Genomic DNA, 1,153,433 nt, shown 5'->3' with positions numbered 1-1,153,433 from the left:
ACAATATCGAATGGGAATCATTTTACAATAGTAAACCAAATGAAAACAGACCTGTTTCACTCAGACTTCAAGAACTGGCTCAATCATGGAATATAGAAATTGGCAATATATTTCAGGACATGACATCATCAGATCTACCTTGGACAAATATCTGTGCAATATATGATGACTATTTTGAATAGTGGGAAAAGAACACCTTGTCTCCCTCCAATATCACACAGTTATATAAAATTCACTCTCTTCTAACTCACGGGCCTATAACACGTATACAGATGGATCAGAAACTGAGACCCAAGTAGGTGCTGCGGCAATCTTCCCGTCATTCACCACTTCTGTCTCATTACCAGTAGACTTAGCTCTGGTTAACTGAACATTTAATTACGCCTGTTTTAATATACACTGACTCACTCAGTGCTCTCTCTCCACTATAAGTCGTTATAGCAACCCTTCTCATCCTGCAATAAGGCAAATTTATTCTAAGTTAATTGTTTGTAAAGTGTGTTAGTTGTCTAATGGTAACTGGGGGTTTCCCCCATCTCCGCATTGTATTCTTTGTAAGTGACACAGAACTCTGTGGAGGCCAGAGATTTAAAAAGTGTGTGGGGAGTGGCTTGTTGTGCAGTGTTATGTTCTGTTATTTCTTTGACCATTTAGTCGTTGGGCCCCTATTGGGATTCACTGTTGCCCACACTTTGCCACGAGGAGGCAGGTCAGGCACCCAATAGGCTTCTGTGGCCATAATGCACCTCCCAAGGTTTTTGCAGTACTATGATCCAAGACCAAGGCGGAAATCGAACCCGTGACCTTTGGGTTGCCAGGCAAGCACTTTACCCACCCAGCTAGCCCGGTCGGCGGTTGTTGTACTATGTTGCCATCTTTTGTCTTCATAACTGAATGACAACTGAGGGTGCAGCAGGTAGAGATCCCCCAGTTTCCAATAAGAATATGGAATCATCATGATGCAGCTCTTCAATGGTCACCTAAAACTACAAACTGCTGTGAGGGATTTCACAATGCACTTAATTCTCTATTCCACTGCAGTCATCCTAGCATGTGGCTTTTGTTTGATGGACTGAAGAGGGACGTGGCTTACCACAGATTGACACTGGCTAATGCACAGACAGATCGTCTAGAGGTGAAAAAGAGAAGATATGATTCACTGCATGACTTGGTTGCCACTTTTGTGCAGGAATATGAGCAGGTAGAAGACAAACTGAAATACTTGCAGAGATTGGCTAACTTACAGTAATGAAAATTCTATTCAAATCCTTGACAAATAAATAAATCACTGAAATATGTCTGAATTAGTTGTTTGTTGATAAAAAAACCAAAGAGTGTTGACTGTTCACTTTGTCAGACAGAGAAAAAATAATTTATTTTTATAAATAAAATAAAAGGCTTTGGTTGCAATAAAACCAGAGCATTTTATTTCCTGTAATTTCCCTTACAAACATTTACATCCAAATATTCTACTTTATATTAAAATCTAAAATTTTATATCAAAAGTTATATTAAAATACATCGTATAGAAGTAGAAATAAAATATATAAATTCAACATTTTGTTATGTTTTGAAATATGAAATAATTTGTTTTTTGTTAACTAAAAATCATGTGAGCATTCTTCTGTGTGAGCAATTTTCCATGTGGGCATTTTTCTTGTGAGCATTTATGACAGTGAGGTTTTTTCTGTGCAGAATTTTCGTGTGGGCTTTTGTCAGGAAACCGTGTGTGTATTTAGTATACATAAATTAAGAATATGCCAGTCGTATCATAAGCCAAGCAAGGAGGAAAACATAAACTAGCACTTAATTATAGAAATAAAACCATAATAATACTGACATATTCTTGTTTTATATATACTAGTTATATTTCCACATGCGTAGGTAATGCTTTGCAGCCATGAAATTTGTTTTTCTATTTTTCATTTTTTTTACTACTTTAATCGAATTCCATTTACTTATATATATATATATCTTACCTCTTCTCTTCTTAACTGATTGGTCTCCAAAGCCCATACTTGATGCAAATATCGCCGATACTGATTCATATCTTTGAGAGAACACTTTATTCTTCCATCATCACTGATTAGTCCTTGTTTGTAGAGAAATCTGTAGACTCTCGGAGACATAAAGTAATGAGATAAATATGGTTCGTGTAAACTTTCATGTAGAGTGTCACGCAGACTTTCTGGCATTGCAATTTGAAGTGGATCAATTGTCTCGAAGGCTTTTTTGGGATATGATCGTATTAACTGCAATGGCAAAATTAATGTGAAAATTAGCAGTATTTAAGATGAATATACGGATCAAAATCACCATTCATGTGCACAGTAAACAAGAAACTAAATTAATATATGTTAGCTATGTTTTTAGTTCATATTTAGAAACAAGCTCATATAAGAAAAAAAATCTTTTTGCAGCAAAATATTTGGCTAAGAAAAATTCTTTCGTGGTTTAAAAAAAAAATTGTAAGATATGCCATGACACTCTTTTGTAACGGACTTCATCTTGAACACTACACAAATGTACTTTCCCCTTGGCGTAGAAAGATACCATTCAGTGGAGACTACACAGTAAGGAACTTAATTAAGTTTAGCATAGTTGGTTATAGTTACCTCTTAGTGTATCATTCTTTGGGGGTGGGGGGAAATACTGGAATAAGTCTGCATTTGCATGTAGTTAAAATACTCATTTCCTTTTGGACTGCCAGTAGAAATTAGGTTGCAGTTAATCAGGTGGTACTGAAAAATTCCATTAAGGTTATTACTAATTAAGATCGCAAGAGCAATAAAGCTCAATATGTGCTACTAATGTTATTATTATAAACTATAAAAGGAAACGTCATTCCTCTATGTGTAGGATCAGAATTCTCTCAACATTCACGTCGGAAGTATTATGTGATTATATAATTATACGAATAAATGTCCCATATTTTTATTTAATATTAATTTTTTTTTTTTTTTATGAAAACTCCAAACACGAAAGGTATCAAAACCTATAGTACTTAGTACCGTGCATGGGTTGAAGGAGAAGTATGGGGGGGGGGGGGATGCCGGAAACTTTGCTCTAAAGACTAAACATGGGTTTCACCACTTCAAGCCTCCAATAAGCAAAGTGGTGATATTTCACCGGTTGATGAAAGTCATTCGTATATAAAATCAATTACGAAAATTACATTAAAATTATATAAATGAATACTTATTAAAAGATTATCATGCAATCCAATTCTCATCCCCAACATAACGCATCAGGAAAAGCCAGGAGAAGTCGACAGCCATCAACACCCCCAAAAAAACCAAACCAATACCGCATGTTAACACGAGAACTGAAAACAATTGTTGGATTTATCCTTAAAAAACATAGGTTAAAATATCCATGTTTTTTTAGGATAAATCCTACAATTGTTTTCAGTTCCCGTGTTAAGATGCGATACTGGTTTTCCGTAGCCGAGTGGTCAGGGGCGGGAGTGCAGTAGCACACGCCCTTGAGTAAACCGGGGTTCAAGCCCCTGATTGCTGAATACAATCGATCTGCCAACCCGCACTGGACTAGCGTGGCAGATTGTGGTCCATTTCCCTCGGCATGAATTGTTGAAGAGGCTTCCATCCTGCAGTGGGTTGATAATGGCTGCAATTTACTTTTTTTTTTAATTGGTTTTGGTTTTTTTGGGGGTGTTGATGGCTGTCGACTTCTCCTGGTTTTTCCTGATGTGTTATGTTGGGGATGAGAATTGAATGCATGATAATCTTTTAATAAGTATTCATTTATATAATTTTAATGTAATTTTCGTAATTGATTTTATTTAATATGAAATAAAAATATGGGACATTTATTCGTATAATTATATAATCACATAATGCTTCCAACATGAGTGTTGAGAGAATCCTGATCCTACCTAAAGGTATGAGGTTTCCTTTTATAGTTTATAATGATTAAGGTTATTATTATATTAAAACCACTCATACCACGTGAAAAATAATAATATAGTTTATTAGGCTGTTTGTCTACATTACTATACATTAGAGCAGGGGTGGGCAACAGCCGGCCCGCGGGCCACATCCGGTCCGCGACGATGTTGAATCCGGCCCCCTCGGTAAATGCATAAATATAGAAAATCCATACCTGACTACACTCGCCGTAAACGTTCGGCTTAATTCGGTTCAATCGGGAATCGCGGCCAGTATAACAGTAACCAAGTGATTCTACGCAGCGTCAAAGAGTTATTTCCTAATTATTATTGTAGCATCGATCGAACGAAGTTCCTTTGGGTTTGACTTCTTATTGAAAAAAATAATATTGGTGCGAGATATTTTATGTTTTATGCCTTTTCTAATTATTACAATTTTTAATTTAATATAATTTATAGCCCATAAAATGAGCCAATTAAAAAAAAAAGAAAAATTGATGCCGAATGCCGCATTTTCAATGATAATTGGACATTCAGATATTTTTTTTAAAAATACATTAATAATTTGGTAATTCAAGTAATATAACATTTTTTAGGTTTTGATTTTTTTTATTAAATCGTTCAATCTATTCCGGCCCGCATCATGATGCGAAAATTTCATTCGGCCCGCTGACGAAAAAAGTTGCCCACCCCTGCATTAGAGTCAGTGGTGAGCTGTAGTGCACTCGCGAGAGCCCATTGTTATTTTATTTTATTTTTTTTGAAAATTTACGAGCTCATTATTGAGACGGTGGGGCCCCATTCCCAGCATTTTCATGGCGCAATCGATCGGTTATGTATTTTAAAATTGCTTAATTTTTTATTTAATTACAGTCGGACTTCTGTTTAACGAACTAATGATCGACATCCGGCAGGAGCCGCGCCTCCGTAGCCAGGTGGGAAGAAGCAGCAGTGTGTAGCACACGCTTCTAGATTAGACTGGGGTTCGAGCCCGTCACCACCAAATACGGAGGATGCGGAAAAGTCAGGGAATGACCACCGCATATCCCGGAGCAATATGGCCTTAGTTGCTAATGCTCCTAAAAACCAAAACAACAACCGGCAGGAGCTCTCTTACCTTTCAGAAGCTTTACAGAACCACAATGGTAAAAGCATATAAATTAATTATTCGAACTATCAATGCTATTGCTAATTTGAAAATTCTGAAGGAAATTATGAAGCTAAATTGAGAGCATGTTGAAGTGGAAAGAATTTGAAGGAATCAAAATCGAAAGTAAAAAAATTACCTCGTGACAAGTTATTAAAATGCATTGTTTGATCCTTAAAGGATAAGTTATTGCTGCAACAGGCGATTTTAAATTAAAGAAAATAACGATACCATTGAAAGAAATTTTAAACATATGCTACCGAAATCATGGAATGTGAAAGAACTTTCGTCTCGGTGGCAAGACGGTGAAAACCGAATAAGAAATTTAAGTTTTCTGATAAAATATGAAATAAAAATTAATGATTTTAGAGATTTTGTCGAAGACAGTTTATTTAAAATCGAGTGAAATTACCTTTTCAATTAAGAAAGCTAGAAAATATCTTTGAAATCATTGCGATTAGCAGTGCTGAAGCTGGGTGAGCTTTCAGCGTAATGAATAATATTATCATCATTCTCTTTCTTGATGATTCCCTTCTATTTCTTTCTTTCTCTCTCTGGATAAATCGGAAATTTTTTGCTGGTACTTTTTTGTGTACTTTTTTCAAGAAAGTTTTTTTTTTTTTTTTTATGTAATGTTTGTTGTAATATATTGTGGAATGCTTTGTGATAGTTTTTGTTATTTGTGATATGGGAAATATTTCATGTTATTTTTTTTTTCGCAATATTAAAATTTTATCATGAAAAAAATGTATCCATTATATTTCTCTAGTTAAAAAAAAAAAGACGAATAAAACAGTTGTTCGTGTGCCGAGCACGCGCAGTAGATGGTTTATGCGAAACATCCTTCGCGTTTCTTTTAGGTATTTTGATTTGTATATATCGATTACGAAATAAAAGAGCTTTTTTATTGTAAATAGTTTAATGATCATTCACAGATTTTCATAATTTCTGGAAGACAAGATACAATGGATTTATGATAACTAAAGTAAGAGATGTATACGTGTGAGTGCAACGTATCTAAATATCTCTGTAAAATAGCACCGTTTGATGAACCGATTTTGTAGTTGAAGCGACATACGCAGCTGTTAGGGGAAACATAACAATGGAATGTAACGAAAATGCGAGACAAAATAAATTGTTGACAAATATTTGTATTGTTGCACTCAATACTTACTGCAGTAGTAACTTCGGGAAGCATGATTATGACGCCATACTATTTAAAAATTCTAAAAAGTTAGACCTCCAGACACTGTCGTATCCAGTTATCATCGTAAGGCGAGGCATGACAACCAGGTTTTAATTTTTTTTTTTTTTTTTTTCTAGATAGACCTAGGAACGTTTTACACATTCACTTATACGCATGGTTAAGGGGGGTCATAAGCCGCAACCGCCCCTGACTCGAGATATCATACCGGTCACGAAAAATACGTCACGCACTCTAATCACACTATAGTAGTGCGAGCGTGGGAAGCGCCTCTAGTGGAAGCCGCGGATGACGCCATTTCCGTGACCGGTAAAATTTACTCGGTAGAAAGTCGGAAAAACTGCGAGCCCATTGTTAAAATATTCACCACTGATTAGAGTGATGTTTCGGGTATTTTACAGACACCCATCATCAGACCAATCTGTTGGGGGAAAAGAAAATAGAAAGGGTTACAAATTTGAATGATTTAGAATATTACAGTTACCAATAATAAAAATTGCAATTACAATTACAATTTGCCAAGTATGGTTCTAAAGTATTAATATTGGAAATTGTAATTGTATTATTGGTAATTGTAATTTTTTTTATTGATAATTGTAATATTTGTAATTACACCCCGGGGGCTCACATCTGGTGAGTATGGGCTTGGCACACCCAGGGTCCTGAGCCGGATATCATCATTCTTCTTTTTCTTGGTGATTCCTCTCTCTCTCTCTCTCTCTCTCTCTCTCAGGGTAACTCGGGAATTTTTTTTTTTTGGCTGGTGCAGCATAAGCCTCAGGCTTCCTTGCACCATATAGCTGCTAATAATAATAATAATAATAATATTCTAAATCATTCAAATTTGTAACCCGTTCTATTTTCTGTTTCACCAACAGCTTGGTCTGATGATGGGTATCGGTAAGATACTCGAAACATCACCCTAATGTATAGTAATGTAGGCAAACAGCCTAATAAACTATATTATTAATTTTCACGTGGCATAAGACCACGTAGCATCCTTCCCTAACTATATTGAAGAATTCCAGTTATCCAAGTTTTTTTTTGCTTATATTTTTCACCTCACACAGATATAATAAAATAATGAATGTACTTAAAACGCATTATGAATGAAGCCAAGGATAGTAAATTCACCGTCACTTGTGTGAAATAACAATCACACTAATAAGATGCCTGAAAACGTCACTGTAAAAACAAATATATATATATATATATATATATATATATATATATATATATATATATATATATATATATATATATATATATATATAGATATATAAATTAAAAGTTACAATGTGATTCACTGTTACATAAATTACCATAAATGAGAAAGTAGTATCACATCAATGCAGCTGGTGTTATTACAGAGGTGGCATAATCTACCCAGCCTGCTCGGTTTCTCTTTTATACAGCACGTGAACCTTTTTTGTTTTTTTGCTATGCCTTATTCCTTAAATTTTATTTGTATTCTCTGCACATTTAATTTTGAATAAGTGCAGTTTTGCACATACTGAAATTTTGGGTGGGTGCTTTTAGGTCCGGTGCATTCGATATTGGAATCAGACCAAGATGGATGACTGCTCTAGAGTTAAGAGGAAGCAGTGAGCATCTTTATGGACCAATTGATTTCAATGGGGATGTTATTCTTGGTCAGTAAAAATGAACAAATTAACAGTAAACGAACAACTACTTGTGGTTCGGTGAAACACAAGTAGTTGCTCTTGACATCTCAAAGGCTTTTGATCGTGTTTGGCATAAAGGTCTTCTAAACAAGCTTCCATCTTATGGTTTGCCAACTGTTTTTAGTAATTGGTTATCCAGTTTTCTCTCCGATCGCTCACTGAGGGTGATGGTAGATGGCTCTCTGTCTTCTAACTTCTCCACTAATGCCGGTGTCCCGCAAGGTTCAGTTCTTTCCCCCACTCTTTTCCTCTTGTATATTAATGACCTTCTTCCATTGACTGGAAATCCTATCCATAGTTTTGCTGATGATAGCACATTGCATTCCACTTTCTATTTTGAGAAACCTTGTCCTGCTCAATCAGCTTCAACTTCTCGAAAATCTGCTACCAATTCCTCAAATGCCGATCTTCAGGTAATTCTCCAGTGGGGCAAAGACAACTTATTTGATTTCAACCCTTCTAAAACTCAGTCTTGTCTTATATTTCGCAAAAAGGATTCTTCTGCTCCTATGCTTATTATCTTTAGTGACACTCCGATTTCTAGGCAAAATGATATATCTCTTTTGGGGATTACCCTGACTTCTAATCTCTCTCTCTCTTGGCACAAGCACATTACAAATATTGCTTCCTATGCATCTAGAAAACTTTGTTTTCTCTTTCGCTCTCGGCGTTACTTTTCTTCCAAACAGCTGCTCACTCTATAAATCGCAAATCCGCCCTGCCATGGAATATTGTTCCCACATCTGGGGTGGTGCCCCCAAAACCTCTCTCAGGCTTCTTGATTCCATTCAGAAGAGGGCAGTTAGGTTAATTAATGATTCGTCTCTAACAGTCTCTCCACTCGCTTTCTCATAGACGTACTGTTTCTGCTGCATGCCTCTTCTACAGATACTTCCATGGGCACTGTTCTTCTGAATTGGCTTCTATAATTCCCGCTCTCTCTTTCAAAACAGTCCGAACACGTGCTGCCACCAACCAACATCCATTTACTGTCGAACTTCAAACCCACAGAACCAACTTTTCATCTTCCTCATTTATTCATTCAACTGCCGTTTTCTGGAACAACCTTCCTTCATACGTATTTTCTGAAAATTACAATCTACAGAAGTTCAAGTCCAGTGTCAACAAATATCTTCTTTCGTCTTCTCAACCTCCAACCCAATCACGGTACTAAGTACTCTAGGTTCTAATTCCTCTCGTGTTTGGGGTTCACATAAAAAAAAAAAAAAAAACATTAAAAAAGTCACAAGTTTGGGTGACTGGTTTAGGTGTGGGGCATTCACTATTGAAGTCAGACAAAGATGAAAGCTGTTTTCGTCCCTAGATTCGAAAAATTAAATAAATTTCGGAGGAAGTAGTATGCATCATTATCGGTGTTGTGTGACGGCACCCAATATGTTTAGTGTGGCCTATATCTTCAAAAATCTTTTATATAAAGAAGACTAATTTTTTCCATATGTTGAACTTGATGGGTTTTTTTTGTTGTTAGCCTAATTTTTTTTCTAAGCCCTACTGATATGTCTCCTGCTGTTATCATTGACATTCAAGAGGTCTATGGAATGGAGAAGCCATTGTTGTTCAAAGCGGTTGCCAGTGCTACTGCGGAGAAGAGACTGAAGTGTACTACATCCTGTTTCAACCTCCATATGATGTGCAATTGTTGCCACCAAAAATAAGAGAGAGATTAACATTTTGGAGACATCCATTCAAAGGTTCCCGTTTACCTCCGCACCCTGCCCTTATTTAAATTCAATTCTTTTTTTGAGGAAGATTTTTCTGGAAAAATAGTGTTTGCGAAAGAGCACAAAATGAAATTTCTTTCTTTCAAATTTCTCAGTTAAAAACAGATGTAAGTAATCTGGAAGACATCGCTATAGTAAGGGTCCAGCTCTGTCTTTGCTGGACCGAAATTGTATTTATAGCCATCAAGGGCCTGAGTGCGGTTATATTCAAGCCCTACAATTTAATAGGTGGTTATGGCAAGAATTGGTGAATATGTAACTTCATATATATTTTTATTCATTTTGTGGTTGTATTTCCTTAAGTGCAACTTCAAGCAGAACTTGTTGAGTTTTATTTTGTGCATTTGATGAGAGAAAAAAAAAAACAGACCCAAACATCTGTTATAAGTACATATGAAAACAAGTATGTCAATGTATTTCACTTTTCAGTAGCGTAGCTTCCCTTTTTCGAGTAGCTACGCCACTGAAAATTTCTTATTCGATTTTTAAATTGATTTCTTACACCAAAAAAAAAAAGACGTCGAGCTTTTTGAAAGGTGCAAATATGGGTAACACGCCTGGTGAGATCGGCAAAAGGACATCCTTATGTGGGTTGCATGGCTTGGAAACTAGACACCTTAGAAGCAACTTAATTAAGGCATTTAAGGCTCTGAGAAGCAATAGTAAAATGAATGAAGATGAAATTTTCACTGTTATAAATGATTTTAGAACTAGTCGCCATAAATTCAAGTTACAGGGTCAGATATTTAGACTGGATTGCAGGAAGTTTTATTTTAGCCAGTGAATAAATTACTGGAATAAGTTACCTACATGGGTGGTAGAGGCTAACAGTTTGGGGAAATTCAAAGGTCAGCTGGATAATTACTTACGGGAGGAGGGAAATGCATAGGTTGTCTGTTTCTTCTCTTATTATTATTTTATTTTTTTGTTTTGTTCTGTTTTATTTTATTTATTTTCTTCTTATTATTGTTTTATTTTATTTTTTTGTTTTGTTCTGTTTTATTTTATTTATTTATTTATTTTCTTCTTATTATTGTTTTATTTTATTTTTTGTTTTGTTCTGTTTTATTTTATTTATTTATTTATTTTCTTCTTATTATTGTTTTATTTTATTTTTTTGTTTTGTTCTGTTTTATTTTATTTATTTATTTATTTTATTTTTTGCCTGTTGCAGCATAAGCCATAGGCTTCTTTGCACCATGTGGCCATTGCTAATACTAAAATATCTAGACTTTTGAATTTCATCAATCTGTCAGCCTCTGCCACCCATGTAGGTAACTTATTCCAGTAATTTATAAAATAAAACTTCCTGCAATCCAGTCTAAACATCTCACCGTGTAACTTTATGGCCCCTAGTTCTAGAATCATTTATAACCGTGAAAATTTCAACCTCATTCATTTTACTATTGCCTCTCAGAGCCTTAAACACCTCAATTAAGTTGCCACTAAGGTGTCTAGTTTCCAAGCTGTGCAACCCACATATTCAAAGTCTTTCTTCATAAGGATGTCCTTTTGCCGAACTCACCAGGCGAGTTATGTCTTTGCACTCTTTCAAGAAGCTCGATGCCTTGTTTTTTTTAGTGCGGTCGCTCCTCTCTCTACAGAACAGATTCCTTCTACCTACAAGTGTGGGCTAAGCTGATAAAAAATTCCCCCCTGCCCAATGGCCTTGCAGAGTCCTTCAAGTCTTGAATTTATCCACAAGGCTTTCAGCATATAATCCTGCAATTCTGCCCAGTCACGAGATATATGCTTTCACAATATATCTCGTGACTGGGCAGAATTGCAGACAGATAGACATTCTGACTTAACTCATGGCATATTTTCGGCATGGTCCTATATTTGTCTAGCAAATTGTGAGATCGTGTGTGCTTAATATCATTAGACCCCCACATGAATAGTATTGTTGGTGACTATTAATTGTTACTCCCAGCAGATATACCCTACTTCTAGTTCACCTATCCTTATTGAAAAAAATATTTCCCGTTTTCCTGACAATGGAGTCTCCTAATAGAACTAAGTCCTTCTGACCAGAGCAGTTTGCATTTGGTTATTCTGCTCTGGGGCCCGAATCGGGAGTGTATCACTTTGTAGGTTACAAGAGTCTTGAGTCCCTGACGAGCTCCCAGTTACATTATTCTCTAAGGAAAGTATCCGTTTTTTTCAGTAACTCAAATTCTTCTGAGCAATGCACCAAATTTTAAGTTTAGATCGGTACACTCCATGCAACGGTGACAAAAAAAAGAATTGCCAGGCAAGCTGTGATTATCCACTACATCGACCTTGGCATATATGCCACAGATTCTACAAACAATGAAATCTTGATTCATCCAGAAATCACCATTGGCTATTTCTGCACGAGTCGTGATACCCTCTGACGAACTGTTCAAGGTGGATCTTGTCACCACCATTGTTAAATTTACTAAATATCACAGAAAGTAACTTTTAAAAAATTATATTTATAAATTATAAAACTTAAATTTACAAACTATTACAACAGGGAAAAAACTTCAAAATAAACTTTACAATATATTATATTAATTATTTAAAAGAAATTATGTAATATAATCTAATTCTCTAATCACTATCGAATCATTTCCATTACACTCTATTCAGTGACTCCTCTTATTGGTAGGGTCAACTGCGTTCCAATAAGTTCTTCAACTGCGTTCTTCCATCAAATGATGTCTGGATTCTGATGTTAAGAAAGCTCCAGGTTCTAATGGTATTTCTCCACCTGTTTTCTTGAACTTACAACTGTTCTATATCACCTTTTTTCACTTTCTTATTCAAAGGCGTTTTTCCTTCCGCTTGGAAATTTGCTCATATCCAGCCAGTCCCAAAAAGGAGCATTCCATCTTTCAGTTTGAGAAACCTTGCCCTGCACATGTGGATATTCGAGAACCCAGCTTTGGGTTCTCGAATATTCACTGCCAATTCCTTGAATGCTGAACTCCAAGTAATTCCCCAGTGGAGCAGTTAATTTCACTCCTAAAACTCACTCCTGTCTTATGTCTTGCAAAAAGGATTCTTCTGTTTTCTATGCTTCTCTTCAATGACACTCCATTTTCTAGGCAAGATCATATATCTCTATTGGCGATTACCCTGACTTCTCATCTCTCTTGACATAAGCACATTCCCCTCGACGTGAGTACCTGTATGTGGTGAGGGGACCTCCCAGTGATGCATCACTGGGAAGTTCCAGGGTTACATTATTGGAATCCGGCATGTGCAGCCGTGCGCTGTGACCCGTGGAAACTCAGAAAGGGAGATACTGGTGCTTGAGGGGCCCAGCATTAATATAGCACTTTGGCCCCTGCTTTGACAAGACGGGACGTCCCGGACCAGCCTGACTGGAATCATTCAGCAAGTGGTTCTTATTACTAGGGTCAACTGCATTCCAAAAAGTCTCTTCCCCGTTGGTCTTAGGATGGGATCCAGGATTATTGGAAACGTGGGTATGATGCTCCTGAGTGAACATGGCATCACATTCATGTATGCAGTACCTGCTAGTTCATGAATGGGTATCCCCTCATAGGGCACCGTTGTGAGTGAGGTACTTAGGGCACTTTAAATTTTTATCTTACTCTCCTGAGTAATTTAAATCCCTCGTTTTCTTCAGGGGCCCCAAGAAGGCCCCCTACCTACCCGATGCAATGACACCGATAATGCCAACTCAAAAAGACCCAGAACTGCGGATAGACCACCATCAATGACACCACTTTTCCTCATTCTCCACTCCGGAGAGCAGTCACTTGAGAAAATGTCACTCTTCTTCATCCAAAAAGGATTAGAAGGTTTGGCAGGATCTCCAAAATCCGTCAGTAGGCTGCATTCTGGAGATATTTTAGTTGAGGCTGCAAGCCTAAAGCATGCACAACTTCTGAAAGCCACATCGAATCGCTAGGGGGAATATACAACATTGTTACCCCCATAAAACTCTGAACTCTTCACGTGGTGTCATATCAGAGTGAGACCTTCTTCGTGTAACTGAAGAAGAGATCTGATCTGAACTGAAAAACCAAGGAGTGACGGCTGTCAAGAGAATTTCGATGCGAAAGGATGGGAATCTCGTCCCTGCCTGAGTTCTCATCCTAACTTTCAATATCCCATGGTTTTCCAACTTCCATAAAGGCAGTCTACTTAAACTGACCAGTGAGGATCTACATTCCAAAACATTTTAAAACACTCACTGAGGTGTTTTAAATGCCAAAAGTACTGCCACTCCCAAACAGCTTGACGTGGCTTCCCTGCTTGTGCTTGCTGTGGTGCTAAAAATCACGAGAGCAAGGAATGTTTAGCTTCTCAGCCAAATTGTACTAACTGCCAAGGAGAGCACCCTGCATACTCTCAAGCATGCCAGCGGTGGAAGGACAAAAAATAAAAACAAAGCTGAACATATCCTATCAGGAGGCCAGAAAACGCATCCGACCAATAAATAGTGCCAAGCCCTCATACGTCCAGATAGCTTCTGGGAAGAATACTATCGTGACCCAGACTGATATGACAGTTCCACCAAGGGAATCATTTACTCCCATTGCGTGCTATTTATTAAGTTCCCAAAAGCCCACTCAAAAATCAGAGTCAGATGCCACTCCTATATCTGTACCTCCTAATGCTCCAGCACTTACAAAACACAAGTACTAAAGAAACTCCAAAGAAATTGGAACAGCCACCTATAATCCAAGAAACAATGGATATGGAAGATAACGAGGTACAGGATGAATCAGTCCTGAACCTCTTTGTGGAAGAAGAAGAAGAAATGGGCATGGACCAACGTCCAGTCTTTCCAAAGAAAGAAATCCAGGACTGGGAAAACAAAGCCCTCAGCCTTTCAGAAGCATTCCATCGGAATGATCTTCGGAGAATCCCATCAGCATTGAGCTTGTTCAAATCGTTCAAGGCCTTATTGTTCCTCCATCTGGGGCGGTGCTCCCCAAAACCTCTCAGGCTTCTATGTTCCATTCAAAAGAGGGCAGTTATTTTAATTATTAACTCATCTCTAATAGTCTCTTCATTCTGTCCCATAGACGTTTCTACTGCATGCCTTTTCTATACATACTTCCTTCAATAATTCACACTGTCTCTTACAAAGCAGTCATTACAATACACCGTAAGCGAAATGAAGAGTTTTCAAGATATTTTGCAATGGAAAACAACATGTGTGTCTGCAAAGACGTCGTTGGCCTTATGCACGAACTGAACATTGATCACAATACCTCTGAATGGCGTTTGTTCATTGATGGGTCAAAGCTAAGTTTGAAAACAGTATTGCTTCATAATGGAAATACTTTACAGTCAATTCCTCCCCCCTCACGGTCGTCTTCTCTATTGACCCCATTTCTTCTGTCTTTCTCCCCCCAGTCTTCAGTCTCCTCTCCCTCTCTATCTGCTCGCCAGCGTATACCCCACAGGTCAAAATTTAATAGTTTCAAATTAAGTTCGCTCACATTTCGGTCTTTCAATCTAGCGATCAACCCACGCAAACGTTTTTTTTTTTTTTTTTAGGTCCTAGCCACTGAAATCTCAGGAAACTGGGTGGCAGGACCTGCCAGAGTAAACTACAACTACTGGGTACCTGGTCTGCCTCCACTGGGCGAAGTGTGGGCAACGTCGGGCCTCAGCAGGGGTATGGCGGCTAAATGGCCAGAAGAACAACGGTACACGACATCACACACCTCAAGATCCATATATTTTTAAATCTCTGGCCTTTACAGTGAACTGTATCACACCACAATGTAAACTACGCGAAGATGGGGGAAACAGCATAGGCCTCAGGCTTCCTTGCGCCATATGGCTAATAATAATAATATACTCAATAATTTTGAACGAAGCAGCCAGAGAGTGTATTGAACCATTGAGGTTAATTATGAGGACATCATTGGATTTGGGAGAAATTCTTTTGGATTGGAAAATTGCTAACATATTGCCAATACTTAAAGGCAGTTCTAAGAGAGGAATCAGTACCCACAGTCTGGTTAGTCTGACTTAAGTGGTAGGGAAAACTTTGGAGGCAATGATTAGGAACATCTAGATAAAAATGGCATTATGTTGGGATTACTGGAAAGATTCTAAGATGGATCATGGGGTGGCAGAAGGCAGAGGGTTGTGATTAATGGATATTCTTCAGATTGGTATAATGTTAGAAATGAGATCCCCTAAGGATCAGTTCCTGGACCACTGTTATTTCTGCTATTCATAAATGACATCCTCGAAAGGATAGAAGGCATGATGTCAAAATTTCATATATGTAAAGATTGGGACACTTGTTAATGATCAGTGCCAAGCAGCACTTCTTCTCCCCCAGGGGCCCTCATCTGGTGAGTATAGGCTTGGCTCACCCAGGATTCTGAGCTGGATATCATCATTCTTCTCTTTCTTGGTGATTCCTTTCTACTTCTCTCTCTCTCTCTCTCTCAGAGTAACTCGGGAATTTTTTTTTTTCAGCTGGTGGAGCATAAGCCTCAGGCTTCCTTGCACCATATGTCTAATAAAAAATAATAATAAAAACCCCTGGTGCCGTTTGACCCTAAACACACTTTACACTTTACACACACACACACACACACACACACACAGACAGAGAGAGAGAGAGAGAGAGAGAGAGAGAGAGAGGAATTTCCGTTATGAAGCAATACTGCTTTCAAACTTAGCTTTGACGCATCAATGAACGAACGCCATTCAGAGGTATTGTGATCAATGTTCAGTTCGTGCATAAGGCCAACGACGTCTTTGCAGCTGGCCTAATTGCTGATGGGATATTTGGATATTTGATGCAGTACTTGCTCTTTTTGGAAATACCGTGTATTTTGTTATGGAGAAATAGCAGTTGTCGAAATGATTCTTGGGCTCGCGCCACACCATAGGGACGGCAAACGGTAATGCTCTCAGCTTGCCATATAACCACAGCATTAAGGTCGTTGTACAAGTAATACAACAGATATGTGGAGCCGAATTTCTTTCTTGGTCACCGATCTTGCAGCCGAAGTACAATGAATATGCAACTTTTGTGACATTGTATATTTTCTTCCTCTGAGTTTTTGGGGTTAAGTGTCCACAAACATAGCAGAAGTTGTCTGGGTGATTGACGCAAGTTCTGTGCTTTGTCTTATTCATTTCAACAATGGAGAAGACAAAGCATTAACAAAGCAAAAGAATGTGTTAACTTAAAACAGTAAAAGCAATTGGTAAATTTGAACAGAAGGTGAATTATTGTAGCATAGTTTATCATACACTATATATATTGAACAGTTGAATGGTGTAATAAAATTAATAAAAATACTGAGTTGTCTAAAAAAGTGCATGAAAATCAAAATATACTATATTGCAAGAACAGTAATGATGTAATTGCTTAACTTTTAGCCCAATAAACAAAACCAACCAAAAGTTAATAAGTTTAAAAATTGTATTTCAAACAGTAATGATATTTTTGTATATATATCTGTCTACACTGTGCTGCCACTTTATTAGGTACACCTACCTAGTAGCGTGTTGACCCTCCTTTAGTTTCAAAACAGCCTGAATTCGTCTAACAAGGTGCTGAAAACATTGTGCAGGTATGGAGTACCATGCAGACATGAATGTGTCACTCAGTTCCTTGAGATTCGATGGAGGTGTAGGGTTATTTTTAATATCAATAGGATTATTTTCCGTGGACTTAGCGGGCCACTGCAGCAAACAAAAGTCATTGTCATGTTCCTGGAACTATTCTATAGTGATTCGGGCTTTGGCCACCAGAGAATTATCCTGCTGGAAGTAACCATTTGACAGGATAAACTGTCAACACGAAGGGATGCACTTGGTCATGGTCAGCAACGATGTTTAGGTACGATGTGGCATTCAGACGTGAATCTATGGGTATCAATGGACCGACCCAACGTGTGCCAAGAAAACATTTCCCACACCATAACACTGCCCCCACTACCTTGCACAGTAGTTGTCAGACATGACGGGCCCATGGATTCATGTTGTTTTCGCCAAATTCTGAGCCTTCCATCAAAATGATGCACCAAGAACTTCGACTCGTCAGACCAAGCAACTGTTTTACAATCCTCGATAGTCCAGTGCTGGTGTTGCTGTGTTCACAGGAGGCATGCTCTCTTTTTGAAAACTTGTCTCATTGATAACAAAGGTACGCTATGTAGCCGTCGGCTGTTGTAACCCATTCGCGACAAAGTGTGACTAGTGGTCCGTTGCGATATTTTGTTCTGCGCACTGAGGTTGCATTCTGACGTGATGTGCGAAATTGTGGCCCGTCTGTTTGCTTGCACAATTCTAGCCATCCTCCTCTGACCTCTCTCATCAACAAGCGATTTTCTTCCATAGGAGTGCCGTTGAGAGGATGTTTTCTGTTCATTGCAGCATTCTCGATACGCCCTTGAAACTGTTGCGTGAAAAGTTCATTTGAACTGCCGTTTCAGAGATGCTTTGTCCAGCACGTCTTGCAAGCACTACCATGCCACGTTGGAAGTCCGTTAACTCATTCTTGCTACATTCTAACTCCTCATTCTTGCTACCGTTTGTACTCTTAACTGATCCTAGAAAGGTCGTTCTGCTGCATTTATATCCACAACTGTGGTCGTGTGACTTGCAATGTTGTGGGAAAAACCATTTGTGTGCACGGCAGGGGTGTACCTAATAAAGTGGCAGCACAGTCAGTGTATATCTTAAAACTGAGACGTGATAGGAAATTTTTACGATTGATTTTAAATTCTATACATAAAACAACCACAAGCAAGTATTGATTTGCTGGAGATAAAAATCATGTTGGGTAGTGTTATTCTTTCTCTTTCCTGTCCTTGCTTTTCTCTTCTTGTTCTTTTCTTCTTTGTTACTTTTTCAGGTCCCTGGCCCAGCTCCACGTTCCCGGAATGTTAACTAACTGGTGGCAGTTTGCTGCCTGCTGGCTAGGCACAATATGATACTTTTGCACCGCTACACTTGTGTTCAAAGAAAGTGCATCTTTTTTTTGTAACCTTTTTCGCGATGGTATATTACATTAATGACTAGCATCACAAATAGAAATATAAACAAAAGATATTTATTAATAGTTAAGGCAAAGGTAAGTAATATTTGATAGGTGCTCTCAAAATAATTGTCGACAATTATGGCTGAAATGTTATCAGAAGCTCTCAATTTGCTTCAGTTTATCATTTTAAATGGAAAACAAAATAAAAAGTTCACAGGTGCAAACTAATATTTAGTTGAACCGCCTCTGGCCCTGATGACAGCAGCACACCATCGAGGCATTGACAAGATCAATTTCTGAAGATAATCAACTGATAGTTCATGGTTCCAAACACGAATTATGGCTTCCTGAAGGTCACGAAGAGTCTTTGGTTTCTTTCTGGCCACTGCAGATTCCACACGATGCCAACAGTTCTCTATAGGATTCAGGTCGGGCTATTTCCTGGCCAGCTAAGAATTGAATGGACCGTTCTTCGAACCATTTTTTCGCCTGTAACAGATGTAAACACATTACCGTCGAACCTCTAATGCAGAAATGAAGCTAAACTACAGAAGTGCCTACTTACACTTTTCGTCCGATGACAAGGAGCAGAGTCGTCCTGAAAGATGCAGTTACTTGGCAGGTTGAAATGGTCTCTGATGGTTGGCAGCAATTTGCCTTTCAATATAGCGAAGTATTCAGAAATGAAGTATTCAGAAATTCTTAATGAAGATATACAGCGACACTGATTTCTTTGCTCTCTTTCCTTGTGGCATATACTGTGATGTAAATGTATTTTGATTATATTTTATTTTTGGCATTTACGGAACCTTATATAAACTGCAGGTGACCTGCTCCACGATACGAAATGCACCCCCATATCATTTGGCTGGTAGGGAATTTCACTGCAGTCACCATACAGTTTGGACTGTATTCTTCAGTACGTCTACGGCGAATCATTTGTTTCTCATCACAGCCATGCAGGTTGGTTGAATTTCTTCACATCCGAGAAAATAACTGACTTCCACAGCTTGGGGGTCCATTTGACATGCTTCTTAAACCAAATTAATCGGGCCTTTTTCATTTTTTGTGTGAGGAGGGGCTTCTTAGGATGACGGGCTACAAGTCCATTTTTGAAGAGGCGTCTTCTGACTGTTACTGCACTTGCTACCACTCTATGTTCTCATTCTCTTTTCAGCTCAGACGAAGAAGCTTTACGGTTTTTAAGGCACAAGCGCTTTAAAACGTAGTCCTGTTTTAGCATAGAGACTCGTTTGCGTCCGGTTCCTTTTTTTCTATCAGCCAAACCAGTATTCTTGAGGTTGGAAAGAAATCTACTCGCTGTCGACTGATTACAAGACACTATAAGCAACATGATGGAAAGAACATCCTTCCTCACCTGGAGCAACAATAGCACTCTTTCTTCGTGGCGTCAACTGCACGTAAATCGCCATCCTGACGGAAGCAAGGAATGAGTGCAACTCCTGCAGTGCTTACATAGCTGAAAGTAACAGCTAATGCAATATTACGTCATCACCTACGCGTGTGAATCTTATCTGATGCAATTTGTAAGAAATATTGCCTGTACTTACGTTATTCGGACGACAATTAACAATTTTAAAGGGTGATGCACGCTCTTTGAACACCAGTGCACACTGAGTGAACTTCATCTGTGTCTAGCCACTTAGCTTAGATGGCATGCAGCGACTTGCCACCGACTTTACACCGCAGTGTTCCCATAATTTTGTTGGGAGCACCATACAAAATAAATGAAATTAAAAAAAAAAAAAAAAAAAAAAAAACCTTATTTATTGAATATTGTTTTGTGGAGCTGTTTGTTTGTTTGTTGGTTGTTTGGAGCATTAGCAACTAAGGCCATATTGCTCCGGGATATGCGGTGGTCATTCCCTGACCTTTCCGCATCCTCCATATTTGGTGGTGACGGGCTCGAACCCCGGTTTAATCAAGAAGCGTGTGCTATGCACTGCTGCTCCTTCCCACCTGGCTACGGAACTGCCTTTGTGGAGCTAATCCCAATTGGCAGTTATTACTCTTAATGAAGATATACAGCGACACTGATTTCTTTGCTCTCTTTCCTTGTGGCATATACTGTGATGTAAATGTATTTTGATTATATTTTATTTTTGTGTATTCCCAGTATGGTGAGTGTGTCTGCGTGGGTAGCACAGTGGTATTGTCACCGTCCTCCCCACATCGGGTGGAAAAGGCGCGGGTTCGAATCCTGTCGATGACACGGGGAACTTTAGAGGGACTTTTTTCACTCCGTGGCTGAGTTAGTCGGTCTCAGGTGTAGATAGCAAGGTTTTACCCCCAGAAACGGGTTTTTCGTCCAGAAAAACAGATAAATCTACCATAGAACACACGCAATTAACAGACATAAGACACATGGCACTGCAGATGAATTTAATTGTTCGGGTGGCCTAAATATAATAGTTTGGTTTAGTATGGTAATTGTATTGATCCCTATTTTCGATACCTGGAAGCAGTCTACCTTCTTCTGAATCCCAGTAATGCTGATTTCCTATTATTAATGGGGTAGTCAGCATTCTGATGAGAAAGGCACTCAGCTCGATGAGTTTCTTTCTGCTTCGGGACTGGGGTTACTGAATGATCCATCTCCGCTCCCGACTTTCTCCTCCATTGTCGGTGAGTTTTATACCTATGTTACAGTTGTTTATGAACCTGTGTTGCAGTTTGTGCAGAATTGGTGTGTCGATGATGCTTGGTGTAGCAGTGACCACAGATGTCTTACCTCTGATGCTGGTGAACCAGTGGTAAATAAGTTTTATGATATCAGGAGATATTTAGTTAAATTTGCAAATTGAGAACGTTTTGATCGATATATTTATGAAAACATTTAAACATTTAAATTACCGTAAATATTCGGCGGAAGGGAAAGTGGTGAAAGTTCAACAGGTTTTGGAAAGCGTTTCTATGAAAAGACAAAGCGACATCAGAAGACGGTGCCTTGTTAGTCAGATCGTTTATTCAGACTGAGAGAATATCGAAGATCATTAAAAAAGTATCATGGGTCTAGACGATATGGGAGTGTATTTGACATTGACTGGGCTAGCCGGGTGGGTAAAGTGCCTGCTTAGCAACCCAAAGGTCGCGGGTTCGAATCCCGCTTGGATCAAAGTACTGCAAAAACCTTGGGAGGTACACTATGGCCACAGAAGCCGATGCGCCAACAACTACAAACAAAAAAATAATAATAAATAAATAACTTTGACTCTGATTTTTCAACTGTTTACACAAAGAAAAGTAAGTCAGAGTACCCTCTTTTAATTGATTTTGCCATATAATCAACTTTTTTTGAAAACTGGCCAGTGCATCTTGTGTATCTTATCAACTGATCTTTCCCTTGTAGTTTGCTGTTTAGATCGTTTAGGTGACCTATAATATCTACCAGATCTTGAAACCAAGACTGATCCTTCAGAAGCCATACATCCTGACCTTTCATTTCTAGGAACAGTTTTATTTCTTCTAAAAAAAAAAAAAAAACCTCTTTAGTACGTTGTGGCAAAACAACCAATGAACCTTTGTGTATTACGGCAGCCCTTCAAATTCACTTTCCAAGTGCTTAAGAAGTAGAGTAAACTGGCGGTGATTCAGTCCTCTGGACTTGATGAAGTTCACAGTTTTGGCCACGGTCTTGAGCACATAGTCTATTTTCAGTATTTTCGAACGCAGAACCTGCTGATGAATAATGCAGTGGAAAGATTGCAATTTTTCTTTGTCTGGATACTCGTCCTTCAGTTTTGCTTTCTCTTGAGAGGAAGCCTGTATTTCTCTAAATGCTCCATACGGCGTCACAAATGTCTTCCCCCAGTAGTTCCGTGCAGGGAATCATTTCCAAAAACTCTTCAGTTACTTTCAAATTGTCGTCCCAGGCTCGAAGAAACAGTGCAACTTGCTCCACGTCTTGAATATCGTTACTTTCGTCGAGTGCAATTGAAAAACATTGAAACGTTGCGGATGCTTCCTGCAGTTGTTCACGCAAGTTGTCTGCTATTTCGGTAATCCTTTCAGCCACTGTTTCTTGATAAATAACTGGCTTTCACTACCGATTCACTGCCTTCGTTAATTTTTTAATTAAATTTTGCTGCCTTTGAAGTGAATTCATATCCTTTAGTTTTTCTTCTTTTAATTTACCTTCAAAGCGGGAAAATATTTCTTTGTGATTTGTATCATTGTGTCGTTTGATATTGTACTCTTTGACGACACTAATCGATTCATTGTAAATAATAAACACAATTTTATCTTTTACCTCTGTGAAAAAGTAACTCAATTCCCATCTTTCTTGGAATTTTCTTCACTCATTAACAACCTTTCTTTTTTCTGGTTGGCTTTGAAAGCGACATCACGTCGGAATCACATGTATATAGGAGTCACAACACAAAATTGTTTGCTTACGGACTTTATTAAATAGAAAAACGGCTACACAAATACTGTATTAGCTCACTCGCATTACGATGCAATCGACTCGAACTGTATGAAAGCCGCAGTAAAACTGTCAGCGCGCGAAACGATTGCTTAAATAGGCAATGGAAAATTCTGGAAATTGCGCGATCGCAGAAAGCGGTAGAAACGCATTTCAGAAACATCATTTTCCATGGACGCGGCGCGAGCCGCATGCAGCCCGCTAGTTTGACACCCCTGGTTTAAAGGAATGGTCTGATAGAATTCTTTTACTATTGCTTAAGGCTCCTCTTGTTCGTTCTGGAAGTATTTCCTTAAGATATGTTCGCCAAGTCTTCCTTCGATTGTGTCTAGAAGAGAGCGTGTTTTTTACAAGACTATTCATCTTAAGAATAAAATTAAAATAATCCTGTATGCCAAATTCAGGCATGTTGAATGGGGTCTAAAGGGGTGAAGTTTAATTATGATATTTGAATTCGTCCTTATTATTAGCATTTTAGCATTAGTAGAGGCATATGATGCAAGAAAGAAAGCTTATGCAGCATCAGCCAAAAAAAAAAAAAAAAAAAAAAATCACTTCCACTTCACCGTTCGTTCGAAATACCTGTCCAGCTGAGCCTTAAATTTATTTAGGCTATCAACTTCCACGACAAGGGATGAAAGTCTGTTCCGCCAACCAACTACCCGCTGGCTAAAGGCAAATTTCCGCCGCACGTCTATCCTACATCTGTCTTTCCTCAATTTGAATTTATGCCCTCTCAGGTGATTATTCTGAACAAGAGGAAGAATCTCATTAGCATTGAGCATGCTCAAACCATTCAAGACTTTATACACCTCTATCAGATCACCTCACTGGTGCCTAGTCTCCAGACACTGTAATTTCCAAAACTTAAGCCTTTCTTCGTAAGAGTAGCCCTTTGTTCCATTCACTAATCTTGTTGCCCTTCTCTGTACTCGTTCCAGCAGCGCTACATCCATCTTGAAATGAGGCCTCCAGACCTGTATACAGTACTCAAGGTGGGGCCTGACCATTGCCTTATACAAGGGAATAATCACCTCCTTATCCCTGCTAGAAAAATTCCTGTATATTATTGACAAGACACCATGAGATACTCTTGCAGCCCGTCTGCACTGCTCAGAGAATTTCATATCTGCCTGCACAATTACCCCCAGGTCCTTTTCATTCTCTACTACTATCAGTGTAGTACCACAGAGTTGATACGTTGCTCTGGGGTCGCTGTTTCCCATATGTAGTACTTTACATTTGTCAATGTTAAACTTCATTTGCCACCTCTCAGCCCATCTGCTCAACCTTTCCAGATCCCGTTGCAGCAGAGTGTCAGTATTACCCTTGACAACCCTGCCAACCTTTGTATCGTCTGCAAACTTGGACATTAAGCTTGATATACCATCATCAATATCATTTATAAATACAGAAAACAATAATGAACCCAACACTGAACCCTGAGGGACTCCACTAATAACATTAGTCCACGATGAGCAGTTGTCCATTGATTAGCACGCTCTGTCTTCTCTCCCTCAACCACCCCTTTATCCATAGCAGCAATTTGCCTCCAATGCCACACTGCTCCAATTTGTGCAGCAGTCTTCCATGTACAACAGTATCAAAAGCCTTTCTAAGATCCAAGTATATAATATCAAAGTTATTCACTGCATCATAGTATCCAATCAAGTTGGTCAGGCAAGACTTCCCCTTAACAATACCATGCTGTGTCCGAGCTATAACTAAAGTCCGAGCTGAAGACTGAAGTCTAGATGATCTTGCAGTGCTTCTTTAACCAGTGCCTCCATTAATTTTCCTAGAACAGAAGTTAAACTCACAGGTGCTATAATTACTTGTGTCGGACTTTGATCCTCCTTTGTGAATTGGGGTCATATTTGCACATCTCCAGTCCATGAGTACCTCCCTGAGCCCAAGAAAGCTCTCATAATTATGGCTAAGGGTTTGCTTACCTCCTTTGCTGCCTCCTTTAATATAACTGGATAGATCCCATCTACACCAGGTGCTTTTATGTTTATCTTCAACAATTTCTCCTCCACTTTCCTCTCAGTTATTACAAAATCATCTAGCTCACTGCCAGAGTTTAGTTCACCTCTGGCATTCCCATCCCCGAATAACTCCTGTTGTGTGAATGTAGATGCAGAATACTCTTTTAGTTTGTTAGCCACCTGAGCAGGATCATGAACAGTTGAACCATCGATATCCACTGGACCAATCTGATTCAACCCCCTTCCTTCAAGAGTTCAGATAAGTAAAGAACTCTTTTCTGTTTTTCTTTGCATCCTTTGCCAAAGATTTCTCATAATCTGCCTTTGCTTGCCTAACCTCCTTTGTGGCTTGGTTACAGACCAGCTTATATCTATCGTCGGCTTTCATATCACCCATTAATTTATATGTATCCCATACATTTTTCTTCTCTGCCACATGTCTCATTAGTTCGACATCCATTTAGGCCTAAACCTTGAACAATATTTCTTAGTTGGTATGTAAAGCCTAGTATTTCCAAGATTAATTCTTTGAATGCTTCCTATTTTGAATTTGCTATTTGTAACATCACCAGTTGGTCCCACCATATAGAATTTAAATACTGTTTCAGACCTCCGTAGTCACCTTTACGAAAGCAATAACCCTTTACTTTACCCTTTATAGTAGTTATCTCTTTGAGTAAATTCCACTTCAGCACACTGTGATCACTGCCACCTAATGGTTCCTTTATCTGCAGATTCTTAATGCATGAAGAATCACTACTGATAATCAGATCAAGAGTATTACTCCCTCTACATGCTGATGAAGAAAACAATCATCCAATAAATCCACAAAAGCCTTGCTAGTGTGTGAGTGACCAACCCACAAATTCCAGTCAAAATCCGTGAAATTAAAATCCCCCATTATAAGACGCTCTGATTTACTGGCTCACTCTATTTCCCTGTAGTTTTTTATTATACCCATCAGAGTCATTAGGCTTATAACCCACTCCTACTCTCAATTTTGATTTCTAAGTGCTTATGTCACACCAAACTGACTCGACACTGTGCTGTCCAGCGATGTCGACTGGCTGTACCTCCTTGGATTTTGTGTTTCTTAACTAATAGCATAACCCATTCTCCCTTCCTATCCTGTCTATTCTACCTGTACACTTTGTACTCCCAAAATTGAAGTTTTGCATGCCTTATATCTGTGTGACACCACGTCTCTGATATCCCAACAATATCAGCCTTTGATGTTTTGACCAACACCTCAAATTCACAAAATTTATTTACCCAACTCCTAGCATTGGTGTACACACAAGTATACATGCAGCTGTTCCTATTCTTTGCTACCCTAACACAACCCATGTGTTTACCTGTACCACAATCCCTCCCAGCAGTTTCTGAAATCCCCTGCAGCTTATTTTCCAAGCTGCTACTCATTCCAAGAGAAGCAATGCAAGAATCACTTTCACCTCTGCCAGCGGTTACTGTTAATCTATTAGTGCGTGTATCCCCCCCCCAAGCTAACAGTTTTCAGACCCACCTAACACTGCCTCGATAGCATCAGCAAATATTCTTGCATATATATTTTATTGCTAGATTACACATTCTTTTCTTTCCGTTTTGCTCTGTGTCACATAGTAATAATATATATAATGAATCCTGAGCACGTAGGTCTTTTCACCTGTAAGATTTTTAATTCAATATCAGGTTCCATTATGTCAAGCTGATTTCTAACCCCCTCTGCATCCAGCTCCTCCGTTAACGAGTCATCCCTCATCTTCCATTCTGTTAAGCGGTTTCTTTTGTCTGTTTAGGATTGCTGGTAATTTTAATACTTACATATTTTTATACGTATAATTTACTTTACTAAGGATCGTTAAGTCTTCTTTTTCCGTTTGCCTTTCATGGATTGCCGGTCCCTAAACCCCATGATCGGTGAGGTATACCTATAGTTTAAAATAAGGTTAGGGGCTCCTCAAAACCTTTCCAGGGCCCTAATTCAACTACCAGTCCGCCTCTCCCGTTCTATACAACTCTTTGGATTCCTGTATGATAGTTCTAATCCGATTCAAGGACGCTGAAAATATAGTTTTTAAATCTAATACATTTTCAGGAAATGGATGCATGAAAAGAACTTAATCTTAGGAAAGTGGATAGCGTTACTGCATATAGCTTCTATCATCACCGAAAATATTCTACATCACTGGGGAAAGGAGGGGGAGGGGAAAATAAAATAATTGCTGCATGCCAAGAATGCATTATACACAATAGCATATCACCGAAGTATTTGCCATTTGAAGTTGAATTAACAATAATAGAGATAACGTTTCAAAACCCGGGAGAAAATCATATTCCCTTTTTGAGGATTTGAAGAATTAACTTCCCCCCAACGTTCTTGCACGTTAAGGTTCTAAGGGCGCACAAACTATCGACGCTTGTAGATTTAATTTGTTCTGCGCTTTAATTTATTATATATAGTACCGTATGTCGCGATCTTTTGGGCGAGGTTTGCAAGGTTTTCCTCATTCAAAAAAAAAAAAATAACGGATTCAATTTACCGACACGCTCCACTTCAGCTGCATCGCATAAGTTCTAAACAATACAATCCCAGGAGCTCGGTACTTAAAAAGAAAAAAAAAAAATCATTATAAACTAACCCTTATTTGCAGTAAAATACCGGCCTCCGTAGCCGGGAGTGCAGTAACACACGCTCTTTGAGTAGACCGGGGTTCAAGCCTCTGACTGCTAAATACGGTCGATCTGCTAACCCGCACTGGATCAGCGTGGCAGATTATAGTCCATTTCCCTCAGCATGAATTGTTGAGGAGACTTCCATCGTGCAGTGGTTTGATAAGGGCTGCAGTTTACCTTTACCGGCCTCTTGTAATAAAGTAACTGTCGTAGCATAAGTTATTTTACAAAGGAGCGAATTCAACTTGTCATGACCAGTTAGGAGACAATGGATTTTGGTTCAAGCAAAAAGAGAATAGCTGAAAAACTGGTTGAAACCTCAGAAGGCTACATTTTTTAGACAGAAATTGCGGGGGAGGGGATGTTAACGAATTATCCTTAAGGTTTTTACTCCGCCAACTGGGGGGGGGGAATTTTACCGCCTTCAGTTGTTTTGTTGCCTTAGCATTAGTACGGCATATGATGCAAGAAAGCAAGCTTATAAGCCTTTTCTTAAAAAAACAAATAAGTCAATTTTAGTTTCAATTTTAAAGCTGTCTATATGAAGTACCATAAAAGTAAGGTATTTACCTGATTTCCGATTTTCCCTCTTGAGATAACAATCAAGTCATTTGGACGCCACATACGAGGGACTTTGGCATCTAAAGGCAAGCGATCGTACCTTGGAGGAAGTCCGAGTGGAAGGGTGCGAGTTGGGCGTGGAATAGCCACACTGTCAGTAACGGGGGGTTTTGGAAGGGCAAGAAACTCCAGCTGATCCATTTTGAGATGCCTTTTGGAAATTTTCAACTTCCTCGGTAATTCGATTTTTCACCAATACTGCAAATAAGACAATATCCAGTTAAGAGATAAACAGTAGAGAATTCGAAATGAGGCGGTGGGATTGTGTAAAAGTGTATTAAAAAATCTAAAAGCTTTTAGATTTCAGCTGTTGAAGGCCCCAATCCTTTGGACTTGCAATGCTGTTCTAATTATGTTTCTACATAGGCTGTATTATTCAAATAAAGTGTATTGTTAGCGTAATGACATAATAAAATAAGATGTTTAATCACAAACATACGCCCATTCCATTGTTAGAATGGACTCGTAATAAAGAGCCCACTGACGTGTGGCATCAGTGGGCTCTTTATTGCGTAGTTGTAGAGATTAATTAATAAAGGATAATTCCTGGAAACGTGTGTGTGTGTGTGTGTGTGTGTGTGTGTGTGTGTGTGTGTGTGTGTGTGTGTGTGTGTGTGTGTGTGTGTGTGTGTGTGTGTGTGTGTGTTTTCCTCTCCTCCGTTTATTCAGAAGACTCCTTATCTTTAGCTCATTTTCTAAATGAAAAAGAAACTTGCAGCATTTCTTCATGTAGATTAATCCTCTCTTACATTTCAATCAGGGATTCTCAACGGGGCGTTATCGCCCCGTTGAGAATCCCTGAATCCCTGAAAAAAATCATGGGTATTACAATGGTTTGTGGCCCTCCAAAGTTCAACCAACTCTACCCGACCACATCTTATTCCTTAATATTTAATTTCTGTCATTGTGGTTTCTTTTCCCCTGAAACAACTGATTTTTAACATATAGGTGCAGAGAGTGAAAATTAGGTATCAACTCAGCGTTCTATGAGAGCTTGAGGTGTAGGGTAGATGCCCTCGAAGAAATTAATATGAGGGGCCCGTCAACCTCTCAGCTGCCCAACTCAATGCCAGAGCTCACTCCTGGGCATCAGGCAACACAGCGGCAATCTCCAAGGCAGAATGCGCTGGTCCCAAAGGAACTAGTTATTTTTAGTGACTCTATTGTCAGGGAGACGGGGAATATATCGTGTAAAAAGGATAGATGGAACAGGACCAGGGTATGTCTGCCAGCGGCAAAAGTTGATGACGTTGTAAAGCATATGTCATCTTTTAAGGGCACGAAAGGTGATATTATTGTACACGTTGACACCAATGACATTAAGAGTACGAGAACTGCAGATTTGCTTAACAAGTACAGGTCAATGTTGCAAAAAAATCGTGAGTCAGGGTTAAATTTGAAAGTGTCTGCAATTCTGCCCAGACACGATAGGAGGGAATACGTGATGAGTGCATTGTCAATCAATTCGGCCCTGGAGGGAATGTGCAAGGCTCAAGGGGTAGAATTTTTTTCAGCGTGGTCTGTGCTTGTAAACAGGAGAGACTGCTTCTACAAGGATGGGATACACTTAAATAGAAAGGGTTCAGGAATATTTGCTGATGCTATCGAGGCAATGTTAGGTGGGTCGGAAAACTGCTAGCTTGAGAGGATTCACAGACTAAAAGGTTAAAAGTAGACACAGGCAGAGGAGAAGGTGATTCTTGCACAACTTCTATTAGAATAAGTGGCAACGTGGAGCGAAGAGTGCTGGGGGTTTCAGGGACTGATGGCAGTCATCGTGAAACAGGTGGGTATATGGGATGTGTTAGGGTAACTAATAATAAGGATAAGTACATGTATACTTGCATGTATACCAATGCTAGAAGTATAGTAAATAAATTTGATGAATTTGAAGTGTTGGTCAAGACATCAAAGGCGGATATTGTTGGGATAGCAGAGATGTGGTGTCACACAGATAAAAGGAATGCAGAACTGGAATTTGGGGAGTACAATGTGCACAGAAAAGACAGACAGGATAGGAAGGAAGGAGGTGTTAAGCTGTTAACTAAAACAAACATAAAATCAAAAGTGCATCCAGTTGATATGGATGAACAGTGCACTGTTCAGTCAGTTTGGAGTGACATAACCATTGGGAGATCAAAATTCAGAGTAGGAGTGTGTTATAGGCCTAATGACTCGAATGAGTACAATGAACATTGTACTCATTCAGAGTGGGCTATAGTAAGTCAGAATGTCTTATAATTGGGGATTTTAACTTCCCAGATATTGACTGGAACTTGTGGGTTGGTCTCTCACACGCTAGTAAGACTTTTGTGGATTTATTGGGTGATTGTTTTCTGCAGCAACATGTCCGAGAGGCAACCAGAGAGGGCAATACTCTTGACCTGGTTATCAGCAGTGATCATTCGTGTATTAAGAATTTGCAGATAAAGGAACCACTAGGTGGCAGTGATCACAGTGTACTGATGTGGGATTTACTTAAAGATATAATTACCGTCAGGAGTAAAGGAAAGAGTTTTTGCTTTCCGTAAAGGCGAGTACAGTAGTCTCAGACAGTTTTTAAATTCTGTTCAGTGGGATCAACTGACGATGTAACCAACAGTTAATTTTAAGTGGGAAGCATTCAAGGAATTAATCGTGGATGCTACTAAGTTTCATACCTATTAAGAAATATTGTTCAAGGTTTAGGCCTGAATGATTATCAAATGACCTAATGAGACTCGTGACCGAGAAAAAAAATACATGGGATGCATATAAATTATCAAGCGACATAGAAGCCTACGGTAGATATAAGCTAGTCTGTAATCAGGTCACAAAGGAGGTTAGGCAGGCGAAGGCAGATTACGAGAAATCTTTGGCAAAAGATGCTAAGAAAAACAGCAAGGATTTCTTGACTTATATAAACTCTAAAAGGAAGGGGATGATTGGTCCACCGAATATCGATGGTCAGATAGCAAACAAACTGAATGAGTATTTTGCATCTACATTCACACATGAGGAGTTATTAAGGTTTGAAAATGGCAGAAGGTTATCAAATTGTAGCAGGGTGCTTAATGATTTTGTAATAACAGAGCAAAGTGGAGGAGAAATTGTTGAAGTTAAACTTAAGAAAGGCACCTGGGGTGGATGGGATCTATCCAGTTATATTAAAGGAGGCGGAAAAGCAACTAAGCAAACCCTTAGCCAAAATTATGAGGGCATCCTTGGACTCAGGGGAAGTCCCCACGGACTGGAGATGTGTAAATGTATACCAAATTCACAAAGGAGGATCGAAGGGTGACAGTAATTACAGACTAGTTTAACTTCTGTTCCGGGTAAAATAATGGAGTCACTGGTTAAAGATGCATTGCAGGATCATCTAGACAAGACTGTAGCAATAATCCAGACACAGCATGGGTTTGTTAAGGGAAAGTCTTGTCTGACAAATTTGATAGGATATTATGTGGTTGCGAAGGAACTGGATGCAAAAAATAATTTTGGTATCATATATTTGGATTTCATGAAACCTATGACACTGTTGCGCATGGAAGACTATTGTACAAATTGGAGCAGAATGGTATTAGGGGTAAGTTGCTACAATGGATAAAAGGATGGTTCAGTGGGAGAAGACAGAGGGTGGTAATTAATGGGTGCTGCTCTTCGTGTACTAATGTTATTAGTGGAGTCCCACAGGGTTCGGTGTTGGGTCCTCTGTTGTTTTGTATATTTATCAATGATATTGATGAAGGTATATCAGGCTTAGTATCGAAGTTTGCAGATGATACAAAGGTTGGAAAGGTTGTTAATGATATTAATGGCAATGTGCTACTGCAACATGTTCTAGATAATTTGGGCAGAATGGCTAAGAAGTGCAACTGAAGTTTAACCTTGACAAATGCAAAGTACTGTATATGGGTAGAAGTAACCCCAGAAAAACGTACCAACTGTGTGGTACTACACTTTAGGTGGTAGAATATGAAAAAGACCTGGGAGTAATTGTGCAGTCAGATATGAAGTTTTCTGAGCAATGCAGACAGGCTGCGAGGGCAGGTCATGGGGTTTTGTCAATGATGTATAGGAATTTTGCTAGCAGGGAGGAGGTGATTGTCCCTCTGTATAAGGCAATAGTCAGGCCTCGCCTTGAGTACTGCGTACAGGTCTGGAGGCCTCATTTTAGGAAGGATGTAGATTTGCTTGAGCGTGTACAGAGAAGGGCAACAAGATTGGTGAGAGGAATGAAGGGATCCTCTTACCAAGAGAGGCATAAGTTCTGCAAATTGCAGTGGCTGGAGACTAGGCACCTGCGCGGTGATCTGATTGTGGTGTATAAGGCCTTGAATGGGTTGAGCACGCTGAATTCTGATGGGATCCTTCCACTTGTTCAGATTACTGACCTAAGGGGGCATAAATTCAAATTAAGAAAAGACAGGTGTAGAATAGATATGCGGAAATTTGCCTTTAGCCAGCGGGTTGATAGGTTAAATAAATTTAAGGAGGAACTGGACAAGCATTTGGAGGGAATAGTGTTATTTTATTATTTTTTTTTTTTTTTGGCTGATGCTGTATATGCTCATACAGTTGCTTTCTTGCATCATATGCCTCTACTATTCAACCAATTCAACTAATTCAAAGGTCATCTGGATAGTACCTTCTGGTGAGGGAAGCGCATAGGATGATAGGTTTAATTTCCTTTTCTTTAATTAATTATTATTGTTTTTATTATTTTTTATTTTTTTATCATTGTTTTATTCAGGGTTTTTTTTTCGGCTGATGCAGCATAAGCCATAGGCTTTCTTGCACCATGCGGCCATTACTAATACTAATGCTGATGTCAAGTGGTGAAAAGAAAAAGCTTCCACAGTATCTTTGATGAATATCTAGCTTATGGTTTTATTGAAAGCCCATTCGATTCAAAACAGCCTATATGTCTTATGTGTAATAACCGTTTTTTAAATGAGGCAATGAGTAATAATGGAATAGGGTATGAACCGAATGTCAGTATGGTAGGTTCGCCACTAGGAAGTGGAAAAAATTTATCCAGTTGCGATATTTTTATATTTTCTCTCGATCTACTTATCCACTGGGCTACCCCTTAAATTGAGTGAAGGTGTGTAATTGTGGTTATTATAGGTATCAGTGCGAGTGTGACGTCAAGCGACCTGTGTTCTGCAATGAATTGTGGGGAGCTTTGTTTCCAATTTAAGTTTATTTTTACCTTTGGGTTGGAATCGAACTGTTATCATAGTATTGACGTTTCCTTTCAGCTAACGGCTACACACTCAACACTCCAAGTTGTATTTTTCAATTTCCAGCCCGTTATCCTCATTGAAACCTCTAAAGCTTACATAAGGTTGTCCAAAAGCCAATGGACAAAGTTGAAAGAAAAACTTGAAATTTTACTTCTCATATGTGGAAGGGCTAAATAGATTTTACATCTTCACAGGGTAACAATCGAAACAGGTAATTCCAAGGCAACTTTAGAATGGCTCACTGACGCTGGTAAGGCTGAAGTTCAATTAACTCTTGACATTTCAGAATTGGAGCTTTTATTGATAAAGGTACCATTTATTTATGATTTCCTACAAAAATTGGATTCAGAAAAGCCTATATTCCCCTTAATGGAGACTAGTGTGATGGAAGGCATGGATGAAGTGTGAGAGCGGAATATTTTGCAACAACATTCGAAATACCGCTTCAACATGTTTATGAACACTATGTCTGTACGATGGTACCTTTTAATACGGTACAAAATTTTGTAGCTAAATGTAAGGGAGCATGGTTGGTTGGGTTTTATTGGCGCATTAGCAACTAAGGCTATAATGCGCCAAGACCTTGCCATAGAAAAAGTAAAACTTTCAGTGACCTAATGAATTAGGTCACTAAGTCAGGGTAAGGGAGGATAGATACTCCATAAAAAAAATGTAAAGTGCATCCATTATCAACCCACTGCAGGATGGAAGACTCCTCAAAAATTCATGCTGAGGGAAATGGACCTTAGTCTACCACGCTGGTCCAGTGCGGGTCGGCAGATCGACCGTATTCAGCAGTCAGGGGCTTGAACCCCGGTCTACTCAAAGAGCGTGTGCTTCTGCACTCCCGCTCCTGACCACTCGGCTACGGAGGCCGTAGATACTCCATACAAGTAGTTAACATGATACAAACGAGCGTAATGGTAGACGTTGTGACGTCATACAAGCTGTCTTATTGGCTGTTGAATTGAGTGTGGCTGGTTCTGTGGTTGGCTGTTGAGTTGAGTGTGGAAAAAAAATATTTACTTGTTATTTTTCTCACTAGATGGCTTTGCATGTTTTTCTTTTTATATTTTCTATTTCTTTTGTTTTTGCTGATTCACAAACCCTGATCTTGTGTACTGGCTGTCTGGTGCTTACCACTGGGCTACCCTTTAAATTGAGTGAATGTGTGTAAATGTGGTTATTATAGGTATCAGTGTGAGGTCAAGCGACATGTGTTCTGCAATGAATTGTGGGGAGTTCAGCTTCGCAGAACCCGGTGCCAAGATGATTGAGTTGTTATTTCTTCTGATGGATTGGTACCTGCAAGAAAAGTTTTTTTCTTTTTTATTTCCAGTGTTGATGCTATTGGAAATATACAGGGTGTCTAAAAAATATTGGTACAAACGTTTTGGGGAGGTAGGTAACATTTAAAGGAATGTGAATCGCATAGGAACCCATAACCAGAAACGTCACCGTAAGTCGGTACACGGCGCTGTTCATCAGTTCGTGAGAGGGAAAATTTCTGGTTTACTCATTCAAGCAGTATTCGCCGCACGAAGAGCATGCATCGATATACGAACTGTGAGCTGGCAGACATGCACCTAGTGTATGGATTAGCAGAGGGCAATGTACGAGCCGCTCAACGAATTTATGGAGAACGCGTCCCAGACATGCACCGGACCACCGTTTGTTTGCACGTGTTCATCAAAATTTGTGCAATTATGGGCCATTTAGAGGTAACAGGAGTAGTGTGGGAAGACCACGTTCGACGCCAACTCCCACCACGGAAGAAAGTGTGTTGAATGCCGTCCAGAATAATCCTACTACCAACACACGTGCCGTTGCCTCTGCCTTAGGAGTGTACAGCATGTCTGGCAAGACGATTCCTTACATCCCTTTCATCTCCAAAGGGTTGTTACTGCTCCCCCAAGATCATCCTGCACGTGAGGCTTTTGCGCAGTGGTTTCTCCAAGAAAGTGTTTGAGACTTGAATTTTCCAGCCTATGTTTTGTTCACGGATGAGGCTTATTTCACTCGGGAAGGCTTATTCAATCAGCACAATGCTCATGTGTGGGCTCACGACAACCCACACGGTGTGCACCCCCATGCGGCACAACATCGCTTCGCAATAAATGTGTGGGCAGGTATGGTCGGTGACTGCTTAGTCTCATACCTGTTACCATCCCGCATGAACTCCGCTAAATATCAGATCTTTCTTGAACAAGTTCTACCAGTGTTACTTGACGATGTTCCAGCAAATGTGAGATGCAACATTTGGTTTCAACATGACGGGGCCCCTGCCCATTATGGAAGGTGTGTTCGTGACCATTTGAACAGGCGTTTCGGACGTCAATGGATTGGCTCCCACGCTCATCTGATTAATCGAGCCTTGGTGGAACCTTCGAGCATCTGTTGTAACATCATGAAATGCATCCATCTCGTACTCCATTGTTAATATTATGTCAAATGTTTGCCACTAATTACTGTCTTGTGTCATTTCTGCTTCTCGTGCCTCTGCTACTACTTTCCCGGTTATGGGTTACTATGCGATTCACATTCGTTTAGATGTTACCTACCTCCCCTAAACGTTTGTACCAATATTTTTGAGACACCCTGTATACTGTGTTATTATTAGTGCACGTTGCTGACGAAAACCTGAAAGTAAAGATTTTTATTTTTGTGTGTTTCATGTTGTTTGATGGTTAAATATATATATTTTCTCAATAAGTTAGTCTGGGTAGTGGTTCCATCTATCAGTCCTTTTTGCAAGCTGAAAATGAAATTGTTTCCTTCTTATTCTAGAACAGTGATGGCGAACCTTTTTGAAGAGTGGGTCCATTATTTTTATTTCTTTTTTAAAATACTAGCCCGTGAGTCATAAGTTAGTAGTCTCAATTAGAAAGGGGGGGGGGTAAAAAGGATGCCAATTATTTGGAAACATCAAACAATTTGTTAAGAGATCAAGTTGATAGTTGAATCTTTTTGGTTCTCACTTTTGAAATAATCCAAAAAAGGTTTTAGTTTCCTTTTTGATTTATAACTTTAACTTTTGCAAGTGAAGAGCTAAAAAAAAAAAGTAAATATCGAAGCTTGATTTGATACCTTGTACTGCACCAGGTGACATCATGACCAGTATTGCCTCTGCACAAAGTATTTGAATGAGCAAGGAATAAAAGAAAAAGCCTTTATTTTAAAATATTCTTCATTAATAATTAACATAATTACAGATACAGTATGTGTAATAAAGTTGATAAAAGTATATTTAATGCGAAATTTGTTGTTGCTTACTTTCAGACAGTTTCTTAATATTAGGTACATACTTCGTGTTCATTACTTTAATACATTTTGCAGTCAATTCATTTCCAAGTTTATTCCTGTTGGAAGATTTAACAAAATTCATTGAGGAAAACAATTTTTCACATGAATATGTGGATCCGAACGTTGTGAGAAGAGCGTTAGCCAGTTTCCTCATACATGAAAAATTGTTCGGTAAAGGATACCATGCGTTTAATATAATATTTTCAACTTTTAGTGTGGGATCTTCATTAGGCCTAGCTGCATTACTTTCTGAAATTTTTCCTTCTACTTCGAAAATCAAATTTTCAAATTTATTTTTCCACACTATGCTGCTTTGGAATTCAATTAATTCCATTTCTAAGTTAGTGATACCTAGCCACATAAAATCGTTTAGCTGCATTGTATCATACTCTGCTTTATGTGGACATAAAATAAAGCGAAATGTATTTTCCAAACTTTTAAATTGATTATATCTCTCATGGAAAGCTTGTTTTATTTTTTGCAAAATGGTTAAATATATTTTAATTGCATTTTCTTGAATGTCAAGAATATTTTCAAAATCTTTAGTGTTTTGAAAATGTTTTTGTAATTGAGGAAATATTTCATGGTGCTCATTTCCAAATCTTTAATAAAGATGTCAAGTTTTTTCATAAATATTTTGATATTTTCAAACATCATTAATGCAATTTGTCCATGTCCCTGAAGTTTTTTATTCAGTTCATTGAAATGCTGAGTGATATCACATAAGAACATTAAATCATTTAGCCAATTTATATTTGAAAATTCGTCATAACTATTCTTTTTTTCATTCAAGAAAAGCTTTATTTCGTCTAATAAAATGACAAACCGATTAAGAACTTGGCTGCAACTGAGCCATCGAACATTGTTTTACGTCAAAATCCAAGAATATTGGCACTCAATTTCATCTAATAATTGTGCAAATTCTCGCTTATTAAGACCATTTATAAAGTTAATAACTTTAATTACAACTGGCATTACATTAGAAAATGTTTTTAAACCTTGCTTCGCACATACAACTTGCTGGTGTATTATACAACGAAATTCTATCAGAGAATGTCTCTAATATTTTGCTTAAGCTGCTGAATAAAACCAATGTTTTTTTCCCACCATATTGTGAGCACCGTGTGTTGTTCCAAAAACAATTTTTTGTAGGTCAATTTCCATTTTTTTAAAAATGCATTATCAAATTCTTTAAAAATATCAAGACCGGTACGCCTTCCTTTCAATGTTATTAGTTTTATTAACTCTTCTTTCATTATATTGCCTGCATTATATCGAGCAAAAACTGCTGTTGCGCATAACCATTTACATCAGTACTCTCATCTAAGCAATCGAATACATTTCTACAGACTTTAAGTCGTTATGTATTTGAGAAGAAATATTTATTTCTAATTCTATTACTCGATCTTTAATAGTATTGCGACTTATTGGTAACTCATTTATACGCTTTATAATCGAGTCTTTTTCCTTAAAATCTGAAAACAGTAGAACTATATTCTAAAAATGCTTGTTTTACAAACTCCTTCTGAAAGAGGTTTCCCATGGCGAGCAATGCAATTGGTTACTTGAAAACTAGCAGCTGTAATGTTATTTTTCGGAGTCAAAAAAGTTTTTAAAACACTTGTTTGTGAATCATTCTGTTTATTTTTATTTATTTTTTTTTATAAATATGACATTACATATTTATATTTTATAATTGTTTAATATTTTCGATTATCTTTTCTCTCTGTTCTAATTAAAAAAAGTAGGCCAATATTACAATAAACGCGTGCGCGTGGGTTACTTACAAAGCCTTCGTGGGTCAGTATCTGACCCACGTGTCATAGGTTCGCCACCACTGTTCTAGAATATAAAGTTTTTTTTATTTTATGTGTAACAATGTTCGTACACATTGTTAAAAGGTATATCGAATGAGTTTGTAAACATTCCAGATTTTAAATGGTCTCTAACAGTATAAGCGTTCTAATATTGCATTTTGCATCAGTAGAAATGCCGACTTTCCATATCCGAGATAAACTATGAATGCGTCGATATCTGCGACACTTGTCGACAAAAGTTCAAGTTCTGAAAATTCTAAAGTTAAATTTACCTCGGCTTCGAGACTACTGCGTCAAAGAAAGTGCATCACCTAGGAATTTCACATTTTAATCCTTTTTCGCGATGGTATGTTACATTAATGACTAGCATCACAAATAGAAATATAAACAAAAGATATTTATTAATAGTTAAGGTAAACCTAACATTTGACAGGTACTCTCAAAATATTCCAAAGTAAGCATTTGCAACCTTTATACAACAGTTTTGATAAACACAACAGTTATGGCTGAAATGTTGTAAGAAGCCTTCAATTTGCTTCAGTTTATCGTTTTAAATGGAAAAGAAAATGAAAAGTTAACCAGGTGCATACTAATATTTAGTTGAACCATCTCTAGCCCTGATGACAGCAGCACACCGTTGAGTCATTGATAAGATCAATTTCTGAAGATAATCAACTGATAGTTCATGGTTCCAAACACGAATTATGGCTTCCTAAAGTTCACGAAGAGTCTTTGGTTTCTTTCTGGCCACTGCAGATTCCACACGATGACAACAGTTCTCTATAGGATTCAGGTCCGTGCTGTTTCCTCACCGCTAAGAGTTGTAATGGACCGTTCTTCCATTTTTTCACCTGTAACAAATGTAAACACATTACTGTCGAAACTCTAATGCAGAAATGAAACTAAACTACAGAAGTGCTTACTTACACTTTTCGTCCGATGACAAGGAGCAGACGTCCTGAAAGATGCAATTACTTGGCAGAATGAATTGGTCTCTAATGGTTGGCAGCAATTTGCCTTCCAATATGCAAGTATCCATTGGCATTTACGGAACCTTTTATAAACTGCAGGTGACCTACTCCGCAATATGAATGAACCACCATATCATTTGGCTGGTAGGGAATTTCACTGTAGAGACCATACAGTCTGGATGGTATTCTCCACCATGTCTACAGCAAATCGTTTGTCTCCCATCAGAGCCATGCAGGTTGGTTGAATTTCTTCTCACCTGAGAAAATAACTGACTTCCACTGCTTGGGGGTCCATTTGACATGCTCCTTACACCAAATTAATCGGGCCTTTTTCATTTTCTGTGTGAGGAGGGCTTCTTCTTACGACGACGGGTTACAAGTCCATTTTTGAAGAGGCATCTTCTGACTGTTACTGCACTTGCTACCACTCCTGTATGTTCTTCCCATTCTCTTTTCAGTTAAGACGAAGAAGGTTTACGGTTTTTAGACATAAGTGCATCAAAACGTGCATGTTTTGGCATAGAGACTCGTTTGCCTCGGGTTCCTTTTTTTCCTATCAGCAGAACCAGTATTCTTGAGTTTGGAAAGAAATCTACTCACTGTCGACTGATTACAACACTCTATAAGCAATACGATGGGAAGAACATCCTTCCTCACATAAAGTAACAATAGCACTCTTTCTTGGTGGCGTCAACTGCACGTAACTCGCCATAATGAAGCAAGGAATGACTGCAACTCTTACCGAGCATGCTTATATAGCTGAAAGTAACAGTGATGCAATATTACGTCATCACATATGCGTGTTAATCTTATCTGATACAATCTGTGCCATATACTTACTTTATTCGGACGACAATTACAATTTGAAGGGTTGATGCACTTTCTTTGAACACCAGTGTACAATCATGGGAGTTATATGAAATTTTGTGAAGAACAATGCAACGCAATGAATATTTTCTTTAACAGTTCCTGCATATAGTATACTCATCCTCTATTTCCAATAACCATTTCAATAATAAACGAATAAAAACACGAGATCGTTTTCAACTTTGAAGTGCGCTACGCAGTTCACATTTTAGGCCCCAGTGGTTGAGTCAATGCTTAGTTGGCAGGTTCCCAATACGCGATTTTAGATGTGATATAAAGAGTTGAAAAAAACTGCGGAGCGGTAGTGTCGATTTGAACAGTGCACCAAACTTGAATGAAAAAGATATTAATCTAGTTTCAACAAATAAAAAGCGAAGAATGGATTTTATTTTTGAATAAAATTTCGGGATTACCCCAGTCTGTTATAATGGTAAGTGTCCAGTTAATGTTTTGTGGTATTTTTAACCTGCTTATTACTTGCGACTAATTCAAGTAATTATTATTATTATTATTACCATCTACACTGTGCTGCCATTTTATTAGGTACATCTACCTAGTAGCATGTTGAGCCTCCTTTAGGCGTCTCCCTTGCCAGGTGGGAAGGAGCAGTAGTGCGTAGCACACGCTTCTTGGTTAGACCGGGGTTCGAGCCCGTCACCACCAAATACGGTGGATGCGGAAAGATCAGGGAATGACCACCGCATATCCCCGGAGCAATATGGCCTTAGTTGCTAATGCTCCTAAAAACCAAATAACAAACAAACAAGCCTCCTTCAGCCTTCAAAACAGCCTGGATTCGTCTAGGCATGGATTGAACAAGATGCTGAAAACGTTGTGCGGGAATGCAGACATGAGTGTGTCACGCAATTCCTAGAGATTCGGCGGAGGTGTAGCAAAACAGCCCTTTCCAGCTCATCCCAAAAATTTTCAATAGAATTGAGATCTGTGGACTGAGCGGGTCACTGCAGCAAAGAAAAGTCATTGTCATGTTCCTGGAACCATTCCATAGTGATTCGGGCTTTGTGCACCAGTGCATTATTCTGCTGGAAGTAACCATCTGACTGAGGATAAACTGTCAATATGAACAGATGCACTTGGTCAGCAATGATGTCTAGGTACGATGTGGCATTCAGACGTGAATCTATGAGTATCAATGCACCCAACGTGCGCCAAGAAAATAATCCCCCCACTGCCCCCACCACCTTGCACAGTAGTCGCCAGACATTACGGGTCCATGGATTCATGTTTTTCTTTTGCCAAATTCTGAGCCTTCCACCAACATGATGAACCAGGAACTTCGACTCGCCAGACCAAGCAACTATTTTCCAATCCTCGATAGTCCAGTCCTGGTGTTGCTGTGCCCACAGGAGGCGTAGTCTCTTGTTCTTCATTGATAACAGAGGTGCTCGATGTGGCTGTTGTAGCCCAATTGCGACAAAATGCGACTAGTGGCCCGCTGCAATATTTTGTTCTGTGCACCAAGGTTGTATTCTGACGTCATGTGCGACATTGTGGCCTGTCTGTTTGCTGCACAATTCAAGCCATCCTCCTCTGACCTCTCTCTCTCTCTCTCTCTAATCAACAAGCTATTTTCTTCCACAGGAATGACGTTGAGAGGATGTTTTCTGTTCATTGCACTCTTCTCGATACTCTTGAAACTGTGGTGCGTGAAAAGTTCAGAACTGCCATTTCAGAGATGCTTTGTCCAGCACGTCTTGCACCTATTACCATGCCACGTTCGAAGTCCGTTAGATCACTCATTTTCCCCATTCTTGCTACGGTTTGTACGCTTAACTGACACTAGAAGGATGTTCTGCTGCATTTATATCCACAACTGTGGTCATGTGACAACGTTGTGGGACAAACAACTGTGTGCACAGTCACTGTGCTGCCACTTTATCTAATAATGTGGGATCACAGTGTTCTACATGTCTTATAACCAAGGCAATTTAATGTAACTTTAAGAATCAGCATCCCCATACATCAGAGTCACGAGCCGCCACTGACATTATTATTATTACTGTATTATTATTATTAGCTATATGGTGCAAGGAAGCCTGAGACTTATGCTACACCAGTCAAAAAAAAAAAAAAAAAATTCCCGAGTTACCCTGAGAGTGAGTGAGAGAGAGAGAAAGAAAGAATGGAATCACTGAGAAAGAGCAGAATGATGACATCCAGCTCAGGACCCTGGGTGTGCCAAACCCACACGCACCAGATGCGAGCCCCTGCATCTGTACTGTAATATTGAAAAATTGCATGAAGATAAGTTTAGAGGGCCCGAATGAGTTATCGGAAAAATTAATAAATGAAGTGATTGATACACATGCAAAGAAAAATAAGATTATTACAATACAGTACTTACATGTTTGAATATACAGTACATCTTTTTTTTTTTTTGCAAATTTTAATCGGCGGTTTTCATATTATTAAACTGTGATTGTAGTCAGTAATGTGGTTTTTGTGAACTGGCTATTTGTATTTAGATGTTTAAATAATAAATATTTCCTTTTATTTCCTATTTTGTTTTCTCATATTCATAAATATGCATAATCTGTATATTGATATTTATGCATATCTATCTCTCCTCTCTCTCTCTCTCTCAGGGTAACTCAGAAAAATTAGACATATGGTGCAGGCTTCCTTGCACCATATGTCTAATTGTAATAATAATAATAATATGCATATTATGCATAAATATACAGATTTGTTTAATATAAGTTTTATAATTATTTCATATTTGCAACATATACATACGTTGCAAATATTAAATAGGTAATAATAAAAAATATACTACATGTACCTCCCCCGAAGTTTACATTCTCCCCCCCCGGTGCAAACGCTTTGGATTCAACACTGATTGGAATCATAGCTTTATCACTCAAAGAAGTAAAACGGTCAACATTAAATGCATGTTGGAAAAATGTATGGCCAGAGTCAGTTCATTCAGGAAATATGGTCAAACCGGTGCGACAGTAGAACTTGCTAAGTCAGTAGAAATGGTGGAAATGGCATCGGAGGTAAACCAAATCAATTCAGAGGATGACAGCGCAGATAAAAAAATCAGAAGTTCCAAATTTTACATTAAAAAGCATACGGGAAGGCATAAACTTAGCCGAGCAATCAGAATCTTATTTTTTGAATGCAGATCCTTCTACTGAAAGGAGCACAAAGTACAAAAGGGTGCTTCAAAAATGTTTAGCTCCATACCAAGAAATTTATAAAGATCTATCAAGCAAAAGCAAACAAACCGAGATTACTTACTGATTTTTTTAAAGAGAGACAAAAGATACAAAGATACACCAAATCTAGAATGCAGAAAAAAGTTCAGGTGATATTCTGCAACAGACAAAACGTTCTCTTTTGATTGTACTTGGCAGCGATGAAGCGGAAGAAAATTAAATGAACGTACATTATCTGATATATATGATCACAGTTTGTATGGTAAGACGTTTGTTCAGTTATTACTATTCAGCAGCAAACTGCAATAATAAATATCTTCTAGCCATCTCTGTTGACTTCGCTGGGGCGTTCGACACCATTTGGTGGCCGAGCGTACTGGCAAGACTAAGGCTGGCACATGTGCCGATCAACTTATATTCCATAATTAGGTCTTATCTCTCCGAGAGACGCATCATTGTGGAAGCACCTTATGGTAGAGTGAATCGTGATGTCCACAGAGGCTGTCCCCAGGGTTCTGTTCTGGGGCCGCTCCTGTGGAATATGGTTTTGGATGGGTTCTTGGCTTTGCACCTTGGTGATGTGCGCTCCCAGGCCTTTGCTGATGATTTGGTCCTCACCATTGCTGCAGATAGCCGGGCCCAGCTAGAGGAAAAGGCCAATCAGACAATGCTGATATTGCAAAACTGGACCAGAACCCACTGCCTGACGATATCAACAACAAAGACGTCCTCCGTCGTGCTAAAAGGCAAGCTTGATATACGTAGACCGCCACAAATAAAGGTGGGACCTACCACAATAAAATTAGTGACCCAGTTAAAATATTTAGGAGTTATACTGGATGGTAATCTTACTTTTACACACCATCTAACTTATATCAGAGCCAAAATCAAAAGATACTCTGGATTGGTGGCTAGGATCGTCAAGCGGGACTGGGGGTTAAACTAACGCACCCTGTCATTGTTTTATAAAACAACCTTCCTACCGATCATCACTTACGCCTCAGAAATATGGTTTTCCAAAACAGGAACTGTAGTAAACCGACGCATCCTTGATGCAACGCAAAGAACAATCCTACTGACAGTTACACGTGCTTGTAGGACAACCAGTACCCACGCGCTGCAGGTCTTGGCCGGAGCTCTTCCCCTTGACTTAGAGATCATGAGTAGGGGAATGAACTACCACATAGAGAAAGGAATACCTTGTACATACCATGGCTGCCCCTGGACCTGGCAAGTTAATTGAATCGGTCTTGGATAATTATCAACTTAAATAAACAAATAAATATTCTTTATTACAAGGAAAATAATACAGCTACAATATACCCTTACTATATTTAATACTGACACCTACACATACATTTTCCTACCAACTGAGACATCATCAGCAGTCTTGACTTATTCATATATTCTCCTATACTATTACAATAACTGATTAGCTGCTATATATAGATCTCCTTAACTGTGATCATTTTCCAATAATCTGTACAGTGCAGACAATATAAAATAATTATGAAGTGCCTCCAAAGAGATGGCAGTTTTCTAAAGCTAACTGGGAAAATTTAGATTACATATAAACATTTGATAAAAATGTTATACTGTCACATCACATTGACAAAATAGCAGAACATATCACAGAACAGTTAATGAATGCTACAACATTATCAATACCTCAGACATCAATGTCACATCAAAAACACAAAAATCAGTGGTGGGCACTTGAATTCACAGATGCCAAAAAAAGAGAAATACAGAGCATAGAACAGATTTCTAAAAGTCCAATCACAACCAACCCAAGTTGGCAAAAACAACTTTGAGCCATAGCCAGATGAGTCAGGACACAAGCAGAAGAAGAGTCCTGGATATTGCCTCAACAATCAATAAGGATACAGACGTTAATGCACCACAAAAAAATGAAAAGACAAGGCTGCAAAAACACCTGATGCAAGTTTGGCAGGAGCGCTGGGCCAACTCAAATAAGGGAAATATCACCAGGAAATTCATTCCTAACGTCGACAGGATGTACCCCAGTCCCCCAACTTGGTTTCAACCTGGCTTATACACCACCTATTTATTGACTGGTCACGGGGCCTTTACAGCCAAGCTGGCAGCGCTGGGGATTGAGGTGGATCCGAGATGTGCCTGTGGGGAGCTTGAGTGCTGGGAGCACATTATGTATGATTGCACCCATTATGATGACCTCAGGTGCAGACTGATCACTGCAATACACTACCTCCCCAAGAACTTGGAATCACATCTATTGGACTCACTTGAGGAATATAGGGAGCTAAAGGAATATGCCCAAAAACTATTTGGTAGGCGTAAAACATTGATAGCCATCTACAGAAGGTAAAAAAAAAAAAAAAAAAAAAAAAACACAGAACATGCGTGGAGAGGACTCAAGGAGAACCTCGCCCAGGAACCTGCTTACTACTAATCATCTAAAACCAGCGATCGCAAGAATAACCCCATGGAGCTGCGGATCTTCCCATGATGAAGAGAACCACAGCCATAGCTAACAGACCAACAATGGACCTGACCAGTGTTCATAGCTGAGGAAAAATATGGCTACCAATGACAGAGAAGACCAACGAAGATAGAGAAACTCCAAGTTGCTGCCTCAACGGAGCCATATTGGCTCTATGCTCTGCACTCTCTTGTGCAGTGCAATTCTTTTACTCCCACACCCGGCAGGGGAGGGAGGTGACGGCTTGCTGTCGCCTCTCTTCCCTGCCACACCATTTCTTCCCTCTGGTGGGGCATGGGCATGCCTCACTGAAAAATTGGGGGTCACCTACCCTATCGACCCTCTTCTTCCTATTTCACCCACCAGCCTTCATTCTCCCCTCCCAGCACTTTTTCTTGCACAGCGTATAGCCCTACACGTCCAAATTTAAATACACCAAAAAATTTCGCCCAACCTTTTAGGCACTTCAGAAACAGGCTTTCAGCGTCAAACCCCATATTAGTGCTTTAATGTAAGTGATTTAAAATCAACCGCGGTCGTTCCAATTTTATTTTAGGTCCTAGCCACTAAAATCCCAGGAAAGTAAGTGGCAGGACCTGCCAGAGTACAATTGACTCAATGGTAACACCCGGCTAGCCTCCACGTGGCGAGGTATGGACAACGTCTGGTCCCATTAGGGGCCTGGCGGCCAATAAGCCGGATAAACAATGGGCACAATATATAACACTACTCATGACCCACACACTTCTAAATCTCTGGCTTTGACAGGGTACTGTCACCGATACATAGAACATTCGCGGAGATGGGAGAAATCCCAGGAGCCGCTAGACCCTCAATATACCTCATACCTCATACTATTTAAGTAACTACTACAGTACAGTCGAACACAGTCAGTCACCCATCACGTTTCGCAAAGTTTATCAGTTCCCGGCCACTTGAATCATACTTTTAAAGTGATCAGATGTCCCGGATTTCAGTTGTGCCCCATATTGCAAACTGTCCTGGATTGGGCATGTAGTCTCTATACTTAATAGCAAACAAAACTCAAATTATTTGCATTATGTATGCCGGGAATCAATGGTACAACGGAAAGAGTTTTTTCGATAGTAAATAAGCTGTGGACCAACAAAAACACAGCTGACCGCAGAAAAAAGCAATACTACAAGTTAAGTGCAACTTTGCTAATTCTTGTGAAGAATTTTAAGAAGAAATTGCAAATAATGAAGAATTATTAAGAAAAATTCATTCAGTGAAAAAATAGATTTAATTACATTATTTATTTTATCTTGTTTTTGTTAAAAGAAGTACACTGTAGCTTATTATTATTATTGTTGTTCTTTTATATTATTCCTCCCTTATTGGGGGGGTTCCACCTCGCGATGGGTATTGGCTACCAAGTACACAGGTTGTTGTTATGTCAGGTGTTATTGTTGATCCAGGAACTCTCTGACTATCCTACAGGTATTCAGGATTGCAACTTTCTGGAGTTCCTTGTAGATGTTCGCTGGAAGACCGATTGCTGCTAGGCTGTTATATAGGGCCTTTGGCAGGTACTGATGGTTGACACGATCGGGATGGTCGTTACTTGTTGCATACACCACATCTCTTTAATCTCGTCTTAGGTTCGTGTAATTCCTTTCCCCCCATGGGTTTTCTGCAAGTAGCCTTTTCCTTCTTGTCCACAAAGGTTATGTCTGGTCTGTTGTGCGGGATTGTCTTATCCGTTATTATGGCCCGGTCCAAGTACTGCTTGTGGGTTGTACTTTTAGTATGGTACACTTTCGTTGATCAACTGGTATTTCCTTACTAGCTTCTGATGTATTATCCTGGCTACCTGGTCATGTCTACCAGTGTACTCAGTCTTGGTAATTACCTTGCATACCTCTGTGATGAGTTCGATCGTTGACTTGTGTCATCTGATACTCTGGACTCCGTGGCGATGTATTTTCTGTAGCTTTCGGTGTTGATTACCTAGTCTTGGATGTTGAGCATAAATTCTTCAGTCTCAGGGAAGAGCGTCCCGCTTGTGAGCCATGCATTGGAAGCAATTTTATCTATGTGATTTTGATGGAGGTCATTGTAGTGTCTGCCATGGAGTTTCTTCTTTGCCCATCTTTCTAGCTTCGTTTGTGCCATGTGGATGGGAGGGAATCCTCGCTTACGCTGAGTCAATATACCGCTTGTATATCTTCCTTATGGCCAGGTGGAGTGCTGCTGTGTTTGTAGAAGTAATCTTTCAGGTTAGCAATCGCTGTTTTTTGTTACTCGATGAGGTCTATCAGGGTCCCTTCCTCCTTTCTGAGCAATTATCAGTCTCTCTATGGCTGACTTATTATTATTATTAGTAGTAGTACATTTTATGGTGCAAGGAAGCCTGAGGTTTTGCTGCACCAGCCAAACAAAAAAAAAAAAAAAAATTCTGAGTTACCCTGAGAGAGAGAAGTAGGAAATCGCCAAGAGAAGATTGATGATATTTAGCTCAGGACCCTGGGTGTGCCAAGCCCATACTCACCAGACATGAGCCCCTGGTTATTTTGTTATTTGGTTTTTAGGAGCATTAGCAACTAAGGCCATATTGCTCTGCGATGGTCATTCCCTGACCTTTCCGCATCCTCCGTATTTGGTGGTGACGGGCTCGAACCCCGGTCTAATCAAGAAGCATATGCTATGCACTGCTTCTCCTTCCCACCTGGCTACGGAGGCGCCCCATGAGCCCCTGGACTTGGAGTGGTATTAGCATTAGTAGAGCCATATGATACAAGAAAGGAAGCTTATGCAGCATCAGCCAAAAAAAAAAAAAAAAAAAAAAAAAAACACTTCCATTTCACCCCTCCATTCGTTCGAAATGCCAGTCCAGCTGAGCCTTAAATTTATTTAGGCTATCAGCTTCCACAACAAGGGATGGAAGTCTGTTCCACCAACCAACTACCCGCTGGCTAAAGGCAAATATCCGCACATCTATCTTTCCTCAATCTGAATTTATGCCCTCTCAGGTGATTATTCTGAGCAAGAGGAAGAATCCCATCGGCATTGAGCATGCTCAAACCATTCAAGGCTTTATACACCTCTATCAGATCACCTCGCCGGTGCCTAGTCTCCAGACTAGGCACCGGCGAGGTGGCACATTGGCGTGTGCCAGTTGTTTTGCAAAACAACTGGCACACGCCAATTGTGGGGGGGAATACGCGAATGATAAAAACAAACTAAATTTATTTACTTGTTTATACAAGATATTTACACACACTATATAATTCATAATATCCAATTTCTTACAATCTACTAATTATTAATATACAAGGGGTAATTCCATTAAGTTTCACCTTCATCCTATATACTCTAGAGAGGAATGTTCTACTGAATTTCTACAGAATAAATATTATACACTGTTATTGCTAGTTATACATTCCATGAACTTGACCCTTTTCAGGTTTAACAACTTTCCTTATTTTTCAGATACAATACTTCTAATCACAGATGAGTAACACTCACACTTTCTTTCTCTCTTTCTCCCAAGTTATTAACTCTACTTTCGATATAGTGTTCATCTGGTTTCAGTTCTTTACTGACTGTCCTGTCCATTACTTTTTCTTTCGTTTATTTCTTTATAACACCGTTTCTGTTAATAAATATTCTACATAAACTTACTTGCTTTCCTTTTCTACCACCTGGATGAGTTTTCTTTCTTTTGCTTTTTCCGCTATCTCCTCCCTGGGCTTGGCCACCGCAGATTCGCTAGATGTGCTCCCGGCTCGACCTCAGACGTTCCTACCGCGCACAGAATCTTTCTCCAGGACTGTTGCTTTTAGCCCTCAGTGGATAACTCGAACGACCTTCCTTACTCTGACCATTCTGCCTTTTGTTATTATTTTCCCCACTATACTATCATTTTTCGGAACTTTCTATATGCGTTACCTGCACTCCTAAAATTATCTTTCCGCCACTCTCACGCCTCTCCCCGGAATTTCCTCCGGATCCTTCCTTCCAGGTTTCGGGACTCTGGCTCTCCTACTGTGCACAGGATCTTCTTTATGCATCAGATTTTTGTTTCCAGCTCTCCTTTATTTTTCGTCCAATCATTAGTTATCCCTCCCTCTTCATCTTTAATTTCATTCGCTCATTTTTTTCGTCGTCCCGACCCACATCTGGTAGGTCGAGCTCCCTTCTTTGTGCCGAGAACATCCGGGCGCTAAGCAATCTCAAGAACTATCCTTGGGATGACCATTTCACTTTACATCTTCTGTCACACTTCCTTACGAGATGCCGCATGTGAAATTATCGAGTGCTTCCCATGTCGGCCTGTTTGTACTTTGTTTACCGCTCGAACATGGTGAGCTCTCAGATCTGGGTCTTCCCTTTGGATGGAGTCCGAAAACATTTTAGGGGTGTGGCCGTTCTTTTGTCCCGTTACCGTCAGCTGGCGACAGCCCTTTTTGTTCTGTACACACGAACTGCGTCAAACTGGCCTACCCATTGTATCACAGTCAGGTCAGCGTTCCTCCTGCTGCTATGCTAATCTCACTATTGAAAAGTACACAGCACAAGCAAATCTGCTGAGTGCTTGTCTGTTTCTAACTTAGATATTTATCAAAATTTTGTATTTATAAACTCCTAAAAATATATGTAAGAATAGTTCTTACAACATAACTCAGGCTTGACGTTGCTCCATTACAATATTGATAACTGGGTATTAGAATGGATGTTATAATTTCAGGGAAAGTAAAAACTCTTGGACTAACAATTTGTTACTCATTTCTGTAGATTTATTTACTTTACTGCTCTATGCTTTTTGTTGCAATTTGACAGAACGATTTGTAATTTTATTACAATGGTGTCAGTCAATTTTTTTTATTGAAAATTTGTTGAAGGTTCATTTACACATCACAGAAAGAAGTATGAATTTCAAAAAGTTATTTTTCTTGTCGGCACCTTTTTTTTCCCTTTTGCGCACCTCCGAACAGAGAAGCATGCACTGATTTGCTTTATGTGCACAATGCAATGCCAACTTTTTAGTGAGTCTGTATTAAGTGAATTTATTATTTGTTTTCATAAGTTTACACAATGGACCATTCACAAATTACAAATGGTCCATGATGTTGGCGATCGGCAAACGTTGTAGTTTGTAATAATAATATACAGTATATTACTCATTGTGTAGATTTATTTTATTTTATTTATTATTATTTATTTATTTTTACTATTCTCTTCATTTTGTTACAATTTGACAGAACGATTTGTAATTTTATTACTCTGTCAGCAATTTTTTTTTATTGAAAATTTGTTGCTGGATCATTTACAGATCAGAGAAACATGAATTTGCACCAATCACTAAGAGCTCTTCAACTTCCTTTCTTTGCAACTTTCGTGATCTCAAAGACACTAAATATAAGAACTGACTCTGCAAATTAGATGGTGATTATTTAAAATGTTTTTGTAAATATTGTAGATGCACTCTGACAGCCAAATTAAGTGATATTGAGAGGCATCGTAATACAAACGAAGCACAAGAAAGCCGAAGAACCCTTTAGTTTTCAGCATCAGAGAGTATTGATCATTCAAGAAAATTGGCGACACAGAAGGTGCAAAGGCAGAAAGCAGTATAGCATTTTTCATAGCTGTTCATCGTGCATTAAGGGTAGTTGATCATTTGAGTAACATTTGTAAATTTTGTTTTTCAGACAGCAGGGTAAGGACTTCAAACTGTGAAGAACAAAACATACTTCAATAATATGCAATGCTATAGCACCACATTTTGTGGATTATTTAAAACCTGATTTAGGAAATAGCAACTCGTGATGAAAGTAATGAAGTTAGTGTTATAAAAATGTTGAAAATTGTATTCGGTACTATTCGAATTTCAAGATCGATTTGTGGTAACTTTTTTTGACATAATTGAACTCAATGAATACATTGCAAAAGAAATATGTAAATCTTTGAAAACATCGCTAAGAAGTAATGGATTAGAGTTGCACACTTATTGCACTTGTACTGACAATGCATCCGTCATGGTTGGTATTAACAATGATGTATAAGAAATTAAAAGTTGACATTACCTGTCTGGTTCCTATCAATTGTATTTTTGTCATTCACTCCAATTATCGGTGTCTAGGTAGTGTTCCAGCTGTCAGAGTGTCTGCTACGAAACAGATTTTCTTATTGTACTCACACTCACCTGTTCAACAGACTAAATATAAGAAACTTTAGAGTTTAATGAATGTTGGAGTTTGTCGTTTTATCACTGATAAAGCATAAAGTGCAGTTATTTTATAACGTTCATTATTCAACACAAGTTGGAAACAAAACATGTAAGAAAATTTTTACTAATTCATCTGTTGCCTTATAATTTCTTTTTTTTTGAATGAAAAAAAAAAAAAAAAAAAAAAAAAAGAAATAATACAAGCACGCGACAAGCTACACTAAAAGGGAAAGTCCACAGAAGCACTAGAAAAAGAATTAAAAAAAACTCGAGAAGTTGTTCCCCCCCCCCCCCCCCCCCCCGGGAGGGAGCAAAGTGAGTTCTTCAATTTTTTCATTCACTCCAACGGAAACATCAGAAATAACAGCATCAACATCAGGTTCAGCATCCACAACATCATCTTTTCCAGCACAAACTAAAGATATAGTTGTGAAAAACCAAATGAACACCAATGAACTTGAATATTATGGACACTGTTGCGCATGGAAGACTACTATACAAATTGGAGCAGAATGGTTAGTTTTTTTTTTTTATGTGAATCCCAAACACGAGAGGTATTAGAACCTATAGTACTTGGGTACAGTGCTTGGGTTGGAGGTTGGGAAGACGAAAGAAGATATTTGTTGACATTGGACTTGAACTTCTGTAGATTGTAATTTTCAGGAAATACATATGAAGGAAGGTTGTTCCAGAAAACGGCAGTTGAATGAATAAATGAAGAAGATGAAAAGTTGGTTCTGTGAGTTTGAAGTTGGACAGTAAATGGATGTTGGCTGGTGGCGGCACGTGTTCGGACTGTTTTGAAAGAGAGAGCGGGAATTATAGAAGCCAATTCAGAAGAACAGTGCCCATGGAAGTATCTGTAGAAGAGGAATGCAGCAGAAACAGCACGTCTATGAGAAAGCGAGTGGAGAGACCCTGTTAGAGACGAATCATTAATTAACCTAACTGCCCTCTTCTGAATGGAATCAAGAAGCCTGAGAGAGGTTTTGGGGGCACCACCCCAGATGTGGGAACAATATTCCATGGCAGGGAAGATTTTCGATTTATACAGAGTGAGCAGCTGTTTGGAAGAAAAGTAACGCCAAGAGCGAAAGAGAAAACCAAGTTTTTTAGATGCAGAGGAAGCAATATTTGTAATGTGCTTGTGCCAAGAGAGATTAGAAGTCAGGGTAATCCCCAAAAGAGATATATCATTTTGCCTAGAAATTGGAGTGCCACTAAAGATAAGCATAGGAGAAGAATCCTTTTTGCGAGATATAAGACAAGACTGAGTTTTACAATGGTTGCTACAATGGATAAAAGTTGCTATAATGGATAAAAGGATGGTTCAGTGGGAAAAGACAGGATGGTAATCAATGGGCACTACTCTTCATGAACTAATGTTATTAGTGGAGTCACAAGGTTCGGTGTTGGGTCCACTGTTTTGTATATTTATTAGTGATAAAGGTATATTAGGCTTAATGTTCAAGTTTGCAGATGATACAGAGGTTGGCAGGGTTGTTAATGACAGTAAAGACAGTGTGCTACCAGCAATAGGATCTAGATAATTTGGGCAGATGGGCTGAGAAATGGCAACTGAAGTTTAACATTGACAAACGCAAAGTACTGCATATGGGCAGAAGTAACCCCAGAGGAACATACCAACTGTGTGGTACTACACTTAGGGTGGTATAAAATGAAAAAGACCTGGGAATAATTGTTCAGTCACATATGAAGTTTTCTGAACAATGCAGACAGGCTGCCAGGGCAGGTCATGGGGTTTTGTCAATGATACACAGGAATTTTGCTAGCGGGAAAATGAGGTGATTGTTCCTCTGCATAGGCAATGGTCAGGCCACGCCTTGAGTACTGCATACAGGTCTGGAGGCTTATTTTAGGAAGGATGTAGATTTGCTTGAGCGTGTACAGAGAAGGGCCAACAAGATTGGTGAGGGGAATGAAGGAATCCTCTTACCAAGAGAGGCTTAAGTTCTGAAAATTTCAGCGGCTGGAGGATAGGCACCTGTGAGGTGATCTGATTGAAGTGTATAAGGCCTTGAATGGGTTGAGCATGCTGAATTCTGATGGGATTCTTCCACTTGTTCAGATTACAAATCTAAGGGGGCTGTTGTTGTTGTTATTTGGTTTTTAGGAGCATTAGCAACTAAGGCCATATTGCTCCGGGGATATGGGGTGGTCATTCCCTGACCTTTCCGCATCCTCCGTATTTGGTGGTCACGGGCTCGAACCCCGGTCTAATCAAGAAGCATGTGACATAAGGGGGCATATATTGAAATTGAGGAAAGACAGATGTAGAATAGATGTGCAGAAATTTACCTTTAGCCAGCGGGTGGTTAACTGCTGGAACAAACTTCTATCTGTTGTTGTGAAAGTTGATAGTTAAATTTAAGGAGGAACTGGACAAACATTTAGAGGACTGGTTGTGCGAATTTTTTTTTAGCTGATGCTACATAAGCTCATACGCTTGCTTTCTTGCATCACATGCCAAGATTACTATTAAAAAAAATTAGTGATCAATATCCAAGTGACATCGCTAATTATCCAGACAATAACAACGGTTATGAAGAAATTTCGTCGCATACAGAGGATTGTTATGTCAAGGAATTACATTATCTTGTAAAGGGGGCCTTGTAGACCTAATGGCCCGTTCCCAAAAAATCAAAGCAACAGGTCGTTTTCGGAAAGCTATTACAAAACAATAAGCAAATCGGGTCTCAAAATGAACAGATTTTCATTGCGTTATTCCCCAAAATTGTACGCACTGTACTGTGAATCCTGTTGGATGCTCTCATCAAGTGGGCAGAATTATGGATGGATAAAAGGAATAAAGGATTGGCAAAATATATCCAATAAAATTAAAGACCGCGAGGAAAGTTCGTCGCAGACAGAGGTTTGTTATGGGAATTATGTTTGTTATTTGGTTTTTAGGAGCATTAGCAACTAAGGCCATATTGCTCCGGGGCGGTCATTTCCTGACCTTTCCGCATCCTCCGTATTTAGTGGTCACGGGCTCGAACTATGGGATTTATGGATGGCAAACAAATGTTTGGATAAAAATGTAAAATAGAATTTATGACAAGAAAGTAATTTTTGGCATAAAGTTTTGGAGTGGCTTATCAAAATAACTTTAAAATTATCAAAAAATTCAATCACATTTCGAGGTCATCTAGAATTTGAAAGATACATACAATGGAATCTTTCTGTCTGATGTAAAATTTTTAGCCGAATATGATGACACTATGAGACAAGTGTTAAATCTGCCATTGTGGCACATCAAATATCTAAGTCCTAAAATACAAAATTAGTTCACAGAATGTTTGAATTTGCATTAAAAAAAATTCCTGTATAGAAGCAGAAAATATGGATATGTCTCAACCAATTGATGATTTCGCTAACATATAGAAAGAAGTTCTAAATATAAATTTTCAGAGCAAGAAATTAAAAGTCAACTCATATGTCGGAATATATGGCAAGTTGTTTTGTGTTATGCAATGTGTTAATAAAATTTATTCAATTTACATACTTGCTATTTACATATATTTTTATGTACACCATTTGCTTTTGTGTTTAAATGCTTATTTAAACTTACATTTAGAAGCATTTAGTGTATTTAGTTTAATGTGTTGTTATTATTGAATGTATTATTGTTATCAATATACCAATTTAAATATTTTATTCTCGCTTCATTAATACATATTAATAAAAAAAAATAGTAAATAAAAAGGGCATACTTGCATTTTACTGAGTATATTAATGCTACTGACGTAATTCTTTCAAATTGTGTTTAATGTATCGCGTTTTATACCTATTACAGAAAACACTTCCGCAGTGAGTGAATCACAGTTTGGATTTAATACAACGGTATATGAGGGGAAACCATCGTTATGCTTGGAAACGTAAAATTATCAAATAATAATAATAATAAAAAAAAACTTGTTCTATTATGCTAGAAAAAGTAAAATTATTAAAATAAAAAAAATAAAAAAAACCCGTAAGTCTACAATCCGATACTCCTCCCGACTGATCGTTGCGAGTAATAGTGATTGACATTTCTAGCTCACTAATCCGTTAGTCCTAGTTAGGATGTTTATCCCCCTCTTGCTGCTGTTTAAAACAGCGGCAAGTGGGGGATAAACATCCCAATTTAAAACAGTGGCAAGGGGATAAACACTCAAGAGTAACGGATTCATGCGCACAACGATTTTCGTATTCTATAGTATACGTTTCCCATACTGGGGTTAGCGAAACGAACCCTCTGGAACTGGTCAAATTATTCGTTAGCAACTTGATGATAAATAAAGTTATATTATGTAAAAATAAGAATAAAGTTGGGTTGTGCTAAATATAAAACTTTGAATTTTCTTCTTAGAAAACCCAGTATTCATACATACCCAGGGTCCTAAGCCAGATATCTCTCTCTGGAAAATTCAGAAAAATTTTTTTTCTTTTTTTTTTGGCTGATGCAGCATAAGCCTCATGCTTCCTAAGGGCACCACATGGCTAATAATAATATAGGTACACAGAGAATAAGTTATAGTGAAAAATCAGAATGGCTAAAAAAGAATGAAAAAATAATATATTGTGCTAGTTTATGGATCCAGATCACTGTAAGTAATAGCAGAAATACCCAGCAACCATAATGAAATACTGTATAGACAAATAGATAAGTGTATGAGTAGGGGTGCCGATCTGTCAGGTGTAGTGACAATGGAACAATTATTTATTTAGTTAAAACAGATAAAAATTTTCTAGTCAGAACAAATTAATGCCATCAGACCTGATTAAACATTACATTTGCCTGAGAATATACAAATCATTTTTTAATTCAATAGATATAACTTCAAATAGTACAGCAAATTAAAATTCAAAAAACCAAATTAGCAGTGAATATCTGCAACAAACGAAGGACCCTATCTGCACTCTGTATAAAGCAAAGTTAACAATAATCATAAAAACTCCATATTTACAAAATACAAAATTTATCAATTATTGAAAAAGGCTTACATTGAAAGGCACGTCTTCATAGGGCAAGCGCCTCTCAATATATGCCATCAATAACAACAAAGGCTATCTGTTTTTGCTAGTTACCGTATTTCCCCACGTATAAGACGCACCTTAATTTTGGGGCCCGAAATTTGAAAAAAAAAAACGTATTTTATAAAGTTATTGAACTCAAGTTTTATTCATCATAAAATTCATACAACTCCTTATAACTTGAATTCGCACTGTATGAAAATCTTTTATGAGCCATTTCTGGGCAGAACGTGGCAAAACGTAACCTATACAAGTGCGAAACAATGAGCGCAAAGACAAGCGCGAAAAAGCGGGAAATGCAAGTAAAAAAATCTACAACCACTGTATAAGATGCACCCAGTTTTTTGACCCCAAATTTTTCGAAAAAAAGGTGCATCTTATACATGGGGAAATACGGTATATGTTTTTCAATAACAACTGATAAATTTTGTATTTTTGGTATTTTAGATTTTGTATTGAAAAAACTATTTCTTTCATTTGAATAATCCAGCGCCAAGAGGGGGAAAAGTATATTTTCTCAATCTATGTGAGTGACACGACACATTAAACCTAGATTTGCAAGAATGATGTCAGGCACGTTGATATACCCCATAAAATGCAAGTATGCTGTAAAAACGAAGTAGACAGTTGTTGGTAGAATTGCCATCCTCCCAGAATTTTATTTCTTTGTTCGGAAAAAGTAAAAACGAAATTATGATAGGTATTTTTCAGAAATAACGGGTAATATGTTGAGTTTTTTGTTTTTTTTTGTGCGGTTGTTAACACAACCACACAAGGGCCCATGACCCGAGTTTGCGTTGGGGCTAATTTTTTCTAGTTATGCTACTGTTCGTAGCTAACCTAAAATTGAAAATTTGCAAATTCTTGGAACTGTGAGAAAAAATTCTGATGTATAAAGTTTGAATTCGATTGATGACAATAAATTTGAAAAGTAGTTACAATGTAACTACGTTTCAAATAAAACAGTTCTATTCGATTAAAGAATTTACATTTAATTTTTGTTGGAATGTGAGGTTATTTTTTAATACAGTAGAGTCTCGATTTTCTGGGATAGATGATAAAAAAACAAATCCCAGATAATCGATTTTCCAGTTAATCCAAATATACAGAAGTCCCCGACATATGTAAGAGATACGTTACAGGACTTCTTACTTCGTCGAGTTTTACGTAACTCGGGAATGACTAATAACATATTGCTACTGTATTATTATAGACAAATCTGAATTCAGCGCGTTACGTGTTAATGTTTGGCCATTTTCATACATCCTTATTATTTTAATTTTCTGATCCAACTCGATGGCTTTCCTTTTGTTCGTAGATTTACTAGCACCGCTGCTACTTTATTCTCTTAGTCAGCACCATGATAGCGGTAAAAATTAAATTTTCTGTAAAGAACTTCAAAGGGTTAAGGCGAAAACTCACTATTATCACTCCGCGCGATAATGAATGGCTTTTTGATATTTTACTAAAGCACATTTCTGGAGGTCACTACCATAAAACAATATGCACTTTCTGGGCTTTTCTGTTAGTGCAATTCATTATAAACAGGTAGTAAACTCTATCTTATTGCATTTGCGATAATACCAATAGCTGTAATTGTGTGGGTTTTTACATTATTATAGTGAAGGTGTGTCCCACTCCTTCACTGAAATCTTTAGTCTTATAAAAAAAAAAAACCTTAAATAAATTGTAAGAATCTTCTCTTCTTTCCTATTTTTTTGCTTGTTACTCCTTATCTCACTTGTGCAATTTGTGCGTGCCATGATCGTCGATATTGATTGCTTATTATTATTAGTTTTAAATTGTACAATCCTAAAAAAAAAAAAAAAAAAAATTTAAGTAAATCCGTAGTTGCGGATTTACAACTGGGAAATTCCAACAATGGAAGCTTTCTTGGTATGATAGAATTATTGGGAAAATTCGACCCCATTATTCAAGAGCATCTTTGATGAATTTCTAATAAAGATATTCAGGACCACTACCTCGGAAAACGAATTGAAAATGAGCTCTTCGGTGTCATGGGAGATGCAGTACAAAACAATATTGTTAGGTGAATAAAATCAGCCAAGTATTTTGCTGTTATTCTTGATTGTACACCCGATATCAGTCATCAGGAACAAATGTCCCTGACAATTAGATACGTCTCCGATGGAACATTGCCCAATTCTCCAGTCGGTGTGCATGAACAGTTTATAAAATTTATCAATGTAAAGAGCAGTACTGGAAAAAAATTTGTACAATGTGCTGAAACAGAAACTTGCAAAAATATTAGGATATTATTTGACTAATATCCGAGGTCAAGGTTATGACAATGGAGCTAATATGAGAGAAAAAGTTTCAGGTGTTCAAGCACGACTTTTACAGGAAAATTCAAGAACATTTTTTACACCTTGTGCTTGTCACAATTACAATCTAATTCTAGGAGATATGGCCAAAACCTGTACTGATGCAATTACCTTTTTTGGGACACTTCAACGTCAGTGTGTGCTCTTTTCAGCATCAACAAAGATAGTCAAGTTTTCAAAAAATTATGTGAAGTATCTTTCTGCAAAGCCTCTCTGTGAAACAAGGTGGGAGTATCGAATGCAAAGTGTGAAGGCTTTAAGGTATGAAGTCATTGATTTCTATGATGTGCTTTTGGAAATAGAAACATCAAAAGAAGCTCAAGCAAGAAGTGAAGCTGAATCACTAGCTAACCAGATCAAGGAATACAAGTTTCTTGTTTAATTAGTATTTTGGAATGATTTGTTGTTTCAAATAAATTTTGTTAGTAAAGAACTGCAAAGTGATTCTACAGATCTTGCTACAGCTTTTTCTTCATTTAAAAAGCTTCTGCACTGGATGTCAAAGTACAGAGAGCCTGGCTTTAAACAAGTCTTAGTTGGTGCCACAGAACTTGCAACAGAATTGGAAGTATCTCCTGAATTTTGAACAAGAAGATTACAAAAAAGAAAGAAACACTTCAATTATGAATCTGCTGATGAACCTATAACAAATCAAAAGGAAGCTTACAAGGTAAACTTGGTTTAATCAAATCTTAGACAAGACTTTGGAGTCTCTAGAGTCAAGTTTTGAGCAGTTAGTAAAACATAATAATCTTTTTGGTTTTTGGGTAAATTTCTAAGAATTAGCATTAGCATTAGTAGAGGCATTTGATGCAAGAAAGCAAGCTTATGCAGCATCAGCCAAAAAAAAAAATAAAGTAAAATAAATAAATAAAAAATAACCACTTCCACTTCACCCCTCTGTTCGTTCGAAATACCTGTCCAGCTAAGCCTTAAACTTATTTAGGCTATCAACTTCCACAACAAGGGATGGAAGTCTGTTCCACCTACCAACCACCCGCTGGCTAAAGGCAAATTTCCACACATCTATGCTACACCTGTCTTTCCTCAATTTGAATTTATGCCATCTCAGGTGATTATTCTGAGCAAGAGGAAAAATCCCATCAGCACTGAGCATGCTCAAACCATTCAAGGCTTTGTACACCTCTATCAGATCACCTCGCTGGTGTCTCCAGACACTGTAATTCGCAAAACTTAAACCTTTCTTCGTAAGAGCACCCCTTTGTTCCATTCACTAATCTTGTTGCCCTTCTCTGTACTCGTTCCAGCATCTCTACATCCTTCTTGAAATGAGGCCTCCAGGCCTGTATACAGTACTCTAGGTGTGGCCTGACCATTGCCTTATACAAGGGAATAATCACTTCCTTATCCCTGCTAGAAAAATTCCTATATATCACTGACAACACACCATGAGCTACTCTTGCAGCCCGTCTGCACTGCTCAGAGAACTTCATATCTGCCTGCACAACCACCCCCAGGTCCCTTTCATTCTCTACCACTCTCAGTGTAGTACCACAGAGTTGATACGTTGCTCTGGGGTTGCTGTTTCCCATATGTAGTACTTTACATTTGTCAATGTTAAACTTCATCTGCCACCTCTCAGCCCATTTGCTCAACCTTTCCAGATCCTGTTGCAGCAGCATAGTGTCAGTAGTGTCCTTGACAACCCTGCCAACCTTCGTATCGTCTGCAAACTTGGACATTAAGCTTGATATACCATCATCAATATCATTTATAAATACATAAAACAATAAAGGACCCAATATTGAACCCTGAGGGACTCCACTAATAACATTAGTCCACGATGAGCAGTGTCCATTGATTACCAAAGGAAGAATTGAATTCCAAAGGAAGAGCTAAGAAATCATGCTGTAGATTTAGAAATTGCACTTTCAGATGCCAAAATCATCGAGAGCAACGAATTGGTCAAATCTGTGAAGGTAGCAGATATAGATGGCCATATGCTTATGGAGGAAATGGAAGCACTGAAACCAATTCTTCCAGAATCGTGCTTCGAAAGTCCTTTAAATATTTTAAAATTTCTTGCAACTAATAAAAGAGTCACTGGATTTCCAAATTTATTCATATCGCTAAGAATATTTTTAACGATTCCAGTGACTGTAGCATCAGGAGAAAGAAGCTTTTAGCATTAGTAGAGGCATATGACGCAAGAAAGTAAGCTTATGCAGCATCAGCCAAACAAAAAAAAAAAAAAAAAAAAAAAAAACACCCTTATTTCACCCATCCCCTCGCTCCAAACGTTTGTCAAGATCTGCCTTACATTTATTTAGGCTATCAACTTCCACAACAAAGGATGGAAGTCTGTTCCACCAACCAACTACCTGCTGGCTAAATCATAAAGGCAAACTTCTGCACATCTATCCTACATCTGTCTTTCCTCAATTTGAATTTATGCCCTCTCAGGTTATTATTCTGGTGACGATTGAGGTGTATAAAACCTCAATCATCACCTCACAGGTGCCTAGTCTCCAGACACTAATTTGCAAAACTTAAGCCTTTCTTCGTAAGAGCAACCCTTTGTTCCATTCACTAATCTTGTTGCCCTTCTCTGTACTCGTTCCAGCAGCTCTACATCCTTCATAAAATGAGGCCTCCAGACCTGTATACAGTACCGAAGGTGTGGCCTGACCATTGCCTTATACAAGGGGATAATCACCTCCTTATCCCTCATAGAAAAATTCCTGTATAAATCAGGAAAACATTCCTGTTTTACTGATTAAAGTTAATAAAAACATATCTCAGGTCAATGACGCTTCAAGAGAGACTCAACAGCCTTACAATTTTATCTATTGAAAGAGAAGAAGAAAAGAATTTAAATTTTGGGAAAGTTTTGAAAGATTTTGCCGATAAAAAGGCAAGAAAAATATTCTTCTTATTAGTTTTGTTTATATTATCAAAATGTGCAACAAATGTGTTAACAAAATGCAATAATATAAAAATAATAAAGATTTTAATAATTTTAGTTCTTAGTTTTTCATATTTTCATTATTTCAAAATATTGAGGGGTTAATGCTGAATTTTTCAATGGGGTCCCGCCAGCATGCTCCAATCGGGCCCTGCATTTGCTAAGGCCGGCACTGTTCTCAACTTTTGATCACCTTCATGTAATATCACAGCTAATGGAGAAAGCAAATGAAAATAAAACACCATTATGCCTGGCATTTGTGGATTATGAAAAGGCATTTGACTCCATACAGCATAACGTAATGTTTCAAGCACTGGAAAGCCAAGGCATAGACGCTTCCATACATTATGATTTTGAAGAAAATATATGAGAATGCTATCTCCTTTATTAGACTAGACAAAGACAGTAGCAAATTTAAAATTGAGAAAGGAGTTTTACAAGGAGACACAATATCTCCAACATTGATTAGTGCTTCCCTTGAGGAAGCTTTCAGAAGACTGGACTGTCACAGAAAGGAGCCATTTTTATTGAATGGAGAGTACCTAAAACCATTTACGATTTGGAGATTACATTGTGATCATAAGCCACGATCCTGAAGAATTAGAGGAAAACCTTAATCAGTTATGCAGGTAAGAAATTTGGACTCAAGATGAATATGGCTAAAACAAAAGTAATGATGAACAAGTATGCCACAGAAAGGGAAATAATGATTGAAGGAGCAGTAATTGAAAAGGTGGAGTCATACTTATTTCAGACGTCATTAGCTGTAATAATGATAAATGACTGGGCATCAAGGGAAGAATAAAATTCTGATGGATAGCATTCAGGAAATATAGTCACATACTGAGGAGCACTATCCCAATTTGTCTGAAACGTAAAATAATGAACCAACATATACTCCCCATCATGACTTAGGGAAGTGAAACTTGAAAAAAAAAAAAAAAAAAAAAAAAACACACCAAAAGAACAGAAGAGAAGCTGAAAGCTATGCAGCGAAGAATGGAATGAATTATATTAGGAATCAGTGTGCTGGATAAAAAGAGAAATGCATGGATTAGGCAGCAAACACAAGTAAAGGGCATTCTTATCAAAACTAAAGAAATGAAATGGACTTGGGCAGGACGCAGCTCAAAGACATGACAGATTGACTAAGAAAATAACAGAATGGTACCCAATGGGGGCTAAAAGAAAACCTGGAAAACAACGGAGATGGACAGATGAAATTCAGAAGTTTGCGGGTAGTAAATGGATTGCCATTGTACAAAACAGAAGGAATTGTAATTTCTAACACTTCTAGTTGACCCAGATCTGAATGGCCAAAAGCAAATCACCCCACAGGTTCTCAACTTTCTTTTTAATTTCTGGAAAATGTTTTGAGTTTTTTGAATTCTGCTTAAACAATGCCAGTATTTCATATTTTCTTAACGGGTTGCAGTACTTATTACTTTTGAGTTTTTTAAAAAAATTTAAAACATGTTTTTACACATTTTCTCTTAAAAAAAAAATTCAGCTGAAAATGTACAAAAAAAAACAACAAAACATTTTAAACATAAAATAGAAACATCAGTCTCTCATTCTCTTCATTTTTATAGTTTAAAAGACCATTAAGTGTGCAAAATTTCAAATATGCACATATTTATATATACAGATGAAGGGGCCATCTTGAGAAATATGTGGTTTTGTTTTCCTGTCTTTACTATGTGAAAACAATAACAGATCTTTACCAGTGGTGTATCCAGTTATCATCGTATGGGGGGGATAGCAACTAGGTCCAGGTATTGTAAATGGGTAGAATGACGACCAGGTTTTTGAATTTATTTTAGAATGCAGGAGGCATTCTTTTTCTTTAATTTCAAATTTTTGGTGAAGGGGAGCATATGCCCCTTCTGCCCACCCATGATCTTTACAATACTAAATATTTTATTTAATGACCTAGTGGGAGGGAAAACAAGTAACTTGAAACTTCACAACTTCAGTGCTTGTCTGGTATCACACCACTCTTCAAGCAAAAAGCCAAATAGTTGTAGAGACAGTGGCAGTTCACCTGACAGATTCTCACATGCTGTTTCTGTATGAAAAAATATATTCACACACAAGCATACTCATTCATTCACTTACCTTAGTAATAATTTAATTGTTGTCAGGCTGGGAATGGATGCCTTCCACATTTGAATCATCAGAACACACCAAGCACTGCACTACTGATTAATGTTTTTAAATTTTGTACATGAACATGAACAGTGAGGCACTGTTGGGATATTCTGCATATTGCGTCATCGTGTTTCACATTTAAGAGCAAGCTTTGTTTACATTCATAAGTTCATTTGAAAGCATTCAATATTACAGTTGGTTACAAATCAACTGTAAAGATGTCATCTGTTCATTTTCTTCTTTAGTAAAGTAAGACAAGCAAAAATATAATAAATAATAATAAATAAATGAATAAAAATAAAGATTGAAAAATCTGCTTATCTAGTATTTTTACTGAAAATTTTAATTAAGGGATTTAGAAATTCCAGTGTGGTATTTATGCCATAAAACTAAACAAATACTCTCCAGTTAATATTAATAATTAACTTAAACTTAAATATTTTATTTATTGAACTAGTGGGTGGGAAAATAAGTAACCTGAAGCTTCACAACTTCATTGCTTGTCTGGTATCACACCACTCTTCAATCAAAAAGCCAAATAGTTGTAGAGATGGTGGCAGGTCACCTGACAGGTTTTCACATGCAGTTTATGTATGAAAAAATATATTTACACACAAGCACACTCATTCATTCACCTACTTACCTTTAATAAGTTAGTTGTTGTCAGGCTGGGAATGGATGGCTTCCCAAGCACATTAATTAGCCTCAGATTCTCCCCACAGTGAGATAGATACACAAATACATTCATAGATACATTCAGGAGGGCGTTGGGGGTCACGGAAGAGAACAGTCAGTGGATTTTTGGCTGCTGTAAAGGGATATGTATTTTTAATTTTTACTGTATTCTTCGTTATTTAACATAGTGCATTGTGTTTTACGGAGATATTAAATAGGTTTAGTAGCATTCGCTAGCTTTTTATTTGAATTTAACCAGCGATTTTTGAAAGTTACAACTCCCGGTGTTGGCACCAATATTGTTGAACAAGCTGCCAATATTGTAGTCGATAAGAAATAGCTTAACGTAGATATATCTCGAACTGATAGCATAGGGTATAAAGTAAAAATAGATAGCATAATACAAAGCACTGTATTAGGAATCTGTTAGCTTATTATATTATTATCAATTAATCAAAAATAATATTAATCTTATTAAAATTCATTGATCGTATGTATAGCTTAGCTTAATTGTCAGCAAGCTATACATACAATCTAGCTATTACATTACAGCACATAAGGACTCCTTAAAAATCAAGAGTAAAGTTCATTGTTAATTAAATTATATTTAAACAGAAATCATGACCCAGACTAGAGCTGCGAAGCAAAGATTACAGACTAGTGAGAGTGCTATGATTCGGGGGAGAACGAAGGGAGCGATTCTATAACGCATTGGTCTAAAAAAATGTGTGAATTGTGAAATGTTTGCCAACCTTTCTAAAACAGGGCACGATCTAGCCAAGGAGGATGCCTTTGTGTGTGTGCTAAGTGTCTAGAGTGTCAAGAAATTAGGTGCCAACTCAGCGTTCTGATGGGCATCTATGAGAGCTTGAGGTGTAGGGTAAATGCCCTCCGGGAAATTAATATGAGGGGCCCATCAAACTCTCAGCTGCCCAGCTCAACGACAGAGCTCACTCCTGTGAAGCAGGCAAAACAGAGGCAATCTCCAAGGCAGAATGCGCTGGTCCCAAAGGAATTAGTTATTATTAATGACTCTATTGTCAGGAAGACAGGGAATATACTATGCAAGAAGGATAGGTGGAACAGGACCAGGGTATGACTGCCAGGGGCAAAAGTTGATGACATTGCAGAGCAGATATCAACTTTTAGGGGCACAAAAGGTGATGTTGTTATACGCATTGAAACTAATGACATTAAGAGTAAGAGATCTGCAGATTTACTCAACAAGTACAGGTCAATGTTGAAAAAAAGTCACGAGTTATGGTTGAATGTGAAAGTGTCTGCAGTTCTGACCAGACATAATAGGAGGGAGTATATGATGAGAGCCTTGTCGACTAATTCAGCCCTGAAGAGATTATGCAAGGCCCACGGGGTAGAATTTTTTTCAGCCTGGTCTGTGCTTGTTGACAGGAGAGACTGCTTCTAAAGGGATAGAGTGCACTTAAATAGAAAGTTGCAAGAATATTTGCTGATGCTATTGAGGCACCAGCAAATAAGAATGAAGAGAAGATTTTTATTGGTATTATCGCAAATGCAATAAAGATCAAGTTTACTATCCATTTATAATAGGTAACAGAAAAGCCCAATAAACCGGAAAGTGCAAATTGTTTTTATTGTTTTATGGTAATGACCACCAGAAATGTGTTTTAGAAAAATATCACAAAGGCATTCAAAATTGATTCTTATAACGGAACGTATGATAGTAATGAAAGGGTAGTGCAATTTCCATTATAAAAATTACCTTTTAGAGAGATAAATAGTTTAATTTTATAGCGAAAGTTTCAACTTCTGAGATCTTGAAACGAATTACAAAAAAAAAAAAAATAATAAAAACATAAGTAAAGAACTCTTTGCTGTTTTTATTTGCATCCTTTGCCAAAGATTTCTCGTAATCTGCTTTTGCCTGCCTAACCTCCTTTGTGACTTGATTACAGACTAGCTTATAGCAGCTAGTCTGTAATCAAGGCTTCTGTGTCGCCTGATAGTTTACATGCATCCCATGCATTTTTCCTCTCTGCCACGAGCCTCATTAATTCATCTGACATCCATTTACCCTGAACCTTAAACAATATTTCTTGGTATGAAAAGCCTAGTAGCCTCCAAGATTAAGTTCCCATTTAGAATTCACCATTTGTAACATCATCAGCTGATCCCACTGTATAGAATTTAAAAACTGTCTGAGACCACTGTAGTCAACTTTAGGAAAGCAAAAACCCTCCCCTTTACCCTTGATGGTAGTTACATCTTTAAGTAAATCGCATATCAGTACATTGTGATCACTGTCACCCAGTGGTTCTTTTATCTGCAAATTCTTAATGCATGAATAATCACTGCTGATAATCAGATCAAGAGTATTACTCCCTCTGGTTGCCTCTTGAACATGTTGCTGTAGAAAACAGTCATCCAATAAATCCACAAAATCTTGCTAGTGTGCAAGTGACCAACCCACAAGTTCGAGTCAATATCTGGAAAGTTAAAATCCCCCATTATAAGACATTCTGATTTACAGGCTCACTCTATTTCTCTGCACAATTGCTCATTATACTCATCAGATTCATTAGGCCTATAACACACTTGTACTCTCATTTTCCCTTTCCCAGTGCTTATTTCACATCAAACAGACTCAACACTGCATTGTCCACCAACATCAGTTGGATGCACTTCCTTAGATTTTATGTGTTTCTTAACTAACAGCATAACCCCTCCTCCCTTGCCATCATATCTATCCTTTCTGTACACATTGTACTCCCCAAATTCCAATTCTGCACTGCCTATATCTGTGTGACACCACGTTTCTGGTATCCCAACAATATCTGCCTTTGATGCCTTGATCTGTATCTTAAATTCATCAAATTTATTTACTGTACTCCTAGCATTGCTGTACATGTAAGTATACATGCACCTGTTCTTACTCTTAGTTACCCTGACACAACCCATGTATTTACTTGTTCCATGATAACTCCCAGCAGCCCTTGAAATCCCCAGTACCTCGCTTTGCAGGCTGCTGCTCATTTCAATAGAAGCAGTGCAAGAATTACTTTCATCTCTGCCTGCGGATACTGTTAATCTGTTAGTCTGCGAATCCTCCCAAGCTTCCAGTTTTCTGACCCACCTAACACTGCCTTGATAGCATCAGCAAATATTCTTGCACCCTGTCTATTTAAGTGTATCCCATCCCTGTAGAAGCAGTCTCTCATGTTAGCAAGCACAGACCACGCTGAAAAAAATTCTACCCCATGGGCCTTGCACAATCTCTCCAGGGCTGAACTGATTGACAAGGCTGTCATCATATACTCCCTCCTATCGTGTCTTGGAGAATTGCAGACTCTTTCAAATTTAACACTAACTCATGACTTTTTTCAGCATTGACCTATACTTGTTAAGTAAATCTGCAGATCTCTTACTCTTAAGGTCATTAGTGCCAACATGTACAACAATATCACCTCTTGTGGCCTTAAAAGATAATATCTGCTCTACAACATCATCAACTTTTGCCACTGGCTGATATACCCTGGTCCTGTTCCACCTATCCTTTTTGCATAATATATTCCCCGTCTCCCCTGACAATAGTGTCACCAACAATATCTACTTCCTGTGGGACCATGCCACTGTAATAAAGTCAACAATATGCCAATCATGCAATAACTAGAACAACTAATTTCGATTCAGTGGAATGCATATCTACTGAAACTAGTTAATGTTACAGAACTATTTTGTTACTAGTATTTAACTTAGCAACTATGTTTGATTTAATTTTTTTATTTGTTATTTCTATAAATAAATGTTTATGTAGCTTTGTATTGTGTTTTATTTCATATACTTAGTAAATAGAAAATATTTATTGCTGGGGGTCCTAAATAACCCCCACCTGGTCGTTTGCATTATATTTTTGACATGGTCATCGGAAGGTTAAACAATAAAGGAGAGAGAGTCCACACCCTTGTCGTAATACTCTAGTTCTTTTCATGCTGTTTGAAAAGTTAAAATTGTTTAATTGTACTATTACATCTGTATTATCATATGAAACCTTAATTGCTAATGATAATTGTGAATTCATACCATACAATTTTCAGAGAGTTGGTCGGTGGATTCTCTCACATGCTTGCCTATAATCAAACAAACAGTAAGAAGGTAGGCTGGTTAAATTCTTTTCTCCTGCTAATTATTTGTTGTAAAATAAAGTTGGGATCAGTACAGCTTTGGCCTTTCCGAAAACCTGATTGTTCTTCAATTAAAACATTTTCCACACATTTTAGAAGTCTGCATAAATTTTGTATGTACTGCACAGAAGTGTTATACCTCTATAATTTTCACAAAGTTCCTTAGATCCTTTTTATGTAAATTTATTACCACTCCTGTTTTACATTCATTAGGATGTTCACTTTTTCTCCATACTGTATTACAAAATTTTAGTACTGTCCTCTAACTTTTCACTTCCATATTTAATTAACTCGATACTAATTCCATCTATGCCTGGACTTTTCCTATTTTTCGCTTTTATTAATTCAAATTCTTCTTCTGAAATTGATTCCATGTATGGTTCTGTGTACTTCGATTAGTGTATTATTGTGATTTCTCTAATTGATTTTTTTTTTTTTAATTTATATTTAAAATTTAAACATTTAATAAAACTATTTAAATTTTTTTTATTAAACTTAAAAAATGCACAGTAAGTACAGCAAACAGTAAGTACAGCAATACACTTAGAAAAGATGAAATATTTTTTCTACAGCTTGTAACAACGATCTCTCTAACGTAATAGAAAAAAAAAATTACCAGCAATGTAATATGTCTAATGCCTCTAAAGAATCAATGATTTATCACTTGGTACCTTGGGTGTGGGGAACCTTTTCAGTGTTACCACACTATTACCGGTGAACTTTGGTATTTATTTAAGTTGTTAGCTGAAATTTTTTTATCCTCTGTGGATTTATAAATAAATAAAATCTCTTGCATTCTTCTGTTGACAAGTTTTGCTGTATGGAGATTAATTTTTAGAGACAGCCTGATTTCTTTAATTTAACCAACATAATCTCACACACAAAATATTTCTACATAACTTAAGCTATGATTCAAAGAATACCAGTCAGTCTGTCTCTTTTAGTTTCTCTGAACAGAAGTCTCTGTTTGTGGAACCAATTTTCTCTTCTACTAATTCGTTGCTTTTGTTGATTCATATACATTTCTTTCAAATGGTCTTCCCTTCTGAGTCTTTTTTCTTGCTCTTCGTGTCGGCGACACCAGGCAGCCTCAAACTGTGAAAGGATATTATTAAAGTGTGGGTGTGTGTGTACACACACACACACACACACAAACATACATATATATATATATAAATGATTTTAAAATAGTGAAGAAATATAGAAAAAAAAAAAAAAAAGAGTTAAGAAATAGAGAAAAAGAGTAAAGACATATAAGAAGTATAGACAAAAGTAAAAATAACTTCAATAATTTACATGCACAAGAATACACATACTTAACAGAGCAAATCAGCATCTAAAGCTTCCAACTTAGATCACCGTGAGATTCATTCCATTACTTCTCATAATGGTGCCTCCGTAGCCAGGTGGGCAGGAGCAGCAGTGCGTAGCTCACGCTTCTTGATTAGACTGGGGTTCGAGCCCGTGACCACCAAAATACGGAGAATGCGGAAAGGTCAGGGAATGACCACCGCACATCTCCGGAGCAATATGGCCTTAGTTGATGATGCTCCTAAAAACCAAATAACAACAACTTCTCATAATAACTCCATAAATGTAATAACAAGCTTTGCCTTACTTGTCCATACATGCACCCACAGCAGCAAACTGATAAATTATCAGCACCTATATTTTGCAATATTAAATATGTTGGTCAAACTAGTAATAAATTACACTCAAGATTAACTTGCACAGATCAGTCATCAATATCTATGGTAAAAAAAAATATTGAACATGAAATTGAATGTTGGCACATTCAATTGCACAAATTCATGATACTGGTTCAGAGATTAATTTTAAATTCTTCATCCATATGAAATTAACAATATGATGATAAATTCTTCATCCAAATTTCATATGGTTAAATTTCTCAAAAAACCACAAACTAATAGATCATATCGTGGCATTCTATCAAAACCCCATACGTTGAAAATGACTACTTTTCAGGAGAACCATAACATACGAGGTTTTGATGGTCACAATATGCAGTCAATGACATGCAAGATTTCTGCATTGTCTTTAAACACTTGTTTTGATCAGATGATTACTTCCGAGGTTTTTCAGATGATTACTTCTGAGGCAATGTGGGACCAAAATTGACACTCATTACAAACAAAATCAATTTTTTTCCGAATTCAACGTACGAATTCAGTGAATGGGACAAGGATTATACTGATTTGCAGTTTATACATCATATACTTTTTAGTAATAAGCACAGTATACATAACGCTTTACATCATCTATACATCTTTTTTTATCTTATTAATGATATTTGTAAATTTAGACCTTGAGGATTTGTAAATTTTTGTCGTTGAGGTTGTCACTGACATTCTCTCAGATATGCCAGACAACCTGTACTTGCTACCTGGAAGTCTAAAACGCTGATGGAACTGATATTCGGGTGACACTCAAGTCAAGTGGACCCAATTTCAGCGAAGTCCGGAAGGTCTGTGACAGCCAAATCATCTGCTTGCACCTTCACGGTGGTTGGACTGTTAGTAATCCTGGATGTAACCTCCATACACAAGTACATGGTGGGTGACCACCCAGGTGTGAACCAATGTAAGCAGCGGTCGAGGTGTGGCACCCACACCACATGGAGGAATGCTGCCCGCGCTATGTTACCAGGTAGTACTAGGTGGTAGATGACTCATCAACCGATGCAATACCACCACTTTGCTTATTGGAGGCTTGAAGTGGTGGAACCCATGTTTAGTCTCTAGAGCTAAGTTCCGGTCAACCCTTCCCCATCTCTTCCATCATGCAGTATAATTGATGACATTTGAAGTTATGATGAACATCGTGGCGAGATCCAATATTCCTTACATTTCGAGGGTACAGCTCTAAAACGGTGATCGCAGGCTGACCGCTAGTTAGTACACCGGACCAAACCTATTGGTAACTCTCTAGGAGGCTTCCGGATCGGCTAGTTGTATAATACTGCTACCTCTACTCTGTCAGATAGTGACTGGAGGGAGTCAGAGTAGTGTGTATGCGGGGAGCATTGTCGAAGCCCTGTTATGTCAAGGATCTGGGTATATTCTTACCATGTGTACGCCATATCCAAAAATTTCATTACTTCATACAGCATGTCCCACCCACGTTTTCTTACTATTGAATATACCATGAATTGTCAAACTAATAGAGCAAGCTTATCTGCGAAAAGATCTAAACCACTCAAACACTTCCTACTTTATTTCACAAATATACGTGGTCTCAATTCTAATCTCAACAATGTCCATTTCCACTTGCAGTCTGCCAAACCCCATGTATCTTTTCTGACAGAGTCTCAGTTATCGGTTGATTCAACTACTACTCATCTCAGATGCCCAAATTATTCGCTGTATTGATTCCTTTAGCCTCAAAGGTGGTACTTATGCATATGTCCGTTCTGATATTCCCCGTCAGAGACTTGGCAATTTGGAACCTCCTCTCTTTGATATTCTCTCTTAAAATCTCTGTACCTCACTGTGTCAAATTCATCCGTTGTCTCTACCATTCTCCCAACTCCACTAATCACTTGGAGCTCTTTGACTTCCTCTCTTTGCAACTTGACTTTCTCCAGTCCAACTTTCCTAACTGTGAGGAAATTTTCTTTGGTGATTTTTAATGTTCACAACTCCAGCTGGCTTCCATTTTCTGGCCACACCGACCCAGCTGGTCGAGATGCTGAGGCTTTTGCAATTACTAATGACCTTGCACAGATTGTTCATTTACCTACAAGAATACCAGACAATCCTAATCATACAGCCAACACGCTTGATCTTTTTCCCACAAACAACCCTTCTAAGTACAAGGTTGAAGTGAGAGGTCCTTTAGACACTTCAGATCACAACTTGGTGATTGTCTCTTCTCCAATGGAACCTTTATCTCATGGCTATTCCCAACCTCGTATTGTTTGGCATTACAAGAATGCAAAATGGGATGAGAGGTCCTTTAGGCACTTCAGATCACAAATTGGTGATTGTCTCTTCTCCATCTGAGCCCTTATCTCACGGCTATTCCCAACCTCATGTTGTTTGGCATTACAAGAATGCAAAATGGGATGACCTGCGAGATTTCTTTTCTTCTTTTCCTTGGTTGGATTACTGTTTCAAAACTTCTGATGTCAACATTTGCTCAGATCATGTCAGTGAAATTATTCTTGCAGGAATGGAATCCTTTATCCCATACTCCACTTTAAAATCTCGTCCTTTATCTAAACCTTGGGTTTCCAATAAATGTGCTAAGGCCATTCAGGAGAAGAATGTTGCATATCGTAATTGGCTTGTTTCTAATTCTTCAGTTTCATTTTCTGCCTACAGCAAAGCTCACAACAATTGTAAAGCAGTGTAAATTATTAATCAGTCCAAACGAGATTTTGAACAGGCTAAGAGTAGAAAACTTGCTTCTTGCCCTAATGGTAGCCGAGCATTCTGGTCTCTTGCCAAAGCTATTGACCGCAACTTTTGCCCATCTCTACTCCCACCTATGTTCAAACCAGATGGCTCTGTTGTCACTTCAGCCAAGGATAAAGCTGACCTGCTAGCATTCCATTTTTCTTTCAACTCATGTATTAATGATCTTGGTTAATCACCTCCCACCATTCCCAACATTCAATGCCTCCTGTGGTCTTTCATCAAAAGGATATCAGAAGGATTTTGACGAATCTTGATGCTAAGAAAGCTCCAGGTCCCGATAGTATTTCTCCACTTGTTCTGAAAACCTGTGCTCCTGAACTTACTCCTATTCTTTGCTGCCTTTTTTCACTTTCTTATTCCAAAGGTGTTTTTCCTTCTGCTTGGAAATTTGCTCATATCCATCCTAAAAAGGGTGAGGTGACAAATCCCTCCCGTCCAGTTATCATCTCATTCAATTACTTCTACTCTTTCTAAAGTAATGGAGAAATCAATTAACCGGCAACTCTTAAACTACCTAGAAACCTTCCGTCTGATCAACGATCGCCATTATGGATTCCATCAGTGTCGATCCACTGGTGATATTCTGGCTTATGTTACCCATTTATGGACTAATTCAATGGAAAGGTTCGGTGAAACACAAGTAGTTGCTCTTGACATCTCAAAGGGTTTCGATCGTGTTTGGCATAAAGTTCTTCTAAACAAGCTTCCATCCTTATGGTTTGCCAACTGTTTTTTGTAATTGGTTTTCCAGTTTTCTCTCTGATCGCTCACTGAGGGTGATGGTAGATGGCTCTCTGTCTTCTAACTTCTCCACTAATGCCGGTGTCCCCCAAGGTTCAGTTCTTCCCCCCACTCTTTTACTCTTGTATATTAATGACCTTCTTCCATTGACTGGAAATCTCATCCATAGTTTTGTCGATGATAGCACATTGCATTCCACTTTCCATTTTGAGAAATCTTGCCCTGCTCAATCAGCTTCAACTTTTCGAAAATCTGCTACCAATTGCTTAAATGCCGATCTTCAGGTAATTCTCCAGTGAGGCAAAGACAACTTAGTTGATTTCAACCCCTCTAAAACTCAGTCTTGTCTTATATCTCTGTGGGGGGGGATGAGAATATTTTAATTATTTTCCTATTTGTATATGTAATTATTTACACACAATATATATTTTCATATCCCTCCTTGGAACCTTCATTAGGCCGATGCTTAAGAAATTTATTTGATTTTCTTTTCTTGAAGCAAGGGGGGTCCTCAATTTCCTTCCAAGGCCCACATGCTACCTGCTGCATAATATATATTATCCATTAATTTTATCAGAAGATCCAAGTTCTAAGGACTTTATTTTATTATTTTTCTCTTTACTCTAGCTTGGATAGTTCGTACCACTAATTGTTAATAGTTGGTGTCAATATCACACATAAGCTCAAGATAAAACAACAAACTAGATTTATTTTACACAAGATAGTTACACACACTTTATAATTCATAATATCGAAATTTTACAACAATCAACTATAACTATACATGTTATGATGTCTACACTCATCTTTGTTCTTTTAACCATAATTGTAACTTCCTCATCTACTATACAGAATGCTAATAACTAACCAATACAATCATTTGAGGTTAACACAATCATTTGAGCCTTTTCAGGCTTAACAACTTTCCTTGTTCTCAGACACTTCTAATCACAGATGAGTAACACACACTTTCTTTCTCTCTTTCTCCCAAGTTATTGACTCTACTTCCTATCACTTACAATATATTCTGTTCCCCTGGTTTCAGTTCTTTACTAAATGTCCTGTCAATTACTTTTTCTTTCGTTTATTTATTTCTAACACCGTTTCCGCTAATAATAATTCTATATAAACTTACTTGCATTCCTTTTCTACCACCTGGATGAGTTCTTTTTTTCTTTTTTGTTTCTTCCTATTTCCTCTCTGGCTTGGTCACCGCAAACTCGCTAGATGTGCTCCAGGCTCGACCTCAGACGTTCCAACTGCGCACAGAATCTTTTTCCAGGACTATTGTGTTTAGCCCTCCAAGGGTAACTCGGACGACCTTCCTTACTCAGATCATTCCTCCTTTGCTATTTTCTTTTCCCACTATACTATCATCTTTCCGGAACTATCTATATGCATTTCCCACACTCCCAGAATTTCCTTCAGCCACTTTCAAGCGCCTCCCCGGGATTCTCCTCCGCTTCGGGACTCTGACCTTCGGGCTCTCCTTTTTTTTTTCTTCCTCGTGTCTCCCTCTCGCATCCCAGTTTTGTTTCCAACTCTCGCTTATTTTCCATCCAATCATATTTTTCTCTCTCTCTTCATCTTGAATTTCATTCGCTTAATTTTCTTTTCTCCTCGCCTGGACCCGCGTCTGATAGGTACAGCTCCTTTCTTTGTATTCACAACATCCGGGCTCTAACCAATCTCTAGAAATTATCCTGGGATGACCATTTCACTTACCTCTTCTGTCACGCTTCCTTACAAGACATCGCCTGTGAAATCATTGAGTGCTTCCCATGTCGGCCTGTTTGTACTTTGTTTACATCTCGAGTCTGTTTACTGATCTGGGTTTGTTTACTGATCTGGGTCTTCCTTTTGGATGGAGATGGAACCACTTTAGGGGTGTGGGCGTTCTTTTGTCCCCCGTTACCGTCAGCAGCCACAGCCCTATTTTTTTCTGTAGGCACGAACTGCGTCAAACTGGCCTACCCATTGTATCATAATCTGGTCAGCGTCCCTCCTGCTGCTACACTAATCTCTCACTTTCGAAGAGTAAACAGCACAAACAATTCTGCTGAGTGCTTCACTGTTTTTAACTTAGTTATTTATTAAAATTTGATAATCTATAAATTCTAAAAATAAGTGTAAGAATAGTTCTTACATCTCGCAAAAAGGATTTTCTGCTCCTATGCTTATCTTTGGTGAGACTCCGATTTCTGGGCAAAATGATATATCTCTTTTGGAGATTACCCTGACTTCTAATCTCTCTTGGCACAAGCACATTACAAATATTGCTTCCTCTGCATCTAAAAAAACTTTGTTTTCTCTTTCACTCTCGGTGTTACTTTTCTTCCAAACAGCTGCTCACTTTGTATAAATCGCAAATCCGCCCTGCCATGGAATATTTTTCCCACATCTGCAGTGGTGCCCCCCCCCAAATCTCCCTGAGGCTTCTTGATTCCATTCAGAAGAGAGCAGTTAGGTTAATTAATGATTCATCTCTAACAGAGTCTCTCCACTCGCTGTCTCATAGACGTACTGTTTCTGCTGCATGCCTCTTCTACAGATACTTCCATGGGCACTGTTCTTCTGAATTGGCTTCTATAATTCCCGCTCTCTCTTTCAAAACAGTCCGAACACATGCTGCCACCAGCCAACATCCATTTACTGTCCAACTTCAAACTCACAGATCCAACTTTTTATCTTCCTAGTTTATTCATTCAACTGCCGTTTTCTGGAACAACCTTCTTTAATATGTATTTCCTGAAAATTACAGTCTACAGAAGTTCAAGTCGAATGTCAACAAATATCTTCTTTTGTCTTCTCAACCTCGAACCCAAGCACGGTACTAAGTACTATAGGTTCTAATACCTCTTGTGTTTGGGGTTTACATAAAAAAAAAAAAAAAAAAAAAAAAAAAAAAGACTAAAATCTCAGCATAGTAATCTTCAATAAGAACAGTATCTTATTCTTAAAATTTCAATATATGACATTATTATTATTATTATTATTGCTCTTATATATTATTTCTCCCTGATTGGGGGTTCCACCTCGTGATGGGTATTGCTACCAAGTACACAGGGTGGCTGTTGTGATGTCTGATGTCGAGGAACTCTGACAATCCTACAGGTGTTCAGGATTGCGACGTTCAGGAGTTCCTTTTAGGTGTTTGCTGGAAGACCTATTGCTGCTAGGCTGTTATGTAGGGTATTTGGCACGTACTAGTGGTTGACACGATCGGGATGGTCATTACTTGTTGCATATGCCACATCTCTTTGATTTCCTGTCTTAGGTTCGTGTACTTCCTGCAGGTTGCCAGTGTTGGGTACCGCTATGTGAATCAGATAGGTAGCCTTTTCCTTCTTGTCTACAAGGGTTATGTCCGGTGTGTTGTGCGGGATTGTCCTATCTGTTATTTTGGCACGGTCCCAGTACAGTGTGTGGATTGGAGTCTCTAGTACTGCCTGGGGTTCGTATTTGTAGTATGGTACACTTTCTTTGATCAACTGGTATTTCCTTACTAGCTTCTGATGTATTATTCTGGCTACCTGGTCGTTTGTTTGTTTGTTTGTTATTTGGTTTTTAGGAGCATTAGCAACTAAGGCCATATTGCTCCGGGATATGCAGTGGTCATTCCCTGACCTTTCCGCATTCTCCGTATTTGGTGGTGACGGGCTGGAACCCCGGTCTAATCAAGGAGCGTGTGCTACGCACTGCTGCTCTTTCCCACCTGGCTACGGAGGCGCCCCTGGCTACCTGGTCGTGTCTATGAGTGTACTCAGCCTGAGTGATCACCTTGCATCCCCCGGTGATATGTTGGATCGTTTCTGCGGCCAGGTGGCATCGTCGACATGTGTCACCTAACACTCCAGGCTCCTTGGCAATGTATTTTCTATAATTCCTGGAGTTGATTACCTGGTCTTGGATGGCAAGCATGAATCCTTCAGTCTCTTCCCCGAGACTGCATTGGAAGCAATTTTATCTATGTGACCCTGATGGAGATCATTGTAGTGTCTGCCATGGAGTGTCTTCTCTGCCCATCTTTCTAGCTTCGTTTGTACCTCCTGGTTGGGGGGGACTCCTCGCTTAGGTTGAGTGAGGTATACCACTTGTCTGTCTTCCTTATGGCCTGGTGGAGTGCTGCTGTGTGTTTCTGGAAGTAATCCTTCAGGTTAACTATCGCTGTCTTCTGTTGCTCAATGAGGTCTACAGGCTCCTTCCTTCTTCTTCCCAGGCAATTGTCAGTCTCTCTCTCTCTCTCTCCATGGCAGCTCTCCGGTGGTGTTGGCGGCTCTTGGTCATCATTGCCCTTGTCTTTCTCATGATGTCCTCCAGCTCGATGTTAGTCCAATCTATGACCCCCAGAGGAGTATGTTAGCACTGGGACTGCATAGGTGTTTATGGCTTTAACTGTGTTTCCTCCATTCAGCTTTGCTTTCAGCAGGCTTCTGAGTCTCTGATGGTATTTTTCGGTCAGGCAGGCCTTAATTTCCTTGTGCTGTAACTTCTGAGCCTGCATCATCCCCAAGTATTTGTAGACCTCTCCCTCTGCCATGTCTTCAATCTCTTTACCACTCTGCAGCTGGTAGTTTCGGTTGACTAATTTTCCCTGATGCAATCCGTGGGTCTTGCATTTGTCTACACCAAATTCCACCCTAATATCCTTACTGAATTCTTCGGTGATCTGGAGTAGTTGCTGAAGGTGCTTCTCGGTTCCCGCGTAGAGCTTGATGTCATCCATATATATCAGGTGGGTGAGGGTGTTCCTTCCTTCCTTCTTTGAGGTTATATCCATATTTGCTACTGCTGAGCATGGTAGATAGTGGGTTAAGTGCTAGACAGAACCACAGTGGGCTCAAGGCATCGCCCTGAAAGATTCCTCTCCTGATGGGGATTGGCCTGGTTATGATGTTTTCAACCTTAATGGTGGTACTCCATTTCGCCATCGTTTCTCCTAGTAAGTTTGTCACTATCAGATTGACTTTGTTGATTTTCAGCACCTCTATTAGCCAGCTATGAGGCATGGAGTCAAAGGCCTTGCGGTAATCGATGTAGGCTGTGTACATGTTGCAGCACTTCTTGTATGCTTGCTCCATAACCGCAGTATCTATGGTTAATTGCTCCTTGCATCCATTCTGCTGTTCAGCCATCATGCTCTCAGTCTCCAAGTGGTCTGTTATCTTCCTGGTTATGCAGCTGGTCAGGATCTTGTACATTGTCGGGAGGCAGGTGATGGGCCTACATTTCACTTGATTTCTTGTATCTTCGTCTTTAGGCTTCAGATGTGATTCCTTGAGTGAGAAACTTCGGGATTGTCTCTGGGTGCCTTATCATTTGGGTGAACTGCTCTGCCAGGTACCTGTGTGTGCAAGTGAGCTTCTTGCACCAGTAGTTGTGGTCGGTATCTATTCCTGGAGTTCACCAGTTGTGAGAGTTCTTGATAGTCTGTTTTACTTCTTCTTCCTGAATCTCCCATCCTCTCATTTCTTGTACATCCTTGGTTTTCTTGCATTCTAGTTCTATCCAGGTGGCCCAGCTGTTATGTTTTACTTCCCTGCTTTATATGTTCCCCCAGAAATCCTCAATCGTCTTCTTCTCGGGGAGTCCGTTCTCTTGTTTCCCGTCTTCTCCGAGATTCCTATAGAAACCTCTTTGGTCCTCGTCGAAGATTCGGTTGTTTATTTTCCTCTTGGAGCTCTCTTTGTATTGGCGTAGTCTCTTGCTGAGTGCAAGGAGGTTCTGCTTCAATGTGTCCAAGTATTCTCCTATTCTCTGATTTTTTGTCTCATGTTTGCTCTGGACGCTGTCTCTCTTTAGGATGCTCTTCACTTTTCCAATTAATTTCTTACTCCTATTGCCCCATTGGTACTGGGTCAATTGGCCTATCTTGACTCTTAATTCTTCTATCTTCTGTTGAAGTCTTCTTTCACAAGCTGATGGTTCCTTCTGTTTTCGGTTCTTCTGCTGCTGGTCTCTCGCTTCTCTTCCATTAATCCTCGTGGCTGCTGCCGCAGTACAATACACGGCTGTGTGGATGGCCTCCAGTGTTGCACCACTGCTATCAAGGTAATGCAGTATTGTGCCGACTCAGGTGGCCCATGACTCTCCACAAGGTTCTATTCGGCCCCTGCTTCAGTATCACGTGAGTCTTTGTGGGGTCCATCGTTCGAATTCTGTTAGGGCCTTCTTCCACTCGTCCTCTATTCTGGATATCATGACCTTGTCTGTTTCCACTTCAGCTGCTGCGGGTTGTATTTCCTCTTGCTCTTCTGCCTCTGGTTCAGCAGTAGTATGTTCTTCCTCATCTGGTTCCATATTCTTTATCCTTTGTAGTTGATCACTCACATCCTGCTTGATTTTTTCCAAGATTGCAGGGGCTATTAGGTTCTTCGTGACGATGGTCCTTCTCTGGTCCGCTATTCGCTGATCTGATTATCCGGGAATCGTTCCAACCACTTGGTATGTAGCCTCGCCCTGTAAGTTGTCATATCGATCTCCAGCTTCGTTATTTTTTTGTAGGCTTGCATGATGTACGTATTCATTTCGATGTTCCACTTCATGTGTTGGCACTTTCTTCCTTCCTGGGTGGTTACTAGTGCAGTTGTGCAGAAAGCACTTCCAGTTGGTGGACCTGGATGGTCTTGCCCTTCTCTTGTGGTAGCCATACGGGGGACAGCCACTCGCTCCACCATCTTCCTCAGCAGACCGTCTCTGATTTTTTGAACCGACCCCTCTGCCTAAGGCATGAACGCAAGTGAGTTTATCCTGTGCCACACTTGATGAAGTATGATTAATATTTCTCTGCGACATCATCCATTATTGGAGGTGGACCCGTTTAGCTTCGGCTTTTGTACAGTGGTAGTTCTCGTGAGTGATGCCAGATGGCGCCACAATCTGCCTTAGCCGCCAATCTGACCTTGGGGTAGGTAGGTCCCTTGGCGCAACTTTTACGATGTTTATTTATTTTATTAATTTTCTATTACTATTAATTAATTAATTATTATTATTCTAATTTATTACTATACCGGTCTCCCAGCGTGAAGGAGCCGCGTTCGCTTCCACCAAGGCGGTACTCAAATCCGGTTCCATCAGGCTGGTAGTCCAGTGTCGTAACCACTGGACCATTGTGCCCTTTTATTATTATTAGCCATATGGTGCAAGGAAGCCTGAGGCTTATGCTGCACTAGCCAAAAAAAAATTGAGTTACCCTGAGAGAGAGAGAGAGAAGTAGAAAGGAATCACCAAGAAAGAGAAGAATGCTGATATCCAGCTCAGGACCCTGGGTATGCCAAGCCCATACTCACCAGATGTGAGCCCCTGAGAACTCTACATTATATGCACAAGAATGATGATAATAATAATAATCTTAATATTAACAAATTAATTAATTTGTTAATATTAATTTATGGACTATATTAATATTAACAAATGTATCACTATTCAAAATACCCATATTAAAGCTGATCATAAATATTCTAAACCTTTGGCTTAATAGCTTGTAATTATTAAACTATAGCAACTAATTTATGTGTGACAGCTAAGATTCGGTCAATTATATTTGTTGTTGTTATTTGGTTTTTAGGAGCATTAGCAACTAAGGCCATATCGTTCCGGGGATATGCGGTGGTCATTCCCTGATCTTTCCGCATCCTCCGTATTTTGGTGGTCACATGCTCAAACCCCAGTCTAATCAAGAAGCATGTGCTATGCACTGCTGCCTGCCTGGCTATGGAGGCACCCAATTATATCTGAAAACAACAAAGTTTACAATGATCTCAATTATGGTGCCTCCTGAACTTAAAGAAATTCTTTCTTCTGGACAAAAGTTTAGATTAATCGCAAAAATTAATTTCACTTCTTTTAATAAACAACTTTAAAAGTGTGTTATAGGTCCATCATTGGGCCTATAACACGTTCCTACTCCCATATTTGTTTTTCCAGTGTTTGTCACCCCCAAACTGACTCAACATTGCACTGGCCATCTATGCCAACTATATGCATTACTTAACTAACAGCATAACCCCTCCTCCCTATCCTGTCCATCCTTTCTATACATGAATCCGCTAGAGGGTGTAGAGGTGAACAGTGCATGTTGCCGAGTTGCACTTGATGTGGATGGTGGAATATCTCCACTAGGGGAGAATAAAGAAAACTTCACCATATGTGGCTGAAGATGACGATCACGGTTGGTATTGCCAATCCAGGTAGGTGCCTTTCTTGAATGATTTATAATTATTTATTTTATAGAAATGGAATACATTATTTCCTTAAATGCAAGAAAATAGAGTTACATTACTGAGATTTATTTTAACAATATTTCTGACTTTTTTTGCTGGATCTGACTGCTTCAACTTTCCGAACGCTAACAATAGTGATATCAATTGCAATTGATGTTATTATTGTTTACGGGTTATCTGCTTTTTGAAGGGATTCTCTTCCCATGCTCACATCTAGCTGAACTTCCAAGGTGAGTGTAAGATTATATAGATCCCACTAAAACTACATGTAATTTATGTAAGGCTGTTAAGTGTGCCAAAGCATTTGTAATTTTCATATCGACTACCCACTCGATTCCACCCCTCCTCTGTTTGCAGAACTAAGCTTACACTCTTATACTGATCCTACATAAAGAACTACTTCATTTATGACTTATTTCTGGATTCCTTGGAGCCTCGGAGTTCAAAAGTTGAACCACAACTTCGAATAATCATGAGCACAGATTCAGACCCTTGTCATAATCTGCAACCTAAAGTGCACCATACTTGCACAAACAAAGATTTGATTTGAGTGTTCTTGGTGCAAGAGCTTCTGTGGCTAAAATGCACCTGGAGGGTTTTATACGGCAATTTTGTTCGTGTTTATATTTTGTTGGGAATGATTTCAAAGAGTCAGAGGGTGTCTATAACTTATTGCAGAGATATTTGATTTCATATTTGATTATAGAAGTTTATTCCCTTGAGGAAATGAAAAACATCTCCTATATTTTTCCTGTCTTCCAATATGATTTTGAGAGTGAGAGAGAGTGATGCTTGGTTATTAACTCTTTAAAGCAGTTTTGGTGTTCGGCTGCAAAAGCTAGACAAGTAATTAGTACATGTTCTACTGTTTGTTGCGTGTGGCAGGGCATTGAAAAGATCCCCCTATAGGACATATAGGGGGATCTTCTCCATGCAAGAGATGACAATGTTGAAATGAGTGTGTCCTATTCTTAACCTTGCAAGTATTACTTCGTCATGTCTGTTTTGTTGTATGCTGGATTTCCATGGTAGGAGTAAACTTTTAATTTGGTGCAATTTGTTATTGGTTAGAACTTGCTGCTGCTGCCAGTGATGTGTCCTGCTGTGATGAATAACTTGTTTGTAATCTGAGAAAGGAATGTATTCGGGTGCAGATATGTTGCTGTTGGCTTCTTTAGCAGCTTTGTCTGCTTGTTTATTGCCATATATATTCCGACATGACTTGGGATCCAGCAAAGTCCAATGTTATGACCTTGTTCAATGAGCATTGATACTTGGCATTGGATTTGTTGTTGGAGTGGATGTTAATTAGAACTGACATTTTGTATAGCTATTATGGAGCTTAAGGGGGTCTGTGAAAATGATGCTGTTCTGAGAGTTTGAAAGTTCAATTTGATTTAAGGCTAACATAATGGTTTACAGTGCTGCAGTATAGATGCTGCAATCTTTTGAAAGTCTTTGGGCCAATGTGATATCTGAAGAATAAACTGCTGCTCCCACTTCAGTTTCAGTTTTTGAGCCATCGGTATATAGGATGCAATGATTTAAAATTGTGACTTATAAGCAGGTTGCAGATGTTGATAGTTTATATGAGGGAGAGCTTGTTTGCTCCGGAACTGGAAGCAGAAGCCGTACGTAGGCTGTCTGATTATCCATGGTGGCGTATACTGTTTCGTCAGTGAAGTAATCAAATCTAATTTGTAAAGGAGGTTCTTGGGCCTCAGCATACAGGCTCTGCACAGGCAAGGTATGGAAAGCTCCAAGAGCTTTTCAAAGTGGGCAGTAATGTACTGGGTCAAGCCATCTCGGGGCACTAGGTCTTGCTGTAGACTGGGGCACCATAGTCTAACTTAGAATGAATGAGTAGGTGATATAAACGGAGTAGTATTGTTCTATCTGCTCCCCAGGATATGGTGGATAGGACTTTTAAGATATTCATTTTCTTCAGACAGTGGACTCTTATGTGACTGATATGCTCTAAAAACAAATTTTTTGTCAAAAAGAAGTCCTAAGAAACGGACTTCTAAGAAGCCCTGAGTTCTGGATCCGGGTGGAGATTTCTTTTTCTGCAGAAATGTATATATGTGGTCTTTTGTACTGAAATTTTATGTTCATATCTTTCTGTCCAGTTTATGACTTTGTTTATAGCTACTTGTAATTGTCGTTCTATTGTCTTCATATGCTGTACTTTCAATCTTTTATTAATGCACTGTACAATAAAGTATTTAGAAAAACAAAATATTCATGTTGTTAAATATACATAAACACACCTTTTTTCACAAAAACAAATCGATACTCACAAAAACTGCTTTTCCATGTGGTTGTATTGACTGTTACATTCATGTTTTGAAGAAATTACAAATAGTCAAATATTCGGGAGAAAAAGAAAAACATAATGCGCTCCATATTGTTTCAACTATTAAATAGACATTAGTGAACAAACTTTTGCACCTTTTAGTCGTTACTTTCAAGTCTCATTTTTTAAAAAAACTGTATCAAAGGTTTACTGTTTTATTGAATCTCTTTGTAACGATTTCAATAAGACGTTTTAACTGTAAAATTGAAAGTTGTTTCCAAGTCATCAGTCGTGTTCATACGTAGGACAAAAGCAAAAAAAAAAAAAAAATACACTCCACATTTCACCCATGCATTTTTTCCAAAAGTTTGTCCCATTCCTTGAATTTATGTATGCTTCCACAATGACAGATGGAAGTTTGTTCCAACAATCAAACACTTGCTGGCTAAAGGCAAATTTCCACACATCTGTTCTACAACTGCCTTTACTCAATTTGAATTTTATGCCTGCTCAAGTGCATAATCTGCATAAGAGGAAAGGAAGAATCCCATCAGCACTGAGCTTGCTCAATCCATTCAAAGCATTAAACACTTCAATCAGATCACCTCACATGTGCCCAGCCTCCAGACACTGCAGTTTGCAGAATTTAAGCCTTTCTTGGTAGGAGCAGCCTTTTGTTCCCCTCACCAATCTCATTGCCCTTCTCTATACTTGTTCCAGCATTGCCCTTCTCTATACTTATTCCTAAATTGGGGCATTGAATGGGTGTACTGGGAATGGTGGGAGATGGTTTACCAAGGTCATCAATACATAAGTTGGAAGAAAAATAGGATGCTAGCAGGTCAGTTTTATCTTTGGCATCTCTGTTCCCACCTCTCTCAAAACCAGATGTTCCATCTGGTTTTGAGAGAGGTGGGAACAGAGATGGACAAAAGTTCCGGCCAATAGATTTTGGCAAGAGACCAAATTTTCTAGAGATGGACAAAAGTTCCGGCCAATAGATTTTGGCAAGAGACCAAATTTTCTACTCTTAGCCTAGGTGAAATCTAATTTGGACTGATAAATAACTGCTTTACAATTTCTCCAAGCTTTGGTATTTGGTATACAGAAAATGACCTGGAGATCTGGATACAAGCCAATTATGATATGCAACAGTCTTTTCTTGAACAGCCTTCACACATTTATTGGAAAACCAAGGTTTAGATAAAAGAGGAGACTTTAAGGTGGAGTGTGGAATAAAGGATTTCATCCCTACAAGAACAATTTCACTGACACTATCTGAGCAAACATTGACATCAGAAGATTTGAAACAGAAATCTGACCAAATAAAAGAAGAAATCTCGCAGATCATTCCATTTTGCATTCTTGTAGAGCCAAACAATATGAGGTTGAGAGTGGCCATGAGAGAAAGGCTGCACTGGAGAAGAGATCACCACGTTGTGATCTGAAGTCTACATGACCACTCACACCTTGACTGTACTTAGAAGGGTTGTTTGTGAAAAAAAGAACAAGCATGTTGGCTGTGTGGTTAGGACTGTCAGGTATTCTGGTAGGTAAAGCAACAATCTGCGGGAGCTCATTAGTAATTGAAAATGCCTCAGCATCTTGATCAGCTGGAATTGTCAATGTCATGAACTTTAAAATCACCAAGGAAAATTACTTCCCTGTTAGGAAATTTGGACTGGAAAAAGTTAAGTTTCAAAGACAGGAAGTGAAAGAGTTCCAAGTGATTAGTGGAGTTGGGAGAATGATAAAGGCAACAGTTGAATTTGATAGAATGTTTATTTGATAGAATTAGAATGTGGTAGAGAATTTTAAGCCAGAGAAGATTGAAAAAAGATTCCAAATTACTAAATCTGAACAGACATATGTACAAGCACCACTTTTGAAATGAAAGGAATTATACAGTGAATAATTTGGACAGCTGAGGGGAAATAGGAAGTGAGAGGGGGTAAAAGTGGTAGGAAGACAGAGGGAGTAATGCCCACTTCAGTGAAAAGGGGACAGTAAGGGAACCCCAAGTCAGGATGCCCATCCTGCTCTGAGGGTGGGAGTTGACAGATGGCAGTGGGGTTACCCAACAGGCAAAAGGGGGAGGGAGCCACCCAGATTGGGGGAAGGGAAGGGGAGAGTGAGAGAGCAACCAACTCAGGTGGTAAGAGTGAAAGTTCATAGGGAAAGGGATCCCTATGTTAGAGTGCCTGTTTGCGGCACATTCCCACACTGGCCAGGGGTTAAGCCCAACTGACCAGTGTCTGTCCCCCCCCCACACCAAACCGACTAAGTAACTAGCAGAGAAGACAGCGAGATTATACACTAGCTGATCCGGATGACTCCTAGAGAGTTACCAATAGGTTCAGTATGGTGGACACTGTTTTAGAGCTGTACCCTTGAAATATAAGGAAGATTAGATCTTGCCATGATATACATCTTAACCTCAAAAAACATTAATCATACTGCATGTTGGAAGAAATGTGGGTTGCCGGAACTTTGCTCTGGAGACTTATATATACAGTAAACCCCCGCTATTCGCGGTTTCGCGATCGCCGATTTAATATAAAATGAAACCTCAAAAATGTGAATTTTAAAGCGCCGTGAATATTTTCCACCATAAAAAAACATGGGCGTGGCTAAAATTATCTTTCCCGGTCAAAACAGCGCTCAGTGGGAGAGGGGTGACAAAATCGCGAGCGTGAATGTTTCTCGCTAATCCTTGTTCAATATGTGTTATGCGCTTGTTATGGAAGGTTTCGTCGTTTGCTTTTAATTTATATGCTTATAAATTGAATAAATTTATCAATTTATAAATTGATATGCTTACAAAAGTGATAAATCTACCGTTTTGCAGTGTAAAACAGACTTTTTCGAGTGTGTTAATGGAAGAAAGTGACTTTATTGTGGACAAGTTCTTTCTAACCCCTACAAAAATATGACTACGAATAACAAGAGAAATGTGAAAATATCAAAGAAGGTGATGACATTAGCGAATAAAATTGAGTTATTAGATAAAATTTCTAATGGTGAAAGTGTCTCCTCAGTGGCAAAACATTATAAAATCAATGAGTCAACGGTACGATCAATCAAGAAATCGGAAGAAAAAATCCACCGTAGTGTCTGTGAAAACGCGCTAATTGCTTCAAAAATTTGCTCTGTAACTCGTGATGTTAAATTAGAAAAAATGGAAAAAGCTTTAAATCTATGGATAGAAGACCGAACTCAAAATAAAATTCCGTTAAATTCACTCATCATTCGTGAAAACGCAAAACTCCTTATCAACGCTTTAGCGAAACTGGTGATAGCACTGGCGGGATAGGTTTTTTAGCCAGCAAAGACGCTGGTTTGAAAGATTTGTTTGAAATTTCTAATAAATATTACATTTAATATTAAATTGTTTCTTATTTTCATTTCGATGCCATATGCTTGCATTTCACTATGTACTGTCTATGTATATAGTCATATTATGAAGGTACATATAATACATAGACAAAATTTTAGACTAGTTTTTCTTATATATTTCATACTTTGGAACGGAACCCCTTTATTACTATGGGAGCCATAACTCAGTATTTGCGTTTTCGGTATTCGCGGCATTTCTCAGGAACGTAACCCCTGCGAATATCTGGGGTTTACTGTATATATATATATATATATATCAAGAACTGTGATGTGACATCTCCTTCTCTGAAACTGTTAGATTCTATCATCTTTTCTTGAACTTAAATTTGTTGTTGGCAAGTTGGCCACTCCTTGTAGGTTTTCAAATAATTTTTCAATTAGAGGGCTATAAGGATTTATCATAAAGGATGTGGGGGCTAACAAAGTGTTTTAGTGTAAAAGGCGAAAGGTGTAGCTATACAGGGCATATCATAACATGGGATTCACTTCAGGGATGGATTTAGGGCCTAAAAACAATAAAAAAAAGTTCATGTAAACATAGGTCTGATTTCACCTTGCTTCTGAGTTACAGGCATTTTTTGTGTTCCAGTAATTCTTTCCACAAATTGAGTTAGCATAGCTGGCTCCATTCAACTGTTTACAAACAACGCATGATATCTTAAGAGGGCCTTGCTGTAATTATGTAAACAAGATCCTGTAATGTTCTTTGAGTGATTTCAGTTAGTTCTTCTGCTAAGGGCACTACATTTGATGCTGTGCATTTGCTGTGATAATGGAGGCTTATTCAAATCAAGAGACAGCAGACATGCATCTCATGTATAAACTTACTAAATGCAATGTAGCCAAGAAATGACATCTGTATGCAGAAAACTTTCCTAATCGTCCTGTTCCAAATAAGAAGACCTTTCAGAGAATACATGTAAAAATCAATGGCTGTAGACAGACCAGCACTAGAACTGTTGATTTGGAAGAAAAGATCCTCAATCATGTTGAAGAAAGTGATGGTGACAGCACGTAAAGGATAACAACAGCAGAAAAGCTACACATTTTCCCCCATCTGTGGATAAGCTTTCAGGCTCTTGAATAAAATTCATCACTTTGAACAGAAAATTAGGCTTCCACTTCATTTGACTGTGTTGAGAATTTTATGGGACCAACAGCTTTAGCCATATCATCTTCAGAGAGTACAAGGACTTCTGAAGCTGACTTCCCACCATGAGAAGCGTTTTATACTCTGTTTATGCAGATGTGTGCTTGATCACTATTTCCTAACTGCTGTGTTATTTACTAATGAATTTGATTTTCTAGAGATAGTATGGTCAATTTTCACACCACTCATTTGATGGGTTGAAGAAAATCTGCATGTCATTATTCAATCAAGACACCAGTAACAATTCAGAATGAATGTATGAGCAGAAATAAATGGCAACAATTTTATCAGGTTTATTGTTCTGCCTGGGAGATTAACAGGGGCATCTCACTGCAGTATTTTAAGAAAATATTTAAATGAGTTGTTGGAAGAAATTACACGATGTCATTCACTGCATGTGGTTTATGCACATTGGTGTTCCACCTCATTTTAGCTGTGTCACCAGAAATTTTTTGGTGTTATAGATTCCTAATAAATGGATAGGTTGTGAGGACCCACTGCCTGGCCTGCATGCTCTACAGACCTGAATCCACTTGATTTTTACTTGTAGGGCCATTTGAAAGCTATTGTTTATTCCACACCAATTGACAACATTGAAATGCTTTGCCAATGTGTGGGACAAGGCTGCCAGAAAATCCAAGAGACACCTGGAACTTTTGAGCATTTTCTGTAAACACCAGCAGATAGTCGCTGGAACACAAAAATGGCTGTAACTCAGAAACAAGGCAAAATCAGACCTATGTTTACATGAATGTTTTTTTATTGTTTTTAGATCCAAATCCATCCCTGAAGTGGGTCCCACATGTTATGATACATTCTGTATATGTGTGTGTGTGTGTGTGTGTGTATATATATATGTATATATATATATATAATTATTTTTTTAGTCCACCGTTTAAAATACTGATTATTATTAAAGAATTATCTTTAACTGGATTTTTTATGTACCCAAGTTCTTTCAACAATTATTTTACAAACCATTAGTATTAATATTAATTAGGGCTCTTCCGATTTGGCTTGTTTTAATATTTTGTTGTTAATATATTTTTAAATTCAACTTATATTAAACAGATATTAATAAACAGATTAAACTCAGATTTAGACCTCATCTTTCCTTTTCTTCTGGCTGATTTTCTGTTTTTCTACCATTAGTTGTTCTTGTTTAAGGTATTTATTATACCACTCTTTCAAACGAACAATCCTACTCTTAAGTTCCTAAAATAAAATATTTTTAAACTATTATTAACATTATTTTATTCAAATTGCATCTCCTAAGTCTAAATTTATATATAAAAAAATCTATACTTAGCTTCAGCTATGATATGCAGTATATGGTTAGCCTACAAAAGGCAGTTAATAAGTGTTTACTCTCACTTAGAAATATTTGAGTTAGGAATTTGAATGGCAATTTCAACCTTCTCTATGCAGCTACCTTCTAAAGCTACACATTTTTTCCCATCTGTGCATAAGCTCTTTCAGGTTCTCAAATAGAATTCCCCACCGTGAGCAGAAATTTAGGCTTCCATTAATTACTATCTCATCAATGAAATCTGTGGCTCCATAATGGCTTCTTCATTTTAGGGAAAAGGAAGAATGTTGACGGTGAGAGATCAAGCAAATCAGTCGGCATTGCATATTTTCAAAACCACACCTTGATTACAAAGTCCACTGTGCGATCAACCTTCTGAGCAGGAGCATTGTTTGCTAGGAGGCAGACGCACCTTTGGATAGCTTCTCGTATGAGTCCGCAGAAGGTTGCTACGGGTATCTGTGACCATGCAGACTGCAGTGCACCCTGGAGTTCCTGTAGGTTCCTTGGTGGAGGATACATCCATCTGATGTGTCGATCAAGGTGGTCCCATAGATTTTCAACTGGGTTAAGATCCGGGGAAATTCGGTGGCCAAGGGAGTAGCTTGAAGTCTTCGTCGTGCTCCTGAAACCACTCACGGACAATTCTGGCGACATAGCACGGTGCATTGTCTTGCTGATAGATACCATCGCCCCCAGGGAACACGATCAACATGTATGGGTGTACCTGATTGGCGACGATCGATAGGTAACCATTTGCATTCAGGGTGTCCTCCAGAGGTATCAGCGGACCCAAACCATGCCATGAAAACATTCCCCAGATCATAAAGCCCCCCCCCCACCAGCCTGCATTCTGCCAGCAATCGTGTCCGTGTGTTTGTTCTCGGAGGTTTCACGCCTAATACGTCACCATTCATCCACTCTGTGGAGAAGAAACTGTGACTAATCAGAGAAGACCACCCGTTGCCACTCGGCCGGGGTCTAGTGTAGGTATTGCTGTGCAAACTGACAACGTTGTTTGCCATGAACGGCCATCAGTATGGGTGCTGTCACCAAACATCTGCTCTGGAGCCCAATGCGCAATAGGGTTCGCTGCAATGTCGTGTTGGAGACCTTTCTAGTGGCCCCACGGTTCATTTGAACGGCCGGTTGAGCAACAGTAGTGCGCCGATCGGTCCTGACCAACCATTTCAGCTGATGTTCACCTCTAGGATCAATGGCGCATGGGGCTCCACGATTGGCACATTGGGTCATCAAAATTATCCCATTTGTCCAGTCTTGATACACTTTCACCACTACAGCACATGAGCATTTCACAAAGTCCACTGTTTCAGAAATACTGGCACCCTTGGCCCAATAGCACTGACACAATACAAGACTTCAGTTATAGCTCGGATGGACACACCATGGTTTTTTTAAGGGAAAGTCTTGCCTGACCAATTTGATTGGATACTATGATGTGGTCACAAAGGAACTGGATGCAGAGAATAACTTTGATATCATATATTTGGATCTTAGAAAGGCTTTCGATACTGTTGCACATGGAAGACTGCTGAACAAATTGAAGCAGTGTGGCACCGGAGGCAAATTGTTGCTATGGATAAAGGGATGGTTGAGTAGGAGAAGAAGAGAGTGGTAATCAATGGACACTGCTCATTGTGGACTAGACTGTTATTAGTGGAGTCCCTCAGGGTTCAGTATTGGGTCCATTGTTTTCTGTATTTATAAATGATATTGATGATGGTATATCAAGCTTAATGTCCAAGTTTGCAGATGATACGAAGGTTGGCAGGGTTGTTAAGGATACTAATGGCAGTATGCTGCTGCAACAGGATCCAGAAAAGTTGAGCAGATGGGCTGAGAGGTGGCAAATGAAGTGTTGTTGACAAATGTAAAGAGAAGCAGTCCAGTTAATTAGCTGTGTTGGTTTTGTTTCAAAAGGATTTTCTGGGACAAGCGTAAACCAGCACCAGAGCCAGAACCAGTCATGTTAGCCTACTAGAAATTTTCCCAGGGAACACTTAAACCTTAATGTTTAATTAAAAAACAAATTTTATATACATATAATAAACCCCAATGATTCAATGAATCAGTTTATAATTGAATAATTCCATTGAGGTTAATAAATTGAATCATTCCATATCAATGAAAAAACTGATTCAATGAATCAGTTTATCTCTTTCAAAATGAATGAAATAAACTGATTTTATGTAAAAAAATATAAATACAGTGAAACTTCCCTATAATGAATTCGATAAATCCAGCGAGAAAATTCTCCATAGAGAAATTTTTCATTGGAAATTGTCACCTAATTAGAAAATAAAAACAAACGCGAATGTACATTTATTTCAATATATTTTATCTCGAGAACATAGTTATTTACATTAAAAATTTACCCAATTATTGTGGGTAAGTATTACAAATGAAAAAAGTTGGTAATTTTATTTTGCGCCGTACAATTAAAAAATGTCTTATTCTTAAAGAAAACCTTTTATTCAGAGAATGAAAAACACTATCAGGAACATTTTCACAAACTGTAGACTGAGACAAATTTAAAAAAAAAAAAGGAATTATTTCTTCACGTCAGCTTTTCTGATGCATCTTTGGCATTGTCATTGATTACTTCATGATCATGGTTGTGCCTAACACTGTTCAACAGTATTTCAACTTCATTTGGATGTTCTGTTGTAGTCAGATCTGTTCATTCCATTGTTGTTCAACTTCTGCAGTCAATGCAAATCCCACTTTTCGAAAAACAATTTTGAACATTGTATTCGCTCACATCATTTGTCCAAACTTTTGCCAATTCAGAAATGCAATTTCTAAGGTTTCTTGTAACTTCTAGGTTTCTACGTTCTTGTAATGCATTGATAATCTTCATTGATATACCCTTTTGATAATGAAATTTAAAATTTTTAATAATGCCTTGGTACATTGGCTGGAGTTTTGATGTTATGTTTGTGTGGTAAGTGGTGGTAAAAACAACTTCACACTTTTAAGTTTGGCAGAAATATTGGCAGAATGTGCCAGAGTTATCAATAATCAACATTTTTTTTTTTTTTTTTCTTTTTTCAGTCATACACTTATCTAGTTTTAATATCCATTCTGGTAATTTATAATTTAATATCCATTCTTCAAAAATATCACTTATCCGTGCTTTTTTTTTTTTTTTTTTTTTTTTTTTTATTAAAGGTGCAGTCAACTTCCAGTGACCTTTGTGCTTCTAAGACATCTTGAGTTTTTTGATTTTCCAATGAATAAAAGTCTTAATTTTTCCACTTCCTATCATATTTACTCCAACTAGCACAGTGATTCTTTCTTTGCTTTGTTTTCCACCAAAAAATTTATCATTCTTAAAAGCAAGTGTTCTATTACGCAGATATTTAAAGAAAGGCTTTACCATTTGGTCAGCATTAAAAACATCCTTAGGTTCATATTCTTCCAAAATCTTTAAGGTTTTGTTCCTTCAACTATTGCAATCTTCTTCACTTACATCAACATTCTCCACAAATAACCTTTCCACAGTTCTGTAGCACTTCTTAAATTTATGTAGCTCTACCTTGTGCTAGAATTAAATTCTGTATATCCAAAAGACTGCAAATTTCAGAGCATGTTGCTTAATTATCGGACCTGATATTGGCATATTCTTTTCACATATTATTTTCACCCATTTTAGAACAGCTTTATCAACATCTTTATATACACACAACTTAATTTGTTTCTTGTTTGGTCTATTTCCAAGCAATATCTTTTTTCTTGAAACCTTGGTCAATTTCATGAAGAATCTCGATTTTATCATTTACACCTAAACACTTTTGCTTTGACATGTTCCTGCAATGGTAAAAACTACTCAAAGTGTGCAATTGAAATTAAATATAAATTTACAAATCTGTCCCATTTATTGCAAAATTTTTAGCTATATTTACCTGAAATTTATTAGAAAACCTAGTTAATCTTTAGTATATGGCACCCTTTCTGATCAATCATTGCCGAGGTATGGTGTGATGGAGTGATTGTCAGGTGTAGCTCCTCCCATCCATTGTTTTGATAGGCTGGTAATTATAGTTTGCATTAGAGTTACTGCTAATTTTTTAAAAATTTTGTGAGAGAGAGAGAGAGAGAGAGTGCAAACTTTGCTATATGGGGTTAATTTTGTTTCAAGTTGTGCAAAAATGTTCATAATATAGAGAAATTACTTAAATATAAGTTCGTAATGGAGCAGTTTCACTGTACTTTTACCATATTACCTTAGACAGTACAGGCATACCCCAGTTAGCGCTTTTAGTGCTGTTTCTCGTTTATAGCACTCTTGCAACTTGTGAAATTAAATTTTTTACTAGACCAGTCTTCAGGGGATGCCTTCAGAGGTCTGTTCTGCGGGCCTCTCCTCTAGAATCTGGTGCTGGACAATTTCTTGAACACCAAACTCAACAATGTACAGACCCAGGCCTATGCAGATGACCTGGTCATGCTCTTTTCTGCCAATAACAGAGCCCAACTGGAAGCAACTGCCAACTAGGCCATCTCTACCCTTCAAGCTTGGGCAAAGCATAACAACCTGAAGATCTCTCCAGAGAAAACCAATTCGATCCTACTAAAGGGTACCCTTGATCTGAGACCATCCCAAATCAAAGTCAATGGTGTCACAGTCAAACTAAAAACAGAGCTTAAATATCTAGGTTTGATCTTAGATAAAAGCTCTCCTTCACCTCTCATCTAGACCAACTCAGGATTAGGATCAGGAAGCCCAAGTCTCAAGTGTTGCCCGGAAAGACTGGAGCTTGAAGAAGAGAACACTCTTCCTCTTCTATAAGGCAGTTTTTATCCCGGTTATCGCTTATGCCTCCGGAGTCTGGTACAAGAAGGCCAATACAGCTGTAAACAGATCGTGCCTAAAAACTATCCAGCACTCTCTTCTCCTCCTGTCCTCGCGTGTCTGTTGCACTGTCAGCACCATGTGCTCCAGGTCCTCACTGGATCCCTTCCCCTGGACCTGGAGGTTGTTCGTCATGGGTTGCATTACCAATTGTCCAAAGGAAGAGCAGTTACCTATGCCGGATTCACCACTGACCCAGCAAATAATAGAAACACCTAAAAGAAGAGATTTAATGAACACCTAACGGACACCTGGCAAGAAAGATGGCAGATCACAACTAAAGGCACTGTCACTGAAAGATTCCTCCCGGATGTCAGGGCCTCTTACCCCTTCACACCTGGCTGGTTTTCACCAGGACTCTACAATACCTACCACCTCACTGGACATGGCTCCTTCCAGAAAAAATTACGACTTCGGAATTACAGACTCACCCCCGCTGCCACTGTGGAGAGGATCAGACGTGTGAGCACCTTGCCCACAGCTGTGAAATCTACGAGGACTTAAGGAGGAGCCTAATAAATAAACTACACTTCAACTACCAAAACTAAGAACACTTCAACCTACAGAATGAAGAAACTTACAGAGCCTTCATTCAATTTGCAATGGACCTATTCACCAGGCAGAAAGTGCTACCACCACCATAGTATCCGAATCAATAGGTCAAACACCATGGTTGCCAACTGTTACTGCACATCGCTGAGCCTAGGTTGCTAATGCCTCGGACCAAACTTGCACAAGACTTGACCAACAAACCATCCAGAGTACAGAACAAAACTTGACCCTTCACATTTCGAGTAGTCGACTGGTCTCCCCACTTGGACAAGACAACACAAGTGGTACATCAAAATTATTGCCCGACCTATCAGCTCATTCTCAAATTGGTCGTAGCCACTGAAATCCCAGGAAAGTAGATGGAAGGACAGGGTTCTCACATACTTTGACAAATTCCTCATCAACTCCTGGACCAACTTCTCCCCACTGGACGTGACACATCTCATCAAGAAGAGACCTAACATCAGTCCCTGGACTTGACCACCCTATCTTGGACTCCGGGTTTTGATCTCTCCACTCATTTATTATCATGGACTACTGGACCAGCCTTCAGTCTGGATGTGACACAGTCACCGAATGGAGCCCCAATGATGACACCTGGACTAGACCTTCTCGAACATGACCTATCCACCATAACAGCAATCATGCCGCTGGAGCCTCCACTCTGATTTCCACCAAGTTGTCGGCTCTTACTGACTCGTGCTGGCTGTACCTACCCTGCACTAGCGGGGTCTCTCTATTTTTTTTTTTTTTTTTTGTGTGGAGTGGTTTTTTGTCCCCACCACCCCACTCCTCCCTCTGATGAGGCATTGGGCATGTCATACTGTTTGCAGGGGGCCATCTTCCCCGTTGGCCCCTTCCTTCTATTTCCTACCCTCCAGTCTTCTGCCTCCCCCTTACTTTTCTCTTACACCTTTTTTTTCCTGGGGTGGAGGGTAGTTTTCATCCCTCTGCCATCCCACTTTTTCCTCGGGTGAGGCATTGGGCATGCCACACTGTCTGCAGTGGCCACCATCCCCATATTATTCTTTTACACAACATTTTCCCCCCTCCATACCTCACAGGTCTAAATCTAAATACATCAAAATTATTGCCTGACCTATCAGCTCATTCTCAAATGCGGTCCTAGCTTCTGAAATCCCAGGAAAGTAGGTGGAAGGACCTGCCAGAGTACTCTAGCATCAGTGGTACACCCGGTCAGCCTCCCCGTAGCACGATGTGGTAATGTTGGGTCCCACTAAGGGCTTGGTGGCTAATAGACTGGAAGAACAAAGGGCACAACACAATATACTGCACATGACCCAATACACCTTCAAATCTCTGGCCTGATACAATGTACACCTGCAGAGATGGGAGAAATCCCAGGAGCCATTAGACACAAACATACCTTACACTATGTAATGTTATGTGACGATATTACATATATTTTTATTCACACCTTAAGTTTTCTTTATTCATAAAAAAGTCAAATATATATATACAAAAAAAAGTAGTTAACCATATTAACATTTTGACCACACATATGTGTGTGTGGTCAAAATGTCAATATTAGAACTGGAAAAGGAATTAGAAAATGTGAATTGGAATATCATCGGTTTGGCTGAAACAAGAAGAAGAAATGAATCACTTATAAGTTTATCAAGTGGAAATCTGCTGTACACCAATGGAAACAGTGAAAGGAGTGAAGGTGGAATTGGGTTTCTGGTCCATAAAGATTTTAAAAACAACATTTTGGAATTCAAAAGTACATCACCAAGGGTGTCAAGACTAATACTCAAGATTTCTAAGAGGTACAAGCTAAAGATTATAATGATTTATGCACCAACATCGAGCCATGATGATGAAGAGGTTGAAGAAATGTACACTGAAATTGAGAGTCTTGTAGATGAGCAGAAAACCCACTACACTATTATCATGGGAGACTTCAATGCTAAGGTTGGAAAAAGGCAAAACAGCGCAGAAAGAGGAACTATAGGAAATTTTGGAATTGGTGAAAGAAATAAAAGAGGTGAAAGACTTGTGGAATTTGCAGAATCTCAAGGAATGTCAGTAATGAACACTTTTTTCAAGAAAAGGGTGAACAGGAAGTGGACATGGAAGAGTCCAAATGGATTAACAACTAATGAAATCGACTTCATCCTCACTAACAGAAGATATATTGTGAAGGATGTTACCGTCCTGAATAAGGTAAATGTTGGAAGTGATCATAGAATGGTAAGATGTACACTTGATATAGATGTAGGAAAGAAAAGGAAAAAACTGACTCGAGTAAATAATACAAAGGTCTTTGAAATAACAGGAGGAGAAAAAGCAGTACGTACTGGAACTTAAGAACAAGTTTGAGCTTCTGCAGACTGCTCAGGACCAAGATATTGACGAGGAATATTACAACTTTCTGAAAGTGATAAAGCCCAAGAAACCTATAGGGAAACAGAAATCCAAAGAAGAAAAAATTAGTCAAGAAACACTTGTCATGATGAACCAAAGACGACAAATGAAGAGCAAGAAAAACACTGACAGGGAGAAAATTGAGTATACTGAGTTATGCAAAGCCATTAGAAAGAGACTCAGAGAGGACATAAGAAGATTTAACACAAGAAAAGTAGAACAAGCATTAAGGGAAAACAAAGGATTTAAATCAGCAGCCATGAGCAGTAATACAGAAAGACAAATGATACTGAAACTGAAGAATAGCGATGGTGTACTTATAAACAGCAGAGAAGGCATAATTCAAATAGCAGAAGACTACTATAGAGAATTATACAAGGAGCGAGGGAATGATACCAGCAGTGGGGAAGATGGATTGCAAAGTAGCAACACATACGACATACCCGATATTCTTCCTGATGAGGTAGAACATGCATTGAAGAAAATGAAGAATCGGAAAGCCCCGGGGGAAGATGAAGTTACTGTAGAGTTGTTAAAATTGGGAGGAAGAGACATAACACAAAAACTGGCAAGGCTCTTCACAAAGTGCATTAGAAAAGGTGTGATGCCTAAGCAGTGGAATAATGCAATCATAGTTTTGCTGCATAAGAAAGGAGATAAATCAGAAATTGGAAATTATAGACCAATTAGCTTGTTATCCCATATCTACAAGTTGTTCACAAGGGTCATTACTAACAGATTAGAAAGAATACTTGATGAGAATCAACCGAAAGAGCAAGCTGGCTTTAGGACAGGATTCTCAACTATGGATCACCTTCACGTAATATCACAGCTAATGGAGAAAGCAAATGAATATAAAACACCATTATGCCTGGCATTTGTGGATTATGAAAAGGCATTTGACTCCATACAGCATAAGGCAATGTTTCGGGCACTGGAAAGACAAGGCATAGATACTCCATATATTATGATTTTGAAGAAAATATATGAGAGTGCTACATCCTTTATTAGACTAGACAAAGACAGTAGCAAATTTAAAATCGAGAAAGGAGTTCGACAAGGAGACACAATATCTCCGAAGCTGTTTACTGCTGCCCTTGAGGAAGCTTTCAGAAGATTAGACTGGTCACAGAAAGGAGTCAATGTGAACGGAGAGTACCTAAACCATTTACGATTTGCAGATGACATTGTGGTCATAAGCCACAATCCCAAAGAATTAGAGGAAAATCTTAATCAGTTATGCACAGTTAGTAAGGATTTTGGACTAAAGATGAATATGGCTAAAACAAAAGTAATGATGAACAAGTATGCCACGGAAAGGGAAATAATGATTGAAGGAGCAGTAATTGAAAAGGTGGAGTCATATACTTATCTGGGACAAGTTATTAGCTGTAATAATGATAAATGGCTGGAAGTCAAGAGAAGAATAAATTTTGGATGGATAGCATTCAGGAAATATAGTCACATACTGAAGAGCAATATCCCAGTTTGTCTGAAACGTAAAATAATGAATCAATGTATACTCCCCACCATGACTTATGGAAGTGAAACTTGGGCACTCACCAAAAGAATGGAAGAGAAGCTGAGAACTACACAGCGAAGAATGGAACGAATTATATTGGGAATCAGACTGTTAGATAAGAAGAGAAACACATGGATTAGGCAGCAAACTCAAGTAAAGGACATTCTTATCAAAACTAAAGAACTAAAATGGTCTTGGGCAGGACACATAGCTCGAAGACATGATGACAGATGGACTAAGAAAATAACAGAATGGTACCCAAGAGGAGCTAGAAGAAAACCTGGAAGACAAAGGCGGAGATGGATAGATGAAATTCATGAGTTTTTGAGTAGTAAATGGATGGCCAGTGCTCAAAACAGAAGGAACTGGAAAGTTGCTGGAGAGGCCTTCATCCTGCAGTGGATTGAAAATGGCTGATGATGATGATGATGATGATGTGTGTGTGAAGCACTCGGATTGGCTACATGAATGGATTCAATCATATTGGCCTTAATTCACTACTGCGTTGCAGCTCACAGCCAATCAAACTTTCCTCTCAAGCTCTTACCTCAAGTTCTGCTACAATCACCTGTGCACACATTCTTATTTTGGCATAAATTTTTTAAAATTTATTTTTTTATGTTATTTATTATGCTGAAAATGCACTTGAAGTTGCAGGCCAATCCGAGTGTGTCAGACATACAGACATACATATGTGTGAAGCACTTGGATTGGCTACATGAATGGATTCAATCTCATTCGCCTTAACCCGCTACTGCATTGCAGCTCAGAGCCAATCAGCATTCTTTTCAAGCTCTTATCTCAAGTTCTACCACAATCGCCTGTGTACATTCTTATTTTGGCATAAATATTTTTATTTCTATTACACATTATACAACTGCAAGTGCTAATAATGCATCTAAGGTGCTGAGGAAAAGCATTTCCTTGAATGTAAAACTGCAAGTGTTGAGGCAATTAGAAGCTGGTGATTTTGAAATCGAACAAGAAGGCCTAGATGACGATTGATATTTTCCAACAGTGGTTTGTTTCATATTTGTGTCCTGCAGTAGAGCACTATTATGAAGAGCACAACCTTGAATCAAGGGCAATGTTGCTGCTCGATAATGCCCCAGGCCGTCCCAAGAATTCGTATAAAATTTGATACGAGAAGTCGTATCAAATTTTAAGGCCTATTACATTCAGATAGCTCGTAGACGAAACAGATCGTCAAGATAAACAAACCATCAGGCAATTTTGGAAAATACATCATGAATGCTACAGACAATATCACAGCAGCCTGGCACAAAGTGACTCAAAACTGAATGAATGGAGTGTGGAAGAAGCTATGGCCAGAAGTGTGCAACAAATTTATAGGATGTGGTGAGAAAGCAGTCAACAAAAACATCACTGAACTAGCCTGTAAAGCAGGAATTAAGGATGTCAACATGGATGATGTTGAGGAATTACTGATGTCTCATGGTAAGAGTCTTACCAATGATGAACTCCAAGAGATAGCAAAGCAGTGCATACAGATTGAAACAAAAAATTGAAACAGATTGACACAGATGCAGAGAAGGAAACACCAGTGAGAAATCTCACCACAGAATTCCTCAGTGGTAGTACTGCTACAATCTCCCAAATCATTAGTAGAGGCATATGATGCAAGGAAGCAAGCTTATGCAAAAAAAAAAAAAACCACGTCCAGCTGAGCCTTAAATTTATTTAGGCTATCAACTTCCACAACAAGGGATGGAAGTCTGTTCCACCAACCAACTACCCGCTGGCTAAAGGCAAATTTCCGTACATCTATGCTACACCTGTCTTTCCTCAATTTGAATTTATGCCATCTCAGGTGATTATTCTGAGCAAGAGGAAAAATCCCATCAGCATTGAGCATGCTCAAACCATTCAAGGCTTTATACACCTCTATCAGATCACCTCACCGGTGCCTAGTCTCTAGACACTGTAATTTGCAAAACTTAAGCCTTTCTTTGTAAGAGCAACCCTTTGTTTCATTCACTAATCCTGTTGCCCTTCTCTGTACTCGTTCCAGCAGCTCTACATCCTTCTTGAAACGAGGCCTCCAGACCTGTATACAGTACTCAAGGTGTGGCCTGATCATTGCCTTATACAAGGAAATAATCACCTTCTTAACCCTGCTAGAAAAAAATTCCTGTATATCATTGACAAGACACCATGAGCTACTCTTGCAGCCCATTTGCACTGCTCAGTAAACTTCATATCTGCCTGCACAATTACCCCTAGGTCCTTTTCATTCTCTACCACTGTCAGTGTAGTACCACAGTGTTGATACGTTACTCTGGGGTTACTGTTTCCCATATGTAGTACTTTACATTTGTCAATGTTAAACTTCATTTGCCACCTCTCAGCCCATCTGCTCAACCTTTCAAGATCCTGTTGCAGCAGCATACTGTCAGTAGTGTCCTTAACAACCCTACCAAACTTTGTATCGTCTGCAAACTTGGACATTAAGCTTGATATACCATCATCAATATTATTTATAAATACAGAAAACAATAATGGACCCAACACTGAACCCTGAGGAACTCTACTAATAACATTAGTCCACGATGAGCAGTGTCCATTGATTATCACTCTCTGTCTTCTCCCCCTCAACCACCCCTTTATCCATAGCAGCAATTTGCCTCCAATGCCACACTGCTCCAATTTGTGCAGCAGTCTTCCATGTGCAACAGTATCAAAAGCCTTTCTAAGATCCAAATATATAATATCAAAGTTATTCCCTGCATCCAGTTCTTTTGTGACTGCATCACAGTATCCAATCAAATTGGTCAGGCAAGACTTTCCCTTAACAAAACCATGCTATGTCCAAGCTATAACTGAAGTCTTGTCTAGATGATCCTGCAGTTTGGTTTGGTTTGGTTTGGTTTTTAATGGCGCATTGGCAGCTAAGGCCATAATGCGCCAAGACAAATTTAAAATCTTATTAAACATTTTGGTAGCAAAGGCTACCACGTGAAACAATTAATTATTATGTTTAAAAAGGTATAAAAGTAAAAGCATAAAACTTAGATCTTTGTATAAACATTAATAAATTGTAAAAAGTTAAAAACGTCAGACATATTGTCTCTGTCACATATTATCTGACTGAGTGTAAATGGCTCAGTCAAATTATTAAAATCAGTAAAACACAAGCGTCGTGCTTCAATAAAAACAGGACATTCTACAAAAATGTGATTGACGGTTAAAATTACGTTACATATCTCGCACATAGGCGGGTCATCCGCCCTCAGCAATTAGGAATGCGTTAGATGACTATGACCTATGCGGAGCCGAGCAAGAACAACTTCCTCTCTTCGGTCCCTGCGTAGACTGGACTGCCATTGCGCAATTACAGGCTTAATACGATGTAATTTATTTGTGGCCTGTCCGTGCCAAGAATCTTGCCATTGGGAGAGTAATTTAGAACGTATTATTTGCCTGTAGTCTGTATAGGGGACTGACAGACAATGATTATCCAGGGAAATGGCTGATTTAGCAGCGGCATCAGCCGATTCATTTCCCCGGATCCCAATGTGGCTTGGGATCCAGCAAAAACGAATATCATATTCCAATTCTATGAGAGAAAAAAGAATCTGCCGGATCCTGGACAGGATCGGATGAGGGTTAAAATTCACCGATACCAGAGCCTGTAACGCGCTTGATGAATCACAATAAATCATATACCTCTGGTAGTCGCGATTTTTAATGTGATCTAGGGCTGATTGTATTGCATGCAACTCAGCAGTATAGATGCTAGTTTCTTGTGGGATCTTATAGGATAATGTTTTGTGAGGGAGCACAACAGCAGACCCCACATGACATTCTAACTTTGAGCCATCTGTATAGATTGGCAGAAAGTCAGAATACTGCTGTCTATGTGATGCTGTTGTTGTTTTGGTTTTTAGGAGCATTAGCAACTAAGGCCATATTGCTCCGGAATATGCGGTGGTCATTCCTTGACCTTTCCGCATCCTCCATATTTGGTGGTGACGGGCTCGAACCCCGGTCTAATCAAGAAGCGTGTGCTGCGCACTGCTGCTCCTTCCCACCTGGCTACGGAGACGCCCTATGTGATGCAAAGAGTTGCTGGTAGACAGATGGCGGTGTCGTAGCCTTCTCCCAGATCTTAAGGGAGAAGTTGCAAGTTGGAAAATAAGCATGCCAGGGTGGAAAGAATTGCCTTGGTGACTGGGCAACGTTGTCTACCGACAAGTTGAGCTCATTCAGCAGCCCTTGGATGCGAATACCAAAAGGTTTGTTGGCAGTCCGACGGGTGTTGTAGAGGTTTTCCCAGCGTGGCTCAAAAACGGATGGCCACGTGGGATGATCGTGCAGGGATTTTAATTTGAAGGCATACTGTAAGGACAACTGCTTACGTCGAAGAGACAGAGATGGTTCATTTGCTTCAACATAAAGGCTTTGGACAGGAGATGTGCGAAATGCTCCAGTGGCTGTCCGGATGGCTTGATGGTGGATTGGATCTAACCACCGAAGTGCACTATCTCTAGCAGAACCATAAACCTGAGACCCATAGTCGAGTTTGGAACGGACAAGTGCTCGGTAAAGGCGAAGAAGGGTAGAACGATCTGCGCCCCATGAAGTTGATGAAAGGGCACGAAGGATGTTAAGCCCTTTGACACATCTTGTCCTCAGCTGACAAATGTGTTGTAAAAATGTCAGCTTTTTGTCGAAAATAAGTCCAAGGAATTTGAATTCTGCTACAACTGGGATGTTATTTTGCCCAAGCCTCAATTCTGGCTTGGGCAAAATAACATTGTACACAAACGGTCTTCTGTGATGAAAATCTGAACCCATTAGCCAAAGACCAAGCTGTGAGACGATCAATGGTTTTCTGCAGTTGCCTTTCAATGACCCTCATATTGCATGAATTGCAAAATATAGCAAAGTCGTCTACATAGAGGGCATTGTTTACAGTGGGTGGAAGTTGTTCTGTGATAGAGTTTATTTTGATTGCGAAAAGCGTAACACTTAGAACGGATCCTTGTGGGACTCCCTCTTCCTGAGAGAAAACTCGAGAGAGGGTGGATCCTAAACGGACTTGAAACTGGCGATTCGAAAGAAAGTTTTTAATAAAAACAGGAAGGTTACCTCTAAGACCAAAGTTATAGAGGTCTTTTAAAATTCCAAATCGCCAGGCTGTGTCGTACGCTTTTTCAATATCAAAGAAAACTGCTACCAAATGCTCGGATTTAATAAAAGCATCACGAATGGACGTTTCCAATCGGATTAAATGATCCAGAGTGGATCTATTTCTTCGGAAGCCGCACTGTGTCCTGGAAAGCAGACCATTTGTTTCTAAATACCATACGAGGCGTGCATTAACCATTCTTTCCAGGACTTTGCACAAACAGCTTGTCAGAGCAACAGGACAATAATTACTTGGATTGCTAGGATCCTTTCCTGGTTTTGGGAAGGCAAGAACGATTGCTTTCCGCCAGGAGTCCGGAAATTGTTTATTAAGAAAAATTCTGTTAAACAGAATTAAAAGGTGATCCTTACATTGTGGTGTGAGGTGTTTTACCATTTCGTAGTGGATGTCATCGGGCCCCACAGCACTTGCGTGCGTGAGAAAGAGTGCAGCATTTAACTCCTCCTGTGAAAAGGGCTTGTTATACGATTCAAGCCCTTTTGAATAGAAGTTCAGGGGGTTTTTCTCATTTTTCTCTTTCAGGGCCAAAAACTCTGTGGGAAAAGATGTTATTGCAGATATTTTTGCAAATGTTTCCCCTAGAGTATTTGCTACTGCAGTTCGATCTGCAATTGGACATCCATTATGCTCGAGGATCACAGAAGGGCATGGTGGATATTTTCCCTTCATTTTCCGGATCTTATCCCAGACTACTTTTGAGCTAGCAGCCTGATTTATGGAAGATGTAAAACGAATCCAAGATTTCCTTTGGCTCTGACATCGTACATAACGTGCTTTCGCACGTGCACGTTTAAATGTTATTAAATTTTCAGTTGTGGGATATCGGCGGAATATCCCCCAGGCTTTGTTTTGTGCTTTTTTTGCTGCTGTGCATTCGGAATTCCACCAAGGTTTCGGAAATAGTGGGAACCGGCTAGATGATTTTGGGATTGCAATTGCAGCTGCTTGGACAATTGTTTCTGTGACATACACGACTGCATCATTGATTGGCACCTGACTGACTGTAGCGATGTCAAGATTTGCCAGATGTTGAAAGGCATTCCAGTCAGCCTGATCAAGCTTCCACCGCGGTAAACTAAATGGAAGACACGGTCTACCACTAGTTAGGGTGATTATCACGGGGAAGTGATCGCTTCCATATGGGTTCTCCTCTACCTCCCAAGCAAGTGAAGGAAGGAGAGAAGGGGTGCAGATAGAAAGATCAATGGCAGAGAAAGTTCGGGTAGGCATGTGGAAGAAGGTGTTTGTTCCCACATTTAGGAGGGAGAGATCATTGTCAGTGAGCATATGCTCTATGACTCGTCCCCTTCCATTGATGTCAGCACTACCCCACAGAGTGTTATGTCCATTGAAATCCCCAAGAATTAAACAAGGGAAAGGCAATTGCATGATAAGATCATCAAGGTCTTTCTGGGGGATGTCAGTCCCAGGTGGCAAATAAACAGAGCAGACAGTTAATAAGAACCCCACTGTAAGGCGAATTGCTACAGCTTCAATGCTAGTTGTAAGCTGCAAAGGCTGAAATGGGATCTGGTTGCCGACGAGGATTGCGACTCCTCCGTGGGCAGGACCATCCACAATTCTATCCTTACGAATGATGGTAATGTTATGCATGGTGGGGTCATCATTTGCCTTTAAATAAGTCTCCTGTATGCAAAAGCAAACTGGTTTGTGCTTTTGCAGGAGTGCCTTGATGTCGTCAGTATTTTGCCGGAATCCACGACAATTCCACTGTAGGAATTTAGCCATTATTTGGACTTGGTGGGTCCATCAGGCGGCTTCCGAGGTGCTGAGGGCTTAATTTTGTCAGTCTTGGATTTCTCTTTCTTGGGGAAGTATGGACGCTGTCCTGTGTCCATTTCTTCCTCAGCGAAGAGTTCCAAAACTGACTCATCATGTACCTCCTTCTGCTCGACATCCATGTTTTCCTGGGTACTAGGTGTTACTTCCCCTTTCTTATTCTTTTCTTTTGCTTTTGTTACTTGTGGAGCATTAGGAGGTATCGATATAGGAGTGGCAGCTGATTGGTCCTTCTGTGCAGGTTTTTGGGAGCTTAAAAGATAACGTGCAATGGGAGTAAATGATTCTTTTGGAGGGACAGACATGTCCGTCTGAGTCCCAATCGAACATCTCCCTGCTACCTTCTGGGCGTAGGTAGGTTTTTTGATGTTAAGAGGTTTCACTGCTTTTCTTGCCTCCTGGTACGATATGTTTAGCTCTGCCTTCAGCCGTTGAATCTCTTTTTCTTCTTTCCACCTCTGGCATGCCCTTGAATAGGCCGGATGTTCTCCCTCACAGTTAATGCAGGTGGGTTTAGTGGCTGAACATGCTGTTGTTTTGTGGTCCTTTGCACCGCACCGGGCGCATGCAAGGACTCCACGGCAGGCCATTTGAGAATGTCCATACTTCTGACATTTAAAACACCGTAAAGGGTTCGGAATGTATGGACGTACTGGACAGTTGATGTATCCAGCTTTAATCTCATCAGGAGGTTTGGGAGAGTTAAAAGTCAGGATAACACTCCTGGTTTTAACAATTTTCCCATCCCTTCGCGCAGTGATTCTCTTGACGGCAGTAACTCCCCGTGGTTTTAGTTCGGAGCAGATTTCCTCCTCGGTGACGTCGAGAAGGTCCCACTCCGAAATGACACCTCTCGATGAATTTAGTGTTCTGTGTGGCGTCACTGTTATGGGTATTCCTCCGATTGATGTTACTCGGAGTAGATGTTCAGACTGCCTGTCATTTTTTGTTTCAATCAAGAGGTCCCCAGAACGGAGCCTCTTAACTGACTTGGGTGTACCTGCTAACCCATCCAACCCTTTCTGTATAAAAAAGGGTGACATTTTACCAATCGGTGTTTCATTGGTGGAATGCATTATTAAGAACCTTGGGACAGGCCCTGATGGTAGTTCGGTTCGCTGCCTCTTTGTAGCAATAATGCTATCTGCCTCTCCGTCATTATTTTCAGATAGGGACCGGGTTGGGGCCCCTGAAGGAATATGTTTATCAGGATTCATGAAGATTTTTAAATTGTTCAGTGCCCGGGCTCCCCACCCACCACGGAGCCCAAAGGGACGCCCACTACCCGGCATGCAATAAATGCGCTCGGGAGTGGGACGCCAGGGCTACCCAGACACTATACCCGCACCGCCGCCAGCCTGAATCCTGTCCCTCGGACCATGAGGGTAGGGGCGTGGCATCGACACGGTTGACCCTCACAGGCGAGCCTACTAGCCGATTGATCCTAGCCGGGCCTTCCAGGACCACCCGTCTTGTCGAAGCAGGGCCAAAGTGGTGTATTGAAGCTGGGCCCCTCAACCACCAGGATCCCCCTTTCCGAATTTCCACGGTTCGCAGCGCACGGCAAACACGCCGGATTCCATTGATGTAAGCCTGGAACCTGGGCTGTGGGTGTTGGATCCCAGTGATGCTAGTCTGGAAGTCCAGTCCAGCAGCGTCACTGGAAGGTCCCCTCACCACGTACAGGTGCCCACGTCGAGGGGATCCTGCAGTGCTTCTTTAACCAGTGCCTCCATTAATTTTCTTGGAACAGAAGTTAAACTCACAGGTCTATAATTATTTCTGTCAGCCTTTGATCCTGCTTTGTGAATTGAGGTCATATTTGCAATCTCCAGTCAATGGGTATATCCCCTGAGTCCAAAGAAGCTCTCATAATTATGGCTAAAGGATTGCTTATTTTCTTTGCTGCTTCCTTTAATATAACTGGACAGATCCCAATCCACCCCAGGTGCCTTTTTTATGTTTATCCTCAACAATTTCTCCTCCACTTTCCTCTCAGTTATTACAAAATCATCTAGCTCACTGCCCGAGTTTACTTCACCTTTGGCATTCCCCTTCCTGAATAACTCCATGTGTGAATGTAGATGCAAAATACTTGTTTAGTTTGTTAGCCACCTGAGCAGGATCATCAACAGTTGAACCATCAATATCCAGTAGACCAATCTGATTATCCCTTTCCTTCTAGAGTTTACATAGGTAAAGAACTCTTTTCTGTTTTTCTCTGCATTATTTGCCAACGATTTCTCATAATCTGCCTTTGCCTGCCTAATCTCCTTTGTGACTTGGTTATAGTCCACTTTATATCTATCATAGGCTTCCATGTCATCCATTAATTTATATGTATCCCATGCATTTTTCTTCTCTGCCATATGTCTCATTAGTTAATCTGACATCCATTTAGGCCTAAACCTTGAACAATATTTCTTAGTTGGTATGGTTTGGTTTTTTTTTTTTTTAGGAGCATTAGCAACTAAGGCCATATTGCTCCGGGGATTTGCGGTGGTCATTCTCTGATCTTTCCACATTTGGTGGGCATGGGTTCGAACCCCGGTCTAATCAAGAAGCGTGTGCTACACACTGCTTCTCCTGCCCATCTTGCTACGGAGGCGCCCCTTAGTTGGTATGAAAAGCCTAGTAGTTTCCAAGATAAATTCTTTGAATGCGTCACATTTTGAATTTGCTGTTGGTAACATCATCAGTTGGTCCGACTGTATAGAAGTTAAATACTGTCTCAGACCATCGTAGTCGCCTTTATGAAAGCAAAAACCCTTCCCTTTACCCCTGATGGTAGTTACCTCTTTGAGTAAATCTCACTTCAGCACACTGTGATCACTGCCACCTAGTGGTTCCTTTATCTACAGATTTTTAATGCATGAAGAATCACTAATGATAACCAGATCAAGAGTATTACTCCCACTAGTTGCCTCCCGAACATGCTGATGTAGAAAACAATCATCCAATAAATCCACAAAAGCCTTGCTAGTGCATGAGTGACCAACCCACAAATTCCAGTCAATATCTGGGAAATTAAAATCCCCCATTATAAGACTCTCTGATTTATTAGCCCACTCTATTTCCCTGTACAGTTTCTTATTATACTCATCAGGGTCATTAGGCCTATAGCACACTCCTACTCTCAATTTTGATCTCCCAATGCTTATGTAACACCAAACTGACTCGACACTGCACTGTTCAGCAATGTCGACTGGCTTCGCTTCCTTGGATTTTATGTGTTTCTTAACTAATAGCATAACTCCTCCTCCCTTTCTGTCTATCCTTTCTGTACACATTGTACTCCCCAAATTCCAGTTCTGCATTCCTTATATCTGTGTGACACCACGTCTGTGATATCCCAACAATATCTGCCTTTGATGTTTTGAGCAATACCTCAAATTGATCAAATTTATTTACGAAACTCCTAGCATTGATGTAAATGCAAGTATACATGCACCTGTTCCTATTCTTAGCTACCCTAACACAACCCATGTGTTTACTTGTATCGCAGTGACTCCCAGCAGTCTCTGAAATACCCTACATCTTAGTAACGAATGGGCCTGGAGTACTGGGGTCCATAGTTCAAATACAGATATATACAGTTATACCCAGTTATTTATTAACAGATAAAGTACAAATAAAAGTACAAAACCAGTAGCTTTCGGAACGCGTGTCCCTTTATCAACTGATAAGTTAATATAAAATTTTGAATACATTACAAGCAAATGTGGCTTGTAATGTATTCAAAATTTTATATTAACTTATCAGTTGATAAAGGGACACGCGTTCCGAAAGCTACTGGTTTTGTACTTTTATTTGTACTTTATCTGTTAATAAATAACTGGGTATAACTGTATATATCTGTATTTGGACCCTGCATCTTGTTTTCCAGGCTGCTGCTCATTCCAATAGAAGCAGTGCAAGAATCACTTTCACCTCTGCCAGTGGCTACTGTTAATCTATTAGTCCTTGTATCCCCCCAAGCTGGCAGTTTTCCAACCCACCTAACACTGCCTTGATAGCATCAGCAAATATTCTCTCATCCTTTCTATTTAAGTGTATCCCATCCCCGTAGAAGCAGTCTCTCATGTTAATAAGTACAGACCAGGCTGAAAAAAAATTCTACTCCTTGAGCCTTGCACAATCTTTCCAGGGCCGAACTGATCGACAATGCTGTCATCATATACTCCCTCCTATCGTGTCTGGGCAGAATTGCAGACACGTTCAAATTTAACCCTAATTTGCGGCTTTTTTTCCACAGCGACCAGTACTTGTTAAGTAATTCCGCCAGTCTCCTACTCATGGACCAGTTCACCAAGAATGACCCTGACCAGGAGCGAAGCAGCAAAGCAAAGAAGTGTTCTCGATATGATTTCTTGCTATCAAGAATTACTTCATGAGAGGAAATTTGAGAGAAAACGGGCAACCCTTGACTCCTACTTCAAGAAAAATTAATCTTTAAATGACTTATTCATTATTCAATAAAGGTATGTTATGGTATTAGTCTATGTTTAACCTATCCATAATTACTGTATACAGGTAGCCTTTGGTTTACAATGTGGTTTTGTTTCTGAAGGAACTGCTGCAAAAAAAAAAAAATTGGTGTGAACCTAATTATATAATGTAAATCAATGAGTTGCATTCCAGGCCCCTCTCAAAATTTACAAAAGTAATATAATATTATTATATTTAAAGCTCTGAAATGAATGATATTAATGTAAAAACAGTATTTTTATGAATATGAATGTAATACAGTATAAAATAACCAAAATAGATATAATTAAATAAATATATAAAATTTTTTATATTTACTTTGATATATCCAAAGCTGAGACCGAATGTTTTTGCAAGCATCACTGTAAAGCCCCTGCAGTGATCTTTTTTGATAGTGACGTAATGCAGAGATTTTACTTCTCTGATGAAGTCCCTGGTGAAGAAAGCATGTAGGGTTGACTCTCGAGATTTCCTGTTCCTTTCTTTGAGAATCTCAAAATAAGGGGCAATGGATACAATTATGCTCCTTTTCACTTTCGCACTTTGCTCCCAGTCGTGGTCAATCTCACAGAGCTCATCAGTGAGGGTCTCATGGCTGAAAGGATGCGCTCCCAGTCGTGGTCAATCTCACAGAGCTCATCAGTGAGGGTCTCATGGCTGAAAGGATGCACTGTAGATCGCTTGTATTCATAGATTTTAAAGGAGGCTCTTCATCTTTTTCTTTCTCCTCCTGTTGGCTAAGTTCTTCAGCCAATTCTTCCAAGCCTTCATTGGGTAGCTGCTGTCCATGGCTATCCAACTGCTCTGTTACATCTTCAGCCGTAACCAAGTCCAATCCCACCCCTTGTGTCAGCCTGGCACAAGGTTGGACTAGGTTATGGCTGAAGATGTAACAGAGCAGTTGGAGACGGGAATGTCTTCAACAATGTCCTCCATTGACTCTAATCCTGTGAAGTCATGCATAAATTGTGGGAGAAGTTTGCGGCACACTCCATTCAAACAGTTCACTGATACTTCCTCCCAAGCTGCGTTCATGTTATTAATGCCCTTCAAAATGTCAAATGAGTGCCAATAATCCTTGCTATTTTTGTCTGACCTATCCAAAACTGTCACCATTTCCATGAAGGTTTGGCAGAGGTAATAGGATTTAAAGGTTTCTATTGGCCCCTAGTCAATTGATGCAAAACTGAAGTGGTGTTTGGTGGTATGTAAACAACACTGACATCCAGAGATGTTCTGACTTCCGTGAGGTTTCCAGGATGGCCAGGGAGGATTGTCCAAGAGAAGAGCCTTGGTTGGTAACTATTCTCTTGACAAAAATGGAACACAGGAGGGCATAAATAGTTTGTGCACCACCCCAAGCCCTCTTGTTCCATTTCCAGTAGACTGGCAACATGGCTTTGTTTAGGTCCTTGAGAGCACATGGTGTCTGTGAATGGTACACTAATGTTGGCTTTAATTTTAAAGTGCAAAGACATATGCATCCAGCAGAAGTGTTAACCTGTCTTTTGCAGCCTTGAAACCTGGTGTAGACTGCTTTTCATGGGTAATGACGGTTCGTGATGGCAATTTCTTCCAATAAAGCCTGGTCTCGTCAACATTAAAAATGAGATCAGGAAGATAATTACCCTCCTGTAAAATGACTTGTAACTCTGCAGGAAATACTGCAGCTGCATTACTGCCTTGCCACTTAATTTCACACAGTGGCACTTACTCAGAGATTTAAATCGCATAAAGCATCCCTTGCTACCTAAAAATGTCTCGTCACCACCCTCTTTTTTTCGTAAGATCTTCAAAAATTGACTTTGCTTTATCAGTAATAATAGCTTGAGTCAATGGAATGTTTTTTCATTTAAGTCATCCACCCACAATGACAACAATCTCTCTATTTTTTCTAAAAGTTTCCTTCTGCTATAATTCACTTACGTCACACTTACTGCCGTAGCATGTTGCATTGACTGCTTTATTTTTTCTGCATTTTTCATTATGGTACTCACAATCGATGGAGAAAATTTCATACTTCTACACACATTAGGACATGTCTGACCACCTTCCATTCTAAGAATTACCTCCATCTTTTTTTTCCAACGTGATAGATCTACGTGACTTTTTAGTGACATTTTCACATTCACTCGGCTTTACTGCACTTCTCTCACTAGCCATGGCGGCTCTTATTTTATTAATTCAATCAACAATTTTTAATTAAAACTCATAAATTGACACTGCAGAATAGTGGCCCGACAATAGTACATGAACAAGTGAATTGAGGAGCGTTCCTCTCCTCTTATCTCTGGCCACTTCATTCCTGATTGGCTTAGATGGTAGATGCGGATATTTCTCATCACTGATTGACTGTGCTATTTCTTTACATCATATCCAGTATTTATAGTTGTGCATCTTTGAAATGTTTTATAGGTTTTTTGATATTTTTGGCCTTCTAGTTTCAAAACCATTGGTATTGTGAATCGTCACAAAACAAACTGTCGTCGACCAAGGGCTACTGTATTATATTTTTCAGGTAAAAAAAAAAAAAGTTATAAGGAAAGAATCTCAATTTATTTAGTATTAGAATGACCTTGTATAGCACTGTTTTGTTTAACACTCCATTTTCTAGGAACATATCCTGAGCGATAACTGGAGTATACCTGTAATGCAGTTACACCGTAGCCACGTCATGGATTTGTTAAGGGGTGATCTTATCTGACTAATCTGATTGTTTACTGACACAGTAACAAAGGAACTGGATGCAAAAAATAATTTTGACATCATATACTTAGATTTCAGCAAAGCTTTTCATATTGTTTCACATAAAACACTGCAATATAAATTCGAGCAGTGTGGCATTAATGGCAAGTTGCTGATATGGATAAAGGTATGATTGAGTGGGAGAAAACGAGAATGGTTATTAATGGGCACTGCTCTTCTTGGACTACTGTTATTAGCAGAATTCCCCCAGGGTTCAGGGCTGGGCCCATTGCTGTTTTCTGTATTTATTAATGCTATTGATGAAGGTATATCAAACTTAATGTCTAAGTTTGCAGATGATACAAAGGTCAGCAAGGTGGTTAATGACAGTAATCAGGGTAAGCTGCTGCAACAAGATCTAAAAAAAATCAGGCAGATGGGCTGAATTTAAAATTTAATATTGAAAAATGCAGGGTACTTCGTATGGGAAGCAAAGTTTAGTCTTGAATTAGCTAACCTTAACTACTGTATTAAACAGTAGTTAAGGTTAGCTAATTAATGTATAATCAAAAATGGATAATTATGTGTAATCAAAATATCTGCAATTCTTTAAAAAATTAAAGGCATATTACACTCCATGCAGGTTTAGGTGCTCATTATTTCACTAATTTTTTGTTCTTGATATACTTGTGCTCCATGCACTAAAAGAAAATTTAAGAACATATCATTACACCTGTCATCACTCCATGACCACTATTACAGCCTTTTTATTGTCTGATGATTGAATTAGACAAGGTTCTTGAAACATCACCTGTTATTAAATTTAGTGCAATCTAATTACAAAATTTATTCATGTGGTATATGAGCATTTTTACTTTATGCATAATCTCACAGATAATCACAACATAGCATCCATCACAAATTATATTAAACTTAATTTGATTTGTTATTAATTTAAAAAATATCTGCATTCAACAGACCAAAGACAAATTATGGGCTTAATGTGTCAAAAAAACTCTTAGCTCCTCCGTAGCCAGGATCAGCAGTGCGTAGCACATGCTTCTTGATTAGACCGGGGTTCGAGCCCGTGACCACCAAATACGGAAGATGCGGTAAGGTCAGGGAATGACCACTGCATATCCCCGAAGCAATATGGCCTTAGTTGCTAATGTTCCTAAAAACCAAATAACAATAAAAAAAACTCAGGTGCAAATTATATGAAAGTGCTTCCTTCTTACCATTTGATTTTTCTTTTTGTTCTGCTCCCTTACTTTCTTGACCTTTGTTTCCCTTTGCTTTAATTTGTTCACAATATCATTAAGCTTTTCCTGTTTCCGTTGAAGTTTACATTCTGCCTTTTCTGTATACTCTTTATGTTTTCTAGGGTGAGAAAAGGTATAATACAGATCAGTAAATCATATTGTTAAATGAGAATTACTGTATATTCCGGTGTATAAGTCATAAAATTTTAAGGTTAATTTATACACGGAGTATAAAATCCTAAGCTTGAATGCTCATGCTTCATGTTAGAAAGACCCGAATTAATACCAATATATTTACAATTTTGTCATTCATTTTTACACAAATATACATTACTGCTCATCTTTTACAACCCAAGAAATTATTTATCTTCATCAGATGAAAACAATTTATTATTCTCAATGAGGTTTTCAGGTTTACTTTTATCAGTTCTAGGAAGGTTTATTTTTAAAGTTTTTGAAGGATAAACTTCCACTACCATCAACTTCTTATTGTAAATGTTCTGTATTTAGACAGTGTTTACAAAGAAACAATTTTGTTCCCTGTTTAGGTACTAAAGGGGAAACAAGGAATAGCTCATATTACTTAAAGCCTTTCATATACAGAGTCCAGTCACAATATTATGACCACCCACCAATGCAGACATCACACACGACTAGCGAATCATACAGCATATGTGTCAAGTTCACACACCACAAGCATATAACGCTTGACGTTCAGCATCCATGAACACAGTCACAGCCTCTGTCACGGGCAAAGCACGCGACCTATCAGACCTGAAAAAAGGCATGATCATCGGCTATCAGGCCAGGGGTGCCAGCATTTCTGAAACAGTGGACTTTATGAAATGCTCACGTGCTGCAGTGGTGAAAGTGTATCAAGACTGGATGAATGGGACAGTTTTGATGACCTGATGTGCCAATTGTGGAGCCCCATGCGCCATTGATCCCAGAGGTGAACGTCAGCTGAAACGGTTGGTCAGGACCAATTTGTGTGCCACTGTTCCTCAACTGGCCATCCAAATGAACTGTGGAGGCCACCAGAAAGGTCTCCAACATAACAGTGCAGAGAACCCTGTTGTGCATTGTGCTCCGAAGCAGACGCTTGGTGACAGCACCCATGCTGACAGCCGTTCATCACAAACAATGACATCAGTTTGCACAGCAATACTGACACTGGACCCTGGCCGAGTGGCAATGGGTAGCCTTCTCCAATGAGTCACGGTTTTTGCTCCACTGAATGGATGGATGATGGCGTATTAGGCATGAAACCTCTGAGAATAGACACCAGGATGTGATTGTTGGCAGAAAGCAGGCTTGTGGGGGTGGCATTATGGTCTGGGGAATGTTTTCATGGCGTGGTTTGGGTCCGCTGATACCTCTGGAGGGCACCCTGAATGCAAATGGTTACCTATTGATTGTCACCAATCAGGTACACCTACATGTTGACCGTGTTTGTTCCCTGGGGATGATGGTATCTATCAGCAAGACACTGCACCATGCTATGTCGCCAGAATTGTCCATGAGTGGTTTGAGGAGCACGATGAAGACTTCAAGCTACTCCCTTGGCCACCGAATTTCCCTGGATCTTAACCCAATTGAAAATCTATGGGACCACGTCAATCGGCACATCAGATGGATGGATCCTCCACCAAGGAAATTACAGGAACTCCGGGGTGCACTGCAGTCTGCATGGTCACAGATACCCATAGCAACCTTCTGCGGACTTATTGAGTCTCTCCCATGTGGCTGTCTGTGGTGCATTTTGCGAAAGGCACATATTCTGGATACCAGGTAGGTAGTCATAATAATGTGACTGGACCCTCTACACTATAGCACCAAAACCTGTAAGTTTTGATTTTGTGACCTATGTAAGGGGAAAGTGTACATGCTTACTGCCATTGCTTTTTAAGGGATGGTATGGTGTACCGGCACCTTTATTAACAGTGATGCGTGACATCTGGATGCAGTACGTTTCGAAATTTAAAATATGCAGTAAATTGTTTTTCATGTTTTCCTACTATTCAAATAAGCTTAAAGTTGTTTAACTAAATTTGCGTTTTTCACTGTCTATTATTAAGATACTTTCTATATAAAACTTTATAATTTTTAGAATTTCAAATTACTCAGTTGGATCTCTATTTAACGAACTCCTTCTTAGCAATTTTTTTGAATTCCTCTTGGAAATTACATTTAAAATAGTTTCAGCTGAGTGAATAAAATTTTCATATAACGAATGGATTAATTAAGTCAAGTCTCTCCTAATCTAGGAAAAAATTTAGGAAATTAGTACTGCTGCATGAATTAGGAGAGGTAAAGGGATTATCATTCTACAACTCGTAAAACCTATCCGACCACCTGTCCCACATACTGAAAAGTCATGCTGGGCAAGAGGTATTCCCGATGCGGACAATGGGCTCTGGTCAACCTTCTACTGTAAGTACCCTCTTCGGGAATTAGGAGAGTGTGATTCTCTTTTACTCCAAGAAATAATCATCTGTTGTTTCGAGGAAGTGCGTTATCCACATTTTTCCGTAAATTTTCCCCATCTATGTTTACATGGTCACAGTACCTGAATGACTCTGACCTTTTGGACAGTTTAAAAAAAAAAAAAAAATTTCAAATATAAGAACTGGTTCAAAGAATTAATGACAATATCAATGACAAGAGAAGGAAAAATGAGGATAACGAAGGTATTAAACCTAAACATGAAATGTTGGCAGCTTTTGAAACTTCGTCATGGCTTGCAGTGTGAAGAAAATATTCCTGAAAATACAAGGTATGTTAAAACAAAAGCGACTGACTGTAGATTTATTTAAAACCAACTGTACATTTATTTTATTAGGGATTATCCCACTTTCGCAGGTGTTCTGTTCATCTAAGTACCACCCATTTTGGGAAACTCATGTACCTTTTTCTTGACTCGTATTGTTTCCCCACTAATTTTTTCTGCAACTTCTGTTACAATTTAAAAGGTTGTCAACACTAATAACTTTGTATTTGTGCATTTTCAATTCAGATGCAACATTTTATTAAATTGCCCATGCAGTAATGAGATTGTGAGTGAATTACTATTAAAAAAAGATATCTTGAACCGTAAAGTAAAAAATTAAAAGAATTGCTAGTTTATTTTCACCTTCCACAGTTAAGAAATTAAAAACAAGTGAAAACGTGAGTGAAGACTTAACTACAGAAATTGTTTCAAATACTGTTTTTGTTCATGAAGGTATCCGAGTCCAACAGCAAGGGATGACTGACATAAATGACTGGCCAAGTTGCTGGACAGTTGATCAAAAAAAAAAAAAAAAAAAAAAATGACTTCTGTGAGAAGTATAATTGGCTAAATTATCAAAATAAGAGACTTGGCTGTGCATTATGTAAAAAATTGGAACTCTTGGAGTGGAAAAGAAGATGGGCATGAAGATTTCTAAGGAATGGACAAATAATGAAGTTACCTATTTTGGCAAAAGCAGACAGCAACAGCTACTCTCTTTAAGAAATAAAATTTTCGATAACAAGGAAACAGAGGCCATAAAGCTGCTATAAAACTGCTTATGGAAGCTAAAAGAGCCCCTTAAATCTGTGTTTATAGAGTTTATCTCACGAAAAAGTAATAACATCAAAACTTTTTTGCACAGCATATAAGGCAGGCAAAGAAAATCAGTCTTTTCATAATTTTGAATGAGAGATTGACTGACTCCCATTTAATTGAATTAAATGGGATCAACACGGGTTGTATTCTTCATTCAACTAATGCTTGCATTAACATCTTAAACCACATTAGTGATGAAATGAGAAAATTTGGCTAACATAATCATTATGTCAAACAGTAAAATTACATTAATAATTGACAAATTGATCATGGTGATTAAAAAAAATCGGCTTTAATTGTTTACATTCGAACTTGTACATTTGATAGCGGAATGAGATCTCTCGTAAATTTGTTTCTGGACTTGATAGAACTGGAAAGTATTACGGCAAAACGAATATTTGATTCTCTGCTTGATTGTCTTCAGTCATACGGTATGAGGGAAAACTATTTCAGAACTCACTTAGTTTGTGTTACATTTTTTGCTTCCATAAAGGTGAGTACAGTGGTCTCAGACAGCTTTTAAATTCTGTACAGTGGGATCAACTGACAATGTTACCAACAGTAAATTCTAAGTGGGAAGCATTCAAGGAATTAATCGTGGATTCTACTAAAAGTTTCATACCTATTAAGAAATATTGTTCAAGGTTTAGGCCTAAATGGTTATCAAATGAACTAATTGAGACTCGTGACCGAGAAGAAAAATGCATGGGATGCATATAAATTATCAAGCGACTCAGAAGCCTATGACAGATATAAGCTAATCTGTAATCAGGTCACAAAGGAGGTTAGGCAGGCGAAGGCAGATTACGAGAAATCTTTGGCAAAAGATGCTAAGAAAAACAGCAAGGATTTCTTTACTTATGTAAACTCTAAAAGGAAGGGGATTTATATCGATGGTTTCACTGTTGATGATCCTGCTCAGATAGCAAACAAACTGAATGAGTATTTTACATCTACATTCACACATGAGGAGTTCAAGTTTGAAAATGGCAGAAGGTTATCAAATTGTAGCAGGGTGAGACTGAGAGCAAAGTGGAGGAGAAATTGTTGAAGTTAAACATAAGAAAGGCACCTGGGGTGGATGGGATCTATCCAGTTATATTAAAGGAGGTGCCAAAGCAACTAAGCAAACCTTTAGCCGTAATTATGAGAGCATCCTTACACTCAGGGGAGGTCCTCACGGACTGGAGATGTGCAGATGTATCCCCAAATCACAAAGGGGGATTGAAGGGTGACACGAGTAATTACAGACCAGTTAGTTTAACTTCTGTTCCAGGTAAAATAATGGAGTCCCTGGTTAAAGATGCATTGCAGGATCATCTAGACAAGACTGCAGCAATAATTCAGCCACAACATGGGTTTGTTAAGGGAAAGTCTTGTCTGATGAATTTGATAGGATATTATGATGTGGTTACAAAGGAACTGGATGCAAAAAATAATTTTGATATCATATATTTGGATTTCAGGAAAGCTTTTGACACTGTTGTGCATGGAAGACTATTGTACAAATTGGAGCAGAATGGTATTAAGGGGAAGTTGCTACAATGGATAAAAGGATGGTTGAGTGGGAGAAGACAGAGGGTGGTAATTAATGGGTGCTGCTCTTCGTGGACTAATGTTATTAGTGGAGTCCCACAGGGTTCGGTGTTGGGTCCTCTGTTGTTTTGTATATTTATCAATGATATTGATGAAGGTATATCAGGCTTAGTGTCGAAGTTTGCAGATGATAGAAAGGGTGGCAGGGTTGTTAATGACATTAATGGCAGTGTACTACTGCAACAGGATCTAGATACTTTGGGCAGATGGACTAAGAAATGAAAAAGACCTGGGAGTAATTGTGCAGTCAGATATGAAGGTTTCTGAGCAATGCAGACAGGCTGCCAGGGCAGGTCATGGGGTTTTGTCAATGATATATAGGAATTTTGCTAGCAGGGAAAAGGAGGTGATTGTCTCTCTGTATAAGGCAATGGTCAGGCCACGCCTTGAGTACTGCGTACAGGTCTGGAGGCCTCATTTTAGGAAGGATGTAGATTTGCTTGAGCGTGTACAGAGAAGGGCAACAAGATTGTTGAGGAGAATGAAGGGATCCTCTTACCAAGAGAGGCTTAAGTTCTGCAAATTGCAGTGGCTGGAGACTAGGCACCTGCGCGGTGATCTGATTGAGGTGTACGAGGCCTTGAATGGGTTGAGCATGCTGAATTCTGATGGGATCCTTGTTCAGATTACGAACCTAAGGGGGCATAAATTCAAATTAAGAAAAGATAGATGTAGAATAGATGTGTGGAAATTTCCCTTTAGCCAGCGGGTGGATAATTGCTGGAACAAACTTCCATCTGTCGTGGAAGTTGATAGGTTAAATAAATTTAAGGAGGAACTGGACAGGCATTTGGAGGGAATGGTGTGATTTTTTTTTTTTTGGCTGATGCTGCATAAGCTCATACATTTGCTTTCTTGCAGCTGTTATGATGTAGTAAAAGTGGTGTTACGAAACTAATGAAAGAAAAATTCCGTTCTTTAATAGTGTGACATTGCGCTAATCACCGATTAGAACTATCAGCTGGTGATAGTGTAAAGTGTGTTTAGGGTCTCACGGCACCAGGTGTGTCCCCCATCTCCACGTAATTTTCATTGCAAGTGTGAGATGATACTCTGTCAAGGCCAGAGGTTTAAAAGTGTGTGGGCTGTGTATATGTGTAGTGTTCTGTACCATTGTTCTTCTGATCATTTAGCTGTTGGGCCCCTATTGGGACCCACTGTTTCCACACTCTGCCTCGTGGAGACAGGCTAGGTACCCATAGATTTATATTTACTCTGGCAGACCCTGCCACCTAATTTCCTGAGATTTCAGTGACTAGGGCCTATATAAAAAAAAAAGAAAAAAAGGGTTAAGCACTAGGAATAAAAAAAGCCGAAAGAGGTTTAATCAGTTGGTGAAAGTGTGAAATCCATTGCAGGTATCCATAAATTATTATTATTATTATTATTAGCCATATGGTACAAGGAAGCCTGAAGCTTATGCTGCACCAGCCAAAAAAAAAAAAAAAAAAATTCCCGAGTTACCCCCTGAGAAAGAAAGAAGAGAAAGGAGGAGAGAGAGAGAGAAAGGGAGAGGGAGAGAAGTACAAAGGAATCACCAAGAAAGAGAAGAATGATGATATCCAGCTCAGGACCCTGGGTTTGCCAAGCCCATACTCACCAGATGTGAGCCGCATTTATTGATGAACTTTCTATTATGTATAACATCACCAAAAAAACGCCAGAGAATTGAAGGTGTGTGCAAATTCACTGGATACTGAACTGTTAAAAAAATTGGCAGAATTTTAAGCACATGATGGGTGGCATTGAGTTTCCGGTCTGTTTTGGCTGTTTAGAATAACTATGAGGCATTAGCTAATCATTTTCAAGAAGTAAAGAATGGCTCAATGTGGGACCAAAAAGAAAGATGCACATATGAAAGATTACTGAAGAAAATTATGACTACAAACTTTATGTTATACTTAGGTTTAATGTGCGATGCTCTTCAAGAATTATCAGACTTGAGATGAGACTTGCAGAAGCACAATATAGATCTGTAAAGGGCAAAAAAAAAAAAAAATAAAATAAAATAAAATAAATAAATAAATAAATAATAAATAAAAAATTGCTGTACAATCTTTTCATGAAAGACAAATTCCTGGACAGTATTACAGAAATTTCAAGGAATTTCCCTTCATGGGACAGATTACAGAAATTATTCTCCATTCAATCCAGAAGCTTTCTACAGAACTTTGAAACAATGAGTAGAATCCAGCAGGCTGCTTGATAGTAAAAATGTTGATTTAGCAGTGTCGGCCTAGTACTTGATAGTAAACATTGGCATGAAGATATTAACTGTCAAGTGGCATTTGGTGAGAATGAAGTTAGAAAATTGGCAATTAGGTTTCAGTTAAATGAAAGAAATACAATTTGTCGATTTTGAGAAACCTAATTGAAAAGACAGTTTTGGAAGAATTGACGCATTTGATGAATGCTCTGAGTACGATACCAATTTCATCAAGTGAATGTGAATGAGGATTTTCACAAATGAATCTGATCACCAGCCCAACCAGAGTTTCGTTGATGACAAAAACAGTTTCTTCACTACTATTTCTTAAAATTGTAAGCCCACCACTGACATGCTTCGATCCAGCAAAATATGTTGATTCGTGGCTGCTTCGGAAACATCATTCAGCAAGAGACACAAACAGTAAGAAAAGAAGTCGGCATAGTATGTTGGATGAGAAATTAGTAAAAATTTGGAATATTCTATAAAACTTCATTATGAAAAATTTTTAATTATTTTTTTACTTAAATAAGTAAAAAAACAATTTAAAATAATTTTTCATAATGAAGTTTAATAGAATAATTATTACTTATTATTTTTTACTTAGTACTTATTTTTACTTATTTTCTTTTACTTAGTAGTTATTTTTACTTATTTTTTTATATACTTATATAATTTGATAGTATGAACCAGAGCTATAATGCTTAATACGTTCTACGTTGATATCAATGTTTGTAAAAGAATAAGAGAAGTTTACCTCACTATGATACGTAAAACACTTCTGTATGATACTCTCCATAAACTAAAACGAACACAATTAAAAAATTAAAAAGCTTATATAACAGTAAGAAATAATTAACAATACAGCAGATTCTCGATTTACCAGGACACTTCAAGACTCCAAATTAAAAAAAAAATTAACCAGAAATCATAAAATTCAAGTACTAACTGGAATAGGTATAAACATATATTTTGCAAGTCGTAAATAAGCGACAAGAACCGGCGTTATAAGTCGTCATTGGGAGATTATTGTACCAATTATCTTGCAACCCCCGTTGTCTTCACATCGGCTGCTCAAAAAAAAAAAAAAAAAAAAGAGAGAGAGAGACCAAATGTTTAGTTTGTATCGCGTTGATTGTTATGTTTCGTCAAACTGCAAAAATACAAATTTTGTTTCATTATTTATGTCAGGGATGTCAAAAATATTTTTTATAGTAAAATTTTTTTGTTTAGAAATCGCAAAAATGATGGGTAAATGCAAAAGAGTTGCACTTTCAGTTAAACAAAGACTTGAAATTATTCAAAAGTTTGAAAACAGTGCATCCGTTAAATCTCTAAAGAACCATTATAATGTTGGTGACCAAACCAAACACGACATTGTAAAAAATAAAGGGACACATTGTATTGGACACACGAGTAATACGTGGTAAGTTTTTTTATCTATAGCCATATTTTTTACTTAGGTTGCTGAACATTTTTCAATACAGTAAGTCCCCGACTTACGCAACTACGGATTTACGTAAATTTGTTTTCACTAAATCTTTTATTTTTAGGATTATAAAATTTAAAACAACAACAAAAAAAAATAATAATAAGCAGTCAATAATGACAATCATGGCATGCACAAATTGCACAAGTGAGATCGGAATAACAAGAAAAAAATAGAAAAAAAAAGAGAAGATTCTTACAATTATTTATATTTTTTTATATATATGACTGAAGATTTCAGTGACACTTAACCATAATAACAAAAACCCACAGAATTCCAACTATTGGTATTATTGCAAATGCAATAAGATCAAGTTTACTACCAGTTTATAATAGATTGCACTAACAGAAACGCCCAATAAAACGGAAAGTGCAAATGGTTTTTTTGTTGACCTCCACAAATGTGCTTTGGTAAAATGTGAGCTCGAGCTGGGTAGTAGTAGTAGTGGCATGTGATGCAAGAAAGCAAATGTATGAGCTTATGCAGCATCAGCCAACAAAAAAAAAAAAAAAAAAAAATCACCCCATTCTCTCCAAATGCCTGTCCAGTTCCTCCTTAAATTTATTCAACCTATCAACTTCCACAATGACAGCTGGAAGTTTGTTCCAGCAATTAACCACCCGCTGGCTAAAGGCAAATTTCCGCACATCTATTCTACATCTGTCTTTTCTGAATTAGATTTTATGCCCCCTTAGGTTCGTAATCTGAACAAATGGAAGGATCCCATCAGAATTCAGCGTGCTCAACCCATTCATGGCCTTATACACTTCAATCAGATCACCGCGCAGATGCCTAGTCTCCAGACACTGCAATTTGCAGAACTTAAGCCTCTCATGGTAAGAGGATCCCTTCATTCCCCTCACCAATCTTGTTGCCCTTCTCTGTACACGCTCAAGTAAATCTACATCCTTCCTAAAATGAGGCCTCCAGACCTGTACGCAGTACTCAAGACGTGGCCTGACCATTGCCTTATACAGAGGGATAATCACCTCCTTTTCCCTGCTAGCAAAATTCCTATATATCATTGACAAAGCCCCATGACCTGCCCTGGCAGCCTGTCTGCATTGCTCAGAAAACTTCATATCTGCCTGCACAATTACTCCCAGGTCTTTTTCATTTTCTACCACCTTAAGTGTAGTACCACACCGTTGGTACGTTTCTCTGGGGTTACTTCTACCCATATGCAGTACTTTGCATTTGTCAAGGTTAAACTTCAGTTGCCACTTCTTAGCCCATCTGCCCAAATTATCTAGATCCCGTTGCAGTAGCATACTGCCATTACTGTCATTAACAGCCCTGCCAACCTTTGTATCATCTGCAAACTTCGACATTAAACCTGATACACCTTCGTCAATATCAATGATAAATACAGTAAACCCCCGCAATTCGCGGTATCTGCATTCGTGGTTTCGCGTATTCGCGATCGCCGATTTAATATAAAATGAAACCTAAAAAATGTGAATTTTAAAGCGCCGTGAATATTTTCCGCCACAAAAAAACATGGGCGTGGATAAAATTATCTTTCCCGGTCAAAACAGCGTTCAGTGGGTGGGGGGAGAGGGGTGACAAAATCGCAAGCGTGGATGTTTCTCGCTAATCCTTGTTCTATGTGTTATGCGCTTGTTATGGAAGGTTTCGTCGTTTGCTTTTAATTTATATGCTTATAAATTGAATAAATTTATCAATTGCTATGCTTACAAAAGTGATAAATCTACCGTTTTGCAGTGTAAAACAGACTTTTTTCAGTGTGTTAACGGAAGAAAGTGACTTTATTGTGGACAAGTTCTTTCTAACCCCTACAAAAATATGACTACGAATAACAAGAGAAATGTGAAAATATCAAAGAAGGTGATGACATTAGCGAATAAAATTGAGTTATTAGATAAAATTTCTAATGGTGAAAGTGTCTCCTCAGTGGCAAAACATTATAAAATCAATGAGTCAACGGTACGATCAATCAAAAATCGGAAGAAAAAATCCGCCGTAGTGTCCGTGAAAACGCGCTAATTGCTTCAAAAATTTGCTCTGTAACTCGTGATGTTAAATTAGAAAAAAATGGAAAAAGCTTTAAATCTGTGGATAGAAGACCGAACTCAAAATAAAATTCCGTTAAATTCACTCATCATTCACGAAAACGCAAAACTCCTTATCAACGCTTTAGCGAAACTGGTGATAGCACTGGCGGGATAGGTTTTTTAGCTAGCAAAGACGCTGGTTTGAAAGATTTGTTTGAAATTTCTAATAAATATTACATTTAATATTACATTGTTTCTTATTTTCATTTCGATGCCATATGCTTGCATTTCACTATGCACTGTCTATGTACATAGTCATATTATGAAGGTACATATAATACATACATAGACAAAATTTTAGACTAGTTTTTCTTATATACTTTGGAACGGAATCCCTTTATTACTATGGGAGCCATAACTCAGTATTCGCGTTTTCGGTATTCGCGGCATTTCTCAGGAACGTAACCCCCGCGAATAGCGGGGGTTTACTGTATACAAAACAACAGTGGACCTAACACCGAACCCTGTGGGACACCACTAATAACATTAGTCCAAGAAGAGCAGCACCCATTGATTACCACCCTCTGTCTTCTCCCACTTAACCATCCTTTTATCCATTGTAGCAACTTACCCTTAATACCATTCTGCTCCAATTTGTACAATAGTCTTCCATGCGCAACAGTGTCAAAAGCTTTCCTGAAATCCAAATATATGATATCAAAATTATTTTTTGCATCCAGTTCCTTTGTAACCACATCATAATATCCTATCAAATTTGTCAGACAAGACTTTCCCTTAACAAACCCATGCTGTGTCTGAATTATTGCTGCAGTCTTGTCTAGATGATCCTGCAATGCATCTTTAACCAGCGACTCCATTATTTTACCCGGAACAGAAGTTAAACTAACTGGTCTGTAATTACTCGTGTCACCCTTCGATCCCCCTTTGTGAATTAGGGATACATTTGCACATCTCCAGTCGGTGGGAACCTCCCCTGAGTCCAAGGATGCTCTCATAATTACGGCTAAGGGTTTGCTTAGTTGCTTTGCCACCTCCTTTAATACAACTGGATAGATCCCATCCACCCCAGGTGCTTTTCTTACGTTTAACTTCAACTATTTCTCTTCCACTTTGCTCTCAGTTATTACAAAATCATTAAGTATCTTGCTACAATTTGATAACCTTCTGCCATTTTCAAACCTTAATAATTCCTCACGTGTGAATGTAGATGCAAAATACTCACATTCAGTTTGTTTGCTATCTGAGCAGGATCATCAACAGTCGAACCATCGATGTCAAGTGGACCAATCAGATTCATCCCCTTCCTTTTAGAGTTTATATAAGTAAAGAAATCCTTGCTGTTTTTCTTAGCATCTTTTGCCAAGGATTTCTCGTAATCTGCCTTCGCCTGCCAAACCTCCTTTGTCACCTGATTACAGATTAACTTATATCTGCCATAGGCTTCTGAGTCGCTTGATAATTTATATGCATCCCATGCATTTTTCTTCTCTGTCACGAGTCTCATTAGTTCATTTGACAACCATTTAGGCCTGAACCTTGAACAATATTTCTTAATAGGTATGAAACTTTTAGTAGTTGCCACGATTAATTCCGTGAATGCTTCCCACTTAGAATTTACTGTTGGTAACATTGTCAGTTGATCCCACTGTACAGAATTTAAAAACTGTCAGAGACCACCGTACTCGCCTTTACGGAAGCAAAAACCCTTTCCTTAACCCCTGATGGCAATGATATCTTTAAGTAAATCCCACGTCAGTACACTGTTATCACTGCCACCTAGTGGTTCTTTTATCTGCAAATTCCTAATACATGAATGATCACTGCTGATAACCAGATCAAGAGTATTACTTTCTCTGGTTGCCTCTTGAACATGCTGCTGCAGAAAACAGTCATCCAATATATCCACAAAAGTCTGACTAGTGTGTGAGTGCCCAACCCACAAGTTCCAGCCAATATCTGGGAAGTTAAAATCCCCCATTATAACACATTCCGATTTACTAGCCCACTCTATTTCTCTGTACAATTTTTCATTGTACTCATTCGAGTCATTAGGCCTATAACACACTCCTACTCTTATTTTTGCTTTCGCAGTGCTTATGTCACACCAAGCTGACTCAACAGTCCACTGTTCATCTATATCAACTGGATGCACTTCTTTTGATTTTATGTTTTTCTTTATTAACAGCATAACACCTCCTCCCTTCCTATCCTGTCTATCCTTTCTGTACACATTGTACTCCCCAAATTCCAGTTCAGCCTTCCTTTTATCTGTGTGACACCACGTCTCTGATATCCCAACAATATCCGCCTTTGATGTCTTGACCAACACTTCAAATTCATCAAATTTATTTACTATACTTCTAGCATTGGTATAAATGCAAGTATACATGCAGCTATTCTTATTTTTAGTTACTCTAACAGATCCCATATACCCACCTGTTTCACAATGACTGCCATCCGTCCCTGAAACCCCCAACATCCCTCGCTCCAGGTCGCTACTTATTCTAATAGAAGTTGTGCAAGAATCACCTTCACCTCTGCCTACGGCTACTGTTAAACTATTAGTCCTTGTATCCCCCCAAGCTATCAGTTTTCCGACCCACCTAACACTGCCTTGATAGCATCAGCAAATATTCTTGAACCCTTTCTATTTAAGTGTATCCCATCCCTGTAGAAGCAGTCTCTAGAAAATTTGAGCAGGTGTGCTGAGAAGTGGCAACTGAAGTTTAACATTGACAAATGTAAAGTACTGCCTATGGGAAGCAGTAACCCCAGAGTAACATATCAACTATTTGGTACTACACTGACAGTGGTAGAGAGAGAAAAAAAGACCTGGGAGTAATTGTGCAGGCAGATGAGGTTTTCTGAGCAGTGCAGATGGTCTGCAAGAGTAGCTCATGGTGTCTTGTCAATGATATACAGGAAGTTTTCTAGCAGGGATAAGGAGGTGATTATCCCCTTGTATAAGGCAATGGTTAGACGACACCTTGAGTACTGTATACAGGTCTGGAGGCTTCATTTTAAGGAGTACAGCTGCTGGAACGAATACAGACAAGGGAACAAGATTAGTGAATGTAACCAAGGCTTACTCTTATGAAGAAAGGCTAAAGTTTTGCAAATACAGTAAACCCTCTCTATTCGCGGGGGTTACGTTCCTGAGAAATGCCGCGAATACCGAAAACGCAAATACTGAGTTATGGCTCCCATAGTAATAAAGGGGTTCCATTCCAAAGTATATAAGAAAAACTAGTCTAAAATTTTGTCTATGTATGTATTATGTGTACCTTCATAATATGACTATGTACATACACAGTACATAGTGAAATGCAAGCATATGGCATCGAAATGAAAATAAAAAACAATTTAATATTAAATGTAATATTTATTAGAAATTTCAAACAAATCTTTCAAATCAGCGTCTTTGCTAGCTAAAAGACCTATCCCGCCAATGCTATCACCAGTTTCGCTAAAGCGTTGATAAGGAGTTTGGCGTTTTCACGAATGATGAGTGAATTTAACGGAATTTTATTTTGAGTTTGGTCTTCTATCGACAGATTTAAAGCTTTTTCCATTTTTTTCTAATTTAACATCACGAGTTACAGAGCAAATTTTTGAAGCAATTAGCGCGTTTTCACGGACACTATGGCGGATTTTTTCTTCCGATTTTTTGATTGATCGTACTGCTGACTCATTGATTTTATAATGTTTTGCCACTGAGGAGACACTTTCACCATTAGAAATTTTATCTAATAACTCAATTTTATTCGCTAATGTCATCACCTTCTTTGATATTTTCACATTTCTCTTGTTATTCATAGTCATATTTTTGTAGGGGTTAGAAAGAACTTGTCCACAATAAAGTCACTTTCTTCCATTAACACACTTGAAAAAGTCTGTTTTACACTGCAAAATGGTAGATTTATCACTTTTGTAAGCATATCTCTTTATAAATTGATAAATTTATTCAATTTATAAGCATACAAATTAAAAGCAAACGACAAAACCTTCCATAAAAAGCGCATAACACATATTGAACAAGGATTAGCGAGAAACATTCACGCTCGCGATTTTGTCACCCCTCTCCCACTGAGCGCTGTTTTGACCGGGAAAGATAATTTTAGCTACGCCCATGTTTTTTTATTGGGGGAAAATATTCACGGCGCTTTAAAATTCACATTTTTTAGGTTTCATTTTATATTAAATCGGCGATCGCGAATACGCGAAACCACGAATACAGATACTGCGAATAGCGGGGGTTTACTGTATACAGATTCTGGAGACTAGGACCTTGCGAGGTGATCTGATTGAGGTGTACAAAGCTTTGAATGGTTTGAGCATGCTCAATGCTGATAGGATTCTTCCTTTTGCTTAGAATAATTACCTGAAAGGGCATAAATTCAAATTGAGGAAAGAGAGTTGTAGGATAGATGTGCGGAAATTTTCCTTTAGCCAGTGGGTGGTTGATTGCTGGAACAAACTTCCATCTGTCGTAGAAGTTGATAGCTTAAATAGATTCAAGGCAGAACTAGACAAACATTTAGAGCAAGTGGATGGGTGAAATGAGAAGGGTGTGTGTGTGTGTGTATGTGTGTTTTTTTTTTTTGTTTTTTTTGGCTGATGCTATATAAGCTTGATTTCTTGTATCATGTGCCTTTGCTAATGCTAAGTGTTCTACGTATCATATTGAGGTAAACTTCTCTTATTCTTTTACAAATACTTGTATAATAAATTTATGCTTAATAAATTGTGTGTTAATATACTTAATTTGCTGTTCTTATTCAAAAAACATTACTACTCAAGTAACAATATCTGGAATTTTTTAGTGTCCTTTTAATTTTCAATTTTTCCTGATAGCAAAGAATGAGTACTGGCACCTATTTATTTTTACCAAAAAAAAGCACTGCTTACTGCATTCATTAGAGTTTACTGTGCAGTGTAATAAAATGTCACAACGTGCAGTTTAAAAGAAAGGGCAGAAATATTTGATTTAAAAAAATAATGGTTCTTAAGCTAGTTTTTAGCTTAAGAACTTAAGAAAACTGATCATACATTTACAGATGATGCAAAAAAAAAGAAAAAAGTGCAAAAGATCCAAATATTATTTCTTATAACCCTCCTGGTTTTTCACTATATTAAGTGAGATGTAAATGTTTCTCGTTATTACACAGGCTTTAACTTAATTATAAGGGCGGGCAACAATATGATCCCATGTTGTCCATGTTCATAACGTAAATGATGAATCTGCATAAAGGGTAATCATGGTGATATCAAACACTCAGTTACAACATCCAGTGGAGGCAAATGAGTAGGATATTTTGGATGTATAAATCCATTTGATGTGGCTATAGTTGGTATCCATCCCTCTTTTAACGAAGTATGACATGTATCACATGTCGTGAAAGTATTCACTTCTTGTAAATAAAATTAATTTTGAATTCATTTTGAAATAATTCATATGAAGTTGTTGGAAATGGTTTCAAATCTAATTGAAACCATAAACAATCACAAACATTACAACTAAATCCAAATGGGTTTTTGTACACTAGTTTTTCAAACTCACTGTCAGCTCGTGTAGACACTATAGGGATGTAATCAGGAATCTCATTATTAGACATTTCTAATTTCGCTTTGCTGGAGTTTTAGATTCCTGATAAGTATCAGGCATAGTAGAACTCAGTGGTTGAATTTCATTATGATTCAGAATAGTTTGAATTTCTAATTTCCTTTTTTTCCGTTCATGATATTCCTTCATTATTTCAGCTTGAGTTTTTTTTGGGTGGTTTGAGAACTCACAGGCATAACGAAACATTCTTGTTGAATTTCACGATATTCCTTCAAACAATGGGCTGTAGATTTTAGCACAGTCACTAGCATATTAATCATATTATTATTATTAATAGCCATATGATGCAAGGAAGCCTGAGGCTTATGCTGCACCAGAAAAAAAAAAGTTCCCGAGTTACCCTGAGAGAGAGAGAGAGAGAAAGAAAGAGAGAGAGAGAGAGAGAAAATCAAAAGTAGAAGGGAATCACCAAGAAAGAGAAGAATGATGATATCCAACTCAGGACCCTGGGTGTGCTAAGCCCATACTCACCGGATGTGAGTATGGGCTTATTGGACTTCTAGCGTACAATTGAGTTTTCTTGGGCACATGCATTGTACTTGTTGCATGCAGTGACACAACAAGTACAACGCATGCGCTTCGGGTTTCGTAACGATTTCTAGTGTAAAGTTTTTTTCCAAATAATGCTGGTAAAAACATTTTTAACGTCAAAAAAAAAACAAAAAAAACACAATTTTCCAGGATAAAGGAAAATCACTCTCTCCAAATTCTGTAATAGGGTGCTTACAGTCGAAAACAAGCTGACCGGAGCAAATTTCAGTGTTGGGAATATGCCTTAAATCTTTGCCATTGGCTGTGGATGCATAGATAGCAGCACGACTATCATTGCCACCTTGTTTTTAAGGTGGCAGTGGCTGTATGGGTTTTATGGGCACCACTAAATTGTGGAATGTTTTAGCTCTTAAAATCTAAAGGGATTAATTCTTAATCCTTTTAGCTCTCAATTCCTGCTTTCTGCAGAATCAACTCTATTGACGAGGCTAGTGGGGTCTGATGACGGGGCTCCTGGGAACCATGTGTTCAAAGTCGCTAAGTGGATTTCTTCTTTATTGATTTGAAATTATTGTTTTTCTATAACTTCTGATTTAAACTTAGTATTATAGTATTTTTTTTGTGAATTTCTGATTAATTTGTTGTATTTATTCTTTACTCGACCTTGTAATTGCATAAAAAACCACAGTCAACTTCTGCCAGCATTGTACTGACAGTAGCTTTGGAATATTGCTGCCATTGTTTTCTTATTAATATAGCAGATACTAGAAGTTTCTACGTAACTTGTAGCAGTGTAATCAGTATTAGCAGAGGATTATAAACTATAAATTTTGGCACTACTTACGTGTTTTAATAATTTAACTTATCACGTAGACCGTAACGTATGACAGTAATATTCATGAAGCTTTTAAAATCAGTGATTTGGCGTAAATATAATATAGTGTAAGAGTAGGAGACCAGCAGAATTACTTAAGTACAAGGCAATGCTAAAAAAAACCCGTGAGTTAGGGTTGAATTTGAAAGTGTCTGCAATTCTGCCTAGACACAATAGGGGGAAGTATATGATGAGAGCCTTGTCGATCAATTCGGCCCTGGAGAGATAGTGCAAGGCTCAAGGGGTAGAATTTTTCTCAGCCTGGTCTGTACTTGTTAATAGGAGAGACTGCAGGGATGGGATACACTTAAATAGAAAGAGTGCAAGAATATTTGCTGTTGCTATCGAGGTAGTGTTAGGTGGGTCAGAAAACTGTTAGCTTGGGGGATACACTGACTGATAGGTTACACTAGCCACTGGCAGAGATGAAAATGATTCTTGCACTGCTTCTATTGGAATGAGCAGCAGCCAGGGAAACAAGTTGTTGGCGATTTCATAGATTGCTGCGAGTTATCGCAGAACAAGTAAATACATGGGCTGTGCTAGAGCAGCCAGGAATAAGAACAGGTGCATCTATACTTGTGTGTACACCAATGCTAGGAGTATAGCAAATAAATTTGAGGTGCTGGTCAAAACATCAAAGGCAGATATTGTTGGCATATCAGAGATGTGGTTCCACACAGATATAAGGAATGCAGAACTGGAATTTGGGGAGGACGATGTGTACAGGAAAGATAGACAGAATAGGAAGGGAGGAGGGGTTATGCTGTTAGTTAAGAAACTAAAAAAAAATCAAGGCAAGCGCATCCAGTTGACATGGGTGAACAGTGCAATGTTGAGTCAGTTTGGTGTGACAAGCACTGAGAAAGCGAAAATGAGAATATGAGTGTGTTATAGGCCTAATGACTCTGATGAGTACAATAAACAATTGTGCAGAGAAATAGAGTGGGCCAGTAAATCAGACTGTCTTATAATGGGGGATTTTAACTTTCCAGATAATGACTGGGACCTCTGGATTAGTCACTTGCACACAGTAGCAAGATTTTTTTGGATTAAGTGGATGATTGTTTACTACAGCAGCATGTTCGAGAGGCAACGAGAGGGAGTAATACTCTTGATCATATCAGCAGTGATTCTTCATGACTTAAGAATCTGCAGATAAAGGAACCACTAGGTGGCAGTGATCACAGTGTACTGATGTGGGATTTAATTAAAGATGTAGCTACCATCAGGGGTAAGGGGAATGGTTTTTGCTTTCGTAAAGGTGACTACAGTGGTCTCAGAGAGTTTTTAAATTCTATACAGTGAGATGATGATGTTACCAATGGTGAATTCTAAATGGGATGCTTTCAGGGCATTAATCTTGGTGGGTACTAGGCTTTTCATACCAACTAAGAAATACTGTTCAAGGTTTAAGCCTAAATGGATGTGAGATGAATTAATGCAGCCCTTGGCAGAAAAGAAAAATGCATGGGATGCATATAAATTATGAGGCAACACAGCAGCCTATGGCAGATATAAGCTAGTCTGTAATCAAATCACAAAGGAGGTTAGGCAGGCAAAGGCAGATTACAAGAAATGTTTGTCAAAGGACGTAAAGAAAAACAGCAAATAGTTCTTAGATCCACTTGATATTGATGGTTCAACTGTTGAGGACCCTGCTCAGGTCCAACAATGAGTATTTTGCAACAACATTCACAAATGAGGATTTATTCAGAGAGGGGAATGCCAGCAGTTTATCTTGTTTTGTAATAACAAGAGCAAAGTGGAGGAGAAATTGTATAAGTTAAACATAAGAAAGGCACCTGGGGTGGATGGATCTATCCAGATGGGATCTATCCCGTAGAAAAAGCCGACTCGCAAAAAATGATTCACGCTTTTAAAACGGTTCGTATGGGTCTACAGTTTTGTGAAAATGTTCCTTATAATGTTTTTAATGCTCTGAACAAATGTGAGGTTTTCTTTGAGAATTGGACATTTTTTAATTGTACTGTGCAAACGAAAATTACAGATTTTTTTAATTTGTGATACTTACCGGCAAAAATTGTGTAAACATAATTTAAATAAGTGTTTTTGAAATAAAATACATTAAAAATAAATGTAGATTCATTTTTCATTTTCTAATTAAATAACAATTTCTAATAAAAAAGATATTCTCTGTATAACGAAATTTCTCTATAACAAATTTTTTCGCTGGATTTATCGAATTCGTTATAGGGAAGTCCGACTGTATTTCATTTGCAGTTTTTCTACTAAATCCTTATGCAGGCCTTTACTAAATCCTCAACCCTGCCCAGTAACTTACTAAAGCAACAATGAGCACTGACAGCAACACTGTCGTGTAAGAGAGTTTTCCAGGAAGTAATAGAAAACAATGCGAGACTGTCACGATTTTAAGCTTTCCGAGAAATATATAGCTATCCACTCGGAGGTTGAACAAACAAAATATTTGAAAATCAAGACATGATTAGTGAACGCCTGTTAGATTAAAAAAAAAAAAAAAAAAATGGTCTGTACTTGTTAACAGGAGAGACTGCTTCTACAGGGATGGGATACACTTAAATAGAAAGGGTGCAAGGATGTTTGCTGATGCTATCGAGGCAGTGTTAGGTGGGTCGGAAAACTGCTAGATTGGGGGGATACAAGGACTAAGAGATTAACAGTAGCCACTGGCAGAGGTGAAAGTGATTCTTGCACTGCTTCTAGTGGAATGAGCCGCAGACTGAAAAATAAGATGCAGGATATTTCAGAGACTGCTGGGAATCATTGGGGTACAAGTAAACAAATGTGTTGTGTTAGGGTAGCTAAGAAAAAGAACAGGTGCATGTATACTTGCGTGTACACCAATGTTAGGAGTTTAGTAAATAAATTTGATGAATTTGAGGTATTGCTCAAAACATCAAAGGCAGATATTGTGGGGATTTCAGAGACGTGGTGTCACACAGATATAAGGAATGCAGAACTGGAATTTGGGGGGTACAATGTCTACAGAAAGGATAGACAGGATAGGAAGGGAGGAGGGGTTATGCTATTAGTTAAGAAATACATAAAATCCAAGGAAGTGAAGCCAGTCGACATTGCTGAACAGAGCAGTGTCGAGTCAGTTTGGTGTGACATAAGCATTGAGAGATCAAAATTGAGAGTAGGAGTGTGCTATAGGCCTAATGACTCTGATGAGTATAATAAGAAATTGTACAGGGAAATAGAGTGGGCCAGTAAATCAGACTCTCTTATAATGGGGGATTTTAATTTCGTAGATATTGACTGGAATTTGTGGGTTGGTCACTGACACACTAGCAAGGCTTTTGTGGATTTATTGGATGATTGTTTTCTACATCAGCATGTTCGGGAGGTAACTATAGGGAGTAATACTGTTGATCTGATTATCAGTAGTGATTCTTCATGCATTAAGAATCTGCAGATAAAGGAACCACTAGGTGGCAGTGATCACAGTGTGCGGAAGTGGGATTTACTCAAAGAGGTAACTACCATCAGGAGCAAAGGGAAGGGTTTCTGCCATAAAGGCAACTACGATGGTCTGAGACAGTATTTAAAGTCTATATAGTGGGACCAACTGATGATATTACCAACAGCAAATTCAAAATGGGAAGCATTCAAAGAACTTATCTTGTAAGTTACTAGGCTTTACATACCAACTAAGAAATATTGTTTAAAGCTTAGGCCTAAATGGATGTCAGATGAACTAATGAGACATATGGCAGAGAAGAAAAATGCATGGGATACATATAAATAAACATGTGACACAGAAGCCTATGATAGACATAAGTTGTTCTGTAACCAAGTTACAAAGGAGGTTAGGCAGGCGAAGGCAGATTACGAGAAATCTTTGGCAAGGGATGCAAAGAAAAACAGCAAAGAGTTCTTTACTTATGTAAACTCTAGAAGGAAGGGGATGAATCAGATTGGTCCACTTAATATCGATGGGTCAACTGTTGATGATCCTGCTCAGGTAGCTAACAAACTAAATGAATATTGTGCATCGACATTCACACATGAGGAATTATTCAGCGAGGGGAATGCCAGAGGTGTATTCAGTAAGCTAGAGAATTTTGTAATAACTGAGAGTAAAGTGGAGGAGAAATTGTTGAAGATAAATACAACAAAGGCACCTGGGGTGGATGGGATCTATCCAGTTATATTAAAGGAGGCAGCAAAGGAAGTAAGCAAACCCTTAGTCATAATTATGAGAGCTTCCTTGGACTCAGGGGAAGTACCCATGGACTGGAGATGTGCAAATGTGACCTCAATTCACAAAGGAGGATCAAAGGGCGACACAAATAATTATAGATCTGTTAGTTTAACTTCTGTTCCCGGAAAATTAATGGAGGCACTGGTTAAAGTTTTGTTAAACCTTTTGTTAAACACTGGTTAAACCACACAGCATGGTTTTGTTAAGGGGAAGTCTTGCCTGACCAATTTGATTGGATAGTATGATGCAGTCACAAAAGAACTGGATGCAGGGAATAACTTTTATATTATATACTTGGATCTTAGAAAGGCTTTTGATACTGTTGCACACGGAAGACTGCTGCACAAACTGGAGCAGTGTGGCATTGGAGGGAAATTGCTGCTATGGATAAAGGGAGAAAACAGAGAGTGGTAATCAATGGACACTGCTCATCGCGGACTAATGTTATTAGTGGAGTCCCTCGGGGTTCAGTATTGGGTCCATTATTGTTTTCTGTATTTATAAATGATATTGATGATGGTATATCAAGCTTAATGTCCAAGTTTGCCGACGATACGAAGGTTGGTAGGGTTGTCAACGACACTACTGACACTATGCTACTGCAACAGGATCTGGAAATGTTGAGCAGATGGGCTGAGAGGTGGCAAATGAAGTTTAACATTGACAAATGTAAAGTACTACATATGGGAAACAGCAACCCCAGAGCAACGTATCAACTCTGTGGTACTACACTGACAGTGGTAGAGAATGAAAGGGACCTGGGGGGTGGTTGTGCAGGCAGATATGAAGTTTTCTGAGCAGTGCAGACGTGCTGCAAGAGTAGCTCATGGTGTATTGTTGATGATATATAGGAATTTTTCTAGCAGGGATAAGGAGGTGATTATTCCCTTGTATAAGGCAATGGTCAGGCCACACCTAGTGTATACAGGTCTGGAGGCCTCATTTTAAGAAGGGTGTAGAGATGCAGGAACGAGTACAGAGAAGGGCAACAAGATTGGTGAATGGAACAAAGGGGTGCTCTTACGAAGAAAGTCTTACGTTTTGCAAATTACAGTGTCTGGAGACTAGGCACCGGTGAGGTGATCTGATAGAGGTGTATAAAGCCTTGAATGGTTTGAGCATGCTCAATGCTGATGGGATTCTTCCTCTTGCTCAGAATAATCACCTGAGAGGGCATAAATTCAAATTGAGGAAAGACAGATGTAGGATAGACGTGAGGAAATTTGCCTTTAGCCAGCGGGTGGTTGGTTGGTGAAACAGACTTCCATCCCTTGTCGTGGAGGTTGATAGCCTGAATAAGTTTAAGGCTCAGCTGGACAGGTATTTCGAACAAACAGAGGGGTTAAGTGGAAGTGGTTATTTTTTATTTATTTATTTTTTATTTTTTGGCTGATGCTGCATAAGCTTGCTTTCTTGCATCAAATGCCTCTACTAATGCTAATGCTAAATAGATAAAACATATAGTTATTTACCTTTAGAGAGGAAATTTTTAATGTTTTATTTTTCATAATTTCATAGATTTAAAAAATTCAACTGTCCGTTATTCTCGTACCACCAGTTGAGAAACGATGATATAGAGTATATCCTCGTTAATTCAATATCAGATTATTTAAAATGGAATGTATTTCAAAGATGCTATCGTTCCCCAACCAGTGATATAAGATTTCATATGCATTTTAATATATGGATTATTCAAAATACACCTACAATTAAATTTGAAGTCTTGAGTCCCACACATGTTTAAATAAAAAAAGCCTGGATAAACCAACTAAAGGTAAACATTGTTAAAATGTCAGCGAATGGATGTATAATAAAAATTTTAACAATAATATATGCAGAGTACTGCATATACTTTAAATTTAACATTTCTGTTTACTTCCTCAAGAACAGCAGATAATTAAATGATTGTAACTCATGTTATGGGTGTACAAGTAGTCCATTTTGTTTGCACCATGGAGGAAGTAGGGAAAAAAAATATTTTTTTTTCTTGCATATGAGTTTCATAATGCAGCTCAATGTATATGAGGTATATATTGAAACAAATCCTATTGTTTATCATGCACAATTGTACATTTGAGAGAGACCATATTTTGGAATATCACTTGGGTGATCTTTTACTTGAGCATCACAGCATGAAACATTCATGCTGTGATGACGCTCCTGTGATTCCAATTGGCAAATAGAGTAAGGAGGCACACATGCTCTGTCACAGCATGTGTGTCATTTACTCTTTTTCTAGCAGTAAAGTTAATATTTTGGTTTAATGCTGGTAACTATCATTCTGTGGTGATTATAGGGATCAGAGCTACTGTATTATATATAATAAAAATAATGAATTACCCCTGAACAATCAGACTACATGCATAACCTTCATAAAGCCAGAATTTTCAAAATTCTGACATGTGTTTGGTCAAGAGGATGCTGAATTTGTGAGTTTCTACTATATTTACATATGATTATCTCCTATACCCATTCTTTACTCTCTTCATCAGAGAGCAAAGAATGGGGACTGGTTTCTCGTACTCAATGTTTTTTTGTTGTACCCTCATCAGTGGTTTCATTTCATATATTCTTAAAATTTAAATATGAACCGGAGCCTGTAACTATTCAATGCTTTTTTCTTTTATCTTGACAGTTATACAGTGACAAAAATTTGAACTCCTCAACTTAATGTTTTCGGTCTAAGATAATTCACTTAACCAGTTCTCATAATGTATTTGTATCCAACAACAGTGCAGTGTGAGAAATCAAGTGCACATGCATGCAAACACACATTTCTGTAGACCAATGTTCAAGACTGGGTGACTGATAAATACAGTAGATGATTCATTTTGACAATAAATCATTGTCAAAATGATTAATTATAATCTCTTTAGATCTGGTGGTCATGTTGGAATATAAACACAGCAAAACAGACAAATCTTTCCTTGAGAAAACAAACATTTGTAAATGATTAAACTTTTATATGGGAAACTAAATTTCAATTTCACATTATTTAAATGCTAAAATAATTTTAGATGCACCTACTGTTTTCTATCCAAGATTTCCTTACAGATTAATTCCCAAAATTGTTTATGTTTCTGCTCTGCCTTGTGAAATGCTTCTGTGCCATTTCTCCATATTGGTAAAGGGTCTACTTGGCCTTTTTGCTTCACATTAGCAAGCAGTCTTCTTTTTTTAGTTTGACGAAGCTTTCACAAAATTAAAAAAGGTTACTATTAGCATTAGTGGTCAAAGGATGAAAACAAGCAAACTTATTCTGTACTTATTATACAATAATAAATTCCCCACTTCCTTAAATTATTCTCAATGCTGGAAACTGCCTATTGAGTTCAACTTTGAATACTAACAAGCTCACTCTCAACCACATTAGAAGGTAATTTATTCAAATTTTCTACAACACATAGATAAACTTTGTGAGATCCAGTCTTTTGCTACTCCTTAAGCAGCAGAAGACTGGATTTCATGAGGGGAGTATCTGTAAAATAAATGAGGAGGTATCTTCTCTGGTAGGTGTCACTGCCAGTGAAAATATACCTCCTTTGTTTATATTATTGATCCCATATTGATCCTCATATATCTCAGTTAAATTCTTCCAAAGATAGAGTAGCCAAGCTTCAAAGGACACACCTAGAGGCCTCATTTTAAGAAGGATGTAGGGCTGTTGGAACAAGTACAGAGAAGTGCAACAAGATTAGTGAACAGAACAAAGGGTTGCTCTTAAGAAGAAAGGCTAAAGTTTTGCAAATTACAGTGTCTGGAGACTAGACACCTGCGAGGTGATCTGATTGAAGTGTATAAAGCCTTGAATGGTTTGAGCATGCTCAATGCTGATGTGATTCCTCCTCTTGCTCAGAATAATCACCTGAGAGGGCATAAATTCAAATTGAGGAAAGACAGTTGTAGGATAGATGTGCAGAAGGTTGCCTGGCAGCGCTTCCGTAGCCAGGTGGGAAGGAGCTGCAGTGCGTAGCACACGCTTCTTGATTAGACTGGGGTTCGAGCCCGTCACCACCAAATACAGAGGATGCGGAAAGGTCAGGGAATGACCACCGCATATCCTGGAGCAATATGGCCTTAGTTGCTAATGCTCCTAAAAACCAAACAAACAAACAAAAACAAACAGAAGGTTGCCTTTAGCTAGTGGTAGAAGTTGATAGCTTAAATAGATTCAAGGCAGATCTTGACAAACATTTGGAATGAGGGGATGGGTGAAATAAGGGTTTTTTTTTTTTTTTTGGCTAATGCTATATAAGCTTGCTTTCTTGCATCATATGCCCTTGCTAATTCTAATTAACAGATTGCAATGTGCTTTCCTTGCTACACATTTATGCTCATAGAAAATTTTAACTGGTTGTACTATAACACCCAAGTGTTTCTCATTATGAATCACCGTAAACTCCTCCCTCCTAGTCTATAGGTAACCTGGGGGTTTTGCTCCTCAGGTGCCAGACCTTTCATTTAGCAGCACCAAACCTTAGTTGCCATTTTCCAGAAATATAGCCTGTTCATGTATCCAACTATAAAAACTACCAGTGCTGTGAAGAGGCCCCAGGGGTAGGCAGCATACATTCAGTTATAGTAAAAATGGCAGCATGTTCAGTGCACCAAACAAGCCGTTAGGAATGTTACAGAGATCGATATTAGATTTTGACATATCCCATTGGACTGGTGAAGTGCTAATGTCTCCCTAGTCTACATAAAGGACTAGGGAGACATCAGCACATCTCCAGTCTGAGGGGGATCATACTAGAATCTAATGATCTGTATAATTACAGAGATCAACATCATTAGATTTTGACAGATCCCATTGGACTGGATGCTGCTAGATACGAATACACTTTACACTTTACTTTGGACTGGAGAAGTGCTAATGTCTCCCTAGTCCACATAAGGGAAGATCTAAAGAGGTGATGGGCAACTACAAACTGGTGGGTTGCCCATCACCTCTTTAGGTTCCTTCTTATGGATTAAAGAGACATCAGCACTTCTCCAGTCTGAGGGGGATCATACTAGAATCTAAGGAACTCTATAACATTCCTAATGGTTTGATGACAAACGTGCTACCAACCTCTTGTGCCCCCCCTCACCCACAGAAATAGTAGTTTTCCTGATAGACACCACTATCACTGATTTACTCTGGTTTTAATGTACTTTTAGTTGTAAATATTTTTGCAAAGTACTTGCTCAACTCATTTGCCACTGTGACTGAATTATTTATGATTTCACTGCTTTGATGTCAAGGGGCAGGGGAAATGTTATTTGATTTAGCCGCTTCTTTTTTGCACAACACTTCAAAAATCCAGCATTTTCTGAATATTTCACAAGGTCGATTGACTGTACACAGATAAAAGGGAAAAAGACTAGCTGAACTTGAAAAAAAAAAAAAAAAAAAAAACTGTTTTACACTGTTTTTCTAGACTATATGTAATTGTTGATAGGTATGAGCAACATATAAAATCTTTCATTCTGTCAGACATTCAATACTAGTTCACAGTGTAGTACATAAGTTATATATATATATACTGTCCAGTCAAAACAGTATGACACTCCCCGCCCCCATGTTTCAGCCATTCCTACACACTTGGTTGCACACAGTTTGCACAAAGAAGTGGTAAACGTGATACAAAGGTTCATGCATGTAGTTCAAGTGAAGAGCATGACTGACATGGGAAAGAGAAGCAATTGGTGGACTTTAAAAAGGGGATAATTGTTGGGGTTAAAGGGTAGCATAGTGTTATCACAGAAACTACAAATCTTGTGATTGTTCATTGAGTGCTGTAGTTAAGGTGTTACAAAAGCTTATGGATAGTGAACAGAATAGCAGTGGCCAGGCCAATGGCAAGCATCTACACCCTCATTGACAGTTGTAGTGAACATAGACTGTCCTGCGTTGCGTGAGCTGATAAATGGAAAACAATGAAATGGCTGACCATGAAATTTAACCAGGGGGAGACAACCAGCTGTTTCCAAGACCACGATCCAATGAACCCTCCCTGTATGAGCTTGCAGAGCAGATGTCCAGTCAAGATATCCATGCTTGGGGCCACCCATCACCAATGGTGTCTAAAGTTTGCATCTGAACGACATCATTGGACCACTAATGACTGGGAAAAAGAAAAAAAAAAAAAAAACTTGCCTTTTCCAATGAATCTCGCTGTTGTGCTTGGATTTTTCTGGTGGAAAGGCTACTTAGGCCATATTGCACCTATCATAGTAGTTAGTACTGATATGATTGGCTTCTATGGAAGCAGTTAGAAATGGTTATATAATCCTATTCGTTTCAGAAAGAAAAAAAAATCTGTAAGGTTTGAATTTTCGCCTATGATATGGCTAAGTGACAATTCTTGTAAGTTTGAGAGAGAAGTGAATGAAATTAGTCCGGAGTTGTTATACAAGATGCATTCCAGGAGTATGTGTTTTATTGTGAGTGGCTTGTGGCAATGTGAACACTGTGGAGGGTCATTACCTGATAACAGGAATAGATGGGTCAGATGGGTGTGGCCTATTCGGGCTCTGGCCAGGACTACCTCTTCTTGCCTGTTTGTGCGAAAATTGGAGGCCCATAATTGCGGTATAGGTTTAATTTCAAAGAGTTTGTTATGAATGTGCGTTTGCCACTGTTGTTTCCATCGTTCCTTACATATATTTCGTATATGTACTTTGTAATCACTGAATGGGACCAGAAAATTCATTGGGGATATGCTGGATGGATGCTTGGCAGCATCATCTGAAATTTCATTTCCTGGTATTCCAGTATGGCCTGGGATCCAACAGAAGACAACATTTTGCCGATGATCTCGGAGACGAATCAACTCTAATCTGATTGGCTGTAGTAACGGATGAGTAGATGGGAAAATCTTTTGCATTGCTAATAGGACACTTTGCGAGTCTGTGTAGATTATGCTCTTTTCGATTGAGAGATGGGAAATGTTTTCCAGAGCAAGCTTTATGGCATATAATTCAGTGGTGTAACTGCTGCATTCTGTCGGAAGTGATAGTGTCATGGAATACCACTGCTGCACCTGATCCATTCTCAGACTTTGAACCGTCAGTATATATTTTCGCAAAGTCAGGATAACTTTGTAAATGTGCAGTGTGCAGCTGCTGGATGTTAATACCCGTTAAAGAGTGTTTCCCCCATTTAGTGGAAATAATAGTCACAACATGGCATGATGACAGACCAGGGAGGAACGTGATCTGTAGGTTCTTGGTGGACTTTATTGAGTTGTATGTTCCAGTTTTCTGCTAGTTCCATTAATCTACTACCTGCAGGCCTAGTTGCTTGTGGTTTGTTTCTATAAAACATTGTGAGTGGCAGATCATTAAATAACGACCAATTAGGATGGGTCGACTGACTTTGGATCTTGGCTGCATAGTTCAGTAATAACATCTTTCTTCTGATGTTTAGAGGAGCTTCGTAGGCTTCTACATAGAGACTTTGCACTGGAGATGTTCTGAACGCACCTAGAGCTATTCTTAGAGCTGAATGTTGAATAGGGTTGAGACGAGATAAGGCACTTTCCCTAGCAGAATCGAAGACAGGTGCACCATAGTCAGACGAGATCTAATTATGGATCAAGCAAGGTGTAACGATCTGCTCCCCAGGTTGTTGCTGATAAGGCTCTGAGTATGTTCATTTTCTTTTGGCAAGCTGTCCGGAGATGTTCAATGTGTTTTTGATAATTTAACTTACTGTCAAAAATTAAGCCAAGCAGACGAATACTATTTGCTATTGGAATAAGATGGTTATCTAATTGGAGTTCAGGATCAGGATGCATTTTACGTATGGTACAGAAATGAATGGCAGTAGAGTTCTGGCTGGATAGTCTGTAACCGTTTTGTGTCATCCAAATCTGGATCTGATTTATTGATATCTGCAATTGTCTCTCAATGTAGTTCATGTTTTGAGAGTGGCAGGAGATTGTGAGATCATCGGCATAAAGATATGAGTCCACTGTTTTCGGAATAAGTTCAGTTAAGTGATTAATTCTAATTGCAAATAGAGTAGCATTGAGAATGGACCCTTGAGGGACTCCTTTTGGCAAATTTGGCAATATGGCAAATTTCCTCTCAGGCCAAGAGAATACAGATCCTTTAAAATGCCGAAACGCCATGTGGTGTCAAAGGCTTTCTCAATATCCAGACAGACCATAACGAGATGCTCCTTTTTTGATGAATGCATTTCTGATGTTTGCTTCGGCTTTAATCATAAGGTCCAATGATGATCGATTATTTCTGAATCCAAATTGGTTGTTATTGGTTAAATTTTGGGACTCAAGATACCAAGTCAGATGGCAGTGAATCATTTTTTCGAGGGTTTTGCTCAGACAACTGGTAAGTGAAATTGGTCTGTAGTTTTGAGGAACAGAATAGTCTTTACCAGGTTTTGGGATAGCCAGAACGTAGCAATGACGGCAGGAGTTTGGGTATGTATGTTCAGTGAATATTTGATTGAGGAAGAACAGCAGTGATGACTGTGACTTTGGATTTAAATTTTTGAGCATTATATAAAATATCCCATCAGGGCCAGCGGCACTGTTCCTTGTGTTGGTAAGAGCATGCTGAAGTTCAACCATGGTAAATGGTTGATTATATGTTAGTGCACATCTGTCAGTGAAATTCAGTTTGGATTTTTCAGTTACACCTTTAATTTTTTCAAATGATTGGTCATAAGAAGTTGTGGAGGACAACTGAGAAAATACAGATCCTAGTGCATTTGCGATTTCTGCAGGAGTAGAGAGCTCCTGTCCATTCCAGTTAATTAGTGGAGTAGATGTTGGAGGAATTTTGCCATTTAACAATTTTATCTTATTCCAGATCAGTCTGATGTCTGTATTTTTATTAACTGAGGAAGCGAATTTAATCCAAGATTCTTTTTTTGCTTTCCGTCTGATATTACGGGCTCTTGCTCTAAGTCACTTATAATTAATAAGATTGGAAGTGGTTGGATTTTTGTGGAATTGATTCCAAGCTTTGTTTTTCTCTTTTTTTGCATTGTTGCACTCTTCGTTCCACCAATAATTTAATTTTCGCCTTTTCCTGACTTGGTATTGTGGAATTGCAGCGGTTGCAGCTGTTAGAATTTGGTTTGTTATATGTTCAGTAACATGGTTGATAGAAGAGCACTGTATGATATGGTTGTCGAACGAGACAAGCGTGCTATATTTTATCCAGTCAGCCTTTGGAAATTTCCATTTTACTGGATTGTCTGTTGGTAATGAACAGGAAGTTTGAACTTTGCATAGTATTGGAAAATGATCGCTGTTGTGAGGATTGTTAAGAGTTACCCACTGGATACTTGGATAGAGCACTGGAGAGCAAATGGAAAGGTCTATTGCGGAGGTTGATCTGGTAGGAAAATGAACATAGGCAGGAGAGCCAGTATTCAACAATGTTAAATCCTCTCTATCTATTAACGTTTCAACAAGCTTTCCAAGCCTGTCTAAGCTGGAAGAACCCATAATGGGTGGTGAGCACTGAAGTCACCTAGTAGACAGAAGGGAACTGGTAGTTGCAACACAAGATCTTTGATTTCCTGAATAGAATATGGACGATTAGGTGGAAGATAAATTGAGACCAATGTAACGGTGATTCCAATTACTATGCGTGTGGCAACAGCTTCTAAAGAGGTTTGCAATGGAATGCATCTGGAAGGAACTCTTGAGTCCAACAGGATGGCTACTCCTCCATGAGCACTATTAGTGTCAGATCTATCTTGTCTGTAGATAGTGTAATTTTTGACTTTAGTGGAAACATGGGGCATCAAGTCGGTTTCCTGTAGGCACATGGCAACAGGATTGAAGCAGTGAATTAGTTCATTGATATCATCGAGGTTGCTGCGAAAACCTCTACAATTCCATTGAATGATGTGTTCCATTATTTGGTTTTGTTTGTGAAAGATGTATCTGACTGCTTTTTATAAGTTGATTGTTTATGATGTTCCGGTTTTGGTTTTTCTTTTTGGGGAAAAGTGGGACGTCCTGATTCATTGCTATCGTCCATATCATATTCTGCATGTATTTCAAGCAGTTCTTCTTGACCGATAGTATCATCTGTATCCATGCTTGTTAGGTATGATACTTTCGTCTCAGCAGAATGCGATCTTTGCAAATTATCTGCTGACTGATGATGCGGAGGTCTCTGGGTTGGAATTGTGAGTGGGGTGTTATTGCTTTGGTCTATTGAATTTGGTTTAGATGGATGCTGGACCGAGAGTACTGATCGTGCCCAGTCTGATATTGATATTTTTGGAGAGATGGATACTTCAGTCTGACATGCCACTGATTCGTGTCTGAGAATGGTAGAAGCATAAGTGCGTTTTGGCATACTTAAGTTGATCTGTTTTTTTGCTTCTTGGTAAGAGACTTTATTTTCGATTTTATACTTTTGTATTTTTTTCCCTATCTTCCATAATTCACAGTCTTTTGAGTAAGCTGGATGTTTGCCGCTACAATTAGGACACTGTGGTCTTGGAGCTTTGCATTCTGCTTGTGTGTGATTTTTGCAGCTGCAGTTTGGACGTATAGCGTCTCCACGGCATGCTGTCTGAGAATGGCCGAACTTTTGACATTTATAGCATCTGAGCGGATTTGGGATATATATGGCCTAATGCGACAATTCAAGTAACCTGCTTTGACAAAACCCAGTAGATTTGGAGTACTGAAAGTCAAGATTATGTTTCACGTGGAAGTTAAGTTGCCGTCTTTTCTGATCATGATACGTTTTGCATGAGACACATTTTGATCTTTTAGCTCCTGGACAATTTCTTCCTCGGAAACGTTTAATAGATCCCATTCAGAGATCACTCCTTTGGAAGAATTCAGTGTGTTGTGTGGGGTAACCTGAATCGGTATTCCGCTTAAGGAAGTAAGTTGTAGTAATAAATCAGAATGTCTTGAGTAACAAGTCTCCAGTAGTAGATCTGACTGGAGACGTTTAACCATTTTTGGTGAACTTGCAGCGTTTTCTAGGCATCTCTGGATGATGAAAGGTGAGAGCTTGCTCACAGGTTGAGATGACAAAAAGTGTATTATGAGGAAAGCTGGAGATTCCTGCTTCCTAGTGTCTTTTTTAAGTCTCTTTGAAAGAGAGAAGTCATGGTCGGTGTCATTGTCATGTCAAGTTGAGAGCACTTCGGCTCTAAACGTGGAAATTCACTTGTTTCCATTATTGCTCCTTTTAGCCCCGAGGGTTGGTTCCCCCCCCCAAGGTTACCGGCCCCGCCACGTGGAGGCAGGAGCGGTGCCACCAGTGACCAAGCGGTTGTTTAAGTTAGTGGATTTGGTTAGTGATATATATAAATATAAAGAATAAGAAAGGTGGATTGCCTTTCTGGGTTCTTACTTTTGACTTTTAAAGTGCAGACCCACTTCAAGTAAATAAATAACAGCGGCACTGGAAAATAAAGAAACTATATCACTTTGGAGATCACTCTATAATCACAGGAAGAAAATCGCTTGTCACTATCGCTTGGCACTCGGGGCCTAATGAATCTAGCATTTCCTGCCATGTTGTGTGGATGGTAAATGGAGGGTATGGTGACAAACTGTGGAAAGGAATCACTCTGATGTCAAGGTCCAACAGAAACAAGCAGGTGGCATTAGTGTTTTTATATGGGGAATGTTTTCCTGGGAATCACTTGGAGCCATATACCACACTTACCATGAATATGAAATGTATTGTTACTACCGAAAACACTGAAAAATCTGATACGTTCATTATAAAATAAACTAAGATACAAAAACAAACAGGAGCTTTCAGGGCAAGGTGCCCCTTCTTCAGCTGGAGGATGGTTCAAATATGTTATATTTGTACCATCCTCGCACAGTGCAGTTAATGCGTTGGAAAAAACTATCACACTGACTGAATCAGCATTAAATGGGGAATAGTTTCAATGAGAAAAATAATGATATGTGGGTATCATAAGGATTTTTTTTTTTATAGTAGAAATAATTAGGCACAATTAGTTAGAAAAATAATAAATACAAATAGTAATGAGGTAGATTAAGAATGAAATTAATTGATATACTTTACATTTAAAAAGAAAAACAACAATTTTATTTTGGAACAATGAAAGCTAGAAAATTTCACTAACTAAAGAAAAATCTTATCTAATCTAAGTTGCACCATTTTGTCTTTCTTCTTTTCTTTGTGGAGTTCTCGGTAACATTGAATGGCATTTTCTAACACTCGTCGGGCATTAAGCTGTACATCCAGATCATGATTCATAATTAAGTCTGAAATAGTTTCCACTGCTCTAAACATATTTTCAAGTTCTTGTAAGGGAAATTCTTGCACTTTACTAGCTCCTTCATTACACTTTGGACTTTCTTCTGATTCCTCATATGCTCTTTCTTGGCCTACGTTAAGGAGAGTGTCTTTATCGAGAGTTTAGAATATGCGTCAATGCATTCTCAAACACTGGCCATTTCCAAAGACTTGAATCCAAGATTGTGTCCAATTTTGACGATTTGACGATAAGCGAGTGATGCAAATTTGTGCAGATCATTCTAGAAATTGTTAGAAAAATGTCAGTCGTATTATCACACCCGGAACCCAATTTCGGCGAGGTCCAGATGGTCTGTGACAGCCAAATCCTCTGCTTGCACCTTCACAATGGTGGAACTGTTAGTAATCCTGGGTATAACCTGACTATAATAATGGGTATTTGAGGGGATACAAGGACTAATAGATTAACAGTGACGTTGAAGAGCGAATATCATCTTTTAAGGGCACAAAAGGTGATATAGTTGTACACGTTGGCACTAATAATATTAAGAGTAGGAGACCGGCAGAATTACTTAACAAGTACAGGTCACTGTTGAACAAAAGCCGAGAATTAGGGTTGAATTTGAAAGTGTCTGCAATTCTGCCCAGACACGATAGGAGGGAGTATATGATGAGAGCCTTGTCGATCAATTCGGCCCTGGAAAGATTGTGCAAGGCTCAAGGGGTAAAATTTTTTTCAGCCTGGACTGTACTTGTTAACAGGAGAGATTGCTTCTACAGGGATGGGATACACTTAAATAGAAAGGGTGCAAGAATATTTGCTGATGCTATCGAGGCAGTGTTAGGTGGGTCGGAAAACTGCTAGCTTGGGGGGAGACAAAGACCAATAGATTGACAGTAGCCACTGGCAGAGATGAAAGAGTTTCTTGCACTGCTTCTATTAGAATGAGCAGAAGCCTGGAAAACAAGATGCATGGTATTTCAGAGACTGCTGGGAGCCATTGCGGTACAAGTAAACACATGGGTTGTGTTAGGGTAGCTAAGAATAGAAACAGGTGCAGGTATACTTGCGTGTACACCAATGCTAGGAGTTTAGTAAATAAATTTGATGAATTTGAGGTATTGCTCAAAACATCAAAGGCAGATATTGTTGGGATATCAGAGACGTGGTGTCACACAGATATAAGGGATGCAGAACTGCAATTTGGGGAGTACAACGTCTACAGAAAGGATAGACAGGATAGGAAGGGGGGAGGGGTTATGCTATTAGTTAAGAAACACATAAAAACCAAGGAAGTGAAGCCAGTCGACATCGCCAGACAGTGCAGTGTTGAGTCAGTTTGGTGTGACATAAGCATTGGGAGATCAAAATTGAGAGTAGGAGTGTGCTATAGGCCTAATGACTCTGATGAGTATAATAAGGAACTGTACAGGGAAATAGAGTGGGCCAGTAAATCAGAGAGTCTTATAATGGGAGATTTTAATTTCCCAGATATTGACTGGAATTTGAGGGCTGGTTACTCACACACTAGCAGGGCTTTTGTGGATTTATTGGATGATTGTTTTCTACATCAGCATGTTCGGGAGGCAACTAGAGGGAGTAATACTCTTGATTTGATTATATCAGCAGTGATTCTTCATGCATTAAGAATCTGCAGATAAATGAACCACTAGGTGGCAGTGATCACAGTGTGTTGAAGTGGGATTTACTCAAAGAGGTAACTATCATTAGGGGTAAAGGGAAGGGTTATTGCTTCCGTAAAGGCGACTACGATGGACTGAGACAGTATTTAAATTCTATACAGTGGGACCAACTGATGATGTTACCAACAGCAAATTCAAAATGGGAAGCATTCAAAGAACTTATCTTGGAAGCTACTAGGCTTTACATACCAACTAAGAAATATTGTTCAAGGTTTAGGCCAAAATGGATGTCAGATGAACTAATGAGGCATATGGCAGAGAAGAAAAATGCATGGGATACTTACAAATTAACACATGACAGAGAAGCCTATGATAGATACAAGTTGATATGCAACCAAGTTACAAAGGAGGTTAGGCAGGCAAAGGCAGATTACGAGAAATCCTTGGCAAGGGATGCAAAGAAAAACAGCAAAGAGTTCTTTACTTATGTTAACTCTAGAAGGAAGGGGATGAATCAGATTGGTCCACTTGATATTGATGGGTCAAGTGTTGATGATCCTGCTCAGGTAGCTAACAAACTAAATGAATATTTTGCATCGACATTCACACATGAGGAGTTATTCAGCGAGGGGAATGCCAGAGGTGTATTCAACTCTAGCAGTAAGCTACAGCTACAGAATCTTGAAATAACTGGGAGTAAAGTGGAGGAGAAACTGTTGAAGATAAACACAAGGAAGGCACCCGGGGTGGATGGGATCTATCCAGTTATATTAAAGGAGGCAGCAAAGGAAGTAAGCAAACCCTTAGCTATAAATATGAGAGCTTCCTTGGACTCAGGGGAGGTACCCATAGACTGGAAATGTGCAAATGTGACCCCAATTCACAAAGGGGATCACAGGCTGACACAAGTAATTATGGACCTGTGAGCTTAACTTCTGTTCCAGGAAACTTAATGGAGGCACTGGTTAAAGAAGCACTGCAGGATCATTTAGACAAGACTTCAGTTATAGCTCAGACACAGCATGGTTTTGTTAAGGGGAAGTCTTGCCTGACCAACTTGATTGGATATTATGATGCAGTCACAAAAGAACTGAATGCAGGGAATAACTTTGATATTATATACTTGGATCTTAGAAAGGCTTTTGATACTGTTGCACATGGAAGACTGCTACACAAATTGGAGCAGTGTGACATTGGAGGCAAATTGCTGCTATGGATAAAGGGGTGGTTGAGGGGGAGAAGACAGAGAGTGGTAATCAATGGACACTGCTCATCGTGGACTAATGTTATTAGTGGAGTCCCTCAGGGCTCAGTGTTGGGTCCATTATTGTTTTCTGTATTTATAAATGATATTGATGATGGTATATCAAGCTTAATGTCCAAGTTTGCAGATGATACAAAGGTTGGCAGGGTTGTCAAGGACACTACTGACACTATGCTGCTGCAACAGGATCTGGAAAGGTTGAGCAGATGGGCTGAGAGGTGACAAATGAAGTTTAACATTGACAAATGTAAAGTACTACACATAGGAAACAGCAACCCCAGAGCAACGTATAAACTCTGTGGTACTACACTGAAAGTGGTAGAGAATGAAAGGGACTTGGGGGTGGTTGTGCAGGCAGATATGAAGTTCTCTGAGCAGTGCAGACAGGCTGCAAGAGTAGCTCATGGAGTATTGTCAATGATATACAGGAATTTTTCCAGCAGGGATAAGGAGGTGATTATTCCATTGTATAAGGCAATGGTCAGGCCACACCTAGAGTACTGTATACAGGTCTGGAGGCCTCATTTCAAGAAGGATGTAGAGCTGCTGGAACGAGTACAGAGAAGGGCAACAAGATTAGTGAATGGAACAAAGGGGTGCTCTTACGAAGAAAGGCTTAAGTTTTGCAAATTACAGTGTCTGGAGACTAGGCACCAGCGAGGTGATCTGATAGAGGTGTATAAAGCCTTGAATAGTTTAAGCATGCTCAATGCTGATGGGATTCTTCCTCTAGCTCAGAAAAATCACCTGAGAGGGCATAAATTCAAATTGAGGAAAGACAGATGTAGGATAGACGTGAGGAAATTTGCCTTTAGCCAGCGGGTGGTTGGTTGGTGGAACAGACTTCCATCCCTTGTGGTGGAGGTTGATAGCCTAAATAAGTTTAAGGCTCAGCTGGACAGGTATTTGGAACGAACAGAGGAGTGAAGTGGAAGTGGGTTTTTTTTTTTTTTTTTGGCTGATGCTGCATAAGCTTGCTTTCTTGCATCAAATGCCTCTACTAATGCTAATGCTAACAGTAGCCACTGGCAGAGGTGAAAGTGATTCTTGCACTGCTTCTATTGGAATGAGCAGAAGCCTCGAAAACAAGATGCAGGATATTTCAGAAAGTGCTGGGAGTCATTGCGGTACAAGTAAACACATGGGTTGTGTTAGGGTAGCTAAGAATAGGAACAGGTGCATGTATACTTGCGTGTACACCAATGCTAGAAGTTTGGTAAATAAATTTGATGAATTTGAGGTATTGCTAAAAACATCAAAGGCAGATATTGTTGGGATATCAGAAACGTGGTGTCACGCAGATATAAGGAATCCAGAACTGGAATTTGGGGAATACAATGTGTACAGAAAGGACAGACAGGATAAGAAGGGAGGAGAGGTTATGCTATTAGTTAAGAAACACATAAAATCCAAGGAAGTGAAGCCAGTCGACATTGCTGTACAGCGCAGTGTCGAGTCAGTTTGGTGTGACATAAGCATTGGGAGATCAAAATTGAGAGTAGGAGTGTGCTATAGGCCTAATGACTCTGATGAGTATAATAAGACACTGTACAGGGAAATAGAGTGGGCCAGTAAATCAGAAAGTCTTATAATGGGGGATTTTAATTTCCCAGCTATTGACTGGAATTTGTGGGTTGGTCACTGACACACTAGCAAGGGTTTTGTGGATTTATTGGATGATTGTTTTCTACATCAGCATGTTCGGGAGGCAACTATAGGGAGTAATACTCTTGATCTGATTAGCATTAGCATTAGTAGAGGCATTTGATGCAAGAAAGCAAGCTTATGCAGCATCAGCCAAAAAAAAAAAAAAAAAAAAAAAAAACCCACTTCCACTTCACCCCTCTGTTCGTTCAAATACCTGTCCAGCTGAGCCTTAAACTTATTTAGGCTATCAACCTCCACCACAAGGGATGGAAGTCTGTTCCACCAACCAACCACCCGCTGGCTAAAGGCAAATTTGCGCACGTCTATCCTACATCTGTCTTTCCGCAATTTGAATTTATGCCCTCTCAGGTGATTTTTCTGAGCTAGAGGAAGAATCCCATCAGCATTGAGCATGCTTAAACCATTCAAGGCTTTATACACCTCTATCAGATCACCTCGCTGGTGCCTAGTCTCCAGACACTGTAATTTGCAAAACTTAAGCCTTTCTTCGGAAGAGCACCCCTTTGTTCCATTCACTAATCTTGTTGCCCTTCTCTGTACTCGTTCCAGCAGCTCTACATCCTTCTTGAAATGAGGCCTCCAGACCTGTATACAGTACTCTAGGTGTGGCCTGACCATTGCCTTATACAATGGAATAATCACCTCCTTATCCCTGCTGGAAAAATTCCTGTATATCATTGACAATACTCCATGAGCTAATCTTGCAGCCCGTCTGCACTGCTCAGAGAACTTCATATCTGCCTGCACAACCACCCCCAAGTCCCTTTCATTCTCTACCACTGTCAGTGTTGTACCACAGAGTTGATACGTTGCTCTGGGGTTGCTGTTTCCCATGTGTAGTACTTTACATTTGTCAATGTTAAACTTCATTTGCCACCTCTCAGCCCATCTGCTCAACCTTTCCAGATCCTGTTGCAGCAGCATAGTGTCAGTAGTGTCCTTGACAACCCTGCCAACCTTTGTATCGTCTGCAAACTTCGACATTAAGCCCGATATACCATCATCAATATCATTTATAAATACAGAAAACAATAATGGACCCAACACTGAGCCCTGAGGGACTCCACTAATAACATCAGTCCACGATGAGCAGTGTCCATTGATTACCACTCTCTGTCTTCTCCCCCTCAACCACCCCTTTATCCATAGCAGCAATTTGCCTCCAATGTCACACTGCTCCAATTTGTGTAGCAGTCTTCCATGTACAACAATATCAAAAGCCTTTCTAAGATCCAAGTATATAATATCAAAGTTATTCCCTGCATCCAGTTCTTTTGTGACTGCATCATAGTATCCAATCAAGTTGGTCAGGCAAGACTTCCCCTTAACAAAACCATGCTGTGTCTGAGCTATAACTGAAGTCTTGTCTAAATGATCCTGCAGTGCTTCTTTAACCAGTGCCTCCATTAATTTTCCTGGAACAGAAGTTAAGCTCACAGGTCTATAATTACTTGTGTCAGCCTTTGATCCTCCTTTGTGAATTGGGGTCACATTTGCACATTTCCAGTCTATGGGTACCTCCCCTGAGTCCAAGGAAGCTCTCATAATTATGGCTAAGGGTTTGCTTACTTCCTTTGCTGCCTCCTTTAATATAACTGGATAGATCCCATCCACCCCGGGTGCCTTTCTTGTGTTTATCTTCAACAGTTTCTCCCCCACTTTACTCCCAGTTATTTCAAGATTCTGTAGCTGTAGCTTACTGCTAGAGTTGAATACACCTCTGGCATTCCCCTCGCTGAATAACTCCTCATGTGTGAATGTCGATGCAAAATATTCATTTAGTTTGTTAGCTACCTGAGCAGGATCATCAACACTTGACCCATCAATATCAAGTGGACCAATCTGATTCATCCCCTTCCTTCTAGAGTTAACACGAGTAAAGAACTCTTTGCTGTTTTTCTTTGCATCCCTTGCCAAGGATTTCTCGTAATCTGCCTTCGCCTGCCTAACCTCCTTTGTAACTTGGTTGCATATCAACTTGTATCTATCATAGGCTTCTGTGTCATGTGTTAATTTGTATGTATCCCATGCATTTTTCTTCTCTGCCATATGCCTCATTAGTTCATTTGACATCCATTTTGGCCTAAACCTTGAACAATATTTCTTAGTTGGTATGTAAAGCCTAGTAGCTTCCAAGATAAGTTCTTTGAATGCTTCCCATTTTGAATTTGCTGTTGGTAACATCATCAGTTGGTCCCACTGTATAGAATTTAAATACTGTCTCAGTCCATCGTAGTCGCCTTTACGGAAGCAATAACCCTTCCCTTTACCCCTAATGGTAGTTACCTCTTTGAGTAAATCCCACTTCAGCACACTGTGATCACTGCCACCTAGTGGTTCATTTATCTGCAGATTCTTAATGCATGAAGAATCACTGCTGATAATCAAATCAAGAGTATTACTCCCTCTAGTTGCCTCCCGAACATGCTGATGTAGAAAACAATCATCCAATAAATCCACAAAAGCCCTGCTAGTGTGTGAGTAACCAGCCCCCAAAATCCAGTCAATATCTGGGAAATTAAAATCTCCCATTATAAGACACTCTGATTTACTGGCCCACTCTATTTCCCTGTACAGTTCCTTATTATACTCATCAGAGTCATTAGGCCTATAGCACACTCCTACTCTCAATTTTGATCTCCCAATATTTATGTCACACCAAACTGACTCCACACTGCACTGTCCAGCGATGTCGACTGGCTTCACTTCCTTGGTTTTTATGTGTTTCTTAACTAATAGCATAACACCTCCCCACTTCCCATCCTGTCTATCCTTTCTGTAGACGTTGTACTCCCCAAATTGCAGTTCCGCATTCCTTATATCTGTGTGACACCACGTCTCTGATATCCCAACAATATCTGCCTTCGATGTTTTGAGCAATACCTCAAATTCATCAAATTTATTTACTAAACTCCTAGCATTGGTGTACACGCAAGTATACCTGCACCTGTTTCTATTCTTAGCTACCCTAACACAACCCATGTGTTTACTTGTACCGCAATGGCTCCCAGCAGCCTCTGAAATACCATGCATCTTGTTTTTCAGGCTTCTGCTCATTCTAATAGAAGCAGTGCAAGAATCCCTTTCACCTCTGCCAGTGGCTACTGTCAATCTATTGGTCTTTGTCTCCCCCCAAGCTAGCAGTTTTCCGACCCACCTAACACTGCCTGCCTAATTATCAGTAGTGATCCTTCATGCATTAAGAATCTGCAGATAAAGGAACCACTAGGTGGCAGTGATCACAGTGTGCGGAAGTGGGATTTACTCAAAGAGGTAACTACCATCAGGAGCAAAGGGAAGGGTTTCTGCCATAAAGGCGACTACGATGGTCTGAGACAGTATTTAAAGTCTATATACCAACAGCAAATTCAAAATGGGAAGCATTCAAAGAACTTATCTTGGAAGTTACTAGACTTTACATACCAACTAAGAAATATTGTTCAAAGCTTAGGCCTAAATGGATGTCAGATGAACTAATGAGACATATGGCAGAGAAGAAAAATGCATGGGATACATATAAATGAACATGTGACACAGAAGCCTATGATAGATATAAGTTGTTCTGTAACCAAGTTACAAAGGATGTTAGGCAGGCGAAGGCAGATTATGAGAAATCCTTGGCAAAGGATGCAAAGAAAAACAGCAAAGAGTTCTTTACTTATATAAATTCTAGAAGTAAGGGGATGAATCAGATTGGTCCACTTGATATCGATGGTTCAACTGTTGATGTTCCTGCTCAGGTAGCTAAAAACTAAATGAATATTTTGCATCGACATTCACACATGAGGAGTTATTCAGCGAGGGGAATGCAAGAGGTGTATTCAACTTTGGTAGTAAGCTAGATAATCTTGTAATAACTGAGTGTAAAGTGGAGGAGAAATTGTTGAAGATAAACATAAGAAAGGCAGCTGGGGTGGATGGGATCTAACCAGTTATATTAAAGGAGGCAGCAAAGGAAGTAAGCAAACCCTTAGCCATAATTATGAGAGCTTCTTGGACTCAGGGGAGGTACCCATACACTGGAGATGTGCAAATGTGACCCCAATTCACAAAGGAGGATCAAAGGCTGACACAAATAATTATAGACCTATGAGTTTAACTTCTGTTCCTGGAAAATTAATGGAGGCACTGGTTAAAGAAGCACTGCAGGCTCATCTAGACAAGACTTCAGTTATAGCTCAGACACAGCATGGTTTTGTTAAGGGAAAGTCTTGCCTGACCAATTTGATTGGATACTATGATGCAGTCACAAAAGAACTGGATGCAGGGAATAACTTTGATATTATATACTTGGATCTTAGAAAGGCTTTTGATACTGTTGCACATGGAAGACTGCTGCACAAATTGGAGCAGTGTGGCATTGGAGGAAAATTGCTGCTATGGATAAAGGGGTGGTTGAGGGGGAGAAGACAGAGAGTGGTAATCAATGGACACTGCTCATCGTGGACTAATGTTATTAGTGGAGTCCCTCAGGGTTCAGTGATGGATCCATTATTGTTTTCTGTATTTATAAATGATATTGATGATGGTATATCAAGCTTAATGTCCAAGTTTGCAGATGATACAAAGGTTGGCAGGGTTGTTAAGGACACTACTGACGCTATGCTGCTACAACAGGATCTGAAAAGGTTCAGCAGATGGGCTGAGAGGTGGCAAATGAAGTTTAACATTGACAAAAGTAAAGTACTACATGTGAGAAACAGCAACCCCAGGGCAACGTATCAACTCTGTGGTACTACACTGACAGTGGTAGAGAATGAAAAGGACCTGGGGGTAATTGTGCAGGCAGATATGAAGTTCTCTGAGCAGTGCAGACGAACTGCAAGAGTAGCTCATGGTGTCTTGTCAATGATATACAGGAATTTTTCTAGTAGGGATAAGGAGGTGATTATCCCCTTATTTAAGGCAATGGTCAGGCCACACCTTGAGTACTGTATACAGGTCTGGAGGCCTCATTTCAAGAAGGACGTAGAGCTGCTGGAATGAGTACAGAGAAGATCAACAAGATTAGTGAATGGAACAAAGGGTTGCTCTTACGAAGAAAGGATTAAGTTCTGCAAATTACAGTGTCTGGAGACTAGGCAACGGCGAGGTGATCTGGTAGAGGTGTATAAAGCCTTGAATGGTTTGAGCATGCTCAATGCCGATGGGATTCTTCCTCTTGCTCAGAATAATCACCTGAGAGTGCATAAATTCAAATTGAGGAAAGACAGATGTAGGATAGATGTGCAGAAATTTGTCTTTAGCCAGCGGGTAGTTGTTCGGTGGAACAGACTTCCATCCCTTGTTGTGGAAGTTGATAGCCTAAATAAATTTAAGGCTCAGCTGGACAGGTATTTTGAACGAATCCTCCATTCCACAGTGAAGTGGAAGTGTGTTTTTTTTTTTTTTTTGTCTGATGCTGCATAAGCTTGCTTTCTTGCATCATATGCTTCTACTAATGCTAAACTCTATGCACAAGCACACTGTGGGTGACCACCTAGGTGTGAATCAATGTAAGCAGGGGTTGAGGTGTGGCACCCACACCACATGGAAGAATGCCACCCCTCTGTGTTACCAGGCAATACTAGGTGGTAGATGACTCTCATTAACCGGTGCAGTACCACCATTTTGCTTATTGGAAGCTTGAAGTGGTGGAACCCATGTTTAGTCTCCAGGGCTAAGTTCTGGTCAACCCTTCCCCATCTCTTCCATCATGCATTATCACTGATGACTTTTGAGGTTATGATGAACATCATGGCAAGATTCAATCTTCCTTACATTTCGAGGATACAGCTCTAAAACTGTGTTCGCAGGCCGGCCGCTAGTTAGTACACCGGACCGAACCAATAGGTTCGGTCCGGTGTACTAACCTCTTTAGGAGGCTTCCGGATCAGCTAGTGTATAATCTTGGTACCTCTACTTTGCCAGATAGTGACTGGAGTGAGTCCGAGTAGTGTGTGCATGCAGGGGACATTGTCAATCTCACGTTATATCAAGGATCTGGGTATATTCTTACCATGTGTACGCCATATCCAAAAATTTCATTACGTCATACTGCATGTCCTCCCCACTTTTTCTTACTATTGAATACACCATGAATAGTCAAACTAATACAGCAAGCTTATCTGTGAAAAGATCTAAACCTCTGAAACAATTCCTAGTTCATTTCACAAATATACGTGGTCTGAATTCTAATCTCAACGTTGTCCATTTCCACTTGCAGTCTGCCAAACCCCATGTACTTTTTCTGACAGAATCTCAGTTATCAGTTTATTCAACTACTGCTAATCTCAGTTGCCTAGTCCTTTCCTCGTTCGCAACACAAATAGATGACCTGGTATACAACAGTTCTTGCAGTGATTGCAACTCGTCGTACCAAGGTTCTACACGTTTTCCTCTGAATTTTCATGTTACTCAACAAGCGGCCTCAGTTTGTGCTTCACATTCAACAGCGTCAGAATTAGCCTTTCATGCCATTAACGAAAAACAAAGTTTTTTATTTAACGAGGCCAAAATACTCGAACATGATTATACCAGACTATTAATTGCAGAAACTGTCGAAACTAAATTACACGAGAATTCTGTTAATGTTTGCCCACCATTTCTAATCTCCAATTCAAGACAAATAATCCCTATTTAAGTTTCATGCTCACCCCTATTCGGTTATTTTCATTATTGTGTTCACGACATACGGTCAAAAAGTGTTGTCGGCTTCAAGAAGGAAAATCATTTTGCATTTTTTTTGTTATATTTCTTTTAATTAATCTATTTAATTTTTAATTGCGTTAGACTGATTGTGTTCATTTGATTTTTAATTATTTCTAATTGTGTTCAATTGATTTTTAATTATTTTTTTACTATTATGTAAGATTTAAGGTTTAAGATTTAATTACTGTTATATAAATTTAAGGCTGAACTAGATAAACATTTGGAGTGACTGGATGGGCAAAATGGTAATGTTTTTTCTTGGTTGATGCTGTATAAGCTTGCTTTCTTGCATCATATGCCTCGACTAATGCTAAGTCCTTGAACACTGACGAGGCTTCATTGCAAATAAGACATGTGTAAGTATCATTGAGCAGTGCAAAAATGTAATTAATTGGCCACCGCTCATTAAAAACGCGACATTCAGCATCAACTTTTCTTTTTTTCGATTTTTATCGGGTCACTGGAATAAAAAAATATTCGTGAATATTGAAGTAAGTAAGCACCAAATGTGTCTTAAAATTTTATGAAATATTTTAACATAAAGGTTATTATTATATTCATATCACTCTTATATCATGTGAAATTAATAATATAGTTTAATAAGCTCTTTGCATAATAAACTACATTATCATAATATAAAACTATATTATTAATTGTAATAAAGTCTAATAAGATGAGGTTTTTGGTATCTTACTTATACCTATCATCACACCATGCTGTGGAGAGAACAGAGAAGGCTACAAATTTGAACATTGTATGATATGAAAATTCCAAACATGAGAGGTGTTAGAACATATAGTACTTAGTACCGTGCTTGGGTTGGAGGTTGAGAAGACGAAAGAAGATATTTGTTGATATTAGACTTGAACTTCTGTAGACTGTAATTTTCAGGAAATACGTATGAAAGAAGGTTGTTACAGAAAACGGCAGTTAAATGAATAAACGAGGAAAATGAAAAGTTGGTTCTGTGAGTTTGAAGTTGGACAGTAAACGGACGTTGGCTGGTGACGGCACATCTTCGGACTGTTTTGAAAGAGGGAGCGGGAATTATAGAAGTCAATTTAGAAGAACAGTGCCCATGGAAGTATCTGTAGAAAAGGCATGCACCAGAAACAGTACGTCTATGAGACAGAGGTGGAGAGACTCTGTTAGAGATGAATCATTAATTAACCTAACTGCCCTCTTCTGAATGGAATCAAGAAGCCTGAGAGAGAGGTTTTGAGGGGCACCACTGAAGATGTGGGAACAATATTCCATGGCGGGGCGGATTTGCGATTTGTACAGAGTGGACAGCTGTTTGGAAGAAAAGTAATGCTGAGAGCGAAAGAGAAAACCAAGTTTTTTAGATGCAGAGGAAGCAATATTTGTTGTAATATGCTTGTGCCAAGAGGATAATCAGGATAATGAAAGTCAGGATAATCCCCAAAAGAGATATCATTTTGCCTAGAAATCGGAGTGTCACCAAAGATAAGCATAGGAGCAGAAAATCCTTTTTGTGAGATATAAGACAAGACTGAATTTTAGAAGTATTGAAATCAACTAAGTTATCTTTGCCCCACTGGAGAATTACCTAGAGATCTGCATTTAAGGAATTGGTAGCGGCTTTTGAGAAGTTGAAGCTGATTGAGCAGGGGAAGGTTTCTCAAAATGAAAAGTGGAAGGCAATGTGCTATCATCAGCAACACTATGGATACGATTTCCAGTCAATGGAAGAAGGTCATTAATATACAAGAGGAAAAGAGTGGGGGAAAGAACTGAACCTTGGGGGGACATCAGCATTAGTGGAGAAGTTAGAAGACACAGAGCCATCTACCATCACCCTCAGTGAGCGATCAGAAAGAAAACTGGATAACCAATTACAAAAAACAGTTAGCAAACCATAAGATGGAAGCTTGTTTAGAAGACCTTTATGCCAAACACGATCGAATGCCTTTGAGATATCAAGAGCAACTGCTTGTGTTTCACCAAAAACTTTTCCATTGAATTTGTCCATAAATGGGTAACATAAGCCAGAATATCACCAGTGGATCGACACTAACGGAATCCATACTGGCGATCGTTGATCAGATGGAAGGTTCCTAGGTAGTTTAAGAGTTGGCGGTTAATTGATTTCTCCATTACTTTAGAAAGAGTAGAAGTAATTGCAATGGGATGATAATTAGATGGGAGGGATTTGTCACCCTTTTTAGGAACTGGCTGGATATGAGCAAATTTCCAAGCAGAAGGAAAAACACCTTTGAAATAAGAAAGTGAAAAAAAGTGGCAAAGAACAGGAGTAAGTTCGGGAGCACAGGATTTCAGAACAAGTGGATAAACACCATCAGGACTTGGAGCTTTCTTAACATCAAAATTCGTTGAAATCCTTTTGACAGAAGACCACAGGAGGCATTGAATGGAGCCTGTTGGGAATATTGGGAGGTGTTTTACCAAGATCATAAATATATGGGTTGGAAGAAAAATGGGATGCTAGCAGGTCAGCTTTATCCTTGGCTGAAGTGGCAACAGAACCATCTGGTTTTGACAGAGGCGGGAGCAGAGATGGGCAAAAGTTGCGGCCAGTAGCTTTGGCAAGAGACCAGAATGCTTGGCTACTATTAGGGCAAGAAGCAAGTTTTCTACTCCTAGCCTGTTCAAAATCTAGTTTGGACCGATTAATAACTGCTTTACAATTGTTGCGAGCTTTGATGTAGGCAGAAAACGAAACCGAAGAATTGGAAACAAGCCAATTACAATATTCAACGTTCTTCTTTTGAAAAGCCTTAGCACATTTATTGGAAAACCAAGGTTTAAATAAAGGACGAGATTTTAAAGTGGAGTGTGGAATAAAGGATTCTATTCCTATAAGAATAATTTCACTGACACGATCTGAGCTGATTCAGTTGACATCAGAAGTTCTTAAACAGTAATCCGACCAAGGAAAAGAAGGAAGGAAATCTCGCAGGTCATCCCATTTTACATTATTGTAATGCCAAACAATACGAAGTTGCGAATAGACATGAGATAAAGGCTCCAATGGAGAAGAGACAATCACCAAGTTATGATCTCAGGTGCCTAAAGGACCATTCACTTCAACCATGTACTTAGAAGGATTGTTTGTGAGAAAAAGATCAAGCATGTTGGTAAAGATAATAGATCTCTTGTAGGAGAACTGGTGATAGCTATTATAATGTAGAAGCATGCCAGTGTTTGTAGATTTATGATAGATGTTAAATTGGATTTTATTCAAGTCCCAAGTAAGTGTGAAATTTAGAAAATGTAATGACTTTGTATCCCTTTTCAATGTAAATTTGAGTCTAGAGTGAATATTATTAAATGAATGTAAAATGTCTTGGATAGTACTACTATCAGTAATAGCTAGAACATCATCTAAATACTTCCCATAGTATGTGATACGGGGTAGAAAAGGCGTCAAATGTATAAGCTCAATCATTGAGAGATATACCTCCGATATTAAGCCACTTAAGCTCAATCGTATTGGCAAACCAAAAATTTGAAATTTGTTTGTATACTTTGTCTCGAAAGGTGATATAGTTCGCCTCAACTAAGAGTTTAATTAAGTGGAAAATTTTCTTTAATAGGAAGATTCGTATAATTAATCGGTATAGAATTATTATTTAACATATCTCAAATAATATCTAATGTGTATTCAACATTTACATTCGTATATAATGAGGTAACATCTGGTGAGAATAAATTACCATTATCGGCAACTCTATTTTTTACTTTTATGTAAGATTTTAAATTTTTTCATTTTAATTGCTGGAGAGTACCATATGGAAGTTTGTTTGTTATTTGGTTTTTAGAAGCATTAGCAACTAAGGCCATATTGCTCCGAGGATATGCGGTGGTCATTCCCTGACCTTTCCGCATCCTCCGTATTTGGTGATCACGGGCTCGAACCCCAGTCTAATCAAGAAGCGTGTGCAACGCACTACTGCTCCTGCCCACCTGGCTACGGAGGTGCCCATATGGAAGTGTTCTACGTATTATATTGAGGTAAACTTCTCTTATTATTTTACAAATATTGATATCAATGTAGAACGTATTGAGCATTACAGCTCTGGTTCATACTATCAAATATTTCCTTAGAAATACACTGAGTGATCACTGAATTATGACCACCTACCTAATACTTTGTAGGTCCTCCTTTTGCCCTCAGTATAACAGCTATCTGGTGTGGCATTTATTCAACAAGATGTGAGAAGCGTTCAGGAGGTATGGCCAATCAAGCTGTGTGTAATGCGGTCAGCAATGCAGGTATGGAGGTGATCGGTGTATCCAGCCACCTGATGTGCCTTTCCACAATGTCCCAAAAGTGCTCTGTGGGATTGATATCGGCGGAGTTCGAAGGCCAATCGATATGCTGGAAGTCAGAACTGTGTTCCTCGAACCATTCCTGCACAACAAGTGCCCGATGGCTCGGCGCATTGTCATCTTGGAAGACACCATCGGCATTTGGGAAAAAGTGTAACATAGCAGGATGTACACAGTCAGCAAGCAGTTGATGATAGCGGAGACCACTGATACGTTGTTCCACATGCACCAGGGCTCCAAGTTCCTACCAGTGAAACATGTCCCACACCATACAACCACCTCCATCGGCCTGCACTTTTGATACCATGCATGATGGATGAAGAGCCTCATGTTATTGATGCCAAATCCGTACATGACCATCCACGGTGTGGAGTAAATAACGTGACTCATCCAACCTTCTTCCAGTCTTCTAACGTCCAACTTGCATGCTCTTTGCACCAGAAGAGTCTTTTATGCCGATGAACCTTGGTTAGGAGAGGATGCCGTAGGGGTTGTCTGCTGGTATAGCCCATATGTGCAATTCATTGTCATGCCAGATATTGTTCCAGGTTGGCCCATATTGTATTGGGTAGTCAACTCTTCAACAGTGCTGCACCTGTTTGCCTGTTATAGTCATCGGACCCGGCACTATAACAGGCACCTGTTTGCCTGTTATAGTCATCGGACCCGGCACTCACCTCTAACATCAACCTTTCGCTGACCTTTGCATTTTGCCATCGGGTCGTTTTTCGACCATTTTGTTGCTAGTCCTCGTACACTTTAACTATAGCAGCTCTCAAACACCCCACCAGTTCAGCCGTTTGGGAAATTGAGGCACCAGCTCGTCGAACACCTACAATCTGTCCTTTATCAAAGTTCGATAAATTCTTTCTTTTACCCATCATGTTCAGAATTTTACTTGTTATTTGTTATTTTGTTTTTAGGAGCATTAGCAACTAAGGCCATATTGCTCCGGGATATGCGGTGGTCATTCCCTGACCTTTCCGCATCCTCCGTATTTGGTGGTGATGGGCTCGAACCCCGGTCTAATCAAGAAGCGTGTGCTATGCACTGCTGCTCCTTTCCACCTAGCTACAGAGGCGCCAGGAATTTTCCTACCTACTGAACCACTGACACCTTATCTATGCTACGTAGGGCAACTAACTCTGCACTCTTGTACCTCACATGGTCAACAGGTCACATTCAGTTTTCATAGGGGTTGTCATAATTCAGTGACCACTCAGTGTATATACAGATTTATTTGCTTTACATTTTTATATTGATTGTGTAATCCTAATTTTCCAAGGGCCCTATGCCCTACTTTTTTACTATTAAGAGCATTTCATAATAAACATTTTTACAGGGGCCCAAAAAAAACTTTTGCCCACATATACTCAAGTTAGGCCCTGATCCAGGGCAGTTCTTGTGAAACCCTCTTTAGAAACCCTCACAGAAAAAAGTCTGGCAGGGAAGTATCTGGAGAGCAGGGTAGCCAAGGAATGGGATCAAACCAAAAGACAAGTCTCTTCTAAATTGTGGAACAGAAACTGCATTACATTTCTTGCAATGTGGCAAGAGGCACGATTTTGCTGAAGCCACATTATGTTCCTCTTCCTTTGCAGTTCTGAAAGGAAAAATTGCTACGATATATGGCGGTAACTTTCAGTTGACATCACAGTTTGTCCTGCTCAAACAAATAGAGTCTAATGATGAATCCTACTTGACACTTCCACAGGGTAGAGTCCTGTTTTGTGCAGTTCAGTGGAATTTTCCTCCACTCTAAACCTACAGGTTTGCTTGTAAATGTCACAGGCCAGACTGAAATACACCTCGTCAGTTATGACAACTTTGTGGATGAAATCAATATTAGCATTAGTAGAGGCATTTGATGCAAAAAAGCAAGCTTATGCAGCATCAGCCAAAAAAAAAAAAAAAAAAAAAAAACCACTTCCACATCACCCCTCTGTTCGTTCGAAATACCTGTCCAGCTGAGCCTTAAACTAATTTAGGCTATCAACTTCCACGACAAGGGATGGAAGTCTGTTTCACCAACCAACCACCCGCTGGCTAAAGGCAAATTTCCGGACGTCTATCCTACATCTGTCTTTCCTCAATTTGAATTTATGCTCTCTCAGGTGATTATTCTGAGCAAGAGGAAAAATCCCATCAGCATTGAGCATGCTCAAACCATTCAAGGCTTTATACACCTCTATCAGATCACCTCGCTGGTGCCTAGTCTCCAGACAATGTAATTTGCAAAACTTAAGCCTTTCTTCGTAAGAGCACCCCTTTGTTCCATTCACTAATCTTGTTGCCCTTCTCTGCATACTCGTTCCAGCAGCTCTACATCCTTCTTGAAATGAGGCCTCCAGACCTGTATACAGTACTCTAGGTGTGGCCTGACCATTGCCTTATACAAGGGAATAATCACCTCCTTATCCCTGCTAGAAAAATTCCTATATATCATTGACAATACACCATGAGCTACTCTTGCAGCTCGTCTGCACTGCTCAGAGAACTTCATATCTGCCTGCACAATTACCCCCAGGTCCTTTTCATTCTCTACCACTGTCAGTGTAGTACCACAGAGTTGATACGTTGCTCTGGGGTTGCTGTTTCCCATATGTAGTACTTTACATTTGTCAATGTTAAACTTCATTTGCCACCTCTCAGCCCATCTACTCAACCTTTCCAGATCCTGTTGCAGCAGCATAGTGTCAGTAGTGATCCTCTTAACACTTGGAGAGTAACCACTGACAAGAAATCATGTCATTTCATGAAGTTGTGGCAAATTTAAATATATCCAGTAAATTTTGTTTTACGGTATTTACGTGCTGACTTGAGCAGTTGCACTGTCTGTATCTTGTAAGGCCATAAGTGCAGATATTGGTGGAGTATATATTGTAGACTGCTTGCACTAACATGGTTTGACTTTTAGTTACTGCAAAAACTGCACCAATTGTTTTGTGTTCTTACTGTTGGCTGTTATATGTGTTATATGTAAAGTGACCAGATTCTTAGTATTCCAATGCCAGACATCTACGGGGGGATTTTACAACCCCCTAGAAACAATATACACTTTTTTTTTAAATTTAATTTTTTATTTATAAAATAATATTCACATACAAAATATAAATTAAATACATATACTTCTTTGAACTAAATATATATAAAAAAATCACACTTCTGAAAAAAAAAAAAAAAAACTGCTTATATTTTATTTTATTTTATTTTTTTACAGAAAGGCTAAAATTCTGAAAAAGGCTGAATTGCAGAAGACTGAAATAGTGAAAAAAGGTTATGTTTTTTCTGTGAAATAATAAAAGCAAGAGAAATTAAATATATTTTTTCGCTGAGTGAATTTTTCTTAATAATTCTTCATTATTTGCTATTCCTTTGTAAATTTCTTAACAAGGATTAGCAAAATTGCACTTAACTTGTAGTATTGCTTTCAGCATTTCTACGGTCAGTTGTGTTTTTATTGATGCCACTTAATGGCAAACATAATGCAAATGATTAGCATTATATTTGCCATTAATATGACATGTCCAATCCGGAACATTTTCCCGGACAGTTTGTAATGGGGGGCAAACGACTGAAATCCGGGATGTCTGGTCACTTTAGTTATATGTAATGTTGGCTATTATATGTGCAGGGATGGCTGAACACTTCCCTTCTTCATGAAACTTCCTAACAAAGGAGACAAAAGTGTTCCTAAAATGGAGCTCTTCTACCTGAAAATATCCAATGAACTGACCCTTGAATTGCAATAATGGACCCTGTTTGAAGGGTCCATAATTGAATGAAAGGAGTAACCAGTTTAATACTTGTTAGTATGGCACGGCAATGCTCCATCCCTTACAACCAGCTTATGACCTTGTTTTCAAATTTTATGGCTTAATCTGCAAAAACAGAAACTACTGCATCCAATCACAACAATTTGAAATGGGTCAGATATAAATGCCCAACCCTGTATCATTAAACAGAAAGATGTTATAAGTTGTAAAATTACAACTTATCATAATGTAAATCTGTAGCTGCTATGCAATCCTCATGACTAGCACAGCAGATACACTTACCATCCACACCATAGGGAAAAAGGCTGGGTTAAAATGTCCCTTCTCAAAAGGAGAAAAATTTATTGGCTTTTTTTTTCTTTCAAAATAGTTGAGCTGGTTATTTGGTCTTTGATGAGGACTGCATAGTCACACCTCCTAGAAATTTTTGGAGGTATAACTATAAAACTAGGTTTTTTTTTAATAAAAAACAGACAATCTGACTGAAGAATACATGATATTATAGACACAATGTACTGATGCCTCGTGGTCTTAGTTGCCTTGTTACTTAAACAGCAATCTAATTGTATGTAGGGAAATGAATTCCCGTAGTGAGTGTTATGTACTGCCTACAAATATTTAAAACCACCCTAGCTTAAGATAAGCCCAAGTCACTTATATCCTACAATTAAAAGACCCAATGCAATTAAACATGCAATTAATTTATCATTACATGTTGCAAAAATGTGCTTACCTCTTCTTTTCTCCTTTGGACCACTTTCTGTGCTAGGATATAACGAATATAAACTCGATATTTATTGAACTCCTGAAGACTACATACAACTCTGTCATCATTAGTAATAAATTTATGTTTTAATAAATATTGATGCTGAGATGGGGAATGTAAATAGCTCTTCAGATCAGGATTATGCAAGCTGTTATATTCTATTGGATCTGGTTTAGTATCAAATTCTCGGCCACAAAACGTTCTGTAAAGCTGAAATTAAAGTAAATAAATGCTCAACAAGGGTAATCACAAAATCACTGTAAATATATTTCTCTCCAAGGAGTAATTGTTAATCTCCAATTTTCATATATGTTAGCTATTTTAATAACAGTACTGAACAAATCGTACATAGTAAATAAATCAAGATCAACGTTGTGGTTATTCTCAAAATATGCACTACATTATAAAGATTCTGCTGAACAAAGTGAGATATTTTTTATTTGATATAACCTTCAAAGTTATTGTTTTTTTTAATAATTTATGGGACATACCTACAAAACAAGTGGAATGAACTTTTCTATTCACATTGATTTCATTGTTGTTATGTTTCCTTAATTCAATATCAACAATATCATGCTTAACTTTTAATCAGATCCAAATACAATTTATTGCATTGTTATATTATTACTTACTAATTTAATTTGAGAGAGAGTTAAGTATAAAGCAAAAGCCTCAAGTTATGAAAACTATAAAAAACTTCTTTAGTGCTTCATTCTCCATTAGCGAACTTCTTTAGTGCTTCGATTCTCCATTAGCGAACTTCTTTAGTGCTTCAATTCTCCATTAGTGAACTTCTTTAGTGCATCATTCTCAACAGGAGATATGGTGCTTTTTATTTAAAGTGTATGCCACTACCCAGACCTGGTTTCAGTCATTTTTTGGGAACTCACTGGTGAGAAAGTAGGCATGAAGATCTGAGAAACCTAGTGACAAGGTATCCACACAATATCAACAATATGTGATACACAATAACTATGAGAAAACTGCATTTGCTACTTAGTCATTGATCTCACAATGTGAGATAAATGTACAATTGTATTGCACTACTCTAAATTAAAGGCACTGCTCCAATGCCATTACCCTGATCCAGGTTTTGATCCTTACAGGATCTCATCAGTAGGCATGTAAACAAGATATATCCACGAGATGCAAGATGGTGCAGTAAGTGAAGTAGACATGGTTAAGTACAGGGCAAAAGCCTCAAGCTATGAAAGCCATAAAAATTTTACTGCACATGTCAAGTATAGCCTCTTTCTGTACATAGCTATAAGCAAACCGGGTTTGCTACTTAATCTGTGTGAATTTTATCAGGAGTTGAATCCATGCTGATGCCATAATATGGCTTCTTTAATTTCAGATGTGATGTGTGCCAACACTTTTGACCCTAATAAATTGATAAATTCTTTGTATGTGGTTGAAGACAGGTAGAAACATTTCCACTGCCAGGATTTCCATATTTTCTTATATGCTCTTTTAGAAAAGGATCAAACTCAGATGGAAGATCAATACACCCGAGAAAGTTGCTATTGTTAAGATTATTGTATTGCTCATTATCACCACGAAAAGGTATACCTCTTTCTGCCAAAAATTTCACTACCGCACTACTCTTCTTAAAACTTCAGTCCAGTATTTAGTTGCTTTTTCCTTCTCAATTTTCAATTTTGTGTCAATCCGGGTAGACTTTCGGAACTGCAATATATTATATGTAGAAGTGAAATGCTGTTTTGATTTTTCATGCGTTGTGATTCTTGTATGTGCATTTTTCCAGTCATCAAATCCAGTTTGAAATTGATTACATATCTCATTAAGTCTGTCTTTAAATAACATACCCACATAACAATACACTTTTCCAAGATTCTGAGAATATTAGCCAGTCTCTTTTAACGACCTTGCCATTTCCCATTTTCCTATAAAATGATTCTTTTCTTACATATCTTACTTTTTCGCCAAATTTTTCAGAAGCTGATTTCAAATTGCACTCTAAATTCTGAGATGGCACATTTTTGAGCAACGAGATCAGCATTTAGCTGGATCAGTAGTGAAATCTGATGGTGAAACAGTAACAGATGTTTTTTGGGTACTTATGTCATTCACAGGTTCTGATTCATCCTTATTTGCAATTACATCAGTTGTTGATGTCAACACTACAGAATCCACCTGGTCTGATTCTAATTCTATATCAACTTGACCTTTATTTGTTCCTTCATTGGTCGGTAGGTCTAGAGGTAGGCCTATGAATGCCATCACTGAAATCTTCAGATTGAGAAAGAGTAGGCTTATTACAGAAGTGGTTTGGAACATTTATATATTTCAGCAATGAATTTTTAATTTTACCCAAAGCTGTTTCTTCTTTCATAACCAGATTCGTGTTTTCGCATATATCCTTCAGACATTTTAAATCACTTGAAACAGTTAATACAAATTATTCTAGGATCAGAATATGAAAAACTGAAAATACAGCTCACCACTCATATTTTACTCTTCTTTTCGCACTCTACAGAATAAAAGTGCCTAAGGCCTACAAACATTAAAATCTGGCCCCACGCCCACCCACACTTTCCGCTGTTTTAAAATCGGGAAGTTATTTTCCAATTTCAAAACAGCGGAGAGTGTGGAATAAACACCCTACCTAAGCTAAGTATCCCGGGGGCTCACATCTGGTGAGTATGGGCTTGGCACACCCACGGTCCTGAGCTGGATATCATCATTCTTCTCTTTCTTGGTGATTCCCTTCTACTTTTGACACTCACTCTCTCTCTCTCTCTCAGGGTAACTCGGGAACTTTTTTTTTTTCCTGGTGCAGTATAAGCCTCAGGCTTCCTTGCACCGTATGGCTATTAATAATAATAATAATAATCCCCCCCTCCCTCGACAACATTATACATTACAAAGTAGCTTAGTGCTACTTTGTAATGTATAATGTAATTTGTAATGTATTATCATATTCTGATAGTAGTGTTGTAGATAAAATGAATGCGTATAGGGTGGTGAGATAGCCACAACAGTAAAGCTTGTTTTGAAACAATTAACAGTTTTGTCTGTTCCCCCTCAGAGGTACTGCAGTAGCATCAACAAAATGGTGGATTTCACTGGAGCCAAAAAAGCAGTGTGTTTTTTGGGTTGAGGAAACAGAGTCAGCAATGTTCAGAGATGATTTCAGACTCATTTTAAGAAGAATCCTCGCAGCAGAAATTCTGTGTATCAATAGCACAAACAAGTGTGAGGTAATGAAACAGAGGAGGAAGTGAGATGTACATTCCTGAGAAAGCTTGAGAAAATCGCATGCGAAAGTCATGAACTGTGCTACCACAACCAACTGCTTTCAGCTGAAGCCTTACTGCTATCAAGTTGTGCAAGCAATCACAAATGAAAACATAAATGAAGCATGCCAATATCTGTCTGGAAATGCCGGCAAGGCATGATGATGAAAATGACATGCTTGAGCATATCGTGTTCAGTTGTTGTTGTTATTTTGGTTTTTAGGAGCATTAGCAACTAAGGCCACATTGCTCCGGGAATATGCGGCGGTTATTCCCTGACCTTTCCGCATCCTCCGTATTTGGTGGTGATGGGCTCGAACCCTGGTCTAATCAAGCAGCGTGTGCTACTTCTGCTGCTCCTTCCCACCTGGCTACGGAGGCGCCCTATCGTGTTCAGTGATGAATCCATATTTCATGTTAGTGACTATGTCAACACACCCAATGTTCATGTTTGGGGGCACAGTAAATGTGTGTTCTGTGCTTTGAGTTCAGGGAAAGTTTATGGGCCTTTCTTTTTAATGGAAAAATATCACTGAGTGTTTATCTCAATATGCTTAAAAATTTTCTGATACCACAAATCACCACTGATGATCCCAATGGGCAATTATTCTTTCAACAAGATGCTACTCTACTTCTCATTATTATTGAGAAGTAATAGCACTGCATGCCTGGATGAGCACTTCCAAAGAAGATTGATTAGTCATTTTAATGCTATTCATTGGCTTCCACGATCCCCAGACTCGACGCCAACAGATTTTTATCTTTAGGATTATATGAAACATGGTCTATTGCCCACCATTACAAAAGAATATGGTTGAACCGAAGGCCAGAATCGCTGCTGCTAAAGCAAAAGTAACCCCTGAAACAAAGTGTGGGAGGAACATGATTTTCAATGGGATGTTTGTTGAATAACTGCTGGTGCCCATATTGAAAATCTGTAGCTAGCCGTAGCTCATCAAAACTTTAGGTGTTCCTCTTTAATTTGATGTATTTTTCTTCCTCCAATTTTCAAAATTATGGTGCTTGTAGATGTTTAAAATTGTTAAGTTACTTTGTAATAACCCTGTAGAGGGAGCTGGGAGCTCGCAGGCATCGCCTTTTAAAGGGGGAATATCAGTGCCCATGGGCTTCAAAAAAGGATTGTATTTAGTCATTGACTGCTATCCAACAAAGAGCCAATGGATATCCCTAGGGCTTACAATACTGAGATTCCGGGATCCCAGTCATTTTTTTCCGGTATTGATACAAAAAATGCCAGCTTTTCAGTACTTATTTAAAAAATAATTATCCATGATTTATTCACATAAAAGTTATAAAATCGACAACAATAAATCATTAATACTGCTGAATTCGCAATGAGGGATTGTTATACACAGTACAAATGCAACGGAAACCTGAAAACATCATTAAACTGAAAGACATAAAATCTTACAAATATATTTCTCTTAGTAAGTACAGTGTGTGTGTGTGGAAGTAAAGCACTTAAGGAATAACAAAAACATTGTTAGGAAATATTTCCATTAGTGGAAGTAGGACTGGTTGTGCAATTAAGGAATATGGTGAACAATGGTATGGCAGGTGCGGAAATGTTAAAATTAAAAGCTTCTGAACAATAGTTTAATCCCTCTATTACACTGCTACTTGAGGATGAGATACTTAGTGCATTTTGGAAAAGGGTGTCCGTACAGAGCAGTTCAAAGGTATTGTGAACAGGTGATCTTGAGATAAAAGATGAAAGCATTTCGTTGTGTGGGAAAAATATTTTGTTTTTCACACCAAAGGAGGAAGAGCGAATTTAAAGACTAACACCGTGATTGGGTCAAGTTTAAATTAGATAGGGGGAGATATGTAAATATGTGCAAACCCCAGAGGGGTTTGCACATAAGCTTGCATATAAAAGAGTACAAGGGGCGATTCTAACTTGCAATCAATTCAATAAATAAATAAACGATAAGGAAATAAATAAGGTGCTCGCACCAACAGAGGGGTTTGTGGTTGTTCAGAGGGGTTGCAGACTTCCAGTGGTAGTTCTGGTTTCAGTTTGGGTCCGGTTCTGGGAGTGTCCAGCTATATAGTGAAGGGTTCCGCCGGGCATGTTCCTGTGCTAGAAGTTAATCTGAAAGTTGAATAACAAGTCAGTCAAATGGTGCCTTGGCTTCTAATACTGCTGTGATAATTTTCTTCAGTATTAACAGAGAACTGTTCTCAAAATCCTGAAATAATACAGTACTGGAAGAGCTATACAGCAGAGATGCAGAGTTCAACTAAGAAGAGAGAGAGATCACCGCACTCCGTGGAAGGAACCCGCACAAAGGAATCCCACTGTGAAAGAGAAGGAAGGTAAGTCTCCTGAACTGTGTTGTTTTGGAAATGATACTTAGATAAAGTGGGAGATTATTTTAGAGTAAGGTTGAAGTTGAAGAAACAACAGAAATAAGGAAATATTTAGTTTTGAGTTGATTTATTGTTAAAGTTGTAAAGAAAATTGATATTGCTAAATTAAGAGAGATTACATCGAATTGTTAGCATTCAGTTAGCAACTTATGGATTGCTGTTGTGAAGAGAATTGATATTGGTGATTAAGAGATATATGAGGAAGTGATTAAGATTGAATTAGTTTAGTATTTGAAGATGTAGAGAGAGTTGAGATTGTTAATTGAGAGAAATTTTATGGAAATGATAGCATGTATTAACAGATTAAATGAGAAAAATGAATAGATTAGATGTAAATGAACACCAGTTATGTATTGTAAGTATATTTGTATGATAAATGACTTGTTTTATATTTGTGTCATTGCTCTTGAGAAACTGACGGCTCACATATAATAATGCATACGATATATAATATATATACTCATGTGGGGGGGGGATATCCCTCAGTTCCTGAAAATTCTCATTTTTTAATGCAGTCAGGTAGCTTGTGGGGAGCTGCTGTACGAAAATCATAACAATGGTCAGTGACGGCAATACAAAGGTACAGGGAAATAAAAATTAATAAATAAATAAATAATCCCCCCTCCACAACTTAGATTTGATTTCCTCACGAAGCTTAACTGTCAGTCCCTTTCTTTTGTTAATACGGATAAAAAAAAAATATTTTTTATTTTTGATAAAAAGGAAACAAGATTTTTTGAAGATGGGGGAATAATGGGAGGGTAAACTGCTGCAACTCGTCTACGACTATCTCAGTACAAAGCACCAACCAGCACAGAATCCAAAAGGGCATTTTCTGCTGCTAATTAAATATATATTTTGATTATATATTTAATTATATATATATATAATTCTGATGGGATCCTTCCACTTGTTCAGATTACAAACCTAAGGGAGCATAAATTCAAATTAAGAAAAGACAGATGTAGAATAGATGTGTGGAAATTTGCCTTTAGCCAGCGGGTGGTTAATTGCTGGAACAAACTTCCATCTGTCTTCATGGAAGTTGATAGCTTAAATAAATTTAAGGAGGAACTGGATAGGCAATTTGGAAGGAATTGTGTGATTTTTTTTTTTTTTTTTTTTTTTCTTTTTGGCTGATGCTGGATAAGCTCATACACTTGCTTTCTTGCATCACATGCCTCTACTACTACTATACCAAAATTAGATCCAGTTTAAACGATAACACTCTTGAGTTTTTTAAGAACTCACTTTATTCGGACAGGTAGTGTGGATGCTTATTTATTTTTTTGTTTTTAGAATAACTGTGTGTTTGATAATTTTTTGATAATTTTTTTGTTTTTAGAATAACTGTGTGTTTGATAATTTTTTGCTATAATATTTATTATTGTAATAAAAGTTTGATTTAAAACATAAATTCAAGTAATTAGTTGTTTGTTCCTTATTTTATTGCACCTAATTGTCATCAAAATTTATTGCGAAAAATGTTTTGTTTTTAACCTGGATAAAAAAACGAAAAATGTTTTTAATCCCGGTTTCATAAATTAAAAATACCGAAATACCAGTATTAAGATTTTGACTGATATTGTGAGCCCTAGTTATCCCTATATGATCAGAACCAGATGTTAAATAATAAATAAGATTCGAACTTAAGTAAAAAGTAAGCCATGACCATCACCTTCTATACGTTAAATAAGAAAATATATAACAAACCAAACATTAATAATGATAAACATTAATGATGATAACATTAAATGACCAAAATATGATCCTTTTTGGAGTTCACAAACACTCAGTGCCCCCTTTAAGATGTGGTACTTGTGGGTTCCCATTTCTCTCTATTTGTTTCCATTTATAGGGGGTGGTGCTCATTTTTTGGTGGGAGATGTGCATTGATGCTGCCAGAGGTGGGTGTTGCTTTGTTTCATCTTCCTTATTTTATTTCAGTTTATTTCATTTTATTTTTGGATTGACTTGGTAACACAGGCAAAAGCTGCACCTTACTGAAGTGCAGTTTTGCCTTAGAGAGGAGCAGGAATTTGCACTTTTTTTAAGGTTAACTTTGATTTGTAATTTGGCTTGGTGTTTCTTTTTTTCATTAGTCATGGCATTCACCCCCAGGGGCTCACATCTGGTGAGTATGGGCTTAGCACACCCAGGGTCCTGAGCTGGATATCATCATTCTTCCCTTTCTTGGTGATTCCTCCCCCCCCCCCTCTCTAGGTAATAGGGAAAATTTTTTTTTTGGCCGGTTCAGCATAAGCCTCAGGCTTCCTTGTACCCTATGGCTAATAATAATAATTTGTACTTGCAACTTATCTCATAAATGACAAAAAACAATCAGAAACTAAACGCATTCACAATAATCACCCAATCACAGAACTCGACCGTACAATCACTCCGTTCTACGACCAGAGGCGGACTGGGTTAAAAATTCTTAAGGAAAAAACTTGTAGCACCTCATACTAGTGTTTATGACCAAAATCACAGCGGCCTCCATCTATCTCTGGCCTCCAGCCCACCGGGGTTTCCCCCGGAAAGTCCTATGGCCAGTCCACCCCTATCTATGACCCCACCCACTGCGCGGAAATAAGTGGTATCCAATAATTGATAGCCCTAAAGCGTTTAGGGCATAAGCCTCAAGCTATGGGAGAGTCTAGACTATGTATAAATACAGTATAGTGCAAGCGCATCAGAAATACATAGCTATATCTGAATAAATCAGAATATTAGTAAAACGGCATTGTTTTAAGTTATATCTCATATTGTGAATACCTTCACGAGTTGCCATGATATTGCACTACTTCGAATAACTAAATCTTCACCTAAGACTAAGGTTACTTATTCTCAGATGGATACCACCACCCAGACGGCACTGTTTCAGGGATCTATTTGTATATGTGTGGGATAAGATAACTGAAATGGCCAGTTTGATAAAAATTCACAAGCTTCCCACGCTGATTAGGGTGAAATGCCTTACCACAACTGTAAAAATGATCACTGGAAAGATCTCGGCACCATCATTCTGGGACCTGTGCTCTTGGAGAGTCCCTCAGCCTTCCCTCAGAGCGACTCAAACTCTATGCCCACATCTCAGCCATCTCCACCTATCCGATAGGTTTCTGTCATATCAGCTACTTCCATATGCCCAGTCTTTGGATGCTGACCTTAATAAGTTTTCTAGTGATAAGGAGTATAGACGCCGCATCCTTAATTGTACTTCCCCGTCCCTGATTCTGCTCCTTGAAGCTCACCTTAACGCCGCAATCCAGCAATGCGACATGAAGATGGCCTACCAACCAACGTAGTTTTCCACCTGTATATTCTTTGTACATTGTGATGTTTATAATTGTGTTATACTTTGAGTGTTGAGCTTTATTTACTTTTGATTCGTTCATATATGTATTTTATATTTAATTTATTAATTTCCTTTCTTACATATTGTAATATCACTGTTAACCCCTGGCCTTGTGGCCGTGAAGGGCTTATTGCAATGTATCCATTGTATTACTATTATTATTGCAATAAAGATTTCTATAATAACTCGACTATCCACTTGTCCCTATTAGACTTAGAAAAGAAAAAAGGTAGAGGGAAAGTAATAGTAGGAGTGGAATGATTTTAGTCCCTAATTATTCAGGAAGAGCTATTACTATTATTAGCCATATGGTGAAAGGAAGCTTGAGGCTTATGCTGCACCAGAGAAAAAAAATTCTGAATTATCCAGAGAGAGAAGGAATATAAACACTGTACTGTTAACAGCATCCTAAATATTACAACGAATTTCATTTACTGTATATGAAACGTATTATTCGATGAAACATTTGCTAATTTAAAACTTTTCAATTCCATGATATTAATCTTTAAATTTTCAATATTTTATTTGGAGCAACAGCAAAAACACATTTACCACGTAAAAAAAAAAAAATAATAAATAAATAAAAAGTATATTTTATACTAATTTTGTTTTTGTATTTAAAAAGCATAGTTATAAAAAATTGAAATCAAATGAAGAAAAATTAGGCGTGAATGCCAAATTACGAGTTAATTTTTAATAAATAATCATGTTTTCTAATTCAGATGAACCTGCACATACCGAATTTCCTAGTTTATTCCTCGTGAAAAATATTTGATTTTCTGTATTCCAAATAACAGGTATTTTCCCATCTAAGGGCAGACGATTCCATGCGGGCAGATACCTATTAGGGACAGTCTCGATGGGCCTTACAACTCCGCATTTATCTAAATATTCACCTTTTGGTACAGCTAACAACCTATCGACTCTTGCCATTATCACAATACTGTTTAAAAAAAATTGAAGTTTGGCAATGTTTACAAACAAAACTGCACATAGCAGCAACTAAGATCCATGTTAATTAACAACTCTCCTTCAATTTCAGGTTTTTTTTTTTTTTTTTTTTAGATTGTAGGATCTTATTGCTTAAATATATTTACCACTCTAGAACACATAGGACACAGAATTTAGCAACTGAATTTTACTCCAAAATAAAGTACCCTCACAAAACGAAATATAAAACGATACTGTTCTGCCGCCTGTGATATAAAAATATAACTAAATTTTTCTTAATTTCTTAAAAAGGCGACTTTTACTTCTCATTTTTTACCTTGATAAACAGGTAACTGTCTACACTACAAACTATAAAAAAAAGGATACTCAAGACCGAGGTTATAAACCCTAGATATGATGTCCATAAAATTTCCGTTTTCTCCGGTCGACTTGGCTCGGTTTTTCTAGACGAAAAACCGAAAAACCCAATTTCCGAAGGTACAGAGGAGACCTTGCTGTGCATGCCTGAAATCTACAAACTCGCCGCCGATTAAAAAAAAATTCCATTAAAGGTCCTAACTGTAATTACGGAATTTGAATCAGAGCCCTTTTCCACATGGTGTGTGGAGCACAGTGATTAAAACCATTGTGCGACCTGCCAAGATCACTGTGCAAGGAAGCTCGTCGGCTTCAGTAGGAATAATAAATACTCACCCCGAAACATAGGATTTTCATCGAGAAAAACAGAGGAAAATCTAGCGAACAACACACGCATTTATGGACATAAAAATCATTAGCTTATAAATTCAGTTAGGGCGGCCCTAATATAACAGGTGTTTTTTTTTTTTTTCTTTTTTGTAAAGACTGAATTACTTCCGCAGCAGGTGTATAATCGATAAATAAATTCCGTTTATTAGCTCTCGGTCACTCTTTCCTACAATGCATAGAGGCAATAGCTCCAGACAAGCCAGTGGTTGCAGGTTTGTCCAACAGGCATCCTGGACAAAGTGCCAGACCAATATGGTCATATGGAGATGCGCCATCAATACAGTATAATAAATTTGCTGACAATGCTGAGCTTGCCCCAGGACAACTAATGCAACAGCCATAGGAGCTTACAGTAAAGCATAAAGATATACAATTAGAATAGAATAGAATTAATAGGAAAGGCAAAATTATATTACACACGTAGTTGACATAAAGTGCACACAACTGCGGGACTTGGCTATCACTAAATTCTCGAGATCAGCTAATGCATGAGCACTGCAATTCAAGAAAAAATAAAATATCGGAATTATCTGATGAGTGCAAGGTGGGTGTTCCCCCTACATATCTAGACTATCAAGTCAGGATTGAAGGAAAGGAAGGATGTAACATTGTGGTTATATTTACTTTGGTGTAGATTCGTTAGTATGAGTTTAGCCACTTGTGACAGGAAAGCTCTGTTTTGGGCTATTCGGACCCGGTCTATATTCAAACGGTTGACAAAGAACAGAGTGTTGAATGGGAACACTCTGTTCTTTAAGCGGAGTCGGTTTACTAAAGGGACTAGTGTTGGTTTGAATCTTGCTGCTTTTCTGGGGATTCTCCAAGCTATAACTTCCCAAATTTCTGGACAATCAATGTCTGCACTGTAAAGTTTTATAAAGAAAGAAAGGTTGTTCTACCAGATCGAATGTGACAAGTCGGAGTAGTTTAGGCAGCCAACCATGAAAGTTCGGGAAGAGACAGATTCATAGCTGTACTTGAAGAAAGTCCATTTAAGAAACCAGTATTCAAAGGAAGAGATCTTTTTGAAATTTGCATTGGCCACGCTGTCCCAGACAGAAGAAGCAGAGAGAATTTTGGCTTGATTATTATTTTGAAAAAGAATTGTATTATGATATGGGCAGAGTGTATATGTTGAAGGTTTTGTTTTGCCAGCCAAATGGGTCTTGTGAGTTTTTTGGACATGTAGTTCAGATGAGTAGCAAAGTTGAATTTTGAGTCATAGAAAATTCTCAGATCCATATGGTCGGTTACGAAAACAATTGTTTGGGCATTCAGGGAGGCGATCAGAAAGATGCTGTTTTTAAACGAGATTAGGAGGTGGCTGGGTTTTGAGGGGTTTAGTGCGAGATTGAAAGATTTCAGGTATCAAGGGAACTCGCGCTAATATTTATTTTATTTTATTTTTTATTTATTTATTTTTATAGTATCTTCTGTACAGCGGCTCCAGGAACATAAGTTCATCTCCGCCATGTTACTTTTGATACAAAACTCTGTAGAGCGACCAGAAACGTGTAGTGTTAGGTTTGTGTATATTATGTGTTGTTGTGTTCTTTAGTTGTTTCTGGCCTCTTTGCCACCGCTCAGACAAGCACCTCGAAAGCGTGCCCAGTGCAAATCTATAGCACGAGGAGGCCGGCCATAACTAGATATGTCCTTAGCCCAGTGGAGATAGACCATTACAATCTTTGTCTGCCCTGAAGAGGGTGAAGTCCCACACCACCGACTGGTAGTGCTAACCAGTCGGTGCCAGCAAATCCCATATCCACAGCTACCAAAACTTATGGTACCAGCATAGAGAAAAATAAATAAATAATAATATACTAAAAAAAATTAATTTAATTTTAAAAAATAAAATAAATAAGTTAGTTAAAAATAGTAAGTAAAATAAGATAAACTAAGAGAAAATTTTATAGATAAGAGTAGAAAAAAATTAAAAAATAAATTTAAAAAACAATTAAATAAAAATAGATAGATATAAAGTAAAAACTAGATAGATATAAACTAAAAAATAGCAATAAAATAAATATATAAAATGAAGGTGAAGTAAAATTAAATAAAAATAAATAAATAAAATAATAAAAAAAATTATAAATAAAAGTAAGAAAAAAATAATAAATAATAAAGTAATGATTGTAAATAAACAATAAAATAAAATAAAATAACATAGATAAAAAAAACCACACTTGCCAAGACCACACTTCTATTTTCTTTAGCCATACAGCTAAAGGAAATAGAAGAAAAAAAATTTCAAAAAAAATTAATTAAATAAAATATATAACAAAAAATAAATTAATTAAAAATTTAAAAAATTGTAAAAAAATTGTAAAAAAATTATAAAAAAATATAAATATATAATTAATTTTTTTTTAAATAATTAGATAAAAAAAGTGAATTGTCTAAGATTGGACAAATCCTGCACTCACTGCAGACAGTGCAATACCAGTGGGTGCCAGCAATCCCTGGGTTGCCCAGGCCTGAGAGGATAAAAGTAAAGGGAAAAAAAACTGGATCAATGTGATCTTCTAAGAGATGATCTACGAGCTATTCAAGGTGACAATATTTTATCTTTGCAAGACACCACTCACAGTTGAGGCTGACGACATTATTGAAGGTGTTGGAGGCACCATAGGAGGTGAAGCTGAAGTGGGATTGGCCAACAGAAGTTTTCTTCTAGGTAAGAAATCAGAAGCAAATTGTTGTAGAATTCCAAGGTGTGAAGCAGATTCTACTAGATGTTTTCCGTTGCCAGGTGAGAAGGTGTTTATACAGTCTTGTGGGGATTTCCGAAGGTCAGCATAAATGCACTGTTTGCTTGATGTACTGATATAAAATGCACTGTTTGCTTGATGTTTGCAGAGCAATCGGGTACGGGACATGATACTGCCAAGGGGGATGTCTTTGTGTGTGCGCGATGCAAGGAGTGTATCGATATCAGGCAACAACTCGGCGTTCTTGTGGGCCTATATGAGAGCTTGAAGGACAGGGTGGATGCCCTCGAAGAAACTAAATTGAGGGGACCATCAAGCTCTCAGCTGCCCACATCAACGCCAGAGCTTGCCCTTGGGCATCGCGTGACACAGAGACAACCCCCAAGGCAGAATGCGCTGGTCCCGAAGGAACTAGTAGTTGTAGGTGACTCTATTGTCAGGGAAACGGGGAACATGCTTTGTAAAAAAGATAGGTGGAACAGGACCAGGGTATGTCTGCCAGGGGCAAAGGTTGATGACGTTGTAGAGCGAATATCATCTTTTAAGGGCACAAAAGGTGATATAGTTGTACACGTTGGCACTAATAATATTAAGAGTGGGAGACCGGCAGAATTACTTAACAAGTACAGGTCACTGTTGAACAAAAGCCGAGAATTAGGGTTGAATTTGAAAGTGTCTGCAATTCTGCCCAGACACGATAGGAGGGAGTATATGATGAGAGCATTGTCGATCAATTCGGCCCTGGAAAGATTGTGCAAGGCTCAAGGGGTAGAATTTTTTTCAGCCTGGACTATACTTGTTAACAGGAGAGATTGCTTCTACAGGAATGGGATACACTTAAATAGAAAGGGTGCAAGAATATTTGCTGATGCTATCGAGGCAGTGTTAGGTGGGTCGGAAAACTGCTAGCTTGGGGGGAGACAAAGACCAATAGATTGACAGTAACCACTGGCAGAGGTGAAAGAGATTCTTGCACTGCTTCTATTAAAATGAGCAGAAACCTGAAAAACAAGATGCATGGTATTTCAGAGACGGCTGGGAGCCATTGCGGTACAAGTAAACACATGGGTTGTGTTAGGGTAGCTAAGAATAGAAACAGGTGCAGGTATATTTGCGTGTACACCAATGCTAGGAGTTTAGTAAATAAATTTGATGAATTTGAGGTATTGCTCAAAACATCGAAGGCAGATATTGTTGGGATATCAGAGACGTGGTGTCACACAGATATAAGGGATGCAGAACAGCAATTTGGAAAGTACAACGTCTACAGAAAGGATAGACAGGATAGGAAGGGGGAGGTGTTATGATGTTAGTTAAGAAACACATAAAAACCAAGGAAGTGAAGCCAGTCGACATCGCTGGACAGTGCAGTGTTGAGTCAGTTTGGTGTTACATAAACATTGGGAGATCAAAATTGAGAGTAGGAGTGTGCTATAGGCCTAATGACTCTGATGAGTATAATAAGGAACTGCACAGGGAAATAGAGTGGGCCAGTAAATCAGAGAGTGTTATAATGGGAGATTTTAATTTCCCAGATATTGACTGGAATTTGGGGGCTGGTTACTCACACACTAGCAGGGCTTTTGTGGATTTATTGGATGATTGTTTTCTACATCAGCATGTTCGGGAGGCAACTAGAGGGAGTAATACTCTTGATTTGATTATCAGCAGTCATTCTTCATGCATTAAGAATCTGCAGATAAATGAACCACTAGGTGGCAGTGATCACAGTGTGCTGAAGTGGGATTTACTCAAAGAGGTAACTACCATTAGGGGTAAAGGGAAGGGTTATTGCTTCCGTAAAGGCGACTACGATGGACTGAGACAGTATTTAAATTCTATACAGTGGGACCAACTGATGATGTTACCAACAGCAAATTCAAAATGAGAAGCATTCAAAGAATTTATCTTGGAAGCTACTAGGCTTTACATACCAACTAAGAAATATTGTTCAAGGTTTAGGCCAAAATGGATGTCAGATGAACTAATGAGGCATATGGCAGAGAAGAAAAATGCATGGGATACTTACAAATTAACAAATGACACAGTAGCCTATGATAGATACAAGTTGATATGCAACCAAGTTACAAAGGAGGTCAGGCAGGCGAAGGCAGATTACGAGAAATCTTTGGCAAGGGATGCAAAGAAAAACAGCAAAGAGTTCTTTATTTATGTAAACTCTAGAAGGAAGGGGATGAATCAGATTGGTCCACTTGATATTGATGGGTCAAGTGTTGATGATCCTGCTCAGGTAGCTAACAAACTAAATGAATATTTTGTATCGACATTCACACATGAGGAGTTATTCAGCGAGGGGAATGCCAGAGGTGTATTCAACTCTAGCAGTAAGCTACAGAATCTTGAAATAACTGGGAGTAAAGTGGAGGAGAAACTGTTGAAGATAAACACAAGGAAGGCACCCGGGGTGGATGGGATCTATCCAGTTATATTAAAGGAGGCAGCAAAGGAAGTAAGCAAACCCTTAGCTATAAATATGAGAGCTTCCTTGGACTCAGAGGAGGTACCCATAGACTGGAAATGTGCAAATGTGACCCCAATTCACAAAGGGGATCACAGGCTGACACAGGTAATTATGGACCTGTGAACTTAACTTCTGTTCCAGGAAAATTAATGGAGGCACAGGTTAAAGAAGCACTGCAGGATCATTTAGACAAGACTTCAGTTATAGCTCAGACACAGCATGGTTTTGTTAAGGGGAAGTCTTGCCTGACCAACTTGATTGGATACTATGATGCAGTCACAAAAGAACTGGATGCAGGGAATAACTTTGATATTATATACTTGGATCTTAGAAAGGCTTTTGATACTGTTGCACATGGAAGACTGCTATACAAATTGGAGCAGTGTGACATTGGAGGCAAATTGCTGCTATGGACAAAGGGGTGGTTGAGCGGGAGAAGACAGAGAGTGGTAATCAATGGACACTGCTCATCGTGGGCTAATGTTATTAGTGGAGTCCCTCAGGGCTCAGTGTTGGGTCCATTATTGTTTTCTGTATTTATAAATGATATTGGTGATGGTATATCAAGCTTAATGTCCAAGTTTGCAGATGATACAAAGGTTGGCAGGGTTGTCAAGGACACTACTGACACTATGCTGCTGCAACAGGATCTGGAAAGGTTGAGCAGATGGGCTGAGAGGTGGCAAATGAAGTTTAACATTGACAAATGTAAAGTACTACACATGGGAACCAGCAACGCCAGAGCAACGTATCAACTCTGTGGTACTACACTGACAGTGGTACAGAATGAAAGGGACTTGGGGGTGGTTGTGCAGGCAGATATGAAGTTCTCTGAGCAGTGCAGACGGGCTGCAAGAGTAGCTAATTAGCATTAGCATTAGTAGAGGCATTTGATGCAAGAAAGCAAGCTTATGCAGCATCAGCCAAAAAAAAAAAAAAAAAAACCACTTCCACTTCACCCCTCTGTTCGTTCAAAATACCTGTCCAGCTGAGCCTTAAACTTATTTAGGCTATCAACCTAAACCACAAGGGATGGAAGTCTGTTCCACCAACTAACCACCCGCTGGCTACAGGCAAATTTCCGCACATCTATCGTACATCTGTCTTTCCGCAATTTGAATTTATGCCCTCTCAGGTGATTTTTCTGAGCTAGAGGAAGAATCCCATCAGCATTGAGCGTGCTTAAACCATTCAAGGCTTTATACACCTCTATCAGATCACCTCGCTGGTGCCTAGTCTCCAGACACTGTAATTTGCAAAACTTAAGCCTTTCTTCGTAAGAGCACCCCTTTGTTCCATTCACTAATCTTGTTGCCCTTCTCTGTACTCGTTCCAGCAGCTCTACATCCTTCTTGAAATGAGGCTTCCAGACCTGTATACAATACTCTAGGTGTGGCCTGACCATCGCCTTATACAATGGAATAATCACCACCTTATCCCTGCTGGAAAAAGTCCTGTATATCATTGACAATACTCCATGAGCTACTCTTGCAGCCCATCTGCACTGCTCAGAGAACTTCATATCTGCCTGCACAACCACCCCCAAGTCCCTTTCATTCTCTACCACTGTCAGTGTTGTACCACAGAGTTGATACGTTGCTCTGGGGTTGCTGTTTCCCATGTGTAGTACTTTACATTTGTCAATGTTAAACTTCATTTTCCACCTCTCAGCCCATCTGCTCAACCCTTCCAGATCCTGTTGCTGCAGCACAGTGTCAGTAGTGTCCTTGACAACCCTGCCAACCTTTGTATCGTCTGCAAACTTGGACATTAAGCCCGATATACCATCATCAATATCATTTATAAATACAGAAAACAATAATGGACCCAACACTGAGCCCTGAGGGACTCCACTAATAACATCAGTCCACGATGAGCAGTGTCCATTGATTACCACTCTCTGTCTTCTCCGCCTCAACCACCCCTTTATCCATAGCACCAATTTGCCTCCAATGTCACACTGCTCCAATTTGTGTAGCAGTCTTCCATGTGCAACAGTATCAAAAGCCTTTCTAAGATCCAAGTATATAATATCAAAGTTATTCCCTGCATCCAGTTCTTTTGTGACTGCATCATAGTATCCAATCAAGTTGGTCAGGCAAGACTTCCCCTTAACAAAACCATGCTGTGTCTGAGCTATAACTGAAGTCTTGTCTAAATGATCCTGCAGTGCTTCTTTAACCAGTGCCTCCATTAATTTTCCTGGAACAGAAGTTAAGCTCACAGGTCTATAATTACTTATGTCAGCCTTTGATCCTCCTTTGTGAATTGGGGTCACATTTGCACATTTCCAATCTATGGGTACCTCCCCTGAGTCCAAGGAAGCTCTCATATTTATAGCTAAGGGTTTGCTTACTTCCTTTGCTGCCTCCTTTAATATAACTGGATAGATCCCGTCCACCCCGGGTGCCTCTCTTGTGTTTATCTTCAACAGTTTCTCCTCCGCTTTACTCCCAGTTATTTCAAGATTCTGTAGCTTACTGCTAGAGTTGAATACACCTCTGGCATTCCCCTCGCTGAATAACTCCTCATGTGCGAATGTCGATGCAAAATATTCATTTAGTTTGTTAGCTACCTGAGCAGGATCATCAACACTTGACCCATCAATATCAAGTGGACCAATCTGATTCATCCCCTTCCTTCTAGAGTTTACATAAGTAAAGACCTCTTTGCTGTTTTTCTTTGCATCCCTTGCCAAGGATTTCTCGTAATCTGCCTTCGCCTGCCTAACCTCCTTTGTAACTTGGTTGCATATCAACTTGAATCTATCATAGGCTTCTGTGCCATGTGTTAATTTGTATGTATCCCATGCATTTTTCTTCTCTGCCATATGCCTCATTAGTTCATCTGACATCCATTTTGGCCTAAACCTTGAACAATATTTCTTAGTTGGTATGTAAAGCCTAGTAGCTTCCAAGATAAGTTCTTTGAATGCTTCCCGTTTTGAATTTGCTGTTGGTAACATCATCAGTTGGTCCCACTGTATAGAATTTAAATACTGCCTCAGTCCATCGTAGTCGCCTTTACGGAAGCAATAACCCTTCCCTTTACCCCTAATGGTAGTTACCTCTTTGAGTAAATCCCACTTCAGCACACTGTGATCACTGCCACCTAGTGGTTCATTTATCTGCAGATTCTTAATGCATGAAGAATCACTGCTGATAATCAAATCAAGAGTATTACTCCCTCTAGTTGCCTCCCGAACATGCTGATGTTTATGTCACACCAAACTGACTCCACACTGCACTGTCCAGCGATGTCGACTGGCTTCACTTCCTTGGTTTTTATGTGTTTCTTAACTAATAGCATAACCCCTCCCCCCTTCCTATCCTGTCTATCCTTTCTGTAGACGTTGTACTCCCCAAATTGCAGTTCCGCATCCATTATATCTGTGTGACACCACGTCTCTGATATCCCAACAATATCTGCCTTCGATGTTTTGAGCAATACCTCAAATTCATCAAATTTATTTACTAAACTCCTAGCATTGGTGTACACGCAAGTATACCTGCACCTGTTTCTATTCTTAGCTACCCTAACACAACCCATGTGTTTGTACCGCAATGGCTCCCAGCAGTCTCTGAAATACCATGCATCTTGTTTTTCAGGCTTCTGCTCATTCTAATAGAAGCAGTGCAAGAATCTCTTTCACCTCTGCCAGTGGCTACTGTCAATCTATTGGTCTTTGTCTCCCCCCAAGCTAGCAGTTTTCCGACCCACCTAACACTGCCTCGATAGCATCAGCAAATATTCTTGCACCCTTTCTATTTAAGTGTATCCCATCCCTGTAGAAGCAATCTCTCCTGTTAACAAGTACAGTCCAGGCTGAAAAAAATTCTACCCCTTGAGCCTTGCACAATCTTTCCAGGGCCGAATTGATCGACAATGCTCTCATCATATACTCCCTCATGGAGTATTGTCAATGATATACAGGAATTTGTCCAGCAGGGATAAAGTGGTGATTATTCCATTGTATAAGGCAATGGTCAGGCCACACCTAGAGTACTGTAGGAGTCTGGAGGCCTCATTTCAAGGAGGATGTAGAGCAGCTGGAACGAGTACAGAGAAGGGCAACAAGATTAGTGAATGGAACAAAGGGGTGCTCTTACGAAGAAAGGCTTAAAGTTTGCAAATTACAGTGCCTGGAGACTAGGCACCAGCGAGGTGATCTGATAGAGGTGTATAAAACCTTGAATGGTTTAAGCATGCTCAATGCTGATGGGATTCTTCCTCTAGCTCAGAAAAATCACCTGAGATGGCATAAATTCAAATTGAGGAAAGACAGATGTAGGATAGATGTGCGGAAATATGCCTTTAGCCAGAGGGTGGTTGGTTGGTGGAACAGACTCCCATCCCTTGTGGTGGAGGTTGATAGCCTAAATAAGTTAAGGCTCAGCTGGACAGGTATTTTGAACGAACAGAGGGGTGAAGTGGAAGTGGGTTTTTTTTTTTTTTTTGGCTGATGCTGCATAAGCTTGCTTTCTTGCATCAAATGCCTCTACTAATGCTAATGCTAATGCTAATAAAGAGGGCAGTGTTAGAGTAGGTGGTTCCAGTCTTCCAGTTAGAGACAAAGGCAAGAATCGGTATTGCTTATTCTAAACTGAAAGAGTTTGGAGTTAAAAGAGCCATGACCGGTTATGATAAATGATGTGTAGATGTTTGGAGAGCACCATAGGGAATTTTTCTTGTTGGCAGTAAAGGAGACATCTGGTATAAATTTATATGTAGTTCTGCCTTTAGGGGTTGTATCCCAACGATCTTGCCAAATTTTTACTAAAGCAGACCAAATCTGGGTTTATTCAGCTTTGGTGTCTGCAAAGACGTCGTTCTGTATTCCATTGAATTCCATGGAGGTCTAATGTTTTTTGAAATTAGCAGAAGGCACGATGTAAAAGGTGCAACTCCAGAGATAATACTCCATCTATGACCTGCAGGGTATCAGTTGAGACAGTCCTGCAGGCACGGAGCATTGTAAGAATCACGGATCTTTGCAAGGAGAGTAGTTTTGATTTCAGTTTGATGTTCTCAAGTCTGTCATACCAAACCGGACAACAGGTATGAATGCTGCCTTGTATTATAAGAAAAGAATTCTGCATCCCAGCCTCCAGTCATTTCTTGTAATCCGAACAATAGACATAGTAAATTTCTTGATTTTATCAATTAGGTGGTTTATTAAGAGTAAAATTGAGTCTATTATCAATGATAACACCAAAATGTTTTCAGTGCTTGATATATGGTACTTGCTTGTTATTGTAGTGACATAGTGTTTTTTAACAGGCGGCAATGGTGCTTTCGCACAACTCCGCAGTTGAATCTCTTGTGAAGTAAAATAGTACTGTCAAGAACAACTAATTAACTATTAACCCCAGGGGCTCACATCTAGTGAGTATGGCCTTGGCACACCCAGAGTCCTCAGCTGGATATCATCATTCTTCTCTTTCTTGGTGATTCCTTTCTACTTCTCTCTGTTCGGGGTTATTCAGAATTTTTTTTTTTTTTTTTTTTGGCTGGTGTAGTATAAGCCTCAATAAGCCTAATAATAATAATCTATTATATTTAAGCCATTCGCATAATTAAATTCATCTGCCGTACTGTGTCTTATGTCTGTTAATTGCGTGAGTTCTATGGTGGATTTGTCTGTTTGCTGGATGGAAAACACCACTTTTCTGAGGGGTAAAAACCTTCCTATCTCCGCCTGTGACCAATTAACTCAGCCAGGGAATGAAAAAAGCCCAGTAAAGTTCTTCGCGTCATCGACGGGATTCGAACTCGTGCCTTTTCCAACCGGTGTGGGGAGGACGGTGACGATACCACTGTGCTACGCGAGCAGACACTGTCAAAGCCAGTGTTCAGTGTGTTGAGAGTCAAACAGTAAATTTCTCCCATCACCGCAAGTTTAAATTGTCGTGCTGTACAGTACACTGTAAACGCCAGATATTTAAAAGTGTATGGATATGGTAGAGTGCAGTATTGTGTACTAGACAGTGTAGTTGTTTATATGGTCATTTAGCCACTGAGCCTCTAATGGGACCCAACGTTGCCCACACTTTGCCCCGTGGAGGCAGACCAGGTACACCAGCACATATTTTTGAACTGTGGCAGACCCTGCCACCTAATTTCCTGGGATTTCAATGGCAAGGGCCTCAGAAAAAAATAATAAATAAATAAATAAAAATAACGACAATGTAGGGGTTATACGCAGAAAGGTGTATAAGTCCGAAAAATTAGGCAAACAGAAATTTAGTACTTTTAAATTTCGACTATGTGGGGCATAAGCTGTGAGAAGTAGACAGGGTGGGTGGGGGACTGAAGACTAGGGGGTAGAGGTTGGAAGTAAGGGGTCGATAGAGAGATTAACCCCCGAGAATAATTATCACTGAGACTGGCCCATGTCCCACCAGAAAGAAGAGTGGGGAGGAGAGGAGGGGAGGGACAGCGACTGTCCCCTCCCTTCCCCCAGGAGGTGGTAAAGAAAGCACCATGCAAGAGAGCACAGGCGTAGGTTGCCAAAAGGCCTTTGGTGTTGTCATTCCAGTTGGTAAAGTCCAAATTAGTGGTTGTCGATTTCAGAAGGTTTGTCTGGAGGGGATTCAAGAATTGTTCTTACACTTCTGTTATTAAATGTTCTGTTTTACTATTGGGCATCTTGGTTCGGCGGATATACCTTTCGCTATTGTGAAATCATCTTAGCCTTAGTAGAGGCATATGATGCAAGAAAGCAAGCTTATGCACCATCAGCCAGAAAAAAAAAAAAAACTTCCACTTCACACCTCCGTTCGATCGAAATACCTGTCCAGCTGAGCCTTAAATTTATTTAGGCTATCAATTTCCTCAACAAGGGATGGAAGTCTGTTCCACCAACCAACTCCCCTCTGGCTAAAGGCAAATTTCCGGACATCTATCCTACATCTGTCTTTGCTAATTTGAATTTATGCATGCCCTCTCCGATGATTATTCTGAGCAAGAGGCAGAATCCCATCAGCATCTCAAACCATTCAAGGCTTTATACACCTCTATTAGATCACCTCGCTGGTGCCTAGTCTCCAGACACTGTAATTTGCAAAACTTAAGCCTTTCTTCTTAAGTGCACCCCTTTTTTCCATTCACTAATCTTGTTGCCCTTCTCTGTACTATTTCCAGCAGCTCTCCATCCTTCTTGAAATGAGGCCTCCATACCTGTATACAGTACTCAAGATGGGGCCTAACCATTGCCTTATACAAGGGAATAATCACCTCCTTATCCCTGCTAGAAAAATTTCTGTATATCATTGACAAGACACCATGAGCTACTCTTGCAGCTCGTCTGCACTGCTCAGAGAACTTCATATCTGCCTGCACAATTACCCCCAGGTCCGTTTCATTCTCTACCACTGTCAGTGTAGTACCATAGAGTTGATATGTTGCTCTGGGGTTGCTGTTTCCCATATGTAGTATTTTACATTTGTCAATGTTGAACTTCATTTGCTACCCCTCAGCCCATCTGCTCAACCTTTCCAGATACTGTGGCAGCAGCATCTCAGTAGTGTCCTTAAAAACCCTGCCGACCTTTGTATCGTCTGCAAACTTGGACATTAAGCTTGATATACCATCATCAATATTATTATTGAATACAGAAAACAATAATGGACCCAACACTGAACCCTCAGGGACTCCACTAATAACATTAGTCCACGATGAACAGTGTCAATTGATTACCACTCTCTGTCTTCGCCCCATCAACCGCCCCTTTATCCCTAACAGTAATTTGCCTCCAATGCCACACTGCTCCAATTTGTGCAGCAGTCTTCCATGTGCAACAGTATCAAAAGCCTTTCTAAGATCCAAGTATATAATATCAAAGTTATTCCCTGCATCTAGTTCTTTTGTGACTGCCTCATAGTATCCAATCAAATTGGTCAGGCAAGACTTTCCCTTAACAAAACCATGCTGTGTCCAAGCTATAACTGAAGTCTTGTCTAGATAATCCTGCAGTGCTTCTTTAACCAGTGCCTCCATTAATTTTCCTGGAACAGTAATTAAAGTCACAGTTCTATAATTACTTTTGACGGCCTTTGATCCTCCTTTGTGAATTGGGGTAACATTTGCACAGCTCCAGTCTGTGGTACCTCCCCTGAGTCCAAGGAAGCTCTCATAATTATGGCTAAGGGTTTGCTTACTTCCTTTGCTGCCTCCTTTAATATAACTGGATAGATCCCATTCACCCTAGGTGCCTTTCTTGTGTTTATCTTCAACAATTTCTCCTCCACTTTACTCTCAGTTATTACAAGATTTTCTAGTTTATTGCCAGAGTTGAATACCCCTTTGGCATTCCCCTCGCTGAATAACTCCTCATGTGCGAATGTCGATGCAAAATATTCATTTAGTTTGTTAGCTACCTGAGCAGAATCATCAACATTTGACCCATCGATATCAAGTGGACCATTATGATTCATCCCCTTCCTTCTAGAGTTTACATAAGTAAAGAAGTCTTTGCTGTTTTTCTTTGCATCCCTTGCCAAAGATTTCTCGTAATATGCCTTTGTCTGCCTAATCTCCTTTGTAACTTGGTTACAGATCAACTTGTATCTATCATAGGCTTCTGTGTCACGTGTTAATTTGTATGTATCCCATGCATTTTTCTTCTCTGTCATATGTCTCATTAGTTCATCTGATAACCATTAAGGCCTAAACCTTGAACAATATTTCTTAGTTGGTATGTAAAGCCTAGTAGCTTCGAAGATAAGTTCTTTGAATGCTTCCCATTTTGAATTTGCGGTTGGTAATATCATCAGTTGGTCCCACTGTATAAAATTTAAATACTGTCTCAGACCATTGTAGTCGCCTTTATGAAAGCAATAACCCTTCCCTTTGCCCCTGATAGTAGTTAACTCTTTGAGTAAATCCCACTTCAGCACACTGTGATCACTGCCACCTAGTGGTTCCTCTATCTTCAGATTCTTAATGCATGAAGGATCACTACTGATAATCAAATCAAGAGTATTACTCCCTACAGTTGCCTTCCAAATATGCTGATGTAGAAAACAATCATCCAATAATTCCATAAAAGCCTTGCTAATGTGTGAGTGAACAACCCACAAATTCCAGTCAATATCTGGGAAATTAAAATCCCCCATTATAAGACTCTCTGATTTACTGGCCCACTCTATATCCCTGTACAGTTTCTTTTTATACTGATCAGAGTCATTAGGCCAATAGCACACTCCTACTCTCAATTTTGATCTCCCAGTGCTTATGTCACACCAAACTGACTCGACAATGCACGGTCCAGCGATATCGACTGGCTTCACTTCCGTGGATTTTATGTATTTCTTAACGAATAGCATAACCCCTCCTCTCTTTCTATCCTGTCTATCCTTTCTGTAGACGTTTTCACTCCGTGGCTGAGTTAGTCGGTCTCAGGTGTAGATAGCAAGGTTTTTCCTCTAAAAAAACTGGGGTTTTTCGTCCAGCAAAACAGACAAAGCAAACATGAACATACACTATCATATGCTATCTGGCCTTGAGAGTACTGTTTTACTTCAGAAGAGATCCAAATGCGGAGTTGAGCGAAAGCACCAGTGTTGCTTGTCAAAAAAAAAAAAAAAAAAAAAAAAACACTATGTTACTATGTCACTAGATCAGATACCCAATAGTTTGCATTCACTCTGGCAGGTCATGCCACCTATTTTCCTGAGATTTCAGTAGCAAGGAAAGATTCTTCACGTTATCAACGGGATTTAAAACTGAGCTTTCTCCACTCGATTTGGGAGTACGGTCACGTTAACACTCTGGTACTTGTGCAGATCCTCCTTGCATTTTATATATTTCCCGTTTCCTGACAATAGTGTCTCCAACAATAGCCACTTCCTGTGGGACTGGCACATTCCGCCCTGTAAATTGCCGCTTTGCTTCCTGATATATAAATGTCAGCTCTGGCTTTGAGTTTGGCAGCTGGAAGCTTGATGTGTCCTCATTTTAATTTCCCTAAGGGCATCTAGCCTACTTTTCAAAACTCTCATAAACGCCTATTAGAACTCTGATTTGGTGTTTATTTTCTTCACACTCTACACTGAATACATAGAAAGATATCGTCTCTGGCTATATCACGTTCTGTTCAAGAGCGTCTGCAGTTCCAATCATTCAAACATTGAGCAGCATCTTCAAGGTAGATTGCGCTGGCCCCGCAGGAGGTAGTAATTGTTGGTGATCAATTGTCAGGGAGACGGGAAATATATCGTAAGAAAAGAATTGGTGGAACTGAATCAGCGTGTGTCTGCCAAGGGCAAATTATGATAATGTTTTACATCAGATTTCATCTTTTAAGGACACAAAATGTGATATTCTTGTACACTTTGGGCACTAGTGGGAGATCTGCAGACGTACTTGACAAGTATAGGTCAATGTCGAAAAGAAAGTGGCGAGTTAGTCACGAGGTTAAATTTGAAAGTGTTTGCAATTCTGCCCAGACACGATCTTCTTCTTCCAGTCACATAGCTGCTTCAGGAGCTGTTGTGGCCGCAAAAAAATTCCCCCAACTGCATGGATCGTGTGCTCAGCGTAATCTGTGCTTCTTAACAGAAAAGATGGTTCGTGGGGTAGAATTTTTCTCAGCGTAATCTGTGCTTCTTAACAGAAAAGATTGTTTCTACAGGGATGGGAAACACTTAAATAGAAAGGGTGCAAGAATACTTTGCTGATGCTATCGAGGCAGTGTTAGGTGGGTTTTAAAACTGCTAGTTTCAGAGAGTAAATGATTAATAGTATTAGCAGGCATGGGTGAAAGTGAATCTTGCACTACTTCTATTGGAATTAGCAGCAGTCTGGAAAGCGAGATGCTGGGGATTTCAAGGACTACTGGTGAGTCATTATGCAACACGTAAATACACTTGTATTAAATACCAACATAGTATACTGATGTTGGATTTACTTAACGATATCGCTAACATCAAGGGTAACGGGAACGGGTTTTTCTCAAGTAAAGGTGACGACACTGGTCTCACACAGTGTTTAAATTTTATATAATGCGACAAACTGATGATATTACGAACAGAAAATTCTAAATGTGAAGCATTCAAGAAATTAATCGTGGAAGCTACTAAATTATCATACCAACTAAGGAAGGTTTAGGCCTAAATGGATGCCAGATGAACTCATGAGACTCATCGCAGAGAAGAGAAAATGCATAGGATACATATAAATTATCAGGTGACACAGAAGCCTATAATAGATATAAGGTAGTCTGCAATCAAGTCACAAAGGAGGTTAGGTAGGCGAAAGCAGATTATGAGAAATCTTTGGCAATGGAGCAATGAAAGACAGCAGAGATTTCTTTACTTATATCAAATCTACTAGGAAGGGGATGATTCAGATTGGTCCATTTGATATCGTCAGTGAACTGCTTTTGATCCTGCTCAGGTAGCTGACAAACTGAACGAGTATTTTGCATATACATTCAAACATGAGGAAAACTCTAACAGGGTGATAAAAGATTTTGTAATAACAGAGAGTAAAGTGGAGAAGAAATTGTTGAAGTTAAACATAAGAAAAGCACCTGAGATGGATGTGATCTCTCCAGTTCTTTTAAAGGAACAGCTATGGACGTAAGTAAACACTTAACCTTATTTATGAGAGTATCCTCGCACTCCGAGGAAGTCCTCACAAAGGGTAATCCTATACCAGTTAGTTTAATTTCTTCTGTTAGTTAAACTAACAGGTAATTCTATACCTGTCAGTTTAACTTCTGTTCCGGGGAAAATAATGGAGTAACTGGTTAAAGAAGCATTGCAAGATCATCTAAACAAGATTGCAGTAATACTTCAGACACAGCATTGGTTTCTTCAGGGTAAGTCCTGTTTGACCAATTTGATTGGATACTATGATGTGGTCACAAAGGAACTGGACACAAAAAATAATTTTAATATCATATACTTGGATGTCAGGAAAGCTTTTCATACTGTTGCACATTGAAGACTACTGTAGAAACTGGAGCAATATGGCAATTTTCAAGGGCAATTTTCTGCAATGGAGAAAAGGATGGTTGAGTTGGAGAATACAGAGTAGTAAGGGTAAAGAGTGGTAATCAGTGAAGATTGCTCTTCGTGGACTAATGTTATTAGTGGAGTCCTCCAGTGGATCGTGTCGGGCCCATTGTTGTTTTGTGTATTTACCATTGAAATGATGAAGGTATATCAGGCTTAATGTCCAAGTTTGCAGATGACACAAATGTGGCAGGGTTGTTAATGATAGTAATGACAGCCTGCTATTACAACAGGATCTAGAAAAAGTTAGACAAATGGGAAAAGTAGCAACTGAAATTTAACATTGACAAATGCAAAGTACTTCTTATGAGTAGCAGTAAACCCAGAGAAACGTATCAACTGTGTGGACTACACTTGGAGGGGGAAAGAAAAAGACCTTGAAGTAATTGTGTATTCAGATATAAAGTTTTCCGAGCAGTGGAGACAGGTTACTAATTCAAGGCATAGGGTATTGACAATGACATAACAGAAATTTGTTAGTAGGGAATTGAGGTGATTGTCCATTATTATAAGCAAAGGCCAGGCAACGCATTCCTAATGATTAGTCCTAATATCATTAATGTCATTAGTCCTAATGTTATTAAGAATAGGAGACCGGCGGAATTACTTAGCAAGTACAGGTCACTGTTGAAAAAAGCCGTGAATTAGGGTTGAATTTGAAAGTGTCTGCAATTCTGCCCAGACACGATAGGAGGGAGGATATGATGAGAGCCTTGTCGATCAATTCGGCCCTGGAGGGATTGTGCAAGGCTCAAGGGGTAGAATTTTTTTTAAGCCTGGACTGTACTTGTTAACAGGAGAGATTGCTTCTACAGGGATGGGATACACTTAAATAGAAAGGGTGCAAGAATTTTTGCTGATGCTGTCGAGGCAGTGTTAGGTGGGTCGGAAAACTGCTAGTTGGGAGGGATACAAGGACTAATAGATTACCAGTAGCTACTGGCAGAGGTGGAAGTGATTCTTGCACTGCTTCTATTGAAATGAGCAGAAGCCTGAAAAACAAGATGCAGGATATTTCAGAGACTGCTGGGAGTCATTGCGGTACAAGTAAACACATGGGTTGTGTTAGGGTAGCTAAGAATAGAAACAGGTGCATGTATACCTGCGTGTACACCAATGCTAGGAGTTTGGTAAATAAATTTGATGAATTTGAGGTATTGCTCAAAACATCAAAGGCAGATATTGTTGGGATATCAGAGACGTGGTGTCACACAGATATAAGTAATGCGGAACTGGAATTTGGGGAATACAATGTGTATAGAAAGGATAGACAGGACAGGAGGGTAGGAGGGGTTATGCTATTAATTAAGAAACACATAAAGTCCAAGGAAGTGAAGCCAGTCGACATCGATGGACAGGGCAGTGTCGAGTCAGTTTGGTGTGACATAAGCATAGGGAAATCAAAATTGAGAGTAGGAGTGTGCTATAGGCCTAATGACTCTGATGAGTATAATAAGATATTGTACAGGGAAATAGAGTGGGCCAGCAAATCAGAGAGTCTTATAATGGGGGATTTTAATTTCCCAGATATTGACTGGAATTTGTGGGTGGTCACTCGCACACTAGCAAGGCTTTTGTGAATTTATTGGATGAATGTTTTCTACATCAGCATGTTCGTGAGGCAACAAGAGGGAGCAATACTCTTGATCTGATTATCAGTAGTGATTCTTCATGCATTAAGAATCTGCAGATAAATGAACCACTAGGTGGCAGTGATCACAGTGTGTTGAAGTGGGATTTACTCAAAGAGGTAACTACCATCAGAGGTAAAGGGAAGGGTTTTTGTTTTCGTAAAGGAGACTATGATGGTCTGAGACAGTATTTAAATTCTATAAAGTGGGACCAACTGATGATGTTACCAACAGCAAACTTAAAATGGGAAGCATTCAAGGAACTAATCTTGGAGGCTACCAGGCTTTACATACCAACTAAGAAATATTGTTCAAGGTTTAGGCCTAAATGGTTGTCAAGATGAACTAATGAGACATGTGGCAGAGAAGAAAAATGCATGGGATACATACAAATTAATGGGTGACATGGAAGCCTATGGTAAATATAAGTTGGTCTGTAACCAAGTCACAAAGGAGATTAGCAGGCAAAGGCAGACTACGAAAAATCTTTGGCAAAGGATGCAAAGAAAAGCAGAAAAGAGTTCTTTACATATTTAAACTCGAGAAGGAAAGGGATGAATCAGATTGGTCCACTGGATATTGATGGTTCAACAGTTGAGGATCCTGCTCAGGTGGCTAACAATCTAAACGAGTACTTTGCATCTACATTCACAAATGAGGAGTTATTCAGGAAGGAGAATGATTTAGGTAAAGTAAACATTGGCAGTGAGCTGGATGATTTTGTAATAACTGAGAGGAAAGTGGAGGAGAGATTGTTGAGGATAAACATAAAAAAGGCACCTGGGATGGATGGGATCTATCCAGTTATATTAAAGGAGGCAGCAAAGGAAGTAAGCAAACCCCTAGCCATAATTATGAGAGCTTCTTTGCACTCAGGGGAGGTACCCATAGACTGGAGATGTGCAAATGTAACGCCAATTCACAAAGGAGGATCAAAGGCTGACACAAGTAATTATAGTCCTGTTAGTTTAACTTCTGTTCCAGGAAAATTAATGGAGGCACTGGTTAAAGAAGCACTGCAGATTCATCTAGACAAGAATTCATTTATAGCTTAGACGCAGCACGGTTTTGTTAAGGGCAGGTCTTGCCTGACCAATTTGATTGGATACTATGATGTAGTCACAAAAGAACTGGATGCAGGGAATAACTTTGATATTATATACTTGGATCTTAGAAAGGCTTTTGATACTGTTGCACATGGAAGACTGCTGCACAAATTGGAACAGTGTGGCATTGGAGGCAAATTGCTGCTATGGATAAGGGGATGGTTGAGTGGCAGAAGACAGAGAGTGGTAATCAATGGACACTGCTCAACGTGGACTAATGTTATTAGTGGAGTTCCTCAGGGTTCAGTGTTGGGTCCGTTGTTGTTTTCGGTGTTTATGAATGATATTGATGATGGGATATCAAGTTTAATGTCCAAGTTTGCAGATGATACAAAGGTTGGCAGGGTTGTTAAGGACACTACTGACGCTATGCTGCTGCAACAGGATCTGGAAAGGTTGAACAAATGGGCTGAGAGGTGGCAAATGAAGTTTAACATTGACAAATGTAAAGTACTACATATGGGAAACAGTAACCCCAGAGCAAGGTATCAACTCTGCGGTACTACACTGACAGTGGTGGAGAAAGTAAAGGACCTGGGGGTAATTGTGCAGGCAGATATGAAGTTCTCTGAGCAGTGCAGACGAGCTGCAAGAGTAGCTCATGGTGTCTTGTCAATGATATACAGGAATTTTTCTAGCAGGGATAAGGAGGTGATTATTCCCTTGTATAAGGCAATGGTTAGGCCACATCTTGAGTACTGTATACATATCTGGAGGCCTCATTTCAAGAAGGATTTAGAGCTGCTGGAACGGGTACAGAGAAGGGCAACAAGATTAGTGAATGGAACAAAGGGTTGCTCTTACGAAGAAAGGCTTAAGTTTTGCAAAGTAGAGAGTCTGGAGACTAGGCACCGGCTAGGTGATCTGATAGAGGTGTATAAGGCTTTGAATGGTTTGAGCATGCTCAATGCCAATGGGATTCTTCATCTTGCTCAGAATAATCACCTCAGAGGGCATAAATTCAAATTGAGGAAGGACGGATGTCGGATAGATGTGCGGAAATTTGCCTTTGGCCAGCGGGTGGTTGGTTGGTGGAACCGACTTCCATCACTTGTTGTTGAAGTTGATAGCCTAAACAAATTTAAAGCTCAACTGGACAGGTATTTCGAACGAACGACGGGTGAAATGGGAGTGTTTTTTTTTTTTTTTTTTTTTTTGGCTGATGCTGAATAAGCTTGCTTTCTTGCATCATATGCCTCTACTAATGCTAATGCTAATTGAGCACTCTTTGGAGTCCTCATTTTAGGAACGATGTAGAGTTACTAGAACGAGTACAAAGAAGGGCAACAAGATTGGTGAGGGGAACGAAGGGTTCTCTTACCAAGAAAGGCTTAAGTTCTGCAAATTGCTGTATCTGGAGACTAGGCACCTGTGAGGTGTTCTGATTGGTGTGTAAGGCCTTGCATGGTCTGAGCAGGCTCAATGCTGCTAAGATTCTTCCTCTTGCTCAGATTAGGAACCTGTGGGTGCATAATTTCTAATTGAGGAAAGTGAACTGTAGAATAGATGTGTGGAAATTTGCCTTTAGCCAGCGGGTAGCTGATGGCTCGAACAAACTTCCATGTGTCATTGTGGAAGAATAGCTTAAATATATTCAATGGAGAATGACAAAGTTTTGGAGTGAATGGGTGGGTGAAATGGGATTTTTTTTTTTTTTTTATTTGGCTCTTGCTTTATAAGCTTGCTTTCTTTGCATCGTTTGCCTCTGCTACTGCTAATGAGAACTTGTTCATTTTGTTAGGCTGTAGTTCCTAAGAGAATTTTTCGATTCTCATCTAGCCACAGCAGTCCGTCTGTTTTGTGTCCGTTCATTTGCTTCTCTAATTTGGGTCATGATATCTATTTAATTACAATTCAATTGATTAAGTACAACTGACATTAAGGACACTATCACATTGTTAATTAAATAATGAAGGACGTCTGTATTAACTGATAAGCAATTCTGTTTTCATTTTTCAGAAAGAGGAAAAAGGAGTAATTATCAGTAAATAAAATTGTCTCTAGAATAATAAGAAATAAACCAAACGAAATAAAACGAGGTGAGAGAGTGCCGAAAACTTATTTTAGTTTGTTGACGAAATGCTTTTTTATGAGACTTTTACAAATTTATGAATTTGTAAAATATATTAACGAAAATTAAAAAACAATGTAATTTTCAAATTATGCCTGCGTAATTCGCACACAGGTAATGCACAGTTTACTGTACTGAAGGAGTTTGCGCGGGTGGTCCGACCCAGGTTGGCAACTTCCGATATGATTGTCAATAACCTATCTGTAACCTAAGCACAGTAACACAGACTATGCTACTACTCTATGCTGTAAGTTAAGTCATTGCTTCTTTCTGTAAGGAGGTCGCTAGCATCTTACCAATAGATGAACCAGTTCTTCAGGAAATGAGTGAGAGAATTCTGAGATGTGGTGTGCAGTTTGCATTTTAGCTGAAATGACATTTACTTTTTATGCATTTTTATTCATTTTTTTTCCCTATATGAGATAACTTGTACATTTAGATACACAATGTGAAGTTTGCACAATGCATACTGGATACACCAAGGAAATGGCATCTCAGAGGTAAGAATTCCGTTTTCTTAGTGTGCTGTTCATCCAGCACATTTCTGATTTAATGAACAACCATAAAACATCATTTTTTAGCAGTAACAGTTTTTTCATCGAGTTATGGAAATAAATAAATATAACTAATTTTTGTGTATGTGTGGTGGGAGATAGGATTAGCAAGGAGCATATGATGCAAGAAAGAAAGCTTTAACAGCATCAGCCAGAAAAAAAAAAAAAAAATTACATTTCACACATCCATTTTTTCCAAAAGTTTTTTTTTTTTTTCTTGAATTTCTTTAAGTTAACAACTTCCACAATGACAGATGGAAGTTTGTTCCTGCAATCAACTATCTGCTTCCTAAAGGCAATTTCCACACATCTACAACTGTCTTTCCTCAATTTGAATTCATGCCCTCTCAGATTCGTAATCCGAGCAAGAAAAAGAATCTCATCAGCATTGAGAGCTTGCTCAACCCTTATACACAGTCAGATCACCTAGCAGGTGCCTAGTCCCCAGACACTGCAATTTGCAGAAATTTCTTGGTAAGAGAACCCCTTCGTTCTCCTCACCAATCATGTCGCCCTTCTGTGTACATGTTCTAGCAACTGTACATCCTTCCTAAAATGAGGCCTTCCGACCTGTATGCAGTACTCGAAGCATGGTCTGACCATTGTGTTATACAAAGGGATAAGCTAGTCTGTAATCAAGTCACAAAGGAGGTTAGGCAAGCAAAGGCAGATTATGAGAAATTTTTGGCAAAGGATGCTAAGTAAAACAGCAAGGACTTCTTTACTTATATAAACCCTATAAGGAAGGGTATGAATCAGATTGGTCCACTTGATATCGATGGTTTGACGATCCTATTAAGGTAGCTGACAAACTGAATGAGTATTTTGCATCTACATTCACACGAGGAGTTATTAAGGGAGGAAAACACCAGAAATTTATTAAACTGTAACAGGGTGTTAATGATTTTGTAATAACTCAGAGCAAAGTGGAGGAGAAATTGTTGAAGTTAAACATAAGAAAGGCACCTGGGGTGGATGGAATCAGTCAAGTTATTAGTAATGGCTGCATGGTGCAAGAAACCTATGGCTTATGCTGCACCAGCAAAAAAAAAAAACTAATAATTAATAAAAGAAAAGGAAATTAAACTTATCATCTTATGCATTTCCCTCACCCGAAGTGAGAAATGGAAGTTTGTTCTATTAAACAAGGCGGCAAAGGAAGTAAGCAAACCCTTAGCCATAATTATGAGAGCATCCTTGGACTCAGGAGAAGTCCCCACTGACTGGAGATGTGCAAATGTATCCCCAATTCACAAAGGAGGATTTAAGAATGAAACAAGTAATTACAGATCACTTAGTTTAACTTCTGTTAAAAATAATGGAGTCACTGGTTAAAGATGCATTGCAGGATCATCTAGACAAGATTACAGTAATAATTCAGACACAGCATGGGTTTGTTAAGGGAAAGTCTTATCTGACAAATTTGATTGGATATTATGATGTGGTTACAAAGGATACAATGATGTGGTTACAAACTGGATGGAAAAAAATAATTTTGATCTCATATACTTGGATTTCAGGAAAGCTTTTGACACTGTCGTGCATGGAAGACTACTGTACAAATTGGAGCAGTCTGGTATTAAGGGAAAGTTGTTACGATGGATAAAAGGGTTTGAGTGGGAGAAGATAGTGGTAATCAGTGGATGCTGCTCTACGTGGACTAATGTTATTAGAGTCTCCCAGGGTTTTGTGTTGGGCCCACTGCTGTTTTGTATATTTATAAATGATATTGATGAAGTTATATCAGGCTTAATTTCAGAGTTTGCAGATGATACAAAGGTTGGCAGGGTTGTTAGTGACAGTGTGCTACTGCAACAGGATCTGGAAAATTTGGGCAGATGGGCTGAGAAGTGGCAACTGAAGTTTAACATTGGCAAATGCAAAGTACATCATATTGGTAGAAGGAACCCCAAAGAAACGTACTACTGTGTGGTACTACATTTAGGGTGGTAGAAAATGAAAAGGATCTGGGCGTAATTGTGCAGCTAGATATGAACTTTTCTGAGCAAAGCACAGGCTGCCCAAACAGGTCATAGTGTATTGTCAATGATATACAGGAATTTTGCTAGTAGGGAAAAGATGATTATCTCTTTGTATAAGGCAATGGTCATGGCATGCCTTGAGTACTGCGTGCAGGTCTGGAGGTCTCATTTTAGGAAGGATGTAGGTAGGAATGTTGCTTGAGCATGTATAGAGAAGAACAACAAGATTGGTAAGGGGAATGAAGGGGTCATCTAACCAAGAAAGGCTTAAGTTGTGCAAATTGCAGTGGCTGAGAGACTAGGCACCTGCGAGGTGATCTGATTGAGGTGCATAAGGCCTTGAATGGGTTGAGCACGCTGAATTCTAATGGGATTCTTCCGCTTGCTCAGATTAAGAACCTAAGGGGGCATAAATTCAAATTGAGGAAAGACTAGAAGAGATGTGTGGAAATTTGCCTTTAGCCCAGTGGGTGGTTAATTGGTGGAACAAACTTACATCTGTCTTTGTGGAAGTTGATAGCTTAAGTAAATTCAAGGAAGAACTGTACAAACTTTTAGAGGGAATGGATGTGTGAAGTTGGATTTTTTTTTATTTTTTTTTTGGCTGATGTTACATAAGCTCATATGCTTGCTTTCTTGGTTCACATGCCTCCATTACTGTTACTATAATCACCTCCTTAACCCTACTACCAAAATTCCTGTATTAATATACAGGAATTTTATTATTTTATTATTGACGAAACCCTATAATCTGCTCTAGCAGCCTGTCTGCACTGCTCAGAAATCTATCTGACTACACAATTACTCTTAGATCTTTTTCATTCTCCCCCATTCTAGACATATACCTAGTGAAATGTTTATTTATTCTAGGCCTATTCACATTTTTATGTACATTTTCATAAATTATATTATTTTTTTTACCATTGAAAACTATATGTTGTCAGTTTTAAAAACACCCATATAATAGCTCTGTAATCTGTAATTATAGACCTGTTAGTTTAACTCCTGCTCTGCTGAAAATATGGAGTCACTGGTTAAAGAAATATTGCAGGAAAATCATCTAGACAAGGCTGTAGCAATAATTCTGACACAGCATGGGTTTGTTAAGGGGAAGCCTTGTCTGACCAATTTGATCGGATACTATGATGTGGTCATAAAGGAACTCGATGCAGAAAAATAATTTTGATATCCTATACAAGGAAGCTTTTGATACTGTTGCACATGGATGACCGCTGTACAAATTGGAGCAGTATAGTATGCATTAAGGGCAGGTTGCTACAATGGATAAAAAAAAAGGTTGGTTGAGTAGGAGAAGACTGAGTGGTAATCAATAGACACTGCGCTTTGTGGATTGATGTTATTAGTGGAGTTGTTTTGTATACAGCAATACTCCTCATAGCACTGATAATTGGTACTGAAACTGTTCCGTGTTATATGAAACCGTGCTGATTGAGGTATAACTATGGGTTTTAATTGAATACCTTAACTGTGTACCAGAGAAACGGTCTCTAAACAAATTATAATAAATCTATAAACAATTTGTGCTTGTACCAATTAAAAGGATTTGAAATAAAAAATATTGGAAAAATTTTATTAATGAAAAGGTAACCTAATGAGAGATGAGAAAAAAAGTTTTATTGTTTATTTAGGTATTTCAATAATGAAGTCTGGTGAAGTTGTCTCTTCTTTTTCTCTGCATACAAGTCTTTGTAGCATCGAATCCCATCTTGTAAAATTTGCCATATCTTGATGCTATGTTCAACGTTCGGATCTCCATTCATAATTGCCTCGCAGGCCATGTCAACCCTCCCCCATACTCCAAATCTTCTATTGAAATTTCTTTTGTTGCAACTTCTGTGTTATCCACTTGTTTTCCTCTTTATCATATGCAGTTTGCTCATCAATTTCAATAAGAGTTTCATCATCTAAGTCAGTGGTTTTCAACCTTTTTTTAATAACGGCACCCCTAACTCATTTATTTTATTTTACGGCACCCCTACTCAATTTTCTGCCTGTTAGATCTGATATATATATAATTATAAAAATTACATTTTATAATACAAATTATATATATATACAGTATATAATAATTTTATTCTTTATATAGAGGTACTAAATAAACATCAATTATAGATCACCACAAAATTAAAAAGATACGGTACACCTTTTTATAATGAAATAAACATATAAATTAAAAAAATAATAAGTTTAAGTAACTTAAACCCAAATTACATGGCACCCCTGGAATGTTGTTGCGGCACCCCGGTTGAAAACCACTGATCTAAGTCATTTGCATGTGAGTCAATGCAGTCGTCACGTTGGCAGTGTCGAAAGTTTCGAACCCCAAATCCTTTCTGATCCTCACAATGTCTTTGGCAATTGTCTGAACCAGTGAAAACCAGCCAAATGGGGCAAAACATGCTGCCAAACAGAAAGCATGTTGTTGGTAGTGATTTCTAGCCAAGATGCAGATATATTTTCAATTCCATTCCTGATGTTATAATTTTTCCAAAATGTTTGTAAAGATGATGATCCCACTCCTGTTGAAGCTTCAATTGCTTGGGAAAAAGTTTGCTGCATATAATATACCTTGAATGTGGCAATTACGTCTTGATACGTCTTGTAAGAGAGACATTGTGTTAGGTGAAGAAAGCATATTTTTATATTTTCATTGAGATCAGAAATTTCAGGTGGATGGCCTGGTGCATTGTCTAAAAGCATAAAAATTTTGAACTCCATCCCTTCATCTTTGCAGTAACTTTCAACTGTTGGACAAAATTAATTTGTGAACCATTCTGTAAACAATTCTCTTGTAATCTATGCTTTCTTATTGGATCGCCAAATTACAGACAATGTGTTTTTTACACAATCCTTTAGAACTCTTGGGTTTTTTTCTCTGAACATGAGTAGAGGCTTCAATATAAAATCCCCAGACGAGTTTCCACCCAATAAAAGTGTTAAACGATCTTTTGATGCTTTATATCCAGGTTGGGCCTTTTCATTTTCAGCTAAAAAAGTTCGTGAGGGCATATTTTTTCAGAACAGTCCAGTTTCGTCGACGTTGAAAATTTGTTCGTCCTTGTATCCACCTCCTTCAATGATGTCTTTCAATTCACTGGGAAATCTTGCAGCAGCGACTTTGTTTGCACTTTCACCTGAGATACGAACATTGTGAAGCCCAATGCAGTTAAATTGGAAAAACCAACCATAACTGGCTGTAAATATTTCTTTAGTCTCCTCCTTTCCATTTTATTCTTTTTCCTTGAGTGTGTTATAAAGGCTCATGGCTTTCGCTTGAATGATGTTTTGACTCAAAGAAATTATCTTCTCTTTTTATTACAATCTTCTCTCCATATTAATGAAAGATGTTCCATATTAATCAATAGCGAACTTCTTTGCTTAGTTATCACTTTCATCATGTATGATGTTGTAGAAATTCCCTGCTCTTTAACCTGATCCTTCTTTCAAATAATCGTTCACACTGTTGTTTCATTCATTCCATTTTCCTGCACGATTTTAGCATATGATGCACCATCTTCATGGGACTTGATAATATCAAGTGTTTTTTGTAATGTAAGCCATTTATGTTTAGTAGCTCCACTACGCTTTCATTACTTTTCCTTTTTTGACTCATTGGTTCGTGTTTAAAGGGGTAAAAAATAAGTTGTGAAATAAAGTTTGAAAACCTATCACCTTGTCTCGTCAGGATGGAACACTGAACACTGTTGCACATTGCAGCTGACTGCCTGAGGAGAGCTACTGGCACATGTGCATGTGAGACAATAGAGTTGACACCGCAGCATATATGTACACGTACCTAGGCTATGACATTGCAGCATATAATTATGTAGAGTATGTGTCTAGGCTATTAGTGTAAATTTTCGTCAAAGTTTATTGCTTCCTCTGAAAACTAATAAATTTATTATAAGTTAAAATACAAAAATATAAACAAACATGGGCTTTCAGGGGCAATGGAACATTATAGTCATAAAGCAATAAATTTTATGACTATTATGAAACCTGATACCAAAGGCCTTTTCACAGACTTAACTTAATTGAAAACTGTGTTATAGTGAAACCTGTGCTGTTTGAAGCCGTGCTAAGTGAGGTATTGCTGTATTTGTCCATTCTTGTTTTGTATATTTATCAATGATATTGATGAAGGTATATCAGGCTTAATGGCCAAATTAAAGAAGGTGGCAAAGGAAGTAAGCATACCCTCTGCCATAATTATGAGAGCAACATTTGACTCAGGAGGTCCCCACAGACTGGAGATGTGCAAATATATCCACAGTTCACGAAGGGAGATCAAAGGTTGACATGAGTAATTGCGGACCTGTTAGTTTAACTTCTGTTCCGGGGAAAATAATGGAGTCACTTGTTAAAGAAGCATTGCTGGATCATCTAGACAAGACTTCAGTAATAATTCAGACACATCAAGGGTTTGTTAAGGGGAATGGAACATTATATTTTTCACTTGTCTGACCAATTTTATGGGATACTATGATGTGGTCACAAAGGAACTGGACGCAAAAAATAATTTTAATATCATATTTGGATTTCAGGAACACTTTTTATTCGGTGCACATAGAAGACTAGTGTACAAATTGGAGGATAATAGCATTGAGGGCAAGTTGCTACAATAGATAAAAAGGTGGTTGAGCAGGAAAAGATAGAGCTGTAATTAATAGACACTGCTGTTCATGGACTAATGTTAGTAGTGGAGTCCCCCAGGGTTTAGTGTTGGGCTCATTGTTGTTTTGTATATTTATCAGTGATATTAATGAGGGTATATCTGGCTTAATGTCCAAGTTTGCAGATGATAGAAAGGTTGGCAGGGTTATTAACAACAGTATGGTACTACACCAGGATCTAGCAAAGCTGGGCAGATGGGCTGAGAAGTGGAAACTGAAGTTTAACATTAACAAATGCAAATTACTGGATATGGGTAGAAGTAACCCACCAGAGAAATGTAACAACTATGTGGTGCTACACAATTGGTATATATAAAAAACAATTTTCCCAAATGTACAAAGCAGTATCAATCCTGCAATATTAATAACTAATGTGCCATCAAGAATTCCTCATGCGTGATTTGTGGTGCTGTTTTGATAGACTTTCCTTATAGATAATTTAAAGAAAGGTAGAGTTTCGCTATGACAATTTCCACTGGGATTTTTTTTTTTTTTTTATGAAAACCCCAAACACGAGAAGTATTAGAACCTATAGTACTTAGTATCATGCTTGGGTTGGAGGTTGTGAAAACAAAAGAAGATATTTGTTGACATTAGACTTGAACTTCTGTAGACTGTAATTTTCAGGAAATACGTACGAAGGAAGGCTGTGTCAGAAAACTGCAGTTGAATGAATAAACGAGGAAGATGAAAAGTTGGTTCTGTGAGTTTGAAGTTGGACAGTAAATGGATGTTGGCTGGTGGCGGCACGTGTTGGGACTGTTTTGAAAGAGAGAACGGGAATTATAGAAGCCAATTCAGAAGAACAGTGCCCATGGAAGTATCTGTACAAAAGGCATGCAGCAGAAACAGTATCAATCAGACAGAGAGAGGAGAGACTCTGTTAGAGAGGAGTCATTAATTAACCTAACTGCCTTCTTCTGAATGGAATCCAGAAGCCTGCGAGAGGTTTTGGGGGCACCGCCCCAGATGTGGGAACAATATTCCATGGTAGGGTGGATTTGCGATTTGTACAGAGTGAACAGCTGTTTGGAAGAAAAGTAACGACTAGAGCGAAAGAGAAAACCAAGTTTTTAGATGCAGAGGAAGCAATATTTAAAATGTGCTTGTGCCAAGAGAGATTAGAAGTCAGGGTAATCCCCAAAAGAGATATATCATTTTGCCTAGAAATCGGAGTGTCACCAAAATAAGCATAGGAGCAGAAGAATCCTTTTTTGCGAGATATAAGACAAGACTGAGTTTTAGAAGGATTGAAATCAACTAAGTTGTCTTTTCCCCACTGGAGAATTACCTGGAGATCGGCATTTAAGGAATTGGTAGCGGATATTCGAGAAGTTGAAGCTAATTGAGCAGGACAAGGTTTCTCAAAATAGAAAGTGGAATGAAATGTGTTATCGTTGGAAGAACTATGAATAGGATTTCCAGTCAATAGAAGAAGGTCATTAATATGCAAAAGGAAAAGCGTGGGGGAAAGAACTGAACCTTGGGGGACACCAGCATTAGTGGAGAAGTTAGAAGACAGAGAGCCATCTATCATCACCCTCAGTGAGCGATCAGAGAGAAAACAGAATAACCAATTACAAAAAACAGTTGGCAAACCATAAGGATGGAAGCTTGTGTAGAAGATCTTTATGCCAAACATGATCGAAAGCCTTTGAGATGTCAAGAGCAACTGCTTGTGTTTCACCAAAAACGTTTCCATTGAATTTGTCCATAAATGGGTAACATAAGCCAGAATATCACCAGTGGATTGACACTGACGGAATCAATACTGGCGATCATTGATCAGATGGAAGGTTTCCAGATAGTTTGAGTTGGCGGTTAATGGATTTCTCCATTACTTAGAAAAAGTAGAAGTAATTGCAATTGGACGATAATTGGATGGGAGGGATTTGTCACCCTTTTTTAGGAACTGTTTGGATATGAGCAAATTTCCAAGTAGAAGGAAAAACACATTTGGAATAAGAAAGTGAAAAAAGGTGGCAAAAAACAGGAGTAAGTTCAGGAGCACAGGTTTTGAGAACAAGTGGATAAATATCATCAGGACCTGGGGCTTTCTTAGCATCAAGATTCGTCAAAATCGTTCTGACATCCTTTTGGCGGAAGACCACAGGAGGCATTGAATGGAGCATGCTAGGAATGGTGGGAGGTGTTTTACCATTCTCATTAATACATGAGTTGGAAGTAAAATGGGATGCTAGCAGGTCAGCTTTTTATCCTTGGCTGAAGTGACAACAGAACCATCTGGTTTTGACAGAGGTGGGAGCACAGTTGGGCAAAAGTTGTAGCCAATAGCTTTGGCAAGAGACCAGAATGCTCAGCTACCATTAGGGCAAGAAGCAAGTTTTCTACTCCTAGCCTGTTCAAAATCTAGTTTGGACCGATTAATAACTGCTTTACAATTTTTGCGAGCTTTGGCGTAGGCAGAAAATGAAACTTAAGAATTGGAAACAGGCCAATTACGATATACAACTTTCTTTCTTGAACAGCCTTAGCACATTTATTAGAAAACCAAGGTTTAGATAAAGGACGAGATTTTAAAGTGGAGTGTGGAATAAAGGATTCTACAAGAATAATTTCACTGACATGATCTGAGCAAACATTGAGATCAGAAGTTTTGAAACAGTAGTCCGACCAAGGAAATGTGGAAAAGAAATCTCGCAGGTCATCCCATTTTGTATTCTTGTAATGCCAAACAATACGAGGTTGGGAATAGCCATGAGATAAAGGCTCCATTGGAGAAGAGAGAATCACCAAGTTGTGATCCGAGGTGCCTAAAGGACCACTCACTTCAACCGTGTACTTAGAAGGGTTGTTTGTGAGAAAATGATCAAGCGTGTTGGCTGTATGTTAGGATTTTCCGGTATTCTTGTAGGTAAATGAACAATTCGTGCAAGGTCATTAGTAATTGCAAAAGTCTCAGCATCTCGAACAGCTGGGTCGGTGCGACTAGAGAATGGAAGACAGCTGGAGTTGTGAACATTAAAATCACCAAGGAAAATTACTTCACTGTTAGGAAAGTTGGACTGGAGAAAGTCAAGTTGTAAAGAGTGGAGTCAAAGAGCTCCAAGTGATTAGTGGAGTTGGGAGAACGGTAGAGACAACAGATGAATTTAACACAATGAGGTAAAGAGATTTTAAGCCAGAGAAGATCGAAAAGAGGAGATTCCAAATTACCAAGTCTCTGACAGGGAATATTGGAACAGACATATGCACAAGTACCACCTTTGAGGCGAAAGGAATTATATAGCGAATAATTTGGGCAACTGAGATGAGCAGTAGTTGAATCAACCGATAACTGAGATTCTGTCAGAAAAAGTACATGTGGTTTGGCAGACTGCAAGTGGAAATGGACATCATTGAGATTAGAATTGAGACCATGTATATTTGTGAAATGAACTAGGAAGTGTTTGGGAGGTTTAAATCCTTTCGCAGGTAAGCTCACTCTATTAGTTTGACTATTCATGGTGTATTCAATAGTAAGAAAAAGTGGGGGGGGGGACATGCTGTATGAAGTAATGAAATTTTTGGTTATGGCGTACACATGATAAGAATATACCCAGATCTTTGACATAATGTGGCCTCGACAATGTCCCCCCCCCCTGCATACACACTACTCGGACTCTCTGCTGTCAATATCTGGCAGAGTAGCGGTAGCAAGATTATAAACTAACTGATCCGGAAGCCTCCTAAAGAGTTACCAATAGTTTCGGTCTGGTGTACTAACTAGCAGCCAGCCCGTGAACACCGTTTTAGAGCTGTACCCTCGAAATGTAATGAAGATTGGATCTCGCCTTCATGTTCATCATAACCTCAAAATTCACCAGTCATACTGCATGATGGAAGAGATGGGGAAGGGTTGACTGGAACTTAGCTCTGGAAACTAAACCCGGGTTCCTCCACTTCAAGCCTCCAATAAGCAAAGTGGTGGTATAGCACCAGTTGATGAGAGTTATGTATCACCTAGTATTGCCTATTAACACAGAGGGCGGTATTCCTCCATGTGGTGTGGGTGCCAAACCTCGACCCCTGCTTACGTTGGTTCACACCTGGATGCTTGGTTCACACCCGCAGCTTGCTTGTGCATGGAGATTAAACCCAGGATTACTAACAGTCCCACAATCGTGAATGTGCAAGCAGAGGATTTGGCTGTCTCAGACCGTCCGGACTTTGCCGAAACTGGGTCCACTTGACTTGAATGTCACCCGAATATCAGGTTCATCAGCATTTTAGATTCCTAGATAGCAAGTAGAGCTTGTCTGGCATATCTGAGGGAATGTCTGTGACAACCTTAAGGAGGGGATGTTGTATGAGTAAATGTTTTGAAAGCCATTTCCTTATGCTTTCAGTAAAGAATAACCTGTTGAATAAACGTTCTGAGCCGCACACTTTGAATAAGTTTATGTAAACGTGGCTAACAATCTAAACGAGTATTTTGCATCTACATTCACGCATGAGGAGTTATTCAGGAAGGAGAATGATGTAGGTAAAGTAAACATTGGCAGTGAGCTGGATGATTTTGTAATAACTGAGAGGAAAGTGGAGGAGAGATTGTTGAGGATAAACATAAAAAAGGCACCTGGGGTGGATGGGATCTATCCAGTTATATTAAAGGAGGCAGCAAAGGAAGTATGCAAACCCCTAGCCATAATTATGAGAGCTTCTTTGGACTCAGGGGAGGTACCCATAGACTGGAGATGTGCAAATGTAACCCCAATTCACAAAGGAGGATCAAAGGCTGACACAAGTAATTATAGACCTGTTAGTTTAACTTCTGTTCCAGGTAAATTAATGGAGGCACTGGTTAAAGAAGCACTGTAGGATCATCTAGACAAGAATTCAGTTATAGCTCAGACGCAGCATGGTTTTGTTAAGGGCAGGTCTTGCCTGACCAATTTGATTGGATACTATGATGTAGTCACAAAAGAACTGGATGCAGGGAATAACTTTGATATTATATATTTGGATCTTAGAAAGGCTTTTGATACTGTTGCACATGGAAGACTGCTGCACAAATTGGAGCAGTGTGGCATTGGAGGCAAATTGCTGCTATGGATAAGGGGTTGGTTGAGTGGCAGAAGACAGAGAGTGGTAATCAATGGACACTGCTCAACGTGGACTAATGTTATTAGTGGAGTTCCTCAAGGTTCAGTGTTGGGACCGTTGTTGTTTTCGGTGTTTATGAATGATATTGATGATGGTATATCAAGTTTAATGTCCAAGTTTGCAGATGATACAAAGGTTGGCAGGGTCGTTAAGGACACTACTGACACTATGCTGCTGCAACAGGATCTGGAAAGGTTGAACAGATGGGCTGAGAGGTGGCAAATGAAGTTTAACATTGACAAATGTAAAGTACTACATATGGGAAACAGTAACCCCAGAGCAACGTTTTAACTCTGCGGTACTACACTGACAGTGGTGGAGAATGAAAAGGACCTGGGGGTAATTGTGCAGGCAGATATGAAGTTCTCTGAGCAGTGCAGACGAGCTGCAAGAGTAGCTCATGGTGTCTTGTCAATGATATACAGGAATTTTTCTAGCAGGGATAAGGAGGTGATTATTCCCTTGTATAAGGCAATGGTTAGGCCACATCTTGAGTACTGTATACAGGTCTGGAGGCCTCATTTCAAGAAGGATGTAGAACTGCTGGAACGGGTACAGAGAAGGGCAGCAAGATTAGTGAATGGAACAAAGGGTTGCTCTTACGAAGAAAGGCTTAAGTTTTGCAAATTACAGAGTCTGGAGACTAGGCACCAGTGAGGTGATCTGATAGAGGTGTATAAGGCTTTGAATGGTTTGAGCATGCTCAATGCCAATGGGATTCTTCATCTTGCTCAGAATAATCACCTCAGAGGGCATAAATTCAAATTGAGGAAGGACGGATGTCGGATAGATGTGCGGAAATTTGCCTTTGGCCAGCGGGTGGTTGGTTGGTGGAACCGACTTCTATCACTTGTTGTTGAAGTTGATAGCCTAAACAAATTTAAAGCTCAACTGGACAGGTATTTCGAACGAACAGAGGGGTGAAATGGGAGTGGGGGTTTTTTTTTTTTTTTTTTGGCTGATGCTGAATAAGCTTGCTTTCTTGCATCATATGCCTCTACTAATGCGAAACGTGCCTGATTTTGTTATGGAACTAAGGGTGTTTTCAGAAATGACTACTTTTTAATAGTTAAAATAATTAAGACTAAGCAGATATATACCTAGTAAAATGTTAACTATTCTATGCTTATTCACATTTTTATATACATTTTAATAAATTATATTATTTTTTTTACCATTGAACATTCCGTGTTGAAAATCCATTTTTTTTTTTTAATTTATACACAGTTCCATAACCATTCAGAATTTAATTTGTGCTTCTATGAATTTTATTGTTTTCTGATCCTGAAAGTATGGCACACATGTTATGAAACGCCTTCTGTAAATTTATTCAAAGAAGAAATGTTTGTTGTAGTTTTTATCACTAAAATCATTTCATAGGTCCTTTAGTTTTTGTCGTCACTAGGCACAGTAGTCATTATGCCATATTTAATTAATAATATAACCTTGCTGTAGGACAAAGTTTTTGCCCTTTCCACTGTCCAAAGGAGGTTATAAATTGACTTTCCATGGGAAACAAATTGAAGTGTAAAAGAATAAAAAAAATAAATCTAATGTGTTCTGTATATGTCTATTTACCCTCTTAATACAAAACCCGAATATGTCAATAATATAGAAAATGTGTTTGTTAAATTCGTTAATGAGATGCATTTTGTTGTGTTAGCCTCAGTAGGCCCTATTTTGGAGGGTGGGGTTAATTTAATGAAAAAAAAAATCACATTCAGGCCTTCCCCATGGGAAGGCCTGAATACAGGGGAAGACAAATATGATTTGAAGACATTAATTACAGTAAGGAGGTTTTCTTTCCTTTATAACACAGAAGACAACTTTATGGCCATTTTGAAAGATTTACAGAAGGCACTTCAGCCTGCATCATAGTAATATGAGCTTATGAAAGATATAAGCCCGAAATAACACTGCATTAAAATTAATGTACCAGACGTAGAGTAAACTTGAAAACAATGCTTGTTTCTCATTGTCAGTGGGAAATATACTTAATTTAGAACTACATTTAAATTTGATTAAATAAGTAAATTTCCATTTATAGTTTGGATGGATAGGCTGAGCTGAGATCAGAAGAGTTTACAGCTTTGTTGTAACTGTTTTTAATACAGCCAGTTTTGCAGTGCAACAGCTGTTCACTTTTTTTGTCACTTCATGTGGAATTGGTTTTGTATAGTGCAAATTTGCCCTCATTGTTATCAAAATGATTAGTTGTAAACTACCAGAGTACAAATAGGATATTTTTTTAATTGCAGTTTTTTAGTAGATTTCTTTTATTTCAGAATACATGGTGACTTGGTTTTTGTTGTGATGTTATTTATTTCTTCAAATATATATAATTTCTCTTTTTTAATGTTTTTTTAATATTTGATAGATATTTTCATTATTTTATTCTATTGGATTATGTAAGTCAGCATTAATGTCTTTAGCATTTGCATTAGCATTAATAAAGACATATGATGCAAGAAAGAAAGCTAATACAACATGCTTTATAAAAAAATATCCCATTTCACACGGCCGTTTGCTCTAAGGGTTTGCCCGGTTCTTCCTTGAATTTGTTTGGGCTATAAACTTCCACGACAGATGGGGGTTTGTTCCGGCGGTCAGCCGCCCACTGGCTGGGGGCAGGTTTCCGAATATCTGTTCTGCAGCTGCCTTTCCTCAATTTGAGTTTGTGCCCCCTTGGGTTCGTGGTCTGGGCATGGGGAGGAGTCCCATCGGCGTTGAGCCTGCCCAGCCCATTGGGGGCCTTGTATGCCTCGGTCAGGTCACCTTGGGGTGCCTGGTCTCCAGATGCTGCAATTTGCAGAATTTAACCCTTTTTTTTGTGGGAACATCCGTTTGTTCTCCTCAGCAATCTTGTTGCCCTTCTCTGTGCTCGTTCCGGCGGCTCTGCATCCTTCCTGGGGTGGGACCTCCGGACCTGTACGCGGTGCGGCCTGACCATTGCCTTGTGTAATGGGATGGTCGCCTCCTTTTTCCTGCTGGCGGGGTTTCCGTACGTCATTGGCGGGACCCCGTGACCTGCTCTGGCGGCCTGTCTGCGCTGCTGGGAGGGCTTCATGTCTGACTGCACAATTGGCCCCAGGTCTTTTTCGTTCTCTGCCACTCTGGGTGCGGTGCCGCGCAGTTGGTGCGTTCCTCTGGGGTTGCTTTTGCCCATGTGCGGTGCTTTGCATGTGTCAGTGTTGAGCTTTGGTTGCCACTTCTTGGCCCGTCTGCCCAACTTTTCTGGATCCTGTTGTGGTGGCGTACTGTCGTTGTTGTCATTGACAACAATGCCAATCTTTGTGTCGTCTGCAAACTTGGACATTGGGCCTGATATATCTTCATCGATGTCGTTGATAAATGTACAAAGCAACAATGGGCCCAACAGCCTTTGTGGACTAATGTTATTAGTGGAATCCTGGGAGATTCGACTAATGGCATTGGTCCGCAAAGAGCGGTGTCCATTAATTATTTAACCTCTCATTGTTGACATGGAGTTCCGCAACAAAAGTGTTTAAAATCTATTCCATCTTAAAATTATTTATTTATTTTTTTTTCCCTCGCCTTTTCCCATTATTATATGGGGTCAGCATTTTTTTTTTATTGTTTTGGCATGCAATTTTTACGGCCGGATGCCCTTCCTGACGCCAACTCTCACCCTTTATCCGGGCTGGGGATATGCGGTGGTCATTCCCTGACCTGCCGCATCTTCCGTATTTGGTGGGCACGGGCTCGAACCCCGATCTAATCAAGAAGCGTGTGCTATGCACTACTGCCCCTGCCCACCTGGCTACGGAGGTGCCGCCATCTTAAAATTTTAATAGTGCAGATAATTTTCAAAATTTTTTGTTGAATTTTTTTTCTAGTAAATTTTTTTATTTTGTAAACCAAAGTGCTGATTTTTGCCTCTATACCACCATTCAGCTATTTATAATAATGCTGTTACATAAATACTTCAGAATGAAATTTTTTTTGTAGTTATTAATATTATGACTACTTTAAAAATAAATTGCCTTGTTCATACTTATGGCAATTAGTTTTTAAAAAAACTTATAAAACAGCTTTTTGGTAACCATACTGTCATTTATCTAAGACAGTAACTTTCAAATTATCTTTTATAACAAAAATGAAAAAGAAAATTAAACTATGCTGTAACAAAAGGTTAGGATTTTTCTGTCAAAAGAAATAGGAAACTCTTGCTATTTTTGTCTTCTTCATCCCATCCCCCACAAGTGTCCCAATCATTGCAAAAAAGTGGTGAGAATTACTGCTCACCACTTGCAAATGATCTGCTGTACTGTTGCTAGCATAGCTAAGCTTGTTCAAAAAAAAATTCCCCAATGTAAGAGTGATTCATGATGACTCTATCCAACATTGCTGAACTTTAAATGTTGTTTATTCCTATAGACTTCCTGTAGAATATTCTTGAAAGCTACTGAAGAGTGAGTACAGCAGGTCATGAATTTTTTAAGGAAAATTTGCCTTGTAATGCTGATGGGTTAATATTATATCCACACCATGCTGATTGGTTAATATTATATTCATAGTATTATATTCACATATGATTGCAGAAGACTACTGTACAAATTAGAGCAGTGTGGCATTAAGGGCAAGTTGTTACAATGGATAAAAGGATGGTTAAGTGAGAGAAGACAGGGAGAGTGATAATCAATGGATTTTGCTCTTTGTGGACTGATGTTGTTTGTGGGGTCCCCCAGAGTTCAGTGTTGGGCCCCTTGTTGTTTTGTGTGTTTATCAGTGGTGTTGATGAGGGTATATCGGGCTTGATGTCGGGGTTGGCAGATGATGCAGGGGTTGGCGGGGTTGTTGATGACGGTAGTGACACTGTGCTGTTGCGGCGGGGTCTGGGGGGGGGGGGCAGATGGGCCGAGGGGTGGCGGCTGAAGGTTGGCATTGACGGGTCGAAGTGCTGCGTGTGGGTGGCAGTGGCCCCGGAGAGATGTGCCGGCTATGCGGTGCTGCACTCGGGGGGGGGGGGGGTGGAGAGTGGAAGGGACCTGGGAGTGGTTGTCCAGTCGGATATGAGGTTTTCTGGGCGGTGTGGATGGGCTGCCGGAGCGGGTCGTGGGGTCTTGTCGGTGATGTGCAGGAATTTTGCTGGCGGGGATGGGGAGGTGGTTGTCTCCTTGTGTTGGGTAGCGGTCAGGCCGAGTGCTGCATGCGGGTCTAGAGGCCTCATTTTGGGGGGTATGTGGAGTTGCTGGAGCGAGTGCGGGGAGGGGGGCGGGATTGGTGAAAGGAGCAAAGGCGTTCTCTTAACGGGAGAGGCTTGGGTTCTGTAGGTTGCAGCATCTGGAGACTGGGCACCTGTGAGGTGATCTGATTGAGGTGTATAGGGCCTTGGATGGGTTGAGCGGGCTCGGTGCTGGTGGGATTCTTCCTCTTGCTCGGATTGTGGACCTGGGTGGGCATGGGCTCAAATTGGGGGGGGACAGTTGTGGAGTGGATATTCCGAGGTTTGCCTTTGGCCGGGGAGTGGTTGATTGCTGGAACAAATTTCCATCTGTTGTTGTGGAGGTTGATAGCTTGGATGGATTTGGGGAGGAATTGGACAGGCTTTTGGAGTGAATGGTGTGGTGAAATGGGAAGTTTTTTTTTGATTGATGCTGTATAAGCTTGCTTTCTTGCCTCATATGCCAATCACCTCAGGGCCTCACATCTGGTGAGTATGGACTTGGCTTGCTTGTTTCCAATTCTTCAGTTTCGTTTTCTGCCTACACCAAAGCTCGCCACAATTGTAAAGCAGTTATTAATCGGTCCAAACTAGATTTTGAACAGGCTAAGAGTAGAAAACTTGCCCTAATTATAGCCGAGCATTCTGGTCTCTTGCCAAAGCTATTGGCTACAAGTTTTGCCCATCTGTGCTCTCACCTCTGTCAAAACCAGATGATTCTGTTGTCACTTCGGCCAAGGATAAAGCTGACCTGCTAGTATCCCATTTTTCTTCCAACTCATGTATTAATGATAATGGTAAAACACCTCCCACCATTTCTAGCACACTCCATTCAATGCCTCCTGTGGTCTTCCGTCAAAAGGATGTTAGAAGGATTTTGATGAATCTCGATGCTAAGGAAGCTCCAGGTTCAGATGGTATTTTAGCATTAGCATTAGTAGAGGCATTTGATGCTAGAAAGCAAGCTTATGCAGCATCAGCCAAAAAAAAACATAAAGTAAAATAAATAAATAAAAAATAACCACTTCCACTTCACCCCTCTGTTCGTTCTAAATACCTGTCCAGCTGAGCCTTAAACTTATTTAGGCTATCAACTTCCACGACAAGGGATGGAAGTCTGTTCCACCTACCAACCACCCGCTGGCTAAAGGCAAATTTCCGCACATCTATCCTATATCTGTCTTTCCTCAATTTGAATTTATGCCCTCTCAGGTGATTATTCTGAGCAAGAGGAAGAATCCCATCAGCATTGAGCATGCTCAAACCATTAAAGGCTTTGTACACCTCTATCAGATCACCTCGCTGGTGCCTAGTCTCCAGACACTGTAATTCGCAAAACTTAAGCCTTTCTTCGTAAGAGCACCCCTTTGTTCCATTCACTAATCTTGTTGCCCTTCTCTGTACTCGTTCCAGCAGCTCTACATCCTTCTTGAAATGAGGCCTCCAGGCCTGTATACAGTACTCTAGGTGTGGCCTGACCATTGCCTTATACAAGGGAATAATCACCTCCTTATCCCTGCTAGAAAAATTCCTATATATCATTGACAATACTCCATGAGCTACTCTTGCAGCCCATGTGCACTGCTCAGAGAACTTCATATCTGCCTGCACAACCACCCCCAAGTCCCTTTCATTCTCTACCACTGTCAGTGTAGTACTACAGAGTTGATACGTTGCTCTGGGGTTACTGTTTCCCATGTGTAGTACTTTACATTTGTCAATGTTAAACTTCATTTGCCACCTCTCAGCCATCTGCTCAACCTTTCCAGATCCTGTTGCAGCAGCATAGTGTTAGTAGTGTCCTTGACAACCCTGCCAACCTTTGTATCATCTGCAAACTTGGACATTAAGCTTGATATACCATCATCAATATCATTTATAAATACAGAAAACAATAATGGACCCAACACTGAGCCCTGAGGGACTCCACTAATAACATTAGTCCACGATGAGCAGTGTCCATTGATTACCACTCTCTGTCTTCTCCCCCTCAACCACCCCTGCTCTGAGTTGATACGTTGCTCTGGGGTTGCTGCTTCCCATATGTAGTACTTTACATTTGTCAATGTTAAACTTCATTTGCCACCTCTCAGCCCATCTTAGCATTAGTAGAGGCATATGATGCAAGAAAGCAAGCTTATTCAGCATCAGCCAAAAAAAAAAACAACCACTACTCCCATTTCACCCCTCCGTTCGTTCGAAATACCTGTCCAGCTGAGCCTTAAATTTGTTTAGGCTATCAACTTCAACAACAAGCGATGGGAGTCTATTCCACAAACCAACTGCCCGCTGGCTAAAGGCAAATTTCCGCACATCTATCTGACATCCGTCCTTCCTCAATTGGAATTTATGCCCTCTCAGGTGATTATTCTGAGCAAGAGGAAGAATCCCATCGGCATTGAGCATGCTCAAGCCATTCAAAGCCTTATACACCTCTATCAGATCACCTCGCCGATGCCTAGTCTCCAGGCTCTGTAATTTGCAAAACTTAAGCCTTTCTTCGTAAGAGCAACCCTTTGTTCCATTCACTAATCTTGTTGCCCTTCTCTGTACTCGTTCCAGCAGCTCTACATCCTTCTTGAAATGAGGCCTCCAGACCTGTATACAGTACTCAAGGTGTGGCCTGACCAATGCCTTATACAAGGGAATAATCACATCCCTGTCCCTGCTAGAAAAATTCCTGTATATCATTGACAAGACACCATGAGCTACTCTTGCAGCTCGTCTGCAAGAGTAGCTCATGGTGTCTTGAGTAGCTCATGCAAGAGTAGCTCATGGTGTCATCTGCTCAACCTTTCCAGATCCTGTTGCAGCAGCATAGTGTCAGTAGTGTCCTTGACAACCATGCCAACCTTCGTATCGTCTGCAAACCTGGACATTAAGCTTGATATACCATCATCAATATCATTTATAAATACAGAGAACAATAAAGGACCCAATACTGAACCCTGAGGGACTCCACTAATAACATTAGTCCACGATGAGCAGTGTCCATTGATTACCACTCTCTCTCTTCTCCCCCTCAACCACCCCTTTATCCATAGCAGCAATTTGCCTCCAATGCCACACTGCTCCAATTTGTGCAGCAGTCTTCCATGTGCAACAGTATCAAAAGCCTTTCTAAGATCCAAGTATATAATATCAAAGTTATTCCCTGCATCCAGTTCTTTTGTGATTGCATCATAGTATCCAATCAAATTGCTCAGGCAAGACTTCCCCATAACAAAACCATGCTGTGTCCGAGCTATAACTGAAGTCTTGTCTAGATGATCCTGCAGTGCTTCTTTAACCAGTGCCTCCATTAATTTTCCGGGAACAGAAGTTAAATTCACAGGTCTATAATTACTTGTGTCAGCCTTTGATCCTCCCTTGTGAATTGGGATCACATTTGCACATCTCCAGTCCATGGGTACCTCCCCTGAGTCCAAGGAAGCTCTCATAATTATGGCTAAGGGTTTGCTTACTTCCTTTGCTGCCTCCTTTAATATAACTGGATAGATCCCATCCACCCCAGGTACCTTTCTTGTGTTTGTCTTCCACAATTTCTCCTCCACTTTACTCTCAGTTATTACAAGATTCTGTAGCTTACTGCCAGAGTTGAATACACCTCTGGCATTCCCCTCGCTGAATAATTCGTCATGTGTGAATGTCGATGCAAAATATTCATTCAGTTTGTTAGCTACCTGAGCAGGGTCATCAACAGTTGACCCATCGATATCAAGTGGACCAATCCGATTCATCCCCTTCCTTCTAAAGTTTACATAAGTAAAGAACTCTTTGCTGTTTTTCTTCGCATCCCTTGCCAAGGATCTCTCGTAATCTGCCTTCGCCTGCCTAACCTCCTTTGTAACTTGGTTACAGATCAACTTGTATCTATCATAGGCTTCTGTGTCACGTGTTAATTTGTATGTATCCCATGCATTTTTCTTCTCTGCCATATGCCTCATAAGTTCATCTGACATCTATTTAGGCCTAAACCTTGAACAATATTTCTTAATTGGTATGTAAAGCCTAGTAGCTTGCAAGATAAGTTCTTTGAATGCTTCCCATTTTGAATTTGCTGTTGGTAACATCATCAGTTGATCGCACTGTATAGAATTTAAATACTGTCTCAGTCCATCGTAGTCGCCTTTACGAAAGCAATACCCCTTCCCTTTACCCCTAATGGTAGTTACCTCTTTGAGTAACTCCCACTTCAGAACACTGTGATCACTGCCACCTAGTGGTTCATTTATCTGCAGATTCTTAATGCATGAAGAATCACTACTGATAATCAAATCAAGAGTATTACTCCCTCTAGTTGCCTCCCGAACATGCTGATGTAGAAAACAATCATCCAATAAATCCACAAAAGCCTTGCTACTGTGTGAGAGACCAGCCCCAAATTCCAGTCAATATCTGGGAAATTAAAATCCCCCATTATAAGACTCTCTGATTTACTGGCCCACTCTATTTCCCTGTACAATATCTTATTATACTCATCAGAGTCATTAGGCCTATAGCACACTCCTACTCTCAATTTTGATCTCCCAATGCTTATGTCACACCAAACTGACTCGACACTGCACTGTCCAGCGATGTCGACTGGATTCACTTCCTTGGATTTTATGTGTTTCTTAACTAATAGCATAACCCCTGCTCCCTTCCTATCCTGTCTATCCTTTCTGTAGACATTGTACTCTCCAAAATCCAGTTCTGCATTCCTTATATCTTATAAAACATCAAAGGCAAAACATCTGCCTTTGATGTTTTGAGCAATACCTCAACTTCATCAAATTTATTTACTAAACTCCTAGCATTGGTGTACACGCAAGTATACATGCACCTGCTCTTCCTCTTAGCCACCCTAACACAATCCATGTGTTTACTTGTACCCCCATGATTCCCAGCAGTCTCTGAAATATCCTGCATCTTATTTTCCAGGCTGCTGCTCATTCCAATAGAAGCAGTGCAAGAATCACTTTCTCCTCTGCCAGTGGCTACTGTTAATCTATTAGTCCTTGTATCCCCCCAATCTAGCAGTTTTCCGACCCACCTAACAGTGCCTCAATAGCATCAGCAAACATTCTTGCACCCTTTCTATTTAAGTGTATCCCATCCCTGTAGAAGCAGTCTCTCCTGTTAACAAGTACAGACCAGGCTGAAAAAAATTCTACCCCTTGAGCCCTGCACAATCTTTCCAGGGCCGAATTGATCGACAGGGCTCTCATCATATACTCCCTCCTATCATGTCTGGGCAGAATTGCGGATACTTTCAAATTCAACCCTAATTCACGGCTTTTTTTAATCAGTGACTTGTACTTGTTAAGTAATTCTGCTGGTCTCCTACTCTTAATATCATTAGTGCCAACGTGTACAACTATATCACCTTTTGTGCCCTTAAAAGATGATATCCGCTCTACAATGTCATCAACCTTTGCCCCTGGCAGAAATACCCTGGTCCTGTTCCACCTATCCTTTTTACAAAGCATGTTTCCCGTTTCCCTGACAATAGAGTCACCAACAACTACTAGTTCCTTTGGGACCAGCGCATTCTGCCTTGGGGGTTGCTGCTGCTGTGTTGCACGATGACCAAGTGCAAGCTCTGGCATTGGTGTGGGCAGCTGAGAGCTTGATGGGCCCCTCACTTGTAATCCTTCGAGGGCATCCACCCTGTCCTTCAAGCTCTCATATAGGCCCATAACAACACTGAGTTGTCACCTGATTTCCTTACACTCCTTGCATCGCGCACATACAAAGACATCCCCCATGGCAGTATCATGTCCCATACCTGACTGCTCCGCAAACATCAAGCAAATAGTGCATCTTAAAAGGCTGTGATTGAGAGGGCAACTGCCCCCTCAGTTCTCCCCTGAGCCACAGCATTCCCATTAGCTTGAGCCTTTTGCTTTGCTGCTCTGGTTTGAGTCATGATTTCGATTTACTTTCAATAAAATTTCAATTTCAGTATAAAATTAAATCCTAAACTTGTATCCCAACACAGTTATAACGCTAAATTTATGTTTCAGTAACGAGTGTTATCTACGAAATATTTATGTTTCAGTAACGAGTGTTATCTACGAAATCTACGAGTGTTATCTACGAAATATTTATGTTTCAGTAACGAGTGTTATCTATGAAATATTTATGTTTCAGTAATGAGTGTTATCTACAAAATATTTGTTTCAGTAACGAGTGTTATCTACGAAATCCATTTATATAACTTCCGTATCAAGTTATGTATTAATTATTTATTTTTACTAATTATTTATGTTACGTAACCTAAGTGGTTATATGTTATAGTTAAAAGTACAATTTAATTGCCAGTGAAGTTCGACAAGATTAATAGATTTTACTGATTAATTTTCCCGTAACAATGGTGGCTATTTACGAACGGTAACCACGTGGATTTGATACCCTTTCCGATACTAAGTAATACTTACAAAATCTCTATCTAAGTTACTTTATCTTAAGTACCTTAAATAGGAATATAAAGTTACTCTAGAAAATAAGTTAATATGTCAATTTAAACTAATAAAGCAGAAAATAAATCAGAAAAAACTTCTCTGTTCCAAGAGCGGCAGAAAGGCACGTCCGCACCGGCAACCCTCGTCCTCAGACTCCACTTGTTCTCAAAACCTGTGCTCCTGAACTTACTCCTATTTTTTGCCACCTTTTTTCGCTTTCTTATTCCAAAGATGTTTTTCCTTTTGCTTGGATATTTGCTCATATCCAGCCAGTTCCTGAAAAGGGTGACAAATCCCTCTCATCTAACTATCATCCCATTGCAATTACTTTTACTATTTCTAAAGTAATGTAGAAATCAATTAACCACCAACTCTTAAACTACCTAGAAACCTTTCGTCTGATCAATGATTGCCAGTATGGATTCCGTCAGTGTTGATCCACTGGTGATATTCTGGCTTATGTTACCCATTTATGGACAAATTCAATGGAAAAGTTTTTGGTGAAACACAAGCAGTTGCTCTTGACATCTCAAAGGCTTTCGATCATGTTTGGCATAAAGGTCTTCTAAACAAGCTTCCATCCTTATGGTTTGCCAACTGTTTTTTGTAATTGGTTATTCAGTTTTCTCTCTGATTGCTCACTGAGGGTGATGATAGATGGCTCTCTAGCTTCCAACTTTTTCACTAATGCTGGTGTCACCCAAGGTACAGTTCCTTCTCCCACTCTTTTCCTTTTGAATATTAATGACCTTGCATTGACTGGAAATCTTATTCATAGTTCTGCCAATGATAACACATTGCATTCTACTTTCTATTTTGAGAAACCTTGTCCTGCTCAATCAGCTTCAACTTCTCGAATATCCGCTACCAATTCCTTAAATGCCGATCTCCAGTGGGGTAAAGACAACTCAGTTGATTTCAATCCTTCTAAAACTCAGTCTTGTCTTATATCTCGCAAAAAGGATTCTTCTGCTTCTATGCTTATTTTTGGTGACACTCCGATTTCTAGGCAAAAGGATATATCTCTTTTGGGGATTACCCTGACTTCTAATCTCTCTTGGCACAAGCCCATCAGTATTGGCTTATTCAAAGTATTAAACACCCCAAACAGATCACCTTGTAGGTGCCTAGTCTCTAGATGCTGCAATTTGCATAACTTAAGCCTATCTTGATAAGGTACCCCTTTGTTCCACTCGCCAATCTCGTTGCTTCTCTCTGCTCATTCCATCAGTTTTACAACTTTTCTAAAATGTGGCCTCCAGACCTGTGTGCAGTACTCAAGATGTGGCCTGACCATTTCTTATTCAAAGGAATAATCACCTCCTTATTCCTGATAGCAAAATTGCTGTATATCAGTGACAAGACCCCACGAACTGCTCTAGCAGCCTGTCTTTACTGCTCAGAAAACTTCATATCTGACTGCTCAATTCCCCCCTCCCATGATTTTTTCATTCTCCACTACCCTGAGTGTAGTACTGCACAGTTGGTACGTTACTCTGGAGTTATTCCTACTCATATACAGTACTTTGCATTTTTTCAATGTTAAACTTCTGTTGCCACTTCTCAGCACATTTGCCAAACTTTTCTAGATCCTGTTGCAGTAGCGTACTGTCATTTCTGTTGTTAACAACCCTGACAACTTTTGTATCATCTGCATAATTGGACATTAAGCTAAATATAGCTTCATTAATATCATTGATAAATATATAATGCAACAATAGGCCCACACTGAATCTTGGGGGACTCCATTAATAACATTGGCCCACAAAGAGCAGTGTCCATTGATTACCACACTGTCTTCTCCCACTCAACCATCCATTTATCCATAGCAACTTGCCCTTAATGCTATTCTGCTGCATTATTTGTACTGCAGTCTTCCATGTGCTATTTGTATTGCTATTTGTACTGCAGTCTTCCATGTGCAATAGTAACAAAAGCTTTCCTGAAATCCAAGTCTGTGATATCAAAATTATTTTTTGCATCCAGTTTCTTTGTGACCACATCATAGTATCCAATCAGATTGGTCAGACAAGATTTTTTCCTTAATAAACCCATACTCTGTGCCTCCGTAGACGAGTGGTCAGTAGCGGGAGTGCAGTAGCACACGCTCTTTGAGTAGACTGGGGTTCAAGCCCCCGACTGCTGAATACGGTCAATCTGCCAGATTATGGTCCATTTTCCTCAGCATGAATTGTTGAGGAGGCTTCCATCCTGCAGTGGGTTGATAATGGCTGCACTTTACCTTTTTTTTTTACCTGTCTGAACTATAACTGCAGTCTTGTCTAGATGATCCTGCAATCCTTCCTTAGCCATTGACTCCATTATTTTCTCTGGAAGAGAAGTTAAATTATCACCATTGCTTGTTCTTTGCAAAATTGATAGTTATTTGACACATTACTGTTTAATAATTCATTTAGTGGCACATGATCATACTCTCAGTATAACCAAAACAGCAGTTTGAAGAGCACATTATATCGAGGTTGCACTGTATTATTAAATTCATGAACAAATGATGATTCATCATAATTGAAGTACCACTCATTTTACACACAGTCCCATGATTTTACAATATCCAGGTTTTAAAATTAATTTAAACATAACGAGAAATATAATGAAGATGATCTGACAGTACCAAAGCAGTTGCTGCTGCAGACATATTAATCATGATTGAACAACATATAAAGGTTTTCGTACTTGCTAATGAGGTATATATATACACACACACACACACACACCCATTGGTAGCATTGAAAAGATCATTCATTAGCATCAGACGTCTAAAGTGGCTGCAAGTTGGGTACAATGAAACTTACAAATACACCTATTTGAAGTCTAGACATGTTTAAATAATGTTGTTATGAACAGCTAACCACTCCCTACAACAGAAAATTTATTCTCCAATGATGATTACCTGTTCAAAAATCTGAAATCTAACCTTTGTCCTAACAGTTTCTGAGGATAATGCAATTAAAGCAGCTGTTAATGATTATACTGGGGAGCAATTTTCAGAAATTTAATTACGTATTAAAAGCCACTAGGAAAAATGGACCACACACACACACACACTGGAGTACAATAATATAATACTGAAAATAAATTATAACCAAAACTAGTATGTATTGTTTTTATACCAGAGTTGCAAAACTTATTCGGTGCATTTAGCTTTCTCATCCATTCAGTGCCCCTCAACACAGAAGAGCTCTTTTTAATGCATGATGGATTTTTTCCATGCTTCATTGCATAATTTTACCAATATTGATAATTAACCACTCTTAATATTTCTTGCATCATCTCACACTATACATTATAAATAAAGAAGGGACAGTGCCACCTTGTATACAAGTAGCATTATATTCTTTCTGGGGACTTTCTCTGGATTTGTAGTGTAGCACAGGCATTTTGTCATAATAGTTCACAATATAGCTATCATGTTTAATGTAAAGATTAGTACAAATGTATTTAATCGATGCAATACATTTTTTATGAAGTTCTCAATGATAGAAATACATAACCCCAGGGGCTCACATCTGGTGAGTATGGGCTTGGCACACCCAGGGTCCTGAGCTGGATATCATCATTCTTCTCTTCCTTAGTGATTCCTTTCTACATCTGACTCTCTCTCTCTCTCTCTCTCAGGGTAACTTGGGAATTTTTTTTTTTGGCTGGCGCAGCATAAGCCTTAGGCTGCCTTGCGCCATATGGCTAATAATATTAGTATTATTGTTATTAGTAGTAGCACTATTACAACTATTGGTATTTGTAGTAACAAAATGATGCAAGGAAGCAGTCTTATAACATAAATGCTACAATAAAAATTATCCACTACATTTGTTCATCTCTTACAGTAATTTGTCTAATGCTCCTTTAAATTAAAACTACCTACTTCCACATCAGATGGAAGTTTGTTCCAACAAGTAATTACTCTCCATTTGAAAGCAAATTTCTGCACATTTATCCTGCAACCATTCTATGCTCACTTAAATTTATATGGCCCTCTGTGTATCATCTGAGAAAGAGTGTGAATGTCATCAGCATTTAGTTTACTTAATCCATTCAAAGGCATAAGTATCAATATGCCCCTTTGATCCCCCATTGGGAATAAGAGAGATATTTTTCCATCTCCAGTGTACAGGGTTCTCCTCTGAATCCAAATTTGCTCTCATAATTTGGTGCAAGTTTTGCTTTACTTGTTTTAATATAATTGGAGAGATTCTAGCTCTGGATGCCTTATTTACTTTTAGCTTCAGCAATTTCTCTTCTTCTCAATTATAAAAAAATCATTTAGCTCCAAATTATTACTTGTACTTCTGATGGTTCCATCCCTAAAAATTTCTTCATGTGTGAATGCAGATGAAGATATTTATTCAGTTTGCTAGAAACCTCAACAGAATTATCAATAATTATAGCTATTATATAGGCCAATGTGGTCATCCCTTTCCTTTAAATGTTAATGAGCAAAGACATCATTGCTACTTTTCTCTGCATTCTTAATTAAAGATTTCGTATAATCAGCTTTAGACCGCTTACTCCCCTTCCTTGGTAACTTGATTTCATTCTAGATAATACAGCCACTTCTTGACTTATGTAAGAGTTGCTTTCCGTGGAACTCTACATAAGTCAAATTTTACTTAAGTCGGAATTTCATTAAAGGCTTATGCAGCACTCGTAACTATGCACACTGAATTTGATTGAAGCAAAAAATATATGTTCAATGAACATGTAAATAGAATTATTTATTCAATTTATTTTATCTCATGTGCAGGAAAAATTTCAGAAGTGTACAAAATTACAAAAATGTGCAATTACAAAAATTTTACTTTAGTGTTGTGGAAACTAGGCGATGCTTGCCACGAACTTGGTTTGGGGTTCGCTGTACTTATCCTTAATATCTTCATAAATACTTCTTGCTTTTGCTTGAATGGGATTGTGCAGGTGTTTTTCCTGGAACAAATTCTTCAGCATCTAGACAGGGCTGGAATTGCAGAAGCCTAATGATCAGAAGGGTGAGGCATCGAATGGCTTTTGACCATAGCCTTTAGTTCAAGAAGCAGGTGATAGAATTTACATTGCTGATCTTCTATTTGAAAAAGATGCTGTTTAATGTTGTTATGGTGAAATGTGTTTCCTCTTCACTGAAATCTTCAATCATACAAAATACATAAATAAATTTATGTATTTTATATTTCTATAGCAAACTGCTAAAACAGCCAGACATCCACTAATGACCCTATATGACCTATGGAAAACCAAAATAAAAGAACTAACTAATCACGGAAAGACAAACTCAAATATGGCCCTCTACAGGCTAACTTACAAAATGCAAATTTTAAGCCAACCAGTGGCAAATCAACAGAGCAAATACTAATGTAAATATGCAAAATAAAATTGCCAAATCAGACTACTGAAGAAAATAACTCAATGTAATTAAATAAAATAATTTCAATTAATAATATTGGTTAAATGACAGTTGTTAACTTAAAATAAAATAATTGTGAAAGAAAACATATACAGATTGCCAACCACACCAAAGATCACATAAAAATTAAAAAGAAAGGGGGGAGCAGGAAGATAGGAGAAAAATATTACTGGCAAACTGACTGTTTGCATCACATAATAACTTCAAATAAGAAATTAAAAAAGCAATTGGGTGGCTAGTTGTAAACTTCCATCTGTTGTGGAAGTGGATAGCTTGAATAAGTTCAAGAAAGAACCAGACAAAACTGAAATAGGAAGGTTTTTTTTAGTATTAGTATTAGTACTAGCAAATTTCTTGCATCATTTGCTAGTACTAATACTAAATAATTGCATTAAAATTAACAGATGACTTCTTTGTGAACTGTGAACTCACAGACTATCTTAAATATAGTCAAACTACTACAATAGTTTATGAAGTGATTTTCTTATGATTTTCCTAATGTAAGTGAGGTATGAGAACCTGTCAGGTGCTCTGCCAACCTTTTTTCAACTATTGGGACTTTGTTTGAAGAATCACATTGTACTGGACAAATGGCAATGCTGTGTTTGTTTCAAGTTTCATGTTATTTGTTTTTCCTCTCCCATTATTTCAGTAAACTTCACAACAGTTCTTTTATGTGCAACAGTATTAAAAGCCTTCTAAAATCCAAGTATATGATATCAAAATTATTTTTTTTGCATCCAGTCCTTGGTCACTGCATCGTAGTAACCTTTCAGATTGGTTAGACAAGCCTGCCTCTTAACAAATCCATGCTGTGACTGCAGTGTAACTGCATTCCTATCCATATGGTCTACATTACTTCTTTAACCAGTGACTCCATTATATTTTTCTTGTAACAGACTTTAAGCTAACAGGTCTGTAATTACTCATGTTACCCTTTGAATCCCCTTTATGAATTGGGGATATATTTGCACATCTCCAGTCCATAGAGGCCTGCCCCCAAGTCTAAGGATGAATATAATTATGGCTGAGGGTTTGCTTACTTCCTTTTCTGCTTCCCTTAATATAATTGGATAGATTCCATCTATCCCAGGTGCCTTTTTTATGTTCAGCTTCAACAGTTTCCTTTCAACTTTCCTTTCAGTTATCACAATCATTTAGCTCCCTGTGGTTTGATGAACTTCTGGCATCCCCTACCCCAAAGAATCCCTCGTGAATGTAGATATTCAGTCAGCAATCTGAGCAGTCATCAACATTTAACCAATTGACATCAAGTGGCCCAATGTGATTCAACCCTTCCTTCTGCTGTTAATATAAACATAGAACTCTTTGCGCCTTTTCATTGCGTTCTTTGTCAGAGACTTTTCATAATCTGCCTTAGTTTGCCTAATCTCCTTTGTGACTTGATTATAGGCTAATTTATATCTACTGTAGGTTTGTGTGCCACCTGATAATTTATATGCATCTAATGCAATTTTCTCTCTGCAACATGTCCCAGTAGTTCATCTGACATATATTTATGTCTAAGCCTTGAACAGTATTTCTTCGTTCTTATGAAAGGTCTAGTAGCTTCTATGATTACTTCCCTGAATGCTCCCCATTTGGAATTTGCTGTTGGTAACATCATCAGTTGGTCCCGCTGCATGCAATTTAAAAACTGTCTGAGACCTCTGTTGTCTCCCTTACGAAAGAAAAAGCCTTTACCGTTGACAGTAGTTATGCCTCTAATTAAATTCAACATTAATTTGCTGTGATCGCAGGTAAAAGACCCATTTCAGTCTTTTACCTGAAGATTCTTAATGCATTTAGAACCACTGCCGATAACCAGATCAAAAGTATTGTTTCCTCTTGTTACCTCTCTCTAACATGCTGCTGTAGAAAACATTTGTCCAAGAAATGTACAAAAGTCTTGTGACGAAGGTAAAGAAAGCCAACACGAGAACCTGGGAAACTTCAGGAAAACATACTGGGCAAACTCATTTCCCACTATCGCAGTTTCTCCCTGCATTCTTGGTAAACAGATGGTGCATGTTATCAGTAGCGGCAGTAGAAGTCATTAATGATGTATTAGTTTTTTCTCATTATTAAAAGCAGGTTATTGGAGTTTATGAGTGTAATGTCTTTGTGTCTGAAATTTACTTACGGGTACACCCTCCAGACTGTCTCAGTCTGAGGGTGTTCATTTCCTTCCTTCCTTCCTTCCTTCATTCCTGCTGTTTTTAACTAGGAAAACAACTTCAACCAGACGATGCATGTTATCGGTAGTGACAGTAGAAGTTCGGTTCCTATTGGGAAAAAACAGTGGGAAGGGGGGATAAACCCTAAGATTGAGGCAGTCTGGGAGGGTGTACCCCTAAGTAAATTTCAGCCCACTCATGAACTCCAATAATCTGCTTTTAATAATGAGAAACAAACTAATTAATACATCGTTATTGACTTCTACGGCCACTACCAATAATATGCACCATCTGTTTACTGATAATGCGGGAAGAAACTGCGGTAGCGGGAAACAAGTTTGCCTGGTAAGTTAAACAAAGTGTCCTGTGGTTCTCGTGTTGGCTTTCTTTACCTTAGCCAACATTCTGATTTATTTTCTCACTATTTCTCTGTATAGCTGTTTGGTATACTCCTCACATTCATTATGCCTATAACACACTCCTCTGAATTTTGTTTTCCCAGTACATATGTCACATAAAACTGACTCAACTTTGCACTGGTTACCCCTGTCGAATAAATGCACTGCCTTAGATTTAATATGCTTCTTAACTAAGAGCATAACCAATGTTCAAATATAGTGAAGTAACCATTGATTATACATTAAGTTTTCATTCTTAAATTTTTTTTAGATCTCATTTGTTTTTACCAAGTTGTAAAGAACAGGGATATAGGCTTTTTGCATATACAAGGCTCTGGCTTTTTAAAGCATATGGAACCTGGGCCTAGTGTATTACTATTACAATCATATCTCTTAATTTTATGGGGTATTTTAAAATTAAATTTAGACTAAAATTATGTCTCAGATTAGAGCAGCAAAGCAAAAACAAAGGGGAGTCAGAATGCTTTAGCTCAGTAGAGCTGCTGACATCAGTTCTCTTATGATCCAGGACTTAATTCATTCGAAGAAGAATATAATATGATGTGGCCAAAGGGGATGTCTTTGTGTGTTTTCAGTGCAAAGAATTTTAGGAGTTTAAGTGCAAATTTAGTATTCTGATGGCAGCACCACTGCTGGCTTAATGCATAATGCTTTACCATATTGAGGTGGTGTTAATCCTGTATTCAAATTGAGACAGTATCTTATTTGTTTCCTTTGATATTATTAATTGAAGTTGTGTGCTGTTGTTTGAAGGCTTGAAAACAGAATTGAGTTCATTAAAGGAATTGAAATGGACTCATCAGGTGCTCAGTGCTACAGCACAGTGCTACAGCCCACAGTTGTGCATCAGATAATATAGCACTCTTGAAGCCAGAGAGTTCTGGTCCCATGGGAAGTAGCTATTGTTAATGACTGTCGTGAGGAAAATAGGAAATTTACTGTGTAAAAAGGATAAGTGAAATAAGACTAGTGTCTTTTCCAGGGTCAGAAGTTAATGATGCTGAAGAGCAGGTATCTTTTAAAGGCATAAAAGTTGATATTGAAGAACACTTTGGCACTGATGATGTTAAGAATAGGGGATGTCAGGATTTACTTAACAGTATAGGACAATGTTCAGATAAAATTATAGTTAGGATTAAATGTGAGAATATCTGCTATTTTCCCATACATGATAGCCAATTATTGGGGTAGTGTGCTGGTAAATTTTTAACAACCGGCTCGCCCGTTTTTTTGACAACCCTACCCTGTCTGGAAACTACTTTGTTCTTTCTCCTTTTGTGAGAATTACAATCTGCTGAAAGTATAATCGAATTCCATTACAGTATCAGCAATTATCTGCTTAAATTTGCCTGGGTCGCTTCTTCTTAGGGTAATGACTTTATCAGGTTCATGACAATTCTAGAAATGAGAAATCTTCGATAGACATCAAGAATGGGAATTACTTTAAGAAGAAGAAGAGGCCCAGGCAAAATTAAGCAGATGTTTGATTTAAATAATATTCCTGTAAAATTGCTAGCAGAAGATAATCACTGCAACAGGTTGTTGCGTAAGGAAGGGAGATTGGGTGGGAAGGAAGCACAAGGATGCTGAAATAAGTGCTCCCTGGCTGAATTTTCCATGTCACCATTTTATCGCCCGAATTCCACTAGCTGTTGTGGATTAAAGTGGGTGCAACTCTACAGTTTATAGCTATTGTCGGTTTAATTAACAACCAGCTCACAAAATTCTTAAAAATTTAACAATCTGTTCTCACGAACTGGTGCGAGCGGCTCAGCACACAACTAGGAGGAGTACCTAATGAGAGCCTTGTCAGTCAGTTCATCTCTGGGGAAACTGTGCAAGGCTCATGGAATATTTTAGAACTTTTCCCAGTATCATCTGTGCTTGTTAACAGGAGAAAGTTTTTACACTTGAAAAGAATGGGTACAAGAATATTTGCCATTGTTATTTGAGGTAGGATTAGGTGGGTCGGGAAACTGCTAACATTGGGGAAATACATGAAATAATAGAATAACAGCAAATGCTAGCTAAGATGGAAGTGATTCTTGTGAAACTTCTATTGGAATGTGTTGCAGCCTGGAAAGCAAAGTGTTGGGGGGGAGGTCTAGTGGAGGGTCCTCAGAGGACAGGCAAATACATGTGTTGTGTTAGGATTAATAAGAGAAAGAACAGGAGCAATTATAGACTAATTCTAGGAATGTAGTAAAAAATTTGTTGAATTAGAATCATCAAAATGTGGACATTGTAAGAATGTCTTGAAGTGTGGCACCACTGAGGCAGAAGGGATGCAGAATTTGAATGTGGTAAGTACAGTGTGTACAGAATGGGCAGCAAGAAACAGGTAGGGGATTAAAGCCGAGTTATGTTCATGCTTGAGAAGCATGTAGACAGTGGCGGATTAAGGATAGTTGGGGCCCTAGGCAAATTATATTTGGGGCCCCACCAAAAAATAATAATAAAAAAAAAGAATAAAAATTAAATAAAAGTTAGGTGGCAAATAAATGAAATTTTGTACTTTTGAATTTTTTGCTTAAATTTTCGCTTAAAATAATCAAGATTTTTATGATGTTTACTGAAAACATTAATCTATTTTAGAGCACTATAAGAAAATGTCTTGGCTTGGGGCTCCCCAATGCCTGGGGCCCCTAGGCACATGCCTCATTGCCTTAATGGGTAATCTGCCAATGCATGTAGAACTTAAGGTAGTGCACCCAGTTGGGGTGTGTGTGTGTGTGTGTGGCCAGTACATTGTTGTCAGCTTGGTGCAATATAGCACAGTTAAAACAAAAATGAGAGTAGGAGTATGTTATGTGCCAAATGAATATAGCGAACAAGTACACAAATAGAATGGGCCAGCAAATCAGAATATTGTATAATGAGGGATTTTAACTTTTCAGATATTAACTGGAACTTACAGGTTTGTCATTCGCAGAATTTTTTTGGATTTATTGGATGACCGTTTTCTACACTAACATGAAAGAGAGACAAGAGAATTCCTCAATCTTATGAGTAGTGATTCTTCGTGCATTAGGATCTCCAGATAAAGGAACACTAGGTTGCAGGGATCATGTTGTTTCGTGGTGCTGCCCAAAATCCCGACATACCGATTGTATTTAAAAAAACAAAGTTACAGCCCGTATCTCAGAAACTGTTTGTGATAAAAAATGTTTTTCATGTAATCAAAACAGCCACTAAAAACATTAAAATTTTTTTAGTTGTTGGCGCATTGGCTTCTGTGGCCATAATGCACCTCCCAAGGTTTTTGTATTATACTGTGATCCAAGCCCGAGTCGGGATTCGAACCTGCGACCTTTGGGTTGCCAGGCAGGCACTTTACCCACCTGACTAGCCCGGTCGGCAAAATTTTTTTTTTTTTTTTTTTAATTTCAACACATGGAACATGTACATTGCAGTTATTCAAACAGTATATGATAATGTTAATATTTTATGTCATATTAATAAATAAAATTTATATGTATGCTTTATATATATGTATAAAATAAAATAGTATTTATAAAGATACATTGTGCACAATACCACAAAGGTAATCCATCACAGATCTGTTTTGACGATTGTCATTATTCTTGTTTCTCTCTCTCTCTCTCTCTCTCTCAACGTCTTCTTGCATTTTGGACAGGGTTCACTACAAAGTATGCATTCAGCCTGGTTATCAACCTGTTGCTGTTCTTCCTGAAATTCCTCGATGATCCTATATATATGCCAATATGTGCCCATCCAACTATACACTCCCATTTTTCTATGCTAAGTCTCAACACTGTTTTGGGTGCATGGAATTCCCAGGTGAATGGAATTGTATAAATGTTGGTGAAAATAATGGGGAGGGTGAATTACCGTACTATTATGCATATACTGTCTAATTCTTCCATATACAAGGTGATTCACAGGGCGACCTCCTGTTCAACGTCCTACAAACTTGCAGGAGGTGTAGGAGGCACAAAGACGAATCGGAATCACATAGCATTGCAGGGTCCGAAATGCCTTTGTCATGTGATAGAGGACGTTGAACAGGAGGTTGCGTGAACAACGATCCTGCTGGAAGTCAGCATTTGCGAACCGTTTCTGTTGAAGAAACCAAGTAGCAAAAGTCCTCCGGAGTGGATAACCTGCAGGCTTCAATGATTGGACGCGTTGCAGATGGTATGAACTCATTTGGTTTGTTGACAGTATCCTCCATACAGTGGATTGGGAAATACCCAATCTTTGGCCTATCGCTCGAGTACTCGTATTGCCTTCTGCAAGACGTAGGACATTCTCCTCATTGTCTGGCGTCCTTGTCGTTCGCTCTCGATTCATGGTACCTCTTGTGAAACAACCAGTCTCACGTAACCTTCTGTGCACACGTGCGCAAATCGTATGATGAGGAGCACACCTGTGCGGGAAACGTTCCTGGTACAAGCGTAGAGTGGCGCGCCCGTTACAGTCCGCAGCTCCATACGCGAGGTGCATGGCGGCCAGTTCAACGTTTGAATACTCGTCCATCCTACTGCCTCGGAAACCGGTTTGCAAATTGTGACTTCCAGTGGGATCGCTGTTCATGCAACCTCCTGTTCAATGTCCTCTACCGCATGACGAAGGCATTTCGGACCCTGCAATGCTATGTGATTCTGATTATGTTGCACTGGTAGTGAATCACCCTGTATATAATTGTCTTCAAACCACTATGTCACATCACTAGCTTCCCTCGGTAAATGTGGCTTCTGAACATTAAATGCTTATGGTAAACCAACACCAGAAGGAATAAATGCCAAGTCACACAAATGTCGAAGCAACAAACTAAATTCTTCATCGGTGCTGTAAGCCAGTCCACTTGCTTGAATTTTTATCCAAACACATTGTCCCAGGTGGAAAAAACAGACCTTATTAGACATGTTAGGGAACTCACCTTTGGAGGCATTTATCGCAGCTAATTCCAGGTCAGTTAATATGGTCTGTGGTCTCAATTCAATTTCATTTTCTTTGGCAAAGTCAATCATATCTGGAAACAAGCATTTATAATTTTATTCGCTCTTATTCTTCATCAACACATAAACTAAGGGAAGAATTCGATAGGTTTCATTACTGACGGGTGCATGTATTGTATGTAATTGATAAAAAATTGTGGGCATGGTTTTAAACGTACTGTCCATAATCCAGTATTGAGCACATAGTAGGCATTGAATATTTAGTTTTGTTGTAAATAGAAGAATTCTTTCCTCTCCCACTGCAAAATCTTTAACAAGGAATCCCATTTTCTTCTTATTATAATAATAATAATAAGAAAAATGGGATATTTTTTCCTGTTATCCCTTTCAAAATATCCTGCCCATGGTAATGCCTCATATACTTGTCAAAGAAATCGTGGACTAATGTTATTAGTGGAGTCCCTCAGGGTTCAGTATTGGGTCCATTATTGTTTTCTGTATTTATAAATGATATTGATGATGGTATATCACGCATAATGTCCAAGTTTGCAGACGATACGAAGGTTGGCAGGGTTGTCAAGGACACTACTGACACTATGCTACTGCAACAGGATCTGGAAAGGTTGAGCAGATGGGCTGAGAGGTGGCAAATGAAGTTTAACATTGGCAAATGTAAAGTACTATATATGGGAAACAGCAACTCCAGAGCAACGTATCAACTCTGTGGTACTACACTGACAGTGGTAGAGAATGAAAGGGACCTGGGGGTGGTTGTGCAAGCAGATATGAAGTTTTCTGAGCAGTGCAGACGGGCTGCAAGAGTAGCTCATGGTGTATTGTCGATGATATATAGGAATTTTTCTAGCAGGGATAAGGAGGTGATTATTCCATTGTATAAGGCAATGGTCAGACCACACCTAGAGTAATGTATACAGGTCTGGAGGCCTCATTTCAAGAAGGATGTAGAGATGCTGGAACGAGTACAGAGAAGGGCAACAAGATTAGTGAATGGAACAAAGGGGTGCTCTTACGAAGAAAGGCTTAAGTTTTGCGAATTACAGTGTCTGGAGACTAGGCACCAGCGAGGTGATCTGATAGAGGTGTATAAAGCCTTGAATGGTTTGAGCATGCTCAATGCTGATGGGATTCTTGCTCAGAATAATCACCTGAGAGGGCATAAATTCAAATTGAGAAAAGACAGATGTAGGATAGACGTGAGGAAATTTGCCTTTAGCCAGCGGGTGGTTGGTTGGTGGAATAGACTTCCATCCCTTGTCGTGGAAGTTGATAGCCTAAATAAATTTAAGGCTCAGCTGGACAGGTATTTCGAACGAACAGAGGGGTGAAGTGGAAGTGGTTATTTTTTATTTATTTATTTATTTTTTTTTTTGGCTGATGCTACATAAGCTTGCTTTCTTGCATCAAATGCCTCTACTAATGCTAATGCTAAATTCATGAAAGTACAGCTAATAACAAATACCTGTATAATTACAGTTTTGTTATGCTAATGATATTTATGACAAATGTTATGCAGCTTCCAAAATACATTACTCTAAATTTTCATATTCTGAAAATATTCTTATTTCAAGTTTTTTATCTGTAGCATTTCAATGCTTTACCTATAATTATTACTCAAACACCCTATACAAATACCAAAATTCGACTTGAAAAATTGCCAATTAAATGCAATATATAATAAAGTAAAATTAATTGTCATTTTTATTTGCCGATCGTATTTTAAAACTGTTTCCTTAACAGAAAACATGATCTTCAAATTGAGAGAGGTAATTGTTGTTAAAATTTTATTTTTTATATTCTTTCTACAAAATTAATCTAATAATTTAAATTTTTGCTTACTAAAAAACTAATATATAGAATTATATTCTTATATTTTTACAATACAGTATAGTAGATGCTGTCGGGATTCTTGGGGTTTTGGGCCAGACCCGTTACTTTGATGTGGGATTTATATCAAAATAATGTGGGATATAAATGTGACTGCTGTGAAGGAAAGGGATTTTGCTTTTGTAAAGGTAATTACAATGATTTTAGACAGTTTGGTTTTTAAATTCTTTTTAGTGGGACCAACTGATAATGTTATCATCTGCAAATTCTAAATGAGAAGCATTTAAAGAACTCCTCATAGAAGTTATTACTGAGCTGTATATCAACTAAGTTTGTTTAGGGTTTAGACTTAAATGGAAGTAAGAAGAATTGATGAGACAGCCAGAGCAAAAAAATGCATGAGGTGATTATAAATTATCTGGCCACAAAAACCTATGGCAAGTACGATCTAGTCTGTAGTCAAATTACTAAGTGAGTTAGGTGTGCCAAGGCAAATTATGAGAAGTCTTGGGCTAAGAATGCAAAGAAAAGTAGCAAAGAATTATTTTCTTATATTAGAAATAAAGGGATGAACTAGCAAGCTTATTCAGCATCAGTCAAAAAAAAAAAAAAAACCTTCCCATTTCACCCATCCGTTTTCTCCAAACGTTTGTCCGTTAATTTATGTAAGCCATCAACTTCCATAAACTGTTGATGATTCTGTCTAGGTTGCTGACAAACTGTATAAAGAATTTTCAACTACATTCATACATGATGTAGTTTTAAGCAATAGGGACACTAGAAGTATATCAAGTTATAATGGGAGCTAAATGGTTTTGCGATAACTGAAAAGAAAATGGAAGAGCAGTTATTGAAGCTATAAGTAAATAAGGCACCAGGGCTAGTGGAACCTATCCAGTTATAAAAGAAACAGCAAAAGAAGTAAGAAAACTTTTGGATATAATTATTAGAGCATCCTTGGGATCAGGAGAAGTACCGATAGATTAAAGATGTGCAGATCTCTCTCTCTCTCTCTCTCTCTCTCCTATTCGTAGACATTGATCAGAGGGTGAAGTAATTACAGACTGGTAAGCTTGATTTCTTTTCTTGGAAAAGTAATGGAGTCACTGGTTAAGAACTATTTCAGGATCATCTTGACAGTAGTGCAATTATACAGAAATCTATAGTATAGATTGAGATCTTGTCTGACCAATCTGATTAGCTACTATGATGGAGTAACAAAAGAACGTGATTAAAAAAAAAAGAATTTTTACATCATATAATACTTAGATTTCGATAAAGCTTTCAACAGTATTCCAAATGAAATACTGCTCTACAAACGTGTGGCACTATGGGCAAGAGTTATTGCTATGGATTAAGGGATGGTTGAGTGGCAGGAGGGTATAAATGAGAAGTGCTCTTCTTGCACTGTTGTGATTAATGGCATTCAACTACCTGCTAGTTATAGACAAACTTCTGCACATCTATTCTACAACTGTCTTTTCTCAATTTGAATTTATGCACCCTCATGATGTAATCTGTGCAAGGGAAAGAATCTCATCTGTATTGAGCCTGCTCAAACCATTAAAAGCCTTATACACCTCAATCAGATCACCTCGCAGGTGCCCAGTCTCCAGATGCTGCAGTTTTCAGAACTTAAGCCTTTCTTGGTAAGAGCACCCCTTTGTTCTCCTCACCAATCTTGTTGCCCCCCTCTCTGTTCATTCTAGCCACTCTACATCCTTCCTAAACTGAAGTCTCCAGGCCTGCACATAGTACTCAAGGCGTGGCCTGACCATTGCCTTGTACCAAGGGTTCCCAACCTTGTTTTGCTTGTGGACCCCCTGAGTCCTAACTTTACATATGTGGACCCCCATATACGCATACGTAATATTCCTAAATGAAATATATATTTGTAGGTTAGTAAAAGCTAATAATTAAACAATTCCAATATAATATAAAAAATGTAAATTACAAATTTTGAAAATTTTAATTGATAAAACTGAAACATATTTTTACTTGTAATGACAGAATTAGTAAAAAAAAATTAAAAAAAAATACTATTTCAAACAACATATATAAATTTATTCCTAAGGCTATTAAATAGGATCCATTAAATAGGCCCTACTAATGAGATCCTTGTGGCTGATGTTTTGATATTAGCATTTTAATATCTGGCTCCAATTTTTGAGAGTCAGACGAAGATCACCTCTTTTTACTATATCAAGTCGATTACGATTTTTTGTTAACAACTGTGTAGGCGCCTCCGTAGCCTGGTGGGAAGGAGCAGCAGTGCATAGCACACGCTTCTTGATTAGACCGGGCTTGAGCCCGTCACCACCAAATACGGAGGATGCGGAAAGATCAGAATGACCCCGCATATTCCGCAGCAATATGGCCTTAGTTGCTAATGCTCCAAAATAACAAAACAAAACAAACGTTAACAACTGTGTTACACAACTAAAGTCAGATTCCACAAGATAAGATGATGGGGAAAACAATGACATACATTTTAGCTTTCTCCCATAAAAGTGGATATTTACATGCAATGTCACTATTCTTCCATACATCATGCTTTTCTTTTTTGAATAGACTTTGGACTGTCTCATCAGACCGCAATTCAACAAGTTCCTCTTGTCAATCAATTTGAACATCAGCAACATTTACCTCAAATGGAATCAGCAACCAATCTGGGATGTTCAGTTCTAGTAGGTCCTTGAACCGAACTTGCATGTCTTCATAATTTTTTTTTTAAATTATCAATATGCACAACACAATCATCATCTTTTAAATCACTGCTAACTGAAGCAAGGTTTGGAAACTGGTCAAATGCACGGCGTGAGATATTAAGACTGTACAATTTGAGTTTTCCTAGGAATGCATTAATGGCTTCTTTGCTAGATATTAAATCACAATTATGTCCTTGCTGCAGCTTATTAAGAAAATTCAGTTTTTCAAACACATCTGAGAGGTAAAATATGTCTGTTTTCATGGCAACCAACTGTTTTCCAATCTCCTTTTCGTTTAGAAATGATACAATACTGTCCCAAAGGACGACGAAGACAATTGCCTTTAGACAACCATCGCACCTCTGTATGCAGTACAAGACGGTCAAATCCTTCTTCATTTTCATCACAAAATTTGCGAAAGAGGCGATCTTGAAGAGCATTAGCCTTAATGAGGTTGACAGCTTTTATTATAAGAGTTAAGGCTTCATGAAGACATCCACTCAATCTCTTCGCCACCAGATGTTGGCAGTGAATCACGCAATGTATGCAAAATACTTTTGGCAATGCATTTTTTAAATGAGTGATAAACCATCTGTACCTACCGACCATGGAAGGAGCACCATCAGTAGCACAAGCCATTAAATTTTCGAGTGGAATATTTTTTTCTCTAAAATAAGACTGGACTTCCTTAAATATTGTCTCACCTTTAGTATCTGTTTTGAGGAATCTTGCAAAAAGCATTTCCTCTCTGAGTTGATTATCATCCATACGTCTTACATATGCCAATAAAAGTGCTTCATTGCCCATCAAAGTTGATTCATCGAGTTGCACTGCAAACCCTTTCACTTGTAATTGAGCAATAAGTTGATTTTCTACATATTCAGACATTTCATCAGTGCGTCTGGATATTGTGTTATTGCTCAAAGGAAGGTTATCAGTAATTTCACATGCATTTTTGTTTAACTTTGTTGAAATTACAACTGATAACGAAGGCAAGATGACAGTTTCACCAATGCTATGTGGCTTTCCAGATTTTGCTATTATTTTTCTGATTTCATATGATGCTAATAAACCACTATCTTTATTGCTTGCTTGTTTACTAAAAATTTGATCCAATTTGTTTCTTCCTTGAAAATTGTCTGTAGTTTTCGGAAATATTCCACTGATTTATTTTTCTTTTCGCTGTGCCTTGTCTCCAAATGGTGACGAAGCTTACTTGGCTTCATGCTATCATTAGGCAACACAGTCATACATATAAGACACATTGGTTTTTTGATATTCTCTGGTGATTCAGTAAAACCATACGACAGATATTCAGTCAAATATTGTTTTGTTTTCTTCTTTGCATGAGCCATGGGTAATCTGAAAACAATAATAATATTATAACCTCAAATATTTAATGTTGGAAATGCTTGTAGGTACTAATGGAAATATAGTTCACTAGAACAATAACGTTCAATAACACAAACAATAGATTTCACCACGACGATGCCGATTACTCACTATAGAATGAAATGACTGCCTCTGACTGATTGACTCTTTCTAGATTAGTCGGTGCTTAAATAATGTTTCCTTCTTCGAGAATTTCCTATGGAAAGAATTTTTTTTTTGCATCAACTAAAGAAGGTTCCAGAAAATATGAGTATCTTCTAACTGCGAATTTCTGGACTTTTCTATGACATTAGTTTTTTTTATTATTATTATTTTTATTTATTTTTATTTAACAAATTATTTTATCAGAACCCCTTAGCTCATATTATGAACCCCCGAAATACAATTTTTTTCTTGTGGACCCCCTCAAAGCTTCTATGGACCCCGGTTGGGAAACGCTGCCTTATACAAAGGAATAATCACAGCCTTATCCTGGCTAGCAAAATTCCTGTATATCAGGGGTTCACAAAGTATGGTCCGTGGCCTGGTACCGGACCGTGAAGAGAAAATACCAGTCCACAAACAACTTATTTGAAATATATAAAACTATAAGATTTCCTGAAGAAATGAAAAAGTAATAAAATACCAAATAGCCAGTTATACTAAAAATCCTCATTAAATAAATATTTATTTGCCCAAAAACAGACTCAAATATATATCAATTTTATATAAACTTTTGATAAAAAGAAATGAATTGCCTATCTTTTATTTATATTTACTGATGTTAATGAATACCTAATTGCATTTTTACTGGTATGTTAAATGTCCTAATGGTCATTATTTCCTGAATCTACGTGTATAATTATAAAAAATACATTCATTTATAGCTATAGGTGTGCCGCAAAAAAAAATAAAATCTGCAAACACCGGTCTGTGCTTGAAAAAGTTTGGGAAACCCTGCTGTATATCATTAACAAGACCCCAAGAATTGTTCTTGAAGTCTGTCTGCATTGCTCAAAAAACTTCATATCTGACTGCACAATTATCCCCAGATCTTCATTCTCTGTGTAGTACCACACTGTTTGTACATTTCTCTTGCAGTTACTGCTACCCATATGCAGTACTTTGCATTTGTCAATGTTAAACTTCAGTGCCACTTCTCAGCCCATCTGCCAAATGTTACTAGATCCTGTTGCAGTAGTATACTGTCATTAACAACCTTTATGTCATCTCCAAACTTCGACATTAAACCTGATATACCTTCATGAATATCATTGATAAAAAAACAACAATGGGCCCAACACCTAACCCTGGGGACTCCACTAATAACATCAATCCACAAAGAGCAGTGTCCATTGATTACCACTCTGTCTTCTCCTACTCAACCAACCTTTTTTTTTATCCAGTGTAGCAACTTGCCCTTATTCCATACTGCTCCAATTTGTACAGTAGCATTCCATGTACAACAGTATCAGAAGATTTCCTGAAATCCAAGTATGATATCAAAATAATTTTTGCATTCAGTTCCTTTGTAAGACCACATTGTAGAATCCAATCAAATTTGTCAGCCACGACAAACAAACACATGCTGTATCTGAATAACTACAGTCTTGTCTAGATGATCCTGCAGTGCTTATTTAACTAGTGACTCCATTATATTCCCGGGCACAGAAGTAAAAGTACGATGTCTTTAATTACTCATGTTACTTACCCTTTCATCATCCTTTGTGAAATCGGGATACATTTGCACATCTCCAATCCGTGGGAACCACCCCATGTCCAAGGATGCTCTCATAATTTTGTCTAAGGTTTGCTTACTTCCTTTGCCGCCTCCTTCAATATAACTGATAGATCCCATCCACCCCAGGTGCCTTTCTTATGTTTAATTATAACAATTTTTCCTCCACTTTACTCTCACTTATTACAAAATCATTTAGCTCCCTATTAGAATTTGATAAGCTTCTGTCCTTCCTACAAAATTCTTTCTGTGTGAATGTAGATGCAAGATATTTATTCAGTTTGTCACCTATCTGAGCAGGATCATCAACAGTCTAACCATTCATATCAAGTGGACCAATCTGATTCATTCCCTTCCTTCTAGAGTTCATATGAGAAAAGAAGTCTTTGCTGTTTTTCGTTGTGTCCTTTGCCAAAGATTTATCATAATCTGCCTTCGCCTGCCTAACCTCCTTTGTGACTTTATTACAGACTAGCTTATATCTACCATAGGCTTCTGTCACCTGATAATTTATATGCATTCCATACATTTTTCTTCTCTGCCACGATTCTCATTAGTTCATCTGACATCCATTTAGGCCTAGTCCTTGAACCGTGTTTTTTAGTTGGAACAAAAAGCATAGTAGCTTCCAAGATTACTTCCTTGAATTCTTCCCATTTAGAATTTTCTGTTGGTAACATCATCAGTTGGTCCCACTGTGTAGCAGTTAAAAACCGAGAGCACTGTAGTCACCTTTAGGAAAGCAAAAACCCTTCCCTTTACCACTGATGGTAGTTACCTCTTTCAGTAAATCCCACATCAATACACTGTAATCACTGCCACCAAGTGGTTCCTTTATCTGCAGATTCTTAAAGCATGAATAAATATTGCTGATAATCAAATCGAGTATTACTCACTCTGGTTGCCTCTCGAACATGCTGCTCTAGAAAACAATAATCCAATAAATCCACAAGTGTTGCTAGTGTACGAGTAACCAAACTACAAGTTCCAGCCTATATCTGGGAAGTTAAAATCCTCCATTATAAGACATTCTGATTTACTGGCCCACTCTTGTTTCTTTGCACAGTTGTTCTCATCATCATCATCAGCCATTTTCAATCCACTGCAGGATGAAGGCCTCTCCAGCAACTTTCCAGTTCCTTCTGTTTTGTGGCCATCCATTTACTACCATCCATTTACTACCCACAAACTCATGAATTTCATCTATCCATCTCCGTCTTTGTCTTCCAGGTTTTCTTCTAGCTCCTCGTGGATACCATTTTGTTATTTTCTTAGTCCATCTGTCATCATGTCTTCGAGCTGTGTCCTGCTCAAGACCATTTTAGTTCTTTAGTTTTGATAAGAATATCCTTTACTTGAGTTTGCTGCCTAATCCATGTGTTTCTCTTCTTATCTAACAGTCTGATTCCCAATATAATTCGTTCCATTCTTCGCTGTGTAGTTCTCAGCTTCTCTTCCATTCTTTTGGTGAGTGCCCAAGTTTCACTTCCATAAGTCATGGTGGGGAGTATACATTGGTTCATAATTTTACGTTTCAGACAAATTGGGATATTGCTCTTCAGTATGTGACTATATTTCCTGAATGCTATCCATACAAAATTTATTCTTCTCTTGACTTCCAGCCATTTATCATTATTACAGCTAATAACTTGTCCCAGATAAGTATATGACTCCACCTTTTCAATTACTGCTCCTTGAGTCATTATTTCTCTTTCTGTGGCATACTTGTTCATCATTACTTTTGTTTTAGCCATATTCATCTTTAGTCCAAAATCATTACTAACTGTGCACAACTGATTCAGATTCTCCTCTAATTCTTTGGGATCGTGGCTTATGACCACAATGTCATCTGCAAATCGTAAATGGTTTAGGTACTCTCCGTGCACATTGACTCCTTTCTGCGACCAGTCTAATCTTCTGAAAGCTTCCTCAAGGGCAGCAGTAAACAGCTGCGGAGATATTTTGTCTCCTTGTCGAACTCCTTTCTCGATTTTAAATTTCCTACTGTCTTTGTCTAGTCTAATAAAGGAGGTAGCACTCTCATATATTTTCTTCAAAATCATAATATATGGGGTATCTATGCCTTGTCTTTGCAGTGCCCGAAACATTGCCTTATGCTGTATGGAGTCAAATGCCTTTTCATAATCCACAAATGTCAGGCATAATGGTGTTTTATATTCATTTGCTTTCTCCATTAGCTGTGATATTATGTGAAGGTGATCCATAGTTGAGAATCCTGTCCTAAAGCCAGCTTGCTCTTTCGGTTGATTCTCATCAAGTATTCTTTCTAATCTGTTAGTAATGACCCTTGTGAACAACTTGTAGATGTGGGATAACAAGCTAATTGGTCTATAATTTCCAATTTCTGATTTATCTCCTTTCTTATGCAGCAAAACTATGATTGCATTATTCCACTGCTTAGGCGTCACACCTTTTCTAATGCACTTTGTGAAGAGTCTTGCCAGTTTTTGTGTTATGTCTCTTCCTCCCAATTTTAACAACTCTACAGTAACCTCATCTACCCACGGGGCTTTCTCATTCTTCATTTTCTTCAATGCATGTTCTACCTCATCAGGAAGAATATCGGGTATGTTGTATGTGTTGCTACTTTGCAATCCATCTTCCCCACTTCTGGCATTCCCCTGCTCCTTGTATAATTCTCTATAGTAGTCTTCTGCTATTTGAATTATGCCTTCTCTGCTGTTTATAAGTACACCATCGATATTCTTCAGTTTCAGTATCATTTGTCTTTTTGTATTACTGTTCATGGCTGCTGATTTAAATCCTTTGTTTTCCCTTAATGCTTGTTCTACTTTTCTTGTGTTAAATCTTCTTATATCCTCTCTGAGTCTCTTTCTAATGGCTTTGCATAACTCAGTATACTCAATTTTTTCCCTGTCAGTGTTTTTCTTGCTCTTCATTTTTCGCCTTTGGTTCATCATGACAAGTGTTTCTTGACTAATTTTTTCTTCTTTGGATTTCTTTTTCCCTATAGGTTTCTTGGGCTTTATCACTTTCAGAAAGTTGTAATCTTCCTCTTCAATATCTTGGTCCTGAGCAGTCTGCAGAAGCTCAAACTTGTTCTTAAGTTCCAGTACATACTGCTTTTTCTCCTCTTCTGTTATCTCAAAGACCTATGGATTATTTACTCGAGTCAGTTTTTTCCTTTCCTACATCAAGTGTACATCTTAACATTCTGTGATCACTTCCTTATTCATGATGGTAACATCATTCACAATATATCTTCTGTTAGTGAGGATGAAGTCGATTTCATTAGTAGTTAATCCATTTGGACTCTTCCATGTCCACTTTCTGTTCACCCTTTTCTTGAAAAAAGTGTTCATTACTGACAATCCTTGAGATTCTGCAAATTCTACAAGTCTTTCACCTCTTTCATTTCTTTCACCAATTCCAAAATTTCCTATAGTTCCCCTTTCTGCGCTGTTTTGTCTTTTTCCAACCTTAGCATTGAAGTTGCCCATAATAATAGTGTAGTGGGTTTTTTTTGTTCATCTAGAAGACTCAGTTTCGGTGTACATTTCTTCAACCTCTTCATCATCATGGCTCGAAGTTCGTGCATAAATCATTATAACCTTTAGCTTGTATCTCTTAGAAATCTTGAATATTATAATGTCTCGACACCCTTGGTGATGTACTTTTGAATTCCAAAATGTTGTTTTTTAAGTCTTTATGGACCAGAAACCCAACTCCACCTTCACTCCTTTCACTGTTTTCATTGGTGTACAGCAGATTTCCACTTGATAAACTTATGATTCATTTCTTCTTCTTGTTTCAGCCAAACCGATGATATTCCAATTCACATTTTCTAATTCTTCTTCCAGCTCTAATATCCTGTCTTCACCGATGAGTGATCTTACGTTATAACAGGCCAAGTTCAGTTTCCGTGCATGACAGCCTGGTCGTACCCAGATATTCTTAGCACCCTCTGCTTCCACTCTGATCCTCTCACTGCCGTAAGAGGGAGAGTGAAAGCCGCTGGGGACTGAGGGCCATTTCTTTTGTCGTGCTGTCATATACTGGAGGGTTTGGTCTTTTCCTCTTCAAGCTGACCAGGCATCTTGAAGAGAGCCACTCTACACATTTGTTGCCACCTAAGTGATAACAGGGCTTACCATCGAGAAGGTGTGCATGAGTGGATTTTAGGGAGGCAGGCCAACGGGACTTCTAAATCTTCTGTAATAGAGAGATATTGGATCCATCAGTGTTTTAGGCTGTGTGTCTGATAACACACAGGATACCTGTTCTCCTCTAAGCCCCTAGTTGGTTGGTGGATCAGACTTCCATCCTTTGTTTTGAAGTTGATAGCCTAAATAAATTTAAGGCTCAGCTGGACAGGTATTTCGAATGAACGGAGGGGTGAAGTGGAAGTTTTTTTTTTTTTGGCTGATGTTGCATAAGCTTGCTTTCTTGCATCATATGCCTCTACTAATGGTAATGCTAACATCACAAAATTTCTGTGCAGCTACAGACTCGGCACTGGTGACTTCATCGCATACTTTAACATTGTGGAAAGCAGCGTGATGCTTGAACCTATTAAATCACCCATTGCTTGCCACAAACATGGCTTGGGGTTAGCTGTACTTATCCTTAATATCTTAATAAATACTTGTTGCTTTTGCTTGAATGGCCATTAGAGTCAGGGGTACTCGCTTTTGAATCTGATTTTTCATCCATATTATTAATAGCTGTTTCATCTTCGATATAGCACCTGAACGCTGTTTTGTCATCACTGTTGATCTTAAGTGCATTAATTCCTTGACATGTTCTTTGAAACGCGCACTGTCCTTTAAAATAGTATTCACTGTTGAAGCAGCGAGACCTAATTCCGTGCAATAGATGACAAACTTTGTCCTGCTTCGTACTTCTTAATCATCTTCATTTTTAAATGAATTTTGTTTCGTTTTCTGGCACTGCCAGCACTTGCACTTTCTGTTAGTCCCTTTCCCTTAATCATTGTAATACGTAAATAGGAATGAAGAGAACTGTTTGAAAATTTGTTTTTTATATGATTGAAGATTTCTGTGAAGGGGAACACATTTCGGCATAATACTGTAATGTAAAAATCCACAGAATTCCAGTTATCGGGATTATCGCAAATACAAAAAGATCGAGTTTACTACCTGTTTATAATTAGATGCACTAAAAGAAAAGCCCAATAAACCCAAAAGTGAAAATTGTTTTTATTGTTTTTTGGTTGTGACCTCCAGAAACTTGCTTTAGAAAAATATCACAAAGGCTTTCAAAATTGATTCTTATAATGGGAGTAGTGCAATTTCCATTATAAAAATGACCTTTTAGAAAGATAAATAGCTTAGTAATATAGCGAAATTTTCAACTTCCAAGGACTTGGACTGAATTACAAAAAAAAAAAAAAGTGTTATTGGGTTCACATTACAATATTTTCACGATATTGCCATTTATTCCTACAGGATGCAAGATACGTTTCCACGAATTTTTCAGTTTGCACTGGCCAGCAAAAACTTACGTAAAGTTGAATTTCCTTAAGTTGAGTATTACGTAAGTTGGGGAGTTTCTGTACTAATATTTGATGTCATACAATCTACACTCGAGAAAGAACTCATGACATCCATATACCACAAAAATTTTCAAGAAATAATGAACATAGACAAGTTTGTCAACCAGTTACAACCTAAAAGAGCAACTAGAAGCTGGAAAAATTGCTAGTTAAATGTTGTAGTGGAGTTTTCCCCCAAGATTTTGAGACACCTACAAGGACAGAAAAAAATCTATGCTGGCTGGACCAGTCGTTGATTTAGGTAGCATTTCCCTATAACAAAATATTATAATTGTCATAGATATGGACACACTAGCAGGGACTGCAGTCAGAAAGAACTTGTATGTGGTCACTGTGCAGTGGCTGGGCATGTCATAAGACTACAAAAACTGCAGAAATAAAAATCAGCAGCTAAAATGTGCCACTTACAAAGCAGCACGGCTGATTGACCACTGCCATAGTATCGGCGATGATAAATGCCCCCTGTTATAAAAAAAATGATAACACAAACACAATCTACGACCAACCATGGGCCAGATTGATAGCATAAATTTGACTAGGGCTTTAAATGTCATCCAGTTGAATGCTCAAAGAGCAAAAACTGTTGTAGATCACATCAAGCTCAAACTAGAAGAAAACAATATAGATATCTTGGTACTCCAAGAACCTACACACATATGGGTAGGGTTCAAGGATACCCAAGAGTCTATAAAATAATAGAATACACTTCAGGTGTCTCTTCAACAGCAATAGTGGTCAAAACTACTTACCTCAGTCACAAAGGTGGGTTACCTCTGCTCCCCAGTAGCAGTGTGTGCCCATATCAATGAGGGTATCTTCATTGGTCCCCAAATTAGAAAATTGGTTTTAGACAGTCAGTTTGAAACTACTATGACTGACGTTGAAAGGGAAGCCTGGATTGCTTTTAAAAGTGTAATGGAAAACTTTCTAGGAAATCATAAATCACAGGATTATGAGAAAATTGTTCAAAATATGCTCGAAAAGCTTCTCAATTTAGGTTGCAATATGAGCATCAAAATTTACTTTTTGCATGCCCATCTCTATTCCCCCCCCCCCCAAAATCTCGCACAGATGAGCGAAGAACAAGGGGAGAGATTCCATCAGGACATAAAGGAAATGGAGCAGAGGTACCAGGGAAGGTGGAATACAAGCATGATGGCCGACTATTGCTGGTGTTTAAAAAGAGAGAAACCTGGCACTGTACATAAAGGAAAAACGATTAAACGTTCTTTTCAAGCAAAGAGACAAAGGTCTGATTAATGAAAGTTTCAGAATTTTGATTAATACTCGTTAGTATTTACGTAATTTTTGATATATGAAAATGTAATCCTATCAATTTGTCATTACTAAATACAATAAAGTTATATACTTTTGTAAAAAAAAAATACTTTTTTATTTCTTAAATTGTGATGTAACTGGATGTGATAGAAAAAAATCTAAGTCATATTTGAAATCACAGCAACATATTTTGGCAGTGGGACCTATTGAAATTCAAACCCAGTGAACAAACTTAAATTTTTTAACTAGTGTTATTATTATTTAATTAATTAATTTATTTATTTATTTTTTGTCCTTTAACAGCCAATATATGGTCTGATGATGGGTATTGGCAAGGTTCCCGAAATGTCACTTTAATGTATAGGAATTTAGTTATTAATTGAATAAACTATCTTAATATTCATGTGGTATAAGAATGGTCATTAATAAAAGTATAATTCTATGGAAAATCACTACGTAACCTTCTTTCCCAACTATATTAAAAGAAAAGATGTTTTAAAACATACCAATGGACGCTCTCAGTCACATCTAACAACGCTGACACATTTGAGAGCTGCAGCAGCAAGACTGCCATACACATTTGTGGTGCACTCAAGCAGGAGCTCTCCATCATGTCCAACAACACGGACATGACAGAGAGTTACAGACAAGCATAGACTGTCATACTCATTATCACTCGTTGATATTAAATAAACCATAGTACAAACAGCCAAGCAGGAGCTCTCCATTACCGACAACGCAGACATGACAGAGGGCTGCAGACAAGCATAAACTGTTTTGCACACTATCGTTCATTTCTCTTACACCCAGAGGTAAGAGCTCTCCATTGCATCTGGCAACCAGATGCGATTGAGAGCTACAACCAGGCAAACATTGTAATACACACAACTGTCATTTATATATGCGTTCACACTATACATACTCATGCAAAAAAAAAAAAAAAAAAAAAAACCCACACACATGCACACTATAACAAAAATTCTCATACTCTTGTATTTGAACCATTCATTCCATAAAATAAACATAATTATACATTAGTAATACACATTTATAAACACTAATATAGATAAACATAAATATGACTTTTAGCAGATGGCTTATGCATTCTGACTGGGTGGGAAACATTTTCTAACAGGATATTCTCTTTTGGTTTGTCTGTTTCAGTCAGTGTCACGATCAGGTATGAATGCTTGTCTAAGCAGGGGATGATTTCACAATCTGGGTAGCCATAGCATGGTTGCTTCTCCTTGTCTCAAACTTATTTGAACAAATTAGCATTAGTAGAGGCATGTGATGCAAGAAAGCAAACTTATGCAGCATCAGCCAAAAAAAAAAAAAAAAAAAACAACGCTCCCATTTCACCCCTCCATTCATTCCAAATGACTGTCCAGCTCAGCCTTAAATTTATTTAAGCTATCAACTTACACAAAAAAAGATGGAAGTCTGTTCCACCAATCAACTACCTGCTGGCTAAAGGCAAATTTCCACACATCTATTCTCCAACTGTCTTTTCTCAATTTGAAACTGTGCCCCTCAGGTTCTTAATCTGAGCAAGAGGAAGAATCCCATCAGCATTTAGCTTGCTCGACCCATTCAAGGCCTTATACACCTCAATCAGATCGCCTCGCAGGTGCCTACCTTCCAGGTGCTGCAATTTGCAGAACTTAAGCCTTTCTTGGTAAGAGCACCCCTTTGTTCCCCTCACCAATTTGTTGCCCTTCTTCACTCATTCTAGCAACTCCACATCCTTCCTAAAATGAGACCTCAAGAGTACAGTACTGTGTACTCTTGGTGTGGTCTGACCATTGCCTTGTATAACGGAATAATCGCCTCCCTGTCCGGCGCCTCCGTAGCTAGGTAGGCAGGAGCAGCAGTGTGTAGCACACGCTTCTTGATTAGACCGGGGTTTGAGCCTGTGACCACCAGATACAGAGGATGCGGAAAGGTCGGGGAATGACCATCGCATATCCCCGGAGCAATATGGCATTAGTTGCTAATGCTCCTAAAAACCAAATAACAGCAACAACCTCCCTGTCCCTGCTATCAAAATTCCTATATATCATTGACAAGACTTCATGACCTGCCCTGGCAGCCTGTCTGCACTACTCAGCAAACTTCATATTGGACTGTACAATTACCCCCAGGTCTTTTTCACTTTCCACTCCCCTGAGTGTAGTACCACACAGTTGGTACATTTCACTTGGGTTGTTGCTACCCATATGCAGTACTTTGAATTTGTCAATGTTAAACTTTAGTTGCCACTTAGCCCATTTGCTCAACTTATCTAGATCTAATTGGAGTAGAAATTCAGAGAAGGCCATGTAATGCATATCATCAGAGACAAGTAGTTGTTTATGTCCACAGTGTATATGTCCAGTTTTGGATATATAATCTATAGAGATGGTAATTGGGACTGTAATGAAGGATATGGGTTCAGTCCTCATCAGCTACACAAGTACATTTAGGATCCTAGGTGAGACCCAGTTGGCACAACTTTGCATTCAGGGAACTATACCCTGGTAGCAGAAATGTGGTATAGAGTCTTGGGGCAAACTTGAGAGGGGTGGTTTGGGGGAGACCAGAACCTAGTAACTACTCCTGTAGGTGTCTGTTCCCATCTATTCTGCCATTGCTGGTAGAGTGTGGTTTGTATCCTTTTCCTTTCTTGTTTGATATCAGTCTCCAGGTTCAAATTGATCCCTAGGATGTTTTTTGTGATTGCATCTTTAGTCTATACTTGAAGGCCCTTATAACTTTTGAGTCAAGGGGAACTTTTGGACAGCAGTAGCTACACATGGTGTGTCCTCTTCCAACTGAATTATATACATTTGCTTTGGCTGCTTCGAGACACCACCTGAAATTCTTTGGCATTGCTGTGTATTCCTTAAAGTGGTGGTTTCTCCACCCTATGAAGACTCTCTGCTGCTGGTGTAGAATTTGCCACAATGTGGCAATATCCCTCTCACCCAATGTTTACTTGGTCTGGTATTTCAGATTTGTATCATTCTTAATTTCAGGAGGTTCTCAAGTAACTTCCTGTAGGTTTTTCTGATATACCTCCTCAATTAATTCATTTGGTGTTACATCTTTGTCTACATTAAATTCTAGTAATGAGGGCTCATTCTTTTTTGGGGTCTCTGCAGTCAGTCTAGGGTTGCAGTTGCTGGGTTTTCAGTTTTCACACTTCCTTTTTTCTTAATCAACAGTGGGGCTTCAATGAAGCAATTGTATGAACATTTAGTATTACTAGTGACAGTAGGATCGTGAGGAAGCAAGGACAAGTGATGCAAGGAAGCAAATTGATACATTAGCCAAAAAAAAAAAAGAAAAAAAAAAAGTAAACCTGCCCATCCCCTCTAATAATTTCTCTAGTTCTTAAATTTATTCACACTACTCACTTTCACAACATCAAATGGAAATTTGTTCTAATAATAAACTATCTACTGGCTGAAAGCAAATTTCTCCACTTCTGTCTTGCAACCATCCCTCCTCAGTTTAAATTTATGTCCCCTCATGTACGTTGTCTGAGTAAGAGCAATAATGCCATCACTGCTACAATGCTAAGTGAAATTTAATTCCAACAATCAACTTGTGGCTGAGTACAAATTCCTGCACATCTGTTCTGGAACAATAATTTTTCAATTTAAATTTGTGTGTTTGTAATTTGAGGAAGGATAAAGATTCCATCAGCATTTAGCTTATTAAACTCTTTTGAAGCCATATACACTTAAATAATATCACCATGCATATCTAGTTTCCAGAATGCAATTTAATTAACACCCCTAGTCTTTCATGGTAAGATCTATTTCCAGTAGATCTTATGCTTTTCCTAAAATGAGGAACAAATGCCCTGGCTGTGGTAGTTTTTCTTTCAGCTTCCTTTCCATTATTATTATTATATTATTCCAAATTTGTATTAGATAGACTTTTGTTAACCCATTTGGATGCAAAAAATTTATTCTGTTTATCAGTAATTTGTATAGGATCATCAATAGTTGACATTCATATCCAGCAGTCTGATGTGATTCATTCCTTTTCTTATAGGTTTAACACAAGCAAAGAATTCTTTTACTTTTGTTAAATATAAGTATAAAGAAAGAAGACATCTTATTATTGCTGGTAATACATTGCATGTTGGATATGCAAGAAATAAAGTGTTACATTAGTGCAGGGATTCTCAATGGGGTGAAAATTGGTTTTTGGGGGTATTACAATGGTTTGTGGCCTTCAAGTTCAACCCTACCCGATGGCACTAATGATATCAAGAGTAGGAGACCGGCAGAATTGCTTAACAAGTATAGGTCACAGTTGAAAAAAAGCTGTGAAATAGGGTTGAATTTGAAAGTGTCTGCAATTCTGCCCAGACACGATAGGAGGGAGTATATGATGAGAGCCTTATCGATCAATTCGGCCCTTGAAAGATTGTGCAAGGCTCAAGGGGTAGAATTTTTTTCAGCCTGGACTGTACTTGTTAACAGGAGAGATTGCTTCTACAGGGATGGGATACACTTAAATAGAAAGGGTGCAAGAATATTTGCTGATGCTATCGAGGCAGTGTTAGGGGGGTCGGAAAACTGCTAGCTTGGGGGAGACAAAGACGAATAGATTAACTGTAGCCACTGGCAGAGGTGAAAGAGACTCTTGCACTGCTTCTATTGGAATGAGCAGAAGCCTGAAAAACAAGATGCAGGATATTTCAGAGACTGCCGGGAGTCATTGCGGTACAAGTAAACACATGGGTTGTGTTAGGGTAGCTAAGAATAGAAATAGGTGCATGTATACTTGCGTGTACACCAATGCTAGGATTTTAGTAAATAAATTTGATGAATTTGAGGTATTGCTCAAAACATCAAAGGCAGATATTGTTGGGATATCAGAGACGTGGTGTCACACAGATATAAGGAATGCAGAACTGGAATTTGAAGAGTACAACGTCTACAGAAAGGATAGACTGGATAGGAAGGGAGGAGGGGTTATGCTATTAGTTAAGAAATACATAAAATCCAAGGAAGTGAAGCCAGTGGACATCGCTGGACAGTGCAGTGTCGAGTCAGTTTGGTGTGACATAAGCATTGGGAGATCAAAATTGAGAGTAGGAGTGTGCTATAGGCCTAATGACTCTGATGAGTATAATAAGGAACTGTACAGGGAAATAGAGTGGGCCAGTAAATCAGAGAGTCTTATAATGGGAGATTTTAATTTCCCAGATATTGACTGGAATTTGGGGGCTGGTCACTCACACACTAGCAAGGCTTTTGTGGATTTATTGGATGATTGTTTTCTACATCAGCATGTTCAGGAGGCAACTAGAGGGAAGAATACTCTTGATTTGATTATCAGCAGTGATTCTTCATGCATTAAGAATCTGCAGATAAATGAACCACTAGGTGGCAGTGATCACAGCGTGCTGAAGTGGGATTTACTCAAAGAGGTAACTACCATTGGGGGTAAAGGGAAGGGTTATTGCTTTCGTAAAGGCGACTACGATGGACTGAGACAGTATTTAAATTCTATACAGTGGGACCAACTGATGATGTTACCAACAGCAAATGCAAAATGGGAAGCATTCAAAGAACTTATCTTGGAAGCTACTAGGCTATACATACCAACTAAGAAACTAAGAAATATTGTTCAAGGTTTAGGCCTAAATGGATGTCAGATGAACTAATGTGGCATATGGCAGAGAAGAAACATGCATGGTATACATACAAATTAACACATGACACAGAAGCCTATGATAGATACAAGTTGATCTGTAACCAAGTTACAAAGGAGGTTAGGCAGGCGAAGGCAGATTACGAGAAATCTTTGGCAAGGGATGCAAAGAAAAACAGCAAAGAGTTCTTTACTTATGTAAACTCTAGAAGGAAGGGGATGAATCAGATTGGTCCACTTGATATCGATGGGTCAACTGTTGATGATCCTGCTCAGGTAGCTAACAAACTAAATGAATATTTTGCATCGACATTCACACATGAGGAGTTATTTAGCGAGGGGAAAGCCAGAGGTGTATTCAACTCTAGCAGTAAGCTAGAGAATCTTGTAATAACTGAAAGTAAAGTGGAGGAGAAATTGTTGAAGATAAACACAAGAAAGGCACCCGGGGTGGATGGGATCTATCCAGTTATATTAAAGGAGGCAGCAAAGGAAGTAAGCAAACCCTTAGCCATAATTATGAGAGCTTCCTTGGACTCAGGGGAGGTACTCACAGACCGGAGATGTGAAAATGTCACCCCAATTCACAAAGGAGGATCAAAGGCTGACACAAGTAATTATAGACCTGTGAGTTTAACTTCTGTTCCAGGGAAATTAATGGAGGCACTAGTTAAAGAAGCACTGCAGGATCATTTAGACAAGACTTCAGCTATAGCTCGGACACAGCATGGTTTTGTTAAGGGGAAGTCTTGCCTGACCAATTTGATTGGATACTATGATGCAGTCACAAAAGAAATGGATGCAGGGAATAACTTTGATATTATATACTTGGATCTTAGAAAGGCTTTTGACACTGTTGCACATGGAAGACTGCTGCACAAATTGGAGCAGTGTGGCATTGGAGGCAAATTACTGCTGTGGATAAAGGGGTGGCTGAGGGGGAGAAGACAGAGAGTGGTAATCAATGGACACTGCTCATCGTGGACTAATGTTATTAGTGGAGGCCCTCAGGGCTCAGTGTTGGGTCCATTATTGTTTTCTGTATTCATAAATGATATTGATGAGGGTATATCAAGCTTAATGTCAAAGTTTGCAGACGATACAAAGGTAGGCAGGGTTGTCAAGGACACTACTGACACTATGCTGCTGCAACAGGATCTGGAAAGGTTGAGCAGATGGGCTGAGAGGTGGCAAATGAAGTTTAACATTGACAAATGTAAAGTACTACACATGGGAAACAGCAACCCCAGAGCAACGTATCAACTCTGTGGTACTACACTGACAGTGGTAGAGAATGAAAGTGACCTGGGGGTGGTTGTGCAGGCAGATATGAAGTTCTCTGAGCAGTGTAGACGGGCTGCAAGAGTAGCTCATGGTGTATTGTCAATGATATATAGGAATTTTTCTAGCAGGGATAAGGAGGTGATTATTCCCTTGTAGAAGGCAATGGTCAGGCCACACCTGGAGTACTGTATACAGGTCTGGAGGCCTCATTTCAAGAAGGATGTGGAGCTGCTGGAACGAGTACAGAGAAGGGCAACAAGATTAGTGAATGGAATAAAGGGGTGCTCTTACGAAGAAAGGCTTAAGTTTTGCAAATTACAGTGTCTGGAGAATAGGCACCAGCGAGGTGATCTGATAGAGGTGTATAAAGCCTTGAATGGTTTGAGCATGCTCAGTGCTGATGGGATTCTTCCTCACTCTCAGAATAATCACCTGAGAGGGCATAAATTCAAATTGAGGAAAGACAGATGTAGGATAGACGTGCGGAAATATGCCTTTAGCCAGCGGGTGGTTGGTTGGTGGAACAGACTTCCATCCCTTGTCGTGGAAGTTGATAGCCTAAATAAGTTTAAGGCTCAGCTGGACAGGTATTTTGAATGAACAGAGGGGTGAAGTGGAAGTGGTTTTTTTTTTTTTTGGCTGATGCTGCATAAGCTTGCTTTCTTGCATCAAATGCCTCTACTAATGCTAATGCTAATGACATCTTTTTCTTTTAAATATTTAATTTCTCTCATTGGGTTTTCTTTTCCCCTGAGACAACTGATTTTTAACATATAGGTATATTATATTAGGTGTGAGTGAGAAATTTTGATAAAAGGAAGAGAGTGGGCATGATTTAATTCAACCACCTTTGCTTTTCATAGGCATTAAATGCCTAAGTGTCTCCGAATTCCTTGCCGTTTGTACCTTTCCGACAGCTGCAACCTTGGTGGTGGCATGGTGAACATGGTTTATTTATTCTTTTGTTTCATTGGTCAGTATATGAGGCATGGATGAGATGAGGAAATGTTTGTCTATTGTTTCTACTTTCTAAGCAACAATTAGTATTGATTTATTGTTTCCTTGTGGAAGTTTATTTTTGATCCACAGTGCTTTTGTGAGTAACATGGGCTATGAAAGTTAAGTAAAAATAGTTTATATTTTATTATTTAGTTCTTTGTAGTTATTCAACCCATCATCAAGCATGTCAATTGCTGGAAAGAAAAAGTGTCAACAGTATCAGCATGAATATCTAGCTTATGGTTTTATTGAAATGTGTCTTATGTGTAATAGTTCTTTTTCAAATGAGGCTATAAAACCATCAAGACTTAGATCACTTAAAAAGTAAACATCTGATAAAGATGGTAAACATATGGAATATTTTAAAAATTTAAAACAGAATTTTGAGCAACGTAACACTGTTACTTCTTATTTAAGAACACACAAATAAATGACGATGGAATGGCTGCATCTTATATAATTGCAGAAATCATTTCAAAAACTAGTAGTGCTCATACAGTTGTTGAGACTGTTATATGACCTGCATTAGTGACTGTAATTTCAACAGTGATGCATCAAGATCCTTCCAGTATTTTAAAAGCATTTCCATTGAGCAATGATTCAATTCGAAAACAAATCGAATAGATGTCATTTAACATTGAAGAGCAGCTAATTTACAAACTAAAACGAGAAAATTTTCTATTCAAATTGATGAATTCACAGTTACTGACAATAAGACCCTTCTAATGGCATACGTTCATTATTTTGATGTTGATTGTAAATTGCAAGGAGAGATGTTGTTTGTAAAATCTATAGAAACTGACTTACTGGAGCATCCATTTTTGCTGCTGTAAAAACATGGTTTGATGAAAAACAAGTACCATTGGAAAATTTGGTATCCTCTGCCACTGACGGTGCTACCTCCATGGTTGGAAGACCAAGCCCACCTAAAGGAAGTGTGTCCCGAAAGTCTTGCAATACACTGCATTGTGCACCTTAGGCGTCTCCGTAGCCAGGTGGGAAGGAGCAGCAGTGCGTAGCACACGCTTCTTGATTAGACCGGGGTTCGAGCCCGTCACCACCAAATACGGAGGATGCAGAAAGGTCAAGGGAATGACCACCACATATTCCCGGAGCAATATGGCCTTAGTTGCTAATGCTCCTAAAAACCAAATAACTAACTAACTAACTAACTAGCATTGTGCACTGACATCATCTGGTTGCAAAAAATTTTAATCCAGTTCTTTATCAATCTCTCAGTATAGTTATTAAAACCATCAATAAAATAAAGTCACATAGCAAATATGATTGCCTTTTTAGAAAATTTTGTGTTGATAATGAAGAACAGTATGGGAGGCTTCTTTTACATACAGAAGTCAGATAGCTTTCTAAAGGAAATTGTCTAACAAGATTTGTAAACCATTTTGGTACAATAATTAGTTTTTTAGAAAGTATAGGGGAGAAATCCAAGCCATATAATATATGGCTTGGATAAAAAAAAAAAATATGGTGTCTTTTGTTCTGTACCTGTTTTATTTTATTTATTATTATTTTTTTTTTTTTCGCCATGAAGAATGAACTTTTCAGTGTTGAGAAGGATTGTAGTATTCAGTTTATAGCACAATGATACAAGGGGTGTTCAATAAATTATCTACCTACCTATGAAGGAAATGAGATAGATAAAAAGTCTGTTTTTATTTTTCAATGTAACTCTCCTGAACTTCAATACACCTGTTCCATTTTGTTGGCAATGAGGAATACCAGACAATTAAAATTCTTTGTCTTGTCCATCAAAGAATGCAGAAACAGCAGACTTCAGTTCATTATCATCAGCAGAGCGACGTTCACATATGCTTTTCTTGAGGTGTAAAAACAGAAAATAGTCACTGGGGGCCAGATCTGGTCTGTATGGTGGAAAGTCACAGTCTCTCAAAGCATCAGCACCAGCATGTGACCTGTGCACTAGTGCATTGTCGTGAAGAAGCAGCACACCTCTGGAAGGTATTCCACGGTGTGTTTCCTTTATGACATCCCTTAGGTTGTACAGTAGGGAATGTACAAAATTCCCCTCAGCATCCCAAAAAATGGTGGCCATAATCTTGCCAGCTGAAGGTTGTGTCTGAATTTTTTTAGGTGAGGGAGAACCCTTGTAGTTCCATTGCATTGATTCTTGCTTAGTCTCAGAATCCCAGTAATAAACCCATGTTTCATCACACTTATAAAGCTCTAAATTCTCGCAACACTACTCTGAATTGCTTCTGCACAGGGGTTAGAAATCTGGCGACCTACCTTGCACTGATCATAATGATCCCCAAATGTTCATGGAGGATGGTTATAACTGTTCCCTCAGATATGTCACATTCTCCAGAGATTTGGGAAACCTTTAACCATCTGTCATTCAGCACAAGAGTTTCCACAGCTTGGCACATTTCTGGAGTGTTCGCTGTTACAGGCCTTCCTGGATATGGATCATCTTTTATGGACTTTCTTATCAAAGAAGAAAATGGGCCTTTGGCTCATTTCCTTCTTTGGTAAGAAACTTGATGACTGGACAATGCTTCAATATCAGCAAATCCATATTTGGTAGAGGTGTCTTCCTTCTTTCTGTTACAGCAGCACACACCTAAAACATAGTGGGATCAAAATTAGTATTATTCAAGTTGAGATATGTAAGAACATGATAAATCACGAATCATTGAAATATGGGAAGTATCTTAGGTAGATAATTTATTGAATGCCCCTCGTATTTTGTTCTACTCATTGCAGTAATTACTACATTTCCATCTCCATCTGTTGATTTTCATATTTTTTATTTGTGAAGAGTATAAATTTCAACTTTGGCCACAGATGCATAAATCTCTAAATGAACTCTGACTAGAGGTTTTATGGTATGAATTTAATTATACAGCCTCTGATAAGTATAACAGTTATAAATTTAGCCAGGTATATCAGTTCCTATGTTTTGAAGTTAAGAATGCTCATGTATTTTATTTCAGAGTGGAGTGGGTAGAAATTATTGAACCAAGAACTCGTGAACCCATGTATGCCAACCTTTCCACAGGAGAGTGTGTTTGGGATCCACCCTCTGGCTTTAAAGTGTAAGTTCTGAAAGCTGTATAGCAGTATAATAATATCTTTTATCCTATTATGAAAGTATTCCAGAATATTGCAAAAAATTTAATTTAATGTGATTTTAATATATATATACACTCACTGGCCAAAAAAAGAAGAGACCTTCATTATCTAGTAGGGCTAACATTTTACCAAATTACAATGTGCATATGGCAACACTAGGTGTCCGAGAGAGTCTAGCTCCAGATCTAGCCATTCTTCCATCAGCACGTTCGTTGCTGCCATATTGGTTGAGGATAGCAAAGCTCAACTGCTCTTTCCAGCCATCCCAGACGTCTTGGTTGGATTTAGATCTGGAGAATTAGGTGACTGGGGTAGATGTTGGAAATTTTGTGACTGTTCCTATAACATTTGGATACAATTTTTGCATGGTGGATAGTTGTCTTGAAAGCATCCATCCCATTGCAGGTAAAAATGAAGCATTGCAGGGTGAAGTTGGTCTGATATGACAAAGGTATACAGTCGGACCTCTCTTTAATGAAGTTTGATATAGCAAAATTTTCTATGTAGCGAACTTTATTGAATTCCCCTTGAAATTACATTGAAAACAGTTTCCTTGTAACAAAGAAAACTTCCATATAACAAACTAATTTTGAGAGACCGGAGTACCCATTGTCCACACCTCTGGCATTTAGGCAATAGAGCTGATGCTGTAGAAAGTAAGAATTAAGAACTAAAAGGGATTAAGAATTAATCCTTTTAAATTTTAAGTCCACAGCCATTGGCAAAGATTAAGGCATATTCCTGATGCAGACATTGGCTCTGGTCAACCTGTTTTCTCTGTAAAATAAATAAATAAATTACTTTAAAATTTGGTATTCCTACCAGTAGTGTGTTAACCATTCTGAACAACTATGTTTTGATTTTCAAAGTTTGAGGAAATGAGACGAAGCAGTTTTTAAGTGGATGAAGTTGATTTGAGACCAGAAGGTGCCGATATCAGGGCTATTAATAAAAGAAAAAGCTATGAAGCTTTTACTTTTATTAATGCCAAGCAGTTCTGGTTGGCTGGACATATTTAAAGAGCATCATGGCTTATTTCTGATGAAAGTGGAGTTGCAATCAAAGAAGACTACCTATTGGAGAAAAAGAGTTTTGAAAAAAAAAATTAGCATTAGTAGAGGCACGCAATGCAAGAAAGCAAGCTTATGCAGTATGAGCCAAAAAAAAAAAAAAAAAAAAGCTCGTTCCAAATACCTGTCCATCTCAGCCTTAAATTTATTTAGGCTATCAGCTTTCACAACAAAAGATGGAAGTCTGTTCCACCAATCAACTACCCGCTGGCTAAAGGCAAACTTCCACACATCTATCCTACAACTGTTTCCTCAATTTGAATTTATGCCCTCTCAGATGATTATTCTTGAGCAAGAGGAAGAATCCCATCAGCATTGAGCATGCTCAAACCATTCAAGGCTTTATACACCTCAATCAGATCACCTTGCAGGTGCCTAGTCTCCTAGTCTCTCAAATTCTAATTCTTCTAATTAGAATTTGAATTGTTTTTAATTCAAATTTGAATTAAAATTTTGAATTAGAATTGTTTCCAATTCTTCAGTTTCATTTTCTGCTTACACCAAAGCTTGCAACAATTGTAAAGCAGTTATTAATCAGTCCAAACTAGAGTTTGAACAGGCTAAGAGTAGAATACTTGCTTCTTGCCCTAATGGTAGCCGAGCATTCTGGTCTCTTGCCGAAGCTATTGGCCGCAACTTTTGCCCATCTCTGCTCCCACCTCTGTCCAAACCAGATGGTTCTGTTGTCACTTCAGCCAAGGATAAAGCTGACCTGCTAGCATCCCATTTTTCTTCCAGCTCATGTATTAATGATCTTGGTAAAACACCTCCACCATTCCCAATACGGTCCATTCAATGTCTCCTGTGGTCTTCCATCAAAAGGATATCAGAAGGATTTTAATGTATCTTGATGCTAAGAAAGCTCCAGGTCCTGATGGTATTTCTCCACTTGTTCTCAAAACCTGTGCTCCTGAACTTACTCCTATTCTTTGCCGCCTTTTTTCACTTTCTTATTCCAAAGGTGTTTTTCCTTCTGCTTGGAAATTTGCTCATATCCAGTCAGTTCCTAAAAAGGGTGACAAATCCCTCCCATCCAATTATCGTCCCATTGCAATTACTTCTACTCTTTCTAAAGTAATGGAGAAATCAATTAACCGCCAACTCTTAAACTACCTAGAAACCTTCCGTCTGATCAACGATCGCCAGTATGGATTCCGTCAGTGTCGATCCACTGGTGATATTCTGGCTTATGTTACCCATTTATGGACTAATTCAATGGAAAGGTTCGGTGAAACACAAGTAGTTGCTCTTGACATCTCAAAGGCTTTTGATCGTGTTTGGCATAAAGGTCTTCTAAACAAGCTTCCATCTTATGGTTTTCCAACTGTTTTTTGTAATTGGTTATCCAGTTTTCTCTCTGATCGCTCACTGAGGGTGATGGTAGATAGCTCTCTGTCTTCTAACTTCTCCACTAATGTCGGTGTCCCCCAAGGTTCAGTTCTTTCCCCCACTCTTTTCCTCTTGTATATCAATGACCTTCTTCCATTGACTGGAAATCCTATCCATAGTTTTGCCGATGATAGCACATTGCATTCAACTTTCCATTTTGAGAAACCTTGTCCTGCTCAATCAGCTTCAACTTCTCGAAAATCTGCTACCAATTCCTTAAATGCCGACCTTCACGTAATTCTCCAGTGGGGCAAAGACAACTTAGTTGATTTCAACCCTTCTAAAACTCAGTCTTGTCTTATATCTCGCAAAAAGGATTCTTCTGCTCCTATGCTATCTTTAATGACACTCCAATTTCTAGGCAAAATGATATATCTCTTTTGGGGATTACCTGACTTCTAATCTCTCTTGGCACAAGCACATTACAAATATTGCTTCCTCTGCATCTAAAAACACTTGGTTTTCTCTTTCGCTCTCGGGTTACTTTTCTTCCAAACAGCTGCTCACTCTGTATAAATCGCAAATCCGCCCTGCCATGGAATATTGTTCCCACATCTGGGGTGGTGCCCCCAAAACCTCTCTCAGGCTTCTTGATTCCATTCAGAAGAGGGCAGTTAGGTTAATTAATGATTCATCTCTAACATAGTCTCTCCACTCGCTTTCTCATAGACGCACGGTTTCTGCTGCATGCCTTTTCTACAGATACTTCCATGGGCACTGTTCTTCTGAATTGGCTTCTATAATTCCCGCTCTCTCTCTTTAAAAACAGTCCGAACACGTGCCGCCACCAGCCAACATCCATTTACTGTCCAACTTCAAACCCACAGAACCAACTTTTCATCTTCCTCATTTATTCATTCAACTGCAATTTTCTGGACCAACCTTTCTTCGTATGTATTTCCTGAAAATTACAGTCTACAGAAGTTCAAGTCCAATGTCAACAAATATCTTCTTTCGTCTTCTCAACCTCCAACCCAAGCACGGTACTAAGTACTATAGGTTCTAATACCTCTCGTGTTTGGGGTTCACATAAAAAAAAAAAAAAAAAAAACACTGTAATCTGCAAAACTTAAGCCTTTCTTCATAAGAGCAACCCTTTGCTCCATTCACTAATCTTGTTGCCCTTCTCTGTACTCGTTCCAACAGCTCTACATCCTTCTTTAAATGAGGCCTCCAGACCTGTATACAGTACTCAAGGTGTGTCCTGACCATCGCCTTATACAAGGGGATAATCACCTCCTTATCCCTGCTAGAAAAATTCCTGTATATCATTGACAAGACACCACAAGCTATATCTTTAAACAGGCCTATGGGGCTGGGAAATTCCATACTGCAATAATTAAAGACAAACACCAGCCAAGGAATTAAAAATTAAAAATTTACTATAAAAATAAAATATACAGAAATAAAATATAATGAAAACACTATCGGAAGACTAAAATATTACAATAAATTACGATAAAATAAACTACGATAAAAACGTTAAAAATATAGTTAAAAATACCGAAGCAATAAAATTATCTAAAATAAACTGGATTAAAAGCGATAAAACCTGAAGCTTTCGGAGACTGCTGTCTCCTTCTTCACCAGTATACTATTACTGCAATGACACATCCTTAAGAAGCAGGCCCATGGCACTCATGCATGTGGTCCATCCGACACATGGTCGGCATTCCCCACGCGGGTATCGGAAACGGAAGTGGCTTGGGAGTGTGTCAGACAGAACTGGTCATCTCGTCTGAGGACAACCACCTATAGTTAAAAATACCGAAGCAATAAAATTATCTAAAATAAACTGGATTAAAAGCGATAAAACCTGAAGCTTTCGGAGACTGCTGTCTCCTTCTTCAACAGTATACTATTACTGCAATGACACATCCTTAAGAAGCAGGCCCATGGCATTCATGCACGTGGTCCATCCGACACATGGTAGGCATTCCCCACGCGGGTATCGGAAACGGAAGTGGCTTGGGAGCGTGTCAAACAGAACCGGTCATCCCGTCTGAGGACAACCGCCTCAAACAGGGGGTGTAAACGTGTCCCTCTGTCCCTGTTAATAATATTACGACTGGATGAACCGACTCGCAAGCTCTCGAGCCACTTGCGTTCCCAAAATCCATGGGCACGGTCCGTAATGACCGCGTCTTCAGGAGAGACCCGATGCTACTTCTCCCAGAAATGCTCTGCCACAGCAGACCTCGCATAATTATCAGTCTTAATAGCAGTCATGTTCTCCCCGAGATGGTCTTTTAAACGTCGCCCTGTCTCCCCCAGACGGTCTTTTAAACGTCGCCCCCGTCTCCCCCACATAACACTCCTCACAATCTGGGCACTTAATCCCATAGACCACACTACTAGTATAGTCCCGGGCTAAGGGATCTTTAACTTGAGACACCACCATGTGCAATTTCCATCCCGGAAGCTGCACACAGCGGGTCTGACACTCCCGCAGTGCCCATACAATGTGTTCTGAAAGGCCCGGATAGTAAGGAATGTATGCGGTAGCCACAGGGACAGGCGACTCCCTACGATTAGACTCTATCCTATAAATATATTTGTCCAAGACCCTCTGGGGGTACCCACACCTCCTGAGGTCTGCCGTGACTCTGCAAATTTCCATTTCCTTATCCTCGGGGTACTACAGTGGGTCCCCACCCTATTCAACAACGGCCATTATGGACCGTGCCCATGGATTTTGGGAAGGCAAGTGGCTCAAGAGCTTGCGAGTCGGTTCATCCAGTCGTAATACTATTACAGGGACAGGGGGACTCGTTTACACCCACTGTTTGAGGCAGTTGTCCTCAGACGGGATGACTGGTTCTGTTTGACCCGCTCCCAAGCCACTTCCGTTTACGATACCCGCTTGGGGAATGCCGACCATGTGTCTGATGGACCACGTGCATGAGTGCCATGGGCCTGCTTCTTTAAGATGTGTCAATGCAGTAATAGTATACTGTTGAAGAAGGAGACAGCAGTCTCCGAAAGCTTCAGGTTTTATCGCTTTTAATCCAGTTTATTTTAGATAATTTTATTGCTTCGGTATTAACGTTTTTATCGTAGTTTATTTTATCGTAATTTATTGTAATATTTTAGTCTTCCGATAGTGTTTTCATTATATATTATTTCTGTATATTTTATTTTTATATTAAATTGTTAATTTTTAATTCCTTGGCTGGTGTTTGTCTTTAATTATTGCACCACGAGCTACTCTTGCAGACCGTCTGCACTGATCAGAAAACTTCATATCTGTATCTATATCGACATTGCTACATCGACAAGACCACGAGCTACTCTTGCGGACTGTCTGCACTGCTCAGAAAACTTCATATCTGCTTGCACAATTATCCCCAGGTTCTTTTCATTCTCTACCACTGTCAGTGTAGTGCCACAGAGTTGATATGTTACTCTGGGGTTATTGCTTCCCATATTTAGTACTTTACATTTGTCAATGTTAAACTTCATTTGCCACCTCTCAGTGCATCTGCTCAACTTTCCTAGATCCTGTTGCAGCAGAATACTGTCATTAGTGTCATTAACAACTCTGCCAACCTTTGTTGGCAGAGTTGTTAATGACACTAATGACAGTCGGCAAACTTGGACATTAAGCCTGATATACCTTCGTCAATATCATTTATAAATACAGAAAACAACAATGGACCCAACACTAAACCCTGAGGGACTTCACTAATAGCATTAGTCCCCGCAGAGCAGTGTCCATTGATTACCACTCTGTCTTCTCCCACTCAACCATCCCTTTATCCATAGCAGCAATTTGCCTCCAGTGTTGCACTGCTCCAATTTGTGCAGCAGTCTTCCATGTGAAACTGTATCAAAAGCCTTTCTAAGATCCAAATATATGATATGAAAGTTATTTCCTGCATCCATTTGCTTTTTGACCACATCTAGTATCCAGTCAAATTGGTCAGACAAGACTTTCCCTTAACATACCCATGCTGTGTCCAAGCTATAACTGAAGTCTTGTCTAGATGATCCTGCAATGCTTCTTTAGCATTAGCATTAGTAGAGGCATTTGATGCAAGAAAGCAAGCTTATGCAGCATCAGCCAAAAAAAAAAAAAAAAAAAAAAAACCCACTTCCACTTCACCCCTCTGTTTGTTCAAAATACCTGTCCAGCTGAGCCTTAAACTTATTTAGGCTATCAACCTCCACCACAAGGGATGGCAGTCTGTTCCACCAACCAACCACCCGCTGGCTAAAGGCAAATTTCCGCACGTCTATCCTACATCTGTCTTTCCTCAATTTGAATTTATGCCCTCTCAGGTGATTTTTCTGAGCTAGAGGAAGAATCCCATCAGCATTGAGCATGCTTAAACCATTCAAGGCTTTGTACACCTCTATCAGATCACCTCGCTGGTGCCTAGTCTCCAGACACTGTAATTTGCAAAACTTAAGCCTTTCTTCGTAAGAGCACCCCTTTGTTCCATTCACTAATCTTGTTGCCCTTCTCTGTACTCGTTCCAGCAGCTCTACATCCTTCTTGAAATGAGGCCTCCAGACCTGTATACAGTACTCTAGGTGTGGCCTGACCATTGCCTTATACAATGGAATAATCACCTCCTTATCCCTGCTGGAAAAATTCCTGTATATCATTGACAATACTCCATGAGCTACTCTTGCAGCCCGTCTGCACTGCTCAGAGAACTTCATATCTGCCTGCACAACCACCCCCAAGTCCCTTTCATTCTCCACCACTGTCAGTGCAGCACCACAGAGTTGATACGTTTCTCTGGGGTTGCTGTTTCCCATGTGTAGTACTTTACATTTGTCAATGTTAAACTTCATTTGCCACCTCTCAGCCCATCTGCTCAACCTTTCCAGATCCTGTTGCAGCAGCATAGTGTCAGTAGTGTCCTTGACAACCCTGCCAACCTTTGTATCATCTGCAAACTTGGACATTTTAAGCTTGATATACCATCATCAATATCATTTATAAATACAGAAAACAATAATGGACCCAACACTGAGCCCTGAGGGACTCCACTAATAACATTAGTCCACGATGAGCAGTGTCCATTGATTACCACTCTCTGTCTTCTCCCCCTCAACCACCCCTTTATCCATAACAGCAATTTGCCTCCAATGTCACACTGCTCCAATTTGTGTAGCAGTCTTCCATGTGCAACAGTATCAAAAGCCTTTCTAAGATCCAAGTATATAATATCAAAGTTATTCCCTGCATCCAGTTCTTTTGTGACTGCATCATAGTATCCAATCAAGTTGGTCAGGCAAGACTTCCCCTTAACAAAACCATGCTGTGTCTGAGCTATAACTGAAGTCTTGTCTAAATGATCCTGCAGTGCTTCTTTAACCAGTGCCTCCATTAATTTTCCTGGAACAGATTTCCTGGATATAATTACTTAATTCTATAATTACTTATGTCAGCCTTTGATCCTCCTTTGTGAATTGGGGTCACATTTGCACATTTCCAGTCTATGGGTACCTCCCCTGAGTCCAAGCAAGCTCTCATAATTATGGCTAAGGGTTTGCTTACTTCCTTTGCTGCCTCCTTTAATATAACTGGATAGATCCCATCCACCCCGGGTGCCTTTCTTGTGTTTATCTTCAACAGTTTCTCCTCCACTTTACTCCCAGTTATTTCAAGATTCTGTAGCTGACTGCTAGAGTTGAATACACCTCTGGCATTCCCCTTGCTGAATAACTCCTCATGTGTGAATGTCGATGCAAAATATTCATTTAGTTTGTTAGCTACCTGAGCAGGATCATCAACAGTTGACCCATCGATATCAAGTGGACCAATCTGATTCATCCCCTTCCTTCTAGAGTTTACATAAGTAAAGAACTCTTTGCTGTTTTTCTTTGCATCCCTTGCCAAGGATTTCTCGTAATCTGCCTTCGCCTGCCTAACCTCCTTTGTAACTTGGTTGCATATCAACTTGTATCTATCATAGGCTTCTGTGTCATGTGTTAATTTGTAAGTATCCCATGCATTTTTCTTCTCTGCCATATGCCTCATTAGTTCATCTGACATCCATTTTGGCCTAAACCTTGAACAATATTTCTTAGTCGGTATGTAAAGCCTAGTAGCTTCCAAGATAAGTTCTTTGAATGCTTCCCATTTTGAGTTTGCTGTTGGTAACATCATCAGTTGATCCCACTGTATAGAATTTAAATACTGTCTCAGTCCATCGTAGTCGCCTTTACGGAAGCAATAACCCTTCCCTTTACCCCTAATGGTAGTTACCTCTTTCAGTAACTCCCACTTCAGCACACTGTGATCACTGCCACCTAGTGGTTCATTTATCTGCAGATTCTTAATGCATGAAGAATCACTGCTGATAATCAAATCAAGAGTATTACTCTCTCTAGTTGCCTCCCGAACATGCTGATGTAGAAAACAATCATCCAATAAATCCACAAAAGCCCTGCTAGTGTGTGAGTAACCAGCCCCCAAATTCCAGTCAATATCTGGGAAATTAAAATCTCCCATTATAAGACTCTCGCCGACCGGGCTAGCCGAGTGGGTAAAGTACCTGCCCGGCAACCCAAAGGTCGCGGGTTCGATTCCCGCCTTGGGCTTGGATCAAAGTACTGCAAAAACCTTGGGAGGTGCAATATGGCCACAGAAGCCGATGCGCCAACAACTACCAAATCAAAAAAAAAAAAAAAAAAAATAAGACTCTCTGATTTACTGGCCCACTCTATTTCCCTGTACAGTTCCTTATTATACTCATCAGAGTCATTAGGCCTATAGCACACTCCTACTCTCAATTTTGATCTCCCAATGCTTATGTCACACCAAACTGACTCAACACTGCACTGTCCAGCGATGTCGACCGGCTTCACTTCCTTGGTTTTTATGTGTTTCTTAACTAATAGCATAACCCCTCCCCCCTTCCTATCCTGTCTATCCTTTCTGTAGACGTTGTATTCCCCAAATTGCAGTTCTGCATCCCTTATATCTGTGTGACACCACGTCTCTGATATCCCAACAATATCTGCCTTTGATGTTTTGAGCAATACCTCAAATTCATCAAATTTATTTACTAAACTCCTAGCATTGGTGTACACGCAAGTATACCTGCACCTGTTTCTATTCTTAGCTACCCTAACACAACCCATGTGTTTATTTGTACCGCAATGACTCCCAGCAGTCTCTGAAATATCCTGAATCTTGTTTTTCAGGCTTCTGCTCATTCCAATAGAAGCAGTGCAAGAATCTCTTTCACCTCTTCCAGTGGCTACTGTTAATCTATTCGTCTTTGTATCCCCCCAAGCTAGCAGTTTTCCGACCCACCTAACACTGCCTCGAAAGCATCAGCAAATATTCTTGCACCCTTTCTATTTAAGTGTATCCCATCCCTGTAGAAGCAATCTCTCCTGTTAACAAGTACAGTCCAGGCTGAAAAAAATTCTACCCCTTGAGCCTTGCACAATCTTTCCAGGGCCGAATTGATCGACAAGGCTCTCATCATATACTCCCTCTTATCGTGTCTGGGCAGAATTGCAGACACTTTCAAATTCAACTCTAATTCTCGGCTTTTGTTCAACAGTGACCAGTGTTTCCTTTGATTATTTGTGTCATCCTTTGATCCTCCTTTGTGAATTGAGGTCACATTTGGACAACTCCAGTCCATGGGTACTCCCCTGAGTCCAAGGAACTCTCATAATTATGGCTAAAGATTTGCTTACTTCCTTTGCTGCCTCCTTTATGGAGGACTTCGAGCTCAAAGGCATATTCAGCATTGATGAAACATCTATTTTGTGAATGTTTTCTGAACAAGACACTGACATTTAAAGGGATAAATGTTTAGGTGCTAAAAATAGTAAGGGGAGAATTACACTCCTGGTTGCAAATATGGTGTAGTGAAAAACTGAATCGTTTGGTAATAGGCAAAAGTAAACAACCCTGATGTTTAAAAGGAGTAAAGTCATCAAAGTTGGACTACAACAAAAAAGCTTGGATGACAAGTGGAATTTTTGAACAGTGGATTTTAAATTTCGATAGAAAGATGATGAAAGAAAACAGAAAAATCACGTTGATTATCGACAACTGCCCTGTCCATCTTCACTCAGTAATTTTGAAACTTATAAGTGTGAAGCTTGTTTTCTTCCCTCCGAATTCCTCGTCTAAATTGCAGCCAATGAGCCAAGGATTTGAAAATGCACTACCAAAGGTGCATACTGAAAAAAATTCTACTGAGAATAGAAACCAAGCAACCGAACAAGGCACTGACTTTTAAACAAGAATATAGATTTGCAGATGTGCATATCAGAGTTGGCGAAATTGTGAAGTAAATGTGTGACAGAAACAACAATTAAGAATTGTTTTGCAAAAGCAGGTTTTGCCAAAATGCTAATTAAGAGCAATGAGAGGGATGAACTACTACAAGACATTGAGCAATCTTAGGAAGAGTTCCAAGACACTGACTTTTAAACAAGAATATAGATTTGCAGATGCATATCAGAGGTGGCGAAATTGTGGAGTAAAGGTGTGACAGAAACAACAATTAAGAATTGTTTTGCAAAAGCAGGTTTTGCCAAAATGCTAATTAAGAGCAATGAGAGGGATGAACTACTACAAGACATTGAGCAATCTTAGGAAGAGTTCCAAGCGAGGTTTGATCAGTGGAGAAATTGTTCTTGACGAATTTTTAGGAGTTGATAATGATGTCATAGTAGCCGAATATCTGAGTGACTCCAACATTTTGAAGAGTATTCAAAGAAATAGTGACAATATCGACAATGAGTTGGATGAAAATGAGGGCAATATTAAACCTTCCAAACAAGAAATGTTGGTAGCATTTGAAACTTTGCATCGAAGCCTTCAGTGGGAAGAAAATTTAACAGAAAATATATTTGAGTGTTTAAACAAATGCAAACATTTTTATGTTTGCATTTGTTTAAACACACAAATATTTTACGACATAATTCTTAAAAGTATACTAATACATTGTGTGCATTATGTAAGTAGTCATTTCTTAATATGTATGTATTAATAAATTAATTACTTTAAAATGTTAGAAAATTTATTCCTTCCCATTTATTTTGAATCTTTTACTATATTTCTGAATTTACAATATTTTTCATTGTTGAAAAGGTCATATTTCTTTATAACAAAATTTCCATATAACGAATTTTTTCAAGGGAATGATCTATTTTGTTATATAGTGGTATGAATGGACCCAGTCCATATCAACAGAACATACCCCATACTGCAATACCACCTCTCCAGCTGCTTAAGTAGTGGACATGAGACAGTCTGGGTCCATGGCTTTGTGAGGATCATGCTACATTTTCATCCTATCATTGGTGAAAAAAGTATAAATCAAAACTCGTCAGACCATGTGACATTTCTTGGCAGCAGCACTCCGGTTGAATTTTTCAACTTATTTTACAGAAAGAAGTGACTTTCGTATAGGCCAGCAGTTCCAAAATTTTTTTGTTGTGGAAACCTATATGCTGTTTCAAAAATTACAGAACACTAACTATATATATATATATATAAGATAATACGTCTTGATTGGCTGGATCGCAGGAACCCAAGGCCACACTATAATATACAGGCCGAGCTGCTGGTACAGTGACGTCACAGTCAGTAGACGATGGGCCGCCTACAATAATTTTTAATGTATTTACACACATTTCCTCAGCTGCCTTGTCAAATTTTTCTCCATTACCTCTCAATTGATTAAAATTGATCTTACTTATTTTGCAGTACATATTTCAGATTCCATAACGAAATGTATTTCATGCATTTAAATAATGAATAACATAATTTTTTTGGGTTTTTTTTTTTTTTTCAGTAACTTTTTACATAATTTAAATTCTTTCATTTTTTTAAAATACCTACCCATTTTTATGAAACAAGAAAGATATAAAAGGCACCTTATCTCACGGAACCCCTGAATTTTATTACGGAACCCTGTGGTTCTGCAGAACACACTTTGGGAACCACTGGTATTGGCAGACTACTACCACTCCCACCACTTGACTTGGAAATGAGGTTTTTTTTTTTTTTTTTTTATCTAAATTGAATTTTTCAATCATTTGGGGCACACCAGACCTTCTATACTGATGCCACAATTCTCTTTAAATTCCTACAGGCTTGTTATTGGACTATCAACTTTCTGCCTTTAATTTTAATTTCAGAGCTGTATTCTCCTTTTGGCTCCTACCTGTTGATTGCTTTCAACACACCGGTGATTTCCTTTGTTTTCTTAATTGTGGTTCCTGCTAAACACACTTCAATGATAACACCTTTCTGACGATCGGAATGGTCCCCTGTTTGCTTCATGACCAAATGAACTAAGAAGCCTCAGGAAAGTGTATAGTATTTATCTGATACCAAGGAACCTGTGAGAATTTACATTTCTATATTGCACATTTAAATATCTGTTGATGCCAATTGAAAATGATTTCCAAGTTTTTGACCAGTGAGTAATACATACTGTATTTGAAATGATTAATGTTATCAAGTGTAAAATTATGCATTGCTTCTATGTGTACTGTGTCGACCGGTATGTTTTCACTTTACTGTTTTCTTCTTCCACCCCATTCCTATTATTAAATGCTGTGTTGTTGCATACTGCTTTTATTTTAGGCTATGGTTAACACATACCAGACTACAGAATGAAGGTGAGAAAAGGCAGAAATAGAGGTCACAGAAGAACAATGTTTTCACTTTACTGTTTTCTCCTTCCACCCTATTCTTATTATTAAATGCCGTATTGTTGCATACTGCTTTTATTTTAGGCTATGGTTAACACATACCAGACTACAGAAAGAAGGTGAGAAAAGGCAGAAATAGAGGTCACAGAAGGACAGATCAGTAATAGGGCACATATTTCTAGATTGTGCATATATTATTTTGTGCATACATAATTAAAGTTTTTTTTCATACAGAAAGTAGCAAAATTAAAAAGAAATAAATAAAGGACTAATAACATAATAATATCTAAAGAAGTAATGTAGTGCAAATGCATTTTTATTTAATGCACATTTATCTAGTTACAATGGCAAAATTAATTTTTCCTCAAAAAGTACATACTTTTTGGAAGTGCAACTCCCCACTAACTGTAGTTCATGCTGAACCAACACTGATCTTGCACTCTGTGAAAATTTCTTTATTAGTAAGGAGATGGTTTCATTTGAATTTTCCACCTCAGCTGTGAATGCTAGTGTCAAAACACAATATGCTTGCTGCCCTGGCCTCAACATTTTCAGTTTTGCTCTTAAACTTATTTACCCACTTGTACACTTTTCATCACCTCATGAGTACTTCACCACACCAAGCCAACATTCTGCTATAAATCTCAGAACATTTTATTCCTTCTACATTAAAATATTGTATTATAGATTTCGTGTATGTCTTCACTGATGTCAATTTTCAAGATTGACTTGTTTCAGATAATGCCAGCACATGTTGACAACAGGCCCCGAGCAATAACATGACACAAGATTATCATAATATGAATTTTTTGTTGGTGTTGTGGTTTCATTTGAATGATATTCGTATATAATTAGGAAATAACATTACGTGTGATTTTCCATGAAATTTTTCTCTAAATACTCATTATTATATCACGTGAGTTTTTAAATGTTAATTTATATAGTAAGTGTACTATACAATTGGCTAATTTTTCAAGAACCTTGCTTGAACCCATCTTCAGACCATACTTGGCTATATACTAAAGGAAAAAAAATTGTTAAATTAATTATTAATTATCCTTTACTACAAACATCCAATTATCAATAATTTTGAAATTTTTATAGAAATAAAGGTAAAGTAAGAAGCTTACCTGTTGATTCCTGCTTGTTGAGTGACTGAGGCTTCTTCAGTCAAGGGAGCTGTTAACAGGTCATTTTATACATATGTTGTATCTGGATCTCATTGCCAGTTATTCTAGATCCAAATGCTTCTTGTAGTTCAAATGTGCCTTATGGTAGAGTTTTTAGAATGGTTAGCTAAGCCCGTCTCCTCCCAAACCTAGGTGGTAGATGACTCATCAACCAGTGAATACCATCACTTTGTTTATTGGAGGCTTGAAGTGGTGGAACCCATGTTTAGTCTCTAGAGCTAAGTTCCGGTCAACCCTTCCCCATCTCTTCCATCATGCAGTATGATTGATGACTTTTGAGGTTATGATGAACATCGTGGCGAGATCCATTATTCCTTACGTTTTGAGGATACAGCTCTAAAATGGTGTTCGCAGGCCGGCCGCTAGTTAGTACTCCAGATTGAACCTATTGGTAACTCTCTAGGAGGCTTCCGGATCAGCTAATGTATAATTTTGCAACCTGTAACTCTGCCAGATAGTGACTGGAGGGAGTCTGAGTAGTGTGTGTGTGTGTGTGTGTGTGTGCGTGCGTGCGTGCACGTGCGGGGGGCATTGTCGAGGCCACGTTATTTCAAGTATCTGGGTATATTCTTACCATGTGTACGTCATATCCAAAAATTTCATTACTTCATACAGCATGTCCCACCCACTTTTTCTTACTATTGAATACACCATGAATTGTCAAACTAATAGAGCAAGCTTATCTGCAAAAAGATCTAAATGTCCCAAACACTTCCTAATTCATTTCACAAATATATGTGGTCTCAATTCTAAACTCAATGATGTCCATTTCCACTTGCAGTCTGCCAAACCCCATGTACCTTTTTCTGACAGAATCTCAGTTATCGGTTGATTCAACTACTGCTCATCTCAGATGCCCAAATTATTCGATTTGGGCATCTGAGATGAGCAAATTATTCGATATGATTCCTTTCGCCTCAAAGGTGGTACTTGTGTATATGTCTGTTCTGATATTCCCTGTCAGAGACTTGGTAATTTTGAATCTCCTCTCTTTGATCTTCTCTGGCTTAAAATCTCTCTACCTCATTGTGTCAAATTCATATGTTGTCTCTACCGTTCTCCCAACTCTACTAATCACTTGGAGCTCTTTGACTTCCTCTCTTTTCAACTTGACTCTCTCCAGTCCAACTTTCCTAACAGTGAGGTAATTTTCATTGGTGATTTTAATGTTCACAACTCCAGCTGGCTTCCGTTTTCTAGTCACACCGACCCAGCTGGTCGAGATGCTGCGTCTTTTGCAATTACTAATGACCTTGCACAGATTGTTCATTTACCTACAAGAATACCGGACAATCCTAATCATACAGCCAACACGCTTGATCTTTTTCTCACAAACAACCGTTCTAAGTACACGGTCCAAGTGAGAGGTCCTTTAGGCACTTCAGATCACAACTTGGTGATTGTCCCTTCTCCAATGGAGCCTTTATCTCCTGGCTGTTCCCAACCTCATGTTGTTTGGCATTACAAGAATACAAAATGGGATGACCTACGAGATTTCTTTTCTTCTTTTTCTTGGTCGGATTACTGTTTCGAAACTTCTGATGTCAACTTTTGCTCAGATCGTGTCAGTCAAATTATTCTTGCAGTAATGGAATCCTTTATCCCACACTCCTCTTTAAAATCTCGTCCTTTATCTAAACCTTGGTTTTTCAATAAATGTGCTAAGGCTGTTCAAGAGAAGAATGTTGCATATCATAATTGGCTTGTTTCTAATTCTTCAGTTTCATTTTCTGCCTACACCAAAGCTTGCAACAATTGTAAAACAGTTATTGATCAGTCCAAACTAGAGTTTGAAGAGGCTAAGAGTAGAAAACTTGCTTCTTGCCCTAATGGTAGCTGAGCATTCTGGTCTCTTGCCAGAGCTATTGGCTGCAAGTTTTGCCTATCTCTTCTCCCACCTCTGTCCAAACCGGATGGTTCTATTGTCACTTCAGCCAAGGATAAAGTTGACCTGCTAGCATTCCATTTTAATTTCAACTCCTGTACTAATGATCTTGGTAAAACACCTCCCTCCATTCCCAACACGCTCCATTTAATGCCTCCTGTGGTCTTCCGTCGAAAGGATGTCAGAAGGATTTTGACAAATCTTGATGTTAAGAAAGCTTCAGATCCCACTGTTATTCTTCACTTGTTCTCAAAATCTGTGCTCCTGAACTTACTCCTATTCTTTGCCGCCTTTTTTCACTTTCTTATTCCAAAGGTGTTTTTCCTTCTGCTTGGAAATTTGCTCATATCCAGCAGTTCCTAAAAAGGGTGACAAATCCCTCCCATCCAATTATCGTCCCATTACAATTACTTCTTCTTTTTCCAAAGTAATGGAGAAATCCATATCTTAAACTACCTATAAACCTTCCATCTGATCAATGATCGCCAGTATGGATTCCGTCAGTGTCGATCTGCTGGTGATATTCTTGCTTATGTTACCCATTTATGGACTGATTTAATGGAAAGGTTCGGTGAAACACAAGTAGTTGCTCTTGATATCTCAAAGGCTTTCAATCGTGTTTGGCATAAAGGTCTTCTAAACAAACTTTCATCTTATGGTTTGTCATCTGCTTTTTGTAATTGGTTATCCAGTTTTCTCTCTGATCGCTCACTGAGGGTGATGGTAGATGGCTCTCTGTCTTCCAACTTCTTCACTAATGCCGGTGTTCCCCAAGGTTCAGTTCTTTCCCCCAATCTTTTCCTCTTGTATATTAATGACCTTCTTCCATTGACTGGAAATCCTATCCATAGTTTTGCCGATGGTAGGACATTGCATTCCACTTTCCATTTTGAGAAACCTTGCCCTGCTCAATCAGCTTCAACTTCTCAAAAATCTGCTGCCAATTCCATAAATTCGGATCTTCAGGTAATTTTCTGGGGCAAAGACAACTTAGTTGATTTCAATCCTTCTAAAACTCAGTCTTGTCTTATATCTCGCAAAAAGAATTCTTCTGCTGCTATGCTTATCTTGGTGACACTCCAATTTCTTGGCAAAATGATATATCTCTTTTGGGGATTACCCTGACTTCTAATCTCTCTTGACATGAGCACATTACAAATATTGCTTCCTCTGCATCTAAAAAATTTGGTTTTCTCTTTTACTCTCGGCATTACGTTTCTTCCAAACAGCTGTTCACTCTGTACAAATCTCAAATCCGCCCTACTATGGAATATTGTTCCCTCATCTGGGGTGTGCCCCCAAAACTTCTCTCAGGCTTCTTGATTCCATTTAGAAGAGGGCAGTTAGGTTAATTAATGATTCATCTCTAACACAGTCTCTCCATTCGCTGTCTCAAGAGGAATGCACTGTTTCTGCTGCATTCCTCTTCTACAGATATTTCCATGGGCACTGTTCTTCTGAATTGGCTTCTATAATTCCTGCTCTCTCTTTCAAAACAGTCCGAACACATGCAACCACCAGCCAACATCCATTTACTGTCCAACTTCAAACTCACAGAACCAACTTTTCATCTTCCTCGTTTATTCATTCAACTGCAGTTTTCTGACACAGCCTTCCTTCGTACGTATTTCCTGAAAATTACAGTCTACAGAAGTTCAAGTCCAATATCAACAAATTTCTTCTTTCATCTTCTCAACCTCCAACCCAAGCATGGTACTAAGTACTATAGGTTCTAATACCTCTTGTGTTTGGGGTTTACATAAAAAAAAAAAAAAAAAAAAAAAAATACTACTTAGGTTTTGGTTATGCCGGCTGTAGTGGTGGGGAGTCGTTACGGTTGGATATCTTCTTGTCTTAGACGGGAACAGGTATCCTGTGTGTTTTCAGACACTCAGTCGATAGCACTGATGGATACAATATCTTTCTATTACAGAAGATTTAGGAGAAGTCTGGTTGGTCTGCCTCCCTAAAATCCACTCATGCACACCTTCTTGATGGTAAGCCCTGTTACGTCACTTACGTGGCAACGAACGTGTAAAGCGAGAGGATCAGAGTGGAAGCAGAGGGTGCTAAGAATCTCTGGGTACGACTAGGCTGCCATGCACGGAAACTGAACTTGGCCTGTTACAACATAAGAGCACTCATCGGTGAAGACAGGATATTAGAGCTGGAAAAGGAATTAGAAAATGTGAATTGGAATATCGTCGGTTTGGCTGAAACAAGAAGAAGAAATGAATCATAAGTTTATCAAGTGGAAATCTGCTGTACACCAATGGAAACAGTGAAAGGAGTGAAGGGGGAGTTGGGTTTCTGGTCCATAAAGACTTAAAAAACAACATTTTGGAATTTAAAAGTTGATCGCCATGGGTGTCAAGACTAATACTCAGGATTTCTAAGAGGTACAAACTAAAGGTTATAATGATTTATGCACGAACTTCGAGCCATGATGATGAAGAGGTTGAAGAAATGTACACCGAAATTGAGAGTCTTCTAGATGAGCAGAAAACCCACTACACTATTATTATGGGCGACTTCAATGCTAAGGTTGGAAAAAGATAAAACAGCGCAGATAGGGGATCTATAGGAAATTTTGGAATTGGTGAAAGAAATGAAAGAGGGGAAAGACTTGTGGAATTTGAAGAATCTCAAGGATTGTCAGTAATGAACACTTTTTTCAAGAAAAGGGTGAATAGAAAGTGGACATGGAAGAGTCCAAATGGATTAACTTAATGAAATTAACTAAATGAACTAATGAAATCGACTTCATTCTCACTAACAGAAGATATATTGTGAATGATGTTACCGTCCTGAATAAGGTAAATGTTGGAAATGATCACAGAATGGTAAGATGTACACTTGATGTAGGAAAGGAAAAAACTGATTCGAGTAAATAATACAAAGGTCTTTGAGATAACAGAAGAGGAGAAAAAAAGCAGTATGTACTGGAACTTAAGAACAAGTTTGAACTTCTGTAGACTGCTCAGGACCAAGATATCGACGAGGAATATTACAACTTTCTGAAAGTGATAAAGCCCAAGAAACCTATAGGGAAATAGAAATCCAAAGAAGAAAAAATTATTCAAGAAACACTTGTTATGATGAACCGAAGGCAAAAAATGAAGAGCAGGATAAACACTGACAAGGAGAAAATTGAGTATACTGAGTTATGCAAAGCCATTAGAAAGAGACTCAGAGAGGATATAAGAAGATTTAACACAAGAAAAGTAGAACAAGCATTAAGGGAAAAGAAAGGATTTAAATCAGCAGCCATGAGCAGTAATACAGAAAGACAAATGATACTGAAACTGAAGAATATCGATGGTGTACTTATAAACAGCAGAGAAGCATAATTCAAATAGCAGAAGACTACTATAGAGAATTATACAAGGAGTAAGGGAATGATGCCGCAGTGGGGAAGATGGATTGCAAATTAGCAGCACATACGGCATACCCGATATTCTTCCTGATGAGGTAGAACATGCTTTGAAGAAAATGAAGAATGAGAAAGCCCCTGGGGAAGATGAAGTTACTGTAGAGTTGTTAAAATTGGGAGGAAGAGACATAACACAAAAACTGGCAAGGCTCTTCACAAAGTGCATTAGAAAAGTTGTGACGCCTAAGCAGTGGAATAATGCAATTGTAGTTTTGCTGCATAAGAAAGGAGATAAATCAAAAATTGGAAATTATAGACCAATTAGCTTGTTATCCCACATATACAAGTTGTTCACAAGGGTCATTACTAACAGATTAGAAAGAATACTTAATGAGAATCAACCGAAAGAGCAAGCTAGCTTTAGGACAGGATTCTCAACTATGGATCACTTTCACGTAATATCACAGCTAATGGAGAAAGCAAATGAATATAAAACACTATTATGCGTGGCATTTGTGGATTATGAAAAGGTATTTGATTCCATACAGGACATAAGGCAATGTTTCGGGCACTGGAAAGCCAAGGCGTAGATACTCCACATATTATGATTTTGAAGAAAATATATGAGAATGCTACCTCCTTTATTAGACTAGACAAAGACAGTAGGAAATTTAAAATTGAGAAAGGAGTTCGACAAGGAGACACAATATCTCCGAAGCTGTTTACTGCTGCCCTTGAGGAAGCTTTCAGAAGATTAGACTACTCGCAGAAAAGAAGTCAATGTGAACGGAGAGTACCTAAACCATTTACGATTTGCAGATGACATTGTGGTCATAAGCCACGATCCCAAAGAATTAGAGGAAAATCTTAATCAGTTATGCACAGTTAGTAAGGATTTTGGACTAAAAATGAATATGGCTAAAACAAAAGTAATGATGAACAAGTATGCCGCAGAAAGGGAAATAATGAATGAAGGAGCAGTAATTGAAAAGGTGGAGTCATCTGGGACAAGTTATTAGCTGTAATAATTATAAATGGCTGGAAGTCAAGAGAAGAATAAATTTTGGATGGATAGCATTCAGGAAATATAGTCACATACTGAAGAGCAATATCCCAGTTTATCTGAAATGTAAAATAAAGAACCAATGTATACACCATGACTTATGGAAGTGAAATTTGGGCACTCACCAAAAGAATGGAAGAGAAGCTGAGAACTACACAGCGAAGAATGGAACGAACTATATTGGGAATCAGACTGTTAGATAAAAAGAGAAACATGGATTAGGTAGCAAACTCAAGTAAAGGACATTCTTATCAAAACTAAAAAACTGAAATGGTCTAGGACACATAGCTCGGAGACATGATGACAGATGGACTAAGAAAATAACAGAATGGTACCCAAGAGGAGCTAGAAGAAAACGTGGAAGACAAAGGCGGAGATGGATAGATGAAATTCATAAGTTTGTGGGTAGTAAATGGATGTCCAGTGTTCAAAACAGAAGGAACTGGAAAGTTGCTGGAGAGGCCTTCATCTTGCAGTGGATTGAAAATGGCTGATGATGATGATGATCATCATCATCTTCTTCTTGTTTGGAGCTTTCCTGTTTGTTTTTGAGGTGTCCTGCTGTCTCTTTAAGGATGTTGAAATATTTTTGATCAAATTCTATACCTTGTTTTCTATTTTTAGAGTTGGCCCCAAACATTTTTTAAAAAAAATAATTCTTTAAATTTTCTTCTGTTGTACTATTGATCGGTTGAAAGGTTGGGTTGTTAAATTGCCAGATATCTGTCTTCCATGCATTCAGTGTTGATTGTTAAATTAATTAATTAAAATTGTAGCAATTTGTTTTTCTGTCCTTTAGTTACAGCCAAGTATGGGCTAATGATGAGTTCCAGCAAGGTTTCCAAAATGTTACCTAATTGTATAGTACATTTCGTCAAAAAGGCTAAATAAACTAAGTTTTAAAAGCTGATGTGGTGTAATAGTGGTTATTTAAAGAGAAAAGATCTATGTATAACATATCCAACTAGCCCCATTTGACTGTCCAATTGCAAATTAGTGGTAATTGTTAATGTACCTGGTTGAATCTTTTTAAACTGTTATAGCAAACAACTTGCCTAAAGACTTTTTTTCTTGAAGAGCAAAAAGCAGGGAATTAATTCAATATGTCTTTTGCTAAAGACAAGCTACGAATTGCTCTTTCCTGATCTAAAAAGATTGTGCAAGGTTCATGGGGTAGAACTTTTCTCATTATGGTCTCTGCATGTTAACAGGAGATTGTTTCTTGAAGGATGGGATACACTTAAATCAAAAGGGTGCAAGAACATTTGCTGATGCTACCAACGCAGTGTTAGGTCAGTCAGAAAACTGCTTGTTTATGTGGGGGATTCACAGACTAATAGATTAATGGTAGCCACAGACAGAGGTGAAAGTGATTCTTGCACTGCTTCTATTGGAACGAGCAGCAACCTGCAAAGTGAGGTACTGGGGATTTCAAGGGCTGCTGGGAGTTATCATGGAACAAGTAAATACATGGGTTGTGTTAAAGTTACTAAGAGTAAGAATAGGTGTATGTACATAAATGCTAGGAGTATAGTAAATAAATTTGATGAATTTGAAGTGCTGGGCAAGATATCAAAAGCGGATATTGTTGGGATATCAGAGACGGGGTGCCACACGGATATAAGCAATGCAGAATGGGAATTTGGTGAGTACAATGTCTACAGAAAAGATAGACAGGACAGGAAGGGAGGAGCGGTTATGCTGTTAGCTAAGAAACACAAAATCTAAGGAAGTGCATCCAATTGACATTGGTGGACAATGCAGCATCGATAAGTTTGGTGTGACATAAGAAATGAGAAAAATGAGAGTAGGTGTGTATTATAGGCCTAATCAATCTGATGAGTATAATAAGCAATTGTGCGGAGAAATAGAATGGGTCAGTAAATCAGATTGTGTTATAATAGAGGATTTTAAATTTTCAGATATTGACTGGAACTTGTGGGTTGGTCAATCACACATTAGCAAGACTTTTATGGATTTATTGGATGACATGTTTTCTTCAGCAACATGTCAGAGAGGCAACCAGAGGGAATAATACTCTTGATCTGATTATTAGCAGTGATTCTTTATGTGTTAAGAATCTGCAGATAAAGGAACCAATAGGTGGCTGTGATCACAGTGTACTGATGTGGGATTTACCTAAATTTGTTACTACCATCAGGGTAGTTACTAACTGATATTACTAACAATGAATTCTAAATGGGAGGCTTTCAGGGAATTAAACTTGGAGGGTACTAGGCTTTTCATACCAACTAAGAAATACTGTTCAAGGTTTATGGGTGCCTCTGTAGCTAGGTGGGCAGGAGCAGCAGTGCGTAGCACACGCTTCTTGATTAGACTGGGGTTCGAGCCTGTGACCACCAAATAGGGAGGATGTGGAAAGCTCAGGGAATGACCACCGCATATCCCCAGAAAACCAAATAACAAATATCAAGGTTTAAGCCTAAATGGATATGAGATGAATTAATATGGCTCGTGGCAGAAAAGAAAAATGCATGGAATTCATATAAATTATCTAGCAAAACAGAAGCCTGTAACATATATAAGCTAGTCTGTAATCAAGTCACAAAGGAGATTAGGCAAGCAAAGGCAGATTACGAGAAATTTTTGGCAAAGCATGCAAAGAAAAACAGCAAAGACTTCTTTACTTATGTAAACTCTAGGAGGAAAGGGATGAATCAGATTGGTCCACCTAAAATAGATGGTTTGACTATTGATGATCATGCTGAGGTGGCTGATAAACTGAATGAGTATTTTGCATCTACATTCATACATGAGGAGTTATTCAATAAGGGGAGGGGAATGCCAGAAGTTTATCGAACTCTAGCAGGGAGCTAAGTGATTTTGTATTAACTGAGAACAAAGTGTAGGAGAAATTGTTGAAGTTAAACATAAGGAAAGCACCTGGGGATGGATGGGATCTATCCAGTTGTATTAAAGGAGGCAGCAAAGGAAGTAAGTAAAGCCTTAGCCATAATTATGAAAGCTTCCTTGGACTTTGTGGAGGTCCCCATGGACTGGAGATGTGCAAACGCGTCCTCAATTCACAAAGGGGTTTCAGAGGGTGACACGAGTAATTACAGACCTGTTAGTATGACTTCTGTTTCAGGGAAAATAATGGAGTCACTGGTTAAGGAAGCGATGCAGGATCATCTAGACAAGACTGCAGTTATAGTTCAGACACAGCATGGGTTTGTTGGCTCCGAGTGCCAGGCGAGTGATCTAGCAATTTACAAAGTGAATTTGAAAGCGTTTTTCTGAAGCGAAGTTGTTAAAGAGATTTCCAAAGGCTTTACTTTCAAAGATATTTATTTTCTGGCTCTTTTTAAATAAAGAAGGAAGCCTCCTATAAGAAAGGAAAAACACCTTTCTTTTGTATATATATAACTATTTTTCTAACACACTAACCACTAACTTCTTATTGCTTAGTCACTGGTCGCACTGCTCCTGCCTCCACGTGGCAGGGCCGGTAACCGGGGGGATATATCAGCCCTCGGGCCTAAAAGGAGCAGAAGTGGAAACCAATGAATTTCCTCGTGTAGCGCCCAAGAGTGCTCAATATAAAAACCATGAAACCGACTATGACTTCTCTATCTCGAAGAGAATGAAAAAAGATGCAGGCAGACAGGAATCGCCAGCCTTCCTGATTATCCATTCTCTGTTGGCACAGCCTGTTAGCAATATCTCCCCTTTCATCGTACAACGATGCCTGGAACATGCAGCAGCATCACCAAAAATGGTGAAACGTCTCCAATCCGGGGACTTGCTAATAGGGACTTCTCTCCCAAGTCACTCTGAACAACTATTAAAACTCACTACTTTAAGCAGAATTCCAATACAAGTCATTCCACATAACACCCTGAATTTGTCCAAGGGAGTGATCACTGAGTGGGATCTACTGAACGTTTCTGAAGAAGAAACAGTACAGGAACTAAAGGAACAAAATGTAACTCAAGCAAAACAAATTATGATATGAAAAGATATGGTACCTTAGTCCCAACATGTAACATTATTCTAACCTTCATTACACCGAATCTACCAGCTTCAGTCAAAACAGGTTACGTAAATTGCCTTGTACGACCCTTTATCCCAAATCCTCTAAGATGCTAAAAATGCCAGAAATTTGGTCACTCCCAGAGAGTATGCCGTGGCATTTCAACATGTCCAAACTGTGGCTCTACAACTCATACCCAGTCAAATTGCAAGGCACAAACTCTGCAGTGTCCTAATTGCAGTGGCAACCATCCAGCATACTCTAAAGAATGTGATCTCTGGAAAATAGGCAAAAAAAATGCAAGACTGAAAATAAAGTCTCATATCAAGAAGCTAGGAAACAAATTAAACTAATCATGCCAAAAAGCTCTTATGCCTCAGCTCTCTACTCTCACCAATCAGTAGCATGTCAGACGGAAGTTTCACTCTCTCTCCAGATAAATCGATACCGACTGGGCTCGATCAGTTCTATCGACCCAGCTTACATCTAAGCCAAAGACAGTTGATCAAAGTAACAATACACCTCTCACAGTTCCAACCCAAAACATAACCCACAGTAAAGTAGCAGAAAAACTGCAAAAATCAGATCCTATTGAGGTTAATCAATCCCTGTCAATAAGGATGGATACTGATGATATGATCACCCAAGATCTCCTCGAATTACATGCAGATGGTGAAATGGAAGATAAAAATGATTCAACACGCCTAAACTTCCCCAGAAAAGAAAAATCTAAACTAGATCGTCACAAACAACCCACTTATAAAAAGCAGCCAGATTCATCTCCCTCTTACAAATCCAAATAATGGAACGTATCATCTAATGGAACTGTAGAGGCCTTCGCAGTAACATCGATGATATCCATGAATTAATTCACTGCAATGTGCTAGCAGGAAACTAATTTGACACCTCAAATCTCAATTACAATCAAAAATTACACTATGTTCAGACAAGACAGAGCTGGCATTAACAGTGCCCATGGAGGAGTAGCAATACTCGTGGGTTCTAGCATCCCCTCCAGACACATCCCTTTAAAAACCGCCTTAGAAGCTGTTGACACTTGTGTTGTAAATGGTATTACTCTGACACTGGTTTCAATCTATCTGTCGCCAAATCATGAATATACTATTCAAGAAATCGAAGATCTTGTTTTCCAGTTACTATCTCCATTTTGTTTACTAGGAGATTTTAATGTGCACCATCCACTATGGGGTTCCCCTATCTCAAACAGATGAGGGAAGCTTATTGAAATGTTGATCGGCAGGCAGAATTTAACTTTACTAAATACTGGCACTCCTACATATATCCATCTCCCAACAGGTTCAACATCTGCAATAGACCTTTCCATTTGTTTTCCAATCCTCTTTCCAAGTATGGATTGGGTATCTCTGAGTGAGCCTTATAGCAGCGAACATTTTCCAATAATCTGCAAAATTCAAACATCCTGTTCCTTCCCAACAGAAAATCCAATTAAATGGAAATTTTCAAGGGCTGACTGGACAAAATACAGAATGCACATATCATTTGACAACTATTTCATTCAGTCCTATTCCATCGACAGTGTCACTGAACACATCACAAATCAAATTCTGACAGCCACATCCGTTGCCATTCCTCAATATCAAGTAAGAAATAGACGAAAAAAAAATTACTAGTGGAATGAAGACTGTAGCCATGCAAAAAAAGAGAAAAACAAAACGTGGAACCTTTTCTGCAAACATCCAACCACCCCCAATCTTATTAATTATAAATGTCTTAGAGCAAAAGCTCGTTACATCAGATTAACATTAGCATAGGCATTTGATGCAAGAAAGCAAACTTATGCAGCATCAGCCAAAAAAAAAAAAAAAATAAATAAATAATAACCACTTCCACTTCACCCCTCTGTTCGTTCGAAATACCTGTCCAGCTGAGCCTTAAACTTATTTAGGCTATCAACTTCCACGACAAGGGATGGAAGTCTATTCCACCAACCAACCACCCACTGGCTAAAGGCAAATTTCCTCACGTCTATCCTACATCTGTCTTTCCTCAATTTAAATTTATGCCCTCTCAGGTGATTATTCTGAGCAAGAGGAAGAATGCCATCAGCATTGAGCATACTCAAACCATTCAAGGCTTTATATACCTCTATCAGATCACCTCGCCGGTGCCTAGTCTCCAGACACTGTAATTTGCAAAACTTAAGTCTTTCTTCGTAAGAGCACCCCTTTGTTCCATTCACTAATCTTGTTGCCCTTCTCTGTACTCGTTCCAGCATCTCTACATCCTTCTTGAAATGAGGCCTCCAGACCTGTATACAGTACTCTAGGTGCGGTCTGACCGTTGCCTTATACAAGGGAATAATCACCTCCTTATCCCTGCTAGAAAAATTCCTATATATCATCGACAATACACCATGAGCTACTCTTGCAGCCCGTCTGCACTGTTCAGAAAACTTCATATCTGCCTGCACAACTACCCCCAGGTCCCTTTCATTCTCTACCACTGTCAGTGTAGTACCACAGAGTTGATACGTTGCTCTGGGGTTGCTGTTTCCCATATGTAGTACTTTACATTTGTCAATGTTAAACTTCATTTGCCACCTCTCAGCCCATCTGCTCAACCTTTCCAGATCCTGTTGCAGTACCATAGTGTCAGTAGTGCCCTTGACAACCCTGCCAACCTTCGTATCATCTGCCAACTTGGACATTAAGCTTGATATACCATCATCAATATCATTTATAAATACAGAAAACAATAATGGACCCAATACTGAACCCTGAGGGACTCCACTAATAACATTAGTGCATGATGAGCAGTGTCCATTGATTACCACTCTCTGTCTTCTTCCCCTCAACCACCCCTTTATCCATAGCAGCAATTTGCCTCCAATGCCACACTGCTCCAATTTTTGCAGCAGTCTTCCATGTGCAACAGTATCAAAAGCCTTTCTAAGATCCAAGTATATAATATCAGAGTTATTCCCTGCATCCAGTTCTTTTGTGACTGCATCATAGTATCCAATCAAATTGGTCAGGCAAGACTTCCCCTTAACAAAACCATGCTGTGTCTGAGCTATAACTGAAGTCTTGTCTAAATGATCCTGCAGTGCTTCTTTAACCAGTGCCTCCATTAATTTTCCAGGAACAGAAGTTAAACTAACAAGTCTATAATTACTTGTGTCGCCCTTTGATCCTCCTTGAATTGGGGTCACATTTGCACAACTCCAGTCCATGGGTACTTCCCCTGCGTCCAAGGAAGCTCTCATAATTATGGCTAAGGGTTTGCTTACTTCCTTTGCTGCCTCCTTTAATATAACTAGATAGATCCCATCCACCCCAGGTGCCTTCCTTGTATTTATTTTCAACAATTTCTCCTCCACTTTACTCTCAGTTATTACAAGATTCTGTAGCTTACTGCCAGAGTTGAATACACCTCTGGCATTCCCCTCGCTGAATAATTCGTCATGTGTGAATGTCGATGCAAAATATTCATTCAGTTTGTTAGCTACCTGAGCAGGATCATCAACAGTTGACCCATCAATATCAAGTGGACCAATCTGATTCATCCCCTTCCTTCTAAAGTTTACATAAGTAAAGAACTCTTTGCTGTTTTTATTTGCATCCCTTGCCAAAGATTTCTCGTAATCTGCCTTCGCCTGCCTAACCTCCTTTGTAACTTAGTTACAGATCAACTTGTATCTATCATAGTCTTCTGTGTCACATGTTAATTTGTATGTATCCCATGCATTTTTCTTCCCTGCCATATGTCTCATTAGTTCATCTGACATCCATTTAGGCCTAAACCTTGAACAATATTTCTTAGTTGGTATGTAAAGCCTAGTAGCTTCCATTTTGAAAATGGGAAGTGATCCTTTACAGTGTCAGTAGTGGAGAATGTTTTCTGCTTCAAATGGATAGAAAGTACTTGTCAATATTCCATCTTGAAATAATGTCAAGTGGTCGGAAGACAGTAATGAGAGATGTTTTATTCTGAGAATTCCCATGCTGTAAAATCAAACTGGAAGCTGCCCTTTGTTACCGAAAGTAATTCTGTAAGACACAGCGTCTTACAAATACCTTAATCTTGGAATAAGAATAGCGAGTAGAAATAAAATAATTTTAGAAATATTTCAATTAGTGGGAGTTGGCCTCTTGGAACAGCACATAAAGCATAGATGTAAACATCGGTATTGATTTCTGCATCACGGTATCAAATTTTGCATTTTTTCCACTAGTTAATATTAGAATTTCATCAAAACTGTGTATCGACATTCTGTAAAATAAAAATAAAAACTTCTCGGAAGACTTCCTGTGTGTTTCAAACATAATATAAAACTATCCTGATTTTAACCTATTTGAATTTTCTGGATCAAACCACCATCGTCATTTCCTCTTTCTATTTGCAATCAACACTATACATAAATGCAGAATTCATCCAACTTGAACAACATCCATCTTGAAACTGGGAATAGAAAAAGTGAGTCACTGTTAATATCCAATGAAATGTTGGGAGTGCTCTATCTAGTTTGAAACAATCTGATGTTAGGAATGTTACATGTAGTTTGCTGTTTTGGAGGCATTCACAACACCAGCTGATGCTCATATTTCAAGCACTCATCTAATATAGTCCTAAGGCTTTAGAAAAACAGAAATCTGAGTTCGGATTATTATTATTATTATTATCTATATAGTGCAAGGAAGCCCGAGGCTTATGCTGCACCAGTCAAAAAAAACTTCCCGAGTTATCCTAAGAGAGAGAGAGAGAGAGACACAGAATGAATCACCAAGAAAGAGAAGAATGATGATATCCAGCTCAGGACCCTGGGTGTGGCAAGCCCATACTCACTAGGTGAGAGCACCGTGTGTGTGTGTGTGTGTGTGTGTGTGTCTCTCTCTCTCTCTCTCTCTCTCTCTCTCTCTCTCTCTCTCTCTCTGGTGAAGCTTTCTGAATACCCCAAATATCTAAGGCTGTACAGTAGGGATATTGTTATGAACACAGCTTTGACTGAACATTTCTGAAAAAATTAATCTTCAACAGTATCTTTCTTGAAGCAATCAGAATGAGTTGATGCCTTATGGAATAACTAAAACAGAAATTCACAGACAGAAAAATGTTAGGTAAGCAAATGTTTGAAACCATACTCTACTGGGTAAAAAATCCTGTGGGTATATTTTAATATGAAATGTGTATTTTGCTAGTGAAATTTAATTTCTAATGCAATGTGCATCAGTGGACTTCAAGAAAACTTCCTGATTTTTGCTAAATGCTTACTGTTTTGACCCAAACACCTTCTGTTTCTTCCTTACAAATGCCTAATCACTAGCGTTTTGAAAGGCAAAAGTTGGCTCTATGAAACTACCATGTGAAGACTGGAAGTGGATACTTGGAATAAATTTTGGGAAGAATTAGACAAATTACTAGGAGGGTGGGAATGGCCGATAAGGTGGGTACATTTTTTTTGGTTGTTGCTGTTTATAAGCTTGCTTCCTTGCATTATATTATTTGTGATTATTTTATTGATTATTTGACAGAAAAAAAAAACTAGTACAGTAAGATCCCTGTATTTGCGGGGGATACATTCCAAGACTTCCCGTGGATGGCTGAAACCACGGATATAAGCAAACGCCTGCTGACCCCATATATAACATGATTTTCTTGTATATACATGCGTATAATAAAGTTTAATTGATAAATTAAACACACAGTAAGACATTACCAACATTAAATATGGTAATAATAAAGTACAGCAAGCAGACTCGATTTACCGGGACACTTCAAGACTACAAATTAATAAAAAAAAATTTTAAAAAATCAACCAGAAATCATAAAATTCAAGTAATAACTAGAACAGATATTTTGCAAGTTGTAAATAAGCAACAAGAAATGGTGTTATAAGTCGTCATTGGAAGATTAGTGTACCATTATCTTGCAACCCCTGCTGTCTTCACACCTACCGCTCAAAAAAAAAAAAAAAAAAAACAACACCCCAAATGTTTAGTTTGATTTAGTGCGTCATGTTGATTGTTGTGTTCCTTGCCCCACAAAAGGACAAATTTTGTTTCGTTATTTGTCAGGGATGTCGGATTTTTTTTTTTTTATAGTAACTATTTTTTTTTTTTTTGTTGTTGTTGTTGTTTAGAAATCGCGAAAATGATGGGCAAACCCAAGAGTTGTGCTTTCAATTTAAATCAAAACTTGAAATTATTTAAAAGTTTGAAAACAGTGTATGCGTTAAATCTCTGAAGAACCATTATAATGTTGGTGACCAAACCATACGCGACATTGTAAAAAAATAAAGGGAAGCATTGTATTGGACACGCGAGTAGTACGTGTTAAGTTTTTTCTTTTTTTTTTTTTCCCGTGGTTAACCGCGGGTAACTGAATCAGCAGATATGGGGGCACAACTGTATACTTAATCTGAAGATCTGATCTGCCAAGAGCTTTTGGAGATAGTCTTCAAAGAATTTAAAAGTTTTGCTATTATTGCTTTTGGAATGTGGCATGTTATTCTTTCCATTTGAAAATGGCCACACATCAAATCTTCATCTAATTTACAGTTAGCTAATTTACATATGGAGTGCTAATGGAGATGGTTACATTAAGGGAAAGGTGCTCAAGAGCAAACCTGACACCATCAATGAACTTAGGTAAACACCCTCTAAGAGATTGCAACTATTTAAGAGGACATGCTATATGGAATATTTGATACAATTTTGCATTTTCACCCAGTGAGACTGTTTCTGATATGTGTTTATAAATAAGATTTTAGTGAAACTGTTTTCCTCCCCCCCCCTCTTCCATCCAGAGAGTGACTCATCCTGTATGTAGAAATCTTGATTTTTATTATTAACAGATGAATAATAGATAATTGTCATTTTCTTATTTTTATATTCTTGGAATAAAGAAATAGTTTCTTAGAAACTCAATATTTTATTGTTTACGCTTTGCAGGAAGAAAACAAATAACAATCAGTGGTGGGAGCTCTTTGACCAAAATACTTCACGATTCTATTATTACAATGCTGCTAATCAGAAAACTGTTTGGCATCGGCCTCAGAACTGTGATATAATACCATTGGCAAAACTGCAGGTTTGTTTAGTAATAGATAGTCGTTTCGTATGTTTCTAAAATACCAGTGGAACAAGTTAAGTTTTATGTTTTTGTGTTGGGTTGATAGGTTATAAGGCCACTATCTGTTTTACAAAACAGGTAATAATCTGTAATAATAATCTAATAATTTTTTATTAAAATAATTGTATGTAGAGTATTTTGTGTTAAAAAAAAAAAAAACTAGTCTTGTTTCAAAAAAGTCCATTAAACATTTAATTTCAAGATACTCACTTGCATACATTTGCTTTCTTAATTAATTAGCAAAGGAGGTATACAAGCAAAAAAACTGAGCAGCATATTCAGCCTTAATGTTTTGTGTTGCACATTCAACCAGCATGTTTTGTACTACACAAAAATTAAATGAAAACGGTGTGATCAACACAATAGAAGTTGTATCGGAAAACATTTGTACACGTGTGATGAATCTGTGCTCCTTCTCTAACTAGAAGCAGTAATTTGTGCATTATACTTAGTTAAAAAAAAAAAGAGTTATCATTAATAAAAGATAGCTGATATAGCAATAACAGATATATCATGAATAGCTGAATTAATAGAACAAACTTATCTGTGAGAGGATATAAACCTCCCAAACACTTCCTCGTTCACATCATGAATGTATACCCTCTCAGTTCCAATCTCAGTGATGTCCATTTCCACTTACAGTCTGCCAAGCTCCACATACCTTTTTCTGACAGAATTCCAGCTACTGGTTGATTCAACCACTGCTTATCACAGTTGTCGTAATTATTCACTGTACAAATTCCTTTTGCTAATCACTTGTGCATAGGTCTGCTCTGATATTCCTTGTCAGAGACTTAGTAATTTGGAATCTCCTTTTCTAATAATCTCTCTCTCTGCCCCATTCTATCAAATTCATCTGTTGCCTATATTGTTTTCCAAACTCCACTAATCACTCGAAACTTTTTTACTTCATTTCTTTGAAACTTGACTTTTTTTTTTAATTTCTACTTTCCTAACTGCAAAGAAATTTTCCCTTGGCAATTTTAATGTTTACACCTCCAGCTGGCTCTGTTTCATAATCAAATGAGCCTATTTGGTCAAGATGCTGAGGCTTTTGCCATTTTGGGACAGTACTCGATGGTACAGCATACCGGTACCTTTATTAACAGTGACATGTGACATTTGAATGCAGTGCACTTCGAAATTTGTAATATTCCGTAAATTTTTTTCACATGTTTACCCACTGTTCAAATAAGCTTAAAGTCATTTGCATAACTAAATTTGCATTTTTCACTGTCTTCTGTTAAGATATTTTCTATATGAAACTTTATAACCATTTTTAGAATTATAAATTACTCAGTTGGACCTTTGTTTAACAAACCCCCTTTATAGCAAAGTTTTTTTGAATTCCCCTTGAAAATTACTTTTAAAATTAGTTTCTGTTTAGCGAAGAAAATTTTTACATAATGAACGGATTAGGAGAGACTTAACTTGGTATGCACAGTTCACACTTCTGGCCTTTAGGCAATTAGTGCTGCTGCACGAATTAAGAGAGCTAAATGGGTTTACCATTCTACAATTTATTGGTACATACTCGTAAAACTTATCTGACCACCTGTCCCACATATGGGTCAACGGTGACCAGATCAAGGGGCATTCCCGATGCTGACAATGGGCTCTGGTCAATCTTCTATTGCAATGGTGTCCAACCTTTTCTCGTACAGGGGCCATATTCAAAGTTAGATTTCCTTCGCAGGCCGCACTGAGTGATTCAAGAAAAATTAGTGTGTTACATTTTCCATATCGTGTTACATGCAAAAGGAAGTTTCTGTTTTCACGTTACCATTTTTCATTTTCAGGCTATATATAAAAAATGCAAGTTCCCAACACTTTTATGTGTAATAAATCTTAAGTCAGTAATTTATTTTTTAGATTTTATTAAAATTATAAAAATATGAATTTCTTTTGTTTTTTTTTTTAAAGTACCTTATTTTTGCTTTTAAATGCTCACTTCAGAAAATTTACAATCTGAGAAAGATCACTGCTTTTCAATATTAAGGTGAATAAAGAAAATATGATTGCCCCTAAAATTGAAAATATTCGAAAATTTTATTAAGTTCAATAGACGATAACATTTATTGAACAAAACATTTAATGAGAAAATTTTTTTGATAATTTACAAAATTTAAAATGCTATTTAGTTCACTTTCCGCATGGGCCATATAAAATTAATTAGCTGGCTTTTGGGTCGTAAGATGGACATCACTTTTCTACTATAAGTGCTCTGTTCGAGAATTAGGAGAGAGTGATTTTCTTTCTTTTGCTCTGACAAATAATCATCTGTTGTTTTGCAGAAGTGGGTTATCAACATTTTCCGTATATTTTCCCTATCTCTGTTTACATGGTTACAGTACCTGTATATCTGAATGACACTGACATTTTGGCCAGTTTCAAAAAAAAAAAAAAAAAAAAAAAGAAATTCAAATTTAAGAACTAGTGACAGTATTGATGACCAGAGAAGGAAAATGAGGACAACAAAGATATTAAACTCCCTAACATGAAATGTTGGCATTTGGTGAGAATGAAGTTAGAATATTGTCAATTAGGTTACAGTTAAATGAAAGCGATATAATTTGTGTGGTAATGTACTTAATTTGTTGTTCTTATTCCAAAAAACATTATTACTGAAGTAACAATATCAGGAAATAACTTTTTAGAGTACTTTTCATATCCTTTTAATTTTCAATTTTTCCTGATTTCAAAGAATCAGTACCGGCACCTATTTTTTTTACAAAAAAAGCACTGCCTACCAAAATACCAAACAACCAACACTCTTGATTATTTTCTTAATAACAATCCTTCCAAGTACACAGTCGATGTGAGTCCTCTAGGCACCTTAGGTCACAGCAGTTCTTATCAGCCAACTCATTCAGCACCACCCTTCACTAGGGAGGAAACTTCACTAAGTGCAGAAGGTAGTTAGATGCATATAAAAAGGAAGATGCCTGGTGGTGACTTCATTGTAGGTAGGGCTATCCAGCATCTGTGAATAGCTCCATCCACAGTTCTTATTGTGCTGTACAATGTTTATTTCTGGGAGGGCACCTTTCCAATTCTGTGGAAACTTGAAAATCTAATGCTTACCCCTAAAAGCTCCTCAATCTGTCTGATCCACATAAAGCATACCATCCCATTGCGCTCGCTCTCTCTCTCTCTCTCTCTCCCTCTCTCTCCCCCCCATCTTGGAAAGTTGTAGAGCATCTCCTGATTACTAGAGACTGACATGCTGTGTACTGCGCTGCCGAGGCAGTTTCCTGATTACTAGACTGAGTTTTCAATATTTTGCATTTAAGCTGATCAGTGTTCGTCGGGATGGTTTTAAGAAAGGCTTCTCCACCATCCAGGCCTTAACCATCACCAGGGCTGCCCACATGGTTTGATTATTAGCCCATCTGCATGGAACATGGCTCGTTCTTTCCCTAATATTTGATTATTGGCCTATCTGCATGGAACACGGTACTTGTTGAATGGATGGCTGATTCATTCCTAATGTTGTCATTTCCTCTTAAGCCAGTGATCTTATTGTTGTTGTGGATGGACCCTTGAGAATGACCTTGAGACCCACTGCCAACAACTTATTAAAGGAGCTTCTGACTTGGGCCTCTGCTCACAAACTTATGCTTTCTCCAAACAAGTGTTGCACATTAATGCTGAAAGGTAAGCTTCATGTGCGCAGGCCTCCCACAACGTGATTTGCTTCCAGGACAAGAGTCTCTAAAACTACCACTCTGTTAAACATCTTCACACTATCTTGGATAACAAGCTTACCTTCATGCCACAATTTCAGCTTCTCAGAGGAAAAAGTGAAGAAGTACACTCACCATCCTTCTCACCAGAATTACAAGAGTAGACTGCGATTTGAAGGACAGAGCTCTTCATTCGGTCTACCATGCTGTTTTCTTTCCTGTTGTCATTTATGCAGTGGCAGTTTGTTCCACTGCATAGATAAAGCCCATATAACTAAACAACTTCTTTACATGCCGAAAGCCATTCCTTCTTCAACTTTCATTCATTCTGCAATCCACTTTATTCTGCAATTGACCTTAAAATCATGTATTTTAGCTACACCTAAATATTAAAAAGTCTTTTCCTTCTCTCTCTCTCTCTCTCTCTCTCTCTCTCTCTCTCTCTCTCTCTCTCTCTCTCTTCTCTCTCTCTCATATAGGGGTTCTGTTTCTGCTGCATGCCTTTATTTCAGATATTTCCATGGGCACTGTTGTTCTGAATTGGCTTCTATAATTCTCTCTTCCCCCTCTTTCAAACTAGTCTGAACGTGTGCCACAGCCTTTTACTGTCCAACTTCAAACTCACCGAACCAACTTTTCTTTTTCCTGATTTATTTCTTCAACTTCAGTTTTTTTTGGAACAAACCTTCCTTCACCCATGAATTTCCTGAAAATTACAATCTGCAGAAATTTAAATCTAATGTCAACAATTATCTTCTTTCATCTTCTCAACCTTCAACCCATGCATGGTACTAAGTACCATAGATTCTAATACCTCTCGTGTTTGGAGTTTTCATAAATAAAAAAAAAAATAATAATAAAAAAAGAAAAGAAATCCAAGTACTGTAGGTTCTAATACCTTTTGTGTTTTGGGTTTTCATTAAAAAAATCCGCTTCATTCGGAAGAAAACACCTCCTTGAGAAATACCAAAGTTATTTTCTAGGTAGTAGCACATTAATTATAACTGTATGATTTGGATATTATACATTCGTGTAAATTCAGGTATGAATAATGATGGTGGCACACTATGACCATAGATGCCGATGCATCTAATAAATCCCCAAACAAACATGAATAATGAACCAAGAACTTTTCATTATCAAAAGGATTAGCATTAAGATGTGAAGAGGCAGTATATACAGGGTGATTCACTATCAGTGTGACAAACTTGCAGGAGGTGTAGGGGGCACAAAGACGAATCGGAATCACATAGCATTGCAGGATCCGAAATGCCTTTGTCATGTGGTAGAGGACATTGAATGGGAGGTCGTGTGAACAGCGATCCTGCTGGAAGGCAGCATTTGCGAACCGGTTCCTGAGGCAGTAGGATGGACGAATATTCAGACGTTGAACTGGCCGACATGCACCTCGCGTATGGAGCTGCGGACTGTAACGGGCGTGCCGCTCTGCACTTGTACCAGGAACGTTTCCCGCACTGCCTTGCTCCTCATCATACGATTTTCGCACTTGTGCACAGAAGGTTATGTGAGACTGGTTGTTTCACTAGAGGTACCATGAATCGAGAGCGAACGACGAGGATGCCAGACAACGAGGAGAATGTCCTACGTCTTGCAGAAGGCAATCCGAGTACGAGTACTCGAGCGATAGGCCAACGATTGGGTATTTCCGAATCCACTGTATGGAGGATACTGTCAACAAACCAAATGAGTTCATACCATCTGCAACGCGTCCAATCATTGGAGCCTGTGGATTATCCACTCCGGAGGACTTTTGCTACTTGGTTTCTTCAACAGAAACGGTTCGCAAATGCTGACTTCCAGAAGGAACGCTGTTCACGCGACCTCCCGTTCAACATCCTCTACCGCATGACGAAGGCATTTCGGACCCTGCAATGCTATGTGATTCCGATTCGTCTTTGTGCCCTCTACACCTCCTGCAAGTTGGTCACACTGGTAGTGAATCACCCTGTATACCGCAGCTGCTGAATTGTATATTAGAAATGCATTCTTGCATCTGATGTGGTTTTTGTGAGGCATCTAAAGGGTAGAAAGGTAATTGTCTAGCCCAGAGGCTTGCAGACTTTCTCACCATGAGCTACTTTTAAAATAAACAAGGTCTGGAGATTGACATATCCAGTTTTTTTTTTTTTTTTAAACTGGTGTACCTCTGTCTTAAAATAAAATATGCTGGTTGTAGAATTGTCATTTTAATTATAAAAAAATATATACATTAAGTGGTAGGAAAAAAGAAAATATTGAAGTAAACTTAAAAACTAAATTTGTCAAGTAATTATAAAATTTTCTGGCATTTGAATTCTCCACAAAAGTATGCAATAAAATCCCGTTACAATGAATATTGTTATAATTTTGCTATAAAGGAAATATTCAGGTACAGCATTGTTTTCAAAGTCCTATTGCTAAAATGTAATTGTTTATAGTGAAAGAAAAACTTCATTGGAAAATTGTTAATGGCACTTTGTGTAGCCCATATTGTAAATATGACTATGGAAGCCTTCCTTTGAATCAGAAATGGAAGTATTTAAAAGATACTGCAAAAGAATTTTTTTTTTCTGTATTTGAACAATTAAGCTATATTTTATTTATTTATTTATTTTTTTTCAATACATATTTTCAGTTGCAATTAAGTTGAATTTTTATATTAATGTGAGTAAATAATAGTAAGTTGTATAAATATTCTTATAAATAAATTATGCTTTCAGTTTAATACTACGAATAAAATATTTTTACTTGTGGAGGCAGTGTATTTTATAATTTTATTTATTTATTAATAATAAATTTATTTATTATTGATTTTAAAGTTATTATTTATGTAAAATAAAGAAGAATTATATATATATATATATATATATATATATATATATATATATATATTAGAAAAGTGCAACATAATTTATAAAAATGATTTTTTAAAAAATATTTTCAATGATATTCATTAGAATGAAAACTTTGTTAGCAGAAAATGATTTGTGCATTCCCAAGAAGTTTATTGTATTGGTGTTTTACTGTATTATATTTTTATGCACTATAATTGAGAAGAATATGCTTTGGGATCTACTGGTCTCAGAGCTACTGGCTTTAGACATTTTATCCTCACTTCTGCAGAAAATATGTTAATGTTCTTCCTCTTCTGGCAGCTGGAATAAAGCAATTTGGATCTTACTTTTAAATGTTATGCCAACGTTTGAAAATCTAAACATACCTTGCATTCATGTACTGAAGTCTTTACTCCTAAATATGTTCAATGTTATGTACAGATTTATTTTAGCAATAGTTTAAGCCAGTTTTTCTCAAACTTTTTAATGTGAAGACACCCTAAATCCGTTATGAAAAATTCCCGGCACCCCAGCACCAGGTGCATGAGTGCTGGCAGAATATTTTGTAAGGTGGTGCATGTGGAAGGGCAATGAGGGAATTTTTTTTGAAAAATATACACGAAAAAAACGTTTGGCTTTTGGTACAGGATTTTTCAACAAAAAATTTATTATTTAAAAATTGGCCTCAGCACATGTTATGCACAATTTCTATATCTCTAAAATAATAAATTGTATGAAAAAATCAAAATTAAAGAAATAATATTCGATTGTTTTTCACACTTATTTTAAAGTTTTTAGAACAATAAGTACATTTTATAATTTATATCCAGAAACTAAAATAATTCAAAATTAAAAAAAAAAAGTATATATATATATATACAAAATTATATTGAAATTTTATTAATTTTAGGGCTAAGATCCGCTAAGCAAGTATAAGCGTTCGCAGTGGCGCTGTGCTGTTTCAAATACAATGTATGTGATGGAGGCCGACCGGGCTAGCTGGGTGGGTAAAGTGCCTGCCTGGCAACCCAAAGGTCGTGGGTTCGAATCCCGCCTCGGGCTTGGATCAAAGTACTGCAAAAAACCTTGGGAGATGCACTATGGCCACAGAAGCCGATGCTCCAACAACTACCAAAAAAAAAAAAAAAAAAAAGTATGCAACGGACGGCTCGGCTGTTCTGTATGTGTAGGTGTATGTACATAAACACTGCAATGCGGTCAGCAATTATTTCACGATGACTTCTAATTTACACAGTTGCATGAAAATCAACAAACTTTTGTAGTGATGGCCACGATTTAAGCCGATTCTAAATTTGACATTGCGGCACCCACTTTGAGAACCACTGGTTTAAGCCTTTCACTTCTGTTTTGGAAATTGATTACTATAGCAGAGTAAACCAGAAGGGTGATTCTGATTTAACAATAGGCATTTCTTCTGCCAAGGTCATGGATAGTCTAAAACATTTTGTTCTTTTGCTCAGTGATGAAGTGCTTAATGGCTGCATGTCTACGATCATGCACAAATCCCATTGAAAAATGATATTCATAGAAATGCTGAAGTGTTAAAATTTTATTAGTTAGCAGTGCATCATTCAGATTTTGTGGAGAAGTTTTGAGTACTTAGTCATTAAAGCTAATGCAGCTCGAAGAAATCAATGTTTTTGGAGACTTTTGCATTTTATTGCCTTAACTGCCCTATCAAATCATACTCTGTAAGTAGCTTTATAGTACTACGAGCTTGTTATTTTTTTTTTAATTTAGCTAGAGATTTTGTAGGTTATTACTTAATATACATAGAACCGTTGTGTCTTTCGAATCTTGCCACCATTGTTATAGTATAAAATGAGTAGTAGGAGAATTCAAATTTTTAATTGTGGTAAATAGGTAGCTCAAAAGTTCGAATCAATTAGGTTGGCATTAGTTGGATAATTTTATTATATATTATGATTAACTTAACTCCAAATCACTTGTTGAGCATATTTCCGAGGGCTGCTGTTACGAAGATAGGCTCAAGTTCTGCAAATTGCAGTGTCCGGAGAATAGGTACCTGAGAGGTGATCTGATTGAAGTTCATAAGGCCTTGAATGGTTTGAGCAAGCTCAATGCATTTGGGATTCTTCCTCTTGCTCAGATTCTGCACCTGAGGGGGCATAAATTCAAATTAAGGAAAGACAGTTGAAGAACAGATGTGCAGAAATTTCCCTTTAGCCAGTGGGTAGTTGATTGCTGGAACAAACTTCTATCTGTCCTAGTGGAGATCGAAAACTTAAAGAAATTCAAGGGTGAACTAGACAAACTTTTGAAGTGAATGGATGGGTGAAACTTTTTTTTTTTTTTTTGAGTAATGCTAAATAAGCTTGCTCTCTTGCATCATATGCCTCTACTAATGCTAATCTTTGTGTTTATCTAAGGATATAACTAATTTAACGTGATCGTTACAGTATAGCGTAATGTATATTCCGTACTTATTAGTGCAAGGTACAGTCAGTCCTCGTATAACACGTGTTTACACTACACGAATTCGATCATACACGATTGATAAATAGGGGAACGATATCTTATATAACACGAACCGAATTCGCTTATGCACGATTCGCCTTTGTGTTTACAAGAAATGGCAGTCGAACGCAGAATCACCCCAACCAAACGCAACACGATAGGAATGAAGAGAAGATTCTGAAAATGTATTTGTTTTTTATATCAGTGAAGGGGAAACGCATTTCACCATAATAACGTAAAAACCAACACAATTCCAGCTATCGATATAATAGCAAATGCAATTAGATCGAGTTTACTACCAGTTTATAACAAATTCCACTAGCAGGAAATCAACTGGAAATTGTTTTTATTGTTTTATGGTAGTAACCCCTAGAAATGTGCTTTAGTAAAATGTGAGGTGTTAATAGTGTATCTCTGCCTTTACGGTGTTGTTTATTCAGTTGCTACACACGTGCAGCTTTGTTTATGTGTGTATCAAGTGTGCCTCCTCATTTTGTAATTGTGCTTTATTCCCTAAAAATGAGTAAAGTACTTAAAAGGTGTGAAAAGGAAGCTTCCTGCTGAAGACACTGCAGATTCACAGAGAAAAGCAATATCGATAAACAGAGGCAGACTGGGTCAAAAATTCTTACCCGGGAAAATTTATAGTGGCCTCATACTATGGTTTATGGCCAAAATCACACCAGTCCGACTCTGTCGACAGAGAAAAAATATGAAATTGCGAAACACTTTGAGCGAAATGACCAAATGGCCAAAATCACACCGGCCTCTGGCCCACCGGGGTTTCCCCGGTAAGGCTTATGGCCAGTCTGCCTCTGTCCATAGAGAAAAAATATGAAATTGTGAAACGCTTTGAGCGAAATGAAAGACCATATGATATTGTACGTGCTATAGCCCTAAATGAGGCAACACCGAGATTACAAAGAATGCATAGAAAATAAAAACTTTCAATAGCAGGAACAACTCAAAGTGTAATTAAAATCCATTAGATTAAGATACAAAGAATTGGAAGAGATGGAACGGCTGTTTGCTTACGATAGAAGCAAAATCATTAGCAATATTTTATTACGTAATAATCGTAATAAAATACTTACGTATTTTATTACGATTATTTATTGTGTTTGGTAATGTTTTGGTTACAAATGTGTGTTCAATCTTGGGTGGTCGGCACCTAACCCTATTTTTCCCATAGGGCCTGTTGTTTATATTGCACAATTTTGCATTGCACGAGGGTTTCTAGGAACACAACTATCATGCAATACGAGGACTGACTGTATAACATAAGACTAGATAGCATAATACATATCACTGCTTTTAGGAATCTGTTAGATTAGTGTAGAACTGACAATTAAGGATAGATGAATTATGTATAATCCAGAAAAGTTTTAATAATAAATGACATGAAGCTTTCAGGGTTCATCTATCCTTGAATTATGGAATCCAGAATGACAGACCCATTTATTTTCAACTGACAATTAATTAATTAAATTTATTAATCTTATTAATTTTCATTGTTAATCAGTTGTATTCAAACGGAAATCATGCCCCATACTAGAGCAGCAAAGTAGAAGACACAAAGTAGCGGTAGTGCTGTGGCTCGGGGGAGAACCAAAAAGAAGTGATTTCCAAAATCAGTGGCAGCGCTCACTCTTGCTCATCAGGCAACACAGCAGCAACCTTCGTGGCAGAATGCGCTCACCCCAAAGGAGATGGTTAGTATCGGTGATGCTATTGTCATGGAAATAGGAAACATATTGGTGTGGAAAAAGGATAGGTGGAATAGGACCAGGGTATGTCTGCCAGGGGCAAAAGTTGATGACGTTGTAAAGCAGATATCATCTTTTGAGGGTACAAAGGGTGATATTGTTGAACATGTTGGCACTAATGACATTGAGAGTAGAAGATCTGTGGACTTACTTAACAAGAACAGGTCAGTGTTGAAAAAAAGTTGAGTTAGGATTAAATTTAAAAGTGTCTGCAATTCGGCCCTGGAGAGATAGTACCAGGCTCATGGAATAAAATTTTTTTCAACGTGGTCTGTGCTTATTAACTGGAGAGACTGCTTCTACAAAAATGGGATACCCTTAAATAGAAAGGGTGCAAGAATATTTGTTGATGCTATCGAGGCAGTGTTAGGTGTGTCAGAAAACTGTGCTAGCTTGGAAGGATTAAAAGACTAACAGTAGCCACAGGCAGAGGTGAAAGTGATTCTTGCACTGCTTCTATTAGAATGAGCAGCAACCTGGAAAGCAAGGTGCTGGGGATTTCAAGGACTGGTGGGAGTCATCATGGACAAGTAAATACATGGGCTGTGTTGGGTAATAAGAATAAGAACAAGTGCATATATACTTCCATGCACACCAATGCTAGGAGTATAGTAAATAAATTTGATGAATTTGAAAAGCTGGTCAAGACATCAAAGTCATATTGTTGGTATATCAGAGATGTGGTGTTACACAGATATAAGCAGTGCTGAATTTGAGTTTGGGGAGTACAGTGTGTACAGAAAAGATAGATAGGATAGGAAGGGAGGAGGGGGTTATGCTGTTATTTAAGAAACACCTAAAATCTTAAGGAAGTGCATCCAGTTGACATAGACGGATGGTGCAATGTTGAGTCAGTTTGGTGTGACACAAGCACTGGAAAAGCAAAATTGAGAGTAGGAGTGCATTATAGGCCTAATGGCTCCTGATAAGTACAATGAACAATTGTACAGAGAAATAGAGTTGGCCAGAAAATCAGAATGCCTTATAATGGGGGATTTTAACTTCTCAAGTATTGATGGAACTTGAGTTTGATCACTTGCACACTATCAAGGCGTTTGTGGATTTATTGGATGATTGTTTTCTCCAACAGTATGATCGAGAGGCAACCAGAGGGAGTAATCTGATTATCAGCATCTCTTGATCTGATTATCAGTGATTATTCGTGCATTAAGAATTTGCAGATAAAGGAACCACTAAGTGGCAGTGATCACAGTGTACTGATTTGGGATTTACTTAAAGATGTCATTACCATCAGGGGTAAAGGGAAGGGTTTTTGCTTTCGTAAGTGGTCTCATACAGTTTTTAAATTCTATGCAGTGAGATCAACTGATGATGATGTTACCAACAGCAAATTATAAATGGGAAACATTCAGGAATTAAAATTTGAAGCTACTAGGCTTTTCATACCATCTAAGAAATGCTGTTCATTAGACTTAAATGGAGGTCAGATCTAGTAATGAGACTCGTGGGAGAGAAGAAAAATGCAAGGGATGCATATAAATCACAAAGGAGTTTTGTCCATGTGCAATAAAAACCAAACAAAGGAGGTTAGGGAAGCAAAGGCAGATTATGAGACATCTTTGGTAAAGGAATGCAAAGAAACACAACAAAGAGTTCTTTACTTATATAAACTCTAGAACGAATGGGATGAATCAGATTGGTTCACGTGATCAACTGTTGATGATCCTGCTCAGATAGTTGACAAACTGAATTGAGTATATTGCATCTATGTTCTTTCACACAAAGAAATTTTTGTAGGGAAGTCATGGACAGAAGCTTATTAAACTCAACAGGGAGCTAAATGATTTTGTAATAATGAGAGCAGATTGCAGAAGAAATTGTTGAAGTTAAATATAAGAAAGGCACCTGGGGTGGATGGGATCTATCCAGTTATATAAAGTAGGTGGCAAAGAAGTTAGCAAACCCTTAGCCATGATTACGAGAGCGTCCTTAGACTCAGGGGATGTCCCCATGGACTGGAGATATGCAAATGTTTCCCCAATTCACAAAGGGGATCAATCGGTGTTACGAGTAATTACAGACCTGTTAGTTTAACTTCTGTTCCATAATGGAGTCACTGATTAAAGAAGCATTGCTGGATCATCTAGACAAGACTGTGGTTATAGTTCAGACACAGCATGGGTTTGTTAAGGGGGAAGTCTTGTGTGACCAAGTTAATTGGATACTATGATGTGGTCACAAAGGAACTGGATGCAGAATATAATTTTAATATCATATACTTGGATTTCAGGAAAGCTTTTGATACTGTTGCACATGGAAGACTACTGTAAAAATTGGAGCAGTATGGCATTAGGAGCAAGTTGTTTCAATGGATAAAAGGATGGTTGAGTATGAGAAGACAGAGAGTGGTAATCAGTGTGATACTTCTATTTTTGTGGGCTGATATTATTAGTTGAGTCCCCCAGGTTTAGGTTTTTGGCCCATCTTTGTTTTGTATATTTATCAATGATATTGATGAAAGTATATCAGGTTTAATGTTGATGTTTGGAGATGACATAAAAGTTGGCATGGATAAATAGTGGATAAATTGTTAATGACAGTATGCTATTGCAACAGGAGCTAGAAACTTTGGGCAGGAGAAGTGGCAACTGAAGTTTAACATTGACAAATGCAAAGTACTGTATATGGGTAGCAGTAACCCCAGAGAAATGTACCAACTGTGTGGTACTATACTCAGGTTAGTGGAGATTGAAAAAGATCTGGAGGTAATTGTGCAGTCAGATATGAATTTTTCTGAGAAGTGCAGACAAGTAATGGGGTCTCTCAATGATATACAGGAATATTGCTAGTAGAAAAAGGAGGTGATTATACCTTTGTATAAAGCAGTGGTCAGACTATGCCTTGAGTACCGCGTTATAGGTCTGGAGGCCTCATTTTAGGAAGGATGGAGAGTTGTTTGAACAAGTACAGAGAAAGACAACAAGATTGTTGAAGGTAACAAAGGGGTCCTCTTACTAAGAAAGGCTTAAGTTCTGAAAGTTCCAGCATCTGGAGACTAGGCACCTGCAAGGCGATCTGATTGAGATGTATAAGGCCTTGAATGGTTTGAGCAGGCTTAATGGTGATGGGATTCTTCCCCTTGCTGAGATTACGAACCTGAGGGGACATAAATTTAAATTGAGGAGGGTCAGTTGTAGAATAGATGAGTGTAAATTTGCCTTTAGATAGTGGGTAGCTGATTGCTGAAACAAATTTCCATCTGTCGTTGTAGAAGTAGATAGTTTAAATAAATTCAAGGAAGACTTGGACAGACTTCTAGAGTGAATGGATGAATGAAGTGGGAATTTTTTTTTTTTTTTTGCTGATGCCATATAATTTTTGCTGATGCTGTATATAAGCTTGCTTTCTTGCATCATATGTCCTAATAAAATAGATGAATCAGCAGTTGTTTTGCAGCATAATTTCTCATAATTTCAGAAATATTATGAAATTTGAAAGAATTGATGTAAAGTGGTTCTGGTTTTGGGAAGTGATAAGTACACAAGAAAACTTTGAAATATAACAGATTATCCAACATCATGCTTGACATGTTAAAATTCCTCATAGCAATGCTGTGAGAATATTCAGCAGGTTAGAAAAACCAAATGATAGTGAATATTCACCCAAGTTAGAAAAAAAAAAGAAATCTGAGTTCAGGTTTTCTCTTTCTGGTGAAGCTTTGGAAATGTTTCTGGCATCCAACTGTTGAGAGTATGGCCATTGTTATTAATAGACTTTGACTCAGTATTGCTGAGCAGGGAAAAGTCGGAAGTACTACTTTCTCAAAGCAATCTATATCAGTTGATGCTTAATTGAAAATCCGAAGAAATCTAAGAGAAAAATGTTAGATGAACTGAAGGTTGGATGCATACTGTACTGGCCTAGAAACTTCCTGTTTTTCCCCTTACAAATGTCTGATCTCCAACTTTTTGAAAGTCAGAAGTTTGCTGCCATACATTTAATTTCAAGATGTTCATTTACATTCATATTCTTTATTAATCAAAAAAAAAAAGGAATAGAAATCAAGAATAAGTCTACCTACAAATTGATTTGCTTTCACAATATCAGTTTCTCCACTGATACTCTCTGCTGTTCATTGTCACACTGTACAGAGTGGCCACTCTTGTTGATTATTTTTTTCCATTTCCATTAAAAAGGCATAGAAAGTTCAGCCACCACTGCAAGAGCAGAGAAACAGTGCTGGACATTTGCAAGTGTTTCACTTCAAAGTTTTCTACATTTATTTCCTGCAATAGCTGTATGTTCAAACGAGGGTGCAGTTGTACAAATTTTAGTTAACTGCGCTTTAAGAACATTGTATTTATAATAACTGCAAAATGCAATTGTGATTTTCATGTATTCACTCTGGTTGTGAACTCCTCTGACCCTATGAGGCCATTCCAGAGTATAAACAGAAAATTTATTTTTGACACGGGTAACTAAAAATATTTATTCTTTATTCCAATAAAAATAAAATTCCATTTTATTTTTAATTTATTTATTATATTTTTATTTATTTATTATTTTATTTTATTTTATATATTTATTGTTTTATGGTGTTAAATCCATCAATGACTTGGACTGTATTGCACCATTGTGTATTTTTGTCTGTATATATGTGTTCATGGACCAATTTGCATGTAATGTAGACTGAAAAAAACTGGAATAACTCAAAAAAACTGTACTCCTGCCTTGAATTGGCTAACTACAACTTTGATAGAGAGGTCTTTAGAAATTCCTCCAGTTGTAGTTAGAAATCAACATTCACACTCTCCTTAATAACTTGGAGAACACTATATACAATAATAAGATGCACAACAGTTGTGCATCTTTAATACAACAGTTGAATCTCTTTAATACAAAGTTCACCTAAATTTTCTCATTTTGTAATAACAAAGTTCCCCCAAAGGTATCAAAATCTTACCCTTTTTTTGGTATATTCTGTATATCTAAGAATAATAAATAATAATATCAAAAATAAATTAATTGAAATTAATGAAATAAAATTTAAAAAAATAATAAAAACAAAACCTTGTCTAATAATACAGTAATAGGAATAACACATTTTTTATAGATTGTATTTGTAAGATAAACTAAGAGAAAAGCAATTAACGGAAATGAAAATACAATCATCCTTGATTTGCGGGGTGGGTGGGTTACGTTCCGGGAAAACACCTTGCAGTCCAAATCCATGCAATGCAAAAATAGTTTATATGACTTAATGAGGGTTCCGTACCTGTACATAAAAAAAAAAAAAAAAAAGAAGCTTACCTCTAGATTTTCAATCTAAATTCATTGCTTGTTTGTCGCTGCATTCCTTTGATAAACTTGCAACAATATCTGGTACTTTTTGAAAAAAATTAGTTAAAATTGTTTGCTTAGAAGCACGCTGTTTTTCTATATAAATTTCTTCATAAGGAACTAAAGCTAATGATAAAGTTCTGCAAAAATTTAAACTCCTCTCCAAATTAGGATCCATATCCAAAGCTTCTTGACTAAGCTGATTTGCAAGTCTTAAAAACTCAGCTAATCTCTTTGCAGTCAAATTTTTGCGTGCATCTTCTTCATTTTTATCATTTTAAGTTGTCTGCATTTGATGGACTGGCTTCTTGTAAGCGATTAAAAATTTACACTTAAAGTCACCCTCTGCATTGCCACATAACAAAAGTGCTAACCTATCTTTTGGTGCAAATAATATCTGAACTAAGAGGCATTCTTTTTTGATTAAGATATTCTATCCAGAAAGAAAGTAATTTTTTTTCAGTTTTCTCTATTATAGGATTTCTCACTTTTCTCTATTATAGGATTTTTTTTTTTTCCCTTAGGAGCATTAGCAACTAAGGCCATATTGCTCCGGGGATATGCGGTGGTCATTCTCTGACCTTTCCGCATCCTCCGTATTTGGTGGTCACGGGCTCGAACCCCGGTCTAATCAAGAAGCGTGTGCTATGCACTGCTGCTCCTGCCCACCTGGCTACGGAGGCACCTAAACAGGTAGTAAACTCGATCTTATTGCATTTGCAATAATACCAGTAGCTGGAATTCTGTGGAATTCCAGCTACTGGTATTATTGCAAATGCATGTGCTACGCACTGCTGCTCCTGCCCACCTGGCTACAGAGGCGCCCTATTATAGGATTTCTCACTTTTGTAGTGCTTTTCTGCAGCCAATGATGTGGAACAGATAACTGAACTTTTAATTTTCTCAGAATTTCCCCTAATTCGTCAAATATTTGATTCATTTATGTTGTATTTCTTGGCCAATGTCACAACCTTTTCCTAACTCCTTAATGATTTTTTAATTTTTCCTCTAAATTTAAAATTTTTTTGTTGTAGCTTTCATTTTAGGCACTAATTAAACACATACTTTATATAGAAGAGAAATATTAAATCAGCAAAAGCAATGCTTACCAATTAAAACACTTTACATTGCGTGAACCAGAAAAAGATTCTATCTGAACAGCTAACGTAGGAATGCTGATGAAGGGGGTTCCCAAATGAGAAAGTTGTTTCAAAAATAACCAAACACACCACCATTTATTGCTATGTATGGTTATAAGAGTCAGTTTTGAACGCCTTTGTGATATTTTTTAAAGCACATTTCTGGAGCTCTGACCATAAAACAATTTGCACTTTCCTTTTTATTTGGATTTTCTGTTAGTGCAATCTATTATAAACAGGTAGTTGTTGTCATTTGTTATTTGATTTTTAGGAGCATTTTTAGTTATTTGGTATTTAGGAGAAACTAAGGCCATATGCTCCTGGGATATGTGGTGGTCATTCCCTGACCTTTCCGCATCCTCCGTATTTGGTGGTCACGGGCTCGAACCCCGGTCTAATCAAGAAGCGTGTACTATGCACTGCTGCTCCTGCCCACCTGGCTACGGAGGCACCTAAACAGGTAGTAAACTCGATCTTATTGCATTTGCAATAATACCAGTAGCTGGAATTCTGTGGAATTTTACATTATTATGATCAAATGTTTCTCCTTCAATGAAATCTTCAATCATGTAAAAAACATAAATAAATTTTCAAAATCTGCTCTTCATTCCTATTTTTGAAGCTTTGTAAACAAAAATCATGCAGATAGCGAAACTTGCTGTGCAATCTAAAATTTTGGTAGTAAATACCTGCCACGCAATAGAAAAACTGTGCGAATTGAGGGATGACTGTATTGTACAGTATATATTTTGATATACAGTAAACCTTCACTATTCACGGGGGTTGCATTCCTGAGAAATGGCGCGAATACTGAAAATGTGAATACTGAGTTATGGTGCCCATAGTAATAAAAGGGTTCCATTCTAAAGTATGAAATATATAAGAAAAACTAGTCTAAAATTTTTGTCTATGTATGTATTCTATGTATCTACATAATGACTATGTACATAGACAAACATAGACAGTGCATAGTAAAATACAAGCATAAAGTATTGAAAGGAAAATAAGAAACAATGTAATATTAAATGTAACATTTATTAGAAATTTCAAACAAATCTTTCAAAAATATATCAAGAATATAGGTTGCTGGGTGAAAAATAACTCATAATCGAAGTTTGTTTCTTAATTTTTTTATTGAGCTCCTTTTGGATTTCCCAGTAAGGCAAGAATAATTGTTTAAACTTGATGCTTCTTTCCAAATTAGATCCATTTCCACCCCCTTTCCTGAAAGGTATATGGAGAGGCTAAAGATTTCCTTTAATGATTTGTTATTTAATTCTGGTCTAACAATGTCGAGATTTTCCTCCTCAGGATCATTTTGTTTCTCATTTGACTTTGTCACTAATTCATCCAACTATTTTATTGTAAATTCATCTGCATAAATCTCAATAAGTTCCTGAATGTATGTTGCATTGATGTTTTCAAAGCCCGCTTCTATTATCTGTGCAATTGCTACAATATCGGCAATCAGTTCATTGACATTGGAGATTGTTTAGTAACAACCACTTCTGGCCACAGTTTTCGCTAACACGCATTAATTGTAGATGCTCTTATCTCATCAACTGATGCCTTGATGTTGATCAGGCAATCTGCGATGTTATAATTTTTCCAACCTTGACTTACAGTTAAGTCTGACTCCCTTTCCATTTTTTCAATTAAGCCAGTAAAAGTTCTCCTAACATAATAGAACTTAGATGCAGCAATCACACCTTGGTCTAGTGGTTGTAAAAGTGATGTAGTGTTGGTTGGCAAAAACAGTTTCAACATTTGAGTTGTCAAATGCTAGACTGCTTGGATGTCCTTGTGCGTTATCAATAAGAAGCAGAACTTTGAAAGGCAAAGATTTTGAAGCTCAGTAACTTTCCACTTCTCACACAAAGCTATCATTAAACCACTCTCTAAAAAGTGTAGTTGTTACCCAGGCTTTTTTATTGGATTTCCAATAAACTTGAAGATGTTCTTTATTCTTTTCCTTCAAAGCAAGTGGATTCTGTGATTTATACACGAGCATCGGTTTGATCATGTGTCCACTAGTATTTGCACAAAACAAAAGAGAAGCCTATCTTTGGAAGCTTTGAACCCAGGAGCAGATTTTTCATTTTGTGTTAAGTATGTTCTGGCTGGTATTCTCTTTCAAAACAACCCAGTTTCATCTACATTGAACACCTGTTTGGGAACATATCCTTTATCCATAATTAATTTTTTAAATTGAGCCGGGAAACTTTCTGCAGCCACTAAATCTGCTGATTCAGACTCGCCTACAAGTTTCATGTTAGAAGGCTCATATCGATTTTAAAACCATTCAAACCAGCCTCTGCTAGCTAAAAAAATTTATCCCCTCCAGTCCTATCACTAGTTTCTCTTAAAGTGTTGATAAAGGTGTTTTTCCTTTTCATGAACAATGAGTGAACTGAACAGAATTTTATTTTGAGTTCGGCCTTCTATCCACAGATTTAAAGCCTTTTCCATTTTTCTAATTTAACATCACGAGTTACTGAGCAAATTTTTGAAGCAATTAGCACATTTTCACGGGCGCTATGGCAGATTTTTTCTTCCGATTTTCTTGATTGATCATACTGTTGACTAATTAATTTTATAATGTTTTGCCACTGGTGCGACACTGTCACCATTAAAAATTTTGTGTAATAACTAAATTTTATTCACTAATGTTATCACCTTCTTTGATCTTTTCACAATCCCCTTGTTATTCGTAGCCGTATTTTTGTAGGGGTTAGAAAAGAACTTGTCCACAATAAAGTCACTTTCTTTTAACCGTTAACACATTGCAGAATGGTAGATTTTTCACTTTTGTAAGAATATCAATTAAAAGCAAATGACGAAGTCTTCTATGACAAGCAATAACACATACTGAACAAGGATTAGTGGGAAACATCTGCACTCCTGATTGTGTTACCCCTCTCCCCCCACCCACTGAGCACTGTTTTGACTGGGCAAGATGATTTCAGTCACACCCATATTTTTTATGGCGGAAAATGTTTGTGGCACTTTAAAATTCACATTTTTTTAGATTTTGTTTTATGTTAAACTAGCCACCGCAAATATAGCTACTGCAAATAGCGGGGGTTTACGTATACAATATTTTAGTAACACAGTAAAAAGTATAAATATAAAATATTTATACTTTTTACTGTGTTACTAAAATATAAAAGGTCTTAATATAAAAAGTGATATACAAACCATTAACTTTTAATAAATTAATCTAATTTAAAGAAAGAATCCAATGTTGTTGGAACAGTTTTTGTCCTATACATTTTTAACTATAGCACAGACAGTATCAAATGCAATAGTTGTTTCTTTATCAATGTTATTGCAAGCCAACACTCTCTATTATGTCCAATGCATTTTGGACATCTTTTTTTGATGGCAATGTGTGCACTTCTTCACTTTTGCTGGTAACAAAAATATCACTGTTTTGTTTGATACTCAGCATCTCTTCTGGTGTTGGCATTGCAACTTCATCATGCACCTTCACAAACTCTTCAAATTTGCCAACAAAATCCATATGCTCCCTCAAATTCCCCCATTCCAGCAGATGAATGTTGCTATCACATTTGTCTGCTAGATCATATTTTTTGATGATATTCTCTCCCTAGCCACTCTTTCTGTAGCAGTTGAGTGTTACACTTGATGCAATACTGTCCCAAGCAATAACATGATTTCGGATAGCATTACAATTTGGCTGAAAATTAACCCCTCCTATATTGCAGATCAAGTACCTTATCAGGCTTGCTCTATTTATAACCTCTCTTGAGATTATAAATAATGCTTTGATCCAGTGGCTGCATAAAACTGGCGGTATCGGGAGGTAAAAACAACAGCTGCATGTTTGTCAACTTAAGTGTCTTGGCAGAATGTGCTCTACAGTGATCTACAAGCATCAAAATGTTCCCTTTTTTCTGAAGCCATTCTCTCAATTTTTGATAACGAAGACTGAAAAATTTTGACTGTAAGCCAAGCATTTCTATTGACTTCATAATCACAGGGAAGTTGGTTAACTTCTTTAAGACATTTTGGCTTGGAAAACTTATCAATCACAAGTGGGCATAGTTTTGTACTGCCATCTGAATTGCAGAATAACAGAACAGTGAGTTTTTGATTACTTGTTTGACAGCAAATTATAAAATAAACCTGTCTTGTCAAGATTAAAAATAACCTTTGCTTCATATTTTTCAAGAATGGACCGTACAGAGCACAACCAGTCTGTAGCCTTTTCTTTGTCAACTAATTATGGCTAAGTGTTTGTAACTAAACAAACCCTTAGCCATAATTATGAGAGCATCCTTGGACTCAGGGGAGGTCCCTGCGGACTGGAGATGTGCAAATATATTCCCAATTCACAAAGGGGGAATCGAAGGGTGACACGAGTAATTACAGACCAGTTAGTTTAACTTCTGTTCCGGGTAAAATAATGGAGTCACTGGTTAAAGATGCATTGCAGGATCATCTAGACAAGACTGCAGCAATAATTCAGACACAGCATGGGTTTGTTAAGGGAAAGTCTTGTCTGACAAATTTGATAGGATATTATAATGTGGTTACAAAGGAACTGGATGCAAAAAATAATTTTGATATCATATATTTGGATTTCAGGAAAGCTTTTGACACTGTTGTGCATGGAAGACTATTGTACAAATTGGAGCAGAATGGTATTAAGGGTAAGTTGCTACAATGGATAAAAGGATGGTTGAGTGAGAGAAGACAGATGGTGGTAATTAATGGGTGCTGCTCTTCGTGGACTAATGTTATTAGTGGAGTCCCACAGGGTTTGATGTTGGGTCCTCTGTTGTTTTGTATATTTATCAATGATATTGATGAAGGTATATCAGGCTTAGTATCGAAGTTTGCAGATGATACAAAGGTTGGCAGGGTTGTTAATGACAGTAATGGCAGTGTGGTACGGCAACAGGATCTAGATAATTTGGGCAGATGGGCTAAGAAGTGCAACTGAAGTTTAACCTTGACAAATGCAAAGTACTGCATATGGGTAGAAGTAACCCCAGAGAAACGTACCAACTGTGTGGTACTACACTTAAGGTGGTAGAAAATGAAAAAGACCTGGGAGTAATTGTGCAGTCAGATATGAAGTTTTCTGAGCAATGCAGACAGGCTGCCAGGGCAAGTCATGGGGTTTTGTCAATGATATATATATAGGAATTTTGCTAGCAAGGAAAAGGAGGTGATCGTCCCTCTGTATAAGGCAATGGTCAGGCCACGCCTTGAGTACTGCGTACAGGTCTGGAGGCCTCATTTTAGGAAGGATGTAGATTTACTTGAGCATGTACAGAGAAGGGCAACAAGATTGGTGAGGGGAATGAAGGTATCCTCTTACCAAGAGAGGGGCTTAAGTTCTGCAAATTGGAGTGGCTGGAGACTAGGCACCTGCGCGGTGATCTGATTGAGGTGTATAAGGCCTTGAATGGGTTGAGCACGCTGAATTCTGATGGGATCCTTCCACTTGTTCAGATTACGAACCTAAGGGGGCATAAATTCAAATTAAGAAAGGACAGATGTAGAATAGATGTGCGGAAATTTGCCTTTAGCTAGCGGGTGGTTAATTGCTGGAACAAACTTCCATCTGTTGTTGTGGAAGTTGATAGGTTAAATAAATATAAGGAGGAACTGGACAGGCATTTGGAGGGAATGGTGTGATTTTTTTTTTTTTTGGCTGATGCTGCGTAAGCTCATACGGGCCACGCCTTGAGTACTGCGTACATCACATGCCACTACTACTAATCCAGACTCACCACAAACATTTTGCAAAATCAAGTTATTAATTACTTGGTGCTGAGCTGGATAAGTTGCCTTTTCTTGAAAAGGTTTGTTTGCAATACTGAAAAGTTATTTTCAGTATTGCAAACAAACCTTTTAATTTCAGTATTGAACAGTTTTACTAAAAGAACACGTTCCTTTTTTGTAAGAACCATAATGGTTATTGACGGTGGCATTGGCCTTTCTGCATTTATCTAACAGGATGCCATTTGCATAAGCAGATGTTACATATGTGCAGCGTCATTTCCCCCTGGTGGCAGAAATCAGAACTAATTTTTTTTTCCTTCTACAAATCACTTCCCCATACCCTAAATGACATACCCACTAGGGTCTCCTGAATAGGGAAACTTATTTTATAACCACCCGGTATATATATATATATATGTTGTGTGTTGTGTGTGTTTTAGCATAGCCTTTTCTTTTCACTGGTAAACATTCCACATGTAAATTATTGTTGGCTCTTACTTTCAGTATTGTTTGCTTCACTGCTATCTGCCGGGCTAGCTGTTGTTGAGCCAGTATGCCGCTAAATTTTAATATTAAATTTTTGATTATTTGGACCTATCTATACTTGCAGATGACAAAAGAAACAGATAGCCTTTGCTAATTATTGATTAGATGTATTGAATGGTGTTAGTCCTCATCAACATTATTTACCTTTATTTTACTTTTACTTTATTATTATCATTATTATTATGTTATTAATCATATTTATGGGGTATAATGCATAAAACCAACTATATCTTAGCTGTCTTAGCCTTTATTGGTTCTTTTGGCCGCATGGCTCACTTTGAATACTTTTATTCTAAATCTTTGTTCTTTTGCCCTAATTGGCACACATTGAAGGCTTTTATTGTACTTAATACACTCTTCTTCAATTGTTTTGGCCTAATGGCTCACTATGAATACTTTTATTGTACTATATTGTACACTCTTGTTCAATATCCTTATCTTACATACTGATGTAATGTTTAATCAATGATTTGATGGCATTTATCTGATCTGGGACACTTTCCTACCTTTCCATTCACACATTTTGCCTTTCATTATTGTTTGTTTCATGAATGATTAAACACACACACACACACACACACACACACACACACACACACATACACACAGAGTAAGACCTGCTACATCTTCAGGTAGAGGTAAATCTAAATCTTCAGCTGCAACATCTGATAGTTTGGTATTAATTTCATATATTTCTATCTCTTTGATATTATTGATTTCAGGCAACAGCAGAGATAAATCTTCAGTTTTAAAATTTGTCTTGAATGAAAAAAAAAAAAAAAAAAGCAGCAAATTTTTTTTTATTCTTATTTTTTTTCCCAACTTCTAATAACAGTGATATTTGATAATTGATGGTTGCATCCAAATTGTTTTTCTGAAGGATCAGGTTGAAACTTACCAAAGAGAATGTACTGTGGCTTAAATCAGTTAAATTTATAAATTTTAATTTTATATAATGTAAGGCATGTATGTGAAAAGGATTTAAATGTCTGCAAATTAAGGCCATTATATATTTTGCCATGAGATATGATCTCCCATCTTTTTAACCACTTATACATATCCATGAAGAACAACAGTTATTCTTGATTTTTGTTGTTAAGTGGACTGGAATTGGGATTTTTAGTTCTCATTCCTTTAAAAGAAGTCTTTTCATTTCAATTTTTAATCTTAATCTTTTTTAATTTTAATCCAAAGCTGAATAATTGCAATAAATTCAGTACTTAATCCAACACTATTTTCAATTCGAGTTAGCAATATGACACGGGACACCCCCAAAAACAGTTGAAACTTACATGTATGCAGATGACCTTATCATTTCCTGTAAGTCTAAAAGTATGAACACCATCGAACAGCAGCTCCAACTAGCCACAAACAAAATAGAATCCTGGACTTCACAGAATAGTTATCGACTGTCAGAAAATAAATGCACTGCCACCCACTTCTGCAAGCTACGTGCTCTAAATCCTGACCCTGAACTAGAAATAAACAAAACTCCAATCCCACATGTTAATACCGTTAGATTTTTTGGACTGATATTGGATAGCAAGCTAAACTTCCAAGCTCACATCACTCATTTTTACCTTCTCTAAAGCATTTGAATATACTTCAATCAGTCTCATCCATGTAATGGGGAGCTGATCGGTGTACTTTCCTACACCTGTATAAGTTCCTAATCCGTTCATGTCTGGATTATGCTTCTCCAGTATATGACACTGCTAGAGTAAGCACATTAGCGAGCTGAACACCATACAGCACGGTGCCCTGAGGACAGCCCTGGGAACTTTCAGGATTTCTCCGGTCCAAAGCCTTTACGTTGAGGCCCATGGCCCTCCATTACATCTTCACAGAAAAATATTGCTGTCTCAATATGCTACTAAAATCCAAAGTCTCCCTTCCCATCCTAGTTGGGAGTACCTGTGTAATACCCAGTGGAATTCCCTTTATAAGAGTAAGCCACATGAAAACTGACCTGCATCGCTCAGACTTAAAGAACTTCTTCATACTTGGAGTGTTGATCTAAGTGACATTTCAGAGGACACCATTCTTCCTTTACCACCTTGGTTACATTTTCATGTCCCCTCATGATGACTACTTTCTCCGATGGGGGAAGGATGTTTAGCTTCTGCCAATATTAGACAGTTGCATGCAGCCCATGCTAACCTCAACTGCAATTCCTGTGCAGTATACACCGATGGATCTAAAACTGACAATGCTGTAGGTGCTACAGCAGTAGTTTTCCCATTATTTACTGTTACAGTCTCATTACCAGCCAAATGCAGTATCTTCACTGCTGAGCTATATGCCATAAAGCTTGCACTTGAATAGATTGTTAAACTGTCCATTTCACCAGCCCTAATCTATACTGACTCTCTCAGTGTAGTCTTTGCCGTAAGGGAGAATTTCTCTGCCTGTCATCCTACATTGAAAGCTATTCATTATCAGTTACTCTCTTGCAAAGAGTCCAATCAATCAGTAACATTTTGTTGGGTACCAGGACATTCAGGAATTCCGTGAAATGAGTCTGCTGATCTTTCTTATAAACAGTCTCTTACCACATTCTCACAGTGCCTTCAGGTTCCATATACGGATTACAAGCCTTTTATTCACAAGGCGTGTTATGAAAACTGGTCACAAATCTGGCACAATAATATCAACAACAAACTTTACCAGATCAAACAAGAATCAGAGTTGTTGCTGTTTGGATTCAGACAAAACAGATCAGAAGAAGTGGTATTGGCAAGACTGAGAATTGGGCATACTCATATTACACACCTGTTTTTATTATTGGGAGAGGATCCACCTCAGTGCACGTCCTGTCAGACTCAACTTACAGTTTGCCACTTTTTTGCAGGCTGTCCTCTTTACTTATCAATCCGTTCTAGCACCTTTAGCTCATTCAGCAAATTATGCAAATCCCAGATTTTATCCCATTTTCTTGGAAATTATGGCCCCGAGTGCCAAGCGAGTGACTATAGCGATTTCTAAGCGATTTTGAAAGCGATTTACTTAAAAGAGCGGTTGATTATAGAATAGTGTTATTTTTCTGAAGTTATTTAATTTTGCACTTCTGAAGTAAAGAAGTTAGCTTACTTGACAAAAAGGCAAGACACCTTTCTTTTTGTATATAGGAATAACTTATTAACACACTAACAACTAATCTCTTTATCGTTTGGTCACTGGTGGCACCGCTCCTGCCTCCACGTGGCGGGGCTGGAAGTCTGGGAGAAGAAATCCACTCTCCCAGGGCTAAAAGGAGCAGTAATGGAAAACACAAAACAGTCCAGCTGCGGATCTACTGATCCAGATCTAGATAGGCATGACCTAGATCATGACTTAAACCCATCCCATGCCAAGAGACAAAAAAAAGAAGGGACAGATTATTCTGCTCCTCTCTTTTTAATATTGCATTCCTCCACAGACCAACCACTGAGTAAGTTATCTCCATTTTTGATTCAGAAATGTCTCGAAAATGTGGCTGGCCCTCCAAAAATGGTTCGTCGATTAAGATCTGGAGATTTATTAGTGGAGATGAATGAACATAGACATGCAGAGAGACTCCTGAAAATTTCTACCTTTGGTGGAATTTCCACAAAGGTTACCCCACATGCCACCTTGAACTCCTCTAAAGGGGTAATATCAGAATGGGATCTCCTAAATGTATCGGAAAATGAACTTGTCCAGGATGTAATCCACGCCAAAAGAATTTTGATCAAAAGAGATGGAGAGCTTGTCCCTACTCGGACAGTTATACTGACTTTTAAAACACCAATTCTCCCCACAACTATAAAGGCTGGATACCTCAGATGTCATGTTAGACCATACATTCCCAATCCGGTACGGTGCTTCAAGTGCCAAAAATTTGGTCATTCGCAAATGGTATGCAGAGGTGTAGTCACTTGTGCTGCTTGTGGTTCTAAAGAACACACACATACTGATTGTAACAAGGAAACTCAAAACTGTCCTAATTGCCATGGAAATCATTCTGCCTTCTCTAAGGACTGCGATCAGTGGAAACGAGAGAAGAATATTCAGAAATATAAAATAGAGCATAAGGTGTCATATCAAGAGGCAAAAAAACAATTTACAACTCCTGTCAAATCATCTACGTATGCATCAATTACTCAATGACTATGCTCAATATCAACTCAAACTGACTGCTCAGTCCCTCCAAATATCTCTATATCTGGTTGGGCTAAATCAGTACTTTCTTCATCAAAGGAACACTCTCCCTCCAGATATGTAACAAAAGAAGTAAATACACCAGTAACAGTTCCTCCAGATAAGAATCCCAAACAGCAACAGAAAGAACAAATCAAGAGCTCTGAAAGAAGTGATAAATACAAACTCAGATCTGATACCATGGACATCGATGAAAAAGCAGACGATGACGATACAATTCTTGAAATTCATCCAGAAGATGACATCGACACAGGCAGACCAGTATTCTCAAAGAAGGAAAAGGGGAAAAATAGACAGGCGTAAGCAGACTACTTCACGGATGTTAGCAGACACCAGTTAAAACCAAACAATGAGTACAGTTATTCAGTGGAATTGCCGTGGGCTCCGTGGTAACGTAGATGACTTTTACGATCTATGAAGTAAATATAAGCCTGTTGCAGTGTGCATTCAAGAAACCAATCTCACAAATACAGTGTCTATGACAATTAAGCATTATACTATATATAGAAAAGATAGAAGTTCCTCTAATTCAGCTCATGGAGGAGTAGCAGTCATAGTGAACTCTGTAGTTCCCTGTAGACCTATCCCCATGCAAACATCTTTAGAGGCAGTTGCAGTTCGTGTCACCATTGGTATAACAGTAACATTAGTTTCGTTGTATCTATCGCCAAACCATTCATACAGCCTTGATGATTTAGATGATATAGTTAAGCAAATACCTGTTCCCTTTTGTATTATGGGTGACTGGAATGGCTATCACCCCCCAACATCTTGACTCTAGAGGACAGATAATAGAAAAATTTTTAGATAAACATAATCTAACTATTCTAAACAGTGGTGATCACACATACATACACTCTCCATCTGGTTCAAGTTCAGCTATTGATCTTTCAATATGCTCCCCAACAATATTTCCTATCATAGACTGGACTGTTACTGATAACCCTTGTGGTAGCGATCACTTTCCTATCATCTGTACTTTCAGCTCAAGTTCTCCTCCCCAGAGAGAAATTAGGACAAGCTGGAAATTTGAAAAGGCTAACTGGACTAAATACCAGGAAATAGCTCGAATAGATACTGCCGTCATAACAACCCTCACAATTGATTCTGCAGTCAGGTATACTACACGAAAAATAATGAAAGCATCGGAGCCTGCTATTCCAAAATCTTCATCCAAAATCAGGCTTCATCCAAAAATGTGGTGGAATGTAACAATGTAACAATTGTTACATTGTTACATTGTTAATTAGTAATTAGCATGTAACAATGCTAAAAAAGAAAGAAATAAGTACTGGAATCTGTTTCGAAAATATCCAACTACAGCCAACCTCCTACAGTTTAAGAGAGCCAGAGCTAAAGCTCGTCATATAAGACGAGAGAGTAAAAAAGAAGCATGGGCACGTTTCGCTTCCACCATAAACAGATCCACAGATACTTCTAAAATATGGAAAAAAATCAAACAAATTAATGGCAAATACTCACAAACAATTTCTCCTATTCTACTTGTAAGCGGGAAGGAAATTTCTGAACCTCTGGAGATTGCCAATATCTTAGGTAATTCATTTGAAACACTTTCAGCTGTTGCCACATATGAACCAGCATTTCAATTGTTAAAATCCTGGACAGAAAAATACAAACTAAAATGTAATACTGCCGTGCCATATTCGTATAACCTACCTCTGACCATGATTGAATTGCGCAGTGCACTTTAGCATTAGCATTAGTAGAGGCATTTGATGCAAGAAAGCAAGCTTATGCAGCATCAGCCAAAAAAAAAAAAAAAAAAAAACCACTTCCACTTCACCCCTCTGTTCGTTCAAAATACCTGTCCAGCTGAGCCTTAAACTTATTTAGGCTATCAACCTCCACCACAAGGGATGGAAGTCTGTTCCACCAACCAACCACCCGCTGGCTAAAGGCAAATTTCCGCACGTCTATCCTACATCTGTCTTTCCTCAATTTGAATTTATGCCCTCTCAGGTGATTTTTCTGAACTAGAGGAAGAATCCCATCAGCATTGAGCATGCTTAAACCATTCAAGGTTTTATACACCTCTATCAGATCACCTCGCTGGTGCCTAGTCTCCAGACACTGTAATTTGCAAAACTTAAGCCTTTCTTCGTAAGAGCACCCCTTTGTTCCATTCACTAATCTTGTTGCCCTTCTCTGTACTCGTTCCAGCAGCTCTACATCCTTGAAATGAGGCCTCCAGACCTGTATACAGTACTCTAGGTGTGGCCTTACCATTGCCTTATACAAGGGAATAATCACCTCCTTATCCCTGCTGGAAAAATTCCTGTATATCATTGACAATACTCCATGAGCTACTCTTGCAGCCCGTCTGCACTGCTCAGAGAACTTCATATCTGCCTGCACAACCACCCCCAAGTCCCTTTCATTCTCTACCACTGTCAGTGTTGTACCACAGAGTTGATACGTTGCTCTGGGGTTGCTGTTTCCCATATGTAGTACTTTACATTTGTCAATGTTAAACTTCATTTGCCACCTCTCAGCCCATCTGCTCAACCTTTCCAGATCCTGTTGCAGCAGCATAGTGTCAGTAGTGTCCTTGACAACCCTGCCAACCTTTGTATCGTCTGCAAACTTGGACATTAAGCCTGATATACCATCATCAATATCATTTATAAATACAGAAAACAATAATGGACCCAACACTGAGCCCTGAGGGACTCCACTAATAACATCAGTCCACGATGAGCAGTGTCCATTGATTACCACTCTCTGTCTTCTCCCCCTCAACCACCCCTTTATCCATAGCAGCAATTTGCCTCCAATGTCACACTGCTCCAATTTGTGTAGCAGTCTTCCATGTGCAACAGTATCAAAAGCCTTTCTAAGATCCAAGTATATAATATCAAAGTTATTCCCTGCATCCAGTTCTTTTGTGACTGCATCACAGTATCCAATCAAGTTGGTCAGGCAAGACTTTCCCTTAACAAAACTATGCTGTGTCTGAGCTATAACTGAAGTCTTGTCTAAATGATCCTGCAGTGCTTCTTTAACCAGTGCCTCCATTAATTTTCCTGGAACAGAAGTTAAGCTCACAGGTCTATAATTACTTGTGTCAGCCTTTGATCCTCCTTTGTGAATTGGGGTCACATTTGCACATTTCCAGTCTATGGGTACCTCCCCTGAGTCCAAGGAAGCTCTCATAATTATGGCTAAGGGTTTGCTTACTTCCTTTGCTGCCTCCTTTAATATAACTGGATAGATCCCATCCACCCCAGGTGCCTTTCTTGTGTTTATCTTCAACAGTTTCTCCTCCACTTTACTCCCAGTTATTTCAAGATTCTGTAGCTGTAGCTTACTGCTAGAGTTGAATACACCTCTGGCATTCCCCTCGCTGAATAACTCCTCATGTGTGAATGTCGATGCAAAATATTCATTTAGTTTGTTAGCTACCTGAGCAGGATCATCAACACTTGACCCATCAATATCAAGTGGACCAATCTGATTCATCCCCTTCCTTCCAGAGTTTACATAAGTAAAGAACTCTTTGCTGTTTTTCTTTGCATCCCTTGCCAAGGATTTCTCGTAATCTGCCTTCGCCTGCCTAACCTCCTTTGTAACTTGGTTGCATATCAACTTGTATCTGTCATAGGCTTCTGTGTCATGTGTTAATTTGTATGTATCCCATGCATTTTTCTTCTCTGCCATATGCCTCATTAGTTCATCTGACATCCATTTTGGCCTAAACCTTGAACAATATTTCTTAGTTGGTATGTAAAGCCTAGTAGCTTCCAAGATAAGTTCTTTGAATGCTTCCCATTTTGAATTTGCTGTTGGTAACATCATCAGTTGGTCCCACTGTATAGAATTTAAATACTGTCTCAGTCCATCGTAGTCGCCTTTACGGAAGCAATAACCCTTCCCTTTACCCCTAATGGTAGTTACCTCTTTGAGTAAATCCCACTTCAGCACACTGTGATCACTGCCACCTAGTGGTTCATTTATCTGCAGATTCTTAATGCATGAAGAATCACTGCTGATAATCAAATCAAGAGTATTACTCCCTCTAGTTGCCTCCCGAACATGCTGATGTAGAAAACAATCATCCAATAAATCCACAAAAGCCCTGCTAGTGTGTGAGTAACCAGCTCCCAAAATCCAGTCAATATCTGGGAAATTAAAATCTCCCATTATAAGACACTCTGATTTACTGGCCCACTCTATTTCCCTGTACAGTTCCTTATTATACTCATCAGAGTCATTAGGCCTATAGCACACTCCTACTCTCAATTTTGATCTCCCAATGTTTATGTCACACCAAACTGACTCCACACTGCACTGTCCAGCGATGTCGACTGGCTTCACTTCCTTGGTTTTTATGTGTTTCTTAACTAATAGCATAACCCCTCCCCCCTTCCTATCCTGTCTATCCTTTCTGTAGACGTTGTACTCCCCAAATTGCAGTTCCGCATCCCTTATATCTGTGTGACACCACGTCTCTGATATCCCAACAATATCTGCCTTCGATGTTTTGAGCAATACCTCAAATTCATCAAATTTATTTACTAAACTCCTAGCATTGGTGTACACGCAAGTATACCTGCACCTGTTTCTATTCTTAGCTACCCTAACACAACCCATGTGTTTACTTGTACCGCAATGGCTCCCAGCAGTCTCTGAAATACCATGCATCTTGTTTTTCAGGCTTCTGCTCATTCTAATAGAAGCAGTGCAAGAATCTCTTTCACCTATGCCAGTGGCTACTGTCAATCTATTGGTCTTTGTCTCCCCCCAAGCTAGCAGTTTTCCGACCCACCTAACACTGCCTCGATAGCATCAGCAAATATTCTTGCAACCTTTCTATTTAAGTGTATCCCATCCCTGTAGAAGCAATCTCTCCTGTTAACAAGTACAGTCCAGGCTGAAAAAAATTCTACCCCTTGAGCCTTGCACAATCTTTCCAGGGCCGAATTGATCGACAAGGCTCTCATCATATACTCCCTCCTATCGTGTCTGGGCAGAATTGCAGACACTTTCAAATTCAACCCTAATTCTCGGCTTTTGTTCAACAGTGACCTGTACTTGTTAAGTAATTCTGCCGGTAATATTCTCACTTTCCCGATTAAAGAATAGTGCTCCAGGCCCCGATGGAATTTTTTACACCATGATCTTTCATTTAAGTGAGGATTCATTAACTGCCCTATTACAACTGTATAACAGAATTTTTCTAGAGGAGTATTACCCTGTTAGCTGGTGCCATTCTTATGTGCTGGCTTTCCCGAAACCAGGAAAAGACCACACAGATCCCAGAAACTACTGCCCTATTTCTCTAACCAGTTGTCTGGGAAAAACATTAGAAAAAATAGTTAATGCTAGATTGACATGGTTTCTAGAAACGGAAAACATTCTAAGTCCAAACCAACATGGCTTCCGGAGAAGAAGATCTACACTTGATCTCATTATCAAAGCAGAAACAAATATCCGGAACGCTTTCCTCAGAAATGAGCACCTAGTCATGATATGCGTTGACATAGAGAAAGCCTTCGATACAACTTGGTGATATGGGATTCTTCAGGACTTACATAAATGTGGACTTCGGGGTCATCTGCCGATATTCATTAAAAACTTTCTAGGCAATAGATCATTTCAAGTCCGATTCCATTCATCATTGTCTCGAGCATATGTACAAGAAGAGGGAGTTCCCCAAGGTTCAGCGTTGAGCGCCACACTCTTTGCCATTAGGATTGATGCCATAACCAAGTGTATACCTAATACAGTTGACGCATACCTATATGCTGACGATCTTGCCATCTCATGTCACTCTCAAAATATGCAACTAATTGAAAGACAACTACAAGGTACCATTAACAAAATAGTCTCTTGGGCCAAAAACAACGGATATCGACTTTCTAAACCAAAAACAACAGCCGTACACTTCTGTCAGAAACGTTCTTTACATCCTGATCCAGACCTACAGTTAGATTCTCATCGTATTACTTTCCAGCCTAGTATTAGATTCCTTGGTGTAATTTTTGATAAAAAATTAAACTTTCTGGAGCATATAAAACATATCCGTACAAGTTGTCTTAGAAAACTAAATCTTCTGAGAGTAATTTCCTCCATGTCATGGGGCGCAGATCGCTACGTGTTGCTACAGCTATATCGATCGCTGATTAGATCCAGGTTAGACTATGGGTCTCCTGCATATGACTCGGCCAGACCGAGTGCACTTAAATGGCTCAATCCTGTACATCATAGTGCCCTATGAGTTGCACTGGGGGCTTTTTGTACTTCACCAATCTTAAGTCTATATACCGAAGCCTATGAGCCACCGCTACATCTTCGACGACGAGTTCTGTTACTAAATTACGCAGCCAAAATCAGCAGTCTTCCACATCATCCCATATGGCAATATCTCTTTATACCCAAATGGAGTAAACTTTATGAAAGTAAACCACGGCTCAAGAAACCATCTGGCATTAGGCTTCAAGCTCTTATCACAAGCTGGGACCTGAATTTTACTAACATTCTTCAGGACACTAGCATGGAAACCCAGCCATGGCAAATGCCCCCGATACATATTGATAGACACTTTCAGCAATGGGGAAAGAATAACCTTCCAGATTCCAACATTAGACAAATTCGTAAGACCCACTCCTCTGAGTTTAGCACTTTCATTCAAATATATACAGATGGATCCAAAATTGGTAGTAAAGTTGGTACCGCTGTAGTATTACCATATATCACCATCTCCAGACAGCTTCCGTCTGAATGCAGTACTTATACCTCAGAACTATACGGCATTGTTCTAGCTCTAGAGAATATCAAAGAAGAGTCGTATACCAAATCCATCATATATACGGACTCATTGAGTGCTGTTAATTCTCTACAGCGTCAATTTTTCCCTAGTCATCCGCTGGTACAAAAAATTTGGGCACAGCTACTAGAACTTCACGGACATGGACAGCTAGTAATATTTTGTTGGATCCCTGGACACGCTGGAATACTAGGAAACGAGCAGGCAGATTTAGCTGCTAAATGTGCTACAAATGTGATACCATCTAATTTCAGGACTCCTTATATTGACCATAAATCCATTATCAAACAGATGTATAAACAACAGTGGACACGCATGTGGCAAGGTCAAGCAAATAATAAACTTCTTGAAATCAAGAGAGAACCCAAGCAATGGCAATTCAGTCTGAGACGAAACAGAAAAGAAGAAACCATCCTAGCCAGATTACGCATTGGTCATACATTCCTCACACATAGCTACCTACTAACAAACGATGATCCTCCACAATGCAGCAACTGCTTATGTTCACTAACAGTAAAACATATCATCCTGGAATGCCCACTATATCTGCAAGAACGGAAATCTGCTTTCTTCTCTCATTTTCATAACTCCAGCCAGTTATCATTACAGAATGTTCTAGGAGATCGTGAGGACATGAATGACATTTTTCTCTTTCTAAAATTGATAAATAAATATCACAATATATGAACCATATCACGTGTAAGACAAACTAAGAAGATATTAGACAGTAATCAGTGCATTAAAGCCTAAGTTGCTGATGCACCAACAAATTTAACAACAACAACAACAACAACTTGGAAATTATGCAAACATAGAACTGTTAAAATACTTAAGTCATACTGGTCTGTACACAAGTATATACAGTAATACCCCGAAGTTAGCGATAGGTCCGACGAAAATCGCTTAAGTCGAATTCGCGTAAGTCATTGTACAACTTTGCATATAAATACATATAAATTTTGTTTAATTGGGACCAAGGACTAACAAAAACACTAGTTTAAAAGAAAAATATTTAATAAAATCGCAGTTATTTATACATATTAATACAAATTATGTATTAAAAAAATAAATGAGTTACGTAAAAAAGTTATTTCAATGTTGATGGCTTCATAAAATCTAACAAATTCGTCTGACGACACAGCACCTTCTTTTTTTCACGCAGAATTTCTTCGTAGCAAGCTAATAATTTTTTATTCCTTGCTTTGTAGCTATAACGCGTTCTTCGTTGGGGGTCTGTTTTCTAAAATTTTTAAGCCCTTTTCAATTGAGCTGAGACCTTCTGTCAAGCTTGCAATTGTCATGTGCTTTTCTGGTGGGACTGGGTCTGAAGTGTCGGATAATTAAGTGACGTTTTGCTCACGCATCTCTATGAGCTCATTCATTGTCAGCTCCTCACTATGTGAATCCAACAGTTCGTTGACATCATCACCATTGACTTCCAAATCTAATTTCCTGGCAAGATTAACAACTTCTTCTATCATATGAGCGACACGACCAGTTTCTGGCGTTGTTTTCGTCTCGTTTTTGAAAAAAAATGGACAAAGTTTCTTCCAGACACCATTCAATATTTTTTTGTGAATTTCATCCCAAGATTCTTCAATGATTCTTACGGCATTTAAAACATTGAATTGTTTCCAAAAGTCTTTAACAGATATCTCACTATTTTGTCTCATAGCTTCATTCAGACGTGCAAACGAATGCCTCGTGTAGTAGGCCTTGAATGTTTTGATGACTCCCTGGTCCATCGGTTGAAGCAAGCTGGTTGTGTTTGGAGGCAAAAACACAACTTTCACATGTCGGTCGAAATTAATTAGGGTGGCAGGAGGGTGACCGGGTGCATTGTTAATAAGAAGAATCAATTTAAATGGAATCTGTTTAGACTTGCAATAACGTTCGACTTCGGGTATGAAGTGGTGACCAAACCAGTCCTCAAAAGTGGAAGCTGTCACCCAAGCTTTATGATTTGACTTCCAAATCACTGGTAAGCTAATTTTAGATATATTTTTTAAAACTCTTGGGTTTTTCGGAGCGATATATTAAGAGAGGTTTTAACTTGCAGTCACCAGATGCATTCCCGCCGACCATTATTGTCAATCTGTCTTTGGAAACCTTAAAGCCTGGAAAGTTTTTTTATTCGTGTAAACAATGTAATTTCCGACAAAAGTTGAGCACGAATTCGAACGCACACATATAAATATGACAGTTGGAATGCAAATTCTTGTATATGTGTGCAGCTCATGCGGCAGCAAAGTTGAATTTTGTTCATCTTTCGCTCTCACTCTCCGCCATCGCAACGTATATCGATAGCATATGAAAAACGACCTTGAAGATAGTGGGCGGCAGTGTTGCCAAACGAAAAAATCAAGAACCGCATAACTTCGAGTTCGTGTAAGTCAGGGTATTACTGTAATTAAATAGTTAAAAGGTATATGGATATAAGAAATATGCTGTGAACTGACACAATTTGTCCTAAGTAGCCCTTGTGTCATTTAACTTAATAACAACAAGCATTAGCTGTGAATTTTGGCCTATCTCTTTTAACAAATATTAACTTGCTTGTATTATCTACAAAACTATCTTCCGTGATTATAAACTTTTTTGGCAAATGATGAATGCACGCACGTGCATATTTTGTGGTGACAGTATAATTCTCACAGTGAATTTTTACAAGTCACATCTTTTTAAGTTTTTCATTGTTTGGGAAACGAAATGCACTCACACAAGGTTTCCTGTAGTTAGAAGCACATGCAGCACTTCAGTATTCTTTTTTTTTTCCTTTTTTTTTTTTTTAATGTAGTACAACTCACACGAAACACATGTTAAACTAGGCTTAAAGACTTAATTTCAAGTTTCATGTTCTGGTTAAATAAAATCAATCCACACTTCACTACTATTAAACTAAATCAATATTAAAGTTCAGTGTAACATTGGAATTCAAACCCCAAATTCCAAATTAGGATGGATTACTGCTAAAACTAATTAAAAATTTAAGTCTAATCAAGAATCATTGTTCATCTGGCTATATTAGCCTTTTGCAGTGATGTCAGAAACAGTGGTGCTGTCTTTGCAGATACCCTGGGCTCTTTTAGTAGGCTATGGCTTTGCTCCAACTTCACCTTAAATGTTTACATTTCACCTATGAATCAAGGTGCACTGTACACATTTAAGTGAACTATTTGTTAAAAAAAAAAAAGTTAGCCTGGGTGATTTGCAGAACAGGAGGTATTGGCAATTCAAGAATTCTATTGAAATTACATCATGCACACCATTGGTATATAAAATCTTGGCGTGAAATGAAATGTTCAACATTAAATTCAGTATGGTGAAAAATATTGCTGGTAGGTGTGAATGATATATTCAAAGCTTTGATGAACAAACAGCTATAATAGTGGGCATCATTAAACTTTCACTAGTGTGGGCTTAATGAGGTCAACAAAGGAGATGTGACAGAGTTGCTAAGTTTGCATTATGAAGCTCTGCCAAATGAAACCTTACCTGAATTGGAGAGGACAGAAGGCTCAAACTACAACAAGGAAACTAGGGTAAGTTTTTACTTTTAATTAATGAGGCACACTCAATTATTGAAGAGATGGATCCCATATAAATCAATTTGTGTGTTTGCAGGGACTTAGATCAGTCAATTAAATGTTACAGGGAAATTTTTGGGAGAAGCCCTATAAATTTCCCTGTCTTGCATTCTATTGAAGACAAGCACAAATATGCCTTCAGTAGAACACACTGATGTAATAATGCATGCATCCAGCAAAAGTGATGAGGCTGCCTCAAACACTCCCATTAAATCCATGCAATAATTTTTTCTTCTTTTGGTGAGTTTTTAATCTGATTTTTTATTTGTTTTTATTTCTTTTGGAGGGGAACTTTTAGCAGTCCAATTTTTAAAAATTTAAAATTTTAAAATTGGACCAAAATATTTCTTTTGTCATTTTCTACCATAATTCATAAAAAAAATTATAATTCAACATGCTAAGACTAATAGTGAACATTGTAAGGCATATGGAGCACATATACGTGCAATGTGACCACTGAAACCACATCCATTGAGTACAAAGGAGAGATCTGTAAAAACTTTGTAATAAACTTGTAAAACAATTGTAAAATATTAAACCGCTGTAACATTTAAAAATAAACATTTCCGAAGATTCTAAAGAATCTTTTCAAATAGTCAGATACGCATAACTTATGCTTATAGCCGAGCACGCATAACTTCCACTATGCGTGCTCGATGTGCACACACATTTTTTATTTATATCTTTTATGCTCATAATGGTTTTGTTTCTTTTATAGGTATTTTAATGCCTATGTATTTTATTTTTAAATAAATTGTTTAACATTCAGATCAGTGGTTGCAATATTCTTATCAATATGAGTATACCCGATGCTCGAGGGCTCTTCTATTATAATTTTCATTTAATTTGATGGAACATATCTAGTGCACTAAATATAGTAGGGACCCCCGCTTGTCGACATTCCGCTTCTCTGTGTTCCCCTAATACGGCGGTTTTCAGTTATATCCATGTTCATTATGTTTGGTGCTTCCGCATTTTCAGCATGATGCACGCTGAGTCCGAGAAGGGAGCTGGGCACAATTTTAGTGTCGGCGAATCAGTCTGTTTACAGCATATGATAGTGTAAACATATTATTACACTTTTATATCCATTCACAAATGAAAAAAAAGGCTATGTTCCACTTTTTGGCGATTTTCAGCTGGGGTCTGGAACCTAACCTGCCGTATGAGTGGTGCCCTCCTGTGCATGATACCTGTACATTTGTTATCAGCATTGCATTCTGAAATGTTTGCTGGTTTCTTAGTCATACGCAAAAGTAACTATGGGTCATGTTGTTAGTTAAGAAACACACAAAATCTAAGGAAGTGCATACAGCTGCCATGGCTGGACAGTGAATGTTGAGTCAGTTTGGTGAGACAAGCACTGAGAAAGCAAAATTGAGAGTAGCAGTGTGTTTATAGGCCTAATGACTCTGATGAGTCGATGAACAACTATACAGGCTGGCCAAAATTAATGTGATTAATTTGCCCCGCAAGTGCATTGTGCAAAACAGGAACGCTTTAATCGAATATAATGAGCAATAGGAAAAATTATAATTGGCCCGTGACCTTCAGAAATGTCCATAAAGAATTTTAAAAATACCTTTTAAATAACATTTTAACAGTATACTATGTAAAATGGTGCAAAAATATTTGTTGATGCTATCGAGGCAGTGTTAGGTGGTTGGAAAACCGCTAAATTGGGGAGATACACAGACTAAAAAATTAACGGTAGCCGCAGGCAGAAGCGAAAGTGATTCTTGCACTGCTTCTATTGTAATGAGCAGCAGCCTAGAGAGCAAGTTGCTAGGGGCTTCAAGAGCTGCTGGGAGTCATTATGGAAAGAGTAAATACACGGGCTGTGTTAGGGTAACTAGCATTAGTAGAGACATTTTATGCAAGAAAGCAAGCTTATGCAGCATCAGCCAAAAAAAAAAAAAAAACCACTTCCACTTCATCCCCTCTGTTCGTTCGAAATACCTGTCCAGCTGAGCCTTAAACTTATTTAGGCTATCAATTTCCACGACAAGGGATGGAGGTCTGTTCCACCAACCAAGCACCCACTGGCTAAAGGCAAATTTCCACACGTCTATCCCACGTGTCTTTCCTCAATTTGAATTTATGCCCTCTCAGGTGATTATTCTGAGCAAAAGGAAGAATCCCATCAGCATTGAGCATGCTCAAACTATTCAAGGCTTTATACACCTCTATCAGATCACCTTGCTGGTGCCTAGTCCCCAGACACTGTAATTTGCAAAACTTAAGCCTTTCTTCGTAAGAGCACCCCTTTGTTCCATTCACTAATCTTGTTGCCCTTCTCTGTACTCATTCCATCATCTCTACATCCTTCTTGAAATGAGGCCTCCAGACCTGTATACAGTACTCTAGGTGTGGCCTGACCATTGCCTTATACAAGGGAATAATCACCTCCTTATCCCTGCTAGAAAAATTCCTATATATCATCGACAATACACCATGAGTTACTCTTGCAGCCCGTCTGCACTGCTCAGAAAACTTCATATCTGCCTGCACAACCACCCCAGGTCCCTTTCACTCTCTACCACTGTCAGTGTAGTACCACAGAGTTGATACGTTGCTCTGGGGTTGCTGTTTCCCATATGTAGTACTTTACATTTTCAATGTTAAACTTCATTTGCCACATCTCAGCCCATCTGCTCAACCTTTCCAGATCCTGTTGCAGTAGCATAGTGTCAGTAGTGTCCTTGACAACCCTGCCAACCTTTGTATCGTCTACAAACTTGGACATTAAGCTTGATATCCCATCATCAATATCATTTATAAATACAGAAAACAATAATGGACCCAATACTGAACCCTGAGGGACTCTACTAATAACATCAGTCCACGATGAGCAGTGTCCATTGATTACCACTCTCTGTCTTCTCCCCCTCAACCACCCCTTTATCCTAGCAGCAATTTGCCTCCAATGCCACACTGCTCCAATTTGTGCAGCAGTCTTCCATGTGCAACAGTATCAAAAGCCTTTCTAAGATCCAAGTATATAATATCAAAGTTATTCCCTGCATCCAGTTCCTTTGTGACTGCATCGTAGTATCCAATCAGATTGGTCAGGCAAGACTTCCCCTTAACAAAACCATGCTGTGTCCGAGCTATAGCTGAAATCTTGTCTAAATGATCCTGCAGTGCTTCTTTAACCAGTGCCTCCATTAATTTTCCAGGAACAGAAGTTAAACTAACAGGTCTATAATTACTTGTGTCAGCTTTTGATCCTCCTTTGTGAATTGGGGTTACATTTGCACATCTCCAGTCCATGGGTACCTCCCCTGAGTCCAAAGAAGCTCTCATAATTATGGCTAGGGGTTTGCTTACTTCCTTTGCTGCCTCCTTTAATATAACTGGATAGATCCCATCCACCCCGGGTGCCTTTTTTATGTTTATCCTAAACAATTTCTCCTCCACTTTCCTCTCAGTTATTAGAAAATCATCTAGCTCACTACCAATGTTTACTTCACCTACGACATTCCCCTTCCTGAATAACTCCTCATGTGTGAATGTAGATGCAAAATATTCATTTAGTTTGTTAGCTACCTGAGCAGGAACATCAACAGTTGACCCATCGATATCAAGTGCACCAATCTGATTCATCCCCTTCCTTCTAGAGTTTACATAAGTAAAGGACTCTTTGCTGTTTTTCTTTGCATCCCTTGCCAAAGATTTCTCGTAATCTGCCTTCGCCTGCCTCTCCTCCTTTGTAACTTGGTTACAGATCAACTTGTATCTATCATAGGCTTCTGTGTCACATGTTAATTTGTATGTATCCCATGCATTTTTCTTCTCTGCCATATGTCTCATTAGTTCATCTGACATCCACTTAGGCCTAAACCTTGAACAATATTTCTTAGTTGGTATGTAAAGCCTAGTAGCTTCCAAGATAAGTTCTTTGAATGCTTCCCATTTTGAATTTGCTGTGGGTAACATCATCAGTTGGTCCCACTGTATAGAATTTAAATACTGTCTCAGTCCATCGTAGTCACCTTTACGAAAGCAATAACCCTTCCCTTTACCCCTAATGGTAGTTACCTCTTTGGGTAAAGCACACTGTGATCACTGCCACCTAGTGGTTCATTTATCTGCAGATTCTTAATGCATGAAGAATCACTACTGATAATCAAATCAAGAGTATTCTTCCCTCTAGGTGCCTCCCGAACATGCTGATGTAGAACACAATCATCCAATAAATCCACAAAAGCCTTGCTAGTGTGTGAGTGACCAGCCCCCAAATTCCAGTAAATATCTGGAAATTAAAATCCCCCATTATAAGACTCTCTGATATACTGGCCCACTCTATTTCCCTGTACTGTTTCTTATTATACTCATCAGAGTCATTAGGCCTATAGCACACTCCTACTCTCAATTTTGATCTCCCAATGCTTATGTCACACCAAACTGACTCGACACTGCACTGTCCAGCAATGTCGACTGGCTTCGCTTCCTTGGATTTTATGTATTTCTTAACTAATAGCATAACCCCTCCTCCCTTCCTATCCTGTCTATCCTTTCTGTAGACGTTGTACTCTTCAAATTCCAGTTCTGCATTCCTTATATCTGTGTGACACCACGTCTCTGAAATCCCACAATATCTGCCTTTGATGTTTTGAGCAATACCTCAAATTCATCAAATTTATTTACTAAACTCCTATCATTGGTGTACACGCAAGTATACATGCACCTGTTCTTTTTCTTAGCTACCCTAACACAACCCATGTGTTTACTTGTACCGCAATGACTCCCGGCAGTCTCTGAAATATCCTGCATCTTATTTTCCAGGCTGCGGCTCATTCCAATAGAAGCAGTGCAAGAATCACTTTCACCTCTGCCAGTGGCTACTGTTAATCTATTAGTCCTTGTATCCCCCAAATCTTGCAGTTTTCCGATCCACCTAACACTGCCTCGATAGCATCAGCAAACATTCTTGCACCCTTTCTATTTAAGTGTGTCCCATCCCTGTAGAAGCAGTTTCTCCTGTTCATTAAAAATTTGATTTTTCCTAATAATTTATAATAACTTCATTTACAAAATACAGAGAATTAATAATATTCTTTAATTTTAAAATTTTTCCGATAAAAATTGTCCAAAAGAAAAACTGAAGATGTAAATACCTTAAATAAAAAAAAAACTTGCAAAACATTTAAAAAGGATTGGCTTTTAAAAGAAATTGATGCTGAAATTCCATAATCAAGCAAAAAGGAGATATTTTTCAATACAATGAAGAAAATGGTGTTGTCTTGTGTACTTTTTGTGCAGAAGCAAAAGTTTCAGGAAAATTTAGTACTGGAAGAAAATGGGAAGAATTGAAACTAGATTATTTAAAACGGCATCTAAGTCATAAGATACATATAGATGCAGTTACCAAGTTACGTAATCTGAAAAAAGGTGTAATTTTAAGTATTTTGACGGAATCTGTAGAAGTACGTAACATAAAAAAGGAAAGAAGTGAACAATTGAAATCAAATTTTGATATGGTTAAGGTTTTAATTAATGATGTGATATTAGCCACAAAAATTAATGCATCAATGAACTCTGCACAAGACATTCCATGAACACATGGAAGAATTTATAGATATACCTAAAAATTGGAGAAGCTAAAATTATTCATTTGAATTTGTTGAATGTATAAATTCCATTCTCATAAAAAATATCCTAAATGAAATAAGAGACACTACTTTCCACACTTTAATTGTAGACGAAAGTACTGATATTTTAGTACAAAAAGTATTAATTTTGTATTTTAAATTTCGAGTGAAAAATAAAACATATTACAAAACAGTATTTGGAGGTACTTTGAAGCTTACAAACTGTGATAGTATTTCCATTTTAGAAAAAATAAAAAAAATTTGCGACGAATATAATCTTGATATTCAAAAGATGGTAATGTTCACATCAGATGGAGCAAGTATAAGGTTGGAAGGAAAAATGAAGTAGCAGCAATTCTCAAAAAGGAAATATTACATCCATCTGAACAACATTGTGTTGCACACTGAGAAGCTTTAGGATTGGACGATGCATGGAAAAATGTGTCTATTATGCAAGATATAGAGATGTTGCTTAGAACTGTATATACAATGTTTAGCAGGTCTAGCATAAAAAAAGGAAAATTAGAAGAACTAGCCCAGGTTACAGAACACGATTTGTATCTTTTGGACCATTAAATGAAGTTAGATGGTTATCCAGACATTTTGCAGTTGATACTTTAGTAAAAAATTATGAAATATTAATTGAATATTGCAATGAGCAAATTAACGAATGTAATGATCCTATTAGTAAATACTGTTTACAAATTTTGAAAAATTCACAATATCATGTGGCATTAATTGCACTCAATGATGTATTAGGAGAGCATGCATCACTTTGCAAATATCTACAAAAAAGTTGTTTAAACATTATTGATGCACATCAATATGTTAAAGCTAAAATAAACAAATTAAGAAGCCAATATCTTGGAAAAAATATTTTCTGGAGTGAAAATATGAAAGAAGTATTATCAAAAATTCAAAGTGATGTTGACACTGCAGCTATAATTTGCTTTATCCAATGTGCATGTGATCACTTAGATAACAGATTTCCTGGTGATGAATTAAACAATTGGAAAGTATTTGATATTAATGCTATCACAAATAAAAGCAATAATTTTGACTTTAGGAAACTTAATGTGATATGCCTTGCAAAAAAAATATTCACGATTTATTACAAATAACGAAAGTAATGTTATTTCTAAAATATCAGTAGAATATTTAGAATTAAAATTTATAATTGCTGAAAATACTAAACCTGGAACATTTAAAACTTTGTGACAATTTAAATTTCGTACTTACAAATTTAGAGTTTTGTAACATATCCATTCTCCATGATATTATGGGAACATAATATCATGGATGCATTTCAAGTCTGCATTTCAAGCATCAAGTGCAGACTGCGAGCAAGGATTTACAAATATGAATTCAATTAAAACAAAAAATCGAAATAGAATACATGATGCTCATTTAAGTGACCTTATGAGAATCAAATTGCATTTAGCTAATGGTGCAACAATAAATGTATTTATATAATATTGGTGTAAATACACCATAGTTTACCCATAAGTTTAACTATATAAGTAGCGTTAAGGCATCGTTTCATTTTATCTCATACTGTGGCTACCTTCACAACGAGATACCAGGTATTGCAATACTTCAAATAAACAACACTTCTCTAATAGAGGAGACTGCTGTTATTTATTCTCAGTGGGCACCACCACTCAGATGGCACTGTTTGAAATATGGTATGGGATAAAGATGTCTGTTATCTTCATACTATCCCTGTTAGACTTAGGAAAGCAAAAAAGATGTAGGAAGGTGATAGTAGGAGAGGAAGAGGAAGAAATGCCGTCGAAGGAAGAAAGGGACAGTTACTCCTTCAACTCACACCACTGAAAAACTCAATTCCTTGAATAGGCAACGCTTCCTCAGTAGACAAGATTGTTTTTGCCTATTCTCAGAAACTTTTTGGCTATCAGACCCCTGTCCCCCAAATGGCAACATTTTGGAGCTTTTCGGCTCACTCATCGGCGGGAGGGCAGGTACCCTGGTAATGCAAACATGCCATCATGGTTGCGAAGTTAATTACACAATATGAGGGATGCCAAATGGTGTAGGTAATAATAATATTTTGAAAATTGATGAACAATAAATGTAGATGATGTCTACAAAGTATGGACTTCTACAAAGAACAGAAGAGTAAAATTCCAGAAAAAATAAATAAATAACTGTAAAGTGTAAATTTATTGTTAACATTATTTTTTATTATTATGTATGTCCCTACTTATAATTAAAACAATTTGTAAAAAATATTACACATATTTAGCATTAGTAGAGGCATACGATGCAAGAAAGCATGCTTATGCAGCATCAGCCAAAAAAAAAAACAAAAAAAACCCTTCCCATTTCACCCCTCCATTCATTCCAAATGCCTGTCCAGCTCAGCCTTAAATTTATTTAGGCTATTAGCTTCCACGACAAAAGATGGAAGCCTGTTCCACCAATCAACTACTCGCTGGCTAAAGCCAAATTTCAGCACATTTATTCTACAACTATCTTTCCTCAATTTGAAACTGTGCCCCCTCAAGTTCTTAGTCTGAGCAAGAGAAAGAATTCCCATCAGCATTCAGCTTGCTCAACCCATTCAAGGCCTTATACACCTCAATCAGATCACATCGCAGGTGCCTATTCTCCAGGCTGCAATTTGCAGAACTTAAGCCTTTCTTGGTAAGAGCACCCCTTTGTTCCCCTCACCAATCTTGTTGCCCTTCTTTGTACTCGTTCTAGCAACTCTACATCTTTCTTAAAATGAGGCCTCCAGACCTGTACACAGTACTCTAAGTGTGGCCTGATCATTGCCTTGTATAACGGGATAATCACCTCCCTGTCCCTGCTAGCAAAATTCGTATATATCATTGACAAGACTCCATGACCTGCCCTGGCAGCCCATCTGCACTGCTCAGCGAACTACATATTTGACTGCACAATTACCCCCATGTCTTTTTCTCTTTCCACTTCCCTGAGTGTAGTACCACACAGTTGGTACATTTCTCTTGGATTATTGCTACCCATATACAGTACTTTGCATTTGTCAACGTTAAACTTCACTTGCCACTTCTCATCCCATTTTTCCCAACTTATCTAGATCCAGTTGGAATAGCATACTGTCTTTACTGTCGTTAACAACTCTGCCAACCTTTGTATCATCTGCAAACTTGGACATTAAACCCAATATACCTTCATCAATATCATCGATAAATATACAAAACAACAATGGGCCCAACACCGAATCCTGGGGAACTCCACTGATAACATTTGTCCACGAAGAGCAGTGTCCATTGATTACCACTCTCTGTCATCTCCCACCCTTTATCCATTGTAGCAACTTACCCTTAATGCCATACCGCTCTAATTTGTACAGCATTCTTTCATGTGCAACAGTATCAAAAGCTTCCTGAAATCAAAGTATATGATATCAAAATTATTTTTGGCATTCAGTTCCTTTGTGACCACATCCATTGCCTTATATAAAGGGATAATCACCTCCTTGTCTCTGCTAGCAAAATTCCTATATATCATTGACAAAACTCCATGACCTGCTCCGGCAGCCTATCTGCACTGTTCAGAGAACTTCATATTTGACTGCACAATTACCCCCATGTCTTTTTCATTCTCCATCTCCCTGAGTGTAGCACCACAGAGTTGGTACATTTCTCTTGGGTTACTGCTACCCATATGCAGTACTTTGCATTTGTCAATGTTATACTTCAGTTGCCACTTCCCAGCCCATCTGCTCAACTTTTCTAGATCCTTTTGCAGTAGCACACTGTCTTTTCTGTCATTAACAACCCTGCCAACTTTATATCATCTGCATACCATTAAGCCTGATATACTTTCATCAATATCATTGATAAACATACAAAACAACAGTGGGCCCAATACCGAACCCTGGGGGACTCCACTGATAACATTAGTGCATGGAGTGCAGCGTCCATTGATTACCACTCATATAAATGTCATGTACATGAAACTCCCACTGTTTGGAATTCTGTGAGAATTGGCAAAATTTGCAGGTGGAGGTAGCAATAAGCATCTGAGGGCTGCATGTAGCCCCACATATGCCCATTTGACATGTCAGCTTTAGACATTTCTGTTGAGGTTGTACTCAACCTGCCTGCTTAGGCTTTGGTCAATTGCTTTCTTCTGGTATAATCTACCATTGCTTATGATATGCCAATATTTGATTGGCATTGTGGTTAGTTAAGTATGTGACCAAGACATCAGCAGAAATTTTGGCACTTGATGCTGATAACAATGATAGCACTGACCAATATTATTTTAACTTACACTAATATATTAATGTTTGCAGTAAATTTTTTTGCATAGATTTAGAAAATAATTCTTTAAATTCAGATCACATCACTGCATGTACAAGTATTTGTGTTGCCCATGATTTGTATATCTCACTGCAATTTAGGAAAGCATTCATGACACCAAACTGTTTTGTATTGCCTTGCAATTAATAATGTTTGCACATCTTCCTTGATGGCAGAAATGTTGGAGAGGGCTAACGTGTGTAACCTTGTCTGAACACGTTAACCATCACCAACATTACTGCCATTTATGAGCACATGCAAACATTATCATTTGTAGGTGATATAACAGATTGGTGTCATCTCTTGTCTCTCGCCTCAATTTTTTTAGTAATAAAAAGGCATGTATAGTTTATTTGCATATCTATTACATAGTGTTTGTTTCTTCTGTGTTTTATATAATATTGTATTGTTAAAATTTTTCAGCAGAAGCAAAGGAAGTGTCTGAATTACCCTGCCAGTTTCGCGTGTGTGTGTGTGTGTGTGTGTGGGGTTGTGCTCGCATGCATGCGTGGTCTTCAACAAAATCTCAGAGTTAAAAAATCTACAGTACTAAACATGCATATTCTTTGCTTTGGTTGCAAGATTGGTGATCAGGACAAAACTTGGGCTTCACGTTTGTGATATTACTTGCACTAAAAATATGAAGATGTGGCTAACTGGGAAAATTAAGAATGTGCCTTTTGCTGTGAAGTGGTGAGAACTCTCTAACCACACATTGATGGTTGTTATTCTGCATGAAAAAAAATGACAGACATCCAGAAAAATCAAGCATGGCATCAAATATTTATCAAGTACTTTGTTCCATGTAATTAAGACCCGTGAATACTAGAGTTCCCAAAATTGTGGATAAAGGGAGATAGTGATGAATATAGCGAGGATTCTTTTGTTGCTGACTTTGCTGGACCATCCACTTCAACAGATGTGGATCATCAACCAGAATATTATAATTTGCTGCTCTTAAACAAGCAAGATGAGTTGAATGACTTAGTTTGTGATTTAAACTTACCTAAAGAGCAAGCAGAACTCCTGGGTTTTAGCTCAGAGCATTAGAAGTTATTTGAAGCAGGAACTAAAATTATAGTCTATTGAATACATCACAAAGTGTTTTCAGAATATTACTTTCTGTTTCTGCAAAGATATTAGTAGTCTTCTGAATGAATTGGCATTGAACATAATTATAAGTGGGTTACATTTATTAATACCTCAAAATTAAGTTTAAAAGCAGTTTTGCTGTAGAATGGAAATGCATTCACATCAGTCGGTCTACTTTGTGATGTTATTACAAAAGAAACATAAAACTATTCCCAAAATCCTGTATCCAATATAGTACCATGACTGCTTGGAGTGTCTATGGTGATCTTAAGATAATTTTGTATTACTCACTGGCCTACAGGGTGGTTTCACAAAATACTGTTGTTTTCTATGTTTGTGAGGCAGTAGGAAAAGGGAATTTTTTTACATTTGAGAATTAATATAAAATATGTTTCACTGGTTGAACCAAAAAAGATTCTTCTTCTGCCTTTGCATATAAAACTTAATTAATGAACAATTTTAAGTCTCTTAATAAAGAAGAAGGAAATAGATTCTGCTACCTAAGGAAAGTGCTTCCCAATTTAACAAATGCAAAACCAAAAGAAGGAATTTTTGTTGGGCTCAAATAAAGAAACTCTTCAAAAAATATGTATTTTGAACAATGCTGCAGGATACTGAACTAACAGCTTGGCAATCATTTAAAGCAGTTGGATTTATTAGAAGAATGAAAACAGATAATTATGGCATCAATTTTACTGCACCATTACAAAGATACGGGTTGTTGAAAGTCTTTGAAAATTCATTTCCTTCATTCTCATCTCAATTTTTTCCCCCTCAAATAGAAGATATAACTGAAATAGCAAGGGGACAATGCTCATGTTTGCCCTCAACCTGGTGTGTATCCTTAATTCAAACAACCTAGTAACACATAATAGCCGTAGAATCTCCCCAGACTTGATCTCATGCATGGCTCTTAATTCCTGTTGTGACAGATGGTATGCAGTGAAATATGAACTTAATTTTGGAATGGTCATTTCCGAGAAAGTGACAAACATAGCCTTATATATGAAAAATAAAAAAAACCCTTTAATGTAAAACAAATAAAAAAATAATTTATATATATATGTATACATTTACAGTTAACACCAGCATTGTAAAATTTATTTTTAACTATTAGTAGGATATCTAGCATAACTACATCATGATTCTTTTTACAGAAAAATCATTCCAGTTATGCAGACTTGAAGCACACTTTGGCAACGAATTCTTGTGTTTTTTAATTAACAGAGGCAAAGTTCTTGAAGAATATAAATTGATTTTAAAATGTAAAGATCTCTTTTGTTGTCGTACTGTTTTTGCCTTACTGGTGCAATCCGAACGAACAATGACTATTTTTTGTGTATGCTTGTATAATTTATTGAGTATAATAAAAGTTGTTTCTTCATTCAGAGAAGTCTTCACATTATTTTTAATTTTAACTGACATAACAATAAATGTATATTTCTTTTGATGGATGTGCACAAAAGCCAGATTTCATAACAGAAATGAACTGGTTTTACATATTCACTAATATACTTTATCTTTTGTATTTTAAGCTTTTTTATATATAAAACCTTATCCTCACTATCAACACTTCATCTCAGTTGCAAATAGATGTGAAAAAAATAAATTCATTCCACTCTTGCATGGTATTCATGTTACATATGCACCATTATGTAAATGACAAGTCAGTTAGGTATATTTGTGCCATGTACAGTCAAATATGAGTAAAGGATATATCTTAATTTTATTTGATAATCAACTGTTATTACCATTCATAATAAGTTAGTACAGTGAACTCTGTAAAATGTAACAGTTTATAATCTGGAATTCTTTAAAAATCTTGCTCATTTTACAAAATCATTATATTAATAAAGCAGTCTGGCACTTGTATTAATGACAAAATTAGTCATTATGATTCCATGCAAAAAAAGCAGGAGTGTCTTATTGTTTAATCTGTTTTTAGAGCCCACCAGATTTTAACTGCATAGATAATGCAATTGTCTTAATTCTCATGATAGAACAAATTGCCTTTGCACAAAGTTACTTTGCACAAAGGTATTGCAGGTGGCTTCTCCAAAAGTCAAACTGGCCTTTTGTTGAGAAGTTCAGACTGCTGTGATAGCCTGTTTCGAGACTAACTTGTCCTTCATCAGATAGTAGGTGGTCTCTAGTTGCATACAAAGCTATTATGAAGAAGTTGTTTGATGTGAGCTGCTGTGTGGTATATGAAATTAGTTTTTAGAGTTATAATACAGTAACACTATTTGTATCACCCAATTACTGTCACTAGAGGCTACCTGCCATCTCATGGGGGAGGGACTAGTTAATGCTGAATTAGGCTGCCAGTAGTAGTAGTCTCGCCTTTTAAACATATAGCCAATTAATCTTTCAGAAAAGCCAATTGTTGAAGATATTGCAATACCGGGGCTGCTCATTACAAAGGTAAGTTTGTTCAGCTGTGAGAATTAAGACCATTGTATGATCAATGAAGCTTAAGTCTTGCTGACCACAAAAACAAATGAACAGATGAGTTTTGTTTTTTTTTTAACATCTTATTTCACTTAGAGCCTCTACAAATATTATTTCACTGAGACCTTATAGCTCTAGCTATATTATGACTTTTATTCTCTCTCTTTGAGTGCTATCTCTTATTCTGTAAACTTTTTAGTTTAAATTGAGCTGCCCTAACAAATTACAGTTATATGGCTGCTTATACAGTGGATGTGTGGAACTGGTGACTAGTTTGATGTCCCTTTAGAACAACTGAGAAAAAAGTGATTGAAAATATCCATTTGGGTACAGCTGAAAAACTGTATGCATCATTATATCTATGGCTGGTATACTCTACAAACAGTGACTTACTGATGCACACAAACATAGATTTAATTTTACATATCTAAGATTTTTGGCCATTGTTATAACTAGTCATACAGCTCGTCCAGTGCATGACTAAAGCAGTAAGAACAACAGGCTGCTCAAGATCGCTCATTTGAGCAATAAGTTCTAAGTTAGATGATCAGAAGAGAGAGAGAGGTAGTTGTTGTTAAAGGCAAATGAACAGGCTTTTAATTTCAGGAAAGTAGATCACAACAGCTTAAGTTGCTAAATGGCCTCTGGCAACTGGAGATAGCATACAGAGTTTCCAAATACATCGCAATTATGGTGTACCTTTAAAACTACAGTCACAAAAACTTTGAATGTACACTCATTGATTACTGAATTATGACTACCCCATTCATAATGAACAAAGGCACACAGCTCACAGTATAAAAATCTGATCTTACACTAGCGCAGTGGTAATTTGCATCTGATTGTGAAAGTAAAATTGATGAAATATCCTTTATGGGATGTAGTGAAGGTATTATGGAGTTTCAAAGGGGAATGGTGTGGGAGCTCGTGTCGGGTGCTTATATATCAGAAACAGCATGTTTTGTCGGTTGCTCACGGCTCACATGGTTAAGATGAACAAAGAATGGTGTGTTGAACGAGTCAAACTACATTCTGCTGAGAGAACTGTAAAAGATTACGCAAGGTGGATGTTCATGATGAGCTAATAGTGCAGTGCATTTTAGGGGCTCAATGGCAAGTCACTGTGCTACAATTGACATTGCAATACAATACTGGGAATGCAAAAACAACATCACAAATATCAATGCACTGCACAAATACCTGGTGGAACGTGCTGATGGATGCCTACATGTGTGGTGCAAGTAACTGGAGTTCCATGGATTCATCGTGTGCAGTGCCCGCTATTCAGTCAGGTGGTGTTGGTTGCTTAATATGGGGCATGTTTTGCTGGCAAGAACTAGGACCACTGATGTGTATGGACCAACAGTTTCATTGGTGAGTCTACCTGCAGCTCTTAACTGTGAACGAGTGGTTCAAGGAACACATGAAGAAGTTGAGTATATGAAGTGGTACAAGGAACAACTGAAGATGTGGAAGATATCACTCATTCTTGATTGGTCTCCAAATTCGCCTGACTTCAATCCAAATGAATACTTGTGGGATGTTTTGGAATGGGAAGTAAGGTTTGTGTACAAGTAACTGCCATCTATTCTGAGACTGTGGAAAGCCTTGGAGGCAGCATGACTGCAGATCCCTACAGAGGCTTTGGACATCTGCGAAGTTGATGCCTAGGCAAATAGTGGCTGTTATCCATGCAAATAGTAGCCTAACGTGGTATTAGTTATGTGGTCATAATTCAGCGATCACTGAGAGTATATGTACTGTTGACATCACAAGATGATGTCAACAGTACTTCTGTGATGGTTTGGAGAACTTAGGAAAAGTTACAAAGTGATGAAAAGTACTGTAGTGTGTAACAGCTGTAAACTGATCTGTAATACCACAGAAATGTTAGCCTGGCAAAGGCAGATTAATTATGAGACACTGCTGGTTAAGAGAGCAAAGAGCAGGTACAAGGAATTTTTCATGTATGTGAATACAAAGAAGAGAAAAACAAATCAGATCAGACCCTTGTGTAATAGGTGCAATGAAGTCGTATAGAACTTGGCTAATGTTGCTGATGAATTGAACAGGTAACTTGCATCAGTATTTACAGAAGAAAGAAGCGGGAAATTGGCAATGTTTAAATTGCAGAAGATTGTTTATTTGAATAATTTGAGCATATGATGAGCGTATATCTTGTAATTTTAAGGGAGTGCATTGAACCATTAAGGTTAATTATGAGGGCATCACTGGACTTTGGAGAGATTCTCTTGGATTGAAGAAAAGTGTTATCAGTACGTAAAGGTAATTCTAAGAGTGAAGTGGGTAACAATTGACTAGTTGGTCTGACTTCAGTAGTAGGGAAAATCATGGAGGATTTTCACTCGTGATCATTGATTTTTCATGGAGGAAAACCAAGATCATTTACATAGAAGTGAAATTCTACATGTAATAGTGTGGTTTTGTAAAGAAAAAATCATGTTTAACTAACCTGGTTAGCAATTTTGACTGATTCACCCATGTGCTGGATGCAGAAAATTTTGACATTGTCTACTTGGATTTCAGCAAAGTGGTTGACTCCATCTTGCATGAGAGGTTGCTGTATACTGCATGAGAAGTGGGGCTCCCCTAGGATTGGTACTGGGACCACTGCTGTATTTCTTAAATCCTTATCGATGGAATGACAGTGTGTGATCTCAAAATTTGCCAAGGATGTCAAGATTGGACAGTGATTAGCAGAGATTCTTTAGGATGATTTTAGACTTGAGGATGATCAATAAAGTGGCAGGAGTGTTTTAATATAGCAAAATGCAAGGTCTTAGCACTTGGGGAATGGCAACCTCCAGAATAATTTATACACTTATTGAGGTTGAACTAATGACAACAGAAAAGGAATGGGTTTTGAGAGTTAGAATACAGTCTGAAATTTCTGAGCAGTGTAGACTAGTGGCAGTGGTATTTTATTGATGATGATGATTTGGGCAATGAGCCAAATTATATAATTATGTACCAGGTACATAATGAGTTGCTGTCACTGTAGTATGAGACTGATAGTGTCACTGATAATGTCCCAGCGGCAGCCATTAAAAACGTCTTTACTGTGTTATTTTCCAAAATAGGTTTTCGATTTTAAAATTTTGAGTATACTCTCAACAATTTTATTAAAGTATATGGCACATGTTACAGGGTCTTCATTTATTAATGTAGCTCTTTCCATCTAAGGTAGGTCCATAACTTCATTAGTTATATTTCTCGTTTATATCTGAATTTGTATAACATACATAGTAATATGGGCCATGTTGGTTCACACACATTCAACATCAAGAACATTGTAGGTTTTCCTATTTGACGAATCATGGCAAACACATCTCGTTTACGTTTACTTCAATAATATGCTGAATTGGGAATTGATTTTAGAAATGCCAAGTTAGACTCTAATGACTTTTTATAAATTCTTTCGATTCCAATATAGAACAAGTAATGTTAGCTGTTATTCCTACTGATTTAAATGCAATTTGCAAATTTTCTGCGGTACACATTTGTATAATTTTCATTGCCATATATAGCAAATGTTGCTATGTATGGCAATGGTCCTTGAGGTTGTGTGTGTGTGTGGCACCTCCGTAGCCAGGTGGGAAAGTGTAGAAGTGCTTAGCACACCCTTCTTGATTAGACCGGGGTTCGAGCCCGTCACCACCAAATACGGAGGATGCAGAAAAGTCAGGGAATGACCACCGCATATCCCGGAGCAATATGGCCTTAGTTGCTAATGCTCCTAAAAACCAAATAACAGCAAACTTAAGGTTGTCACAGACATTCTCTCAGATATGCCAGACAAGCTGCACTTGCTACCTGGGAGTCTAAAACGCTGATGGAACTGATATTCGGGTGAAACTCAAGTCAAGTGGACCCAATTTTGGTGAAGTCCGGACGGTCTGTGACAGCCAAATCCTCTGCTTTCACCTTCAAGACTCCAATGTGGTGGAACTGTTAGTAATCCATGCTCAAGTACATGGTGGGTGATCACCCAGGTGTGAACCAACGTAAGCAGGGGTCGAGGTGTGGCGCCCACACCACACCACATGGAGGAATGCCGCCCCTCTATGTTACAAGGCAGTACTAGGTGGTAGAGTGCCTCCCTAGCCAGGTGGGAAGTAGCAGTAGTGCATAGCACACTCTTCTTGATTAGACGGGGATCGAGCCCATGACCACCAAATACATAGGATGCGGAAAGGTCAGGGAATGACCACCGCATATTCTCGGAGCAATATGGCCTTAGTTGTTAATACTCCTAAAAACCAAATAGCAAACAAACAAAACTAGGTGGTAGATGACTCTCATCAACCGGTGCAATACCACCACTTTACTTATTGGAGTCTTGAAGTGGTGGAACCCATGTTTAGTCTCTAGAGCTAAGTTCCGGTCAACCCTTCCGTATATCTTCCATCATGCAGTATAATTGATGACTTTTGAGGTTATAACGAACATCATGGCGAGATCCAATATTCCTTACATTTCGAGGGTACAGCTCTAAAATGGTGTTCGCAGGCCGGCCGCTAGTTAGCACTCCGGACCGAACCTATTGGTAATTCTCTAGGAGGCTTCCAGATCAGCTAGTGTATAATCTTGCTACCTCTACTCTGCCACATAGTGACTGGAGGGAGTCCGAGTAGTGTGAATGCGGGGAGCATTGTCGAGGCCACGTTATGTCAAGTATCTGGGTATATTCTTACCATGTGTATGCCATATCCAAAAATTTTATTATTTCATACAGCATGTCCCACCCACTTTTTCTTACTATTGAATACACCATGAATTGTTAAACTAATAGAACAAGCTTATCTGCGAAAAGATCTAAACCTCCCAAGCACTTCCTAATTCATTTCACAAATATACATGGTCTCAATTCTAATCTTAACAATGTCCATTTCCACTTGCAGTCTGCCAAACCCCATGTACTTTTTCTGACAGAATCTCAGTTATCGGTTGATGCAACTACTGCTCATCTCAGATGCCCAAATTATTCACTGTATGATTCCTTTCGCCTCAAAGGTGGTACTTGTGCATATGTCCATTCTGACATTCCCTGTCAGAGACCTGGCAATTTGGAATCTACTCTCTTTGACCTCTGCCTTAAAATCCCTCTACCTTATTGTGTAAAATTCATCTGTTGTCTCTACCGTTCTCCCAACTGCACTAATCACTTGGAGCTCTTTGACTTCCTCTCTTTGCAACTTAGCTTTCTCCAGTCCAACTTTCCTAACAGTGAGGTAATTTTCATTGGTGATTTTAATATTCACAACTCCAGCTGGCTTCCGTTTTTTAGTCACGCCGACCCAACTGGTCGAGATGCTGAGGCTTTTGCAATTACTAATGACTTTGCACAGATTGTTCATTTACCTACAAGAATACTGGACAATCCTAATCATACAGCCAACACACTTGATTTTTTTCTCACAAACAACCCTTCTAAGTACACGGTCGAAGTGAGAGGTCTTTAGGCACTTCAGATCATAACTTGGTGTTTGTCTCTTCTCCAATGGAGCCTTTATCTCATGGCTATTCCCAACCTCATGTTGTTTGGCATTACAAGAATGCAAAATGGGATGACCTGCGAGATTTCTTTTCTTCTTTTCCTTGGTCGGATTACTGTTTCAAAACTTCTGATGTCAGCGTTTGCTCAGATCGTGTCAGTGAAATTATTCTTGCAGGAATGGAACACTTTATCCCACACTCCAACTTTAAAATCTCATCCTTTATCTAAACCTTGGTTTTCCAATAAATGTGCTAAGGCTGTTCAAGAGAAGAATGTTGCATATCGTAATTGGCTTGTTTCTAATTCTTCAGTTTCATTTTCTGCCTACACCAAAGCTCACAACAATTGTAAAGCAGTTATTAATCAGTCCAAACTAGAGTTTGAAGAGGCTAAGAGTAGAAAACTTGCTTCTTTCCCTAATGGTAGCCGAGCATTCTGGTCCCTTGCCAAAGCTATTGGCCGCAACTTTTGCATATCTCTGCTCCCACCTCTGTCCAAACCAGATGGTTCTGTTGTCACTTCAGCCAAGGATAAAGCTGACCTGCTAGCATCCCATTTTTCTTCCAGCTCATATATTAATGATCTTGGTAAAACACCTCCCATCATTCCCAACACGCTCTATTCAATGCCTCTTGTGGTTTTCCGCCAAAAGGATGTCAGAAGAATTTTGACGAATCTTGAAGCTAAGAAAGCTCCAGGTCCCGATGGTATTTCTCCTCTTGTTCTCAAAACCTGTGCTCCTGAACTTACTCCTATTCTTTGCCACCTTTTTTCACTTTCTTATTCCAAAGGTGTTTTTCCTTCTGCATGGAAATCCAATTATCGTCCCATTGCAATTACTTCTACTCTTTCTAAAGTAATGGAGAAATCAATTAACCGCCAACTCTTAAACTACATAGAAACCTTCCGTCTGATCAACGATCGCCAGTATGGATTCCGTCAGTGTCAATCTACTGGTGATGTTCTGGCTTATGTTACCCATTTATGGACTAATTCAAGGGAAAGGTTCTGTGAAACACAAGTAGTTGCTCTTGTCATCTCAAAGGCTTTCGATCGTATTTGGCATAATGGTCTTCTAAACAAGCTTCCATCTTATGGTTTGCCAACCGTTTTTAGTAATTGGTTTTCCAGTTTTCTCTCTGATCGCTCACTGAGGGTGATGGTAGATGGCTCTCTGTCTCCTAACTTCTCCACTAATGCCAGTGTCCCCCAAGGTTCAGTTCTTTGCCCCACTCTTTTCCTCTTATATATTAATGACCTTCTTTCATTGACTGGAAATCCTATCCATAGTTTTGCCGATGATAGCACATTGCATTCCACTTTCCATTTTGAGAAACCTTGTCCTGTTCAATCAATATCTGCTACCAATTCCTTAAATGCCGATCTTCAGGTAATTCTCCAGTGGGGCAAAGACAACTTAGTTGATTTCAACCCTTCTAAACTCAGTCTTGTCTTATAGACAAAAAGGATTCTTCTGCTCCTATGCTTATCTTTAGTGAAACTCTGATTTCTAGGCCAAATGATATACATATCTCTTTTGGGGATTACCCTGACTTCTAATCTCTCTTGGCACAAGCACGTTACAAATATTGCTTTCTCTGCATCTAAAAAACTTGGTTTTCTCTTTCACTCTCGACATTACTTTTCTTTCAAACAGCTGCTCACTCTGTATAGATCGCAAATCTGCCCTGCCATGGAATATTGTTCCCACATCTGGGGGTGGTGGTCCCAAAACCCCTCTCAGGCTTCTTGATTTCATTCAGAAGAGGGCAGTTAGGTTAATTAATGATTCATCTCTAACAGAGTCGCTCCACTCGGTGTCTCATAGACGCACTCTTTCTGCTGCATGCCTATTCTGCAGATATTTCCATGGGCACTGTTCTTCTGAATTGGCTTCTAAAATTCCCTCTCTCTTTCAAAACAGTCTGAATACGTGCCGCCACCAGCCAACATCCATTTACTGTCTAACTTCAAACTCACAGATCCAACTTTTCATCTTCCTCATTTATTCATTCAGCTGCCGTTTTCTGGAAAAACCTTCCTTCAGACGTATTTCATGAAAATTACAATCTACAGAAGTTCAAGTCCAATGTCAACAAATATCTTCTTTCGTCTTCTCAACCTCCAACCCAAGCACAGTACTAAGTACTATAGGTTCTAATACCTCTCGTGTTTGGGGTTTACATAAAAAAAAAAATGTTGGGGAGTTACTCCCCGATGATGAGCTCTACGAATTTCACTCAATGCCATCATAAAGGGAGTAATTTTCAATCCATTTTTAAATTTTCGTGCTTGTCCCAAATATATAACAGGAAAAGAAAGTTCTTCTGCATGTATATCAAATATGAAACTTGGAGATGATTTATGACCCGGTGCTATACATAAATATTTATCTTTAGACCATAATAATGTTTGTTATTGAATTGTCAGTAGTTCATCATCATTATTGACAGGTTCTGCAATTTCATCTGAATGTTCCTGTTCGCTATCATCATTTTGTCCGCTGGAAATCGTCACTCACTTTTGTGCTGTAGAATTTATACAAAGGTGAATTTATCAGATGCCGTAACCATATTTTCACTATTTTCTTCTACACACATCCAGGGGCTCACATCTGTTGAGTATGGGCCTGGCACACCCAGGGTCCTGAGCTGGATATCATCATTCTTCTCTTTCTTGGTGATTCCTGACTCTCTCTCTCTACTATTTTCAACTAACTCTCTCTCTACTATTTTCAACTAACTCTCTCTCTCTCTCAGGGTAACTCAAATTTTTTTTGTCTGGTGCAGCATAAGCCCTCGGGTTTCCTTGCACTATATGGCTAGTAATAATAATAAATAATAATTTATGTGTGAGTCTTTGTTTTTTATGTACATTACTGGCATAATCGCCATGTAATTCTCTAATTGATGAACCATCATATTTACATTAACTGGTACATTTATTATTTGTCTAATGATCCCTTATTATCCATGTTCTTATGTAAACGACGAATTTGCATAAAGGGTAATCATGGTGATATCAAACACTCAGTTACAACATCCAGTGGAGGTAAATGAGTAGGATACATTGGATATATAAACCCATTTAATGATGGCCATAGTTGGTATCCTTCCCTCATTTAATGAAGTATGATATGTATTACACACCATGAAAGTACTCACTTCTTGTAAATGAAATTCATTTTGAAGTAATTCATATGAAGGTGTTGGAAATGATTTCAAATCTAATTGAAACCATAAACGATCACAAACATTACAATTAAATCCAAATACATTTTTGTACGCTAGTTTTTCAAACTCACTGTCAGCGAGTGTTGACACTATAGGGATGTAATCAGGAATCTCATTATTAGCCATTTCTAATTTTGCTTTTTTTCGTGCACGATATTCCTTCATTCGTTCTGCTGGAGTTTTAGATTCTTGATAAGTATCAGGCATAGTAGAACTCTCTGGTTGAATTTCATTATGATTCGGAATAGTTTTATTTTCTAATTTCCTTTTCTTCCGTTCGCAATATTCCTTCATTATTTCAGCTCGAGTTTTTTTTGGGTGCAGTTTGAGAACTCCCAGGCATAACGAAACACTCTTGTTGAATTTCATCTGGATTCACATTTCTGTCCAACTTCCCTTTCTTTCTTTCATGATATTCCTTCGAACGCTGGGCTGTAGATTTTGGCACGGTCACTCATGTATTAATCGTTATGCTGATATAATGGTATAACGTAGCGCGTCACTGTAACTTGTTGCATAAATTGAGTTTTCTTGGGCGCATGTGTTGTACTTGTTGTGTCACTGCATGCAACAACCCATGGGCATCTGGTTTCGTGAAGATTTCTAGGGAACGTAATGCTTCTTTCCAAATAACGCTGGTAGAAACATTTTTAACATCAAAATTGCTTCTTGAAATTGATCGGAGCATGGGGAAGAGAACTCAACATGGGTTATTCTTCAGATTCCTCACCTGGCTCATTGCCCATCTTTGGAGTTTTACAAAGGGTCCAAAGATGGATAATGTGCCTGGTGAGGAATCTGCACATGGCCATCCATATGAGAAAAGACTTTCAATATGCGATCTACAGAGCTTGGAAACTAGTCATCTTTGAGGAGACTTATTATTATTATTATTAGCTATATGGTGCAAGGAAGCCTGAGGCTTATGCTGCACCAGCCAAAAAAAAAATTCCCGAGTTACCCTGAGAGAGAGAGAGACAAAAGTAGAAAAGTAGAAGGAAATCACCAAGAAATAGAAGAATGATGATATCCAGCTCAGGACCCTGGGTGTGCCAAGCCCATACTAACCAGATGTGAGCCCCTGGGGATAAACTTGATTGAGCTGTATAAGAGTCTGAGAATGGAATGTAAAAGGAGGGTGGAATAATTGCTGTTATAAATGATTTCAGAACTTGGGAATTGTAGGAAGTTTTCTTTTAGCCAATGAGTTGTTAATTATTGGAATAAGTTGCCTCCATGGGTGTTTGATGTTTGACAGCTTGAAGAAATTGAAATGACACTGGAGAGACACTTGAGAAGAAAGTCAAATAGGTAGTTTATTGTATATATGTCCGTAAACAAGTCCGTAAATGATGTTTCTGATTTTGATATTTTTTTATTCCGAATGACTTCAAGCTACACTCATGAAACACATACCAGCCGAAAGATTAATACAAGTTTTTTTTAATTGGCACTCGACTGCCAGTTTTGCATTCGACCTGCTAAGCAGTGCTACATTCTACAGAATGGCAAAATAGTGACCGTGCTGGAGAAAGCATTCTGGGTGTTAGCGTTTCATGCAACGAAATTGGTTGTTACAGGATTTATTTTTGTGGGGTTATGTAAAGGACAATGTGTACATCCTTCCACTACCAACGGCACTTCAGGAGCGGAAGGCAAGGATCACAGAGGCCTTTGGTAAAATTAATCATGAAATGAAGCACAGTGTATGGCAGGACATTGAATATCGCTATGATGTCGTTCAAGTTACTCATAGTGCCCACATTGAACTTAACCATTGACTCTATCTACCTTCATAAAACTTAATTGGAGCAGTATGGCATTAAGGGCAAGTTGCTACAATGGATAAAGGGATGGTTGAGTGGGAGATGGCAGAGAGTGGTAATAAATGGACGCTGTTCTACGTGGACTTATGTTATTAGTGGAGTCATGCAGGGTGCTGAGCCCATTGTTATTTTGTATATTTATTAATGATATCAATGAAAGTATACCAGGCTTAATGTCCAAGTTTGCAGATGATACAAAGATTGGCAGGGTTGTTAATGATAGTGAAGACAGTATGCTACTGCAACAGGATCTAGAAAAGTTAGGCACATGTGCTGAGAAGTGGCAACTGTAGCTTAATATTGACAAATACAAAGTACTGCATATGGGTAGAGTAACCCAAGAGAAATGTACAAAATGTGTGGTACTACACTTAAGGAGGTGGAGAATGAAAAAGACCTGGAACTAATTGTGCACTCAGTTATGAAGTTCTCTGAACAGTGCAGACAGGCTGCATGAGCAAATCATGGAGTTTTGTCAATGATATATAGGAATTTTGCTAGCAGAGACAAGTAGATGATTATACCTTAGTATAAGGCAATGGTCAGGCCACACTTTGAATACTGCATACAGGTCTGGTCTGGAGGCCTCATTTTAGGAAGGATGTAGAGTTGCTAGAATGAGTACAGAAAAGGGCAACAAGATTGGTGAGAGGAACAAGGGGATTTTCTTACCAGGAGAGGCTTAAATTCTGTCATTTGCAGCATGTGGAGATTAGGCACCTGCAAGGTGATCTGATTAAGGTGTACAAGTCCTTCAATGGTTTGAGCAGGCTCAATGCTGGTGGGATAGTTCCACTTGCTGAGTTTTAGCATTAGCATTAGCATTAGTAGAGGCATTTGATGCAAGAAAGCAAGCTTATGCAGCATCAGCCAAAAAAAAAAAAAAAAAAAAAAAACCACTTCCACTTCACCCCTCCGTTCGTTCAAAATACCTGTCCAGCTGAGCCTTAAACTTATTTAGGCTATCAACCTCCACCACAAGGGATGGAAGTCTGTTCCACCAACCAACCACCCGCTGGCTAAAGGCAAATTTCCGCACGTCTATCCTACATCTGTCTTTCCTCAATTTGAATTTATGCCCTCTCAGGTGATTATTCTGAGCTAGAGGAAGAATCCCATCAGCATTGAGCATGCTTAAACCATTCAAGGCTTTATACACCTCTATCAGATCACCTCGCTGGTGCCTAGTCTCCAGACACTGTAATTTGCAAAACTTAAGCCGTTCTTCGTAAGAGCACCCCTTTGTTCCATTCACTAATCTTGTTGCCCTTCTCTGTACTCGTTCCAGCAGCTCTACATCCTTCTTGAAATGAGGCCTCCAGACCTGTATACAGTACTCTAGGTGTGGCCTGACCATCGCCTTATACAATGGAATAATCACCTCCTTATCCCTGCTGGAAAAATTCCTGTATATCATTGACAATACTCCATGAGCTACTCTTGCAGCCCGTCTGCACTGCTCAGAGAACTTCATATCTGCCTGCACAACCACCCCCAAGTCCCTTTCATTCTCTACCACTGTCAGTGTTGTACCACAGAGTTGATACGTTGCTCTGGGGTTGCTGTTTCCCATGTGTAGTACTTTACATTTGTCAATGTTAAACTTCATTTGCCACCTCTCAGCCCATCTGCTCAACCTTTCCAGATCCTGTTGCAGCAGCATAGTGTCAGTAGTGTCCTTGACAACCCTGCCAACCTTTGTATCGTCTGCAAACTTGGACATTAATCCCGATATACCATCATCAATATCATTTATAAATACAGAAAACAATAATGGACCCAACACTGAGCCCTGAGGGACTCCACTAATAACATTAGCCCACGATGAGCAGTGTCCATTGATTACCACTCTCTGTCTTCTCCCGCTCAACCACCCCTTTGTCCATAGCAGCAATTTGCCTCCAATGTCACACTGCTCCAATTTGTGTAGCAGTCTTCCATGTGCAACAGTATCAAAAGCCTTTCTAAGATCCAAGTATATAATATCAAAGTTATTCCCTGCATCCAGTTCTTTTGTGACTGCATCATAGTATCCAATCAAGTTGGTCAGGCAAGACTTCCCCTTAACAAAACCATGCTGTGTCTGAGCTATAACTGAAGTCTTGTCTAAATGATCCTGCAGTGCTTCTTTAACCAGTGCCTCCATTAATTTTCCTGGAACAGAAGTTAAGCTCACAGGTCTATAATTACTTGTGTCAGCCTTTGATCCTCCTTTGTGAATTGGGGTCACATTTGCACATTTCCAGTCTATGGGTACCTCCCCTGAGTCCAAGGAAGCTCTCATAATTATGGCTAAGGGTTTGCTTACTTCCTTTGCTGCCTCCTTTAATATAACTGGATAGATCCCATCCACCCCGGGTGCCTTTCTTGTGTTTATCTTCAACAGTTTCTCCTCCACTTTACTCCCAGTTATTTCAAGATTCTGTAACTTACTGCTAGAGTTGAATACACCTCTGGCATTCCCCTCGCTGAATAACTCCTCATGTGTGAATGTCGATGCAAAATATTCATTTAGTTTGTTAGCTACCTGAGCAGGATCATCAACACTTGACCCATCAATATCAAGTGGACCAATCTGATTCATCCCTCTCCTTCTAGAGTTTACATAAGTAAAGAACTCTTTGCTGTTTTTCTTTGCATCCCTTGCCAAGGATTTCTCGTAATCTGCCTTCGCCTGCCTAACCTCCTTTGTAACTTGGTTGCATATCAACTTGTATCTATCATAGGCTTCTGTGTCATGTGTTAATTTGTAAGTATCCCATGCATTTTTCTTCTCTGCCATATGCCTCATTAGTTCATCTGACATCCATTTTGGCCTAAACCTTGAACAATATTTCTTAGTTGGTATGTAAAGCCTAGTAGCTTCCAAGATAAGTTCTTTGAATGCTTCCCATTTTGAATTTGCTGTTGGTAACATCGTCAGTTGGTCCCACTGTATAGAATTTAAATACTGTCTCAGTCCATCGTAGTCGCCTTTACGGAAGCAATAACCCTTCCCTTTACCCCTAATGGTAGTTACCTCTTTGAGTAAATCCCACTTCAGCACACTGTGATCACTGCCACCTAGTGGTTCATTTATCTGCAGATTCTTAATGCATGAAGAATCACTGCTGATAATCAAATCAAGAGTATTGCTCCCTCTAGTTGTCTCCCGAACATGCTGATGTAGAAAACAATCATCCAATAAATCCACAAAAGCCCTGCTAGTGTGTGAGTATCCAGCCCCCAAATTCCAGTCAATATCTGGGAAATTAAAATCTCCCATTATAAGACACTCTGATTTACTGGCCCATTCTATTTCCCTGTACAGTTCCTTATTATACTCATCAGAGTCATTAGGCCTATAGCACACTCCTACTCTCAATTTTGATCTCCCAATGTTTATGTCACACCAAACTGACTCCACACTGCACTGTCCAGCGATGTCGACTGGCTTCACTTCCTTGGTTTTTATGTGTTTCTTAACTAATAGCATAACACCTCCCCCCTTCCTATCCTGTCTATCCTTTCTGTAGACGTTATACTCCCCAAATTGCAGTTCCGCATCCCTTATATCTGTGTGACACCACGTCTCTGATATCCCAACAATATCTGCCTTCGATGTTTTGAGCAATACCTCAAATTCATCAAATTTATTTACTAAACTCCTAGCATTGGTGTACACGCAAGTATACCTGCACCTGTTTCTATTCTTAGCTACCCTAACACAACCCATGTGTTTACTTGTACCACAATGGCTCCCAGCAGTCTCTGAAATACCATGCATCTTGTTTTTCAGGCTTCTGCTCATTCTAATAGAAGCAGTGCAAGAATCTCTTTCACCTCTGCCAGTGGCTACTGTCAATCTATTGGTCTTTGTCTCCCCCCAAGCTAGCAGTTTTCCGACCCACCTAACACTGCCTCGATAGCATCAGCAAATATTCTTGCACCCTTTCTATTTAAGTGTATCCCATCCCTGTAGAAGCAATCTCTCCTGTTAACAAGTACAGTCCAGGCTGAAAAAAATTCTACCCCTTGAGCCTTGCACAATCTTTCCAGGGCCGAATTGATCGACAAGGCTCTCATCATATACTCCCTCCTATCGTGTCTGGGCAGAATTGCAGACACTTTCAAATTCAACCCTAATTCTCGGCTTTTGTTCAACAGTGACCTGTACTTGTTAAGTAATTCTGCCGGTCTCCTACTCTTAATATTATTAGTGCCAACGTGTACAACTATATCACCTTTTGTGCCCTTAAAAGATGATATTCGCTCTACAACGTCATCAACCTTTGCCCCTGGCAGACATACCCTGGTCCTGTTCCACCTATCTTTTTTACAAAGCATGTTTTAAGAACCTGAGCGGCATAGATTCAAATTGAGGAAAGACAGTTGTAAAATAGATGTGCAGAAGTTTGCCTTTAGCCAGTGGGTGGTTGATTGCGAAGCTGATAGCTTAAATAAATTTAAGGCTGAACTAGACAAACATTTGGAATGACCGGATGGGTGAAATGAGAAGGTTTTTTTTTTTTTTTTTTGGCTGATGGTGTACAAGCTTGCTTTCTTGCATCATATGCCTCAACTAATGCTAATTTGGTATCACTCCATACAGCCTAAGGCAATGTTTGGGGCACTGGAAAGACAGGGCATAGACACCCCATACATTATGATTTTGAAGAAAATATATGAGACAGCTACCTCCTTTATTAGACTAGAAAAAAATAGCAAATTTAAATTTGAGAAAAGAGTTCGACAAGGAGACAACTGTCTCCAAAGTTGTTTACTGCTGCTGTTCAAGAAGTTTCAGAAGATTGGACCGGTTGTAGAAAGGAATCAATGTGAATGGAGAGTACTTAAATTATTTACGATTTGGAGATGACATTGAGAACATAAACCACGATCCCGAAGAATTAGAGGGAAACCTTAATCAGTTATGCAGAGTTAGTAAGGATTTCAGACTGAAGATCAATGTGGCTAAAACAAAAATAATGGTGAACAAGTGTACTACAGAAAGGGATATAATCGTAGGAGTGGAAATTGAAAAGGTAGATTCATATACTTATCTTGAACAAGTCATTAGCAGTAACAACGATAAAAGGCTGGAAGTCAAGAGAAGAATAAATTTCGGATGGATAGCATTCAGGAAATATAGTCACATACTGAGGGGCAATATCCCAATCTGTCTAAAACATAAAATAATGAACCAGTGTATACTCCCCACCATAACTAATGGAAGTAAAACTTGGGCACTCACCAAAAGAATGGAAGGTAATATGAAACTACACAACGAAGAAGGGAATGAATTATATTAGGAATGAGACTGTTGGATAAGAAGAGAAACATTGATTAGGCAGCAAACTCAAGTAAAGGACATTCTTATCAAAACTAAAGAACTGAAATGGACTTGGGCAGGACACATAGCTCGAAGACATGATGACAGATGCATTAAAAAAAATAACAGAATGGTACCCAACCGGACGTAAAAGAAAACCTGGAAGACAACAATGGATTGAAAAATGGCTGATAATCACGATCACTCAAATAATGTGTTATTCTGGTATTATTGCTATTCAAATGAAGTGCTTTGTATTTATCAATGTCAAATCTCAAGTGCTGTATTTAAGTCCACCTACCTAATCCATTCAGGTCTTATTGGAATAGCTTACCCTCATTACCTTGAGAAAACATACCATTTGTGTGGTACTACACTTAGAGTGGAAGAGAATGAAAAAGACCTGGAAGTAATTGTGCAGTCAGATATGAAATTTTCTGAGCAGTGCAGGCACGCTGCCATGAGCAGGTTCATGGGGTATTGTCAATGATATACAGGAATTTTGATAGTTGGGAAAAGGAGGTGATTATCCCTTTTGTATAAGACAATGGTCAGGCCATGAGTGCTGTGTACAGGTCTGGAGGCCCCATTTTAGGAAGGATGTAGAGTTATTGAGCAAGTACAGAGAAAGGCAACAAGATTGGTGAGGGGGAACAAAGGTATCCTCTTACTAAGAAAGGCTTAAGTTCTGCAGATTGCAGCTTCTGGAGACTAGGCAACCTGTGAGGTGATCTGATTTGAGATGTATAAAGGCCTTGAATGGGTTGAGCAGGCCCAATTCTGATGGGAATTTTCCTCTTGCCCAGATTACAAACCTGAGAAATTGTTGAAGTTAAACGTAAGAAAAACAACTGGGTTGGATGGGATCTATCCAGTTATATTAAAGGAGGCGGCAAAGCAACTGAGCAAACCCTTAGCCATAATTATGAGAGCATCCTTGGACTCAGGGGAGGTTCCCACAGACTGGAGATGTGCAAATGTATCCCCAATTCACAAAGGGGGATCGAAGGGTGACACGAGTAATTACAGACCAGTTAGTTTAACTTCTGTTCCGGGTAAAATAATGGAGTCACTGGTTAAAGATGCATTGCAGGATCATCTAGACAAGACTGCAGCAATAATTCAGACACAGCATGGGTTTGTTAAGGGAAAGTCTTGTCTGACAAATTTGATAGGATATTATGATGTGGTTACAAAGGAACTGGATGCAAAAAATAATTTTGATATTATATATTTGGATTTCAGCAAAGCTTTTGACACTGTTGCGCATGGAAGACTATTGTACAAATTGGAGCAGAATGGTATTAAGGGTAAGTTGCTACAATGGATAAAAGGATGGTTAAGTGGGAGAAGACAGGGTGGTAATCAATGGGTGCTGCTCTTCTTGGACTAATGTTATTAGTGGAGTCCCACAGGGTTCGGTGTTAGGTCCGCTGTTGTTTTGTATATTTATCAATGATATTGATGAAGGTATATCAGGCTTAATGTCGAAGGTGGCAGATGATACAAAGGTTGGCAGGGTTGTTAATGGCAGTGTGCTACTGCAACAGGATCTAGATAATTTGGGCAGATGGGCTAAGAAGTGGCAACTGAAGTTTAACCTTGACAAATGCAAAGTACTGCATATGGGTAGAAGTAACCCCAGAGAAACGTACCAACTGTGTGGTACTACACTTAAGGTGGTAGAAAATGAAAAAGACCTGGGAGTAATTGTGCAGTCAGATATGAAGTTTTCTGAGCAATGCAGACAGGCTGCCAGGGCAGGTCATGGGGTTTTGTCAATGATATATAGGAATTTTGCTAGCAGGGAGAAGGAGGTGATTATCCCTCTGTATAAGGCAATGGTCAGGCCACGCCTTGAGTACTGTGTACAGGTCTGGAGGCTTCATTTTATGATGGATGTAGATTTACTTGAGCGTGTACAGAGAAGGGCAACAAGTTGGTGAGGGGAATGAAGGGATCCTCTTACCAAGAGAGGCTTAAGTTCTGCAAATTGCAGTGGCTGGAGACTAGGCACCTGCGCGGTGATCTGATTGAGGTGTATAAGGCCTTGAATGGGTTGAGCACGCTGAATTCTGATATGATCCTTCCACTTGTTCAGATTACGAACCTAAGGGGGCATAAATTCAAATTAAGAAATGACAGATGTAGAATTGATGTGCGGAAATTTGCCTTTAGGCAGCGGGTGGTTAATTGCTGGAACAAACTTCCATCTGTTGTTGTGGAAGTTGATAGGTTGAATAAATTTAAGGAGGAACTGGACAGGCATTTGGAGCGAATGGTGTGATTTTTTTTTTTTTTTTTTTTTTTTTGGCTGATGCTGCATAAGCTCATACACTTGCTTTCTTGCATCACATGCCACTACTACTACTACTACTACTACTACTGAGGGGGCATAAATTCAAATTCAGGAAAGACAGTTATAGAATAGATGTGCGGAAATTTCCCTTTAACCAGAGGGTAGTTGATTGCTGGAACAAATTCCCATCTGTCGTTGTGGAAGTTGATAGCTTAAATAAATTCAAAGAGGAACTGGGAAAACGTTTAGAGGGAATGGATGTGTGAAATGGTGTTTTCTTTTTTTTGGCTGATTCTGCTTTAGTTCGCTTTCTTGCATTATGTCTCTGCTACTGTCATTGACCCACCCTTCCTGTATTCATTGGCAGCCTCAGACATTGAGGCTACCGATGAATTCCCCTTTATCCATATTAGTACTGTAATTTGGTCCCCCATGCACCTTTTCCCCAATTTTAACAGTAGTCATTTGTGATCCACTGAAATGACTACTGTTCGATTGAATACAAATGACCATTAAATGCTTTACTGAAATCTTAGTATACACCGATGAGCCAAAAAATTATGACCACCTTCCTGATATGATTTTGGTCTTCACATGCAGCCAAAACAGCTCGTGTCTGGCGAAGCATGGATGCTATAAGATTTCAACATGTGTCTTGTGGCATCTTGTACCAACACATAACGAGCAGATCCTTTAACTCCTGTAAGGTCTGTGGTTGAGACGCCACAGATTGGAGTTGCTCTTCCAACAAACGACAGATGCTCAATGGGATTGATGTCTGGGGAATTTGGAGGCCAGGGCAATACCTGGAAGTCTTCCTCATGTTCCACGAACCAGTCTGGAACAATCCGGACAGTGTGGTATGGCGCATTATCCTGCTGAAAGATGGCACTGCCAGAGGGGAAGACCATTGCCATGAAAGGGTGTACCTGGTCAGCAATGATGTTTAGGTAGGTAGTAGATGCCAGAGTGCCCGGTACATGGATGACTGGACCCATTGTATCCCAGCAGAACATCGCCCAAAGCACGATACATCCTGGCGCCTCCGTAGCCAGGTGGGAAGGAGCAGCAGTGCGTAGCACACGCTTCTTGATTAGACCGGGGTTCGAGCCCATCACCACCAAATACGGAGGATGCGGAAAGGTCAGGGAATGACCACCGCATATTCTGGAGCAATATGGCCTTAGTTGCTAATGCTCCTAAAAACCAAATAACAAACAAAACAAACAAACAAACGATACATCCGCCACTGGCTTGTTTTTGTCCCACAGTGCATTCAGGTGCCATCACTTCCCCAGGTAAATGACACACATGTACCCGGTCGTCCACATGGTGTAACAGGAAACGTGATTCATCGGACTAGACGACCTTATTGTAATCACTCAAGGTCCAGTTTCGATGCTCACATGCCCATTGTAGGCACTGTCACCGGTGAACCATGGTTAGTATGAGCACTTGGAGCGGCCTGTGGCTATGCAGCCCCATTTTCAGCAGGGTTCGATGTACTGCGCGTGTTGTGACACATTACTTCTATCACCAGCATTCCAATTACCACCAAGTTGCACCACAGTCGCCCTTCTGTTGCCACGTACCATCCGGGAGAGCCTTCTCTCAGCTCGAGTATTGATGAGCCATGTTCATCCAATACCTCGCTGGCGGTTTGTGGGTTTTCCCTATTCGAACCACTTTTGGTAGGTACTAACCATGGCTGACCATGAGCATCCCACCAGCATTGCCGTTTCGGATATGCTCTGACCCAGTTGTCTGGCCATTACAATTTGGCCCTTGTCAAACTCGCTTAAGTCTGCTGCCTTTCCCATCTGAAGAAAAGAGTAACACCGATTAACGGAGCTCAGTATCAGGTGTTTTTTCTACCGTGTCTCGACTCACGCACACGCCGTAGTTCATCTGCAGTTGCTTCGATTTGCATAACAACTCGCTGGCCTTAATGTTTTGGCTCATCAGTGTATAATGTCAAAAAAAAAATTTCTTTTTATATCCACTTCCTTTGTGAATATCTCATAGCAGCTAATCAGGTGGGTCAGAAAAGATCACCCCTTAACAAATCGATGCTGTGACTTCTGTATTACTTCTTTACAACTAACTTCATTGTATTTTCTGGCATAGAAGTAGTAGAAAAGTAGCAAAAGATTTCTTTAAAATGTTTTTTTGTATACTTAGCTAAAGATGTCTCCAAATCTGCCTTAGCATGTCTTATCCCCCTTAATTCCATTAGTCCCACTAGTCCGATTAGTTCATATGACATCCATTTAAGATCTAAACTTTCAACAGTATCTCCTATCCTGGCACTGGTAGTGCCCTGAATGTTGCAGAAAGGGTGGTGGGTCACCTGAACAGATGTCCAGTTTTATTTTTAATTTTTGTAAAATGTATTTTTTTTTTTTTTTTTTTTGTTTAATTCTGCTTAAATTGCCATTATTTCAGACCTATATGCAGTACTCAAGCCATGGCTTGACCATTGCCTTATACAAAGGGTTATCACCTCCATTTTCCCACTGGCAAAATTCCTGTATATTGTTGACAATGCTCCCATGACCTGCTCTGGCAGCCCGTCTGCATTGCTTAGAAAATTTCATATCTGACTGCACATTTACTCCCAGACCTTTTTCATTTTCTACCATACAAAGTGTAGAACCACACAGTTGGTACGTTTCTCTGCAGTTACTTATACATATGCAGTACTTTGCATTTGTCAGTGTTAAACTGCAATTTCCACTTCTCAGCCTGTCGGCCCAAATTTTCTAGATCCTGTTGCAGTACCACACTGCCGTTACTGTCATTAACAACCCTTCCAACGTTTGTATCATCTGCAAACTTCAACATTAATCCTGATATACCTTCATCGATATTATTGATAAATATACAATACAACATTGGGCCCAACACCGAACCCTGGGGGATTTCACGAAAAGCAGTGTCCAATTCCCACTCTCTATCTTCTCCCACTCAACCACCCTTTTATCTATAGTAGCAACTTACCATTAATACTATACTGCTCCTATTTGTACAGTAGCCTTCCATGTGCAACAGTATCAAAAGCTTTCTTGAAATCCAAGTATATGATATCAAAATTATTTTTTGCATCCAGTTCCTTTGTAATCACATCATAGTATCTAATCAAATTTGTCAGACAATACTTTCCCTTAAAAAACCCATACTGTGTCTGAATTATTACTGCAGTCTTGTCCAGATGATCCCCCTGCAATGCATCTTTAACCAGTGACTCTGTTATTTTCAGGCGCCTCCGTAGCCAGGTGGGCAGGAGCAGCAGTGCATAGCACACACTTCTTGATTAGACTGGGGTTCGAGCCTGTGACCACCAAATACAGAGTATGCGGAAAGGTCAGGGAATGACCACCGCATATCCCTGGAGCAATATGGCCTTAGTTGCTAATCTCCTAAAAAAAACCAAATAACAAATAATAATAATCATTATTTTCCCCAGAACAGAAGTTAAACTAACTGGTCTGTAATTATTCGTGTCACCCTTAGATCCCCCTTTGTGAATTGGGGATACATTTACACATATCCAGTCCGTGGGAATTTCCCCTGAATCCAAGGATACTCTCATAATTATGTCTAAAGGTTTGCTTACTTCCAAGTTCCAGTCAATATCTGGGAATTTGAAATCCCCCATTATAACACAATCTGATTTACTGTCCTGTTCTGTTTCTCTATACAATTGTTTGTTGTACTTATTAGAGTCGTTAAGCCTATAACACACTCCTACTCTCATTTTTACTTTCCCAGTGCTTCCTACTCTCATTTTTACTTTCCCAGTGCTTCCTATCTCATTTTTACTTTCCCAGTGCTTATGTTACACCAAATTGACTCATCATTGCACTGTTCATCTTTGTCAACTGGATGCACTTCCTTAGATTTTATGTTTTTCTTAGATAACAGCATAACCCCTCCTCCGTTCCTATCCTTTCTTACACATTGTACTCCCCAAATTCCAATTCTGCATTCCTAATATCTATGTGACACTACGTCTCTGATATACCAACAATATCTGCCTTTGATGTCTTGACCAGCACTTCAAATTCATCAAATTTATTTACTATACATCTAGCATTGGTGTTCATGCAAGTATACATGCACCTATTCTTATTCTTAGTTACCCTAATACAGCCCATGTATTTATTTGTTTCATGGTGACTCCCACCAGTACCTGAAACCCCCAGCACCGTGCCTTCCAGGCCACTGCTTATTCTAATAGAAGCAGTGCAAGAATCACTTTCACCTCTGCCTGCAGCTACTTTTAAACTTTTAGTCTGTGAATCCCCCCAAGCTAGCAGTCTTCCAACCCACCTAATGCTGCCTCGATAGCATCAGCAAACACTCTTGCACCCCGTCTATTTAAGTGTATCCCATCCCTGTAGAAGCAGTCTCTCCTGTTAACAAACACAGACCACGCTGAGAAAAATTGTCAGTGCGGTCTGACTGATTGACAAGGCTCTTCATCATATACTCCCTCCTATCGTGTCTGGGCAGAATTGCAGACACTTTCAGATTTACCCCTAACTTGTGACATTTTTTTTTTCAAAATTGACCTGTACTTATTAATTAAATCCACAGATCTCCTACACTTAATGTCATTAGTGCCAACCTGTACAACAATATCACGCTTTGTGCCCTTAAAAGAGGATATCTGTTCTACTTCATCAACTTTTGTCCATGGCAGACATATCCTGTTCCCATTCCACCTATCCTTTTTGCACAATATATTTCCCTTCTGTCTCCCTCTCTCTCTCTGACAATAGATTCACCAAATTTTCATTAATTTTACATGTAATTTTGTTTCAATGTGCAATTTTTTGTGAAAAAAATTGTAATATAGAGAAATTCTTTAAATAGAAGTTTATAACAGAGAAGTTCCACTGTATATATATATATATATATATATATATATATATATATATATATATGAGCTAAATCTGATGAGTATGAGAAATGAGGAACCATTGTGATGATGTGTTCACAAGTTCTTGAATGAAAAGTGCCAAGTGTGCATGCTTGTTGTCATGATGCAAGCACCAATTTCCTGAAGTCCACTTTTCCAGCTCCTAGCAGTATTTCTGAATACTATCACACAATACCATCAGACTGTTTTGGTGTTTTCTTGGTTCATTGTTTGCCCACACAGGACAAATTCATAGGCAAAAAATATGATAAGCCTGATCTTCACATTTGATCAAGTTTTCTGGGAGGTTTTTTGGGCCCTGCAGAAGACAAAAGCTTCTTCTAGTCCCAAAGACACCGGCCTAGCCTTCTCAACAACATTCAGAGGACTGGATCATTGCCTTACAATCACGATTTGTCACCTGTAAGGGTAGAAGAAACAGCAGCAGCGTGACATTAACAAAGATCCTGACATTTCAGAACTCTATTCTCTGTAACCAACAGTGGGGATGTGAAGCACAAATTTGGGTGAAATACATTGCATTCCCAAATCTTATGTAAAAATTGACATGTTCAGAAATTTTCGGTTAAGAAATTAATATGTTCAGTGAAGAAGTACCAGTTTCATTAGTAACTTCACAGATAGTTAAACGTCAATCACTCCTGAAAAGCAGCCAGAGAGAGGATCATCTTGAACAGATAAGCAGCCCTCTTTAAACTTTGCAAACCTCTGAACTTGAGATGTTGCAGCAACTTTTCTGAAAGCTGTTTTTAACATTTTGTCAGTGTTGGTTGCACCTTTCCTTAATTTTAAACAATTTTATGCAAATACACCACATGACTGGCTTCGAAAATTTCTGCATCTATTCACATTCACACTGTAGATGCGAGTCCTCAGGAACTGCTATGACACATGCATACATATCCTTTCTGTATAAATTGTACTCATCACATTCAAATTCTGCATTCTCCATACCATAGCTCTGCATTTTTGCAATTCCAAGATTCTGCTTTTCTAAAATCACTCATTTGAAAACAACAAAACATTTTCTATTCAATGCATACTAATTCGGTCTGAATGCGGATAAAAATGTTGCACTGGAAATGCTGCACATCACAGCTTTGCTAAGATGCCATATTCGGGGTACAGAGTCATCCCCGCCCCCAAACTTTGCACCATATATTTTTTCCTTCCTCCCAAACTAGTGTAATTTTTAATTACACTAGTTTGGGAGGATTTTTAATTACACTTCCTCCCAAACTAGTGTAATTCTGTTCATTAATTTGAATTTATTGAAAGGTTCGGCCAATTTTTCTAAGTACAGTAAAAGTTCATTACTACAATGAATTTCTCTTGGAGTATATTTTGTTGTACTAAATTTTTTTTATAATGGATACCACTAATAATTATCTCAAGAGGACCATTATTTATTCAAATAAATTGTGCTGCACACTTTTCTAATATATAAAAGTAATAATTTTCTTTGATTTTACTTTATATCAACTTGAAAATCAATAAAATGGCAAAGCACATACTAAGAAGTAAAAATATTTGTTCAGAGATCATTGTTTTTAAAGTATATTGTATATATGTGAAATATTGTATCATATAAATCTTTTAAATAACCCACATTTCAAAAATACAATACGGTTAATATAACTTAACATTGTGTGCTATATATTAATATGTCAGTTCTTGTTTATAATGTTAAAATTTTTTTTATGAATTAATATGAAAATTAAATTTGATTTGAACTTTTTTTTATTAGCAGGAAGGTAAGTAATTAAGCAAATTATGCTCACAGATTTTGGGAGAGGGGGGGAATGAAAGGGTGTTGGTATGCTGTACCACATATTTGAGCATAATTATTCAACAATGTGAAAAACTTAACGTGTGAAACTGCATTCTCTTTCTACATTTTTTAAAATTTTTTATTTCGACCCAAACCTCATCATATGAGAGTTATTCACAGTGTCATTTAATTTTCACATAGGTAAACCATTATATTTTAGTCATAAGTGGAATTTTAAAATAATTTGTTGTACTGAATTTCTCATCAGACCTATTTCTCTCAAACCAGACTTACAAAGTAATATTATGGTGAGTTGGCTGGGAAGTAGAAATATGTTCTTTATAGTCAAATTGCCATTTAAATTTTTGTTGAAATAATAATAAAATTATTGATTCTTAATAATAAAATTCTTTATTAGATTTCCCTGGTTGTCTGTAACAGGAATCATGTCCTGTACGATTTTTTGTACAAGACAATTCCTGTTACAGACAACCAGGGAAATCTAACAATCTTACTGGAGATATGAAATAATTACATATATACATTCATCTATAACCTAATTAAAGCTAATACAGTATGAATTACTCCATCTCTAGCAATAGTACAAAGATCTGTCATTAAGAAGTCATTATTAAATGCAGGGACAGTTACAAGCATGTTTTGCACGCACTTGAACTAGGATTTATGCTTATTGTCTCTGTAGGTAGAGTCTCTGGACTACAAATCAAAATCAGTATTAGATGAATTCAGTGCATTCATGGTGCTGTTGGGAAAATACCTTGTGAAAGTTGTGAGCTTCTGGAGGACTACTGAGAGCTTTACCTGGGATCTTCCATCCCAGAATTTTCCATCCTTTGATAAGTCGAGAACTGTAGAACAGTTTTAGTCCTTTTTTCCCACCTGTATGCTAATTGTTGCAGAGCTATGGTTTAAAGGTGTTATAAGACAGGTGAACCGAATTGTTGGCCCACTTTGGGACCAAGAATTCCAAACCCCAAAGTCTACTCATGCTGGAAATTTGATGATAGACCAAACTTCCATGGCATATCCCGGGATAGGGCTGAAATAAGAGAGGAATACCAAAGAGTTTCATACCCAAGGACAGCCACAGTTCTTTTGAGTGCGGTTTGCTGGATCTGTTCTTTGTAGATCAACTTTTCATCCATTACCACCCCCCTAAGAATTTAACTTAATGAGTAGCGTTAAGAACTTGTCGCGAAAGAGAGAGCCACAGAGACTATGCCGGATTGAGGTCATCTTGTGCTTTAGCAGAGATGATATATTTTGATTTTTTAGGATACATTTGAAGCCCAAAGAAGGCAGAATATTTTCAGGTGGAGAATGGATATTTATTGAGGATAGCAGAGTACAATAAGACATCCGCAGTGGCTGGTGAGTTGGTAGGGCTTGAGGGATAACACTCAAATACTCGCTAGCATACACTGAAAAGCAGGTAACTTGGGCACGAGTGATAAAAATATGGTAGAAAATATCATTCAACAATGATCCCCCATTGTAGGATACTGACTTCCACTTTAGTGAAACAGTGATTACCTTGTTGGAAGGTTACAAATCTTTTGACAAGCAGATTTCTTCTTTCTCTAAACATTGTACCCCCCCCCCCCACTATATTCAAAATCTGAATCTCTTATATCTGAGTGATGCCATGTCTCTATCCCCACAATGGGAGTTATGGGTCAGGTGTCTCTTGGTGAAGACATAGACTTCTGTAGCTGCTGCAAACCGATAAGTTTTCATTGAAAGTTTTTATCATATTTTTGATTAGTTAGCATATTTTGAAGTATATATAAGTTTTTAAAGTATATATTTTGAAGTATATATAAATTTTTTGAGAGAGGGCGCTGAATCTCTTTAAAAGTTACAGCTGACAGTTACAGGCTCCGCAAAAACGATAAGTGTTTGCCTTTTATTTACATGATTGTTATTTTATATTGTACTTAATACGTAGTCATATAGTTATAGTTACGCTGGTTATTTTTTATTTTTAATTTAGATAAAGAGTTTTTGTGGATTTTACTTACGATAGGTAAAACCGTTATTTCGTTCCATTTTGTAGCCATTGTTTTTGGATATAGTGGTAGGGAATTCAAATTTTTTAATTGAGGTAGCTAGGTAGCTCTAACGCATAATTATATAGTAATACGCTTCACTGTTTCTATTTAATAGTTTCTATTCAAATACTATTGATATTTAATTTATTGATTTTATTAATTTAAACTACCATGCCCCAGACTAGAGCAGCAAAGCAACGGGCACAAAGTGGCAGGAGTGCTGTGAATCGGGGGAGAACTGAGGGGGGCAATTCTCCAACGCATCACAGCCTAAAAAAATGTGCAACTTGTGAAATGTTTGCCGAACTCTCTGGAACGGAACATGATATTGCCATGGGGGATGTCTTTATGTGTGCGCGATGTAAGGAGTGTAAGGAAATCAGGCGACAAGTCAGCGTTGTTATGGGCCTATATGAGAGTTTGAAGGACAGGGTGGATGCCCTCGAAAGATCTAAATTGAGGGGCCCATCAGGCTCTCAGCTGCCCACCTCAACGCCAGAGCTCACTCCTGGGCATCAGGCAACACGGCGGCAATCTCCAAAGCAGAATGCGCTGGTCCCAAAGGAACTAGTAGTTGTTGGTGACTCTATTGTCAGGGAGACGGGGAATATATTTTGTAAAAAGGATAGGTGGAACAGGACCAGGGTATGTCTGCCAGGGGCAAAGGTTGATGACGTTGTAGAGCGGATATCATCTTTCAAGGACACAAAAGGTGATATAGTTGTACACGTTGGTACTAATGATATTAAGAGTAGGAGACCGGCGGAATTACTCAACAAGTACAGGTCACTGTTGAAAAAAAGCCGTGAAATAGGGTTGAATTTGAAAGTGTCTGCAATTCTGCCCAGACACGATAGGAGGGAGTACATGATGAGAGCCTTGTCGATCAATTCGGCCCTGGAAAGATTGTGCAAGGCTCAAGGGGTAGAATTTTTTTCAGCCTGGACTGTATTTGTTAACAGGAGAGATTGCTTCTACAGGGATGGGATACACTTAAATAGAAAGGGTGCAAGAATATTTGCTGATGCTATCGAGGCAGTGTTAGGTGGGTCGGAAAACTGCTAGTTTGGGGGGATACAAAGACTAATAGTTTAACAGTAACCGCAGGCAGAGGTGAAGGTGATTCTTGCACAACTTCTATTAGAATAAGAAGCGACCTGGAGCGAGGGGTGTTGGGGGTTTCAGGGACGGATGGCAGTCATCATGGAATAGTTGGGTATATGGGATGTGTTAGGGTAACAGGGAATAGGCATAGGAGCATGTATGCTTGCATGTATACCAATGCTAGAAGTATAGTAAATAAATTTGATGAATTTGAAGTGTTGGTCAAGACATCAAAGGCGGATATTGTTGGGATAGCAGAGACGTGGTGTCACAAAGATATAAGGAATGCAGAACTGGAATTTGGGGAGTACAATGTGTACAGAAAGCATAGACAGAACAGAAAGGGAGGGGGTGTTATGCTGTTAATTAAGAAAAACATAAAATCAAAGGAAGTGCACCCAGTTAATATAGATGAACAGTGCTCTGTTGAGTCAGTTTGGTGTGAGATAAGCACTGCGAAAGGAAAAATAAGAGTAGGAGTGTGTTATAGGCCTAATGACTTGAATGAGTACAATGAACAATTGTACAGAGAAATAGAGTGGGCCAGTAAATCAGAATGTCTTATAATGGGGGATTTTAACTTCCCAGATATTGACTGGAACTTGTGGGTTGGTCACTCACACACTAGTCAGACTTTTGTGGAGTTATTGGATGATTGTTTTCTGCAGCAGCATGTTCGAGAGGCAACCAGAGAAAGTAACACTCTTGATCTGGTTATCAGCAGTGATCATTCATGTATTAAGAATTTGCAGATAAAGGAACCACTAGGTGGCAGTGATCACAGTGTGCTGAAGTGGGATTTACTCAAAGAGGTAACTACCGTCAGGGGTAAAGGAAAGGGTTTTTGCTTCCGTAAAGGGGAGTACAGTGGTCTCAGACAGTTTTTAAATTCTGTACAGTGGGATCAACTGACGATGTTACAAACAGTAAATTCTAAGTGGGAAGCATTCAAAGAATTAATCGTGGAAGCTACTAGACTTTATATACCGATTAAGAAATATCGTTCAAGGTTTAGGCCTAAATGGTTATCAAATGAACTAATGAGACTCGTGACAGAGAAGAAAAATGCATGGGATGCATATAAATTATCAGGTGACGCAGAAGCCTGTGGCAGATATAAGCTAGTCTGTAATCAGGTCACAAAGGAGGTTCGGCAGGCGAAGGCCTGCCGAACCTCCTTTGTGACCTGAGCTCACTCCTGGGCATCAGGCAACACGGCGGCAATCTCCAAAGCAGAATGCGCTGGTCCCAAAGGAACTAGTAGTTGTTGGTGACTCTATTGTCAGGGAGACGGGGAATATATTTTGTAAAAAGGATAGGTGGAACAGGACCAGGGTATGTCTGCCAGGGGCAAAGGTTGATGACGTTGTAGAGCGGATATCATCTTTCAAGGACACAAAAGGTGATATAGTTGTACACGTTGGTACTAATGATATTAAGAGTAGGAGACCGGCGGAATTACTCAACAAGTACAGGTCACTGTTGAAAAAAAGCCGTGAAATAGGGTTGAATTTGAAAGTGTCTGCAATTCTGCCCAGACACGATAGGAGGGAGTACATGATGAGAGCCTTGTCGATCAATTCGGCCCTGGAAAGATTGTGCAAGGCTCAAGGGGTAGAATTTTTTTCAGCCTGGACTGTATTTGTTAACAGGAGAGATTGCTTCTACAGGGATGGGATACACTTAAATAGAAAGGGTGCAAGAATATTTGCTGATGCTATCGAGGCAGTGTTAGGTGGGTCGGAAAACTGCTAGTTTGGGGGGATACAAAGACTAATAGTTTAACAGTAACCGCAGGCAGAGGTGAAGGTGATTCTTGCACAACTTCTATTAGAATAAGAAGCGACCTGGAGCGAGGGGTGTTGGGGGTTTCAGGGACGGATGGCAGTCATCATGGAATAGTTGGGTATATGGGATGTGTTAGGGTAACAGGGAATAGGCATAGGAGCATGTATGCTTGCATGTATACCAATGCTAGAAGTATAGTAAATAAATTTGATGAATTTGAAGTGTTGGTCAAGACATCAAAGGCGGATATTGTTGGGATAGCAGAGACGTGGTGTCACAAAGATATAAGGAATGCAGAACTGGAATTTGGGGAGTACAATGTGTACAGAAAGCATAGACAGAACAGAAAGGGAGGGGGTGTTATGCTGTTAATTAAGAAAAACATAAAATCAAAGGAAGTGCACCCAGTTAATATAGATGAACAGTGCTCTGTTGAGTCAGTTTGGTGTGAGATAAGCACTGCGAAAGGAAAAATAAGAGTAGGAGTGTGTTATAGGCCTAATGACTTGAATGAGTACAATGAACAATTGTACAGAGAAATAGAGTGGGCCAGTAAATCAGAATGTCTTATAATGGGGGATTTTAACTTCCCAGATATTGACTGGAACTTGTGGGTTGGTCACTCACACACTAGTCAGACTTTTGTGGAGTTATTGGATGATTGTTTTCTGCAGCAGCATGTTCGAGAGGCAACCAGAGAAAGTAACACTCTTGATCTGGTTATCAGCAGTGATCATTCATGTATTAAGAATTTGCAGATAAAGGAACCACTAGGTGGCAGTGATCACAGTGTGCTGAAGTGGGATTTACTCAAAGAGGTAACTACCGTCAGGGGTAAAGGAAAGGGTTTTTGCTTCCGTAAAGGGGAGTACAGTGGTCTCAGACAGTTTTTAAATTCTGTACAGTGGGATCAACTGACGATGTTACAAACAGTAAATTCTAAGTGGGAAGCATTCAAAGAATTAATCGTGGAAGCTACTAGACTTTATATACCGATTAAGAAATATCGTTCAAGGTTTAGGCCTAAATGGTTATCAAATGAACTAATGAGACTCGTGACAGAGAAGAAAAATGCATGGGATGCATATAAATTATCAGGTGACGCAGAAGCCTGTGGCAGATATAAGCTAGTCTGTAATCAGGTCACAAAGGAGGTTCGGCAGGCGAAGGCGGATTACGAGAAATCTTTGGCAAAAGATGCTAAGAAAACAGCAAGGATTTCTTTACTTATATAAACTCTGAAAGGAAGGGGATGAATATGATTGGTCCACTTGACATCAATGGTTCGACTGTTGATGATCCTGCTCAGATAGCAAACAAACTGAATGAGTATTTTGCATCTACATTCACACGTGGGGAATTATTACAATTTGAAAATGGAAGAAGGTTATCAAATTGTAGCAGTGTGCTTAATGATTTTGTAATAACTGAGAGCAAAGTGGAGGAGAAATTGTTGAAGTTAAACATAAGAAAGGCACCTGGGGTGGATGGGATCTATCCAGTTATTTTAAAGGAAGCGGCAAAGCAACTAAGCAAACCCTTAGCCATAATTATGAGAGCATCCTTGGACTCAGGGGAGGTTCCCACGGACTGGAGATGTGAAAATAATGGAGTCGCTGGTTAAAGATGCATTGCAGGATCATCTAGACAAGACTGCAGCAATAATTCAAACACAGCATGGGTTTGTTGAGGGAAAGTCTTGTCTGACAAATTTGATTGGTTATTATGATGTGGTCACAAAGGAACTGGATGCAAAAAATAATTTTGATATCATATACTTGGATTTCAGGAAAGCTTTTGACACTGTTGCGCATGGAAGACTATTGTACAAATTGGAGCAGAATGGTATTAAGGGTAAGTTGCTACAATGGATAAAAGGATGGTTAAGTGGGAGAAGACAGAGGGTGGTAATCAATGGATGCTGCTCTTCGTGGACTAATGTTATTAGTGGAGTCCCACAGGGTTCGGTGTTGGGTCCACTGTTGTTTTGTGTATTTATCAATGATATTGATGAAGGTATATCAGGCTTAATGTCGAAGTTTGCAGATGACACAAAGGTTGGCAGGGTTGTTAATGACAGTAATGGCAGTGTGCTACTGCAACAGGATCTAGATAATTTGGGCAAATGGGCTAAGAAGTGGCAACTGAAGTTCAACCTTGACAAATGCAAAGTACTGCATATGGGTAGAAGTAACCCCAGAGAAACGTACCAACTGTGTGGTACTACACTTAAGGTGGTAGAAAATGAAAAAGACCTGGGAGTAATTGTGCAGTCAGATATGAAGTTTTCTGAGCAGTGCAGACAGGCTGCTAGGGCGGGTCATGGGGTTTTGTCAATGATATATAGGAATTTTGCTAGCAGGGAAAAGGAGGTGATTGTCCCTCTGTATAAGGCAATGGTCAGGCCACGCCTTGAGTACTGCGTACAGGTCTGGAGGCCTCATTTTAGGAAGGATGTACAGAGAAGGATGTGTACAGAGAAGAGCAACACGATTGGTGAGGGGAATGAAGGGATCCTCTTACCAAGAGAGGCTTAAGTTCTGCAAATTGCAGTGGCTGGAGACTAGGCACCTGCGCGGTGATCTGATTGAGGTCTATAAGGCCTTGAATGGGTTGAGCATGCTGAATTCTGATGGGATCCTTCCACTTGTTCAGATTACCAACCTACGGGGACATAAGTTCAAATTAAGAAAGGACAGATGTAGAATAGATGTGCGGAAATTTGCCTTTAGCCAGCGGGTGGTTAATTGCTGGAACAAACTTCCATCTGTCGTTGTAGAAGTTGATAGGTTAAATAAATTTAAGGAGGAACTGGACAGGCATTTGGAGGGAATGGTGTGATTTTTTTTTTTTTTTTTTTTTTTGGCTGATGCTGCATAAGCTCCTACACTTGCTTTCTTGCATCATGTGCCACTACTACTACTACTACTACTACTTCTTAGTACCATGCTTGGGTTGGAGGTTGAGAAGACGAAAAAAGATATTTGTTGACATTGGACTTGAACTTCTGTAGATTGTAATTTTCAGGAAATACGTATGAAGGAAGGTTGTTCCAGAAAACGGCAGTTGAATGAATAAATGAGGAAGATGAAAATTTGGTTCTGTGGGTTTGAAGTTGGACAGTAAATGCATGTTGGCTGGTGGCGGCACGTGTTCGGACTGTTTTGAAAAAGAGAGCGGGAATTATAGAAGCCAATTCAGAAGAACAGTGCCCATGGAAGTATCTGTAGAAGAGGCATGCAGCAGAAACAGTACATCTATGAGACAGCGAGTGGAGAGAGACTGTTAGAGATGAATCATTAATTAACCTACCTACCCTCTTCTGAATGAAAATGAAATCAAGAAGCCTGAGAGAGGTTTTGGGGGCACCACCCCAGATGTGGGAACAATATTCCATGGCAGGGCAGATTTGCGATTTATACAGAGTGAGCAGCTGTTTGGAAGAAAAGTAACGCCGAGAGCGAAAGAGAAAACCAAGTTTTTTAGATGCAGAGGAAGCAATATTTGTAATGTGCTTGTGCCAAGAGAGATTAGAAGTCAGGGTATTCCCCAAAAGAGATATATCATTTTGCCTAGAAATTGGAGTGTCCCTAGAGATAAGCATAGGAGCAGAAGAATCCTTTTTGCGAGATATAAGACAAGACTGAGTTTTAGAAGGGTTGAAATCAACTAAGTTGTCTTTGCCCCACTGGAGAATTACCCGAAGGTCAGCATTTAAGGAATTGGTAGCAGATTTTCGAGATGTTGAAGCTGATTGAGCAGGACAAGGTTTCTCAAAATGGAAAGTAGAATGCAATGTGCTATCATCGGCAAAACTATGGATAGGATTGCCAGTCAATGGAAGAAGGTCATTAATATACAAGAGGAAAAGAGTGGGGGAAAGAACTGAACCTGGGGGGGGGACAGCGGCATTAGTGGAGAAGTTAGAAGACAGAGAGCCATCTACCATCACCCTCAGTGAGCGATCAGAGAGAAAACTGGATAACCAGTTACTAAAAACAGTTGGGAAACCATAAGATGGAAGCTTGTTTAGAGAACCTTTATGCCAAACACGATCAAAAGCCTTTGAGATGTCAAGAGCAACTACTTGTGTTTCACCGAATTTTTCCGTTGAATTAGTCCATAAATGGGTAACATAAGCCAGAATATCGCCAGTGGATCGACACTGACGGAATTCATACTGGCGATCGTTGATCAGACAGGTTTCTAGGTAGTTTAAGAGTTAGGTTAATTGATTTCTCCATTACTTTAGAAAGAGTAGAAGTAATTGCAATGGGATGATAATTGGATGGGAGGGATTTGTCACCCTTTTTAGGAACTGGCTGGATATGAGCAAATTTCCAAGCAGAAGGAAAAACACCTTTGGAATAAGAAGGTGAAAAAAGGCGGCAAAGAATAGGAGTAAGTTCAGGAGCACAGGTTTTGAGAACAAGTGGAGAAATACCATGAGGACCTGGAGCTTTCTTAGCATCAAGATTCATCAAAATCCTTCTGATATCCTTTTGACGGAAGACCACAGGAGGCATTGGATGGAGCGTGTTGGGAATGGTGGGAGGTGTTTTACCAAGATCATTAATACATGAGCTGGAATAAAAATGGGATGCTAGCAGGTCAGCTTTATCCTTGGCTCAAGTGACAAAAGAACCATCTGGTTTGGACAGAGGTGGGAGCAGAGATGGGCAAAAGTTGCGGCCAAAAGCTTTGGCAAGAAACCAGAATGCTCGGCTACCATTAGGGCAAGAAGCAAGTTTTCTACTCTTAGCCTGTTCAAACTCTAGTTTGGACTGATTAATAACTGCTTTACAATTGTTGCGAGCTTTGGTGTAGGCAGAAAATGAAACTGAAGAATTAGAAACAAGCCAATTACGATATGCAACATTCTTCTCATGAAGAGCCTTAGCACATTTATTGGAAAACCAAGGTTTAGATAAAGGATGAGATTTTAAAGTGGAGTGTGGGATAAAGGATTCCATTCCTGCAAGAATAATTTCACTGACACGTTCTGAGCAAACGTTGACATCAGAAGTTTTGAAACAAGTATCGGACCATGGAAAAGAAGAAAAGAAGTCTCGCAGGTCATTCCATTTTGCCTTCTTGTAATGCCAAACAACATGAGGTTGGGAATAGCCATGAGATAAAGGTTCCATTGGAGAAGAGACAATCACCAAGTTGTGATCTGAAGTGCCTAAAGGACCTCTCACTTCGACCGTGTACTTAGAAGGGTTGCTTGTGAGAAAAAGATTAAGCGTATTGGCTGTATGATTAGGATTGTCCGGTATTCTTGTAGGTAAATGAGCAATCTGTACGAGGTCATTAATAATTGCAAATGCCTGAGCATCTCGACCTGCTGGGTCGGTGTGACTAGAAAACGGAAGCCAGCTGGAATTGTGAACATTAAAATTACCAAGGAAAATTACTTCACTGTTAGGAAAGTTGGACTGGAGAAAGTCAAGTTGCAAAGTGAGGAAGTCAAAGAGCGCCAAGCGATTAGTGGAGTTGGGAGAATGGTAGAGACAACAGATGAATTTGACACAATGAGGTAGAGAGATTTTAAGTCAGAGAAGATCAAAGAGAGGAGATTCCAAATTGCCAAGTCTCTGACAGGGAATATTAGAATGGACATATGCACAAGTACCACCTTTGAGGCGAAAGGAATCATACAGTGAATAATTTGGGCAACTGAGATGAGCAGTAGTTGAATCAACCGATAACTGAGATTCTGTCAGAAAAAGTAAATGGGGTTTGGCAGACTGCAAGTGGAAATGGACATCGTTGAGATTAGAATTGAGACCACGTATATTTGTGAAATGAATTAGGAAGTGCTTGGGAGGTTTAGATCTTTTTGCAGATAAGCTTGCTCTATTAGTTTGACAATTCATGGTGTATTCAATAGTAAGAAAAAGTGGGTGGGACATGCTGTATGAAGTAATGAAATTTTTGGATATGGTGTACACGTGGTAAGAATATTCCCAGATCCCTGACATGACGTGGCCTTGACAATGCTCCCCACATTCACACTACTCGGACTCCTTCCAGTCACTATCTGGCAGAGTAGAGGTAGCAAGATTATACACTAGCTGATCCGGAAGCCTCCTAGAGAGTTACAAATAGGTTCGGTCCATTGTACTAACTAGCGGCCAGCCTGCAAACACCGTTTTAGTGCTCTACCCTCGAAATGTATGGAATATTGGATCTCGCCACGACGTTCATTATAACCTCAAAAGTCATCAATCATACTGCATGATGGAAGAGAAAGGGAAGGGTTGACTGGAACTTGGCTCTAGAGACTAAGCATGGGTTGCACCACTTCAAGCCTCCAATAAGCAAAGTGGTGGTATTTCACCGGTTGACGAGTCATCTACCACCCAGTACTGCCTGGTAGCATAGAGGGGCAGCATTTCTCCATGTGGTGTGGGTGCTGCACCTCGACCCCTGCTTACGTTTGTTCGCAACTGGGTGGTCACCCACCATGTACTTGGGCATGGAAGTTATACCCAGGATTACTAACAGTCCCACCATCGTGAAGGTGCAAGCAGAGGATTTGGCTGTCACAGACCATCCAGACTTCGCTGAAATTGGGTCCACTTGACTTGAGTGTCACCCGAATATCAGCGTTTTAGACTCCCAGTTAGCAAGTATAGCTTGTCTGGCATATCTGAGAGAATGTCTGTGACAACCTCAAGGACCAAAACCCCAAATTCTGGGTTTTTAGGCCCTTGACCACTGCAGCATTTGACTGGCGTTGTGATTAAATTGAATAGTCACTTAGACTTATTCAACCCCGTCGTAACCCTTTTCTGGTTCATACTTGTTTCTTTTGGTGTGCTAAGAGTATTGGCAGTGAGAACAAGACATGTAATAACTCATAACAACATTTATTCAAACGAAAGAAACATGTATACAGAACTTTCATTCTATCTGATTAATTGTGAAATATAATTTGTACAGAGTTAGTAGCTGTTTGGAAAAAAAGTAACACTGAGAGTAAGAGGGAAACCAAGTTTTTTAGATGCAGAGGAAGAAATGTTTGTGATATGCTTATGCCAAGAGAGAGAGAGAAAGAAATTAGAAGTCAGGGTAATCTCTAATAGAGATATGTGATCTTGTCTAGAAATCTGAATGTCATTGAAAATAAGTATAGGAATAGAAGAATCCTTTTTCTGAGATATTAGACAATGACTGAGTTTTAGGATTGGGATTAACTAAGTTATTTCTGCCAGGCTAGGTAATTACTTGGAGATCAACACTTAAGGAATTCATAGTGCATATTCAAGAAGTTAAAGCTGTTTGTGTAGGGCAAGGTTTCTCAAACTGGAAGGTGGAATGCAATGTGCTACCATCAACTAAACTATGGATAGGATTTCTGGTCAGTGGAAGAACATCAATAATATACAAAAGTAAAGAGAGTGGAAGAAAGAACTAAACAGAAAGAACTTGGGGGGAACACCAGCATTATTAGAGAAGTTAGAAGCAGAGAGCCATCTACCATCACCCACAATGAGAGGTCAGAGAAAACCAGATACCTAATTACAAAAAATAGTTGGTAAACCTTAGGATGGAAGCTTGTTTAGAATACCTTTATACTAAATATGATGAAAAGCCTTTGAAATGTCAAGTAACTGCTTGAGTTTCACCAAATGTTTCCTCTGAATTTGTTCATAGATGGTAATATAAGCCAGTATATCACCAATAGATCAACACTGACAGAATCATACTCCTAAACTGATTTCTCTGTTACTTTAGAAAGAGTAGATAGTAAGTGCAGATAATTGGATGGGAGGGATTTGTCATCCTTTTTAGGAACTGTCTGGATATGAGCAAATTTCCAAGCAGAAGGGCAAAACACTGATGCAATAAGAAAGTGTAAAAAGGCAACACGGAACAGGAATAAGCACAGGTTTTGACAACCGAGTGGGGAACTACTGTCAGATCCTGGTGCTTTCTTGGCATCAAGGCTGTTCAAAATTCTTCGATATCCTTTTGACAAGAGACCACAGGAGGCATTGAATGGAATGTACTGGGAATGGTAAGAGGAGGTTTACCAAAGTCATCAATATATGAGTTAGAAGAAAAGCAGGATGTTTATTTTTATATTTATGAAAAGTTTATCTTTAGTTGTTGTCACAATAGAATCATCTTGTTTTCACAGATATGGGAATAGAGGGGCCAATAGCTTTGGCAAGATACAAAATGCTTGACTACTATTTGGAAAAGAAGCAAGTTTTCTACTCTTAGCCTGTTCAAAATCTAGTTTGGACTGATTATAAAACTGCTTTAGAGTTATTGCAAGCTTTGGTGTAGGCAGAATATATACCTGTAGATTTGGATGCAAACCAATTGCAATATGCAACATTCTTATCTTGAACAGCCTTAGCACATTTGGAAAACCAAGGTTTAGATAAAAGACAAGATTTTAAGGTGGAGTGTAGAATAAAGTATTTCGTCACTACAAGAATAATTTCACTGACATGATCTGAGCAAATGCTGACACCAGAAGATTTGCAAGAATAATCCGACCAAGGAAAAGAAGAAAAGAAATCTCGCAGGTCATCCTATTTTGCATTCTTGTAATGCCAAACAACAAAAGGTTGAGAATGGCCACAAGAGAAATACTCCATTGGAGAATAGACTATCATCAAGTTGTGATCTATTGTGCCTAGAGGACCACTCACCTCAACTTACCTTGTTTGTGAGAAAATGATTAAGAGTGTTGGTTGTGTAGTTAGGATTTTCTGGTAGGAAAATGAAGAATCTGTGCGATGTCATTAGTAACTGCACAGTCCTCACGGTCTGGACCAGCTGGATCTGTGTGACTAGAAAACAGAAGCTAGCTGGAGTTGCAAATGTTAACAAGGTCAAGGTTGGCCACATTATCAACCTTGTTAAAATCACTTTCATTCTTGTTGAAAATCACTAAGGAAAATTACTTCACTGTTAAGAAAGTTGGACTGGAGAAAGTAATGTTTCAAAGAGAGGAAGTAAACAAGTTCTAAATGATTAGTGGAGTTGGCAGAATGAAAGAGGCAACAGATGAATTTGACAGAATGGGGTAGACAGAGTTAAAACCAGAAAAGACTGAAAAGAGGAGATTCTAGATTATGAAGTCTTTGACAGGGATTATCAGAGTGGACATACGCACAAGTACCACCTTTGAAGTGAAAGGAGCCATACAGCAAATGGCCCCGGGTGCCAAAAGAATTTGAGGTCAAGCGTTCAAAGTACGATTATATAGCGATCTTTCTCAGCGATAAAAGTTCATTTTAAGTTATATCGTTTTCTATTAGCAGTTCATTTATAATCAAGTTCTACACTTGGAAAGTCACAAGTAAGAACAGAAAGGAAAGTCACCTTTCTTTTTCATTACATATATTACTTTATTTTACTAACCAACTAATTATCTATCCACTTGTCCTCCTTGCGGCACTGCTCCTGCCTCCCCGTGGCAGGGCTGGAAACTTGGGAGGGAAAGTCAATACCCCAGGGCAAAAAGGAGCTAACCATGGACTATGACAATTACCCAGAGCTTGAGCAGCTAGCACTCATCCAGTCCCCTCGACGTGGGCACCTGTATGTGGTGAGGGGACCTCCCAGTGACGCTGCTGGACTTCCAGACTAGCATCACTGGGATCCAACGCCCACAGCCCAGGTTCCAGGCTTACATCAATGGAATCCGGCATGTTTGCCTTGTGCTGCGACCCGTGGAAATTCGGAAAGGGGGATCCTGGTGGTTGAGGGGCCCAGCTTCAATACACCACTTTGGCCCCTGCTTCGACAAGACGGGTGGTCCTGGAAGGCCCGGCTAGGCTCAATCGGCTAGTAGGCTCGCCTGCGAGGGTCAACCATGTCAATGCCACGCCCCTACCCTCATGGTCCGAGGGACAGGATTCAGGCTGGCGGCGGTGCGGGTATAGTGTCTGGGTAGCCCTGGCGTTCCACTCCTGAGCGCATTTATTGCATGCCGGGTAGTGGGCGTCCCTTTGGGCTCCATGGTGGGTGGGGAGCCCAGGCACTGAACAACTAAAAACCTATATGAATCCTGATAAACTTACTTCTTCAGGGGCCCCAACCCGGTCCCTATCTGAAAATACAGACGGAGAGACAGATAGCATTATTGCTACAAAGAGGCAGCGAACAGAAATATCATCTGGGCCTGTTCCAAGATTTTTAATTATTCATTCTACCACAGAAAAACCGATTGGCAAAATGTCGCCCTTCTTCATACAGAAAGGGTTAGATGGGTTAGCAGGGTCACCCAAATCGGTTAAGAGGCTCCGTTCTGGAGACCTCTTAATTGAAACCAAAACTGACAGGCAGTCTGAGCAGCTACTCCGTGCAACATCAATCGGAGGAATACCCATAACAGTAACACCACATAGAACACTAAACTCATCGAGAGGTGTCATTTCGGAATGGGACCTTCTCGACGTAACCGAGGAGGAAATCTGCTTGGAACTGAAACCTCAGGGAGTTATAGCCGTCAAGAGAATTAGTGCACATAGGGATGGGAAACTAGTTAAAACCAGGAGTGTTATCCTGACTTTTAACTCTCCCAAACCTCCTGATGAGATTAAAGCTGGCTACATCAACTGTCCAGTACGTCCATATGTTCCAAACCCTTTACGGTGTTTTAAATGCCAGAAATATGGACATTCTCAAATGGCCTGCCGTGGAGTCCTTGCATGCACTCGATGTGGTGCAAAGGACCACGAAACAACAGCATGTTCAGCCGCAAAGCCCACCTGTATTAATTGTGAAGGCGAACACCCGGCCTATTCACGAGCATGTCAGAGGTGGAAAGAAGAAAAAGAAATTCAACGGCTGAAGGCAGAGCTAAACATATCGTACCAGGAGGCAAGGAAAGCAGTGAAACCTCTCAACATCAAAAAACCTTCCTACGCCCAGAAGGTAGCAGGGAGGTGTTCCATTGGAACTCAGACGGACATGTCCATCCCTCCAAAAGAATCATTTACTCCCATCGCACATTATCTCTTAAGCTCCCAAAAACCTGCACAGAAGGACCAATCAGCTGCCACTCCTATATCAGTACCTCCTAATGCTCCACAAATAACAAAAGCAATCACGAAAGAAAAGAATAAGAAAGGTGAAATACCACCTACAACCCAAGAAAACATGGATGTAGAGCAGAAGGAGGTACAAGAAGACTCAGTTTTGGAGCTCTTTGCTGAGGAGGAAATGGACACTGGACAACGTCTGTACTTCCCCAGGAAGGATAAATCCAAGACTGAAAAAGGTAAGCCCTCAGCACCTCGGAAGCCGCCTGATGGATCCACCAAGCCAAAATAATGGCTAAATTCCTACAGTGGAACTGTCGTGGATTCCGGCGAAACAGTGATGACATCAAGGCCCTTCTGCAAAAGCATGAGCCAGTCTGCTTTTGCTTAGAAGAGACATACCTGAAGGCAAATGAAGACCCTTTGCTTCATAACACTACTATCATTCGAAAGGACAGAACTGACGATGGACCTGCTCATGGGGGTGTTGCTATAATTCTGGGCAACCATACCCGATATCAAACTATTGCGCTCACCACCAACATAGAAGCGGTAGCGGTTTGCCTTACGGTAGGGTTCTTAATAACAGTCTGCTCAGTATATTTGCCACCTGGGGCTGATATCTCCCAGAGAGACCTTGATGATCTCATTGTGCAGCTGCCTACGCCCGTCTTACTCCTGGGCGACTTCAATGGACATAACACCCTGTGGGGTAGTGCAAACGTTAATGGAAGGGGACGTGTCATAGAGCATGTGCTCAATGACAATGACCTATCCCTTCTAAATGTGGGAACTAACACCTTTTTTCACATGCCTACCCGTACGTTCTCTGCTATTGACCTCCCTATATGTTCCCCCTCTCTCCCTCCTTCAATCACTTTGGAGGTAGAGGAGAATCTTTATGGGAGTGATCACTTCCCTGTGATAACCAGCCTACTTAAAGTGACGCCATGTTCACCTTTTAGGTTACCACGATGGAAGATTGATCAGGCTGACTGGAACACCTTTCAACACCTGGTAGACTTTAACATCAGTACAGTCAGTCGGGAGCCTATCAATGACGCAGTGGCGTACATCACAGAAAGCATTGTCCATGCAGCTGCAGCTACAATTCCGAAAACATCTACCCGGTTTCCGCCATTTCCAAAACCTTGGTGGAATACTGAATGCACAGCAGCAAAAAAGGCACAAAATAAAGCTTGGGGGATATTCCGACGATATCCTACCACAGCCAATCTCTTAGCCTTCAAACGTGCATGCGCGATATATTCGTCGTCTGAGCCAAAAGGAATCTTGGGTCCACTTTACATCCACCATTACCCAGTCAACCAGCAGTAAAGCTATATTGGACAAAATCCGGAAAATGAAGGGTAAACATACATCAAACCCTTCATCGGTCCTGGAGTATAATGGATGCGTTATTGCAGATCCAACTGCAATAGCCAATGCACTTGGGGAGACTTTTTCTGCCATCTCGTCAACATCTGCTTACTCCCCAGAATTTCTGGTCTGGAAAGATAAATGTGAAAAGCAGCCAATTAACTTTAAATCAAAAGGTCTCATCCCTATAACGGGCCCTTTACCACGGAAGAGTTAGAAACAGCTCTAACTCTTACCAAGGCAAGTGCTGCCGGACCAGATCTTATCCATTATGATATGGTCAAACATCTGTCTGCAAAATCCACAGACCAACTGCTTTTTCTATATAACAGAATATTTCAAGAAGAGCGGTTTCCGGATTCCTGGCATAAGGGAATCGTGCTTGCCTTTCCTAAGCCAGGAAAGGATCCTAAAATCCCAACGAACTATCGTCCTATTGCTCTGACTAGCTGTCTGTGCAAAATTCTGGAGAGAATGGTCAATGCCCGCCTTATCTGGTATTTGGAGGCTAATGGGTTCCTCTCCAGATTTCAGTGCAGCTTCCGTAGGAATAGGTCAACTTTGGACCATTTAATCAGGCTCGAAACTTCCATTCAAGATGCCTTCTTAAAACGAGAACACCTGGTGTCAGTGTTCTTCGATATGGAAAAAGCGTATGACACAACTTGGAGATTTGGAATTTTAAAAGACCTCTACAGCATCGGCCTTAGAGGTAATCTCCCCAATTTTATTAAGAACTTTTTATGTCACCGTTCTTTCCAAGTCCGTGTAGGATCTACTCTCTCTCGCTCTTTTAGCCAAGAGGAGGGAGTACCTCAAGGATCCGTTTTAAGTGTTACGTTTTTTGCCATTAAAGTGAATTCCATCACAGAACAACTTCCTCCTGCTGTAAACTGTGCCCTCTATGTTGACGATTTTAGCATATTTTGTCATTCCTGCAACATGAGGGTAATTGAGAGGCAACTGCAACGTGCCATTGACCATTTGAACTCATGGGCAACGAATAACGGGTTCAGGTTCTCTCCACAAAAGACTGTTTGTATGCATTTTTGCAGAAAACGCAATCTTCACCCTGAACCTGAACTAAGGCTCGGACAAAATGCCATCCCAGTAGTACCTGAGACTAGATTTTTGGGGCTTATCTTCGATAAAAAGCTGACCTTTCTAGAACACATCCGTCAACTACGTGCGAAGTGCACGAGAGGTTTGAATATCCTACGTGCAATCTCCTCACATTCTTGGGGCGCTGACCGATGTACCCTCATGCGCCTCTATCGTGCACTCGTACGATCTAAGATAGATTACGGGTGCCAGGTATACGCATCCTCTAGACTCAGCGTACTCCGATGGCTGGATCCCATCCACCATCAGGCGATCCATATTGCCACTGGAGCATTTCGAACTTCTCCTGTCCATAGCCTCTATGTCGAAGCGAATGAGCCCTCGTTATCGCTTCACAGGAAACAGTTGTCTCTACAGTATGCTTTGAAACTGAAATCCCTGCCAGACCATACGACGTGGACACCCGTTTTTGAGCCACGTTGGGAAAATCGGTACAACATTCGCCAGACTGCCAATCAACCATTCGGTATTCGTATCCAAAGGCTACTCAATGATTTGAACATCACATTAGACAATGTTGCCCCATCACCAGGGCAACCTTTTCCACCCTGGCATGCTCGTGTCCCAAACTGCAACTTCTCCCTTAACAACTGGAGAAAGGGTAATACATCATCCAACATCTACCTGCAGCTCTTTTTAGCTGAGCGCTCAGAACATGCTGACTTCTTGCCCATCTACACAGATGGCTCGAGGTCAGATATGTCTGTCGGATCTGCAGCTGTTTTTCCAGACACCACGGTATCTGAGCAGATCTCCAACGAATGCAGTGTGTTCACTGCAGAGCTGCATGAGGTTGAGCTAGCCTTAGATCGTATACAAACCACCCACCACAAAAAATATATTATATATACCGATTCTCTGAGTTCATTGCAGGCTTTATCATCGATGAGGTTCAACCCTCATCCTGTCCTGATCCGGATACAGCAGAAGCTGCACTTCCTAGCAGAATTCAAATTTGATGTTCGTTTCTGCTGGATCCCAGGCCACATTGGGATCTCAGGAAATGATTTGGCAGACACTGCAGCCAAATCAGCGAACCTATTTAACTCTTGCCTGTCAGTCCCCTATACAGACTACAGGCAAGTAATTTGAAAGAAACTGATATCCCAATGGCAACACTCTTGGCATGGACAGACTACAAACAAGTTATATGAGATTAAGCCTGTAATTGAACATTGGCAGTCTAGTCTGCGCAGGAACCGAAAAGAGGAAGTTGTTCTATCTCGGCTCCGCATAGGACATTGTCACTTGACACATTGCTATCTGCTGAGGGCAGACGATCGTCCTATGTGTAGAAATTGTGACACCATTTTAACAGTCCGTCATATTTTAATTGAATGTCCGTCCTTTTATAATGACCGCCGTTTATGTTTTAGCCATCTGTCTGAACCTTATACACTCAGACAGGTTTTAAACGACAATGACAATATGTCAGCTATTTTTAAGTTTTTACAACTTATTAATCTAAATAATTCTATCTAAAATATTTTTATCGTTTTATACTACATGAACGTTTTAAATCGTATATTCTTTTAAAATAATATACAAATAATTTAAATTTTATATTCTACATCTTTTTGACTTGGCGCATTATAGCCTTAGATGCTAATGCGCCATAAAACCAAAACAAAACAAACAAACAAACTCATCCAGTACCGTCAGCAATGCTGACCATGAAATTAACCATGATGCAACAAAGTCTAAACAACTGCATACAGACACAGCCCAACAGGAATGCCCATCATTCCTTATCTTACATAGTCTGTCAGACAAATCTATGAGCACTCTCTCACCATTTCTTATATAGAAATGTTTCGAAAATGTGGCAGGCTCTCCCAAAATGGTGAGAAGACTCAGATCTGGAGCCCTCTTGGTAGAAACAGTGAATTGTGCACATTCTGAGAGACTGTTGAAACTAACAACATTTGGCAGACTACCCATTAAATACTTGGAAGTATTTAATGTCACCCCTCATGCAACATTAAATACTTCCAAGGGAGTAATTGCAGAGTGGGATCTGATAAATGTAACAGATGAACTGGCCCATGAACTCAAACATCAAAAAGTGGTACAAGCCAAACGCATCATGATAAGGAAAGATGGAGATCTTGTTCCCACCCACAACATCATCCTGACATTCGGAACACCTATCTTCCATCCAGTGTCAAAGTCGGCTATCTCAACTGCTGAGTATGGTCCTTTATTCCGAATCCTATAAGATGCTACAAGTTCCAAAAATTTGGTCATGTGCAAATGGCCTGTCGAGGAGATCCATTCTGTCCAAACTGTGGGTCAAAAGAACATTCGCAAACAGACTGTGATGCCAAAACACCGCACTGTCTGAATTGCAAAGGCGCACATCCAGCCTACTCCAAATCCTGGAAAACAGGGAAAAAAATCCAGAAGTACAGGGTAGAATGAAAAGTTCTATAACTTTTTGTTCTACCTTGCCCTTTCTTGGAAGGGCAAGAAAGCAAATTATGCTCAACGCACCCAAGAACACATATGCAGCAGCAATGCAAAAATATCAGTCAACAGCAACACAAACTGAAGTATCAGTTCCCCCCAGCCATATCGATTGCAGATTGGGCCCGATCTATACCGTCACCATCGATGAAACAGACTCCAAAGGTGCAAAAGGTAGTAGATAGAGCCAACAATACCCCAGTCACAGTCCCACTAGCTACCCCACATAGACCACCAGATATTTAAAAATCGAAAACCGACTCAGTTCCAAATAGGAAGACAAACAAAATCACTTCAGTAAATATGGACACTGATAACAATGCTGAACCAAATGAACCTATCCTAGACCTTCACGCAAAAGATAACATGGATATTGGACGCCCAACCTTTTCAAGAAGAGAGAAAATTAAACTCGATCACCACAAACAGCCTGGGAATAAAAGAGACTTTGAATCTTCCTCAAGTAACAAAACCAAATCATACAGTGGAACTGTAGAGGAATTCGCAGTAGCAGTGATGATATCCATGAGTTAATTGATCATTACCATCTCGCAGGCATCTGCCTACAAGAGACAAATTTAACATGGCATGTGTCTCTCTCAGTTAAGAATTATGCACTTTTTAGGAAAGACAGAACTGCTACAAATCATGCTCACGGAGGGATAGCCATACTCCTAGACTCACGATTACCTTGCAGACTCATTCCTTTACAAACATCCATTGAAGCTGTTGCAACACGTATAATGATTGCTATTACTTTGACACTTGTCTCTATCTACCTATCGCTCCTATACCATCCATGAACTGGAAGATTTTATTCTTCAGTTGCCAACCCCTATCTGTTTATTGGGCGACTTCAATGGACACCATCCATTGTGGGGTTCTCCCAATGCAGATGGACGAGGACAACTTATTGAACAGCTTGCTGACAGACAAAATCTGACTATTCTAAATACTGGCTTGCCAACTTACATCCATCTATGGGTAGAACTTCTGCAGTAGATCTTTCCATATGCTCTCCCATCCTCTTTCCTAGTATTGAGTGGATAGCCCTTGACAACCCACTCAATATTGATCGTTTTTCCCCTAATATGTCAGATTCAAATAGCACATTCCATAATTTCCCAAAACTACATAAAATGGAAATTTTCCAGAACAGATTGGGCAAAATTCACTTCCTGAGTGTCCTTTGATGAACAGATCATTGAAACCTGTCCTATCGACACAGTTACTGATCACATCACGAGACAAATATTGGCTGCTGCATGCACTGCGATTCCACAATCACAGTCAACAACCCATGGAACCATAAACTATTGGTGGAACGGAGAGTGCAAAGGTGCAAAAAAAGAAAAAAAAACTGAGCATGGAATCTGTTTCGAAAACATCCCACCACTGCCAATCTTATAAACTACAAGAGACTCAGAGCCAAGGCCCGTCACGTTAGGAAGAAAGCTAAAAGAGAATCTTGGATTCGATTTGCGAGCTCGATTAATAAAAATACTGATTCAAGAATAATATGGAGAAAAATAAAACAACTAAATGGCAAAGTTCCCCCATTATCCTCCCCACTTCTCAACTGGAATGTGCAGGAGCTTTCTTCTCTTACAGATATAGCAAACGCCTTAAGGACTGTTTTTTCACAGTTATCTGCCTCAACAGCATATGATCGATCATTCCAGAAGATCAAAGTATTAGCTGAAAAGTCCAAACTGAACTTCAGACCTATGAGTACATGTTCTTTACCCTATAATCAGCCGCTTACAATGCTTCAAGAAGCCATATCTACCTCAAAAAACAGTGCTGTAGACCCCGACAGAATATATTACATAATGCTCCAATACTTAGATAAGGAATTGGTCTCTTCACTGCTCACGTTTTTTAATCGCATCTTTCTTGAACATTGTTTGCCCAGTTCCTGGCATCATTCCTATATAATAGCAATTCCCAAACAAGGTAAAGATCATTCCATTCCTGAAACCTATAGACCCATTTCTCTCACCAGCTGCTTAAGTAAAACCCTGGAAAAAATAATTCACCGTCGACTTACTTGGTTTCTTGACTCTAAAAATATAATTTCTGACAATCAATTTGGTTTCAGAAAAAATTGATCAGCCCTGGATCTCGTGGTCAAAGCGGAAATAAACATCAGGAATGCATTCATTGAAAATGAGCATCTCGTCATGGTATGCCTTGATATAGAAAAAGCCATCGACACCACATGGAGTTTTGGTATCTCGAGAGATCTGCATTTCCTTGACCTGAGAGGCCACTTACCATATTTCATATTGAACTTCCTTCAGCACAGATCCTTTCAAGTCCGATACCGACAAGTCCTCTCTCAAACATACATACAAGAAGAAAGGGTCCCATAAGGCTCTGCGCTCAGTGCCACCTTATTCGCAATAAGAATAAATCACGACTAAAAATATTCCCAACACTGTGAATTCTGTCTCTATGCCAATGATCTCACTGTTTCTTGCAGTTTGCAGAACATGACCTTCATTGAGCGGCAGCTCCAAATATCAATTACTAATATTCAGCTATGGATGGCACAGAATGGGCATTGACTCTCTTGTTCAAAATCTAAAATAGTTCACTTTTGTAACAAACGGAAGATGCATCCAGATCCAGAGGTACACTTAACAAACCAGCCTATCTCAGTTGTGAACAGCATTCGTCTCCTTGATCTGACTTTCAATAGTAAATTAAATTTCATGGAGCATGTTAAACATCTATGGGCGTCTTGCCAGAAAAAAATGAACATACTCTTCTTCTACATCATGGGGTGCAGATCGATACACGTTACTTCATTTGTATAGAGCCCTAATCAGTTCTTGCCTTGATTACGGTGCCTCGGTGTATGATTCTGCTAGGGAGAACTTGCTAGTGTGACTTGCACCAATTCAACACTCTGCCCTGAGGATTTCTATAGGCGCTTATAGAACTTTGCCAGTTCAAAGTCTTTACATTGATGCTCATGAACTTCATCTAAACCTCAGGAGAAAGATGTTACTTCTCAACTATACAACTAAAATCCGAAGTCTCTCTACCCATCCCATTAGGCTGATACTTAAATGACCCTCAGTTCACAATATTCTATAGAAATAAACCCAGGGCAGTTCAGCCTTTTGCTCAGAGCTCAGGGATTATCGCAAACTTGGAATATACAACCTGATAAAGTTCTTCAAGATTTAAATAGTACAGATCCCCCCTCCCCATGGACCTCTACTAAACCACTCTGTGACAGTTATTTTCTAAACTGGGGAAAGCACTCTCTTGCAAATGTCAATATACAACAACTCCATATTGCCCACACACAAAATTATCTGCATTTTTCAAAAATATGCACTGATGAATCAAAATCTGAGAGTGGAGTTGGTGCAGCAGCCATTTTCCCTCATAAAACTTCTCTGTATCGTTTTCCAATGAATGCAGCAGCTATACAGCTGAATTGTGCGCCATCACACTTGCAATAGAAAATATTCTCCATCTGTCCATCCATAAAAGCATGATATACATAGACTCCCAAAGTGTGCTTATAGCTTTACAGAATACTTCTTCTCAATAACATCCTTTAATAAAGTTCATTAAATCCAAACTGATGCATCTCCAAGAACTCCAGCGAGTGACCATTTTCTGCTGGATTCCAGGCCATGCTGGGATACCAGGAAATGAATGTGCGGACTATGCTGCTAAACATCCATCCAACAGAGAATTATCAGAGTATTATGTTCCGTATCTTGACTACAAAAGTAACATACAAAGAATATGTAGAGAACAATGGAGAATTCAATGGCAAGCCCAAACGCATAATAAACTCCGCCAAGTAAAACTGGAACCGCAATTGTGGACCTCCAGTTTCCGTATAAACAGAAGGGAGGAAGTGATCTTAACCAGAGCACGAATTGGCCACAGTCATCTTACCCACCTTTATCTCCTCACAGTTAATGATCCTCCACAATGCACACGGTGTAACTCTCTACTTACAATGAAGCATATTCTTGTTGAGTGTACTTTATACACCACTTTCCGCCAAGTCTCTTTTAGCTTTCTGCCAAACCTTAAAGAAACCTACCTTGACACTCTGCCACATCATAGGTAACAAAGCTAATCTGCTGGAGTTCTTTCACTTTATGAAACAGATAAAATTATATGATCGTTTTTGAGTAATGTCATAACAATCACTATGCATATGTAACATTCATAACGGTGATAGGTGCAATATGGCCTAAGTAGCCCTTGCATCAAAAAACGACAACAATACAGCAAATAATTAGGACAACTGTTATGAGTAATGGTTCAATCAGCGGATAATTGGGATTCTCTCAGACAAAGTACATGGGGATTGTCAGACTAAGTTGAAATGGATATCGCTGACATTGGAACTGAGACCACGTATATTTGTGAAATGAATGTGGAAGTGTTTGGGAGGTTTAGATCTTTTTGCAGATAAGTTTTTTCTGTTAGTTTGACTATTCTTGGTATATTCAGTATTAAGAAAACGTGTGGAATACATGTTTTATGAAGTAATAAAATTTTTGTATATATTCCATATAGATGACAATAATATACCTAGCTCCTTTACATAATGTGAATTAGAATGGATTGAGCAAGCTCAATGCTGAGTTTATTATTCTATTTGGTCACACTGCCCATATGAGTGAGCATAAATTCAAACTGACGAAGTATAGTTTCAGAATAGATGTCGAGAAGTTTGTCTTTATCCAGTGGGTGGTTGATTGTTGAAACAAGTTTCTATCTATTGTGTGGTACTGGATAGTTTGAATAAATTCAAGGAAGAAGTAAATAAACCATTGGAGGGGATGGACATGTAATGTGGGAAGTTTATTTTATTTAATTATTATTCTTTTTTTGCTGATACTGTCTGAACCTTGCTTTCTTTTGAGAAAGCAAGCTTATGCAGCATACAAAAAAATTCAGATTCGTTAGCCACTAATGCGAACACTAAGAGAAACACTGGGTGTCATATCCAAAAATTTCATTGATTCAAAATGAGTATCCATGGAAACTCCACAATGACTGACACCTTCTATATTGAGTTTTATGTGATTTCATGGATGAAAGTATTGTAGAGAAAATGCATTCACCCCCCATACTGGCTGGCACCCTTGTCTCCTCTCCATTTTGGATTTTATTTAGATGTGTGGACCATTTTGGTTTTTTGTGTAAAAGAAAAACGTAGCAGCTATTAGCTAGACACTACAAGGCTTGCCTACTATTTGGGGAAGAAGAAAGTTCCCTACTGTTAGCATGGTCAATTCGAGTTTACTGTGTGTGTAGTGTAGTGTGATCGCCACCGTCCTCCTTTAAAAAAATAATAAAAAAAAAGTACTTTTATGCCCCAATACAGCCTAAAGGGCAAGAAATGTTTACTTCATTATAACTATTTTGGCACTCAATACAACTGTGAAATTTTTGGATATGACATTCACATGGCAAGAATTTGCCGAGCTCTACTAACATGGTCTTGACAGTGACTCCTGTGTAAACACTACTTGGACTCCTTCCAGCCACAAGTTTCCACTATAGATGCAGTGAGATTTATACTCATACCGATCCAAATGCTTCCTATAAAATTACCAGTAGATTTGGTCTGGTGGATTATGTAGTGCCTGTAATGCGTAAGCCAATTTTAGAGTTGTACCCTCGAAAGTATGGAATGTTGGATCTCGCCATAACAAGATAGCCATAACTTACATTATGCCCATCATAACCTTAAATTACATCACTTATACAGCATAATGAATAGGCCTATGTAGCTGATTGGTCAGGAGTGGAAGTGCAGTAGCACATGCTCTTTGAGTAGACTGGGGTTCAAGCCCCTCATGTAAATATGGTTGATCTGCCAACCTACACTGGACAGGCGTGGCAGATTATGGTCCATTTCCCATAATATAAAATTGTTGAGGAGGCTTCCATCCTGCAGTGGGTTGATAATGGCTGCAGTTTACCTTTGTTTTTTTTTACAGCATAATGAAAGAGATTGGTGTTGCCACCAGAACTTTCTTCTCTTGGTGATGAGAGTCAACTACCGTTTTAAAGGTGAACCTGTTATTGCCTGGTGACATTGAGGGGTGGCATTCCTCTGCATGTATGTGGATGCCACACCTTGATCACTGATTATGTTGGTTCACCTCCAGTAGCATTTTTCCTGACTTTGCATTTGGGGAACAACCAACCCTCTGCCATCATGAAGGAGTTGGTTGCCAATTCCTCTGCTTGCACCAACCAGACTTTGCTGACATTTAGTTTGCTTGATTCACAAATTTGACTCCATCTCTGTCCTCTATCTCTTCTGAATGCCCATTAGGTTCTCTTTAGATTATGATATATCCTTTTTATCACTCTGCAAAAACAAGCAACTTTTGTTGGTTCCATTTCTGCATGGCAGTCTTACAGGTCTCTGAGACATCCCATGTCTAAAGCTTATACATATAGATACAGATGAACTTACATTGCATCTTAAAAAAAGTGCTGTAGGTGAACCATTCAAAACAATTGAGCATAATGTGATATTCAAGCATCTTTGTTGTAATCTGAAGAGTGCTTTTCTATCCCATGTGGTCTTTTTTTTAATCTACAATGGATAATTGACTATTTAAACAAATGTAATGAAATCAGACTTCAATCAGCTTACAGGAATTTATGAAACAGAAATGCAAGGTCTTATACTTAGGGAAATAATAATTCCAAAATAACTTGCACACATGGTAGGGTTGTGATATGGTTGAACATGAATTTCTGCAAGCATTGTTGACAGGTGGCAGCAAGGTATTCCTTACTGCCACCTTAGAAATAGGGAGGTCATAATCCCACTGTATAAGGCAATTGTAAGACCTCACTTGGAATATCATTCCTAAGTATTGAGACCTCATTGAAAAAAAAAAACAAGACATTGGGCTTCTTGAAAGGGTCTATAGATGGGCAATGTGCTTGGGAGACTTGCAGAAGGGCACCCATATGAGGAAAGACTTCAAATGTGTGCAGAGCTTGGAAATTACACACCTTAGAGGAGAATTTATTGAGGTGATAAGGCTCTGAGAGTTGAAAATAAAATGGACAAGGAGAATTTTCTCAATTATAAATGATTCCAGAACTAGGAACTATAAATTCATTTGGGGAAGGGGGATTAAAACTCGATTGCAGGAAGTTTTCTTTTAGCTGGCGAGCTGTGTTGTTTAAGGAAGGATACCCTACTTTTCATTGTAATATTGTCTTTGCAATAGTATTACATTGTAACCTAAGTCTGGCTATACAGACAAGGAATTAACTACCTTCAGCACGTGCTGGATGCACTCCCAAACCAAAAAATCCTAGTTGGAGTATATATCAACTGTCGTTCACCCATGTGGCATAGCACAATGCAAGACAGGAGGAGGACCCATAATGGACAACTCCTGGAAGACTTCCTAGCTGGATCGAGATTCACCGTGTTAAACAAACTGCACCACCTCCCGACGTTCTGCAACATGCTCTGGGAGGCAACTATCGACATTTCCCTTGCCACAACGAACAAGGCTGCACACTGCCCTGGCTGGAAGGTGGAAAATGTGTGGGCAACCTCTGACCACCGGGTAATTTACAGGTGGTAGATGACTTTCATCAACCGGTGAAATACCACCACTTTGCTTATTGGAGGCTTGAAGTGGTGAAACCCATGTTTAGTCTCTAGAGCAAAGTTTCCGGCATCCCCCTCCCCCATACTTCTCCTTCAACCCATGCACGGTACTAAGTACTATAGGTTTTGATATCTTTCGTGTTTGGGCTTTTCATAAAAAAAAAAAAAAAAAAAAATCACCTACAGGATTACAAGAATGCTAACAACAGTACCGATCATTAGACAATTGCAACATAGATTCACGATTGCTAAAGCAGACTGGGACCTCTTTGCGAAACAATTGGAAGCAGCTGCATCTGGTGGCTCACAGGAACTGGAGACTGAATTAGACCCAGATCACCACCAAAGAACAGTTACAGAACTCATTACTAGTGTAGCTCAAATGGCAATTAGTAAAAAAAATCCCACTCCCGGCACGGTGTCCTGGTGGAATCAGGAGATCCAGACACTCCAAAAGGAAGTTACAAAATGAAGAAGGCATTTCCAGCGGGCACACAGGACCTGGCCAGAGAATGAGGTCGAAATCTTGAGACAAAGGTATAGGGAAGCCAGGAACCAATACACAGATAAAATTCGCAAGAGCAAAAAGAGTGCCTGGTGACAACAATGGAAAATGAGAACCCCTGGGGGTGTTATACAAGGTAATCACCTACAAACTTCCTAGAGGGGAAGTTCTCACAACCACCAGAACCCCACAAGGACTACTTACAACTACGTGGGAGCAGTCCATTAACAATATTTTGGACAACATCTTCAAGGAGGCAGTTACCCCAAACACAGAAAAGCAGCAAACCCTATGCAAGCAAAATGAAAACTATGAGATAGAAGCTGTGGAGCAACGATTCACATTAGAGGAACTACAGGAACTACAAATCCGGTCCAAAGATCTACTACCTGAGATTATTAAAGTAGTTGTCCAATTGGCTCCAAACCTACTACTAAAACTGTACAATAAATGCTTGTTAGAGGGATATTTCCCCAAAAAATGTAAAATGGCGACTGTAAAACTGATTCTCAAGAACTCCAGCAAGCACCCACAACTACCAAACTCATACTGGCCTGTCGCCCTCCTCACAGTCATGAGCAAACTACTGGAGCGACTACTACACAAGCGGATTCAACACTACTACTCTGCTGCCAACCTGGAATCATCATCAGTTTCTTGCAACGACCGACTAACTGGTTAAAATAAATTTATTAAAATAAAAAATACACAAGATAAAACAGAAATAAAATAAGATAAAAGCGTTAAAATACAATAAGATAAAAGAGTTAAAATATATATAATAAAAGCGTTAAAATACATAGTAGCTTTCAAAGCGAAATGCCTCTTCATCAAGCATTGGCTTTAGGCCTGGACTATCAACTGTGGATGCCATGAGGAACCTTCTGGTTGCTGTTGAAGAATGTCAGAAAAAATACTTCCTAGCCACAGTAGTGGACTTTGCCAGGGCATTCGACTCCCTTTGGTGGCTGAGCATCCTGAGCAGACTCCGACAAGCAAAAATCCCAGTCCTAGTTCCAGAGAAGGGGTCTGTCCTAGGCCCCCCCCCATGCTCTGGAACATAGTCTTCGACGAGTTCCTGCACATTAATCTTGGGGAAGGGCACTCACAGGCCTTCACTGATGATTTAATCCTTACAGTGACTTCAGACTCAAGAGCTCAGCTGGAGGACCAAGCAAACAACACCTAAAAAACCTACAGAAGTGGGCAGAGGACAAATTTCTCCAAATATCAACAGAGAAAACCAAATCAAACTGAAAGGAACCCTCAATTTCAGAAGGCCACCCCAAATAAAAATAAATGGCACCACAATCAACTTTGCCACTGAAATGAAATACCTTGGTGTCACTTTTGACACAAAGCTATCAATTCCAGCCCCACCTCAAACAAGTCAGGAACAAAATAAGGAAATACTCTGCCATGGTTGCAAGGATCATGCGCAGCGACTGGGGCCTCAAAAAACGTGTCCTGATGTATTACAAGACCACTTTTATTCCAATGATCACCTACGTGGCTGCTATTTGGTATCACAAGACCACAATGGTCATCAATAGAAGAACACTAGAATCAACCCATCGGTCAATCTTACTCACAGTGACTTGAGCCTGCAACACAGTCAGCACGGAGGCCCTCCAAGTGCTGGTTGGTGTCCTCCCATTGGACCTGGAGGCAGTCCGACACAGCCTAATCTACTAGTACTCCAAAGGGATCCCTATCACATTACAAGGATATACAATCGAACCGACAAACGGAAAGAGCATGGAAAAACTGTGAATACAAAAACACTACTAACAAGAATGGCAGAACAGGTGGATGGCCATTACCAAGGGGGAGGTCACAAGGAAATTTTTACCATACATTGACAAGGTCTACCCAAAATCACCGGCTTGGCTTCAGCCAGGACAGGCACTCACCTTTCTACTAATGGGCCATGTGCCCTTCAATGAGAAGCTCACCCATGCTAAGGCTCCTTGATGACCCTCAGGTGGGTCAGAGTCTCAGTTCGAGACTCTGACCCACCTGATGTTGCCAAAAGGAGAGCCAGATTCCTCTGGGGGCCCACTCACTCCAGAGGAGGAGAAGAAGAAAAAAAAAAATAATAAAATAATATATATATATATATATAAACAGAATAATAATAAAAAAAAAAAAAATAATAATAAATAAAATAAACATAAATAAAAAAAATAATAAAATAAAATAATAAAAATAAATAAAATTATAATAATAATAATAAGGAATGAAAAGGAAGAGAGAATGAGTTCCCTTGGTAAAAAAAATAATATTAAACAACAACAAAAAAATAAATAATAGTAATATAAAAAATAAAATAAATAAATATAAAGAAAAAGAAATAAATGTATATATAAAATATATATATACAGTGGAACCTCTATATTCGTCATTAATCCATTCCTGAGGGATAGATGAATACTGAATCGGATGAATATAGAATCAATTTTTTCTATAGGAATTAACTAAAATCTGTCTGTTTTTAAAATTTTCCAAAAGTAGCCAATCACATTATTTTTGAATGAATTTGATTTTGATTAACTATGGCAATGTCAGGTGCCAATTCTCGTCCATACTCTGCCTTTTGGCCCAATTGGACAGCATTTCCTTAATATCAGCAGTTGGGATGCTGCCTTTACTTGACCCTTCCTCCTCTGATGAAATTTCCTCCACTGCTTCAGCTTCTTGTTCTCTATGAAGGTCCAGCAGTTTTTAGGTGAGCTCCCTTCCATGGACCTGCCCAGAGACACAATTTCATCAACAACAGGCTCTGATCCAAAACCTTCAAAATCTCTTTCTAACACACACTCTGGCCACAATTTCCTCCAGGCCAAGTTCATTGTCCTGGAAGACACTTCCCCCCATGTCTTATCAGTTATCCTCAAACAATGGAGTATACTGAAGTGATTTTTCCAAAATTCTCTCAATGTAAGTTCTGTCTCCGATGTCACTTCAAAACACCTTTGAAACAGGGCTTTTAAAGTTTTTTAAAACAGGCAATGACCTGATGATCCATGGGTTGGATTAGAAGAGTTGTGTTTGGTGGTAGATATTTAATGCGAATAAAGCTGTATTTCCCTGCCAAATCGTCTTCCAAGCCAGGGGGATGAGAGGAGCATTGTCCAAAACCAAGAAGGCCTTTACAGGTAAATTATAACTTTCTAGATAAGCTTTCACACTTGGGGCAAACACTTTGTGAATCCACTCCAAGAAAAACTGTCTTGTTACCCAAGCCGTACTGTTAGCCCTCCACATCACATTTAGTTTACTTTTTATGATATTGTTCTTCTTAAAAACTCTTGGATTTTCTAAGTGATAAACAAGCAATGGTTTAATTTTGCAGTCCCCACTAGCGTTACCACATAGCAAGAGTGTTAATCTGTCTTTAATTGATTTGTGTCCGGGCAATGCTTTTCCTCTTTTGTGATGTAAGTTCTTCTAGGCATTTTTTTCCAGAATAGGCCCGTCTCATCACAATTAAAAACTTGTTGAAGGATAAATCCCTCAGTGTGTACATAGTTTTTGAAATATTCAACAAACTTTTTAGCATCTTCTGCATTCGAGCTTGAAGCCTCTCCATGCCTCACTACACTATGAATGTCCGTTCACCTTTTAAATTTTTTGAACCAGCCCCTACTTGCCATTAAATCACCACTGGTTTCTGGGTTATTTTGCTGTAGGTCATCGTATAACTGCCTTGCTTTTTCGCAGATGATAGATTCTGAAATACTATCACCAGCCATTTGCTTTTCAGTAATCCATACTAATAAAAGATTTTCCATGTCTTCATACGTTTGTGATCTTTTAGCATCAAGAATTTTTACACCTTTTGCCACATCAGCCACTTTAATTGCTTCTTTATTTTTAATTATGCTGCTTACCGTAGTTCTCAGCATGTTAAATTCTAATTAATGCTAAGTCGGAAACACATGTTCCACTTTCAAACTTAGCAATAATTTCTTTTTTCAACTCAGTTGTGGTTCTCGCAGCTTACCTTTTTGGTTGTTTTTCTTCACACCTTTTTGGGGCCATGGTCACTTCTTTTTACAAAGATAACTGCAAAATTAAAAAAAAAATTTCAAAGAGAAAATAACCGGTGATGCGCACTGAACACACAAGGCAGACTGCTGGGCTATCACACGGGGCTGGCTGACTGCGTGGGCAATTGTGCGCTAGCTGACTGCGTGGGTGATTGCACGAGGCTAGCTGACTGTGGGCAATTGAACAAGGCTAGCTGACTGTGTGGGCAATTGCACGAGGCTAGGATGACCATGTGGTGGGTGACTTTTCGTGACGAATATAGAGATTCCACTGTAATAATAATAATAATACAAAAACAATGTGGGATAAAAAAAATAAAGTAATGATAAATAAAAAAAATTATAGATTAATAATAATAAAAGAAGGTCTTCTGCCGACTCCCACTTCAGCACTAATCATTACTCTGAGAATCTCATCGAACCACCTATCGTCTTCTCTTAAATACTTCCTTAGCAAATCCTTGCAATTTCTGAAAAGTTGCTCGAGTGGAGAGAAGATTCTTGTCTTCCCCAGGATGGAAATTAGAAACACAGCTCTGCATTTGCAATCGTAAATCATCATAATATGGACAGTCATAAAGTACATGCTTCCAGTTTTCTACAGCTCCACACGCACATAAATCTGTATGATGCAGTCTGAGTTGGAATAATTTTGCATTGAGGGACCCATGTCCTGTTATAATATATGAAGTTTCCATTCCCATAGAAAACCATGTTCTTGTCTACTTATTTAGTAAATATGTTACTTGTGGTGTAAAACTTCTTGTTACGACTCCTGTTGAGGAACTGTCCCATGGGGTGTGCCATAGTTTAATCAGTTCGTTCCAACATTTTTCTTCTTTTGGATTGGCCTCTAAATTGAGCTGTATATTTAGATATATAGTTGGTATCATCCTTTTAATTCTGTAGTATAATCCTCGGAAAATAACATATAAATCCAGTGGCATAGTTCCAACTAATACTTGTTGCAGTTGATACTGTTCTGCAAGCACGATTGACAACAACTAATATTGATCTTTGTATCGTCTGTAACTTGTTTGCAAATCTTACTATTCTAGCTCTATAGAGCCAAGCACCTGCTGTGTATATGACAGTAGGTAAGAACACTGCTTTGTAATACAAAAGTAAAGTTTTTTTAGACAGACCCCAGTCTGCTCTTGAAATTCTAATTATCATTCCTAAGAATTCTTTAATTTTCTGTGCAAGATGTATCAACTGAGGGAGAAAGCTTAACTTACTGTCTAGCAGAATTCCTAGATATTTATTTTCTTTTACAAATGGTAGCTGTATTTGATTAATTTTAATTTGTGGTGGTCTTCTGTGATCTAGTTGAGTTTTAAAAATCATCATTTTTGTTTTACTAGGATTTATTATTAATTTGTTATCATCAGACCACTGTAGAGATCATTAAGGATGTATTTAGTAGATTGCTCTGTGTCTGCCCTTGATCTACCGTGAACAATGAGAGTGAGATCATCTGCAAAAGCTATAGTTTTACAACAGTCAAAATCTCTTTCAAGCCATTCATTTAGTATCATGTTCCATAGTAATGGGCCCAATACTGATCCCTGAGGATACCCATGCATAACCTGTCTTTTTAGATTATGATGTTGTGACTTTATTATTATGTATCTGTCCAAGAAGTAGTTCCTCTATAATAAATATAATTGATAAGGGCAATCCAGTTTCCTTAGGCGTCAAGGACTTCCTCCCATCAGAGGGAGTCAAAGTCCCCCTCAAAATCCACATATATTGCCAATTCATATTTGGCACTAGAATTCCGAATATGAGAGACAAAATCAGCAAGAGCATCCTCACATTATCTGCCTGCAGTGAACCCATATTGTTTATCAGAAATCTTATTTTTATCTACTAACATTTGTGTTGTTTGTAGGACCATTAAACGCTCTAATATTTTTCCTACATTAGCCAGAAGTGCTATTGGTCAGTATGACTTTGGATGCTGGGCCAGTTTGTTGGGCTTCCTAACCAGTTTTATTAAGGATATTTTCCATTCTTTGGGGAAACATACTATCACACAAACATTTATTGTATAATGCTAATAAAACCTGCAGAAAGAATTCAAAGAATTTTAATATAAAAATATTTTCAATTGTGTCTATTCCAGGACATTAATATTGATCTTCTGTAGAACTTGTTTCAATTCGTCTGTAGTAAAGGGTTCACATTGATTTTCGGTAGTATAATGAAAGTTTACTTCCCGTATTTCCATGTGATATTGCAAATCATGTAGGAAACAGCCTTTTTATTATCTCATCAACAGTATCTGTCCATGCTAAGGTTTCTTCTGTCGTATTAACAACTGAGCCAAATAGCTCAACGGTATGCAGTTTTTCCCTTGAAATTTTATATAATAGCCCCCAGGGATTAGCATTACTTGTCGTTACAAATTGCTTCCACACGTCACGCTTCCTATTTAGAATTTCTTTGGTATGTCTATTTTTAATAGTCAAGTATTCAGTATGAAGTCGATCTACCTCATTTTCTGGCCAATGCCTGTGACGTTGATATTTCTTCCTGGCAGAATGAACTAACTTTCTTAATACTGTTAACTCATGGTTCCACCAAGCACAATTCCTTGGGGTGACAATCTTTTTATTTGTTGATTTATATGGCACCTTCAACAGGGAGGTAGATATTTGATCAACCAGATTAGCAATAGAAGTTAAATCTAGTCTAGTCCAGTCACAGGTTATATAATCTGTCTTTATAGACATTTCAAATGCATTCCAGTCAATATTTCTTATAGAAAATCTAATAAATTGTTCCGGCTGAGGCTGATCATAGTTACAAACCACAGTGTCATTAATTTCATAAGTGATAACTCTGTGGTCACTGATCGTCCTATCAGTATGAATCATCCAATTTTTTACCTGGTTACAAAATCTACAGTTATTAATTGTAACATCAATGTTTGATTGTCCTGTAGTACTATAATATGTTGTATAAATACTAGGTCTGTTGACTATAAATAAATTATAACTATCTGTAAATTCTTCCAGCATTATCCCTCTAGAGTCCATCGTTGAACTATACCAGTAACTAGATTTTGCATTTATATCTGAAGATATGATAATATATTATCTGGAGCATGCCATGGAGGCATGCTCCAGATAATTGAGTAACTCATTAGAATCAACACAGGGTGAGCAGTAGATTGAAATTAAATAAAATGTAATTTAAAAATACATAACGACGATATATACTGCATTTTTAGAATTTAAACTATGTATTGTAACTATATCAATATTTTTGTTTCCTCGTAGCGTATTACTCTAGAATGTATTGGAAATCCCCCAATTCTTGAAGGTTGACCAAACTGAGCTTTAACACAATAAGGCTGTTGTATATTGTTATCTCCGGCAGCTACTCTGATTTAATTTAATACTGTACAGGATCTTTGGCCATTTATTTGCATTATCCTTCATTTAACAGTGGATTTCTTTAAATTTGAGTCTCCATTGTTATTATCATTACAGACATCCATTATCGATCCTCAGTCCTGCCATTTGCAATTCCCGCTGGTATTCTGAACATACCAGATCTCATACTGAATGCTGAGAATCACGTTTGCAACGTTTGCAATTTACACAAGATGGTGGCTCGGCCTTGTGTGGGCACTCTGCAGACACATGACCTCCACGGGAACAATGTCCACATAATGGAGAGTTGTGTATGCAGTTCTGTGTTGTGTGCCCATAAGCTAAGCACATAAAACACTTGGTTACTATAGCGAAAGATCTATATTTGTGAAAACTCCATGTTAAGTAAATTCTGTCATTCGTAGTTATTTTCTTATATAAGTTTGGTGTAAAACTGATAACCCAATGCACATTAGTAGTCAATTTTGACTTCGTTGTGAACCTGAAGGTTACCCCTTGTTTAACTTGTTCCAGTGAATATCCCCATTCCATTAAATTTTTATTGTGCAACTCTTCGATAATCTCTTCTTTCTCAAGATCTTTGGGAATATCATATATCAATAATGCTGGATTATCTTTCTTAGGAACCACAGTTGACAAGGAATCAGAAGTATAAATAGTGACTATATTTGATTTTGGTGCTGTCTCTAATACCTCCTTTGTTTCTTGCTAACCGAAGAGACAATGTTAGTATTAACGAGGGTTTCCTGTGCGGACGTGCCTTTCTGCCGCTCTTGGAACAGAGAAGTTTTTTCTGATTTATTTTCTGCTTTATTAGATTAAATTGACATATTAGCTTATTTCTAGAGTAGCTTTATATTCCTATTTACGGTACTTAAAGTTAAAATAACTTAGATAGAGATTTTGTAGGTATTACTTAGTATCGGAAAGGGTATCAAATCCACGTGTTTACCATTCATAAAGAGCCGCCATTGTTACGTGAAAATTAATCAGTAAAATCTATTAATCTTGTCGAACTTCATTGGCAATTAAATTGTACTTTTAACTATACATATAACCACTTAGGTTACGGAACATAAATAATTAGTAAAAATAAATAATTAATACATAACTTGATACGGAAGTTATATAAAGGGATTTCGTAGATAACACTCGTTACTGAAACGCGATACAGCATATCCGGAATTCGATAGCATTAGCTTTGTATAGTATAGTGCATAATATAATATTGTCAATTAATCAGTACATCTATTAATCTTGTTAAACTTCATTGTCAATTAAATTGTACTTTTAACTATATATATATAACGACTTAGAGTACAAACGTAACAAATAATTAATACATACTTGATACGGAAGTTATATAAATGGAACTCGTAGATAACACTCGATACTGAAAAATAAATATAGCGTTATAACTGTGTTAAGATACAAGTTTAAGGTTTTAATTTTGTTCTGAAATTGTAATTTTATTGACATTTAAATCGAAATCATGACTCTGACCAGAGCAGCAAAGCAAAAGGCTCAAGCTAATGGGAGTGCTGTGACTCAGGGGAGAACTGAGGGAGGCGGTTGCCCTCTGAATCACAGCCTTTTAAGATGCACTGTTTGCTTGATGTTTGCGGAGCAATCGGGTACAGGACATGATAATGCCATGGGGGATGTCTTTGTGTGTGTACGATGCAAGGAGTGCAAGGAAATTAGGCGACAACTCGGCGTTGTTATGGGCCTATATGAGACCTTGAAAGACAGGGTGGATGCCCTCGAAGGAAATAAATTGAGGGGCCCATCAAGCTCTCAGCTGCCCACATCAACGCCAGAGCTTGGACTTGGTCATCTTGCAACACAGAGGCAGCCCCCAAGGCAGAATGCGCTGGTCCAACAGGAACTAGTAGTTGTTGGTGACTCAATTGTCAGGGAAACGGGGAACATGCTTTGTAAAAAGGATAGGTGGAACAGGACCAGGGTATGTCTGCCAGGGGCAAAGGTTGATGACGTAGAGCAGATATCATCTTTTAAGGGCACAAAAGGTGATATAGTTGTACACGTTGGCACTAATGATATTAAGAGTAGGAGACCAGCGGAATTACTTAACAAGTACAGGTCACTGTTGAAAAAAAGCCGTAAAGTAGGGTTGAATTTGAAAGTGTCTGCAATTCTGCCCAGACACGATAGGAGGGAGTATATGATTTTTTTTTTTTTTTTTTTTATGAGAACCCCAAACACGAGAGGTATTATAACCTATAGTACTTAGTACCGTGCTTGGGTTGGAGGTTGAGAAGACGAAAAAAGATATTTGTTGATATTGGACTTGAACTTCTGTAGATTGTAATTTTCAGGAAATACGTATGAAGGAAGGTTGTTCCAGAAAACGGCAGTTGAATGAATAAATGAGGAAGATGAAAAGTTGGTTCTGTGGGTTTGAAGTTGGACAGTAAATGCATGTTGGCTGGTGGCGGCACGTGTTCGGACTGTTTTGAAAGAGAGAGCGGGAATTATAGAAGCCAATTCAGAAGAACAGTGCCCATGGAAGTATCTGTAGAAGAGGCATGCAGCAGAAACAGTGCGTCTATGAGACAGCGAGTGGAGAGACTGTTAGAGATGAATCATTAATTAACCTAACTGCCCTCTTCTGAATGGAATCAAGAAGTCTGAGAGAGGTTTTGGGGCCACCACCCCAGATGTGGGAACAATATTCCATGGCAGGGCGGATTTGCGATTTATATAGAGTGAGCAGCTGTTTGGGGGAAAAGTAACGCCGAGAACGAAAGAGAAAACCAAGTTTTTTAGATGCAGAAGAAGCAATATTTGTAATGTGCTTGTGCCAAGAGAGATTAGAAGTCAGGGTAATCCCCAAAAGAGATATATCATTTTGCCTAGAAATCGGAGTGTCACTAAAGATAAGCATAGGAGCAGAAGAATCCTTTTTGCGAGATATAAGACAAGATTGAGTTTTAGAAGGGTTGAAATCAACTAAGTTGTCTTTGCCCCACTGGAGAATTACCTGAAGATCGGCATTTAAGGAAATAGCAGCAGATTTTCGAGAACTTGAAGCTGATTGAGCTGGACAAGGTTTCTCAAAATGGAAAGTTGAATGCAATGTGCTATCATCGGCAAAACTATGGATAGGATTTCCGGTCAATGGAAGAAGGTCATTGATATACAAGAGGAAAAGAGTGGGGGAAAGAACTGAACCTTGGGGGACACCGGCATTAGTGGAGAAGTTAGAAGACAGAGAGCCATCTACCATCACCCTCAGTGAGCGATCAGAGAGAAAACTGGATAACCAATTACTAAAAACAGTTGGCAAACCATAAGATGGAAGCTTGTTTAGAAGACCTTTATGCCAAACACGATCAAAAGCCTTTGAGATGTCAAGAGCAACTACTTGTGTTTCACTGAACCTTTCCATTGAATTAGTCCATAAATGGGTAACATAAGCCAGAATATCACCAGTGGATCGACACTGACGGAATCCGTACTGGCGATCATTGATCAGATGGAAGGTTTCTAGGTAGTTTAAGAGTTGGCGGTTAATTGATTTCTCCATTACTTTAGAAAGAGTAGAAGTAATTGCAATGGGACGATAATTGGATGGAAGGGATTTGTCACCCTTTTTAGGAACTGGCTGGATATGAGCAAATTTCCAAGCAGAAGGAAAAACACCTTTGGAATAAGAAAGTGAAAAAAGGCGGCAAAGAATAGGAGTAAGTTCAGGAGCACAGGTTTTGAGAACAAGTGGAGAAATACCATCAGGACCTGGAGCTTTCTTAGCATCAAGATTCATCAAAATCCTTCTGATATCCTTTTGACGGAAGACCACAGGAGGCATTGAATGGAGCATGTTATGAATGGTGGGAGGTGTTTTACCAAGATCATTAATACATGAGCTCAAAGAAAAATGGGATGCTAGCAGGTCAGCTTTATCCTTGGCTGAAGTGACAACAGAACCATCTGGTTTGGACAGAGGTGGGAGCAGAGATGGGCAAAAGTTGCGGCCAATAGCTTTGGCAAGAGACCAGAATGCTCAGCTACCATTAGGGCAAGAAGCAAGTTTTCTACTCTTAGCCTGTTCAAACTCTAGTTTGGACCGATTAATAACTGCTTTACAATTTTTGCAAGCTTTGGTGTAGGCAGAAAATGAAACTGAAGAATTAGAAACAAGCCAATTACGATATGCAACGTTCTTCTCTTGGACAGCCTTAGCACATTTATTGGAAAACCAAGGTTTAGATAAAGGACGAGATTTTAAAGTGGAGTGTGGGATAAAGGATTCCATTCCTGCAAGAATAATTTCACTGACACGATCTGAGCAAACGTTGACATCAGAAGTTTTGAAACAGTAATCAGACCAAGGAAATGAAGAAAAGAAGTCTCGCAGGTCATCCCATTTTGCATTCTTGTAATGCCAAACAATACGAGGTTGGGAATAGCCATGAGATAAAGGTTCCATTGGAGAAGAGGCAATCACCAAGTTGTGATCTGAAGTGCCTAAAGGACCTCTCACTTCAATCTTGTACTTAGAAGGGTTGTTTGTGAGAAAAAGATCAAGCATTTTGGCTGTATGATTAGGATTGTCTGGTATTCTTGTAGGTAAATGAACAATCTGTGCTAGGTCATTAGTAATTACAAAAGCCTCAGCATCTCGACCTGCTGGGTCGGTGTGACTAGGAAACGGAAGCCAGCTGGAGTTGTGAACGTTAAAATCACCAAGGAAAATTACCTCACTGTTAGGAAAGTTGGACTGGAGAAAGTCAAGTTGCAAAGAGAGGAAGTCAAAGAGCTCCAAGTGATTAGTGGAGTTGGGAGAACGGTAGAGACAACAGATGAATTTTACACAATGAGGTAGAGAGATATTAAGCCAGAGAAGATCAAAGAGAGGAGATTCCAAATTGCCAAGTCTCTGACAGGGAATATCAGAACGAGCTTTGGTGCATATGCACATATTCACAAGTACCACCTTTGAGGCGAAAGGAATCATACAGCAAATAATTTGGACATCTGAGATGAGCAGTAGTTGAATCAACTGATAACTGAGATTCAGTCAGAAAAAGTACATGGGGTTTGGAAGACTGCAAGTGGAAATGGACATCGTTGAGATTAGAATTGAGACCACGTATATTTGTGAAATGAATTAGGAAGTCCTTGGGAGGTTTAGATCTTTTCGCAGATAAGCTTGCTCTATTATTTTGACAATTCATGGTGTATTCAATAGTAAGAAAAAGTGGGTGGGACATGCTGTATGAAGTAATGAAATTTTTGGATATGGCGTATATGTGGTAAGAATATACCCAGATCCTTGACATAACGTGGCCTCGACAATGCTCCCCGCATACACACTACTCGGACTCCCTCCAGTCACTATCTGCAGAGTAGAGGTAGCAAGATTATACACTAGCTGATCCTGAAGCTTCCTAGAGAGTTACCAATAGGTTCAGTCCGGTGTACTAACTAGCGGCCGGCCTGCAAACACCATTTTAGAGCTGTACCCTCGAAATGTAAGGAATATTGGATCTCGCCACGACATTCATCATAACCTCAAAAATCATCAATCATACTGCATGATGGAAGAGATAGGGAAGGGTTGGCCGGAACTTAGCTCTAGAGACTAAACATGGGTTCCACCACTTCAAGCCTCCAATAAGCAAAGTGGTGGTATTTCACCGGTTGATGAGAGTCATCTACCACCTGATGAGAGCCTTGTCGATCAATTCGGCCCTGGAAAGATTGTGCAAGGCTCAAGGGGTAGAATTTTTTTCAGCCTGGAATGTACTTGTTAACAGGAGAGATTGCTTCTACAGGGATGGGATACACTTAAATAGAAAGGGTGCAAGAATATTTGCTGATGCTATCGAGGCAGTGTTAGGTGGGTCGGAAAACTGCTAGCTTGGGGGGAGACAAAGACTAATGGATTAACAGTAGCCACTGTCAGAGGTGAAAGAGATTCTTGCACTGCTTCTATTGGAATGAGCAGAAGCCTGAAAAACAAGATGCAGGATATTTCAGAGACTGCTGGAAGTCATTGCAGAACAAGTAAATACATGGGTTGTGTTAGGGTCGCTAAGAATAGAAACAGGTGCATGTATACTTGCGTGTACACCAATGCTAGGAGTTTAATAAATAAATTTGATGAATTTGAGGTATTACTCAAAACATCAAAGGCAGATATTGTTGGGATATCAGAGACGTGGTGTCACACAGATATAAGGAATGCAGAACTGGAATTTGGGGACTACGTCTACAGAAAGGATAGACAGGATAGGAAGGGAGGAGGAGTTATGCTATTAGTTAAAAAACACATAAAATCCAAGGAAGTGAAGCCAGTCGACATCGATGGACAGGGCAGTGTTGAGTCAGTTTGGTGTGACATAAGCATAGGTAAATCAAAATTGAGAGTAGGAGTGTGCTATAGGCCTAATGACTCTGATGAGTATAATAAGATACTGTACAGGGAAATAGAATGGGCCAGTAAATCAGAGAGTCTTATAATTGGGGAATTTAATTTCCCAGATATTGACTGGAATTTGTGGGTTGGTCACTCACACACTAGCAAGGCTTTTGTGGATTTATTGGATGATTGTTTTCTACACCAGCATGTTCGGGAGGCAACTAGAGGGAGTAATACTCTTGATCTGATTATCAGTAGTGATTCTTCATGCATTAGGAATCTGTAGATAAAGGAACCACTGGGTGGCAGTGATCACAGTGTGCTGAAGTGGGATTTACTCAAGGAAGTAACTACCATCAGAGGTAAAGGGAAGGGTTTTTGCTTTCGTAAAGGCGACTATGATGGTCTGAGACAGTATTTAAATTCTATACAGTGGGACCAACTGATGATGTTACCAACAGCAAATTCAAAATGGGAAGCATTCAAGAACTAATCTTGGAAGCTACCAGGCTTTACATACCAACCAAGAAATATTGTTCAAGGTTCAGGCCTAAATGGTTGTCAGATGAACTAATGAGACATATGGCAGAGAAGAAAAATGCATGGGATACATACAAATTAATGGGTGACATGGAAGCCTATGATAGATATAAGTTGGTCTGTAACCAAGTCACAAAGGAGATTAGGCAGGCAAAGGCAGATTATGAGAAATCCTTGGCAAAGGATGCAAAGAAAAACAGAAAAGAGTTCTTTACCTATTTAAACTCAAGAAGGAAAGGGATGAATCATATTGGTCCACTGGATGTTGATGGTTCAACAGTTGAGGATCCAGCTCAGGTGGCTAACAATCTAAACGAGTATTTTGCATCTACATTCACACATGAGGAGTTATTCAGGAAGGGGAATGTCGTAGGTGAAGTAAACATTGGTAGTGAGCTAGATGATTTTCTAATAACTGAGAGGAAAGTGGAGGAGAAATTGTTTAGGATAAACATAAAAAAGGCACCCGGGGTGGATGGGATCTATCCAGTTATATTAAAGGAGGCAGCAAAGGAAGTAAGCAAACCCCTAGTCATAATTATGAGAGCTTCTTTGGACTCAGGGGAGGTACCCATGGACTGGAGATGTGCAAATGTAACCCCAATTCACAAAGGAGGATCAAAAGCTGACACAAGTAATTATAGACCTGTTAGTTTAACTTCGGTTCCAGGAAAATTAATGCAGGCACTGGTTAAAGAAGCTGCAGGATCATCTGGACAAGAATTCAGTTATAGCTCAGACACAGCATGGGTTTGTTAAGGGCAGGTCTTCTCTGACCAATTTGATTGGATACTATGATGTAGTCACAAAAGAACTGGATGCAGGGAATAACTTTGATATTATATATTTGGATCTTAGAAAGGCTTTTGATACTGTTGCGCATGGAAGACTGCTGCACAATTTGGAGAAGTGTGGCATTGGAGGCAAATTGCTGCTATGGATAAAGGGATGGTTGAGTGGCAGAAGACAGAGAGTAGTAATCAATGGACACTGCTCAACGTGGACTAATGTTATTAGTGGAGTTCTTCAGGGTTTAGTGTTGGGTCCGTTGTTGTTTTCTGTATTTATAAATGATATTGATGATGGTGTATCAGGCTTAATGTCCAAGTTTGCAGACGATACGAAGGTTGGCAGGGTTGTTAAGGACACTACTGATACTATGCTGCTGCAACAGGATCTGGAAAGGTTGAGCAGATGGGATGAGAGGTGGCAAATGAAGTTTAACATTGACAAATGTAAAGTACTACATATGGGAAACAGTAACCCCAGATCAACGTATCAACTCTAAGGTACTACACTGACAGTGGTAGAGAGTGAAAGGGACCTGGGGGTGGTTGTGCAGGCAGATATGAAGTTTTCTGAGCAGTGCAGACGGGCTGCAAGAGTAACTCATGGTGTATTGTCAATGATATACAGGAATTTTTCTAGCAGGGACAGGGATGTGATTATTCCCTTGTATAAGGCATTGGTCAGGCCCCACCTTGAGTACTGTATACAGGTCTGGAGGCCTCATTTCAAGAAGGATGTAGAGCTGCTGGAACGAGTACAGAGAAGGGCAACAAGATTAGTGAATGGAACAAAGGGTTGCTCTTACGAAGAAAGGCTTAAGTTTTGCAAATTACAGAGCCTGGAGACTAGGCATCGGCGAGGTGATCTGATAGAGGTGTATAAGGCTTTGAATGGCTTGAGCATGCTCAATGCCGATGGGATTCTCCCTCTTGCTCAGAATAATCACCTGAGAGGGCATAAATTCAAATTGAGGAAGGACGGATGTCGGATAGATGTGCGGAAATTTGCCTTTAACCAGCGGGCAGTTGGTTTGTGGAATAGACTTCCATCGCTTGTTGTTGAAGTTGATAGCCTAAACAAATTTAAGGCTCAGCTGGACAGGTATTTTGAACGAATGGAGGGGTGAAATGGGAGTAGTGGCTGTTTTTTTTTTTTTTTTTTTTGGCTGATGCTGAATAAGCTTGCTTTCTTGCATCATATGCCTCTACTAATGCTAATGCTAATTAGTATTAGTAATGGCCGCATGGTGCAAGAAAGCCTATGGCTTATACTGCACCAGCCAAAAAAAAAAATAATAATAAAATAAAATATCCGAACAAAACAATGATAAAAACAAAAAAAATAAATAATAATAATTAATAAAAAAAAAGTAAATTAAACCTATCATCCCACGCGGCTCCCCTACCCGAAGGCAACTTATTCCAGTAATTTATAACTCGCTGGCTAAAATAAAACTTCCTGGAGTCCAATCTAAACATTTCTCCCCGTAACTTGAATTTATGTCCCCTAGTTTAGCATCATTTATAATCTTGAAAATTTTAATCCTCATTCATTTTACTGATGCCTCTCAGAGCCTTAAACACCTCAATCAAATCTCCCCTAAGGTGTCTAGTTTCTAAACTCTGCAACCCACATATTCGAAGTCTTTCTTCATAAGGACACCCTTTTGCAGAACTCATCAGGCGAGTTACCCGTCTTTGCACCCTTTCAAGAAGCTTGATGTCTTTCTTCAGGTGTGGTCTCCATACTTGAACACAGTATTCCAAGTGTGGTCTAACATAAGCTTTATATAATGGGATTATCACGTCCCTATCTCTACTTGCAAAAGTTCGATAGATCATCGATAGGATACCATGGGCCTTCCTTGCAACCTGTTTACAATGCTCAGAGAATTTCATGTCTGACCGTATAGTAACACCCAAGTCCCTTTCCTCCAGTACTGGGTTTAGTTGAACTCCACCAAGTGAATAAGTTATTTTGGGATTACTGTTTCCCAGGTGTAATACCTTACACTTTGTTGGATTAAAGCATAGCTGCCATTTTTCTGACCATTCCTGAAGTCTATCTAGGTCTCTCTGAAGAAGCTCAGCTTGACAGTGATCATTAACTACTCTACTAATTTTAATATCATTGCAAATTTAGACATCACACCCCCTATCCCTTCATCAATGTTATTTATGAAAATTAAAAACAACAGTGGTCCTAATACTGATCCTTGGGAACCCCACTTCTTACATCAACCCAATCTGAGGAATAACCATTTATCACAACCCTCTGCCTCCTGCCCTGAAGCCATCCTTCTATCCATCTAAGGATTTTCCCAGTGATTCCAGCCTGTTCCAGCTTATAAAGCAACCGCTCATGTGGGACTGAGTCAAAAGCTTTGCTGAAATCTAAATAAACAATGTTGAAATTATTCCCTAAATCCAGCTCGTGAGTTACCCTTTCGAAATAGCGAACTAGATTTGTTAAACATGATTTTCCCTTTATCGGATTTTTGAGATAAAGGAGAGTTTCAATTGAGAATTTAAATTCGATCCAAATGATCCTGAATTCCACCCTTGATCATTGCCTCCATGATTTTCCCTACTACTGAAGTCAGACTGACAGGTTGATAATTTCGAACTTCACTTTTAGAGCCACCCTTATGTATGGGAGATACATTTGCACTTTTCCAATCCGAGGGAATCTTCCCAGAGTCTAGTGATGCTCGCATAATTAGCCTCAATGGTTCAGTGTACTCGCTTGCCGCCTCCCTTAAGATTATAGGGTATATTCCATCAACTCCAGGAGCCTTACTGGTCTAGGCTCGAAAGTTTTTTCATTAAATAATCTTGCGAAATTTCAATATCATTAGTTTCATATTTTTTAAGTTTGCTCCCACAATTTCCCATTGCCACAAAAGGTTTTTCATTTGTAAATATCGATGCAAAATTAGTGTTGAGTTCATTTGCAACGGCAGCTGGTGTATTTAATACTATCCCCTTTCCCTTACGTAAAGGTCCGATCTGGTTTGTCCTGCTCTTCTTTGGCATTTATATATGTGAAGAATTCTTTATCCTCCCCTCTTTGCTCTGTTTGCTAGTGATTTCTCATAAACTGCCTTTGCCTGTAGAACCTTTTCTGTGGCTCTATTACACATCACCTTGTAGCTGTTATAGGCTTCAGTACTTTTTATTGCTCTGTAACCTTTCCATGCCACCTTTTTCTGCTCAAGTAATGTGGCAACTTCACAATTCATCCAACTTGGAATCCTCCTCGTGGAGTATTTTTTTTAATGGTATATACGCATTCAAGGTATCTGTGATTAATGTTTTAAAAGTGTACCACAGTTCAAATGTATTCATTCTCTGCGCGATATCTACCCAGTTAATAGAGGCCTTGTAGTACCTTAAGGCATCATAATTTCCTTTTCTGAAATTAAAACCCATTCCTTTGCCTTTTACTTCTGCTATCTCTCTCGTTGTCATCCACCGTAGAACTCTGTGATCACTTCCTGCTACTGGTTCCTCTACTGTCAGCCCCCGTTATGTCATCTGATTCATGTGTGATGATGAGGTCTAGGATATTCTTTTCTCTAGTACTTTCCCTGACATGTTGATACAAATAACAGTCATCTAGTTGATTTAAAAATTTTGTTCCCCATGTCGAGTTTCCTTCCCATTTACTCCAATCAATTAGAGACAAATTGAAATCACCCATAATAAGGCACTGACGCTTACTTGCCCATTCTATTTGCATGTAGAGGCTTTTGTCATAATCTTCACAATCACCTGGTCTGTAGATTACTCCTACTCGCATTATACCTTTGTTTCCAACTCCTACTCGCATTATACCTTTGTTTCCAACTATCTCACACCATACAGACTCTATACTAGCATGTGAAATGTCTGAATTCGGGAAAGTTATTGTCGCGCTCAGGCTGCTTCTGATAAGAAGCATTACCCCACCACCCCTTCTATCTACCCTATCCTTCCTAAATACATTATATAAGCCATACTTAAACTCATCATTCCCAATTTCCGTGTGGCACCACGTCTCTGTAAGCCCTATTATGTCCGCATTACTTGTTTTAACCAGCAGTTCGAATTCGCTCATTTTATTGACGACACTTCTAACATTACTGTATAAACAATTAAGATTTACAGTTCTTGTATATTTAACAACCCTAACACAACCCTTGAAGTTTTTTAGGCTCTCTTCCCTGATATTAGCTACCCACTCACGTGAAACGTTTCTGCCCCCAGAACATCTAGATAATACGTCCAGTTGGGGTAGCAGATAAGAACTGTTAAGTTATGTGCAAGAGTTACTTTGACCAATATTATCAGATAAACGCGTGTCAGTATTACCCTATCCTCCCTAGCTAGCAGTTTCTCTGAACCTTTAAGGTATCCTCAATAATACTGGCAAAAACGTTTGCACCACCTTTGTTTAAGTGTATCCCGTCTCTACAAAACAAATTCCTTCTACCTACAAGTGTGGACCATGCTGATAGAAATTTCCCCCCTAAAGCCTTGCAGAGTCCTTCAAGTCTTGAGTTAATCCACAAGGCTCTTAACATATAACCCCTCCTATCGTGTCTGGGCAGAATTGCAGACACATAGACATTATGGCCTAGCTCGTGGCATTTCCTCAGCATGGTCCTGTATTTTTCCATGAAATCGTCAGATCGTGTACGTTTAATATCATTAGTCCCCACATGAATAATAATATTCTCTTTATCCCCTTTAAAATCTGAAAATCTATTGGTGATATCATCAATAGTTGCTCCCGGCAGACATACCCTGGTTCTACTCCACCTATCCTTATTACAAAAAATATTCCCCGTTTCCCTGACAATGGAGTCTCCTAATAAAACAAAGTCCTTTTTAACCAGAGTAGTTTGCACTTGGTTTTTCTGTTTTGAGTCTCGAATCCGATGTGCATCACTTGGTAGATTGCTGGAGTCTTGAGTCCCTGACGAGCTCCCAGATGCATTATTCTCGAGGGCAAGCACCCGTTTTTTCAGGGACTCTAATTGTTCCATCAGTGCACCAAATTGTAATTTAAGATCGGTGCACTCCTTACATCGATCACAAAGAAAAGAATCCCCAGGTGAGGTAGGATTAGTCACCAGGTCGACCTTGTAAAACATTCCACAGTTTCCACAACGGATTAAATCATGACTCACCCGTAAATCGCCATCGGCTATTTCCGTGTGAGTCACGATACCCTGTGACGTGCTTAAGGCAGATCTCGTAACTACCATTATAAAATTAAATAAATATCAATGAAAGTTAACTTTAAAAAAATATATCTCTAATATTATTAAAATCAAACTGTTACAGGAAACTTATAACAAAATAATCCAAACAATATCTAAATAAATTGAATATTTAAAAGCACTTTCCAAAAGTAAACCACTTAACTGAGGAGCCCTGACTAAGCACGTCCACTCACCTCGAATGCCAACACTGAACTCCAGTGTTTATTGAATTAAAATCATTTTTTTAAAGTTTCAGCAACCACTGATTTTATTTTCATACTTGTTTTTAATTCACTGTTATCAGTTGCTCTAAGGATCAATATATTATCACTATTAGATGATCTTGTCACTGAAGATGGTACTCTACTTGCAACTTCTGCATATGAACTTTTAGGGGACAGCAGATTGTTTATCGGAACCTAGCTGCTCTACAACTTTCACTTGCATTTGTTTATTCTCATAAGCTTGCGCATTATCTTCCTTCCTTAGGGGAGTTATAGTAAGAGACTAAATAATCTTTTCTAATAAATTAGCTCTTATGCTAAGTTCTTCGTTTAAAGCTTCAACTTTGGTATTTTAAACACTTGAAACAAAGCTGCCTCAACATTGCACTGGCCACCCATGTCAACTGGATGCACCGCCTTGGATTTTATGTGCTTCTTAACTAAGAGCATAACCCCCCCCTCCTGTCCTGTCTGTAGGGGAAAATGAACTGGGCTTTTGATCCATTGCTTAATTCTTAGTTAGGTTCTGTTTTTTGGTGTAGTGTGCTTGTTCCTGCCCCCCCCCCCCCACCACTTCCTGATAATAGATTTTTGCATATGAATGGTAAGTGTGTGCTTATTGCCCAATTTTGGGGAATAAGCACACACTTACTTACTGTACTTTCTGACAAGGGACTGTGGAAATATAAGCAAACTTCTACTTTTTCCCCCCTCTTATAAAAACTTGGCAGCCATTAATGCAAATTGTTATAATATTTTATTAGAATTTTTTTTTTTTAGCTTATGAGGGAACTTGGTATCCTCATATCCTTTGGGTTTTTCACCAATTATTGTATATACAGTATTTTATGATTTATTTTTTATATGTTATGAAGGATGTCAATAATGATTGCGAACCCTGCAACAGAGATGAGCTCTCCCATCCTCTGGGTTCCATTCTAGACCAGGCTATTGACTCGTTGCTTAGTCATCCTAGTACAGATGACTAAGCTAGTGTAATTCTGATACTGTTGAAGAAACAAAATCTAGTTAAGTAATAATTCTATTGATAGTACAAAAAGTAAAGAAGTACTAATAAATCTTAGTGAGTTTTCCTCTTTATATTATGTGGAAATATGAAAAAAATCTTATGGAATTCATAAACTTTTGTTCTCTGAGTATTTTAACATATGAGTCAAATCAAATTACCATCACTGTCATTAAATGATTACTTGATAAGTGAGATGGAGTGAAATGGTAATTTTAGTTAGTAATTTGATCACAGACAATGAGTGGTATAAAGTTCATTCCGAGATTTTGTAGAAGACTGTTAACTTACTGTCCAGGCGTTCAGGTACTATACATTCTTATGCAGATGACTTGTGTAAGGAACCAGTTTCTCAGTTTCCTTGAGTCCTTTTACTGTGGATTCTTCAAAGTCCAAACAAAATGAAAATACAATAGTTGCTACTTTTGCTAAAAGTTCTACTTTTTTGTCTCATATCCAAAAATCCAAACTAAATAGTAATATATTAAAAGCCTTAGGTGACTGTACCTGTAAAACTAGTCAGATTGTTAAGAATAAATTAAGTTTTTAAAACTGATTTAAAAGATATTAGTCAATTCTTTTAAATTGATGAAAAATAAAGGTAATGGTGGTTAAAGGCCACAAACAAGAAATTAAATCAAATTAAATTTTCACCTCTGATTATAGATTAGAGAATTAAAATTGAGTCTCCAAAACTGTTCTATCTGACTTTATTAATATATGATATTGACAAGAGTAGAAGTAAACGAGAAATTTTAGATAATCCATTATATGAAAATTTTAATGACCATGGTTTCTCCTATGAGGAGTTTACTAACGAAATGAACTTTCATTTCAGTACATTCTCAAGGCAGTCATTCAATTGGGGTCCTCCTTGCATTTCCCCCTAGGTTGTACAAAATAGCAATTTCACTCCAGTGTCTTTATATTGGCTGGACAAGCCATAGGCAACAAATCCATATGTAGGCTTTGTTAGACTGTTGTTACTTACTGATGTTAATCATATTTAATTATGGATATACACTGAGTGGACAGAAATCATGGGATACCTACCTAGTAACGGGTAGGCCCACCTTTCACCTGGATAAGGGCAGTCACACGGTGAGGCATTGAGTCCACTAGTTCACAAAAGCATCCCACAGATATTTCCATCCATCCATGCTTGCTGCACTGCTGTCCATAATTCCATTGCATTCCTAGGTGGAGGATCCAAAGCTCAAACGGACTTTTCCACAGCATCCCAAAGATGCTCCACGGGGTTCATGTCTGTTGAACAGGGAGGCTATTCCATGGTAGTAAATCTGCAGAATGCTCTTCAAACCATGTTCTAGTCACCACAGCTCTGTTGGGAGGCGCATTGCCTTGCTGGAAGAGTCCATTGCCCTGTGGGTGCACAATGACCATGAAGGGATGCAGATGGTCTGCAAGGATGGACACGTAACCTCGACCAATCAGAGATGCATCTAGACATACCACAGGTCCCAACGTGTGCCAGTTGAACATGCCCCAGCCCATTACTGACCGTCCACCTGCCTGAACAGTTCCTTGTTGACATGACAGGTGCATAGCTTCATGCAGTTTCCTCCAGATACGCACCCTCCCATCCACTCGAAATAACTGGAAATGGGACTCATCGGACCAGGAGACCCATCTCCAATCATCCAAGGTCCAATGCCGATGTTCTTTTGCCCGGTTAAGGTGTAGAGCCCTGTGTCGTGGTGTTAGCAATGGGACTCTGGTGGTGGTCGGTCAGCGGCTCCCATAACCTATTGCAGCTAATGATTGCCTGATGATCTTGATGGAGACATTTCAGGCACTTCTCTCATTGAAGTCAGTGGTGATTTATGCCACTGTCATTCTCCTGTTGACTGAAACAATGTGAGACAGACATCGATGGCTGCGCCTCCGTAGCCAGGTGGGAAGGAGCAGCAGTGCGTAGCCCATGCTTCTTGATTAGACCGGGGTTCGAGCCCATCACCACCAAATACGGAGAATGCGGAAAGGTCAGGGAATGACCATTGCATATCCTGGAGCAATATGGCCTTAGTTGCTAATGCTCCTAAAAACCAAAACAACAACAACAACATCGATGGCCACCTTTCTATGCCCACATCTCTCCACAATAACATCTCTCCACAATGAGATGTTATTCTGGAAATGGCATATTCCTATACACACTTGATACCGTTGAACAGGGACAGTGCAATTTCTGTACCACCTCCACGATAGAGTGACCCATGCGTCGGGCACCCACTATCATCCCTCTTTCAAAGTTGGTTAACTCACAACATTTATCCATACTGCCATCAAATTGCCGTCTATGTGAATGCATTGTACCTATGTACCTGCCAAGTGGTGTATTCGTCCACTAGCGAGAAGAGTGACAGCATCGTGTTGCCCAGGAACCAGGCATCCCATGAATTCTGTCCTTTCAGTATACAACACAGTTGGATGCAAGATAGCCCTAGTTATGGCCATTGGACATTCACTAGCCACATTTAAAGTTATGTCCTTGTAAAGACAAACCACCTTGCTGTTGTAACTGTAAAAAGAAAAACAAACTTAACATTCAGTTAGGAATATTAATTGTCCTGTATATGTATAAGTTATGGAACTGGTAAGAAAAAAGAATCGTTTATAGCTAATACATCCACTAATTATTATAAGCAACAGACTTCCTCTTCTATTCTTAGAGAACATTATTTGAAAATTATTCAAATAAATGTGCAAAGATTTAGGACAGTTGCCGATGAGATTTGACATTTAGCTTTCCTATGAATAGAATTTGAATATGAGTAGACTGCTGTTCATATTGCTTTAATACAGTGTCCTTACTTCTTACATTGCTAGATCGTAGTATATTGGCTTAACCTTGCACAATTTTGTTGTATTTAATGATGATTTGGATGTTTCCATTATCTCCCAATTTTGTTTGCAGTACACTACAAGTGTCTTGTTGTTCACTGGATCTTTTGGCAGCATATATATATATATATATTTTTTTTTTTTTTTAATTTTTTTTTATTGCTCTACTCTTATGGAACTTGAACCTGTTCTACTGTTTTTGTAATATGACAAAAGTATCTAATATGTGGCAACTTTAATACTAGGTTCCCTTCTTCATATAAGAAGAACAATTCTGCTTTATCATGTGTAATGGAAAGTGTTTGTTTATTGTGTCATAATTCTGTGGCAGTAGCCAAGAAGCATAATGTTGAGAGGCATTTTAAAACGAATCAGAGAACCCTTGATACAGACTATCCACTTAACCATGCTATAAGGAAAAACAAAGTTTGTGTATTAAAATCTGAAATTTCAATTCAACAGTCACTTTTCACTAAGCATATTGATAAGTCTTGAAATGCAACAATATCATTTTTCAAAATTGCTTATGTTCTTGCGAAAAGAAAAACAGCCATTCGAGGATGGAGAACTAGTTAAGGAAGCAATGTTGTCTGCTGCAGATTCCTTTTTTGAAGATTTTAGCAATAAGTTGGCCATTATTTCTTCGATTAAATGATTTACAACTATCTGCTAATACTATAAAAAGGATGATAGAGGGAATTTCAAAAATTTAAAGTAAGAGTTGATGGCAGTTCCACTAAGATTTTCGTCGAAGCAAGACCATTGGTGAGAGTTTGCCTCCTATTCATTACAATTTGATGAGTCAACAGACATAACAGATACAGCACAAATAGCAGTCATAGTTCGAATGGTTTCTACAATAATTCAGTGAAAGAGGAACTTCTACCAGTTCTTTCATTGAAAGGCAGAGCTAGAAGAGAAATTTATCAAGCATTTAAAGATTATGCTTTTGAAAACAAAATTCTTCTTCAAAAACTGGCCACTGATGGTGAACTTGAGATGGTAGGTATCAGAAATGGTTTCATTAGACAGAGTAAGAAAGATACTCAATTTTCGGCACTAATTATATACCTTTCTATTATCAAGGGAATAATCAAGGGAAATATCAAGGGAATACAAGGGAATAATCACCTCCTTATCCCTGCTAGAAAAATTCCTATATATCATCGACAATACACCATGAGCTACTCTTGCAGCCCGTTTGCACTGCTCAGGGAACTTCATATCTGCCTGCACAACCACCCTCAGGTCCCTTTCATTCTCTACCACTGTCAGTGTAGTACCACAGAGTTGATACGTTGCTCTGGGATGCTGCATAAGCTTGCTTTCTTGCATCAAATGCCTCTACTAATGCTAAAATTCCATTAGCTTTTTAACTTGACTGATTTCTTTCTCTTCTTTGGAGCACTATCATGGAGAATGCCATCTGTACTTTTATCTATATTCTTAAAGCTACTGAAGATGGAGGATAACGAAGGTAACCTGTAAACCCCAGGGGCTCACATCTGGTGAGTATGGGCTTGGCACACCCAGGGTCCTGAGCTGGATATCATCATTCTTCTCTTTGTTGGTGATTCCCTTCTACTTCTCTCTCTCTGTCAGGGTAATTCAGAAATTTTTTTTAGTGATGCAGCATAAGCCTCAGGCTTTCTTGCACCATATAGCTAATAATAGTAATAATAATAATAATAATATCCTACCCCAGGTGCCTTTCTTGTGTTTATCTTCAACAATTTCTCCTCCACTTTACTCTCAGTTATTACAAGATTCTCTAGCTTACTGCCAGAGTTGAATATACCTCTGGCATTTCCCTCACTGAATAACTCCTCATGTGTGAATGTCGATGCAAAATATTCATTTAGTTTGTTAGCTATCTGAGCAGGATCATCAACAGTTGACCCATCGATATCAAGTGGACCAATCTGATTCATCCCCTTCCTTCTTGAGTTTACATAAGTAAAGAACTCTTTGCTGTTTTTCTTTGCATCCCTTGCCAAAGATTTCTCGTAATCTGCCTTCGCCTGCCTAACCTCCTTTGTAACTTGTTTACAGATCAACTTGTATCTATCATAGGCTTCTGTGTCACGTGTTAATTTGTATGTATCCCATGCATTTTTCTTCTCTGCCATATGTCTCATTAGTTCATCTGACATCCATTTAGGCCTAAACCTTGAACAATATTTCTTAGTTGGTATGTAAAGCCTAGTAGCTTCCAAGATAAGTTCTTTGAATGCTTCCCATTTTGAATTTGCTGTTGGTAACATCATCAGTTGGTCCCATTGTATAGAATTTAAATACTGTCTCAGTCCATCGTAGTCGCCTTTACGAAAGCAATAACCCTTCCCTTTACCCCTAATGGTAGTTACCTCTTTGGGTAAATCCCACTTCAGCACACTGTGATCACTGCCACCTAGTGGTTCATTTATCTTCAGATTCTTAATGCATGAAGAATCACTATTGATAATCAAATCAAGAGTATTACTCCCTCTAGTTGCCTCCCGACATGCGGATGTAGAAAACAATCATCCAATAAATCCACAATAGCCTTGCTAGTGTGTGAGTGACCAGCCCCCAAATTCCAGTCAATATCTGGGAAATTAAAATCTGCCATTATAAGACTCTCTGATTTACTGGCCCACTCTATTTCCCTGTACAGTTTCTTATTATACTCATCAGTGTCATTAGGCCTATAGCACACTCCTACTCTCAATTTTGATCTCCCAATGCTTATGTCACACCAAACTGACTCGACACTGCACTGTCCAGCGATGTCGACTGGCTTCACTTCCTTGGATTTTATGTATTTCTTAACTAATAGCATAACCCCTCCTCCCTTCGTATCCTGTCTATCCTTTCTGTAGACATTGTACTCCCCAAATTCCAGTTCTGCATTCCTTATATCTGTGTGACACCACGTCTCTGAAATCCCAACAATATCTGCCTTTGATGTTTTGAGCAATACCTCAAATTTATCAAATTTATTTACTAAACTACTAGCATTGGTGTACACGCAAGTATACATGCACCTGTTCTTTTTCTTAGCTGCCCTAACACAACCCATGTGTTTACTTGTACCGCAATGACTCCCGGCAGTCTCTGAAATATCCTGCATCTTATTTTCCAGGCCGCTGCTCATTCCAATAGAAGCAGTGCAAGAATCACTTTCACCTCTGCCAGTGGCTACTGTCAATCTATTAGTCCTTGTATCCCCCCAATCTAGCAGTTTTCCAACCCACCTAACACTGCCTCAATAGCATCAGCAAACATTCTTGCACCCTTTCTATTTAAGTGTATCCCATCCCTGTAGAAGCAGTCTCTCCTGTTAACAAGTACAGACCAGGCTGATAAAATTCTACCCCTTGCGCCTTGGACAATCTTTCCAGCGCCGAATTGATCGACAGGGCTCTCATCATATACTCCCTCCTATCGTGTCTGGTTAGAATTGCAGACACTTTCAAATTCAACCCTAATTCACGGCTTTTTTTCAACAGTGACCTGTACTTGTTAAGTAATTCTGCCGGTCTCCTACTCTTAATATCATTAGTGCCACCGTGTACAACTATATTACCTTTTGTGCCCTTAAAAGATGATATCCGCTCTACAACGTCATCAACCTTTGCCCCTGGCAGACATACCCTGGTCCTGTTCCACCTATCCATTTTGCAAAGCATGTTTCCAGTTTCTCCTGACAATAGAGTCACTAACAACTACTAGTTCCTTTGGGACCAGCACATTCTGCCTTGGGGGCTGCCACTGTGTTGCGTGATGACCAAGTGCAAGCTCTGGCATTGGTGTGGGCAGCTGAGAGCTTGATGGGCCCCTCACTTTTAATCCTTCTAGGGCATCCACCCTGTCCTTCAGCCTCTCATATAGACCCATAACAATGCTGAGTTGTCGCCTGATTTCCTTACACTCCTTGTATCGCACGCACACAGAAAGACATCCCCCATGGCAGTATCATGTCCCGTACCCGACTGGTCCACAAACATCAAGCAAGTAGTGCATTTTATAAGGCTGTGATTCAGAGGGCAACTGCCCCCCTCAGTTCTCCCCTGAGCCACAGCACTCCCATTAGCTTGAGCCTTTTGCTTTGCTGCTCTGGTCTGAGTCATGATTTCGATTTAATTTCAATAAAATTTCAATTTCAGTACAAAATTAAAACCCTAAACTTGTATCCTAACACAGTTATAACGCTATATTTGTGTTTCAGTATCGAGTGTTATCTACGAAATCCCTTTATATAATTTCCGTATCAAGTTAAGTATTAATTATTTATTTTTCTAATTATTTATGTTACGTAATCTAAGTCGTTATATGTATAGTTAAAAGTACAATTTAATTGACAATGAAGTTCAACAAGATTAATAGATTTTACTGATTAATTGACAATATTATGTACTATACTATACTATATTAAGCTTATGCTATCTAGTTCGAGATATTTTGTGTCGCATAAGAATGGCGGCAATTTACGAATGGTAAACACGTGGATTTGATACCCTTACCGATACTAAGTAATACCTACAAAATCTCTATCTAAGTTACTTTAAACTATGTATCATAAATAGGAATATAAAGCTACTCTAGAAAATAAGTTAATATGCCAATTTAAGCTAATAAAATAGAAAATAAATCAGAAAAAACTTCTCTGTTCCAGGAGCGGCAAAATCTTTCTTGAGAGAAGCTGAATGTGCATATTCAGACTTGATATTGCACACTGAAGTAAGATGGTTAAGTAGAGGTAAGATTCTGGAAAGATTTTGCAAGTTACTTCCCGAAGTTTGAGTATTTCTGGAATCCAGAAATGAGGAATATCAACACCTTAATGACCACACTTGGTTGCTAGATTTAGCATTTCTCCTAGATATGAATCTGAAACTTTTAATATATTAAATCTTGAACTTAAAGGAAAAGACAAGAATATTACTGAAATGAATGATTAGTTTAATCAGTGCATTCAAAGGTAAACTAAACTTGTGGGAATCTGACATAAAAAAAAAGTCACTATACACTTCCCTTATTTGAAAAAATTTATTATCAAAACTGCCACTGAAAAGAGTTTTAGTATTCAGCCTTTTGTGAAACATCTTGAAGAAGGCAAGAATACAGATTTTGTTTCCAGGATTTCAAGAAAATTTAACCAGTTGCAAAATACGTTCTAAATTCCTTCAATAATTAGATATTTCTGAGATTTCAGTATTAATTGTAAACTTATTTAAAACAGACATTGCAGAAACTGAACTAGATGTTTTAACAAAGTTAAACTTCATAGTGACATTGTTTTACAATCATAAAAAAATAATGACTTCTGGAATTGGGTGAACAAGAATATGTATCCTTTGTTAAAACATGTAGTGTAATGGTGAACTCTTGCTTTGGTTTAACATACTTCTGTGAGTTATTATTTTCTGGCATGAAGTTCATAAAGTCAAAGAATAGATCTAGACTTACAGATGCACATCTAATTGATTGTTTGCAAGCTGGGTGTTCATCTTATACTCCAAATTTTCATTTCATTACTGAAGAAATGCAATCACAAGTTTCACATTGATTTTAATTTAGATTTATTTTATTATTTAAAATAGTAAAATCATAAAATAACATTATGCATGACAGAGTATGTAATGTGTGTATTAATTTCTCAGTTTATATCTTTCAATGCAAAACCCCTAATAAATGCATTATTCCTTGGTGCCCATAACTGTTTAATTAATATAAAAAGTAGCCCTCCACCATGAAAATATTGGCGACCCCTGTCATAGATTATTTGTTGTTAGCCATGCTGTAATTGCAGCAACCTGACGTGCCTTCCACCTTTCTAATATTGATGTTAGGCTTACTTCTGCCAGTTCCCAAGAAGAAATGCTTTCTTGTATTTCTTCTGGAGAAATTATGGAATACTTGACTATCTTCAATTACTGAGTGAGCCTTTTTTACATTTTTGCCCTTAGCTCTTCACATGTTCCTTTAGCTTCCACTGCCTTTCACTACTAGATACTAACTGGAACAATTTTCACTCAGTCATTACTTGGGAGCTTCAAAAGTATAATTTTTCTTTTGCCAATCTCTCTGTTCATGATTTTTCCACTCTAATTCAACAGATTATATTAAAAGCAGGATCTAGATATACAAAAAAGGAGAATCACAAAGGCAGGATTACTTCCTGGTGGAATGTTGAACTTTCTGCTGCTCACCATGCTCTATTCACCTTTCAGACGCAGAGTGGTTCTTTGCTGCATGTGATGTCCTTGCAAAATCAGCTTAGAAATCAGCTGAAGAATACTCACAAGAATTTAAAGAAATGATATATACATGCTGTTATGAAATGGAAACTTAATACTTAGCAGACATTTGTCTGTGATGAGAGAAACATACAGGGATAATCACTCCTTGTCTCTGCTAGCAAAATTCCTATATATCATTGACAAAACTCCATGATGTGCTCTAACATCCAGTCAGCACTGCTCAGAGAACTTCATATCTGACTGCAAAATTACCTCAAGTTCTTTTTTCATTCTCCACCTTCCTGAGTGTAGTACCACACAGTTGGTATGTTTCTCTTGGGTTACTGCTACCCGTATGCAGTACTTTGCATTTGTCAGTGTTAAATTTCAGTTGCCACTTCTCAGCCCATGTGCCTAACTTTACTAGATCCTGTTGCAGTACCATACTGCCATTAACAACCCTGCCAACCTTTGTATCATCTGCAAACTTGGACATTAAGCCTGATATATATACGTTCATCAATACCATTGATAAATACACAAAACAACAATGGGCCCAGAACTGAACCATGGGGGACTTCACTAATAACATTAGTCCACGTAGAGTAGTGTCCATGTATTACCACTCTCTGCCATCTCCCACTCAACGATCCCTTTATCCATTGCAGCAATTTGCCCTTAAAGCCATGCTGCTTCAATTTGTACAGCAGTCTTCCATGTGCAACAGTATCAAAAGCTTTCCTGTAATCAAAGTATATGATATCAAAATTATTTTTTGCATCCAGTTCCTTTGTGACCACATTGTAGTATCCAATCATATTGGTCAGACAAGACTTCCCCTTAACAAACCCTTATTTTCTCCCAGAACAGAAGTTAAACTAACAGGTCTATAATTATTTTTGTCACCCTTTGAACCCCCTTTGTGAATTGGGGATACATTTGCACATCTCCAGTCCATGGGGGCCTCCCCCAAATCTAAGGATGCTCTCATAATTATGGCTAATGGTTTGCTAACTTCCCCCGCTGCCTCCTTCAATATAACTGGATAGATTCCATCCACCCCAGGTGCCTTTTTTATGTTTAACTTCAACAAATTCTCCTCCACTTTGCTCTCAGTTATTACAAAATCAGTGAGCTCCCTGTTAGAGTTTGATAAATTTCTGATATTCCCCTCCTTGAATAACTGCTCATGTGTGAATGTAGATACAAAATACAAAATACTCATTCAGTTTATCAGTTACTTGAGAAGGATCATCAATAGTTAAACCATCTATGTTAAGTGGACCAATCTGTTTCATCCCCTTCCTTCTAGCATTTATATAAGTAAAGAGCTCTTTGATGTTTTTCTTTGCATCCTTTGCCTAAGATTTCTCGTAATCTGCCTAACCTCCTTTTTGACTTGATTACAGACTAGCTTATATCTGCCGTAGACTTCTCCGTCGCCCGATAATTTATATGCATCCCATGCATTTTTCTTCTCTGCCACGAGCCTAATTAATTCATCTCATATCCATTTAGGCCTCAACCTTGAACAGTCTTTCTTAGATGGTATGAAGAGCCTAGTATCCTCCAAGATTAAGTCCCCAAAGGCTTCCCATTTAGACTTCACCATTGGTAATATCATCAGTTGATCCCACTCTATACAATTTAAAAACTGTCTGAGACCACTGTTAGTCACCTTTATGAAAGCAAAAACCCTTCCCTTTACCCTTGATGGTAGTTACATCTTTAAGTAAATCCCATATCAGTACACTGTGATCACTATCACCTAGTGGTTCCTTTATCTTCTAATTCTTTATGCATGAAGAATCACTGCTGATAATCAGATCAAGGGTATTACTTCCTCTGGTTGCCTCTCTAACATGTTGCTGTAGAAAATAATCCTCCAATAAATTCACAAAAGTCTTGCTCACATGTGAGTGACCAATCCAAAAGTTCCAGTCAATATCTGGAAAGTTAAAATCCCTCGTTACAAGTCATTCTGATTTACTGGCCCACTCCATTTCTCTGCACAACTGTTTGTTGTACTCATCAGAGTCCAGGGAATCACATCTTGTGAGTATGGACTTGGCAATTTCTCTCTCTCTCACACACACACAGAATATTTTTTTCCAATAAAATTCCAATTTTGCAGTGCTTATATCTGTGTGACACCATGCCTCTGAGGCACCTCCGTAGCCAGGTGAGCAGGTGCAGCAGTGCGTAGCACACGCTTCTTGATTAGACTGGGGTTTGAGCCCATGACCACCAAATACGGAGAATGTGGAAAGGTCAGAGAATGACCACCGCATATCCATGGAGCAATATGGCCTTAGTTGCTAATGCTCCTAAAACCCCAACAACAGCCATGTCTCTGATATTCCAACAATACTGCCTTTGATGCCTTGATCAGAACTTCAAATTTATTTACTATACTTATAGCATTAGTATACATGCACCCATTCTTACTCTTAGTTACCCTAACACAACTCATGTATTTACTTGTTCCATGATGACTCCAAGCAGCCTTTGAAATCCCCAGTACCTTGTTTTCCTGGCTGCTGCTCATTCCAATAGAACAGTGCCAGTATTGCTTTCGCCTCTGCCTGCGGCTACTGTTAATCTTTCAGTTTCTGAATCCCCCCCCCCCAAGCTAGCAGTTTTCCGACTCTCTTAACACTGCCTTGATAGCATGAGCAAATATTCTTGCACCCTTTCTATTTAAGTGTATCCCATCCCTGTAGAAGCAGTTTCTCCTGTTAGCAAGCACAGACCACACTGAAAAAAATTCTACTGTGTGAGCCTTGCACAATCTCCTGTTAACAAGTGCAGACCATGCTGAGGAAAATTCTACCCCATGAGCCTTGTACAATCTCTTTTTTTCAGCATTGAACTGTACTTGTTAAGTAAATCTGCAGATCTCTTACTCTTAAGGTCATTAGTGCCAACGTGTACAACAAAATACCCTTTTGTGCCCTTAAAAGATATCTGCCCTACAATGTCAACAACATTTGCCCCTGGCAGACTTACCCTGGTCCTGTTCCACCTATCCTTTTTGCATAATACATTTCCCTGTCTCCCTGACAATAGAGTCATCAACAATAACTACTTCCTGTGGGAGCAGCACATTCTGCCTTGGAGATTGCCACTGTGTTGCCTGATGCACAGGAGTGAGTTGTGGTGTTGAGTTGGGCAGTTGATAGCTTGAACGGCCCCTCATATTAATTTCTTTGAGGGCATATACCCTATACCTCAAACTCTGATAGATGCCCATGAGAACGCTGGTTGCCTCCTAATTTCTTCACAGTCTGCACGTAGCACACACACAAAGGCATCCTCCTTGGCTCGATCATGTCCTATTCTAGATAGGTCTGCAAACATTTCACCCTTCACACATTTTTTTTGACTATGATGTATTGGAGAATCACCCCCTTTGGTTCTCCTGTGAGCCAGGGTACTACCGCTACTTTGCACTCGCTGCTTTGCTGCTCTAGTCTGGGTCATGATTCCATTTAAGTATAATTTAATTAACAATGAAATTTAATAAGATTAATAAATTTTACTGATTAATTGATAGTACTATACTAATCTAACAGGTTTCTGATATAGTACTACATATTTCGCTATTGAGTTTTATGCTAAAACTAAATATTGAAATATTCTGTATCGTATAAAAATGGCCGCAAGTTATGAACGGTAAGATCTAAGGACACTAAGTATTAACTTTCAAAATCGCTATCTAAATTCAAATAAACCAAGGAGCTTGTCTAGGACTATAAAGCTACTTATAGAAAATAATTTAGCATTAATAGAGGCATATGATGCAAGAAAGCAAGCTTATGCAGCATCAGCCAAAAAAAAAAAAAAAAAACCCCTTCCACTTCACCTCTCCGTTCGTTCGAAATACCTGTCCAGCTGAGCCTTAAATTTATGAATTTAAGGCTCAGCTGGACAGCTCAACTTCCACAACAAGGGATGGAAGTCTGTTCCACCATCCAACTACCAGCTGGCTAAAGGCAAATTTCCGCACATCTGTCTTTCCTCAATTTGAATTTATGCCCTCTCAGGTGATTATTCTGAGCAAGAGGCAGTAACCCATCAGCATTGAGCATGCTCAACCCATTCAAGGCTTTGTATACCTCTGTCAGATCACCTCGCCGGTGCCTAGTATCCAGACACTGTAATTTGCAAAACTTAAGCCTTTCTTCGTAAGAGCAACCCTTCGTTCCATTCACTAACCTTGTTGCCCTTCTCTGTACTCATTCCAGCAGCTCTACATCCTTCTTGAAATGAATCCTCCAGACCTGTATACAGTACTCCAGGTGCAGCCTGACCATTGCTCTATACAAGGGAATAATCACCTCCCTGTAGAAAAATTCCTGTATATCATTGATAAGACACCATGAGCTACTCTTGCAGCCCATCTGCACTGCTCAGAGAACTTCATGTCTGCCTGCACAATCACCCCCAGGTCCTTTTCATTCTCTACCACTGTCAGTGTAGTACCACAGAGTTGATACGTTGCTCTGGGGTTGCTGTTTCCCATGTGTAGTACTTTACATTTGTCAATGTTAAACTTCATTTGCCACCTCTCGGCCCATCTGCTCAACCTTTCCAGATCCTGTTGCAGCAGCATAGTGTCAGTAGTGTCCTTGACAACCGTGTCTACCTTTGTATCGTCTGCAAACTTGGACATTAAGCTTGATATACCATCATCAATATTATTTATAAATACAGAAAACAACAATGGAACCAACACTGAACCCTGAGGGACTCCACTAATAACATTAGTCCACAATGAGCAGTGTCCACTAGTTACCACTCTCTGTCTTCTACCACTCAACCATCCCTTTATCCATAGCAACAATTTGCCACCAATGCCACACTGCTCCAATTTGTGCAGCAGTCTTCCGTGTGCAACAGTATCAAAAGCCTTTCTAAGATCCAAATATATAATATCAAAGTTATTCCCTGCATCCAGTTCTTTTGTGACTACATCATGATATCCAATCAAATTGGTCAGGCAAGACCTTCCCTTAACAAAACCATGCTGTGTCTGAGCTATAACTGAATTGTTGTCAAGATGATCCTGCAGTGCTTCTTTAACCAGTGCTTCCATTAATTTTCCTGGAACAGAAGTTAAACTCACAGGTCTATAATTACTTGTGTCAGCCTTTGATCCTCCTTTGTGAATTGGGGTTACCTTTGCACATCTCCAGTCTGTGGGTACCTCCCTTGAGTCCAAGGAAGCTCTCATAATTATGGCTAACGGATTATTTACTTCCTTTGCTGCCTCCTTTAATATAACTGGATAGATCCCATCCACCCCAGGTGCCTTTGTTGTATTTATCTTCAACAATTTCTCCTCCACTTTACTCTCAATTATTACAATATCATCTAGCTCACTGCCAGTGTTTACTTCATCTATTGCATTGGCATTCCCCTTCCTGAATAACTCCTCATTTGTGAATGTAGATGCAAAATATTGATTTAGTTTGTTAGCTACCTGAGCAGGATCATGAACAGCTGAACCATCGATATCAAGTGGACCAATCTGATTCATCCCCTTCCTTCTAGAGTTTACATAAGTAAAGAACTCTTTGCTGTTTTTCTTTGCATCCCTTGCCAAAGATTTCTTGTAATCTGCCTTCGCCTGCTTAACCTCCTTTGTAACTTGGTTACAGATCAACTTATATATGTCATAACAATATGATAGTATAAGAATTAAGTATTACAATTAACAATTTAGTATAACAGTTAACAATTTAGTATAACAATTAAGTCAATAAAATGACTAAATACACTAAACCCTTGATTTAATGTACCCCGATATAACGGATTTTAGATTTAATGGACCGGACAAATAATAATACAGTAATGTATATATTAATCTTGATCATATTGTTTTGATAATTACCTACTTTTATTTTTATAATCAAATTCAGGAAATTGTTTTTTATTCTTTCTGAAAACTTGTTCAAACAGCTGTTTTCTCAGATTACAGATAAGAGCAGGCGGTGACTTGCAAGCTGAACGTGACTCGGACTCTCAGGTCTACTGACTCGCTTTGTTTTGGTCTCAGTCTGCCTCAAGCTATTGTGCCTTCAGGTTGTATCCAGAGTGTTTCTGTGATTTCTGAATTGTGACGTTATTTATTTATTAATTTTGGAATCCTTACAGTTTAAAATGGCATCAAGTGATAGACGAGTTAAAAGAAAGCATGTGAACTTAAATGTGCACAGAAATTAGAGCTAATTGAGAAATTAGAACAAGGCGTGTTTGTGAAATTTAGCATGTGTTTGTGAAATTTACTGCGTAAAAAAACACTGTTTCTGATATCCATAAATCAAAGGCCAAATTGCAACATTTTAGCATTAGCATTAGTAGAGGCATATGATGCAAGAAAGCAAGCTTATTCAGCATCAGCCAAAAAAAACAAAAAGAAAAAAAAAAAAACACACCACTCCCATTTCACCCCTCCATTCGTTCGAAATACCTGTCCAGTTGAGCTTTAAATTTGTTTAGGCTATCAACTTCAACAACAAGTGATGGAAGTCGGTTCCACCAACCAACCACCCGCTGGCCAAAGGCAAATTTCCGCACATCTATCCGACATCCATCCTTCCTCAATTTGAATTTATGCCCTCTGGGGTGATTATTCTGAGCAAGATGAAGAATCCCATTGGCATTGAGCATGCTCAAACCATTCAAAGCCTTATACACCTCTATCAGATCACCTCGCCGGTGCCTAGTCTCCATTTTATATATTAACAACAGAATATTACATATTCTTTATTATAATTTAATAATTTCATATTGTACAGTACTCTTTATTGTATTAAAGCCTTTTTTTTACATTAAGAACAATAAAAAAATCCCCCCCCCAGGTTACATTCAATTTAATGGACTTTTGGCATTAACGGACACCCCTTCTCCCCTATTAGTCCATTAAATTGAGGGTTTACTGTATATATAAAAATTTTGCATTTGCTGGAGCTGCAAAAATCTTGACCAACATGGTAATAACCTCTTACCCAGACTCCCCTTCCTCAGTCAGGGCTTCAATCTCTTCAGCGGTGTTCAGCTGGTAGTTTTGTCAGACTGGATGTGTTGATACAATCCATAGGTCTTGCATTTGTTTAGACCAAATTGCATCCTGATGTCAGTGGTGATCAGGAGTAGATGTTGGAGTTGATTCTCAGTTGCAGAAAAGAATTTAATGTCATCCATGTACATCAGGCAAGAGAGGGTGTATAGGTTATTCCTCCCTTCTTTTATGGTATACCCATACTTGCTGTTTTTGAGCCCGGTGGACAGTGGGTTGAGACAGAACCACAGTGAGCTCAGGGCATCTCCCTGGAAGATTCCTCTTCTGATGGGTATCAGTTTGGCTGTGATGTTCTCGGCCTTGATGGTGGTACTCCATTTTGCCATGGTTGCTTCTAGGAAGTGTGTTAGGGTCAAGTTGACTTTGTAGATGTTCAGTGTTTATCAGCCATCTATGGCACACAGAGTCAAAGTCCTTGCAGTAGATGGTGCCTCCGTAGCCAGGTGGGAAGGAGCAGCAGTGCATAGCACACACTTCTTGATTAGACCGGGGTTTGAGCCCGTCACCACCAAATACGGAGGATGCAGAAAGGTCAGGGAATGACCACCGCATATTCCCAGAGCAATATGGCCTTTGTTGCTAATGCTCCTAAAAACCAAATAACAATGACCTTGCAGTAGATGATGTATTGGTATTAGTATTAGTAATGGCCACATGGTGCAAGTAAACCTATAGCTTATGCTGCACCAGTCAAAAAAAAAAAAAACCCGAATAAAACAATGATTAAAAAAATAAAATAATATAATAATTAATAAAAGAAAAGGAAATTAAACCTATCATCCTGTGTGTTTCCCTCACCCGAAGGTACTATCCAGATGACCTTTGAATTTCCCCAAACTGTCAGCCTCTACCACCCATGTAGGCAACTTATTCCAGTAATTTATAGCTCGCTGGCTAAAATAAAACTTCCTGCAGTCCAATCTAAACATCTCCCGCCGTAACTTGAATTTATGTCCCCTAGTTCTAGCATCATTTATAATCTTGAAAATTTCGTCCTCATTCATTTTACTGATGCCTCTCAGAGCCTTAAACACCTCAATCAAATCTCCTCTAAGATATCTAGTTTCCAAACTCTGCAACCCACATATTCGAAGTCTTTCTTCATAAGGACGCCCTCTTGCTGATCTCACCAGGCGAATTACCCGTCTTTGCACCCTTTCAAGAAGCTTGATGTCTTTCTTTAGGTGTGGTCTCCATACTTGAACACAGTATTCCAAGTGTGGTCTAACAAAAGCCTTATATAATGGGATTATCACGTCCCTATCTCTACTTGCAAAAGTTCGATAGATCATCAATAGGACACCATGGGCCTTTCTTGCAACCTGTTTACAATGCTCGGAGAACTTCATGTCTGACCATATCGTAACACTAAAGTCCCTTTCCTCCCGTCCAGTACTGGGTTTAGTTGAACTCCACCAAGTGAATAAGTTATTTTGGGATTACTGTTTCCCAGGTGTAATACCGTACACTTTGTTGGATTAATGCATAGCTGCCATTTTTCTGACCATTCCTGAAGTCTATCTAGGTCTCTCTGAAGAAGCTCAGCTTGACAGTGATCATTAACTACTCTACCAATTTTAACATCATCTGCAAATTTAGACATCACGCCCTCTATCCCTTCATCAATGTCGTTTATGAAAATTACAAACAACAGTGGTCCTAATACGGATCTTTGGTGAACCCCACTTTTTACATCAATCCAATCTGAGGAATAGCCATTTATCACAACCCTTTGCATCCTGCTGTGAAGCTATCCTGATATCCATCTAAGGATTTTCCCAGTGATTCCAACCTGTTCCAGCTTATAAAGCAACTTTTCATGTGGGACTGAGTCAAAAGCTTTGCTGAAATCTAAATAAACAATGTCAAAATTATTCCCTAAATCCAGCTCATGAGTTACCCTTTCAAAATAGTGAACCAGATTTGTTAAACATGATTTTCCCTTTACAAAACCATGCTGAGTATCCTTGAGAATTTCAATTCTATCCAAATGATCCTGAATTCCACCCTTGATCATTCCCTCCATGATTTTCCCTACTGCAGAAGGGAAAATCATGGAGACTGACAAGTCGATAATTTCCCACTTCACTCTTAGAACCACCATTATGTATGGGAGATACATTGGCACTTTTTCCAATCCAACGGAATCTCCCCAGAGTCTAGTGATGCTCGCATAATTAGCCTCAATAATTCAATGCACTCACTTGCAGCCTCCCTTAAAATTATAGGGTATATTCCATCAACTCCAGGAGCCTTACTGGCCTGTAGGCTTGAAAGTTTTTTCATTAAATAATCTTGCAAAATTTCAATATCATTAATTACATATTTTTCAACTTCGCTCTCACAATTTCCCATTGCCACAAAATGGTGGCCGTGTACAGGTTGTGGTGCTTCTTACAGGCTTGCAAGAAGCACCACAAGAGGGTAGGTGCTTCTTGAATAATACCAGAATGAATAATACCAGAATATATTATTCATGTATTGAGGTGGTCTGCGACTTGCCAAAGGATTCTGTTCGGTCTCTGTTTCGGTATGGTGTGGGTCTTTGTGGCATTCATTCCTTCAACTCCTGTTAGCGCTTTCTTCTACTCTTCTATTCTGGATACCGTGATTTTGTCTGTTTGCATTTGACTGCTCTGGGTTGTAATTCTTGTTCTTGCTATTTCACCTCCAATTCCGGTTCCATTATGTCCATGGCCCCGAGTGCCAAGTGAATCTCAAAGTCCCTTTTCTAGAATTAAGTTTTCAGAGAATTTTCAAGTGTTTATTTACTAAGTTATTTCTTTTCTGCTCTTCTCAATAAAGAAGTAAGCTTTTCAAAAAGAAAGGAAAGGTACCTTTCTTCCTCCTGTATATAGAACTAACCTACATAACACACTAACCACTAATCTCTTCTTGCTTGGTCACTGGTGGCTGCTCCTGCCTCCACGTGGCGGAGCTGGTAACCTGAGGGAAAAGTTATCCTCCAGGGCTAAAAGGAGCAACCATTGATTGTGACAACTACCCAGAACTTCAGCCCAGACGCTCATGTCATGACATGAAAAAATCCAACATGACGCATCCCGATCTAAGAGACTACCAAAAATGAGAATCATCAGGAATATCCAACATTCCTCATATTACATTTTCTTTCATCCAAACCTGTGAGTGCCCTTTCACCATTTCTAATTCAGAAATGTTTAGAAAGTGTGGTTGGTTCACCAAAATGGTGAAAGACTCCGATCTGGAGATCTTTAGTTGAAACAGCTAAACATCAGCATTCTCAGGCTCTGCTGAAATTGTCAACTTTTGGCGGAATACCTGTACGGGTCACCCCCCTCATTAAATATCTCCAAAGGAGTAATAGCAGAGTGGGATCTGATGAATATTGCTGAAGATGAGATAGTAGAAGAATTGCAAGAGCAAAAAGTCATTCAAGTTAAATGAATACTGTTCAAAAAAGATGTGAACTTGTTCCCACTAGGAACATTATTCTAATGTTTAGTACACCAACTTTACCATCATGTGTGAAAGCCAGATACCTTAATTGCCTAGTACATCCCTACATTCCCAATTCAATCAGATGTTTCAAGTGTCAAAAATTTGGATACTCGCAAACAGTATGTCAAGGGGACACCATCTGCCCAAACTGCGGCTTCAAAGCCCATTCACAAACAGATTGCACTGCATAAACGCGACAATGCCCAAATTGTAAAGGCCAGCACCCAGTGTATTCAAAAGCCTGTGAACTCTGGAGGGTAGGAAAAAAGATCCAAAAATACAAAGTTGAACAAAAGATCACCTACCAAGAAGCTAGGAAGCAAGTTATGCTCAACATGCCGAAAGTTACCTATGCTGCAGCAACCAAAAAATATCAGTCAACTGCAACGCAAATGGCAGTCACAGTATCCCCCATCCATTTCAATTGCTGATTGGGCTCAATCAGTGCTTTCGTTCCCCACAACCACCATCTACAGAACAATGTAAAGTAACTTGCACTAGCAATACTCCACTAACAGTCCCACCAACTTCAACTGATAATATGCCAGAAACTGCAAAATTGAAAGCATCAGCCTCAAATACTGCAGACCAACCATGCTCAGGAAATATGGATATTGATTCTGGTACTCTGCAAGAAGAGCCAATTTTAATTTGCATGCAAAAGACGACATGGACATTGGGTGCCCTGCCAATGCCAGAAAAAAAGAAAGGATGAAACTAGATCGATTCAAACAGGCTGGATACAGACATGGACATTGGGCACCCTGCCTTCCGAAAAAAAGAAAGTATGAAACTAGATCAATTCAAACAGGCTGGATACAAAAAACAGACAGAACCATCTACAACCTCTAAAACTAAATAATGCAGAACATTATAAAATGGAACTGTAGAGGTCTACGAAGCAATATTTTTGATATTTATGATCTAATCAAACTGCATAGTCCAATTATCCTCTGCCTGCAAGAAACCAATCTAACCCCACAGGTGACTCCAGTGATTAAAAACTATAGTATCTATCAACAAGACAGAAGCCATACTAACTCAGAAACTCATTGAAACAGTTCTTGATGACCAGAATCTCACATTATTAAATACTGGTGCTAACACTTATATTCACTTTCCCACCAGAGTATCTACTGCCATAGATCTATCAATATGTTCTCTAAAACTGTTCCCAATTATTCAGTGGTTAGTTTTAAGTAATCCACTGAACAGTGATCATTATCTGATCATTTGCAAATTGAAAACAAATAGAACCTCACATATAGCCAGCCACGTAAAATGGAAATTTACCAAAGCAGATTGGAACAAGTTCACCAATGCAATTTCCTTTGATGATCAAGTCATCAAAAGCCAGCCTATAGATGATGTTACTGACCACGTTACTACATAGATATTAACAGCTGCAACCTGTGCTATACCGAAAATTACAGTTGGTCCTCACAGACATGCCAATATCTGGTGGAATGATGCATGCCGTGATGCCAAAAAACAACAGAATAAAGCTTGGAATCTGTTTTGGAAGTGCCCAACAACTAACAACCTGATTAACTTTAAGAAACTTAAAGCTAATGCACTTTACATGCAGAAAAAGGCAAAAAAAAAGACTCTTGGATCTGATTTGCTTCCACCATTACTAAAAATACAGACAGTAGAAAAATCTGGGACAAAATAAAAAAACTGAATAGTAAATCCCTCCCAAAATCAACACCCATTATAAGTTGGAAGGGTAAAGACTTCTCTCCAGTGGAAATCGCAAATGCCCTATCAGAATGCTTTTCTGAAACCTCTGCCACTTCAGCATATGAGCCAGCCTTTAAACAGGTAAAAGCCAATGCAGAAAAATGTAAGTTATTATTATTAGCCATATGGTACAAGGAAGCCCGAGGCCTAAGCTGCACCAGCCAAAAAAAATTCCAGAGTTACCCTGAGAGAGAGAGATGAGAGAGAGAGAGAGATGAATTTCAATACAGCAACATCTCTTCTATATAACCAACCATTTACATTTTTTGAGCTAGAGAGCTCCCTAAACCAGACAGCTAATAGTGCACCAGGGTCTGATGGGATAAACTCTTTGATGCTTAAACACCCAAACAAAAGAGCTCTGAATTCATTACTGATCTACTTTAACCGTATATTCACAGAAGGCTACTACCCTCTTTCTTGGCGCCACCCAATAGTTTTAGCCTTTCCTAAACCTGGAAAGGATCAATCAGATCCATGAAACTATCGGCCAATATCTCTTAGCAGTTGCCTTGGTAAGACATTAGAAAAAAATATTCACGCTCATTTAGTATGGTACCTAGAATTTCATTCGATAATGAACAAGAACCATGGCTTTATAAAACCAGTCAACTCTAGACATTGTGATCAAAGCAGAATCCAACATATGGAATACTTTTATCTGTAAAGAACATCTTGTCATGGTCTTTCTGGATATCAAAAAAGCCTTTGATACCACCTGGCACTACGGCATTCTTCAAAGTCTGTATGCCACAGGACTCTGGGATCAGCTACCACTAATCATACAGAGCTTTCTCCAAAACAGAACCTTTCAAGTGCATTTCTGCAATTCTCTATCCCGTACACCTTTCCGAGAAGAAGAAGGGATCCCACAAGGATCAGTTCTTAGTGCGACACTCGTTGCAGTTAAGCTAAACAATGCAATAGAGAATATTCCAGTTAATGTTGACACCTATCTATATGCAGATGACTTTACATTATCCCGCCACTCACAAAATATGCGCTCTATTGAGCGTCAATTGATTGCAGCTCTCAATAAATAAAATAGCCATTGTGGAATGCCCATGATTCTATCGCCTCTCTGCAAGAAAAACAACTGCTCTATGTTTTTGCAAAAAATGTCAGCTCTATCCAGATCCTGAACTAAGGTTAGGCACTCAACCAAAAGCACTTAGCAAAAATATCTGGTTCTTGGGCCTAGTACTCGACAGTAAATTTAACTTTCAGGCCCATATAATGCAAATGCAAACTCAGTGCAGGAAAAAGGTGAATATCCTCAAAGTTATCTTATCTGTGACATGGGGAACGGATCTCTTCACACTTTTTGCACCTATATCGAACCTTGATAAGATCTCATCTAGACTATGGAGCCCCAGTTTGTGATTCTGCATGTAAGACAGCATTGGCTTGGCTCAATCCAGTGCAGCATAGTGCTCTCAGGATTGCTTTAGGAATCTTTAAGACATCTCAAGTGCAAATTCTGTATATAGATGCCAATGAACCTCCACTACACCTTAGGAGAAAAGTATTTCTTCTTAGCTATGCAGCCAAATTACATAACATCCCTTCTCACCCCATCTGGACATCTTTTTGAACCTCAATGGGAAAACTTATATAGAAATAAACTCAATGAAAACAAACCTGTTAGCATCCGGCTACAAAAGCTAATGCAATGCTGGAACATCTATCTTGGAAATATATCTCAAGCTGCAGATGCAGTGCAAGCATCACAGGCAATGTATATACCTCTTTGTGACAACTCCTTTCTTCACTGGGGAAAATACTCCCTATCGAATCAAAATCTTAGACAGTTGCATGAGGCTCGTGCATTGGCCAGTGCTCACAGTCTTCATGTATATACAGACATCTCAAAAACTGATATATCCGTAGGAGCTGCAGTGATCCTTCCTACAGCCACTGTCTCTGTCCAGTGTCTGTGTGGGTAGCACAGTGGTATCGTCACCATCCTCCCCACACCAGTTGGAAAAGACCCAGGTTCAAATCCTGTCAATGATGCTAGGAACTTTAATGGGCATTTTTCACTCCGTAGCTGTTCGGTCTCAGGTGTAGATAACAAGGTTTTTTTCCCCCAGAAACGGGTTTTTTCGTCCAGCAAAACAGGCAATTCAACCAGAAAACACACGCAATTTATAGACAAAATAAATATGTGGGTAGATGTAAGTATTTACGGGAGACCCTAATATCATTTTGTCTCTGTCCAATTACCAATTGAATGCAGTGTTTTTAAGCTCTATGCAGCCAAAATGGCTTTGAATCTCCTTAATAACCTTTTAAATATCCAGTTCATAATATATACAGACTCTTTTTAAGCTCAGTGAGTGCATTACAGAATAAATCACAAATTTCCCAGGCCCCGAGTGCCAAGCGTTTCTAGTGATCAGGCGATTTCTGTGCAATTATAAAGCGATTCCTAAAGTGAAAGAGTGTTAGATATATCAAGAGTTTAAAGTTAATTCTCTTCTGTAAATATATATAGTTACTGAAAAGTATCAGTGCAAAGGTTCCTAAGAAAGGAAAGTCACCTTTCTTTTATTTATATTCTAGTCTTACTAACCACTAATCTACTTCCGCTTGGTCACTAGGTGGCACCGCTCCTGCCTCCCCGTGGCGGGGCCGGAAACCTGGGAGGAAAAACTCTCACTCCCAGGGCTAAAAGGAGCAAACATGAATGACTCAAACATTACCACGAATCCCAAAGATCTGACTCCTTTGCGTCGGAAAAATGAGGACAATGTGACTATTGCAACCAAAAGGCAAAAAAAGGAAATAACATCACTTAATGCACCTACCTTTATTGTCTTTAATTCTACGACAGAACAGCCATTAGGAAAATTGTCGCCATTCGTCATCCAGAAATGTTTAGAAAGTGTGGCTGGAACACCAAAAAATGTTAAGCGACTAAAATCAGCCGACATTCTAGTCGAGACAGCAAATGCCAAACATGCAGAAAGACTGCTTCAAATGAAAACATTTGGTGGGATCCCAGTAAAGGTCTCTCCCCATAATACGCTAAATACATCGAAAGGAGTAATTTCTGAGTGGGACCTTATCAGCGTCTCCAAAGAAGAAATTAAAATTGAACTTGAAAATCAAGGCGTTATAGCTGTGAGAAGGATTAAAATTACAAGAGATGGGACACTTATCCCAACCAGAACTATCATACTGACGTTCAACACTCCTAAACCACCTACAACTGTGAAGGCCGGATATCTGAATTGTAACATCAGACCATACATTCCAAATCCTCTCCTCTGCTTTAAATGCCAAAAGTATGGTCATTCACAAATGGCATGCCGTGGTGTAGCTATCTGTTCCAACTGCGGGTCCCAGGAGCACAGCAATCAGAACTGTTCATCCGAGAAACCGAAATGTCCAAACTGCAAGGGAGACCATTCTGCCTATTCCAAGAATTGTGAATATTGGAAAAGAGAAAAGCAGATTCAGCGGTATAAAGTGGAACATTCTGTCACATACCAAGAAGCTAAGAGAACTATACACCCGACTATCTTAAACAGACCTTCCTACGCGCAGGTCATAACGAATCATCGTACAATAGAAACCCAAACAGATTTTACAATCCCTCCAAAGAAATCTATCTCAGACTGGGCACGAGCACTACTCACAATTTCCCAGCCAAAACATCAAGAGAAACTCACCAACACACCACTTTCCGTGCCTCCCGATAAAAAACACTCAGAATCGAAAGCCCCTCAAGGAAAACGTAATGTCATAAGTCAGAAGGCAACCGAACAAATGGAGACAGAAGCAACCAACCAAGCAGATGAATCAGTATTAGAGATTTTCGCGGAAGACGATATGGACACCGGAAAACCATATTTCCCGAAAAAGGAAAAACCAACGTGTGAAAGACTTAAAACAGCATCTAGGAAACAGACCGAAAACCTCTCCAAAACCAAATAATGAAAACCATAATCCAGTGGAATTGTAGAGGACTCCGCACTAACATAGGTGATATATATGATCTGATTACACAGTATGCACCATTATGTCTTTGCTTACAAGAAACCTACCTCAGACCTCAAGACTCTACCTTAATAAAGAACTATACAGCATATCGAAAGGACAGAGTAACAGGTGGCACAACCCATGGTGGTGTGGCAATACTAATAAATTCTCTCATTCCGTCCCAGATTGTCCCGCTAAACACAACCCTTGAAGCGATTGCAGTACGCATAGCCACTAGATCCCTCATAACAGTAATAACAATTTATGTTCCACCAAACCAAAATTTATTACAATAGGACTTAGAAGACATTGTAAGGCAGGTACCAACCCCCTTCTGTATACTAGGCGACCTCAGTGGGCATAGCCCTGTGTGGGGTAACACAACCACAGATCGGAGAGGAAAACAAATTGAAAAATGGATAGACGAGAATGATTTAACTTTGTTGAACGACGGCACACATACTTATACACATCTTCCATCAGGAAATACTACAGCTATAGACCTGTCTATATGTTCTCCAATACTATTTCCAATACTTGATTGGTCAGTGCACAGTGATCCTCTCAGCAGTGATCACTATCCAATAATCATCACCATGGCATTAGGAACCACATGCAAGTCACGCAAAACTCCCAGATGGAAAATAAATGAAGCAGATTGGGAAACTTATAAATCATTAGCAAAACTAAATGTTGATACTATCAAGCAAAAACCGTTAGATGGAGCAGTACAATATATAACAAATAAAATAATTCAAGCTGCTGAACACTCTGTCCCAAAAACATCGTCTCACTTTCCAACACATCCAAAATCATGGTGGAATGCAGAATGTGCGCAGACTAAGAAAGAGCGAAACAAAACCTGGAATACTTTTCGCAGATATCCAACTTTAGAGAACCTCATATTGTTCAAGAAAAACTCCACAGGTCATTTCAAGTTAGATTGCAGAATACTCTTTCAAAAGTTTTCACCCAAGAAGAGGGTGTACCTCAGGGGTCTGTGCTTAGCACAACCCTCTTTGCTATCAAAATAAACTCCATAACTGAGCATATACCAAAACCTGTTGATACCGCTTTATACGTTGATGATTTCAGTATGTCCTATCACTCTCAGAATATGCGAACAATAGAATGGCAGTTACAGGGAGCAATAAATAAAATAAGTCAATGGGCACAAACAAATGGCTTCCGGTTTTCCACACAGAAAACTGCATGTATACACTTCTGTAGGAAACGAAACCTACACCCTGATCCTGAACTTAAACTAGATGGATATGTGATCCCAGTTGTACCAAACATAAGATTCTTAGGACTTCTCTTAGATAAAAAACTGACATTCCTTGAACATATTAAGCAACTAAGACATTCTTGCATCAAGAAGCTAAATCTACTCAAAGTTCTCTCCGCAACAACTTGGAGTGCAGATCGACATACACTACTCAAACTTTATCGAGCAATAGTGCGTTCCAAGCTGGACTATGGAGCACCAGTTTACGACTCCGCAAGACCAAGTGCACTGAAATGGTTAGATCCCATACACCACAGTACACTCCGTATAGCACTTGGAGCTTTTCGCACTTCACCTGTACAAAGCCTATATGCAGAAGCCCATGAACCTTCACTACAACTTAGATGACAGAACTTATTATTACACTATGCTGTAAAGATAAAATCCATCACCGATCATCCAAATAGAGAGGTTCTGTTTTCATCGTACTTTGAAAAAGTATACCAAGCCCATCCACGAATAAACCGCCCTTCCAACATCCGTCTAAAAGATTTACTGTTATGCCGAGAGCTTAATTATGATAACATAGCTACCACGACTACACACATCATTCCACCATGAATTATAATTCAACCTGTGTGTGACCTGCATTTCCAATCTTGGGGGAAAACAAATCTCCCGAGAACAAACTACCAGCAACTACATGCAGCATACAAAGAAAAATATGAACATTACACTTTCATATACACAGATGGCTCAAAAACAGAAACTTGTGTTGGAGCTGCGATTCACTCTGAAGACTGTACTCTCATCCAACAACTTCCAAAAGAATGCAGCATCTTTACAGCAGAATTACAAGCCATTTTGATCGCCGTAAACAAAATTAAACATGAACAGATAGCAGACAGCATAATTTTCACTGACTCGCTTAGCTCTGTCATTGCTTTACAGAATGCCAATACTAAAGCACACCCAGTTTTACAACAGGTACAATATTCAGTATCTAAGCTATTGCAAAATAATCACAAGATCAGTTTCTGTTGGATTCCAGGCCACACAGGAATAACTGGGAATGAAAGAGCAGATAAAGCAGCAAGAGAAGCTGCTACCTCTTACTATGCCTTCCGCTCAATACCATATACCGATTACAAGTCGTTAATCCACCAAAGCAGTTTAAAACAATGGCAACAACATTGGAAAGATCAAAGTAACAACAAACTTCGTGTAATTAAACAAACTCTCCGACCATGGACTTCCAGTTACCGATCCAACAGACACGAAGAAGTGATCCTTGCTCGATTGCGAATTGGGCATACCCATATGACCCATTCTTACATACTCAGAGGTGAAGACCCTCCTCAGTGCCAAAACTGTCAAGTTCCACTCACTGTACATCACTTCATGGTGAACTGTCCAAGATTTACTTCAGAACGTATAAAAGCCTTTCAAATAACCACGAACGCACAAAACAACCTAACGCTCAAAACAATTTTAGATAACCGGCCAAATATTACCGACATTTTCTTTTTCCTTATAATCGGATACTACCAAAACATATAAAAATAAATAGTGTAACATTTACAAAAAAGTTACGTAATTATAAAATAAAATCTTGGCTTCCCATCTGAACAACATAATAAAAAATGTCGAAATATGAAACTCTAACCTAGATTAGGCGCATTATAGCCTAAGCTGCTCTTGCGCCAATAGCTCTTAAACAACAACAACAACAAATTTCCCATCCACTTCTCACACAAATCAGATCACAGTTATGTAACCTCGACAAAAACAAGTTGACTGTCAAATTTTGCTGGATACAAATCCACGTCGGAATTCCAGGAAACGAGTGTGCAGATGAAGCAGCAAAGCAACCTTCTTTTTTCTTTTTTTTTTTTATGAAAACCCCAAACACGAGAGATATTAGAACCTATAGTACTTAGTACCATGCTTGCGTTGGAGGTTGAAGATAGACAAGAAGACAAGAAGATATTTGTTGACATTAGACTTGAACTTCTGTAAACTGTAATTTTCAGGAAATATGTATGAAGGAAGGTTGTTCCAGAAAACGGCAGTTGAATGAATAAACAAGGAAGATGAAAACTTGGTTCTGTGAGTTTGAAGTTGGACAATAAATGGATGTTGGCTGGTGGTGGCACGTGTTTGGACTGTTTTGAAAAGAGAGTGGGAATTATAGAAGCCAATTCAGAAGAACATTGCCCATGAAAGTATCTGTAAAAAAAGGCATGCAGCAGAAACAGGACGTCTATGAGACAGAGAGTGGAGAGACTCTGTTAGAGAGGAGTCATTAATTAACCTAATTGTCCTCTTCTGATTGGAATCTAGAAGCCTGAGAGAGATTTTGGGGGCACCTCCCCAGTTGTGGGAACAATATGCCATGGTAGGGCGGATTTGCGATTTATACAGAGTGAACAGCTGTTTGGAAGTAAAGTAACGCCGAGAGTGAAAGAGAAAACCAAGTTTTTTAGATGCAGAGGAAGCAATATTTGTAATGTGCTTGTGCCAAGAGAGAGATTAGAAGTCAGGGTAATCCCCAAAAGAGATATATAATTATGCCTAGAAATCGGAGTGTCACTAAAGATAAGCATAGAGGCAGAAGAATCCTTTTTGCAAGATATAAGACAAGACTGAGTTTTAGAAGGATTGAAACCAACTAAGTTGTCTTTGCCCCACTGGAGAATTACTTGGAGATCGTTATTTTAGGAATTGGTAGTGGATATTAGAGATCTTGAAGCTGATTGAGCAGGGCAAGGTTTTTCAAAATGGAAAGTGGAATGCAATGTGCTATCATTGGCAAAGCTATGGATATGATTTCCAGTCATTAATATACAAGAGGAAAAGAGTGTGGGAAAGAACTGAACCTTGGGGGACACCAGCATTAGTGGAGAAGTTAGAAGACAGAGAGCCATCTACCATCACCCTCAGTGAGCGATCAGAGAGAAAACTGGATAACCAATTGCAAAAAACAGTTGGCAAACCATAAGATGGAAGCTTGTTTAGAAGACCTTTATGCCAAACACGATCAAAAGCCTTTGAGATGTCAAGAACAACTACTTGTGTTTCACCGAACCTTTCCATTGAATTAGTCCATAAATGGGTAACGTAAGCCAGAATATCACCAGTGGATCGACACTGATGGAATACATACTGGTGATCGTTGATCAGACGGCAGGTTTCTAGGTAGTTTAAGAGTTGGCGGCTAATTGATTTCTCCATTACTTTTTTCCATGGAGGTGCCTCCGTAGCCAGGTGGGCAGGAGCAGCAGTGCGTAGCACACGCTTCTTGATTAGACTTGGATTCGAGCCCGTGAGCCACCAGATACAGAGGATGCGGAAAAGGTCAGGGAATGACCACCGCATATCCCCGGAGCAATATGGTCTTAGTTGCTAATGCTCTTAAAAATCAAATAACAATTATTCCATGGAGTAGAAGTAATTGAAATGGGACGATAATTGGATGAAAGGGATTTGTCACCCTTTTTAGGAACTGGCTGGATATGAGCAAATTTCCAAGCAGAAGGAAAAACACCCTTGGAATAAGAAAGTGAAAAAAGGCTTTAAAGAACAGGAGTAAATTCAGGAGCACAGATTTTGAGAACAAGTGGAGAAATACCATCAGGACTTGGAGCTTTCTAAACATTGAGATTTGTAAAAATCCTTCTGACATTCTTTTGATGGAAGACGACAGGAGGCATTGCATGGAACATGTTGGGAATGGTGGGAGGTGTTTTACCAAGATCATTATAATACATGAGCTGGAAGAAAAATGGGATGCTAGCAGGTCAGCTTTATCCTTGGCTGAAGTGACAACAGAACCATCTGGTTTGGACAGAGGTGGGAGCAGAGATGGGCAAAAGTTGCGGCCAATAGCTTTGGCAAGATACCAGAATGCTTGGCTACCACTAGGGTACGAAGAAAGTTTTCTACTCTTATCCTATTCATTAATGACTGATTAATGACTGCTTTACAATTGTTGTGAGCTTTGGTGTAGGCAGAAAATGAAACTGAAGAATTGGAAACAAGCCAATTACGATATGCAACGTTCTTCTCTTGACCAGTCTTAGCACATTTATTGGAAAGCCAAGGTTTAGATAAAGGACGAGATTTTAAAGTGGATTGTGGAATAAAAGATTCCATTCTTACAAGAATAATTTCACTGCTCCGATCTGAGCAAACGTTGACATCAGAAGTTTTGAAACAGTAATCTGACCAAGGAAAAGAAGAAAAAATCTCGCAGCTCATCCCATTTTGCATTCTTGTAATGCCAAACAACACGAGGTTGGGAATAGCCATGAGATAAAGGTTCCATTGAAAAAGAGACAATCACCAACTTGTGATCTGAGGTATCTAAAGGACCACTCACTTCGACCATGTACTTAGAAGGGTTGTTTGTGAGAAAAAGATCAAGTGTGTTGGCTGTATGGTTAGGATTGTCTGGTATTCTTGTATGTAAATGTACAATCTGTGCAAGGTCATTAGAAATTGCAAAAGCCTCTGCACCTCAACCAGCTGGGTCGGTGTGACTAGAAAAACGGAAGCCAGCTGGAGTTGTGAACATTAAAATCAGCAAGGAAAATTACCTCACTGTTAGGAAAGTTGGACTGGAGAATGTCAAGTTGCAAAGAGAGGAAGTCAAAGAGCTCCAAGTGATTAGTGGAGTTAGGAGAACGTAGAGACAACAGATGAATTTGACACAATGAGGTAGAGAGATTTTAAGCCAGAGAAGATCGAAGAGAGGAGATTCCAAATTACCAATTCTCTGACAGTGAATATTGGAATGAACATAAGGTGCATAACTGGCAATTCTATGACACCTGGTGTACTAGTGATCACTGGTGCGGTTGTGAATAATACCTTGAGAAAATTGTTTTGAATAAAAATGGGTGTAATGTCAAGATAGCTAATTGGCTTCGTTTTGATACTGGCATCAAAAATCCATCACTGTTTAAAGTTGGTTTTGTACAGGATTTGTTAACTGCTTGACATTTTATGATATCTTATCCATTGAACAATCCTGAAGAAGAGGACTTTGTGCAATTCGATAGAGTTCCCTGGTGGATTCTCAGTTATCAGAGAAAAGGAAACAGGCATGGAAAGAAGCTTCAGATATGGAAATTAGCATTAATAGAGGCACATGATGCAAGAAATCAAGGTTATACAATGTCAGCCAAGAAAAAAAAAAAAACTTCCCATTTAAACCATCTGGTCACTCCAAAGGTTTGTCTAATTCTGCCTTGAATTTATTTAAGCTATCAACTTCCACAACAACAGATGGAAGTTTGTTCCAGCAATCAACCACCCGCTGGATAAAAGGCGAACTTCCGCACATGTATCCTACAACTGTCTTTCCACAGTTTGAATCTATGCCCCCTCAGGTTTGTAATCTGAGCAAGAGTAATCCCATTAGCATTGAGCCTCCTCTATCCATTCAAGGCCTTATACACCTCAATGAGATCGCTTTGCAGGTGCCTAGTCTCCAGAAGTTTCAATTTGCAGAACTTAAGCCTTTCTTCAAAAGAGCACCCCTTTGTTCCCTTCACCAGTCTTGCCCTTCTCTGTACTCGTTCTAGCAACTCTACATCCTTCCTAAAATGAGACTTCCAGACCTGTATGCAGTACTCAAGATATGGCCTGACCATTGCCTTATACAAGGGGATAATCACCTCCTTATCCCTGCTTGCAAAATTCCTGTATATCATTGACAAGACCCCGTGACCTACTCTGGCAGCCTGTTTGCACTGCTCAGAAAACTTCATATCTGACTGCCCAATTACATCCAGTCTCTTTCATTCTCCACTACCCTGAGTGTAACACCACCCAGTTGGTACATTTCTCTGGGGTTACTGCTATCCATGTGCAGTACCTTGCATTTGTCAATGTTAAAATTCGGTTGCCTCTTCTCAGCCCATCTACCCAACTTTTCCAGATCCTGCAGCAGTATACTGTCATTACTGTTATTAACAACATTGCCAACCTTTGTATCATCTGCAAACTTGGACATTAAGCCTGATATACCTTCATCAATATCATTTATAAATATAGAAAACAACAATGGGCCCAACATTGAACTCCAAGGGACACCACTAATAACATTAGTCCACACAGAGCAGTATCCATTGATTACCACTCTCTGTGTTCTCCCACTCAACCATGTTTTTATCCATTGTAGCATCTTGCCCTTAATGCCATACTGCTCCAATTTGAATAGTACTCTTACATTAACTCCAGGGGCCTCACATCTGGGGAGTATGGGCTTGCCACACCCAGGGTCCTGAGTTGGATATCATCATTCTTCTCTTTCTTGGTGATTCCTTTTACTTCTCTCTCTCTCTCTCTTAGGGTAACTCGGGAATTTTTTTTTGGCTGGTGCAGCATAAGCCTCAGGCTTTGTTGCACCATATAGCTAATAATAATAATGTGCAACAGTATCAAAAGCTTTCCTGAAATCCAAGGAAATGGATACAAAAAATATCAAAACTATTTTTTGCATCCATTTCCTTTGTGGCCACATCATAGTATCCAATCAGATTGGTCAGACAAGATTTCCCCTTGACAAACCCATGCTGTTAATGAATTATTACTGCTGTTTTGTCTAGATGATCCTGCAGTGCTTCTTTAACCAGTGACTCCATTATTTTCCTTGGAACAGAAGGAAAATTAACTGGTCTGTAATTAATTGTGTCACCCTTTGATCCCCCTTTTGTGAATTGGAAATACATTTGCACATCTCCAGTCTGTGGGGACTTCCCGAGTCCAAGGATGCTTTCATAATTATGGCTAAGAGTTTGCTTACTTCTTTTGTCACCTCCTTTAATATAACTGGATAGATCCCATCTACCCCAGGTGCCTTTCTTATGTTTAACTTCAACAAGTTCTCCTCCACTTTGCTCTCAGTTATTACATAATCATTTAACTCCCTTTTAGAGTTTGATTAACATCTGGCCCTCTCCTCCTTGAAAATCTCCTCATGTGTGAATGTAGATGCAAAATACTCATTTAGTTCAATGTGTATTTTGCATCTTATTTAGCTATCTGAGAATGATCATCTACAGTTAAACCACTGAGGTTTGACTGTGGTCAAGAGGACCAATCTGATTCATTCTCTTCCTTTTAAAGTTTATATAGTTAAGAAATCTTTGCTATTTTTCTTTGCATCCTTTGCCAAAGATTTTTCATAATCTGCCTTCGCTTGCCTAACCTAATTTGTGACTTGATTACAGACTAGCTTGTATCTACCATAGGCTTCTGTGTCGCCTGACAATTTATGTGCATTTTTCTTCTCTGCCACGAGTCTCATTAGTTCATCTGACCTCCATTTGGGTCTAAACCTGGAGCAGTATTTCTTAGTTGGAACAAAAAGTCTATTAGCCTCCAAAATTATTTCCTTGAAATGACCGTGTTATGTTTTTATTTTTTTTGTGGAACTTGTTGACTATTATAACGAAAAACAGATAGAACAGATCGGAATATTCAAGGTTAAAATGTCATCAAAGTGTGCATCCATTTTGTTGGTCAACAGGGGAATGTTGATCAGTGGTGCCCTTGAATAAAATCATTACAGGTAAAGTCATGTTTGATCAAGTAATGCATTCTCTGTTGGAAGAGTGTGAAATAGAGACTGGATGGAGCCAGTCCACTCATAAATTGTTATGGTTATTTCCTTCTGATAGTACCATTAGGATTAGTGACTAGAAAGTTCGAATCATAATACTCAATCTGAATTACAACTCTGAGGAGTAGGAGGACACTTTCTGTTTTGCAGGGTTAGACTGTGCCATGAACTTAATGAATGACTGGAATTCCAGAATTGAACTTCTTGGATGCTCAAGTGGTGTAAAGGTTTCTCTGTATCATGCCCTGAATTGTTACTAGACATGTACAATCACGTTTGCAGGAAAGAATTTTCCTTTAAGTCTTTGAAGTTGACTGTCTTCAGGGTTATTCTGAAGAACCTGGAGAAGCTGGCAGGTAAACCTATCTGATATTGGCCCCTAGATTACTGTCAATCCCAGGCAAGATTCTTGAAAGAATGTTCTAATTTAATTATAAATACAATTCTCAGCAACATACTTCATCGAAGTAGTTTGGCTCAAAAAATATCTACCAAAGATGCTATATGCAAACTGTTAACATACACTGTCTGATCAAAAAAATTGTGATCCCTCCATGTTTTATCAATTGGCTGTTCATCACCATCTTGTGGCACATATGTTGTGGCGAGACACCCCAGTCCAATTTGGGCATTTGCAGGTGTTTTTTCCTCCGTGGTTCCCAAGTTTTTCGGATAAACAAATAGATTCGGATTAGCGATTATGGGGTTAGCAGTTAGAAAAGTCTGCCAAAACAGTATTGAATGAAATTTGCACAATTCCGTAGCTATAATAGTCAATGAGTTACAACTCACAGTAGTTTCGGCTGAACCCCACTTTTCAGAGGGGGGGGGGAATGACCAAGTTAAAATGCTCCTATAGCGATGGGACTAGTTCCTTGTGGGGTTTTTTGGGGTGCCGAAGATGATGGTGACGTCAAAATTGCAGCAAAACACAAAAGAGAATTTCATACCCCACCATGGAATGTTTATGGCAGGGGGGAAATCACTAACATTGTTTCTCAGTTAGTTTGGCACAGTTAAAGACACAGTTTGTTGGAGCACTCTTCCAGTTCGGTTCACACTGATGGGGGTACCCTGCCCTCCCCATCAGTTTAAAGTGCAAAGTATCAGCATGGCCTCTGTATTATATTCGGCACCTCTCTATATCCCTGCTGTCAGTCACTTGGTGACCAGTGCAGTCTGGCAAACAAAGGATATAGAGAAAAACACTGATAGTTTGCAAAATTCCCAACAGAGAGCTCAAAGTTTCGTACCAGGAGGATCCTCTGATGAACATCTTTGAGGTTGAACACAATTTATAACTTAAACTGGGGTTAAACCACAATTTTAGGCAAAATTTAACAGTGCATTCAAACAAACATCTTCACTATACGGTGGCCATATTGGCGATCGGAGCCGGTGGATAAGTGTAAAGTGTATTTAGTGTCAAATGGCTCCAGGGGGTTTCCCTATCTCCGCATAGTTTACATTGTCAGGTGATACAGTACACTGTAAAGGCCAGAGATTTAAAAATGTGTGGATAATGTTTAAGTGTGGTGTTTTATACAGTTGTTCCTCTGGCCATTTAGCTGCCAGACCTCTACTGAGGCCCGACGTTGCCCCGCTTTTGCCCCGTGGAGGCAGACCTGGTACCCAGTAGTTTAAGTTCACTCTGGCAGGTCCTGCCACCTAATTTTCTGAGATTTCAGTGGCTAGGACCTATAAAAAAAATAAAGAGTTGTTTACATGCACGGTTTACATTCAGTTGTGGGTGGACAGTGCTAGGCAAAAGAGGCCGAATAGTTGGTGAAAAATTAATTTTGACATGTGGGGTAGCGTACGCTAAGTTGCAGGTAGAGAGGGGGAGAAAGAGAGGAAGAACTGGGGTCAGTGGAGTAACCGACCCCAGTGAAAAATCTGAGGCATGCTCATGCTCCACCAGAGGGAAATAGGGGAGGTGTGGCGAGTGAGGGAGGGGAAGGATGGCAAGTGAGGGAGGAGACGGGAGACCATCGCCTCACCCCATCACCGGTGGGAAGAAAGTAGTAAGCCCAGCAAAGGAGCTGGCTCAGGTCGCCAATATGGCACAAATCAGCATGTATAATGCAGGTTGCATCAAAATGGTGAAAGCTATACAACTGACCTCAATTAATGCGATTAATTCGTCCCATGAGCACATCACGCAAAATGGAAATGCGTTAATCGAATATAATAATCAATAGGAAAAATTATAATTGGTCCTTGACCTTTAGGAATGTCCATAAAGAATTTTAAAAATATCTTTTAAATTACTTTTTAACTGTATACCATGTAAAAGATAATGGAAATAATTATGGAATTAAATGTTTATTGCATAAAACAGTGGTCTCCTAACTGTGCGCCATGGAATATTTAAAATTTTCAAGGGAACACAGCGATACCTGACATCTGTCGGACACTGTGTGAACTATTAGCTCAAGGTAGTTCACAGTTTCAACATTACTTATTAAGTAGTTTGGACCTAACTACTTTTATAAATGGAACTGTTAGATATTTCTTTTGGCCTAGGGGTGCCATGAAAAAATTACTGAGAAACTAAGTGTACTGTGAATCGAGGAAGTTTGGGAAGCTCTGGCATAAAATACACAACGAAGAAACAATTTGTTATGGAAATATTTGAACAGTGTTGGCTTTCTTTTTTTCATCAATGAATTTCCAATAGCTAACAACAATCTTCTCTCGGCCCTGCCGAAATAAATATCGCAGAGAACCTCAAACAAAAGGTTTGAGGTTCTCTGCGATACGAAAGATTATATCTAGTTCTTTTACCATTATCTCCTTCATGGTAACATTTTCATGTGGCTCATTTAAAAATTAGAATTTTTAAATGCAGGTAACTTTATTAGTGGGAAACAAATAAATAACGAATCTTCTTCTGATGATTGATGGAACACACTGAGGCGGGCAGAAGGAAAACATTTGTTTATTGCCTGTCCGATGCACGGCAAGCTTAGTGCATAATTGAAATATTTTTCAACTATCACATAAAAAAAAAAGATCATGTTAACTGTAAAGTGAAAAGTGGTATAATTTTTTCAAATAGTGGTAACTGAAAAACGCGTTAATCGAACTTGCGTTATGCAAGGCCTGGCTGTACTTCACAGCTGCCATTTATGGAGAGTAGTCTCATCACAGTAGCTTGATCAGTTTGTTGTCGGGCAGGGTCTAATTGGTTGCCAGATTTGCTGTAGATGTGGGGTTAGCCTCTTTTTCTGTTTTGATTTTGTTTGTCAGGTTTATTATAAAATCTTGGCATTTAATGGTTTTGCCCTTGGAGAGGTGACTGAGGAGACTGCAGAGGACTATTTCCAGGTCCAAGGGAAGGGCACCCATGAGTACTTGTACTTGGAGTGCATGGGTGCTTACTATGTTACAAGCTTTGGAGATGGGAAGCAGGATGTGGCGCTGTGTTGCTTCAAGCCTTCATCTCTTTTTTTTTGCTGTAATTGCTTTGTGGTACTGTATTCCAGCTGCATATAAGACAATTGGTAGAAAGACAGCTTTGTGGTAGAGGGCAAGGGTTTTCTTTCTTAAGCCCCATTCTTTATGGGTGACTCTTGCGAATAGAGACAAGTAATTCCTGATTTTGTTGTGTATATAGTTGATATGGGGAGTGAAGGATAACAGCATGTCTAAGATGATGCCAAGGTGTTCCAGCTTCGTTTTTAGCTTGATCGTGGCCCTTAACTTTTATTTGTGGGAGTCTCCTAATGTCCAGTGTCCCTCAAAATAATATTGAGTTTGTTATGGTTGGGGATATTGTTAAGTGATTTTGATTTGCCCATTCTTGCAGGATGGCGAGTGCTCGGTTTTGCAGTGGTTTCTAGCTGGGCCCTGTTGTCTTCAGCGAGCATCAGAATAAGGTCATCGGCATATGCTTGGGACTTTCCGCTCACAAGGTCTAGATTCAGGAAGCCATCCAGGACCACATTTCATAGGAGTGGGCCCAGGGCAGAGCTTTGTGAGCATCCTTTGTTCGCTGGTCTGGATACAGAGCTGTATGGGGTTTCTACTCTGATTGATCTGTTTGTGAGGTAGGTGCTGATACACTTGTACAGGTTGGTTGGCAGGTTGGCCTCCCGGAGTCTGCCGAGGACACTTGGCCGCCATAGGGTGTCAAACGCCCTAGCAAAATCGACTGCAAAGAAGAGGAAATATTTTCTGTTCTTTGTTGTAGCAGTTCTGACGATGTTTTCTAGAGCATATGTGCAATGTCCAATTGAGTATCCCTTGTGGAAGCTGAACTGGTTTGGACATTGTAATCCAGAGTTTGCGTAGCGTTGCTCGATTCTGATTTTCAGGAGATGTTCTAGAAGCTTGTTGAGCACTGTTAAGAGTACTATGGGTCGGTAGGGCTTCTGGACATACTGTGGCTTGGTTGGGTTTTTGAGTATTAGTCAAAGTGTTGCCTCCCTCCAGGTGAGGGGGAAGTATCCATCTTTTAAACATTTGTTATATAAGCTTAGCAGTTGGTCCGGGATGGTCTCAGTTGTCTTTTTAATGATTTCAGTTTCTAGGAGGTCTGCCCATGAGATCATTTGTTTCGCTGTTAAACTGCTGCACTGTCCAATTCATCTCTTGTGAATGGTTCTTCTTCCTGCTCTATGGTGTACATGCAGTTTTCGTGGCAGAGCAGTAGTTGTTCTGGAGTGACAGGGTCAAGGTGCCCTAGTGGGATGGCATCCAGGATATTATTTGTGGATTCTTGCCATGTGGTTGTATGTCCCCTTTGTGGTTTTTTAGTTGCACATATGACTTCGCCTCTTGGGAGCTTGTTTGTGGTTACACAGTCGACCACCCCCCATGGGTCATCATTTCCCACTGTGGTGACCAGTTGTTCCCATTTACATTGTTTTCGCTCCTGGATCTTGGCTGTGTATCTATTTTTTGCTGTGCGGTATACAACGACGAGCTAAAACATTATGACCACCTAGCTAATATGAATTTGGTGCTCCACATGCAGCCAAAACAAATCATACCCGGCAAAGCACGGACGCTATAAGATTTCTAAATGTGTCTTGTGGTATCTGGTACAAACTGATAACCAGCAGATCCTTTAACTCCTGTAAGGTCCATGGTTGAGATGCCACAGATTGGAGTTGCTGTTCCAAAAACCAGAGATGTTCAATAGGATGCGCCTCCATAGCCAGGTGGGAAGGAGCAGCAGTGTGTAGCACACGCTTCTTGATTTAGACCGGGGTTCGAGCCCATCACCACCAAATACGGAGGATGCGGAAAGGTCAGGGAATGACCACCGCATATTCCCGGAGCAATATGGCCTTAGTTGCTAATGCTCCTAAAAACCAAATAACAACAACAGCTCAGTGGGATTGATATCTGGGGATTTTTGGAGTCCAGGGCAATACCTGGAAGTCTTCCTCATGTTCCGCGAACCAGTCTCGAACAATCTGGGCGATGTGGTATGGCGCATTATCCTGCTGAAAGACGGCACAGCCAGAGGGGAAGACCGTTGCCATTAAAGGGTGTACCTGGTCAGCAATGATGTTTAGGTAGATGCCAGAGTGCCCATCACATGGATGACTGGACCCAGGGTATCTCAGCAGAACATTGCCCAAAGCATGACACTGCCGCCACTGGCTTGTTTTAGTCCCATAGTGCATACAGGTGGCATCACTTCCCCAGGTAAACAATGCAGATGTACCCGGCTGTCCACATGGTGCAACAGAAAACGTGATTCATCGGACTAGATGACCTTACTCCAATCACTCAAGGTCCAGTTTTGATGCTCGCGTGCTCATTGTAGGTGCTATCACTGGTGAACCATGGTTAGCATGAACACTCAGAGTGACCTGCGGCTATGCTGCCCCATTTTCAGCAGGGTTCGATGTACTGTGTGTTGTGACACGTTATTACTGTCACCAGCATTCCAACTACCACCGAGTTGCACCACAGTCGCCCTTCTGTTGCCACGTACCATTTGGGAGAGCCTTTGCTCACCTCGAGCATCGATGAGCCATGATCCTCTAACACCTCACTGGTGGTTCATGGGTTCCCCCTCCTCGGACCACTTTTGGTAGGTACTAGTCATGGCTGACAGTGAGCACCCCACTAGCTGTGCTGTTTCACATTTGCTCTGACCCAGTCATCTGGCCATTACAATTTGGCCTTTCTCAAATTCGCTTAAGTCCGCTGCCTTTCCCACCTGAAGGACAAGAGTAACACATTAATGGAGTTCAGTATCAGGTGTTTTTTATACCATGTCCCGACCCGCGCACGCGGCACAGTTCACTTGCAGTTCACTTCAATTTGCATAACAACTCGCTGATCATAATGTTTTGGCTCATTGGTGTAGTTCCTGCATATGTTTCACCTCGGCAACAGTCCAGTTTCGCTTGCCGCGTTGGAGATTTTTTCTTGTTGTATTCACCTCCCGCCTGAGTTGCTGGAGCTCCAGGGACCACCAGGGTACAGCTCCCGGAGACAGTTTCTTCTTTTTAATTGCTTTATCTGCTGCTTCTGTGATTAGCTTAGTTAGTGCTCTTTGATGGTGGTCTGGATTTAGTCCCTCTGCCTCAAGCGTGGGGGCAGTCCTGTGCAGTGTTTCTTGGAAGAGGGGCCAATCTGCCTTTCCAATGGGATATCTGATTTTTTTTGCAGGGGGGGGGATTGTTTCTCTGGTTATCGTGCAGTTAAGCCAGAAGTGATAGTTCTATGGTCCAAAGTTGTCCAGTTTTCAGTGACAGTCCAATTTGTAGTATGGTCTGTGATTGTTCTGGTGGCTAGGGAGATGTCTATTGTGGCTTCCCACAATGTGCAGGAGAAGGTCAGTTGGTTATTAGGCTGGTTTAAGATAGTGTTACAGCTATTTGCGAGGAAATCCTCTTGCTCAGATTAAGAACCTGAGGGGGCATAAATTCAAATTGAGGAAAGACAGTTTTAGAATGGATGTGCGGAAGTTTGCCTTTAGCCAGCGGGTGGTTGATTGGTGGAACAGACTTCCATCTTTTGTTGTGGAATTTGGTAGCCTAAATAAATTTATGGTTGAGCTGCACAGGCATTTGGAACGAATGAAGGGATGAAATGGGAGAATTTTTTTGTTTTGGCTGTTGCTGACTAAGCTTGCTTTGTTGCATCATATGCTTCTACTAATGCTAATTACATGCATCAACAGATTTTAGTGTTTGGATCTTCCGCTCCAATCTATCCCAGATCTATGGGGCACACTAGTGACATGATACATCACTGATATTGATGAAGGCAAGATCAGGCTTAATGTCCAAGTTTGCAGATGATACAAAGGTTGGCAAGGTGGTTAAGGAATGATGGTATGCTATTGCAATAGGATCTCGAAAAGTTGGGCAGATGGGCTGAGAGATGTTAACTGAAATTTAACATCGACAAATGCGAAGTGTGCATATGGGTATCAGTAACCCCAGAATAACATATTAACTGTGTGGTCCTGCACTCGGAGTGGTAGAGAATGAAAAGGACCTGGGAGTAATTGTACAGTCAGATGTAAAGTTTTCTGAGCAGTGCAGACTGTCTGCAAGAGTAGCTCATGGTGTCTTGTCAATGATATACAGAAATTTTGCTAGCAGAGACAAGGAGGTGATTATCCCATTGTATAAGGCAGTGTTTCCCAAACTTTTTTAGTCACGGAACACTTTTCATCTCACAATATATTTGTGGAACACATATATTTACGGAACACAAGTTTAGCGAGAGCCAAACAACTGTTTATTAATATTTTATTACATATGATGCACTGTGCATCAGGAGCATCTTTATTTTCAACACATGTAAACTCAAGATGCAAATAACTGTCATCATACTTTAGTTTTGGTTTTTTATTAGTTAGTTACTGTTTTTTCACTTCCGAAATTTAATAACAAAATGCTGCGATTGTTCATCCTCACTTTGAAGTATGACAATATTGCATTCGTTTTCATCAACCACAGTTGCAGTAGTACTTGCTTCTTGTTTTAAACTTCTTTTTTAAACCACAAATCCATGGTCATTTGTTTTCATAATAATATTTCGAAATATTGATAATTAATCAGAAAAAATCTATTCAAGGAAGTGAGTTTAGTTATGATATTGGTTCGCTTCCCCCTCTCCTTCCTCCTGTGTACTCCAGGCTAAATTGCATACGAATGACATATTATTTATTTATTAAATCTGTTTATTGCTCTGCTCAAGACCACCCCCCTGGACAGCAGTAAGCTCCGGGGTGATATTTACATTCAGAGATTAAGGAAGGGACATGTGTCAGTTGTGTTCAGAGGTTAAGGAAGGGACATGTGTCAGGCAGTTACATGGAGCACATGTATGCTTAACCTGAAAGGTACAGAGTTTACAGTGTTTATTATTTTACATACTTGAAAGTTGTGGAATACCAAAGTGTCCCAAATTAAAGGATATTATTTTATCAAAAGGGCTGTAAATTACAAAAACATGATAAAAATTGTACAAAAATATAAAGGATTGAAGCAGTCCATTACCAGTTGTTGCCTGTGGTATCTCTTCAATCTTGAATGCCTTAGTGCTCACAGCCAGGCGTCTTTGGAGTAATAGGTGCCAAGAGTGGGGACCAGTTACGGCTTCACTTTGTTTTATTTTACATTCATCGTGTCATCGTTATTATTATTAACCACATGGTGCAGCATGTGCTGCACCAACCAAAAAAAATTCCCGAGTTACCCTGAGAGAGAGAAAGAGAAGTAGAAAGGAATCACCAAGAAAGAGAAGAATGATGATATCCAGCTCAGGTCCCTGGGTGTGCCAAGCCCATACTTGGAAGCATTGTCTTGGCAATTTTCCTTCTGGTGGTCTGTCATAAACTGTAAGTTTATATATGTGTCTGTTAGCTTCTGGCGTCTATATATATGCTGCGGACAGAATTTGTCCAGGTTGATAGCTAGATTGTTGATCAAATCTGCCATGTTTCCTGGGAACAATCATCTCAAGCCTTTCAGCCAGGCATCTTTGGAGATGATGTTGAAACTGATTCTGAGTAGGGTCCATTTAATTTCAAAAATGCGGGGTGTTTTTATCTGATCAGTGATGTCAGGGGGGGGCATTGAGTCATCCTGTGATTAGTCTGGCAAGTTTAAGAAGGTTTACTGCCACAATCTGTTGTTTCCATGGGGTGACCGAGATTTATTTATACTTGGTGTAATTGGTTGCCAGTCTGCCAGTTGAGCCATTTCAGGAGCCAGTATTCCAGGCTGAGGAACTTGTTGAAATGTGATGAGGGGGCAGAGGACTAAATAGTTGCTGCATAGGTATAGGATAGAGACATCAAACAACATATTTTTTTACCAGTTCGTCGTCATGAATTCCCATTAGTTCCTGGCAGATCACCTACTAGATCACTACATTGCTACTCTTCCATAGATGTCATTACCTCTACACATACTTCTCTATGCAAAAGCCCGCCAAAATAGTGTTCTGCAGTCTATTTGATTATTAGTCTATGCCATTATCATAATAACTAAAAAAAAAATTGTGTTAAAAATTATAATGATACAAAAGTGGTGTACGCTAGGGCTTACAATATCAGTCAAAATCTTAATACCGGTATTTCGGTATTTTTAATTTATGAAACCTGGATACTGGTATTCCAAAAACAAACATTTTTCCCAATAAATTTTGATGACAGTTAGATGCAATAAAGTAAGAAAAAAACAAGTACTGTAATTACTTGAATTCATGTTTTAAATAAACTTTTATTGCAATAATAAATATTTTGAAAAAAATTATTAAAAATACAGTTATTCTAATAAGAAAAATATATATATTGATGCTACAAAGTTTAGTTATGTTTACGAATCCATACTGCCTGTCCGAATAAAGTGCATCAGCATATAGTGTTATCATTTAAACTGGATCTAATTTTGGTATGTATTTGATTAGCGGCAGGAAACGTTCTTTTGGAATCTATGCTGGATGGTGCTATTGTACTGAGATAGTCACAAACAATCTTCAGTCTGTATATTCTAGGCTTTGAACTTTTTTAAAAGTAATATTTAAAAAAGTATTTCATTAATTTCCCACTCAAGTTTATCTTTTAAAATCTCATTAGAGTCGGGCAATTTCTTATTTTGGAAAGAATTTTCAGAACACTGATGTTCTGTCCTATGTTGGTCTTCCAAGGTTGAATTTTGTTCATAATTTTTTGAAGGTGAAAGACTTTTTATTAAGCGAAGTTTAATTTTCACTATAGTATCTTTACTGAGTCTGGAAGAGAGCAAAGAGTCAGGATAAGGAATAAAGAAGAGAGCAAAGAGTGCAGTTATGGAATTCTTCACATATATAAATGCAAATAAGAAAAGGACAAATCAGATCGGACCCATATGTAATTGCATGGGATAGTATTAGCCCCAACTGATGTTGCAGATATACTCAACAGTTACTTTGCATCGATATTTACAAAAGAAAAACCCTTTATGTCAATGGGAACATATGGGAGTGAGGTGGAAAAATATATAATTAATGATATTGAAATTTCACATGATTGTTTAATGAAAAAACTTTTGCGCCTACAGGCAAGTAAGGCTCCTGGGTTGATGGCATATACCCTATAATTTTAAGGGAGGTGGCAAGTGAGTACATTACACCACTAAGGTAATTATGAGAGCATAATTACTGGAGAGCATCACTGGAAAAGTGCCAATGTATCGCCAATACATAAGGGCGTTTCTAAGAGTGTAGTGGGAAATTACCGACTGGTCAGTCTAACTTCAGTAGTAGGGAAAATCATGGAGGCAATGATCAAGGGTGCAGTTCGGGATCATTTAGATAGAAATGGAATTCTGAAGGATATGCAACATGATTTTGTAAAGGGACAATTGTGTTTAACTAATCTGCTTGGCTATTTTTAAAGGGTCACTTGTGAGCAAGATTTAGGGAATAATTTTGACATTGTTTATTTAGATTTCAGCAAAGCATTTGACTCAGTCCCAGATGAGCAGTTACTTTATAAGCTGGAACAGGTTTGAATCACAGGGAAAATCCTTAGATGGATAGCATGATGGCTTGAGGGCACCAGGTAGAGGGTTTTTATAAATGGTTATTCCTCAGATTGGGTTAATGTAAGAAGTGGGGTTTCTCCAAGGATCATTCTTGAGACCACTGTTGTTTTTGATTATCTTAAATGACATTCATGAAGGGATGAAGAGCGTTATGTCTAAATTTGCAGGTGATGTAAAGATCGGTAGAGTAGTTAATGATCACCGCCAAGCAGAGCTTCTTCGGGGTGACCTAGATAGACTTCCAGAGGCCAGAAAAGTGGCAGCTATGCTTTAATTCAGCAAATTGAAGGTCTTACACCATGGGAACAGCAACCCCAAAATAACTTTTACATTTGGTGGAGTTGAACTAAAGTCAGCACTGAAGGAAAGGGACTTGGGAGTTACAATACCGTCAGACATGAAGTTCTCCGAGAATTGTGAACAGGTTGAATGAGGACAAAATTTTCATGGTTTATAAATGATTCTAGAACTAGGGGCCATAAATTTAAGTTATTGGGGGGGGGGGATAAGTTTAGACTGGATTGCAGGAAGTTTTATTTTAGCCAGCAAGTTAGAAATTACTGGAATAAGTTGCCTACATGAGTGGTTGGGGAAATTCGAAGGTCAGTTGGATGGGAGGAGGGAAATACATAGGTTGTCTATTTGCTTTTCCTTTATTATTTATTAATTATTTATTTTATTTATTTTTTTATTATTATTTTACTCTCTTTTTTTTTTTTTTTCCTGTTGCAACATAAGCCTTAGGCTTCCTTGCACCATATGGCCATTACTAATACTAAATAATTTGCTATTGTATTGTGTCCCGCATTGCCAAAACTGAAGAACCTGTAATAAATTTGTATGCTTCTGTGAAGTACAGGGTTTTAATGCCATATGCAATTCTCTAGCTGTTTCAGAATTTTGATTGCCAAGAGTTTTCATAAAAATTTTATGGCAGCATCTTCAATTAAAAGATTTGCTTCTTTGCGGCATAGTGCATCTACTACTAACTTTCTAGGTTTTAATGTAGATATAGCCGCAGATAATAAATTGAATTCATCCTCACAGAAATAAATGCTTGAATCTAAATAAATTAAAGCTTTTTGCATAAAATATCTCAACTCAAAAAAGCTTTCAAACATGGACAATAAACTGTTCCAATGAGTCTTGGAATCTAATTGCATGGCAAATTATTTGCGAAATTCTGCTGCAGTATACTTTTGTATATATTTATCATTTTTGGTTGGTGGTTATAAAATCACATAAAGGTGATTTTATAACCTTTATGTGATTAAATCATAAACAATTATTTTTTATATTAGCACCAAAAAACGGTATTTTTGTATCAATACCGGTATTTGAATACTGGAAAAAAAATTACCAAGGTCCTGGTATTCGGAATCTTGGTATTGTAAGCCCTAGTGTACGCTACAAATATGCAAAATTTATTTGTTTTATTTTATTTTTTAAATTATTAATTACAATTTTTCACGGAACACTTGTTCACATCTCATGGAACACAGTTTGGGAAACACTGGTATAAAGCAATGGTCAGGCCACACTTTGAGTACTGCATAGAGGTCTGGGGGCCTCATTTTAGGAAGGATGTAGAGCTGCTGGAACAAGTACAGAGAAAGGAAATGAGATTGGTGAGGGGAACAAAGGGGGTGCTTTTACCAAGAAAGGTTCAGTTCTGCAAATTGCAGCATCTGGAGACTAGGCACCTGCAAGGTGATCTGATTAAGGTGTTTAAGGGTTTGACTGGATTGAGCAAGCGCAATGTTGATGGGATTCTTCATTGTGCTCAGATGTCCACAAGGGGTCATAAATTCAAATTGAGGAATGACGGTTGCTGAACAGATGTGCAGAAGTTTGCCTTAAGTCAACAGGTGGTTGATTGCTTGAACAAACTTCTATCTGTTGTTGTAGAAGTTGATAGTTTAAATAAATTCAACTAAGAGCTAGACAAATTATTGAAGGGAAGAATAGGTGAAATGGTGTCTTTTTTTCTTTTTTGACTGATGCTGTATAAGCTTGTTCCGTGCATCATTTGCCACTACTAATGCTAATACTAACATATCTTCTGAAACATTCAGAGTCCTTATAGACTCCATGCCGCACCATGTGGTGGTAGTATTGGTGTCATGAAGAGAACATACTCACTATTAGGTAGGTGTTTGTTTTATTTTGATTAGATAGTGTATGTGAATGAATATACTTGTCAGTATCTGCTAGGGCTTTGATAACTTTAAATCTGCTCTTGATGTCCTCTGGTGGGAGAGTATTCTCTGCAGGGCTAAAGCTACCCTTTGTCCTATGAGCTTATATTTATAGATTTCTATATATATATATGCTCATCTAGAGTTACTTCTTGGACAGTAGAGTGACTATAAGATTAATACATATTGAGAAGTCAGACAAGGTGGAACATGGTTGCCCTATGGCGTGTTCTGGACCTGACCATAACAGAGCCGGTGCCATTCTGGCATGGCTTTGTTCATACTTTGATCTTATTAAGCTAAGGATTTTGGACACTACGACTGTGCCTACAATCTTTAAGGGTAAGCTTTGTAAGAACCTGTTAATAGACATGAGAATCTTTCTTTTAGGTGTGTCAATGCCATTAAGTACCTTGGTCTCTGCAATATGCAAAATATATCAAGGACAAATTTTTATTGTTTGTATTGTTTGTTTGAGTGTGTGTGGCCAGCTTTGAATATACAGGGTGTTTCAGTTAAACGTTTCAGAACTTCTAAGAGGGGTAGGGTACATCCTACCCCTCGAAATCATATAGCAATGTGGGGTCGGAAATGCTTTCCTGAAGCGGTGTTGTACACAGAAGCACCATAAAGAAAAGAGACCGTAAGTGAGAAATCGTTTTAATAATACATGAAAAGAAGCAAAAGGTACATGGATTAAAGTAAGTGTTCGAAGTTTCTTCAACGGGCTACAATGCACGCCTCACATCTCCGATGCATGGACATCCGAACATTCTGGAATACTCCAGGCGAATTTCGAATTTCTTCGGCAGCTACTGCAATTCTTGCAACCAGCTCCTCAGCATTGTCAACAGGGGTGTCATAAACTAGCGATTTCATATGACCCCAGAAATAAAAATCAAGACATGATAGGTCGGGTGACCGAGCAGGCCAACGCACGGGACCACCACGTCCGATCCACTGTTGACCAAATGTGACATCCAGGTAGTTACGAACATCTCCGCTATAATGGGCAGGGGCTCCATCGTGTTGGAACCACATTGTCTGTTGCGTCGATGCAGAAATCTGTTCATCTCTCAAAAGTTGTGGCAATACTTTCTGCAGAAAGATCAAGTAGATAGGTCCGGTTAGACGACACGGTAACAGGTAAGGTCCGATGAGGTGATGTCCCATAATACCGGCCCATACATTGACCGAAAATCAAATCTGTGCTGCACGACGTCGTATTGCATGCGGGTTCTCGACTGCCCAGATATGGTCGTTATGCGTGTTGAAAATTCCTTCCCTTGTGAAGGATGCCTCATCGGAAAACAACACTTCAGCAGGAAAAAGGGGATTTGTAGCACATTTTCCAAGGTACCACTGTGCGAAAGCAATACGAGGTGCATAATCCTCCGGTTGCTGTGTCTGGACATGCTGCACGTGAAACGGATGCATGTCTTGTTCTCGGAGAATCCTCCAGACGCTGCAATGGGAAACCCTGACTGCGTTTGCTAGACTTCGTGTACTCGTTCTTGGATTCCCCTGTACATGCTGCAGCACATTCTGTTCGACGGCTGGAGTCCGTGCTGTTCTTACCCTATCCCTGTCAGCTCTTTCAAATGAACCTCTCTCAGCTAACCTCTGGTGCAGTCTTGCAAAGAAATTATGACTGGGAATATGCCTCGTCGATCCGCGTACAAACGCTGTGCGGCTGGCCCACTACAATTTGCAGCCCCGTACGCCAAATGCATATCGGCTAACTCTGCGTTCGTGTAATCATCCATCCTACTAACTTGGCGTTTTTGTGCGAAATTAAGATTCCCTGCACTAAAGCTCGGAATTTTCGATTCTGCCCATTGGTATATGATTTCGAGTTGTCAGGATGTACCCTACCCCTCTTAGAAGTTCTGAAACGTTTAACTGAAACACCCTGTATATCAGCAACACAAAAGTTTGATGGGTATACTATTATAATTTAAGTTTCTGCACTAGTTAAGATATCAGTCAGAATTCGTCAATATTCAAAACTATGTGGAGAGAATATGCTGTTATTATTGATAAGGTTAAGACAGGATGATGTTTGGAATTAGTTTGATATGTTTCCTGTTTAATATCAGACAGAGAAAACTTGGGAAAGAAAGGATGGTTTTCCTGGGAAAACCATCCTTTATGTGGGAGAGTGATACAAATTAAATTTCCCAGACAAAACAATGTCTCACCAGTTATACTAGAGTCTACACGAATGTTCCTACATACATATCATAAATTACCATTTGATTTACTATGTAGGGTCTCTTATGCTTCCTTTTGTATCTTATATGCACCATCTAAGGATGTATAGGTTCTGAAGAAACAGCCAGCTTTCCTTGTTCTTTCGGATTTATTTGAAATTTTGCAAACCATTGGTAGTATGTATTCTTCCATATGGGGATTTTGTTAAGTGTATGCATGTGTATGTCTTTTAAAGTACTGTAATGTATTTCATTTAAATTAGTAGTTTTTGGAAGAGGCAAGCTGTTTAAGTAAAAAAAGTTTTTTATTATTTTTAGTAGTATTGAAATCGAACACAAATAGAGCTTGTGTTTTAGCAAAAAAAAAAAAAAAAAATTCTTTCAATAATTTAGTTGTATGACATATATGCAGAATTGGTTAGCTTCTTTAAAATTGTATTTTTTTAAATTTTGCATTAGTTCTGTGTCATTCTATATTAATGCATTACTTTTTTTTCTAGTCTCTTAAACCAAATTCTGAAGTACAAGATGAAATTAAATCAAATGTTCAAAAAGAGAGTGTGGGGACACAGACATCATCAAAAATTGTTGTAAGTATTGTTATTAGAGTGTTATAGTTTTACTGCTGATGGTTTGGACTAAGTTTTACGATATCTAAATTAAAATTTTGCCTAATCAATTGCTTTTTTTTTCTTTCTTTCTTCCCCAAGAGAAAAGTTGTTCCCAGTCCTTGGTTTAGTTTAAAAGTGTTGTAGGTATACTTCTGAAAAGAGTGTAAGTAATTTACTGTAAACAATTTTATTCTTAAGAAGGGAAAAAAATATAATAAAATAATAATAACACAATGGAAGTATTGCGCACAGGTGCAAAGCATTTATTTATTTTAAACTGCCAAATGTGCTTCCTGAAGAGTGAACATTACATACAACAGTTGTGTTTTTGTTTTGTTTCTTCTTTTAATAAAATTGGTTTGCATTTATTTCAGAATTACGGTGATGACATTTTTAGACTAACCCAAAGATGAGGAAAGTCTTTCCCATTGAGCAAAAAAGCAGTTGATTAGGCAATTTTAATTTAGAAAGTATGCATAAAATCTAAACAGTAATATTTAGATCAATTTTATCAAAGAATTCTAAGATTTCAGCAATGTAATGACAAAAAAGGTTCAGAAAACAAATAGCCCAAATCAAAGGATCTTCTTCCCAGTTTGGTGTGTATACACATTAGTGTAGAGTAGTTAACAGGAGAAAAAAAAATGATTCCTTCTCTTTAAAAAAAATTTTCTCCTACAAGAAAGTTGTATTTTTTAAATGGCGAGGGTTAGATTAAAAAAAAAAAAAGTTTGGAATTCAGACTCTAGGCTCTATTTGTCATAAAAGGAATGTAGCATTGCCCATGAATTCACTATTATATTTGTACATGCTACAGAATAAACAAGGAAGAACAGTCAAAAATTAAATTTGTGTGAATAAAAGAAAGATAAAGATAAAACTTAAAAAAATGGAAAATAAATAATATTAGAATTTCAAAAAAGGCTTTACAAAGAAAGACATTTAATTCAAACAAAGACATGTAAATCACATATGCATGTTACATATATGTTTATTAGAATGGTTATAAGGTAACAAAAACTAATAATAATATAGCCACCAAAATGCTGGTACCTAACAACCAGATGACATCTTGTTACTCATTTTGTACTCATTTCAGTAACAAAATGTCAAGCCTTAAAGGGAAAGGGAGGGATAATAGTTAGAAAAAAAAAAATACTAGTTTACAATGATAAATGACAATATAAAGTACAAATAAAAATCGTATCAATAGTAACAACCAAATCATTTCTTTAAATGCTAAAATAAAATTGCAAACAGAATGTAATAAAGCACAAATTGAAGACTGTGGCAATGTATCGAAAGAACATGAGAATGTGCAGGGGATGACAGCCACAGCCTTTGCTTGTTCCATCAATGGAACTCCTCGCAAGATCCAGAGTAATGAGATTTGTAAAAAATTATGAAATTAAAAAGGTATACATGTAAAATGTTTTTTAAGTATAAAGAATAATCTCTCTCTCTCTCTCTCTCTATATATATATATTTATATATATATATATATATAAGAAGGGAAAAATATATATAGAGTGGCAGACAAATAAACTGCATCACCTTAAAAAAAATAACATTTGTAGTGAAACATATAAGATATTGTTTGATTACAGTCAATTTGTTTGTCGCAAAACAAAGGTATTGTTCAAATAACACTTCTATTGCATTAGACAGTAATTTCAAGGTATTGCATCAGCTGTTTCTATAAATATAGCATTGGAAGGGTATACATGCTCATTAATATCCTGTTTTGTGTAGGTGTAAGCATGGCTCCATATGTTCAGTTAACACCAAGAAAAAAAAAATGTAGCTGTTGCTCTGTCCCCGGAAGGGCTTTCTACGTGTGCTATCACTGATAAAATAGGTTGCCACCAGTCAACAGTATACTGGGTGCTGAAATTAAAGTGTGAAACCGGTGATGTGAAGAGAAGACTTGGATCAGGCCATAAGAGAGTGCCTTCCCAAGATTGATATTTAAAACGGCTATCCCTTCGTAATCGCCATGCTGGTGCTCCTGATCTAAAACTGGACTTTGAGATGGCCTCTAGTGTTGTAACAAGTGCAGGAACAATCCAAAGACGGCTTTCTGCATGCCTATCGGCCCAAGAAGCCTTTGTTGACCCAACAAATGAGGAAGAAGCAACTTGCTTGGGTGGGCTAAAATGCATGTTTAATGGACAAAAGAGCAATGGGACACCATCGTCTTTTCTGGCGAATCGAAATTTAAACTGCATGGCTTGGATGAGAAGCGATATGCCGGAAGATGAAAATCGGAGGCATACCATCCTGAGTGCATAACACTGACTGCAAATTTCTCCGCAGGTCAGATGGTCTGGGGATGCATAACGAGCAGTGGAGTGGGGCGAATTAAGTTTATTAACGGAACAGTAAATGCAGAAACCTACACTGCTTTTATTATTATTATCAGCCATATGGTACAAATAAGCCTGAGGCTTGTGCTGCACCAGCCAAAAAAAAAAAATTCCCGAGTTACCCTGGCAAAGAGAGAGAGAGAGAGAGAGAGAGAGAGAGAGAAGTAGAAGGGAATCACTAAGAAAGAGAAGAATGATGATGATATCCAGTTCAGAACCCTGGGCTTGCCAAGCCCATATTCACCAGATGTGAGCCCCTGGGGTTAAATCTTGGAGGAGTGCCCGAAACCTGTTATTAGGGATATCCACACAGACGTCCAAAACTGCATTTTTCAACAGGACTCAGCACCCGTGCCACATAGGTTCGTAATCTGAACAAGTAGAAGAATCCCATCAGCATGCTGAATTCTGATGGGATTCTTCCACTTGTTCAGATTACGAACCTAAGGGGGCATAAATTGAAATTGAGGAAAGACGGATGTAGAATAGATGTGCGGAAATTTGCCTTTAGCCTGCGGGTGGTTAATTGCTGGAACAAATTTCCATCTGTCGTGTAAGTTGATAGTCGTGTAAGTTGATAGGTATAATTAATTTAATGAGGAACTGGACAAACATTTAGGGGGGGAATTGTTTTGTAATTTTCTTTTTTTTTTTTGGCTGCATAAGCTTATACACTTGCTTTCTTGCATCACATGCACTACTACATAGCAAAATTGGTAAATTTTATGCTATTTAGATTTAATGATGAGTTTGTCTTCTTGTCTCACAAGGCTTAAAACATACTTACACCAATTTTTTCCCTCATTTTTCTCCCTTAAGGTGCAGTCATACCTCAGAAATGCTGGCATTATACAGTGTTGGACTGGCCCATCAGCAGTTCAGATTTGAACCCTATTGAAAATTGCTGGTACATAATGTTGTCTAAAATTGCTCAGAAGAAGACAACAAGTAAGATTCATCTGCAGGAGAGCATTGTAAGGGTGTGGTACCATGAAATTGGTCAACCGTGTATCCAGAAGTTGATTAACTCTATGCCAGATCGTTGCAAGGCTGCAATTGCAGCTCGAGAAGGAACAACAAAATACTGAGAATTTATTTTGCTGATTTCCAGTACATAATACTATTATGTTAACTTGTGATTTCAGTTTGTACATGTAAATGCAATAAAATGTATGTTTGGTTGTCATGATTGCCATTTGCATGATTCCTTATAGATTTCCATTACTTACATATTTTACCCTTTGGGAACATATTTATGGCAATTAGGTACATCTGGTGGAGTCTTTTTATTGGATTTCATTCACAGAGATATATATCCCATCTAACAAATGCATTTCGAACATTTCTGCAACCCACCATGCAGCGCAAAAACATTATTTGCAGAATTCACAAGTGATGCAGTTTTTTGTCCGCCACTGTACATATACAATGCTTTTTTTGTAAAAAAAAATAGGTGCCTGTTCTTATTCTTTGCTATCAGGAAAAATTGAAAATTAAAAGGATATGAAAGTACTCTAAAATATTATTTCCTGTTATTGTTACTTTAGTAGTAATGTTTTTATAATAAGAACAACAAATTAAGTGTATAAACACACATTTTATTAAGCATAAATTTATTATTCAAGTATACAACAAAAATAAGTAGTAAGTAAAAAATGATAAGTAAAAATAAGGTTAAACTTTACAAGCTGGTATATCCGGTTGAGTTCTGAGGAGGCATTATGTCACTGCAGTGAACAGCAGGTTTTGCTCCTCCCACTGCTTGCATTCAGTTTCTGTCACATGACCAATTTTCCCCTCCCCACAACTGTGCCGGAGCAAGCATCAGTTATGAACGAGTACCAGTGTCTGCGGATGCGAAGATAGCACAGGAACTGCTGCCGTGCTGAAGCGAGCGTCAGTTGTCACATGACCAATTTCCCATGCATCTTTGCGACAAGCAACGATGGTGAAGTAGTGTGGAAGCTAATGCCATTCCGCCACCGACTGTGTGTCATCGTACCAGTTTCTACGGATGCATTGATCGCAGGAGAACTGCCGCACGCTTCACCGTGGCAGTTCTCTTTCGTATCCTGACTGTACTTGCACAGCATTATTTATTTACCAATTGATACGGATGGTATCAATATAATTTATGATTGCAATGCCTTAATCGAATTTTTATAGTAGTAATCACAGTTTAATTAGTGAAAAACGTAGTTTTTGTTCATTACTTCGAAAGTATATTATAATCATAAAAGTGAAGTTTATTTAAATTGAGTCTAGAATTAATTTTGTTAATGTGATACCATAGCTTGCAGCCTATCTTTGAACGAACTTTACAGTATAAGATTTTGCTGATGCTATATAAGCTTGCATCATCATCAGCCATTTTCAATCCACTGCAGGATGAAGGCCTCTCCAGCAACTTTTCAGCAAGCTTGCATCATTCACCACTATAATTACTACTTCTAATGATAAAACTTGGGAGAAATTCCAAAAACCACCTAATATCATAAGCCTCCTCCCAGTAGTTTAATTAAAATCAGATTGAAAACTGAAAATCAGGTTTATTGAACCAATTTAAAATTTAATTTTTGAATGCATTAGCCTCTCCCGATGGTATTCTCAACCTTGTCGCAGTGGTGGGCTTGCGTGTCCCGATGACCCGGAGAGCTAAGTCGGCAGTAGCTTAGCTACTGGTAGGGCCTCCCATGCCGAACAGGTCAAAGGGTAGGGGGCCAGACTAAGAGAGATACCCTGGACTTCCAGGTTGGGGGTTGCTACAACGGGTTAACTCAGGGATTCCCAAAGTGGTGGGTAGTGATCCCCAGGGGACTTTGGGCAAGTTTGAGGGGTCTTTAGTTCCTAATAAAACCACTGGGAGTCGGTAAAATTATTTTAGGGGTCTATATGAAACAAGTTGTTAATGAAATAAGTCTTTAACTCGAGCAGTCAAAAAAGTGGCTCAGGATGGAATCACACTATTGTCACCTCATGTGAGGTTACATGAAAACAAGTCAAACGTCAAATGTATGGGAGAGAGAGAGAGAGAGAGCGAGCTATGTTTCCCGTTTTGTTTATTGTTCAGAGACAAACTGTTGTTAATGGCTGTAGTCGCAAGATAATGCGGTGGCCTTCAAGGCCGATTCACGTCCTCACGAGTTCACAGTTTTCTGTTTGAGCAGAAAATTTCGTATGCCATGAGTTTTTTGTCACGCTGACAGAAGAAAATAGAGGAAATGATAATAGAAACATGTCCTCAAAGATGGCCAAAGGAGGAAAATAGACCAACAGTGTTACAATTTACAAATTTAGAGGAGGAACAAGTCGATCATTTCAGTTTGTACAACTCATAACAATTTCTAACAAGTTCAATTCTTAACATTGTGAAGTTGTTTTTGTTATTAAATTTAATTTTAAAAAAAATTTGTTTTGTATTGTGACTGAATTCTGAGTTTTTTATTCCAAATTAAACTTACAGTATTTCAACTTTCCTTAAACATACAACTAATTTTTCCTTATGGCTGACTGAAATTCAAAATTGCTTATTTTGCCCTTGTATGTCATCCTTAATTAGTTTATATTGGAAATTTAATTCTACTTTATTCATCCATAAGTACAGGTTAAAACGATTTTCATCTTCTTTCATATGGCACGAGTCGGGGTCCTGTAGTAAATGATGGAATTCATCTCTTTTTGTTCTTTTCCAATTTATGTCGTTAGCATTAGCATTAGTAGAGGCATTTGATGCAAGAAATCAAGCTTATGCAGCATCAGCCAAAAAAAAAAAAAACCACTTCCACTTCACCCCTCTGTTCGTTCAAAATACCTGTCCAGCTGAGCCTTAAACTTATTTAGGCTATCAACTTCCACGACAAGGGATGGAAGTCTGTTCCACCAACCAACCATTCGCTGGCTAAAGGCAAATTTCCGCACGTCTATCCTACATCTCTCTTTCCTCAATTTGAATTTATGCCCTCTCAGGTGATTATTCTGAGCGAGAGGAAGAATCCCATCAGCATTGAGCATGCTCAAACCATTCAATGCTTTATACACCTCTATCAGATCACCTCGCTGGTGCCTAGTCTCCAGACACTGTAATTTGCAAAACTTAAGCCTTTCTTCGTAAGAGCGCCCCTTTTTTCCATTCACTAATCTTGTTGCCCTTCTCTGTACTCGTTCCAGCAGCTCTACATCCTTCTTGAAATGAGGCCTCCAGACCTGTATACAGTACTCTAGGTGTGGCCTGACCATTGCCTTATACAAGGGAATAATCACCTCCTTATCCCAGCTAGAAAAATTCCTATATATCATTGACAATACACCATGAGCTACTCTTGCAACCCGTCTGCACTGCTCAGAGAACTTCATATCTGCCTGCACAACCACCCCCAGGTCCCTTTCATTCTCTACCACTGTCAGTGTACTACCACAGAGTTGATACGTTGCTCTGGGGTTGCTGTTTCCCATGTGTAGTACTTTACATTTGTCAATGTTAAACTTCATTTGCCACCTCTCAGCCCATCTGCTCAACCTTTCCAGATCCTGTTGCAGCAGCATAGTGTCAGTAGTGTCCTTGACAACCCTGCCTACCTTTGTATCGTCTGCAAACTTCGACCTTAAGCTTGATATACCATCATCAATATCATTTATGAATACAGAAAACAATAATGGACCCAACACTGAGCCCTGAGGGACTCCACTAATAACATTAGTCCACGACGAGCAGTGTCCATTGATTACCACTCTCTGTCTTCTCCCCCTCAGCCACCCCTTTATCCACAGCAGCAATTTGCCTCCAGTGTCACACTGCTCCAATTTGTGCAGCAGTCTTCCATGTGCAACAGTATCAAAAGCCTTTCTAAGATCCAAGTATATAATATCAAAGTTATTCCCTGCATCCAGTTCCTTTGTGACTGCATCATAGTATCCAATTAAATTGGTCAGGCAAGACTTCCCCTTAACAAAACCATGCTGTGTCCGAGCTATAACTGAAGTCTTGTCTAAATGATCCTGCAGTGCTTCTTTAACTAGTGCCGCCATTAATTTTCCTGGAACAGAAGTTAAACTCACAGGTCTATAATTACTTGTGTCACCCTTTGATCCTCCTTTGTGAATTGGGTTCACATTTGCACATCTCCAGTCTGTGGGTACCTCCCCTGAGTCCAAGGAAGCTCTCATAATTATGGCTAAGGGTTTGCTTACTTCCTTTGCTGCCTCCTTTAATATAACTGGATAGATCCCATCCACCCCGGGTGCCTTTCTTGTGTTTATCTTCAACAATTTCTCCTCCACTTTACTCTCAGTTATTACAAGATTCTCTAGCTTACTGCTAAAGTTGAATACACCTCTGGCTTTCCCCTCGCTAAATAACTCCTCATGTGTGAATGTCGATGCAAAATATTCATTTAGTTTGTTAGCTACCTGAGCAGGATCATCAACAGTTGACCCATCGATATCAAGTGGACCAATCCGATTCATCCCCTTCCTTCTAGAGTTTACATAAGTAAAGAACTCTTTGCTGTTTTTCTTTGCATCCTTTGCCAAAGATTTCTCGTAATCTGCCTTCGCCTGCCTAACCTCCTTTGTAACTTGGTTACAGATCAGCTTGTATCTCTCATAGGCTTCTGTGTCATGTGTTAATTTGTATGTATCCCATGCATGTTTCTTCTCTGCCATATGCCTCATCAGTTCATCTGACATCCATTTAGGCCTAAACCTTGAACAATATTACTTAGTTGGTATGTAAAGCCTAGTAGCTTCCAAGATAAGTTCTTTGAATGCTTCCCATTTTGCATTTGCTTTTGGTAACATCATCAGTTGGTCCCACTGTATAGAATTTAAATACTGTCTCAGTCCATCGTAGTCGCCTTTACGAAAGCAACAACCCTTCCCTTTACCCCTAATGGTAGTTACCTCTTTGAGTAAATCCCACTTCAGCACACTGTGATCACTGCCACCTAGTGGTTCATTTATGTGCAGATTCTTAATGCTTGAAGAATCACTGCTGATAATCAAATCAAGAGTATTCCTCCCTCTAGTTGCCTCCCGAACATGCTGATGTAGAAAACAATTATCCAATAAATCCACAAAAGCCTTGCTAGTGTGTGAGTGACCAGCCCCCAAATTCCAATCAATATCTAGGAAATTAAAATCTCCCGTTATAAGACTCTCTGATTTACTGGCCCACTGTATTTCCCTGTACAGTTTCTTATTATACTCATCAGAGTCATTAGGCCTATAGCACACTCCTACTCTCAATTTTGATCTCCCAATGCTTATGTCACACCAAACTGACTCGACACTGCACTGTCCAGCGATGTCCACTGGCTTCACTTCCTTGGATTTTATGTGTTTCTTAACTAATAGCATAACCCCTCCTCCCTTCTTATCCAGTCTATCCTTTCTGTAGACGTTGTACTCCCCTAATTCCAGTTCTGCATTCCTTATATCTGTGTGACACCAAGTCTCTGATATCCCAACAATATCTGCCTTTGATGTTTTGAGCAATACCTCAAATTTATCAAATTTATTTACTAAACTCCTAGCATTGGTGTACACACGCAAGTATACATGCACCTATTTCTATTCTTAGCTACCCTAACACAACCCATGTGTTTACTTGTACCGCAATGACTCCCAGTAGTCTCTGAAATACCCTGAATCTTGTTTTTCAGGCTTCTGCTCATTCCAATAGAAGCAGTGCAAGAATCTCTTTCACCTCTGCCAGTGGCTACTGTTAATCTATTCGTCTTTGTATCTCCCCAAGCTAGCAGTTTTCCGACCCACCTAACACTGCCTCGATAGCATCAGCAGACATTCTTGCACCCTTTCTATTTAAGTGTATCCCATCCCTGTAGAAGCAATCTCTCCTGTTAACAAGTACAGTCCAGGCTGAAAAAAATTCTACCCCTTGAGCCTTGCACAATCTTTCCAGGGCCGAATTGATCGACAAGGCTCTCATCATATACTCCCTCCTATCGTGTCTGGGCAGAATTGCAGACACTTTCAAATTCAACCCTGTTTCACGGCTTTTTTTCAACAGTGACCTGTACTTGTTAAGCAATTCTGCCGGTCTCCTACTCTTGATATCGTTAGTGCCAATGTGTACAACTATATCACCTTTTGTGTACCAACCAACGTGTACCCATTGCTTACTTGCTTTTGTTTTCTTAGCCAGGGTCGCATTAATGCTACTGCCAAACTAGCCATGGCCAGGGGCCTCACCCAAAGAAGGGCCTCATTTTCAGTATAAATATTTTCTGAAGTAGTGATAAAAAATTAAAGGTATACTAAAGGGGGGCCCCAAAATTAAATATGGCTGGGGGGGCCTGTTTCATACTTAATCCACCTCTGTTCTCGGCTATAAGAAAATCATTTTCTAAATCTTGTTCAAAATCCGAAGAAGATGATGAAGTGTGGCAATTCATTTCGCTTCAGCTTTCTCCAAAGAGAACAACACATATATAATGTAGCGTGGTAGTAATGTCTCCTACGACCGACTTTGTAGTTTACACTGAACAGTCTGTTTACGGTCAAATGGCACCGGGGGGGGGGTACCTTCTCCTAGTGACACAATGTGAGGTGACAATCACTGTGTGACCTTGAAAACATAAATAAATTGTTTTAGTTAGTGTCCAAGCAGATTTTCATTCTAGTGGTCATGCTCAATTTTCATTTTACCGCCGCTGTCGTCAAACTTCAGTGCTATTCTAGTGTCAGTAGATATTTTCGTTCTCCAGTGTTTGGGAGTGGATTATTCATTTTGTTTTAATAGTTTCTTATTAAAATTATTTTAGTAAGAGTTTGAGTTGTGTTGAAATAATTTCTTACAGAAAACTCCTAATGATCATGTCTGACGCAAAAAAGAAGTGTCATCAATATTCGGTAGTATATTTAAATTTCGGGTTTATGCCTTCTCTCAGTAATGAAACAAAACCAGTGTGTCTTTTATGTGAGAAAACGTTTAGTAATGATGCTATGAAACCATCAAAAATGAAAGAACATTTAAAAAAAAACAGCATAATGATAAAAGCGACAAAGACCTTGAATATTTCAAGACAATGAAAGAAAAATTTTTAAAACGTAAAACACTTAAAAAAGCCCTCATAAAATCATCTGCAGTACCGGCAGCCATTGGTGGACTACAAGCGTTGTATGATATTACTCTCCTAATTACAAAGAAAGGAAAGCCACATACTCTTGGTGAAGAAATAATTCTACCCTCTTTAAAAATAGCAACAGACTCAGTTATGAAAAGGATGCTAATCCAGTTTTAAGGAGTATTCCACTAAGTAATAATACAGTGCAACGGAGGATTGTTGAGATGGCCAATGATGACCAAACAACAGTAAATTCAGAGCTGGAAGAGGTTATGTTTGCTATACAATTAGATGAGTCAACATTTGGAAGTATAAATGTTTTAATGTCATTTGTATGGTATTACAGTATGAGTAAAAAGCAGTAATTGGTGAATTCCTTTTTGCCAAATCTTTAAAAACTGATTCCAAAGGTGAAACAATTTTTAGATGTGTGCAGGAGTATTTTGAAAAGTATGACTTTTCCTTTAGTAATATAACCGCAATTTCACCAGATGGGGCTCCATCTATGGTTGGTAAGTACAGAGGATTTTTAGCTTTAACTAAAAAAGAAAATCCTAAAATACAACACAATGTACCATTTGAGCTCACCTCAAACGGTACATTGTGTTTTACACAGACAACACCTTGTTGGAAAAAAACATAATTGAAAAGACATAAACATAAGTAAAAAACTGTATGCTGCTTTGCAAATTTGTATTAAGGTAATAAATAAAATAAAAGCAAATGCTCTTAACAGCCAACTGTTTGCTTTGCTATGTGAAAAAAATGACGAAAATTTCAACTAATTACTCCTTCATACAGAAGTAAGATAATTGTCAAAAGGTAACTATTTGTGCAAAGGCTTGTAGAACTTTATAACTCAGTGGTGGAATTTCTGTCCGAGCATGATCAATCATTTGCTGATAAATTTAGTTAGTGTAAAAACCACCTTTTTTACCTTGCTGATATATTTTCAAAATTCAATGAAGCACAAAAAAACTGCAAGGCAAAGACATTACAATTATACAGAGTTGTATATTTATTTTGGGATTTCAAGAAAAGTTAATGCTCTTCAAAACTTCACCGGGTCTTAGAAATTTTCACTTCTTTCCAAATATGTCATCTTTAGAACAAGAAGCCAAAGGAAATTTTTCAGATGCTGACGTTTATTTATGTAGCTCACCTCAAACACTTAAAAGAGGATTTTAAAAATAGATTCGAAGATCCAGAATGGATTATGTCTCTATTTCATGCAGAGGGTGATAGGGATGATTTGGATCTGGATTTGCAAGAGGAAATTATTCAAATGAAGATGGACCTAGAAGCTAAATCACTGCACTCAAAAGAAAGTTTCAGGGGATTTTGGACAAGTAAAAATATTATTGAAAACTACCCCAAACTGTATAAAACTGACGATTCTTTATTATTGACCTTTCCAAGTTCATACATAGTAGAAGCCAGATTTAGCCATTACATATTTTAACTAAGCAGAGAAATCGACTAGATCTCAAAAATAATGGAGATCTAAAATTAAAACTAACAAATTGCGAACCCAATATTTCCCCTCCCTTCTAAAAGCACATCAACCACATCCTTCACATTAGACATGCGGTAAGTGTTAGCATTCATTAAATTTTTTTTAATATGCATTGCAAATCATAATTGGACATTTTCTAAAAAAATTGTTTATAAAATATATTAACTTGAAGCTTATTGCTCTTGGGGGTCTTTATTATTACTGAATTTTTACTCTGACCAAAAAGTTTTGGAACCCCTGGACTAGCTCCTCGTTCAGTGTAAAAAAGTATGCAAATGCTAAATGACCTACAAGTGAAAATGAAAACAGACTGCAATTTCGGAAACGACTTAGCAAATGGAAAAGGGACAATGATTTTGGAAGGTCTTTCTACTAAAAGAAACTTTTTTCCGGATGAACTGCAAAAATTCAATTTAGACATCGTTAGACATCCCTTTTAATTTGTCCCCAATAAGGGGACAAATTAAAAGGGATGTGGAGAGGAAATAATGAGAGAATACTGCCATTTTTGGAGTGGAGTCGATAAGAGTGAAAGAGCAAGAGCAGGAGTTTCTATTGCTGATAAAAAGAAATTGAGACCTAACATCAAAAACTGGCAATTTATTAATGAAAGAATGATCTCATTGGAATTGACAATGTATGGGAGAGAAATATGTATTTTGGGAATATATGCCCCAACTAATGACACTGCTGATACCTTGAAGGATGAATTTTGGAAAGATCTGAGAGAACTAATAGAAAAAATCCCTAAGAACAAAGAGATATTTTTAATGGGGGATTTCAATGCAAGAGTAGGAACTGAACAAAATAGCAAAGTTATTGGAAGATTTGGAGAGAAAGAGAGGAACGACAATGGAGCTAGACTATTCAATCTTTGTGAACAGCTCAACTTGAGAATAAATAACACATTTTTTCAACATAAATATACTTGGTCGCAGGAGACAAGGCAAATTAGATCAGTTATAGATTAGATTATTTCAAAACATTCAGAGATATATGAATTGAAAGAGGTCAGAGTTTATAGAGGGGCCGAATGTGGATCTGACCATTTTCTTGTTAAAACAACCCTGAGGTGGAACTGGATTAAGAAAATAAGAGTAGGGAAGGAGAAATGCTACAAGTGGATCAATTTAACATTGAACTACTTTAGGACAACAGCATTAGAAACAACTTCACCCAGAGATTGGATGCTGCAATTAACATAGAGATAAAAGGACTGAAGAAATCTGTAAATATTTAAAAAATATTGTAAAAAAAATAGCCCGTGAAATCCTAGGCAAAAAGAAGAGCCAAGGACCAAAAAAGACCTGGATTGCAGAGAAAGTAAGAGCTGCCGTAGAGGAAAAGAAACTTGCAAGTCAAAAATGGCTGGGTGATAGGAACAGTGCATATAGGAACATCTATGTTGAAAATAAGAAAATAACTAATCGGTTGGTAGTAGAAGCAAAAAATGAAGAAATGGAAAGGAAATAAGCACAACTATTAAGAGCAAAAATTGGGCTTCAAGCGATCAGCAGAATCATGGAAGATCCTTAAAGACTTGAGAAAACAGAATAAACACAACACTGGTTTGCAATTAATACCTTTGAAAGACTGGATGAAGTACTATGAAGGACTTTTAAAATAAGACCAGGAAGAGTTCAAGACGGTGGAGGATTTCGGTGTTGAAGACTTGGGCTTAAAAGTTCCTGTTAGGGAAGTGGAACTCTTACTAAAGAAAGGAAGAAATGGCAGATCACCTGGACCTTGCGGAGTTTATCTGGAACTTCTGAAATACTGAGTAAGAGGAGTGGCTGTTTTGATACAAAAATTGTTAAATGGCATACTGAAAGGAGAAGAAATACCGAAAGAAATGAGAACAGGATATATTACATCAATTCATAAGAAGGACGATCAGAAAAGCTGTTCAAATTACAGAGGAATATGTATCCTGAACCCGCTGTTAAAGATTCTTGGAAAATGAATCAGGAACCATTTAGAAGCCCAAATCGAGGTGTCAGAAGAACAAAGTGGTTTTTCAGATGAGAGGTCATGTATAAACCATATCTCAATAGTACGACAGATCCTTGAAAAATGCCAATTGAAAGGAAAAGAAATCTTTATGATTTTCATTGACCTTGAAAAGGCATATCACAGTGTTCCAAGAAAACTGTTATGGGAATCACTAAAAGAGGCAAATATTGATGGAAAATTGATTAACATTATTAAGACAATTTACAGGAATAATAGATGCAGAATTAAAGTGGGATCAGCTTTGTCACCTGAATTCCACACTGCAAAAGGCTTATTACAAGACTGTTGCATGTCACCAACACTTTTCAAAATTTATATCGACATCTGCCAAAGATCCTGGTAAAAAAAAAATGCAATAAAATGGTATTGCCAATCAACAAGAATATCTATATTCACAATTTACTTTTTGCAGACGATCAGGTGGTGATAGTACAAGACTTAGAAGATGCAGACTATGCATGTCGTCAATTGTTTGAGGAATATAAATAATGGGATCTAAAAATCAAGTTTAGCAAGACCGAAATCTTGTCTTCGGGATCAGGACACATTCTAAATATTGCAGGTTTTAAAATCAAACAAGTTGATAAATTCAAATATTTGGGATCAATCTTACAAAGTGATGGATCATCCCAAGCAGAGATCAATAAGAGAATTGCAGATGGTAGAAAGGCTATAGGCACGTTAAATTCTTTTCTATGGAGCAGAAATATCCTAAATAAAACAAAGAAACTTATATTTCAAACGATTGTACAAAGTCTTCTATTGTATGGAGCGGAAACCTGAACGTTGAATAGGCTAGGAGAACACAAATTGCTCTCCACAGAAATGGATTTTTGGAAATGCTCAGCAAGAACTTCTAGAAAAGACAGAAAACAGAATGAAGACATAAGAGAGAAAATGAAACTGAAAAAGAATATTATTGACACTATCAAAGAAAAGCATTTAACATGTTAAACATTTTATATGTATGGACATGCAAAACAGATACAAGAAACCAGATATCCAAAAGCTATCCTGGAATGGATACCTTCTCGAAGAAGGGGAAGAGGAAGACCTAGGGGGGACATGGATGCATGGAGTATGGGAGTGCATGACAGCCCAAGGTTTAAACAACCAAGACACCTTGAACCGCACTTTATGACGGGAAAAAATTCCTACCCAAAAATAACTTGTAGGATGAGGAAACCTATTGTAAATGGAAACACTTCTTTCTTGAAGAAGAAATGCACTAGCGTTAGCAGAGACATATGATGAGAGAAAGCAAACTCCCACTGCTTGCATTCAGTTTCTGTCACACGACCCATTCTTTCCCCCCCACTGAAGCTAGCGTCAATTGTGAACAAGTACTGTACCAGTTTCTACGGATGCGAAGATAGCACGGGAACTGCCGCCGTGGAAGCAAGCATTAGTTGTCCTTGTTATTATGTTGTTATTTGGTTTTTAGGAGCATTAGCAACTAAGGCCATATTGCTCCGGGGATATGCGGTGGTCACTCCCTGACCTTTCCGCATCCTCCGTATTTGGTGGTCACGGGCTCGAACCCCAGTCTAATTAAGAAGCGTGTGCTATGCACTGCCGCTTCTGCCCACCTGGCTACGGAGGTGCCGCATTAGTTGTCATGTGACCAATTTCCCATGCATCTTTGAGACAAGCAACAATGGCCAAGTAGCGTAGAAGCTAATGCCATCCCACCACCGACTGTGTGCTGGTGTACCAGTTTCTACAGATGCGTTGATCTGAGGAGAAGTGCCGAACGCTTTGGGGTGGCAGCAGTTGTCACAATGAATAAGTAAGTTGCCAGATTACTTGAGCAGAAAAAGGCAACATGGAAATGTTACAGAGCAATAAAAAGTACTGAAGCCTATAACAGCTACAAATTGATCTGTAGTAGTGCCACAGAAAAGGTTTGGCTGGCAAAGGCAGATTATGAGAAATCGCTAGCAAAGAGGGGGGGGGGGGATAAAGAATTCTTCACATATCTGGGTGCGAGGTTAGCCTGTGCGGCCATTGCTCCTTAAAGCTCTTCAAACAGAGAAGTTTTTCCTGATTTATTTTCTGCTTTATTAGTTTAAATTGTCATATTAACTTATTTTCTAGAGTAGCTTTATATTCCTAGTTACGATACTTAGTTTAAAGTTTAACTTAGACAGAGATTTTGTAGATATTACTTAGTATCGGTAACGGTATCAAATCCACGTGTCACAAACCAAATTTTTTTTTTAAGCAAATTTAGTCGATTTATTAACCAACTGTTATATCAAATTATCTTCTATAAGTAGATTATAGACCTAGTCAGGATCCTTAGTTTATTCTAAATTGAGATAGCGAGATTTGGAAGCTAATCAATACTTACGAGTCCGTAGAAATACCATTCGTGAATTCCCGCCATTTTTACACGATAGCATAAGCTTAGTGTCGTATAGTGCATAATATAAGATTGTCAATTAATCAGTAAATCTATTAATCTTGATAAACTTTATTGTCAATTAAATTGTACTTTTAACTCTATATATATATATATATATATATATATATATAACGACAATCTAACAAATAATTAATACATAACTATAGTGGTACACGTGATACGGAAGTTGTATAAAGGGAACTCGTAGAAAACACTAGATACCGAAAAAAATATATATATAACATAACTGTTTTGGGATATAACTTAAGGATTTAATTTTTGTTTTGAATTTTATTGAATTAAATCGGAATCATGACTCTGACCAGAGCAGCAAAGCAAAAGGCTCAAGCTAATGGGAGTGCTGTGGTTCAGGGGAGAACTGAGGGGGGCAGTTGCCCTCTGAATCACAGTCTATTAAAATGCACTGTTTGCTTGATGTTTGCGGAGCAGTCGGGTAAGGGACATGATACTGCCAAGGGGGATGTCTTTGTGTGTGCACGATGTAAGGAGTGCAAGGAAATCAGGCGACAACTCAGCATTGTTATGGGCCTTTATGAGAGCTTGAAGGACAGGGTGGATGCCCTCGAAGGAAATAAATTGAGGGGCCCATCAAGCTCTCAGCTGCCCACATCAACGCCAGAGCTTGCACTTGGTCATCAGGCAACACAGAAGCAGCCCCTAGGCAGAATGCGCTGGTCCCACAGGAACTAGTAGTTGTTGGTGACTCTATTGTCAGGGAAACGGGGAACATGCTTTGTAAAAAGGATAGGTGGAATAGGACCAGGGTATGTCTGCCAGGGGCAAAGGTTGATGACGTTGTAGAGCGGATATCATCTTTTAAGGGCACAAAAGGTGATATAGTTGTACACGTTGGCACTAATGATATTAAGAGTACAAGACCGGCGGAATTACTTAGCAAGTACAGGTCACTGTTGAAAAAAAGCCGTGAATTAGGGTTGAACTTGAAAGTGTCTGCAATTCTGCCCAGACACGATAGGAGGGAGTATATGATGAGAGCCTTGTCGATCAATTCGGCCCTGGAGGGATTGTGCAAGGCTCAAGGGGTAGAATTTTTTTCAGCCTGGACTGTACTTGTTAACAGGAGAGATTGCTTCTACAGGGATGGGATACACTTAAATAGAAAGGGTGCAAGAATTTTTGCTGATGCTGTCGAGGCAGTGTTAGGTGGGTCGGAAAACTGCTAGTTGGGGGGGGGGATACAAGGACTAATAGATTAACAGTAGCCAGTGGCAGAGGTGGAAGTGATTCTTGCACTGCTTCTATTGAAATGAGCAGAAGTCTGAAAAACAAGATGCAGGATATTTCAGAGACTGCTAGTAGTCATTGCGGTACAAGTAAACACATGGGTTGTGTTAGGGTAGCTAAGAATAGAAACAGGTGCATGTATACCTGCGTGTACACCAATGCTAGGAGTTTGGTAAATAAATTTGATGAATTTGAGGTATTGCTCAAAACATCAAAGGCAGATATTGTTGGGATATCAGAGACGTGGTGTCACACAGATATAAGTAATGCGGAACTGGAATTTGGGGAATACAATGTGTATAGAAAGGATAGACAGGACAGGAGAGGAGGAGGGGTTATGCTATTAATTAAGAAACACATAAAGTCCAAGGAAGTGAAGCCAGTCGACATCGATGGACAGGGCAGCGTCGAGTCAGTTTGGTGTGACATAAGCATAGGGAAATCAAAATTGAGAGTAGGGGTGTGCTATAGGCCTAATGACTCTGATGAGTATAATAAGATATTGTACAGGGAAATAGAGTGGGCCAGTAAATCAGAGAGTCTTATAATGGGGGACTTTAATTTCCCAGATATTGACTGGAATTTGTGGGTTGGTCACTCGCACACTAGCAAGGCTTTTGTGGATATATTGGATGATTGTTTTCTACATCAGCATGTTCGTGAGGCAACAAGAGGGAGCAATACTCTTGATCTGATTATCAGTAGTGATTCTTCATGCATTAAGAACCTGCAGATAAATGAACCACTAGGTGGCAGTGATCACAGTGTGTTGAAGTGGGATTTACTCAAGGAGGTAACTACCATCAGAGGTAAAGGGAGGGGTTTTTGTTTTCGTAAAGGCGACTATGATGGTCTGAGACAGTATTTAAATTCTATACAGTGGGACCAACTGATGATGTTACCAACAGCAAACTCAAAATGGGAAGCATTCAAGGAACTAATCTTGGAGGCTACCAGGCTTTACATACCAACTAAGAAATATTGTTCAAGGTTTAGGCCTAAATGGTTGTCAGATGAACTAATGAGACATGTGGCAGAGAAGAAAAATGCATGGGATACATACAAATTAATGGGTGACATGGAAGCCTATGATAGATATAAGTTGGTCTGTAACCAAGTCACAAAGGAGATTAGGCAGGCAAAGGCAGACTATGAAAAATCCTTGGCAAAGGATGCAAAGAAAAACAGAAAAGAGTTCTTTACATACTTGAACTCGAAAAGGAAAGGGATGAATCAGATTGGTCCACTGGATATTGATGGTTCAACAGTTGAGGATCCTGCTCAGGTGGCTAACAATCTAAACGAGTATTTTGCATCTACATTCACGCATGAGGAGTTATTCAGGAAGGAGAATGATGTAGGTAAAGTAAACATTGGCAGTGAGCTGGATGATTTTGTAATAACTGAGAGGAAAGTGGAGGAGAGATTGTTGAGGATAAACATAAAAAAGGCACCTGGGGTGGATGGGATCTATCCAGTTATATTAAAGGAGGCAGCAAAGGAAGTATGCAAACCCCTAGCCATAATTATGAGAGCTTCTTTGGACTCAGGGGAGGTACCCATAGACTGGAGATGTGCAAATGTAACCCCAATTCACAAAGGAGGATCAAAGGCTGACACAAGTAATTATAGACCTGTTAGTTTAACTTCTGTTCCAGGTAAATTAATGGAGGCACTGGTTAAAGAAGCACTGCAGGATCATCTAGACAAGAATTCAGTTATAGCTCAGACGCAGCATGGTTTTGTTAAGGGCAGGTCTTGCCTGACCAATTTGATTGGATACTATGATGTAGTCACAAAAGAACTGGATGCAGGGAATAACTTTGATATTATATATTTGGATCTTAGAAAGGCTTTTGATACTGTTGCACATGGAAGACTGCTGCACAAATTGGAGCAGTGTGGCATTGGAGGCAAATTGCTGCTATGGATAAGGGGATGGTTGAGTGGCAGAAGACAGAGAGTGGTAATCAATGGACACTGCTCAACGTGGACTAATGTTATTAGTGGAGTTCCTCAAGGTTCAGTGTTGGGTCCGTTGTTGTTTTCGGTGTTTATGAATGATATTGATGATGGGATATCAAGTTTAATGTCCAAGTTTGCAGATGATACAAAGGTTGGCAGGGTCGTTAAGGACAATACTGACGCTATGCTGCTGCAACAGGATCTGGAAAGGTTGAACAGATGGGCTGAGAGGTGGCAAATGAGGTTTAACATCGACAAATGTAAAGTGCTGCATATGGGAAACAGTAACCCCAGAGCAACGTATCAACTCTGCGGTACTACACTGACAGTGGTGGAGAATGAAAAGGACCTGGGGGTAATTTTGCAGGCAGATATGAAGTTCTCTGAGCAGTGCAGACGAGCAGCAAGAGTAGCTCATGGTGTCTTGTCAATGATATACAGGAATTTTTCTAGCAGGGATAAGGAGGTGATTATTCCCTTGTATAAGGCAATGGTAAGGCCACATCTTGAGTACTGTATACAGGTCTGGAGGCCTCATTTCAAGAAGGATGTAGAGCTGCTGGAACGGGTACAGAGAAGGGCAACAAGATTAGTAAATGGAACAAAGGGTTGCTCTTACGAAGAAAGGCTTAAGTTTTGCAAATTACAGAGTCTGGAGACTAGGCACCGGCGAGGTGATCTGATAGAGGTGTATAAGGCTTTGAATGGTTTGAGCATGCTCAATGCCAATGGGATTCTTCATCTTTCTCAGAATAATCACCTCAGAGGGCATAAATTCAAATTGAGGAAGGACGGATGTCGGATAGATGTGCGGAAATTTGCCTTTGGCCAGCGGGTGGTTGGTTGGTGGAACCGACTTCCATCACTTGTTGTTGAAGTTGATAGCCTAAACAAATTTAAAGCTCAACTGGACAGGTATTTCGAACGAACGGAGGGGTGAAATGGGAGTGGGTTTTTTTTTTTTTTTTTTGGCTGATGCTGAATAAGCTTGCTTTCTTGCATCATATGCCTCTGCTAATGCTAATGCTAATGCTAAATGCAAAGAAGAGAAGGACAAACCAGATCGGACCCTTACGTAATGGGCATGGGATAATATTAGATATTTCAGCTGAAGTTGCAGATGAACTCAACAGTTGCTTTGCATTGATATTTACAGAAGAAAAACACTTTGCTTCAATGAGAAATTATGGGAGTGAAGTTGATGTTGAAATTTCACATGTTTATTTTTTTTTTTCACATGTAATTTGTTGGATTGGAAAAGTGCCAATGTATCCCCAATATATAAGGGCGGTTCTAAGAGTGAAGTGGGAAATTACCTGCTGGTCAGTCTGACTTCAGTGGTAGGGAAAATCATGCAAACATTGATCAAGGGTGGAATTCAGACCATTTAAATAGCAATGGAATTCTGAAGAATACTCAGCATGGTTTTGTCAAGGGAAAATCATGTTAAACTAATCTGGTTAGCTAATTTGACAGTCACTCAGGAGACTTAGGGAATAATTTCAACATTGTTTATTTGGATTTCAGCAAAGCATTTGATTCAGTTCTACATGAGCAGTTACTTTATAGTTGGAACCACTGGGAAAATCCTTATATGGATAGTGGGATGGCTTCAGGGCAGGAGACAGAGGGTTGTGATGAATGATTATTCCTCAGATTGTGTTGATGTAAGTAGAGTTCTCCAAGGTTCAGTATTTGGGCCACTGTTGTTTTTGATTTCATAACTGACAGTGATGAAAGAATAGAGGGCATGATGTCTAAATTTGCAGATGATGTAAAGATTGCTAGAGTAGTTAATGATCACCGCCACAGAGAGCTTCTTCAGAGTGACCTAGATAGACTTCACAGATAATCAGAAAAGTGTTTTTCTGATTATCTGTGAAGGTAAGAGTAACCCCAAAATAACTTATACACTTAGTGCAGTTGAACTAAAGCCGGTAGTGGAGGAAAGAGACTTCGGTTTTACAATACAGTCAGACATAAAGTTCTCCGAGTATTGTAGACTGGTTGCAAGGAAGACCCATGGTGTCCTATTGAGCATTTATTGAACAATTGCTAGTAGAGATAAGGACGTCATAATCCTATAATATAAGGCTATTGTTAGATGACACTTGGAATACTGTGTTCCAGTATGGAGACTGCACCTAAAGAAAGACATTGTGCTTCTTGAAAGGATCCAAAGACAGGTAACTTGCATGGTGAAATCGGCAATAAGGCTTCCATATGAGGAAAGACATCAAATATATGGGTTGTAGAGCTTGGAAACTAGGCACCTTAACCTTTATTGAAGCTGTTGCTACGCAAATAGCAATTGGAGTCACTTAACACTTGTTTCAATCTATCTCCCACCCAGTCAGTCTTGTACTATTCATGAACTTGAAGATTTATTTCTTCAGTTGCCAACCCCTTTCTGTTTATTGGGCAACTTCAGTGGACATCATCCATTGTGGGATTCTCCCAATGCAGACGGACGAGGGCATCTTACTGAAATGCTCATTGACAGGCAGAATTTAACCATCCTAAATACTGGTTCACCAGCTTACATCCATCTCCCAACAGGAACAGTCTCCTCAATAGATCTATCTATCTGCTCTCCGATCTTCTTTCCTTGTATTGAGTGGACAGCTCTTGATGATCCACTCAACAGTGACCACTATCCACTAATCTAAAAAATTCAAACTTCACACTTTGTAACTTCAAAAAACTACATGAAATGGAAATTTTGCAAAGCTGATTGGGCAATGTACACTTATCATGTATCCTTTGATAATCAGATCATCGAATCTGGTCCAACTGACATAGTCACCAACCATATTACTGAAAAAATGCTAGCAGCTGCATCTATCTATTGCCATCCCACAGCCACAGTCAAGCTCCTGTAGAGCCATACATTATTGTTGGAATGAGGATTGTAAGAGTGTGAAAAAAGAAAAACCGAGCTTGGAATATATTCCGCAAACATCCCACAACCAATAATCTTATAAGTTATAAGAAACTCAGAGCCAAGGTGCGCCATATCAGGAAGAAAGCAAAGAGAGATTCCTGGGTCCGATTTGCAAATTCAGTTAATAAAAATACAGATTCTAGCATTAGCAAGGGCACATGATGCAAGAAAGCAAGCTTATATAGCATCAGCCAAAAAAAAAAAAAAAAAAAACTTTATTTCACCCATCCCCTCGCTCCAAATGTTTGTCAAGTTCTGCCTTGAATCTATTTAAGCTACCAACTTCTACGACAGATGGAAGTTTGTTCCAGCAATCAACCACTCGCTGGCTAAAGGCAAACTTCCGCACATCTATTATCTATTATATACAGCTGTCTTTCCTCAATTTGAATTAATGACCTCTCAGGTGATTATTCTGAGCAAGAGGAAGATTCCCATCTGCATTAAGCATGCTCAAACCAATCAAGGCTTTAGCACCTCAGTCAGATCACCTCGCAGGTGCCTAGTCTCCAGACACTGTAATTTGCAAAACTTAAGCCTTTCTTCATATGAGCAACGTTTTGTTCTGTTCACTAATCTTGTTGCCCTTCTCTGTACTCGTTCCAACAGATCTACATTCTTCTTAAAATGAGGCTTCCAGACCTGTATACAGTACTCAAGGTGTGGCCTGACCATTGCCTTATACAAGGGAATAATCACCTCCTTATCCCTGCTAGAAAAATTCATTGACAAGACAACATGAGCTACTCTTGCGGACAGTCTGCACTGCTCAGAAAACTTCATATCTGCCTGCATAATTACCCCCAGGTCCTTTTCATTCTCTACCACTGTCAGTATGGTACCACAGAGTTGATACGTTACTCTGGGATTACTACTTCCCATATGTAGTACTTTACATTTGTCAATGTTAAACTTCATTTGCCACCTATCAGCCCATTTGCTCAACTTTTCTAGATCCTGTTGCAGCAGCGTACTGTCATTAGTGTCATTAACAACCCTGCCAACCTTCGTATCATCTGGAAACTTAGACATTAAGCCTGATATACCATCATCAGTATCATTTATAAATACAGAAAACAACAATGGACCCAACACTGAACCCTGAGGGACTCTGCTAATAACATTAGTTCACGAAGAACAGTGTCCATTGATTACCACTCTCTATCTTCTCCAACTCAACCATCCTTTTATCTATAGCACAAATTTGCCTCCAATTCCACACTTCTCCAATTTGTGCAGCAGTCTTCCATGTGCAACAGTATCAGAGGCCTTTCTAAGATCCAAATATATGATATCAAAGTTATTCTTTGCATCCAGTTCCTTTGTGACTACATCATAGTATCCAATCAAATTGGTAAGCAAGACTTTCCCTTAACAAAACCATGCTGTGTCCGAGCTATAACTGAAGTCTTGTCTGGATGATCCTGCAATGCTTCTTTAACCAGGGCCTCCATTAATTTTCCTGGAACAGAAGTTAAACTAACAGGTCTGTAATTACCTGTGTCTCCCTTTCATCCTCTTTGAGGATTGGGATCACATTTGCACATCTCCAGTCCATGGGTACCTCCCCCGAGTCCAGGGAAGCTCTCATAATTATGCCTAAGGGTTTGCTTACTTCCTTTGCCCCCTCCTTTAATATAAACATAAGAAAGGCACCCCAGGTGCCTTTCTTATGTTTATCTTCAACAATTTCTCCTCCACTTTACTCTCTGTTATTACAAGATTATCTAGCTTACTGCCAAAGTTGAATACACCGCTGGCATTCCCCCTCCTGAATAATTCCTCATGTGTGAATGTAGATGCAAAATATTCATTTAGTTTGTTAGCTACCTGAGCAGGATCATCAACACGTGGACCAATCTGATTCATCCCCTTCCTTCTAGAGTTTACATAGAACTCTTTGCTGTTTTTCTTTGCATCCTTTGCCAAAGATTTCTCGTAATCTGCCTTCGCCTGTCTAACCTCCTTTGTAACTTGGTTACAGACCAGCTTATATCTATCATAGGCTTCTGTGTCACATGTTAATTTATATGTATCCCATGCATTTTTCTTCTCTGTCACATGTCTAATTAGTTCATCTGATATCCATTTTTAGGCCTAAATCTTGAACAATATTTTTTTGTTGGTATGAAAAGTTAGTAGCTTCCAAGATTTATTCTCTGAATGCTTCCCATTTTGAATTTGCTGTTGGTAACATTATCAGTTGGTCCCACCGTATATAGAATTTAAATACTGTCTCAGACTACCGTATCCACATTTACGAAACAAAAACCTTTCCTTTACCCTTGATGGTAGTTACCTCTTTGAGTAAATCCCACTTCAGCACACTGTGATCACTGCCACCTAGTGGTTCCTTTATCTGCAGATTCTTGATGCATGAACAATCACTACTGATAATCAGATCAAGAGTATTACTCCCTCTAGTTGCCTCTCGAACATGCTGCTGTAGAAAACAATCATCCAATAAATCCACAAAAGCCTTGCTAGCGTTGTGAGTGACCAACCCACAAATTCCAGTCAATCTCTGGGAAATTAAAATCTCCCATTATAAGACTCTCTGATTTACTGGCCCACTCTATTTCTCTGCACAATTGTTCATTATACTCATCAGATTCATTTGGCCTATAAAACACACCTACTCTCATTTTTCCTTTCCCAGTGCTTATGTCACACCAAACAGACTCAACATTGCATTGTCCTCCAACATCAATTGGATGCACTTCATTAGATTTTATGTGTTTCTTAACTAACAGCATGACCCCTCATCTCTTTCTATCCTTTCTGTACACATTGTACTCCCAAAATTCCAGTTCTGCACTGCTTGTGTCTGTGTGACACCATGTCTCTGATATCTCAAGAATATCTGCCTTTGATGTCTTGACTAGCACTTCAAGCTCAGTGAATTTTTTAACTATACTCCTAACATTAGTGTATATGCAAGTATACATGCACCGGTTTCTACTCTTAGTTACCCTAACACAGCCCATGTATTTACTTGTTCCACTATGACTCCCAGCAGTCCTGGAAATCCCCATTGTCTTGCTTTCCAGGCTGCTGCTCAATTGCATTTCAATAGAAGTAGTGCAAGAATCACTTTTACCTCTGCCACCGGCTACTGTTAATCTATTAGTCCGTGTATCTCCCAAGCTAGCAGTTTTCCAACCCATCTAACTCTGCCTCAATAGCCTCAGCAAATATTCTTGCACCCTTTCTATTTAAGTGTATCCGATCCCTGTAGAAGCAGTCTCTCCTGTTAACAAGCACAGACCAGGATGAGAAAAATTCTACCCCTTGAGCATTGCACAATCTCTCCGAATTGATCGACAAGGCTCTCATCATATACTCTCTCATATCGTGTCTGGGCAGAATTGTAGACACTTTCAAATTCAACCCTAACTCATGGCTTTCTAGAATAATATGGAGAAAAATAAAACAACTAAATGGCAAATTTCCTCCTCTATCCTCTCCAATGTTCAACTGGAATGGACAGGAGCTGTGTACTCCTGCAGAAATTGCAAATGCCTCAGGGTCTATATTCTCACAATTGTCTGACTCCACCGCATATGACCAGTCATTTCAGAAGATTAAAGATTCAGCTGAAAAATCTTGATTGAACTTCAAAATCTAATCTTGTCTATCATACAATTGGCCACTTACTATGCTTGAACTTCAAGAAGCTATATATACCTGAGAGAACAGTACTGCTAGCCCGGACGGAGTGTATTTTATAAAGCTTAAATGCTTAGATAACAAATCATCATCCTTGCTTCTGACTTTCTACAATTGTATTTTCACTCAAATTCATTCCCCACATGCTGGCATCACTCCTGTGTACTGGCAATTCCCAAACCCGGGAAAGATTACTCTATTCCTCATAACCTATTTCTCTTACCAGCTATTTGAGTAAAACCCTGGAAAAAATTATACACCGCTGACTGACCTGGTATCTTGACTCCAAATATCTAATCTCTGATAATGGATTTGATTTCAGAAAAAATCGATCATCCCTGGATCTCATGGTCAATGCTGAAACGAACATCAGGAATGCGTTTATCCGAAACGAGCATCTCATTATGGTATGTATGCCTTGACATAGAGAAGGCCTTTGACACCAATTGGCATTTTGGCATCTTGAAAGATCTTCATTTCCTTGACCTGAGAGGCCACTTACCATATTTCATACAAAACCTCCTTCAGCGTAGAACTTTTCAAGTCTGCTATCGGCATCCTTTCACAAATCTATATACAAGAGGAAGGAGTTCCACAAGGCTCAGTTCTACCTTATTTGCAATAAGAATAAATAATATAACCAAATGTATATCCAACCCTGTAAACTCATATGTCTATGCCGATGACCTGATTGTTTCCTGCAGTTCATAGAATATGAACTTCATCGAAAGGCAACTAACAATATTGAGCTATGGATGACGCAGAATGGATACTGACTATCACATCAGAAATCTAGTGTCATTCATTTTTGTAACAAACGAAAGATGCATCCTGACCCAGAACTTCACTTAACAAATCATCCTATATCAGTCATGAAAAGTATTCGCCTCCTCGGCCTGGTTTTTGATAGTAAGCTTAATTTCTTAGAACATGTCAAAGATATGCAGGCCACTTGCCAGAAAAAAATTAATATGCTCAGAGTTCTTTCTTCAACAACATGGGGTGCAGACCACTATACCCTGCTTCGATTGTATAGAACTCTAATTATGTCTTGTCCTGATTATGGTGCCCCAGTGTATGACTCTGCCAGGGAGAGTGTGCTAACACACCTTGCACCTATTCAACATTCTGCCCTCAGGATTGCTACAGGTGCGTATAGAACATCGCCAGTACAAAGTCTTTATATTGAAGCCCATGAAGTTCCACTCTGTCTCAGATGAAAGGTGTTACTTCTGAATTATGCAGCTAAAATTCGAAGCATGCCTACCCATGTCATTCCATTTGGCCTATACTTAGTGATCCGCAGTTTAAAATGTTCTATAGAAATAAACCCAGCGCAGTTCAGCCTACTGGTATCAGATTACAGGCACTATCAGAAACTTGGAATGTAAACCTCGAAAAAGTCCTCCAAGATCCAAACTGTTCAGTTCCCCCAAATATTGTTGGGTGGAAAAGAGTGTGATTTTGATGTAAATGGGACATTGGTGAATGAGTTTTGCTCTCTCACAGCAGGGAATAATCAAGACATAGTGAAGGGAAGTAATGATTGCTTAGGATCTTCAAATGACAAGGTTGTTCTATATGCAATCTGTTCAGGAAAATTGAATAATCTTGGAGAAATTAGTGGAGTTATAAATAGCGAAAGAGATATGACTGGATTTGGGGATGAGGAAGTTGATAATGGAGAGGATGAATATAGTGAAATCTACATGTCTGTGGCGAGTCATGAGAAAATAACAGATGCAATATCCACTGGAACAATGCAAAGAAGTTCTGGAAAGGGTAGGCCAAAGAACATTAAGAATAAAACCGATGGAACATTAACTAAACTAGATACTGAAGAGGAAAGCAGAAGTGAAGGTTTGCAGATGACTTGGGGATGGTTACTCCATTATCTTCCAGAAGTCTGTCTCCCAGCTGTTTTAGAGCAGTTAGTCTTCGAAATAGATCTAATAGAATGTATTACAGTTCAAGGGGCACCCCTACCTCGCGTGGCATGGCTATGTCGTCATGCAGTAGATCCCCTTAGCCTAGGAAAAGTGCCAAAGGTAAATGTGTGCAACGTTCCAAAGTAAGTAACAGTTTGAAAAATACTATGCACAATGTTCAGAAGGATCTTGACTTAGCCAAGGCAAATAGGTATTTGGAGAAGTTGATGAAATGCACACCACCTGTTTCCCTTGGTTTGTCTCCATGCGATGGAACACAGAGTATGCTAGATCAAGGGGATTTTTACCTGGATCATCCGAGGGAACCTGTAGATTTAGCTGAAAAAATATCTTTTAAAACATTTAGTGAGCTTTCTCTCTGCCTGCACAAGGACCTGGAGGAATTTCTTTTTCAGGAGAAAAAAGGTGTTTTTATGAGGACTGTAAATGGGGTACTTTCAAGATGGCGTGCACTTGAAAGTGCCCTACATGCTGTTGGCATTGAAAATGAACATCTAAAGGAGAAGGTCACTGGCTTAGAGAGGGTAGGCGCCTCCGTAGCCAGGTGGGAAGGAGCAGCAGTGCGTAGCACATGCTTCTTGATTAGACCGGGGTTCAAACCTGTCACCACCAAATACAGAGGATGCGGAAAGGTCAAGGAATGACCACCGCATATCCTGGAGCAATATGGCCTTAGTTTCTAATGCTCCTAAAAACCAAAATAACAATAACAACAACAATAGAGAGGGTACTAGATGTGAATGAGAAACAACTGGGAGAGATCCAGATCAAGGAAGACTGGCTTACTAAGGAACTGTTTAATGCTTCCTTGTTGAGAGCAGAAAATAAATGCTTAAAGGATAACATTACATCCTTGGAGGTGAAATTGGAGGAATACAAACAAAAAATTAAAGGACTGAAAAATAAAGATAGTGATATGATAAGAGAACTATATAGTAAGGTAATCCGGCATAGAACACCTCAGAATCAGGTGAACATCGAGGGACGAGGGCAAACTAAGGGGGCAGAAATGAAAGTCAGGTGTGCTTGTCTTCCTCGTCATTGGATGGGACAGGAGGACCTGTTCTGATAGTGAAAGCAGCTGAGAGATCAAGATTGAAAAATAGTGATGAGGTGCATTTAGCAGTAACTAAAGAGCTTAAAAGCAGCTTAAAGAAAATTAGGATAAGGAGGCTTCGGAAGATTAGGGATAATGGTGTGGTATTGGAGATGCAAACAGAAAAGGAGCTACAAGAGATAAAGGAATGCGAGAGCATTAAATGATTGGACATGATTCTCTCAACTCCAGAAGAGCCAGGGTGAAAAATAATATTGTATGATGTGGAAAAAACGATCAATAAGGAAGACCTATTAGAAGACTTATACAACAAAAATTTACTAAATATGAACATCTCTAGAGAGGAAGTGAAGACGGAGATATTTGTCCATTTTTGTAGTATTAATAAAGCAAAAACAGGAAATAATTAGGTCCTCCAGGTGGCAAGGCATATTAGAAGTCCTTTTTTACTGCATGCATGGTAGGATTTTCATTGGCTTCATGTCGTATAAGTTCAGTGACTTTCATTTAGTTACTTTGTGCTACAATTGTCAGGGATTTGGTCATATAGCATGTTATCGCACAGACCCTGTCTGCAGTCACTGTGCAGATATAGGACACTCCTACACAATCTGTACTCATCAGCGAGAACAACCGATCTGTTCCAATTGTAAGGCAAAAAATCGAGCTGCTAAAAAAAATCATTCTGTAAGGAGTAAACAGTGTCCAGAATACTTGAATGCACTTAAGGTGGTCAAAGAAAGAGCCCAGCAATTTGATAATGTTAATGGCAGATATTGATAATCACTTAATTCTTAATCATTACAATGCAAAACCGAATGAAAACCTACGTATACTATAGATTAATGCTCAGAGATCAAGATCGGTGGCTGATGAAGTTAGACTAGTGTGCAGCAGAGAGAATATTGATATAGCCTGCATACAGGAACCATACTTAGTGAAAGGTCGGTCTACATGATATCCACTTTCAGCACGTGTACTCTGTGCAGATGAACCAGACTTAAGAGCTGCAATTGTAGTGTTTAATAAGGACATAGTTATTACTGTTATAAATTCATTGTGCTCTTCACAGATGGTGTGCATAGGGGTAGAGTCAAATCTTGCATCGTTCTATCTATATGTATTGTCATCACTCAACAGACATTAATTTCTACATCAGGTACATGGAACTGGTTCAAAATCGTTTTTTCCACATCATACAAAATTCAGTAATATTTGCAATGGATTCTAATGCAAGATCAGCATCGTGGTCATCAACTAGATGAATTCTTGGCTTGTTGTGGATTGTTTATACAAAATCTACCAATTTCAGATAGTACTTTCTTCACTGTTAATGGAGAATCAAATATTGACTTGACAATCTGTAACGTAAGGGCAGCTGGTATCGTGGACGATTGGCGATTAAGAGTAGACTGGGTCTGCTCTGATCATTGGGCCATTGTATTTTCTGTCAGGGACTTAAAAAACCTAGCTCCGTCTCAGGAACAGGTACGACGATTTGCTATCGAAAATGCAAAGTGGAATAAGTTTGATGAATATATTCATGTCTGACTTGGGAATCTGGGTATTTGGACATTCAGTCAGTCCACTGCATTCTCTCCATCTGGAGAGAATGCAGTGGAGTTACTTCAGCGCTCTCTCTTTGAGGCTTCCAACACATCTATGAAGCAAAAGAACTGTAATAGGATTCCAGTTAAATGGTGGTCTGGTAAGTTAAGCCAACTTCGGAAGCAGGTTCATAAAGCGCAGAAAAGGTACCAAAGAAGTAGGCGTAACAATGGGGAGGAGGAAGTTAATGTACTTAAAGTAGAGTACCAGAGGATAGGAATGCATACGTGCGTATGATATCTAAATCAAAATTAACTGCCTGGGGAACATTGGTTATAACAGTGGGCAATGAGAACCCATGGGAAATTGTATATAAGCTATGTACTGGCAAGACTAAAATATATAATGGAGATACAGCATACTCTATTAGACTGTTGACAGGAAAGTACGAGTTGGAGAAAAAGTATGTCTGCGATTTTGGATCATCTGATTGGAGATACTATTTCTGAGCAAGACGATGAGGAACAGATATTGATGAAAAGGCTTAATCATGCTTACTCTGGAGTACATGACGAGGATCCCTTTAGCCTGATTGAACTCTGTGATGCAGTACAACGCATAAAGAACAATAAATGCCCAGGGATGGACCTCATTGAAGGAGAGGTCATTAAATGGGCTCATCGACTGATACCAGGGATCCTTCTTGAAGTTTTTAATAGCTGCCTGTGTGATGGGGCCTTTCCATCACCATGGAAGGATGCCCTATTAAAGCTGATACTGAAGGGGCCATCTAGGCCAAAGAATGATCCACAATCTTATCGACCTATTGCCCTCCTCCCTGGATTAGGAAAGGTGTTTGAAAGGATGCTGGCGAGATGGATTACTGACTATACTGAAAAAAACTTAGGCTGGTCTGGCAGACAATATGGTTTTACTCCAGGTTGTGGAACAGAAGATGCGCTTTGGACATTGCGAAACTATATATTAGGCTTGAACAGTAAGTATGTCCTTGGAATCTTTATTGACTTTGAGGGAACTTTTGACTCCATTTAGTGGAGCAGCATTCTTATGATGTTGAGACTTGCAGGCTGTTCAACTAAGATCTTTTGGGTGGTAAAGGACTACTTCATGCACTATACAGTGACTGTTAAGTCGTCGGTTGATTCTATTGTACAAGAGGTTGACTTTCAACTCACATGTTACTTATCTATGTGGAACCTAAATTTGGAGGACTGGTTGCTGTTGGGACTTGGAGCATACAGAGATGGTGGCATATGCCGATGATCTTGTGTTGCTTATTAAAGGAAATACATGGATGCAACTAGAAACCAGGTCACAGCAGGTTTTGTTTGAACTTAATAAGTGGTGTAGATTACATAAACTGACTGTATCAGGAACCAAAACAAGGACAATGGTCTTCAAGGATCAATTTTTGAGTAGAAGACCCCTGGTTGTGAGAATGAATGTATTGAGCCTAAAATCGGCAAGGCAATTAAAATATCTAGGCATTATGTTTGACGGATCTTTGACTTTCAACTCACATGTTACTTATCTATCAGGAAAAGTGAGGAAATTTATTGGGATGATTACTCGAATCACTAGAGTTGGCTGGGGAATAAAAAGTAAGGCACTGAACTTGCTATACGAATGTGTATTTATCCCCATGGTAATGTATGGTGCCCCAATTTGATTTGAACGTGTAAGTGGAAAAGTATTTACTAGAAAGCTCAGTTCCATTCAAAGAGTAATGCTCCTTAGGATGTGCATGGCATGCAGAACTGTGTCGACCCCAGCTTTGCAGATTGTGACTGGAAAATTGCCTATTGATCTGCATTTATTGTATTGTGCATTGGCTTACTTCATCCACCATGGCATTCCCTGTTCTTTTCTGAATATACAGGTGGACATTTTGGTAGATCCCAGGAAGGATAGGACAAGAATCTGGGATGCTTTGGTAAAAGTCTGGCAAGAGCGTTGGCGTGTTTGTGATAAAGGGCAGATTACACAAAAATTATTCCCAGATTTAAGAAATGCAGCCTCGATAAAATTCAAATGGTTTGCCCCAAACTTACAAGCTATGTTCTTATTAACTGGTCATGGTTCAATTAATGCAAAGTTGCATGATTTAGGAATTAATGAAAGATCTAGTTGCCATTGTGGCAAAAGAGAATCATGGGAACATATTATGTACAACTGTGAGGAGTACAGCAATCTACGAATTGAATTGGTATCTCGGGTTAGTAATCTAAATTTTATGGCAGAAGGCTGCGAGACAATTCTAGTTGATAAACAGGAGAACTTCTTGGCTTTCCAAGCCTTTGCAACTGCAATATTTCTTAGGTGGAAGACTCTTCTGCATCTGGAAGCCTTGGATTTGTAATGCGGTATGGTGTATGCTGAATTACCTAGAGTTCTGTGAAATCGTGGAGGCTTGAGTCTGCTATATCCACTGCAACTCCAGCTCCTTGTGCTCAATTACCTAAAATGCTGTGAAATCGTGGAGGCTTGAGTCTGCTATATCCATTGCAACTGCAGCTCCTTGTGCTGGAATTTCTGCTCTCGGTAGCTCCTGGTGCTGGTATTTCTCTTCTCGGCAGCTCCTAGCGCTGCTGGCTTTCTAGCAGACTGTGAACAGATGCAGATCTTTCAATGAAGTTTGGACTTTGTCTGAAATTTAATTATATGTATATTTATTTTTTATGTAATTTGATTATTTTTCAGTTTGTTCATATCAATCTTTTTTTGGTCATGGAAGGTTTTTTCCTTCCCTGTACTTGGACAAACAGGAGAGGGAGTATATAAGAGTACTGCTAAATTATGTGTAACTGACAGCAGGGTTGCCATTGGTTGGCTGGGACCACTTTAAGTAATAAATATCAATGTTCAGTTCCCCCATGGTCCTTTATTAAACCATCCTGCGACATTACTTCTAAACTGGGGAAAACCTTCCCTTGCAAATATCAATATACAACAACTCCATACTGCTCACACAGAGAATTATCCTCATTTTACAAAAATATATACAGATGGTTCCAAGTCTGATAGTGGAGTAGGTGCAGCAGCAGCGTACCATTTTAACACCATCTCTCTATCACTTCCCACCAAATGTAGCAGTTATACAGCAGAGTTATTCGCCATCAAGCTTGCCCTAGAAAATATTCTCCATCTGTCCATCAAAAAGAGTATAATATATGTGGACTCGCAGAGTGCACTTATAGCCTTACAAAACACCTCCTCACCAAAGAATCCTTTAATAAAAACTATAAGATGTATGTTGATACATACTCAGGAATGCCAGCTAGTAGTCATCTTTTGCAGGATCCCAGGCCAACTGGGATATCTGGAAATGAAAGTGCAGATTATGCTGCCAAACATCCATCTAATTCAGATTCATCATGTTCTCTCGTTCCATACGTTGACTACAAATCTAATATACAAAGAATATCTAAGGAACAATGGACACTTATATGGCAAATTAAAACAGATAATAAGCTCTTTTAAATAAAACCAGATCCACAGCTATGGGTCTCTAGCTTCCAGGAAACCAGAAAGGAAGAATTAATCGTAGCCAGAGCAAGAATTGGTCACAGTCACATTACTCACCTATTTCTCCTCACAGGCAGTAATCCTCCACAGTGCAATTCTCAACTCACAATGAAGCACATTCTTGTTGAATGCACCTTGTACTCACATGCCTGGCAACTCTCATTTAGTTTTCTTCCTAAACTTAAAGAATCTTTGAAGCTCTGTCATATCATAGGTAACGATGCCAACCCCACAGAATTTTTCTCATTTCTCAAATGGATAAACTTATATGATTGTTTCTGACTGTTCACAAAACAGTAATCATGAGTATCTTCCACATCACTGATAGGTGCAATATGGCCTGAGTAGCCCTTGCACCAAAAATACCAATAACAAATACAAAAAATCCCCCTATCTTCTACTACAAAGGAAGTAGGTAATAGACAAATTTAACACAGGAGGGGGGGTTCACAGACAGAATACTTAGGTATAACAAATTAGATTAGTAAAAATTAAAATAACCTAATTAAACTAATTATTAAAGATGTTAGCTGAAAATGATGCAATTGGGACTGCGACTGCTGAAAGACCCATAGATTACAAGGGATGGCTGCTGGGATAGGATTTGAATAAAGTGACTTGGTAGAAAAGTCACAAAGAACTGAAGAACCTAACAAAATAAACAAACAAAATAACAAACATAGAGGGTGGCTCCCAACAATTTGAAACTAGAAAGAAAGAGGGAAAGGAGTAAGGAGTAAGTTTGGAAAGAGATAGAAAAGTTTGTTTTATAAGCAGAATGAACATATAGACAAATGGAGAAATGCAAAAAGAAAGCATGAATAAGTAATGAGTAAATGCACAATGATGATATAAAACAAAAATTTAACCATCGTGAGAGGAAGATAAAAAAAGAAAAAAAGTGGGGTGTAGGATGATTGAGAGGACAAACAGACAGGGAAATTACAACTTGTGAACCCCCTAAGATTGAAATTTCCTACTATGAAACAGAAAAATATGGATGAAGACAGATTAAGAAAAAGCTGCCAGGAAGGAATCAAAGGCTATGGGGGGGGGGATCTTAATATGTCATGATAGAATATGTCATGAAAAGAATGTCCTGAGATCAGAGATAATAAAAAAACTATGTAGCAAAAAGGGAAAATGTAGAAAGAATCAAAAATGCTTATTAATTATATGGATGTCCATACTCTGCAGACAGATTGAAGGTTTATGCGAAAAGTTTATCCAGGGATGTATAGAATCTAACAAAGCAGAGTGTAAACAGGAACTCATTTTGAAGACAAAGCAACAAAGAATTTTAATTTTTTAATTTCATCCTCCACCACCTTAATTTTTTTGAACATTTCAAAAAAAAATTAAGATGTGGGGTCGGCAATGTAGAAAAAAGGAAGACAAGGAAAAGAAAGAAAGGATTAATATCCCAGAGGCTCATCTGGTGAGTATGGGCATGGCTCACCCAGGGTCCTGAGCTGGATATCATCATTCTTCTCTTTCTTGATGATTTCCTTTTACTTCTCTCTCTCTCTCTCTTTTGTCTGGTACAGCATAAGCCTCAGGCTTCCTAGTACCATATGGCTAATAATTATAACTTAAAAAGGAATAACAAGGGAGTTTTAAAAAACCAATGGGAAGATTCAAACCCCAGAAAGAATAATATTAATGCCTAAAAGGGAAGGGTAGGATGAGTGAAAGGAATGTGCTACTTTTTGAAGGATGTTTTCCTATCATCAGAAACTAATAAATCACATCAGTCCAAACATAAATTGAAATTACAACAAAGAGGTTCAAGAAACAGGACTATTCCTGTAGAGATCCATGAGATTTTCAAGAGCACTGTTCTGGATGCCATTTCATCTCCATTAAAGGTAGTGTGATTTTGATTGTCAGATAGCATAAAATTGCTCTGCCACAAAAACCACAGGCTTTTGCAGCAGAGGAAAGAGATATACAGGGATGGGATACATTAAGATAGGAGTACAAGAATATTTGTTGAAACTGTCGAGACAGTGTTAGGTGGGTCGGAAAACTGATTGTTTGGGTGTGGGTACACAGATTAATAGAGCCACAAGCAAAGGTGAAAGTGATTCTTGCACTGCTTCTATCAGAACATGCAGCAGCCTGGAAAAAAAAATGTCTGAGACTTCCAGCCCTGCTGTGGGTATGTATGTGTACCTGCTGTATATATGTGTACCTGCATGTATGGTAATGCTAGAAGCATAGTAAATAAATTTTATGAAATTGAAGTATTGATAAAGTCATTAAATGCAGATGAAGGGATATCAGAGACTTGTTACTCAGATGTAAGGAATGCAGAGTTTGAACATGGGGAGTGGAATGTGTATGGAAGACAGGGAAGGAAGGAGGGGGTTATGCTCTTAGTTAAGAAGCATATTAAATCTAAGAAAGTGCATCCAGTTGACATTGGGTGGCATTGTAATGTGTGATGTAAGCACTAGGAAAATGAAAATGAGATTAGGAGTGTGTTTAGGCCTACTGACTGATGAGTGTAACAAACAAGTATACGACAAAATGTGGTGAGCCGAATGCCTTATAATGGGTAATTTTAATTTTCTAGATATTGACTGAAACTTGTGGACAGTCACTCACACTCTAGCAAGACTTTTGCTGATTTATTGGATGACTATTTTCTACAACAGCAGCATGTTAAAGCCCAACAAGAGGAAGCAATACCCTTGATCTGATTATCAACTGCAATTCTTCATGCATTAAGAATTTGCAGGTAAAAGACCACTGGGTGGCAGTAATCACAGTGTATTGATGTGGAATTTACATAAAGATTTAACTACTGAGAGGAGGAAAGGGAAGAGCTTTTGCTTTCATAAGAGTGACTGTAGTGGTCTCAGACATTTTTAAATTCAATGCAGTGAGACCAACTTATGAGTTATAACAGCAAATTCTAAATGGGAAGCATTCTGTGAAGTCAACCATTTTCATGCCAACTGGAAATACTGTTAATGGCTTAGACCTAAATGAATATTAGATGAACTAATGAGACCTGTGGCAGAGAATAAAAATGCATAAGATGTATATAAACTATCAGGTGATACAGAAGCCCATGGTAAATATAAACTAGTCAAGTCTCAAAGCAGGTTGGGCAAGCTAAGGCAGATTATGAGAAGTCTCTGGAAAAAATATATATATATAAAAAAAAAAAAAAAACCCATCACAGGTTCCCTTTTTTATTTTAACAATAAAAAAAGGAAGGTGTCTGAATTCTATTGATCCACTTGATGTTGATGTTTAACTGTTGATGCTCAGGTTGCTGACAAACGGAATTGGTATTTTGCATCTACACTCACACATGAGGAATTCTTTAAGGATGAGGATGCCAGAAGTTTATCAAACTCTAATAGGGAGCAAAATGATTTTGTGATAACTGAAAGGATCTTGGAAGAGAAATTGTTAAGGCTGAACATGAAAAAGTCACCCATAGTGGTTCAGCTCTATCCAGTTATCTCTATATCTGAGGTATTCCTTGAGTGGCATGATGTTTAACTAAACTGTGTTGTTTGAAGATAATAAAGCACTCAAGACCTACATTGGTATTATTATGTTTATTTCCAAATTGGAAATATGTACATAATGGTAACATGATTAGTAAAAGACAGAGCTACAATGCTCAATACATTCTAGTTGTATTCCAATATTTGTAGAAGAATAAGAGAAACTACATAACGGGAACAAATGTTTCATATTATTTTCTTACCACTTCTTGAATGACTGCTATCTTTGCTGTATCACCATTACAAAAGTTACATGAACTTTCTCTTTCCAATTGTATTAAGGGAGGAAGCGAAGGATGTAAAAACCCTTAGCCATAATTATAAGAACATGTTTGGATTTCAGGGGAGTCCCTGTGGACTGGAGATATGCAAATATATCCCTAATTCACAAAGGGGGGGATCAAAAAGTAACATGAGTAATTACACACCCATGAGCTTAATTTCTGTTTCAAGAGAAATTAGCAGAGGCATGTGATGCAAGAAAGCAAGCTTCAACAACAAGCAAGCATCCACAGCATCAACAAAAAAAAAAAAACTTCCCATTTCACCCATCCATTTGCTCCAATAGCTTGTCCAGTTCTTCCTTGAATTTATTTAATCTATAGACTTCCACAATAAAATGGAAGTTTGTTCCATTAATCAACCACCTGCTGGCTAAAGGAAAATTTCTGTATATCTATTCTACAACTGTCTTTCCTCAATTTGAGTTTATGCCCCCTCAAGTGCATAATCTGAGCAAGAGGAAGAATCCCATCAGCACTGAGCTTGCTCAAACCATTCAACACCTTATACACCTCAATCAGATCACCTTGCAGATGTAATGTCCAACAAGACCTTCCTGATATGGACCCGACAAACATCATCATGCCAAAATACCAAACGAAGAGTAGAAATGGAAACTCCATAACGTGCTTTGAGTGACCGGAGTTCAAGACCGTGACTGCTGAATACGGTGCTGTTTCTTGTATTCTGTGTATCTTGTAAACTCCTCTGACCGTTTGGTCATCCCAGAGTGTAAACAGAAAATTTATTTTATTTTTTATAAATTGGGTTGTGGAACTTGCACCGAAGGCATGGCAAGCACTTACAAGGCAAACAAGGATATTCATAAATCGGGTATCCCACTGCTACAGAGAACATATAGCAGTCCCCAAATGCTTTAGGTGCTGCTGCTTCAGACACCAACTCACACGTGTGTCCAAACTGACTTGTGGCCACTGTGCAGAGAAGGGGCATGGCTTTGACACCTGCCCTAACAAAGAGAAAGAACCCATATGAGCCAACTGTAAAGGCCAGAAACTTCCTCATTCCCACTCGATCCATGATAACAAATGTCTTGTATATCTAAAAGCTAAGAGTGCCCACCAACAAAGAATTGAATATGGGGACCTTGCCTGAACAATTTAATACCAAGTGCATTAAATTCCTACAAATCAATATGTAATGGGCCAATTCCTACAAATCAATGTGCAAGTGGTTACAGGCCAGATACAGAAAAAAGTAGACAAAGAAAATTATGACATTGTACTCATACAGGAACCCTATGTATATGACAATGAAGTACGAGGGTATCCCATGACATATAAGATTGTCCATGTGGAGGGTGAAATGCCCTCGATGGCCATCGTCGTTCGAAACGTGAACTTAACTGTGACCAAGATCTCTCATCTATTCTCTGCTTGAGCCTCTTGCGTGCATATCATATCCTCCCTTGGAGAATTTTACATTATCTCCCTTTACTGGCGACCAGGTGAGGATATTCTGTCAGCGACTCAATACCTCAATCATGTTCTAACGGAATTGCCATCTGCCAGGGTGCTTCCGTAGCCAGGAGGGAAGGAGCAGCGGTGGGAGAGCACATGCTTCTTGATTAGACCGAGGTTTGAGCCCGTCACCACCAAATACGGAGGATGCAGAAAGGTCAAGGAATGACCACCACATATCCCGGAGCAATATGGCATTAGTTGTTAATGCTCCTAAAAAAAAAAAAAAAAAAAAAAAAATCCAAAATAACAGCCAGCTGCCAGGATCCTAATCGGTGCTGATGTGAACTGCCATCCGCCCCCGGCACAGTGCGACCCTGGAACGCAGGGGATCAAGAAACAGACAGCAAATGGAAGAATTTCTAGCAAATAGTGGCATTGTCATCCTAAACTGCCCAAACAACCTACAAACATTTACCACCACTCTTTGGGAGGCTACCCTGGACATCACCCTGTCAACCAGATCCCTCTCCCACTGTATAATAGACTGGACTGTCCAAGATGGCTGGATCATGTCTGCTGATCATCTTGCCATCACCTTTACCATGCAGAGATCAGTACACCAAGCACTAACCAGAAGCTACAAAGATATTCAGTCGACAAAGTGAACTGGGATGTGTTCAGGGAGGCCATTGTCACCAATTCACAGAATTCCTGACTGACTGAAAACTATCAGAATCAGGATACCAACTTGAGGTCACAAAGGTGGTTGCCAACACTGCTAATCAGGCCATCAAAAGGAAGAATCTGCAACAAGGTCCCTTGGTTGTCCACGGAGCTTGATGCCCTCAAAAGACAAGTTAACCAGAAAAGGTGAGCTTTCCAGAGAGTCAGGCAGTCCTGGTTCCCTCTGGAGGAGGAAACCCTGAAGCAACAATACCAAGAAATCAGGAATACCTTTACTGCAATGGTCAAGCAGCTGAAAAAGCTGTCCTGGGAACATCTGGTCTCCACAGTTGCCAATTCTGACCCCTGGGGCATCATATATAGAATCACTACATCATATATAGAACTACAAACAAACTACCAAGAGGGGAGGTGAAACCCTCCACTAGGACTCCTCAGGGGAATATGACTAAAAACTGGCAAGACTCGATCAATAACTTCCTGAACACCACCTTCGAAACTCTAGATGGCTAGAACACTCCTGAGCAACAACTCTGCCATGAGAATGATACCTACCAATCCACCCTCACACAAGAACCTTTTACTCCGCTTGATTTCTCAATTGCATTAAACAAATTAAGAAACATGAAAAATCACCTAGAATGGATATGGATATGATTGAATTGGAAATAGATAAGAAAGTTGCTGATTTTGCTCCAAATCTGCTCCTCGACCTATACAACCACTGCCTCCAATATGGCCGTTTTGTCACTGACTGAAAAACCACCAGCATCAAATTAACCTTGAAGAATCTGTCCAAGCTGCCACACCATCCTGATTCTTATGTCACGTAGCACTTATTTCAGTGTTTAGTAAAGTCTTTGAGCAGCTTCTTTCACAGAGGATTGAAGTCTACTACATCTCAGCACAGCTACCTGCCCAGAATCAATTTGGATTCAAAGCCAAAAGGTCCAACATTGATGTGTTGGAGAGCATTGTCCCTGCCACTTAAAACTGCAACCGGAAGTACCTCCTTGTTGTCTCAGCTGATTTTGTGGGAGCATTCGACACCCTATGGTGGCCGAGCATCCTTCCCCGGCCGAGATGACCAAACTTCCAGAGAACCTCTATAAATACCTTAGGAGCTACCTCGGTGACAGGAAAATTATGGTCCAAGCCCTCTATTGCAGGGTGCAAAGACAAATCTACAGGGGCTGTCTGCAGGGCTCTGTGCTTGGTCTGCTTCTGTTTAACTATGTGTTGGATGAATTTCTCTGCATGGACCTCAGGGGGGGGGATTGTCCAGGTGCAGGCCTATGCAAACAACCTTTCACTGATTTTGGCAACAGACACTAAGGCCCAGATGGAGGTATCTATGAATGGAGCCTTGACAATCCTCCAGAGCTGGGTGGAAAAGCATTGCCTAAATATCTCCTCAACCAAGACCTAATCCATTCTAAAAGGATACCGCATGCCCAGGAGACCTGCACAAATCAAAATAAATGGCAGAACCATCAAATTAGCTACAGAGCTAAAGTACCTTGGTGTCATCCTTGACAGAAACCTGGCTTTTCTACCTCACCTGGAGCATATCCACAAAAAGATCGAGAGATATACAGAGATGGTGGTAAGAGTGACTTGCCAGGACTGGGGGCTGAAGAGGCATACCTTGTCACTCTTCTACAATGCAGTCTTCATCCTGGCAATAACGCATGCCTCGGGAGTATGGTTTCACAAGGCATTAACAGACAGTCATGCACTGCAGAACGCTTCACATCATACAAAGGCTGGTCCTCTTAACCATGATGCAAGCATGTAATACAGTCTCTACACATGCTTTGCAAGTGATCGCAGGGGCTTTGCCCATTGACTTTGAGGTGGTGCTCTGGCATGCTGTACCAACTCAGCCACAGGAACAGACCCACTTTCATCAGCTACACCATGGTCCCTTTAAATAATTGCCCTGCTGGAAAGAAAAAAAAACTACAAGTATCTGGCAACAACACTGGACAGAGTCAGCAAAAGGTAATAACCCGCAGGTTCATCCCAGACATTCAAGCAGTATATGGGGCGCCTCCGTAGCCACGTGGCCAGGAGCAACAGTGCGTAGCACACGCTTCTTGATTAGACCTTTCCGCATCCACCAAATATGGAGGATGCGGAAAGGTCAGGGAATGACCACCGCATATCCCCGGAGCAATATGGCCTTAGTTGCTAGTGCTCCTAAAAACCAAATAATAACAACAACAACAAGCAGTATATCCATAGTCTCTACCCTGGTTCTCCCCAGGCCTCTATACTACTTACCTCCTCACATGAGGCGCCTCCATAGCCAGGTGGGAAGGAGCAGCACTGCGTAGCACACGCTTCTTGATTAGACCGGGGTTCGAGCCCGTCACCACCAAATATGGAGGATGCGGAAAGGTCAGGGAATGACCACCGCATATCCCGGAGCAATATGGCCTTAGTTGCTAATGCTCCTAAAAAAAAAAACCAAACCAAACCTCCTCACATGACACGGTGCCATTTGAAGTAAGCTAACACTACTTGGAATCTCAAACAACCCACTATGTGTGTGCGGTTCCTTGGAGACATGGGAACACCTCATGCATGATTGCCAGCTCTGTAAGGACCTCCGAGGCCTACTTATCACCCAGATACAGTTTATTTCAAAAGACAGAGAGCACTACATCCTGGAAGATCAAACCACTAACAAAGCTGTCTGAAACCTCTTAACTAGACGCTTGACCCTTCTGCAGCCGTCAAACTACACCTAAAATGGGATGCAAGACTGTCACAACAAGTGCAACTATAACCACACAGAAGACCTTGGCTTCCCACTGGAACTGATGTACTCTTAACGAAGACTGTAAGAACATCTTGCCAAACATTAGTAAACTTGGACTTGACATCTTCTATTCCTGGACAGGACCTCTGTCCCAGGTGTGACCACTCATCGGAAATGAATACCTCTTAAAAGGACCTTACACAGACCAATACAATATGTAGCCCTGCTACCAATGTGGCTCTCTGCATCGTGCTCTCTTAAGTGATCCTTTTCCCCTGGTGAGGTGACAGCTTTTGTCTCTCTTCCCACTGCCCCTCTCTTCCTCTGGTGGGCTCATCCTCACTGATAATCCGCTATGGTCTAGTTGTACACTGGTCTGTGATTGTTCTTTCCAACAAAAAAGGGGAAAAACAGGCTGAAGATCTCACCATCAGGAAACTCCATGCTGCACATATAGCTAAAAATTCTGTGTTTTCATATATACAGGGTGTCTTAAAAATACATGGCATAACTTCAGGAATGAGTTCCTCATATGTAGACAATAAAAATATTTTATATCAACATAGTTCCGGAAATGCTTGGTTTCCGAGTTTTGAAGGTCTGTCTATGATACTTTACTGTTCACATCACTTTATAGTAATTGTTCAAAATGCCCACCTTCTGCCTGAATACAGGCCTCACATTGACGTCTCATGGACTCGCAAAGACGATGCCAAATTCCTGGCTTGTTTTGTATTGTCTCATAACCTGCCACAATTCGATTGCGGAGAGTTTCCACATCAGCTACCGGAGTCGAATACACCAATGACTTTAAATGGCTCCACAAGAAGAAATCTAGTGGGTTTAAATCAGTGAGTATGGAGGCCAGGCAGTTGGTCCACCTCTTATCTACCGACCAGGAAACCTTTGATTCCAGTAATTGCGAGCTAGATGGCTGAAATGTGCGGGAGAGCCATCGTGTGCTTGTTGATGAATGATCAGTGGTGCGTCATCTAAGAAATCAGGCATGCTGTTTTCCAGAAAGTTTCTGTACGCCTGCGCTGTGAGTTTGTATGGAAGTACATGGGGCCCAAATAACTTATCACCAAAAACACCTGCCCAGATGTTGAGGCTGAACCGCTGTTGATGATGTAATGGAAGAATTGCATGTGGGTTTTCCTCAGCCCATACATGCTGATTGTAAAAGTTTTGGATTCCATCTTGTGTGAACTGTGCTTCATCTGTGAATATCATTAAGGCAGGAAAGTGAGGAGTTGTACCACACTGCTGCAAGAACCACTGGCAGAACCTCTCACGCAGAATAATCTGCTGGTGACAAGACCTGTACCCATTGCAGATGATAAGGATACAGTTGGTATTCTTGCAACACTCTCCAAATAGCTGAACATTGAACAGCCAGTTGCATTGCTATTCTGCGTGTTTGATTTCAGGAGTGGCATGCACAATATCCAAAATTTCCTCCTCTACTTCAGGAGTCGTAGATCTTGGTCATCCTCTGTCAGCAGCACGAGGTGTAAAGGTCCCATGTTCACAAAGGCAGTGAGGGATACCTTCAAAGGTTTCCTGTCTGGACATCTTCGTTCTGGCAACCTTTCATGGTACAAACGACGAGCCTCCAGAGCATTTCCGTCCTCCACCAAACTGTTCATAAAATGCATATCCGCTTGCTTCTGAGTTGAGTACATGGTCGGAATGGAAAACCACCAGATTCTGTCAGCACCTTGTGCTGAAGGAAATTACCTGCAGGAGATAAGACATTCCGGTTAATAACTCGGGAACCAAGCATTTCTGGAACTATGTTTATATAAAATATTTTTATTGTCTACATATGACAGTAAATTCATTCCTGATGGAATGAATTCCTGAAGTTTTGCCATGAGACACCCTGCATATACCGATGGCTCAAAAACTATATGGGTTATAGGCCTAATGACTCGAATGAGTTCAACGAGCAATTGTACAGAGAAATAGAGTGGGCTGGTAAATCAGAATGTCTTATAATGGGGGATTTTAATTTCACAGCTATTGACTGGAACTTGTGGGTTGGTCACTTGCACACTAGCAAGACTTTTGTGCATTTATTGGATGATTGTTTTCTGCAGCAGCATGTTTGAGAGGCAACTAGAGAGGGTAATACTCTCCGTTTGGTTATCAGCAGTGATCATTTGTGTATTAAGAATTAGCAGATAAAGGAACCACAAGGTGGTAAGTGTACTAATGTGGAATTTACTTAAAGATATAATTACCATCAGGGGTAAAGGAAAGGGTTTTTGCTTCATAAAGGTGACTACAGCAGTCTCAGACAGTTTTTAAATTCTGTACACTGGAACCAACTGATGATGTTACCAACAGCAAATTCTAAGGGGAAGCTTTCAAGGAATTAGTCATGGAAGCTACTAGACTTTTCATACCTATTAAGAAATATTTTTCTTCAAGTTTTAGGCCTAAATGGTTGACAAATAAACTAATGAGACTCGTCGAGAAGAAAAGTGCAAGGGATGCATATAAATTATCAGGCGACACAGAAGCCTATGGCAGATATAAGCTAGACTATAATTAAGTCACAAAGGAGATCAGGCAAGTGAAGGCAGATTATGAGAAATCTTTGGCAAAGAGTGCTAAGAAAAACAGCACGGATTGCTGTTTTTCTTAGCACTCACAAAAACAGAGTGCTAAGAAAAACTATATAAACTCTAAAAGGAAGGGATGAATCATATTGGTCCACTTGATATCGATGGTTCGACTGTTGATGATCCTGCTCAGATAGCAAACAAACTCAATGGGTATTTTGCATCTACATTCCCACATGAGGAGTTATCAAAGAAGGAAAATGCCAGATGTTTATCAAATTGTAACAGGGTACTAAATGATTTTGTAATAACTGAGAGCAAAGTGGAGCAGAAATTTTTGAACTTAAACATAAGAAAGCACCTGGGGTGGATGGGATCTATCCAATTATATTAAAGGAGGCGGCAAAGGAACTAAGCAAACCCTTAGCCATGGTTATGAGAGCATCCTTGGACTCAGTGGAAGTCCCCACAGACTGGAGATGTGCAAATGTATCCCCATTTCACAAAGGGGGGGGGGGATCGAAGAGTGACACGAGTAATTACAGACCATATAGTTTAACTTCTGTTCGGGGGAAAATAATGGAGTCACTGGTTAAAGGTACATTGCAAGATTATCTAGACAAGACTGCAGCAATAATTCAGACACGGCATGGGTTTGTTAAGGGAAAATCTTGTCTGACAAATTTGATTGGATATTATGATGTGGTTACAAAGGAACTGGATGCAAAAAATAATTTTGATATCATATACTTGGATTTCAGGAAAGCTTTTGACACTTTTGCACATGGAAGACTTCTGTACAAATTGGAGCAGAATGGTATTAAGAATAAGTTGCTACAATGGATAAAAGGGTGGTTGAGTGGGATAAGACAGAGGGTGGTAATCAGTGGGTGCTGCTCTTCGTGGACTAATGTTAGTGGAGTCCCCAGGGTTCAGTTCCTTGCTGGGCCTATTGTTGTTTTGTGTATTTATCAATGATATAGATGAAGGTATATCAGACTTAATGCCAAGTTTGCAGATGATACAAAGGTTGGCAGGGTTGTTAATGACAGCAAAGACAGTACACTACTGCAACAGGAACTAGAAAATTTGGGCAGATAGACTGAGGAGTGGCAACTGAAGTTTAACATTGATAAATGCAAAGTACTGCATATGGGGAGAAGCAGTGCTTTTTTGTAAAAAAATAGGTGCCAGTACTCATTCTTAGCTATCAGGAAAAATTGAAAATTAAAAGGATATGAAAAGTACTCTAAAATTTTTTTTCCTGATATTGTTACTTTAGTAGTAATGTTTTTGGAATAAGAACAACAAATTTAGAAGATTAACACAATTTATTAAGCATAAATTTATTATTCAAGTGTATTAAAAAACGGCTACGGCCTCTGTAGCCGAGCAGTCAGGAGCGGGAGTGCAGTAGCACACGCTCTTTGAGTAGACCAGGGTTCCAACCCCTGACTGCTGAATACGGTCGCTCTGCCAACCCGCACTGGACCAGCGTGGCAGATTATGGTCCATTTCCCTCAACATGAATTGTTGAGGAGGCTTCCATCCTGCAGTGGGTTGATAATGGCCGCACCTTACCTTTATATATTAAAAAAAAAGTAAAATAAGTAAATAAATCGGTCAACTACTGAGTGCCGGGCATTCAGGATGAAGGATCCCTAGTCACGAATGGTCATTAGTGTAGTATCTCAAATAGAAAGCTTTATGGTAACTGAAAAAAGTTTCTAGTACCCTGGCTTGGCCTAAAACTGAGTAACTAACGAAAACGTTGTCTATTTGAGTCTTTCCAGTTGTTGTGAATGACAAGGGTGGGAGAATCGACTCCGACTTCTTCCTGGATAAGCGATTAAAGTCTTGGGGGAGAAGCAACTGGCAGGTGAGGGCCATGCGAGATTCTGCGCAGATGCCTTCCCACCACTGCCGCCTCAACACTGGCTCTCTGAGTACCTCTTTGCCAGGAGAACTCTAGCTTTAAAAATTGTTAAAAAATATTTCTCGTCGCAAAATTTATAAATGACCTTTATAGAATTATTAACTAACTATTTAGCAACATTTTTGTCACCAAAAGGAGAGTTACTTAGTACAAAGAATTGAAATGCAATAAAAAATTGCTTTTTTAATTTTAACACAAAAAGTAAATCATAGATTTCAATCGTAATAGTTTTCCCTTGATAATCTATTTTAAACCTACTTGTTGAGCTCTTTTCAACAGTGCATAATAAACTATAGGTTGTTGACATTTTATGTCCACCCCACATTTTACCCCTCATTTCTCAGACAAATTTTTGTCAACAATGATCATCAAGGCTTTATGTTGGCCCACATGATGTACAAACCCGTGCAAAATTTCAAGTCAGTAGGTTGAGTGGTTCCGGAGATAAATACTGTGACAGACGGATGGACAAACAGACAACCGAGTGACATTATAAGGGTCCTTCGTTAGACTACGGACCCTAAAAATAAATAACAAGTAAAAATAATTCCATAATAAAGTTTTTGTAGAATATTCCAAATTTTTATTAAGTTTTCATCCGACACCCTATGCCGACTTCTTTTCTTCCTCTTTGTGTGTCGGTTGCTGAATGATGTTTCCGAAGCATCTAAGAATCGACATTTTGCTGGATCGAACCGGGTCAGCAGTGGGCCTACAGTTTTAAGAAACAATAGTGAAGAAACTGTTTTTGTCATCAATGAAGCTCTGGTTGGGCTGGCAATCAGATTCATTTGTGAAAATCCTCATTCACATTGACTCGATGAAATTGGTATCATACTCAGAGCGTTCATCAAATGCTTCAATGCTTCTGAAACCATCTTTTCAATTAGGTATTCCCGAAATCCACAAATTGTATCTCTTTCATTTAACCTGAGTGACAATTTTCTAACTTCATTCTCACCAAATGCCAACATTTCGTGTTTAGAAGGTTTAATACCTTAATTGTCCTCGTTTTTCTTCTCTCATCATCTGTATTGTCACTATTTCTTAAATTTTATATTTTTTTTTTTTTTTAGAAACTGTCCAAAATGTCAGTGTCATTCGGATATATTCGGGTACTATGATATTCAGGAAAAATGTGGATAACACACTTCTGCGAAACAACAGATGATTATTTGTCAGGGTAAAAGAAAATCACTCCCTCCTAATTCTTGAACGGGACGTTTACAGTTGATTCACAGCGGGTCCAACCTACGGCCCACCCAAAAAGTGAACTAAAACAGCATTTTAAATTTTGTTAATTAGTAAAAAAATATTTTATTAAATGTTTTGTTCAGTAAATGTAATTATGTATTATACTTAATAAAATTTTTGAATATTTTCAATTTGACTTTTACATGCAACAAGATATGGAAAATGTAACACACTAAAGAAATCTAACTTTGAATTTTTTTTGAATATTGCCCCTGTATGGGAAAAGTATGGACACGACTGCAGTAGAAGGTGGACCAGAGCCCATTGGGAATACAGCTTGATCTGCACACTCTTGACCAGCGCGACTTCTCCCTATGTGGGACAGGTGGTCGGATAGGTTTTACCAGGTACCACTAAGTTGTAGAATGGTAATCCCTTTAGCTCTCTTAATTCGCACAGCAGCACTAATTGCCTAAATTGCCTGAAGGCCAGAAATGCGAACAGGCCTTACCGAGTTATGTAATTCTCTCCTATCCGTTCACTATATGAAAATTTTCTTCGCTCAATGGAAACTATTTTAAAACTAACTTCCAAGGGAAAGTCAAAATAATTATATAGGTTCAACTGAGTAATTTAGAATTATAAAAGTGGTTATACAGTTTTACTGGTATATAGAAAATATCTTAACAATAGGCAGTGAAAATGCAAATTTAGATAAATAATTTTAAACTTATTTGAATAGTAGGTAAACATGTGAAAAAAATTTACGGAATATTACAAATTTCGAAGCACACTACATCCAAATGTCACACGTCACTGTTAATAAAGGTGCCAGTACGCCGTACCGTTGTGTACTGACCCAAAAAAACACTGGGTAGAAGTAACCCCCAGAGGAGCGTACCAACTGTGTTGTACTACTTAGGGTTGTAGAAAATAAAAAAGACCTGGGAGTAATTGTGCAGTCAGATACAAAGTTTTCTGAGCAATGCAGACAGGCTGCAAAATTCCTGTATATCATTGACAAAACCCCCAAGTCATGGGGTATACAGGAAGTTTGTCAGCAGGGAAAAGGAGGTGATTATCCCTTTGTATAAAACAATGGTCAGGCCATGCCTTGAGTACAGGTCTGGAGGCTTCATTTTAGGAAGGATGTAGATTTGCTTGAGTGTGTATAGAGAAGGGCAACAAGACTGGTGAGGGGGAATGAACGGATCCTCTTATCAAGAGAGGATTAAGTTCTGCACATTAGTGTCTGAGACTAGGCACCTGCGAGGTGATCTGATTGAGGTGTATAAGGCCTTGAATGGGTTGAGCATGCTGAATTCTGATGGGATTCTTCCACTTGCTCAGAATATGAACCTAAGGTGCATAAATTCAAATTGAGGAAAGACAGTTGTAGAATAGATGTTTGAAAATTTGCCTTTAGCCAGCAGGTAGTTAATTGCTGCAACAAAATTCCATCTGTTGTGGAAGCTTAAGTAAATTCAAGGAGGAACTGGACAAACTTTTAGAGGGAATGGTTGTGTGAATTTTTTTTATTTTATTTATTATTATTATTTTTTTTTTTTTGGCTGATGCTACATAAGCTCATACTTTTGCTTTCTTGCATCACATGCCTCTATTACTATATGACTATTACAGATACAACAGTAGGTGAAGAGGCAGTTTCTACTATCTTTTCTGGTTCTGTATCTCTTCCAAGGAATGCAGTGTCTATACTGTTTGTGATTAAGATAGCTCTAGATCACGTGAGTCATCTGCCCTGTAAGCAAACAGTGATCTATCCTGACTCTTTGTGTGCAATAATAGCGATAAAAAATTCATCCAAGCAAATCCACCCTATTTCAAAGCAAATCAGATCACAGATAATTGCGTTATATGCTGCTAACCAATCAGTCTCTTTCTGTTGGATACCAGGTTATGGTATCCAACCATCAAAGGAAATTAATATTTTCAGATCAAACCGCTCAAAATCCAACCACAACATGCTCTCCTAACTACCAAGTGCCGCATACAGACTACAAATCAGTTATAAAAAATGTGCATGAAGAACAATGGTTGCAAATCTGGCTGGCTCAGGGTGGAAATAAGCTGCTGCAATTTAAACGGGTGAGATGAAATAGGCAAGAGCAGGTGGTCCTGTCCTGGATAGGCTGCATATTGGTCACACACATCTAATCAACATTTATCTGCTCATGGGGGAAGATCTGCCTCTGTAGATATTGTCAGTCTGTTCTTAAAGTGAAGCATATATTAATAGAGTGTAACCATTATATTAACATTAAAAACAAAATTTTCACATTGCTTTTTCATCTGCAAGATCCGTTATTATCTCTTCTGATTAGAGACAAAACAAATCTAGTCAAGTTCTGTGCATTCTTGAAGCAGACATGATTATTTAACAGATTTTGACTTTCAACTACACACTACTGAACAGAATGAGGCACAATATGGCCTTAATAGCCCTTGTGCCATTAAAGAACATATCTACCAACCAACTATGATGTGGTCACAAAGGAACTGGATGTAAAATATAATTTTGATATTATATACTTGGATTTCAGGAAAGCTTTTGATACTGCTGCACATGAAAGACTACTATACAGATTGGAGAAGTATGCCATTAAAGGTAAGTTGCTACAATGGATAAAAAAATAGTTGAGTGGGAGAAGACAGAGAGTGGTAATCAGTGGACACTGTTCTTCATGGACTGATGTTATTAGTGGTTATTACTAATGTTATTAGTACCGAACCCAGGTTTGGTATTGGGCCCATTCTTGTTTTGTATATTTATCGATGATGTTGATGAAGATATATCAAGCTTAATGTTGAAGTTTGCAGATGATACAAAGGTTGGTAGGGTTGTTAATGACAGTAATGACAGTGTGCTACTGCAACAGGATCTTCTCAGCCCATCTGCCCAACTAGAAAAGTTGGGCAGATGGGCTGAGAAGTGGCAACTTAAGTTTAACATTGACAAATGTAAAGTACTGCGTATGGGTTGTAGTAATCAAAGAGAAATGTACCAACTGTGTTGTGTTACACTCAGGGTAGTGGAGAATGAAAGAGCCCTGGGATAATTGTGCAGTTAGATATGAAGTTTTCTGAGCAGTGCAGACAGGCTGCCAGATCAGGTCATGGGGTCTTGTCAATAATATACAGAGATTTTGCTAGCAGGGATAAGGAGGTGATTATCCCCTTGTATAAGGCAATGGTCAAGCTACTCCATGTGTACTGTGTACAGGTCTCAAGGCCTCATCTGAGGAAGGATGTAGAATTGCTTGAACAAGTATAGAGAAGAGCAACAAGAATGGTGAGGGGAACAAAGGGATGCTCTTACCATGAAAGACTTAAGTTGTCAAATTGCATCTGGAGACTAAGCACCTGCGAGTGATCTGGTTGAGGTGTATAAGGCCTTCAATGGTTTCAGCAGGCTCAGTGCTGATGGGATTCTTCTTCTTGCTCAGATTATGAACTTGAGGAGCAGAGCCGTGCCAACCCATTGGTGCAGGTGGTGTACCGCACCAGGGCAACAGAGACTAAGAGGTGGTAAAGACCAATGTTCTGTAAACACTAAAAGAGATGGCAAAGAGTAAGGAGACTAAAAGTTCAACGTATCGAAGAATGCATTTTGTCATATTTTATATTAACAAATAATGAATTTTAAATTTAAAGCTTTTGTTTTAAATATTTCTCAGATGTCTGAGGAAGGAAACGACTCTCTGGTTATGAATACAGAAACAGAAGAAAGATGAAAAGCGACCAAATAAAACAAGCAACAAGTTCGATTACCAGGTTTCTAGATATCGAACCACAGCCAAGTCCATCGACTTCCTCTAGCATTACTACTATTGATGAAGAAACTGAAACACATGAATGTTCAACCTGTCCAAGATGTTGATATTCCAATTCAGCAAGAAACACTAGATGCAAATGAAGCAAATTCGGATGAAGAGGAAAGTGAAGGTCAGAATAGTGGTATAAAAGATCAACTAATTTCACTTAGTGATCCTGGTAAATAGCCACAAATTTTAAATAATATAATAAGAATGATGTTAGTTGAAAACAAAACAGAACAATTAAAAAATTTTGGTTTTCCAAAAGATAAAGATAATAGAAGAGACTTTTCTATTAAAAATTACACTAAAAAATTACAAAATGGTGAATTGGTTTCTGCATTCGATTTTGCAAAATGCTGTCTTTTGTTATAATTGTAAATTATTTTTAAATAGTACTGTTTCTGTTCCACTTGTAAATGGTGGAACATATTCAACATCCAACATATTCACATTGATGAACTTCACATACCACATTATTTAGGAGACAACATTCAAAATGATATTTTAGATATAGTAAGAAATAAGGACAAAAATTTTAGATAAGTTGCAGGAAGCTAAATATTATTCTTTGATTTTAGATTGTACCCCTAATGCCAGTCATCAGGAACAATTGGCAGTTATTTTAAGATTTGTAATTTTTAATGATGAAACACAAAAAATTAAATTAGAGAACATTTCTGTGAAATTGAAAATACGATTGGTAGTGGGCTAACTACATTCATTTTAGAATTTTTGGAAAAATATAATATTAATATTCAAAATATGTGTGGGCAAGGCCACAACAATGGGGCCAATATGAGAGGAAAACATAACTGTCTTCAGGAAAAAAATTTAGATATAGACCCCTGAGCCTTTTTCGTACCATGTGCTGCACATACTTTGAATTTAGTAGTGAATTATGTGACAAAAATATCTTTTGAGACAATTGATTTTTTTTGTAATTATACAGGAACTTTATAATTTTTTTTCTAGTAGTACTCCACAGTGAGCAATATTAAAAAACACAAAGTTTCAAATTTTTCTCTGAAACTTTTATTGTCTGCAGGCAAAGCAAATTAATTTATTTTTGTTATTTTATTTTAATTTTAACATATTTTCTTCATGTATTATAATACAGTATGTTTTGTGTTTAAAAATGAAATTATATATTATTTTGGAAATATATATTTTTTAAATTCCCAGAAAAAAATTTATATAAGAAAAATGACCGTGGGGTGTATGGGTGGCAATAAGAAGTTTGCACCAGGTCAGCTATATAGCCTGGCACAGTCCTGCTGAGGAGGCATAAACTCAAATTAAGGAAAGACAGTTGTAGAATAGATGTGCGGAAATTTGCCTTTAGCCAGTGGGTAGTTGATTGCTGGAACAAACTTCCATCTGTCATTTGTGGAAGTTGATAGCTTAAATAAATTCAAAGAAGAACTGGGCAAGCTTTTAGAATGAATGGATGGGTGAAATGGTAAGTATTTTTTTTTTCCTTTTTTTTTTTTTTGGCAGCCAATGCTTATAAACTTGCTTTCTTGCATCATATTAGTATTAGTATTAGTAATGGCCGCATGGTGCAAGAAAGCCTATGGCTTATGCTGCACCAGTCAAAAAAAAAAAAAAAAAAAAAACGAATAAAACAATGATAAAAAAATAATAATAATAAATAAAAAAAGATGAGATACTTGAGTCCCGGACAAGCTCCCAGTTACATTTGTTGCTAGGGCAAGCACCCATTTCTTAAGTGACTCAAATTCTAGTAATGCACCACTTTAATTTGAGATTGGTACACACCTTATATCAGATACAAAGAAAAGAATCATCAGTTGAGCTTGGTTTGTCTACTAGACTGACCTTGAATAAATGCCACAGGCTATAGAAGTGACGAACTCATGATACAAACCAGAAATGGCCTGCAGGCATTTCCATATGTGTCATGAAGTTCTTAGACTTGTATTGGACTTACTGAAAGTGGATTTTGTAACAAATTATTTAGGCAAAATTAGAACTTAAGAAAAATTACAAAATTTAAATTTACAATATATTACAATTTATGCTTCTGTTAATGCTAAATAGTGTCAATGGTACAACAATATCACCCTTTGTGCCCTTAAAAGATGATATCTAACATTGTAGAGCAATGTCATTGACTTTTGCTTCTGGCAGATATACTATGGTCCTATTCCACCTATCTTTTTTTGCACAATATATTTCCTATTTCCCTGACAATAGAGTCACCAACAATAACCAGTTGCTGTGGGACCAGTGCATTCTGCCTTGAAGATTGACACTGTCTTGCCTGGTGCACAAGAGTGATCTCTGTTGTTAAGTTGGGCAGCTGAGAGCTTGATGGGGCTCCATTTTAACTGCTTCAAGAGCATCTTTTGGAAAAACATTTAACTTAAATAACATAATCTTATTTGGTGAACCTATTTCATTCAGTAATGCTACTTGGAAAACAAGTTTTCTGAACCAAATTGAACCACCTGGCAACCTCCGTAGCCAGGTGGGAAGGAGCAGCAGTGCGTAGCACACGCTTCTTGATTAGACCGGGGTTCGAGCCCGTCACCACCAAATACGGAGGATGCGGAAAGGTCAGGGAATGACCACCGCATATTCCCGGAGCAATATGGCCTTAGATTAGCTCCTAAAAACCAAATAACAAACAATAACAAACCATCTCCAACTTTTCAAAAGTCAGAAGTTAAGCATGCCATCTGACAAATATACCCTGAACTTCTCCCATGGGGAGTGATTCTTTGGTATTTGGCCTGGAAACCTTACTTTTTTATCATACCTCCTATAAATGGCAACAGAATTTCTGTGCATAATAGCAACACTAAGACATCTTGCAAAAGCATAAAAATTACCTTATTTTGAGAATTAAGACCATTATTTTTCTATGAGCAGTCTCCCAAAAAACAAATTACAGGGTAGTTCTCTGTTTCCATTATTTTGAACTGCTAGGCTAAATAGCTATTCTGTTATTTTTTTTATGATCTATATCTACCTTTTTAAATGCACAAAATGTCTTAGTTTCAGACCAAAAGAAGTACTGCAGTTGATGAACTTTTTTTTTAATAATTTTTATTTTTATTATTTTTTTAGATATTTTCTGTTTATTAAATGATTATAAATAACAAAATGAATGTTTACAGGTTCAGAAACCTTCTGCTAGGGAGAGGTCACGCACAGTCAGTACCTCAACTCAGACTAGTCCAATGTCTTTGCAAGTGGAGTATCATAAGGTAAGGACTCTGAAACCTTTATAAATGTATAAATAAGAGGGGTGAAATTTTTGGTATTTTTGAGATTGTGATATACTGAATGTAATAGTTTTGGCTTCTTTAGTCACTGGACAATATAGTTGAGTTTTGTACTGAGAACATAACCCAATTGATTGATGAAATTATTTTCTGCTGGTGAACAATAGTCGAAGCCTTTTTTTTTTTTTTTGGAACAACTATGAGCATGGAATTTTATAGGGTTACAGACAGTGAAAACAGGTGCATGTATACTTGTGTGTACACTAGTACAGATACCATTAGTGTGTTTACACTAATGGTATCAGTATAGTAAATAAATTTGATGAATTTGAAGTCAAGATTGATAAATTTAAGGTCAAGTCATTAAATGCAGACATTGTGGAAATATTGGAGACATAGTTGTCACCCAGACTTAAGGAAAGCAGAATATATGTGTAGTACAATGTGTATAGAAAAGACAGACAACTGGGAGGGAGGAGGGGGTTTATGCTCATATTTAAGAATCATATAAAATTTAAGGAAGTGCATCCAGTTGAAGTGCCTCTGTAGCCAGGTAGGCAGGAGCAGCAGTGCAGCCGACCAGGCTAGCCGAGTGGGTAAAGTACCTGCCCGGCAACCCAAAGGTCGCGGGTTCGATTCCCGCCTCGGGCTTGGATCAAAGTACTGCAAAAACCTTGGGAGGTATTTTATATTTTAGTATTAAATCAGCTCACACCAACCATAAGAATAAGTATTTACTGTAACTAAAATATTTATTTACATATTAAAATAAAATAAATATTTACAAAAACTGCTATTATATTAAATATACATGTAAAAACATTAAAACTATGATAAAATCCTTGAGATAAAATACACTAAAATAAACCGGATTAAAAGCGATAAAAACGATAAAAATCTCTGGAGCTTTCGGAAGCTTGCACTCCCTTCCTCAGCAGTAACAAAACTTCCTGCAGCACGTCCATGTATATAACAGGCTCACGGTACCTATACACGTGGTGCAGTCGGCGCATGGTCTGAACTGGAAGCGGAAATAGCTCGGGAACGTGTTAAGCAAAACCGTTCATCCGTACTTAGGATAATAGTTTCAAACAGAGGATGCATATGCATACCTCTGTCCCTATTCATAATATTGTGGTCGGATGAACAGATTCGTAGGCTCTCGAGCCATTTACGGTTCCAGAACCCATGCGCTCGATCCACGATAACCGCATCCTCTGGGGAAATTTGATGCTGCTTCTCCCAAAAATGTTCGGCCACAGCAGACTTATTGTAATCAGCGGTTTTTATAGCATTTGCATGCTCCCCCAGACGATCCTTGAGCCGTCGTTTTGTCTCGCCCACATAACACTCCCCACAATCCGGGCATTTTATCCTGTATACTACTCCACTACTCAGGTCCTTTGCTATTGGGTCTTTTACCTGAGACAACACTGTGTGCAACCTCCGCCCGGGAAGCTGCACACAGCGTGTTTTATAGCCCTGCAAAATTCTAGCGAGATGCTCAGTAACGCCCGGATAGTAAGGAATGTATGCGGTAGCGACAGGAACAAACGGTTCCTGACGGTTAGACTCTATTCCTCTACTAAATCCGTCTATGATCCTCTGGGGGTATCCGCATTTTCTAAGGTCTGCTGTGACCCGTCTAATTTCACATTCTTTGTCCTCAGAGGTGGTGCAGTGTGACCCTGCTCTATCTAGTAGAGCTTTCACTACACTATTCTTATGCTGCCCAGCTTGTGCTGAACTATAATGGGTGTACTGGCCTCTGCACATAGGTTTTTTAAACACAGAAGTTTTTAGCCTAGGGCCTACCCTAGAGACCAGTACATCCAAGAAAGGAAGGGTACCTCCTGTTTCCACCTCTGAGGTAAATTGTATAAATTGGGAGAAGCTATTAAACCAATGGAGTGCATCATCCTCTCTCCCCTTCTGGACCACGCTAAAGGTATCATCAACATACCTTTTCCATTTCTTTATGGGAAACTGACATCCACTAAAAACCCTGTCCTCTAACTCCTCCATGGCCAGATTGGCCACGATGGCACTAATAGGAGATCCCATGGCTGTACCCTGAACCTGTTTGTACATAACACCTTGGTACACCATAGTGGTGCTGGCCAGACAAAGCTCCACACCCGAACAAATATCCTCTACGTTTAAAAGCGATCTACTACCCAAAGAGACATCATTACTCAAAGATCTTCTAACACAATATATTCCATGTTTAATTGGAATGCATGTGAATAGTGACACCACATCAAAAGAAATCATGCTGTCGTTTTCATTTACAGTCAAATCTTTCACAAAATTCACAAAGTTTTTACTGTCTTTTATGACATAGTTGGACTGGCCCACTATAGGGTAGGCCCTAGGCTAAAAACTTCTGTGTTTAAAAAACCTATGTGCAGAGGCCAGTACACCCATTATAGTTCAGCACAAGCTGGGCAGCATAAGAATAGTGTAGTGAAAGCTCTACTAGATAGAGCAGGGTCACACTGCACCACCTCTGAGGACAAAGAATGTGAAATTAGACGGGTCACAGCAGACCTTAGAAAATGCGGATACCCCCAGAGGATCATAGACAGATTTAGTAGAGGAATAGAGTCTAACCGTCAGGAACCGTTTGTTCCTGTCGCTACCGCATACATTCCTTACTATCCGGGCGTTACTGAGCATCTTGCTAGAATTTTGCGGGGCTATAAAACACGCTGTGTGCAGCTTCCCGGGCGGAGGTTGCACACAGTGTTGTCTCAGGTAAAAGACCCAATAGCAAAGGACCTGAGTAGTGGAGTAGTATACAGGATAAAATGCCCGGATTGTGGGGAGTGTTATGTGGCGAGACAAAACGACGGCTCAAGGATCGTCTGGGGGAGCATGCAAATGCTATAAAAACCGCTGATTACAATAAGTCTGCTGTGGCCGAACATTTTTGGGAGAAGCAGCATCAAATTTCCCCAGAGGATGCGGTTATCGTGGATCGAGCGCATGGGTTCTGGAACCGTAAATGGCTCGAGAGCCTACGAATCTGTTCATCTGACCACAATATTATGAATAGGGACAGAGGTATGCGTATGCATCCTCTGTTTGAAACTATTATCCTAAGTACGGATGAACGGTTTTGCTTAACACGTTCCCGAGCTATTTCCGCTTCCAGTTCAGACCATGCGCCGACTGCACCACGTGTATAGGTACCGTGAGCCTGTTATATATATGGACGTGCTGCAGGAAGTTTTGTTACTGCTGAGGAAGGGAGCGCAAGCTTCCGAAAGCTCCAGAGATTTTTATCGTTTTTATCGCTTTTAATCCAGTTTATTTTAGTGTATTTTATCTCAAGGATTTTATCATAGTTTTAATGTTTTTACATGTATATTTAATATAATAGCAGTTTTTGTAAATATTTATTTTATTTTAATATGTAAATAAATATTTTAGTTACAGTAAATACTTATTCTTATGGTTGGTGTGAGCTGATTTAATACTAAAATATGAATTTTCTCAACCTCAGAGGCCTTTTTCAGGACCTTGGGAGGTGCAATATGGCCACAGAAGCCGATGCGCCAACAACTACCAAATCAAAAAAAAAAAAAAAAAAAAAAAAAGCAGCAGTGCATAGCACACACTTCTTGATTAGACTGGGGTTCGAACCCTTGAACACCAAATATGGAGGGTGCGGAAAGGTCAGCGAATGACCACCACATATCCCCAGAGCAATATGGCCTTAGCTCCTAAAAACCAAATAACAACAACAGCATCCAGTTGATATGGATGGACAGTACAGGGTTCAGTCATTTTGGAGTGACATAAGCACTGAAAAAACAAAAATGAGTGTAGGAGTATGTTATAGGCATACCATAATGAAAACAATGAACATTTGTATAGGCAAATAGAGTGGGTCAGTAAATCAGAATGTCTTAAACTGAGGGATTTTAACTTTCCAGATGTTTACTGGAACTTATGGGTTGGTGACTCACACAGTGGCAAGAAATTTGTGGAGTTATTGGATGACTCATTTTTACCACAGGCATAACCCCAGGGGCTCACATCTGGTGAGTATGGGCTTGCCACACCCAGGGTCCTGAGCTGGATATCATCATTCTTCTTTTTTTGGTGATTCCATTCTACTTCTCTCTCTCTCTCTCTCTCTCTCTCTCTCTCGGTAATTCAAAAATTTTTTTTTGGCTGGTGCAGCAGGCTTCCTTGCACCATATGGCTAATAATAATAATAATGTTAGAGAAGCAAAGAGAAAGCAGTATTCATCATCTATTATCAGCATTGATTCTCTGTTTATTAAGAATCTGCAGATAAAATAATCACCAGTTGGCAGTGATCACAGTGTTTCTGTGGGATTTACTTAAATATGTAAATGTAGTCAAAAGCAAAGGGATAGACTTTTGCTTTCATAAAGGTGACTTGGTCTCAGACAGTTTTTAAATTCTATGCAGGGAGGATTAGCTGATGATTGTTACCAATAGCAAAAATTATCAGGTGATAATACAGACGCCTACAATAGATATAAAGTAGCCTGCAGTCAAGTCATAAAAGAAGATAGACAAACTAAGGCAGATTACAAATAGTCTCTGGCAAAGAATGCAAAGAAAGGTAGTAAATACTTCTTTATATGTGTAAACATTAGAAGGAAAAGATAAATTTGCAGATAATATAACAACATCAGATTACTACATATTATTATTATTACTAGCCATATAGTGCAAGGAAGCCTGAGGCTTATGCTGCACCAGCTAAAAAAAAATTTCTGAGTTACCCGGGCAGAGAGAGAAGTAGAAGGGAATCACTAAGAAAGAGAAGAATGATGATATCCAGCTCAGGACCCTGGATGTGTCAAGCCCATACTCACCAGATGTGAGCCCCTGGGGTTGTATATGAATGGTTAACTGTCAATGAACCTGCTCAGTTTGTTTTCAAATTGATTAGGTATTTTGCATCATACCTTCACACATGAGGAATTTTTTAGGGATAGAGATGCCAAATGTGTATCGAATTCTACTAGGGCACTAAATGATTTTGTGATAATTGAGAGGAAAGCGGAAGCGAAATTGTTGACACTTAATGTAAAAAATCAGTGGATTTATCTAATTATGTTACGTGAGAGAGCAAAACAGGTTAGGAAATCTTTAGCCATAATTATTTCAGCATGATTCTGCCCACATTGTAACCCCTTTACTCCAAACAAGATTATTTATTATTTATTTTTTTCTTAACATACCTACTCAGTTGAATCCTATGCTTTTCCAGGAGCATGAATTGCTTGTGGGTTGGGAAACTACAAGAAAATTACAGGCACAGAAACCAGGTGAAAGGAACAGAAATTAAGATTATCACTGTGAAAGTTGTTAAAGCCATATGCTGTTTTAGTAATATGGACTGATTGAGGGTTGCAAAGCCAGAAGAAACTAATTTACACAGAAACCACAGGAAAGGAAAGTTAATGAATGTAGTTTTCCTTTTATGGAGAACTCTTAAGCTTGTTCTAGTCTAGCAGCTTGGATTTGTGAGGTTTGGGAAGTTGCAAAAAATTTATTGACCAGCACATGGAAAAAAAAAAAAAGTTATCAGACTGCTAGTTGCTTTATTTATTTTATTGTTATTATTTATTATTATTATTTTTTTTTTTGAGGTTGACAGAGCCTGTGCTGTTATAGCATGTTGGGAATTCAGAAGAAACTTACTGACAGATATTAACTACAGGAAAACAAAGTTACTGAAGTTCACTTTGGGTTTTTTTTTTTTTTTTTGGCTGTTGCAGCCGGTGCTATTCAAACAAAAAGATTTGGTTGCCAGAGTTGGGAAGGAGAAAGAAAGGATCTCCTAAAAAAAAAGGAGAATGAGCATAAAAAAATGAAGGTAAAAGAAATGCTCCATCAAAAATATAAAATAAAGAATGGTATTGTGATCACTAAATTCACCATTTACAGTATGGCATATTAAAAGGTTGCATTTTCTGTCTTGCTTTGCCACATGCCAAATTCTCCCAAAGAATTCACTGAATCATTGTATATACCGAATTGCCATAGCTGCCAATTGCCCTTCAAAATTTGTCATACACCAAATTGTCACATTCAGTGAAATTTCGTTCACCAAATTGTCTTGTGCACTTAACTATTTCATACAGTGAATTGTCGTGCACCGAACTGTTGTACAACAAATTGATGTGGATTCAATTTTAAAGAATAACAATAAAAATATGTTGCTCAGGTTTGGATGCTGGAGTGCATCACACCTCCAGTTTTACTTTGCACAAATTTTTTTAGGAATGCAACTATTGTGTTAGTCAGAGACTGTACAGGTCAGAATCCCCCCCAGAATTTTTTTTTCCCATTTACTATCATCCTAAAAATATGAATTTCATAATTCCTGCAGAGTTTTGTTCTTAAAAAAAAAAAAAATTGAACATGTCTTTTTGAGGCAAAAATGCAAAAAAAAAAAGTTGAAATTAAAAATGACATTGTCTTTGGAAAATTACAGAAAGTTGGAGATGGGAGCAGATAAACAATTTTTGAATGCAAGGAGGATGAAACCCATTAAAATTCATCATGTGGTTAATGTTCATGGTGTTGAACTGTTTGTAACAAAGGGGGTGTGTATTAAGGCATCCAAAAGTTTAAAAAAGGGATCCTTGATTAGAAGATTTCTCACAATCTGACCAAGCTAACTTGTAACATCAGATAATTCTGCTGTTGAGAAATTTATTCATGGAAATCAGTGCAGTAAGTTGAAAAACATGAGTGAGGAACTCAGTGTGAGTATCATATCTGTTCACCGCATTGTCCATTATTCAGCAAAAAGTGTGTAAGATTGATCCCCCTTTCAACTTATAGAGTTCATCTGAACACTAGTTGATGCATGCTGTTTGATAAAACTTAATATGAAGCTGAAGTGGATGGTTTCTTAGAATGTATAATGACTGCAAATGAGTCATAAGCACATTAATTTCAGCCTGAAAGTAGGTGAGCCTGTAAAAATTCCCATCATTTCAACTCCCAAATGTGATGAAATTCCAAGCCATGCACTTCAGAAAAGATGATACTAAATGTATTTTGGGACAAAAATGGGATTATTTTGGAGAATTGATTGAAGAGGGATTATTGATGATTAGGGAGTATGTTCATGTACGTCACTTTTGAGCATCGCGGGGACCAAGTGGAATGCATCAACCTGTTCATCATCACTTTGACTTACACGTCATACACTGAAATGTCCAGGCATCAATTCAAATTACATTTGCCCACTCTCCGATAGTCCTACCAGAACATTGGTTAACTGGGAAGGAAACTGTGCTCTGATTCTGTATCAGCGAGGTGCTTTAATAAATTTGTGCTTTTTACTGTACAAATTAATCAAAGAGCAGTATGGCATTAAGGGCAAGTTGCTACAATGGATAAAAGGATGGTTGAGTGGGAGAAGACAGAGAGTGATAACCGATGGACACTGCTCTTTATGGACTAATGTTATGAGTGGAGTCTCCCAGGGTTCGGCGCAGCATTGTTTTCTGTCTTTATCAATGATATTGATGAAGGTATATCAGAATTAATGTCTAAGTGTGTAGGCGAGGTGAAGGTTGGCAGGGATGTTAATGACAGTAATCATAGTATACTACTGCAACTGGATCTAGAAAAGTTAAGCAGATGGGCTGATAGGTGGCAACTGAAGTTAACATTGACAAATGTAAAGTACTGCATATGGGTAGCAGTAACCCCAGAGTAACGTACCAACTGTGTGGTACTACACTCAGGGTAGTAGAGAATGAAAAGGACCTGGGGGTAATTGTGCAGTCAGATATGAAGTTTTTTGAGCAGTGCAGACAAGCTGCAAGAGTAGCTCATGGTGTCTTGTCAATGATATACAGAAATTTTGCTAGCAGGGGTAGGAGGTGATTGTCACCTTGTATAAGGCAATGGTGAGGCCACATCTTGAGTACTGCATACAGGTCTGGAGGCCTCATTTTAGGAAGGATGTAGAACGAGTTCAGAGAAGGGCAACGAGATTAGTGAGTGGAACAAAGGGTTTCTGTTACCACGAAAGGCTTAAGTTCTGCTAATTGCAGTGTCTGGAGACTAGGCACCTGCGTGGTAATCTGATTGAGGTGTTTAGGGCTTTGAATGGTTTGAGCAAGCTTAGTGCTGATGGAATTCTTCCTCTTGCTCAGATTACTCGCCTGAGGGGACATAAATTCAAATTGAGGAAAGACAATTGTAGAATAGTTGTGCGGAAATTTGCCTTTGGCCAGCAGTTTATAGTTGGAACAAATTTCCATCTGTCATAGTGGAGGACGAAAACTTAAATAAGTTCAACACAGAACTAGACAAGCATTTGGAGCGAGTTGGATTGGTGACATGGGAAATTTTTTTTTTTGTTTTGGCTGATGCTATATAAGCTTTTTTTTTTTTTTTTTTCTTATGTGAACCCCAAACACGAGAGGTATTAGAACCTATAGTACTTAGTACTGTGCTTGGGTTTGCTTTCTTGCATCATATGCCTCTACTAATGCTAAGAGGATTGGAGAATTGATTCAGTGACACTTCATAAGACAATATGCTTATGAGTTATCTGAAGTTTACATTCAAGATCAGCCACTAAAAATTTTATTCCAAAAGGGGTTGATTTAAATAGGATTCATTCTAACATTGTCTGTGGAACTGTTGTTGGTACCATTCAGGATCTGAGTTTTGAAGTGCTGCCACATCTTCCTTATTTTTTCTGATTTTTCTCCAAATGAGTCTCATGCTTTGTGAGCACTCAGAGTGGAATTGAGGAAAAGAATATGAACTTCAGTAATGCATTCAAAGAAAAGGAGCAGAATGAGACTGGCAGACTACAAAAGAAATTCTTTTCTTGTGCCATTAGTTTTTCTATGGGAGACTTCTGGCAAGAGGAGAGTATTTTGAAATGCGAAGAAGTTGAATAAATCCCAAAGTGTAAATAAAAAATTGTGTATTTAACTTGGCAGTGGTCACACACACTGAATTGGAGCAAAAATGATCATGCAGTACTTGATAGATGCCCAACTTTCTTTTTATTGCTGGGATTCTGCTTGGAGTACCAAAGTTTGACTTTTTACAAATAAATTGCATTAATGAGTAATTTTTTTATAAAATTTGAAAATTTAAAAATGTTTTTTTTTATATACATCATTTTCAATGAAACAAAACTTTAATTAATTCTATTCAAAAAAAAAAAAATGCCCATGTGCTCGACACATGCGATAGATGATTTTATATGAATAATCCTTGGCTTGGAAGAGATTAGTGAAATCCAGGCCAATAGCCTAATTACCCATTTGATTGTAGCCATTTGAATGGCTACAAATGGAAGCGGCAGGAAGTATGATTGTGACGTTACAATCATACTTCTTGGAGTTACCACTGCAGCGAGTATGATTGCCACAATACAATTATTTGATTACAAATACTTGTATTGTTGCAATGCTTGATTATGAAGTATGATTGCAGTAATACAAGTTACAATAATTTGCTTATGGCAGAAGCTGCAGGTGACATCGCTTCCATGCCACATTTTTCATGACCAATCAGATTTACTTGATTGAGGTGCCCCAAGGATGTTTCTGACCAAAAACAACAAAACACTTTATAAACATGAAGTATAAAGAGAAAGTATTAAGAAATTTATTTTCCAGTTTAGAAATCTATTAAGGGTTAAAAATTGCACATATTTATTATTGTAATTATAATATATAAATTATAATATATAAGCATAATATTATAAGCATCAATATAAGCAAATACACACACACACACACACACACACACACACACACACACACACACACACACACACACACACACACACACACACACACACACACACATAAATAAATAAATAAATAAATGTAAAATGAAACTAAATGAAAGGGAGTAACTGTAGGGACGAATGTCAGTTTATGTTGATGTATATAGAACTGGGTTATAGGGCTAGAACTTAAGTGCAAAGTAGCATAGGAAGAAGGTAATTTAAGATATAAAACATAGGAAGAAGTTAATTTATATATATAAAACAGGAATGAAAAATTAAAGCAGTTATGAAGATGAAAAGTGGTTGTTGGGTTCATTGCACAGGTAGCCAGCTTATAGAAAAAAAGGGAAGAAGAATAATAAAATAGGAAGCATTTTGAAAGCTCCAAGGAGTGGGGAACCTAAATCATACTGCAGATGAAACATGGTTAATAAATCGAGGGTTTAGTGTCAGACAAGTTAATTACAAAATCATTTTGTATTAAACGTTTTTGTAATTAACCAAGAAAAAGCCATTTGACATTTTCTTGGTTTATCGGAAATGTGCTTACAGCCCAAGATAACTTGTAAACTACTAGAGAAATACATTTCTATGATATGACATGCATTGTTATTTGTATAAAGTTGTCTCAAAACAAAAATGCAATTTTGTATTTGTAGTTAACATTGTCTTACACTAAGCCCTCGAAATTAGCCATGAAAATTAATAATTGAATAATAAATAATATATTTTGTCAGTAATTGATGCTCAGGATTTTAACAGTAGACCAACATTATAGAAAAAAAAAAGATGAGCAAGTATCCTGAACACCAGAACTAGAAAAATAATAGTACAGTCTGTCCTCGTATAGCACGATAGTTGTGTTCCTAGAAATCCTCGTGCAATGCAAAATCGTGCAATATAAACAACAGGCCCTATGGGAAAAGTGGGGTTAGGTGCCGACCACCCAAGATTGAACGCACATTTGGAACCAAAACATTACCAAACACAATAAATAATCGGGTAATTTTAATCGTTATAAAATATTTACGTATTTTATAACAATTAAAATACGTAATAAAAAATATAATATACTGTATTATAATAAAGTATTTTTAGTATTTTTAATACTAAAAAAGTATTTTTTACGAATAAAATACATATTTTATTCGTAAAAAATTTATTATATTAAATAAAATAGTCGTAATAAAATACTTACGTATTTTATAATACGTAAGTATAAATTATAATACGTAAGTCGTAATGAAATATTGCTAATGCTTTTGCTTCTATCGTAAGCAAACTTGTTTTTTGTTTGATTTTCTATCCAAACAGATAACAGCTGTTCCATCTCTTCCAATTCTTGTGTCTTAATCTAATGGATTTTAATTATACTTTGAGTTGTTCCCCCTATGAAAGTTGTTTTTATTTTCTACGCATTCTTTGTAATTCTCGGCGTTGCCTCATTTAGGTCTGTATCACGTGCAATATCACGTTTGTTTTGTTTGTTATTTGGTTTTTAGGAGCATTAGCAACTAAGGCCATATTGCTCCGGGATATGCGGTGGTCATTCCCTGACCTTTCCGCATCCTCCGTATTTGGTGGTGACGGGCTCGAACCCCGGTCTAATCAAGAAGCGTTTGCTACGCACTGCTGCTCCTTCCCACCTGGCTACGGAGGCGCCTTGTGCAATATCACATGGTCTTTCATTTCGCTCAAAGCGTTTCGCAATTTCATATTTTTTTTTCTATATCGACAGAGGCGGACTGGCCATAAGCCTTACCCGGGAAATCCTGGTGGGCCGGAGGCCAGTGTGATTTTGGCCATAAACCGTAGTATGAAGCCACTATAAATTTTCCCGGGTAAAAATTTTTGACCCAGTCCGCCTCTGTTTATCGATATTGCTTTTTTTTTTCTCTCTCTGAATCTGCAGGGTCTTCGCCAGGACTCTTCCTTTTCACACCTTTTAAGTATTTTACTCATTTTTAGGGAATAAAGTGCAATTACAAATATTTTCAAATAAAGTGAGGAGGCACGCTTGATACACATAAACAAAGCTGCGTGCGTATAGCAACTGAATAAACAACACCGTAAAGGCCGAGATACACTATTAATTAACACCCCACATTTTACTAAAGCACATTTCTGGGGGTTACTACCATAAAACAATAAAAACAATTTCCAGTTGCGTTTCTGCTAGTGGAATCTGTTATAAACTGGTAGTAAACTCCATCTAATTGCATTTGCGATTATATCGATAGCTGGAATTGTGTTGGTTTTTACGATTTTATGGTGAAATGTGTTTCCCCTTCACTGATATAAAACACAAATACATTTTCAGAATCTTCTTCATTCCTATCGTGTTGCGTTCGGTTGGGGTGATTCCGCGTTCGACTGCCATTTCTTGTAAATATAAAGGCGAATTGTGCATAAGCGAATTCGGTTCGTGTTATATAAGATATCGTTTCCCTATTTATAAATCATGTATGATCGAATTCGTGTAATGTAAACACGTGTTATACAAGGACCGACTGTACTTATTAATTATAAGGGATGGATTATCACAGCAAATATTGTCGGGACTACAACTTTGATAATACATCTGGGAAAAGCTTTTCATGCATTCAGACTAATGAAAAGGAGTATTCACAGGTTATATTGCAATGAAAGATTTAAAAATTTGCATGGGTTAAGAGGGTGGTCCATGTGTACCAATATTTACATTATGAAAATATATGTAAATACATATTTATTTATTGATACTGGTTGTTCATATTGTCCTAATCGTATGTGTGTGTGTTGAACAATGTGTTATGAACAGCCTGGATTTGTCATTGCATGGATTCATATTGTTTTTTTGTTTTTTTTTATGAAAACCCCAAACACGAGAGGTATTGAAATCTATATTACTTAGTACTGTGCATGGGTAGGAAGTTGAGCAGATGAAAGAAGATATTTGTTGACATTAGACTTGAACTTCTGTAGATTGTAATTATCAGAAAATACTCATGAGGGAAGGTTGTTCCAGAAAACGGAAGTTGAATGATTAAATGAGGAAGAAGAAAAGTTGGTTATGCGAAAAGTTGGACAGTAAAAGGATGTTGACTGGTTCCAGTGTAAGTTCAGACTGCTTATGAAGAGAGAGCGGGAATTATAGAAGCCAATGCAGAAGAACAGTGCCCATGGAAGTAACTATAGAAAAGGCATGCAGCAAAAACAGAACAACTATGAGACAGAGGGTGGACAGATTCTGTTAGAGATGAGTCATCAATTAACCTAACTGCCCTCTTCTGAATGGAATAGAAGCCCGAGAGAGGTTTTTGGGGGGACGCCCACATGTGGGAACAATATTCCGCGGTAGGACGGACTTGCGATTTGTGTAGAGTAAACAGATGCTTGGAAGAAAAGTAGCGCCGAGTGTGAATGAGAAAACCCAATTTTTGAGATGCAGAGAAAGCAATATTTGTAATGTGCTTATGCCAAGAGAGATTAGAAGTCAGGGTAATCCCCAATAGAGTAGTATTGGCAATTTCAGATTCGATGAAACTCAGATTTCTAGGCAATCTTGCCTAGAAATCTGAGTTTCATCAAAGGTAAGCATAGGAACAGAAGAATCATTTTTGCAAGACCTAAGAACAGAAGAATCATTTTTGCAAGACCTAAGAACAGAAGAATCATTTTTGCAAGACATAAGAACAGAAGAATCCTTTTTGCAAGACATAAGAACAGACATATGCACGAGTACCACTTTTGAAGTGAAAGGAATCATACAGCAAATAATTCGGACAACTGAGAGGAGCAATGTTTGAATCAACTGGTAACTGAGATTGTGTCAGAAAAAGTAAACAGGGTTTGGCAGACTGTAAGTGGAAATGGACATCATTGAAATTAGAACCGAGATAGCATTATATTTGTGAAATAAACAATTCATGGTGTATTCAGTAGTAAGAAAAAGTGTGGGGGGCATGCTGTATGAAGTAATGAAATATTTGGATAAGGTGTACACTTCGTAAGAATATACCCAACTCATTCACATAATGTGGTCTCAACAATGCCCCCACATACGCATTACTTGAACTCCTTCCAGTCACTATCTGGCAGAGTAGAGGCAGCAAGATTATACACTAGCTGATCCAGAAACTAACTAGCAGCCAGCCTGGAAACACTGTTTTAGAGCTGTACCCTCAAAATGTAAGAAAGATTGGATCTTGCCATAATGTCCATCATAATCTCAAAAGACATCAATCATACTACAAGATGGAAAAATGGGGAGGGTTTATCAGAGCTTTGCTCTGGAGACCAAACAAGGGTTCCACCACACTTCAAGCTTTCAATAAGCAGAGTGGTGGTATTGCGCCAGTTGATGGGAGTCATCTACCACCTAGTATTTCCTGGTAACACAGAGGGGTGGCATTCCGCCAATGTGGTGTGAGCGCCACACTTGACCCCTGCTTACATTGGTTCGCACCTGGTTAACACCCACATTATACTCAGGGTTAATAACAGTCCCACCATCGTGAAGGTGCAAGCAGAGGATTTGGCTGTCACAAACCAACTGGACTTCACCGAAATTAGGTTCACTTGACTTGAGTGTCACCCAAATATATGTTGAATCCATGTCACATGCGGGGGGGGGGACCAAATTGTGTGTATCAGGAAAAAAAGGAGGGGTGTAAACAGAGTGAAGTCATTTTTTTCTTTTTGCTATTTCCCAACAGAAAGTAGGAAATAGCCAAAGAATAGAGGTCAAAGTGCAATCCAGTAAGGAATTTTCACCATATCTATAAGATATATAGGCAGATATATAAGATATATAGGCAGATATATAAGGTATATTTAGGCATATAGTGTAGGGAAATGAGGGCAGAGATTTCCCCTTGGGGAGGGCCGAACTTCATTTTTCAAAGGTTGCATGCTGTTTTTATGAAGTATTTTTTTTAATGAAATGTGCAAAAATCATTCCATTAATCCAGATGTCTCACATCTGGTGAGTATAGGCTTGGCAAACCCAGGGTCCTGAGTTGGATATCATCATTCTTTTTTCTTGCTTTCTTGGTGATTTCCTTCTACTTCTGACATTCTCTCTCTCAGGGTAACTAGTGATTATTTTATTTTGGCTGGTGCAGCATAATCCTCAGGCTTCCTTGCACTTTATGGCTAATAATAATAATATGAAACATATATTTTTTTCAATCTTTCAGATCATATTCAGACTGTTTTGATAGAGAGAGAGAGAGAGAGAGCGGTAATTATAGAACCCAATTCAGAGGTACAGTGCCCATGGAAGTATCTGCAGAAAAGGCATGCAACAGAAACAGTATGTCTATGAGACAGCGAGTGGAGAGACTCTGTTAGAGATGAATCATTAATTAACCTAACTGCCCTCTTCTGAATGGAATCTAGAAGCCTGAGAGAGGTTTTGGCGGGACACCGCCCCAGATGTGGGAACAATATTCCATGGTAGGGCGGATTTGCGATTTGCACAGAGCGAACAGCTGTTTGGAAGAAAAGTAACACCGAGAATGAAAGAGAAAACCAAGTTTTTTAGATGCAGAGGAAGCAATATTTGTAATGTGCTTGTGCCAAGAGAGATTAGAAGTCAGGGTAATCCCCAAAAGAGAGATATCATTTTGCCTTGAAATCGGAGTGTCACCGAACATAAGCATAGGAGCAGAAGAATCCTTTTTGCGAGATATAAGACAAGACTGAGTTTTAGAAAGATTGAAATCAGCTAAGTTGTCTTTGCCCCACTGGAGAATTACCTGGAGATCTGCATTTAAAGAATTTGCTAGCAGATTTTTGAAAAGTTGAAGCTGATTGAGCAAGTCAAGGTTTCTCAAAATGGAAAGTGGAATGCAATGTGCTATCATCGGCAAAACTATGGATAGGATTTCCAGTCAATGGAAGAAGGTCATTAATATACAAGAGGAAAAGAGTGGGGGAAAGGACTAAACCTTGGGGGACACCAGCATTAGTGGAGAATTTAGAAGACAGAGAGAGCCATTTACCATCACCCTCAGTGAGCAATCAGAGAGAAAACTGGATAACCAATTACAAAAAACAAAAAACTTTTCCATTGAATTTGTCCATAAATGAGTAACATAAGCCAAAATATCACCAGTGGATCGACACTGACGGAATCCATTCTGGTCATCGTCGATCAGATGGAAGGTTTCTAGGTAGTTTAAGAGTTGGCGGTTAATTGATTTCTCCATTACTTTAGAAAGAGTAGAAGTAATTGTAACAGGACGATAATTGGATGGGAGGGATTTGTCACCCTTTTCAGGAACTGGCTGCATATGAGCAAATTTCCAAGCAGAAAGAAAAACACCTTTGGAATAAGAAAGTGAAAAAAGGCGGCAAAGAACAGGAGTAAGTTCAAGAGCACGTTTTGAGAACAAGTGAAGAAATACCATCAGGATCTGAAGCATTCTTTGCATCAAGATTCGTCAAAATCCTTCTGACATTCTTTTTATGGAAGACCACAGGAGGCATTGAATGTAGCAAGTTGGGAATGGTGGGAGGTGTTTTACCAAGATCATTAATATAAGAGTTGGTATAAAAATGGGATTCTAGCAGGTCAGCTTTATCCTTGGTTGAAGTGACAACAGTACCATCTGGTTTGGATAGAGGTGGGAGCAGAGATTAGCAAAAGGTGCGGCAAATAGCTTTGGCAAGAGACCAGAATGCTCGGCTACCATTAGGGCAAGAAGCAAGTTTTCTACTCTTAGCCTTTTCAAAATCTAGTTTGGACTGACTAATAATTGCTATACAATTGTTGTGAGCTTTGGTGTAGGCAGAAAATTAAACTGAAGAATTGGAAACAACCCAATTACGATATGCAACATTCTTCTCTTGAACAGCCTTAACACATTTATTGGAAAACCAAGGTTTAGATTATGGACGAGATATTAAAGTGGAGTGTAGGATGAGATTTTAAAGTGGAATGTGGAATAAAGTATTCCATTCCTACAAGAATAATTTCACTGGCACGATCTGAGCAAACGTTGACATCAGAAGTTTTGAAACAGTAATCCGACCAAAGAAAAGAAGAAAAGAAATCTCGCAGGTCATCCCATTTTGCATTCTTGTAATGGCAAACAATATGAGGTTGGGAATAGTCATGAGATAAAGGCTCCATTGAAGAAGAGACAATCACCAAATTGTGATCTGAGGTGTCTAATGGACCACTCACTTTGACCGTGTACTTAGAAGGGTTGTTTGTGAGAAAAAGATCAAGCGTGTTGGCTGTATGGTTATGATTGTCCGGTATCCTTGTAGGTAAATGAACAATCTGTGCAAGGTCATTAGTAATTGCAAAAGCCTCAGCATCTCAACCAGCTGGGTCTGAAGTCTGTGTGACTAGAAAACGGAAGCCAGATGGTGTTGGGAACATTAAAATCACCAAGGAAAATTACCTCACTGTTACGAAAGTTGGACTGAAGAAAGTCAAGTTGCAAAGAGAGGAAGTCAAAGAGCTCCATGTGATTAGTGGAGTTGAGAGAATGGTAGAGACAACAGATGGATTTGACACAATGAGGTAGAGAGATTTTAAGCCAGAGAAGATCAAAGAGAGGAGATTCCAAATTGCCAAGTCTCTAACAGGGAATATCAGAATGGACATATGCACAAGTTCCACCTTTGAGGCAAAACAATCATACAGCGAATAATTTGGACAACTGAGATGAGCAGTAGTTGAATCAACCGATAACTGAGATTCTGTCAGAAAAAGTACATGGGGTTTGGCAGACTGGAAATGGAAATGGATGTCATTGAGATTAGAATTGAGACCACGTATATTTGTGAAATGAACTAGGAAGTGTTTGGGAGGTTTAGATCTTTTCGCAGATTCATGGTGTATTCAATAGTAAGAAAAAAGTGTGGGGGGGGGTCATGCTATATGAAGTAATGAAATTTTTGGATGTGGCGTATACATGGTAAGAATATACCCAGATCCTTGACATAACGTGGCCTCGACAATGCCCCCCGTATACACACTACTTGGACCCCTCTCCAGTCACTATCTGGCAGAGTAGAGGTAGCAAGATTATACACTAGCTGATCCGGAAGCCTCCTAAAGAGTCTCCAACAGAAGATTCTCCATTAAAGAAGATTTCTTAAATTTTTGCTTTTTTATTGACTTAAATTGGCATATTAATTTATTTTCTAGAGTTGCTTTATATTCCGAGTAACAATACTTTAGTTCAATTTGAACTTAGATAGAGATTTCGTAGGTTATTACTTAGTATCGGTAAGGGCACAGTGTCGTAAGATACAGAGTGGACACTCCCGTAGGTGATAATGTTAATTCTTCTTACCTGGTAAAGCGCATAGAAAGTGGAGCCATCATTGTATGAGCATGGAACCAAGCCAGAACATTGTGAAGAGTTCCTGGAGAATTTTCTACAGTTTTTTAGTTGTGATAGATACTATATTGATTCACTGATTATTAGTATAAGATACTCATAATTAATTATTATTTTTATACAAAAAAAGACGCTATAAAAGACGACTGGATAGTGAAATAAAAACATCAGTTAATATTTTGAGAACAGGAAAGCAATGGTTATAATAGCCGTGTGGGAACGCTGCAGACTGATTTTTTCTTTCCTCATTTCAAATCCATTTATTTTCATCCCTACTTTTTCTTTTCTCCCCTTTTTTCCTCCTTCTTGTACTTTATATTATTTCTCCAGTGTAATTTGGTAATTTACCTATGTTTTCCCACATATATAATAATTTAATAAGCAAGTTTTTTTAATATTTTTAAATGGTTTTTTAATACGGTAGCCACACATTGGCTAAAATATAGCCTAGAACGAGATTAAGATGACAGTCGTGTGTGCCAGTTGCTATAAACATTAATAAATACAGAATTTTATGTACACACTACTTGGTTCAGGTATGTAATAATAAAAGGTTTCAGTACAGTGAGACAGGTGCACTGGTCTCACTGTACTGAAATCTTCTATAATTACACACAATTTTATATACAGTATATATATAAATTTTTTTATTTATTAATGTTCATTGCAACTGGCACACATTGACTGTCATCTTAATCTCCTTCTAGGCTGCATTTTAGCCAAGTCTGGCCATTATATTTTAAAATATTACTTATTTCATCTTAACGCCATAAATCTACATCTGGTCATTTTGACTAACCTCAACTCTTGTTTTAGGTTTCGATTTAATGATCTGATCTCCTTTTGACTTCGATTTTAATTTTTATTTAATTATTTTCCTTTATTTATTTATTATTTTAGGCCTGGCATCCCATGAAACGAACTCTGCATCATTTAGCTGCTAACCAGAGCCACGCCACTAATATATATATATATATATAAAAGTTAAATGTAACCCATTAAAGGTAATGTTTAAAAAGTTACATAGGATATATTCAGTTGATGATATGGTTTCAGTAAATGAAAGATTAATAATATCTCTCTATTACAGAAGATTTAGGAGAAGTCTGGTTGGCCTGCCTCCCTAAAATCCACTCATGCACACCTTCTTGATGGTAAGCCCTGTTACGTCACTTAGGTGGCAACGAACGTGTAGAGTGGTTCTCTTTAAGATGCCTGGTCAGCGTGAAGAGGAAAAGACCAAACCCTCCAGCATATGAGAGCACAACAATACAAATGGCCCTCAGTCCCCAGCAGCTTTCACTCTCCCTCTTACGGCAGCGAGAGGATCAGAGTGGAAGCAGAGGGTGTTAACAATCTCTGGGTACGACCAGGCTGCCATGCACGGAAACTGAATTTGGCCTATTATAACGTACGATCACTCATCGGTGAAGACAGGATATTAGAGCTGGAAAAGGAATTAGAAAATGCGAATTGGAATATCGTCGGTTTGGCTGAAACAAGAAGAAGAAATGAATCACTTATAAGTTTATCAAGTGGAAATCTGCTGTGCACCAATGGAAACAGTGAAAGGAGTGAAGGTGAAGTTGGGTTTCTGGTCCATAAAGATTTTAAAAACAACATTTTGGAATTCAAAAGTACATCACCAAGGGTGTCAAGACTAATACTCAAGATTTCTAAGAGGTACAAGCTAAAGATTATAATGATTTATGCACCAACATCGAGCCATGATGATGATGAAGAAGAGGTTGAAGAAATGTACACTGAAATTGAGAGTCTTCTAGATGAGCAGAAAACCCACTACACTATTATTATGGGGGACTTCAATGCTAAGGTTGGAAAAAGGCAAAACAGCGCAGAAAGAGGAACTATAGGAAATTTTGGAATTGGTGAAAGAAATAAAAGAGGTGAAAGACTTGTGGAATTTGCAGAATCTCAAGGACTGTCAGTAATGAACACTTTTTTCAAGAAAAGGGTGAACAGAAAGTGGACATGGAAGAGTCCAAATGGATTAACAACTAATGAAATCGACTTCATCCTCACTAACAGAAGATATATTGTGAATGATGTTACCGTCTTGAATAAGGTAAATGTTGGAAGTGATCACAGAATGGTAAGATGTACACTTGATATAAATGTAGGAAAGGAAAGGAAAAAACTGACTCGAGTAAATAATACAAAGGTCTTTGAGATAACAGAGGAGGAGAAAAAGCAGTATGTACTGGAACTTAAGAACAAGTTTGAGCTTCTGCAGACTGCTCAGGACCAAGATATCGACGAGGAATATTACAACTTTCTGAAAGTGATAAAGCCCAAGAAACCTATAGGGAAACAGAAATACAAAGAAGAAAAAATTAGTCAAGAAACACTTGTCATGATGAACCGAAGACGACAAATGAAGAGCAAGAAAAACACTGACAGGGAGAAAATTGAGTATACTGAGTTATGCAAAGCCATTAGAAAGAGACTCAGAGAGGACATAAGAAGATTTAACACAAGAAAAGTAGAACAAGCATTAAGGGAAAACAAAGGATTTAAATCAGCAGCCGTGAGCAGTAACACAGAAAGACAAATTATACTGAAACTGAAGAATAGCGATGGTGTACTTATAAACAGCAGAGAAGGCATAATTCAAATAGCAGAAGACTACTATAGAGAATTATACAAGGAGCGAGGGAATGATACCAACAGTGGGGAAGATGGATTGCAAAGTAGCAACACATACGACATACCCGATATTCTTCCTGATGAGGTAGAACATGCAATGAAGAAAATGAAGAATCGGAGAGCCCTGGGGCAAGATGAAGTTACTGTAGAGTTGTTAAAATTGGGAGGAAGAGACATAACACAAAAACTGGCAAGGCTCTTCACAAAGTGCATTAGAAAAGGTGTGATGCCTTAGCAGTGGAATAATGCAATCATAGTTTTGCTGCATAAGAAAGGATATAAATCAGAAATTGGAAATTATAGACCAATTAGCTTGTTATCCCACATCTACAAGTTGTTCACAAGTGTCATTACTAACAGATTAGAAAGAATACTTGATGAGAATCAACCGAAAGAGCAAGCTGGCTTTAGGACAGGATTCTCAACTATGGATCACCTTCACGTAATATCACAGCTAATGGAGAAAGCAAATGAATATTTGTGGATTATGAAAAGGCATTTGACTCCATACAGCATAAGGCAATGTTTCGGGCACTGGAAAGACAAGGCATAGATACTCCATATATTATGATTTTGAAGAAAATATATGAGAGTGCTACCTCCTTTATTAGACTAGACAAAGACAGTAGGAAATTGAAAATCGAGAAAGGAGTTTGACAAGGAGACACAATATCTCCGAAGCTGTTTACTGTTGCCCTTGAGGAAGCTTTCAGAAGATTAGACTGGTCGCAGAAAGGAGTCAATGTGAACGGAGAGTACCTAAACCATTTACGATTTGCAGATGACATTGTGGTCATAAGCCACGACCCCAAAGAATTAGAGGAAAATCTTAATCAGTTATGCACAGATAGTAAGGATTTTGGACTAAAGATGAATATGGCTAAAACAAAAGTAATGATGAACAAGTATGCCACAGAAAGGGAAATAATGATTGAAGGAGCAGTAATTGAAAAGGTGGAGTCATATACTTATCTGGGACAAGTTATTAGCTGTAATAATGATAAATGGCCGGAAGTCAAGAGAAGAATAAATTTTGGATGGATAGCATTCAGGAAATATAGTCACATACTGAAAAGCGATATCCCAGTTTGTCTGAAATGTAAAATAATGAATCAATGTATACTCCCCACCATGACTTATGGAAGTGAAACTTGGGCACTCACCAAAAGAATGGAAGAGAAGCTGAGAACTACACAGCAAAGAATGGAACGAATTATATTGGGAATCAGACTGTTAGATAAGAAGAGAAACACATGGATTAGGCAGCAAATCAAGTAAAGGACATTCTTATCAAAACTAAAGAACTAAAATGGTCTTGGGCAGGACACATAGCTCGAAGACATGATGACAGATGGACTAAGAAAATAACAGAATGGTACCCAAGAGGAGCTAGAAGAAAACCTGGAAGACAAAGGCGGAGATGGATAGATGAAATTCATGAGTTTTTGGGTAGTAAATGGATGGCCAGTGCTCAAAACAGAAGGAACTGGAAAGTTACTGGAGAGGCCTTCATCCTGCAGTGGATTGAAAATGGCTGATGATGATGATGAAGACAGATGCACCTAAAAGTGCAAAGAAGCATTACAGGATGCAAGAGTATATATAAGTTGTATTTAATTAAGTATGCATAAATGGATGTGAAAGTTACACATAGTGCCAGTAACTAGAAGGGTGAGGATAGTTGAAAAATAATTGTAGTAAATATGTGAAACAATGTTAATATCCTAAAAGTTATGATGAATTAAGAAAATTATGGGCTGAATTGCGAAGCCAATAGAAGGTGGGAGAACTGTAAAGTAAAATTAGTACAGCAAACTACCAATAAACTAAAAATAAAAGTAAAAAGTGGTACAGCTGTTATCAGATATGGGGGAAACATATTTAGATAATGGTCGAATATAGGTAAGGCAAATGTGCTTGATCTGATGTCAGCTGAAACATATATTGATACATGTGAGAGCTGTACCACTTTCTACTTTTATTTCTAAGAAATATCCTATTTTAATTTAGCTTATATTTATATATATAAAGGCATATTTATTTAAGTCATAAAATTAAAAGCAAGACTAGAGACTTTACCAAAAAAAAAATGGATTGATTCTACAGTCGAATTTTGTGATTCGGTGAAGGTGAGAGCGTTTTCTTTCTGATTGATTTATGTTGTCGAGGGGGGGTCTTAGCTGAGGTAGGATGTTTTTCCCCTATCCAGCTGTTTTAAAATCGGTAAACGAGTTCGTGATTTAAAAACATTGTCAAATGGGGAGAAACACCCTAGGCATATCAATGTAGGAGGACAGTGAGTGGCGAAAGCAGTGAGTGGCACCTGTCAATCACTGATCTGGAGTTTTACCTATTTAAATAATATTATAATAATAAGAAAATGGAACATTTTTACCGGGATTCGATCGCCTTATACCAGAAGATATTTTTACGAAGAAAACAAGAAAATGGGATATTTTTACCAGGATTCATGTGCAGTACAAGCAACAAAACTAAATAAATTAATAATAGTAATAATAAAGCAGTGTGTCATAGTCTTTAATACAATCCTTGATTTCATAAATTGTAAAGATGCTATGACATATATTCCATGCTGTTACTGAGAGATAAGCTTTGCTAATACAAATATTAGTATCTTTCTTACAACTCTAGCATCAAAATTCAGATAATTTTGATATTAGAGTTTTAAGAAAGATACTGATACAGATTTAAATTATTTAACTATTCGATAAACCATTTCTTTGATTAATATCAATACATTATTCATATTAATTAATGTAATAAGTTATGAATTAGTTGTTAATTAGCTATTAACTTTTTTTTTTTTTTTTTTTTTTTTTAACATTTAATTAAATATTTCCTAGTTGTATCAATTATTACGAAAATACCTTAAATGTTCTTTCGGAAATCAATGGAATCGCACAAAAGAAATACTTCTTTCCAGTGCTTTTTTTGGGATGGTATGCAACAGTACGGCATACCGGCACCTTTATTAACAGTGACATGTGACGTTTGGATGCAGAGCACTTCGAAATTAATAATATTCCATAAATTTTTTTCACACGTTTACCTATTATTCAAATAAGCTTAAAATGATTTAACTAAATTTGCATTTTTCACTGTCTATTGTTAAGATATTTTCTATATAAAAATTTTTATAATTCAAAATTACTCAGTCGGGCCTCTGTTTAAAGAAGTCCTTTATAGCGAATCATTTTGAATTCCCTTTGGAAGTAACATTTAAAATACTTTCTGTTGAGCAAAGAAAATTTTCATATAGCGAATGGATTAAGAGAGAATTAACTCGGTACGCACTGTTCGCATTTCTGGCCTTCAGGCAATTAGTGCTGCTGCGCGAATTAAGAAATCTAAAGGGATTACCATTCTACAACTTAGTTGTACCTGGTAAAACCTATCCTTCGACCACCTGTCCCACATACGGTGAAGTCACGCTGGTCAACAGTGAGCAGATCAAGGGGTATTCCCAATGGGCTCTGGCCTACCTTCTAATGCAGTGGTGTCCAACCTTTTCCCATACAGGGGCCATATTAAAAAAAAATTCAAAGTTAGATTTCTTTAATGTGTTACATTTTTCATATCTTGTTGCATGTAAAAGTAAAATTGAAAATAATCGAAAATTTTATTAAGTACACAATGACATTTACTGAACAAAACATGTAATGAGAAATTTTTTTTGATAATTAACAAAAATTAAAATGCTGTTTTATTTCACTTTCCGAGCGTGCTGTAAGTTGGACTCCGCTGTGAATCAACTGTAAGTGCCCCATTTGAGAATTAGGAGAGCCTGATTTTCTTTTACCCTGACAAATAATCATCTGTTGTTTCGCAGAAGTGCATTATCCACATTTTGCTGTAAATTTTCCCTATCTCCGTTTACATGGCACAGTAACTGAATGACAACGGCATTTCGGACAGTTTCAAAAAAAGAAAAGAAAAAATTCAAATTTAAGAACTAGTGACAATACTGATGACGAGAGAAGGAAAACAAGGACAACGAAGGCATTAAACCTTCTAAACGTGAATTGTTGGTATTTGGTGAAAATGAAGTTAGAAAATTGTCAATTAGGTTACAGTTAAAGGAAAGAGATACCAAACCCCAGAGGCTCACATCTGGTGAGTTATGGGCTTGGCACATCCAGGGTCCTGAGCTGGATATCATCATTCTTCTCTTTCTTGGTGATTCCCTTCTACTTTCTCTCTCTCTCTCCCTCCCTCCCTCTCTCTCTCTCTCTCTCTCTCTCTCTCTCTCTCTCTCTCTCTCTCTCTCTCTCTCTCTTGGGGTGGTTCAGAAAATTTGTTTTGGCTGGTGTAGCATAAGCCTCAGGCTTCCTTGCACCATATGGCTAATAATAATAATAATAATGATACAATTCGTGGATTTCGGGAATACCTAATTGAAAAGGTGGTTTCGGAAGAATTGAAGCATTTGATGGACGCTCTGAGTGCGACCAATTTCATCGAGTGAATGTGAATGACGATTTTCACAAATGAATCTGATCGCCAGCCCAACCAGAGCTTCTTTGATGACAAAACTGTTTCTTAAAATTGTAGGTCCACCGCTGATCCGTTTCGATCCAGCAAAATATGTCGATTCGTGGCTGCTTTGGAAACGTCATTCTGCAAGAGACACACAGAGGAAGAAAAAATGTCGGCAAGGGTGTCAGATGAGAACTTAATAAAAATTTGGAATATTCTACAAAAACGTTATTATGAAATTATTTTTACTTATGTTATTTATTTTTACTTATTATTTTTAGGGTCCTTCGTTAGACTATGGACCCTAAAAATAATAAGTAAAAATAAATGTCACTCGGTTGTCCATCTGTCACAGCATTGTTTCTCCTGAACCACTCAATCTATTGACTTGAAATTTTGCATGGGTTTGTACATCATGTGAGCCAACGTACGTCATATTGATCGCTGTGACAAAAAAGTTTTTAAGAAATGGGGGGGGGGGGAGGTAAAATGTTTTTGACAACCTTTGGCTTATTATACACTGCTGGAAAGAGCTCAATGAGTAGGTTTAAAATATTTTTAAAATTAAAAATGGCGGCGCCAGACAGGAAAATGTAATTTTCTTGTCCCCACTCTATTTCCATCGCTAATGGAACTAAAAATTTCAAAATCACATTAGCTATGCATTATTTGATGCTTATTGAGGGAAAACTATTCCGATTTAAATCTATCATTTACTTTTTGTGTTAAAATAAAAAAAAACAATTTTTTATTGCACTTCAATAGTACACTTCTTTGTACTAAGTAACTCTCCTTTTGGTGACGAAAAGATTGCTAAATACTTATTTAATAATTCTATAAAGGTAATTTTTAAATTTTGCGATGAGAACTATTTTTTAACAATTTTCAAAGTTGGAATTGTTCCGACAAGGAGGTACTCAGAGAGCCAGTGTTGAAGTGGCGGTAGTGGGGAGGCACCTGTGTGTAGTCTTGCATGGCCCTCACCTGCCAGTTGCCTCCCCCCCCCCAAGACTTTAATCGCTTCTCCAGGAAGAAGTCGGAGTCGCTTCTCCCACCCTTGCGATTCACAACAACTGGAAAACTCAAATAGACAACGCTTTCGTTAGTTCCTCAGTTTTAGGCCAAATCGGTGTACTAGAAACTTTTTTCAGTTACCATAACGCTTTATATTTGAGATACTACTACAGTAATGACCATTCGTGACTATGGACCTTCATCCTGAGTGCCCGGCACTCAGTAGTTGACTGATTTATTTACTTATTTTACTCACATTTTACTTATTTTTTTATATACTTGAATAAATTTATGCTTAATAAACTGTGTTAATATACTAAATTTGTTGTTCTTATTCCAAAATCATTACTACTAAAGTAACAATATCAAGAAAAAAAAAATTTTTAGAGTACTTTTCATATCTTTTTAATTTTTCCTGATAGCAAAGAATGAGTACCGGCACCTATTTTTTTACAAAAAAAGCACTGCTTCTTTCTGTCCATGATGTCAATAGGCAACTACACAAATAATTATAATAACGAATAAAGCAATGTAAATCGAACTTGCGATGCCCCATTGACACTAATCAAATTCATATACAGTAATGGCTTTATTAGCATTGGGCATGCGCGTTAGTGCTCTGGGTTTTGATGGCTGTGTTAGTTCCATGTTCATACAATGAGGATGCTGGGAATAATTGAGCAAGTGTCCACTCTGTATCTTACTAATCTGTGGAAAAGGGCACAGAGTAGTATATACAGAGTGGGCTCTCCCATAGGCGATAATGTTAACTTTTTTTATATGGTAAAGCGCATAGAAAGCAGAGCCATCATTGAATGAACATGGAAACAGACCGGACCATTGCGAAGAGTTCCTGGAGAATTTTCTACAGTTTCGTAGTTGTGATGGATACTATATCGATTTACTGATTATTAGTATGAGATACTAGTAATTAATTATTATTTCTATACAAAAAAAAAGACACTATGAAAGACGGCTGAATAGCGAAATATAAACTTAAGTTAATATTTCGATAATAAATAACGGTTGTAATAGCCGTGTTGGAATGCTGCAGTGGTTTTTTCTTTCCTCATTTCAAATCCATTTATTTTCGTCCCTACTTTTTCTTCCCCCCCCCCCTTTTTTTTCTCCTTCTTATACTTTATATTTATTTCTTCAATTTTTTCAGTGCAATATGGTAATTGACTTATGTTTTTACAAATATATAATAATTTAATAAACAATTTTTTAAATATTTTAATGGTTTTTTAACACAATGGCCACACATTGGCTAAAATATAGCCTAGAAGGAGATGTGTACAACAGTCATGTGTACCAGTTTCAAGAAACATTAATAGATACAGAATTTTATGTACACACTACTGGGTTCAGGTATGTAATAATAAAAGGTTTCAGTACAGTGAGACAAGTGCGCTGGTCTCACTGTACTAAAACCTGCTATAATTACCCACAATTATTAATGTTTATTTCAACTGGCAAACATTGACTATCATCTTAATCTTCTTCTAGGCTGCATTTTAGCCAAGTCTGGAGACATTATATTTTAAAATATTACTTATTTGATCTTAACTCCATAAATGTACATCGAGTCACTTTGACTAACCTCAACTCTTGTTTTAGGTTTCGATTTAATGAACTGAACTCCTTTTGACTTCGATTTTAATTTTTATTTAATCCTTTTCCTTTATTTATTTATTATTTTAGGCCTGGCATCCTATGAAACGAACTCTGCATCATTTAGCTGCTAACCAGAGCCACTAATATATATATATATATATATATAAAATTTTTTGTATACTACACAAAAATACAAAGAATCTGCAATGAATGGAAAATTTAGGACACAATTATCTGTGACTAAATTTTGACTGCCTTATTACTGAGTTAGTTATCTTTAACAAAGTAATTTAGCATTTTTCATATATATATAAATGAATATTAAATGTAACTCATTAAAGGTAATGTTTAAAAAGTTACATAGGATATATATTCAGTTGATGAAATGGTTTCAGTAAATGAAAGATTAATAAGTCAGGTAAAGTAAAAAGTGGTACAGCTGTCATCAGATATGGGGGAAACATATCTGATGTCAGCTGAAACAAATATTGATACATGATGACAGCTGTACCACTTTCTACTTTTATTTTTGTTTTATTGGTATTTTGCTGTACTAATTTTACTTTACAGTTCTCCCACTTTCTATTGGCTTAGTAATTCAGCCCATAATTTCCTTAATTCATCATAACTCTTAGGATATTAACATTCTTTCACCTTTCACATATCTACTACACTTCTTTTTCAACTATCCTCACCCTTCTAGTTACTGGCACTTTGTGTAACTTTCACATCCATTTATGCATACTTTATTCTGTATATTAATACAAACTTATATATATATAAAGGCATATTGATTTAAGTCATAAAATTAAAAGCAAGACTAAAGACTTACATGTCCAGTACAAGCAACAAAACTAAATAAATTAATAATAGTAATAATAAAGCAGTGTGTCACAGTCTTTAATACAATCCTTGATTTCATAAATTGTAAAGATGCTATGACATATATTCCATCCTGTTACTGAGAGATAAGTTTTGCTTTCTTTGCTAATACAAATATTAGGATCTTTCTTACAACTCTAGCATCAAAATTCAGATAATTTTGATATTGGAGTTTAAGAAAGATACAGATAAAGACTGAAACATGGTTATGACTTTCTTGTGGACAGTCCACTAGACTAAAACAAGTGTTAGCTATCATCTAGAAATATCTAGATTTAAATTATTTAACTATTCGATAAACCATTACTTTGATTAATATCAATATATTATTCATATTAATTAATGTGATTAGTTATTAATTAGCTATTAACAGTATTTTTTTAACATTTCATTAATTAAATATTTCCTAGTTGTATCAATTATTACAATAAATTACCTCAAATGTTCTTTCGGAAATCGGTGGAATCGCACTCCAGCTTTGTTACAAAAGAAATACTTCTTTCCGTCCACGATGTCAGAGACAATTGCATAAATAATTATAATAACGATAAAAGCAATGTAAATCGGACTTGCTATGCTCCATTAAAACTAATCAAATTCAAAAACAATAACGGCTTTATTAAAATTGGGCATGGTTATTAGCAATCTGTGTATTTTGACAGCCACGTTAGTTCCATGTTCATACAATGAGGGCGTTGGGAGCAAATCAGGGGAGTGTCCACTCTGTATCTACTATTCTGTGGGTAAGGGTATCTAATCTACATGTTGGACAAGTTTTGCAGCTCCCACAAATGCTAAGTTTTTAATTATATTTAGCTGGTTTATTGACATAATTGTTAGATTAAATTATTTTCTTTAAGTAGCTTTTAGACCTAATCAACTCCGTGGTTTATTTTGAATTTAGATAGGTGATTTTGAAAGTAATTAATACCTTGTGTTCCTTAGATTTACTGTTCTTAACTAGCCACCATTGTTATACGATACAATGTATCTTATAACAATGGCGGCTAGCTAGAACTAGATAGCGTAAGATTTAACGGAAAACTAAATAGTGAGTATAGTAGTATCAATTAATCAGTAAAATTTGCTAATCTTATTAAATTTCATTGTCAATTAAATTTTACTTTTTTAACTAAATACACATAACGACCTAGTTTTTACAAACCTAACATTATAAATTAATAAATATAACCTTACAGGTGATAAGAAAGTCATATAACATAATTCTGAGATAATATTCGATACCAAAAATACATATGTATAGTGTTATAACTGCATTGGGATATAAGTTTAGGGTTATATTTTGTATTGGAATTTTATATGAAATTGAATAGAAATCATGACTCAGACCAGAGCAGCAAAGCAAAAGGCTCAAACTAATAGGAGTGCTGTGGCTCAGGGGAAAACTGAGGGGGATGGTTGTCCTCTTGATCACAGCCTTTTGAAATGCCCTGCTTGTTTGATGTTTGTGGAACAATCAGGAACTGGACATGATATTGCCAAGGGGAATGTCTTTGTGTGCATGTGTGTGTGTGTGTGTGCGATGTAGAGAATGTGAGGAAATCAGGTGCAAACTCAGCATTGTTATGGGCCTATATGAGAGCTTGAAGGACAAGGTGGATGCCCTGGAAGGATTTAAATTGATGTTGGCCCATCAAGCTCTCAGCTGCCCACATCAATACCAGAGCTTGCACTTGAACATCATGCAACACATGGCAACCCCCAAGGCAGAATGCACTGGTCCCAAAGGAACTTGTCGTCGGTGACTCTATTGTCAGGGGAACATATTGTGCAAAAAGGATAGGTGGAACAGGACCGGAGTATGTCTGCCAAGGGCAAAGGTTTATGATGTTGTAGAGCAGATATCATCTTTTAAGGGCACAAAGGATGATATTGTTGTACATGTTGACACTAATGATATTAAGAGTAGAAGACTGGTGGAATTACTTAACAAGTACAGGTCAATGTTGAAAAAAAGCCGAGAGTTAGGGTTGAATTTGAAAGTGTGTGCAATTCTGCCCAGACACGATAGGAGGGAATATATCATGAGAGCCTTGTCAATCATTTTGTCCCTGGAAAGATTGTGCAAGGCTCAAGGGGTAGAATTTTTCTCAGCCTGGTCTGTGCTTGTTAACAGGAGAGACTGCTTCTAAATGGACGGGATACATTTAAATAGAAAGAGTGCAAGAATATTAGCTGATGCTATCGAGGCAGAGTTAGGTGGACGGGAAAAATGCTAGCTTGGAAGTGGGGGGATACCCGGAGTGATAGATTAACAGTAGACGCTGCCAAAGATGAAAGTGATTCTTGCACTGCTATTGAAATGCAATTGAGCAGCAGCAGCATGGAAAGCAAGGCAATGGGGATTTCCAGGACTGCTGGGAATCATAGTGGAACAAGTAAATACATGGGCTGTGTTAGAGTAACTAAGAGTAGAAACAGGTGCATGTATACTTGCATGTACACCAATGCTAGGTGTATAGTTAATAAATTTGATGAGCTTGAAGTGCTAGTCAGGACATCAAAGGCAGATATTGTTGGGAGATCAGAGACATGGTGTCACACAGACATAAGCAGTGCAGAATTGGAATTTGGGGAGTACGATGTGAACAGAAAGGAAGACAGGACAAGAAGGGAGGTAATGTTATGCTGTTAGTTAAGAAACACACAAAATCTAAGGAAGTGCATCCAATTGATGTTGGTGGACAATGCAATGTTGAGACTGTTTGGTGTGACTTAAGCACAGGAAAAGGAAAAATGAGAGTAGGTGTGTGTTATAGGCCTAATAAATCTGATAAGTATAATGAGCAATTGTGAAGAGGAATAGTGTGTGCCAGTAAATCAGTGTCTTATAATGGAGGATTTTAATTTCCCAGAGATTGACTGGAATTTGTGGATTGGTCACTCACACACTAGCAAGGCTTTTGTTATTATCATTATTATAATTAGCTATATAGCGCCCCCGTAGCCGAGTGGTCAGGAGCAGAAGTGCAGTAGCAAGTGCTCTTTGAGTAGACCGGGGTTCAAGCCCCTGACTGCTAAATATGGTCAATCTGCCAACCCGCACTGGACCAGTGTGGTAGATTATGGTCCATTTCCCTCAGCATGAATTGTTGAGGAGGCTTCCATCCTGCAGTGGGTTGATAATGGCTGCAGTTTACCTTTTTTTTTTTTTTTTTTTTTATAGTCCAAGAGAGCCTGAGGCTTATGCTGCACCAACCAAAAATTTCCTGAGTTACCCTGAGAGAGAGAGAGAGAGAGAGAGAGAGAGAGAGAGAGAGAGAGAGAGAGAGAGAGAGAGAGAGTGTGTCAAAAGTAGAAGGGAATCACCAAGAAAGAGAAGAATGATGATATCCAGCTCAGAACCCTGGGTGTGCCAAGCCCAACTCACCAAATGTGAGTTTGTGTTTTTATTGGATGATTTTTTTCTATAGCAGCATGTTTGGGAGGCAACTGGAGGGAATAATACTCTTGATTTGATTATCAGTAGTGATTCTTCATGCATTAAGAATCAGCAGATAAAGGAACCACTAGGTGGCAGTGATCACAGTGTGCTGAAGTGGGATTTACTCAAAGAGGTAACTACCATCAGGGGTAAAGGAAAGGGTTTTTGCTTTCGTATAGGTGACTACAGTGGTCTGAGACAGTGTTTAAATTCTATACGGTGGGATGAACTGATGATGTTACCAACAGCAAATTCAAAATAGGAAGCATTCAAAGAATTAATCTTGGAAGCTACTAGGCTTTTCATACCAACTAAGAAATATTGTTCAAGATTTAGGCCTAAATGAATGTCAGATGAACTAATTAAAAAAGCCGTGAATTAGGGTTGAATTTGAAAGTGTCTGTAATTCTGCCCAGACATGATAGGAGGGAGTATATGATGAGAGCCGTGTCGATCAATTCGGCCCTGGAAAGATTGTGCAAGGCTCAAGGGGTAGAATTTTTTTTTAAGCCTGGTTTGTACTTGTTAACAGGAGAAACTCTGAGACAGGGATGGGACACACTTAAACAGAAAGGGTGCAAGAATATTGGCTGATGCTATCGAGGCAGTGTTAGGTGGGTCGGAAAACTGCTAGCTTCGGGGGGGGGGATACAAGGACTAATAGATTAACAGTAGCCACTGGCAGAGGTGAAAGTGATTCTTGCACTACTTCTATTGGAATGAGCAGCAGCCTGGAAAACAAGATGCAGGGTATTTCAGAGACTGCTTGGAGTCATTGCGGTACAAGTAAACACATGGGTTGTGTTAGGGTAGCTAAGAATAGGAACAAGTGCATGTATACTTGCATGAACACCAATGCTAGAAGTTTGGTAAATAAATTTGATGAATTTGAGGTATTGTTCAGAACATCAAAGGCAGATATTGTTGGGATATCAGAGACGTGGTGTCACACAAATATAAGGAATGCAGAACTGGAATTTGGGGAGTACAATGTGTACAGGAAGGATAGGCAAGATAGGAAGAGGAGGGGTTATACTATTAGTTAAGAAACACATAAAATCCAAGGACGTGAAGCCAGTCGACATCACTGGACAGTGCAGTGTTGAGTCAGTTTGGTGTGACATAAGCATTGGGAGATTAAAATTGAGAGTAGGAGTGTGTTATAGGCCTAATGACTCTGATCAGTATAATAAGGAACTGTACAGGGAAATAGAGTGGGCCAGTGAATCAGAGAGTCTTATAATGGGAGGATTTTAATTTCCCAGATATTGACTGGAATTTGGGGGTTGGTCACTCACACACTAGCAAGGCTTTTGTGGATTTATTGGATGATTGTTTTCTACATCAGCATGTTCGGGAGGCAACAAGAGGGAGTAATACTCTTGATCTGATTATCAGTAGTGATTCTTCATGCATTAAGAATCTGCAGATAAAGGAACAACTAGGTGGCAGTGATCACAGTGTGCTGAAGTGGGATTTACTCAAAGAGTTGCCGACCGGGCTAGCCGGGTGGGTAAAATGCTTGCCTAGCAACCTAAAGGTTGCGGTTTCGAATCCCGCCTCGGGCTTGGGTCAAAATACTGCAAAAACTAGGGAGGTGCATTATGGCCACAGAAGCCGATGTGCCAACAACTACCAAAAAAAAAAAAAAAAAAAAACTCAAAGAGGTAAATACCATCAGGTAAAGGGAAGGGTTTTTGCTTTCGTAAAGGTAAAGATGGTCTGAGACAGTATTTAAATTCTGTACGGTGGGACCAACTGATGATGTTACCAACAGCAAATTCAAAATGGGAAGCATTCAAAGAATTTATCTTGGAAGCTGCTAGGCTCTACATACCAACTAAAAAATATTGTTCAAGTTTTAGGCCTAAATAGATGTCAGATGAACTAATGAGACATGCGGCAGAGAAGAAAAATGCATGGGATACCTATAAATGAATAGGTGATATGGAAGCCTATGATAGATATAAGCTGTTCTGTAACCAAGTCACAAAGGAGATGAGGCAGGCAAAGGCAGATTATGAGAAATCCTTGGCAAAGGATGCAAAGAAAAACAACAAAGAGTTCTTTACCTATGTAAACTCTAGAAGGAAAGGTATGAATCAGATTGGTCCACTGGATATTGATGGTTCAAATGTTAATGATCCTGCTCAGGCGGCTAACAAACTAAATGAGTATTTTGCATCTACATTCATCCATGAGGAGTTATTGAGGGAGGTGAATGCCAGAGGTGAGTTAAACTCTGGCAGTGAGCTGGATGATTTTGTAATAACTGAGAGGATCTCCTCCACTGTAATAAATGGAGGAGAAATTGTTGAAGATAAACATAAAAAAGCACCCGGGGTGGATGGGATCTATCCAGTTATATTAAAAGAGGCAGCAAAGGAAGTAAGCAAACCCTTTGCCGTAATTATGAGAGCTTCTTTGGAATCAGGGGAGGTACCCATGGACTGGAGATGTGCAAATGTAACCCCAATTCACAAAGGAGGATCAAAGGGCAATACAAGTAATTATAGACCTGTTAGTTTAACTTCTGTTCCAGAAAAATTAATGAAGGCACTGGTTAAAGAAGCACTGCAGGATCATCTAGACAAGTCTTCAGTTATAGCTCGGACATAGCATGGTTTTGTTAAGGGAAAGTCTTGCCTGACCAATTTGATTGGATACTATGATGTGGTTACAAAGGAACTGGATGCAGGGAATAACTTTGATATTATATATTTGGATCTTAGAAAGGCTTTTGATACTGTTGCACATGGAAGACTGCTGTAGGATAGATGTGCGGAAGTTTGCCTTTAGCCAGCGGGTGGTTGGGTGGTGGTGGCACAGACTTCCATCCTTTGTTGTGGAAGTTGATAGCCTAAATAAATTTAAGGCTGCAAAGTTGCAAAGTTATTTCCACCATATGAGAGATGCCAAATGGTGTATAAATGTGATGGCATGTTGCATTACTGGGTGGTGGTATCCACTGAAAATAAATAACAGTAGTTTTCTCTACTAGAGAACCATTATTTATTTTAAGTAGTGCAATACCAGCTATCTCGCTGTGAATGCACCCACAATTAAAACGATGCCTTTTACACTACATACATAGTTCAAATTTATGGGTAAACTATGGTGTATCTACACCAATATTATATAGTTAATTGCCTAAACCTTAAGAAATTATGCCTTGTGCATTTCGTCTTCTAATATATATATATATATTATATACAGTATATGTAATGTATATTGAGCATTTACCCATGGTAAATTCTAGTATATGAGTTCACACTAGTAAAAGCTTGTGTGGTAATCATGTTTTCAAAGTCTTTTCCAGTATCTTACTGAAGTAGTGTACATTAGGTGCTCTGAATATTGTGAATATTTATAATAATAATAAAATGCTTTAATAAGTTAAATCGTGTACATTTTTGATTCCATGCACAGATAATCAGAGGAATCTTACAAAACATTAACAATACAAGCGACCAAGTCAACTGAATGTCAACTGTCGCACACTGACAAGCAGAGAAATGCAAAGTTCAGCCACAAACCAACCATTAAAAAACAAAATATCAGAATAGAAAATTAAACGTAATTAAAACAAACAAGTCTACAAATTAAGGATAACATAAAATGACATCAGCATACTAGGACCAGCACTTGCACACCTGTCGTTTACATACAGTAAGATAGGCCAAGATGTCATCTCGATATGACTTGTCAATAGACCATAGGTCAATGTCGATGTTGAGCAAGTTGAGGGTGGGGTGTGGTGTGGGAAATGTCTGTTGGAACTCTGGAACCTTGAGCACAAAGAGGGGGCTGTGGAGGTGTCTTCCTGGCAAATGCCAACCAACTGTGTTCCTGATATTCATGTGATCATGCTTAGATGAACACTGAAGGAGTGCCTTTACTTTCCGCACATGGGCTCTGTGGACTGTGGGCGTGTATTGCAAGTTGGAGCAGAGTGCAGATTTCAATGTTGTGTAGATCTGGTGAGACCACAAATCAGCTGATTTTAGCACCCAGAATTCTAGAACCCCCATCGTTTCTTGAGGCTGGTGATAGGTCTGGCAGACCAAATTTCCATGGCATAGGAGAGCACGCTACTGAAGTACATTTTGAGGTATTCCCTGATTATTTGTTTATTGTGAGTTCTGTACAAATCTATTTTCATTCCCAGAAGGCTCGCAAGGCTTTGCAATACTGAACTTGGATTTGTTGTTTTTAGGCGAGGTTTGCATCGAGGATTACTCCTAGGAATTTGGCACTGTCGGTGGGAGCCAGAACCTTTCCTGCTAATTCCGGAAGTAAGGTATCAGCAGATGTCATCCGACTTGGAGAAAACATGAGATAGCATGACTTCTTGGGATTAACTGACAGACCAAAAAATTTTGCATACTCACAGAATGTATTAAGTTAGTTATTTAGTTTCTGTGGAGATTTGTCTTTCTTGGGATCAATGACCTGGCATTTGCCAATAGCTTGTTAAGTGGAATGAATATGGCAGCAAATAGCAGGGCTGAGAGAGAACCACTTTGTGGGAGTCCTACATTGGCACTTTTACAGACAGTACTGTTATTACATGTGAGGTGAAACATTCTCCTAGATGGAGGGCTTTTGAGGAGCTTGAGTATATTGCCCGATATCCCATAGAATCTATTATGTAAGGCAAGGAGTGGTGTGAATTGGACTGAGTTGAAAGATTTCATGTCCAGAGATATGATGTGGAGATATTCATTGTCATTCCAGGCATGACGTATTTTCTGCGATAAGGACTGTAGGCAGGTTATAGTAGATCTATTCAGGATGGCATAATGGGTATGATTAGGCCTATGCACAAAGATTGCCAGTGCAACATCATTATAGATGTTGCGCTGGCAATCTTCTTCTCGAGGCATTTCAGGATGGGAGGGGAGATTGATAACGGCCTGAAGTCCGCAGGTGGTTTCGTATGAGGCACGACTCTCTGAGTCAACCAGTTTGCAGGCACCAATGCCTGTTTGAGTATTGTTGAAGAGGTAGGTGAGCTCTCTGCTGATGAAATAGGAAGCAATTTTCAGACTAAAAAGAGGTATTGCATCAGTTCCTGTGGTGGACTTGTCAGGTAGTGAGTTTATAATTTTTATTAGCTGTTTTTCGGAAATTTTGGAATTTTGGAATTTTGCCTTGACTATTTCATGGAGATACCAGCTGAATCTCCTCCCTTATCCTTATTTAGTGACTGAAAAAGTGAAAGAGCCATGAAATCATTATTACTTCCTTTTATTTTCATTTTTTATTTTTATGTGAACCTCAAACACGAGAGGTATTAGAACCTATAGTACTTAGTACCGTGCTTGGGTTGGAGGTTGAGAAGATGAAAGAAGATATTTCTTGACATTGGACTTGAACTTCTGTAGATTGTAATTTTCAGGAAATATGTATGAAGGAAGGTTGTTTGAGAAAACGGCAGTTGAATGAATAAATGAGGAAGATCAAAAGTTGGTTCTGTGGGTTTGAAGTTGGACAGTATATGGATGTTGGCTGGTGGCGGCACGTGTTCGGACTGTTTTGAAAGAGAGAGCAGGAATAATAGAAGCCAACTCAGGAGAACAGTACCCATGGAAGTATCTGTAGAAGAGGCATGCAGCAGAAACAGTACGTCTATGAGAAAGCGAGTGGAGAGACTCTGTTAGAGATGAATCATTAATTAACCTAACTGCCCTCTTCTGAATGGAATCAAGAAGCCTGAGAGAGGTTTTGGGGGCACCACCCCAGATGTGGGAACAGTATTCCATGGCAGGGCGGATTTGCGATTTATACAGAGTGAGCAGCTGTTTGGAAGAAAAGTAACGCCGAGAGCGAAAGAGAAAACCAAGTTTTTTAGATGCAGAGGAAGCAATATTTGTAATGTGCTTGTGCCAGGAGAGATTAGAAGTCAGGGTAATCCCCAAAAGAGATATATCATTTTGTCTAGAAATCGGAGTGTCACTAAAGATAAGCATAGGAGCAGAAGAATCCTTTTTGCGAGATATAAGACAAGACTGAGTTTTAGAAGGGTTGAAATCAACTAAGTTGTCTTTGCCCCACTGGAGAATTACCTGAAGATCGGCATTTAAGGAATTGGTAGCAGATTTTCGACAAGTTTAAGCTGATTGAGCAGGACAAAGTTTCTCAAAATGGAAAGTGGAATGCAATGTGCTATCATCGGCAAAACTATGGATAGGATTTCCCGTCAATGGAAGAAGGTCATTAATATACAAGAGGAAAAGAGTGGGGGAAAGAACTGAACCTTGCGGAACACCGGCATTAGTGGAGAAGTTAGAAGACAGAGAGCCATCTATCATCTCCCTCAGTGAGCAATCAGAGAGAAAACTGGATAACCAATTACTAAAAACAGTTGGCAAACCATAAGATGGAAGCTTGTTTAGAAGACCTTTATGCCAAACACAATCAAAAGCCTTTGAGATGTCAAGAGCAACTACTTGTGTTTCACCGAACCTTTCCATTGAATTAGTCCATAAATGGGTAACATAAGCCAGAATATCACCAGTGGATTGACACTGACGGAATCCATACTGGCGATCGTTGATCAGACAGAAGGTTTCTAGGTAGTTTAAGAGTTGGCGGTTAATTGATTTCTCCATTACTTTAGAAAGAGTAGAAGTAATTGTAATGGGACGATAATTGGATGGGAGGGATTTGTCACCCTTTTTAGGAACTGGCTGGATATGAGCAAATTTCCAAGCAGAAGGAAAAACACCTTTGGAATAAGAAAGTGAAAAAAGGCAGCAAAGAATAGGAGTAAGTTCAGGAGCACAGGTTTTGAGAACAAGTGGAGAAATACCATGAGGACCTGGAGCTTTCTTAGCATCAAGATTCATCAAAATCCTTCTGATATCCTTTTGACGGAAAACCACAGGAGGCATTGAATGGAGCGTGTTGGGAATGGTGGGAAGTGTTTTACCAAGATCATTAATACATGAGCTGGAAGAAAAATGGGATGCTAGCAGGTCAGCTTTATCCTTGGCTAAAGTGACAACAGAACCACCTGGTTTGGACAGAGTTGGGAGCAGAGATGGGCAAAAGTTGCGCCCAATAGCTTCGGCAAGAGACCAGAATGCTCGGCTACCATTAGGGCAAGAAGCAAGTTTTCTACTCTTAGCCCATTCAAACTCTAGTTTGGACTGATTAATAACTGCTTTACAATTGTTGTGAGCTTTGGTGTAGGCAGAAAATGAAACTGAAGAATTAGAAACAAGCCAATTACGATATGCAACATTCTTCTCTTGAACAGCCTTAGCACATTTATTGGAAAACCAAGGTGTAGATAAAGGACGAGATTATAAAGTGGAGTGTGTGATAAAGGATTCCATTCCTGCAAGAATAATTTCACTGACACGATCTGAGCAAACGTTGACATCAGACGTTTTGAACCAGTAATCCAACCAAGGAAAAGAAGTCTCGCAGGTCATCCCATTTTGCATTCTTGTAATGCCAAGAAACACGAGGTTGGGAATAGCCATGAGATAAAGGTTCCATTGGAGAAGAGACAGTCACCAAGTTGTGATCTGAAGTGTCTAAAGGACCTCTCACTTCGACCTTGTACTTAGAAGGGTTGTTTGTGAGAAAAAGATCAAGTGTATTATTGGCTGTATGATTAGGATTGTCCGATATTCTTGTAGGTAAATGAACAATCTGTGCTAGGTCGTTAGTAATTGCAAAAGCCTCAGCATCTCGACCTGCTGGGTCGGTGTGACTAGAAAACGGAAGCCAGCTGGAGTTGTGAACATTAAAATCACCAATGAAAATTACCTCACTGTTAGGAAAGTTGGACTGGAGAAAGTCAAGTTGCAAAGAGAGGAACTCAAAGAGCTCCAAGTGATTAGTGGAGTTGGGAGAATGGTAGAGACAACAGATGAATTTGACACAATGAGGTAGAGAGATTTTAAGCCAGAGAAGATCAAAGAGAGGAGATTCCAAATTGCCAAGTCTTTGACAGGGAATATCAGAACGGACATATGCACAAGTACCACCTTTGAGGCGAAAGGAATCATACAGCGAATAATTTGGGCATCTGAGATGAGCAGTAGTTGAATCAGCCGATAACTGAGATTCTGTCAGAAAAAGTACATGGGGTTTGGCAGACTGCAAGTGGAAATGGACATTGTTGAGATTAGAATTGAGACCACGTATATTTGTGAAATGAATTAGGAAGAGCTTATTAACTATTTATGCATTAACTAATTATCACATTTCCAATTTTTAAACAAGGGCATAGAAAAAATATATTCCCTCCCTCTGAATGCCCATTTGTGACAGTGCAGAAAGTATACATATCTAATATAATCATATATCAAATAGCATATATGTGGTGGAGCAATTTTATTTTCAAGTTTTTCAAATTTCCTGTTCTGTTAAGTGTAAAAATTTCATAATTATGCATTTGAACATCTTTCTGTTTAAGCATTATGTGTTGAAATATCAAAAATATATATACACACAAATTTTGGGAGAGTGCTCCTCTGAAGTGCATTCATGCAAGGTACCTCGTGCTACCCCACCATCTAAGCCGAAGCTTATACATGGTTTGCAAAAACAATTTAAATTACAGTATACTGTGCTATGTATAAAACATTTGTTAGTTAAAATTAACAACTCATAACACAACACGACTCAGGAGGAACATCACCACTTAGCCTTATTCTAGACGAATCAGGTTTTAGTCAGTATTAACTATCTAGCCTCAGCAAGGTTCTCCTCTTAAAGACATCAGCAACAAATTTATTAAAGTAAGCGAATAGCCTCCAATCTGTGAACATGATCCAAAGACTACAATGCTCTAGATGGCCCAAAGATATTTCTAATTTCATCGAAATGTCCACGTAATTATCACAATTCAGCATTATGTGTTCAGCAGTTTACTCATTCCCACACGAGCATAATCTACTAGCCAAGCCATGTCCTGTCAATAAAAATGCAGCATTCATACCAAACTGCTGCCATGATTTCTTCCTTACATCTAAAATTCTGACCTTTGGTAGGAACATAATGTTGCTCTACCTTTCTAAGAGAGCTCCCACCTCTCTTTCCAGATATCATTCAACTGGTCTAATATTTTATTTTTCAAATTTTTGATTTGCTCTAGTATAGATTTTACCCATCTCAGGATGCAAAATTATATTCAAGATTGATCTCCTTATGTTTTTTCTAGTGCAGTACATAAATACATTTAGTAGTACTTGAAGATCCACTGGAAACCTTCCTGAAATCACTTGCAGTGCTTTAGTTGAAACCGTTAAAGCCCTGGTTGTGCAAAGGAGAGTGAACCTTTGTGCTTGAAATAAGTACTTTTTACAGTCATGTTAGTTATAGAATGCAGCAAAACCACAGAAGCATAAGTGATGGTGGGTGTAAAGAGACAATCATATAAGGTATTAAGTGCTCTGCCCTTAATTCCCCAACCCTTATAACTCTTCTGAGCATGTGTACAATGTACGAATCTTGCTTCTTAAATATTTGACATGCAGAATAAAGCTCATCCACTTTACCACACTCACTTCCAAGCACTTTACTATGATCTCATATTTCAATGCAACTCCTTGAGCATGTACAAGTGGACTTCCATTCAAACTTAATCTTCCATTTAATAGAATCTGCACTGACTTAGTCTTCGAAATTTTCAACTTATAAGAATCTGCCCACAATATTAAGTCATTTAATACCTCTGACGCACGATCTTCAAATTGTGATCTTCCATTCCCATATACAAGAATAAGCAGATCATTGGCATAAGCAGATCATGCTATTAAATTAATTCCAACCTAGTGTCAACTCAGAAATTCATCCAAAACTATAGACCATGCATGAGGCCTGATCACCAAGTATTGAGAACATCCTCTTTCCACACTTCTACAAATCTCTGTGTAGTTAGTTCTCACAATAATACTTCTATTACTAAAGTAATCTCTAAAAACATTATACATTTATCAGAGATCCCTACTGCCCTTATTCTTGACAATATGCCTCCTCACCAAAGCATGTCAAATGCGCCGTGAAAGTCTACAAATAAACCCAGCTTATTTGCCCCTCATACTCTTGAACATATTGTACCATTCTGATTATGGCACCCTCTGTTGATTTTCCTTTCTTATATCCATATTGGCTATCAGAGGATGTATTTCTTTGTTGATACCTAATCATCAGGCGGTTAATGCAAGACCTTTCATAAGTTTTTGCCATAACTGGTAACAGAGCTATGGGACAATATGAACCAGGCTAGCAATTTTGCAAAGAACTAGCAATGCTGATAGTTTACCTTCTGTTCCAGAGAAAATAATGGAGTCACTGGTTAAACAAGCATTGTAGGATCATCTAGACAAGACTACAGCAATAATTCAGACACAGCATGGGTTTGTTAAGGGGAGTTAATTGGTCTTGTCTGACCAATTTGATTGGATACTATGATGTGGTCAAAGGAACTGGATGAAAAAAATAATTTTAATCTCATATACTTGGATTTCAGGAAATCTTTTGATACTTTTGCACATGGAAGATTACTGTACAAATTGGAGCAATATGTCATTAAGTGCAAGTTGCTACAATGGATAAAAGGATGGTTGAGTAGGGGAAGACAGAGAGTGGTAATCAATGGACACTGCTCTTCATGGACTAGTGTTATTTGTAGTGTACCCCAGGGTTTGGTGTTGGCCCATTCTTGTTTTGTATATTTATCAATGATATTGATGAAGATATATCAAGCTTAATGTTGAAGTTTGCAGATGATACAAAAGTTGGTAGGGTTGTTAATGACAGTGTGCTACTGCAACAGGATCTAGAAAAGTTGGGCAGAGAAGTAGCAACTTAAGTTTAACGTTGACAAATGTAAAGTACTGCATAACCACAGAGAAATATACCAACTGTGTTGTGTTACACTCAGGGTAGTGGAGAATGAAAGAGACCTAGGGTAATTGTACAGTCAGATATAAAGGTTTCTGAGCAGTGCAGACATGCTGCCAGAGGCAGTCATGGAGTTTTGTCAATGATATTCAGGAATTTTGCTAGCATGTATAAGGAGGTGGTTATCCCCTTGTATAAGGCATGGTCAGGCCACACCTTGAGTACTATGTACAGGTCTGGAAGCCTCATTTTAGGAAGGATTTAGAGTTGCTAGTACGAGTATAGAGATGGGCAACAAGACTGGTGAGGGGAATAAAATGGTGCTCTTACAAATAAAGGCTTACGTTCTGCAAATTGCAGTGTCTGGAGACTAGGCACCTGCGGGGTGATCTAATTGAGTTGTATAGAGCCTAGAATGGATTGAGCAGGCTCAGTGCTGATGGGATCTCTTGCTCAGATTACAGATCTCAGGGGGCATAAACTGAAATTGAGGAAAAGCAGTTGACAAATAGACATGCGGAAATTTGCCTTTAGCCAGCAGGTAATTTATTGCTGGAACAAACTTCCATCTGTCATTTGTGGAAGTTGATAGCTTAAATAAATTCAAGGAAGAAGTGGATAAACTGCCTTTTTTTTTGGCTGATGCTGTATAAGCTTGGTTTCTTGCGTGATATGCCTCTACTAATGCTAAAGCTAATGCTATTTGTTTTCCATGTTTTGTGTGCATTCTTTCAGAACCAATTCCATGCAAACAAACCATTGCAAATTTTATGTATTTACTTCTGTTTCAACTAGTTAGGTTATATTTCTTTGGGAATTTCATTTAATAAGCCAGTAAAAGGCTAAATCATTAAACTTTGTAATAAGAGTAAACTGTTTGCTCTTTAATATTGCAAAAAATAACATATTTACTTATTGGTTACAATATTGGTACAGAAACATAATTAACAATATTTTTTTTTAATGTATCTGATTAGCCTAGATATTCTATCACATCCTTAATGGCAGATGATAGAATACTTAGAATAATGAAAGGTATTGTTGTCTTATTAAGAACAGGTGCAAGATCCAGTGGAAATATTTGGTTGTAATTTTTGTACCACAATTGTAGTCTTAATTGTAGTTGACATTAAAGAACCAATAGTTTATCTAGTTCTTCCTCATATTTATTCAGACTACTTATTTCCACAACACAGGATGGAATCCGGTTAAAATAATGAACAACATTGATTGTCTGCTGGCTTAATGCCCACTTCGGCATATTCATCTTGCAACCATCTTTCCTCAATTTGAAATTATTTCCACTCGTGTGTAGCCTGAGCAAGAGGAAGGATGCCATGAGCATTTAACTTACAATACATTCAAATACAAAAACACCTCAGTTAGTTCTCTTTGCAGGTGCTTAGTCTCTAGATGCTGCAGTTTCCAGAACTGAAGCCTTTCCTAGTAAGTGTACTGTTATGATCTCTCATTAAACTTGTTTCTCTTCTCTTATCCCATTCCAACAGATCCACATCCTTCCTAAAATGAGGCTTCTATACCTGCATGCAGTAATCAAATGGCCTAGCCATTGCTTTATTTCTGGGCGCCTCCGTAGCCAGGTGGGAAGGAGCAGCAGTGCGTAGCACACGCTTCTTGATTAGACCGGGGTTCGAGCCCGTCACCACCAAATACGGAGGATGCGGAAAGGTCAGGGAATGACCACCGCATATCCCGGAGCAATATGGCCTTAGTTGCTAATGCTCCTAAAAAGCAAATAACAAACAGCTTTATTTCTGTTGACAAAATTCTTGTATATCAATTGACAAAACCAATCTGGCAGTCTGTCTGCACCACTCAGAGAACTTCATGTCCACCCACACAGTTATACCAGGCCTTTTAGACTTCCATATCTTGTTGGGGAAGTTGATAGCTTAAATAAATTTAAGGCTGAGCTGGATAGGCATTTGGAGTTAATGGATGGGTGAAAAGGGAGTATTTTATTTTGGCCGATGCTGCATAAGCTTGCTTTCTTGCATTGTATGCTTCTAATGCTAATGCTTTTTAGTTCTCCAGTACCCCAGGGCAGTACCACAAAGTTTGCATGTTATTCTGCTATTATTGCTATCTTTATGCAATAACTTGCATTTGTCAGTGTACACCTTCAATTGCAGCATCTCAGTCCAGCTGCTCAATTTTTCTAGATCTTATGGCAGTGCAGTGGCATACTCTAAGTACTGTCATTAACTACCCTGCTAACCTTCATATCATCTGCAATATCATTAATAAATATTGAAAATAACAGGCCCAGCACTGAACCCTATGGGAATACACTAATAATATTAGTGCAAGTAGAGTAGTGCCCATCGAAAACAACTCTGACTTCTCCCCACTCGATCAGGCCTTTACTCATAGCAGTAATTTGCCCTTAATGCCACACTGTTCTAATTTGTACAGCAGCCTTTTTTTATGCAACAGTATAAAAAGCTTTTCTGAAATCTAAGTATATGAAGTCAGAATTATTTCTTTACATCCAGTTCCTTTTTTACTGCATTATTAGCATTAGCATTAGCATTAGTAGAGGCATTTGATGCAAGAAAGCAAGCATATGCAGCATCAGCCAAAAAAAACCCCACTTCCACTTCACCCCTCTGTTCGTTCAAAATACCTGTCCAGCTGAGCCTTAAACTTATTTAGGCTATCAACCTCCACCACAGGGGACGGAAGTCTGTTCCACCAACCAACCACCCGCTAGCTAAAGGCAAATTTCCGCACGTCTATCCTACATCTGTCTTTCCTCAATTTGAATTTATGCCCTCTCAGGTGATTTTTCTGAGCTAGAGGAAGAATCCCATCAGCATTGAGCATGCTTAAACCATTCAAGGCTTTATACACCTCTATCAGATCACCTCGCTGGTGCCTAGTCTCCAGATACTGTAATTTGCAAAACTTAAGCCTTTCTTCGTAAGAGCACCCCTTTGTTCCATTCACTAATCTTGTTGCCCTTCTCTGTACTCGTTCCAGCAGCTCTACATCCTTCTTGAAATGAGGCCTCCAGACCTGTATACAGTACTCTAGGTGTGGCCTGACCATTGCCTTATACAATGGAATAATCACCTCCTTATCCCTGCTAGAAAAATTCCTATATATCATTGACAATACACCATGAGCTACTCTTGCAGCCCGTCTGCACTGCTCAGAGAACTTCATATCTGCCTGCACAACCACCCCCAGGTTCCTTTCATTCTCTACCACTGTCAGTGTACTACCACAGAGTTGATACGTTGCTCTGGGGTTGCTGTTTCCCATGTGTAGTACTTTACATTTGTCAATGTTAAACTTCATTTGCCACCTCTCAGCCCATCTGCTCAACCTTTCCAGATCCTGTTGCAGCAGCATAGTGTCAGTAGTGTCCTTGACAACTCTGCCTACCTTTGTATCGTCTGCAAACTTGGACATTAAGCTTGATATACCATCATCAGTATCATTTATGAATACAGAAAACAATAATGGACCCAACACTGAGCCCTGAGGGACTCCACTAATAACATTAGTCCATGACGAGTAGTGTCCATTGATTACCACTCTCTGTCTTCTCCCCCTCAGCCACCCCTTTATCCACAGCAGCAATTTGCCTCCAATGTCACATTGCTCCAATTTGTGCAGCAGTCTTCCATGTGCAACAGTATCAAAAGCCTTTCTAAGATCCAAGTATATAATATCAAAGTTATTCCCTGCATCCAGTTCCTTTATGACTGCATCATACTATCCAGTCAAATTGGTCAGGCAAGACTTCCTCTTAACAAAACCATGCTGTGTCCGAGCTATAACTGAAGTCTTGTCTAAATGATCCTGCAGTGCTTCTTTAACTAGTGCCTCCATTAATTTTCCTGGAACAGAAGTTAAACTCACAGGTCTATAATTACTTGTGTCAGCCTTTGATCCTCCTTTGTGAATTGGGTTCACATTTGCACATCTCCAGTCTGTGGGTACCTCCCCTGAGTCCAAGGAAGCTCTCATAATTATGGCTAAGGGTTTGCTTACTTCCTTTGCTGCCTCCTTTAATATAACTGGATAGATCCCATCCACCCCGGGTGCCTTTCTTGTGTTTATCTTCAACAATTTCTCCTCCACTTTACTCTCAGTTATTACAAGATTCTCTAGCTTACTGCTAGAGTTGAATACACCTCTGGCTTTCCCCTCGCTAAATAACTCCTCATATGTGAATGTCGATGCAAAATATTCATTTAGTTTGTTAGCTACCTGAGCAGGATCATCAACAGTTGACCCATCTATATCAAGTGGACCAATCTGATTCATGCCCTTCCTTCTAGAGTTTACATAAGTAAAGAACTCTTTGCTCTTTTTCTTTGCATCCCTTGCCAAAGATTTCTCGTAATCTGCCTTCCTCCGCCTAACCTCCTTTGTGACTTGATTACAGACCAGCTTATATCTGCCATAGGCTTCAGTGTAGCCTGATAATTTATATGCATCCCATTCATTTTTCTTGGTTACAGATCAACTTGTATCTATCATAGGCTTCTGTGTCATGTGTTAATTTGTATGTATCCCATGCATGTTTCTTCTCTGCCATATGCCTCATCAGTTCATCTGACATACATTTAGGCCTAAACCTTGAACAATATTTCTTAGTTGGTATGTAAAGCCTAGTAGCTTCCAAGATAAGTTCTTTGAATGCTTCCCATTTTGCATTTGCTGTTGGTAACATCATCAGTTGGTCCCACTGTATAGAATTTAAATACTGTCTCAGTCCATCGTAGTCGCCTTTACGAAAGCAATAACCCTTCCCTTTACCCCTAATGGTAGTTACCTCTTTGAGTAAATCCCACTTCAGCACACTGTGATCACTGCTAATAATCAAATCAAGAGTATTACTCCCTCTAGTTGCCTCCCGAACATGCTGATGTAGAAAACAATCATCCAATAAATCCACAAAAGCCTTGCTAGTGTGTGAGTGACCAGCCCCCAAATTCCAGTCAATATCTGGGAAATTAAAATCTCCCATTATAAGACTCTCTGATTTACTGGCCCACTCTATTTCCCTGTACAGTTTCTTATTGTACTCATCAGAGTCATTAGGCCTATAGCACACTCCTACTCTCAATTTTGATCTCCCAATGCTTATGTCACACCAAACTGACTCGACACTGCACTGTCCAGCGATGTCCACTGGCTTCACTTCCTTGGATTTTGTGTATTTCTTAACTAATAACATAACCCCTCCTCCCTTTCTTTCCAGTCTATCCTTTCTGTAGACGTTGTACTCCCCAAATTCCAGTTCTGCATTACTTATATCTGTGTGACACCACGTCTCTGATATCCCAACAATATCTGCCTTTGATGTTTTGAGCAATACCTCAAATTCATCAAATTTATTTACTAAGCTCCTAGCATTGGTATACACGCAAGTATACATGCACCTATTCCTATTCTTAGCTACCCTAACACAACCCATGTGTTTACTTGTACCGCAATGACTCCCAGCAGTCTCTGAAATATCCTGCATCTTGTTTTTCAGGCTTCTGCTCATTCCAATAGAAGCAGTGCAAGGATCTCTTTCACCTCTGCCAGTGGCAAAGGTGTTATTAGTGGAGTCCCTCAGGGTTCAGTGTTGGGTCCATTTTTGTTTTCTGTATTTATAAATAATATTGATGATGGTATATCAAGCTTAATGTCCAAGTTTGCAGACGATACAAAGGTTGGCAGGGTTGTTAAGGACGCTACTGACGCTATGCAGCTGCTGCAACAGGATCTGGAAAGGTTGAGCAGATGGGCTGAGAGGTGGCAAATGAAGTTTAACATTGACAAATGTAAAGTACTACACATGGGAAACAGCAACCCCAGAGCAATGTATCAACTGTGTGGTACTACACTGACAGTGGTAGTGAATGAAAGGGACCTGGGGGGGGTTGTGCAGGCTGATATGAAGTTCTCTGAGCAGTGCAGATGGGCTGCAAGAATAGCTCATGGTGTCTTATCAATGATATACAGGAATTTTTCTAGCAGGTATAGGGAGGTGATTATTCCCTTGTATGAGGCAATGGTCAGGCTGCATCTTGATTACTGTATACAGGTCTGGAGGCCTCATTTCAAGAAGGATGTAGAGCTGCTGGAATGAGTACAGAGAAGGGCAACAAGGTTAGTGAACGGAATGAAGGGTTGCTCTTACGAAGAAAGGCTTAAGTTTTGCAAATTATAGCATCTGGAGACTAGGCACCGGCGAGGTGATCTGATAGAGGTGTACAAAGCCTTGAATGGTTTGAGCATGCTCAATGCTGATGGTGTAATGCCTCTTGCTCAGAATAATCACCTGAGAGGGCATAAATTCAAATTGAGGAAAGATAGATATAGGATTGCCTTTAGCCAGCGGGTAGTTGGTTGGTGGAACAGACTTCCATCCCTTTTTGTTGAAGTTGATAACCTAAATAAATTTAAGGCTCAGCTGGACAGGTATTTCGAACGAACGGGGGGGAGAAGTGGAATGTTTTTTGTTTTTTTTTTTTTTTGGCTGATGCTGCATAGGCTTGATTTCTTGCATCATATGCCTCTACTAATGCTAATGCTACTGATAAAATAAGATTGCCTCTTACTGTAATAAATCCATGCTGTGACTTCAGTATAACTGCATTCCTTTCTATTTGGCATATATATCACTACTGTACTTAAAACTGCTTTTTAATAATTGTCAATCAATTCGGCCCTGGAGAGAATGTGAAGGCTTATGAGATAGAATTCTTCTCATCGTGGTCTATGCCTTAAATCGAGGCAGTGATATGTGGGTTGAGAAAACTGCTAGCTTGGGGGGGCATTACACAAACCAGTAGTTTAACTATAGGCAAGACAGAGGTAAAAGTAATTCCTGCATTGCTACTATTGTTACATGCAGCCTGGAAATCGAGGTATCTAGGATTTCAGGCTCTGATGAGGGTCAATAGGGAACAAATGAAAACATGGGCTGTGTTAGGGCAACTAAGAGTGAAAACATGCATGTATACTTGCATGTACACTAATGTTAGGAGCATTGTTAATAAATTTGATTGATTTGAAATATTGATTAAGTCATTGAATGTAGAATGTAAGAATAGTGAAGACATGGTTATTTGAATATGGGGAGTACAATGTATACAGGAAGTCAGACAGGACAGGAGAGGTGGGATTACATTCTTAGTTAGGAAGAATATTAAATATGAGGCAGGGCATCCAGTTGTCATGGGTTACAAGTGCAATGTTGAGTCAGTTTGATGTGATATAAGCAGTGGAAAAACAAAATTGAGAGTAGGAGTGTGTTATAGGGTTAATGACTCTGATAAGTATACCAAACAGCTATAGAGGGAAATAAAGTGGGCCAGGAAATCAGAATGTTTCATAATGGGTGATTTTAATTTTCCAGATGTTGACTGGAATTTGTGGGTTGGCCACTCGCACACTAGCAAGACTTTTGTGGATTTGTTGGATGACTGTTAGAGAGGCGACAAGAGAAAGCAATATTCTTGATCTGGTTAACAGCAGTGGTTCTTCATGCATTAAAAATCTGCAGATAAAAGACCACTGGTTGGCAGTGATCACTGTGTACTAATGTGAAATTTAATCGAAGGTATAAATACTGTCAATGGTAAAGGAAAGCCTTTTGCTTTCGTAAAAGTGATTCCAGAGGGCCCAGACAGTTTTTAAATTGTGTGCAGTGGGACCAACTGCTTATTTTACCAACAGCAAATTCTAAATGTATTCAGGGAAGTAATCAAAGATGCTACTAGGCTTTCTGTACCAACAAAGAAATACTGATTAAGGCTTAGACCTGAATGGATGTCAGATTGAGACACTTGGCAGAGAAGAAAAGAGCATGGAATGCATAGGAATGCATATAAATTACCAAGTGATACAGAAGCCTATCTTACATACAAATTAGTCTGTAATAAAGTCACAAAGGAGGTCAGGCAAGCTAAGGCAGATTATGAGAGGTCTCTGGCAAAAAATGCTTTTCTTTGCATTTTTTGCCAGTGACCTCTCATAATCTGCCCTAGCTTGGCTGACCTCCTTTGTGACCAAGACTTCCATGCTTATATTAACAGTAGAAGGAAGGGGTTGAATCACATTGGGCCACTCAGTATCCATGGATCAACTTTTGATGACGCTGCTCAGGTTGCTGACAAATTGAATAGGCATTTTGCATCTACTTTCACACATGAGAAATTCTTTAGGTTAGGGGATGCCAAAAGTTTATCAAACTCTAATGAGGAGCTAAATGACCTTGTGATAACCGAAACAAAAGTGGAGAAGAAATGTTGAGGATGGACATAAAAAGGCACATGGAAAATATCCAATTACATTAAGGGAGGCAGCAAATGAGGTTAGCAAACCCTTAGCCGTAATTATGAGAGCATCCGTGGATTTGGTGGAAGTCCCTATGGACTGGAGAAGGACGAATATATCCCCGATAAAGGGAGATCAAAAGGAGACATGAGTAATTATAGACCTCTTAGCTTACTGTTCATTCCAGGGAATATAATGGAATCACTGGTTAAAAAAGTAATGTAGGGCTATTTGGACAGGCATGCAACTATACCGCAATCACAGCATGAGTTTGTCAAAGGGCAGTCTTGTTTAACGAATCTGATAAGTTACTATGATGCAGTGACCAAGGAATTGTATGCAAAAAATAATTTTCACTTCATATACTTAGAATTGAGGAAGGCTTTTGATACTGTTGCACATAAAAGACTGCTGTACAAACTGGAGATTTAAGGGAAATGGAGCATTAAGGGAAAGTTACTGCTATGGATAAAGGGATGGTTAAGTGGAAGAAGACAGTGGTTATCAATGGGCATGACTCTTCATGGACTAATGTTATTAGGGTTCAGTGCTGTGTCTTTGTTATTTTCAATATTTATCAATGATATTGACGAAAGGCTTAATATCTAAGTTTGGAGAAATATAAAGTTTGGCAGTGTGGTTAATGACAGTTGTCAGGGTGAACTACTGCAATGAGATCTGGGAAGATTGGGTTCATGGGCTGAGAGATGGAAGCTGAAGTTTAACATTGACAAATGCAAGGTGCTGCACATAAGTAGCTGTAACCCCAGAGTAACCTCTCAACTATGTGTACTGCACCCAGGGTACTGGAGAATATAAAAGACCTGGGGATAATTGTGCAGTCAGACATGAAATTCTCTGAGCAGTGTAGACATGCTGCCAGAACAGCTCATTGGGTTTTGTCAATGATATACAGAGACTTTGCTAGCAGGGATAAGAAGGTGATTATTCCTTTGTATAAGGCCATGCTTAGGCTGCACCTTGAGTACTGTATACAAGTCTGGAGGCCTCACTTTAGGAAGGATGTAGATCTGTTGGAACAGATGCAGAGAAAGGCAACCAGATTGGTGAAGGGAACAAAAGAGTTCTTGTACCTAGAAAGGCTCAATTTAGTTCTCAAATTGTAGCATCTGGAGACCAGGCACCTTCTGGAAGATCTTATTGAGGTGTTTAAAGCCTTAACTGGATTGAGTTAGCTGTATGTTAATGGTATTCTTCCACTTGCTGAGACTATACACATGAAGGGTCATAAATTCAATTTGAGGATTTTTTTTTTTTTTTTTTGGTAGTTGTTGGTGCATAGGCTTCTGTGTGCCATAATGCACCTCCCAAGGTTTGTGCAGTACTGTGATCCAAGCTTGAGGCGGGAATCGAACCCGCGACCTTTGGGTTGCCAGGCAGGCACTTTACCTACCCGGCTAGCCCTGTCTGCAATTTGAGGATGGATGGTTTAGGATAGGTGTAATGAAGTTTGCCTTCAGCCAGCAGATGGTTGATTGTTGGAACAGGCTTCCATCTGTCATTGTTCTGGAAGTGAAGTGGCTGAATAAATTCAAAGAACTAGATAATATCTTGAGGTACGAACGTGTGAACTGTTTTTTTTTTTGTTTTTTTTTTTTCTGGCTGACACTATATAAACTTGCTTTCTTGCATGATTTGCCATTACTAGTATTCCATTTTTTTCTTCCAGGAACAGAATTCCAGCTTACAGGTCTATAATTACTGATGTCACCCTTTGTCAGTCCATTGTGAATTTTGGATACATTCAAGCATCTCCAGTCCCTAGGAACCTTCCTTGAGTCCAGTGAAGCTCTTATAATTGTGGCTAAAGCTTTGCTTACTTCCTTTGCTGCCAACTTTAATATAATTGTAGATTCCATTCAATCCAGGTTCTATTTTTACATTTTGCTTCAATTCTTCATCTACTTTCCTCTCAGTTGTCATCAAATCATTAATGATAACTGAGAATGTGTCCTCTTTTTTCAATTGGTTAAAATTGTGTCATTCTTACCCCAAGAAGATTCCCGATGTATGAATATAGATGCATGATATCTATTCAGTTTGTCAGCAAGTTGAGCAGTATCATCAAGTTAAACTGTTCATGCTTAGTCGACCAGTGTGATTCATCCCCTTCCTTCTAGTATTTACATAAGTAAAGGAGTCTTGGCTGCTTTTCTTTCCATTCTTTGACTTCTCTAATCTGCTTTTTCTTCTGTAATTAGTTGCTTTTCTTTGCATTCTTTGACATTTCTAATCTGCCTTAGTTTGTCTAACCTCCTCTGTAATTTAATTGCAGACTATTGATATACATCCCATGCATTTTTCTTCTTCCAGGAGTCTCTTCAGTTCTTCTGGCATCCTTTTAGATATTTAGATATAGGTATTAGATATATATTTAGATATAGGCCTTGAATAGTATTAGACATCCTTTTAGATATAGGTCTAAGCCTTGAATAGTATCCCTTAGTTTGTGTAAAAAGCCTATAGTGGCTTCTACGATTATTTATTTGAATGCTTCCTATTTAGAATTTGTTGTTGGTAACATGTTGGTCGCACTGCTTAGAATTTACAGATTGTCTGAGAGCACTGTAGTCATCTTTATGAAAGCAAAAACTCTTCCCTTGTGTTTGATAGTACAGTACTTACTTACAGCTTTAAGTAAGCATAAAATTAAAGTTCCAACTGGAAAGATCATTCGAATTAGTAAATCTGTTTTGGGCATTAAATCGAACTCTGAAATTATTCTACAAATGTGTGTTTCTCTCCATCATCAGCTATGCTGCAGGTGCTTGGGAGCATAATTTTTCATTCTTTAATTAAAAAGTATCTTTCAAGTGCAGAGATTCTTTCTTTTGGCGACTTCTCGAAATTGCAGGACAGTCACCATTGCTTTACAGGTTGTTTGTGGTAGAATTCCTATGCGTTTTGAATTAATAGCTCACTATTTACTTTACTTTTGACACAAAAACATGCCAGCTAGAAAAGACAATTATGTTATTGCAGGGGCTCACATCTGGTGAGTATGGGCTTGGCACACCTAGGGTCCTGAGCTGGATATCATCATTCTTCCCTTTCTTGGTGATTCCCTTCTCTCTCTCTCTCTCTCTCTCTCTCTCTCTCTCGGGGTAATTCAGATTTTTTTTTTTTTGGCTGGCGCAGCATAAGCCACAGGCTTCCTTGCACCACACAGCTAATAATACTACTACTAATAATAATAATATTGTCCTAAATGTATCTGAAAAACTGGATATGTCTCGTATTAAAAATTAATGTTTACAATCTTGGCAGACAGAATGGTCTGCTTCCCCTTTGGGGAGAGTGATTTATAAATATTTCCCCCATGTCTTTAAAATAGTAAACAAGCTAATTGGTTCTGTCCTGGACTCAACACCTTATTCTTACTGACAGTACATGGGAGTGTTAATCATAAATTACCTGCTTTGGGTTTAGCAGCCTCCCATTTGTGCCCATGTGGCCTTGATGAAACTATAGAACATAGGCTTTTCAAGTGTAATTTTTATGTTTACTTGAGGAATCAAATACAAATTATTACTGAGATATATATAGCCCTGAGAATATAAATCAATTAGTGTCAAATAAAGAGAACTTTCCTGTCCTAGCTTATCAACTATTTAAAAGTAGAAAACATATTTTGAGTAATAATTAGATATTTAGTCTAATAGCTAAATTCTTCTGTATGGAAGAAGTTTCTCTTTCTCGGCATAATGGATTTGCTGAGTTTGATTACTTGTTTATCTGCTGACTCAGCACTTCCACATTCAATTTCGTTTTTTCTGCTGAGATCAATCAGCAGAGAAAGGAAATTGCAGCTTCTAATCAAGAAACAAAAAACTTCTTTTTTGGTCACATTATGAGACATCAAGAAGAATATGCAGTGTCACAAATCATTCTGACTAAAGAATTAATGGTAAGAGGAAGAAGAATATTATGGCGGGATAATTTGAAGGACCATTCCTTAAAATTATCCATCTTCCTTCAATTGTTCCACAGGCAAAACTGTGGAACAATTATTTCATGATATTTACAACAGATGCTGATCACAACCCCAGATGGGACAGCAACCTAGGATAATGATGATTGCTTTTTAGAATTGTAACTTTTATGGCAGTTACTGTAATTTAGTTGATAATTAAATGAAATTGTGAGGTAGCAATTTCGTCTTTGGCTGTGCGCTATTTGCTCATGGCTGACATATATATATGTACATATTGTTATCTGTTATCTGTCAATTGTTATCTGTTTAAGTTTGTCATTTGTCATCTATAAATTAGGTGTCTATTTTACTGTCAAGATCAGATTATATACTTGTAAGATCAAATGTTGCTTATTGTTCAGAAACACAAATATGTTGATTTGTGCTTGTTTCACATTGCTACAGGCAGATCAGTGGTGCTGATCTCTACTACATCGACTTGAAAACTGCTAGATTATTGTTATTGTTGGGTTTGTCTCTCAAGGACTGTTTGAGTGATATTGTTCCATCAGCTTCTAATGCATAGTTTTATAATGACTGTGACCTATTGCAGAGTCTTCAGCTTGTGACGAAATCAGAATGATTTCCTATTGCAGAGTATTCAGCTTGTGACGAAGTCAGAATGATTTCCTATTGCAGAGTATTCAGCTTGTGACTTCCTAATCTTGCCTGGTTTGGTTTGGGACTTATAATGAACAAAGTTGTACTTTGACCTATCATTGACCACCACCTTTTTAAAGATGTCAAGTCTGCCACTGTGTTTGCAGTGAGTGCTACTATAGCTATTTTAATGTTTTATTAAGACCTTTATAAGACATATCTCTGCCACTGTAATAGCAAGGTGCATGATCTTATAACCTGACATTTGTCTGAGCAGGTGTCTTAGTTATTTAAATACGTGATATATATATTTTGTTATTGCCGATGACAGTTGTGTTGGTTTCCTCCAATCATCTCTTCTCATTACTAATTAAATTGTATTCACTTTCACATTTGACTATGGTCATTATGGTGCTTTTCTGTATGATTCTTAATTGTTTAGCTAGCATTTTAAATGCTATGACATAGAAAAGAATTTTCTATTGTATGTTATTAGGGGTTTAATTTACTTTTTTTATCCATAACACAAGTTTCATTATGAATACCTGGTTAACGTAAGGTTTGTTTAACTGGGTTAGTTTGCTGGTTGTCTTCTCTTCTGTTGCCTTTCCTAAACATCTTATTTTCATTGTCCGGGGAAGTTTCTTCCTTCTCAACTTTCTATCCTCTTTTTCCCTTCCCCTCCCTTTATCCCCTACTTCTTCCATTTATTCCTGTTTCAGTTCTCAAAAGTACCCCCGGGGTTTTCAGGTAATCCCTGAAAGCTCCAATAAGAGTCTGGTGTACAGTCCCTGGCATGCCTCCATGTGGCAAGGGATGGAGGTCATGGGGTGGGGAACCAGGTGTCCTCTGCCCCGCCCCCTGGCTGCAAAGTTGCCAGTTGCAGGCACTGAACATTCAACAGAACCACATGCGTGCGTGCACACACACACACACACACACACACACACCTCTGACTTTGGCACATGCCTTACAGATGAAACCACAGCATGTAGGAGAAACCCTGGAGACTGCCTTAAAAACAAAAATACTTTGAATACTTTGTACAGACCAGCTTGTGGCAACATGTCTCTAATATCCATGCAGTGTTTGCATTTGATGATATAATCAGTACTTGAAATTCGTCAAATTACTTACTGTGCTCCTAGCATTAGTGTACAAATGAATTGAATGAACTAAAAGACTTTTAGTAGAACTTTTTTCCTCCCCCACATCTGGTTAAATTAATTTCTGAACACAAAGCAATGAAATTTTGATCAAATATTTGAAAACCAAGTATAGTTTTATTTTAATTAGAGATAGTAGTCTCAGGAAATATTTCTACATATGCCATAATTTTGGGTATTCAGGAATTTTTTTTTAAATTACTTAGTGTATAACATACTGCACTTGTTAATCTTAATCTTTGTTGCTTATTTGAAGCATCATCATTTTCATCACAAACAGTCATCTAGTCCACTTTCTTCCTATTTCGATGAATGTTATAATTGTGCAAATGAGGTTCTTTTACAAGAGCTACAGGATGATCTCCATCCACTTCATAGTTGTGGATCCAGGCAGCAGATTTCTCTTTCACATGACTCAGGTAGATCAAGTGATTCAAGTTCAATATCACAAAGTCAAAGCTCTTTAGAAGGTTTTAATTATATAAAATGCAGGTATGTGCACTTAAATTGAATATTTTAAAATTCATTATTATGTTTATAAGAATGATCACATTTCTATGTCAGTTACTGTTATAAAATAGAGTTATTATAAAATTATAAAAATACAATGTCCCAATTGTTGTTATATACATTTTTATACTTCAGTTCTGAAATAACTACTTTATACTGAATTAAAGAATTATAAGATAGATAGATGGCCCTATCTTATTTAATTCTCTATCTTATAATTAAAGAATTATAAGATATTTTTTTTTTTTTATTAAAACGTGAACAGTAGATACATTTTCAACAACAACTATTTACATTCTATGTACAAAGCAAAAAAGAAAGATAAAGAAAACTTTTTAGCAAGAAATACAAAGGTTTCAATATTTTAATTTCAGGAAATAAGAAAAAAAACAGTTTCTTGGGGTTGGGTTGTTCTCATGTTAAGTGTCACACGCTGAAGGTGATGGACTGTTCAGTGATGGTGAAGAGGTGACCGTCACTGTTCCATTCGCTGTTAAGACGATCCACAGTTTCTGGTTTTTTGCTGTGGAATTCGAGTAGAAGTTTGCTCTGCAACTTCCTCCGTAGGCTCCACTTCAGATGTTGCGCCAATGTGTCGACAGGAGGCACGTCGTCACTCCTTCTTGTGTGCTTCAAGTAGAAGTTCTAAATGACGGCCTTGGCCGCAATGAATAGGAAGTTGCAGGTGGTGTGTGCTGTCTGCTCAGAGTGAAGTAGGTACCAGTAGACCTCCGGAGTGTGGGCATGGTTGCAGGCAAGCTTTGCTGCATCCAAAGCGTATTTGACGAGTTCCTTGTTCACAGGGCATGCCAGGTATATGTGTTCCAGGGTACCTGGGGTGGCGCAGAAGAGGCAGTAGTTTGAGGAGCGTAACCCGAAGATTTGTAACTTGACTGGGGTGGGAAGGATGTTGTGTCACAGTCTCCACTGGATGTCTGCGTCCGATTTGGAACATTTCGTCCTGTACGGAAGGTTCCACTGAAAGTTGGGTGGTGGCTTGTGGTGAGTGGAGAGGGGTGCAGGGACAGCTTGGCAGGTGGATGACGGGAAAATCGTGGTTGCATGGCGAGACATGATTAGCTGGTAGACTTTTTTGGAAGGTGCAGGAGACAGAGGTACCGTGTCTTCTGGTGATGTGATGACGAAGGTTGGTGTAAGCGAGGATCCAGTGACATTTCCAATCCCTTTAGTTCTAGTGATGTCTGGAAGAGCTTGTGTGATCGCTGATTTTAGATGTATGTGTTGCTGCTTTGCATTAATGGTTTTAATGGGCAAATCTTCTGATCCTTTCATTCAAGGCTTGGTGTCAGGAGGTCGCCTATGGTTCTTATTCCTGCCCAGTTCCACGTAGGGAAGAAGAGAATATCATCATTTGCAGGGTCTATTCTTTTATTGTAGAAGAGTGGTTCTGAAAGTATTCCGGGAAGGGATGTTCTCTCAAGATTATGGTGAAGGTTTAGCTTTTTAGCATTAGCATTAGCATTAGTAGAGGCATTTGATGCAAGAAAGCAAGCTTATGCAGCATCAGCCAAAAAAAAAAAAAAAACACTTCCACTTCACCCCTCTGTTCGTTCAAAATACCTGTCCAGCTGAGCCTTAAACTTATTTAGGCTATCAACTTCCACAACAAGGGATGGAAGTCTGTTCCGCCAACCAACCACCCGCTGGCTAAAGGCAAATTTCCGCACGTCTATCCTACATCTGTCTTTCCTCAATTTGAATTTATGCCCTCTCAGGTGATTTTTCTGAGCTAGAGGAAGAATCCCATCAGCATTGAGCATGCTTAAACCATTCAAGGCTTTATACACCTCTATCAGATCACCTCGCTGGTGCCTAGTCTCCAGACACTGTAATTTGCAAAACTTAAGCCTTTCTTCGTAAGAGCACCCCTTTGTTCCATTCACTAATCTTGTTGCCCTTCTCTGTACTCGTTCCAGCAGCTCTACATCCTTCTTGAAAAGAGGCCTCCAGACCTGTATACAGTACTCTAGGTGTGGCCTGACCATTGCCTTATACAAGGGAATAATCACCTCCTTATCCCTGCTGGAAAAATTCCTGTATATCATTGACAATACTCCATGAGCTACTCTTGCAGCCCGTCTGCACTGCTCAGGGAACTTCATATCTGCCTGCACAACCACCCCCAAGTCCCTTTCATTCTCTACCACTGTCAGTGTAGTACCACAGAGTTGATACGTTGCTCTGGGGTTGCTGTTTCCCATGTGTAGTACTTTACATTTGTCAATGTTAAACTTCATTTGCCACCTCTCAGCCCATCTGCTCAACCTTTCCAGATCCTGTTGCAGTAGCATAGTGTCAGTAGTGTCCTTGACAACCCTGCCAACCTTTGTATCGTCTGCAAACTTGGACATTAAGCTCGATATACCATCATCAATATCATTTATAAATACAGAAAACAATAATGGACCCAACACTGAGCCCTGAGGGACTCCACTAATAACATTAGTCCACGATGAGCAGTGTCCATTGATTACCACTCTCTTTCTCCTCCCCCTCAACCACCCCTTTATCCATAGCAGCAATTTGCCTCCAATGTCACACTGCTCCAATTTGTGTAGCAGTCTTCCATGTGCAACAGTATCAAAAGCCTTTCTAAGATCCAAGTATATAATATCAAAGCTATTCCCTGCATCCAGTTCTTTTGTGACTGCATCATAGTATCCAATCAAATTGGTCAGGCAAGACTTCCCCTTAACAAAACCATGCTGTGTCCGAGGTATAACTGAAGTCTTGTCTAAATGATCCTGCAGTGCTTCTTTAACCAGTGCCTCCATTAATTTTCCTGGAACAGAAGTTAAGCTCACAGGTCTATAATTACTTGTGTCAGCCTTTGATCCTCCTTTGTGAATTGGGGTCACATTTGCACATTTCCAGTCTATAGGTACCTCCCCTGAGTCCAAGGAAGCTCTCATAATTATGGCTAAGGGTTTGCTTACTTCCTTTGCTGCCTCCTTTAATATAACTGGATAGATCCCATCCACCCTGGGTGCCTTTCTTGTGTTTATCTTGAACAGTTTCTCCTCCACTTTACTCCCAGTTATTTCAAGATTCTGTAGCTTTTTCCAGCGGTATAGTGCGTCTTTATAAAACGGCGGTAGTTTGAGTGGTACTGGTGCCATGTCCATTCTCAATATTGTTGATAGGGATAGTCCTCTAGTGGCTGTTGCTAGTAGTTTATCCGTAGTGTTGGAATGTGCGTATTTTGTTTGCAGTGTCTTAAGAAGAAAGGTGATCCGGAATGCTGTGATTTTGTTGTCAAAATAGACCAACCCTTGACCCCCGTGAGTAAGTGGTTGGCTAAGTTTGGAGTAGGACATCCAGTTGGTTTTGTTCCAAAGGAAGCTTCGGACAGATGCCTGGATTAGGTGGAGGAAGTCAGCAGGTGGAGTGAGAATGTTGAAGGTGTGCCAGAGAACGCTTGCCGCCATATGATTGACCACAAGCACTCTCCCTCTCAGCGAAGATGTGGCACACACGCTTCTCCATCTCCCGAGTACTTTGTTGAAACGACTCAGCAATTCGGGCCAGTTCTTCTGGGAGAAAAGGAGGGTATTGCCGATTTCTGTCCCTCGCTGGACCATGTGCCTTGGATGGGGGAGTCGGTTCTAGTTTTCCAGTTGCCAGCCCACAGGCCGCTGGTCTTACAGTGGTTGAGTTTTGCACCTGATGCTTGAGCATAAAGATCATGAGACTTTTGAATGACTTCAAATTCACTCTCGTGTCGTATTGCAATTGTGACGTCATCTGCGTATGCTGAGTAGGTTATATTTAGGTGGGGTTCTGGTAGTAGCGTTCATCGGGATTATATACTGGTGGCAATTTTATTAAGGAATGGTTCTATGGCAATTGCATAGAGTTGTCCAGAGAGTGGGCAGCCTTGTTTTATTCTTCTGGAATACGGAAAGTGGCAGGTGAGCTGGTTGTTGAGTTTCAGGCAGAATTTGGCTTCTTTGTATAGCAGATGGATTATAAGATAGATAGATAGATTAGATATTTTTTTTTTTTTTTATTATTAAAACGTGAACAGTAGATACATTTTAAACAACAACTATTTACATTCTATGTACAAAGCAAAAAAAGAAAGATAAAGAAAACTTTTTAGAAAGAAAAACAAAAGTTTCAATATTTTAATTTCAGGAAATAAGAAAAAAAAAGTTTCTTGGGGTTGGGTCATTCTCATGTTAAGTGTCACACGTTGAAGGTGATGGACTATTCAGTGATGGTGAAGAGGTGACCGCCACTGTTCCATTCGCTGTTAAGATAATCCACAGTTTCTGGTCGTTTGCTGTGGAATTCGAGTAGAAGTCTGCTCTGCAACTTCCTTCGTAGGCTCCACTTCAGATGTTGCGCCGATGTGTCGACAGGAGGCATGTCGTCACTGCTTCTTGTGTGCTTCAAGTAGAAGTTGTAAATGACGGCCTTGGCCGCAATGAATAGGAAGTTGCAGGTGGTGTGTGCTGTCTGCTCAGAGTGAAGTAGGTACCAGTAGTCCTCCGGAGTGTGGGCGTGGTTACAGGCAAGCTTTGCTGCATCCAAAGCGTATTTGACGAGTTCCTTGTTCACAGGGCATGCCAGGTATATGTGTTCCAGGGTACCTGGGGTGGCGCAGAAGAGGCAGTAGTTTGAGGAGCGAATAGATAGATAGATAGATATTTTTTTTTTTTTTTTTTGTTTCTTAGAGGTTTATTTCATTAGCTGCAAGTCAAGGTTTGGCTGATTTGTTTTTACACTATACAGGATGACATTTTGTTTATTTCTTTTGTGTTTTCCATAATAGGCGACTGGACAAGGGCTGAACTGGACGATAGTTGGCAACCATTGGTTCACCATCAAAAAAATCCAGTCTTCTGAATTCTCGAAGCTGGCTATAACTAATCAGTAATGGATTGTGAAAGACTGTCCATGATACATTTTCAGTACAAGGTGGAGTGGTCAGGGAACCTCTGTAGCAGTAAAATGGGAAGTGGTTTTTAGGTATAAATTCCTCTGGAAATACACCATAGATTTTGGTTGTTGAGTACGGGTCTCTGATTTTCCATAGGTTATCAGTTATAGGGCAGAAAGATGGAACTTCACATTTATCTACCTTAAAAATATACCTAAAACAGCCAGTTCACCTTTGTTGTTGATATGTACTATATGAAGCTCTAGAGGATGCAGATTTCTATTAAGAATATGCTCTGATCCGTGATCATCACTGCTTCCCCAATGAAAATGCATCTCTTGAAAGAAATAGGGTGGTGATGGCAGATCTCTACTGAAAATATAAGGCCTGTAACCAGATGTAAATTCTATCTTTGCTGTGTATCCTGTATTTCTAAGTTTTGGTTCATAAAGCTCCAGATCATAACCTTCAAAACATACATCTTCAAGAGCCTTTGTCTTTGCTACAGAATAAGTTAAGGCAATAGGTGACTGCTGTTCACCAATGTATGGGTGACAAAATTTTCCCCAATAAGAAGGACCCATCAATCCTCCATAAGACCAAGTGTTACTGTATCCTGTGGCTTCATCAATATCTCTTTCATCCCTTTCAGGCATAGTAAAGGTTATTACTTCAGCTTTAGAGCCTTCTGATCCATAACGGGGTTTGACAACTCTTAAAATTGAGCGGGGCTTGTCACCTTCTGAAGCAGAACAGGGTCTATCTGTCCCACCTCGACTATAATTTGGATTATCCATGATCGAAAAATAGTAGACCCTAGACTTTTCTAGGGATCTACAAATTTTGAATTTTGAAAACCAGAACCTAAAACATAGAAGACCCAGATGTATATCTAGTTCTTCATAGACAGACAGACAGACAGACAGACTGACTGACAGAAAGAAAGAAAGAAAGAAAGAAAGAAAGAAAGAAATTGAATGGGACTGAGAATACCTTTGCTAGTAGAAACCCAACCTGCTTTGCCTTTTCAAATAGGAGTTTTCATTTATTACTATATTTATGGCATAGAGTAACATACAGTATTTGTAATATGTACAGCATACTGATAATAGAAGCACTACTTTTAAAAGTAGCATTTTTATTATCAGTATGCAGTAATGAACTGTCATTATGGCATTTCATAAAATTGTAAAAACATTGTATAACAAAGTTATAAGAAATTTATGTTTTGAGTAGGCGCCTCCGTAGCCAGGTGGGAAGGAGCAGCAGTGCGTAGCACACGCTTCTTGATTAGACCGGGGTTCGAGCCCGTCACCACCAAATACGGAGGATGCGGAAAGGTCAGGGAATGACCACCGTATATCTCGGAGCAATATGGCCTTAGTTGCTAATGCTCCTAAAAACTAAAATAACAACAACAACAACAACAATGTTTTGAGTAATGTAAGAGACATACTATTTGTGGTGATTCTTTAAAATAAAAAAAAATCTGTTAACCACTTTTTTGGGAAGAGACACAAACATCAGATGTGAGATCTTGTCAGATTTTTAAAAATGAGATGGGGAAACATCATTGCTTTAGTCCAAGTAGTGGAGAACCTTATCTAATGCTGCCCCCCATCCAGTTTGTGTTTAATTCATAGATTTTCATAATTATCTTGTTCATCTTCTTCTTCCTTTTCGTTTAATTTTGCTACCTTTGATTTCTGTATTACTGCTTGAATGATTTCCTTATCACTTAAAACTTTGAAGGCAGGTATGTTATTTTTTTAAAAAAAGTAATGGAATGAGCTAAAACAGATATTGTTAGAGTTTTGCAAGACAGAATAGAAAGATAATGGGGAATTTAGAAATGGGGTAAGAGTTTTATATTCTGGAGCTAATGAGAGTATGAATATAGAGTATTTTGGGGTGTCTGAAATTTTGGAAGAGGTGGAATTTCTTATCAGTAGGTTGATGGTTGTGAGGAAGAAGAGATTGAAGTGATTTATGAGCTATAAAAGGTAATTTAAAGAGATTAGGCAGATTATAGGTGATTGAAATGCAGTGGTTCGAAAGGGACAGGAGGGAAAATATATGGACTGGGTAGGGAGTATCAAAGAGAGGGGTAGGAAAGGTTGGTATAGGTTTCTGAGCAGGAGGAGCTAATGATAATAAATACTTAAAATAAAAGAAGATAGTATACATGGAAAATGCTGGTGATGTAAGTAGATTTCAACTGGACTATATTTTGGTTCGGAAAGAACAGATACAGGAACATTTGAAGATGTGTTGTGCATACTCAGAACTAAACATATCCATGATCATGATATTATGATAATGGATGTGGAATTGAATTCGAAAAGGTCAGAGGGACAAAGAAAGGTAGAAAATGGAATGAGGATGAATCGCAAACAAAGAGGGATATTATGAACATGAAATTAAAGGAAAGACTATTATTTCAAAAGGATTATCAGATGAGTAATCAAAGTACAAATGATAAATAGGCAAGCATAAGACAGTACAAAGAAAACTGCTGAAGAAGAAATAGGATATAGGGTAAAGAACTAGGAAATCAGAGGGTGTGATAAGAGAAATGGAGGGAAGAAGGAAATGGAAAAATACTAATACTGAAGATAGTATGAGGAGGAGGTATATAAAGATTAACAATAGGATTAGATGACTAAAAAATAAAGCAAGGTAGGAGTAGTGGTATGAGTGAGTTTTGTATGGAATTAGAAAGGTTAGGAAAATATGATTTAATGTATGGGACTGTAAGGAATGCAAGCACGGAGAAAAAGGGGAGAGGTTAGGGTGTTATTGAGGGAAGGAATGGGAAAGTACTAAGAAAACCAGATGAGGTAGAGGGAGATGATTGAAATTAAGGGAGTAATATGAGTCAGGTGATCAGCAGAAGAAAGAGGATGATTTTAATAATGTATCAGGACAGCTTGGGATCAGTTGTAACTGTAGCATTAATGGAAACAAAGGGAAACAGGCATTAGGTATTGATGGAATTCTGTCATATATCTAATAATGCTCAGAATATTAAGGATAATAACAAGATTGGTGAGGGAAACAAAGGGGTGCTCGTACCAAGATAGGCTTAAGTTCTGCAAATTGCAGCACTTGGAGACTAGGCACATGTGAGGTGATTTGATTGAGGTGTATAAGGCCTTGAATGGGTTGAGCAAGCTCAGTGCTGATGGGATTCTTCCTCTTGCTCAGATTAAGAACCTGAGGGGGCATAGATTCAAACTGAGGAAAGACAGTTGTAGAATAGATGTGTAGAAATTTGCCTTTAGTCAGCAGGTAGTTGATTGCTGGAACAGACTTCCATCTCATGTTGTAGAAGTTGATAGCTTAAATAAATTTAAGGCTGAGCTGGATAAGCATTTGGATTGAATAGTTGAGTGAAATGGGAAGTTTTTTTTTTTTTTTTTTTGTCTGATGCAGCATAAGCTTACTTTCTTGCATTGTATGCCTCTGCTAATGCTGATGAGCTTGCTTTCTTGCATCATATGCCTCAACTAGGCCCTGGCGAAATAACATGCTTCTTTCGATGTTAGGATCAACATCCATTACCTTTTGTTTAAGGTTCTCTGCGATACAAAAGATTTCGCCTAGTTCTTTTACCGTTATCTCCTTTGAGGTAACATTTTCATCTGGCTCACACTCTTTTTCTTCAGCTTCTTCGTGCGCACGCTGTTGCTCTATTTGAAGGAGATCATTGTCACTTAGCTGTTCTAAATGCGAATTCAGTGATTCTCGAACTTTAGCCGCATCCAAGCCTTTGAAACCAAGGTCATTACCAATATTAGTTATGTCTTCAATAACTTTTTGAACTGCATCTTTGAAGCAAGTAAAATCGTTTGCGCGGGGTAAAAGATGCTTCCAAACTGCTCTCATATTGCTGGCTGTCACTTCTTCCCATGCTGCATGAATGTTTTCAATGGCCAATCGTATGTTATATTTTTTCCAAAATTCTGGTACAGAAATTGCATTATCTCCTGTTATAGCTTCAAGTGCCTGTGCAAAGGTTCTGCGGAGATAGTAAGCCTTGAAAGTTGCAATCGTCCCCTGGTCCATGGGTTGCAATAACGAAGTCATATTCGCCGGTAAAAAAACAACTTTCACATTTTCATTTAAGTCACCAAGTGCAGAAGGATGTCCAGGTGCATTATCTAAAAGCAACAGAGCTTTAAAAGTAAGATTATTTTTCTTGCAATAGGCTTCAACTGTTGGACAGAAATAAGACGTAAACCAGTCTTCAAATAGGGCTTTGGTCATCCATGCTTTTTTATTTGAACGAAAAATGACTGGAAGAGTGCGATGCTGTATCCTTTTAAAGCCCTAGGATTTTGTGCATGGTACACAAGCATGGGCTTCAATTTAAAATCACCTTCAGCGTTACCTCCTAATAAAAGTGTTAGTCGATCTTTTGAGACTTTATACCCAGGTTGTGATGCTTCATTTGCAGCCAAATAAGTTTTAGTTGGCATCCGTTTCCAAAATACGCCCGTTTCGTCTACATTAAATATTTGCCGATCGTCGTATTCAGCATCCTGAATGATTTTTTGCAATTCTGCAGGAAATTTGGCTGCAGCATCTTCATCAGCACTAGCAGCTTCCCCTGTTACTTTAACACTATGCAGTCATGCTCGATTTTTGAAACGTCCAAACCACCCTGAACTAGCAACAAACATTTCAGTCTCCCCTTGATATTTTGTTTCTTTGAGCTTAGTAAAAAGGTTAATAGCTTTGCTCTGAATATTGTCCTTAGATAATGGAATTCTTTTTTGATTGCAATCTTCTATCCAAATTGATAAAAGACTTTCCATTTCAATCATTATTAGAGTTCTGTTTCTGGTATTTTGTAAGACAAAAGAAGATGATGAAACTTTACCTTTCTCTTTATATTCGTTCTTACGGCTCAAGATGGTTCGTACGGTAGACTCACTGTATCCTAGATCTCTTATGATTTTCGCATGGTTTGCACCATGTTCATGTTTTTTAATAACTTCAAGTTTATCAGCTAAAGTAATAACTTTTCGTTTTTTTTTATTACAATCACGTTGTTTTTCACTCTTTCTTTTATCCATAATTAACAGGGGTAGAAAATTAGAATTTTTAAATACGTCTGCACGTGACTTTATTAGGTGGAGACAAACACGTCTACTTAGTTGATGGAACACACTGAGGCGGGAAGCGGACAAACGCTTGTTTATTGGCAGTCAGACATTTAGTGCGCGATTCGAATCTTTTTCAACTATCAGAAATAAAAGATCGTGTTAACTGGAAATTTGCATTGCGTAAAGTAAAAAGTGGTATCATTTTTTCCAATTGCGTTAACTGAAAACCATGTTAATCGAACTCGCGTTAAGCGAGGCCTGCCTGTACTTTCAAATTCAACCCTAATTCACGACTTTTTTTGAACAATGACCTGTACTTGTTAAGTAATTGCCGGTCTTATACTCTTAATATCATTAGTGCCAACGTGTACAACTATATCACCTTTTGTGCCCTTAAAAGATGATATCCGCTCTACAACATCATCAACCTTTTCCCGTGGCAGACATACCCTGGTCCTGTTCCACCTATCCTTTTTACAAAGCATGTTCCCCGTTTCCCTGACAATAGAGTCACCAACTACTAGTTCCTGTGGGACCAGCGCAATTCTGCCTTGGGGATGCTTTGGGGATGCCCTGCTGATAGCTTTGCTTCCAACAGGCTTCTGAGTCTCTGATGGTTTTTTTCGGTCAGGCAGGCCTTAATTTCCTTGTGCTGTAACTGCTGAGCCTGCATCATTCCCACGTATTTGTAGGCCTCTCCCTCTTCCATAGCTTTGATCTCTTTACCAGTCTACGGCTGGTAGTTTTGGTTGACTAATTTTCCCTGGTGCAATCTGTGGGTCTTGCATTTGTCAAGACAAAATTCCATGCTAATATCATTGCTGAATTCTCCGGTGATCTGGCGTAGTTGCTTCTCGGTTAACGTGTAGAGCTTGATGTCATCCATGTACATCAGGTGGGTGAGGGTGTACAGGTTCTTCCTTCATTCTTTGAGGTTATATCCATACTTGCTGCTGTTGAGCATGGTGGGTAGCGGATTAAGTGCTAGACAGAACCACAGTGGGCTCAGGGCATCTCCCTGAAAGATTCCTCTCCTGATGGGGATTGGCCTGGTTGTGATGTTCTTGACCTTAATGGTGGTACTCTATTTCACCATCATTTCTCCTAGGAAGTTTGTCACTATCAGATTGACTTTGTAGATGTTCAGCACCTCTATTAGCCAGCCATGAGGTACAGAGTCAAAGGCCTTGCGATAATCGATGTAGGCTGTGTATATATTGTGGTGCTTCTTGTAGGCTAGCTCTGAAACTGCAGTTTCTATGGTTAATTGCTCCTTGCATCCTTTCTGCTGTTTGGCCATTATGTTCTGGATCTCCAAGTGGTCTGATATCTTCCTGGTTATGCAGCTGGTCAGGATCTTGTACATTGTTGCGAGTCAGGTGATTGGTCTGTATTTTGCTGGTTTCTTGTATCTTCATCTTTAGGCTTCAGATATATGATTCCTAGAGTGAGAATCATTGGGATTGTCTCTGGGTGCCTTATCATTCGCATAAACTGCTCTGCCAGGTGCTTGTTGTGTGAAAATGAGCTTCTTGTACCAATAATAGATAATATGGATGTTATCTATTCCTGGAGTTTGCCAGTTTTGAGAGTTCTTGATCGTCTGTTTTACTTCTTCCTGAATCTCCCACTCTCTCATCTCTTGTGCATCCTTGGTTTTGTTGCGTTCTAGTTCTGTCCAGGGGGCTCGACTGTTATGTCTTACTTCCCTGCTCCATATGTTGCCCCATAGCTCTTCAATCGTCTTCTGCTCGGGTGGTCCATTCCCGTCTTCTCCTAGACTCCTGTAGAAGGCTTTTTGGTCCTCATCGAAGATTCAGTTGTTTATTTTCCTCTGGGAGCTCTCTTTGTATCAGCATAGTCTCTTGCTTCAGTATGTCCAAACTACTCTCCTATTCTCTGATTTTTTGTCTCATGTTTGCTGTGGAGGCTCTCTTTCTTGAGGATGCTCTTCACTTTTCCAATCAATTTCTTATTCCTATTACTCCATTGGTACTGGGTCAATTGGCCTATCTTGACTCTTAATTCTTTTATCTTCTTCTGAAGTCTTTTTTTCTCAAGCTGGCGGTTCCTTCTGTTTTTGTTTCTTCTGCTGCTGGTCTCTTGTTTCTCTACCATTAATCCTAGTGGCTGCTATGGTAACACAATACACGGCTGTGAGGATGGCCTCCAGTGTTGCACCGTTGTTGTCAAGGTAGTAGTAGTAGTGGCACATGATGCAAGAAAGCAAGTGTAGGAGCTTATGCAGCATCAGCCAAAAAAAAAAAAAAAAAAATCACACCATTCCCTCCAAATACCTGTCCAGTTCCTCCTTAAATTTATTTAACCTATCAACTTCCACAACGACAGATGGAAGTTTGTTCCAGCAATTAACCACCCGCTGGCTAAAGGCAAATTTCCGCACATCTATTCTACATCTGTCTTTTCTTAATTTGAACTTATGTCCCCGTAGGTTCGTAATCTGAACAAGTGGAAGGATCCCATCAGAATTCAGCGGGCTCAACCCATTCAAGGCCTTATAGACATCAATCAGATCACCGCGCAGGTGCCTAGTCTCCAGCCACTGCAATTTGCAGAACTTAAGCCTCGCTTGGTAAGAGAAGCCCTTCATTCCCCTCACCAATCGTGTTGCTCTTCTCTGTACACGTTCAAGCAAATCTACATCCTTCCTAAAATGAGGCCTCCAGACCTGTACGCAGTACTCAAGGCGTGGCCTGACCATTGCCTTATACAGAGGGACAATCACCTCCTTTTCCCTGCTAGCAAAATTCCTATATATCATTGACAAAACCCCATGACCCGCCCTAGCAGCCTGTCTGCACTGCTCAGAAAACTTCATATCTGACTGCACAATTACTCCCAGGTCTTTTTCATTTTCTACCACCTTAAGTGTAGTACCACACAGTTGGTACGTTTCTCTGGGGTTACTTCTCCCCATATGCAGTACTTTGCATTTGTCAAGGTTGAACTTCAGTTGCCACTTCTTAGCCCATCTGCCCAAATTATCTAGATCCTGTTGCAGTAGCACACTGCCATTACTGTCATTAACAACCCTGCCAACCTTTGTGTCATCTGCAAACTTCGACATTAAGCCTGATATACCTTCATCAATATCATTGATAAATATACAAAACAACAGTGGACCCAACACCGAACCCTGTGGGACTCCACTAATAACATTAGTCCACGAAGAGCAGCACCCATTGATTACCACCCTCTGTCTTCTCCCACTTAACCATCCTTTTATCCATTGTAGCCACTTACCCTTAATACCATTCTGCTCCAATTTGTACAGTAGTCTTCCATGCGCAACAGTGTCAAAAGCTTTCCTGAAATCCAAGTATATGATATCAAAATTATTTTTTGCATACAGTTCCTTTGTGACCACATCATAATAACCAATCAAATTTGTCAGACAAGACTTTCCCTTAACAAACCCATGCTGTGTTTGAATTATTGCTGCAGTCTTGTCTAGATGATCCTGCAATGCATCTTTAACCAGTGACTCCATTATTTTACCCGGAACAGAAGTTAAACTAACTGGTCTGTAATTACTCGTGTCACCCTTCGATCCACCTTTGTGAATTGGAGACACATTTGCACATCTCCAGTCCGTGGGAACCTCCCCTGAGTCCAAGGATGCTCTCATAATTATGGCTAAGGGTTTGCTTAGTTGCTTTGCCGCCTCCTTTAAAATAACTGGATAGATTCCATCCACCCCAGGTGCCTTTCTTTATGTTTAACTTCAACAATTTCTCCTCCACTTTGCTCTCAGTTATTACAAAATCATTAAGCACACTGCTACAATTTGATAACCTTCCATTTTCAAACTGTAATAATTCCTCACGTGTGAATGTAGATGCAAAATACTCATTCAGTTTGTTTGCTATCTGAGCAGGATCATCAACAGTCGAACCATCGATGTCAAGTGGACCAATCATATTAATCCCCTTCCTTTTAGAGTTTATATAAGTAAAGAAATCCTTGCTGTTTTTCTTAGCATCTTTTGCCAAAGATTTCTCGTAATCCGCCTTCGCCTGCCGAACCTCCTTTGTGACCTGATTACAGACTAGCTTATATCTGCCACAGGCTTCTGCGTCACCTGATAATTTATATGCATCCCATGCATTTTTCTTCTCTGTCACGAGTCTCATTAGTTCATTTGATAACCATTTAAGCCTAAACCTTGAACGATATTTCTTAATCGGTATATAAAGTCTAGTAGCTTCCACGATTAATTCCTTGAATGCTTCCCACTTAGAATTTACTGTTTGTAACATCGTCAGTTGATCCCACTGTACAGAATTTAAAAACTGTCTGAGACCACTGTACTCCCCTTTACGGAAGCAAAAACCCTTTCCTTTACCCCTGACGGTAGTTACCTCTTTGAGTAAATCCCACTTCAGCACACTGTGATCACTGCCACCTAGTGGTTCCTTTATCTGCAAATTCCTAATACACGAATGATCAATGCTGATAACCAGATCAAGAGTGTTACTTTCTCTGGTTGCCTCTCGAACATGCTGCTGCAGAAAACAATCATCCAATAAATCCACAAAAGTCTGACTAGTGTGTGAGTGACCAACCCACAAGTTCCAGTCAATATCTGGGAAGTTAAAATCCCCCATTATAAAACATTCTGATTTACTGGCCCACTCTATTTCTCTGTACAATTGTTCATTGTACTCATTCAAGTCATTAGGCCTATAACACACTCCTACTCTTATTTTTCCTTTCGCAGTGCTTATCTCACACCAAACTGACTCAACAGTGCACTGTTCATCTATATTAACTGGGTGCACTTCCTTTGATTTTATGTTTTTCTTAATTAACAGCATAACACCCCCTCCCTTTCTGTCCTGTCTATCCTTTCTGTACATATTGTACTCCCCAAATTCCAGTTCTGCATTCCTTATATCTTTGTGACACCACGTCTCTGCTATCCCAACAATATCCGCCTTTGATGTCTTGACCAACACTTCAAATTCATCAAATTTATTTACTATACTTCTAGCATTGGTATACATGCAAGCATACATGCTCCTATGCCTATTCCTTGTTACCCTAACACATCCCATATACCCAACTATTCCATGATGACTGCCATCCGTCCCTGAAACCCCCAACACCCCTCGCTCCAGGTCGCTTCTTATTCTAATAGAAGTTGTGCAAGAATCACCTTCACCTCTGCCTGCGGTTACTGTTAAACTATTAGTCTTTGTATCCCCCCAAACTAGCAGTTTTCCGACCCACCTAACACTGCCTCGATAGCATCAGCAAATATTCTTGCACCCTTTCTATTTAAGTGTATCCCATCCCTGTAGAAGCAATCTCTCCTGTTAACAAGTACAGTCCAGGCTGAAAAAAATTCTACCCCTTGAGCCTTGCACAATCTTTCCAGGGCCGAATTGATCGACAAGGCTCTCATCATGTACTCCCTCCTATCGTGTCTGGGCAGAATTGCAGACACTTTCAAAGTCAACCCTATTTCACGGCTTTTTTTCAACAGTGACCTGTACTTGTTGAGTAATTCCACCGGTCTCCTACTCTTAATATCATTAGTGCCAACGTGTACAACTATATCACCTTTTGTGCCCTTGAAAGATGATATCCGCTCTACAACGTCATCAATCTTTGCCCCTGGCAGACATACCTTGGTCCTGTTCCACCTATCCTTTTTACAAAGGATGTTCCCCGTTTCCCTGACAATAGAGTCACCAACAACTACTAGTTCCTGTGGGACCAGCGCATTCTGCCTTAGGGGTTGCCGCTGTGTTGCGTGATGACCAAGTGCAAGCTCTGGCGTTGATGTGGGCAGCTGAGAGCCTGATGGGCCCCTCAATTTAGATCTTTCGAGGGCATCCACCCTGTCTTTCAAACTCTCATATAGGCCCATAACAACGCTGAGTTGTCGCCTGATTTCCTTACACTCCTTACATCGCGCACACACAAAGACATCCCCCATGGCAATATCATGTTCCGTTCCAGAGAGTTCGGCAAACATTTCACAAGTTGCACATTTTTTTAGGCTGTGATGCGTTGGAGAATTGCCCCCCTCAGTTCTCCCCCGAGTCACAGCACTCCTGCCACTTTGTGCCCGTTGCTTTGCTGCTCTAGTTTGGGGCATGGTAGTTTAAATTAATAAAATCAATAAATTAAATGTCAATAGTATTTGAATAGAAACTATTAAATAGAAACAGTGAAGCGTATTACTATATAATTATGCGTTAGAGCTACCTAGCTACCTCAATTAAAAAATTTGAATTCCCTACCACTATATCCAAAAACAATGGCTACAAAAATGGAACGAAATAACGGTTTTACCTATCGTAAGTAAAATCCACAAAAACTCTTTATCTAAATTAAAAATAAAAAATAACCAGCGTAACTATAACTATATGACTACGTATTAAGTACAATATAAAATAACAATCATGTAAATAAAAGGCAAACACTTATCGTTTTTGCAGAGCCTGTAACTGACAGCTGTAACTTTTAAAGAGATTCAGCGCCCTCTGGTAATGTGGTATTATTTGCCAATTGAGGTGGTCTGTGACTCTACAAGGTTCTATTGGGCCTCTGCCTTGGTATCACGTGAGTCTTTATGGGGTCCATTCCTTCGAATTCTGTTAGGGCCTTCTTCCACTTGTCCTCTATTCTGGATATCATGGCCTCTTCTCTTTCCACTTCAATTGTTGTGGATTGTATTTATTTTTTCTCTTCCTCCCGTGGTTTGTCGGTGGTATGTTCTTCCTCCTCTGGTTCTGTATTGACCATATTCTTTATCCTTTGTAGTTGATCACTCATATTCTGCTTTATTTTTTCCAAGATTGCAGGAGCTATCAGGTTGTTCGTGACGATGGTCCTGCTCTGGTCCAGTATTCGCTGTTCGGTAACCTGAATATCCGGGAATCATTCCAGCCACTTGGTTTGTAGTCTCGCCCTATACATTGTCATATCGGTCTCCAGCTTCATTATTTCGTAGTATGCTTGCATGACGTATGTATTCATTTCGATGCTCCACTTCACGTGTTGCCATTTTCTTCCTTCCTGGTTGGTCACTAGTGCAGTTCCACAGGAAGCACTTCCAGTTGGTGGGGCTGGATGGTCTTGCCTATTATTATTATTATTATTAGCCATATGGTGCAAGGAAGCCTGAGGCTTATGCTGCATCATTCAAAAAAAAAAATTTTCTGAATTTCCTCAAATGAGAGAGAAAGAGAGAGAGAGAGAGAGAGAGAACAAGAGTCAGAAGTAGAAGGGAATCACCAAGAAAGAGAAGAATGATGATATCCAGCTCAGGACCCTGGGTGTGCCAAGCCCACACTAACCAGATGTGAGCACAAAATTAATTTCCGCACAACTCATAAGATTCCACACAATCAACTCTTTGCTATAAATGAGCTACGTAAAGCCTTAGCCAAATCAAAACAAAGTGCAGCAGGTTCAGATTTAATCCACTATCAAATGATTAAGCATCTCACTGTAAATTCCTTATGCATGATCCTACTGCTTTATAATAGGATATACCTTTAGGACACATATCCAGACTCTTGGCGGCATTCGTTTGTGCTGGCCTATCCAAAACCAGGGAAGAACCACTCAAATCCAAATAATTATCACTCTATTTCCCTCACTTTAGTAAAACTTTAGAAAGAATGGTGATTGATCGGTTAACATGGTTCCTTGATTCGCCCACTCTCCTTAGTCTGAGCCAATATGGTTTTCGGAAAAACAGATCAACACTGGATATATTGACAAAAGCCAAAGCACACATCTGAAATGTCTTTCTCTGAAATGAACATCTTGTTTTGATATGTCTTGACATTGAAAACGCTTTTGATATTACCTGGAGATATGGTATCCTACAGGAATTGCACAAATTAGATTGCGAGGCCATCTACCAAAGTGCCCCCAAAACGTCATGTATAAAAGAACTTTCCAAGTCCGCTACCATAATATTTTGCCTCAAATATACAATCAAAAACAGGGGGTACCCCAAAGCTCAGCCCTTAGTGCAACCCTTTTCACATTAAAATTCAATCTTATCACAGAAGTCATTCCAGAAACAGTAGAAACATATCTATATGCAGATGATCTCTCTATTTCATGTCACTCACAGAATATGCAAACAATTGAGAGACAGCGTCAATGCGCTATAAACAAAATAGAGTCTTGGCCCACCTATAATGGATATCGACTGTCAGTGCAAAAGACAGCAGCAGTACACTTCTGCAGAAAACAAAAGATGCATCCTGACCCAGAACTAAGAATAAGCAATCAACAAATCCCACTGAAACACAGTATCTGATTACTAGGTCTAATCAAGAATCACAAATTAAATTTCCTAGACCATATAAAATATCTACGTAAGTGTGTGTAAACAAATTAAACATTCTACTAGCTATATCTGCCATAACACATGGAGCTCATCGTTATTCACTTTTGCACATTTATCAAGCAATGATAAGATCTAGATTAGATTATGGTTCTCCCATCCACTCCTCAGCGAGGAAAATTGTTCTAAAATGGTTAGATCCTATCCATCACAGCGCATTTCGTAGACAAAGACAACTTGTTACTCTGAACTGTGCTACAAAAATTCAAAGCCTTCCCAGACATCCAACTTGGCAGTATCTGTATACTCCAAAATGGGAAACTTTATATGAAAACAAACCTAGCATATGCAAACCTGCCAGCATACGACTATAAGATATACTTTCACAATGGAACCTAAATATGGATAAAATCTACCAAGATACCCCCACATATCTTCCCCCATGGGAAATCATTTCAGCTGACTGTGACATGGACCTCACAAAATAGAAACAAAATAACATCCCAAATCAATATGTGAAACAGCTGCATTCCTCTAATTAAGTGTATCCCATCCATGTAGAAGCAGTCCCTCCTGTTAGCAAGTACAGACCACACTGAAAAAAATTCTACCCCATGAGCCTTGCACAATCTCTCCAGGGCCGAATTGATTGACAAGGCTCTCATCATTTACTCCCTCCTATCGTGTCTGAGTGGAATTTCAGACACTTTAAAATTCAGGCCTAGCTTGCGACTTTTTTTAAATATTGACCTGTACTTGTTAACTAAATCTGCAGATCTCTTACTCTTAAGGTCATTAATGCCAGTGTCTACAATTTATTGGAGGATTGTTTTGTACAGCAACATGTTCGAGGGGCAACCAGAGGGGGTAATACTCTTGATCTGATTATCAGTAGTGATGACTCATGTATTAGGAATTTGCAGGTAAAGGAACCACCAGGTGACAGTGATCACGGTGTACTGATGTGGGATTTACTTAAATTTGTACCTACCATCAAGGATAAAGGGAAAGGTTTTAGTTTTCATAAAGGTGACTAGAGTGGTTTCAGTTTTTGAATTCTATACAGTGGGGATCAACTGATGATGTTAAAAACAGTGAATTCTAAATGGGAGGCCTTCAGGGAATTTACATTGGAAGCTACTAGGCTATTCGTACCAAATAACAAATACTGTTCAAGATTTAGGCCTAAATGGAGGTCAAATGAACTAATAAGGCTCATGGCAGAGAAGAAAAATGCATGGGATGCATATAAATTAGCAGGTGACAAAGAAGTCTACGGCAGATTATTATTATTATTAATTTAGATTGTATAAATAAAAATTGTATTATTATTATTATTATTATTATTATTATTATCTATATTGTGCAAGGAAGCCTGAGGCTTATGCTGCACCAGCCAAAAAAATTCCCGAGTTACTCTGAGAGAGAGAGAGAGAGAAAGAAGTAAAAGGAAGTCACCAAGAAAGAGAAGAATGATGATATCCAGCTGAGGACCCTGGGTGTGCCAACCCCATACTCACCAGATGTGAGCCCCTGGGGATATAAGCTAGTCTGTAATAAAGTCACAAAGGAGGTTAGGCATGAGAAATCCTTGGCAAAGGATGCAAAGAAAAACAACAGACTTCTTTGCTTATGTAAACTCTAGAAGGAAGGGGATGAATCAGAATGGTCCACTTGGTGTTGGTGGTTCCACTGTTGATGATCCTGCTCAGATAGCTGACAAACTGAATGAGTATTTTGCATCTACATTCACACATGAGGAATTCTGTAAGGAAGGGGAAGACAGAAGTTTACTAAACTCTGACATCGAGCTAAATGATTTCGTAATAAAGGAGAGCAAAGGGGAGGAGAAATTGTTGAAGTTAAACATAAAAAAGGCACCTGGGGCAAATGGAATCTATCCAGTTATATTGAAGGAGGCAGCGAGTGAAGTAAGCAAACCCTTAGCCATAATTATGAGAGCATCCTTAGATTCAGGGGAGGTCCCCAAGGATTGGAGACATGCTAATGTATCCCCAATTCACAATGGGGGTTCAAAGGGTGACACAAATAATTAAAGACCTGTTAGTTTAACTTCTGTTCCAGTGAAAATAATGTAGTCACTGGTTAAAGAAGTGATGCAGGATCACCTAGACAAGACTGCAGTAATAGTTCAGACACAGCATGGGTTTGTTAAGGAGAAGTCTTGTTTGGCAAATTTGATTGGATAATACAATGTGGTCACAAATGAACTGGATGCAAAAAATAATTTTGATATCATATACTTGGATTTCAAGAAAACTTTTAATACTGTTTCATATGGAAGACTGCTGTACAAACTGGAACGGTATAGCATTATGGGCAAGTTGCTGCAATGTATAAAGGGATGTTTGAGTGGGAGATGGCATTGAGTGGTAATAAATAGACACTGCTCTATGTGGACTAATGTTATTAGTGGAGTCCCCCGGAGTTCAGTGCTGGATCCATTGTTGTTTTGTATATTTATTAATGATATCGATGAAGGTATATCAGACTTAATGTTCAGCTTGAGGTCCACTTGAGGTGTACAAGTTTGCAGTTGATACAAAGGTTGGCAGGGTTGTTAATGATAGTAAAGACAGTATGCTACTGTAACAGGATCTAGAAAAGTTAGGTAGATGGGCTGAGAAGTGGCAACTGAAGTTTAATATTGACAAATGCAAAGTAATGCATATGGGTATCAGTAACCCAAGGGAAACGTACGGCAGTCAGGGAGGTGGAGAATGAAAAAGACCTGGGAGTAATTGTGCAGTTGGATATGAAGTTCTCAGAGCAGTGCAGATGGTCTGCCAGAGCAAGTCATGGAGTTTTGTCCATGTTATATAGGAATTTTGCTAGCAGAAACAAGGTGATTATATCTTTGAATAAGGCAATGGTCAGGCCACAACTTGAGTACTTTGTACAGGTCTGGAGGCCTCATTTTAGGAAGGGTGTAGAGTTGCTAGAACGAGTACAGAGAAGGGCAACAAGATTGGTGAGAGGAACAAAGGGGTTCTCTTACCAGGAGAGGGTTAAATTCTGTAAGTTGCAGCATTTGGAGACTAGGCACTTGCGAGGTGATCTGATTGAGGTGTACAAGGCTTTGAATAGTTTGTGCAGGCTTAACGGTGATGGGATGCTTCCACTTGCTGAAATTAAGAAACTGCGGGGGCATAGATTCAAATTGAGGAAAGACAGATGGTTGTAGAATAGATGTACGGAAGTTTGCCTTTAGCCAGTGGGTAGTTGATTGCTGGAACAGACTTCCATCTGTTGTTGTGGAATTTGATAGCTTAAATAAATTTACGGCTGAACTAGCAAACATTTGGAGTGACTGGATGAGTGAAATGGGAGGGTTTTTTTTTTTTTTCTTTTGGCTGATGCTTTATAAGCTTGCTTTCTTGCATCATATGCCTCAACTAATGCTTAAAAAAATACTAATGAATTGCAATTCTCTGATTACTTATATCTATACACTGATGGCTCCAAAATGGATACACACTGGTGCTGCAGTGGTCCTGCCAAATAGCATAATTTCTCAGACACTTCCAATAGAGTGTACTATCTATAGTGCTAAACTATTTGCAATAAGTCTCGCACTAGATCACATTGCCAAAACCCCTCATAAAAAGTATCATTTTTACAGACTCATTAAGTGCTTTACAGCTACAAAATGAACCACCTCATCCGTATCTAGAAAAAATCTAGAAAAGAAAAATTCTTTCCTGCTTATCGCTTCTTAAGAATAAAAACCAAAAAGTCAGATTCATTTGGATTTCTGGACATTCTGTAATACTGGGCAAATCAGCATGATCAAGCTGCTAAACATCTATCAAATGAAAATTCTCACCTGCATAAAATTCCACACAATGACTTTAAAAATGTCATTCAAAAAGCCTCTGAAAATATATGGATGCAGACCTGGAAATCTCAAGAAAACAACAAACTATACCAAATCAAACAGCAACCGAAATCCTGGAAATCAAGTTTTCGGGCAAACAGACACATAGGTTTTTCTCATCCGGTTTCACATTAGATGTACATATTTACACACTCTTATCTCCTAAGAAAAGGAGTCTAACTTTGAATTTTTTTTAATATGCCCCTGTACGGGAAAAAGTTAGACACCACTGCAGTAGAAGGTGGGCCAGAGCCCGTTGGGAATACACCTTGATCTGCTCACTCTTAACTAGCACGACTCCTCCATATGTGGGACAGGTGGTTGGATAGGTTTTACCAGGTACCACTAAGTTGTAGAATGGTAATCCCTTTAGCGCTCTTAATTCATGCAGCAGCACTAATTGCCTAAATTGCCTGAAGGCCAGAAATGTGAACAGGGCATACTGAGTTATTTAATTCTCTCCTATCCGTTCGCTATATGAAAATGTTCTTCGCTCAACGGAAAGTATTTTAAATGTAACTTCCAAGGGAAAGTCAAAATAATTCGCTATAAAAGGACTTCGTTAAACAGAGGTCCGACTGAGTAATTTAGAATTATAAAAATGGTTATACAGTTTTATATAGAAATATCTTAACAATAGACAGTAAAAAATGCATATTTAGCTAAATAATTTTAAGCTTATTTGAATAGTAGGTAAACATATGAAAAAAATTCGCGGAATATTACAAATTTCAAAGTACACTGCATCCAAATGTCACACGTCAGAGGTAATAAAGTGCTGGAATGCCGTACTGTTGCGTACCGTCCCAAAAAAAGCACTGATTATATCCCTTTCTGTGGCATACTTGTTCATCATTACTTTTATTTTAGCCATATTCATCTTTAGTCCGAAATCCTTACTAACTGCATAACTGATTAAGATTTTCCTTTAATTCTTTAGGATCGGGGCTTATGATCACAATGTTATCCGCAAATCATAAAAGGTTTAGGTACTCTCCATTCACCTTGACTCCTTTCTGCAACTAGTCTAATCTTCTGAAACCTTTCTCAAGGGCAGCAGAAAACAACTTTGGAGATATTGTGTCTCCTTGTCGAAATTTTTTCTCAATTTTAAATTTGCTGCTATCTTTTGCTAGTATAATAAAAGAGATAGCACTCTTACATTTTTTCGTCAAAATCATAATTTGTGGGGTATCTATGCCTTGTCTTTCCATTGCCCGAAACATTGTCTTTTTTTTTTTTTTTATGAAAAACCCAAACACGAAAGGTATCAAAACCTATAGTACATAGTACCGTACATGGGTTGAAGGAGAAGTATGGTGGGAGGGGGGGGGATGCCGGAAACTTTGCTCTAGAGACTAAACATGGGTTTCACCACTTCAAGCCTCCAATAAGCAAAGTGGTGGTATTTGATGCTGTATGGAGTCAAATGCCTTTTCATAATCCCAAAATGCCAGGCATAATGGTGTTTTGTATTCATTTGCTTTCTCTATTAACTGTAATACAGTGGATTCCGTTTATTTGGGCCACCGGTTAATCGAGGCAGCCATTTATTTGGGGCAAATCTTAAAACACAGAACCCAATTGAGAAAATAGCCAGGGTTTACTTTGCTTAATTGGGACAGCATGCCGTTTAATCGGGGTAGGAGACTGCAGCACTTGAGATTACCCTACGATTGTCTCCAGCGGTACCACGTGGTTCGGTCGAAATTCTGGAGGTCACAGCCATAAAACAATAGAAACAATTAGCAGTCACCTGTTTATTGGGCTTTTCTGTTAGTGAAATCTATCATAAACGGAGTAGGGCTTTTCTGTTAGTGAAATCTATCTTACTGAATTTGCGATAATACCAACAGCTGGAATTTTGTGGGTTATTATGGTGAAATGTATTTACATTTCCATGAAATCTTCAATAATATAAAAAAATTAATTTTCAGATATTCTCTTCATTCCTATTTTTAAAGCTTTGTAACTCATTACTCCGTTTTCACTTGCGCGTATCGTGTTACTTGCAATTTGTGTGTGCCGTGTCCTTTGTTATTGATTGCTTATCTTTTTACTGTTTTAAATTTTAACTTCCACCCACAAATGTCAGTGAACAGAAATGTCAACTAGTTAGTATGTCCATATTACAGTACATATTAATTATTCCGATTATCACTTATATTCTTCCGATTTTCACGTATCATTTAATTTTTTAATTGGTAAGGTAATATAGGGTAAATTTGTGCTTAATATATCTTTACTTTTATAGCCTGTGGATAATATTCCTCCTATTTTCTCTAATTAGAATCACTGTTTAATAGAATTAAAATTCAATTCACAAACGTGATCACAATGACCGACGTTTACTATGCATCGTATAGTGAATGGTATTTTACTATGGTGAGTTCGGCGTAACGTGATTTGATTGTACAGTGAACCAATTGTAAAGGGAGGGGCACATTGTATTTTTAACTATTTATGTGAAACTTCGGATAATTGGGGCAGCCGCTTAATCGGGCGAAAATGCACTATTCTCGATGTGTCCCAAATAACTGGAATGGACTGTATTAGAAGATGAAATGCACAAGGCATAATTTCTTATGGGTTTAGGTAATTAAATATATAATATTGGGTTAGATACACCATAGTTCCCCCATAAATTTGAACTATGTATGTAGTGTCAAAGGCATCGTTTTAACTATATCATTAACTATATAATATCGTTATATAATTAACTGTAACTATATAATATCTGCTATATAATTAACTCTATAACTTCAAAATGATCGTCTGGGTGGTGATATTCACTGAAAATAAATAACAGTAGTCTTCTATACTAGAGAAGTGTTATTTATTTGAAGTAGAGAATACCAGCTATCTAGTTGTGAAGGCACCCACAATATGAGATACAATTAAACAATGCCTTTGACACTACATACGTAGTTCAAATTTATGAGTAAACTATGGTGAATCTACACCGATATTATATAATTAACTGTGATATTACATGAAGGTGATCCATAGTTCAGAATCCTGTCCTAAAGCCAGCTTGTTCTTTAGGTTGATTCTCATCAAGTGTTCTTTCTAATCTGTTAGTAATGACCTTTATGAACAACTTGTAGATGTGGGATAACAAGCTAATTGGTCTATAATTTCCAATTTCTGATTTATCTCCTATCTCCTTTCTTATGCAGCAAAACTGTGACTGCCTTGTTCCACGTGTTTTCTGATGCATTTTGTGAAGAGTCTTGCCAGTTTCTGTTTCATGTCTCTTCCTTCCAATTTTAACAACTCTACAGTAACTACATCTTCTCCTGGGGCTTTCTGATTCTTCATTTTCTTCAATCCATATTCTACCTCATCAGGAAGGATATCGGGTATGTCGTATGTGTTACTAATTTGTAATCCACCTTCCCCACTGCTGGCATCATTTCCTCGCTCCTTATATAATTCTCTATAGTAGTCTTCTGCTATTTGATTTAGGCCTTCTCTGCTATTTATAAGTACAGCATCTCTTTTCTTCAGTTTCAGTATCATTTGTCTTTCTGTATTACTGCTCCTAGCTGCTGATTTAAGTCCTTTGTTTTAATGCTTGAGTTAAATCTTGTGTTAAATCTTCTTATGTCCTCTCTGAGTCTCTATAATGGTTTTTCATAACTCGGTATACAGGCAGTTCTCGCTTTACAAGTTTTCGCTTTACGAGTTTATTATTATTATTATTAATATTAGCTATATGGTGCAAGGAAGCCTAAGGCTTATGCTGCAACAGCCAAAAAAAAATTCCTGAGTTACCCTGAGAGAGAGAGAGAGAGACAAAAGTAGAAGGGAATCACCAAGAAAGAGAAGAATGATGATATCCAGCTCAGGAACCTGGGTGTGCCAAGCCCATACTCACCAGATATGAGCCCCTGGGGTTAGTTCCCGGGTTTACAAGTTTTTCTTTCCCAAGTATCAAGAAAACCAAAGATATGAACATTAATTGCAAAAAATGAATGTTAAACATTCATAAATACCACATTCAAACCATGTGCATAGCTATAAAATACAGTGTACCCCGCTTTACAATATTAATCAGTTCCACAGACACCATTGTATCGTTAAAATACCGTAATGTGAACCCAATAACACATTGGTTTTTTTTTGTAATTCGTTTCAAGATCTCGGAAGTTGAAATTTTTGCTGTATAACTAAGCAATTTCTCTCTCTAAAATGTCATTTTTAAGGTCATGAGTGGGACTTTAAGGCCATATAAAAAGGTCATGAGCTTGATTTGAAAATTGTATTAGTTACCAATTCAAATCAAAATTTCACTGCTTTCATTGTTATCATATGTTCCGTTATAAGAATCAGTTTTTAACAGCTTTGTGATATTTTTATAAAGCACATTTCTGGAGGACACTACCATAAAACAATAAAAACAATTTGCACTTTCCAGTTTATTGGGCTTTTCTGTTACTTACTGCAAGCAATTATAAACCGGTAATAAACTCGATCTTGCATTTGCGAAAATACTGATAGCTGGAATTATGTGGTTTTTTAAGTTATCATGGTGAAATGTGTTTCCCCTTTACTGAAATATTCAATTGTATAAAAAAAATTTCAGAATCTTCTCTTCATTCCTTTTTTAAGCTTCGTAAACTTGTTACTCCACGCGAATCATGTTAGTTGCAATTTGTGTGTCTCGTTAAAAAATGCTTATGCATGCATTCGTAAAATTTGTAATTAAAAGTGAAGATTATCTTGGAAACAAACACCTCTTGAAACATTTCTGAAGACGACTCCTTGTTCAACAAACCGAGTGCCGAGCCAATAATGAGTGATCAACGAGTGTGCATTTAGTTGATGATGATGAAGAATAAACATTCTCTAACATTTGTAAGTCGTAAATAATTTCTCTATTATTATAATTTGCTTGATTTTACAGACTACGTTTTCATTTCTTTTGATAAATCAATCATTGTTTAAACATAAACTAATTAGCTAACTAATTTCATTGCTGAGCACGTAACCCCTATTTTTAACCTTATGTCTATGGGAAATAAATTGTCGCTTTACGAGTGCGTGCTAGGAACTCAATTTTGTCCTTGGCAGTTTTTATCATGCTCTTCGTTTGTCGTCTTCGGTTCATCATGAAAAGTGTTTCTTGGCTAATATTTTCTTCTTTGGATTTCTTTTTACCTATAGATTTCCTCGTCAATATCTCGGTCCTGAACAGTCTGCAGAAGATCAAACTTGTTCTTAAGTTCCAGTACATACTGCTTTTTTCTCCTCTTCTGTTATCTCAAAGACCTTCATATTATTTACTCGAGTCAGTTTTTTCCCTTTCTTTTCTTACATCTATATCAATTGTCATCTTACCATTCTGTGATCAGTTCCAACATTTACCTTGTTCAGGATGGTAACATCATTCACGATGCATCTTCTGTTAGTGAGGATGAAGTTGATTTCATTAGTTGTTAATCCATTTGAGCTCTTCCATGTGCACTTTCCCTTCACTCTTTTCTTGAAAAAAGTATTCATTACTGACATTCTTTGAGATTCTGCAAATTCCACAAGTTGGTCACCTGTTTCATTTCTTTCACCAATTTCAAAATTTCCTATAGTTCCCCTTTCTGTGCTGTTTTGTCTCTTTCCAACCTTAGCATTGAATTCCCCCATAATGATAGTGTAGTGGGTTTTCTGCTCATCTAGAAGATTCGATTTTGGTGTTCATTTCTTCAACCTCTTCATCATCATCACTCGATATTGGTGCATAAATCATTATAACCTTTAGTAGTAGTCTTGACACCCTTGGTGATGTACTTTTGAATTCCAAAATGTTATTTTTCATATCTTTGTGGTCCAGAAAACCAAGTCTACCTTTGCTCCTTTCACTGTTTCCATTGGTGTACAGCAGATTTCCATTTAAAAAACTTATAAGCAGTTAATTTATTCTTGTTGTTTCAGCCAATGATATTCCAACTGACATTTTCTAATTCCTTTTCCAGCTCTAATAACCTATCTTCATCGATGAGCGATCTTACGTTGTAACAGGCAAGCTCAGTTTCCGTGTATGGCAGCCTGGTCACACCCAGAGATTCTTAGCACCCTTTGCTTCCATTCTGATCCTCTCGCTGCTGTAAGAGGGTGAGTGAAAGCCACTGGGGACTGAGGGGCCATTTGTTTCGTCATGCTGGAGGGTTTGGTCTTTTCCTTTTCACGCTAACCAGGCGTCTTGAAGAAAACTACTGTACACATTTGTTGGCACCTAAATGAGGTAATAGGGGTTACCAAGGTGTGCATGAGTGGATTTTAGGGTGGCAGGCCAACCGGACTTCTCCTAAATCTTCTGAAATAGAAAGATATTGGATCCATCAGTGTTTTAGACTGTGTCTGATAACACACAGAATGCGTGTTCCCCCTCTAAGCCTCCTGCATGTAGGTAGCAATGACCCCAGATAACATACCAACTGTGCGGTACTATACTCAGGGTAGTGGAGAATGAAAAAAGACCTGTGGGTAATTGTTCAGTCAGATATGAAGTTTTCTGAGCAGGGCAGACAGGCTACAAGGCAATGGTCAGGCCACACCTTGAGTACTGCCTACAGATCTGGCGGCTTCATTTTAGGAAAATGTAGAGCTGCTATAACGAGTACAGAGAAGGGCAACAAGATTAGTGAGTGAAACAAAGGGTCACTGTTACCAAGTAAGGCTTAAGTTCTGCATATTGCAGCATCTGAAAACTAGGGACCTGCAAGGTGATCTGATTGAGGTGTATTAGGTCTTGAATGGTTTGTATAAGTTCAATGCTGATGGGATTCTTCCTCTTGCCCAGATTCCACACCTGAGGGGCCATAAATTCAAATTGAGGAAAGACAGCTGTAGAATAAATGTCCAAAAATTTTCCTTAACCAGCATGTGGTTAATTGTTGGAACCAACTTCCATCTGCCATTGTGGTAGTTGACAGCTTAAATAAATTCAAGGCTGACTAAACAAACTTTTGGAGTGAATGGATGGATGAAACAGGAAGGGGTTTTCTTTTTTTTTTTTTTTTTTAGTTAGTTAATGCTGTATAAGCTTGCTTTCTTGCATTGTATGCCTCTGCTAATGCTAATTCTAATTTCTCTTTTCTGTAACTCATGGATGCAGGCTTCTGCTCAATGTTCAGGACCATGGTAGCCAAGTCCTTCCATGCTCCTCTCTTCCAATACCCAGGCTCAACCAATGTCTCTATTTATTTCATAATCTATACAATGAATCCCACTTTAACAGTTAAGTGTCAACCCAACACTAACATTCATAAGCACCAATTCCTCTGCAATGCTACCTGCAAACATCTATTTAACATAAAAATGAAGTAACTTCTTGATTGCATAGTGAATAGGAATGTTGGACTCTAGAATTGAAATAATGAAATTGGTATAAAATTACTGCATGTTTACTCAGAAACTAAGAATTTTTCACTCTGAAATCAAAACTGGAATCGTAATGAGATTTATTGCATGGATTATATTGTCATCCATTCCAATTTACCCAAATTACTTAATCTTGCTGACCCACAGGTGTCTCAAATCATTCTGAAACTATGAATTAGGGTAAAATAGGAAAGTATTTAGAACTTCATCTCTGCAGATACAGATACTGAACATGGACAACAATTTACATGGTTATGTGGATGATCATTGTCATCCTTGTGACTAAATGAGGGTTAAATTAAGTTTGTGCACAGATGCTTTATTTCCAGTTGTTACTGTATGCTGATGCCCATTCTTTCTTAGTAGGAGTATCTTTTTGGTCCACAACTTATCTTATTGTTTTTCTCTTCATCCTTTCCAGCAGTTTTACATCCTTCCTAAAATGAGTTTTTCAAATTTGTATTATATTCAAGATGTGGCATCATTGTTGCTTTATATAATGGGATAATTACTGGTTTATTGTTTTTGGTAAGGTCCCTGTATATAATTGACAAAATCTCATGAACATCCTTGTAACCTGTTTGCAGTCTCAAAGAACAGCATGTCAGATTGTAAAAAAAGTTCCCAATATTTTTAGCATTTAAAAAAAAATCTTGTTCACTTTTTGTTCCTTTTGTTTCTAATTTGCATTTCTTTTGGGCATAATTTTATGCTACTGTTTAAAATATTTTTTTAATACGAGTTATCATTGCATTTTGTAATATAAAAGAATCTTTATTTAAAAAAGCTATTATGCTTTAAGTTAATTACAAATAATGAAGTTTAAGTGTGCTTTCTTAGTTAGTTACAAATTTTGTATGTTAGCTTGTCAAAATTTTCTAAGGGACAATTCTATGTTATGTTGAGGGAGATATGCAAAAGGACTTAAAGTAGTCTTTATTGAAGTAGTCATTTTGAAGCTAATGGGAAAGTATATTAATGCAATCTTTCAGCCTAAATCTTTTAAAAATATCTTATTTATTTTGTGGTTTCTTATTTTTGTGACAGTTTAGTGATAACAATCTCTTGTTTTGTTCAGGAGTTATTTAAAGAAGTTTATACTACCCCATCTTTAAATGGTGTAAATCTCTCAAAGTCATTTTTCTCATTCATATTTATGTATTTAATTATAATTTTCTAAACTAAAGAGTAATGAATATGTATTCTAACTTGAAATCATTTACATTTCATTGTGGTATTTTTATAGAAAACCAGATTCAGATTCTTCAGATAGTGTTTGTTCTTCTTATCCACAAAGCAGAATTCTACCTGACATGCTGATCTCAGACATCAGTAGTAAACAGTTTTCCCAGCAACAGAATATGAAAGATAAAAATTTGATCTTAGATGTTCAACCTCCATCTAAATCAACAGTGAGTGGATTTACACCAGTAAGACAGTATTCCTTTGAAGTTGGTATAATTCCCTCTTCAGTAAGTAACCCTAAACAGTCATGTGTTGATTCATCAATGGCAATAGAAAGAAATAATTTTGTAAAATTGGGCCTGAGTAATAAAGGAAATAGTGAGGTAGGAACAACACGTGCAACTAATAGGCATATACATATGGGAAAATCAACACCTCAGCCACATAGAAAACATCATAGTGAAGATCTATCACCAAATGCTCAAGAATATTTTGGTCTGCCTTGCTCACACCTGTATTCTGTAGAAAGCAGTACCAGCAAGTATCCAGCTGACAGCTTGTGTACTCCACTTACAAGTCGAAGAAATTGGTTGCGAAAAAGTTCAAGAAGTACTGATAGTAGTGCATCAAGTCCTCAGAGTCCATTAGTGCCAAATAGTGAAAGCACACATGCATATCAACCTGATATTGCTCACCATACCATTGAAGAATTACAGTCAAGTCACCACGATCATGCTTCAGGATATTTATCACCTCATTCTCTTAGTTCATCAGTGCATGGTTTGGAAAATAATTTGAGGTCACAAGGAAGTAATATTGCATTGGAAAGTCAGCATAAGCTTATATCAGATAGCATAACATCTCCCAGACCACATCAGACATATCTTGCATCTAAGTCCACCTCAGTTACATGTGACAAGGAAAATAAAGTTATATGTAGTAAGGACAGCAGTGAAATGTCATTTAGGTCTTATTTTGATCATATAAATGGTGAGCTCTCAAAGCCTTCCCCAGCTGTAATTGATAATGCAAGTGTAAATCAAAATGAACAGTCAGTACCTCTATATAGCAATGTGGAATATCCTCCAATTTGGACTTGTAGGACAGACAATCATAGTTATCACTTGCCACTGCAGCACTATCTCCTTGAACAAGCAAAACTCTCAGGTAAGGAACATTTGCTGCTTTGGTTTGATATAAATTATAGGCTTTGCATAAGATACATTATTTACATAATTAAATAGTCAGCAACTTATTCATTTCTGAAATGATAATTTTTCTATTATCAAAGAAACAAAGTTTTGAAGAAATAAATGTGAGGTGTAACAATAAGATATATGACAAATTTTTTATGTTGTTCAATTTGTGAAAGAAATTAAAATTTTGTGTTATGCTACTATCTGTTAACCATCTTATTTCCAAATGGGAGCTCCTCTATTATACTGGCTTTATTACAGTAGTCTCTTGTAATCATTATTCATTATTTTATTCATTCTTCATTTTATTGTATTCATTACACATGGCTCAGCCTTACTTGCACCTCCACTTCTCAGCATGATCAGCTGGGAAAGTCTTAGACTTTCCCACTGGGTGTGGGAAAGTCTAAGACTTTCCCACACCCAGTGCCCTAGGGTCCAATCTGATTAGTTTTTTCTTCCTTGTTTTCACATGTATAAAAAATTGCTTGTCCCCATTCTTTGCTCTTTTAGCCAATGTTTTCTCATATGCTTTGGCTTCCCTGACCTTATTTGTGGTGATATTTCAGATCAACTTGTACCTGTTATAGGCTTATTACTTAATACCTGTTATATTAACTGTCCCATGCTATCTTTTTCTGCACTGTTTGATCAGCCAGCTCTGCAGTCATCCATTTCAGCATACTTCTCCTGCAATATTTTCTTAAAGATATGTATGCGTTCGTGGCTTCTGTGATTTTTGCTTTAAAAGTATTCCATAATTCAAATGTATTCCCCCATCCCTTGGCAATCTGCCCAGTTTACAGATGCCATTTAGCACCTTAAACTGTCAAAGTCCCCTCTTCTGAAGTTAAAACCTGTGCCTTTATCTTTAACTACTGCAACATGTTTGTTTGTTATTTGGTTTTTAGGAGCATTAGCAACTAAGGCCATATTGCTCTGGGGATATGCGGTGGTCATTCCCTGACCTTTCCGCATCCTCTGTATTTGATGGTCACGGGCTCAAACCCCAGTCTAATCAAGAAGTGTGTGCTACGCACAGTTACTCCTGCCCATCTGGCTACGGAGGTGCCTACTGCAACATCTTTCTTCTTCTTCTTCTTCCAGCTGATGATTGCATGATCACTTCCTGATTATGTTTCCTATACTTTAAGCCCTGTGATGTCATCTGAATCATTAGTAATGATGAGATCAAGAATATTCTCACCCTAGTACTTTCTCTAACATGCTGATACAAATAATAATCATCTAGTTTATTTAAAAAAGTTTTCCTCATTGAGTTTCCCTCCCACTTATTCCAATCAATCAATCAATCAATCAATCAATCTGGGGGGGGGGCAGATTAAAGTCACCCATAATAAGACATTCACACTTGCTTGCCCATCCCATCTGCATGTAAAGACACTCGTCATATTCTTCAAAATCTTCTGGTCTGTAGATTACTCCCACTCCCATTGTTCCTTTTCTTCTGACTAACTCACACCATCCAGATTCTATGCTGGCAGACATAACTTCAGACTAAGCAAAAGCTCTTTTCGTGCTCAGGTTGCTTTTGATAAGAATCATGTCCTCCACCCCTTCTATCATCCCTGGCTTTCCTAAATACATTATACATACCTTAGTGGAACTCATCATCACCGATTTTCAGGTGGCGCCACATTTCTGTTAGCCCTATTATATCAGCATTAGTTTTCCTAACCAGGAGTTCAAATTCAGCCATTTTATTGACAATGCTCTTGCCATTACTGTAGAAACATTTGAGACAAAATAATCTTCTATAGTTTACTACCCTGACACACCCCTTTAAGTTATTTAGTTTTGTATCACAAGCTATATTTACCCTCTCATTTTAAACAGTGTTACCCTCCAAACATCTTATTAACTCGGCTGTTGTGGTAACAAAGAAGAAGTCCTTGTTTAAAGAAACAAAAAAAATGTGAAATAAAGATTAATAGGAATCCATATTCACTGCAGCTGTTTACATACTACTTAAATATATTTACATCCTGCCCCCGGTGCCAAGCATATTTCGAGGCCAAGCGATATTTCTGTGATTTATAGAGTGCTCTTCAAAGGTGATTAAAGTCATTTTTAAGTTCTTACATTTCTCTAAGGTCTTATTTTCAAAACCGTTCTATACTTGAAAAGCCATAGGTTAGAACACAGCAAGGAAACCCACCTTTCTTTCGTTATCCATATTTATAGGTCACTAACCAACTAACACTTTAACCGCTTGGCATCCTAGCGGCACTGCTCCTACCTCCCCCCGGCGGGGCTGGAAACCGTAGCAGATAAGTCTTACCAAGGGATAAAAGGAGCAAACATGGCAAACACAGACCATCAGAATATTGAGAATGATAACCCAAAGAAACAAAAGACTGATCGGATAGAGCAACCTTGCCCATCGTTCTTAATCATCCACTCACTTACTAGCCAGCTTATGAGTAAATTGTTTCCCTCTGTCATTCAAAAACATCTGGAGGGTATTGCAGGATCTCCAAGACAGTTAAGAGACTGCAATCAGGACACTTACAGTAGAAACCACGAACCACAGACATTCTGAGAAGCTGTTACAACTCACAAGCTTTGCTGGCATTCCAATAAAAATATCTCCTCATACAACCCTAAATTCATCTAAAGGTGTGATATCCATTTGGGACCTATTAAATGCCACCGAGGAAGAAATAACTCAAGAGCTGCAGGGACAACACGTAATTGAAGCAAGACGAATAATAAAATAAATGGGCCTGTTGTACCTGGATTCCATTGCATAAAGAGATAAATACTGTATAATCCAGTGAAAAACTTTTAATAACAAATGGCGTGAAGCTTTCAGGGTTAAATAGGCCCTTCATCAGCAAATTCTAATGGGATAAAGATGTTAGAGACAAATTTAACAGATACAGAGTTGTGTGCACAGTGATGCGTGCATGGTCACGAGATTAAACATTCAACTACTAGATTGCTCCTCGTTGTTGCACGGACATGTGTGGATTTGCTGCCAGCGTTTATCCAGTTTCAAGATAGTTGCCTCCAAGATAGGGTGTAGCCTCTTGCCCTTACAGCAATTCATGGTTCCCGAATTGCATGTATGTTAAGTGACTCTAGCCAGAGGTGGTGGCAAAAGTGTCGGGATTGGTCAGTCACTTCGTAATCGCGTTTGTGGTAGTAGTAGTAGTAGTAGTAGTGGCACTTGATGCAAGAAAGCAAGTGTAGGAGCTTATGCAGCATCAGCCAAAAAAAAAAAATAAATAAATAAAAAATAAAAAAAATAAATAAAAAAAAATCAAAAAAAAAAAAAAAAAAAATCACACCATTCCCTCCAAATGCCTGTCCAGTTCCTCCTTAAATTTATTTAATCTATCAACTTCCACAACGACAGATGGAAGTTTGTTCCAGCAATTAACCACCCGCTGGCTAAAGGCAAATTTCCGCACATCTATTCTACATCTATCCTTTCTTAATTTGAACTTATGTCCCCGTAGGTTCGTATTCTGAACAAGTGGGAGGATCCCATCAGAATTCAGCGTGCTCAACCCATTCAAGGCCTTATAGACCTCAATCAGATCACCGCGCAGGTGCCTAGTCTCCAGCCACTGCAATTTGCAGAACTTAAGCCTCTCTTGGTAAGAGGATCCCTTCATTCCCCTCACCAATCGTGTTGCTCTTCTCTGTACACGCTCAAGCAAATCTACATCCTTCCTAAAATGAGGCCTCCAGACCTGTACGCAGTACTCAAGGCGTGGCCTGACCATTGCCTTATACAGAGGGACAATCACCTCCTTTTCCCTGCTAGCAAAATTCCTATATATCATTGACACGGTGGGTCGACCAGAAGTGTTCCGCGATTGCAGATTGGTCAATCTCAATCTCACCAAGGCGAATTGACCCGTCGTGCTCTGCAAGGTGGCCTTGAAGGCATCTCAAGCTCTCCCCTATGTATATAGAGAATGCAAGCTCCCTGGGTAGGAGCTTGCATTCTTTGGTTTCTAACGTGAAGACTCCGGTCACCACTCTTTTGCGCAGCGGTGTGGTATATTAGCATTAGCATTTAGCATTAGTAGAGGCATATGATGCAAGAAAGCAAGCTTATTCAGCATCAGCCAAAATAAAAAAAAAAAAAACCCCACTCCCATTTCACCCCTCCGTTCGTTCGAAATACAGTAAACCCCCGCTATTCGCGGGGGTTACGTTCCTGAGAAATTCCGCGAATACTGAAAACGCGAATACTGAGTTATGGCGCCCATGGTAATAAAAGGGTTCCGTTCCAAAGTATGAAATATATAACAAAAATTAGTCTAAAATTTTGTCTGTACGTATTATGTGTATTTACCTACATAATATGACTATGTACATAGACAAACGTAGAGAGTAAGTACATAAAAAAAAAAAAACCTAAGGCATCGAAATGAAAATAAGAAACAATTTATTAAATGTAATACTGTACATATTTATTAGACATTTTAAAGAAACCTTTCAAAAACATATCAAGAACATGGGTTGCTGGGCGAAAAATAACCATATCGATTTTTAAATCTTTCAAACCAGCCTTTGCTGGCTAAAAAACTTATCCAGCGAGTGCTATCACCAGTTTCACTAAAGTGTAGTGTTGATTAAGGTGTTTTGCCTTTTCACGAATGATAAGTGAACTTAACGGAATTTTATTTTGAGTTCGGTCTTCTATCCACAGATTTAAAGCCTTTTCCATTTTTTCTAATTTCACATCACGAGTTATAGAGCAAATTTTTGATGCAATTAGCGCGTTTTCACGGACACTACGGCGGATTTTTTCTTCCGATTTCTTGATTGATCGTACCGTTGACTCATTGATTTTATAATGTTCTGCCACTGAGGAGACACTTTCACCATTAGAAATTTTGTCTAACAATTCAATTTTACTCGCTAATGTCATCACCTTCTTTGATCTTTTCACAGTTCCCATTTTATTCGCGGCCATATTTTTGTAGGATTAGAAAAGAACTTGTCCACAATAAAATCACTTTCTTTTAACTTTAACACGCTCGAAAAAGTCTGTTTACATCAACACACTGCAAAATGGTAGATTTTTCACTTTTGTAAACGTATCAATTAAAAGCAAGAGATGAAACCTTCTATGACAAGCGCATTACACATACTGAACAAGGATTAGCTTGAAACATCCGCGCTCGCGATTTTGTCACCCCCCACCCATTGAGCGCAGGACACTTCCTTTTTACACCTTTTAAGTTATTTTTACTCATTTTTAGAGAATAAAGCACAATTACAAAATGAGGAGGCACACTTGATACACATAAAGCTGTGAGCGTGTAGCAAAACGAATAAACAACACCATAAAGGCAGAGACAACTCTATTAACACCTCACTAGCTCACATTTTACATTTCTGGGGGTTACTACCATAAAACAATAAAAACAATTTCCAGTTGCGTTCCTGCTAGTGGAATCTGTTATAAACTGGTAGTGAACTCGATCTAATTGCATTTGCGATAATACCGATAGCTGTAATTGTGTTGGTTTTTAAGTTATTATGGTGAAATGTGTTTCCCCTTCACTGCTATAAAAAAATAAATACATTTTCAGAATCTTCTCTTCATTTCTATCGTGTTGCGTTCAGTTGGGGTGATTCCGCGTTCGACTGCCATTTCTTGTAAACACAAAGGCGAATCGTGTATAAGCGAATTCGGTTCGTGTTATATACAATATCGTTCCCCTAAATTGTGTAAGATTGAATTAGTGTAGTGTAAACACGTGTTTAAGACGACTGACTGTACTACTCTGTGGACTGGGCAAAATGATTTTAGCCACACCCATGTTTTTTTCATGGCGGAAAATATTCCGGCGCTTTAAAATTCACATTTTTTTAGGTTTAAATCAGCGACCGCGAATACGCGAAACCGCGAATACAGATACCGCGAATAGCGGGGGTTTACTGTACCTGTCCAGTTGAGATATAAATTTGTTTAGGCTATCAACTTCAACAACAAGTGATGGAAGTCGGTTCCACCAACCAACCACCCGCTGGCCAAAGGCAAATTTCCGCACATCTATCCGACATCCGTCCTTCCTCAATTTGAATTTATGCCCTCTGAGGTGATTATTCTGAGCAAGATGAAGAATCCCATTGGCATTGAGCATGCTCAAACCATTCAAAGCCTTATACACCTCTATCAGATCACCTCGCCGGTGCCTAGTCTCCAGACTCTGTAATTTGCATAACTTAAGCCTTTCTTCGTAAGAGCAACCCTTTGTTCCATTCACTAATCTTGTTGCCCTTCTCTGTACCCGTTCCAGCAGCTCTACATCCTTCTTGAAATGAATCCTCCAGACCTGTATACAGTACTGAAGATGTGGCCTAACCATTGCCATATACAAGGGAATAATCACCTCCTTATCCCTGCTAGAAAAATTCCTGTATATCATTGACAAGACACCATGAGCTACTCTTGCAGCTCGTCTGCACTGCTCAGAGAACTTCATATCTGCCTGCACAATTACCCCCAGGTCCTTTTCATTCTCCACCACTGTCAGTGTATTACCGCAGAGTTGATACGTTGCTCTGGGGTTACTGTTTCCCATATGTAGTACTTTACATTTGTCAATGTTAAAAATTCATTTGCCACCTCTCAGCCCATATGTTCAACCTTTCCAGATCCTGTTGCAGCAGCATAGCGTCAGTAGTGTCCTTAACGACCCTGCCAACCTTTGTATCATCTGCAAACTTGGACATTAAACTTGATATCCCATCATCAATATCATTCATAAACACCGAAAACAACAACGGACCCAACACTGAACCCTGAGGAACTCCACTAATAACATTAGTCCACGTTGAGCAGTGTCCATTGATTACGACTCTCTGTCTTCTGCCACTCAACCATCCCCTTATCCATAGCAGCAATTTGCCTCCAATGCCACACTGCTCCAATTTGTGCAGCAGTCTTCCATGTGCAACAGTATCAAAAGCCTTTCTAAGATCCAAATATATAATATCAAAGTTATTCCCTGCATCCAGTTCTTTTGTGACTACATCATAGTATCCAATCAAATTGATCAGGCAAGACCTGCCCTTAACAAAACCATGCTGCGTCTGAGCTATAACTGAATTCTTGTCTAGATGATCCTGCAGTGCTTCTTTAACCAGTGCCTCCATTAATTTACCTGGAACAGAAGTTAAACTAACAGGTCTATAATTACTTGTGTCAGCCTTTGATCCTCCTTTGTGAATTGGGGTTACATTTGCACATCTCCAGTCTATGGGTACCTCCCCTGAGTCCAAAGAAGCTCTCATAATTATGGCTAGGGGTTTGCATACTTCCTTTGCTGCCTCCTTTAATATAACTGGATAGATCCCATCCACCCCAGGTGCCTTTTTTATGTTTATCCTCAACAATCTCTCCTCCACTTTCCTCTCAGTTATTACAAAATCATCCAGCTCACTGCCAATGTTTACTTTACCTACATCATTCTCCTTCCTGAATAACTCCTCATGCATGAATGTAGATGCAAAATACTCGTTTAGATTGTTAGCCACCTGAGCAGGATCCTCAACTGTTGAACCATCAATATCCAGTGGACCAATCTGATTCTTCCCTTTCCTTCTCGAGTTCAAATATGTAAAGAACTCTTTTCTGTTTTTCTTTGCATCCTTTGCCAAGGATTTTTCGTAGTCTGCCTTTGCCTGCCTAATCTCCTTTGTGACTTGGTTACAGACCAACTTATATCTATCATAGGCTTCCATGTCACCCATTAATTTGTATGTATCCCATGCATTTTTCTTCTCTGCCACATGTCTCATTAGTTCATCTGACAACCATTTAGGCCTAAACCTTGAACAATATTTCTTAGTTGGTATGTAAAGCCTGGTAGCCTCCAAGATTAGTTCCTTGAATGCTTCCCATTTTGAGTTTGCTGTTGGTAACATCATCAGTTGTGTCCCACTGTATAGAATTTAAATACTGTCTCAGACCATCATAGTCGCCTTTACGAAAACAAAAACCCTTCCCTTTACTTCTGATGGTAGTTACCTCCTTGAGTAAATCCCACTTCAACACACTGTGAACACTGCCACCTAGTGGTTCATGTATCTGCAGATTCTTAATGCATGAAGAATCACTACCGCAGTGATCCTCTTGTTGCCTCACTCTTGTTGCCTCACGAACATGCTGATGTAGAAAACAATCATCCAATAAATCCACAAAAGCCTTGCTAGTGTGCGAGTGACCAGTCCACAAATTCCAGTCAATATCTGGGAAATTAAAATCCCCCATTATAAGACTCTCTGATTTACTGGCCCACTCTATTTCCCTGTACAATATCTTATTATACTCATCAGAGTCATTAGGCCTATAGCACACTCCTACTCTCAATTTTGATTTCCCTATGCTTATGTCACACCAAACTGACTCGACACTGCCCTGTCCATCGATGTCGACTGGCTTCACTTCCTTGGACTTAATAGCATAACCCCTCCTCCCCTCCTGTCCTGTCTATCCTTTCTATACACATTGTATTCCCCAAATTCCAGTTCCGCATTACTTATATCTGTGTGACACCACGTCTCTGATATCCCAACAATATCTGCCTTTGATGTTTTGAGCAATACCTCAAATTCATCAAATTTATTTACCAAACTCCTAGCATTGGTGTACACGCAGGTATACATGCACCTGTTTCTATTCTTAGCTACCCTAACACAACCCATGTGTTTACTTGTACCTCAATGACTACCAGCAGTCTCTGAAATATCCTGCATCTTGTTTTTCAGGCTTCTGCTCATTTCAATAGAAGCAGTGCAAGAATCACTTCCACCTCTGCCAGTGGCTACTGTTAATCTATTAGTCCTTGTATCCCCCCCCAACTAGCAGTTTTCCGACCCACCTAACACTGCCTCGACAGCATCAGCAAAAATTCTTGCACCCATTCTATTTAAGTGTATCCCATCCCTGTAGAAGCAATCTCTCCTGTTAACAAGTACAGTCCAGGCTGAAAAAAATTCTACCCCTTGAGCCTTGCACAATCCCTCCAGGGCCGAATTGATCGACAAGGCTCTCATCATATACTCCCTCCTATCGTGTCTGGGCAGAATTGCAGACACTTTCAAGTTCAACCCTAATTCACGGCTTTTTTTCAACAGTGACCTGTACTTGCTAAGTAATTCCGCCGGTCTCCTACTCTTAATATCATTAGTGCCAACGTGTACAACTATATCACCTTTTGTGCCCTTAAAAGATGATATCCGCTCTACAATGTCATCAACCTTTGCCCCTGGCAGACATACCCTGGTCCTATTCCACCTATCCTTTTTACAAAGCATGTTCCCCGTTTCCCTGACAATAGAGTCACCAACAACTACTAGTTCCTGTGGGACCAGCGCATTCTGCCTAGAGGGCTGCCTCTGTGTTGCCTGATGACCAAGTGCAAGCACTGGCATTGATGTGGGCAGCTGAGAGCTTGATGGGCCCCTCAATTTATTTCCTTCGAGGGCATCCACCCTGTCCTTCAAGCTCTCATAAAGGCCCATAACAACGCTGAGTTGTCGCCTGATTTCCTTGCACTCCTTACATCGTGCACACACAAAGACATCCCCCTTGGCAGTATCATGTCCTGTACCCGACTGCTCCGCAAACATCAAGCAAACAGTGCATTTTAAAAGACTGTGATTCAGAGGGCAACTGCCCCCCTCAGTTCTCCCCTGATCCACAGCACTCCCATTAGCTTGAGCCTTTTGCTTTGCTGCTCTGGTCAGAGTCATGATTCCGATTTAATTCAATAAAATTCAAAACAAAAATTAAATCCTTAAGTTATATCCCAAAACAGTTATGTTATATATTTTTTTTTTCGGTATCTAGTGTTTTCTACGAGTTCCCTTTATACAACTTCCGTATCACGTGTACCACTATAGTTATTTATTAATTATTTGTTACGATTAAGTCGTTATATATATATAGAGTTAAAAATACAATTTAATTGACAATAAAGTTTATCAAGATTAATAGATTTACTGATTAATTGACAATATTATATTATGCACTATACTACACTAAGCTTATGCTATCGTGTAAAAATGGCGGGAATTCACGAACGGTATTTCTACGGACTCGTAAGTATTGATTAGCTTCCAAATCTCGCTATCTCAATTTAGAATAAACTAAGGACCCTGACCAGGTCTATAATCTACTTATAGAAGATAATTTGATATAACAATTGGTTAATAAATGGACTAAATTTGGTTAAAAAAAAAAAAAGACCTCTCGTTCAATTTGTGACACGTGGATTTGATACCGTTACCGATACTAAGTAATATCCAAAAAAATCTCTGTCTAAGTTAAACTTTAAACTAAGTATCGTAACTAGGAATATAAAGCTACTCTAGAAAATAAGTTAATATGACAATTTAAACTAATATAGCAGAAAATAAATCAGGAAAAACTTCTCTGTTTCATGAGCTTTAAGGAGCAACGACTGCACAGGCCAACCTCGCACCCATATTCGTAGAGCTTTTGATAAAGCATATGGCGTAACTTGCAAAGATTGTGGCAGCTGCTACATAGGGGAGAGCTCAAGATGCCTTCAAGACTGCCTTGCAGATTATGACAGGTCAATTCGCCTTGGTAAGACTGACCAATCTGCAATCGAGGAACACTTCTGGTTGACCCACCACGACCTTAACCCCAAATGCGATTACAAAATGATTGACCAATTGACCATGCGTGCATGGTCACGACACTGTCACCACCGCCTGTGGCTAGAGTCGCTTAACATATGCAATTCAAGAACTATGAATCACTGCAAGGGCACGAGGCTACACCCTGTCTTGGAGGCATCTATCTTGAAACTGGCAGGAAATCCACACATGTCCATGCAACAACAATGAGCAGCAATCTAGTAGTTGAATGTTTAATCTCATGACCACGCACGCATCACTGCATACACAACTCTGTATCTGTTAAATTTTGTCTCTAACGTCTTTATCCCATTGGAATTTGCTGAAGAAGGGGGCCATTTAACCCTGAAAGCTTCACGCCATTTGTTATAAAAAGTTTTTCTCTGGATTATACAGTATTTATCACTTTAAGATGAATAATGATTAAAAAAGATAATCAACTTACACCTACCAGAAATTTTATTCTCACCTTCAATACACCCAACTTACCCTCCTCTGTAAAAGCAGGTTATTTACTTTTCCACATCTGCCCCTACCTTCCAAACCCTTTAAGATGTTATAAATGCCAAAAGTGTGGCCACTCACAAACTATATGAAGAGGAGTTCCTGTCTGCCTCAATTGTGGTTCCTCAGATCAAAATGACTGTACAGCTACAAAAATAACCTGCTCAAATTGTAAAGGTGACTATCCTGCATATTGTAAGACATGTTGAAAGTGGAAAACAGAGAAAAAAATAGTAAAATACAAGGTTGAGAACAAAGTCAGTTACCAAGAAGCGAGAAAACTCGTTGCATCTACTATAACCAAAAATATGACCTATGCCAGTGCTGTAAAAAAGTATCAAACAGTCTCCACTCAAACTGATGTAACAGTTCCCACTAACAAATCAATTTCTGATTGGGCTAGAAATGTTCTTTCTGAGCAACAACCAAGTATACGTAAGCAACAATCCAAGTTCTCTGACCAGGAAAATAATACTCCTCTGACAATACCAGTGTCATCTCCTACTCCAGTGATAGATATCATATCACATAGTACAAATGCAAATGTAATGAAAAAATTCAGGACACAATCATGGACACAGATGGCACACCCGAATCTATGCAGAAGAGAAGTGGACACTGGTCAGTCAGTTTTCTCCAAAAAAGATAAACCAAAATTGGAACATCATAAGCCAGTAGCCTTCAAAAAGCAGGTCAGATACAGCTCCATCAATTAAACACAAATAATGCCATTGTATTTTACAGTGGAACTGCAGAGGCTTTCATTGCAACACAGATGATATCCATGATCTAATTAACTGATATTCTTCAGTTGCCCTTTATCTTCAGGAAACTTACCTAACCTCGCAAATTTTCTCCTCTGATAAAGAACTATTGTCTTTATAGAAGAGATCGTAATACATCAAATGTTGCCATGGTGGTGTAGCAAACCTGATAAATTCAAAGATCCCAACTAAACATATTCCACTTCAAACTGAAATAGAAGCTGTTGCTGTTCATATAACTTTCCATATTTCAATAACACTTGTTTCAATTTACCTACACCAAACCATACTTACTCTTTAGAAGTTCTTGAAGATCTCTTCGTACAGATACTTCCATGGACTGGAGATGTGCAAATGTATCCGCAATTCACAAAGGGGGATCGAAGGGTGACACGAGTAATTACAGACCAGTTAGTTTAACTTCTGTTCTGGGTAAAATAATGGAGTCACACTGGTTAAAGATGCATTGCAGGATCATCTAGACAAAACTGCAGCAATAATTCAGACACAGCATGGGTTTGTTAAGGTAAAGTCTTGTCTGACAAATTTCATAGGATATTATGATGTGGTTACAAAGGAACTGGATGCAAAAAATAATTTTGATATCATCTATTTGGATTTCAGGAAAGCTTTTTACACTGTTGCGCATGAAAGACTATTGTACAAATTGGAGCAGAATGGTATTAAGAGTAAGTTGCTACAATGGATAAAAGGATGGTTAAGTGGGAGAAGACAGAGGGTGGTAATCAATGGGTGCTGCTCTTCATGGACTAACGTTATTAGTGGAGTCCCACAGGGTTCGGTGTTGGGTCCACTGTTGTTTTGTATATTTATCAATGATATTGATGAAGGCATATCAGGCTTAATGTCGAAGTTTGCAGATGACACAAAGGTTGGCAGGGTTGTTAATGACAGTAATGGCAGTGTGCTACTGCAACAGGATGTAGATAATTTGGGCAGATGGGCTAAGAAGTGGCAACTGAAGTTTAACCTTGACAAATGCAAAGTACTGCATATGGGTAGAAGTAACCCCAGAGAAATGTACCAACTGTGTGGTACTACACTTATGGTGGTAGAAAATGAAAAAGACCTGGGAGTAATTGTGCAGACAGATATGAAGTTTTCTGAGCAATGCAGACAGGCTGCCAGGGCAGGTCATGGGGTTTTGTCAATGATATATAGGAATTTTGCTAGCAGGGAAAAGGAGGTGATTATCCCTCTGTATAAGGCAATGGTCAGGCCACGCCTTGAGTACTGCGTACAGGTCTGGAGGCCTCATTTTAGGATGGTTGTAGATTTACTTGAGCATGTACAGAGAAGGGCAACAAGATTGGTGAGGGGAATGAACGGATCCTCTTACCAAGAGAAGCTTAAGTTCTGCAAATTACAGTGGCTGGAGACTAGGCACCTGCGCGGTGATCTGATTGAGGTATATAAGGCCTTGAATGGGTTGAGCACGCTGAATTCTGATGGGATCCTTCCACTTTTTCAGATTACGAACCTAAGAGGGCATAAATTCAAATTAAGAAAAGACAGATGTAGAATAGATGTGCGGAAATTTGCCTTTAGCCAGCGGGTGCTTAATTGCTGGAACAAACTTCCATCTGTCGTTGTGGAAGTTGATAGGTTGAATAAATTTAAGGAGGAACTGGACAGGCATTTGGAGGGAATGGTGTGATTTTTTTTTTTGGCTGATGCTGCATAAGCTCATACACATGCTTTCTTGCATCACATGCCACTACTAGGCCTGGGTGCCAAGCGATTTCCAAGTGATCTATATATTGTGTGTGCAAAGCAAATAGTTTTATTTAGGTTTTAAACACAATTTTCTTATTTATTTGTATTGAGAAACTTTTGCACTACAAAAAGTAGGCAGAGTTCCAGGAAGGAAATTCAACTTTCTGTTTCTTGTTAATCTTACTAACCAAACTAACTCAGCCGCTTGGTTACCCTTGTGGCACTGCTCCTGCCTCCCTGTGGCAGGGCTGGTAACCCGGAAAGAAAAGCTATCTTTCCGGGGCTAAAAGGAGCAAAATGATTTCTCCTACAGAACATAGGGATCCTAATATGGCTGCTCATGAGATAGAAGACTCTAACTCATGCAGTGCTAAATGTCAAAAAACTGACAGTGTACAAAGAAGGCATCCAATGCACCTTGTATTGCATTCGCCTCAAGAACAGTCTCTTGGTAATCTCTCGCCTTTTAAAATTCAGAAATACCTAGAAAATCTAATAGGATCTCCAAAAACAACTAAGCATCTGAGATCGGGCGACTTGCTCATTGAGGTCTCAGATGAAAGGCAATCACAACGGCTCCAAAAACTAACCTCCTTTGGAGGATTATCGATTACTGTCTCCCCTCGTGCTACTCTAAACACCTCCAGGGGTAAAGTGTAAAGTGTAAAGTGTGTTCGTGTCAAACGGCACCAGGGGTTTCCCCCATCTCCGCGTGGTTTTCTTTGTGGGTGTAACAGATCACTGTTAAGGCCAGAGATTTAAAAGTGTATGGGATTTGGAAGTATTGTGTTGTGTATCGTTGTTCCTCTGGCCATTTAGCCGCTAGACCCCTGCTGGGGCCCAACGTTGCCCACACTCAGCCCCGTGGAGGCAGACCAGGTACACCCAGCATAATTATTTACTCTGGCAGGCCCTGCCACCTAATTTCCTGAGATTTCAGTGGCTAGGGCCTAAAAAAAAAAAAAAAAAAAAAAAATAGTAATAATAAATAAAAATAATAATAATAACGCGATTTTAGGGGGTGGTTCGCTAATGAATTTAAGTTTCGGAATTGATGCACGATTTGGCTGTTATAATTTGGAAGTTTAAGTTTTTGTCGTGTGGGGCGTACACTGTGATGTATAGAGAGAGAGAGTGGGGGAAAGACTGAAGACTGGAGGGGAAAGACAGAAGTATGAGGCCAATAGGGTAGACGACCCCAGATATCAGTGTGGCATGCCCATGCCGCACCAGGAGAAGTAAACGGGGGAGACGGGGAGGGGACGGTCCCGGCCCCTCCCACCGCCAGGATATGGAGAGAAAGTGGGCCAGACTAGGTGTCCAACCCAGATCGCCAAAAGGCGAGGCAACAGCGTAGCTGCAGTCACAGTCATGGTTTTTGGATGTTCAGTTCAGTGTTGCTTCAGGTGGGTCACAGTCTTGGTTCAGTCTCACTTGTCTCGTGTTCATCTTATGGGATCAGGAAGAGGAGTGATGACTCTGGTCAGTTTGTAGTACTGCTTTGATGTCAATTCAGGTAGTCATATTCGTTGAGAGCATCAGTCCTGGCCATTTGCACCAGGTCATGAATGGAGAGTTATCTTTGTTGGTAATTTCTTCTGATCGGTTGTAGTCATGCGGTATGTTCATGCTGTAGTCTTGAATGTCTCCTCCTTGGTTAGTTTCAATGGAGTTCTTCTATTCAGATGTTTCCATATTGTTGCGGATAGCGATTTCTGTTCTCCTTCTGTTAAAGATGTCCTGGGCGTAGCGGCTGAACGCGGTGTACTCGTCTTCCGAATCCAGGAGGTGATGCTCATTGTCTTTTGGTACAAATTTTATACTGGTGATGAGTACTGATCTTTGTTCCTCATAGCATTCACATTTGTGCATGATATGTTGCCACGTCTCCATATTGCCACAGGTGCAAGTTGGGTCCTCGGTCAGTCCGAATGAATTCAGTTTTGCGTTAAAGGGCCCATGGCCCGTCAGGAGGAAGGTGGTGTTCAGTCCTGGGTAGAACCATTTGGGGGCTTTTGGATAGGTCTTGTCTACGTAGGGTATAAATTTCCGTGTGACTTCACCCTTGGTCGTCTCTTGCCATCTCCTCTGCCAAGTTTCTTTCAGGTGTTCCATGATTTTCTGTTTTTCCATTCGGTGGTTGTTTGTAGGGTCCAGTGTAAAAGTGTCAAACGTGGTCGGTGTTCCCTTTGCCAGGTAGTACATCAACCCACATCTCGCCACCTCCAGGTCCAGAGGGAGAGTTCCCGCCAGGACCTGCAATGCACAGGTACTCACCGTGTTACACGCCCTGGTGATGGTGAGGAGTATTTTTCGCTGTATTGTATCGAGGATTCTTTTATTTACTGCAGTTCTTGCTTTGACGTACCATATTGGGGCTCCATAAGTAATTGCTGGGACGAAAATTGCTTTATAGTAGAGGGATAATGTTCTTTTGTTTAGTCCCCAGTCTCTGCGTGTTACTCTGACTACTAGTGCTGCGTATTTTCTCAGCTTCTCCTTCAGATATAAGAGGTGTTGTTTAAAGGACAGGTTGGAATCTAGGATAATGCCTAGGTATTTCATCTGTTTTGCCAGTTTGATTGTGCTTCCCCTTACTTTTATCTGGGGCGGCCGTCTGATGTTGAGTGTTCCTCTCAGTAGAATTGAGTTCGTTTTGGTCAGGGAAATCTCCAGTGTATGCAGGTTTGCCCAGTCCTGGAGCACTTGCAGTGCATGGTTTGCACGGGCTTCTAACTGTGATCTAGAGCTCGCTGCCACCGTTAGGACGAGATCATCCGCGAAAGCTTGTGCGTTGACATCACCCAAGTCGAGTGCCAGGAATTCATCAAAAACAATGTTCCACAGGAGCGGCCCCAGGACAGATCCCTGCGGGCAGCCCCTGCGGACCGATCTTGTCAGGCTCCGGAACGGTGCCATTACCCTGATTTTTCTATCTGAGAGGTAGGATCTAATGCAATTATATAAATTCATGGGGATTTTTGCCTTGCGGAGTCTGCCCAGGACGCTCGGCCACCAGAGGGTGTCGAACGCCCCAGCGAAGTCGACCGCAATTACCAGGAAGTACTTTTCATTACATTGTGCTGCGCTTTCTAGGAGGTTCCGAATTGCTTCAATCGTGGAGAGTCCGGGTTTGAACCCATATTGTCTGGGTGACTCTAGGTCAGCTTCTTTGTAGTGGCTGAGTATTCTTCGATGTAGTATTCTCTCCAGGAGTTTACTTAGTGTTGATAGCAGCGCTATAGGACGGTAAGAGTTTGGTTGTTCAGGTGGTTTAGTTGGGTTTTTCAGGATGAGCTTGAGATGTGCTGTTTTCCAGCTAGTTGGGAAATGGCCCACTCTGAGGCAGCAGTTGAATAGGTGCAGCAGGGGTTCCGGTATGTGCTCCACCGCCCTCTTAACGAGTTCTGGGTCCAAGAGGTCAGGGCCAGGGCATTTCTTGTTGCGCATTTGTGTTGCAGCTTCCTGCAGCTCATCAATGGTAATTGGCGGCTCCATTTGTTGGGTGTTATAGGTCTCGTTTGCCTGTATGATAGCTTGTTGGTCTTCCGTGAGTATATTCGGTGGGTCTTTTATAATGGTGTTCAAAATGTTGGCCACCGAGTCGTCCCATGTTGTGGTGAGGGTGCGTTGCGGCGTTATAGTTGCTGTGGTTATTTCCCCCCTGGGGAGTTTATTTGTTGTGATCTTGTAGACCACTCCCCAGGGATTCTCATTACCTTTAGTTGAGACCAGTCGTTCCCAGGAGGACTTTTTACTTTTCTTTATACTCTCGGTATAAGTATTTCTCAGTACCGTATATTGGCGGCGCAGGTAAGTGACCTCAGCGGGTGGCCACGACCTCCGTGCTCTCTGATATTCCTTCCTTTTTTGTTGGACTAATCTCCTTTGTCGTTGCAGCTCTGGGGTCCACCAGGGCATGGTCTTGCTCGAAAGCGTTTTTCTTTTTATGGCAACTTCAGCTGCCTTGGTTATGATGTTTGTTATTATTTGTTGCAGTTCGTCTGGGTCCTCTCTTATTTCTTGGCCATACTGTCTGGTTTGCCCAATTCTATCATGTTGGGCTCTACTAATAAGCTGTTCTCGGTAGAGTTCCCAATTGGCTTTGGAGATTGCAAATCTGTTTAGCATCGTCCTTTCTGTTGCGGTTCTTGCTGTGGTTCTCTGTATCCGGTAGGTGATGGTACGGTGATCCGACGTGGTCCAAGCATTTTGCACCGTCCAGTCGGTCACGTGGGAATCGATATTTCTTGTGATTAGGGTGATGTCAATGGTCAGGGTGTGATAGCTGAGTGGGATCTCATAAATCTCTCAGAAGAAGAGTTGAAAAATGAATTGCAAGAACAGGGAATTGTGCATGTAAAGCGCATATACACAAAACTAGACAATGCTCTAGTTCCAACTCGGAATATAATACTAACATTTGATAGTCCCAAACCTCCAGCATCCATCAAAGCAGGTTATCTGAATTGTCAAATAAAATTGTACATTCCTAACCCTACACGCTGTTTTAAATCCCAAAAATTTGGGCATTCCCAAAACATATGTAGAGGTTCAGCCACTTGTGCCAATTGCGGTTCACGCGAGTACAATCACTCCGACTGCAAAGCAGAGCAGAGCAGCACAAATGCTCAAATTGTAATGGTCCACATACTACCTACTCCAGAGATTGTCCCCTTTGGAAAAAGGAAAAAAAACATTCAACGGGTGAAAGCCGAAAAAACATCTCATATCAAGAAGCTAAAAAATCTGTACAGGCTCAATTTAACACTCGATCCAGCTTCGCTGAAGTAGTACAAAAGCCAACTGCGGTAACCAGTACTGTGCAAAGAACAATAATGACTGGTACTCAAACTGAGGTAACGTTTCCCCCAGACAGATCAATGTCAGATTGGGTTCTATCAATTTTGGAAGCTGTGCCCCTTTCTGGTAAACCATATAAATCAAACAAGATTGTTAACACACCAATCACTGTTCCGCATTCTACCAATAACCCAATGTACTCAAAAAGTGTTGATATTACTAAAACTGATTCGATTGAAAAGGAGACACTGACCGCGAAGATCCCGTTCTCGATCTCTTCCCAGAAGAAGAGATGGAAACAGAAAGACCTTACTTCCCAAAAAGAAAATCTGGTCACCATAAGCCAACAGTACCTCAGACAGAAACCGAGGACCACACTTCACCCAAATAATGCCCAGTTTTCTTCAGTGGAATTGTAGAGGGGTATCGCATCCACCTTGATGACATTCGGGATCTCCTTCTCCAGTATAACCCTGTTACCTTCTGCCTCAAAGAAACTAACTTAACAGCTTCTGTTAAGTTAGTTTCTTTACCTCACACTACCTCACTTAAACATCATGTTATCTACAGAAAAGATCGAGTTTCTCATTTAAGCAATTCGGCGCATGGAGGGGTTGCACTTGTAGTCAACTCCAATATCCCTTCCCCACCATTAATGTTACAAACAAATCTAGAAGCAGTAGCTGCTCGAATATCCTTTCGTTTTTCTTTTACCATTGTCTCCTTATATCTTTCCCCTAACCAAGACATTTCTTACACTGATCTTGAAACTGTTGTATCTCAGTTCCCTCCTCCCTTTTGCATCATGGGAAATTTTAACGCTCATAATCCTCTATGGGGTGATAGAATACACGATAAACAAGGAAAAATACTAGAAAAGCTTTTAGATGAATTTAATCTGACACTACTGAATACTGGTTTACCCACTTATTTTCATTTACCTTCTGGGTCAAGCTCAGCAATTGATCTCTCCATATGCTCACCAGTCCTTTTTCCGCTGTTTGATTGGTCTGTTCATGACAGCCTACTGGGTAGTGACCATTATCCAATAGTCTGCCGTGTAGAATCAAATTCTCACCACCTTGTCATAATCAAACTGCCAAATGGAACTTTACCAAAGCTGATTGGGTAAAATATAGGCAACTAGCCATCCTGCAAAAAACAGCTGTTTCAAATATGTCAATAAATAATGTGGTTGATTATGTAACAAATCAAATATTGCTGGCCACAGAAGCAGCAATACCAAGAGTGTCCACAAATCATAGAATAAGATCAAAACCCTGGTGGAACAATGAATGCAATCAAGCTAAACAAGAGAAAAATAAAGCCTGGAATAAATTTTGCAAAATCCCTACTGCTGCTAATCTAGTACACTTTAAGAAAGCCAGAGCCGATGCTAGACGCATTCAGCGTGCAAGTAAAAGAGAGTCATGGAAACGCTTTGCCTCAAATATTACACTGTCCACTAAAACACAAACCATCTGGAAAAATATTAGAAAAATGTATAATAAATATCCTCCTTTGCATCTATCAATACTGAATATAAACGGCAATGATGTTTCACTACCTCAAGACATAGCCAACACTCTCGGAGAATCCTTTGCTGAAACCTCTGCTGTATCCTTATACTCGCCAAACTTTCAGAAATTAAAGTCCCTTGCTGAAAAAGCAGACCCTAAATTTTAACACAGACCACTATCAAATGTACAACTGTCCCTTTACCATAATTTAACTACGGCTTGCTCTTAACAGCTCGAAACACAGTCCGCTGGACCTGACAGAATTCACTGTCATGTTGAAAGAACTGAGCGAAAAGTCGCTTCGTGTCTTATTCCAGCTATATAATCGGGTTTTCACAGAAAATACTTTCCCTGATAACTGGCGACACTCGTATGTCATAGCATTATTAAAACCTGTCAAGGATCCAATCAACCCGCATCACTATCGACCTATTGCCCTCACCAGCTGTATGGGAAAAATAATGGAAAAAATGGTAAACTCTTGTCTCACCTGGGTGCTGAGCAAATACAACCTCATCAATTCATCGCAGTGTGGATTTCATACAGGTAGATCAACTTTAGACCTCTTGATACAAATGGAAAACCAGATTCGCAATGCCTTCTTAAGGAAGGAACATTTGACTACAGTTTATTTAGACGTTGAGAAAGCTTTTGACACAGCTTGGCAATACGGAATTCTCCGTGATCTACATGCATTAGGCTTCAGGGGTAATATGCCAAGATTTATACAGAACGTTTTGAAGCAGCGATTCTTCCAGGTCCGTATTCAATCCACTCTTTCCCGAAAATTCACCCAAGAAGAAGGTGTTCCACAGGGCTCAGTTTTAAGTACCACTCTATTCATTATAAAAATCAACTCAATTACCAAGATCATTCTGGCCACTGTATTTACTACTTTATATGCAGATGATGTTAGTATATCTTGTCACTCACAGAACATGAGAATGATTGAGAGACAACTGCAAGGAGCTCTTAATAAGATTACAACGTGGGCCACAGATAATGGGTTTCGCATATCACCTGAAAAAACTGTTGCAGTTCATTTCTGTAGAAGACGTAATCTCCACCCTGACCCACTTCGAAAGCTGGGGAACCATGATATACCTGTTGTGCCTACCATTCGATTCCTTGGGTTAACTTTAGATAAAAAATTGACCTTTCTTGACCATATTAAACAACTTAGAACCACCTGTTTCAAGAAATTAAACATTTTGAGAGTATTATCAGCTACAACATGGAGTGCTGACTGTCAAACACTCCTTCATTTATATCATGCTATTGTAAGATCAAGGCTAGACTATGCGTCACCAGTTTACAACTCTGCTAGACCTAGCATTTTGAGGGCTTTGGACCCTATTCATCATAGTGGCCTTCGCATTGCTCTTGGAGCCTACCGCACATCTCCTGTGCAGAGCCTGTACGCTGAAGTTCACGATCCCCCACTCTCTCTACGAAGACAAATTTTACTGCTAAATTATGCCGTCAAAATAAAAAGCCAACCCCTGCATCCATCGTGGAAACATCTATTTACACCAGATTGGGAGAACTTGTATGCCGTTTGTCCATCAATAAATCGACCCGCTGGCATACATCTTTGCTCACTACTTGATAATTGGCAGCTTGACCTTTCTAAAATAGCCATCTCTAGTTTCACGACTCCTCCATGGGCTTTTTGCCCTGCCACCTGTGATCTGTCCCTTCAAGAATGGGAGAAAAGTACTCTTTCTTCACAGAATGTAAACCAGCTTCATAAATGTCTACTTGAGAAATATGAATCTTATACCAGGATATACACAGACGTTTCCAAAACTGATCACCACGTCGGTGCTGCTGTTGTTCTTCCATCATCTACAATCTCTAATCAGTTACCTTTAGAATGCAGTATCTTTACTGCTGAACTTCATGCCATTCAAATGGCGCTAGAAACTATAAAGTTGAAGCAGTTTACCCATAGTATTATTTTTACGACTCTCTAAGTGCCCTTCTCGCTTTACAGCAACCAAGAAAGCATCATAACTACCTACTTGGTAATATTCAAAACTTGCTGGCTCATCTAGCTAAGAACACGAAAGTAGTAAAATTTTGTTGGGTCGCTAGCCATGCTGGCATACCTGGCAATGAGAGTGCTGACCACGCAGCCAAATCTACTGTGCAACCAATTGATGACTCTTTCAAAATTCCTTTCACTGATTATAAAAGTCTTATAACAAAGCGAAGTATGATTTACTGGCAAACCATCTGGCAAAACCAAGAAGGCAACAAACTCCTTCGGATTAAACTGAAACTCTAGTCTTGGCCATCTAGTTTCTGCTCGAACCGAAAGGAAGAAGTCACACTTGCAAGATTACGAATAGGACATACACACCTTACTCACCTTTATCTTCTCTCTTCCTCAGACCCGCCTTCTTGTCCGAACTGCCATGCTCAAATCACAGTCCAGCACATCATTGTTGACTGCCTTCTCTATAATGGAGTACGGCAGACCACCTTCTTATCAAACTATGCAGCCCAAATCACAGCTACTTTGCAACAAATATTAGGCGACAGATCCGATATTAATGCAGTTTTCACTTTCCTAAAAAGGATAAAATGCTATGACAGAATATAATGCTCAAATCTCACATAATGCACATATCTCACTTTTAATAAAGCCTTTTGCCTCCTACCATTGTTTGGCGCATAATGGTCTATAGCTGCCATTGTGCCGTAAAACATACAACAACAACATGCCACTACTACTACTACTACCTCTAGGTATATTAGGGGATTTTAATGGGCACTACCCCTTATGGGGCGATTCTAAACTAGTCCGACAGGGTTGACTCATTGGAAGCTTTCTAGAGTCGCAAAACCTCACCATACTCAATACTGGTGCACACACTCACATAAAACTTCCAACTAGACACAACTCAGCAATAGATCACTCAATTTGTTCTCCAGTACTGGTCCCGACCATAGAGTGGTACGCTTTAAATGATCCTATGGGCAGTGACCACTTTACAATCATATGCAATTTTTTAATATCAAAGACTCCTTCAAATAAACTCTGCAGGAAATGGAAATTTGTCCATGCAAACTGGGAAAAATTCATCATCAAGCTCTCTTAATGAGGAAAAAATCCAGCTCCAGAATATCGATAATATAACAGATTACATCACACCGCATCTCTTAAATGTGGCCAAGGACACAATACCATTATCAAATCCCCCTGGTCGCAAGCATTGTGATTACTGGTGGAATGAGGAATGCACAAAAGCAAAGGCACCTCCGTAGCCAGGTGGGAAGGAGCAGCAGTGCGTAGCACACGCTTCTTGATTAGACCGGGGTTCGAGCCCGTCACCACCAAATACGGTAGATGTGGAAAGGTCAGGGAATAACCACCGCATTTCCCGGAGCAATATGGCCTTAGTTGCTAATGCTCCTAAAAATCAAAACAACAACAACAAGCACAAAAGCAAAGAAAGCAAAAATTAAAACCTAGAATTTATTTCAGCAATGTCCAACCACAACCAACCTCATTAATTATAAGAAGTTAAGGGCAAAAGCTTGTTTTATATAAAGGCAAGCCAAGAAAGAATCCTGAACCTGTTTTGCATTGACCTTTAACAGAAACACTGATCCCAAAATTATATGGAAAAAAATTACAGTTATCTGGTAAGTTTCCTACCATACCTTCTCCAATCCTCCCCTGGAAAAGGCAAGACCTATCCAGTCTCTTAGATATTGCTAATGCTTTGGGCAATACTTTTGCTGAAATCTCAGCAGCATCAGCCTATTCTACATCATTCCATTGAACTAAAAACACTAGAGAAAAGCATGCCATTAACTTTCAAACTGCCCGCCTTCTTCCATATAACAAACCTCTGCAATACTCTTAATTTTTGCGTGCCATGAGAACAGCCCACAATGGTGCTGCCAGGTCAGATGGGATTTATTATGTCCTGCTGCAACACCTTGATGACAAAGCTTTGCACCTGCTCCTGGTTTTTTACAATCTTATATATTTTTAGAAAATGTTTTTCCAGCTTCTTGGCATCACTCTACTGTTTTGGCATTCCTAAAGCCTGGGAAAGATCCAACCAACCCCCATAGCTATAGACCAATATCTCTCTCAAGCTGCCTGAGCAAAATCCTAGAAAAAATTGTCCACAGAAGACTCATCTGGATCATTGAGTCAGAACATCTATGAGCCATAGTCAATATGGCTTTCATAAAAATAGGTCATGCTTAGATCTTATGGTCAAGGCTGAATTCGCCATTCAAAATGCCTTTGTTAAACGTGAACATCTTGTAATGGTTTCAATAGATATAGAGAAAGCTTATGACACCACTTGGCAGCATGGCATACTTAGTGATCTTTACTCTCTTGGTCTGCAGGGCAACCTTCCTATATTTGTTCAGAACTTCCTACATACTATATCGTTTCAAGTTCAATACCAGCATGCCTTCTCTGTAGCACTCATGCAGGAAGAAGGTATTCCACAGGCATCTGTGCTGAGTACCACTCTGTTTGCTCTTAGAATAGATTCCATCACCAGACAGCTTCCAAATACAGTTGAGACTTACCTTTATGCAGATGACCTTTCCATTGGGCCAGTCACAATGGCTATTGACTCTCACAGCAGAAAACAGTTGCTATCCATTTTTGTAGTCAATGCAAACCATCCAGATCCTGAACTTCAAATTTCCAATGTCTCCATCCCGGTCGCCAATAACATCATATTTCTAGGATTAATCCTTGACAACAAGTTAAATTTTATAGACCATATTAAAAATGTACATACGTCTTATCTAAAAAAAGTTAAACATACTCAGAGCTTTATCCACCCAAACATGGGGCACAGATCGTATCTCTCTGCTCCAGCTATACAGGGCATTAATCAGATTCCGCGTTGATTATGGAGCTCCCATCTATGATTCTGCCAGAATGAGTGCATTACGTTGGCTTGATCCCATTCAACACAGTGCTTTGAGGATTGCACTTGGTGCTTTCAGAACGTTGCCCACGCAGTCTCTACATTGATGCTCGTGAGCTCTCACTAATGTTACGTAGTAAATAAGATACAAAGTTGTGCCTCGCATCCCATTCACTCATCTCTTTTCAACCCACCTTTAGAAAACCTCTACAGAAATAAACCTAGCATAGTAAAACCAGCTGGTCTTCGCCTTCTCTGACTGTCGCAGGTTTGGAATGTTTCCATCCATTCTGTACAACAGATAACAACTTACTTTCAGCCACCATGGGCTCTTTCTCCTGTAACAACTTGTGACACTTACCTCTGTCGATTGGGAAAGAATATTTTAAAAGCATCAAATGTCAGAAAACTTCATGCTTTTTTTTTTTTTTTTTTTTCTGGTAGTTGTTGGCGCATCGGCTTCTGCGGCCATAATGCACCTCCCAAGGTTTTTGCAGTACTTTGATCCAAGCCCAAAGCGGGATTCGAACCCGCGACCTTTGGGTTGCCAGGCAGGCACTTTACCCACCCAGCTAGCCCAGTCGGCAAAACTTCATGCAGCTCGCATTCAAAGATATACTGATTTTTTCCCAATTTATATAGATGGCTCTAAATCTAATGCAAACGTTGGAGCAGCAGCAGCAGCAGCAGTGTTTTCAAATATCATTATTTCAACAACCCTTCCATCTGAGTTCAGTGTCTTGTCAGCTGAATTATATATAATCAAACTAGCTTTAGAAAATCTGTGTTCTGACTGTTCTTTAAAATCTGTTATTTACACCGATTCCCTCAGCTCAATCATGGCTTTATCTTATTCTTCAGATAAAGTTCACCCTGTTATAGATGAAATTAGAAGCTTATCATTAAAAATTGAAAAACTTCATCAACTGGTCACCTGTTGGATTCCAGAACATTCTGGTATTTTGGGCAATGAACTGCCTGATAAAGCTGCAAATAATCCAACTACCTTAGATTTAGCCAATAACCCTATTCCAGCATTAGACTCTGCACTAACCATTCAGGCTGCATGCCTGTCAGAATGTACAGCACTCTGGCACTCGCAGACTAATAATAAACCTTTTCAGTTTAAACAAGATCTGAAAATTTGGCACTCCAGTGACCGTACATCGAGACAAGAAGTAGTAGTTGTTATTTGGTTTTTTAGGAGCATTAGCAACTAAGGCCATATTGCTCCAGGGATATGCGGTGGTCCTTCCCTGACCTTTCCGCACCCTCCGTATTTGGTGGTCATGGGCTCGAACCCCGGTCTAGTGGGACCAACTGATGATGTTACCAACAGCAAACTCAAAATTGGAAGCATTCAAAGAACTTATCTTGGAAGCTACTAGGCTTTACATACCGACTAAGAAATATTGTTCAAGGTTTAGGCCAAAATGGATGTCAGATGAACTAATGAGGCATATGGCAGAGAAGAAAAATGCATGGGATACTTACAAATTAACACATGACACAGAAGCCTATGATAGATACAAGTTGATATGCAACCAAGTTACAAAGGAGGTTAGGCAGGCGAAGGCAGATTACGAGAAATCCTTGGCAAGGGATGCAAAGAAAAACAGCAAAGAGTTCTTTACTTATGTAAACTCTAGAAGGAAGGGGATGAATCAGATTGGTCCACTTGATATTGATGGGTCAACTGTTGATGATCCTGCTCAGGTAGCTAACAAACTAAATGAATATTTTGCATCGACATTCACACATGAGGAGTTATTCAGCAAGGGGAATGCCAGAGGTGTATTCAACTCTAGCAGTCAGCTACAGAATCTTGAAATAACTGGGAGTAAAGTGGAGGAGAAACTGTTGAAGATAAACACAAGAAAGGCACCCGGGGTGGATGGGATCTATCCAGTTATATTAAAGGAGGCAGCAAAGGAAGTAAGCAAACCCTTAGCCATAATTATGAGAGCTTCCTTGGACTCAGGGGAGGTACCCATAGACTGGAAATGTGCAAATGTGACCCCAATTCACAAAGGAGGATCAAAGGCTGACACAAGTAATTATAGACTTGTGAGCTTAACTTCTGTTCCAGGAAAATTAATGGAGGCACTGGTTAAAGAAGCACTGCAGGATCATTTAGACAAGACTTCAGTTATAGCTCGGACACAGCATGGTTTTGTTAAGGGGAAGTCTTGCCTGACCAACTTGATTGAATACTATGATGCAGTCACAAAAGAACTGGATGCAGGGAATAACTTTGATATTATATACTTGGATCTTAGAAAGGCTTTTGATACTGTTGCACATGGAAGACTGCTACACAAATTGGAGCAGTGTGACATTGGAGGCAAATTGCTGCTATGGATAAAGGGGTGGTTGAGGGGGAGAAGACAGAGAGTGGTAATCAATGGACACTGCTCATCGTGGACTAATGTTATTAGTGGAGTCCCTCAGGGCTCAGTGTTGGGTCCATTATTGTTTTCTGTATTTATAAATGATATTGATGATGGTATATCAAGCTTAATGTCCAAGTTTGCAGATGATACAAAGGTTGGCAGGGTTGTGAAGGACACTACTGACACTATGCTGCTGCAACAGGATCTGGAAAGGTTGAGCAGATGGGCTGAGAGGTGGCAAATGAAGTTTAACATTGACAAATGTAAAGTACTACACATGGGAAACAGCAACCCCAGAGCAACGTATCAACTCTGTGGTGCTGCACTGACAGTGGTGGAGAATGAAAGGGACTTGGGGGTGATTGTGCAGGCAGATATGAAGTTCTCTGAGCAGTGCAGACGGGCTGCAAGAGTAGCTCATGGAGTATTGTCAATGATATACAGGAATTTTTCCAGCAGGGATAAGGAGGTGATTATTCCATTGTATAAGGCAATGGTCAGGCCACACCTAGAGTACTGTATACAGGTATGGAGGCCTCATTTCAAGAAGGATGTAGAGCTGCTGGAACGAGTACAGAGAAGGGCAACAAGATTAGTGAATGGAACAAAGGGGTGCTCTTACGAAGAAAGGCTTAAGTTTTGCAAATTACAGTGTCTGGAGACTAGGCACCAGCGAGGTGATCTGATAGAGGTGTATAAAGCCTTGAATGGTTTAAGCATGCTCAATGCTGATGGGATTCTTCCTCTAGCTCAGAAAAATCACCTGAGAGGGCATAAATTCAAATTGAGGAAAGACAGATGTAGGATAGACGTGCGGAAATTTGCCTTTAGCCAGCGGGTGGTTGGTTGGTGGAACAGACTGCCATCCCTTGTGGTGGAGGTTGATAGCCTAAATAAGTTTAAGGCTCAGCTGGACAGGTATTTTGAACGAACAGAGGGGTGAAGTGGAAGTGGGTTTTTTTTTTTTTTTTTTTGGCTGATGCTGCATAAGCTTGCTTTCTTGCATCAAATGCCTCTACTAATGCTAATGCTAAGAAGCGTGTGCTATGCACTGCTGCTCCTGCCCACCTGGCTACAAAGGCGCCGAAGAAGTAGTCCTTTCAAGAGCAAGAATAGGTCATACCCATCTGACCCACCTTCATTTACTTACAGGAGATGATCCACCACAGTGTCCACATTGTTCTATAAATCTGACTGTGAAACATATTCTGATTGACTGCCCCTACTATAAAGAAGACAGAACTTCAACCTTGCTATCACTGGTTAATCTTTGTAAACCAATAACTCTAGGAAATCTCATTGGTGACAAGGCAAATATATCTGAACTTTTTAACTTCCTCAGGCAAACTATACTTTTTAATCATTTCTGATTTCAGATTTTTTCCTGTCACAGATTAAAAATTTCTAATTTTTTATATAATAAATGAATAATTTAATGGTGTAGCTTATGCACCATTAAACCACCTTAACAACAATATTTACATCCTATTGCTTTTCTTGGACTAATATCATCAGAGGAGTCCCCACAGGGTTTGGTGCTGGCTATAGTTCTTTTCTGTATATATTAATGATATTGATGAGGATAAATTAGACTTTAAGACTATAAATTAGACCTGCTAGCATCCCATTTTTCTTCCAACTCATGTATTATTGATCTTGGTAAAACACCTCTCTCCATTCCCAACATGCTCCATTCAATGCTTCCTGTGGTCTTCCATCAAAAGGATTTTGACGAATCCCGATGTTTCTCCACTTGTTCTCAAAATCTGTGCTCTTGAACTTGCTCCTATTCTTTGCCGCCTTTTTTCACTTTCTTTTTCCAAAGGTGTTTTTCCTTCTGCTTGGAAATTTGCTCATATCCAGCCAGTTCCTAAAAAGGGTGATAAATCCCTCCCATCCAATTATCGTCCCATTGCAATTACTTCTCTTTCTAAAGTAATGGAGAAATCCATTAACCGCCAATTCTTAAACTACCTAAAAATCTTCCGTCTGATCAACGATCACCAGTATGGATTCCGTCAGTGTTGATCCACTGGTGATATTCTGGCTTATGTTACCCATTTATCGACTAATTCAAAGGAAAGGTTCGGTGAAACACAAGTAGTTGCTCTTGATATCTCAAAGGTTTTCGATCGTGTCTGGCATAAAGGTCTTCTAAACAAACTTTCATCTTATGGTTTGCCATCTGTTTTTTGTAATTGGTTATCCAGTTTTCTCTCTGGTCACTCACTGAGGGTGATGGTAGATGGCTTTCTGTCTTCTAACTTCTCCACTAATGCCAGTGTCCCCCAAGGTTCAGTTCTTTCCCCCACTCTTTTCCTCTTGTATATCAATGACCTTCTTCCATTGACTGGAAATCCTATCCATAGTTTTGCCGATGATAGAACATTGCATTCCACTTTCCATTTTGAGAAACCTTGTCCTGCTCAATCAGCTTCAAGTTCTCGAAAATCTGCTACCAATTCCTTAAATACCGATCTTCAGGTAATTCTCCAGTGGGGCAGAGACAAGTTAGTTGATTTCAACCCTTTTAAAACTCAGTCTTGTCTTATATCTTGCAAAAAGGATTCTTCTGCTGCTATGCTTATCTTTGGTGACACTCCGATTTCTAGGCAAAATGATATATCTCTTTTGGGGATTACCCTGACTTCTAATCTCTCTTGGCACAAGCACATTACAAATATTGCTTCCTGTGCAACTAAAAAACTTGGTTTTCTCTTTCGCTCTTGGCATTACTTTTCTTCCAAACAGCTGTTCATTCTGTACAAATCGCAAATCTGCCCTACCATGGAATATTGTTCCCACATCTGGGGTGGTGCCCCCAAAACCTCTCTCAGGCTTCTGAATTCCATTCAGAAGAGGGCAGTTAGGTTAATTAATGATTCATCTCTAACAGAGTCTTTCTCCACTCGCTGTCTCATAGATGTACTGTTTCTGCTGCATGCCTCTTCTACAGATATTTCCATGGGCACTGTTCTTCTGAATTGGCTTCTATAATTCCTGCTCTCTCTTCCAAAACAGTCCGAACATGTGCAGTCACCAGCCAACATCCATTTACTATCCAACTTCAAACTCACAGAACCAACTTTTGATCTTCCTCGTTTATTCATTTAACTGCCATTTCCTGGAACAGTCCTTACGTATTTCCTGAAAATTACAGTCTACAGAAGGTCAAGTCCAATGTCAACAGATATCATCTTTCGTCTTCTCAACCTCCAACCCAAGCACGGTACTAAGTACTATAGGTTCTAATACCTCTTGTGTTTGGGGTTTACATAAAAAAAAAAAAAAAAAAGAATTGGTGTCTAAGTTTGCAGATGATATGCAGCAATGACAATAATGATGGTATGCTACTACAACAAAATATAGAAAAATTAGGTAGTTGGGCTGAGAAATGGCAGTTGAGGTTTAACATTGACAAATTTGGGGTACTGCATATGGGTGGCAGTAATCCCAGATCAATGTTCCCACTGTGTGGCTCTACACTGAGGGTAGTGGAAAATGAGAGGGACCTGGAAGGTATCCCTGGGGACTCACATCTGGTGAGTATGGGCTTGGCAAACCCAGGGTCCTGAGCTGGATATCATCATTCTTCTCTTTCTTGCTGATTCCCTTCTACTTCTCTCTCTCTCTCTCTCTCTCTCTCTCTCTCTCTCTCTCTCTCTCTCTCTCTCTCTCTTTCTTTCTTTCTTTCTTTGTCTCTCTCTCTCTTTTTCACAGCGTAACACAGGAATTTCTTTCTTTTTTTTTTTTTTTTTTGCTGGTACAGCATAAGCTTGAGTCTTCCTTGCACCATATGGCTAATAATAATAATAATAATAATAATAATTGTTCACTCAGATGTGGGGCACTCTGAGCAGTGTGGGTGGGCTGCAGGGGTAGCACAGTGTTTTGTCGATGATAGGCAGAAATTTTGCCAGCAGCAATAAGGAGTGATTATTCCATTGTATGGGTCAATGGTGGGGCTACATCTTGAGGACTGCATAAAGGTCTGGAAGCCTCATTTTGGGGAGTATGTAGGGCTGATGGAGTGGATGCAGGGAAGAGCAACATGAAAGGTGGAGGGAACAAGGTGTTGCTCTCACCAAAAAGGCTTCAGTTCTGCAAATTGCAGCATCTGGAGACTGGACACTTATGAGGCAATCTGATGGGTCTTTGAATGGATTGAATGAGCATCAATGCTAATGGGATTCTTCCTCTTGCTCAGACTATGCACATTGAGGAGGCATAAATTCAAATTGAGGAAGGTGGTTGCAGAATGGATATGTGCAAGTTTGCCTTCGGCCAGTGAGTGTTTGATTGCTGAAACAAACTTCCATCTGTTTTTTTGCAAATGAATAGCTTAAATAAATTCAGTGAAGAACTAGACAGACTATTGGGGGGGGGGAGGAGATGTTTAGGTGAAATAGGATTTAATATAGTTAGAGAAGGATGTTAAGTGGTAGTTTTCCATGGAACTAGATTTCTATAATCAGAGCTAGCTCAAGGTATATGGCACCCCTAGGCCACATTTACTGATGGTGCCCCCCTCCAGTCAATGCAAAGATTTTCATTTTTTAAAATATGAAACTGCAACAATAGACACATAAGTAAATAAAGAAAACAAAGATCTGCTAATAAATTTCTTTGAACTTATTCAATCTCATAAATAAATATAGCACTCACAAATTAAGATGGTAGAAGGCAATTTTGAAATATTGTTTAAAAATATGTAAAACTAATTCCTAAAAGTTTTAATCTTGAATTTAATATTGTTTATTTTTAACATATTAACACATGAAATACACAAAAGTTTTCTTATGGGTTTTAGGAGGAGGAGGAGGGGTGTAATTGGTGCCCCTAGGCTAGTGTCTGTAATGGCCACTCTTTTACTATGTGATTATGAAGATAGTTTATTTAGCTATTAAGTAGATCACTATGTATTAAGATAATGTTTTGGGAAACTCAATGGAACCCATCCTCAGACCAGACATAGGCTGTTTTTTAAGGACAGATAGAAAAAGAATAAATCAAATTAATATTATATATACAAAACTTGTAACTGTTGAGTACTATCCCAATACATTACATAAGGGTCCAATCTGGTTTGTCCTTCTCTTCTTTGCATTTATATATGTGAAGAATTCCTTATCCCCACACTTTGCTGTCTTTGCCAGCAATTTCTCATAATCTGTCTGAGCCTAACCTTGTCTGTGGCACTATTACAGATCAGTTTGTAGCTGTTATAGGCTTCAGTACTTTTTATTGCTCTGTAACTTTTCCATGCTGTCTTTTTCTGCTCAAGTAATCTAGCAACTTCATTATTCATCCAACTTGGAATCCTCCTAATGGAATATTTTTTTTTTTATGGGTTATATGCATTCAAAGGCTCTGTGATTAATGTTTTAAAGATATACAATAATTGAATTGTATTTGCTCTCTGTGAGATATCTACCCAGTTAATAGAGGCCATGTAGCTCCTTAAGCTGTTGTAATTTCCTTTTCTGAAATTATAACTATTCCTTTGTCTTTAACTACTGCTACCTCTCTTCATCTCTCACCGTAGAACTCCATGATCACTTCCTGTTACTGGTTCCTGTACTTTCAGCCCTATTATATCATCTGGTTCATGGGTAATGATCAGATCTAGAATATTCTTTTCCCTAGTACTTTCCCCGATATGTTGATACAAATAACAATCATCTGGTTGATTTAAAAATTTTGCCCCTCATGTTGAGTTTCCTTCCATTTGCTCCAGTCAGTTAGCGGAAAATTAAAATCACCCATAATAAGACATTCATGCTAACTTGCCCATTCCATTTGCATGTAGAAGCTCTCATCATTATTATTTTCATAATCATCTGGCTTGTAGATTACTCCCACTCTCATTATACCTTTGTTTCCAACTATCTCACACCATACAGATTCTATACTAACATACAAAACATCTGAATCCAGCTTTCATCACATTCTGGCTGCTTTTGACAAGAAGCATGACCCCACCACCCCTTCTATTTGCCCTATCCTTCCTAAATACATTGTACATACTGTACTGAAACTCATCATCACCTATCTCTGGGTGGCACCACATTTCTGTAAGCCCTATTATGTCAGCATTACTTGTCCTAACCAAGGGTCCAATCTGGTTTGTCCTTCGAATTCACTCATTTTATTGATGACACTTCTGTCAGACATTACTGTATAAACAATTAGACTTCTTCTTGTACAGTTAACTGTACTGACACACCCCTTGAAGTTATTTAAGCTTTCTTCCCTGGCTTTAGCTACCCGCTCATTTGAAACATTTCTGCCCTCAGAACATCTTGCTAATATGATCTGTTGCGGTGACAAATAAAAACTCTTAAGGTACGTGTAAGCATTACTTTGACCAATATTATCAGATAAATGTGTATCTGTATTACCCTTGTCCCCCTAGACTAGCAGTTTTTCTGAACCTCTAAGATACCCTCAATGATACTGGCAGAAACTCTTGCACCACCTTTGTTTAAATGTATCCCGTCTCAACAAAACAAATTACTTCTACCTACAACTGCAGGCCAGGCTGAAAATATTTCCCCCCAAAAGCCTTGTAGAGTCCTTTAAGTCTTGAGTTAATCCACAAGGCTTTTAGCCTATAATCCCTCCTATTGTGCCTGGACAGAATTACAGACTGAACTTGCAGCATTTATTCAGCATGGTTCTATATTTGTCTTACAGATCATCAGATCTTGTGTGCTTAATATCATTAGTCCCTACATGAAAAATAATATTCTTTTTACCCCCTTAAAATTTGACAATGTGTTGGTAACATCATTAATTGTTGCTCCTGGCAGACATACCCCAGTTCTAGTCCACCTATCTTTATTACAAAAAATATTTCCCATTTCCCCTGACAATGAAGTCTCCTAATAGAACTAAGTCCTTCTGAACTAGAGCAGTTTGCACTTAGTTATTCTGCTCTGTGGCCTGAATCGGGAGTGCGTCACTTGGTAGTTACTAGAGTCTTGAGTCCCCGAAGAACTCCCAATTATATTATTCTCTAGGGCAAGCACCCATTTTTTTTTAATGACTCAAATTCATCTAGCAATGCACCAAATTTTAACCTTAGCTCAGTATGCTCTGTACAGTGGTGACAAAGAAAAGAATCATCAGGTGAGCTATGATTATCCACTAGGTCAACTGTGGAATACATGCCACAGTTTCTGCAATGATGAAATCATGATTCACCCAGAAATCACCATCAGATATTTTTGTATGAGTCATGATACCCTCTGACGAAGTGTTCAAGGTGGATCTTGGAACAACCATTGTTAAAATTTACTAAATATCACAGAAAGTAACTTTTAAACAATTATAATTTTAATATTATAAATATTAAATTTACAAACTATTGCAGGAAAAAACTTATCAAAATAAACTTTACAATATATTAAATATATTATCTACCCTCCATAATCCTAATCCAATCCTCTAATCACTATGCCCCCCCCCCCTGCTCTATGGACGCATCTGCTCACTATGAATGCCAACAGTTAAAAGTATAGGATATCTAAATTATATTTTGCATCCAGTTCCCAGTTCATTGGATCATGATATCCAATCAGAGTGGTTAGACAAGATTGCTCCTTAACAAATCCATTCGGTGAGCTGTAATGTAATCACATTCTTGTCTAAGATAGTCCTACATTGCTTCTTTAACCATTGACTCTATTATTTTCCCTGTAACAGAATTTAAGCTAATAGGTTTGTAATTGCTCATGTCTCCTTTTATTATTATTATTATTATTATTATTATTAGCCATATGGTGCAAGGAAGACCAAGGCTTTTGCTGCACCAACCAAAAAAAAAAAAAAAATTCTGAGTTACCCTGAGAGAGAGAGAGAGAGAAAATCAGAATTAGAAGAGAATCACCAAGAAAGAGAAGAATGATGATATCCAGCTCAGGACTCTGGGTGTGCCAAGCCGTACTCACCCGATGTGAGCCCATGGGGCTTATGTGGTTCTCCTTTTGTAAATTGGTGATAAATTTGCACATTTCCAGTCCATTGAGACTTTCCCTGAATCAAAAGATGCTCTCATAATTATGGCTCAAGATTTACTTATCTCCTTTGCTGCCTACCTTAATATAATTGAATAGATCCATCCATCCATCCCAGGTGCCTTTTTTTTTTATGGTTAGCTTCAACAGTTTTCTTCCAATTTCCTCGCAGTTCTCACAAAATCATTTACTGCCTGTTAGAGTTTGATAAACCTCTGGAAATCCCTTACCTAAAGAATTCCTCATGTGTGAATATAGATGCAAAATATCTATTCAGTGTGTCAGCAACTTGAACAGGGTCATCAACAGTTAACCTATTTATTTCTGCTTTTCTTGGCTTTCTTTGCCAGGGAACTTCTCATAAGCCTTGCCTGACCTTTGTCACTTGATTACAGTGTAATTTCTATATACCGTAGGCTTCTGTTTCACCTGACAATATATATGCATCCGATCATTTTTCTTCACTACCACATGTCTCATTAAATCATCTGACATCCATTTTGGTCTAAGCCTTGAACAGTATTGTTTATTTAGTATGAAAAGCCTAGTAGCTTCTATGATTATTTCCTTTCCAATTGTAATTTGTTTTTAGTAACGTCATTAGTTGGTCTCACTGAATAGAATTTAAAAACTGTCTGCGACAACTGTAGTCACCTTTACTAAAGCAAAATCCCTTTCCTCTACCATTAATGGTAGTTACATCTTTAAATAAATCCCACATCAGTACACTGTGATCTCGGCCTCCCAGTGGGTCTTTTATCTTCAGATTCTGAATGCAAAAATTGCTGCTGATAATAAGATCAAGAGTGCAGTAGACTCTCGATTTTCCAGGATAGATGGTAAAAAGTATTCCCAGATAAACGATTACCCAGTTAATCCAAAAATACAGTAAGTCCCCCAACATACGTAAAAGATATGTTCCAGGACTTCTTACGTAAGCCGAGATTTGTGTAACTTGGGAGTGACTGATAAAATATTGCTGCTATATCCCTAATATGCCAAAATTACATAAATAACGTAATGCAAGTCTGAAGCTACGTAAGTCGGAGACTTGCTGTATTGAAAAATGTTCAGCAAACTACGTAAAAAGTATGGCGATAGATAAAGAGCTTACCAATAGATACCACGCACTACTTGCATGTCCAATACAATGCTTCCCTTTACTTTTTACAATGTCGCATATGGTTTGGTCACCAACATTATAATGGTTCTTTAGAGATTTAACAGATGTACCGTTTTCAAACTTTTGAATAATTTCAAGTTTTTGTTTAAATGAAAGCACAACTCTTGCGTTTGCCCATCATTTTCGCGATTTCTAAACAAAACAAAAAAAAAAAAAAGTTACTATAAAAAAAAATTCCGACATCCCTGACATGCATAACGAAACAAAATTTGTCCTTTGTGGTGCGATGGAACACAACAATCAACATGACACACTAAAACAAACTAAACATTTTTTTTTCTTTTTGAGCTGCAGGTGTGAAGACAGCGAGGGTGCAAGATAATAGGCACACTGTTTTCCTAATGACAACTTATAACACTGCTTCTTGTCGCTTATTTACAACTTGCAAAACATCTGTTTATACCTATTCTATTTATTACTTGAATTTTATGATTTCTGGTTGGTTTTCTTTTCTTTTTTTCTTTTTTTTTTTTTTTTCAAATTTGGAATCTTGAAGTGTCCCGGTTAATCCGATCCCGATAAATGGAGAGTCTGCTTTATTTCTTTCTTTGTTGCATCTCTAACACATTGCTATAGGAAAACGGTCATTCAGTAAATCCACAAAAGTCTTGCTAGTCTGCGAGTTATGAACCCACAAGATATCTGGAAAGTGAAAAACCCCTAATATGAGACATTTTGATTTATTGGCCCACTCTATTTCTCTGTATAATTGTTTGTTATACTCACCACTGTCATTAGGCCTACAACACCCTCCTACTCTCATTTTTATTTTCCAACTGCTTATGTCACTTCACACTGACTGTAAGTTGCACTGGCTACCCATGTCAATTGGATGCATTGCCTTAGATTTTATGTACTTCTTAATTAAGATCATAGCCCCTCTGCCCCTTTATCCTGTGTGTCTTTCCTGTATAGATTGTACTCCCCCACATTGAAATTAAACATCACTTTATATCTGGTATCACCATGTTTCTGATATTCGTCAAATACTTTAAATTCATCAAATTTATTTACTATGCTCCTAGCACTAGTGTATATGCAAGTATACATGCACCAGTTCTTAATCTTAGTAACCCTAACACAACTCATGCATTTGCTTGTTTCATGATGACTCACAATTGGGCTTGAATTCCCTGACACCTTGCTTTTCCAGCTGTTCATATTCCTATATGTTCTGCAATGCAAAAAATACTTTTTAAAATTAAATATATAATAATTTATAATAATTTCTTGAAAGAGAAGGTAATCAGAGTGATTATTAATTTTTTAATTTCAATTTAAATTATTAAATTAACAGTTAATATTTTTTGATACTCTGACTTAATCAAGCAACTGTAGGATGTAGAGTTAGCCTGTTCCTTTGTTTAAATTTTATTGTCATCCTCAAACTAGTTGTTTGAGTATACTTTTCCCTTAGTTTTACCCAAAAGTGAGCACTGTTCTTTGAATTAAAGATTTATTTGAATCCTGAATCTGAAGGGAACTCATTCAGTCTTTCCCCCTCTAGTCTGTTTGTGTGTTAGCTTGTTATATGATGTTCTGCAAATAGTAGTAAGCCATGAAGGTAATCTGTTGGACAGCAGTTATTGAATGCTTGAGAAACTTTTTCTAGGTATTCATACAGAATAACAGGTATGTGTTTCTAATATTCAAATCTGCCGAGCTAATGAAAACTGAAAATGAGGGGAATATTTCCTTGTAGCTCTTTGAAGACTCAAAACTTGTAAGTGAAATATGTCTGCTAAATGTGCAACTTTTGCAATCTACTCCTTGTCACAAATATAGTTGACCAGTTTTGAATTTTTCTGCCTTAAAGATACTTCAGTTTCTTGTGTTAATTTGAATAATATTTTCAAAACTTTTTTCCTTGACAGCCATCTTACTTCAAAATGAAATAGTAAGTATGCATGCCCATGGCTTCAGTTGGTAGTGCTAAAATAAGAATATATATTTGAAGTTCTTTGTAGCCATCCTCTTTTTAACATCTCAGCACATTATAACAATCATGTGGTAGGTCCTCGCTGATTACACATATACCTAATGCTTTTTAATATTTGTTATAAAGACAAAAAAATTCTCTATAACTAACCAAAAATTTCCACCACTCTACCTTTTTTTTTTTTTTTAACTTTTTTTATTGCAATCTGATTTTGTTGCATATTAAAATGAAAGAATGCTAATTTATTGAAACTAATGGTTAGCTTGCATGCTTATCATGAGAAAATCACTCATCAGCAAAATGAAATTAATTTTGAATAGAAGTTTGTTTAATTATACATATGTGTAGACTGTGTTTGTTTATCAGTATTGCTCCTCTATGAAGCAGGTAGCTTTGCCAATTGCAGGCAAAATTAAGACATTAATTAAGATTTTACAGCATAATGGTATGCATTGTAAGACCAACGGCCCTAAGAATTCACTGTTTCGATATTTCATCCTGAAATATCAAAAAAAGATTGAAAGCTTAAAAGCTTTCGATCTTTTTTGATCTCACCTGGGGATCAGAGCATGAAAGGTGCATATCTACATCTTGAAAAGAATAGCTAATGCTGATGCCTGCAAAAACATTCCTATAGATGGAACTATTTTAAAAACTAAGGTTGAATCATATGTGCATCAGATGAATATTGAAGACATAGGTCCAAAAATTTGAGTTTTGTCTTGGCCAGCTTTCAAAAAAAAAAAGTTTCCCTGAAAGTGCAACTCTCAACACTGACACTATAAAGGAATGGAAGGGAAATCATTTAAAAAATGTTTTGTTGAAAAATGACCAGAACAATGAAACTAGACTTCTTTTTACATTTTTTTTAAAGTTTTCTACCAAATAAAACACTTATTTAAAGGCAAGAAAAATATAGTGGTGGGAAAAAAAGGCAAAATAATGGATATCCATTCTGCTAGCAGCAAACATGTCTGAACACAGAGGTGATTCCTTTCTTAATCATTGGGAAAGCCTAGAAGCTCTGATGCTTTACAGGTTTGAAGATGTTGCCAAATATGTACTGCAATATCCTGCATAGCACTGATAATTGGTATCGAAACTGTTCCGTTTATGTGAAACCATGCTGATTGAGGTATAATTATAATGGGTTTTAATTGAATGCGTACCAGAGAAACAGTCTATAAACAAATTATAATAAATCTATAAACAATTTGCAATTGATAGCCAATTAAAAGGATTTGAAATTTAAAAAAATATTTCAAAAATTTTATTAATGAAAAGGTAACATCATGAGAGATGAGAAAAATGCTTTAAAAAGTGTTTGTTTATTTAGGTATTTCAATTATGAAGTCTGGTGAAGCTGTCTCTTCTTTTTCTCGGTGTACAAGTCTCTGTAGCATTGAATCCCATCTTGTAAAATTTGCATTATCTTGATGCTACGTTCAACATTCAGATTTCCATTCGTAATCGCGTCGCAGGCCATGTCAACCCCCCCCCCCAAAAAAAAAAACTTTCTTCAGTTCTTCTGTTGAAAATTGTTTTGGTGGCATTTCAGTGTTATCCACTTCAGAATTGTTTTCCTCTTCTGCATATGCAGTTTGCACATCAATTTCAAGGAGAGTTGCATCATCTAAATCACATGTGACTCAATGCAGTCATGTACATTGGCAGTGTCCAAAGTTTCAAATCCCAAGTCTTTTCCGACCTTCACAATGTCTTTGAAAATTATCTGATATTGCAATTCAAAACCAGTGAAATCATTTAACAAATGGGGCAAAACATGCTGCCAAACAGAACACATGTTGTTGGCAGTGATTTCTAGCCAAGATGCAGATATATTTTCGATCGTATTTAAAGGGGTAAAGAATAAATTTTGAAATGAAAAGTTTGAAAAAGTATCATGTCGTCTTGTCAGGATGGAATTAAGAATACTGAGCATTGTTGCATGTTGCAGCTGACTGCCTGAAGGAAGCTATTATCACATGTACATGGTGGACAATAGAGTTGGCACCACAGCATATATATATATATATAGTACCTGTCTAGGCTATTGAATGAGTTTCAATATGTACAGTAAATTTTTGACTTAAACTTAATTGAAAACTATGTTATAGTGTAACCCATGCTGTTTGAAGCCATGCTAAGCGAGGTATTGCTGTATTGAGCAAACCAAAAGGCTTGGATACCATTAAAAATCTATGAAGAAGGGATCATTGACTTAGATCACAAGATGATTTCATTTTTTTTTTCCCGCCATTTTTACACGATAGCATAAGCTTAGTGTCGTATAGTGCATAATATAATATTGTCAATTAATCAGTAAATCTATTAATCTTGATAAACTTTATTGTCAATTAAATTGTACTTTTAACTCTATATATATATATATATATATATATAACGACTTAATCGTAACAAATAATTAATACATAACTATAGTGGTGCACGTGATACGGAAGTTGTATAAAGGGAACTCGTAGAAAACACTAGATACCGAAAAATATATATATATAACATAACTGTTTGGGATATAACTTAAGGATTTAATTTTTGTTTTGAATTTTATTGAATTAAATCGGAATCATGACTCTGACCAGAGCAGCAAAGCAAAAGGCTCAAGCTAATGGGAGTGCTGTGGTTCAGGGGAGAACTGAGGGGGGCAGTTGCCCTCTGAATCACAGTCTATTAAAATGCACTGTTTGCTTGATGTTTGCGGAGCAGTCGGGTACGGGACATGATACTGCCAAGGGGGATGTCTTTGTGTGTGCACGATGTAAGGAGTGCAAGGAAATCAGGCGACAACTCAGCGTTGTTATGGGCCTTTATGAGAGCTTGAAGGACAGGGTGGATGCCCTCGAAGGTAATAAATTGAGGGGCCCATCAAGCTCTCAGCTGCCCACATCAACGCAAGAGCTTGCACTTGGTCATCAGGCAACACAGAAGCAGCCCCCTAGGCAGAATGCGCTGGTCCCACAGGAACTAGTAGTTGTTGGTGACTCTATTGTCAGGGAAACGGGGAACATACTTTGTAAAAAGGATAGGTGGAATAGGACCAGGGTATGTCTGCCAGGGGCAAAGGTTGATGACGTTGTAGAGCGGATATCATCTTTTAAGGGCACAAAAGGTGATATAGTTGTACACGTTGGCACTAATGATATTAAGAGTAGGAGACCGGCGGAATTACTTAGCAAGTACAGGTCACTGTTGAAAAAAAGCCGTGAATTAGGGTTGAACTTGAAAGTGTCTGCAATTCTGCCCAGACACGATAGGAGGGAGTATATGATGAGAGCCTTGTCGATCAATTCGGCCCTGGAGGGATTGTGCAAGGCTCAAGGGGTAGAATTTTTTTCAGCCTGGACTGTACTTGTTAACAGGAGAGATTGCTTCTACAGGGATGGGATACACTTAAATAGAAAGGGTGCAAGAATTTTTGCTGATGCTGTCGAGGCAGTGTTAGGTGGGTCGGAAAACTGCTAGTTGGGGGGGATACAAGGACTAATAGATTAACAGTAGCCAGTGGCAGAGGTGGAAGTGATTCTTGCACTGCTTCTATTGAAATGAGCAGAAGTCTGAAAAACAAGATGCAGGATATTTCAGAGACTGCTGGTAGTCATTGCGGTACAAGTAAACACATGGGTTGTGTTAGAGTAGCTAAGAATAGAAACAGGTGCATGTATACCTGCGTGTACACCAATGCTAGGAGTTTGGTAAATAAATTTGATGAATTTGAGGTATTGCTCAAAACATCAAAGGCAGATATTGTTGGGATATCAGAGACGTGGTGTCACACAGATATAAGTAATGCGGAACTGGAATTTGGGGAATACAATGTGTATAGAAAGGATAGACACGACAGGAGGGGAGGAGGGGTTATGCTATTAATTAAGAAACACATAAAGTCCAAGGAAGTGAAGCCAGTCGACATCGATGGACAGGGCAGTGTCGAGTCAGTTTGGTGTGACATAAGCATAGGGAAATCAAAATTGAGAGTAGGAGTGTGCTATAGGCCTAATGACTCTGATGAGTATAATAAGATATTGTACAGGGAAATAGAGTGGGCCAGTAAATCAGAGAGTCTTATAATGGGGGACTTTAATTTCCCAGATATTGACTGGAATTTGTGGGTTGGTCACTCGCACACTAGCAAGGCTTTTGTGGATTTATTGGATGATTGTTTTCTACATCAGCATGTTCGTGAGGCAAAAAGAGGGAGCAATACTCTTGATCTGATTATCAGTAGTGATTCTTCATGCATTAAGAACCTGCAGATAAATGAACCACTAGGTGGCAGTGATCACAGTGTGTTGAAGTGGGATTTACTCAAGGAGGTAACTACCATCAGAGGTAAAGGGAAGGGTTTTTGTTTTCGTAAAGGCGACTATGATGGTCTGAGACAATATTTAAATTCTATACAGTGGGACCAACTGATGATGTTACCAACAGCAAACTCAAAAAGGGAAGCATTCAAGGAACTAATCTTGGAGGCTACCAGGCTTTACATACCAACTAAGAAATATTGTTCAAGGTTTAGGCCTAAATGGTTGTCAGATGAACTAATGAGACATGTGGCAGAGAAGAAAAATGCATGGGATACATACAAATTAATGGGTGACATGGAAGCCTATGATAGATATAAGTTGGTCTGTAACCAAGTCACAAAGGAGATTAGGCAGGCAAAGGCAGACTATGAAAAATCCTTGGCAAAGGATGCAAAGAAAAACAGAAAAGAGTTCTTTACATACTTGAACTCGAAAAGGAAAGGGATGAATCAGATTGGTCCACTGGATATTGATGGTTCAACAGTTGAGGATCCTGCTCAGGTGGCTAACAATCTAAACGAGTATTTTGCATCTACATTCACGCATGAGGAGTTATTCAGGAAGGAGAATGATGTAGGTAAAGTAAACATTGGCAGTGAGCTGGATGATTTTGTAATAACTGAGAGGAAAGTGGAGGAGAGATTGTTGAGGATAAACATAAAAAAGGCACCTGGGGTGGATGGGATCTATCCAGTTATATTAAAGGAGGCAGCAAAAGAAGTATGCAAACCCCTAGCCATAATTATGAGAGCTTCTTTGGACTCAGGGGAGGTACCCATAGACTGGAGATGTGCAAATGTAACCCCAATTCACAAAGGAGGATCAAAGGCTGACACAAGTAATTATAGACCTGTTAGTTTAACTTCTGTTCCAGGTAAATTAATGGAGGCACTGGTTAAAGAAGCATTGCAGGATCATCTAGACAAGAATTCAGTTATAGCTCAGACGCAGCATGGTTTTGTTAAGGGCAGGTCTTGCCTGACCAATTTGATTGGATACTATGATGTAGTCACAAAAGAACTGGATGCAGGGAATAACTTTGATATTATATATTTGGATCTTAGAAAGGCTTTTGATACTGTTGCACATGGAAGACTGCTGCACAAATTGGAGCAGTATGGCATTGGAGGCAAATTGCTGCTATGGATAAGGGGATGGTTGAGTGGCAGAAGACAGAGAGTGGTAATCAATGGACACTGCTCAACATGGACTAATGTTATTAGTGGAGTTCCTCAGGGTTCAGTGTTGGGTCCGTTGTTGTTTTCGGTGTTTATGAATGATATTGATGATGGGATATCAAGTTTAATGTCCAAGTTTGCAGATGATACAAAGGTTGGCAGGGTCGTTAAGGACAATACTGACGCTATGCTGCTGCAACAGGATCTGGAAAGGTTGAACAGATGGGCTGAGAGGTGGCAAATGAGGTTTAACAATGACAAATGTAAAGTGCTGCATATGGGAAACAGTAACCCCAGAGCAACGTATCAACTCTGCGGTACTACACTGACAGTGGTGGAGAATGAAAAGGACCTGGGGGTAATTGTGCAGGCAGATATGAAGTTCTCTGAGCAGTGCAGACGAGCTGCAAGAGTAGCTCATGGTGTCTTGTCAATGATATACAGGAATTTTTCTAGCAGGGATAAGGAGGTGATTATTCCCTTATATAAGGCAATGGTAAGGCCACATCTTGAGTACTGTATACAGGTCTGGAGGCCTCATTTCAAGAAGGATGTAGAGCTGCTGGAACGGGTACAGAGAAGGGCAACAAGATTAGTAAATGGAACAAAGGGTTGCTCTTACGAAGAAAGGCTTAAGTTTTGCAAATTACAGAGTTTGGAGACTAGGCACCGGCGAGGTGATCTGATAGAGGTGTATAAGGCTTTGAATGGTTTGAGCATGCTCAATGCCAATGGGATTCTTCATCTTTCTCAGAATAATCACCTCAGAGGGCATAAATTCAAATTGAGGAAGGACGGATGTCGGATAGATGTGCGGAAATTTGCCTTTGGCCAGAGGGTGGTTGGTTGGTGGAACCGACTTCCATCACTTGTTGTTGAAGTTGATAGCCTAAACAAATTTAAAGCTCAACTGGACAGGTATTTCGAACGAACGGAGGGGTGAAATGGGAGTGGGTTTTTTTTTTTTTTTTTTTTTTTGGCTGATGCTGAATAAGCTTGCTTTCTTGCATCATATGCCTCTGGTAATGCTAATGCTAATGCTAATGCTAATGAGCAGGGAGAGTAGAAAATTTTACTCTTTCTGGAGGGGCTCACATTTGGTGAGTATGGGCTTGGCACACCCATGGTCCTGAGCTGGATATCATCATTCTTCTCTTTCTTGGTGATTCCTTTCTACTTCTGACTCTCTCTCTCTCTCTCAGGGTAACTTGGGAATTTTTTTTTTTTGGCTGGTGCAGCATAAGCCTCAGGCTTCCTTGCACCATATGGCTAATAATAATAATAATAATAGTAGCTGCACCCCTCATTAGCAAGTGAATGGTCTTTGTGTAATCACTACTGCCTGCTACTTAATATGAAATCAGCTCTTTTGCTACTTAATTAAGGTTTAATCCACTGTTTTAAGAAAACTATTGAAGAATACTATTAAACAAAATTGTATTGTCTTGAAACCAAAACAATGCAAAATCAACGTGCTTCAGGCTGTATTTGCGTTTCAGCATGAAACAAGGTTGATAAAAAAGTGATTTCCAACTGCTTCAAACATAATGGATTTGCTACCTTGAACAACACTTTGCATACTTCTTCCTCTGTGAATCTAAAAGAATAATCTGATAATAGTGAAAATTTTTGACAATGTGTGTCATTGCCTAAACTTCGAAATGTGTTCTAAAGATTGTGTCAAAACAGATGTGTACAAATGAAGAGGAACTTGTTGCAGATGTACTTGAGCCTGAAATTTGCATTGATTAAGAAGAACCTGCTGTGGTTAAGCAAGAATTTGCATTGAACGATGTTCATCAAGGATTAGTACTGGTAGGCTTTTCCAAGCATAGCCTAACTGCAGAAGTGAATTAATTGCTATCATTCACCATCATAATTCTCTTTCAAAACATTCTCTGCCACTGAAACAGTGTATTGTGATAGATTATTTACAAGTCTGAAGTGAGTTCCCCTATCTATGGTTTAGGCCTAAATGTGCAACATATTTAACACAGTAATACATATATAATTTGCAAATTATTTTTACTACAACATTCAATCCAATCAAAATGTACAATCTTATTTATCTTGTTTAAAACTGTACATATTCTGAAGTAGATTATACTATATTTTATTAGTCAAATTGTAGTAAATGTTCAAACTTTTCTTCGTTCTTTTGCTGATTTCATAAACTATCAATATCTTATTCCCCACTTCGTTATTAAAGTGTGTGTGTTTGTGTGTATGTTAAAATATTGCTTTTGCACAGTATTTAAATCAGGTAAAAGTCTAACTAATTGTGTGCTTTCATTTTCAGTTAATCATTGTATAACAGTGGATTTTTTAAAATTTTTTTTTTTTTTTTAGATAAATTACTCATCTCATTCATTGCAAATAAACACTAACAAAAACTCGCAAGAGTAGAGACTGTAGCAGTGTTTCTCTGGCACATTCAGTCATCTTTTAGGCTGGTTTTCTACCATATTTTTACTGAAACACTGGAGATGCATCCTGATTCATCTCTGTGTGCATGCATAGGTTATTTGGTATATGTAAGCAACAAACAGTGAGAACCAGTTTTAGAGTGGCACATCTCTTGGTTCTGCTGAATTATGGATATAACTATATTATGTAACATTTATTCATTTATAATGTCAGTTGTTGTAAATAGAGAACAACCACAAACCAGTAATAAATGAAAAAAAGTATTAGTTTTTATTTATTCAGGTTATTTTGCATGTGCTTCCACTGCTCAGATGACATTTTTTAATACAAAATTGTAAAAGATGTAAATTTATAAGAACTTCATTCAAGCTTGATGGTAAATTTTTCCTCTTAAATGTTCATTGTGGGAATAGAGAAATGCATAATTATCATTCCATCTTTTGCCGCTTTTTTTTTTTTTTTTATCCTGCTCTATTCTACCTGCTAGTCATACATACATCCATGTTGACCTGCCTATAAATATAATAACACAGTTTTTCATTCACTTATTTACTTAAACATGCCCATTTGTTGCTTTGAATATTTAAAGAATAGTTTTATAAAAAGTCAGTTCAGCGAAGCACAACAGTTCTTCTTTCATTTCTATAGTTCCTTTCTTGGTGTTGGTGCTTCTGTTGTTTTATTTTTTCTTGTATTTCTGTTATGTTTTAAATATATTTATTAGTAAGATACAGTAACTAGCGAAGTGGTAGTTGCAAGACTCAGAATAGGACACATTCATTATACTCAGCTCTTCCTATTATTGGGAGAAAACCCACTCAGTGCTCATCCTGTCAGATGCAACTTATGGTCCGTCATTTTCTTGTTGAATATATCACCTGATTTATCTCATTTCTTAGGAAATGAAGCAAATATTGAAGAACTTTTATTGCATTTAAAACACATTGGCTTTACAGGTGCATATAATTTAACATCTTCAACTGTATGTTGGCTGTAAATAAACAATGAACAGACAATTTGGCCTCAGTAGCCCTTGTGTCATTAAGCCCAATACCAACAACAGTAACTAGCAACCATTGAGCTGCTAGTTAATGTGGTTAGTAAATAAGCTGCTAGTAATTTAATCTAATATTAAAAATAGAAAGTACTTCTCTCTAATATTGTATTCTAATTGGCATTAGCCCATGTATCTTCCTATTGAGTGATTTTTTTTTTTTTTTTTTTGAATATTCATTTAACTTCTGTGTTTTATGTCTGGTATTTTTCCAAATCTCTGGATACTGCACCCAATTTTTAATTGTAAGTCTGATACAAGGTATTGCTTTCTTCCCTTATACCTTTAAAATTAATAAAATATATATAGCATCAAAGAATGGCTTTACATTACACATCAATTGGCTTATCTGTTTTGATTTTTTTTTGTTTAACTTTTGTTCACTGACAGTGGCAGCTCGTGATTGATGTATGGGGGTGCTGCTTCTTAAAGTTACATTAAATTGCCATGGTTATAAGACATATAGACATACCCTTCATGGTCAACAATCAAATTAACAGTTTTGTCACCTCTAAAAAATGCGTATTGACAAACCCACCAACCAGGTAGGTGCCTCCGTAGGCAGGAGTAGCAGTGTGTAGCACAAGCTTCTTGATTAGACCAGGGTTCGAGCCCATGACCACCAAATACAGAGGATGCAGAAAGGTCAGGGAATGACCGCCGCATATTCTCAGAGCAATATGGCCTTAGTTGCCAATGCTCATAAAAACTAAATAATAACCAACCAACCAGGCATTGACTCAACAACTGGGAGCAAAATTGGAACTGTCTAACACACAGTTCCGTCTACAGTTAAACTTCAAAGTTGAAAACGATTTCATGTTTTTATTTGTTTATTATTGAAATGATTATTGGAAATAGTTGTTTCCCATGAACCAAAGGCCTTGGGCTATGGTTGGCTCTGGATGGCCTGGGCTCTATTTTATACTTGTATTAAATAAAGCTTAAATTTATTTTATTTATTTATTATTATTATTTTTTTGATTATTAGAAACAGAGGATGAGTATACTATATGTGAGACCTGTTAATAAAATATTCATTGCATTGCATTGTTCTTCAGAAAATTTCATATAACTCTGTTGATTGTATATTTTGATTTAAAAATCTGGGGGTGCTGCAGTTCCGCAATGCCTACCAACCAGCCGCCCCTGTTCACTGATTAGAAAATTCACAAACACTTCATCCTGTCATATTTAAAAATGGGAGAGTTTCATTTTGTCTTCAGCCTGTTAAATCTGAAACTTCTACATACACTTATCCCAAACAAAGTTTTAATTTTTCAGTAATTGAATATGCCTTCTTGCTTTTAGCAGTTCAGTCTACTAAATAAAGGTACGTTTTTAAGTTTTTTTTTTTTTTTTCAGCAGACAGATTAGTGCTATTGCATCATTTTTGTACGTAATGAACTACCAAAGTAGATAAATTGGCATTGTTTTAATTATGTCCCATATTGTGAAAACCTTCACAATGAGTTGTCACGATATTGCACTACTTCGAATAAGTAACGCTTCACCAATAGAGAAGACTGATGTTACTTATTCTCAGCAGATACCGCCACCCAGATGGCACCATTTCAATGCTCATTGGCCTCTCCTTGGTTTACCCTGGTGTTGCAATATGAGAGATGCGTGATGGTGTGCAGTAGTATATACTAAGGCAATTTTTTGGCTAAAGCCTCCAACTTCCCATTGGTGAAGTGTTACTTATTCAAGGTAGTGCAATATTATGGCAACTCATTGTGAAGGTTTCATAATATGAGATATAATTAAAATTATGCCAATTTATCAACTTTGTTAGTTCACTATGTACAAAAATGGTGCAATAGCACCAACTTGGCTGCTAGTAAAACTTCCATGTAGTTTGAGGCTTTAGCCAAAAAATTGCCTTAGTCTATACTATTAGTATTAGTATTAGTAATGGCCACATGATGCAAAAAAGCCTATGGCTTATGCTGCACCAGCCAAAAAAAAAAAAAAAAAAAAAAATCTGAACAAAACAATGATAAAAACAAAAAAAAATAAATAATAATAATTAATAAAAAAAAAGGAAATTAAGCCTATTATCCTATGTGCTTCCCTTACCCGAAAGTACTATCCAGATGACCTTTGAATTTCCCCAGACTGTCGGCTTCTACCACCCATGAAGGCAACTTATTCCAGTAATTTATAACTCGCTGGCTAAAATAAAACTTCCTGCAGTCCAATCTAAACATTTCCCCCCGTAACTTAAATTTATGTCCCCTAGTTCTAGCATCATTTATAATCTTGAAAATTTCGTCCTCATTCATTTTACTGATGCCTCTCAGAGCCTTAAACACCTCAATCAAGTCTCCTCTAAGATGTCTAGTTTCCAAACTCTGCAACCCACATATTCAATGTCTTTCTTCATAAGGACACCCCTTTGCTGATCTCACTAGGCAAGTTACCCGTCTTTGCACCCTTTCAAGAAGCTCGATGTCTTTCTTTAGGTGCGGTCTCCATACTTTAACACAGTATTCCAAGTGTGGTCTAACATAAGCCTTATATAATGGGATTATCACGTCCCTATCTCTACTTGCAAAAGTTCGATAGATCATGGATAGGACACCATGGGCCTTCCTTGCAACCTGTTTACAATGCTCAGAGAATTTCATGTCTGATCGTATCGTAACACCCAAGGCCCTTTCCTCCAGTACTGGGTTTAGTTGAACTCCACCAAGTGAATAAGTTATTTTGGGATTACTGTTTCCCAGGTGTAATACCTTACACTTTGTTGGATTAAAGCATAGCTGCCATTTTTCTGACCATTCCTGAAGTCTATCTAGGTCTCTCTGAAGAAGCTCAGCTTGACAGTGATCGTTAACTACTCTACCAGTTTTAACATCAACTGCAAATTTAGACATCACGCGCTCTATCCCTTCATCAATGTCGTTTATGAAAATTAAAAACAACAGTGGCCCTAATACTGATCCTTGGGGAACCCTACTTCTTACATCAACCCAATCTGAGGAATATCCATTTATCACAACCCTCTGCCGCCTGCCCTGAAGCCATCCTTCTATCCATCTAAGGATTTTCCCAGTGATTCCAACCTGTTCCAGCTTATAAAGCAACCGCTCATGTGGGACTGAGTCAAAAGCTTCGCTGAAATCTAAATAAACAATGTCGAAATTATTCCCTAAATCCAGCTCATGAGTGACCCTTTCGAAATAGCGAACCAGATTTGTTAAACATGATTTTCCCTTTACAAAACCATGCTGAGTATCCTTGAGAATTTCAATTCGATCCAAATGATCCTGATTTCCACCCTTGATCATTGCCTCCATGATTTTCCCTACTACTGAAGTCAGACTGACAGGTCGATAATTTCCAACTTCACTTTTAGAGCCACCCTTATGTATGGGAGATACATTTGCACTTTTCCAATCCAAGGGAATCTCCCCAGAGTCTAGTGATGCTCGCATAATTAGCCTCAATGCACTCGCTTGCCGCCTCCCTTAAGATTATAGGGTATATTCCATCAACTCCAGGAGCCTTACTGGTCTGTAGGCTCGAAAGTTTTTTCATTAAATAATCTTGCGAAATTTCAATATCGTTAATTACATATTTTTTAACTTCGCTCCCACAATTTCCCATTGCCACAAAAGGTTTTTAATTTGTAAATATCGATGCAAAATAACTGTTGAGTTCATCTGCAACGGCAGCTGGTGTATTTAATACTGTCCCCTTTCCCTTACGTAAAGGTCCGATCTGGTTTGTCCTGCTCTTCTTGGCATTTATATATGTGAAGAATTCTTTATCTCGACTCTTTGCTCTGTTTGCTAGTGATTTCTCATAAACTGCCTTTGCCTGTCGAACCTTTTCTGTGGCTCTATTACACATCACCTTGTAGTAGTAGTAGTAGTACCATGTGATGCAAGAAAGCAAATGTATGAGCTTATGCAGCATCAGCCAAAAAAAAAAAATCACACCATTCCCTCCAAATGCCTGTCTAGTTCCTCCTTAAATTTATTCAACCTATCAACTTCCACAACGACAGATGGAAGTTTGTTCCAGCAATTAACCACCCGCTGGCTAAAGGCAAATTTCCGCACATCCAATCTACATCTGTCTTTTCTTAATTTGAATTTATGCCCCCTTAGGTTCGTAATCTGAACAAGTGGAAGGATCCCATCAGAATTCAGCGTGCTGAACCCATTCAAGGCCTTATACACCTCAATCAGATCACCGCGCTGGTGCCTAGTCTCCAGCCACTGCAATTTGCAGAACTTAAGCCTCTCTTGATAAGAGGATCCCTTCATTCCCCTCACCAATCTTGTTTCCCTTCTCTGTACACGATCAAGCAAATCTACATCCTTCCTAAAATGAGGCCTCCAGACTTGTACGCAGTACTCAAGGCATGGCCTGACCATTGCCTTATACAGAGGGATAATCACCTCCTTTTCCCTGCTAGCAAAATTCCTATATATCATTGACAAAACCCCATGACCTGCCCTGGCAGCCTGTCTGCACAATTACTCCCAGGTCTTTTTCATTTTCTACCACCTTAAGTGTAGTACCACACCGTTGGTATGTTTCTCTGGGGTTACTTCTACCCATATGCAGTACTTTGCATTTGTCAAGGTTAAACTTCAGTTGCCACTTCTTAGCCCATCTGCCCAAATTATCTAGATCCTGTTGCAGTAGCACATTGCCATTACTGTCATTAACAACCCTGCCAACTTTTGTACCATCTGCAAACTTCGACACTAAGCCTGATATTCCTTCATCAATATCATTGATAAATATACAAAACAACAGTGGACCCAACACCGAACCCTGTGGGACTCCACTAATAACATTAGTCCAAGAAGAGCAGCACCCATTGATTACTACCCTCTGTCTTCTCCCACTTAACCATCCTTTTATCCATTCTAGCAACTTACCCTTAATACCATTCTGCTCCAATTTGTACAATAGTCTTCCATGCGCAACAGTGTCAAAAGCTTTTCTGAAATCCAAATATATGATATCAAAATTATTTTTTGCATCCAGTTCCTTTGTAACCACATCATAATATCCTATCAAATTTGTCAGACAAGACTTTCCCTTAACAAACCCATGCTGTGTCTGAATTATTGCTGCAGTCTTGTCTAGATGATCCTGCAATGCATCTTTAACCAGGGACTCCATTATTTTACCCGAAACAGAAGTTAAACTAACTGGTCTGTAATTACCCGTGTCACCCTTCGATCCCCCTTTGTGAATTGGGGATACATTTGCACATCTCCAGTCCGTGGGAACCTCCCCTGAGTCCAAGGATGCTCTCATAATTATGGCTAAGGGTTTGCTTAGTTAAGGGGTTTGCTAAGGGTTAACTGAAGAATAGTGATGGTGTACTTATAAACAGCAGAGAAGGCATAATTCAAATAGCAGAAGACTACTATAGAGAATTATACAAGGAGCAGGGGAATGATGCCAGCAGTGGGGAAGATGGATTTCAAAGTAGCAACACATACGACATACCCAATATTCTTCCTGATGAGGTAGAACATGCATTGAAGAAAATGAAGAATCAGAAAGCCCCGGGGGAAGATGAAGTTACTGTAGAGTTGTTAAAATTGGGAGGAGGAGACATAACACAAAAACTGGCAAGGCTCTTCACAAAGTGCATTAGAAAAGGTGTGACGCCTAAGCAGTGGAATAATGCAATCATAGTTTTGCTGCATAAGAAAGGAGATAAATCAGAAATTGGAAATTATAGACCAATTAGCTTGTTATCCCACATCTACAAGTTGTTCACAAGGGTCATTACTAACAGATTAGAAAGAATACTGGATGAGAATCAACCGAAAGAGCAAGCTGGCTTTAGGACAGGATTCTCAACTATGGATCACCTTCATGTAATATCACAGCTAATGGAGAAAGCAAATGAATATAAAACACCATTATGCCTGGCATTTGTGGATTATGAAAAGGCATTTGACTCCATACAGCATAAGGCAATGTTTCGGGCACTGGAAAGACAAGGCATTGATACCCCATATATTATGATTTTGAAGAAAATATACGAGAGTGCTACCTCCTTTATTAGACTAGACAAAGACAGTAGGAAATTTAAAATTGAGAAAGGAGTTCGACAAGGAGACACAATATCTCCGAAGCTGTTTACTGCTGCCCTTGAGGAAGCTTTCAGAAGATTAGACTGGTCGCAGAAAGGAGTCAATGTGAACGGAGAGTACCTAAACCATTTGCGATTTGCAGATGACATTGTGGTCATAAGCCGTGATCCCAAAGAATTAGAGGAAAATCTTAATCAGTTATGCACAGCTAGTAAGGATTTTGGACTAAAGATGAATATGGCTAAAACAAAAGTAATGATGAACAAGTATGCCACAGAAAGGGAAATAATGATTGAAGGAGCAGTAATTGAAAAGGTGGAGTCATATACTTATCTGGAACAAGTTATTAGCTGTAATAATGATAAATGGCTGGAAGTCAAGAGAAGAATAAATTTTGGATGGATAGCATTCAGGAAATATAGTCACATACTGAAGAGCAATATCCCAGTTTGTCTGAAACGTAAAATAATGGACCAATGTATACTCCCCACCATGACTTATAGAAGTGAAACTTGGGCACTCACCAAAAGAATGGAAGAGAAGCTGAGAACCACACAGCGAAGAATGGAACGAATCATATTGGGAATAAGACTGTTAGATAAGAAGAGAAACACATGGATTAGGCAACAAACTCAAGTAAAGGACATTCTTATCAAAACTAAAGAACTAAAATGGTCTTGGGCAGGACACATAGCTCGAAGACATGATGACAGATGGACTAAGAAAATAACAGAATGGTATCCAAGAGGAGCTAGAAGAAAACCTGGAAGACAAAGGCGGAGATGGATAGATGAAATTCATGAGTTTGTGGGTAGTAAATGGATGTCCAGTGCTCAAAACAGAAGCAACTGGAAAGTTGCTGGAGAGGCCTTCATCCTGCAGTGGATTGAAAATGGCTGATGATGATGATGATGATGTTTGCTTAGTTGCTTTGCCGCCTCCTTTAATATAACTGGATAGATACCATCCACCCCAGGTGCTTTTCTTACGTTTAACTTCAACAATTTCTCTTCCACTTTGCTCTCAGTTATTACAAAATCATTAAGTATCCTGCTACAATTTGATAACCTTCTGCCATTTTCAAACCTTAATAATTCCTCACGTGTGAATGTAGATGCAAAATACTCATTCAGTTTGTTTGCTATCTGAGCAGGATCATCAACAGTCGAACCATCTATGTCAAGTGGACCAATAAGATTCATCCCCTTCCTTTTAGAGTTTATATAAGTAAAGAAACCCTTGCTGTTTTTCTTAGCATCTTTTGCCAAGGATTTCTCGTAATCTGCCTTCGCCTGCCTAACCTCATTTGTAACTTGGTTACAGATCAACTTGTAGCTATCATAGGCTTCTGTGTCACGTGTTAATTTGCATGCATCCCATGCATTTTTCTTCTCTGTTACGAGTCTCATTAGTTCATTTTAAAACCCTTTAGGCCTAAACCTTGAACAAAATTTCTTAATAGGTATGAAACTTTTAGTAGCATCCACGATTAATTCCTTGAATGCTTCCCACTTAGAATTTACTGTTGGTAACATCGTCAGTTGATCCCACTGTACAGAATTTAAAAACTGTCGGAGACCACTGTACTCGCCTTTACGGAAGCAAAAACCCTTTCCTTTAGCCCTGATGGTAATTAAATCTTTAAGTAAATCCCACGTCAGTACACTGTGATCACTGCCACCTAGTGGTTCTTTTATCTGCAAATTCCTAATACATGAATGATCAATGCTGATAACCAGATCAAGAGTATTACTTTCTCTGGTTGCCTCTCGAACATGCTGCTGCAGAAAACAATCATCCAATAAATCCACAAAAGTCTGACTAGTGTATGAGTGACCAATCCACAAGTTCCAGTCAATATCTGGGAAGTTGAAATCGCCCATTATAAGACATTCCGATTTACTAGCCCACTCTATTTCTCTGTACAATTGTTCATTGTACTCATTCGAGTCATTAGGTCTATAACACACTCCTACTCTTATTTTTGCTTTCGCAGTGCTTATGTCACACCAAACTGACTCAAGAGTGCACTGTTCATCTATATCAACTGGATGCACTGTTGTAGCTGTTATAGGCTTCAGTACTTTTTATTGCTCTGTAACCTTTCCATGCCACCTTTTTCTGCTCAAGTAATGTGGCAACTTCACTATTCATCCAACTTGGAACCCTCCTCATGGAGTATTTTTTTAATGGTATATACGCATTCAAGGCATCTGTGATTAATGTTTTAAAAGTGTACCACAGTTCAAATGTATTCATTCTCTGTGCGATATCTACCCAGTTAATAGAGGCCATGTAGTACCTTAAGGCATCGTAATTTCCTTTTCGGAAATTAAAACCCATTCCTTTGCCTTTAGCTTTTACTACTGCTACCTCTCTCGTCATCATCCACCGTAGAACTCCGTGATCACTTCCTGCTACTGGTTCCTCTACTGTCAGCCCTGTTATGTCATCTGATTCATGGGTGATGATGAGGTCTAGGATATTCTTTTCTCTAGTACTTTCCCTGACATGTTGATACAAATAACTGTCATCTAGTTGATTTAAAAATTTTGTTCCCCATGTTGAATTTCCTTCCCATTTACTCCAATCAATTAGAGGCAAATTGAAATCACCCATAATAAGGCTTACTTACCGATTCCATTTGCATGTAGAGGCTTTTGTCATAATCTTCACAATCACCTGGTCTGTAGATTACTTTTACTCGCATTATACCTTTGTTTCCAACTATCTCACACCATACAGACTCTATACTAGCATGTGAAATGTCTGAATCCAGGAAAGCTATCGTCGCACTCAGGCTGCTTCTGATAAGAAGCATTACCCCACCACCCCTTCTATCTACCCCTATCCTTCCTAAATACATTATACAAGCCGTACTTAAACTCATCATCCCCAATTTCCAGGTGGCACCACGTCTCTGTAAGCCCTATTATGTCCGCGTTACTTGTTTTAACCAGCAGTTCGAATTCGCTCATTTTATTGACGACACTTCTAACGTTACTGTATAAACAATAAAGATTTACAGTTCTTGTATATTTAACAACCCTAACACAACCCTTGAAGTTTTTTAAGCTCTCTTCCCTGATATTAGCTACCTGCTCACATGAAACATTTCTGCCCCCAGAACATCTAGATAATACGTCCAGTTGGGGTAACAGATAAGAACTCTTAAGGTATGTGCAAGAGTTACTTTGACCAATATTATCAGATAAACGCGTGTCAATATTACCCACATCCCCCCTAACTAGCAGTTTCCCTGAACCTTTAAGGTATCCTCAATAATACTGGCAAAAACCTTTGCACCACCTTTGTTTAAGTGTATCCCGTCTCTATAAAACAAATTCCTTCTACCTACAAGTGTGGGCCATGCTGATAGAAATTTCCCCCCCTAAAGCCTTGCAGATTCCTTCAAGTCTTGAGTTAATCCACAAGGCTCTTAACATATAACCCCTCCTATCGTTTCTGGGCAGAATTGCAGACACATAGACATTATGGCCTAGCTCGCGACATTTCCTCAGCATGGTCCTGTATTTTACCAACAAATCGTCAGATCGTGTACATTTAATATCATTAGTCCCCACATGAATAATAATATTCTCTTTACCCCCTTTAAAATCTGACAATCTATTGGTGATATCATCAATAGTTGCTCCCGGCAGACATACCCTGGTTCTACTCCACCTATCCTTATTACAAAAAATATTCCCCGTTTCCCTGACAATGGAGTCTCCTAATAAAACAAAGTCCTTTTTAACCAGAGTAGTTTGCACTTGGTTTTTCTGTTTTGAGTCTCGAATCGGATGTGCATCACTTGGTAGATTGCTGGAGCCTTGAGTCCCTGACAAGCTCCCAGATGCATTATTCTCGAGGGCAAGCACCCGTTTTTTCAGGGACTCAAATTGTTCCATCAGTGCACCAAATTGTAATTTAAGATCGGTGCACTCCTTACATCGATCACAAAGAAAAGAATCCCCAGGTGAGGTAGGATTAGTCACCAGGTCGACCTTGGAAAACATTCCACAGGTTCCACAACAGATTAAATCATTACTCACCCGTAAATCGCCATCGGCTATTTCCGTGTGAGTCACGATACCCTGTGACGTGTTTAAGGCAGATCTCGTAACTACCATTATAAAATTAAATAAATATCAATGAAAGTTAACTTTAAAAAATTATATCTATAATATTATTAAAATCAAACTGTTACAGGAAAACCTATAACAAAATAATCCAACAATATCTAAATAAATCAAATATTTAAAAGCACTATCCAAAAGTAAACCACTTAACTGAGGAGCCCTGACTAAGCGCGTCCACTCACCTCGAATGACAACACTGAACTCAGTGTTGATAAAGTGAAGATTTAAGAGAAAAAAAGATTGTACACCATCAGGCATTTCTTATATTGTGGAGTTATACTTCATAACTAGATTGTCACTATTGCAACACCAGAGTACCTACCCACCCAGTGGGCCTTGAAACTGTGCTGTCTGAATAGTGCCGAGAATAAGTAACATCAGTCTTCTCCATTGGTGAAGCGCTACTTATTCAAGGTAGTGCAGTATCATGGAAACTCATGTAAAGGTTTTCACAATATGAGATATAATTAAAATGATGCCAATTTATCTATTTCAATAGTTCACTACGTAAAAAATGATGCAATAGCACTAACCCAGTGGTTTCGACCTTTTTTTAATAACGGCATCCCTAAGTAATTTATTTTATTTTGCAGCACCTCTACTTAATCTATTCAATTTTCTGCCTGTTACATCCGATTCTCTCTCTCTCTCTCTCTCTGTGTATATATATATATATATATATATACTTTAGCCAAAAAATTGCTTTAGTCTATACTACTGCACACTGCGTATATAATATTAAAAAATATATATATGTTATATGATAGTTAATACAATAATATAATTATAAAAATTATATTTCATAATACAAATTATATGTATATAGTATATAATAATTTTATTCTTTATATAGACGGTACTAAGTTATAGATCACAACAAAATTAAAAAGATACTGTATATCGTTTTATAATGAAATAAACATATCAAGTTAAAAAATAATAAGATTAAGTAACTTAAACCCAAATTAAGTGGCACCCCTGGAATTGTTGCAGCAAAACCACTGTTGAAAACCACTGCACTAACCTGTCCACTAGTGAAACTTCCAAAAATTGTTGTAGTTTTTTTTTTTATGAAAAATACTTTTTGGAAGAATATTCATCACATTTTATATCAAGGCTTTTCCATTTATAAAAGTGATGAATGCCACTTTTTTTTAAAAAAAATTTAGTTTGACGCACTGCACTTTTGTTAAACATCCTTCTTATGCTGGCCATACAATAAAACCAATTTTGAATAATTATGGCTATATTTCCAAAAATACTTTTTAGCATTAGCATTAGTAGAGGCATTTGATGCAAGAAAGCAAGCTTATGCAGCATCAGCCAAAAAAAAAAAAAAAAAAAAAACCCCACTTCCACTTCACCCCTCTGTTCGTTCAAAATACCTGTCCAGCTGAGCCTTAAACTTATTTAGGCTATCAACCTCCACCACAAGGGATGGAACTCTGTTCCACCAACCAACCACCCGCTGGCTAAAGGCAAATTTCCGCACGTCTATCCTACATTTGTCTTTCCTCAATTTGAATTTATGCCTTCTCAGGTGATTTTTCTGAGCTAGAGGAAGAATCCCATCAGCATTGAGCATGCTTAAACCATTCAAGGCTTTATACACCTCTATCAGATCACCTCGCTGGTGCCTAGTCTCCAGAAACTGTAATTTGCAAAACTTAAGCCTTTCTTCATAAGAGCACCCCTTTGTTCCATTCACTAATCTTGTTGCCCTTCTCTGTACTCGTTCCAGCAGCTCTACATCCTTCTTGAAATGAGGCCTCCAGACCTGTATACAGTACTCTAGGTGTGGCCTGACCATTGCCTTATACAATGGAATAATCACCTCCTTATCCCTGCTGGAAAGGTTCCTGTATATCATTGACAATACTCCATGAGCTACTCTTGCAGCCCATCTGCACTGCTCAGAGAACTTCATATCTGCCTGCACAACCACCCCCAAGTCCCTTTCTTTCTCTACCACTGTCAGTGTAGTACCACAGAGTTGATATGTTGCTCTGGGGTTGCTGTTTCCCATGTGTAGTACTTTACATTTGTCAATGTTAAACTTCATTTGCCACCTCTCAGCCCATCTGCTCAACCTTTCCAGATCCTGTTGCAGCAGCATAGTGTCAGTAGTGTCCTTGACAACCCTGCCAACCTTTGTATCGTCGGCAAACTTGGACATTAAGCTTGATATACTATCATCAATATCATTTATAAATACAGAAAACAATAATGGACATAACACTGATCCCTGAGGGACTCCACTAATAACATTAGTCCACGATGAGCAGTGTCCATTGATTACCACTCTCTGTCTTCTCCCCCTCAACCACCCCTTTATCCATAGCAGCAATTTGCCTCCAATGTCACACTGCTCCAATTTGTGTAGCAGTCTTCCATGTGCAACAGTATCAAAAGCCTTTCTAAGATCCAAGTATATAATATCAAAGTTATTCCCTGCATCCAGTTCTTTTGTGACTGCATCATAGTATCCAATCAAGTTGGTCAGGCAAGACTTCCCCTTAACAAAACCATGCTGTGTCTGAGCTATAACTGAAGTCTTGTCTAAATGATCCTGCAGTGCTTCTTTAACCAGTGCCTCCATTAATTTTCCTGGAACAGAAGTTAAGCTCACAGGTCTATAATTACTTGTGTCAGCCTTTGATCCTCCTTTGTGAATTGGGGTCACATTTGCACATTTCCAGTCTGTGGGTACCTCCCCTGAGTCCAGGGAAGCTCTCATAATTATGGCTAAGGGTTCGCTTACTTCCTTTGCTGCCTCCTTTAATATAACTGGATAGATCCCATCCACCCCGGGTGCCTTTCTTGTGTTTATCTTGAACAGTTTCTCCTCCACTTTACTCCCAGTTATTTCAAGATTCTGTAGCTTACTGCTAGAGTTGAATACACCTCTGGCATTCCCCTTGCTGAATTACTCCTCATGTGTGAATGTCGATGCAAAATATTTATTTAGTTTGTTAGCTACCTGAGCAGGATCATCAACAGTTGACCCATCAATATCAAGTGGACCAATCTGATTCATCCCCTTCCTTCTAGAGTTTACATAAGTAAAGAACTCTTTGCTGTTTTTCTTTGCATCCCTTGCCAAGGATTTCTCGTAATCTGCCTTCGCCTGCCTAACCTCCTTTGTAACTTGGTTGCATATCAACTTGTATCTATCATAGGCTTCTGTGTCATGTGTTAATTTGTAAGTATCCCATGCATTTTTCTTCTCTACCATATGCCTCATTAGTTCCTCTGACATCCATTTTGGCCTAAACCTTGAACAATATTTCTTAGTTGGTATGTAAAGCCTAGTAGCTTCCAAGATAAGTTCTTTGAATGCTTCCCATTTTGAATTTGCTGTTGGTAACATCATCAGTTGGTCCCACTGTGTAGAATTTAAATACTGTCTTAGTCCATCGTAGTCACCTTTACGGAAGCAATAACCCTTCCCTTTACCCCTAATGGTAGTTACCTCTTTGAGTAAATCCCACTTCAGAACACTGTGATCACTGCCACCTAGTGGTTCATTTATCTGCAGATTCTTAATGCATGAAGAATCACTGCTGATAATCAAATCAAGAGTATTACTCCCTCTAGTTGCCTCCCGAACATGCTGATGTAGAAAACAATCATCCAATAAATCCACAAAAGCCCTGCTAGTGTGTGAGTAACCAGCCCCCAAATTCCAGTCAATATCTGGGAAATTAAAATCTCCCATTATAAGACTCTCTGATTTACTGGCCCACTCTATTTCCCTGTACAGTTCCTTATTATACTCATCAAAGTCATTAGGCCTATAGCACACTCCTACTCTCAATTTTGATCTCCCAATGCTTATGTCACACCAAACTGACTCAACACTGCACTGTCCGGCGATGTCGACTGGCTTCACTTCCTTGGTTTTTATGTTTCTTAACTAATAGCATAACCCTTCCCCCCTTCCTATCCTGTCTATCCTTTCTGTAGACGTTGTACTACCCAAATTGCAGTTCTGCATCCCTTATATCTGTGTGACACCACGTCTCTGATATCCCAACAATATCTGCCTTTGATGTTTTGAGCAATACCTCAAATTCATCAAATTTATTTACTAAACTCCTAGCATTGGTGTACACGCAAGTATACCTGCACCTGTTTCTATTCTTAGCTACCCTAACACAACCCATGTGTTTACTTGTACTGCAATGGCTCCCAGCAGTCTCTGAAATACCATGCATCTTGTTTTTCAGGCTTCTGCTCATTCTAATAGAAGCAGTGCAAGAATCTCTTTCACCTCTGCCAGTGGCTACTGTCAATCTATTGGTGTTTGTCTCCCCCCAAGCTAGCAGTTTTCCGACCCACCTAACACTGCCTCGATAGCATCAGCAAATATTCTTGCACCCTTTCTATTTAAGTGTATCACATCCCTGTAGAAGCAATCTCTCCTGTTAACAAGTACAGTCCAGGCTGAAAAAAATTCTACCCCTTGAGCTTTGCACAATCTTTCCAGGGCCGAATTGATCGACAAGGCTCTCATCATATACTCCCTCCTATCGTGTCTGGGCAGAATTGCAGACACATTCAAATTCAACCCTAATTCTCGGCTTTTGTTCAACAGTGACCTGTACTTGTTAAGTAATTCTGCCGGTCTCCTACTCTTAATATTATTAGTGCCAACGTGTACAACTATATCACCTTTTGTGCCCTTAAAAGATGATATTCGCTCTACAACGTCATCAACCTTTGCGCCTGGCAGACATACCCTGGTCCTGTTCCACCTATCTTTTTTACAAAGCATGTTCCCCGTTTCCCTGACAATAGAGTCACCATCAACTACTAGTTCCTTCGGGACCAGCGCATTCTGCCTTGGGGGTTGTCTCTGTGTCATGCGATGCCCAAGTGCAAGCTCTGGCGTTGATGTGGGCAGCTGAGAGCTTGATGGGCCCCTCAATTTAGTTTCTTCGAGGGCATCCACCCTGTCCTTCAAGCTCTCATATAGGCCCCCAAGAACGCCGAGTTGTTGCCTGATATCGATACACTCCTTGTATCGCGCACACACAAAGACATCCCCCTTGGCAGTATCATGTCCCGTACCCAATTGCTCTGCAAACATCAAGCAAACAGTGCATTTTATAAGGCTGTGAGTCAGAGGACAACTGCCCCCCTCAGTTCTGCTCTGAGCCACAGCACTTCCATTAGCTTGAGCCTTTTGCTTTGCTGCTCTGGTCTGAGTCATGATTCTATTAATTAATTAATTAATTATAATTAATTATGTTATGTTATTAATTATGTTAAATATAATTAATTATATTACGTTTGTAATCTAAGTCGTTATATGTATTTATTTAAACGTACAATTTAACTGCTAACGGTATATAACTATCCTATCACAAAGGCGGGAAAATTACGAACGGTAACGGAGTTGAAACACGTGGAAACCTTTACCGATACTTTTATGCAATTACAAGGCCGAGTAAAGAATAAATACACCATATTAATCAGAAAATCACAAAATAATGTTATACTACTAAATTTAAATCAGAAGTTTTAGAAAAACAATAATTTCAAATCAATAAATAAAAAAAATCCACTTAGCGGCTTTGAACACGACCATCTCTAGTAGCCTCGTCTCTTTGAACATGACCGTCTCTAGTAGCTACTTGATCTTTTCTTTTTCTTGGCTGGTTTTAATTTTTGATTTTTTTGTTTAACTTTTGTTCACTGATTAGATAATTCACAAACACTTCATCCTGTCATACTTGAAAATGGGAAAGTTTGAACTGATGATAAAATGAAATCAGCCAAGTTCTGATTTCATTTTGTCATCAATCTTAGTCAAATTAAAAGTATTTGGTTTGACATTAGCTTTGCAAACAAATCAGTGTTCTTTAAATTTCATTTCTCATTTCCAGACACCTTTTCTTTTGTCATTGTTTAAATACTAACATGACATTAGATAAAGGAATACTACACAGAATAAATAATTAAACACTGCAGCACAATTAGAATTGCTAACATGCCATAAACTGAGCGCTTTCATCATTCACTGCCTAGTTCATAATGACACTTCCATTAATTGACCCTCAGTGGATGATTTCAGAACCTTTTTAATTCAATTGCATGTTCCTTATTCTTCCTGGAAAGTGTTAAGCCATCTCTTCTGCTTTTGAGCTAAACAGCGGTGTTCCATGAAAGTGGCCCCTTTTATTAATATCAGTAGATGTGCTTGCCTTTAACACACTAAAGATACTGCATCTGTCTCTCTTTTTTTTTACCCATATTTCGCACTTTAGTTCTCACTTCATGGAATGATTTCCTACTAACATTTCAATTATTATTTCAAGAAATATATCTTTATAGCTCAATGATATATTTGCTTAGTAAGAATGTCCAGGAATTGACATTGCACTATGCTAATCTAATAAAATCTGGTGGTCCTCAAAACTATGGTAATAAAAGTTTTGGGGACCACCAGCCAGCAAAAATTTTCTGCTTGTTAACAATTGAAATACACTCCCTTAAATGCATCTTTTTTACTAGTGAACAAGGGATAACTGCCTATTCAAGTTTCTCTTATTCTGTCTTTCATGTGCATGTCTTCAAAACTTTCTGGGTTGGCTGGATGATTCCCTAATATAGTTTTGGAAAGTTTCAATAGTCTTGAAATTGAAGTAGAGGCTTGCATATAGAAAAATATATAACTTATTTAGTAAATTTAAATAAACATGTTAACATCAACTTGTATGCACCACACACACACACACACACGCACACGCACACACGCACACACACACACACGCACACACACAGAGAAGATGAAAAGAGTCACTTATTTATAATAGAATCTTGATAACTCAAGGTAAGTGAATCCAGAGATAACTTAGATTAGTATTAGTAGTGACAAATGATGCAAGAAAGTAGGCTCATACAGCATCAATAAAAACAAATCCTTCCCCACATCACCTGTGCAACCCAACTAATAATTTATTTAGGTCCTCCTTATTCAAACTATTCACTTCCACAGCATGAGATGGAAATTTGTCCCAACAATCAACTACCAAAAGAGAATTTCTGCACATATATCATGTTGCCCGTGACCACCAAATATGGAGGATGTGGAAAGGTCAGGGAATGACCACCGCATATCCCCGGAGCAATATGGCCCTAAATGCTCCTAAAAACCAAATAACAACAACAACACATATCATGTAAATTGTTCCTCAGTTTAAATGTATGTTCCCTAGTATTGTCTGAGGAAATGAAAGGGTGTCCTCAGCATTTAGCTTATTCAATCCATTCAAAGTCTTAAGCACCTCAATCAGACCTCCTTGTAGGTGCCAAATTTACCAGTGCTGAAAATTGCAAAATGGAAGGCTTTCTTGGTAAGAATACCCTCTTGTTCCCCCTCACTACTCTTGTTGCCATTCTCGTGCCCATTCCAACTTTATTTAATCCAAAACTCTAATAAGCTTTAATTAATTGTTTTAATATCAATTTGTGTATTTCCTTGACCATTCATATGCCCAGAATTAAGAATATGTAAGTTATAATTAAAAGGCCTTTGTAGCCGAGTGGTCAAGAGCAGGAGTGCAGTAGCACACGCTCTTTGAGTAGACCGGGGTTGAAGCCCCTGACTGCTAAATATGGTCGATCTGCCAACCCTGCACTGGACCAGCATGGCAGATTATGGTCCATTTCCCTCAACATGAATTGTTGAGGAGGCTTCCATCCTGCAGTGGGTTGATAATGGCTGCAGTTTACCCTTTTTTTAAGTTATAATTTATATATTATATTAAGTTATATCGTGTCTGGATCTTAACCTACTATGTACACCCTTTAGGGATGAAACTGCTTTGCAAATAAATGTATTTACTACGACTAATAATAATAACATATTTTATAAACATTTGTGGCAAAATTAGTAATAAAAATGCATTCATTTCACTCTTATTAAAGCAAATTTTATGTGTTATTTAAAAAGGTTACAAGCTTGCAGATTTCATGGGTGAGGACAGGGATTCATTCTCTCAGAGTGATGATGAATCAGATGGCCGCTGTGAGGAAGATGATGATTTTGCTGATGATGAAGGAATGAGTCATCAAGATTCCTCATCACAAGAGTATCTGGACAATTATAGATTTTTTGATGATGATGATGATGATTATGATGAGGATGCCTTTTATTCTCCACTTGCATCTTGCTACAGAAATACTACTAGTGAGATTTCAGGTAAAATGTTTAAATGTATGTATTTATAGAGAAGATATTCTTTGGAAAATGTAAATAACTGCTTTCTTTGGTTTTTATAGTGATATTTGGCATAATTTGTATTATTATGTAATAATTTTATTGCAGTGTGTTTTTTTTTTTTTTTTTGTCGTAAGATCATTTAGATAATTGTATATATATATATATATATTTTTAATATAGCGATTATGGTAAGATTACATTTTATTCTCCATTCGGCCCTGGTGCCAAGCATTTCCATTACCAAATGATCCAGTGTTTTGTATTAAAGCAATCTCTCTTTAGAAGGTGATTTTCACTTCTTTTTTTGTTCCCAATACAGTTTTCTCTATTTTATAATGAAAAGTAATGATTTTTCACTACGAGAAGTAGACAAGTGCTCAGGAAGAAGGGAATTCACCTTTCTGTTTATTTTTTGAGTACTAACTAACTCAGCTGCTTGGTCACCTTGTGACACTGCTCCTGCTTCTCTATGATGCAGTCAGAAACCTAGTAGGAAAAGTAGCTCCTTTCCTTCTAAATCCTAAACCTAAAGTAATCCTTGGGCTGAAAGGAACAAATGAATTCTAAAAACCAAAAAAAACTGCAGCATCAGTTGATCCAAATGTAAAGCAACAAAAGAAAGAATGGAGAAAATTACCACTCCCATATTTCTCATTTTGCATTCAATAACTGACCAGGCCATTGGTAAGCTTTTACCTTTCCTTATATAAAAGTACTTAGAAAGGAAAACAGGATATCCCAACACTGTCCATAGATTAATATCAGGAGACCTGTTAGAAGAAGCAGGTAGCAACTAATTATCTGAATGGCTATAAAAAAAAAAAAAACTATAGTATTTTTTTACTTTAGTTTTTTTTTTATTTTAATTTATATTAGAATTTATATTTTTTTATTTAATTTATATCCTTTCTAATTTATATTAGAAAGGATTCTATGTACTGTCTCCCCACATGCTACTTTTAGTACACCAAGTGGAGTTATCACTGAATAGGACCTTTTTAAACTATCTGATGATGAATTAAAGCAAACACTTTAATTCAAAGAGTTATAAATATTACAAGATAATGAGAGTACAAGAATTAAAAGTAAGGATTATGGTACCTACATGAACCATAATTCTTACTTTTGATAATTCTAAACCACCAGCAACAATCAAAGCAGGCTATCTGAATTGTCATATTTAGCTATACATTCCAAACGTCTTACAGTGTGCTTTAAGTAGCAGAAGTTTGGGATACTCCGAACTGTCTATAGAGGAATGTCTACCTGCATCAACTGTGGACAAACTATACACAACCATACTGACTGCTTGGCAAAGATGCCAAACTACTCTAGCTGTGGTGAGGAACGCACTGCACACTTCAGATGATATCCTCTCTGGAAACAGGAAAAACATATCCAGCATTATAAAATTGATTTCAACATCATTATCAAGAAATGAAAAAATCCACACAAGCTCAAACTAATCAGAAGTCGATCACTCATAAACAAATATTTAAGCTATTTAATATTTTATTCCAGAGGACAGTAAATAATGCAGTTTCATACTCAACATTTTTTTTTTATTAATTTACTACATTCTAGATGTGCTACTGATCTTGCATGTTCGCTTGATAAATTAATTAAGGCATCTTTTGTTAATTAATAACCATTTTGAAGAGCTGAGACAGTATCAGTCTTAGCAGACCATCTTATATCGCTTAAATTTTTCAGTGTTAGTGAATTTCTTCCTAAATATTGATTTAAGACATTCCATCTTCTTTTGGCAGCAGAAAAAAAAATTATAGAAATTTTGTATAAAATGGAAAAAATGCGCTGCAGTAGAACAAGATTCAGCTGCATTATAGTTCCAATTAAATTTAAAGAATGACTAGTACACGGTACATAAAATGCAGTAGAACTATGTTGCTTCAATCTGGCTTGGACTCCTTAATACAGTACTTTCCTGCCATATTTGAAGCATTACCATAACTTTGTTCTCTGCAGTTTCTAATAGCAATTGATAAATCTCCTAATCTTTTTAAAATAGTTTATTCTATATATTCAGCATTGTGATGTTCTATAGCAAGGAAACTTAAAAATCGTTCTTTGATGATACGATTGTGTGACATGTATCTTATAATAAACACTAATTGATCAACATGGCTAATTCAGACGTTGAATCAACAATAATTGAAAAATATTTTGTTTCTTGAATTTCAGAAACCATTAACCCCAGGGGCTCACATCTGGTGAGTATGGGCTTGACAAACCCAGGGTCCTGAGCTGGAGATCATCATTCTTCTCTTTTTTTGGTAATTCCTTTTTACTTCTGACTCTCTCTCTCTCTCTCTCTCTCTCTCTCTCTCTCTCTCTCTTCAAAGTACTGCAAAAACCTTCGGAGGTGCATTATGGCCACAGAAGCCTATGCGCCAACAACTACAAAAAAAAAAAAAAAAAAAATCTCTCTCTCTCTCTCTCTCCCCTTGACGTGGGCACCTGTACATGGTGAGGGGACCTCCCAACGATGCTGCTGGTCTTCCAGATTAGCATCAGTGGGAGCCAACGCCCATACCTTGGTTCCAGGGTTACATCATTGGAATCTGGCGTGTGCAGCCGTGCACCGTGACCTGTGGAAACTCAGAAAGGGGGGATCCTGGTGGTTGAGGGGCCCAGCCTTGATACACCACTTTGGCCCCTGCTTTGACAAGATGGGTGGTCCCGGACCAGCCCAACTGGGATCAGTCGGCAGGTGGTTCTTACTGCTAGGGTCAACTGCGTTCCAGTAATCTCCCTCCCTTTGGTCCTGGGACGGGATCAAAGCTTATTGGAAACGTGGGTATGATGGCGTCCCCTCGTAGGGCTCCATGGTGGATTAGGTACTTAGGGCATCTGAAATTTTTATTTTACTCCTATGAGTAACTTAAATCCTCTTTCTTCTGGGGGCCCCAACAAGGCCCCTACCTAATTGAAACGATAGCACGGAAAACACCTCCATTAAAAGAGCCAGAACGAAGGACACCCCACCATCAGTGATGCCACTCTTCCTCATTCTCCATTCCACCAGAGAGCAGTCAAACGGAAAGATGTCACCCTTCTTTATCCAGAAAGGATTAGAAGGGTTGGCAGGATCACCAAAATCCGTTAAATGACTGCGTTCTGACGACCTTTTGGTCGAAGCTTCCAATGCAAAACAAGCAGCAAAAGTCCTGAACTCTACATCTATAAGGGAATAACTATCACCGTAACCCCCACAAAACTCTGAATTCTTCATGAGGTGTTATATCAGAGTGGGACTTTCATGTCTCTGAAGAAGAGATCTGCTCTGAATTGAAAGATTGAAATCTGCTCTGAATCTCCGAATTGAATCGATCAATTCGGCCCTGGAAAGATTCTGCAGAGCTCAAGGGGTAGAATTTTTTTCAGCCTGGTCTGTACTTGTTAACAGGAGAGACTGCTTCTACAGGGATGGGATACACTTAAATAGAAAGGGTGCAAGAATGTTTGCTGATGCTATCGAGGCAGTGTTAGGTGGGTCGGAAAACTGCTAGATTGGGGGGATACAAGGACTAATAGATTAACAGTAGCCACTGGCAGAGGTGAAAGTGATTCTTGCACTGCTTCTATTGGAATGATCAGCAGCCTGGAAAATAAGATGCAGGATATTGCAGAGACTGCTGGGAATCATGGGGGTACAAGTAAACACATGGGTTGTGTTAGGGTGGCTAAGAGGAAGAACAGGTGCATGTATACTTGCGTGTACACCAATGCTAGGAGTTTAGTAAATGAATTTGATGAATTTGAGTTATTGCTCAAAACATCAAAGGCAGATATTGTTGGGATTTCAGAGATGTGGTGTCACACAGATATAAGGAATGCAGAACTGGAATTTGGGGAGTACAATGTCTACAGAAAGGATAGACAGGATAGGAAGGGAGGAGGGGTTATGCTATTAGTTAAGAAACACATAAAATCCAAGGAAGTGAAGCCAGTCGACATCGCTGGACAGTGCAGTGTCGAGTCAGTTTGGTGTGACATAAGCATTGGGAGATAAAAATTGAGAGTAGGAGTGTGCTATAGGCCTAATGACTCTGATGAGTATAATAAGAAACTGTACAGAGAAATAAAGTGGGCCAGTAAATCAGAGTCTTATAATGGGGGATTTTAATTTCCCAGATATTGACTGGAATTTGGGGGCTGGTCACTCACACACTAGCAGGGCTTTTGTGGATTTATTGGATGATTGTTTTCTACATCAGCATGTTCGGGAGGCAACTAGAGGGAGTAATACTCTTGATTTGATTATCAGTAGTGATTCTTCATGCATTAAGAATCTGCAGATAAATGAACCACTAGGTGGCAGTGATCACAGTGTTCTGAAGTGGGAGTTACTCAAAGAAGTAACTACCATTAGGGGTAAAGGGAAGGGGTATTGCTTTCGTAAAGGTGACTATGATAGACTGAGACAGTATTTAAATTATATACATTGGGATCAACTGATGATATTACCAACAGCAAACTCAAAATGGGAAGCATTCAAAGAACTTATCTTGCAAGCTACTAGGCTTTACATACCAACTAAGAAATATTGTTCAAGGTTTAGGCCTAAATGGATGTCAGATGAACTAATGAGGCATATGGCAGAGAAGAAAAGTGCATGGGATACATACAAATTAATACGTGACACAGAAGCCTATGATAGATACAAGTTGATCTGTAACCAAGTTACAAAGGAGGTTAGGCAGGCGAAGGCAGATTACGAGAGATCCTTGGCAAGGGATGTAAAGAAAAACAGCAAAGAGTTCTTTACTTATGTAAACTCTAGAAGGAAGGGGATGAATCAGATTGGTCCACTTGATATTGATGGGTCAACTGTTGATGACCCTGCTCAGGTAGCTAACAAACTAAATGAATATTTTGCATCGACATTCACACATGAGGAGTTATTCAGCGAAGGGAATGCCAGAGGTGTATTCAACTCTAGCAGTAAGCTAGAGAATCTTGAAATAACTGAGAGTAAAGTGGAGGAGAAATTGTTGAAGATGAACACAAGAAAGGCACCTGGGGTGGATGGGATCTATCCAGTTATATTAAAGGAGGCAGCAAAGGAAGTAAGCAAACCCTTAGCCATAATTATGAGAGCTTCCTTGGACTCAGGGGAGGTACCCATGGACTGGAGATGTGCAAATGTGACCCCAATTCACAAGGGAGGATCAAAGGCTGACACAAGTAATTATAGACCTGTGAGTTTAACTTCTGTTCCCCGAAAATTAATGGAGGCACTGGTTAAAGAAGCACTGCAGGATCATCTAGACAAGACTTCAGTTATAGCTCGGACACAGCATGGTTTTGTTAAGGGGAAGTCTTGCCTGACCAATTTGATTGGATACTATGATGCAGTCACAAAAGAACTGGATGCAGGAATAATTTTGATATTATATACTTGGATCTTAGAAAGGCTTTTGATACTGTTGCACATGGAAGACTGCTGCACAAATTGGAGCAGTGTGGCATTGGAAGCAAATTGCTGCTATGGATAAAGGGGTGGTTGAGGGGGAGAAGACAGAGAGTGGTAATAAATGGACACTGCTCATCGTGGACTAATGTTATTAGTGGAGTCCCTCAGGGCTCAGTATTGGGTCCTTTATTGTTCTCTGTATTTATAAATGATATTGATGATGGTATATCAAGCTTAATGTCCAAGTTTGCAGACGATACGAAGGTTGGCAGGGTTGTCAAGGACACTACTGACACTATGCTGCTGCAACAGTATCTGGAAAGGTTGAGCAGATGGGCTGAGAGGTGGCAAATGAAGTTTAACATTGACAAATGTAAAGTACTACATATGGGAAACAGCAACCCCAGAGCAACGTATGAACTCTGTGGTACTACACTGACAGTGGTAGAGAATGAAAGGGACCTGGGGGTGGTTGTGCAGGCAGATATGAAGTTCTCTGAGCAGTGCAGACGGGCTGCAAGAGTAGCTCATGGTGTATTGTCAATGATATATAGGAATTTTTCTAGCAGGGATAAGGAGGTGATTATTCCCTTGTATAAGGCAATGGTCAGGCCACACCTAGAGTGCTGTATACAGGCCTGGAGGCCTCATTTCAAGAAGGATGTAGAGCTGCTGGAATGAGTACAGAGAAGAGCAACAAGATTAGTGAATGGAACAAAGGGGTGCTCTTACGAAGAAAGGCTTAAGTTTTGTGAATTACAGTGTCTGGAGACTAGGCACCAGCGAGGAGATCTGATAGAGGTGTACAAAGCCTTGAATGGTTTGAGCATGCTCAATGCTGATGGGATTCTTCCTCTTGCTCAGAATAATCACCTGAGAGGGCATAAGTTCAAATTGAGGAAAGACAGATGTAGGATAGATGTGCGGAAATTTGCCTTTAGCCAGCGGGTGGTTGGTAGGTGGAACAGACTTCCATCCCTTGTCGTGGAAGTTGATAGCCTAAATAAGTTTAAGGCTCAGCTGGACAGGTATTTCGAACGAACAGAGGGGTGAAGTGGAAGTGGTTATTTTTTATTTATTTTTTTTACTTTATTTTTTTTTGGCTGATGCTGCATAAGCTTGCTTTCTTGCATCAAATGCCTCTACTAATGCTAAAGACCAAGGAGTGACAGCTGTTAAGAGAATATCAATACGAAAGGATGGGAATCTCGTCCCTACCCGAGTTCTTATCCTCACATTCAACACCCTACGGCCTCCAAGTTCCATCAAGGCAGGCTATCTAACCTGCCCAGTGGGGATGTACATTCCAAACCCACTGAGGTGTTTTAGATGCCAAAAATACGGCCCCTTACAAACAGCTTGTCGTGGTAACCCTGCCTGTGCTCGATGTGGTGCTAAGGACCATGAGAGCAAGGAATGTTCAACCTCAAAACTGATCTGTGTCAATTGCCAAGGAGAGCACCCCGCCTACTGTAGAGCATGCCAGCGATGGAAAGATGAAAAAGAAATCCAAAAATTAGAGCTGAATATTTCCTACCCAGAGCCCAGAAAACGTATCCAACCAATAAATAGTAGGAAACCTTCATATGCCCAGAAGGTTTCTGCTAAGTGCACTATCAGTACACAAACTGAGATGACCGTACCACCTGAAGAGTCATTCACTCCAATTGCACGCTATTTATTGAGTTCAGAAAACCCACTCAAAAAACAGTCAGCTGCTACTCCTATATCCATACCTCCCAGTGTTCGACCACTACCAAAACCAAGTGGTAAAGAAAAGCCAAAAAGATCGGAAGAGCCACCCGTAATACCAGAAACAATGGATGTAGAGAATAAGGAGGTACTGGATGAATCAGTCTTTGAACTCTTTGCGGAGGAAGAAATGGACATGGGACAGCATCCACACTTCCCCAAAAAAGATAAATCCAAGACTGACAAAAGTAAGCCCTCGGCACCTCGGAAGCCGCCTGATGGACCCAACAAGCCAAAATAATGGCTAAATTCTTACAATGGAATTATCATGGATTCCGACGAAATACTGATGACATCAAGGCCCTCCTGCAAAAGCACGAGCCAGTTTGTTTTTGCTTGCAGGAGACTTATCTAAAAGCAAATAATGACCCCACCATGCATAACATCACAATTTTTTGTAAGGACAGAATTGTGGATGGTCCTGCTCATGGAGGAATGGCTATCCTTTTAGGCAACTAGACCCCAGTTCAGCCCTTGTTACTTACAACCAGCATAGAGGCTGTTGCAATTTGCCTTACAGTGGGATTTTTATTAACCTTCTGCTCTATTTGTTTGCCTCCTAGGACTGACATCTCCCAGGAAGACCTTGATGATCTTGACATAACACCCTGTGGGGTAGTGCTAGCAATAATGGAAAGGGACGAGTCATAGAGCATATGCTAAATGACAATGACCTCTCCCTTCTAAATGTGGGAACCAACACATTCTTCCACATGCCTACCCGTACGCTTTCTGCCATTAATCTTTCTATCTGCTCCCCTTCTCTACTCCCTTCGCTGACTTGGGAAGTGGAGGAATATGGAAGTGATCACTTCCCTGTGATAACCTGCTTATACAGCAGGAGACAGTGTTAACCTTTCAGGTTACTGTGACCAGTCTTCCACTGTGGTAACATTTCAGATTACCACAGTGGAAGACTGGTCAGGCTGCCTGGAATGCCTTCCAACATCAGGCAAATTTTGACCTTAATGCAGTCAGTCAGGAGCCTATCAATGATGGAGTCATGTACATCACAGAAAATAATGTCCATGCAGCTGCTAATACCATTCCAAAAACATTGCCTGGTTTCCACCTTTTCTCAAACCATGGTGGAATTCACAGCAGCAAAAAAGGCTCAAAACAAAGCTTGGGGGATATTCTGCTGATATCCTACCACTGTCAATCTAATAGCTTTCAAACGTGCACGAGCCAAAGCACACTACATTTGCCGTCAGAGTCAAAAGGAATCATGGATCCATTTTACATCATCTATTACCCAGTCTACCAGCACTAAGGTAGTCTGGGATAAAATCTGCAAAATGAAGGAAAAATATACATCTCACCCTTCACTGATCCTACAATATAATGGATGCACTATTGCAGAGCCATCTACAATAGCCAATGCTCTTGGGGAAACATTCTCAAACATATCTGGAATATCTTCCTATTCCCCAGAGTTCTGAAACATAAAAGAGAAAATCAGGCACTAAATTTCACACCAAAAGGCCTTTGTCCCTACAATGTGCCTTTCACTCTGCACGAACTAAAAAGAGCTCTTTAATCTTTCCAAGGCAAGTGCTGTTGGACCAGATGGCATTCATTATGAAATGCTTAAACACCTCTTACTGACATCTATGGATCGCCTGATTGTTCTGTATAACAGAATCTATATAAAAGAGCAATTTCCATATTCCTGGCACATGGCAATTGTGCTTGCCTTTGCAAAGCCAGGAAAGGATCCTAAATTCCCTACTAATTACCATCCTATAGCTCTGACTAGCTGTCAGTGCAAAATTCTGGAGAGAATGGTTAATTTTCAGTTAATGTGGTATTTAGAATCAAATGATCTTCTCTCCAGAATCCAGTGCGGCTTCCAAAAAAACAGATTGACTCTTGATCACTTAATTAGATGGGAAACATCCATCCGGGATGCTTTCCTAAAACGAGAACACTTGGTGTCAGTATTCTTTGACATGGAGAAAGCATATGACACAGCTTGGAGATTTGGCATCTTTAAAAGGTTTACATAGCCTGGTCTTAGAGGGCATCTCCCTATTTTTATCAAAAACTTTCTTGCCAACCGATTTTTCCAAGTTCATGTGGGATCTTTACTGTTGTTATGTTATGTTTGTTATTTGGTTTTTAGGAGCATTAGCAATTAAGGCCATATTGCTCCAGGGATATGCGGTGGTCATTCCCTGACCTTTCCGCATCCTCCGTATTTGGTGGTCACAGGCTCGAATCCCGGTCTAATCAAGAAGCGTGTGCTACGGCACTGTTGCTCCTGCCCACCTGGCTACGGAGGCGCCAGATCTTTACTCTCTCGCTCCTTTTGCCAAGAGGAGGGAGTACCACAAGGATCAGTATTAAGTGTCAAGCGTTTTTCCATCAAAGTAAATTCCATCACAGAACAGCTTCCTCCAACTGTAAACAGCACCCTCTATGTCGATGAGTTTAGCATATTTTGTCAGTCATGCAACATGAGGGTTATTGAAAGACAACTGCAACAAGCCATTAATCGCCTTAATTCCTGGGCACTTGCTAATGGATTCAGGTTCTCGCCGCAGAAGACCGTTTGCGTACACTTTTGTCGTAAGCATAATCTTCATCCTGAACCTGAATTAAGGCTCAGACAAAATGCTATTCCAGTAATGTCAGACACAAAATTCTTGGGACTCGTGTTTGATAATTAGTTGACCTTTCTAGAACATATTCGTCAACTCCGTACAAAGTGCATGAGAGGACTAAATATTCTTCGCTCTCTCTCCTCTACACACTGGGGAGCAGACAGGTGCACCTTACTATGTATATATCATGCACTTGTACAATCCAAACTAGATTATGGGTCCCAGGTATACTCCTCAGCCAGAGACAAGTGTCCTTCGATGGCTGGACCCTGTCCACCATCAGGCTATCCATATCGCTACTGGAACATTTCGAACATCTCCTGTCCAGAGCTTATACGTCGAAGCAAATGAACCACCATTATCACTTTGACATAAGCAGTTGTGTTTAAACTGTGTTTTAAAACTGAAATCCTTGCCAGACCATCCTATGGACATACGTTTTTGAGCCACGTTGGGAAAATTTGTACAATACCTGTCAGGCTGCCAACCAACCTTTTGGTATTCGTGTCTAAGAGCTACTCAGAGAGTTTAACATTATGGTAGACAAGGTTGCACAAATACCAAAGCAAACTCTTCCACCCTGGCATGCTCATACCCCATCATGTGACTTTTCCCTTAAGAAATGGGTAAAGTCTGAGACTCCATCATCTGTCTACCTGCAGCTCTATTCAGCACACTGAGCTGAGCACTCCGACTTCCTGCCAGTTTACACAGATGGCTCGAAGTCGGAATCATGTGTAGGATCTGCTGTTGTCTTTCCGGACACTATAATATTTCAGCAGATTCTTCCTGAATCCAGCATATACACTGCAGAGTTGCATGCTATAGAGTTAGTCTTGGATCACATTTGAACTTGTCAATACCAAAGGTCAATAATATATTCTGATTCTTTGAGTGTATTACAGGCTTTATTATCTTTGAGACACAACTCCCATCCAGTTGTCTGTCGGGTTCAGCAGAAGATACATTCTCTTCATGAACACAAGTCTGATATCCACTTCTGCTGGATTCCTAGCCACACTGGGATAAGGGGGAATGATTTGGCTGACACTGCCGCCAAATCAGCAGCTCCCACTAATAATCTTTGCCTGTCAGTCCCCTATACAGACTACAGGCAAATAATACACAACAAGATATATTCCCAATGGCAAGAACTATGGCATAAATTAGACCAGATAAAGCTGTAATAGAAACGTGGAGTCCAGTCTGCACAGGAATCGTAGCGAAGAAGTTGTTCTTGCTCGACTCCGCATAGGACACAGTCATCTAACACATTCGTTTCTGCTGAGGACAGATGACCCTCTTATATGTGAGTCTTGCAACACAATTTTATCAATAAAGCATATTTTAATAGATTGCGTTAATTTTACCCATGTTTGCAATATATATTTTACTGGTTTTACTCATCTGACTGGGCCTTATACACTCAGTCAGATTTTATCAGAAAATGACCACGTGTCAGCAGTTTTTAAGTTTTTACAAGCTATTAATATATACACACATATCTAAATTGGATAATTTACTTTTAAATTTATACTGCCTTATATATATATATATATATATATATCTCCAATATTTTAAATTAAATTAAATAAAACATAAGCCTGTAGTATGGCAAGAACTGTAGAGCGAAAATTAACATAAAAATAATCCAAATAAACAAACGAACAAAAAGAAAGAATAGATATAAATAGTAGCCCTGAAACCCTTGTATAATTTCGAATTTTAAATCCAATTAACAAAAACTATACAAAATTTAGGATAATGCCAATTACATATTAATTTAGCGGTACCCTGAGAGGTACCAGTTCCGAAAGACGTGAAATATCACCAAAAGAGGGTTAAAGGAATTACCAAACGATAACAAAATCAAAATAAATTAAAATAAAATAGACTGACCATCATGCCCCATATTGACAGATTACCACGAGGCCAATAATGGTCATGGAATCGCTGCATTTCAATCGCTATACAAATCGTCGCCATGGTGAAAAGATCGAAGTACCAATTCACCCTCCCTTCTCCAATCGATCCACCAATGCAGAGGATCTGCACGACGGTGGTCCTTATGCAGCAAAAAATAAATTATAGAACAGACAGCACTCTAGAGCAGAGCCACACCACTGACATACTGTAAGCTGAATCAGCTTATATAGAAGAAAAAAAGAAAATAGATGGCGGCACAGGCGTTACTAAATTAGCATATCGACCCATTACTATTGAATTATATTAAATGTTGACGAAAGTTAAATTATAATAAATTGAATAAATAATTAATTAAGTTTTGTTCGTTTGTTTATTTGGGTTATTTTTATGTTAATTTTCACTCTACAGTTCTTGCCATACTACAGGCTTATGTTTTATTTAATTTAATTTAAAATATTGGATGTATTTCAGCTTCATATGGAGGAATTGCATGTCGCTGCCTCTAATGAATGCTTAATTAATTATTTATTTATTTATTCACTTTATTATAATTTAACTTATGTTAATATAATTCAATGATAGTATATATATATATATAAATAACAGTTTGACGAGGTAACCATTTTAAAGGTTACCAGAATTTATCTTTGTTGATAGTTTAATCTTTTCTTGGTGCAGTATAACCATAGTCGTTTTTGCACCAGTAAAATCAAAATCAATCAACTCTCTCTCTCTCTCTCGCTCTCTCTCTCTCGCTCTCTCTCTCTCTCTCTCTCTCGCTCTCTCGCTCTCTCTCTCTCTCTCTCTCTCTCTCTCTCTCTCTCTCTCTCTCTCAGGGTAATTCAGGATGTTTTGGCTGGTGCAGCATAAGTCTCAGGCTTCCTTTCACCATATGGCTAATAATAATAATAATAATTACCTTTTCAACTTTTTCTGCCATCAATTCTATAAATTCATCACAGGTTTTATGTGAATGGTAATTAGTTTTGCTTGGTCCGCAATTAGCATATATCTCTATGTGATCTCTTAAAAAAATTATCAAATTTACTCAAATATTTTAGGCAACTTAGGTAATTACACTAAATTCCATTTAAATTTTTTCTTTACTACCCCTAAATCCTAAACCAGGATTACTCAAAAGCTGAACAGTAGCAATAATTCTTTTCAAAATATCTCGCTAATAATTTTCTTCAGACTGAATTTGTTTCGTTAGTTCCATGTCAATACAACCCAAAATTGAATGTCTCTTAAAATAAACACACACAACATTAATGTGATCTGATGAAAAAGGCCATTCATCGCTTCCGTTTGTCACAGGCATTATGAGAAATATTTTCAGAATTGTTTCAACATTCAGAAATGTCAATCTAATTCCATCGTTAATAATATTGTACATATATTTATCAGTATTTGAAACATTTTCTTCTTTGGCATAGTTGCTGCTATTATAATTAATGCCTTTTTAAATATTAATATATCATTGTTTTTATTTCTGCTTCATTTAATTCATTGTTTATTGACAATTTCAGATTTTTAATTCAAATGAGATTATAGTAACATAGCTTAAGAGTAATATAACTGATAATGATATTAATTCAATATAAAAAATTAACACTTGAATCAATTCATATTTTAAGAGCGGGAAAACGAAAAGCTTTCAATAAAGGAAACTGCCACAGTCACGATAGATAACGAAACATTACATAGATATGATATTTAAATTTTCTGTTATAATAAAATAAAAATTTATTAAACTACAACACTACTTTCAGAGAGCTAGATACATACCTATATTTATTTCACTGTGTGCACTCCTACGTAATCACACTTGGCAACAATTAAACTAAATGTTACAATTTTCAGGTCTCAGCTTATATAGATTCTCAAATCCATGGATGGTCCAATTAAAATAGTTTCTGTAGAACAAATAAAATTTCCATATAACAAACTGATTTCGAGATTCCTGGGTACGCATTGTTCTCACCTCTGGCCTTTAGGCAATAGAGCTTCTGCTGTAGAAAGCACGAATTAAGAGCTAGAAGGATTAACATTCCACAATTCAGTGGTGTTCATAACACATTTATAACTGCCTCTCCCACAAACTGTACCGAGAAGTCATGCTGGTCAACTGCTTTCTTGTGTTCATAGCTAGTGGAAATGATTAAGGCATATTCCCGAAGCAGATAATACACCATGGTCAACCTGTTCTACTGTTACACCCTATTAGACAATTATGAGAGAGCGATTTTCCTTTACCTAGGAAATTAATCTGTTCTTTCGGAGAAATGAGTCATTCACACTTTCAGTAAATTTCACCTGTCTCTGTTTACGTGGTAGGTACAAGTGGGCCCTAGTTTAGATCAGGATATTGAAAAAGAAATCGCTTTAAAAATTTGAGATTACAGAGGCCTCGCGAAGCTACCCCTATCGTGAGAACTGACGCTAGTGCTTCATGGACCTATTTATAAGTGCAGCACTGATTATACCACTGAATTATAGTGACTGTTTAAGGGTCAACTACCAAAATTGAGAGGAAAAATAATGATATTCAGGAACTCTGTTTCTGTAGTGAACTATATTCAGCAAATAATAATAAAATAATTATGTACAATAAAGATTTTGAATTTTCATAGTGATGGTTAGGCCAAATTGTTGCTGAATAAGTTTATCATTATTACAAGTATATAGCTCACTATTGACCCAACAGAGAACCAGATTAAAAGTGATTGAGATAAACTTAAATAAAGGTTGCAGAAGTGTAAAGTAAAACAAAGAATAACTACGGGAAAAAAATGAACAAAAGCGTATCACATAGCTTGAATGTAGTTACCAATAGTTTCTTTCTTTCTCATCTGCTGAGATTTGATTCTTCATGAAAACAATTATTTGGCTCGTCTTGGAAACAGAAAGTGTTTGTTCTTTTAATTTAACTTTTCCTTTGATAAATTCTTTTGCTCTCAATAGTTTTGAATTTTTTTTGTACATTAAAAATGTAGACATTCATAGGCATGTTCTGCAATCTCAGATTCCCCAATATTTCTCTTTTCTACATGATTTCAACTTGGCCTCGTGCTCATATAAAATAATCTCTCGGTCTTGCCAGCCTAAATCTTCTAACAGTCATATGTTTTTGTGAATAAAGTGTCTACATATAGCTGGGAAAATCACTTCCCTAGGAAAATTACCAAGTTTTCAGTAATAATAGTATAAATACCACAAAGTTTGTACTTTTCGCTTTATTTCATAGTTTTCTCTCCTACTCTTTTTATATAAGATATTATCACTGCTTTTATGAATTTTTTGTTCTTTTTTTTTTTTTTTTTTACTATTAAGAGAATTACCATTTCCATAATTCTCCTCCTATGAACTTGAATATGATTTTTATCAGCCATGTCCCATGGAAACCAGTTATTAGAAAGAGTATGGAGTACATAAGGTATGTTTGTGTCAGACGGCACCTGGTATTTCTCCCATCTCCGCAGTATGGAGTGCATTAGTACTGACAAATAATGTAAGGAAGAAAGTCTATACAGCATCAATCAAAGTAATTTGTCAGATTCTATCATAAATTTATTAAAACCGTGAACATCCACATCGGATGGATGGTTGTTCCAACAATCTATCCTCTGGCTGAAAGCAGATTTCTACACATTTATTCCTGCAACCATTCTTCTCAAATTTAAACCTGTGTCCCCTTGTTGTCTGAGCCAAAGTAGGGATGCCAATAATATTTATCTTACTCAATCCATTCAAAACCCTACAAACTTGAAGGTCTGTGCAAACGTTGCATGCACACAGCACCTTGCAGATGAGCGAAGAGTGTCATTGTGCAAAGACTTCATCCCGACTTGTCAAGACAGTCCTAATTTCCTTCGGCTATATTCTCACTGGAAATGAGTGTTGGGTGTTTATACAAAGAAGAAGAATGAGATTAGTGAGGGGAACACCTTGTAGGTGCCTAGTTTTCAGGTGCTGCAATTTGCAGCACTGAAGTCTTCCTTAGTAAGAATACCCTTTTGTTCCCCCTCACTAATCTCATTGTTCTTCTTTGAACTCGATCCAACAGCTCCTCCCCAACCTTTATAAAATGAGTCTTCCAGATCTGTATGCAATCACTCAAGGTGTGGCCTTAACTTTGCCTTATGTGATTTTGTGGCTCCTTCTGCCTACTGTCAAAATCCCTATATATATCATTGACAAAACCCCACAAGCTGCCATAGCTGCCCGTCTGCACTGATTGGAGAAATTTATACCTAGTTGCACAATTACCCCAGGTCTTTTTCATTCTCTACTACTTTCAGTGTTTTACCACTTTGCATGTTATTCTGGAATTACTACTATCTATGTAGTACTCTGCATTTGCCAATGTTAACTTCAGTTGCCACTTCTTAATCCATATGCCAAATTTTCCTAGATCTTGTTTCTGTGATATACGCTGATTATTGTGATTAACCACCTTGCCAACCATTGTATCAATGGTTGGTAAGGTGGTTGGTAAACAATCCTATATCTGTATTTTGATATCAAATGTGTATGTTTTGAGTAAAATTTAATTTGTAGTCTGGTGTGTGTGTGTGGACTTCCTCCTGCTTAAAGTTACCAATCTCCAGCTTTTCAAAAGCCAGAAGTTAGTCAGAACTGTATTAACTGAAGATGATGCAAACTTTATAATCACCCTGAAATTCATAATCATTACCTTCAATCACTGATCACATGAATGTTATAATTGTTAATGAGAGACTAATCAGTTAAATAGAATTTTAAAGCAAAAAAAAAATAACAAAAGAAAATAAAAAGGAAAGTGCTAAACTGACAATAGTTTGGCAGCATATAGAAAAATAATAGGTACAATGTAGATTATTTTGCAGATGTGAAAAATCCTGATTTTGGTGAAACCGATGGAAGCACTATTTTCACTTCATCGCCAGTAGTTCCTACCCATGTTTCTCATCCTCCACTTTGTCCAAATCAGCATTCTTTTTCACATAGAAAATATCTTGATTGTTCAATTCTTCCTGGAAAGTCTCAGGTAATTTAAACATTGAAGTTCTTATATAATTTTAGATAATATGCATGTAACAAAAAAAAAAATTTTTTTTTCAAAATATTTCAGTTAGTTTACCAACTAAGTGAAATTACTGGTAGACGTCTTCATAACAAACAGTTGCCAGTGCAGCTGTTTGTTATGAATAAGGCAGAAGTTGGGGAGGGGGGGGGGATTGGAATCTCCTCACCCTGTGACATTTTGTATTCTAGATCAACAAGTGTTATCCAGTTTTCCAAGCTATTTCCATGATACCATCTGTAATAAACTGTGTCTACAATTAGAAATACAGATAAGAGATGGTGGGACATGCTAGAAAAATTTGAAGACAGTTTGTACTTTTATGAACATATTGTTTGAGAGGAGCTTCAAAACATAGATCTGTGTTTATACATCCCACAGTGAATAGATGTCAACTCATTGAAATATATTTTCCTACTAATTTGGAAGAAAGAGGCAAATAAAAGCCATTTATTTCTTACATTGAACATCAATGTAAGAAATGTTGAATTTTGTTACAATGTCCATCATAACCACATTTATTTATTTACTTTATTTAATCTTGAATATCCCAGCCAAAGAGAATTTTGACTGATAGTCCCTGTGGCCTTTCTGCCCCTGAACAAAACAGTGTATTGTGTAAAAGTGAGCTCCAAAAACTGCATTTCAACTAAAGACAATTTTTTTTGTCTGGTAAGTGCTGAGTTACTGAAGTCAACATGGCTTTAGTAACCTCAGTATTGTACCACTCTATTGATATGTAAATTTCATGTACAGATGAACTTCCAAAATCTGACAACGTTGGATGTGAGCCTTTCCAAATATTGAAATTTTCTGGATTGCAGGTTGTGTTTGATGCATATTACAATGTATGGTACATCAAGAGAAAAAGTGATATATAATGTGTTTTGTCATTCCTTTATTTCTGCCACTGTTTTTGAAGAAAGCTCCAATTTGCTCTTCTGTCACTGTGATAGCAAATGGTTTTTGCCTATTGTCACTCACTTGGAGAGGTCTGGGTTCAAGTCCAATTGATGAATGGAGAAATTTCTAAATGCCTCTTCAGTCAAGGCTGTAGTCAGCCAGTCTCCAGTGAAGGAATTAGAGCTCCCCCAATGAATTCATTTAAGCTTTAAATTCATTTAAGCTGATAAATTGTTTTTCATCATCAATTAAACATACTCTGGTTATATGCTATCTGTCTTTCTTACAGAATATATTCGTGTCTCCTTTACAATTAAGTCCTCAAGTAAGTCTACTTCCTCATAATCAAAGCATTCTGCACTGGATGATCCATTTCTAGAAGGGGCCAGATTTGAGAGTATGTTACCTGACTTGGTATCAAACACTTGAGTCTCCAACAAGCCCCCAGAATTAATTGCTCCAAGGCATCAACTTGCTTCCACAGAGACTCGGTCATGCCAGATAGTGTGTTGAGTTTAATTTGTCTCTCCCCTATATTTTGCTGATAAAATGTCTCTCTATCAGCTAAGTGGCAAAATGCAATGAAAAAGGCCATAACTCACAGCAGAATTATCTCTGGCAATTGCACCATGACTCAAAACATTGGCATTATATTAGTAACTTTGTCAGATGAATCCATAATATTTTCTAATTAAAGTTTAAAATTACAAAATATCTAACTATGAATTCAAAAGAGCAATCTTTAATTATGTTATATATATTATATACAAGGTGTAGTAGTAATAAAGTTCCCGGACTGGTGCTTTTGCAGTCATGTTCGACGAGGTCGAAAACAAACAGAAGTGGTATGTTGTTGTTTAACATGTTAATGCTGGGGCAGTCCACCGGTGGATCGCTGTTCTAATGTCCACTGGGCAAAGCAATCCACCAGTGAGTCTCTGTAGCTAATTATCATCGGACGTTGCGGCCCATGGATGTCTTGTTGTGCTATGAGTCTTGTATTCAGTTTTTGGCATTAAGCGCCCAGTGTTTAAGCATTTTATCGGATTCCCCCATCCTCCATATATATTTATCTACCAAGTGTCAGCCTAGGATCAATATTTTTTATTTTTTGAGGTTTGTGTGGGTTATATAAAATCATAGTAGTTGGAATAGAAAAAGGAACCAACAGTTGACAGTTTTTATTTCGAATATAATTATTTTTGCTTACAGTGAATTATGTTGAAGCATTCTAGTCACAAAATGGACTGATTTTCACAATCTTGACAAAATATTTTAACTTTTTTGCCTTCTGGTCTGCTTCTTTCTTTCCTTCTTTTTCAGAAATTTCTTGTAACACTCCCTGCAACGTTTCCTAACTTTCCTTGCTTGACCTTCCATTTTAGAAAAAGTATGAATTCTGCTCAACACTGAACCCTGAGAGACTCCACTAATGTTATTAGTGCAGTCCCTCAGGGTTCAGTGTTGGGTACATTGTTGTTTTCTGTATTTATAAATGATATTGATGATGGTACATCAGGCTTATGTCCAAGTTTGCAGATGATATGAAGGTTGGCAGGGTTGTTAATGACACTAATGGCAGTACATTGCTGCAGCAGGATCTAGAAAAGTTGAACAGATGGGCTGAGAGGTGGCAAATGAAGTTTAACATTGACAAATGTAAAGTACTACATATGGGAAGCAGTAATCCCAGAGTAACATATCAACTGTGGTACCACACTGACAGTGGTAGAGAATGAAAAGGACCTGGGGGTAATTGTGCAGGCAGATATGAAGTTTTCTGTTTTCTGGCAGATATGACAGTCTGCAAGAGTAGCTCATGGTGTTTTGTCAATGATATACAGGAATTTTTCTAGCAGGAATAAGGAGAGTAGCTCATGGTGTCTTGTCAATGATATACAGGAATTTTTCTAGCAGGAATAAGGAGATGATTATCCCCTTGTATGAGGCAATGGTCAGGCCACACCTTGAGTACTGTATACAGGTCTGGAGGCCTCATTTTAAGAAGGATGTAGAGCTGCTGGAACGAGTACAGAGAAGGGCAACAAGATTAGTGAATGGAACAAAGGGTTGCTCTTACGAAGAAAGGCTTAAGTTTTGCGAATGACAGTGTCTGGAGCCTAGGCACCTGCGAGATGATCTGATTGAGGTGTATAAAGCCTTGAATGGTTTGAGCATGCTCAATGCAGATGAAATTCTTCCTCTTGCTCAGAATAATCGCTTGAGATTGCATAAATTCAAACTGAGGAAAGACGGTTGTAGGATAGATGTGCGGAAGTTTGCGTTTAGCCAGCGGGTGATTGATTGCTGGAACAAACTTCCATCTGTCATTGATAGCTTAAATAGATTCAAGGCAGAATGTGACAAACATTTGGAGCGAGTGGATGGGTGAAATAAGGGTTTTTTTTTTTTTTTGTTTTTTTTTGGCTGATGCTATATAAGCTTGCTTTCTTGCATCATGTGCCTTTGCTAATGCTAATGCTCTGCCAGGTGCCTTTATTACTTTAGTAGTAGTAGTCTCACTATTCAATAAACTGTATTGTACTTGCTCGGAATTGAAGGATGGATGGACGATTATTAGTCCTAAATTTACTCTGTGCCACCCATGCGTTGACTAGCATGGTACCAAAGACGATCTCCATTGCAGCTTTTTTATACTATTTTACGGTTTTACGCAGGCTACTATAATATGACTCCATTTGGGCAGATATATCCACTCCCTTCTTTGCTTGATTGTAGCCAGTGGTGAGCTGTGAATATTTTAACAATGGGCTCGCAGTTTTTCCGACTTTATACCGAGTAAATTTGATCGGTCACGGAAATGACGCCATCCGTGACTTCTACTAGAGGTGCTTCGCACGCTCACACTACTAGTAGTGTGATTAGATCGTGATGCATTTTTCGTGACTGGTATGATATCTTGAGTCAGTGGCGGATTTAGGGAGGTGGACAGATGCGATTTATAACCCCCTTAATCATGCATATAAGTGAATGTGTAAAACATTCCTAGGTCTATATAAAAAAAAAAAAAAATTTTAAATCTGGTCGTCATGCTTTGCCTTACGATGATAACTGGATACGACAGTGTCTGGACTTCTAACTTTTTAGAATTTTTGAATACTATGACGTCGCGATCATGCTTCCTGAAGTTACTACTGCAGTAAGTATGATTGCAACAATACAAATATTTGTCAACAATTTCTTTTTTCGTCTCGCATTTTTGTTACATTCCATTGTTAGGTACCCCTAACAGCTGCTTATGTCGCTTCAACTACAAGATCAGTACATCAATCGGTGCTATTTAGATACGTTGCACTCGCAAGTATGCATCTCTTACTTTAGTTATCCTAAATCCATTGTACGTTGTCTTCCAGAAATTATGAAAACCTGTGAATGATCAATAAAATATTTACAATAAGAAAGCTCTTTTATTTCGTAATTGATACATACAAATCAAAATACCTAAAAGAAACGCGAAGGATGTTTCGCATAAACCATCTACTCTGCGTGCTCGACACATGCGCAACTTTTTTATTTGTCCAATTTTTATAATGGATACCAGTAGCGTAGCTACCCTTTTTCGGGCCCGGAGGCAAAGAACATGTTCGGGCCCCTACTTAATTAATGAAAATTGCAAAAACAGGAGAGAGCCAAAGACGCCGGGCCTGGAGGCAATTGCCTTGCCTGCCTACATGGTAGCTACGCCACTGACGGATACATTTTTTTCATGATAAAATTTTAATATTGAGAATGAAAAATAACACAAAATATTTCCCATATCACAAATTACATAAAAACTATCACAAAACATTCCACAATATAAAAATAAATATTACATAAAAAACAAACTACACTAGAAAAAGTACCCAAAAATCACAGATTACATGAAAAAAATATATTTCACAAATATTCAAGAAAAATTTATTCTAAAAAGTGCCAATTTACTTCTTTATTAAGTAAATCTACAACAAATTAATATTTGTTGTCGATCTTCTGCTTTGCTCAATAGCTGAGCGATGATTACAGAGGATTGATTTGATGTAACAATCGGGATCAAATTGAAGCAATGGTTTGCCATTTAGATAAGAGCTAAGAGGTATGGTCATTGTAATCTGCAATGTGTTTAATTGTCACAATATTATTCATTACGCTGAAAGCTCACTCAGCTTCAGCACTGCTAATCGCAGTGGTTTCAAAGATATTTTCTGGCTTTCTTAATTAAAAAGGGAATTTCACTCGATTTTAAAGATAAACTATCTTTGACAAAATCTCTAAAATCATTAATTTTTATTTCATATTTTTTATCAGAAAACTTAAATCTCTTATTCGGTTTTCACCGTCTTCCCACCGAGACGAAAGTTCTTTCATATTCCCGATTTCCGGTAGCATATGTTTAAAATTTCTTTCAATGGTATCGTTATTTTCTTTATTTAATTTAAAATTACTCCATTGCATTAATAACTTATCCTTTAAGGATAAAACAATGCCTTTAATAACTTGTCACGAGGTAATTTTTTTTTTACTTTCAATTTTGATTCCTTCAAATTCTTTCCACTTCAGCATGCTCTCAATTTTAGCTTCAGAATTTTTCAAATTAGCAATAGCATTAATAGTTCGAATTATTAATTTATCTGCTTTTACCATAGTGATTCTGTAAAGCTTCTGAAAGGTAAGAGAGCTCCTGCAGGATGTCGATCATTACTGCTAAATTGTTAAGAAATTCCAAATTTAAAGGTCGATTTAATAATCTGGATTATTTAACTTCTGATTCAAAATGTTTGCACAAAGCGGGAATTCCTCCAACGCACAATTGCCGTCAGCAAGCTAAAAGCTGCTCATCATGGCCCGAACACACGACCGATCTTTATAGTTTCCACATCAAGTTCTTTAGCAATCATCCTTAATTTGCGCTAGTTTTTTGGAGATTGGTAATAGTTTTTTAATTATTGCCTGTATGCCATTATATTTTGGAACATTTTCTACAGAGTGAAAGGCTCGACAGAGTTTCAAAATCTGCCACCATTTCATCTTCATAAAGTTTATATAATATCTTAGTTTCCTCAATTCCCCCCCCCCACATTGCTACTATCACTAGTTCTTTGAATACAGTGCAAAATATCGGAATCACGCGAATATTCTGCTACTGTGACCATGTAAACATAGACAGGAGAAATTAAGTGTGGATCACTCACTTCTCCGAAAAACATACACCCGTTTGTCCGAGTAAAGGGAACCACAACACACGTCGACCAGGGGCTATTATCCGTGTCGGAATCTTCTTAATCCTCTGACTGACTATGGAAAGCATATTGACTAGCGCGACTTCTCAGTATGTGACTGCATAGGTTTTTATGGACACCACTAACATTGTGAAACGGTAATCCCTTTCACCCCTAATTTGCACTTTCTAATTATCTAAATTGCCTAAAGGCCAGAGGTGAGAACAATGCGTACAAAGTTGTCTCTCCTAATCCGCTCGTTACATGGAAATTTTCTTCATTCAACAGAAACTATTTTAAATGTAATTACCAATGTAATTACAGAAGTTCAAGTCCAATGTCAACAAATATCTTCTTTCGTCTTCTCAACCTCCAACCCAAGCACGGTACTAAGTACTATAGGTTCTAATACCTCTCGTGTTTGGGTTTCACATAAAAAAAAGTGTGGGGGGGGAAATAAAAAAAAATTCGGTATAAAGAAGTTTGTTAAATTGAGGTCTGACTAATTAAATCAAAAATGAAGCAATTTTAAAATGCTGGGAATGGGCCCCCCTCGCCCCACCATAGTTTCGGCTCTGGATACTCAATAAGTGCATTCAGGATTTTATTTGAAAAATAAATGATTGTCTCAAAAATGGGCTCGCAAATTTAAAAAAAAATAACAATGGGCCCTCGCGAGCCCACTATAGCTCACCACTGATTGTAGCTGATAATAACATCGCTATTATCAGCTACAAGTTTCTTGATTTTTTCTCCCTTTTTATTGTTCTTTCCTGTCTCAATAATTTTACACTGATGAGTTTTGCTTGTTGTTAGCATCATTACTGGTGTTTTATCGATCCATTTCATGATTTTCACTCCTTTGTTATTCTCAAGAGTAATTATATCTCCCCATTTCATTTTTTTTTCCCTGTAATATTCCTCGGTATTCCTTTTCGATTGCTTCTTAGAGTCCCACAGAGAAAGGTTTTCTTTTCTAATAACTCTTGCACTAGAGGGAAACTGGTGTAAAAATTATCCGAATAACGGATACGTCCTTCATTGAGCAGATTAGCCATCGGTTTCATTGAGACAGCATGGGAATGTCCTTTACCTTCCACTGAATCACCCTTTCCGGTATAAATAGAGATTCCATGAGTATATCCCTCGGGCAAACATAATTTATAAAATTTGATCCAATATTTGAGATTTGTTAGGGGTATACTGGCGAAAGAGTAGCCTTCCACGCCAAGGGATCAAACTTTCATCAATTACCAAGTTTTTTCCTGGCTTTAACATGCTTTGAAAATTCCTTTTAGCTTTATCTAATAAAATTCTGATTTTGTTTAGACAGTATTGTCCATTTTCAGTTTTGTTGTCAGAGAAATGCCAATATTTCAGCAGATCTAGGAAACTCTCTCTACTCATAGATTTCCTAATGAGATTATTCAAGTATAAATCTTTTTTTGACCAGTATAATCTTATATCTGGGACATGAACAATTCCCATTATCAATAATATTCCAAGAAATTTTTCCATTTCTGGTTCAGTGGTTGGTCTCCAATCAGCTTTCTTCTTTTTGGGTGTTCGTATATTACTAGCTGCTGATGACAAACAGTACTGTGCATATCTGTTGGTTTCAGTCACCATCATCTGAAAAATATCTTCAGTTAGAAACAGTTTGTATATATGGTAAGGTTGGTTCAAATCAACATCAACAAGGATTTCAGCATCTTTATTATATTCATTAATTGAAATTTTAGGTTTTCCTACCTCTTGCCAAATAACAATTTCAAACTTAGATGCATTGGAGATTACTTGAGAATTTGGGTCATTATTTTCATCATTTTCATCAGATCCTTCTGAGGTTTGGATCTTATCATCACCATCACTGTAATTGTAATATGTCTAAATCATCCAATTCTGACCCGTCGTCGGATTCATCACTAAAGAAATATTGTGGCTTCTCTTTTGTCCACAAGTCCAAATCTGTTCTCGATGTCCCTGGACGATTTTCATTTTGTTTTTGGCCACCTTTTTCTTTCAAAAGAGGTACATCTGAATCATTACTATCACTTATATTCATCAAAAATTCTTTGTCTTTAGCTCATTTTCCATAAAAAGAGGAGGGATTCATTTCAAAACATTTTAGAAATAGGTATCTATAAATATGATAAATGAAAATTCAAAATATCTAAAGAGTTTACCTCAATCTCTAGATTATAGTGGAGAAATGTTCTCCACACGTGCACATATTTGAAATGAAGTCAATAACTATTATCAGTCTCACAGAGTACGAACAAATTGGAAAACAGTGCTTGTCGCGGTACTAGGAAGTAATTCGAGCATGTGCATTGGTGACTCACTGGCGCTTATCCCCGTTCATTGACAATAATTAACACTACAGGGTGGGGTGAACCACTGGTGGGTTGCTATCAAATTTTCACAAAAAACAAATGACAACCCGTTTTTCTTGCACATACTATGTGATTTGTCACATAAATGAACCAAATAATGAAAAAAACACAGTTGTCATTTGGGAAATAAAAGTCGTGAGTCTATCTGTCTCTTTGGCCTCACGTTAAATAAACACCCCAGCAGGAACGTGTTAAACTTCCTCCAACAGACAGTGGCACAGATTGTCTAGTAGGCTGATAGGATGCAAGTAACAACCAGTTTTTTTAGTAGCTTTAACATTCTGTGTAATGGTTTTGCAATGGTGTACTGAACGATTATCAAATTTTGCTTGAAACTGGAAAAATCTGCAACAGAAACATATGAAATGTTAAAAACTGTATGTAGTGATGAAATGTTAAGTTAATTGTGTGTTTCAATGGTATAAGTAGTTCAAAGATGGACATAAGGATGCTCACAATGACACAAGAAGTCAGCTTCTGTCAACCTCTCAAAATGAGGACAGAGTTGCAAAAGTTAGGGAAATGGAGGCAAGAATTGTCGGGTGACTCTCAGGATAATGGCTGATGAGTCAGGATATAAGGAGACAGTTCATCAACTTCTGCATGATGATTTAGGGAAAAGAAAGGTTTGTGCAAAAGTTGTGTGCACAACACCTTGCAGATGAGCAAAGAAGTGAAGACTGTCATCATGCAAAGACTTCATCCCGACTTGTCAAGACAGTCCTAATTTCCTTCGACTGTATTTTCACTGGAAATGGGTGTTGGTTGTTTATACAAGGGCATCACCAAAGCCCAAAAGGTTTTCTTTATATAAGTCCATGATCAAGACGATGCTGGTCATGTTTTTCGACAAACTAGGGTGTGATATGCAAAGTATTTTTATTTAATGGCGAGAGAATTAATGCTGCTTTCAACTTACAGGTGCTTCAAAGACTATTGTGGCCTCACTTTCTACTTACAGGTAAGTGCTTCAAAGACTATTAAAACACTTGTAAGTAGAAAGTGATGCCACAATTTCAAGAGAAAGGCTGCTGGTTCTTGTTGCACAACAATGCTCTCCACCCATTCTGCATTTGTTGTGACATTTCTGATGAAATATTACATTGTACAAATCAACTATCCATCCTATTCTTCTGATCTAGCACCATTGGACTTCTTCCTATTTTCCTAAGGTGAAAACTGCCTTCAAAGGAAACAGATTTTGGGGTGTTGAAGACATTTTCTTTTTCTTTTTTTTTAACGAAAAATGTAACTGAACAGAACATCATCTCTTTGGACACCTTCACTGCTTCTTTTTAGAAACTTTTAGAATGATGTAATGAGTACATTCAATCAGGTGATGATTACTTTGAATAAAAATAAAACGATTTTTGGGCTCCTTCACTTTGTGTTCTTGCTATTGCACCTATCTGTCAACTTTATTGATCGTGAGTAATTATACAAGGTGTGTATAATTTATACACACCTTGTATGTATAAATTATACTGTTTAGTACACTAAGTAAAGTTCTACAAGGGAATTCTTACTTATGATTGACTTTACTACAGGACTCTCTTTTCTTTCAGGAGACACAGATCGTATGGTAGATATAAGATAGTCTGTAGCCACAAAGGACGTTAGGCAAGCAAAGGCAGATTATATGAAATCTTGGCAAAGGATTCAAAGAAAGACAGTAAAGACTTCTTTACTTATGTAAACTCTAGAAGGAAAGGGATGAATCAGATCAGTCCACTTGACATCGACAATGCAATTGGTGATGAACCTGCTGAGGTAGCTGACAAACTGAATGAGTATTTTGCATCTACATTCGCGCATGAGAAGTCTCTAGTAAAGTGGACGCCAGCAGCTTATCAAACTCTGGCAGGGAGATAAATGATTTTGTAATAACTGAGAGCAAAGTGGAGGAGAAATTGTTGAAATTTAATATAACAAAGGCACCTTGGGGTGGATGGGATCTATCCAGTTATATTAAAGGAAGTAAGCAAACCCTTAGATGAATTATGAAAGCTTCCTTAGACTCAGAGGAGGTTCCCATAGACTGCAACTGTGTAAATGTGTCCCCACACAAAGGGGGGGGATAAAAGGGTGACCCGAGTAATTACAGACCTGTTAGTTTAACAGAAGTTAAACTAACAGGAAAATAATGGAGTCACTGGTTAAAGAAGCAATGCAGGATCATCTAGACAAGACTGCAGTTATAGGTTGGACACTGCATGGGTTTGTTAAGGGGAAGTCTTGTCTGACAAATTTGATTGGATACTGTGATGTGGTCATAAAGGAACTGGATGCAAAAAATAGCTTTGTTATCATATACATGGATTTTAGGAAAGCTTTTGATACTGTTGCACATGGAAGACTTCTGTACAAATTAGAGCAGTATGGCATTAAGGGCAGTGGTGTATTCACACCGGAATGCACCAGAATAACATTCCGGTATTCTTTCTAAATGTCATAATAGAAAATCATTAAATTTATACACCTAATATTATTAAACAGTGGCATAATCAAAGGGGAGGGAGAAATATCTATTTTACCCATTGTTACTAAAAATATATATTAATAGTAATCTTTAAAATTAATAGATTTATTTAAAAACATAAATATAACGTTTGCAATGAAACTTGAACGTTTCTTACTAAAGTACGTGTTAGATAAAGAGATCCAACGACTGAGATATACTTTGATGTGTGCAAATGCTGCATTTTGATTTGCCATAAGCTGAACACTAGAACTGGTTGTTCTATGAACCATGAGTCTGAAGTCTGATTCAGTTACTGTACAATCGACGTAGCATTATCATATAGTCTTCTGGAGAATGAGCGTTCCGGCAGTATTTTTTTTATGAAAAGCATTCTGGTACTATTTTTTTTAGCAATACACCTCTGATTAAGGGCAAGTTGCTACAATGGATAAAAGGATGGTTGAGTGGGAGAAGACAGAGAGTGGCAATCAATGGACACTGCTCTTCATGGACTAATGTTATTAGTGAAGTCCTGCAGGGTTCGGTGTTTGGCCCATTGTTGTTTTCTGTATTTATCAATGATATTGATGAAGGTATATCAGAGTTAATGTTTGCAGACGATATGAAGGTTAGCAGGGTTGTTAATGACAGTAATAATAGTACACTACTGCAACAGGATCTGGAAAAGTTGAGCAGATGAGGTTAAAGGTGGCAACTGAAGTTTAACATTGACAAATAGAAAGTACTGCATATGGGTAACAATAGCACCAGAAGAGCATATCAAGTGTATAGTACTACACTCAGGTTAGTAGAGAATGAAAGGGACCAGGGAGTAATTGTGCAGTCAGATATGAAATTTTCTGAGCAGTGCAGATGGCCTGCAAGAGTAGCTCATGGTGTCTTATTATTACAATGGATTCCAGTTATTTGGGCCACAGGTTAATCGGATAGCCATTTATTTGGGACAAATCTTAAAAAACAGAACCCAATCAAGAAAATAGCCAGGGTTTACTTCACTTAATTGGGACAACATGCCATTTAATCAGGGCAAGAGACTGCAGCACTGGAGATTACCTTACGATTGTCTCCGACCTTACCATGTAGTTCAGTCAGATTTATGGAGATCACAACAATAAAACAATTAGCAGTCACCTGTTTATCTGGCTTTTCTCTTAGTACAATCTGTCATAAACGGATAGTAAACTCGATCTTATTGATTTTGGGATAATACCGACAGCCGGAATTCTATGGGTTATTGTGGTGAAATGTGTTTACACGTCCATGAAATCTTCAATCATATAAAAAAATTAATTTTCAGAATCTTCTCTTCATTCCTATTTTTAAAGCTTCATAACTTGTTACTTTGTTCTCACTTACGCATATCGTATTACTTGCAATTTGTGTTCTTTGTTATTGATTGCTTATCTTTTTACTATTTTAAATTTTAACTTCCCCCACAAATGTCAGTGAACAGAAATGTCAACTAGTTAGTATGTCCATATTACAGTACGTATTAATTATTCCGATTATCGCTTATATTCTTCAGATTTTCACGTATCATTTAATTTTTTAATTGGTAAGGTAATAAAGAGTAAATTTGTACTTAATATATCTTTACTTTTATAGCCTGTGGATAATATTCCTCTTATTTTTGCTAATTAGAATCGCTGTTTAATAGAATTAAAATTCAATTCACAAATATGATCACAATGACCAGCGCTTACTACACATCGTATAGTGAATGGTACTTTACTATGGTGACTCCATCATAATGTGATTTGATTGAACAGTGAACCAATTGTAAAGCGGGGTCCATTGTATTTTTAACACTTTTTACATGAAACTTCGGATAACTGGGGCAGCTGCCTAATCAGGCCAAAATGCACTAGTCCCGATATGTCCCAAACAACCAGAATTGACTGTATTATTATTATTATTGTTGCTCTTATATTATTTCTCCCTGATTGGGGGTTTCCACTCTGTAACGGGTACTGTTACCAAATACACAGGGCGGTTGTAATGTCTGGTGTTACTGTTGGTCCAGGAAATCTCTGACTATCCTAGGTGGTCAGGATTGCAACTTTCTGGAGTTCTTTGTAGATGTTCTCTGGGAGACCTATTGCTGCTAGGGTGCTATGTAGAGTCGTTGGTACCATACCAATGGTTGACACGATGATCAGGATGGTTGATACTTCTTGCATATGCCACATCTCCTTGATCTCATGTCTCAGGTTCATGTACTTCCTAATTTTTTCCTCATGCGTTTTTCTGGACATTACTAGTGTTGGGCACTGCTATGTCAATCATGTAGGTAGCCTTTTCCATCTTGTCCACAAGGGTTATATCTGGTCTGTTGTGCGGGATTGTCTGATCTGTTATTATGGCACGGTCCCAGTACAGCTTGTTGGTTTGGGTGTCTAGTACTGCCTGGGATTCGTACTTGTAGTATGGTACACTTTCTTTGGTCAACTGGTATTTCCTCACTAACTTCTGATGTATTATCCTGGCTACCTAGTCATGTCTATGAGTGTACTCAGTCTGAGTGATCACCTTGCACCCCGCGGTGATGTGTTGGATCGTTTCTGAGGTCAGGTGACATCGTCGACATGTGTCATCTGACATTCTGGGCTCCTTTGCGATGTAGATTCTGATGTTGATTACCTGGTCTTGGATGGCCAGCATGAATCCTTCATTCTCGGGGAACAGCGTCCCACTTGTGAGCTATGCATTGGAAGCAATGTTATCGATGTGATCTTGATGGCAGTCATTGTAGTCTCTGCCATGGAGTATCTTCTTTGCCCACCTTTCTAACTTCGTTTCTTGTGCTGCCTTGGCGGGAGGGGTTCCTCGCTTAGGTTGACTGGGGTATACCACTTATCTATCTTCCTTATGGCCAGGTGGGCAGGAGCAGCAGTGCATAGCACACGCTTCTTGATTAGACCAGGGTTCGAGCCTGTGACCACCAAATACGGAGGATGCGGAAAGGTCAGGGAATGACCACCACATATCCCTGGAGCAATATGGCCTTAGTTGCTAATGCTCCTAAAAAACCAAATAACAACAACAACAACGTTATGGCCTGGTGGAGTGGTGCTGTGTTGTTCTTGAAGTAATCAAGTAATCTTTCAGGTTAATTATTGCTGTTTTCTGTTGCTCTATCAGGCCCCTTCCTCCCTCTTTCCAAGGTATTGTTAGTCCCTCCACTGCTGACTTCGGGTGGTGTTGGCGACTCTTGGTCATCGTTGCCCTTGTCTTTCACATGATATCTTCTAGCTCGCTGTTAGTCCAATCTATGACCCCGAATGTGTATGTTAGTACTAGAGCTGCATAGGTGTTTATGGCTTTAACTGTGTTCTCTCCATTCAATTTCGGTTGAATATTTTTCAGTCAGGCACCTCTTGATTTCCTTGTGTTCTAACTGCTCAGCCTGCATCATCCCTAGCTATTTGTAGGTCTCTCCTTCTGTCATAGCTTCGATCTCTTTACCAGTCAGCAGCTGGTAGTTTTGGCCAACTAATTTTCCCTGGGGCATTGTGTGGGTCTTGCATTTGTCTTGACCAAATTCCATCCTGATGTCCTTGCTGAATTCTTCAGTGATCCGGAGTAGTTGCTGGAGTTGCTTCTCGGTTGCCGCGTAGAACTTGATGTTATCCAAGTACATCAGTTGGGTGAGGGTGTACAGGTTCTTTCTTCCTTCTTTGAGGTTATATCCATATTGCTGCCATTGAGCATGGTGGATAGCGGGTTGAGTGCTAGACAGACCATAGTGGGCTCAGAGCATCTCCCTAAAAGATTCCTTTTCTAATGGGGATTGGCCTGGTTGTGATGTTTTCGACCTTAATGGTGGTAGTCCATTTCGCCATTGTTGCTCCTAGGAAGTTTGTCACTATCGGATTGACCTTGTAGACCTTCAGGGTCTCTATTAGCCAGCTATGAGGTACGGATTCGAAGGCCTTGCGGTAATCGATGTAGGCTGTGTATAGGTTGGTGCTTCTTGAAGGCTTGCTCCATAACTATGGCATATATGGTTAATTGCTCCTTGCATCGTTTGCTCCTCCGCTTGCATCCTTTCTGTTGTTCGGCCATTATGTTCTGACTCTCTAAGTGGTCTGATATCTTCTTGGTTATGCAGCTTGTCAGGATCTTGTACATTATTGGGAGGCATGTGATTGGCCTGTATTTCACCAGGTTTCTTGTATCTTCATCTTTAGGCTTCAGATATGTGACTCCTTCAGTGAGAAACTTCAGGATTGTCTCCGGGTGCCTTATCATTCGAGTGAACAGCTCTGCTAGGTGCTTGTGTGTGCAGGTGAGCTACTTGTACCAGTAGTTGTGGATGTTATCAATTCCCGGGATTCGCCAGTTGTGGGTGTTCCTGATCAACTGTTTTACTTCTTCTCAAATCTCCCACTCTCTCATCTCTTGTACGTCCTTCGTTTTCTTCCGTTCTACTTCTATCCAGGGTGCTCGTCTGTTATGTCTTACTTCACTGCTTCAGATATTTCCCCAGAACTCTTCAATCGTCTTCTTCTCGGGTGGTCTGTTTCCTGCTTTCTCATCATCACCCAGTTTCCTGTAGAAGGCTCTTTGATACAAAGAGCTCCCAGAATCATTGGGATTGTCTCTGGGTGCCTTATCATTCGCATAAACTGCTCTGCCAGGTGCTTGTTGTGTGAAAATGAGCTTCTTGTACCAATAATAGATAATATGGATGTTATCTATTCCTGGAGTTTGCCAGTTTTGAGAGTTCTTGATCGTCTGTTTTACTTCTTCCTGAATCTCCCACTCTCTCATCTCTTGTGCATCCTTGGTTTTGTTGCGTTCTAGTTCTGTCCAGGGGGCTCGACTGTTATGTCTTACTTCCCTGCTCCATATGTTGCCCCATAGCTCTTCAATCGTCTTCTGCTCGGGTGGTACATTCCCGTCTTCTCCTAGACTCCTGTAGAAGGCTTTTTGGTCCTCATCGAAGATTCAGTTGTTTATTTTCCTCTGGGAGCTCTCTTTGTATCAGCATAGTCTCTTGCTTCAGTGTGTCCAAGTATTCTCCTATTCTCTGATTTCTGATCTCATATTTGCTGTGGACGCTGTCTCTCTTGAGGATGCTCTTCACCTTTCCAATCAATTTCTTACTTCTATTACCCTGTTGGTACTGGGTCAACTGACCTATCTTGACTCTTAATTCTTCTATCTTCTGCTGTAGTCTTCTTTCCCAAGCTGGCGGTTCCTTCTGTTTTTGGTTCTTCTGCTGCTGGTCTCTCGTTTCTTTACTAGTGGCTGCTATGACAGCACAGTATATGGCTGTGTGGATAGCCTCCAGCATTGCACCATTGTTGTCAATGTAACGTGGCATTATTTTCCGATTGAGGTGGTCTGCTACTCTCCACAAGATTTTATTTGGCCTCTGCTTGGGTATCACTTGGGTTCTTGTGTGGTCCATTCCTTTGAATTCTGTTAGGGTCTCCTTCCACTCGTCTTCTGTTCTGGATAGTATGACTTCGTCTCTTTCCACTTCAGCTACTCTGGGTTGTATTTCTTCTTGTTGTTCCTCCTCTGGTTCCAGATTGACCATGTCCTTTGTGCTTTGTAGTTGATCGCTGACATCCTGCTTGATTTTTTCCAAGATGGCAGGAGCTATGATGTTCTTCGTGATGATGGTTCTTCTTTGGTCTGCTAATCGCTGTTCGGTGACCTGAATATCTGGGTATCGTTCCAACTACATGGTATGTAGTCACGATCTGTACATTGTCACATCAGTCTCTAGCCTGGTTATTTCATAGTATTCTTGCATGATGTACGTATTCGTTTTAATGCTCCACTTCATGCATTGGCATTTTCTTCCTTCCTGTGATGCCACAGTTGCACAAGAAACACTTCCAGTTGGTGGGGCTGGATGGTCTTTCCCTTCTGTTGTGGTAGGCTTACGGAGGACAGCACCACTTGCTCCATTGTCTTGCTCGGGAGACTGTCTCCAACTTTTCGAACCAGCCCCCTCAGCCAATTATTATTATTATTATTATTATTAGCTGTATGGTGCAAGGAAGCCTTAGACTTATGCTGCACCATCCAAAAAAAATTCCCGAGTTACCCTGAGAGAGGAAGCAAGAGTCAGAAGTAGAAAGGAATCACCAAGAAAGAGAAGAATGATGATATTCAGTTCGGGATATCATCATTCATCCTGTATATCATCAATGATATACAGGAATTTTGCTACCAGGGAGAAGGAGATGATTTTGTGATAACTGAAAGAAAATTAGAAGAGGAAATTGTTGAAGTTAAACCTAAAAAGGCACCTGGATTGAATGCAGTCTATCCAATTAGCATTAGCAGAGGCATATGATGCAAGAAAACAAACTTTTAGAGCATCAGCCAAAAAAAAAAAAAAAAAAACCCTTACCTCACCCATCCGGTCACTCCAAATATTTGTTTAGTTCAGCCTTAAATTTATTTAAGCTATCAACTTCTACAACAACAGATGGAAGTCTGTTCCAGCAATCAACTACCCGCTGGCTAAAGGCAAACTTCTGCACATCTGTTCTACAAGTCTTTCCTCAATTTGAATCAATGACCCGCCAGGTTCTTAATCTGAACAAGTGGAAGTATTCCATCAGCATTAGCATTAGTAGAGGCATATGATGCAAGAAAGCAAGCTTATGCAGCATCAGCCAAAAAAACACTCCCATTTCACCCCTCCCTTCATTCCAAATGCCTGTCTAGCTCAGCCTTAAATTTATTTAGGCTATTAGCTTCCACAACAAAAGATGGAAGCCTGTTCCACCAGTCAACTACCCTCTGGCTAAAATCAAATTTCTGCACATCTATTCTACAACTATCTTTCCTCAATTTGAAACTGTGCCCCCTCAGGGTCTTAGTCTGAGCAAGAGGAAGAATCCCATCAGCATTCAGCTTGCTCAACCCATTCAATGCCTTATACACCTCAATCAGATCACCTCGCTGGTGCCTAGTTTCCAGATGCTGCAACTTGCAGACCTTAAGCCTGATTATACCTTCATCAATATCATTGATAAATATACAAAACAATAATGAGCCCAACACCGAACCCTGGGGAACTTCACTAACAACATTTTTCCACGAAGAGTAGTGTCCATTGATTACCTCTCTCTGTCGTCTCTCACTCAACCATCCCTTTACCCATTGTAGCAACTTACTCTTAATGCCACACCTCTCCAATTTGTACAGCAGTCTTCCATGTGCAACAGTATCAAACGTTTTCCTGAAATCTAAGTATATGATCTCAAAATTATATTTGACGTTCAGTTCCTTTGTGACCACATCATAGTATTTTCCAAGTCTGTTCCTTGGAAAATAATGGAATCACTAGTTAAAAAAGTAATGCAGGACCATCTAGACAGGAATGCAACTACACTGCAGCCACAGCAGAGATTTGTTTAGTGGCATCCTTTTCTGACCAATCTGATTGGTTACTATGATGCAGTTACCAAGGAACTGGATGCAAAAAATAATTCATATGTATACTTTGATTTCAGGAAGGCTTTTGATACTGTTACACGTAAAAGACTGCTGTATAAACTGGAGCAATATGGCATCAGTTCCGGCCTTAGCAAATACAGGGCCCAATTGGAGCATGCTGATGGTCCCCCCCCCTTGAAAAATTCAACATTAACCCCTCAATATTTTGAAATAATGAAAAACTAAAAATATTAAAAATTCTTTTATTATTTTATATTATTGCAGTTAAAAATTGACTAGACATTTTGTTAATATAAATAAAACTAATCAGAAGGATATTTTTCTGGCCTTTTTATCAGCAAAATCTTTCATAATTTTCTCAAAATTTAAATTCTTTGCTACGTTTCTTTCAATAGATAAAATTGCAAGGCTTCTTTCTTGAAGCGTCATCGACCTCAGATATGTTTTTATTAACTTTAATTGGGAAAAGCTTCTTTCTCCTGATGCTACAGTCACTAGGATCATTAAAAATATTCTTAGCAATATGAATAAATTTGGAAATCCAGTGGCTCTTTCTTTAGTTGCGAGAAATTTTAAAATATTTAAAGGTTTTCGAAGCACGATTCTGGATGAATTGGTTTCCGTGCTTTCATTTCCTCCATAAGAATGTGGCCATCAATATCTGCTACCTTCACAGACTTGACCAATTTGTTGCTCTCAATGATTTTGGCGTCTGAAAGTGCAATTCCTAAATCTGCAGCGTGATTTCTTAGCTCTTCCTTTGGAATTCTTAGAAACTTACCCAAGAAACCAAAAAGATTATTATGTTTTACTAACTGCTCAAAACGTGGCTCTAGAGACTGCAAAGCCTTGTCTAAGATTTGATTAAAGCAGTTTACCTTGTAAGCTTCCTTCGGATTTGTTATAGGTTCATCAGCAGGCTCGTAATTGAAGTGTTTCTTTCTTTTTTGTAATCTTCCAGGAGATACTTCCAATTCTGTTGCAAGTTCTGTGGCAACAACTAAGACTTGTTTAAAGCCAGTCTCTCTGACATCCAGTGCAGAAGCTTTTTAAATGAAGAAAGAGCTGTAGCAAGATTTGTAGAATCACTTTGCAGTTCTTTAATAACAAATTTTACTTGAAGCAACAAATCCTGCCAAAATAATGAAACAAGAAACTTGTATTCCTTGATCTGGGTAGCTAGTGATTCAGCTTCACTTCTTGCTTGGGCATCTTCTGATGTTTCTGCTATTTCCAAAAGTGCATCATAGAAATCACCGACTTGATACCTTAAAGCCTTCACGCTTTGCATTTGACACTCCCACCTTGTTTCACAGAGAGGCTTTGCAGAAAGACCCTTCACATATTTTATGAAAAATTATCATCTCTTTGTTGATGCTGAAAAGAGCACGTACAGATGTTGAAGTGTCTCAATAAAGGTAACTGTGACAATCACAAGGTATAAAAAATGCTCTTGAATTTTCCTGTAAAAGTCGTGCCTGAACACCTGAAACTGTTCCTCTCATATTAGCTCCATTGTCATAACCTTGACCTCGGATATTAGTTATGTCTAATCTTAATATTTCGAGTTCCTGTTTCAGCACATTGTACAAATTTTCTCCAGTACTGCTCTTTACATTGATAAATTTTATAAACTGTTTATACACACCGACTGGTGTATTGGGCATTTTCCATCAAAGATGTATCTAATCGTCAGGGACATTTGTTCCTGATAACTGGTGTACAATCAAGAATAAAAGCAAAATACTTGGCTGATTTTATTTGCCTAACAATAGTGTTTCGTACTGCATCTCCCATGATACCCAGGAGCTCATTGTGAATTTGTTTTCCGAGGTAGTGGTCCTGAATATCTTTATCAGAAATTCATCATAGATGCTCTTGAATAATGGGGTCGAATTTTCCTAGTAATTCTGTAATACCAAGAAAGTTTCCATTGTTGGAATTTCCCACTTGTTCAACAGAGCCACGAAAAGTCAAATTACACTCTGACAAAAATTGAACAACAGCAACTAATCATTCAAAAACTTGATGCCATCACTTTTTTTCTTGACCGATCTGTTTCTGTTCAATTTTGTAGATAGTTTCTTCAGCAGAGGGTCTACTCTGCAGTTCATAACAATTTACTATAGCTCTGAAATGGCCTTTTGATTTTTCATGCTCTGATAACCTTGTGTGAATAATGGGCCAATCATCAAATCCATTTGTAGCCAAGGCACTTTTCATATCATTTCCAAAGAGGCGACAGAAAAAACAAAATACCCTGTCAGCTGATTCGGGGTATATTATCCACAGGTGAAGAATGACTTCCCCATTCAGAAGCATCCTTTGGCAATGAATTTTTGAGAAATGCGTTCCCTTTTCCTTCTGTGGAAAGTTTTCCCAAAGAATTTTTGGTGGACCTTTCTTCCCTAAATAGTCTCTCACATGTTGGACAATTCTTTTTGGCCAAGTGATTGAATCATCTGTTATGTTTAGCTGACCTTCAAGGCTTGAATCGTTTTGATCTTCTTTTTCTTGATTCCTGATTGAAGAATTTATGTAGTCTTTCTGCATAAATTCTTCCGAATAAAACTAAAAAATAAAAAATATATTAAAAAATAAATAACCTCACATTCCAAAAAAAATTAAATGTAAGTTCTTTTATTGAATAGAACTATGTTTCAAATTGAATGTCTTCAATCGAATTCAAACTTTATACATTAGAATTTTTTCTCACGGTTCCAGGAATTTGCAAATTTTCAATTTTAGGTTTGCTACGAACAATAGCATAACTAGGAAAACATTGGACCCAATGCAAAATCAGGTCATGGGCCCTTCCCTGTTAACCCCAAAAAAAAAAAAAAATACTCAACATATTACCCGTTATTTCTGAAAAATACCTATTATAATTTCACTTTTACTTTTTCCAAACAAAGAAATAAAATACCGGGAGGATGGCAATTCTGCCAATAACTGTCTACTTACTTTTTACAGCATACTTGCATTTTGCGGGATATATCAATGTGCCTGACATCATTGTTGCAAATCTAGGTTTAGTGTATTTTGTCGCTTACATAGATTGAGAAAACATACTCTTGACATTGGATTATTCAAGCGAAAGAAATAAGTTTTTCTATAGATTTTTATTAGAACCACTTAAAGGTTATGTTGATTTATACCACCAATTCAGGACAGATTAAAGCGAAAAAACGGTGTGTCCACTTGTATACAAGGGTTCCTAAACTATTGAGATCTACGGACCCATTAAAAAAAAATCAAAAAAAGTTTTTGGACCCCTCCAAAAAAATTTTTTTAAAAAAAGAAAAAAGTATATGGTCCTATATATATATAGACAAATAGATTAGATAAGTGTATGAGTAGGGGTGCTGACTTGCCAGGTGTAGTTACAATGGAAAAATTAAAGTGCCTGAAAAATAAAAGCAGATTACATAAAATTAAAGGAAAATATACAAATGGTACTTAATGCTATAGATCCTAAGATTTTAACTACGTCATCAACAGCATGACGTAGTTAAAATCTTAGGATCAGCAGCCAAAACCAAAGAAAATAAAGCAAGTAAGGCCTCTGTTTCTGTTATGATATATACATAGCAGAGAGCTACGTATATATATATATATATATATATATATACAGTGCTTTTTTTGTAAAAAAATTGGTGCCGGTACTCATTCTTTGCTATCAGGAAAAATTTAAAATTAAAAGGATATGTAAAGTACTCTAAAATTTTTTTTTTCCTGATATTGTTATTTTAGTAGTAATGTTTTTGGAATAAGAACAACAAATTAAGTATAAGACTCTAATGCATTAGGGCTTAAAGCCTCAAGCTGCAAAGAGATTAGACTATGTGTATTTTAGTGCAATTGCATCATTTATACACAGCTAAATATAGATTTGCAAATTTGCAATAGCAGCATCATTTAAGTTACATCTCATATTGTGAATACCTTCACGACGAGTTGCCATGACATTGCACTACTTCGAATAAGTAATGCTTCGCCCGAAGGAAAAGACTGTTGTTACTATTTCTCAGTGGATACCACCACCTAGACAGCACCGTTTCAGGGCTATTTTGCCCTTCTTCGGGGGGGTGGGTAGGTACCCAAGTGATGTAATGATGGCAAAACAGTTGTGAAGTATATTTTCACAACTTCACACCTTCACCCGAAGGAGAAGACTTCACCCGAAGTCTTCTCCTTCGGGTGAAGCGTTACTTATTCGAAGTAGTGCAATGTCATGGCAACTCGTTGTGAAGGTATTCACAATATGAGATGTAACTTAAACAATGCCGCTATTGCAAATTTGCTAATCAATATTTAGCTGTGTATAAATGATGCAATTGCACTAAAAGACACATAGTCTAATCTTTTCCGCAGCTTGAGACTTTAAGCCCTAATGCATTAGAGTCTTAACTTATATCATACACCATCAGGTATCTCTCATATTGTTAAGATATAGTTCACAATTGTTTTGCCATCATTACATCACTTGGGTACCTACCCACTCACCGAAGAAGGGCCAAATAGCTCTGGGTACCTGCCCGCCCACTGATGATAGACCAATAGTCTTGAAACGGTCGCCAGGGGAACCAGATAATCACGGAGTTTCCGAGAATAGGTAACAACAGTCTTCTCTACTGGAGAAGTGTTGCCTATTCGAGGAATTTATGAGTTTTTGAGTGGTGTGAGTTGAAGGAGTTACTGTCCCTTTCATTCTTCTGCATCGTTTCGCTTCCTCTTCTGCTCCTACTATAACTTTCCCTCTACTTTTTGCTTTTCTAAGTCTAATAGGGACAAGTGGATAATCGAGTAGATATTCACATACATACATATAAAGAGCCCTGAAATGGCACCAGGGGGAGAGCCTGATGATGTCCGGAGTTTCCAAGAATAGGTAACAACAGCCTTCTCCACTGGGGAAGCGTTGCCTATTTGAGGAGTTTATGAGTTTTTGAGTGGTATGAGTTGAAGGAGTTACTGTCCCTTTCATTCTTCTACACCGTTTCTTTTCCTCTTCCACTCCTACTATTACTTTCCCTCTACCTTTTTGCTTTTCTAAGTCTAATAGGGACGAGTGGATAGTTGAGTTATTATCCCACACATATACAAAATAGACTCGGATACCTACCCACCCACCGAAGAAGGGCCAAATAGCCCTGAAATGGTGCCGCCAGGGGGAGCCTGATGATGTCCGGAGTTTCCAAGAATAGGTAACAATAGCCTTCTCCACTGGGGAAGCGTTGCCTATTCGAGGAGTTTGAGTTTTTGAGTAGCGTGAGTTGAAGGAGTTACTGTCCCTTTCATTCTTCTACACCGTTTCTTTTCCTCTTTCACTCCTACTATTACTTTCCCTCTACCTTTTTGCTTTTCTAAATCTAATAGGGACAACTGGATAGTTGAGTTATTATCCCACACAAATACAAAATAGCCCTGAAATGGCACCAGGGGGAGCCTGATGATGTCCGGAGTTTCCAAGAATAGGTAACAACAGCCTTCTCCACTGGGGAAGCGTTGCCTATTCGAGGAGTTTATGAGTTGAAGGAGTTACTGTCTCTTTCATTCTTCTACACCGTTTCTTTTCTCTTTTCACTCCTACTATTACTTTCCACTCTATCTTTTTGCTTTTCTAAGTCTAATTGGGACAAACTGGATAGTTGAGTTATTATCCCACACAAATACAAAATAGTCCTGAAACGGTGCCATCTGGGTGGTGGTATCCACTGAGAATAAGTAACAACAGTCTTCTCCTTCGAGTGAAGCATTACTTATTCGAAGTAGTGCAATGTCATGGCAACTCGTCGTGAAGGTATTCACAATATGAGATGTAACTTAAACGATGCCGCTATTGCAAATTTGCTAATCTATATTTAGCTGTGTATAAATGATGCAATTGCAAGAAAATACACATAGTCAAATTAAGTATATTAAAACAGTTTATTAAGCATAAATATATTATTTACATATATAAAAAAATAAGTAAACTGTTTAAAAAAAATAAGTAATAAGTAAAAATAATTTCAAAATAAAGTTTTTGTAGAATATTTCAAATTTTTATTAAGTTCTCATCCGACACATTATGCCAACTTCTTACTGTTTGTGTCTGTTGCTGAATGAAGTTTCCAAAGCTGCCACGAATCGACATATTTTGCTAGATCGAAGCATGTCAGCATGGGTCTACAATTTTAAGAAATAGTAGTGAAGAAATTGTTTGTCATCAATCGAGTTCTGGTTGGGCTGACAGTCAGATTCATTTGTGAAAATCCTCGTTCATATTCACTCGATGAAATTGGTATCATACTCAGAACGTTCATCAAATGCTTCAATTCTTCCGAAACTGTCTTATCAATTAGGAACCCGGAAATCCATGAATTGCATCTCTTTCATTTAACTGTAACCTAATTGAAAATTTTCTAACTTCATTTTCACCAAATGCCAACATTTCACATTTAGAAGGTTTAATACCTTTGTTGTCCTCGTTTTCATTCTCTCGTCATCGATATTGTCACTACTTCTTTGAAATAGTTATTAAATTTGAATTTTTTCTTTTTTTTTTTTTTCAAACTGTCCAAAATGTCGGTGTCATTTGGATATTCAGGTACTATGACTGTGTAAACAGAGGTAGGGAAAATTTTCAGAAAAATGTAGATACGGAAAAAAAAATGCACTTCCGCAAAACAGCAGATGATTATTTGTAAGGCTAAAAGAAAATCACTCTCTCCTAATTCTCGAACATGGCGCTTACAATTGATTCACAGTGGCGTCCAACCTATGGCCCGCGTGGAAAGTGAACTAAAACAGCATTTTAAATTTTGTTAATTATCAAAAAATTTTCTCATTAAATGTTTTGTTCAGTAAATGTAATTGTGTATTGTACTTAATAAAATTTCAAAATATTTTCAATTTTTCTTTTACATGTAACAAGATATGGAAAATGTAACACTAATTTTTCTCGAATCACTCAGTGCAGCCTGCAAAGGAAATCTAACTTTGAATTTTTTTGAATATGGCCCCTGTACAGGAAAATTGTTTATATATTTGTGATTTTGTATGGGCAGTTTCTAGAACAGAAGTTAATCTCTGCCTCGTTGCTCTGTTGTTTTTACACTCTGTCAAGGTAAGGCCGTGTGTGTCGTGTATTAATTAAAAAAAAAAAAAAAAAAAATTCCAATTGGTTGAACTGAGATAGGGGAAAAGGAAGCAGAGAGAGAAAAAAAAGTTTTAATCCCACAGAGGAGGATTTTCATCCCACACGGGAGAAAGTGATAGGACAGAAAAATTTTGTCTGTGAGTTTGTGTGTGTTCTGTAGTGTAGTGTTGTGTATTGTCCTTTTGGCTACCTGGAAGCAGGAAGCAGTGATCACCTGGACTTCCACCTCCAGGTACTCATCCCTAGCTGTGGAAAGGCAAGGCCTCCGCTACTATCTGTTCACCCTTCTCCCTGGGGAATGGGTTTCTAGGGTAAGGTGAAGAGAGGGAAGGATGAAAGAGGAGGAGGGCCCTCCCAGGAGACCCCCAGTCCAGGATAAACTGCTAGGGAAAAAAAAAACAAGAGTGGGTGAGTGATTGCTAGCCTGACATGGCGGAAAAGGCTGGACACCACTGCAGTAGAAGGTTGACCAAAGCCCATTGGCAGCATCAAGAATACCCCTTAATCTGCTCACTGTTGACCAGAGCAACTTCTCCGTGTGTGGGACAGGTGGTCAGATAGTTTTTACCAGGTACCACTAAGTTGTAGAATGGTAATCCCATTAGCCCTCTTAATTCATGCAGCAGCACTATTTGCCTGAAGGCCAGAAATGCAACAGTGTGTACTGAGTTAAGTCTGTCCTAATCCATTCATTATATGAAAATTTTCTTCGCTCAATGGAAACTATTTTAAATGTAGCTTCCAAGGGGAATTCAAAAAAATTTGCTATAAAAGGAGTTCATTAAATAGAGGTCCTACTAAGTAATTTAGAATTCTAAAAATGGTTATAAAGTTTTATATAGAAATTATCTTAACAATGGTGAGTGAAAAATACAAATTTAGTTACATAACTTGAAGCTTATTTGAATAGCAGGTAAACATGTTAAAACAATTTACATAATATTACAAATTTCGGAGTGTTCTGCATCCAAATGTCACACATCACTGTTAATAAAGGTGCCAGTACACTGTACTGTTGAATACCGTCCCAAAAAAAGCACTGTATATATATATATATATATATATAAATTATATTTTAATTCAATAGATATAACTTCAAATAGTGTCTAACACGGCAAATTAAAATTCAAAAAACCAGATTAGCAGTGAATATCTACAACAAACAAAGGACCCTATATGCACTCTATATAAAGCAAAGTTAATAATCATCATAGTAACTCCATATTTACAAAATGCAAAATATAAAATACAAAATCTAAAATACCAAAAATACAAAATTTACATTTATTATTGAAAAACATAACTAACAGAAACAGATAGTCTTTGTTGTAATTATATTTTATTTTATTTTTTTTTATGTGAACCCCAAACACAAGAGGTATTAGAACCTATAGTACTTAGTGCCGTGCTTGGGTTGGAGGTTGAGAAGACGAAAGAAGATATTTGTTGACATTGGACTTGAACTTCTGTAGATTGTAATTTTCAAGAAATGCGTATGAAGGAAGGTTGCTCCAGAAAACGGCAGTTGAATGAATAAATGAGAAAGATGAAAAGTTGGTTCTGTGAGTTTGAAGGTGGACAGTAAATGGATGTTGGCTGGTGGCGGCACATGTTCGGACTGTTTTGAAAGAGAGAGCGGGAATTATAGAAGCCAATTCAGAAGAACAGTGCCCATGGAAGTATCTGTAGAAGAGGCATGCAGCAGAAACAGTACGTCTATAAGAAAGCGAGTGGAGAGACTCTGTTAGAGATGAATCATTAATTAACCTAACTGCCCTCTTCTGAATGGAATCAAGAAGCCTGCGAGAAGTTTTGGGGGCACCACCCCAGATGTGGGAACAATATTCCATGGCAGGGCAGATTTGCGATTTATACAGAGTGAGCAGCTGTTTGGAAGAAAAGTAACGCTGAGAGCGAAAGAGAAAACCAAGTTTTTTAGATGCAGAGGAAGCAATATTTGTAATGTGCTTGTGCCAAGAGAGATTACAAGTCAGGGTAATCCCCAAAAGAGATATATCATTTTGCCTAGAAATCGGAGTGTCACTAAAGATAAGCATAGGAGCAGAAGAATCCTTTTTGTGAGATATAAGACAAGACTGAGTTTTAGAAGGATTGAAATCAACTAAGTTGTCTTTGCCCCACTGGAGAATTACCTGAAGATCGGCATTTAAGGAATTGGTAGCAGATTTTCGAGAAGTTGAAGCTGATTGAGCAGGACAAGGTTTCTCAAAATGGAAAGTGGAATGCAATGTGCTGTCATTGGCAAAACTATGGATAGGATTTCCAGTCAATGGAAGAAGGTCATTAATATACAAGAGGAAAAGAGTGGGGAAAAGAACTATATCTTGGGGGACACCGGCATTAGTGGAGAAGTTAGAAGACAGAGCGCCATCTACCATCACCCTCAGTGAGCGATCAGAGAGAAAACTGGATAACCAATTACTAAAAACAGTTGGAAAACCATAAGATGGAAGCTTGTTTAGAAGACCTTTATGCCAAACACGATTGAAAGCCTTTGAACAAGTAGTTGCTCAAGAGCAACTACTTGTGTTTTACCGAACCTTTCCATTGAATTAGTCCATAAATGGGTAACATAAGCCAGAATATCACCAGTGGATCGACACTGACGGAATCCATAATGGCGATCGTTGATCAGACAGAAGGTTTCTAGGTAGTTTAAGAGTTGCCAGTTAATTGATTTCTCCATTACTTTAGAAAGAGTAGAAGTAGAAGTAAATAAAGCAAGATTATGCACTAGATGATCCGGAAGCCTCCTAGAGCATTACCAATCGGTTCGGTCCAGTGTATTAACTAGTGACCGGCCTGCGAAAACCGTTTTAGAGCTGTACCCTCAAAATGTAAGGAATATTGGATCTCGCCACGACATTCATCATAACCTCAAATGTCATCAATCATACTGCATGATGGAAGAGATAGGGAAGGGTTGACCAGAACTTAGCTCTAGAGATTAAACATGGGTTCCACCACTTCAAGTCTCCAATAAGCAAAGTGGTTGATGAAAGTTACTGATGGCATATATTGAGAGGTGCTTGCCCTTGAGAGGTATTGATGGCATATATTGAGAGGTGCTTGCCCTATGAAGACATGCCTTTTAATGTAAGCCTTTTTCAATAATAACTGACAAATTTTGTATTTTTGGTATTTTATATTTTGTAAATATGGAGTTATTATGATTATTATTAACTTTGCTTTATATAGAGTGCAGATAGGGTCCTTTGTTTGTTGCAGATATTCACTGCTAATTTGGTTTTCTGAATTTTAATTTGCTATGTTAGGTACTGTTTGAAGCTATATCTATTGAATTAAAAAATGATTTGTATATTCTCAGACAAATGTAATGTTTAATCAGGTCTGATGGCATTAATTTATTCTGAATAGAAAATTTTTATCTGTTTTAAACAAAGAAAAAATTGTTCCATTGTAACTACAGCTGACAGATCAGCACCCCTTCCTATACACTTATCTAATCTATTTGTCTATATTTCATTATGGTTGCTGGGTATTTCTGCTATTAGTAACAGTGATCTGGATCCATAAACTAGCACAATATAATATTTGTTCCATTCTTCACAGCGAAGAATGGAACAAATTATATTGGGAATCAGACTGTTAGATAAGAAAAGAAACACATGGATTAGGCAGCAAACTCAAGTAAAGGACATTCTTATCAAAACTAAAGAACTAAAATGGTCTTGGGCAGGACACATAGCTCGAAGACATGATGACAGATGGACTAAGAAAATAACAGAATGGTACCCAAGAGGAGCTAGAAGAAAACCTGGAAGACAAAGGCAGAGATGGATAGATGAAATTCATGAGTTTTTGGGTAGTAAATGGATGGCCAGTGCTCAAAACAGAAGGAACTGGAAAGATGCTGGAGAGGCCTTCATCCTGCAGTGGATTGAAAATGGCTGATGATGATGATGATGATTCACTCACTGCAGAAGTGTTTTCTGTAATAGGTGTATAACACGATACATTAAATCCAATTTGAAAGAATTATGTCAGTAGCATTAATATACCCCGTAAAATGCGAGTATGCCCTTTTTATTTACTATTATTTTTTTTTATTAATGGGTATTAATGAAGCGAGAATAAAATATTTATATTGATAACAATAATATATTTAATAGTAACCACACATTAATATAATACACTAAATACTTCTAAATATAAGTTTAAATATGCATTTAAACACACAAGCAAATGATGTACAAAAAATATATTTAAATAGCAAGTATGCAAATTGAATAAATTTTATTAACACATTACATAACACAAAACAACTTACCATATATTCAATCATATAAGTTGACTTTTATTTTCTTGCTTTGAAAATTTATATTTAGAACTTCTTTCTACATGTTAGTGAAATCATCAATTAGCTGAGACACATCCATATTTTCTACTTCTATGCAGGAATTTTTTTTAAAGCAAATTCAAATATTATATGAACTCATTTTGTATTTTAGGACTTAGATATTTTGATGTGCCACAATGGCAAATTTAACACTTGTCTAATAGTGTCATCATATTCGGCTAAAAATTTTACATCAAACAAAAAAGTTTCCATTGTATGTATCTTTCAAACTCTCGATGACCTCGAAATGTGATTGAATTTTTTTGATAATTTTAAAGTTATTTTGATAAGCCGCTCCAAAACTTTATGCCAAAAATTACTTTCTATTCTACATTTTTATCCAAACATTTGTTTGCCATCCATAATTCCTTAACAAACCTCTGTCTGCACGAACTTTCCTCATGGTCTTTAATTTTATTGGATATATTTTGCCAATCCTTTATTCCTTTTATCCATCCAGAATTCTGCCCACTTGATGAAGGCATCCAACAGGGTTCACAGTACAGTGCATCCAATTTTGGGGAATAACACAACCAAAATCTGTTTATTTTGAGATCCGATTTGTTTATTGTTTTGTAATAGCTTTCTGAAACTGACCTGTTGCTTTGATTTTTTGGGAACAGGCTGTTAAGTCTACAAGATCCACGTTGTAAGATAATGTAATTCCTTGACATAACAAACCTCTGTATGTGACGAAATCTCTTCATATCTGTTGATATTATATCTGGTTAATTAGCGATGTCACTTGGATATTGTTCACTAACTAAATTTTCTAATAGTTCGAGCTCATTGGTGTTCATTTGGTTTTTTGACATCTATATCTTTAGTTTGTGCTGGAAAAGATGATGTTTGTGGATACTGAACCCAATGTTGATGCTGCTGTTGCTGTTATTTCTGATGTTTCCATTGGAGTGAATGAAAAAATTGAAGAGCTCACGTTGCTCCCTCCCGGGGGGAAAGAAAACAACTTCGGAATTTCTTTAATTCTTTTTCTAGTGCTTCTGTGGACTCTTTTCCTTTTAGTGTAGCTTGCAGCATGCTTGTATTATTATTTTATTATTTTTTTTTAATTCAAAAAAGAAATTATAAGGCAACAAACAAATTAGTAAAAATTTTCTTACATGTTTTGTTTCCAACTTACTTGTTGTTGAATAACGAACTTTATAAAATAACTGCACTTTATGCTTTATCAGTGATAAAACGACAAACTCCAACATTCATTAAACTCTAAAACTTCTTATATTTAGCCTGTTGAACAGGTGAGTGTGAGAATAATAAGAAAATCTGTTTCGTAGCAGACACTCATCGACAGCTGGAACACCACCTAGACACAGCTAGTTGGAGTGAATGACAAAAACACAGTTGATAAGAACCAGACAAGTAATCTCAACCTTTAATTTCTTATATATATCATTGTTAATACCAACCATTACGGATGCATTGTCAGTACAAGCGCAATAAGTCTGTGCAACTCCAATCCATCACTTCTTAGCGATGTTTTCAAAGATTTACATATTTCTTCTGCACTGCATTCATTGAGTTCAATTATGTCAAGAAAAGTTACCACAAATCGATCTTGAAATTCGAATTACAATTCTTAACATTTTTATAACACTAATGTCATTACTTTCATCATGAGTTTCTATTTCCTAAATCAGGTTTTAAATTATCCACGAAACGTGGTGCTATAGAACTGCATATTTTTATTGAAGTACATTTTGTTCTTCACAGTTTGAAGTCCTTACTTGCCCTGCTGTCTGAAAAACAAAATTTACAAATGTCACTCAAATGATCAACTACCCTTAATGCACAATGCATATCTATGAAAAATGCTGTGCTGCTTTCTGCCTTTGCACCTTCTGTGGTGCCAATTTTCTTGAATGGCAATACTCTCTGATGCCGAAAACTAAAGGGCTCTTCGGCTTTCTTGTGCTTCATTTGTATTACGATGCCTTTCAATATCACTTAATTTGGCTGTCAGAGTGCATCTACAATATTTACAAAAACATTTTAAATCATCACCATCTAATTTGCAAAGTCAATTCTTATATTTAATGTCTTTGAGATCACGAAAGTTTCAAAGAAAGGAAGTTAAAGAGTTCTGAGTGATTGGTGCAAATTCATATTGTATCTTTCTCTGATCTGTAAATGATCCAGCAACAAATTTTGAATAAAAAAAAATTACTGATATTATTTTGTAATTTTATATCAGTACAAAATAATATCAGTAATTTTATATCAGTACAAAATAAAATAATATCAGTAATTTTATATCAGTACAAAATAACAAAATAATATCAGTAATTTTTTTACAGAGTAATAAAATTACAGATCATTCTGTCAAATTGTAATAAAATGCAAAGAATAGTAAAAAAAAAAAATAATAAATAAATAAAATTTAAAAAATCTACAACAATGAGTAATATATATTATTATTACAAACTATATGGCATTTGCCGATTGCCGTTGGCATGGATCATTCATAATTTGTAAATGGTCCACATTCACAATTTGTGAATGAAAACTGGAAACTAATGAAAATGGGAATAATAAATTTACTTACATCTTCAGCCTTTCTATTACAAGCTAGAAAACAATGGTGGTAATGAGTAAATTTTTTCATGTTCTGATAAACTTAAATGTAGAATCACAGAATGGTACATGATGCCTGATTAGAGCCGCAGAACTTTTTCTGCGAATAAAACAAATGAAAATCACTGTGATTGGCTGAATTTTTTTATTTCGTTTCCCACACTCGTTTCCCCAGTTTCTCCTTCAAGTAATATTGCAACAAATTTTCCCACCACAAACGAAAATAGAAAAGATCCATATAAAAGGGTTATAAAATGTATTATTCATGGCCAGCGACAAAGTCCAGGGCCTGTTGGCTATATAGAAACAAAGCAATGGACAAGGGTAGAATGTTGTGAAAATGGCAAATGAACCTCAAACCCATAAACTTAATGAAACTTAATGCTTTGGAGTGACCGAAGTAGAGGCTTTACTCTGCCTGGTCATTTCTTATTCCACTGTCTGAACACCATGGGATAAACACTAATGATGGGAAGGGTCTCACCCAATACTCTGGTCAGTTTCATAATGCTATACGCGAGAATCAAAGGTCTGATATTCAGATGTTTCTCATTAGCATAGTAATAACTCACTCATAGTCCTTATAGTTTTTTGCTTCAGATAAACAAAAAAAAGAAAGCCAAATCTAGCATGATGGGTGTTAAAAACGACAATACTGTCCGTAGCCAGACTGTTGTGCGACAGATTTGTGTATTGTAAAATAAAACATATTTCCCTACGACAACAATCAGTGTAGGCATATACACAAAAAATGTAAATTAAATTCACGAACACTAAAATAAAATCAGACTGTGATTATATTTATATTTGGCTCTGGTTTTGCCGAACTTTTCACAACTATCCTTTATTTACTAATATTTCTATAAGCGTGGCATCAGTCTAAACGCTAAACAATTCTCGAGCAGGCAGTTGCTGGGTTGATAGAATTTGTTATATTTCATTTTAAAAAAATTTCTCATTTATTAATGAAATTCGTTAATTGTCTTGAGAAATGAATGTCTTACAAATTTCACAGCCCTCTTTCAAGCTGAGCCCTAATGCAACTGCATTGGTATAGTTATGCAACTGGGTTTGTCGCATTCCAGCAATAAATAAAATATAAATTTTACTTACTTACACAAGGAGCACAATTATTCAAATAAAAACACACCAACATTACAAAACAACTTTATAGTGATGCGTTCGGCAGGAGCGACCGGGGTTGCTCTGGCATACAGCATGTGTCAGACGAAAGTAATAAAATTTCATACATGTATACCCCACCTTATGCCTGGCCCATACAGAAATTCTTTACACCTTATGTTTGGCCCATGTGTGAAAATTAATTACTTCTGATATTTCAAGGGCCTTGAAATACTGGCCTTGAGATGATTACCGTAGATCAGTGGTTCTCAACCTTTTTTTGCTCGTGGCCCACTTCTGACTTTCATTCACCTCTGTGGTCCCTCCCCATCATATTATATTGTTTAATTATATAAATATAATGTTTATAATAAATATGTACTTTATTAACTGCACTTTTTATTTAAAACATGTATTATTTGCTTATAATATAAGGAATATTAATAATAAAAAAGGGGTTTATTAACTACAAAAATTTATTTATAATAGAATTTTTACTCATATAATATTTTGTTTATTTACAATGTACAGTTATGTTCCTAACAAAAAATATTACAAGAATCTCACTAATTTATTTTTTATATCAGTAATAATTTTATTTTAGAAGTGAACTTTTCATGGCCCACTTAACAGTTTCCATGGCCCCCAATTTTACACATGTGGCCCCTCAGAAATACAACATGGCCCCCGTTGAGAACCACTTCCCTAGATAATGGCCAAAATTTCCACAGCTTTATAAATTATACAGACTTCCCTTTTCACATATTATGAATTGAAAAAAAAAAAAAAAAAGGATAATAATAAAAATATTATTTTTTGTCTGCATCCTTTGTACTCATTGATAAAATGCTAATCATTTTTTCTAAACATACGTAAAAAAAACGTCATTGTTTCAGGTTTCAGAGGAGTCCCGCGCGATTTAAATACATTTCAAAATCAATTCTTTAACTTAAAAAAAAACTTTTTTCCTTCTCTTTTTTTCTTTTCATTTATCTCTTTTTTTTCTTTTTTTCCCCCCTTTTTCATTTAACTTTAATTTTTCTGCCATGCATGCGGGGCCCGATTGGGCCTAATCAGCTTAAGGCCAGCTCTGTGTGGCATTAATAAAAAGTTACTGCTCTTGATATATGGATGGTTGATTGGAAGAAGAGAGAGAGATAGCGGTTATTTTTAGAGAGAGCAGTTATTATGGGCTCTGTTCTTTGTGGACTAATATTATAAGTTATTCTTTGTGTACTCATGTTACAAGGTTTAGTGTTGGGCCCATTGTTGTTTTCAATATTTATTAATGATATTGATGAAGGTATATCAGGTGTATTGCCTAAGTTTGCAGATGATACAAAGATTGTCAGGATGGTTAACAATAGTAATCAGGGTGAGATACTGCAGCAAGATCTATGAAATTTAGGTCAGTAGGCTAAGAAATGGCAGTTGAAGTTTTACTTTGATAAATGCAAGGTACTGCATATGGTATCAGTAATCCTCGATTAACATACCTTTGGTATTACACATAGGTTAGTGAAAAATTAAAAAGACCTGGGGGTAACTGTGCAGTCAGATATGAAGTTCTCTAAGCTCTGCAGACAGTCTGTCAGGACAGCTCATGGGGTTTTGTCAGTAATATACAGAAAGTTTGCTAGCAGGGATGAGGAAATGATTATCCCTGGAGGTCCCTAGTCTGGAGGCCTCATTTTAGGAAGGATGTAGATCTGCTAGAATAGTTGCAGAGAATGGTTACGAGATTGGTGAAGGGAATAAAGGGGTTGGCTTACCAAGGAACGCTTCAGTTCTGAAAATTGCAACATCTGGAAACTAGACAACTGAGGGAGATCTGATTGAAGTGTTTAAGGCTTTGAATGGATTGAGTAAGCAAAATATTGATAGCATTCTTCCTCCTGCTGAGACTACACAGGATGGGGCATAATTCAAATTGAGGAAAAATATTGGCAGGATAGATGTGTGGAAGTTTGGCTTCAGCTAGCGGACAGTCGATTGTTAGAACAGCCTTCCATGTGTTGTGGGTGTTTTGAATCAATTCAAGGAAGAGCTAGACAAATTCTTAGAGGGGTATGGATTGGTGAAGTATGTAGGTTTTTTTTTTTTTTTTTTTTTCTTGGCTGATGCTTTATAAGTTTGCTTTGTTGCATCCCTTACCAATACTAATACTATTGCCTACAACTTAGCTCCCTTCCAGCAGAAACTCACTCTCTCTTTCTCTTCTTATGTTTTTTCCTACAGCACTTCCTGATAAGCTCTGGCGAACCAGGCTTTGCTCAGCAACCATGATTTTGGTAGCATTCCATAGACCAATAGGCTGTGAGGTCAGATGAACAACATAACCCAACACTACACTGTACAAATCACGTATCATTCACAGTATCTATGCACAAATCACGTATCATTCACTATATTGATTCTAAATATTATGTTCTGTGTCAACTATTCCACTGTTTTACGTCTATCAGCTTGCACTAAGCAGCACAGCCTACATTCACCGTGACCTTCGAAGGATTGTGGATGCCCAGTGACTGCTGCTCAGTCCACTGTAGGAACACCTTAACTACAGCAGTCTGCAAACAGTTCCATGATTCACAGTTTACATAATATGTAACCTTCAGTTATCAGATTGCATCCCGTGCCCACCAAAAATTTTTTATGGACTGTAGGCCGCAAACCTGTAGTATCACATTTACTGGTTCCCACTGTAACACGTACTACCAGGTGGGAGGGAAGCGCCAATTGCCGAAACATGGGTGGTCATAATGTTTTGGCTGGACAGTGTATATATACAGGGTGTCTCAAAAATACACGGCATAACTTCAGGAATGAGTTCCTCATATGTAGACAATAAAAATATTTTATATCAACATAGTTCCGGAAATGCTTGGTTCCCGAGTTATAAGTCTTATCTCCCACAGGAGATTTCCTTCATCACAAGGTACTTACAGAATCTGGTGGTTTTCCATTCCGACCATGTACTCAAATCAGGAGCAAGTGGATATGCACTTTATGTACGGTTTGGTGGACAGCTATGCTCTGGAGACTCGTTGTTTGTACCATGAAAGGTTCCCAGAACGAAGATGTCCAGACAGGAAAACATTTGAAGGTATCCATCGCCGTATTTGTGAACATGGGATTTTACATCTCTCGTGCTGCCGACAGAGGACGACCAAGATCTACAACTCCTGAAGTAGAGGAGGAGATTTTGGATGTTGTGCATACCACTCCTGATCTGGAATCAGAACACGCAGAATAGCAATGCAACTGGCTGTTCAACATTCAACTATTTGGAGAGTGTTGCGAGAACACCAACTATATCCTTACCACTGGCAGAACATTACTCGTGCAGGGTAATCTGCTGGTGACAAGGCCTGTACCCATTGCAGATGGTAAGGATACAGTTGGTGTTCTCTCAACCAAGCATTTCCGGAACTATGTTGATATAAAATATTTTTATTGTCTACATATGAGGAACTCATTCCTGAAGTTATGCTGTGTATTTTTGAGACACCCTGTATATTTACTTTTTAATCTGTAATTTTTTTTTTTCAGTCTTTTCAACCATCCATATCAGCTGAAGTTAGTTATCAGTCTTGTTCTCTGCCAGCCAGTTCTCCATTACAGGAATTGACTGTTGAGTGTTCAAGTATTTTACAGAAAGAGGTATGGAATAGTGAAATTAGATAACATTAACAAAGGATATCATAAACTGATTTAAATTCTGAGATAAACATTTCAGTAGGTAAACTGTCATGTCTATTTAATAAATTATTTATTTCACTTTCAACAAATAAAAATTATTTATTTTATAGCATAAAATAAATGAGCCTGTTGGTCATTTATTTTATGCGATATTTACCATTTCATCCTTGCATAAAAAAAGTGACGTTATTTACTAGATATCTCCTCAATCATGAAATTAATTGTATCCCCATAATATATAAGTGGGCTAAGGTAAAGAATGCCAATGCGAGAACCACGGGAAACTTCGTTGAAACTTTACCAGGCAAACTCGTTTCCCGTTACCGCAGTTTCTCCTTGCATTCTTGGTAAACAGATGGTGCATTTTTATTGCACCATCTGTTTGGTAGTGGCAGTAGAAGTTGATAATGATGTATTGATTAGTTTTTTCTCATTATTAAAAGCAGATTATCGGAGTTCATGAGTAGGCTGAAATTTACTTATGGGTACACCCTCCAAATTGCCCCAGTTTTAAGATTTTTATCACCCCCTTCCTGCTGTTTTAAAATATGAAAATGACTTCTACTGCTACTACCGATAACATGCACCCTCTGTAGAAGTTGTTTTTCTATTTTAAAACAGGGGAAAGGGGGGGATAAACACCCTAAGACTGAGGCAGTTTGGAGGGTGTACCCGTAAGTAAATTTCAGCCACAAAGGCATTACACTCATGAAATCCAATAATCTTAAGTTTCCCATGGTTCTCATGTTGGCTTTCTTTATCTTCGCCTATAAGTGTGTCTATATATATATATATTTTTTTTTTCTTGCATCATACGCCAGAAACAAGCTCATAAAGCATCAGCCAAAAATAATAAAAAATCTCGCATCACCTGACCATCCATTGCAGTAAATTTGTCTAGTTTTTTTTACAATTAAGCATGATATGCCTTCATGAATACCGTTAATAAATATTATTAATAATAATAGGCCCAGCATTGAAACCTTGGGGACTCTGCTAATAACATTAGTCCATGAAGTGGAGTATCCATTAATAACTATTCTCTGTCTTCTCCCACTTAACCATCCCTTTATCCAGAGCAGAAACTTAGCCTTGATGGCACACTGCTCCAATTTGTACAGCAATCTTTTATGTGCAACAGTATCCAAAAGGTTTCCTGAAATCCATGTACAGTAATACCCCGAAGTTACACGATAGGTGGGTCTGACGAAAATCGCTTAAGTCGAATTCGTGTAAGTCGGGGTACAACTTTGCATATAAATACATATAAATTTTGTTTAATTGGGACCAAGGACTAACAAAAACACTAGTTTAGAAGAAAAACATTAATAAAATTGCAGTTCTTTATACATATTAATACAAAATATGTATTAAAAAAATAAATGACTTACGTAAAAAGTTATTTCGATGTCGATGGCTTCATAAAATCTAACAAATTTGTCTGACGACACAGAGACTTCTTTTTTTCATGCAGAATTTCTTCATAGCAAGCTAATAATTTTTTTATTCCTTGCTTTGTAGCTATAACGTGTTCTTCGTTGTAGTCTATGTTTTCTAAAATTTTTAAGCCCTTTTCAATTGAGCTGAGACCTTCTGTCAAGTTTGCAATTGTCATGTGCTTTTCGCCGTTGCCTCATTTAGGCCTGCAGCACGTGCAATATCACATGGTCTTTCATTTCGCTCAAAGCTTTTGACAGTTTCATATTTTTTCTCTATCGACAGAGGCAGACTGGCCATAAGCATTACCGGGGAAACCCCGGTGGGCCTGTGTGATTTTGGCCATAAACCATAGTATGAGGCCACTATAAATTTTCCCGGGTAAGAATTTTTGACCCAGTCTGCCTCTGTTTATCAATAATTGCTTTTCTTTTTCTCTCTGAATCTGCAGTGTCTTCACCAGTACGCTTCCTTTTCATACCTTTTAGTATTTTACTCATTTTTAGGGAACAAAGCACAATTACAAAACGAGGAGGCACGCTTTATACGCATAAACAAAGCTGCGCGCATGTAGCAACTGAATAAACAACACCATAAAGGCAGAGATACACTATTAACACCTCACATTTCTAGGGGTTACTACCATAAAACAATAAAAATCCAGTTGCGTTTCTGCTAATGGAATCTGTTATAAACTGGTAGTAAACTCGATCTAATTGCATACCGATAGCTGGAATTGTGTTGGTTTTTACATTATTATGGTGAAATGTGTTTCCCCTAAAACAAATACATTTTCAGAATTTTCTCTTCGTTCCTATCGTGTTGCATTCGGTTGGGGTGATTCTGCGTTCGACTGCCATTTCTTGAAAACACAAAGGCGAATCGTGCATAAGCCAATTCGGTTAGTGTTATATTATAAGATATCGTTACCGTATTTATAAATAGTGTATGATCGAATTCATGTAGTGTAAACACGTGTTATACGAGGACTGACTGTATATGGCTCGACCGACGCGATCCATTTCTCTCGTGAAAACGATGTAATTTCCGACAAACATTGAGCACGAATTCGAATGCACACATATAAATATGACAGTTGGAATACATATTCTTGTATATGTGTGCAGCTCATGCGTAGCAAAGTTGAATTTTGTTCATCTTTCGCTCTCACTCTCCGCCATCGCACCGTATATCGATAACATATGAAAAACGACCTTGAAGATAGTGGGCGGCAGTGTTGCCAAACGAAAAAATCAAGAACCGCGTAACTCCGAGTTCGCGTAAGTCGGGGTATTACTGTATATGATATCAAAATTATTTTTTGCATCCAGTTCTTTTGTTACTGCATCATAGTATTCAATCAGATTGGTCAGACAAGGTTGTCTCTTAACATATCCATGCTGTGACTCCACTATAATTACATTCCTCTAGATGGTTCTGCATTACTTCTTTAACCAGAGACTTCATTATTTTTCTGGAACATAAGTTAAGCTAATAGGTCTGTAATTACTCATCTCTCCTTTTGATACCACTTTGTGAATTGGTGGATATATTAGCAAATCTCCAGTCCAAAGATGTTCTCATAATTATAGCTACTTGCTCCCTTAATATAATTGGATGGATTTCATCCTTCCCATTGCCTTTTTTATGTTAAGCTTCAACAATTTCTCTTCAACTTTCATCTTATTTATCACAGAATTGTTTAGTTCCCTATAGATTTTTGATGAACTTCTGGCATTCCTATCCCTAAAGAACTAATTTGCATTAGTTTTTGTTATTTGGTTTTTAGGAGCATTAGCAATTAAGGCCATATTGCTCCGGGATATGCGGTGGTCATTCCCTGACCTTTCCGCATCCTCCGTATTTGGTGGTGACGGGCTCGAACCCCGGTCTAATCAAGAAGCGTGTGCTACGCACTGCTGCTCCTTCCCACCTGGCTACGGAGGCGCCAATTTGCATTAGTGTAGATGCAGAATACCTATTCAGTTTGCCAGCAACCTGAGCAGGATCATGAACAGTTAAACCATTGACATCAAATGTTATTCAACCATTTCCTTCTGCTGTTACAAAAACCTTGGGAGGTGCACTATGGCCACAGAAGCCGATGCGCCAACAACTATCAAAAAAAAAAAAAAAAATCTGCTGTTACAAATTTTCTTGCATTCTTTGCAAGACACTTCTTGTAATCTGCTTTAGCTTGCCTAACCTCCATTGTGACTTGATCACAGGCTAGTTTATATCTACCATTTGGCTTCTGTATTATCTGATAAATTTATAGGCATCTCATACATTTTTCTTGTCTGCCACAAGTCTTATCAGTTCCTCTGACATACATTTAGGTTTAAGCCTGGAATGGTATTTCTTATTTGCTATGAAAAGCCTAATAGCTTCTGTAATTACCTCTCTGAATGCTTTCTATTTAGAATTTGCTGTTCATAACATCATCAGATTTCCCCACTTTATAGAATTAAAAACTGTCTGAGACCACTGTAGTCACCCTTATGAAAGCAAATGCTCATCCCTTAATCCTTGACAGTAGTTATGTGTTTAAGTACTTTCCACATCAGCCCACTGTGATCAGTGCCACTCAGAAGGTCTTTTACCTGCAAATTCTTAGTGCATAAAGGGTCACTGGTGATAATCAGATCAAGAGTATTTCTTTCTCTTGTTGCCCGTTTAACATGCTGGTGTAGAAATTAGCGATCCAATAAATTTAAAAGATTTGCTACTGTGTGAGTGACCCCCCAAGTTCCAGTCAATGTCTCGAAATTTAAAATCCCCTACTACAAGACATTCTTATTTGCTGGCCCACTCAGTTTCTCTGTTTGTTATGCTCATCACAGCCATTAGGCCTATAACACACTCCTACTTTCATATTTGTTTACCCAATGCATATGTCATACCAAACTGACTCAACACTGCATTGGCTACCCATCAACCGGATGCACTGCCTTACATTTAATATGCTTCTGTTAGTAAAGAAGCATTTAATGTGCTTCTTTACTAAGAGCATAACCCACTCTTTCTGTACACATTGTACTCCATATTCAAATTCTGCATCCCTTATGTCCGAATGACACCATGTTTCTGTTACCCTCACAATGTCTGCATTTAATGACTTAATTGTTACTTTAAATCAGTGCAAGTATACATGCACTGATTCTTACTCTTAGCTACTCTACTACAGCCCATGTATTTATTTGTTCCATGATGACCCACAGCAGTTCTTGAAACCCTGACACCTTGCTTTTCAGAGTGTCACATATTCCAATAAAATCGGTACATTAATCACTTTCACCTCTGCCTACTGCTCTATTTAATCTATTAGTCTGTGTATCCCTCTCCCCAAAGCTAGTAGTTTTCCAACCCACCTAGCACTACCTTGATAGCATCAGAAAATATTCTTGCACCCCTTCTATTTAGGTGTATCCCATCCCTCTAAAAACAGTCTCTCTTGCTAGCAAGCAGAAACCACACCGAGAAAAATTCTACTCTATAAGTCTTGCACATTCTTTCCTGGGCCAAATTGATTGACAAGGCTCTTATCTTGTGATCCCTCCTATCATGTCTAGGCAGAATTGCAGACCCTTTCAAAATTTATCCTAATATGCAATTCTAATACCCCAACATTGCTCTGTACTTGCTTAGTAAGTGCTCACATCTCTTACTCTTAATATCATTAATGCAAATGTGTAGAATAATATCACCTTTTGAGTTTTTAAAAGAATAACTGCTCTATAATATCATCCACTTTTTCCCTGGCACACATAGGCTGGTCCTGTTACATCTGTTTTTTTTGCACAGTATATTTCCCATTGCTCTGAGAATTTTAGAAGCAGCTCTTTTTTGGATATAGATGAACTCTATACAGAATATATGAAATTACCCATGCAGCTAAAGAAGATTCTGAAGACTAAATTAAACTTCATATGAAATACAACTCCTGTTATATAGCCAAACAAGAGGGGAAAAAATAAGGCATGGAATCACTTTTGGAAGTTTCCCATGACCAAAAACCTGAATAAATATAAATAAGCAAGGGCAAAAGCTCTCAATATCAGATGGAATAGTCAAAAATAGTCATGAATGCCAGTCTGTTTATTTGCTTCTTCGGCATCGGGTGCCAAGCGTTATAGTGATCAAGCAATTTCCTGAGTGATTTCTAGAGAGTTTTCTCAAAGATATAGTTTTGTTTCGGTTATAAAAGTTTTCTTACTTTTCTATTATTAGGCAATGTAGTCTTACAAATCATAAGCAAGTTTAAGAAAGGAAAAACACCTTTCTTCTTTTTTCCTTAAATTAACGTACAACTTTAATACCCACTTGGTCACTCTAGCGGCACTGCTCCTGCCTCTCCGTGGTGGGGCAGGTAACCTGGGAGAAGAAATCCACTCTCCCAGGGCTCAAAGGAGCAAAGATGGATAAAAATATGTATCCACCTTTAGAGCCATTGAGCTCAAGACGAGACAACACAAATGACAATGAAAATGACTTCTCTCAACCCAAGAGGCTGAGAACAACCCCTCAAGAGGAGATACCATCATTCCTCATTCTACACTCTCTCTCTCAGAGCAGCCTCTGAGTAAGTTATCACCATTCCTTATACAAAAATGTATTGAGTCTGCTGAAGATTCACTGAAAACGGTAAGGCGACTTCAGTCCGGGGATATTCTTGTAGAGACCATTAAATCTCAACATTCTGCAAAGTTATTAAAGCTGACTACCTTTGGTGGACAACCAATAAAAGTCACTCCCCATGCCACCCTAAACTCCTCGAAGGGGATAATTGCAGGATGGGACTTATTAAATGTATCAGAAGAGGAAATAGTCCAAGAGCTTTGAGAACAAAATAATCCAATCAAGGAGAATCCTGACTCAAAAAGATGGTATTCTTGTTCCCACAAGGAGTATAATCCTCACTTTTAGCTCTCCTATCCTACCAACATCTGTTAAAGCAGGCTGTCTTCATTGCCGTGTCCGTCCTTACATCCCGAATCCAATCAGGTGCTATAAGTGCCAAAAATATGGACACTCCCAAACTGCATGTAGAGGTGAGGCAATATGTCTAGATTGTGGATCAAAGGATCATAATCAATCTGAATGCACTGCTATTTCTCATTGCCCAAACTGTAAAGGTAATCACCCAGCTTTTTTCCAAAATATGCAAATTATGGAAACAAGGGAAAAAAATCCAAAAATATGAAGTCGAGAATAAAGTCACATACTCAGAGGTGAGAAGACAAATACTCAAAACAGAACCAAAGCGTACATATGCCACTGCTGCTAAACAATTTCAGTCAGCGGGTATTCAAATTTACAGTTCCTCCAAATATATCCATTGCTGATTGGGCACGTTCCGTGCTCTCTGCTTCCAAACAGTGTCCTTCACAACAAAAAGCTGAACAAGCCAGTAACACCCCAATTACCATTCCAACCAACGTGCCTCAAACAGCAAAACCAAAAGTGACAGAAACTAAGGTACTGAACCCATCAGTTTCAACGGGAATGGATGTTGACCAACGCAGTGAATCGGACGATGATATATATTAGAACTTCATGTGACTGAGATGGACGTCACACATCCCTACTTTCCAAAGAAAGAGAAAGTGAAATTGGATCGATGAAAGCAAATTTCAACTAAAAAGCAGTCAGAAACAAAAATAAATAACAAAACCACTTAATGGAAAGATTCCTCCATTGGAATTGTAGAGGCTTTCCCAATACAAAAGACGATTTATATGATCTCATCATATAAATCATGCCTGTAGGGATATTCCTGCTAGATCATGGTATGATCTAGCAGGCATATCCCTACAGGAAACCTACTTAAATGCACAAGTGTGTCCCACCATTAAAAATTACACCATCTTCAGACGAGATAGGAGAATAGACTCACCAGCCCGTGGAGGAGTGGCAATTCTTGTTAGAAACAACATTCCATCGAAACATATTGCTCTTCAGACCCCTTTTGAAGCAGTGGTAGTGCGTATTGTAATTGGCATCACTCTTACAATAGCATCAATATATATCCCTCCTAATTTTTTATTCTCTTCAGACGACCTAGAAAATCTAATAGGCCAGCTACCATCTCTGTTCTGCTTGCTCGGAGACTTCAATGCACATCATTCGCTGTGGGGATCTCCAACAATTGACAAGAGAGGTAAGCTAATAGAATCCTTTCTTGATGCTTATCAACTCACCATTTTAAATACTGGCGAGTCAACCTATGTTCATTTTTAAACTGGATCCATGAGTTCAATAGATCTCTCGATCTGTTCTCCCTCCATATATACTATTATGGAGTGGTCTGTTCTTGAAAATCCACTGAACAGTGATCACCTGCCAATTCTCTGCAAACTCCCCTTCATTGCGTCGCTCCATTTGGAAATTCCATAGGGCACACTGGAGTGAATATGCCTCTCATGTTCAGTTGGATGATAAAATAATACAATCTCAGACCATAGAAAATGTCATGGAACACATTACTAGTCAAATATTACTAGCTGCTACCATTGCAATACCAAAATCTTTACCCTGGAAACGGAAACACAGTAACTACTGGTGGAACCAAGATTGTACACATGTGAAACAGGAAAAAAATAGATCTTGGAATTTATTTCGTAAATTCCCCACAACTAGTAACCTAATTAACTTCAAAAGACTGAAAGCCAAGTTCCGTAAAATAAGAATAAATGCAAAGAAAGAAGCCTGGATTAGCTTTTCCTCAAATATAAATAAGGACACAGATAGTAGAATCATTTGGAGGAAAATTCAAACGCTCAATGGCAAATATATTCAGTCCCCAACTACAATACTAAATTGGGAAGGGAAAGAGTTGTTATCACCGGGAGAAATAGCAAATGCCTTAGCAGAATCATTTGCCAGCATATCAGTAATATCTACCTTTAACCCAACCTTTCAACGAATTAAAGAATCTGCAGAAAAGCATAAGATTAATTTTTCTGCGGCAGTTTCACACCCATACAACCAGCCATTCTCATTAACAGAATTTCTAGGGGTCACTCAATAAAACACCCAGTAGTGCTGCTGGGCCAGATGGGGTCTATTATATAATGTTAAAACAACTTGACATCAGAGTAAAAAGAACATTGTTAAAATATTAAAACCGTATTTCCTTAGAAAATACCTACCCACTCTCTTGGCGTCACTCAATTGTTCTAGCCTTCCCAAAGCCAGGAAAGGATCGTACCTTTCCGCATAACTACAGGCCGATTTCACTGATTAGTTGTTTAGGAAAAGTGCTGGAAAAAATGGTTCACATGCATCTAACATGGTTCCTGGAAACAAACAACTTACTAAACAGCAGCCAGTATGGATTTCGAAAGAACCGGTCCATGCTAGATGTGATGATAAAAGCAGAGGCAAACATCCAGTCTTGATTAATCTCAATATTGAGAAAGCCTCTGATACTACCTGGCGATATGGTGTACTAAAAGATCTCCATTCTTTCGGCTCGAGAGGTCAGTACCTCAATTTATACAAAACTTTCTACGCAACAGAATGTTTCAGGTGAGGTATATGAACCATTTATCCAAATCATTTGAACAAGAGGAGGGTGTACCGCAGGGTTCCATTCTGAGTCGAACATTATTTGCAGTAAGAATTACAAATATGACACGGGAAGTACCAAATGCAGTAGAATCGTGCATGTTTGCCAATGACCTCATTATCTCTTGTCAATCCCAAACTATGAACACCATTGAAAGATAACTTCAAATTTCCATAGCTAAAATAGAATCATGGACACTGCGGAATGGTTATTCTTTAGCAGAAAAAAAAATACACTGCAATTCACTTTTGTAAAAAATGCAAACTCCACTCGGATCCAGAAATATTTTTAAAAAACAGCCTGTCGCTAAAAATTTTCGTCTGTTGGGGTTACATTTAGATAATAAACTTAATTTTACTTCCTTCGAACTACGTGTCTTAGAAAACTGAACATCCTGAGAGCCATTTCCATTATGTCCTGGGGTGCTGACAGAAGCTCTCTCCTTCATCTCTATAGAGCTTTAATAAGATCATGCATAGATTATGGATCACCTGTCTATGACGCTGCTAGGAACAGTTCACTATTACATCTGAACACCATACAGCATAGTGCCCTTAGGATAGTTGTGGGAGCCTTCAGAATATCTCCGATCCACAGCCTGTATATTGAGGCAAATGAACCTCCACTGCATCTAAGGAGAAAATCCTTATTATGTAACTATGCACTAAAGATTAAGAGTATTCCATCACATTCTAGCTGGCAGCACTTGTTTGACCCTCAATACACCATGCTATATCAAAATAAACCTAATGAGAATTAACCTGCAGGGCTTCAACTGCAAGAGCTCATGATCAGTTGGAACATTAATTTTCAGAATGTCTTCCAAGTCTTTGGTACTCCTGAACCTCCCTGGACTGAATCTGTACCTCTCTCTGACAATTTCTTTTTAAGATGGGGGAAGACATCCCTGGCTAATACAAATTTTCCAACAGCTACATAAATTGCATTCCTTGGAAAACTCAGGAAAAGTACATATCTATACTGATGGCTCCAAAACAGATACAGCTGTAGGTGCTGCAGCAGTTTCTTCCACCTTCTCAGTAGTTGTGTCTCTTTCCATTGAATGCAGTATCTATACTGCAGAATTATTCGTAATAAAACTGGTTCTAGATAATATAAACAACTGTTATACAAAGGGTACTAGGAAAGTTTTGCAACACAGCTTTGTTTATTTAATTTTTTCAAAGTAATTTCCTCTACATTCAATACACCTCTCCATCCTCCGAAACCAATCTTTAAACCAGTTCTGCCAAGTTTCACTAGGGAGTAAAGCACACTCGTTGTCCCAAGCCCGCAGAAGGTCCTCATCACTGGAAAACCGCCTCCCTTTTAGCTTCATTTTCACATGCGGGAACAGTGCAAAGTCGCAGGGAGCAAGGTCTGGCCTGTAGGGAGGGTGCTCGAGAAGTTTCAGTCCTGTCGTGGTCAAATATTCGGTGCAGGCTTTGGCGCGGTGACCTGGAGCATTATCGTGATGGAGGTACCAGGTGTCCATTCTTGACTTTGGCCGCAGGTTCTTCATAGATCCAATGACTTTAGGCAGGCATTGTTCAGTATACCACTTAGCTGTGACTGTCTTCTGCGTGTCCAAAACGACACGTTCCACAATTCCACTCGATTTGAAAAATACAGCTATCATTTTCTTCTTTACAGATCGGGATTTTCTGACAATTACGGGTGTGTCGTCATCATCAAAGACCCAAACTTTGTTTTGAGCCTTGGTCGGCAGCTCGTAATAGTACAGCCAAGTCTCGTCACCTGTCACGATGTTGTTCACATACCGAGATTGTCCCTTATCAAACTTTTTTAACATCTCCCGGCACCAAGTCACACGTCGTGTCATCTGCTCTTCAGTCAGTTGATGCGGCACCCAGAGAGAACAAAGTTTCTTCACGTGCAAATGATCTTGCAGAATCGAACGAATTGCTGGTGCATTTAGGCCCAAAGTATCCTCTATCTGTTGGTAGATCACTCGCCTGTTTTCGTCAAGCATTTTCCTCACAGCAGTAACGTTTTCCTCCGTAACTGACGTTCGTGGCCTTCCCGGCCTCTCAGAATCCTCCAGAGTGAAATTTCCCCTTTGGAATTCTCTATACCACCTGAATATCGTTGTACGATGTGGACAATCATCATCTAGTGCAAGAGTCATTTCTTCTAAGCACTGGTCTATGGTTAAACTACGCACGAAATTATACCGCAAAACTGTCCTTATCTCATTTCGTGACCACGATGCCATCGCAAGCACTTTACACTCTCACTACTAATGAATAACTGAGCCCATCGACTTGGCGTGGCGGCTACTATGCACGTATGAACATGTCTCAACATGCAGCAACAAGCAGCTTCCTGTGATTCATTGTTGCGTCATATTGCAAAACTTTCCTAGTACCCTTTGTATCAAGGAATCTTTGATATATACAGACTCAGTGGCAGATTACCCATTAAGGCAATGAGGCACGTGCCTAGGGGTCCCAGGCTTTGGGGGGGCCTCAAGTCGAGACATTTTCCTATAGTGTTCTAAAATAGATTAATGTTTTCAGTAAACATCATAAAAATCTTGATTAATTTAAGCAAAAAATTCAAAAGTACAAAATTTCATTTATTTGCCACCTAACTTTTATTTATTTTTTATTCTTTTTTTTATTATTATTTTTTGGGGGGGGCCCCAAATATAATTTGCCTAGGGGCCCCAACTATCCTTAATCTGCCACTGTACAGACTCCTTAAGCGCAATCACTGCCATTCAATCTACCTTTTTTCCCTTTCACCCCATTCTTAAAGAGATCCGATCTAAGTTATTTCATTATCAAACAGTCAATCAGAAGGTTACCTTCTGCTGGATCCCTGGTCATGTTGGCATCTCGGGTAATGAACATGCGGATGCTGCTGCAAAACATCCCGACTCTGGATCTTCCAGACAACTAAGTTCCTTACACCGATTACAAATCTGTCATTAAAACAACATGCAGGAAACAATGGTCTCACCTTTGGAAAACTCACACCAATAATAAACTGCTGCAGATAAAAAAAGAGCCACAACTGTGGACATCTAGTTCCAGGAGAAGCAGGCAACAAGAAGTGATTCTAGCAAGGCTCCACATTGGTCATTTGCATCCACCTCACCTGGATTTGCTTATGGGAGAGAATCCTCCTCAGTGTTTCTTTTGTCAGTCGCAGCTAACAATAAAACACATCCTCATAGAATGTCCCCAACTTTCAACAGTCAGAAAATCAAGCTTTAGCTCCCTGTCCAACTTACAGGAACCCTTAACCTTATTTCATATTCTTGGAATGAAGCAAATATCGAGGAACTGTTTAATTATTTGAAACACATAAATCTGTATAATAGACTGTGATCATAGTGACAACAAATCATGAACAGGCACAATATGGCCCAAGAGGCCCTTGTGCCAAAAAACCCAAATACAACAACAACAACAATTTTCTTCCTCAATAAACAGACATACTGACATTCGCATCGTATGGAACCTGGCAAATTGCAGAGAAAAACCTTGTAAACTTCAGCTGCAATCACAAAATAAAATGGATTGGACATGACAGTGCAGAGCCAGTATAGATTGCAAATACCCTGGGATGTACTTTTGAAAAGCTATCTGCTATAGCCTCATATTCTTGATCCTTCTTGGTTTGTAAACAGCAAGCTGAAAAGAAAAATATATTTCCACACTACTCATAAAATGTTATATCACCACCTTCTCACCATAACCAAGTTACATAAAGCAAAATTAAGTGCAGCATGTCCAGTCGGGGTCTACTGTCAAATGATCCAGCAGCTCGCTCTGCTTACTTTTTGTAATAAAATATTTTCAGAAGGAACTTACCCCACAAGCTGGAAGCACCCTGCGGTTTCTTCAAAAACAGAAAAGGACCATTCATATCCAGTTAATCCATTTAACTGTCTGAGACCCCTGTAGTCACCCTTACAAAAGCAACTCTTTAGCTTTAACAGTAGTTATGTCTTTAAGGAAAATCTCACATCAGGACACTGATCACTACTGAATAGCTAAGTAGGTCTTTCACCTGTAGTTCAGTAGGTCTTTCACCTGCCGATTCTTAATTCACAAAGAATTTCTGCTGATTATCAGATCAAGGGTGTTGTTTCCTCTTGCTGCCTTTCTAATATGCTGCTATAGAAAATAGCCATCCAGTGAATCCACAAAAGCCTTGCTAGTGTGTGAGTGATCAATCCATAAGTTCCTGTCAAAATGTGGAAAGTTAAAATCTCCCATTATAAGACATTCTGATTTCCTGGCTCACTCTATTTCTCTGTATAGTTGTTTGTTAGTCATCACAGCCATTAGATATGTAAATAAAATACTAGTAAATTAATAAGAGGAGTTTACCTCAATATAGTACGTGGAACACTTCCGTATGATACCCTCCAGAAATTAAAACGGAAAAAACGAAAAAATCGACAACTACCGATTTTTCGATTTTTCGAGTTGTCGATTTTTTCGTTTTTTCCGTTTTAATTTCTGGAGGGTATCATACGGAAGTGTTCCACGTACTATATTGAGGTAAACTCCTCTTATTAATTTACTAATATTATTATCAACGTAGAACATATTGAGTATTACAGCTCTGATTCATACTATGTAAATAAAATACAAATATGGATAGAGTAAAATGGATACTGCACCTCAAAGAAAAAAATATTTGCAATTAATTTTTGTGGAAAATGCAAAATGCACCCAAACCCAGAAATAAAAATAGAATTGCAAATTATACCACTTGCCTGTAATATTAGATTGTTCTTGTGCTAGTTAAAAGCTTACATACCACCTGCTTAAAATAGCCCTTAGCTATTCAGTAACGCTTACTAGTTGTCTCTCGAAAATTAAAACAAATAATTCTTTATCTAATATAGTTTTTAGAAACACAAAAACTTCTTAACCCAGATCAGCATGGTTTCAGAAAAGTTAGCTTAACCTCGTGGTAAAAGTAGAATATAACGTATATAATGCTTTTTTAATTAATGAATATATACACTGGTGTGCAAAACTTATGGACCAACACTATTTCTAAAAGTTACAACCACAAAATTTTTACTTAAGGTACTCTTTACTGATGAGAGTAGATTCAGTCTCAGCAGCGATTCTGGACGTCAGCAAATCTGGCGAGAGGTTGGCACACGGTATCACCTTGCAAACATAACTGAAAGGGATTGATATGGCGGTCAAAGTATTCTCGTGTGGGAAGGCGTTATCTTGGATGGATGTACACAACTCCAGGTACTGGAAGGCAGTACTGTAACCGGTGCACGCTACTGTACTGAGGTAATCCTTCCCTGTGTGCATCTGTTCCGAGGCGCCATTGGCCCCAAGTTCGTGTTTATAGATGATAACGCCACACCCCATCACACTGCACCTATTGATATGCTTTTGGAAAGTGAGGACATTGTTCATATGGATTGGCCTGCCTGTTCCACCAATCTAAATCCCATCAAACACATATGGGACACTCTGGGGAGATGCCTAGCAGCATGTCCACACCCACCAGAAAATGTTCACCAGCTGAAGATGGCGCTGACAGAGAAATGGACGATGTTACCGCAAGAACTTATCAACAACATTGTTCTAAGTATGGACAACCGGTGCAAAACCTGCATCAACATTAGGGGTGGCCATATCTCCTACTGAGGATACCTCTTCCCTTTGTTCCATCTTTGGCAGTGATGCATCTGTATCATGGCAGCCAGTGCTACATCGCCATTTTTGAATAAAGTCCCTCTGTACCATTTCATTTCCATTGTTGTGTCAGTGTTGTTTCCTTCATCATTTCTGTACCTCACAAGGTTCCTTTGGTATGCTTTTCCCATATCCAGGCCACTCCTATGAGAAGCTACAGGTAAAAACCTGACTGGTCCTTAAATTTTGCACAACTGTGTAGTAATTATATGCCTGGACATCAAAAAAAGATCTTTGACGTGACTTGGAAATATGGGCTTCGAGGCTGTCTACCGACATTTATGCTGAATTTTTCACATCAGAGAACTTTCCAAGTACATTATAATCATGTCCTAGCCCTCATCTGTAGACGGCAAGGAGTTCTGCAGGGCTCAATACCTAGTTCATCTTATTATTATCTCAATATCTAGTTCATCTGCTCTTATTTTCAAGCAGAATAAACAAAAGAATTAAAAAACATACCAGACTCTGTAGAGCCTAGTATTTCTTTAATTAGAGAGAGACCTTAAGAGTAAGAGGTCTGCAGATTTAATTAACAAGTATAGGTCAATGTTGAAAAAAAGTCATGAGCTAGGGTTGAATTTGAAAGTGTCTGCAATTCTGCCCAGACACAATAGGAGAGAGTATATGATGAGAGCCTTGTCAATCAATTCGGCCCTGGAGAGACTGTGCAAAGCTCATGGGGTAGGATTTTTTTCAGTGTGGGCTGTGCAAGAATATTTGCAGATGCTATTGAGGCAGTGTTAATGGAGTCTAGGGGTTTCACAGACTAAAAGATTAACAGTAGCCGCAGGCAGAGGCAAGAGTGATTCTTGCACTGCTTCTATTTTAATGAGCATCAGCCTAGAGAGCAAGGCTGATGGGGATTACAAGAGCTCCTGGGAACAAGAAACATCATCATGGAACAAGAAAATACTTGGCCTATGTTAGGGTAACTAAGAGTAAGAACAGGTACATATATATTTGCATGTACACCAATGCTAGAAGTATAGTAAATAAATTTGATTAATTTGAAGTGCTGATCAAGGCATCAAAGGCAGATATTGTTGGGATATCAGAGACATGGTGTCACACAGATATAAGCAATGCAGAATTGGAATTTTGGGGGTCAATGTGTACAGAAAGGATATACAGAGTAGGAAGGGAGAAGGGGTTATGCTGTTAGTTAAGAAACACAAAATCTAAGGTGTACATCCAGTTTACATGGTTGGACATTGCAATATTGAGTCAGTTGATGTAACATAAACACTGGGAAAGGGAAGATGAAAGTAGCAGTGTGTTATAGGCTTAATGACTGTGATGAGTACAACAAACAATTGTGCAGAGAAATAGAGTGAGCTAGAAAATCAGAATATATAATGGGGGATTTTAACTTTCGAGATATTGACTGGAATTTGTATGTTAGTCATTCACACATCAGCAAGACTTTTGTGGATTTATTGGAGGTTTGTTTGCTACAGCAACAAGTTCAAAGGACAACCAGAGAGTGTAATATTCTTACTCTGATTATCATCAGTGATGATTCATGCATTAGGAATTTGCCGATAAAGGAACTGCTAAGCGACAGTGATCACAGTCTACTGATGTGGGATTTACTTAAAGATGTAACTACTATCAAGAGTAAAGGGAAGAGTTTTTGTTTTCATAAAGATGACTACATTGGTCTCAGACAGTTTTTCAATTCTATACAGCCGACCGGGCTAGCCGAGTGGGTAAAGTACCTGCCCGGCAACCCAAAGGTCGCGGGTTCGATTCCCGCCTCGGGCTGGATCAAAGTACTGCAAAAACCATGGGAGGTGCAATATGGCCACAGAAGCCGATGCGCCAACAACTACCAAATCAAAAAAAAAAAAAAAAACAAAAAAAAAAAAAAAAAAAATTCTATACAGTTGCATCAACTGATGATGTTAAAAACATTGAATTCTAAACATTGAATTCTTAATCTTGGAGGCTACTAGGCTTTTCATACCAACTAAGAAATGCTGTTCAAGATTTAGACCTAAATGGATGTCAGATGAACTAATGAGGCTTGTGGCAGAGAAGAAAAATGGCTGGAATGCATAGAAATTATCAGATAACACAGAAACCTATGGCAGATATAAGTTAGTTTGTAATCAAGTCACAAAAAAGGTTAGGCAAGCTAAGACCAATTACAAGAAATCCTTGGCAAAGAAAAACAAGAACGACTTCTTTACTTATGTAAAGAAGTCTTTCTAGAAGCACTCTAGAAGGAAGAGGATGAATCAGATTGGTCCACTTGATGTTGGTGGTATGAATGTTGTGATCCTGCTAAGGTAGCTGACAAACTGAAAGAGAATTTTGCATCTAAATTCACACATGAGGAATTCTATCAGGAAGAGGAAAATAATGGAATCACTAGTTAAAGAAGCATTACAGGATCATCTAGATAAAACTATAGTCTTATCTAGATGATCCTGATAAGAAAGGTAAATCACAGAAAAAGAAAAATTCAATTAATTTAAGAAATAAAAATCTAACATACCTGAAATATAATGTACTGCTCATTAACTAATTTGATTCCTTCCAATATTGATTTTGAAAATAAGCACTATGTTTTTATATATACAGTAGAGTGTCAGTTATTTGGAATAATTATTCCGGATAGCAAAATTTTCTGGATAATAGAACATAAGTTAAAATTAATTAACTTCTGTTATAATGTATTAAGATAAAAGAAAAAGTCTTTAAATAGTGTGAAAAGTAAACAGCTTATTTAATTTTAAAAAATAATAATAATATTTTATGCATATAAATTTGCACATTTACATATGTATGTGTATTCAGATAGATAGTTTACTGCAAATTTTATGTAGAAAAAAATTTAAAGTTATTGTTTAAAATAATTTTCAATTTTTGTTTCGTTTGTTGTGATCTTTTTTTTGCTATGAAATCTCTCAAGTTCCTTAATAATATCAATTTGATTATATCACATTCTTCCTGGTTTTCTGCCCATTTCAGTGCTGTTTCTTTTCGTTGACATTTTACTGTAAAAAAACTAGAAAAATAATAAATTGTACAATTTCAAGCCGATATTATTCTTACTGAATCTGAAGCTAAACTAAACATTATATGAAGAGAACAAACGATATATGTCATGGAAAATTGGGTTCACGGAAGTGAATGACTAAACTGTCACTCATGGCTTCTGAGAAAACCCATTAGTCCTAATCCAACATTTTACCAGTTGTACGATGTAAAAAACACAGTACTCTTGTAGCATAATAAACATTTGGCTCAAATACTACCATAAAACGGCCGCTGTAGCCAAGTGGTCAGGAGCGGGAGTGCAGTAGCCCATGCTCTTTGAGTAGACCGGGGTTCAAGCCCCCTGACTGCTAAATACGGTCAATCTTCAACCCACACTGGACCAGCATGGCGAATTATGGTCCATTTCCCTCAGCATGAATTGTTGAGGAGACTTCCATCCTGCAGTGGGTTGATAATGGCTGCAGTTTACCTTTTTTTACTACCATAAATAAAAAAAAAAAAAAAAAAAGAAAGAAGAAGAAGAAAAATCAGTGTTTTGAATTATTCTGGATAACTGACCTCCCGATAACTGACGTTCTACCGTATATGGAAAATTAAGATATATTAAAAAATTAGAAAGCAGGTTAGTTAATGCTGCATGGAAAGGTATGTCTGTCCTAAGCTATATAAAAAAAATAATAATAATAAATAAAATATCAAATATTACTAAAATTATTATAGCTAATTATCATATTAGAATGCATTGAGTGGTACACTATCAAGGACTAGCACCATTCAGTACATCCAAATAATAATCAGCAATAGGTATATATATATATATTATAATAATAAGAGTGTGCACACTCCCACCTAAAAGTTTGGAATCACGTTTCAAAGAGAAAGTATTTTTTAAAAATTGGTAAACGAGTTGGTCCTATTTTAATAAAAACTTTGAAAATTATTTTCTTAATTTTCAAAGTTTTTATTAAAATAGGACCAACTTGTTTACCAATTTTTAAAAAATGCTTTCTCTTTCTCTTTTATATAAAATATTGTAGAAGGTTCTTGAAAGTTGTAGATGATTCTAGAATATTCTTGAAATATTTTGTATAAAAATATTTCTTTTTCATCTACAGTAGTTGTGGTAGTGGCATGTGGTGCAAGAAAGCAAATGTATGAGCTTATGCAGCATCAGCCAACAAAAAAAAAAAAAAAAAAATCACACCATTCTCTCCAAATGCCTGTCCAGTTCCTCCTTAAATTTATTCAACCTATCAACTTCCACAACGACAGATGGAAGTTTGTTCGAGCAATTAACCACCCGCTGGCTAAAGGCAAATTTCTGCACATCTATTCTACATCTGTCTTTTCTTAATTTGAATTTATGCCCCCTTAGGTTCGTAATCTGAACAAGTGGAAGGATCCCATCAGAATTCAGCGTGCTCAACCCATTCAAGGCCTTATATACCTCAATCAGATCACCGCGCAGGTGCCTAGTCTGCAATTTGCAGAACTTAAGCCTCTCTTGGTAAAAGGATCCCTTCATTCCCCTCACCAATCTTGTTGCCCTTCTCTGTACACGCTCAAGTAAATCTACATCCTTCCTAAAATGAGGCCTCCAGACCTGTATGCAGTACTCAAGGCGTGGCCTGACCATTGCCTTATACAGAGGGATAATCACCTCCTTTTTCCTGCTAGCAAAATTCCTATATATCATTGACAAAACCCCATGACCTGCCCTGGCAGCCTGTCTGCATTGCTCAGAAAACTTCATATCTGCCTGCACAATTACTCCCAGGTCTTTTTCATTTTCTACCACCATAAGTGTAATACCACACAGTTGGTATGTTTCTCTGGGGTTACTTCTACCCATATGCAGTACTTTGCATTTGTCAAGGTTAAACTTCAGTTGCCACTTCTTAGCCCATCTGCCCAAATTATCTAGATCCTGTTGCAGTAGCACACTGTCATTAACAACCCTGCCAACCTTTGTATCATCTGCAAACTTCGACATTAAGCCTGATATACCTTCATCAATATCATTGATAAATATACAAAACAACAGTGGACCTAACACCGAACCATGTGGGACACCACTAATAACATTAGTCCAAGAAGAGCAGCACCCATTGATTACCACCCTCTGTCTTCACCCACTTAACCATCCTTTTATCCATTGTAGCAACTTACCCTTAATACCATTCTGCTCCAATTTGTACAATAGTCTTCCATGCGCAACAGTGTCAAAAGCTTTCCTGAAATCCAAATATATGATATCAAAATTATTTTTTGCATCCAGTTCCTTTGTAACCACATCATAATATCCTATCAAATTTGTCAGACAAGACTTTCCCTTAACAAACCCATGCTGTGTCTGAATTATTGCTGCAGTCTTGTCTAGATGATCCTGCAATGCATCTTTAACCAGCGACTCCATTATTTTAACCGGAACAGAAGTTAAACTAACTGGTCTGTAATTACTGGTGTCACCCTTCGATCCCCCTTTGTGAATTGGGGATACATTTGCACATCTCCTGTCCGTGAGAACCTCCCCTGAATCCAAGGATGCTCTCATAATTATGGCTAAGGGTTTGCTTAGTTGCTTTGCCGCCTCGTTTAATATAACTGGATAGATCCCATCCACCCCAGGTGCTTTTCTTACATTTAACTTCAACAATTTCTCTTCCACTTTGCTCTCAGTTATTACAAAATCATTAAGTATCTTGCTACAATTTGATAACCTTCTGCCATTTTCAAACCTTAATAATTCCTCACGTGTGAATGTAGATGCAAAATACTCATTCAGTTTGTTTGCTATCTGAGCAGGATCATCAATAGTCGAACCATCGATGTCAAGTGGACCAATCAGATTCATCCCCTTCCTTTTAGAGTTTATATAAGTAAAGAAATCTTTGCTGTTTTTCTTAGCATCTTTTGCTAAGGATTTCTCGTAATCTGCCTTCGCCTGCCGAACCTCCTTTGTCACCTGATTACAGACTAACTTATATCTGCCATAGGCTTCTGAGTCGCTTGATAATTTATATGCATCCCATGCATTTTTCTTCTCTGTTATGAGTCTCATTAGTTCATTTGACAACCATTTAGGCCTAAACCTTGAACAATATTTCTTAATAGGTATGAAACTTTTAGTAGCTTCCACGATTAATTCCTTGAATGCTTCCCACTTAGAATTTACTGTTGGTAACATCGTCAGTTGATCCCACTGTACAGAATTTAAAAACTGTCGGAGACCACTGTACTCGCCTTTACGGAAGCAAAAACCCTTTCCTTTAGCCCTGATGGTAATTAAATCTTTAAGTAAATCCCACGTCAGTACACTGTGATCACTGCCACCTAGTGGTTCTTTTATCTGCAAATTCCTAATACATGAATGATCACTGCTGACTACCAGATCAAGAGTATTACTTTCTCTGGTTGCCTCTCGAACATGCTGCTGCAGAAAACAATCATCCAATAAATCCACAAAAGTCTGACTAGTGTGTGAGTGCCCAATCCACAAGTTCCAGTCAATATCTGGGAAGTTAAAATCCCCCATTATAAGACAATCCGATTTACTAGCCCACTCTATTTCTCTGTACAATTGTTCATTGTACTCATTCAAGTCATTAGGCCTATAACACACTCCTACTCTTATTTTTGCTTTCGCAGTGCTTATGTCACACCAAACTGACTCAACAGTGCACTGTTCATCTATATCAACTGGATGCACTTCTTTTGATTTTATGTTTTTCTTTATTAACAGCATAACACCTCCTCCCTTCCTATCCTGTCTATCCTTTCTGTACACATCGTACTCCCCAAATTCCAGTTCGGCATTCCTTATATCTGTGTGACACCACGTCTCTGATATCCCAACAATATCCGCCTTTGATGTCTTGACCAACACTTCAAATTCATCAAATTTATTTACTATACTTCTAGCATTGGTATACATGCAAGTATATATGCAAGTATACATGCACCTATTATTAGTATTTTGCATAAAAATATTGTAGAAGATTCCTGAATGTTGTAGATGATTCTAGAATTTTCTAGAAAGTGGGAGTACTGTTTCAGTGGTATACAAGATTATAGATGATTCTATAGTATTTTGTAATAATATAAATTGAGGAGTAAGAGCTGTAACTTATAAAATTGAACACCAGTCATTCAGAAAAATTGTTTGGTGTAAGTTTTGTATTTCATGATAAACATGACAAGAAACCAAGAACTGAGTCTTGAAAAAAGAAGTGCCATTATAACTCTGTATAAAGAAAGTTATTCCATGAGAAGTATTGACAAAAATAAAAGGTGTTTCATTTAAAGGAGTATGAACTACAATTCGAAAATTCAAGAAGACTGGCAGTTTAAAGGACAAATCATGAAGAACAGAAGCACAAAATAAACCATAACACTGATTTCTAAATGCAATTGACTGCTATTATCTAAATAGCAGTAAATGCAATTTACTGCTACCTGTCTGAGCTCAGTTAGCATTAGCATTAGTAGAGGCATATGATGCAAGAAAGCTAGCTTATACAGCATCAGCCAAAAAAAACCTTCCCATTTCACCGATCCATTCGATCCAAATGTCTGTCTAGTTCTGCCTTGAATTTATTTAAGCTGTCAACTTTTACTATAGATGGAAGTTTCTCCAGCAATCAACCAAACGCTGGCTAAAGGCAAATTTCTGCACATCTATTCTACAACCGTCTTTCCTCAATTTGAATTTATGCCCTCTCTGGCGATTATTCTTAGCAAGGGAGGAATCCCATCAGCATTGAGCATGCCCAAACCATTCAAGGCTTTATACACCTCAATCAGATCACCTCACAGGTGCCTAGCCACCAGACACCATGATTTGCAAATCTTAAGCCTTTCTTCGTAAGAGCAACATTTTGTTCCATTCACTAATCTTGTTGCCCTTCTCTGTACTCGTTCCAGCAGCTCTATAGCTTTCCTAAAATTAGGTCTCCGGACCTGTATACAGTACTCAAAGTGTGGCCTGACCATTGCTTTATACAAGTGGATAATCACCTCCTTATCCCTGCTAGAAAAATTCCTGTATATCATTGACAAAACACCATGAGCTACTCTTGCAGACTGTCTGGACTGCTCAGAAAACTTCATATCTGACTGCACAATTACCCCAGGTCCTTTTCATTCTCTGCCACCTTGAGTGTTGTACCACACAATTGATATGTTACTCTGGGGTTACTGCTACCCATATGCAGTACTTTACATTTATCAATGTTAAACTTCAGTTTCCACCTCTCAGCCCATCTGCTCAACATTTCTAGATCCTCTTGCAGTAGTATACTGTCATTAGTGTCATTAACAACCCTGCCAATCTTCGTTATCATCTGCAAACTTAGACATTAATCCTGATATACCTTCATCAATATCATTAATAAATAAAGATAAACAAGAATGGATCCGACACTGAACCCTGAGGGACTCCATTAATAACATTAGTCCATGAAGAGCAGTGTCCATTGATTACCACTCTGTCTTCTCCCACTCAACCATCCCTTTATCCATAGCAGCAATTTGCCCTTAATGCCATACCGTTCTAATTTGTACAGTAGTCTTCCATGTGCAACAGTATCAAAAGTTTTCCTGAGTATATGATATCAAAATTATTTTTTGCATCCAGTTCCTTTGTGCCCACATCATGGTATCCAATAAAATTGGTCAGACAAGACTTCCCCTTAACAAACCCAGTTCGGTAGGAACACAGCAACTCCTGAGTCTACATCCACTTTAAAACTTCATCTTAAACAAGAAGAATTTCATGGTCATGTAGCTGTCTGAAAGCTTGTATTAAATCTGGAATTTGGAAAGAAAAGATTAGCTTGTACTAAGAGTCATCAACATTGGACAATGAAGAGTGGAAATCACTGTGTGTGGATGAATGAATCTAAATTTAAAATTTTTGGATCCAAATATAGAGTTTATGTGAGAAGATCAGCTGAAATAAAAATGGTACCTCATTGTTTAGTGCCTACAGTGAAGCACAGTGTTCCATCATGATTTGGGGGTTGCTTCTGCTTTTCTGGGGTGATATTGTTAGAATTGAAGGAATTTTCAGAAAAGAAATCTATAAAAATATTGCTGAACATAAATATCCTCTGAACTTCAATTTTGTGGAAGAAATTTTATATTACAGCAAGATAATGACCCGAAGCACAGCTTTAAGCTGTGCAGGAATTCTCTATAAAATAAACAAAGGAGGGGTATTGCAAACTGTGGTGCGGCCACCCCAATCGCCTGACTTAAACCCTATAGAGCTTTTATGGGGTCATCTGTACCATCAAGTCCGTGAAGTCAGCCTGTCTTCATAAAAAGTTATGGGAACCTTGCAGATTGTATATATATAATAAGTAATAATAAGAACAACTGTGAAAATCATAGAGCAAACCATAAAGCAAACATCAGTAGCAGCAAATCTGCACATTCCACCAATTGTTGCATAATACAAACTATAAAACTAAAGTAAAATGTATGCCAGTAGTAGCAACAACCAGTTAGTAATTGACTTCCAAATTATAAATTATATTAGGAGTGTTCCTCCCACAATACCCTCTTCTTCATTATGTTCCCCCCCCTTTTCTTTTCTTTATGTATTATTTTATGGGTTTAGTAATTATTTCGCTCAACTGGTTTGCCATACTACTGGCATACATTTTATTTTAGTTTTATAGCTTGTATTACACAACATTTGGTGGAATGTGCATATTTACTGCCACTGATATTTGCTTTACGATTTTCACAGTTGTTCTTATTATTACTTATTGTTTTATGCAACATTTAGTGGAATGTGCATATTTGCTGCCATTGATGTGTGCACTATGAATTTTCATAGTGCACACAAGTTTAATTGGTCATGTATTGTTGGTAGTGCACTTTTCCAATTTGGTGATATTTCACACAATTTGGAGTGCTGTCAGGGGTGCCATTAAATTTCTTTATAATTCGCTTTCATATTTTAATTGGCTTTTATATATTGTTTAGTAATTGACTTCCAAATTCTAAATTATATTAGGAGCGTTCCTCCCACAATACCCTCTTCTTCATTATGTTCCCCCTCCCCCCCAGTTTTCTTTTCTTTATACAAAGGGTACTAGGAAAGTTTTGCAATATGACGCAACAATGAATCACAGGAAGCTGCTTGTTGCTGCATGTTGAGACATGTTCATACGTGCATAGTAGCCGCCGCGCCAAGTCGATGGGCTCAGTTATTCATTAGTAGTGAGAGTGTAAAGTGCTTGCGATGGCATCGTGGTCACGAAATGAGATAAGGACAGTTTTGCGGTATAATTTCGTGCGTGGTTTAACCATAGACCAGTGCTTAGAAGAAATGACTCTTGCACTAGATGATGATTGTCCACATCGTACAACGATATTCAGGTGGTATAGAGAATTCCAAAGGGGAAATTTCACTCTGGAGGATTCTGAGAGGCCGGGAAGGCCACGAACGTCAGTTTTGGAGGAAAACGTTACTGCTGTGAGGAAAATGCTTGACGAAAACAGGCGAGTGATCTACCAACAGATAGAGGATACTTTGGGCCTAAATGCACCAGCAATTCGTTCGATTCTGCAAGATCATTTGCACGTGAAGAAACTTTGTTCTCTCTGGGTGCCGCATCAACTGACTGAAGAGCAGATGACACGACGTGTGACTTGGTGCCGGGAGATGTTAAAAAAGTTTGATAAGGGACAATCTCGGTATGTGAACAACATCGTGACAGGTGACGAGACTTGGCTGTACTATTACGATCTGCCGACCAAGGCTCAAAACAAAGTTTGGGTCTTTGATGATGACGACACACCCGTAATTGTCAGAAAATCCCGATCTGTAAAGAAGAAAATGATAGCTGTATTTTTCAAATCGAGTGGAATTGTGGAACGAGTCATTTTGGACATGCAGAAGACAGTCACAACTAAGTGGTATACTGAACAATGCCTGCCTAAAGTCATTGGATCTATGAAGAACCTGCGGCCAAAGTCAAGAATGGACACCTGGTACCTCCATCACGATAATGCTCCAGCTAACCGCGCCAAAGCCTTCACCGAATATTTGACCACGACAGGACTGAAACTTCTCGAGCACCCTCCCTACAGTCCAGACCTTGCTGCCTGCGACTTTGCACTGTTCCCGCATGTGAAAATGAAGCTAAAAGGGAGGCGGTTTTCCAGTGATGAGGACCTTCTACGGGCTTGGGACAACGAGTGTGCTTTACTCCCTAGTGAAACTTGGCAGAACTGGTTTAAAGATTGGTTTCGGAGGATGGAGAGGTGTATTGAATGTAGAGGAAATTACTTTGAAAAAATTAAATAAACAAAACTGTATTGCAAAACTTTCCTAGTACCCTTTGTATATTATTTTATGGATTTAGTAATTATTTTGCTCGACTGGTTTGCCATACTACTGGTATACATTTTACTTTAGTTTTATAGTTTATATATATATATATATATGTATACACTCTTAGTTCTCTCTCTCTCTCTCTCTCTCTCTCTCTCTCTCTCTCTCTCTCTCTCTCTCTCTCTTTGAAGGTTTTATCAAATTAGCATGTGGTGCAAATTAAACTACTAAGGTCATTGCATTCATTTTTATTGAAATATGAACACTCTCATATGTTATCAAAACTATTCTTAAATACAAGGTTTTCCACAATTTTACCCTCAGGTTTTGCATTTACAAGCACATATCATGTATTATTTGAAAGGTCTTAATAAGGAATCGAGTTATAATATTACCCAGAATTAAATAAATAATTTTAGTTGCAAAATTAATAATCTAATAGAATTTATGATTGCTTTTGGCCAACATATAGCAGTTAAAACTGTGTTTTAACAGTTTGGTAACAATTTGCATAGGATGCTACATGGATGATTGCATTTAACACAGGTATACTTTTATTTATATATGGGGCCAATTTGAACTGTGAATACCAATTTTTTTTTTTTTTGGTAGATAATACCAATTTATTTATTTGTTTTTTATTTATTTAAATATAAATAAAATTTATATTTCTTTTAAATTTATATTTTTAAATAAAATATAATTTATTTATTTTATTTTTTACGATTAAAATAACTATGAAATGAAGTGAAGTGAAGATAGGATTGTCACTGGGAATCATTTTTCATTTAAATAAATTAACCAACAAACATTAAAATGTAACTTTTAAATTAATAAAATATAATAAGCTATGTGAATAATTTAAAGGATATTAGAAACACTGTAAATAACTTATTTTTAGTTTCGAGTGGTATCAAAAAGGTCATACCCTGACCTAGATAAAACATCAGTAGGAAGATGCTGTTTTTAATATAAGTTGTCTACATATTCAATAACTAACATGTGAAATTTCATTCTCGTAAGTGATCATACACCAGAGGTGGAGGCCGGAATCTGAGGAAGGATGCTATGGTTCACACAGTGGGGGTATCGAGCAGTGATCAAGTAGCTGCATTTGCAGGGCAAGAAAGCTCAGGAAATTGATGAAGAAATGAAAGCTGTGTATGGGCAGAATTGTCCAACCTTTGACACTGAAAAAAGTGGAAACGGGAGTTCCAGTGCGGTCATACAAGTGTCTTTGACGAGCCAAGAAAAAGAAGGCCATCAACATCCACAGACAGTGAGACAGTTACAAAGGTTGAGCAGCTGGTGTTGAGTGACAGACATGGGACAATTCATTTCATCACAAATGCAGTGGGAATTAGTTATGGGTCTGCCACACACCATTTTACATGACCATCTGCACATGTCTAAGGTCTCCACACGATGGGTTCCAAGATCGCTGACACCTTTGCAGAAGCAATGTCAAATGCAATGTTCTCGCCAACTGTTAAATTTGTGTAATGCAGATGTTGAGAACGTTTTTGATCAGTTGGTGACAAATGATGAATGCTAGGTGTACCATTATGATCTGGAGACTAAAGACATGTCAAAGCAGTGGAAGTACACCTCCTCCCCACCTCCCAAAAAGGCAAAGACCACACTCCATCTGTGAAGAAAGTGACATTGTCTGTGTTTTGGGACAGAGAGGGGATTATCCTGACAGATTATCTACCTTGTGGTTCCACACTTACCGGAGAATACTGCAGAAATCTTTTGAAAAATTTACGTGATCTTTTGAAGGTGAAAAGGTGTGGAATGTTAAGAAAAGCTGTCCATCTTCTGTCACACAATGCACCAGCTCACACGGAGATTGCCACCACCAACTTTATTACCCAGTGCGGCCTACGAACTACTGCAGCACCCACCCTATTCTCTTGACCTAGCACCATGTGATTTCTTCTTGTTTTGAGAATTGATGAAACAATTGGTGGTCGCTGCTTTGAGTCATCTCACAAAGTCATCAATGAAGTGGACTCGTGGTTTCAGGCAAAAAGTGCGGCCTTCTATGATCAAGGCATTAAACAAATGATGATAGATGGGAAAAATGTGTTACTATACATGGAGAGTACATAGAAAAGGATTAAAGTTCCTGTGAAGTTTCACCTTTCTAGGGCTATTAATTCTAGGTAAGGGTACGAACCTTTTGATACCCCCCCCCCCCCCGTATTAAGTTATGTAAATAATTTATGCAAAAATGCTATAATGAATATGTTTGAAATGTTGCTTGCATACTAATAACTAACCTGCAAAATTCTGGAAATTTGTGATATTGATCCTCTTGTTAATAAAATTTTTATTTATTTATTTATTTTGTTTAGGATAAAAAGCACCCATCAGAAGGAGATATAGAAAAATATGCTCAAGATAATCTAAACAGGCATAAAAAGGGTATCTTTAGGAAAAAATTTACTATTCAAGACATGCTTTCTTGGTCCAAGGTAATTTGTTTTCCATTCATCCTCTCAATTAATGATACATATGTCAATGATTAAGTTGGTAATTGGTCAGCTGATCAGTAGCATAGCAAATTGGTAATATCACTATAGACCAGTGTTTCTCAACCTGTTTTTTAACTATTGCCCCCTAAAGGGCTTTCTTAGACAATTTTTTTCCCTAATTGCCCCTCCCCTATGAAATTTTAAACAAGAAAATACTTTATACTTACTCTGTTTATTCAATGGGATCCCTGAGCCTGATTCTTCTTAGCTAAAAGTTCAATGTTCAGTATGTTGTTAGTAAGTTTAATTCTAATGTCTCCTCTTGAACATATCAATTCTTTTTCTTTCCTTTTTTAATATTTAATTTACTGAACTAAAACCGCTTTCAACCATATAAGACGTTGGAAAACAAAAAAGTACTTTGGCCATTTCAGACCAGATTGTTGGATAAAGAAGTTTAGTTGTTTTTATCCCTACAACTCAGCCATTTCGCCTTTTTCTAATTTATATTTGCATTCTTTGTTACATTTTAATTCAATGAGTTCCTGAATTTCTTCACTAACAGACCTGGCATCGCATCCAATTGGGTCTAACATCCATGGCTTCACATCAAAAGAAAATAAATCTGAAAATCTATTTTTCATTTGACCTTTTAAAGAACACAAATGATCTGAATAATTCTTAAGCTCATTCTTGGTGAGAAATTCATTGATTTCATCTAACTCTTGCATGCCATGAAATTGTTTTCTCATTAAATTGCTTTCAAATATTTTCCAGTTTTTCAGTGAAGACTTTTAATGCACGTTTGCAGTTTATCACTGTAATTAATTTCCCTTGAAGTTGAAGTGATACTTCATTAAGTTTTCAAAAAATCCAAGCCATATAGCATATGTTATATTTGTGTTTGCTGATCTCCTTTGCTAAATCTGACTCCTTCACTTTCTAAAAACTAATTATTGTATCAAAAAGGTTTACAAATATTGTTAGACAGTTTCCTTTAGAAAGCCATCTCACTTCTGTATGTAAAAGAAGCTTTGCATACTGTTCTTCATTATCAACACAAAATTTTCTCAAAAGGTGATCATATTTGCTATGTGACTTTCTTTTATTGATGGTTTTGATAACTATACCGAAAGATTGATAAAGAACTGGACTAATATATTTTGCAACCAGATGATGTCAGTGTACAATGCAGTGTATTGCAAGAACTTCAGGACATACTTCCTTTAGGTAGGCTTTAAAACCTTTATGCCTTCCAATCACGGTAGCACCATCAGTAGCATGGAATACCAAATTTTCCAATGGTACTTGTTTTTCATCAAACAATATTTTTACAGCAGCAAAACCGGATGCTCCAGCATAGTCAGTTTCTATAGATTTTACAAACAACATCTCTTCTTGCAATTTAGAATCATCATCGAAATAACAAACGTATGCCATTAGAAGGGCATTATTGTCAGTAACTATGAATTCATCAATCTGAATAGAAAATTTTCTCATTTTAGTTTGTTAATTAGCTGCTCTTCAATGTTAAATAACATCTCATCAGTTAGTCTTCAAATTGAATCTTTGCTCAATGGCAATGCTTTTATAATATTGGAAGGATTTTGAGGCATCACTGTTAAAATAGTCCCTAATGTGGGTACTCATATGGTCTCAGCAACTGGTACTCATACGGTCTCAGCAACTGGTACTCATACAGTTGCTGGCAACTGTACGAGTACCAGTTTTGCAATGATTTCTGCAATTTTATAAGACACAATCATTCCATCGTCATTTGTTTGTGTGTGTTCTTCTTAAATAAGGAAGTTGTTGTTGTTGTTTGTTTTTTTTTAGGAGCATTAGCAACTAAGGCCATATTGCTCTGGGGATATGCGGTGGTCATTCCCTGACCTTTCCGCATCCTCCGTATTTGGTAGCTCACGGGAAATAAGGAAGTAAGTGTTACGTTGTTAAAAATTCTGTTTTTAATTTTTAAAATATTCAATGATTTACCTTATCAGAATGTTTCCTTTTGAAACATTTCTTGATGGTTTCATAGCATATGTCTTGATGGTTTCATAGCATCATTTGAAAAAGAACTATTACACATAAGACACATGGGCTGTCTTGAGTGAAATGGGCTTGCAATAAAACCATAAGCTAGATAGATATTCATCTAGATACTGTCGACACTTTTTCTTTTCAGCACTTAACATGATTGATGATGGATTGAATAACTATAAAAAAATTAAATAATAAAATATAAACTATTTTTATTTAACTCTCATAGCCCATGTCACTCACAAAAGCACCATAGATCAAAAATAAACAATTTCCAAAAGGAAACAATAAATCAATACTAATTGTTGCTTAGAAAGTAGAAACAATGGACTAAAACATTTTCTCATCCCATCCATGCCTCATATATTGACCAATGAAACAAACATGTAAGTTAATGCAAGTGCATCATTTCAACACGCAGCCAGCTACTAACTAGGAATTGGCATAATAAAGTAATTACATATTGTGAGTACCTTCACAACGAGTTACCATGATATTGCACTACTTTGAATAAGCATTAGTGCAAAAGTAATGCAACCTGAGGCTCATAGCCCTAAAGTACTACCTCAATGATATTAATTATTTACATACCACTAGGCATCTCTCATATTGTGGAGTTATACTTCTCAACTGGGCTGTCATCATTGCATCACCAGGGTACCTGCCCACCCACGGATGAAGTACCAACAAGCTCCGATACGGTGCCGTCTGGGAGGGAGTCTTGATGAGGCCCTCATTACCATGAATAGGTAACAACAGTCTTCCCTAATGGAGAAGCTTTGCCTGTTTGGGGGATTCATTGTTTGAGTTCGGTGAGTGTCAGGAGTAACTGTCCCTTTCCTCTTTTGACAGCATTTCTTCTTCTTCTTCCTCTCCTACTATCACTTTCCTACACCTTTGTTGCTTTCCTAAGTCTAATAGGGACAGTATGTGGATAACAGAGTTTGCAGAATCACATATATATGAGATAAGATAATATCTTATCCCATACCATTTTGCAAACGGTGCCATCTGGGGTTGTCTTGATGGGGCCCTTTTCACCACAAACAGGTAACAATCTTCCCTAATGGGGATGCATTGCCTATTCATGGTATTTTTGAGTGGTTTAGTTCACTGAGTGAGTGTGAGGAGTAACTGTCTCTTTCCTCTTTCAATGGCATTTCTTCTTCTTCTTCCTCTCCTACTGTCACTTTTCAAATATGGGATATAACACAATGTTTTATCCCATACCATTTTTCAAATGGCGCCGTCTGGGTGGTGATATCCACCGAGAATAGGTAATAATAGTCTTCTCCACTGGTGAAGTGTTACTAATTCGAGATAGTGCAATATCATGGTAACCCGTTGTGAAAGTATTCATAATATGTGATTTACTTAACGATGCCAATTGCTAGTTACTTAGTAGCTGGCTGCATGTAAAAATGATGCACTTGCACTAACTTATACGTCAGTTAAATATTTTGCAACCTGAGGAGGCTTATAGCCCTAAAGTGCTCTGTGATCCCAATTTATGGAATTATGCTCCCTTTTTTGATGTATAAGTGTGGTTTAAAGAGTAGTTACATTTATTAAATATATGACATGGATAGAGCTAACATTGGTGTGTCATAGGATAAAATGTAATTGCAGGTGCTGAAGAGACATACAAGATTGGCATTCGCATTAGCATTAGTAGAGGTATATGATGCAAGAAAGCAAGCTTATGCAGCATCAGCCCAAAAAAAAAAAAAAAAAAAAAAACCCTCCTATTTCACCCCTCCTCCATTCATTCCATATGCCTGTCCAGCTCAGCCTTAAATTTATTTAGGCTATCAACTTCCACAACAAAAGATGGAAGTCTGTTCCACCAATCAACTACCTGCTGGCTGAAGGCAAATTTCCGCACATCTATTCTACAACTGTCTTTCCTCAATTTGAAACTGTGCCCCCTCAGGCTCTTAATCTGAGTAAGAGGTTTTTTGGTTTTTTTTTTTTTTTTTATAGGAGCATTACCAACTAAGGCCATATTGCTCCGCTGAGCAAGAGGAAGAATCCCATCAGCATTAAGCTTGCTCAATCCATTCAAGGCCTTATACACATCAATCAGATCACCTCGCAGGTGCCTACTATCCAGGCACTGCAATTTGGAGAACTTAAGCCTTTCTTGGTAAGAGCATCTCTTTGTTCCCCTCACCAATCTTGTTGCTGTCCTTTGTACTCGTTCTAGCAACTCTACATCCTTCCTAAAATGAGGCCGCCAGACCTGTACACAGTACTCTAGGTGTGACCTGACCACTGCCTTGTATAACGGGATAATCACCTACCTGTCTCTGCTAGCAAAATTCCTATATATCATTGACAAGACTCCATGACCTGCCCTGGCAGCCTGTCTGCACTGCTCAGCGAATTTCATATTTGACTGCACAATTACCCCTAGATCTTTTTCACTTTCCACTTCCCTGAGTGTAGTTGGCACGTTTCTCTCGGGTTATTGCCACCCATATGCAGTACTTTGCATTTGTCAATATTAAAACTTCAGTTACCACTTGTCGGCCCATTTGTCCAACTTATCTAGATCCAGTTGGAGTAACATACTGTCTTTACTAACCCTGCCAACCTTTGTATCATCTGCAAACTTGGACATTAAACCTGATATACTTTCATCAATATCATTAATAAATATACAAAACAACAATGGGCCCAACACCTAACCCTGGGGAACTCCACTAATAACATATTAGTGAAATAATAACAAGATATTGGTGTTTGAAAATTTTGTCTCTAATAGCGACACATATATAGACTTTACATTGTCCCGTTGAAATAACATTACACAAAATGAAGACACCTTGTTGCCTTGGATATTTACTAGGATGGGTTAGCCACTTTTAGGGAGAAGCCATTAAATATTTATATATGATCATATACTGTGGACATATTATTGTTTTATTACTTTGAATTCACATTTACATTTTGGTAAAGTCCCATAGACTAACGTGGTGCTAGTTTTGGGCTATTTTAAAGAAACTTAAAATGGCTATAACTCTCTTAATTTTGGGGTTGAGGAACTTATATTTGAAGAAAAGAAATTACTTATTTGGTGCATAATTTTGTGGCACCCACCCCGTCCATTAGGGGCTGAGATCTGAAAACCCGTCTTAACCCGCCTTGGGGAAATCTTCAACTCTTATGCAGATTTCATCCCAGGTGGGGAAAAGTGTCTATATAGATATATATATTGATATATATTGATAGACTATGGGAATTAATTGTTTTTGTTGTCTAGATTACTTTTCTAAATAACATAATGTCAGAAGAAGACAGGGATATTACTTGGTCCCAGGAATTTGAAGCATGTTCATCTTCTTCTGAAGCATATTCTTCCTCTGTGGATTTTTCAACAAGACAAGTGTCTCTCGAGAAAGAATCTTCTCGGACACCAGTAAGGAATAAAGGTAAAAAGGAAATTAAAGACCCCTAAAACTATTATGATAAGGGAAAAAGACAAGCCAAAACTTGATAAAACAAATATGGAAAAAATTATGACCTTGAATGATTAAGAAGATATGAACCACCCGTGTCTCATTAAAATAGTTCAAGCAAGTACAGCTGAGAATGGTGAGGGTTATGGAGTTTTTGATTTCTCAAGTGGTGTAAAGGATAATATAATTACTGTTTGTAGTAGGGAGGACCATAGGATTTCTATTATAAGATGATTTAAACCTGGGAGGATCATTAAATGCCTCTGAGGTGTATGTGGCATTGGCTAAGGTAAGAAGGGCTTTAGGAGAAATAATGTCTAAAGAGTTAAGTAAAATAACAAAACCAGCATCCAATAGAATTTTTGGTCTCTGGGCTGACTTGGAGGCAGTGACAACATCTTTGATCGTGGACAATGAGCGCCTCAAGGTATGAGCCAGGGATCTGGAGGAGAGTGCTTGTCAGATAAATCAAATTTTAGATTGCCAGATTGAACTTCATAAGAAGTCTTATGCAGAGATAGTGCAGCAGGATCTCAAGTTGATTGATCTTGTGGACATCAAGAATAAACTAAGATCCAAAGAGGGGACTAGCAGTGCTAGTCAGGATAGATCCTTATCAGTTCCTAGAGGTGTGCCTAATCCTCAGAATCTGGTTATTCTCAGGCCCACTGAGGACTCCCTTGAGTTCGAGTCAGGACATAAAGCAGAAAGTGACTCAAGTCATTAAGCGTGACCATAAAGAGATTAAAGTAAAAGGTATTCGTCTCCTTAGGAATAAGGGGATCCTTGTGGAGACCACAAATTCAGCAGATGCTAATAGGATCTCTTCTGCTCCTGCCTTGAAAGAGATAGGTCTTACAATGGAGAAACCTCAGTTATGAGATCCAACAGTGTTAATATGTGGTGTCCCTCGTGATTATGTTAAGGAGGATATACTTGAAGATCTATTCATTAAAAACTTAAAAGATTTTGGATTCTTGCAGGATGAAGTTAAAGACAAGATGTCTTTCATATTTAGTTCTGGATCAAGTACAAAAGTGGTTAATTGAGTGATTGGATTTAGTCCTCGTATGATGAGGTTTATTCTGGAGAGTGATAGAATCTATCTTGGATTCACATCACACAGGTTCTGTAGTTTTACTATTGTAAGCAAATGTTTGCGTTGTTTGGGGTATGGCCACTTGGCCCAGTTTTGTTCCCATAAGGCAGTTTCTTGTGGATACTGTGCAGAGGGTGGTCATGTCTATGGAGAGTGTCCCCATAAAGAAGATTCTCCAAAATGTATCAACTGTAAGAGACGTGGTAGAGATTATAATCATTCTGTAAGGTATGCTAAATGTCCAGAATACTTGAAAGCGGTACAGCTTGCCTACAGTATAACAAAACATGAGTGATAATGGTTCAAATTCAGTGACAGAGTTGGCTGATTAGAATCCAATTTTGGGTGATGTTATATATGAGGTGTAAAAGTTCTTCAGATAAATTGTCAGAGCTCAAGAGTGGCAATGGATGAGATTAGAATAGCAACATTTGAAAATAACTTTGATATTATTTGCATACAGGAACTCTTCCATTGGTGACAGCTTATAAAGTTATGGGTTTTCCAACCTCGGCAAGAATTATTCATTCACTTGACAAATCTCCAAAAAGTGCAATAGTTGTTTTAAATAATGATCTGGTGGTTACCAACATTACAGGTTTGTGTACAGACACTGTGACCCTGTTTAATGATTTCCACACCTTTCATAAGTTTTTATATTGCATCTGTTTACTGTCTGCCAACTGAGGACATACAATTAACCCTCTATCATTTGGACAATATATGTACTTTGCTTCTATAAATCTTATAATAACAGCAGATCTAAATGCCAAATCCAACTTCTGGCACAGCGGTTTTACTGACCATAGAGCCCTCAAGGATGTAATTTTGTCCTACAACTTGATTGTGCAAAACTTCCCTCACAAGCTGTTCACATTCTCCACTGTGAATGGCGTATCCAACATAGATGTCACTCGTACCACGGTTAAAATAGATGAAATTCTAACTGACTGGGATGTTATTCCAAGCCGCCTTGTAAATAATGGATTCATATACTTTTGAACTGTCCATTGTACTCTCAACCTAGAGTGGATTTAATGTCTGTGATTCCAAACCTATTGGAGACCAATGTAAATATCCTAGTTGAAGATTGTGATAACTTTAACTTTACAGCTCTGCAAACCTTCTCGAGAACTGTCTTTGCATTGAGGACTCAGCTAAGAACTTCAGCTTCTCCTGGAAATTGACTTCACAAAAAGACAAAAGGTTAATGTTTGTTTTTGTTTTTTGTTATTTGGTTTTTAGGAGCATTAGCAACTAAGGCCATATTGCTCCAGTGCGGTGGTCATTCCCTGACCTTTCCACATCCTCCGTATTTGGTGGTGATGGGCTCGAACCCCGGTCTAATCAAGAAGCGTGTGCTACGCACTGCTGCTCCTTCCCACCTGGCTACGGAGAGGCAAAAGGTTAATGTGAAATAGAAGATTTATGTGAATTGTTATTGTGTTGATTTATGTTAATCAGTGTTGATTTAATGGTGATTTAGGTCAATTGCTATTGATAAGATATCAGCAGGTTTGGAAGTTCTAGTGAAAAGACTAGATATTGCTGTTAACTGAATGTGAAGGTGGTCTTTCTTTGAAGAGTATTTCTGTAGTTAAACTTAATCCATTATATGTAAACTAATTATATATTGTTTTCTGGATTCTCAGGAATTCTAAGACTCTGAGCACATTTAAAACAAGTGTTGTATATATCTGTTTATATAATAATTATTGTTTCTTGTGGTACTGAGGATAATTTGTGGAATTTTCTCCACTAATGATTCACTTTTCATTCATATTTTATTTAATTTTATTTAATTATTCGCTGCTCCAAGGTCAGGGTAATCTGGAAGCAAGATAGACACCCACCGTTATTGCACTACCTGCAGTGGGTGCAGGACCTGTGCATTTGGCACAAACAGATAATGTAAACCTGGGCCTAGAGAAGGGCACAGGTAGCAGCTGCCTTGTATTGGCGGTGGTATAATACTGCACACATGTTTTTAAGCCAACTTCATAGAGGTTCTACGGCTGTACAGATGAACTAGGTGGAGATGCTCTTTTGCTTAGGAGCCACCCTTGATTCTGGGATACATGTATGCAATGCACCAGGAGGTCATATATAATATAGTATTTCATATATGTATAACGAGAATGTTAATGTATATAACATTGTATATATATTTTGTAAGCTTTGTATATAAATGTAATAATTGTGTGTACAATAAATGGGAAATGGAATGGAATGATCCCAATGAAACAAAAGAATAAATAAACCACACCCACCATAGTTGCAGCTGTCGGAAAGGCACAAACGGTAAGGATTGTGGAGACATTACCTCTGAAAGCACTTTGGCATTTAATGCCTATGAAAAGCAAAGGTGGTTGAATTAAATTACAACCACTACCTTCCTTTTATCGAAATTTTGCACTCACTCCTAATATAATATACCTATATGTTAAAAATCAGTTAACTCAGGGAAAAAGAAAATGAAAGAAATTAAATATTAAGGAATAAGATGTCATCAGGTAGGGTTGAACTTTGGAGGGCCACAAACTATTGTAATGCCCATGATATTTTTTGCCCCCCATAAACTAATTTTTGCCCCCATTAAAAATCCCTGGTATAGACTATTTAAACAGGTTGAGTAATAAAGATATGCTATAAATATCAAGTCAAGAATGACTTTATAAATTAATAACTTATAAATTTTCATAGAAAATGCTTGGGACATTTGTAAACAAGGGTTTTTTTTTTTTTTTATATGTAATAAAAAAAAAAGAATACAAATGTTGAAACATGTAACTTTCATGGACTATAAAAAAGCTTTTGATCATATTAGAAGAGAGAAATAATTAAAGAAGTTGTCCCAAATCAAATAATACAAGCCATGTATAACATCTATGAGAAAAACACAGTAGCAATTAAAAATTAACAAGTAGATTTCTCACAAAACCAATGAAGAGATGAGTTAGACAAGGATGTGGCCTCTCACCTCTTCTCTTTACCATTTATATAAATTTTGTGATATGAAAGTGAGACTACTTTCATAAATGATCAGGATTTTGATAGCCTGCTCTGAGGATGATTTTCAATATTGTCCATCATTCAAACTCATTCACAAAAATATTGCTAGGAAAAACCAGAGTAATGGCTTGCAAGGTAAAGAGCTTATAAGAACAAAATCTGCATAGGAAACCAGATCCAGAACAAGAACTATTTTAAATACCTTCAGCACCACTAAATACATATGGAAGAAAAAGACACTAGGGATCAAAAATCAAGTTGACCTTCAGCTGTACAAAAACATACAAGAATATGGATTTTTAAAAACACTAGCCAGACCTTTACTTATATATGGAAGTGAGACTATCACAGGACAAGTGAGATTATCACAAGAGTGATGAAAGAAGAATAATGGCTGCAGATGTGATTCATGAGAACAACTGCTGACTATACCAGCACTTGACAAAGACTTGACAAAGACATGCAGAGAATGGCTAATCAAAGAGTGCAAAACAGATACCACATTATAAACCAACTGGGAAGATATCTCAGGAGACCTCAACAGAGATGGAATGAGACTGTAATAGGCTCCAGGTCCTAATACTTATAATGAAGAAGAAGAAGAAGATAAAAGTTGTTTGAATAGTGGCTATTACTGAAGAATAATGAATTTGGAATTTCAGTATACAATATATAACAGTGATGGAGTTTAATAATGATAAACTAATTAAATTCTAGCACTGTTAATGGTTTTGTATTGCAGTATTTCACAAATGTTCAGTAGCCACTTTCTCAGAGCATTGTTCAAATCCTGTTGGAGACTAGAAGAATTCTTCGCAACCTGTTTGATTGAAACTGTAGTTTGTCAATCTCAGACGGGGGAGTACAGTTTCTTCCCATGATAATAACAATAACCACCCAGGTACTAAATCTTTTAATGTGTAAAGAACAGAAAGATTCTTTCTGTAAACTTGTGTTTTAAAAACTTCTACAACTAAAAATTCAGCATCAAGTCTGCTAAGATTGTCACTTCCAAACATTTCATATAGGAAAGTAGTTACTGGGCAGGTATTTAGAAAAAAAATGCATAAAGTCAGTCTTAATTGCAGTGGACTCATGAATAACAAACTTCATTAACAAAACAAGGTAATGAGTGTAAGTTGCAACAGAGAAGAAAGTGGAAGCAAATTGTTGAAGATAAAAGTAAGTAAAGCACCCTGTGCTGATGGAATGTATTATATTATATTATGGGAGCATCCTTGGATTCAGAGGAGCTTCCTATATTGGAGATGTGAAAATATCTTTCTTATTCACAAAGAGGGAATCAAAGGGCAAAGTAATTAATTATAGACCTGTAATCTAGAATAATGGAGTCAGTGGTTAAAGAAGTATTGCAGGATCATCTTTACAGGAATGTAATTATAAAGAAGTGACTACAGAAGTGAATTTGTTGGAGAGATCTTGTCTGGCTTATCTGAGAGTGATTATAATTGGGTACTGTGCTTATTGGACTTAAGTTATTAGTGAGTCCCTCAAGGTTCATTGCTGGGCTCCTTTTTTTTTTTTTTTTCCAATATTTATTAACCTGTTAGCAGTTGCAGGAAAATTTGAAATTCCTCTGTGAATGTGAAAATTTGAAAAATCAAAAGAAAATTGTTAATTTTTTTTTATGCCACCTATATTTTCTGAACACAACTGTGAAAAATCCATTATATATTAAAAACATATATTTTTAATTAATTTTTTAAAATTACAACTGTCTTTAGACCTGTTGTCAATCAAATGCAAATTTAAAACTGTACCTATGCTTTCATTAGAGGATAGTGTGTTAATAATAGGAGTGCTCACTGCATTAAATAGGAAGTGTGTGCATAAACAATTTGATTCCAGATGATGGATCAGTGTCACAAAGTCAGAGAGCATTAATGATTGGAGGAAAGCACACGGTAAAGTGAACTTACTATCAATAATTCTTCGTGGTATGGGTCAGTCAACATGCACATAAGATTTAATTGAATCGTGAATTTTTCCTTGCTTCCGCATGTAATAATTAACAGATATTTCCAGAATTTAATGCAGAGAATTCAAAGAAAGCATTTTCAACAACAACAACAAGTATTAGGAGTTTCAGTTGTGTAGACAGAGTAGATAAAGCACAAATTACTGAAATATTATCGGGGTCGAATCAGCCCTGCACTAACACAAGGTTAATGGTATTGAGGAAGGAATTGTCTAATTTTTGCAAATTGGACAGTTTGACTGAGAAATGGTAATTGAGGTTTAACATTGATGATTTCAAGGTAATGTATGTGGGTAGCAGCAATCCAAGAATAATATACCAGTGTGGTGGTATAACACATAAGATGGTGAAGAATGAAGTGATCTAAAGGTAATTGAACAGACTGACATGGTGTTGTCTGAGCAGCGCAAAGCTTCTAGGACACACTCATTTATTTTCTGCCAATGATATACAAGAATTTTGCTAACATGGACAAAGAACAAGGATTATCCCATTGTACAAAGCAGTGGTTAGGTTACAACATGAATACTGCATGCAGGGCTGGAAACCTCATTTTAAGAATGATGTGGCTCCATTAAAACTGATGCAAAAAAGAACAGTGCAAGATTAATCAACAATACAAAAAGTTACTCTTCCATAAAAGACTTCAGTTCTGCAAATTGCAGTGCTTGGAAGCTAAACACCTGCAAAAAGACTTAATTGAAGTGTTTAAGGCATAATGGATTGAATAAACAAAATGCCAATGGAATCTTTACTCTTTCTTAGAGAAAATATGTAAGGGGACATAAACTTAAGTGAAAAAAAAAAAAAAAAGATAGTTGTGGGATAGATGTGCAAAAATTTGCTTTCGACCAGAGAGTAATTGATCGATGGAACAAACTTATTCTGGTGTTACGAAAGTGGATAATTTACACAAATTATGAGAGGCCATAGACAGATGAGTTAGTTTTAATATTATTATTATTTTTTTTTTTTTCTGATGCTCTATAAGCTTGCTTCTTTGCATCATTTTCCAGTTTTAATACTAAGTGATATTTTGTTATGAGATGTTATGAGATAGTCCTTCAAACAGATAAATTTCTAACACGAGGGGATTGTCTTTAGACAAAATCTGATGGATAATATTAGTATGAATTGAGCATATCCATATTGCCAGAAGGCCAGAACAGAATATTAGAACAAATAAAAACTTTGTGAAAGCCTTATGATAGCCAGCATTGTTATGCTGGTACAAATACAGCCTCTTTCCAAAGAATGCAAGTAAGGCAGAATTATTCACAAAATCAGAACAAACAGCTGCACTGAGGATTTAATCAGTGAAAACTAGTGGATAATTAAGTTCAGACCCTATACCTGAAAAACAGGCCCATAGCCCCGTAAAACCACCACCACCACCAAACTTCATTGTTGGTGAAATACAAGCTGGGTTAAATCCAGAATGGTATTTAAACATAAAAAAATTAAATGTTTAGATACCATTCTTTGGGTATTCAACACACACACACACACACACATGCACGCGCCAGGTATGTATATCAGATTCTTAGACTGTACAGCATTATAGAATGTTGATAATCTGGTAAAATTTTAAATTATTCTACAATATAAACTTTCATTAACTACAAGTTTGATAGTATATAACAGAGCTATAATGCTCAATACGTTCTATGTGGATATCAATATTTGTAGAAGAATAAGAGAAATTTACCTCAATATTATCATATTGAGGTAAATTTCTCTTATTCTTCTACAAATATTAACTACAAGTGGAGTCCTAGCAAAGACTGAGAGACATTACACCTAATTTTGTTCAATGTGTTATAATGATCACTTTGTCATAATGAAAACTATTGAAATATTATAAAATTTGATATTGTTCACTTATAAAATGTATTTTCATTGGTTAAAAATGTTTCCTATATTTAGTGTTAAATTTACCTTTTTTTTCCCCATCATTGTTACTGGAATGACCTCATACACATACTCACCTGAAGCAGACTTTGATACGCAAGCGACCACTACAGATTCTGATTAACAAAATGAAAACGAAGAAAAAGGAACTATTAAATACCGATTCTAAGTGATATGCTTTTAATTATATTATTTATATTAAAATTAAAATTAAATGATTTTGTTATAAGTTATTCCATATATGAATTTCTCTGAATCCGGAAGAAGCCTTTCTGGATTTAGAGCAATTTATTCTTGTACAGACAAAGTTAAATACAAGAAAACTTTGGTGTTAGAACTTCAAATGAGATTTGCATTCTTCTAGGCTACCATTGAAACATGAATATGTGGAAATAAAATCTTTTATCAGTAAGAATCTTTTCTCAAGTAAAGCATATTATTCAAGTTATTTTAAGGACTCAATAAGGAATAAGGTAGGAGAAAATTTGTCTGTTTCATACAAGTTGGCATCTAGAGAGTAAAGCACTGAGGGGTAAAAAAGTGGCTATACAAGAGAACATTTAAATTAAAAAAAAAAAGTAATTCATTAATGTTAACCATTTGCTCTTGAACAAAAATTATAGAATTTGTCTTCTTAAAATTAGTTTTTAACCGCTATGAAAGCTAGTTGGCCACTGAAATTTTGTTAGAAAAAAAAGTAAATGTTTAGATTTCTGTTGTATATATTTTGTCAAGACAATATATTTATTCTTTTTAGAAGATCTGTTTAATGATTACCAACATACAACATAAAATATTCCAGATGTCTTTTCAGATTTTACCACGCTTCCTCAACCTTTGTGTTTTAGGGTAATCCAACTTGGCCCAATAAGGCAATTTCTTAATTTTTAGAAAAACCCTTTCTTCTTTAATAGAGATTAAAAAGAGAGTTCAGAGGGGAACAGAGATTACCTGACATATTTGATCATTATTTATGTCTGTCTGATAAATTTAAAAAACATAACTTTTAAACAAAGTAGTTTAGAAAATATTGAAGCACAACGTAAATAATTTGACACCTGTTTTCGACACAATTTTGAAAAACATATAAGTATTTTATTGTTCAAGGAGAAAATAATTTTGAATAAAGAGATTTAGCATACAAGTTCACATATAGAGAAGTAAAACATTAAAGAGAAAGAAGTGAACATACACAAGAATATTTAAATAAATAAAAAAATTGTTAACCATTTGCTCTTGAAAAAATAGGAATTTTTTCAAGGTTTTTGAAATGGTTTTTGAAAATAGAAAAGAAATATCTTTTCTTCTTTAGCATTAGCATTAGTAGAGGCATTTGATGCAAGAAAGCAAGCTTATGCAGCATCAGCCAAAAAAAAAAAAAAAAAAAACCCCGCTTCCACTTCACCCCTCTGTTCGTTCAAAATACCTGTCCAGCTGAGCTTAAACTTATTTAGGCTATCAACCTCCACCACAAGGGATGGAAGCCTGTTCCACCAACCAACCACCCACTGGCTAAAGGCAAATTTCCGCACGTCTATCCTACATCTGTCTTTCCTCAATTTGAATTTATGCCCTCTCAGGTGATTTTTCTGAGCTAGAGGAAGAATCCCATCAGCATTGAGCATGCTTAAACCATTCAAGGCTTTATACGCCTCTATCAGATCACCTCGCTGGTGCCTAGTCTCCAGACACTGTAATTTGCAAAACTAAGCCTTTCTTCGTAAGAGCACCCCTTTGTTCCATTCACTAATCTTGTTGCCCTTCTCTGTACTCGTTCCAGCAGCTCTACACCCTTCTTGAACTGAGGCCTCCAGACCTGTATACAGTACTCTAGGTGTGGCCTGACCATCGCCTTATACAATGGAATAATCACCTCCTTATCCCTGCTGGAAAAATTCCTGTATATCATTGACAAGACGCCATGACAGCCTCTTGCAGACCACCTGCATTGCTCAGAAAACTTCATCTCTGCCTGCACAATTACCCCCAGGTCCTTTTCATTCTCTACCACTGTCAGTGTAGTACCACAGAGTTGATACATTGCTCTGGGGTTGCTGTTTCCCATGTGTAGTACTTTACATTTGTCAATGTTAAACTTCATTTGCCACCTCTCAGCCCATCTGCTCAACCTTTCCAGATCCTGTTGCAGCAGCATAGTGTCAGTAGTGTCCTTGACAACCCTGCCAACCTTTGTATCGTCTGCAAACTTGGACATTAAGCCCGATATACCATCATCAATATCATTTATAAATACAGAAAACAATAATGGACCCAACACTGAGCCCTGAGGGACTCCACTAATAACATCAGTCCACGATGAGCAGTGTCCATTGATTACCACTCTCTGTCTTCTCCCCCTCAACCACCCCTTTATCCGTAGCAGCAATTTGCCTCCAATGTCACACTGCTCCAATTTGTGTAGCAGTCTTCCATGTGCAACAGTATCAAAAGCCTTTCTAAGATCCAAGTATATAATATCAAAGTTATTCCCTGCATCCAGTTCTTTTGTGACTGCATCATAGTATCCAATCAAGTTGGTCAGGCAAGACTTCCCCTTAACAAAACCATGCTGTGTCTGAGCTATAACTGAAGTCTTGTCTAAATGATCCTGCAGTGCTTCTTTAACCAGTGCCTCCATTAATTTTCCTGGAACAGAAGTTAAGCTCACAGGTCTATAATTACTTGTGTCAGCCTTTGATCCTCCTTTGTGAATTGGGGTCACATTTGCACATTTCCAGTCTATGGGTACCTCCCCTGAGTCCAAGAAAGCTCTCATAATTATGGCTAAGGGTTTGCTTACTTCCTTTGCTGCCTCCTTTAATATAACTGGATAGATCCCATCCACCCCGGGTGCCTTTCTTGTGTTTATCTTGAACAGTTTCTCCTCCACTTTACTCCCAGTTATTTCAAGATTCTGTAGCTTACTGCTAGAGTTGAATACACCTCTGGCATTCCCCTCGCTGAATAACTCCTCATGTGTGAATGTCGATGCAAAATATTCATTCAGTTTGTTAGCTACCTGAGCAGGGTCATCAACAGTTGACCCATCGATATCAAGTGGACCAATCTGATTCATCCCCTTCCTTCTAGAGTTTACATAAGTAAAGAACTCTTTGCTGTTTTTCTTTGCATCCCTTGCCAAGGATTTCTCGTAATCTGCCTTCGCCTGCCTAACCTCCTTTGTAACTTGGTTGCATATCAACTTGTATCTATCATAGGCTTCTGTGTCATGTGTTAATTTGTATGTATCCCATGCATTTTTCTTCTCTGCCATATGCCTCATTAGTTCATCTGACATCCATTTTGGCCTAACCTTGAACAATATTTCTTAGATGGTATGTAAAGCCTAGTAGCTTCCAAGATAAGTTCTTTGAATGCTTTCCATTTTGAATTTGCTGTTGGTAACATCATCAGTTGGTCCCACTGTATAGAATTTAAATACTGTCTCAGTCCATCGTAGTCACCTTTACGAAAGCAATAACCCTTCCCTTTACCCCTAATGGTAGTTACCTCTTTGAGTAAATCCCACTTCAGCACACTGTGATCACTGCCACCTAGTGGTTCATTTATCTGCAGATTCTTAATGCATGAAGAATCACTGCTGATAATCAAATCAAGAGTATTACTCCCTCTAGTTGCCTCCCGAACATGCTGATGTAGAAAACAATCATCCAATAAATCCACAAAAGCCCTGCTAGTATGTGAGGAACCAGCCCCCAAATTCCAGTCAATATCTGGGAAATTAAAATCTCCCATTATAAGACACTCTGATTTACTGGCCCACTCTATTTCCCTGTACAGTTCCTTATTATACTCATCAGAGTCATTAGGCCTATAGCACACTCCTACTCTCAATTTTGATCTCCCAATGTTTATGTCACACCAAACTGACTCCACACTGCACTGTCCAGCGATGTCGACTGGCTTCACTTCCTTGGTTTTTATGTGTTTCTTAACTAATAGCATAACCCCTCCCCCTTCCTATCCTGTCTATCCTTTCTGTAGATGTTGTACTCCCCAAATTGCAGTTCTGCATCCCTTATATCTGTGTGACACCACGTCTCTGATATCCCAACAATATCTGCCTTCGTTTTTTTTGAGCAATACCTCAAATTCATCAAATTTATTTACTAAACTCCTAGCATTGATGTACACGCAAGTATACCTGCACCTGTTTCTATTCTTAGCTACCCTAACACAACCCATGTGTTTACTTGTACCGCAATGGCTCCCAGCAGTCTCTGAAATACCATGCATCTTGTTTTTCAGGCTTCTGCTCATTCTAATAGAAGCAGTGCAAGAATCTCTTTCACCTCTGCCAGTGGCTACTGTCAATCTATTGGTCTTTGTCTCCCCCCAAGCTAGCAGTTTTCCGACCCACCTAACACTGCCTCGATAGCATCAGCAAATATTCTTGCACCCTTTCTATTTAAGTGTATCCCATCCCTGTAGAAGCAATCTCTCCTGTTAACAAGTACAGTCCAGGCTGAAAAAAATTCTACCCCTTGAGCCTTGCACAATCTTTCCAGGGCCGAATTGATCGACAAGGCTCTCATCATATACTCCCTCCTATCGTGTCTGGGCAGAATTGCAGACACTTTCAAATTCAACCCTAATTTTCGGCTTTTGTTCAATAGTGATCTGTACTTGTTAAATAACAGAGATAAAAAGGGATGCAGAGTGGAACAGAAATTGTCTAACATGCTGTATCATTATTTATATCTCTCTGATCAATTGAGAAACGATTATAATTTTAACCAAGTAGTTTAGGAGATATAAAATACGACAGTATGATTTATCATTCTGCATCATATTCTGCTTTTTCTGTAAGTCCATGTTTCTGTTCTCTGCACCAAGGTAGTCAGTGACATACACTTCTGGGAGTCAGGTGTAGCTCATTTTCAGCTGCACAATCATTGCAAACCCATTATGTGAAGGCTTTTTGACAGATGTTCATCTTACACTTACCTGAGTTCTATCACTCAAGTCAGTTAGTAGGAGAACTTTGCGATTTCCTAACTATCCATTTCAACTGTTTACATACTGTGGGGGGGGGGACAATTAGATCATTTTCTTCTACTTTCATATAAGCTTTCCAACACGTTTTGTGCAGTGGCAGTCAGTTCATAGAACCTACGAGGAGTTATCAAAAAGTTCATACCCTGACCTAGATAAAACACCAGTAGGAAGATGCGGTTTTTAATATGTTGTCAACATATTCAATACTAACATGTGAAATTATAGGTAACAAAGTGGAGTATCGAGCAGTAATCAAGTTCCTGCATTTGCAGGGTAAGAAACTTCAGGCAATTAGCGAAGAAATGAAAACTGTGTATGGGCAGAATTGTCCAACCTTTGACACTGAAAAAAGTGGAAATGGGAGTTCCAGTGCGGTTGTACAAGTGTCTTTAATGAGCCAAGAGAAGGAAAGCCATCAACATGCACAGATAGTGAGACAGTTGCAAAGGTTGAGCAGCTGGTGCTGAGTGACTGACGTGGGATAATTCATTTCATCGCAGCAAATACACTGGGAATTAGTTTTGGGTCTGCCCACAGCATTTTACATGACCATCTGCTCATGTCTAAGGTCTCCACATGATGGGTTCCAAGATTGCTGATGCCTTTGCAGAAGCAATGTTCAATGCAGTGTTCTCGCCAACTGTTGGATTTGTGTAATGCGAATGTTGAGAACTTTCGTGATCATTTGGTGACAAATGACGAATACTGGGTGTACCAGTATAATCCAGAGAATAAAGACATGTCAAAGCAGTGGAAGTACACCTCCTCCCAAAAAGGCAAAGATCACTCCATCTGCAAAGAAGGTGATGTTGTCCGTGTTTTGGGACAGAAAGGGAGGTTATCCTGACAGATTACTTACCTCATGGTTCCACACTTACCAGAGAATACTGTAGAAATCTTTTGAAAAAGTTACACAATATTTTGAAGGTGAAAAGGCATGGAATGTTAACCAAAGGTGTCCATCTTCTGTCAGACAATGCACCGGCTCACACTGCCATTGCCACCACCACCAACTTTTGTTGCCCAGTGCGGCCTACAAACTATTACAGCACCCACCCTATTCTCCTGACTTAGCACCATATGATTTCTTCTTGTTTCGAGAAATGAAGAAACCATTGCATGGATGCCACTTTGATTCTTCTCAGGAAGACATGAATGAAGTGGTATTGTGGTTTCAGGCAAAAACTGTGGACGTCTATGATCAAGGTATTAAACAACTGATCCATAGATGGGAGAAATGTGTTACTATACATGGAGAGTACATAGAAAAGGATTAAAGTTCCTGTGAAATTCCCCCTTTCTAGGGCTTCTGTTTCTAGGTAAGGATACAAACTTTTTTGATATCCCCCTAGTATAATCAGCATTTCCTCTAGGAACTTCAAAATTTAAATTTAATATATTTTTTTTCTTGTAAAAATAGTTCAAATAATTATGTTGTTGTTGTTATTGTTTTGGTTTTTAGGAGCATTAGCAACTAAGGCCATATTGCTCCGGGATATGTGGTGGTCATTCCCTGACCTTTCCGCATCTTCCGTATTTGGTGGTGACGCGCTTGAACCCCGGTCTAATCAAGAAGCATGTGATATGCACTACTGCTCCTTCCCACCTGGCTATGGAGGCACCCATTATGTTGTGTGAGTGTATTCTGAGCTTACACTCCTTTGAAGAAGTCTGGATTCGATCCTGTCAGAGGAAGGAAATAGCTTATCTGAGACCAAGGGAAATACTTGGAATATACAGCATGTGCATTGACCTTGGAGCATTGAATAGCAACTCTGCTGTTATGGTGTAACTATGCAGCTTCTGTGGCACAGAAGCTGCTAGAAAAATTTGCAGTCTGAAATTTACTAAACAGATCTTGCATACAGACAGTTCTTATTAATGTTTTCTTTAAGTTTATATATTTTATTACATTTAATTTCTTCTTCCGATAGAACTGCATTTTAATTTAGACATTTCAGTGAAATTGTGCTTATTCAGAACTGGAGCTTTTCATGTTGTCACACTGTACTGTGCTGAATATGAACAAAAGGGAACACTTGTCCTGATGCCCTCTGCTTTCTGTCGGCATGTAGCTGTATGTTAGAAACTCTGACAGAACAGCCATTCAGTATCATCCAAGTTTCTTGCGAATACAGCCATTCAGTATTTGTAGCATATTTTGATATGCTTTAAATTATTAAAAATGGAAGTGTTTTTAATAATCTCATGCTTAAAAGTTTTTTAATCAGTTTTTTGATTTGTTTAAAAACACAAACTAAAAAAATTCACATGTCATTTTAAATCAGAATATTAGCATTAGCATTAGCATTAGTAGAGGCATTTGATGCAAGAAAGCAAGCTTATGCAGCATCAGCCAAAAAAAAAAAAAAAAAAAAAAAAACCACTTCCACTTCACCCCTCTGTTCGTTCAAAATACCTGTCCAGCTGAGCCTTAAACTTATTTAGGCTATCAACCTCCACCACAAGGGATGGAAGTCTGTTCCACCAACCAACCACCCACTGGCTAAAGACAAATTTCCGCACGTCTATCCTACATCTGTCTTTCCTCAATTTCAATTTATGCCCTCTCAGGTGATTATTCTGAGCTAGAGGAAGAATCCCATCAGCATTGAGCATGCTTAAACCATTCAAGGCTTTATACACCTCTATCAGATCACCTCGCTGGTGCCTAGTCTCCAGACACTGTAATTTGCAAAACTTAAGCCTTTCTTCGTAAGAGCACCCCTTTGTTCCATTCACTAATCTTGTTGCCCTTCTCTGTACTCGTTCCAGCAGCTCTACATCCTTCTTGAAATGAGGCCTCCAGACCTGTATACAGTACTCTAGGTGTGGCCTGACCATCGCCTTATACAATGGAATAATCACCTCCTTATCCCTGCTGGAAAAATTCCTGTATATCATTGACAATACTCCATGAGCTACTCTTGCAGCCCGTCTGCACTGCTCAGAGAACTTCATATCTGCCTGCACAACCACCCCCAAGTCCCTTTCATTCTCTACCACTGTCAGTGTTGTACCACAGAGTTGATACGTTGCTCTGGGGTTGCTGTTTCCCATGTGTAGTACTTTACATTTGTCAATGTTAAACTTCATTTGCAACCTCTCAGCCCATCTGCTCAACCTTTCCAGATCCTGTTGCAGCAGCATAGTGTCAGTAGTGTCCTTGACAACCCTGCCAACCTTTGTATCGTCTGCAAACTTGGACATTAATCCCGATATACCATCATCAATATCATTTATAAATACAGAAAACAATAATGGACCCAACACTGAGCCCTGAGGGACTCCACTAATAACATCAGTCCACGATGAGCAGTGTCCATTGATTACCACTCTCTGTCTTCTCCCCCTCAACCACCCCTTTATCCATAGCAGCAATTTGCCTCCAATGTCACACTGCTCCAATTTGTGTAGCAGTCTTCCATGTGCAACAGTATCAAAAGCCTTTCTAAGATCCAAGTATATAATATCAAAGTTATTCCCTGCATCCAGTTCTTTTGTGACTGCATCATAGTATCCAATCAAGTTGGTCAGGCAAGACTTCCCCTTAACAAAACCATGCTGTGTCTGAGCTATAACTGAAGTCTTGTCTAAATGATCCTGCAGTGCGTCTTTAACCAGTGCCTCCATTAATTTTCCTGGAACAGAAGTTAAGCTCACAGGTCTATAATTACTTGTGTCAGCCTTTGATCCTCCTTTGTGAATTGGGGTCACATTTGCACATTTCCAGTCTATGGGTACCTCCCCTGAGTCCAAGGAAGCTCTCATAATTATGGCTAAGGGTTTGCTTACTTCCTTTGCTGCCTCCTTTAATATAACTGGATAGATCCCATCCACCCCGGGTGCCTTTCTTGTGTTTATCTTCAACAGTTTCTCCTCCACTTTACTCCCAGTTATTTCAAGATTCTGTAACTTACTGCTAGAGTTGAATACACCTCTGGCATTCCCCTCGCTGAATAACTCCTCATGTGTGAATGTCGATGCAAAATATTCATTTAGTTTGTTAGCCACCTGAGCAGGATCATCAACACTTGACCCATCAATATCAAGTGGACCAATCTGATTCATCCCTTTCCTTCTAGAGTTTACATAATTAAAGAACTCTTTGCTGTTTTTCTTTGCATCCCTTGCCAAGGATTTCTCGTAATCTGCCTTCGCCTGCCTAACCTCCTTTGTAACTTGGTTGCATATCAACTTGTATCTATCATAGGCTTCTGTGTCATGTGTTAATTTGTATGTATCCCATGCATTTTTCTTCTCTGCCATATGCCTCATTAGTTCATCTGACATCCATTTTGGCCTAACCTTGAACAATATTTCTTAGATGGTATGTAAAGCCTAGTAGCTTCCAAGATAAGTTCTTTGAATGCTTTCCATTTTGAATTTGCTGTTGGTAACATCATCAGTTGGTCCCACTGTATAGAATTTAAATACTGTCTCAGTCCATCGTAGTCACCTTTACGAAAGCAATAACCCTTCCCTTTACCCCTAATGGTAGTTACCTCTTTGAGTAAATCCCACTTCAGCACACTGTGATCACTGCCACCTAGTGGTTCATTTATCTGCAGATTCTTAATGCATGAAGAATCACTGCTGATAATCAAATCAAGAGTATTACTCCCTCTAGTTGCCTCCCGAACATGCTGATGTAGAAAACAATCATCCAATAAATCCACAAAAGCCCTGCTAGTATGTGAGGAACCAGCCCCCAAATTCCAGTCAATATCTGGGAAATTAAAATCTCCCATTATAAGACACTCTGATTTACTGGCCCACTCTATTTCCCTGTACAGTTCCTTATTATACTCATCAGAGTCATTAGGCCTATAGCACACTCCTACTCTCAATTTTGATCTCCCAATGTTTATGTCACACCAAACTGACTCCACACTGCACTGTCCAGCGATGTCGACTGGCTTCACTTCCTTGGTTTTTATGTGTTTCTTAACTAATAGCATAACCCCTCCCCCTTCCTATCCTGTCTATCCTTTCTGTAGACGTTGTACTCCCCAAATTGCAGTTCTGCATCCCTTATATCTGTGTGACACCACGTCTCTGATATCCCAACAATATCTGCCTTCGATGTTTTGAGCAATACCTCAAATTCATCAAATTTATTTACTAAACTCCTAGCATTGATGTACACGCAAGTATACCTGCACCTGTTTCTATTCTTAGCTACCCTAACACAACCCATGTGTTTACTTGTACCGCAATGGCTCCCAGCAGTCTCTGAAATACTATGCATCTTGTTTTTCAGGCTTCTGCTCATTCTAATAGAAGCAGTGCAAGAATCTCTTTCACCTCTGCCAGTGGCTACTGTCAATCTGTTGGTCTTTGTCTCCCCCCAAGCTAGCAGTTTTCCGACCCACCTAACACTGCCTCGATAGCATCAGCAAATATTCTTGCACCCTTTCTATTTAAGTGTATCCCATCCCTGTAGAAGCAATCTCTCCTGTTAACAAGTACAGTCCAAGCTGAAAAAAATTCTACCCCTTGAGCCTTGCACAATCTTTCCAGGGCCGAATTGATCGACAAGGCTCTCATCATATACTCCCTCCTATCGTGTCTGGGCAGAATTGCAGACACTTTCAAATTCAACCCTAATTCTCGGCTTTTGTTCAACAGTGACCTGTACTTGTTAAGTAATTGTGCCGGTCTCCTACTCTTAATATTATTAGTGCCAACGTGTACAACTATATCACCTTTTGTGCCCTTAAAAGATGATATTCGCTGTACAACGTCATCAACCTTTGCCCCTGGCAGACATGCCCTGGTCCTGTTCCACCTATCTTTTTTACAAAGCATGTTCCCCGTTTCCCTGACAATAGAGTCACCAACAACTACTAGTTCCTTTGGGACCAGTGCATTCTGCCTTGGGGGTTGTCTCTGTGTCATGCGATGCCCAAGTGCAAGCTCTGGCGTTGATGTGGGCAGCTGAGAGCTTGATGGGCCCCTCAATTTAGTTTCTTCGAGGGCATCCACCCTGTCCTTCAAGCTCTCATATAGGCCCAAAAGAACGCCGAGTTGTTGTTAATTAGAGTTGATATTAGAAGAGCATGAAGAAGAAGAAGACAAGGACTGGATGTTTGAAGAAGGAAAAAAGTGTTCTGTTGCTCTTATACTTTATTTTCTACAGATAGACTCAGTGTTTGTATTAAATATGGATGTGAAACTTAATCTTCTTTATATAAACATAGATTTCTTTATATAAAAAAGTTTATATAGATTTAGACTTGTTTCTTGTAAGCAGAAGACTACAAGGCATACTGGATAAGGAGATTTCTGATGTCATCAAAATAATAATAGGTAATTCTAAGATCCACTGCAAGAATTTAATCATTTAATTTTAATGGAACCCTCAGTGTCTTCCAAGAGACTGTTGCTTTATGCTTTTCAGGTTTGCATTTCTCCTTTTTAAGAAAGTGCAGCTTACTTGTGTCCATTTCTCCTTCAGTAACTATTTCTAGAATCGGGTCATCTTGGAGTGATTTATCTTCTACTTACATGTAATAGGATTTAGTCTGAATTGCATTGGAGATTTGAATTTAGTTCTTTTTTTTTTGAGAAACGGTTGTACTGTTATTGGTGTTTATACAGCATTGTGTGGCTTGGGTGCTCAAAGTGTATTAGACAGTAATGTTCTTGGCCACGCAGTTATTGATTTATTGTGTGGAACAACGACCTCTACACATCAACCAATATTTTTCTCTGAGTGATTGCAGCAAAAGTCAGCTTCTGATTAGTTGGATCTTATATGGATTTTTTTCACATCTTGCTAAGTAAGATTGTACTTAGTATTTTTAATACTGGATCTGTTTTTCTTGTTTAAAAGTAGACATTCTCTGGAGTATGCAGTGTGCTCCAGAGTACGTTTGTTGTGCAGTCAGTAGGAATCTGTAACCAAGATTTGATCTGTAACCAAGTTACAAAGGAGGTTAGGCAGGTGAAGGCAGATTACGAGAAATCTTTGGCAAAGGATGCAAAGAAAAACAGCAAAGAGTTCTTTATTTATGTAAACTCTAGAAGGAAGGGGATGAATCAGATTGGTCCACTTGATATCGATGGTTCAACTGTTGATGATCCTGCTCAGGTAGCTAACAAACTAAATGAATATTTTGCATCGACATTCACACATGAGGAGTTATTCAGCAAGGGGAATGCCAGAGGTGTATTCAACTCTGGCAGTAAGCTATATAATCTTGTAATAACGAGAGTAAAGTGGAGGAGACATTTTTGAAGATAAACACAAGAAAGGCACCTGGGGTGAATGGGATCTATCCAGTTATATTAAAGGAGGCAGCAAAGGAAGTAAGCAAACCCTTAGCCATAATTATGAGAGCTTCCTTGGACTCAGGGGAGGTACCCATAGACTGGAAATGTGCAAATGTGACCCCAATTCACAAAGGAGGATCAAAGGCTGACACAAGTAATTATAGACCTGTGAGTTTAACTTCTGTTCCAGGAAAATTAATGGAGGCACTGGTTAAAGAAGCACTGCAGGATCATCTAGACAAGACTTCAGTTATAACTCGGACACAGCATGGTTTTGTTAAGGGAAAGTCTTGCCTGACCAATCTGATTGGATACTATGATGCAGTCACAAAAGAACTGGATGCAGGGAATAACTTTGATATTATATACTTGGATCTTAGAAAGGCTTTTGATACTGTTGCACATGGAAGACTGCTGCACAAATTGGAGCAGTGTGGCATTGGAGGCAAATTGCTGCTATGGATAAAGGGGTGGTTGAGAGGGAGAAGACAGAGAGTGGTAATCAATGGACATTGCTCATCGTGGACTAATGTTATTAGTGGAGTCCCGCAGGTTTCAGTATTTGGTCCATTGTTATTTTCTCTATTTATAAATGATATTGATGATGGTATATCAAGCTTAAAGTTTGCAGACGATACAAAGGTTGGCAGGGTTGTTAAGGACACTACTGATGCTATGCTGCTGCAACAGGATCTGGAAAGGTTGAGCAGATGGGCTGAGAGGTGGCAAATGAAGTTTAACATTGACAAATGTAAAGTACTACATATGGGAAACAGCAACCCAAGAGCAATGTATCAATGCTGTGGTACTACACTGACAGTGGTAGAGAATGAAAAGGACCTGGGGTAATTGTGCAGGCAGATATGAAGTTCTCTGAGCAGTGCAGACGGGCTGCAAGAGTAGTTCATGGTGTCTTGTCAATGATATACAGTAATTTTTCTAGCAAGGATAAAGAGGTGATTATTCCCTTGTATAAGACAATTATCAGGCCACACCTTGAGTACTGTATACAGGTCTGGAGGCCTCATTTCAATAAGTATGTAGAGCTGCTGGAACGAGTACAGAGAAGGGCAACAAGATTAGTGAATGGAACAAAGGGTTGCTCTTATGAAGAAAGGCTTAAGTTTTGCAAATTACAGTGTCTGGAGACTAGGCACCAGCGAGGAAATCTAATAGAGGTGTACAAAGCCTTGAATGGTTTGAGCATGCTCAATGCTGATGGGATTCTTCCTCTTGCTCAGAATAATCACCTGAGAGGGCATAAATTTAAATTGAGGAAAGACAGATGTAGGATAGATGTGCGGAAATTTGCATTTAACCAGCGGGTAGTTGGTTGGTGGAACAGACTTCCATCCCTTGTTGTGGAAGTTGATAGCCTAAATAAATTTAAGGCTTAGCTGGACAGGTATTTCAAATGAACGGAGGGGTGAAGTGGAAGTGTTTTTTTTTTTTTTTTTTGGCTGATGCTGCATAAGTTTGCTTTCTTGCATCGTATGCCTCTACTAATGCTAATGCTAATGAATGTGTGTGTGTGTGTGTGTGTGTGTGTGTGTGTGTGTGTGTGTGTGTGTGTGTGTGTGTGTGTGTGTGTGTGATCCATAGTTAACACAGGTAGCCTCTACAGACAGTTTGGAAGTGTATAAACTCTTGCCATTTAAAGTAGTGTAAAGATTTTAAAATATATGGCTAAATACAACAATTCGAATATCCTGCTGTGATTGTTGCTGGTGGTTTAGAATTGTCAAAAGTAAGGACTATATTGCCTGCTTCTATCAACTGATTTCTTGATCTTATTCTAAGGACAGTCTTGGGAAATTATATTGTGCTTTCTAGGTACTTCTGTAAAAGGAAAGGCAAAAACTTATCAGTGGACTGGGCAGTTGTTGAATGCAAATAAACGCGGGAGTAGTAATTCTCTCCATGTGTGTTTTCTGTCACTTTACAAAAAAAGAATCAGGTTCATTATGTTGTTTTACCAATAGCAATCAGTCCTGTAGTTTTTTGATTTTTGGGATCCATTTGCTCCTTTTAGCCCAAGAAAGATTACTTTCCCTTCTAGGTTTCTGGCTTACCACAGGAAGCCAGGTGCAGTGCCACAAGGTGACTAAGCAACTGAGTTAATACTGTGTTAGTACTGCTAGAGAAATAAAGAAAAAGGTCAATTTCCATACTGGATGATTGTGTTGTGCAAAAGAGATACTTTACAATATTTAAATAAGGAAAATTGTATTTGGAGCAAAAATAATGAGAGAGAGAGAGAGATTGCTTTAAATAATGCTTAGAATCACTTTGTCACTTACAAAAACACTTGACACCTGGAATCATGGACTTGTTTTCTCATAGATTCTATCATGCCTGACAGTATGTCGAGTTCTGATTCAGTTTGTTGCACTGCCGACTCTTGCATAAATAAATTGCTTTCTATCAGCTGGAGAAACTTAGCATATATGAGACAACAAATGCAAACAAAAGGCCATACCTCACAGAAATCGTTCTGTGAGGTATGGCCACACTCCACTAATAACATTAGTCCATGAAGAGAAGCACCCATTGATTACCACCCTCTGTCTTCTCCCACTCAACCATCCTTTTATCCATTGTAGCAACTTACCCTTAATACCATTCTGCTCCAATTTGTACAGTAGTTTTCCATGCGCAACAGTGTCAAAAGCTTTCCTGAAATCCAAGTATATGATATCAAAATTATTTTTTGCATTCAGTTCCTTTGTGACCACATCATAGTACTCAATCAAATTTGACAGACAAGACTTACCCTTAACAAATCCATGCTGTGTCTGAATTATTGCTGCAGTCTTGTCTATATTATCCTGCAATGCATCTTTAACCAGTGACTCCATTATTTTACCCAGAACAGAAGTTAAACTAACTAGTCTGTAATTAATCATGTCATCCTTCAATCCCCCTTTGTGAATTGGGGATACATTTGCACATCTCCAGTCCGTGGGGACTTCCCCTGAGTCCAAGGATGCTCTCATAATTATGGCTAAGGGTTTGCTTACTTCTTTTGCTGCCTCCTTTAATATAACTGGATAGATCCCATCCACCCTGGGTGCCTTTCTCATGTTTATCTTCAACAATTTCTCCTCCACTTTGCTCTCAGTTATTACAAAATCATTAAGCACCCTGCTACAATTTGATAACCTTCTGCCATTTTCAAACCTTAATAATTCCTCACGTGTGAATGTAGATGCAAAATACTCATTCAGTTTGTTTGCTATCTGAGCAGGATCATTAACAGTAGAACCATTGATATCAAGAGGACCAATCAGATTCATCCCCTTCCTTTTAGAGTTTATATAAATAAAGAAATCCTTGCTGTTTTTCTTTGCATCCTTTGCCAAAGATTTCTTGTAATCTGCCTTCACCTGGCTAACCTCCTTTGTAACTTGATTATAGACTAGCTTATATCTGCCATAGGCTTCTGTCACCTGATAATTTATATGAATCCCATGCATTTTTCTTCTCTGCCATGAGTCTCATTAGTTTATTTGACAACCATTTAGGCCTAAACCTTGAACAATATTTCTTAATAGGTATGAAACTCTTAGTAGCTTCCACGATTAATTCCTTGAATGCTTCCCACTTAGAATTTGCTGTTGGTAACATCATCAGTTGATTCCACTGTACAGAATTTAAAAACTGTATGAGTTGAACAGATACTTATCATTGACATTTATAGTTAAAAGCCAGCTTGAAACTTTGGGGAATGTTAAGGACTTAGACTGCTTTAAAATAAGTGACATGATGATCTTAGAGAACCTTTGATTAGAAAAAGTACAAAGATTACAGGAGGGCAAGGCTCCAGGGCGGTATATATTCAGTTGTAATTAAACAAGGCAGCATGTGAGTATAGGGAATATTAATGAGAGTGTCATTGGACTCCAAGAGGATTGCCTTGAAGTGGAGAAGTGCCAATGTCTCCCCACTCCAGCACAAAGGTGAATCAGGGATTGGGGAGGCATTAGCAATTCAAGGCCATCCGAACAAGAATGGTGTATAGATCCTGGCATTTATTAAGGATTGTTCCTGCCTAACCAGTTTGGTAAATGACTGTGATGTAGTCTTTAAACAATTGAATGCAAGTAACAATTTAGACTTTAATAAAGCTTTTGATGCCATGTCCCTCATAGAAGGCTGCTAAGTTGGAGTTACTGTTAAGTCAGATCCTATAGTGGATTAATGGTTGATTTAAAGATGAGACAGAGAGTTGTCATAAATGACCAGTCTTGAGAGGGACCTGTATAATAAGTGTTATCCCTCAAGGTTTGGTTTTGAGTGCCCCCCTCTTTCTAATTTTAATTGATAACTTTTATTGATCATGTTGTTTAAATGATTTGGGTTGATTACATATATGGTTCAAAAGGCAACTAAATGTAAAGTAATGTATTTGGGGAAAAGAAATTCTGTAGTCATGTATTAGTGGGAGTGGAGCTAAAAGTAGTTCAAGACAAAAAAAAATAGAGGCTTTGGTGTAATTCAATCAAACATGAAATTTTCCATGCAGTGCAACAGACAGCTAGGAAGGCACATACTGACCTGTTTAGCACTTACAGTACCCTTGCTGTTAGGGAAGATGACATCGTTGTTCTTCTTCCTCTATACATGTTGATAGTTAGATCACATTCAAAAGATTGTATTCAGGTCTTGATGACCACACCTAAAAAAAGGCATAAAACTTGGAGAGGGTTAAAAGGAAGGCAATAAAATTAGTGGTGAGTGCAAATTGGTACAGATAGGAAGAATGGCTTAGAAGGCGTGAGCTGCAAAGTTTGACTAGACATTTAAGAGGATATCTGCTTGAGATCTGATTATAAGGCTGTTAAGGGGCTTAAGTAAAAAGGAATGAGAATGGTTTGTTCACCCTCTTAGGTGAGATAAGAGCTATAAATACAAAGAGCTATAATATAAAGTGATACAAATATGAAATCTCAGGAAATAACAAAGATTGATCTCATTAAGTTCATCTGTGGGCAGTGGGTTTGCTAAACACTGAAATAAGTTGCCTCCCAGTAAAACAGTGGCATGAATGAGTCTGGCTAAGTATAAAGTGGAATTAGATGGTTACCTTGTTACAATGGGAATAGTATGAATATTCTGCTTTAGTGTATTTTATTTTTTATTTTTTTGGCTGATAAAGAGTTCAGAAAGTTCAGTTTCTTGCACCATTTGCCCTTACTAGCACTGATTTTCATGATGCAGGGAACTTGGACTGTCGATCAACTGCTGCTGGCTGTGCTAAATGTGGTTATTATATTATGTGCTCCTGAATTTTATGTTGAAAATGTGGTATTAAGAAAAGTTATTTGATTTTCTTGGTATCATCTTGTTAATGAAGTTAGATTGTAGTAGGGTTGTGTTTTTTTTTATTTATTTATATATTTTTTCACAATATCAGGTAGTATTTTACTGCTTATAGACATTTAGTTTATTTTGACAGTTGGAACGTTCTTCATTCTAATGGTCAGTTGATTGTTTATCTATACTACTTCTTCTTCCAGTCACATAGCTCCCTGAGGAGCTGTTGTGGCCACCAACAAATTCCTCCAACTGCATCGATCGTGTGCTATACGAGCAGCATCGCAAAGTGTCATGCTCAGAAGTTCACTGATCCCATCCTTCCACCTAGTTGCAAGTCTTCCTCTGCACCTCTTCCCCTCGGTTTTTCCTTCCATTATGTTCTTCAACAGAAAGTTTTCCCTTCTTACTATATGACCAAAAAACTTGAGTTTTCTTTTGTTGATGCTATGAAGAAGAATTTTAGGCTTGCCAATTTTATTCAATACCCACTCATTTGTTCTTTGATCCAAGTAAGAAATACGCAGTATTCTCCTGTAACACCACATTTCAAATGCCTCAATTTTCTTCCTGTCAACTCTTTTCATATTCCATCCTTCACATCTATAAGTGGCAACTGGAAAAATTAATGAATCAATGATTCTCAGTTTCGTCTTCAAGGGCAGATCATGATCTCTCCATAATTTTATCAGATCAGCGACCAACGTTTTAGCAATTGCCTGTCGTCTCTTTATATCGTTTGAGCAGTCACTATTTTTATTTATTCTTGACCCTAAGTAATCAAATTCATCAACTTCTTCGATATCTTGCCCATTAACCTTCACTTTACTGGAACCGAGATTATCACCAATCACCATAATTTTAGTTTTACACACATTCAGAAACAATCCTTTTTTCTTACTTGCTTCACATACTCTTCTCAGAGTTCCTTTAAGATGATCCTTAGAATTACAAATTAGCACAGTATCATCTGCATAACGAAGATTATTTATCTTTAGTCCTCCAATTTTGAAGCCAGTCTCTAAATCTGAATGGATTTTTTAATGAACCTCTGGAAGATAGTGACAGTTTTTCAAATTCTGATAGGATTCCCATAAGATATTTAAGAAAGTCTTAAAGCAAGGTAATAAGCTAAAGACTGAAGGGGCCAAATTTCACATGATCCTCCTTCTGTTGAATGATGCAGTGCTGATTGGGCTATGGCTGTTTCTGGCAGGGCCTTGGAATGTGACTTGGACATCGACAGCTCTGCTTTCTCAAGAAACAGAACACCTGAGAATTATATTATGACAAGAAGTGGTAGATGTGTTTATTGTGATGAAGGAGAGAGAGTTCTGTGGGCACTCCTACTTCCGTTAAGAGTAAATCTCCTGTTTTGAGAAGAGATAGGAGGAGCAATAAACATATGAAAAATCTGACTAATGTAGTAAATGAAGTAGAGATATTTAAGGATAGTAAGGAAGAAATAAGACAAGTCAACAGGAATATCGAAATGGACTTAAACATTGACAGTAAATATATGAATCCAGTTTAGGATATTGACAATTTTAATAATTCTGTTAACATTGATGCTGACAAACATCAGTATGCTTCACACGCTTCTGGATATCATTTGCAAGATTTAGTAGAAAATGAACTGGATTATGAACCAGATTTAATAGATTCGCAATTGTTTGATAGAGATGGACTGAATAACAAAAATATGGAGAAAATAGTGCTTAATGATTTCTATAATGAACCAATCAACGTTGTCATTACATGTATGAGAAGAAAGTTATAGGAATTTTTATTTGCTAAAGAACATGGAATCGATAATGATGCTATCTCTCAAATATTGGCTAGATGGGGTTATCTGAAAAGTTTGGCCTTGAAATTAAGAATAGATAATGAATGCTTGAAAGAGAGAAATAGATGTTTAGAGGCGTCACTAACTGAATACATAGCAATAATTGCAGGTTTGAAGTCTACTGGCAAGATATACATTGAGGTTGTTAAAAAGGAAAATTGTAAGGATAACATAGCTAATCATGACAGCTATACAAAGCGGAATAATGGGCTTAGAAATAATGTTAGTTCTAATAATGTACTTCTGATGAGGCCTGAACATGATTCTAAACTTAAGTCTAGCATGGATGTAGAAAAGGCAGTCTCTAAAACCTTGGAAAATTCGCTGAAGGGTACGAAAGGGTTCACTGAAAAGGGTATGAATTAGGAGAATGCGAAGACTACCTGACAAGGGTATTGCGATTGAGACTGAGTCTAACAAGGAGCTTGAGGATATCAGGACCAGAGCCGCGCCAACCCGGTGGTGCAAATGGTGTACTGCAATGACCAAGGGGTGCAAGTGGGCAGCAATGAATAAGGGGTGCAAAAGGGGCAGAAATGACTAAGGGGTGGGAGAGACTAAGAGGCATTAAAGATCAATGTTAAAACAGGGCTTAGAGGGGAACAGGTATTCTGTGTGTTATCAGACACTCAGTCTAAAACACTGATGGATCCAATATCTTTCTATTACAGAAGATTTAGGAGAAGTTCGGGTGGCCTACCTCCCTAAAATCCACTCAGCACACCTTCTCGATGAAAAGCCCTGTTACGTCACTTAGGTGGCAATGAATGTATAGAGTGGTTCTCTCAAGACGCCTGGTCAGTTTGAAGAGGAAAAGACCAAACCCTCCAGCATATGACAGCATGATGAAACAAATGGCCCTCAGTCCCCAGCAGCTTTCACTTCCCCCCCCTTATGGCAGCGAAAGGATCAGAGTGGAAGCAGAGGGTGCTAAGAATCTCTGGGTACGACCAGGCTGCCATGCATGGAAACTGAATTTGGCCTGTTACAACATAAGATCACTCATCGGTGAAGACAAAATATTAGAGCTGGAAAAGGATTCAGAAAATGTGAATTGGAATATCATCAGTTTGGCTGAAACAAGAAGAAGAAATGAATCACTTATAAGTTTATCAAGTGTAAATCTGCTGTACACCAATGGAAACAGTGAAAGGAGTGAAGGTGGAGTTGGGTTTCTGGTCCATAAAGATTTAAAAAACAACTTTTGGAATTCAAAAGTACATCACTAAGGGTGTCAAGAATAATACTCAAGATTTCTAAGAGGTACAAGCTAAAGGTTATAATGATTTATGCACCAACATCGAGCCATGATGACGATGAAGAGGTTGAAGAAATGTACACCGAAATTGAGAGTCTTCTAGATGAGCAGAAAACTCATTATAATTATGGAGGACATCAATGCTAAGGTTGGAAAAAGACAAAACAGTGCAGAAAGGGGAACTATAGGAAATTTTGGAATTGGTGAAAAAAATGAAAGAGGTGAAAGACTTGTGGAATTTGCAGAATCTCAAGGATTGACAGTAATAAACACTTTTCTCAAGGAAAGGGTGAACAGAAAGTGGACATGGAAGAGTCCAAATGAATTAACAACTAATGAAATCGACTTCATCCTCACTAACAGAAAATATATTGTAAATGATGTTACTGTCCTGAATAAGGTAAATGCTGGAAGTGATCACTGAATGGTAAGATGTACACTTGATATAGATGTAGGAAAGGAAAGGAAAAAACTGACTCGAGTAAATAATACAAAGGTCTTTCAGATAACAGAAGAGGAGAAAAAGCAGTATGTACTGGAACTTAAGAACAAGTTTGAGCTTGTGCAGACTGTTCAGGACCAAGATATCGACGAGGAATACTACAACTTTCTGAAAGCAATAAATCCCAAGAAACCTATAGGGAAAAAAGAAATCCAAAGAAGAAAAAATTAGTCAAGAAACACTTGTTATGATGAACCGAAGGCAACAAATGAAGAGCAAGATAAACACTGACAAGGAGAAAATTGAAGATACTGAATTATGCAAAGTCGTTAGAAAGAGACTCAGAGAGGACAAAAGAAGATTTAACATAAGAAAAGTAGAACAAGCATTAAGGGAAAACGAAGGACTTAAATCAGCAGCCATGAGCAGTAATACAGAAAGACAAATGATACTGAAACTGAAGAATAGCGATGGTGTATTTATAAATAGCAGAGAAGGCATAATTCAAATAGCACAAGACTACTATAGAGAATTATACAAGGAGCAGGGGAATGCCAGAAGTGGGGAAGATGGATTGCAAAGTAGCAACACATACGACATACCCGATATTCTTCCTGATGAGGTGGAACATGCATTGAAGAAAATGAAGAATCTGGCAAGGCTCTTCACAAAGTGCATTAGCAAAGGTGTGATGCCTAAGCAGTGGAATAATGCAATCATAGTTTTACTGCATAAGAAAGGAGATAAGTTAAGAAAGGAGAGATAAGAGATAAGAAAGGAGATAAATTAGTTAAGAAACACATAAAAACCAAGGAAGTGAAGCCAGTCGACATCGCTGGACAGTGCAGTGTGGAGTCAGTTTGGTGTGACATAAACATTGGGAGATCAAAATTGAGAGTAGGAGTGTGCTATAGGCCTAATGACTCTGATGAGTATAATAAGGAACTGTACAGGGAAATAGAGTGGGCCAGTAAATCAGAGTGTCTTATAATGGGAGATTTTAATTTCCCAGATATTCACTGGATTTTGGGGGCTGGTTACTCACACACTAGCAGGGCTTTTGTGGATTTATTGGATGATTGTTTTCTACATCAGCATGTTCGGGAGGCAACTAGAGGGAGTAATACTCTTGATTTGATTATCAGCAGTGATTCTTCATGCATTAAGAATCTGCAGATAAATGAACCACTAGGTGGCAGTGATCACAGTGTGCTGAAGTGGGATTTACTCAGAGAGGTAACTACCATTAGGGGTAAAGGGAAGGGTTATTGCTTCCGTAAAGGCGACTACGATGGACTGAGACAGTATTTAAATTCTATACAGTGGGACCAACTGATGATGTTACCAACAGCAAATTCAAAATGGGAAGCATTCAAAGAACTTATCTTGGAAGCTACTAGGCTTTACATACCAACTAAGAAATATTGTTCAAGGTTTAGGCCAAAATGGATGTCAGATGAACTAATGAGGCATATGGCAGAGAAGAAAAATGCATAGGATACATACAAATTAACACATGACACAGAAGCCTATGATAGATACAAGTTGATATGCAACCAAGTTACAAAGGAGGTTAGGCAGGCGAAGGCAGATTACAAGAAATCCTTGGCATGGGATGCAAAGAAAAACAGCAAAGAGTTCTTTACTTATTTAAACTCTAGAAGGAAGGGGATGAATCAGATTGGTCCACTTGATATTGATGGGTCAAGTGTTGATGATCCTGCTCAGGTAGCTAACAAACTAAATGAATATTTTGCATCGACATTCACACATGAGGAGTTATTCAGCGAGGGGAATGCCAGAGGTGTATTCAACTCTAGCAGTAAGTGACAGAATCTTGAAATAACTGGGAGTAAAGTGGAGGAGAAACTGTTGAAGATAAACACAAGAAAGGCACCCGGGGTGGATGGGATCTATCCAGTTATATTAAAGGAGGCAGCAAAGGAAGTAAGCAAACCCTTAGCCATAATTATGAGAGCTTCCTTGGACTCAGGGGAGGTACCCATAGACTGGAAATGTGCAAATGTGACCCCAATTCACAAAGGAGGATCAAAGGCTGACACAAGTAATTATAGACCTGTGAGCTTAACTTCTGTTCCAGGAAAATTAATGGAGGCACTGGTTAAAGAAGCACTGCAGGATCATTTAGATAAGACTTCAGTTATAGCTCAGACACAGCATGGTTTTGTTAAGGGGAAGTCTTGCCTGACCAACTTGATTGGATACTATGATGCAGTCACAAAAGAACTGGATGCAGGGAATAACTTTGATATTATATACTTGGATCTTAGAAAGGCTTTTGATACTGTTGCACATGGAAGACTGCTACACAAATTGGAGCAGTGTGACATTGGAGGCAAATTGCTGCTATGGATAAAGGGGTGGTTGAGGGGGAGAAGACAGAGAGTGGTAATCAATGGACACTGCTCATCGTGGACTGATGTTATTAGTGGAGTCCCTCAGGGCTCAGTGTTGGGTCCATTATTGTTTTCTGTATTTATAAATGATATTGATGATGGTATATCGGGCTTAATGTCCAAGTTTGCAGACGATACAAAGGTTGGCAGGGTTGTCAAGGACACTACTGACACTATGCTGCTGCAACAGGATCTGGAAAGGTTGAGCAGATGGGCTGAGAGGTGGCAAATGAAGTTTAACATTGACAAATGTAAAGTACTACACATGGGAAACAGCAACCCCAGAGCAACGTATCAACTGTGTGGTACAACACTGACAGTTGTAGAGAATGAAAGGGACTTGGGGGGTGCTTGTGCAGGCAGATATGAAGTTCTCTGAGCAGTGCAGACAGGCTGCAAGAGTAGCTCATGGAGTATTGTCAATGATATACAGGAATTTTTCCAGCAGGGATAAGGAGGTGATTATTCCATTCTATAAGGCGATGGTCAGGCCACACTAAGAGTATTGTATACAGGTCTGGAGGCCTCATTTCAAGAAGGATGTAGAGCTGCTGGAACGAGTACAGAGAAGGGCAACAAGATTAGTGAATGGAACAAAGGGGTGCTCTTACGAAGAAAGGCTTAAGTTTTGCAAATTACAGTGTCTGGAGACTAGGCACCAGCGAGGTGATCTGATAGAGGTGTATAAAGCCTTGAATGGTTTAAGCATGCTCAATGCTGATGGGATTCTTCCTCTAGCTCAGAATAATCACCTCAGATGACATAAATTCAAATTGAGGAAAGACAGATGTAGGATAGACGTGCGGAAATTTGCCTTTAGCCAGCGGGTGGTTGGTTGGTGGAACAGACTTCCATCCCTTGTGGTGGAGGTTGATAGCCTAAATAAGTTTAAGGCTCAGCTGGACAGGTATTTTGAACAAACAGAGGGGTGAAGTGGAAGTGGTTTTTTTTTTTTTTTTTTTTTTTTTTGGCTGATGCTGCATAAGCTTGCTTTCTTGCATCAAATGCCTCTACTAATGCTAATGCTAATGCTAGTAAATCAGAAATTGGAAATTATAGACCAATTAGCTTGTTATCCCACATCTACAAGTTGTTCACAAGGGTCATTACTAACAGATTAGAAAGAATACTTGATGAGAATCAATTGAAAGAGCAAGCTAGCTTTAGGACAGGATTCTCAACTATGGATCACCTTCACTTAATATCACAGCTAATGGAGAAAGCAAATGAATATAAAACACTATTATGCCTGGCATGTGTGCATTATGAAAAGGCATTTGACTCCATACAGCATAAGGCAATGTTTTGTGCACTGGAAAGACCAGGCATAGATACCCCATATATTATGATTTTGAAGAAAATATATGAGAATGCTACCTCCTTTATTAGACTAGACAGATACAGTAGCAAATTTAAAATTGAGAAAGGAGTTCGACAAGGAGACACAATATCTCTGAAGATGTGTACTGCTGCCCTTGAGGAAGCTTTCAGAAGATTAGACTGGTCGCAGAAAGGTGTCAGTGGGAATGGAGAGTACCTAAACCATTTACGATTTGCAGATGACATTGTGGTCATAAGCCATGATATCCCAACGAATTAGAGGAAAATCTTAATCAGTTATGCACAATTAGTAAGGATTTTGGACTAAAGATGAATATGGCTAAAACAAAAGTAATGATGAACAAGTATGCCACAGAAAGGGAAATAATGATTGAAGGAGCAGTAATTGAAAAGGTGGAGTCATATACTTATCTGGAACAAGTTATTAGCTGTAATAATGATAAATGGCTGGAAGTCAAGAGAAGAATAAATTTTGGATGGATAGCATTCAGGAAATATAGTCACATACTGAAGAGCAATATCCCAGTTTGTCTGAAACGTAAAATAATGGACCAATGTATACTCCCCACCATGACTTATAGAAGTGAAACTTGGGCACTCACCAAAAGAATGGAAGAGAAGCTGAGAACCACACAGCGAAGAATGGAACGAATCATATTGGGAATAAGACTGTTAGATAAGAAGAGAAACACATGGATTAGGCAACAAACTCAAGTAAAGGACATTCTTATCAAAACTAAAGAACTAAAATGGTCTTGGGCAGGACACATAGCTCGAAGACATGATGACAGATGGACTAAGAAAATAACAGAATCGTACCCAAGAGGAGCTAGAGGAAAACCTGGAAGACAACGGCTGAGATGGATAGAGGAAATTCATGAGTTTGTGGGTAGTAAATGGATGGCCATTGCACAAAACAGAAGGAACTAGAAAGTTGCTGGAGAGGCCTTCATCCTGCAGTGGATTGAAAATGGCTGATGATGATGATGTAGGAGATTGAAAATGGCTGATTATGATGATGTAAGAGTAGGAGACCGGCGGAATTACTTAGCAAGTACAGGTCACTGTTGAAAAAAAGCCGTGAATTAGGGTTGAATTTGAAAGTGTCTGCAATTCTGCCCAGACACGATAGGAGGGAGTATATGATGAGAGCCTTGTCGATCAATTCGGCCCTGGAGGGATTGTGCAAGGCTCAAGTGGTAGAATTTTTTTTTCAGCCTGGACTGTACTTGTTAACAGGAGAGATTGCTTTTACAGGGATGGGATACACTTAAATAGAAAGGGTGCAAGAATTTTTGCTGATGCTGTCGAGGCAGTGTTAGGTGGGTCGGAAAACTGCTAGTTGGGGAGGGGGATACAAGGACTAATAGATTAACAGTAGCCACTGGCAGAGGTGGAAGTGATTCTTGCACTGCTTCTATTGAAATGAGCAGAAGCCTGAAAAACAAGATTCAGGATATTTCAGAGACTGCTGGTAGTTATTGCGGTACAAGTAAACACATGGGTTGTGTTAGGATAGCTAAGAATAGAAACAGGTGCATGTATACCTGCGTGTACACCAATGCTAGGAGTTTGGTAAATAAATTTGATGAATTTGAGGTATTGCTCAAAACATCAAAGGCAGATATTGTTGGGATATCAGAGACGTGGTGTCACACAGATATAAGTAATGAGGAACTGGAATTTGGGGAATACAATGTGTATAGAAAGGATAGACAGGACAGGAGGGGAGGAGGGGTTATGCTATTAGTTAAGAAACACATAAAGTCCAAGGAAGTGAAGCCAGTCGACATCGATGGACAGGGCAGTGTCGAGTCAGTTTGGTGTGACATAAGCATAGGGAAATCAAAATTGAGAGTAGGAGTGTGCTATAGGCCTAATGACTCTGATGAGTATAATAAGATATTGTACAGGGAAATAGAGTGGGCCAGTAAATCGGAGAGTCTTATAATGGGGGATTTTAATTTCCCAGATATTGACTGGAATTTGTGGGTTGGTCACTCGCACACTAGCAAGGCTTTTGTGGATTTATTGGATGATTGTTTTCTACATCAGCACGTTCGTGAGGCAACAAGAGGGAGCAATACTCTTGATCTGATTATCAGTAGTGATTCTTCATGCATTAAGAATCTGCAGATAAATGAACCACTAGGTGGCAGTGATCACAGTGTGTTGAAGTGGGATTTACTCAAGGAGGTAACTACCATCAGAGGTAAAGGGAAGGGTTTTTGTTTTCGTAAAGGCTACTATGATGGTCTGAGACAGTATTTAAATTCTATACAGTGGGACCAACTGATGATGTTACCAACAGCAAACTCAAAATGGGAAGCATTCAAGGAACTAATCTTGGAGGCTACCAGGCTTTACATACCAACTAAGAAATACTGTTCAAGATTTAGGCCTAAATGGTTGTCAGATGAACTAATGAGACAGGTGGCAGAGAAGAAAAATGCATGGGATACATACAAATTAATGGGTGACATGGAAGCCTATGATAGATATAAGTTGATCTGTAACCAAGTCACAAAGGAGATTAGGCAGGCAAAGGCAGACTACGAAAAATCCTTGGCAAAGGATGCAAAGAAAAACAGAAAAGAGTTCTTTACATATTTAAACTCAAGAAGGAAAGGGATGAATCAGATTGGTCCACTGGATATTGATGGTTCAACAGTTGAGGATCCTGCTCAGGTGGCTAACAATCTAAACGAGTATTTTGCATCTACATTCACGCATGAGGAGTTATTCAGGAAGGAGAACGATGTAGGTAAAGTAAACATTGGCAGTGAGCTGGATGATTTTGTAATAACTGAGAAGAAAGTGGAGGAGAGATTGTTGAGGATAAACATAAAAAAGGCACCTGGGGTGGATGGGATCTATCCAGTTATATTAAAGGAGGCGGCAAAGGAAGTAAGCAAACCCCTAGCCATAATTATGAGAGCTTCTTTGGACTCAGGCGAGGTACCCATAGACTGGAGATGTGCAAATGTAACTCCAATTCACAAAGGAGGATCAAAGGCTGACACAAGTAATTATAGACCTGTTAGTTTAACTTCTGTTCCAGGTAAATTAATGGAGGCACTGGTTAAAGAAGCACTGCAGGATCATCTAGACAAGAATTCAGTTATAGCTCAGACGCAGCATGGTTTTGTTAAGGGCAGGTCTTGCCTGACCAATTTGATTGGATACTATGATGTAGTCACAAAAGAACTGGATGCAGGGAATAACTTTGATATTATATATTTGGATCTTAGAAAGGCTTTTGATACTGTTGCATATGGAAGACTGCTGCACAAATTGGAGCAGTGTGGCATTGGAGGCAAATTGCTGCTATGGATAAGGGGATGGTTGAGTGGCAGAAGAGAGAGAGTGGTAATCAATGGACACTGCTCAACGTGGACTAATGTTATTAGTGGAGTTCCTCAGGGTTCAGTGTTGGGTCCGTTGTTGTTTTCGGTGTTTATGAATGATGTTGATGATGGGATATCAAGTTTAATGTCCAAGTTTCCAGATGATACAAAGGTTGGCAGGGTTGTTAAGGACACTACTGACGCTATGCTGCTGCAACAGGATCTGGAAAGGTTGAACAGATGGGCTGAGAGGTGGCAAATGAAGTTTAACATTGACAAATGTAAAGTACTACATATGGGAAACAGTAACCCCAGAGCAACGTATCGACTCTGCGGTACTACACTGACAGTGGTGGAGAATGAAAAGGACCTGGGGGTAATTGTGCACAGGCAGATATGAAGTTCTCTGAGCAGTGCAGATGAGCTGCAAGAGTAGCTCATGGTGTCTTGTCAATGATATACAGGAATTTGTCTAGCAGGGATAAAGAGGTGATTATTCCCTTGTATAAGGCAATGGTTAGGCCACATCTTGAGTACTGTATACAGGTCTGGAGGCCTCATTTCAAGAAGGATGTAGAGCTGCTGGAACGGGTACAGAGAAGGGCAACAAGATTAGTGAATGGAACAAAGGGTTGCTCTTACGAAGAAAGGCTTAAGTTTTGCAAATTACAGAGTCTGGAGACTAGGCACCGGCGAGGTGATCTGATAGAGGTGTATAAGGCTTTGAATGGTTTGAGCATGCTCAATGCCAATGGGATTCTTCATCTTGCTCAGAATAATCACCTCAGAGGGCATAAATTCAAATTGAGGAAGGACGGATGTCGGATAGATGTGCGGAAATTTGTCTTTGGCCAGCGGGTGGTTGGTTGGTGGAACCGACTTCCATCACTTGTTGTTGAAGCTGATAGCCTAAACAAATTTAAAGCTCAACTGGACAGGTATTTCGAACGAGGGGTGAAATGGGAGTGGTGTGTTTTTTTTTGTTTTTTTTTGGCTGATGCTGAATAAGCTTGCTTTCTTGCATCATATGCCTCTACTAATGCTAATGCTAATGCTAATGTTCTGTAAACACTGAAAGCGATGGCAAAGATTAAGGAAACTAAAAGTTCAATGTATCGAAGAATGTGTTTTGTCGTATTTTATATTAACAAATAATGAATTTTAAATTTAAAACTTTTTTTTTTTATGTATATTTCTCAGATGTTTGATGGAAGGAATATATTCTTTCTGTATTCTGGTTATGAATACAGAAAAAGAAAAAAAAAATGAAAAGTGACCAAATAAAAAATGCAACAAGTTTGATTACTAGGTTTCTGGACATCCAGCCACAGCCAGGTCCATCAACTTAGATTTCCTCTAGCTTTACTACTATTGATGAAAAAACTGAAAAACATGAATTATCACCTGTCCAAGGTGTTGACATTCCAATTCAGCAAGAAACACTAGGTGCAAGCAAAGCAAATTCAGATGGAGAGGAAAGTGATGATCGCAATAGGGGTATACAGGAACAACTAATTTCACTTGGTGATCCCAGGAAATGGCCACAAATTTTAAATAGTAAAATAATAATGATGTTAGTTGAAAACAAACCAGAACAATTAAAAAATTTTGATTTTCCAAAAGATAAAGATGATAACAGAAGAAACTTTTCTATTGAATATTACACTAAAAAATTACAAAATGGTGAATCACTTCCGCATATTCGGTTACTGTATTCGATTTCGCATAATGCTGTCTTTTGTTATAATTGTAAATTATTTTTAAATAGTACTGTTTCAGTTCCACTTGTAAATGGTGGATTCAAAGACTGCCAACGTTTAACAAGACATTTGAATATTCATGAAAAAGGAAATATGCATGCTGAATGCACTAACAAATTAATTAATTTGCATAAAAACTTAGAATTACAAAATACAGTAGATGCACATCATCAAAAGTCTGATAAATAAAGAAAAAATAAGATGGCAATCAGTATTATAGAGAATTGTTCTTTGCATTCAGTGTTTGGCAAAATAAAATTTCGCTTTAAGGGATACTAATTCAAAATTATTTGATAACAATAAGGAAACTTGTGCAGTTAATATAAATGATTGCAAAATTTGATTCCAGTGTATTCAGATTGATAAACTTCACATGCCACATTATTTAGGAGACAAAATTAAAAATTATGTTTTAACTATAATAGGAAATAATATAAGGACAAAAATTTTATAGATAAGTTGCAGGAAGCTAAATATTATTCTTTGATTTTAGATTATATACCTGGTGCTAGTCATCAGGAACAGTTGACAATTATTTTAAGATTTGTAATTTATAATGACGAAACACAAAAAAATGGAAATTAGGGAATATTTTTTAGGTTTCTGTGAAATTGAAAATACGATTGGTAGTGGGCTAACTACATCCATTTTAGAATTTTTGGAAAAATATAACATTAATATTCAAAATATGCATGGGCAAGGCTAACACAATGGGGCCAATATAAAAGGAAAATAACAGTCTTCGGGAAAAAATTTTAGATATAAACTCCTGAGCCTTTTTTGTTCCTTGTGCTGCACATACTTTGAATTTAGTGGTGAATGATGCTGCAAAAATATTTTTTGAGACAATTGATTTTTTTGGAATTATACAGGAACTTTATAATTTTTTTTCTAATAGTACTAAACAGTGGGCAATATTAAAAAACGAAGTTTCAAATCTTTCGCTGAAACCTTTGTCAGACACGTGTTGGGAAAGTCAAATTGATGCTATAAAACCCCTAGTACAACAACAAATTGATGATGCTCTTTATGAAATATATTCGGATAATAAATTATATAATAAATTCGATTTAAAAACAAAATATTAGTCTCAGTCACCGTCAAATAAAATTAGATCTTTTAAATTCGTGTGCTCTACTATTATTTGGTTTGAAATTTTATCTAATGTAAATTTTGTAAGGAAATTATTACTGTAAGTTAATCAGATATATTAATGTCACTAATGCATTTAAAAAAATTGAAGGAAACGATTATAAAGTTTAGAGCAGATGAGCATTTTGTATGTGTGCTTGAAAATGCAGCAAAAATTGCTAACTCATTACAAATTGACACTGATTTTCCGAAATAAAACTTAAGAATGGGAAAGAAACATAAAAAAATTAATTTGTTATGAATCTGGAGATGAATTTGTGCCAACACCAAATGATAATTTTAAAATAAACTTATTTTTTGCCATTTTAGATACTGCAAGAAACTCAATAGATCAACATTTTGAACAGTTTGAGGTTTATAATAACAATTTTAATTTTTTAAAATGTTTTAACAAGCTAATTAAAATGTCAAAAGATGAAATTTAAAGACATAGTTAGAATTAGAATTACAATTATCAGATTCCACCAATGAGGAATGTCCAAAAGATATTGTTGCTGTTGATCTTGCAAATGAAATACAAATTTTTCAAAATTTTATGTCCATGAATCAGACTCCACAAGAAATTTCAAGTTCTATATTCAAAACTAATTTAACCACTCTAATTCCTAATATATTTATTTCATTAAGAATAGTGTTAACAATGCAGTATCAGTAGCTAGTAGTGAGCACTCTTTTTCGAAATAAAAATTAACAAAAAAAAAAAAATTACTTACGTTCATCAACACACCAACAAAGATTAAATAATTTGGCAATACTATCTATAGAAAGTGATATTTGTGATTTTTTAGATATAAAAAATATTATGACTAATTTTGCTACGACAAGCAAGACAAGTTAAATTTATATAATGTTTTGTTATTATTTATTATTTTTATTCTAAGTTTATATATAGTTTTATAGTTTAGGTCAGATGAATTAATGAGGCTCGTAGAGAAGAAAAATGTATGGGATGCATATAAAACCTATGGCAAATATAAGCTAGTCTGTAATCAAGTCACAAAGGAGGTTAGGCAGGCAAAGGCAGATTACGAGAAATCTCTGGCAAAGGATGTAAAGAAAAACAGCAAAGAGTTCTTTACTTATGTAAACTCTAGAAGGAAAGGGATGAATCAGATTGGACCACTTAACATAGATGGGTTGGCTATTGATGATCATGCTCATGAGGAGTTATTCAATAAGGGTAGAGCCAGACGTTTATCAAACTCTAACAGGAAGCTAAGTGATTTTGTAATAACTGAGAGCAAAGTGGAGGAGAAATTGTTGAAGTTAAACATAAAAAAGGCACCTGGGGTGGACAGGACTACCAGTTATATTAAAGGAGGCAACAAAGGAAGTAAGCAAACCCTTAACCATAATTATGAAAGCTTCCTTGGACTCAGGGGATGTCCCCATGGACAGGAGGTGTGCAAATGTTATCACCAATTCACAAAAAAGTAACTATAGACCAGTTAGTTTAACTTGTGTTCCGGGGAAAATAATGGAATCACTGGTTAAAGATGCATTGCAGGATCATCTAGACAAGACTCAGTTATAATTAAGACAACATCGGTTTTTTAAAGGAGGTCTTGTCTGACCAATTTGATTGGAAACTATGATGTGGTCACGAAGGAACTTAATGCCAAAAATAATTTTGATATCATATACTTCGATTTCAGGAAAGCTTTTGATATTGTTGCACATGGAAGTTGCACATTGTTGCAATTGGAGAGGTATGGCATTAAGGGTAAGTTGCTACAATGGATAGAGGGATCATTGAGTGGAAGACGACAGAGAGTGGTAATCAATGGACACTGCTCTTCATGGACAAATGTTATTAGGGGAGTTCCCCAGGGTGTTGGACCCATTGTTGTTTTTATATTTATCAATGATATTGATGGAGGTATATCAGGCTTAATGTCCAAGTTTGCAGATGATACAAAGGTTTGCAGGGTTGTTAACAATAGTAAAGACAGTATGCTGCTCCAACTAGATATAGATAAGTTGGGCAAATGGGCTGAGAAGTAGCAACTGAAGTTTAACATTTGACAAATGGAAAGCACTGCATATGGGTAGCAATAACCCAAGAGAAATGTACCAACTATGTGGTACTACACTCAGGGAAGTGGAAAGTGAAAAAAACTGAGGGTAATTGTGCAGTCAAATATGAAGTTTGCTGAGCAGTGCAGATGGACTGCCAGGGCAGGTGATGGAGTCTTGTCAATGATATATAGGAATTTTGCTAACAGGGACAGGGAGATAATTATCCCTTTATACAAGACAATGGTCAGGCCACACCTAGAGTACTGTGTACAGGTCTGGAGGCTTCATTTTAGGAAGAATGTAGAGTTGCTAGAATGAGTACAAAGAAGGGCAACAAGATTGGTGAGGGAAACAAAGGGGTGCTCTTACCAAGAAAAGCTTAAGTTCTGCAAATTGCAGTGCCTGGGGAGTAGGCACATGTGAAGTGAACTGATTGAGGTGTATAAAGCCTTGAATGGGATTTGTCCTCTTACTCAGATTAAGAACCTGAAGGTGCATAGATTGAAATTGAGGAAAGATAGTTGTAGAATAGATGTGCGGAAATTGCCTTTAGCCAGTGGATAACTTCCATCTTTTGTTGTGGGAAATTGATAGCTGAAATAAATTTAAAGCTGAGCTGGACAGGCATTTGGAACAAATGGAGTGGTGAAATGGGAGTTTTTTTTTTTTTTTTTTCTTGGCTGATGCTGCATAACCTTGCTTTCTTGCATCGTATGCTTCTACTAATGCTAATGTTTCATTTTCACAATTCCAATTATCTGGACATCCACATCTTGGATTTTTCCCCTCCCTCTGCTACCATCACCACAATGACACTAGGCATATTCTCAATCCCAAAAGTCAGGTATCTGTTTTTAGGATTGGCATAACTTTTATAGGGATCTCTCATATACTCTCATACATAGCTACTCATTTGAATGATAATTTTATCAGTATTACATATTAAGAAGTGAAGTGGAAGGAAATGTCTCTTCAAATTTCTAAAAAGGAATTTTAGCTTTGTATGTAATAGCAGACATTATATTCTTATTTGTAACTGTAATAAATCAAGTTATTGTTGGGTTGAGAAGAAAAAAAAAAAAAAGTCAAAATGCTAGCTGTAGTACTGAGAAAAAACAGATAAAACATAAAATGTAACAAAGCAAAATTATTTAATTAAAAAGAAACAAATTCAAGTATGACAAAACATGTCAATGCATTTCTATACTGCATTTTATAAAATGCAATATTTTAATTAAGCTTTTTGATTATTCAGTATTATTTATATCAAGAAAGAACAATGCAAAAATAGATAATCAAAGATAACACTGAAATAACATTTTAAAATTATAACAAGTGTTATACCTGGTCTGATGGACCACTTCAGTAGTTTGAAATATTTGTTTCTTATGGCGGGTGCTCATTTGCATTTTTAGACCTTTGATAAATGACTTTTACCTTAGTAATTTTTGCCGTTGCCTCTAGTCGTTCCTCCTTTTCAGGTCTGTAAATACGTTCTGTGCTAAATACCTTTGAAGTGCATTTTTAGCAGATTTTGTTAATCCTTGTACTCGCTCAAAGAAAGATTTTTTTGGCAAAGAGGTGTCAAGGTATAGCGCAATATCACTAGGGAAAAATAATAAAAATAAATAATATAATTATTTTTGAAGTCTAACTTTGAATAACAGTAACAAACATGCATAAAATTTATCAATGAATTCATTACTAAACAAGATAAAAATTATAAAGAGATAATACAAAAAACTTCAAAGAAGATTAATCGATAATCAGTCAGTAATTCAGAATGTCTTATAATGGGGAATTTAAACTTTCCATGTATTGACTGGAATTTGTGGTTTGGTTAATCACATACTAGCAAGACTTTCTTAGATTTTTTGGATGACTGTTTTCAACAGCAACACATTAGAAAGTCAACAAGAAGAAGTAATGAAGGAAGGTTAGATGGACGGTTTCTAGATAGCTTAAGAGTCAACAGGAAGAAGTAATACTCTTGATCTGGTTATCAGCACAGATTCTACATGCATTAAGAATCTGCAGGTAAAAGACCCACTGGGTGGCAGCGATCAGTGTACTAATATGGAATTTAATTAAAGACATAAAACTGCTATCAAGTAGAAGGAAAGGTTTTGCAATTCAAACAGGCTGCAAGAGCAGGTCATGGGATTTTGTCGGTTTTGTGTGGGGCAGTGGTCGGGCTGTGCCTTGAGTGCTGCGTGCAGGTCTGGAGGCCTCATTTTGGGGGGGATGTGGATTTGCTTGAACATGTGCGGAGGGGGGTGGCAGGATTGGTGAGTGGAGCGAAAGGGTCCTCTTGCAAAGAGAGGCTTAAGTTCTGCAAATTGCAGCGGCTAGAGACTAGGCACCTGCGAGGTGATCTGATTGAGGTGTATAAGGCCTTGCTTGGGTTGAGCACACTGAATTCTGATGGAATTCTTCCACTTGCTCAGATTGCGAACCTAAGGGGGTGTGGGTTCAAATTGAGGAGGTACAGTTGTGGAGGTTTGCCTTTAGCCAGCAGGTGGTTAATTGCTGGAGCAAATTTCCATCTGTCGTTGTGGAAGTTGATAGCTTAAATAAATTCAAGGAGGAACTGGACAGACATTTGGAGGGAATAGTGTGATGATTTTTTTTTTTTTTTGGCTGATGCTGCATAAGCTCATACACTTACTTTCTTGCATCACATGCTACTACTACTACTACTAATTTGATTGGATACTATGATGTAGTCACAAAGGAACTGGATGCAAAGAATAACTTTGATATCATATATTTTGGATCTTAGAAAGGGCTTTCATACTGTTGCACATGGAAGACTGCTGTACAAATTGGAGCAGTGTGGCATTGGAGGCCAATTGCTGCTAAGAATAAAGGGATGGTTGAGTGGGAGAAGAGAGAGAGAGAGTGGTAATCAATGGACACTGCTCATCGTGGACTAATGTTATTAGTGGAGTCCCTCAGGGTTCAGTGTTGGGTCCATTATTGTTTTCTGTATTTATAAATAATATTGATGATGGTATATCAAGCTTAATGTCCAGGTTTGCAGACGATACGAAGGTTGGCAGGGTTGTTAATGACACTAATGGCAGTATGCTGCTGCAACAGGATCTAGAAAAGTTGAACAGATTGGCTGAGAGGTGGCAATCTAAGTTTAACATTGACAAATGTAAAGTACTACATATGAGAAGCAGTAACCCCAGAGTAACCTATCAACTCTGTGGTACTACACTGACAGTGGTAGAGAATGAAAAGGACCTGGGGGTAATTGTGCAGGCAGAGATGAAGTTTTCTGAGCAGTGCAGGTGGTCTGCAAGAGGCTGTCATGGCGTCTTGTCAATGATATACAGGAATTTTTCTAGCAGAGATAAGGAAGTGATTATCCCCTTGTATAAGGCATTGGTCAGGCCACACCTTGATTACTGTACAGGTCTGGAGGCCTCATTTTAAGAAGGATGTAGAGCTGTTGGAATGAGTACAGAGAAGAGCAACAAGATTAGTGAATGGTATAAAGGGTTGCTCTTACGAAGGAAGGCTGAAGTTTTACAAATTACAGTGTCTGGAGACTAGGCACCTGCGAGATGATCTGATTGAGGTGTATAAAGCCTTGAATGGTTTGAGCATGCTCAATGCTGATGGGATACTGCCTCTTGCTCAGAATAATCACCTGAGAGGGCATAAATTCAAATTGAGGAAAGACAGATGTAGGATAGATGTGCAGAAGTTTGTCTTTAGCCAGCGGGTAGTCAGTTGGTGGAACAGACTTCCATCCTTTGTTGTGGAAGCTGATAGCCTAAATAAATTTAATGCTGAGCTGGACAGGTATTTGGAATGAACGGAGTGGTGAAATGGGAGCGTGTTTTTGTTTTTTTTTCTCTTTGGCTGATGCTGCATAAGCTTGCTTTCTTGCATCATATGCCTCTACTAATGCTAAGAAGCGGACGAGGCAAATTACCCGGATGTTTGTTCATAATGGAATCTGTTTATACTTTCGGGTGGTTGTAATTCTTACAAAGGGAGAAACCGCCACATCGTATCAAAAGAGGGCAGGGGGTAGGAACTTAAGCACAACTGATGCCATTCACACTATAGTCATACTTGTCTGTAACACTGTGGCTCATAGTGTTACAGTGTTACTCTTCAGTGGAGCAATTCTCCACTGAAGAATAATGGTGGATTCCGGAAGAAATGTCAGAAAAAGAAGTGGCATTGGATTTGACTTAACAACCAACCTGACAGCCATCTGAATGTGCCCAGCGATGTACGAAAACACTGCCCAGAAAATATTAGCATCCATTTAGTGGTGCAGAAACACAGCAGCAGTTACGAGTTTTTTTTTTAATGAAGCAATGAATTTCATTTATTTCATCTACTTTTATTTTATTTTTGTATTTATTTTTATTATATATAAATTAAATAAGTATGCTTATTTAAGAGGACATATAAAACATTAATATATTAATTGCATTAAGAAAATAAAAATTAATCATAAATAATTTTTCAGATTCTAATCCCAAAACTGTTGAAACAACAAAGTGATTTATTAAGTTTTTTAAAATGCGAAGGCGGAAAAAACAGACACAGTAAATAATGATAGTAAAGAAAATCATTGTGGAGCGTCAAAGTCGACGGAACCAAATTTTGAATCTGTTGAAAGATCAATCAGTGAAGAAAAACCATCATGTTTGTCATTAAAAGAAATAGATAATCAACCCCCCAGATTGTTGGAACAAAAAACAAGCAAGCATATTTACAGAACAGTAGAAATGGTTGGAAGTAAAAGAAGGTAAATTAGGATGTAAGAATTGTTCAAAACTTAAGTATTTAGGAGTAACAGCAGAAAAATATGTCCATGGAATGGTGCATATATATAGTAACCCCAAAATGGCAGCAATAAAAATATTAGGCAACCTTCTCTAAGAATAAAAAAAAATTAGGGAACACGGTGTTTCTAAAACCCATATTAAAATTCAAGATTTGTTAAAAGAATTGGCTAATAACTCAAATTCAAATTTAGTACACAAATTAAATAAAAATATTGATGCTCTTGCATAACACAGTATTTTTGAGCTTTTATGCTAGGAAAACCATGTTTATTATGTTAGATGTAATCTTCAACGTTTCCATTCCTTTTTGTGAATCCCCGTTGTTGACTCGGTAGTCGTTATCACCTTCGTGATATTTTTCTAAAGCACATTTCTGGAGGTCGCTACCATAAAACAATTTGTATTTTCCAGTTTATTGGTGTTTTCTGTTAGTGTAATCAATTATAAACGGGTAGTAAACTCGATCTCCTTGCATTTGCTATAGTACCGATAGCTGGAATTCTGTGGGTTTTCACGTTATTATGATGAAATGTGTTTCCCCTTCCATGAAATATTCAATCATATAAAAAACAAATTTTCAGAAACTCATTACCCCGTATCGTGTTTGTTGCAACTTGTGCATGCCATGTTCTTTGTTATTAATTGCTTATCATTTTTACTGTTTTAAATTTTACAACAAAAAAATAAAAGTCAGTGAATAGAAATATCAATTAATATGTACATATTACAGTATGTATTAATTAAGCTATGTATGTAAGCATAAATTTATTTTTATTTTGCTAACTGGAAAATATTCTTCCAGTTTTCGCATATCATTTAAAGTGGGGGTCCATTGTATTTTGTTTGGAGATCCCTGGTTTAGGTTCCGTGCTATTGAACTTGTGCTTGTTTGAGACCATAAAAAATAATTGTGACTTCGAAGAGTGCAGTTCGTGACTTTTAAAGAGAGCAGAAGGTACACGAAATCTAGATGCTGCAGAAGAGATTGTGCTTAGCAGCAATGAAGAGGGAGAAAATTAAATGAATGTACATTATCTGACATATAAGTATCACAGTTTGTAAGGCAAGATGTTTGTTCAGTTATTATTATTTAAGTTACTACTATAAAAATTAAGTTTCCGATAGTTATAAAAAAAAAATGCATATTTTTGTTAGCTTTTTGTACTGGTTCTTAATCCCATATAACACGGTTTAGGTCTTAGTTTAGTTTAGTTTAGTGTAAGAACCTAAACCTTAGTTTAAGTCCTTAGTCCCTTATAACACTTCAACTAAAGGATGCAAAAACAAAACATGCAGCCAACATGTTTACAAACACTGCCATTTGCCAAGAGGAAGGACCATGTAGTCCGGTCAGAGACAATTGTAAACCTCCCATTGTAAAATGAAATAAGTAGGCACCAGTTAACATGATCACTGGTTAGTGGAATCAGCTGCTTTAGTTTCAAAAAACCAGTTCAAATCATCACTGATTCTTATAACCAATCACGTTTGGTTATAAGAATCACTCTTTAATGCTTTTGTGATATTTTTCTAAAGAACATTTATAAAAACTGTTTGCAGTTTCCGGTTTTTTGGGCTTTTCTATTAGTGCAATCTGTTCTAAACGGGTAGGAAACTTGATCTTATTGCATTTGCAATAATACCGATAGCTGGAATTCTGTGGGTTTTTACATTATTATGGGGAAATGTATTTCTCCTTCCTCTTCATTCCTACTTTTTTAAGCTTCGGAAATTTGTTATTCCGTATCTCACTTGCACACATTGTGTTAGTTGCAATTTATACATGCCGTGTTCTTTTTTACTGTTTTAAATTTTACAACCCCCCCCCCCCCAAAAAAAATGGCAATGAATATCTTTAAACTTATCTGATTTAATCAAATCTTCAACTTGTGATTCATGTTTTCCAGTACCGACCTTTAAATTTCCAAAGCTGTTATTGTGCATTTGATTAATTTTTACACTTTTTTGAATGTTAGTTGATCTTGACTAAAGTGCAGTTGAAAGTAATGAAAATCCTTCAAGAATGTTTATCATTGAAGCAAAGCCTTGTGAAAAATGCATATGTAATGCAGTATATGCGTACCATTCAGCAGTAGCAGCTCGTAAACTACATGTCACCCATCATGGTCCCAGTACTCGATCAATTTTAATAATTTTAATTTCTGGTTCTTTTTCTTCAGTTTCTAGCTCAATTTGATTTTTATCGGATTAGTGATAAATATAATAAATTTTATCTAGAATTATTTTAAAAGATTAACTTGTTTTATTTCAGATATTACATTGTTGAGTGACAACTGCAATTGATGATTTTAGGAAAAATTTTTAACATCTTAGTAACTACTCCAGACTTTCTTCCCAACATTTATTAGCACCATCGGAACAAAATGATATTAAATTACTTTGAAATATTCATTATTAAAGGCACAATCATTTAAAGTAGATAATAATGTATTAAAAGTACACTCTGCTGTAGAAGACACTAATTCTTTTAAAGTGACAAATAACATTACTGGTGCCAGATCAAATTGAATTGCACACTGGAAATAAATCACTAGGATGCTTTTTTTCGAAATTCCAAATGTTTCATCATTATGATAGAGATTTTGGCATTTTCTTCTATAATATTCTGATATATCTCATTTTAATTTCTTTTTGTGATATGTTCCGCTATTCTTGTTGCACTGTATTGTGTATGCAAACAATTGCCTATATCTACACCATTTATTTCTTGTAATTCCAATGCCACCTCAATATCGGATAAAGGCCTGTTACATTTTACCAAACTATAAACAGTATTCAATACAGTGGACCCCTACTTTATGATTGGTTCACAGTACGATCAAATAATTTTATGACAGACTCTCCATAATAAAATACCATTCACTATATCATATTTGGTAAGCACCAGTGATCACTGTAAGCAGTAAGCATACACTGTGATCACTGGCACCTAGTGGTTCCTTTATCTGCAGATTCTTAATGCATGAATCAGATCATGATAATCAGATCAAGGGTATTACTCCCTCTAGTTGCTTCCCGAACATGCTGATGTAGAAAACAATCATCCAATAAATCCACAAAAGCTTTGCTAGTGTGTGAGTGACCAACCTACAAATTCCAGTCAATATCTGGGAAATTAAAATTCACCATTATAAGACTGTGATTTACTGACCCACTCTATTTCCCATTTCAGTATTATTTATTATTTTTTTTTTTTTTCCAGTTTCAGTATTATTATTATTATTTTTTTTTTCAGTTTCAGTATTATTATTTTTTTTTTTTTTTTCAGTTTCATTTTTATTTTTCAGTTTCATCATTATTTTTTTCAGTTTCTTATTATACTCATCAGAGTCATTAGGCTTATAACACACTCCGACTCTCAATTTTTATCTCCCAATGCTTATGTCACACCAAACTGACTCGATAATGCACTGTCCAGTGATGTTGACTGGCTTCACTTCCTTGGATTTTATGTGTTTCTTAACTAATAGCATAACCCCTCCTCCCTTCCTATCCTGTCTATCCTTCCTGTACACATTGTACTCCCCAAATTCCAATTCTGCACTGTTTATGTCTGTGTGACACCATCTCTCGGATATCCCAACAATATCTGCCTTTGAGGTTTGGAGCCTCAAATTTTTCAAATTTATTTACCAAACTCCTAGCATTGGTGTACATGCAAGTATACATGCACCTGTTCCTATTCCTAGCTACCCTAACACAACCCATGTGGTTACCTGTACCGCAATGACTCCCAGCAGTCTCTGAAATACCCTGCATGCTGCTGCTCATTCCAATAGCAGCAGTGCAAGAATCACTTTCACCTCTACCAGTGGCTACTGTTAATCTATTAGTTCTTGTATCCCCCCCCAAGCTAGCAGTTTTCTGACCCATCTAACACTGCCTCGATGGCATCAGCAAATATTCCTGCACCCTTTCTATTTAAGTGTATCCCATCCCTGTAGAAGCAGTCTCTCCTGTTAACAAGTACAGGCCAGGCTGAAAAAATTGCTACCCCTTGAGCCTTGCACAATCTTTCTAGGGCCGAATTGATCGACAAGGTTGTTGTTGTTATTTGGTTTTTAGGAGCATTAGCAACTGAGGCCATATTGCTCTGGGGGATATGCGGTGGTCGTTCCCTGACCTTTCCACATCCTCCGTATTTGGTGGTCACGGGCTCGAACCCCGGTCTAATCAAGAAGCGTGTGCTACGCACTGCTGCTCCTGCCCACCTGGCTATGGCGGCGCCCGATCGACAAGGCTCTCATCATATACTCCCTCCTGTCGTGTGGGCAGAATTGCAGACACTTTCAAATTCAACCCTAATTCACGGCTTTTTTTCAACAGTGAATTACTTGTTAAGTAATTCCACCGGTCTCCTACTCTTCTTAGGGTAATGACCTTATCAGGTTCGTGATAATTCTAGAAACACAAAATCTTTGACAGACATCGAGCATGGGAATGTCATTGCCTTAAGAAGAAGCGGCCCAAGGAAAATTAATCAGATGTTTGTTGGAAATAATATTCCTGTAAAATTGCTAGCAGAGATAATCCCTACACCGGCTGCCGTATAGAGAAAAGTGGGAGAAAGAAAGACCAAAGGGTGCTGAAATAAGCATGCCCCGAATGGATTTTCTCTGTCACCGTATACAAGCTTATCACCCAAATGCTGCTAGCCATTGTGGATTGAAGTGCTTGCCACTCTACAGTTTATAGCCATTGTCAGTTTAACAACTGGCTCACAAAATTCTTGAAAATTTAATAATTGACTTGTGTGAGCCAGTGCAATCTGGCTCCAGCACATCACTGGTTGTGCTCATCAGGGTCATTAGGCCTATAACACACTCTTACTCTCATTTTTGCTTTCCCAGTGCTTATGTCACACCAAACTGACTCAACATTGCACTGTCCACCCATGTCAACTGAATGTACTACCTTAGATTTTGTGTTTTTTTTAACTAACAGCATAACCTAGGGGTGGGGAACCTTTTTACATTGGAAGGCCATATTTTATTTAACCGAGATACCATTAGGCCACATGCTGACAATTAAATATATACAAAAAAAATTATATTTTTGTAGGTATATTTACAATTTTAATTACAACCTGTTATTGTATTAGGAATTTAAACAACAAAATTAGTGAAGACATTTATTTGTTTAGCAAAGATGATAATAAACTAGAAATGGGCAAACTTAGACAACAAACCATTTAATGACTTTTTTGTGACTGCATAATGCCAGATAGTAGTCTGATATTTGGTGGTTCCAACATCATTGATTTTTTTCATGAACACATTTTTCCAGTTTGAATTTAAATGTATTGTCAGATGTCAAATTATAAATAAAAAAATTCCTGTTTCATCGGCATTGTAGATGTCTTCAACATTGAAATCTTTCTTGATTTCTGCTCAAACGCGGTCAATCCATTCATTTGCCATTATTGGATCTGCAGATTCAGATTCTCCACTAATTTTTGCATAAATGCTGTTACGTCGGTTTACAAATTGATCCAGTCAACCATTTCCCACAAAATCATTGAGTCCAAATTGTTTAGCAAATTTTGCCGTTTGAGCCTTCAAGATCGGACCATCTATTCAAAATCCAGCACTTCTTTGTGTGGTGAACCATTCAAGCAATGCTTCCTCAACGTTTGTAACCTGCACTTCCTAAATATATATATATATATATATTTTTTTTTTTCAGTTATGTTCTTTTCCAGTGCTAATATGTAAACGTCTTTATTCTTCCACTTGAATGTTGATACAATTTAAGAGGACAAAGAAAACTTTTTACACACTTAAACATTTTTTGCACCACATTCTAATTCACGAATAATTTTGACTTTTTCACAAATCGAGAAACACTTTCTTTTGTTAGTAGACATGCTTCTGAAGAAAGGGTTCATTTCTAACTGATTTTACTTTTAAATGATAAAGTAATCTGCATACAAAGTTCTTAGAAGTCCTGAAATGCATACACCGTTCTTAGAAGTCTCTTTTCAAAAATTCCTAGAAGTCCCAATATAAATTCAGCTCAGTGAATACAAGACAATCTGTAAAAAGAGGCACCTCCGTAGCCAGGTGGACAGGAGCAGCACTGCGTAGCGCACGCTTCTTGATTAGACCGGGGTTCGAGCCAGTGACCAACAAATACGGAGGATGCGGAAAGGTCAGGAAATGACAACTGCATATCCACGGAGCAATATGGCCTTAGTTGCTAATGCTCCTAAAAAAAACAACAACTGTAAATAGGGTAATGCGACAAGCAGAAAAGCAATGCACTATTGTATAGCCCCCATTCCTGGAAGGACAAGGTCATAAACCGACCACTAATCCGATGCAGGTGGTCATAAAGCTAAGTTGCCCTTTTCATTTTCATCTATTCCAAGAATTGGGTTTTTTTCGACTACCCGAGCAATTAAGAATGTTTGCATAGTTACTAAAATTTTTTCGGTATATCCGTGTAGTACACTCATTATAACAGTGAGCAATTGTATGGGAATACATGTAAATTAAAATCATTATGCCGTGTTCTCATTATTTCTGTGCTCGTTATAACCAAGTTCAACTATATATGTGCTACTTTATATGTCGCTTCAGTGATGTTAGTCCCTTATCCTGATGTAGTTTTCAATACTTGTTGCTGCTGCTTTCCATCTTTCATTTTTTTAAGTGCAGACTTTCGAGGTTCTCCTTCTAGTTTAGCATATTTGTTGTCCTTATGAGACGCATAATGCTGATATGCATTGTATTTCTTAACTGTTGCCAATATGGCATCGCAGAGCAAACACATTTTATCATTCACTGCAACAACGTAATACTGCAATTCCCATTCGTCATTGAATACTCTCTTTTCTTCCTTAAATGCTTTTTTCTTATTTCTTGAAATAATCAGGTTACCAGTAAAATTAAAATTAAATACACAAATTGAATGACCTGAATGTCATTCAGGAATGTCAACTAATACTGATATCAATCAGTGAGATGAGTCATCGCTGATAAGAAAAACAATGCTGCTAAATGAAATTCAGTTTTAAATGGAAGTGAGGCCATATCATCTATATGGGAAACACTAATATTCTGTAAAGATTAGTGAATTAGAATAAATGCTTTATTTTGTATTTACTTTAATATATAATTCACTGTTATTTTCCTTAACAAGAAAAGGTAATGCATACATTTTCTTTAACATGTAGTAGTAGTAGTGGCACGTGATGCAAGAAAGCAAATGAATGAGCTTATGCAGCATCAGCCAAAAAAAATCACACCATTCCCTCCAAATGACTGTCCAGTTAGTCCTTAAATTTATTCAAGCTATCAACTTCCACAACGACAGATGGAAGTTTGTTCCAGCAATTAACCACCCGCTGGCTAAAGGCAAATTTCCGCACATCTATTCTACATCTGTCTTTTCTTAATTTGAATTTATGCCCCCTTAGGTTCGTAATCTGAACAAGTGGAAGGATCCCATCAGAATTCAGCGTGCTCAATCCATTCAAGGCCTTATATACCTCAATCAGATCACCGCGCAGGTGCCTAGTCTCCAGCCACTGCAATTTGCAGAACTTAAGCCTCTCTTGGTAAGAGGATCCCTTCATTCCCCTCACCAATCTTGTTGCCCTTCTCTGTACCCGCTCAAGTAAATCTACATCCTTCCTAAAATGAGGTCTCCAGACCTGTACACATACTCAAGGCGTGGCCTGACCATTGCCTTATACAGAGGGATAATCACCTCCTTTTCCCTGCTAGCAAAATTCCTATATATCATTGACAAAACCCCATGACCTGCCCTGGCAGCCTGTCTGCATTGCTCAGAGAACTTCATATCTGACTGCACAATTACTCCCAGGTCTTTTTCATTTTCTACCACCTTAAGTGTAGTACCACACAGTTGGTATGTTTCTCTGGGGTTATTTCTACCCATATGCAGTACTTTGCATTTGTCAAGGTTAAACTTCAGTTGCCACTTCTTAGCCCATCTGCCCAAATTATCTAGATCCTGTTGCAGTAGCACACTGCCATTACTGTCATTAACAACCCTGCCAACCTTTGTATCATCTGCAAACTTCGACATTAAGCCTGATATACCTTCATCAATATCATTGATAAATATACAAAACAACAGTGGACCTAACACCGAACCCTGTGGGACTCCACTAATAACATTAGTCCAAGAAGAGCAGCACCCATTGATTACCATCCTCTGTCTTCTCGCACTTAACCATCATTTTATCCATTGTAGCAACTTACCCTTAATACCATTCTGCTCCAATTTGTACAATAGTCTTCCATGCGCAACAGTGTCAAAAGCTTTCCTGAAATCCAAATATATGATATCAAAATTGTTTTTTGCATCCAGTTCCTTTGTAACCACATCATAATATCCTATCAAATTTGTCAGACAAGACTTTCCCTTAACAAACCCATGCTGTGTCTGAATTATTGCTGCAGTCTTGTCTAGATGATCCTGCAATGCATCTTTAACCAGCGACCCCATTATTTTACCCGGAACAGAAGTTAAACTAACTGGTCTGTAATTACTCGTGTCACCCTTCGATCCCCCTTTGTGAATTGGGGATACATTTGCACATCTCCAGTCCGTGGGAACCTCCCCTGAGTCCAAGGATGCTCTCATAATTATGGCTAAGGGTTTGCTTAGTTGCCTTGTTTGTTTGTTATTTGGTTTTTAGGAGCATTAGCAACTAAGGCCATATTGCTCCGAGGATATGCGGTGGTCATTCCCTGACCTTTCCGCATCCTCCGTATTTGGTGGTGACGGGCTCGAACCCCGGTCTAATCAAGAAGCGTGTGCTACGCACTGCTGCTCCTTCCCACCTGGCTACGGAGGCACGCCCTTAGTTGCCTTGCCGCCTCCTTTAATATAACTGGATAGATCCCATCCACCCCAGGTGCTTTTCTTACGTTTAACTTCAACAATTTCTCTTCCACTTTGCTCTCAGTTATTACAAGATCATTAAGCACCCTGCTACAATTTGATAACCTTCTGCCATTTTCAAACCTTAATAATTCCTCACGTGTGAATGTAGATGCAAAATACTCATTCAGTTTGTTTGCTGTCTGAGCAGGATCATCAACAGTCGAACCATCGATGTCAAGTGGACCAATCAGATTCATCCCCTTCCTTTTAGAGTTTATATAAGTAAAGAAATCCTTGCTGTTTTTCTTAGCATCTTTTGCCAAGGATTTCTCGTAATCTGCCTTCGCCTGCCGAACCTCCTTTGTGACCTGATTACAGATTAACTTATATCTGCCATAGGCTTCTGAGTCGCTTGATAATTTATATGCATCCCATGCATTTTTCTTCTCTGTTACGAGTCTCATTAGTTCATTTGACAACCATTTAGGCCTAAACCTTGAACAATATTTCTTAATAGGTATGAAACTTTTAGTAGCTTCCACGATTAATTCCTTGAATGCTTCCCACTTAGAATTTACTGTTGGTAACATCGTCAGTTGATCCCACTGTACAGAATTTAAAAACTGTCGGAGACCACTGTACTCGCCTTTACGGAAGCAAAAACCCTTTCCTTTACCCCTGATGGTAATTAAATCTTTAAGTAAATCCCACGTCAGTACACTGTGATCACTGCCACCTAGTGGTTCTTTAATCTGCAAATTCCTAATACATGAATGATCACTGCTGATAACCAGATCAAGAGTATTACTTTCTCTGGTTGCCTCTCGAACATGCTGCTGCAGAAAACAATCATCCAATAAATCCACAAAAGTCTGACTAGTGTGTGAGTGCCCAATCCACAAGTTCCAGTCAATATCTGGGAAGTTAAAATCCCCCATTATAAGACATTCCGATTTATTAGCCCACTCTATTTCTCTGTACAATTGTTCATTGTACTAATTCGAGTCATTAGGCCTATAACACACTCCTACTCTAATTTTTGCTTTCGCAGTGCTTATGTCACACCAAACTGACTCAAAAGTGCACTGTTCATCTATATCAACTGGATGCACTTCTTTTGATTTTATATTTTTCTTTATTAACAGCATAACACCTCCTCCCTTCCTATCCTGTCTATCCTTTCTGTACACATTGTACTACCCAAATTCCAGTTCGGCATTCCTTATATCTGGGTGACACCACGTCTCTGATATCCCAACAATATCCGCCTTTGATGTCTTGACCAACACTTCAAATTCATCAAATTTATTTACTATACTTCTAGCATTGGTATACATGCAAGTATAGATGCACCTATTCCTATTCCCAGCCACTCTAACACGACCCATATACTCACCTGTTTCACGATGACTGACATCCGTCCCTGAAACCTCCAACACCCCTCGCTCCAGGTCGCTACTTATTCTAATAGAAGTTGTGCAAGAATCACCTTCACCTCTGCCTACGGCTACTGTTAAACTATTAGTCCTTGTATCCCCCCAAGCTATCAGTTTTCCGACCCACCTAACACTGCCTCGATAGCATCAGCAAATATTCTTGCACCCTTTCTATTTAAGTGTATCCCGTCCCTGTAGAAGCAATCTCACCTGTTAACAAGTACAGTCCAGGCTGAAAAAAATTCTACCCCTTGAGCCTTGCACAATCTTTCCAGGGCCGAATTGATCGACAAGGCTCTCATCATATACTCCCTCCTATCGTGTCTGGGCAGAATTGCAGACACTTTCAAATTCAACCCTACTTCACGGCTTTTTTTTAACAGTGACCTGTACTTGTTAAGTAATTCTGCCGGTCTCCTACTCTTAATATCATTAGTGCCAACGTGTACAACTATATCACCTTTTGTGCCCCTAAAAGATGATATCTGCTCTACAACGTCATCAACCTTTGCCCCTGGCAGACATACCCTGGTCCTGTTCCACCTATCCTTTTTACACAATATATTTCCCGTTTCCCTGACAATAGAGTCACCAACAACTACTAGTTCCTTTGGGACCAGTGCAATCTGCCTTGGGGGTTGCCGCTGTGTTGCGTGATGAACAAGTGCAAGCTCTGGTGTTGATGTGGGCAGTTGAGAGCCTGATGGGCCCCTCAATTTAGATATTTCGAGGGCATCCACCCTGTCCTTCAAACTCTCATATAGGCCTATAACAACGCTGAGTTGTCGCCTGATTTCTTTACACTCCTTACATCGTGCACACACAAAGACATCCCCCATGGCAATATCATGTTCCGTTCCAGATAGTTCGGCAAACATTTCACAAGTTGCACATTTTTTTAGGCTGTGATGCGTTGGAGAATCGCCCCCTGCAGTTCTTCCCCGAGTCACAGCACTCCTGCCACTTTGTGCCCGTTGCTTTGCTGCTCTAGTTTGGGGCATGATATTTTAAATTAATAAGATTAATGAATTAAATTAAATTAAATGTCAATACTACGCTATCTAATAGAAACAGTGAAGCGTATTACTGTTTCTATAATTATACGTTAGAGCTACCTAACTACCTCAATTAAAAATTTGAATTCCCTATCACTATATACAAAAACAATGCCTGCAATATTCGAATGAAATAACGGTTTTATAAAGTATTACGTATATCTACCAAAACTGTTTATACAAATTAAAATAAAAATAACCAGCGTAATTATAACTATAAGACTACGTATTAAGTACAATATAAAATAACAATAATATAATAAAGAAAACATGTTACATGTTTTCTTTAACATGTTACAGTTCTTTCTTAGGAAGCTCTGATGCCTGTGACACAAATCACTGAGTGATTGCCAGCTCACCAATTACCGAGTTGCCACTGGCAGGCCTCTCTCTAACTACACAGTTATTGATATAAATAATTTTACCTCTTCACTTTGTTTTGCCCTCTATCAATCTTTCCAATATTTTTATGCCTTTTATGTTTATTTTGGTAATGTACAGCGTAAATGTAAACTAATTTATATTAGGAGAATAACGATAAATAAAAAAGAGAATAGATAAAATTTACCTTAAAAATATTTTGAGTTTGGTGTTATGTCATGAAATAAGAGGTGGATTTTGCATTTCAGAGAAATAGACAAAAGGCCGCAAATGGTACCCCAAAAGGCTGCAGGTTCCCACCGCTTGCATAACCCCTCCTCCCTTCCTATCTATCCTTTCTGTACATTTAATTTTCTTTTAATTAAATTAAAACTAGACAGTGTACTCCCCAGATTTCAATTCTACATTTCTTATATTTGTGAGACACCATGTTCAGATATCCCAAAAATATTCGCCTTTGATATCTTGACTAGAACTTCATATTTATTTACTATACTCCTAGCATTGGTGTACATGCAAGTATACTTGCATGTACACCAATGTACACCTTGCTTTCCAGGCTGCTGCTCATTCCAGTAGAAGCAGTGCAAGAATCACTTTCATCTCTGCCTGCGGCTACCGTTAATCTATCAATCTGTGAATCTCCCCCAAGCTAGCAGTTTTCCAATCCACCTAACACTGCCTCAATAGCATCAGGAAATATTTTTGCACCCTTTCTATTTAAGTGCATCCTACCCCTGTAGAAGCAGTCTGTCCTGTTAACAAGCTGAGAAAAATTCTACTCCGTGAGCCTTGCACAATCTTGCCAGGACCAAATTGATTGACAAGGCTCTCACTATATACTCCCTCCTGTCATGTCTGGGCGGAATTGCAGACACTTTTAAATTTAACCCCAACTCGCGACTTTTTTTCGACATTAAGCTGTACTTGTTAAGTAAGCCCGCAGATCTCCTACTCTTAATCTCATTAATTATCGGAAAAATAGATCAACCATCTATTTATCATTTCAAGCGTATAAAAAAATTAAATGGATTGATGACTTTTTCTGAATCTTATAGTTATCTTAAGAGAGTTTTAATGAACTTAAACGTGATTGTATTTCTGTTTATTAATTAAGCAGATGAATGAAGCTGAGAGGGGTTTTTTTTACAAATAACAAAAGTAATTTATTAAACAAATCACTTTTGTATTTTTCTGTTTGTGTTTAATCAAAAATAAGTATGAAAATTGGTGATTATTTTTCTTTAGGATCCTATTCGCAAACCAATGATCATGACAACAGATAAATCTCTAAAGCGAGATGCATGCGAAGTCTTCAAACTTATACAGATATATATGTTAGATCGTAAAACAAAAGCTGGACAAACTTATGAAGGTGTAGCCCTTGATATTGCTACTAGAGGGTGGAGTAAACCAGCACTTAGAGATGAGCTCTATATACAGATTTGTCGGCAGACTACTGATAATCCCAGAAAGTAAGTGTTCAGTAAGTAATAGTGTACTGGTAAAATTTAATTGTATGAATAATTTATTTATACAAAAAAAAAAGTGCAGTATTGTTGGTTGTTATACAAAAATTTTATTATCTGACATTTTGTTTTGCCAGAAATGAAAATAAGAAGAAAACATGAGACACATAGAAATCCTTTTTCGATTTTTGAATTCTCTGATCATGAAGGCTGTTGTAGGGTTTCAGATGCATCAGCACATTATTGACAGCATTCAGACTTGGTCTTTCCCACCTGATATGAGGAGGATGGCAATTATATCAACTGTGCTACCCACAAAGTCTCTGAATATATTGTTATTATTATGTTATATCATATTGCTTCTTATTGCAAACTTTGCACTTAGTGCTTTGATATTAGAAATGGAATTAACAATAAAAATGAAATCTTTCAGTATAAAACTGAAGGGAGGACATTAAAAGTTTCCCAAATATTGCAGATATAAAGAATACTAACTTAGGATTGCATTCATCATTGCATTTACCATATAATTTAAGTAGCTTATCATCATACATAGAAAAATCATCTGCTATTTCATTTTTTACCTTAGATAAACTCGTAAATTTTCTTGAGAGAAAAAAATTATAATCCTGTTAGGGAAAAATTAATATTTCCTATTATTAACCATTTATGTTTCATTGTTACACAACTGTCAACAACAGATTGGAAAATTGCTTGCTTCTAGGCTAAATTCCACTACCTAGAATTTGATCAGTAGTTTAACACATTCACTGCTGCCTATATTTGAAAGAGTGCATTCAATGTGCCATAATTTTTGGAATTGAGAAACAACAACTTTCTGAAATCCTCAGAATTTTTAAAATTCATAAATGATGGTTGAAAAGTAAAAGTCGGGAATTCATAGCTAAAAGTGAAAGCTTACTTTTGGAATGAGCTGTAAATCAAAATAAATTTCAAAATTTTATCAAAATTTTTTTCCATATACAGGAACTCCCTGACTTACATAAGGGTTGTGTTCCGCGGAACGCTACTTAAGTCGGATTTTACGTATGTCTGGGAATTTCCCCATGCTTGTGCAGCGCTCGCAACAGTGCTCACTGAATTGATTGAATCGAAAAATAAATGTTCGACGAACATGTAAATAGAATTATTTATTGTATTTATTTAATTTTTTATCTCATGCGCAGGAAAAACTACAAAAGCATGCAATTTACAAAAATTATAAAATTACAAAAAAGAGACTTTTAGTAATTTCCGCCCAGGCCTTATTAATGTTTAAGATGGCGTGGTAAATATTGTAAGATTTCCAGAAGTCTCTTAATGTAAAATTTTTTTCACAGTTTACTGCAGACAATGCCTGAGCAAATGTTGTGCATAAATAGAATGCTATTAAATTCGAAATAACACTTTGATTCATAGGGTGGATGAGTGAAGTCGTGTTTGGCGGTAGAAATAATTTTCTACTCTCACGTTTGAATTGAAATCATCTAGATGCGTAGGATGTCCAGGAACATTATCTAATAGAAGCAAAATCTTGAAAGGAACGTCGTTGTCTTTACAATATTTTTCAACCTCGGGAATGAAGCAGCATTTAAACCAATCCTCAAATAGAGAGATATTGTTATCCATGCTCTCTGTCTCGATCGGAAATGCACCGGTAGGGTGGCTTTATTGATGCCCTTAAATGCATGAGGATTTACAGAATGGTACACAAGCAGTGGTTTTAATCTGTAATATCCCACTGCATTAGCCCCAAGCAAGAGCGTGACCCTATCTTTTGACACCTTGAAACCTGGTATTGTATTTTCCTCTTTGGCAATGTATGTTCGATCCAGCATTCTTTTACAATACAGAGCAGTCTCGTCAAAGTTAAACATTTGGTGCATTCAATAGCCGCCTTCAATAATTTTTTCCAACACATCACAAAATTTCTCTGCAGCTGCAGAATCGGCACTGGCGACTTCACCACATACTTTAACGTTGTGGAAACCAGCGTGATGCTTGAACCTATTAAACCACCCATTGCTTGCCATGAACTTGGCTTGGGGTTCGCCATTCTTATCCTTAATATCTTCATAAATACTCGTTGCTTTTGCTTGAATGGTCATTAGACTCACTCAGGGGCACCCGCTTCTGAATCTGATTTTCCATCCATATTATTTACAGCTGTTCCATCTTTGATATAGTACCCGAACGCTGTTTTGTGATCACTGTTGATCTTAAGTGCGTTGATCCTTTGACGTGTTCTTTTATACATGCACCCTTTAAAATAGTATTCTCTGTTGAAGCAGCGAGACCTAATTCCCGTGAAATAGATGACAAATGTTGTTCTGCTTCTTAATCATTTTCATCTTCATTTCTAAATCATGTTTCATTTCCTAGCACTGCCACCACTTGCACTTTCCGTTGGTTCCTTTCCCTTCACCATTGTAATACATAAATAGGAATGAAGAAAAGTTTCTGAAAATTTGTATTTTATATGATTGAAGATTTTAGTGAAGGGGAACACTTTTCACCATAATAGCATAAAAACCCACACAATTGAAGATATCGGTATTATTGCAAATGCAATAAAATCGAGTTTGCTACCCGTTTATAATTAAATGCACGAACAGAAAAGTTTTATAAATTGGAAAGTACAAATTATTTTATTGTCGTGACCTCCAGAAACGTGCTTCAGAAAAATATCACAATGGCGTTCAAAATTGATTCTTATAACAGGAACATATCATAATGATGAAAGGATAGTGCAATTTCCATTATAAATATGACCTTTTAGCATTAGTAGAGGCATACGATGCAAGAAAGCAAGCTTATGCAGCATCAGCCAAAAAAAAAAAAGAAAAAAAAAAAAACCTCCCATTTCACCCCCTCCATTCGTTCCAAATGCCTGTCCAGCTCAGCCTTAAATTTATTTAGGATATTTGCTTCCACAACAAAAGATGGAAGCCTATTCCACCAATCAACTACCCTCTGGCTAAAGGCAAATTTCCACACATCTATTCTACAACTATCTTTCCTCAATTCGAAACTGTGTCCCCTCAGGTTCTTAGTCTGAGCAAGACGAAGAATCCCATCAGTATTCAACTTGCTCAACTCATTCAAGGTCTTAAACACCTCAATCCATTCAAGGCCTTAAACACCTCCATCAGATCACCCCGCAGGTACCTACCCTCCAGGCGCTGCAATTTGCAAAACTTAAGCCTTTCTTGGTAAGAGCACCCCTTTGTTCCCTTTACCAATCTTGTTGCTCTTCTTTGTATTTGTTCTAGCAACTCTTTCCTAAAATGAGGCCTCCAGACCTGTACACAGTATTCTAGGTGTGGCCTGACCATTGCCTTTTATAATGGTATTATCACCTCCTTGTCCCTGCTAGCAAAATTCCTATATATCATTGACCTGTCCTGGCAGCCCATCAGCACTGCTCAGCAAACTTCATATTTGGTTGCACAATTACCCCAAGGTCTTTTTCACTTTCCACTTACCTTAGCATAGTACCACCCAGTTCGTACGTTTCTCTTCGGTTATCGCTACCCATATGCAGTATTTTGCATTTGTCAATGTTAAACTTCAGTTGCCATTTCTCAGCCCATTTTCCCAACTTATCTAGATCCACTTGGAGTAGAATACTGTCATTAACAAACCCGCCAACCTTTGTATCATCTACAAACATGGACATTAAACCTGATATACCTTCATCAATATCATGGATAAATATACAAAACAACAATGGGCCTAACACCAAACCCTGGGGAACTCCACTAATAATCCACAAAGAGCAGTGTCAACTGATTACCACTCTTTGTTGTCTCCCACTCAACCATCCCTTTATCCATTGTAGCAGCTTACCCTTGATGTCATACCTCTCCAATTTGTACAGCAGTCTTCCATGTGCAGCAGTATCAAAAGCTTTCCTGAAATCCAAGTATATGATATCAGAATTATTTTTGACATTCAGTTCCTCTGTGACCACATCATAGTAAGCAATCAAATTGGTCAGACAAGACCTTCCTTTGACAAACCCATTGTGTGTCTTAACTATTACTGCAGTCTTGTCTAGATGATCTTGCAATGCTTCTTTAACCAGTGATTCCATTATTTCCTCCATAACACAAGTTAAACTAACAGATCTGTATTGCGATTTTTAAATGTTTCTCACCAACCACTTATAAAATAAAACAAGGAAACTGGAATTTTTAAAACTATGTGTTTACTACTATATATTTACAATTAAAATAACTTTACAACTAAAAAGGATAAAATACATAAAATATATATGTACATCGAATAAAATACATTAAAATACCGGGTTAAGAGCGATAAAACCGACCATAGCTTTCGAAGACTCCTGCCTTCTTCCTCAGCGGTACCTTCCTTGTACTGCGGTGCATCTTAAGTACCAGCAGGTTTACGGTCTAAATCACGTGTTTCATCGCCACATGTTCTATTCTCCTGTGTACTGGGACCGGAAGCGGCTCGGGAGCACAACATATGAAATCGTTTATCTATTCTGAGGATCGTAGCCTCAAAGAGGGGATGAATCCGCAAACCTTTATCTCAATTAATTTTCTCTGTCGAATTAATCCTCAAACTCTCGAGCCACTTGCGGTCCCAGAACCTATGCACCCGATCAGTGATGATAGCTTCGTCCGGGGCGATCTGGTGTTGCTTCCCCCAAAAATGTTCGGCCACGGCGAACTTGCCATAATCTGCATTCCTTATTGCCCATGTGTGCTCCCCCAGACGTTCTTTGAGACGGCGCTTTGTTTCCCCAACATAACGCAAACAAGAGTTTGCGGATTAATTCGACAGAGAACATTAATAGAGATAAAGTTTTGCGGATTTATCTCCTCTTTGAGGCTACGATCTTCAGAAGGGATGAACAATTTCATATGACGTGCTCCTCAGTCACTTCCGGTCCCAGTACATAGGAGAATAGAACATGTGGCGATGAAACACATGATTTAGACCATAAACCTGCTGGTACTTAAGATGCACCGCAGTACAAAGAATCTACCGCTGAGAAAGAAGGCAGGAGCCTTCAAAAGCTATGGTCGGTTTTATCACTCTTAACTCGGTATTTTAATATATTTTATTCGATGTATATAAATATTTTATGTATTTTATCCTTTTTAGTTGTAAAGTTATTTTAATTGTAAATATATAGTAGTAAACACATAGTTTTCAAAATTCCAGTTTCCATGTTTTATTTTATAAGTGGTTGGTGAGAAACATTTAAAATAACAATATGAATTTACCCAACCCCAGTGGCCTGTTTGAATAACAGGTCTGTAGTTACTTGTCACCTTTTGAACCTCCTTTGTGAATTGGTGATACATTTGAACACCTCCAGTCCATGGGGATCTCCTCTGAATCCAAGGAAGCTCTCATCATTATGGCTAAGGGTTTGCTTACTTCCTTTGCTGCCTCCTTTAATATAACTGGATAGATCCTGTCCATGCCAGGTGCATTCTTTATGTTTAACGTCAACAATTTCTCCTCCACTTTGCTCACAGTTTCACTTTTTTTTTTTTTTATGGAAACCCCAAACACGAGAGGTATTAGAACCTATAGTACTTAGTACCATGCTTGGGTTGGAGATTGAAAAGACGAAAGAAGATATTTGTTGACATTGGATTTGAACTTAGGTAGACTGTAATTTTCAGGAAATACACATGAAGGAAGGTTGTTCCAGAAAACGGAAGTTGAATGAATAAATGAGGAAGATGAAAAGTTGGTTCTGTGAGTTTGAAGTTGGAAAGTAAATGGATGTTGCCTGGTGGTGGCACGTGTTCGGACTGTTTTGAAAGAGAGAGTGGGAATTATAGAAGCCAATTCAGAAGAACAGTGCCTGTGGAAATATCTGTAGAAGAGGCATGCAGCAGAAAGAGTACGTCTATGAGACAGCGAGTGAAGAGACTCTGTTAGAGAGTAGTCATTAATCAATCTAACTGCCCTCTTCTGAATGGAATCTAGGAGGCACCGCTCCAGATGTGGGAACAATATTCCATGGTAGGGCAGATTTGCGATTTGTACAAAGTGAACAGCTGTTTGGAAAAAAAAAGTAACACCAAGAGCGAAAGAGAAAACCAAGTTGTTTCAATGCAGAGGAAGCAATATTTGTAATGTGCTTGTGCCAAGAGAGATTAGAAGTCAGGGTCCTCCCCAAAAGAGAGATATCATTTTGCGTAGAAATCTGAGTGTCACCAAAGATAAGCATAGGAGCAGAAGAATCCTTTTTGCGAGATATAAGACAAGACTGAGTTTTAGAAGGATTAAAATCATCTAAGTTGTCTTTGTCCCACTGGAGAATTACCTGGAGATCTGCATTTAAAGAATTGCAAGCAGGTTTTCGAAAAGTCGAAGCTGATTGAACAAGTCAAGGTTTCCCAAAATGGAAAGTGGAATGCAATGTGCTATCATCGGCAAAACTGTGAATAGGATTTCCAGTCAATGGAAAAAGGTCATTAATATACAAGGGGAAAAGAGTGGGGGAAAGAACTGAACCTTGGGGACACCGGCATTAGTGGAGAAGTTAGAAGAGAGAGAGCCATCTACCATCACCCTCACTGAGCAATCAGAGAGAAAACTGGATAACCAATTACTAAAAACAGTTGGCAAACCATAAGATGGAAGCTTGTTTAGAAGACCTTTATGCCAAACACGATCGAAAGCTTTTGAGATGTCAAGAGCAACTACTTGTGTTTCACCGAACCTTTCCATTGAATTAGTCCATAAATGGGTAACATAAGCCAGAATATCACCAGAGGATCGACACTGACTGAATCCATAATGGCGATTGTTGATCAGACAGAAGGTTTCTAGGTAGTTTAAGAGTTGGCGGTTAATTGATTTCTCCATTACTTTAGAAAGAGTAGAAGTAATTGCAATGGGATGATAATTGGATGGGAGGGATTTGTCACCCTTTTTAGGAACTGGCTGGATATGAGCAAATTTCCAAGCAGAAGGAAAAACACCTTTGGAATAAGAAAGTGAAAAAAGGCAGCAAAGAACAGGAGTAGGTTCAGGAGCACAGGTTTTGAGAACAAGTGGAGAAATGCCATCAGGACCTGGAGCTTTCTTAGCATCAAGATTCTTCAAAATCCTTCTGAGACATCCTTTTGATGGAAGACCACAGGGGGCATTGAATGGAGCGTGTTGGGAAGGGTAGGAGGTGTTTTACCAAGATCATTAATACACAAATTGGAAGAAAAATGGGATGCTAGCTGGTCAGCTTTATCCTTGGCTGAAGTGACAACAGTACCATCTGGTTTGGACAGAGGTGGGAGCAGAGATGGGTAAAAGTTGCAGCCAGTAGCTTTGGCAAGAGACCAGAATTCTCAAGTACTCTTAGCCTGTTCAAACTCTAGTTTGGACTGATTAATAACTGCTTTACAATTATTGCGAGCATTGGTATAGCAGAAAATGACACTGAAGAATTAGAAACAAGCCAATTACAATATGCAACATTCTTCTCTTGAACAGCCTTAGCACATTTATTGGAAAACCAAGGTTTAGATAAAGGTTGAGATTTTAAAGTGGAGTGTGAGATAAACGATTCCATTCCTGCAAGAATAATTTCACTGGCATGATCTGAGCAAACTTTAACATCAGAAGTTTTGAAACAGTAATCTGACCAAGGAAAAGAAGAAAAGAAATCTCGCAGGTCATCCCATTTTACATTCTTGTAATGCCAAACAATATGAGGTTGGGAATAGCCATGAGATAAAGGCTCCATTGGGGAAGAGACAATCACCAAGTTTTTTTTTTTTTTTTTTTTATGAAAACCCCAAACACGAAAGGTATCAAAACCTATAGTACTTAGTACCGTGCATGGGTTGAAGGAGAAGTATGGGGGGGGATGCTGGAAACCTTGCTCTAGAGACTAAACATGGGTTTCACCACTTCAAGCTTCCAATAAGCAAAGTGGTGGTATTTCACCGGTTGATGAAAGTCATCTACCACCTACAAGTTTGTGATCTGAGGTGCCTAAAGGACCTCTCACTTTGACCGTGTAAGAAGGGTTGTTTGTGAGAAAAATATCAAGTGTGTTGGCTGTATGGTTAGGATTGTCCGGTATTCTTGCAGGTAAATGTACAATCTGTGCAAGGTCATTAGTAATTGCAAAAGCCTCAGCATCTCGACTAGCTGGCTTGGTGTGACTAGAAAATGGAAGCCAGCTGGAGTTGTGAACATTAAAATCACCAAGGAAAATTACCTCACTGTTAGGAAAGTTGGACTGGAGAAAGTCAAGTTGCAAAGAGAGCAAGTCAAAGAGCTCCAAGTGATTAGTGGAGTTGGGAGAACGGTAGAGACCCCAGACAAATTTGATACAATGAGGTAGAGAGATTTTAAACCATAGAAGATCAAAAAGAGGAGATTCCAAATTACCGAGCCTCTGACTGGGAATATCAGAACAGACAGCACAAGTACCACCTTTGAGGCGAAAGGAATCATACAGTAAATAATTTTGGCAAATGAGATGAGCAGTAGTTGAATCAACTGATAGCTAGATTCAGTCAGAAAAAGTACAATGGGTTTGGCAGACTGCAAGTGGAAATGGACATCATTGAGATTAGAATTGAGACCACATATATGTCTGAAATGAATTAGGAAGTGTTTGGGATGTTTGGATCTTTTCACAGATAAGCTTACTCTATTAGTGTGACAATTCATGGTGTATTGAATAGTAACAAAAAGTCCGTGGGACATGCTGTACGAAGTAATGAAATTTTTGGATATGGCATACACATGGTAAGAATATACTCAGATCCTTGACATAACTTGGCCTCGACAATGCCCCCCCGCATACACACTATTCAGACTCCCTCCAGTCACTATCTGGCAGAGTAGAGGTAGCAAGACGATACACTAGCTGATCTGGAAGCCTTCTAGAGAGTTACGAATAAGTTCGGTCTGGTGTATTAACTAGCGGCCAGCCTGTGAACATCGTTTTAGAGCTGTACTCTCAAAATGTAAGGAAGATTGGATCTCGCCACGATGTTCGTCATAACCTCGAAATCATCAATCATACTGCATAATGGAAGAGATGAGGAAGGGTTGACTGAAACTTCAAGCCTCCAATAAGCAAAGCATTGGTTGCACCGGTTGATGAGAGTCATCTACCACCTAGTACAGCCTGGTAACACAGAGGGGGCGGCATTCCTCCATGTGGTGTGGGCACGTGTGCAATGTTAGCAATGTATGTGTAAAAATATTTGATTATGCTGGTCAACATGTAACACGTTATGAAAATATCCAATCTAAACTAATTTTATGGTGCTGAACATGAAACTCACATTAATATTTGTTGATTGGCTCTTGTTTTCGGGCGCCTCCGTAGCCAGGTGGGCAGGAGTAGCAGTGCGTAGCACACGCTTCTTGATTAGACCGGGGTTCGAGCCCATGAACCACCAAATACGGAGGATGCGGAAAGGTCAGGGAATGACCACTGCATATACCCGGAGCAATATGGCCTTAGTTGCTAATGCTCCTAAAAACCATATAATAATAATAATAATAGCTCTTGTTTTCGAATTACAGTTGGGGGTCTCATACTAGCGAGTTAATCTACATTATCAACTATGGCTCTCAGCAAAATGCATGGTAACACTGCAGCTTCAGTAGCACCACACTCTTATCATGTGATCGACAACTGTCGCCTTGCTGCACATCCCATGATAAGTTGTCACCTCAAATGCATCGTCAACTCAGTTGCAGTAATCCTCTAATACAACTTGGTACTGGGTGATTTATTCTCAGTAAACGGTTGTTCTCGGTGAGATTCCTACTTTTTGTGCAGTATTTGTGTCATGTAAGATTAATATGCCCCATGATCGTGTGAATAGTCTGAATGACTTAGCATTAGCAAAGGCACATGATGCAAGAAAGCAAGCTTATATAGCATCAGCCAAAAAAAAAAAAAAAAAAAAAACCCTTTTTTCACCCATCCACTCGATCCAAATGTTTGTCAAGTTCTGCCTTGAATCTATTTAAGCTATCAACTTCTACAACCACAGATGGAAGTATATTCCAGCAATCACCAACCGCTGGCTAAAGGCAAACTTCCACACATCTATCCTACAACTGTCGGTGCCTCCGTAGCCAGGTGGGAAGGAGCAGCAGTGCGTAGCACACGCTTCTTGATTAGACCGGGGTTCGAGCCCGTCACCACCAAATATGGAGGATGCGGAAAGGTCAGGGAATGACCACCGCATATCCCGGAGCAATATGGCCTTAGTTGCTAATGCTCCTAAAATCCAAATACCAAACCAAACCTACAACTGTCTTTCCTCAATTTGAATTTATGCCCTCTCAGGTGATTATTCTGAGCAAAAGGAAGAATCCCATCTGCATTGAGCATTCTCAAACCATTCAAGGCTTTATACACTTCGATCAGATCACCTCGCAGGTGCCTAGTCTCTAGACACTGTAATTTGCAAAACTTAAGCCTTTCTTCATAAGAGCAACCCTTTGTTCCATTCACTAATCTTGTTGCCCTTCTCTGTACTCATTCCAACAGTTCTACATCCTTCTTAAAATGAGGCTTCCAGACCCGTATACAGTACTCAAGATGTGGCCTTACCATTGCCTTATACAAGGGGATAATCACCTCCTTATCCCTTCTAGAAAAATTCCTGTATATCCTTGACAAGACACCATGAGCTACTCTTGCAGACCACCTTAACTGCTCAGAAAACTTCATATCTGCCTGCACAATTACCCCCAGGTCCTTTTCATTCTCTACCACTGCCAGTGAAGTACCACAGAGTTGATACGTTACTCTGGGATTACTGCTTCTCATATGTAGTACTTTACATTTGTCAATGTTAAACTTCATTTTTCACCTCTCTGCCCATCTGCTCAACTTTTCTAGATCCTGTTGCAGCAGCGTACTGTCATTAGTGTCATTAACAACCCTGCCAACCTTCGTATCATCTGCAAACTTGGACATTAAGCCTGATATACCATTATCAGTATCATTAATAAATACAGAAAACAAGAATGGACCCAACACTGAACCCTGAGGGACTCCACTAATAACATTAGTCCATGGAAAGTAGTGTTCATTGATTACCACTCTCTCTCTCTCTCTCTCTCTCTTCTCCCACTCAACCATCCTTTTATCTATAGCAGCAATTTGCCTCCAATGCCACACTGCTCCAATTTGTGCAGTAGTCTTCCATGTGCAACAGTATCAAAGGCTTTTCTAAGATCCAAATATATGACATCAAAGTTATTCTTTGCATCCAGTTCCTTTGTGACTACATCATAGTATCCAATCAAATTAGTCAGACATATATGGAGAAGTCACGTTAACTTCAAGAGAGCATCCCTTAACTCGAGCTATAAAAAAGGCCTGCTTCTTATACTTTGAGTGTAAATTAGGTAACCAGGACAAGAACTGGGCTCCACACATATGCTGCACTACCTGTTCATCAAAACTCAATGCATGGGTGAATCGAAAGGGACATTTTATTCCTTTCATAGATATGGAAGGAGCCAAAAAATCACGTCACAGACTGTTACTTATGTATAGTGCTTCCTATTAGAAAAGGGATGACAATGAAGAAAAAGTGGACAGTGACATATATACCAAATATACCATCTGCAATTCGCCCCATGACTCACAGTGGCTTACTACTTATTCCTGAACCACACAACTGTTTTTCTGTACACTCTGATGAAAGTGAAGACACTGATGAACGTCAGCTTGATATACACAAAGAAGTACAGCAGCCATGTACATCAAAGAATACACCCATTTGTGCAAACCTTTATCCTTCTGAACCACATAATATCACAGCAAGTGAGCTTAATGATCACATCAGAGATCTCAACCTGCCGAAGAACAAGGCAGAGCTTTTGGCCTTGAGGCCACAACAGTGGAATCTTCTAGATCATTCTGTTAAAGTGACAACATTTCATACACAAAATAAAGATTATGATAAATTCTATCAAACAGAAGGTGAACTCACCATTTGTAAGGATGTTGATGGTCTAAATACAGCAATGAATATGAGGCACATTCCCAAAATAATGGCAACTATTTTTAGGTGCTTCAGTGTTGAAATAAATAAAAGCTCCACTAATCATTTGTTATAACTGCAAGAATATTTGCTGATGCTATCGAAGCAGTGTTAGGTGGGTCGGAAAACTGCTAACTTGGGGGGGATACAAGGACTAATAGATTAACAGTAGCCACTGGCAGATGTGAAAGTTATTCTTGCACTGCTTCTATTGGAATTAGCAGCAGCATGGAAAACAAGATGCAGGGTATTTCAGAGACTCCTAGGAGTCATTGCGGTACAAGTAAACACATGGGTTGTGTTAGGGTAGCTAAGAATAGGAACAGGTGCATGTATACTTGCATGTACACAAATGCTAGGAGTTTGGGAAATAAATTTGATGAATTTGAGGTATTGCCCAGAACATCAAAGGCAGATATTGTTGGGATATAAGAGACGTGGTGTCACACAGATTTAAGGAATGCAGAACTGGAATTTGGGGAGTACAATGTGTACAGGAAGGATAGACAAGATAGGAAGGGAGGAGGGGTTATACTATTAGTTAAGAAACACATAAAATCCAAGGACGTGAAGCCAGTTGACATCACTGGACATTGCAGTGTTGAGTCAGTTTGGTGTGACATATGCATTGGGAGATCAGAATTGAGAATAGGAGTGTGTTATAGGCCTAATGACTCTGATGAGTATAATAAGGGACTGTACAGGGAAATAGAGTGAGCCAGTAAATCAGAGAGTCTTATAATGGGGGATTTTAATTTCCCAGATATTGACTGGAATTTCTGGGTTGGTCTGGATTTATTGGATGATTGTTTTCTATATCAGCATGTTCGGGAGGCAACTAGAGGGAGTAATACTCTTGATCTGATTATCAGTAGTGATTCGTCATGCATTAGGAATCTGCAGATAAAGGAACCACTAGGTGGCAGTTATCACAGTGTGCTGAAGTGGGATTTATTCATAGAGGTAACTACCATCAGGGGTAAAGGGAAGGGTTTTTGCTTTCGTAAAGGTGACTACGGTGGTCTGAGACAGTATTTAAATTCTATACTGTGGGACCAATTGATGACGTTACCAACAGCAAATTCAAAATGGGAAGCATTCAAAGAATTTATCTTGGAAGCTACTAAGCTTTACATACCAACTAAGAAATATTGTTCAAGGTTTAGGCCTAAATGGATGTCAGATGAGCTAATGAGACATGTGACAGAGAAGAAAAATGCATGGGATACATATAAATTAATGGGTGACATGGAAGCTTATGATAGATATAAGCTGGTCTGTAACCAAGTCACAAAGGAGATTAGGCAGGCAAAGGAAGATTATGAGAAATCCTTGGCAAAGGATGCAAAGAAAAACAACAAAGGATTCTTTACCTATGTAAACTCTAGAAGGAAAGGGATGAATCAGATTGGTCCACTGGATATTGATGGTTCAACTGTTGATAATCTTGCTCAGGTGGCTAACAAACTAAATGAGTATTTTTCATCTACATTTACCATTGAGGAGTTATTCAGGGAGCGTAATGCCAGAGGTGAGTTAAACTCTGGCAGTGAGCTGGATGATTTTGTAATAACTGAGAGGAAAGTGGAGGAGAAATTGTTGAAGATAAACATAAAAAAGGCACCCGGGGTGGATGGGATCTATCTAGCTATATTAAAGGAGGCAGCATAGGAAGTAAGCAAACCCTTAGCCATAATTATGAGATCTTCTTTGGACTCAGGGAAGGTACCCATAGACTGGAGATGTGCAAATGTGACCAGAATCCACAAAGGAGGATCAAAGGGGGAGACAGGTAATTACAGACCTGTTAGTTTAACTTCTGTTCCAGGGAAATTAATAGAGGCACTGGTTAAAGAAGCTGCAGGATCATCTAGATAAGACTTCAGTTATAGCTCGGACACAACATGGTTTTGTTAAGGGAAAGTCTTGCCTGACCAATTTGATTGGATACTATGATGTGGTCACAAAGGAACTAGATGCAGGGAATAACTTTGATGTCATATTTTTGGATCTTAGAAAGGCTTTGGTATGTTGCACATGGAAGACTGCTGCACAAATTGGAGCAGTGTGGCATTGGAGGCAAATTGCTGCTATGGATAAAGGGATGGTTGATTGGGAGAAGACAGAGAGTGGTAATCAATGGACACTGCTCATCGTGGACTAATGTTATTAGTGGAGTCCCGCAGGTTTCAGTATTTGGTCCATTGTTATTTTCTCTATTTATAATTGATATTGATGATGATATATCAAGTTTAATGTCCAAGTTTGCAGAAGATACGAAGGCTGGCAGGGTTGTTAAGGTCACTAATGACAGTACGCTGCTGCAACAGGATCTGAAAAAGTTGAGTAGATCGGCTGAGAGGTGGAAAATGAAGTTTAACATTGAAAAATGTAAAGTACTACATATGGGAAGCCGTAACCCCAGAGTGACGTATCAATTCTATGGTACTACGCTGACAGTGGTAGAGAACGAAAAGGACTTGGGGTTAATTGTGCAGGCAGATATGAAGTTTTCTGAGCAGTGCAGACGGTCTGCAAGAGTAGCTCATAGTGTCTTGTCAATGATATACAGGAATTTTTTCTAGCAGGGATAATGAGGTGATTATCCCTTTATATAAGGCAATGGGCAGGCCTCATTTTAAGAAGGATGTAGAGCTGTTGGAATGAGTACAGAGAAGGGCAACAAGATTAGTGAATGGAACAAAGGGTTGCTCTTACGAAGAAAGGCTTAAGTTTTGCAAATTACAATGTCTGGAGACTAGGCACCTGCGAGGTGATCTGATTGAGGTGTAAAAAGCCTTGAATAGTTTGAGCATGCTCAGTGCTGATGGAATTCTTCCTCTTGCCCAGAATAATCATTTGAGAGGGCATAAATTCAAATTTTGGAAAGACAGATGTAGGATAGATGTTCAGAAGTTTGCCTTTAGCCAGCGGGTGGCTGGTTTTATGGAACAGATCCATCCTTTGTTGTGGAAGTTGATAGCCCAAATAAATTTAAGGCTGAGCTGGACAGGTACTTCGAACGAACTGAGGGGTGAAATGGAAGCGTGGTTTTTTTTTTTTTGGCTGATGCTGCATAAACTTGCTTTCTTGCATCATATGCCTCTAATAATGCTAATGCTAATCGGTTTTTTGGAACATTAGCAACTAAGGCTATATTGCTCTGGGGAGTATGCAGTGGTCATTCCTTGACCTTTCCACATCATCCGTATTTGGTGGTCATGGGCTCAAACACCGGTCTAATCAAGAAGCTTGTGATACATACTGCTGCTCCTGCCCACCTGGCTACAGAGGCGCCTACACTAATCATTTGGAACTCTTTGACTTCCTCTCTTTGAAACTTGACTTTTTCTAGTCCAACTTTTCTAACAGTAAAGTAATTTTCCTTGGTGATGTTAATGTTCACAACTCCAACTGGCTTCCATTTTCTAGTCACGCAGACCCAGTTGGTTGAGATGCTGAGGCTTTTGCAATTTCTACTGACCTTGCACAGATTGTTCATTTATCTACTAGAATACCAACAATCATAACCATGCAGCCAACATGCTTGACCTTTTTCTCACAAACAACCCGTATAAGTATACAGTTGAGGTGAGTGGTCCTCTAGACACTTCAGATTACAACTTGGTGATAGTCTCTTCTCCAATGGAGCCTTTTTCTTGTGGCCATTCTTAACCTCATGTTGTTTGGCGTTACAAGAATGCAAAAAAGATCTGAAGAATGCAAAGATGATCTGAAGATTTATTTTCTTCCTTTCCTAGGTTGGATTACTGTTTCAAATCTTCTGATGTCAACATTTGTTCACATCGTGTCAGTGAAATTATACTTGTAGGGATGAAATCCTTTATTCCACACCCAACCTCAAAATATCGTCCTGTATCTAAACCTTGGTTTTCCAATAAATGTGCTAAGGCAAGACAAGAATGTTTAATATTGCAGTTGGCTGGTATCCAAATCTCCAGGTTAATTTTCTGCCTACACTAAATCTCGCAACAATTGTAAACCAGTTATTAATTGGTCCAAACTAGATTTCGAACAGGCTAAGGTTAGGAAACTTGCTCCTTGTCCAAACGGTAGCCGAGCATTCTTGTCTTTTGCCAAAGTTATTGGCTGCAACTTTTGCTAATCTCTGTTCCCACCTCTGTCAAAACCAGATGGGTCTATTGCCACCTTCAGCCAAAGATAAAGCTGACCTGTTAGCATCCTACTTTTCTTCCAACTCAAGTATTGATGATGTTGGTAAATCACCTCTTACCAGTGGTGTATTCGGCCTGGAACGCACTGGAACAACGTTCCAGTACTTTTTCTAAATGTCATAATAGAAAATCATTAAATTTATACACCTAATATTATGAAACAATGGCATAATCAAAGGGGAGGGAGAAATATCTATTTTACCCATTACTACTAAAAATATATATTATTAATAGTAATCTTTAAAATTAATAGTTTCTTTAAAATTTTATTTAAAAACAAAAATATAAATTTCACAATGAAACTTGAACTTTTCCTACTAAAGTACAATGTGTTAGATAAAGAGATCCAACTTGAGATATACTGTGATGCTGAAAATGCTGCATTTTGATTCACCATGAGCTGAATGCTAGAACTGGTTGTTCTATGAACCGTGAGTCTGATTCATTTACTGTACAGTCGATGTGACGTTATCACATAGTCTTCTAGTCTATTTTTTTTAGCATTATACCTCTGCCTCCTACCATTATTCCCAGTACACTCCATTCAATGCCTCCCCTGATCTTCCATCAAAAGGATGTCAGAAGGATTTTGAACAGTCTTGATGCTAATAAAGTGCCAGATCCTGATGGTATCTTTCCATTTGTTGATATTGATGATGATATATCAAGTTTAATGTCCAAGTTTACAGAAGATACAAAGGCTGGCAGGGTTGTTAAGGTTACTAATGACAAAACCAATACTCCCTAACTTACTCCTGTACTGTGGCACCTTTTTTCACTTTATTATTCCAAAGGTGTTTTCCACTTCTGCTTGGAAATTTACTGACATCCAGCCTATTCCATAAAGGATATCAAATCCCCTCCATGCAATTATTGCCCCATTGCACTTATTTCTACTCTTTCTGAAGTAATTGAGAAATCAATTTACCACCAAATCTTAAACTATCCAGAAACCCGCAAGTATGGATTCCCATTGCCCATCTATGGACAAATTCAATAGATAAATTTGGTGAAAGTGAAACTCAAGCAGTTGCTCTTGACATTTCAAAGGCTTTTGATTGTATTTGACATAAAGGCCTTCTAAATAAACTTCCATCTTGTGGTTTGCCAACTGTTTTTTGTAATTTAGTATTGAGTATACAGTTTTCTTTCTGACCCCACACTGGTTGATGGTAAATGGCTGTCTGTCTTCTAACTTCTCCACTAACACTGGTGTTCCCCAAATTTCATTTCTTTCTCCCACTCTTTTCCTCTTGTATATTAATGACCTTCTTCCATTGACTGGAAATCTGATCTTTAGTTTTGCTGAGATGTTAAAAAATTGCAGTCCACCTTCCAGTTTGAGAAACCTTGCCCTACATAAACAGCTTCAAATTTTCAAATATCCACTGCCAATTTCTGATCTCCAGGTAATTTTCCAGTGAGACAAAGGTAACAGTCGCTCTCAATGCTTCTAAAATTCAGTCCTCTCTTATATCTCGCAAAAATAATTCTTCTGCTCCTATGCTTATCTTCAATGACACTCTGATTTCTGGGCAAGGTCATATATCTCTATTGGGGATTATCCTGATTTTCAGTCTCTCTTGGTATAAATACATCACAAATATTGCTTTCTTCACATCTAAAAAACTGGGTTTTCTCTTTTGCTCTCAGTGTTACCTTTATCAAACAGCTGTTCATTCTATACAAATTGCAAATCCACCCTACCATGGAATATTCTTCCTGCATCAGGCATCTATATTCCTTCAGAAGAGGGAAGTTAGGTTAATTAATGACTCATCTCTAACAGAGTCTCTCCACTCTCTGTCTCATAGACGTTCTATTTCTACTGCATGCCTTTTCTATAGATACTTCCATGGGCACTGTTCTTCTGAATTGGCTTCTTTAATTCCCCACTTTCTCTTCCAGAGCAGTCTGAACACGTGCTGCAATCAGTGAACATCCTTCTGCTGTCCGATTTCAAGTTAGTAGAACCAGCTTTTCTTTTTGCTTATTTATTCATTCAACTTCTGTTTTCTGGAACAACCTTCCTTCATAAATGTTTCTTGAAAATTACAATCTGCAGAAGTTCAAGTCTAATGTCAACAAATATCTTCTTTTATATTCTCAACCCTCAGTTCATGCTCCACCCTAAGTACTATAGGTTCTAATACCTCTCGTGTTTGGAGTTTTCATAAAAAAAAAAAAAAAAAAAAAAAAAAATAGCCACTGACCTTTGTTCAGCTACCACGTCTTGGCTGAAAAAAGATACACAAACTGGCATCCTCTATGAATTTTCTGTACTAATGCAGAATTGTAGGTGTATTTATTGGCTTTTTTATAAACTCTTTGAAAGTTGCACATAGCAGCAGTGGCAGATTGCAATTCGTTAAGCCAAAGTATGCACTGCACTTCTTTGGGTCGATAAACTCTATGATTACTGTTTTTTTAAATTATGCTGCATTCTACCGTAGAGTGCCCTTTTCTGGTTGGTGAATAAAAGTTCAAGACAGATATCCTCTATCACCTGGAAGTGGTTTCACATTTGTATCATGTACCCTATTCACTGAGTAATGTTTTAGTTTTGTTAAGGAGATTTGTTGATTTCTTTGTAGATGCAACAAATCCTTGTAGGCTACTGGTAAAAATTATCTATTGGTAGAGTTTTGTATGTATCAGTGGTGGCTCATGACTCTGATATTTGGGGTTGCTGCATCTTAAAGTTACATTAAATTGCCTTGGTTATAAGACATGTAGACATACACAGTAGTAATAATAAGCAAGTTAAAAATACTACAAAACATTAACTAGACATTTTCCATTAACAGACTTGAACTTTTATTTAAAAGCAAAATCCATTCTTCGGTTTTTATTTGGTGAAAATAGATTAACTTTTTCATTCAAGTTTGGTGTACTGTTGACCAAGCTTTTCTTTATTGAAAGCATTGCTTGGGCATTTAGCCTTTCCTGATTCATATGCTCCTTAAAAATGTTTTTATTCTTTTTAATGTCAAATGGCAGCGTTTCGGTTCTGAAATAGTCATCGGAATGGTCAAAAGAACTTTTATGAATTTTGTAAGTTTATCAAGAACTTCAGCTAGATTATTTTCTGAAATAAATTTCAGCAAGTCAGTTAATTTGCAATAATTGTGTAGATCATGTCTGCTATAGAAAACTTGTAATTCCGTAAGAAGGTTTTCTCTTTCAATCATGGGATATGCCTCAGTAATCTCCCATACCTCTTCCATGGGCATTTTCATATGAAAAATAACAAAGTTCTCCTGTTAAACAATTTAGCAGCAATTAATTGCTTTGTAAAAGAATATCTCTCACCTATGTCAACACTTATATAGTCGCATACTTCCTTTGCTTCAGTCATGAGTGTTTTTGAAGGATTTTCACAGTACATTGAATTTTTGATTTTTAGAATGGCATTCTTTAAGTTTCCTATATATTCATGTATTTTAACTGCTTCAATTTCTCGAGATTGCATTTGATTATAAATAACTTCCACGTGAGGCATTATCTAATGGAAAAGTTCTAACCAGAACTCGAATTTTTCATTACTCAAGATGTGCAAAATTCCAGATGCTTCTGAAATCATCTTATCTGCATTTGCTGTCGCTTGTAGTTCCTCCATGCACTTTTATAAGGATTCAAAATTTTCATAAACGCTGTTCACGGTGCATATATTGAAGTTCCATCTTGTAGGGAACGGTCAGGCAACACAGCTGTCTATATGTTTTCTGAGAACAGAGAGACGCTGTGGTGATCTCAAGAAAAATGTTGGTATCGACATGAGGTTCAAAAAGAATATTGTTGAATCTCGGGTACTACTTGCTGCATTTCTCATCATCAGATTCAGTTTGTGTGCATAGCAGTGAATAAAATGTGCCATTTTTGTACACTTCTTTTATTTTAGCCTGAACTCCCCCTTTCTTGCCTATCATCACACTTGTGCCATCAAATGTCTGAGCAACCAGTTTTTGAGTTATTTCCTTCGAGGATTTGGTCTAACTGATCTAGAATGCATTTCGATATTCCGTCCGCCGTTCGGTTTTCCGGAGTGAAAAAAAACCCCAAAAACGCTCAAAAATGGCTCCATTCAGTTCATACTCAGAACAATTACCATTTGTATATGTTCTGAAACATCTGTTGTGTCATCAGCCATGACAGCTACGAATGAAGCTTCTTTAATTTCTCTTTTGATTTCATCCCAGTATATTTTCAGAAAACATTCATTCTGAATAGTTTTTGAAATGCCCTTAAATGCTGCATTACTTTCTAAATGGTTCATTAAATTGGAATCTAATGTACAGGCAAAATTTATTAATCCTCTGAATACTGCTGGATTTTTAGAATCGTCTTTTTCATCATGTCCACGTAAAGGAATTTCAAACTATCCACAAAATTTAATGTAGTCTATTATTTTAGATAATACCTCACGATTTTGGCAACTTTTCTGTTATGTTTGCTGATCAAAAGTCTGTAGGCCGGACTACGCTGTTCTTTAATATTTACGCTTCCTAAAAGCGATAGTGAAATCACATTATCAATATGTTTCTTAGAACTTTAATGTTTTAGAGTTTTTTCCTTTCATTCTGTTTATGTTTGTAAAGCCACTTTATGTCCACGTTAAGTCACTTCCGAATAGTAAATATGGAAAACAAAACAGTACATTTTTAAGTTCACAACCATAAAGCCAACTTTTCCTTTGGTACCATTCAGTTTTAAAACTACGAATTTTTATTATACAAAATATTATACAACACAATGCATTTTTAACTTCACAACCACAAAGCCAACTTTTCCATTGGTACCATTCAGTTTTAAAACTGCGAATATATTTCTTATTATTACTGAGAAATTTGAATCTTTGGTGTGGGGCAGCCTTCTTTTTTAATCACATTTTTTTCTTGGAGAGATAATTGTGAAAAACTAAGTTGCTGAAGTTTATTCACTGTCATGTGATTTACTTCACGGGGAAGCATGGAAGCCATAATCGAATGAAATTTCACAAAATCGTGAGTCGTAGAAATAATGTTTTACTTACACATCATCTCATAATATAACTTCAACTTACCAAGTTCAAGCTCAATTCACAATTAAGTGGTAATCACGTAATTACACTGTTGAATGTTGAGTATTGACTTAACACTGATATTATTTAGTTACTTAATGGGAATTCGGGCTAATAACAAAAAGACATCGACGTTGTGGCTACACATCCATCATGGTCACTGATGAAATTTGCACTGTGTGCTTTACAGTGACTTTGATTTGTTTCAACTATAAAAAATGTATATTGGCAAGTTGCCAATTTCAACAAACTACCAGATATTCACTGGAATGGAAAATGTGTCACTGCCTAGTGCACAGTGAGGCCTACAGTTAATTAAACTTCAAAGTTGGAAACAATTTCTTGTTCTTATTCATTTATTATTAAAATGGTCCATTTTATTATTTTGTTTATTCTAATATGGTCCTTGAGGTTGTCACAGACATTATCTCAGATAGGCCAGACAAGCTGTACTTGCTACCTGGGAGTCTAAAATGCCGATGGAACTGATATTCGGGTGACTCTCAAGTCAACTGGACCCAATTTTGGTGAAGTCCGGACGGTCTGTGAGAGCCAAATCCTCTGCTTGCACCTTCATGATGGTGGGACTGTTAGTAATCCTGGGTATAACCTCCATGCACAAGCACACTGTGGGTGACCACCCAGGTGCAAACCAATGTAAGCAGGGGTTGCGGTCTGGCACCCAAACCAGATGGAGGAATGCCACCGCTCTGTGTTACCAGGCAATACTAGGTGGTAGATGACTCTCATCAACCGGTATTGCACCGGTATTGGAAGCGTGAAGTGGTGGAACCCATGTTTGGTCTCCAGAGCTAAGTTCAGATCAACCCTGACCCATCTCTTCCATCATGCAATATGATTGATGACTTTTGAGGTTATGGTGAACATCGTGGCGAGATCCAATCTTCCTTACATTTCGAGGGTACAGCTCTAAAACGGTGTTCGCAGGCCGGCCGCTAGTTAGTACACCGGACCGAACCTATTGGTAAGTCTCTAGGAGGCTTCCAAATCAGCTAGTGTATAATCTTGCTACCTCTACTCTGCCAGAGAGTGACTGGAGGGAGTCCGAGCAGAGTGTATGCAGGGGGCATTGCCGAGGCCACGTTATGTCAAGGATCTGGGTATATTCTTACATTGACAAATGTAAAGTTACATATGGGAAGCAGTAACCCCAGAGTGACTGCTTCTCATATCAACTCTGTGGTAATACATTGACAGTGGTAGAGAACGAAAAGGACCTGGGGGTAATTGTGCAGGCAGATATGAAGTTTTCTGAGCCGGGCAGATAGTCTACAAGAGTAGCTCAGTGTCTTGTCAATGTTTTCAGGAATTTTTCTAGCAGGGATAAGGAGATGATTATCCCCTTGTATAAGGCAATGGTCAAGCCACACCTTGAGTACTGTATATAGGTTTGGAGGCCTCATTTTAAGAAGGTTGTAGAGCTGTTGGAACAAGTACAGAGAAGGGCAACAAGATTAGTGAATGGAACAAAGGGTTGCTCTTAAGTTTTGCAAATTACACTATCACCTGCAAGGTGATCTGATTGAAGTGTGTAATGCCTTGTTTCAGCATGCTCAATGCTGATGGGATTCTTCCTCGTGCTCAGAATAATCACTTGAGAGGCCATAAATTCAAATCGAGGAAAGACAGATGTAGGATAGATGTGCGGAAGTTTGCCTTTAGCCAGCGGGTAGTTGGTTGGTGGAACAGACTTCCATCCTTTGTTGTGGAAGTTGATAGCCTAAATAAATTTAAGGCTGAGCTGAACAGGTATTTGGAATGAATGGAGGGGTGAAATGGGAGCGGGTTTTTTTTTTTTTTTGCATGATTCTGCATAAGCTTGCTTTCTTGCATCATATGCCTCTACTAATGCTAAATGCTAATGCTAATGTGTACGCCCTATCCAATAATTTCATTACTTCATACACCATGTCCCACCCACTTTTTATTACTATCGAATACACTATGAATTGTCCAACTAATAGAGTAAGCTTATCTGCAAAAAGATCTAAACCTCCCAAAACACTTTCTAGTCCATTTCACAAATATACTTTGTGAAATGACCTTGTCTCAATTCTAATCTCAATGATGTCCATTTCCACGTGCAGTCGGCCAAACCCCATGTACTTTTTCTGACTGAATTTCAGTTATCTGTTGATTTAACTACTGCTCATCTCAGTTGCCCAAATTATTCGCTGTATGATTCCTTTCGCCATAAAGGTGGTATTTGTGTCTCTTCCGATATTCACTGTCAGAGACTTGGTAATTTGGAATCTCCTCTTTTCAATCTTCACTGGCTTAAAATCTCTCTACCTCATTGTGTCAAATTCATCTGTTGTCTCTACCGTTCTCCCAACTCCACTAATCACTTGGAGCTCTTTGACTTCCTCTCTTTGCAACTTGACTTTCTCCAGTCCAACTTTCCTAATAGTGAGGTAATTTTCCTTGGCGACTTTAATGTTCACAACTCCAGCTGGCTTCCATTTTCTAGTCACACCGACCCAGTTGGTTGAGATGCTGAGGCTTTTGCAATTACTAATGACCTTACCCAGATCATTCATTTACCTGCAAGAATACCGGACAATCCTAACCATACAGCCAACACCTTGATCTTTTTCTCATAAATAACCCTTCTAAGTACACTGTCGAAGTGAGTGGTCCATTAGGCACCTCAGATCACAACTTTGTGATTGTGTCTTCACCAATGAGCCTTTATCTCATGGCTATGCCCAACCTCGTGCTGTTTTGCATTACAAGAATGCAAAATGGGATGACCTGCGAGATTTCTTTTCATTGGTCAGATTACTGTTTCAAGACTTCTGCTATCAGCATTTGCTCAGATCATGTCAGTGAAATTATTCTTGTAGGAATGGAATCCTTTATTCCACACTCCCCTTTAAAATCTCATCCATTATCTAAAACTTGGTTTCCAAATAAATGTGCTCAGGCTGTTCAAGAGAAGGACATTGCATATCGTAATTGGCTTGTTTCCAATTCTTCGGTTTCATTTTTTTGCCTACACCAAATCTAGCAGCAATTGTAAAGCAGTTATTAATCAGTCCAAACTAGATTTTGAACAGGCTAAGTGTAGAAAACTTGCTTTTTGCCCTTATGGTAGCTGAGCATTCTGGTCTTTTGCCAAAGCTATGGGCTGCGACTTTTGCCCATCTCTGCTCCCACCTCTGTCAAAACTAGATGGTTCTGTTGTCACTTCAGCCAAGGATAAAGCTGACCTGCTAGCATCCCATTTTTCTTCCAATTCATGTATTAATGATCTTGGCAAAACACCTCCCACCATTCCCAACGTGCTCCATTCAATGCATCTTGTGGTCTTCCATCAAGAGGATGTCAGAAGGATTTTGACGAATCTTGATGCTAAGAAAGCTCCAGGTCCTGATGGTATTTCTCCACTTGTTCTCAAAACCTGTGCTCCTGAACTTAGTCCTCTTCTTTGCCGCCTTTTTTCTCTTTCTAATTCAAAAGGTGTTTTTTCTTCTGCTTGGAAATTTGCTCATATCCAGCCAGTTCCTAAAAAGGGTGATAAATCCCTCCCATCCAGTTATCATCCCATTGCAATTACTTCTACTCTTTCTAAAGTACAGCAGGCCCCCATTATAACGCGGTTTGCTGATTTGCTATAATGCTGTTCTTATATTATAACCGGTATCTGACTATAATGCTGTCACAGATCACTATAACACTCTTTTATATATTGAATTTTTGGCATATTTAAAGAAACCGTTTCATTTGATGGAGTCATTAGCTTGAAAATGAATAGCAAAACAGCATTAAAACGTTTCCCACGCCGACTTGGGAAATTTTCTCTCACGCTGATTTAATTGCAGTACAGTGACTTGTTACGTAGTTCAGAGATCAACATTTTAAAAAATGATCAAGTATATTGATTGTAATATTTGTGTTATATGCATTTATCCGAAGTATAATCATCACTCAGTACAGTATTAGACATCTTGCGTAACGGACAGTTTACTTCAACGTTGTATCGTAATTAATGTAACCAAAGCAGTTACATTTTCGAACAGTGGCCGATAAGAATGAAAAAGCAACAACGTCTAGGCGTAGTATGAAGACTATAAATGTAAGAAAAAGACTGAATTTGAACATTAAATTAGATGTTTTGAAATGAATCGATTCCGGTCAACGAAAAGCGGATGTGTGCTATAATTTAGGACTGGCAAGTTTAACTGTAAGAACAATTATAAAAAATAAAAGAATTAATTTTAGCAGTGGGAAAGACAGCTGTTTTGCTGCAAGCAACTAGTGCTAGGCCGGCTATTAGGAATTGAAATGGAGAGACTTTAACTAATTTTATTGTAGATAATATCCAATGCAGAATTCAGTTAAGTTAAATATTATATAAAAAAAAAAAAAAAAAAAGAGAGAGAGAGAGTAGCTTATATGATGATTGAAGAAAACTCACCTAAAAAAAAAAAAATGTGGAACCATTTAAAACTAGTAAGGGCTGGTTGAATAGATTTAAAATCCAGGGAGAAGCCGGAAGTGCAGATCAAGAAGTCGAAACTTTCAAGAAAGAACTTGTTAAAATTATTGAAGAGGGTTATTATGTACTTATCAACAAGTTTTTAAAATAGATGAAGCAGGATTTTTGTGGAAATGAATGCCTAAAAGAAGAAGTTTCATATTGAAAGAAGAAAAAAACATGCCAGGTTTCAAAGCGGCGAAGGATCGGTTGACTTTATTGTTGGGTGTTAACGCTGCAGGGGATTTAAAATTAATACCCCTTTTAGTTTATTTGGAAGAGGGCCAAAGTTCAACCCAAAATCGACACATTTTTCATTATTAAATTCATCATTAAAATCAATTTGGATAAATTAAATTCATGATTTTAATTTGAATTTTAAGTTTAATTTTGATATGTAAGTAGTTACCACATAATTATATGTGCACGTAACGCAGAATATTTTATATGTACAAATATTTGAATATTAAATATTTTGACCGACATTTGTGCATCTTTTCACTACTGTTTATTATTGATTAGGAAATATCCTATGGCACCGACCGCAACTCACAAATACATATGTTACCTTATGGGAATGTAGCGCTCTGCTTTTCCGGAATGAATTATCAGCACTAAGCAGGGGTCACCTGTAATGGAGAAATCAATTAACCGCCAATTCTTAAACTACCTAGAAACCATCCATCTGATCAATGATCGCCAGTATGGATTCCGTCAGTGTCGATCCACTGGTGATATTCTGGCTTATGTTACCATTGAATTTGCCCATTTATGGAAAAATTCAATAGAAACGTTCGGTGAAACACAAGTAGTTGCTCTTGATATCTCAAAGGCTTTTGATCATGTTTGGCATAAAGGTCTTCTAAACAAGCTTCCATCTTATGGTTTGTAAACTGTTTTTTTGTATTTGGTTATCCAGTTTTCTCTCTGATCTCTCACTGTGGGTGATGGTAGATGGCGCTCCGTCTTCTAACTTCTCCACTAATGCCGGTGTCCTCCAAGGTTCAGTTCTTTTTTTCTTGCATATTAATGACCTTCTTCCATTGACTGGAAATCCTATCTATAGTTTTGCTGATGATAGCACATTGCATTCCACTTTCCATTTTGAGAAACCTTCCCCTGCTCAATCAGCTTCAATTTCTCGAATGTCTGCTACCAATTCCTTAAATGCCAATCTCCAGGTAATTCTCTAGTGGGGCAAAGACAACTTGGTTGATTTCAATCCTTCTAAAACTCAGTCTTGTCTTATATCTCGCAAAAAGGATTCTTCTGGTCCTATGCTTATCTTTGGTGACACTGAAATTTCTAGGCAAAATGATATATCTCTTTTGGGGATTACCCTGACTTCTAATCTCTCTCTCTCTTGGCACAAGCACATTACAAATATTGCTTCCTCTGCATCTAAAAAACTTGGTTTTCTCTTTCGCTCTTGGTGTTACTTTTCTTCCAAACAGCTGTTCACTCTGTACAAATCCACCCTACCATGGAATATTGTTCCCACATCTGAGGCGGTGCCTCCAAAATCTCTCTCAGGCTTCTAGATTCCATTCAGAAGAGGGCAGTTAGGTTAATTAATGACTCATCTCTAACAGAGTCTCTCCACTCACTGTCTCCTAGACCTACTGTTTCTGCTGCATGCCTTTTATACAGATACTTCCGTGGGCACTGTTCTTCTGAATTGTCTTCTATAATTCCCACTCTCTCTTTCAAAACAGTCACATGTGCCTCCACCAACCAACATCCATTTACTGTCTAACTTCAAACTCACAGAACCAACTTTTCATCTTTCTCATTTATTCATTCAACTGCTGTGCTCCGGAACTACCTTCCTTCATATGTATTTCCCGAAAATTAGTCTACAGAAGTTCAAGCCTAATGTCAACAAATATCTTCTTTCGTCTTCTCAACCTCCAACCCAAGCACAGTACTAAGTACTATAGGTTTTAATACCTCTCGTGTTTGGGGTTTTCATTAAAAAAAAAAAAAAAAATGATTACTGGAAACAGAGGATGCGCACACTATATGTGGGTCCTGTTAATAAAAATATTCATTGCGTTGCATCGTTCTTCACAAAATTTCATATAACGCCTTTTACTGTATATCTAGATTTAAATAGTTGGGGATGCCGCAGTGCCTATGGACGAGCCGCCTCTGGTATGTATGTACATTCCCAAACCGAATCCTGTATACACACCTGTTACAGTACTTTTTTTTTTTAATTCTGGAAACAGCATTTCTGAGATTGGCAATTTTATTGCCTTGCTAAATGGTGCACAATAGAGGAGCTACATTGAACAGCCCAAAATAAGTTTATGTAAACTGTCCATAGCCATCTGCCCCAAGAGTAAACCATGGCCTTCACAAGTCTAATTAGTATTACTTTAATGACCTTGATCTTCACCTACCTTCATTGCAAAAGCCTGTTGACCAACAAAAATGTGTGTCTGGTATTTCAACTTCTCCAAATGAGACACTTTCAAAAATACCAAAGGACGCCTACTGAAATGTTTGCATCTGTATTAGAGAATGCCAATTTTGGAGAGGTCAACTAACGTAATTTCTGATGCTTCTGGTCACAACATAAGTCTGAGTGTCCACAGCAAAAGATATCCATTAAGGGAGGTTTCATTGTGAATTTATTTTGTAGTACACAAAATAAATTCATAGCAAAAATAAACAAATTAAGTATAATTCTTCATTATTTAAAATCATGTATATTGTTTATCAATTATGATACAATAATTGATATATGTGCTTATTTTTTATCCCTTATTTGTGTTTAGAGAAAGTCTTGTGCTTGGTTGGGAGCTGATGGCTATATGTTTAGCAGTTTTTCCTCCTTCTGTCAAATTTTATCCCTATTTAGATGGGTATATCAGCAAACATAAGGATGCTTCATTCGATCATAATGAGGTACGTTGTATTTTTATTCTCTTGAATATTGCATTAAATTACATTCGTGGTGGTGGTGGTAAGTTTTCAGAATTATGTGTATGCTGCCCTCTGTACTTCAGAATCAGTAAAAGAGTTGCCCAACATAACAAACCCATTTATATTAAAAAAAAGTTGAACATGTGGTACAAAAAATCCATACTATCATGAGCTATCCCTTGGATGCATAACTGTTTTTAAGAAAGATCTATCACTGATTTGAATGCTCTTCTGAGGCTGAACTTAAGCAAAACTTAACTAACTTTAAACTTAAGTTCAAGAACATAACAGGAAAAATATCAGCAAAATAGCATATAGTGTATAATGGATGCTATTTTGCTGAGAATTATACATAGTATATAATGTGTAGTATTTCTTATCAAGCAAGGTGTGGTGCCCACACTGCACATAGGAATGCCACCCCTCTGTGTTACCAGGTAACACTAGGTGGTAGATGACTCTCATCAACCGGTGCAATACCACCACTTTGCTTATTGGATGCCTGAAGTGGTGGAACACGTTTAGTCTCGAGAGAAAAGCTCCAGTAAATCCTCCTCCATCTCTTCCGTCATGCAGTACGATTGATGTCTTTTGAGGTTATGATGTACATCATGACGGGATCCAATCTTCCTTACATTTTGAGAGTAGAGCTCTGAAACAATGTTCGCAGGCTGGCCACTAGTTATTACACTGGACTGGACCTTAACTCTCTAGGAGGTTTCCAGATCAGCTGGTGTATAATCTTGCTGCCCCTACTCTGCCAGATGGTGATTGGAGGGAGTCCAAGTAGTGTGTATGCAGAGGGGGGGGCACTATCGAGGCCACATTATGTCAGGTGTCTGGGTATATCCTTACCATGTTTATGCCATATCCAAAAATTTCATTACTTCATATAGCATGACCCAGCCCCACCTTTTCTTACAACTGAATACACCATGAATTGTCAAACTAATAGAGCAAACTTATCTGCAAAAAAGATCTAAACCTCCTAAATGCTTCCTCATTCATTACACAAATATACATAGTCTCAGTTCTAATCTCAATGATGTCCATTTCCACTTACAGTCTGCCAAACCTCATGTACTTTTTCTGACCGAATCTTGGTTATTGGTTGATTCAACCACTGTTCATCTCAGTTTTCCAAATTATTCGACGTAAGATTCCTTTTGCTTGAAATGTGGTACTTGTGCATATGTCTATTTCCTGTCAGAGACTTAGTAATTTGGAATCTCCTTCTCTTTGATCTTCTCTGGCTTAAAATTTCTCTACCACATTCTGTCAAATTCATCTGTTGCTTCTATCATTCTCCCAACTCCGCTAATTACTTGGAACTCATTGACTTCCTCTCTTTGAAACTTGATTGTCTCCTGTCCAGTTTTTCAAAAGGATGTCAGAAGGATTTTGACCAACTTGATGCTAAGAAAGCTGCAGGTCCTGATGGTATTTCTCCACTTCTTCTCAAAACCCGTGCTCCTGAACTTACTCCTGTTTTGTGTTGCCTTTTTTCACTTTCTTTTTTCAAAAGTGTTTTTTCTTCTGCTTGCAAATTTGCTCGTGTCCAGCCTGCTCCTAAAACATCCCACCCATCCAATTATTGCCCCATTACAATTTCTAAAGTAATGGAGAAATCAACCAACAACCAACTCTTATTTAAATTATCTAGAAACCTTAAATCTGATAAACGATTGTCAGTAAGGATTCCATCAATGTCGTTCCACTAGTAATATTCTAGCTTATGTTACCCATTTATGGATAAATCCAATGGAAAAGTTTGGTGAAATTCAAGTAGTTGCTGTTGACACTTCAAAGGCTTTTGATTATGTTTTCCATAAAGGTCTTCTGGTCTTCTAAATAAGCTTCAGATGGAAGCTTATTTAGAAGGTTTGCTGGTTTGCCAACTGTTTTTTGTAATTGGGTATCCAGTTTTCTCACTGACTGCTCACTGTAAGTGATGGTAGATGGCTCTGTCTTCTAACTTTGCAACTAATGCTGGTGCCCTCTAAGGCTCAGTTCTTTCTCTTACTCTTTTCCTCTTGTATATTAATGATCTTCCATGGACTGGAACTTGTATCCATAGTTTTGCTGATGAGAGCACATTGCCTTTCACCTCCCAGTTTGAGAAATGTTGCCCTGCTTGAACAGTTCAATTTCTCGAATATCCACTACCAATTCCTTAAATGCTGATCTCCAGAAAATTCTCCAGTGGGGAAAATGTAACTTAGTTGATTTCAATCATTTTAAAACTCAGTCTTGTCTGTTATTAAAACTCAGTTATGTCTTGCAAAAAGGATTATTCTGCTCCCATGCTTATCTTTGATGATACTCCGATTTCTAGGCAAGATCATATATCCCTACTGGAGGACCACCCTTACTTCTAATCTCTCTTGGCACAAGCACATTACAAATATTGCTTCCTTTGCATCTAAAAAAACTAGGGTTTTCTCTTTTGCTCTTGGCATTACTTTTCTTTCAAACAGCTATTCACTCTGTACAAATCTGCCCTACCATTGGAGATTGATCCCACATCTGGGGTGGTTCCCCAAAAACTTCTCTCAGGCTTCTAGATTCCATTCAAAAGCGGGCAGTTAGATCAATTAAAGACTCATCTCTAACAGAGTCTCCCCACTCTCTGTTTCATAAACGTTCTGTTTCTGTTCATGCCTTTACTATAGATACTTCCATGGACACTGTCATTCTGAATTGGATTCTATAATTTCTGCTCTCTCTCTCTCTTCCAAAGCAGTCCAAACATGTACTGCAACCAGTCAGCATCCATTTTCTGTCCAACTTTAAACTCACAGAACCAATGTTTCTTCTTCCTCATTTATTTCTTCAGCTTCCATTTTCTGGAACTATCTTCCTTCATATGTATTTTTTGAAAATTACAATTTATAGAAGTTCAAGTGTAATGTCAACAAGCATCTTCTTTCATCTTCTCACCTTCCAACCAATGCATGGTACTAAGTACTATAGATTTTAATATATCTCGTGTTTGGGGTTTTCATAAAGAAAAAAAAAAAAAGAAAAGCAGCACTAGTGCCACCCACTCAACTCTCTGCATAGTATGGCATTAGCATTAGTAGAGGCATATGATGCAAGAAAGCAAGCTTATGCAGCATCAGCCAAAAAAAAAAAAAAACTTCCACTTCACCCCTCCGTTCATTCAAAATACCTGTCCAGCTGAGCTTTAAATTTATTTAGGCTATTAACTTCCACAACAAGGGATGGAAGTCTGTTCCACCAACCAACTACCCACTGGCTAAAGGCAAATTTCTGCACATCTGTCTTTCCTCAATTTGAATTTATGCTCTCTCAGGTGATTATTCTGAGCAAGAGGAAGAATCCCATCAGCATTGAGCATGCTCAAACCATTCAAGGCTTTATACATCTCTATCAGATCACCTCGCCGGTGAAAAATCTCTGGAGACTCGTCCTGTAAAGGTCAGAGATGGTATGAGTTTTGGTGTAGTCTTCATAATGTAGCATTGGTTTCTGTTGGTATGTTGTTCTTCTGGCCCCATTGAAGAAATGACAGTTTGCCTAGAAACAAATGTAACTGGGTGCTCATTGAGGACTAAAGTATCACGTGACCTGGCAAGTGATGCACCCCAGATTCAGGTCCTAGAAAATAATATTCAAGTGCAGCCTTCTCTGGTCAAAGATGACCTAATTTTATTGGGAGGCTGCTGTCAGGGAAACATGTAACATTTTTTGTAATAAAGATGAGTGATCCAGCACCACTTATCTAAACGTATTTGCCAGGAGCAACAATTGATGATGTTACCAGCAGATTGTCAGATTTTAAGGGAGGTAAAAAGAGCATCATTATTCATGTAGGGCTAATAATATTAAACATGTGTGACCTGCCTTTTTGTTGGATAAATATAGGGCTATATGCTGCAAATTATGTCAGAATGTGTCTGTGTCTGCAATTCTGCAGGGACACAATAAGAGGGAAGGAATCTGGAAAGCTCGGGTGGGGGGGTCAGCATGGTCTGCATTTGTAGGTAGAAGGAATCTATTTTGTAGAGATGGTATTCATTTGAATAAAGATGGTGCAAGAATTTTTTCCACTATCACTGAGGATTCCTTAAGGATCCAGGGAAACTGCTAACTAACTCTTTAGCAATCTTTAAGTCACCAAAAGGAGGATTACTTAGTACAAAGAAGCATGCTATAAAAGTGCAATAAAAAATTGTTTTTTTTAATTTTAACACAAAAAGTAAATGATAGATTTCAATCAGAATAGTTTTCCTTTGATAAGCATTGAATAATGCAAAGCTAATGTGGTTTTTAAATTTTTAGCTCCATTAGCGAAAGAAATATGGGGGGGGGACACGAAAATACTCACATTTTCCTCTCTGGCACCACCATTTTTAATTTTAAAAATATTTTAAAAATTATATTTTAAACCTACTCATTGAGCTCTTTCCAACAGTGTATATTAAGCTATAGATTGTGGACAACATTTTTGTCCCCCCCATTTCTCAGACAAATATTTGTCAACAGCGATCAATATGGCATTATGTTGGCCCACATGATGTACAAACCCATTCAAAATTTCAAGTCAATAGGTTGAATGGTTCCAGAGATACAATGCTGTGACAGACGGACAGACAGACAGCCGAGTGACATTATAAGGGTCCTGCGTTTAGACTACAGACCCTAAAATTCAAGTAGATAAGAAAATTCAGATTATATACTTCCTTCCTCACACACGTAACTATCCAGGTGACCTTTGAAAATATTCAACTGTCAGCCTCAGCTACATGCAAAGTCAACTTGTTCCAGCAATCAGCAACTCTCTGGCTAAAAGAAAACTTCTTACAATCTAATCTAAATTTCAACCCCTGTAATGTCAATTTATGACTGCTAGTTCTACAATTCTTTATAACAGTGAGAATTCCACCTTCATTCATTTTACTAATCCCTCTCAGAGGCTTATCATTTACGGACAGGGTGTCCGTAAATGATGTTTCTGATTTTGATATTATTTTATTCAGAATTATAAGCTACACTCGTGAAACCAGCTGAAAGGTCAATTCAATAAATTTTATTTTAGAAATAAACAAGGAGTTACCTTTTATTCAGTCAGTGGGATTTCTTCTTTACCAATTCTCGTTATGCGAATAAATTATGAAATGATACGTTAAAACAATATTACCTAATTTAAAATAATTTAAAATTCATAATGTGTTCCTCACTATTGACACACGGGCAGTCCAACACCACAGGATCACAGTGGTGAACCCCAACCCAACCTCAGAAATATCACACCCCCCATGCAACCTTTAGTGAAGGAAGACATTTTGTCATAAATGCAAATTTGATATACGAATGAAATACTATTAAAATGAGATAAAATTACAATAAAACAACAAGTTTAAAATCAACTAAAATTTCCTCCCTTAAGCGGGCCAAAACCTTTCGACAAGTGTCGCGTTCACAGGATGTAATGAAACTAACGAAATGTGTGTGTGTGTGTTCAGAATCTTTTAAATAGGACATTAGTCGCAGGCGTTCAAATGACCATGAATCAGATATGAGAAATGGACGACATGTGTTAATAGAATTTATTTGTAATTTAATTTCTAAAGTTTTGGCATTCAATAACTTAGTATAATTATGTTGAATTTTTAAAATTTTGGCTTCATTAAACAGGAATGTGTAGTTTTCATTTATTGCATGGAATGCTAGTTCTGATTCTGATGCATTCGCATGTGATGCACGGACTGATGCTTCATGTTGCTTAACCCTCGAGTTTAAAATACATCTGGTACATCCAGATGAAATGTGGTAGACGAGGTCACGTGTTTGTTCGGAAGTCAATAGTACTGTGTGATTTTTTAGTGTTGCATATAATTTACTGCCCAGTTTTGCTACTATTTTCATTTCTGTACATCTAAAAAGGTTGTTAATTTGTCTATACCAGTGTTCAGCATATGGCATTGAAATAAAATATTTTTTATTAATCCTGTCATTATGTTTGTTATTGATTATTTTATTTTTAGCTTCTAATTTAATGCTATTGATAGAGGTAATAGGGTATCCTCTATTTAGGAACCTATTCATCAGTTCTACTTCTATCTGTAGGGCAAGTTGTGTGGAAGAGTATTTGAATGCATTTAAGAACTGGTTTAACATGATTGACCTTTTGTATGGGTGGTAGCTATATAGTGTAGGAACATCCTTGTATTCGTGAGCTTACGATAAATACTGAAATTAATATATTTGCCATCCCTCTTAAGTTTAAAGTTTAAAAAATGTATGGAATTTGTTTCTTGTTCTTTCTCCAGTGTAAATTTTAACCTAATGTGCATATTATTAAAAGTTTGCAAAACTTCATTTGTAGTGTCATAATCCGTTATAACCAGGATGTCGTCGAGGTATCTTCCATAAAATGTGATTTTTGGTAAAAACTGTGTTAAATATATATTTTCTAATCTATAATATATCTAAATACAACTCCGATATTAGTCCGCACAAGGTTAACCCATAGGCAAACCAAAAATCTGTCTATAAATCATACTTTCAAATAAAATATAATTAGCCTCAAATATCTCTTTTTTGGGAAACGTCATACTGTTAATGCTAATAGTGTTATTGTTTAATAAATTCCAAATTACATCCAGCACATACATTAGCATTAGTGTATAATGAAACTACATCAAGGGAAAATAATTTAACTCCTCCCCCAATTTTACAGTCTTTTAAATTTGTATATAAGGTATCATGGGTGGCTCCGTAGCCAGGTGGGCAGGAGCAGCAGAGCATAGCACACACTTCTTGATTAGACCGGGGTTTGAGCCCATGACCACCAAATACGGAGGATGCAGAAAGGTCAGGGAATGACCACCGCATATTCCCGGAGCAATATGGCCTTAGTTGCTAATGCTCCTAAAAAACCAAATAACAACAAGGTATCATAATTCTTTATACTATATTTTAATACCTGCCGAAAAAGCAGAATATTTGTATGATATTATAGGCTGAATAGAGTGTTCGGGTTTGTGTATTTTTACTTGTCCAAAGAGAATAGGTACATTATTTGTTCTAGCTTTTATTTGCTTTAGTTGTGGCATTGAAATGTAATCCCTTTTAAGATATGAAGTAAGTATTTTGTTGTATTGATTGACCACATTATCAAACATGGAAGAGTCTACTTCTTGGTATGTGGAACTATCTGATATAATTACCTGTAATTTTTTATTATAATCCATTTTATTTAAAATGGCTATAGTGTCCCCCTTATCAGCTTTGTCAATTATAATATCCTTATTTTCCCTTAATTCTCGTAAAGCAATAGCTTCATTTCTATTTAATCTCGGTACACCTGGCATTCTAGGATTGTTTATGATCTGATTAACTTGTTAGATTAAAACATCTTTTTGCGGGATATCTCTAAGACCAAATTCAAGGTCTACTACTAACTGATTCTTTGGTAGCGTATGTGAGGGTAGATTATAATTTAAATCTTTTTCTAACAGAGCAACTTGGTGTTCAGTTAATTTATATGAAGAAAGATTCGTAATATTTTTGTAAACTTTTATTTCATCTGTATTATGAGTAGGGGGAGTTGGTATTTGAATATCCCCGAGTTGATATATTGTATTGTAAGGGTACCGGATTAACATTGTAGTTCCTGTTCCGATTATGTGGATCAATCGTATTGTTACGAACATTTCTGAATCCACATAGTCCTTGTAGTTTGTTGAAATGTCTAGTCTTTAATTCAACTTCTAAAGCCTTTCGGCAAAAATCAATAAAAGTTTTCAAAACATTCCAATCATTGGAATGCAAATATTTTTTAATCTTGTTACAGTAACGTTGTATTTGTCTGAAGAATATCCTTTTGTCCGCAAACCTGGATTCGAGAGCGAGTTTAATAATTTTATGTGACATAGACAAAAACTAATCGATTTTTACCCGGGATCCTCTGGTTATAATTTATCTTTGCAAACTTAGGTATAATATTTTCTTGAAGACACTGTCTTAAAAAATAAAATGTGATGTTTTTGGACAAAATATTTTAAAGTTAGAATATGAAGATGTTTTAATCCAACAAGTTAATCAAATCATAAACAATCCTAGAATTCCAGGTGTACCAAGATTAAATAGAAATGAAGCTATTGCTTTATGGGAATTAAGGAAAAATAAGGATATTGTAATTCACAAAACTGATAAGGGGGACACTCTATAGTTTTTATTATAATCCATTTTAAATAAAATGGATTATAATAAAAAATTACAGGTAATTATATCAGTTAGTTCCACATACCAAGATTTAGACCATTCCGTTTGATAATGTGGTCAATCAATACAACAAAATATTTACTTCATATCGTAAAAGGGATTACATTTCAATGCCACAATTAAAGCAACTAAAAACTAGAACAAATAATGTACCTATTCTCTTTGGATAAGTAAACTACACAAACCCGGACACTCTATTCGGCCTATAGTATCATACAAAAATTCTGCGTTTTTCAGTCTTGGCAACACATTTATATTGGATTATAAAACTTTTTCGGCAGGTATTAAAATATAATATAAAGAATTATACCTTATATACAAATTTCAAAGAGTAAAATTGGGGGAGAAGTTAAATTATTTTCCCTTGATGTAGTTTCATTATACACTAATTTTAATGTAATATATGCACTGGATGTAATTTGGAATTTATTAAACAATAATACTATTAGCATTAACAGTACGAAGTTGCCAATTAATTTTCGGAGGAGAAAATCGTTTTGAATATTTTCGTTAGATTCTTTTAATTGCGTTAATTTGATTTTTAATTGTTTTAAATTGATTTTAATTGTGTTAAATTGATTATTTAATTATTTATATTTTACTCTAATGTACCAGTAAGTTGTCGATTTTTTCGTTTTTTCCGTTTTAATTTCTGGAGGGTATCATACGGAAGTGTTCTACGTACTATATTGAGGTAAACTCCTCTTATTATTTTACTGAACCAATGAAGATAATTATGAGGGCATCTTTGAACTCAGGGGTGATTCCTTTGAATTGGAGAAGTGCCAACGTATCACCAATACATAAAGGCAGTTCTAAGAGTAAAGTTCGTAACTGCAGAACTTTTAAGTCTTTAGTCCTGTTAGTCTTTCAGTAGGGAAAATCTTAGAGGCAATGATTTAAATAGATATGGAATTTAAATACATATGGACATTTAAATAGATATGGCATTGCTGAAGGACACACAACATGGTTTTGTTAAGAAAAAATCATGTTTGACTAATTAGTAGTTAGTTAAATGCTGGATGAAGTGAACAATTTCAACATAATTTATTTGGATGTTAGAAAAGCATTTGACCTGGTCCCTAATGACAGGTTGCTGTATAAGCTGGAACAGTTTGGGATTACCAGAAAGATTCTAAGATGGATTGTTGGATGACTGCAAGGCAGAAAACAGAGCATTCAGATTGGTGTAACGTCAGGAGTGGGATCCCCCAAGGATCAGTTCTTGGACCACTGTTGTTTCTCATTTTCATAAATGACATTGACGAAGAGATAGGTGTGATGTCAAAATTTGCAGATGATGTGATTGGTAGAGTCATTAATGATCAGTGCCAGGCAGCACCCTTTCAGGATGCTGAGAGAGAAGTGGCAGCTGTGTTTTATTGCTGCTTAATGCAAGGCCTTACACATGGGAAATGGTAACCTCCAAATAAATTATACACTTGGTGCTGTTGAATTAAAAGCAGTCGAGTAAGAAAGGAATCTGAGAGTTTAGATACAGGCAGATATGAAGTTTTCTGAACAATGCAAACAGATGGTTTATCAAATGTTATCCTGTTTGAGATAGAGAGATAATAATTCCACTCTATAAGGCAACTTAAGACCACAGTTGGAATACTGTCTTCAATATGGAGACCTCATCTGAAAAAAAGACATTGATCATCTCAAAAGGTCCAAAGGCGGGCGAATCGAGGGGTAAGATCGGCAAAAGGACAACCATCGGAGTTAAGATTCTGATTATGTGTGTGCTACAGAGTTGCCATACAGGCACCTCGGAGGAGAAATCATTGAGGTTTATAAGGCCCTCAGAGGAGAACTGAATACAAAAATTCTAATTATTTTTGGCATCCAGTTCCTTTGTAACCACTTCGTAGTATCCAATCAAATTGGCCAAACAAGATTTCCCATTAACAAACCCATGTTGTGTCTGAAGTATAATTGCGGCCTTGTCTAGATGATCTTACATTACTTCTTTTACTAGTGACTCAATTATTTTCCCTTGAATATATGTTAAACTAACAGGTCTGTAATTACTCATGTCACACTTTGATCTCCCTTTGTGAATTGGGATACATTTGCACATTTCCAGTCTGTGGGGACCTCCCCTGAATCCAAAGATGCTGTCATAGTTATGACTGAGGGATTCCTTACTTCCTTCGCTGCCTCCTGTAATATAACTGGATAGTCCCATCCACCTGAGTTGCCTCTCTTATGTTTAGCTTCAACAATTTCTCTTCCACTTTCCTCTCAGTTATTACAAAAATGTTCAGCGAAGGTAAAGAAAGCCAACACGAAAATGACGGATAACTTACGCAGAAAATTAGTTTCCCGATAAGGCATTCTAGCACTGCTCGCTCGGTAAACAGATGGTAGGTGTTATCGGTCTGGAGCAAAGTCGAGAATGATATATTGATTGACAGGTAGGCATGGCAAATGATGTGGTGATTGGTGCCGAACATAAACACATGATAACATCGGTTTAGTATCACTCAGAAGCACTAATGGTAACTTGCCCTAATGAACACTTTCCATAATGGGGAAAAAAGGTCAGGTTACCTCCACTTGAATCCCATGGGAGCTTGAACACCCTCCCGAAGTGGAGGGGGTAACCTAACCTTTTTTCTTTAGAATCACAGTCATATTTAGAAATACATTCATAAAAAAATAAATTTTTTTATGACTGTATTTTTATTTTCTTGTTCAATAATATGCCCTAATGGTGAAAAAAGGTCAGGTTACCTCCACTTCAATCCCATGGGAGCCTGAACCCTCCCAAAATGGAGGGGGGAAAACTAACCTTTTTTTCTTTAGAATCATGGGTGGAGTAGCACATAAATTGTTTATTAACAAAATATTAATTTTTTATTACTGTACTTTTATTTTTAAAGACACTCGTGCAGATACACATGCATCATAACGTCAATCAGCACCTAAATAGCTATTCACTATATATATATATTGTATAGTTTAAGTACAATTAGTAAAATATATTTCATATAGGATAAGCTGGTAGTTACTTAACCCTATAATAGCCATAACTGGTCCACGAGGTCAAACCTAGTAAAGGATGATCATTAATCAAAGCAAAAGTAAAAATAAAACAATTAATAAACATAATAATAATATATATCAAGTCAATTATAGGTAATAGGACACATTGAAAGGGACTTTATCGAGGGCTAATCCTCTCAATATGTCCCCTACAATTAACCCAGCTATCAGTTTCTGATATCATCTGCCTGTATAACACAGTCAAAAGGTAATTCATGCGATAAATGGATCAGGATGTAATTATATATTATATAATGCCAACCAATGACTACACAGTAGCTTGTCGTCTGTCACACCCACCACCAATCATTTCATCATTTGCCCCACCTACCTGTCAATCAATATATCCTTCTCGATTTCGGCTCCAGACCGATAACTCCTACCACCTGTTTACCGAGCGAGCAGTGCTAGAATGAGATGTCGGGAAACAAATTTTTCGCATAAGTTATCCGACGTTACTCGTTGTTCTCGTGTTGGCTTTCTTTACCATAGCCAAATATTTAGCTCCCTGTTAGAGTTTGATAAACATCCAGTATCCCCTTCCCTGAAGAATGTCTCGTGTGCGAATGTAGATGCAAAATACTAAAAATGCACATCAGTTTGTTAGCAAGCTCAGCAGGATCATCAACAGTCAACCCATCGATATCGAGTGGACCAATTTAATTCATACCCTTCCTTCTAGAGTTTACATAAGTAAAGAAGGCTTTACTGTTCCTCTTTGCATCCTTTGCCAAAGATTTCTCATAATTCGCCTTTGCTTGCCTGACCTCCTTTGTGACTTGATTACAGACTACTTTATATCTACCATAGGCTTCTGTTTCACCCAATAATTTATATACATCCCATGCATTTTTCTTCTCTGCCACGAGTCTCAATATTTCAACTGACATCTATTTAGGCCTCTGCCTTGAAGATTATTTCATAGTTGGTATGAAAAGCTTAGTAGCTTCTATGATTAATTTATTGAATGCTTCCCATTTAGAATGTGCTGTTGGCAACATCATCATTTGTCCCACTGTATAGAATTTAAAACTGTCTGGACAATTGTAGTCACCTTTACAAAAGCAAAAATCCCTCCCCTTGCCCTTGATGGTAATTACATTATCATTAGTATTAGCAGAGGCATGTGATGCAAGAAAACAAGCTTATATAGCATCAGCCAAAAAAAAAAAAAAACCTTCCCATTTACCCATCCATTCACTCCAAATAAATGCTTGTCTAGTTCTGCCTTGAACTTATTTAAGTTGTCGGCCTCCATTACAACAGATGGAAGTTTGTTCCAACTATCAACCACCAGCTGGCTAAAGGCAGATTTCCACACAATATATTCTAAATTTAGCTTTCCTCAATTTGAATTTATGTCCCCTCTGGTGAATAATCCGAGCAAGAGGAAGAATCCCATCAGCATTGACCTTGCTCAAACAATTCAACGCCTCATACACTTCAATCAGATAGCAATCCTTTGTTCCATTCACCAATCTCATTGCTCTTCTCTGTACTCTTTCCAGCAGCTCTCTGTCCTTCCTAAAATGAGACCTTCAGACCTGTATACAGTACTCAAGGTGTGGCCTGACCATTGCCTTATACAAAGGGATAATCACCTCCTTATCCCTACTAGCAAAATTTCTGTATATCATTGACAAGACACCATGAGCTACTCTTGCAGCCTATCTGCACTGCTCAGAAAACTTCATATCGGACTGCACAATTACCACCATGTCCTTTTAATTCTTCATTACCCTGAGTGTAGTACCACACGGTACGTTACTCTGGTGTTACTGCTACCCATATGCTGTACTTTACATTTGTTGATGTTAAACTTCCTCAGCCCATCTTCTCAACTTTTCTAGATCTTGTTGCAGTAGTGTACTGTCATTAACTACCCTGCCAACCTTCTTATCGTCTGCAAACTTGGACATTAACCCTTATATACCTTCATCAGTATCACTGATAAATACAGAAAACAACAATGGGCCCAACACCAACCCCTGGCGGATTCCACCAATAACATTAATCCACGAAGTGCATTGTCCACTGATTACCACTCTGTGTCTTCTCCCACTCAACCATCCCTTAATCCATAGCAGCAACTTGCATTTAATGCTATACATCTTTAAGTAAATCCCAAATCGATACACTGTGATCACTGCCACATAAAGGTTCTTTTATCTGCAGATTACATGAATAATCACTGCTGATAATCAGATCAAGAATATTACTCCCTCTTGTTCTCTCTCTCTAACATGCTGCTGTCGAAAATAGTCATCCAGTAAATTCACAAAAGTCTGGCTAGTCTGTGAGTGACCAATCCACAAATTCAATTTAATATCTGGAAAGTTAAAATCCCCCATTATAAGACATTTAGAATTAGTAGTAGCATATAATGCAAAAAAGAAAGCTTATATAACATCAGCTTTAAAAAAAACAAAAAAAAAAAAAAAAAACAATTTCCCATTCACCTATCCATATGCTCCAAACGTTTGTCCAGTTCTTCCTTGAATTTATTTCAAATATCAACTTCCACAATGACAGATGGAAATTTGTTTCAGCAATGAACCACTTAAGCAAATTTCTGTATATCTATTCTGCAACTGTCTTTCCTTAATTTGAATTTATTCCCCCTCAAGTGCTTAATCTGAGCAAGAGGAAAAATCCCATCAGTATTGAGCTTGCTCAAACCATTCAAAACCTTATACACCTCAATCAGATCACCTTGCCAGTACACAGTCTCCAGACACTGCAATTTGCAGAACTTAGTTGGTACATTACTCTGGGGTTACTGCTACCCATATGCAGTACTTTGGATTTGTCAATGTTGAACTTCAGTTACCACCTCTCAGTCCATCTGCCCAACTTTTTCAGATCCTATTGCAGCAGAGTACTGTCATTAACAACCTTGCAAATCTTTGTATCATTTACAAACTTGGATATTAAGTCTGTTATACATTCATCAATTCATTGATAAGTAAAGGTAGATGGTGCTAGTTTATAGTGGCTCCCTTTTTTTAATTTCTTTGTTTTCGCTGCATTAAATATTACAGTTTTCCCACATGTCTACAGGATTTATGTTAAAATCTAATAAGTAAAATATTGCAGCCCAGATGGTTGATATATTTTCGTAATTCACTATCAACACAATGAACAAACAGAAGTAACGTCAAATTACATCACTTCTATGTTGCAAAATCGTGACAAATTGGTTTTACTTCAGTCCGAAATTTAGTAGGTGCCACCGAAGATGGTTTCACATCAAAAATAACCATCTCGTTGTATCTTTTCTCTCCTTGCACCCAGACTTTACAGTTCAGACATTTATCTGGTCACTTACCTTTTGCATGTTATGTCTTTCTTGTTTAATATTTTTAACCAATTTTTAAAGATCTGGAAAATTCTTTTAGTCATCTCATTTCATTATTACTTACTGTATTATTATTATTATTATTATTATTATTATTATTATTATTATTAGTACTATTAGTTTTTCATTATATTTTAAGTTTATTTTCTTCTATCTTGTAATCCCCTCTAGCTGGTTCATTGGTTGTCCCAGGGCATGCTTCTCTCGTCAGCATAATTCTGATCATTATAGGTGGTATATCTGGACAGGGTTATGTCAGTCCATCACTTTGTCCAGTATGCTTCTGGACGAACCTTCGACCAGTGGTCTGTTTGTCTTTATGTTTCCTCTCTGTATTGTCTGAACTCCCAACTAATAGCTAATAAACAGAATTTTTATTTATATAGAAAACAACAGTGACCCAAACCCCGAGGGAATCCGCTAATAACATTAGTCCAAGATGAGCAATATCCATCGATTACCACTCTATGTCTTCTAATACTCAACCATCCTTTTATCCAAAGCAGGCACTTTCCCTTGAACCCATACTGCTCCAATCTGTGTGCCTTTTATGTGCAACAGTATCAAAAGCTTTCCTGAAATCCAGGTACGGTCATCCCTCGATTTTCATGGTTTTTTATTGTACGGTCAGGTATTTACTACCGAAATTTTAGATTTTGGATTGCACTGCGAGTTTCACTACTTGCGTGATTTTTATTTATGAAACTTCAAAAATAGTAATGAAGAGCAGATTTTGAAAATTTATGTTTTTTACATGGTTGAAGATTTCCTTGAAGGAGAAATACATTTCACCGTAATAACATAGAATCGCACAGAATTCCAGCTGACAGTATTATTGCAAATGCAATAAGATTGAATTTACTACCCAGTGACGGCACCTCCATAGCCAGGTGGGCAAAGCAGCAGTGTGTAGCACACGCTTCTTGATTAGACTGGGGTTCGAGCCCGTGACCACCAAATACGGAGGATGCGGAAAGGTCAGGGAATGACCACCGCATATCCTGGAGCAATATGGCCTTAGTTGATAATGCTACTAAAAACCAAATAACAAACAACAACTACCCAATGATAATTAAATTGCACTAACAGAAAAGCCCAATAAACCGGAAAATGCAAAATTGTTTTTATTGTTTTATGGTCGTGACCTCCAGAAATGTGCTTTAGAAAAATATCACAAAGCATTCAAAACTGATTCTTATAACCAATCATCATCATCATCAGCCATTTTCAATCCACTGCAGGATGAAGGCCTCTCCAGCAACCTTCCAGTTCCTTCTGTTTTGAGCACTGGCCATCCATTTACTACCCACAAACTCCTGAATTTCATCTTTCCATCTCCGCCTTTGTCTTCCAGGTTTTCTTCTAGCTCCTCTTGGGTACCATTCTGTTATTTTCTTAGTCCATCTGTCATCATGTCTTCGAGCTGTGTCCAGCCCAAGACCATTTTAGTTCTTTAGTTTTGATAAGAATGTCTTTTACTTGAGTTTTCTGCCTAATCCATGTTCTTATCTAACAGTCTGATTCCCAATATAATTCATTCCATTCTTCGCTGTGTAGTTCTCAGCTTCTCTTCCATTCTTTTGGTGAGTGCCCAAGTTTCACTTCCATAAGTCATGGTGGGGAGTATACATTTATCATTATTACAGCTAATAACTTGTTCTAGGTAAGTATATGACTCCACCTTTTCAATTACTGCTCCTTCAATCATTATTTCCCTTTCTGTGGAATACTTGTTCATCATTACTTTTGTTTTAGCCATATTCATCTTTAGTCCAAAATCCTTACTAACTGTGCATAACTGATTAAGATTTTCCTCTAATTCTTTGGGATCGTGGCTTATGACCACAATGTCATCTGCAAATCGTAAATGGTTTAGGTACTCTCCGTTCACATTGACTTCTTTTCTGCGAGTAGTCTAATCTTCTGAAAGCTTCCTCAAGGGCAGCAGTAAACAGCTTCGGAGATATTGTGCCTCCTTGTCGAACTCCTTTCTCAATTTTAAATTTCCTACTGTCTTTGTCTAGTCTAATAAAGGAGGTAGCATATATTTTCTTCAAAATCATAATATGTGGGGTATCTATGTTTGTCTTTCCAGTGCCTGAAACATTGTCTTATGCTGTATGGAGTCAAATGCCTTTTCATAATGCACAAATGCCAGGCATAATGGTCTTTTATATTCATTTGCTTTCTCCATTAGTTGCGATATTACGTGAAGGTGATCCATAGTTGAGAATCCTGTCCTAAAGCCAGCTTGCCCTTTCAGTTGATTCTCATCAAGTATTCTTTCTAATCTGTTGGTAATGACCCTTGTGAACAACTTGTAGATAATGCAATCTATAATTTCCAATTTCTGATTTATCTCCTTTCTTATGCAGCAAAACTATGATTGCATTATTACATTGCTTAGGCATCACACCTTTTCTAATGCACTTTGTGAAGAGCCTTGCCAGTTTTTGTGTTATGTCTCTTCCTCCCAATTTTAACAACTCTACAGTAACTTCATCTTCCCCCAGGGCTTTCTGATTCTTCATTTTCTTCAATGCATGTTCTATCTCATCAGGAAGAATATCGGATATGTCGTACGTGTTGCTAATTTGCAATCCATCTTCCCCACTGCCTGCATCATTCCCTCGCTCCTTGTATAATTCTCTATAGTAGTCTTCTGCTATTTGAATTATGCCTTCTCTGCTGTTTATAAGTACACCATCGCTATTCTTCAGTTTCAGTATCATTTGTCTTTCTGTATTACTGCTCATGGCTGCTAATTTAAATCCTTTGTTTTCCCTTAATGCTTGTTCTTGCTTATAACCTTGCTTATAAGTTAATGCTTATAATCAAACATAGCAACAACTGGTGGTGTGTTTGTCTGGTTATTTTTGAAACAACTTCCTCATTTGGGAACCCTCTTCATCGGTTATCCTATGTTAGCAGTTCAGACAATCTTTTTCTGGTTCACACACAATGTAAAGCATTTTAATCAGTAAACATTGCTTTTGCTGATTTAATATTTCTTGTCTATATAAAGTGTGTTTAATTAGTGCGTAAAATGAAAAAAGCTACAACAACAAAAAAATTTTTAATTTAGAGGAAAAATTAAAAATCGTTAAGGAGTTAGAAAATTGCAAAAAGGTTGTGACATTGGCCAAGAAATTTTATGCTGTATGTGAAATACAACATAAATGAATCTAGCATTCGACGAATTAGGGAAAATGCTGAGAAAATTAAAAGTTCAGTTATCTGTTCCACATCATTGGCTGCAAAAAGCACTACAAAAGTGAGAAATCCGTTAATAGAGAAAACTGAAAAATTATTTTCATGGATAGAAGAACTTAATCAAAAGAGAATGTCTCTTAGTTCAGATATTATTCACACCAAATTTTTAATCACTTACAAGAAGAAGCTGGTCCAGCCAATGCAGACGTCTTTCAGGCCAGTAAGGGTTGGATTGAAAATTTTAAAATACGGCAAAGTCTTCACGATCTATAAAATTAACGGGTGAAGCAGCCAGTGCAGATACGAAAGCTACTTCTTTGTATCCGAAAACTTTCAAGGATGTTATTGCGACTGAGGGCTATCTAGCAAGTCAAGTTTTAATGCTGATGAGACTGGCTTATTTTGGAAGCGTATGCCAAGCCGAACATTCATTTCAAAAGAAGAGAAAACCTCTCCAGGTTTCAAAGCTGCAAAAGATAGGTTAACACTTTTGTTATGGCAATGCAGAGGGTGACTTTAAGTGTAAACTGCTGCTAATTTATACGTCAGAAATCCTCGTGCTTTTAAAGGAATATCAAAAAGCTCCTTACAGTTCATTGGAAATTGAGCAAAAAAGCCTGGATGACAGCTAAAACCTTTGAGGATTGGTTTTTAAATTCCTTTTGCATTGAAACAAAAAAGATATTGCCTGAAGAAGAACATAGTATTCAAAATCTTGCTCATTCTTGACAATGTGCTCAGTAGGGCTTACAATACCAAGATTCCGGGATCCTGAATACCGGGTTCCCGGTAATTTTTTTCCGGTATTCAAATCCCAGTATTGATACAAAAATACCGGTTTTTCGGTACTAATTTAAAAAATAATTATCCATGATTTATTCACATAAAGGTAGCAATAACTCATTAATAACTGCTGAATTTGCAAATGAGGGATTGTTATACAGAGTGCAAATGCAATGGAAACCTGAAAATGTCATGAAACTGTAAGACAAAATTTTACAAATATATTTACAAATGTCTTAGTAAGTATAGTGTGTGTGTGGAAGTAAAGCACTTAAGGAATAACGAAAACATCATTACAGAAATATTTCCATTAGTGGGAGTAGGCTTGGTATTGCAATTAAGGAATATGGTGAACAGTGGTATGGCAGGTGCAGAAGCATTAAAATTAAAAGCTTCTGAACAATATTTCAATCTCTCTATTACACTGCTACTTGAGGATACGACACAGTGCATTTTGGGAAAGGGTGTCGGTATGGAGCAGTTCAAAGGTATTGTGAACAGGTGATCTTGAGGTAAAAGATGAAAGCGTTTCATTGTCTGGGAAAAATATTCTGTTTTTCCTGCCAAAAGAAGAAGAGAGTTTAAAGATTGCATATAAAAAAGTAGTACAGGGGGCAATTGTAACTTGCAATCAATTTAATAAATAAGGTGCCTGTATCAAAAGAGGGGTTTGTGGTTGTTGTTCGGAGGGATTGCAGACTTCCAGTGGTAGTTCTGGGTTCAGTTTGGGTCCAACTATATAGGGAAGGGTTCTGCTGGGCATGTTCCTGTGCTTGAAGTTAATTCGGAAGTTGAATAACAAGCCACTCAGACAGTGCCCTGGCTTCTACTACTACTGTGGTAATTTCCTTCAGTATTAACAGATAACTGCAGCAAAAGCCTCAGGCTTCCTTGCATCATAGCTAATAATAACTCTTCTCGAAATCCCAAAATAAGACAGTTTTGGAAGAGCTATATAGCAAAAATTCAGAGTTCAACTAAGAAGAGAGAGAGAGACATCACTGCACTCCGTGGAAGGAACCTGCAAAAAGGAATCCCACCATGAAAGAGAAGGAAGGTAAGTCCTCTGAACTGTGTTGTTTTGGAAATGGTACTTAAAGTGGGAGATTATTTTAGAGTAAGGTTGAAGTTGAAGAAACACGAGAAATAAGGAATTGTTTAGTATAGAGTTGGTTTATTTAATATACACGTAAGTTAGTTATAAACCAGTTATACAAATATATTAACAAAAAATCAGTAGCTTTCGGGACGCGTGTCCCTTTGTCAACTGACAAATTAAATACAAAATTAATACAATACAACGAGCTGAGTGAGTCACGTTAATCATGCGTCATTGTTGTTGCGCGGACGTGTGCTGCTTTCTACGCCACTGATCATCCAGCAATAAAACGGTTGTCTCCAGGATGGGATGTAGACGTATGCCTTTCTGGCGATTTAATGCCTTTGGATTGTTTACTATGTTGAGTGACTCTAGCCATAGGCGGTGGCGAGAGTGCCGTGAGTGGTCTACTATTTCAAAGTCGCGTTTGGGGTCAAGATCGTGGTTGGTGGCCCAAAAATGTTCCGCGACTGCGGACTGGTCAGTTTCAGCAAGCCGGATTGCTCTGTCGTGTTCCGTGAGGCGATCCTGGAGACGCCTTGATGTTTCTCCTATGTAGCAACTGTTACAGTCTCTACAGGTGATGCGATATACCACATTGCTGCGTAAGACAGGTGTGACAGGGGTCTTCACGCTGGAGACAAGTGAACGTAGGTTCCTGCAGGGTAATTGCACACATTTGATGTTGTAACTTCTAAGGGCCTTCGAGATCCGTCCTGACACGCCTGGATAATAGGGAATGTAGGCGGACGATATACCGACTTGGTTCGGTGGTCTTGGGTTGGATGTGAGTTCTTCTGCCTGTAATTGGCATCTGCTTAGTACATGGGATGGATAACCACATTTGGTTAGGTCCGCCTTCACACGGGAGATCTCGTTATGCCTAATTGTGTCGGTGCTGGAATGGCTCCAAGCCCTGGAGAACAGGGTGCGGGCAGTGCTATTGAGATGGCTTGGTGCGTGGCCGGACCTGTAGTTAGTGAATTGACCGCACCATATGGGTTTGCGGTATACTGAGGTCTCTAGATGTGGGCCTATGCGATGCACTAGGACGTCCAGGAATGTCGGACGATATACCGACTTGGTTCGGTGGTCTTGGGTTGGATGTGAGTTCTTCTGCCTGTAATTGGCATCTGCTTAATACATGGGATGGATAACCACATTTGGTTAGGTCCGCCTTCACACGGGAGATCTCGTTACGCCTAATTGTGTCGGTGCTGGAATGGCTCCAAGCCCTGGAGAATAGGGTGCAGGCAGTGCTATTGAGATGGCTTGGTGCGTGGCCGGACCTGTAGTTAGTGAATTGACCGCACCATATGGGTTTGCGGTATATTGAGGTCTCTAGATGTGGGCCTGTGCGATGCACTAGGACGTCCAGGAATGGAAGCGTACCGTTCACCTCTGATTCTATGGTAAACTTGATGAAATTAGATAGGGAGTTGAGGTATTCCAGCAGTGCAGTTTCAGAACCACGTGGTATTACGGTAAAAATATCGTCAACGTATCTACACCATGTTGTAATAGGTGTAGGTGGGTTCTGGTGTATCTGCTCCTCCAGATCTTCCATGGCGATGTTAGCTACTACGGAACTGACACGGGCACCCATAGCAGTGCCATGTACCTGCTGGTAGAGTGAAACCTCAAAAAGTGAAGATGCTGCTTGATAAGCATAGGTTGAGGGCGGTACAGATGTCATCAGTGGATAGTGATGTCCTGGATTGGAGGCTTAAGTTGTTCTCGAGGAGCCTTCTGGCGCAGTGCACGGCCTGTTGGACGGGAATTGAAGTGAATAAAGAAACCACATCAAATGATGCCATGACAGTGTTGTCAGGGATTGAAAGGTCCTTAATGAGGTGGACGAATTCACTGCTATTTTTAACGGTGTGCGATATATAAGAGGTGAGAGGAGGCGCGCGATATGTTTGGACAGTTCATACGTTGGGACACTGCAGCACGACACTATAGGTCTGACGGGAATACCCGGTTTGTGGATCTTTGGTAATCCATAGAATTGCGGTAGTTGGCAGCCAGTAGCACGTAGAAGACGCTGAGTTGTGGTCAAGATCTTCTTATCTTTAAACCATGTGTGGACAAGTTTATTGACATGTGTCTCTAGACGTTTCAAGACCTTAATGGGTGGATCAGATAGAGGTTCATATACGTTTGGGTCTAGTAGTAGGGTCAGGGCTTTCTCTCGGTAGGTTGATCTGTCCAAAACAACGGTCCGGCGCCCTTTATCCGCAGGAAGTACGACGATGGAGTTGTCTTTTCTTATAGATGATAGGGCGGCACGCTGACGATGGTTAAGGTTTGAGTAAGTTTTTCGAGTGCTGCAGAGGATTGCGGCAGTCCTGAAACGGATCTCGTTGGCAGTTTCTTCGGGAAACTGCCGACAAAGGGATAATCACCTCCTTTTCCCTACTAGCAGAATTCCTGTATATTATTGACAATGCCCCATGACTGCTCTAGCAGTCTATCTGCATTGCTCAGAAAACTTCATATCTGACCCCACAATTACTCCTAGATCATTTTTATTTTTTACCACCCTAAGTGTAGTACTACACAGTTGGTACATTTCTCTGGGGTTACTTTTACCTATATGCAGTATTTGCATTTGTCAATTTTAAACTTCAGTTGCCACTTCTCATCCTATTTCCCCAACTTTGCTAGACCTTGTTACAGTAGCACACTGCCATTACTGTCATTAACAACCTTGCCCCAACCTTATTACCATCTGCATACTTGGACATAAAGTCTGATATACCTTTATCAATATCATTGATAAATATACAAAACAACAGTGGACCGAACACTGTGGGACTCAACTAATAACATTAGTCCACGAAGAGCAGCGCCCATTGATTACTACTATCTGTCATCTCCCACTCAACCACCCTTTTATCCATTGTAGCAACTTGTCCTTAATACCAACTGCTCCAGTTTATACAGTAGTGTTCCATGCGCAACAGTATCAAAAGCTTTCCTTTAATTCAAGTATATGATATAAAAATTATTTTTTGCATCCAGTTCCTTTGTAACCACATTATATTATTCAATCAAATTTATCGGACAAGACTTTCCCTTAACAAGCCCATGCTGTGTCTTAATTATTACTGCAGTCTTGTCTAGATGATCCGGCAGTTCTTCTTTAACCAGTGACTCCATTATTTTTCCCCAGAATAGAAGTTAAACTAACAGGTCTGTAATTACTCATATCAACTTTTGATCCCCCTTCGTGAATTGGGAATAAATTTCCACATCTCCAGTTCGTGGGGACTTTCCCTGAGTCCATGAATACTCTCATAATTATGGCTAAGGGTTTGCTTACTTCCTTTGCTGCCCTCTTTAATATAACTGGATAGATACGTCCACCCCCAGGTGCCTTTCTAATGTTTAACTTCAACAGTTTCTCTTCCACTTTGCTCCCGGTTATTTCAAAATCATTAAGCACCCTATTAGAGTTTAAAAAGCTTCTGTCCTTCACTTCCCTAAAGAATTCCTCATGTTATGCTAGATATAAGCTGGTCTGTAACCAAGTCACAAAGCAGGTTAGGCAGGCAAAGGCAGATTGCGAGAAATCTTTGGCAAATTATGCAAAGAAAAACAACAAAGAGTTCTTTGCTCTCGTAAACTCTAGAAGGAAGGGGATGAATCAGATTGGCCCACTGGATATTGATGCTTCAACTGTTGATGATCCTGCTCGGGTAGCTAACAAACTAAATGAGTATTTTGCATCTACATTCACACACGAGGAGTTATTCAGGAGGTTAATACCAGAGATGAGTTAAACTCTGGCAGTGAGCTAGATGATTTTGTAATAACTGAGAGGAAATTTGAGGAGAAATTGTTAGAGATAAACATAAAAAAGGCACCCGGGGTGGATGGGATCTATCCAGTTATATTAAAGGAGGCAGCAAACCCTTAGCCATAATTATGAGAGCTTCTTTGGACTCAGAGGATGTACCAATGGACTGGAGATATGCAAATGTGACCTCAATTCACAAAGGAGGATCAAAGGGTGACTAGTAATATAGACCTGTTAATTTAAATTCTGTTCCAGGGAAATTAATGGAGGCACTGGTTAAAGAAGCACTGCAGGATCTCCTAGACAAGACTTCATTTATAGCTTGGACACAGCATGATTTTGTTAAGGGGACATCTTGTCGGACCAACTTGATTGGATACTATGATGTGGTCACAAGGGAACTGGATGCAGGGAATAACTTTGATATCATATATTTCGATCTTAGCTTTTGATACTGTTGCACATGGAAGACTGCTACACAAATTGGAGCAGTGTGACATTGGAGGCAAATTTCTGCTATGGATAAAGGGATGGTTGAGTGGGAGAAGACAGAGAGTGTAATCAATGGACACTGCTGTTTGTGGACTAATGTTATTAGTGGAGTCGCTCAGGGTTCAGTGTTGGGTCCATTGTTGTTTTCTGTATTTATTAATGAGGCCATTAATAAATGTTTTCTGTATTTATTAATGAGATATCAGGCTTAATGTCCAAATTTGCAGACAATACGAAGGTTGGCAGGGTTGTTAATCACACTAATGACAGTACGCTGCTGCAACAATATCTAGAAAAGTTGAGCAGATGGGCTGAGAGGTGGCAACTGAAGTTTAACAGGTACAAATGTAAAGTACTGCATATAGGGAAGCAGTAACCGCAGAGTAACGTATCAACTGTGTCGTACTATACTCACAGTGGTAGAAAATGCAAAGGCCCTGGGGGTAATTGTGCAGGCATATATGACGTTTTCTGATCAGTGCAGATGGTCTGCTGCAAGAGTAGCTAGCTTATAGTGTCTTGTCAATGATATATAGGAATTTTTCTAGCAGGGATAAGGAGTGATTATCCCCTTGTATAAGGCAATGTTGAGGCCACACCTTGAATAATGTATACAGGTCTAGAGGCCTCATTTGAGGAAGGATGTAGAGCTGCTGGAGCAAGTGCAGAGAAGGGCAACAAGATTACTGAATGGAACAAAGGGTTGCTCTTATGAAAAAGCCATAAATTTTGCAAATTACAGTGTCTGGAGATGGGGCAGCTGCGTGGTGTTCTGATTGAGGTGTATAAAGTCTTGAATGGTTTCAGCATGCCCAATGCTGATCAGATTCTTTCTCTTGCTCAGAATAGTCACCTGAAAGGGTATGAATTCAAATTGAGGAAAGATAAAAGATAATTGTAGGATAGATGTGCAGAAGTGTGCCTTTAGCCAGCATGTGGTTGATTGCTGGAAGAAATTTCCATCTGTCGTTGTAGAAGTTGATAGCTTAAACAGATTCAAGGCAGAACTAGACAAACATTTGGATCGAGTGGATGGGTGAAATTAGATTTTTTTTTTTTTTCGTGTGATGCTATATAATCTTGCTTTCTTGCATCATATGCCTTTACTAATGCTAATGTGTGAATGTAGATGCAAAATACTCATTCAATTTGTCAGCTATCTCAGCAGGATCATCAAGTTGAACCATCAATATCCAGTGGACCAAAATGATTCATCCCCATTCTTCTAGAGGTTATATAAATAATGAAGTTCTTGTTGGATTTCTTTGCATCCCCTGCTAGATTTCTCGTAATCTGCCTTCGCTTGCCTAAGCTCCTTTGTGACTTGTTTTTTCTGGTTTTTTTTGTGTGACATAAAAGAAATTATAGGGCTATGTAGAACTGTGGTTCAGTGACCTTTAATCACATATTTTCTTGTAAATGGGTGCTATTTCTGCCCCCCTTTCCCAACACTGCAGCATATTAAAATGCCTTATTCTATTAAAATTATCAAAAATTTTAAAACTATACTGGTTATTGGCAGGGGTACTATTTCTGCCCCCCTCTCCCCACAACAGTGGAATTATTTCAATGCTGCAGCATATTAAAATGCCTTATTCTATTAAAATTATCAAAAATGTATAAAACTATATTGGTTATTAGCATGAACTGCAAATAAAGACGCTTGATTTTTTCATAAATTTTAAAAATCATATATGTATTAAGCAGGAGTTTTTTGCAGGTGAAAATTAGTCATTATGCTACTGCTTCTGCAAAAAGACTAGAAAGAATTGTCCAGAAGAGTACAAACAAAGGTTTGAAGAAACCAACATTAGAGGACATTGATCAATCAAGAGTAAGTCTTTTTAAAATAATTTTTCTCATTTAAATCTAATTTAACACTGTTTTCTTTCCCTTAAAGATTACAGTTATGTTTTGGACCAAATCTGTGGTTAAACTCTATTTCACAGAACCCTTATTGAGAAGGAATATAATAGAGTTAAGATTAAATAAATACTATGAACCACCAAAATTGATAAGTAAAATCTTATTACTTTATACTTGTTGGGGAGGCATAAATCACTTTCTTCTATCACAATTCGGTTCTGATTGGACATTTTAGTTCGGAAATGTCCATTTATTATTTAAAAAAAAAAACATTAAAACAACTGCACATTACAAAATGTACAGTTGTTTTACTGACATGCTTTTCTAACATACACAAGGAGCAATTTCAGCTTAAACATTTAGTTATTTAATTAAATATCATCTTTAAAGTCAATAACAAAATTAAATGAGTTTTCACTTTTAAAATACAGCAGTTACTTGCTAACGCTGTACTTAAAATTCTGTAGATTATAATTTTCAGGAAATCCGTATGAAGGAAGCTTGTTCCAAAGAGTATAATTACAAAGGATAAACAAGGAAATGTTAGTTTTGAGAATTAGCAGTGACAAATAATGCAAGAAAGCAAGCTTATACAGCATTAACCAAAAAAAAATTATGCTTCCCATTTCACCTATTTGTTCCCTCCAATAGTTTTTTTTATCTCTTCGTTGAATATATTTCAACTATCAACCTGTACAACAAGATATTTGTTACAACAGTCAACCGGGCTAGCCAGGTGGGTAAGGTGCCTGCCTAGCAACCCAAAAGGTCGCGGCTTCGAATCCCGCCTCGGGCTTGGATCAAAGTACTGCAAAAACCTTGGGAGGTGCACTATGGCCACAGAAGCCGATGCGCCAACAACTACCAAAAAAAAAAAAAAAAAACAACAATCAACCACCCATTGGCTAAACGCAAACTTCTGCACATTTATTCTGTAACTGTCCTTCCTCAATTTGAATATATGTCCACTCCTGTGTGGTCTGAGCAAGAATGAATATCATCACCATTGAGCTTGCTCAATCGATTCAACCCCTTAAAAACCTCAGTTGGATCACCTCACAGGTGCCTAGTCTCCAGGTTATGCAGTTTCCAGAACTGAAGCCTTTCTTAGTGAGAGAATCCCTTTGTTCTGCTCACCAATCTCACTGCCCTTCTCTATACTCACTGTAGCAGCTCCACATCATTCCTAAATTGAGACTTCCAGACCTGCATGCAGTACTCAAATGTGGCCTGATCCTTACCTTATACAATGGGATAATCACTTTCTTATCCCTGCTAGCTAAATTCCTGCATATCATTGAAAAAATGTCATGATCTGTCCTGGAGCTGTCAGAGAACTTCACGTCTCACTACATAATTACCCCAGGTCGTTTTCGTTTTCCACTACCCTGAGTGTAATACCACACAGTACATTACTTTGAGGTTATTGCTACCATACACAGTACTTTGCATTTATGAATGTTAAACATCAATTGTCATTTCTCAGCCCATCTGCCTAACTTTTCCAGATCCTGTTGCAGTACAATACATCATTAACAATCCAGCCAACCTTTGTTTTTTTTTATTTGGTAGTTGTTGGCGCATCGGCTTCTGTGGCCATATTGCACCTCCCAAGGTTTTTGCAGTACTTTGATCCAAGCCCGAGGCGGGAATCGAACCCGTGACCTTTGGGTTGCCGGGCAGGTACTTTACCCACTCGGCTAGCCCGGTCGGCACCAACCTTTGTATCATCAGCATACTTGGCCATTAAGTCTGCTATACCTTCATCAATTATCATTGATAAATATAAAAAACAACAATGGGCCCAACACCAAAACCTGGGGTACTCCACTAATAAGAGTAATCCATGAAGAGAAACGTACATTGATTACCACTCTCTGCCTTCTCCCACTCATCCATTACTTTGTCCATAGCAGCAGCTTGCCCTTAATGCCAAACTGCTTCAATTTTTAACACTTTTAGGTATAACAGTGTCAAAAGCTTTCTTGAAATCTGAGTGTATTATATCAAAATTATTTTTTGCATTTAGTTCCTTTGTGAGTACACCTTAGTAACCAAACAAACCCATAGTGTGTTTGAAGTGAAATTGCAGCCTATTCTAGAAGATTCTGCATTTTTTCTTTTACAGTGACTTCAGTATTTTATCTGGAACAAGGAAAATACTTTTTAAAGACTTGTTAGTTTAATTTAAACTAACAGGTCTGTAATTAAGAAAGTAAACTAACAGCTCTGTAATTAAGAAATTAAAGTAATATATCTGTAATTAATCATGTCACCCTTTGTGAATTGGGGATACATTCGCACTTCTTCAGTCTATGGAGACCTCCCCCAACTCAAAGGATGTTCTCATAATTATAGCTAATGGTTTACTTACTTCCTTTACTACCTCCCTTAATATAATTGGATTGATCCTATCCAAGCCTTGTCTATGTTTAACTCCAACAATTTCTCTTCCACTTTCCTCTTAGTTATTACAAAATCATTTAGCTCCCTTTTAAAGTTTAATAAGCTTCTGACCTCCACTTCCCTTCAGAATTCCTTGCGTGTGAATGTAGATGCAAAATATTCATTTACTTTGTCAGCTATCTGAGCAGGATCATCAACAGTCGAACCATCAATATCAAGTGGACCAATTTCATCCATCCCCTGGAGATTACATAAGTAAAGAAATCTTTGCTGTTTTTCTTTGCATCCTTTGCAAAAGATTTCTCATAATCTGTCTTTAGTTGCCTAACCTCTGTGACTTCATTACAGCCTAGTTTATATCTGCCACAGGCTTCTGTGTCACCCAATAATTTATATCCATCCCTGCACTTTTCTCCTCTGCCACGAGTCTCATTAGTTCATCTGAAATCCATTTAGACCTAAACTTGACAGTATTTAGCATTACCATTAGTAGAGGCATACGATGCAAGAAAGCAAGCTTATGCAGCAGCAGAAAAAAAAAAAACCACTTCCATTTCACCCCTCCGTTTGTTCGAAATACCTGTCCAGCTGAGCCTTAAATTTATTAAGGCTACCAACTTCCACAACAAAGGATGGAAGTCTGTTCCACCAACCAACTACCTGCTGGCTAAAGGCAAATTTCCACACATCTATCCTACATCTGTCTTTCCTCAATTTGAATTTGTGTCCTCTCAGGTGATTATTCTGAGCAAGAAGAAGAATCCAATCAGCATTGAGCATGCCCAAACAATTCAAGGCTTTGTACACCTCTATCAGATCACCTTACCGGTGCCTAGTCTCCAGACATTGTAATTTCCAAAACTTAAGCCTTTCTTCGTAAGAGCAACCCTTTGTTCCATTCACTAATCTTGTTGCCCTTCACTGTACTCGTTCCAGCAGCTCTACATCCTTCTTGAAATGAGGCCTCCACACCTGTATACAGTACTCAAGGCGTGGCCTGACCATTGTCTTATACAAGGGAATAATCACCTCCTTATCGCTGCTAGAAAAATTCCTGTATATCATTGACAAGACACCATGAGCTACTCTTGCAGCCCATCTGCACTGTTCAGAGAACTTCATATCTGCCTGCACAATTACCCCCAGGTCCTTTTCATTCTCTACCACTGTCAGTGTAGTACCACAGAGTTGATATGTTGCTCTGGGGTTGCTGTTTCCTATATGTACTTTACATTTGTCAATGTTAAACTTCATTTGCCACCTCTCATCCCATCTGTTCAACCTTTCCAGATGCTGTTGCAGCAGCAGCATAGCATCAGTAGTGTCCTTGACAAACCTGCCAACCTTTGTTTTGTCTGCAAACTTGGAAATTAAGCTTGATATACCATCATCAATATTATTTATAAATACAGACAACAATGATGGGCCCAACACTGAACCCTGAGGGACTCCACTAATAACATTAGTCCACGATGAGCAATGTCCATTGATTACCACTCTCTGTCTTCTCTCTCTCAACCATCCCTTTATCCATAGCAGCAATTTGCCTCCAATGCAACACTGCCCCAATTTGTGCAGCAGTCTTCCATGTGCAACAGTATCAAAAGGCTTTCTAAAATCCAAGTATGTAATATCAAAGTTATTTTCTGCATCCAGTTATTTTGTGACTGCATCATAGTATCCAATCAAATTGGTCAGGCAAGACTTCCCCTTAACAAACCCATGCTGTGTCCGAGGTATAACTGAATTCTTGTCTAGATGATTCTGCAGTGCTTCTTTAACCAGTGCCTCCATTAATTTTCCTGGAACAGAAGTTAAACTCACAGGTCTATAATTACTTGTGTCAGCCTTTGATCCTCCTTTTTGAATTGGGGTCACATTTGCACATCTCCAGTCTTTGGGTACCTCCCTGAGTCCAAGGAAGCTCTCATAATTATGTCTAAGGGTTTGCTTACTTTCTTGGCTGCTTCCTCAATCAGATCACCTCGCAGGTGCCTAGCCTCCAGCCACTGCAATTTGCAGAACTTAAGCCTCTCTTGGTAAGAGGAACCCTTCATTCCCTTCACCAATCTTGTTGCCCTTTCCTGTACACACTCAAGCAAATCTACATCCTTCATAAAATAGGCGCCCAGACCTGTACGCAGTACTCAAGGCGTGGCCTGACCATTGCCTTATACAGAGAGACAATTAACTCCAGTTCCCTGCTATCAAAATTCCTTTATATCGTTGACAAAACCCCATGACCTGCTCTGGCAGCCTGTCTACATTGCTCAGAAAATTTCATATCTGACTCCACAATTACGCCCAGATCTTTTTCATTTTCTACCACCCTAAGTGTAGTACCACACAGTTGTTACGTTCCTCTGGGGTTATTTCTACCCATATGCAGTACTTTGCATTTGTCAATGTTAAACTTCAGTTGCCACTTGTCAGCCCATCTTCCCAAATTTTCTAGATCCTGTTGCAGTAGCCCACTACCATTACTGTCATTAACCACCCTGCCAACCTTTGTATCATCTGCAAACTTCGACACAAAGCCTGATATACCTTCATCAATATCATTGATAAATATACAAATTAACAGTGGACCCAACACTGAACCCTGTAGGACTCCACTAATAACATTAGTCCAGGAAGAGCAGTGCCCATTGATTACCACGCTCTTTCTTCTCGCACTCAACCATCCTTTTATCCATTATAGCAACTTACCCTTAATACCATTCTGCTCCAATTTGTACAATAGTCTTCCATGCACAACAGTGTCTGTCCAAAGTTTTCCTGAAATCCAAGTATATGATATTAAAATTATTTTTTGATTCCAGTTCCTTTGTAACCACATCATAATAACCAATCAAATTTGTCAGACAAGAATTTCCCTTAACAAACCTATGCTGTGTCTGAATTATTGCTGCAGTCTTGTCTAGATGATCCTGCAGTGCTTCTATAACCAATGCCTCCATTAATTTTCCTGGAACAGAAGATAAACTCACAGGTCTCTAATTACTTGTGTCAGCCTTTGATTCTCCTTTGTGAATTGGGGTCACATTTGCACATCTCCTGTCTATGGATACCTCCCCTGAGTCGAAGAATGCTCTCATAATTATGGCTAAGGGTTTGCTTACTTCCTTTTTCACCTCCTTTAATATAATTGGATAGATCCCATCCACCCCAGGTACCTTTCTTATGTTTAACTTCAACAATTTCTTCTCCACTTTGCTCTCAGTTATTACAAAATCATTAAGCACCCTGCTACAATTTGATAACCTTCTGGCATTTTGAATCCTTAATAACTCTTCATGTGTGAATGTAGATGCAAAATACTCATTCACTTTGTTTGCTATCTGAGCAGGATCATCAACAGTTGAACCATTGATATCAAGTAGACCAATCTGATTCATCCCCTTCCTTTTAGAGTTTATATAAGTAAAGAAACCCTTGCTGTTTTTCTTAGCATCCTTTGCCAAAGATTTCTCGTAATCTGCCTTTGCCTGCCTAACCTCCTTTGTGACTTGATTACAGACTAGCTTATATCTGCCATAGGCTTCAGTGTAGCCTGATAATTTATATGCATCCCATTCATTTTTCTTCTCTGCCATGAGTCTCATTAGTTCATTTAACAAACCGTTTAGGTCTAAACCTTGAACAATATTTCTTAATAGGTATGAAACATTTAGTATAACAGTCATCAAAATTCTTGCTAGTACGTGAGTGACCATTCTACAATTTCCAGTGAATATCCAGAAATTTAAAATCCCCTATTATAAGACATTCTGAATTATTCACCCACTCTTATTTCTCTCTTCAGCTGTTCTTTGTACTGTTCAGTGCAATTTGGCCTGTAGCATATTGGAATGAGCAGCAGCCTGGAAAACAAGATGCAGTGTATTTCAGTGACTGCTGGGAGTCATTGTGGTACAAGTAAACACATGGGTTGTGCGAGGGTAGCTAAGAATAGGAACAGGTGCATGTACACTTGCATGTACACCAATGCTAGGAGTTTAGTAAATAAATTTGATGAATTTTACATATTGATGAGGACATAAAAGGCAGATATTGTTGGGATATCAGAGACGTGGTGTCACACAGATATAAGGAATTTTGTTGGGATATCAGAGACGTGGTGTCACACAGATATTGCCACGTTCCCGAGACATTTCCGCTTCCAGTTCTGACCATGTGCCGATTGAACCACGTGGAGAAATACCACGTGTGGAGGTACCGTGAGCCTGCTACTTAAGGAGATGTTGCAGGAAGTCATTTCACTGTTGAGGAAGGGAGCTGACACTCCCGAAAGCTTCAGGTTTTTAGCGCTTTTACGTTTTATATTTTGGCAAATTTTATTGTAAATGATCTTTTATTACAGTTTTTAGCATTCCGCAATAGTTTATTGTAAATATTTTTGTGTAAAGATTGTAGTCATATTAAATTTTAAATTTTATTCAATGGTCGGTGTATGAATTTATATATATTTTTAGACATGAGTTTTCCCGACCTCAGAGGCCTCTTTCAGGATATTGTGAGTAGTTATGGCCATATAGTTGTGCAGCATCTCCGACAGTATCAGAAATATTGTGTAAAAGAAGCTAGACAACAACAGCATTTAAGATTTGCGTACCGTTGCAGAGCGCATGGGCTGGTACCGCACGGCTTTAGAGTTAAATTACCTTTCCAGGATGTTCGATTAGTACGGGCCACCGTGCGTTTTCAAAAGAGTATTATGAATGTTTGGGTTCGTAAGCTGCATGAAGATCTCAGATTTACTAGACGACAAATTGGCATGTATTTAGGTAATATTGGTAGCAATGTTTCTTCTAGACACCTAGTTCTTATTAGAAGGTTAGTCTCGGATAAAGTTGTTAGGGTAGCAGAGTCATATAGACAAAGACAAATTATGAAGTTTAATAGGTTGGTGAGTGAAAATGTGGTACAACGATATGATAATAGCAGCCATTTTATACATAATTTGAGTAATAGACAGCTCACGAAAGAACAGGAGGCAGTCCTTAGTTTAGGCCCCAAGTTCACTCTGGTGTCTTCGAAACCCCCCATTGCGGAGTTAGCAATGGGTATTGAATGGGCCATTAATAAGTTTCCTGAGCCTTTAGCTAATGAAATCCGGGTGAAGTCAGCTGCAGTGTTGAGTCAGGTGAGGAAGGCACCCCCGAATCTCAGCCTTAGTCAAAAGAGAGCTCTAGAGGAATTGAGAAGAGACAAAGGAATAGTTGTTTTACCAGCAGACAAAGGGAGATCAACGGTGGTCCTGAATACAGAAGATTATAATAAGAAGGCATTGGATCTTCTGCAAGATAATAACACTTATAAGGTGATCCAGAGGAACCCGTTGGTGGAGCTGGAACAGCGAGTCAATAAACTGGTACAATCCTGGTTGAACAAGGAGAAGATTTCCAAGGAGACTTACTGGTCATTACACACTACAGGTAGTCAACTCCCGCGATTCTACGGACTGCCAAAAATTCATAAGGCAGAAGTGCCCGTGAGACCTATAGTTTCATTTATAGGGAGTCCTTCCTATGCGCTATCAGGGTACTTGGCTAAATTAATTGCACCCATAGTGAGGCAGTCCGAATATGTTGTTAAAGACAGTAGAGAGTTTGTGAATTTTGTGGGGAATTTGACTATAAATGATGATGAGAGCATGATCTCTTTTGACGTTATATCTTTATTTACATGTATTCCTATTAGTCATGCAGTATATTGTGTAAAAATGGCATTGACCAGGGATGCCTCCCTTGGTAATAGATCACTTCTCGGTGTGGAAGACATTTGCACCGGGGTAGAATTATGTCTAGCTAGTACTACCATGTTGTTTCAAGGAACTATGTATAAGCAGGTTCGCGGTACTGCCATGGGTTCACCCATTAGTGCCACCGTGGCCAATTTGGCCATGGAGGAGTTGGAAAGTAGGGTTTTTAGTGGGTGTTCGTTTCCTATTAGGAACTGGAGAAGATATGTTGATGATACCTTTGCCCTGGTCCAGAAGGGGAGGGAAGATGATGCCGTTTGCTGGCTTAATAGCTTCTCCCAATTTATACAATTCACCTCAGAGGTGGAAACGGGTGGTACCCTGTCATTTTTGGATGTATTGATCTCCAGGGTGGGTTTTAGACTTAAGACGTCAGTTTTTAAAAAACCCATGTGTAGAGGTCAATACACCCATTTCAATTCAGCACAAGCTGGACAATATAAGAATAGTGTAGCAAAAGCTTTATTTGACAGAGTAAGATCACACTGTACCACTTCTGAGGATAAAGAAAACGAAATTAATCATGTCACGGCAGAACTTAGAAAATGCGGATACCCCCAGAGGATCCTGGATAGATATAGTAGAGGAGTGTCCGAACGTAGGGAGTCGTTCGTTCCGGTAGCCACCGCATACATCCCCTACTATCTGGGCCTTACTGAACATCTGGCAAGAATTTTATGGGGTTATGGGACACGCTGTGTACAGCTTCCTGGGCGGAGGCTGTGCACAGCTGTGACTCAGGTCAAAGACGGCATACCAAAAGATCTTAGTAGTGGAGTGGTTTATAGAATAGAATGCCCGGATTGTGGGGAGTGTTATGTGGGGGAAACAAAATGACGGCTCAGGGATCGTCTGGGGGAACATTTAAATGCCATAAGAACTGCTGAATACAACAAGTCTGCTGTGGCCGAACATTTTTGGGAGAAGCAGCATCAAATCACCCCGGAGGATGCTATTATTTTGGATCGTGCACATGGATACTGGGAGCGTAAATGGCTCGAGGGTTTACGGATTAGTTCATCCAGTAGGAATACCATCAATAGAGATAGAGGTATACGTATTAATCCTATCTTTGAAACAATTATATTAAGGTCGGATGAACGATTTTCTTTGCAACGTTCCCGAGACATTTCCGCTTCCAGTTATGACCATGTGCCGATTGAACCACGTGGAGAAATACCACGTGTGGAGGTACCGTGAGCCTGCTACTTAAGGAGATGTTGCAGGAAGTCATTTAACTGTTGAAGAAGGGAGCTGACGCTCCCGATAGCTTCAGGTTTTTAGCGCTTTTATGTTTTATATTTTAGCAAATTTTATTGTAAATGATCTTTTATTACAGTTTTTAGCATTCCGCAATAGTTTATTGTAAATATTTTTGTGTAAAGATTGTAGTCATATTAAATTTTAAATTTTATTCAATGGTCGGTGTATGAATTTATATATATTTTTAGACAAGATATAAGGAATGCAGAACTGGAATTTTGGGTGTACAGAAAGGATAGACAGGATAGGAAGGGAGGAGGGGTTATGCTATTAGTTAAGAAACACATAAAATCCAAGGAAGTGAAGCCAGTCATCATCGTTGGACAGTGTAATGTCGAGTCAGTTTGGTGTGACATAAGCATTGGTAGATCAAAATTGAGAGTAGGAGTGTGTTATAAACCTAATGACTCTGATGAGTATAATAAGAAACTGTACAGGGTAATAGAGTGGGCCAGTAAATCAGAGAGTCTTATGATGCGGGATTTTAATTTCCCAGATATTGACTGGAATTTGTGGGTTGGTCGCTCACACACTAACAAGGCTTTTCTGGATTAATTGGATGATTACTTTCTACATCAGCATGTTCAGAAGGCAGCTAGAGTGAGTAATACTCTTGATCTGATTATCAGTAGTGATTCTTCATGCATTAAGAATCTGCAGATAAAGGAACCACTAGATGGCAGTGATTACTATGCTGAAGTGGGATTTACTCAAAGAGGTAACTACTATTAGGGGTAAAGGGAAGGGTTTTTGCTTTCGTAAAGGCGACTACGATGGTCTGAGACAGTATTTAAATTCTATACAGTGGGACCAACTGATGATGTTACCAACAGCAAATTCAAAATGGGAAGCATTCAAAGAATTTATCTTGGAAGCTACTAGGCTTTACATACCAACTAAGAAATATTCTTCAAGGTTTAGGCCTAAATGGATGTCAGATGAACTAATGAGACATATGGCAGAGAAGAAAAATGCATGGGATACATATAAATTAGTGGGTGACATGGAAGCCTATGATAGATATAAGCTGGTCTGTAACCAAGTCACAAAGGAGATTAGGCAGGCAAAGGCAGATTATGAGAAATCTTTGGCAAAGGATACAAAGAAAAACAGAAAACAGTTCTTTACCTATGTTAACTCTAGAAGGAAAGAGAGGAATCAGATTGGTCCACTCGATATCGATGGTTCAACTGTTGATGATCCTGCTCAGGTCGCTAACGAACTAAATTAGTATTTGGCATCTACAATCACACTTGAGGAGTTATTCAGGGAGGGGGAATGCCAGAGGTGAAGTAAACTCTGGCAGTCAGCTAGATGATTTTGTAATAACTGAGAGGAAATTGGAGGAGAAATTGTTGAAGATAAACGTAAAAAAGCACCCAGGGTGGATGGGATCTATCCAGTTATATTAGAGGAGGCAGCAAAGAAAGTAAGCAAACCCTTAGCCATAATTATGAGAGCTTCTTTGGACTCAAGGTAGGTACCCCATGGACTGGAGATGTGCAAATGTGACCCCAATTCACAAAGGAGGATCAACGGGTGACAAGTAATTATAGACCTGTTAGTTTAACTTCTGTTCCAGGAAATTTAATGGAGGCATTGGTTAAAGAAGCACTGCAGGATCATCTAGACAAGACTTCAGTTATAGCATGGTTTTGTTAAGGGAAAGTCTTGCCTGACCAATTTGATTGGATACTATGATGTGGTCACAAAGGAACTAGATGCAGGGAATAACTTTGATATCATATATTTGGATCTTAGATAGGCTTTTGATACTGTTGCACATGGAATACTGCTGCATAAATTGGAGTAGTGTGGCATTGGAGGCAAATTGCTGCTATGGATAAAGGGATGGTTGAGGGAGAAGACAGAGAGTGGTAATCAATGGACACTGCTCTTTGTGGATAATGTTATTAGTGGAGTCCCTCAGGGTTCAATGTTGGATCCATTGTTGTTTTCTGTATTTATAAATGATAGGTATAGGTATGTTAAGGGTCTGACGGCTCTGGGGCTTTCTCCCATCTCCGTGTATGTTCTATGTATCAAGTGACAGTACCTTGTCTATGCCAGAGGTATAAAAATTAATGTATGGGTCATGTGGTATGTAGTTTGTTGTGCCCATTGTTCATCCGGCCTGTTGTCCAACGGGCCCTCAGTGGGACCCGGCATTGCCATACTTAGCGACAGGGACACCGGCTGGGTGTACCAAGAGACTAATTATACTCTGGCACTTACTTTCCTCGGATTTCGGTGACTAGGACCTAAAATAAAGGTTGGAGCTATCGCTGTTGATTTAAGTAAAATTGCATTTAGAAAGTGCTGCGTGGGGGTTTTACGCTGAAAGAACTATTTCTAGAGAGCCGAAAAGGTCAGGCAAAATTTGATGTGATTTAAATTTGGACATGTGGGGCAGTCGCTATACAAGAGAAAGTGATGGGAAGAGGGGTGAAACGGGGGATGAAATAGGAAGAAGAGGGGTCGGATAAGAAGCTGATCCCCCATTTTCAGTGGGGCATGCCCATGCCCCATGACAGTGAAAATATGGGGAGGCAAGGAGAGGAGAAGAGCAAATACTCCCCTCCCCAAAAAAAAAAAAAAAAAGCCGCACAAGGGAGTGCAATTTTGGGTCGCCAGTAGGCCATCCAAATCACCCTAAAGTCTTGTCTTTCTGTGGTATGGTGAGATTTTTAACTTGTTTGACCTCCAACATTCTTTCTAGTCGGGTTGCCTTTGGTGTATTTCTATCATTGTTTTCCTTCTAGAAAATAGATGCTGGGAATATTGTGTGAGTGCCTTGTAGTTCTTGGTTGTCTGGGATATATTGGATTGCCGTTATTAGGTGTAGTCGTAGGTCATCATACAAATCGCACTCAAACATTAAGTGACTCCAGGTTGCCACAGGGACAGTCCGCGTTATTTATGATGCCAAGTTGGTGAAGTTTAGCTTTAAACGGGCCGTGTCCTGTAAGGAGGAAGGTGGTACTTCGACTGGGGTGAAACCAGGCTGGTGCCTTAGGGTACAGCTTGGTGACAGTGGGGAGAAATCTTCTGATCACTGCACCTTTTTCTGTGTTGCTCCATCTCCTCTGCAAAATCTGGATGAGGTGGTCCATGATTCTCTTCTCATAGTTGTGGTCATTAGAGATGTCAGTGGTGAGGTCATACATTGTAGCCGATGTGTTTCTGGCAAAATGGTAGAGCAGACCACAGCTGGGAGCTTTGAGATCCAGGGGGAGAACTCCTACCAGGACTTGGAGGGCAGCTGTGCTAGTGGTTCTAGTTATACATGATATTGATGATGGTATATCAAGCTTAATGTCCAAGTTTTCAGACGATACGAAGGTTGGCAGGGTTGTTAAGGACACTACTGACAGTACGCTGCTGCAACAGGATCTAGAAAAGTTAAGCAGATGGGCTGAGAGGTGGAAAATGAAGTTTAACATTGACAAATGTAAAGTACTACGTATGGGAAGAAATAACCCCAGGGTGACGTATCAACTCTGTGGTACTACACTGACAGTGGTAGAGAACAAAAAGGACCTGGCGGTAATTGTGCAGGTAGATATGAAGTTTTCTGAGCAGTGCAGGTGGTCTGCAAGAGTAGCTCATGGTGTCTTGATATACAGGAATTTTTCTAGCAGGGATAAGGAGGTGATTATCCCCTTGTATAAGGCAGTGTGAATGAATCCTCCAGACCTGTATACAGGTCTGGAGGCCTCATTTTAAGAAGGATGTAGAGCTGTTGGAATGATTGTAGAGAAGGGCAACAAGATTAGTCAGTGGAACAAAGGATTGCTCTTACGAAGAAAGGCTTAAGTTTTGCAAATTACAGTGTCTGGAAACTAGGCACCTGCGAGGTGATCTGATTGAGGTGTATAAAGCCTTGAATGGTTTGAGCATGCTCAATGCTGATGGGATTCTTCCTCTTTCTCAGAATAATCACCTGAGAAGGCATAAATTCAAATTGAGGAACGACAGATGTAGGATAGATGTGGGGAAGTGTGCCTTCAGCCAGCGGGTAGTTGGTTGGTGGAACAGACTTCCATCCTTTGTTGTGGAAGTTGATAGCCTAAATAAATTTAAGGCTGAGCTGGACAGGTATTTGGAAAGAATGGAGGGTTAAAATGGGTGCGATTTTTTTTTTTTTTTTTTTTTTTTTTGTATGATGCTGCATAAGCTTGCTTTCTTGCGTCATATACCTCTGCTAATGCTAATGACTCAGCAAATGAGTTAATTTGTCACAGTATCTCGTCCACTTGTTGCATTATTTTAGCCATACAGTCTTTGTTTGATTGTTTTTCAAGCCATTTTTATTATTATTATTAGCAGTATGGTGCAAGGAAGCCTGAGGCTTTTGCTGCACCGGCCAAACATTTTTTTTTTACACAAGTGGGAGGGGGGGTGGGGAGAGAGAGAGAGAGAGAGAGAACAAGCTTCAGAAGTAGAAGGGAATCACCAAGAAAGAGAATGATCATATCCAGCTCAGGACCCTGGGTGTGCCAAGCCAATACTCACCAAATGTGAGCCCCTGAAGATTTTTTGTTGTTGCTTCAGCAGAATTCGAAAATATAAAGTTGTCCATATCCTGGCTTATTTGCCTCATTTGAATATAGCGGTGAGACCAGTATGGACCATTTCCAGGTGGTGATTTAATCTCTGTGCCCATTAATGTGAACAGCATTGCTGAGTTGTAAGCAGTGGCGTTCGCATCCCCAGTAAGCAGCTCTCGTAATAGAGTAGGTTGGTATCTCAGACAGTGGGTCAAGTGAAACCTTTCCATCATGATAGCATTTAGTGTATTTATACGATGTGCGTAACTCAAGTCCCCAATATCTAGCATTGCAATACTCACAGTTGTAACATATGTGATGCTCTTCCACATTAATTACAGCTTGTTGATTATTCACATCCAGTACATCTATTTGATTAGTCCTACAGACTTTCGTCTGTCTTCTCATTTCCAACCGTGCTTCTCTTTCTTCAATGTTTTCTGTCCATCTTCGTAGTCGTAGAGTCTCATTTCAGTCTCTTAGTCTATTAGATCTCTCCTCTAATGTTTCATTAGCATTTCTTCTACATTTTCTCAAAGTTCTTACACACTGTTCCACCATTTTTGCCCTGATTAAAACTTAGAATGGTTTATTAAAATTGAAGACATATAAAATAATCAGTTAAAATAAACATACATCAATAGCTTTCAGGCATAGGTTGCCTTTCTTCATTCAAAAAACATTAGTACAAAAATTAATAAAGAATGCCCAGTAAAGAAGGCCATATTGCTCCGGGATATGCGGTGGTCATTCCTTGACCTTTCCGCATTCTCTGTATTTGGTGGTGATGATGGGCTCGAACCCTGGTCTAATCAAGAAGCGTGTGCTACACACTGTTGCTACTTCCTACCTGACTACGGAGGCGCCGATGGGCTGAGAGACGGGGACTGAAGTTTAACATTGACAAATGTAAAGTACTGCATACGAGTAGCAGCAACCTCAGAGCAACATATCAACTCTGTGGTACTACACTGACAGTAGTAGAGAATGAAAAGGACCTGGGGGTAATTGTGCAGGCAGATATGAAGTTCTCTGAGCAGTGCAGATGGACTGCAAGAGTAGCTCATGGTGTCTTGTCAATGATATACAGGAATTTTTCTAGCAGGGATAAGGAGGTGATTATTCCCTTGTATAAGGCAATGGTCAGGCTGCACCTTGAGTACTGCATACAGGTCTATAAGCCTCATTTTAAGAAGGATGTAGAGTTGCTGGAACGAGTACAGAGAAAGGCAATTAGTGAGTGGAAGGGTTGTGTTACGAAGATAGACTTAACTTCTGCAAATTGCAACATCTGGAGACTATTACCTACAAGGTGATCTGATTGAGGTGTATGAGACCTTGAATGATTTTAGCATGTTCAGTGCTGATGGGATTCTTCCTCTTGCTCAGATTCTGCACCTAAGGGGGCATAAATTCAAATTGAGGAAAGATGGTTGTAGAATAGATGTGTGGAAGTTTGCCTTTAGCCAGTGGATGGTTGATTGCTGGAACAAACTTCCATCTGTCATTGTAGAAGTTGACAACTTAAATAAATTCAAGGCAGAACTAGACAAACATTTGGAGCAAATGGATGGGTGAAATGGGAAGGTTTTTTTTTTTTTTTTTGCTATTTCTAAATAAGCTCTTTCTTGCATCATATGCCTCTACTGATGCTAATGCTAATGTCATGGAACATAACTGTTACTATGTAATTGAACAAAAGGAAAGGGAAGCAAAGAACTTGAAAATCCAGTTATTGTATTTTATGTCAGCCTGGATAATTTATCTGCTCAAGCTTTTAATTATCAGTAATTTGGAAGAAAAATCTGGTAACAGCATTTGGACAGTGCCGGCAAATAATTCTAGAGCATTCTGGCCAAAGCCAGATCTCTTTAAAAGTTTTTTGATTTTTGATTTTTAAAAGATGATAGGTATGCCTGATCTGGTATAATTGAAGTGTTCCTTGAGGTAGCTTTCAGATTTCTGTTTTCAGAATTTTTTTTCAGATTTCTGCTCCATCATAAAACACAATGTTTCTTTTAGCCAATCAATATTTTTAACCTAATTCCATGTAGAACAGAATTTTAATTGCAGATGTAGAGGGGGGGCTAGTTATAATTTGCACATCTGAGTAATATTATTGAAGATGTAGGAGGGTAATTGCTGGGCAGTAAGATATCCTTGAGTTGTCTATTTCATGGGTATCACAAGCAGAGACCCAAAAGATGATGGCCTTTCTTGTCCTAGACGAGATTTATTTAGTATGATAGGCGAGGTAGCCTCAAATGGAGCCATGTTTTGTTTTTTTTTTGTTTTAGCATTATTATCAGTAGCAGTGGCAAGATATCAGAATCAAGCATATACAGCATCAGCTAAAAAAAAAATATATTACCTACTTCATCTGTCCATCCCCTCTAATATTGTGTGTAAATCTTCCTTCAAACTATTTACTTCCACACAATAGCAAATTTTTGCAAATCCATCTGCTGCCATCCTTTTACAATTTAACATCCTATCCTTGTGCACATTGTCTGGAGAGAGAGAGAGAGAGAGAGAGAGAGAGAGAGTGTCATCATAAAGTTTACTCAATCCATTCAGCCTTAAACACTTTGGCCTGATCTCCTCGTAAGTGCCTACTTTCCAAGCACTGCAATTTTCAGAACTGTAGTTTTTTGTGGTAAGAATACCCCTTTGTTACTCATGGCTAATTTGGATGGTCTTCTCTGCACCCTTTCCAAGTAATCAACATCCTTCGTAAAATGAGGCATCCAGACCTGTATGCTGTACTCAAGGTGTGGCTTAACTATTGCCTTATACAATGGGATTATCACCTTATCCCTGCTGGCAAAGTTCCTGTATCATTAGCAAAGGCACATGATGCAAAAAAGCAAGCTTATATAGCATCAGCCGAAAAAAAAAAAAAAACCTTATTTCACCCATCCACTCACTCCAAATGTATGTTTGGAGTGAGTTCTTCCTTGAATCTATTTAAGCTATCAACTTCTACAATGACAGATGGAAGTTTGTTCCAGCAATCAACCACCGCTGGCTGAAGGCAAACTTCCACACATGTATCCTACAACCGTCTTTCCTCAATTTGAATTTATGCCCTCTCAGGCGATTATTCTAAGAGGAAGAATCCCATCCGCATTAAGTATGCCCAAACCATTCAAGGCTTTATACACCTCAATCAGATCACCTCGCAGGTGAGGCGCCTCCGTAGCCAGGTGGGAAGAAGCAGCAGTGCATAGCACACGTTTCTTGATTAGACCAGGGTTCGAGCCCGTCACCACCAAATACAGAGGATGCGGAAAGGTCAGGGAACGACCACTGCATATCCCGGAGCAATGTGGTCTTAGTTGCTAATGCTCCTAAAAAAAAACAAACAAACAAACAACCTCGCAGGTGCCTAGTCTCCAGACACTGTAATTTGCAAAACTTAAGCGTTTCTTCGTAAGAGCACCCCTTTGTTCCATTCACTAATCTTGTTGCCCTTCTCTGTACTCATTCCAACAGCTCTACATCCTTCTTAAAATTAGGCCTCCAGACCTGTATACAGTACTCAAGGTGTGGCCTGATCATTGCCTTATAGAAGGGGATAATCACCTCCTTATCCCTGCTAGAAAAATTCCTGTATATCATTGACAATACTCCATGAGCTACTCTTGCAGCCCGTCTGCACTGCTCAGAGAACTTCATATCTGCCTGCACAACCACGCCCAAGTCCCTTTCATTCTCTACCACTGTCAGTGTAGTACCACAGAGTTGATACGTTGCTCTGGGGTTGCTGTTTCCCATGTGTAGTACTTTACATTTGTCAATGTTAAACTTCATTTGCCACCTCTCAGCCCATCTTCTCATCCTTTCCAGATCCTGGTGCAGCAGCATAGTGTCAGTAGTGTCCTTGACAACCCTGCCAACCTTTGTATCATCTGCAAACTTGGACATTAAGCTTGATATACCATCATCAATATCATTTATAAATACAGAAAACAACAATGGACCCAACACTGAACCCTGAGGAACTCCACTAATAACATTAGTCCACGATGAGCAGTGTCCATTGATTACCACTCTCCGTCTTCTCCCACTCAACCATCCCTTTATCTATAGCAGCAATTAACAGACCCCATGAGCTGTTCTAACAACCTGTACAATTACCCCAGGTCTCTTTCATTCTCCTCCACCTTGAGCATAATACCACCTAATGGTATGTTATTCTGGGATTACATCCACCCATATGTTAGTAGCTTGTATTTACCAATGTTAAACCTAAATTTCCACTTCTCAGCCCGTTTACAAATTTTTCTAGGACTTGTTGCAGTAGGATGCCTTGATTCCTGTCATTAACCACCCTTCCAACCTTTGTATCATCAGCAATCTTTGACAATAAGCTTGATATGCTTTCCAATATTGTTTATAAATATTTTTAAACAGCTGCTGTTTTCTCAGTTCATTTCTATAAAGTATTTATGGTATTATAAAGCATTTGAGGCATTACTGCCATGTTGCAGGTAGCAAACATATTGTCCATAATCTTGGGACGAGGGTTGTTTGTAAATAAGGAGAGGTTCGAGGTTATATGGAAGTATTTCAGTAAGATGTTTTTTTTTTGGGGGAGGGGGAAGTCTCAAAAGTTTCGAAAACTGCTGTTCAAATTGAAGTATCCACTGAAAGATCTCTAAATTTGAATTAGACAGGGTTAGCTTCTGTGACAAGGGATGCTATTGAGATATCAAAACAATGAAATCAAACAATGTACATATCCAGTTTGTAATTTAAGTTTAGTAATGTTACAAAGAAAGTCATTTATGTTTTTATTGGAAAGGGTATTGAGGGGAGAGAAGGAGAACAGGGACAAGGCATTTGGAAATGGCTTGTTCTATGTGGTATTTTTCAGTGACTATCAATGGGGGGGGGGGGGATCACCTTCGTGTGCCTTAATTCTATGTTGATGTGTATTATTGGGTCCTTTTACTGTAGGAAGATCTTAAGTTTTTTAATTGGATAGATCTAAATTGTGTTGGCTTAGGGAATTTTTTTGAACTTATTTAATGTATCAGCTACATCTAGAGATAATGACTGTACTGTTAAATTGAAGGTCTTCTATGTTATAGAAGTGTCTAAATGTATTAGATAATCTAAAACATGCATTTCTGCAGGGGTCACCCACTGCTAATATTTAATATATTTTAAAATTGGCATGCATACCACCTCTTCTTCTTTTTTTTACCCTTTTTTTTAATTAGATAATTTCACTTTAACTTGGAGAATAATCAGTAATTATTATCATTTCTCAGTTTTCTTTTAACATTTTTTTAAAATTTATATGAAAGTTGTTTGACACAAATTTTATGATTTTACTGAAATACAAGATCATTTAGTTTAAGGTAACTTTTTGTATTATTATTAAAACTACAGGTAGTTCCCAACATTACGAGTTAATTCATGCGCTAGCATGCACTCATAACACGAAAACTCGTAAAATGGGAATTTATTTCCCATAGACATAATGTTAAAAACAGAGGTTATGTTCTCAACAATGAAATTTGACCATAGTAAAAAAAACAATAGTTTATGCTTAAACAATGATTTATTTAACCAAAGAAATGAAAACATAGCCTTTAAAATCAAGCAAATTATAATAATAAAGAAATTATTTATGTCATACAAATGTTAAAGAATGTTTATTCTTCATCATCATCGATTGATGATTATGAAGAATAATGAGATCATGTTTGCTTATGATCTCATATTTTGTTTCCAATATTATTCCTCTTTGCTGTTTCTTTTTATTAACATCACTCCCCATAGTATTACTTTGTTTTGGCATACTGTACAGTATTAATAAGGGGGATAAATTTGAAATAAGACAAAGCAGCGAAAATGAAGAACAACACAACCACTCTTTATGTGGTAACTGCTGTATGTTGTGTGTGAGTCAGTGAGACACTCTCTTCTGCCTAAACAAACAAACACATGTGTGGAAATGTCATAGTTATGAATGTTTAGCTTTTATTTATTGCAATTAATGTTCATATTTTCAATTTTGTTGATACTTGAAAAAAATAAACTTTTAAAGTGGGAACTGCCAATACTTCCTTTTTTTGCATTAATTTATATAGATTTGTTCTCAAAAACATAAATTTCACCTCACTGTCTTCCTGTGGTGATTGATGATACAAAACCACACATAACTCTTTCCACCAGGGCATAATTTCTGAATGCACTAGAAAATCTTTATTATATTGTTATATACAGGAAAATACATACATACAATTTCCTTTCATGGCAGACTAAGGCCAGGGGATTCACACATTTTTTTTTTTTTGGTTAACAAGGTTGCTGATAACAGAGATCCTCAACATCAAGAATCTGCACACCTTAGTATTAAGGAAAGGAGCAATAAGATGTATAATAGGTTAAAATACAATGCAAAAAATATATTAACACAAACTAGAAGACACAGAATATCAAAAAAAAACATCCACACCACAAAATCATACATACATAAAAATACGTAGTGGTACATATTGATCAAGCCTAGAACAAGTGGCCGACCGGGCTAGCCGAGTGGGTAAAGTACCTGCCCGGCAAGCCAAAGGTCGCGGGTTCGATTCCCGCCTCGGGCTTGGATCAAAGTACTGCAAAAACCTTGGGAGGTGCAATATGGCCACAGAAGCCGATGCGCCAACAACTACCAAAACAAAAAAAAAAAAAAAAAAAAAACCTAGAACAAGTTGAGTTTCCATTATTAATAGAATAGACAGCCAGCTGACTACCAAGAAAGTGGAGTCTGGTTGAGTGACACAGCTGATAAGTTCCCAATTTCATGGATCAAACAGAGACATTGAGTAAGTCCTCATATATCATGATTACAAAGCAATGATGTGGTGGAAAGTAGATCCCTAAGTAACTTGAGGACATGTCTTCCAGTATTTTTTGTTTGCAGTGAATTGCAGAAAATCAGCATCTCCACTTGTTGCACTGCTGACAGTTGTTCAAAAGGTAGAAATCTGTCAGTGAAATGGAATCTGTTATGAGCCACCAGGAAGTGATGAGCCCTAAGGGGACATTTCCAGAATCCTCCACACACAAACCACCCATATATTAGGTTTGGAGATGACAACTAAGAATATCTTCATTGTGGATGTTAATGAGATCACATTTACTTTATTGTGCAATTTCTTCATGCCAAGGGCAATAGAAAGTGCAGTGGTGCTTTGGAAAAGGGGCAGTTAAGTTTGAAAGCTGCCCAGCAAAGCATCCAATACTTTACTACAATGTGGTTGGAGCTGATGACACCCAAAGCGACTGAACTTTCTTGTGAATGTCTAGTCAAGCACATGCAAAAGATGTTGTTTCATTATTCAGTGCATTCTGAGCATTTTCAATCACACTGCTTCGATGTAATGGTGAAAACCGAGTTTTGCTGTCAAAGATTATACCAAGTGCATATGTGTATCAACTACTGGAATTTGTTTTCCTCTGATATACTGGCACAACCTGAGATGGCAGTCTGTTTCAAGAAGAAAATTAACTGTACCAATTTTTCAGGGTTAATCTTGAGACCAAACTGGCTTAGGTATTCAGTGATGAAACCCAGGGTATCATTGAGATGAACAGCTTGCTGACAATCAGTAGATATAATCTTGGTCATTATTTTTAAATAATCAGCATACCATAACCGTAAATTGCTGCTTCAATCAAAGTGATGTAAAAATACTAAAAACAACAACCCAGAGATGACATCTGTTGATACTAGTATTACTTGTGGAACACCAGTGTCAACAGATCAGGTGAACAATTGGCCATAAGCTGCAGGACTATATAACCTTGAGGAAATGTAGCAAATTACCTTTACCCATGTAATAATTTTCACAGAATTTAAGCAGTGCATCCACATTAATACTATCAAATGCACATGGACATTCAGATATATATATAGCCATTTCATCATTAAACGTATGGACTCAAAGGCCCCAAGGATTTTCACATTGTGGATAACAGGCTTGCGATAGATTATCTATTTTTTATGGAATAATATATTTCTGGAGGATGGTTTGGAAAGAACTGAGAGGTGGAGATCAGTAGCAAGATTTTTTTCTGATAGTTTGAGATGACAGGATGCCCTTGATATATGTCTGAAGTGAGTCAACAGAGTTAGTGCAGAAACTTTGGGTAGAGGTATAACTGTGTAAATAATGCACTCTGGAGGGAAATAGTGCCGAGCAAGAATTTTGTTGTATGCATGAACCAGTGGATCCAGAATATATGGACTCAGGCATTTCAGAATAAATTCTGAGATATTAACTGAACCAGCAGCTGCTGACAGCAAGAATAAATTTATGGCTACAACCAGCTGTTGCTATGTCAGCTGCACAGATGACAGGACGTTCTGATGGTCAGTGTTTTCAGGCAGCTGAAGCACATTTGGTTTTGCTCCAAACCTTGAAATGTGTTGATGCCAATCCTTAGGATTTGAGGCGCCTCCATAGCCAGGTGGGAAAGAGCAGCAGTGCGTAGCACACGCTTCTTGATTAGACCGGGGTTCGAGCCCGTCACCACCAAATACGGAGGATGCGGAAAGGTCAGGGAATGACCACCGCATATCCCGGAGCAATATGGCCTTAGTTGCTAATGCTCCTGAAAAAAAAAAAAAAAAGTTTATCAGAAGCAAATTTTATTTTTTTGGTTATAGAAGAAAAAGCTCTTAGTTTAATTTGTTTTTAGTGAAATCATTAATTAAGCATTTTTTTTTTGTTAAGGATACTATGAGCCTGACAGTAAAGATTTTTGAGTGCAGAGAGGAATTTATTTTATAAATAAAAATAATTTTTGCTTGATATTTTTGAAGAGCAAGCAGATACAGGAACCACATTTCTTCCTTCTCTTCAAAAGCTGTTTTCTTTTAAATGGGAAGTATGAGAGCAAAGTTTTGATGCTGATAATTTGGAGATTGATGTACACGTGCAAAAATCCAATTTGCAAAATTCCTGAAAAGAAAAATATTAATAAGTAAGCAGTTTCAAGAGAATAGTTTAGCAGATAATCCCAAGGGTATATATTTTCAAAGGTTCGGTGCCTTATTTCCTATTCAAATATTTTACTGCTCAAATATTCTAATGCTCCTAAAAACCAAATAACTAACTAACTAACCTTAGGATTTAGTGATTCAGGAAAGGTCATGATTTTCTCAGTTAAAGGCAGCTTTCCTTTCTCAAAAGTGACATGGAGGTAACATCTTATTGATTGAAATTTTTTTCTGTTGAGGGTTGCTCTGGCCCTTGAAAAAGCAATCCTATTTTGAATATTGCCAGATGAATTCAATTTTTGGGGCAGAGTTTACTTATGCTTAAACAAATTTGTAATTTCAGGTGGCCACCATGCCTGTGATCTCTCCAAGAGGGTTTGAAACAGCAGTATAACATCCCCATAAAATTTCTCTTCCAGAAAATCTCGATTGTGGCTGCATTCTATAGTCTGCTGTTTGTGTGCCACATTTGGCTGTAGTTGGGGGGATGCCACTTCAGAGGACTATTCATTAATGACCTTGGAGGAATAACTCACATCATAACAAACAGTAGAAGAAAATCCTGATTCATATCCTCCCCTTCTCAGCATCGACAACTGATCAGGGGAGGGTATGAAATCTGCTTTGTGAACTTTGATAGAACAAAATGTGCATTTCCTTTGCTGGGATTACCTTCAGCTTCAGTAGCCTACAACAGGATATACAAAGAAACTGACCATGATTTGATGCTCAGAGTGTGGATATGCTATGATTGCTGAAAAAGATCACAAGATATCGTCCTCTATAGTGAACAGTAGCTGAACCAGATTTTTGGCATTCACTGCATGATTTGCAGGAAAGAGACAGCAACTTTTTCTTGTAGTTTACACCATTTTAGCCAAGGGTAATAAGCTACTCACACAGACAGTGTAGGGTCAAGTAAGCTACTGAAAGGTGGGAATTGCACTTAAGGCAGTAGTACATTGAGAGAACTACAATAGCACTAGAGTCAAGGTCACCAAAGGGAGAGCCGCATTATAGCCTTAGTAGCTAATGCGCCAAAAAAAAACCAAAACCAAAGGGAGATTCTTTGTGGTCAGTAAACAGTCAGGGAGCACTTTGTATAATATAAATGGTAAAATGGATAACTGCAATTGGAATTCAGAGAAAAGAAAATATAAAATTACCTGATTGAAAATGCTATACACTCGTTAAAAATGCATCGATGATCTCTTGTGAGACATCATAGGTCTACTACAGTAAACTGAGAACACCAGAAAATTAATATAAACTATTAACATTCACAGAGCATAAAATTCAAGCAGCCATGCACACCAGCCCTCTAACAGCATTTTTGTGCACATACCATGATCTGTATTCACTCTTTTAGGTACTTGTTTTTTTTATGTAAAAATATACCATGAAAACATAGGAGAGAACCCATGCCTGCTAAAGTTTTGGATATTCATTAAAAGCCACAAATCAAACTTTCACAATTCTACATTATTTCAAGATTCCTGTCATATGAGAACTTATTAATTTTTTTTTCAAGAAGAGATCCAAATATTCAGATTTTCAGTGTACAGTTGCTGGAGGGGTTTTAAATTGTCTGTTCATGAATGTCTTTCAGAGAATAACTTAAAAACTTTTTTAATTGATCTAAATGACAAACAAAATCATACCTTTAATAGCACTGAGTTCATTGGAACCCTATTCTTCCAAAAATTATAAAGAAAGGAAATATACCAACATTTGGTCTGTACTTGTTAACAGGAGAGACTGCTTCTACAGGGATGGGATACACTTAAATAGAAAGGGTGCAAGAATATTTCCTGATGCTATCGAGGCAGTGTTAGGTGGGTCGGAAAACTGCTAGCTTGGGAGGATACAGAGACTAATAGATCAACAATATCTCAGGCAGAAGTGAAAGTGATTCTTGCACTGCTTTTATTGGAATGAGCAGCAGCCTGGAAAGTAAGATGCTGGGGATTTCGAGAACTGCTGGGAGTCATCATGGAACAAGTAAATACGTGGGCTGTGTTAGGGTAACTAAAAGTAAGAACAGGTGCATGGATACTTGCATGTATGTCAAGGCTAGGAGCACAGTAAGTAAATTTGATGAATTTGAAATGCTGGTCAAGACATCAAATGCAGATGCTGTGATATCAGAGACATGGTGTCACACAGATATAAGGAATGCAGAATTTGAATATGGGGGAGTACAATGTGTACAGAAAGGACATTCATTCAAGATACCTCGTACTGCCCCACTATCTAAGCTGAAACTTATACGTAGTTTGCAACATCAAGTTAAATCATACTATGCTGTGTAAAAAACATTTTGTTAGTTAAAATTAATACAACTCATAATGCAACATAACACAACATAAATCAGGAGGAATATGACCACTTAGCTTTGTTCTAGAGGAATTAGAGTTTAGTTAATGTTATCAGCTCTTGCAATCCCAGTGGACTGGGTTGCCATCCCTTCCACCGTGTGGCGGGTCCTGCTATCTAGCCTCAACCTGTTCCTCCTCTTAAAGATATCAGCAACAAATTTGTTAAAGTGAATAGCCTCCTATCTAAAGAACAGAAATAATTAAAGTTAAACTGAAAAGACATAGTGTCATAGTATTTAGGGTCAGGCACCACCAGTGGTTTCTCACATCTGCACCATATGTGCTCTGTGATGGGATGCAGAACTACTACAACAGACAGGAAAAAGTGTAATGTCTAGTTTATGCAGTAGTATTGTGTTTTGTTCTGTTGTGTCTCTGGCTGCTTGGCCACACAGCCCCTAGTGGGACATTGCCGACCACCACCACCACAGGGAGGTGAACCACGCTGCCCATCGTACTCTGGCTGGTCTCTGCCAATGTTTCCTGAGCTTTCTGGACAGAGACCAAGTAAAAAAAAAAAGGGAAGAGAGTGGAGGAAGATAGTACAAATGGTAGTTTTAAAGTAGGCAAAATGAGGAGATCACAAAAAAAGGCATCCTCCTGTGGAAAGAAGATGTGGGAAGGGAGAAGTAGGAATCAGCCCTGGTCTGAGAGCCTACTGAAGGCCAGGGAAAGGAAGACAGCTTGCAGAACAAAGGAGGTCTGCAAAGGTACAAAGGGTAGTAGCACCATCAGGAGAAAGGAGGGGGTGAGAGTGGGAATAAAGAAAGGACAGACAGGATAAGAGGGAAGAGAGGTTATACTGTTAGTTAAGAAACACAGGATATAAGGAATATATTCTGTGTTTCTTAACTAAGAAATGCAGAATTGGAATTTGTGGAGTACAATGTGTACAGAAAGGATAGACAGGATAAAAAGGGAGGAGGAGTTATACTGTTATACATAAAATCTAAGGAAGTGCATCCAGTTGACATGGGTGGACAGTGCAGTGTTGAGTCAGTTTGGTGCGACATAAGCACTAGGAAAACAAAATTGAGAATAAGAGTGTGTTATAGGCCTAATGACTCTGATGAGTACAACGAACAACTGTACAAAGAAATAGAGTTGGCCAGTAAATCAGAACATTTTATAATGGGAGATTTTAACTTTCCAGATATTAACTGGAACTTGTGGGTTGGTCACCTTGAACACTAGCTAGACAATTGAGGATTTATTGGATGACTGTTTTCTACAGCAGCAGCATATTCAACAGATAACCAGAGGGAGTAATACACTTGATCTGATTATCAGCTGTGATTATTCATGTGATGATGTGGGATTTACTCAAAGATGTAACTACTATCAGGAGTAAAGGGAAAGTCCTTCACAAAATTTAAAAAAATTCACAAATTATTTGATCCCATTTTTTTTTAAACTGACTACATAAAACGGCCTCCGTAGCCGAGTGGTCATGAGCGGGAGTGCAGTAGCATACGCTCTTTGAATAGACCGGGGTTCAAGCCCCTGACTGCTGAATACGGTCTGCCAACCTGCACTGGACCAGTGGCAGATTATGGTCCATTTCCCTCAGCATGAATAGTTGAGGAGGCTTCCATCCTGCAGTGGGTTGATAATGGCTGCACTTTACCTTTTTTACATATGTAAATAGGTTTCTCTACAGATGTTTCTATTTTGGGGATATTTGCAGTACTTTGCATTTCTCAGCCCATAATCAGGATCCATTTTTACCATCAGGACTTGAAATGGTTCACAGTTCATCGGAACACCATTCCAGTTCATCATATTCATCAGTAGTCATGTACATATTTCATTATTAAAAATAAAATATTTTATTAATGATCATTCCATTTCATGAAATTTTCCATTTCAAACCCTGTTTACTATACATTGATTTCTATTACAATCATTGAAATTACTTTTCAATATGTAAATAGTATAGAAAATTAATATTACTAATTTCCAACACTATTGCTATTTTGTTTTTATTACTGTTTTAAAACTATTCAATATTACTGTGATGTTGTTAAGAATGCATTTAATTATTTAAAACCCTGTGTAAGTGTTAATGTATGTTTTTGTTTATTGTATACATATAATTTGTATGTTTGTTTATTGTGTTTTAATGTTCTTTCAGAAACAAATTTAAAAAAAGGTTAAACACAATTTAAGAAAAAATACAAGTCGAAAATATATTTCTAAACAAATATTAGCAGCTTTGACAATTTGTTACTGCTTGTGATTTATTATCCATGACCTGCACTGGCAGCCCATCTGCACTTCTCAGAGGACTTCATATCTGACTGCACAATTACCCCCTGAGTGTAGTACCACACAGTAGGTACGTTTTCTCTGGGGTTACTGCTACCCATATGCAGTACTTTGCATTTGTCAATGTTAAACTTCAGTTGCCACTTCTCAGCCCATCTGCCTAACTTTTCTAGATCCTGTTGCAGTAGCATACTGTCTTTAGTGTCATTAACAACCCTGCCAACCTTTGTATCATCTGCAAACTTGGACATTAAACCTGATATACCTTCATCGATATCATTGATATGTACACAAAACAACAATGGGCCCAGCACTGAACCCTGGGGGATTCACTGATAAAATTAGTCCACAAAGATAGGCATGGCTTTGTGATGAAAATACAACTATATGAGGTGTGAACTGAACTAATAGATAGTATAACTAATATTCTGAACTAATAATGAGTTATTGGTAAGGATATTCTTCAAAATAGATGAAACAATGTATGGATCAGCTGCAGCATATTGACAAATTTCCTAACATGTGAGATCACATGTGAGATCACATGTGAGATCACTTCCATGATACCTTCTTGTCCTCTACTTTACATCCATTGTTTCTGTTATTACTGGTGCTCTTCTTTACCACTTGGTTTTGGTAGTGGTGGAGCACTAGGAGGTACGGATATAGGAGTGGCAGCTGACTGTGTTTTTTTGGTGGGCTTTTGTGAACTCAATAAATAGCATGCAATCTTGTATATACTCCAATTCTAATGCTTCTGAATTTCTGGAAGCATTCCCAATCAGCATAATTTTTAAATTCCTAATAGTCCCTGTGTTGTATTCTGAATAATTTCTTCTGTCATTGCAAATGTGTAACCTTTTGAGAATTAAGCTAGAGATCCAAAAAAAATCACAAGGAGCTACGTGATGATTTGGTTTTTAATGGCGCATTGGCAACTGAGGCCATAATGGACCAGGGAGCTATGAATAAATCACATGGAGGACCATTGTTGGAGTGATTCACAAAAAATTGTTATCATGATGCAAGCATCAATTTCCTGAAGCTGTCTGGCCATTTTCTCCAAACAAAATCCTGTAATCATAGTAGAACTGTTTTGTAACATTACTGATTCACTGCAGGACAAATTCATAATGAAGAATGCCTTCTGAGTCAAAAAATATGATAAGTATAATCTTCACATTTGATTGAGGCTATTACTTTTTTTTGCCTTGAGAAAGACTGAGTCTTCTGTTGAGAGGACTGGGCCTTTGTTTTCAGGTCATAGCCATACACCCTATTCATCACTAGTAATGATGAAAGAACGTGTGGATCAGCAGCAACACGTTAACATGTGAGAGCTCTCTGCTATCTGTAATCATCAGGCCCTGAATGGTTTGAGCTGGTTCAATGCTGATGGGATACTTCCGCTTGCTCAGATTAAGAACCTGAGGGGGCATAGTTTCAAATTGAGAAAGGCAGTTATAGAATAGATGTGCGGAAGTTTGCCTTTAGCCAGCGAGTAGTTGATTGCTGCAACAGACTTCCATCTGTTGTGAAAGTTGATAGCTTAAATAAATTTAAGGCTGAACCAGACAGACATTTGGAGTGACCAGATAGGTGAAGTGGGAAGGGTTTTTTTTTTTGGCTGATGCTGAATAAGCTTGCTTTCTTGATCTCAACTAATGCTAATGCTAATCAGTGAGGATGCAAGACATAAACTTGGCTGAAATTTGCTACATTCACAAATCTCTTGTGTTAAAAGTGATCAAAATGCTCCATAACAAATACCAATTTCACAACTTCAAAAATAGTTAAAAGTTTCTCACTCCTGATCAGGGCACAAACATAAGCGATTGGACCATTGGATCATTGCCCTCTTTAAACTTTGCAAACCACTGAAAAGTCTTTGAATGACGCATAACATCTTCTCTAAAATTTGTTTTTAACGTTTTGTGAGTTTCTGTTGCACTTTCCCTAATTTGAAACAAAATTTGATGCACAATTTGTGCTCAGTAAAACTGCTTATATTAAAATGTGATAAAACACATAAAACACCTATTCAGTTTGCACTAATTCAGATTGACTGCAGATAAATGGGCAATTCTTGCATTACTCTATCTAGAAGTCTAGAACATGTTACAGTAAGTTGCTACAATGTGACAGTTTTAAGATACAAAGTCAGTCCTTGAAATTTTCCATCACCACTGCATGTGAACATATTATTCAAATTAGTTTTTAGTTTTCACACAAAAAAACTGCATGTGTGGACACTCTTACATAAATAATATGTTCTAGACAAGGAGCTAAAAAATTGCCCAACTAAAGTTGCAAGAATGATTTGACACAAAAGGGAAAAAATATATATATATATCTTGGGTTCAGTTTACCTCCACAGTTAACTAAACAACCAAAGCCTAAGTATTACTGAGTAAAATCCAAAAAATGAATACCAAATGTCAGAGCTGCTCTTCCATGATAGTTCACTGAAAAGGACAATAAGTAATAAAACCAACTGAAATTGCAGTAGTATTATTGTAATTTGTTTTTTTTTAGGAGCATTAGCAACTAAGGCCATATTGCTCCGGGGCTGTGCAGTGGTCATTCCCTGACCTTTCCGCAACCTCCATATTTGGTGGTCATGGGCTCAAACCCCGGTCTAATCAAGAAGCATGTGCTACGCACTGCTGCTCCTGCCCACCTGGCTACGGAGGCACCACAGTAGTATTAACACAAGCCTTTCATCAAGGTGTATGCAAACACCTTCTACCCATTAAATTTTCAGAAATGCAAAGAACAAAAATAAAGTTTAATCCAAAGTGGGGGGGGCCTTCCTCATGGAACAAGCAACTATATGGGCTGTGTTAGGAATTTATTTTTCTTGTTTGTGTACGTTTTTACACCAATTCTAGGAGTGTAGGAAATAAAATTTGATAAATATAAAGTACTGGTTAAGTCATGCAATGTTAAGTCATTGTAGATTTGCTGGAAATGTGATGTAACTCTGATGTAGGCAATGTGATACAGATACGTGAGAGTATGGTGCTTGTGTAATAAGTGTTATGTGCTGTTGTAATTTTTTTCTAGCCACTTGACTATTAGGAAGTAACAAGGATGTAGATCCTGTTGTAATAGTGGTGCAGAGAAGAGTAACATTGAAGATTAGTCACAATAGGGTATTCTCACCAAAAATTACTTTGGTTCTGAAAATTGCAGAACCAAATTATTTCTTGACAGTAAACAAAACAATAATTTTGTTTATTGTTTGTTAAAAGTGTCTGGAAACATGGAAAAAATTGAAACTATTGTTTCAGTGCCAATTTTTTTTTTAAGTATTAGTAGTGACAAAGTGGTGCAAGGAAACAAATTTAAACAACCTTAAAAAAGAAGAAAGAAAATCTCACTTCGTTTTCCCATCCCTTCCAATAATATGCCCAATATTTCTTTAAATTTATTCAAACTGCCCACTTCCCAATACCAGGAGGACGTTAATTCCAACAGTATGCTTGTTTTCCAGTTATTTATTAACTTCCTCAGGGAATTCTCAAATGCAACGTTAACTTTAGTTGATTTTTCTTCTGTTAACAATGGTTTAGGATGGCTATGTTTTTCGTCATGAATACTACCATCTCTTAAACACAACTTATTTAATAACAAGTAGTGGGCTCACTAGGTACCTTCTTGTTTGGAAAAGATTCTTGGAGTACACAACAGCACTTCTTGTAAGATTAAAACTCAGAAATGCTCAACACGACACACTTCTTACATAATATACATGATGCTCTTATATCAAATTCAAATGTTAATAAATGAGTAAACAAATAGATAAATGCATTAAGGGATCTAGTCTCACTCCTAACAGAATAGTGCCTCACTCACATGTAGCCTTTATAAAATTTCAGAATTACAATTTGCATTTTCTTTTTTTCTTTTTTACTCATAAATTTTGGACTTCATTTTAATGGCTAATCCTGTATAAATTACTAATCACTAATAGATTAAAATTAAATTTTTTAAAGTGCTTTCTGAAAGAACAAATAATTTTGTTTATTGTATATTTATCAAGTTTCAGATATTTCGGCCTTCTATGTTTGGAAATACTTTGAATGAAGTAATGACTCTTCAAAAAAATCGTTATCCAAACAGATGCCTCCCATGGATTCAGACGTCTCTTTCAGAAGCTGTGTTAAGACTAAATGGAGCCCAGACTGAAGGAATTTTTAGGTAAGAATATTTCAAATATGTGTTTTTTTCAAACCCTTGAAAAAAACAACACCATGATACAATTTCAGTATCTCTTGCCTTGGAAACCAAATAGATGCCTCCCTTTTGTTTCCAAGAATGCAACAGTTAAAAGAATAGCAGCAAAATAAAATGTACTATAGTAATGTAGGAAAGGAAATTCAACCTTTCCAAAAGCAGAACTCAATAGCTCAGGCTGTTGCACATAGAATATATGGATTAAGGTTCAGATATCCCCCCCAAAAAATTACTTTTATTAAAAAACATGTTGCACCATCCTATCTCTGATCAGTGCAGACAGGCTGCCAAGACAGATCATGGGGTTTTGTCAATGATATACAGGAATTTTGCTTGCAGGGATAAGGAGGTGATCATCCCATTGTATAAGGCAATGGTCAGGCCACATCTTGAGTACTGCATACAGGTCTGAAGGCATCATCTTAGGAAGGATGTAGAGCTGTTGTAATGGGTACAGAGAAAGGCAATGAAGTTGGTGAGGAAAACAAAGGGTTGCTCTTACCAAGAAAGGCTTCAGTTATGCAAATTGCAGTGTCTAGAAACTAGGCATCAGTGAGGTGATCTGATTGAGGTATTTAATCCTTTGAATGGCTTAAACATACTGTTACTGTTATTTGGGTTTTTTTTTTTTTTAGGAGCATTAGCAACTAAGGCCATATTGCTCCGGTGCGGTGACTTTTCCGCATGTTCTGTATTTGGTGGCGACGGGCTCGAACCGCGGTCTAATCAAGAAGCGTGTGCTACGCACTGCTGCTCCTTCCCACCTGGCTACGGAGGCGCGCTTAAACATACTAAGTGCTGATGGAATTCTTCCTCTTGCTCAGACTATACACATGAGGGGGCATAAATTCAAATTGAAGGAGGATGGTTGCAGAATACATGTGCAGTTTCCCTTCAGCCAATGGGCGGTTAATTGCTGAAATGCTTCCATCTGTTGTCTGTTCAGTTACAGCAGAAACTGAATGTCCATGAGACAGACTAGAGAGCTCATAAGAGATGGGTCATTAATTAACCTAAATTCCCCTCTTCTCATGGAGTCTAGGAGCCTGAGAGGTTTCAGGAGCATTATCCAAAATGTAGGAAGAATATTTTGTGACTTTTGTGTGTAAGATTGGTAGAAGCAGTGATTATTTAGAAGAAAAGTAAAGCTGGGAGCAAAAAAGGAAACCCAATTTTTTGTTGCTGAAGAAGTATTATTTGTGAGATGCTTCTGCCAGAAAATATTAGAAGTCAGAGCAATCCCTAATAAAGATAAGCGAACTTGCCTAGACATCTGTATGTCATTGATGTTTAGCATGGATGCAGTAGGCTCTTTTATGCTAGAAATCAGCCAGGACTGAGTTTTAGAAGGATTGAAGTCTGAGTTTTCTTTGCCTCACTGGTGAACTACGTGGTGATTAACACTTAAACACTAGCACTCATACATATATGCATCTACCCAGTGAATCAACATCAGACATCGATCTTTCAGTTTGTTTCCCAATTTTGTTTTCCCAGTACTGAATGGACAGTAATATATGACCGACTTAATAGTGATCACTTTCTGATCATATGCAGCATTCAAACAATCAGCTCCATGTAAACAGAGGTGTACAAAAAAATGGAAGTTTTCTAAGGCAGTTTGGACATAATACAAATTAGCAATAACATTAGTTGAGGCATATGATGCAAGAAAGCAATCTTATACAGCATCAGCCAAAAAAAAAAAAAAAAACTTCCCCTTTCACCCATCCGGTCACTCCAGCTGCTTGTCTAGTTCAGCCTTAAATTATATAAGCTATCAACTTCCACAACAACAGATAGAAGTCTGTTCTAGCTATCAACTTCCTGCTAGCTAAAGGCAAACGTCTGCACATACATCTATTCTACAATTGTGTTTCCTCAATTTGAATCTATGTCCTCCCAGGTTCTTAATCTGAGCAAGCGGAAGTATCCCATCAGCCTTGAGCCTGCTAAAACCATTTAAGGCTTTGTACACCTCAATCAGATCACCTCGCAGGTGCTAGTCTCCAGATGCTGCAACTTGCAGAATTTAAGACTCTCTTGGTAAGAGTACTCCTTTGTTCCTCTTACCACTCTTGTTGCCCTTCTCTGTACTTGTTCTAGCAACTCTACATCCTTCCTAAAATGACGCCTCCAGACCTGTACACAGTACTCAAGATGTGGCGGACCATTGCCTTATACAAAGATATAATCACCTCCTTGTCTCTACTAGCAAAATTCCTATATATCAATGAAAAAATCCATGACCTGCACTGGCCGCCTGTCTGCACTGCTCAGAGAACTTCATATCTGGCTGCACACCTCAGAGAACTTCATATCTGACTGCACAAAAAAACCTGTAACCCCCCAGGTTTTTTTCATTCTCCAACTCCCTGAGTGCCACCACACAGTTGGTACGTTTCTCTTGGGTTACTGCTACCCATATGCAGTACTTTGCATTTGTCAATGTTAAACTTCAATTGCCACTTCTCATCCCATCTGCCTCACTTTTCTAGATCCTGTTCAAATAGCACATGTCTTTAATATCATTAATAACCCAGTGACATTTCTATCTTCTGCAGACTTGGACATTAAGCTTGATATACCTTCATTAATATCATTGATAAACACACAAAATAACAATGGGCTCAGCATCAAACTCTGGGGAACTCCACTAATAACATTAGTCCACATAGAGCAGTGTCCATTTATTACAACTCACTGCTGTCTCCTACTCAACCATCCCTTTATCCATTGCAGCAACTTGCCCTTAATGCCATACTGCTTCAATTTGTATAGCAGTCTTCCATGTGCAACAGTATCAAAAGCTTTCCTGAAATCAAAGTATATGATATCAAAATTATTTTTTGCATCCTGTTACTTTGTGTCCACATCGTAGTATCCAATCAAATTGGTGAGACAAGACTTCCCCTTTACAAACCCATGCTGTGTCTGAACTATTACTGCAGTCTTGTTTAGGATCCTGCATCACTTCTTTAACCAGTGACGCCATTATTTTCCACGGACAGAAGTTAAACTAACACATTCATAATTATTTGAATCACCCTTTGAACCCCCTTTGTGAATTGGGAATACATTTGCACATCTCCAGTCCATGGGGACCTCCCCTGAATATAAGGATGTTCTCATAATTATGGCTAAGGTTTTGGCTTACTTCCCTTGCTGCCTCCTTCAATATAACTGGATAGATTCCTTCTCCACCAGGTGCCTTTTTTATGTTTAACTTCAACAATTTCTCCTCCACTTTCTTCTCATTATTATTAAATCATTTAGCTCCCTGTTAGAGTTAAGTAAACTTCTGTCCTCTCCTTCCTTACAGAATTCGTCATGTGTGAATTTAGACGCAAAATACTCATTCAGTTTGTCAGCTTTCGGAGCAGAATCATCAATAGTCGAACCACCAACATCAAGTGGACCAATCTAACTCATCCCCTTCCTTCTAGAGTTTATATAAGTAAAGAAGTGTTTTTTGTTTTTCTTTGCATCCTTTGCCAAGAATTTCTCGTAATGAGCTTTCGCTTGCCTAACTCCTTCGTGACTTGATTACAGACTAGCTTATATCTGCCACAAGGTTTGTGTGTCACCTGATAATTTATATGCATCCCACGCTGGCACCTGCATAGCCAGGTGGGCAGGAGCAGCAGTGCGTAGCACATGCTTCTTGATTAGACTGGGGTTCTAGCCCGTGGCCACCAAATACGGAGGATGCATAAAGGTCAGGGAATGACTACTGCATATCCCCAGAGCAATATGGCCTTATTTGCTAATGCTCCTAAAAACCAAACAACAACACAAACAACAAGTATCCCACGCATTTTTATTCTCTGCCACAATCCTAATTAGTTTATGAGACATCCATTTAGGCCTAAATCTTGAAATGTATTTCTTAATTGGTATGAAAAGCCTAGTAACTTCCTTGAAGGCTTCCCATTTCAAATTCGCTGTTTTTAATATAATCAGTTGATCCTACTGTATAGAATTTAAAAACTGTCTGAGACCACTGTAGTCAATTTTACGAAAACAAAAACCCTTCTCTTTACCCTTGATGATAGTTAAATCTTTAAGTAAATCCCACATCACTAGACTGTGATCACTGTCACCTAGCGATTCCTTTATCTGCAAATTTTTAATGCATGAATCATCACTGCTGATAATCAGATCAAGGGTATTATTCTCTCTCTCTGGTTGCCCCTTGAACATGTTGCTGTAGAAAACAATCCTCCAATAAATCCACAAAAGTCTTCTAGTGTGTGAATGACCAACCACAAGTTCCAGTCAATATCTGGAAAGTTAAAATCCCCCAGAACATTCTGACAAGACATTCTGATTTACTAGCCCACTCTATTTCTCTGCACAATTGTTTGTTGTACTCATCAGAGTCATTAGGCCTATAACACACTCCTACTCTCCTTTTCTCTTTCCCAGTGTTTATGTCACGCCAAACTGACTTAACATTGCACTGTGTTTTCTTGTTTATACTCCTGCATGACCACCAGGTCAGTGGAGTTTACAATAACTCAATCAGTACAAATTAATACAATTAATCATATTTAGTAGTCACGGGCTTGAACCCCAGTCCACTCAAAGAGTGTATGCTATTGCACTCGCATCCCCGACCACTTGGCTACTTCAGGCCTGGATGCACTTCATTAGATTTTCTGTGTTTCTTAACTAACATCATAACCCCCCCTCCTCCCATTCTACCCTGTCTATCCTTTCTGTATACATTGTACTCCCCAAATTCCAATTCTGCTCTGCTTATATCTGTGTGATACCATGTTTCTGATATCCCAACAATATCTGCCTTTGATGTCTTGATCAGCTCTTCAAATCATCTATTTCATTAGATAAAAGAATTATTCAGATTAAAATCCCTTGACACTGTTGATGAGCATATTATATATCAGTTACTTTGCAGCACATATTGCTGTTCTGCAAGCATCTATTATGCTTTTTTACTAATTCTTTGTGGAATGAGGCATGTAATACTATCAAAAAAAGAGAAGAACAAAGAATGTAATCTGTTTCAGAGGTTTCCTGCCACTACCACCAATCCAATAAAGTGCAAGAAACTCAGAGAAAAGACAAGTTGCATCTGAAAGCAAGCTGGATTCATTTTGCCTTGATGATCACTAAAGACTCTGGCTCTAAAGTAATACAGAATAAGAAAAGAATGCTTAATTGTAAATTCCCTCAAACACCATCCCCAATTCTTAACCATAATGGGAAGGAATTATTCTCCTTATACACTGAGTGATCAGTGACTTATGACCACCTACCTAATACTTCGTAGGTCCTCCTTTTGCCCTCAGTACAGCAGCTATCACACATGGCATTGATTCAACAAGATGTCGGAAGCATTCGGGAGGTATGGCCAACCAAGCTGTGTGTAATGCGGTCAGCAATGCACGTATGAAGGTGATTAGTGTATCCAGACACCTGATATGCCTTTTTATATTGTCCCACAAGTGCTCTATGGGATTGATATCGGGGGAGTTCGGAGGCCAATCGATATGCTGGAAGTCAGAACTGTGTTCCTCAAACCATTCCTGCACAACAAGTGCCCGATGGCTTGACGCATTGTCATCTTGGAAGACACCATTGCCTTTTGGGAAAAAGTGTAACATAGCGGAGTGTACACAGTCAGCAAGCAGTTGATGATAGTGGAGACCACTGATACGTTGTTCCACATGCACCAGGGGTCCAAGTTCCTGCCAGTGAAACATGCCCAACACCATACAACCACCTTCACCGGCCTGCACTTTTGATACCATGCATGATGGATCAAGAACCTCATGCTGTTGATGCTAAATCCCTACACAACGATCCACGGTGTGGAGTAAATAACGGGACTCATCCGACCAGCACAACTTCTTCCAGTCTTCTAACGTCCAACTTGCATGCTCTTTGCACCAGGCGAGTCTTTTACGCTGATGAACCTTGGTTAGGAGAGGATGCTGTAGGGGTCGTCTGCTGGTATATGCAAATTTTTAATACATGCCAGCATGTGACGCATGGTCATGCCAGATATTGTTCTTGGTTGCCCCATATTGTATTGTGTAGTCAGCTCTTCAACGGTGCTCTGCCTGTTCGTCTGTATGAGTTATCGGACCCATCACTCACCTCTAACATCCACCTTTCACTGACCTTTGCAGTTTTGCTGTCGGGTCGTTGTTTGACAATTTTGACGCCAGTCCTGGTACACTTTAATTACGGTGGCTCTCGAACACCCCACCAGTTCAGCCGTTTGGGGAAATCAAGGCACCAGCTCGTTGAGCACCCACAATCTGTCCTTTATCAAAGTCCAATAAATCCTTACTTTTACCCATCACACTCGGAATTTTACTACCTACTAAACCACTGACACCTTATCTATGCTATGTAGGTCAACTAACTCCGCACTCTCGTACCTCACGTGGTCAAGGGGTTGAATTCAGTTTTTATAGGGGGTGGTCATAATTCAGTGATCACAGTGTATATTGCAAATGCTCTTAGTACTCTTTTCTTCAAAAAATTTAAACCAAAACTGAAAAGCTAAAAGTTGCCTTTCATACAAACTATTGTCATCATTATAATCAGCTCTTCACACTTGCAGTAATGCTGGTCCCCATAGAATATTCTATCTAATGTTGCATCACTCAAACTATGAGGCAATCATCTCATTTTATATTTTTGTAATTGAATATTCCTAGAGAACACTTATTGTCATTCCTGGTACCATTCTTTTGTGCTTGTCTTTCCAAAGCCTGGGAAGGATCACTCAGATCCATATGACTACAAGCCATTCTCACTTACCAGCCTGCCTTAGTGAAACCTCTAGAAATGATGAATCAGGAATCTAGAAATGATGCATCAAGTTATCGCATGATACGTCGAATCTTAGAATTTGTTGAACATAAATCAATTTAGATTCTCCAACAACACCCTATTTCCTGTTCCCCTATAATATTCCCATTTCATAGTCTATATGTTGAATCTATATGTTGAATTAACATATCCCTTTAAAGGTAAATGCTATTAGTGAATTATGCAGAAAAAACCGGTCTCCACACTGATCCTATTTGGCAATACAATTTTTGACCAACATGAGTAACCTACTGCAGAAATAAGTCCTGCTACATAAATTAGAGTGTGACGGCTAAAAGTAAGGATTTATTGGACTGCCAGAGTTTAATTCACCTCTGACATTCCCCTCATGTGTGAATGTAGATGCAAAATACTCATTTAGTTTGTTAGCCACCTGAGCAGGATCATCAACAGTTGAACCATCAATATCCAGTAGACCAATCTGATTCATCCCTTTCCTTCTAGAGTTTATGTTTTGATGCAACTAGTCTGATACTTAAATGATGATCAGTTCTAATCGATGTTCTTACCTGGTCCACATTTTCATCAGTTTTCATGGATACCGGATGGCCTGGTTGTTCATCGTCTTCCACATTCTCTCTTCTTTCTAAAAATCTTTTATATCATTCAAACATGTGAGCTTTTGACATAGTATCTTTTCCATAAACTTGATGTAACAACTCAAAACTTCAAGTTGTGCTTTCTTTAGTTTTGTTAAAAATTTGAATTTGATTTGTTTTCTGATTCTTTTGTCTATTACTTTTCTGGCACTCTGCAAAAACACAAAGTAATGAAAACCTGCCTAACTGCAAAGTAAATGAGCATGTTCGAACATGATTTGACAGACAACAGAAAGGTTCAAGGTCAACTGCTGTGGCTATGTTTCACAGGTGGTGCTTGGTGTATGTGGGTAGTACTGCACACACAGTCTCATTATTTAATAGCCATACAGTGTATCTGCATTAATTTTGTATGTGAACTGCATGGAATTGCCTAATATTTTTTACCCTATTTGCTGAAGTAATTGTCATAGGATGGCAATTAGGAATCCCACGGAGGAAGGGGGAATGCCAGAGGTGAATTAAACTCTGGCAGTGAGCTAGATGATTTTGTAATAACTGAGAGGAAAGTGGAGGAGAAATTGTTGAAGATAAACATAAAAAAGGCACCCAGGGTGGATGGGATCTATCCATTTATATTAAAGGAGGCAGCAAAGGAAGTAAGCAAACCCTTAGCTATAATTATGAGAGCTTCTTTGGACTCAGGTGAGGTACTCATGGACTGGAGATGTGCAAATGTGACCCCAATTCAAAAAGGAGGATCAAAGGGTACAAGTAATTATAGACCTGTTAGTTTAACTTCTGTTCCAGGAAAATTAATGGAGGCACTGGTAAAAGAAGCACTGCAGAATCATCTAGACAAGACTTCAGTTATAGCTTGGATACAGCATGGTTTTGTTAAGGGAAAGTCTTGCCTGACCAATTTGATTGGATACTATGATGTGGTCACAAAGGAACTGGATGCAGGGAATAACTTTGATATTATATATTTGGATCTTAGAAAGGCTTTTGATACTGTTGCACATGGACTGCTGAACAAATTCGAGCAGTGTGGCATTGGAGGCAAATTGCTGCTATGGATAAAGGGATGGTTGAGTGGGAGAAGACAGAGAGTGGTAATCAATGGACACTGCTCATCGTGGACTAATGTTATTAGTGGAATCCCTCAGGGTTCAGTGTTGGGTCCATTGTTATTTTCTGTATTTATGAATGATATTGATGATGATATATCAAGCTTAATGTCCAAGTTTGCAGATGATACGAAGGTTGGCAGGGTTGTTAAGGACAACTGATAAGCAGGGTTGTTAAGGATAAGCATACTAATGACAGTACGCTGCTGCAACAGGATCTAGAAAAGTTGAGCAGATGGGCTGAGAGGTGGTAAATGAAGTTTAACATTGACAAATATAAAGTACTACATATGGGAAGCAGTAACTCCAGAGTAACATATCAACTCTGTGGTATTACACTGACAGTGGTAGAGAAAGAAAAGTACCTGTGGGTAATTATGCAAGCAGATATGAAGTTTTCTGAGCAGTGCAGACGGGCTGCAAGAGTAGCTCATGGTGTCTTATCAATGATATACAGGAATTTTTCTAGCAGGGATAAGGAGGTGATTATCCCCTTCTATAAGGCTACACCTTGAGTACTGTATACAGGTCTGGAGGCCTCATTTTAAGAAGGGTGTAGAACTGTTGGAAGGAGTACAGAGAAGAGCAACAAGATTAGTGAATGGAACAAAGGGGTGCTCTTACGAAGAAAGGCTTAAGTTTTGAGAATTACAGTGTCTGGAGACTAGGCACCAGCGAGGTGATCTGATAGAGGTGTACAAAGCCTTGAATGGTTTGAGCATGCTCAATGCTGATGGGATTCTTCCTCTTGCTCAGAATAATCACCTGAGAGGGCATAAATTCAAATTGAGGAAAGACAGACGTAGGATAGATGTGCGGAAGTTTGCCTTTAGCCAGCGGGTGGTTGGTTGGTTGGTGTAACAGACTTCCATCCTTTGTTGTGGAAGTTGATAGCCTAAATAAATTTAAGGCTGAGCTGGACAGGTATTTTTTTTTTTTTTGGCTGATTCTGCATAAGCTTTCTTTCTTGCATCGTATGCCTCTACTAATGCTAACTCAGTATGGACAAAGAAACAGTTTGACAAATTTTAACTGAATTTAGGCATGAGAAAAATGTGTGCCAAGATGGTGCCAGAAATTTTTAATGAAAATCAAAGAATGAGAAGACTCCAAGTTTGTGAAGATATTTTGAAAAAAATTGAAGATCCAGACTTTCTGAATACTGTAATTACTTGCGATGAAAGTTGGCTTTTCTAGTACAACATGGAAACTGAAACACAGCTGATGCAACGGAAAGCTAAACAATCCTTAAATTTCTTGCCATTGGAAAGCAAAAAACAATACCTCAGACCAAAAAAAAAAAAAAAAAAAAAAAAAACTAATGTCAAAATCAGAACTGAAAACCATGCTTCTTGTTTTCTTCAATATTATTATTGAATACACCAAACCAGACTGTCAATCAGCATATTACATTATAAGGCTGCATGAAAAAATTTGAAGGAAGAGACTGAAATTGTAGAAGGATGGTTGAATGGTCCATCAAGACAAAGCTCCAGCACACAACACTCTCTGTATGCTAATTTCTGCCAAAAAAAAACAAATCCATGTGTATATGTGTGAACATGCATCCTATTCGCCTACTAGCCACTTGTGACTTTTTTCAGTCTATTGAAGACATTCAGGAAAAAAACAACTGAATTGTTAAAAGGGTTTACAGAAGATGACTTCCGGAAATGTTTCTGTGCATGGAAAAAAATATAAGGAACAATGTACGCAAGCCCAATGCAATTATTTCGAAGGTGATAACCTGTAAAGTAAAAAATATATCATTCTATTTATTTAATAGCCACATTTCCAATCACTGAGATAAATACTGATGCTAAAACTGATACTGCTGTGGATGCTGCAATTGTCTTTCCTTCCACTTTCATCTCTGTTTCTGTGCTGGTTGAATACAGCATTTTCACTGCTGATCTCTTTATAATTAAAATAGCGTCAGAAATTATTGACCACACTTCCAATACCAAGTACATAGTATATATGGACTCACTCAGTACAATCAGTACCTTACAGAATGGCTCATCACTATATCCTATTTTTAAAAATCTGCTCTCAACTGATATGATTTCAGGAAAATAAGTTAGTCATTTTTTGTTAGATTTCTGCTTGCATGAATTATTAGGGAATCAACAAGCAGATGGAGCAGCCAAAGCTCCAACATTGATAGGCACAATATGGCAGAGCTGCTCTTGTGCCATTAAACTTTGAATTCAACAACAGCTATAATGCTGAAGTTTCATAATGCAAATTCTATCCCAGAATATCTCTCTCTCACACACACACACACACACACACACACACACACGCGAAAATAGTTTTGAAATATGCAGATCATGTTAGTCTGAATTATTTGGTCTGAGCCTAAAATCGAAGATATTCTTTTGAGTTCAGATACAAAATAACCAGTAGCTCAGAAGAATAGTAAGGTTTGAATTGTAATAATTATTTTGATTAGTTAACGGATTAATTTGTGTTTTACAAATAGATTAAATAGGCTTAGTAGTGTTGGTTAGCTAGTGAAGCTGTAAGTTACAACTCACTACTCTTATCACTATCGTATTGGTGTTTTGACTGGAATATCATAAGGTAGAAGACTAATAGAGTTTTAATTGTAATAAGTATTTTGAAGGTTCTAATCAATTTTTGGGCATATATCTTTTGTATTTAGCTAAGAATACAGCTAATTTAGCATTATGGTCTTTACGGTATAGCACAACTTGATAATGTATATCTCGAATTTGATAGCTAAGGTGTAACGTAAAACTATATAGCGGAATACATATTACTGCATTAGCTTAGTATAGTAATGTATAGTTTAGTAAATTAAATTTACTAAACTATACTTGATAAACCTTAATTTAATTAAGAAAATTAATGAGGTTAATTTTCATTGTTAATTTAATTAATTAACAATGAAAATTAACCTTATTAATTTTCATTATTAATTAATTAAATCGATTTTTAAACAGAAATCATGCCCCAGACTAGAGCAGCAAAGCAACGTGCACAAAGTAACGCGAGTGCTTTGGCTCATGGGAGAACCGAAGGGGGCGATTCTCTAATGCATCACAGCCTAAAGAAATGTGCAACTTATGATATGTTTGCAGACTTTCTGGGACAAGAAATGATGTTGCCAACAGGGATGGATGCCTTTGTATGGGCTCAATGCAAGCAGTGTAAAGAAGTTAGGCGCCAACTCAGCATGATTATGGGCCTTTATGAGAGCTTGAAGGACAGGTTAAATGCCCTCATAGGACTCACATTGGGGGACCCATCAGGCTCTCAGCTGCTGAACTCAATGCCAGAGCTCACTCTTGTGCATTCAGGCAACACAGCAATCTCCAAGGCAGAATGCACTGGTCCCACAGGAGTTAGTTATTATCAATCACTCTATTGTTAGGGAGACAGGTAATATATTATGTAAAAAGGATATGTCTGCCAATGGCAAAAGTTGATGTAGAACAGACATCATCTTTTAAGAGCACAAAGGGTGATATTGTTGTACATTTTGGCACTAATGACAATAAGAGTAGGAGATCTGCAGATTTACTTAAAAAGTATAGGTCGATGCTGAAAAAAAAAAGTCGCAAGTTAGGGTTAAATTTGAAAGTGTCTGCAATTCAGCCCAGCCATGATAGAACAGAGTATATGATGAGAGCCTTGTCAATCAATTTGGCCCTGGAGAGATTGTGCAAGGTTCATGGAGTAGAATTTGTATCAGCATGGTCTGTCCTTGTTAACAGGAGAGACTGTTTCTACAGGGATAGGATGCACTTAAATAGAAAGAGTGCAAGAATATTTGCTGATGTTATGGAGGCAGTGTTAGGCGGGTCGAAAAACTCTCGGCGCCTCCGTAGCCAGGTGGGAAGGAGCAGCAGTGCGTAGTACACGCTTCTTGATTAGACTGGGGTTCGAACCCGTCACCACCAAATACGGAGGATGCGGAAAGGTCAGGGAATGACCACCGCATATCCCTGAGCAATATGGCCTTAGTTGCTAATGCTCCTAAAAACCAAAAAATAACAAATAAGTCGAAAAACTCCTAGCTTGCAAGGATTCACAGACTAATAGATTAAGGGTAGTGACTCTTAAGGAAAAGAAAAGATTAAGGAAAGTGACTCTTTCACTGCTTCTATTGGAATGAGCAGCAGCCTGCAAAGCAAGGTACTGGGGGATTTCAAGGGCTGCTTGGGAGTCATCATGGAACAAGTAAATCCATGGGTTGTGTTAAGGTAACTAAGAGTAAGAATAGGTGTATGTATACTTGCATGTACACCAATGCTAGGAGTAAAGTAAATAAATTTGATGAATTTGAAGTCCTGGTCAAGACATCAAGAGTATATATTGTTGAGATATCAGAGACATGGTACCACATGGATATAAGCAGTGAAGAATTGGAATTTGGGGACTACAATGAGTACAGAAAGGATAGACAGGACAGGAAGGAAGGAGGGGTTATGCTGTTAGTTAAGAAACACGAAATCTACAGAAGTGAATCCAGTTGACATTGGTGAAAAATACAATGTTGGGTTAGTGTGATGTAACATAAGCACTGGGAAAGGGAAAATGAGAGTAGGTGTATGTGTGTGTGTTATAGGCCTAATGAATCTGATGAGTATAATGAGCAGTTGTGCAGAGAAACAGAATGAACCAGTAAATCAGATTGTACAATAATGGGGGATTTTAACTTCCCAGATATTGACTGGTCACTTCCCAGTTCTCTGAGTAGTGCAGACAGGATGAGTACAGAGGAGGGCAATAAGTTTATTTATTATTATTATTAGCCATATGGTGCAAGGAAGCCTGAGGCTAATGCTGCACCAGCAAAAACAACAAATTCCCAACAGTTACCCTGAGAGAGAGAGAGAGAGAGAGAGAGAGAGAGAGAGAGAGAGAGAGAGAGTGAGTGTCAGAAGTAGGAAGGAATCATCAAGAAAAGAGAAGAATGATGATATCTGGCTGAGAACCCTGGGTGTGCCAAGCCCATACTCTCACCACAGAAGAGTACTCTTAACAAAAAAGGTTTCAATTATGCAAATTAGAGCATTCAGAAACTAGGCACCTGCAAGGAGATCTAATTGAGTTATTTAAGTCTTTAAATGGATTAAGTAAGTTAAACTGCTGACAATACACACACGAGGGATCATAAATTCAAATTGAGGAGGGTTGGTTGCAGTATAGATGTGTGGAAATTTTTATTTAGATAATGAGTAGTTAATTGTTGGAATAAACTGCCATCTAATATTGTCAAAGTGAGTAGTTTGAATAACTCTATTATGGAAGAACAGGACAAATTATTAGAGGGGTTAGAGAGGTGATGTGGGAAGTGGTGTTGTTGTTTTTTTTTTTTTTTTTTTTTGACTGATATTACATCATCTTACATTCTCACATCATTTCCCACTAATAATACTAAAACTGAAAAAATTTAATAAAGTGACAAATAGATGTAGATGATATTATTGCTTCAAAATAAAACTAAAAGTAGATTAGTGGGAAAATGAACACACGTGGTATAATCAACTGAAGTTTATCAATCAAGACTAATATTTCAAATACAGTCGATTCTGGTTATTTTGGACACATCAGGACTAGTGTATTTTAGCTCGATTAAGTGGCTGCCCCAGTTATGCGAAGTTTCACATAAATAGTTAAAAATACAGTGGACCCCCCCCACACACTTTACGATTGATTCTCTGTGCGATAAAATCACATTACGATGGACTCGCCTTAGTAAAGTATGTTCACTATACGATATGTAGTAAGCGCTGGTCATTGGGATCACATTTGTGAATTGAATTTTAATTCTATTAAGCGAAGATAGGAGTTAGGAATTCTAATAAGCAAAATATTCTAATATTAGGAATTCTAATAAGCGAATATATTATCCACAGACTGTAAAAGTAAAGATATATTAAGCACAAATTTACACTTTATTACCTTACCAATTAAAAAATTAACTAATACGTGAAAATCGGAAGAATATTTTCCACAGGTTAGCAAAATAAAATAAATTTATGCTTACTTGCATAGCTTAATTAATACGTACTTTAATATGTACATACTAACTAGTTAATATTTCTGTTCACTGACATTTGGGGGAGAGAGAGATTACAATTTAAAACAGTAAAAAGATAAGCCATTGGTAACAAAGAACACGGCCCGCACAAATTGCAACTAACACAATATGAGCAAGTGAGAATGGAGTAACAAGTTAGAAGCTTAAAAAATAGGAATGAAGAAAAGATTCTGAAAATTTATTTATGTTTTTTTATATGATTGAAGATTTCATGTAAGGGGAAAACACATTTCACCATAATAACTTAAAAACACACAGAATTCCGGGTGTCGGTATTATTGCAAATTCAATAAGATCGAGTTTACTATCCATTTATAATAGATTGCACTAACAGAAAAGCCCAATAAACTGAAAACTGCTAATTGTTTTTATTGTTTTATGGTTGTGACCGTCAGAAATCTGACCGGACCAAATGGTATGGTAGGAGACAATCATAGGGTAATATCGAGTGCTGCAGTCTTCTGCCTCCAATTAAACGGCATGTTGTCCCAATTAAGCGGAGAAAACCCTGGCTATTTTCTTGATTAGGTTCTGTTCTTTAAGCTTTGTCCTTAATAAATGGCTACCCTGATTAACCAAAGGCCCAAATAACCGGAATCCACTGTATCTTTCTACTGCATTTGGGGAAACAAAGTGGTGACATCACACAACAATTCTTTGATTCTCCATTTCTGTCTTTACATTAACTTTTCTTTTATTTTCTCACTTTTTGTTTGTTTTTTTTTTTTTTTTCTTGAAGTGACAATCGACATCTGCTTTTAGGTTTGAACATGTATATTGTCGTCACCTATGCTGGCTTCAGTTGCACGTGTTTACCGTTCGTAAAGAGCCGCCATTGTTACGGGAAAATTAATCAGTAAAATCTATTAATCTTGTCGAACTTCATTGGCAAGTAAATTGTACTTTTAACTATACATATAACCACTTAGGTTACGTAACATAAATAATTAGTAAAAATAAATAATTAATACATAAATTGATACGGAAGTTATATAAAGGGATTTCGTAGATAACACTCGTTACTGAAACATAAATATTTCGTAGATAACACTCGTTACTGAAACATAAATATTTCGTAGATAACACTCGTAGATTTCGTAGATAACACTCGTTACTGAAACATAAATATTTCGTAGATAACACTCGTTACTGAAACAAATATTTCGTAGATTTCGTAGATAACACTCGTTACTGAAACATAAATATTTCGTAGCTAACACTCGTTACTGAAACAAATATTTCGTAGATAAAACTCGTTACTGAAACATAAATATAGCGTTATAACTGTGTTGAGATACAAGTTTAGGATTTAATTTTATACTGAAATTGAAATTTTATTGAAAGTAAATCGAAATCATGACTCAAACCAGAGCAGCAAAGCAAAAGGCTCAAGCTAATGGGAATGCTGTGGCTCAAGGGAGAATTGAGGGGGGCAGTTGCCCTCTGAATCACAGCCTTTTAAGATGCACCATTTGCTTGATGTTTGCGGAGCAGTCAGGTATGGGACATGATACTGCCATGGGGCATGTCTTTGTATGTGCGCGATGCAAGGAGTGTAAGGAAATCAGGCGACAACTCAGCATTGTTATGGGCCTATATGAGAGCTTGAAAGACAGGGTGGATGCCCTCGAAGGATTACAAGTGAGGGGCCCATCAAGCTCTCAGTTGCCCACACCAATGCCAGAGCTTGCACTTGGTCATCGCGCAACACAGCGGCAACCCCCAAGGTAGAATGCGCTGGTCCCAAAGGAACTACTAGTTGTTGGTGACTCTATTGTCAGGGAAACGGGAAACATGCTTTGTAAAAAGGATAGGTGGAACAGGACCAGGGTATGTCTGCCAGGGGCAAAGGTTGATGACGTTGTAGAGCGGATATCATCTTTTAAGGGCACAAAAGTTGATATAGTTGTACACGTTGGCACTAATGATATTAAGAGTAGGAGACCGGCGGAATTACATAACAAGTACAGGTCACTGATGAAAAAAAGCCGTGAATTAGGGTTGGATTTGAAATTGTCTGCAATTCTGCCCAGACACGATAGGAGGGAGAGCTATGATGAGAGCCCTGTCGATCAATTCGGCCCTGAAAAGATTGTGCAGGGCTCAAGGGGTAGAATTTTTTTCAGCCTGGTCTGTACTTGTTAACAGGAGAGACTGCTTTTCTACAGGGATGGGATACACTTAAATAGAAAGGGTGCAAGAATGTTTGCTGATGCTATTGAGGCAGTGTTAGGTGGGTCGGAAAACTGCTAGATTGGGGGGATACAAGGACTAATAGATTAACAGTAGCCACTGGCAGAGGTGAAAGTGATTCTTGCACTGCTTCTATTGGAATGAGCAGCAGCCTGGAAAATAAGATGCAGGATATTACAGAGACTGCTGGGAATCATGGGGGTACAAGTAAACACATGGGTTGTGTTAGGGTGGCTAAGAGGAAGAGCAGGTGCATGTATACTTGCATGTACACCAATGCTAGGAGTTTAGTAAATAAATTTGATGAATTTGAGTTATTGCTCAAAACATCAAAGCAAGATATTGTTGGGATTTCAGAGACGTGGTGTCACACAGATATAAGGAATGCAGAACTGGAATTTGGGGAGTACAATGTCAACAGAAAGGATAGACAGGATAGGAAGGGAGGAGGGGTTATGCTATTAGTTAAGAAACACATAAAATCCAAGGAAGTGAAGCCAGTCGACATCGCTGGACAGTGCAGTGTCGAGTCAGTTTGGTGTGACATAAGCATTGGGAGATCAAAATTGAGAGTAGGAGTGTGCTATAGGCCTAATGACTCTGATGAGTATAATAAGATACTGTACAGGGAAATAGAGTGGGCCAGTAAATCAGAGAGTCTTATAATGGGGGATTTTAATTTCCCAGATATTGACTGGAATTTGGGGGCTGGTCACTCACACACTAGCAAGGCTTTTGTGGATTTATTGGATGATTGTTTTCTACATCAGCATGTTCGGGAGGCAACTAGAGGGAGTAATACTCTTGATTTGATTATCAGTAGTGATTCATCATGCATTAAGAATCTGCACATAAATGAACCACTAGGTGGCAGTGATCACAGTGTGCTGAAGTGGGATTTACTCAAAGAGGTAACTACCATTAGGGGTAAAGGGAAGGGATATTGCTTTCGTAAAGGTGACTACGATGGACTGAGACAGTATTTAAATTCTATACAGTGGGACCAACTGATGATGTTACAAACAGCAAATTCAAAATGGGAAGCATTCAAAGAATTTATCTTGGAAGCTACTAGGCTTTACATACCAACTAAGAAATATTCTTCAAGGTTTAGGCCTAAATGGATGTCAGATGAACTGACATCCATTTAGGCCTAATGGCAGAGAAGAAAAATGCATGGGATACATAAAAATTAACACGTGACTCAGAAGCCTATGATAGATACAAGTTGATCTGTAACCAAGTTACAAAGGAGGTTAGGCAGGCGAAGGCAGATTACAAGAGATCCTTGGCAAGGGATGCAAAGAAAAACAGCAAAGAGTTCTTTACTTATGTAAACTCTAGAAGGAAGGGGATGAATCAGATTGGTCCACTTGATATCGATGGGTCAACTGTTGATGACCCTGCTCAGGTAGCTAACAAACTGAATGAATATTTTGCATCGACATTCACACATGAGGAGTTATTCAGCGAGGGGAATGCCAGAGGTGTATTCAACTCTAGCAGTAAGCTAGAGAATCTTGTAATAACTGAGAGTAAAGTGGAGGAGAAATTGTTGAAGATGAACACAAGAAAGGCACCTGGGGTGGATGGGATCTATCCAGTTATATTAAAAGAGGCAGCAAAGGAAGTAAGCAAACCCTTAGCCATAATTATGAGAGCTTCCTTGGACTCAGGGGAGGTACCCATGGACTGGAGATGTGCAAATGTGACCCCAATTCACAAGGGAGGATCAAAGGCTGACACAAGTAATTATAGATCTGTGAGTTTAACTTCTGTTCCCGGAAAATTAATGGAGGCACTGGTTAAAGAAGCACTGCAGGATCATCTACACAAGACTTCAGTTATAGCTCGGACACAGCATGGTTTTGTTAAGGGGAAGTCTTGCCTGACCAATTTGATTGGATACTATGATGCAGTCACAAAAGAACTGGATGCAGGGAATAATTTTGATATTATATACTTGGATCTTAGAAAGGCTTTTGATACTGTTGCACATGGAAGACTGCTGCAGAAATTGGAGCAGTGTGGCATTGGAGGCAAATTGCTGCTATGGATAAAGGGGTGGTTGAGGGGGAGAAGACAGAGAGTGGTAATCAATGGACACTGCTCATCGTGGACTAATGTTATTAGTGGAGTTCCTCAGGGTTCAGTATCGGGTCCTTTATTGTTCTCTGTATTTATAAATGATATTGATGATGGTATATCAAGCTTAATGTCCAAGTTTGCAGACGATACGAAGGTTGGCAGGGTTGTCAAGGACACTACTGACACTATGCTGCTGCAACAGGATCTGGAAAGGTTGAGCAGATGGGCTGAGAGGTGGCAAATGAAGTTTAACATTGACAAATGTAAAGTACTACATATGGGAAACAGCAACCCCAGAGCAACGTATCAACTCTGTGGTACTACACTGACAGTGGTAGAGAATGAAAGGGAACTGGGGGTGGTTGTGCAGGCAGATATGAAGTTCTCTGAGCAGTGCAGACGGGCTGCAAGAGTAGCTCATGGTGTATTGTCAATGATATATAGGAATTTTTCTAGCAGGGATAAGGAGGTGATTATTCCCTTGTATAAGGCAATGGTCAGGCCACATCTAGAGTACTGTATACAGGCCTGGAGGCCTCATTTCAAGAAGGATGTAGAGTTGCTGGAACGAGTACAGAGAAGAGCAACAAGATTAGTGAATGGAACAAAGGGGTGCTCTTACGAAGAAAGGCTTAAGTTTTGCGGATTACAGTGTCTGGAGACTAGGCACCAACGAGGAGATCTGATAGAGGTGTACAAAGCCTTGAATGGTTTGAGCATGCTCAATGCTGATGGGATCTTTCCTCTTGCTCAGAATAATCACCTGAGAGGGCATAAGTTCAAATTGAGGAAAGACAGATGTAGGATAGATGTGCGGAAATTTGCCTTTAGCCAGCGGGTGGTTGGTAGGTGGAACAGACTTCCATCCCTTGTCGTGGAAGTTGATAGCCTAAATAAGTTTAAGGCTCAGCTGGACAGGTATTTCGAACGAACAGAGGGGTGAAGTGGAAGTGGTTATTTTTTATTTATTTTTTTTTACTTTATTTTTTTTTTGGCTAATGCTGCATAAGCTTGCTTTCTTGCATCAAATGCCTCTACTAATGCTAATGCACCACCTTCTCCTGGGATCTGTGTTGTTGTGCTTCCTGGAGTTGGGTATCAGCTTTCAATGTCATTATCTTTTTTTTATTATTTTTATTTTTTATTATTGGTTTTAGCAATCCCAAGTATTGAGAGGCATTATACACAATTGCTAATAAAGATTGCTTAACAGATTTTTTTGTTTTTTTTTTTTTTTTTTTAATTGTGATTTACTATAATGCTGAGCAATGAAAACATAAGAAGAAATTAATATTTAAAAAGCATTTATGGTATAGAGTTTTCCTTTTCCTAAAACTTAAATAAAATTCCATTAAAAAACATACCTCGGAGAAGTATAGTTTTCCATGAAAACTACTAGAATTCCCTGAAAAAAACTATCTATTGCAACAAGACTTTGAACTGAAATTTAACATTGACAAATGTAAGGTACTGCATATGAGTAGTAGTAATCCCAGAATAACATACCAATTTTTTATCTCCACACCAAGGGTAGTGGAAAATGAAAAATATCTGGAGTAATTGCCTGTCTGCACTGTTCTGAAGTCCTAATTAGTTCTGTAAGTAGTTTTTTTTTTTTCATGGAATTTTCAAGTTTTTTAAAAATCACTGTTTTGAGCGTGTGCATGCACACACGTTTTACTCATCACAGTAATTAGAACTATAACACTCCTGCTCTCATTTTCATTTTCACGTCAAACTGATTCAACATTGTATTGGTCTCCCGTTTTTTTCGGCGCCTCCGTAGCCAGGTGGGAAGGAGCAGCAGTGCGTAGCACACGCTTCTTGATTAGACCGGGGTTCGAGCCCGTCACCACCAAATACGGAAGATGCGGAAAGGTCAGGGAATGACCACCGCATATCCCAGAGCAATATGGCCTTAGTTGCTAATGCTCCTAAAACACCAAATAACAACAACAACAACAAGTCTCCCATTTCAAATGGATGCACTGCCTTAGATTTTATGTGCTTCTTAACTAAGGACATTACCCCCCCCCTTCCTTTCTGTACACATTGTACTCCCCATATTCAAATTCTGCATCCCTTATGTCTGAATGCCACCATGTCTCTGATATCCCCACGATGTCTGCATTTGATGACTTAACTGGTACTTCAAATTCATCAACTTTATTCAATATACTCCTTTATTCACTATTATACATGTATGCATATATGCACTTGTTTTACTCTTAGTAATCCTAACACAGTCCATGTATTTGTTTGTTCTATGAGGGCCTCCATACCACCAGTGGTCGTTTTTTTTTTTTTTTTTATCTCCACACCGAGGGTAGTGGACAATGAAAAAGATCTTGAGTAATTGCCTGTCTGCACTGCTCTGAAGTCCTGAGTAGTTCTGTAAGTAGTGTTTTTTTCATGTAATTTTCAAGTTTTGTAAAAATCACTGTTCTGAGTGCGTGCACACACACACACACACGCGCGCGCACGTTTTGCAGACTTACAGTGGCAATTCTTGCATAGCTTTTATTGGAACATGCAAACACCTGGAAAAGAATGTGTTGGGGATGTCAAAGACCACTGGTGGTATGGAGGTCCTCATAGAACAAGCAATTACATGGACTGTGTTAGGATTACTAAGAGTAAAAACAGGTGCATATATGCATCCATGTACACTAGCGAATAAAGGAGCATAGTGAATAAAGTTGATGAATTTGAAATACCAGTTAAGTCATCAAATGCAGACATCATGGGGATATCAGAGACATGGTGCCATTCAGACGTAAGGGATGCAGAATTTGAATATGGGGAGTACATGTGTATAGAAAGGACGGGAGGGGTGGGGGATAATGCCCTTATGCCCTTAGTTAAGAAGCACAAAATCTAAGGCAGTGCATCCATTTGAAAAGGGAGACCAATGCAATGTTGAATCAGTTTGATGTGAAAATGAGAGCAGGAGTGTTATAGTTCTAATTACTGTGATGAGTATAACAAACAACTATACACACAAATAGAATGGGCCAGTAAATCAGATTGTTTTATAAGAAATGATTTTAATTTCTCAGATATTGAGTACAACTTGTGTTCATTAATCACACATTAGTAAGACTAATAAGGCTAATGTGTGAGTGGATTTATTGTATGATTGTTTTCTATACCAACATGTTAGAAAAGTAAAAAGAGAAAGTAATACTCTCGATCTGATTATCAGCTGTGACTTATCATGTGTTAAGAATCTGCAAATAAAAGAAGCACATGGCAGTAATCATAGTGTACTGATGTGGAATTTGCTTAAAGATGTAGCTACTGGTAAGGGCAAAGGGAAGGGCATTTGCTTTTGTTCTGCAAATTTAAGCCCCTGGAGATAATGCACCTGTGAGAAGATCTGATTGAGGTATTTTAAGGCTTTTAATGAATTGAGTACACTCAATGCTGATTGAAACCGTCCTTTTTTTGCTCAGACTATACATGAGGGGACAAACTCAAACTGAAGAAGGATGGTTGCAGGATTGATGTGTGGAAATTTTCTCTCAGCCGGCAGGCAGTTATTTCATCTGGTGGTTTGCTTTTGTTTCAGATAGTTTTTAATTCTATACAGTTAAACCATGTGATAATGTTACTAGCAGTAAATTTTAAATGGGAAGCATTCAGAGAAGTAATCATAGAAACTAGTAGGCTTTTTATATTACTTGAGAGATACTGTTCAAAGCTTAGACCTAAATGGATGTCAGATAAACTGATCAGACTTGTGGCAAAGAAAAAAAAAATATAAGGAATGCATGTAAAGTATCAAACAATACAGAGGCATACAGTAGGATAAACTAGTCTGCAATTAAGTCACAAAGGAGGTCAGTCAAGTTAAGGCAAATTACAGGAATTCTCAGGCAAAAAATTCAAAGAAAAGCCACAAAGACATTTTTTACATATGTCAACAGTAGAAGGAAAGGGATGAATCAAATTGGTCCACTCCATATGAATGGTTTAACTGTCGATAACCTTGCTCAGGTTGCTGACAAACTAAATATATGAGGAATTTTTTAGGGGTAGGCTTATCAAATTCCAAGATAGAACTAAATGATTTTGTAATAACTGAGAATAAAGTGGAAGACAAATTGAAGTTGAACATAAAAAAAGGCACCTTGTGTGGATGGAATCTGTCCAATTATATTAAGAGAGGCAGCAAAGGAGGTAAGTAAATCCTTAGCCATAATTATGACAGCATCTTTGTATAGATTCAGTGGAGATCCCTATGGACTGGAGATGTGAAAATGAATTCCCAATTTACAAAGTGGGATTAAAAGGTGTCAAGAGTAATCACAGATCTGTTAACTTATCTTCTGCTCCAGGTAAAATTATGGAGTCACTGGTAAAAGAAGTAATGCAGGACAATCTAGACAGGAATGAAATTATATTGCAGTCATGGCATTGATTTCTTACTGGGCAATCTTACCTGAGCAGTCTGATTGGATGCAAAATATAATTTTGATATCATACTTAGATTTCAGAAAAGCTTTTGGAAAAAATTGTTAATCCGCATAAATAACTGCTGTGTAAATTGGAGCAGTGTGGCATTAGGAGTTAATTCGTTTCACTGTGAACAGCTCCGCATTATAGTTTAATTCATTTTAGGGTGCATTGTTTTCTAGATTTTTATAATAATCGTTTTATATTTGCCTTATACAATGATTATGTGATTTACTATGTTTTTAAAGAATTTTAATATGTGGTGTTAAATTGTTCTTGTTGACTCTGACCAAAGATAAATAATTTTTTTTTAGTAGAGTCACAAAGAACAGTTTATGAGTACTGTATATGTAATTTACTTGACCTCTGAAGTTTTTTTGAGTGAATGTGTTACTTTTATAGAGTTTGGATAGGATAACAAAAAATTAAAACTACACAGGAAAACCTTAATTGAAGAAATCTTAACTTAGGAATTCATAATATGGTTATTATTTTATTTATTTATTTTTATTAAGATATGTTCTTATTTGCAAGATGCTTTATTTATATTGAAATGAGTATATCAATGTCCCCCCCCCCTTCTGGTTTTTGTCATAAACAAATATTCATCCCCCTTTTTTTGTAGGGGATGTGAATTTAGCATTATTTAACTGCCCTTTATTATCTTTATAACTCTTTTATTTTGTTGTTAAATGTGACATTGTCTTAATTTCCCTATTGGTAAGAAAACCTAGCTCCTCAAGCTATTTGCTGAAAGTAGCATTGGAAGATTCATAAAAGAAGTGGAATTTCAGAATATACCAGTAAACAGATTAGGGTTGTTAGATTAGATCAACAGATAAATATTTAAATCGCAATGAAATTTAAATTGATAGATAGTAAAAATGGGATGCATATTTACTTTAGGGTTCCAGGTGATATTGATGAGGTCAATACACTAAAGATAAGAATAGACAATTGGGAAGTGGTTGAATGTAGTGATCCTCATGTTCCTGCATCACTTCTGAAACAGTGGTATAGAGAATTACATGAGCCACTTATTCCAGATGAATTCTATGATGATTGCATTCGGTATTGCAATGAACCTAATTCTGCAGTTTGTATAGTTCAAAAGTTGCCTGAGATTAATCGCCTTGTTTTATCCTACCTCATTAGATTCCTTCAAGTAAGTTATTAATTTGGTAAAATATTGCCTAATTAGTTTAATAAAATTTGAAACAATATTATTATATATGAATCAGCAATGGATATAATCAAAACTATAGTACAAGTAAAAAGTTCAAAATGCTGGCAACCTCAGTACTTAAATGTTACTAGTGTTTTGTTTAAATGATTAGTCTTCTTTATTGTGTGATAAAGATAGTCTAACTGAGCATGGATGATCAAATAAAGTTCTTATTGGATGACAAAAAGGATAGAATAAAATATAGAATAGTATAGTTTTATTCACTGAACAATACATATTTTTCTTATTATTATTCTTTCTTTAAGTCGTGAAATTGATAGAAAGAACTCTTGGGTGGTGAAATGCAAGAAATATAATAATATAAAAATACAACTTTATACTTATTTATGGCTCTCATTCATAAGCCTAAGGCATTGTTTTACAGTGGCAGATTTCCGACCCATTCGGACCCATTTCCGACTCCTGACAACAGCAGTCAGCTGCTGACTGCTGTTGTCAGGAGTTCAACGTAATTTTTCAGCCATATGGTCATACATTTGGTTCAGCAGAATATTTATTCTGCTGTGGCAGTACAGTGGCAGATTTTAAAACAACTGTATTGCTACTGACTGATGTAGTTGACAGCCACACAGCAGTAGTTGGGAAGTTCAACATAACTTGTCAATTTTGTGATAATTAACAAGCTATTTTCATGCATTCATTTCAGCAGAATAGTTGCTTATTTCCAGCAGTTATTTTACTATTATAATCATGGTTTGACAAGTTCCAGTCAGAGTTTGAGAAAATAACATTACTTCTGTGCTATGTTTTTTGTCTTTACTGTTAGGGGACATTTCCCAGTCACCATGGCAATTAAAAATTCACCCTGATGACCGGTATATTTTGGCTCATCCTTGCAGGGGCAGATGATTTTCCCAGCATGAAACTATCCACTGATGATGGGTGTGGCTAGATAACCTGCCTTTATGGGCCTTAATGTTAGCAAAAATTAAGTTCATTTTAAATGAGAACCCATGAAAATACTGATAAAATCAGTATGAAAATTAATTCAAGAAGTGTAATAGTGACAGATTGGCAAATGTAGTGGTTAATTTACTTTTGTATTTATGTGATTTCCAAACCAAGAAGGATAGCTTGCTCATAGACACACACACACACACAAAGTGCGTGGCTTTTTGCACTGTCTTGCTGAACTCCCATTTTAACAATTCTCGCCTCCTCAGTGGAGTATGCGAATTCATAGGATAATGTGAGTATTCACATACTCACATTATCCTATGAATTCATGAACTATGCCAACATATTACCAAGATATTGATTTCTGTGAAAAAGATGAGCCCAACAATTCTGCAGCAAGCTAATGCACACCAACTCCATTCTTCACAGAATGTAATTTATATGTAATGTTTTATATGCTGAATGGGATTTTAGTAATGGCTTCACTACTATCCAGAATCTGGTAGCAAAAGTTGCTTCGTGACATGCACTTTGTGCATAACGAGTTTTATATGATAAACCATATTCAAAATTCAGGTCTTTTCAAGTCTTCCAACTGTGTGATTATTGTTGTGGTTGTCTTTGATATAGCTCACAAAAAGTCACCACTCCACAACAGCTACCACTTGATGTTCTGTTTTGTTGTGCTATTTACAGGTGGTAGATGACTTTCATCAACCGGTGAAATACCACCACTTTGCTTATTGGAGGCTTGAAGTGGTGAAACCCATGTTTAGTCTCTAGAGCAAAGTTTCCGGCACCCCCCCCCCCCATACTTCTCCTTCAACCCATGCACAGTACTAAGTACTATAGGTTTTGATACCTTTCGTGTTTGGGGTTTTCATAAAAAAAAATCTTCCATAGTGACCTGTGGTTTGGCAGAAGTTCCCAAACTACAGACCCTTTAAAAAATCAAAAAAGTTCACGGATCCCTTTCAATATTAAAAACAGTTTGTGGACCCCTATATATAACATGTGCATATGTTATATGCATGTGTATATATATTACATAATATTATATATATATATATATATATATATATATATATATATATATATATATATATATATATATATATATACATACATATATGGTTGACCACCATTTTGTGGACCCCTGGAACTGGACCCCCAGGGGTCCGCAGACCCCAGTTTGGGAAATGCTGACCTAGGGAGACTTGCTACTTTCTTTAACCTATACTAAACATTACTCGGTCACAACAATTGATGTTCACATTCTCAGTCTCCCAAATGTTTTCACTAGCTTCCACATTACAGATTTTGATGGTGTCTTACAACATTGAAATTGCTTACAAAAATCACACTGATTAGTTTTAAACAACTGTTTTCAGGTAATGTTCCAGCATATACATATGTTCCTCTCTGCTGGATACAATGTGTTCATTTACTATTTGCATGTATTCATAGTTGTATGTAATGTACATGTGCATTCATAGTTTTACAGGTTGTTGATAGATGATAACATCATGCATGGATGTGAGTTCTTTGCACATGGAACTTTGTGGACATTTGTGGGTATTTATGAGATCTCTAAATTTTAAAGTTATAGTCAGTGTATTGCTGGTAACTGTGGCATTTCCCATATTTAGCATCAAACACTATTCTTAGGTATGTATGTTCTTGTCTTTGAAAGCTCTTGTTGACTAATAATTCAATCATAGCTGCCAACTTTGGATTTAGGATGGAGAATCTATCTTTTGTATACAATTTGGCTCCCTGTCTCATATTATAATATAGTTGGTGACAGTTTCTGCATCTTTTTCCAAACACTCAGTTTTTCTCCATCATTTTAAATTAAATTTTTTTTTTTTTTTTTAATTTTACAAATTTCTGCTTCTTTTCACAAATGAATTGGCCATCGTGCGTGCTGTAGTAGCCCACTTGGAAAAAGTGAATTAATGGTGTTCTGTTATGTGCAGTCATTTCACAGTACTTGAAATTTCATAGTGCATGTCATACTTGAAATTTCATAGTACATATCATAGTACTTAAATGTCTTTTAGTAAAATGCCAAAGTAATATGAATTTTGGAAGACATATTGGAAGATTTTCATTATTGTAAAATCTGGAAAAAAAATAGCGTGTTTGCCTTGTGTAGACACGATTTTTAAATTTCAAGCAGCAGAATGCACAATATAATTTTACAAATGAATAAGCATCACTATAGCAAAAGGCTGTAGTGAGTAGTGATGCTTATTCATTTCATTCATTCAAAAGGCAGCTTCAACAAAAGGTTGCTTTTGATAAGAAGCATGACCCTACCACCCCTTCTATCCTTCCTAAATATATTATACATACCGTAATGAAACTCATCATCCCCAATTTCTGGGTGGCACCACATTTCTGTTAGCCCTATTAAGTCAGCATTAGTTGTCTTAACTAGGAGTTCAAATTCGGCTATTTTTTATTGACAATGCTCCTGACATTATCATAGACACAGTTAAGACTAAGTAATCTTTTACAGTTTACCACCCTGACACACTCCTTGAAGTTTAGTTTTGTATCCCAAGCTTTATCTTCCCTCCCATTTGAAACATTGCTACCCTCAGAAAATCTTATCAACATCGGCTGTTGTGGTAACAAACAAGAATTCACAAGGTGAGTGTAAGCATTACTTTGACTCATATAATCAGATAAATGCAGATCTAGATTACCCTTCCCCCCCCAACCAGTAGTTTTCCTGAACCCTTAAAGTAATCTCAGTGATATTGACAAAATTCCTTACACCACCACCACCTTTGTTCAAATGAATATCTTATCTACAAAATTGATTCCTTCTACCTATAAATGCGGGCCATGCAGATAAAAATTTCTCCCCTAGCTCTTTGCAGATTCCCTCAGGTCTTGAGTTAATCCATAAGGCTTTCAGCATATGATCCCTCTTATCATTTTCACTCAGAATTGCAGACATATAAATATTGTGACCTAACTTGTGGCATTTTTTCAGTGTATAGTCCTATGTTTATGCAACAGATGTGCAGGTTGTGTACATTTAATATCATTAGTCCCACATGAATAATAATCCTCACTTTACCTCCCTTAAAATCTGACTATCTACTGGTCATCACCAGTTGTTGCTCCTGGCAAACACATTCTGATTCTGACCACGTATTTTTATTACAAAAAATATTACCCGTTTCCCTGACAATAGCGTCTCCTAACGAAAGTAGATCACCTTTGACTAGAGCAATCTGCACTTGATTATTCTTTTCTAGGACCCAAATCAGAGGTTATGTTATATTTGTTATTATTTGGTTTTTAGGAGCATTAGCAACTAAGGCCATATTGCTCCGGGATATGCGGTGGTCATTCCCTGACCTTTCCGCATCCTCCGTATTTGGTGGTGACGGGCTCGAACCCCGGTCTAATCAAGAAGCGTGTGCTACGCACTACTGCTCCTTCCCACCTGGCTACGGAGGCGCCTCAAATCAGAGGTGCATCACTAGGCAGGTCATGAATCCCTGGCAAGCTCACAATTACATTTGTTTCTATGGCAAGCCCTTGTTACCTCATGTGACTAATTAGTAAAGGCATATCATGAAATAAGCAAGCTTTTTTAGCATCAGCCAAAAAAAAAAAAAAACTTCCCATCTCACCCATCCATTCACTCCAAACGTTTGTCTAGTTCAGCTTTGAATTTATTTAAGCTATCAACTTACACACTGACAGATAAAAGTTTGTTCCAGCAATCAACTACCCACCTGCTGGCTAATGGCAAATTTCTGCACATCTATTCTACAACCATTTTTCCTCAATTTGAATTTATGCCGACACGGGTGTGGAATCCGAGAAAGAAAAAGAATCCCATCAATGGTTGCTTGCTCAAACCATTCAAGGCTTTATACACCTCAATCAGACCACCTCGCAGGTGCCTAGTCTCCAGACACTGTAATTTGCAAAACTTAAGCCTTTCTTTGTAAGAGCAACCCTTTGTTCCATTCACTAATCTTGTTGCCCTTCTCTGTACACATTCCAGCAGCTCTACATCCTTCTTGAAATGAGACCTCCAGACCTGTATACAGTACGTACTCAAGGTGTGGCCTGACCATTGCCTTATACAAGGGAATAATCACCTCCTTATCCCTTCTAGAAAAATTCCTGTATATCATTGACAAGACCCCATGAACTACTCTTGCAGCCTATCTGCACTGCTCCGAAAACTTCATATCTGACTGCACAGTTACCTCCAGGTCTTTTTCATTCTCCACTACCCTGAGTATAGTACTGCACAAATTGAATGTTACTCTGGGGTGGCTCCTACCCATATGCAGTACTTTGTATTTGTCAATGTTAAACTTCAATTGCCACCTCTCAGCCCATCTCCTCAACTTTTCTAGATCCTGTTGCAGTAGCATGCCATCCTTGCTGTTATTAACAACCCTACCAACCTTCTTTCATCTGCAAACTTGGACATTAAGCCTGATATACCTTCATCAATATCATTGATAAATACAGAAAACAATAATGGGCTGAATGTGGATGCCTGGAAAACTCCACTAATAACATTAGTCCATGAAGAGCAGTGTCAATTATTATCACTCTCTATCTTCTCCTACTCAACCACCCTTTTATCCATTGTAGAAACTTGCCTTGACTGCTCCGACTTGCACTGTCCAACAGTATCAAAAGCCTACCTAAAATCCAAGTATATTATATCAAAATAATTTTTTGCATCCAGTTCCTTTGTGACCACATCTTAGTATCCTATCAAATTGGACAGACAAAACTTACCCTTAACAAACCCATGCTGTGTCTGAACTATAACTGCAGTCTTGTTTAGATGATCCTGCAGTGCTTCTTTAACCAGTGACTCCATTATTTTCCCTGGAACAGAAGTTAAACTAAGAGGTCTGTAATTGCTTGTGTCACCTTTTGATCCCCATTTGTGAATTGGGAATATATCTGCAGAACTCCTGTGGAGACCTCCCCTGAGTCCAACGATGCCCTCATAATTGTGGCGCCTCCGTAGCCAGGTGGGAAGGAGCAGCAGTGCGTAGCACACGCTTCTTGATTAGACCGGGGTTCGAGCCCGTCACCACCAAATAGGGAGGATGCGGAAAGGTCATTCAGGGAATGACCACCGCATATCCCGGAGCAATATGGCCTTAGTTGCTAATGCTCCTAAAAACCAACAACAACAACAAGCCCTCATAATCATGGCTAAGTGCCTGCTTACCTTCTTTGCTGCCATTTTTAATATAACTGGATAGATCCCACCTACGCCAGGTGCCTTTCTTATGTTTAACTTCAATTTCTCCTCCACTTTGCTCTCAGTTATTACAAAATCATTTAACTCTCCATTAGAGTTTGGGAAGCTTCTGGCCTCGACTTCCCTACAGGATTCCTCATGTGTGAATGTAGTTGCAGAATACTCATTTAATTTGTTACTATGTCTACCTGACTAATGATGTAGTGTTACTATGTCACCGCATCTACCTGACCAGAATCATCAACAATTGAACCATCGATATCAAGTGGACCAATCTGATTCATCCCCTTCCTTCTAGAGTTTACATAAGTAAAGAAGTCTTTACTCTTTTTCTTTGCATCCTTTGCCAAAGATTTCTCATAATCTGCCTTTGCTTGCCTAACTTCCTTTGTGATTGAATTACAGACTATCTTATATCTACCATAGGCATCTGTGTATCCCGATAATTTATATGCATCCCATGCATTTTTCTTCTCTGCCTCTACTCCAATTAGTTCATCTGACATCCATTTAGGCCTAAACCTTGAACAATATTTCTTAGTTGGTATGAAAAGTCTAGTAGCTGCTAAGATTAATTATTATTATTAGCCATATGATGCAAGGAAGCCTGATGCTTATGCTGCACCAGACAAAAAAATTTCCCAAGTTACCCTGAGAGAGAGAGAGAGAGAGAGAGAGAGAGAGAGAGAGAGAGAGAGAGAGAGCAAGCATTAGAAGTAGAAAGAAATCACCAAGAAAGAGAAGAATGATGATATCCACTCAGGACCATGGTTCTGCCAAGCCCATACTCACCAGATAGGAATCAAGGAATAACCCCAGGGGCTCATATCTGGTGAGTATGGGCTTGGCAGAACCATGGTGCTGAGTGGATATCATCATTCTTCTCTTTCTTGGTGATTTCTTTCTACTTCTAATGCTTGCTCTCTCTCTCTCTCTCTCTCTCTCTCTCTCTCTCTCTCTCTCTCAGGGTAACTTGGGAAATTTTTTTGTCTGGTGCAGCATAAGCATCAGGCTTCCTTGCATCATATGGCTAATAATAATAATTAATCTTAGCAGCTACTAGACTTTTCACCAACTAAGAAATATTGTTCAAGGTTTAGGCCTAAATGGATGTCAGATGAACTAATTGGAGTAGAGGCAGAGAAGAAAAATGCATGGGATGCATATAAATTATCGGGATACACAGATGCCTATGGTAGATATAAGATAGTCTGTAATTCAATCACAAAGGAAGTTAGGCAAGCAAAGGCAGATTATGAGAAATCTTTGGCAAAGGATGCAAAGAAAAAGAGTAAAGACTTCTTTACTTATGTAAACTCTAGAAGGAAGGGGATGAATCAGATTGGTCCACTTGATATCGATGGTTCATTTAGAACTTGCTGTTGGTAACATCATCAGTTAATCCCACTGTATGAAACCACTGGGGTCACCTTTATGAAAGGAAAAAAAAAACCCTTCCCTTTATCCCCCGATTGTAGTTACATCTTTCAGTAAATCACACATCGGTGCACTGTGATCACTGCCACCTAGTGGATCCTTTATCTGCAGATAATCAGCTGTGATTATTCATAGATTCTTAATCTATGAATAATCACAGCTGATAATCAAATCAAGAGTATTACTCCCTCTGCTTGCCTCTCAAACATGCTGCTATAGAAAACCATCAACCAATAAATCCACAAAAGATTTACTAGTGTGGGAGTGACCAACACACAAATTGCAGTCAATATCTGGGAAGTTAAAAAACCCTGTATAAGACCATCTGATTTACTGGCCCACTTTGTTTATCTGTACAGTTGTGCATTATACTCATAAGAGTCATTATGCTTGTGACAGACTCCTACTCTCAGTTTTGCTTTCCCAGTGCTTATTTCACACCAAACTGACTCAACACGTCACTGTCCACCAATGTCAACTGGACGCACTGGCTTAGATTTTATGTGTTTCTTAACTAACAGCATGAGCCATCCTCCCTTTCTATCCTTTCTGTACACATTGTACTCCCAAAATTCCAATTCTGTATTTCTTATACACCGATGAGCCAAAACATTATGACCAGCGAGTCATTATGCAAATCGAAGGAACTTCAGGTGAACTAAAGGATGTGCACAAGTCGGGACACGGTACAAAAAACACCTAATACTGAGCTCCGTTAATCAGTGTTACTGTTGTTCTTCAGATGGGAAAAGCAGCAGACTTAAGCGAGTTTGACAAAGGCCAAATTGTAATGGCCACTTTCCAAAATGGCACGGCTGGTGGGATCCTCACGGTCAGCCGTGGTTAGTACTTACCGAAAGTGGTCTGAGGAGGGAAAACCCATGAACCACCGATGAGGTTGTGGATGACTATGGCTCACCGATGCTCGAGGTGAGCGAAGGCTCTTCCACATGGTACATGTCAACAGAAGGGTGACTGTGGCGCTACTCACCAGTAATTGGAATGCTGGTGATGGCAGTAATGTGTCACGACACACACACAGTACATTGAACCCTGCTGAAAATGGGGCTGCATAGCTGCAGGCCACACTCCAAGTGCCCATTCTGAGAACAGGTCACTGGCAACAGCACCTACAATGGGCATGTGAGCATCGAAACTGGACCTTGAGTGATTGGAAGAAGGTCATCTTGTCCGATGAATCACGTTTCCTGTTGCACCATGTGGACAGCCGGGTACATGCACATCGTTTACTTGAAGAAGTGATTGAACCTGGCTGCACCGCATGATGAACACAAACCGGTGGCAGTGGTATCATGCTTTGGGCAATGTTCTGCTGGGATACCCTGGGTCCAGTCATCCATGTGCCAGGAACTCTGACATCTACCACCTACCTAAACATCGTTGATGACCAGGTACACCCTTTCATGGCAACAGTCTTCCCCTCAGGCGGTGCCGTCTTTCAGCAGGATAATGTACCATGCCGCACTACCCAGATTGTTCAAGGCTGATTCGCGGAACATGAGGAAGGCTTCTAGATATTTCCCTGGCTTCCAAATTCTCCAGACATCAATCCCATGAACATCTGTGGTTTATGTAGAAACAGCAACTCCGATCTGCAGCATCCACGGACCATACAGGAGTTAAGGATCTGCTGGTTATGTGTTGATACCAGATACCACAAGACACATCTGGAAATCTTGTAGCATCCCTACATCACCGGGTACAAGCTGTTTTGGCTGCACGTGGAGGACCAACATCATATTAGGTAGGTGGTCATAATCTTTTGGCTCATTGGTGTATCTGTGTGAAACCACAACTCTGATATTCCAACAATATCTGCCTTTGATGTCTTGACCAGCACGTCAAATTCATCACAGTTATTTGCTGTTCTTCTAGGATTAGTGTCCATGCACATATTCTTACTCTTAGTTACCCTAACACAGCCCATTGTTTACTTGTTCCATGAAGACTCCCAGCAGTCCTTGAAATCTCCAGTACCTTGCTTTCCAGGCTGCTGCTCATTCCAATAGAAGCTGTGCAAGAACCACTTTCACCTCTGCCTGCTGCTGCTGTTAATCTCTTAGTTTGGAATCGCCCCCCTAGCTAGTAGTTTTCCAACCCACCTGACACTGTCTCGATAGCATCAGCAAATATTATTTCACTCTTTCTATTTAAATCTATCCAATCCCTGTAGAAACAATCTCCTGTTACCATGCACAGACCACGCTGGGAAAAATATTACCTCATGAGACTTGCACAATCTCTCAATGGCCGAATTGATTTACAAGGCTCTCATCATATCGTGTCTGGGCAATCTGCAATTCTGACACGATAGGAGGGAGTATATGATGAGAGCCTTGTTGATCAATTCAGCCCTGGAAAGATTGTGCAAGGCTCGAGGGGTAGAATTTTTTTCAGCCTGGTCTGTACTTGATAACAGGAGAGACTGCTTCTACAGGGATGGGATACACTTAAATAGAAAGGGTGCAGGAATATTTGTTGATGATATCGACGCAGTGTTAGGTGGGTCAGAAACTGCTAGCTTGCGGGGATTACAAGGACTAATAGATTAACAGTAGCCACTGGCAGAGATGAAAGTGATTCTTGCACTGCTTCTATTGGAATCAGCAGCCTGGAAAACAAGATGCAGGATATTTCAGAGACTGCTGGGAGTCATTGCAGTACAAGTAAACACATGGGTTGTGTTAGGGTAGCTAAGAATAGGAACAGGTGCATGTATACTTGCATGTAAACCAATGCTAGGAGTTTGGTAAATAAATTTGATGAATTTGAGGTATTGCTCAAAAAAGCAAAGGCAGATATTGTTGGGATATCAAAGATGTGGTGTGACACAGATATAAGGAATGCGGAACTGGAATTTGGGGAATACAATGTGTACAGAAAGGATAGACAGGATAGGAAGGGAGGACGGGTTATGCTATTAGTTAAGAAACACATAAAATCTGCTGTATGATGAGGGATCTGCTGACGAGGCTAGTAGGGGCCAGACGTGTTAAAAGCCACTAAGTGGATTTTTCTTATTTATTGATTTGAAATTATTGTTTTACTAAAACTTTTGATTTAAATTTAGTAGTATAGCATTATTTTGGGATTTTCTGACTAATTTGGTGTATTTATTCTTTACTCGGCCTTGCAATTGTATCAGTAATTGCATAAAAGTATCGGTAAGGGTATCCACGTGTTACAAGTCGCAACTCCGCTGAACGAGACGTTTTTTAGCCATATTGAGCCGCTTATTGAATATTTTTACATCAAATTATTTTTTGTAAGTAGTTTATAGACCTAGTGAGGATCGTTAGTTTATTCTGAATTGAGACAACGAGATTTTAAAGTTAATTAATACTTAAGTGTCCATAGATTTACCGTCGTAACTTCCCACCGCTGTCTTTGTCATACGATCGTTATATATCGAACCTAGATAGCATTAGTATAATATTTTCAGTGATCGGTAAAATCTATTAAACTTGTTGAACTTCGTTGGCATTTAAATTGTACTTTTAACTAAATACATATACCAACTTAGATTACAAACGTCACATAATTAATTAATACATAACTGATACGGAAGTTATATAAAGGGAACTCGGAGATAATTAATACTTGACACTAAAAAATATATATCCCGTTATAACTGTGTTGGGAGATAAGTTAGGGTTATAAACTGAAATTGAAATTTTATTTAAATTAAAAGAAAACATGACTCAGACCAGAGCAGCAAAACAAAAGGCTCAAGCTAATGGAAGTGCTGTGGCTCAGAGGAGAACTGAGGGGGGCAGTTGCCTTCTGAATCACAGCCTTCTAAAATGCACAGCTTGCATGATGTTTGTGGAGCATTCAGGTACGGGACATGATATTGCCATGGGGGATGTCTTTGTGTGTGCGCGATGCAAGGATTATATCGAAATCAGGCAACAACTCAGCGTTCTTATGGGCCTATATGAGAGCTTGAAGGACAGGGTGGATGCCCTCGAAGGAACTAAATTGAGGGGGCCCATCAAGCTCTCAGCTGCCAACATCAACGCCAGAGCTTGCACTTGGTCGTCGCGCAACACAGCGGCAACCCCCCGGGGAGAATGCGCTGGTCCCAAAGGAACTAGTAGTTGTTGGTGATTCTATTGTCAGGGAAATGGGGAACATGCTTTGTAAAAAGGATAGGTGGAACAGGACCAGGGTATGTCTGCCAGGGGCAAAGGTTGATGACGTTGTAGAGCAGATATCATCTTTTAAGGGCACAAAAGGTGATATAGTTGTACACGTTGGCACTAATGATATCAAGAGTAGGAGACCGGCAGAATTGCTTAACAAGTACAGGTCACTGTTGAAAAAAAGCCGTGAAATAGGGTTGAATTTGAAAGTGTCTGCAATTCTGCCCAGACACGATAGGAGGGAGTATATGATGAGAGCCTTGTCGATCAATTCGGCCCTGGAAAGATTGTGCAAGGCTCAAGGGGTAGAATTTTTTTCAGCCAGGACTGTACTTGTTAACAGGAGAGATTGCTTCTACAGGGATGGGATACACTTAAATAGAAAGGGTGCAAGAATATTTGCTGATGCTATCGAGGCAGTGTTAGGTGGGTCGGAAAACTGCTAGCTTGGGGGGAGACAAAGACGAATAGATTAACAGTAGCCACTGGCAGAGGTGAAAGAGATTCTTGCACTGCTTCTATGGGAATGAGCAGAAGCCTGAAAAACAAGATGCAGGATATTTCAGAGACTGCCGGGAATCATTGCGGTACAAGTAAACACATGGGTTGTGTTAGGGTAGCTAAGAATAGAAATAGGTGCATGTATACTTGCGTGTACACCAATGCTAGGAGTTTAGTAAATGAATTTGAGGTATTGCTCAAAACATCAAAGGCAGATATTGTTGGGATATCAGAGACGTGGTGTCACACAGATATAAGGAATGCAGAACTGGAATTTGGAGACAACGTCTACAGAAAGGATAGACTGGACAGGAGGGGGGGAGGGGTTATGCTATTAGTTAAGAAATACATAAAATCCAAGGAAGTGAAGCCAGTGGACATCTCTGGACAGTGCAGTGTCGAGTCAGTTTGGTGTGACATAAGCATTGGGAGATCAAAATTGAGAGTAGGAGTGTGCTATAGGCCTAATGACTCTGATGAGTATAATAAGATACTGTACAGGGAAATAGAGTGGGCCAGTAAATCAGAGAGTCTTATAATGGGAGATTTTAATTTTCCAGATATTGACTGGAATTTGGGGGCTGGTCACTCACACACTAGCAAGGCTTTTGTGGATTTATTGGATGATTGTTTTCTACATCAGCATGTCTGGGAGGCAACTAGAGGGAGAAATACTCTTGATTTGATTATCAGCAGTGATTCTTCATGCATTAAGAATCTGCACATAAATGAACCACTAGGTGGCAGTGATCACAGTGTGCTGAAGTGGGATTTACTCAAAGAGGTAACTACCATTAGGGGTAAAGGGAAGAGTTATTGCTTTTGTAAAGGCGACTACAATGGACTGAGACAGTATTTAAATTCTATACAGTGGGACCAACTGATGATGTTACCAACAGCAAATGCAAAATGGGAAGCATTCAAAGAACTTATCTTGGAAGCTACTTGGCTTTACATACCAACCAAGAAATATTGTTCAAGGTTTAGGCCTAAATGGATGTCAGATGAACTGATGAGGCATATGGCAGAGAAGAAACATGCATGGGATACATACAAATTAACACATGACACAGAAGCCTATGATAGATACAAGTTGATCTGTAACCAAGTTACAAAGGAGGTTAGGCAGGCGAAGGCAGATTACGAGAAATCTTTGGCAAGGGATGCAAAGAAAAACAGCAAAGAGTTCTTTACTTATGTAAACTCTAGAAGGAATGGGATGAATCAGATTGGTCCACTTGATATTGATGGGTCAACTGTTGATGATCCTGCTCAGGTAGCTAACAAACTAAATGAATATTTTGCATCCACATTCACACATGAGGAGTTATTTAGCGAGGGGAAAGCCAGATTTGTATTCAACTCTAGCAGTAAGCTAGAGAATCTTGTAATAACTGAGAGTAAAGTGGAGGAGAAATTGTTGAAGATAAACACAAGAAAGGCACCCGGGGTGGATGGGATCTATCCAGTTATATTAAAGGAGGCAGCAAAGGAAGTAAGCAAACCCTTAGCCATAATTATGAGAGCTTCCTTGGACTCAGGTGAGGTACTCACAGACTGGAGATGTGCAAATGTGACCCCAATTCACAAAGGAGGATCAAAGGCTGACACAAGTAATTATAGACCTGTGAGTTTAACTTCTGTTCCAGGAAAATTAATGGAGGCACTAGTTAAAGAAGCACTGCAGGATCATTTAGACAAGACTTCAGTTATAGTTCGGACACAGCATGGTTTTGTTAAGGGAAAGTCTTGCCTGACCAATTTGATTGGATACTATGATGCAGTCACAAAGGAAGTGGATGCAGGGAATAACTTTGATATTATATACTTGGATCTTAGAAAGGCTTTTGATACTGTTGCACATTTAAGACTGCTGCACAAATTGGAGCAGTGTGACATTGGAGGCAAATTTCTGCTATTGATAAAGGGGTGGTTGAAGGGGAGGACAGAGAGTGGTAATCAATGGACACTGCTCATCGTGGACTAATGTTATTAGTGGAGTCCCTCAGGGTTCAGTATTGGGTCATATTTATAATTGGTTCATATTTATAAATGATATTGATGATGGTATATCAAGCTTAATGTCCAAGTTTGCAGACGATACAAAGGTAGACACGGTTGTCAAGGACACTACTGACACTATGCTGCTGCAACAGGATCTGGAAAGGTTGAGCAGATGGGCCGAGAGGTGGCAAATGAAGTTTAACATTGACAAATGTAAAGTACTACACATTGGAAACAGCAACCCCAGAGCAACGTATCAACTCTGTGGTACTACACTGACAGTGGTAGAGAATGAAAGGGACCTGGGGGTGTTTGTGCAGGCAGATATGAAGTTCTCTGAGCAGTGCAGACGGGTTGCAAGAGTAGCTCATGGTGTATTGTCAATGATATATAGGAATTTTTCTAGCAGGGATAAAGAGGTGATTATTCCCTTGTATAAGGCAATGGTCAGGCCACACCTAGAGTACTGTATACTGGACTGGAGGCCTCATTTCAAGAAGAATGTAGAGCTACTGGAACGAGTACAGAGAAGGGCAACAAGATTAGTGAATGGAACAAAGGGGTGCTCTTATGAAGAAAGGCTTAAGTTTTGCAAATTACAGTGTCTGCAGACTAGGCACAAGCGAGGTGATCTGATAGAGGTGTATAAAGCCTTGGATGGTTTGAGCATGCTCAATGCTGATGGGATTCTTCCTCTCGCTCAGAATAATCACCTGAGAGGGCATAAATTCAAATTGAGGAAAGACAGATGTAGGATAGACGTGCGGAAATTTGCCTTTAGCCAGCGGGTGGTTGGTTGGTTGGTGGAACATACTTCCATCCCTTGTCGTGGAAGTAGATAGCCTAAATAAGTTTAAGGCTCGGCTGGACAGGTATTTTGAACGAACAGAGGGGTGAAGTGGAAGTGGTTTTTTTTTTTTTTTTTTGGCTGATGCTGCATAAGCTTGCTTTCTTGCATCAAATGCCTCTACTAATACTAATGCTAATCCAAGGAAGTGAAGCCAGTCGACATCACCGGACAGTGCAGTGTCGAGTCAGTTGGGTGTGACATAAGCATTGGGAGAGCAAAATTGAGAGTAGGAGTGTGCTATAGGCCTAATGACTCTGATGAGTATAATAAGAAACTGTACAGGGAAATAGAATGGTCCAATAAATCAGAGAGTATTATATTAGGGGATTTTAATCTCCCAGATATTGACTGGAATTTGTGGGTTGGTCACTCACACACTAGCAAGGCTTTTGTGGATTTATTGGATGATTATTTTCTACATCAGCATGTTCAGGAAGCAACTAGAGGAAGTAATACTCTTGATCTGATTATCAGTAGTGATTCTTCATGCATTAAGAATCTGCAGATAAAGGAACCACTAGTTGGCAGTGATCACAGTGTGCTAAAGTGGGATTTACTCAAAGAGGTAACTACCATCAGGGGTAAAGGAAAGGGTTTTTGCTTTCGTGAAGGCGACTACGATGGTCTGAGATGGTATTTAAATTCTATACAGTGGGACCACTGATGATGTTACCAACAGCAAATTCAAAATGGGAAGCATTCAAAGAACTTATCTTAGAAGCTACTAGGCTTTACATACCAACTAAGGAATATTGTTCAAGGTATAGGCCTAAATGGATGTCAGATGAACTAATGAAACATACGGCAGAGAAGAAAAATGCATGGGATACATATAAGTTAATGGGTGACATGTAAGCCTATGATAGATATAAGCTGGTCTGTAACCAAGTCACAAAGGAGGTAGTAGTAGCAGTAGTAGTAGTGGCATGTGATGCAAGAAAGCAAGTGTATGAGCATATGCAGCATCAGCCAAAAAAAAAAAAAAAACTGTCGTTGTGGACGTTTGTTCCAGCAATTAACCACCTGCTGGCTAAAGACAAATTTTAACACATGTATTCTACATCTGTCTTTTCTTAATTTGAATTTATGCCCCCTTAGGTTCGTAATCTGAACAAGTGGAAGGATCAAATCAGAATTCAGCGTGCTCAACCCATTCAAGGCCTTATACACCTCAGTCAGATCACCACGCAGGTGCCTAGTCTCCAGCCACTGCAATTTGCAGAACTTAAGCCTCTCTTGGTAAGAGGATCCCTTCATTCCCCTCACCAATCTTGTTGCCCTTCTCTGTACACGTTCAAGAAAATCTAATCCTTCCTAAAATGAGGCCTACAGACCTGTACGCGTGGTCTGACCATTGCCTTATACAGAAGGACAATCATCTCCTTCTCCCTGGTAGCAAAATTCCTATGTATCATTGACAAAACCCCATGACCTGTCCTGGCAGCCTGTCTGCATTGCTCAGAAAACTTCATATCTGACTGCACAATTACTCCCAGGTCTTTTTAATTTTCTACCACCTTAAGTAAAGTGTAAAGTGTGTTTAGGGTCTAACAGCACCAGGGGTTACCCCCATCTTTGTGTAGTCTGCATTGTCGCGTGTTACAGAACACTGTAAAGGCCAGAGATTTAAAAGTGTATGGATATTGTTGGATGTAGTGTCGTGTACCGTTGTTCATCTGGCTATTTAGCCGCTGGACCCCTACTGAGGCCCAACCACCTTAAGTGTAGTACCACACAGTTGGTACGTTTCTCTGGGGTTACTTCTACCCATATGCAGTACTTTGCATTTGTCAAGGTTAAACTTCAGTTGCCACTTCTTAGCCCATCTGCCCAAATTATCTAGATCCTGTTGCAGTAGCACACTGCCACTGGTGTCATTAACAACACTGCCAACCTTTGTATCATCTGCAAACTTCGATATTAAGCCTGATATACCTTCATCAATATCATTGATAAATATACAAAACAACAGTGGACCCAACACCGAACCCTGTCAGACTCCACTAATAACATTAGTCCATGAAGAGTAGCACCCATTGATTACCACCCTCTGTCTTCTTCCACTTAACCATTCTTTTATCCATTGTAGCAACTTACCCTTAATACCATTCTGCTCCAATTTGTACAATAGTCTTCCATGCGCAACAGTGTCAAAAGCTTTCCTGAAATCCAAATATATGATATCAAAATTATTTTTTGCATCCAGTTCCTTTGTAACCACATCACATAATATCCTATCAAATTTGTCAGACAAGGCTTTCCCTTAACAAACCCATGCTGTGTCTGAATTATTGCTGCAGTCTTGTCTAGATTATCCTGCAATGCATCTTTAACCAGTGACTCCATTATTTTACCCGGAACAGAAGTTAAACTAACTGGTCTGTAATTACTCGTGTCACCCTTCGATCCCCCTTTGTGAATTGGGGATACATTTGCACATCTCCAGTCCGTGGAAACCTCCCCTGAGTCTAAGGATGCCCTCATAATGGCTAAGGGTTTGCTTAGTTGCTTTGCCGCCTCGTTTAATATAACTGGATAGATCCCATCCACCCCAGGTGCTTTCTTATGTTTAACTTCAAAAATTTCTCCTCCACTTTGCTTTCAGTTATTACAAAATCATTAAGTATCCTGCTACAATTTGATAACCTTCTGCCATTTTCAAACCGTAATAATTCCTCATGTGTGAATGTAGATGCAAAATACTCATTCAGTTTGTTTGCTATCTGAGCAGGATCATCAACAGTCGAACCATCGATGTTAAGTGGACCAATCAGATTCATCTCCTTCCTTTTAGAGTTTATATAAGTAAAGAAATCCTTGCTGTTTTTATTAGCATCTTTTGCCAAGGATTTCTCATAATCTGCCTTCGCCTGCCTAACCTCCTTTTTGACCTGATTACAGACTAGCTTATATCTGCCATAGGCTTCTGAGTCGCTTGATAATTTATATGCATCCCATGCATTTTTTTCCTCTGTTACGAGTCTCATTAGTTCATTAGATAATTATTTAGGCTTAAACCTTGAACAATATTTCTTAATAGGTATGAAAATTTTAGTAGCATCCACGATTAATTCCTTGAATGCTTCCCACTTAGAATTTACCGTTGGTGACATCGTCAGTTGATCCCACTGTACAGAATTTAAAAAATGTCGGAGACCACTGTACTCACCTTTACAGAAGCAAAAACCCTTTCCTTTACCCCTGATGGTAATTGAATCTTTAAGTAAATCCCACATCAGTACACTGTGATCACTACCACCTAGTGGTTCCTTTATCTGCAAATTCTTAATACACGAATGATCACTGCTGATAACCAGATCAAGAGTATTACTTTTTCTGGTTGCCTCTCGAACATGCTGCTGCAGAAAACAATCATCCAATAAATCCACAAAAGTCGACTAGTGTGTGAGTGACCAACCCACAAGTTCCAGTCAATATCTGGGAAGTTAAAATCCCCCATTATAAGACATTCCGATTTACTAGCCCACTCTATTTCTCTGTACAATTGTTCATTGTACTCATTCAAGTCATTAGGCCTATAACACACTCCTACTCTTATTTTTGCTTTCGCAGTGCTTATGTCACACCAAACTGACTCAACAGTGCACTGTTCATCTATATCAACTGGAAGCACTTCTTTTGATTTTATGTTTTTCTTAATTAACAGCATAACACCTCCACCCTTTCTATCCTGTCTATCCTTTCTGTACACATTGTACTCCCCAAATTCCAGTTCAGCATTCCTTATATCTGTGTGACACCACGTCTCGGCTATCCCAACAATATCCGCCTTTGATGTCTTGACCAACACTTCAAATTCATAAAATTTATTTACTATACTTCTAGCATTGATATACTTGCAAGAATACATGCTCCTACTCCTATTCCTAGTTACCCTAACACATCCCATATACCCACCTATTTCAGGATGACTGCCATCTGTCCCTGAAACCCCCAACACCCCACGCTCCAGGTTGCTACTTATTTCCTTTTACTTCTCTCTCTCTCTGTTTTTTGGCTGGTGCAGCATAAGCCTCAGGCTTCCTTGCACCATATAGCTAACAATAATAATAATAATAATAATAATAATAATAATAGAAGTTGTGCAACAATCACCTTCACCTCTGCCTACGGCTACTGTTAAACTATTAGTCCTTGTATCCCCCCAAGCTATCAGTTTTCCGACCCACCTAACACTGCCTCGATAGCATCAGCAAATATTCTTGCACCCTTTCTATTTAAGTGTATCCCATCCCTATAGAAGCAGTCTCTCCTGTTAACTAGTACAGTCCAGGCTGAAAAAAATTCTACCCCTTGAGCCTTGCACATTCTTTCAAGGGCCGAATTGATCGATAAGGCTCTCATCATATACTCCCTTCTATCGTGTCTGGGCAGAATTGCAGACACTTTCAAATTCAACCGTAATTCTCGGCTTTTGTTCAATAGTGACCTGTACTTGTTAAATAATTCTGCCGGTCTCCTACTCCTAATATCATTAGTGCCAACGTGTACAACTACATCACCTTTTGTACCCTTAAAAAATGATATCTGCTCTACAACATCAAGGTTAGGCAGGCAAAGGCAGATTATGAGAAATCCTTGGCAAAGGATGCAAAGAAAAACAGAAAACAGTTCTTTACCTATGTAAATTCTAGAAGGAAAGGGATGAATCAGATTGGTCTACCGGATATTGATGGTTCAACAGTTGAGGATCCTGCTCAGGTGGCTAACAATCTAAATGAGTATTTTGCATCTACATTCACACATGAGGAGTTATTCAGGAAGGGGAATGCCAGAGGTGAAGTAAACTCTGGCAGTGAGCTAGATGATTTTGTAATAACTGAGAGGAAAGTGGAGGAGAAATTGTTGAGGATAAACATAAAAAAGGCACCTGGGGTGGATGGGATCTATCCAGTTATATTAAAGGAGGCAGCAAACGAATTAAGCAAACCCTTAGCCATAATTATGAAAGCTTATTTGAACTCAGGGGAGGTTTCCAGTCCATGCAAATGTGACCCCAATTCACAAAGGAGGATAAAAGGCTGATACAAGTAATTATAGACCTGTGAGTTTAACTTCTGTTCTGGGAAATTAATGGAGGCACTGGTTAAAGAAGCGCTGCAGGATCATCTAGACAAGACTTCAGTTATAGCTCGGAAACAGCATGGTTTTGTTAAGTGAAAGTCTTGCCTGGCCAATTTGATTGGATACTATGATGCAGTCACAGAAGAACTGGATGCAGGGAATAACTTTGATATTATATATTTGGATCTTAGAAAGGCTTTTGATACTGCTGCACATGGAAGGCTGCTACACAAATTGGAGCATTGTGGCATTGGAGGCAAATTGCTGTTATGGATAAAGGAATGGTTGAGGGTAAGAAGGCAGAGAGTGGTAATCAATGGACACTGCTCATAATGGACTAATGTTATTAGTGGAGTCCCTCAGGGTTCAGTGTTGTGTCCATTATTGTTTTCTGTATTTATAAATGATATTGATGATGGTATATCAAGCTTATTGTCCAAGTTTGCAAACGATACAAAGGTTGGCAAGGTTGTTAAGTACACTACTGACGCTATTCTGCTGCTGCAACAGCATCTGGAAAGGTTGAACAGATTGGTTGACAGGTGGCAAATGAAGTTTAACATTGACAAATAAAAAGTACTACATATGGGAAACAGTAACCCCAGAGCAACATATCAACTCTGTGGTACTACACTGACAGTGGTAGAGAATGAAAAGAACTTGGGGGTAATTGTGCAGGCAGATATAAAGTTCTCTGAACAGTGCAGACGGGCTGCTAGAGTAGCTCATGGTGTCTTGTCAATGATATACAGGAATTTTTCTAGCTGGGATAAGGAGGTGATTATTCCCTTGTATAAGGCAATGGTCAGGCCACACCTTGAGTACTGTATACATGTCTGGAGGCCTCATTTCAAGAAGGATGTAGAGCTGCTGGAATGAGTACAGAGAAAGTAACAAGATTAGTGAATGGAACAAAGGGTTGCTCTAACAAAGAAAGGCTTAAGTTTTTTAAAATTACAGTGTCTGGAGACTAAGCACTGGCGAGGTGATCTGATAGAGGTGTATAATGCCTTGAATGGTTTGAGCATGCTCAATGCCGATGGGATTCTTCCTCTTGCTCAGAATAATAACCTGAGAGGGCATAAATTCAAATTGAGGAAAGACAGATGTAGGATAGATGTGCGGAAATTTGCCTTTAGCCAGCAGGTAGTTGATTGGTGGAACAGACTTCCATCTTTTGTTGTGGAAGTTGATAGCCTAAATAAATTTAAGGCTCAACTGGACAGATATTTCCAATGAATGGAGGGGTGAAATTGTTGTGGTTTTTTTTTTGTTCTTGGCTGATGCTGCTTGCTTTCTTGCATCATATGCCTCTACTAATGCTAATGCTAAATATATTGTACGGCCTCAGCAGCCAAGTGATCGGGAGCGGGAGTGCAGTAGCACTCGCTCTTTGAGTAGGCCGGGGTTCAAGCCCCTGACTGTTAAATACAGTCGATCTGCCAACCGCACTGGACCAGCGTGGAAAATTATGGTCCATTTCCCTCACATGAATTGTTGAGGAGGCTTCCATCCTGCAGTGGGTTGATAATGTCTGCAGTTTACTTTTTTTTTGCATTATATACTTCCTTCTCTTGTGCCTGGGCAGAATTGAAGACATTTTCAAATTTAATCCTAACTCTCAACTTTTTTTCAACATTGACCTGTACTTGATAAGTAATTCTACAGATCTCCTACTGTCAATGTGTACAACATCATCCTTTGTGCCCTTAAAAGATGATATCTGCTCTACAGCATCATCAACGTTTGCCCCTGGCAGACATACTCTGGTCCTATTCCATCCTTTTTGCACAATACAAAGGGTACTAGGAAAGTTTTGCAATATGACGCAACAATGAATCACAGGAAGCTGCTTGTTGCTGCATGTTGAGACATGTTCATACGTGCATAGTAGCCGCCGCGCCAAGTCGATGGGCTCAGTTATTCATTAGTAGTGAGAGTGTAAAGTGCTTGCGATGGCATCGTGGTCACGAAATGAGATAAGGACAGTTTTGCGGTATAATTTCGTGCGTGGTTTAACCATAGACCAGTGCTTAGAAGAAATGACTCTTGCACTAGATGATGATTGTCCACATCGTACAACGATATTCAGGTGGTATAGAGAATTCCAAAGGGGAAATTTCACTCTGGAGGATTCTGAGAGGCCGGGAAGGCCACGAACGTCAGTTACGGAGGAAAACGTTACTGCTGTGAGGAAAATGCTTGACGAAAACAGGCGAGTGACCTACCAACAGATAGAGGATACTTTGGGCCTAAATGCACCAGCAATTCGTTCGATTCTGCAAGATCATTTGCACGTGAAGAAACTTTGTTCTCTCTGGGTGCCGCATCAACTGACTGAAGAGCAGATGACACGACGTGTGACTTGGTGCCGGGAGATGTTAAAAAAAGTTTGATAAGGGACAATCTCAGCATGTGAACAACATCGTGACAGGTGACGAGACTTGGCTGTACTATTACGATCTGCCGACCAAGTTTCAAAACAAAGTTTGGGTCTTTGATGATGACGACACACCCGTAATTGTCAGAAAATCCCGATCTGTAAAGAAGAAAATGATAGCTGTATTTTTCAAATCGAGTGGAATTGTGGAACGTGTCATTTTGGACATGTAGAAGACAGTCACAGCTAAGTGGTATACTGAACAATGCCTGCCTAAAGTCATTGGATCTATGAAGAACCTGCGGCCAAAGTCAAGAATGGACACCTGGTACCTCCATCACGATAATGCTCCAGCTTACCGCGCCAAAGCCTGCACCGAATATTTGACCACGACAGGACTGAAACTTCTCGAGCACCCTCCCTACAGTCCAGACCTTGCTCCCTGCGACTTTGCACTGTTCCCGCATGTGAAAATGAAGCTAAAAGGGAGGCGGTTTTCCAGTGATGAGGACCTTCTATGGGCTTGGGACAACGAGTGTGCTTTACTCCCTTGTGAAACTTGGCAGAACTGGTTTAAAGATTGGTTTCGGAGGATGGAGAGGTGTATTGAATGTAGAGGAAATTACTTTGAAAAAATTAAATAAACAAAGCTGTATTGCAAAACTTTCCTAGTACCCTTTGTATATTTCCCAGCTCCCTGACAGACACCGACAATAACTAGCTCCTGTGAGACCAGTGCATTTTAACCTGAAGAGTGCTGCTGTGTTGACTGATGCACAAGCATGAGCTCTGGCTGGAGTTGGGCAACTGAGATCTTGATGCCCCCCCCCATTTCAATTCCTTTGTGGGCATCAATCTACTCTTCAAGCTCTCTTAGATGCCTAAACGCTGAGTTGGCACCTAATTTCTTGATACTGTGCACCTAGCACACACACAAAGATATTCTCCTCCTTGGCTAGATCATGTCCTTTTTCAGGAAGTCTGCAAACATTTCACAATTTGCACATTTTTTTAGGCTGTGATGCATTGGAGAATCACCCCATTTGGTTCTCCCCCAAGCCACAGCACTTCCTCTCCTGCTCCACAGACTAGAGCAGCAAGTTGCTTTGCTGCTCTAGTCTGTGGCATGATGTACGCTTAAATACGATTTAATTAATTAACAATGAAAATTAATAAGGTTAATAAATTTAAATGATCAATTGTCTATATTAAGCTAATGCAACCATACGTATTACGCCATCAAGTTTTATATTAACGCACACTATCAATTTTAAGATATATGCACTATCAAGTTATGCTATACTGTAATGATCATAAAGTTAAATTAATTGTATCCTTATTTAAATACTAAAGATATCTGCCCAGAAAGTGATTGAAACCTTCAAACTCCTTATTTATTACAATTAAAATCCTGTACATTCAGAGTCTGGGAACAAGACTATACGTGTGAAGATGTGGACTTCTTTGCACATGTAGTCGTCTTTTCTTTGAAATTTTATTGTATTTTTAATGATTAGTTAACTTATTAATTTGTGTTTTACAAATTTTACAAATACAGTAGACTCTCAAATTTCTGGGATAGATGGTAAACAAATATTCCCGCATAATTGATTTCCCAGTTAATCCAAAAATACAGTAAGTCCCCGACATACGTAAAAAATACGTTCCAGGACTTCTTACATAAGTCGAGATTTGCGTAATTCGAGAATGACTAATAAATTATTGCTACTATATCCTTGATATGCCAAAATTACAAAAACCACATGATATCCTCAGAAGAATGAAGAAAAAAAGTTATATATTTTTAATTAGTTCAATTAAAAACTTTATCTAGGGACAGAGGTGAAGTAGCCGGAGTGGCACATAAGAAAAGAAAACATAAAAGAAAGAAAAAAATGCGTTATTGAACTGTAAAAACTGATTTGTATTTCATAGCCTCGGTTATTATTATAGTTGACCTTCATTGGTGTCGACTGCTTCTCATATTGTCTTTCTCCTTTTTTTTTGTGTTCCCCATTGCCACTGACAAATCTGAATTCCACACGATACCTGTTAATGTTTGGCCATTTTCATACATCCTTATTATTTTAATTTTCTGATCCAACTCGATCGCTTTCCTTTTCTTGATAGATTTACTAGTACCGCTATCATTTATTCTCTTAGTCGGCACCACGATAACAATCAAAATTAAATTTTTCGAAAAGAACTTCACAGGGTTAAGGTGGAAGCTCACTGTTATCACCCCACGCGAGCTCACATTTTACTAAAGCACATTTCTGGAGGTCACTACCATAAAACAATAAAAACAGTTTGCACTTTCCGGGTTATTGGACTTTTCTGTTAATGCAATCTGTTATAAACAGATAGTAAACTCGATCTTATTGCATTTGCGATAATACTGATAGCTGGAATTCTGTGAGTTTTTACATTATTATGGTGAAATTGTGTATCTCCTTCATAGAAATCTTCAGTCATATAAAAAAAATATAAATAACGTAACTTAAGTCCAAAGCTACGTAAGTCTGGGACTTACTGTATCGAAAAATGTTCAGCAACCTAAGTAAAAAGTATGGCAATAGATAAAAAACAAAAAAACATACCATGCATTACTTGCATGTCCAATACGATACTTCTGTTTATTTTTTACAATGTCGCATATGGTTTGGTCACCAACATTATAACAGTTCTTTAGAGATTTAACGGGTGCACCGTTTTCAAGTTTTTGTTTAAATGAAAGCACAACTCTTGTGTTTGCCCATCATTTTCACAATTTCTAAACAAAAAAAAAAAAAAATTCCGATATCCCTAACATAAATAACGAAACAAAATTTGTGCTTTTGCGGTGCGATGGAACACAACAATCGACGCGACACACTAAAACAAACTAAACATTCGGTCTCTTTTTTTTTTTTTTTTTGAGCAGTGTGTTTGAGGACAGCAGGGGTTGCAAAGGTAATAATCTTGTTAATTTTTTTATTTGGAATCATGAAGTGTTCCGGTTAATCTGCTTCCTGGTTAATCCAATCCCGGTTAATCGAGAATCTGCTGTATATTAAATAGACTTAGTAGCGTTTGTTAGCATATTTTTCAAATTTAGCTAGTAATTTTGTAAGTTACAACTCGCTATTCCTACCGATATCGTATTGGTGTTTGGCAGGATTATCATAGTGTACCCAGTAGTGCAGAAGAATAGTAGAGTTTTAATTGTAATAAATAAGTACGTTGAAGGTTTAATCATTTTTTGGGCATATATCTTGTATTTAGCTAAGGATATAACTAATTTAACATTGTGATCATTACAGTATAAAGTAACTTGATAGCACGTATCTCGAACCCTGGGTGTACCAAGCCCGTACTCACATCTGGTGAGTACGGGCTTGGTACACCCAGGGTCCTGAGCTGGATATCATCCTTCTTCTCTTTCTTGGTGACTCTCTCTCTCTCTCTCAGGGTAATTCGGGAATTTTTTTTTTTTTTTTTTTTTTTTTTTGGCTGTGCATAAGCCTCAGGTTTCCTTGCACCATGTAGCTAATAATAATAATAATAAAAACTTGATAGCCAAGGTATAACATAAAACTATATAGGGGAATACTTATTACTGCATTAGCTTAGTATAGTGTCAAGAAATTAGGTGCCAACTCAGCATTTGGGTGTCTATGAGAGTTTGAAGAGTAGGATGGATGCCCTCAACGGAATTGAAATGAGGACCTATCAAACTCTCAGCTGCCCAACTCGATGCCAGAGCTCCCTCTTGTGCATAAGGCAACACAGCGGCAATCTTCAGGGCAGAATGCGCTGGTCCTACAAGAACTATTTATTGTTGGTGAATATTGTCAGGGAGACGGGAAATATATTGTGTAAAAAGGAAAAAGGATAGGTGGAACAGGACCAGGGTATATCTGCCAAGGGCAAAAGTAGATGACGTTGAAGAGCAGATATCATCTTTTAAGGGCACAATGGGTGATATTGTTATACATGTTGGCACTAATGACATTAAGATTAGATCTGCAGACTTAGTAAGTGCAAGTCAATGTTGGAAAAATTTTGCGAGTTAGGGTTAAATTTGAAAGTTTCTACAATTCTGTCCAGACATGATAGGAGGGAGTATATGATGAGAGCCTTGTCAATCAATTCGGCCCTGAAGAGATTGTGCAAGTCATGGTGTAGAATTTTTTCAGCCTGGTCTCTGCTTGTTAACAGTAGAGATTGTTTCCACAGGGATGGGATACACTTAAATAGGAAGGGTGCAAGAATATTTGCTGATGCTGAGGCAGCAAATACACAGACTAAAAGATTAACAGTGGCCACAGGAATTGGTGAAAGTGATTCTTGCACTGCCTCTATTGGAATGAGCATCAGCCTGGAAAGCGAGGTACTGGGGATTTCAAGGACTGTTGGGAGTCATCATGGAACAAATAAATAAATGGGTTGCGTTAGAGTAACTAAGAGTAAGAATAGGTGCATGTACACCAATGATGATCTTCAGCATCATTGTGACACCATGTTTTAACTGAATAAAGTGTTGTGTTAGTCCAGGATGAAGAACTTTAACCAAGGTGATTCTGGTGACGAAAAAAGAAGAAGCGGGCCCACTTGCACAGAGGCCTTCACTGGCTAGAAACTGCAATGGCATGGTCTGAGCAACAGTCTGAATGCAGTTCTACAGAGATACCACTATTAAAGAGGATGAGAGACCGCATCACGAAAAAAAAGGCAAGCTCGCATGGTTGAAACAAAAAATTAAAGATTACATAATTTAAAAAATAAACCTTCCCAAGATTCATTATACTCTTATTTATTTATTTATTTTGTAGACCCTAGCCACTGGAATCTCAGGAAATTAGGTGACATAAACTGCCAGAGTAAATATAAAACTATTGGGTACCTGCTTTGCCTCCACGAAGCAAGGTGTGGGCAATGGTGGGCCCAATGGCTAAACAGCCAGAAGAACAATGATACACAACACTACACATATACAATATCCATACCCTTTTAAATTTCTGGCCTTAACAGTGTCCTGTTTCACAACAATGTATACTATGCTGAGATGGGGGAACCCCTGGTGCCGTTAGACACGAATACACTTTACACTGTACACTCTTATTTGTGTGCAATTACTTATGTTTGTTTATTTCTGTTTATGTAAAAAAAGTGTGCTTTATAGTTGAAACCATGTAAAACAATTTAATAAGTTCAAAATAAATGTAATACATAATATACATTGTTTCTTCAAAACGTTTCGGTTATTATTTACAAACCATTCCCTAAATCAATTATATTTTTCTAATACTTCATATTTCAAAATACAGCAGTAGTAATAACCTTGTGTACAATAATTTAATTGCAGACCTAATTACACTTTGTTTCATATCAACTGGGTATTCTTATGTATGTTTGATTATCCAAACAACCATGGTCCCAATCAGTTTGGATAATCAGCATTCTACTCTATTACATTAATTAGGGTCACCTGGTAAGTTATTGCATATACCCATATATATTGTGACTATAAATTGTGTGTTCTCTAGTCGATTTGTTTATTTTGCTGGACGAAAAAACCTGTTTCTGGGGAAAAAATCTTACTATCTACGCCTGAGTCACAAGGTGAAACTCAGTCACAAGGTGAAAAACACCCATAAAAGTTTGCATTGTCGATGGGGTTCGAACCCGGGCCTTTTCCACTCGGTGTGGGGAGGACGATGAGGATACCACTGTGCTACCCATGCAGACTGAAGGTGGTGCCATTTCGGCCACACCATGCACACATGCAGGCAAAATGAGTCCACCTGTGGCCACTGGGTCATGAGTATGCTACGTGCCCAAAAGAGTCTCAACCTCGCACGTGTGCCAATTGCAAGGCCCTAAAGGTGCCAAACAACCATTCACTCCGTGACAGCAGTTGCCCAGTTTATCTCAAAGTCAGTCAGAGGCACTCAACAATCAAAAATAGAATATGGTTAGTTACAGACCAAACCTAAATATCCACACTGCGAAAATAGCATAACATAACGTGCAGAGGTCCAAGGCTGTTGCTGTGCAACTGGTCAAATAGGCAGATGAAGATTCCTTCTGGTCGATATACTGTCAGCTGGGGAAAGATATTCTTCTTGCCACCCGATATCTACAGACCATCCAGCTACAAATGCCAAATGCAAAACTCATTATGGGGCTGATGTTAACTGCAGGTCCCCGCCCTGGCACAGCCGAACTCAAGATCACAGAGGAAATAGAAATGGCCAACATCTTGAGGACTACCTGTCTAACAGCAACCTGGTCATTGTAAACAAACCTAACTGCCTGCCAACTTTCTCCATTACTCTGTGGGAAGCTACCATAGATGTGACCTTAGCCTCAAGCTCCATTGCCCAGCACCTTGCTACCTGCATAGTCCGTGAGGACTGGACCACCTCTGACCACAGATACTGACCACTAGTCACTAGTCCAACCAACCAATCGAACCCAACAAAGAAGATATGCCCTGAATAAGTCCGACTGGAACCTTTTTAAGGAGGAATTTACCAGCACAGCCATCTGCTTCAATCCTAGCAGCCTCAGCCCAGACCAGCATCAATGTGCAAATACACAGCTTGTCTAATGCTGCAAGCACGGCTATCAAAAAAGAAGAGATTCACACCCGGTGCTGTCCCCTGGTGGTCTTCAGAACTCCAGGCTCATAGACGCGAAGTCATTTACTGACGAAAACGCTATCAATATGCAAGGAGAACATGGCCTCCAGAAGAAACAGAGGCTTTACTGCAGCAATATCGAATGACAAGGAACTAGTACACCACAACAATAAAACAGCGTAAAAGGTGCTTGTGGGAAGCCCTGGTAACCACTGAAGGGAATGCCAACCCCTGGGGAGGTGTGTACAAAGTGACCACTAACAAGCTCCCCAGAGGCGAGGTCGTATCAACCACAAAATTACCAAATGGACTTTACACTAGATCGTATCAAGACGCTGTCAATAATATTCTAGACAATACATTCCAGCAGCCCGTTGAACCACACACAACGGAAGAGCTACAGCTCTGCATGGAGAATGAAACATATCGCACAACTGCAATTGAAGAACTCTTCACCCCAACCGAGCTCAACTTAGCTGCATCTAGAATCTGAAACAAGAAGGTTCTAGGCAGAGACATGGTCGATCCAGAAATCGTCCAGAAAGCCATTGAAATTATTCCCACTACCATACTTAACCTGTTAAACTACTGTCTCCACCAAGGATTCTTTCCCACACAGTGGAGGACTGCAACCATTAGACTTATATTAAATACTGCAACCAAGCCGTGTGATCTGCCACAATCTTACTGGCCCATTGATTGCACTACTTCCAGTCTTCAGCAAACTTCTTGAATGGATGATCTCACATAGAATAGCCAGGTGGGAAGGAGCAACAGTGCGTAGCACACGCTTCTTGATTAGACCGGGGTTCGAGCCCGTCACCACCAAATACGGAGGATGCGGAAAGGTCAGGGAATGACCACCGCATATTAGCATTAGCAGAGGCATTTGATGCAAGAAAGCAAGCTTATGCAGCATCAGCCAAAAAAAAAAATAATAATAAAAATAAATAAATAAATAAAAAATAACCACTTCCACTTCACCCCTCTGTTCATTCAAAATACCTGTCCAGCTGAGCCTTAAACTTATTTAGGCTATCAACTTCCACGACAAGGGATGGAAATCTATTCCACCAACCAACCCCGCTGGCTAAAGGCAAATTTCCTCACGTCTATCCTACATCTGTCTTTTCTCAGTTTGAATTTATGCCCTCTCAGGTGATTATTCAGGTGAGGAAAGAATCCCATCAGCATTGAGCATGCTCAAACCATTCAAGGCTTTATACACCTCTATCAGATCACCTCGCTGGTGCCTAGTCCCCAGACACTGTAATTTGCAAAACTTAAGCCTTTCTTCGTAAGAGCACCCCTTTGTTCCATTCACTAATCTTGTTGCCCTTCTCTGTACTCGTTCCAGCATCTCTACATCCTTCTTGAAATGAGGCCTCCAGACCTGTATACAGGTCTGGAGACATATTCCCGGACCAATATGGCCTTAGTTGCTAATGCTCCAAAAAAAAAACAAACATGCACTGGAAACAGTCATTGAAGCTGCTACCAACTGCAACCTCAAATCTCTCTACTAATCTCCTTTGACTTTGCTGGTGGCTCAGTGTTCTGGGCAGGCTCCAAAGGGCACAACTCCCAGAAATATTATATAGATGCATGATGACCTACCTCCAGGACCGATGAGTTGTCGTGTCCACTCCCCACTGCAGTGTCTTCAGGGGCCTCTTCTCTGGAATCTAGTGCTGGATGATTTCTTGAACACCAAATTCAACAATGTACAGACTGAGGCTTATGCGGATGACCTGGTCATGCTCTTTTCGCAAATAACAGCCCAACTGGAAGCGACTACCAATCAGGCCATCTGTAGCGTTCAAGCTTGGGCTGAGCATAACCTAAAGATCTCCCTGGAGAAAACCAATTTGATCATACTAAAAGGTACCCTTGATCTGAGAAGGTCAACAGTGTTACAGTCAAACTAAAAACAGAGCTTAAATATCTTGGTTTGATCTTAGACAAAACCTTTCCCTCATGCATTATCGAGACCAACTCAGGATTAAGATCAGGAAGTATACTGCCCAAGTCTCAAGAGTTGCCCGGAATGACTGGGACTTGAAGAAGAGAATGCTCTCCCTCTTCTATAAGGCAGTTTTCATCCCGGTTATTTCCTATGCCTCTGGAGTCTGGTACAAGAAGACCAATAGAGTTGTAAACAGATCATGCCTAGGAACTATCCAGCACTCTCTTCTCCTTCTGTCCTCATGTGCCTGTCACCCTGTCAGCACCCATGCACTCCAGGTCCTCACTGGATACCTTTCCCTGGATCTGGAGATTGTTCGTCATGGGTTGCTCTACCAATTGGCCAAAGGAAGAGCAGTTACCTGCACCGGTTTCACCACTGACCCAGCAAATAATAGAAACACTGAAAAGAAGAGACTTAATGAACATCTAACAGACACCTGGCAAGAAAGATGGCAGACCTCAACTAAAGGTGCTGTTACCAAAAGATTCCTCCCGAACGTCAGGGCCTCTTCCCCCCCCCTCTTACACATTGCTGGTTTGCACCGGGACTCTATGCTACCTGCCTCCTCACTGGACATGGCTCCTTCCAGAAAAATCTACATGACTTCGGAATTACAGACTCACCCCATTGCCATTGTGGAGGGGATCAGATGTGGGAGCACCCTACCCACAGCTGTGAAATATACGAGGACTTAAGGAAGATCCTAATAACGAAACTACACTTCAACTACCAAGACTAAGAACACCTCACCCTACAGAATGAAGAAACTTACCGAGCCCTCACTCAATTTGCAATGGACCTATTCACCAGGCAAAACACGCTACCACCACCATAGTATCCGAATGAATAGGTCAAAACAACCATGGCTGCCAATTGTTGCTATGCATCGCTGAGCCATGGATGCTAACGCCTTGGACCAACTTATGCAAGACTTGACGCACAAACCATCCGGAGTAAGGAACCCAACTTGACCCCTCACATCTTGAGTAGTCAACTGGTCTCCCCACTTGGTTGAGACAACACCAGCGGTGCAATCAAAGACAGGGTCCTCACATACCTTGCCAAATTCCTCATCATTGACTCCTGGACCAACTTCTCCCTACCGGACGTGACACATCTCATCAAGAAGACCTAACATCATTCCCTGGGCTTGACCATCCTATCTTGGACTCCCGGTTTTGATCTCCCAACTATTCATTATCATGGACTACTGGATCAGCCTTCAGTCTGGATGGAACACAGACTCACTGAATGGAGTCGCAATGATGACACCTGGACTAGACCTTCCCAAAAATGACCCATCCACCATAGCAGCACTCATGCTGCTGGATTTCCACCAAGTTGTCGGCTCCTACTGACTAGTCATGCTGGCCGTACCTACCCTGCACTTGTGGGGGTCTCTCTTTTCTTTCCTTTCTCTCTCTCTCTCTTTTTTTTTTTTTGGGTAGTTTTTCACCCCCCCCCCCCCCACTCTTCCCTCTGGTGAGGTACTGGACATGCCACACTGTCAGCAGGGGCCATCTTCCCTGTCGGCCCCTTCTTTCTGTTTCCTACTCTCGTCTTCTGCCTCCCCCCTTACTTTTCTCTTACACAATGGCGTTTTTTTTTTTTATATATATATATATATATATATATATATGCCCCACAGGTCTAAATCTAAACACATCAAAATTATTGCCCGACCTATTTGGCCCTAGAACAAGTTATCAGTGAACAACCCTACACTCTTAAAATTACAACCGCTGCTCAAGAAACAGCAATCATCTCATTCCCAAATCTAGTCCTAGCCACTGAAATCTCAGGAAAGTAGGTGGCAGGACCTGCCAGAGTACTCTAACATCAGTGGTACACCGTACCGGTCAGCCTCCTCGTGGCACAGTGTGGTAACTTTGGGTCCCAATAGGGGCTTGGCAGTTAATAGACTGGATGAACAAAGGGCACAACAAAATATACAGCACATGACCTCTCCCCCACACACACACACCTTCAGATCTCTGGTCCGATACAATGTACATCCATGGAGATGGGAGAAATCCCAGGAGCCTAACATACCTTACACCTTATATCAAGCTATATTCGCAGAGAAGTCGAAAAGATTGCAAATTTTATTTAAAGATAATGAGGAAAATTAACAGAGTCTAATTCTGTTTTGCAAGAGTTATTTTAATTTTGTTCTTGTTTTGACAAATTATTTCAATTAATATTTTAGCTGTGTTTTTTTGTAGAATTTGTATTGTTTTAATAAATTAATGAAAATATTAAAAATTGCGTATTACTTCAACATCCAAAGGTAGTGCACTGGCACCATGCTGCCAGCACCTATGTGGGGCATATTTTTCTTGCAAGAACTAGGACCTCTGGCATATGGACCAATGTTTCATTGGTAAGGTCTGCCAGCAGACTCTTTGGGCTATACTTGACAAGTGCTTGAAACGCAGTATCGGCAATGCCTTCCTACACTTAGTTTTACAGGAAGCAGAGGGTAAAGGCAGGCAAACTAGATGGGCACATCGAACATCACGTAGGATGACGTAAGCTGGCATAAAACACCTGCCAACGCCTTCGGACGCGCACGCCTTGGCATTTGCATAGCCTGATGAGACATTCTCCCTGTGCATGGGGTGGTTGGCCTTAATTGGTTTGTTTATTATACTTTGGGAAACGATGTTTGACATAGAAGAGTTTATTTGTGAGATGGAAAGGAGGCCTCCCTTGTACAACACGTCATTAAAAGACTACTCCAGCAAAGAAATAAAGGCTAAGTGTTGCGTTGAAATTGGAAAAGAAATGTTTCCAAACTGGGATGAACTGTGTAATGATGAGAAGAATCAGAAAGCTCAGTTGTGAACCTTATATTTATTGTAAATATTACTTCTATTTTAGTACTGTTTCATTAGTTAACGAAATCCAAGTTTGTTCACTTGCAGAGACAAGAGACAATTTATTTGTAGATTCCGGGTTATCTGTGTATGGAATCACGAATGTACATAATTTAAGTTTATGAAGAACCTTATTATTATTAAATAAGATGAAAACAATAATCGGAAAATTGCTGAAGAATATATACTGCAACAGTATAACTAATGTTGGAGTTAACAAAAAAGAATCACATGCGGTCTCTGTCTTCTTCTTCCAAAATGAATTTTGAAAACCTTTTGTTTAAAACATAACTTTGTGTTTTTCTTTTTTGTAAAGTATTGTGAAAGCAATGAAAGCACGCAGTAAGCTGCGAAGTACAGAGTCATTGCCAGCGTGATACAGAAAAAAATAAAATAATGCACGCAACTGTTTCTTGGCATAAAAAACATGACTGAAAGAATTGCAATGGATTGTTTTTAAAAACGAAAAGATCATACTTCCCCTTCTTCAATGTGTAAAATGGAAAAAACTGGTGTAAAACTGATAACACTGCAATGCACATCTGATAAAAAAAAGTTTGCTTTATTGTAATTGTTTTTAGGGATCAATATCAGTACAGCACTTTTTCTGGATGTATATTCAATCTTCTAACGAAATTTCAAGAAAATATTTCTATTGATCGCTGTGTTACAAACTTCGAAAACTGCTGTCTTCGCATGAACATTCGTAAATTCAAACAACACTAATCCTTTATTGAACGAAAAGTAATCCGTTACTGTTTGGGTAGTAGAGAATGTTTCCTGCTTCAAAAGGATGGAAAGTACTCATCAATATTCCATCTGGAAATAATGTCAAGTGGTGGGAAGACAGTAACACAGGTGTTTTATTCTGAGAAGTCTCGTGCAGTAAAACAAACAAAGTTACCCTTTATGTTACCGAAAGTAATTCTGCAAGACACCAAGTCTTACAAATACCTTAATCTCCTAATACAATAGCGGGTAGAACTAAAATAATTTTACAAACAAAGAAAACAACATTTCAGAAATATTTCAGTTATTGGGAGTTGGCCTGTCGGTACATCGCATAAAGCATAGATGCAAACATCGGTATTGATTTCTGCATCACAGTATCAAATTTTGAGTTTTTTTCACTAATTAACATTAGAAGTTCATCAAAACTCTGTATCGACATTCTGTAAAATAAACAGAAAATTCTCAGTAGACTTCCTGTGTGTTTTAAACATAATAATTTTTTTTTTAAATCCATTTGAATTTGTTGGATGAATCCACACCATCATTGTTTTCTCTTTCTCCTTGTAATCAACACTATACATAAATATGCAATACATCCAACTTGAACAACATCCATCTTGAAACTAAGAATAGAAAAAGTGAGCCCCTGGTGATATCCAATGAAATGTTAGAAGCACCCCATCTAGTTTGAAACGAGGCGCCTCCGTAGCCAGGTGGGAAGGAACAGCAGTGCATAGCACATGCTTCTTGATTAGACTGGGGTTCGAGCCCGTCACCACCTAATACGGAGGATGCAGAAAGGTCAGGGAATGACCACTGTATATTCCAGAGCAATATGGCCTTAGTTGCTAATGCTCCTAAAAACCAAATAACAAACAATAGTTTGAAACGATCTGACGTTAGGAGTGCTACGTGTAATTTGCTGTTTTGGAGGCGTTCACAATGCCAGCTTACGTTCACGCTTCAACCTCTTGTCTAGTATACCCCTTATGAGACCATGTGCATCCTACCATGTTAAATTTGTTTCCCAGATAGAAACGGGATGTCCCAAGATGATAATGCACCATGTCATTGGGCCAGCACTGTGCACGAATTCAAGTGAAGATATCCCCATCTTAGCTGGTGTCCAAATTCACATGACCTCAATCCAACTGAACACCTGTGGAATGTTTTGCAACTGGAAGTGAGGCAATGGACTCACAACCATCATCTGTTCTGACAGCCTTGCAGGCATATGGACTTTTTCAGACATATTGGGGAATAAATGCCTAGGTGAATTCTTCTTTATCTTCGCCTTCTTCCCACATTTATATGGAGTCAGCAAAAAAAACATAATCCTATCACTCCTTCTGTTAACCTCGCACACTCCATCTTTTAGCTCCTTATCAACTACAATACCTAGTCCATTTCTTTCTCTCTCATCCGCTCCTCTAAAGAACAACTTGTACTCTTCACTGAGCTCTTTTGCTTTATTTCCCTTCCACCTTGTCTCTTGTAGGCATAGGATCTTCACTCTTCTTCTTTGCATCAGATCTACAATCTCTCTACTCTTTCCATTCATCGTCCCAATGTTTCTGTTCTAACACTTTTCATCCTCTTCTTCTTTTCTAGCTGGACTAATTTCTTTAACCGAACCCGTCCTTTGTTCGGTAGCCCTGCCCCTTTTCTCACAGTTTCCGGGTGACGTGACTGTGCGTCACTTATGGGGTACGCCCTAGCCATTCCACATCTATTTTCCGTCATTCTCTTTTGTTTTGGGCATAGTTTTTTTACGGCCGGATGCCCTTCCTGACGCCAACCCTCACCATTTTATCTGGGCTTGGGACCGGCACCTATTGAGGCTGGCTTGCCCCCCCTCCCTCAGTGGCTGGCTTAGTAAATGCCTAGGTGAATAGCAGCTGTTATCCATGCAAATGGTGGCCCAACAAATTATTAGGTAGGTAGTCATAATCCAGTGATCACTCAGTGTAAGTCTGGAATGTGCAAAATGAGGGTCACTGGATGCAAAAAATCAAAAAAATCTAGGACTCCCAAAATATTTCTTAAATGTTTATAGCAGCACAGTGGTAACAAAAGAAGGGAGTAACAAAACCAACCATGCACACTGATCCCCATGTACCACTTCATGGTCCTGATACAAGTAGGTACGATGCTAGCAATAGGAATATCCACTCGTTGAAACTTTTGTGTTTAGTTGTTGTAGCCTGGGTGAGCACCAACAATCATTGACAAAAAAAAAAAGGTAGAGAAAAATTTGTGTAGCTGTGATAAAAATGATGTGGAGGAGGCTCTTCTTAATTGGTTTAAGTATAAAGAAATTATGCACTTTAGTCAGAGCTTAAACAAAACCGGCACTCACCTCATGATCCATTTAGTTCGTTGATTTATATAAAAAAGGGGGTATGAGAACGTCTTAGATTAAAAATTAAAAACTAGAATCATGTTAAAAATCTTGGGTTAAAAATTAAAATTAAGCTCAGAGGAGGAAGGGGTGCACCGCATCATCCTCTAGTTGTCAGTTTTAAAACGTAAAACTGTAAAGAAGAAGAACTCTATTGCATACAAAAGGCACACTCCGTACACAATACCCTTCACAGCTACAAGCCAGGGGTTTACAGTAAATACAATCAAGAATAAAGTTATGTTTAAATGAGAATAATGCCAATAGTCGTGAACGATGGACTTTCATTAAAAACATCTTCAGTTGGCACTGAGGAAATGAAGGATAGAGAATTAGCATGAACTTTAAGTACCCGGATATTTTGCTGAACACGTGGTATTTTAATCCGCGTGAGATTTTAAATTGGGGAAAGGGAAGCCAGAAGTTTGGTGTTAAGCCAGCACCATTCTATTATGAGAGTTTCGTATTGTAGCTTGAATTTAATTTAATAATGGTAATTGCAGCATCAATTGAGGGGTTATGTTTGTGAGTGTGCATGTATTGAGAGAGTTTGGTGTTTCCTTGACGTGTTCAGAACTATTAACGTGGTAGTATGCACATGTATTTGCAGTAGTGGATGATCCAAATTTGTTAGCGGTGCTCCCGATGTAACACACATTGCAGTCTGACTGGCAATTGACTAGATAAAGTATATTATTAATATATCCCGTTTCGTATACTTGGGTTTCTTTATATTTATTAAAGGGAATTCCTAATTTTTTATAAGTGGAGAAAATTAAGGAAACATCTGTGTTAGCAAAGACGACGTAAACGTCTGGCAATTTGACAATGGTAAGGGAAGACAACACAAGTGTTTGAAATGTTAGGCTTTTTTATAACAAGATTGTTAGGGTTATGAATTTTATCCTGGACTGCTAGAATAGTTTGTTGAATTAATTTAAGTGGATATTTTTACAGCTAGTAAATTATTACTACGTGGCTAGTAGTAATAATTTCCTAGCTGTAAACTTTTCCGTGAGGTATTTTAACTCAAAAGCCAAATCTTGCGAATGGCAATATTTTAAGGCATTAAAGACTTGATTATAAAGAACGGATTTTTTTTAACTCAGGCAAATACCTGTGACTTCACTTGATTGAGAACACACATATATATACACAGAGTTGGATAAATGGTTCAGGCTTCACTTATTAGATGATGACACTGTTGAAACATTGTATTATTATACAGCTTCTTAGCCACAACAGCAATGTGACCCTAGATAACAGCAGTAGGACTCCCAGAGAAAACTTACACGTGCTGACTTTTCATGACCAAAACCATGTTGATTTTGTTGGCTGGAAAAAATTGAAGAGTTGTTTATGCACTACTGTGTAAAATAGTTTAGAAAGGCTTTTTTTTGCTGGGGAGTGGTCTGAAATCTTATACAGACCACTTGTCACCTTTTTTGAATACCAGAAGTATGTTGACCTGTCTCAGAGATAAGTTGCAAATATAAAAGCATGATAGGATTAAGAGTAGTGACAGACTTTTTCCAAAATACGTTTGGTGAGTCATCTGAGTCTTTTGTATTGTCATTTTTCATATTCTTCAATGTTGAGTTTGGGTCATCGTCATCAATCAACAGATCTCAACCAGGAAATGAAACCAAAGGCTCCGTATCAATAGTCTCAATCCTTGACAAACGTTTGGCAAATACTTCAGCAGTGTGTAATTCGTCAGATAATAGAATTCAAACCGAATTATGGAGCTATATGTTATTTATCATTAAGGTATATGTAGTTCAGAATGGTCAGTTAATCCAGTATTGATCAATTAATATTGCTTTGATACAAGTGATCTCTAAAAAAAGAGAAATCGTGACACAATTTTCCCCTCTATCTTTCACAGCACATGCTTAACATTTCCCAGTTACATATTTCAATAGTTTTTGAAGGGAGTTTCATGCTTGACTGGACAGGCAAGCCAAATTCATATTTTTCACTTTTTGTTTTTCCATAATTTACAAGATAGACTGAATAAGCACTTTTTGCGCATGTGCTTGGTACTCATGGTTCCCAAACCAATCTAAGCCAATAAAACTTGTTTTAGCAAAACGTTTTTGTAGAACTTTTTCCTTATGAAATACCAAATAGACTTCAGAAAAGCAAAATACCTGATACACTTCTTATTGTATTCAACAATTCCTTTGATGGCCATTTTAATCCATACTCTCTCTCTCCTCTCACATTAACATCTTTAATACACCGACAATTTGTCCATATCACGATCTTTCAGGCCTAATAGCAAATCTTTACATGTTTCACAATTATTTCTCTTTAAAATATTTCTAGCTAGGTAACCTGAGACATATACCAATACATTTTCATCATAAATATCCATATCCTTACAGTACCTGGGCGATTATAACTCTTTCACGTTGTCAGTGAGACTCTGACTGACTTGACTTGATTTCAGAAATAGTAAGTTTTTTGTGGAATAATTTAATTATTTCATAAACTATTACTTCTATTAATATCAATACACTGTTCATATAAATTAATGTAATAAGTTATGAATTAGTTATTAATTATCTATTCAGTATTTTTTTTAAACATTTCAGTAAACATTTCCAGGTTCTATCAATTCTGATAAATTACCTTAAATGTTCTTTCAGAAATCGGTACAATCGAACCCCAGATTTATCGCACATGAAACACTTATTTCTGTGCATGATGTCAGCAGATAATTATAATAATAGTTAAAACAAAAGCACAAATAATTATAATAGTAAAAAAAAGCTATGTAAAACAAAATTGCTAAGTTCAACGAACACTAGAACTCAAAAGAAAGTAGAAAGTAGCAACCACGTGTTGTTAATTAGCTATTCAGTTTTTTGTTTTTGTTTTTTTTTTTTACATTTCATTAAACATTTCCTGGTTCTATGGATTCCGATAAATTACCTTAAATGATCTTTCGGAAATTAGTACAATCGCAGTCCACATTTATTGTATACGAAACACTTATTTCTGTGCATGACAGCAGATAATTATAATAATATAAAAACAAATACACAAATAATTATAACTATAATAGTAAAAAAAAAAAATTTTACAGTTCTACGTTTTACGTAAAACAAAATTTCTACGTTCAACGAACACTAGAACTCAAGACAGAAGCAACCACAGAGAAGTAAGATACTCTGTGAGTCAGACTACAATGTGTGTTACATCGGGAGCACCAATAACAAATTTGGATCATCCACTACTGCAAATACACACGCATACTACCACCTTAATAGTTTCCGAACACGTAAAGGAAACACCGAGCTCTCTCAACACGTGCATCCTCACAAACATAACCCCTCAATTGATGCTGCAATTACCATTATTAAATTAAATTCAAGCTACAATCTCCTTCAATACGAAACTCATAATAAAATGGTGCTGGCTTAACACTAACCTTGACATCCTCAACACCAAACTTCCGGCTTCCCTTTCCCCAGTTTGGAATCTCGCACGCATTAAAATACCACGTGTTCAGCAAAACATTTTGGGTACTTACAAAGTTCACGCCAGTTCTCTATCCTTCATTTCCTTAGTGCCAACTGAAGATGTTTTTAACGAAAGTCCATTGTTCACGACTATTGGCCTTATTCTCATAAACATAACTTTACAGTTTTACGTTTTAAAACTGACAACTAGAGGATGAAGCGGTGCACCCCTTCCTCCTCTGAGCCTTAATTTTAATTTTTAACCCAAGATTTTTAACTTATGATCCTAGTTTTTAATTTTTAATCTGAGATCTTCTCATACCCCTTTTTTTATATAATTCATGCAACTAAATGGATCGTGAGGTGAGTGCTGGTTTTATTTAAGCTTTGAGTAAAGTGCATATTTTCTGTCTTAGCTTTCAGCATTTTAAGCTCTTGCTATTTTTAATTACAGTATAAAGAAATTTTAATTCCAATTAGTAAAACTTAAAGCCAAAAAATTTCTTAGTTGAAAAGAAAGAGACATATCAAAAGCCTATTCTTGATGGTATCCAGTATATGAATGAAGCATGAAATCAGACCATCAAAAACATTTTAAAAAATCGGGACTAAATTGCTTGAAAGCTCATGAAGAAGAAACTGAAGAAAATAGTGATGATATTCCATTGTCAGTGTGGTTGAGGAGATATATAGCTTAGTTAAGGGATGTGTTACAAATTGACAACCGCACAAATGTGGACAATAAAGTCATGGCAACAGAGAACCCCTGACAAATGAGATTATCACTACCTTTAAACAATCAGAAGTTATCAAAGATGAAGAGGTGGTATTCAGTAGAGGCACAATCTGCTATAAAAACATTTTTTTTAAATTGTTTTACATCGTTTCATTGTTTTACAAAACCAATAACATCGATCCAGAATTTCCTCTGTATCAATGTTATTGGTTTACCTTAATAAAATAAAATTTGTAAACTTCACCTGAAAATAAATTTGAAACAAACAAATTAAAAGACTTATTTAAGTTGTGAAAATACAATTATGGCATTCAGACTTAAAAAATGTACTGTATTAAAATGATTTTAAAGTACTTTTAATAATGTATTGTTAATATTGAATAAGTTGTTAATAATGTAATCAAAAGAGGCCTTTATTTTATATTTTGTAAAGATGTGTACATTACTGTATGCAATAATGTATACCTACTGTAGTGATTATAAAGAACACAATTCATCAGTCCCTCTGATCTCGTTAATTTACACAGTATTTCAAATGCAAGCCTATTAATGTTTCTTATTTTCTTTTTACTTTTATTAAAATAAGTGTGCAGTTTTTTGTAAATGGAAATTAAATATTTAAACAGTAATAATGATATTTCTATTATTAGTCAATAAGGATTTTTGTTCAGGTTTTTGCAGCTGAAGAAAACTGTTCTGTAACTAAAATGGATGCTAACAATTTGGCAATGGTAATGGCTCCTAACTGTTTGCGCTGTATGGCAGAGGATCCAAGGATTATGTTTGAAAATACAAGAAAGGAAATGGCTTTTATTCGTACTCTTATACAACATCTAGATACTAGCTATATGGAAGGATTCATGTAATATATTAGTCATATTTATAAGTGGAACTTTGAAGAAAGTCTGCAACCATCATTATTTATGATCTCCAGTGGACAGGATCTCAAATGGATAACAAGTGCCCTTTTTTGCTGTACAGTATGACTTATATTCAAAAAAACTTTACACACACACAAGTAGCATATCCTTAACTATTAGAGTGCATGTATTTGAACTTCATGACATTTTATAAGACCAGCATTACAACAAAATGTTCAGAAATTGCACAAAATGAAAATATTAGAATGATGCTAAGATATAATGTAAATACAACCTTTTAAATTACTGTTTTCTATATGAGTCATTATTTAAAATATTCCCAATAATCATGTAAGTGAACCTCCAAAAACTTTGGAAAGTTATGTTTTAATAATTCACAGAAAACATCATAAGATCAGAAGTATAAAATATATATATATAAATTGTTTTTTTAAGAATATATATATATTCATTTGCTGGTTTTATGAAAAGAATGAGTTATGTAAAAGCATGAATAAATCTTTGTTTGAAGTCAGTTTTGTATATGAAATTAATTTGGGTGCAGCTGTCTAGTAGTTATATACATTTTTGTTATATACAGATTTACATGAAATGGTTCCAGCTGACATTGTTAATATGTGAGGTAATTTGAAGTGATTTCAAGTTATAAGGCCTCCTAATTTATCCAACAGACATGACATATGATATAAGAAAAAACTTGTCATAATTTAATGTAGTCCTGAAGAAGTTTCACACATTTGTTGCATCTTATTTCTTAAGCTGTGAAGGCTGCAGTGAAGTATTCTATAAACACACGGTTTAGCCAGTACCTTAAAAAGCCAAAGGACTCTTTTATGACATCTAAGAGACATGAATATAATTCCAAAAGAGACATAAATACAATTCCAAACACACAGAAGTGTGTTTCACAAAAGGCAAACAGATTAAAAATCTACTGCTGGTAACAACACAAATAATGACACAAATATAGTTGGCTTTTGCTATATGTGCCATTAAAATTAAATATAGACCTCGACTGATATCAATAAATCAAAATGATACAATATTGGGGGAAAATATTTGTTATTGATATGAGATAAAAGAATCAATTCCTTTATAAAGCAATTTGTAAAATAATAAGAGGAGTTCACCTCAATATAATAAGAGGAGTTTACCTCAACGTAGAACACTTCCGTATGATACTCTCCAGAAATAAAAACCAAAACTTACATTATAGTAAAAAAATAAATAATTAAAAACCAATTTAACACAATTAAAAATCAATTTAACGCAATTAAAAAGAATCTAACGAAAATATTCAAAACGATTATCCTTCCTGAAGCTGGCAACGCTTTTCGATCGTATGTCGTGATCACAGGAATGAAAATTACCGAATAGGGTTGAACCTGAAATTTAAATAGTGATTATTTGTCTTTGCGCATGCACGTAAAGCTCCACGCATCGGAGATCAAATATGCCCGCCGAACATTAACAGAATTCTCGTGGAATTTAATTTCTACAGTTTCTGCAATTAATAGTCACATATAATTACCTTGAACATTAAGTATTTTGGCCTCGTTAAATAAAAAAGTATGTTTTTCGTTAATGGCATGAAAGGCTAATTCTGATGGTGCTGAATGAGAAGCACAAACAGAGGCTTCATGTTGATTTACACGAATATTCAGAGAAAATCACATCAAACCTTGGTAAGACGAGTCGCAATCACCGCAAGAAATGTTGTATACCAGATCATTAATTTATGTTGCAAACACGGAAAGAACCGAGCGATTGTTCAGTATAGTGTGTAATTTCCGTATTGGCCTGGCCACAATTTTAAATTCGGTATCTTTAAAGAATCTATTAAGCTGTTTGTGCCACTGTTCAACATAAGGGACAGAAATAAAGTATTTTTTGATATTACTATTGTTGGTTGGTGTAGTATTTTGTATCCCATCCTTAGCCCTGTACCCTAATTCGGTTTATTGTAGCAAGGGGATAACTCCTGTTTAAGAACCTGCTAGTTAATATTTGTATTTCTGAGCCCAAAGCAGATTCCGTCATTGAATATTTATAGGCATTTAGAAATTGATTAAAGATAATCGATCTTTTGTAGGTGAACAGGTGATAGCTATCGCTAGTAGAGATAATGATGTCACAATCCCATTCTATAAGGCTATCGTTAGATCACACTTGGAATACTGTGTTCAGGTATGGAGACCGCACCTAAAGAAAGACATTGTTCTTCTTGAAAGGTCCAGAGACGGGTAACTCGCCTGGTGAGATCGGCAAAAGGTCATCCATATGAGGAAAGCCTTCGAATACATGGGTTGCATAGCTTGGAAAATAGGCACCTTACAGGAGACTTGATTGAGGTGTTTAAGGCTCTGAGAGGCATAAGCAAAATGAATAAAACAATATTTTCATGGTTATAAATGATTCTCGTCTAAGGGCCATAATTTCAAGTTACGGGGGAGATGTTTAGACTGGATTGCAAGAAGTTTTATTTTAGCCAATGAGTTATAAATTACTGGAATAAGTTACCTACATGAGTGTTAGAGGCTGACAGTTTGGGGAAATTCAATGGTCAGCTGGATAATTACCTACGGGAGGAGGTTGACCCTTTCTCTTATTTATTAATTATTATTTTTAAAAAATTTTTTTCTTATTATTATTTTATTTTTTTGTTATGTATTTATTTATTTATTTTATTTTTTTTTTTTTGCTGGTGCAGCATAAGCTATAGGCTTCCTTGCACCATGTGGCCATTGCTAATACGAATGTAGAAGCATACCGGTGTTTGTAGGTTTTCGATAGATGCTAAATTGGATTTTATTCGAGTCCCGAGTAAGCGTGAAATTTATAAATTGAGTCTAGACTGAATATGATTATTAAACGAATGTAAAATGGCTTGGATAGTACTACTATCATTAATAACTAGAACATCATCTAAATACCTCCCATAGTATGTGTACGGGGTCAAAAAGGTGTCAAATGTATATGCTCAATCATTGAGAGATAGATCTGACATTAAGCCGCTCAGGCTCAAACCCATTGGTAATCCAAAAATTTGTTTATACACCTTGTCTCGAAAGGTGATATAGATTTTTTACAAACATTATCGGATAGGTCAAGACATGTTCATGCGAATTAGTAGTAGTAGTAGTAGTAGTGGCACATGATGCAAGAAAGCAAGTGTAGGAGCTTATGCAGCATCAGCCAAAAAAAAAAAAAAAAAAAAAGAATTCTAACACATTGTCGTGGGCTTGCGACTAAGTACATACGAGTTGGGTGACAACCCCCCACAGAATACGTCAGCTAAGTCATGAACACCCCTTCACCCAGTATTCAGCGAACTGACACAGGTTACAAATCTTTCCTCGTGTACGCTATCGCAGGCTCAGATTTCACTTTTATCCAAAGGATTAAATTATAATTTATCACCTCGAAAATTACATAAAAAACAATGCGTAATTGATATTGAATTTGGACTTCGTAATGTCCCACAAAAATATTTATTTATTCAACAAGTTAACCAAGTAGTGAATAACATAAAAGAAACACGACTTCCTAAATTGAATGCACATGACAGTTCAGCTTTACGAGAACTTCGGGGAAATAAGGACATTATTATACAGAGGGCAGATAAAATAGTGGTAATACTAGATAAACCCGATTATATTAATAAGTTAGATTCAGTTGTTTCAGATACCTCCACTTATCTTGAAGTAGACCCTGCACTGTTTACCAATTTGGTCAATCAATACAATAAAACGTTAACCACGTATCGAAAAAACGACTACATTACTATGGCCCAGTTAAAGGAATTGAAGGCCAGAACATACAATATTCCTGCACTTTTCAGTCAGATAAAATTACACAAGACTGGATTTCCTATTCGACCTATTGTTTCCTACAGAAACTCGGCATTTTCATCCTTAGCTGTTTTTTTGTTTTGGTTTTTATGAGCATTAGCAACTAAGGCCATATTGCTCCGGGGATATGCGATGGTCATTCCCTGACCTTTCCGCATCCTCCGTGTTTGGTGGTCACGGGCTCGAACCCCGGTCTAATCAAGAAGCGTGTGCTACGCACTGCTGCTCCTGCCCACCTGGCTACGGAGGCGCCTCATCCTTAGCCACACATGTATATAGCATTAAGGAAATTTTTCACTTTATTAAACAGTTGGTTGAGGCCAACTAACTGTTTAATAAAGCCGCTCAGGCTCAAAGTCAGAGATCTATCTCTCGACGATTGGGCATATACATTTGACACCTTTTCGAACCCGTATCACATACTATGGGAGGTATTTAGACGATGTTCTAGTTATTATTGATAATAGTACTATCCAAGACATTTTACATTCGCTTAATAATATTCATTTTAGACTCAGATTTACATTGGAAAGGGGAGATATGGATACAAAGTCACTGAACTTTATAAATTTCACGCTTACTCGGGACTTGAATAAAATCCAATTTAGCATCTATCGAAAACCTACAAACACCGGCATGCTTCTACATTATAATAGCTATCACCCGTTCACCTACAAAAGATCGATTATCTTTAATCAATTTCTAAATGCCTATAAATATTCAACGACAGAATCTGCTTTGGGTTCAGAAATACTAATATTAACTAGCAGGTTCTTAAACAGGGGGTTATCCCCTTGCCACAATAAACCGAATTAGGGTACAGGGCTAAGGACAGGATACAAAATACTACACTATCAAAAAATACTTTATTTCTGTCCCATATGTTGAACAGTGGCACAAACAGCTTAATAGATTCTTTAAAGATACCGAATTTAAAATTGTGGCCAGACCAATACGGAAATTACACACTATACTGAACAATTGCTCGGTTCTTTCCGCGTTCACAACACAAATTAATGATCTGGTATACAACATTTCTTTCGGTGATTGCGACTCGTCATACCAAGGTTCGATGCGATTTTCTCTGAATATTCGTGTAAATCAACATGAAGCCTCTGTTCATGCTTCTCGTTCAGCAGCGTCACAATTAGCCTTTCATGCCATTTAAGAAAAACATACTTTTTTATTTAACGAGGCCAAAATACTTAATGTTCAATGTAATTATACATGACTATTAATTGCAGAAACCATAGAAATTAAATTACACAAGAATTCTGTTAATGTTCGGCAGCCATATTTGATCTCCGATGCGTGGACCTTTACACACATGTGCGAAGACAAATAATCACTATTTAAATTTCAGGTTCAACCCTATTCGGTAATTTTCTTTCCTGTGATCACAACATATGATCGAAAAGCGTTGCCAGCTTTAGGAAGGATAATCGTTTTGGATATTTTCGTTAGATTCTTTTTAATAGCGTTAAATTGATTTTTAATTGTGTTAAATTAGTTATTAATAATGGTTAATAACCATTATTAATAACTAATTTTTTACTCTAATGTAAGTTTTCGTTTTAATTTCTGGAGAGTATCATACGGAAGTGTTCTACGTACTATATTGAAGTAAACTCCTCTTATTATTTTACAAATATTAATATCAACGTAGAACGTATTGAGTATTACAGTTCTGATTCATACTATCTAATTTATAAAGCAATATAAGTTTTGTGAACAACATACACGCTAATACTATCATTTCAGTGATTTACAAAGTTCAAATGGACAAAAACAAAGCAGCTAATGTTTATCAATATATTTCACCATTAAAATTAAATAAAGATTTCATTCAATATCAGAAAAAAATATTCGGGGTACCGGTACTTCACTTTAACAAACTAATATAGGTCATAAGGCCTGTCCGCTAAATTTAATCTTAAGCTCAAAAGACATACTAAAGTTGCTAGAATGTTATGCAAAATGCTGTACTATGAAATAAAAAATATCAAATGTTGTAATACAATACTGTATTTTATTGCAATAATCAGTGTCTTCTCATCAGCTGTGAGCAGAGCATGTTAAGCATGGGTTAAACAGTTGCAGCTGGACTGAACCTGAAACAATGAAATTTCTCTTTGTAATGGAATGGAAATGCAGATACTCCCTCAGTGATGAACATTTGGTATGTACAAACAAGTCTGAATAAAATATTATTTTATTGCAATACTACTTTTGTCTTTCCCTGGTAAAAATAAATGGATGAAAGTAAAGTCAGTGTCGCTTACAAGCACAACAATTTAAAAATATATGCAATGGGTTACCTTATTGCTTCATATAAGAACTTCCATTGCTAGTTATCAATTGAGTGCTAATCTCACTTGCCAGCTACAACAGACAACCCTATAACTTTCTGAAAAATTACCTCATGCCATTAATCAATGACAACTAGCCTAAATAGATTCCTGAATTCTGAAACAACTTTATTATACTTTACTGTAATGGGTGGAGCATGCTAAATAATTTTATGGCTCTGTGGTGAAATCTGTATCCCATGCAACCAATAAAGAGTAAGCAGCCAAATGTTCTTTGTTAGCATGGTGCAGTGAGTCTACTGAAAGCCGAGTTTTAACTGTGAAAGAAAAATTTCAAGTGATTTCAAAATTGAGAAATGAAATAAAGAAGATCGCTATTTGCCATGAGTTTTGTTAGAAGTTTTAGGAAGAAAAAAAAAAAATGCTGTATGCCATTTTTTTTTTTCATCATTTTTGGTGGTTTCTCATCATTTGTATGCCACAAATGATGAGAAACCACCAATTGCTTTGATTGAATAATCATTATTATTCAATCGGTCGAGAATTTAATTTAATTTAATTTGGTCGAGATTCAGTATCGGGTACAGCCAATGAAAACGAAGTGAAAGAAGGCAGCCGGCTCCACCCAGTGGGCGGAGTCAATGACGTCAGACGATCACAACTGACACGCAGTGCGTGTCACCTTGTGCCGCGCAGTGTTAGTTGTGTGTGTCTTTTTTGCAATTCCCGGTCGAATTTTACGTTGTGCTGTATTACCTGCGGTCGAGAAAAGGGTTAGTTTTTTAAATTGTTCAGTTTATTTGCCTTTCCTTTTAAATTACCTTTTCCCCTTTCCTTTTTCATCGTTTGGAGTCACAACCCGTCAATCACTGCTTTCCCCCTTCCTCTCCTCGCCGCCATTTTTGGTGGCCGTACCCGATATTGAATCTTTACCAAAAAATACTTTATTTCTGTCCCATATGTTGAACAGTGGCACAAACAGCTTAACAGATTCTTTAAAGATACCGAATTTAAAATTGTAGCTAGGCCAATACGGAAGTTACACACTATGCTGAACAATCGCTCGGTTCTTTCAGCATTCGCAACACAAATTAATGATCTGGTATACAACATTTCTTGCAGTGATTGCGACTCGTCTTACCAAGGTTCGATGCAATTTTCTCTGAATATTCGTGTAAATCAACATGAAGCCTCAGTTCGTGCTTCTCGTTCAGCAGCGTCAGAATTAGCCTTTCGTGCCATTAACGAAAAACATACCTTTTTATTTAACGAAGCCAAAATACTTAACGTTCAACGTAATTATACGCGACTATTAATTGCAGAAACCGTTGAAATTAAATTACACGAGAATTCTGTTAATGTTCGGCGGCCATATTTGATCTCCGATGCGTTGACCTTTACGCGCATACGCGAAGACAAATAATCTCTATTTAAGTATCAGGTTTAATCCGATTCGGTAATTTTCATTCCTGTGATCACGACATACGGTCGAAAGCGTTGCCAGCTTCAGGAAGGAAAATCGTTTTGAAAATTTTCGTTAGATTTTTTTTTTTTTTTTTAATTGCGTTAATTTGATTTTAAAGCGATTTGAATTGTGTTAAATTGATTATTTATATGTTCTCTAATGTACCGGTAAGTTGTCGATTTTTCCGTTTTTTCCGTTTTAATTTCTGGAGGGTATCATACGGAAGTGTTCTACGCACTATTTTGAGGTAAACTCCTCTTATTATTTCACTAATATTATTATCAACGTAGAACATATCGAGTAGTACAACTCTGATTCATACGATCTACTTAAAGTTTAAGGCGCCTTCGTAGCCAGGTGGGAAGGAGCAGCAGTGCGTAGCACACGTTTCTTGATTAGACCGGGGTTCGAGCCCGTCACCACCAAATACGGAGGATGCGGAAAGGTCAAGGAATGACCACCGCATATCCTGGAGCAATATGGCCTTAGTTGCTAATGCTCCTAAAAACCAAAAACAACAACAAAAAACAACAACTTAAAGTTTACTATATTGATTAAATAAACCTTCTGGCTAAACTGACTCTTTTGAATCCTTTCTTTTTCTCAGAAAATTTTTTCTACCAAACTTAAAACTTTTTTAAAGAATTTGCTAATTATCTTGCCCTGTATATTCTTTTAATAAACTCTTCTTAGCTGAACAGTTGCAATTTCTTTCAAAAGGAGGCTCTCTAACATTATTGTGCTCTCCCTCTCTCTGGTTGCTACCCTCATTAAAAGGACCTTGGAGATCTTTTTCAATCCAAATTTAATTTTGCTCCTCATGACTTGACAAAATTCATAAAAAATCTGGATTTGAAAACATTGACTAAGGTAAAGAAAGCCAACACGAGAACAATGAGAAATGTCGGATAACTTACGAGGAAAATTAGTTTCCCGGTACTGGACTCGAGCGCTGCTCGCTCGACAAACAAACAGTAAAATTCAATATTACTCTACTAGATAACATTACACTTGACATGAATAAAGGTTGTGTAATTTATATATATATATATAGCAAGCATAAATGTGAAATAAACATATTGATTAAGAAATAATAACTTGAATTTCTTTAAAATTACCGTTTTGATTTTCATCAGTGTACAATCATGTATGACATTACTATAATTGAGATGACTAGCAATTTTTTGTTCAATTAATAGCGGCAGCAAGCCTATGAGTTGTAATAACAAGCAAACATGTGTGAAGTCATTGTGACTTCTTTACATAGTTTGGTGCCATTGAGAGCACAATTATTCTTATCAAACTTTAAAACATGGTTGTTTTTGGTTACAAATGAAAAGCAGGATCCACGAACAACTTATGATTTAAAATTCACAATTCACTTAATGAAAGTTAATTTGAAGTGTCAAACTTATTTTATTTAAAAAAAATTATGCTTGACGTATTGGCCTGAACTTGCCTGCAATTGAAATACAAGGTTGCACTGCACTTTTTTTTTTTTTTAAACGTGGTTTTAAAAATAACACTGACAATATAGATTTTGTTAAACAAATTAGACAGTTGTACATGTAGAAAATGGCGACCATGTAGATTTATGTTGTTGTTATTTGGTTTTTAGGAGCATTAGCAACTAAGGCCATATTGCTCCAGAGATATGTGGTGGTCATTCCGTGACCTTTCCACATTCTTCGTATTTGGTGGCTCACGGGCTCGAACCCCAGTCTAATCAAAAAGCATGTGCTATGCACTGCTGCTCCTGCCCACCTGGCTACAGAGGCGCTATGTCCATGTAAATTTTTGACTTTTGAAATTTTGTAAATGTGAAAAATATTGTAAGGGAGGGATTGTTCCCTAATTTATCAACTATGTAAGTGCACAAATTCATTAAGCAGAAGTCCATTACACAGTGAAAATATACTGGAAGTCCTCAACTTATGAAAGTTGTTTCAGAAGTTTGTTCATAAAAAAAAATAGGTGAAACCTAGAGCACATTTTTCCACAGAAATAATGTTAATGAAAGAAAGAAAGGATTAGTTAGATCGTATGTATAGCTTAGCTTAATTTTCAACACTCACCTCATAGTAATCCGCTTAGCTGGTGGAGAGTTTTACCACATACATAGTGGTTATAGGATTCTAATACTTTACAGGGATTATGGGTTTAAAATTAAGTTATGGGCTATAAAAAAAATTTTTAAGAAAGGAAAGTGCACCTTCCATGGTTGCCTAATTAAATTAAATTAAATTAAGAGAAAAAAGAAAAATATAAGCTAATAATCGCGCACGAGCGACTTTCGAGATTCCTCGTCTTCAGTTAGCTATAGTGGGGGGGGGGGAAAGAGAGCGTGCTATATAACACAAGCGCGCTCTCTTTCCCATCCACTAACTTAATTTTAAATCCATAATCCCTGTAAAGTATTAGAATCCTATAACCACTATGTATGTGGTAAAACTCTCCACCAGCTAAGCGGATTACTATGAGGTGAGTGCTGAAAATTAAGTTAAGCTATACATACGATCTAGTTATTACATTACAGCACATAAGGACTCCTTAAAAAATCAAGAGTCAAGAAAGAAAGGATATTAATAAAGAAAATAAATTGAAAAGAAATTAATGAAAGAAATAAATTAAAAAAGTAATACATAAAAAGAAAGATATTAAAAAGTAATTAAAGAAAATTAAAAATAAATGGTAAAGTTCAATATCGGGTACGGCCACCAAAAATGGCGGCGAGGAGAGGAAGGGGGAAAGCAATGATTGACGGGTTGTGACTCCAAACGATGAAAAAGGAAAGGGGAAAAGGTAATTTAAAAGGAAAGGCAAATAAACTGAACAATTTAAAAAACTAACCCTTTTCTCGACCGCAGGTAATACAGCACAACGTAAAATTCGACCGGGAATTGCAAAAAAGACTATTTTGCAAACTTCAATTAACCACAAAGAAACACCACAAAATTGAAAATTGCACAATAACAAAAAGGTTAAACACAGAACAAAAAAATTAGAATACATACCTAAAACAAAGGAATACGGCAGAAGCACTACAATTCACACTTGCACCCAGCGTGGCTGAACAAGAAAGAAAATCACAAGGAACCACAGAAATTGGGGATATTAGGAATTACTAATCAGTGATTAGTAATGAGAAGGCTCAGAAGAGGAGGAAAGTGGCCATGTCACTGAGAAAAAAAAATTAATTAATTTTTTTTTTTCTGGGGGCTCTGCCCCCAGACCGCCGTCTATGTGGGGGCTTCTGCCCCCACAACCCCGGATTTTTTAACTTTACCTTTAATTTACGAATGAAATTAATACCGATTATTATACCGCAACCACGTGACATCAAAACACTATTAACACGTGCGGCACAAGATGACACACACAACTAACACTGCGCGGCACAAGGTGACACGCACTGCGTGTCAACACTGCGCGGCACAAGGTGACACGCACTGCGTGTCAGTTGTGATCGTCTGACGTCATTGACTCCGCCCACTGGGTGGAGCCGGCTGCCTTCTTTCACTTCGTTCTCATTGGCTGTACCCGACAAGGTGACACGCACTGCGTGTCAACACTGCGCGGCACAAGGTGACACGCACTGCGTGTCAGTTGTGATCGTCTGACGTCATTGACTCCGCCCACTGGGTGGAGCCGGCTGCCTTCTTTCACTTCGTTCTCATTGGCTGTACCCGACAAGGTGACACGCACTGCGTGTCAACACTGCGCGGCACAAGGTGACACGCACTGCGTGTCAGTTGTGATCGTCTGACGTCATTGACTCCGCCCACTGGGTGGAGCCGGCTGCCTTCTTTCACTTCGTTCTCATTGGCTGTACCCGACAAGGTGACACGCACTGCGTGTCAACACTGCGCGGCACAAGGTGACACGCACTGCGTGTCAGTTGTGATCGTCTGACGTCATTGACTCCGCCCACTGGGTGGAGCCGGCTGCCTTCTTTCACTTCATTCTCATTGGCTGTACCCGATACTGAATCTCGACCTATTTTTTGATATTACTATTGTTGATTAGTGTAGTATTTTGTATCCTATCCTAGCTTGTACCCGAAGTTCTCGTAAAGCTGAACTATCATGTGTATTCAATTTAGGAAGTCGCGTTTCTTTTATGTTATTCACAACTTGGTTAACTTGTTGAATAAATACATCTTTTGGTGGAACATTACGAAGTCCAAATTCAATATCAAATCGGATAGTACGATTTTACGTTGTGCTGTTTTTTTACGTTGCGGCGAAATGTACGTTGTGCTGTATTACCTGCGGTCGAGAAAAGGGTTAGTTTTTGAAATTGTGGTGAAATCGGATAGTAAACAATATTTTTTTAAAAAAAAATATCATCATAACCATTTCTGTTGTTCACGTGCATCCGCAATTCTCGTTGTTAATTAATGCTCGCGAAATAGTCTTTTTTGCAATTCCCTGGCGAATTTTACGTTGTGCTGTATTACCTGCGGTCGAAAAAAGGGTTAGTTTTTGAAATTGTTCAGTTTATTTGCCTTTCCTTTTAGCGAAATTTCGGTTTAAATTACACTTTCCCCTTTCCTTTTTAGCTCAATCAGACTTATTCCAATGTTACGTGACATTTCGCGAACTCGTAGAAACGTGTATTTTTGTATGTGGATTTTTCTGATTTTCGCATTTATCCTTTGTTTTCAGCCTCCACTTTCGTTGCTGTGCCACGTGCCATCTGCGTGTCACTTCGCCTCCGCCGGGCGAGGAGAGGAGGGGGAACGCAGTGAGTGGGTGGAGTCAAAACCCATCAATCACTGCTTTTCCCCTTCATCTCCTCGCCGCCATTTTTGTTGGCCGTACCCGATATTGAATCTTTACCAATTATAATTTAGTCCTTTGGATAAAAGCGAAATCTGGTCCTGCGATAGTGTACACGAGGAATCGTTGGATACTTGGTGAGGGGGTGTTCGTGAGCTAGCTGACATATTCTGTGGTAACACGTTGTGTGTCTGTGGGGGGGATGTCACCCAACTCGTATGAACTTGGTCGCAAGTCCGCGACAATGTGTTAGAATTCGCATGAACGTGTCTTGACCTATCCGATAATGTTTGCAACTTATTAACATGTCTGTTTTTTATTTCTGAGGCCTGTGCTTCCCGTCGCAAATCTGTTGAGGTCTTCAATACAGACTAATCGTTCGGATGTAGATAATTTTTTAATTTATCGCGAAGCTTCCTAACCTGAGAAAGGTATTTTTGTTTATTCGAATATCGAGATTTTAAGGCAAGCTTAACAATATTACGCGATGTCGCCAGTGTTAGTTGTTTTATGCCTGAAATTTTTTGATTTAAATTCACCCTGGCAAACTTCGGAACGATGCTGTTTTGAAGGCAATATTTTAGAAAAGAAATATGGTAACTTTGGACCGAGTACCTTAGTGTAGATTTAATGTAATTTTGTACCAAGCCATTCAAAAAATCTCCCATATTTGTGTGTATCGATTGTTTACTGCTGGAGAGACAGGAAGTGAATGAAATAGTCAATAAGAGTTTAAAAATTAATTAGATCGTATGAATCAGAGTTGTACTACTCAATATGTTCTACGTTGATAATAATATTAGTGAAATAATAAGGAGTTTACCTCAAAACTAGTAAGAGGTAAACTCCTCTTATTATTTCACTAGTAAACTTTAAGGTAAGATTTCAAAAGAGGCTCAAGAAAGGAGAACAGAAATGCCAAAAGAAGTTTGTTTGTTATAGAATTTTAGGTGCATCACCAATGAAACACCAGAGTTTCTGGGAGAAAAACCAAGCTGCCTTCACCCAACACCAACACAGCCATGTTATGAAAAGGGGCCATAAAAATTCCTCACGTCATCCACGTGATTCGAACTCAGTCCTTTTACACTCAGTGTGTGAGCATGCCGATTCTACCAACTGCACTACTGCAAGAGCACCAAAGGAGTATGTCATTGTGGAATGGTATGTTAAATGATCAACTTTCTCTAAAAGCTCTTGAACTCAGATATTAAAGTTCAAATGTTGAGTAGATTTGCAAAGAAATTTAGGACTTTGCCTGAAATTGAGAAGAAATTGTTTAGAAGATGAATTTCTGTATACTGCATCAAAAGCCAGGCTATTAGCATTGTAAATAATGTCTACTAGACTTTGCCATTAATGCACTTTTTTGGATGTAAAAGTGTGTGTAAAGGAGGTTAGTTTCAGTTCATTGATTGGAGAAACTGTAAAGTGTGGTGCATATGCATTGAGAAGAGTTTATTAGATCAAAAAGGCATGAGCACGTTGAAGAATTTTTAAAATGGAAGTAAATATTGAGGTAGGGAGACATTTTAAAGAACTTTTGGTTCTTGTATTTAGGGATAAGGCAGGAGTTTATGTATTGACTAATCAGAGGGAAAGGAACTGGTTGCCAAACAGACTAACTCAACTCAGAAGTATGAAAGGAAGTTTAAGATGTACTCATGTGCAATTTCAAGAATGAAAAGTGGGATTCTAGTCATACCAACTGGAAGTCCCTTGCGTGATCAGAGAATTGTTTTTTAATTAAATCATTTGAAATTTGATATAACCTAAGTAGCCAATAGTGTAGGTGATTTCAAAAAACAAGTTAATGGTGGGGGTATTATTAAATTTGCCAATATGATTAATTGAATTATCGAGTTAGTTCATCAGAAGGCGCCTCCGTGGGCAAGAGCAGCAGTGCGCAGCACATGCTTCTTGATTAGACTGGGGTTCGAACCCTGACCACCAATTACGGAGAATGTGGAAAGGTCAGGGAATGACCACCGCATATCCCCGGAGCAATATGGCCTTAGTTGCTAATGCTCCTGAAAAAAAAAAAAACAAAGTTTATCAGAAGCAAATTTTATTTTTTTGGTTATAGAAGAAAAACCTCTTAGTTTAATTTGATTTTAGTGAAATCATTAATTAAGCATTTTTCTTTGTTAAAGATACTATGAGCCTGACAGTAAAGATTTTTGAGTGCAGAGAGGAATTTATTTTATTAATAAAAATAATTTTTGCTTGATATTTTTGAAGAGCAGGCAGATACAGGAACCACATTTCTTCCTTCTCTTCAAAAGCTGTTTTCTTTTAAATGGGAAGTATGAGAGCAAAGTTTTGACGCTGATAATTTGGAGATTGATGTACACATGCAAAAATGCAATTTGCAAAATTCCTGAAAAGAAAAATATTAATAAGTAAGCAGTTTCAAGAGAATAGTTTAGCAGATAATCCCAAGGGTATAGATTCAAAGGTTCGGTGCCTTATTTCCTATTCAAATATTTTACCTTAAATTCTAGTTTGGAAGGAATTTTTACTTGAATATTATTTGAACTAGGTATTAAAGTAAAGAAAGTTTTTAGAGACAAGCAATTGATCAAAATTAGAAGATATTGATTTAGGGAGTTTGTTATATTCATATACATTAGTATTATGATATATTACTATATTTATTTTATTTTATACTTACCGGGTTATAAAGGAACTCTCTAAAACATACACCCCGAAAACACTGACGATGAAAAATAAAAAACAATATAAAAACAGGAAACAATGCAAGAAATTCAAAAAATATGGAAAGAATATTACCAAACCCTGTTCTAAGGGGAAGGAAATAACACTCTTATAACAGAAGAAATATAAGAGATATTTTGTCTCGATAACAAAAGAAGTTCAGAAAGCAATTAGCCAAATGAAGAATGATAAGGCACCAGGAAATGATGGCATCCAAGCAGAACTATGGAAATTCGGAGGTGATGCAATGTTAAAACACCTCGCACAATTGTTTAATCTAATTTTATTTACAGGTGATATACCAGAAGACTGGAAAAGTGGAATAACAGTACCTATACACAAAAAAGGAGATAAAGAAAATTGTCAGAATTATTCTGACAATTACTCGTTCCAACAGCTCTACATCCTTCTTAAAATGAGCCCTCCAGACCTGTATACAGTACTCAAGGTGTGGCCTGACCATTGCCTTATACAAGGGGATAATCCCCTCCTTATTCCTGTTAGAAAAATTCCTGTATGTCATTGACAAGACACCATGAGCTACTCTTGCAGACCGTCTGCACTGCTCTGAAAACTTCATATCTGCCTGCACAATTACTCCCAGGTCTTTTTTGTTCTCTACCACTGTCAGTGTAGTACCACAGAGTTGATACGTTACTCTGGGGTTACTGCTTCCCATATGTAGTACTTTACATCTGTCAATGTTAAACTTCATTTGCCACCTCACAACCCATCTGCTCACCTTTTCTAGATCCTTTTACAGCAGTGTACTGTCATTAGTGTCATTAACAACTCTGCCAACCTTCGTATTGTCTGCAAACTTGGACATCAAGTCTGATATACCATCATCAGTATCATTTATAAATACAGAAAACAACAATGGACCCAATACTGAACCCTGAGGGACTCCACTAATAACATTAGTTCACGAAGAGCAGTGTCCATTGATTACCACTCTCTGTCTTCTCCCACTCAACCATCCATTTATCCATTGCAGCAATTTGCCTCCAATCCCACACTGCTCCAATTTGTGCAGCAGTCTTCCATGTGCAACAGTATCTAAGGCCTTTCTAAGATCCAAATATATGATATAAAATTTTATTCTTTGCATCCAGTTCCTTTGTGACTACATCATAGTATCCAATCAAATTGGTCAGACAAGACTTCCCCATAACAAACCCATGCTGTGTCTGAGCTATAACTGAAGTCTTGTCTAGATGATCCTAGATAATCCTGATCTAGATAATGTGGATGATTAACGTATCAATAGCATTAGTAGCGGCATATGATGCAAGAAAGCACACTTTTTTTTTTTTATTTATGTAAACCCCAAACACAAGAGGTGTTAGAACCTATAGTACTTAGTACCGTGCTTGGGTTGGAGGTTGAGAAGACAAAAGAAGATAATTGTTGACATTGGACTTGAACTTATGTAGATTGTAATTTTCAGGAAATACGTATGAAGGAAGGTTGTTCCAGAAGACGGCAGTTGAATGAATAAATGAGGAAGATGAAAAGTTGGTTCTTTGAGTTTGAAGTTGGACAGTAAATGGATGATGACACTTATATGGCATCAGCCAAAAAAAAAAAAAAAAATCATTTCACCCATCCATTCACTCTAAAAGTTTCTCCAGTTCTTCCTTGAATTTATTTAAGCTGTGAACTTCCACAATGACAGATGAAATTTTGTACCAGCAATCGGCTAAATGCAAATGGATTCTACAACTGTCTCTCCTCGATTAAAGTTTATCTCCTTCAGGTTCATAATCTGAGTGAGAGATAGAATCCCATTAGCACTCGGCCTGCTCAAACCATTCAAAGTCTTATACACCTCATTCAGATCACCATGCAGATGCCTAGTCTCTAGATGCTCCAATTTGCAGGATTTAAAGCATTCTTGATATGAGCAACCCTTTCTTCTCTTCACTAAACTTGTTCCAACAGCTCTATATCCTTCTTAAAATGAAGCCTCCAGACCTGTATGCAATACTCAAGATGTGGCTTGACCATTGCTTTATACAAGAGAAAAATCACCTCCTCCTTCCTGCTAGCAAAATTCCTGTATATCATTGACAAGACCCCCGCCCCCATGAGTTTTTCTGGCAGCCTGCCTGCACTGCTCAGAAAACTTCACATCTGGTTGCACAATAACCCCAGGTCTTTTTCATTCTCCACTACCCTGAGTGTAGTATCACACAGTTGGTATGTTATTCAGGGGTTACTGCTACCCATTTGCAGTACAGTCAGACCTCGTATAACATGTGTTTACACTACACGAATTCGATCATACACTATAAATAGGGGAACGATATCGTATATAACACCAACCGAATTCGCTTATGCACGATTCGCCTTTGTGTTTACAAGAAATGGCAGTCGAATGTGGATTCACCCCAACTGAACGCAACATGATAGCAATGGACAGAAGATTCTGAAAATGTATTTATGTTTTCATAATCTGAGTGAGAGATAGAATCCCATTAGCACTCGGCCTGCTCAAACCATTCAAAGTCTTATACACCTCATTCAGATCACCATACAGATGCCTAGTCTCTAAAAGCGTTTCCCCTATCAATGAAGGGGAAACGCTTTTCGCCATAATAACGTAAAAACTCAAACAATTCCAGCTATCGGTATTATCGAAAATGCAATTAGATCGTTTATTACCAGTTTATAACAGATTCCACTAGCAGAAACGCAGCTGGAAATAGTTTTTATTGTTTTATGGTAGCCCCCAGAAATGTGCTTTACTAAAATGTGAGGTGTTGGTGTGTCTCTCCCTTTACGGTGTTGTTTATTCAGTTGTTACATGTGTGCAGTTTTGTTTATGTGTATCAAGCATGCCTCCTCATTTTGTAATTGTGCTTTATTTCCTAAAAATGAGTAAAATACTTAAAAGGTGTGAAAAGGAAATGTCCTGGTGAAGACACTACAGATTCATAGAGAAAAAGAAAAGCAATACTGATAAACAGAGGCGGACTGGGTCAAAAATTCTTACCCGGGAAAATTTGTAGCAGCCTCATATTAGCATTTATGGCCAAAATCACACTGGCCCACTGGGGTTTCCCCGGTAAGGCTTATGGCCAGTCCGCCTCTGTTGATAGAGAAAAAATATGAAATTTTGAAACACTTTGAGCAAAATTAAGACCATGTGATATTGCACGTGGTACTGGCCTAAATAAGGCAATGCCAAGAATTAGAAAGAATGCAGAGAAAATAAAAACAACTTTCATTGCAGGAACAACTCAAAGTGTAATTAAAATCCATTAGATGATAAGATAAACCCTGAGAAACCTGTAGGTAAAAATAAATCCAAAGAAGAAAAAATTAGTCAAGAAACGCTTGTCAAGATGAACTGAAAATGACAAATGGAGAGCATGATAAACTCTGACAAGAACAAAATTGAGTATGTGACAAATGAAGAGCAAGATAAACACTAACAGGGATAAAATTGAGTATATTGAGTTATGCAAAGCCATTAGAAAGAGACTCAGAGAAGGCAAAAGATTTAACGTAAGAAAAGTAGAACAAGAATTAAGGGAAAACAAAGGACTTAAATCAGCAGCCATGAGTAGTAATACAGAAAGACAAATGACACTGAATCTGAAGAATAGTGATGGTGTACTTATAAACAGCAGAGAAGGCATAATTCAAATAGCAGAAGACTGCTATAAAGTATTATATAAGAAGCAAGGAAATGGTGTCAGTAGTGGGAGTGGATCACAAATTTGCAATGCATATGACATATCCGATATCCTTGATGATGAGATAGAACATGTGTTGAAGAAAATGAAGAATCAAAAACCCCGGGTGAAGATGTAGTTACTGTAGAGTTGTTAAAATTGGGAGGAAGAGATGTGACAGAAACTGGCAAAACTCTTCACATAGGAAGAGTTACATTAGGAATACATTCAATCGTAATGCAATCATAATAAAATTATGATTTATGATAATAAATTATTATGATAATTATAATAATTATTATGATAATAAAATTATGATTGCATTATTCATAAAAAAAGGAGACAAATCAGAAATTGGAAATTATAGACCAATTAGCTTGTCCCATATCTACAAGTTGTTCAGAGGGTCATCACTAACAGATTAGAAAGAATACCTGATGAGAATCAACTGAAATAGCAAGCGAGGTTTAGGTCAGGATTCTCAACTATGAGTCACCTTCACATATTATCACAGCTAATGAAGAAAGTAAATAAATATAAAACAACATTATGCCTGGCATTTGTGGATTATAAAAAGTAATTTTACTCCATATAGCTTAAGGCAATATTTCAGGAAATGGAATAAGAAGGAAAAGACACTCTATGCATTATGATTTTGAAGAAAATATATGAGAATGCTGGCTCCTTTATTAGACTAGACAAAGACAGTAGCAAATTTAAAACAAAAAGGAGTTCAACAAGAAGACAATATCTCCGAAGTTCTTTACTGCTGTCCTTGAAGCTTTTTGAAGATTACACTAGTCATAGAAAGGTGTCAATGTGAATGGAGAGTACATAAACCAATTTACGATTTGCAGCAGATGACATTGTGATCGCATAAGAAAAGATCCCAAAAAATTAGGGAAAAACCTTAATCATTTATGCACAGTTGGTAAGGATTTTGGACTAAAGATGAATATGGCTAAAACAAAAGTAATGATAAACAAGTATGCCACAGAAAAGGATATAATCATTGAAGAAGTAGAAATTGAAAAGGTAGATTCATATACTTACCTTGGACAAGTCATTAGCTGTAACAATGATAAATGGCTGGAAGTCAAGAGAAGAATAAATTTTGGATGGATAACATTCAGGAAATATAGTCACATACTGAGAAGCAATATCCCAAGTTGTCTGAGATGTAAAATAATGAACCAATGTATACTCCCCACCATGACTTCTGGAAGTGAAACTTGAGATCTATCGAACTTTTGCAAGTAGAGATAGGGACGTGATAATCCCATTATATAAGGCTTATGTTAGACCACACTTGGAATACTGTGTTCAAGTATGGAGACCGCACCTAAAGAAAGACATCGAGCTTCTTGAAAGGGTGCTAAGAAGGGTAACTCGCCTGGTGAGATCGGCAAAAGGGCGTCCTTATGAAGAAAGACTTCGAATATGTGGGTTGCAGAGTTTGGAAACTAGACACCTTAGAGGAGATTTGATTGAGGTGTTTAAAGCTCTGAGAGGTATCAGTAAAATGAATGAGGACAAAATTTTCAAGATTATAAATGATGCTAGAACTAGGGGACATAAATTCAAGTTACAGGGGGAAATGTTTAGATTGGACTGCAGGAAGTTTTATTTTAGCCAGCGAGTTATAAATTATTGGAATAAGTTGCCTTCATGGGTGGTAGAGGCCGACAGTTTGGGGAAATTCAAAGGTCATCTGGATAGTACTTTCGGGTAAGGGAAGCGCATAGGATGATAGGATTAATTTCCTTTTTATATATTTTTTATTTCATTTTATTATTATTTTTATTTATTTATTAATTATTATTTTTATTTATTTATTAATTATTATTATTTATTTATTTATTAATTATTATTATTTATTTATTTATTTAATTTTTGTTTATATCATTGTTTTGTTCCGATTTTTTTTTTTTTTTTTTTTTGGCTGGTGCAGCATAAGCCATAGGCTTTCTTGCACCATACGGCCGTTACTAATACTAATACTAACTCACCAAAAGAATGGAAGAAAAGCTGAAAACTACACAGTGAAGGATGGAATAAATTGTATTAGGAATCAGACTCTTGGATAAGAAGAGAAACACATGGATTACGCAGCTAACACAAGTAAAGGACATTCTTATCAAAACAAAAGAACTGAAATGGAATTTGGCAGGTCACATAGCATGAAAACATGATGACAGATGGACTAAGAAACTAACAGAGTGGTATGCAAGGGGAGCTAACTAAGAAACTAACAGAATGGTACCCAAGAGAAACTACAAAAAGTAAACCTGAAAGACAACAAAGGAGAATAGACAGATGAAATTCAAGAGTTTGTGGGTAGTAAATGGATGGCCATTGCACAATACAGAAGGAACTGGAAAATTACCAGAGAGGCCTTCATCCTGCAGTGGATTCAAAATGGTTGATGATGATGATGATTACTATCATTACTGTCATTAACAATTCTACCAACCTTCCTATCATTGCTAAACAATAGGAAGGTTGAATATGGCCCAAACGATTGGACATTAGGCCAGATATACCTTCATCAATATATTGATAAATATAGAAAACAATAGTGGCCCAACACCAAACCTTGTGCAACTCCTCTAATAACATTAGGCCATGAAGAGCAGTGTCCATTGATTACCACTCTGTATTCCCCCCCCCCCCATCAGCCATCCCTTTATACCCATAGCAGCATCTTGCCCTTAATGCCATACTGCTCCAATTTGTACGCAGTCTTTTATGTTCAAAGGTATCAAAGGCTTTCCTGAAATCCAAATATATATATATCAAAATTATTTTTTGCTTCCAGTTACTTTGTAACCACATCATAGTATCCAATCAAATTGGGCAGATAAGACTTCCCCTTAACAAACCCATTCTGTGTCTGAGCTATACCTGCAGTCTTGTCTAGATGATCCTGCACAGTACTTCTTTATCCAGTGACTCCATTATTTTACCCGGAACAGAAGTTACTAACAGTTCTTTAATTAGTTGTGAATTGGGGATACATTTGCACATCTCCAGTTCAAGCGGATCTCCCTGAATCCAGAGATGCTATCATAATAATGGCTAAGGGTTTGCTTACTTCCTTTGGTTTAACTTCAACAATTTCCCCTCCACTTTGCTCTCAGTTATTACAAAATCATTTAGCTCCCTGTTAGTGTCATCAACTTCTGGCGTCCACTTCCCTACAGATTTCCTCACGAGTGAATGTAGATGCAAAGTACTCATTCAGTTTGTCAGCTACATCAGCAGGATCGTCAACAGTCGAATCATCAATATCACGTAGACCAATCTGATTCATCCTCTTCCTTCTACAGTTTACATCCTTTGGCAAAGATTTCTCGTAATCTGCCTTCGCTTGCCTATCCTCCTTTTTGACTTGCTTGTATTTTACTTGCAGACTAGCTTATATCTACCACAAGCTTTTGTGTTGCATGATAATTTATATACATCCCATGAATTTTTCTTCTCTGCTACAAGTCTCATTATCTCATTTGACATCCGTTTAATCCTAAACCTTGAACAATATTTCTTATTTGGTATATGAAAAGCCTAGTAGCTTCAAAGATTAATTCCTTGAATGCTTTCCATTTAGAATTTGCTGTTGATAACATCATCAGTTGGTCCCACTGTATAGAATTTAAAAACTGTCTCAGACCACTGTAGTAGCCAGTATGAGAGCAAAAGCCTTTACCCCCTGATGGTACTCAGATCTTTAAGTAAATCCCACGTCAGTACGCTGTGATCACTGCCTTTATCTAGTGGTTCCTTTATCTGTGGATTCTTAATTATATAATATCGGTGTAGATACACCATAGTTTACACATAAATTTAAACTACGTATGTAGTGTAAAAGGCATCGTTTTAATTGGTTCAAGTATTGTGGCTACCTTCACAACGAGTTACCAGATAATAGCATTAGCATTAGTAGAGGCATACGATGCAAGAAAACAAGCTTATGCAGCATCAGCCAAAAGAAAAAAAAACAACTCCCATTTCACCCCTCCGTTCATTCCAAATACCTGTCCAGCCCAACCTTAAATTTATTTAGACTATCAACTTCAACAACAAGGGATGGAAGTCTGTTCCACCAATCAACTACCACTGGCTAAAGGCAAACTTTCGCACATCTGTCTTTCCTCAGTTTGAATTTATGCTCTCTCAGGTGATTATTCTGAGCAAGAGGAAGAATCCCATCAGCATGGAGCTTGCTCAAACCATTCAAGGCTTTATACACCTCAATCAGATCATCTCACAAGTGTCTAGTCTCCGGACACCGCAATTTGCAAAATTTAAGCCTTTCTTCGTAACATCAACCCTTCGTTCCATTCACTAATCTTGTTGCCCGTCTCTGTACTTGTTTCAAAAGCTCTACATCCTTTTTAAAATGAGGCTGCCAGACCTGTATACAGTACTCAAGATGTGGCCTGAGCATTGCCTTATACAAGGGGATAATCACCTCCTTATCCCTACAAGAAAAATTCCTGTATATCATGCTACTATTGCAGACCATCAGCACTGCTCAGAAAAGCCTGAACAATTATCCTCAGGTCCTTTTCGTTCTCTACCACAGATTTGATACATTACTCTGGGGTTACTGCTTGCCATATGAAGTACTTTACATTTGTCAATGTTAAAACTTCATTTGCCACCTCTCAGCCCATGGGCTCAACTTTTCTAGATCCTGTTGCAACGGCATACTTTCAGTAGTGTCCTTAACAACACTGCCAACCTTTGTATCATCTGGAAACTTGGACATTAAGCTTGATATACCATCATCAATATCATTTATAAATACAGAAAACAACAATGGACCCAACACTGAAAAAACCCTGAGGGACTCCACTAATAACAGTCCATGATGAGCAGTGTCCATTGATTACCACTCTCTCTCTTCTCCCCCTCAACCATCCCTTTATCCATAGCAGCAATTTGCCTCCAATGCCACACTGCTCCAATTTCTTTAGAAGTCTTCCATATGCAACAGTATCAAAAGCCTTTTTAAGATCCAAATAGATAATATCAAAGTTATTCCCTGCATCCAGTTCCTTTGTGACCACATCATAGTATCCAATCAAATTGGTCAGGCAAGACTTTCCCTTAACGAAACCATGCTGTGTCCGAGCTATAACTGAAGTCTTGTCTAGATGATCCTGCAGTGTTTCTTTAACCAGTGCCTCCATTAATTTCCCTGAAACAGAAGTTAAACTGACAGGTCTGTAATTACCTGTCTCCCCTTTTGTGGATTGGGGTCATTTGCACATCTCCAGCCCATGGGTACCTCCCCTGAGTCCAAAGAAGCGCTCGTAATTATGGCTAAGGGTTTGCTTACTTCCTTTGCTGCTTCCTTTAATATAACTGGATAGATCCCATCCACCCTGGGTGCCTTTTTTATGTTTTTCTTCAACAATTTCTCCTCCACTTTCCTCTCAGTTATTACAAAATCATCTAGCTCACTGTCAGAGTTTACTTCACCTCTGGCATTCCACTTCCTGAATAACTCCTCATGTGTGAATGTGGATGTAAAATACTCATTTAGTTTGTTAGCGACCTGAGCAGGATCATCAACAGTTGAACCATCAATATCCAGTGGACCAATCTGATTCATCCCTTTCCTTCTAGAGGTTACATATGTAAAGAACTGTTTTCTGTTTTCTTTGCATCCTTTGCCAAGGATTTCTCATAATCTTCCTTAGCCTGCCTAATCTCCTTTGTGACTTGGTTACAGACCAGCTTATATCTATCATAGACTTCCATGTCACCCATTAATTTATATATATCCCATGCATTTTTCTTCTCTGCCATATGTCTCATTAGTTCATCTGAAATCCATTTAGGCCTATACCTTGAACAATATTTTTTAGTTGGGATGTAAAGCCTAGTTGCTTCCAAGATAAATTCTTTGAATGCTTCCAATTTTGAATTTGCTGTTGATAACGTCATCAGTTGGTCCCACTGTATAAAATTTAAATACTGTCTCAGTCTCTCAGACCACCGTAGTCCCCTTTGCAAAAGCAGAAACCCTCCCCTTTACCCCTGATGGTAGTTACCTCTTTGAGCACTTCAGCACACTGTGATCACTGCTGCCTAGTGGTTCCTTTTTCTGCAGATTCTTAATGCATGAAGAATCACTACTGATAATCAGATCAAGAGTATTACTCCCTCTAGTTGCCTCCCGAACATGCTGTTGTAGAAAACAATCATCCAATAAATCTACCAAAGCCTTGCTATGTGTAAGTGACCAACCCACAAATTCCAGTCAATATCTGGAATTTGTGTGTTGGTCATAAATTAAAATCCACCATTATAAGGCACTCTGATTTACTGACCCACTCTCTTTCCCTGTACAGTTTCTTATTATACTCCTCAGAGTCATTAGGCCTATAGCACACTCCTACTCAATTTTGACCTCCCAATGCTTATGTCACACCAAACTGAATCGACACTGCGATGTCGACTGGCTTCACTTCCTTGGATTTTATGTGTTTCTTAACCAATAGCATAACCCATCCTCCCTTCCTATCCTGTCCATCCTTTCTGTACACATTGTACTCCCCAAATTCCACTTCTGCATTTCTTATATCTGTGTGACACCACGTCTCTGATGTTGTTTGTTTGTTTGTTATTTGGTTTTTAGGAGCATTAGCAACTAAGGCCATATTGTTCCTGGAATATGCTATGTTCGTTCCCTGTCCTTTCCGCATCCTCCGTATTTGGTGGTAATGGGCTCGAACCCTGGTCTAATCAAGAAGCGTGTGCTACGTTCTGCTACTCCTTCCTTACTGGCTACAGAGGCGCCCACGTCTCTGATATCCCAACGATATCTGCCTTTGATGTTTTGAGTACCTCAAATTCCTCAAATTTATTTACCAAACTTCTAGCATTGGTGTACACACAGGTATACATGCACCTGTTCCTATTCTACCCTAACACAACCCACGTGTTTACTTATAACGCAATGACTTCAGCAGTCTCTGAAATACCCTGCATCTTGTTTTCCAGGCTGCTGCTCATTCCAATAGTAGTGCAAGAATCACTTTCACCTCTACCAGTGGCTACTGTTAATCTGTTAGTCCTTGTATCTCCCCAAGCTAGCAGTTTTCCGGCCCACCTAACTCTGCCTCAATAGCATCCTTTCTGTACCCTTTCTATTTAAGTATAACCCAGCCCTGTAGAAGTGGTCTCTCATATTGCAGTACTTTTAATAAGTAATGCTTCTCTGGCAGAGAAGACTACAGTTATTTATTCTCAGTGGATGCCATCACCCAGATGGCACTGTTTCAAAGCTGTTTACCGATCATCGGTGCGTGGGCAGGAACCCTGGTAATGCAACATGCCATCATAGTTGCAAAGTAATTCCACAATATGAGAGATGCCAAATGGTGTACAGATAATGTATTTAAAAATAAAATGATAAAGTAGATTCTTAATATACAAATAATCACTGCTGATAATCTCAAATCAAAAATATTACTCCCTCTGGTTGCCTCTCTCACATGTTGCTTTAGAAAATATCTTGCTTTAGGAAACATTCATCCAGTAAATCCACAAAAGTCTTGCTAGTGTGTGAGAGACCAACCCACAATGTCCTGTCAATATCTGAAAAGTTAAAATCTCCATTATAAGACATTATGTTTTTTTCTGGCCCACTCTTATTTCTCTGCAGTTTGTTTGTTGTACTCCCCAGAGTCATTAGACCTGGGGAGTACAACAAACAACCTCATTTTTGTGTTCCCAGTTCTTATATCACACCCAGTTCTTATATCACATATATATGATATATATATATATATATATATCATTGATAGATATATATACCTGGGTTGATAGATATATATATATATATCTATCAACCCAGGGGGCTCACATCTGGTGAGTATGGGCTTTGCAAACCCAGGGTCCTGAGCTGGATATCATCATTCTCCTCTTTGTTGGTGATTCCTTTCTACTTCTCTCTCTCTCTCAGGGGGTAACTTGGGAATTTTTTTTTTTTTCGCTGGTGCAGCATACGCCTCAGGCTTCCTTGTACCATATGGCTAATAATAATAATAATATGGTATTTTAAATATTACACTGATGAACACGTAAAATGGTAATAAAACAAAACACCCACTCTTTACTAATTTCATACTGCTGAACATGAAAATCGCATTAAAATTTGTTGGTTGGTCTTATATTAGCAAATTATCGTTGTCAACTACTGCTCTCCCAGTTTAATTTCCTCCACGCTCTTATCACATGATCGGCAAATATCTCCTCGCCCTGCATCGCGTGATAAGTTGTTGCCTCAAATGCGTATTCAACTCTTTTGCAATAATCCTCGAATATGGCTATGTAGGGTGATTCATTCTCAGTTAACTGTCGTTCTATCTAAGATCCCTACTTTTTGTGCAGTATTTGTGTTGTGTTAGATTAATATGGCCCTTAAGTTTGTGAATAGTCTGAACGACTTCTGTTAACCATGTGGAGAGGTCATGTTAGATTCAAGAAAATGTCCCATAATTTGAGCCATAAAAAAAAAAAAAAGGTCTACTTCTTGTACTTTGGGTAAAGTAAGCGGCCAGAACAAGAATTAAGCTCCACATATATGCTGTACATCAAAACTCAATGCGTGAATGAATCGAAAGGGATGTTTTATGCCTTTCGCACCTCCTTCATATGGAGGGAGCCAACAAATCACAGCACAGTCTTCTGTATGGTGCCTCTTATGAGAAAAAGGATGACAATGAAGAAAATGTGGACAGTGACATACCCAAATGTACCGTCTGCAATTCCTCCCATACCTCACAGTGAAGTACTATCAATTCCTGAACCACCCGTCCGTTTTTCTGTACACTATGATGAAGATGAAGCTACTGATGAACATAAACTTCATAAACACGAAGAACAGCAGCAGCAGCAGCAGCTGTCTACTTTCAAGGGATCCATCATTTTGTCCAAACCTTTATCTCCGATATAAGTTCATAAAAAAGGAGCTTAATGAACTGCCAAAGAATAAGGCAGAGCTTTTGGCCTCAAGGCTACAACAGTGGAATCTTCTAGATCATTCTGTGAAAATGAAAACAGTTCATGATTTTATAATAAAGACTGGTAAGTGTTATCAAACAGCAGGTGTAGTCACTGTAAAGGATGTTGATGGTCCAATGGCTGCAATGAATATTAGGCATGTTCCCAAAGAATGGTGACTGTTTATAGATGCTTCTAAGGTTAATCTGAAAGCTGTGTTAATAGACAATGGAAATATGCTGCCTTCAATACCTCTTGCATGTGCCGTCCGTGAAAAAGAAACATACACAAAAATGGAAAACATCCTCTGAGGTGTACACTCAGATAGGCAGAGTGGCAGATAAGTATGATTTAAAGTTAATTGCCATTTTATTAGGACTATAAAATGGTTACACTAAGTACTGTTGCTTTCTCTGCGAGTGGATAGTTTTGACAAGGATATGCACTACAAGAAGAGTATTTGGCTTCAACAAAAATCATTAATACCTAGTATCAAGAACGTAGCATTTGAACTTCTGGTAGTTCCAAATAAAGTTTTGCTTCCAATATGCCACATCAAACTAAGGCTCGTGAAAAATTTTGCGAAGGCTTTGTTAACCCCAGGGGCTCACGTCTGGTGAGTATAGGCTTGGCACACCGAGGATCACGAGCTGGATATCAGCATTCTTCTCTTTCTTGGTGATTTCCTTCTCTATCTCTTACTGCCAGGGTAATTCAGAATTTCCTTTTTTTTTTTTTTTGGTTGGTGCAGCATAAGCTTCAGGCTTCCTTGCACCATATGGCTAATGATAATAACAAATGAACTGCCCTGCATTCACCACATACATTGAAAGGACAAAATTCATGAGATTTCTGCTTCCTGGGCAATGGGACGCTGTCATCCCTCTTGCTAGTATATGAACCCACTGCTTGGCAGGTATATTGCATTCACGAGGTACACTGCAATCACATAGATGGTAATTCGCTGTCAGTATGGATAAACATCACGAGTTAACCGACTTTGAAAGAGGGATGATAGTAAGTCTCCGACACATGGGTCACTGTCGTGGAGGTGGCATAGAAATTTCACTATTACGTTCGAGAGTATCAGGGATACGCTATAACATCTCATCAAGGACCGGTATGGGCAGAGGAAGGTGCTGGATGAATGTGGCTGTCAATGTCTGCCTCGTATTGTTTCAGCCAACAGAAAAGCGACAGTGGCACACTGCTGACTTCCATGAGGGAGATACCACAAACGTCTCCACCAAAACCATCACGCAATTATTAGCCGCAATAGGTTATGGGAGCTGCCGACCCACCAGCGTCCCATTGCTAACACCACGACACAGGCCTCTACGCCTCAACTGGGAGAAAGAAAATCAGCACTGGACCTTGGATGATTGGAGACAGGTCTCCTGGTCTAATATATTCTGTTTTGAATTATTTCAAGCGGACCAGATGGTGCATATCTGACAGAAATGCATGTAGCTCTGCACCCATCATGTCAACAAGGTACTGTTCAGGTAGGTGGACGGTCGATAATGGTCTGGGACGTGTTCAACTGGCCCACGGGACCTCTCGTATGTCTAGATGCATCTACGAACGATCCAGGTTACGTGTGCCCATCCTTGCTGACCATCTGCGTCTGCTCGTGGTCATCGTGCACCCACAGGGAAATGGACTCTTCTAGCTGAACAATGCCTCCCCACAGAGCCGTAGTGAGTAGAACAGGTTTGAAGAGCATTCTGCCGATTTTGCCATCATGGAATGGCCTCCCCGTTCACTGGATATGAAACCTGTGGAGCATCTTTGAGATTCTGTGGAAAGGTCCATTCAAGCCATCGATCCTCCACCTAGGAATTCGACAGAATTATGACAGCAAGCATGGATGGAAATACCTTTTGGAATGCTTTCATGAACTGTTTGACTGAGTGCCTCGTCATGTGACTGCCCTTATCTGGGCGAAACGTGAGCTTAACCATTACTAGGTAGGTATCCCATGATTTCTGTCTACTCAGTGTACATAAGTGGTGTATTTAGCAGTATGAATTCCACCACTGCACTACTCTTCTGATCTCCTTTTCCTTATGTATCGTACAGTATTTTCATTGAAACCAAACATGTGGCCTGCGGTCGTGTATGTGAGCCCTTCTCGACATTTTTTTTTTTTTTTTTTGGAATCCGCACTTTCTCGTTCAAAGTCATTATTTTCTTGGTCCTTTCAGTCTTTTGTCCGTCACTAGATAAACTTTGTTTAGAACCCATGGGTATTCACATAATGACAGTAATATTTTAAGCATAAATAGCCTAACGCAAAGGTCACAAGCCATCCTATTCGGATGTCGCTCACAAGGTGAATGTAGCGAGCAGCAGCCAAATTCAAACGCGAACACACGAATCTGCGAATATAGAGATCTGACTGCATATATTTCTTTCGCTTGAATAATTGATCGCCAAGAGGGAGAAAAGTGTCTACTACACCCATTGGGTTTCTGGGTCTGTACATCGTGTTCCTGCTGGCTGTATTCGCTTGCTATTAACGGCATTCACGCAAAATACTGGTGATTAGCACCCAATCAGTGCGTAGCACTGGGGATTGGGGGATTAGACCTGGCCACTTGTTTCAAAGATGTAAGAGCTTTGTTCTAAAGTTTAACCTATATATTTAATAATTAATATTTAAATTAACATTTATTTAAGTGAATCTTGCGCGATTACCTTCTCTGTGACATGCTTTGCGCGACGCATAATAGGCACAATATGGCCTTAATAGCCCTTGTGCCTTTAAACAACATGCCAACAACAATAAACATAATCGGAGATTTTGTTTATTGTTGTTGGCATGTTGGCACTTTAAACAACAATAAACATAATCGGAGATTTGCTTTGAATTACATCATGTGGGACTGGGTTCAGGAATCTATAACCACCAACTTCCCTTGAAAAACCATAAGCTTCATCCATCAGTTTACAGCTTCTGGCTCCCATGAGTTGCACAGTTAATATAATTGCCATCTTCGCTACACTGGAGGGAAAACACGTGAATTCAAATCGCGCTGATGGCATCGGGAATTTTTATGGGCTGGGCTTCTTTCACAAAATTCCTAAGTAGTTGGTCGTAGAGTAACAAGGTTCTTTCTCTCGATGACTCTGGTTTTTCTTTTTCTCAAACCAAACAGGCAAATCCACTACAGACACGCAAATTAAGAACATGATATATGTGGCCTAAATTGCTGACATGCCCACAAAAGAAAGCCCTGCCATATCCCCACCACACAAGGAAGCTTCTGAATTAGCTTCTTCTGTCAATGACGCTGTATGTCGTGCCTGTAATACAGCAGACGAGAAAATTCGGCACACTCCTCATAGTCACTGGGAAAATATTTTGCTTCGTTATCAAGTGCATCGGACTAAATCTTCATGGGTAGACCATTTGGTATAATCATCGTCCTTTCCACATCGTGTGGAAAATATCTAAGTTCCAATCCCTTCTTTAACAGGATTAATTTTTATGAGTCTTCACATGGCTCAGTCGTTCTCAGAGGAAGGTAACATGACTTTTGTATTGGGAAAGAAAATCGACAATAAAACTTGTGATCGATTTGCTAATTTCAGAAATATGGCCTAAGTCAGATGAGATGCTCTTCAAAGAATCAAATCCAACCAATCTAAGCATCGTGGTGGGCGTAATTACCAACGCCATCGTAGAAGCTTAATAGAAGACTTAAGGAGAAAATCAGTTACTCGACGTCAAGACTGTTACTACTTGGAAAATGAAATCGTAGAAGAATTTGATTACTTCCACTGCCATTCATGACCCTTAGAGCTTATTATTATTAGCTATATGGTGCAAGGAAGCCTGAGGCTTAGGCTGCACCAGCCAAAAAAAAAAAAAAAAAAAAATTCCTGAGCCACCCTGACACACACACAAAAGGGAATCACCAAGAAAGAGAAGAATGTTGATATCCAGCTCAAGCCCCTGGGTGTGCCATGCCCATACTCACCTGTGAGCCCTTTCTTTCTTGTTACTGAGTCTCTCGCATGTAAGGCGACTCTGTTTCCTTCTGATTGTCCAGAGGATTTTCCTGTCCTACTGCTGAATCTCAGTCATGCAAAAGGCTGAGATAGATTCAGCAATAGGCCTAGGTAACCAGAATGATTAATTCTGATTGCCTAGGCCTCGAATTTCATGCAGGCATCTTTATTAAACAATTCCACAAGCTCCTGCCAATGGTTCCTCCGACACTATGTAACAAATATCTCAATAAAAGTACTTTTTCTGTTGTTTGGAAAAGAGCTTTTCTTAAATTAATTTTTTCCAACAGATGGGTGGTAAATCCTTTTGTCGTATTCCTCTATTATCACTTTTGCAAAAACATTAGAAACACTGATTCTCATTAGGCTCAAATCTCTTGTATTAGCTGATCAATATGATTTCAGACCTGGACAATGTACAGAGGCGCTCATTGAATTTCTTTCTCATGTTCATTCTGCTATGTAACAAATATCTCAATAAAATTACTTTTTCTGTTGTTTGGAAAATAGGTTTTCTTAAATTAATTTTTTCCAACAGATGGGTGGTAAATCCTTTTGTTGTATTCCTCTATTATCATCTTTGCAAAAACATTAGAAACACTGATTCTCATTAGGCTCAAATCTCTTGTATTAGCTGATCAATATGATTTCAGAACAGAGGAGGCGCTCACTGAATTACTTTCTCATGTTCATTCTGCTAACACTAAGTATGTCCTTGAAATTATTGTTGATTTTTCTGAGTGCCTTTGATATATTATTATATTCTTGTCTGTTTTCGCCCTTACTGCTTGCTCATGTTCTTTTCTCTTTATAATCTATATACTGTATATAAAACGCTTAAGTATTCTGCCCAAATTTTCCAACTGCTAATTGTTACCAGCACCCGTTCGCGCGGTTTCACCTCGCATAACCAACATACCGGGCATTCTTTATTAATTTTTGTACTAACGTTTTTCCATTGAAGAAAGGCAACCTGTCCTTGAAAGCTATCGATCTATGTTTATTTTTATTGTTTATTTTCTGTCTTCAATTTTAATAAGAAGTGTAAAAATGGCTGAGCAATGTGTAAGAACTTTGAGAAAATGTAGAAGAAATGCTAATTAAACATTAGTGAAGAGATCTAAGAGACCGAAACGAGACTCTACGACTACGAAGACGGACAGAAAACATTGAAGAAAGAGAAGCAAGTTTGGAAATCAGAAGACGGGCGAAACTCTGTTGGACTAATTAAATAGATGTACTGGATGCGAATAATCAGCAAGCTGTAATTAATGAGGAAGAGCATGACATAGGAAATATGTTACAACTGTGAGTATTGCAATGCAAGATATTAGGGACATGAGTTATGTTGTTGTTGTTGATGGGGTTTTAAGTACAATGGCTACTTAGGCCTTATTGCACTTAGTAAAGTAGTTCATTCTGCCCGTGTTGGTTCATGTAGAAGCAGTTAGAAACGGCTATACAGTCCTATTCGTTTTAGGAAGGAGAAGAATTCTACGAGATTTGATATGGCTAAGTGACAAAGGTTCCTTTAAGCTTGCCAGAGAACTGAATGACACTAGTCGAGCATTATTATACAGAGTACATTCCAGAAGTATGTGTTTAACTGTGAGTGGTGTATGACAATGGTTACACTGAGGAGGGTCATTCCCTGACAGGAGGAACAAATGAGTTAAATGATTATGGTCGATTCTGGTTCTGGCTAGAATTACTTCTTCTTGTCTGTTGGCAATGAGGCTGGAAGCCCATAATTTTGGTACAGGTTTAATTTGAAAAAGTTTATTATGAATTTGGGCTTGCCATTGAAGAGTCCATCGACCTTTACATATACTTCGGATCTTCATTTTATAATCTGTGAACGGTACTAAGGAATTCATTGGGGCTGCTCTCTATGGATGTTTGGCAGCATCATCCACAATTTCATTTCCTGGTATTCCAGTATGGCCAGGTATCCAGCAGAAAATAACCTTTTGTCGATGCTCTTTCAGACGTATCAACTCTGCTCTAATGAGCTTTAATAGAGGGTGAGTAGACGGGGAGTTGTTTTGCAAGGCTAATAAGGAACTCTGCGAGTCTGTGTATGTTACGCTCTTTTGAATTGACATGGAAAATATTTTCTATAGCATATAATTTTGGCATATAATTCAGTCGTGTAACTACTGCACTCTGTTGGGAGAGATAGAGAAATGATAGTATCAGGGAGTACTACTGCTGCGCCCGATCCACTCTCAGACTGCGATCCATCTGTATAAATTTTAGCAAAGTCAGGATAACGTTGAGTATGCGTTATGTGTAGCTGTTGGATGTTAATATCTGATAGAGAGTGTTTACCCCACTGGCGGAAATAATTGTCACAAGATGGCACGATGACAGACCATGGAGGGTCAGGATCTATAGGATCTTGTAAGATTTTATTGAAGTGTATATCCCAATCTTCTGCTGGTTGTTTTAGCCTAATACCAGCTGGCCGAACTGACTGTGGTTTGTTTCTATAGAAGGTCGAAAACTATGGATTATAAAGTATTGATCAATTAGGATGGGTCATCTGGCTTTGGATCTTGGTTGCATAGTTCAGCAACAGCATCTTTCTCCTGATATTTAGGGGAGGTTCATGAGCTTCAACATACAAACTATGCACTGGAGATGTTCTGAACGCACCTACTGCTGTTCTGAGAGCTGAATGTTGAATAGGGCTGAGGCGAGATAAAGCACTCTCCCTAGCAGAGTCGAAGACAGGCGCGCCGTAGTCCAGTCGTGATCTGATTATGGTTCTATACAAAATTCCTTCTTCTTGAATAAAGATTTTAGAGAGGGTTCCCCGATAACGAACTTGAAATAAATGAAGCAGTTTTGTATAAATGAAGCAGGCTGTAACGATCTGCTCCCCATGTTGTGGCTGATAAGACTCTGAGTATGTTGAGTTTTTTTTTGACAAGTAGTCCGGAGATGTTCAATGTGCTTTTGGAAATTTAACTTGTCAAAGAACAATCCTAGTAGACGAATACAATTAGCTATGGGAAGAGGATGGTTATTCAAGTGCAGCTCGGGTTCAGGATGCATATTGCGTCTGTAACAGAAGTGAATGGCAGTAGATTTCTGGCTGGATAGTCTATAACCATTTTGTGTCATCCATGTCAGGATGAGATTCATTGATATTTCAAGTTGGCGTTCAATGTAATGCATGTTTACAGAATGACAAGAAATTGAGAGATCGTCTGCGAAAAGGTATGATCCACAGTTTTCGGAATGAGTTCAATTATATCATTCATTCTCATTGCAAACAAGGTAGCCCTGAGAACAGACCCTTGTGGAATTCCTTCTTCTTGAATAAAGATTTTAGAGAGGGTTCCCCGATAACGAAGTTGAAAGGGTCTCCGTTGAAGGAAATTTTGGATAAAATATGGTAAATTACCTCTCAGGCCAAGAGAATGTAGATCTTTTAAGATGCTAAAACGCCACGTAGTGTCAAAGGCTTTCTCAACGTCAAGACAGACCATGACGAGCTGTTCCTTTTTGGTGAAAGGATTTCTGGTATTTGTCTCGGCTTTGATCATGAGATCCAATGAAGATCGGCTTTTCCAGAATCCAAATTGGTTGTTATTTATCAAGTTTTGAGACTCGAGGAACCAAGTGAGACGGCGAGGTATCATTTTCTCGAGAGTTTTGCTGAGACAGCTGGTAAGGAATATCGGTCTGTAATTTTGAGGAACAGAATGATCTTTACCGGGTTTTGCAATCTGTAGTACATAAGAATGACTCCAGGAGTTTGGGAAGGTATGTCCAGAAAAAAATCGATTATAAAATATGAGCAGCGAAGAGAGTTATCTTTAATCCAGATTTCGGAGAATTACATAATATATACCATCAGGGTCAGCAGCACTGATTCTTGAGTTGGTAAGGGATTGCTGCAGCTCAAGCATGGTAAATGGTTGATTGTAAGGTAAAGTAGAATTGTCAGTGAAATTTAATTTGGATTTCTCTGCAACTGTTTTACGTTTTTGGAATGATTGATCATAAGCATTACAAGAAGACAACAGAGAAAATACAATCCCCAGTGCATTTGATATATCTGTGGGATTAGAGTTCTTGTCCATTCCAGTTTAGTAGCGGGGTGGATAGAGGTGGAAATGTATTGTTCAAACATTTTATTTTTCTCCAAATTAATCTGATATCGGTATTTTTATTAACTGATGAGGCGAATTTAATCCAAGTTTCTTTTCTTGCTTTGCGTCTGATATAGCGAGCTTTAGCTCTGAGCTGTTTATAGTTAATAAGACTGGAGGTGGTAGGATATTTGCGGAAAAGATTCCACGGTTTGTTTTTCTCTTTTTTTGCATTTTTGAATCTTCATTCCACCAGTAATTTATTTTTCGTCCATTTCTTGCTTTATATTGAGGAATGGTGACAGATGCGGCTGCCAGCATTTGATTAGTGATGTGCTCAGTAACACTATTGATGGAACCGGACCGAATGATATCGTTGTCAAATGAGATGTGCGATCTGTATTATGCCATAGTCAGCCTTTGAAAATTTCCATTTAATTGGACTTTCTGTTGGAAAGGAATTTTGCAGATTAATGGATAATGGTCGCTACTATAAGGATCACTCAGAGATATCTAATCTATACTTGGAAAGAGGATTGGGGAACAGATGGAAAGGTCTATTGCAGATGCTGAGCCCGTAGGGAGATGCAGTAGGAGACCCAGTATTCAGTAATGTTGAATTCTGCCTATCGATCAGCATTTCGATAAGCTTACCTCGTCTGTCTGAGGTGGGGGAACCCCATAATGGGTGATGTGCATTAAAGTCTCCTAGTAAACAAAACGGTGATGGTAACTATATAACAAGATCTTCAAGTTCCTGAATAGTATATTGATGATTAGGCGGAAGATAAATGGAAACCAATGTTAGAGTAATACCATTAACAACACACATGACAACGGTTTCTAAGGATGTTTGTAATGGAATACGTCTGGCGGGTATGCTTTAATCCACGAGTATCGCTACTCCTCCATGAGCGTTATTGGAGTCAGCCCTGTCTTGCCTGAATACAGTGTAATTTTTGATTGAAGCGGAGACCAGAGATGTCAAATTAGTTTCTTGCAAGCACATTGCAAGAGGTTTATAATGATGAATTAATTCATGTATATCATCTATGTTACTGCGAAGACCTCTACAGTTCCATTGGATAGGATGTTCCATTATTTGGTTTTGTAAGAGGAAGTTGAATCTGTCTGCTTTTTATACATGGGTTGTTTGTAACGGTCAAATTTAGATTTTTCTTTTCTGGGAAAATTAGGGCGTCCTCAATCATTTTTATCCTCCATATCTCTATCTGCATGTAATTCAAGAAAATCTTCTTGGTTGGGCATATCATCAGTATCCATGCTTGTTGGTTGTTTCACCTCCACAGGATCTGATTCATGCAGTTTTTCTGCTACTTTACTGTGGGTTAGGTTTTGAGTTGGAATTGTGAGTGGCTTATTATTACTTTGGTCCACTAACTGCGATTCAGATAGGCTGAGTTGATAGTACTGATCGAGCCCAGTCGGTCAGGTGGGAAGGAGCAGCAGTGCGTAGCACACGCTTCTTGATTAGACCGGGGTTCGAGCCCGTGACCACCAAATATGGAGGATGCGAAAAGGTCAGGGAATGACCACCGCATATCCTTGGAGCAATATGGCCTTAGTTGCTAATGCTCCTAAAAACCAAGTAACAAACAAACAGCCCAGTCGGCGATTGATTTGTAGGGAGAGACTAACACATCTGTCTGAAATGCTACTGATTTGCAACTATTGTAGCCGAAGCGTAAGTGTTTTTTGGAATATTTGATTTTACTTGTCTTCTAGCTTCTTGAAAAGATACTTTATTTTCAGTCTTGTATGTTTTTTTCCTAACTTCCAGAGATCACAATCTTTGGAGTAAGCTGGATGATTGCCCTTGCAATTAGGACACTGCAGAGTTTGTGATTATTAGATTGAGTATGAGTTTTGCAACCGCAGTTTGGACATGTTGCATCTCCACGGCATGCTGTCTGGGAGTGGCCAAATTTCTGACATTTGGGGCATCTCAGAGGGTTCGGGATAAAGGGCCGAACACGACAGTTTAAATAGTCTGCTTTGACTGAGGATGGTAGTTTGGTGAACTAAAGGTTAAAATTATGCTACGTATTGGGACTAAGGTGCCGTCTTTTCGAATAATGATTCTCTTGGCCTGAGTTACATTTTGTTCCTTTGGTTGCTGAATTATTTCTTCTTCGGAAATGTTCAATAGGTCCCATCACTGATCACTCCCTTGGAAGAATTCAGGGTGTTATGTAGAGTGACTTGAATTGGAATTTCACTTAAAGATGTAAGTTTTAACAGAAGGTCAGAGTGTCTTGGGTGAGAGGTCTCTATTAGCAAGTCACTAGATTGAAGACGTTTCACCATTTTTGGAGATGCTGCTGCGTTTACAAGGCTTCGTCGTACGATGAAAGGGGAGAGCTTGCTGATAGGTTGTGAAGACAGAGAATGGATGTTCAGGAAATCTGGAGGTCCTGCTTGTTTGCATCCTTTTTTTTTTTTTTTGTCTTTTCGACAATGAGAAGTCATGATCAGTTTCGTGGTTGTCATGTTGAGAGCTCTTTGGCTCTAATCGTGGGAAATCATTAGTGTCCATGTTTACTCCTTTTAGCCCTAGGAGAAGGACTTGCTTCTCCCAGATTACCGGCCCCGCCACGTGGAGGCAGGAGCGGTGCCACCAGTGACCAAGAGGTTATTAAGGTTAGTAGAGTGAGTGAGTATTTAATATAAATACTAAAAAAGAAAGGTAGATTCCCTTCTGGGTTCTTACGTACGACTTTTTAAACAAAGAACCACTTTAAGTGAACAAAAGAGAAGAAAATCGCACAACAAAATAAAACTATATCACTTTCAAAGATCACTTTATGAGTCGCAGAAAAAAATCGCTTGGCGCTCGGGGCCGACATGAGTTAAACACATCGAATAAATACACTAAATGTTATCATGATGGAAAGGTTTTAATTGAGCCACTGTCTGAGACACCGACACCTACTCTATTACGAGAGCTGCTTACAGGGGATGCGAATGCCACTGCTTACACCTCAGCAATGTCGTTCGCATCAATGGACGCAGAGATTAAATCACCACCTGGAAATGCTCCACTCTGTGTTAGAATACACCACCAGATTTACCATCTGGTCTGACCGCTATATTCAAACGAGGCAAAGAAGCCAGAATACGGACAACTTTTTATTTTAGATTCTGTTGAAGCAGCAACAAAATGGCTTGAAAAACAATCAAACCCAGGGTTTGATTGTTTTTCAAGTAATGCAACAATTGGCTGAGATGGTTAAGAGATGATATAATGCACCTACATCCAAAACGGAGGTTGCTGCGATATTTGTTGGAAAAGACGGGGGAAACACCTGCAAATAGGGACATATGCATATCTCCCACAAGTGACTGCTGTAGAATTATATCACCGCTAAACAAGAATGGTGAAGGCTGAAGGATCTAGATTAAACTATTTACGCTATAATCAGAAAGATGGCATATGTTATGTCGATTACAACTAGTATTCTAAAAAGCTATTTAGAAATTGTGTAATTTAAATTGTTGTTGGATATAACTCTGTCTGCTGTTCAGTCCCTAGGGACTACCGTCAGGACTTTGTACTTAGTTGGTTGTTGGGTTTTAGTTGCATCGGCGAATAATCCCATGTTGCTCTGTGTAATTGTGTGTAAATTGCGTGTGTTCTGCAGTCGATTTTCTGTTGCTGGACGAAAAGCCCGAATTTCCGGAAGAAAAAAACCATGCTATCCTCGCCTGAGACCGACTAACTTAGCCACGTTGCAAAAAAAGGCTCATAAAAGTTCCCTACTTCATCAATGGGATTCAAAATTGGGTGGAAAAAATTTCAGAAATTTTTTCCACCCGATTTTGGGAGGACTGAGATTTTACTAACTGGGCTCCCCATGAGTGGTCAATTCCAGGCTCCTGCAATGGGATCTCATTGTGGTGTTTAAGGCTTTGAATGGTTTGAGCAAGCTCAATGCCGACAGGATTGTTCCTTTTGCTCAGACTACTCATATAGTAGAGCATAAATTCAAGTTGAGGAGGGACGGTTGCACAATGGATGTGTGGAAATTTGCCATTAGCCAGCGAGTTGTCCATTGCTGGATCGACCAGTTTTCCGTTGTTGTGGAAGATTTTAATTTGAATAAATTCAAGGATGAACTAGACTATTGGTGGGGATGGGGAAGTGAAATTATTATTTTTTTTTCCCGTTGATGCTGTATTTAGCTTGCTGTCTTAGATCATATGCACTACTAATGCTTGTACTAATGTTTAAGGCTTTGAATGGTTTGAGCAAGCTCAATGCAGACAGGCTGCCAGGGCAGGTGATGGGTTTTGTCAATGATATATACGAATTTTGCTAGCAGGGAAAAGGAGGTGATTATCCCTCTGTATAAGGCAATGGTCAGGCCACGCCTTGAGTACTGCGTACAGGTCTGGAGGCCTCATTTTATGAAGCATGTAGATTTACTTGAGCGTGTACAGAGAAGGGCAACAAGATTGGTGAGGGGAATGAAGGGATCCTCTTATCAAGAGAGGCTTAAGTTCTGCAAATTGCAGTGGCTGGAGACTAGGCACCTGCGCGGTGATCCGATTGAGGTGTACAAGGCCTTGAATGGGTTCAGCATGCTGAATTCTGATGGGATCCTTCCATTTGTTCAGATTACGAACCTAAGGGGGCATAAATTCAAATTAAGAAAGGACAGATGTAGAATAGATGTGCGGAAATTTGCCTTTAGCCAGCGGGTGGTTAATTGCTGGAACAAACTTCCATCTGTCGTTGTGGAAGTTAGGTTGAATAAATTTAAGGAGGAACTGGACAGGCATTTGGAGGGAATGGTGTGATTTTTTTTTTTTTTTCTGGTTGATGCTGCATAAGCTCATACATTTGCTTTCTTGCATCACATGCCACTACTACTACTACTACTGTACTAAAGTGACCAGACGTCCCGGATTTTAGCATTAGCATTAGCATTAGTAGAGGTATTTGATGCAAGAAAGCAAGCTTATGCAGCATCAGCCAAAAAAAAAAAAAAAAAAAGTAACATAAATAAATAAAAATAACCACTTCCACTTCACCCCTCTGTTCGTTCGAAATACCTGTCCAGCTGAGCCTTAAACTTATTTAGGCTATCAACTTCCACGACAAGGGATGGAAGTCTGTTCCACCCACCAACCACCCGCTGGCTAAAGGCAAATTTCCGCACATCTATCCTACATCTGTCTTTCCTCAATTTGAATTTATGCCCTCTCAGGTGATTTTTCTGAACTAGAGGAAGAATCCCATCAGCATTGAGCATGCTCAAACCATTCAAGGCTTTGTACACCTCTATCAGATCACCCCGCTGGTGCCTAGTTTCCAGACACTGTAATTTGCAAAACTTAAGCCTTTCTTCGTAAGAGAACCCCTTTGTCCCATTCACCAATCTAGTTGCCCTTCTCTGTACTCGTTCCAGCAGCTCTACATCCTTCCTGAAATGAGGCCTCCAGGCCTGTATACAGTACTCTAGGTGTGGCCTGACCATTGCCTTATACAAGGGAATAATCACCTCCTTATCCCTGCTAGAAAAATTCCTATATATCATTGACAATACACCATGAGCTACTCTTGCAGCTCGTCTGCACTGCTCAGAGAACTTCATATCTGCCTGCACCACCACCCCCAGGTCCCTTTCATTCTCTACCACTGTCAGTGTAGTACCACAGAGTTGATACGTTGCTCTGGGGTTGCTGTTTCCCATATGTAGTACTTTACATTTGTCAATGTTAAACTTCATTTGCCACCTCGAAGCCCATCTGCTCAACCTTTCCAAATCCTGTTGCAGCAGCATAGTGTCAGTAGTGTCCTTGACAACCCTGCCAACCTTCGTATCGTCTGCAAACTTGGACATTAAGCCTGATATACCATCATCAATATCATTTATAAATACAGAAAACAATAAAGGCCCCAATACTGAACCCTGAGGGACTCCACTAATTACATTAGTCCACGATGAGCAGTGTCCATTGATTACCACTCTCTGTCTTCTCCCCCTCAACCACCCCTTTATCCATAGCAGCAACTTGCCTCCAATGCCACACTGCTCCAATTTGTGCAGCAGTCTTCCATGTGCAACAGTATCAAAAGCCTTTCTAAGATCCAAGTATATAATATCAAAGTTATTCCCTGCATCCAGTTCTTTTGTGACTGCATCATAGTATCCAATCAAATTGGTCAGGCAAGATTTAAGTTGTTCTAATTTTTAAGAAAATTTCACTCCACATATATTACCCCCAGGGGCTCACATCTGGTGAGTATGGGCATGGCACACCCAGGGTCCTGAGCTGGATATCATCATTCTTCTCTTTCTTGGTGATTCCTTTTGATCTCTCTCTCTCTCTCTCTCTCGGGAATTTTTTCTTTTTTTTTGGCTGGTGCAGCATAAGCCTCAAGCTTCCTTGCACCATATGGCTAATAATAATAATAATAATAATATAGGTATTTCAGTGAAATAAAACAAATATATGTGAAAAAAAAAATGTAAAATCGATGTCCCGCATTGGAGGACTAAGGATCTGGTCACTTTAGCTTATATAAATTTAAATTTTAACTGTAGTAGATTTCATTCACTCTTCATTACCAAAAGTATACTTCACATCTTCGTTTTTCTCCCCGAGAATTTTACTGCTGCAGTAGTCGTCGTTATATGAGAAAGCGGGTGAGGAAGTAGGGGGGGGGATCATATTGCTACTGAAGAATCATGGGTAGTAACCAAATTACTTTTGAGCGTGGTGTGTTTGTATGACACTGTTGTAAGGTACGATAATTTTTTTCACTTCTTCTGTTTATTTGTTTTTCATTCAAAATTTTAAATGGTGGAAATGATGGAAAGGGAGTTTTCAGGTAAGATAATGTCCTTTATAACGTAATTAACAGAGTTAAGATTGTACTGTATATGACTTTTTCTTCACACGATCATTTTCCATACTGGTATCGTGAACTTCAAGACACGGATTTTGTTTATTTTAGATGAAAATGCGATAGACATCACATTTTCATCTAAAATATACATATAATAAATAAATAAATAATAATAACAACTGCACTTTGATGGCACAGTAACGATCTTTTAAATTTAAATTATGTTTCGGAGTTCAATTTTTTCTTTTTCTTTATTTTTTTCTCGCCGTAATCGAAATTAGACTTACAATATTTAAAATAATTAACAGATCTGTTCGTTAACTATTCTGTTCAAGGCAGTGCACCAAGTATATAGTTGGCCAACGCAGTGTTGAGACAGTTTGCACTGAGAAAACACAAATGACAGAGTAGGAGCGAAGGCCACACGACTCTGATCAGTATAATGAACAACTATACAGACAAATAGAGTGGGCCTGTAAATCCGAATATTTTAAAAATGGGGCGCCGAACTCCAGATATTGGTGGAACTTACCATGTGATTTCCATTCCTGCAATTAAACAGTATCAGAAATTTTCTGGTTTTATTGGATGTCTGTTTTCTATATCAGCATATTAGAGATGCAACAAGAGAAAACAATACGTGATCTAATTGTTAACCGTTTAAGAATGTTTGGCTAAAAGAAACACTAAGTGGCAGTGAACATGATGTAGTAGTAGTGGCATGTGATACAAGAAAGCAAGTGTATGAGCTTATGCAGCATCAGCCAAAAAAAAAAAAAAAAAAAATCACACCATTCTTTCCAAATGCCTGTCCAGTTCCTCCTTAAATTTATTTAACCTATCAACTTCCACAACGACAGATGGAAGTTTGTTCCAGCAATTAACCACCTGCTGGCTAAAGGCAAATTTCCGCACATCTATTCTACATCTGTCTTTTCTTAATTTGAATTTATGCCCCCTTAGTTTCGTAATCTGAACACGTGGAAGGATCCCATTAGAATTGAGGGTGCTCAATAAATTCAAGGCTTTATACACACCAGTCAGATCACTGCACAGGTGCCTAGTCTCCAGCCACTGCAATTTGCAGAACTTAAGCTTCTCTTCGTAAGAGGATCCCTTCATTTCCCTCACCAATCTTGTTGCCCTTCTCTATACGCGCTCAAGCAAATCCACATCCTTCCTGAAATGAGGCCTCCAGACCTGTACGCAGTACTCAAGGCATGGCCTGACCATTGCCTTATACAGAGGGACAATCACCTCCTTTTCCCTGCTAGCCAAATTCCTATATATCATTGATAAAACTGGCAGCCTGTCTGCATTGCTCAGAAAACTTCATGTCTGCCTGCACAATTACTCCCAGGTCTTTTTCATTTTCTACCACCTTAAATGTAGTACCATACAGTTGGTAAGTTTCTCTGGGGTTACTTCTAGGCATATGCAGTACTTTGCATTTGTCAAGGTTAAACTTCAGTTGCCACTTCTTAGCCCATCTGCCCAAATTATGTAGATCCTGTTGCTGTAGCACACTGCCATTACTGTCATTAACAACCCTGCCAACCTTTGTATCATCTACAAACTTCGACACTAAGCCTGATATACCTTCATCAATATCATTGATAAATATACAAAACAACAGAGGACCCAACACCGAACCCTGTGGGACTCCACTAATAACATCAATCCACGAAGAGCAGCACCCATTAATTACCATCCTCTGTCTTCTCCCACTCAACCATCCTTTTATGCATTGTAGCAACTTACCCTTAATACCATTCTGCTCCAATTTGTACAATAGTCTTCCATGCGCAACAGTGTCAAAAGCTTTCCTGAAATCCAAATATATGATATTAAAATTATTTTTTGCGTATGTATTTATGTGGAATTTATTTAAAGATGTAACTACTGTCAAGAGTAAAGTGAAGGGATGTTGCTTTTGTAAAAGTAACTACAGTAGGGTCAGGCAGTTTTAAAATTCTTTTCAGTGGGACCATTTGCCAATTCTAAATGGGAAGCATTCAGGTAACTATTAGGCTTTTTATACCAAGTAAGAGATACTGTTCAAGATTTAGACCTAAATGGATATCCAGAGATGGACTGGCCATAAGACTTTCCAGGGGGGGGACCCCCTTTGGGCTGCAGGCTGGTCTGATTTTGGTCATAAATGCTTGTATGAGGCTGCTACAAGTTTTACTCTGGTAAGAATTTTTGACCCGCCTCTGTGGATGTCAGATAAACTGATGAGACTAGTGTCGGAAAGAAAAAAAAGTGCATTTCAAGGGTCTGATATTTTGCAAGTTACTTGGAATTTGCACTGTTCAGAATTTCTTACAAATTAAAAATTTTTTTAACTTGTAAATTAAAAAAAATTAATTTTTTATATAAAAATACAGGATTACCATGCGATTTCCATTCCTGTTAAGATGTTCCATTGACTTTATTCTTTTCCCTGCAACAGAATTGAAGTTTACAAGTCTACTTGTTTATGTTGCCCTTTGTGAATAGGAGACTTATTTGCATACTTCCAATCCAAAGAACCTCCAAGGATGCTCCCATAATTATGGAAGGTTTGCTTATATCTTTTGCTGCTTCTTTTAATATAATTGGTTAGATCCCATCAACCCTGGGTGCTTTACTTAGATGCTTGAACCTTTCTCTACTTCAAACTCCCACACTTCAAAGTGTAGGGGGGGGTCAAAAGGTGAAGCAAGCAATTACAATCCTGTGAGTTTGACTTCTGTTTCTAGGGAAAATAATAGTCACTGTTTCAAGAAGTAATGTAGGAGTATCTAGACTGGAATGCAGTTATATGGCATTCACAGCATTATTTTTTAAGAGGTGAATGTACTATGATGCAGTAATAAAGGAACTTGAGGGAAAAAAATAGTTTTGACATTGTATATGTTGATTTCAGAAATGCTGTTGATACTGTTACACAGATTAGACTGCTGTGCATATTGAAACAGTGGCATTAGTTGGGAAGTTACTGCTGTGGATAAAGGGATGGTTGATGGAGAGAAGACACAGAGTGGCTATCAATGGGCAATGCTCTTCTTGGACTAACATTAATAGTGGAGGCTCCCAAGATTCAGTGCTTGGCCCATTGTTGTTTTCACTATTTATTAATGAAGGCATATCACACTTAATGTCTATTTTTGCAGATGATTCAAAGGTTGGCAGTGTAGTTAATGACACTAATCAGGGTATGGTACTACAACAAGATCTATCAGAATTTGGCAGATGTGGTAAGTAGCAGTTGAAGTTCAGCATTTACAAATGCAAGTTACTTCATAAGGGTAACAGTAATCATTACATCTGGCATAATGTTAGTTGGTAGTTTGAATAAATTTAATGAGAATTAGTTAGATTATTAGAGGCATGTTAAGCAGGTTTTGCAGTTTTAGGGGCCTTATTAAATCACATTTATTCCTGTTACATTATGGATACTTTCTGGATAATGGGCATCAATACATTCAGATAAAGCTGTGTAAGATATTACTTAATTATGTAATTAAGTTACAGTATCACTTTTGATTCTTTCTTTCCTGCTCAAATAACTAGATTAGCCCTACATGTTTGTAAAACGTTTGCAGTATTATATTGGCTTTTAATGTGTTTTTATGGCCATAAAGATTTAAACTGCTTAGATAATACAGTGGTTCTCAGAAAAAAAAACTTGGTGTTTACAGTGAGTTCCTGTGATGTATTACTTTCAAACAGATGCTCTTGCTGAAAGTATAATTGGCCATTTGTTCAAAAGATAGGTCATTGCTCTGATAGCTTGTTTCGATACTGACTGGTTTCTCATGAGATAGCCAAAGCTGGATTTACTGAAGTGCAGTTGCTTCATAGCTCCAAGTTTGTGGACACCCTAGAATGATGAAATTACTGTTGGTTTGGGGGGCCTTTTTTTTTATTTTTTTATGTCCTCTAAAAATATATGGGCTGGGATCCCAAATTACCTAAATATGGCATTGAAGGTGGTCTCTACTTAACTTACTCAGACAGAACAGTTGTAAAGAAGTTGTTTGATGCCAGCTGTCTGAAGTAGCAAATTCAAAAGAGCTTTAGTATAGCTAATGCTATGCATGACCTCGCAGAAATTGTAAGGAGTTTGCAGGACTGTCTTGTCATTTCATGTGTTTTTGTTGTTGGCAGGATTTTTAACCACTTAGCTAATGCAATGGCTTTTTAAGGGCCTCACAGTAGAATAAAACTTTGCTTTTATAACAGACTGTTTTATTTCTATTTGATATTTAGATATTTCTATTTGAAAGAAGTTTGAAATAGATGGCTTGGCCAAAAGGTTAATTGACTATTTCTTTAAAAGATGAGACTACTACGACAGCCATTTCAGGACTCACTGGTCCCTCATTAAATAGAATGTGGTCTCTAATGACATGAATACTGAGATAAAACAGTCGTAAAGAAGTAGTTTGGTGTGAGTTGTAATGCTGTGAGTATTAAAACTAAACGGTTTAATCCTGCTGGCTGCAAAAAAAACACAACGAAGGACAAGATAATTGCCATTCCAGTTGTTCTTCCATGTAGATAGACAACTGATTGCAGTTTGTCTGAGGCCATATAGTATTAACTATCTTATAACTCTGAAGCTCTGATGCCATATACCACATGTCAGCCCACAAACATCTCTTTACAAACATTTTGTCTGAATACTGTCACTAAAGATCATCTATCTGAAAGAGGACCAGAGAGTCCTGAAAACAGGCTGTCATAGCAGTCTCATCATAAGCTACCATGGAAATTTGTAAATGCAAAGTTTGTTCTGTCATGAGCATTAAGGCCATTGAATTATCTAACAGGGTAAATCCTGCACATTGCAAAAACACATGAAAGAACAAGATAGTCATGCCAACTCTGCAATTTTTCTGAGGACATTAGCATTAGTAGTATGATGCAAGAAAGCAAGCTTATATAGCATCATTAGTTATACTTTAAGTAGTAAGTGTATCAGTGTTGTTTACAAACAGGATGTATCTAAAAGATATGCACTGGGTCGGCTTATTGTGTCATGTTAGAACTGCCAGGCTGAGGAACTTTTCACTGCTGATTACACTGGTCAATAGCTAAAATGTTTCGGAAATAAAATTAGGCAGTTTACTAATATTAACTTGCTAATTACGAATATGACAGTTGAAATGGATTATTAGTTCTAGTTTTGATGATACTATACATGTCACTTTCAGCATGTTTTTGCTTGATTTTTGGGGAAATTTGGCCTTGTGGGGCAGCACTGTAGATATTGATGCTGAGTCGCATTGTTTTCTGTCTAGACATGTCATTCAGTCTCAGCCAAGCAGCTACCTGAATATACCATCTGCTATTTGACCGGTACCCACAGAGAAGGACCTCTGATACTTCAGCTACCAGCTGAACATTTTAGTCATGTGATGGCCTAGGTAAATCACTTTAACCCTCCACATCAACAGATCCTGATTTTATTTCCAATTTCCTCTCTGCAGAGTCATGCAAAATGAATTAAATGATCTCATCAGAGATCTTGATTTAGCAAAAAATAAGGCAGAACTTTTAGGCTCAAGACTGCAACAGCGGAATCTCCTAAAAGATAATGTTATTGTATCATATACCGTTGCCGCCAAAAGAATTTAACCCAGTTTTTTAAAATGTAAAATAACTTTCTTGCCTGCACTGACATCAGTGGTTTAATGGACTCACTTAATATTAACCACAACCCTCAAGACTTCATTGATTTTTATAATTTTCAGTTTAAAAACAGTGCTACTGCATGAAGGCAATGTACTATCATCAATTCCAATAAGCCAGGCAGTTCAGAAAGAATCATACGATGGTGATGAAGCTTATCAAATCCAAGGAGTACCAATGGCAGATTTGTGATGACTCAAAAATTATTGCCATCTTGTTATGAATGCAGCAGAGAGACAGAATTTTGCTGTTTTCTTTGCAAATGGGACAGTAGAACATGGTCTTCTCATTATACAAAAAAAGGCTTGCCTTCAAGGTAATCACTTAATCCAGGGATAAAAAATGTCCATTACATCCACTAGTTCAGGCAAGCAAAATCCTGTTACTTCCTCCATACATAAAATTGGAATTTATGAAACAATTTGTTAAGGCCATGGATCAAGATGGACCAGTTTTCAAATGCCTCAAAGAAAAATTTCCAAGACTTTGTGAGGCCAAAGCAAAGGAATGCATGTTCATTGGCCCACAGATACAGGACTTCCCAATGATAACCACTTTGACCAGATCCTCCATGGTGATGAGAAAGTGGCCTGGAATGCTTTTAAACTTGTAGCAACAAACTTTCTGTTAAACAACAAAGTAGATAACTATAAATAGCTTGTGGGAAATCTTTCATATTGTAAATTAGGCTGCAACGTGTCCTGTGCAATGGTGCATTAAGGATGAGCATGGCGAGATGTTCCATCAGGACATCTCGGTGGAGAAGTGGTACCAAGGCAAAAAGGGCTCTAACAAGAGATGGCTCAGATGTGGGGTACAAATGACAGGCAAAGAAGCATAAATTGTGAATCAAGTGATTTTATGTATTTTGCTGATCAATGTGATTTAATGTTTTTTTTTTTTTTTTTTTATTCAATAACTAAAAATGTATCAATTCTTATTATTTTAAACTGGTTTGTAAAGTTTTTATTTACTATAATATAACATGGTTTTCAAAATAAGATATATTAAAACAGTACATTGGATGTTCTTTTTTCTCATTTTAGTCCTACTTAGTGTATTTTTTTAGAATTTAAGACATCACAGGTATTTTCAAAACTTGAGCAAAATAATTTTTTTAATTCTATTTTCTCAACTTTGTACATGCAACACGATACAGAAAAAATATTTTCATCGAAGAAATAAAAAAATATTGAAAATTTGTTGATCAGCATTATCAGTGAGTTACTATGGCAAACGCAATAAATTAATTACAACTGTCCAAAATAGATTCATAAATTCTAAAACAGCTGCATTGTACTTTATTGTTGCATTTTAAATAATTTTGTCACTAAGGTTGCTAAACTGTTAACAATTGTTTACAATATTTTATTTCAGTGTAATTTTCTATTTTTTAATGTTCAAAACAATTCAATATTTAAAAACCAAATAAAGGGTTAAATGGCTGAATATTCTTTATTCAGCCATTCAGTCAGATATGAGGTTTTCTGAGCAGTGCAGATAGGTGTCAATGATATACAGGATTTTTGATAGTGGGAGGGATTTTTGATAAGGGAGTGATTATACCATTGTATAAGCCAATGGTCATGCCACGCCTTGAGTACTGTGTACACTTCTGGAGGCCTCATTTTAGGAAGGAGTAGAGTTGCTTGAGAAAGTACAGAGAAGGGTAACAAGATTGGTGAAGGGAATGAAGGGGGTCCTCTTACCAGGAAAGGTTTAAGTTCTGCAAATTGTAGCTTCTGGAGACTAGGCACCTGTGAGGTGATCTGATTTAGGTGTATAAGGCTTTGAATGGTTGTGCAGGCTCAATTCTAATGGTATTCTTCCACTTGCTCAGATTATGAATCTAGGTGGCCATAAATTCCAATTGTGGAAAGAAATTTGTGAAATTTATAGAGGATTATGACCACGTACCTAATACCATGTTGGGTCACTCTTTGCATGGATATCCACACTCTTTCCCAAGGCAATGTGTCCACCAGATCTCTGAAGACGTTCACAGGGATTGGCAGCCATGCTGCCTGCACAGATTTCCACAGTGGCAAAATAGACGACTGTTGCATATCCATATGCCTCAATTCCTCAAAACATCCCATAGGTGTTCGGTTGGATTGAGGTCAGCTGAATTTTGCGGCCAATCAAGATGGGTGATATTTTCACAGTGTCTCTCGAACCACCTGTGCACAGTGCAAGTCCGATGATACGGCACGTTATTGTCGTGGAAGATCTCGTTTCTGTCCAGAAAAAATGCAACATGGTAGTATGCACACAATCTCCTAAGAGCTGCCTCAGCGAAACGTTGGTCCTTACACACCATGGCACCGTGGATGATGGGTCCACGGACCCTTGCTTGCACCACACAAAGGTGTCTGTTGACATGTTGCACCAGATATTTGGATTCATGCAACCAACACACTTGTTTCCAGTCCCCATTGGCCAACTGGCATATTGTTGGCACTGCAATGTCAACTGATGCAGAGTGACCTGCCATTGAGCATGTACAATGCACTGCACCCTTTGCTCAACATGAACAGTATTCTCCCCGGGACCTATCGAATGAGTGCACTGCCCGATGAATTTAACTGACCACTTGGCTAAAATTTAAGCGATTCTCGTTGTACCATATGGTACTGCTCACTGATCTTGATCAATATTAATTCAAACATACTATACAAAGTATTACACTTCCCCACCTGGCTGGAAAACTTTTCTGGAGAAAACGCTGCTTTACAGTTCTGCTGGTAGGAAATGGTTTCCTGTTTGACACCATTCTTTTCACATCTTAACCTTTACATTCAGTTCTCCAATCTAAGAAGGCAGATAAAAAACAATATCAATTTGGCCTAACCAAAATCACTTAGCTAACCTACAGAATGCAATGCTAAACAGACATGATATGGGTCCATTCTGGAAGCATTGGAAAATAGGTTATAAAAAACACAAAAATATGAACAAAATGGAGACCATTCAATCAGATGAATTTGCAAATTTCTACAATGAACTATATACTGAAAAAGCTGATCACAGCAGTAAGCTTGATAACACCTCTCCCTCCTCATATTTCAGTGATACCCTGACACAATTTGAAGTCAACACAGAGACTTTATTGAATACCCTTAACAAATTTAAATTAAGTTATGACACAAACACCGGCAGTTTCCCCATGGCACACTGGAAACACTGCTTTGTTGTGTTGCAACAACAACTTATACATCTGATCAAAGCCATTTTCACTATCACCCCTCTTTTTAAAAAGGGGGCTAAAGACACACCTTCCTCATTTCGACCCATACACAAATTTAACCCCCTAAGCAAGATCATTGAGAACTTCCTTTACTCTCAACTCTGCTCCTTCATGAAAAATAAATTCAGCCACATTCATTACGGCTTCCTAATGGGCAGATCAACAGTGACTAACCTACTCTCCATAGAACATGACATAAAATTTAGCCTTGATAATAACAAACAGATAGACATTATATATCTGGACCTACAGAAAGCCTTTGACTCAGTACCACACAAGTTGCTTTGCCTCAAATTAAAGTACATAGGTTTATCAAGTAATGCCTTATCACTTATGTCTAACTTCCTTGACAACAGGAAAAGCAGAGTTCATTTTGAAGGAAGATACTCCTCCACTTTCCATATACAAAGGGGAGTCCCACAGGGTTCCCCTCCGGGGCCACTACTCTTTGCTGTATATATATATTAACGACATACAAGATTGTATGCAACATGTTGACATCAAAGTGCTCTCATACGCAGATGACTTGAAAATATACAAAACCATCAAAACAACACAAGACTGTGAATCACCCGATGGATCACAAAAAATGGTCTAACACTAAAGACTATCACAAAAAATACAAGATTAATTATCCCTATAAAGCTAATAATCATGAGCTATTGAGAATACATGAGGTTTCAGATTTGGGAAGGTGGTTTTCTGACAAGGGAAACTTCAACACACATGTAAATAAAACTACAGCTAAGGCCTCCAAATCCCTTGGACTGCTTAAAAGAATCTGCTTCGATTTCACCAACGTACAGCTCATAAAAACAGCTTGCATAATGATAATCAACCCAATTCTAGAATATGCCTCAAATCTGGAATCCTCACACCAAAATTCTTATAAAACAACTGGAATGTATTCAGAAATCCATAGTCAGATTCCTGGTGTACAAATCTAGGCTGGAATTGAACACAAAATCCTACGATGAATGGTGCATTCACTTCGGGATTGTACCACTCTACCAAAGAAGAGCTGCGGCAGACTGCAAATTCCTAATGCATCTCGTGGCTGGAAAGTTGGATGCCCCCGAGCTGCTCTACCTCATCAACTTCAGCTGTCCTCCAAGAGCCTTGAGAAGACAAAATATGTTGGCGCAAGAGCCATTCAGAACTGATCAACTCAGATTCCATTACTTCAACAGAACTGCAAAATTGCTAAATGAATCCAACATTGATATCCTAAATGAAAACATTAATATCAAAAAAGAGCTACAAAGGTTTTACAATCAAACTACTAGAGAATGAAAATAAATGACTAATTTAATAATAACGACAATCATCATAATAATACTATAAAGATAGGTATACTTAGCTTTAACAAAAAAAAAAAAAAAAATTTTTTTTTTCAATGAACAAAGATAACAAATAACAATTAGGGAAAAAAAAAAATAGGGATAACAATAAGAATAATAACACAAATCAATCAATGCAACTACTTAATGCGAACTGTCAAGAAAAGAAAACAACAAAAAATGTCTCTGTTACCACAGCTTTGCTCAAATGCAAATCGTTTGTAACGTATGATATGCATTGTATATGTTGTAAATTGACCTTGTATATTTGAAATTGTATATTGAGACCTGACATTGTGTACAGATTGTAAATAGAATTATTACTGTATTGCTACTGTCAAATTCCTCCTCTGTAAGGCTTCAGCTGTTTTGGAGTAATAATAATAAAAAAAAAAAAAAAACCTCAGTGGGCTGTGAGAAACTTACAAGTTTCTCACAACCGTTTCTGATATGGAAGCACAAACACATGAGCTCTAAGAATCATGCCATTTTGAAACCGTGATATTTTGACTGTCCCATAACTGCTACTTTATCACTTTGACTTGCATGACCAGATACAAATTACCACTAGCTTATAAAGCTGTTTAACTTTTTATACTTGGAGCTATGTGATATGGTTAATTATGAATGAGGTGGTCATAATTCAGTGATCACTGGGTATATTAAGTGGTGGCCAAAGCCATTTTTCTTATTTAGTAATGAACCAAAAAAATTTGCTATTTAGTGCACTGATCTCATATTCTGCAGGCATCTTTGCTATCACTTGCCTTGTATATTGCACTATTCTAAAGAACACGCACTGCTCCAGTGGAGAAATATATATTTGGTTTTATTTAAAGTGTTTGCCTTTGCCCAGACTTCATTTTCAACTCAGTTCTTTTTGGATTCTCGTTGGTTAGCACGTAGGCAATGCAAAGACATTAGCAATCCAGTGGTGAGCAGTGTCCACAATATAAGAGACACGAGAGGGTACACAAATAAAATTAGTCAGTTTAATGATTGGAGAAATCCAGTGTTATAAAGTATTATTGTAAGTAGTGGACAAATCCATTTTTCCCCATAAGAAAACCAATTATACTTTGTAGTACTCATTTGTATTTCATTGCCCATTTGTACTTATTTATATCTGAAGACTCTTCTGAATGTCTCACCTGTTATACTACAAAAACCATCCAACGTTTGATATCAGTTGCTCCCATTTTAACAAAGAACTGTATACAGCTTTTAGAATGCTCATAGTCATGTAAACTTCGTGCTCGAAAACATTTTAGTGGTCAAAATGATGCTGTAGATGTTTTTTATTATCCCCAAATGATTAACTATTATAACCAAATAATAATAATAATGACATGGGAAAGAAAAGTCCCAAATGGTAAAGGCTTTAGATAGTACAATTTCATCTCAGGTGGAAAAAAAAATAAAATATACCATATGTATCTAATCATAAGTGGATTGCATTATAGCCTTAGATGCTGTTGTACCAATAACTACGATATAAAAAAAAACCTAAAAACTGAGCAGGATAATCAACATTTATACCTGGCATTCATATCTGGCAAGCTGGTGTTTTTAATTCTCTTCCTTCTAGTGTTTACATAAATAGTCTTTACTGCTTTTCTTTGCCAGAGACATATTGTAATCTTCACTAGCTTGCCTAAAATCCTTTGTGACTTGATTGCAAACTATCTTAGGTGTGCTGGAGGCTTTTGTATCACCTGATAATTTTTATGCCTCCCAAGTATTTTTCTTCTGATCCATGAGTCAGAAATCCATGAGGCAAGAAAGCAAGCTTTTTTGGCTGAGGCTGCATAAGCTTGCTTTCTTGCATCAAATGCCTCTACTAATGCTAATATCCATTTAGGTGTAAAAAGCCTGGTATCTGCTGCGATTACTTCCCTGAATGTAACCCATTTAAAATTCTGTTGGTAACATCCTATTGAATAGAATTTACAAACTGTTCGAGACCACAGTGGTCACCTTTACGAAAACAAACATGCTTCCCTTTGCCCTTGACAGTAGTTACATCTTTAAGTAAATTCTGTATCAGTACACTGTGGACAATTATGTCCACCTTAACCACTAGGCTGCCACCTAGTGGTTAGGGTGGACATAATTCAGTGATCACTGGTGCATTAAGATGTTTTATCTGTAGATTTTAATGCATGGAGTGCTGTTGATAATCAGATCAAGAGTATTGCTTTCTCTCTTGTTGCCTCTAACATACTGATGGAGTCAATTAACTCCTCAAAAGTCTTGCTGTGGCATGTGGAATCTAATCTGTTTGTTTGTGTAATAGTTCATTGTTATACTATCACAGTCATTAGGCCTATAACACACTCCTATTCTCATTTTTGTTTTCCCAGTGACCAAACTGACTCAACACTGCACTGGCTGCCCATGTATACTGGATGTGCTGCCTTAGATTTTATATGCTTCTTAACTAAGAACATAACCCTTACCCCATCACTGTCTGGTTTTTTGTACATGATGTACTCCCCATATTCAATTTCTGAATACCTTATATCTGAGTGACATAGTGTCTTTGATATCCCTACAATGTAGTCATATTAACCAGTATTTCAAATTAATCAAATTGATTTACCATGCTCCTAGCATTGGTGTACATGCAAGTATACAGGGTGTCTCAAAAATAGACGGCATAACTTCAGGAATGGGTTGCTCATATGTAGACAATAAAAATATTTTATATCCACATAGTTCTGGAACTGCTTGGTTTCTGAGTTTTGAAGGTCTGTCTATGACACAACTGTTCACATCACCTTATAGTAATTGTTCAAAATGTCCACCTTCTGCCTGAATACAGGCCTCACATCGACGTCTCATGGACTCGCGAAGACAATGCCAAATTCCTGGCATGTTTCGTATTGTTTCACAACCTGCCACAATTCGATTGCGGAGAGTTTCCACATCAGCTACCGGAGTCGAATATATCAATGACTGTAAATGGTATTCTGCATGTGCTGATTCCAGGAGTGGCATCCATGAGTCAGAAATCCAAAATCTTCTCCTCTACTTCAGGAGTCGTAGACCTTGGTTCGTCCTCTGTCAGCAGCACGAGGTGTAAAGGTCCCATGTTCACAAAGGCGGCGATGGATACCTTCAAACGTTTTCCTGTCTGGACATCTTCGTTCTGGGAACCTTTTGTGGTACAAACAACGAGCCTCCAGAGCGTTGCCATCAGCCAAACCTTACATAAAGTGCATATCCGCTTACTCCTGATTTGACATGGTCGGAAAACACAAGATTCTGTCAGTACCTTGTGCTGAAGGAAATCACCTGTGGGAGATAAGACATTCCGGTTAATAACTCGGGAATCAAGCATTTCCAGAACTATGTTGATATAAAATATTTTTATTGTCTAAATACGAGGAACTCATTCCTGAAGTTATGCCGTGTATTTTTGAGACACCCTGTATACACACCTATTTTTATTCTTAGTAACCCTAACACAGCCCATGTATATTTGTTTCGTGAAGACCCCCAGATGGCCTTTTAATCCCCAATTTAGGGCATTCGTGATTAACAGGCTTGCTCACTTTCACCTCTGCTTGTGGCTGTTATTAATCTCTAAGTCTGAGTATCCCCCTCATATTCTCCACCTCCAGGATAGCAGTGTTCTGACCCCCTAACACTGCCTCAATAGCATCAGCAAATATTCTTGCGCCCTTTCTAATTAAGTATACCCCATCCCTATCAAAACAGTCCCTCCTGTTAGCAAGCACAGACCATGCTGTGAAAAATTTTACGTGAACCTTGCATAGTCTTTTGGCCTGAGTAGATTGACAAGACTGTCTCCTATTGTCCAAGGGTGTCAAGACTACTACTCAGGATTTCTAAGAGGTACAAGCTAAAAGTTATAATGATTTATGCACCAACATCGAGCCATGATGATGAAGAGGTTGAAGAAATGTATACCAAAATTGAGAGTCTTCTAGATGAGTAGAAAACTCACTACACATTCATTATGGGGGACTTCAATGTTATGGTTGGAAAGAGACAAAACAGCACAGAAAGGGGAACTATAGGAAATTTCGGAATTGGTGAAAGAGGTGAAAGACTTGTGGAATTTGCAGAATCTCGAGGATTGTCAGTAATGAACACTTTTTTCAAGAAAAGGGTGGACATGGAAGAGCCCAAATGGATTAACAACTAATGAAATCGAATTCATCCTCACTGACAGAAGATATATTGTGAATGATGTTACCGTCCTGAACAAGGTAAATGTTGGAAGTGATCACAGAATGGTAAGATGCACACTTGATATAGATGTAAGAAAAGAAAGGGAAAACACTGACTTGAGTAAATAATACGAAGGTCTTTGAGATAACAAACGGGGAGAAAAAGCAGTATGTACTGGAACTTAAGAACAAGTTTGAGCTTCTGCAGACAGCTCAGGACCAAGAGATTGACAAGGAATATTACAACTTTCTGAAAGTGATAAAGCCCAAGAAACCTATAGATAAAAAGAAATCAAGAGAAGAAAAAATTGATCAAGAAACACTTGTCATGATGAACTGAAGACGACAAAACGAAAAGATAAACACTGACGGAGAAAATTGAGTATGCTGAGTTATGCAAAGCCATTAGAAAGAGACTCAGAGAGGATATAAGAAGATTTAACACAAGAAAAGTAGAACAAGCATTAAGGGAAAACAAAGGATTTAAATCAGCAGCCATGAGCAGTAATAGAGAAAGACAAATGATACTGAAACTGAAGAATAGCGATGGTGTACTTATAAACAGCAGAGAAGGCATAATTCAAATAGCAGAAGACTACTATAGAAAATTATACAAGGAGGCGAGGGAATGATACCAGCAGTGGGGAAGATGGATCGCAAATTAGTAATACATACGACATACCCGATATCCTTCCTGAAGAGGTAGACATGCGTTGAAGAAAATGAAGAGTCAGAAAGCCCCAGGGGAAGAAGAAGTTACTGTAGAGTTAAAATTGGGAGGAAGAGACATGACACAAAAACTGGCAAGACTCTTCACAAAATGCAGTAGAAAAGGTGTGATGCCTAAGGAGTGGAATAATGCAATCATAGTTTTGCTCCATAAGAAAGGAGATAAATCAGAAATTATAGACCAGTTAGTTTGTTATCCCATATCTACAAGTTGTTCACAAGGGTCATTACTAACAGATTAGAAAGAATACTTGATGAGAATCAACCGAAAGAGCAAGCTGGCTTTAGGACAGGATTCTCAACTATGGATCACCTACACGTAATATCACAGCTAATGGAGAAAGCAAATGAATATAAAACACCATTATGCCTGGCATTTGTGGATTATGAAAAGGCATTTGACTCCATACAGCATAAGGCAATGTTTCAGGCACTGGAAAGACAAGGCATAGATACCCCATATATTATGATTTTGAAGAAAATATATGAGAACGCTACCTCCTTTATTAGACTAGACAAAGACAGTAGGAAATTTAAAATTGAGAAAGGAATTCGACAAGGAGACAATATCTCCGAATCTGTTTACTGCTGCCCTTGAGGAAGCTTTCAGAAGATTAGACTGGTCGCAGAAAGGAGTTACCTAAACAATTTACAATTTGAAGGTGACATTGTGGTCAAGCCACGATCCCAAAGAATTAGAGGAAAATCTTAATCAGTTAAGATGAATATGGCTAAAACAAAAGTAATGATGAAGACGTATCATTGAAGGAGCAGTAATTGAAAAGGTGGAGTCATATACTTATATTGGACAAGCCATTAGCTGTAATAATGATAAATGACTGGAAGTCAAGAGAAGAATAAATTTTGGATGTATAGCATTCAGGAAATATAGTCACATACTGAGGAGCAATATCCCAATTTGTCTGAAATGTAAAATAATGAACCGATGTATACTCCTCACCGTGACTTATAGTTAGTTATTTGGTTTTTAGGAGCATATTGCTCCGGGATATGCGGTGGTCATTCCCTGACCTTTCCACATCCTCTGTATTTGGTGGTGACGGGTTCAAACCCCGGTCTAATCAAGAAGCATGTGCTATGCACTGCTGCTTTCCCCCCCCCCCCCCCCACTACGGAAGCGCCTCCACCATGACTTATGGAAGTGAAACTTCGGCACTCACCAAAATAATAGAAGCTGAGAACTACACAGCAAAGATTGGAACGAATTATATTGGGAATCAGACTGTTAGATAAGAAGAGAAACACATGGATTAGGCAGCAAACTCAAGTAAAGGACATTCTTATCAAAACTAAAGTACTAAAATGGTCTTGGGCAGGACACATAGCTTGAAGACATGATGATGGACTAAGATAATAACAGAATAGTACCCAAGAGGAGCTAGAAGAAAATCTGGAAGACAACGATGGAGATGGACAGATAAAATTAATGAGTTTGTGGGTAGTAAATGGATGGCCATTGCACAAAGCAGAAGGAACTGGAAAGTTGCTGGAGATGCCTTCATCCTGCAGTGGATTAAAAATTGCTAATGATGAGAATGTCGTCTGCTATTATGTCTTTGCAGAATTGCAGATACTTAAAAAAATTTAATTCTAACTCAATATTTTCTTAACATTGTCCTGCTGCTTTTTATTAGCATTAGCATTAGTAGAGGCATGTGATGCAAGAAAGCGAGCTTATTCAGCATCAGCCAAAAAAAAAAAAAAAAAAAAAAAAGCACAACCACCACTCCCATTTCACCCCTCCGTTCGTTTGAAATACCTGCCCAGCTGAGACTTAAATTTGTTTAGGCTGTCAACTTCAACAAGTGATGGAAGTCTATTCCACAAACCAACTGCCCGCTGGCTAAAGGCAAGTTTCCGCACATCTATCCGACATCCGTCCTTCCTCAATTTGAATTTATGCCCTCTCAGGTGATTATTCTGAGCAAGAGGAAGAATCCCATTGGCATTGAGCATGCTCAAGCCATTCAAAGCCTTATACACCTCTATCAGATCACCGCGCCGATGCCTAGTCTCCAGACTTTGTAATTTGCAAAACTTAAGCTCTTTCTTCGTAAGAGCAACCCTTTGTTCCATTCACTAATCTTGTTGCCCTCCTCTGTACTCGTTCCAGCAGCTCTACATCCTTCTTGAAATGAGGTCTCCAGACCTGTACACAGTACTCAAGGTGTGGCCTGACCAATGCCTTATACAAGAGAATAATCACCTCCTTATCCCAGCTAGAAAAATTCCTGTATATCATTGACAAGACACCATGAGCTACTCTAGCAGCCCGTCTGCACTGTTTAGAGAACTTCATATCTGCCTGCACAATTACCTCCAGGTCCTTTTCATTCTCTACCACTGTCAGCGTAGTACCACAGAGTTGATACGTTGATCTGGGGTTACTGTTTCCCATATGTAGTACTTTACATTTGTCAATGTTAAACTTCATTTGCCACCTCTCAGCCCATCTGCTCAACCTTTCCAGATCCTGTTGCAGCAGCATAGCATCAGTAGTGTCCTTAACAACCCTGCCAACCTTTGTATCGTCTGCAAACTTAGACATTAAGCTTGAAATACCATCATCTATATCATTAATAAATACAGAAAACAACAATGGACCCAACACTGAACCCTGAGGAACTCCACTAATAACATTAGTCCACGTTGAGCAGTGTCCATTAATTACCACTCTCTGTCTTCTGCCACTCAACCATCCCTTTATCCATAGCAGCAATTTGCGTCCAATGCCACACTGCTCCAATTTGTGCAGCAGTCTTCCATGCGCAACAGTATCAAAAGTCTTTCCAAGATCCAAATATATAATATCAAAGTTATTCCCTGCATCGAGTTCTTTTGTGACTACATCATAGTATCCAATCAAATTGGTCAGACAAGACCTGCCCTTAACAAAACCATGCTGTGTCTGAGCTATAACTGAATTCTTGTCCAGATGGTCCTGCAGTGCTTCTTTAACCAGTGTCTCCATTAATTTTCCTGGAACCGAAGTTAAACTAACAGGTCTATAATTACTTGTGTCAGCCTTTGATCCTCCTTTGTGAATTGGGGTTACATTTGCACATCTCCAGTTTATGGGTACCTCCCCCGAGTCCAAAGAAGCTCTCATAATTATGGCTAGGGGTTTTCTTACTTCCTTTGCTGCCTCCTTTAATATAACTGGATAGATCCCATCCACCCCGGGTGCCTTTTTTATGTTTATCCTTAACAATTTCTCCTCCACTTTCCTCTCAGTTATTACAAAATCATCTAGCTCACTGCCAATGTTTACTTCACCTAAGACATTCCCATTCCTGAATAACTCCTCATGTGTGAATGTAGATGCAAAATACTCGTTTAGATTGTTAGCCACCTAAGCAGGATCCTCAACTGTTGAACCATCAACATCCAGTGGACCAATCTGATTCATCCTTTTCCTTCTTGAGTTTAAATAGGTAAAGAACTCTTTTCTGTTTTTCTTTGCATCCTGTACCAAGGATTTCTCATAATCTGCCTTTGCCTGCCTAATCTCCTTTGTGACTTGGTTACAGACCAGCTTATATCTATCATAGGCTTCCATGTCACCCATTAATTTGTATGTATCCCATGCATTTTTCTTCTCTGCCATATGTCTCATTAGTTCATCTGACAACCATTTAGGCCTGAACCTTGAACAATATTTCTTGGTTGGTATGTAAAGCCTGGTAGCTTCCAAGATTAGCTCCTTGAATGCTTCCCATTTTGAATTTTCTGTTGGTCCCACTGTATAGAATTTAAATACTGTCGCAATGACTTCCATCATAGTCACCTTTACGAAAGCAAAAACCCTTCCCTTTACCTCTTATGGTAGTTACTTCCTTGAGTAAATCCCACTTCAGCACACTGTGATCACTGCCACCTAGTGGTTCCTTTATCTGCAGATTCTTAATGCATGAAGTATCACTACTGATAATCAGATCAAGAGTATTACTCCCTCTAGTTGCCTCCCGAACATGCTGGTGTAGAAAACAATTATCCAATAAATCCACAAAAGCCTTGCTAGTGTGTGAGTGACCAACCCACAAATTCCAGTCAATATCTGGGAAATTAAAATCCCCCATTATAAGACTCTCTGATTTACTGGCCCATTCTATTTCCCTGTACAGTATCTTATTATACTCATCAGAGTCATTAGGCCTATAGCACACTCCTACTCCCAATTTTGATTTACCCATGCTTATGTCACACCAAACTGACTCGACACTGCCCTGTCCATCGATGTCGACTGGCTTCACTTCCTTTGATTTTATGTGTTTTTTTAACTAATAGCATAACCCCTCCTCCCTTTCTATCCTTTCTGTAGACGTACTCCCCAAATTCCAGTTCTGCATTCCTTATATCTGTGTGACACCATGTCTCTGATATCCCAACAATATCTGCCTTTGATGTTTTGAGCAAAACCTCAAATTCATCAAATTTATTTACTAAACTCCTAGCATTGGTGTACACGCAAGTATACATGCACCTGTTTCTATTCTTAGCTACCCTAACACAACCCATGTGTTTACTTGTACCGCAATGACTTCCAGCAGTCTCTGAAATATCCTGCATATTGTTTTTCAGGCTTCTGCTCATTCCAATAGAAGCAGTGCAAGAATCTCATTTACCTCTCCCAGTGGCTACTGTTAATCTATTTGTCTTTGTCTCCCCCCAAGCTAGCAGTTTTCTGACCCACCTAACACTGCCTCAATAGCATCAGCAAATATTCTTGCACCCTTTCTATTTAAGTGTATCCCATCCCTGTAGAAGCAATCTCTCCTGTTAACAAGTGCAGTCCAGGCTGAAAAAAATTCTACCCCTTGAGCCTTGCACAATCTTTCCAGGGCCAAATTGATCGACAAGGCTCTCATCATATACTCCCTCCTATCGTGTCTGGGCAGAATTGCAGACACTTTCAAATTCAACCCTACTTCACGGCTTTTTTTCAACAGTGACCTGTACTTGTTAAGTAATTCCGCCGTTCTCCTACTCTTAATATCATTAGTGCCAACGTGTACAACTATATCACCTTTTGTGCCCTTAAAAGATGATATCTGCTCTACAACGTCATCAACCTTTGCCCCTGGCAGATATACCCTGGTCCTGTTCCACCTATCCTTTTTACAAAGCATGTTCCCCGTTTCCCTGACAATAGAGTCACCAACAACTACTAGTTCCTGTGGGACCAGCGCATTCTGCCTTGGGGGGCTGCCTCTGTGGTGCAAGATGACCAAGTGCAAGCTCTGGCGTTGGTCTGGGCAGCTGAGAGCTTGATGGGCCCCTCAATTTATTTCCTTCGAGGGCATCCACCCTGTCTCAAGGTCTCATATAGGCCCATAACAACGCTGAGTTGTCGCCTAATTTTCTTGCATCGTGCACACACACAGTCTCCCCCATGGTAGTATCATGTCCCGTACCTGAATGCTCCGCAAACATCAAGCAAACAGGCATCTTAAAAGGCTGTGATTCAGAGGGCAACTGTCCCCTCAGTTCTCCCCTGAGCCACAGCACTCCCATTAGCTTGAGCCTTTTGCTTTGCTGCTCTGGTTTGAATCATGATTTCGATTTAATGTCAATAAAATTACAATTTCAGAACAAAATTAAAACCTTAAACTTGTATCTTAACACAGTTATAACGCTATATTTATTTTTCAGTATCGAGTGTTATCTACGAGTTCCCTTTATATAACTTCCGTATCAAGTTATGTATTAATTATTTGTTACGTTTGTACTCTAAGTCGTTATATATATATAGTTAAAAGGACAATTTAATTGACAATGAAGTTTAACAAGATTAATAGATTTACTGATTAATTGACAATATTATATTATGCACTATACTATACAAAGCTAATGCTATTGAATTTTGGATATGCTGTATATATACTCCACCTCCTACTGAAACCAACCAAGAGATTAATAAAGTTTAGAAAAATCAATGTGATTTGCAGCGTTTTTTATTTACATTTTATATTAATGTTCATTGTTATCTCCTTCGCATCCTGTAAATTCTATTTATGTTTACATTGTTTCTGTGAGAAAATGTGTTTCTAATTGTATTGAAGTACACTCTGTTCACAGAATGGAGACAAAACTACATGTAAATAAAAGCATGCTAACACTTCCAATAATTGATTCCATATATCATATGTATTAGGTGACTGTATGTTTACAACTAGAAAGAGACTCAGAGAGGACATAAGAAGATTTAACACAAGAAAAGTAGAACAAGCATTAAGGGAAAACAAAGGATTTAAATCAGCAGCCATGAGCAGTAATACAGAAAGACAAATGATACTGAAACTGAAGAATAGCGATGGTGTACTTATAAACAGCAGAGAAGGCATAATTCAAATAGCAGAAGACTACTATAGAGAATTATACAAGGAGCGAGGGAATGATACCAGCAGTGGGGAACATGGATTGCAAAGTAGCAACACATACGACATACCTGATATTCTTCCTGATGAGGTAGAACATGCATTGAAGAAAATGAAGAATCGGAAAGCCCCGGGGGAAGATGAAGTTACTGTAGAGTTGTTGAAATTGGGAGGAAGAGACATAACACAAAAACTGGCAAGGCTCTTCACAAAGTGCATTAGAAAAGGTGTGATGCCTAAGCAGTGGAATAATGCAATCATAGTTTTGCTGCATAAGAAAGGAGATAAATCAGAAATTGGAAATTATAGACCAATTAGCTTGTTATCCCATATCTACAAGTTGTTCACAATGGTCATTACTAACAGATTAGAAAGAATACTTGATGAGAATCAACCGAAAGAGCAAGCTGGCTTTAGGACAGGATTCTCAACTATGGATCACCTTCACGTAATATCACAGCTAATGGAGAAAGCAAATGAATATAAAACCCCATTATGCCTGGCATTTGTGGATTATGAAAAGGCGTTTGACTCCATACAGCATAAGGCAATGTTTCGGGCACTGGAAAGACAAGGCATAGATACTCCATATATTATGATTTTGAAGAAAATATATGAGAGTGCTACATCCTTTATTAGACTAGACAAAGACAGTAGCAAATTTAAAATCGAGAAAGGAGTTCGACAAGGAGACACAATATCTCCGAAGCTGTTTACTGCTGCCCTTGAGGAAGCTTTCAGAAGATTAGACGGGTCGCAGAAAGGAGTCAATGTGAATGGAGAGTACCTAAACCATTTACGATTTGCAGATGACATTGTGGTCATAAGCCACGATCCCAAAGAATTAGAGGAAAATCTTAATCAGTTATGCACAGTTAGTAAGGATTTTGGACTAAAGATGAATATGGCTAAAACAAAAGTAATTATGAACAAGTATGCCACGGAAAGGGAAATAATGATTGAAGGAGCAGTAATTGAAAAGGTGGAGTCATATACTTATCTGGGACAAGTTATTAGCTGTAATAATGATAAATGGCTGGAAGTCAAGAGAAGAATAAATTTTGGATGGATAGCATTCAGGAAATATAGTCACATACTGAAGAGCAATATCCCAGTTTGTCTGAAACGTAAAATAATGAATCAATGTATACTCCCCACCATGACTTGTGGAAGTGAAACTTGGGCACTCACCAAAAGAATGGAAGAGAAGCTAAGAACTACACAGCGAAGAATGGAACGAATTATATTGGGAATCAGACTGTTAGATAAGAAGAGAAACACATGGATTAGGCAGCAAACTCAAGTAAAGGACATTCTTATCAAAACTAAAGAACTAAAATGGTCTTGGGCAGGACACATAGCTCGAAGACATGATGACAGATGGACTAAGAAAATAACAGAATGGTACCCAAGAGGAGCTAGAAGAAAACCTGGAAGACAAAGGCGGAGATGGATAGATGAAATTCATGAGTTTTTGAGTAGTAAATGGATGGCCAGTGCTCAAAACAGAAGCAACTGGAAAGTTGCTGGAGAGGCCTTCATCCTGCAGTGGATTGAAAATGGCTGATGATGATGATGATGTTTACAACTAGTGAATCTAGTGACTGAAGCAACATTTTTGCATCTGAGAGTTAATCACATGAAAATTATGCCCTGTTTTTTTTTCTGCTTGTTTTTGAACTATATTGAATTATTACCTGAATATGCTGAGTTGTCTCAAGATACTTGTAGTTTTCAATAACACGGGTGATGTGCAGACTACGTCTGAAATGATATCTCTTTTGCAGTTTTTAATTTTTTATTAGTGTATTTTACAAATTTTGATATTGTTTTCCATTCAACAATGTCTGAAAAGAGGAAGAGTAATAATACTCGGAATAACATTGTTGTTTGATGTATTGGTGCGATTGCTACTAAGGCCATAATGCATCTATTACACTCTTAGCTGGTACAGGCTTGGTTTATTAAACAGGTGGATTCAGATAAGATGGTAACTCAGAATAATAGCTCATACAAAAGGTAAGGAAAGCCAAAACATTAGAAGTTAAACATGAAATATTAAATTAATATGAATCAAATGAAAGTGAATGAAATTGCAACCAAGTTCAAATCGTCACATTCAACAGAGCACAATTTTGAAAGATAAATAAAAAATATTTGAAGGAAGTGAAGAGTGCTAGGTTACTGCAATTGCTTGCAGTAACCTAGCACTCTTCCCTTCCTTCAAATATTTTTGATAGGAAAAAGAGAAGGCCTTATTCTAGAAGTTGAAAAAGTTTTGATTGTATGGATTAATCATCAGACATTCATATGCCTCTAAATCAAGCAACAGTTTTGGCAAAGGCATTGTCTGTTTTTGAAACTCTTAAGAAGAAACATGACAAGACAGCAATAAACAATGAATGAAACATTTAAAGCAAGCAAAGAATTGTTCTACCATTTCTGGGAAAGAGCTGGCTGACAACATTACAGTTCAAGGGGAAGCTGTAAGTGCTGACACCCACTCTATGAAAGATTTTCTAGCCAAATTGGGTAAAATAATTGAAAAGGAAGACTGCCGTTCAAAACAGGTATATAAATGCCTTCACAAAACTACATTGCTGAAGAAGAAACGTTGATATCTGGCTTCAAAGTTCAAAGGATTGACCAACTTTATTGCTGGGATCAAATGCAGCAGGTGATTGCAAATGACTGAAATAACTAAAATCCTTATTTGTTTATTGCAAAGAGAATCCAAGGGCACTCAAGGGTTTACCCAAAACAACTCTTCCATTAATCTGGAAATCTAATGCTAGAGCTTATATCAGGGGTTCCCAAACTTTTTGGTCAGAGACCCCCCCCCCCCCCCGTAAAAATTCAGTAATAACAAAGAAATAATAACAAGTAATAACAAAGACCCCCAAGAGCAATAAGCTTCAAGTTAATATATTTTATAAACAATTTTTTTAGAAAATGTATCCAATTATTGTTTGCAATGCATATTAAAAAAAATTTAATGAACACTAACACTTACTGCATGTGTAATGTGAAGGATGTGGTTGATGTGCTTTTAGAAGAGAGGAAATATTGGGTTCATGATTTGTTAGTTTTAATCTTAGATCTCCATTATTTTTGAGATCTAGTCGATTTCTCTGCTTAGTTAAAATATGTAATGGCTAAATCTGGCTTCTACTATGTATGAACTTGGAAAGGTCAATAATAAAGAATCGTCAGTTTTATACAGTTTGGGGTAGTTTTCAATAATATTTTTACTTGTCCAAAATCCCCTGAAACTTTCTTTTGAGTGCAGTGATTTAACTTCTAGGTCCATCTTCATTTGAATAATTTATCCATATCCCTATCACCCACCTATCACACATGAAATGGAGACGTAATCCATTCTGGAACTTTTATATCTTCGAGATCCTTGAATCTTATTTTTAAAATCCTCTTTTAAGTGTTTGAGGTGAGCTACATAAATATGTTGGCGTCTGAAAAATTTCCTTCAGCTTCTTGTTCTAATCATCATCATCATCCATTTTCAATCCACTGCAGGATGAAGGCCTCTCCAGCATCTTTCCAGTTCCTTCTGTTTTGAGCACTGGCCATCCATTTACTACCCACAAACTCATTAATTTCATCTATCCATCTCCACCTTTGTCTTCCAGGTTTTCTTCTAGCTCCTCTTGGGTACCATTCAGTTATTTTCTTAGTCCATCTGTCATCATGTCTGTGAGCTGTGTGTCCTGCCCAAGACCATTTTAGTTCTTTAGTTTTGATAAGAATGTCCTTTACTTGAGTTTGCTGCCTAATCCATGTGTTTCTCTTCTTATCTAACAGTCTGATTCCAAATATAATTCTTTCCATTCTTCGCTGTGTAGTTCTCAGCTTCTCTTCCATTCTTTTGGTGAGTGCCCAAGTTTCACTTCCATAAGTCATTGTGGGGAGTATACATTGGTTCATTATTTTACGTTTCAGACAAACTGGGATATTGCTCTTCAGTATGTGACTATATTTCCTGAATGCTATCCATCCCAAATTTATTCTTCTCTTGACTTCCAGCTATTTATCATTATTACAGATAATAACTTGTCCCAGATAAGTATATGACTCCACCTTTTCAATTACTGCTCCTTCAATCATTATTTCCCTTTCTGTGGCATACTTGTTCATCATTACTTTTGTTTTAGCCATATTCATCTTTAGTCCAAAATCCTTACTAACTGTGCATAACTGATTAAGATTTTCCTCTAATTCTTTGGGATCGTGGCTTATGACCACAATGTCATCTGCAAATCGTAAATGGTTTAGGTACTCTCCATTCACATTGACTCCTTTCTGTGACCAGTGTAATCTTCTGAAAGCTTCCTCAAGGGCAGCAGTAAACAGCTTCGGAGATATTGTCTCCTTGTCGAACTCCTTTCTCGATTTTAAATTTGCTACTGTCTTTGTCTAGTCTAATAAAGGAGGTAGCACTCTCATATATTTTCTTCAAAATCATAATATATGGAGTATCTATGCCTTGTCTTTCCAGTGCCCGAAACATTGCCTTATGCTGTATGGAGTCAAATGCTTTTCATAATCCACTAATGCCAGGCATAATGGTGTTTTATATTCATTTGCTTTCTCCATTAGCTGTGATATTACGTGAAGGTGATCCATAGTTGAGAATCCTGTCCTAAAGCCAGCTTGCTCTTTCGTTTGATTCTCATCAAGTATTCTTTCTAATCTGTTAGTAATGACTCTTGTGAACAACTTGTAGATGTGGGATAACAAGCTAATTGGTCTATAATTTGCAATTTCTGATTTATCTCCTTTCTTATGCAGCAAAACTATGATTGCATTATTCCACTGCTTAGGCGTCACACCTTTTCTAATGCACTTTGTGAAGAGCCTTGCCAGTTTTTGTGTTATGTGTTTTCCTCCCAATTTTAACAACTCTACAGTAACTTCATCTTCCACCGGGGCTTTCTGATCCTTCAGTTTCTTCAATGCATGTTCTACCTCATCAGGAAGAATATCGGGTATGTCGTATGTGTTGCTACTTTGCATCACATCTTCCCCACTGCTGGCATCATTCCCTCGCTCCTTGTATAATTCTCTATAGTAGTCTTCTGCTATTTGAATTATGCCTTCTCTGCTGTTTATAAGTACACCATCGCTATTCTTCAATTTCAGTATCATTTGTCTTTCTGTGTTACTGCTCATGGCTGCTGATTTAAATCCTTTGTTTTCCCTTAATGCTTGTTCTACTTTTCTTGTTAAATCTTCTTATGTCTTCTCTGAGTCTCTTTCTGATGGCTTTGCATAACTCAGTATACTCAATTTTCCCCCTGTCAGTGTTTTTCTTGCTCTTCATTTGTCGTCTTCGGTTCATCATGACAAGTGTTTCTTGACTAATTTTTTCTTCTTTGGATTTCTTTTTCCCTATAGGTTTCTTGGGCTTTATCACTTTCAGAAAGTTGTAATATTCCTCGTCGATATCTTGGTCCTGAGCAGTCTGCAGAAGCTCAAACTTGTTCTTAAGTTCCAGTACATACTGCTTTTTCTCCTCATGTGTTATCTCAAAGACCTTTGTATTATTAACTCGAGTCAGTTTTTTCCTTTCCTACATCTATATCAAGTGTACATCTTACCATTCTGTGATCACTTCCAACATTTACCTTATTCAGGACGGTAATATCATTCACAATATATATCTTCTGTTAGTGAGGATGAAGTCGATTTCATTAGTTGTTAATCCATTTGTACTCTTCCATGCCCACTTTCTGTTCACCCTTTTCTTGAAAAAAGTGTTCATTATTGACAGTCCTTGAGATTCTGCAAATTCCACAAGTCTTTCACCTCTTTTATTTCACTAATTCCAAAAATTCGTATAGTTCCTCTTTCTGCACTGTTTTGCCTTTTTCCAACCGTAGCATTGAAGTCCCCCATAATAATAGTGTAGTGGGTTTTCTGCTCATTTAGAAGACTCAATTTCAGTGTACAGTAAACCCCCGCTATTCGCGGTATCTGTATTCACGGTTTCGTGTATTCGCGATCGCTGATTTAATATAAAATGAAACCTAAAAAAATGTGAATTTTAAAGCCCCATGAATATTACTGCCAAAAAAAAAACATGGGCGTGGCTAAAATGATCTTTCCCGGTCAAAACAGCGCTCAGTGGATGGGGGGTAGAGGGGTGACAAAATCGCGAGCGTGTATGTTTCTCACTTATCCTTGTTCAGTATGTGTTATGCGCTTGTCATGGAAGGTTTCGTCGTTTGCTTTTAATTTATATGCTTATAAATTGAATAAATTTATCAATTTATAAATTGATATGCTTACAAAAGTGATAAATCTACCATTTTCGAGTGTGTTAACGGAAGAAAGTGACTTTATTGTGGACAAGTTCTTTCTAACCCGTATAAAAATATGGCTACGAATAACGAGGGAAATGTGAAAATATGAAAGAAGGTGATGACATTATTGAATAAAATTGAGTTATTAGACAAAATTTCTAATGGTGAAAGTGTCTCCTCAGTGGCAAAACATTATAAAATCAATGAGTCAACGGTACGATCAATCAAAAAACCTGCCGTAGTGTCCGTGAAAACGCGCTAATTGCTTAAGTAACTCGTGATGTTAAATTAGAAAAAAATGGAAAAGGCTTTAAATCTGTGGATAGAAGACTGAACTCAAAATAAAATTCCGTTAAGTTCACTCATCATTCGTGAAATAGCGAAACTGTTGATAGCACTGGCGGGATAAGTTTTTTGCTAGCAAAGGCGCTGGTTTGAAATTTCTAATAAATATTACATTTAATATTAAATTGTTTCTTATTTTCATTTCGATGCCATATGCTTGCATTTCTAATGGTCATATTATGAAGGTACATATAATACATACATAGAGAAAATTTTAGACTAGTTTTTCTTATATATTTCATACTTTGGAACGGAACCCCTTTATTGCTATGGGAGCCATAACTCAGTATTCACATTTTCGGTATTCGCGACATTTCTCAGGAACGTAACCTCCGCGAATAGCGGGGGTTTACTGTACATTTCTTCAACCTCTTCATCATCATGGCTCGATGTTGGTGCATAGATCATTATAATCTTTAGCTTGTACTTCTTAGAAATCTTGAGTATTAGTCTAGACACCCTTGGTGATGTACTTTTGAATTCCAAAAAGCCGACAGGGCTAGCCAGGTAAAGTGCCTGCCTGGCAACCCAAAGGTTGCAGGTTCGATTCCCGCCTCGGGCTTGGATCAAAGTACTGCAAAAACCTTGGGAGGTGCATTATGGCCACAGAAGCCTATGCGCCAACAACTACAAAAAAAAAAAAAAAAAAAAAAGAATTCCAAAGTGTTGTTTTTAAAATCTTTATGGACCAGAAATCCAACTCCACCTTCACTCCTTTCACTGTTTCCATTGGTGTACAGCAGATTTCCACTTGATAAACTTATAAGTGATTCATTTCTTCTTCTTGTTTCAGCCAAACCAATGATATTCCAATTCACATTTTCTAATTCCTTTTCCAGCTCTAATATCCTGTCTTCACCGATGAGTGATCTTACGTTATAACAGGCCAAGTTCAGTTTCTGTGCATGGCAGCCTGGTCATACCCAGAGATTCTTAGCACCCTCTGCTTCCACTCTGATCCTCTCACTGCCGTAAGAGGCAGAGTGAAAGCTGCTGGGGACTGAGGGCCATTTGCTTTGTTGTGCTGTCATATGCTGGAGGGTTCTTTCCAAATATGTCGTGTCTTGTTCTAAACACGACATATTTGGAAAGAAGTGAAAATTTCTGCGACCCAGTGAAGTTTTGAAGAGCATTAACTTTTCTTGAAATTCCAAAATAATTGTACGACTCTGTATAATTGTAATGTCTTTACCTTGCAGTTTTTTTTTTTTTTTTGTGCTTCATTGAATTTTGAAAATATATCAGCAAGGTAAAAGAGGTGGTTTTTACACTGACTAAATTTATCAGCAAATGATTGACCATGCTTGGACAGAAATTCCACCACTGAGTTATAAAGTTCCATAAGCTTTTACAAACAGTTACCTTTTTACAACCATCTTACTTCTGTATGAAAGAGCAATTGATTGAAATTTTCGTCATTTTTTTCACATAGCATAGCAAACAGCCGGCTGTTAAGAGCATTTGCTTTTATTTTATTTATTACCTTAATACAAATTTGCAAAGCAGCATGCAATTCTTCACTTATGTTTTTTGCAACAAGGTGTTGTCTGTGTAAAACACAATGTACTGTTTGTTTTTTAGGATTTTCTTTTTTAGCTAAAGTTAAAAATCCTCTGTACTTACCAACCACAGATGGAGCCTGATCTGGTGCAATTGCGGTTATATTACTAAAGGGAATGTCGTACTTTTCAAAATACTCTTGCACACATCTAAAAATTGTTTCACCTTTGGAATCAGTTTTTAAATATTTGGCAAAGAGGAATTCATCAATTACTGCTTTTTTATTTGTACTGTAAATACCATACAAATGGCATTAAAATATTTATACTTCCAAATGTTGACTCATCTAATTGCATAGCAAACAGCTCTGAATTTACTGTTGTTTAGACATCATTTGCCATCTCAGCAATCCTCCATTGCACTGTATTATTACTAAGTGGAATACTCCTTAAAACTGAATTAGCATCCTTTTTCATAACTGACTATTGCTATTTTTATAGAGGATAGAATTATTTCTTCACCAAGAGTATGTGGCTTTCCTTTCTTTGTAATTAGGAGAGCAATATCATATGATGCTTATAGTCCACCATTGGCTGCGTACTGCAAATGATTTTATAAAGGGCTTAAGCGTTGTATGATTAAAAAATTTTTCCTTCATTGTCTTGAAATATTCAAGGTCTTTGTCACTTTTATCATTATGCTGTTTTTTTAAATGTTCTTTCATTTTTTAAGGTTTCATAGCATCATTACTAAATGGTTTCTCACATAAAAGACACATTTGGTTTTGTTTCATTACTGCATGAAATTTAAATACTCTACCGAATGTTGACGACACTTCTTTTTTTGCGTCAGACTTGATCATTAGGAGTTTTCTGTAAGATATTATTTCAACACAACTCGAACTTTTACTAAAATAATTTTAATAAGAAACTATTAAAACAAAATGAATAATCCACTCCCAAACACTGGAGAACGAAAATTTCTACTGACATTAGAAATAGCACTGAAGTCCCCAACATCAGTGGGCTGTTCCTCAAATGGATCTAAAATCCAATACGGGATATTGAGGTTTAGCAGTTCATTAAATCTTTACTGAAGATCTGTGTGTATTTGCTTTAGATGTTTAACACAAACAGTAATGTCATTGCCCTTCAGTGCCTCTGTGATCGTGTTCAGGTTTGGAAATTGTAAAAATTCCCGACATTCGATATTGTTCCAATAGACTTCACGCTTTTAAGGAAAGAAACAATGCCTTCCTTACTACCTATGAGTTTACTGTGTTTACCCTGTACGGTCTTGTTTAAAAATTAAGAAATTTGTCAAACATATCTGCCAGATAAAATATGTCCACCTTAGCACCAAGTTTTTCTCCATGCTAGTTATGTGAAAAAAGGAAATGATGGTGCCCCTTACCTAAAATTGGGAGAAAGAAAATATTATCCTCGCAGCAAAGACCTTCTCCTCCCTCTAAAAAATGTTTAATCCATTCAGTTTCCGTCCCCTCCCATTAGTTTTCAGTCTGTTCCCTTCCCCCTTTAAATGTTCTGTTGCCACCATGGGGGCTGTATGACCCTCGTTGAGAATGGCTGATTTAGATCACTTTATTTGAGTCAGCATTACAAAAAAAAAAAAAAAAAAAAAAAGACAAACATAACACTATATAATTAAAATTCTTTTTATTTATGAATTTTCTCATTACACACAAAAGATATTTGAATTAAATGTAGTCTTCTGCAAGTTGAGTGAGGATGATCACTGTTGAAACATTGTATTATATAGCCCCTTAGCGACAAGAGCAAGTGACCCAAGATAGCAACAATAGGTCTCCCAGAGAACACATACATACATGCACTGAGTTGAATAAAAGGTTGTGACTGCATTTGGTTGATGATGATGTGGCAATGTTGCATTATATACTTAGCCACAAAAGCAATGTGACCCAACCTAACAGCAATAGGGCTCCCAGAGAATACACACACACACACACACACACACACACACACACACACACACACACACACACACACACACACACACACACACACACACAGTTGGATAAAAAGTTCAGACTTCACTTGATTGTTAATGACACTGTGGGAACATTACATTATATAGCTTCTCAGACACAAGAGCAATGTGACCCTACATAACAGCTTAGCTGCAATCGGTTCATAGAGAACACGTACATACACATGCACTGAGTTTGTTGAATGGTTCTGGCTTCACTTGGTGGATGATCACTGTTGAAACATTGTATTATATAGCTCCTTAGCAACAAGAGCAAGTGACCCTAGGTCTCCCAGAGAGTGCATACATACATGCACTGAGTTGAATAAAAGGTTGACTGCATTTGGTTGATGATGACACTGTGGCAATGTTGCATTATATAGTTGCTTAGCTACAAGAGCAATGTGACCCAACCTAACAGCAATAGGTCTCCCAGAGAACACACACACATACATATACACTGAGTTGGATAAAAAGTTTGGACTTCACTTGATTGTTAATGACACTGGGAACATTGCATTGTATAGCTTCTCAGACACAAGAGCAATGTGATCTTACATAACAGCTTAGCAGCAGTAGGTTCACAGAGAAGACATACATACAGTATACACTGAGTTGTATAAACGGGTCAGACATCACTTGATTGATAATGACACTGTGGTAACGATGCATTATATTAGCTCCTCAGCCACAAGAGCAATGTAACCCTACATGAGAGCAATAGGGCTCCCAGCAAACACATACATACACATGCACTGAGTGTGATAAAAGGTTCAGACTTAACTTGGTTGACGATGACGCTGTGGGAACATTGCATTATATAACTCTTTAGCAGCCACAAGAGCAATGTGTAGCAGATACCAAAAATGTTTAGTTTTTCAATGAGTCATTCACTAGATCAAATTGCTTAGTGATACCAGCAGTGTCTAATATAAGAGTTTTGGATGTACATTCCAAAAGGGTATCAAATTAGCAGTTACTGACTTCCCATGACCAAAGCCACGTTAATTTTGATGTACATAAGGCTTGAAAAAATAGAAGAGTTGTTTATGCACTACTGTGTCAGATAGTTTAGAAAGGCTTTTTTTTGTTGGGGAATAGGTCTGAAATCTTATACAGCACATTTGTCACCTTTTTTGAATACCAGAAGTATGTTAATCTGATTGAAATGCTTTGGGTAAATGCCCAGTCTCAGAGATAAGTTGCAAATATGAAGCATGATAGGATTAAGAATGGTGGCAGACTTTCTCCAAAATATGGTTGGTATGTCATCTGGGTTTTTCGTAATGTCATTTTTCATATTCTTCGATGCTGAGTTTTGGTCATCTCGTCGATCAACAGATCTCAACCAGGAAATGAAACCGAAGGCTCCTTATCGATAGTCTCAATCCTTGACAAATATTTGGCAAATATTTCAGCAGTGTTGAATTCATCGGACAATAGAATTCCAACCAAATTATGGAGCTATGTGTTATTTATCATTAAGGTATATGTAGTTTAGAATGGTCAGTTAATCCAGTATTGATCAGTTAATATTGCTTTGATATAAGTGATCTCTAAAAAAGAAAAATCATGACAATTTTCCCCTCTATCTTTCACAGCACATGCTTAACATTTCCCAGTTACATGTGTTTAACATGTTTCAATAGTTTTTGAAGGGAGTTTGATGCTTGACTGGACAGGTAAGCCAAATTCATATTTTTTGTTTTAACATAATTTACAAGACACATTGAATAAGCACTTTTAGCACTTTTTGTGCTTGTTGCTCCTGGTTCCCAAACCACTCTAAGTCAATAAAACTTGTTTTAGCATAAAGTTTTTGTAGAACTTTTTCCTTGAAATACCAAATCTACTTCAGAAAAGCAAAATATTTGACACTTCTCCTTGTATTCAACAATTCCTTTGATGGCCATTTTAATTCATACTCTCTCACATTAACATCTTTAAAACACAACAACAATTTGTCCACATCAAGGTCTTTTGAGCCTAATAATAAATCTTTGTGTTTAACAATTATTGCTCTTTAAAATATATCTGGCTAGGTAACCTGAGACATGCCAATACATTTTCATCATAAATATCCATATCCTCACAATATCTCAACTCTCACTTTGTCAGTGAGACTTTGGCTATGACTTGAGTTGATTTCAAAAACAGTAAAGATACTATGACATATTCATGAAGTTTTTTATGGAATAATTTAATTATTCCATAAACTATTACTTCGATTAATATTAATACGCTATTCATATTAATTAATGTTTAAATTATGAATTAGTTATTAATTAGCTATTCAGTATTTTTTTATTTTTTTATTTCATTAAACATTTCTTGGTTCTAACAATTATGATAAATTACCTTAAATGTTCTTTCAGAAATCGGTACAATCGCACACAAAACACTTATTTCTGTGCATATTGTCAGCAGATAATTATAATAATAGTAAAAAAAAAACACACAAATAATTATAATAGTAAAAAAAGAAGCTACATAAAACAAAATGGCTATGCCCAATGAATAGTAATCTACTCGAAAAACAGTAGCAACTTTATTAGCGTTGGGCATGCGCATTACTACTCTGTGGGTTGGTTTTGATGGCCACGTTAGTTTCATGTTCTCAAACTGGAGGCACTGGGAGTAATCTGTACCTTACTACTCTATGGCCCTATTGCTTGCTCGCTGTCATTGTGAAAGCATTCATTTAACCCAACATGTTGCAAAATACTGTCGCTCACCAATGTGGAGGAGGGCGCCTCCGTAGCCAGGTGGGAAGGAGCAGCAGTGCGTAGCACACGCTTCTTGATTAGACCGGGGTTCGAGCCCGTCACCACCAAATACGGAGGATGCGGAAAGGTCAGGGAATGACCACCGCATATTCCCGGAGCAATATGGCCCTAGTTGCTAATGCTCCTAAAAAAAAAAAAAAACAAACCAATGTGGAGGCACCCAGACACCTCTGCACTAGTTGGTGTGGTGGAATTGGTGCATTCAGCCTGGTATGATAGTTGGCTGTTCAGTGTATAATATATGGCTTTGTTTGGTAAAAATGCAGTTAAGCTGAGCCGGCAGTGAAGAAACTGACTGGCTGCAAGACTTGTTTGCCAAAGTTTAATGAGGAAGATATGGGTCCACATGTTCAAAGCATCTCTAATGCTGATGGAAACAACATGAATCTAATGTATGACTCCATTCACATCATACTCCTAAATCTTTTGCATAGCAACACAGTTGAAATATGAGGAAAATATAGCTCCACACGTATTCACATGTGGAGCCATATCTTCCTCATTAAACTTTGGCAAACAAGTCTTGCAGCCAGTCAGTTTCTTCACTGCCGGCTCAGCTTAACTGCATTTTTACCAAACAAAGCCATATATTATACAAAACTAAATTACTTAGAAATATATACATATCTGGCATTCATTTACATTTAATCTAGTCATTTTTCTTATATTAATCTGTTAATATACAGGATGTCTCAAAAATATTGGTACAAACATTTAGGGGAAGTAGGTAACATCTAAAGGAATGTGAATCGCATAGGAACCCATAACCGTAAACGTCACGGGAAAGTAGTAGCAGAGGCACAAGACACCTCTTGTGCCTCTGCTAATGACACAAGACAGTAATTAGTGGCAAACATTTATTTGAATAATATTAACAGTGGAGTACGAGATGGATGCATTTCATGATGTTATAACAGATGCTCGAAGGTTCCACCATGAGACGCGATGCATGGATTGCCGGACATGGTCAAACACACCTGGAGTTTCTTTGACAGTAGCAGCAGCACAGACGAGTCTTGCCACAAGATCCATTTCTGTTTCCACAGGCAATTCAAATGGTCATGAACACACCTTCCATAATGGGCAGGCGCCCTGTCATGTCGAAACCAAATGTTGTGTCTTACATTTGCTGGAACATTGTCAAGTAACCCTGGTAGAATTTAGGCGCCTCCGTAGCTAGGTGGGAAGGAGCAGCAGTGCGTAGCACACACTTCTTGATTAGATCGGGGTTCCAGCCCATCACCACCAAATACGGAGGATGCGGAAAGGTCAGAGAATGACCACCGCATATCGCGGAGCAATATGGCCTTAGTTGCTAATGCTCCTAAAAACCAGACAACAAACAACCCTGGTAGAACTTGTTCAAGAAAGATCCGATATTTAGCGGAGTTCATGCGGGATGGTAACAGGTATGGGCCAACTAAGCAGTCACCGACCATACCTGCCCACACATTTATTGCGAATCGATGTTGTGCCACCTGGGGGCGCACACCATGTGGGTTGTCGTGAGCCCACACATGAGCATTGTGCTGATTGAATAAGCCTTCCCGAGTGAAATAAGCCTCATCCATGAACAAAACATAGGCTGGAAAATTCAAGTCTTGAACACTTTCTTGGAGAGACCACTGCGCAAAAGCTACATGTGCAGGATGATCTTGGGGGGGAGCAGTAACTCAACCCTTTGGAGATGAAAGAGGTGTAAGGAATCGTCGTGCCAGTCATGCTGTACACTGCAACGAGACACTTCTAAGGCAGAGGCAACGCACGTGTGCCAGTAGTAGGATTATTCTGGACGGCATTCAACACACTTTCTTCCATGGCAGGAGTTCGCGTTGAACGTGGTCTGCCCACACTACTTCTGTTACCTCTAAATGACCCATAATCGCACAAATTTTGATGTACACTCGCAAACAAATGGTGGTCCGGTACATGTCTGTCTGGGAAGCGTTCTCCATAAATTCGTTGAGCAGCTTGTCCATTATCCTCTGCTAATCCATACACTAGGTGCATGTCTGCCAGCTCACAGTTCGTATATCGATGCATGCTCTTCGTGTGGCGACTACTGCTTGAATGAGTAAACCAGAAATTTTCCCTCTCGCGAACTGATGAACAGCGCAGTCTACCGACTTACGGTGACATTTCCGGTTATGGGTTCCTATGCAGTTCACATTCCTTTAGATGTTACCTATCTCCCATAAATGTTTGTACCAATATTTTTGAGACACCCTGTATATGCTATCATTTCAATAAAATTTCTCTCAATTGACAATATCAACTCACTTTAGCTACAAGCACTAAACTAATTCAATCTTAATCACTTCCTTATATTTCTCTCAATATCAATTTTCTTCACAACAGCAATCCATAATTATCAATAACAAACTTAATACCAATAATTTCATATCTCTCTCTTAATTTAGCAATAGCAATTCTCTTTATAACTTTAACCAATAAACCAACTCAATACCAAACGTTTCCTTATATTTCTCTAAATGTCTTCAACCTTACTCTAAAATAATGTACTACTTTATCTAAGCAGCCTTTCAAGAACAGTTCAGAGGACTTATTTTTTTTAAACGGTGGGTTTTTGCAAGAGGTATACATGCTAACCATTTGTACTGGTCTACTATGTGCTTGCAAAGGTGAGCACCACCAGCTGCAGTATTTTACCATTTGAAATGCGCTTCCAGAAACGAAACTTCGAATAATAATATTACATACTTCCATGGGCTTTTGGGGTTCGACTTACGATGGCTCAACTTACAACCATTGCTCAGAAACCAGTTGGGTCACAGGAGTGGGGAGGGGGTTTGAAGTATTTTTAAATAAAATCTACTAAAGGATATGATGAATATATATGTATATGCTTTTAGTGTGTAAATGTTCATAAAATTTTTGTTTTGTTGTAAGAGAATAAATAAATAACTCATTAAATAAGTTCTATAAAATATATCCAGTTCACACCAACAAATGTCCAAATGATAATATTTGGACATTTGTTGCCATTATTAAAAAAAAAAAAAAATTCTCTGGGGAGGGGAGGCCCTGTATCCACATCATTCTGGAAGATATTTTTTTGCAAATATATTTTGATATTTTTCTAGCTAGTATTGATACTTAGAAAAACTTGCATTAATTCTCTTAAAGTGATGATTTGTATTTATATACTTTTATCATTTGGGATTCATTGAACTGAATATTAAAATTACATAATTTCATAAAAGAGGTTTTTTTTAAATATTTATTTTTAGTTGGTAATATCTCTATAATTATTTTTATTAGGTCCAGTGAAAATTGAATTACCAGAATGTGGTGTACTAAATGTAAGTTAGTATAATTCAGTTATTATCTCAGTAGTAGTAGTAGTATTACATAGACTTCTGGGCTCGGCAAAGAAATGTTGTTTGTAATTTATTAAGTATTCTTTTAGTCCTTGAGGTTATCACAGACATTCTCTCAGATATGCCAGATAAGCTGTATTTGTTACCTGGGAGTCTAAAATACTGATGGAACTGATATTTGGGTGACACTCAAGTCAAGTGGACTTCACAATTTTGGTGAAGTCTGAACGGTCTGTGACAGCCAAATCCTCTGCTTGCACCTTCATGATGGTGGGACTGGATATATAACCCTCATCCAAAGCACACTGTGGGCGACCACCCAGGTATGAACCAACGTAAGCAGAGGTCGAAGTGTGATGCCCACACCACATGGAGGAATGCCACCCCTCTGTGTTACCAGGCAATGCTAGGTGGTACATGATGCTCATCAACCGGTGCAGTACCACCACTTTGTGTATTAGAGGCTTGAAGTGGTGGAACCTATGTTTAGTCTTCAGAGCTATGTTTCAATCAACCCTTCCCCATCTCTTCCATCATGTAGTATGACTGATGACTTTGGAGGTTATGATGGATCTTAATTCTCCATCATAATCTAATCTTAATTAAGATTAGATCTTGCCATGATGGCAAGATCTAATTATCCTTACATTTCGAGGGTACAGCTCTAAAACGGGTTTGCAGGCCGGCTGCTAGTTAGTACACCTGACAGAACCTATTGATAACTCTTTAGGAGGCTTCCGGATCAGCTAGTGTATAATTTTGCTACTTCTACTCTGCCAGCAGATAGCGACTGGAGGGAGTCGAAGTAGTGTGTATGCGGGGGGGGGATGCATTGTTGAGGCTAGTTTACGTAAAGGATCTGGGTATATTCTTACCATGTGTATGCCATTTCCAAAAATTTCAATACAGTAAACCCCGCTAATCGCAGGGGTTACATTCCTGAGAAATGCCGCGGATACCGAAAATGCGAATACTGAGTTATGGCTCCCATAGTAATAAAGGGGTTCCGTTCCAAAGTATGAAATATATAAGAAAAACTAGTCTAAAATTTGTCTATGTATGTATTATATGTACCTTCATAATATGACTATCTACATAGTGAAATGCAAGCATATGGCATCAAAATGAAAATAAGAAACAATTTAATATTAAATGTAATATTTATTAGAAATTTCAAACAAATCTTTCAAACCAGCGCCTTTGCTAGCAAAAAAACTTATCCCGCCAGTGCTATCACCAGTTTCGCTAAAGTGTTGATAAAGGAGTTTTGCCTTTTCACGAATGATGAGTGAACTTAACGGAATTTTATTTTGAGTTCGGTCTTCTATCCACAGATTAAAGCTTTTCCATTTTTTCTAATTTAAATCACGAGTTACAGAGCAAATTTTTGAAGCAATTAGCGCGTTTTTGCAGACACTGCGGCGGATTTTTTTCCTATTTTTTGATTGATCGTACCGTTGACTCATTGATTTTATAATGTTTTGCCACTGAGGAGACACTTTCACCATTTAGAAATTTTGTCTAATAGCTCAATTTTATTTGCTAATGTCATCACCTTTGATATTTTCACATTTCCCCTTGTGTAGCACACACTTCTTGATTAGACCGGGGTTCGAGCCCGTCACCACTAAATACGGAGGATGCGGAAAGGTCAGGGAATGACCACCGCATATCCCGGAGCAATATGGCCTTAGTTGCTAATGCTCCTAAAAAAAAAAAAAAAAAAAACCAAATGTTATTCGTAGCCATATTTTTGTACGGGTTAGAAAAAACTTGTCCACAATAAAGTCACTTTCTTCCGTTAACACTCGAAAAAGTCTGTTTTACACTGCATAACGTTAGATTTATCACTTTTGTAAGCATATCAATTGATAAATTGATAAATTTATTCAATTTATAAGCATATAAATTAAAAGCAAACGACGAAACCTTCCATGACAAGCGCATAACACATACTGAACAAGGATTAGTGAGAAACATCCACGCTCGCGATTTTGTCACCCCCCCCAACCCACTGAGCGCTGTTTTGACTGGGAAAGATAATTTTAGCCACGCCCATGTTTTTTTGTGGTGGAAAATGTTCATGGCGCTTTAAAATTCACATTTTTTTAGGTTTCATTTTATATTAAATCAGCGACCACGAATACAGATACCGCGAATAGCGGGGGTTTACTGTACTTCATACACTTCTCCTGTGTTATAAATGATTCAGTGAGAATATTGAATGATATTGATAGATTTATGGATAAAACTGCAAGGTGGCCAAAGTTTGAGCAGGTGTTTTTGAGTAGTATTAATGAAATAAATTGGGTGGGCCTGACATCAAATGATTATGTTAAACAATTAACTGTTATTTTAAAAGATGCATGTTCTAGTAGTATGAAGAAAAGGTATAAGGTTAATAGGCCAGTATTCTGGTGGAGTATTGAATTATCTGAAAAAAGGAGAGAGACTTTTCGCTTAAGAAGAAAGTTCCAGGCTGTAAGAAGAATTGGAGATTTAGATTTGTGTGAGGTGTATAAAAATATGTATAAAGCTTGTCGTAAAGAATATGTTACAGCTATCTGTAAAGCTAAACAGAATAAGTGGAGGGAATATGTGAGCAGACAAGGATCTAGGGATCCATGGAATTCTATTTTTAAATTATTAACTAATAAAAGAAGCCTATCGGAAATAATGAGCACTATTGGCAATGAAAATATTCAAACTTTAACTTGGGAAGAATCAGTGAACAGGATATTGGACGATCTCTTTCCAGATGAAAATGAAGAAGTCAATGAATTAGAAATAGATGGTCAAAATATTGTTGTGACACCAGAAGAACAGTTTATGTTAGAAGAGTTGACAACGGCCATGGGCCAGGCGAAGGATGGTAAATCGCCAGGCCTAGATAAAATAGAAGTTTTGGTTATGAAAAGATCTTTTCAAATGGCTCCAGAATTATATTTAAATCTGTATAATCGATGTTTAGAAGAGGGCGCCTTTCCGGATGAGTGGAAGAGAGCACAGATAAAATTACTTATAAAAGGAACAGATCGTATGCTTAATGAAACTGGTACATATCGTCCAATTGCCCTCCTCTCTGTTTCGGGCAAGATATATGAAAGACTATGTATGAACCGTCTTATGATGAGGTATGATTCAAGAAATATGTCGTCACAAAACCAATATGGTTTTAAGAAAGACTCATCAACTGAAGATGCGGTATATAGATTGCTTCAAGCGGTGGAGGACAGTGAGGAATGGTATTGTTTGGGTGTATTTATTGATTTTAAGGGTGCTTTTGACCACTTAGTTTTAAGAAAGACTCATCAACTGAAGATGCGGTATATAGATTGCTTCAAGCGGTGGAGGACAGTGAGGAATGGTATTGTTTGGGTGTATTTATTGATTTTAAGGGTGCTTTTGACCACTTATGCTGGGGAGGCATCATGTCTAGAATTAAAGAAGTATGTACAACAAAATTATATAATGTATTTAGAAGCTACTTTTCCAATAGGGAAGTAGTAGTTAAAACAAGATATACAGAGATAACTAGGAAAGTTATTAAAGGATGTCCACAAGGCTCGGTGATTGGCCCCTTTGCGTGGAACATGGTCTTTGATGAATATTTAAATGAAGAAATGCCTGGTGTCACAAAGATAGCTTATGCTGATGATCTGGTAATGATGGTTCAGGGAAATTCCAGATCTTCCATAGAAAGCAAAGCAGAAGAAGCTCTGAGAACATTAGAAATATGGACAAGGAAACATAAATTGCAGGTCTCAAAGGAAAAGACGGTTCAGATGTTGCTCAAGGGAAGACTAAGCATGAATAGAGCTCCTACTGTACGGCTGATGGGGTGTGCCGTTCGATATGCACAAGTAACAAAATATTTAGGCTTAATGATTGAAGAACGTTTGTTCTTTACAGAACACGTTAAGTATTTAAAAGTTAAAATTAAAACCTTATATGCCAAGCTCCGGAGGGTGATTAGAAGAGATTGGGGTATAAAAGGTAGAGGCCTCAATCTGTTATATGATTGTTTATTTTCACCTATAATGTGTTATGCTGCCGGGGCTTGGGTTCATAGGATTGGGAATAAGGTTATTCAAAAACACCTAGTACAAGCACAAAGATTTGCATTACTAGGGATTACTCGGGCATGTCGGACGGTGTCCACAGAAGCCTTGCAGGTAATATCAGGTAGGTTGCCAGTCCAGTATGTAGTATTAATAGCTGGAGTTGGATATCTTACTAAGCGAAACATCAGGAAGACAATAGTAAGAATAAGAACTTGTCCAGAACCAGGAAAAATTTATACAAGAGCAGATGTTAAAAATGAAAAGAACAGAGTTTTAGAAGAAGTTAAAATTAGATGGCAAATGGAATGGGAAACATCTGAAAAAGGACGACAGACCTTGATGTTTTTGCCGGGAATTAATATACTTGATGTTAAAAGAAAGTTGTGGCAACAGTTTGGTCTTTGTTCTACGTTTTTGTTAACTGGACATGGATTGGCATTGAGACTCTTTCAGCTTGGACTTAAAGAAAATGGGTTGTGTAAATGTGGAGAGCTTAAAACATCTGAGCATGTTATGCTTGACTGCAATTATTATGTTGACTTGAGAATGGAATTGGAACTATCAATTGGCTATCTGGAGAAAGAGAGACTCCATGTTATGTTCACTGATAAAAGGTTATTTACTTATTTTAATAAGTACGTTTCGGAAGTCTTTAAAAGAAGATTTAGATTGCTGGGTAGTAGTGGCACGCCTCCAAGTGGCAGGGATGTCAACTCATCCAATTAGGATCAATGGATAGAAAATCAAAGTTGATTCTCCTTGCATGAGGCTAAGTGGCCAGATAGGAATTGTTTATTGTTCGGTTATTATTTATTTATTTATTAACAAAATTGAATTCTAAAAGTTAGGAAAAATCCCATTCTCTGACATTACCGCGGATAGGCTACGGCCTCGGTAGCGGATTCGGCGAATGGAGGTTAAAATGGAATGTACTTCATACACCTCCGGGGCAAGTTAAGTGTAGAAAACTTGCTTCTTGCCATAATGGTACTCCACCATTCTGGTCTCTTGCCAAAGCTATTAGCCACAGCTTTTGCCCACCTCTGTCCAAACCAGATGGTTCTGTCGTCACTTCAGCCAAGGATAAAGCTGCTAGATCCATTTTTCTTCCAACTCATGCATTAATGATCTTGGTAAAACACCACCCACCATTCAGTGTCTCCTGTGATCTTCTGCCAAAAGGATGTCAGAAGGATTTTGACGAATCTTGATGCCAAGAAAGCTCCAGGCCCTGATGGTATTTTTCCATTTGTTCTCAAAACCTGTGCTACTGAACTGTTCTTTGCTACCTTTTTTCACTTTATTATTCCAAAGGTGTTTTTCTTTCTGCTTGGAAATTTACTCATATCTAGCCAGTTCCTAAAAAGGGTGACAAATCTCCCCAATCCAATTATCGTCCCATTGCAATTACTTCTACTCTTTCTAAAGTAAAGGAGAAATCAATTAACTGCCAATTATTCTGTCTTATGTTACCCATTTATGGACAAATTCAATGGAAAAGTTCGGTGAAACACAAGTAGTTGCTCTTGACATCTAAAAGGCTTTCGATCCTGTTTGGCATAAAAGTCTTCTAAACAAGGTTCCATCTTATGGTTTACCAACTGTTTTTTTGTAACTGGTTATCCAGTTTTCTCTCTGATCTCTCACTGAGGGTAATGGTAGATGGCTCTCTGTCTTCTAACTTCTCCACTAATGCTGGTGTCCCCAAAGGTTCAGTTCTTTCCCCCACTCTTTTCCTCTTGTTTATTAATGACCTTCCATTGACTGGAAATCCTATTCATACTTTTGCTGATGATAGCACATTGCATTCCACTTTCCATTTTGAGAATCCTTCCCCTGTTCAATCAGCTTCAACTTCTCGACTGTCTGCTACCAATTCCTTAAATGCCGATCTCCAGTGGGGTAAAGACAACTTAGTTGATTTCAATCCTTTTAAAACTCAGTCTTGTCTTATATCTCGCAAAAAGGATTCTTCTAGTCCTATGCTTATCTTTGGTGATACTGCAATTTCTAGGCAAAATGATATATCTCCTTTGGGGATTGCCCTGACTTCTAATCTCTCTTGGCACAAGCACATTACAAATATTGCTTCCTCTGGATCTAAAAAACTTGGTTTTCTCTTTCATTCTCGGCTTTATTTTCTTCCAAATAGCTGTATAAATCGCAAATCCATCCTGCCATGGAATATTGTTCCCACTGGGGTGGTGCCCCCAAAACTTCTCTCAGGCTTCTTGATTCCATTCAGAAGAGGGCAGTTAGGTTAATTAATGACTCATCTCTAACAGTCTCTCTCCACTCGTTGTCTCATAGACGTACTGTTTCTGCTGCATGCCTCTTCTACAGATACTTCCATGGGCACTGTTCTTCTGAATTGTCTGCTATAATTCCTGCTCTCTCTTTCAAAACAGTCCGAACATGTGCCACCCCAGCCAACATCCATTTACTGTCCAACTTCAAACTCACAGAACCAACTTTTCATCTTCCTCGTTTATTCATTCAGCCGCCCTACCATTTTTCATTCGGTGCAAATCGCAAATCTGTCCTACCATGGAATATTGTTCCCACATTTGGGGCGTGCCCCCCCTCTCTTCTTGCTGTCTCATAGATGTACTGTTTCTGCTGCATGCCTTTTCTACAGATACTTCCATGGTCACTGTTCTTCTAAATTGGCTTCTATAATTCCCACTCTCTCTTTCAAAATAGTCCGAACATGTGCCGCCACTAGCCAACATCCATTTACTGTCCAACTTTTCATCTTCCTCGTTTATTCATTCCATTGCTGTTTTCTGGAATAACCTTCCTTCGTATGTCTTTCCCAAAAATTACAGTCTACAGAAGTTCAAGTCTAATGTCAACAGATATCTTCTCTCGTCTTCTTAACCTCCAACCCAAGCACGGTACTAAGTACTATAGGTTTTAATACCTCTCGTGTTTGGGGTTTTCAAAAAAAAAAAAAAAAAAAAAAAGTATTTTTGTATTGTTTTGTTTATTTTTTTCTTTCCATTTTTATTTTTACATAAAGTAAACTGAGGTGTGATAGGGTAGAAAATATAACTTAAATTATTCCATCGTGTCTAGCCAAGTAAAGTTTGTCTTGTACTGAAATATTACTTTTCATTACAATGTTAAGTTTTCCACTATTAGAAATCACCACTTCTCAAAACATCATCTGAACTATGTAGGTTCAGAAAATAAGAGGAAATTCCAGTACAGTTTGTGGCTACAAACAGTAAATCAGTTAATCCAGTGTATTTGCATTCCACAAAAGTGTAACAGTAAAATAACTACCTGTATTATTTGTCCTTCCCTGCTAATAATTTCTTTAATCATAGTTTAAAATTATTCAAACTATCCTCTTCTACAACACCAGATGGAAGTTTTTTCCAACAACCAGCCACTCTCTGACTAAAAGTAAATTTTTTATATATTTTAGCTATCCTGTGTAAAAGAATAAGGATTTCATCAGCATTTACTTTATTGAGTCCATTTAAAGCCTTAAACAGTCAGGTATTCTAGTAGGTGCCTAGTTTCCAGATGCTGTAGTTTCCAGAACTGAAATTTTTCTTGGACAGAGTACCCATTTATGCCCTTGACTAATCTTGATCCCAACAGATCCTTATCCTTCCTAAAATGAGGCATGCACACCTGTATGTAGTACTCAAGATGTGGTTTAACTTTATACTGTATAACAGTGGGATAATCACTTCCTTTCCTCTGCTGGCAAAATCGTGTACATCATTCATAGAACCCCATGAGCTGCCCCAGCCTCCTGTTTGCACTGCTCAGAGAACTTCATTTTACACTAAAATTACCCCAGGTCTCTTTTTTTTTGGGGTTTGAAACCCCAAACGTGAAAAGGTATTGTGACCTATAGTACAGTAGACTGCTGAAATAATCCCAAATAATGGAACATTTGAGCTAACGGCACATTGGGATCAGATGTTTACAGACAGTGCAGATGTCTTGCAGTGCCAAAAAAAGAAAATGGTAAGTCACGTGATTACTGTATTTGTTCACATTTGCCATTTTTGAAAGTGAATTCTGTACTATTTGATATCACGGATTAAAAACCTCTCATTATGGCCCTAAAGTCAATAAACTTCATACAGAGAAGGAAAGAACAACAACATTAAAGCTTAGTAGTAGTAGTGGCACGTGATGCAAGAAATCAAATGTATGAGCTTATGCAGCATCAGCCCAAAAAAAAAAAAAAAAACACACCATTCCCTCCAAATGCCTGTCCAGTTCCTCCTTAAATTTATTCAAGCTATCAACTTCCACAACGACAGATGGAAGTTTGTTCCAGCAATTAACGACCCGCTGGCTAAAGGCAAATTTCCGCACATCTATTCTACATCTGTCTTTTCTTAATTTGAATTTATGCCTCCTTAGGTTCGTAATCTGAACAAGTGGAAGGATCCCATCAGAATTCAGCGTGCTCAATCCATTCAAGGCCTTATATACCTCAATCAGATCACCGCGCAGGTGCCTAGTCTCCAGCCACTGCAATTTGCAGAACTTAAGCCTCTCTTGGTAAGAGGATCCCTTCATTCCCCTCACCAATCTTGTTGCCCTTCTCTGTACCCGCTCAAGTAAATCTACATCCTTCCTAAAATGAGGTCTCCAGACCTGTACACAGTACTCAAGGCGTGGCCTGACCATTGCCTTATACAGAGGGATAATCACCTCCTTTTCCCTGCTAGCAAAATTCCTATATATCATTGACAAAACGCCATGACCTGCCCTGGCAGCCTGTCTGCATTGCTCAGAGAACTTCATATCTGACTGCACAATTACTCCCAGGTCTTTTTCATTTTCTACCACCTTAAGTGTAGTACCACACAGTTGGTACGTTTCTCTGGGGTTATTTCTACCCATATGCAGTACTTTGCATTTGTCAAGGTTAAACTTCAGTTGCCACTTCTTAGCCCATCTGCCCAAATTATCTAGATCCTGTTGCAGTAGCAGACTGCCATTACTGTCATTAACAACCCTGCCAACCTTTGTATCATCTGCAAACTTCGACATTAAGCCTGATACATCAATATCATTGATAAATATACAAAACAACAGTGGACCTAAAACCGAACCCTGTGGGACTCCACTAATAACATTAGTCCAAGAAGAGCAGCACCCATTGATTACCACTCTCTGTCTTCTCCCACTTAACCATCCTTTTATCCATTGTAGCAACTTACCCTTTATACCATTCTGCTCCAATTTGTACAATAGTCTTCCATGTGCAACAGTGTCAAAAGCTTTCCTGAAATCCAAATATATGATATCAAAATTGTTTTTTGCATCCAGTTCCTTTGTAACCACATCATAATATCCTATCAAATTTGTCAGACAAGACTTTCCCTTAACAAACCCATGCTGTGTCTGAATTATTGCTGCAGTCTTGTCTAGATGATCCTGCAATGCATCTTTAACCAGCGACTCCATTATTTTACCCGGAACAGAAGTTAAACTAACTGGTCTGTAATTACTCGTGTCACCCTTCGATCCCCCTTTGTGAATTGGGGATACATTTGCACATCTCCAGTCCGTTGGAACCTCCCCTGACTCTAAGGATGCTCTCATAATTATGGCTAAGGGTTTGCTTAGTTGCTTTGCCGCCTCCTTTAATATAACTGGATAGATCCCATCCATCCCAGGTGCTTTTCTTACGTTTAACTTCAACAATTTCTCTTCCACTTTGCTCTCAGTTATTACAAGATCATTAAGCACCCTGCTACAATTTGATAACCTTCTGCCATTTTCAAACCTTAATAATTCCTCACGTGTGAATGTAGATGCAAAATACTCATTCAGTTTGTTTGCTATCTGAGCAGGATCATCAACAGTCGAACCATCGGTGTCAAGTGGACCAATCAGATTCATCCCCTTCCTTTTAGAGTTTATATAAGTAAAGAAATCCTTGCTGTTTTTCTTAGCATCTTTTGCCAAGGATTTCTCGTAATCTGCCTTCGCCTGCCGAACCTCCTTTGTGACCTGATTACAGATTAACTTATATCTGCCATAGGCTTCTGAGTCGCTTGATAATTTATATGCATCCCATGCATTTTTCTTCTCTGTTACGAGTCTCATTAGTTCATTTGACAACCATTTAGGCCTAAACCTTGAACAATATTTCTTAATAGGTATGAAACTTTTAGTAGCTTCCACGATTAATTCCTTGAATGCTTCCCACTTAGAATTTACTGTTGGTAACATCGTCAGTTGATCCCACTGTACTCGCCTTTATGGAAGCAAAAACCCTTTCCTTTATCCCTGATGGTAATTAAGTGACAAACTTGGTAAAGAAAATAGAACAGGGCATAAGTAGGAGTGTATTAATGGCAGAATATAATATTGGATCATCACATGTTTATGTTTTTTAGGTGCAGTTAATAAAATTGCATTCTTAATCTCTCTATTTCTTATATAGCCTCATTTCTGCATTAAGTTTATTAAAAATAAAACTTTCTAGATAACGGAGAAATTGAAATAACGGCACCTTGACTCCTCGAAGGTGGCGTTATTCTGACGGTTACTGCATTTTATACCATGATAGAAGATATTTATTGATGTTTTTGTCGAGTGTAATTTTGTGGAAGCACATGCGAAGGATTGTTGTTTTAGAGAACAGAAATATGAGGGAAAAATGAGAAGAAAAAAATTGGTTCTGTGAGTTGAGTTGGATAGTGAGTGGATTCCAACTGGTTTCAGCATGTTTGGACTGGTTTAGAAGAGAGTGGGAGGAATTCAGGAGATGGAAGTAGCTACTGAAAAGGCAAGTAGCTAAAAATGAGCATATATGAAATATAGAGTTTGATAGTATAAATTAGAGCTTTGATGCTCAATGTATTCTATGTTGAATGTATAGTAGGACTGACAGAGCAGGTTTGTTGAAGGACAAGCAATAGAAGGAGATGGAAAGAAACCCCATGGCGGAATGATAGGATGGGAGAAGCTGTGAAAATCAAGACCTGTGAAAATTCAGGACCTACTTTCAGAACAGAAGTGACGAGAATAAAGAGAGATATGAAACCGTGAAGAGAGAGTCCAAGAGGATAGTTAATGAGGAAAGAAGAAGACTGTGGTTGGAAGAATGGAGTGAAACTCTACAACAGAATATCAACAGTAATAAAAAGATGCTGTATGGTATGGTGAGGAAAAGGAGAAGAGATGGTGAACAGAGCAAATACTTGATAGATGAGAATGAGAAAGTAAATGGGGCTTCGCAGATTTTAGGTGGAAATGGACATCACTGAATTTTAACTGAGTTATCTATATTTTTGAAATGAATGAAGAAGTTTTTTTGGAGGCTTGGATCTATTTGCAGGTGAATTTGTTCTGTTAATTTGACTATTTGTTATGCATTAATGAATGAATGAATGAAATTCATCATTCATTCATTCATTCATTCATTAATGAAATTTTTGGATATGGCATACACAATGTAAGTATATACCTAGCTCCTTGACATAATGTGGCTTTGATAATGCCTTCTGCAAACACGCTAAGAGAACTCCCTTCATTTACTAGCTGGCAGAATAGAGGCAGTGAGATTATATACTACTTGATACGGATATCTCCTAAGGAGTTAACAAGACGTTTGATCTGATGTTAAAAAAAAAAGTTTAGGATGTGCCCTCAATGTAATGAATATTGGGTCTTGCCATGATGCCCATTATAACCTCAAAAGGCATAACTCACTTTATGAAAAGAGATGGAGGTTGCTGAGTGGTGAAATGTCTCTCTGGAGTCAATTTTCACCACTTCATGCCTCCATTAAGCAAATTGGTGATATTGCCTAGATGATGAGAGTCATTTACCGTCTACTATTGCCTGGTGATTTAGAGGGGGTGGCATTCCTCTGTGTGATGTGGATTCCAAACCTTGACCCGTCCTTTCGTTGGTTTATGTGGGTGGCCACTTCCAGTATATTAGGTGCAGTGAAAACCTTGCACATGGGTATACACCCATGGTTAGAAATAGTCCCACTTTGTAAAGGTACCAGCAGGGAATTTAATTGTTACAAAACAATTGAACTGCATTGAAATTCTGTGCACTTGACTCGCAGCTTGCGCACCTGAATATCGGTTCAACCAACATTTTAGACTCCGATGCTGGCCAACGATCTGCTTATTCTCATTTCCTACCTGTCTTCAATGATGGCTCGAAATCAGTCTTCTGTGGGATCTGCTGCGCTGCAGTTTTCCGGGATAGCACTGCAGGGTTGTATGCTATAGAGCTTGCCTTGGACCACATTGAAACTAATAATTATCAAAGTATATGGTATACACAGATTCTTTAAGTGCATTACAGGCTCTATCAGTGATGAGATATGCTGAAGTCTGGACAGGACCAGTTGAGGTCTGGGATTCAGCAGAAATTACATTCTCTTTATGAATCCACATTTGACAAGCTTCTGCTAGATTCCAAGCCAGATCAGAGGTAATGATCTGGCAGATGCTGCAGCCAGACCAGTGCAATCCCAGAAAAGTTGTAGTCTGTTAGTCCCCTTCTCTAACTCTTCATCCTCTCATAAAAATTAAAACACTTGTAAATGATTTTATCACAGCATGTTTTCTAGCTTTCTTTTAACAGTACGTGGTTCCTTAAATTTTAAACTTGCCTATTTCCATCTTTCGAACTCTGAACTTTGTCTTGGTGGTTTTGTCAAGGACTCTACCCATGTTCTTTTCTTTTTTCCTATTTATAATGAATTACATTCACAGTTACTGTCTGTCACTTGGCATGTTACTCCTGCTCAAGAATCTGTCTTCATTTCTTCTCCTACTTCCTTTAAGTCCTTTCAGAATTTTTCATGTTCTGTTTTTCTTAAAAGACGACAGTTATTGTCTGAATTATAAACCTATTTTGTATATATCAGGCAATACCTATACATTTCGTAAATATGTTCATATTTTGTAAATAGTGATAAAGTTTATATTTAAATAACACCTTTGTTTTCTTTAGATCTTGTGATAAAGTTACCACCTTCAAATGTTCATTTGATTCTAACCAAAACGTGAACGTTATGAACGCTCATAGACAGTAACATAACTTATGTCATTATATTGTAAAATTCATTTTGTTGAACACCTGTTTGCCTTGGATTGATTGGACATCAATTGTTTGACTAGGCATTTACTAACTTTAATGGTTAAAACCAAATTTCCTCCTTTTTTTTTTTTTTTAATATGTAATAATTTGTTTTGTATATTTTGTATTTGTCATTAAATTGAATGAAGAGACTTACCTCTATATTTTCTTATGAAACCTTTCTATTCTGATTCTCACTATATTACTGAAGTTAAATTGTTATAAATTACTTAAATGAATTTTTCATCACTCAAAAGATAAGACGATCCAAAATATCCGGTATCAACAATTGAAGGCTCCAGCCGTGACATTGGGAACTATAATAAATCATCCCAATTAAGAATAAAATATACTATCCTTAAAGTTAACTAAGCTTTTTCGACATAAGAGTCATGTTCACAGGTAGTATAGAAGCATAATGTAGACGTTTAAAAGGAGACGAGATTAAATACTTCCCTGATGCATGTGTATAAACAACAAAATGAGGAAAGGGTGACAAACATTAATTGAGTTTTCTTGAATTTTCATTTCAAAGGTTTCTGCTATGAATAATTTTGTGTAATTATGTTGAATACTGAGGATTTTGCTTCATTAAGAAAAAGGGTGTCCCCTCCAGTAATCGCATGATATGCTAATTCAGACACGGCAGTTTGTTCTTTATACAGGATGTCTCAAAAATATTGGTACAAACGTTTATGGGAGGTAGGTAACATCTAAAGGAATGTGAATCGCATAGGAACTCATAACTGGAAACGTCACCGTAAGTCGGTAGACGGCGCTATTCATCAGTTCACGAGAGGGAAAATTTCTGGTTTACTCATTCAAGCAGTAGTCGCCGCACGAAGAGCATGCATCGATATACGAACTGTGAGCTGGAAGACATGCACCTAATTTATGGATTAGCAGAGGTCAATGGACGAGCCGCTCAACGAATTTATGGAGAACGCTTCCCAGACAGACATATACCGGACCACCGTTGGTTTGCACGTCTGCATCAAAATTTGTGCGATTATGGGTCATTTAGAGGTAACAGGAGTAGTGCGGGCAGACCACGTTCGACGCGAACTCACGCCATGGAAAAAAATGTGTTGAATGCCATCCAGAATAATCATACTATCAGCACACGTGCTGCTGCCTCTGCCTTAGGAGTGTCTTTTTGCAGTTTACAGCATGTCTGGCACCACGATTCCTTACATCTCTTTCATCTCCAAAGGGTTCAGTTACTGCTCCCCCAAGATCATCCGTGACCTATGTTTTGGTCACGGATGAGGCTTATTTCACTCGGGAAGGCTTATTCAATCAGCACAATGCTCATGTGTAGGCTCACAACAACCCATGCGGTGTGCGCCCCCATGTGGCACAACATCGCTTCGTAATAAATGTGTGGGCAGGTATGGTCGGTGACTGCTTAGTTGGCCCATACCTGTTACCATCCCGTATGAACTCCGTTAAATATCGGATCTTTCTTGAACAAGTTCTACCAGGGTTACTTGACGATGTTCCATCAAATGTGAGACGCAACATTTGGTTTCAACATGACGGGGCACCTGCCCGTTATGGAAGGTGTGTTCGTGACCATTTGAACAGGCGTTTTGGGCGTCGATGGATTGGCCGTGATGGACCTGTTGCCTGGCCCCCACGCTCACCTGATTTATCGAGCCTTGATTTCTTTCTGTGGGGGGGGGTCCTCAAATCTATCGTGTATGAATCGCCTGTGGAGATGGAAATGGATCTCGTGGCGAGACTTGTCTGCGCTGCTGCTACTGTCAAAGAAACTCAGGTGTGTTTGACCGTGTCTGCTAATCCATGCTGCGTTGGTGTCACACATGCATCGCATCTCATGTTGGAACCTTCGAGCATCTGTTGTAACATCATGAAATGCATCCATCTCGTACTCCATTGTTAATATTATGTCAAATAAATGTTTGCCACTAATTACTGTCTTGTGTCATTTCTGCTTCTTGTGCCTCTGCTACTACTTTCAGGGGCCTCCGTAGCCAGGTAGGAAGGAGCAGCAGTGCATAGCACACGCTTCTTGATTAGACCCGGGTTCGAGTCCGTCGCCACCAAATACGGAGAATGCGGAAAGGTCAGGGAATGACCACCGCATATCCCGGAGCAATATGTCCTTAGTTGCTAATGCTCCTAAAAACCAAACAAGCTACTACTTTCCCGTGACGTAGTAGTAGTAGTGGCATGTGATGCAAGAAAGCAAGTGTATGAGCTTATGCAGCATCAGCCAAAAAAAAAAAAAAAAAAAAAATCACACCATTCCCTCCAAATGCCTGTCCAGTTCCTCCTTAAATTTATTCAACCTATCAACTTCCACAACTGATGGAAGTTTGTTCCAACAATTAACCACCCACTGGCTAAAGGCAAATTTCCCCACATCTATTCTGTCTTTTCTTAATTTGAATTTATGCCCCCTTAGGTTCATAATCTGAACAGGTGGAAGGATCCCATCAGAATTCAGCATGCTCAACCCATTCAAGGCCTTATACACCTCAATCAGATCATCGCGCAGGTGCCTAGTCTCCAGCCACTGCAATTTGCAGAACTTAAGCCTCCCTTGGTAAGAGAATCCCTTTATTCCCCTCACCAATCTTGTTGCCCTTCTCTGTACACACTCAAATAAATCTACATCCTTCCTAAAATGAGGCCTCCAGTCCTGTATGCAGTACTCAAGGCGTGGCCTGACCATTGCCTTATACAGAGGGACAATCACCTCCTTCTCCCTGCTAGCAAAATTCCTATATATCATTGACAAAACTCCATGACCTGCCCTGGCAGCCTGTCTGCATTGCTCATGAAAACTTCATATCTGCCTGCACAATTACTCCCAGGTCTTTTTCATTTTCTACCACCTTAAGTGTAGTACCACACAGTTGGTACACTTCTCTGGGGTTACTTCTACCCATATGCAGTACTTTGCATTTGTTAAAGTTAAACTTCAGTTGCCACTTCTTAGCCCATCTGCCCAAATTATCTAGATCCTGTTGCAGTAGCAGACTGCCATTACTGTCATTAACAACCCTGCCAACCTTTGTATCATCTGCAAACTTCGACATTAAGCCTGATATAATATACCTTCATCAATATCATTGATAAATATACAAAACAACGGTGGACCCAACACCGAACCCTGTATGACTCCACTAATAACATTAGTCCACGAAGAGCAGCACCCATTGATTACCACCCTCTGTCTTCTCGCACTTAAACCATCCTTTTATCCATTGTAGCAACTTACCCTTAATACCATTCTGCTCCAATTTGTACAATAGTCTTCCATGCGCAACAGTGTCAAAAGCTTTCATGAAATCCAAATATATGATATTAAAATTATTTGATATCATATATTTGGATTCCGGTTATGGGTTCCTATGCAGTTCACATTCCTTTAGGGCCCCGAGTGCCAGGCGATTCTTGAGGCCAAGAATCGCTTGGCACTCGGGGCCAAGCGATTCTTGAGGCCAAGCGATTTTCTGTGCTAAATAGTACTGCGACTTTCTAAAGTGACTGAGTTTTTCCTTGTTTCATTTCATTCATAAGACTTTCTGTTGATCTGCTCTACTTTTTAAAAGTATAGAAAGAGAGCCAGAAAAAGGAAAGTACCTTTTTCTTTATTTATTGTATATACTAACTGTATTTACTCCTACGCTTGGCCACAAGCGGCACTGCTCCTGCCTCCCCGTGGCGGGGCCGGTAACCTGGGTGGAAAAGCTAATCCCCCAGGGCGAAAAGGAGCCGACATGGATAAAGAAAATTATCCAGCCTTAGATCCTTCAAGCTCAAATACCATAGATTGGTATAACTCTGAAGAAGGTAGTGCGCAACATAAGCGCTTAAAAATAGATAATCATCAACCTGAGTATCCAACTTTCCTGATTATCCATTCCTTAACTAGTCAATCGGTGAGTAAACTCTCTCCATTTATTATACAGAGATTTCTAGAAAATGCTGCTGGATCACCTAAAATGGTCAAAAGGTTACAGTCAGGGGATTTGCTTGTGGAAACTACACAGTCGAAACATTCAGAATTGTTGTTAAAGATGACTACATTTGGTGGTATCCCTGTTAAAATATCTCCCCACTCAACCCTAAATAGTTCCAAAGGTGTTATCTCTGAGTGGGATCTATTGAATGTAACAGAAGAGGAGCTTGTACAAGAACTTAAAGACCAAAAGGTCATACAAGCCAAGAGAATTTTGACTCGTAGAGATGGCAATCTCATTCCAACCCGCAGTGTAATTCTCACATTCAATACTCTAAACTTACCAAATACTGTAAAAGCTGGTTATCTAAATTGCCATATCCGCCCGTATATACCAAATCCAATACGGTGTTATAAGTGTCAGAAGTTCGGACACTGTCAGGCAACATGTCGAGGAAACACAATATGCCCAAAATGTGGATCCCAGCATCACACTCAAGCAGACTGTACTACTACATTTCCAGTTTGCCCTAACTGCAGGGAAGATCATCCTGCATATTCTAGAAATTGCGAGCTATGGAAAGTTGGGAAAAAAATACAGAAATTTAAAGTTGAAAATAAAGTGACTTACCAGGAAGTGAGACGACAAATACTGAAAGATACTCCTGCACGTACATATGCAGATGTTACAAAGAAATATCGTTCAATTGCTACACAAACCAATGACTCAGTTCCGCCGAACATATCACTTGCTGAATGGGCTAGAGCTCAGCTTTCAGTTCCTCAGCCATCCTTGAAGCAAAACAACAGAGACCAGACTTGTAATACCCCAATTTCCATCCACACCACTAGTGGCATCAAGTCACAAAGTGAGACCAGGATGACAAATGCTGAATCTTCTACTAAAACCCAAATTAATACTGCAGAAATGGATACAGATGACAAAACGCAACAAGAACCTATATTAGAAATTCATGCTGAAGAAGATATGGACACTGGACGGCCTACCTTTCCTAAAAAAAGATAAAATTAAAATAGATCGCAATAAGCCTACTGCCTCTAAAAGGCAACCGGATCATCCTACCACTAAAACTAAATAATGAAGTGCATTTTACAATAGAATTGTCGAGGACTACGTACTAATACAGATGAACTTTATGACCTAATCCGAGATTTCAATCCAGCAGGCATTTGTTTACAGGAAACATTTTTAACTCCACAAGTGACCCCCTCAATAAAGAAATATATTTTGTACAGGCGTGACAGGAATGTAGCAACTGCAGCCCATGGAGGTGTAGCGGTTTTGGTATCCGTTACTATTCCGTCCAGACAAATCCCCTTAAAAACTAATTTAGAAGTTGTTGCTGTAAGAATAGAAATTGGAATATCTTTATCTCTTGTTTCTATTTATCTTCCACCAAACCAAGCGTATATACTCCGAGATTTTGATGAGCTCCTTGCCCAGATACCACCTCCTTTTTGTTTGATGGGTGACTTTAATGGACACCACCCGTTATGGGGAAGTCTCCATATGGATAAAAGAGGGCAGCTAATAGAAACATTACTGGACAAACAAAATCTAACTCTGCTGAACACCGGTGCACATACTCATGTCCATTTTCCCTCAGGAAATACTTCAGCCATAGATCTATATATCTGCTCCCCCGCTCTGTACCCAAGTATACATTGGGCGGTATTGGATAATCCCCACAATAGTGATCATCTTCCAATTATTTGTAAATTCCAAACTACCCCCACCGCCTATCCGGAAACTCACAGAAGATGGAAATTTACAAAGGCAAACTGGGGAAAAATTTTCCTTAAGTACAGTTTTAGATAAAAACTTCATTCTGAACCAGTCAATAGATGAAGCTAATGACCATATTACTCAACGGATACTAGCAGCAGCTGACAAAACTATTCCTCAGTCGTCGACTCATCCACGCAGGTGCAAAAACTACTGGTGGAATGATGAATGTAATAGAGCAAAAAAAGAAAAGAACAAAGCTTGGAATATTTTCTGCAAGCATCCCACTATTATTAATCTTATAAATTACAAGAAATTAAATACTAAAGCACGACAAATAAGAAGGAAAGCTAAAAAAGATTCTTGGATTCAGTTCGCTTCCACTATCACCAAAAACACCGATACTAGATTAATCTGGAGGAAAATCCAACATCTGAATGGCAAATATCCATTGTCATCCTCTCCAATATTGATCTGTAATGGGCAGGAACTGTCTTCCTCCAAAGACATTGCAAACGCTTTTGCTAAAGCCTTTGCAAAAATTTCAGCAGCAAATTCATATGATACTTCATTCCAACAAATTAAAGTGGTAGCAGAAAGGTATAAGTTAAATTTCAACACCGGTCTGTCTCTTCCGTATAATCAGCCTTTTACTATATCCGAGTTAACGGATGCTCTTAACAGATCACCCAATAGTGCAGCTGGCCCTGATGGTATATTTTATGTTATGCTAAAACACTTGAATGATACTTCTTTACAAACTCTTTTAATATTTTTTAACAGAATTTTTGAGGAACATGTTTATCCTCGCTCTTGGAAACATTCACTTGTATTAGCCATCCCTAAACCAGGAAAAGACCTCTCTAATCCAGACAATTATCGTCCAATTTCCTTAACTAGTTGTTTGGGGAAAACACTGGAGAAAATGGTTCTAAAGTGCCTCACCTGGTTTCTTGAGTCACATAACATCTTGCATAAAAATCAGTATGGCTTTCGGCAAAATAGATCTGCATTAGATATGATGACCAAAGCAGAATCAAACATCAGAAACGCTTTTGTCAGAAATGACCACCTCGTTATGGTAAGTTTCGATTTAGAAAAGGCCTTTGATACAACATGGCATTTCAGTATTCTTCGGGATCTTCACACCTTTGGTCTACGAGGCAGGCTTCCTTTGTTTATTCAGAGCTTTCTCCAGGGCAGAACCTTTCAGGTTAGTCACCTAAATGTTCTTTCTAGAATTCATATACAGGAGGAGGGGGTCCCTCAAGGATCTATCTTGGGCCCTACGCTATTTTTAATAAGAATAAACAATATCATCCATGATATTTCAAGCACGGTAGAATTATATCATTATGCAGATGACCTCATGATTTCGTGCCAAGGAAAAACTATGAATTCTATTGAGAGACAGCTTCAAATCTCAATTAATAAAATTGAGCTGTGGATGTCTCGCAATGGCTACCGCTTATCAGCACAAAAATCTAACTGTATTCATTTCTGTAAAAAACGTAAGATCCACCCTGAGCCTGAACTACATCTTAAAAATTTCACCATACCTCTTTCCAATAGTATCAGATTTCTTGGCCTAATCCTGGACAATAAATTAAACTTCTTACAACATATCACATATCTGAGAACCATTTGCTTGAAAAAATTAAATATCCTCCGAGTACTCTCTTCATTGACATGGGGTGCTGACCGATACACTCTGCTTCGACTATATCGGGTATTAATTCGATCTCGTTTGGATTACGGAGCTCCAATCTATGACTCTGCCAGGAAAAGTGCACTAACTCGGCTAGACACTATCCATCACAGTGCCCTAAGAACTGCTTTAGGAGCATTCAGAACATCCCCAGTACAGAGTCTATTTATAGATGCACATGAACCTCCACTCCATCTTTGGAGGAAAATGTTGATCCTCAACTATGCAGCAAAAATACGGAGTCTTCCTTTTCATCCTGTCTCGCCATACTTATTTGAGCCCCAATGGACCACATTTTATCAAAACAAACCTAACGAAAACAAGCCTATTGGGATAAGGTTGCTACAGTTATCACAATGTTGGAATCTAGACATGGGTAATGTCTTTCAGGAAATGTGCAATCACGACCCTCCGTGGTCTGATTATACACCGGACTGTGACTTCTCATTCCAACAATGGGGGAAAAAGCAAGCAGCAGACATTACCATCAGGAAATTCCATGCTGCACATGTCGCAGAAAATTCTCGGTGTCTTCAAATATATACCGATGGCTCGAAAACAAGTACGACAGTGGGCGCAGCGGCAGTCTCTTCTATCTTTTCTACTTCTGTGTCCCTTCCAAAGGAATGCAGCGTCTATTCTGCTGAACTGTGGGCGATTAAAATAACTCTGGATCACATGATAAATCTGTCCAGGAAGCGAATTATGATCTACTCTGATTCTCTGAGTGCAATAAAATCATTGAAAAATCCATCCAAACCAATCCACCCTGTCTTGAAGCAAATTAGATCACAGATTATTGCGTTACAAGCTGTAAACCAATCAGTCAGTTTCTGTTGGATACCAGGTCATGTAGGCATCAAAGGAAATGAATACGCAGATCAAGCCGCTAAACATCCAATCAATGTAAGATCTCCTAACTACAAAGCGCCACAAACAGACTACAAATCAGTCATAAAAAACGTGTGTGAAGAGCAATGGTTGCAAATCTGGCAGGCTCAGTACGGCAATAAACTACTACAATTTAAACAGGAACCTAAGTTGTGGCCCTCAAGCATGCGATCAAATAGGCAAGAGGAGGTGATCCTGGCTAGGACGCGTATTGGGCATATGTATCTAACGCATATTTATCTCCTCAAGGGGGAAGATCCGTCTATTTGTACTTTTTGTCAGACTACACTTACGGTGAGACATATTCTAATAAATTGCAATCATTATAATAATTATCGAAACAATTTTCAGATCGCTTTCACATCTGCAAGAACCTTTGACATTAACACATCTGATTGGAGACAATGCAAATCTACCTGAGTTTCTTTTATTTCTTAAAGCAGACAGGATTATTTTACAGATTTTAACTGGTAATTGCACTACCGAATAGAATCAGGCACAATATAGCCTTAGCAGCCCTTGTGCCATTAAACAACATACCAACCAACCAACATTCCTTTAGATGTTACCTACTTCCCCTAAACGCTTGTACCAATATTTTTGAGACACCCTGTATTTCCTTTTATGGTGCTAATGGCCTTTTTTTTTTTTTTTATTGCACTCATTTGTATTTGGAATGATGTATTATAGTTCCAGATATCAAGGTCTTCAATTGTTGATACCGGATATTTGGATTGTCTGTTTTCTTTCGAGTGCTGAAAAAATTCATTTAAGTAATTTGTAAAATTTTAACTTAAGTAATATAGTGAGAATCAGAATAGAAGGGTTTTATAAGAAAATACTGAGGTAAGCCTCTTCACTCAATTTAATTATTTATAACATGAAACAAATTGAACCGTGCTGTTTTATATTTTATGTGCAGTGGATTCTGGTTATTTGGGCCACTGGTTAATTGGGGCAGCCGTTTATTTGGGACAAATCTTAAACAACAGAACCTAATTGAGAAAATAGCCAGGCTTTTCTTCACTTAATTGGGACAATATGCTGTGTAATTGGGGCAGGAGACTACAGCACCCAGTTGTTAATTAAACCGACAACGGCTATAAACTGTAGAGTGGCATACACTTCAATTCACAATGGCTAGCAGCATTTTGGCGATAAGATGATGACATGAACAATTCAGCCGGGGCATGCTTATTTTGGCACCCTTTGTGCCCTCCCCCCCCCCTCCTTACACGGCAGTGTAGAGATTATATCTGCCAGCAAAACATTTGCTTAATTTTGTGTGGGCTGCTGCTTCTTAAGGTAATGGCATTCCTATGCTCGACATCTGTTGAAGATTTTGCGTTTTTAGAATTATGGTGAACCTGATAAAGTCATTACCCTAAGAAGTGACCCATGCAAAATTAAGCAGATGTTTTCTGATACAGTACTGTAATTGAAATTGCTTAAATCACCGCGTAGTTTCCAAAGAGATCGAGGTTGTTAAAAAAATTTGAGCTGATTGTTAAAAATTTACCAGTACATCACTGTCCACAGCCCTCTAGTTGTTGCATGTGAATGAATCCTCACTCGTGGCACTCTCACTTTGCCATCTCAGAGCATACAGTATAATTAGTGTCGGTTATGTGCATTTGTGTTATCATTGATAATGAACCAACTCTGAATCAGTAAGTGTAGAGAGTTTTCAGTGCTGTGATTCTTGATAATTTTTTTATTTTAATTTCATAAAATTTTGGACCCTTAGCAAGATGCCACATAAAGATTTGTCACTAGCCGAAAAAATATCAATCATTGTTGTTTGGCAGAGATAACTGGAGTACTGAAATCTACAATTGCACCCTTGATACAGCAGCAAGATGAACTGCGAGAAGAATGGGCACTCGATGAAAAACAGGGAGCATCCCAAAAATGTAAATGTCAAGGTAAGGATCCTGATGTTGAGGAAGCCCTAAATCAATGGTTCTCCATTATAACTGGAAGAGGAGTGGATGTCAGTGGTCCAATGTTGAAAAAAAAAGTCAGAGCAGCTAGCTAAGAAGCTGGGTCATGATGATTTTAAAGCAACAGATGGTTAGTTATCTCAATGGAAATGTAGGTATGAGATTAAATTCAAGAAAGCACACAGCGAAAAAGGTAGTGCTGAATGCTGTAAGTGCAGAAGAATGGAAATTCAAGAAACTACCCATCTTACTTGAAAATTTTTGTGCAGATGATGTCTACAGTGATGATGAAAGAGATTTGTTTTATCGTGCCATGCCAGATGGTTCTCTGTGCCACAGTTGTGTAACACTGTCAGGTTCAAAGAAAGCAGTTGATTGCATAACTGTATTATGTTGTTCAATGTCAGGAACTGAATAAAAAGCTGTTGATTATTGGGAAAAGTGCTAAGGCTCGATGTTTTAAGGGGCTAAGAATGGACATTTTACTGGTCGAGTACTATGCTAATAAGAATGCATGGTTGACTTCTGAAATTTTTAAGGAATTGTTAATGAGGTTGGATGTGGAATTACAGCAGAAAAGTTCTTCTGGTTCTTGTCAATTGTGCAGTACACCCCAAGTGTTCAGAATGTTTGAAAAACATCCAGCTGGAATTTCTGCCTGCCAACACATCTTTGATGCAGGCAGTGGATATGGGAATCATAAAACATTTGAACATGTTCTACTGCAGAAAGTTCTTCATAATCATCATCATCAGCCATTTTCAGTCAGCTGCAGGATGAAGGCCTCTCCAGTAACTTTTCAGTTCCTTCTGTTTTGTGCAATGGCCATCCATTTACTACCCACAAACTCCTCAATTTCATCTTTCCCTCTCCGCCTTTGTCTTCCAGGTTTTCTTCTAACTCCTCTTGGGTACCATTCTGTTATTTTCTTAGTCCATCTGTCATCATGTCTTCGAGCTGTGTCCTGCCCAAGATCATTTTAGTTCTTTAGTTTTGATAAGAATGTCTTTTACTTGAGTTTTCTGCCTAATCCATGTGTTTCTCTTCTTATCTAACAGTCTGATTCCCAATATAATTCGTTCCATTCTTCGCTGTGTAGTTCTGAGTTTCTCTTCCATTCTTTTGGTGAGTGCCCAAGTTTCACTTCCATAAGTCATGGTGGGGAGTATACATTGGTTCATTATTTTACGTTTCAGACAAACTGGGATATTGCTCTTCAGTATGTGACTATATTTCCTGAATGCTATCCATCCAAAATTTATTCTTCTCTTGACTTCCAGCCATTTATCATTATTACAGCTAATGACTTGTCCCAGATAAGTATATGCCTCCACCTTTTAAATTACTGCTCCTTCAATCATTATTTCCCTTTCTGTGGCATACTTGTTCATCATTACTTTTGTTTTAGCCATATTCATCTTTAATCCAAAATCCTTACTATCTCTGCATAACTGATTAAGATTTTCCTCTAATTCTTACCGCAGAAAGTTAGTAAACCACATTCTAGAAGTGATTGAAGAAAATCTACTGACGTCTTCCACAGCTAAGGAAGTGAGTGCACACACACTCACTTCATTGCCAATAGTTGGCAAGAAATAAGCAGTAAGACAATTCAGAACTGTTTTTCTCACTGCAGTTTTAAGGTTTCAGGCTTGGAGATGCCAGAAACAGCCAAAAGTGAATATGAAGCCATTTCAGAACTGCAAAAAGTTTGGAACTATGGAGAATTTGAAGGTATCGATAATAATATTGAATGTTACAACAAAAATGAAGATTGAAGATGCAGTCGTTGAAAGTATTTTATCAAAACACCAAGACAAGGAATCAGAAGGTGAGGAAAGTGATGGTGACACATCTGAACTTTAACAAGTGACTACACAGGATTCCAGGAAATTCATTAAGGGTTATGACGATACTTCAATGTAGGAAGGCAACGAAGGCAGTCCATTATCTGCACTAGATGTCTGTGCTGATTTTGTTCACTCACAGTCAATCAAAAGAACACTGCAGGGTACACTGGATAAATTTCTCTGTCAATGACAATTAGGAACTGAAAGTTGAAGGGCAAGTATATGCATGTTTGTTGTCTAAATTAAAATTTTAAATATAAAATATTTTTCTCTAATTTGTTGTGTATATCGCTTTAATAGGCTTAGATAGAAGGACTTTAAGGACAACATATTTATCCTTGGACAGGTCATTAATGATGATTGACGATGAGCAAAAATGGAAAGTTCTGCATGAAGAATAGTTAAAAATTAAATATTTGACTCTAATTTATTCTGAAATTTATTTGAATAAATAATTTGTTACTCAGTGAAATGGTAGTTTTGCCTTTTTTTTCCCCCTTCTTTATAACTATTTATGTGAAACTTCACATAATTGGGGTAGCCGCTTAATCGGGCCAAAGTGCACTAGTCGCAATGTGTCCCAATTAACCGGAATCCACTATTTTAATGCATATGTTTTGATATTTTAATACTTTGTATCTATAATTTTGCATAATCTTATGTATAATTTCTTTAGTTGCAATAAGTTTGTATAACTATTTGGTAAGGTTTTATAAATTTCTGTATGATTACTTTTGTTGCGAATAATTGAATGATGCTCTTGCTTAATTATTTCAGGTTATCCACTCTAAATAGTTCCCTTGCTATTAAATTAAAGAAAATTATTATGTAATCAAAAATTTCTTCAAATTGAATTGCTAATTTAACCTGAAATGATTTCTTTCATGTTTTCTTTGTATTTCTACCCTTTCCCCCTGCTAGGTTCTCTGGTCTTGGTCACTCAGGGTACAGAATATACAGGCAGTTCTCGCTTTAAGAGTTTCTGGGTTTATGAGTCCCCCCCCCTCCCAAATATCAACAAAATCGAAAATATGAACATTAATTGCAAAAAAATGAATGCTAAACATACATAAATATCGCATTTCAAACCGCACGCCTAGCTGTACAATACAGTGTACCTCACTTTACGATATTAATCCATTACCATCATATCGCGAAAATATCGTAATGTGAACCCAATAACACATTGTTTTTTTTGGTAATTCATTCCACGACCTGGAAGTTCAAATTTTCGCTATATAACTCCCCAAAAGGTCGTTTTTGTAGTGTAAATTGTATTAGTTACCAATTCAAATCATTAAATTCACTACACTTTGATCGTTATCATATGTTAAGAACCAATTTTGAAACGGCTGTGTGATATTTTTCTAAAGCACATTTCTGGAAGTCACGACCATGAAACAGTAAAAACAATTTGCACTTTCCGATTTATTGGGCTTTTCTGTTACTGCAAGCAATTATAAATGGGTAGTAAACTCGATGTTATTGCATTTGTGAAAATACTGATAGCTGGAATTGTGTGGGTTTTTATGTTATTATGGTGAAATGTGTTTGCCCTTTACTGAAATCTTCAATCGTATAAAAAACAAATAAATTTTCAGAATCTTCTCTTCATTCCTTTTTTTTTTTTTTTTTTTTTTAAGCTTTGTAAACTTGTTACTCCGCAATAATTGTGCTATTTTCAATTTGTGCGTTCCGTTAAAAAATGGTTATGCATGCTATTGAAATTTATAAAGAAAAGAGAAGATTATCTTGGAAATAAACGCCGACTCCTTGTGCAACAAACCAACGAGTGCTCGGCACTCGTTGGTTTGTTGCACAAGGTGTTGCACAATAAATTTCGAGCCCGTGACCACTAAATACGGAGGATGCGGAAAGGTCAGGAAATGACCACTGCATATCCCCGGAGCAATATGGCCTTAGTTGCTAATGCTGCTAAAAACCAAATAACAAACAAACAGCACAATAAATAGTGATCAGCGAGTGTGCATTTAGTCGATGATGATGAAGAATAAACATTCTTTAACATTTGTAAGTCATAATTCCTCTGTTATTATGATTTGTTTGATTTTACAGGCTACGTTTTCATTTCTTTGATTAAATAATCATTGTTTAAACATAAACCTAATTAGCTAACTAATTTCATTGTTAATAATGTAACCCCTATTTTTACATTGTCTACGGGAAATAAGTTCCCACTTTATGAGTTTTCGCTTTACAAGTGTGCGTTAGGAATGAATTAACTCGTAAAGTTGAGAGCTACCTGTATTGCCTTTCCTGGGCAGGCTGATTCTAGAGGCCTGGCTCCTGGTGACTGCTGCTTACTGTTGGCCGGCAGTCCAAACAAAACAATCTACGACTACATAATCGTACAAACAACACTATACCGACACATTGGGCTAATTTTACAGTCTTTATCACCACCGAGAAACACGGCAGAGTTGAACTGATGTTCTAGGTGCTGCCATTCATCAAACACACTATACTATGTTAGTTCCCTATACAGACTACAGGCAAATAATGCACTCTAAATTATTTTCTTAGGAGAAAATAATTTAGACTGTAAGACACTTTCAGAAGTGAGTGAACAGTTTGTTTAAACTGTTCACTCACTTCTGCATCATCTTATGCATTCGTTCCTGCTGAGGGCAGATGATTCCTCTACATGGGAGAATTGTGAATTCAGCACGTTTTACCTGAGTGTTCACTTAATAGGCACAAATGTGTTTTATATTTTACTGCTTTTAGTCATCTGTCTGAGCCTTATACACTTCAGTCAGATTTCATCTAACTACAGGCATGTGTCAGCCGTTTTTAATTACTAAAATCCTTAAACCTTTTTACTCCAATTTAAAAGTGTAACTTGTATATCTTTGATATACTTTTATCATTTTGCCCAGGCCTTTGGACATAGTGACCTAATTTGTTAGGTCACTGAGATCTATTAACTGTTCTCTTTTGCATGATCTGGTTTTTGCACATTATAGCCTTAGTTGCTAATGCACCAATAAAAGGCACCTCCGTAGCCAGGTGGGAAGGAGCAGCAGTGCGTAGCACACGCTTCTTGATTAGACCGGGGTTCGAGCCCGTCACCACCAAATACGGAGGATGCAGAAAGGTTAGGGAATGACCACCGCATATCCGGAGCAATATGGCCTTAGCTGCTAATGCTCCTAAAAACCAAATAACAAACAAACAAACAAACAAACACCAATAAAACCCAAACAAACAAGCATCTGATATCTATTTATGACTAAGCATTGAAGAGTATTTATTACTTAGTGTGAAGAGACTAATGTCTTTTATGTTTGCAACCACAAATGTTTCTCATTTAGAATTTGTTGTTGGTAACACTTCAGTTGGTTTCCCTGCACCGAATTTAAATCCTGTCAGAGACCATTGTAGACCCATTTCCAAAGGCAAAAGCTCATTGCTTTCCTCTTGGCAGTAGTTACTTTAAGTAAATTGCACATCAATGCACTGTGATCACTGTTAACATCAGGACTCAGTCAGCCACCTCAATGTTTGAGCCCATGCATCAGTCGAATGATGCCCTCATAATTATAATTAATATATCTCACTGGTTCAGTATGCTCTGGCATCTCCCTCAAAATTAATGGTATATATGATCAACTTCAGGAGCCATACTTGCTTTTATGCTTGAAATTGTTTTTAATAAATAGTCATCAGTAATTTTGAAATCACTAATTTCAGTGGCTCAAACTCACGCGCACAACTTCCCTTCAATGCGAAGTGTCTTTTGTCAGTAAATACCTATTCAGTAAGTACCTATTCAGTTCATTAGCAACATCTGGGTTATCTAAGACTTTTCCCATGACAAGGGTCATATCTGATTCGTTTTTTTGTATTTACATACAAGAAAAATTCCTTGTCCCCATTCTGCTCCTTCTCACACTCAGCCTTTGCCTTCCTAACCTTATTTGGTACTGTTACAGATCAAATTGTAGGGCTTCATTACCTTTGTCACTCTAACCCCCCCCCCCCCCTTTTTTTTTTTTTTTTTTGCTATATTAGTTAGGGAAAGTACTCATCCATTTCGGCATCCTCCTCATTCTTAATGGAATATACGCATTCATGGCTTCTGTTATTTTTGCTTTAAAGGTATTCCATAATTCAATTGTATTTATTCTCCCTTTCATCCATTTAATAGATGCTGTGTCGTGCCTTAAACTGTCATAGTCACCTCTTCTGAAATTAAAACCCATCCCTTTAACTACTGCAACATGATTCTTCTTGACAGTGAAAATAGAAACCCTTTGCTCTCAAGTCCCATTTATACAAGAAACAGCAAAATTGTGAACTGAGTGAAAGTGCATCATCCACTGTAAGATCACAGCCAATTTTCCAATTATATCTTGTGTAATTAATTTTTGAGTTGGGGGACAGTTTAAGGCACTACACAGCATCTATTAAATGGATGAAAGGGAGGATGAATACAATTGAATTATGGAATACCTTTACAGCAAAAATAACAGAAGCTGTGAATGCGTATATGTTTTTGAAGATTTCTGTAGCCAGAGGAAATCTACTGACTGACAAAGCTCTCACCATGAATTCATTCCTATATTTCCTTATAAAAATTCCAGACACTTTCAAATTTAGTCTTAACTTGAAGTTTTTTCTAAGCATCACCTCATACTTGTTAAGTAAACCCTCAGATTGTTTGTCCTTAACATCATTGGTACTATCATTTACATCACCTTTTTGTGTCCTTAAAAAATGATAATTGTTCTACAATGTCACACATATCCTATTTGCATGAAATAGTCACTATTTCCCTTTAAATCCCCCCCCCCCCCAATTGTGGACGTTATATTGGTGAGGGGACCTATCAGTGATGCTGCTGGCACTCCAGGCTAATGTTACTGAGATCCAGTGCCTACAGCCTAAATTCCAGACAAAGATGAGAAGTCAGTTGTGTCAATGCCATGCGCCTACCCTCATGGTCTAAGAGACAGGATGCGGGTTGGCAGTGGTGTGGTTATGGTGGTTGGGCTATCTCTAGTGTACCACTCTTGAGTGCATTTATTGCTTGGCGGGTAGTGGATATTCCTTTGGGCTCTGTGGTGGATGGAGAGCATGAGCATTAAAACAAAAAAAAATCTCATGAAGCCTGATAATTTAAAACTTTCTGGGACCTAACACAGTCTCTAACAGATAATAATGAAGTCCTACACCATGCTTCTTGGTAAATCATTCCACTGATGAAAAGTATATAGGAAAGATGTCACCCTCCTCTATTTCCTGAAATCAGTTAAATTATTCTGCAGATATTTTAATATAAACTAAAAGAAAAGATTCAGATTACAGTAAGCTCTCCAATTTGTGCAGCAGTCTTCCATGTGCAACAGTCTGAAAAGCTTTCCTGAACCCCCCCCCCCTTACCAACACCACAAGACATTTAATTCAACTTGTGGATCTTCAAACATGACCTTCTTGAAGCATCAGAATAAATGTATTCTGAATTTATGCCACAATGAGTGACAGTTGTAAAAAGAATATTTGCGCATAGGGGTTAGAATCAAATACCTCATGTTTACTTTCAAAGTCACTCTCCAAATTGGAATTTGGAGAGTGACAGCTGGATACCTGTAAGGCCATGTGTACTGAATTCCTTAGGGTGCTTTAAGTGCCAAATCACAAATTAAGTCACAAATATTGTGTTCCTTGTGTGGTGCAAAGAACCATGAAATCATGGATTCTGTTACAAAACTTTTAATTAGTAACAAGCCGTAATATGCTGAGAGTTTTTTTTTTTTCATGTCGCATTCCATTGAGACCCAAACTGAAATGGCTATTCCACCAAAAATTTCATTCACCCCAGTTGCAGACTGTTTATTGCACTCTCCTAAAACCTACTCTAAAGAGTCAGCTGCCACTCCCATATCATCACTCCTAGGACTCCACAACTGCCAAAACAAAGTGGAAAAGAAAAGTAAAAAAAAAAAAAAAAAACCGAAGCGCCACATGGAGTATAAGAAAAATGGATGTTCAAGTTAAGAAGTACTGGATGACTCAGTCTTGGAAGAAGACACAGTCCTCCTTTCTTCTCAAAGGACTGGAAAGGAAAGTCCTTCAGAAGTCCACAGATAGATCCAGAAAAACTAAATCATGTTTACATTCAAATTCTTAGTTGAATTGTCACGGATTCCATGGAAATAGCAATGAAATTAAGGTTCTCCTCTAAGCATGAGCAAACTTGATTTTGATTACTGGAGACTTGTTTTAAGGCAAACAAGGACTGAGCAATGCTTTTGTTATGGTTCACCATGAAAGGCTGTTGTACAAACTAGAGTAAATTGGGATTAATGGTAAGATCCTTCATTGGATGAAGGGTTGGTTAAAAGTTAGAAGAGAGTAGTCATAAATGGACATTACTCAGGGTGAAGTAATACAACCTTGTAAGTGGAGTTTCTCAGGGATCAGTATTGGAGCAACTTCTACTTCTCATCTTCCTTAATGACTTTGAATAGGGAGTGCAGGCTAAGCTATCAAACTCTGTTAATGACTTAAAGATAGGAAAAGTGGTTAACAACCAGAATGAGGCCATTTAACTTAAAAATGATCAGGACTTGTGTGAAAAATGGAAACTGTAGTTTGTTTCTAAATGTACTAATTTGCACCTAGGGAAGGGTGGAAATCCAGGACTTATTATAGTATACAGCTCAGATGTATACTTCAAAGTTTGACCACTGGACATCTTGGGGAGAGATCTGATAGAGGTACATAATTCCCTGGAGGGAATCAGAGAATGAACAAAGGAGGTATATTTTCACTGCCAGAAGACAAAACTAGGGGTCACAAATACAAAATTTTGGTAAGTAACAGAAAGACAGTTGCAGAATGGATGTGCAGAAGTTTGCCTTTAGCCAGCAGGTGGTTGATTGGTGTAACAGACTTCCATCTTTTGTTGTGGAAGTTGATAGCCTAAATAAATAAGGCTGTGCTGGACAGGCATTTGGAACGAATGGAGGGGTGAAATGGGAGGTTTTTTTTTTTTTTTTTTTTTTTTGGATGATGCTGCATAAGCTTGCTTTCTTGCATTGTATGCTAATGCTAAAGCTGGATCTCATGAAGTTTACTTTCATGCAAAGTAGATTGTTGGAATAACTTGCTAGAGAATTTAATGCTGAGGGTTTGGTAAAGTTCAAAGTGGAATTGGATAGTCATGTTGTGATAATGGGAAAACTGTGAATTATAGAGAATTTTTTTTTTTTTTTTTGGTAGATGCAGAAAAAGTCTGCTTCCTTGCATCATTTAGCCATTACAGTACTAAATATTTTATTTCATATCCTGTCAGTGATAGAACTTTTTTGTAACTGTAGGTCAGTTTTAAAACAACAAAAAGAAACTGATTAAGTAATTAGTTTTTGCACTGATATTGTTTTTAATTTTATTTTAGAGTGAACCACCAGCTAAAAAAAGGAGAACTGCTGAAGATTTTATTACATTTTGTCAGTTTATTTTAGAGTATGAAAATTATGATGCACTGAAGCAGAAAGTTAGTATTTTCATATTATACTATTTATTAACTTTAACTATTCACTTTAGCTCAAAAATTTTATTATGGGTAAATTATTTTGATAAATTATGGTTTTAAAAATTGCTTTTATATAAAACTGAGTGACCACTTTATTAGGTACACATACACCTTTTCATGAAATGGAGTGCTCCTTCAATAACAGCATCATATGTTTGCACCGTGTGATATAAAGCAGGTGGGCTGACATGTAGGGTACTGTACATATGCAGTTCGGTGTGGTATGGGAGTTGGCACCAGACACAGTGGTATGAACATTATGGACACTGTCTCAGATGAATTGAGATTGGTCCAATAACCAAATAACATCCAGCTGATGGTGACCCTCCTATCAGAAACAGCTCGCTGATTTGAAAGGCTACCAGTGGCCAACAATACATGCCCAGAGTAGCAGAAAGGATAATCAGTCGGTGAATAATCCAGTACAGCAGTGGTAACCAGAGTGGTATTGCAGAGCATGCAAACCATCATAATTTGTCATGGATGGGATATCACAGTTGACAACCTAACCATTTCCACCCTGTCAGCAAAAAAACAAGAAGCTTCATTATTGTGGGTTCAGGCATACCAACATTGGATAATGGAGTATTGAAAAACTTTTACTGGTTTGAGCATTTCTGGCTCCTGATATTGCATGTTGATGGCAGGACCAGAATATGGCAAAAAAACTGAGTCCATAAACCCAGCCTACCAGTTCTCAATAATGCAGACTGGTGGTGGCAATGTAATGGTATGGTGTATTTCTTTTACCAGTGATGTGATGTATCTGGAAGTTGTTTCCAACCAGGTACATTTATTCATAGCTGCAGTATGTCCATATACCTACAAATGGATTTCTCCAACAGGATAATGTACTATGTCACAAGACCAGTATTGTAGAGAACTGGTTCCAGACATGAGAGTGATTTCAGCTTACTGCACCCAGCCTCACCAGTCATTAGGTCTCAATCCATTCTATTCTGAAATTCCATTTGGAAACTGTGGGATGAGGTAGAACCAGTTCTTCTTTGGAGTAGAGCTCCACAACAATCCAATTTTCAACAACTTTGGGAAGCAGCAGAGTCTGTGCAGTGATGAGTTCAGGTTGTTCTGAAGGCCAAGGGGGAAGAAGAATTTACTTGCTATTAGTTAGGTATAACTAATAAAGTGCCCCCCCCCCTCTCTCTCTCTCTCTCTCTCTCTCTCTCTCTCTCTCTCTGTGTGTGTGTGTGTGTGTGGATATAACACAGAAATTGAAATATGTAAATTAAGAATAAGTTAGCAGAATGGTAAGCCAGGTAAATGTGGTTGAAGTTGCTGGATGGCTGAACAGTCTTTTGTCAATAACATTTGTTCTGCCTACTCTAAACCTTTTCATAAACTTTTCTTTGATCCCTATTGTACTAATGTTGATCTCTGAATCTGGTAGGATTCAGTTCCTTCTGACAAAAAAAAAAAAAATTAATGTTGCTCACTAATGGTGCTAGTGAAAAGCAGAGGCAACCCGATTAAATATGTACTGTATAAAACATACATGCCAGCAACTGGAAGAACATGTGTAGACTTATCTAACATTGTAGCAAGTATGATGACCTTTGGAGCATATCCTGATATGGGGTTTCAGTTTTAGACAAAATTGCCTCTACGGTCTGATTTATCCTTCTAATTTAGAAGAAAAGTCAGCATAAATTTAGCAGCGACTCCTCGTTGGAACCAAGGTTGAATTGTGTGAAATATTGCTATAAATGGAATGAAAAACCAACTGCAATAATTGACCATACTATGAAGCAAAAATAAATTAAAACAGACCAACCATTCAGAGTCTCATTGGAAGATCACAAGGAGGCAACAATGGCCATGGAGTTATTGCATTTCAAATCTAGAACAACTCAGTGCAGAACTAAGTGATAATCAGTTCATCGATGTAACAGATTTGAGTAATGGTGACACTTATGCAGTCCTCTCTTACTATCCTTTTGTATTTTCATCCTTCATTCTCTTCCTTTCTTTATTATTTGTATAAATTAATTTTATTTTTCATTTTGAGTGTGTGCGTGGTGCACACATGTAATTTATAAGGTATATCCCAAAGTGAATGTAGCAAGATATATAGCAAAAGATACAGAATATATCTTAGCTATATATCTTGCTACATTCACTTTGGGATATACCTTATAAATTAGTAAGGCCAAGTGATGAAAGGAAGCAAGTGTTTTCCTGCATTTTGTCTGATGCAGGAAAAATAAATAAAATAGAATCTTCATACCATTCTTACAAGGTAATCATCCAAAACTTAGGCAGGATCACTGCATCCACTCCCCCCCCCCCCTCACACCCTGCCTAATGTGGGTACCTGTATGTGGTTAAGGGGACCTCCCAGTGATGCTGCTGGTCCTCTGGATTAGCATCCTTGGGATCCACTGCCTAGGTACCAGGCTCTAACAATATGAATCCATTATTTGCTGTGTGCTGCAACCCATGGAACCTCCGAAAGGGGAATCCTGGTGGTTGAGGGACCTAGCTTCAACACACCACTTTGGTCCTGCTTTGACAAGATGGGTGGTCCTGGATTGGTTCACATGGCATTGACATAGGATCAACTATGTCGATGCCATGCTTTTACTTGCTTGGTCAGCGACAATTCAGGCTGGCAGAAATGCAAATATGGTGTTTGAGTAGCCCTGGATTTCACTCCTGGGTACATTTATTGCTTGCTGGGAAGTGGGCATCCCATTTGGGCCCTGTACTGAGTGGGGAGCTCAGGCACTGAACTAAAACAAAAACAAAATCCTCATGAATTTTAATAATCACATCACAGATCCCAACACTGTCCCGGCTGTCATTCTAGAAACTAAAATTAAAAAGCATTCAGAACAGCTGCTTCAAGCTACTTCTGTCAGGGGAATTCCAGTCATAGTTAACCCCCATAAAGCATTAAACGTTTTGTAGTGTGATCTCCAAGTAGGATATTATGGAAGTGTCAGAGGAAGAAATCTCTTCTGAACTTAAGCAACAAGGAATGACAGCTGTAAAAAGAATATTCATGAACGGAGATGGAAATCTAGTACCCACTAAAAAGCTTATCCATATTTTCAACTCTCCAACATCTCTTAATTCAATCACAGTTACCTGCTGTGATGACCTGCACTGCCCTCTAAGGCTGTATGTTCCAAATCTAAGATGCATCCAGTGTCAAAAATACAGACACTTGCAAAAGGCCTGTTGTGGTTCCCTTGCCTGCCATGGATACCCCCTGTGCACTCAATGTGGTGCACAGGGCTACAGAATCATGGAATGTTTAGCTATAAACCTGTATGCATCAGCTACCAAGGAGAAAATCTTACGTACTCAAAAGCATGGTGGAACAAAGAAAATAAGATTAGAAGTGGCAAATGATGCAAGAAGGCAAGCCTATACTCATCAGCCAAGAACAAAAAAAAATTTAAACTTCCAACTATGAGGCCTCCAGACCTGTATGCAGTACTCGAGATATGGCCTGACAATGGGATAATCACCTCCTTATCCCTGCTAGCAAAATTCCTGTATATCATTGACAGAACCCAATGAGCTCTCCTGGCAGCCTGTCTGCATTACTCAGAGAAATTCATTTCTGACTGCACAAATACTCCCAGGTCTTTTTCATTTTCCACTGCCCTGAATGTATTACCACACAGTTGGTACATTACTCTGGGGTTACTGCTACCCATATGCAGTATTTTGCATTTATCAATGTTAAAAATCAGTTGCCATTTTTCAGCCCATCTGCTAGATCCTGTTGCAGTAGCATATATCAACTTGGATGGTAAGCATGACATGCTTTATCATTGATAAATATAGAAAACAACAATAGGCCCAACACCAAACCCTCCAAGACTTTGCTTATAACATTATTCCCCCAAAAAATGTCCATTGATTACCACCCTCTGTCTTCTCCTGCCATCTCTTTATTCATAGCAGCAACTTGCCCTTAATGCCACACTGCTCCAATTTGTATTCTTTTATGTGCAACAGTATCAAAAGCTTTCCTGAAATCCAAGTATATGATATCAAAATAATTTTTTTTGTGTTCAGTTCCTTTGTCACCACATCATAGTAACCTATTAAATTTGCCAAACAAGATTTGCTCCTAACAAACCCATGCTGTGATTGATGTGTAACTACACTCCTGTGTAGTTTATCCTGCATTACTTCTTTAATCTGTGACTCCATTATTTTCCCTGCAACAGAAGTTAAATTAACAGCTCTGTAATTACCCATGTTACCCTTTGATCTCTTTGTGAATTGGGGATACATTTGCGCATCTCCAGTTCGTGGGGGACCTCCTCTGAATCCAGAGATGCTCTCATAATTATGGCTAAGGGTCTGCTTACTCCTTCGCTGCCTCCCTTAATATAACTGGATAGATACCATCCACCCCATGTGCTTTTCTTACATTTAAATTCAACAATTTATCTTCTACTTTCTTCTCAGTTATTACAAAATCATTTAGCTCTCTATTAGAGCTTTAGAAACCTCTGGCATTCTCTTTCCTAAAGAATTCTTCATGTGAATGTACATTCAAAATATTCATTGTTTGTCAGCAAGTTGAGCAGGATCACCAACAGTCAAATCATCAATATAGAGTGGACTGATTTGATTCATCCCCTTCTAGTGTTTATATTAGAAAAGAAGTCTTTGCTGTTTTTCTTTGCATCCTTTGCCAAAGATTTCTCGTAATCTGCCTTCGCTTGCTTGACCTTCTTTGTGACTTGATCACAGACTAGTTTATATCTACCATAGGCTTCCTTGTTGCCCTATAATTTATATGCATCCTATGCACTTCTCTTCTCTGCACGAGTTTCATCAGTTTATCTAACATCCATTTATGCCTATACCTTGAAGAGCAATTCTTAGTTGGTATGAAAAACCTAGCTTCTATGCCTAATTCCTTGAACACTTCCTATTTACAATTTATGATGGTAACATCATCAGTTGGGGCCACTGTATAGAAATTAAAAACTGTCTGAGACCACTGGAGTCACTTTTATGATAGCAAAACCCTCCCTTTAACCTTGATGGTAGTTACAACTTTAAGTAAATTCCAAATAATTACACTGGATCATTGCCACCTAGTGGCTCTTCGATCTGCAGATTCTTAATTCATGAATAATGAGGGAGTAATATCTTGATCTTGATAATCAGATCAAGAGTATTACTCCCTCTTAAACATGCTGCTGTAGAAAACAATCATCCAATAAATCCACAAAGGTCTTGCTAGTCTGTGAGTGACCAACCCAAAAGTTTAGTCGATATCTGGAAAGGTAAAATCCCCCGTTATAAAACATTCTGATTTTCTGGCTATTTTTCTCTTTCTCGCTACAGCTGTTCTTTGTACTCATCTGAGCCATTAGGCTTACAACACACTCCAACTCTCATTTTTGCTTTCCCAGTGATTATTTCACACAAAACTGACTCAACATTGCACTGGCCACCCATATCAACTAAAGGCAGTGCAGCCCATGTCTAAAGGGTTGCACTGCCTTTAGATTTTGTATACTTCTTAATTAGGAGCACAATTCCTCCCCCCACCTTATCCTGTCTGTCCTTCGGGACGCAGGTAGCTTGCTCCCTGTCTCCCGGCTGCTAAGACTCCAGGGCCGGCAAACAACAACCACCACAACACACATATATACTTACACACACACACACACACACACACACACACACACACACACTTACACACACTTGCCGGCTATAAATAACCTACAGATGCTACAGCGGTATATAGGGGTAACCCTGGAGGCCGCAATCAATACAAGAATACCCTGTCCCTTGTCCTTTCCATATAAAGGTTCTATTATCCATGGCGTAAAGTTGGAGATTTGCTGGATAATAGCGTTATTGGTTTTGGAGGTTCCAGTGCATGTGAAACAGCAACTGAGGAAATATTCAGTTGAACTGTGATTTTTGAAGTTTATAGTTGTGCCATCCAGACTATTGAATGTTATTGTTGTTTTATTATATATATATATATATATATATTTTTTTTCCCCTGCTGGCTCCCTGGTATGGGCAGCGTGGGATTGCTGGCACTCACTGATATTGCACTACCTCCAGTGGGTGCGGGATTTCATGTGCGAATTGCGCTACAGTAAAATCAGACTTGGGTAATTTAACACACTTTTTCAGGACTGATTTGTAAAGACTACATATTCCCAAGTTCTCAAGGTAGATTTGGGCTTATGCCTGGGAGCTACCCTGAATAAGAACACACACACACACACACACACACACACACACACACACACACACACACACACACACACACACACACACACGCGCGCGAGAGTTTAATGTTTGTCAGAGCATATAATTATATGTAAATATATCTTGTATATAAATCATGTATATACTTTTATGTATATAATGTTGAGACTATATTGTGTGTAATTAATAAATAAATGAATGAATGAATGTCCTTTCCATATATGTTGTACTCTCTGTATTCAAATTATTCATTCCTTATATATCTGAGTGACACCACATCTGTGAAGTCCCAATGTCTGCATTTGATGTCTTGACCAGCACCTTTGTCATTATCCTACTGCAGATAATTTAATACCCTTCAAATATGCACACACACACCAAATCAAGTTACGGTTAGAGTCAGGAGGAATTTTGGATCCACTTCACGTCTTCCATCACCCAGATGGCAACACCTAAGCCTATTTGGATGTGCAATTGCAAACACTCTAGGGGAGACATTTGCTAAAATGTGTGCTGAAACATTTCCCTCTTCCCTTCCAAGTTTCTTGCCTCAAATTTAAAATAGTAGTTTGAGTTGTTTTAAAACAACTGAAGTCTGCAGCCAGCATTTCACAGAATGGGAAACAAAGCGGCACTATCTCTGTCCAAGGCAAGCGCCATTGGACCAGACGACATACGTTGTAAGATGATTAATTTAGAAACAGATGACCTCCTTTTGAGAATATAGTGCGGCCTCTGAAAGAACAGGTCAATTCTCGAGAATTTAATATGAATGGAAATGTCTATTCAAGATGCATTTTCTGAAATGCAGGCACCTGGTGTCAATTTTCTTTGATGTGGAAAATGCGTATCACACAGTTTGGAGATTTGGAATTAAAAAGACATCTTTAATTCTGGTCTTTGCCTATAATGGGGTTGCCTATAATTTTTTATTGAAATTTTTTTGACAAACTGCTCATTTCAAGTTCGTGCAGGGTACTTTCTTGGCCTTTTTTCCAAGAGCAGGCAGTTCCCCAAGGTTCCATTGTAAGTTGTGCTTAATTACTGAACAAATTTGTGAACTGTGATAAATGCTCTCTTCGTTGATGATTTCAGTATTTTCTCAGTCACGTACTATGAGAGTCACCGAAAGTCATTGCGCCAAGCCATTGACCATCTCACCACCTGGGCAATGGGTTCAGGTTTTTCATCTTAGAAGCCATTTACATATACTTCAGTCACAAACGGAACCTTCATCTGAATCAAAACTAAAGCTCAGACAAAACATCATTCCAGTAGTACCCGAAACAAAATTCTTGGGTATTATTCAGTAAGAAGTTGACATTCCTACAACACATACATCAATTGTGGACAAAGAAGTGCACAAGGTGTCAACCTCCTACGTGCCGTTTCATCTAATAATTGGGGAACAGATTGCTTTACTTCACCTCTATCATGCACTTTTCCGATTCAAATTAGGTTATGGATCCGAAGTGTACACATCTGCTATAAACAGCGTATTTCGATGGCTAGATCCACTTCACATTTAAGCCATCTGCATCGCTGCTTGAGCACTTAGAACATCGCCTGGTTAAAGTTTATACATTTATGCAATTCAACTGCCTCTCTCATTTTAATGAAAGCAATTGTTGCTAAAATATATTTTTTAACTAAAATCCCTACCAGATCATCCTATGCAATGTGGACATCCGTTTTCAAGCTACAATGGGAAAATCTCAATAACACTGTCAGACTGCTAGACATCCCTTTAGTATTCTTATTGAAGCAGTGCTCAGACAAGGTTGCCCAATCACTTTGGTATGCTTGCTTTCCACCTTCTACATTAATAATGGGGGAAAGGCCAGTACTTCGCCATCTGTGTCTGATTTCTGCCTATCTTCACTGATAGCTCGAAATCATAATCATCTGTGATATCTGCTGCGGTCTTCCCAGATAGTACAGTATCTTAGAGATTCCCCATGAGTACAGTTTATACACCACAGAGTTGTATGCTGTAGAACTACCCTTTGACCACATTAAAACTAATAATTATCAAATAAGTTCTTTACACAGATTCTTTAAGTGCATTACAGACTTTATGAATGAAGAGATAATTTTCATCCAGTTCTCTCGGGGTTCAGCACAAGTTATATTCTCATTATGAACCTGCATTCGCTGACTGGGCTAGCCGGGTGGGTAAAGTGCCTGCCTGGCAACCCAAAGGCCGCGGGTTCGAATCCCACCTCGGGCTTGGATCAGAGTACTGCAAAAACCTTGGGAGGTGCAGTATGGCCATAGAAGCCAATGCGGCAACAACTAACTAAAACAAAAAAACAAAAAAAAAAAAAAATGAACCTGCATTCAACATCCACTTTTTCTATATCTCAATCCGCTTTGGGATGATGAGTAAAATCTAGCAGGTGCTGCAGTTAGATCAGCACCCAATCCCAGAGGAATCATTGCCTGTTAGTTCCCTACAGACTACAAGTAGGTAATATGAAGTATATTAAACTCCCAATGGATGGCAGCAATCACGTTTATTGAGTGGGAGAAATAAAGTTAAAAAAAAAAAAAAATCAGATTTTTATTCTGTGATTAATAGTTAATGCAGGCACATTATTTTTGAAGGTCAACCATCAGTACTGCTAGGTTATGATACCACGGTTGTCAAGATGGTTCTGAATGGCATCCTTAACCACATCCTTCATGATCTTCCCTACTACAGAAGTCAAACTCACTGGTCTGTAGTTAACTGCCTCCTCAGAAATAATATGCCTGTGTTAATCGTTAATCAGTGATTAATGATTGATAAAAGATCATTGGTCACGTGCTCTCCTTTAATCTTCGTAATTTATTTATTTATTTTTTTTTTTAACAAATGCTTCTCTGAGATCATTATATCACTTATTTTGATACATTAGACTTCCCCAGAGTTTACAGCATCTCTTAAACTCATTTGCCATTTATGTTGGGCTTTCTATGGGCAAAATAGTTAAGTGCCCTATTGGTTATTCACAAATGAAAATTCCTTATCCTGTTCTTTGCTAGTGCTTTTTAATAATCATCTTTTGTCTGTCTTGCCTCATCAGTGGTATTCCATCTTTTGTTAAGAGCCTGCTTTTTACTGTAAATGTGATAAATATCTCTTAAACTCATTTGCCATTTCTATGGACCTTCCACTGCAACCAGATAAGCTGCAGTGGAAGGTCTATATGGAAGGGCCCTTATTAGTTTACTCACTTTTTTTGATTCATGTATGAGAACTCATCCCATTCTTAGCACTCTCTCTCTCTCTCTCTCTGTTAGTGCTTTCTAATAATCAGCTTTCATTTGTCTTGTGACGTACTTTGTTAAAAATGCTCATACAAATCAGAATCATTTTTTAGGATTAGTAGAGGCACGTGATGCAAGAAAGCAAGCTTATACAGCATCAGCAAAAAAAAAAAAAAAAAAAACCTTCTTCCCATTTCACTGATCCATTCATTCCAAATGTTTGTCTAGTTCTGCCTTGAATTTATTTAAGCTATCAACTTCCACAACAGATGGAAGTTTGTTCCAGCAATCAACCACCTCTGGCTAAAGGCAAACTTCCGCACATCTATTCTACAATTGTCTTTCCTCAGTTTGAATCTATGCCACCCTCAGGTTTGTAATGTGAGCAAGAAGAAGAATCCCATTAGCATTGAGCCTGCGCCGACCGGGCTAGCCGGGTGGGTAAAGTGCCTGCCTGGCAACCCAAAGGTCGCGGGTTCGAATCCCGCCTCGGGCTTGGATCAAAGTACTGCAAAAACCTTGGGAGGTGCATTATGGCCACAGAAGCCGATGCGCCAACAACTACCAAAAAAAAAAAAAAAAAAATTTGAGCCTGCTCAATCCATTCAAGGCCTTATACACTTCAATTAGATCGCTTTGCAGGAGCCTAGTCTCCAGAAGTTTCAATTTGCAGAACTTAAGCTCTTTCTTCAAAAGAGCACCCCTTTGTTCTCTTCACCAGTCTTGTTGCCCTTCTCTGTACTCTTTATAGCAACTCTACATCCTTCCTAAAATGAGGCTTCCAGACCTGTGCACAGTACTCAAGTTGTGGCATGATTATTGCCTTATACAAGTGGATAACCACCTCCTTATCCCTGCTCTCAGAATTCCTGTATATCATTGACAAGACCCCATCACCTACTCTGGCAGCCTGCCTGCACTGCTCAAAAAACTTCATATCTGACTGCACAATTACCTCCAGGTCTCTTTCATTCTCCACTACCTCAAGAGTAACACCACATAGTTGGTACATTTCTCTGGGGTTACTGCTACACATATACAGTACTTTGCATTTGTCAATGTTAAACTTAATTTGCTGCTTCTCAGCCCATACCCAACTTTTCCAGATCCTGTTGTGGCAGCATACTGTCATTACTGTTATTAACAACCCTGCCAACTTTTGTGTCATCTGCAAACTTTGACATTAAGCTTGATATACCTTCATCAGTATCGTTGATAAATATAGAAAATAACGATGGGCCCAACACCGAACCCTGAGGGACACTGCTAATAACATTAGTACACGTAGAGCAGTACCCATTGATTACCACTCTGTCTTCTCCCACTCAACCATCCTTTTATCCACTGTAGCAACTTGCCTTTAATGCCATACTGCTCCAATTTGTATAGCAGTCTTCCATGTGCAACAGTATCAAAAGCTTTCCTGAAATCCAAGTAATTATTTTTCATCCAGTTAAATCAAAATTATTTTTTGCATCCAGTTCCTTTGTGACCACATCATAGTATCCAATCAAATTAGTCAGACAAGACTTCCCCTTGACAAAACCATGCTGTGTCTGAATTATTACTACTGTCTTGTCTTGTCTAGATGATCCTGCAATGCTTCTTTACCAGTGACTCCATTATTTTTGCTGGAACAGAAGTCAAACTAACTGGTCTGTAATTACTCATGTCAACCTTTGATCCCCCTCTGTGAATTGGAGATACATTTGCACATCTCCAGTCTGTGGGGACTTCCCCCAAATCCAAGGATGCTCTCATAATTAATGCTAAGGGTTTGCTTACTTCCTTTGCCACCTCCTTTAATATAACTGGATAGATACTATCTACCCCAGGTGCCTTTCTTATGTTTAATTTCAAAAATTTCTCCTCTACTTTGCTCTCAGTATATATTACAAAATCGTTTAACTCCCTGTTAGAGTTTGATAAACATCTGGCTCTCTCCTCCTTGATAACTCCTCGTGTGGATGTAGATACAAAATACTCATTTAGTTCGGCAGCTATCCAAGAATGATCATCTAAAGTCAAACCATTGATATCAAGCAGACCAATCTGATTCATCCCCTTCCTTTTAGAGTTTATATAAGTAAAAAGTCTTTGCTGTTTTTCTTTGCATCCTTTGTCAAAGATTTTTCATAATCTGCCTTTGCTTTCCTAACCTCCTTTGTGACTTGATTACAGACTAGCCTGTATCTACCATAGGCTTCTGTGTCGCCTGACAATTTATGTGCATCCCATGCATTTTTCTTCTCTGCCACGAGTCTCGTTAGTTCATATGACATCCTTTTGGGCCTAAACCTAGAGCACTATTTCTTAGTTGGAACAAAAAGGCTAGTAGCTTCCAAAATTACTTCCTCGAATGCTTCCCATTTAGAATTTGCTGTTGGTAACATCATCAGTTGGTCCCACTGTATAGAACCTAAAAATCTCTGAGACTGCTGTAGTTGCCTTTACGAAAGCAAAAACCCTTCCCTTTACCCCTGTTGGTAGTTACATCAGTACACTGTGATCACTGCCACCTAGTGGTTCTTTTATCTGTAAATTCTTAATGTATGAATAATCACTGCTGATAATCAGATCATGAGTGTTATTTCCTCTTGTTGCCTCTCTAGCATGCTGTTGTAGAAAACAATTATCCAATAAATCCACTAAAGCCTTTCTAGTGTGCGAGCGACCAATCCACAAGTTCCAGTCTATATCTGGGAAGTTAAAATCCCCCATTATAAGACACTCTGATTTACTGGCCCGCTCTGTTTCTCTGTATAATTGTTCATTGTACTCATCAGAGTCATTAGATCTATAACAAACTCCTACTCTCATTTTTCTTTCCCAGTGCTTATGTCACACCAAACTGACTCAACCTTGTGCTGTCCATCTATGTCAACTGGATGCACTCCCTTAGATTTTATGTGTTTCTTAACTAACAGCATAACCCCTCCTCCCTTTCTGTACACATTGTATTCCCCAAATTCCAGTTCTGCATCCCTTATATCTGAATGGCACCACATGTCTGATATCCCAATAATATCTGCCTTGGATGTCTTAACCAGCACTTCAAATTCATGAATTCATTTGATTGTCTTTAACTGTCCTGTGCTTATTTCTTTTGCTCATTCAGTTCTGAATCTCACCTATCATCCATTTTAGCATCTTACATTTATAGAATTTGGCTGCTTGTTAGCATAACCCTATGGCCTCACATCTGGTGAGTACGGGCTTGGCAGACCTAGGTTCCTAAGCTGGATATCATCATTCTCCTCCTCCTTGGTGATTCCCTTCTAATTTTGACTCTCTCTCTCTCTCGGGATAACTTGGGATTTTTTTTTTTTTTTTTTTTGCTGGTGTAACGTAAGCCTCAAGCTTCCTTGCACCATGTAGCTAATAATAGTGATTTGTGGTTTCAAGGATAAACCCCTTGAATGTTTTCCCATAGCATATTTTTATCTGACAGCGTACAGTAGTCAGTCCAATTAATCGATTCCAAGAATTTCTCACCTTTACTATTGACTACATAGGTTTCTTTAGATACAATCCATGTTATGGTATTGCAGTTATCACAGGCTGCTTAGTGAGAATAGATCCAAAATATTAGAGTCCCTTGTTCTGTCTTGGATGAGCTTTTGAACAGGCTAAGAATAGAAAACTTTTTCTTGTCCAAATAGGAGTTGGGTGCTTTTGTCTCTTGGCCAGAACTTTTGTCCATCAATACTCCCACCTCTGTTATAACTAGATGGTTCCATTACATCCCCCCCCCTTTTTTTCCTCCTAGTATTTATGAAGTTGGTAAACTACTGTTGCCTTCTAACGTCCTTCCAGCAGAAGGATGTTAGAAGAATTCTTGATTCTGAGAAAGCTCATGGTCCTGGTGGTATCCCTCCACTTGTTTTTCAAAACCAATGCCCCTGAGCTTGGTCCTGTTCTGTGCCTCATTTTTATACTTTCTTATTGTGCTTTATTATTGCACTAGTATTTTCCCTTCCACCGGGAAATTTGCTTATTCCAGCCAGTTCCTAAAAAAGGGGGACAACTCCCTCCTTTCCAATTGTTGCCCCATTGCATTTATCTCTACTCTTTCCAGTGTAATGGAGAAATTTATCAACTGCTAACTCTTAGGCTATCTCAGCAACTTCCATCTGATTAATGATATCCAATATGAATTCCATCAGCATCAATCCATTGGTAATGTTATTGGCTTATGTTGTGCATCTTTGTCCAAATTTCATATAAAGATTCATTTAAATTCAAACAGCTACTCTTGACATTTCCAAGGCTTTTGATTGCGTTTGGCTTAAAGGTCTCCTAAATAATCTCCCATCTTGTGGCCTACCAGCTGTTTTTTGCAATTGGATATTTAGTTTTCTCTCTGAATGCTCACTGTGAGTGGTAGTAGTCTCTCTCTCTCTCTCTCTCTCTCTCTCTCTCTCTCTCTCTCTCTCTCTCTCTCTCTCTCTCTCTCTCTCTCACCCTCACCTAACTTCTCTACAAATGCTTCCATGTACCAAGGTTCAGTTTTTTCTCCCACTATTCTTCTATGTTAACAACCTTCTTCCACTGAGTCAGAACCTATCCAGTTTTGCCAATGATGCAAGTTACGTTCCACCTTTCAGTAGAAAACCTTTTTCCTGCGCAAACAGCCTGAAGCAGTCTACAGCTTCTATGGTTATCTTCTGTGCCACTCAGATTTTTTGACAAGTTCACACATCTCCATTCGGTATTACCCTGACTTCCATGGACTAAGGCGTCTCCGTAGCCAGGTGGGAAGGAGCAGCAGTGCGTAGCACATGCTTCTTGATTAGACCGGGGTTCGAGCCCGTCACCACCAAATACGGAGGATGCGGAAAGGTCAAGGGAATGACCACCGCATATTCCCGGAGCAATATGGCCTTAGTTGCTAATGCTCCTAAAAACCAAATAACTAACTAATTCCTTCTGAACTAGCACCTGTAGTTTCCCCACCCCACTGTCTTACAAACTAGTTTGAACACATGCTGTAAACACTTAACTCTCATTCACTTTCCAACTGCAAACTTACAGAACCAACTTTTCCTCATTTATGTTTCCTACATATCTACAAATAACCTTTATCTGTTGGTCTCCGTAGCCGAGTGGTCAGGAGTGGGAGTGCAGTAGCATATGCTCCTTGAGTAGACCGGGGTTCAAGCCACTGACTACTAAATACGGTTGATCTGCCAACCCGCACTGGACCAGCATGGCAGATTATGGTCCATTTCCCTCAACATGAATTGTTGAGGAGGCTTCCATCCTGCAGTAGGTTGATAATGGCTGCAGTTTTTTACAGGAAAACTAATAATGTGTTGAAGCCTTTAGCCTTTTTGACAGCCTCTGGTCTATGTGGAACACTCTCCACTAGTTTTTTGTTAGTGTCCTCTGATATTTTCCCCCCATTCAACTTTTAATGCAGCGACCAATTCAGCTGTTTTTTTTTTTTTTTTTTGGGCAGTCTCTCCTCACAAAGACCTGATGATCCAGTTCATCCTAGAGGTTCCTATAGGATTGAGGTCAGAGCTCTGGGCTGACCAGTCTAACTTTTCAACACTGGTGTCTTCAAACCACACTGTCACAATGCAAGCAGTATGATTCTCCTATATACATATCCCCCCACACCTATGGTCTATTTTATAGATAGGACCTCTAGGATTGTCAGGGTTGTTGGACTGTTGTTTTATGATCTGCTTGATGGAGGCTGAACTTTTGAAAAAGGTGAAGATATCAAATTTCTTGGCTTCTTTAGCTATTTTAGTGCTGACTGATGGTATGTACGATATACATATGGAGGTTCTTCTATCCTTGCTGGGTTGGGGTTGTGTGATAGTCTTGGAGGTGTCTTTTATGGCTTTGTTGATAATATGTACGGGAAATCCGTTCTTCATGGCAAGCCTGGTTATTGTTTGTAGTTCCTGTCGTACTACATTATCTTATTTACAGATTCTTTAGAACGATGATTTTTGTTGAGAAAGGATGGCAGGATTTGTAGGTTAATATTATCCCAGTAGGCTTCCTGTAAACTTCCATATGCAGTCCCGTGGGTTTTCTTGTGAACAGGATATCCAGGAAAGGACGATTGCTGTTGTTTTCTATTTCCGTTTTGAATTTGATTTTTTTGGTGGTGTTGTTGAGAGCATCAAAGAATTTATGTAGCTTTCTGTGCCATGGTTCCAGATAGCTATAATGTCATCGACGTACCTGCTCCAGAATTTAGGTTTATTTGGTTGGTTTTCCAAGAAATCTTCCCCAAATTTTTTAATAAAAATTTCCGCTGTGAGAGGAGAGAGGGAGTTTCCCATGCTGATGCCAGAAATCTGCATATAGAATCCCCCTATGGGAAGATCTATGAGAGCTATTATTTCTGAGGTAGGTAGAACATGTACTCCATATTCACAACTGTACCTGTAGAAGAAGCCAAAACATGTCCTTCAAGCAAGACAGCCATATCCTACTGGGATACTCAAGGCCTCTACCTACTTCAGAAATAAATAGCTCTCATAGATTTTTCCATAGGAAAGATCTATGAGGGCTATGACAACCCTGACAATCCTAGAGGTCCCATCTATAAAATAGACCGTAGGTGTGTGTGGGGGGGGGGTATGTATATAGGAGAATCATACAGATGTCTACAATGCAGAATCAAAGAGCACAAAAAAAGATGTACAATATGGAAGAGTTCTAAAGTCCGAGACAACCCTCAATGCTTTCCAATGTGGTGACACTTCAATGTTGAGATTTCAAGAACACGAGAATCCTTTCTATAGATAGGCAATACAACAGAAGGAAAATCAAAGAAGCCTTTTTCATAAAAATGTTCGGAGCCTCAGCTCTCAATAGAAAACAGTGAGTCGAGTTCAATCCGCAATATTTTCATCTTTTTAATATAAAAACAGAAGTGTGAAACCAGGAAAAGAAAATAAGCCAGTTGTCTGGAGGAGTAGCCCACACTCACACAACCTCTACCAGACTACCAGAACCAGCCTGCATACCAACCCTAATGTCCAGAGTATGAGATAAAAGGTCGCCTCAGGAGTTCACTTCACAAGAAACCCTTATGCTAGAAAACTTGGCACAATTCTATTGGCATCAATCCCTCACCTATAAATTAACTGCTGGCAGTGCCTGTATGCACATCAGGTTTCTGGGAGCATCAGCAAGAGGGAGTCTGTTAGCAGATAAGAATTTAATCTCTGGTTCTATTGTAACAATAATCCAAACTTAGAATTGTTTATTCGTAATTGTAATATCATATATTGGTTACTGCATATAAGATATTATATGCAGTAATGGTAATAATGGAAATTGTAATCGTAATATTGATAATTGTAATTGTATTCAAAATTTGTAACCCTTTCTATTTTTTTCTCCCCAACAGCATGGTCTGATGATGGGTATCGGTAAGATACCTGAAATGTTACCTTAATATATAGTAGTTTAGACGAATAGCTTAATAAACTATTAATTTCATGTGGTATTAAATATAGTAATAAACTTTCTAGCATTGTGGAAATGGATAGTTTGAACAAAACCATCTAAATGTTTGTCGAGTTAATTTGACCTATTTTATTATTCATAACCAATGAACAGAGGATTTTGGCCAATATTTATGTGAAGAGAAGTTCTTAGTTTTAAATTGAATTTTACATTTATTAGTGTTGAAATGATTGTGTGGATACTGATTAAATAATTTCATCATAAATTCTTTTGCTGCAATACTCCATTATTTGCTTTTACTTTATTTGATAAGTTAATTATGGATCTTATATCTAATTATTATTTTATTTATTTATTTTTATTAAGGAACCTCAAGAGAACATGCCTATAAACAGTCCAGAAAATACATCTGACAGTTTTTCTTGTGACAGCACTAGTTATGATAGCAGTAGCACTGATTTGCCACCACAGATTGCAGGTAGTATGCATTGATTCTAGTCAATAGTACTTAACAACTATATTGCATACTTGCCAACTTTGCATTTTTTACAATGGAGGATCATTTATCAGTGGGGAATCTTTTTATAAATAGAATATAGCATTTCAAATTGAAGGTGATAGTCGTGTCATATGTGCTGAATTGACATAATTTCTGGGGAAATAGAACAACAAAAACAGCAGGCATTGTTCTTTCTCATCTCACTTCTTATACTATTTCTCACTTCTCCACAAATATATAGTGCTTTACCATTAAATTTTTAATTTTTTAAAAATTTCTGCTTATTTTTATTTTTTTTCTAGTTAACAATTTGGTTATCAGGTATGCTAGCCTACTTTCCATAAAATATAAGCACAAAACAGTATTTTCTGTTGCTTGTTTTGTGTAAATACATTGCTGTATTTTTCTTATGTGGTGCAAAGCTGACAAATAGTGCAAATAGTGTTCTGCTAATGAAATATATGACATGCAAGATATTGTATGCAGTGTAATATTCAGAAAAGATAACACATTTCCTCAATTTTTCAATTTCATACTGTGGGAAACATGCTATCAAGCATTTTCAGTAAAGTAAGAATAAGGACTACACACACACACACACACACACACAGTACGTACATATACTGCCCTACCATTAATATCTGGACAACACCTGTATATCTACAAATAAATTTTATTTTCAGAAAAACTAATAACATGCCAAAACTTTTAGCCTTTATGATAGCCTCTGGTTTCAGTGGAACACTTTTCACCAGTTTTTTTGAAAATGTTCTCTGATGTTTTCCTCCATTTGGCTTTTAAAGTGGTGACTAGTTCAGCTGTTTTTTGGGAAGTCTCTTCTTACACATACTTAACTATCCACTTCATCCCAGAAGTTCTCTATAGGACTGACATCAGCACTAGCCAGTCCAAGCATTGTCCTGCTAATACAGGTATGGGCTATCTCTGACATGCTACCACAAAGCAGGTAATGCATTATTGTCCAGGACATCCAAATAGGCATCAGCATTTATGGTTTTGTCCAAAACAACCAATGGTCACATGCTAATCATTAAAAACAGCCTAGATCATCATGCAGTCTTTGCCAAATATTATTTCAGGATGGCAGGTAGTTTTTCCCAAACCTTGTCACTCCAAAGCATAGCTTTCTACTAGTGTATGATTCAAGAACTGCTGGCCTTGCACCAAGCTAGACAGCTTCTGGCAGTATTTGGGTTGATTAGTGGCTTGTGGATGACTACACACAGTAACCAATATAATGCAGTGCACTGTACTAGTGATGACATGTCCTAATCATCTCACTGAGGGCCTGTGTGTGATGTAACCAACATCTAGCTTCATTCCAAGCCGACAAGTCTCTGCAGATTAATCATAAATTTAAGATTTAGCTGACTTTCTGTGGTGAATTCATAAGATGAATAATCATACTTAATACTTAATACTTAATCATAAGATTAAGTATTATTTAACTTTTATGTAAATTGTATATACAGGAATACGTCGCATAGCATGGTTTACAAATTGAGAAAAAAAATTACCTGCGTTACGCACCAATACACTTGATATGTATGTATTATAATGCCAGCATGTAGGCCAATGCATTATGGATTCAAGGCCATGCTGACTGTTGTCCCAACCCCCATGGTATACAGACTCTGCTAGCTTTGATAGATTGGTAAACATTCTAGATTCTGAGTGGTGATATCGTTGATTGTGCGTAAGCTGTACAAATATTTTTCGCTGTGTATTTTTATTAAAGATTATTTTTTAAAAACGTTACACCTTTATACACAAATATGAGTGGAAAGAAGAAATGTAATGGTGCCAAGTATTCTTCTAGATCCAAACATCGAACGAGATATGAAAGTAAAGTAGGCGTTGCAAAATGACATTCAATGTTATAAAGAGATATATGCAGATAAAAAGAAAACTGTGCAAACTAAGCTGATCAGTTATTTTTCAAAATAAAAATACAGTACATACTTCACTTATATTCTTTTGGTATGTATTTGGAAAATTAAATGCACAGGGCATAATCCTTATAGGTTTTGATAATTAACTATATAGTATCGGTGTAAATACACCATAGTTAACCCATATATTTGAACTACGTATGTAGTTCAAATATATTGGTTAACTATGGTGCATTTAATTTTCCAAATACATTACCACCACACCCTTTTGGCATCTCTCATAATGTGGATATAACTTCGCAACTGTGATGGCTTGTTGTATTACCAGGGTACCTGCCCGCCCACTGATGATGAAGCCCCACAGCTTCGAAACGATCGTCTGGGTGGTGGTGGTGGTGGTACTGCTGAAAATAAATAACAGTAGTCTTCTCTACTAGAGAAGCGTTATTTATTTGAAGTAATGCAATAGTAGCTATCTCGTGAAGGCAACCACATTATGAGATACAATTACAACGATGCCCTCTACGCTACATACGTAGTTCAGATATATGGGTTAACTATGGTGTATTTACACTGATACTATATAATTCTTTTGGTATGTACATACTGCAATAAAAATCATTTGTACTGTATTTATTAGTATTTTTCATTTTTATCATTTTAGTTTCTTTTTTTTGCAAGAATTTCGTGTGCATCAATTTATAGTAAACAAACACCTATATATATCTTTGTATATATCTATAAACAAATATATCTTTGCAATTCGACCCATATAATCAAATTGTTGGAATGTATTACATTAAAATACATAACTAATAATACCTTAATCAGCGGTTTTGCATAGCGTGGCATTTTTTTGGCACGAATTAACCGCGCTATGCGAGGTATTCCTGTATTTAGTTTCTTTTTTTGCAAGAATTTCGTGTGCATCAATTTATAGTAAACAAACACCTATATATATCTTTGTATATATCTATAAACAAATATATCTTTGCAATTCGACCCATATAATCAAATTGTTGGAACGTATTACATTAAAATACATACTAATAATACCTTAATCAGCGCGGTTTTGCATAGCGTGGCATTTTTTTGGCAAGAATTAACCGCGCTATGCGAGGTATTCCTGTATTAAATTATATTTCTAATTAAGCAAATAATGTATTTGGAGAATTGGTTCACTATTCATTAGCATTATTTGTAGAACAACTTATTTTTTTAAGCAAATTAAAATGAATTCCTTTTTGCAAAATAAAATAAAAATATGAGGGTTCCATTACTTCTCAGTTTCATTGAAGATAGATATTTTGCAGTATCAATTCTTTTTTCAAAGGACCAGTGTACTAAGTCTTTCTTCTTTCATTATTATGAAAGAATTGATGTACAGTGATCATTGGTTGGAGAACTGACAGATGAATAAGAAAGCTTGAAATATGATTTTAACAATTCACTCAAAGCAATGCTTGAGTAAGAGAATATTCAGCCAGGTGGTGGGTGGGAACCTGAGTTCATATCTCTTTTTAGTGAAGGTTTGGAAATGCTTTTGACAATCAAGATTGAACAGAAATTCCATGTTTCTGTTCAATCAGTGTTTAAGAGAAAATGCAAAGAGATCTAGACAGAAAAATCATAGGTCAGCTAATGTTTGAAAGCATACCTTGTGGCTGGATTCTAATATAAAATGTTCATATTGTCAGTGAAATTTTATTTTTAGTGCAGTGTGGACTTGACAAAAACCTCCTACTTTTCCAAAAATCTTCCATTTTCTTTCAGCTTAGTTATCTGATCTCAATCTTTTTAAATGTTGGCAACTATGCAAGAGAAGATGCTGTTGTTTTATTAGCTGCATGTCACTACATGGTGCATAAGTTTCCATTGAAAAATGATATTCTTATAAATGCCAACATAGCACAAATTCCATCAGATTGCAATGCAACATTACTATGTACATCATCTATGTACTAATTGTACATAGATGATGTATCAGTTTTGGTGTAAGAACTTTCCAGTGGCTTTAGGAGATAATTACTAATTAATAGACAAGTTTGAAAGCATACTGTTGCAACTTGCCAAAACAATACAAACTTTTATTCAGTATTGAGTTAGGTTGCCTTTGTTTTGAAAAATAGCAAGTGTGTGGCATGGATTCTGTAAGGTATTTTAATGTGTTTTGGTCTAATTGTAACTATTCTTCCAGTAAAATATTGGGTAGCTGTGGCAAAGTTTAAGGAAGAGTTTAAGGAAAAGTTTAAGGCAAAGTTCATTGCCAAATAGCTGTCTTCAACATATCCCACATATTCTCAATAGGATTGGGGCCAGGAAAGATGATAGAAATTGGAATTGTGCAAGAATGGTTAGTTTTCCGAACCATTCTTGCATGATTCAGACACAATGCGCTGTTGCATTGTCATCCATAAAGTGACCATCACCTTTGGCATAAAAGTGTAGTATTGCAGGGCGTAGTAGTTCTGATACAAAATTCAGGTACTCTCTGGATGATATTTGATCCACCGGTATCAAATGGATCCAGTCTGTGCAAACAAAACATTCCCTGTACCATGATACTGCCTCCATATGCTTGGGTTGTCTTAACAAGGCAAGCAGGTCTATTGCTTCATGAATTTCTTGCCACTTGAATTTTCCGTTTTTCTTTGAAACAAGTGGCTTCTGAATAGGTAGGCCAATTTCTTCAATTCCCTGTGCATTGTATGGGTAGTTCCGGGTTTTGTTGAATTCACGTTATTTGCTGCACATTGGATGTCCTATTTTTCCTTTACAATCCTCCTTAGTGTACAACAACTTCAATCAGATTGTTTTTCTGCTGCATTTACACTTTCCAGTTTACACTTTTGTCTTTCCAGTAATTAAAATCCTTTGAGATGAATATGTTTGAGAAACAAGTTATGCCTTTCGTTTCTTGAATCGTGGCTCCTGCTAAACATGCTTCCGTCATACGACCTTTTTCAAAGTCTGACAGCTTGCACGTTTTGGCTTCAGATTACTGCAGTTGAATAGCCTGTGCAATTTTTATACACAATGAGGCAACACATCTTTCTTTGTGTCTGAGACCCAGTTAATACAAAGGTTTGTATTTTTTTGGCCGTTGTGCATATTGTTATCTTTGTTAACAGTATCTTCTGTTCATTCCAGAACTTCTACCATTCCTTGGTCACGTATACTACTCCTCTTGATAATTAGAATGTCCACTCTAGACTAGGGTGAGCATTCTGATTATTGGAGTCGCACCAAGTCTAAACAGCAGGGCCACTGTTCTAAACAAAACTTGAAATTTTTTTTGAAGAGGGCAAAGTCTGTGAGAGGATCTACCTTGAAGAGCTCAGTTAAATATTATTTAACTTCAGCATAAATTATGTATACATTAAATTATATTTCTCATTAAGCAAATAATATATTTGGAAAATCGATTTACCATAATCTGTTGGTAGTGTCTAACAGACAATGCAAACAGAAATTCATATTTTAATACCTGCAGTGGAAATAGTATTGCTTAATTAAAATGCTGCAGTAGACCCATGTAGCCAAATAATGGAGTTATATACGTAATGAAAGTTACATTTTCAACTGGACATTTTGATCATTGAGAAGAGTACTACATGTGACACAAGGTTCTAGAATGTGATGCTGTTTACAAAAGTAATAATGCACAAGGGGCAGTCAATAAGTATTTGCGCAAACCTAGAAATGTTTGAGTTTGGGACTTGAAGATTGGCTGACAATTTCAACCTTCTCTATGTAGCTTTTGAATAGAGTTCCTCTATTTGAGGAGTAAACCTAGCTTCTACTTTAATTTCCTCCTTAACAGTCTGAAATTTGTGGCCCTGTAATTTTTTATTCATTTTAGAAACAAAGTCTGAAAACAGAGGTTGGGTGAATAGGTGGGCGCTGCCAATTTTCAAACCCACACCTGTTTGAAAAGTCCACCACGAGAGCAGCCTTGTTTGCTAGGATGTAAAAACCTTTCAATAACTTCCCATGTTTCTGTAATACTCCCCAGTTGGTTGGTTGATTTATTGTTTAATGGCATATTGGCATCTAGGGTGAGCATCTAAGGCCATAACGTTCCAAGTCAAAAATAAAATCATAAATGTGGTTGATAATCTGATAAGAGGTTACCATTTCAGGAAATGTAAATATATATATGAAAAAAATTAAATGGATAAATTCAAGTGCGTTGTATAGATTTACAAACTGTAAAAAGTTAAAAACGTAAAAAGTTGCAGATGGCAGACACTTATTGTCTGTCATCTGCAATTTGGCTGAGGGTAGATGGTTCAGTCGAACTATTAAAAGAGCGGTAAAACATGAAGGGTGTTCATTTCTAAAAACTGGGACATTAAATAAAAATATGATTATAAAAATTTTAATGGTTAAAATAGTTTCAGTTCTTACACATTTGGATGGTCATATGCCCTCTGTGAAAGGCTATGAGGGATTCTATATGCAGTTGTTCTTGCTCAGCTCTGCACCTCCAGTGCACAGCTGAGCAAGAACAACTTCCTCTCTATGGAAGTTGTTTTTTCATAGGCTGGACTGCCATTGGGAATATAATTTGGTGCATATTAAGTTGTTTTTTCATAGGCTGGACTGCCATTGGGAATATAATTTGGTGCATATTAGTTTGCCTGTAATATGTGGAGGGACTGACTCCCCTGGAGTCAGTCTTTCTTTTTTCATAACAATAGTAGTCTCACAGTGAAGCTGATGCTACAGAACATCTATTGTTTCATCTACTTCTTCACGTTTAACAACAACAAGAAGTACTGGAAACTTGCCCACAAAAGATTTCAAATTTGAAAATGATGCATTGTCAATAGATGAAGTTTATGCTATATCGAGAACACTATGCTATATGCATAACTTTATGCTATATTGAGAATGAGAGTAGCCTGTGCGGACGTAGCTTTTTGCCGCTCCTGAAACAGAGAAGTTTTTTCTGATTTCTTTTCTGTTTTATTAGCTTAAATTGGCATATTAACTTATATTCTAGAGTAGCTTTATATTCCTATTTACGATACTTAGTTTAAAGTAACTTAGATAAAGATTTTGTAAGTATTACTTAGTATCGGTAAGGGTATCAAATCCACGTGTTTACCATTCGTAAATTGCCGCCATTGTTACGCGATACAAAATATCTCGGACTAGATAGCATAGGCTTAATATAGTATAGTATAGTACATAATATTCTCAATTAATCAGTAAAATCTATTAATCTTGTGAACTTCATTGTCAATTAAATTGTACTTTTAACTATACATATAACGATTTAGGTTACATAACATAAATAATTAGTAAAAATAAATAATTAATACTTAACTTGATACGGAAGTTATATAAAGGGATTTCGTAGATAACACTCGATACTGAAACATAAATATAGCATTATAACTGTGTTGGGATACAAGGTTAGGGTTTTAATTTTATACTGAAATTGAAATTTTATTGAAATTAAATCGAAATCATGACTCAGACCAGAGCAGCAAAGCAAAAGGCTCAAGCTAATGGGAGTGCTGTGGCTCAGGGGAGAACTGAGGGGGGGCAGTTGCCCTCCGAATCACAGCCTTTTAAAATGCACTATTTGCTTGATGTTTGTGGTGCAGTCAGGTACGGGATATGATACTGCCATGGGGGATGTCTTTGTGTGTGCGCGATGCAAGGATTATATCGAAATCAGGCAACAACTCAGCGTTGTTATGGGCCTATATGAGAGCTTGAAGGACAGGGTGGATGCCCTCGAAGGAACTAAATTGAGGGGGCCCATCAAGCTCTCAGCTGCCCACATCAACGCCAGAGCTTGCACATGCTTTGTAAAAAGGATAGGTGGAACAGGACCAGGGCATGCCTGCCAGGGGCAAAGGTTGATGACGTTGTAGAGCGGATATCATCTTTTAAAGTCACAAAAGGTGATATAGTTGTACACGTTGGCACTAATGATATTAAGAGTAGGAGACCAGCATAACAAGTACAGGTCACTGTTGAAAAAAAGCCGTGAATTAGGATTGAATTTGAAAGTATCTGCAATTCTGCCCAGACAAGATAGGAGGGAGTATATGATGAGAGCTCTGTCGATCAATTCGGCCCTGGAAAGATTGTGCAAGGCTCAAGGCGTAGAATTTTTTTAGCCTGGTCCATAGTTGTTAACAGGAGAGACTGCTTCTACAGGGATGGGATACACTTAAATAGAAAGGGTGCAAGAATGTTTGCTGATGCTATCGAGGCAATGTTAGGTGGGTCGGAAAACTGCTAGATTGGGGGGATACAAGGACTAATAGATTAACAGTAGCCACTTCTTCTATTGGAATGAGCAGCAGCCTGGAATATAAATTCAGGATATTTCAGAGACTGCTGGGAATCATTGGGGGTACAAGTAAACACATGGGGGGTTGTGTTAGGGTAGCTAAGAAAAAGAACAGGTGCATGTATACTTGCGTGTACACCAATGCTAGGAGTTTAGTAAATAAATTTGATGAATTTGAGGTATTGCTCAAAACATCAAAGGCAGATATTGTTGGGATTTCAGAGACGTGGTGTCACACAGATATAAGGAATGCAGAACTGGAATTTGGAGAGTACAATCTGCAGAAAGGATAGGAAGGGAGGAGGGGTTATGTATTAGTTAAGAAATACATAAAATCCAAGGAAGTGAAGCCAGTCGACATCGCTGGACAGTGCAGTGTCGAGTCAGTTTGGCGTGACATAAGCATCGGGAGATCAAAATTGAGAGTAGGAGTGTTTCATAGGCCTAATGACTCTGATGAGTATCATAAGAAACTGTACAGGGAAATAGAGTGGGCCAGTAAATCAGAGAGTCTTATAATGGGGGATATTAATTTCCCAGATATTGACTGGAATTTGGGGGATGGTCACTCACACGCTAGCAAGACTTTTGTGGATTTATTGGATGATTGTTTTCTACATCAGCATGTTCGGGAGGCAACTAGAGGGAGTAATACTCTTGATTTGATTATCAGTAGTGATTCTTCATGCATTAAGAATCTGCAGATAAAGGAACCACTAGATGGCAGTGATTACTATGCTGAAGTGGGATTTACTCAAAGAGGTAACTACCATTAGGGTTAAAGGGAAGGGTTATTGCTTTCGTAAAGGCGACTACAATGGACTGAGACAGTATTTAAATTCTATACAGTGGGACGAACTGATGATGTTACCAACAGCAAATTCAAAATGGGAAGCATTCAAAGAACTTATCTTGGAAGCTACTAGGCTTTACATACCAACTAAGAAATATTGTTCAAGGTTTAGGCTTAAATGGATGTCAGATGAACTAATGAGACATATGGCAGAGAAGAAAAATGCATGGGATACATAAAAATTAACACGTGACACAGAAGCCTATGATAGATACAAGTTGATCTGTAACCAAGTTACAAAGGAGGTTAGGCAGGCGAAGGCAGATTACGAGAAATCTTTGGCAAGGGATGCAAAGAAAAACAGCAAAGAGTTCTTTACTTATGTAAACTCTAGAACGAAGGGTGATGAATCAGATTGGTCCACTTGATATCGATGGGTCAACTGTTGATGATCCTGCTCAGGTAGCTAACAAACTAAATGAATATCAGCGAGGGGAATGCCAGAGGTGTATTCAACTCTGGCAGTAAGCTAGAGAATCTTGTAATAACTGAGAGTAAAGTGGAGGAGAAATTGTTGAAGATAAACACAAGAAAGGCACCTGGGGTGGATGGGATCTATCCAGTTATATTAAAGGAGGCAGCAAAGGAAGTAAGCAAACCCTTAGCCATAATTATGAGAGCTTCCTTGGACTCGGGGGAGGTACCCATGGACTGGAGATGTGCAAATGTGACCCCAATTCATAAAGGAGGATTAAAGGCTGACGCTAGTAATTATAGACATGTGAGTTTAATTTCTGTTCCCGGAAAATTAATGGAGGCACTGGTTAAAGAAAGACTGCAGGATCATCTAGACAAGACTTCAGTTATAGCTCGGACACAGCATGGTTTTGTTAAGGGGAAGTCTTTCCTGACCAATTTGATTGGATACTATGATGCAGTCACAAAAGAACTGGATGCAGGGAATAACTTTGATATTATATACTTGGATCTTAGAAAGGCTTTTGATACTGTTGCACATGGAAGACTGCTGCACAAATTGGAGCAGTGTGGCATTAGAGACAAATTTCTGCTATTGATAAAGGGGTGGTTGAGGGGGGAGAAGACAGAGAGTGTTAATCAATGGACACTGCTCATCGTGGACTAATGTTATTAGTGGAGTTCCTCAGGGTTCAGTATTGGGTCCATTATCGTTTTCTGTATTTATAAATTATATTGATGTTTGTATATCAAGCTTAATGTCCAAGTTTGCAGATGATACAAAGGTTGGCAGGGTTGTCAAGGACACTACTGACACTATGCTGCTGCAACAGGATCTGGAAAGGTTGAGCAGATGGGCTGAGAGGTGGCAAATGAAGTTTAACATTGACAAATGTAAAGTACTACACATGGGAAACAGCAACCCCAGAGCAACGTATCAACTCTGTGGTACTACACTGACAGTGGTAGAGAAAGAAAGGCACCTGGGGGCGGTTGTGCAGGCAGATATGAAGTTCTCTGAGCAGTGCAGAAGGGCTGCAAGAGTAGCTCGTGGTGTATTGTCAATGATATATAGGAATTTTTCTAGCAGGGATAAGGAGGTGATTATTCCCTTGTATAAGGCAATGGTCAGGCCACACGTAGAGTACTGTATACAGGCCTGGAGGCCTCATTTCAAGAATTTCAGGCCACACGTAGAGTACTGTATACAGGCCTGGAGGCCTCATTTCAAGAAGGATGTAGAGCTGCTAGAACGAGTACAGAGAAGGGCAACAAGATTAGTGAATGGAACAAAGGGGTGCTCTTACGAAGAAAGGCTTAAGTTTTGCAAATTACAGTGTCTGGAGACTAGGCACCAGCGAGGTGATCTGATAGAGGTGTATAATGTAAAGCCTTGAATGGTTTGAGCATGCTCAATGCTGATGGGATTCTGCCTCTTGCTCAGAATAATCACCTGAGAGGGCATAAATTCAAATTGAGGAAAGATAGATGTGCGGAAATTTGCCTTTAGCCAACGGGTGGTTGGTTGGTGGAACAGACTTCCATTCCCTGTCGTGGAAGTTGATAGCCTAAATAAGTTTAAGGCTCAGCTGGACAGGTATTTTGAATGAACAGAGGGGTGAAGTGGAAGTGGTTATTTTTTATTTATTTATTTTTTATTTTTTTTTTTTGGCTGATGCTGCATAAGCTTGCTTTTTCTTGCATCAAATGCCTCTACTAATGCTAAATATCAGCATTTATAAGAACATTTATTTTCACTGGGAATTTGTGCAACACTGAATCGCAGCCATAAAGTACTTCCTCCCTGAGCAAAAGAACAGAATCTTTTTCTCTAGTTTTTGACTCTCCATGACCTTGGCAGTAGAAATGCCTATGAATAAGTTGGAATCATCCATCTTGTTTAGTCTGTGTGGTAATCAAAATGGAAACGGAAGATTTAAAACTGTTGGTAAAATAAATTGGCACATGACATCTTTCAGAATATTTGGTAGTAATGATCTCAATAAAAGGTTATGAGGATTGAAAAGCAATATTCAGGTTTTCAAATTTGGTATAACATTGAAAAGAAACAAGCAAATTGCTTTATTCATGCCAGAAGAGAGGAACATACTTTTGGCTGGAGTGAGGATGATGTGCCTTGAATTATCAAATTGCTTGGTCTGCATAGGATTGCTTTTACCAGTATATGACAGCAATTCAGAAGTTCTTTTTCATGAGTTCATCATTTGTCTTCTTTCAAAATTTTGGATAATTAACTGGATTTCAGCATGAGTCAGTGCCACTCACTAGTGATTGCTTGTTGTACATTTCAATTAACTCTGAAAAGTGCTTGTTGCTTTTTTAACCTCTTCTTTAAACAGACTTTTCAGGTTGCCACTGTCGTGTCAGTCTAGTTACACATTTAACCAAAGATAGCCAATGTGTTTACTTGATTCCAAAGCTTTTTTTTTTACTTCGTGGCTTACATCAGTTGAGATTGTTTAAATTTGTCATCCCTTTCAAAGGTGGGCAATTTCCCAAGGAATTCCACATTCTTTCAGGTTCTTTAGCATTAGTGGAGGCATATCATGCAAGAAAGTAAACTTATGTAGCATCAGCCAAAAAAAAAAAAAAAAACCTTCCCATTTCACCCATCCATTCACTCCAAATGATTGTCTAGTTCTGCCTTGAACTTATTTGTTTTTGACCTCCAATAAAATAAGTTCAAGGCAGAACTAGACAAGCATTTTGAGTGAATGGATGGGTGAAATGGCAAGTTTTTTTTGGCTGGTGCTATATAAGCTTGCCTTCTTGCGTCATATGCCTCTACTAATGCTAAAGAACCTGAAAGAATGTGGAATTTCTTGAAGATGATGTCCATTATTCTAACCTGCAGAGTTGCCTTCCAATACTAGCACACCAAGAGCAAGCTCCCTTCAATTTGTGTATTCTTTTTTATTTTATTTTATTACGTAAGGTCACCACAGTGGGATATAGTTTAGAAACTTTGATTGCTGTCATCTGTAGCAATTGAAAATGTCCCATTTTTCTGAGCCATCACTACTGTTTTTTCCCTATTTGTGCAATTTCAATGACAATACTTATTTTTGTTTTTTTTCATAACCATATTTTTTTGCTATTTGAATATTGGGAAACATTTTAAATAAAAGGCCTTCACGATCAACACAACTCGGAGGAACAGTATGATCTGTGACAAAAGATGCAAATAAACATTCAGCATGACATCGCTGTCGCTGTGAAATGCAAAAATTGTGCAAAGAATTAATCATCCTTATGCTTATTTTGTTTGCATATCTGATTACATCCTGCTTTCCTTAACTTGAAATTGAAAAAGTAATGTCTATATGTGGTACATGAGGCAAATATGTTACCTTATTGTTTTTTTTTTTTTTTTTTAAGATTTTATAATACATGGAAAATCATGCATGTCTCCTGAAATTTTAATTTTACACCATATTTCTTTGCATCTTACTGAAAGATATTGTTAATTAGCTTCACACTACACAAGTACTATGAAATGACTGCATATAACAGAGAACAACATGTAGTTTTATTATTTTTTGGGAAAAGAAAAAAATGCAGAAAAACTCAATTTTTGTAGAACACTGGAGAAACTCCTTGCCGCCAACAGCAGTGAGAGGAAGAAGGGCCAAATTGACTAAAAAAAAAAAGAGAGAGAGAGATTTTCTGTCATTAATTCAGTGTTGGTAACTATATAAAATACTGTGAATGTATTGATACATTTAGTAACTGTCCAACACAAGTTTGCCAAATGAGGTTACCCATTAACTAATGATGGAGCCAAATAGTTACAAAACTGGTCACTACAGTTCCTTTGAGTTTTTTTATTAATAGCAAATTTGCTTGTCATTAGTGCTGTTGTTAAATTTAAAAAATGATATTAGTAACTTTATGTTAACTATATGTAATGTAATCATTTTTACTGTGAACATAAGCCACTCTCCGTGGAGGAACAGTAGTGTCCCAAGTCAGTAAAGAGGAGAAAATCAGTGTTGTTTTCTCAAGCTGATTTAATACCTATATTGAACCCATGCAGCTCAGTAGTGGGTGTTATGTTTATTTAGATTCAGTCAGCCTATGAGTAAACTGACTCCCTTTGTCATTCAAAAACATCTGGAGGATATTGCAGGATCTCCCAAGACGGTTAAGAGACTGCAATCAGGAAACGTACGAACCGCAGACATTCCGAGAAGCTGTTACAACTTACAAGCTTTGCTGGCATTCCAATAAAACTATCTCCTCATGCAACTCTAACTTCATCTAAGAATGTGATATTCAGTTGGGACCTATTAAATGTCACCGAGGAAGAAATAACTCAAGAGCTGCAGGGACAACATGTAATTGAAGCAATACGAATAATGATTAAAAAAAAAGATAATCAACTTACACCTACCAGAAATATTATTCTCACCTTCAATACACCCAACTTACCCTCCCCTGTAAAAAACAGGTTATTTACTTTGCTGCATCTGCCCCCCTACATTCCAAACCTTTTAAGATGTTATAAATGTCAAAAGTATGGCCACTCTCAAACTGTATGCAGTGGAGTTCCTGTCTGCCCCAATTGTGGGTCCTCAGATCACATATAAAGTGACTGTACAGCTACAAAAATGACTTGCCCAAATTGCAAATGTGACCATCCTGCAATTTGGGCATTCTAAGACATGTGGAAAACAGAGAACAAAGTCAGCTACCAAGAAGTGAGAAAGCTAGTTGCACTTACTATATCCAAAAATATGACCTATGCCAATGCTTTAAAAAAGTATCAAACAGTCTCCACTCAAACTGATGTAACAGTTGACACTAACAAATCAATTTCTGATTGGGCTAGAAATGTTCTTTCTGAGCAACAACCAAGTATACTTAAGCAGCAATCTAAGTTCTCTGACCAGGCAAATAATAACTCTTCTGACAATACCAGAGGCATCTCCTACTCCAGTGATAGATACCATATCTCGTAGTACAAACTCAAATGTAATGGAAACAGATGGCACATCCATACAGGAAGATCCCCTTTTAGAAATCTGAGTAGAAGGAAAAATGGACACTGGTCGGCCAGTAACCTTCAAAAAGCAGTCAGATACAGCTCCATCAATTAAACAAAAATTAATGCCTTGTATTTTACAATGGAACTGCAGAGGCTTTTGTTGCAACACAGATGATATCCATGATCTAATTAACCGATATTCTCCAGTTTGCCCTTTGTCTTCAGGAAACTTAGCTAACCTCCCAAATTTCTCCTTTGATAAAGAACTATTGCCTTTATCGAAGTGATCGTAATGGTGGTGTAGTGATCCCAACTAAACATATTCCACTTTAAACTGAAATATAAGCTGTTCCTGTTCATATAACTCTCTGTATTTCAATAATACTTGTCTCAATTTACCTACCACCAAACCATACTTCTCTTTAAAAGATCTTGAAGATCTCTTCATACAGATACCTCCACCTCTCTGTATATTATGGAATTTTAATGAGCACCACACCTTATGGGGCGATCTTAAACTAGACAGACGTGGTAGCCTCCTTGAAAGCTTTCTAGAGTTACAAAACCTCACCATACAGCTCCCAATTGGACATACCTCAGTTTGTCCAGTTGGGAGCTCATTTGTTCTCCAGTACTGGTTCCGACCATAGTGGTATGTTTTAAATGATCCTATGGGTAGTGTCCACTTTCCAATCATATGCAATTTTTTAATATCAGAGACTCCTTCAAACAAATTCTGCAGGAAATGGAAATTTTTTTGAGCAAATTGGGCAAGATTTTGATCATCAGTCTCTCTTGATGAGGAAAAATACATCCAGAATACTGATAATGTAACAGATTACATCATGTCACATCTCCTAAAAGTGACTAAGAACACAATACCATTATCAAATTTCCCCAGGTTGAAAGCATTATAATTACTGGTGGAATGAGGAATGCACAAAAGCAAAGATGAAAGCCTGGAATTTATTTCAGCAATTTCCAACCTCATTAAGGTTGGTCATAAGAAGTTAAGGGCAAAAGCACGATTCATACAAAGGCAAGCCAAGAAAGAATTGTGGACCCATTTTGCATTAAGCATTAACAGAAACACTGATCCCAAAATAATATAGAAAAAAATTAGACAGTTATCTGGTAAGTTTCCTACCATACCTTCTCCATTCCTCTCCTGGAACAGGCAAGGCCTATCCAGTCCTTTAGATTTTGCTAATGCTTTGGGCAATACTTTTGCTGAAATCTTAGCAGCATTGGCCTATTCTACGTCATTCCAATGCATTAAAAACACTAGAGAAAAGCATGCCATTAACTTTCAAACTGCCTGCCGCTGCCTTCCATATAACAAACCCCTGCAATACTCTGAACAGCACAATGGTGCTGCTGGGCCAGATGGGATGTATTATGTCATGCTACAATATCTTGTGCCTGCTCCTGGTTTTTTACAATTGTACAATCTCTTTCAAGCTGCCTGAGCAAAATTCTAGAAAAAATTGTCCACAGAAGACTAGTCTGGATCACTGAGTCAGAACATCTAATGACCATAGTCAATATGGCTTCGTAAAAATAGGTCATGCTTAGGTCTTATGGTCAAGGCTGAATTCGCCATTCAGAATGCCTTTGTTAAACGTGAACATCTTGTAATGGTTTCAATAGATGTAGAGAAGGCTTTTGACACCACCTGGCAGCATGGCATACTTAGTGATCTTTACTCTCTTGGTGTGCAAGCAACCTTCCTATATTTGTTCAGAACTTCCTGCATACTAGATTGTTTCAAGTTCAATACCAACATGCCCTCTCTGCAATTTATGCAGGAAGAAGGTGTTCCACAGGGATCAATACTGAGTGCTGCCCTTAGAATAGATTCTATTACCAGACAGCTTCCAAATACAGTTGAGACTTACCTTTATGCAGATGACCTTTCCATCTCCTGCCATTCTCAAAATATGAGATCTATTGAATGGCAGCTTTAGATATCACTTAATAAAATTCAAAAGTGGGTCAGCCTCAATGGCTATCGACTCTCGTAGCAGAAAACAGCTGCTATCCATTTTTGTAGGCAATGCAAACTTCATCCAGATCCTGACCTTCAAATTTCCAATGTCTTCATCCCAGTCACTAATAACATCAGATTTATAGGATTAATCCTTGACAACAAGTTAAATTTTATAGACCATACGTACTTCTTGTCTAAAACAGTTAAATATACTCAGAGCTTTATCTGCCCAAATGAGGCGCAGATCGTACTTCTCTGCTTTGGCTATACAGGGCATTAATCAGATTCTGCCAGAATGAGTGCATTATGCTGACGATGCTTTCAGAACATCGCCCACACAATCTCTATATTGATGCTCACGAGCCCCCATTACTTTATGTAGGAAAATACTGTTACTAAAGTATGCTGTTAAGATAAAAAGTTGTGCCTCACATCCCATTCAGTCATACCTTTTCAATCCACCTTTAGAAAACCTCTACAGAAATAAACCTAGCATAGTAAAACCAGCTGGTCTTCATCTTCTTGAACTGTTGCAGTTTTGGAATGTTTCCATCCATTCCAAATGGAATGGATGGAAACAATGCAACAACAACAACAACAGATAGCAACTTACTCTCAACCACCATGGGCTCTTCCTCTTGTACCAACCTGTGACACTTACCTCTGTCAATGGGGAAAGAATATTTTAAAAGCATCAAATATCAGACAACTTCATGTAGCTCACACTCAAAGATATATTGATTTTTCCCCAATTTATGCAGATGGCTCTAAATCTAATGCAAACGGAGCAGCAGCAGTGTTTTCAAATATCATTATTTCAGCAACCCTTCCATTTGAATTCAGTATCTTCTTAGCTGAATTATGCAATAAAACTAACTTTAGAAAATCAATGTTCAACTGTTCTTTACACTGATTCCCTCGGCTCAGTCATGGCATTATCTTATTCTTCAAATAAAGTTCACCCTGTTCTAGATGAAATTAGAAGCTTATTGTTACAAATTGAAAAACACCATCAACTGGTCACCTTTTGTTGGATTCCAGTACATTCTGGTATTTTGGGCAATGAACTGGCTGCTAAAGCTGCAAAAAAACCAACTACCTTAGATTTAACCAATATCCCTGTTCCAGCATCAGGCTATTCACTAACCATTCAGGCTGCATGCCTGTCAGAATGGACAGCACTCTGGCACTCGACTAATAATAAACTTTTTCAGTTTAAGCAGGATCTGAAAATTTGGCGCTTCAGTGTCTGCACATCAAGGTGAGAAGTAGTTCTTTCAAGAGCAATATTCTTGTTCTTGAAAGGACTACTTCTTCTTGTCTTGATGTCATACCCATCTGACTCACCTCCACTTACTCACAGGAGATGATCCACCAGTGTCTACATTGTTCTATAAATCTGACTATGAAACATATTCTGATTGACTGCCCCTACTATAAAGAAGACAGAACTTCAACCTTGCTATCACTGGTTAATCTTTTTAAACCAATGACTAGAAAATCTCATTGGTGACAAGGCAAATTGGACTACTTAATTTCTGATTTCAGATTTTTTTCTGTCACAGATTAAAAATTTCTAATTTTTTTATATAATAAATGAATAGACGCATTATAGTCATGGAAGCTTATGGGCCATTAAACCATCCCATAACAACAATTAAGACAGTAATCCCACCAAGGAAAAAGAATAGAAATCTTGCAACTATTTACATTCTTGTGATAGTAAACATGAGGCCAAGAATGGCTAAAAGAGAAAGGTTTCATTGGAGAGAAGACCATCACCAAGTTGTGATCTGAAGTGCCTAGAGGACCACTCACCTAGCCCATGTACTTGGAAGGGTTGTTCACATGAAAAAGAGTGTTGGCTGTGTGGTCATTAGTAATTGCTGAAGCCTTAACATCTTGACCAGCCAGGGCTGTGTGACTAAAAAACTGAAGCCAGTCTGAGTTGCGAACATTAAAATCACTAAGGAAAATTAACTCACTGTTAGAAAAGTTGGACTGGAGAAGTTATTTCAAAGAAAGAAAGTCAAATAGTTTCAAGTGATTAGTGGAATTGGGAGATCAACAGGGGCAACAGATGAATTTGACAGAATGGGGTAGTGAGATTTTTTCTAGATTTCAATCCTTTCTGGCTTAAGCAAGAAAAGAAGAGATTTTAAATTACTGATCTCTGACAGCCAATATCAGAAAGGACACATGCACAAGTATACACCTTTGAAGCAAAAGAAATTGTACAGCAAATAATTTGGACAACTGAGATGAGTGGTTGTTGAAACAATTGATAATTGTGATTCTTTCAGAAAAAGTAAGTGGAGCTTGGCAGACTAAGTGGAAATGTACATCACTGAGATTGGAACTGAGACCATGTATATTTGTGAAATTAATGAGGTAGTGCTTTGGAGGTTTAGTTTTTTTTTTTTTTAAAGATAAGTTTGTTCTATTAGTTTGACTATTCATGATGTTTTCGGTAGTAAATAAAATGTAAAGGGGCATGTCGTATGACAATAAAATATTTGGATATGGTATACACACAGCAAGAATATATTCTGCTCCTTGGCATAACGTGCCCTCAACAATATCCCATGCATATACACCCTACTCAGCCTCCCACCAGTCTGTATCTTGTAGAGGAGAGGCAGCGAGATTATATACTAGCCGATATGGATGCCTCCCAGAGAGTTTCTAATAAGTTCAGTCTGGTGGACTATCTAGTGGCTGGCCTACAAACACTATTTTAGAGTTATACCCTCAAACTGTAAGGAAAATTGGATCTTGCCATGATGTCCATTAATCTAAAAAGTCACAAATCATACTGTATTTGGAAGAGTTGCCTGAGCTTTGTTTTGGAGACTAAAAATGGGTTCCACCAATTCAAGCCTCCAATAAACAAAGTGGTGTTATTGTGCTGTTGATGAGAGTCATCTACTGCATAGTATTGCCGAGGGGGGAGGCCCACCTTTACACCTGGTTGGTCACCTCCAAGTGTTTCAGAAACTTTCACACAGGGTGTTGTACCCAGGTTTGCTAAGTCACACCTTCGTGAACATACAAGCAGAGAATTTGGGGCCCCGAGTGCCAAACAATATTCGCTCTGCATATAGAGTACTCTCCCAAAGTGATATAGTTTCTTTTGGTTTACGTCAAGTGGTTCTGTGTTTACAAGGTTTAAAGTCAGAACCAAGAAAGGAAATCCACCATTATTTTATTAGTTATTAATATATTTATTACTGACCAACTCTTACTTCAACAACCACTTGATCACTGATGGCACTGCTCCTGCCTCCACATGGTAGGGCTGGTAATCTGAGGGGAAAACAAACCAGCAGGGCTAAAAGGAGCAGAAACGGACACCAGTGAATTCCCACGTTTAGAGCCCAAGAGCTCTCAACGAACTGACAATCATGGAACTGATCATCACTCCTCTCTCTCTCTCTTGAAGAGAATGAAAAAGGACAGTGGCAAGAATGTATTATTGGTATTCACCAGCATTCCTTATAATACATACTCTGTCAACACAGCCCATGGGCAAGCTCTCTCCCTTCATCATTCAGAGATATTTTGAAAATGCTGCAGGTTTACAGAAAAATGGTGAAATGTCTCCAATCAGGAGATTTATTAATAGAGATCACTAATTCACCCTGAACTATTACTACAGCTCAAATCCTTGACTGGAATTCCAATTCAAGTAATTGCACTCAATTCCTCCAAGGAAGTGATCACTAAATGGGATTTATTAAACTTTTCTGAAGATGAAATAGTTCAGAAACTCAAAAATCAGTCACTCAAGCAAAAAAAATAAAAAAAATAAGGGTCCAAAAAGATGGTAGTTTAGGCTCTACCCAGAGCAAACTTTCAGTTCACCAAAACTACCAACTTCATTTAAAGAAGGTTACTTAAACTTTCACGTTCAGCCATATATCCCGAACCTCCTAAGATGTTTGAAATGCCAGAAATTTGGCCATTCCCAAAGAGCATGCCATGGAGAGTAACTTGTCCAAACTGTAGGTGTAAAACTCGTACACAAACAGCATGCAAGGCACCAACTCTGTAGTACCCCAATTTGCAAGGCTCCTAGCATCCTCCAAAGATTGTGATCGCTGGAAGCTGGGAAAAAAATATAAAATTGAAAATAGTTTCTTACCAAGAAGCAATAAAACAGGTATAATTAAGTATGCCAATATGCACTTATTCTTCTGCTGCTTACAGTCACCATTCAGTAGCATATTAGAGAGAGGTGTCCATCCCTCCAGGCACGTCGATCTCAGGCTGGGCTTGATCAGCCCAGCATCATCCATCTCAACCAAGTAGATCAATAATATGCCACGCACAGTTCCATCCCGCAGACTTCCCCACTGTTAAGTAGTAGAGAATTTTCAAGAATCGGATCTTGTTGAGGTGAAGCAATCATACCCATCAATCATGGATATAGATGATACAACCAACCAAGATCTGCTTGAAATTCACGCAGATGAATTTTGAGGAAGAAAGCAATGACTCGGGACACCTTATTTTTTCCCAGTAAAGAAAAATCAAAACTAAACAATCCACTCACAAAAAGCAGACAGATTCATCTTCCGCTTAAAAAACCCATATAGTGGAGCATATCATACGATGGAATTGCAGAGGTTTTCGTAGCGTTATGGATATCTATGAATTAATTCACCATTACAATCCTGCTGCCATGTGCTTACAAGAAATGAATTTAATGCCACTAATCTCCACTTCAGTCAAAAATTATATTACCTTCATACAAGGTAGATATGACACTAACAGCCTCCATGGGGGAATAGCTGTACTGGTGGACTCAAGATGCATTCAGTTGCAAACTTTCTCGGAAGCTACGTTTATAGTAATTGGTATAGACAAGCGGCTCCCAACCTTTTTTGACTTGCGAATCCCTTTCAACATAATATTCTCTGAAATCGTATATTTCTGAATTTTTTTAATAAAATATTTCCAGTACTGTACTACCTTTTTATAAGCGACATAGCGTAATAATAAAAATTAAGTATCATTTATACTTTGTAAAGCAGTTATTAATCAGTCCAAACTAGATTTTGAACAGGCTAAGAGAAGAAAACTTGCTTCTTGTCCAATGGTAGCCGACCATTCTGGTCTCTTGCCAAAACTATTGGCTGCAATTTTTGCCCATCTCTGGTCCCACTTCTGTCAAAACCAGATGGTTCTGTTGCAACACCAGCCAAAGATAAAACTGACCTGCTAGCATCCTGTTTTTCTTCCAACTCATGTATTGATCTTAGTAAATCACCTTAAACCATTCCCAGTACACTCCATTCAATGCCTCTTGTGGTCTTCTGCCAAAAGGATGTCAGAAAGATTTGATGAATCTGGTGCTAAGAAAGCTCCAGGTCCTGATGGTATTTCTCCACTCGTTCTCAAAACCTGAGCTCCCAAACTTACTTCTGTTATTTGCCGCTTTTTTTTCACTTCCTTATTCCAAAGGTGTTTTTTCCTTCTGCTTGAATTGCTCATATCCAGCCAGTTCCTAAAAAAGGGTGACAAATCCCTCCCATCCAATTTTCGTCCCATTGCAATTATTTATACTTTTTCTAAAGTAATGGAGAAATAAATTAACCACCAACCCATAAACTATCTAGAAACTACCAGTGTCGATCCACGGGTATATTCTAGCTTACATTACCCATTTATGGACAAATTCAATGGAAAAAGTTGGGTGAAACACAAGCAGTTACTCTTGATTATCTCCAAGGCTTTCGTTCGTGTTTGGCGTAAAGGTCTTTGAAATAAGCTTCCATCCTATGGTTTGCCAGCTGTTTTTTTGTAATTGAGTATCCAGTTTTATCTCTGATCGCTCATTGGTTAATGGTAGACGGCTCTCTGTCTTCTAACTTCACCACTAATGTTGATGTTCCCAAGATTCAGTTCTTTCGCCCACTCTTTTCCTCTTGTATATTAATGACCTTCTGCCATTGACTGGAAATCCTATCCATATTGTTGCTGATGACAGCACATTGTATCCCACCGTTCGGTTTGAGAAACCTTGCTCTGCTTAAACAGCTTACTTCTCGAATATCCACTACCAATTCCTTAAATGCTGATCTCCAGGTAATTCTCCAGTGGGACAAAGATAAACTTGGTTTTCTCTTTTTCTTCCAAACTGTTTTTGACTCTAGAAATTGCAAATCCGGCCTACCATGGAATATTTTCCCCACACTGGGGTGGTGCCCCCAAAACCTCTCTCAGGCTTTTAGATTCCATTCAAAATAGGGCAGTTAGGTTAATTAATATCTCATATCTAACAAAAAAAAAAAAAAAAAAATTATGATATTAGGTTCACCCATAAATGATTACATCTACCCATATATTTATTGTGTCTGAGACCAACTAACTCAACCATGGAGTGAAAAAAGCCCATTAAAATTCCTCACATCATCGACGGGATTCAAACCCCGGGCCTTTTCCACCTGGTGTGAGAGGACGGTGACAATACCACTGTGCTACACGCGCAACAGTCTCATCTCTAACAGAGTCTCTCCACTCTCTGTCTCATAGACCTTTCTATAGATACTTGCATGGGCACTGTTCTTCTGAATTGGCTTCTATAATTCCTGCTCTCTCTCTCTCTTTCAAAGAAGTCCGAACACGTGCCGCAACCAGTCAAAATTCTTTTACTGTCCAATTTCAAACTCACAGAACCAACCTTTCTTCTTCCTCATTTATTTATTCAATTTCCGTTTTCTGGAACAACTTTCCTTATGTATTTCCTGAAAATTACAATTAACAGAAGTTCAAGTCTAATGTCAACAAGTATCTTCTTTCAACTTTTCAACCTTCAACTCAAGCATGGTAATAAGTACTACAGGTTCTAAAAAAAAAAAAAAAAAAAGGTACCTGTACATAACAATGGTTCTTAAGAATCAAAAAAATTCTCTAGTATGGAAAACATATTTAACATGATATACTGTAAGATAGTAAACTAATTATAAGGAATTGTTGGAAATGTGGATTCTTTCTTTGTCAATTCTTTACTTTTTATTTTACTTTATTGTTTATTATTAGTTATATTTTGTAGTTTACAATAATATACCTATGTAAATCTACGCAAAAAAAAAAAAAAAAAAAAATCTAATTATTATATTAGGGCCCACCCTTACCTATACCCAAAATTTCCAACTTTTTAGTTATTATAGATAATATTTTTGTGTTAATTACAATGGCATCTAAGTGTAGTTAGTACTAGCGATAAAAAAAACAGAGTCATAAGCCTCTTACTTTAAATTCGAAGCTAGCAGTGGTCGGTTTAAGCAATGTGTGGTTTAAGGAAAGAACCCATCTCCACAACAAAGTGCGGCAGTTAGTGCTGATACAGTAGCTTTAGAAAGTTATCCCCGTGAACTTTCTCAGATCATTGAAGATGGTGGATATACTAACCAGCAGATTTTCAACATGGACAAAAACAGCCCTATATTGGAACAATATACTGTCTAGAACTTTTATTGCAAGAGAGGAGAAGTCAATGCCTGGCTTCAAAGCTGCAAAATACAGGCTAACTCTCTTGTTAGGGGCTAATGCAGCTGGTTATTACAAGTTAAAAATCCTAGGGGCCCTAAAGAACTATGCAAAAGCTAACCTCCCTGTTTATTATAAATCCAATTTAAAAGCTTGGATGACAGGCAATCTTTTCTCAAATTGCTTTGCGGACTATTTTAAGCCTACAGTTGAGGTTTACTGCAAGGAAAAGAAAATTCCTTTTAAGATTTTACTTTTTGCAGACTGCCCCTGGCGTACTAGAGCTCTAATTGGCTTGTACAAGGAGATAAATGTTATTTTTCTATCAGCAAATACAACTTCATTGCTGCAGCCTATGGACCAAGGTGTAATTGCAGCATTTAAATTGTATTATCTAAGAACTTTTGCTATGGCTATAAATTGCTTAGACAGTGATACAGTAGTTGAACAGAGACAAAATAAATTAAAAGCATTTCGGAAAGGCTTCACAGTTTTGGATGGTATAAAAACTATTAGATGCATGGGAGGAAGTTAAAGAAGCAAAATTGAAAGGTGTTTGGAAGAAGTTAATTCTCACACTTATGGATGATTTTAAAGGCTTTGAAAATTCAGTGAAGGAAGTCACTACAAATGTGACAGAATTGACAACCAATCAACTGTATAGAAATGGGGGATGGCAGCTTTTGAGAAGACTGATCTATTTTCGAAAGAAGTTCTAAAGTGAATGCAAGTCTTCTAAATGGTATTGCGTGCTATAAAGACATTCTAAGGTAAAGGAGATGGCAAAGTTCATTGCTTTCGTACTTTAAGAAAGTACCATCACAACCTTAGCCACCAACAGCTAGCCTTGAACAATCATCAACAGCAACACCAACCCCTGCAAGAGCTTCATCCAAGTCTTCATAATCAAAACGAATAAGATTTATTTATGTGTAAGATGATGAATTTCCTACAATAAATATATTCATTTTTCAAATTTACATTCATTAGTCACTGTAAGCGAGTGATGAAAATGTTATGGCAAGAAATGCGTTATACTATATATTCGTTTTACTTTCGTATTGTTTTTTTAGGCCTAGCTCTATTGTGCACTTAAAATGTGATAGTATAAACATGTTATTAGGCTTTTATATGCATTCACAAGTGGGGGGAAAAAAAGGCTATGTTCTACTTTTCGGCAGGGGTCTGGAACCTAACCTGCCGTATGAATGGGTCCTACTATATTAGATTTTAACAGACCTCATCCATTATGCGTTCACCATGTCTGCCTGGTTCTCCAGTCTCAGGCAGACATGGTGAACTTACTAAAATGCTACTCGACAGAGAGAGAATTTGACATTATTAAATACTGATCACCCACTTACATCCATTTTCCTACTTGGTCAAACTCTGCAATAGATCTCTCAATCTGCTCTTTGATCCTCTAAACAGCAATCACTATCTGCTGATATGTAGAAATATAACCACCCATTCCAAACCAACAAAAACAAAGTGGAAATCTTTCAAAGCAGACTGGACAAAATTTACCAGTTATGTCTCTTTTGATGATCACATCATTGAGTTTTCTGCTATTGACACTGTCACCAATATCACATCACAATGCAATACTAACCAGTGCAACAGCTGCCATCCCATAGTATCTTATAAGAAACCATTGGCATACCAATTACTGGTAGAATGATGATTGTAACAAAGTGAAAAGAGAGAAGATGCAGCATGTAGCACCTGCAAATATCCCACCACTGCTCACCTTGTTAAAAAAAAAAACTTGGGGATAATACTTGCTTCCTCAATCAATGAAGGTACTGATACCTGAATAATCTTGAAAAAAATAAAGAAGCTAAATGGTAAATACCTTCTCGTATTTAATAATTTTGACGCTGTTGCGCATGGAAGAATGCTGTACAAATTGGAGCAGTGGTACTAAAGGTAAGTTTCTACAATGGATAAGTGTTGGTTGAGTGTGAGAAGACAGAGGGTGGTAATCAAAGGATACTGCTCTTCGTGGACTAATGTTATTAGGGAAGTCCCCCAGGGTTCGGTGTTGGGCCCACTGTTGTTTTGTATGTTTATCAATGATATTGATGAAGGTAGAGCAGGCTTAGTGTTGAAGTTTGCAGATGATAACAAAGGTTAGCAGGGTTGTTAATGACAGTGTGCTACTGCAACAGGATCTAGAAAATTTGGGCAGATGGGCTGAGAAGTGGCAACTGCAGTTTAACATTGACAAATGCAAAGTACTGCATATGGGTAGAAGTAACCCCAGAGGAACATACCAAGTGTGTGGTAGAAAATGAAAAAGACCCGGGAGTAATTGTGCAATGCAGGCAGGCTGCAAGAGCAGGTCCTGAGGGGGTTTTGTCAATGATATACAGGAATTTTGCTAGCAGGGAAAAGGAGTTGATTATCCCTTTGTATAAGGCAATGGTCAGGTCACACCTTGAGTATATGTACAAGTCTGGAGGCCTCATTTTAGGAAGGATGTAGATTTACTTGAGTGTGTACAGAGAAGGGCAACAAGATTGGTGAGGGGAATGAAGGGATCCTCTTACCAAGAGAGGCTTAAGTTCTGCAAATTGCAGTGGCTGGAGACTAGGCACCTGTGAGGTGATCTGATTGAGGTGTATAAGGCCTTGAATGGATCGAGTAGTCTCAACTCTGATGGAATTCTTCATCTTGCTCAGATTACAAGTGGGGGCATAGATTCAAACTGGGGAAACACAGTTGTAGAAAAGATGTGTGGAAATTTGCCTTTTTAGTCAGCGGGTGGTTAAAGCTGGTTCGTTCCAGCCAACAGCTGGAACAAACTTCCAGCTGTTGTGGAAGTTGATAGCTTAAATAAATTCAAGGAGGAACTGGACAAACTTTTAGAGGGAATGGTTGTATGAATTTTTTTTTTGGTTGATGCTACATAAGCTCATACACTTGCTTTCTTTTTATTACTATTACGAATAGGAAGGTGATCTTTTCTCCTAGAGACATTGCAAAGTCTTTGAGAACTGTGTTTTGTGAATTGTCTGCCACATCAACATATTTTCAAAAAATATGCCCCCCTCGCTTAACCATGCATATAAGTGTTCCTAGGTCTATGTAAAAAAAAAAAAAAAACCACTTGCTACACCAGTACTACACCGATCCACAGTGAGCAACCCACTATGCACATAAACCCAGAACAATTTGGCCTACTGGTATCAGATTGCAGAATATTCAGCTTCACAATATCCATATCCCCCATGGACTACCCACACACTTCCTTGTGAAGTGTGTAGGTAATCATCTGCATCAATTATGCAGATGATTACTTTGAGCAATCATCTGCATAATTGATACTCATGATTGGGGGAAAAGGTGCTATAGAATACAGGTAGCCCTTGTTTTGGGCCGGTCCAATTTGCAATAGCCATGGTCACTAAACACAAGGCTATTTTTATAAATTGAAAGTTTAAAATCATCAGACAAAACTTATCTGCATAGTACCATTCTATGTATCATGTACTGTTCATGTGATCAAGAACAATCAGCAATTAGTGTGTCCATATCATAGCCAATTAGAGAGAAAGCTTTCTGCCCTCAAAGTAGCCGCTTATGGATGTGGCTGGCAAAAGTCCATTTGGTGAAGCATTCAGTTGGTTGTTGTTTATGCCATTTGCACGTGTTGGAAATTTATTACGCTAACTTTTTTTATTAATTGTGCTATTAATAAATTAAATAATAATCAATAATACAGCAGTGTTAACCATGTGCAGTTTTTGCCAATTGTGTTATAAAGTTCTTAATTTAATAGAATAAAGAGACACCATGTCTGCTAAAAGAAGTTCAATGAATCCTAGTGCAAATGAAAGCACGAAAAAGGCAAGTCAATCTATCATGTTGGAAAATAAGATGGAGGTTATTCGGAGGATGAAAGCTGTCCTAATGTGTGTAGGGTTATGAATATGCCTCCACCGACTATTACTACAATCATGAAGAATGTTGATAAAATAAAACAATTGATGCAAAGTGCTACCAGAGTAAGTGCCAAACAAGTTAGTTACAGCAAAGTAAAATGGAGCAATTGCTGACACTTTGGGTCGATGATTTTGAAGACTTAAAGGTGGTCAGTGCATATAAAATATTTTTGGTTAAAAAGGGCTGGTTCATGAGATTTAAAGCAGGCAGCAAGTGCAGATGCTGAGGCGGCTGCTGTATTCCATGCAGTTTCAGGCTGTAGTAGAGGGTGAATATCCTTCAGATCTCATTTTCAGTGTTGATGAAATGGACCTTTATTGGAAAAAGTTGCCTTCAAGAACCTTCATTGCCCATGAAGAAAAGTCTGCTCCTGGGTTTAAAGCATCAAAAGACAGGCTGATACTTTTGTTGGCAGCAAATGTGTCGGGCAATTTAAAATGCAGATGCTGAGGCGGCTGCTGTATTCCATGCAGTTTCAGGCTGTAGTAGAGGGTGAATATCCTTCAGATCTCATTTTCAGTGTTGATGAAATGGACCTTTATTGGAAAAAGTTGCCTTCAAGAACCTTCGTTGCCCATGAAGAAAAGTCTGCTCCTGGGTTTAAAGCATCAAAAGACAGGCTGATACTTTTGTTGGCAGCAAATGTGTCGGGCAATTTAAAATTGAAGCCAATGTTGGTGTACCACTCAGAAACACCACACATTATTCAAAGGCTCAAACAAGAAGGCTTGGGTGACAGAGGAAGTCTTATTGGATTGGTACACCAACTATTTTTGCCCTATCATTCTCAAATTCTGCAATGACAAAAATTTACCTACCAAGACTATTCTTCTTTTGGACAATGTCCCTGGACATCCTACAAATCTGGGTGAATTCATAATGCCTCTTAGAGTTAGTTGTCTACATGTCCCCTAATACAACATCAATTTTACAACCCATGGACCAGCGGGTAATAGCCTGCTGGTCCTTGAGGTTGTCACAGACATTCTCTCAGATATGCCAGTCAAGCTGTACTTGCTACCTGGGAGTCTAAAACTCTGATGGAACTGATATTCGGGTGACACTCAAGTCAAGTGGACCCTATTTCGGCGAAGTCTGGACAGTCTGTGAAAGCCAAATCCTCTGCTTGCACCTTCACGATGGTGGGACTGTTAGTAATCCTGGGTATAACCTCCATGTACAAGTACATGGTGGGTGACCACCCAGGTGTGAACCAACGTAAGCAGGGGTCAAGGTGTGGTGCCCACACCACATGGAGGAACGCCGCCCCTCTATGTTACAAGGCAGTACTAGGTGGTAGATGACTCATCAACTGGTGAAATACCACCACTTTGCTTATTGGAGGCTTGAAGTGGTGGAACCCATGTTTAGTCTCCAGAGCTAAGTTCCGGTCAACCCTTCCCTATCTCTTCCATCATGCATTTTGATTGATGACTTTTGAGGTTATGATGAACGTCGAGGCTAGATCCAATATTCCTTACATTTCGAGGGTACAGCTCTAAAACGGTGTTCGCAGGCCAGCCGCTAGTTAATACACTGGACCGAACCTATTGGTAACTCTCTAGGAGGCTTCTGGATCAGCTAGTGTATAATCTTCCTACCTCTACTCTGCCAGATAGTGACTGGAGGGAGTCCGAGTAGTGTGTATGTGGGGAGCATTGTCGAGGCCACGTTATGTCAAGGATCTGGGTATATTCTTACCACGTGTATGCCATATCCAAAAATTTCATTACTTCATACAGCATGTCCCACCCACTTTTTCTTACTATTGAATACACCATGAATTGTCAAACTAATAGAGCAAACTTATTTGCGAAAAGATCTAAACCTCCCAAGCACTTCATAATTCATTTCACAAATATACGTGGTCTCAGTTCTAATCTCAACGATGTCCATTTCCACTTGCAGTCTGCCAAACCCCATGTACTTTTTCTGACAGAATCTCAGTTATCGGTTGATTCAAGTACTGCTTATCTCAGATTCCCAAATTATTCGCTATATGATTCCTTTCGCCTCAAAGGTGGTACTTGTGCATATGTCCGTTCTGATATTCCCCGTCAGAGACTTGGCAATTTGGAATCTCCTCTCTTTGATCTCCTCTGGCTTAAAATCTTTCTACCTCATTGTGTCAAATTCATCTGTTGTCTCTACCATTCTCCCAACTCCACTAATCACGTGGATCTCTTTGACTTCCTCTCTTTGCAACTTGACTTTCTCCAGTCCAACTTTCCTAACAGTGAGGTAATTTTCCTTGATGATTTTAATGTTCACAACTCCAGCTGGCTTCTGCTGAGGCTTTTGCAATTACTAATGATCTAGCACAGATTGTTCATTTACCTACAAGAATACCAGACAATCCTAATCTCTAATCATACAGCCAATACGCTTGATCTTTTTCTCACAAACAACCCTTGCCGACCGGGCTAGCCGAGTGGGTAAAGTACCTGCCCGGCAACCCAACCCAAAGGTCGCGGGTTAGATTCCCGCCTCGGGCTTGGATCAAAGTACTGCAAAAACCTTGGGAGGTGCAATATGGCCACAGAAGCCGATGCGCCAACAACTACCAAATCAAAAAAAAAAAAAAAAACCCTTCTAAGTACACGGTCGAAGTGAGAGGTCCTTTAGGCACTTCAGATCACAACTTGGTGATTGTCTCTTCTCCGATGGAACCTTTAGTGTTGTTTGGCATTACAAGAATGCAAAATGGGGTGACCTGTGAGGCTTCCTTTCTTCTTTTCCTTGGTCGGATTACTGTTTCAAAACTTCTGATGTCAACATTTGCTCAGATCGTGTCAGTGAAATTATTTTTGCAGGAATGGAATCCTTTATCCCACACTCCACTTTAAAATCTCTTCCTTTATCTAAACCTTAGTTTTCCAATAAATGTTCTAAGGCTGTTCAAGAGAAGAATGTTGCATATCGTAATTGGCTTGTTTCTAATTCTTCAGTTTCATTTTCTGCCTACACCAAAGCAGTTATCAATCAGTCCAAACTAGAGTTTGAACAGGCTAAGAGTAGAAAACTTGCTTCTTGCCCTAATATTAGCCGAGCATTCTGGTCTCGCCAAAGCTATTGGCCACAACTTTTGTCCATCTCTGCTCCCACCTCTCTCCAAATCAGATGGTTCTGTTGTCACTTCAGCCAGGATAAAGCTGACCTGCTAGCATCCCATTTTTCTTCCAGCTCATGTATTAATGATCTTGGTAAAACACCTCCCATCCAGTGCCTCCTGTGGTCTTCCATCAAAAGGATATCGGAATTATTTTGATGAATCTTGATGCTAAGAAAGCTGCAGGTCCTGATGGTATTTCTCCACGTGTTCTCAAAACCTGTGCTCATGAACTTACTCCTATTCTTTGCCGCCTTTTTTCACTTTCTTATTCCAAAGGTGTTTTTCCTTCTGCTGGGAAATTTGCTCATATCCAGCCAGTTCCTAAAAAGGGTGACAAATCCCTCCCATCCAATTATCGTCCCATTGCAATTACTTCTACTCTTTCTGAAGTAATGGAGAAATCAATTAACCGCCAACTCTTAAACTACCTTGAAACCTTCCGTCTGATCAACGATCACCAGTATGGATTCTGTCAGTGTCGATCCACTGGTGATATTCTGGCTTTTATGTTACCCATTTATGGACTAATTCAATGGAAAGGTTCGGGGAAACAAAAGTAGTTGCTCTTGACATCTCAAAGGCTTTTGATAGTGTTTGGCATAAAGGTCTTCTAAACAAGCTTCCATCTTATGGTTATCCAGTTTTCTCTCTGATGGCTCTCTGTCTTCTGACTTCTCCACTAATGCCGGTGACGCCCAAGGTTCAGTTCTTTCCCCCACTCTTTTCCTCTTGTATATTAATGAGCTTCTTCCATTGACTGGAAATCCTATCCATAGTTTTGCTGATGATAGCACATTGCATTCCACTTTCCATTTTGAGAAACTTTGTCCTGCTCAATCAGCTTCAATTTTTCGAAAATTTGCTACCAATTCCTTAAATGCCGACCTTTAGGTAATTCTCCAGTGGGGCAAAGACAACTTAGTTGATTTCAACCCTTCTAAAACTCAGTCTTGTCTTGTATCTTGCAAAAAGGATTCTTCTGCTCCTATGCTTATCTTTAGTGACACTCCGATTTATCTCTTTTGGCACAAGCACATTACAAATATTGCTTCCTCTGCATCTAAAAAACTTGGTTTTCTGTTTCGCTCTCGGCATTACTTTTCTTCCAAACAGCTGCTCACTCTATATAAATCGCAAATCCACCCTGCCATGGAATATTGTTCCCACATCTGGGGTGGTGCCCCTAAAACCTCTCTCAGGCTTCTTGATTCCATTCAGAAGAGGGCAGTTAGGTTAATTAATGATTCATCTCTAACAGAGCCTCTCCACTCGCTTTCTCATAGACGTACTGTTTCTGCTGCATGCCTCCTCTACAGATACTTCCATGGGCACTGTTCTTCTGAACTGGCTTCTATAATTCCCACTCTCTCTTTCAAAACAGTCCGAACACGTGCCACCAACATCCATTTACTCTCCAACTTCAAATCCACAGAACCAACTTTTCATCTTCCTTCATACGTATTTCCTGAAAATTACAATCTACAGAAGTTCAAGTCCAATGTCAACAAATATCTTCTTTCGTCTTCTCAACCTCCAACCCAAGCATGGTACTAAGTACTATAGGTTCTAATACCTCTCGTGTTTGGGGTTCACATAAAAAAAAAAAACATTTACAGAAATGGTAAAGGCTTTGGACATGTCCATCAGAGAATATTGGTGGTCGTTTGATGTCTTGAAGGGCATCAATCACATTAACACAGCCTGTCAATTTTTTAAATGGATTGTGGTGTAAACTTCTCCCAGGATTCGAGCCACAACAGAATGTTGTAGAAGACATCAGCAGGCTGGCACAAGAAGTTACAGCTCTTGAAAAGTCATGCAGAGACTCTTTCAAATGAAGACCTTGAAGAGTTAGCTGCAGAACTTAGCCAACAGCAGGAGGAAGAGAAAGAAGACACCCCTCTAAAAATTATGAAGACCTGTGATCTACAATGGATTCTTGCAAGTGTAGAGTCCCTCACTAATGAGCTCTATTGACATTGATCATGACTGGGAGAGGAGTGCCACAGTTAAAATGGGTGTCATATCAACCCTGAGCCTTTATTTTGAAATTCTAAAAGAAAGGAGGAAGAAATCTAGGTAATCTACACTTGATCCTTTCTTCAAAAAAAGGCAATCTTCTCAACCAGGACCTTCAAAAGCCAGCTAAAACTTCAGCATTATGCCACTGTCAAAATGTTTTATGTATGTATTAATTTATTTTTTATTTACATGTACATACTATTATATTTATGTAGGTTAAAAATAAAACACTTTTTTAATTAAAAAAAAAAGTAATTCTGAGCTTTAAAAACTCCAGTATTGAAAAGGGTAGGTAAACGTTTTGGTGCCCGGAGCCTAACCCCGGCATAAATCAAGGGCTACCTGTATCCAACAGCTACATTTTGCTCACACACAAAAAGTATCTTCACTTTACTAAGATCTACACTAATGGTTCAAAGTCTGACGATAGAGTGGGTGCAACTGCTGTCCTTCACTAATAAAATTGTTTCAATTCGACTTCCAGCCAAATGCAGCACTTATACTGCTGAGCTCCATGCCATCAAGCTTGCTCTGAAAAACACTTACTCACCATCCAGTCCTTTATTAAAGCTCATAAGACATGACCTGGTATACCTTAGTGAGCATCAGCAGACTGTTTTCTTCTCTTTGATTGCAAGCCACAGTGATATTCCAGGAAATGACAGTGCAGGTGATGCTGCAAAGAATCCATTTAGCAAAGCCTCATTAAATGATTTAGTTCCATATTCTGATTACAAAAACAACATACAAAATTGTGTTTTGATACAACATGCAAAAACATGGATTGAACAGCGGACACTTTTGTTGAAGATGCAAATAAATAATAAGCTGTTTCCACTAAAACCTGAAAAGGTCATGCTCACCTCACTCATCTCTTTCTGCTTACTGGAAATGATACTCTAAATGTAGAGTATCATTTCCAGCTTTGAAGCTACTCGCAGGAAAGCATATACTCATTGAGTGCAACTTGTTCAACAATGCCTGATGCACTTCTTTCAAATCTGCAAGAACCTTTGTCACTCAACTGCACCTTAGGTAATAAAGCCATTCTGTCCAAAAATTCAAACAGCTCCCCAGACAGTTTTCACAGGTAACCTCAATTGCTTTGGCAGGTGCAATATGGCACAAGTAGCCCTTGCACCAGAAACTCTCACATCAACAACAGAGAATTTGTGAATCACAGAACGACTGGACTTCACTGAAATTTGGTCCACTTGACTTAGGTGTCATCAGAATATCAGTTCAGTCAGTGTTTCAGACCCAGATAGCAGGCCCTATCTTTTTATACCTGAGAGAATGTTCTGTAACAAGCCTCAAAGACCTTTACTATATGAGTTCATTCCTGAAATCATTGAATTTCTGTAATGAACTTGTTCTCCAACAAGAGAAAAGGAAGCAGCTCAATTTTGATGATGACTTTTTTTTTAAATGCTGCATTGAAACAAAACTAAATATTGGGCATTTACATTTCTGGTATTTGATCAATTTGTTTACTGGATAGTAAGCTGAAATAGCCTGTGCAAGACAAAACAAGACACCTGGCAACTATTTGAAAAACTAAAATATTGAAATATACTGTATATAATTTTAAATATATATAGTTAATTTTATTATTAAATTTAATCATTTTATTTACAGATGACGATGACTCATGGGACCTTATTACATGTTTTTGCATGAAACCATTTGCCGGAAGACCAATGATTGAATGTTCAGATTGTCGCACGTGGGTTCATCTTTCCTGTGCAAAAATTAGACGAAACAATATCCCCGAAAAATTTTTTTGTCAGCAGTGTCGTGAAGCAAAGCTCACAACACGCAGATCGCAAAGGATACGTAGTGATAGGAGGGTTAGTGCATAGTGTTCAGCTACTAGCTGAATGAAAAAGTTTCATTGTAAAATATCATGTCACCTGTGTATACTCATAAATTTGTTAAAGTGAGCATGATTTATTTCAGTTTGTCATATTTCTTGAGCATATGTAAAGGAAAATGCATCAAGCTTGACTGTTGTAAATACTTAATGTAAATATGATGTATTTCTACCTTTGGTTGCAGTGGGATGTGGTGCTATGTGTAAAATTTCTGTAATAACACTGTACAGCTTCTACTTTTCAAATAAAAAAACATTTTACATATATATATATATATATAAAAATTAAACTTCAGTGCCTTATCTTAAAACTTACACAACATAATTGAATATTCAAGATAGATTAGAGATGCATAGCTGATATTTCTTAATTAAATAATACTAAATGGAAGCATTTGGTCCACATAATCATATTTGTCATTTAGACCAGTGGTTCCATGGACAGTGGTACTTGTTGAGTACACA

General features: G+C 38.4%; 4 protein-coding genes across 7 annotated transcripts; 2 read left to right on the top strand and 2 right to left on the bottom strand.

Annotated features, from left to right (window-relative positions):
- Nucleotides 1-70,309: 70,309 nt before the first annotated feature.
- LOC150078510 (uncharacterized) lies at nucleotides 70,310-180,521 on the bottom strand. Of its 2 annotated transcripts, XM_090384850.1 has the most exons (6): nucleotides 180,219-180,521; nucleotides 170,436-170,678; nucleotides 141,143-141,306; nucleotides 115,977-116,118; nucleotides 91,050-91,160; nucleotides 70,310-70,796 (listed from the first exon to the last, which is right to left on the bottom strand). In XM_090384850.1, the coding sequence occupies exons 1-6, from the start codon at nucleotides 180,411-180,413 to the stop codon at nucleotides 70,614-70,616; spliced, it is 1,038 nt and encodes a 345-aa protein (XP_090240976.1). In that variant the 5' UTR covers nucleotides 180,414-180,521; the 3' UTR covers nucleotides 70,310-70,613. The 2 variants fall into 2 exon arrangements, with proteins under 2 accessions (XP_090240976.1, XP_090240977.1); XM_090384851.1 differs by lacking the exon at nucleotides 91,050-91,160.
- Nucleotides 180,522-203,358: 22,837 nt separating this feature from the next.
- On the top strand, nucleotides 203,359-993,108 carry LOC150078508 (rho GTPase-activating protein 39-like). Of its 3 annotated transcripts, none has more exons than XM_090385235.1 (17): nucleotides 203,359-203,699; nucleotides 265,511-265,612; nucleotides 297,196-297,334; nucleotides 474,744-474,833; nucleotides 530,551-530,640; nucleotides 588,090-588,325; nucleotides 619,223-620,328; nucleotides 685,960-686,208; nucleotides 702,819-702,979; nucleotides 740,235-740,345; nucleotides 768,816-768,935; nucleotides 833,476-833,702; nucleotides 862,265-862,394; nucleotides 888,190-888,303; nucleotides 920,023-920,180; nucleotides 944,477-944,735; nucleotides 992,996-993,108. In XM_090385235.1, exons 1-17 carry the CDS (start codon nucleotides 203,662-203,664, stop codon nucleotides 993,038-993,040), a joined length of 3,375 nt encoding a protein of 1,124 aa, XP_090241361.1. In that variant the 5' UTR covers nucleotides 203,359-203,661; the 3' UTR covers nucleotides 993,041-993,108. The 3 variants fall into 3 exon arrangements, with proteins under 3 accessions (XP_090241361.1, XP_090241360.1, XP_090241359.1); XM_090385234.1 differs by lacking the exon at nucleotides 992,996-993,108 and adding an exon at nucleotides 986,890-987,344 and having other exon boundaries at nucleotides 920,029-920,180; XM_090385233.1 differs by lacking the exon at nucleotides 992,996-993,108 and adding an exon at nucleotides 986,890-987,344.
- On the bottom strand, nucleotides 593,115-594,046 carry LOC150078509 (carbonic anhydrase 2-like). Its single transcript, XM_090385173.1, has 2 exons — nucleotides 593,501-594,046; nucleotides 593,115-593,450 (listed from the first exon to the last, which is right to left on the bottom strand). The coding sequence occupies exons 1-2, from the start codon at nucleotides 594,044-594,046 to the stop codon at nucleotides 593,115-593,117; spliced, it is 882 nt and encodes a 293-aa protein (XP_090241299.1).
- Nucleotides 993,109-1,029,792: 36,684 nt separating the features above from the next.
- Nucleotides 1,029,793-1,153,059, top strand: LOC150078507 (uncharacterized). The gene is made up of 5 exons (XM_090384865.1): nucleotides 1,029,793-1,029,903; nucleotides 1,067,757-1,067,797; nucleotides 1,100,469-1,100,567; nucleotides 1,117,890-1,118,001; nucleotides 1,152,734-1,153,059. Exons 1-5 carry the CDS (start codon nucleotides 1,029,873-1,029,875, stop codon nucleotides 1,152,955-1,152,957), a joined length of 507 nt encoding a protein of 168 aa, XP_090240991.1. The 5' UTR covers nucleotides 1,029,793-1,029,872; the 3' UTR covers nucleotides 1,152,958-1,153,059.
- The last annotated feature ends 374 nt before the right edge of the window (nucleotides 1,153,060-1,153,433 follow it).

The sequence above is a fragment of the Mastigoproctus giganteus genome, chromosome 11 (genome assembly GCF_048544385.1).
Source record: "Mastigoproctus giganteus isolate SK-2022 chromosome 11, ASM4854438v1, whole genome shotgun sequence".
In the NCBI taxonomy this organism is placed as follows: Eukaryota; Metazoa; Arthropoda; class Arachnida; order Uropygi; family Thelyphonidae; genus Mastigoproctus; species Mastigoproctus giganteus.
This window is presented reverse-complemented; position numbering and strand designations above follow the sequence as displayed.

Bases quoted from the DNA above. Each gene is read 5' to 3' on its own strand.
- LOC150078510 (XM_090384850.1), bottom strand. From the start codon at position 180,413: ATGGCAAGAGTCGATAGGTTGTTAGCTGTACCAAAAGGTGAATATTTA. The intron at 170,679-180,218 runs GTATGTGCAGGT...CTTTAATTTCAG, and splicing joins GGAATAAACTAGGAAATTCG to CTTTACAGAACGTTTTGTGG. The intron at 91,161-115,976 runs GTAAGAAGGAAG...ATTTTATTTTAG, and splicing joins ACAAAAAGAAAAATCAAATG to GAACTTAAGAGTAGGATTGT.
- LOC150078508 (XM_090385233.1), top strand. From the start codon at position 203,662: ATGCATACTGGATACACCAAGGAAATGGCATCTCAGAG. The intron at 740,346-768,815 runs GTATGGAATAGT...TATTTTGTTTAG, and splicing joins CAAGTATTTTACAGAAAGAG to GATAAAAAGCACCCATCAGA. The intron at 920,181-944,476 runs GTAAGAATATTT...TATTTACTTTAG, and splicing joins CAGACTGAAGGAATTTTTAG to GGTTCCAGGTGATATTGATG.
- LOC150078509 (XM_090385173.1), bottom strand. From the start codon at position 594,046: ATGGATAATCCAAATTATAGTCGAGGTGGGACAGATAGACCCTGTTCT. The intron at 593,451-593,500 runs GTACATATCAAC...TATATTTTTAAG, and splicing joins ATCCTCTAGAGCTTCATATA to GTAGATAAATGTGAAGTTCC.
- LOC150078507 (XM_090384865.1), top strand. From the start codon at position 1,029,873: ATGGTGGAAATGATGGAAAGGGAGTTTTCAG. The intron at 1,067,798-1,100,468 runs GTAAGTTAGTAT...ATTTTATTTTAG, and splicing joins CAGAATGTGGTGTACTAAAT to AGTGAACCACCAGCTAAAAA. The intron at 1,100,568-1,117,889 runs GTTAGTATTTTC...ATTTTTATTAAG, and splicing joins ATGATGCACTGAAGCAGAAA to GAACCTCAAGAGAACATGCC.